The following is a 1153433-nucleotide window of genomic DNA, read 5'->3' as shown; positions in this document are numbered from 1 at the left end:
TTTAACATATCTACCAGAGCAAGGGGGTACCAATACATATAAAAAAAAGATGATATTGGCTCCTGCAGCAAATAAATAACATTGGTATCACCTAAAATTATAAGTAACAAAATATAGTCATCACCTATTGAACAAAGGAATTTGTTCCCTATCCATATTCATAAGGCAATAAAATGGAGAGTTTAGAAAAAAGGTAATTAACAAACATGACGAATTGTCATGATGTTGTCATCTTGGTTGCATTGATGACGAAAAGGAAAGGCGATTGTTCTAATTTACTAATTTCTATTTAGAAATTACGTTTTATATGGCTGCTTCTTTTTCTCTTGTTATATTAGAATGAGATACTGTGCTCAATAGACGCAATGCACAGATCAACATAAATAGAACGAAATTTTGCGTTCTGAGTTGCGCTACGGGAACGTTGTCCCCCTCTTTGCCATTTAATTTGCCAGTCTCTTTTTATTTGTTTTGTTCAAGTTTTTAAATATAAACAAAAAAAAAAAAAAAAAAATTGAAATAAAATTGCATTTGTTGTTATGATAGTTATAGATGTTGTTTAGTATTGATAAAAACAAAAAGCTTGACAATAGTAAGATTCGGTGCTTGTCTCATAAGAATTTACAAAGGTTTTTTAAAACCACACAAAAAATGCAAGATGATAATGGTATTCCTATAGCAATTTGTGACTGAAGCTCAAGAATCAACTATACCCATTTATTGCCTGCGAAGACTAGAGAACATTACGAAAATGGGAAGTAAACTACAAACTTTTTGCTTAAATTTTCATATGAGTGGACATAACTACCATTATAAAATGATTGTGAATAAGAACGTTGATTATTATTCATTGTTCTCGGGCTTTATCATTATTAGAGCAGCCCAGCTATTCGCAGATAGTTTAGAATAGACACCAGCATTATGTTAGGCAAATCTAACTAACGAGATTGCTCGTACAAACTTCTGAAACTGTACCTATTATCAGTTTCCAAGTTGGATATTCGAAGATGAAGGGGAACTATCTATTAAGTGAGGAATGGGAAAGGGGACGAATAAGTTTTGTCATATAATTGAGTTACATTTAAAATTCAGATAGTTATATTCCTGAACTTGAGGGAGAGATTGATGTTTGTAACTTCGTCAACCTTGTTGCAAAAGACCCTGGTATTTCTTCACTGAAAAAGATCTAATCAAAGAACTTTTGAAACATATATATTTGATCGTGTAATTTTTTTCGTATCCTTTCATGGCAGCTTAAAAGATGCCCAAGTCACAATCGTGCTTCTTTTTAATGATAACTCAAATTTTTCAAATGGTACGAGGCTGGCTCAGCATATTTGGAAAAATGCATTTTTCATGAATAATTTGGTACCACTTGGTGTTTGGAGTAAAATTGCCTTAACGTTTATTTATGGCCATTTTTAAATTGAAAAATGTCAAAAGTTGACATATAATATATCATTGAAAAGTCATTTTCTATCATATACAGTAAAAAATACCGATGGCGCCATTTAAGATCAAAAGTTGTTGTCAATTCCGCAGAAATAGGTAGTGACCGAAAATAAATGAAAATGTCTATCTATCCTGATTTATGTCCTATACTAACATACCAATCTCGTTTTTTATCTAAAAATTAAAAAAGTTATAGAAGTGAACCACTTTTCAGAAACACCCGGTATATTTATTTCTAAAAATGTGTAATGGTAAAATTTCATTTCCGGTGTCAAACTTCCTATTAAGTAGTAATTTTTAATTTCAGAATCCCATAATTCCGGTTTTTAATAAAAAATAATCATAAAGGTCTTTATTAGCAAAAATGAAATTATATGAGAAGTCTAAAAAAGTTTAAAATTAAAATTATAAAATCTTTCTTTGTGTAAACAAATTAGTTGTAAATGTTTTTCACTATCCCAGTCAATAAGTGCGTCTCCCATTGTCGAATACTCGGTAAAAAATAAAAATCACAGATGGACGCCCGAAATTAAATGAGACCCCTTCCAAGTGTCCGGTACAATGTCCGCCGAAGTGCACGCCATTCGCTCTTTTTGATTTACCGACAGCCGTCGGAAAAAGAACGCGCACGCTCTGGCGTACAAGCCAGCCGTTCGGCGCTCCGCGCTACGCGCTCCTTCATAGGCCTAGGCTAGCTGTGCTTGTTGGCTTTATTATTTATAAATCTACCTAACTCACAATTTTCACTTAGTATCTGTTTAATTATATATGTTCGCGAACATTTTGTTCGAGTAGCTTGGACGCGGCTTTACATAGCAAATATCATTTTGAAGAGTGGAATTTGAAACGTTTGAAACACCCGGTATATAGTTATATAGAAACATGATTAAATTATTAAATATTAGTCAGTTTAGTATCTATCAATACTGTTAATACAAGTAATGCAAAAACATTCAGATTTATCTCAAGACATTATGAATTGTTCAAGTGTGTTTCGTTTAGTATCGTAAGAAGTACATAACACTCTGTAGACTATACCGTCTTAATTAATTGTGCCTGCATAAGCAGTAGAGATAAAATAATTGTATACTGCGAAGATCTAATTACTGAAACCATGGGAATCCGAGCATAATATTATAGCGTGCACTTCCTAGACTTAAAAGTATTTAATTAAAAAGAAATTTGATCAACCTTAATTCTTACTATGCTATTAATATACACGCAAGGACGTTTACTATATATATCGAAAACTAGTGTTGTAAAATGCTAAAGAATTTTATTTTGGGAGCCTTTCTACGAGAACGAACGAGAATACATGGGCAATAACGGGCAAATGTAGAAAACTTAAGGACATCAGCTTGATATAATACAATTTTCGCATTTTCTGTGAGACTCAGTAAACGATATTGGACTATGGATTCAGTAAATGATATTGTTTGTTCAGTAAATGATATTTTCAAAAATTTTTTTTTTTTTTTTTTTAATAATATAACAACAAACCAGTCAAGAGTGTGACATCATGGATCACTGAGCGATCCCTTTCTGACTAATACGGAGTTAGGCAGGGATGTGTGTCTTAGCGCCTCTCCATTATAGTGGACAGCAAACTGCAGGAGAGAGGATTGGGCATTAGATACAGGTATGACGGAGATCTGTTCAACATAAAAGACAGGGCAAAACACGTAGCCAAACCATCACAGAAATTCAATACGCTGTTGACTGCGCTCTAGTTGCATACGAGGTAGAGTTTATTTTAGTTTCTCTGTAAGCACCTATTCAACAATTTTCTCTTATAAATTGTTAGCATCAATATTAGAAGATCTATTTTTTAAAGATTATCTTTATTTTGGTAATAAATATAACTACAAACCAAACTTTAAAAATAAAGTTCTTCAATTAATATAGAATATGAAATAGTGCAATTGCCAAGTATTATATACTCTGCATATAAATTACGTTGAATGAAAGTTTTTTTTTTTTCTGTGTGTGCGTTTCCTCCAGGCAGGGAAATTAAAAGTATCGTAGCGCCATCCTGTATTTACATCCGCTGATTACTAATGATGTATGGTCCGTCGCGTCGTGGATAGTGCTACTGCTACCGTGGCGCATCTACGCTATAGCGTACTTTATGGATAATTTATGTTATAGAATTATTTATTTACCGTAAGAATCCGGCAGGAAAACGTGGCGGCTTAGAACAGATTATTCAATCGTTAGGTTAATAAACACGGTGAGAGTGGAATAACCAGGGGCGTAGATAGGTGTATGCTATGGGGGTGGTACTATGGTTAAGTCGCAAAAAAAATCACCGTCGGAATTTTTTGTCGAATTAAAACGACGGCGATTTTTTTGTCTTCAAAAAGATAAAAAACATAACAAACAATTAAAATATAGATTTGTAAATAACATAAACAAAAATGAAGCAACGACGTTTATTAGTTAATTTTCTATAAACTATAAATAAAAACTCTAAACTATCAAAAACTATAAAAACTATAAATAAAACTACAAAACAAAATCAAGCCCCGGAATCGCGCTGGCAGACATGACTATTTCGTAATGGCAACACAAAAGGATACTTCACAAGAAAATTAGCCATGTAACGATGATAAGAGTTTTTATGTAGCCAGCTCTCCGTCTACTGCATGTTTACAGTCAATCTTCAAAATGCCTAATGAAGAAGCATAAAAAATCAAAAGGCGTTTTATGGTAATATCAATTACCTTTCATTCTTTGATTTCAATTAACATAACATTTTTTGCTGTTTTGGAATCTTAGGGAAGCACAAAATTTATTTAGCTCAATGCTACGCTATGATTTGGATAATAATAGTCGGAAAATATGCTACTTAACATACGTAAAAATTAAAAAATAATCATACAGAACGTTTGGCGCTTTTTGGTTTTACCTTATTAAGTAATTGTTATGAGGTAGTAATTGCTAATTTGGAGTGTAACTTGATATAATGTCATTTTAACAGAACGCCAACGGTTTTTGTAGACGTATCTGTATTAAAAACTAAAGTTTTCTCGAATAGTTGAATTTAAATATTTTAAATAGTTTTTTCTTTATTCTTTGTTTTCCAACGACGGAAAGAGATACACTTTCCGAAACGTTAAGCATTTTTTGTTCTTTATGCAAATTTATATCTGTAAACCTAACTTCTGACAAGTAGTTTTCGTTTGGATTAACGCGGAAGTGTTTACAAAAAAATAACTATTTTATTTTGCAGATTTCTTGCAGTGCGAAATACCCATTTACGATTTTTTGGAGAGACAACTTTGCTTCATTTTAAGCCAATAATACCACCCTGTATCTCTTTCCGATATCCCAATGTGAGAGTCGAGTTTGAAACATACCTGTATAATAAATAACTATTGAATAATTTTCATGCATAAAATTCTTATGTTTCTAACTATAATGCACCCCTCGGTATATTGCGAGATCAATATAAAATTATCAATCGGGAGAACAGCGATTTATGTTAAAGCCAGAATCTCGCTTATCATGGAAATTGGTGCTGTCTCTGAAACAATCCCCGAAAGCCGATCAATGTCATGTAGCGACTATATCGGAACAATAACGCCACGTGTCACACAGAAAATAATATACAGGAGTCTCTCGTTTTACGCGTCATTTTTGTACGCGGTTTCGCTTATACGCGTTTGCATTTCTGACACTAGTGCGCCGTTCACTTATATGCAGTTTTATTCATTCCATATTAGATAAGAACGGTAATCGCAAAAGAATTTCCGATTCACGTGATCAACTTTGAGTGACAAGCGATGGCGTCAGGGATACCAGATTGTGAGGCATTTATGAGATGTAGAATGTAGAATGAGTAAGAGGGGGGGGGGGTTAATCACTGCGACCTTAAAGATCTATTGTGCCCCCTTCCTTGAGTCATCACAAAGTCTATAACCCATCATAGCTCTGTTGAAGAGGGGACAGGGTATTTCCCATCCTCCTCTGACAACAGTTCTTCCTCCGAGGGTACACACACTTCCATGGTTGGAGATTGGCCCTCCATGCCGCCCTTCACAGTCGAGGAGCTTGCCTCCGGCTGAGGAACCCGTGAGGTGGAGGCTGGAGGATCTGTCTCCATTTTCTCCACCTCTTTAACTTGGTCTCTCCTTAGACCTGATACCGGTGTTGTCTTGTATCTATAATAGAGGATATGTCCCTCCTTCTCTATTGCCTCCTTGGATTTGAGGTCAATTCCTATTGTGAGGACCTGACCATGACCCTCCTCCCTCTAATGTCCTTACATTGAAGTTCTGACCCTGGATAAGGCTCAGCAAGTAGGTGGTGTTTTTTCCTCTTGTTCCTCGGCAGAAAGATTGTGATGGCTGCCCCTTTAGGGTTGTTTTGTCCCTTCACTGCAACCAGTTCTGGCCCCTGCCAATTTTTAAGCTTAGGTGCGATTTCCACCAACCAATTCGCCGATTCTTGAGATACACAATCATGAGGATCATGCCCACCTGAAAGTGTATCCCCGCAAAACGCAGCTGACCCACATTTTGTAGATCGTTGTGTCTCGATCCGATTGCCACTACTTCGTCCAGTATAGCCTCTTCTAGAGACGTTTGCTGGTCGGTGGTCAGAGTAACCTCTGGGAAATTGGTGGTCAGAGCAACCTTTGGCAGCACCTCTATTTTCATTTGTCCAGCAATAGCGGCAAAGCTGGTGATGCGTCCCTGCTTGCCTCCCGGTGTTGGACGGCTTTCCATCCTGGTTTTTTTCTCTCTCTGCCGAAGAAGAAGTGAGAGGTCTTCGCTTCCTCTCTTGCCCTTTGATGGAGATGAGTCAGGTTGTTTCTTGGTTTCTTTACTCTCTCCTTTTCGGAGGAGTGTTTTCGCTTTTACTTCCTCTGGAGCAAGTCTTTCGTGGAGCAGTCGGAGGTATCTCCGTGCTTCTGCTCTGATAAGACCTACTCTCAGAGGATCGTCTAGCCCGCCTGGTTGACCCAGGCCGGGTAGACGAAATGGTAGCTTTTGTCGCTTATTGGGTCTAGAGGTAGGCTCCCGACCCTTGCTGGAGAAGGTTGTAGCCACTTGTGGAGGATGATCCCAAGCATTGTTGTTTCCTTTGAATTTGGTCACTTGGAACCTTCATTTGTAATGTTCCCAGTGTCGCTAGGGGGCTTCCCCACAGCTTCACCGGTGGTGTTTTTAATGCTAGATCTCATAGTGTTTCCACGAGTCGCTAGGGATACTCCGTCCACTTCTACAGAGCCCCGCATGTAGAAGTAAGGGATAAATACAATGGGGTGCCCCCTGATGCCCTATGGTTGAGGCCAGTAATGGCTAGTCCTCTATCTAGCTACGCATCCCTTTGACCTGATCCCGCCATCGTAGGATTTAGATTTTTAGTGAGGTTGTCTCCTCTTGGTCCAGGCGGTTAAGCCAAGACCCCCCCACACTCTCTATCCGCGAGACATGACTACAGTCAGTAGAGGGTGCCTGGTGTGATAGACAGGGGTAGCCTCGTCCGGCATCGTTATATGTCCTGGTGCAATTCCCTGGCCACGACACTACAGCCAGGGACAAGACGATGAGTGAGATGCTTATTAGACCAAGCCAGGCGCTAGGGGGATTCCCCCAGCACCTGACCAAGAGCTTCCCCACCAACTACAAGGTCTTGCATCTCCTAGGGGAAGATTTATGAGATGAATCTTAATGTAAAATTGGGAAACAATATATTTATTATATAATTTTTTAAATATTTTTACGTTTAATTTTTAGTAATTAAATGGTTAGGTTGAGTTGACATTATGATAATTGTCAAATAATAAACGACAAGGTTGTTGAACACGGCGCAATGTCACCAATATAGCGATAATAAAATTTGGTTTAAACCTTTGAATAAGAAGACTAAGGAAGGAGCATAATGCTATCCATGTATTCATGCATGGTGGGCGGAAAAGCCACCATAAAAGCTCTCTAGGGTGGGGATCCTTGACAGTTCTGTTTGACGATTCATTTGACACATTTGAATTTGATTTGAAATTTTGTGGATTTGTCAGTCTTTATGGAGCTTATTTTATGTTATTTATTATTTATTCTACTACTGATAGTTGTATAAAGGTAGTAAATCTAGATGGAAATTGTGGCAGAACTTAAATTAACAGTGACACTATCGCGATTTATCGAAAAAGACTCTAAAATAGTTGGTTGTGTAGCGTGCGGTAGATCTCGGCAAAAATTGAGTGAAATAATGGAACAACTTTTCGCTAGTAAGTGACTATATAATATACATACGTGTAGTAAACCGATCATTTATGAAATTCACTTAAATTAACTAAATTATATATTTTTCTTGCATTTTAGCTTTTATTTATTACTTGTCAAAGATTAGATGTCAAAGAATTTAGATACGTTAATTTGACTTACCTGCTTCAGTAGCGTATCGGATGTTTGTGTTAATAAATACCTATTATAACATCTATTTTTATTAGAATTATATATTTTTATGACAATTTTAATAACTACCAACATTTATTCACAACGTAAAATAAAACAACAAATTATTGAGTCTACTCCACGTCTACCCTACATCATAGTTTTACATTTTTTAAATACAATTAGAACGACACTGATAAACCGCAATTTAAGTCGGCCATATTTGAGGCCCATCGCGGTGTACCTAAGATTTTTGATATGCTCCTTCCTTAGTCTTCTTATTCAAAGGTTTAAACTAATTTTTGCAGCTTTAATCTAAATAAAATATATGTTAGAATCATTTGTTCTATAAAGTGAAATGAAGAGGTGCTCGGTATCTTAAACTATACAACAAATCATTACTGTTTTTTTCTGTCAACTAAATTTAATGTACCTACTCTTTAAAGAATGCCATATTATCAACATAATATATTATCCTTTACAGAAGCCATTAAACGACTTAAGAAACATCGATCTCAAATACCATACTGGATATAAGCAGAATTCGAAAAAAATCAGAAAATGGTTCTCAGGTGATTCCAAAGCGCGTTCTAATAAAACTACGGGCAAATTGCTATAACAAATCAGAGCAAAATTGTGCTGGTTCGGTCATTTTTTCCAACCGGCACAACCACGATTAGCAATAAATCAAGACCGAAGGCGTTGCTAATAATCGTGATATTCACGGTGATCTAACACTTTCCCTGATCGTCGTTTGTCGGCTGGAACATGATGGGAATTACAAGAAAATTACATGGTAATGACCTTGGGGAAGAGTTCGCTCGCCTCTCTTTGTAAGATAATATATCATTCATTCGGACTGTGTTCTTTACAAAGTTTGTTCAGAGAGATAATGCGGAACGATCAACAACGATTGAAATAATTTACAAAAGTGTGTTAGAAGATTTTAGGAGTAGTGATTGTTACTGATGATAATCCAAATTATTGATAGAAATTTTTTTACCAAATTACGTCAAATCATTGAGGTCTTTTCTTTATCTTCTTGCCATCGATATAATATTTTTCAGTAAAAACTGACTATTTTTGAATTTTTCTTGGCGTTTCTTGCTGTCTCGTTCAATTTCATTTTGTCTCGAGCTATTTCTACAACGTGTCGGTATCTATACCCGAGACAAAGGATTTTTTCATAAATATAAGAAAAATAAGTAAACCCAGACGTACCCAAGCAACACACAGTGGTATATACCGGGTGTCCCAGAAATAAGTGCAAGTATTTTAAGATAAAAAACGAGATTTGGTATGTTAGTATACGACATAAATTAGGATTGACTGACGTTTTCAATTGTTTTGTCACTTCCTGTTTCACCGGAAATTACTACAACTTTTGATTTTTAAATGTCATCCTCGGTATATTTCTACTTTATTCGATATAAAATGACACTCTGATTAGAATGACATATCATATGTCAACTTTTGACATTTTCACTTTAAAAAATCGTATTTTAAATTTCAATCTAGAGTGCCATGGCTGTGTTAAAAATACTAATTTTTAATCAAGGAACCTTGGAAAAATAGATTTAATCGTCTAATGTCATTCGTGTCTTGTTCTGACAAAAAATGCATATACATCTAGAAATAATAAGAAAAAACAGCAACTGATAAATGTTTAAATAAACTTTTCAAATTTCAATCCTTCATATTTTCTCAATGACTAGACCGATTTTCAAAAACAAAGCCGGAAAGTATAGATAATAGAAAGCCCTTTTCATTGCGGTACCATTTGACCCCCTTCCCATTTGAAAAAAATTGTGGGATGACACCCCCGCTTAGAGGGTTGAAGATTTTGCAATCATTTTGGGGCAAAAGTTGTCCCCCTCACAAACAAAATTGACGTGTTTTTGAATTTTCTGAAAAAAAATTACCCTGGCCGTTATGCCTTGCGGAACGTTTTCGATGGGCCACCCTGTATAAATACATACGTTCATATTTTTTCTCTGTTATAGTATATAATTTTATAGAATCGTTTAAACTAGTCCAGTTGTCTACTAGAATAAGAAAGTTTGAAAGCTTCTGAAAAATGGAGAAAGTGTAAACAATATATTAGACAGTTACTGATGAAGTGTTTAATATATACTTGCTATTAATAAAAAAAACTTGCCAACAACAAACTTTTATTTAATCCATGTACTAAAAGGAATAACAAAGTTTAGGTTTAAGTAAAGTCTATTTTTTTAAAAAACTTTTGCAAACATTTTAACCGAACGCCAACGTCAAAGTGTTCTCGAATAGTTGAATTTAAATATTTTAAATAGTTGTTTTCTTTATTCTTTGTATTTTTTTTTGCTTCCGACGACGGAAAGAGATAAACTTTCCGAAACGTTAAGCATTTTTAAGCCAAACATTCGTATTTGAATGGTTTATTCTCTTGGACTAAATGGTAGATTATTGTTTTATAATTATGGTGCCGTATTGTTAAAAGGAAATAACTTTTCAAATAAGAGCTAAAACTACATTACTTTTTTGTACTAGTAATATAAAATGTCAATTTAAAAGTACTAGTTAAACATTTTAAAATAATACTTTTTACGACGTTTGCAGAAACAAATATACGAGGCATGTTTTTTAAGTAAGTACCGTTTTGCGATTCCGCCGCCGCAGCGCTACGGTCGGCGTTCCGCGCATGCGCGCTGGTTACCTACATCTCTTGTCTATGCACAGACGCCAGTACAGTCTGATTCTTCATTGTATACGTTGTTTATTGAGTGTTTAAGATGCCTCCGACAATCGTGAGCCCCGCCGATTGTGAAGTACGGGCTGTCATACGATTTCTTAGTGCTAAAGGCGTAAAACCGATCGATATTCATCGTGAGATCTGTGAAGTTTACGGACAAACCATTATGAGTGATGGAATGGTAAGGAAAAGGGTGAGAGCATTTAAAGATGGCCGCACAAATGTGCATGATGAAGAACGGAGTGGGCGTCCTTCGGTCGTTAATGAAGATTCGGTGCAGAAAGTGGACAAAGAGGTGAAAGAAAACAGACGCTTTACAATTTCATCATTGTGCGACTACTTTCCTCAATGTTCTCGTAGTGTTTTGTATCGCATTGTGACCGAGAACTTGAATTACCGGAAATTGTGTTCACGTTGGGTTCCGAAAATGTTGATGGATTTGCACAAAACCCAACGTTTAGGCAGTGCATTGACTTTCCTTGAGCAGTACCACAATGAAGGTGAAGATTTTTTAGACAAAATTGTTACTGGTGACGAAACATGGGTGGCCTACGAAACACCAGAATCGAAACAACAGTCCATGGAATGGCGACATTCATCATCACCCAAAACAGTGAAGTTTAAGCAAACAATTTCTGCCCGGAGAATCATGTGCAGTTTTTTGGGACAGAAAAGGAGTATTGCTAGTGGAGTTTCTGCCTCGTAATGAGACAATCAATGCAGCATCTTATTGTGAGACATTGAACAATCTGCGCCGTGCAATCCAAAACAAAAGACGTAGCAAGTTGAGTAAGGGTATTGTTTTGCTGCATGACAATGCCCGTCCACATGTGGCTAATCGGACCAAAGATCTCATCAAATCTTTTAAGTGGGAAACTCTAGATCATTCTCCATACAGCCCTGATCTGGCGCCCAGTGACTACCAATTATTCCTGCACTTGAAGAAACACCTGGGCGGTCAGCGTCTTCAAGACGATAACGAAGTCAAAACAGTTGTGATACAGTGGTTAACCAGTCAGGCGGCAGAATTTTATGAGGAGGGTATTGGTGCCACGTTATGACAAGTGCCTCAATATTCACGGAAATTATGTAGAAAAGTAGATTAAGGTACAGGCTTTCATGTAAAAATAAAATTATTGCGATATCTTTGCACGTTTTTTTTAAATTCCAAAACGGTACTTACTTAAAAAACATGCCTCGTATTTGGTCGGCTTTTTACTTGTTCGGAGAAAAAAAAACTAAAACTTTGGTCTTTTCGCCTTAATTACATATCCAACGCATTCTCTGTCCGAGGTGACCGAAACAGAACAATATCTTTAAAATGAAATTCTGAAACTTGACAGGAATGCCGTTGTCGGGCGTGTGTACACGAGTAGATGTCGCCCACCCTACGACTTTGAAGCTGACGGAAAAGCCTTTTAGACCGTATATAGTGTGCTAGGAAATGGAAAAACAAGACATGCTCTGCTGAAATTGTTTTGCAGATCCTTTTTGAATGTCGTACACGTAGCGGTGTTATTGTGAATTTAGTTTTTTATTTTACTATTTTAGTTCATCTATTAAAGATAATATTACACACAAACAGTGGCGTAACTATCGATGTGCCGTGTGTGCGAAGCACACGGGCCCGTGCCGCATTTCCATATCTATCCCATGCTATCGCGAATCAAGCAGAATCCTTCTGTTTGTGATGAGGATATCTATGAAATGTCAGGTTCTATACCTTAAATACCCCGATGATATTGCCTATACGATTTCTTCTCAATTACTCTCCTTCAGGCAATGTTTCCGAAATAATGTATATGAAATCAATTGCATTTTTGAACTCTCTGAATTTATTTTAATTAAAAACCTTTCATCGTCTTCTAGTTTCAGCGAGATTTTAACAGCGTGTCATATTTTTCTCACCATACCTGTTTCTGTGGCCTCGGCTGAAAGATCTTTTTCCTAATTAAAGCTTGTCAAAAATTATTTAAGAAATACTATGGGCGAAAAACGGTTATCAGCTTTGGCAATTATTTCAATAGAAAATGAAGTTGCCCGTACAATAGACATTGGTAATATTGTGTCAACTTTCGCCCATGCTCAAGCAAGGAAAAAAGAATTTTAACATGTTCATGTTCCTATTTACATTGTTTATTTTAATTTAGTTAGTTTTGTTGGTGTTTTTTGCTTGTCAAAAATTATTTAAGAAATACTATGGGCGAAAAACGGTTATCAGCTTTGGCAATTATTTCAATAGAAAATGAAGTTGCCCGTACAATAGACATTGGTACTATTGTGTCAACTTTCGCCCATGCTAAAGCAAGGAAAAAAGAATTTTAACATGTTCATGTTCCTATTTACATTGTTTATTTTAATTTAGTTAGTTTTGTTGGTGTTTTTTGTTTTGTTTTTATTTTTTTTTATTTGATATTTTATATGTTTTGGGTTACATATATTCTGTGTTGCAGTAATAAATAATACTATATAAAAATTAATTTGATAATGTCATATTATTCAGATTAGTATATAAGTATTGAAATATGTAGGTGTAATAGGGGGCCCGGTAAAATTTTTGCACACAGGCCCGTGAGTCTGTTGTTACGCCACTGCACACAAACAAACGTATATGAAATCACTCTTTAGTTCAGACTAAATTTCTTGCAGGGAAAAAAATTGGTACACTGATAAAAAAGATAGACTTAAACTAAAGTCGTCATCGTTCATGAAAAAAAAATTAGTGGCAAGAGAATTTATTTTAGCGTAATAGAAAATATTTTGCCTGAAGAAAAACTCTCTTAACTCAAGAAAAGTGGTTCTCTTGAAAAAATCGAAAATTTCTCTTGAATCTATTTTCATTCAACCAAGTGCAAGTTACTTTGTTTTAAGATAATGACAAAAATACGCCAGAAAGTACTTCATTCAAGAAACATGGCCATTTTTCCAATAGCTAAATACTCTTTTGATGAAAAATAATAACGACACGCAAAGACGATGACGAAGGACGGTATATACAATCAGTTGGCAGTCCGATCAGTCGTACGTCGCATTTCATAGGTCGCACATCATAGTACGCACGGGTTTTGTTGCTTGGAATTTTGCATAATTTGCTTTTTAAACGCATATCGTATAACAAATTAGTGCGATCGTTATTAACATGCATTTGTCATTTTTGATGGACAAATTTTAGGATATTATATTCTTTAAAGGAATTTCTGAAAAAATGGAAATTAGAGCATTTATTTGCTATATTTGAAGGTAAGAGACATTTACCTAATGCACCTGTTTAGATAATGCATGCGTGACTATAGATAGAATAAGAATATAGGTATCGATTTTTTTATGCAAATAATTACAAAAATTTTCGACTTTCAAGTCGTCGTATTAAAAAATTCAAAATGTGACCAAAGCTTATCATTTTAATAATTTATTTGCTTTACTTTGATTAATCTGATGTAACATTTTTTTGTAATTTGTAGAGCGATGAACCACCCCAAAGAATACCAAAGTGTGAAGAAGCAGAAATAACTACGAGACAGATTACTTACTACAGACCAGGAAAACCTAAATTCATCAGAAAATAATATACCTCGTAATATGCCTGTACATGATGTATAGACTTCTCTTAGATCAAAATAAATTTTAGTTGAGTCAATAGTATTCGCTATTGGTTTAAGAAAAGTGTCCCTTTAATCAAGAAATGTCCCTTTTCAATCAAGAATTTTTGCATGAATCAAAGAGACTATTGTTCTTGTAGCAAGAACTTCTTTGCATATTAATTTTGGGTCAAGAGTGAAATACTTTGGACAGATAGATTCTTCTATTCTCTAAAGTAATTTTTTAAAGCTTATGAAAAGATAGTTAATGTTTTGGGCAAAGAAACGTCGTTCTTGACCCTATTGAAAAGCGCCAATCTTTTGAGTCAAAGTCAGTGTATACAACTTTAAGGTTTTGTTGTAAATAAACATGATAATAAAGAAGAAACGACTGCTGCGATTTATTTTCTTGTAAATTTTGCGTTCAGAAGAAAAATCGCGATTGTCCGGTAATTTTCATTCGGTTATGTTGGATTAACAGATGTACAGAGGAGGGGAAGAATATTTGCTGTCATTGAACAAGGAATGCCACATAATGAGACGTGGCAGAGATATTAAGCGTTACCCAGGATATTATTTTTCGTCTATCTCCTATAGAAAAAGGTGTTTCCATTTAAAAGCGTCGAATTTGATCCACCCTGTACAGTGTAAAGCCTCTCTTATGATTTACAGCGTTTGCATCTTTGATTTATAGCTCGCCTTCCTCATTTGTTAAACAGGTGGCGTTCGATTTGGCCGTTCTCTCGTATCTAATTAAATCTATTCTTAATTGAATCGGCCTTTTCTTTATTAACATAGTATGAAGTCGATTATGTAGATGAAGTTGTTAGCAGTCGAGACGATTTACTACAAGTTTTCATTGTCGAGTAAGTTGGTATAGAAAATTGAAATGCAGCTGTGGCCAGAAATTTATTCCTGGCATTGTTTTCTGTTTTTTAGTGTTTAGAGAATTAAATAATAGTTTAAATTAAACAGGCATACTGGTGGTATTTTTACGGATTTTGTGGGTCCTCTACTTCAAAACACACGATGATAACACTTAACGAATTTATTTTCTACCAAGAAACACACACTATATCAAAATATTTATAAACTATACAGGGTTGTTCACCACATACGACACGGAGTATTGTAACTAAACGATTAGATTATTACAAATTGTAAGTTTTAGGTTCGTTGAAGGACTATCAGAGCTACAATTTAAAAATATTTTTACAAGATACGAGTGTCCCAAATAAGTAAAAAATATTATAGTTGTATTTTTTTAAATAATAATAAAACACCCTGTATATTATTCTATATTTAGATTCTACGATTGAAATAAAGGTAAATTTGATTAAGGTTTATCATACTTAAACCTTGCCGTTTTTGAAATATTTTCAATTTTATGAAATTGCAGTAAAAAATTTAAGGCTTTAATTCTCTAAGGGTATCAAAGTTTTTAATACTAAATATTTACTGAAGATTATTTATTGATCAGATATTGTGTTGCAATAATAAAAATTTTACTACATTATACAGAGTGTCCAAAAATTTATATTAAATAATTACTAGCTTTAAACGGCAATAACTTGTTTAATTTAAATAGAACACCCTATATATTTTACGTGAATCAGATGCACAGTGTAATTGTCTATCAAATTGTATTGTTCCATTTTTTACCCACCTCTTCAAGTTTTCATAGAAAATGCATTTTCTTATAATTTAGACCTCATTTATCACTATATCCATGGAATATTGACATTTTAACTTATTTTTAAAGATATAACAAATTTTCAAAGGGTACAGATACTAATATTGTCGATATACCTAGTTCGCTTATTTAATTAAAAAATAAAAAATCTGTTTAAATATTTTTTGTTAAAGAGGACCAATTAATATGATCCCAGTATTCAAACTACATTATTTGAGTGTTTACGTTGTAATAATAATTGCTCCAAATACTTAAACTGAATTTTGTGTGTGTATTAGACAGTGTGGCAAAAAGCAACACCTTATAAATTTTACTTCATTTATTGACGAATGCTTAAAAACACACATTCATTTTTATAACTTATTATTATATTGATTTCTGAGCCAAATCCTCATTTATTTAGAATAATTTTTTAATTAAAACAATTTATAAGTATGTAATTAACTAATTTTTGGTGTTTTTGGTAGGAAATAATGATGGTATATTTAATTGGTATACTCTTTTATAAATATTTAAATAGTTTATTTTGTATGCCAATGGGCTTGCAATATTTACCACCTGTACATTTTGTACATATTATGGTGCTATAAAAAATCTGAAATGTCAATATTCCATGGGTATACTTATAAATGAGGCCTAAATTATAAAAAATGCATTTTCTAAGAAAACTTGAAGAGATGGGTAAAAAATGGTGTAATAAAATTTGATAGACAATTACATTGTGCATCTGATTTACGTAAAATATATAGGGTGTTCCATTTAAATTAAACAAGTTATTGCCGTTTAAAGCTAGTAATTATTTAATATACATTTTTGGACACTCTGTATAAGGTAGTAAAATTTTTATTATTGCAACACAATATCTGATCTATAAATAATCTTCAGTAAATATTTAGTATTAAAAACTTTGATACCCTTGGAGAAATAAAGCCTTAAATTTTTTACTGCAATTTCATAAAATTGAAAATATTTCAAAAACGGAAAGATTTAAGTGTGATAAACCTTAATCAAATTTACCTTTATTTCAATCGTAGAATCCAAAAATAGAATAATATACAGGGTGTTCCCTTTAAAAAAATATAACTATAATATTTTTTACTTATTTGGGACACTCTGTATCTTGTAAAAATATTTTTAAATTGTAGCTTTAATTGACCTTCAACGAACCCAAAACTTACAATTTGTGAAAATCTAATCGTTTAGCTACAATACTCCGTGTCGTATGTGGTGAACAACCCTGTATAGTATGGGTACAATATTTTTGGTTTTAAACACTTAAATTCACATAGAGAAATGAATCATGGTCATCAAGAAGGTGCTCGGTGGCGTAGAGGTACAGGCTCTCGTCTATATTACGAAGGTTTTTTAAGAGTTTTTTCCTCCAACACCAACATATATATTAAAGTATAGCACGTCGGCATTGCCTCTATACTCCCAATGCATGTGTGAGCAAAAGCGGAACATGCAGTCCTCGTCCGGTCAATAAAAGAGCTACCTAGGGTACCGGCCCCCCTGTTCACAGGGTTCGCTTAGGTGGTTGAGTGCTTCGTCAGGAGAACAACATACCATCTTATCATGTTATTTTATTTATTGTATATATTGTATATAGCACCTTTTTATTGTATTTAAGGAGACATTCTCAATAAATGCTTTGAAACTTGAAACTTGGCTCTCGTCTACCAATCTCAAGGTGTGGGTTCGATTCCCACACCCGGCATTTCATCAGCCGACTATTTTTATTAAAATAAAAATATTTTGGGTACCTAGGTCGACTCAGCCTTAAATAAGTACTTGGAATTTACAATCCTGAGGTAATAATAGGCGGTTGAAGCGTAGTGCTAGCCACATTACCTTCCTTGTATACCGAACGGCTCTAGTATAGCAAGCTGTACCTTGCTACTTCCAAGGCGTTAAACGCTATATACGGGAGCTATTATTATTATTAGAAATGAATTATTAAAATTGTTACTGCATTTTCGCAAAATCATAAATACACTACTCAAAACAATTATGGCATATTTGAAAAATAGTTATTTTTTATACAAGACGATAAAATGGTATTTTATCGTCGACCCAAAAGATTCATTTTCGGGAAGCGATAATGCAATTTTATCCTCGTATATAAAACAATATTTTTAGCCGACCATACCAATAGGTATGGTAGGGTATTAGGATCGGCAAAAAAAAGTTTTTTTAATTTCACTCAAAATGAGTTACTTGGGTCATAAATGACCTAAATACAAAATATTTTCATGGTGTCTGTCTGTCTGTCTGTCCGTCCGTCTGTCCGTCTGTAACACGATAACTCAAAAACCGCTGAACCGATTTTAACCAAATTTGGCACAAAAATACTGTGGCACCCGAGAATCTGGCCAGAAATGGCTCAAGGATAAATAAATAAATTACCAACAGATAGTCAGGCTGACGCGACAAACGCCATATCCAAACTCTCTCTCTCTCTCTCTCTCTCTCTCTCTCTCTCTCTCTCTCTCTCTCTGTCTTTATTCCTACAAGAGGAATGTAGTGGTCAGGTGATGTGTGAGGTTTGTCTCCATAATTCCCTGTCTTGTGCTTCATGTACAAGCGTGTGCAGTGGCTTGTGGGTGATCTTTGATAACTGGTCTATCCATCGGGAGGTCGAGCGGCCTCTTGGTCTTCTTCCCGGAACCTTGCCCTGTATAATGAGTTTTCCATACAGTCAGTATCCCTCCTCATAACGTGACCGAAATATTTAAGCATACGTGACTGTATAGAAGTTCAGTTCTTGGATCATGGATTCATTGGTTCGCCGGGCAGTCCAGGGAATTCTGAGCATTCGTCGCCGACAGTACATCTCAGTTGCGTCAATTTTTTTCATTTCTGACTGTCTCATCGTCCAGGACTCGGAGCCATACATTAATATAGGAAATATTAGGCAGTGAATAAGCCTTTTTTTAAGTGTTTAGATATGTTTTTGTCTCGCCATATCTTTGAGAGTTTTCGCACTGCCGCTTTTGTCATTTCACATCTTCTTCTTATTTCCCCTTCTAACGATTCCGTGTTGTTTATAAGTGACCCAAGATATATTTATTGACTTACAACCTCAAAACGACCAATGCTCACTACATCAGGTTTGTTGTTGTTTTGCCTGTCGATAATCATAATTTTTGTTTTAAAGGGATTAATTTCAAGTTCCAGTTTCTCACTTTCGTCTTCAACCAATTTTAGAAACTGCAGTAACTCTTCTACGTTTCCCGCTAGAAGGACCGTATCGTCTGCAAATCTGAGGTTGGTAATTTTGTGATCATTAATTGTTGTCCCCCCTTGCCAATGTTCCAATGCCCTTCTCATGATATATTCAGTATATATATTGAATAACTGAGGAGACAGTATGCACCTCTGCCTAACACCACAGGTAGGCTGGAAGTCTTCCGAACTAACGCCATTGATGATAATTCTACTTTTGGTATTTACATAGAGATTCTGGATCAATGAAATCAAATGAAGACGCACGCCCATTTCTTTAAGAACCATCCATAGTTTTGACTATTTGACTTTGTCAAAAGCTTTTCGATAATCTATGAAAGAAATATAGAGCGGATTGTTAAATTCTCGGGCCTTTTCGATAATCTGACGGACATTCAAAATTTGTTCACGTGTTCCTCGACCTCTTGTGAATCCTGCTTGCTCTGGAGGGATTTGTGGTTGAATATACGGCTTTAACCTTTCGTTAATGATATGAAGAAGAATCTTACTGGCATGTGAAATTAGCGCAATGGTACGAAAGTTGTCGCATTTGGCTGGAGATCCTTTTTTGTGGATGGTTATTATGGAACAATCCGTCCAATCTGATGGCTATTGGTGAGTATGTCATATCATATTACATAACTTGTGCAAGATGTCCACACCAAAATCTGCCGACGCTTGGAGCATTTCAGCCGTGATGTGATCTGGTCCCGGTTCTGTCTGGTTCTTCATTAATTATATCACTGTAGAAAGAGCAACTAGGCTGAGGATCTTTTTCTTTATACAGTGTTCCGCAGCATGTTCGCCATCGTTCCACTATTTCGTTAATTTCGGTTTTAAGTAACGCTAAAAAAAAATCGGGTAAATATCCAAACTACTTCCATTTAAATCCCGAATAACTTGTGAAAAGGAATACATAAATTTTCAAAAATGGAAGCAATTAAAAAACGTGCGAGAAGAAATAAAGTTTTTAACCTATCCTCGCTGTTAAAGTATCCTTTAATCTACCCTTAATATTGACGCTAGAGCCAAGGGAATCAAATAATAAGATCAACCCTTAATAAAGTTTTACTATAGTTTAGTTTTCATATTCGTTTCGAACCATATTTTACAACGCTTTCTGGCTGCTGAAAACTAACATCGTAAAATCCGAAACGTTATTGGGAAAATATCGTTATAACTTTTATATTCCGTTTGCATTTTCATAAGTTTCTGAGCCGTAGTCACGCTCGCTAACATATACTACCACTACGTCTTTTTCATGGCAATTGCCCGCCATTTTACTTCGGGATTATATTACTTTTTTGAAGACTGTCGTCGCTTATCGCTTGTGCACATCATTCTTTCTTTTTACGCTCGCAGAGACGCTTAGAAAGTTTGGGTTTGAATTATTATTAAATTTCTAACAGTAAATTAAGCTATTATTTAAGTGTATAATACTTTAAATAAATGACTTATTCACGAACTAATACTATTAAAAATAGATAGATTAGATTCTTCGAGGTGGCTATCGGCCTGATCCATTGCCATTTTTTCAGATCTATTGTGGTTTTCTTGCGATCCTTGGGTTATATTCTCCATTCCTATCCTTCTCAAAAATCTAGCAACTTGGAGACTGAACCTTCCATATAGCTCTTCCACTCTGTCAATGGTTTAAGATTGCCGCACATTTGACAGGCTGTCGCACCAACTTAAGGCGGCTCTGTGTTCAAGTCCTGTTTTAGATACCAGCAACAGCAAGAGTACCTATATCCTGGATACAGATGCCAGCAACATTGGCATAGATGCAGTGCTATCACAAGTGCAAGATGGCGAAGATCGAGTGATTTAACGATGAGAATTTTAAGTCGAGTCCAATGCTAAAGGAATTACTGCGTTACTCGGAAGGAGGTTGGAAAAGGCAGTTGAGCAGATGTGGTTCTCAAGTGGCTTATGGAGGTGAAACAATCTGAAGGTTAAATAGCACGATGGCTCGAGAAGCTCCTTCGTGGATGGTAAAGTGAACACTTTCCCAAAACCACTTGCAAAATTGTAATCGACTCTCGTGATGACCAGTATGTAAAAAGATGTAAATTCGGTACACATTTAAATTTAAAGTTGTGATATTTATGTTTTTTGATAACTTTCAAGATGCCAATGTTGAGCATCGAAATTGTCACCATCCAGTGTAACGAAGAATAATTTACTGCAGCTGTGGCTACTACTTTTATTTTTTCGTATCCGGATTATAGTTTGTTAGCCCAGTCATTACTGAGCCACGGTCCAAAAGTGGCAACGGGCACCCATGAGGAATTGAAAGACATAGAAGAGGGGAGATTATCTAAATATGTAAAATAGACTGCACCATAATTGGAAATGGTTGAATAAGCTGGAAATGATAATGTTGATGATGATGATGATTTCAAGTGGATTATATTCGAATTACCTAGAAGAAGACCAAACGTAAGGTGATACCATGATATCACAGATTAAACAGATTACAATCTTTGTTTTTTCTTTATTGTTTTTCGTGGTTCCAATTTTCGGAATCGGCCACTAGTTAGGTGACTAGTTTGCGCACATAGCACGCCCACTTATGGCCTCTAAAATTGTGCACAGCACCTGACCGGCACAGTTATTAGAGAGATATCGGAAAACCGAATAGCGTCATCCAGTATTTACGCGTACCTTATCATAGTTACGATATGCGCGAGTCAACGCAACACCCGCTAATAACGTTACCGCCTGACGTAATTTGCGGATCAATTACACCATGCGCTCTTTCTAAATAATAACCTCTGATAACGTTTAAAAATTGCTTAAATGGGCATGTGCGGGTATTTGACAACCGGAGCCGGCCGGCGAGATCTTTTATTTTAGGTTATTAATTAATGTTTAATTCTTTTTCTGTTTACTTTAATTATTAGGACAATCGGAAATATAAATTTGGCAACGTGTGGCGTGCGCTAAAACTTGATTCCATTTGACTGAATAATTGAAACATCCTGCTTTTGTGGAGCTAAAGCTGGGAAGTGGGATATCACGGGCGCATTGACTCGTCGGTGAAAAGGGTATTATTATGTTGCGGCTCGGGTCCTTTGGAGACCTTAAGGGTACCTCGGATACAGACACGCGACCCTACTTTTAAATAAGCATTATCACGCGAACTACGCTTTTACAGACTTGAGAGAAGCGCAAAAGGCAATAAGAATGGGCGGCGACATTGCCATCACATCGAGACTAGAATATGTTTACAGGAAAATACATTATGCGGCGAAAAAAATATGTTTTTTTAATGCCTTAGAATGAGTCCCAAATAGTCCCACTATTAGTAAACTACACACACCGGAAAAATCTAGGGATATCATTTTATTAAAGTTAAAAATAAATGTTTTGAATAAAGAACCACATATTTGTAGGCCGATTCTTTCTACTTCGATTGAAACGAAGTAGTCACACTAGTTATTTCTAAATTTGGGATATTTGCAGAAGTGTTTGTGCATTTTTTGTCAAATGTATAAAAAGCACCTAGCATCATTTGTTCGAATTTAACCTGTACTGGCTATGTTTTTATGATAACTGGCCAGAATTCATTCAAATAACTCTGTTTAGTATTAAACGACATTATGGAGCGTAGACATCTTATTAACAGAGAGGAAATGCTAAGGGCCATGGGTATGCTCGAAGCTGGAATGCGCCAAATCGACGTAGCTAGAGCATTAAATACAACGCAAAGTGTAATATCGCGATTAAGTGCACGCTACCGTGAAAGTGGTGATGTTGCTGAAAGGCACACGGGGCGACATCGCATTACTACCCCTCAGCAAGATCATTTTTTACAATTAAATGCTCGACGCCGACCGACTCTTACAGCACCAGAGCTTAGTTTAATTCTTCAGGAAACACATAATATAACCGTTAGTCCTGACACTGTTCGCAATAGGTTAAGGGAGGTCAACTTAAGAAGCAGACGCCCCTGGAAGCTCAACCCTTAACTAGAGGAAATCGAGAGGTACGATATTTGTGGGCTCAAGATCATGTTTAGTGGTCGAATGAACAATGGGCCAATGTTCTCTTCACGGATGAGTCACGCTTTGGAATTTATCCGGATTCGAGAAGGCTTAGGGTATGGAGAGAACCGGGAAATCTTATTCGGTTGGATCATGTTCAGGAAGTGTACCCGTATCAAGGTGGAACAGTTATGGTCTGGGGAGGAGTCCAGTTAGGCCGTAAAACCGATCTCGTTTTTCTTGAAAGGTTTCTAACAGGAATCACATATCGTGTTTTAATTCTTGAGCCTGTCGTGTTACCATATGTCAATGATTTTGGGAGAAACTTCATTCTCATGCATGACAATGCACGGCCTCATACAGCCAGAGTGATAAGTGAGTTTATCAATGCTCATCAATTAAACATCTTACCCTGGCCGGCACAATCTCCTGACCTCAACCCCATTGAGCACGTATGGGACGCGGTCCAAAGAAGAATTTTGAGAATGGGTATGCCTCGTCAAACTCGTAGGGATCTGGTTCGGGCCGTGAATGCTCTAATTCACGCCGCTGCGTGCTGGATGAGATCAGATATCTCATCAATTCGAATCGATTTAGGCACTTGCCAAGTCGGTAGGTCATGGACAATGATATGGCTGAGGACAATGGTTCGGATTACTCGTAAACAAAGTAGACCCCGTCGTTAGGCCAGATTCGTCTTAGCAGTAAAAAGGAGAGGTTAACTTAAAATACTTTACTTTTTTAGTTTAATTGGAATGGCGCAAGTACCTAACCTATTTTTCCCCAGTTTTTTTTTTTGTTAATTTGCTATAGCGTCGCTCGACGCGTTTTAATCAGTTCGTAATTATTTCGTTAAAACCGCTGACGTTCGCGTCGCAACAATACGGAATATTTAATGCCAGCGGCAGATTTTTCATTAAAACTTTCATTTCGATTCTATTTCGCTAAAAAATTAATTACTGAATTGTGTCTGGTTACGTCGAAAGGCGCACCGTATCGCCGCAATCGACTAGTGGAATTCGATTTGCAATCGATACGAATGTTTTTGTGCGAAAACCGTAATCAAGATACTAACTCCAAAGTGGGCTAAATTGCATGTACAGGATTTATTTTTTAATTTTTTGTTCCTTGTGTTTTTGCAGGCGATGAAGGGAGGAGATATATTTGCTGAAACGTTAACAGATGGAGCGGAGCGTCCGCGACGGGCCGTCCGCGATTTCGAGCAAGTACCATGAGTTTATATGAACGATTTCAAATGGGTCGCGTATGCTCCGTCCGAAAGCTATATTGAAAAAAACATCCGCGCGGACGCTCCGCGCGTACGGTCCGCTACATCTGAAAGCGCTGTAAGCATTTTTTTTGATTTATTGGTAAAATACCATTGACAAATTGGTCTCCGTTGGTTTAACGTAGTTAGTCGGCTGATGAAATGCCGGCTGTCGGATTCGAACCCACAACCTTTGAATTGGTAGACGAGAGCTGTACCTCTACGCCACCGGGCACCTATTTTACTGAAAATAAAATGTAAAACCTAAAGAGACATCTGTAATTTTTGTTTTTAATTGAAAACTTTTGTTTAGAGATAAATTAACTATATTTGTTGTTACAGGAGGGACCTATGAAAATCGAAATGGTATGAAGGAGCCCGAACACTTCAGTGAAACGGTAAGCGCTTTTAACTAAAATGACCTATGTAGGCTCTTGTTTTTAACAGTTAACTTTTGTCAGTTTTTTTTTTTTTTTGAAAATCTGAAGACGTACCCTCCACCAGTAAAAGAACATACATCATATAACCTTTTTTTTTCTTTTTAGCATTTAATTTTCACAGATCAATAGGTCCTTAAACGGAAAAAATAAATTGTAAAAAAAAACAGTTGCACAAAGCTCTGATGCATTTTGAATCTAAAATAGTACTAGACATCACTTTGTAGCTTTTATTTCTATTAATTTGTAGATCTCCAAAATAGTTAAATATGATTGATTTTGTACGAAAGTAGTGTAGTCGTAATTCTCACAATTTATGTCAGAGAATATTCAGATTATTGGTATTTAAATGAAAATAATTATTACAAATTGAAGCACTACTAACTATGTTTCTTTGATACAATTTGCTGTTACTAGGCGCTACTGTAAACTGAGTTGCGAAAGAATAAGAAGAACTTCTTAGATAGTCTAAGATCCCATCCGCAGGATTATTACGCTCATCATATTTTTCATCAAAACCTTTTAATTTTTACGTATGTTTATGTACAGGGCGAATCAAATTCGACGCTTTTAAATGGAAACACCCTTTTCTATAGGAGATAGACAAAAACTAATATCGGTGTCTGGAGCTCAATTTTTATCAAAAACATGATGGTGAAAACCGCACATCAATATCTGTTACCGTTTCGGAGTTACGGGGTGTTTTTCAAAAATGTGCATTTTTAACAAATCGCTGTAACTTTTTTGCTATGGAAAATTTTGTATTTCTATGAAAACATTTCCAAAGCACCTTTTTACGTAAAATTTTATGGTTTAAGTATAATTTTTTTAAAATTAATAATTTAAGAGTTATCAACAGAAAATTTGATTTTTTATTTGGAACACCCTCTATATTTTTAATTAACTGAAGAGAATTTAAAATTGCCTTTCCAAAAATATAGCACACTTGATATTTTGTTATAATCCCCATCGAAATACAGATTTTTTAAAAGTTTGCCACTTTTAACTAGTAGGCTTTGGACCCCTTATTGATGATATGCTCTTAATGGAACTCGAAAACATATTTTTCCAGCAAGACGAGGCACCGCCTCTGAACACTGAAGTTATCAGCAAATTTTTGCAGCTAATTTCAAGAATAATTGAATAACTAACCAAGATCCCAGCCGTTGGCCGTCGAGGCCGCCCAACTTAGTGCCCATGGATCTAATCCTATGGATATATTTGCGGAAGAATAAAGGTTCCTTATTCTTCCGTATAATCTCGACAAGAATTAGAAATACTTAGCAGTTATGAGAGGGTATCTTTCACCTCCACTGAGTTAATGAATTCCGCCAGAAATTGTCCATAACAGAAGACGGTCGATATGTCGAACACCTGTCAGTGTGTCAGAAGTCACAGAACAGCTATCTAGCAACTGCCGCACCTGATCGTTCAACTTTGTGGCAAGTGAAAAAATGCGTAAACATCTAGAAATATTAAGAAAAAACAGCAAATTAGTCGAAGGAATTTATCCTTATCATTTACTCTGATAAATGTTTAAATCAACTTTTCAAATTTCAATCCTTCATATTTTCTCAATGACTCGACCGATTTTCAAAAACGAAGCGGGAAAGTATAGAGAATAGAAAGTTCTTTTCATTGCGTCGTCACTTGACCCCCCTTCCCATTTGAAAAAAGTTGGGGGATGACACCCCGCTTAGAGGGTTGAAGATTTTACAATCATTTTTGGGACAAATTCATTTTTGAATTTTCTGAAAAAAAAGTTACGGACACGTATAAAGTAGTGAGAAAACTTTGAACAGTGACAACTTCTATTGACGGAAAGTTTTTGTTTGAGACCCTGTTAAAAAAAATACGTAAAAATTAGGTTTTCATTAAAAATATGATGGGCATAATATTCCTGTATTAACTATTAGCTAATACAACAAGTGTGTAATATGTTTACAAAATAACTACTGATTTCTCAAGTAAATCACCCCATTCAGCATCTTGAGCTCCCCTACTATTTCCTCTTATTGGTGCATCGTTCTCAGAAATTAATTCATTATCGAACTCTATACAGCCGATTTCTTTTCTTTTGCACTGTTGCGCGATGTAGCACCCTATAGGGGCCAATTAATTTATCCATCTAGAGCTTGTAGGAAACGCTGCAGCTTATTAAATTTCTAATAGACGATTGACTTTTTGTTCGATGCCCTCTTCATCTGCTTGTGCAACAGCCGCTCGATAAGATCAGGAAAGATGCGAAAGCATTTTCGAAAAAAAAACGTCGGGTTCTTAGTGCGCGGACTTTTTGTAGCTGGCTACAGATAGAATGTAATTAATGTTGGCATAATTATTTTGCAAGGCAGGTGTTTGTATTGAATTAATACGTTAATTTATATAGAGGGTTCGAAAAATAAACCGTCAAAGTTCAGTTTGTGATTGCTCATGAAAAAATATGTATGGGTTCGAAAATGTGTAGATTTCCTAGATCATATATAGCCGGTGCGTCTCAAAAGTGGCTCACCCCTATAAGTTTGTTTTTTGCATTTTTTATTTTAAAAATTGTATTAATTACTTTATTATTGGCCGCTTTTATACAGGGTTGTTCACCACATACGACACGGAGTATTGTAGCTAAACGATTAGATTTTTACAAATTGTAAGTTTTGGGTTCGTTGAAGGACTATTAGAGCTATAATTTAAAAATATTTTTACGAGATACACAGTGTCCCAAATAAATAAAAAATATCAAAGTCGTAGTTTTTTAAATGGAACATCCTGTATATTATTACATTTTTAGTTTCTACGATTAAAATAAAGGTCAATTTGATAAAGGTTTATTACACTTAAACCTTACCGTTTTTGAAATATTTTCAATTTTGTGAAATTGCAGTCAACATTTTAAGGCTTCATTTCTCCAAGGGTATCAAAGTTTTTAATACTAAATATTTACTGAAGTTTATTTATTGATCAGTTATTGTGTTGCAATAATAAAAATTATACTACCTTACACAGAGTGTCTAAAATTTTATTTTAAATAATTACTAGCTTTAAACGGCAATAACTTGTTTAATTTAAATAGAACACCCTGTATATTTTATGAGAATCAGATGCACAATTTAATTGTCTATCAAATTGGTTTATATCAATTTTACCTATTTCTTCAAGTTTCCGTAGAAAATGCATTTTCTTGTAATTTAAAACTCATTTATCAATATACCCATGGAATACTGACATTTTAGATTATTTTTAAAGATGTACCAAATTTTTAAAGAGTACAGATACTAATATTGTCGATATAGTTTGTTTATTTTATTATAAAATAAAAAAAACTGTTTAAATATTTGTTAAAGAGGACCAATTAATATGATTCCAGTATTCAAACTACATTAACTGACTGTTTGGGTTGATTAATAATAATTGCTCCAAATACTAAAAAACTGAATTTTGTATGTGTATTAGACGGTGTAGTAAAAGTAACACCTTAAAATGTTATTCAATTTTTGACAAATGCCTATTTATAACAACAACAGAGACATTCATTTTCATAACTTATTATTATATTGATTTCTGATTCAAATCCACATTTATTTAGAATAATTTATTAACGAACATAATTAAGTATGTAATTAATTAGTATTTGGACGGAAATAATGGTGGTATATTTAATTAATGGTATATTTTTTATAAAGATTTAAATAGTTTTCTTTTTGCATACAAATGGGCTAGTAATATTATCATTTTGCTAAAAACGATAATATTACTAGCTTGTACATTTTGTACATTTGTTGCTTTAAAAACAATCTAAAATGTCAATATTCCATGGGTATATTGATAAATGAGGTCTAAATTATAAGAAAATGCATTTTCTACGAAAACTTGAAGGGATAGGTAAAAAGTGGTATAATACAATTTGATAGACAATTAAATTATGCATCTGATTCTCCTAAAATATACAGGGTGTTGCATTTAAATTAAACAAGTTATTGCCGTTTAAAGCTAGAAATAATTTAAAATAAACTTTTAGACACTCTCTATGAGGTAGTAATATTTTTATTACTGCAACACAAAAATTGATCAATAAATAGACTTCAGTAAATATTTAGTATTAAAAACTTTGGTACCCTCGGAGAAATGAAGCCTTAAAATTTTTACTGCAATTTCACAAAATTGAAAATATTTCAAAAACGGTAAGGTTTAGGTGTAATAAACCTATTCAAATTTACCTTTATTTTAATCGTAGAAACTAAAAATGTAATAATATGCAGGGTATTCCATTAAAGAAAATACAACTTTGATATTTTTTATTTATTTGGGACACTCTGTATCTTGTAAAAATATTTTTAAATTGTAGCTCTAGTAGTCCTTCAACGAACCCAAAACTTACAATTTGTAAAAATCTAATCATTTAGCTACAATACTCCGTGTCGTATGTGGTGAACAACCCTGTATAGCCAATGATGCAAGTGTGTTCAGTGAGAAGTTAATTTTAAGTTTGTGCAATATATATTTCTACTTTCTAAATACTCCTAAAAATGACTAGAACGTGTTTGGTGTGTGGAAGTTCTTAAATGACACCCTCGGTATTTTTTTACTTCATTCGATAGAAAATAACACTCTGAATAGAATGATATAGGTATCATATATCAAGTTTTGTCATTTTTGCTTAGAAGAAAATCGTATTTTAAATTTCAATCTAGAGTACCACGGCTGTGTAATACTAATTTTTAACCAACGAGCCTTGCAAAAATAGATCTAATCTTCTGATCTTTTTAGTGTCTTGTTCTGGTGGGTTAGAAGTTTTCCAAATCATATTTTTAATCATTACTTAATTATTTCAAATGGAACGAGGTTGACTCATTAGCATATTTAGAGTAAGCATTTTTTACGAATAATTTGATACCACACACTTGGTGTTTCGACTCAAATTGTCATCAGGAACCGCATGTTACAATAATTTCAAATAAACCATATGCGAAAATGTCCAAAGTTGACATATGATATGTCATTTAATTCAGAGTGGCATTTTCTATCAAATAAAGTAAAAAAATACCGATGGTGCCATTTAAAACTCAAACGTTGTAGTCATGTCAGAATCTTCAAAAATTGTAAAAACTTTCAAAATTTAAACTGCCCTTATTGAAAAAATACTGAGAAGCGTTTAAAGCGTCCATTTTCAAAGTAATTATGTATTCCTATTGTAAAATCGCTATTTTTGGGGCTTACTCAACCGGGTCTCACAATGCAAATTCACCTCAAATATCCATTTAGTTGGTCATTGGCAAGCACTCTCTCATTGTACATGAAAATAACAAAACAAACATTTACTGATCTGGATAAAATTGATAGTTAAATAGTAAGACTCACCCAGACTGACATCACTGACATTCTATTCAATATATCCCATTCCATAATTTCCATCTAATTCAAATATTATTCGGATCTATTGGTTAATAATCTTCAACTACTAGCTAGTGTCACCTGAAATAGTATAGGGGCTTCCCCGGACGCAAATCTGCCGCTAAACAGATTCGCATCCCAATTGATGAGGCTAATTTGGGTCCTCACGCAACGCCCCATCGTGTCAATCGAGAAGCAAGAGCGACCTCAAACTCTCAAGACCATCCTCGAAGGAACGACGTCACAAGAGGTTTTCTACTTCCATAGTCAAAAGACTCGCTACTTCCAAATGTCAGCTCTGTGACAAAACGCAATACTACAGCCGGCCGGCCTATCAACTACTGACTCCCCGCCGGCAAGCTAAGCCTTCTCTTACATCACAATTTTACCTGATCACAAATATTTACATCGCTTGCCAATGAATCATACTGTTTTCTCTAATCGACTTTCAAATAGAGTGTTTTAGCATTACTAAATAAATAAATAGGGAGTTTCCGAAGGAATGCATATTCTTTATTAGAATAGTGAATAAATAAAAGCATTATTATGACGAACTTATTTTCCAAGTTTTCCACTATCTTAATTTTATTTACTCAAACCTGTCATAATTGTGAAAAAGTGACAAAAACCATGGTGGATCGTGGCATAACATCGATTTCCAATGTTTCATAGGTATTTCATACCCCCATGTCCTGATATAAAATAAACTTTCTTATTTGCAACACACTGTATTTTATTTCAAAAATTAAAAGAAAGTAATAAGTTTGAATAAATATTTGGCGACATAATTTCGGAAAAAGACGAACCGCTCCGAAATTAACAAAAGCTTTGGGGAGCGACCGTTCTATGGTGCCAAATAGTATTTGCATTGTCTTTATGGGAACTTTCCAATCTAAACTTGTTTCCTTTATCTATGTTAGACAGTAAAAGAATGAAAGACTAAAATATGTATTTATTGACCGAATTTTGAGAAAGAAAATTAAAAAATAAAACTACTTTATTCTGTAAAAATCTTGACCAGTTTTTTTGCTCTTTCAGCAATCTCAATACGGATATCGAAAGGGCATCTTCCCATTTAGGAACGGAACGAAAAGATGGAGAAAAACGCGCCCATTTATAAGGCGTAGGAAGTAATTTTTCCAATAAAATTCCTATTTCGTGGAAATTATCGGTCCGTTATTGCATAATGGCTCCGATGTCGAACGGGCCGGAAAAGTTTTAAATTATTCCTAGTTTATCAAGAGAAATCGAAATATTTATTACTCAAAATTAAAACACTTTAAACTGGAAGATTTATTAATAGTTGAACTGATTATCAACTATTAATAAAAAAAAACATGCAAAAAAGGAACTGAAGACCATTAAAATTGGTTTAAATTCAGTTCCTCTCAGATCACAATATCAGCTAGTATAAATGTGTGTATTATGTAGCTAAATTATTTTACTCTAACTTATCTACAGATATTAGTAAATTACCTATATAGTAATCCTATGACTAAGAAAATTTAGTATGAAATTCAAAGAAATAAACACAAAGAAAAGTATTTTATACTAAAATAATTCTGAGGTAAAAAAAAACTAAGAGCGAAGAGAACTATCCCGAAAATGTTTTTTAAGTTTATTTTTAAATGCAGCACTCTGAAGGATTATCATTTCTGCTGGTAAACAGTTGTATAGAGCTTGGAAATATTAAATGAGAAACATCTAGTGAACAATGCTGTTTTGTGAGGTTATATTTCCTGTAAGAACATTCTTTCCCTTGTACAGCAAAATAATCAAGCTATAATATTTCTAGAACTCTCGTATTATTATTGTTTTCTTTGACGATGCTTCGAATAACGCTCACATTTGCCTATAAAATTGTGCTGCTATCAGAATTTCTAGAAAATGTGATATATCTGGTTTCTCCCGTGTAGTCTTCAAATGTGCTCTGTCGTTTCTTCTTCAGATTTTTTCAAATTTTTTTAAAAATAGAACCCTATATGAATCGAAATACAACATACAATGGTTTATATAGGATACCTATGTAATCCCATTGCATTGTTGCCAAATAATCGTTGTTTTGGGTTTACGCCTGTATGTGTGTTCTTTATAAATACCAAACCGTCCACTAAGGGGTATTTAACCCAAAAAGTTGGCCAATATTCAAAAATCTAAATTCAAGATATTAACCAACCGATACCAGGAATTATTAGTATAAACATGAATGTATTCGAGGGTGGGTGGTAGGGGTCAATGTCGCCCCGTGTTACAATCCACGCCAATCACAAATTGTTCCTCGAATAGACGGGCTGTGTATCGCTGTGCTTTTACAAAATTTACTTAACAATAATTATCTTAGTTTTTCTTACTAATCGCGATCTTTTATTGATCTTATATTAGTTTAGAGTATAATATGGAGTATTACTCTTTAGTATAACTGTTATTTTGTAGTTAGAACAATATTAATCTGCTAGTTCAATAATAGACATATTATTTCATTTATATATGTTTATTTTAACAATAAGACTGACAATATTATTTGTATAATGTTTTGTATTATCTTTTGTTTGTTTGTTTGTGTACCTTGTTTTTTTTACTTTGTTTGTTAGTTTACCTTTGTCCACAAATTGAAAAATTTTTTGACAATAAAGGCATTTATTTATTTATTTATTATTTAGTGTTTTTCACTTTCAACACCCTGTATCTTAGAAACAATGCATTTCTGGACCTATGTTTATGGGAACTTTTCTCCATAAAATGACCTGAGGAATCACTCCCTCGAGTATGGATATATTATTGTCAATACTCGAGGGAGTCTCGACTTAATTTTGTCAATAAAAAAACGCTAGGTATGTATTAAAATTTGAAGCAATTTCTTTATTTTCTCACATTTTAAAAGGCGGAAGAATGCAAAAAAAATAAAAATATTATTGGCCAGGTTTTGAGATAAAATACCCCATAAGTGCATCGTATAGATCGGCCACAACTAAATTTTTAATTCAGTCAAATATAAATTTTGAAGAAGAAACACTGTTACGGATCTTGCTTGGAGGAAGACTACCTACATTATTTTCAGTGTGAATTAAATGTTCTCCTTTAAAATTAATACTTTCGGTATCAATTAAACTTTTCCTGTCCAAACGTCGTTTTCTTGTTTCCGTTTGTTCGTCGGCTTGGTTTCTGTCACCTGTTTTATCGTGAATCTGCTGAGAACTTTTTAACGAGTTTGCGTTTTCATAATCTGATTGTAACTTCGGGTAAGTAGGGAATTTCTGATTTTTTAAATACTTACTGTGTTTTGTAATAAACAAAGCAAAATGTATTTTACAATAAATAATAATTTGTTAAAGATGTTATCTCAACTTTTACCTTTAAATAAACGGATAATAATGAGTAAAATCAAAAATATTACGAAATAGCATTAGATCTCTCAAATTTGGCAACGTCGAAATGGGCGAGCGATAAAGCAAAAACCAGAAAACAAACGAAAAAGAGTCGTTCCACTCTCTCTTATGTAGAAGGCGGCTGCGATGGCCCGCTTCCAAGGTCAAAGAGCCGCGGAATCGCGAATCGAACAGAGTCGGACATCGGACATTCCTGAACCCGATGACCTTGAACTAAACAATCGGCGATGTGTCCGCCCGAAGGTCGCTTTTGCTACGCACACGCGCCACCTGCGTGGGTTCGGGTATTATAACTTACCTGTGTATGAGAGAATCACCATCTTCTCTACGTGCCATCCGTTACCATATACAATAGATTCTATTAAAATTCGAGAATAAAAATATCGAAACAACAAATTTTATACATTAAATATACTCTTACATTATATTAAAGAATATTTATGCTATAAATCCCACAATTAGTGCGACAAACTGAAGGGGGATGTAGAGGGCATCAAAACAAGTCATTTAAGTATAGGAACCCATGAATGAAGGAAAATCTTTCATTTTTCTCGGTCGTAAGTTCTGAGAAATTTTTTCGAGTGTCTTAGATCGTTGGAGGAGTCTCACTTTTGAAACATACAATTACACTAAACTTGATTTCATTCAGGAATACATGTTTTAACTATTTTTTTAACACAACGTGTAGGAGTTAATAAAGGTAATAAAGAAGGACTAATCAAATCTGAACTTTACCTCAACGAGAGTTTATGATGTCCAACGGGTACCTCTACACGGACAACAGGAACGGATGGAATTCTGGACTGTTCTGTGCTACGGTCTGGATCGGTCTTCTTGCTCTACAATTACGAACAACCAAATAAGATTTAAGAAAGATAACACTCAACTAATCTTTCTGCACCACGTGGGCGTGGAAAAGTCGAAAACCAGACAACAATATGAACAAAAATCAGTTGAGCATTGACTTAGAATAGGCAGAAGAATTATAGCATACCTTGGAAGTATTCGGGGACTCCCTGGGCACGTGGAATCGGAATATCGGTCGGAAAAATTTGGCTATTTTAATCCCATTGCGGAAATTGGTCGGCGGTCCATAAAAATCATCAAAATCCAACCACGTCTCTGACCAAATGTGTTTCGGAAGCCTTAATCCTTCTTTACGAAGACCTGCTATTCACCAACAGGGAATGCTTCACGAAACGGCAGCCAGTTCTTCACGACGATATTCTGACGGTGGATACACAAGAAGTGATGCAAGGATTCGATTTCCTTCACAAAATCAGATTTCAACCGGAAATTTCCCTCCAGGATATAGATAGAGAACTATATATCTTGACTAGTCTAACTCACAAAAAGGCATAAATAAAAAATGATATTCTAGAATATTTTCTCCTCAGCCATATTCCATATCCGGTCAATGAACGAACTTAACTCAGAAATTCCACAATTAAAATGAACGAATTGCACACTGCGATCCGCATCAAAAATAACCAATTTAACTACGAAATTTTATCTGATAATTATAAAATTTCAATAACCAAAACAAAGAATAAATAAATCCAAAACACATCTGATTTGATCTGACAGTGACAAGTGACAAGTGATGACCAAAGATAAAGAGAGGCCGACAAAAATTCTAATGCTGGGCCAGTGACAATATTGTGGAGCTGTAGCTGTATAAATATGCTGTATAATATCGCGGTGTATATCGGGTTGCATAATCGTAAAATTTAAATAAAATAATATTTAACAATAAAATTATAGTAAACATGATGCAAAAATAATAACTATTTGCGATATTTTATGAGTTACTTAGATATATATTATTTTATGAGTTTTATTTACTGTTACATATTCGTTTTGAAATTCTGGATAAACATTTCATTCGTACTATAAAAGTTGAACTACCGGACTTATAACGTAAATATCAATTAACAACATTTTAACTCCATCTCTATAAAGATTTTTATTCGAATTTCAGCGACTCTTATTGTGCTACGACCGCTTTAAAGAACGATCAGCAGGAATTCCGCGCGAACGTTTTAATCAAAAAGTGATTAGTCACGTCCAATAAAACAGGTGGAATATTCGATTTAATTTATATGAGCTCGAGGCTCTATTCGCTTGTATATGGAGCTCTGGCAGAGTTCGTGTGTATGCAGAGAGAGAAACGGTTGGTTAAAGCCTGGTTGAAGAATGGCGTGGTCGATAGGCAAAGTCGAGTTTATCAAGCAACCGCCTCCGGTTCATAATGGTTTCTCTAATGAGCGAGAGAGCTCTTCATCTCAACTGTATGAGTCGTCCAACTAAATTGATAGAATGCCGCTTATACGTACTGAACGATTTATCTGTTTTGAGTGGGGTTCTTTATACAGGGTGATACGATCATAAGATCTTAGACTAGATTCTTAGAGGTGGCTATCGGCCTGATCCACTGCGATCTTTCCAGATCTATTGTTCTGGTTTTTAGATTATATTCTTTAAAGTCTAGCAACTTGTAGACTGAACCCTACATTTAGCTCCTTGTCGCATTGATAGGTTATGTATACTAAGGGCTGGCAAAGGTTAGTCTTGGGTCGAGATTTCGGTATGTAAGAAGAGAACAATGCGTTTATAATGTACTGAACAAAGAGAGGACAGTAAACACGTTGCCAAACGTATGAAATAAACCGAGAAACTGTGGACATCGCTAAGAGACGTGGAAGTGGATAAGCAGATTTGTCGCAGTTGACCGGTCGACCCATAGACAAACAAATAAAAAGAGACTGGCAAATTAAATGGCAAAGAGAGGGACAACGTTCCCGTAGCGCAACTCAGAACGCAAAATTTCGTTCTATTAATGTTGATCTGCGCATTGCGACTATTAGGCCCACTATCTCATTCTAATATAACAAGAGAGAAAGAAGCAGCCATATAAAACGTAATTTCTAAATAGAAATTAGAACAATCGCCTTTCGTTTTCGTCATCATGACAACCAAGATGACAACATCATGACAATTCGTCATGTTTGATAATTTTTCTTTTGGTGATTTACCTTTTCTTTAAACTCTCCATTTTATTGACTCATGAATATGGATAGGGAACAAATTCCTTTGTTCCATATAGGTATTTATATTTTGTTACTTATAATTTTAGGTTATACTATTTGTTATTTTATTTGCTGCAGGAGCCAGTATCATCAATTTTTTATATGTATTGGTGCCCCCTTTCTCTGATAGATATGTTAAAGACACCCGGTAGAATAAAAGTAAGTAGTTATATTTATCATCTTATTAAGAAAAAAGTAGAAGTAGTAGTGTCAAAAATATTTACCCCTCTTTTGGGTAGGTAGTTTATAGCTGGTTTATAGTAACCAGAAACTTTATTAATATACCTATTTTACTTTTGTTTTCGGATTAAAACTGGTCTTGAAAATGGTTCAGGATCATGATTCTCGTAAAGTTTTCTTTGCTTGGATATTCACTTTGTTATTGCAACAGTCAGTTCTTCTGCATTTAAAATTGGTAGGTGGGTGGAATAAACACTGATATTTTTTGTTATTGTATTATAAAAAGTTTATTTATTTTTATGTATAAATAAATATGTTTATAAAACAGTACAATTTTTGCTTTTTTTATAATAGTAGTATTCTTTCGTTCTGAGAGAAACTGCAAATTTTCACTTGAACTGATTTATTCCCTACACCACGTTCCCTTTACGTGGTTCTAGGGAATAAATCAGTTTAAGTGAAAATTTTCAGTTTCAGAATGAAAGAATACTACTAATAATGGCTAATTTAAATTTTCCGCCAGCCAGAATGTGCGATAATGTCTTACGATACGTTTTATACCTATCTCTTTTTTTTCATATAAAGCACACATAATAAAGAAAGATAGCAATAAAGACGTACGTCCTGCCATGGTTCTGCTAATTGATTTCAAAATTGTTATTCTGAGTTGCGCTACGGGAACGCGGTCCCACTCTTTACCATGAGATTTGTCAGTCTCTTTTTATTTATTTGTCTATGGGTCGACCCAATCAATACCTCTGTCAGTACTTAAAGTTCTAGGAAAAGGTGTACGTCATGCGTTCAGCTTCACAATTTAATTACGTCTCGTGATACTTAATTTGTTTATTTATTAACGAGTCGTTGTAATTTTCCCTATAGCTTGAATTTTTTTAAATGCAAGCTAGAAACACTTGCATTTTTGGTAAAAATAAGTGGAATTGAGTGGGTGTTCGATAGTGGTCGCGCTATTAGAAATGAATGAACTGAATTTTCAAATATCGATATCTCTATAAGTATCAATGACTTCGTTTAAATCCAGGCATGATGCGGTTTTATTTTCAATTGTTATTAGCGATAAATGTCGGAGTCGAGTTTGGCCCATATTATTTCTTAAATAATTTTTTATTATTTTTAATTTGCTATACGACCTTTCAGTTGCTGCAGAAGTGACAGAAATTGTAAAGAATAATAACATTGCTGTAAATACTTCCGTTAGGTCGCATTATAGCACTCCATATTTGCTCATTATTTCCTTACATAATTGGAGAACAGTCCAATTTATTCTTATTCTGACTAAGACGCCTTGAAACGACGTTGACAGCCCTCCACAGAAGCAGTGAAACGATAACAGGGTTGTCGATTAGAGAACGTTAGAACTACGCCAAGCGTGTCAAATAAATTATCAGGCCTGAACGATACGGAATCCGGTGACGATACGCCAAACATCATATATCATATACAAAAGACATGTAACGAACTAAAAACGTTACAACATCATCAATATATTGAACTGATTGGGAGAATTATTCATTGACCCGATATCAAACAACTAAATAATGGATGTATGAGGTGAATTTACATTTTGAAACCTGGTTCGGTAAGCTCCAGTTATCTATCAGGTTTTTAAATTGGCGGTTGTTGTCAATCGAGTTCAGTTTTTTTTTTCTAAAAGAACGTCTTTCACATGAATTTGGCAGACGTTTTGGTACGTTTTTATTAAAATAGGCGAAATATATTAAAACAGCCAAAGAAAAACGACAAGTGTTACTTACACACAAGGGGGAATTGGCTATATGGCCTGTTCGACCCCATGGTACAAAGAAAACAAGGTATGATCGATAGCGGCTCCAATTTCGTTAAGTTTGCGCCTTTGAATAAGAAGACTAAGGAAGGAGCATATCAAAAATCTTAGGCACACCGCGATGGGCCTCAAATATGGCCGACTTAAATTCCGGTTTATCAGTGTCGTTCTAATTTTATTTAAAAAATGTAAAACTATGATATAGGGTAGACGTGGGGTAGACTCAATAATTTGTTGTTTTATTTTACGTTGGGAATAAATGTTGGTAGTTATTAAAATTGTTATAAAAATATATAATTCTAATAAAAATAGATAAGTTATAATAAGTATTTATTAACACAAACATCCGATACGCTACTGAAGCAGGTAAGTCAAATTAACGTATCTAAATTCTTGACATCTAATCTTTGACAAGTAATAAATAAAAGCTAAAATGCAAGAAAAATATATAATTTAGTTAATTTAATTGAATTTCATAAATGATCGGTTTACTACACGTATGTATATTATATAGTCACTTACTAGCGAAAAGGTGTTCCATTATTTCACTCAATTTTTGCCGAGATCTACCGCACGCTACACAACCAACTATTTTAGAGTCTTTTTCGATAGTGTCACTGTTAATTTAAGTTCTGCCACAATTTCCATCTAGATTTACTACCTTTATACAACTATCAGTAGTAGAATAAATAATAAATAACATAAAATAAGCTCCGTAAAGACTGAGAAATCCACAAAATTTCAAATCAAATCCAAAAGTGTCAAATGAATCGTCAAACAGAACTGTCAAGGATCCCCACCCTAGAGAGCTTTTATGGTGGCTTTTCCGCCCACCATGCATGAATACATGGATAGCATTATGCTCCTTCCTTAGTCTTCTTATTCAAAGGTTTGCGCATACCACCTGTGACGTCATACGCCATACAGAAAGATTTTTTTTTCCTATTTTTGGCCACTTGTCTATTACGACATTCAGCCAGCTTATTTCTTATTATTTAATTAGCGTTTAAAATTGGACAAATACAGACTCACACACACATTTAACACCCATGTCCGAGGCCGGAATCGAACCGGCGACCTTGCGTCTACTAGAATGCGGCGCAATCATTTCGACCACAAGGCCGACATACAGAAAGATATCCATGTTGTCCACTTGCCACTAATAAAAAAAGACCTAAAATAGGGAAGAATTAGGACATAACCCAAAAAGTTATGTCGAGCTTGACATTTGAAAAATTATTTTCACATTTATTGTGTCATCTGTTTGACAATTTGAAATTGGCGCGCGGAACTTGCCGACCAGTGTTGGCGTTTATCACCTGTGACGTAGTGACCAACCTGCGCAATATCATACCTTGTATTCTTTGTATCATGGTTCGACCCTGTATGACTCTATGGTTAGCGTAACCAAGGCGATATAAGCTTATATTAATTTAGTAAGAAATAATAATACTAGTTATATACGAGTAGAATGAGGTTGGCAAAATTTCATTTCGTTCGAATTCCATTTTGGCTTTCTTTATTTCTGTTGTCAATTGTATTATTTCCTGGCTTCGGCCAAATACGGAAATACAATGATTTATCACAAAAGGTATAATATGTGTTCGTCCGCGTGGAAAATCGTTCGTGTCAAGGACAGCTGATATTAATTTCGACAAGCTGCATTATTCGTACTAGGCGAAGCCAAACCGAACATGAACCTAGAAAAAGAAAATCGATAGATGAAACGTAAAATGTTATTTATAGAACAGGAAATTTGCGAAACAACTATAGATATACAGGGTGGTCCGAACTGTATTCCGGAAACTTTGGCAGCATATTCTGCAAATAAGAGTCATATTGAAATCAAAATCAAATTTGTCATGTCAAAAACCTCCCAGACACTAATTTTAACATTTTCTCGATTTCTTCGATTCAAGACAAGATCAAGAAGTTGTCAAGAAAATGACGACCCCTATCTGTGTCGTATGTGGTCAATAACCCTGTATGCTGCTTTAATCAATGACTAAAGAATACAAGAACCAATAGCACCAGAAATTAAATTGTTACCAGTTGTTACAAAACAATGGCGTGCCAGAGATTAACATAAAAAAATCAGAAATAATTAAAAATTGGAATTTTAATTGTTTCACAAATATTCTTTTTAATTTTTCATTTTGTAAATACTGCCTTTCACAGTAAAACGGATTAGCATCAATATTTTATGGCTTATAGATTTTTCACGATACTTCGATATAATTTATGATGAAAATATATCAAGTACATGTAACGATGTAACGCATGATGTCCAGGAATATGGATTTTAGGAGATTAATAGTGATAAAAATACTTTTTCGACAGGCATCTCAAAATAATCCTCTTAACAGTACCATTAGTAATTCCATGCATAAGCTACATTCGCATATATAAGCTACTTTTTGAAGCTTTTATTATTTAATGGCAAAATAGTTCGTTTTATGCACTGATTCAACTATAACATACAAGAATATTCTAATATAATAACTAGAGAAACTATAATAAAAAAAACGAGACAGAGAGAGGAAGTATAACAGATATTCCGATTTGTAAAAATTAACTTCTCCGTGTATTACGTTGTTAATAACCCTGTATATTAATTATTTTCTATAGGGCTTCTTTTAATTTATAGCATCCGGAAATAGACATAGTAGAAACACACCTTTAATCACCAAAATAAAAACCTTTCTAAAACGGAGTGGTTCAATTTAGAAAGTGGCATTGTTTCAGGTTAGTCTCAAAGAGCTTTGCTCTAGTTTTAATTACAGTTCTTCAGTTTAGTGTAGTTCGGAAACTTTGGCGAAACTCGACATTATTTTTACGTGGCTGAGGAAACCTTAAAAGATTTAACGAATTTATATTCGACTGAAACATATTTTCTGTAAAATAATTTAAAGGTTTAATATTAAAACGGTTAAACTATAATTTTGCTATGAAGAACTGGAGTAGTGAAATATCTAAACAAATATTAATTAAAATTCGAAATAGGAAACTGCCAGGATGCCTCACGAAATTATATTTCATTCCTCACAGATTTATATTTTATTTGAGTAGTATTTGAATTCCAAGCTTGTTTTGTTTTAAAGTTCAAAAAATAGTTTCGGGTAAATAACAGAACTTTATCTTTTATTTATCTTTGGAATTTCGTGAAACCAGCTGCTTCAACTCAATTGACTGCTCAATCGTTCTCTAATACTATCAATACTAGAGATAGCTAAAAAAACACTTAAATAATCCAATGCAAGTTAAAAATCAGATTTCAGAAAAAAACATTTTAGTTTTTTTTAGATAGTTTTTAATAAACAATGCAGACAAATAATTACTACTATTGTATTTTAGGTTTTTATTTTTTTTGTAACAGTCAAATTTCCTCGCAAGGACCTCTGTGTGCTAGCTCATAAATTATCGCAAATAACTATTGTTTTTGCATCATGTTTACTATAATTTTATGGTCAAATATTATTTTATTTAAATTTTTACTATTATGCAACCCGTTATACACCGCGATATTATATAGCCACAGAATATTGTCACTGGATACCGCCCAGCATTAGAATTTTTGTCCATCTCTCTATATCTTTGGTCATCACTTGTCCCTTGTCACTGTCAGATCAAATCAGATGTTTTTGGATTTATTTATCCTTTGTTTTGGTTATTGAAATGTTATAATTATCAGATAAAATTTCGTAGTTAAATTGGTTATTTTTGATGTGGATCGCAGTGTGCAATTCGTTCATTTAATTGTGGGAATTTGTGAGTTTAGTTCGTTCATTGACCGGATATCGAAGATGGCTGTGAAAATAATCTAGAACATCGTTTTTTATTTATGCCTTTTTGTGAGTTGGACTAGTCAAGATATATAGTTCTCTATCTATATCCTCGAGGGAGATTTCCGGTTGAAATCTGATTTTTTGAAGGAAATCGAATCCTTGCATCACTTCTTGTGTACTCCCCGGCTGAAGAGTGTCGTCGTGAAGAACTGGCTGCCGTTTCGTGAAGCATTCCCTGTTGGTGAATAGCAGGTCTTCGTAAAGAAGGATTAAGGCTTCCGAAACACATATGGTCAGAGACGTGGTTGGATTTTGTTGAGTTGACATGGACCACCGACCAATTTCCGTAAGGGATTAAATAGCCAAATTTTCCGACCGATATTCCGATTCCATGTGCCCAAGAAGTCCCCGAACAGTTCCAAGAGCAAGAAGACCGATCCAGACCGTAAAGCACAGAACAGTCCAGAATTCCATCCGTTCCTGTTGTCCGTCTAGAGGTACACATCATAAACCCTCGTTGAGGGTTTTTTTATGTTCACCATTTGAAATCTCAAGACCTACCTTTCACCTGTACCTCTGCTGACATCCGTGGGCTCCAGTGACAGTACATCGAGCTGCTGTACCCTGCTGTAGCCACCCCATAGCTATACACCGTAGCTCACCCGGAGGAAGTTTCAAGTAATTTCAAGACTGTAGAGTAAGATCGTTTAGATATTAGTATAATTTTAGACTTGATTTGTGGGTATAAACCACCCTGATTGTATCTAGTATTAAGATAGATAAGGGGGTTTGACGTCATAGGTTTAGTTATTTCATTTAATTTAAAATTCTATTTTCTCTTCCAACCTTTCGATTTAAACTTCTTAACATATTTCAATCTAACTTTCATTCATTTTTTTTATATAAATATTAACTTTTAATATTTTAATAAATTGCTTAAATATGTTTAGTAGTATTATTTACAGTCTAGTCTCATAGTTAAGTTAGAGTCACTTAAGTACAAATAGTTATAGGATATTTGAAGTTCATGATAGTTGCACTCAACAGTTCGAGGTTAGTGTTGAAGTCTACTTAATAGTTACATCTTTATTGCCGAGTTCATAGAGTATAATCTCGTGGCGCCCTTTTATTAATATCTTTGAACCCCGACCACCCGGCTGTTAAAATGAAAAAGCTAGTGGCCTCTATGTAACTCATTCAGATTAAGTAAACTTTGTGTTTTATTGAACTTCAGATTAAGAAAGGGCGTGGCATTTTATGTTGTTTTAGTTAATGTCTCCACTTCAGTTATTTTGTATTGAAATAATATTTTGAAATACAAATAAATCAGCTTAAAATGAGTATTATATTATTCTATATCCCCTTATTTTGTTCTATATCCCTAAAATCGGCTCAATGCACAGCTAATAGACACATTTGTTCTATATCCAAATCTAAAATCACTAATATCTTTTAAATAAAGCTTCTAAAAGTAAAATAAATACATATGTTTGATAGGTTTTTATATTACCTTTAATTTATATGTTTAATAGAACCATTTTGGTATATAGTGTTCCCGGATATCCAGTTTAAACTTTAAACCTTGTTTTCTAAGTTTCAACGAAATGGTCTATAGAACAATCTTATTCTACGGTGACGAATTATCTGGTAAAAAATAAAAAACTAAGGTGAGTTCTATAAGAGAAGTATATGACTAAAATGTAAGGTTTTTGACATATTTAACATTTTCTAGAAATAAAGAACAATTTTAAAATTACAATAAAAGCTACCCAAATTGGAATTTACCCGGTATAGTCTAATATATAGTTAAATTAATTATTGTACTTTAAAACAAATTAAAACTTGATCCAAAAAGTTATACAGGGTGAGACAAAATTAATATTGAACATTGGTCACATTTAAATGCATGTTACTCTCTTATTTTAAATGGAACACCCAGTATATTATTCTGATATTCAATGGAGAATTCATGTATTAGGGTTGCCTACCCCTCAAACAAAGATTTTTCTAATCTCCAATAATCCAGATAATTCGTTATTTTTCCTTTGTATGATGAACTTGTAGGTTAAATTCCTTAAAAGGTAAATAGTTCGAACCGAAGTTCGTAAACAGTTTATAATTTACATTTTGGATTCCCAACAGCTCCGAAAACTTCGCTAAACGTCTGTGTTTAAACCCGACTGAATATATATGTATACACGTCAGGAAAAAAGGTGAAAAAGTTCTGAAAACTTTCGGGAAAAGTTAAATTAGAATTGAAAGTGCTCAGATTTGTTCTCGAATTTTTCACTCGTTCGTTAGTTACACGACTGCTGTTTATCTCCTAACAATTGAGGAAGAGAATTTATTTTTTGATTTTCGATTTTTGACTATATTGTAATAAAACTTTTAGTTATTTTATTTATTATAGAAACGACTATACAATGAAACTATTGCCTCTATAAGTTTTTATTTTTTCCAGATAAAAAGGCGAGATCTGGTGTGCTAGTATATCACATCAATCAGGCTTGATTGACGTATTCAATTACTTTTGGTCATTTCATGTTTCACCGGAAATGACTGCAACTTTTAATGTTTAAATTTTAAATAGTACCCTCGATATTTTTTATTTTACTTGATAGAAAATGGCATCTGAATAAAATAACATACCATGTGTCAACTTTTTTCTCTGATAATTAGATTCTAAAAGACACAGTTAAAGCCAAAAGTTCACAGTGGACCGATTTCTATGCACGCAAGTTTATTTACTATATTCGCGTTGCGAAAGTACCTCTCCGCTTTCCCATATGGCATTGAAGCGAGCCTTAAGATGACCAATAAGTTCTTTACTTGTACACTTATAGCCAGCCAGCCGATTTGTTGTGAGTTTTTTTATGGAGGCCTTTATTTCCTGTTCCGGTATTGGGATATCTAATACATCGATGCTGTTATACTGAGGTACTGTGTTTAGTGCTTGCATATTGGGGATGTTGTCTTGGTTAAGGATATGGCTGTAAACAGGGTGCACCACGTGAAGGTGAGGTTGACTTATGGGTAAGCTAGGCTATATGTATCGCTTCAATAACCCTTACACCCCTTCTTTCCTGTACGTACTAGTGGAGGTAATGAAAGATATATTGTTTTCAGATTAACAATTTTATTAAGCATTGTGAGTTTGGTGTGTCAAAAGAGGACTGTCCTCTAAAATAGAGGACGGTTGACCTAAAGCAGAGGTTACCATTTTACCGGTTTATGTGGATTTCCTGCTACTTATTAGCTTACCTTAGCTTACCTACCATGTTTAAAGATCCACCTGGACGACTTGGAGAATCACTGGCCTGAACTAAACCGACTTTGTTTTAGTTGGTTAGAACATCCACTAAGTTAATATATTATGTAAAATTCGAACATCTATTAATTAAAAATCTATTACTAAAACGACCGAGGTTTATCGTTCGTTCATAATTTATTACTGTTAAAACCTAACGCCTATACGTTTAGTGTTTTATCGTTCGTGGGTGATGGCATCAAATCTAATAGGCCCAGGCTTTTAGGCGGTATCCCTTTTAAAAGTGGACAATAAAGAGTGAAATTAGGCACTAGAAGAAAATTAAATTTCCGATTAAATGGCTGAAAGCCATGATTAAAGGCAATGTAGGCGTGAATCGTTTTTTTTTTATTTTCGAATCGTTCGATAGTTCAACGATTTCGTAAATCAACAGATGGAAGGGAATTTTTATACGGAAACACATTTCATGGTCTATGATTTAATCATTTTACGTTAATGGTACCATTTTATTTTTAGAACGGGATTTATTTGTTATTTTAGTAGTTATTATAGTTATATACAGGGTGAGTTTTCTAGGATGTTCTCTATAGGTATCTCGGAAACTACTGAAGATAGAGAGTCGGTTAAATGGGGAAAGAATTGCAGTTTTGTGGGGTCATAAATATGCGCCTTTCAGATTTTTAAAAAAGTTCATGGCGTACTAGACATTTCGAAAAAAAACAAATTTCGGCTTTTTTAATATTTGTCCCTAATTCCATTATAAACTATTTTGGATAAAAAGTTTTCAGATAAAAGTTGTAGATAATCACATCCTTAATGAGATTGTGTCCTCCGTTGTTTTATAAAGCCTGCCATTTTTGACATATGACACAAACATATGTTTTTTTAAATGGAAACCATAGTTGGTCATGACTTCATAAAAAGCGCAATTTTTTAAGCTTTTCAGCGATATAAGCTATAATATGTTTTCTTCGAAAAATTACTGAGTTATAGTCAATTTTTATAATTTTTTAACAATTTCACTTAGTTAGCCATGGAAACAAGTTTAATCGTCTTTGTTCTCAGAAATGTGAAGCTGTCACATATGATATGTTATTCTACTCAGAGTGGTCATTTAAAAATCAAAAGTTGTAGTCATTTCCGGTCAAACAGAAAGTGACCAAAAACAATTAAACACGGCAATCAATCCTAATTTATGTCGTATACTAACATACCAAATCTCGTTTTTTTATCTGAAAAAATAAAAAAGTTATAATGGTGAGCCACTATCGAGCCGCACCCGGTATATGTTGCCGAAGTTTTCCGATTATAATTCAGATCACTCTGTATATAAGGTTACGTAGAAAATGGATAACGTTGAAATTATTGGACGATATTTCTTCAAAATGGGCAGATAGCTATTATGCAGGTTAGATGTAATAAAATTCTAGAATATCGTACTATTTTACGACCTATAAAATTTACCAGGACGTTATAGACAGATATTCAATTTAATGGATTTAATGTTGCATTTCTCCAAATTCTCAAGTTGCATTTCCTGTACTAATTTCAAGAGCATACGGTGAAATTAAAGTTTTCATGAAAAAATCCTATATGGTATTTCGCCACTGCAAGAAAATGTACATACAAAAGAAAATAGTTATTTTTTGTATCTGTTTAAAAAAAAACTGAAGTGTTTGGTTTTTTTCTTTACTCTTCGTATTTTTTTGCTTGCCACTACTTTTTAGGACTTTTAGGAAAAATGCAACTATGTTTTTATTTTTTAAATTTTCTCTAAAACGATATGGAAAATTGGAAAAGTATAAACGGGATTATACCCATTTTAGAACAAACATTTTTATGAAGAATGCATTTTTCTCAAAATGTCAATAATAAAAAAATTACCTTTATTTCAATCGTCGAATCTCAAAATAAAATAATATACAGGGTGTACTATTAAAAAAATACAACTGTAACATTTTTTTATTTACTTGGGATCCTGTAAAAATATTTTTAAATTCCATCTAATAGCCCTTTAAACGAACCCAAAACGTACATTTTTTAAAAATCTAATCGTTTAGCTGTACCTATAATAAATATATCTTTTTTCATTATATATTAAAATATGGCGTAAAACAGCATGAATTAATGAAAAGATTGCGATACTTCGTAATGTAACATGCAATATGTCGCATTGCGTATATTTTCATTTCTTTTATAATAAAATTGTGCCATTTGTACTAAAATAATACGCGATATAGCCGATATATCAACCCTGTTGATAAGTTCTCCGAATAATATTTGTAGTAGGTATTATATGAAATTACTGTAATGTGTTTATGTATTGTAATTCATATATTGATTAATGTATGTATCAACTGCTCTATAGGCCCATTATATTTCCCCATAACTTGGTTCGGAATCAGATTTTCATTATTTATTGACTACATTTCATAATTTTTTTTAAAATTAGCCAATTCCTTAAATAATACAGACTTTTACGTAGGGCTGCCAAGAGTCCTCTATTCCAGAGGACAGTCCTCCTTTTGACATCGCTGTCCTTTTTTCTATCACGCATTGAAGAAGTCCTCTTTTTTATATACGAAACTCAAAATCTAAATAATATTCGTCTATATAATATAATCGTTGTCAGAAAATGTGTCGTTTCATTTTTTTTTTGAAACTGTTGTATGCACTGCAGCTGCAGTAAGACTTACACTTTGACATTACACTTTGACACTTTGACATTAGATACTACACTCTAATTTCATTATCGACTTAAGACTATTTCCGAACAATAGTGTATTGTTTTATTAGGAGTAAAAATTATACTTTTTTTGACGATGCTGTACCTTTGAAGGACCATCGTAAAGCTATTCCGACGTTACAGGGGGGCACAAAACGAGCAAAAATTTGTACACTCGCTGAATTTGACACTTAATATCAGTTTAATAATATATTTTTGTACTTTTGTGCTTAGGCGTAACTTTGCTTTACTTTTATGACTAGGCGTTAAAGTGACAAAAGTTAATATTTTTGAGATGTTTGGAAAAAAAAATCCTTTTGATCTGAAGCGAGCGACTTTTTTTGCGGAATATATTGGTGACCGATATGGAAAAAAAATGTGGATATGGATTTAAAAAAAAAATCATGATATTTTCCAACCCTGTTGGCAACCCTACTTTTACGTAACACTGCTTTGTCGTAAATAGAATTAAAACAGTTGATTTCGTGGATATCTCAAAGCATTCTGCACCAAACTCAAATTTTATGTTAGTACTGACGATGTTTCCACCAATATTCCAAAAGGCCGTTTATTGAAGGAATTCTAGACGTAAGCAAATATCTGTTGCTACACACAACTGTGTCCAACTGCAAATCAATTTAGAAATAGTTGTCCTAGAGCCGATATATTGCGATCCCTTTCTCAAGTAATAGCGCTCTTCGGCAAACCTTTCGACGGGAAACCGCACGTGATATTACTTCCGAAATACACCACTTGGTCCGGTGAAATTCAAGAATATTCGGAAAATGGCTAGAACAGTGCAATAAAATGGAAATTCTACACCGAGTACTTCTCTAGTTAAAGAGAAAACTTAAATTTAGTTTGTTCCACAGCCGATTTGTACCCAGCCTGTCGACTTATGATCACTTCTTCATGTGCCCAGTCACCTCGTTTTTTTTGTCGACGTCACAATAACGAAGTGTATGGGTAAAAATGTCGTTTTTACATGTATATATGTTTGTTCCAAAATTGCTGGCACTTTTTTGTTGTTTATTGGTTAGAAACAAACAGTTGACATTGTAGAAAAAAAATCTCCTCCATGATTAAACTAAAAAGAAGTGGGCTTAATGAATCACCCTGCAGTATGCCTTTTTCCACAGGTACACTGAAAAAAAGGATCTCTCAGTCGAAATGAATATGACTTTGACCCAAAAGATTGGCGCTTTTCAATAGGGCCAAGAACGACGTTTCTTTGCCCAAAGCATTAACTATCTTTTCATAAACTTTAAAAAGATACTTTAGAGAATAGAAGAATCTATCTGTCCAAAATATTTCACTCTTGACCCAAAATGAATATGCAAAGTTCTTGCTACAAGAACAATAGTCTCTTTGATTCATGCAAAAATTCTTGATTGAAAAGGGACATTTCTTGATTAAAGGGACACTTTTCTTAAACCAATAGCGAATACTATTGACTCAACTAAATTTTATTTTGATCTAAGAGAAGTCTATACATCATATACAGGCATATTACAAGGTATATTATTTTCTGATAAATTTAGGTTTTCCTGGTCTGTAGTAAGTAATCTGTCTCGTAGTTATTTCTGCTTCTTCACGCCAGATACCGCAGGAACGGGCCTGCGTTTAACGCCTTGGGAGTAGCAAGGAAGAGCTTGCCATACTAGAGCCGTTCGGTATTGACTTGATGAACCCCGACAGCCCAACTCTAAGAAATTGGACGGAAATGGAAGAAGAATGGGCCAGTAAAACTCTCCATGGCAGGTATAGAGCAAACTTAAAAAATACCACAAGTAGTATGCTGGATTCAAATACTTACCTAAAAGCGGATTACCTGTTCCCAGAAACCGAAGAAAGTATACTGGCAATACAAGATCAAGTTGTCCCGACACTGAACTATAGGAAATATGTCTTGAAGGAGGGAGTTGAAAGTGATCTGTGTAGGAAATGCAAGCGTACAGCTGAGAGCATCCAACATATTACAGCAGGGTGTTCTATCTTAACTCAAAGGCAGTATCTGGCACGCCATGATGAAATGGGAAAAATATACCATCAAGCTATGGCACTGGGAACTGGGCTAATGGAAGAAGGAAGAGAATGCACTGAAAAAAAGGATCTCTCAGTCGAAATGAATATGACTTTGACCCAAAGGATTTTCGCTTTTCAATAGGGTCAAGAACGACGTATCTTTACCAAAGCATTAACTATCTTTTCATAAGCTTTAAAAAATTACTTTAGAGAATAGAAGAATCTATCTGTCCAAAGTATTTCACTCTTGACCCAAAATGAATATGCAAAGAAGTTCTTGCTACAAGAACAATAGTCTCTTTGGTTCATGCAAAAATTCTTGATTGAAAAGGGACATTTCTCGATTAAAGAGACACTTTTCTTAAACCAATAGCGAATACTATTGACTCAACTAAAATTTATTTTGATCTAAGAGAAGTCTATACATCATATACAGGTATATTACAAGGTATATTATTTTCTGATAAATTTAGGTTTTCCTGGTCTGTAGTAAGTAATCTGTCTCGTAGTTATTTCTGCTTCTTCACTCCTTGGTATTCTTTGGGGTGGTTCATCACTCTACAAATTACAAAAAAATGTTACATCAGATTAATCAAAGTAAAGCAAATAAATTATTAAAATTATAAGCTTTGGTCACATTTTGAATTTTTTAATACGACGATTTGAAATTCTAAAATTTTTGTAATTATTTGCATAAAAAAATCGATACCTATATTCTTATTCTATCTATAGTAACGCATGCATTATCTAAACAGGTGCATTAGGTAAATGTCTCTTACCTTCAAATATAGCAAATAAATGCTCTAATTTCCATTTTTTCAGAAACTTCTTTAAAGAATCCATATATCCTAAAATTTGTCCATAAAAAATGACAAATGCATGTTAATAACGATCACTAATTTGTTATACGATATGCGCTTAAAAAGCAAATTATGCAAAATTCCAAGCAACAAAACCCGTGCGTACTATGATGTGCGACCTATGAAATGCGACATACGACTGATCGAACTGCCGACTGATTGTATATACCGTCCTTCGTCATCGTCTTTGCGTGTCGTTATTATTTTTCATCAAAAGAGTATTTAGCTATTGGAAAAATGGCCATGCTTTTTAAATGAAGTACTTCCTAGCGTATTTTTCTTATTATCTTAAAACAAAGTAACTTGCACTTGATTGAATGAAAATAGATTCAAGAGAAATTTTCGAATTTTTCAAGAGAACCAGTTTTCTTGAGTTAAGAGAGTTTTTCTTCAGGCAAAATATTTTCTTTTACACTAAAATAAATTCTCTTGCTACTAATTTTCTTTTCAAGATCGATGACGACTTTAGTTCAAGTCTTTTTTTTTATCATTGTATTGGTTCAGTGAGGTCCCCATCGATCTTAGCCTGGATTTTGCTGGACAGCTTGTCTCGGAATTGGATGGAAACCCACAGAACTTACGAGCGAGAAAAATTGAAGATTTTCCTTGATTTAAGTAAGAACAATCTTCCGATTGTCTCGGGATTTTGTCTGAGTATACTGTCTCCTCAATGAACACCTCAGTATAGATTGAAGCTAAGAAACAACGGCGAACACAGATTCTGTGGGGAACATTGGGAAACACCAGAATACCTCATCACTGATATATATGAGAGATGGAGAACTAACCTCTGTAAAAACGTCTCAGATACTGGCTTTTGTCAGAGCTCTGAGACTGTATGATGAGTTATAACTCAAAAAGCGAGGCACAATAGACAGGGCCGGCGGAAAGAAAATATTGAGACCGGGCGAGTACCCTATCTGGCGCCCCCCCCCCCTCCTTAACATTTATTAACTTAGTTATTTATTTATCATTTATTATTAACTTAGTTATTATAACTCTCTTTTTCCTTCAGTCCTAGACTTTAACTACAAACTAAGCATATTTATGCTACTTTAACAATAAATTTTCACTTAAAGATACTTCAAAATTTTTTTCTTCGTTCAATCTTTGTCTGCGATTGTTGTTTTTTCTACACTGGTCTCGAAAGTATACTCACTCCTATAAATTTTTTATTTTTTTTAGATAAAAAAACGAGTCTTGATATGTTAGTATATGAAATATATTAGGTTTGATTGACGTATTCAATGGTTTTAGTCACTTCCTGTTTGACCGGAAATGATTTTTAAATGCACCATCGGTATATTTTTACTTTATTCCAAAAGAAAATGACATTCTGAGTAGAATGGCATATCATATGTCAACTTTTGACATTTTCGCTTAAAAAATCGTATTTTAAATTTTGCTGTGTTAAAAATAAGCAAATTATAGGAGGAGAAATACTTCTGAGACGTACCCGGTATATAGAGCTTAAGAAATAGAATTCCAACTTCGGCAGTCTCGTTCTGGTATAAGTGATCTTTGAAAACATAACAGTATTTAATTGCAAGCAGTTGCATTATTTTTTATTACATTTTGTTATTAAGAATTTAAGAAAATTTTCCTTTCTTTTTCACAAACAATTACATATTTAGTGCAGAATCAGTATTATGACCAGACAGTTTTGTCGGCTGCATAATGAGGATCAGGCAATGCTTGAGATGCATTTCTTTGTGAGAAATTTTTCTTTGTGTGATTCCTCTAATGAGAAAATTCTACTATTTTGCTACCATTTTCAGTATATTACTACATATTCAATCGGGAACAATTAAAACCACCAAAAGATTATATAAGAAAAAAAAAGATATAAGAAAAAAAAGATATCTTTCCTACTACTCTTAATAAATTAATTTAATTAATGAGGCAAACTTATAAAATTTTTTCTTGATAATAAGGATATCGGGATCCTCTTCAGCTTCTTGCGAATGAATATTTGCCTCATATAACTTTAGGGCATATCAGCCATTAATAACAAATAAAGGGTGTGGATAGTAGAAAAAGTGCAATTTTGAGCGGTCAGTCTAAAACTGTTAATTTTGCAGGCTCTTGACCCAAAATAGTTTGTTTAGAAATTTATAAAAACGAGAATTATAGAAAGAAGGATTGTTTATAAAAAGTTATTAGCTTTTGAGTTATAAAAATGCTACGAACAAATCCGATTTATATTTTTTATTTAATTTTGTATAATATTCTTCCACGAAATTGAATTCGCAAATCCCAGTTTCGGATAGAGCACTCAAAAAACATAGAGAATAGAAGAAATCAAAACTATCCCAAAGCTTTCGTGCTAAGGATTTTTTTGAGCATAATTTCAGTAAACTATAATAGGATACATCTAGGATATAGTATAGTGTTTATAATGTTTAGTCAGATGTTCTTCTCTATGTGGTGTGGTAATAGCTAATGTGTTACTGTGAAAATTGGCAGTACCGATTAATTGTTGAACTGGATATTCGTTACTATTTGTTTAGATTACTGTTTTTAAATATTTTAGTTGCTGTCGTGGCGCCCCTCGTTTCCGGCGCCCCGGGCGGCCGCACTTCGTTGGATTTTCGGGCGCATAAAAATTCATCTTAACTGGTGTATTAATTTTGCCGCTTGATGTTCCCTAAGCGGATACAATTCGCAGCTTCGTAACTTCCGACTTGTCCCATAAATCCCCGTTTAATTATAATGCATCTCACTGTGTTGCCGGCGCAGCACCGTCGCGTCGTTTCTTAATATCTAAATTAAATGCAGTCCCGATATTCTGCACCGTCGCTATAATTTCGACGTAGACACGATGGTGGTTGTGGTGGAGCGCCCTTGATGTCGGAACACTTAACCTCGCTCTTTCGCTACACTTAACTCAATTCTTCCATTATCTTACGGCTTTTGTGCTTTTTGTCCCTGAAAGCTGCAATTAGCCGCGAGTCTACTCGAGCGCACGGGGCTTTATTAACATTTTTCTTTCTTTGTGATTCCGTTTTTAAGGAAGGTTAGAAAAGCAAATGTATTTTTTATCTTGAAAGCGTAAACGTCAATGCACAAAATCAGTAATTTAGAGAAAGTATTTATTTTTGCGACGCGATTAACATTATAAAAATAGTATATTGTTTTATTAGGGGTAAAAACTGTACTTTTTGCGGAGAAGTTGTATGTTTGACAGACGAGCGTTAGCGAGCTATATTTTTTTAAGTTATATTTAATAAAGTTATATTTTTCTTATGGAACACCCGGTATTTTATTTTTTATTTCATTTTTTGATCCTTGGAGACAAAATAAGGCATTTATTATAAGGATTAAATATGTTTACAGTACGTCTGCTGGCTCTGTGTCTATGAAAGGAATGCGGACAAAAAACATTTAAATAAACAGCAATATATTTTATACGTCGACTTGGCGAGTACGTCACCGCAAATCTCTTCGCCCACTCATTTTATTGGCTACAAATTTGTTGAATTTTTATTGATGGGACGCGTCGTCTAATTTTTTACGAAAAACATCGAGCGAATATCGTTTCCCCTTTCACGGATACCCCGTAGCTACAGAACGGACAGACGTACTGTACACACTTTGGTTTTTGAGATATTTAAAGATATTTAAATATGCATGCTGTAATGAAAAGATTGTCAACACCCTCTACATTACTTTTCAGAATTAATTCTTGCGTGCTGACTTTTAAGCCAGGGAAATAAACTTTGATTTGATGATTAAAATTTGATAGTTTCGTTTAATGTACACAGGGTATCAAAAATTGCTGGTCTATTTTAAATATTTATTCTACATAAAAACTTTGTTATTTCAAATGCAATACTCTGTATCTTGTAAAAGAATTTGAAGTAGATTTCAATGCTCTTTGAAACAATATTAGGGTTTCCTATACCTCTATCTAGCTCATATTTTGAAAAAAGAGAAATTTTTCAATAAAATGGCAACAAAGAGGGCAGCAAGTTTCTAGTGCCAGTTAGTAGCTATTTTCAAAATCAAAATTATTTTATAGTCTTTGTTTAAATTTATAGCAGTTTACTTTTATTTAATTTACCTACAATATTTTTACAAATAACATTTATTGTTTTATCAAGAAAAACGAAGAAGTAGTTCTTTGATATATTATATATTATATGGATTTTCTATAAAAGAGGCACTTACAGCAAATTTATTTTCTTTACTTCGAACGACAGGTTTAATAAGTTTTTTACACATCAAACCAGCTCTGCGAAATAGGATAGGTAGTTTTTCAAACGAACGCTTATCAGGAAGGTTTCTATTCGGATATTTTGAGCATAAGCCCTTGAGGCCAACAAAATCATTATTAACGTATCCATTCGTTCCGCCAACAGTTCCGCTTTATTTTTTGTGGTAAAATAATGAATGTAAGGGCCAATTTTTTTTTTCAAGCGGTCAACTCAAATTAAAATTAAAAACTATAAAACAAATTTAAAGGGCGTAAATGTTGTATAATAAAATACAACTAATAATATAAAATAAAAATAATACTAATAGATGGTACGTTACTAATGGTAATAGCCAACTTTGATCTGAACGCTGCAAATGGACAAATGTTGTATAGCAACAAAAGTCTTGTATGACCTGGCTACCGAGATGACCTACCTGCAATTAAAGAGAAAAAACATGGTGTTACCAGTTATTATTAAAATAAAGATGTTAAATTAAAAACAACAATGTTACCAGTTATTATTAAAATAAAGTGAATTTAAAATTAAACAGGTACTTGAATGATTTATCAATAGTCCAACTTAAAAATACAAGTTTAAATAAAATAATAAAATGCCACACAGGCTAGTCACACAGACTATTAAAAAAAACATGCCACACAGGCTATCAAAATGCCACACAGGCTAAAAAACATGCCACACAGGCTATCAAAATGCCACACAGGCTATCAAAGTGCCACACAGGCTAAAAAAATGCCACACAGGCTATCAAAGTGCCACACAGGCTAAAAAAATGCCACACAGGCTATCAAAGTGCCACACAGGCTAAAAAAATGCACAAGTTAATAGTCAAACTACACTACGGGGCTAACTACTCTTCAAGTCTAATTACGCTACGGGACTAACTACTTGTCAAGGCTAATTACGCTACAGGACGAACTACTCTTCAAGGCTAACTACGCTACACAGAGTCATTACGCCACAAAGGCTAACTGTAGAAAATAATAAAGTTAAACATAATTCATTCAAGATAAATTTGATAATACAAATACAGAAATATATTCTTATCTTCTATTAAAGTCACTTAGACAAAATATAAATAAATCACTGTAAAGAAATATTTCAATATTATCATCTGCAAATCATCTTTTCTTAATATTCAATCAAATATATTAAAATATACTTAAGGTTCAGAAATATAATAGGTATATCACAATAAAAACAATAAACAGTAACCAAAAAGTTGCTCAGTGAGATAAAAATAAACTCACCTTAATTAAACTTATTATTCGGCACGGCAATAGAACTCAGAACTACCACAAAACCTTAATTAAACCTCAGAAACTTTAATAGTTTTAATTTAATAAGCGCGTACCACTTCTTTCCCTGACGCTGTCTAATACTGTTTTAGACGGCGATACTATATTGAGTGTTATTTGAAACCTTTTTGAAAAGTGCAGGTACCATGAATTTTGGGCTTGTTTTTGTTTACGTTCGAAATTCCATCGCGCTCCGGCTTTTGAAATGTCTGTTTGTTATTACGCCAGATAAAGAAAACGTAGCATAGAAAAATAGAGTTCTTACATGAATACTTCCTTATTAAATTATTGTAGGTAAATTTACGTAAACTGCTATAAATCTAAATAATAAAGTCCATAAACTAATGTCGATTTTGAAAATAGTTACTAACTGTCACTAGAAAATTGCCATTTTACAATGATTGCCATTTTATTGAAAAATCGCTTATTATTCAAAATCTGAGCTAGATAGATATAGGAAACCCTATATAGTTTGAAAGAGCATTTAAATCTGCTTCAATTTATTTTAAAAAATACAACATGATGTATTTGAAATAACAAAGTTTTTATTAAAATAATTCCTTAAAATAGATTAGCAATTCTTGGTATCCCTGTATAAATTTAAGAAAGCAATAACATTTTTCAGTAAAGTTTATTTTCCTACCTTTAAACTCAGCTCTAAGAATTAATTCTGAAAAGTAATGTACAGGGTGTTAATAATCTATTCTATCATATAGCATGCATATTGAATATCTTTAAATATGTCAAAAACCAAAAATTTTAAACATATTTAACCCGTATAATAAATGCCTTTTTTAGGCCCAAGTATCTAAAAATGAAATAGAATACCGGGTGTTCCAAGAAAAAATATAACTTTGATATGGATCTTAGTTCTTAAACACTCTGTATATATTCTAAATTGTGCATATCGCATCCCTGCCCAAAATCTATAAAATATTTTGTCTCTACATCTTTACGTTTTCGTATAATCTAACCTAGCCTAACCGAGGCGAATGAGGTGCGTCACCCTGTAGACTAAAAAAATATTTGTGAATAATTTTGAAAAAATCGCGAGTATATTCTACTAGTAGTGAATCAGTTCGTTGAGAGACGGATGGCATTCGTCTTTCTATTGCATTCTTGAATCAAATAGTTGGCTTATATTTTTACTAGAATCTAAAAAAGTTTTATACCAGTCTCTTGATTAATTAAGACTCTAGAGACGATATGGTATTGAGTAGGAGCCAAAAATATTGCCAAAATTCGATTCGCTAAAGGCCCGAGACCCTTACGCAGACAAGCTCCATAAACCTATTAATTTCAAGAGGAATTTAATTAACTTAAGGGCTCGGCTATAGGGCTACAGTCTGTAGAGCAGATGTAAAGTAAATATAATACCTTCCTAAGTGTAATCTCGATGGAGAGACTCTGGTCGTCTCTAAAACGGCTCATTTCGAATGCATGCCGAGCGTGTATTAATTTTTAGAATTTATAGACCATCGACAATTTAATTGTAAAAGGGTGTCGTTTATTGACTCCCCTATTGATTTGATAAGAACAAACTTTTAATAGAACTTTTTTTAAGTACTGAACCCGTATTCTGTAATTTAGAAAACGCTAAGCGCTTTTAGACGTTAAGCGTATATGACTTTTAGTCTATGAGTTAGCAACGTTTTCGAGAAAGTATTTTCAGACATCTGGCTCTTTGATATATCTTTTACTATACTCTCTGGAACAGCATGCGGCCCGTCTGGCTGCCGATACCCTTTGCTTCACTACTGCGCATCGGAAGAAGATCCTATTTTTTTAATTTAGTCCTATAAATTTTAGTATTGAATATAAATCGAACATGTCTCCATAGAGCAGTGCGTAGAGTTTCCGACCACGAACCGATGATTCAGAGTTCGAATCCGGGTCAGGGCAAAGACATTTTTATTTTATTTTCGTTTAGATTCTGATAGAAAAGTATTAAATAATTCTGGTGATTACAAAAACAAATATTTAATACTTTACTATCAGAATATAAACGAAAATAAAATAAAAACATTTTGCCCTGACCCGGCTTCGAACTCTGACTCCTCGCTTGATAGGGGAAACCTCTACGGGCTGAGCCTATGGGGTTTATATTCAATACTAGAATTTAAAGGACTAATAAAAATATAGGATCTTCTTTCAATGCGCAGTAGCGAACGCAACGTTTACCGGCAGCCAGACGGGCCGCATGCGCTGTTCTAGAAAGCATAGTAAAAGATATATTAAAGACGTCTTAAAATACTTATTTTTCCGACGTTGCTAGCTCTCGTACTATATGTCTCCAACATCACGACATGCCATTTTCAAACCTTCTTTATTGCACTTATGAAACGTTCAATAGGTTTGTCTTTTTCGTTTGTTTGTTTGTTTTTCTTTGTCTTTTTCATTTAACTGCTGATATAGAAATTTAATTCCACATTGTGTTTGTCATAATGTGGATCAACCAGCTCTCACTACCGGTTTCGGAGCCCTACTCCATCAATAGGTGAGCTTGGGTCGATTCCACAAAATGACAAACACAGCGCAGAGTACCTAATTCCGACTTGTCGGAAAGTAGCGGTTATATATTAAGTAGTGATGGGATAACTCGAGCAAAAATTCGCTCGAGTACTCGATTATTGAAATAACCGACATCGCCCGATTATGAATGAGCGACGAACGCAAGCGATCCTATCGAGCGAATTTGCTACATACATTGCAGATTGGCAATATTTTAACAGTATTTTTGGTAAAATATTTTCAAACAACAGATTGTTCTTTTGATTGGGACCGCATTGTTAATTATATTATAGGACTATACGACGTTATCTGTTACATAACTGTGTGACAAAATTTTACCACCTACATTGACAAGGCTTCGATGGATGATCAAGCGAAACTACTCATCGCTCGTCGCTTGTCGCTTGCCGAAAGAATATACGCTCTGCGCACGCAGCTTACTGCTTGGCGTTACGAGTACAAGTACAAACGACGGTGAAAAACCGTATATTTAAATACGAGCGAAATTTCGCTCGAGTGATGGCTCGATTATTGATACGTATAGCCGCCCATACTAAAATATGTTAATAAAAAGTTGGTAGGCAGTTCTTTTAGTTTCAAAGTAAAGGAATTTTTCCAATTTTTTTTATCTCAAAAACTGCGACTTTGACTGATTTTGATGTTATTACAAATTTTGTTTCAAATGTTATTCCTAATCTTAAATTGAAAACCGCGTTTCGTTAGCTACTGTAATTTTGGCGTTACGATTTTTTAAAATTTGTAACCCCTTCCCATACCCCCTTCCCAATCCCCCACCCCCACCCTAAAACTAATGGCCAGATTCTCGGGTGCCACAGTATTTTTGTGCCAAATTTGGTTAAAATCGGTTTAGAGGTTTTTGAATTATCGTGTTACAGACAGACGGACACACAGACACCATGAAAATATTTTGTATTTAGGTCATTTATGACCCAAATAACTAATTTTGAGTGAAATTAAGAAAACTTTTTTTTCCGATCTTAATAGCCTGCGGTCGGCTAAAAATATCTATACCTATGTGGCGGATTCATCTCTCCAAAAAAATCCTATAGGGGTATTTCGCTACTGCAAGAAAATCTACAAAATAAAATAGATATTTTTTGTAAACGCAGATGCATCTGTAGATCTTAGTAATGTATGGCAGTCGCTGCATATCCCGGTAACCCGGTATAGTATACTTGTATTCATTTAAAATTTCCCAATATGGCGGACTTCAGTATGGGAGGCTTGAAAAACGAAAATCTCTAAACTGGAATAAGACTGGAATCGACTGTACTTTGTGACGACTTTTTCTGTTATCACTCAAACAGAAAGAAAAAGGTATCCGTTGCTCAGGGTTAGAGGAGAGCTGGGTTCGTAGGTAAGACTTGTGACCTGTGGTGACTTAATAATGTTGTTAAATAATAAAATAAAAGTAACTAATGTATAGGCTGCAAAGATTCTAAAATTGATGTTAAAATATTTAAATAGTAATGGTCAAAGACAGTAAAAGGGCGCCACTTACTTTGGGTATGAAAAGGTAAAAGTAGAAACAGTAAGAAAATTTGATCATGAAATAAGCTAAAATAAAATAATCAACAGCAATAAGGGTCTATTATGTTCATCAGAATAAAAAGTCAGATATAACTATCCTACGTTGAACATTTATTTAAAACGAACACAATTATCAATCAGTTTAAGCCCGAAGTTTCAATTATCCCAATGAAATCGTTAGTTACTTTAAGTAAACTCAAATTTAGTTAGAGTTCTCTCCAGTATACTATACTACGTAATATATAAACAGGTGAAATTTATGTAAGTACCAATACGATGATGTTTCGAAACAAGTCATTATTACAATAACCTTCGAAAATGTAAGATCGTGGAGCGATTCTCACATAAAGACATACTGAAGTAAAACGTACCGTTAAGGGACAAAGCATGACTTATAATGTTAACTAAAAGGTAAATTTGACTACAATATATGGAATAAATGACAACAATTTTGAGAGAGATATTCAAAAATATTGTCAAAAGTAAAAAAATTTAGGGAATACCTTGTGTGTTGAACTTAGAACTTATCTGTATTTTTTTTTTTTTATTTTGTGACGTAGTGAACAGGTAGGCAAGGCAGTCTCCAGACTAACGGAAGTGGATGTAGACTCTTCAATAGTAGCAGGAGTCTTCGATATCCAGTAGAGACAATGTAAGGAGTCATAAATACTGTCTCAAAATTGGTTACTCATATGCCAGTACTTATACGTCAATTTCTTATATACGCCAGTTACTCTATAAAAAAACTCTCAGAACAGTCACCGAATACCAAAAAAACAACACGGTCTGAAAATCAGCTGTACACATTCCAAAAAATAGCCAAACTAAATGCCGATCAAACCAGTAATGCACAATCAAACATTATCAAAATAAATAAAAAACAGGGAATAACTGAAGCCAAAATTTAGTTAGACATGGCGATCTACAAAAATGGTAGATACACTTGCAGAATCTTATTCCAGGAAAAGGCCAAAAAACACGAACTAGGCTCTGAACCGGTATATTCTTACAGGATTTCAAATCTCCACTTTTGGATACCCGTGCCTTTACTGTTAAGGAAAAGTGTTTCAGAAAGCCCTTTTTCTCTGAGATTCGTCGGACAGCTGAACCACGCGTCTTTTTCTGATCTCAATCTCGGAAAAAGCCTCTTCCTCCTTTTCGCAAAACGGAAGTCTTCGAATTGACAGGTCATATGACCAAAGGCAATTAAGTGAACTCTATCGTCTATACTGAATGAAATTTGTTTTTATGGAAAGGAACCGCTACCTGTACTGAATGAAGTTTAACATCTAGCGAATAGATGGCGCCAGCAATATTAAAATTTGGAATTTTATAAAAAGAAAAATAAAACGCTACACTGCCCCCCTCCAAAAAAAAGAAAGGCCCTCAAAGAGGACTTTCGCCCAAACACCACATAGGAAAACTAAACTAAGTTTGTACAGGGTTTTGGATTTTTCAAATGAAAATTTGGTGGATGATAACTTCGTGTATCACACGTCCATAAAGGAGTCACTATTGGTAAGTCGCAATCGGTATGTCAAATCAGTGAGATTACACAATCGGGAAAGTCAAATCACCATATAATCCAAATAAAAACATTCATATAAACTATATATGAAAACTAAAACTAAATCTAAACCTAAAAGTATGGGATAGGAAAAGAAAGAAAGAAAGAATCCCATGGAAGCGCAGATGTTCCTGAAGAAATCCTCAAGCTGATTGTCCGTACTCAACCCACCTAGTGTGAGGCAACGAAAGATTCACAAATCGCGTGTAATCAGTCATGCGACCCCTCACACCCAAGGAAGCGGAGAACAAAACAAACAACAAAAGAACCTCAACAAAAGCCATGCTACGGATCACTATAAGAGGTAAGTTTGGCGTGACCAAAACAAACTACCTTCGCCACAACCTGTGTGCTCACCGGTTAACCATTCAAGGTAACTCACCTGTATGAGAAAAAGAAAGGAAAATAACAATAGAAATCACAATAGATAAACATATAAAGGAAGAGAGAAAAGATTGTCACGAATGACCCAAAATATCCGTAACATAGGATTCCAGCCTATGAAACGCTATTGCAAATATGGAAAGAAAATCACAATCATACCCAATACACAGTAAACTTACGAAGTTATGAGGTCAGCTATGTCTCACCATTAGGTTGCAATCAGAATCATAACAACTTTTCGTTTTGTCACGAAGTCGTGTTCTCAAAATACAAGAATTGCTTAAATTTCAGATTCTTGTGAACTGAATGTCATAGAATGGAGCAAATGGCACAAAACCATATGAGTGATTAACAGAATTACCATCCCACAAAATATTTACTCAAAATTAGGTAATCTGTAGAATACTCGGAAAAAGAAAAATACTGCTATATGCTCGCATTTCTAAATAGAAATACTATATTATACTGAAAATATACGCAAAAAAACTAAATAACACAATAGTTATGCTGATTCGCGACAAATCCGTAAAAACGATAAGCGAATTGTTGTATAACTTTTTAATATAAACTAAAAAAACTAAAATATAATCTATGTATCCTTTAGACTAAACCCTAAAAAGGAATCGGACATAATAGATTATTTAAATTACTGTGACGTAGTAGAGACATTTCCTGTATCATCGTCGTCAATCATGTGACCTTGGTATGGTTTAAGATCTTTTATATGCCAGCGGCCTGCGTTATTACCATCCTCGTCTACTAAAACATAAACTAAATTCGAAATTTTCTTTCGTACTGAAGATAAAACAAAACGAGGGGCTAACTTGGCTGAAAAGTTAACACCAGCATTTGATAAGACCTTATTACGTCTCCAAACCAAATCACCAACCTGAAAAGATAGATCACGTCTACGCAAATTATAAGACTTTGAGTTTCTTTCGTAAGCAGCATGAAGTTTCTTACGGACTTCGCTAAAGACACTATAAAGATTTTTGAGTTCTGAAGCGTAAGAGTTGCGATCGCCAGGCATAATTTCAAAATCTTCAGAGAACTTAACTTGACCATAATAATTACCAGAGATGGGAATATGCCTACCGAAAACTAAAAACGAAGGAGAAAAACCTGTGACCTCATGTTTAGAAGTGTTTAAAGCAAACTGAATATTAGAGAGTTGAACATCCCAATCTGTATGTTGTTTAACATAAGTTCTAATAGCTGTTCCTATTGTTTTATTCATTCGCTCAACAAAGTTACATTGAGGAGAATACACAGCATTATACCAGATCTTCTGAACTTGATATTTCTTTGCTAAATCTCTGAACTCTTTAGCAACAAACTGAGGACCATTATCACAAATTATATATTGAGGTACTCCATAAGTAAGGAAAACTTCACTCTCAAGATACTTCACAACATACGGAGATTTTGATGAACGTAACGGACACAGAAGAACATACTTCGAAAACCAATCGCCAACAACTAAAAGCCACTTATGACCCTTTTTTGATCTAGGAAAAGGACCCATAAGATCTAAAGCGATTGTCTGAAAAGGCATATTAACTTGTTTTTCTCTTCCCATCCTACCTAACGGCATAGTATTTGAAGATTTCTGAGCTCCACAAACACGACAACTCCTAACAAATTTAAGAACATCGGCTCTCATCTTGGGCCAGTAAAATTGTTCTTGAAGTCTTGATAAAGTCTTATAGAAACCCAAATGCGAACAAGTTGGCGGATTATGACATGATTCGATAATATTACGACGTTGAGGACGTGGAACAACCTTCTTCCATTCTTGAAGATTTGATGAAAATGGTAGCTGTACCGGAATAAACTTAAAAAGAAAACCATCTTCAACTTTCCACTGTGGAAATGAACTAGGCGAAGCTAAAATCTTTCGCTTCATTGTCTCATACCATGCATCAGTATGATCTAAATCTATATTCAAAATAGAAATTTGTGGACATACAAAGGAATCATTATCTGAAATATCTGAAGGAGAATCATCGCCAGGTATTCTACTAAGAAAATCAGGAACTACGTTATGTGAACCTTTACGATGAACTAAATCAAAAGTAAACTGTCTAAGTCTGACAGCCCATCTAGCAAGACGACCAGTAGGATTCTGTAATTTATTAAGCCACAAAAGAGAGTAATGATCTGTACAAACGGTAAAACGTACGCCATCAATCCAAGGACGAAATTTTTCCAAACTAAAAATAACAGCTAAGCATTCTCGCTCAGTTACACTATAATTCCGCTCGGATCTAGTAAGAGATCTGCTAGCATAAGAAATTACACGGTCTTCGTCATTAATTTTTTGTAGAAGAACTCCACCAAGACCGGTGTTAGATGCATCTGTTTCTATAATAAAGGGTTTAGAAAAATCCGGCTGGGACAAAATTGGAGCAGAAACCAGAAGTTGTTTAATTTTCAAAAAAGAATCTTCAGCGGCAGGACTCCACTGAATTCCTTGACCTTTCTTTTTACCTTTTAACAAATCATTAATGGGTGAAACTAATGTCGAAAAATTTCTTATAAAACGACGGTACCAACTACACAAACCTATAAATCGTTTAATTTCAGTCGTCGTGGTAGGGCGAGGAAAGTTTAACATTGCTGAAATTTTTTCTGGATCAGTTCTTAATGAATTAGAGCCAACAATATATCCAAGAAATTTTAAAGATTTCTTGAAAAACTCACACTTCTTTATATTTATAGTTAAGTTAGCATCTTTTAACTTGTCTCTAACTTCAGAAAGCAATTTGGTATGTTCCTCAAAACTGGGTGAACATATGATTATATCATCCAAATAGCAAAAAATGTGTGGTTCATAACGTGGTCCAAAAATAGCATCAACAAGTCTTTGTTGTGTCTGAGCGGCATTGCACAAACCAAATGGCACCGTAGTGAATTGAAATTGACCTCTACCAACTATACTGAAAGCAGTTTTTGGTTTTGAATCCTCTGATAATGGAATTTGCCAGAAACTTTTACGCAAATCTATACTCGAAATATACGTAGCTCCACGAAGAGAGTTTAAAATTCTATCTATATTTGGCATAGGGTAGGAGTCATACTTTGTAACCTGATTTAAAGATCGACCATCGAAACAAAAACGAAATTCACCAGTTGGTTTTTTAACTAAAAGCACTGGGGAACACCACGGACTATTAGAAGGTTCCACAACACCAAGTTTAAGCATATCATTTAATTCCTCATTTAAGATTTTTGACATATAAGGTGACATTAAAAAAGGTTTTTGACGAAATGGTTTGGCATCACCAGTGTCAATTGACATAGTAATTTTATCGGTACGACCAAGACCATGATCACTGTTAATACTGTCAAAAGAGTTAATAAGAAGTTCAGCTGGTTTTCTCTGATTTGGTGTTAAATCATCAAGGGTACACAACATATTTACTGCATGAGTGTTATAGGGAAATGAAGAAAACTTTGGCTGAGATCTAGAGTTGACTTCCCACCAATTCTTCTTAAGATCTTCCATAAGATCAAACCGCAAGATAAAATCACAACCAAAAATAAAACTATGAGGCAATGAAGGTACTACAATAGCACTGATAACTTGACATGAACCATCAACGACTAAAGGTAGATCGACTACACCAACTATTTTCTTTTCAGTATTGTCTGCAGTACTAATTGACAAATGAGTTGGTTCCCTAATATTCAAATTTAGATTCTCAATAACAGGAATACCAGCAGCTCCAATAACTGTAGATGTACTTCCAAAATCTAAAAGACCACAAATTTCAACGCCAAGAATTTCTACTAAAATATAAGGTCTGTTATCAGATACCTTAGGACAAAAAAGAGGAGAAACTTTATGATTGGTAGTGGTGGATCTATAAAAATTTTTAACACATAATAACCACTTTTTCCAATCAGATTCTGAAAATAAATTTCTGGGTTTGAATTTTTTTTGAACTACATGACCAGAAACACGAGTTCGTCCGATTAGTTTTTTGAACATTTTGGACACGCCGGTGATTTAACCCCTAAATTACCACATTTAAAACAAAAAACCCTACGTTTCTGTCGACAATCATGAAACGTATGATTCGGACCAGAACAATTCCAACAAACTAAACGCGAAGCTGTTTCCTTACCTGAATTTTCTACAGATCGGGGCATACTCGAAGTATTTACCATATCAGGGTCAGAAGACGACGACGCTACAGCAGAACAAGGAGACCTAGCAGTAGTATTTTTATTTTTGTTCTGAGCATTTACATTCTTAGATTTTTTACTAAACTGTACGCGACGAGAATCAAACGAGCTAGAATCAGGAGTGGTATTTAATTCAGAAACATTTAAATTTCTAGAATGTTTTTCATTCTGATGTTTAGCATTTTCTAATTTTCTACACAAATTAGACAGTTCAGACACAGATAAAACATCAACTAAAGCTAACTGAGTAATGTATTCAGGAAGTAAATTTTGTCTAATGATTTTTATTTTAGTAACCTCACTAGGGCATTTACTTAATCTACTAAAAAGATTCTCTAAAGTTGCTATAAAAATTAAAATACTTTCATTTTTTCGCTGTTTATAAGATTTAATTTGTGACCAAATATTATCATCATTATCTGGTGGTAAAAAGTCTTTCTTTAATCTTTCTACAAGAGATTTCCAATCTGCGACATGTTGTTTAATACTTCTATACCAAATAAAAGCATTACCAGTAAAAAGTTCTACTGCAGAAGAAAATAAATCTTGTTCACTAACTTTACGTGATTCAGAAAGCTCAGTAACAGTTTCTAAAAATGAAAATAAATCTTGAGGATTACCATTAAATTTAATAGGCCAGTCTGACACTGGACAAGGTTTAGCAACATAAGTAACAATAGGAGGCGGTACATTAATAACTGGTCCTGAAGGAACAGAACTAACGTTTAAAGTTTCATTAATGTCTGAAGTTTTGACAAGCAGGTCAGCTTCAAGTTGATAACAACTAGTATAAACATCAGTTTGAATAGTTTCTGCATCAGCACGATTTTCATCTAAAATTATTCTCTTGATTCTACCAGCCAAATGCGCAAGACGAGATCTTATAACTTTGAACATTGAATCATTTACTCCACCCTCAAATTCAGAAATTGACAAGGAAATTGAATCTAAAGTTGCTTTAATTTCTGAAATTTCTTGATCAAAAGAAACAGGATAATCTTCCATATTAACTAAACAAAAAGGGTTATTTACTTCTCTACTTAAAAGACCTGACAAAATTTTACGTTTACTGTCAACATTTTTAGATGTTTTAATACCCCTAATAAGAAGTTCGTAATCTAATTCTACTTGTCGTAAATGATTAACTTTAAAAGATTCTTTCTCCATTGTAATTCAGCTATATGAAATACTAAAGACTAAATGATTCAGAAAAACTTACTAATTTTAACAAAAAGCTGTTATGATTCGGCGCAAACTATCAGAAAGAAAATATGTTCAATGTCAAAACCAAAAAAGATTCAAGTATTCGAAACAAATTCCAAAATTTTATGAAATACTAACAGTGCTACCCTGTATACTGAAATTATGTCCACTCTGTATATTCAAAATATAACCATACCTGTATATTTAAATCAAAATCGAAACGTCAATAAAAAATGTAGTCAGAAATACGTATTAAGTTATTTATCTGGGTTTTAAATAGATAAACAAACACCCTCAAGAATTTATAAAACAAAAAAATTGCTGTTGAACTGAAATTATTAGAATTTAATTACAGAAATAATGAAAATAAAATTTCAAAACTATAGTCTTTGCCTTATAGAAAATTTATCTGAGCCTAACAAAAATTATTTTACAAAGTCTACCAAATAAGTGAAGCAAATTAAATTAAATTGAGCCAATTAAACTAAGTCGAGCCAATTAAACCAAGTAAAGCCCCACGTGACAGGGCGTCATATTCTTTATTCTTCTATTTGTGTGACGACTTTTTCTGTCATCACTCAAACAGAAAGAAAAAGGTATCCGTTGCTCAGGGTTAGAGGAGAGCTGGGTTCGTAGGTAAGGCTTGTGACCTGTGGTGACTTAATAATGTTGTTAAATAATAAAATAAAAGTAATAATGTATAGGCTGCAAAGATTCTAAAATTGATGTTAAGTATTCAAATAGTAATGGTCAAAGACAGTAAAAAGGAGCGCCACTTACTTGGGTATGAAAAGGTAAAAATGCATAAGAAACCAAGTAGAAAATTTGATCATGAAATAGCCGAGCAAATAATCAACAGCAATAAGGGTCTATTATGTTCATCAAGAATAAAAGTCAGATATAATACTATCCTACGTTGAACATTTATTTAAAAGCTGAACACAATTATCAAATCGGTTTAAGCCCAGTTTCAATTATCCCAATGAAATCGTTAATTTACTTTAGTAAAACAAAATTTAGTTAGAGTTCTCTCAGTATACTACTTTTCAGTAATATATAACCAAGGTGAGGGTATGTAAGTACCATGCGATGATGTTTCGAGCAAATTAAATTGTGCAATAACCTTCGAAAATGAATCCGTGGCGATTTCTCACATAAAAAGATCATACTGAAGTAAAACGTACTGTTAAGGACAAAGCATGACTTACTATAATGTTAACTAAAGGTAAATTTGACTATAATATATGGAATAAATGACAACAATTTACAGAGATATTCAAAAATATTGTCTCAAAAGTATTAAAAAAATTTAAGGGAATACCTTGTGTGTTGAACTTAGAACTTATCTGTATTTTTTTTTTTTTATTTTGTGACGTAGTGAACAGGTAGGCAGAGTCTCCAGACTAACGGAGGTGGATGCTTGGAGCTCTTCGATAGTAGCAGGAATGCGATATCAGTACAGAATAAATGTAGAGTCATAAATACTGTCTCAAAGTGGTTACTCATATGCCAATTACTTATACGTCAATTTCTTATACGCCAGTTACTCTATAAAAGAAAACTCTCAGAACAGTCTGCGAATACCAAAAAAACAACTTACGGTCTGAAAATCAGCTGTACATTCAAAAATATAGCCAAACTAAATGCCGATCAAACCAGTAATGCACAATCAAAACATTATCCAAAATAAATAAAAAGCAGGAATAACTGAAATAAAATTTAGTTGAACATGAAATACAAGTAGGTAGATACACTTACTGTGATCTTATTCCAGGAAAAGGCCAAAAAAAAACACGGACACAGGCTCTGAACAGTATATTCTTACAGGATTTCAAATCTCCACTTTTGGATACCCGTGCCTTTACTGTTAGGAAAAGTGTTTCAGAAAGCCCTTTTTCTCTGAAAGTTAATCAGGACGCTGAACCACGCGTCTTTTCTGATCTCAATCTCTCGGAAAAAGCCTCTGTCACCTTTTCGCAAAACGGAAGTCTTCAATTGACAGGTCATATGACCAAAGGCAATTAAGTGACCTCTATCGTCTATACTGAATGACATTTGTTTTTATGGAAAGGAACCGCTACCTGTACTGAATGAAGTTTAACATCTAGCGAATAGATGGCGCCAGCAATATTAAAATTTGGAATTTTTATAAAAAGAAAAATAAAACGCTACAACTTCAAATCGTTCAAATTGATAATCTGTGGTAAATCCAATTGAACTCTGACACTTGGCTGACATTGACGTTTACGGTTCCATTTTCTAAATATTTTCATTATTTTTTGAGTTTTTATTCACAAATTCTACTTGATTTTGTTCTTTTATTTAACCTGCAACCTGCAGTACTAATTATATAGTTATAAATCGACGGCGTCACGACAAAAGGGCGTAAGCGCCAAATAAACGAAAATGAGATTATGGTTCCAAAATCTAAAACTAATAAATGCGCACCTATCTATGAAACGGCTTAACCAGCAAAAATTCTTAACGTGAGAAAAAAGACAGTTTAGTTTCTATCCGCCAATACACCTTCAAACCAGACTCACGACGCGAAAATCGGTAACCGCCATTCTGAATCCCAGGAAGGTCGCTTACGCCTGGGATGAAAAAATACCATTTTCCATTCAAAGATTTACGTAAACTTTTATTAATAAGATAGGTCTTATTCATATTTGGTAGCCTAAATTGCCGTTTTTGTGCTTCAATCAAATTCAAATAGTAAATACCGACATTTATTTGTTATTGTCGGTTACGCCTTTCGTGTTAATTTATTTGGTTTTGCGTAGCGCCATCCCGCCCTATGTGATCGTAATGGCATATTTTTTGCTTTAACAAAACTACCGTTCAGCAGATTTCAAAAAAAATTGTCAAATATCTAAATTGTATACAATATTAATTTTCAAAAACCTTTGCTACAAGTCAAAAAGCTTTTTCTTGATTGTAATAATTGTTTGAAATTTGATTTTTGATGTCGCTTAAGCCTTTTATATTTTTCTCCACAGTGTGATAATGACTTCCGCGGGAAGAAAATCAGAGGAATTTGGCATTAAAATGTGGAAATCTAGAGGTTGAGGTTGAGCAATATCATAGATAATGATCTTCTGGCAGAAGCATTGCAGCGTGATGCGCTGTTGGAGTCAAAATTATTCATGTTAAGGAAGCACCACCTTTAGCCACCAACGAGGAATACGGATCAAGTTTACGCGTGTTTTTAGAATATTAGTTAAATTTAATTTCAGTTATTATTTCAAAGCCTAATCAGTTTGAAAATATTGAAAATATCAGTTTGAGTATTTTTGTACTGTGTTTTTCTTAAAAATTTTAAAAATCCAAAAGCGACATTTTAATTTTATTTGTAAAACTCAAAGGCGTAAGTGCACCTAAACGACAGAAAATGACTAGAATAATAAGACACAAAAGTCTTAAACGCCTTTCAAAAAGACGTAAACGCCAATCGAATCAAGAAAGAAAGGCGTAAGCGCCAAATATTAAAATAACTAATTAACAGTTTAATATTTTATAAGCAAAAAATTCTTGAAAAATGTGCCATATAATCTATAATACTGTAGCAAAAAATAATTCACAAAAAATAAAAAATATAGATTTTAGACGTTTATTTCGTCTCCTGAAAAAAATGACGAATGGCGCTTACGCCGTTTTGTCGTGACGCCGTCGAAATAATCTTTTCACCGATCAAGAATTGAGGAAGATATTCAAAATGTGTAAAACACTTAAAAACGTATTAGAAAACATTGACTCGTTCACAAATTCGTGAAAATAAATTAGTCCAGATGTTTGTAAAAAGGTCTCTAATTATTTTGAGAAGTTTCCTCGTATCAGTAATTTTCAGGTTTGTAATATGTACTATATGATAATAAATAGATTAAAACTTATACTTCAGGAAACAGCGCGGGCATTACAGATTGTTATAAATCAGTTTTAAAATATAAAGAAAGTTTAAAACAGGTTTAAAAGTTGAGTTAGTAGAGAAGACCTAAATAAGGTAATCTTGGTAATGGGACCAAACATCAAATAACACTTGAAATATATAATTGTGTACAATAATTGTAAGTAGTTTTTATGAATCTGTTTGATATCTATTGCATTGTTTTTATATTTCTTGAAATATATATTTTTTTACTTTACAGGATACACAAAGAATAATAAAAAATACAGTTACTCACTAAAAGCACTTAAGGTTTGTAATAGATGTAGTTAGAAAATCAAACACCAAACCAAACCAAAAATTGTTTTATTTTACTGATATTCCTCACATTTGAAGGGAAAATCATTTCATAAATAAGCAGGACATTGTATAGTACACTCTATATTAATAATTGTTTTTTATCCTATAAAATAAGTATAAAATTTAGTACTGATTAACCTATAGTTGTGGTTGTGATATATTCTGATGTGTTTCTAGCAATTTAAAATAAGTTAATATTTAAACAAACATTTCTGGCTTTCCTGACAGGAGTGTGGACACAAATTTAATAAAGGTATAATGTGGATAATGTTCTAATTATTACAGTTCGCATGGATGTTTTTGTATGTTGTTATTTTTAATAAAGTATATTTAATGAGTTTTTGAGTATTTCTTTTTCCTTCAGAGGATTGTGTTCTAATCTTTATATATTATTAATTTTCATAAATTATATCTACAAAATTTATTACCTTATAATTTTTTGCTTAATATTTGGAGGTGATACAGTTTAACAGTATATAAAAGAACTATTTAAATAAGATGTTTGAAAATATATAGCTGTTTTTGCACACATCAATTCAATTTATGATTAACTGTACTGAAATAAAAACAAATTAAGAGAAATGGGGTGATCTATCAACTATAACATGAAAAGCATCATCCTATTTCCAAGTCTTCTATTAATTTCACTTATTAAACAACTATAATTATTCAATAATCTTCATAATTCTAGGAACTCTCAGATATCGTAAAAACATGAAAACAAAAATTTACTTCCTATAGTTCTTACGTCCCTTTAACTGAAATATAAGAAACAGGGGAGTTAATATTCTCACTGAGAAAGTTTGAAAAATAACTTTAAGTAAAATCTCTTCGGATCTGCGGTAAAATACCTTTATTCTTATTAAATAATTTCAATAATCTATGTTTTTATTTATGACAACCTAACTTTATATATATAATATAATAACCTAACTTTAACGTCAACTTGACAATCTTGAAAAATATTATTGTTAACCAAAGAGTAAATCAATTTCTGAATTCGCTAACGCCAACTTATTTTTCATTAAAAAAAATTACCAATTTTCGTAACTAGGTCGGCCATATTGAGGAACTTTTAAAAGAATAGTACTATACATATATATTGTGGTCTTTAAAACCTTTTGATAATTATCATCTTTATCAAATGAAAATAAAACGCGGAAATAAATTCCGGAATATTTCCTTCGCTACAATTTCTCGCAAAAATACGTTTCGCGCAAAGTTGAAACTAAATGACCCATCTTTACTGCCGGAGCACTAAAATATGTCCGCCGCTAAGCTCGGAAAGTACACAGCATTAGGACTTAGTGCTTCTGTCGTGCACAGCTTTCATAGCGTATTACGATGAAAACCGTTGCTATATTTGCATATTAAATGGAATGGTTTGGAGAAAGAGTGGACTCAAAGGTCTTAACTTTCATACAAATCCCACATACTCATACATTATCTCTCTAGTCCAATCGCTTTAGATTTTTTAACAAAAAAAAATAGAGAGTTGGAATTGTTGACGCCGTTACTTCCTATCATAGATAAAAGAACCAAGTTTAGATTGGAAAGTGCCTATAAGGCCAATGTAAATACTATTTGGCGCTATTACAAGGGTCGCTCTCCAAAGATTTTGATAATTTCTAAGCGGTTCGGCTTTTTCCGGAATTATATCGCCAAATATTATTTATTCAATCTAATTATTTTCAAAAAATGTCTATACCTATAAAAAATCATGTATGGGTATTTTGCCACTGCAAGAAAATCTACAAAATAAAATAGTTATTTTTTGTAAACACTGCTGGCGCTAATCCAACGGAAACTACTTGCCAGCAGTTAAGTTTACAGATCAACAAATTTGCCTAACAAACAAAAAATGCTTAACGTTTCGGAAAGTTCATCTCTTTCCATCGTCGCAAGCTAACAAAAATTCAAAGAATAAAGAAAAAAACTATTTAAAATATTTAAAATTCATCTATTCGAGAACACTAGTTTTTTTTAAACAGATACGTCTACAAGAACCGTTGATGTTCTGTTAAAATGACATCATATATCAAGTTGAACTTCAAAATTAACAATTATTACCTGATAACAATTACTTAATAAGGGAAAACCAAAAAGCCTCAAACTTTCTGTATAATTATTTTTAATTTTTACGTATGTTATGTTTATTTATGTTATGTTCTTTAAAATCAAAGAAGCGATTGCCATACATTACTAACATCTACAGATGCATATTACACAGCAAAATAAAAACATTAAATCACCACAATACACCAAAACACTTTTACTTTTACACTGGACGCGCGTTTCGCTAACCATATTAGCATCTTCAGCAGATGATTATAAACTAAAATACAATCTACAAGTTGAGCGTTTATATACTCGCTCAGTGGGCACCGAGTGGGCGTGGCAAGATCTAGCCAACCGAGTCAGAGCCCACCGAGCGTAACAGTTAAATTTCCGCCACTAGAGTAGTAGGAACAAAGAACTTGAAGGAATTGGACCGTTGTCTCTGTTCATACTATCTTTACATTAATTAATTCTGGTGCTTTCATATGCATCTAATTGCCTGTAATTTGAGACTTGTTTAATTAATTTTAAATTATTAAGATCTATACAATGTTCTTTATCAACAATATGTTCGGCAACGCAAGATTTATCCGGTCTACCATATCTTATCTGAGCTAAATGTTCTTTAAATCTAGTTAATATTGATCTTCTAGTTTGATCAACATATTTCTGATTACAATCTTTACAAGAAATTTCATAAATACCCGACCTTTCCAGTAGAGGTGTTTTATCCTTTGGATTACCTAATAATTGTTGTAATTTATTATTAGCACTATACACAAGTTTATAATTGACATTCTTAAAAATTCCTTTTAAACCACGGGATAACTCTCTATCAAACGGTATTGAAAAATATTTTGACGTATCTTTCTCCACTTGAAAAGTCGAATTTTCAGAAATCCTATATATAATACCTATGCCTCCGTTTTCTAATTATTTTATCAACTAGTGAAGGAGAATATCCATTACACTCAGCTACATTCCTAATGTAATCTCTTTCTATTTCATATCTTTCGCTGGAAAGTGGAAAACTAAGTAATCTATGAACTAAGAAATTTAAACTAGCCATTTTATGTTCAACACTATGATATGATTCATTAGGAATATATCTGCGTGTAGTGGTATTTTTCCTATAGATGTCAAATTCCAGGCAATTATTATTATTTCTAATAACTAATACATCTAGAAATGGTAATCTGTCGTTGTTTTCAATTTCATGCGTAAATTTAATGGAAGGAAAACGATTATTTAACTTAGAAATAAAATTATCTATGGTGTCTGAATGTGTGTCAAAAAAAACAAAAATATCATCCACATACCTAAACTATACTCTTGGAAAATACTCAAACTGATAATCACGGAAAAACATACAGAGAAGTGAAGATGGAGAATGAATGTAGGTGTTGAAAAATAATCGTTAGAAGTGTGTTAGAAGCCACATTCAGCCTCCTACGCAGTTAAATTTAATGACAGATAAATAATTATAATTTCTTGTCTTATTTTTACAAGTTTATTAAAAGGGTTTTGTGTATTTTTTGTATTGTAATTAAAATAATTTAAATGTTACGTTTTATTTTTTTCTCAAACCCAATTACACGGGGTTATTATTCCTCGAGTTAACCAAATTTCCTGTTACGTCCTGTAATTTTATATTGTTCAGACATTAAAATGGGAGGCACTTAATCATAATTATAAAATCGTTAAAGGAATTACTGAAGAGAAGTAAAAAAGAAAATTCAATCTAGATAATAAGTCATACTCTTGGAATTACTTGGGGCGGCTTTACTCAGCCATGAAAAAATTCCATTTGTTCCGTTGCGGAAATTTTAAAATGAAGAAAGAAGCTTTATTTATTCATATCAAATTACATAGAGGTTGGAAGAAAATGCAGGTAAATAATCTATAACTAATAACTTTTAAAACGTACGTCGTGGTACCGAATTATTGTTAAATATTAATGAAGGAACGTCAAATGTAAAGTGTAATGTATATGTATTAGTCGGCTAATAATTAATAATAGTAAAACCGTCTAACAGACTTTGTCTAACCAATGAAAAGTGTTTAAGGTTTCAGTGTATATTCTATTTCTTTATTATACAGTATGTACCCGGATTGTCTTTACGAGAGGAAAACCTTTTTATTATTGACATTTTGAGAAAAATGCGTTCTTCATAAAAATTTTTGTTTGTTCTAAGATGGTTAATTCCGTTTATACTTTTCCAAATTTCCATACCGTTTTAGAGAAAATTAAAAAATGTAGTTTAAATTTTTCCTAAAAATCAAGACGCGTTTCTATGGCAATATAATTTCACTTTTATTCTTTCATAGATTATTATTGACAGAATTTTAATTAAGGTAATATTTTTTCAGTATGTCAGTCACTTAAGGATTTTTTATATTAGTATAGATTTTGCAAGTATCAATGTTATGTTTAAAAATTATATTTGCAAATAATACAATATCATAGAAAAAAAGGCGTCAGCGATGGCTAAGAAATAAAGATCGCTATCAATTTATATGTAAAATTATTCTAAAATTTTTGATTTTCTTGGGATTTAGGTTCGGAAAAAACGCTGATTAAGTTTTCATTTGGTTTTTCATTTTTAAGAAAACAAAATGAAAATGAAACTTCTACACTCTGTGTCTCCGAAACTTATTTATTTTTATCTACAGAATATTTTGCCGAAGTTTCCCGATTACAATTATTCGAACCACCCTGTATTTTTATTGATTTTATTCTTCAAAGAACAATCTAGATATATTTTAACATTTTATTTCTCTGTTTCAGGTAATTTTTCCAATATCCTTTGCAGCTGACTACTAAGAGCTGTAAAAGCTGAGTGAGTGAGTAATTAATTATCCAAATGCCAGTTTTAATGTGTTCTTTTTCGAAAAAGTAGTTGCGTACAAGTAGTATTTTCTCATTATGGAGCGGTTAAATGTTTATATTTCTTGAGCGCACCGGTTGCTAAAAGGCCGTCATAAAATAAGCAGCCATTAAAGGTATCGCCTTTGATGCACATTTTCCCAGCTAATTGCCCCTGTACTTCTCTCCATGAAATTTCCACTTTTATCCTTATCTTCATCAAAATTAATTGGATTTCTGTTACGAATACTGGAAGTTAGTTATTTCGGTATTTAAGTTTATATCGTTGTTGTTGCCCGGTTTAGTTTTATTTTTGGTTCGAATTTTATGACACGTAAAATAAGGTATTTTAATGATTTTTAAAAGGGTACTGGTTAAGAAAAGCTGATTTTTTCATTGTAAAAACAGCTATTTGGTTAAGTAACTTTTTTATAAAACACACTAATATAAATAAACACAGTAAATAAGATAAAATGTTAAATAAAGTTCACGATGGACAATTTGTAAACGTTATATTTTAACAATCATCAAAAATTGCACAAAAACAATGCATTTCTCAAAAAAGGGGAGTATTTAAGATTTTGAAATCTTGTATATTAATAATAAAATATATGATAATATATGTATACTAAGGGCTGGCAAAGGTTAGTCTTGGCAAAATAAAAACACTAAATCACCACAATACACCAAAACACTTTTACTTTTACACTGGACGCGCGTTTCGCTAACCATGTTAGCATCATCAGCAGATGATTATAAACTAAAGTACAATCTACAAGTTGAGCGTTTATATACCCAGTTGGCACCGAGTGGGCGTGGCAAAATCTAGCCAACCGAGTCGGAACCCACTGAGCGTAACAGTTAGATTTCCGCCACTAGAGTAGTAGGAACAAAGAACTTGAAGGAATTGGACCGTTGACTCTGTTCATACTATCTTTACATTTATTAATTCTGATGCTTTCATATGCATCTAATTGCCTGTAATTTGAGACTTGTTTAATTAATTTTAAATTATTAAGATCTATACAGTGTTCTTTATCAACAATATGTTCAGCAACGCAAGATTTATCCGGTCTACCATATCTTATCTGAACTAAATGTTCTTTAAATCTAGTTAATATTGATCTTCTAGTTTGCCCAACATATTTCTGATTACAATCTTTACAAGAAATTTCATAAATACCCGACCTTTCCAGTGGAGGTGTTTTATCTTTTGGATTACCTAATAATTGTTGTAATTTATTATTAGCACTATACACAAGTTTATAATTGACATTTTTAAAAATTCCTTTTAGACTACGGGATAACTCTCTATCAAACGGTATCGAAAAATATTTAGACGTATCTTTCTCCACTTGAAAAGTCGAATTTTCAGAAATCATTAACCTATACATACGTTTTACATATACCTATACCTACATCTCTACATTCAAATCTTTTTCGATTTCGGGCGATTATAACGTGATAATAAGTAGGTACCATCTGACAACAGCGCTGAAAATTCCGATGGTTTATACGACAACCCCACCGCTGTGATATACACTGCTCTTTAGAGGCTTTTATAAAATGCTAACCAAAATAACTATTATAACTCCTCCCATGTGAAATAATTTTACATTACGCTATTCGAAATCCCCGCGTAACGTCCAGCGTACACATTAAATCCGCCGGTCTTAGTACAGTAGCCCGAATAATTTAGCTCTCCAGCATGCAAATTCAGTCGGCGGTGGAGAGATTAGGGCGCCATCCGGCGGCGACCGGCGGAAGCGCCGCGCCGCGATTTAAATGTCAAAACCCGTTTATTTAAATTAAATCATTAACCGGAACCGTATCCTACCGCCCCAGATCAAGATTGGGCGCTCGGATTTATATATATTTACAGTTCTTTGCTCCATATAATCGCGGATTTTCCTAAATTTCGCGGAAAGACACTGAATTCAATTACTGTGTAATTCAATTGGTTTATATAGTAGTGGAGTATACCGGGTGCGTCTCAAAAGTGTCTCACTCCTATAACTTTTTTATTTTTCAGATAAAACAACGAGATTTGGTATGTATGCTATATGACATAAATTAGGTTTGATTGACGTATTCCATTGTTTTTGGTTACTTCCTGTTTCACCGGAAATAACTACAACTTTTGATTTTTAAATGGCACTCTCGGTATATTTCTACTTTATTCGATAGAAAATGACACTCTGAGTAGAATGGCATATCATATGTCAACTTTTGACATTTTCGCTTAAAAAAATCGTATTTTAAATTTCAATCTAGAGTGGCATTACTGTGTTAAAAACACTAACTTTTAATCAAGGAGCCTTGGAAAAATAGATTTGATCGTCTAAATGTTTTTATGTCTTGTCCTGGCCGGTTAAAAGATTTAATCATATCTCATTTTTTTCAAATGGAACGAGGGTGGTTCATTAGCATATTTCGTAATTGACTGAGGAGAATTAAAAAAGAAAATTCATGCCGAAAAGAAGAGAATCTCGTTTTTTTATCGGAAAAAATAAAAAAGTTTTAGGGGTGAGCCACTTTTGAGACGCCCCCGGTATAGTATTGATGCTAAAAGGGTACACGTGCATCGTGGAGACCTAATGTATTGTGAAAATTAGATGCTAAAAAGAGAAACACTTTATATAATATGATGTATGCTCTTATACTGGTGCGGGGAGAGCGTGTACAGGGTGGGCCAAATAGGTCACTTTTAAAGCCAAGCACTTTTTTCTAAAAGAAATAGACAAAAATTAATATCGGTCTCTGGCGATCATCATTAACAACACTATAATTTTGAAAACTGAAACTCATCAAAAGAAACGTGAATTGTATGAGATGAAAGAAATCCAAAAGAACAAAAATACGGTTAATGATAAAAAAGATATTAATGGGGAAACAAAATTTATCTATCGATCCTCTAATAAAAATAAAAAAGTACTATCACGTCCCAACCGCAGCATTATTGACTCGATGAACGAAATACACGTATCTGTAATTTAGTATTAATTTTTAGAATGTGTGATTGTGTTTACTGCGTGAACACTATATATTTTAAACAAACTGTGCTTGTCTATTTTTTATACAACATTGGAATTATATTATCTACGTTTAAAGTAAGTTTTTAATTTGATCTACATAATTTAAATCTAACACAAAAAATGACGATAACGAGAAAAATCTCCACTAAAAAATATATAATATACAGGTCGAAGAAATCCAAAACTAAAAAAAAACAAATTTATTACTTTACTTTATGTGTCCACTGTGATCATTAATAAGCTAGTAAGATATTTAGAACGCTTAATGAGTATTCACTGAGCATTTGGTCGGTTTATTTATCCATAAAAGCCTCCGATTGGCAACAGGTGACTTACGCTTTATCGGTTATAAGTTCGAGATGAAACCAATTGCTGCCACATGGTCCACAGCTGAAACGCATTTAATTGCGTGGATATTTACATCAGTAATAAGGCGTTAAAATATGATCTGGATATTTTTTTGAAACTTAGGAATTTGAAAACTATTATAAAACACTTTAATATGCTATGTCAATTTTCAATAACTAATGGTACTCTTTCTTATTTGTAGAACAAGAATATATTTTTTATTAGTTATGTTATCAGAGTTGTCATTATTATCGTTATCAGAGGGTCTCATTATTAAACTCCCAAAAAAGGAGATACCACCAACTGTGATAACTGGAGAGGTATTGTTTTGTTAAACAGCATTCACAAGATAATATCCTCTATAGTTCGTTTAAGGTTAAACTCCTATATAGAGCCTACTCTGAGAGAAAACCAAGCTGGTTCCAAGCGTTATCATAGAGCAGTCATAGAATTTAAGTCGCCTTTATTCTTATTATTCATAGATTTCGTCAAACCTTTGGCAGTATCCCTCATGCGATGGTATGGAAAGCTCTAAAAGAAAAAGGTGTTCCGGAAAAACTAATTAATATAATCAATATGTCAATATTCCATGGGTATATTGATAAATGAGGTCTAAATTATAAGAAAATGCATTTTCTACGAATACTTGAAGAGATAGGTAAAAAGTCGTATAATACAATTTGATAGACAATTAAATTGCGCATCTGATCCTTATAAAATATACAGGGTATTCCATTTAAATTAAACAAGTTATTGCCGTTTAAAGCTAGTAATTATTAAAAATAAATTTTTAGACACTCTGTATAAGGTAGTATAATTTTTATTATTGCAACACAATAACTGATCAATAAATAAACTTTAGTAAATATTTAATATTAAAAACTTTGATACCCTCGGAGAAATGAAGCCGTAAAATTTATACTGCAATTTTACAAAATTGAAAATATTTCAAAAACGGTAAGGTTTAAGTGTAATAAGCCTTAATCAAATTTACCTTTATTTTAATCGTAGAAGCTAAAAATGCAATAATATACAGGGTGTTCCATTTAAAAAATACAACTTTGATATTTATTATTTATTTGGGACACTCTGTATCTTGTAAAAATATTTTTAAATTGTAGCTCTAATAGTCCTTCAACGAACCCAAAACTTACAATTTGTAAAAATCTAATCGTTTAGCTACAATACTCCGTGTCGTATGTGGTGAACAACCCTGTATTGAGCAATTCTCTTTCTCTGCCTATTCTGTTGTAGACTTCGGTATTTGTGATATGGGCCGTCCATGAAATTTTAAGCATTCTTCGATATATCCATGTTTCGAACGATTCGACGCGCTTCATTATTTTTACACTACTTTTTGGTAAAAAAAACTTCTTATTTACCTTACCCCCTCTTCCCCCACGTGAGATATAGTGAGATTCGGCTTGACTCCCTCCCCCCTTAATTCCCTTTCGTAATTAATGGACGCTCCTTACTCTAATAGTCCCTTTCTAAAATAACCTCTTAAGTAAAGTGTTATTTTGGCCATCTTAGATATTTTCAGTATGATATATTGTGTATGCCCTTACGAAAATGCAACACTGAAAACTGAGTAAACATTTTTAAAGGGAAAACATCATCAGTCACTGTGTATTCGCAAACAGGAAACGTCTAGAAGATGTTGACGAAGCCATTTATGGTCAAAGGGCTTTTAGGAAGGCGACGCCTAATATTAGAGTCGGTAGAGGTGTCATTCATCATAGGAAAATATTTTCTGTTGGTTTGTATATTTACCATATACATAAACTAATTAGAAAACTGTAGTTGGCATTCTATTGTAGTAAATTTAGTTAATAAAGGCTTATTATAAATAGAAAACTAGATTGTTACCCCTGCATTTAGCTACTCATATTGTTCAGAGAGCTGGGTGGTAGGTTCATTTATATTTCACTAGAGAAAGACTAATTAAATAAATACTCTAAACTAAAAAGGTTGGGTGCTTGGCTTATACAGAAAAAGCATAGTCGTAGTTGTTAAAAATATATGACCACATTAAATCAGGAATATTCGATCAAATTCATTATATTCGATCAAATCCACATTAAATCAAGAATTTCCATTAACATACAAACTGAATAAAATTTTCTCACATTTATGTCAGCATGAGAAAAAACAATATGGCGATATTATTATATAACTTGGTAATATTTGAGAGGTAGTTTCATCTCGTTGGAATTTGACTTTCGAAAAATCCGTTTGCCAAAAATAAGCTTTTTACGTCAAGCAGTTTAAGCAGAATCGTGGTTAAGAAATTACACCCTGTATGATTTTTTTTTGAATTTCAAAATATGTAAAAAAAACAAATAAATTATGCTTGTCCAAGCGTTTTCCCGAAAGACTAACCGTTTTTTAAATAACAAATATTGTAATATTTGAGGGGCGTTTTCACCCTCTTGGAATTTGAAATTTGAGAAATCCCTCCTTATCGAACCTCTACACCCCACAGTCAATCCGTTTGCCAAAAATCAGCTTTAAACGTCAAGCAGTTTAAGCAGAATCGTGATTAGGTACTTAATGGTCATATTATATGAAACACTCTCTATAAATTTATAAAAAATCTTAAAATATGTAAAACAAAACTTACCGGTTTTTAAATAAAAAATATTTTAATATTTGAGGGATAGTTTCACCCTCTTAGAATTCGAGTTTCGAAAAATCCCTTCTCATCGAACCTCTACACCCCAAAGTCAATCTGTTTTCCAAAAATCAGCTTTTTACGTCAAGCGCTTTAAGCAGGATCGTGATTAATCAATGACCACATTTTCTAAACACCCTGTATACATTTTTAAAAAATCTTAAAATATGTAAAAAAACAAAATAAAATAGAAGTGTTTAAGCGTTTTTAGCTTCATAAAGATGTAGGACAGTAATGTGAAAACGGCATCTTTGTACCTCTGCTCATAAACGAGAAACCCTGTAGAAAGCACGAAAATGGGACGCTCTGTACATCATAAACCTTAATCGATTTCTGATTATCGTACAAAGTGGTGCAAAATAGAGAACGGAACAGAAGATAGAATCTAATCTATTTTTGCGAAAAATATGAGTTCCATTATCGACTAAAAAGGGGAAAAACATCTCGCTCTAAAGTCAGTATTTTGAGGAAGATTTTCGTTGTCAATGTTTTCTGTTGGTTGGCGTCGAACGAAATTAAAGCCACTATTGGGCTGTGGCACTTTTCGGGATATTTCACGAAATATTTCGTACCTAATGAAGTTTTAGCGTTGTGCAGAAACTCTCACTGGAAAATTATTCTATGTAAAGTTTTAGGAGAAATTTTCGTTTCAGAGCTCTATTGAATATTTACATAGCAAAATAGGAAGCTTTCGGTGTGTAATTGTTTATAATTTAACTTAATATGCATTTAGATTTGAAATTTTGCTCTAGTTTGCATTTTAAAATAGGTAGAAAACTTCGAAATTGATAAAAATAATTAATTTTCTCCCTACGTATAAAACTGCATTATTTTTTAATTTAAAAATCTCAATCCGACGCTGATAGTACTAATCGTGAGCTGGAAGTGCACGAATTGCATGTGCACACGTGCCAAATTAATTGTATTGTATTGTATTGTGTTGACTAAGAGTGGGTCCCACCTGGGTGTTCTCCACTGCTGTCGCGAGGGCCTATTGTGGCTCAGTTTCTACAAGCTCTTTAATAGAAAAAGAGCATTAAAGTTTACCCTCAAGACCCAGTCTCTTCTAGGTCTGATAGGTCTAGCGTGAGTTTGCCAAACATTTCAAACCTGGTCCTGTTTCGCCATCTTCCATACAGAGTCGGCATTCGGTGTCTTCCACCAGTCCCAAATCCTCTGTAGGTGTGATCTCAGCTGGCAGTGGCCCGTGTATACTGCAGTGAGCGTACGCGCTCCATTCCTACCAGCCTTTAGGAGTTCATCTCTTCTACGTTGGATGGCCCTGCTAGGATTCTCATGGCATGTTCCATTTCGGGACTGTCATACCAGTCCCGAAACGTCGCATCCCTAACCCATTCACAGAGCCTGTCTCTTGCGAGATTTTTTGGCACACTAAGTTTTGGTTCTGGGCCCACGAATGGCTAGCCTGCACCAGTTTTGGCGAGGGAATCAGTACGTTCACTTCCCTCTAGGTCGACATGTCTCGGTATCCATATTAGCTACACTTTGTTCCTACTTCCTAATATATTGAGTAATTTCTTACAATGCAGAATCGTCATAGACGTGCTTTTCGTTGCCTCAAGTGCTTTCAACGCGGCTTGACTATCCGAAAATATGCTTATTGTTTTCCCGGTCTATTAGTGTTCTACCAGCAGTTGCATACAAGTTTCAATAGCATATAGCTCAGCTTGGAAAATTGTGGTGTGTTTTCCAAGACTGTGGTACATCTCAGTCTTTGGACTGCTGCAGTAAGTTCCTGCGCCCTGCAGTAAATTCTATAAAGGATCTGGCGTAGCCAGATTATTACATCGAACGTCGCCGGAGTGTCGCGAGGAACAAAGAGTGCGAGAGTAAATTTACTATTCCGATGAGCAGTGACCAAGCGATCAGGCGACGGTATACTAAATCTGATGATAGTAGTAAAACGCGTGGAAATGGTGCGTTACGTATATTCAGCTTATAGCGATTGAGGGTTATGTTTAGAAAGTAAACTTATCAGAATTCTTCTCAGTTATTCGCTAAATAAATAATGATCTTGAATAAAAGACAGTAAGGAGTGTAGAAAGCTCGATGACAAATGCACAATAAATCGTCTGCAGATACCACGCCCATGGTGAGCCTTTAGCAAACAACGATTGTTTGCTTTTAAGGTGCGATATGGATTTAAAATTATTTTTATTCGCTGCCGAGATATTGCCATCGGGGACATTAGCGTGAGGTCAAAACTGAGAGGTCAAGGGTAAAAATAATTTAATAGCAGATAAATACAGAGCCATGTTGCCAATTTTAACTATTTCAATCATTGTTGATGGCTGCGTACCATCAAGGTTAAAAATAATTTAATAGAGGAATAGTTTACTTTAATCAATGCTGTAGTTCCTTCATATTTGCTTAGCTATTTACGTCGACTTTTATGATGTTTCGATCGAAAGATCTATATAAAGAAGCGCAAGAAGCGGAAGCTCGATCGTAAAATATACAAAAGGCGTTTTAGTAAGCCATCAAAAACATCTCCGGTTGAGGATTTTAGGATCGCTTTCTAAGGGAATATTGGTGAAATATTTGCGCTTTGTACCCGTTGTATTCCACTAAGCGGATTCCCCTTTACCTCATATTTATTGTATACCTACTAACTGACCCGGGAAACTTTGTACTGCCTAACATTCAATGAATTATTTGTTTACTTTTAGCTAAACTTAATTTAGGATTTTATTAACGTAATAAATTGAATACAAAGAAATTAAATAGTGTAAAACATGAAAAATAAGTTCGTTCTAGCAATATTTATTGTATACTAACTGACCAACTAAACTTTGTACCGCCTAAACAGTCAATGAATGCGTTGTTTAGTTTGAGCTAAACTTAATTTAGGAGTTTATTAACGTAATAAAAACCCTGTATAATTACGAAATTGCGTGACAACTTACAATAAAGTTAATGTTTGAAGACGCTACTGGGCGTATTTTATATCTTTTTGTAGAAAATTTTCATTGTAGATATTTTCTATTTACAACTAAATATGAGAGAGCTTCTGTTTTCGCGTAGGAAGTATCTAAATTCCCGAGAATCGAGGTACATATTTATTGCATTTTCTATAAATGTACAATAAAATATTTCTTCAAGCATAAACCGCTCGTCGCGTTATCCATGCAGAACTATTGGATCAAAGACAGAGAAATATTTTCCACTTAATATTTTGCAGGAGACTGGTTTTTTAATAAAAGGAAGAGGGAAATTTGAGCAATCTCTGTATAATTTATAATTCGATCTTTGTATAATTTATTAATTTTTAAATTAAGCTTTATTATATTACTAGCTGGTCAGCTATAGAGCTGGTTAACTTCGTATCGCCCAAGGGTACGTCCATTGTGTACCGGCTTGCAGAGTAGCGGTAAAAATAAAGGAACAACTGAATGCGCGTGGACATAGTATATTTTATTCTGTAAACTTTGCCATAGTGCACCAGTCTGTAGTAAGTATCTGCACATAAGTAATCTGCATCTTGGCGCTTTTACCGGATGAATTATTGTTTCTTTTTGTCGCTTGTCCGCTTAAAGGTTGATTCTCACTGTACCTTCCGTTTCCATTCCATATCCGTTCTGTATTTTTTATTGTATTGAAGCTATAAGTAAGCTTCCGTTCCGTATCAGTTCCATACTTTTTAGTGTACAATTTATATCATTACGAATTGTCATCATATTGTATTTTTTGACAAAGGTAATAGATTTAATTAAGAGGTGAGGGAATAAATAAATATCAGCAAAATGTTAACAGAGCTGGTACAAATGTAAGAAATTGAAAACGCTGTTTCCGATACGCTTCAGTCCGTCGGCCAAAAAAATGTATGGAAGGAAAGGATATGGAACGGAAGGGAAACGGAAAGGATAGTGTGCATTGTCCTATTCATTTACATGGTAATAATATTTTATGTAAACGGAAGGGGGCTGATACGGAAGGTATAGTGAGAATCAACCTTTACCCGCTCAACAGTTTTATCGTCGCTACCCATTTTGAAACCAATTCAACTCTCTCGCTCCCCCAAACTTAATCTACACTGCTCGGCTTATTTACACAAAAACAACTTCCAATAAAGGTTATGCTTTAGCACAATCCAAGCTATTTACTTACAATATTATTAAAAATTAATCTATTTTAATTGTAACCATCTTGTGTACAGAGTGTACAAATCAATAAATCAATAAATCAATAAATCAATGAATCAATAAATCAATAACTCGATAAATCGATAAATCGATAAATCGATAAATCGATAAATCGATAAATCGATAAATCGATAAATCGATAAATCAATAAATCAATAAGTCAATTAATCAATAAGGAGAAAAGGAAGAAACTCCATCGTATTCAAATCTAGAATGCCACTCTATCTAAAGAAGAAAACATTCGACCAATGTGTCCTACCAGTCATGAACTATGCATGCGAAACCTGGACACTTGAACCGGACACGCTTATTGTCAATCAAATAAATCAATGAATCAATAAATCAATAAATCGATAAATCGATAAATCGATAAATCGATAAATCGATAAATCGATAAATCGATAAATCGATAAATCGATAAATCAATAAATCAATAAGTCAATTAATCAATAAGGAGAAAAGGAAGAAACTCCATCGTATTCAAATCTAGAATGCCACTCTATCTAAAGAAGAAAACATTCGACCAATGTGTCCTACCAGTCATGAACTATGCATGCGAAACCTGGACACTTGAACCGGACACGCTTATTGTCAATCAAATAAATCAATGAATCAATAAATCAATAAATCGATAAATCGATAAATCGATAAATCGATAAATCAATAAATAAATCAATAAATCAATAAATCAATAAATCAATAAATCAATAAATCAATAAATCAATAAATCAATAAATCGATAAATCGATAAATCAATAAATAAGTAAATAAGTAAATAAGTAAATAAATAAATCAATAAATCAATAAATCAATAAATCAATAAATCAATAAATCAATAAATCAATAAATCAATAAATCAATAAATCAATAAATCAATAAATAAGTAAATAAGTAAATAAGTAAATAAGTAAATAAGTAAATAAGTAAATAAGTAAATCAATAAATCAATAAATCAATAAATCAATAAATCAATAAATCAATAAATCAATAAATCAATAAATCAATAAATCAATAAATCAATAAATCAATAAATCAATAAATCAATAAATCAATAAATCAATAAATCAATAAATCAATAAATCAATAAATCAATAAATCAATAAATCAATAAATCAATAAATCAATAAATCAATAAATCAATAAATCAATAAATCAATAAATCAATAAATCAATAAATCAATAAATCAATAAATCAATAAATCAATAAATCAATAAATCAATAAATCAATAAATCAATAAATCAATAAATCAATAAATCAATAAATCAATAAATCAATAAATCAATAAATCAAAAAGTCAATGAATCAATGAATCAATAAACCAATAAACCAATAAATCAATAAATCGATAAATCGATAAATCGATACATCGATACATCGATACATCGATACATCGATAAATCAATAAATCCATAAATCCATAAATCGATAAATCAATGAATCAATGAATCAATGAATCAATGAATCAATGAATCAATGAATCAATGAATCAATGAATCAATGAATCAATGAATCAATGAATCAATGAATCAATGAATCAATGAATCAATGAATCAATGAATCAATGAATCAATGAATCAATGAATCAATGAATCAATGAATCAATGAATCAATGAATCAATGAATCAATAAATCAATAAATCAATAAATCAATAAACCAATAAATCAATAAATCCATAAATCCATTACCAAATTACCGAGAAGAAAATTAATTGCCAGTTCTTATTTTAGTTGGCTTGAAGAAAAATTAAGAAAAAACAATTTAAATGTAAGTCGAAAAATCGATAAATAGATAAATCTATAAATCGATAAATCGACAAATCGATAAATCGATAAATCGACAAATAGATAAATCGATAAGTCGATAAATCGATAAATCGATAAATCGATAATTTGATATCGATAAATCCATAAATCCATAAATCGATAAACCGATAAATCAATAAATCGATAAACCGACAAATCGACAAATCGATAAACCGACAAATCGATAAATCGGTAAATGGATAAATCGGTAAATGGATAAATCGGTAAATCGGTAACTCGATAAATCGATAAATCGATAAATCGATAAATATATAAATATATAAATCGATAAATCGATAAATCGATAAATCGATAAATCGATAAATCAATAAATCAATAAATCAATAAACATAGGTAGTAGATTAAATTGACCAGACATAATAACTCGGTTATTTTGAGTTATTTGAAAAATGGTAAAGAGAAAATATGTTTCTTTTATCGAGATCTACCAGCCCTGAAAATATTTGCACTTATTCAACACTTGCCCTGTATAATACCTAGACAATTGCTAACTTTCAAATGAAATACGAGTAGCTCTAAAACTCTTAAAAACATAGTTTAAATATTATATTGCATTTGTAAGGCTCACTAGCTCTATCTATAAAGAAGTATACAATAATTTAAATCAATGCACGAACGATTCGAGGTGTAACGCGAACGTAGTCGCGGGAAAAAGCTAGTATAATATATATAACAATAACAAGTATTCGGACTAATATCTGGATTGCTTAAAATAAAATTGAATATATAAAGCTTCTGGATACATTATTATTACATAATATTCAAGCTGTTATATTGAAATGATTAAATAGTTTTTATAGTGTATTTTAAGTGCCCCGGTCTGTTTTATTTCGTTCGAACCTTCAGTTCCGAGCGAGAAAAAAAAAACAATTTTGAACAAGTGCTTTTTCTCAAACTTTATTTTTATTTAGATAGCGTACAGACAGAGTTGTATTCAATGTCTGGTGAGAACTATTAAGAATTAACTGAGGACGGTCATGTTTTTGGAAAAGCTAAATATATCTCCTTCAATTTTTTGGATGTTGGACGTACTTATTATTTAGAGTGCCAAAAAATAATGTGTGGGAATTGAATGTTATTAATACTTCTAATTAAATTAAGTTTTAATGAAAGCTGAAAAATGTAAAGTTCTAATTGGTCCTCACTTTTTGTGAGATTCTACTGCGTGTACGTTCGTGCACGTACGACCAAAGAAACGCACGAACACGCATCCAATGTAACCACGGGCTATAATAAAATAGTCGTACGAGTAAATTCCGTCAGAGCTCGCACTTATAAAAAAACGCACGGACTCGCGTCCAATGTAACCGCGGGCTAATAGAACGAAATATGCTGTGAACAAAGATATTTAAACTCGGGAGATACAACAATCCATTCATAAAACGCTCTAAACCTTCATCACACATTGGTTTGCGAAAATCAACCAGTGCGAGAGAGAATGGACAAAGAAGGGAATAGGGTATCGGTGCAACGGCAACAGTGTAGTTGTTTACAAAGATTAGACGGTTGAGGTCAATTTCCAGTGGCGTGCCGATCGACCGACAGTATTTTAAGGAAATTAAAATAATTGGTTAATAAATTTAAAAAAATAATAATAACACTTACATATTTGTCGCATTGTAAAAAGTTGAGGGAGAATACTAATAGGAAAAAATAAGTTGAGGGAGGATAGCGAAATAAATAAAAACCGGCATATTTTTTTATTGTAAGATGGATTATTCGATAATGATCAGTCAAAATGAAAAAAAGTAGAACTGGTTTTCACTTTAACTGAAAGTACGAATATACTGATCATTTAACATGAAAATGTGTTCTGACGTTCATTGTTTGTTCAGTATCACTGAATCAGTCAGACTGCGTCAGCGAAACTGACAAGTGAGAACCCGCCTTAAGCAAATAACAAAATAAAATAGTTATTTTAACCTAGTAACACAATATTTTACCAAAAACTAATATTTGTAGACTTCACGTATTTTTGACAAAAACTTTATTATTATATGTATATTTATTATATATTTATATGAATTTTACAACTACTAAATGTGTGTCTAAAGGGATCGCACCGCCATTAAACAACCGATACAATGACACAAAGTACCAGAGTGGTGCAACCCCAAAAACAAAATAGAAATAAATTAAATTATAAAAATAAACAGAATTAAAAAAAATAAAATTAGATAAAAAAAGTGAAAATATAATTTTATCAGGGATGAGCGGAGATAAGCAGAGAGTTCCGAATGAAGCTTCACAGTGTCATAAAAGACACATAATTTCGAAAGTGCTTTCTCCCTCTCAATAGTACTGCTTGAATTTAGATGTAATACGAAAATATATCCAGTATCTGGAAAGCAGAATTAGACTAAAAGATCACGTGATCCCCCCAGCTAAATATACCTCTCTTGGTCGCTGCACTTGTACGATTCCTTCACTCATTTCGGGCGATTTCAGTCTAGTTTTCCGATTTTCGAAAAAAAACCGTCGCGTGCGTCTGTCGGTAATAACCAGAAAAAAATCGTTTCTGTTTGAAAACACACACAGGCGAAAAGTAGAAAGAGAAGAAAAACAAACAACACATTTTCGGATCGTTTAAAAAGTTGTTCCGTACCGATAAATCCATCGGCATCGGCAGTTTGGACGATTAGTTAACCGCCAGATGGTTGTGAAAATTCGAAAAAGTTTCGTGTACGGTGGGCGTGTAATTGTGTTTGTGCGCTATTGTGACGGGTGAACGGACCGATTTAGTGGTGATTTTGAAAGTTTTCAAGTGAAATAGGGCACTTGTGAGGGTTATTAAGTGATTCGAATTTGACAGATACAGTCGTGTTGAGTGACTTATTAACAAGGTCTATTCTAAAGCAATTTAAAATTGAATTTTCTTAATTTAGAAGTCTAATGGGTATAGTCTATTTTTTACATTTTAGCTGATAAAAATAATGTCGTTTTGTTGCAAACTTTACAATATACAGGGTGGTCTAAATTGTATTTGGGAAACTTCGGTAACATATTTTGCAGATGAAAATTAGTAAAAAAGCTCGTATAAATTTATGTTGTAGAATGCTTCCATCAAAGTATTTTCTTGCAAACTGTAGTAGTATATGAGCCAAATACAAATACAAGTTGTAACAATATTTACTATTTTTTATAGTTAAAAAGTTGCAGAAGCATGCAGTTCATAGTTTTATAGAAGGTTTTAATTTGGAATTATTATATTATATTATTATCAATTTTCAAAGAGTGTTTTAATAATATTGTGAAGTTTTGGTGTGCCACATTTTATTAATTCATTGGGGATTCCTCCTGGGCCGGCTGATCTTTTATTTTTAAGTTGGGTAATTGCCGTTTTTAATTGATCTAATTCGATGTTAATTTTTTCTCTTTCTAAATTAAATGGTAGTTCTTCTGGTTGCAATTTATATTCATCTCTGTGTTCATTTAACATTTTTTCGAAATATTCTTTCCAGCTATCTTTCGCAATTACATTAAGTTTTAGCTTGGTCTTCTTATTATTTCGAATGGAATTTATGAATTTCCATGATTCTGATGTTCCTCTTCCTCCTATGTAGCTTTCTAACTCTTGGCATCGTTTTTCCCATTGGTTATTCTTCTCTTCCAAAATTATCTTCTTAAATTTTGCTCTTTGGTGTTTATAAGCTAAGTAATCCGCATCTTGTTTAGTTTGTAGCCATTTGAAGTACAATTTTTGTTTTTGGTTTTTCTGCTCCTATAAGTTATTATTCCACCAAAAATTTTTGTTGTTGTTGCATGCTGTTTGTTCTCCCAATGCCTCCATAATACACCTCATATACACATATACCTCAGATACAGGCTTTTGTCAAATCCCTGAGACTGAATGATGAATAATAACACAAGAAAGGGGGACACAATAGATCTAAAAAGGTCGCGGTGATTAACTTGCCCCCTCCTATACAATCTATAATTTTCAACTGTCTTGGTTTATAGATATATCAAAGAATGGCGTTGACTTGGTATTTGTTACATTTTATATTTTTGATTGGATAGTTTGTACTTGAACACTTTTTGAAAGATTTTTATTTTGTAATAGACATATATTTTGCCTTTTATGAACGACAGTAGGTATATAAAACAAAAAAAGTTAACACCAAGAAAAACAAAACAGCCAAAAGTACACCTTTTATCCGATCAAAACGAAACAAAACCACCTGTAAAGGACATTCCATCGGTATCGCGGTTATGGCGTCGCAAGACGAACAACGTGCCACAGGTATTCCGACGATTTACGAGAATGGACAGTTGGACAGGGGCCGAGGTGGGGGCGGGGACGTTGGTGGTCCAGACGATGACGTCATGGGCATGGCGGTGGTGATAAAGGCCGAGCGACTTCAAAGGGCTCTGAGATGGGCCGGCTGGGAACCGGTGAGTACGAATTGGGATGCTTTCTGTGTTAAGATGTTGGGGAATATTTAATGCTAGCTCACTATCTTAAGACGGAGTGTGCGGTTTTAGGGGCTTGAATTAATTGTGCATATAACTTTGAGAGAAGGATATGTTAATTGTCAAAGTATTGTAGCGTTTTTTTTATAAACATTACCACTGCGAACGGCAGCTTTTCATCGGAGAGCAGTCGTGGGTAAGGTATTTCACTAGAGAGAAAACTAATCAATAACAATAAACAAAAAAATATAGATATTGGGCGCCAGGCATGTACAGAGAAAGAAAACACAGTTGTATATTACTTAAAACTAATGACTATATTTATTCATGATGTTCTTTGTTGGTAAATGACATTGTAGAATTTTAATAATTATTATAGTGGTTTGGTAATGTAATGAAACCTAAGATCTAAATCATATTGTAACTACTAAATCAACATAAATGTTCTTAATAATCTAACCACTAAATATAGTCTGTACGATATTATTTAAAATGTACGTGAAGTTAAGACTGAAAATCGTCTGAAAATCTGAACCTAAATCTACACTTAGCTGTTCTTGAGTCAATCCTGTTTCGAAGAATAGCAGCGTGAGGTAGGCTCATATCTCTGCACTGTCTCTCGGCTATCCTGTTGGCCAATACAACAAAAGGGGCCAGAATGAGGACACCATGAATCAATACAGCCGTAACTACTGACTAGACTGAGAAATAGGAGCGAAGCAGCATGGGGCTTACGCTGTATCCATACTGTGGCAATATGGGGACACTACCCGTACCTTGGAACACTACTAGGACCTTGGATAATGTCCGTAACTTGGAAATAGTCCGTACCTTGGACCCTAAAAATATGAAACTCTTGTTTAAAACCAAACAAGGTCTAATAAACAAAATAAACCTACCTCGAATTACTTTCGAGGGCTCAATAATAAACAAAGAAACTTCCTTTCTTCTATGTAACATTCTGGAGGACAAAAGAAAAGGGACGCCAACGTGCCAGCAAACTACAAATACAAGTTAAGTTGGGACATCCAAAACTCTACCCTAAAAATATTCAATAATAATAACGAATCTAATAAAGAAAATATCTCAGCTTTACCTGTTGCTTCGAAATGGCAGCTGATTCAGATTATACAGCAAGATTTAAATAATCACCATTTCTAAAAGCCGGGTTGCAAAAGTGAGGTTAAGCGCGGAGAGTTGACAGAAGCGATGTTGACAGCGCGCGCCTCCACAGAACAGTGAAACGATAGCAGGGTTGGCGACTAGGGAACGTAAAAATCATGCCAAGCGTGCCAAATAAATTATCAGGCCTGAACGATACGGAATCCGATGACGATACGCCAGACATCATATAAATCATATATAAAAAAGACATGTAACGAACTAAAAACGTTACAGTATCGTAGATTAAAAGCGTATTAGATTACATGCCTTTTAGTTTGTTACAATAGTATTCGATGAAGCATTAAGTATTCTGACCTTTGAATCAAAATAATCGAAAGGAGCCTATCACAAACTTAGGTAGGGAATGCAATCCCGCCAATGCTGGATCCCGCAAATGCGGAATCCCTCTGTTATTCCGCGGGATAGAATTTGCGGGATTTACCGTGGGGGATCTGCGGGATCGACACCAGGGGATTCCCCTTACGGCTTGTTGATTAAAAATAAGTGAAACAAACAGGTTAGTTGTTAGATTTCTTTCTGGCGTGCGTAAGTGAAGAAAAGCGTTTAACTAGTACTTGTGGACAATTTCGTCAAATAAACTGCCGGACATAATTATCGGGACAAGCAAAATTTTATGACAAATTTAAAGTTGAATATCTCTTGAACTAAAAAAGATTTTGGGATGCGGTTTGGACCAGGTTTTAGATGCATCTATTGTGATTAAAATACTATGTGGTTTTAGAAAATATATTTAGCGAATTCTCGTATACAGGGTGTTTTATAAGAGTGTGAATATTTGATAAAGAATCTTTTTTAGGCAAATTTACAATTTTTAAAAAATCGAAATTCTTACCAAGTACGACTAATCTGTATTGAAATTAGAAAAAACAATTTGATCGGGGTTTTTACTTTTTTTTGTTTTAAGGAAAATACGACGTTTTTTCGAAAAATATGCATTTTTAGTCATACTGGTTCTATATGATACAAAAAGCTTTGTACATTCTGCATATGCCAAAAAATTATTGATATAGAGTGTATCTAAAAGCAGATAACTAACAGAAGTTGAAAACAACCTTCAACATCAGAATAATATTTTTATTTATAAAATAAGTAGATTTATCAAAAGATATATTTAATATTAAATATATTTTTTGAACACCCTATATACATCGGTCCAAATTTCTGTACAGCTAGTTTAAGTATATTGTGGGCCTATGCAAAATGTACAATGCCTTTTGTACCATTTAGGACCAAATGTATGACTATAAATGCATATTTTTCGAAAAGAACTCGTATTTTCCTTAAAACAAAAAATTAGCAAAAAACACCAAATTGTTTTTTTTCTAATTTCAATACAGATTAGTCGTACATAGTTAAAATTTTGATTTTTCAAAAATTGTAAATTTCCGCTAAAAAAATTCTTAACCAAATTTGTACACTATTATAAAACACCCTGTATACGAGAATTCGCTAAATATATTTTCGAAAACTACATAGCATCTTAATATCAATAGATGCGTCTAAAACCTGGTCCAAACCGCATCCCAAAATCGGAGAGAGAAAAGAAAAGCATTTATTGTTTACAATCCCGCAATTTCGCGGATCCGCGGGGTTGATTGCTTTAATCCCGCAGGTTTGCGGGATTGAGATTTTGGTGCGGGATTGCATTCCCTAGTGGGAGGTTTGTAAGGGGGTATGGGAGGGGGGTAAAATTTTTAAAAAATCGTAACTCCAAAATTACAGTAGCTAGCGAAACGCGGTTTTCAATTTAAGATTAGGAATAATATTTGCAACAAAATTTGTAATAACATCAAAATCAGTCAAAGTCGCAGTTTTTGAGATAAAAAAAATTGGAAAAATTCCTTTACTTTGAAACTTAAAGAACTGCCTACCAAATTTGTATTAACATATTTTAGTATGGGCAGCTATACGTGCCTCCCGGCGCCAATTTTTTTAAATAAAAACGAATATGCAGTAATATATTATATATAAATATAGTTTATATAAATAGAAGGGATGCGACGCAATACCCCGCATCAATGGAGGCTTCACAGCTGGATTCTGTAAAATAATATTCCTTGTTTGTTAATATGACTTCAAGAAAAACGAAATACCCGCTGTATAATGGTCTTTGCACAGAAAATCGAGCACGGTCTCGCCGTATTTCTATCGATTTTGTAATTTTGTCGTCGCTTAAAGCCGCACACAATACATGACAAACCTAAATTCGTGTCGGGAGTCTCGGGAACGACAGGTGCATGAACGGAGTCTAACCAGGAAAGTATTAATCACGCGTCCCAAATAAAACCAATTTTTTTCGTCGTTTTACATTTATTTTTCCAACGAACGTTCAAATAGGAATGATTAAAAACATATCCACACAGATATATCGTAAGACAGGCACTTGAATGGAATCCATCGGAAAGACGCGCAGAGGGAAGACCAAGAAATACCTGGAGAAGAGCAGTAACCTCTGAAGGCTAAGAGATTGGGATAACATGATGAGAGATCAAATAGACAGCCCAGAATAGAAAGATGAATAGAATAGATGGAAACATCTCTTGGAAGCCTATGTCCCACAAAGGGATGACGGGATATATAAGGGGTATTCCAGTAAGAGGTTTTGGATGTTGATAACGCATAAAATAAAAGTTTTATAACATATCTAAAAGTTATTTATATGAATGCGTGGCTGGACAGTGTACAATTAAACGTGGACAAAATATCTGCCAAATGGCCACCACGACTTCTCTGGCAGCATACAATTCTTTTGTTGAAATTTTTCATTACTGCTAAGCATATTTTTGGAGTTATGTTACGAACTCTTCACCTAATTTTTTCTTTCAAGTCTTGAATGGTCTATGGATTGTTTTCGTAAGCTTTCCTTTTCACATAGGTCCACAGAAAACAATCTAACGAAGTCAAGTCAATTATCAAGAAGATAAAAACGAACAAGCTGTTACAATGTTGTTATATGGTTATTATATGGATATAGAGAATGTGTGGTTCCAACAAGATGGTGTGACATGTCATACAGCAGGTAAAACAGTGCATTTATTTGTGTACGCAGTTTGGAGGGAGGCTTATCTCCAGGAATGGAGACTTAAATTGGCCACCAAGATCATGCGACTTGACGCCGCAGATTGCTTTTTTGTGAGGCTACGTAAAAAGCAAAGCAAAAACAATCCGCAAACCATTCAACAATTAAAAGAAGCAATTAGGCGAATAATTCGTGACATAACATAACATAAAAGAATTGTGGCAGATATTGTGTTCCACGTTTTTCATTCGTTATCAACATTCGAAACTTCTTATTGGAATACCCTTTTATTTAGTTTTCGGTAAAAATACTCTTATCCCTGTTCCTGATTTGGTTTTGGAATCATCAGCATACCACGTATGGCATTTTAACTACTGAGCTCCAAGCTAACTACTTTCAAATAATTGATTACAACTTTTTCTATTACTACTTGCTTTTCTCCCCTCAATTTCGTTTACGCTAAGTGTATTTCGATAGGTACGGTTTTTCTCATCTATCGCAGTAATCAATTAAAGCCGCAACGAAATAAATCGAGTGAATCGATTTTGCATGCTCTTTCACTGTAAAACGTTTTTTAGGAACTTTAATCGGCAATCTCATAAAGTATTATTCCTAACTAAATTAATTAAAATCATTAATTACAGTTTAAATTAAATCCATTTTAAAATATTTCCGGTAAAGTTCAATTATTAATCTGAAAAAAACGTAATTACGTGCAGTAATTGAATATTTATTAAGTTTTAATGAAACGGTATTCGGGAATTTTAAAATTACTATCCAAGAAAATTAAAAATATGGATTAGTAGTATATAGCTATAACTTTTCCGCAAATATAAATAATATAAAAGAAAATCTTTAAAACTCTTAAAAATTGCGTTAATGTTTCAGCTGTCCTGTGGGCATTCCTACCAAAACTATACAGGGTGTCCCGTTTTGATGTCCCATTTTTTTTTTAAATTGGATATCCCTTATATTATTCTTTTATTTTATTTGCCTTATTATGAGCTTTATAAAAATACTAGCGTGTACCAGCGACTTCGTTCGCGTCGAATTAATCATTTGTAATGGTGATGATAAAGCAAAGCAAGAATTTCCATTAATATACAAACTGGATAAAATTTTCTCACATTTATGTCAGCATGAGAAAAAACAATATAGCCATATTATTATATAACTTGGTAATATTTGAGGGGTAGTTTCATCTCGTTGGAATTTGACTTTCGAAAAATCCGTTTGCCAAAAATAAGCTTTTTACGTCAAGCAGTTTAAGCAGAATCGTGGTTAAGAAATTACCCAACTTTTGGGAACACCCTGTATGATTTTTTAAAAAATTTCAAAATATGTAAAAAAAACAAAATAAATTATGCGTGTCCAAGCGTTTTCCCGAAAGACTAACCGTTTTTTAAATAACAAATATTGTAACATTTGAGGGGCGTTTTCACCCTCTTGGAATTTGAGATTCGAGAAACCCCTCCTTATCGAACCTCTACACCCCACAGTCAATCTGTTTGCCAAAAATCAGCTTTAAACGTCAAGCAGTTTAAGCAGAATCGTGATTATTCAATAGTCATATTTTATGAAATACCCTGTATAAATTTATAAAAAATCTTAAAATATGTAAGACAACAAAATAAAATATACGTGTTTAAGAGTTTTTCCGAGAAACTTACCGGTTTTTAAATAAAAAATATTTTAATATTTGAGGGATAGTTTCACCCCCTTAGAATTCGAGTTTCGAAAAATCCCTTCTTATCGAACCTCTACACCCTAAACCCAATCTGTTTTCCAAAAATCAGCTTTTTACGTCAAGCACTTTAAACAGGATCGTGAATCAATGTCCAGATTTTTCGGAACACCCTGTATACATTTTTAAAAAATCTTAAAATATGTTCAAACACAAAATAAAATATACGTGTTTAAGTGTTTTTTCGGAAACTTGACCGTTTTTTAAATAAAAAATATTGTAATATTTCAGGGGTGGTTTCACCCTCTTGGAACTGGAATTTCGAAAAATCCCTTCTTATCGAACCTCTACACCCTAGAGTCAACCTGTATGCCAAAATTGAGCTTCTTACGTTGAGTGGTTTGAGCAGGATCGTGATTAATCAGTATGTCAGTCACTTAAGAATTTTATATATTAGTATAGATATAGATAATAGGTATATACTTATACTGATTTTTATAAACAAGGTATAAAAATGCGTTATTGAAACATAGGCGGCCGGTTTAAATTAGATAACCAAAACAAATATAATTTACAGAATAACGAATAATTTATTCGTCGCCAAATTCTGGTTATTATGTATTCCACGCTAGTCATTATATGTGTGTGAAATTATTGTGCAGGAACATTAAAAATATCAATAACTCTGATTAACAGCATGTTATCTAAAAGCAGCTCTTTTCTCTCAAGTTAATTTTCAAAGCAGTTTAATACGATGATTGAAAGCAAAAATATCTCTAAATTAAATTAAAAAATAACCTATAATATCGTATATTAAAGAAATAAGAAGATGCGCAACCTTAAAAAATAAAATAAAAAGTTCATATCAACTTGTAAGATTTAAAGCTTCCTTTTCGAGACACAGGGTACCATTAGAATACCAATTATAATATTAATTTCCAATTAGAATTTAATTTTTTTCGCAAGAAGTAAGCAAGATAGACAAAAAAGTCAGGAGACAAAAAAATAATATTTTTAATTACTAAATCCAAAAATAATATTAAACTTCTAAAAAAGCAGTGGCGTGCCTATTTTTTTCTTTAAAATAATTTAACAGTGATGCCCCACCGCCGCCCCTGGCCATTAAACTTAAATCTAATTACATCAAATTAAGTCCCATAGTAAGTATTATAAACGGGTCAAGTTATATCAAAATCGATTAAATAGTTTTTCAAATATCTTAAATTTGTTTTCTTTTTTTAAGTAACTTTAACGCCCTGTATCTCGAAACGGAAGCTTTAAATCTTACAAGTTGATATGAACTATTTGTTTTATTTTTGCAAGTTCTATCGTCTACTAAATTTTCCCGATTAAAATCTGAGACACCCTGTATATTTTCATCAAACGTATTACAGATATTACATATTTTAATCTGGCGACACTGTCGCTTTCAGTTCCAAAGCGTCTTCGATGTGCGTTCTCCGGCCGAATTAAAGAAAATGAGTGTTTTATACGTTGGCCGCAGAACGAGTAGTGGCTCCTCTGTGTACAGCTGTTTATGTTTAAAAGCATTATTTACCTAATTTACGAAAATAATTGTATATTATGTTTTTAGAAATCTCATAATACGGTAATAAAAAACAGCGTGTCCTCTACTCCTAAAATACACGAAAATGGGACACTCTGTACAGGTAACTAATACAACTGAAAGTTCTAAATATTAGTAGACTATAAAAAATGCGTTAATCCTGTTTGCTTTATGCAATATAGATATTTTACCTTATATTTTGTTATAATGTCAACATCCTAGGCGAAATAATAACAAAAATAATTAAAAGCTAATTTATTTTCATTTATACCAAGAGACATATAAAGTCTCGTCACGAAAAATTGGACAGAATGTTCGTTTGAAAAATGGATGTTTTCATTCATTATCTGTAGGGATCCGTAGCTAAAACAATATAGTGTAGACAAGTTAAATAAAGCCAAGGAAGATTAACTTGGCAATTTCGTAATATTGGCGTGGCCATCATTATTATTCTAAAACTGTTCGAAAAATTAATTGGAAAGTTACAGCTTTTCCTTTAGCGAATAACAGGCCCATTTATATTTTGTGCACAACTTTCAATAGAACTGAGGGTTGTTATGTTTTCTACATTGTTTTAAAATTGTTTAAAACATGTTTAAACCGCTGCTGTTTTAAGCAAACCATACAATAATTGAAAAAAAAAACGGCGTCAAAGACGGCTGGGGAATCACAATCGATGATAATTTTGACGAGGTCAAGACCTAGATGTCGTTTACTGGGCCCGTACTCTTTTTCATTTTTTAGAAAGTTGGCCTTAAGAAGGTTGTTATTTATTTTTATATTGAACAAAAATTATTTTTTGAAATGGTGCAGTTCAAAATTCGGGAAAAAGTATTTTTTTTTGGAAATAGATCTGTGAGTCTGGAAACGTTCTATGGTTTTTTAATCTTCCTATAATTAGGGTAAATTTTTGACAAGTTTTACGTACTATTTTCAGTAAATTAGGCCTACAGATTGACCTCGTCAAAATTATCATTGATTGTCATTCCCCAGCTATCTTTAAAGCGGTTTTTTTTTGATTATACGGTATTTAGTGTGTGGGTATTTATATTTCAATAAAAAATATGAAAAAGTCTTTCTTTTTTAACTATTTTATAAAAAGAATACAAAAATAAAGGAAAAAGTAGTCATCTAAAACTAATATTGTCTAGAGAAAAAATCGCTTAACACTGAATAACAGAAAAAAAGTACCTAATTCTGAATTAGCTCTAATAAAAATAACTTAAACAATTAAACCTATATTCTTCTGAGCTTGTAGAATGTAGAATGTTTAGGAGGGGAGTTAATCACCGCGACCTTCCAGATCTATTGTGTGTTCCCCTTTCTTGAGTTATAACGAGATATAACTCGTCATACAGTCTCAGGGCTTTAACAAAAGCCAGTATCTGAGACGGCTCCGGAGAGACAGCTTTCCATCCTCGACATCAGCCGTACCAAAGTTCATGGAATGGTTGTCGTCTCGGTGCACTCAGTGGTAAGGTGTTCTGGTGTTTCCCCATTTTCCCCACAGAATCCGCATTCGCCGTTGTTTCTCAGCTTCAACCTATTGAGGTGTTCGTTGAGGAGACAGTGTCCTGTTAGAAACCCCGTGACAATCCGAAGATTGTTTTTACTTAAATCAAGGAAAACCTTTGATTTTTCTCGGTCGTAAGTTCTGAGGAACTTTTTCGAGTGTCTTAGACCGTTGGAGGACACCCATTCCAAGTTACGGATGGATCTTCCAGATTCTTCAGTTCCGCTTTCAGTTGGTTCCCGTTTGGAAAACAGAACGGTTCTGGTCCAGTTAGTGGAGTGTTCGCTTTTTTCCGAGCTAGACCATTTGCTTTTTCATTTTTTTTCTTTGCTTGCTTTCAACATTGATCTAGCCTGTTCTATACGCCATGTAACTTGTATGTTAGCCAGGATCCCAGGTATTTGAGACTGTGTTATAAGTTTTAACTCAAGAAAGGGTGATACAATCAGGGGTGGATGGGGAAGTGGAAACTAAAAAATTGAAATTGTCTTGATCAAAATTTTCATAAAGATCAATATTGGGGGGTAGGACATCTGAATTTTTACTACAAAATGGCTCAGTTTTGCAGGGTTCTACCGCTTTATTTCCATTATCGATAGCAGTAATTTGATCTTGAATAGGCTACGATTTTGAGTCACAATTTTGAGAGACTTTAAGACTTCCTGATTCATTCAGTTGAGCTGGCCCAATCCTCTGTGAAATACGTTATTTTTAGCTTTTCAGGTATATACTTTCTTACACGTTGTTGAAAGAAATTCTCTCTTTTCTGGTACAGCAGCAGCCTCGTTATGTATACGTATTTTTAACTGAATGAACCGCGGTCGCCATTAAAACTGCTGCATTTTTTAGGTTATTACATAGTTCTTATCACTTTTTCTCTATACTTTTCTACATCCGACATCTTGCATGATAATGCCATGTCTCGAATGAAAAAAACCTATGCAAGACGTAGGCAGTTAGGTCTTGCCTAGGTTTCTTAGGTGTAGGTACATTTATATCCACTGCCTAGGTAGCACTGGATATACATGTGTTCTGAGGTAAAACTATGTTACAGTCCATAATAAGAATATTTGGATTTTCGAGACATATTAATATTTTAATATCTAATCTAGTTTAAGCCTTATTTAACTCTTCTCTGCTGTTTCAGTAATTTTTAGCAAATTAATTTTAACATCATTTTAAACAAAAATTTAGACTTGGTTTTTAGTTCTCAGACTTGGCTTTTAGTCCGTCCCCAATTCAAACCAAGCATAGAGATAACCATCTTCATGTTTTCTCCGTCAATCGCAGAGTTCGCGTCAAAACCTTTTTACAAAGAGGAGCTCGAAAAATATTGCACGGAGGCCCCCAGTTATCAATCTACGCTACCATATTCTTAGTATCTATATACTTAAATCGAGACTATTTAAATTTACCTAATGCTATTCATTCTTTTTTCTGCTGCCAGTCAGTCATATTTATTAGTTATTAATAAAAATAATACTTAGTGGTAAAACTATACAGGGTGAGTCTTAAATAAGTGCAAATATTTTCAGGGGTGGTATATTTCGACCCCAAGACACGTCTATGAGGCTTTTTTTGGAAAAAAAACCTCATAGACGTGTCTTACGTTGTAGATTTTCAAACTTTAATACCTCGGTTGGACTTATTTGAAACACGGTAAACAGAATAGATTATGTTTCTTTTATTGAGATCTACCAGCCCTGAAAATATTTGCACTTATAGACTAGCCTTGTATAATAAAAATCTTCAAACCGATCAAACAACAGATGTTTATTAAAATTATAAGTGTCCCAGAGAAAGACATCTTACAATAGTTATTTTACAAATTGGTGTTGTTTAAAATCAACTGACAATTATACTGATTCAAATTGATTAGTTAGTTATGGAGTCACTAAGAATCTTACGTCACTTTCGTTAGGAGATTAACCATTTAATTTTTGTTAATCTAATCTTTTTTTGAGCTCTGATCGGGACCGGCCCAACCGGCCCATCTTCTCACCGGCCCACCGGGAATTTTCCCGTTTTTCCATATGACCCAGCCACCCCTGGATACAATAGATCTCTAAGGTAGCGGTGATTAACTTCCCCTCCCATTCAGTCTACACTATGCAGTTTAAAACTGAGTTTAAACAAGTGATTTAAACATAATCTTGACTTTTTTATCATAAAAAACATGTGTTTAATCCTGATGGAAGTGCATAAAAAATTAAGCCACATAAGCTAAAAGTTAAATTTCAAAAAATGCAATTTATAATATTAGTAGCATTAATAAGACAAAAGCGAATTCTGTTAAAATATAGACTCTGGATTTTATTCTGGAAATGAGACTATATAAAATCCTAAAGCTATTTCTTTCCTTCTTTACGACTTTACGATTTAAAGCGCTATATTTTTCTTTGACAAATTAAATGTTTGTCCGAAAGCCCGACGAATTCGTCTTTCGGGCATGGAGAACTGTTTCTTCCATTCTTTCCGGTAATCACTTTCCGGGAATATAGTGGATTCTACTCTGGATCTTCAAATTTCATCCAATCTGATTCATTTTTTCGCCTATGGCTGTTCGTATCAGCTTTTTAGATTTTGATAGCATAGTTTTATTTCTAAAACTTAAAAATAAAAGCGTTCCATATAAATCAAAAGTGAAAAAACAAAAATCAATTATTTTTGAAAATAATTTCGGGTTTGTCTAGACGAAAATCACTAAAATCAGAAGTACAAAAAAGAAACAAAAGAACACAAAGGAAAAAAACTGTTCAAAATATCCAAATACAAATGGATGTAATAAGTAACTGCAATTAACATTTTACCTACACAATAAAGTTTTTTTCCTTTTTTTAAAAAAGCCTTTAATTTTGAAGTTACAAAAATAAAGTATTCTAAAACTGTAACGGGTTAAAAAATAATCAAACCGATTAAAAAAAAAGAACTAAATTTAGGTAAAAAAAAACAAAGCCGTGAACGTTTCTGTTAGATTTTAAATTTTAAAATTATGATCAATAATTCTAGAATTTAAACTTACTTACTTACGGATCCCAGACCTGGACACTGACAAAATCAAATATGGTATATAATAAGTTTCATGTAAATTTTTAGTAAAAGATGTTTAGAGATTGCCTCATCGATTGTCCCAACGATTCAAAGCTGTCTTTGACGCCGTTTTTTTTTTCGGTTATACGGTAACATTTAAAGTTCAAATAACCTGTTTTTTTCAAACATTGAATGCATTTACAAAATATGAAACCATCTGATATCACAGAGTGTCAGAAACGTGAACAATATTTCAGTCCGTGCCTTTTTTGCAAATATAAATAAATTTTGCTGTTGCCCAGGTATTTTGTTACTAATAATCCTATTTCATCATTAAACACAGAAGCAAAGTTCTTTTTTGAAAGCGTTGACAAAAATAAACGGGTATTTGAAAAACCAACGAAAACAAATTATTTTATCCGTACCCGTCATGCGAATCGTGTTTTATAGTACGAGATTTGAACAATACTAAAGGTAAAACTGCAGGATAATTTGTAAAATATATAGAGCTATTTTATTCTTAATATTACCACAAACTAATTAAAAACATAATCCTGTTCAAGTCAAACACTATTTTCTCATAATATATATCATTATCCAATTGCTAATTTGCTAATATCATGGTTCCATCTTTCGTGTGGTCTTCTTCTAGGTCTCTTAATTCCTGGAGGGTATCATGCTGTAATGTTTATATAGCAAACATGTCCGACAACTTTTGATAACTATTTCCTTGATAATACCATTTAATCATCAGTACTTTTTCTTCGTTAGTGTAATTCATGGCTAATATTTTCGATGTAGGTATGAGTTTTCAATAATAATAAAGCACTAAATAGGTAAATTTCTGAAATGACAAATTCATTTGACAGTTATCTTTTACCTTGACTGGTGCTCATAAGTAAATACAGGGCCATAAGAAAGGAGAAATATTTAAAAAGATATCGGCGATAACTCGTAAACGGGCTAATCAAAAATATCTAAAGTTATTCTTTTGAATGTGGGTTTTAGTGCTCTTCAATAAACCTAAATAGAGTTATTCTCTAAAATAAGGTCCATATGTTGTCCGTCCTTCTTCCCAGAGTGTCCTGCTCATTGCCACATGAAAGATATGAGTTGGTTAGTTTCTTCCATATACCAGGTGTTGCATCGTCGGACGGGACATAGGAAAATCCATGTAAATTTTAATGGGGTCAATTATAGGCTTCCCTAATTATTTCAGAGAATAATTCTATTTAGGTTTATTGAAGAGCACTAAAACCCACATACAAAAGAATAACTTTAGATATTTTTGATTAGCTCGTTTACGAGTTATCGCCGATCTCTTTTTAAATATTTCTCCTTTCTTATGGCCCTGTATTTACTTATGAGCACCAGTTAAGGTAAAAGATAACTGTCAAATGAAGTTGTCATTTCAGAAATTTACCTATTTAGTGCTTTATTATTATTGAAAACTCATTTCTACATCGGAAATCTTAAAGATGTATTTATAATTACATATTAATATGAATCAAAGTAAAATAAAGTAATCAATTACAAGGTTAATTATAGTATTATTACAATATTCAATAACTTCATTCTATTGCATTCGGCAGAAATAGCATTTTTTAACTCGTCTAGATTTGGGTATATTTTATCCTTGTATATCCTGTTTTTTAAATGGCCCCAGAGAAAGAAATCATTTGGAGAAATATCAGGAGACCTTGCTGGCCAATTTACTGTATGATTTAGGCCAATAACGTTTCCGTTAAAACTATTGTCTAAATATTCCCGAACAGCCAGGGTAGCCATCCATTTGTAACGAAACTTCCTGATTTTCCCTAGCGGCATCATGTAAAGCAGGTAAAATTTGATTTTCGAGTAGTTCCCAATAATATTCTTCATTTAAATTTCGCGTAAGAAATAATGGCCCGATAATATTGTGTCCGAATATCCCTGCAAACATTTACTTTCTGTGGATATTGCGTCCTTGTTTCGACAAACCTGTGTTGGTTTTCTTTGTTCCAATATCGATAATTTTGAACATTGGATACATTAATTAAGGTAAACGTGCATTCGTCAATGAAACATATGTTTTTTAAAAAATCCCTATCCGTGTTTGTTCTTTCCATCATATCAAAACATAACGCCTGCCGCCGTATTTCGCCCACATCTCGTAGCTCTTGGTGCTTTTCATATTTGAAGGAATAGTATTTATGTCGTTTCAAAATTCGAAACGCTGTAGTGTGATCTATTCCTATTTCATCCTCAAGTTTCCTTGTCCTGATCTTTCCATCGTTCTCTTCCACGCATAATAAAACTTCCAGGTCGGTATCATTTCTTGCATCTTCTCTTTGTTCCTGCCTTGCTTCACATCTGCAGTTATTTATTAGGGTACCTTTGGTCTCAAATCTTTGGATATTCCTTGCGATTGTAGATTTTCCAGGTATCGGTCTATTCGGATACAGAGCAGCAAACATGTCCGACACCTTTTGATAACTATTTCCTTGATAATACCATTTAATCACCAGTACTTTTTCTTCGGTAGTGTAATTCATGGCTAATATTTTCGATGTAGGTATGAGTTTTCAATAATAATAAAGCATTAAATAGGTAAATTTCTGAAATGACAACTTTATTTGACAGTTATCTTTTACCTTGACTGGTGCTCATAAGTAAATACAGGGCCATAAGAAAGGAGAAATATTTAAAAAGAAATCGGCGATAACTCGTAAACGGGCTAATCAGAAATATCTAAAGTTATTCTTTTGAATGTGGGTTTTAGTGCTCTTCAACAAACCTAAATAGAGTTATTCTCTAAAATAATTAGGGAAGCCAATAATTGACCCCATTAAAATTTACATCGGATTTCCTATGTCCCGCTCGACGATGCAACACCCGGTATGTATTCCATATTCCATGCTAACTTAATTATTTTGTTGATTTTTGGTAGTAGAGAACCTGAGCTGTGTATTAGTTGTTCCAAATATATATATTCTTCTACTTCTACTATCTCCAGTATTGTATTATCTATTTATTAGAATGTTTTTTCTGTCTACTAGTTCGTTGCACGGTACTTTAGTTTTTTTTAAATTCATTTTAATACCTACTAGCATGTGGCATATTTCAAAGTTTGCGAAGCTTAATAAACCAAATATTACGAATTCCTTTTTTCATGTTGACAAAAGATCTAACCAAATTGGCCGTAACACAAGGTAAAGTATCAGTCCCTAACGTTTACTCTTCGTATTAAGGATCTCTCGGTTCACACGTCATCTTCTCACACATATTTCATCGTGTCATCTTTTCTTTCCCTATTTTGTTAGAGCATTTTATTCCCGGCTTAAGTAAAACGACAAATAAAGGTTAACACGCCTGAAAATATTTGTTCTGCGGCTGAGAACCATTAGAGTACCGAAAAGCCAGCGGTCAATGGGACACCGTACACCTGTATCGCCTTTAAAAGAATAAAAAAGGTCTTAAATTAAGGATTTGGTTCGGCTTGGGACGAAATACAAATTAGAATTTTACGAGTCGGTCGTATAATAAGCCTATTTCGACACATTTTTTTTTCGAACTAAAAATAAGAGGATAAATTCCAAGCTTTTGAGATTCAAGGCTAGGTGGGTTTTAAAAAAATCAGATACCGTGTGACAAAAAAAAACGCCGTCAAAGACAGCTGGGGAATGACGATTGGTGATAGTTTTGGCGAGGTCCATCTCTCAACCTTATTTACTAATTTAATTTATAAACGGAATTGACATAAAAGTGGTAAAATTTTAACACCAATAAGACAGCGAACTTTCTGTCCGCGCTTACATCTCCCGTTCGCTGTTTCAGTCAGTGGGTGATGCGGTTTAGTAAACACATCTCGTTCCCCGTATAAAAAAATATCGTCGCAAAATATTTAATCTATGGTGTATTCAGCAAAATTAAAAACTATCGAAGGAGGGCCTCCAAATTTCCAAAGCATATTTTGAATATTAATACTAAATTAAAGTCGTGTATTCGTTATATTATTGAAAATGTTTATAAAAGTACAAAATAAACAAAACACTGGCTATGTGGTTGTAAGACATTTAATAAACTTTTTTTTTCCTTTAAAAAAACATATTTCAAATTTCAATCTATAGAGTGCCATGGCTGTTTTAAAAACACTAATTTTTAATCAAGGAACCTTGGAAAAATAGATATGATCGTTTAATAGTTTTCGTGTCTTAGTTAAGAAATCGTTTTTTTTTATCATATCTCAATTTTTTCAAATGGAACAAGGGTGGATCATTAGCATATTCCTATTCTTTGTAAAAAATCATTTTTTACAAAGAATTTGATACCACACACTTGGTATTTCGAGTCAAATTGTCGTTATGATACCGCATGTTACAAATTCAAATAAACCATATGCGAAAATGGCAAAAGTTGAGATATGATATGTCATTCTATTCAGAGTGTCATTTTCTATCGAATAAAGTAAAAATAAACCGAGGGTGCCATTTAAAAATCAAAAGTGGTGGTCAAAAAATCAAAAAGGTGAAACAGGAAATGACCAAAAACAGTTGAATACGTCAATCAATCCTAATTTATGTTATATGCTAACATACCAAATCTCGTTTTTTTTTCTGAAAAAATAAAAGGTTATAGGGGGGTGAGCGACTTTTGAGACGCACCCTGTATATTAGTTTGGAGATTTTACCTCTTATGTATAATTTAATTACATTTTGAATAAAGGCACGTTCAGGCTGAGAGCGTCGCGTCGAGGGGTTCAGGCTGGAAGCGTCAGTTCAGCGTCTTGTTATACTGTTTTTTACATTTCTAGTTTGTAAAATGGCGTTAAAGAGAGCAGTTTGTTTGATTTCGACAAACGCGACGCTGACTGCCTGAACGGTTTAATTTAAGCGAATTGATTCCATTTTTCGACTCTACGCGGACGCGACGCAGACGTGACGCAACGCTCAACGCTCTCAGCCTGGATGTACCTTAAGCTATAATAAGCGTTCGTAATGATAGCTGTCTTAGCTGTCGTCTCAACTTTCTTTTAGTTTGGTTTGTTGGTTCGTTTTTGTTTATTTTGTTTTTTTTTCTCGATACGGTATTGATGCCCAAATTATAGTATCTACGAGGTTAAGTTCATACCTACACAAGAAAAGCAGGAAGATATTTTCATGTAACTAATTTCAGTTATTCTAAAGTTAACACTATTTTATGAAAATGACATATTTCCGTAGATTTTTTTAGTGTTTATGTTTAGAATGTAAAGCAGGAACATGTTTTTATATAACAAATTTCAGTTATTCTAAAGTCGGAAAAAAGAGAATGATGCATTTCCGTCGAGAATTTTTTATGATTTTGTGTTTGGGGAGGCTTCCATATACTGAATGTTTTTTTATAAGCGATTTCTGCTAAAAAAAACTTCACCCCAGCTGTCAATTGCAGGAGATGACGGGGTTGGTTGAGCTCAAACACAATTTACTCAAAAAATAATCTTTCGAATATATTTTTTCCAAATTTAACAAACAATAAACCGGAGATCGTTAAAATCGGTCTCGCGTTTCTTTAGTTATAAATGGCGTAACTAACCTGACGGTGTTTTATTTATTTATATTATATTATCTATTGTTTATTTATTACTTTACTTCATATACCTACAATGACAAATGCTTGATTTACGGCCCCGTTGTTCTATTTAAAACAATTCCCTATTTAGAACAGTTGCTTTGAACGCCATTCTATGTAATTTATCGAACAAACATTAAAACGTTATCTTTCGGTTGTTAACGTGAAAAAATCAATAGTTGCTGAAACCTGGAGAACGTAAAAGTCAAAAGGTTAATTGGCAAAGTTAGTCGTATATAAGCAGGCGAGCTTGTCAAGGCTTCTGTATATGAAGAAAGATATTGAATTATCCACGGTATCGGTTTCCTTGGGTGGGTTACTAACCATAATAATTGTTTACCGACCCGTAAAATATAAACTTCTTCATTAAATATAAACAATGGATAATTTGTTTTAAGAGTTAGATGTAGACTGTATTTTTTAAGTCCATCAACGCGGCCATAGATCTATTGTGTCTCCCTTTCGTAAGTTATAACTCATCGTACAGTCTAAGGGGTTTGACAAAAACCAGTATTTGAGACGGTTTTACAGAGGTATATATATATATAATAATAAATAATATTTTCTTGCCTTTAGCTGTGTATTTATTCTAATTTCGAAAAATCGAAAGTAGAGAAAAAATTAAAAAAAAAATAAAAAGTAAAAAGAAAATTGTTTTGCTTGTCGTAAAGGGGGGAACCAAGCTCCACTCCCACAACCGGTTTCTGGGCCTACCCTTCATTAGGTGGGCTGTCCAGGGGCTGGTTCTCACCGATACGGCAAGCAAAATTTCTTCTATATCAACAGACGATGTCGTAAAGTGTCGGTGAGATATTAGTGCATCTCCCGTCAAAAGATGGTAAAGAGCGTTTTTCGGCCCGCTCAACGGGAGATGCACTAATATCTCACCGACACTTTACGACATCGTCTGTTGATATAGAAGAAATTTTGCTTGCCGTATCGGTGAGAACCAGCCCCTGGACAGCCCACCTGATGAAGGGTAGGCGTAGAAACCGGTTGTGAGAGTGGAGCTTGGTTCCCCCCTTTACGACAAGCAAAACAATTTTCTTTTTACTTTTTTTTTTTTAATTTTTCTACTTTCGATTTTTTTCGAAATTAGAAAAATACACAGCTAAAGGCAAGAAAATATTATTTATTAATATACACTCAAAGCTGTAAGAATTTTGTTCATTTCCTTATTATATATATATATATATATATATATATATATATATATATATATATATATATATATATATATATACTCAAATATGTAAAGAGAAACATGGTCTAACCCCCAGGTGGTGCCAGATAGAATTTTAATAATGTTAAGATTAGTTTGGCATTTAGAGATTAAGTTGCTGATATGGGTTTTGAAATTGAGAAGTGTGTCAAAGCCCTGAGACTGTATGATGTTATAACTCGTTATAAGTATTAACTCGTTATAACTCTAAACTCTAAACTCTAAACTCTAAACTAAATATTATAAGATACTAAAAACGAAATAAGGCCGTTTGATATTTATTACGGTACGCGTATGCTAGCCCCGCATGGTTGGCAATCTTACGACGCAAATTATTCGGTCATTACGGGAGAAGAGGATCGGGCAACATTTGACCCAGGACGAGATAAATCAAATCCTGTGACGCAGACAAATTATCCCGTTCGTGCTTTCGATCAGAGCGGACGGACCGGACGAGTCAGCAATTTCTGGATAGGTCTGGATCTTAAACATTCAGGAAGGTGCACTGGGAGAAGCCTGACCCGACAGTTGGATTGAAAGTTTCACCTATTTTTATTGTACGAATTTTGTAGGCTACCGTGACCGAGAAGTTTTTTTATTTTGTTGGTTCTTTCTCCTTCTCCCTCTTTTTCTCACTCCTTTTTTTCTTCTCCTTGTTTTCATTCTTTGATATACAGGGTGATCCGAACTGTATTTCGGAAACTTTGGCAGCTTATTCTGCAGATAAAAATAAATAAAAAAGTTCGTATAAATGTATGTCTTAAAACGCATAGTTTCGGAGATACAGTGTGTAGAAGTTTCCTTTTTATTTCGAGATTTCTTCCAAATAATTTATGAAGTAACGTCAATATTTGGATGAAAATTGGTGCCTAGGACTTTTTTGATATGAGAAATTTGATTTTGATGTCAATATGACTCCTATTTGTAGAGGGCGCCATCTACATATTTCCAAGTGGTTTGGAGATTAATAAATTTTCGTCCGTACCTGTATAAAACTACTGCGTAAAAAATATACATTTACGACGTTTTTTACATAAAAAAATGTCTTTAGGTAAAAATCTCTACGAATAATGGTTCTCAAGATATTTGAAATCGAAATTATCAATGCCTATCATCATTGACATAAATTAAACTTGTTGACTAAATAGGTAAGGTAAACGTGAATACCATTTAAATTAATCACCATTTAAATTAATTTAGTAAAAAAAATGTAGACCTTTAAACAGTCTATTTATGACTTCGTTATAGAATCCATAGGGGAGCCAATATCTGGACAGTTCAAATTTTGCATGGGATTTCATATGTTCCCAACGACGATGCAACACCCGGTATGACTGATGAAAACCGAATTATAACGAGAAAACTTTCCTGGACTGGGTCCTTTTGAACTGGATGGCATGTGTCCATCAGCAGTTTACCATTAGCTGAAGAAGTATGATTCTTCGGTTGTGGGGTATAAATTCATTATTAAATAACATTATTATCATCAAAAGAATATATTAAAACCGAATTATAACGAGAAACTTTCCTGACTGGGTCCTTTTTGAACTGGATGGCATGTGTCCATCAGCAGTTTACCATTAGTTGAAGAAGTATGATTCTTCGGTTGTGGGGTATAAATTCATTATTAAATAACATTATTATCATCAAAAGAATATATTAAAACCGAATTATAACGAGAAAACTTTCCTGGACTGGGTCCTTTTGAACTGGATGGCATGTGTCCATCAGCAGTTTACCATTAGCTGAAGAAGTATGATTCTTTGGTTGTGGGGTATAAATTCATTATTAAATAACATTATTATCATCAAAAGAATATATTAAAACCGAATTATAACGAGAAAACTTTCCTGGACTGGGTCCTTTTGAACTGGATGGCATGTTTCCATCAGCAGTTTACCATTAGCTGGAGAAGTATGATTCTTGTGCTGGGGGTATAAATTCATTATTAAATAACATTATTATCATCAAAAGAATATATTAAAACCGAATTATAACGAGAAAACAAATTTTGCATGGGATTTCATATGTTCCCAACGACGATGCAACACCCGGTATGACTGATGAAAACCGAATTATAACGAGAAAACTTTCCTGGACTGGGTCCTTTTTGAACTGGATGGCATGTGTCCATCAGCAGTTTACCATTAGCTGAAGAAGTGATGATTCTTCGGTTGTGGGGGTATAAATTCATTATTAAATAACATTATTATCATCAAAAGAATATATTAAAACCGAATTATAACGAGAAAACTTTCCTGGACTGGGTCCTTTTGAACTGGATGGCATGTGTCCATCAGCAGTTTACCATTAGCTGAAGAAGTATGATTCTTCGGTTGTGGGGTATAAATTCATTATTAAATAACATTATTATCATCAAAAGAATATATTAAAACCGAATTATAACGAGAAAAACAAATTTTGCATGGGATTTCATATGTTCCCAACGACGATGCAACACCCGGTATGACTGATGAAAACCGAATTATAACGAGAAAACTTTCCTGGACTGGGTCCTTTTGAACTGGATGGCATGTGTCCATCAGCAGTTTACCATTAGCTGAAGAAGTATGATTCTTCGGTTGTAGGGTATAAATTCATTTTTAAATAACATTATTATCATCAAAAGAATATATTAAAACCGAATTGTAACGAGAAAACTTTCCTGGACAGGGTCCTTTTGAACTGGATGGCATGTGTCCACCATTAGCTGAAGAAGTATGATTCTTCGGTTGGGGGATATAAATTCGTTATTATATGACATTATTATCACCAAAAGAATATATTAAAACCGAATTATAACGAGAAAACTTTCCTGGACTGGGTTCTTTTGAACTGGATGGCATGTGTCCATCAGCAGTTTACCATTAGCTGAAGAAGTATGATTCTTCGGTTGTATGGTATAAATTCATTATTAAATAACATTATTATCATCAAAAGAATATATTAAAACCGAATTGTAACGAGAAAACTTTCCTGGACTGGGTCCTTTTGAACTGGATGGCATGTGTCCATCAGCAGTTTACCATTAGCTGAAGAAGTATGATTCTTCGATTGTAGGGTATAAATTCATTATTAAATAACATTATTATCACCAAAAGAATATATTAAAACCGAATTATAATGAGAAAACTTTCCTGGACTGGGTCCTTTTGAACTGGATGGCATGTGTCCATCAGCAGTTTACCATTAGCTGAAGAAGTATGATTCTTCGGTTGTAGGGTAAAAATTCATTATTAAATAACATTATTATCACCAAAGGAATATATTAAAACCGAATTGTAACGAGAAAACTTTCCTGGACTGGGTCCTTTTAAACTGGATGGCATGTGTCCATCAGCAGTTTACCATTAGCTGAAGAAGTATGATTCTTCGGTTGTGGGAGTATAAATTCATTATTAAATAACATTATTATCATCAAAAGAATATATTAAAACCGAATTATAACGAGAAAATTTCCTGGACTGGGTCCTTTTAAACTGGATGGCATGTGTCCATCAGCAGTTTACCATTAGCTGAAGAAGTATGATTCGGTTGTGTTAGGTATAAATTCATTATTAAATAACATTATTATCATCAAAAGAATATATTAAAAACCGAATTATAACGAGAAAAATTTCCTGGACTGGGTCCTTTTAAACTGGATGGCATGTGTCCATCAGCAGTTTACCATTAGCTGAAGAAGTATGATTCTTCGGTTGTGGGGTATAAATTCATTATTAAATAACATTATTATCATCAAAAGAATATATTAAAACCGAATTATAACGAGAAAACTTTCCTGGACTGGGTCCTTTTGAACTGGATGGCATGTGTCCATCAGCAGTTTACCATTAGCTGAAGAAGTATGATTCTTCGGTTGTGGGGTATAAATTCATTATTAAATGACATTATTATCATCAAAAGAATATATTAAAACCGAATTATAACGAGAAAACTTTCCTGGACTGGGTCCTTTTGAACTGGATGGCATGTGTCCATCAGCAGTATACCATTAGCTGAAGAAGTATGATTCTTCGGTTGTGGGGTATAAATTCATTATTAAATAACATTATTATCATCAAAAGAATATATTAAAACCGAATTATAACGAGAAAAATTTCCTGGACTGGGTCCTTTTGAACTGGATGGCATGTGTCCATCAGCAGTTTACCATTAGCTGAAGAAGTATGATTCTTCGGTTGTGGGGTATAAATTCATTATTAAATAACATTATTATCATCAAAAGAATATATTAAAACCGAATTATAACGAGAAAAATTTCCTGGACTGGGTCCTTTTAAACTGGATGGCATGTGTCCATCAGCAGTTTACCATTAGCTGAAGAAGTTTGATTCTTCGGTTGTGGGGTATAAATTCAATATTAAATAACATTATTATCATCAAAAAAGAATATATTAAAAACCGAATTATAACGAGAAAAATTTCTGGACTGGGTCCTTTTTTAAACTGGATGGCATGTGTCCATCAGCAGTTTACCATTAGCTGAAGAAGTATGATTCTTCGGTTGTGGGGTATAAATTCATTATTAAATAACATTATTATCATCAAAAGAATATATTAAAACCGAATTATAACGAGAAAATTTCCTGACTGGGTCCTTTTTAAACTGGATGGCATGTGTCCATCAGCAGTTTACCATTAGCTGAAGAAGTATGATTCTTCGGTTGTGGGGGTATAAATTCATTATTAAATAACATTATTATCATCAAAAGAATATATTAAAACCGAATTATAACGAGAAAAATTTCCTGGACTGGGTCCTTTTAAACTGGATGGCATGTGTCCATCAGCAGTTTACCATTAGCTGAAGAAGTATGATTCTTCGGTTGTGGGGTATAAATTCATTATTAAATAACATTATTATCATCAAAAGAATATATTAAAACCGAATTATAACGAGAAAAATTTCCTGGACTGGGTCCTTTTAAACTGGATGGCATGTGTCCATCAGCAGTTTACCATTAGCTGAAGAAGTATGATTCTTCGGTTGTGGGGTATAAATTCATTATTAAATAACATTATTATCATCAAAAGAATATATTAAAACCGAATTATAACGAGAAAATTTCCTGGACTGGGTCCTTTTAAACTGGATGGCATGTGTCCATCAGCAGTTTACCATTAGCTGAAAAGTATGATTCTTCGGTTAGGGGAATATAAATTCACTATTAAATAACATTATTATCATCAAAAGAATATATTAAAACCGAATTATAACGAGAAAAAATTTCCTGACTGGGTCCTTTTAAACTGGATGGCATGTGTCCATCAGCAGTTTACCATTAGCTGAAGAAGTATGATTCTTCGGTTGTGGGGTAAATTCATTATTAAATAACATTATTATCATCAAAAGAATATATTAAAACCGAATTATAACGAGAAAAATTTCCTGGACTGGGTCCTTTTGAACTGGATGGCATGTGTCCATCAGCAGTTTACCATTAGCTGAAGAAGTATGATTCTTCGGTTGTGGGGTATAAATTCATTATTAAATAACATTATTATCAAAAGAATATATTAAAACCGAATTATAACGAGAAAAATTTCCTGGACTGGGTCCTTTTAAACTGGATGGCATGTGTCCATCAGCAGTTTACCATTAGCTGAAGAAGTATGATTCTTCGGTTGTGGGGTATAAATTCATTATTAAATAACATTATTATCATCAAAAGAATATATTAAAACCGAATTATAACGAGAAAAATTTCCTGGACTGGGTCCTTTTAAACTGGATGGCATGTGTCCATCAGCAGTTTACCATTAGCTGAAGAAGTATGATTCTTCGGTTGTGGGGTATAAATTCATTTTTAAATAACATTATTATCACCAAAAGAATATATTAAAACCGAATTATAACGAGAAAAATTTCCTGGACTGGGTCCTTTTAAACTGGATGGCATGTGTCCATCAGCAGTTTACTATTATTAGCTGAAGAAGTATGATTCTTCGGTTGTGGGGTATAAATTCATTATTAAATAACATTATTATCATCAAAGAATATATTAAAACCGAATTATAACGAGAAAAATTTCCTGACTGGGTCCTTTTAAACTGGATGGCATGTGTCCATCAGCAGTTTACCATTAGCTGAAGAAGTATGATTCTTCGGTTGTGGGGTATAAATTCATTATTAAATAACATTATTATCATCAAAAGAATATATTAAAACCGAATTATAACGAGAAAAATTTCCTGGACTGGGTCCTTTTAAACTGGATGGCATGTGTCCATCAGCAGTTTACCATTGAAGAAGTATGATTCTTCGGTTGTGGGGTATAAATTCATTATTAAATAACATTATTATCATCAAAAAGAATATATTAAAACCGAATTATAACGAGAAAACTTTCCTGGACTGGGTCCTTTTTTAAACTGATGGCATGTGTCCATCAGCAGTTTACCATTAGCTGAAGAAGTATGATTCTTCGGTTGTGGGGGTATAAATTCATTATTAAATAGCATTATTATCATCAAAAGAATATATTAAAACCGAATTATAACGAGAAAAATTTCCTGACTGGGTCCTTTAAACTGGATGGCATGTGTCCATCAGCAGTTTACCATTAGCTGAAGAAGTATGATTCTTCGGTTGTGGGGTATAAATTCATTATTAAATAGCATTATTATCATCAAAAAGAATATATTAAAACCGAATTATAACGAGAAAATTTCCTGGACTGGGTCCTTTTAAACTGGATGGCATGTGTCCATCAGCAGTTTACCATTAGCTGAAGAAGTATGATTCTTCGGTTGTGGGGTATAAATTCATTATTAAATAACATTATTATCATCAAAAGAATATATTAAAACCGAATTATAACGAGAAAACTTTCCTGGACTGGGTCCTTTTAAACTGGATGGCATGTGTCCATCAGCAGTTTACCATTAGCTGAAGAAGTATGATTCTTCGGTTGTGGGGTATAAATTCATTATTAAATAACATTATTATCATCAAAAGAATATATTAAAACCGAATTATAACGAGAAAATTTCCTGGACTGGGTCCTTTTAAACTGGATGGCATGTGTCCATCAGCAGTTTACCATTAGCTGAAGAAGTATGATTCTTCGGTTGTGGGTATAAATTCATTATTAAATAACATTATTATCATCAAAAGAATATATTAAAACCGAATTATAACGAGAAAAATTTCCTGACTGGGTCCTTTAAACTGGATGGCATGTGTCCATCAGCAGTTTACCATTAGCTGAAGAAGTATGATTCTTCGGTTGTGGAAGTATAAATTCATTATTAAATAACATTATTATCATCAAAAGAATATATTAAAACCGAATTATAACGAGAAAAACTTTCCTGGACTGGGTCCTTTTGAACTGATGGCATGTGTCCATCAGCAGTTTACTATTAGCTGAAGAAGTATGATTCTTCGGTTGTGGGGTATAAATTCATTATTAAATAACATTATTATCATCAAAAGAATATATTAAAACCGAATTATAACGAGAAAACTTTCCTGGACTGGGTCCTTTTGAACTGATGGCATGTGTCCATCAGCAGTTTACCATTAGCTGAAGAAGTATGATTCTTCGGTTGTGGGTATAAATTCATTATTAAAAACATCATTATTATCATCAAAAAGAATATATTAAAACCGAATTATAACGAGAAAAACTTTCCTGGACTGGGTCCTTTCGAACTGGAGGGAATGTGTCCACCAGCAGTTTACCATTAGCTGAAGAAGTATGATTGTTGGGTTGTGGGGTATAAATTCATTATTAAATAACATTATTATCATCAAAAGCATATATTAAAAACCGAATTATAACGAGAAAACTTTCCTGGACCGGGTCCTTTCGAACTGGAGGGAATGTGTCCATCAGCAGTTTACCATTAGCTGAAGAAGTATGATTCTTCGGGTGTGGGTTATAAATTCATTATTAAATAACATTATTATCATCAAAAGAATATATTAAAACCGAATTATAACGAGAAAAATTTCCTGGACTGGGTCCTTGTAAACTGGATGGCATGTGTCCATCAGCAGTTTACCATTAGCTGAAGAAGTATGATTCTTCGGTTGTGGGGTATAAATTCATTATTAAATAACATTATTATCATCAAAAAGAATATATTAAAACCGAATTATAACGAGAAAATTTCCTGGACTGGGTCCTTTTAAACTGGATGGCATGTGTCCATCAGCAGTTTACCATTAGCTGAAGAAGTATGATTCTTCGGTTGTGGGGTATAAATTCATTATTAAATAACATTATTATCATCAAAAGAATATATTAAAACCGAATTATAACGAGAAAAATTTCCTGGACTGGGTCCTTTTAAACTGGATGGCATGTGTCCATCAGCAGTTTACCATTAGCTGAAGAAGTATGATTCTTCGGTTGTGGGGTATAAATTCATTATTAAGTAACATTATTATCATCAAAAGAATATATTAAAACCGAATTATAACGAGAAAAATTTCCTGGACTGGGTCCTTTTAAACTGGATGGCATGTGTCCATCAGCAGTTTACCATTAGCTGAAGAAGTATGATTCTTCGGTTGTGGGGTATAAATTCATTATTAAGTAACATTATTATCATCAAAAGAATATATTAAAACCGAATTATAACGAGAAAAATTTCCTGGACTGGGTCCCTTTTAAACTGGATGGCATGTCCATCAGCAGTTTACCATTAGCTGAAGAAGTATGATTCTTCGGTTGTGGGGTATAAATTCATTATTAAATAACATTATTATCATCAAAAGAATATATTAAAACCGAATTATAACGAGAAAAATTTCCTCTCATTGGGTCCTTTTTAAACTGGATGGCATGTGTCCATCAGCAGTTTACCATTAGCTGAAGAAGTATGATTCTTCGGTTGTGGGGTATAAATTCATTATTAAATAACATTATTATCATCAAAAAAGAATATATTAAAACCGAATTATAACGAGAAAAATTTCCTGGACTGGGTCCTTTTTAAACTGGATGGCATGTGTCCATCAGCAGTTTACCATTAGCTGAAGAAGTATGATTCTTCGGTTGTGGGGTATAAATTCATTATTAAATAACATTATTATCATCAAAAGAATATATTAAAACCGAATTATAACGAGAAAAAAATTTCCTGACTGGGTCCTTTTAAACTGGATGGCATGTGTCCATCAGCAGTTTACCATTAGCTGAAGAAGTATGATTCTTCGGTTGTGGGGTATAAATTCATTATTAAATAACATTATTATCATCAAAAGAATATATTAAAACCGAATTATAACGAGAAAACTTTCCTGACTGGGTCCTTTTGAACTGGATGGCATGTGTCCATCAGCAGTTTACCATTAGCTGAAGAAGTATGATTCTTCGGTTGTGGGGTATAAATTCATTATTAAATAACATTATTATCATCAAAAGAATATATTAAAACCGAATTATAACGAGAAAAATTTCCTGGACTGGGTCCTTGTAAACTGGATGGCATGTGTCCATCAGCAGTTTACCATTAGCTGAAGAAGTATGATTCTTCGGTTGTGGGGTATAAATTCATTATTAAATAACATTATTATCATCAAAAGAATATATTAAAACCGAATTATAACGAGAAAAAAATTTCCTGGACTGGGGTCCTTGTAAACTGATGGCATGTGTCCATCAGCAGTTTACCATTAGCTGAAGAAGTATGATTCTTCGTTGTGGGGTATAAATTCATTATTAAATGACATTATTATCATCAAAAGAATATATGAAAATCGAATTATAACGAGTAAACTTTTCTAGACTGGGTCCTTTTAAACTGGTTGGCATGTGTCTATCAGCAGTACCATTAGCTGGAGAAGTATGATTCTTCGGCTGTGGGGTATAAATTCATTATTAAATGACATTATTATCATCAAAAGAATATATTAAAACCGAATTATAACGAGAAAACTTTTCCGGATTGGGTCCTTTTAAACTGGATGGCATGTGTCCATCAGCAGTTACCATTAGCTGAAGAAGTATGATTCTTCGGTTGTGGGGTATAAATTCATTATTAAGTAACATTATTATCATCAAAAGAATATATTAAACCGAATTATAACGAGAAAAATTTCCTGACTGGGTCCTTTTAAACTGGATGGCATGTGTCCATCAGCAGTTTACCATTAGCTGAAGAAGTATGATTCTTCGGTTGTGGGGGTATAAATTCATTATTAAATAACATTATTATCATCAAAAGAATATATTAAAACCGAATTATAACGAGAAAAAATTTCCTGGACTGGGTCCTTTAAACTGGATGGCATGTGTCCATCAGCAGTTTACCATTAGCTGAAGAAGTATGATTCTTCGGTTGTGGGGTATAAATTCATTATTAAATAACATTATTATCATCAAAAGAATATATTAAAACCGAATTATAACGAGAAAACTTTCCTGGACTGGGTCCTTTTGAACTGGATGGCATGTGTCCATCAGCAGTTTACCATTAGCTGAAGAAGTATGATTCTTCGGTTGTGGGGTATAAATTCATTATTAAATAACATTATTATCATCAAAAGAATATATTAAAACCGAATTATAACGAAAAAACTTTCCTGGACTGGGTCTTTTTGAACTGGATGGCATGTGTCCATCAGCAGTTTACCATTAGCTGAAGAAGTAAGATTCTTCGGTTGTGGGTATAAATTCATTATTAAATAACATTATTATCATCAAAAGAATATATTAAAACCGAATTATAACGAGAAAAAATTTCCTGGACTGGGTCCTTTTAAACTGGATGGCATGTGTCCATCAGCAGTTTACCATTAGCTGAAGAAGTATGATTCTTCGGTTGTGGGGTATAAATTCATTATTAAATAACATTATTATCATCAAAAGAATATATTAAAAAACCGAATTATAACGAGAAAAATTTCCTGACTGGGTCCTTTTAAACTGGATGGCATGTGTCCATCAGCAGTTTACCATTAGCTGAAGAAGTATGATTCTTCGGTTGTGGGGTATAAATTCATTATTAAATAACATTATTATCATCAAAAGAATATATTAAAACCGAATTATAACGAGAAAAATTTCTGGACTGGGTCCTTTTAAACTGGATGGCATGTGTCCATCAGCAGTTTACCATTAGCTGAAGAAGTATGATTCTTCGGTTGTGGGGTATAAATTCATTATTAAATAACATTATTATCATCAAAAAGAATATATTAAAACCGAATTATAACGAGAAAAATTTCCTGGACTGGGTCCTTTTAAACTGGATGGCATGTGTCCATCAGCAGTTTACCATTAGCTGAAGAAGTATGATTCTTCGGTTGTGGGGTATAAATTCATTATTAAATAACATTATTATCATCAAAAGAATATATTAAAACCGAATTATAACGAGAAAACTTTCCTGGACTGGGTCCTTTTGAACTGGATGGCATGTGTCCATCAGCAGTTTACCATTAGCTGAAGAAGTATGATTCTTCGGTTGTGGGGTATAAATTCATTATTAAATAACATTATTATCATCAAAAGAATATATTAAAACCGAATTATAACGAGAAAAATTTCCTGGACTGGGTCCTTTTGAACTGGATGGCATGTGTCCATCAGCAGTTTACCATTAGCTGAAGAAGTATGATTCTTCGGTTGTGGGGTATAAATTCATTATTAAATAACATTATTATCATCAAAAGAATATATTAAACCGAATTATAACGAGAAAAATTTCCTGGACTGGGTCCTTTAAACTGGATGGCATGTGTCCATCAGCAGTTTACCATTAGCTGAAGAAGTATGATTCTTCGGTTGTGGGGGTATAAATTCATTATTAAATAACATTATTATCATCAAAAGAATATATATAAAAACCGAATTATAACGAGAAAATTTCCTGGACTGGGTCCTTTTAAACTGATGGCATGTGTCCATCAGCAGTTTACCATTAGCTGAAGAAGTATGATTCTTCGGTTGTGGGGTATAAATTCATTATTAAATAACATTATTATCATCAAAAGAATATATTAAAACCGAATTATAACGAGAAAACTTTCCTGACTGGGTCCTTTTTTGAACTGGATGGCATGTGTCCATCAGCAGTTTACCATTAGCTGAAGAAGTATGATTCTTCGGTTGTGGGTATAAATTCATTATTAAATAACATTATTATCATCAAAAAGAATATATTAAAACCGAATTATAACGAGAAAACTTCCTGACTGGGTCCTTTTGAACTGGATGGCATGTGTCCATCAGCAGTTTACCATTAGCTGAAGAAGTATGATTCTTCGGTTGTGGGGTATAAATTCATTATTAAATAACATTATTATCATCAAAAGAATATATTAAAACCGAATTATAACGAGAAAACTTTCCTGGACTGGGTCCTTTTGAACTGATGGCATGTGTCCATCAGCAGTTTACCATTAGCTGAAGAAGTATGATTCTTTCGGTTGTGGGGTATAAATTCATTATTAAATAACATTATTAATATCAAAAGAATATATTAAAACCGAATTATAACGAGAAAATTTCCTGACTGGGTCCTTTTAAACTGGATGGCATGTGTCCATCAGCAGTTTACCATTAGCTGAAGAAGTATGATTCTTCGGTTGTGGGGTATAAATTCATTATTAAATAACATTATTATCATCAAAAGAATATATTAAAACCGAATTATAACGAGAAAAAATTCCTGGACTGGGTCCTTTTAAACTGGATGGCATGTGTCCATCAGCAGTTTACCATTAGCTGAAGAAGTATGATTCTTCGGTTGTGGGGTATAAATTCATTATTAAATAACATTATTATCATCAAAAGAATATATTAAAACCGAATTATAACGAGAAAAACAAATTTTGCATGGGATTTCATATGTTCCCAACGACGATGCAACACCCGGTATGACTGATGAAAACCGAATTATAACGAGAAAACTTTCCTGGACTGGGTCCTTTTGAACTGGATGGCATGTGTCCATCAGCAGTTTACCATTAGCTGAAGAAGTATGATTCTTCGGTTGTAGGGTATAAATTCATTATTAAATAACATTATTATCATCAAAAGAATATATTAAAACCGAATTATAACGAGAAAACTTTCCTGGACTGGGTCCTTTTAAACTGGATGGCATGTGTCCATCAGCAGTTTACCATTAGCTGAAGAAGTATGATTCTTCGGTTGTGGGGTATAAATTCATTATTAAATAACATTATTATCATCAAAAGCATATATTAAAACCGAATTATAACGAGAAAAACAAATTTTGCATGGGATTTCATATGTTCCCAACGACGATGCAACACCCGGTATGACTGATGAAAACCGAATTATAACGAGAAAACTTTCCTGGACATGGTCCTTTCGAACTGGATGACATATGTCCATCAGCAGTTTACCATTAGCTGAATAAGTATGATTCTTCGATTGGGGGGTGTAAATTCATTATTAAATAACATTATTATCATCAAAAGAATTATATTAAAAGCGAATTATAACGAGAAAACTTTCCTGGACTGGGTCCTTTTCAACCGGATGGCATGTGTCCATCTGCAGTTTACCATTAGCTGAAGAAGTATGATTCTTGAGTTGGGGGGCATAAATTCGTTATTAAATAAACATATTATCATCAAAAGAATATATTAAAAGCGAATTATAACGAGAAAACTTTCCTGGACATGGTCCTTTCGAACTGGATGACATATGTCCATCAGCAGTTTACCATTAGCTGAAGAAGTATGATTCTTCGGTTGTGGGGTATAAATTCATTATTAAGTAACATTACTATCATCAAAAGCATATATTAAAACCGAATTATAACGAGAAAAACAAATTTTGCATGGGATTTCATATGTTCCCAACGACGATGCAACACCCGGTATGACTGATGAAAACCGAATTATAACGAGAAAACTTTCCTGGACTGGGTCCTTTTGAACTGGATGGCATGTGTCCATCAGCAGTTTACCATTAGCTGAAGAAGTATGATTCTTCGGTTGTGGGGTATAAATTCATTATTAAATAACATTATTATCATCAAAAGAATATATTAAAACCGAATTATAACGAGAAAAATTTCCTGGACTGGGTCCTTTTAAACTGGATGGCATGTGTCCATCAGCAGTTTACCATTAGCTGAAGAAGTATGATTCTTCGGTTGTGGGGTATAAATTCATTATTAAATAACATTATTATCATCAAAAGAATATATTAAAACCGAATTATAACGAGAAAAACAAATTTTGCATGGGATTTCATATGTTCCCCAACGACGATGCAACACCCGGTATGACTGATGAAAACCGAATTGTAACGAGAAAAACTTTCCTGACTGGGTCCTTTTGAACTGGATGGCATGTGTCCATCAGCAGTTTACTATTAGCTGAAGAAGTATGATTCTTCGGTTGTGGGGGGTATAAATTCATTATTAAATAACATTATTATCATCAAAAGAATATATTAAAACCGAATTATAACGAGAAAACTTTCCTGGACTGGGGTCCTTTTTAAACTGATGGCATGTGTCCATCAGCAGTTTACCATTAGCTGAAGAAGTATGATTCTTCGGTTGTGGGGAGTATAAATTCATTATTAAATAACATTATTATCATCAAAAGCATATATTAAAACCGAATTATAACGAGAAAAACAAATTTTGCATGGGGATTTCATATGTTCCCAACGACGATGCAACACCCGGTATGACTGATGAAACCGAATTATAACGAGAAAACTTTCCTGACTGGGTCCTTTGAACTGGATGGCATGTGTCCATCAGCAGTTTACCATTAGCTGAAGAAGTATGATTCTTCGGTTGTGGGGTATAAATTCATTATTAAATAACATTATTATCATGAAAAGAATATATTAAAACCGAATTATAATGAGAAAACTTTCCTGGACTGAGTCCTTTGGAACTGGATGGCATGTGTCCATCAGCAGTTTACCATTAGCTGAAGAAGTATGATTCTTGGGTTGGGGGGTATACATTCATTATTAAATAATGTTATTATCATCAAAAGAATAAATTAAAACCGAAATATAATGAGAAAACTTTCCTGGACTGGGTCCTTTGGAACTGGATGGCATGTGTCCATCAGCACTTTACCATTAGCTGAAGAAGTATGATTCTTTGGTTGGGGGGTAAAAATTCATTATTAAATAACATTATTATCATCAAAAGAATATATTAAAACCGAATTATAACGAGAAAAATTTCCTGGACTGGGTCCTTTTAAACTGGATGGCATGTGACCATCAGCAGTTTACCATTAGCTGAAGAAGTATGATTCTTCGGTTGTGGGGTATAAATTCATTATTAAATAACATTATTATCATCAAAAGAATATATTAAAACCGAATTATAACGAGAAAATTTCCTGGACTGGGTCCTTTTAAACTGGATGGCATGTGTCCATCAGCAGTTTACCATTAGCTGAAGAAGTATGATTCTTCGGTTGTGGGGTATAAATTCATTATTAAATAACATTATTATATCATCAAGCATATATTAAAACCGAATTATAACGAGAAAAACAAATTTTGCATGGGATTTCATATGTTCCCAACGACGATGCAACACCCGGTATGACTGATGAAAACCGAATTATAACGAGAAAACTTTCCTGGACTGGGTCCTTTTGAACTGGATGGCATGTGTCCATCAGCAGTACACCATTAGCTGAAGAAGTATGATTCTTCAGTTGTGGGGTATAAATTCATTATTAAATAACATTATTATCATCAAAGGAATATATTTAAACCGAATTATAACGAGAAAACTTTCCTGGACTAGGTCCTTTTGAACTGGATGGCATGCGTCCATCAGCAGTTTACCATTAGCTGAAGAAGTATGATTCTTCGGTTGTGGGGTATAAATTCATTATTATATAACGTTATTATCATCAAAAGAATATATTAAAACCGAATTATAACGAGAAAACTTTCCTGGACTGGGTCCTTTTGAACTGGATGGCATGTGTCCATCAGCAGTTTACCATTAGCTGAAGAAGTATGATTCTTCGGTTGTGGGGTATAAATTCATTATTAAATAACATTATTATCATCAAAAGAATATATTAAAACCGAATTATAACGAGAAAAATTTCCTGGACTGGGTCCTTTTAAACTGGATGGCATGTGTCCATCAGCAGTTTACCATTAGCTGAAGAAGTATGATTCTTCGGTTGTGGGGAAGTATAAATTCATTATTAAATAACATTATTATCATCAAAAGAATATATTAAAACCGAATTATAACGAGAAAAATTTCCTGGACTGGGTCCTTTTAAACTGGATGGCATGTGTCCATCAGCAGTTTACCATTAGCTGAAGAAGTATGATTCTTCGGTTGTGGGGTATAAATTCATTATTAAATAACATTATTATCATCAAAAGAATATATTAAAACCGAATTATAACGAGAAAAACAAATTTTGCATGGGATTTCATATGTTCCCAACGACGATGCAACACCCGGTATGACTGATGAAAACCGAATTGTAACGAGAAAACTTTCCTGGACTGGGTCCTTTGAACTGATGGCATGTGTCCATCAGCAGTTTACTATTAGCTGAAGAAGTATGATTCTTCGGTTGTGGGGTATCAATTCATTATTAAATAACATTATTATCACCAAAAGAATATATTAAAACCGAATTATAACGAGAAAACTTTCCTGGACTGGGTCCTTTTGAACTGGATGGCATGTGTCCATCAGCAGTTTACCGTTAGCTGAAGAAGTGCGATTCTTCGGTTGTGGGGTATAAATTCATTATTAAATAACAGTATTATCATCAAAAGAATATATTAAAACCGAATTATAACGAAAAAACTTTCCTGGACTGGTCCTTTTGAACTGGATGGCATGTGTCGATCCGCAGTTTACCATTAGCTGAAGAAGTATGATTCTTCGGTTGTGGGGTATAAATTCATTATTAAATAACATTATTATCATCAAAAGAATATATTAAAACCGAATTATAACGATAAAACTTTCCTGGACTGGGTCCTTTTGAACTGGATGGCATGTGTCCATCAGCAGTTTACCATTAGCTGAAGAGGTATGATTCTTCGGTTGTGGGGTATAAATTCATTATTAAATAACATTATTATCATCAAAAGAATATATTAAACCGAATTATAACGAGAAAACTTTCCTGGACTGGGTCCTTTTGAACTGGATGGCATGTCCATCAGCAGTTTACCATTAGCTGAAGAAGTATGATTCTTCGGTTGTGGGGTATAAATTCATTATTAAATAACATTATTATCATCAAAAGAATATATTAAAACCGAATTATAACGAGAGAAAATTTCCTGACTGGGTCCTTTTTAAACTGGATGGCATGTGTCCATCAGCAGTTTACCATTAGCTGAAGAAGTATGATTCTTCGGTTGTGGGGTATAAATTCATTATTAAATAACATTATTATCATCAAAAGAATATATTAAAACCGAATTATAACGAGAAAAAATTTCCTGACTGGGTCCTTTTAAACTGGATGGCATGTGTCCATCAGCAGTTTACCATTAGCTGAAGAAGTATGATTCTTCGGTTGTGGGGTATAAATTCATTATTAAATAACATTATTATCATCAAAAGAATATATTAAAACCGAATTATAACGAGAAAAACAAATTTTGCATGGGATTTCATATGTTCCCAACGACGATGCAACACCCGGTATGACTGATGAAAACCGAATTATAACGAGAAAAATTTCCTGGACTGGGTCCTTTTAAACTGGATGGCATGTGTCCATCAGCAGTTTACCATTAGCTGAAGAAGTATGATTCTTCGGTTGTGGGGTATAAATTCATTATTAAATAACATTATTATCATCAAAAGAATATATTAAAACCGAATTACAACGAGAAAACTTTCCTGGACTGGGTCCTTTTGAACTGGATGGAATATGTCCATCAGCAGTTTACCATTAGCTGAAGAAGTATGATTCTTCGGTTGGGTGGTATAAATTAATTTTTAAATAGCATTATTATCATCAAAAGAATATATTAAAACCGAATTATAACGAGAAAACTTTCCTGGACTGGGTCCTTTTGAACTGGATGGAATATGTCCATCAGCAGTTTACCATTAGCTGAAGAAGTATGATTCTTCGGTTGGGGTGTATAAATTCATTATTAAATAACATTATTATCATCAAAAGAATATATTAAAACCGAATTATAACGAGAAAACTTTCCTGGATCGGAGTCCTTTTAAACTGGATGGCATGTGTCCATCAGCAGTTTACCATTAGCTGAAGAAGTATGATTCTTCGGTTGTGGGGTATAAATTCATTATTAAATAACATTATTATCATCAAAAGAATATATTAAAACCGAATTATAACGAGAAAATTTCCTGACTGGGTCCTTTTAAACTGGATGGCATGTGTCCATCAGCAGTTTACCATTAGCTGAAGAAGTATGATTCTTCGGTTGTTGTTGTATAAATTCATTATTAAATAACATTATTATCATCAAAAGAATATATTAAAACCGAATTATAACGAGAAAAATTTCCTGGACTGGGTCCTTTAAACTGGATGGCATGTGTCCATCAGCAGTTTACCATTAGCTGAAGAAGTATGATTCTTCGGTTGTGGGGTATAAATTCATTATTAAATAACATTATTATCATCAAAAGAATATATAAAACCGAATTATAACGAGAAAAATTTCCTGGACTGGGTCCTTTTTAAACTGGATGGCATGTGTCCATCAGCAGTTTACCATTAGCTGAAGAAGTATGATTCTTCGGTTGTGGGGTATAAATTCATTATTAAATAACATTATTATCATCAAAAATATATTAAAACCGAATTATAACGAGAAAATTTCCTGACTGGGTCCTTTTAAACTGGATGGCATGTGTCCATCAGCAGTTTACCATTAGCTGAAGAAGTATGATTCTTCGGTTGTGGGGTATAAATTCATTATTAAATAACATTATTATCATCAAAAGAATATATTAAAACCGAATTATAACGAGAAAAATTTCCTGGACTGGGTCCTTTTAAACTGGATGGCATGTGTCCATCAGCAGTTTACCATTAGCTGAAGAAGTATGATTCTTCGGTTGTGGGGTATAAATTCATTATTAAATAACATTATTATCATCAAAAGAATATATTAAAACCGAATTATAACGAGAAAAATTTCCTGGACTGGGTCCTTTTAAACTGGATGGCATGTGTCCATCAGCAGTTTACCATTAGCTGAAGAAGTATGATTCTTCGGTTGTGGGGTATAAATTCATTATTAAATAACATTATTATCATCAAAAGAATATATTAAAACCGAATTATAACGAGAAAAATTTCCTGGACTGGGTCCTTTTAAACTGGATGGCATGTGTCCATCAGCAGTTTACCATTAGCTGAAGAAGTATGATTCTTCGGTTGTGGGGTATAAATTCATTATTAAATAGCATTATTATCATCAAAAGAATATATTAAAACCGAATTATAACGAGAAAACTTTCCTGGACTGGGTCCTTTTGAACTGGATGGCATGTGTCCATCAGCAGTTTACCATTAGCTAAAGAAATATGATTCTTCGGTTGTGGGGTATAAATTCATTATTAAATAACATTATTATCATCAAAAGAATATATTAAAACCGAATTATAACGAGAAAATTTCCTGACTGGGTCCTTTTAAACTGGATGGCATGTGTCCATCAGCAGTTTACCATTAGCTGAAGAAGCATGATTCTTCGGTTGTGGGGTATAAATTCATTATTAAATAACATTATTATCATCAAAAGAATATATTAAAACCGAATTATAACGAGAAAACTTTCCTGACTGGGTCCTTGAACTGGATGGCATGTGTCCATCAGCAGTTTACCATTAGCTGAAGAAGTATGATTCTTCGGTTGTGGGGTATAAATTCATTATTAAATAACATTATTATCATCAAAAGAATATATTAAAACCGAATTATAACGAGAAAAAATTTCCTGGACTGGGTCCTTTCGAACTGGAGGGAATGTGTCCATCAGCAGTTTACCATTAGCTGAAGAAGTATGATTCTTCGGTTGTGGGTTATAAATTCATTATTAAATAACATTATTATCATCAAAAGAATATATTAAAACCGAATTATAACGAGAAAAATTTCCTGGACTGGGCCCTGCGAACTGGAGGGAATGTGTCCATCAGCAGTTTACCATTAGCTGAAGAAGTATGATTCTTCGGTTGTGGGGTATAAATTCATTATTAAATAACATTATTATCATCAAAAGAATATATTAAAACCGAATTATAACGAGAAAAATTTCCTGGACTGGGTCCTTTTAAACTGGATGGCATGTGTCCATCAGCAGTTTACCATTAGCTGAAGAAGTATGATTCTTCGGTTGTGGGGTATAAATTCATTATTAAATAACATTATTATCATCAAAAGAATATATTAAAACCGAATTATAACGAGAAAAATTTCCTGGACTGGGTCCTTTTAAACTGATGGCATGTCCATCAGCAGTTTACCATTAGCTGAAGAAGTATGATTCTTCGGTTGTGGGGTATAAATTCATTATTAAGTAACATTATTATCATCAAAAGAATATATTAAAACCGAATTATAACGAGAAAAATTTCCTGGACTGGGTCCTTTTTAAACTGGATGGCATGTGTCCATCAGCAGTTTACCATTAGCTGAAGAAGTATGATTCTTCGGTTGTGGGGGTAAATTCGTTATTAAATAACATTATTATCATCAAAAGAATATATTAAAACCGAATTATAACGAGAAAAATTTCCTGGACTGTCCTTTTAAACTGGATGGCATGTGTCCATCAGCAGTTTACCATTAGCTGAAGAAGTACGTTTCTTCGGTTGTGGGGTATAAATTCATTATTAAAAAACATTATTATTATCAAAAGAATATATTAAAACCGAATTATAACAAGAAAGCTTTCCTGGACTGGGTCCTTTCGAACTGGATGGAATGTGTCCATCAGCAGTTTACCATTAGCTGAAGAAGTATGATTCTTCGGTTGTGGGGTATAAATTCATTATTAAAAAACATTATTATTTTCAAAAGAATATATTAAAACCGAATTATAATGAGAAAACTTTCCTGGAATGGGTCCTTTCGAACTGGATGGAATGTGTCCGTCAGCAGTTTACCATTAGCTGAAGAAGTATGATTCTTCGGTTGTGGGGTATAAATGCATTATTAACCAACATTATTATCATCAAAAGAATATATTAAAACCGAATTATAACGAGAAAAAATTTCCTGGACTGGGTCCTTTTAAACTGGATGGCATGTGTCCATCAGCAGTTTACCATTAGCTGAAGAAGTATGATTCTTCGGTTGTGGGGTATAAATTCATTATTAAATAACATTATTATCATCAAAAGAATATATTAAAACCGAATTATAACGAGAAAAATTTCCTGGACTGGGTCCTTTTAAACTGGATGGCATGTGTCCATCAGCAGTTTACCATTAGCTGAAGAAGTATGATTCTTCGGTTGTGGGTATAAATTCATTATTAAATAACATTATTATCATCAAAAGAATATATTAAAACCGAATTATAACGAGAAAAATTTCCTGGACTGGGGTCCTTTTAAACTGGATGGCATGTGTCCATCAGCAGTTTACCATTAGCTGAAGAAGTATGATTCTTCGGTTGTGGGGTATAAATTCATTATTAAATATCATTATTATCATCAAAAGAATATATTAAAACCGAATTATAACGAGAAAAATTTCCTGGACTGGGTCCTTTTAAACTGGATGGCATGTGTCCATCAGCAATTTACCATTAGCTGAAGAAGTATGATTCTTCAGTTGGGGGGTATAATTTCATTATTAAATAACATTATTATCATCAAAAGAATATATTAAAACCGAATTATAACGAGAAAACTTTCCTGGACTGGGTCTTTTTGAACTGAATGGCATGTGTCCATCAGCAGTTTACCATTAGCTGAAGAAGTATGATTCTTCGGTTGTGGGGTATAAATTCATTATTAAATAACATTATTATCATCAAAAGAATATATTAAAACCGAATTATAACGAGAAACATTTCTTGACTGGGTCCTTTTTGAACTGATGGCATGTGTCCATCAGCAGTTTACCATTAGCTGAAGAAGCATGATTCTTCGGTTGTGGGGTATAAATTCATTATTAAATAACATTACTATCATCAAAAGAATATATTAAAACCGAATTATAACGAGAAAACTTTCCTGGACTGGGTCCTTTTAAACTGGATGGCATGTGTCCATCAGCAGTTTACCATTAGCTGAAGAAGTATGATTCTTCAGTTGTAGGGTATAAATTCATTATTAAATAACATTATTATCATCAAAAGAATATATTAAAACCGAATTATAACGAGAAAAATTTCCTGGACTGGGTCTTTTTGAACTGGATGGCATGTGTCCATCAGCAGTTTACCATTAGCTGAAGAAGTATGATTCTTCGGTTGTGGGGTATAAATTCATTATTAAATAACATTATTATCATCAAAAGAATATATTAAAACCGAATTATAACGAGAAAACTTTCTTGGACTGGGTCCTTTTGAACTGGATGGCATGTGTCCATCAGCAGTTTACCATTAGCTGAAGAAGTATGATTCTTCGGTTGTGGGGTATAAATTCATTATTAAATAACATTATTATCATCAAAAGAATATATTAAAACCGAATTATAACGAAAAAACTTTCCTGGACTGGGTCTTTTTGAACTGGATGGCATGTGTCCATCAGCAGTTTACCATTAGCTGAAGAAGTATGATTCTTCGGTTGTGGGTTATAAATTCTTTATTAAATAACTTTATTATCATCAAAAGAATATATTAAAACCGAATTATAACGAGAAAACTTTCCTGGACTGGGTCCTTTCGAACTGGATGGAATGTGTCCACCAGCAGTTTACCATTAGCTGAAGAAGTATGATTCTTCGGTTGTGGGGTATAAATTCATTATTAAATAACATTATTACCATCAAAAAAGAATATATTAAACCGAATTATAACGAGAAAAAATTTCCTGGACTGGGTCCTTTTGAACTGGATGGCATGTGTCCATCAGCAGTTTACCATTAGCTGAAGAAGTATGATTCTTCGGTTGTGGGTGTATAAATTCATTATTAAATAACATTATTATCATCAAAAAAGAATATATTAAAACCGAATTATAACGAGAAAAATTTCCTGGACTGGGTCCTTTTAAACTGGATGGCATGTGTCCATCAGCAATTTACCATTAGCTGAAGAAGTATGATTCTTCAGTTGTGGGATTATAATTTCATTATTAAATAACATTATTATCATCAAAAGAATATATTAAAACCGAATTATAACGAGAAAACTTTCCTGGACTGGGTCTTTTTGAACTGGATGGCATGTGTCCATCAGCAGTTTACCATTAGCTGAAGAAGTATGATTCTTCGGTTGTGGGGTATAAATTCATTATTAAATAACATTATTATCATCAAAAGAATATATTACAACCGAATTATAACGAGAACAATTTCCTGGACTGGGTCTTTTTGAACTGGATGGCATGTGTCCATCAGCAGTTTACCATTAGCTGAAGAAGTATGATTCTTCGGTTGTGGGGTATAAATTCATTATTAAATAACATTATTATCATCAAAAGAATATATTAAAACCGAATTATAACGAGAAAAATTTCCTGGACTGGGTCCTTTTGAACTGGATGGCATGTGTCCATCAGCAGTTTCCCATTAGCTGAAGAAGTATGATTCTTCGGTTGTGGGGTATAAATTCATTATTAAATAACATTATTATCATCAAAAGAATATATTAAAACCGAATTATAACGAGAAAAATTTCCTGGACTGGGTCCTTTTAAACTGGATGGCATGTGTCCATCAGCAGTTTACCATTAGCTGAAGAAGTATGATTCTTCGGTTGTGGGGTATAAATTAATTATTAAATAACATTATTATCATCAAAAGAATATATTAAAACCGAATTATAACGAGAAAATTTCCTGGACTGGGTCCTTTTAAACTGGATGGCATGTGTCCATCAGCAGTTTACCATTAGCTGAAGAAGTATGATTCTTCGGTTGTGGGGTATAAATTCATTATTAAATAACATTATTATCATCAAAAGAATATATTAAAACCGAATTATAACGAGAAAAATTTCCTGGACTGGGTCCTTAAACTGGATGGCATGTGTCCATCAGCAGTTTTACTCATTAGCTGAAGAAGTATGATTCTTCGGTTGTAGGGGTATAAATTCATTATTAAATAACATTATTATCATCAAAAGAATATATTAAAACCGAATTGTAACGAGAAAACTTTCCTGGACTGGGTCCTTTTGAACTGGATGGCATGTGTCCATCAGCAGTTTACCATTAGCTGAAGAAGTATGATTCTTCGGTTGTGGGGTATAAATTCATTATTAAATAACATTATTATCGTCAAATGAATATATTAAAACCGAATTATAACGAGAAAACTTTCCTGGACTGGGTCCTTTTAAACTGGATGGCATGTGTCCATCAGCAGTTTACCATTAGCTGAAGAAGTATGATTCTTCGGTTGTGGGGTATAAATTCATTATTAAATAACATTATTATCAACAAAAGAATATATTAAAACCGAATTATAACTAGAAAACTTTCCTGGACTGGGTCTTTTTGAACTGGATGGCATGTGTCCATCAGCAATTTACCATTAGCTGAAGAAGTATGATTCTTCAGTTGGGGGGTATAATTTCATTATTAAATAACATTATTATCATCAAAAGAATATATTAAAACCGAATTATAACGAGAAAACTTTCCTGGACTGGGTCTTTTTGAACTGAATGGCATGTGTCCATCAGCAGTTTACCATTAGCTGAAGAAGTATGATTCTTCGGTTGTGGGGTATAAATTCATTATTAAATAACATTATTATCATCAAAAGAATATATTAAAACCGAATTATAACGAGAAACATTTCTTGGACTGGGTCCTTTTGAACTGGATGGCATGTGTCCATCAGCAGTTTACCATTAGCTGAAGAAGCATGATTCTTCGGTTGTGGGGTATAAATTCATTATTAAATAACATTACTATCATCAAAAGAATATATTAAAACCGAATTATAACGAGAAAACTTTCCTGGACTGGGTCCTTTTAAACTGGATGGCATGTGTCCATCAGCAGTTTACCATTAGCTGAAGAAGTATGATTCTTCAGTTGTAGGGTATAAATTCATTATTAAATAACATTATTATCATCAAAAGAATATATTAAAACCGAATTATAACGAGAAAAATTTCCTGGACTGGGTCTTTTTTGAACTGGATGGCATGTGTCCATCAGCAGTTTACCATTAGCTGAAGAAGTATGATTCTTCGGTTGTGGGGAGTATAAATTCATTATTAAATAACATTATTATCATCAAAAGAATATATTAAAACCCGAATTATAACGAGAAAACTTTTCTTGGACTGGGTCCTTTTTGAACTGGATGGAATGTGTCCATCAGCAGTTTACCATTAGCTGAAGAAGTATGATTCTTCGATTGTGGGATATAAATGCAGTATTAAATAACATTATTACCATGAAAAGAATATAATAAAACCCAATTGTAACGAGAAAACTTTCCTGGACTCGGTCTTTTTGAACTGGATGGCATGTGTCCATCAGCAGTTTACCATTAGCTGAAGAAGTATGATTCTTTGGTTGTGGGGTATAAATTCATTATTAAATAACATTATTATCATCAAAAGAATATATTAAAACCGAATTATAACGAGAAAATTTCCTGGACTGGGTCCTTTTGAACTGATGGCATGTGTCCATCAGCAAGTTTACCATTAGCTGAAGAAGTATGATTCTTCGGTTGTAGGGTATAAATTCATTATTAAATAACATTATTATCATCAAAAGAATATATTAAAACCGAATTATAACGAGAAAAATTCCTGACTGGGTCCTTTTGAACTGGATGGCATGTGTCCATCAGCAGTTTACCATTAGCTGAAGAAGTATGATTCTTCGGTTGTGGGTATAAATTCATTATTAAATAACATTATTATCATCAAAAGAATATATTAAAACCGAATTATAACGAGAAAATTTCCTGGACTGGGTCCTTTTTAAACTGGATGGCATGTGTCCATCAGCAATTTACACTCATTAGCTGAAGAAGTATGATTCTTCAGTTGTGGGTGTAATTTCATTATTAAATAACATTATTATCATCAAAAAGAATATATTAAAACCGAATTATAACGAGAAAACTTTCCTGGACTGGGTCTTTTGAACTGGATGGCATGTGTCCATCAGCAGTTTACCATTAGCTGAAGAAGTATGATTCTTCGGTTGTGGGGTATAAATTCATTATTAAATAACATTATTATCATCAAAAGAATATATTACAACCGAATTATAACGAGAACAATTTCCTGACTGGGTCTTTTGAACTGGATGGCATGTGTCCATCAGCAGTTTACCATTAGCTGAAGAAGTATGATTCTTCGGTTGTGGGGTATAAATTCATTATTAAATAACATTATTATCATCAAAAGAATATATTAAAACCGAATTATAACGAGAAAAATTTCCTGGACTGGGTCCTTTTGAACTGGATGGCATGTGTCCATCAGCAGTTTCCCATTAGCTGAAGAAGTATGATTCTTCGGTTGTGGGGTATACATTCATTATTAAATAACATTATTATCATCAAAATAATATATTAAAACCGAATTATAACAAGAAAAATTTCCTGGACTGGGTCCTTTTGAACTGGATGGCATGTGTCCATCAGCAGTTTACCATTAGCTGAAGAAGTATGATTCTTCGGTTGTGGGGTATAAATTCACTATTAAATAACATTATTATCATCAAAGAATATATTAAAACCGAATTATAACGAGAAAACTTTCCTGGACTGGGTCTTTTTGAACTGGATGGCATGTGTCCATCAGCAGTTTACCATTAGCTGAAGAAGTATGATTCTTCGATTGTGGGGTATAAATTCATTATTAAATAACATTATTATCATCAAAAGAATATATTAAAACCGAATTATAACGAGAAAATTTTCCTGGACTGGGTCCTTTTGAACTGGATGGAATGTGTCCATCAGCAGTTTACCATTAGCTGAAGAAGTATGATTCTTCCGTTGTGGGGTATAATTTCATTATTAAATAACATTATTATCATCAAAAGAATATATTAAAACCGAATTATAACGAGAAAAATTTCCTGGACTGGGTCCTTTTGAACTGGATGGCATGTGTCCATCAGCAGTTTACCATTAGCTGAAGAAGTATGATTCTTCAGTTGTAGGGTATAAATTCATTATTAAATAACATTATTATCATCAAAAGAATATATTAAAACCGAATTATAACGAGAAAAACAAATTTTGCATGGGATTTCATATGTTCCCAACGACGATGCAACACCCGGTATGACTTTAATTAAAATTAATAATAACCATCAATCAACGAATGAAATCTAAAGTATATTACCACAGAAACGCGTTTTAATTTTTACGACCTCACAATATTTTCATGTTTTTTTATGTTCTCTAAAACGGTATGGAAATTTTGAAAAATATAAGATTAACCATTATACTCAATACAATTTTTTTTATGAAGAATGCATTTTCCTCAAAATATCAATAATAAAAAAAGTTTTTCTTCTTGTTGAATCCGGGGACATACTGCATTTCATAAACGACAAAAATGGAGTTCGTTATGGACCGCTATTAACATTTTTGACAATAAAAAAACTATAAGCTCTATATACTCGATGAGAGCATCAATTCATAATTGAGAACACACTCAACGTCATTCGCATCCAGCACTTGACGTCATCAATAATTAACCTCTATCCTCTCTTCGTACTACCTCTCTTCTCTACCCCTGGTTTACTATCCACTGATCCCTAACAACGTTAAGGGCATCGAAAACGTGTTGTTTGATGTTGGAATGTCAACAAGTATTACCAATTTTTATTTATAATACACTACTCACAACAGTTATCGCATATTTGAATAAAAATAATTATTACATATTTCTAAAAGAAGTATACATTCTTCGGTCTTTCTCTTGTGAGTTTTTTAGGATATAATTAGGGCAAATTTAGTTCCAAAAGTGAAAACAATACATTTTGATTAATCCTTGATTTTTCGCTGTCGAAAATTCTGTGAAATTTCTGTCAGTGTTTTCAATTTCTTATTTTTTTTTCTTTACCCTCAACTGGCGTGATGAATTTTTGTACCGCTTGACATAAATAAACATAAATAAAAAAAGATTGACAATAAATAAACATAAATTATTTTCAACAAAACTGCAAACCTTGAATGTACAGGGTGGTCGAAATTGATCTGTTTTAACAGAGAAAACCTATTTCCTGACTAGATCGAGCAAAACATATATAGATATCATGGGCTCGATTTCTGAGAAACGTCTAATGGCGTAAACCGCCTGTTGATATTTTCACTGCCAACTGAGATACGGGGTCTTTTTGAATTTTTTGCCATTTGGAAAATTGCCCATAACTTTTTGATTTCGCGGAATAATAAAATTCTGTAAAAACGTTCTTAAGGCAGTTCTTTAACCACAATTCAGTGGCGTAGTCAGTTTTTTTCTATGCTTACTCTTTTTATCAGAAATAATGACAAATAAAAAAATTTAAATGGAAATCATAGTTGGCTATGAACCTAAAAAAATGCTGGCATTTAACCTTCTCCAACGATATAAAGTTATATAATGATATAATTATAATTATTATATAATTTTTTTTATAAAAAAAAGCAAAAATTGTACTGTTTTATAAACATATTTATTTATACATAAAAATAAATAAACTTTTTATAATATAATAACAAAAAATAGCACTGTTTAGTCCACCCACCTACCAATTTTAAATGCAGAAGAGCTGACTGTTGCAGGAAACGATCGGCCAATTTTTTTAAAGGGCATTAAAAATCTCATTTTCGTAAAAACTGCCTAATTGCAATAACAAAGTGAATATCCAAGCAAAGAAGACTTTACGAGAATCATAATCCTGAACCATTTTCAAGTCCAGTTTTAATCCTAAAACAAAAGTAAAATAGGTATATTAATAAAGATTCTGGTTACTAAAAACCAGCAATAAACTACCTACCCAAAAAAGGAAAAAAAAATAATTGTATTCATTTGTTATGTTAAGAGAGGTTCGAAATATTTTTGACACTACTACTTCTACTTTTTTCTTAATAAGATGATAAATATAACTACTTACTTTTATTTTACCGGGTGTCTTTAACATATCTATCAGAGAAAGGGGGCACCAATACATATAGAAAATAGATGATACTGGCTCCTGCAGCAAATAAAATAACAAATAGTATAACCTAAAATTATAAATAACAAAATATAAATACCTATATGGAACAAAGAAATTTGTTCCCTATCCATATTCATAAGTCAATAAAATGGAGTTTAGAAAAAAAAGGTAAATCACCAAAAGAAAAACTAACAAACATGACGAATTGTCATGATGTTGTCATCTTGGTTGCCATGATGACGAAAACGAAAGGCGATTGTTCTAATTTCTATTTAGAAATTACGTTTTATATGGCTGCTTCTTTCTCTCTTGTTATATTAGAATGAGATAGTGGGACCAATAGACGCAATGCGCAGATCAACATAAATAAAACGAACTTTTGCGTTCTGAGTTGCGCTACGGGAACGTTGTCCCTCTCTTTGCCATTTAATTTGCCGGTCTCTTTTTATTTGTTTGTCTATGTGGGTACCCTAACTTAAAGAAAAATGACGCGGCGAAGCCTAAATCTTAAACGTAAAAATTTTACTTAGGTTTAAATAGTGCTTAATAATAATAATAATAATAGTGCTTAATCTAGAATTACGACTACCATCCTCTTCCTCTGAACGCACTATTAGTCGTTTAGTCTCTCACATCCCACATCCTAATGCCAATAAGACGTAACGTAAATTAAACAGCAAAGAGGCGTCGGTCTCGTCGGTATGGGCCAACACCTAGCGCCCTCTTGTACAGACGACGCCGCTCGTCGCATATTAAGACGCCGTCGACGTCGCTTACGTATGCACCGAGGGGCCTAGTAATTAAACTGAAGATTCGTGCCACTGGCACAGCAGTGAATTTCCTGTCGGATGCGGATAATAATGCTTTCTGGATTGATACACGTCAGGCTGTCTGTCATGCATAAGTAAAGTGAATAATTACATCTCAAAGTCTTCATTGATTTTATAGTAAAGTATTTTCAAAGTCACGTGGACTGGTTTGGGAGCGTTCAGTTGTTTGTCCAGACGAACAACAAGACCGCCTTGTGTGCTAAATTGCTAGAATAAATCCCAATGTTTCTCATCCAGAGCTACAAAGACAACTTCTGGCAGCTACGAGTGGGAACATTTCAGTTGGAACCATAAGAAAAAGGCTTCGTGCACGAGGGTTTTACAGTAGGAGAGAGTTACGGATCCCACAGTTATCTCGGCAAAATAAAATTGACCGGCTAAATTGATGCCTTCAACATCAAAATTGGATAACTGAGAATTGGCAAAATGTCCTTTTTTCGGATGAGACCAGAATTGGCCTAAGATCAGATAACAATAGAATTCGGGTTCTCAGAGCTCCAGGAAGACGAGCGAGACTTCATGCTGCCAAATCTGTACCAAGATATAAATTATGAACTGTAATGTTCTAGGGAGATATTATACTAGGAGCAAAAACTCCATCAAATTTTAACGGGTCGGAGATACGTTGATTTTGTACTAGAACCAATCGTTAGTCTTTGGAGAGCTGCAATTGGGGATAATTTTAACTTCTTGCACGATAGTGCACCTCCCCATACCAGCAGAGTGACTAGAGAATGTCTTGGAACGGAAGGTGTCATAGTTTTGGACTGGCCTGCCTATTTACCAGATCTAAACCCTATCGAACACTTGTGGGACTAGCTCAAAAGAAGGGTTAGAGCTCGTCGAAAAAATCCAGAAAATCTCGCATAGCTTATTAATGCAGCATTAGCATAATGGGAACACATACCCCAAGACAACATGGATAATTTAATAAGAAGTATATATAGAGGTGGCAACAAGGAATATTAAAATTATCAATTTTCTTTTTGTTTATGCTTTTTGACCATTAAAAATTTTAATCTTAATTTCGTTTCAGAAATCAAAAAATACCATTTTATTTATTTTTCATTATAAGTAATTTTTTTTATTGCTATATGGATTATTTTTCATTAAAAGTCATTGGTAAGGACTGAGTTTTATTCATAAACAGAAAATTTTCATACATCTCAAAAATTATGAAAAATAATAGATGATTCCATATAAGTTTGGTTGTGTTAGATGTATAATTATAATTAAAGTACTTTTATTTTTGTTACAGGTAAGTGTCCACACATAACCACACACTTGAAATTTTACACGTAAGTACCTATTAAAATATAAATTACTAAATTTATTGAGTAGATATTGACGTAAACCATTTGCAAACGAACTTTGTAATAATATAATGCACTTGGTACCACGAAATAATATAATTAGTATCAACATCAAAATATCCATACAGAACATATTGGAGTATAAACAAATTAAATAATGTGTAATGTAAAATATATGTTATGTTCACTGTTGTAAAATTGCTCCTCCTCCCCCATTTTTTGTAAAATAACATTAATTATTTTGTTATGGTATCTGTGTGTAACACGATTGATTGAAGAGCAATAGGAACAGAGAAGTGGAAGGAATTGAACCATTATCACTGTTCATATTATCTTTACTTTTGTCTATTTTGACTCTCTCATATGCATCTTATTACTTTTAATTTGAGACTTGTTTGGTTAATTTTAAATTTTTAACATCTAAAAATACATGGAAGATATCTAAATATATTTTTTATAAATATTTTTTATGCAAATAAATTTTATTAACAAGGCATTAAAAAATTTAAAAACTATAAAATTTTACTTTGTGCTTGATATCAGTATTCAGGCTAAAGGTTATTTGGTTCACTGATTTAATTGATACTGTTCTCAACTGATACAGACTTATTAAATTTCAAGAGTTTGTGTTATAGTTTCCAAGATTATGGCCGGTCCCATATATTGATGTAGACGCTTATAATTTGCATATTACCTGTAAACAATTTGTAAATTCAGCTTTCCCTTACTAGTTACCCTCTATGTTTCTTAGTAATAATTAATATTGTATGAGTTTCCCCCGACTTACACACATGCACTCTATTCCCCTAGATCCTAACCAATTCCCGAAACATTATACGGTCGTATACACTTACCACCCTGTAAACTTTACAAAATTTACATGTCAATAGCAGACTAACGGGGACGACAGGCAACTCGATTGTCAATAAACTTTTTGATAAACAAGCCGCCGAACGCTCAACAACTTCAGCAAAGTTCTTGGCTGCTTTATCTAAGTTCCAGTTCCTAACAAGTGGATAAAGGTCCATTTAGATTCTGAGGGTTTTTTTTGATAAAAAAGCCTCCTTTCGGCGCACCGGCCTAAACCAAACTTCGCCGAGGGCGCAATAAAATACAGTGGGTAAATTTGTAGTAGAATAGGGACAGATTTTAAGAAAAAGAGCGTGATTTGTATTAGATTTTTGGGAAAGATAGATAGTAGTTGTTAAAATTAAATATTTAAATACTATCCGTCCATTGACGCCCTTAATTATTTTAAAGTTTTACAAGGGTTTTACGTAATTATGAGATTAACAGTTAAATCTTCATTTAGTACCTCGAAATTAGAAGAAAAAATTAGTAGTTTTCATTATACTTTATACTTATGAGTTTACAATCCCCAATGTGTACAAAATACAATTAAAATTAATAGTATATTCTAGCAACAGTAATCAGTTGCAACTTTGAATAAGAAGACTAAGGAAGGAGCATAATGCTATCCATGTATTCATGCATGGTGGGCGAAAAAAGGACTCTAGGGTGGGGATCCTTGACAGTTATGTTTGACGATTCATTTGACACATTTGAATTTGATTTGAAATTTTGTGGATTTGTCAGTCTTTACGGAGCTTATTTTATGTTATTTATTATTTATTCTACTACTAATAGTTGTATAAAGGTAGTAAATCTAGATGGAAATTGTGGCAAAACTTATAATAACAGTGACACTATCGCGATTTATCGAAAAAGACTCTAAAATGGTTGTGTAGCGTGCGGTAGTTCTCGGCAAAAATCACGTGAAATAATGGAACAACTTTTCGCTAGTAAGTGACTATATAATATACATACGTGTAATAATCCCTTCATTTACGAAATTCACTTAAATTAACTAATTATATATTTTTTCTTGCATTTTTTATTTTATTTACTACTTGTCAAAGATTAGATGTCAAAGAATTTAGATACGTCATTTTGACTTACCTGCTTCAGTAGCGTGTCGGATGTTTATGGTTATAAATAATTATTATAACTTATCTATTTTTATTAGAATTTTATATTTTTATAACAATTTTAATAACTACCAACATTTATTCGCAACGTAAAATAAATAAAAAAATATAGAGTCTGCCACACGTCTACCCTACATCATAGTTTTACATTTTTTAAATAAAATTAGAACGGCACTGATAAACCGGAATTTAAATCCGCCATATTTGAGGCCCATCGCGGTGGACCTAAGATTTTTGATATGCTCCTTCCTTAGTCTTCTTATTCAAAGAATTGCAACCTTTGAATAAGAAAGTTGAATTTCAAATTCGATATTGGCATTCTCCTAATTGAAACTGCCGAGGTAGTTGAATTCCGCTACATATTCCAATAGTTCTTCTCTGATTTTTATAGCATTGTTGTGATCTTCCGGGGGAGTGCACATGATAACAGTGACAGTTTTATCGATATCGAAAAAAATCTTATTACGGAGAGACTGTTACATTATAATATAAATATAAAATACCGAACCGTTTAATACTATGCTTTACTACTTTTGACTAACATTTTATGCTCTCAAACCTCTATATGCAACCATCCCCATGTTTTATGTTTATTACCCACGACTCTCGAACCGGAAAAACTTTTACGGCAATAGTTCTATGGGTTTTATTTTTTAAACGATGAGTCTGGCCGATAAAGATATATCATTGTCTAGGTTTATTTTAAGCCACAGAGACATTTTTTAAACTGTCTACCATGATATAGTCTGTCCAGCGAGACAGGAATTCGATAAACGACATCCAAGAAATGAGAAAAAATATAATCGACATGTAAATTAAAATGACAGATGCAACTGCCACTGCCACAGATCCTTTCGTTGGACACTTTCTTCTTCTTCTTCTTCTTCTTTTAGAAGGCGTATCGCCTGTTTAGTTCCGGTTTCCTCCTCGTCTAAGCAACTCTTGCGAGGTTGACTGCCAACTGTCTTGCCAACGTTTAGGTGGTCGTCCAGTAGGTCTTCTGCCATGGGGTACGTTGTTGCGAATTATTATGGCCATTCTGTCGGGGCCCATTCTATTGACATGTTGGTTCCATTCTCTTCTTATCTGCCTTATCCATCTGACAACGTCGTTTGTTTGGCACTTTTCTCTTATGTCTATATTTCCCTGTCTGTCCCTCAATGTGTATCCAGTTATCATTCTTAAGGTCTTCATTTCAGTAGTTCGTAGGATTCTCTTTGTTACTGATGTTTCAGCTCTGGTTTCCGCATCATATGTCATCACTGGTCGTATGCAGGTTTTGTATATTCTTGACTTACATTCTGTACTCAAATGTTTGTTTTTCCATATGGGATATTTAAGATGTCCTGATATTGCGGTAGCTTTATTGGCTTGTTTCCTTACTTCTTCTTCCAGGAATCCTGAGCTTGTAATTTTGCATCCGAGGTATCCGTTGGACACTTATATAAAAATATTAAGGAAGGAGTATAATGTTATCTATGTATTCATTAGGGGATTCAATCCCGGGATTCCGGGGAGTGGTAAAAATTGAGGTGGCTCAAAATTTTTAAAAATAAATCTATTTTTTTAAATTTCCACACTTTAATAACTCGATTGTACTTATTTGAAACTCGATAAAGAGAATATATTATGTTTATTTTATTGAGATCTACCAGGCCTGAAAATATTTGCACTCATAGACTCGCCTTGTATAATAAAAATTTTCAAACCGATCAAACAACAGATGTTTATTAAACTTATAAGTGTCCCAGAGAAAGACATTTTACAATAGTTATTTTACAAATTGTTGTTTATGTTAAAAAGCAACTTGATTAGTTAGTTATGGATCGCTAAGGATCTTACGTCACTTTAGTTAGAAGATTAACCATTTAATTTTTGCTAATCCAATCTTTTTTGACCTCTGATCGGGACCGGCCCACCGGGAATTTTCCCGTTTTCCCATATGGCCCATCCACCCCTGCACGTGCCCCTGTTAACGAACCGCCACTGCCTGAAGCCAACCATCTCCCGATTTAAATAATTTATTTTCCTAATGCAAATCTTTATCATTTTGGCCAAAGACTCTTTGAATAGGTACATTAAAACTAATTAGTTGGAATTAAAACACTTTCACTGATTTTGTTTGGCGTAATTAACCCCAACCATAGACTTAAAATAAAATATAGACTACACTATTTACATCTCAACGCGGTCAAACAATATTTTTTGTATACATATTTACTTCTGGGTACAGTCGACCGAGCCTTCCTCATCCAGCCTATGTTGTCACGTCTTTAATATTATCAATATTTTTTTTCTTGTTACACACATATATTGAGATATTAATACTACAGTTTAATAGAGTAGGTTTTAATATTCCATAGATGTATTAAATAGTCCTTATACTACTAAATTATAAGTCGGATACTGTTTAAAAAGAATAAGTGCTTTACAATATGACAACACCGATTAGAGGCGAGGGAGCCTATTCATTCATTTATTACCTTGTAGTACGCGTCGCACGTGTGCGGTAAAGCTTTGTTGCCACTATGTCCCCGGCTGTTTTAACGCATTTTCTTAGCTTGTAGTCCTTAAGTGTTTATTTTATTGACATTTTCTGTTCAAGAACTATAAAATATGGTTCGCCAGTGCCAAATTTGTAAAGAAATTGGACTTAAATAATCCATTTAAGTCTTGAAACGACTTTCGACCGGTAGGCAACTCTCAATTTACCCATTGGGAGTCAGTGGCGTTGTTGTAGAAAGGCGCTTATTTAGATAATATTTTAGTAAAATGTAAAATCTGAATTTTTTGTCTTACATTACATTATTTACTTACTTACATTGTAGCAAAATCATAATTATAACCCTGTTAATAATTAATAATGTTTTTATTAAAAATATATTCCGGTTTATTCTAAAATTATCTTCAGAATCTAAAATAACATACAAGAATTTTAAAATGATACTACATTATGAAACAATATTTTTTATATACCGGGTCGTCTCAAAGTGGCTCACCCCTATAACTTTTTTTAGATAAAAAACAGATTTTATGTTAGTAGGTATATGACATAAATTAGATTTATTGACGTATTCAATTGTTTTTGGCCTCTTCCTTTTCACCGAAATGATTACATCTTTTGATTTTTAAAGGCACCCTCGGTATATTGCTACTTTATTCGATAAAATATGTGTCATTTTCTATCGAATAAAGTAGAAATATACCGAGGGTGCCGTTTAAAAATTAAAAGTTATAGTCATTCCCGGTGAAACAGGAAGTGACCAAAAACAATTGAATGCGTCAATCAATTCTAATTTATTTCATATACTAACATACTAAATCTTGTTTTTTTATTTGAAAATATAAAAAAATTATGGGGGATGGGCCACTTTTGGGACGCACCCGGTATAATAAAGACAGTACCGAGTTAAATAAATGTAGTTTTTATTTTATCCACTTCCAATCACCTTCCTTGCTTTAATGGAACAGATTTATGTTTTCTCTAATTTACATAATAAGACATCACTTAACCAGAAAAAAAATTACAACAATCATATTTTTTTTTCTCTCCCTGTCGCCGATTCTATTATATCTGTGGAATAGATCCTGTTTTGATTAATATTAGGGGTTGTAAATGTTAACAACTAAAATTAATAATTTATTATTAATTTCAAAAATTACGTAATTTCGATTATAAAATTTCTTCTATAACGTGTATTTTATTATTTTTATCCTTTTTGGACTCTAAATTGTTTTTTCTAAACTTTTATTTAAAAAACCTGTCCTAAATCTTAATAAAATATAAAAAAGTTTAAATGCGATATATTTTTAATTTAATTATAGCTTCATTAAAATAAAAAAATTACCCTGCTATGATACGGAGAGTTCAGGTGTACTTGAGAAACGAAAGACAGTGTTGTGTTTCTCGGCAGAGTCGTCAGGGAACGACCGTTACGACAGAGACAACCTATCTATCGCTCGTGTCGCACTCGTTATAACCTAAAACAATAACACAACAATAACAAGACAGTGTCTGACCGTATGTTCCAGCTATTTATGAATGAGATGCTCAGTCTATATTTTATTTTAAGTCTATGACCCCAACGAATGAAGATGGCTTGAGATTTGAACGTTTCCTCGTATAATTCACGTGGTTAAGTTTATATGTACACCAACATCGTCTTAGGTTTATAAGGTATATTTGTACGACAATATTAACAAGGAAGCATAGTTTGTTTTACGTTAAACATCAACATACGTCCAATAATAGTTTGTCTGATATTGGAAATATTACCTACGGTTTATACAGGCTCTTGAATAAGTGCATATATTTTTAAGGGTAGTATATTTTAGTAATGGGATAACTCGAGCGAAAATTCGCTCGAGTACTCGATTATTGAAATAACCGATATCGCTCGATTATGAACGAGTGATGCAAGTGACGAGTAACGAGCATGGTACAAAGAATACAAGGTATGATATTGCGCAGGTTGGTCGCTACGTCACAGGTGATAACAGGCGCTATTGGTCAGCACGCTCCGCGCGCCAGTTCAAATCGTCAAGGTATTGTCACAGTATTGTTATAAACCTGTTTTTTTGTTTATATACCGTCATTGAATTATCGCTAAGCAAGTTACTGTGGAGCAGTGCGTAAAGAGTTGGGCTAGGAAGCGAGAGACCGGAGTTCGAATCTCGGCGAGACATAACTTTCTTTTTTTTTTAATACTGTTGTATTCTATAGTTTATTTTTGTAGTATAAAAGAAAGAACTATTTATTCTGTTATTTTTTAATCTGCGGTATTAATATAAATTGATTGTTGGTACAATACCTCATTTAATATAAAATAATATTCTACTTTTTGAAATGTATCTGGCCCTAATTGTACCTAAAAGTAATATATTTTTACAGTGATATACCATATTGTAAACTATTTAATATTTCAGTCACTTAAAAATTTAATTTGCATTGAATAATTGCCTACGATCAAAGGAAATTTGAGCTATATAATCCTTGATGGGCGTATTCTGGGTATGCAAATACTTCCTCTAAATTTTGGGTTTCGTTCAACCGATTTATTCTCAAAACCTGAAACATCTACATATAAAAAGAAACACAGGTCACTAATTATAATAAACTTCACCCTTGGAATTACTTCTATCACAATTACAATACATTCATCTGCATTGGCATTTTCTACCTTTCGATGGGAAACAATATAATTCCCAACATTTTGTAAATGATGTAACAATTCCTCTTGTGGTTACTTTTCCATAGATATCCTCATCTCTGTCCTCATGTGAATTCAGAGGCAATGAACATAAAAATTATTTACCATAAACATCGCAAACTAAAAACCTAATAAACAATTTTATACCGAATATAGAAATAAATTTAGTATTCTTACCTATTATGGTCCAAATCCATGTTAATAAATAATTATTATTTTTAAATATATTTTTGAAACTGCTGGTTTTAGTAATTATCAGGTAATTATTAAATTAAACGAACTAAAAAGTCTTAAAAATAAACAATTCTTAACCATAACCCCAAAAAATGCAGATCTCCTGTCAACTTTCTTTATTTTTTATTTATTCATTATTTTCCTAGTGACGTCACAGGTGGTATGCGCGAACTGAACGAAATTGGAGCCGCTATCGATCATACCTTGTATTCTTTGTACCATGAGTAACGAGACGAACGCAAGCGATTCTATATACAGGGTCCGGCAATAGTGCGTCGGGCATCTGTAGCTCCTAGAATAAACAACTTGAGAGTTTTGTTTAAGTGCAAACCTAAAGTATGTACCAGGATGTATTCCAGGAAAATATTTTAACTTCTATAGGGTGGCTCAAAAAAGTGTGAGTGGACCTGGATGATTTTTTTTAAATGGAACACCCTGTATATTATTGCATTTTTGGCTTTCTTTCCGATCACTTTACATAACCCTAAGATATGAATAAATACATTCAATAGTTTCAGAGATATTAAAAAATAAATCAAAAATATATATTTTTTAGCCCTTCTTAAAAAAATTATTAAAAATACAAGAACTGTTCTGAAATCAAAACTATATTAGGTATTTACTTTAGATGGTCTGTACTTACTTTGCTATAAATATGAATATCGTAAATTATACAGGATGTTCAAAATTCTACGCCAAACTTTCTAAAATATAAAATAATTTTTTTTCGTTTTTTTAAATGGAACACCCTGTATATTATTCTTTCAATAGACGGAGAATTAAAGAATGAACATTTTTTGTTACAGTATTTTAAAATTTTTAACGGTTTCGCAGATATTTGCGGTTTTATATTTCATATGGCATTTTCCACAGTAAATTTTTATCAAAGCCACCCAATGATTTTTCTCTCGTATTTTACCATTGAAAGCGCCATATGAATAATACTGCGTGTATCTCGAAACCGTGCGAAACCGTACAAACAATCCATTGGAAATACTCTCTCCATCTAATAAAAAAATAATATACAGGGTGTTCCATTTAAAAAAACAAAGAAAACATATTTTATATTTTAGAAAGTTTGACGTAGAATATTGAACATCCTGTAGGATTTACGATTACCATATTTATAGCAAAGTAAGAATAGACCATCTAAAGTAAATACCTAATATAGTTTTGATTTCAGAACAGTTCTTGTATTTTTAATAATTTTTTTAAGAAGGGCTGAAAAATATATATTTTTGATTTATTTTTTAATATCTCTGAAACTATCGAAATATATTTATTTATATCTTAGGTGTATGTAAAGTGATCTGAAAGGAATCCAAAAATGCAATAATATACAGGGTGTTCCATTTAAAAAAAATCATCCAGGTTCACTCACAGTTTTTTGAGCCACCCTATAGAAGTTAAAATATTTTCCTGAAATACATCCTGGTACATACTTTAGGTTTGCACTAAAACAAAATTCTCAAGTGTTTTATTCTATGAGCTACAGATGCCCGACGCACTATTGCCGGACCCTGTAGAATGAAATAAATTGAAATGCGATTTTAATGTGACATACTCGATAAAAAGCCGAGCGAATTTTCTACATACATTGCAGGTAGCAAATTTATACGACGTTATCCGTTGCGTATATGAGTGACAAAATTTTACGACCTACGCATCGACAATGTTTTGAAATAAACTAATAAACTAAATCAAGCCATCAAGCGAATTACTCGTCGCTTGTTACTTGCCATTCATCACCGAAAGAATATGTGCTATGGGCACGCAACTTGCTGCTTGGCGTTACGAGCACAACAAGCGACGGGCGAAAAAACCGTATTTTTAAATATTAGCGATATTTCGCTCGCGCGATCGCTCGATTATTGAAATCGCTTGAAACTCGAGTACTCGATTATTCAAATTAATCGGTTTTTCCCATCACTAGTATATTTCGACCGCAGAAACACGATTATGAGGTTTTTGTCGCATTATTTTTAAATTTGGAATTTTTTGGTAATTTTTTTGTTTTTAATGAATCATAATTTCTTGATAATATGGTAACATAGGTAGTAGATTAAATTTACAAGAAAGAAAACCCAGAAAAGAACCAGTGGTTTGTAAAATTTAAAGGAAAAATAATTTTCTTTTAAACAAACAAAATAAAAGAAGCGGAAAAAGGGGCCAAAAAAACCCTACATATATGCTTATTCAGTGTTGCCAGATAGCTCTGACAGAAATTCCCCAGTTGGATGTCTGAAATTCCCCAGAATTCCCCAGATTACCCCATTTTGAAAGAACACTATTATGATCAGTTATCATTTCATAAAACGGTGTTCAACTAGAAATTTTTGAGATTTTTAAGTATTTAATAGTATGTGTTTGATTAATAAAAATACATAAATTTTAATAAATTTTTATTTTAAGTTCATTATAACAAAAATGTTTTTATTTATAAAGACTTTTTGAGTTCATAAGGTACTCAGAATCTGAATCCATTATTTCGAAGTGCACCTGGTACAAAATTTACAAACACCAAAGCGAATAAACAGAATATTATTGTGATTCTGTGACACGTTTAAACACAGAGCCAATAGAAATGATATTAACATAGAACGAGAACTTCGGTGTTTCCCCGAATTTATCAAGTAAGAAACCAGTGCAGTGGTGGGATATCTTTATTTATAGTATACAAAATATATTTAGTTAACAACAGATTTGATCGTCTAATGTTTTTCGTATCTTGTACTGGTTGGTTAAAAGATGCCTAAATCGTATGTTTAATCATATCTTTTTTTTTAAATAGAACAAGGGTGGCTCATTAGCATATTTGAAAAAAGCATTTTTATACGAATAATTTGGTACCACACACTTGGTACTTCGAGTCAGATTGTCGTTATGAACCGTATGTTACAATTTCAAATAAACCATACGTGAAAATGTCAAAAGTTGACATATGATGTTCGAATTTTACGTATCGAATAAAGTAAAAAAAATACCGCGGGTGTCATTTAAAAATCAAAAGTTGTAGTCATTTCCAGGTAAAACGTGAAGTGACCAAAAACAATCGAATACGTCAATCAATCTTAATTTGTGTCATACACTAACATACCAAATCTCGTTTTATTATCTCAAAAAATAAAAAAGTTATGGGTGTGAGCCACTTTTGAGACGCACCCGGTATACTCTTATGCTATTATAGAAATGTAAGAGAATTGGCGAGCATGAAATCATGTTTCGATTACACTGCTCTGTTTTGTTAATGAAATAGTTTACTTAAACCGTAGCATTTAGACAAAGACAAATAACAATTTGTAACGTCATTAAAACAGAGACCAACACAAAGTTTAAATAAATTCCAGTACTTAGTGTATATACAGTATGCAGTTTGCTTTTACTTCTGTTAACACACGGGGTTGATGATTTTTAGGGGTTCGTACCTCAAAAGGAAAAAACGGATCCTTTATATAGAATCACTTTGTTGTCCGTCCGTCTGTTTGTCAAGACCCTTTATTATAGTTTAAGGAAAAGAGTAGTTGCACTCTCGCAAATATTTTCTGCCAGTTTTTGCAAGCTGGCAGGTTGCAAAGCGTTTCAGTCAGGTGGATGACACTTCTTATGGGAGAACTGGCAATGGTTGAAAACTTGACTACAAGCGATTTTCTAGGAATCTTCCTTACCGATAAATTATTGACAAGAGTGACAGATAAAACCTTGACATTCTTTCAGTATAACAGTTCATCTCTTTTTCTTTCTAAAGTGTGCGTTGAAAGGAGACAAAAACAATTTTTGGTGACCCATAATTTGTTATTCGAACACCACTTTTCTCCTTGTCGGGTCTATGTCGGGTCGTTGACGTTGACTTGTCGCCATTTTATTTCTTTTGTTTACACGCTGCAGTTTGCTTTGTAAATTTAATACATAAATTATTTAGGCAAATATAGGTTTTTGATAAAACTCTTTGGACTAACGTGTAGGTAAGTGTTGATAAATAAGTTTTTTTTCATCTTAACATGCTCATTGTCATTCTCCTGATTTAGGTGACAGAAAAGGATCATCAAATCAAATTGGATTTTATATTTCTTCATCCCAGGACCGATTATTTCTTCATCCCAGGACCGATGATACCTTCCTAAATATCAACGAGATGAGCCATCGGAAGAAAGGGACCATAGTACAAAACGAAAAGGTGATCTTTTTTCTTTCCACTTAGGATATTGAAATTATTATATACTGTAGTCGTGTTCGGTATTATGCTCTGAGAAATATAGATAAACAAAGAACAACAGATATAAAGCATCCCAGAGGAAAAGAGAGGCAATACCTGTACTCTCTCTCTGATATTTGTGAAAGTTACGGCAAAGTATTGTTGTAAATGTCATCTTTTTAATCGACCTGAAAACTTCGAGCAAAAAGATGACACTTTCAACAATACCCTGACAGATATCAGAGACGATACAAGTTTTTCCTCTCTTTTCCCCTGGAATACTTTTAATTTATTATTCTTTGTTTATCTAGATTTCTAAGAGCACTATGAACGAACTCAGCTTGTATGTTTGAAATAATCGTCCAGTTGGCATAAAAATGATGATCGATGACATTTCCTATATAATTTTACTTTCAAAATTATGATATACCTATATATCTTCATTTCTAAGCCATCCATGACGCCATTTTTTTCAGTTTTGTTATAATTAATGTTGTCTCTTGATCTACTTGTAACATTATTCTTTTAATTTTATTAATTTATTTTGGTGAAATTCATTTCTGTTGTATATTTGATATTGATATTAAACATATTTTTAAAAAATGGTGTATTTTTTGTGTTTTTATCTATGTCATAATTAAAAATAAATGAAGAATTAAAATTTTTTATTTTTTTAAACTTCCCGCCATGCGTGACAATCTAGTCCGTAGTTCCTACAAGCGATATTGGGGGCGCTAGTAGCAGTAGACTTGTCAACAGTGTCAAATTTAAACGTCAATTTCACTTTCCAATATTTAGCAAGGCGCTCGCAGATTACAGTTGAGGGTTGGAACCTTTGGTGCTAAACAGCAAAATAAAAACACTAAATCACCACAATACACCAAAACACTTTTACTTTTACACTGGACGCGCGTTTCGCTAACCATGTTAGCATCATCAGCAGATGATTATAAACTAACTAACTCGCACTTCTCCTTGTGTATGTGTTTTGTGGTTTCAGTTGAATTCGGTCCGTCGAGCTGTGAGGTTCGAGCCTTGCGTCCGAGCACAGGGACGGATTGACAAAAAATGAGTGCCTTACTGTGCGCTGCTATTAATTGTGGAAATAATTCAAAAAATTGTTCTTTGAGTCTTTTTAGATTTCCATCGGATGTAAATCGGCAAGCTGATAGTAATTATCAATTAACATTTAATTATATTTGTTTATTTTAGAAGCTGAGATATTATGTAATTAATTAAATGTTATTATTTTTTTAGCATGTGTGCAGATTTTAAAAATAGTTTTTTAGATATACAGGTTGTCTCAAATATGCGCATGAAAATATTTTTTGGTCAGGGGATTTTCCATAAAATTTTCATTCCAATAATACGAGATAATTTATATAAATTGGTTTTGAAGTTCAATATCGTCGTCGTTGTTAAAAAAAAATTTTCTCATTAAATATTGATTTTAGGTATAGGAAGTTATTAATAATACAAGATTAAACAACTATTACACAGTACTTCACAGGAAGCTATCGATTGCGAACTAACTAAATCGTTACTAATTACTAATTTTGAAGCTCTTTTTAAGATCAAAAAAGGTAAAACTAAAACCTAAACTATGATTTCAGATTAAACGGGAAGTTCTAAATAATGTTGCCTATTCTAAACAAGAAAAATTTATTTATTTTTATAACATCTCTAATTAAATTTGGACGAAAAGAATATTTCTGTTTGCTGTAGGTAATTTTCTCAGGGAAAATACGAAAATAAAAATGACTTTAAGTCAAAAAAAGTCAAAAGGACAAGTTATTCCAAAAAAGGACAGGTCGCAACCTAGGTATTTCTGGAATGGAAATTTAATAGCAAATCTACAACTTTAGTTTGAAAATATGTTCCGGCCACCTATGTTTACAAAAATGTCTAAAATGTGCTTTACAATTGCCTCCATATTCTGAAAAAAAATTGAAAGAAAAGTCACCAACCACAAACTAATATAGAACTGTTTCGAAAGCCTGTGAGTCACCCTGTAAATATTCAAAAGTAACTGAAAGTTTATATAGAAGTAACTGAAAGTTTAAATTGAAAATCGACGTTGGAGCGATTTTCGAAAACCGCCTACTAACGTTTCAACATAGGTATATGTGGGATATTAATTATATTATTATATTATACCTTATAACAAAACTCATCCGACGAAAAAGTGTTAATGTAGTATATTAATATGGAGTATAAATTTTACTAATTAATTTACTTTTATTTTACTAATTAAATGCGTTCCAAAAAACGATACGCCACTGGCCATTAGAACAATCGAAATGCGCCTAGTTGCCGGGGTCGGAAATTTTAGACTTCTCTGTCTCTTCTGTCCTTGTTTGACACATTGGAATGTTTGATACACTACCAACGAGTATTTATGTATGAGATGTTTGGTCTATCTTTATAATGTCTTTGAGTAATATGCATTGATTAATTTAAACCCTTTTTCTAATTAAATCTATTTCTTATGAAATATGGATGAGATCCAGAGCATTCTATAATATACGGAGAGCTTCTCTCTCTTTAATCTTAGGGATAGAGTCGTGTCATGGTCGCCAGATGAACAATATCCACTTGTCCAGTTACAAGTGGAAGTCTGGTGTACATGACCTAACGGAGAGATTTGGTGTGTCACGTTCAACGGCTCTCGTTAGTCCAAGAGCCCACCTATATCAAAATTCTGGTCACATTGGGTCTAGTAATATGAAATTGATTTACGCGTCAAAGAATTTCCAATTCTGTTTTTTCAGAAAAACTGCCGGCATTTTTTGATTACGTGATACACTAATTATTCAAGTTAGTTTTAAAGCTGGCGTTTGTAGTCTGGTAAACGAAAAACACTTTTAATTAGGTTGTTAGCTATTTTATTATGATTTTGAAGATAAATCCGATTTTCATTTTTACGTGTTATACTAAGTTTTGTAGTCTATTAAAATAGAATTTACAGGTTGTTAATTTTACTAATTAGTGCAAAAAGCTTACATTTTCGAATTTACATTCGTCGAAATGAAATAATTATGGAGAGCTATTTCATTACTTTATTTGTATTGTTGTAGGTACAAATTTTTTGCAATTAAGGAGTTTCCTCCGAATTATTTAGTTTGTTTAGAGAGAATATATTTTTTAAGTAAATTTGTTATGTTATTTATATACCTGATATTTTTTGAGAATATCAACGGTTGTACAGGGTGGGTCAAATTCGACGCTTTTAAATGGAAACACCCTTTTCTATAGGAGATAGATAAAAACTAATATCGGTGTCTGGAGCTCAACTTTTGTCAAAAACATGATGGTGAAAACCGCATATCGATATCTGTTACCGTTTCGGAGTTACGGGGTGTTTTTCAAAAATATGCATTTTTAACAAATCGCTGTAACTTTTTTGCTATGGAAAATTTTGTATTTTTATGAAAACATTTCCAAAGCACCTTTTTACGTAGAATTTAATGGTTTAAGTATATTTTTTTTTAAATTAATAATTTAAGAATTATCAACAGAAAATTTGATTTTTTATATGGGACACCCTGTATATTTTTAATTTATTGAAAAGAATTTAAAATTGCCTTTCCAAAAATATAATACACTTGGTATTTTCCCCTTCGAGATATAGGGTATATAAAAATTCGCCCGCTTTAAATAAGTAGGCTTTGAATGGCACCGGCTGTAATGCAAAAAAATTCTAGCTGTGAACATCAATTAAAACGAAAATAATATTTGCTATGAGAGATGCAGAATTTTTGTAACAATTTAAAATATATTTAACCAACATCAACACATTTAAACTATATCTAATAACAATAAAAATAAATAGCAAACCAAGACATGAGATTTTGCTAGAGGCGTTCGACCGTCTTCTGTTATGGAGTGACGGGGTAGTTTTTGAACATTTCTCGCGGAATTCATTAACTCAATAGGGGTGAAAGATACCCTCTCATAACTGCTAAGTATTTCTAATTCTTGTCTAGATTATACGGAAGAATAAGGAACATTTATTCTTCCGCAAATATATCCATAGGATTAGATCCGTGGGCACTAAGTCAGGCGGCCTCGACGGCCAACGGCTGGGATCCTTGGTTAGCTATTCTATTATTCTTGAAATTGGCTGCAAAAATTTGCTGATAACTTCAGCGTTCAGAGGCGGTGCGTCGTCTTGCTGGAAAAATATGTTTTCGAGTTCCATTAAAGGCATATCATCAATAAGGGGTCCAAAGCATCCTAGTTAAAAGTGGCAAACTTTTAAAAATTCTGTATTTCGAAGGGGATTATAACAAAATATCAAGTGTGCTATATTTTTGGAAAGGTAATTTTAAATTCTTTTCAGTTAATTAAAAATATAGAGGGTGTCCCAAATAAAAAATCAATTTTCCTGTTGATAACTCTTAAATTATTAATTTAAAAAAAAAAATACACTTAAACCATTAAATTTTACGTAAAAAGGTGCTTTGGAAATGTTTTCATAGAAATACAAAATTTAACATAGCAAAAAAGTTACAGCGATTTGTTAAAAATGCAAATCTTTGAAAAACACCCCGTAACTCCGAAACGGTAACAGATATTGATGTGCGGTTTTCACCATCATGTTTTTGAAGAAAATTGAACTCCAGACACCGATATTAGTTTCCGTCTATCTCCTATAGAAAAGGGTGTTTCCATTTAAAAGCGTCGAATTTGACCCACCCTGTACAACGATTTTTCTCGAGTAATAGCAGTATGTATGTACGGAACGTGTCTTCCAACTTCTTGAATTCCGCTTTGAGTTGGTTTCCACTTGGGAAGTAGAACGGTTTTGGTCTAGTTAGTTGAGTGTTTGCTCATTTTCTAGCCAGATCGTTTGATTTTTGTTTACCTTCTATCCCTTTGTGGACTGGCATCCAGAGTAGGAGGACTTTATTTTCTTTACCTAATTTGTTCAGATTTTCTAGACATTCTTTGACCAACTTCTAATTGTTGGTAACTGAGTTAAACGCTTTTAAAGGTGCCCATTCACATACAGTTCGCCGGCAGTTCTGGGCTCGTGCGATCTGAACTGAAGATCTAAACTTTGCCAGGCCACACAATGCAGTTACGTCGAACGATGCAATCTTCAGTTTTGGGACTGTCGGTTTTTGAACTGAAGGAAAGCTTTCACCACACACACTAAAATATCGTCAGTTTTAATGTAATGATCTTGAAGTAAAAAATGTTTTTAGATATAAAAGATACATTTCTCGTGCTTTTTTTATTGCAAGAGCCAATTACAAAGAGAAAAAGCGTTTTTGGGTGAAAAATGGGGGGTTGTTACAACATGAAAGCTTTTAGATATGAATATTAATCGTAGAAGAAAGTATCTCACATGAAGTGCGAAAATTAAGAACTAGTTTAACAGATGACCTTAAAAACTACCTCAAAATGGATGGCACATGTTTTAATGAACTTTTAAAGATGCTTAAGCCCTTAATACCAAAGAAAAGTACAAAAATATTCACCTGAACGCACTGACTTTCGCGCTTTTTAATTTCCTTTCGGAAAGCACTTTGCAAATTGTTTATTTTTTTCTAAACATCGAAAATATATATTTTTATACTCAGTAGTTTTATACAGGGCGGACGAAAAGTTATTACTCTTCAAAGCAGTTAAAAAATATGTAGGTGGCGCCCTCTACGCAACTAGAGGCATATTGACATCAAAATCAAATTTCTCATGTCTGTCACCAATACCGTATTTACTTCAGGAATTATTTAGAAAAAATCGAAATAAAAATTAAACTTCTACATCCAGCATTTTAGGACATGTAGAATGTTTAGGAGGGGAGAATCACCGCGACTTTGTGTGTTCCCCTTTCTTGAGTTATAACGAGTTATAACTCATCATACAGTCTCAGGGCTATAACAAAAACCAGTATCTGAATCGGCTCCACAGGGGCCAGCTCTCCATCGTCGACATCAGCTGTACCAAAGTTCATGGCGCGAATGGTCGTCGTCTCGGCGCACTCAGTGATAAGGTGTTCTGGTGTTTCGCCATTTTCCCCACAGAATCTGCATTCGCCGTTGTTTCAGCTTCAGCTTACTGAGGTGTTCGTTGAGGAGACAGCGTCCTGATAGAAACCCCGTGACGATCCAAAGATTGTTTTTATTTAAATTAAGGAAAACCTTTGATTTTTCTCGGTCTTAAGTCCTGAGGAACTTTTTCGAGTGTCTTACACCGTTGGAGGACACCCATTCCAAGTTACGGATGGAGTCTTCCAGATTCTTCAGTTCCGCTTTCAGTTGGTTCCCGTTTGGAAAACAGAACGGTTCTGGTACAGTTAGTGAAGTGTTCCCTCCTTTCCTAGCTACACTGAAAAAAAGGATCTCTCAGTCGAAATGAATATGACTTTAACCCAGAAGATTGGCGCTTTTCAATAGGGCCAAGAACGACGTTTCTTTGCCCAAAGCATTAACTATCTTTTCATAAGCTTTAAAAAATTACTTTAGAGAATAGAAGAATCTATCTGTCCAAAGTATTTCACTCTTGACCCAAAATGAATATGCAAAGAAGTTCTTACTACAAGAACAATAGTCTCTTTGATTCATGCAAAAATTCTTGATTGAAAAGGGACATTTCTTGATTAAAGAGACACTTTTCTTAAACCAATAGCAAATACTACTGACTCAGCTAAAATTTATTTTGATATATGAGAAGTCTATACATCATATACAGGCATATTAGTTATTTCTGCTTCTTCACTCCTTGGTATTTTTTGGGGTGGTTCATCACTCTACAAATTACAAAAAAATGTTACATCACGATTAATCAAAGTAAAGCAAATAAATTATTAAAATTATAAGCTTTGGTCACATTTTGAATTTTTTAATACGACTTGAAATTCTAAAATTTTTGTAATTATTTGCATAAAAAAGTCGATACCTATATTCTTATTCTATAGTCACGCATGCATTATCTAAACAGGTGCATTAGGTAAATGTCTCTTATCTTCAAATATAACAAATAAATGCTCTAATTTCCATTTTTTCAGAAACTCCTTTAAAGAATCCATATATCCTAAAATTTGTCCATAAAAAATGACCAATGCATGTTAATAACGATCACTAATTTCCTATACGATATGTGTTTAAAAAGCAAATTATGTAAAATTCCAAGTGAAGTGATTCCAAGCAACAAAACCCGTGCGTACTATGATGTGCGACTTATGAAATGCGACGTACGACTGATTGGACTGCCCACTGATTGTATATACCGTCCTTCGTCATCGTCTTTGCGTGTCGTTATTATTTTTCATCAAAAGAGTATTTAGCTATCGGAAAAATGGCCATGTTTCTTGAATGAAGTACTTCCTAGCGTATTTTTCTTATTATCTTAAAACAAAGTAACTTGCACTTGGTTCAATGAAAATAAATTCAAGAGAAATTTTCGAATTTTTCAAGAGAACCAGTTTTCTTGAGTTAATAGAGTTTTTCTTCAGGCAAAATATTTTCTTTTACGCTAAAATAAATTCTCTTGCCACTAATTTTTTTTTCAAGAACGATGACGACTTTAGTTCAAGTCTATCTTTTTTATCAGTGTAGATCATTTGCTTTTTCATTGCCTTCTATACCTTGGTGAGCAGACACACATAGTAGGAAGACTCTATTTTCTTTGCCTAATTTGTTGAGCTTCTCTAGGCATTCTTTGACCAACTTCGAATTGATGGTTACTGAGTTGATCGCGTTTAGTGCTGTTTGACCATCGGATAGGATGGCAATTTCCTGTTTTCGATAGTTCCTATCTAAGATAAATTGTATGCATCTTTCGATAGCGTAAATTTCTGCCTGAAGGATAGTTGGGTAGGTGCCCATTGGTTGGGAGTATTTAGTTTTCGGCCCAAATACTCCTATACCTGTCCCTGCTTTGGTTTTGAATGCATCAGTATACCATGTATGGTCTTTTACATGCTGACCGTTTCTTCCTTCCAATCCTTTTTATTACTCAATACTACAGTGAGGTGTTTCTCAAAGTTGTAAATTCTTGGTATGTCATCGACTGGGAGTTGGAGAAGTGGAATTTTAGGACATAATTTATACGAACTTTTTTACTTATTTTTATGTGTAGAATATGCTACCAAAGTTTTCGGAATACAGTTCGAACCACCTTGTATATTATAACTGAATACTATATGATGAAATAATGAAGTTTTTTCTATCACGATAGGTGGAAAGAAAGGCTTTACGAGTCGCAGTTGTTGATAATTACGCAGACCAATTTTCGCCCGGTAAATAATTGAATTTGATCGTTTGCCCGCGCACTACTGCGTGGATTTCGGCTGAGCCAGGGTTGGATACTAACAAACCCACCCCGCTCGAATGGGGTATATCATCTGGCGCGCCGGCCGCTATCCAACAGTGCGGCGCCGACTGAACAACCTGAAGGGTGGCACTTGTACCAAACAAGGGTCTTGCGGCGTCCGATACGACCGACCCTAGGCGGAAGTTGAATACGGCCGTTTTTCGTGGCATTCACTTAAAAAATCCCTTTTTCTCGGAATTGGTATCGTGCAGGTTATTTGTGAATATTTTCGAAATTTTTTCTTACTTCGAATTCGTGGTGGTTTCGAGAATACAAAGAAAGATATACCGGGTCTGTTTGAAAGTGATGTTATTTGAAGTTGGCGGTATGTAAAAAAATTAAATTTTTTTTTGTTGTGTAGATATTAAATGTATCTGTTGGTATTCATGGTATTTTTTGGAAGGGAAGTAGATGTAAACAGAGGTTAATATTAATAATTCTAACAACAAATATTTTTAGTAAAATAACTTGTTTTGTTGTTGGTATGCGTTAAGTAGTTCTCTTAATAGGTAAAAAGTTACTTTTAGTATTTTAATTGGATTATTCTCTATAAATCTTATTGAAAAATTTAGTTTTTATTACTTTTAACTGAAAACAGGGCATTAATTCTGATTTAAAAAATGAACAACAAAGTTTTATTTATATCTGGTTAAATTATTGTTACTGTTTTTATAAATATTTTGTAGTAGGTAATTAATAATTGTTTGTATAAATATTAATATTTTTTCTCCTCCTTCTTTCCAGTTTAAATTGATTGATATCTAATTATATACAGGGTCTTAAATAAGTAGACACTTATTTTTAGGGATGTCTGTGTTTTTTTTGCAAGAAATAGAAAATTTTGTATATTTAGGAAAACTTTTTGGAAATTTTTAAAAACTAAAAGGAACAGAATGTGATTCTCAGAATTTAAGCATTTTTTAGCCGGCTATTAAGATCGGATTTTTTTTTAATTTCACTCCAAATTAGTTATTTGGGTCATAAATGACCTAAATACAAAATATTTTCATGGTGTCTGTCCGTCTGTAACACGTTAACTCAAAAACCGCTAAAGCGAGTTTAACCAAATTTCGCACAATATTTTTTTTGCCATAATATTGTGGCATCCGAGAATCTGACCATTAGTGTGCCATTAGTTTTTGGTGGGGGTGGGGGGTTGGTAAGGTGGTATGGGAGGGGGTTAAAAATTTTAAAAAATCGTAACTCCAAAATTACAGTAGCTAGCGAAACGCGGTTTTCAATTTAAGATTAGGAATAATATTTGCAACAAAATTTGTAATAACATCAAAATCAGTCAAAGTGGCAGTAGTATACGTGCCTCTATTTGTTTTATTTAATTTTTTATTTAATTCAAAGTTAATTAACTCACCTAGGTATTTTGGACCTTGGATCTATTTGAAAAACGACCAATAAAAAGTATGATTCTTTTATCCAGATCTGGCATACCTGAAAATATGTGCACATATTTATGACTCGCCCTGTTTATATTTTTGGATAGGCAAAAATCGATGCAAAATATATTTTTTAAATATCTTGTACTTTGCATCTTAGCATAATCATAAAAAAATCTAGACATTACTTGGGTTATACTGGGTGTTGTTCAAAAGTGGCTCACTTCTATAACTTTTATATTGATTTTTACATAAAAAACAGATTTAGTATGTCAGTATGTGACATAAATCGAGATTACTAATTGACGTATTACTAAGTGACCGAAGCTAATTGAATACGTCAATCAATCCTGATTTATGTCATGTACATAATATGTATTATTATTATTATATAATATATATTATATTTATTATTTATATTATAACATACGAAATCTCATTTTTTATATATCTAAAAGAATAAAAATGTTATAGGGGTGGACCACTTTTGAAAAACGCCCAGTATGGTATATATGGAATTTTAAATACAAAGACGAATTAAAACAATATTAATATTCATATCTAAATGTTTTTTTTTTATTTTAATTCAAACGTTTCATAAAATCTAAAAATTAATGAAAAATCAAGCATAATGAAATCTAAAAAATAAAATGTTTATATTTTTATAGAGTATCAAATAAAACAATTTAAAAATATATTGGAAATTTTGGAATGACATTTAAAATAGTTCGGATGGTTTGATATTCGGTTCATTACACTATTTACATGTCAAAACTAGCGATGGGAACTATCGAATGAATTAGACTATCGAATGGTTACTGAATGAATGATTTCAACTATCGAATGGTTTTATTCGAATAAAATCATTCATTCATTTGTAAACTAAAGCATATGTGACAACCTCGCCGTGCGACTAAATGGTTATCGTTGCGCCACGACTATCGAATGCTTTTGATAAATGAAATTTAGTATTCGTTTGATTTTTGTGTGCGTCAGTGCATTATTAGTTCTTCCAAATTTTTATAACTTCGCCTTGTAAATAATACTATGCTATTTTTGCGTTTATTAAAATATTTAAAATACTAAAATAGTAGTTTTTTTTTAATTGACGATTGTGTGCGAAGTGGTCAAAATTTTTCCGAAAATTTGTGTGATTTTCCGTAGCCCGATCTTTCAATTATTTAATTTTATATGGTATATTATGGTTAGGTTAGATTGCATTTTTTTTAATCGGAAATTTTGAAAAGTAGAAATTTTTAAGAGAGCTGAGATGAACTTACAATTAATTTTAAAAATACATATTTGTATTTTAGATGTTTTAACAATATGAATTAGTTGAACTTAATAATCATATTTAAGTAATGTGGTTAAGTAAATGGGGTTATCGAACTCAAATTTTGGGGTGAGAAAATTAAATTGAAAGTTTTACACGTGCCAATTTAAAAAAAAGTTAACAATGTTTGTATTTTCTTTATGCTAATTCTCTTACATGTGGTTTTTTGCGAAGAAATATTTCATTTATTTTTTAAAGTAAATGCCAGCAAAAGTAAATATATTATTTTTAAATAGTAATATAAAGTAATAAAAAGTAATATAAAATTAGTTCTCTAATTATTATTATTTAATAAACCAACGTTGCGACATAGAGACTATATTATTTTTAAATAGGATCTAATATAAATACTTTTGACTTCTATTTGTTGTTTATATTTTGCTACTACTTAAAAAAAATGTTTATATTATTAAATGATTGTAAATTTTGTTGTTAATAGGTATAACAAATTATTACTGTTATTTTATCAAACTAAATAAAAAGATAAAATAAAAATTTTATCAATTTATTAAACCAGTCTTTGCTTAAAAACATTAAAAATCATTTTCCTACATCCAAAATAAAAAGTATTATTGCAGTGTAACAACAGAATATATTAATAAAAAAATGCAAAACATATATAGACATACTATCCCTAACTAACTAATGCTAAAGAATAATATTCTTTGCTAATACCAACTAATACGAATATATGGCAACAGCGCCCTTCATAATATATTTTCTGTATAAATACTATAGCACCTCAATAAAAAAAATAATCTTTATTTGACTCCGCAAAAAATCAAAGATGCCGGCTTCTTTCATAGCATTGCCACCGACCGCTGTCGGGTTTCTAGGAAAGAAACCTACGTCGCCGGACGCCAACTAAAATCCAGTTTATATTTTATTAAAATCGATCCTGACGAATAAATGAATTTGATAAATGAATGAATTTTATAAATGAATGGTTTTTGCTGCCGAATTACTAGAATACAATATTTCAAGGCAGATGACGCATCTATTCAATAATTTTTATTCGAATAGTTTTTTTCGACGAATGTTTTCGCACTAGCTATCGAATTATTCGAATGAATTGCAACTATCGAATGTTTCGATAATATTCATTCGATAGTTCCCACTACTAGTCAAAATCATAGCCTGATTTCGATTTCATTTCTCGTCTTATGATTGTCAGTTAGTAGAATAAGCTAATATCTAAAGTAAAGTTTTAATGTGCGTTCACAATTAATATCCTAAAATGCCTGAGTATTCTCAAAGCAATAAATATTTAGATACAATAAACACCGAAAAACGTTTATTTGATTATAGCACAATGCATAATTAATTAGTCCCAATATTTTTTTATTATACTTCAATTTTTAATTTATTATAGGTACACATTTTATATTTTGAGTAATTACATGGTTAATAATTAATACGTAAATAGCTTTAATAAAGCTTTAATTTGTTTTGTTTACAACAGGAAAGTAAATTTCTATGACCCAAAATTTTTAACTCGTTAAACCTTTTGTAATTACGTTCGTACAATATCCGTTAAAGCATACTCCCCCTTGTTAAATGCCGTGCAACTTTAACAGCAGCTGTCTTATGTCGTGTGGGTGGCAAATATACAATTTAATAATAAATTTGTGACACGGTAAATTACCGTTATATTTTGTTAAATATTTAAACCAAAGCGTTCTCCAGCATTCTTATACCACAGCTTATTCTATGGCTTATACTCAGTGTCAATGTCAATTTTAATGTGTCGTTTTGAGAAATCCCTAAATTCAATTTTATCATTCTTTCATTAATTCTATTAATTACTAGATTCGTCATAGACTTGAAATTAAAATTTCGAATTTCTTATACAGGGCGTTGAAAAAAGCATGTGCCGTCTCTCGTGAGGAGGTTCCTATCGTAAAAATAAGATTTATTTTTACGGATCTTTTTCGTTTGTAGATATGCTGTCTATAGTGTGACCAACGGATCTGTAGCTACGGGGTATCGGCAGGGGAACGCAGTTGTAAACAAAACACGCCCAATTTCATTCATAAAATAGGCGTGGGCGTACGGTGTTATATGAAAATAATATGTATCATAAATATAATACTCAGATTAATATTTTTTTTTTCAAAAACTTTATGCTGTTTGAATCGTTACTGTTGAGTTAGCAGATAAACACTAAAAGCTTTTATTAAAGCTCCCTTAAATATTTTGAATCATTATATTATTGTGTTGTTAATATAATAGAAGAAATAATTACAGCTGGGGGTTGGAACCTTTGGTGTTACACAGCAAAATAAAACACTAAATCAGTACAATACACCAAAACAGTTTTAATTTTACGCTGGACGCACGTTTCGCTAACCATGTCTGCCATCAGCAGATGATCAAGACTGAGTCTTGAGGTATATTTATTTATATATCTGTACTAACTATATTTTTTTCTATAATACATAATTTTAGATATAACTATTTCCAGAAAAAAAAAATCTTGAAAATAGTTAACTTTGGAAGCGCAAACAAAACATAATTTTACTCATCAGTAGATCTGATATTGCCTATTACACCAGATATGGTATCGCTCCGCCAGCAGTTTTTAAAGGTTAGGTCATTGTCTACCCATATGTTACATCCAAATAGATAATACTTGGCTATATTTTCGAATTTCGCGTATATATATTTATATCTCTCTCTGCAATATAATGGGCCGCTCCATTAATATTTATCTGTTATTTTAACATTTACGCCAAAAAAATTCATTTGATTTTAATAACCCCCTAAGCGTTTCCCTGCAAAAGGAAAATTCGATTCTTCCTGCAATTTTTGCAAAAGCTTTCTAATTGTGGGGACGAGTTTGAATTCGAGATAAAATCTATTTATCAAATTCCTGACCACTTCGAAAAAGTCGTTGAGCTTTTCGACAGCAGTCTCACGTGGTCGTTTCTTTCCAGAGAGGATATCATTTTATCGGGGTTAGTTTTCAGCCTTTTTTTTATCTTCTGTGTGAATTTTTTTATAGCCGATACGCTAACTCCGGTATAAAGAAATATCCGCTCAAGTTTACGTTTAAGCGGCAACTCAAGCGAACTCTCTGTAGCTTCTTCATCGCAAACCCTATTATGAACACAAGGAAATACACCAAATGAGATTTCATCCACGTTATTATTAACTTACCTATATAAATTAGCTATTATTTCTCTTGTCTGACTATGTAGCGTCTTACCCTTAACAAATTTATTCGTTTTAAAACACAAATATACGATCAAACTTGATATTAATAATTAAAAACTACGAACGAAAAACATTATAACAAGATAACAAAACAATAAAACACAACTTAACTATCAAATATACTAAAAATATAGGAATAAAGTTTAGGATAACCGGTATAAAATAATGAAATAAAGTAATAATGATCAAAAAAATGACACCGCCACTGGATATTTCAATAGTATTCAATATTCCTACTCTTTTCAGAAGAGACCGTGAAGTTGGGGATAAAGCAAGCGAATAGGAAAGGCGTAAAAGCCATGGCAACCGCGTGGTAACAAATCTTGTGACGTACTCTCGCCAATCATGTTCGATGAATAGGCGGCCATGCGCGGCGATGCCGGTTTGGCAATGATATCGTTGAAAAATCTTCAACTTTCATAATAAGCAGATTATACAGAATGAAAGAAATAAGTTATTAAATAAAACATATCGAACAATATGAACTACGTTAAAATTTCTTAGTAATATACGTCAGAATATATGCTAAACACATTATATATAATAAAAGCATATTAAATTTATAGTTCATGTCTGGCAAATTTGCTATTTTATAGATAAACGTGGCAATATCGATTTTTCTCGCATTCCTTCCGTAGCTTCAGATCCGCTGGTCAAACAGTAAAATACCCGTGTCTGTGACACCCGTGAAAGTGCTTAGCTAGCCACTTTATCCAATGTCTGGGATAAGCTTGTATGCCCAGCGTCCATACTTTCCGTTGTCCCATTTTTGCTGCCAGCGTTTCACTAGGTTCTTTCGGGCTTCATCTTTTGCAATACCGTCATAAGCTTCAAGTCTTTCTATTATTTGCAGTTCTATGGGAGGAATTTTAGATTATATATTTACGGCCTCTATCGATATTGACCGATACGCACAAAGCTTAAATCTATCTATTATTATCTAAATAAAACTCTCTCAATCTTTAAAATATGCTGAATATGCGTAAGGTGCCAATTCCACGCGTGTTGTCATCTTTCATCAGACTTATTCTACCGCGTCGCCTGATCGCTTCGTTCACTGCTCATCGGAATATTAGATCTAATTGGTCAAACCTTTGCCGTCCGCACCCTTTCTTTCCCGCGACACTCTAGCGACGCTCGATGTATTAAGCTGGCCCGTGTGCACATGCAATTCGTGCACTTGCAGCTCACGGTTGGAATTATCAGCGTCGGATTGGGACTTCTGATTTCAGGAACTACAAAATTAACATTAGCATGCAATATATAAAGTCAATAGATTTTATCCGACGGAGTTTTTGTTTTTTAATAAAATTACATGATTTAATTTGCCGCTTTAAAATTAACAATTTGATAGTTCAAAAAAGTAATTTTTCAATGTTGGTATAGTCACAGATTATACAGATTATAATCTTTGTTTTTTCTTTATTGTTTTTCGTGGTTTCAATTTTCGGAATCGGGCACTAGGTAGGTTACTAGTTTGCGCACATAGCACGCCCACTTATGGCCTCTAAAATTGTGCACAGCGCCTGACCGGCACAGTTATTAGAGAGATATCGGAAAACCGAATAGCGTCATGCAGTATTTACGCGTACCTTATCATGGTTACGATATGCGCGAGTCAATTTTTAACGCAACACCCGCTAATAACGTTACCGCCTGACGTAATTTGCGGATCAATTACGCCAGGCGCTCTTTCTAAATAACCTCTGATAACGTTTAAAAATTGCTTAAATGGGCATGTGCGGGTATTTGACAACCGGAGCCGGCCGGCGAGATCTTTTATTTTAGGTTATGTTTGAATTGTTTTGAATTTAGTTTTATTAGGTAATTTGATATTTAATTAGCTGGGATTAGTTTTAATTAAATAAATATGGCTTAAAATATGGATTCCACCTCTTCCAATACTAAGAACCTATAAAGAGGCTTAGGTTTACAGCAGATGACGACTTAGCCCTTCTAAGAGAATTTGTTGCTTGTTGCCCTAAACCCATTGGCAGACGTTGAACAATAAAGCACTGGAAATAAGCACTTTAGCCCTTTAGTTTTAAAATACCTAGTAAACAAAACAATTTCAAAGTTTTAAATTCAAAGTTAGGTTAAGTTTAAATAGCGGACGCCAAACCACCTCACGTAAAGGAAATAACACCTGGCCTTATTAACGTCCATGCACGCTATTCGGTTTAGCGATATCTCTCTATTACGCTGTTTATTTTTATTTTACGCGAGTTTATTTTTGCGCACAGGAAATTTGACTCGTTTGCACATCGTCATAAAAAACAATTTTCGTACCACGAATTAGGGACAAGATTTTTATCTGTATACTTATAGGATACCTAATCTGTGGTATAGTGTAGCATTTTTTTTCTAAGATTGTGTACACCCCCAAATTAAAACACGCGCCATCACTGCTTATACTGCATAGCGTATCATTAAAATACATGAATTAAAATTTTAGTTGGTGTTTCGCTTTTTAATCCGTTGTTAGATATTTCTTTAAATGAGAATTCGTAATATACATTCTCCATAATCTGTAAATTTAAAAAAAATATGAGCACTATACATGTTACTTCAGTATGGTAATTGTAAATAATCATGAAGAAATAATCATCCTTAATAAACATAATGAAAGAAACTGGAAATTAATCTAAAAAAAATGTTGTAACCTATATCAAAATCTAATAATTTTATTGTTGTGGGCGAGGCTGTGGCATTGGTAAGTTTAATCAATTTTTTTCACTCTCTAACACACTGATGTAAAAATCAGAGCAGATTTTATCATATTTTCAAATTTAATAAAATTCAATATTACCGGAAAATACCATTCTATGGAAATTTGACTAATCTTTTCTTCTCGGGCATAGATTGAGCACATCATAAATTGCTTTTCGGATGGTTAAGAAAAGATTATTCGAGAGCTCTGCACAAGGCGGCATCGGCTGTTCCCGTATGGATCTTACAATATTTTTATTATACCGTATGATCGAAAAAAAATCGGCGTTAAAGACAGCTGGGGATGACTATGGATAATAATTTTAGCGATGTCAATGTCTGCACGTCATTTACTAAAAATTGACATAAAACTTCAACAATTCTAACGCTGATTATTGAAAGATTATACAAAGAATATAATCCTTCTAGACATACAAATAATATTTTTTTCTCGAATTTTAAACCACACCATTTTAAAACAATTTTTACTCAATATAAAAATAAATAACAACCTTCTCAAGGCTAACTGGCATTAAGCATCACCATTAAAAAACAAAGACGGGTACTGGCTAAGCAAATGACGTCTAGGGCTTAACCTCGTCAAAATTATCAACGATCGTCATTCCCCAGCCGTCTCTGACGCCGTTTTTTTTTCGATCGTGTGGTATTAAGCGACTTTATTTAGGAGATGTATTTTTAAATTCACACTCATTAAAATATTAGCTTTTCAAAATCTTAAAAGAAACAAACAAAATAATTTTGGATAGGTGGAACTCCTTTTTCAATCTTATTGATTCAATTTTGATATGATTGATTTTTGCGTATACTACATCGGCATAGCAGGAAGGCATAAAAGAAGCCATAATTTAGCAAAATAAAAACACTAAATCACCACAATACACCAAAACACTTTTACTTTTATACTGGACGCGCGTTTCGCTAACCATGTTAGCATCATCAGCAGATGATTATAAACTAAAGTACAATCTACAAGTTGAGCGTTTATATACTCGCTCAGTGGGCACCGAGTGGGCGTGGCAAAATCTAGCCAACCGAGTCAGAGCCCACTGAGCGTAACAGTTAGATTTCCGCCACTAGAGTAGTAGGAACAAAGAACTTGAAGGAATTGTACCGTTGTCTCTGTTCATACTATCTTTACATTTATTAATTCTGATGCTTTCATATGCATCTAATTGCCTGTAATTTGAGACTTGTTAATTAATTTTAAATTATTAAGATCTATACTATGTTCTTTATCAACAATATGTTCGGCAACGCAAGATTTGTCCGGTCTACCATATCTTATCTGAGCTAAATGTTCTTTAAATCTAGTTAATATTGATCTTCTAGTTTGCCCAACATATTTCTGATTACAATCTTTACAAGAAATTTCATAAATACCCGACCTTTCCAGTGGAGGTGTTTTATCCTTTGGATTACCTAATAATTGTTGTAATTTATTATTAGCACTATACACAAGTTTATAATTGACATTCTTAAAAATTCCTTTTAGACCACGGGATAACTCTCTATGAAACGGTATCGAAAAATATTTAGACGTATCTTTCTCCACTTGAAAAGTCGAATTTTCAGAAATCATTAACCTATATCTACGTTTTCTAATTAATTTATCAACTAGTGAAGGAGAATATCCATTACACTCAGCTACATTCCTAATGTAATCTCTTTCTATTTCATATCTTTCCTTGGAAACTAAGTAATCTATGAACTAAGAAATTTAAACTAGCCATTTTATGTTCAACACTATGATGTGATTCATTAGGAATATATCTGCGTGTGGTCGTATTTTTCGTATAGATATCAAATTCCAGGCAATTATTAGTATTTCTAATAACTAATACGTTGTTCTAATAACTGTCGTTGTTCTCAATTTCATGTGTAAATTTAATAGAAGGAAAACGATTATTTAACTTAGAAATAAAATTATCTATGGTGTCTGAATGTGTATCAAAAACAGCAAAAATATCATCCACATACCTAAACCATACTCTTGGAAAATACTCAAACTGATTCTCAGCCTCCACTTCAAACCCAGGGGCGTAGATAGGTGTATGCTATGGGGGTGGTACTATGATTAAGTCGCAAAAAAAATCACCGTCGGAATTTTTTTGTCGAATTAAAACGACGGCGATTTTTTTGTCTTCAAAAAGATATAAAAACATAACACAAAAATTAAAATATAGATTTGTAAATAACATAAACAAAAATGAAACAACGACGTTTATTAGTTAATTTTCTATAAACTATAAATAAAAAACTCTAAACTATCAAAAAAAAACTATAAAAACTATAAACTATAAATAAAACTACAAAACAAAATCAAGTTTTCTAGTACGCTGTTTGGAAAACCTATCAATAACAGCATCAACATTTATTTCAATATCTCTATGGATATTGATTAGAGTTAACCCCACTGATCTGTCCTGGCCAATAAGAACACTTTGTGTGCTTTTAATTAGGTCGAACATATTATAAACGATAAATCAACATAATTAAAATCATACAAAGTGTTCTTATATGTCGGATATTAATTAAAAAAAATCCTTGCATAGTCAATGACTATTTCAATTCTCGTATCTCGTCAAGCGTCAGGGGGGGGTACTGTCCCCCAGTACCCCCCCCCCCCTTATCTACGCCCTTGTTCAAACCTGCTCATGAATAAATTAGCCAAAAATCGAGACAATGGATTACCCATTGGTGTACCTTCCCGCTGTTCAAAAAAGTGGTTATTAAATTGAAAACAATTTTGTTTCATACATAACGATGTAAGCTCAATATATTCAATCACAGATATTTTTCCTAACAAAATGAATTAAAACAAAATGTAAGGGCTACGACTTCTGTAACTGAATCGTTTCATGTGTTTTTCTTTATAAATGTGGACAAAATGGAAATTTAAATAAAAAAGAGGCACGTCGTGAAATTTCAGGAGCAGATGTGTATTCCGACGATGTATTTTATTCTGCGCTGAACAAAAATCCCCCACATTTTTTATTGGAATCGCGAATAGGCAGGTTGAATTTTAATTCAATCTCTGTTTTGTTTCGATATTCCAGGAGCAAGTAAATAAAATGAACATGAAGCTGCTGATACACAGCGTTCTTGTTCCTTGTTTTGAATAATTGGGAATAAGAATATTAGTGCTTCATTCAGAACCTCGAAATTAGTGGAAGAAGTTAAAAGTTAAGTATAACATATGTATAACAAAACACTATAACATAAAACCGTTTTTAGGCCTGGTTAGGTTAGGTTGCTGGGGTTTGGGATCATGTTTGATCCCTCACTCGGAAGCTTTGGGCCCATTGCGATACCCCTGTATTGTTGTACCAAACTATGGCCACGTCTCTTGCTGCTTGGCGTTGATGGCAGTTCATATAGCTTCCTTTAGTGTGTTGATCGTTACAAGTGGTGGGTCATCTGCTACGGCGTCTCCCCTGGCCCCCTCTTTGGTTTGGCGCACAAAACACATACACAAGAAGAAGTGCGAGCGCCTTGCTAAATATTGGAAAGTGAAATTGACGTTTAAATTTGACACTGTTGACAAGTCTACTGCTACTAGCGGCCCCAAATTCGCTTGTAGGAACTACGGACTAAATTGTCACGCATGGCGGGAAATTTAAAAAAAATAAAAATTTTTATTTCTTCATTTATTTTTAATTATGACACACAAAAACACAAAAAATACACCATTTTTTAAAAATATGTTTAATATCAATATCAAATATACAACAGAAATTAATTTCACCACAATAAATTAATAAAATGAAAAGAATAATGTTACAAGTAGATCAAGAGACAAAATTAGTTATAACAAAACTGAAAAAAATGGCATCATAGATGGCTTAGAAATAAAAGATATATCATAATTTTGAAAGTAAAATTATATGGGAAATGTCTTCGATCATCATTTTTAAGCCAACTGGACGATTATTTTAAACATGCAAGCTGAGTTCGTTCATAGTGCTCTGAGAAATCTAGATAAACAAAGAATAATAAATTAAAAGTATTCCAGGGGAAAAGAGGGGAAAAACCTGTATCATCTCTGATATCTGTCAGGGTATTGTTGAAAGTGTCATATTTTTGCTCGAAGTTTTCAGGTTGATCAAAAAGATGACATTTACAACAATACTTTGCTGTAACTTTCACAAATATCAGAGAGTACATACAGGTATTGCCTCTCTTTTCCTCTGGGATGCTTTATATCTGTTGTTCTTTGTTTATCTATATTTCTCAGAGCATAATGCCGAACACGACTACAGTATATAATAATTTCAATATCCGAAGTGGAAAGAAAAAAGATCACCTTTCTGTTTTGTACTATGGTCCCTTTCTTCCGATGGCTCATCTCGTTGATATTTAAGAAGGATAAATAGGTAGGAAAATATAAAATTCAATTTGATTTGATGATCCTTTTCTGTCACCTAAAATCAGGAGAACGACAATGAGCATGTTAAGATGAAAAAAAAAATTATCAACACTTACCTACACGTTAGTCCGAGGAGTTTTATTAAAAACCTATATTTGCCTAAATAATTTATGTATTAAATTTGCAAAGCAAAATGCAGCGTGTAAACAAAAGAAATAAAATGGCGACAAGTCAACGTCAACGACCCGACAAGGAGAAAAGTGGTGTTCGAATAACAAATTATGGGTCACCAAAAATTGTTTTTGTCTCCTTTCAACGCACACTTTAGAAAGAAAAAGAGATGAACTGGAATACTGAAAGAACGTCAAGGTTTTATCTGTCACTCTTGTCAATAATTTATCGGTAAGGAAGATTCCTAGAAAATCGCTTGTAGTCAAGTTTTCAACCATTGCTAGTTCTCCCATAAGAAGTGTCATCCACCTGGTTTGGCGAGTCGGTCTGCTTCCTGGTTGCCCACCACATTGCTGTGGCCATAGACTAATGTCACTTACTAGAGATAGATTGGACACTGATATAAAACAAATAAGTCCTTTTGATGTCAATATGACTCCTACTAGTAGAGGGCGCCACCTACATATTTTTTAACTGGTTTGAAGAGTAACAACTTTTCGTCCGTGTAAAACTACTGAGTAAAAAAATATACATTTACGACGTTTTTTACGTAAAAACGTCTCTTAGTAAAAACCGCTACGAGTATTGGTTTTCGAGATATCTGGAATCGATTTTTTTGGATCTGGAATCGAATATCTGGAATCGAGATATCTGGAATAAAAAAACATTCCATCATTTTTTTATAACTTCTAATGCTACAATAGAATTAATATTTTCGACTGTCTCCCGGGACTGCGAAGGACAAAGAAGAAAAAAGAGGAGGAAATTAAAATATATAACGAGTTTAGACTGAAAACCTTTTAAAAACCTCCCCAAAGCCTCAAGAAAAACAATCTGCTTAACTCTCTAAGAAACCGCTTTAGTGAATTGAAATTTTACTGTGTCTCTTCTTAACAGAAAATACGTTAAGATATTTACATTTTTATCTGGAGTTTATTCTGTAAATTTAGAGAAATAATGATCAATTCCTTTTGTTTTGTTTTTGTCAGCAATTTTTTTTCTCAAACGCCACAAAGGTATTACTTTTCGTGACCTGATTGATATTATAAAAAAGTGGTTTTAACGCCTAAGCATAAAAGCACCGGATTATAATCTTTGTTTTTTCTTTATTATTTTTCGTGGCTCCAATTTTCGGAATCGGGCACTAGGTAGGTGACTAGTTTGCGCACATAGCACGCCCACTTATGGCCTCTAAAATTGTGCACAGCGCCTGACCGACACAGTTATTAGAGAGATATCGGAAAACCGAATAGCGTCATCCAATATTTACGCGCATGGTACAAAGAATACAAGGTATGATATTGCGCAGGTTGGTCGCTACGTCACAGGTGATAACAGGCGCTATTGGTCAGCACGCTCCGCGCGCCAGTTCAAATCGTCAAGATATTGTTATAAACCTGTTTTTTTTGTTTATATACCGTCATTGAATTATCGCTAAGCAAGTTACTGTGGAGCAGTGCATAAGGAGTCGGGCTAGGAAGCGAGAGACCGGAGTTCGAATCTCGGCCGGAACATCACTTTTTATTTATTTTTTAAATACTGTTGTATTCTATAGTTTATTTTTGTAGTATAAAAAAAAGAACTATTTATTCTGTTATTTTTTAATCTCCGTTATTAATATAAATTGATTGTTAGTACAATACCTCATTTAATATAAAATAATATTCTACTTTTTGAAATGTATCGGGCTGTAAACTATTTAATATTTCAGTCACTTAAAAAGTTAATTTGCATTGAATAATTGCCTACCATTAAAGGAAATTTGAGCTATATAACCCTTGATGGGCATATTCTGGGTATGCAAATACTTCCTTTAAATTTTGGGTGTCGTTCAACCGATTTATTCTCAAAACCAGAAACATCTACATATAAAAAGAAGCACAGGTCACTAATTATAATAAACTTCACCCTTGGTATTACTTCCATTAATTATAATAAACTTCACCCTTGGTATTACTTCCACTAATTATAATAAACTTCACCCTTGGAATTACTTCTATCACAATTACAATACGTTCATCTGCATTGGCATTTTCTACTTTTCGATGGGAAACAATAAACTTCCCAACATTTTTAAATGATGTAACAATTCCTCTTGTGGTTACTTTTCCATAGATATCCTCATCTCTGTCCTCATGTGAATTCAGAGGCAATAAAAATGAAAATTATTTACCATAAACATCGCAAACTAAAAACCTAATAAACAATTTTATACCGAATATAGAAATAAATTTAGTATTTTTACCTATTATCGTCCAAATCCATGTTAATAGATAATTATTATTTTTAAATATATTTTGGAACTGCTGGTTTTAGTAATTATTAAATTAAACGAACTAAAAAGTCTTAAAAATAAACAATTCTTAACCATAACCCCAAAAATGCAGATCTCCTGTCAACTTTCTTTATTTTTTATTTATTCATTATTTTCCTAGTGACGTCACAGGTGGTATGCGCCGTATGCGCGAACTGAACGAAATTGGAGCCGCTATCGATCATACCTTGTATTCTTTGTACCATGTTTACGCGTACCTTATCATGGTTACGATATGCGCGAGTCAACGCAACACCCGCTAATAACGTTACCGCCTGACGTAATTTGCGGATCAATTACACCAAGCGCTCTTTCTAAATAACCTCTGATAACGTTTAAAAATTGCTTAAATGGGCATGTGCGGGTATTTGACAACCGGAGCCGGCCGGCGAGATCTTTTATTTTAGGTTATGTTTGAATTGTTTTGAATTATTGCTTTAGTTTTATTAGGTAGGTAATTTGATATTTAAATAATCTGGTTCGCTGAAGAAATTAACAAAATAAATATTCTCCTTTCTGATATTGATTTATTAAAACAACAGTCTTTTATCTCTGGATTTGCCTTGTATAAGAAAAGGGATTTTTCGAGATCAAAAAAGAAGAATATAAAATTTCTTGAGATCGTTCCAAAGGAGTTTAATAGAAAGATATGAGGCTCAGTTGTTGCGGGATTTATTTTTAATTATTTCGCCTAAGTTAAATGAGAATTTGGTAGTAAAAACAGAGGCGAGAACATTGAAGTGATAAATTAGGGAGGCTCTCCCTCGCGCTAGTTGAAGTACGGAATATTTTCCGGCGCGAGGATCTAGAAAAAAGGATTTCCACCAGTCCCATTTTTAAATTTACGACCACTTTCCATAAATAAGAAGCTAAGAACTGAGGAAAATCCAGAATAACGACAATAACATTTCGTTTTAGTAGAGAATAAATCTTAAAAAATAACGAGGAGTTTGTAATATATTGAAATTATAGCGAATAAATTTTATGATTTTATTCTACAGGTATTGAAACTACATAAAAATTTCGGACTTCCGTTGTCTTTATTTATTTTTGATTAACACAACGAGTTTACACTTGATAACGGTCAGTGATCCTTCTGACCGAAACGTTGTGTCAATCTATACTAATATACAGGGTGTTTCAAAACAAATGCGAAAAACTTTAGGGGGTGATTCCTTGTTTAAAATAAAGGGTAGTTTGCTTTATAAACGTTGGGTCAAAAGTCAACCATTAGGGAGATATCGCGGTACAAAGATGGCGGAAAAATAATGTTTTTATTTTTTATCTTGAAAACGAAAAGAGATAAACTAATGAAATTTTATGGAAGCATTACTGTTATGAGAACACACTTTCTGGTAATTTTTTCACTTTTTTAAAATGATTGGAAGGGGTTGAAATAAACTACCCCTATCATTCTTGTTAACGAAATTTAAAGAAAAATCTTATCAAACACATGCAAGTGCTTTAGTTTGGATAGTTTAGTTTGTTTAGAAACTTTTTTATCTCTTGTGTTTCTTTGATAAAACTCACCGATTTGAAATTAAAAAATAAAATGTAAAGCATTACACGTCAGGACAAAAAACATTTTTAGATTAAGAATCTAGTGATAATAACGATAATAATAATCATCTAGATAATAACGTATTGCAGTAGAGTAATGTCAAATAAAATAATATTAGGAACATCCTAAAAAGTAACAGCGGCCGACTAGATGTTTTCCTAAAAAAAATTACAGCAGCCCACTAGATTCTTTGTCAGAAAATGTTTTTTGTCCTGGCATGTAATGCTTTACATTTTATTTTTTAATTTCAAATCGGTGAGTTTTATCAAAAAAATACAAGAGATAAAAATGTTTCTAAAGAAACTAAACTATCCAAATTAATTTTTTTGCATGTGTTTGATAAGATTTTTCTTTAAATTTCGTTAACAAGAACGATAGGGGTAGTTTATTTCAACCCTTTCCACTCATTTTAAAAAAGTGAAAAAATTATCAGAAAGTGTGTTTTCATAACAGTAATGCTTCCATAAAATTTTATTAGTCTATCTCTTTCGTTTTCAAGATAAAAAATAAAAACATTATTTTTCCGCCATCTTTGTACCGCGATATCTCCCTAATGGTTGACTTTTGACCCAACGTTTATGAAGCAAACTACCCTTTATTTTGAACAAGGAATCACCCCCTGAAGTTTTTCGCATTTGTTTTGAAACACCCTGTATAAAATCGTTAAGTGAGTGACATACTGATTAATCACGATCCTGCTTAAACCACTCAACGTAAGAAGCTCAATTTTGGCATACAGGTTGATTCTAGGCTGTAGAGGTTATCAACTATTACAATATTTTTTATTTAAAAAACGGCCAAGTTTCCGAAAAAACGCTTAAACACGTATATTTTATTTAGTTTTTTTACATATTTTAAGATTTTTTAAAAATGTATACAGGGTGTTTCGAAAAATATGGTCATTGATTAATCACGATCCTGCTTAAAGCGCTTGACGTAAAAAGCTGATTTTTTGGAAAACAGATTGACTTTAGGGTGTAGAGGTTCGATAAGAAGGAATTTTTCGAAACTCGAATTCTAAGGGGGCGAAACTATCCCTCAAATATTAAAATATTTTTTATTTAAAAACTGGTGAGTTTTTCGGAAAAACTCTGAAACAGGTATATTTTATTTTGTTGTTTTACATATTTTAAGATTTTTTATAAATTTATACAGGGTGTTTCATAAAATATGACCACTGAGTAATCACGATTCTGCTTAAACTGCTTGACGTTTATAGCAGATTTTTGGCAAACGGATTGACTGTGGGGTGTAGAGGTTCGATAAGGAGGGGTTTCTTGAATCTCAAATTCCAAGAGGGCGAAAACACCCCTCAAATATTACAACATTTGTTATTTAAAAAACGGTTAGTCTTTCGGGAAAACGCTTGGACAAGCATAATTTATTTGTCTTTTTTTACATATTTTGAAATTTTTTAAAAAATCATACAGGGTGTTCCAAAAAGTTGGGTAATTTCTTAACCACGATTCTGCTTAAACTGCTTGACGTAAAAAGCTTATTTTTGGCAAACGGATTTTTCGAAAGTCAAATTCCAAGGAGATGAAACTACCTCTCAAATATTACCAAGTTATACACTACTGGCAAAGGAATATTAGCAATAGGAGGTTTTCAATGCGATAAAAAAAGATGGTAAGGCTGCAAAATACACTGCAGTGCAACAGAGATGAATAAAGTGTCTTTTCCCTACCATCGTGTAGGGGAAGTGATCATAGAAGTGATACGACGAGAGAGCCCCTGCGCGAGGGGGCGCCGGGCGGGTCTTTAAGACGCTTGTGTGGGGGCTACCGCCTACTAATAGAACAGAATCGAAAAAATAAAAACAGGACGGACAGTGTTGCCATTCAATTAAATCGAAATTATGTTGGCTTGTCAAAATCCTAAATCTTCTAATCCCATTATCTTGCCTACTTAATGAAATATTAAATAAAGTACGAAACAATTTTACGAATGTTTTCTCTAGGCACATAACTTCTTTCTAAAACGAAAAGTAACATGCAAAACTTTGATATCATTTCTGAAATAGCAAGTGCAATTCTATGAAATGGCAATACTGTACGATCTTCCTAGCAGTCGCCCCGACACAGTCGGTCGGCGGCGGCGGCGCTTCACAAAGCCGCGACTGTGACAAAGGAATTAGGCCGAAAAAAACTTTCTAAGGAGTTGACGAACAGGGTTGCCGGGTTTGTTAGATTATAATTCCATACGAGAACAAAATTCTCGGTAGATCTTCAACAAAAATTAAAAGTACAGAAACGAAATAAAATATAATATTTAAGTCCAAAATTAACATTCATGTGTCGTAATAATAGATCACTCAAATAAAATAAAAATATAATAAATATAACAAGAATTAGAAATAGCTAGGTATATTATTTAATATTAAAAAAAATATTGAATTAAATAATATTAATATATTAATAAAAACATATAAAACTATAACAAGTAGGGATAGCAGTCACAAATTAGTGTAGCAGTCACTTTTTACCTTTGTACAAATTTTGATCAGTGATATCTAAAATTAATTTCATTTCAATGGGAAAGCAGTAACAACTCTCAACTCTTTTTTCATATTAATATATTTTTTTGACGGGAAAATCACTAAAATATTTGTCCGAATTTAGGTTGTTTCTTAACTTAGATTTTGTTTTTTGTTTACATTTTTTGGGGGAAAATATGGGTTCAGCTTTAGTAGATGAATGAAATAAAATCTTTTCAAAAGATATCAACTTCTTCGGGCATGTCGCCAATACCGCGCCTAATAAGGAGTAATAAGGATTTTTAGGAATATCTCTGTAACTCTGCAACTAGACAGAACGATGACCTGTATGTTGTTATTACTAAATAAAATTTAATGAAACAATAATAAAGTCAGATTATACAGATTCCAACGCGGCAGTCGCTTAATTTTTAGTCAAATAAGTCAGCTTTTTAAAAGTGCTTCTATTGTAAAAACTAAAGACGCAGTTGAATATATCGTTAGATTTTTCTTTAAATCGGTAGATCGGTAGCTTACAGACGAAACCGGTAGACCTGGCAACTCTGTGATGAACTGACGGGAGTCGGAATAGCGAGGTGCGGAGGGGCGGGAAGGGAAATAAAATAATGGCGATAAATAAAGGGCAGGGAGATGGGTATCATGAGTGGATGGGAGGTGGCGGAATTTCCAAAATTTGTTATCTTATTGGAGTTTGTCTAAATAGACAGTCGTAGTGGAAGTGGAAACGGGGAAGTTGTTGTCCATCTCTGTTTAAGCATAGACTTTTTATAGGCGTTTCATTCCAATGCATGTAATTCCTATGCGTAGAGATCCATTGCCGGGCCTGTATATTAATATCGCCATGTTGTTTTTTCTCATTTTAAAATAGTAGTGCCCGTATAAACTAATTATTGATCATGAATAAATTTTCAAGAATCTTCAGCATTAAAGACCCGTTTAATATCGACTACCGGCGATCAGCTGCAGTACCTACATTATTGAAAAAAAAAACAATATAATCGAGGGTATATTAAATTTTTAGTGCGACATAAACAAGCTTTTATGTAAAATCATAATCCAATTAAACGCTATTAAATTTGTGATTAAAATTTTAACGTTCTCGTACAATTCTTCCACTATAATTAATAATTGTTAGAATTAATATGCGTATGACAACCAGTTTGTTGATATTATGTTTTTGTTGCTTGTTTTTGGTCGAGCTAGTAAATTCCGCATGCAAATTTAATATAAACAAAAACATTTAATTTTAACATGCTGCTAAATGGACAAGATGTCATTGAAACTGGACGTTAATAACAAAGGTTTTGGTAAAGTGCATTGTAAAAAAAAACAACGCTTTATTGTACAAAAAGCCAAAACAGCTTCATCGACAAAGCAAAACAAAAAAAGCACAAAAACAAATATACAAATAATAAAAAAATGTCATACAATACAAATCAATTCAAAAAAAAAATACGTCATAAAATTACAAATAAAACATATATGGACATTGCAGAACACAGGCGTATCTAGAAAATTTTACAAAAGCAAAAACTGTAAATGGATAAAATCATGTTATAATAACATAAAATCAAGAGTTATAAAATATTAAATACTAGACCTTTAACCAGTGTGTGAGAGTATGAAAATATTAAAATTAAAATTCTAAATTGTTCATGATTAAACATCAACAAAAAAGTCGTTGACCGCATATAGGGCTCTCTCCAGTAAGTATGATTTCAGAGCTTTGCGAAATGCGAGAAAGAATAAAAGTGGCTTGATATTCGAAGGCTACTTAACTAGTTCTGAGCTCGGGGTTGGCAGATAAATATCGTGCTCCGCATTCCTAAGTGGATAGTTGTGAGAAGGCCTTTCCGGAATAGAGAATATGTGCTTGCGGATTAAGCAAACGGATTCAAAAATGAATAAGGAAGGAAGAGTCAGTATTTTGAAATTTTTAAAGAAATTCTGGCAGTGAGTTCTACTGTTTAGTCCCAATAAGTATTATGTATTTGTACTATATATATATATATATATATATATATATATATATATATATATATATATATATGTAGGTTGTTGAATGTTGATTGTATTGCATATGGGAAGAAGTCTCAGGGCTTTGACAAAAGCCAGTATCTGAAACGGTATTACAGAGATTAGGGAGTGATTAGGGAACGACTCCATGAGTCGTTCTATATCAGTCGTACCAAAGTTTATGAAACGAATAGTTGTCGTCTCGGCTCACTCAATGATATGTTCTGGCGTTTCCCCATATCCTCACAGAATCTGCCTTCGCCGTTGTTTCTTAGCTTTAACCTACTGAGGTTTTCATTGAAACGACAGAGTCCTGTAATAAATCCCGTGACACACGAAGACTGTCCTTACTTAAAGGAAAATCTTTGATTTTCTGGATGCTCAGTCTTCAACGTTCTTGAATTCTGCTTTAAGTTGGTTTCCACTTCGGCTTCTCTTGGCGTTTTTTTAACCAACTTTTGAACTCGAATTGATGGTTACTGAGTGCCCTTAAGGCTGCTTGACTATGGGATAAAATGGCTATTTCTTTTTTCCGACAGTTATTATTTCATAAGTTACTAAGTAAAGCCACATTGTAAGTAAAGCCATATTACAAAAAAAATATGAAAATATCTTGATTACTAGTATAAATAAGACCTATACTGACTTTCAGTTAGTTTAGACAACTTTTATCTGAAAACTTTTTGTCTAAAATAGATTATAATGGAATTAGGGACAATTTTTAAAATAGCCAAAATTTGTTTTTTTCGAAATATCTTTTTGCCATGAACTTTTTCAAAAATCTGAAAGGCGCATATTTATGACCCCACAAAACTGCAATTCTTTCCCCATTTAACCATTAACCATTAACTCTATCTCCAGTAGTTTCCGAAATAACCATAGAGAACATCGTGGGAAACTCACCCTGTATATATACTTCTCGAATTCCAAGAAACTTTCATTTTTTTTGCTACTACATCAAACTACAAACGATTTTGAAGAGTTTTAGACATTTGTTAAAACAATATTTTTTCTCTTTATTACAATTGCGCTCAATTGTTTACTGTTTCTGACTAATTATTAGTACTACAAAAAAATTGAATTTACTACAATCAATTGCATCGTTTGTAGTTTGGGTGCAACTAAAGACATTATGTCAAACTATGTTAATTTCCAAATTTTACTATAATTCACTAATTCAAGAAACTTTCTTTGGGTTTTTTTCGCTACTACATAAAACTACTCAGACAAGAATGCATTTTTTGATGAAGATATTCAATAGGGAGAGAGAGTTCTAAAATTATGCCGAACATTTTACCATGATGTCGAAATAGAGAAAGTTTGAAGAGTAGTACAATGTGAAAATGTCAAACACTTTGAACTTTTTTTTTATTTGTTTGAAATGCGTTTTCACTGGCATTTTAATAAAAATCTTAGAAGATTTTGTATATCTTCTAAGATTATTTTTATAGAATACTAGAATTTTTTTATTTAAAATATCAGATAATACAAAGCAGCTTGTGTACAAAGCAGCTTGATCTATTGTGTCCTCCCTTCTTGAGATATAACTCATCATAGAGTCCCAGGTCTTTTACAAAAGCCAGTATCTGAGACAGTTTTACACAGGTTAGTTCTCCATCTCTAATATCAGTCGTACCGAAGTTTATAGCACGAATTATTGTCGTCTCGGCGCACATGAGGTATTTTGGCGGTTCCCTATTTCCCCATAGAATCTGCATTTGCCGTTGTTTCTTAGCTTCAATGCAGTGAGGTGTTCGTTGAGAAGACAGTGTCCTGTTAGAAACCCCATAACAATCGAAGATTGTTCTTACTTAAACCAATGAAAATCGTTGATTTTTCTCGGTCGTAAGTTCTGAGAAACTTTTTCGAGTGTCTTGGAGACCGTTGAAGGATTCCTATTCCAGGTTATGGATGAAGTCCTCCAGGTTCTGGAGTTCCGCTTTAAGTTGCTTTCTGCTTGAAAAGCAGAACAGTTCTGGTCGAGTTAGTGAGTGTTCGTTCCATTTCTAGCTAGATCGTTTGCTTTTTCATTGCCTTCTATCTCTTGATGAACGAGCACCCAGGGTAGGAAGAGTTATTTTCTTTTTCTAATTTGTTCAGTTTTTCTATGCATTCTTTTACCAACTTCGAACTGATGGTTACTGAGACTATCGGATAAGTTTTCGATAGTTCCTATCTAAGAAAAATTATACGCATCTTTCGATAGCGTAGATATCTGCCTGAGTATTTAGTTTTCGGCCTCTGTCCCAGCTTTGTTTTTGGAAGCATCAGTATACCGCGTTATGATATGGTCTTTTACATGCTGAGCAAACGTTTTTTTTTCTTCTAGTCCTTTTTATTGCTCAATACTACAGTGAGGTGTTGGTCATTCTTGGTATGTCATCCATTGGGAGTTGGATGAGTTGAATTTTCTTTTTGATGGTGTTCTAAGCCCCTCACCTGAAAATTCTCCCAGTACTGTTTCCGTCATTCTAATCATAAAGAAATAAATGGAAAATACTTAAATAGAAAAGAAAATAAAAAGAAAGAGAGGGCTGGTCTTCGCTTGTGAGAAATTTTCCGAAATTGCCCCAATTACTGGATAAGTATTGGAATTACTCTTCAAAGAGTTCTTTTATCTGTGCGCTATTAAACCGTTTAATTTGCAATAATTAGTAGTAGATTTACAAAGGAGCGCCGCTTCTCGCCTCCTATTTAAATGTTTTAATTAAACTTTAAGAATTTAATAATCGCGTCTCTCCAACGTCGTTATTCAGGTTGGCGTCTTTCCGTCTCCCTAATTGGATTCAAAAATATGCGAAACGTCTTCTAAATATTGTATTTGGGCACGAATATGTCCGTTTTAGCTACGATTCTCTTTCCTTTTTCAAAAATACGTCGGTCTTACAATTGGGGAAAATAAACGGGGGTTTAATATTGTTTTCTATATATTCTATATATTCGGAGGCAGTACATGGAGGAGCTCTTCGGAAACGAAAATAGCGACGACATAACTGCAGGAACTGGCAATATAGGGCCCACCACTACACAGGAAGAAGTGGAAGCAGCTATCAAACGTCTGAAAAACAACAAGACTTCCGGACCGGATCAGATACACGGAGAAGTTCTTAAACTGCTGGACTCGGAACAAGTTCAACTACTGACCACCCTATTCAACAATATTTATACAGGTGGTCCAATCCCAAACGACTGGCTGCTATCAACATTTATACCGCTTCCCAAGAAGGCAAACGCGACCAAATGCTCTGATCACAGGATAATCAGTCTGATGAGCCACGTCCTAAAAATCCTCCTTAATATCATCCAAACACGTATATATAGAAAGCTCGATGAAAACGTACTTGAAACTCAGTTCGGCTTCAGAAAGGGATTGGGCACCAGGGAGGCTCTGTTTTCAATACAAGTCCTAATCCAACGAGCACGCGACGTCAATGTAGATGTATTTGCGTGCTTCATAGACTTCGAAAAGGCCTTTGATAGAGTCCAGCATGACAAACTCATCTCGATTTTACAGGAATCAGGAATAGACGATAGAGATACAGAGATAATAGCAAAACTTTATCGTCAACAAAAGGCCGTGGTTCGAATCAAGAACGAAACTTCAGAAGAGTTTAGTGTAAGGAGGAGGGGAGTGCGACAGGGCTGTATATTGTCGCCTCTGCTATTCAATGTGTACTCGGAACATCTGTTTAGAGAGGCACTGGATGGTACAGAGGATGGGCGGAGAAATATTAAACAATTTGAGATACGCAGATGATACCGTTCTGTTGGCCGATACCGCTGAAGGTCTCCAAAGGCTTATAGATCGTGTGGCGAATACATGCAGCAGATACGGAATGAAGATGAACTGCAAGAAGACTCAAACGTTGATCATTAGCAAGAACTACATCAACAACTTTCAGTTCACTGCTAACAACATCGTTCTCCCAGCGGCCGAGACAGTTGCATACCTGGGCTGCACCCTGACTAAAGACTGGGACCACTCTCGCGAAATAAAACACCGAATCGAAATCGCGAGAGGGACATTTAACAAAATGCGAAATATACTATGCAACCTGTCCCTCAACGTCCGCACTAGAATCAGAATCCTGAGATGCTACGTGCTCTCAACCCTTCTATATGGAGCAGAGGCGTGGACCCTTACCGACGCATCATGCAAGCGTGTGGAGGCATTTGAGATGTGGTGCTATCGGCGCATGCTTAGGATTTCGTGGGTGCATCGCGTGTCAAATGAGACTGTACTACATCGCATCAACAAGGAGTTGGAGTTTCTGGTAAATATCAAACGAAGAAAACTAGAATACTTCGGACACATCATGCGGAACGAGAAATACCGCCTACTCCAACTCATACTGCAGGGGAAAATAGAAGGCAGAAGATCAGCGGGACGCAGACGAATATCGTGGCTGCGAAATCTACGAACATGGACCGGATTGACGTCAACAGCTTTGTTCAGAACGGCAGTGAACAAAGTAATATGGATCAATGTGATAGCCAACATCCAAAGAGGATAGGCACTTTAAGAAGATATATTCGAATTTGAATTTTTCAGTTTTTTGCCAATCTTGAGATTGACCTAATAAATCTATCGTGTCTCCTTTTCTTGAGTTACAAGAAATATGTGGGAAACAAATATGTGTTTATATTAGTGGTTTTTCGTCGAACAATTCCAGAGCTTTACAAAAGCCAGTATCTGAGACGTTTTTACAGAGGGTTGTTCTCCATTTCCTATATTAGTCGTACCAATTTATGGTATCAGTCAGCGATGAGGTGTTTTGGTGTTTCTACATTTTCTCCACGGAACCTGCATTCGTCGTTGTTTCTTAGGATCAATCTACTGAGGTGTTCATTGAGGAGACAGTGTCCTGTTAGAAACCCCATAACAATCCGAAGATTGTTCTTACTTAAACCAAGGAAAGTCATTGATTTTTCTCGGTCGTCAGTTCTGAGAAACTTAGGTTCTTGAGTTACGCTTTAAGTTGTTTTCCCCTTGGAAAGCAGAACGGTTCTGGTCCAGTTAGTGGAGTGTTCTTTCCATTTCTAGCTAGATCGTTTGCTTTTACATTGCCTTCTGTCTCTTGGTGATCGAGCACCCAAGGTAGGAATAGTTATTTTCTTTGCCTAATTTGTTCAGCTTCTCTATGCATTCTTTGACCAACTTCGAATTGATGGTTACTGAGTTGATCGTTTTTAATGCTGCTTGACTATCGGATAAGTTTTCGACAGTTCATATCTAAGAAAAATTATACGCATCTTTCGATAGCGTAGATATCTGCCTGAAGGATGCTGAGGTAGGTGCCCATTGGTTTGGAGTATTTAGTTTTCGGCCTCTGTCCCAGATTTGTTTTTGGAAGCAGCAGTATACGACGTTATGATATGGTCATTTACATGCTGAGCAAACGTTTTTTTCTTCTAGTCCTTTTTATTGCTCAATACTACAGTGAGGTGTTGGTCATTCTTGGTATGTCATCCATTGGGAGTTGGATGAGTTTCAATGAAAATTCTCCCAGTACTGTTTCCGTCATTCTAATCAAACGACCATTCTAATCATAAAGAAATAAATCGAAAATACTTAAATAGAAAAGAAAATAAAAAGAAAGAGAGGGCTGGTCTTGGCTGGCGGGAACTTTTTCGAAATTGCCCCAATTACTGGATAAGTATTGGATTCACTCTTCAAAAAGTTCTTTTATCTGCGCGCTATTAAACCGTTTAATTTGCAATAATTAGTAGTAGATTTACAAAGGAGCGCCGCTTCTCGCCTCCTATTTAAATGTTTTAATTAAACTTTAAGAATTTAATAATCGCGTCTCTCCAGCGTCGTTATTCAGTTTGGCGTCTTTCCGTCTCCCTAATTGGATTCAAAAATACGCGAAACGTCTTCTAAATATTGTATTTGGGCACGAATATGTCCGCTTTCGCTACGATTCTCTTCCCTTTTTCAAAAATACGTCGGTCTTACAATTGGGGAAAATAAATAGGGGTTTAATATTGTTTTCCATATATTCGAATTCGAATTTTTCAGTTTTTTGCCAATCTTGAGATTGACCTAATAAATCTATCGTGTCTCCTTTTCTTGAGTTACAAGAAATATGTGGGAAACAAATATGTGTTTATATTAGTGGTTTTTCGTCGAATATTTCCAGAGCTTTACAAAAGCCAGTATCTGAGACGTTTTTACAAAGGGTTGTTCTCCATTTCCTATATTAGTCGTGCCAATTTATGGTATCAGTCAGCGATGAGGTGTTTTGGTGTTTCTCCATTTTCTCCACGGAACCTGCATTCGTCGTTGTTTCTTAGCATCAATCTACTGAGGTGTTCATTGAGGAGACAGTGTCCTGTTAGAAACCCCATAACAATCCGAAGATTGTTCTTACTTAAACCAAGGAAAGTCATTGATTTTTCTCGGTCGTCAGTTCTAATCACACGAGTGTTGTAATTATGTTTAAACGCATGTGTCATGTATAACGTTTTATCTTCAACCGAAAAATAAGAAAATGCTGTTTTAATTTTCGTTTATTAGTCGCCTACCTTTAACACCTTTAACTATGACATTTGTCACATTTTTTTCTGAAGTCAGTTTGCCCTGTCAAGTAAAGGCGAGCACTTTTTGCCCAGAAAAATCATTTTAAAAATTACGATAAGCGATTCCGAAAGTCTCCCTTCAGATGTAGAAGTAGCCGCAGTACGTGCCACGGAATCATTATTGCCGGAAAAGTTAATATATTTATATGCTCGTAGTTGTTTATCATTATTATAGCAACTAGTTGTGTTATAGATTCATAACACCACTAGTTGTGTTATGAATCTCATAACGTAACTGAAATACTAAAAAAAATAGTGATGTAAAAACGTTATAACTAAACGGTTGTAGATAAATGAATTTACAATTAATATTTTATTTACATGTAAGATATTTGTCTGAAATATTTTTTAATAGTAAATTAGAAATGTAATACAAACTATACGAAAGATATATATTTATGGGAAATATATGTATATAACAGAACTATTGGCAAATTAACGGCAAACATCCTAATTAGAATATATGCATAATGATAAATTTATAATTATAAATAAATATGGAGGACAAATTGACATTGTCTTTTGTTTATAATAATTTCCAAATAAAATTTATACTGAAATTTTCGGTATTTCCAACAAAATAATTGTATCTCTCTATACAGGGTTGTTCACCACATACGACACGGAGTATTATAGCTAAACGATGAGATTTTTACAAATTGTAAGTTTTGGGTTCGATGAAGGACTATTAGAGGTACAATTTAAAAATAATTTTACAAGATACAGAGTGTCCCAAATAAGTAAAAAATATCAAAGATGTATTTTTTTAAATGAAACACCTTGTATATTATTACATTTTTAGTTTCTACGATTAAAATAAAGGTAAATTTGATTAAGGTTTATTATATTTAAACCTTACCGTTTTTGAAATATTTTCAAATTTGTGAAATTGCAGTAAAAATTTTAAGGCTTCATTTCTCCAAGGGTATCAAAGTTTTTAATACTAAATATTTACTGAAGTTTATTTACTGATCAGTTATTGTGTTGCAATAATAAAAATAATACTACCTTTTACAGAGTGTCTAAAAATTTATTTTAAATAATTATTAGCTTCAAACGGCAATAACTTGTTTAATTTAAATGGAACACCCTGTATATTTTACGAGAATCAGATGCACAATTTAATTGTCTATCAAATTATATTATACCATTTTTTACCTATCTCTTTAAGTTTCTGTAGAAAATGCATTTTCTTGTAATTTAGAACTTATTTATCAATATACCCATGGACTATTGACATTTTAGATTATTTTTAAAGATGTACCAAATTTTTAAAGAGCACAGATACTAATATTGTCGATATAATTCGTTTATTTCATTAAAAAATAAAAAAAAAACTGTTTAAATATTTGTTAAAGAGGATCAATTAATATGATTCCAGTATTCAAACTACATTAACTGACTGTTTGCGTTGATTAATAATAATTGCTCCAAATACTAAAAAACTTAATTTTGTATGGGCATTAGACAGTGTGATAAAAAGTAACACCTTAAAAATGATATTTCATTTTTTAATAAATTCTTATTTATAACAACAGAGCTTTTAATTTGATAACTTATTATTATATTGATTTCTGATTCAAATCCACATTTATTTAAAATAATTTATTAACGAACACAATTAAGTATGTAATTAATTAGTATATGGACGGAAATAATGGTGTTATATATAATTAATGATATACTCTTTTATAAAGATTTAAATAGTTTTCTTTTTGCATACAAATGGGCTAGTAATATTATCGTTTTGCTAAAAACGATAATATTACTAGTCTGTACATTTGTTGCTTTAAAAACAATCTAAAATGTCAATATTCCATGGATATATTGATAAATGAGGTCTAAATTATAAGAAAATGCATTTTCTACGAAAACTTGAAGGGATAGGTAAAAAATGGTATAACAAATTTGATAGACAATTTAATTGTGCATCTGATTCTCCTAAAATATACAGGGCATTCCATTTAAATTAAAGCAGTGATTGCCGTTTGAAGCTAATAATTATTTAAAATAAATTTTTAGACACTCTGTATAAGGTAGTATTATTTTTATTATTGCCACACAATAACTGATCAATAAATAAACTGCATTAAATATTTAGTATTAAAAACATTGATACCCTTGGAGAAATGAAGCTTTAAAATTTTTACTTCAATTTCACAAAATTGAAAATATTTCAAAAACGGTAAGGTTTAAGTATAATAAACCTTAATCAAATTTACCTTTATTTTAATCGTAGAAACTAAAAATGTAATAATATACAGTGTGTTCCATTTAAAAAAATACAACTTTGATATTTTTTATTTATTTGGGACACTCTGTATCTTGTAAATTATTTTTAAATTGTACCTCTAATAGTCCTTCATCGAACCCAAGACTTACAATTTGTAAAAATCTCATCGTTTAGCTACAATACTCCGTGTCGTATGTGGTGAACAACCCTGTATACAACTTAATTAAAATTTATTAAATGAATGGTTATGTTTGAGTATATTTTAAGTAAAATCAAATATGTTTTTTTTTTAAATTCCAGAAAATTTCGAATTCAGCTCTCACCATTAGGATCTAGGAAACAGTAAGAGATACAGGGTTGTTTAAATTGGAGTCAAAGTTACCTGTGTATGAGCCCAATGGTAATTCGTTTAGTAATCGAACTTACCTTTACCATTTCCGAAAATATAGCGGTAAAACTGAAATTTCCGATTTTTGTTTTATATTTTTTACGAGTTTATTATGACTCTTCGAACAATTTAATACAATCTCATAGAAACTTTTCTAACTTTATCCTTTGGCGACGTCAAAAATCACTTAAGAAGTTTTGTCTTTCTGGAGCCATATCAACTTTGCATTTTTATATATAGGGTGCTACGGTTTTTTGATTTTATGCAAAGTGACACCAGGAAAAAATAAAATTCATTTTCAGAAAAATCCTTTTTTTCCAAAAAAACTCAGCAATCCTTGAAATTTGTAAAACTTTTTGATGGCATCTTGGTGAACATCCCAAAGCGCAACTTTGCCCCAATTTAACCAACTTCGTATCTATTACAGTTTCCGAGATACCAATGCTTGTACCCAGAATATGTAGCACCCTGTATAGTATTCCTTAAAGTTTCCTAGATCTCACTGATTAGATCCGAAGTCGAAACACCCGGTATATTTGTAGAAACATATCCATGACTGAAAAATTCAGTTACATACACATTTTCTGTGCGGAACCCTTATTGCAAAGCACCACACGCAAAATAATACCATGAATACTAAGAGGTACTACTTTGAAAAAATCCCACGTTACGTCGTCAATTACTCAGACGAACGTCTTTTCAGAGCGGCAGTCCATTGTTCGGCGCAGGAAACCCATCAATATGGCTGATCGACGTTTTAAGGGAAATTAAAGAGAGCATGCTGGCCTGTGTGTGCCAGCCGGCCGATCCCTCTGTGTTTAGACGATCCCCCGTACCCCTAGGGGCACCCCCGTTGAAAATTCCCGTCAATAAGGTATAGAATTCGCCAGTTTTGTACCTGTTGGACGAAACACCTCGTAGTGTTAGTTTGAAGATTGTGACTTGCTACGCTAAATGTAAATAGTGAAGGTATATGAATACACGCGAAATACGAATTGCGAATATCGCAAAACAAAAACGTATTTTTATTTACGTAGTTCGTTTAATAGCGAAATTCGTGTATGTCACTTGGATGAAGAATTTTATTTTTGCCTCCATCCAGTTGTTATTTTAGCATATTCATAGGGTTATTTTTATAAATATATTTTTGTGTAATTACAGGGTTGTTCGATCACCACATACGACACAGAGTATTCTAGCTAAACGATTAGATTTTTACGAATTGTCAGTTTTAGGTCCGTTGAAGGACTATTAGAGCTACAATTTAAAAATAATTTTACAAGATACAGAGTGTCCAAATAAGTAAAAATATTACAGTTGTATTTTTTAAATGGAACGCCCTGGATATTATTACATTTTTAGATTCTACGATTGAAATAAAGGTAAATTTAATTAAGGTTTATTACACTTAATCCTTTCCTTTTTTGAAATATTTTCAATTTTATGAAATTGCAGTAAACATTTTAAGGCTTCGTTAAATGAAGATTTATATATTTTTTTTATTTATTTATTTTTTTTTTTTTAATTTATGATTAGAATAATTTTCTCCAAGGGTATCAAAGTTTTTAATACTAAATATTTACAGAAGATTATTTATTGATCAGATATTGTGTTGCAATAATAAAAATAACACTACCTCATACAGAGTGTCTAAAAATTTATATTAAATAATTACTAGCTTTAAACGGCGATAACTTCTTTAATTTAAATAGAACACTCTGTATATTTTACGAGAATCAGATGCACAATTTAATTGTCTATCAAATTGTATTTTACTACTTTTTACCTATCTCTTCAAGTTTTCGTGGAAAATGCATTTTCTTATAATTTAGACCTTATTTATCACTATACCCATGGAATATTGACATTTTTTCAAAGAGTACCAGTTAGTAATATTCTCGATATAGTTTGCTTATTTCATTCAAAAATAAAAAAACTGTTTAAATATTTTTTCTTAAAGAGGACCAATTAATATGATCCCAGTATTCAAACTGCATTAATTGACTGTTTACGTTGATTAATAATAATACTAAACACTGAATTTTGTATGTGTATTGGACAGTGTGGTAAAAAGTAACACAAATTGTATTTTTTGACGAATGTTTATTTATAACAACGGAGACGTTCATTTTCATAACTTATTATTATATTGATTTCGATCTCTTTCGATCGATAATTGATCGATTAGAATAATTTATTAATTCAAATAATTAAGTATGTAATTAACTAATTTTTGGGCGGAAATAATGGTGTTATATTTAATAATTATTGTTATACTCTTTTAGAAAGATTTAAATAGTTTTCTTTCTGTAATGAAATGGGCTTGCAATACTATTATTTTTATCACCTGTACATTTTGTACATATGTTGCTTTAAAAAAATCTAAAATGTCAATATTCCATGGGTATAGTGATAAATGATGTCTAAATTATAAGAAAATTCATTTTCTACGAAAACTTGAAGAGATAGGTAAAAATGGCATAATACAATTAGATAGATAATTAAATGGTGCATCTGATACACCTGAAATATACAGGGTGTTTCATTTAAATTAGACAAGTTATTGCCGGTTAAAGCTAGTAATTATTTAATATAATTTTTTAGACACTGTGTATAAGGTAGCATAATTTTTATTATTGCAACACAATATCTAATCAATAAATAATCTTCAGTAAATATTTAGAATTAAAAATTTTGATACCCTTGGAGAAATGAAGCATCAAATTTTTTACTGCAGTTTCACAAAATTGAAAATATTTCAAAAACGGTACGGTTTAAGCATGAATAAACCTTAATGAAATTTACATTTATTTCAATCGTAGAATAACGGTAGAATGTAAAAGTAGAATAATATAGAGGGTATTCCATTAAAAAAAATACAACTATATTTTAGTTGTTGTAGTAAAACACATAGAACAATTATTAGAATATGTAAAATATTTAAAAAGTGGAAACAGCAAGCAGCTTATCACAATTTAGTACAATAAATGAAAATTATAACGATGAAAAAATTAGAAACTTCATCATAGCATGTATATACAGAATTCCGATTCTTAATAGTTTTGAAAATTTTCCAACAATATCACCAGCAGGCAGTTATAAAACATTGAACTTCTTACTGCAATAAAAAGAGATGACATATTATAACCTAAAACTCAAAATTCTCAGCGAATATTCGCAAAAATTTAATCACCTTCAATATACTTACTCCCAAATTTTAAATTATGTGAATTCGCTAGATATTAAAACAACTTTCTGTCAATTTTGCCGCATCTGTATTTTTTTGATAATACAACTTTGATATTTTTTACTTATTTGGGACACTCTGTATCTTGTAAAATTATTTTTAAATTGTACCTCTAATAGTCCTTCATCGAACCCAAGACTTACAATTTGTAAAAATCTCATCGTTTAGCTACAATACTCCGTGTCGTATGTGGTGAACAACCCTGTATAATATATGATCTCTAGGTAAATTTCTGACAAACAAACGAATAACATCAGTTATTATTCATGAGAATCAAAGTTTTCGTTAAAGTCTCTAAAATAAATACTCTTAATTAATGTTGTAGCTTACATGTAATGCATCATGTATCATGTCATGTAAATCATCAAATAAAAATAGTGTTTAGATAATCTAAAGCATTTAAAGAGTGAATGTAATGCTATTCGCTGTACGAATATTCCTGGAAAGGATAAACGAACTGGATGTTCCAGACATATTTTCGACCTGTTGAACGAAAAAGGTCTTGCTGATAAATCGATTCCCCGAAACGTTTTTATAGATTAAACTTTGGAAAAACCACTACCTCACATTTTTTTTTCATCTCCTTACGATTTTGGCATTGATACGTTTTGTGAATGTTTTTAATATCTTTAAGTGGTTTTATTCTACATATATAGAATAAATAAGATAAATATAAATATACCGATCTGGTCATCGAAACTGCGTGGTAAGACAGTGATATTGACAGCTTAATGGAAAATCAAATGATATTAAAATCAGAAAAGTTGGGTTGATACATTGTTCTATGCGGTATCGCCGGATTTTGCTTCAAAATTTCAGTACAGCACAAGTGGAAGGCATTTACGTAATTAAATCGTGAAGTTGAACGCATGATGTACACTGTACACCCTACCCTATAGAATTCTAAGTACTGGATTTAAATTTTAATTTTACGTTTATGCAGCGTGACCGTGTCGACAAACTAAAGTCTGCTAGGCAAACCAAATTGTACATATTTGCATCAGCAGTGTTGCTACTCGCGTGCAATTTAAACAAAAAAAATAACCCAGAGATTAACCAACGAAAAATAAAAACACGCCTACACAAGGCTTATTTTCATTGCTATTGCTATTACTACCCTACAGCGTGTTTTTGATTGCTTATACATATACATTTCACTACACTTCGACAGCTAATGTGTCTACAACAACGAAGCCGGCATATCCTCTTCCACGTCTCAGCAATATTCATAGTTTCTCGGCTTATTTCATACGTTTGACAATTTTTTGGCTTATTTCATACATTTGGCCGATTCTTAACATAACTAATACTAAAATATATTCACGAAACAAAAGTAAAACTTAATATAGTCAATAAAACCACTTTAGGAGTACGATACCTCTAATTGTAATAAAATTTAACCATTTTTTGCCGTTATTTTAATGAGGTAGATATCAAGTCATAATCTTCAAATTAATTAACTAAAAACAGTTTTTTAGGGCTGAACGCACACAGAAATAGCAAAGCAGTTTTGGTTAAAAAAACTGTTTTTATGTGATACCTCAATGCAAGTTAAATGAACTAACGCACACTGATCAGTCGCAAGATGAGACTTATAGACGCGTGTTTCGGCTCATTTAGTCACAGTCAGGCTGATCGATGTCTATAGGGTTGCCAATGCCATCGGGATCGGGATCCTGTTTTGAAATTCGTTATTAGTTCGTGTCATTTTAGATTGGGCATTTAAATTTTTCGAGATTTGTAGGATCCCGAGATTAAATATCGGGATTTCGAGGATAAACATTCCACACATTTAGTCGCGAAAATTTTGTTTCTCTTCGAAACAGTGATTTTGTAAAAGATAAAAACGTTGTTGACTCAAACAGTTTTACTCCTTCTGTATGCGTATCCTAAGACTCGTTCAGAACCTCGAAATTAGTAAAATAAGTTAGTGGTTTCAATTATACTTTATATATAAATATATATACTTTATATACTAAAGCAGGTCTGTGGCCGAAAGAAACATATATTATATTTCAGAAATCTGCCTAAAGCTTAGCCTGATTCCTTCGTGTTAAGCTACACCCAAATTTCCAAACATACATGCTTTCAGGGCCGTTCCTGGCGAGCGTGCAGTGCGTACACGCACGTAGGCGCAACATTTTGGGGGCGCAAAATCGAAGTGTTAATCAGTACTTTGTAACAAAAAACCGATACGCTTTCTTGTTAATAAACAAATACTTAAACATACATCATAGGATAAAGTTTGCTTAGCGTCTTTTTTGCGTTGGCCGCACCGAATAAACAAGTCTAGGGCAATCTGTCGGCAACACATTGATCTCATCTATTTATTTTTCATTTTATTGATTTTATGGAAAGCACTGTTCATTAAAATGTTGTATCCTATGTTATAGGGCTTGTTTCTCTCTACAATTTCCTGTCTCACAATATACCGTTTGTGTCGGGGAAGGGATCATAGTTTCATAGTTGTCGATTTTCGACAGAAATCAGTGCATGTATATTATTTCATATAAAATGGGTCAGTTTTTTTTCTTTAGGGTACTATTTTTGTTACTAAATATTTTTGTGGTTTTGTTTGTTTTCTTTATTTAATAAATGTTTTTATACTTTAATTAGAATAGTTTTTTTACATTTCCAATTACATATTGCTCGTTTGTCGCAGAATATAAATTCTTTTAATTTTTGAGATTAAGATTAAAATATATAATTGATTTAAATATAAAAAGGGCGCACCAAAGAATGCTGCACTTAGGCGCCAGATACCCCAGGAACGGGCCTGCGGGCTTTGATTAAGGCTTGATTAAGCTTCAGTATTTGCCATAAAATAGCAATAGATTATATATTACTGTTATCACAAAACTTCAATCTATTTCCGTATTCTAACGGAATTTTAAATTATATCTTTGTTTTCGAGAAAATTTTGTTCAAACATAAGGAATATTTTGATGATGTTTGACCATTAAAATCTGAAAAATAACATCACAAAAACTTTTTTACTAATTGAAATCCACTAACTTTGACGTTCGGAAATCTTACATTGAAAATAGGAATCTAATTAAAATTTATTCCACTAATTTTGCCGTTCTGTTTGAGGCTTTAGCAAACTAAATCTAATAAAAAAGCATTAATATTTTCGTTCCTTCAAGGGTGCTATTCCCAAACCTGGAAGGTTGATCCGAATCTACCCACCCTCCAGTGTCCCTACTGCCCCTACCGTTCCTACCAACCCCCCTCCCTTAGCCGGCGTAGACCCCAAGCTTCACGGCTGCGTAGAACGTCTGGTTCAGGTCAATGTTAAGGCCTCTGGTTCAAAAACTAAGACGCAGGTTGATAAGAAAGATGCCGAGACCAATACAAGAACTGAGCGAAAAAGGCTGGATAAGGTGGTGCAGAGGAGTTTCGAGGCGAGACGAGAAACTAAGACTGTGGACGAAGAATTGCGACAGGAAGACACATACAAGATTGAGGTTAAGGAGATCGTGTGCTTGGAAAGAAAAGTCGTCGGAGGTTTTGAGACTGATAAGGTATTTTGGATGGTCTAGTTGTTCTAGTCGGCGTTCTTGTTCTGCATGATCTATTTTATGATTTGTACTATTTCATTTTATTACAGACTAAAGTTGATTTATGTTACAAGTATTTTTTATATTTGCACGTTTCTCCCTTTAGTTTTAAAATTCCCGTTAAATTTATTATATTATACAGGGTGAGTTTCCTACGATGTTCTCTATGGGTATCTCGGAAACTACTGGAGATAGAGAGTCGGTTAAATGGGGAAAGAATTGCAGTTTTGTGGGGTCATAAATATGCGCCTTTCAGATCGTGTAGGACCATTAGACCTACAATTTAAAAATATTTTTACAAGATACAGAGTGTCCCAAATAAATAAAAAATATCAAAGTTGTATTTTTTAAATGGAACGCCCTGTATATTATTACATTTTCAGTTTCTAAGATAAAAATGAAGGTAAATTTGATTAATTTGATTTTAATTTTTTTTCTTTAGGTGTATTTAAGTTTTTGAAACCAAATATTGTACTGAAGTATTTCTATTTGCTAAATTTTGTGTTGCAATAATAAAAATTATACTACCTTATACAGAGTATTTAAAAATTTATTTTAAATAATAAGATGCACAATTTAATTGTCTATCAAATTGTATTATACCATTTTTTACATATCTCTCTATACTCTTCAACTTTTTGTAGAAAATATATTTTCTTATAATTTAGACCTCATTTATCAATATATAGCCATGTAATATTGAAATTTTAAATTATTATTTAATGATGTAACAAATTTTTAAAGAGTACACATACTAATATTGCCGATATAGTTCGTTTATTTCATTAAAAAATAAAAAATAAACTGTTTAAGTATTTGTTAAAGAGTACCAATTAATATGATTCTAGTATTCAAACTAAATTAATTGGCTGCGTTGATTAATAATAATTGCTCCAAATACTAAAAAACTGAAATTTGAGTGTATTAGGCAGTGTACAAAAAAAGTACCACTTTATAAATTTTATTTAATATTTTGTGCAATGCTTATTTACAACAACAGAGACGTTAATTTTCATAACTTATTATTATATTAATTTCTGAGTCAATCCACATTTATTTAGAATAACTTATTAATTAAAACAATTAAGTATGTAGTTGTGTTTTGGGCGGAAATAATGGTGGTATCTATGGTATAAGTAGTGGATAAAGTATAATAAATTGAATATTTCTAATAGCCAAAAACCCGAATTAATTTGGAACTAATCGGTGTACAATAAAATTATATGAAATTTTTTAATAATTCCATTATTACGAATAAAAATTATACCGTGTATCACGTACTATTACTATATTCATTAGTTTTAAAGTTATAACAAAAATAACTAGTCCGGCAAAAGATAATTTTATACACTTATAAGTTTTGATGATAATGTAAGTTTAACGTAATTATTATCAGAACAGCTGTGCAGAAAAGTTGCAAGAAAGTAACTGAAAATATTATGTAAATATAAAATTTATAATGCAAAGATAAATCTAAACTTTTGGTTTTGTATGATTTGTATATATTTGATAGTTTATACTTTGTTCAATTTAATGATCTCATTACACAAATGATTTGTAGTACTTTTGTTTTAATTCTATAGGTATATGTAATTTGTAATGTTTTTAACGCTATTGATCCGGCAATATTTTTTAATTAATAATTTAAAAAAATGTATTGAAAAGTAGTCAACAAAATTTTATTATTTTTATACAGTGCTATTGACCAGAAATGCATGATGTTTAATTCTGTGTAGGGTGTGTTCCATGTTGTGTAAGCTTTGTAAATAATAGATCCATTTGTCCTATTTTAATTTTTGATGTTTTATAAACAAACACGCATGAAATACCAATTTACTTCAATTATTATTGACAAAAAGCTTCTTTACAGGGAACATGCTAACATGGCGAAACACGCGTCCAGTGTAAAAGTAAAAGTGTTTTGGTGTATTGTGGTGATTTAGTGTTTTATTTTGCTGTGTAACACCAAAGGTTCCAACCCTCAACTGTAATCTTTTTATTGTCTTTATTTAATTTAACTTATACAACGTTTCGACCAGATGTATTATTGACCAGTTCTAAGTCTAAACTAATCTAAATCCTAAAACTACTAAGCAGAGAATAGGTACATTAAAGAAATGCTATCTTCATGTTAACAAATGGAAACAGACGCCACCTGGTGTAGCCTGGCAGTACTAGCTAAATGGAGGGGAACTGGAGGGGCGCGGCTTAAAAGAGGGGAAATTTTTAAAAAAATATTTTTATAAGTATCACTGATTTACTGTTTAAAGTTAATAAACATATTTTTTATTACTTTAATATAATTTAAAGTATTAAAAAATATGTCTATTAACTTTACACAGCAAATCAATGATATTATTAAAGACTTACTATTTTCAGAGAAAATTCATAGTAAATAAATTACACATTTAGTAAACAATATCATTTATTTTTTAGAGCTGCGATTTATATTACAATAATATTGAAATATATATATTTTTTAACAATGAAAAAGAATATCTCGGAACCTGAAAAAGAAAGATGATCAATTAATGACTTAAATTAGTTCAAAATACATTTTGCAAATAACTAGTGAATTGGAAAGATAAACATATACTATTAAAAATACATTTTAGTAGCATGTTATCATCTATTTACTGATAATACATAAGAATATAATAGGTAAATAACACGCATAAGGCACTATATCATAATAACACACTAATATCACAAAAAATATGTGCTAATTTAAATTCCTTTAATGATCTAATGAAACACTATCTAGCCTCAATGCATGCTATTCCAAAGGCAAAAAAACTATTATACCAAATAAATATAAGCTGAATAAAACATAAACCAAGACAACGTGCATAAACAACCAAAAAATGCATCAAAAAATACTTTTATCAGATCATACCCTTGGATATATTATGTATTTTATATATCGCACATCCCGTTCAAAAGTTTACTAACTCAAAATAGAGAACATTGTCACAAGAGAAGTAAAAGAAAATTTAAGTTAAGGCAATATGCTCCTTTTTGCATATTAATGGCCAAATAATATAATGATTCTGAGGTATAAATCAGATTAAAAGGACATTGGTTTTGTAATAATTGTGTTTTGTAAACATTTTTTGAAGACAATACAGTTTTGAACGGGCTGTGCGATATAAACAAGGATCTTACAATTATTTGAGGTTAGAAAGTATTTAAATAACATAAAACATAATCAAAATCATTTTTCATCATAAATTATAGAGGTACTTACGTGTTTTGATATTGTCATCACGAAATAATACGTTTAGTTAAACATGTACGCTGCCAGGCAAGTTCTATCGGCGGGTCTTTGCAAAAGTTGAAATCTAAAAATACAAAAATACGTTTATATCTTAGTTGTATTTACGAATAAAGTATTTGTGCACTCACTGCAGCAAAGACTTCCTTGATACAAGGTTGAGCTTGTTCAGGTAACACTTGACAGCCAGGTGAGCTTGGGTATTTCCACAAAATGACGAGCACAGCGCAGAGTATATACATACGACTTGTCGTAAAGTAGCGGTAAGATATTAAGTCCCGCATCGCGAGATAGCGGCCTGTGTGCAATGGTAGTACTTTCGTACCACCGAGGCACAACTATCGATAGTAAATAAAGGCTTTTTTCGGCTAGTCCAAAATATATAATGGAAAATAAATTTCTTGCAGTTTTCAGGTATATAATAAAGCATGAGAGCAGGTTGGTCCACCTTATGACGAACACAGCGTGGAATTAATTTCTATATTAGCAGTTCAAGACAAGAAACTCTTATATGGTTTTATTATATACCTGAAAACTGCAAGAAATTTATTTTCCATTATTTATTATTTTATAACATCTAGGTGGCTGTGATATGTCTGACGTTACTTCAATATAGCTACTAATTAGTCCAACTTTAACAACTAGTTACCATTTTGTGTCAAAAAAAATTCTCAGAAATTTGACGAAAATGCGAACTTATCTACGCATTCGCACAATCCATAATAAGACATACGTTCGTATGTAGTTTTTTTTTCTTAAAATAATTACAAGAATCACGCCTTTAAATATTAGTATGCCATTAAGGAATACCCTGTATAACAAAATGTAATCTAAAATATGTTCTTAGACTAGCGTCTCATACATAAAATGTGTCACTGTGAGACAAAGTATAAAATTTATCTTTGCAGAGCATACTGGAGCGTGATTACTAGACTCGAACAGAAAATACGTTCTGTTTTGTTTAAATTAACTTTTCGGGTCGGAGAAATGGTGTGTTAAATTAAATTCTAGTCTTGCAAACATTTTCCTTCTCTGAAACATCCGTTACGATTGGTAATTACGTATAGTTGTGCGAAGAATATGAAATATTATTATTAATCTTGTTTTTAAAGGTAACTTCCTATAAAAATACTTATGTTATTTTGCAGAATTTCAGAGAGACGTGGAACTAACAAAGAATTGCAGTAATGTCTCTTTTTGATCAAAGGAAAAATAATTTTAATTTTATATTTCTTATGTTCAATTTATACCAAAAACAGTTCGTCATATAGACTTGAAATTTATACACAAAATTAAAACCTTTTTTTAAACCTATCTATTACTTTAGAAAGTAACCCTCAATTGGTATACAGGGTGTCCCAGGCTAAGCGTGCATTAGAAGTTTCTAGAGAACCACAATATCTAGCTCGGAGATTTTTTACACATTACTGTTTCACAACATTATCTATCGATTAAAAGTATTTTCGATATGGCGACACATCCTGAAAAACCGGAAGTTGACCGCAACTTTCTTACTTTAAATGGGTACCCCCATTTTTTATTACATACTTAAATTCTCTGTAAAATTTTATGAATTTTGATATCACACGAATTTTCGCTCGAGTTATCCCATCACTAGTTTTTTTGCACCCTGTACAATTGATGTTTTTCTACGTAACATTGCATTTTCCAAATTAAATAAATTTCCATGCCCATCAAGACATTCTCCAAATTCTTGTTCTATTGCCATTCTCCATCTTTCTTCCTCCTTTCGTCCTTAAGCTCTTTTCTGAGATGATATTAAACGTCCCCTATAAAACATCACTGTGAGACGGCGAAGTGCGAAATTTATCTTTGTAAAACATACTGGAACGCCAGATAGTTCGAAAATGAATCCCTGTTTTGTTTAAATTAACTTTTCGGCGCGGAGAAACGCCGGGTTATATTAAATTTTGTCACTAGAACCTTTTCACGTTAAGTTTCCGTGGAAAGTATAGTATCATAATCCCAATAAAAATTCCTGTTTCACTTACATTTATAAAAGTAAAAACATATTAGTAAGTAGGTATAGTGTTTTGTTTTTCGTCTATGTAAGCGTTTCTTTTAATAGTTAATAAACAGTTTATCTTAATAGTTGAAAATGTACAAACAAATTTTCAATTTTTTTTTTCAAATTTCGCTATGGCTGATAGATAAAGAAAAAAAGTATTTCGTTAAAAATTGTTTCTAAATTATCTTTAATTTCTTATGTATAAGATAAAAGTGATTGACCGACATTTACTGGAATATGTTGGTTTATCTCTTATAAAATTATAATCTGTTTAGGTTATGTTAAGTTGCTAAGGGTGTGGGATCCTGCTTGGTCCCTCACTCGAAGGCCTTGGGCCCATTGCTATACCCCTGTTGCATTGCCAGCTCTTTGCAAAGTTTCCGATCTCGCTGATGTTGGCATCTACTGCTTCCTCTAGTCCATCCAAAAGCCTTGTCCTAAAGTTTTAAAGCGTCGGTATTCCAATGCCGGACATTGACACAGCAGATACTCTATGGTTTCTTCTTCCTTTCCGCATTCTTTGAAGAAATCGTCATTGGAAATCTTCCATCTCACGAAGGTTACCCCGTGAGACAGTAGACATAGACATAGATAGTAGTGATGATACCTACAATTATGCGTACTAAGTTCTTTTTGTGCCCTAGTAATTGTTTTGTCTTTTTGCTATCTATCACTGGTCACAGCAATGACTAAAGAATACAATTACATATAACACCCGAGACCAAATTGTTACCATGACTCCAAACAGTGCCGTGGCCATATATTTTTCTTAACTTAGCTGCTTGAAAGGATATTTATATCTTGATAAGTGTTTTGAACACGCTTATGGTGTAAGCGGTGGTATCATACTAATTAATTACGAAAAAAACTTATTAAAATGTTAACAGAAGGTACAAAACTAGTATCATATCAAGTATAATAGTATCATATCAACATATCAAGTACATATAGTATCAGAAAAATAATTACCAAATTCAATAAGAAAACGCCTGACTCTTTCTTATCGTTGCCGCTTTTACACTTGAAAGCTGAACACATCACATCACTTCATTCACATCACTTCACGTTTGGTTGCATATTTGAGTAAAGTTAGTTAATTTTGACTAATAATAACAATTGTAACTGATTATTAAACTACTTATTAAAAATAAGTAATAAATATGTTTGTTTTGTTACAGTAACTATGATGTTATAGCGTAATTGTATTAAAAATTAGGGTAAAAATAGAAAAAAATGGAATAAATCGCAAACTATTAAAAATAGGTATATGACATACTTAATAAAAGTTGAAGAGATTTTCAAAATCTATCAGAAAAAATGAAAATTTATAGGGTGTACCATTTAAAAAATTTCAGATTTTTTAATTTTAAGTAGTTGAAATTCATAAATATATTTTGAACACCCTGTAGCATTTAACTAAAATATCTTAACATATATCTTCTCTATAGAACTCTCATACCAAATTTTGGTATTCCAACTTCAGAAACACTACTGACAATTTTTTACCACATTGCAATTTAACATTTGTATAAACCAATTTAAATATTACAAAAACTCTTAATTTTAGGTATATAACATTATATATAAAAAAGTTATAGAATTTTACGCAGAATCTAAAAATAAAATAAAAAAATAGGGTGTTGCATTTAAAAAAACATATGTTATATCCGCCACACATTTTTGAAGGACCCTGTATACTCTATAATAATTTTAAAATGTGTATCTTAACCTTCCCTATAACTTTTGTATTTAACATTTTTTTGTAAACCTCGAAACAAATGAGATAATGGACTTTACTCTATCGTTGACTCACCCTGTACAACTCATTAATCAATGATTTAATACATTAATATAATGAATATGTGTTTATTAAAGTTTCAGCACTAAAATGAAGAACGCGTTCATTGGGACAATGATAGATATTCTGTGATATTATGAACAATATTTTTTTCAGTGTAATTATTGTTACATTAGGTTATTATTAGAACCTGTGAAAGATGCTTTTACAGTCTGTTTTATTAAAGCAAGAGTTACGTTACGAGTTTAGTAATAAAACAGAAACACTACATCTCTCTCTTGCTAAAACACGCGCCACGTACTTTGCTGCAGGCTCTTGCGCTTGATACTTCTAAATGTTATCATAAAGTACGTCTTTGTACGGCGGTGCTATGCAAAGGGAAATGAATAGCAAATACATACATGCAATTTATGTCTAGGCCTACTTTAGAACTGTAGATTAATTTGATATATAAAGTTATCGACGACTTCATTTAAGTTTCAAACAACTTGCAACTCCGATCTTCTTTGTTCACAGCGTGAGTTATTTATGACTATAATAGAAATGGCATGTTCTTTTTTTAAAGATGCACACATATATCATAGAGCTAATTTATTATTATAATTAAATAAAATATATAATAGTATAGTTGGTTTAAAAATAGTGAACGAATATTTATTTTTGGGAAACGTTCAGTATGTATACCGGGTGCGTCTCAAAAGTGGCTCAAACCTATAACTTTTTTATTTTTTTAGATAAAAAAAAAACGAGATTTGGTATGTTAGTATATGACATAAATTAGGATTGATTGACGTATTCAATTGTTTTTGGTCACTTCCTGTTTTACCGAAAACGACTACCACTTTTGATTCTTAAATGGCACCCTCGGTATATTTTTACTTTATTCTATAGAAAATGACACTCTGAGTAGAATGACATATCATATGTCAACTTTTGACATTTTCGCGTATAGTTTATTTGAAATTGTAACATGCGATTCATAAAATTTGACTCGAAATATCAACTGTGTGGTACCAAATTATTCGTAAAAAAATGCTTTTTCCAAATATGTTAAAATCACCACAATACACCAAAACACTTTTACTTTTACACTGGACGCGCGTTTCGCTAACCATGTTAGCATCATCAGCAGATGATTATAAACTGAATAAACAGTTTATAATCTTTTTTTTTGCTGTTTAACACCAAAGGTTCCAACCCTTAACTGTAATCTAATGAGCCACCCTTGTTCCATTTGAAAAAATTGATGATTAAAAAAACGATTTGTGCATCTTTTAACCCACCAGGAGAAGACACGAAAAACATTAAATGATCAAATCTGTTTTTCCAAGGTTTCTTGAGCACCCTAGGTTGAAATTTAAAATACGATTTTTTTTGCAAGCGAAAATGTCAAAAGTTGACATATGGTACATCATTCTATTCAGAATGTAATTTTCTATCGATTAAAGTAAAAATATACCGAGGGTGCCATTTAAAAATCAAAAGTTGTAGTCATTTCCGGTGAAACAGGAAGTGACCAAAAACAATTGAATACGTCAATCAATCCTAATTTATGTCATATACTAACATACCAAATCTCGTTTTTTATCTCAAAAAATAAAAAAGTTATAGGGGTGAGCCACTTTTGAGACGCAACTGGTATAGTGTCCAGTGTAATTATCAACACTATACACGATGAAATTTATAAATTAAAAAGGCAAACAAGTAGCTAAATCTATATAATAGAGTAATTATACGATATGTGCCCGTATTGATGTTACGGATAATACGCGAAATTAACAGGTTAAAACGCGAATTATCTAAAATCGATGGATAAAACCCTAATCTGTCTTAGTTTCGCGTATTATCCACCGCAAACAGGTTAAAACGCGAATTACCCAAGAGCAACCGTATAAAATGATTCATGTGTAAGTATAATATACTTTGTCAACATGGATAGTAATATAGAAAGTTTAAACAAGTTAAAGATACATTTTAATGAAGAAGTTTTCAAAACGTTATGATGTGTCTAACATCGGCGGCAAAAGATACAGTCTCCAAAACTCCTCAACAATATCATCGTTTAAAACGTTATGATGTGTGTAACATAGGCGGCGTTAAAAAATTAATTCCTCCGATTAATATATACAGGGTGTCCCAGAAATAAGTGCAAATATTTTAAGGGGTGGTAGATCTCGATAAAAGAAACATATTTTCTCTTTATCGTTTTTCAAATAAGTCCAAAATAACGGAGTTATTTTACTTTGAAAATTTCCTAAAAAAATGATTTTTTGCTAAAATTTTGAAAACCACTGGATCTTTTTTGGATTTTTTTTCTTGTATATTTAATCTAATACCTATGTTGCCATATTATCAAGAAATTATGTTTTTTAACTAAAAACTAAAAAAAATCAAAAAAATTTCGAATTTTCAAATTTTTTTTTCGCGAAAATACCTTCATAGGCGTGTTTCTGGGGTTAAATTATACTACCAGTTAAAATATTTGCACTTATTTCTGGGACACCCTGTAATTAGTCGGTTTAGAACCCAATTGTACGATACACAATTTCCAGCCTGTTCTATTCGTACAATCCTCTGTTGACAGGTTTCTTTCACTCATCGCTTTGTGTACGCTTTTTTGCCATTCCAGTTTCGGTCTTCCCTGTTTTCTTCTGCCCTTTGGTTGCCAATTGATTATTTTCTTGGGCCATCTAGTATCCTTCATTCGCTCGACATGTCCGTACCAGATCAGCTGCTTTTTCTCTATATCCTGTGTTATCGTACCTTCTATACCCATTTGTTGGTTTATGGTATTATTTCTTATTCGTTGTTGTCTTGAAATTCCTATTGATCTTCGAATGGCATCCATTTCTACGGCCTCTATCCTCTTCTTGTATCTCTCAGTTATTCTCCATGTTTCTGCTCCATACAGGAGGTTGCTCTTTATCATGGTTTCATATATATTGAATTTTCTTTGCTTTGTTAATGATTTGCTCAATAAGATTCCATTTAGACATCAGATTATTTTTTTTTCCATTCCTCCGATTCCTCCGATTAAACCAAATGAGAAAGACTAAATATTATGTGACAATTCAGACTTTATTAATATTATTCTTGAAACTCATTTAGCTATTGGACATGGAGATAGCAATAGAATGGTGGAGGAGCTAAAAATATAAAAATATTACGCAAGAAAGTGTGTTCATCTATCTTAGATGACGCACGCATCATGTCTAACGAAACAAAAATGCACGAAAAAGGGACTGGTGGTAAAACCCGGAAATTATCAGTCGATGTCAAGTAGATTTAATGTCCCGTATGTATATATTATAAATGGCAAATGGCCCGTATAAATTCATATTAGTCTATCAGGACTACTTAACTAAGTTTGCACAATTTAGACTAAAATAGAAAACCATGTGGCCTCAACCATACTGGATATATTTTGTATATTCGGTGCACCACTGGTCCTTCACGTTTATAGAGTAATGTTATTTGTATTTTTTTGTAAATAAAAGTTTATGTAATAAAATTCCCTATCATTTCTTGCACACGCCTATGAATGTGATAACCAAAAAATTGTGCAAACGCATGCAAACTAGTATTTCTAAATGATCTTACTATCAATATGATTCATTTTTTTCTCTTTCTCTTTTCAGTTACCAGACGGAGTGCAGTTGACGCTGACGGAACTGCGCGAGATGGCTTGCAGGCAGCAGGCCCAGATCGACTCGCAACACCAACTCTTGGCGGCCAAAGAACAACGGCTGCGCTATCTGAAGGAGCAAGATGCGCGCGCTCAACGGGTCCAAGCGGAGAGCGAGCGTCTGCGCAGGCTGCGCGACAGGGTGGAGGCGCAGGAACTGAAGCTGCGCAAACTAAGGGCGCTGAGGGGCCAGGTGGACCATCAGAAGCAGAACAACATCAGTCTGAGTAAGTTACGTTTAAGATTTAAAAATACACCACTCAAAACAGTTATCGCATATTTGAAAAAAAGATAAAAATAATAATTATTACCTACATATTTCTAAATGAAGCATGCATTTTTATGCCTGTCTCTTATGAGTTTTTTTAGAATAACATGTAATTTTTAGTCGGCCGACTGTTTAATTGTAAAAGTGGAAACAATACATTTTTGTGGAGCCGATCTGCCCAATATTTGATTGCATTGCGTAGCCCTAGGCTATACGCTGACAGGCAATTTTTAATTGGCCGATTATTTACTTGCATATTTGTAACCCATATATATCTATGGAGCCGCGCTCACATGCAATCAAATAGTCGGCCGATCGGCTCCATAAGTATGCATTGTTTTCACTTTTGCAACTAAATAGTCGGCCGACTAAAAATTACAGGTCAACGCGTAGGCTTATTGTTTCGAATCTGTAAGTTAGGGAATTCAAAGTAACGATGGAAATTCGTGTCGTGCCGTGAAACCACTTTGCGAACTCCAGTTATAAGCTCAGTAGTTTTAGGATTTAGTGCTTGATATAATTGTCATAATCTAAATAATGAAAACTATTCTTCGTCAGTGAGATCTCTCCTGAATTACGAATTCTTTGCGGAAAACAATAGAAGATTAATATTTCAGTTCACGGTCTTTCGGTGAACTAAACTCTTGGCGATCTGTCTGTCGCCTCTGGCTTTTGCAGATTATATTATGACACGCTTCTAATATTAATTAGAGTTGGCGTACATTCAGAACTGCGCAATACGTTCATACAATAAAACAAAAGACAAAACAGTTGATGTACGGAATGGCCATCTAGAGATAGTTAAAACTTTCTATTGTACAAATGATAGAAATATAGTTAGAATTAAAATCTAAACCATATCCGTTCACTCTCATATACTTCAATGATATTTATTTAAACGGTACCTTTGATTTTATTTCGGCTAAAGCAAACATTTCGTAAAAAAATATACGTTCAATCTTCCTGGATTAATAGTGAATGGAGAGCACAAAATTAAATTTATTTGAAACGGAAATAGCCAATAGAATTTACTTAATATTCTATTAAAAATATACCTACTTTATAGCTACCTCTAATTTGTTTGAATGAGAAATGTTATTATTGCTTCTTTTTGAATCTTTTTAGTTCATTTGAGAAGGAACTAAATAAATTTTGTTAAAAGAAGACATTATATAGAATATTTTTTTATTCTGCAATGTTTTGATTTCCTGAACAATAAACAACTTCTAAAAACAAATATTTTTAAAGACTAGGTTACTTTTTAAACAGTGAGTGGCCAAAGAATCTCTAGAATATTTGAGAAATTTACCATGGCAGAGACAGGCAAAAAACTGCGTTCATAGTAGAACATTCGCCAAAATTCGCGCCAGGTCGTGCCGACATAGAACGGGGACAAACATAATAGGCCTTACGATCGCAGTGCTTCTGGAATTCCTTAATACTTACTTAGAAATTAATATACAATACCTTTCTTGTATTGTTTTATTAAATTTCCACTCGCTATAAGTTACCAGAGTATAATAACAGACTTAAATAAACTTACTTGAATGTGTTTGAAGATTTAATCAAGAAGAGTTGTTTTCGCCTATTTGAAACTTTGCCAGTTAGAACAATAGTTAACTTATATATACAATTCTTGGCTTGTGGTGGAATTTTAGAAGTGTTTCACACGATATTTGAACCTTATTTTGATGCTCTGTAAAGGCATTAATATTGTTAGGAAAGTCTATAAATATACCTAAACAAGAACCGTATGAGGTCTGCATAGTTTATGAATATATTTTTTTATTCCACATTTTTTTAATAAAAAAAAATATATATGTGAAGACCGGTTTTATAATGCTATTGTTAGTTAATTGTTGAATGCAGAAAGAGCAGGAGGGGGGTTAATCACCGCCACCTTACAGATCGATTGTGTCCCCCTTCCTTGAGTTGCAGTTCACAATACATCATACAGTCCCAGTGCTTTGACAAAAGCCAGTATCTGGGACGGTTTTATAGAAGGTACTCAAGTAGCAAAAAGAAATTCTAAAAGGATTAAATTATTTTATAACAGTCAATAGCGTTGTCTTAAGGACTGCTTGATTTTATTAAGCGTTTGGTTTCCACCATTCTGTTTTTTAATAAAATTTGTCATATTAAACTATTTTCTAGTGGTTTTTACAACGTATCCTATAACGCATTAAACGATAATTTCTTTTAGTATGATATAACACTTAATAAGACAATGCTATATGATAACAAACATATTATTTTATTAGACTCTTATACCCACCATGTAAGAGTTTGGTTTGGCTATAATATTCATATAACTAGTAGTCACAAGATCATATAATAGTTACTTAAACTTGTCTTATTAAAGTTGTATTACGTTGTATGATAGAATGTTTTATTGCGTTAAACTACGGTGCTGTATACACCAGTTATATAGCCCTATATGATAAAATTGTGCTTAACGAAATAAATTCGCTGTAATATCTGCATTATAAAACTGGTAATGTATATAATAAAACTGGTAATGTATATAATTTTAAATTAAATGGTATACTTAGTTATTTATTTTGTTATTGTTGTTGTTGCAAAAGTAATATCTACGTACGAGTATAATCAGTCACAGCTATTATGAATTCTGGACAAAGTTGGAAAAAAATTAACAAACGCAGTGGTAGTTATAAAGAGCACGTAAGAAAAAACTCCTCGAAATTACGGCAAATAATCCCCAGAATTCCCTGGGTTCCCAAAAGCTAAAATCTCTCAGGTTATCTGGCTTCTTCAAAGCATTGTTGTCACGTTGATGTAAAAGTTTTACTGTAGTAATGTTTGTATTGTTTTATTGTTGTTTTTCCAAGTCCTTAGGTTGCCGCTCACTCGTCGGGCACGCATGAAATGCATTGCGTGCATGAATCCATGAAAATCTGATCATGTTTGTTTGTTTAAATACTAATCAAATGAGATTTGGCAACATCTATTTGTCACAAATCTCAATATGTCCAAAATAGTTCTACAGTGCCTGGAAATTCTGTGTAATGATAGATATTTATCCTATATCGTTTTATTTTACAACAAAGATTTATTTAAGGGATTCATTTATAATAAAATGATTGCATTATAATTCGCCATGTTTAAGGCAGAATTTTTGTTTGGACTATGGCCGCCATTATATGAAGCAAAATTAAAGACATCAAAATAAATTGTAAAATGTTATTTTTGAGAACTATTTTGTGATAAGATTCCCACATACAGTAATAAAGTGTATAATTAAATTAAAAACAAGAATTTTTGAAAATTTTATTTTATTTTATTGTTTAAATTTATACGTAAACCTTAATCGAAATGAAAGCGCTTTAATTTTTTGCCAAATACATACCTATAATCTACCAGTAAAATTTTCGGCACAACAAAAATTGTCCCTACTTTTCAAACCCTATTAATGATTTTTTATATTACATATTTGTTGTACCTTCTGGCTCTACCCGCCATTTTCATTGTCGAGTAGTCTCCTTTTTAACAATCCACATCCTCTAGATTCATTTTACGACACGCTTAAAATATAATTTGCTCCTAATATTCTTCGGTAAAAAATAAAATACTCTTTTACCTCGCTAAAGGATCAAATATTTTTATTGTTCTGTTTCTTAGATGTGACCACGTAATACACAATAAAACTAGTTTTATAATAGTTATATAACGCTGTGTAAAATAGTTGCATAAGAGTTGTATACCCTTTTTATAGAACTTCTATACTACTAAACGGTTGTATAAAAATGGGCCTTTTTTGGTTGTAAAGCTATCATATTACGGTCTTATAGCACGTTATATGAATTGAGGTATCCTATAAAAATTATCACATAGCCGTTTATACAGCCTTTATAAAATAAAATTTGCTACTTGGGTAGTTCTCCATCTCCGATATCAGTCTTACCATATAGTACGAGAGCTAGCAACGTCGGGAAAACTAGTATTTTAAGACGTCTGGCTCTTTGATATATCTTTTATTATGCTCTCTGGAACAGCATGCGGCCCGTCTGGCTGCCGATACCCATTGCGTTCACTACTGCGCATCCAAAGAAGATCCTCTATTTTTTACTTAGCGCTTTAAATTCTAGTATGGAATAAAATTCGAGTAAGTCTTCATTAGCTCAGCGCGTAGAGCTTTCGCCTATAAGCGAAGGTCAGTGGTTCGATACCGGCTGGGGGTGCAACTTTTTTATTTTTTTTTTTTCGTTTATATTCAGATAGTAAAGTATTAAATATTTGCTTTTTTATCACCAGAACGGATGGCGCTTATGGGTTTATGATCCGTAGTATATATATAAGTAGAATTTGATACTTTCATTTGCTTTGAAGGATTATTGTGGTAATTAATTATTAGACAGGTTTAGGATGGTCGGGCTGCCGCGCCGGTAGGTTGCGTTCACTACTGCGCATCACATGTGTACAGGGTGTCCCATTTTTGTGCGTTTTTGGGATTTCTCGTTTATAATTTCATTTTAAAGATTTAAACATAACATATAAAAATTAACATTTTAATGCTTTATGAAGGTAATTTCTGCCTGTCTTTGTTCAAAATATTTTTTTCAGCTGTTGTTTATTATTTTAATAATCATTTTATTAATAATACTTTTTTAACAGATTGTTATCTAAAAGCTACACAAGTTTATTTTCAGTTCAGTTTGTTAAGATAACGATGGAAAACAAAATTATCTGGTTAAATTAAATTAAATAAAATAATAATACTTTTTAAACAAGATTGATTAATGTTCATGTGTAGGAAATGAGCAAATTGAGGGGTAGAATATTTAGTTACATAAAAAACTAACAAAGTAATGTGAAAAAAAAACGCATCATTGTATCTCCACTCATAAACGAGAAATCCCAGATATCCCAAATCCCAAAAAACGCACGAAAATAAGACACCCTGTACTCATGTGATGCGCAGTAGTGAACGCAACCTACCGGCGCGGCAGCCAGACCATCCTAAACCTATCTAATAATTAATTACTACAATAATCCTTCAAACCAAATGAAAGTATCAAATTCTACTTATATACACTACGGATCATAAACCCATAAGCGCCATCCGTTCTGGTGATAAAAAAGCAAATATTTAATACTTTACTATCTGAATATAAACGAAAAAAAAATAAAAAAATTGCACCCCAGCCGGTATCGAACCATTGACCTTCGCTTCATAGGCGAAAGCTCTACGCGCTGAGCTAATGAAGACTTACTCGAATTTTATTCAATACTAGAATTTAAAGCGCTAAGTAAAAAATAGAGGATCTTCTTTGGATGCGCAGTAGTGAACGCAACGTGTATCGGCAGCCAGACGGCCTGCACGCTGTTACAGAGAGCATAATAAAAGATATATCAAAGAGCCAGACGTCTTAAAATTCTTAAAATACTTTCTCGAAAACGTTACTAGCTCTTAGACTAATAGTTTATGGCAAGAATGGCTGTCACCTCGGCGCACTCAGTGACGATGTTTCCCCATTTTCCACCGCAGAATCTGCATTCGCGATTTATTCTTATCCTCAATCTACTGAGGAGTTTTGGTTTGGTTAAAAAACGCCGTGACAATCCGAAGATTGTTTTTACTTCACTCACTACTTTATTTTTTTATTCAATATTTTTATACCTACTAAGTTTGCGACAAACCTGTATGTCGCATTAGATTATGAATTAATCAGAATGTTGCCTTAAGTCTATGGGAGCGTTTCACAAACCTTAAAAGTTACAAAGCTCGATATAGTAAAACATTTTTTTTACTTTTGGACTGTGCCGGAGGGATGCAGAATGCAAGCGAAATTGAATTTACTTTATCCCCTAGAGGGAAAATTCGATAAGGTAAATCCTCAAGGATATACACAGTGAAGAAAGACCTACCTGCCGTGGGCCGACGATTAAATCCTATTTATACGTCGGTTTAATTTGCATTTATATGGAACGTTCGATATAATTCTTGGGTTCTATCAAAGATCGATATTTCAACTAGCACGCTACAGATTTATTAGGCCAATAAAGAGCGGGAAACCTATTTCTTTATAGATTATATTATTCCCAAGTAGCATTTTCACGACTTGCCACCATATGTTTACTAAACACAACGTTGGATTAATTACAAAAAATAGTTAGCTCCCTACCTTGGGTATTAAAATAAATTTAAACGTTTTTATAACGTTGTGCCGACGTTGGACTAGTACTACAGCAAAGTAGAAGCTTCTGCGACGTCGAATAAACGTTGTCTTGTAACCTTTTTTGCTTAAGTGATCTTTAGGTGATTCGGACAACGTAGTTACAACGTTGGACAATATAGAGTTTTCCGACGTCAGTTTCAGGACCTATTCCAACGTTATGCAAACGTCGTCTGTTTTACTAATTCCAACGTTGTTTAGATTTCCTTATTCTTACGTTGGTAGGACGTCGAGTCACTACTTTTTTGCAACTGTATTGAACCATAACCTTAAATTTTAAATTTTCACTTCATTGTTCTGTTCAGTCAGACAGTTCAGTGCTGTTTTTGTTTTTATAAAAAAAACTTAATTAAAATGGGACAAGAAAGGTACATATAAAACTAAATTTAAATATACATCGACATATATTACCGATAGTTTATCCACTCCCTCGTTTATTTATATTATAGAGGGCGGCACAAGCTAGACTCTAGGATGACTAAATTAGGCAATCTTGCGACTAGTATACTACCTGTTAAGGCCGAACTGCGACTTTATTAGTCCAGTATGCGACTACTCGAACTACTCCATCTTAATCTCCAAAACAACAAAATGAAAGCCGCCATGTTGTTGAATAAGAAAATGTTTCGTTCCTAAAATAGCAATTCCTGCTTTTTGAATACATTAAATTGAAATATTTGACCCTAAACAACACGCGGAAAGAACTTTTTCGACTGCGAATAAATTATTCTCATTTTACTAAAAAAAAAATTCAAGAAAATTCTTAAAACTTCTTTAATTTTAAGGCCCATTAGTATTTTTCAAAGTAGAAACAATACATTTACCAATAAAGTTGTTTGCGTTTAACTTGTTTGCCTTGGGTAACGAGTTACAGAGTCGGTTAAAGTGTTTCAATAATTATGATCTTCAAACATCCTCCCCACTTAAATACTTTTGTTTTGTTTTCCTTCACTGCCATCTGACATATGTCTCTAACTAAATCATAAAAATAATATTTTTACTATAATTATCCCAATTTAGGATAAAACGCGACTTAGACGCCATATTAGTTTTGTATTTCTGTGAATTAGGATTTTAAACAACGTTGCAGTTTGTACTAAATTAGGCTTCTAGCCAACGTCGGTATGCAACGTCGTTTCGACCCAAAAATTATTCTCCAAACTAGTGCAGACTAGGGTTGGCACGAGGTTGTGCCGACGTTGCGCCCCGACGTTTGGTCGCGTGACACAACGTTGTCCCGACGTCCAAATGCTGCTTGGGTTACTATAGTTAAGAATAATTACCTAAATAAAGGATGGTGGAATGTAGAATTTAGGGGGGGGAGGGGTTAATCACCGCGACTACTATCTAGAGATCTATGGTGTCCCCCTTTCATGAGTTATAACTCATCATAAAGTAACTAAAATAAAAGAGTGTTTGAAAGGTTATCTAACTTGGCCATAATGTTGCATAGTTCTTAGGAACTTATATTTCTCTAGGAACCAGGGACATTATATTTCTCTATGCACAGTGGTTCCCAGATAGGTCATTACTTAGAAATATTAATTTCAAAATGTTTACATGAAACTTTTGTTAATACTTTTCTTATATTCCCCTGTAAACGATACATAATATATAACAAAATCAAGTAAGCCTAGTGTAGCGCTTTTTTTATTAGAAATGTCACATGTTTGCTACTCGTATCAAGCTGACATAAACAGTTTTCAGATAACGCCAATTAATTACTTATTTTATTAAAATTGATAAAAGCTGTTGCCTTTTCTGTAATGGACGTTCGAATACAGTTCGTCTGCTGGATCTCTGTCTATGAAAGGAATGCGGACAAAAAACATTTAAATAAACAGCTATATATTTTATACGTCGACTTGACGAGTACGTCACCGCAAATCGCCCCGCCCACTCATTTTATTGGCTACTTGCAAATTTGTCGAATTTTTATTGATGCGATGCGTCGTCTAATTTTTTACGAAAAACGTCGAGAGAATCTCGTTTACCCTCTCACGGATACCCCGTAGCCACAGAACGGACAGACGTACTGTACGTCTGTCCGTACGTCCGTCCCACCAGCGGTTTTTTAGAAGGCTCGGTAGAAGGCTTTTTTAGAAATGAAGTTATTTTTGGTTGTGCCTCAGAGGTATTTGAAGAATTATTGATTACCTCTGATTTAACCTCGGATTTGACACTGCGATTACTACTAATTTTTGGTATAAATAATTTATTTGTTATATCAAAATGCTTTATCAAGTGTGTTTGAAAATTTGAGCTTACCCAGCGTGCCTGGGTAAGTAACTCTTGTTTTTGTGGTTTTTGTAGAAGGATGATATTTTATTTGTAACGTTACTTGCTTTTTACAAAAGCAGGTTATTTTGCATATTAAAGTCGATCCCGAAATCGAGTTTGCCTCGAAGTTTGCAGTAGAATTTGGAAGTAAAATTGATGTGCTAAAAATAATGTTATTAAACAGATTATTGCAGTTTAGAGCGCTCCAGAGTTCATCACCAATTTTTGACTTTAACCATTGCTTTAGTATTTTAGAAACTATATTATTTTCAATATAGGGGTATAATGTTTCCAAAACATGTACAGTGGTATCTTCTGAAAGACTTCCAGAACTAAACGATTTTGTCAAAACACCTTTAGATTCCAGATATTTTTCAGTATTAGCTTTAGATGCAAATGGGCTAGAAATGATGCAATCAGCTTCCCGGCCGTCGTTGTTTCCAGTAAAAAAGTGATTTTTGTTGAAATTTTTTTTTTCTTGAAAAAATTAAAAAAAAATTTTTTTTCGGTATACGTCAAAGTCGGAGCCACTTTGAATATGTCATCGAATGAACCTAGGGCACCTCCACAAATAAGGTTAGGTTCTGATCCTTCTTGCATTTACTACGAGATGAGGGGGTGTAATATGACTTACCCTATCAGCCTCCTAAGCGACGCGTAAGAAGCCTACACACCAAATTTGAACTCGATCCGATGAAAACTGTAGGATTTATTAATGACTAAAGTGGCAGCTTCGTGACGTCATCACGAAATATTGGAGGAAACGTCAAAATTTGTAGTGGAGGTTGTTGGTCGGGGGTCCACAATACACATTTAAAATTCGATTCGGGTCCGATTCGGGCAGATTCGAATTTACTGATGAAGGAGCGTCTAAAGTGCCCGAAACGTCGATCCGACATCATGAGCGTATCGGGCGGGCCCCAAAACCTACCCGTGCCAAATTTCGTTCCGATCCGTTAATTTCGAATAATTTTGAAGAGGGGGGCTAAAATCGCCCGAAACGTCGAACCAAACCCCTCACGCAACTGTCCTCGACCCCATCTATCTCTGACCCAAATTTGGTCGCTCTGCGTCCAAGTCGGTCCAACCGTCATTCCAAGAGTAAACGTCCTCAGGAATGGGTCGAAACGTCGATTTGATGGGCGGAATCGGAACGGGCGGTCTAGAAATGGCCCCATGCCAAATTTGAGCCCTTAACTATGGTAAATAAAAAAGTTGGTTCGCAAAATCGTGGGTAATTTTCTTTTGCCCTTTTTGCCCCTGTATATTAAATTGAAGGAACCATATAGGGATGTCCGGACTCCTTTCGAGTATCTCTATCCACGTGCCGGGTTTGGTTCCAATCGACCCAAAATTAAGAAAAACCCTGATGATTTCACCCATTTAGAAACGTCGGATCGAAACTTTGGCCACTTCATCATGTAGCCCGTCCCCAATAGTGCCGAAATCGACCCCCATTTTTCCTCTATATCTAATAGTTTAGCCTACCCTGATGAAGGTTTAACGAAACGTCGGGTCCAACTTTGCACGGTAGAGCCGTGTGCACCATCGCCAATAGAGCCTACCTACCAAATTTGGTCGCGATCGGACGACTTTGACTTTGGACGTCTCTTACGCCAAAACTAACTGTCACAGGGACACGTGTCATACGGGGTCAAGTTGGCCTTGATCCAATCTGTCGACATGCCAAATTTCGTTGAAATCGGACGATTTTTTAGCCAGTGATGATGGGGTTTCATATTGGTCGAAACGTTGTCACAATATCATCTAAAGATGGGGCTCTGCGAGCCCCATCTACGTTCCAAATTTCAAGTCTCTAGGTCTTATAGGGCCGGAGCTATGGCGGTCCAAAGACCCATCTCAAGTTCCACATTGTGCGTCCAACCCAGCGTTGCCAGATGTCCAACAAAATACCTGTTTAATACCAGTTTAATGCCAAATAAAACCAGTTTATTACCAAATAATACCAGTTTATTACCAAATAATACCAGATTAGTACCAAAAATACCAAATTAATACAAAAAATACCAGTATTACCAAGTGCTTGTACAATAAATACCACCCTCGGGTGAGCCACTTTCTAGACGTACCCGGTATGTTCCCGTTCAATCTGAGTTCCAATTAACAATTTGGCCATTAAAGGGACATGCATTTGCATTTCAATAGAAGGGCAGAGATAGCTACAATACGTGACTTCATCGTGGAGAACAAATCGATTAGAAATATATCCACGGGCGTGGAAGTGAATATATGGTCAATTAATTGGCTAGTCCATTAGACCTAGTCAATTAAGACCTCGTATGAGTAGTTTGTTAAACGGTATTCGGCCGGACAGGCTTTCCACTGCAAATTTATATCGAACTTCACGATTCAGCATTCTAAATTAGAAGGGTATCCTCATGTTAACTTAGGAGCCGATAAAGTTTAAATTTGTGTTGGCATTATCATGTAAACGTAATTGCAACACCAGCACGCTGTTGTAACTCAAGATGTATGATATTACCCACAGTTTACAATGTAAAGTTATGCTTTCATCGAATTTAAATTATCGATTACTGGCCGATGTCTTCAACATTGCTCTATTTTCCTACGTGTTAATTAATAGCAGTTTACATTTTTAATGCGAGTATTTGCCCTCGATAATCTATCCTCCGCTACCAAATATGCTTCCTTTTAGTGTTTATTGATTATGTTTTTTGAGCAGTAATTTATTTACTGTGTGACATATAAATTCAAACACCCATTAATAGTCTAGCTATATTCATAAAGTTGTGTCGGTTGATTGCCGTCTTCTTTTTTGTTGCACATACGGTGCTTCTACTCTATGTATCCTTGTCGAGGACCTATCGTCCGCGCACCAAATTTGAACATTAATTTTAAAAATTTAATTTGTTGCCACGCCCTTTCTTAATCTGAAGTTCAATAAAACACAAGTTTACTTAATTAGGATGAGTTACATAGAGGCCACTAGCTTTTTAATTTTTAACAGCCGGGTGGTTGGTGTTCAAAGATATTAATAAAAGGGCGCCACGAGATTATACTCTATGAACTCGGCAATAAAGATGTTACTATTAAGTAGACTTCAACACTAACCTCGAACTGTTGAGTGCAACTATCATGAACTTCAAATATTCTATAACTCGTTAAACGTAAGTGACTCTAACTTAACTATGAGACTAGACTGTAAATAATACTACTAAAAATATTTAAGCAATTTATTAAAATATTAAAAAGTTAAATATATATAAAAAAAAACGAATGAAATGTAAAATGTAATATGTTAAGAAATTAATTAAATAAATATAAATAAAAAATGTTGGAAAAGAAAATGGAATTTTAAATTAAATGCAATAACTAAACCTATGACGTCAAACCCCCTTATCTAACTTAATACTAAATACAATCAGGGTAGTTTATACCCATAAATCAAGTCTAAAATTATACTAATATCTAAACGATCTTACTCTACAGTCTTGAAATTACGTGAAACTTCCTCCGGGTGAGCTACAGTGTATAGCTATGGGGTGGCTACAGCAGGGTACAGCAGCTCGGTGTACTGTCACTGGAGCCCACGGATGTTAGCAGACGTACGGATGCCGGCCAGGTGTAGGACTTCAAAAGGTGAACATAAAAAACCCTAAATAATATTGGTTGTCTTAGAAAAGAGCCTCAATTATAGAACAAGGACTAGCACAACGTGTAGGAGTTAATAAAGGTAATAAAGAAGGACTAATCAAATCTGAACTTTACCTCAACGAGGGTTTATGATGTCCAACGGGTAACTCTACACACGGGCAACAGGAACGGATGGAATTCTGGACTGTTCTGTGCTGTACGGTCTGGATCAGTCTTCTTGCTCTACAATTACGAACAACCAAATAAGACTTAAGAAAGATAACACTCAACTAATCTTTCTACACCACGTGGGCGTGGAAAAGTCGAAAACCAGTCAACAATACGAATAAAAATCAGTTGAGCATTGACTTAGAATAGGCAGAAGAATTATAGCATACCTTGGAACTAGTCGGGGACTTCTTGGGCACGTGGAATCGGGATATCGGTCGGAAAAATTTGGCTATTTAATCCCTTACGGTAATTGGTCGGTGGTCCATGTAAACTCAACAAAATCCAACCACGTCTCTGACCAAATGTGTTTCGGAAGCCTTAATCCTTCTTTATGAAGACCTGCTATTTATTCACCAACAGAGAATGCTTCACGAAACGGCAGCCAGTTCTTCACGACGATATTCTGACGGTGGATACACAAGAAGTGATGCAAGGATTCGATATCCTTCACAAAATCAGATTTCGACCGGAAATCTCCCTCCAGGATATAGATAGGGAACTATATATCTTAACTAGTCCAACTCACAAAAAGGCATAAATAAAAAACGACGATCTAGTATATTTTCTCCTCAGCCATATTCCATATCCGGTCAATGAACGAACTAAACTCAGAAATTCCACAATTAAAAGAACGAATTGCACACTGCGATCCACATCAAAAATAACCAATTTAACTACGAAATTTTATCTGATAATTATAAAATTTCAATAACCAAAACAAAGGATAAATAAATCCAAAAACATCTGATTTGATCTGACAGTGACAAGTGACAGAGGTGATGATCAAAGATATAGGGAGATGGACAAAAAGCCTACTGCTGGTCGGCATCAGTGACAATATATGTAGAATATCGCGGTGTATATCGGGTTGCATAATTGTAAAATTTAAATAAAATAATATTTAACAATAAAATTATAGTAAACATGATGCAAACATAATAGCTATTTGCGATATTTTATGAGCTAACACACAAAGGTCGTTGCGAGGAAATTTGACTGTTACATTGTAAAATGCTTATATTTGAACAATAAATTGAATGTTTACTGTCACAAAAATTAAATTATATAAAAAATACAATTAACCACTCACAGAGTATTTAGTGAGTATTTAGAAAGTCCAACGAAAAAAAAATAGAAATATAGTTGCACAGGCGCAAATGCTTATTTTATTGAAGCAAATACTCTTGAGTATAAGCCAATCATTATTATTACATATCAACTTGAGTAGATGCTTATACTCCGACCTGTTAGTCTAAGCTCTTGCTTGGAGCGTTTGCTCATACTCATGAGCCTTTTGCTTTCTTTTTATTCATACGGGCCATTGTGCTATCCATTATATTTTGTATTTGATGAATTTATAATTCTTTCATTAAATAAAAAGCGTATATGCATTACTTGTTTCTATCAAAATTAACCTTTTTATTTATTTATAGGATGGTTTTTTTTATCGTAATATCAATAACGTAGTTTATTAAAGTAGTTTTCATGTTAGTTAATGAACGGGAAAAGAGGTAGTTTTTGAAGGGAAACTACACGTAGTTAATCAGGTAAAGTACGTCTTAATTAACTACCTCCGAATCCTGGTTGCCACATCTTCGGGTCTACAACGTCTACGTCACGAGGTAACTTAACCTATGAGGAACCTATCATAGATAGATATCGATTATCTGATTTGCAGCATGGCATTAAGAGTTACAGAATGTCAAAACTTATGTGCGTAGCTGCAACTCACTATTAAATTGTTAAGAATTCCTTTTTTTTAAGAATTTCTTTCAATAAATTTGTTTTAAAATGTCACCGATTATTATTCATATCATATACCTACATATACTGGTTGTTTCGATTTCTTCATAACTAACCTATCACAGTTACTACTTTCCGACACTGTAAATTATAAAGAAAAATTCTAATTTTCAGCCAGTGACCTTGACTCGATAAGGGCCTTGTTCAATGAGAAGGAAAAGGAATTATCTTTGGCCGTGGCTAAAGTGGAGGAGCTGACTAGGCAGCTTGAGGAATTGAGGAGAGGTAGGACGAATAGGGACCCACCACCAGCCTCTGCATTGGAATTGGACAAACTTCGAAGAGAATTAATGGTAAGTTTTATAAACATATCTATAATAGAAAAATAAAACAAAAACTTAAATGTTGCATATTTTAATTTATTATTATTTTTTAAACACCTGTATTCTAAATATCTCCAGGGTGCGTTATAATCATTGCCTGGAAACTTATATGGTGAAATTTTGATAAAATAATTTAGTACACACTAAAAACACGGTATGTCGCTAGTGATAGGAAAAATAATTTTTAGAGGTTACTATTTTATTTGGTTGCCTGTAATATGCATATACAGGGTGTTTCCTAATTAATCTAAAAAATAAAACAATCGTTAGAAAACGAATTAAGGAGGGCTCTTAATAAGTATATTTATTGTTTTCTCGACAACCGTTTGATGAACAAGAAAAACTCAAAACATCAATTTTGTTGAAAAAGGATGGTCAGTCAAGAAAAAAATATATTTTCTTTAAAAAAGCAGTGATGTACCATTTATGTTAAGCAAAAAAATCGATTTTTTTAAAATTTTTAAATGTATATTGTCAACTTGACAATGACTGCTGATAAATCAAAAAATTCGCAGGAAAAATTTTGATTTTTATTGAATTTGGGCCTGCGTTTGCAAATACTCGTTTGTTTTTTAATTTTCTATCTATCTAAATTTTAAATATCATAGTCAGAAATAGTTTTATTATTTATTAACTGTAAAAATGGTGTTTTCTTGTTGTGTTGCATCTTGCAAAGAAACTAAAAAAACTGCAAAAATGTACGCTTTTCCAAAAGACGATAAGGTATGTATCTTAAGGAGGGTCCACATTTAGTAACATGTTATATAACATTGCTATTTAAAAAGCTACATATAACATGTTAAAAAACCGGGAGCCGTCCACATTATAGTTTTCGTAGTCATGAATCGTTTTGGCGAAAAAGAGGTTCAGCTCGCAGCAGCAGCGTGCGTAATTATTTTTGAACTAAGGGAAAGAAAGTCGAGAAAAAAAGCGGTTTTGAGTCTGCCATAGCCTACCAGCAAGATCTAGATATACAGTTGAACTCAATTAGCATATCTTTTCAATACTTGCCTCGGCTGTTTCTCGTGGTGTCGTCTGTCTTTTAAAAACATTAATAATTTACAGTACGTCTCGTCTGCTGGATCTGCGTCTATGAAAGGAATGCGGACAAAAAACATTTAAATAAACAGCAATATATTCTATACGTCGATTTGACGAGTGCGTCACCGCAAATCGCTCCGCCCACTCATTTTATTGGCTACTTGCAAATTTGTCGAATTTTTATTGATGGGATGCGTCGTCTATTTTTTACGAAAAACATCGAGAGAATATCGTTTCCCCTCTCACGGATACCCCGTAGCTACAGAACGGACAGACGCACACTGGTCGAAATCGCTACTTTACAGTGCAAATATTAGGAAACCCTAAAGATGCGTAGTTGGCTGTGACCTATGAAATGCAAAAAAGGAAGGTCTAAAGATGGCGCAGGTGACATATTTTTTTGCGAAATAGCTGTCTTTGTTGTATTTTATTAATTAGATAACAGGTAGTAATTGTATGAAGTCATACACGAAAAATTGAAATAATATTTAATCATTAATAATGACTGCAATCTAGTAACGTCTGCAAACGTGAATCAACGTGTTTGTGATTTATGTTGTTTTGCTAGGAATTTGTAATAGTTAGGACCAAATTTTGGTGAGCAAATAATTTTTTGTCTATTATTTTTTCAACAAAACTGAACTGGTGATTAAAACAAAAATTATATTTCTTTTCTTCAGGTTTCGCAAAGGTAAACCATACCTTGTCCGGTCGTGTTCGATACAATTTTTTTTTCAAGATTTAGAAGGCTTTTTGGTAAGACATTTTCTTATATAATTAACTGCTACTAGGTGCACGGTTCGGAGTAACACACATTTATCTAATAGATACGTCGTTGACAAGAAGGGAGCTTTATGAAGTTTGGCGACGGAAAAGTGGTCTTAAATAAAAAAATTCGGCGGTCCTTTCATATGCTATTCGCCGACTTGGTATAGCCGAAGACAAAGAGACAACAACCAAACCAAAAGTATCTTGTAGTGAAGCGCACAGCAAATAGTTTCACTAGGAAACTGCAATAAAAGTGGGAAAGAGTCTTATAGAATTCGAAACAAATAATTCAGATTGGTTAAATGACAACATAGTTTTTGATCCAGATGAACAAACCAAATTTTGTTAATCTAGTGTTCTCTTTCTGTTATCTCTAGGTTTTTTCAATAATTATATTTGCAAGAGAAAAACTTATTAATTTTTAACCCTTGTGTCTAAAATCGTCATTTTTTTGACGATAATAGGAAGTACGATTTTAGAATTGTAAAGTACTCGATGAGACCTTCAAAATGATGTGCATCTTGCACCTCTTTTCATTTAATATTCTCAGGGTAACATTCACCCCTCCTAAGGGGTTGAAACATGAAGGCTAACATTTTTATTTGTATTTTTAGATTTATCTTGTCATTTTATGGTATATTCAATATAAACTAGGTTAAAATTTTCGTCTTACTAATATCGAACATTTTTTGCATCGTAAAGTAGCGATTGCGACCAGTGTGAGACGTACTGTAAAAGCAAAAGCAAACCATTTTGAATTATCCACTTCATCTAAACCATGCAGTTCCTGATTTGCATTTCTTTTGTTCCCGCTGGAACTGGCCTATTAGATTACGCATTATTTCTCAACTTTTTCTGTTTCCAAATACACACTATGAAATGAAAATCGCTGTCATTTTATATGGAAAATTATATGGGGAATGTCATCGATCGTCATGTCCAAGCCAACTGGACGGGAGGCCGACGGGATGCAGTTTTTTTTTCGATCATATGGTATTATTGACCAGTAAATAAACAAACCAATATCAGCTCACCACACTAAGATTCTGTAGCGCACGTCCCTGAAAATATGAGCGGCTAAACTAGAAATTTAGCAAGTGTGGACGCGTTGTTTCATGTTACAATAGCAATGTTGCACAACATCTTTTGATCTTTACCGACTACAAATGGATAACATCTAGCAAATTATATAGCATCGAAATTTGCTAAATATAACTAAAAAATATGTAACATGTTATATAACTTTGCTATATAGCAGTGTTATATAGCAAGTGTGGACAGTCCTTTAGATAAAAGAAAATATATGGTATGTATTCGTTGTTTGATTTTTTTTTCGTTCGCTTTATAATCTATAAATCTCGGTCTATTCATTAGACAGCCAGTCGACTTACGATCATTTACATGAAACTCTGTGAAATAAATAAAAAAATAAATTGTAAAATAGGTATATATATATTCTTATGTTTTATTAAAGTTACTCTGATATACTAATATATCAGTGTAACTTTAAAAAAAATCCTTTGAATTCAAATATAAACATAAAAAACATATTTCCTGTTTCATGTATTGATCTTGTTGTAATTTTATTTACTACAAAATAGATGTTAAATTTTTTTTCTATGTAAAAAGAGTCGAAAATTTATGTCAGTGTTTTCATAAAAAGCGGAAACATGGCTAATAAACCAAATTTTATCTCAGCGAGAAAGAGACAAGGCAACCTGCCAACGTTTAGCAAATATATTTTCCATTATTCTGTTATCTGTTTTAGAACATCCTGTCTTGCTTCTACCACAAAAATTGAATTTTCCTTTTTTTATCCTCTTTCTTTTTTGTCGCGCTATAAAGTACCTACATCCGGAAAAGCGGTTTTTGCATTTTTATACAGGGTTGTTGACCACATACGACACGGAGTATTGTAGCTAAACGATGAGATTTTTACAAATTGTAAGTTTGAGGTTCGTTGAAGGACTATTAGAGCTACAATTTAAAAATATTTTTACAAGATATAGAGTGTCCCAAATAAATAAAAAATATCAAAGTTGTATTTTTTTAAATGGAACACCCTGTATATTATTACATTTTTAGTTTCTACGATTAAAATAAAGGTAAATTTGATTAAGGTTTATTATACATAAACCTTACTGTTTTTGAAATATTTTCAGTTTTGTGAAATTGCAGTAAAAATTTTAAGGCTTCATTTCTGCAAGGGTATCAAAGTTTTTAATACTAAATATTTACTGAAGTTTATTTACTGATCAGTTATTGTGTTGCAATAATAAAAATAATACTACCTTATACAGAGTGTCTAAAAATTTATTTTAAATAATTATTAGCTTCAAACGGCAATAACTTGTTTAATTTAAATGGAACACCCTGTATATTTTACGAGAATCAGATGCACAATTTAATTGTCTATCAAATTATATATTATACCATTTTTTACCTATCTCTTTAAGTTTTCGTAGAAAATGCATTTTCTTGTAATTTAGAACTTATTTATCAATATACCCATGGACTATTGACATTTTAGATTATTTTTAAAGATGTACCAAATTTTTAAAGAGTACAGATACTAATATTGTAGATATAATTCGTTTATTTCATTAAAAAAATAAGAAAAAACTGTTTAAATATTTGTTAAAGAGGATTAATTAATATGATTCCAGTATTCAAACTACATTAACTGACTGTTTGCATTGATTAATAATAATTGCTCCAAATACTAAAAAACTGAATTTTGTATGGGCATTAGACAGTGTGATAAAAAGTAGCACCTTAAAAATGATATTTCATTTTTTAATAAATGCTTATTTATAACAACAGAGACTTTAATTTGATAACTTATTATTATATTGATTTCTGACTCACATCCACATTTATTTATAATAATTTATTAACGAACACAATTAAGTATGTAATTAATTAGTATATGGGCGGAAATAATGGTATTATATTAATTAATGGTATACTCTTTTATAAAGATTTAAATAGTTTTCTTTTTGCATACAAATGGGCTAGTAATATTATCGTTTTGCTAAAAACGATAATATTACTAGTCTGTACATTTTGTACATTTGTTGCTTTAAAAACAATCTAAAATATCAATATTCCATGGATATATTGATAAATGAGGTCTAAATTATAAGAAAATGCATTTTCTACGAAAACTTGAAGGGATAGGTAAAAAATGGTATGATACAATTTGATAGACAATTTAATTGTGCATCTGATTCTCCTAAAATATACAGGGCATTCCTTTATTGCCGTTTACATAACAGGGCAAGTTATTGCCGTTTGAAGCTAATAATTATTTAAAATAAATTTTTAGACACTCTGTATAAGGTAGTATTATTTTTATTATTGCAACACAATAACTGATCAATAAATAAACTTCATTAAATATTTAGTATTAAAAACATTGATAACATGGGAGAAATAAAGCTTTAAAATTTTTACAGCAATTTCACAAAATTGAAAATATTTCAAAAACAGTAAGGTTTAAGTATAATAAACCTGAATCAAATTTACTTTTATTTTAATCGTAGAAACTAAAAATGTAATAATATAGAGGGTGTTCCATTTAAAAAAATACAACTTTGATATTTTTTATTTATTTGGGACACTCTGTATCTTGTAAAAATATTTTTAAATTGTAGCTCTAATAGTCCTTCAACGAACCCCAAACTTACAATTTGTAAAAATCTCATCGTTTAGCTGTATAGATGAAACTAAAAAAGTTTCTTTGTGAATGTATTTCTAATTTTTTCTGTCAAAATAAACTCGTGAAAAAATAAAAACGAAAACCAGGAATTTCAGATTTCGGCCATACTTCCGGACATAGCAAATTAAGTTCAATTACTAAAACTAAACGGATTACCGTTTTCGAGACAGCAATGGCGAGAGCCGGATTTGAAAGACTCCGTATAGGTAGAATTTGTATAGAGATCTAATATTTAAATGAAATGAAGTTTAAGATAATCAAAATAAAATGGAAAATACTGAATTAAAAATTAGTCTTTTTTTCTCCATCCATAGTATTTTATCTTTCGAGATGAATTTTTTTGTTTGATTTTCTTCTTTGTTGCCCTTTATTTTCTTCATTACCTTTAAAGTAAATTTTCGTCGAGTTATCTGAACCGTTGCAAAAAGAAGGTGAACTTTTTATCAAAGAAAAGGTCCGTTTTAACTGTTCCTGTTGCTCCTTGATATCAAACTGGAATAAGAGATAAGATGGGCAAGGACGTTGCTTAGTCTGGCCTCCTATCTGCCATCTTAATAATGAAATGGAGCGGGTAAATACTAGAAGCCCTTTTAATAAAATAAAAATGAATTCCTTTATGCAGAATATTCTACCGAGGAGAAATGCGATTATGACTTTTATTAAGTATTTTATACCGATTTGGTCATCGAAACTGTGCGCCTTGATTTTAACGTGTGATGTAGACAGCTTAATGGAAAATCATGGCTTTAACTTTCAAACGAAATTTTATTTATTAGACATTAAAATTGGCAACAGTTTCAGCATCTTTGATACGCCAATTTTTTTATTTCTCTATCGGTTCTTTTTTTTCAGTATCGAAATAAATTAAACGAGCAACAAAATCAAAGACTCAATCAACAACGAGAGGCCCTTACCGCTAGGCAAGAGGAAATGAGCGCAATCGACAAGAGGATATCGGAGTTACAGGAAAGATTGCAACGCAAGAGGCACCTCAATCAACAACTAGCCAGTCAAATCAGTGCAGCTTCCCATAAAGCTGCTTATCAACAGTTCGTACGGTAAGGTTTAATGATTTTATAGATTGTAGATTATATGCGGGGGAGGGGGGAGAAATTAAATCATAGCGACATTATAGATCTATTGTGTTCCTCTTCAGAATCTAAAGGAAAAGCTAGGCTAGGTTAAGTCCGGATTTTGCCCGGATTTCAGAGCTTGCTCGTCCTGATCTTCCAATATCTTTTATGGAAAATTCGCTAGTGAGACTGATATGTGAGAACCCCAACTTAGGCTGTATGTCGTCATTTTAATTTCTGCTTATAAATATTAATAGAGAATGAAGAAATGCGATGACAAAAATTGTGACTGGATCAATGACTGCATGATTTTTTGAGATCTAACAAAAGCCTTCGACTCTGTGAACAGAGATGCGCTTTGGGCAATTATGAAAAAGTTCGGAGTACCCAACAAATTTCTTACAGTACGTAAAAGCCTCCATAACAACAAGTCACTTAACTACTAATATAGAAATTTAATTCTACGCTGTGTTTGTCATAATGCGGATCAACCTGCTCTCACTACCGGTTTCGGAGCCCTACTCCATCATCAGGTGAGCTTGGGAGATCCACAAAATGACAACCAAAAAGCAGTTAAGTGGCAAGAATCCTTATATAATTTTATTATATACCTCTACTGCAAGAAATTTGTTTTCTATTTTATAATATGGCTTGCCTGAAAAAAAGTCTTTTACCATCCTTTTACTATCGATAGTTGCGCCTCGGTGGTACGAAAGTACTACCATTGCACGCAGGCCGCTATCTCCCGTTCGGGACTTAATATCTAACCGATACTTTCCGACAAGTCGGAATTAACTATCTCTGCGCTGTGGTTGTCATTTTGTGGATCTCCCAAGCTCACCTGATGATGGAGTAGGGCTCCGAAACCGGTAGTGAGAGCAGGTTCATGGTACAAAGAATACAAGGTATGATATTGCGCAGGTTGGTTGCTACGTCACAGGTGATAACAGGCGCTATTGGTCAGCACGCCTCGCGCGCCAGTTCAAATCGTCAAGATATTGTTATAAACCTGTTTTTTGTTTTATATACCGTCATTGAATTATCGCTAAACAAGTTACTGTGGAGCAGTTCATAAGAGTCGGGCTAGGGAAGCGAGAGACCGGAGTTCGAATCTCGGCCGGGACATAACTTTTATTTATTTTTTTAAATACTGTTGTATTCTATAGTTTATTTTGTAGTATAAAAAAAAGAACTATTTATTCTGTGATTTTTAATCTCCGGTATTAATATAAATTGATTGTTGGTACAATACATCATTTAATATAAAATAATATTCTACTTTTTGAAATGTATCGGGCCCTAATTGTACCTAAAAGTAAAATATATTTTTACTGATATACCATATTGTAAACTATTTAATATTTCAGTCACTTAAAAAGTTAATTTGCATTGAATAATTGCCTACCATCAAAGGAAATTTGAGCTATATAATCCTTGATGGGCATCTTCCTCTAAATTTTGGGTTTCGTTCAACCGATTTATTCTCAAAACCTGAAACATCTACATATAAAAAGAAGCACAGGTCACTAATTATAATAAACTTCACCCTTGGAATTACTTCCACTAATTATAATAAACTTCACCCTTGGAATTACTTCTATCACAATTACAATACATTCATCTGCATTGGCATTTTCTACTGTTCAATGGGAAACAATAAACTTTCCAACATTTTTTAAATGATCTAACAATTCCTCTTGTGGTTACTTTTCCATAGATATCCTAATCCAAATGAAAAACAAAATTGTTTTTGGAATTAATAGAATTATGGAAAAACTCTATTAATTCCAATAAACGAACCTCCAAAGTGGAGCATGAGTCTCATGATCTACAATACGTCTATTATAAATATAAATTTATAGAATATGTATTTCTTTTGCATAATCAAAATTGTCACTCTAAATTTTACATAACCAAATTGTCACTCTAAACCGCTGTCTTTTTTCTACCAATCTACTTTAGGCAGAGACTCTTTAGGTTTGCACTTAATCAAAATTCCAAAGTTTTTTTATTCTACGAGCTACAGATGCCCAACGCACTACTGCCCGACCCTATACTGGGTGCGTCTCGAAAGTGGCTCACCCCCATATAATTTTTATTTTATTCTGGTATATTTCGACCCCAGGAACACGTCTATGAGGTTTTTTTCACCAAAAAAAGTTGAAATGTTGAAAATCGTGCATTTTCTTTTAAATTTCCCTGTATATTTTTTGAAAACTTTTTAGAACTGCCTGTTCACCGCATATTTTCCACGGTATAATTTCTTAATATCTGATATTACCATAGTTACGGCTTTAGTCTATGGTTACGGAAATAAAAGGGATGCAATTACAGAAAAAAATCCGGTGGCTCTCAAAATTTTTTCAAAAAAAATCATTTTTTTTATTTTCAAACTTAAATAACTCGGTTATTTTGGACTTATCTGAAAAAATGGTAAAGAGAAAATATGTTTCTTTTATCGAGATCTACCAACCCTGAAAATATTTGCACTTATATAAGACTCACCCGGTATATTACTTTTTCGATTTGGGCCCCCCTAAAATAAATTCCTGCATACGCCCCTGTTAGTATATGACATAAATTAGGAATGATTGACGTATTCCATTATTTCCGGTTTCACCGGAAATGACTACAACACTGAAAAAAAGGATCTCTCAGTCGAAATGAATATGACTTTGACCCAAAAGATTGGCGCTTTTCAATAGGGCCAAGAACGGTATTTCTTTACCCAAAGCATTAACTATCTTTTCATAAGCTTTAAAAAATTACTTTAGAGAATAGAAGAATCTATCTGTCCAAAGTATTTCACTTTTAACCCAAAATTAAGGTAAATGTCTCTTACCTTCAAATATAGCAAATAAATGCTCTAATTTCAATTTTTTCAGAAACTCCTTTAAAGAATCCATATATCCTAAAATTTGTTCATAAAAAATAACAAATGCATGTTAATAACGATCACTAATTTGTTATACGATATGCGTTTAACAAGCAAATTATGCAAAATTCCAAGTGGAAAATTCCAAGCAACAAAACCCGTACGTACTACCTATGATATGCGACCTATGAAATGCGACGTACGACTGATCGGACTGATTGTATATACCGTCCTTCGTCATCGTCTTTGCGTGTCATTATTATTTTTCATCAAAAGAGTATTTAGCTATTGGTGTGCTATTGGAAAAATGGCCATGTTTCTTGAATGAAGTACTTCCTAGCGTATTTTTCTTATTATCTTAAAACAAAGTAACTTGCACTTGGTTGAATGAAAATAGATTCAAGAGAAATTTTCGAATTTTTCAAGAGAACCAGTTTTCTTGAGTTAAGAGAGTTTTTCTTCAGGCAAAATATTTTCTTTTACGCTAAAATAAATTCTCTTGCCACTAATTTTTTTTTTCAAGAACGATGACGGCTTTAGTTCAAGTCTATCTTTTTTATCAGTGAACTTTTGATTTTTAACGGCACCATTTTTGATGGCACCCTCGGTATTTTTTTACTTTATTTGATAGAAAATTCTGAATAGAATGACATATAATATGTCAATTTTTGACATTTTCGCAAATGGTTTATTTGAAATTATAACATGCCGTTCATAACGACAATTTGACTCGAAATACCAAGTGTGTGGTATCAAATTATTCGTAAAAAATGCTTTTTCCAAATATTCTAATGAGCCACCCTCATTCCATTTGAAAAAATTGAGAAATAATTAAAAATACGAATTGAGCATCTTAAACGGCCAAGGCTAGGACCAGACACTAAACAAATTAGACGATCAACCCATTTTTCCAAGGCTCCTGGATTGAAAATTAGTGTTTTTAACACAGCCATGGCACTATACATTGAAATTTAAAATACAATTAATTTGTTTTTGAGCGAATACATCAAAAGTTGACATATGATATGTCATTCGATTCAGAGTGTCATTTTCTGTCGAATAAAGTAAAAAAATACCGAGGGTTCCATTTAAAAACCAAAAGTTGTAGTCATTTCCGGTGAAACAGGAAGTGACCGAAAACAATTGAATACGTCATTCAATCCTAATTTATGTATTATACTAACATACCAAATCTCGTTTTTTTATATGAAAAAATAAAAAAGTTATAGGGGGTGAGCCACTTTTTAAGACGCATGTTTTTTAGTGTTTTTTTTTTAATTTGAATTGAAAATTAAATAATTTCCTTACATTATATTCTATTTCGTTATTCCCTCTAAAACTAGACCATCGTCTGGCGTCAATGTTTCATGACTTGCAGTTGGTTAAGGTGGTAAATCAAAACCCAATGCAGATCGTACAATTTCCGATCGAGGCGTTTCAAAGTTCTGGCGAATTACTTCGAACAAAATGCGCTCCGTTCGCAATAAAATTTTATTTCGAGTTTCCATGGAAAACTTGGCAAATATTCATTGGATTCCTGTGTCATTCGGAGCTGTCTGTTCGGATTTCGTCTGCGTACGTAAGCCTCCGGACGTCGATGTCGATTTAGCCGATATAAAGTCAGTAAAAATATATATCGATGTACAGGAGTTTCTCGTTTTACGCTGGGGTTACTTTTTTGTTTTATCCAGGCTCAGCGTGCATTAGAAGCTTCTAGAGAACCACAACATCTAGCTCGGAGGTTTTTTGTACATCATAGTTTCACAACGAGATCTATCGATTAAAAATATTTTCATTATGGCGGCACTTCCGGAAATACCGGAAATTGACAGTAACTTTCTTATTTTAAAAAATGCCTTTAACTTCAGAGCTAAAATCGATTATATTTACGCGATTAAGGGATAGGGTTCCCATAAGGGACATTGCAGATGCATTAGGGATAAACAAAAAAACAGTGTTGTTGGCTAAATCCCCCAAAAAAAATTCAATATAATTCAAATATCCTTATAGACCAGGAGTTCCGTCTGGGACTACTAATTCTTGTACTACTTTTTTTTTATCGCAATGGTACATAGTTTATTACATCCAGATTTGCAATTACAGTAAACCATTTTCAATACAAATTCTGGTGCCACTGCGTTTGACATTGTTGTTGGAACTAAGGTATCCTTTTTTTTACTCCATCAACATTTGCCTCTTCTCAGTTATTTAGCCAATACTGCATTAATAAATAGGTCCGATAATAATGATTTTCAGCTGCGTTAGTTGTTGGAAGTAAGGTAGCTAAATCAAAATTTTTACTATAAGTACAGTACGTCTGTCCGTTCTGTAGCTACGGGGTATCCGTGAGAGGGGAAACGATATTCTCTCGATGTTTTTCGTAAAAAATTAGACGACGCGTCCCATCAATAAAAATTCGACAAATTTGCAAGTGGCTAATAAAATGAGTGGGCGGAGCGATTTGCGGTGACGTACTCGTCAAGTCGACGTATAAAATACCGCATGATCGAGAAAAAACGGCGTCCAGTTGGCTGGGAAATGAAGATCGATGACATTTCCGCATATAATTTTACATATAAAATGACAGCGATCTTCATTTCATAGCCATCGCTGACGCCGTTTTTTTTTCGATCATACGGTATATTGCTGTTTATTTAAATGTTTTTTGCCCGCATTCCTTTCATAGACACTCCTGTAAACATCGAACCCAGGACCTGTAAAGCCGCGTCCAAGCTAAGCGAACAAAACGTTTGCGAACATATGTATATAATTAGCACTATATACTCGTATAGTGCAGCAGGTCGTAGCGGACGGCACAGCCCATCACATCGGTTCCGAGGACTGAGGTGAGGGGAAGAATGCGACAACCAGTTTGCTCTATATATCTAGGATGCGTTTAGGTAGTCGCTGTTTTTTCGAGTGCCCCGGCTTAATGTCGTAAGTTGAAAAAATAAATATGGATGATACGGTGAAAATTGCGGCAGCTGCTTTATTGTATTGGCTGATGCTTGCAAAAAAAGACAAAAAAAGAAACTCTGTAGTAAAACAAAATTGATGTAAAGCTGAGAAAACTACAGTGCAAGCATTTTATTAAATAAATTAACCGGTAAACAGTTTAAGAACTTTTGTCGTTGAAGAATCAATATTTAGCAAGCGGAGGGTTACAGGGGTCTTTTGGTAGATTATTCGTTATAGTGTATTTTTAAGACCTGTATTCATTTTCAGCCGATTCTACCAGGTGTTTCTCAAAAGGGGCTCACATTTTTTACTTTTTATTTTTTCAGATAATACAACGAAATTTGGTTTGTTAGTATATGACATAAATCGGGATTGATTGACGTATTCAATTACCTTCGGTCGCTTCCTGTTTCACTGGAAATGACTACAACTTTGAATTTTTAGATTGTATCTTCAGTACTTCTTTATTTTATTTGATAGAAAATGACATTCTGAATAGAATGACATACCATACGTCAATTTTAGACATTTCCAATTAAATAAAAATAGCATTTTAAATTTCAAAAAAAAACGTTCAATAAAATGTATTAATTTGTAATCAAAGAACTTTGGAAACATATATTTGATCGTGTATTTTTTTTTCGTATCCTTTCATGGCCGCTTAAAAGATGCCCAAATCGTATTTTTAACAATAACTCAAATTTTTCAAATGGTACGAGGCTGACTCTGACTGAGGAAAAAGCATTTTTTACGAATAATTTGGTACCACATACTTGGTATTTGGAGTAAAATTGTCGTTACGTTTATTTATGGCCATTTTTTAATTGAAAATGGCAAAAGTTGACATATAATATATCATTCTATTTAGAATGTCATTTTCTATCTATCATATACGGTAAAAAAATAACGAGGGTACCATTTAAATCAAAAGTTGTTGTCATTTCCGGTGAAATAGATAGTGATCGAAAATAAATGAAAACGTCGATCAATCCTGATTTATGTCCTATATTAACATACCAAATCTCGTTTTTTATCTAAAAAAATAAAAAAGTTATAGAAGTGAACCACTTTTCAGAAACACCCGGTATATTTATTTCTAAAAATGTAATGGTAAAATTTTATTTCCGGTGTCAAACTTCCTATTAAGTAGTAATTTTTAATTTCAGAATCCCATAATAATTCCGGTTTTTAATAAAAATAATCATAAAGGTCTTTATTAACAAAAATGAAATTATATGGACGAAGTCTAGCTACATAGCTATTCACACTCAACCCACAATAAAATTAAAATTATAAAATCTTTTCTTTGTGTAAACAAATTAGTTGTAAATGTGTTTCACGATCCCAGTCAATAACTGCGTCTCCCATTGTCGAATACTCGGTACAAAATAAAAATCAGAGATGAACGCCCGAAATTAAATGAGACCCTTCAGTGTCCGCTACAATGTCCGCCGAAATCACAGAATATACTAACGAAAAAGAAGCCCAAGTTCCTTGCATGGTACAAAGAATACAAGGTATGATATTGCGCAGGTTGGTCGCTACGTCACAGGTGATAACTGGCGCTATTGGTCAGCACTCTCCGCGCGCCAGTTCAAATCGTCAAGATACTTGTTGGCTAAACCTGTTTATGAATCTATATACCGTCATTGAATTATCACTAAGCAAGTTACTGTGGAATTATATAAGGCGCGGCTAAACATATCTAGAGACCTGAGTTCGAATCTCGTTCACGGGACATTAATATTTTATTTATTTTTTAAATACTGTTGTATTCTATAGTTTATGGACAGTCAGTATAAAAAACTATTTATTCTGTTATTTATTTAATCTCCGGTATTAATATAAATTGATTGTTGGTACAACACCTCATTTATATAGTAAAATAATATTCTACTTTCCTTTTTGAAAATGTATCGGGCAATAATTGTACCTAAAAGTAATATATATTTTAGTGATATACCATATTGTAAACTATTTAATATTTCAGTCACTTAAAAAGTTAACTTGCATTGAATAATTGCTCTACCATTAAAGGAAATTCTGAGTTATATAATCCTCGGAGGTCATATTCTGGGTATGCAACATTTCCCAAATTTTAAAGGTTTCGTTCAACCGATTTATTCTCAAAACCTCAAACATCTACATATAAAAAAGAAGCACAGGTCACTAATTATAATAAGACTTCACCCCTTGGAATTACTTCTATCACAATTACAATATACCATCTTGCATTGGCATTTTCTACTTTTCGATGGGAAATTAACTTCCCAACGTTTTTTAAATGATGTAACAATTCCTCTTGTGGTTACTTTTCCATAGATATCCTCATCTCTGTCCTCATGAATTCAGAGGCAATGAACATGAAAATTATTTACTATAAACCATCGCAAACTAAAAACCTGCATTAAACAATTTTATACCGAATATAGAAATAAATTCATTCTTACCATGCATTCATCTGCATTGGCATTTTCTACTTTTCGATGGGAAAACTTCAACTTCCCAACGTTTTTTAAATGATGTAACACCTCTTGTGGTTACTTTTCCATAGATATCCTCATCTCTGTCCTCATGTGAATTCAGAGGCAATGAACATGAAAATTATTTACCATAAACATCGCAAACTAAAAACCTAATAAACAATTTTATACCGAATATAGAAATAAATTCAGTATTCTTACCATGGTACAAAGAAAACAAGGTATGATCGATTGCAGCTCCAATTTCGTTAAGTTTGCGCATACCACCTGTGACGTCATACGCCATACAGAAAAAATATCCATATTGAAACCATTCTTGCCACTTAATAAAAAAAGATTCTAAAATAGGGAAGAATTAGGACATAACCCCAAAAAGTTATGTTTTGGACATCGAGCTTGGTATTTAGAAAATTATTTTCTACATTTTGACAATATTGAATCAAATTTCACAGATGACACAATCTATTTGACAATTTGAAATTGGCGCGTAGAGCTTGCCGACCAATAGTGCCGTTTATCACCTGTGACGTAGTGACCAACCTGCGCAATATCATACCTTGTATTCTTTGTATCATGTATTCTTACCTATTATTATCGTCCAAATCCATGTTAATAGATAATTATTTTTAAATATATTTTTGGAACTGCTGGTTTTAGTAATTATTAAATTAAACGAACTAAAAAGTCTTAAAAATAAACAATTCTTAACCATAACCCTAAAAAATGCAGATCTCCTGTCAACTTTCTTTATTTTTTATTTATTCATTATTTTCCTGGTGACGTCACAGGTGGTATGCGCGAACTGAACGAAATTGGAGCCGCTATCGATCATACCTTGTATTCTTTGTACCATGAGTTCCTTGTAATAAATCGGTTCCATTTTCGTAACGCCATCTCTCGACAAACCTGACATTTACAGGTTAGCCAAAGGGGTGCGGGGCCGGGGGGAATTGTAAAATACACTTTTTATTTTAATAATTTTTATTTTTTTATTCGCTATTTGTAATTTTATTTTTAAAACATATTATCTGAAACAATCACATAATATTCTTAAAAATAAAATTACAAACGGAAACAAAAAGGAATTTAAATAATCTGAAAATCTACAAAAGTTTATTGATGTAAAGTTATGCAAATTGATATATTAAGTATAACCTCTTTTGCATAACAACATTGTTAAACAAAACATTAACAAATCATAACATATCAGATCATAGAACTAAAAAAAGTACTATTACATAAAAACAGGGTGATACAATATCGCTCAAAATTAATTTTAACATAATATAACCGAAACCGAAAAATCAAACACAACCACACTTATCACAACAGAAATTAACACACACTTCCGCGGCAAATGTCCAAGAAAGACTGATCATTCTGATTGGTCCTGGTCCGGTCGTAGCTCACGTCGTATTGTCGGTAAGCAAAATCCCTGTCCAAAAATCTTGACGATCAGCGCCATCACCCGTCATAATGGGGAAACTTTTGCTGGAACCATTTTGAATATTTCACTTACATGGCCCTGGCCGAAATGCATGCCGTTCGCTCCTTTTGATGTACCGACACCCGTCGGAAAAAGAACGCGCGCGCTCTAGCATAGGCAGACGCACGCTCTGGCGTACAAGTTAGCCGTTCGGCGCTCCGCTCTCCGCGCTCCTTAATAGGCCTAGGCTAGCTGTACTTCGCCTAGCTTGGACGCGGCTTAATGTTCACATGCATTAAATTCCATATTTTTGTCCAAATTAAGATTTTCTCTATTGGTTCCAATTGGAAGGTATTTTGTTTTTTTCTGTATTTACTGTAACTCCCCATTTAGCGAATTCTTCTATTATAAGACGTTAAATTAAAATGCTTTATTTTCGATCGAGCTCTACCAGCCCTCAAAATATTTGCACTTGTTTTAGACTCAGACACTTACTTATTCAGACTAGAACTTTTAAACTATCGATCTATTCGAATTTGTTGAGTCAACCTCATTCATAAAAATAACAAAGTAACTCGCTTCCGACCAAACTGACAGATGGGTTTTTGAAGATGTCCTCGAGTTTAAACAAAGTTTAGGAAGAGTCTTTAATAAAGCCTAAAAAAGATAAACTTTGTTGTTGACGAGAGTAAACCAAAAAGTTCGAAAATTGTTCTCGAGGTCTATTAAATAGGTAGATTTATTAAAACTTTTTAATTATGTATTTTTGGGAATATTGATATTCGTTTCTTTCACAAACTTTACTGGAGAATGAAGTTAATTTTGTTTAGAGGATGGTAAATAGTTGACAGTTAAATTACTGTATTAAATTGTTTATCTTCTTCTGGACAATCTTGCTGGGATTATTAATTAGAAAAAAAAGAAGATTTTAACGTTAAAGTAAAAATCTAATAGGTTTGCAATTTGCAAAATACACATGACGCAGATATCTTTTTCCCTCTCCGATGTAGGTACGCAGAGCAGCACTCATGTCTCATCAAGGCCTGATTCAGATAATAGTTTGCTTCTTCCCATGCCCTGTCAAATATCCTATTATGGATTATGGTGCTAATTAAAATGGTACTAAACTATTTACTTTATATTTCAGATTAACTGGAAATGGCGACCAAAACAACCAGGCCTTTGCTAGGAAGGAGCCCCAAACTGGAAACGTCCCTCCAAATGGACTGCTTCGTAGCAACATTGCTGCAGTTGAACCATATAATCATGTTCCTTTACAATCAAACCAACAAATTAGAAATATTAATCAAAACCAAGAGGTAAAACTATTTGTTGTAAGTTATGAATATGCAATATGCTTTAAAATTAAATTTTTTCAATAAGTGAGTTATTCGATTATCAAGGTAATCAAGGTATTTGAGCTATAATACTTACATATATATATGTATATGTATAGTCTGTTAAACGAATAACTTTGAATTTGACAGTTCCCGCGGGCTTTTCTACGGTTAATTTTATTAGGTTAGCAACTTGCGGCCATGCTGACGCAATGCCGTCTCTAATAGAACAGCCTCGGACCGAGATTTATGACGTCACGCTAATTAGATACTACGGATTACTAAATATGTTGTAGAATACTAAAACACTAAAACTGTCAACACTGACTATGGCTGAAATCGTACTCCATAGTCAATGTAGATAGTTTTAGTGTTAAAAATAATAATTTTAAAAAATTTGTGGTCATCTTTTGACAAGTTTATATTAGTTTATTAATTGCAGTAAACATTATGTAGTGTGTGGTGTGAATATTTTATATGTAATTTTCTGAAGAAGAAAATCAAAAATTTTAGAATAATTTTACATATAAAATGACAGCGATCTTTATTTCATAGCCATCGCTGACGCCTTTTTTTCTATGATATAATAATAATGCCTTTATTTCCAAAAGAAAGTAAAATAAAATACAGTTAATTATTAATACATTAAAATAGTAAGAAATCATAGAAATTAAATAATTACACCATCAGAATATGATTTTTTTATACATATAAATAATCAAAACCCAATTTTGGAGTGGAGCGAAATTCAGAAGCATAATGCTTCTGCTCTTCCATTTAACTCCTTATTGTATTATTTGCAAATATAATTTTTCGAACATTGATACTTGCACAATATACATAGAAATTTTGTGAATGCAAATATTAATACATCACTATTAGTAGATATTAAATGTTTTTGTTAAATTAGATCGATTTTCAAACCCCAAAATTTAAAATATATTTTACATTTTACCCATTAACTTATGTACCTATTCATTATTTGTATATTGTAAAACATTTGCTGCATCTGTATGGTTTATAGTTTATTTGCCAAAGTATTTATTACTATAAATATATATATATATTTTATGTATTAACTGTATATTATATATATTTTATGTAAACTATATCATTTTTAAAATACAAACCAAAGATACGAGGAATAATTATGTTTTCCATGTATTCTACAACATATTTATTAATCCGTAGTATCTAACTAGCGTGACGTTATAAATCACGCTCCGAGGCTGTTCTATTAGAGACGGCATTAGTCTGATATTTAGAAATGTCAAAAGCTGATGACATTTTACTTTTGGGAATTGTGTTGATTTTTGCAAGAAAAGGAAGAACTGTCACTTGTTTTATTATTTTTCTTTTCTATTTCATGAAAGTAAAAAGAGTTACCTATCTGATTCGTTCAGGCACTCGATTTAAAGAATATCAGTAACTTTTTTGACAGAGGGATTATATATTTCTCATGTTGGTAAAAAATAACGGTAAAAATTCAAAGTTATTCATTTTATAGACTATATACTATATATTATTAAAATGGATGAATAGTCCATCCATTTTAATAAACTACTCAAAACACACACACGTTTATTGAATATATTTGAAAAATATATTATTCTGCAACTAAATAGTCGGCCGACTAAAAAAATCCAGCGCATAGCCTAAGGCTGATCAATACAATCGACAACAAATAGTTGCCCGATCGGCTTATTGTTTTCACTTCTGCAATTATTAAATAATCGACCGACTAAAAATTGTATGTCAGTGCGTAGCCCAATTTATTAATTTATGTAATAATTATTTTTTTTCAATTATGCCATAATTATTTGGAGTAGTACTACAAGCCAAATTGGACACATTTAAAGGGCAACACCTTTTTCTCTAGGAGATAGACCAAAAATAATATCGGTGTCTGGAGCTCAATTTTTTATCAAAAAGATGATGATAAAAACCGCACATCAATATCTGTTACCGTTTCGGAGTTACGGAGTGTTTTTCAAAAATGTGCATTTTGTCCCCAAAAATTCACATTTTTAACAAACCGCTGTAAATTTTTTGCTACTGAAAATCTTGTACTTTTATATAAACATCTCCAAAACATCTTTTTACGTGGAATTTAATGGTTTTAATTTATATAATAAAATAGCAAACCACAACAAGATATTTTACTACAGTGTTTGAAATATCTGAACATTTCTCGCGGAATTCATTAACAGTTTGGTTGATACCCTCGCTTAACCGGTAAGTACTTCTAATTTTTGTCTAGACAGATACAGGCAATTTAAAAATAAGATTCTCTAGTCTTCCTCAAAGATAAAAATCCATAAACGCCAAGTCCGGCGCGCGACCTTGGTTATTCAATTATTTTCGAAATTGACTGCAAAAAATTGCTGATAATTTCAGAATTGTGAGACGGTGCCCCGTCTTGCTGGAAAAATATGTTTTAAAGTTCCATTAGGGGCAGATCATCAATAAGGGATCCAAAGCCTACTAGTTCAAATTGACGAACTCTTAAAAATTCTGTAGGTATTTCGAAATAATTCGAACAAAATATCAAGTTGCGATATTTTGGAAAGGTAATGTTGAGTTACTTTCAATGAATTAAAAATATATAGTGTGTCCCGAACAAAAAATCAATTTTTCTGTTTATAACTCTTAAATTATTGTTGCGGGCCGGTGTGGACTCAACCTAACCTCACAATATGGCCCGCCCTCGGATGACCTTAACATCGCATAGACACCGTAATGATTCATTCGTTCGAGAAAAATCGAGTCCCACTGGAATGGACTAGTACATACGAGAACATTCGAAAACCTTCTCTACGCACCTAACGATCTATGGACTATTCTAGAGTTCTTTACCTGTCGGTATAAAAGCTGGCGGCTGTGGCCTACAGGGGGCAGTTATAAATATACCAGTGTAGTTGACGCGCAAAAATTCAAAATAAATTCTTAGTTATAAATCGTTTGTAAATAGTTCTATAAGTCTTTTATCGTTATTGTTTTTTGTTAATTAGTGTTAAATAAATAGTGTTTAAATAAATTGTGACTTTCTATCCACACGGAACCGACGAAAAACGTAACATTATTGATTATATTTAAACCATTATATTCTACGTAAAAAGGTGATTTGGACACATTTTTCTAAAAATACAAAATTTTCAATAGCAAAAACGTTACAGCGATTTGTTGAAAATGCACATTTTTGAAAAACATTCCGAAAAGGTAATAGATATCGATGTGCAGTTTTACCATCATGTTTTTGATAAAAATTGAGCTCCAGACACCGATACTAGTTTCCGTCTAGCTCCTATAGAAAAGTGTGTTTCCCTTAAAAGTGTCCAATTTGGCCCACCCTGTACATTAATATTACTGGATTATTAATGATCTTTCATAAATTAATAGAATTCAAATCTGCTTTTAGTGCGAAACTACCATTAACTGATCCAGTTATTTATCGCTGACCGACTTTAACAGTTATGTAGTAAGTTAATCGGAGTATCTAACTCGGCATAATGGCCACCACAATAGCTTTGTCTCGGCACTTGTGTGCTCGGCTATATCCTCGATTCGGACCGGCTAATCAGTTTAAGCGTAGTTAAGGACGATATCTAAATTTTCGAATGATTTGCAATTACCTATATTTCCATTGAATTGAATAATTCAACTCTCTTGTGAGATAAATCTTATATTAAAGTTATTCTGATATTAAACAGACTTAGTGATAATTAATATGTCATACCATCTCATTAAAATTTGTTGTATTTAGTTACTACAATCTAATGGTAAAATCCCAAGTAGCATTTTCACGACTTGCGACCACATGTTTACTAAACACAACGTTGGATTAGTTACAAAAAATAGTTAGCTCCGTACCTTGGGTATTAAAATAAATGTAAACGTTGTTGTAAAATTGTGCCGACGTTGAACTAGTACTACAACAAAGTAAAAGCTTCTGCGACGTCGAATAAACGTTGTCTTGTAACCTTTTTTGCTTAAGTGATCTTTAGGTGATTTAGACAGCGTAGTTACAATGTTTATTTTATTTTTTTATTTTTATTTTTAAACTACTCCTTACAATCTCTTCTATCTGAATTGCCGTTCTCTCGATCTCTGCGCATTACTATATACCGGTCATCAAAGAGTTCACGAAAACCATCAGTCAACCACGTTTCAGTTAACAGGACAACATCATAATCATCGGCGATTATACTAGTGTAGAGTACATCGGTTTTAGTTCGTAAGCCACGTACATTTTGGTAGTAAATGTGTAGGTTCAGGTTACTTAATTGGTTTGTAGTTCTATTCTGGGGTAGCGTTTCCGAAAATTTTGTTGTATGTCGGTTGGTAGTGGGCTATCTAAATGAACTGCAGGCAGAGTTGGTCCCCTTAAGGCATCAGACGGCAGCGGAAATGTCTCCGGAAAAGTTGTAATTTTAGGACGCCAATTATCCTGTTTACCTCCCAGAAGCTTCTTCAGTCGTTCTTCGAAGGATAATTTGGCCTGTGGCATTTCCTCAGTATGCTCTAGATATTCTTTATATATAAAATTTGCCAAATTCTTTTTAATCATGTAGTCTGCTTGCTGCCTCCGTAAAGAAAACATGTCATCTGGTGTAAACTGATCAAGCGATACAAAAATTCCACCACGTTCCACAGCATGTATGCTCTTTTTAATAAGGAGGTTATACTCATAGACAGCCTGTTTTTGTTTATATGATGTCATACTTTGACATGCCCCTATAATAATTAGATTCGTATGTTTGTACAGGTCCATCATCCCTTTTACAGCTGAACTGGTCAGAGTCGTTCTTTCATTAGCACTGCGTGGGTCTACGAACAACATGACATGGTCCTCCCTACCAAAAGCTTCACTAAAATTAGTACCCATTTTGGCCATGGTCCCAATGGTAAGGGGTTCTGCGGAGAACTGACAGTTGATATCACTTCCCGCGTTCCTTTTAAGTTTAAGAAGCTTCGGAATATTCTTCACGCTATAATAACTTCCCATCACCAGCAAGCGCCGGAACTGACAGGTTTTCTTTGGTAAAATTGGTACTGGATTCTTTGGTGAAACTGGTACCTGCATTGTCGTAATAGAGCAATCAGGAGTGAATCTAATAGAACTCTCCACAGCTGCTTCCAAAGCCAGTGGAGGAGTAGAGTCTTCCATTGTCTTCCATTTTATCAATTCAAGATTCAGTTCTTCTACTTTAGCCTTTAAATTGGAGATCTGGTCTTCATATTTCTTTACCCGGTTTTCCAGTTCATCCTCTACGACAGAGAAGTCTTCCTGGCAAGCTTGGGAGTTTCTTTTTAATCTACTTATATAGGCGTTTTTTTCTTGCAGCTCTGTTTTTAATTCTTGTACTAGACTTTGCAGTGTTTTAGTTGCATCATTTTCTTCACCCTTCAAAGCTTCCCGACAGTCAGATGAACAACAGATAACATTTTCGGAGATTATCTCGTAATTTTTTGTACGTTTACAGCAGCTTGGATGGAAAATGTTGTTACATACTGTACATATCCAGTTGTTATTTATTTTGTTTTTACAGCATTTGAATACTTTAGCCATTATAGTCTAATTATTTTTGTTCACAAAAACCAAACACACCGATTTATTGCCGAAAGATAAGGTGGAAAAAAGATTCAAGATAATGTTCAGAGCAAAAACGCAGAGCGACGTTCAGAGCAAAAACGCAGAGCGATGTTATAAGTGCCAAGGATTTTACCATAAGGACTCTGATTGTAATAATAGAAGAGCATGTGCCAATTGTACTGAAGATCACGATACACAGGCCTGCAATAGTGAATCAAAGAGATGTCAGAATTGTTTTCTTGCGAATTCTAAATACAAAAAAAATTGGGTTGGGCAATAAAGAGTTTTCCGACGTCACTTTCAGGACCTATTCCAACGTTATGCAAACGTCTGTTTTACTAATACCAACGTTGTTTAGATTTCCTTGTTCTTACGTTTAGATTTCCTTGTTCTTACGTTGGTAGCACGTCGAGCCACTACCTTTTTGCAACTGTACTAGACACAAGAGCAAAAGTGGAAGAACTGAGTTGTGAGACTTGACATTTTTACATGTTATGTATTTAGAAAATTGAACTGAGTATCTTATTTTCAGCATTCTCCATATCATCCATCATATCAGCAAAATCAGCATATCAAACCTGAAACTAATCCGAATATCAACGACATCCAAGAGATAACTAAAAAAATTGCTAATATCTATACAAGAGGAGACGAGGAAAACCATCAAGATTTTGCGGTATCTAAGTCAGACCCGAAATATCAGACGCTTCCGTACAATACGAAGTTCACCGTAAATTTATTGCCTAACAACAACAAAATAATTAAAAATGATTTGAACAGCAATGAAAAAGAAGATACTAATTACCCATCGAATATTGTCAATACAAATAACATTGTTCAAGCTGCACACATGACGGTTCATAGTGCTCCTTTAAGTCAAGTGAGTGTAGATCGTATGTAGTATCGTAGATATGTAGAGAACGGTCAATAATGATTGAATAAACATTGAATATACCCCATTCTTTGATATATATTGGGTGTTTCTTAAAAGTGGTTCACCTTATTACTAGCGTCAAAACGCACCTAAAAATTAAATAACATGCTTAATTTTTTGACGACATTTAAAATAAATAAAAACATTTCTTTTTCATTTGAAATTTTTCGATCGAAAGTTTTTTTTAGCAGAACCAATCCTAAAATCCCCTAATATAGTATTCTGTTTCAATCATTGTTGGTCCTCCGTATTTTTCTAGTTTATTTGGATCTTATTTATTTATTTTTTATTTTCTTATTTTATTTTTTTTATTTAAATTATAGGTTAACAAGAATATAGCTACACCGCTTAATCAACATGACCTGCTCAGCCGAAAAAACAGCGAAGGGAAGGAACAAAACAATATATTCTCAAACGAAAATCGAGATGATCTTGCCCATAAATATCAAAACGATCATACATATCTCACCGGCAATATTAATTCTACTACTTCAACAACAACATATCAGGTTGGGATTAATTTTGTCTAATCTAAGTACCATACGACCAAAAAAACCGCGTCAAAATGGCTGGGGAATGACAATCAATTATAATTTTGACGAGGTCAAGCCTTATGCTGCGTTTAGACTTGAGCACGCACGGTATAGGCAAGGTATGATCGATAGCGGCTCCAATTTCGTTCAGTTCGCGCATACCACCTGTGACGTCACTAGGAAAATAATGAATAAATAAAAAATAAAGAAAGTTGACAGGAGATCTGCATTTTTTGGGGTTATGGTTAAGAATTGTTTATTTTTAAGACTTTTTAGTTCGTTTAATTTAATAATTACTAAAACCAGCAGTTTCAAAATATATTTAAAAATAATAATTATCTATTAACATGGATTTGGACCATAATAGGTAAGAATACTAAATTTATTTCTGTATTCGGTATAAAATTGTTTATTAGGTTTTTAGTTTGCGATGTTTATGGTAAATAATTTTTATGTTCATTGCCTCTGAATTCACATGAGGACAGAGATGAGGATATCTATGGAAAAGTAACCACAAGAGGAATTGTTACATCATTTAAAAAATGTTGGGAATTATATTGTTTCCCATCTAAAAATAGAAAATGCCAATGCAGATGAATGTATTGTAATTGTGATAGAAGTAATTCCAAGGGTGAAGTTTATTATAATTAGTGATCTGGTGCTTCTTTTTATATGTAGATGTTTCAGGTTTTGAGAATAAATCGGTTGAACGAAACCCAAAATTTAGAGGAAGTATTTGCATACCCAGAATATGCCCATCAAGGATTATATAGCTCAAATTTCCTTTGATCGTAGGCAATTATTCAATGCAAATTAACTTTTTAAGTGACTGAAATATTAAATAGTTTACAATATGGTATATCACTGTAAAAATATATTACTTTTAGGTACAATTAGGGCCAGATACATTTCAAAAAGTAGAATATTATTTTATATTAAATGAGGTATTGTACCAACAATCAATTTATATTAATACCGCAGATTAAAAAATAACAGAATAAATAGCTCTTTCTTTTATACTACAAAAATAAACTATAGAATACAACAGTATTTAAAAAAAAAAAAAGTTATATCCCGCCGAGATTCGAACTCCGGTCTCTCGCTTCCTAACCCAACTCCTTACGCACTGCTCCACAGTAACTTGCTTAGCGATAATTCAATGACGGTATATAAACAAAAAAACAGGTTTATAACAATACCTTGACGATTTGAACTGGCGCGCGGAGCGTGCTGACCAATAGCGCCTGTTATCACTTGTGACGTAGCGACCAACCTGCGCAATATCATACCTTGTATTCTTTGTACCATGGTTCAAATTAAAAACTTATTTTTCGACGAATGAAGTAATCCATTTGTGCCCGCACAGCAGAGTTGTGTTGGCGAAACTAATGGACGACCAAGAAATAGTCGAGGCTTCAGTCATTGTTATGTACAGCTTAATTATTAAAAAGGAGAAAAATCGAAAACATCGTCGCTGGTGACAAACCCAAATTTTGAGAAATCGATATATTTTACTGCAATAACTTAGTGCCTGAGGAGGGCTATGATCAGTTCAAAAACTTTACAAGAATGACCAGACCCGACTTTGAATATTTACAAAATTTAATAATACCAAAGCGCGGAGGATCAGTGCGTGCGTGCTTCAGTCTAAACGCTCCATTAGACGTCATTTTAGTTTCAGATTTATGTCAATTTTTAGTAAATGACGTCTAGCGATGACCTCACCAAAATTATTATCGATTGTCATGTAACACCGTCTTTTTTTGATCATACGGTACCTAGTCTCAAAAAGTATAACTTATACTTAATAATTATGTTTATTTCTTTTTGTAGAAACCTATTAGCAGCGTAGCACCGACGTCAATTCATCACACTAGCATTCCTTCGACGGTTTACCAAACGTCATCGATAAAAGTACAACCAGTAGAGCCTCAAACGATAGCGGCAACCACGAAAACCCCAACTGCTCTTTCCTACGGTACTCAAGTCCAATCTCCTCCCGGAGCGGTGTTGTCACCACCCCAGTCAAGCAGTACTCCATTGGGTACTCCCGAGGTCTCCATCGATACGACTCCTAAGCCAGCCTTGCCCCCGAAACCCGCTATCAAACCACCACCTAGACAAACGCAAATGGTCAGCGAAGAAACGTCTTTGAGGCCTCCACCGTTGCCTCTGTCCGAACCACCCGAGGAGAAGTCGTCCCCTTTACTGGGTGTGAAACCCCCACCATTGTTGCCCAGTCAGAAGCCTAACATAGATGTATCGAATAAGAATTTTCTTGCTAGTCAATCGGAAATGATAATTAAAGCGAAACCGCTTAATATCAAAAAGCAACAGCTCAGTGAGCAACCCAAACTTCGAAGTCAGAATGCCTATGCTAAATTCAACGGTTTGATATTGAACAATAGGAGAATAGAATTACCGCCGGTGTATCAGTTTCCTGAAATGTCGGTTTCGAGTGCGGACAAATCGGAATCGCAAAACACGGCGAATTCGCAAGATAAGGATCCTTCAATGAAGGACGAAATCGATAGAATATCTAGAACTTCGACGGATGACACTAGCAGCATCGATTCAAAAGAACAAAAGGAAGATAATGTCATAAGAAGAATTAAGAAAGGCAACTTAAAACAAACTGGTAAAAGCAATCTGTCTAGGAGAGTTAGTTTCGATCCGTTGGCGCTACTGTTGGATGCTAGTCTTGAAGGAGAGTTAGAATTAGTAAAGAAAACTGCGTCACAAGTAAGAGTTTATTCTTTATTATTATTAATACAGTATACCGGGTATTTCAAATTCGACTTTCATCCTTGGGATCTCCGGAACTATAAGAGATACTGGGTGGCTTAGATTGAAGGAAAGTTTCCTGTTAGTGAGCCCAATAGTAATCAGTTCAGTAACTGAGCTGATCTTTGTCATTTCCGGAAATATGACGGAAAGACTGAAATTTCTTGTTTTCGTTTTTAGTTTTTATGAATTTATTTTGACAGATAACCAAAAAAATTTCTTAGCTTCATCCTTTAGTGAGGTGAAAAATCACTTCGACGTTTCGTTTTTCCTGGAATAACCATCAACTTTATTTTTTTTTAATACGGATTGGGGTTTTTAATTAATTTTTTAGAAGCTTATATGATCTCCCAAATATAATGATGTAGCACACTTGTCCAAGAAATGTAAGGTGAGTGGACCATGGCAGGCCACTGTAACGAATAAACAGTTTTTAGTAGTCCATTTACTGGATAAATGAAAGAAACAAATTATTAATTTACACTTTATTTTATTGTGTAACGTATACAGTACTTTTGTGATTTTAGATGTAATCACCAAACGGAGTGATTCAAGCTAGTAGTGGGAACTATCGAATGAATACTATCGAAACATTCGATAGTTGCAATTCATTCAAATAATTCGATAGCTAGTAAGAAAACATTCGTCGAAAACTATTCGAATAAAAATATCGAATAGATGCGTCATCTGCCTAGAAATATATTACCTAATTCGGCAGCAAAAACCATTCATTTATAAAATTCATTCATTTGTAAAATTCATTTATTCGTCAGGATCGATTATAATAAAATATAAACTGGATTTTAGTTGTCGTCCGGCGACGTAGGTTTCTTTCCTAGAAACCCGACAGCGGTCGGTGGCAATGGTATGAAAAAAGCCGGCATCTTTGATTTTGAGTCAGATAAAGATAAGGACACATTATTTTTTTTATTGAGGTGCTAGTATTTACACAGAAAATACATTATGAACGGCGCTGTTGCCGTATATTCGTTTTAGTTGGTATTAGCAAAGAATATTATTCTTTGGTATTATAGTTAGTTAGGGATAGTATGACTATATATTTTGCATTTTTTTATTAATATTCTGTTGTTACACTGCAATAATACTTTATATTTTGGATGTAGGAAAATGATTTTTAATGTTGTTAAGCAAAACTGGTTTAATAAATAATAATAACAGAATAATTTGTTTTAAGTAGTAGCAAAATATAAACAACAACTTAGAAGTCCAAATTATTTATATTAGATCCTATTTAAAAATAATATAGTTTCTAAATTTTTTTGTGTGGCAACGTTGGTTTATTAAATAATAATAATTACAGAACTAATTTGTTATATTAACAACAAATTTTAAAATCATGAAATATAAACATTATTAATTTTCTAAGCATGCAGTGTAATAGCAGAAAAATATAAATATAAAATTAGAAATCAAAAAAATTATATATATATAAATATATATATATATATATATATATATAATAATATATATATATATATATATATGTATATATGTATTACTTTTTATTACTTTGTATTAGTATTTAAAAATAATATTTGCTTTTACTGGCATTTACTTTAAAAAATAAATAAAATATTTATTCGCAAAAATCTAAATGTAAGAGAATTAGAATAAACAAAATACAAATATCGTTAACTTTTTTAAATTGGAACGTGTAAAACTTTAATCAATCAATTTAATTTTCTCATCCCAAAATTTGAGTTCGATAATCATTTACTTAACCGCATTACCACATTACTTAAATATGATTATTAAGTTCAACTAATTCATATTACTAAAACATCTAAAATACAAATACATATGTATTTTTAAAATTAATTGTAAGTTCACCTCATCTCTCTTAAAAGTTGTTACTTCTCAAAATTTCCCATTAAAAAAATAGACCATATACCGTATAAAATTAAGTAATTGAAAGATCGGAAAATCACACAAATTTTCAGAAAAATTTTGACCACCTGCACACGTACACAATCATCAATTTAAAAAAAAACACTACTACTTTAGTATTTTAAATATTTTAATAAACGCAAAAATAGCACAGTATTTAGAAGGCAAGTTATAAAAATTTGGAAGGACTAATAATGCACTGACGCAGACAAAAATCAAACGAATACTAAATTTCATTTATAAAAAGCATTCGATAGTCGTGGCTTAACGATAATCACTTAGTCGCACGGCGAGGTTGTCACATATGCTTTAGTATACAAATGAATGAATGATTTTATTCGAATGAAACCATTCGATAGTTGAAATCATTCATTCAGTAACCATTCGATAGTCTAATTCATTCGATAGTTCCCATCGCTAATTCAAGCGGCTTACCCCTATAACTTTTTAATTTTTTCAGATAAAAAAACGAGAATTGGTGACAAAATTAGGATTGATTGACGTATTCAATTGTTTTTGGTCACTTCCTGTTTAAGTTAAAAACACCTTAAGTTAAAAACACTAATTCTTAATCAAGGACACAAACTAACTTAAACAGATGCGACACCTTATGGGAAATTTTGTGTTCAAAAGACCTATGTTCGGAAGTGCGACGACAGAGCGGCGATACCGTCGATGAAGGCAAAATATTCGGCCAAACAAACAGCCGTGGTGACTTCTAATCGTTCCCTCACACCCCTTCTCTAAGCTTCCATTTCTTTCGTTCTTTCTCGCATTTAACCTTGCCTTTGATACACCGCGCCGCCTCGTCTGGCCGTCGTAGCCGACGTACGATTATAAAGTCATAATTTGACATATGATATGTCATTCATTCAGAGTGTTATTTTCTATCGAATAAAGTAAAAAAATACCGATGGTGCTATTTAGAAATCAAAAGTTGTAGTCATTTTCGGTGAAACAGGAAGTTGGAAGTCAATCAATCCTAATTTATGTCATAGACCAACATACCGAATATCGTTTTTTTAACTGAAAAAATAAAAACGTAATAGGGGTGAGCCATTTTTGAGACGCACCCGGTATATTAAACTTAACTTTTATTAAGCTCTTCCAAACGGCCTTGCAAGGAACAGGGCTCCATACCAGGCCAATATTATAAATCAGTCGTTCAACTTAAAACTACAGTTGTAATAATTATAACCCACAAAATTCTAAAAGTTACTGGTTTGTGGAAGTATGCTTTGGAATTAAATAAGACAATAGAATAATTTCATTAATGACTTATATTTAATTAACAATTATAAACAATCAATGTGATTGGCTGTGACAGTCTCGATTATATGAGATTAGATATGCAACTGGAATACTTAAGTGTTTCTGTTTCGGTTGGTTGGGAGAAAGGCCTCACCCTCTTCGCTGCACTCGTCCGCTGGTGGGTAGCGTGATTGTCCGGCTAACGTTGGAGAGCTTGTGAGACTCCACCAGTCTCAGTGCGTGAGCTACTTATGGGGAGGGTCAATTCTCGTATCTTCCTAGAAGATAACAAACAGCAGTATTCTACTCAACACAATTGATAAGTACCCAGTTTTGTGGTGGTGTTCTAAATTACCAATTGAACTGTCTGTTGGTTGCCAATGAAGGTACAATAAAAATAACTTATGATTAAACAACATATTAGTGATTCAAATAAACAATAATCAATATCTAAATCCAACTACTAATTATTATAGTAAAAATTATAATTAAAATTTAAAAAAGAAAATAGGCAATGACAGTTTAAATTAGTTATAATTGAAAAGATTGTCCAAATTATTTAAAGAATATAAAGAATATAAATATAGAATTATAAAAAAATATAAAAGAAAAATATTTTGCTCTCTCTCTCTCTCTCTAGAAAATTCCAGACCACCACAATCACTTCGGTACGACTTGAAAAAAAATATATATTGTTACAGTAAATTATTTGATTTAATTTGTAGACACGTGTAAAAAGAATAAAAAAATATGTAAGATAAAAAAAACTAGAAATATATGAAAATTTAAATTAGAACAAAAGTTAATACTAAAATGCGATATTAAAAGATAAATTTAAAAAACTAGATAGAAAGATAGGATAAGATATAATATATAGATAGGATAGAAAGATAGGATAAGATACGAAAAACGATAAATGCGGCAATTCGACAGATAAAAACTAAAAGAAAAGATATGTCACTCCAGGAACAAAGATAATGCATCCGCCAAATAAGATAAAGATAAGGTAAAAGGTAAATTTGGCAGATGCGAGGTAAAGATACGTTCCTAGAGTGACCCAAAACAACAAAAAACAAAAAATCTATCTGTCGAATGGCCTGCCAATAGCACCACCACTACAGGGTCCAGATAAAACAAGAGTTGCTTTCTGGCAAGCAAGGATTCGTTAAAGGTGACATAAGTCGTATAATATAAATATTATAAAAAATCCTTACTTACCAGAGTCCCTCCTGGTTCATCTCTGAGAGTACTCCTGCAGTGATTGATTCTATTCATGGCCCCTGAGATTACTAAATCGAACACCTCTGCGGGTTCCTGTTCGACAGCTTGCGTCTCAGTACATAAATAAGAAAGATAAAAATAATTAGTACTAAATAAAAGTTAAAGGTATTAGAAAAAATTTTACAAAACTACCATACACGTGCTACTAAGATAAGAAGATAAAAAAATGATGATAAAAAAAAATGAACTGTGAGATAAAAAGATAAAATAGAAAAAGGAATTTAAAGTTACAAGCTAATTAAATAATTAAATCATATTAGATAGTAAGAAATGTTTAAAAAAATAAAACTAATAAATAATTTCCAAGTCGTACCTCGTGCCGGTGTCTGGAAAAAAAACTAGGTGTTTAAGCAAAGAAGATCGAGATGAGAGAGAGTGATTTTCGGCAAAACAAGTCCCTTTATAGAATTCTCCCATTCATTTAGACATGCGTTAAGTACCAAATGTCAATATAAAAATTTATAATTAATAGTAAAAATAATAAATACGATAAAATTTCCTACATACCTTCAAAAAAATGTGTGTAACAATTGCATCTTAATTATTTAACACTAAACAAAATATTAATAATAAACCTTCGTTTTCATTAAAAATAAACAAATTATTATCGGTAACCCATAGGCAACCAGAAAATATATAAAATATTTAAACAATTTAAACAAACAACCATCGCTAGTGATGTGTACCACTATCGAGGTTCCGCAAAAAATCGATAATATATAAAAAAACGGATAAACGATATAAAAGGAAAAATGTAACGAAAATATTTTCGTTACATAATCAAAATGTCCGCATTTACTAAAACTACATAAAAAGTTCTTTCGTATAAAGGAAAAATTTAATGTAACGTATTATAATTTTTGTTTTTAAACTCAACGTACATTCCTTGAACACAATCGTATAACTAAGAATAAATTAATGGAAATAATTTAAAAATTATAGTAATGAGCAGGGTTCGGAAAACTACATGTTACTTTTAAAAACTACATAAACTACATTACATGTAGTTAATGTAGTTTATGTAGAGGGTGTAGTTTATGTAATCTATGTATGTAACTTTCAAATATCAAAAGTTTGAGTTGAGGTTATAATAAGTTGAAGCTTTAAAAACACATAATGTATTTAAGAAAACAGAAGAAATATGGCTTTAAATATAATATTTACATCATATTATCTCTATTACACCTGATACAAAGAAAAATTATTCATAATATCAATACATAGTTTATTAACGTAGTTTTCATGTAGTTAATGAACGGGAAAAGACGTAGTTTTTGAAGAAAAACTACACGTAGTTAATCAGGTAAATTATATCTTAATTAACTACTTCCGAACCCTCGTAATGAGTATTATATTGATAACAAATAAGTTGCCAATGCATTTTGGAATGAAATTACAAGAAAAATACCTATAATGACCTTCTTATGGGCTTGTTTTTTGTAAGGCCAAATTTTTTTAGCTAAAAAGTTGAATAAGCGTTATAAATAATAATATTATAAATATAAAACATTGTCAACTTTCCCGGTACGTATTTATAACTAAGAACTAAGTGTTCATATTTTTATGATTTGTAAATGTTCCTAGTCAAAGGCCCATGTACCCTAGTAAGGCCCGTGTACCCTAGGAAAATTATAAGGAAAAATCAAAGCAAAACTATTATTTTTTTTAGTACCATAACAAATTCTTATATGACAATTTACAGTAAAAAATAAGATAATAATAAGTTATTTACATAAAAATTTACCTTTTCTTGTGCGCGCGAATTACAATTTTAACATCGATGTCCCAGTCTGTGTCCTTGAGTTTAGTGAGGCTTAAGTTTCAGTGAATTTGTCATCACTTAATGACAATAACTATGACTTTTTTTTAGTTGGCCATCAAAGGAGCATAGCCTTCCATGGTTCACCCACCTTATAATGGATATACCGGGTGCGTCTCAAAAGTGGCTCACCCTTATAACTTTTTTATTTTTTCAGAAAAAAAAACGAGATTTGGTATGTTAGTATATGACATAAATTAGGATTGAGTGACGTATTCAATTGTTTTTGGTCACTTCCTGTTTCACCGGAAATGACTACAACTTTTGATTTTTAAATTGCACCCTCGGTATTTTTTTACTTTATTCATATTTAAGAAGCTCTTAACTCACTGCCGGTAGATAAATAAATTTATACTACCTCGCTATAACTACGAACTAAAGCAGAATCAGACGTATATTGATATAAAAAATAAATCTTACATTCTTTTTGAAACGCCCTGTAGATATTTCAATAAACATTTCTTATTTAGGTTCCAAACCCAAGCGCGGCTAATGACGAAGGCATTACGGCATTACACAATGCCATCTGCGCGGGCCACATCGAAATCGTGAAATTTCTCGTCGAATTCGGTTGTGACGTCAACGCTCAAGACAGCGACGGCTGGACGCCCCTACACTGCGCGGCAAGTTGCAACAATTTGACCATGGTCAAGTTTCTGGTGGAGCACGGAGCTTGTATCTTCGCTACAACACTGAGCGATCATGAAACGGCTGCTGAGAAATGCGAAGAAGATGAAGAAGGATTCGATGGATGCTCAGAATATTTATACAGTAAGTTATACAGGGCGATAAACAATCATTGAAATGCCTAGTTAGGCGTTTATGGAGAACCGGTGATAGGATTTTTTTTGCAAATTTGGATTGCTGCATAAAGACACCTGCTCCGTCTGTCTAAATTATTTTTAGTGTTACAGTGTGGCCGCTTCATACTAAAAATGGTAGCAGTATCTTTGATATTTCAAAAGGAACACCCAGAATAGTATTACATTTTTGAAACTGCTTTTAAGTATTATATATTTTTCTATTATTTTAACCTAATATACAGGGTGGTCCGAACTGCATTCCGGAAATTTCGGCAGCATATTCTGCAGATAAAAATAAGTAAAAAAGTTCGTATAAATGTATGTCCTAAAATGCTTAGTTTCGGAGATACAGGGTGTAGAAGTTTCATTTTTATTTCGATTTTTTCCAAATAATTTCTGAAGTAACATCAATATTTAGATGAAAATTGCTGTACTGGGAGATTTTTGACATGAGAAATTTGATTCTGATATCAATATGACTCCTAGTTGTAGAGGGCGCCACCTACATGTGATTTAACTGTTTTGAAGAGTGATAACTTTCCGTCCTGTATAAAACTAGTGGATGAATAATGTAAAAAATGTCTCTTGGTAAAAATCGCGACAAGCGACCTTTCTCAAGATATTTAGAATAGAAATAGTCAATACATGTCAAAATTGACAAAAAATAAACATGTCGAGTAGATAGCTATTTCACTCAAATGATAAAATTGGAAACTTTTGATTTTTTTAAATTTTTCTTCGAAAAAATGATGATAAAATAGTTTCTGTTGAGCTTTTGGCACAAAAATATTTCAAATTTATGATTTCAATCTAATAACTAATTAGTCAACATGTTTCATTTATGTCAATAACGACAGGTATTGATAATTTCGATTCCAAATATCTCGAGAACCATTACACGTAGCGATTTTTACCAAGAGATCTTTTTTCGTACAAAACGTCGTAAATGTATATTTTTCTATTCAGTAGTTTTATACAGGTACGAACGAAAAGTTATTCCCCTTCTAACCAGTTAAAAAATATGTAGTGGCGCACTCTACAAGTAGGAGTAAAGGTAGGAGTCATATTGATATCAAAATCAAATTTCTCATGTCAAAAAACTTCCACACACAAATTTTCATTGAAATATTGACGTTACTTTAGAAATTATTTGGAAAAAATCGAAATAAAAATGAAACTTCTACACCCTGTATCTTCGAAACTAAGCATATTTGGACATACATTTATACGAACTTTTTTACATATTTTGATCTGCAGAGTAGACTGCCGAAGTTTTCGGAATACAGTTCGGACCACCCTGTATTTCCTTATAATTTTTGAGATAAAAATAAAATGTGTTTAAAATCGATAAAAACATGATCTTGAATAAGCATTTGTTTAGTCATAAATCATAAATTCGGCATATTGAAAGCTGAAATTTGGTTTATAAGTTAAAGAAAGTATACATATTCGATCTGTCTAAATCAGTAGTTCCCAAACTTATTTTTCTCGTGGGCCACTTTCAAAATTTTACTGGTTTCGGTGGACCCCCTGCTGCTACATTTCTACCACATTCTTAAAGTCGCCAAAAAATAAAAATTGTGTCACTTCTGAGTTCTGTCCCTATATTCCGATATGTAAAATAAAAACGAAAAATGGTACATTTTATATCACTTTATTTATTAAAAGAATAGAATTACAAGAAAAAATATTAAGGTAATATAGGTTCAGGTCATAATTTTAATTAATGGGAAGGATGTATCTGATGGAGTGTCAGCAAACGATCAATGTTTGGCTTTATTTTTTGTGAGCAATAACCGCAAATCCCCCGCTCTGTGATGTTTAATTTGCTCCTTTTTTTTTTGTTAAGAGGTTTGTAACGGCACTAAAACTCCTTTCGACAAGGTATGACGAGGGAAAAGCTATTAAAAATTTCCTTGCGATTTCCCACAGTCCAGGATATTTTTCGGGTATTTCTGCTTGCAGCCAAAATGTTGGGTAGCCTTTTCTAAATTTCACCTTCAGCTCCTCATTAGTGCTTAGCTCGAGCAGCTCCTCTTGTAATACAACATTGGCCACTTCCGTTTCATCAAATGGATTTATGATCCATGGTGGTATATCCATCGTCAGTATATCTTCAAACCTGGTTTTGAAGTCATCATGCAGAGCACTTAAATGTTGACTGTAGGTATGGATATCCTCATCAATACATTCTACCTGCGACAAGTTTGGAAATTGAGAGAATTCGCGCCGACTAATGTTTTGCTTCATAAATTTCAATTTCCCAAGAAAAGCCGAAATTATCCCCTTTGTTTTTATTAAATTCAGGCTGTCCCCTTGTAACTGCAAGTTAATATCATTAAATTTTTTAAACAAATCTGTCAAATACGCAATGTCTGCTTTGAATTTGATCAAGTTTTCTTTTAAATCTGGATCTCTACTTTCTAAGAACTCTAATATGGAATCGAAAACAGAGTAAAATCTCGTTAAGCATGCACCTTTCGACAACCAGCGTACTTCAGTATGTAAGAGCAGTCGTTGGAAGTCTTCATCATTTTCGTCGCACAATTGAGCAAATAAACGCGTATTCAATGCATTGCTTCTGATTTTGTTGACAGCTTTTATTACAAAATGAAGAGATTGGTTCAACCTGTCACTTAAATGTTTTGCCACAAGATGTTGTCGGTGGATTACGCAATGAATAGCTGTAAGTCCTGGTATAATTCTTTTGAGATGACTTATAAACCCACGATATCGCCCGACCATTGCAGGAGCTCCGTCTGTTGCCACTGAAATAATGTTTGTAAATGGGATCGATTTTTCCGTAAAAAAATTACTCAGGACATTAAATATTGATTCGCCTTTAGTGTCAGTCTCCAAAGTTCTGGCAAATAGCAATTCTTCGTGAATTTCTTCCTCAACAATAAATCGGACATATGCCAATAGTAATGCTTCATTACTGGGTAACGTTGACTCGTCCAGTTGTATAGAAAAATGAGTTTTTTGCAGATGATTGCACAAAAAGCTTTCGATATCAGAGCTCATTTCATCAATGCGTCTTTGTACAGTATTGTTACTTAATGGAATTCTTTTTAGTACGTCAAATGGAGATTTGTGCAAAACAGTTTTTAAAACCTCTTCAACAGCGGGTAAAATTAATTGTTCTCCGATAGTGTGCGGTTTTCCAGATTTTGCTATAAGTAATGAGATATTGTAAGATGCCCGCAAGCCATCATCGTTACTTTGAGATGTTGAAGCGAACATACTGTGCATGGTGGGTCTCTTTCCATATTTTTCTTTCAATGTTTGAAAATATTTTAAATCTTTACCTATTTTATCAGTATGACACCTTTTTAGATGATCTTCGAGCTTTGATGGTTTCATAGAGTCATTGCTCAAAACTTTGTTGCATAATAGGCACATGGGCAATTGTTTGTCTGCCTCTGATGGAACAAAACCATATTTCAAATAATCGATACTATATTGTCGACATTTTTTCTTTGCTGTAGCCATGTTTCGTGTCAGTTACCTTACCTGTAAAAAATGTTTTAGTAACCAAGTTTTTCTGAATATGGAATTTATCACACCGCAGCCTTTGTCAGCACGCGGAAATAGAATTACGGCTTGTAAAGGGACCAACTAATAAACCGCTGAGACAAATACAGACGTTTTCACAAAACGGTATCAATTTTAAAGTACATAATTTACCACTAATTTTAATAGTATAAATAAAAATTGGTGTACTCAGTATCGAATACTGATCATATTTGTGTAGGAAAAATAAAAGTCGAAATCCCAAAATTGTCCATAAAAACGATAACTAACATTTTATTAAATCAATGAGTTCACGCGCTCCGTGTATTTGCGTATTTTTTGTCTGCGGCTTCATTGTTAAAACGTGACAAACTGGCATCGAAGTCCAAGCCCCGCCCTTTTCTCGTCGCCCGCGCACCGCTCGCTCTTTCCGAAAAGGAATAGTTTTGATAAAATAGTTACTTCAAAACCAATTTAAAATGATTATGAAATTACTGTTTTATAAAATTAGTAGTTATTTGCAAGAAAAATTACAAAATTAATTGCTCTGCAATATTGCTTATTCGGCCTTTTTAGAGAGGCAGTGTTTCTCTCGTGAAAAACAATTGAATAAAACGTGCTGTGTTTGTCTTCAAATCGAAGAGGACAATTAAAATATCTGTAAGTTACTAAGTTACCTATCTATACAGGCCGTTGTGATCAACCAAACTAGTACACGTAAACAAAATACTTAAGTACTATAACAAAAAAAGGTAGGTTACTTACTTTTCTCCGGCACTAGCAAACACAGATATAAATTTTCTCACAACTTTTTCCAAATTCCGCCTTTTTTCGAAATTCCGGAAACAAATGAATGCGTTTGCCTTTGGCATCAAGTATTTATAGTGGTGATCAAGTTCATGTCTGAACAAGCATTAAGCATTGTCGGGCGGATAGCGCTTTGCAAGTCTGTACACGAAATTGTACGTAATATCGAATACGCAAGTTTGGACAAGTAACAGTCGCTTGCCTTATTAAAATATTATCTGCTTAGATAGGTACTTAAAACAATGTAGGTAGGCCCTTATAAAAACTATGCTTACATTTTTGCTCTTTACTATCAAAAGCAGATAAATTTTCGTGGACCACCATTAACATCTTATGGACCCCCATTTTTTGTTCACGCCTACGTAGACCCCCAGCAACTCTCCCGTGGACCCCTGGGGGTCCACCTGGACCACTTTGGGAATCACTGGTCTAAATGGCAAAAACTTTAAAGGTATAGAAAATACAATTTAACATTAGAAAATAATAGATTGACAACTTTTTTTTGTAAATAGATGCAGTTTTTCTTAAATTAGTTAAAATTAGCTTCTTCGAATTTGACATGTCGTGTATTCAGCATATGCAGACCTTTAAAAAACCTCTTTACGACTTCCCTGTAAAATCAAACAGGGGAGCCAATATTTGGGCAGTTCACAATTTGCATGCGATGTTTCTAACGACGGCGACGATGGTATCAAAATTCATATTTTCGGAAAAATCACCAGTTCTCCATAAATGTATCTAACCTCCCAAGTAGCATTTTCACGACTTGCGACCACATGTTTACTAAACACAACGTTGGATTAGTTACAAAAAATAGTTAGCTCCCTACCTTGGGTATTAAAATAAATTTAAACGTTTTTATAACGTTGTGCCGACGTTGGACAGCAAAGTAGAAGCTTCTGCGACGTCGAATAAACGTTGTCTTGTAACCTTTTTTGCTTAAGTGATCTTTAGGTGATTCGGACAACGTAGTTACAACGTTGGACAATATAGAGTTTTCCGACGTCAGTTTCAGGACCTATTCCAACGTTATGCAAACGTCGTCTGTTTTACTACTTCCAACGTTGTTTAGATTTCCTTATTCTTACGTTGGCAGGACGTCGAGTCACTACCTTTTTGCAAGTGTATTGAACCATAACCTTAAATCTTAAATTTTCACTTCATTGTTCCGTTCAGTCAGACAGTTCAGTGCTGTTTTTGTTTTTATAAAAAAAACTTAATTAAAATGGGACATAAGAAAGGTACATATAAAACTAAATTTAAAAATACATCGACATATATTACCGATAGTTTATCCACTCCCTCGTTTATTTAGATTTTAGAGAGCGGCACAAGCTAGACTCTAGGATGACTAAATTAGGCAATCTTGCGACTAGTATACTACCTGTTACGGCCGAACTGCGACTTTATTAGTCCAGTATGCGACTACTCGAACTACTCCATCTTAATCTCCAAAACAACAAAATGAAAGCTGCCATGTTGTTAAATAAGAAAATGTTTCGTTCCTAAAATAGCAATTCCTGCTTTTTGAATACATTAACTTGAAATATTTGACCCGAAAAAACACGCGGAAACAATTTTTTCGACTGCGGATAAATTATTCTCATTTTACTAAAAAAAAAATTCAAGAAAATTTTTAAAACTTCTTTAATTTTAAAGCCCATTAGTATTTTTCAAAGTAGAAACAATACATTTATCAATAAAGTTGTTTGCGTTTAACTTTTTTGCCTTGGGTAACGAGTTACAGAGTCGGTTAAAGTGTTTCAATAATTATGATCTTCAAAATCCTCCACACTTAAACACTTTTGTTTTGTTTTCCTTCACTGCCATCTGACATATGTCTCTAACTAAATCATAAAAATAATATTTTTACTATAATTATCCCAATTTAGGATAAAACGCGACTTAGACGCCATATTAGTTTTGTATTTCTGTGAATTAGGATTTTAAACAACGTTGCAGTTTGTACTAAATTAGGCTTCTATCCAACATCGGTATCCAACGTCGTTTCGACCCAAAAATTATTCTCCAAACTAGTGCAGACTAGGGTTGGCACAAGGTTGTGCCGACGTTGGGCCCGGACGTTTGGTCGCGTGACACAACGTTGTCCCGACGTCCAAATGCTGCTTGGGCTACCATTTCCGTATTCCATATCATCTAACATAACACTTTACTTTAAGCTTTAAATTAATCAGTATAAACTTCACACTCACTTTTTTTAAAGCAGCAGCTCGTTAAAACTGAGCGAGGAACTTAAAATAAAAAAAAACTAATTAAAAAAAGTGTATAATTTATGAAAACATTATTTTAGCATTTCTCTAAACTTTAAAATAGTATTTTGCGAAATTTTACAACATTTTTGGTTTCAGGTGTACAAGAAAAGCTTGGAATATTGAACGGAGGTACGGTTTATGCTGTTTTTGATTACAACGCGCAGCAGCCAGACGAACTGACTTTTAAAGCAGGTCAGCAATTTACTGTTTTGAGAAAAGGAGACGAAAACGAACGAGAATGGTGGTGGTCCAAATTAGGCGACAAGGAGGGTTATGTCCCTCGAAATCTGTTAGGAGTAAGTATAAAATGATATAGGAGAGTAGACTAAACCCAATGACGTACTAGACCATGTAGATTATAGAATGAGTGGGAGAGGGGTCAGTAACTGCGACCTTAATGATCTATTCAGATATTCCCCTTTCCTTGAGTTATCATCATACAGTCTATACCATACTTGAGGATTTTCCTGTTGTAGGGTAGACAGGGTATTTCCCATCCTCTTCTAACAACAGATATTCCTCCTCCGGGGGAATACACTCTCCCACGGCAGTTTGGCCCCCTGTACCCTTCACAGTCGAGGAGCTGGTTTCCAGCTGAGGTAACCGTGAGGTTGAAGCTGGAGGATCTATCTCCACCTCTGATGGAGACAGATCCTCCTGGGACCTGTGATACTGGTGTTGTCCCGAATTTATAATAGAGGATATACCCCTCTTTCTCTATTGCCTCCTTGTATTTAAGATCAATTCATATTGTGAGAACCTGACCATGACCCTCCTGCCTCGAGTTGATAACTTGCCAACTCGATGCCCTCACATTGTTCTGAGCCTGGATAAGGCTCAACAGTTAGGTGGTGTCTTTCCCCTCGGCAGAAACTCCGTGATGGTCACCCCTTTTGAGATGTTTTCTCCCTTAACTGCAATCAGCCTCGGCCCTTGACAATTCTTAAGCTTAGGTGCCGTTAGGTTTTCACTAACCAATCATGGAGGAGCATGCCCACCCGAAAGAGTATCCCTGAAACGCCGCTTTTCTCTCCTTGCCGTAATAATGGATGTCGTGTTGGGCTTACTAAATATTCCACGAGATGTCTTGCCAATGCAATTATAAACCAGATATTGAAGGGATGTTATTTAGGAACCAGTGCTGTATAAGTGACTTTCCCTTACAATAAACTGTCAGATGTTGCTTCATCATGACACCAGAATGTCATATCAATATTTTATATATATTTCACTAATCACCAGTATCTATTAGACAAAGCTATTAAACAGCTATACAGGATTGTTCGCCACATACGACACGGAGTATTGTAGCTAAACGATTAGATTTTTACAAATTGTAAGTTTTGGGTTCGTTGAAGGACTATTAGAGCTACAATTTAAAAAAAAAAGACAGAGTGTCCCAAATAAATAAAAAATATCAAAGTTGTATTTTTTTAAATAGAACACCCTGTATATTATTGCATTTTTAGTTTCTACGATTAAAATAAAGATAATTTTGATTAAGGTTTATTACACTTAAACGTTAGCGTTTTTGAAATATTTTCCATTTTGTGAAATTGCAATATAAATTTTAAGGCTTCATTTCTCCGAGGGTATCAAAGTTTTTAATACTACATATTTACTGAAGTTTATTTATTGATCACTTATTGTGTTGCAATAATAAAAATTATACTACCTTATACAGAGTGTCTAAAAATTTATTTTAAATAATTACTAGCTTTTAAACGGCAATAACTTGTTTAATTTAAATAGAACACCCTATATATTTTATGAGAATCAGATGCACAATTTAATTGTCTATCAAATTGTATTTAACCACTTTTTACCTATCCCTTCAAGTTTTCGTAGAAAATGCATTTTCTTATAATTTAGACCTCATTTATCAATATACCCATGGAATATTGACATTTTAGATTGTTTTTAAAACAACAAATGTACAAAATGTACAGGCTAGTAATATTATCGTTTTTAGTAAAACGATAATATTACTAGCCCATTTGTATGCAAAAAGAAAACTATTTAAATTTTTATAAAAGATTTACATACTAAATTTTGTTCGTTAATAAATTATTCTAAATAAATGTGGATTTGAATCAGAAATCAATATAATAATAAGTTATGAAAATGAACGTCTCTGTTGTTATTAATAAGCATTTGTCAAAAAATGAAATATAATTTTTAATGGGTTAATTTTTTTACCACACTGTCTAATACACATACATAATTCAGTTTTTTAGTATTTGGATCAATTATTATTAATCAACACAAACAGTCAATTAATGTAGTTTGAATACTGGAATCATATTAATTGGTTCTCTTTAACAAATATTTAAACAGTTTTTTATTTTTTAATGAAATAAACGAACTATATCGACAATATTAGTATCTGTACTCTTTAAAAATTTGGTACATTTTTAAAAATAATCTAAAATGTCAGTATTCCATAGGTATATTGATAAATGAGTTCTAAATTACAAGAAAATTCATTTTCTACGGAAACTTGAAGAGATAGGTAAAAAATGGTTTAATACAATTTGATAGGCAATTAAATCGTGCATCTGATTCTCATAAAATATACAAGGTGTTCCATTTAAATTAAACAAGTTATTGCCGTTTAAAGCTAATAATAATATAAAATAAATATTTAGACACTCTGTATAAGATAGTAAAATTTTTATCATTGCAACACAATAACTGATCAATAAATAAACTTCAGTAAATATTTTGTATTAAAAATGTTGATACCCTAGGAGAAATGAAGCCTTAAAATTTATACTGCAATTTCACAAAATTGAAAATATTTCAAAAACGGTAAGCTTTAAGTGTAATAAACCTTAATCAAATTTACCTTTATTTTAATCGTAGAAACTAAAAATATAATAATATATAGGGTGTTCCATTTAAAAAATACAACTTTGATATTTTTTATTTATTTGGGACACTCTGTATCTTGTAAAAATATTTTTAAATTGTAGCTCTAATAGTCCTTCAATGAACCCAAAACTTACAATTTGTAAAAATCTAATCGTTTAGCTACAATATTCCGTGTCGTATGTGGTGAACAACCCTGTATACTCTATTACAAAAAATGTACTTGAACAAAACAAAAAGTGTTTATATGTGTTCTTTCTTTTTCAGCTTTATCCAAGGGTTCAGAGAAATGAAGATAATTAGATTATAAGTATAATTCACTATATGTATAAGATTTACATTATGTACCTTGTACCCATCTATAACACAATACTCTACTACATGGTTCTTACTCTGTCTCTCTTTGGTTTGTAAACTTTAATTACATATATAATATATGTATCACTGTGTAGTTCGACCATGTCATAATTTAAAAGACAGCTACAATACATGTTTTTCGTATAATTGACCTAAAAATAATATACGGACTAATAAAATATGTATGTTATCATTTGTCAAAAAGGATGTTCTTTGAAAACCTTGGCTCAATATAGTTTTATATTGCTTTAGTTTAAGGTTAATTTGCTATAACCTTGTAATGTTTTAGTTATAAGGTAAAAGGTTTTCGTTGCACCCATTTAGATCTTTTCGTAACTGAAAAGAATTAGGCCTACATTAAAAAACTGTGCAATAGGAAATCTGCGAATTTCACTAAAGGTATATCTATTTTTCTTTATACTATTTCTTTGGAATACTTTATTGTATTATTGTAATATGGTTTTAATATATTTTCTGAAAAGTGTAAATATATAAATATGGAAATAAAATTTATTTACAATATTAAATATATTCCGTAAATCAACTTGTCTTGTAGACTTTTCTTTATTCCTAAAGTCCTTGGTGTTCCTTTATTTTTAGTCATATATTATTATCCGAATTTATCAAAAGGAGATGCAAGCAAAAGGAAAAATTTGTCTTTGAATAATGGACTCATTCAAAGAGAGGCGTTTCATAATTTTTCTGTGTTACAATGTTAAAATCTAAAAAGATATTGAACGACCCAAGTAGCATTTTCACGACTTGCGACCACATGTTTACTAAACACAACGTTGGATTAGTTACAAAAAATAGTTAGCTCCGTACCTTGGGTATTAAAATAAATTTAAACGTTTTTATAGCGTTGTGTCGACGTTGGATTAGTACTACAGCAAAGTAGAAGCTTCTGCGACGTCGAATAAACGTTGTCTTGTAACCTTTTTTGCTTGATCTTTAGGTGATTCGGACAACGTAGTTACAACGTTGGACAATATAGAGTTTTCCGACGTCAGTTTCAGGACCTATTCCAACGTTATGCAAACGTCGTCTGTTTTACTAATTCCAACGTTGTTTAGATTTCCTTATTCTTATGTTGGTAGGACGTCGAGTCACTACCTTTTTGCAACTGTATTGAACCATAACCTTAAATCTTAAATTTTCACTTCATTGTTCTGTTCAGTCAGACAGTTCAGTGCTGTTTTTATTTTTTATAAAAAAAAACTTAATTAAAATGGAAAGGTACATATAAAACTAAATTTAAATATACATCGACATATTACCGATATTTTATCCACTCCCTCGTTTATTTAGATTATAGAGGGCGGCACAAGCTAGACTCTAGGATGACTAAATTAGGCAATCTTGCGACTAGTATACTACCTGTTAAGGCCGAACTGCGACTTTATTAGTCCAGTATGCTCGAACTACTCCTATCTTAATCTCCAAAACAACAAAGTGAAAGCCGCCATGTTGCTAAATAAGAAAATGTTTCGTTCCTAAAATAGCAATTCCTGCTTTTTGAATACATTAACTTGAACTATTTGACCCTAAAAAACACGCGGAAACTATTTTTTCGACTGCCAATAAATTATTCGCATTCTACTAAAAAAAAATCAAGAAAATTTTTAAAACTTCTTTAATTTTAAGGCCCATTAGTATTTTTCAAAGTAGAAACAATACATTTATCAATAAAGTTGTTTGCGTTTAACTTTTTTGTCTTGGGTAACGAGTTACAGAGTCGGTTAAAGTGTTTCAATAATTATGATCTTCAAACATCCTCCACACTTAAATACTTTTGTTTTGTTTTCCATCACTGCCATCTTACATATGTCCCTAACTAAATTATAAAAATAATATTTTTACTTTAATTATCCCAATTCAGGATAAAACGCGACTTAGACGCCATATTAGTTTTGTATTTCTGTGAATTAGGATTTTAAACAACGTTGCAGTTTGTACTAAATTAAGCTTCTAGCCAACGTAGGTATCCAACATCGATTCGACCCAAAAATTATTCTCCAAACTAGTGCAGACTAGGGTTGGCACGAGGTTGTGCCGACGTTGCGCCCCGACGTTTGGTCGCATGACACAACGTTGTCTCGACGTCCAAATGCTGCTTGGGGACATAAATCCAAAAAGCTTAAACCATAGACTTAAAATAAAATATAGACTGAGCATCTCATTCATAAATAGCTGGAACATGCGGTCAGACAATGTCTTGTTATTGTTGTGTTATTATTTTAGGTTATAACGAGTGCGACACGAGCGATAGATAGGTTGTCTCTGTCGTAACGGTCGTTCCCTGACGACTCTGACGAGAAACACAACACTGTCTTTCGTGTCTCAAGTACACCTGAACTTTCCGTATCATAGCCGGGTAATTTTTAGAATTTTAATGAAGCTATAATTAAATTAAAATATATCGTGTTTAAACTTTTTTATATTTTATTAAGATTTAGGACAGGTTTTTTTAAAATAAAGGTTTAGAAAAAACGTCTTAGTGTCTAAAAAGGATAAAAATAATAAAATACACGTTATAGAAGATATATTTATAATCGAAATTACTTAATTTTTGAAATTAATAATAAATTATTAATTTTAGTCAAACATTTACAACCCCTAATAATAATCAAAACAGGATTTATTCCACAGATATAATAGAATCGGCGACAGGGAGAGAAAAAAAAATATGATTGTTGTATTTTTTTTATTTTCTGGTTCTGATGTCTTATTATGTAAATTAGAGAAAACATAAATCTGTTCCATTAAAGCAAAGGAAGGTCATCCCCATAATTTTTTATATTTTCAAATAAAAAACAAGATTTAGTATGTTAGTATATGACATAAACTAGGATTGATTGACGCATTCAATTGTTTTTGGTCACTTCCTGTTTCACCGGAATTGGCTATAATTTCAAAAATTTTTAAACGGCACCCTCGGTATATTTCTACTTTATTCGATAGAAAATGACACTCTGAATAGAATGACATATCATATGACAACTTTTGACAATTTGACATTTCCGGTGAAACAGGAAGTGACCAAATACAATTAAATAGGTCAATCAATCCTAATTTATGTCATATACTAACATACCAAATCTCGTTTTTTATCAGAAAAAATAAGTTATAGGGGTGAGCCACTTTTGAGGCGACCCGGTATAGGTAATTTATTAAAAAATTATTACTCTAAACCTCTAATGCTGATATACGTATGTCAATTTAAATTGAAGTTGAATCTAAAACAGAAGCGATAAATAAATTGGAACAATGCGAATGCCGTTTCGACAAAACTAATGAAATTCAGGTTCAAGTTCAAATAGACAGTGGTTTCAATTTGAACCAATCAATAATTATTGTTTACTTTCTATTTCATATATTGCTTTTGAAAACTTGCACTTTTAAAGACATTTTATATTATAATAATGATTAAACGAATGACTGTCTAGAAAACTGATAACAGTTTTATAGAGGGTGTCCCAGAAATAAGTGCAAGTATTTTAAGGAGCGGTAGATCTCGATAAGAGGAACATATTTTCTCTTTATCGTATTGCAAATAAGTCCAAAATAAAATTAAAATAAAATTTACTTTGAAAATTTCCAAAAAAAAATTTTTTGCTAAAATTTAAAAACCACTGGATCTTTTCTGGATTAAAAATAAAATTGAAAATTTAATTAAAATAAATTAAAATAAAATAAAAGAAATTATGTTTTTAAACTAAACAAATTTCCAAAAAATTTCGAATTTTCAATTTTTTTTTTCGCCAAAAGAATCTCATAGTTGAGCTATATAGTTATAAAATTAAAATAAAATTAAAATTAAAATTAAATTTAAATAAAATTAAAATTAAATTAAAATAAAATTAAAATAAAATTAAAATAAAATTAAAATAAAATTAAAATAAAATTAAAATAAAATTAAAATAAAATTAAAATAAAATTAAAATAAAATTAAAATAAAATTAAAATAAAATTAAAATAAAATTAAAATAAAATTAAAATAAAATTAAAATTAAAACAAAATTAAAACAAAATTAAAACAAAATTAAAACAAAATTAAAATAAAATTAAAATAAAATTAAAATAAAATTAAAATAAAATTAAAATTAATAAATTATATATTTCACCCGAGGGGTGTCTCACTATTGGAATTACTTGTACATTTTCTTGGCAGTCGCTGGCAGTCATTGGCAGTCTTACGGCAGTCGCCTATATTAATTACATGGCAGTCATAGGCAGTCTTCTTCGCAGTCACTGGCAGTCGCTTGGCAGTAAAACGATATGTTGGCAGTACATGTACATTTTTTACCCAAGTGAGACACCCCTGGATTTCACCTAATTTATTGTTAAATATTATTACTATTAGTTTATTACTATTAGTCCAACCTACAACAACTTCAAATAAAAAAATAATGGTATTTAAGATAATTACAAACAACTTAATTATATTTTTAAAATTAAGTTAAACAATTTTATTTTTTAAATTAAGTTAAAAAGTAAAACTTTTGTTTTAACATACTTTAACTCTAAAACTATGCATTTCCATACCCAAGTTTATAGAAAAAATTTCACATTTTTTATGAGGAATCAATGAGTACTTATTTAAAACTTTCGCAAGTTAATGATATTAATTTTTTAGATGTTGCTCTTAGGCTTGGATCAAGTAAAATTAATATAATTGCGTTTATTTCATCAAGGAGGCCGAAATCGACAAAATATCAAGATACAACTTACACTATTTCGCTAACAAGAGAAAAAAGTTAGTGGCGTACATGCTCCTATCCCTGTCCCTGCTTTGGTTTTGGAAGCATCAGTATACCACGTTATGGTATGGTCTTTTACATGCTGAGTAAGCGTTTCTTCCTTCCAATCATTTTTATTACTCAATACTACAGTGAGGTGTTTCTCAAAGTTGTAAATTCTTGGTATGTCATCCACTGGGAGTTGGAGAAGTGAAATTTTCTTTTTGAGGGTGTTCCAAGCGCCTGACCTGAAAATTCTGCCGGTATTGTTTCCGTCAATGACCATTCTAATCATTGTCGCATTGGCATAACTACCGACGAAAATATGCAGTGGTGTAAGGTCTAGAATGACCTTCATTGCTGCCGTTGGACATGTCCTCATGGCACTTGTGATGCAGGTACATGCCAGTCTCTGTACTCTGCACAGGTTTTACCTTGCTGTACGTTGCTCTAGTTTTGTGTACCAAGCAACTTCTCCATAGGTAATCATGGGTCTTACTAGCATGGTATACATCCAGCGCAAAATGTTGAGAACCCTTGTGACTTTGCTGGTAATGTTCTTAATATGCCTGTTCCAGAGAAGTTTACTGTCCAGAGTTATTCCCAGATATTTCACTTCCTGTGATGTGCACTAGGTATCTCCTTTCCATCTAGATGGATTCTTTTCAAGTTTTTCAAACTTCACTTTCTGGTGAATGGCCGCGATTTTATCTCAGTTGATACTCAGCCCGACAGTCCTGCACCATCTCTCAGCGATGCGTCCTCTTAAATTTACTTATATACTTATAGTTTTTTCGGTGTAGGCAAAACGATAGTTTTGTTGTAAAACTGAATAATTCCATCAGTTTTTTAGATAGTTTTTCAGCATAATTCAGTTCAAGTAAAAATGACAATGGTTTTTATTTCTACACACAATAAAGTTCTACTCATAGATTTAGGAAGAACAGATATCACATTGTGCATTTTAACCCGATCAAACAATCGGAGGTTGACTATGTACTGTAAAAACCAACTGAGATAGAGAAGCCGACATTGCCACATCTCAAATTTGCGCCTATCTACTTAATTTGATTTGCAGAAAAGGTGACTTTAAAACCTTCACCGGATATCAATAAATCTCAATTTCTTAATTAAATTAATAGTTTATTTTTAAAGAAGCATGCGTAATAATATGTTATTAACCAGAGGATATATGCGTTACTATTAAAGGACATGTTTACTGTTTAATGTGCTGAAACGTCTAGAACTATTGGCAACGTCGCTGCTAGTCTTCCAGAATGAAAATGAGCCGTCCGTCCCACCATCCCTCGCGACGGCCCTTGGTCCGTTATAGCGTACTACATTTAGCTTGCGGTGTGTTTGAAGTCGGAATCAAGTCCGACGTGAACTTTTCAGTGTTTTTCAGTAGTTTTTTTATTTAACGTACTTTTGAATCTGCGAATTTTCAATAATAAAAAAAAGTAGTAGCCTAAAAATTATTTACAGAAAAAAAAAATATTTTTTTAATACAAGATTAAACAACTATTACACAGTACTTCACAGGAAGCTATCGATTGCGAACTAACTAAATCGTTACTAATTACTAATTTTGAAAAGTTCCTTTTAAGATCAAAAAAGGTAAAACTAAAACCTAAACTATCATTTGAGATTAAACTGGAAGTTCTAAATAATGTTGCCTATTCTAAACAAGAAAAATTTATTTATAAGTTTTATAACATCTCTAATTAAATTTGGACGAAAAGAATATTTCTGTTTGCTGTAGGTAATTTTCTCAGGGAAAATACGTAAATAAAAATGACTTTTTAAGTCAAAAAAAGTCAAAAGGACAAGTTATTCCAAAAGGACTGTCCTTTTCAAAAAAGGACAGGTGGCAACCCTAGGTATTTCTGGAATGGAAATTTAATGGCAAATCTACAACTTTAGTTTGAAAATATGTTCCGGCCACCTATGTTTACAAAAATGTCTAAAATGTGCTTTACCATTGCCTCTATATTCTGAAAAAAAATTGAATGAAAAGTCACCAACAACAAACCTAATAGAGAACTGTTTCAGAAACTTGAGTCACCCTGTAAATATTCAAAAGTAACTGAAAGTTTATATAGAAGTAACTGAACGTTTAAATTGAAAATCGACGTTGGAGCGATTTTCGAAAACTACCTACTAACGTTTCAACATAAGTATATATGGGATATTAATTATATTATTATATTAGACCTTATAACAAAACTCATCTGACGAAAAAGTGTTAATGTAGTATATTAATATGGAGTAAAAATTTTACTAATTACTTTACTTTTACTTTACTAATTAAATTCTTTCCAAAAAACGATACGCCACTGGCCATTAGAACAATCCAAATGCGCCTAGTTGCCGGGGTCGGAAATTTTAGACTTCTCTGTCTCTTCTGTCCTTGTTTGACACGTTGGAATGTTTGATACACTTCCAACGAGTATTTATGAATGAGATGTTCGGTCTATCTTTATAATGTCTTTGGTTCTACTTCATACGTTTTGACTGTGTGAACCGGTTAGGTCAGACAAGTAAAACGTTATGTGTAAATGGGGCTTCAGTAAAGTGTTAAGCGTTTTCTATTTATTTTATATAGAACTATCATAAATGAGTACATTTTACTTTCAAAGAAGTTCCACGTAAGAACGAAACTTGAAAACATTAAATTTATTAGAATTATTTGGTAAATTTTTTTAGTTCAATGTTTAATTTGGAAATACACTTTGAGTTTCAAATAAAACGTCTATAACTATTAATTTATTTTGTATATTTATTAATTAAGGTTATTAACAAATGTTGATACCATTTTTTTGCAACTTTCGTTCTGTATTTGCATCAAGGTAAACCCGTGTCTATGATGACATTGAAAAAATACTAAAAAAATTAAGAATAAGGTAAGCATCCTTGTACCAAAAAAATATGTTGAAATGTAACACATAAATCTAGTAATAATGAGGTTTATATGGCAATTTTAATAATTTATAAATATTAATTTTTAGTTTTTTTTGTGTCAAAACTGACAAAATCCATTAGAATATAAATAAATGTTATATTGACATAGTAAGTTTATTTGTTATACTGTTGAAAATTTTTTTATAAAATGAATGACAAAAGTTTTAAGCTTTTTTTCTTAGTCTCTACCTTTTTTGATTACTGGTTATAGTGACAAGATGGGTTGTTAGTGCTCTATATCGTTAGGTTGATATGATTTATTTATATCATCGTAGTTTTGATCTCCAGTTAAAAATATGAAATGTAAAAAATGATTTGACGTTTCCAGAACGTATTCCAAAAAATAGTTTTTCTCGAACTTTAAACTACACCATTAAAATAGCCCAGTCAAATTAGACATATCGGTGGAAAAAAATGTCTGAATGCTTTTTTTTCATAGCTCTCACCTTTTAAATCTTTGAATAAGAAGACTAAGGAAGGAGCATAATGCTATCCATGTATTCATGCATGGTGGGCGGAAAAGGCACCATAAAAGCTCTCTAGGGTGGGGATCCTTGACAGTTCTGTTTGACGATTCATTTGACACATTTGAATTTGATTTGAAATTTTGAGGATTTGTCAGTCTTTACGGAGCTGATTTTATGTTATTTATTATTTATTCTACTACTGATAGTTGTATAAAGGTAGTAAATCTAGATGGAAATTGTGGCAGAACTTAAATTAACAGTGACACTATCGCGATTTATCGAAAAAGACTCTAAAATAGTTGGTTGTGTAGCGTGCGGTAGATCTCGGCAAAAATTGAGAGAAATAATGGAACAACTTTTCGCTAGTAAGTGACTATATAATATACATACGTGTAGTAAACCGATCATTTATGAAATTCACTTAAATTAAGTAAATTATATATTTTTCTTGCATTTTAGCTTTTATTTATTACTTGTCAAAGATTAGATATCAAAGAATTTAGATACGTTAATTTGACTTACCTGCTTCAGTAGCGTATCGGATGTTTGTGTTAATAAATACCTATTATAACTTATCTATTTTTATTAGAATTATATATTTTTATAACAATTTTAATAACTACCAACATTTATTCACAACGTAAAATAAAACAACAAATTATTGAGTCTACCCCACGTCTACCCTACATCATAGTTTTATATTTTTTAAATAAAATTAGAACGACACTGATAAACCGGAATTTAAGTCGGTCATATTTGAGGCCCATCGCGGTGTACCTAATATTTTTGATATGCTCCTTCCTTAGTCTTCTTATTCAAAGTTTTAAATTAACTCCATTTCTCATATTGTATTTTTCGCATTTAAAATGCATTTAAAATCTAAATTTAAGCTTTCATATTAATAATGGTAGTACTGAGAGGTCGTTATATTATCTCTCAAGTCTTCATTGCATCCTGAATTTTTGTCTTCCATTGGAGAGCACTAGCGCTAAAAGTAAAAAATAAACTAAAATTAATTTTTACTCAATCTATACTAATATATAAAATCCTTAAGTGACTGACATACCGATTAATCACGATCCTGCTCAAACCACTCAACGTAAAAAGCTCAATTTTGGCATACAGGTTGATTCTAGGGTGTAGAGGTTCGACAAGAAGGGATTTTTCGAAATTCCAGTTCCAAGAGGGTGAAACAACCCCTCAAATATTACAATATTTTTTATTTAAAAAACGGTCAAGTTTCCGAAAATACGCTTAAACACGTATCTTTTATTTTGTTTTTTTACATATTTAAGATTTTTTTAAAAATGTATACAGGGTGTTTCGAAAAATCTGGTCATTGATTAATCACGATTCTGCTTAAAGCGCTTGACGTAAAAAGCTGATTTTTGGAAAACAGACTGACTTTATAGGGTGTAGAGGTTCGATAAGAAGGGATTTTTCGAAACTCGAATTCTAAGGGGGTGAAATTATCCCTCAAATATTAAAATATTTTTTATTTAAAAACCGGATTTTTCGGAAAAACTCTTAAACACGTATATTTTATTTTGTTGTTTTACATATTTTAAGATTTTTTATAAATTTATACAGGGTGTTTCATTGGTAACCGTTGGACCATTGAGTAATCACGATTCTGCTTAAACTGCTTGACGTTTAAAGCTGATTTTTCGCAAACGGATTGACTCAGGGGTGTAGAGGTTCGATAAGGAGGGGTTTCTCGAATCTCAAATTCCAAGGGGGTGAAAACGCCCCTCAAATATTACAATATTTGTTATTTAAAAAACAGTTAGTCTTTCGGGAAAACGCTTGGACAAGCATAATTTATATATTTTTTACATATTTTGAAATTTTTAAAAAAATCATACAGGGTGTCCCAAAAAGTTGGGTAACTTCTTAACCACGATTCTGCTTAAACTGCTTGACGTAAAAGCTTATTTTTGGCAAACGGATTTTTCGAAAGTCAAATTCCAACGAGATGAAACTACCCCTCAAATATTACCAAGTTATATAATAATATCGCCATATTGTTTTTTCTCCTGCTGACATAAATGTGAGAAAATTTTATCCAGTTTGTTTGTTAATGGAAATTCTTGCTTTGCTTTATCATCACCATTGCAAATGATTAATTCGACGCGAACGAAGTCGCTGGTAGGTACACGCTAGTATAAAAATAAATTGCAACCTTAGGGCCAACTGACAGGAAGCGTCATTAAAAAATAATGAAGAGTAAATGACGTGATCTAGGGCTCGACCGCGCCAAAATCATTATCGATTGTCGTTCCTCAGCCGTCTTTGACGCCGATTTTTTTTCGATCGTTATTGTTTCAATAAATGGTGATATAACGGCCTGATTAACGTTCGATCTCGATTCATCTTCCTAAAATATTTTTTCTTAATGTCGTACTTTCACACCACTACACAACGCGTCAGTTTCACTAATAACAATGAGAAATAAATTAAAAGAAAGCTGTCAAGGTGAGAACGGCGCCCGAAGAAAGACCTACATAATAATAATAACAATAAAAACAAAAGCAAACGCAACGTACAGAAAAACATAAACAGAGAATGTGCCCAGAAGGCAACGCCACAAAAAGCAATGACTAAGAGATCCCTCGAGGCTTGTAAATGAGACTTAAAAACATTTTCTAAAAAGTGGAATGTTAGGCCTCAATAAAATTACATTTTTCACTTTTAATGATAATCTTGGAGGAATCATACAATCCAAAAGTGATTAATATAGATTCCAATTAATAATTTTTTTTCATTAAAAATGTACAGGGTCTTCCATTTCGTGTGTTTTATGGAGCTATATAGAGCTTCTAAAGATGCGGTTTTCAAATAATTGTGCTACTTCCCATACAGCACATCAAATCACATTTACGATGTGTTTACATTATTAGATGTAGACACAGGGTGACACAATGTAAATATGCTACGTTTGTAGCTACAGTAATAGCATTTACGTATACACAAAGTAAGGGATACACAGTGTGCCGTAGGATACACAGTGCTTGTGTATTACGTTTAAACTCTGTTTACACGTATATACATCTATGTATCTATGTTTGCTTCGTATATACATCTTGTGCTAGATAAAACTACTTTTTATAAAACTAATGATGTTACACACAGATTTGTCCTAGTTCCCTTAGTTCCTGAAATACAGGGCGAAATTGAAAATGTTGCATTTTTAAACTCCTCCCGTATGTCGCTTATCCTACAACTTATTGAAAAGGTGAAAAATGGATCCCGTAGAGTCTTCACCATTGCCTGGAAACTTATATGGTGAAATTTTGATAAAATAATTTAGTACACACTAAAACACGGTATGTCGCTAGTGGTACAAAAAAGATTTTTTAGAGGTTACTAGTTTATTTGGTTGCCTGTGATATGCATATACAGGGTGTTTCCTAATTAATCTAAAAAATAAAAAATCGTTAGAAAACCAATTAAGGCGGGCTCTTAATAAGTATATTTATTTTTTTCTCGACAACCGTTGGATGAACAAGAAAAACTCAAAAGATCATTTTTGTTGAAAAAGGATGGCCAGTCAAGAAAAAAATATATTTTCTTTAAAAAAGCAGTGGTGTACCATTTATGTTAAGCAAAAAAATCGATTTATTTTAATTTTTAACACCCTGTAGATCAGAAAGGAAGTACTTTAGACCCAATGGTTATATAAAAATTGTTTTAAGAACACATGAAGAATCACACCATAATTTTTTAGACTAATTCGAAAACACCCTGTATATTGTCAACTTGACAATGACTGCTGATAAATTAAAAAATACCTTTTCAGTGAAAAAAGCCTGATTTTCGCAGGAAAAATTTTGATTTTTAATGAATTTGGGCCTGCGTTTGCAAATACTCGTTTGTTTTTTAATTTTCTATCTATCTAAATTTTAAATATCATAGTCGGAAATAGTTTTATTATTTATTAACTGTAAAAATGGTGTTTTCTTGTTGTGTTGCATCTTGCAAAGAAACTAACAAAACTGCAAAAATGTACGTGTTTCCAAAAGACGATAAGGTATGTATCTTAGATAAAAGAAAAATATATGGTATGTATTCGTTGTTTGATTTTTTTTCGTTCGCTTTAAAATCTATAAATCTCGGTCTATTCATTAGACAGCCAGTCGACTTACGATCATTTACATGAAACTCGTAAAATAAATAAAAAAATAAATTGTAAAATATATACAGTGTGACCCACTCAAGACCGGGCACCCTCCATAAAATCTGTGTTTATAGTCCGATTTTGATGATTTTTTTTTCAAATATAAAGTTTCAAAAAATGTACTTTAGGGCTCAATGTCATGTTATTTCACAAAAAACAAGGCCTACTTAATAAAGTTTTTGTGGTGAAAAATTTGCAAAATCATATTAGCGATTTTTTTTTCAAAAAATTTGAGTACACCCCTACATTCGGCATCCCCAAAACAGTTCTGTACCAAATTTCGTTTAAAAATATTAATTATTAATAATTCTGCAGTTAAATTAAATAATTCCCTATTTTTGCCAATTTAACGATGAGTTATCAAGTAACCCTTGAAAAAAACAATCCACGACAACGAGTTTTATTACAAACAATGATAAAAATACTACAAGCAACATAATAACCGAATAATAAGTTAAACATATTCAAATAATTCTAGTTGCTTCTACCAGCCCTCCATTCAGTTCAATACATTTGTCGCATCTTTTTCTTAGATTAACAGTTGCATTCCTAAGCTGCTGTGGTGTAATATTTGCAGAAGCCTCTGTAATTCTAATACGTAATTCATCTACAGATTGAGGTCTAGACTTGTAAACTTGTTGTTTTAAGAAACCCCAAAGAAAGAAATCAAGGGGTGTTAGGTCCGGGGATCTCGGTGCCCACTCAATTAGCGGGCTATTTCGACCTATCCACTTATTTTCAAAATTTTCATTTAACCATTCCCTGACAACTGCCGCGTTATGCACAGGTGATCCGTCCAATTGAAATTTTAAATTCAAACGGGTTTGGCATGGTAAATTATGTATTGCATCCCAAAAGTCATTAATCAGAAAATTCAAAAACGTTGGACTATTCAAATTTCTCTCAAAAAAATATGGACCAATGATTCTATCATCAAGTATGCCACACCACACATTTAATTTCTGAGAATACTGTCTTCTTGTATTGATCACCCATTCAGGGTTTTCGACTGCCCAGAATCGCGAATTTTGAGAGGATACTACTCCGTTTGTACTAAATGTTGCCTCATCACTAAATAAAATTTCTTTTAAGAAATTTCTATTATTTAAATACTCTGCTTGAGCCCATAAGCAGAATTCTAATCGTCTAACATCATCTCCGTTTTCCAAAGTGTGTAAAATCTTTGGTTTAAAGGGTTTAACTTTATTAGTTCGCAAACATCTCCTAATATTTTCCCTTGGTATATCCAAATCAACACTGGCGCCTCTAATGCTTGCACGAGGATTGTTACGAAAATATTCTAATATTTCCTCATTCCGCCTATTTATTCGATGTTCCGGCCTTCTGTTTTTTAGTAAGTATTTTGACACACAACCAGTTTCATTAAAAACTCTATTTATTCGTTGAACCGTGCTTCTACTTACTGCAGGTCTGTCGGGATGTCTGTTGTTAAATTCTCTGGCAGCTTCTCCTGCTTGAAGATAGTTATCACCCACTAAACGAATAATTTCAATTTTATCCCTAATATTTAATTGTTCCATAATGCAAATAATATTTCTTGATACAACACTTTTCTGCGTGCTATTAAATTAATATTCAATTCTACGCTGCAAGAATTGACAGCTAATAAAACCCATTGTTGTGGATTGTTTTTTTCAAGGGTTACGTGATAACTCATCGTTAAATTGGCAAAAATAGGGAATTATTTAATTTAACTGCAGAATTATTAATAATTAATATTTTTAAACGAAATTTGGTACAGAACTGTTTTGGGGATGCCGAATGTAGGGGTGTACTCAAATTTTTTGAAAAAAAATCGCTAATATGATTTTGCAAATTTTTCACCACAAAAACTTTATTAAGTAGGCCTTGTTTTTTGTGAAATAACATGACATTGAGCCCTAAAGTACATTTTTTGAAACTTTATATTTGAAAAAAAAAATCATCAAAATCGGACTATAAACACAGATTTTATGGAGGGTGCCCGGTCTTGAGTGGGTCACACTGTATATTCTTATGTTTTATTAAAGTTACTCTGATATACTAATATATCAGTGTAACTTTAAAAATAAATCCTTTGAATTCAAATATAAACATAAAAAACATTTACAGCAGAAAAGGCGAAGGCGCTGCGTTAAACGTAGTCTCCACTAAAAACACGGAGGGGCGCTTTGACCGAAAATTTTACTATTAAGTTTCATATCTATCTTAATAGTAGATTATTTTCTTTATATCTATGGTCTTCACGTAGAATCCAGGGTTGTAACTAATTTTTTGTTGAGAGCTATCATTTTCGAAAAACGAGTCAAATTTATGTTTTTTAAATGGGACACCCTGTATATTATTTTCTATTTTATTTGTCTTATTTGAACTTTAAGAATCTATTTTACTGATCCGAAAAAGTAGAAAAATAAGCATGGTTGGAAAAGTTTGGACACAGGGTGTACGGAAAGGTCATGCTAGAGTGTACTATTTGCGCTATTTGATACTACTTTTTGTTCGCGGAGCAATTTCGTGCATGAAAAGTAGTACCAAATAGCTCCACGAACATTAGTTTCAACTATCTAGTTTTTTTTTATAATACCATTATACCAATATAATTTTGTGTATAATACCAATTACCAATATACGGTTTTTTTGCCTCGACTTTATTTTACTTCATTCTCAACTCTAAAACACTGGCTATGATAGAAAAAAGAAATGAACACAGGTCAATATTAATGCCGGGTTTATACCACATTTGCATAAGTCGTAATCATAATCACAGTCTTAATCATCGTCATAATCACAACGCAATTTTAATGTGCGTTTATAGAACATTTTCATAATCATAATTTTTATATCAGTGAAGTTGGGTAACATAATTAAAGGCTAAGTTCATGGTAGATGTCAACAGGTTTATCAGAAGTGGATAGTGTAACTTTTATGATGACTATGATTGTGCGTGATTACGACTTTGTAAATGTGGTATAAACCAGGCATAACTTGCGCAAAGACCTAATTATTAGTAGTGGGAACTATCGAATGAATACTATCGAAACATTCGATAGTTGCAATTCATTCGAATAATTCGATAGTTACTAAGAAAACATTCGTTGAAAACTATTCGAATAAAAGTATCAGAGATGCGTCATCTGCCTTGAAATATTGTATTCTAGTAATTCGGCAGCAAAAACCATTCATTTATAAGATTCATTCATTTATAAAATTCATTTATTCGTCAGGATCGATTATAATAAAACATTAACTGGATTTTAGTTGTCGCTCGGCATAGGTTTCTTTCCGAGAAACCCGGCAGCGGTCGGTGGCAATGCTATGAAAGAAGCCGGCATCTTTCATTTTTTGCGGAGTCAGATAAAGATAAGGACACATTATTTTTTTTATTGAGGTGTTCGTATTTACACAGAAAATACATTATGAAGGGCGCTGTTGCCATATATTGGTATTAGTTGATATTAGCAAAGAATATTATTGTTTGGCTTTAGTTAGTTAGGGATAGTATGTCTATATATTTTGCATTTTTATTATTAATATTCTGTTGTTACACTTCAATAATACTTGCTATTTTGGATGTAGGAAAATTATTTTTAATGTTTTTAAGCAAAGACTGGTTTAATAAATAATAATAACAGTAATAATTTTTTATACCTATTAACAACAAAATTTAAAATAATTTAATATAAACATTTTTTTAAGTAGTAGCAAAATATAAACAACAAATTAGATGTCAAAATTATTTATATTAGATCCTATTTAAATATAATATAGTCTCTAAATTTTTTGTGTGGCAACGTTGGTTTATTAAATAATACTAATTACAGAACTAATTTGTTATATTAACAACAAATTTTAAAATCATGAAATATAAACATTTATTAATTTTCTAAGCATGCAGTGTAATGGAAGGAAAATATTAATAAAAAATTAGAAATCAAAACTATTTATATTAGGTACTTTATATTATTATTTAAAAATAATATTTACTTTTACTGGCATTTACTTTAAAAATATAAGAGAATTGGCATAAACAAAATACAAACATCGTTATCTTTTTTTTTAAATTGGCACGTGTAAAACTTTCAATTTAATTATCTCACCCCATAGTTTGAGTTCGATAACCCCCCATTTACTTAACCACATTACTTAAATATGATTATTAAGTTCAACTAAGTCATATTATTATAACATCCAAAATACAAATATGTATTTTTAAAATTAATTGTAAGTTCATCTCATCTCTCTTAAAAATTGCTACTTCTCAAAATTTCCCATTAAAAAATAGACCATATATCATATAAAATTAAATAATTGAAAGATTGGGCTACGGAAAATCACACAAATTTTCGGAAAAATTTTGACCACCTGCACATGCACACAATCGTCAATAAATAAAATTAAAAAATAACTACTATTTTAGTATTTTAACTATTTTAGTAAACGCAAAAATAGCACAGTATTTATACGGTGAAGTTATAAAAATTTGGAAGAACTAATAATGCACTGACGCATACAAAAATCAAACGAATACTAAATTTCATTTATCAAAAGCATTCGATAGGTAGTCGTGGCTCACCGATAACCATTTAGTCGCACGGCGAGGTTGTCACATATGCTTTAGTATACAAATGAATGAATGATTTTATTCGAATAAAACCATTCGATAGTTGAAATCATTCATTCATTAACCATTCGATAGTCTAATTCATTCGATAGTTCCCATCGCTACTAATTATCACTTAAAAAAATGTACCATTTCTAACTTTCAAGAAATCTTGCAAGACTCTTGGCATTTCTTGCATATTAAAGTCTTGTCTTGTCTTGAATTTTGTCTTTGAATTGCAAGACCAAGACTCTTGCAAGACTTTTTCAAAACTCTTGTGCAACACTAAGCTTAACCCTATAGATTCCCAAAGATATTCGCCTAGAATTTTGGTTCTTACAAATGTCAATGCCAAAAGAAAAAAACGCAAATCCCATTCGTCGTCCACTACCCCTGCTCGCTTGCTAGTCCGCTTTACGATTCTGACACGACGCGGACACGCCGCGACCAAAACTGACCATCCTCCTTCGAGATGTAGCAGTATGGTTCGGCTAGCTAAAACACGCACGCATACACATCTACATATATTCGAAATAATGACCCAAATTTAAGCGACGACAACAGCGGTCGTACCGTCGTTCTCCGCACGGATTTTTTTCGATTCGCGCCATGGTTCTTCGGCCGCGTTGTAGTGGTACCACCTCAGTGGTTCTTCTCGTGTGCTGGGTTCGCGCGGTGCAGGCCTTCACGCTGGTCGAGTTCCTCGTGGGACCTAAAATCGGAACCACCGACGGCGGCGGCGGATCCGTTTCGCCGAAAAGCGTACCAATTTCTCCAGCGGTAAGTACCGTCCGTCATGCATATCCTATAAACACAAATTCTCTATAAAAAATGTTCGCGGGAAGTCGATTTGTTTGGTTTTTTTCGAGCGGAAAATATTTTATTGACAAGCGAAATGAGGTGAATTAACATAAAATTGTGTTGTTATGATTCAAATAATTTTTTCAAAGCAAGTGTTTAAAAAAGCACCATTACTTGTTTTAAATGTTTTTCAAATATACACTTTCAAAGAGAACCAGATATAGTTCGCGCTAAGCACATACTGGGTGTTGAAGGTTCTTTGTCACACAGTATATACCCGGATTGTCTTTACAAGAGAAAAACCTTTTTTATTATTGACATTTTGGGCAAAATGCATTCTTCAAAAAAAATTTTGCTTGTTCTAAAATGGCCTAATCCCGTTTATACTTTTGCATATTTCCATACCGTTTTAGAGAAAATTTAAAAAAAACACGAAAATCTGGTTGAATTTTTTTAAGGTCCTAAAAATCAAGAGGCGTTTCTATGGTAATATCGTTTAGATTTCATTCATTGATAGATTGTTACCATGGTTATTATTAATTTTGATTAACGTAATATTTTTTGTTGTTAAAGTATCACATTTTCCAATAACTACCTATTATCACCCTCTCTGTAGCATCGAACTACATAAATTTTGTGCTTTTTAACATTTTAAAACGACAAAAAATATAATGTTAATTAAAATTTTATCAATAACAATCCATCAATGAATGAAAACGAAATTATATTACCATAGCGTTTTGATTTTTAGGAAAAAACTGAACTATATTTTCCTATTTTTTTAATTTTCTCTAAAACGGTTTGGAAATTTTGCAAAGTAAAAAAGTTTTTCCTCTTGTAAAGACAATCTGGGGACATACTGTATACAACTAAGATATACAACTAAGAGCAACTAACAAATTATTTCTTGAAAGCGTGGAATACATTCTCAGAATACTAGTCATAAAATGAAGATTTATTCAAAAAAAGATATAAAAATCAAATATATCAAAATCTATAGATTTCTGTTCTTCCGACAATGTCAACGAACTAGTAAAATTTATTCTTTTTACAATAATTAACCGTCTTAATTGTTATTATTTTTAGAACCATTATTCATTGAAGTTAATAATTTTTAGAGAAAAATTTTTATCAGAAATTTGAAATGCACAATAAAAAAATGTTATCAAGACAAAATCTGTGGTAAAATAAATAGAATGGACCTCGGAATTGACTATAAATTTTCTGGAAATACGTACTACATATATATAAATTCTGTTAGATTCGCATGATTTAAATAATAAATTTCTCAAGAAAAAAAAATCTTATAATAAAAATTTCGTATGATTTAATAATAACTGTTTCAAGACCAACTAACGTGTAAACACAATACCTGTACGACATTTTAATGAAGCTGGAATTCAATCGACAAATTAATATCTATGTTAACGACACGGATAAGCCTTAAAACTGACCTCAGAAACACGTACGAGACGTCTTTGTGGTATGGTATTAGACATGTTCAAAAGTATCGATTTTTTTCTAAAAATGTTTATTTTATTATATAAAGTTGTAAAATCTCTCGTAAGAACAATTAGGTTATTTTATTTAGTATCTATGGAAGAATCTATTAAACAATCTTATTATAAATTGTTATTTAATGAATTAACCTATCATCAGTGACTGTATCAATATTAGGAGTAGACATTTTTATATCTATCGTAATAAAATTAGTTAAAACTATTTTCCAATTACGCTACTACATATTCTACTAATTAGTAAATAGTATATTTTTAAGTGAGCTCTTTAGATTTACTTAGTAATGGAAATAGTAGATTATTCTTTTACAATTATGGTGCCGTGCGAGCGCTAAGGCATGATATAATTATTATAGGTTTGGGGCATTTCAGTCGATTTTTAAAATTTCGATAACAGCGCTCGGTATAGGCTTGGTGCATTTCAGTTGATTTCAAAAAATTCTTTTCGTTTCGGGTAGTAAAAAAATAAGTGAAAAAGAATTCGAACTAGGCGTCGTGTTGTGTTGTGACAATTTCAAATGGTAATAAAATTGCCAAAAAAAAATGTTAAAGCATAAAGGAGAGCGTAATTAGGTGTTGGTGAGTGTAATAACAATTCAATAACTCAACTTTCCCGAATATTCAACTCTCCCGAATCAACATTTTATAGCTTCACAGCTTCTCAAGTCGATTTGATAAAGCAGTTTGACCAAACAAGTTAGTAAACAAAGTGCCAACATAATCAAAAAATTAAATAGACATATTATACTATGAGAGGATAAAATATAATTTGCAATAATAATGGTATAAAATAAAAACACTAAATCACCACAATACACCAAAACACTTTTACTTTTACACTGGACGCGCGTTTCGCTAACCATGTTAGCATCATCAGCAGATGATTATAAACTATGTCAGTTTATAATCATCTGCTGATGATGCTAACATGGTTAGCGAAACGCGCGTCCAGTGTAAAAGTAAAAGTGTTTTGGTGTATTGTGGTGATTTAGTGTTTTTATTTTGCTGTTTAACACCAAAGGTTCCAACCCTCAACTGTAATAATGGCATACTCTTTTTTAATCAACTAGTGCTTAATTTTTTTATGAATATCTTCTAAAATTATAATTATGTATCTTCAAAAAAATTCGTTATAGCTGAACTAGCCCTAAATTATGTTCCCACTAGCAAAACCGGTGCGTAAAGCTATGCTCGCTGCGGTATTTGAATTCATCTAAAAAGTTTTATTAGCTTCAATAACAAATTATAATACAAGTTACACCTCAAAGAATACAAGTTACACATCAAAATATTTACTTTTTTATTTTTTTTTTGGAATTTTTACAAATTATACTTCCTAACAGTTTTAAATAATTATATAAACTTTTTTTCGTATATTCAATATTTAAACCCGTGTATTTGTATATAACAATTGTTTACGATATTCTCCTATGGGGGCAGCACCGGCAGAGAATGCACCAAGCCAATACGGCAGAAATCGGGACTTTCCGGCCCTGTATTTTACGCAGTCCCGGTTACTGTTCATGTTGATCGCATCGATTTTATTTTTTATTTAGAGAATGTACCAGATTTATACAAAAATCAATGTCTAATATTAATACTATACAGGGTGTTTCAAAACAAATGCGAAAAACTTTAGGGGGTGATTCCTTGTTCAAAATAAAGGGTAGTTTGCTTTATAAACGTTGGGTCAAAAGTCAACCATTAGGGAGATATCGCGGTACAAAGATGGCGGAAATTTAATGTTTCTATTTTTTATCTTGAAAACAAAAAGAGATAGACTAATGAAATTTTATCGAAGCATTACTGTTATGAAAACACACTTTCAGGTAATTTTTTTACTTTTTTAAAATGAGTGGAAGGGGTTGAAATAAACTACCCCTATCATTCTTGTTAACGAAATTTAAAGAAAAATCTTATCAAACACATGCAAATGCTTTAATTTGGATAGTTTAGTTTGTTTAGAAACTTTTTTATCTCTTGTGTTTTTTTAATAAAACTCACCGATTTGAAATTAAAAAATAAAGTATAAAGCATTACACGTCAGGACAAAAAACATTTTTAGATTAAGAATCTAGTGATAATAACGATAATAATAATCATCTAGATAATAACGTATTGCAGTAGAGTAATGTCAAATAAAATAATATTAGGAACATCCTAAAAAGTAACAGTGGCTGACTAGATTTTTTCCTAAAAAAATTACAGCAGTCCACTAGATTCTTTATCAGAAAATGTTTTTTGTCCTGACATGTAATGCTTTACATTTTATTTTTTAATTTCAAATCGGTGAGTTTTATCAAAAAAATACGAGAGATAAAAAAGTTTATAAACAAACTAAACTATCCAAATTAATTTTGTTGCATGTGTTTGATAAGATTTTTCTTTAAATTTCGTTAACAAGAATGATAGGGGTAGTTTATTTCAACCCCTTCCACTCATTTTAAAAAAGTGAAAAAATTATCAGAAAGTGTGTTTTCATAACAGTAATGCTTCCATAAAATTTTATTAGTCTATCTCTTTTCGTTTTCAAGATAAAAAAATAAAAACATTATTTTTCCGCCATCTTTGTACCGCGATATCTCCCTAATGGTTGACTTTTGACCCAACGTTTATGAAGCAAACTACCCTTTATTTTGAACAAGGAATCGCCCCCTGAAGTTTTTCGCATTTGTTTTGAAACACCCTGTATATATTAGGCGTCAAGGAAAAGCTCGGTCGGTGGAAGGAGTATGTTGGTTTGCTCTACGCAGATACACGGCCCGATCAACCACCCATAGCTAGTAATCTCAATGATTCCAGTCCGGATATTACAAAGGAAGAAGTCAAACGTGCAATAGATCTTCAGGAGAAAAACAAGGCAATAGGACCAGACCAGATCCAGGGAGATGATAGGACAATCAGACATTGGAAAACCGCATTAACGCGAGATGTACTTGTATCGTGGTATGCGGCGTATATCCTGGATGGATAGAGTGACAAATGAGGAGGTACTCAGGCGTATGGGCAAAGATAAAGAGCTCCTATCAACAGTGAAGGAAAGGCAGTTACAGTACGTCGGTCACATCATGCGGGGTGATCGATACGAGGTGCTCAGACTGGTCATCGAGGGCAAAATTGAGGGCAGGAGATCAGTGGGAAGAAGGCAAAGCTCCTGGCTTAAGGATCTGCGTCGTTGGTTCGGAAGAACATCCATCGAAATTTTCAGAGGTGTGGTTTCACGCACCATCATAGCCAGTTGGATCGCCAACCTCCGAAGGGAGACGGCGGCCTAAGAAGAAGAATATTAATACGGTCACTAGAAATGTTGACTGGTCAATGATTAGTTAAAAATTTGTTAAATAGGTGCTTCTGTAGATACTAATTAAAATAACTAACTTGGTTTTACATGAGATTTTCAACTTTTTGTGGTGAAAAAACTGAGACTTGACATTTTTTACAATTTAATTTTTTTCTGGAATTCATAAAGCTATGATTTATTTATCAGACAACAGTATAGTCTATTTCACTCGCAATTTCATCCATTACCCAAGTAGCATTTGGACGTTATCTAACGTCGGGTATACGTCGCGTTCAATAAACCCGACATCGGGTACCAACGTCGGTTCGACCGCCTGTCGACCCTTATTTGCACCTAAATGGGGAATACAGATTCGGGTCGCCTCGACGTCGGTATCTGACCTAATAGGGAATGTAATTCTACCAATTAACAACGTCATATTACGATGGATTTCAGTCACTTAAAATTCGTCGCTAAGCACTTTACGTTACGTTTGGTTGACTTGAATTATACTTGTTAGATAAATATTTTATAACTACCTAAATACAAATGGGTTCATAATCACTCCTCGAATATATCTATAAGTGCCTACCTAATTTCATATAATAATAATTCTGAATCATTAATCCCGACATCAGTTTTGTCAACGGAAGTCACTTTTTTGATATATCTGATTAAAATACTCCGGAAAATAACGAACACCTTCAAAATTATGTAGATTTATGCAAAATATTTTTTTTTATTTTCTAGCTGGTTTAATCATAAAACTACTGTGGTTCCCCCCAAACTCAACCTTATCAATATTATTCTACTAGAAATCGGAATGTGAATATAAATTTTAAAAACAAAAAACGATTTTAAAATGGCTGACAATCGGATACTTGTTAATAATGGCGGATTTCTGTGTCCGACTTAATATGAACTACCAATATAATATATAATTCCAACGTACGCCACGTAAAATTTGCGATCGGCCGGCATACGTAGGAGCATCCGTCGTCGGCCACAGAGCATATAGTTTTTCGTATTCCTGGTAAACGATTCTCGACGTTATCTGTTATTGGTCTATGATAGGTCAATTGTTTGTTGTCAAAAAACGTTTGACGGTTGACGGTTCAACGGTTTCGTAGGCGTAACCTCACTTTGCGTATCAGTGATTTGTGGATTTGTACAATTATATTTTAGTTTTTGTTTTCTCCTTAAAAGAATTGGCAGCCACTTTTTTAAGATAGTATATATACAAAATTTAAAAGACCAAACCTCACATGTGGGAGGAGGATGGGGTCTGCTGGTTTCCTAAGCTAAAAAAAGATATTAAGATGCACCAGTGTAATGCAGCATCTCTTCCGGATTATTACCTATTAAGTTTTTACCACTACTTGAACGAGGAGAATGCGTGGTATTAAGACCACAAACAGAAGTATTGTATACCTACCTGTTCTGGCTGATGTACAGTCTCCTCTGCATTGGTGGGTGGAGGCAAGACATCACTACTACTATTATTATTTTGCAAAAGCCTCGACCTCTTTCTGTAAAATGTAGATGAATGTCTAAATGCCTTTATAGTGTTTTTTTTAGGCATAATAAAAAAATTAAGTTTGTTTACAAAAACTTTTTACTAGGTTATGTTCATGATGTTCATTAGGCCGCATATGCTACTTAATGGGTTGTATTTACGGACGATAAATAGAGATACGTAAATTAGGTTATAAATATGAACATAAAATACAACAAAATATAATTGGACGTTACTTTAGGGATTATGAGTGAGACGTAACCTATTCGGACAACGGATTGACGTCGGTCTAGTTCAAGTATATGTACGTCGTGCAAGCCAACGTGGGAACGACGTTGGTAAATTAATAAAAATGGTACGTTGTTATTTTTTAAGTTGACAGATCGTTGGATTTACCGACTCGGATCCATCAACGTACGTCGCTTTTAATAGGAAAGCGACGTCACCGGTCGTATCACCAGCACCCGACCTAAATTTGCACAAAGTCGCTTCAGGTCAGATTTAGTTCGAAGTCGGATAGATGCTACTTGGGTTACTTTGAAACAAACATACTTTATAATAAAAAAGTACCTAATGGACACACAATTGATTAAAAACTATCGATACTTTTTTAAAAGGAACGTCCCTAGAAGCTGTTGCTCTTGCTAAAGCGCCGTAACAGTAAAATATGTTTTCTCAAAGCTCGATTGTCACAAATCGAATGAATTAAAATTTTTGTGGGGAAATTTCTTAGCGGTATTTTAGCACACAACTCGAGATGCCACAAATCTGCTTCTTGCGATTCTACTCTCACTGCTGACCGAATCATAGAAACCTATGCGTTGATTATGAGTAAACAAGCGAATTTTGTTTAGAAAGAAGATGAAAGAGACATGCATTAATATGCAGTGGGATAAAATCTGAAGAAACGCGAAAAAATAAAATTTAATATGGTTTGCCTGTATAAAGTAATTGATTATAGAAAGATTAAAAAAGAATAGGCTATATCCAGACACACAAATCTATTTCCAAAAATTATCTTTTTTTCTCGAATTCTGAACTACACAGCTTAAAAGTCATTTTTACTCAATATAAAAATATATTATAGCATTCTTAAAGCCAACTGGCAGTAAGCGCCAATAAAAAATAAAGAAGAGTACCTACGAGCCAAGTAGTCATCGTCTAGAGCTTGACCTCGCCAAAATTACCATCGATCGTCATTCACCAGCCGTCTTTGACGCCGTTTTTTTCAATCGCATGGCAGTAATGCATCAGCATAGGTATTCCAATAATTCAAATCGTCTCATTCAAAATTTTCTTACACAATCTGTATTTTTAAGTTTTGTTTGATAGCTGAAACAATTCATATAAGCAGCGTTGCCAACTCTCTGAAATAATTTTTCCCACGAAGACGGTCAAAATTTACCTTTTTTTTTAAATTCCCAAGAGTTCTCAAATCCAATTGTGTTATCGAATGTAATACCACAAAATGTTTCGGGATTACCGAATAATACTTTTACCTGACACGAAATGCGTTATCCGGCAACACTACGACTCGGAAGGAGGATGGGAAATATGGCCACCAAGCGATAATCACTTAAATGAGTAATAATCAGTTATTAATCACATTCTTCTATATAGAAAAAATATACATAGAGTTGTATAATCAAAACAATATTATAGATATTATGTTCTTTAACTAAAAAGTTAAAAAAATTCAAACAAATTTAGAAATATACTTTTCAATTATTTTTTTGCGCAAAAAAACTCATAGACGTGCTCCTATATAGTGGAGGAATGGAAACGAAAGGTATAGTGAGAATCAACCTTAAAGAGGTTGCACTCTATTTAGTAAAACAGTTAATTAAAATAGTAATTATAATAAGAAATTTGGTTCTTAAAGCCCTTTCTTACAATAGATCATTACTATGAGCTAACAAAACATTTGACCGGCAATTTTGAGTAAGAGTAAAACACCTGCTAATAAACAGAACATACAGTAGTAGTTTTCACTCTCTATTACAATACAGACAAATCGAAAGGCATCGTAAACGGCAGAGGTTTATGTACTATTTTCATTAAAAATCATTATATTCTACATGGCAACCGAAACTAAAGAGTAAATAGTAATTCTGACGACATAAATATCTAAATATGGTTGTTATATTGTCGCAATGACTATTACAATATAGGTATTAACTGCAATTGACATCTAATATGGCCAAAGCCTATAGAAATTGCTACTTGAACATTTGTTATATTGCAATAACGTATATATATTGTCATTTTCTTTAGAGTTGCAATTGCAGACAGTTATTGTAATAAATGTCTTTGAAACTATTAGATGTGTAAACGTTTGGTATGTCTTGAGAAATGGACAAAATTGTTAAATATAATTAATTTTAGTACAAAAAAATACCTACTTATTATACTTATTATACCCGCATAAAATATACGAATATGGGACACCCTGTAGAAAGTGGATTTGATTCTTTACTGTAAAGGCATCGTAACTGAAATTTTAATCCGGTTTTAGTACTCGTTTTATTACTTTAATTATAATAACATGGCTTTAACTAATTTCTTACCAGACAAGTCTAGCAATTGCATGTCTTAGTTTATGCAATATTATAATGTCTACGTGACAATTTACAGGGTTTATTAATTTTTGTTTCATTAAGCCATATAAAATATGTTAGAGCAATTTCAAAATATTATGAAGTCACTCTAAACACAGAATATCTAGCTACGCAACAGAAAAATACTCGAAATGAAAGAGCTAAAATTGCACAAATAGAATACTAGATGGCGCGACAATATCATAATCAGAATATAATTAGAAATTTTGAACTTTCGATTTTGGATCGACGGCTCGTCGACTGCCTTGTAGCTCGGCTAAATATGCACAGTTGCCAGATTCAAAAAGAGTTGAATTGGAATTGGCATCCCATTCTTTTTACTGTGTATAATTAATGCAGTATATGTTTCTTTCTATTCTTCTTTTCTTGTCAGATACACTTATATTATTAATTATTCCTTTGGCTATTAAAATAGTTTTAAGTATATTATTACAAAACATATACATTTTTAATATACACTACCTTATAATGTTAACTAAGAAAATACCTTTAATTACCTTTAAAATTAATAATATACAGGGCGATTGATAGTGATATTTATTAATGCTGGAACGTTAGTAATGAAATATAAGTTTAATATTAATGGAAATAATTTATTAAAATGCAGTACAAAAAATGTTAACTGACTAAAAAATACTATAATAACAAATTTCTTCCGTTTGCCACGTTATTTATATAGACCTAGGTAGATTTTAAAAAGTGACACAGGTACAATTAATAATATATTAGTTCGGCATAAAAGTTGCTGTCACGACATCGAACAATAAATTAAAATTCAATGTCACCGAAAATACGTAGTATCTCAAGTTTAAGCCCAATCGAACACCATGTACGTAATAGAGTACTATATTATGGTACCAGTTGATATGCTTTAAGGTACCATAATATTGCAATGTCACCGAAGATCCGTAGTAGGTATACCAAATTAGTATACCAAGTTTAAGCCCAATCGAACGCCAGGAAATGGTATCGTAATATGGTACTATATTAAGGTACCACTTTATATGCATCATAGTACCATCATATTACAATGTCACCGAAAATACGCAGTATCCCAAATTTAAGCCCAATCGAACGCCATGTACGTAATATAGTAATATATTATGGTGCCAGTTGATATGCTTCATGGTACCATAATAATGCAATGTCATCAAAAATACGCAAGTATATATGAAATATGAGCTCAATCGAACGTCAGGAAATGGTATTGAAATATGGTACTATTTTAAGGTGCCACTTTATATGCATCATAGTACCATCATATTACAATGTCACCGAAAATACGTAGTATACCAAGTTTAAGCCCTATTGCCGCCATGTACCTAATATTGCTATGTCATCAAATATGGTACTATAGAAAGTACCACTTTATATGCTCCTTGGTACCATGAATTACAATGTCACTGAAGATGAAGAATGTCACTGCGTAGCTAGATATTCTGTGCTCTAAATCAAACTGTGTTTTTAGATTTTAGTTTTGGATGTTATAAAAATTCTTGACAACATGGTGAAAGAAAAATATGTGTTATTTTGGTATCGACTTCGTATCAAACTCAAATGTTTGCCATTTTACTTTTTGTTTAAATATACAAAATTTTGCTACTTTTATACTACTATATTATGTCTTAAATAATAGATATTGTAAAATATAGTTACAGATTATTATTTAGTAATATTGTGAGAAATAAACAAGTAATATTTTTTCAGCAAGAACTGGTTAATGGATATGGCTATCCATTCGAAGAGCACGAAGCGGTCTCAGAGGATGGCTATATTCTTAGTTTGCACAGAATACCCAGGAGCAAAAGTACAGATAAAATTCGTAAACTCAGAAGGCCCGTAGCTCTGTTTCAACATGGATTACTAGCGTCATCAGACGCATTTCTTTTTAAGGGACCAGAACATGATTTACGTAAGATAATTATTTATGGAAAATATATAGTTTTAGTGATTTAATTTATTGATAGTTTTACATATTGTCAAATTTATAGTGTTATATTGTTGTTAATTTTAACCCTATTTTCATGATTTTTTTCAGCAAACTGTATATAATTATATCAACTTTAGTATTTGGCATATTATACAAGGTTAATCGAGGGGTTGTTTTTAACCCTAACTTTAAAACACCCTGTGCAATAATTTCTTTGTAAATTTTCCTAAAATATAATTTTACGGTCAGAACCATGACTCCTGAGAATTTTGTTTTTTGATTCATGTCAATACATGCTTTGGTTAATTTTTAAGAGCGAAATGAACTGATCATGATCAATTTGCAATTGTTTCAATTATAATCACTTTTTGATGTAATTTTTTAATATTACGTTGTAACAGTCAAATTTCCTCGCTACGACCTCTGTGTGCTAGCTCATAAATTATCGCAAATAACTATTATTTTTGCATCATCTTTACTATAATTTTATTGTTAAATATTATTTTATTTAAATTTTACAGTTATGCAACCCGATATACACCGCGATATACAGCCACAGCTACACAATATTGTCACTGAACCAGTCACACCAGCAGTAGTAGGCTTTTTGTCCATCTCTCTATATCTTTGATCATCACCTCCGTCACTTGTCACTGTCAGATCAAATCAGATGTTTTTGGATTTATTTATCCTTTGTTTTGGTTATTGAAATTTTATAATTATCAGATAAAATTTCGTAGTTAAATTGGTTATTTTTGATGTGGATCGCAGTGTGCAATTCGTTCTTTTAATTGTGGAATTTAGTTCGTTCATTGACCGGATATGGAATATGGCTGAGGAGAAAATATTCTAGAACATTGTTTTTTATTTATGCCTTTTTGTGAGTTGGACTAGTCAAGATATATAGTTCTCTATCTATATCCTGGAGGGATATTTCCGGTTGAAATCTGATTTTGTGAAGGAAATCGAATCCTTGCATCACTTCTTGTGTATCCACCGATCGAAGAGTATCGTCGTGAAAAACTGGCTGCCGTTCCGTGAAGCATTCCCTGTTGGTGATTAGCAGGTCTTCCTAGTGAAGGATTAAGTCTTCCGGAACACATTTGGTCAGAGACGTGGTTGTATTTAGTGGGATTTACCGACCGATATTCCGATTGCACGTGCCCAAGAAGTCCCCGAATAGTTCCAAGGTATGCTATAATTCTTCTGCCTATTCTAAGTCAATGTTCAACTGATTTTTGTTCATATTGCTGTCTGGTTTTCGACTTTTCCACGCCCACGTGGTGTAGAAAGATTAGTTGAGTGTTATCTTTCTTAAGTCTTATTTGGTTGTTCGTAATTGTAGAGCAAGAAGACCGATCCAGACCGTAGCACAGAACAGTCTAGAATTCCATCCGTTCCTGTTGTCCGTGTAGAGGTACCCATTGGACATCATAAACCCTCGTTGAGGTAAAGTTCAGATTTGATTAGTCCTTCTTTATTACCTTTATTAACTCCTACACGTTGTGCTAGTCCTTGTTCTATAATTGAGGCTCTTTTCTAAGACAATCAATGTTATTTAGGGTTTTTATGTTCACCTTTTGAAGTAATGGTTTTGGTGACTATTGACTATTGTCGTAACGTCATATTGCGCTGCATTGTATACTCTAGTATACTAATTAAAGACCGTTAAAGACTAACGGTGCAGTCCTGGTTTTAAAAAACATTAATAACAATAACAGAATTAACGATATTAACAGAAAACATCTGTACAAACAGAAATAAAAAAATTGTAAAAAATACCCTCATACTTTGTATTGCCTCCCTTGGCTGTGATACTTTCGTACTTACCTGTATACTTTCGTTCATAATGTCATTGAGGTTTCATTCATAATGTCATCATATATTATATTGCGTTGTTTTTCCATTCTTCTTTAAGTACCAAGCGAAGTTCAAAGTAATTTGCTAAAAAAAAATCGTAAAAATAGGGCTAAAAATGACAAAAATATGACACTAGAGTAATGCCATTTTGGCCTTTGATTATCATCCATCAAGAAAAATTCTGGTTAAAAATAAAAAGTTTATTGTTTAATAGGCTAATTTCATGCTTTTCTCTATGGATACAACTAACACAAACTATTCCTATGACATTCCATTGATTTATTGTACTGTATTATATTACTATAATTAAAACCACTAATCTATTCCACTCATTTTGAGATTCCAAATGAAGGTTTTTAATTTATTTTTAGCCTATTTACTAGCTGATGCGGGGTATGATGTATGGTTAGCAAACATGAGAGGAAATTTTTATTCCAGTAAGCACCAAACATTAGACGCCACTAAAGACTCAGAGTACTGGAGATTTTCGTAAGAACCTCAAGTTATCTTTCGAGAAACTAGAAAAAATTAATATATATTTTTTTTATTTTCAGCTTGCATGAAGTTGGGTTCTACGACTTGCCAGCAATGATAGATTACATCCTGAACAAAACGAAAGAAAATTCTTTATATTATTTGGGCCATTCTGTAGGATCCTCGGCAGCATTAATACTGGGATCACTTAGACCAGAGTACAATTCAAAAATTAAACTTCATATTGCCCTGGCGCCATTGGTTTACGTTCTACACGATATTTCCCTGCCTCACAAATTAGTTCAACAGACTTGGACTAGCTTGCAAGTAAATTAGATATAGAGAAATCAATAAAAGTTGGCGTACACGTCATGAAAGACGTCGAAACTCCTACCTAATTAAATTTATAATAAATAAATTTCGTTTGACTCTTAAAGCGCTTAGTACATTCCTACTTCTAAATATGCTTGTAACTTTTTAAAACTGTGATTTTCATTGCAATTTAATACAAAAACCACTAAATCGTCAGAATCAGCAACTTGTCTCCTCCCTACTCATTCTTTTTGCTTTCGTTTGGTTTGGCGCTTTGAATAAGAAGACTAAGGAAGGAGCATAATGATATCCATGTATTCATGCATGGTGGGCGGAAAAAGCGCCATAAAAGCACTCTAGGGTGGGGATCCTTGACAGTTCTGTTTGACGATTCATTTGACACATTTGAATTTGATTTGAAATTTTGTGGATTTGTCAGTCTTTACGGAGCTTATTTTATGTTATTTATTATTTATTCTACTACTGATAGTTGTATAAAGGTAGTAAATCTCGATGGAAATTGTGGCAGCACTTAAATTAACAGTGAGACTATTGCGATTTATCGAAAAAGACTCTAAAATAGTTGGTTGTGTAGCGTGCGGTAGATCTCGGCAAAAATTGAGTGAAATAATGGAACAACTTTTCGCTAGTAAGTGACTATATAATATACATACGTGTAGTAAACCGATCATTTATGAAATTCACTTAAATTAACTAAATTATATATTTTTCTTGCATTTTAGCTTTTATTTATTACTTGTCAAAGATTAGATGTCAAAGAATTTAGATACGTTAATTTGACTTACTTGCTTCAGTAGCGTATCGGATGTTTGTGGTAATAAATACTTATTATAACTTATCTATTTTTATTAGAATTATATATTTTTATAACAATTTTAATAACTACCAACATTTATTCACAACGTAAAATAAAACAACAAATTATTGTTGTTTGTCTACCCCACGTCTACCCTACATCATAGTTTTACATTTTTTAAATAAAATTAGAACGACACTGATAAACCGGAATTTAAGTCGGCCATATTTGAGGCCCATCGCGGTGTACCTAAGATTTTTGATATGCTCCTTCCTTAGTCTTCCTATTCAAAGGTTTGGCGTCAAATAAAATTACGAATTTTATTTGACGCCTGTTAAAGGTCAAACTAAAGTTAATTAATGACGTGCACGCCAAATTCTATTGATTTTCCTATAATAAGATTCAATAAACCATAATTAATTCTTCGTCATATCTTTTTAGAATACTATAATATCTGACGATATATTGAACGTATTTCCTAGGAGAAAATATTTTTCACAATTTTTAGATGCTATGTGCTCTGATGGAATGCCGACTCAAATTCTATGCTTGCTTATGACGTTTTCTTTTGTCGGAGTAGATGTAGAACAATTTAATACTGTAAGCAGTTCAAATAAGTAATATAACAGTTGATATTGTTATGTATAACAGTTGCCAAATATTGCACGCATGTTATTAGTGTCTGGGGATAATAATGTTGTACAATGCTCAGAAATTTACTTTTCAAAGAATAAAAATCAATCTTTTCCTTTTTTAAATTTTATTACGAATTTTCTCTTATTCTCGAAAAAAAGATAGAATTTTGAGAATATTTAGAACAAAAGGAAGAATTAAATGGGAACAAATAGGTATTCAGAAAACATTACTCTCCTTTCTGGGCATATTTATATTGTTACGGATTCCGTGGGTCCACTATTTAAGCTCACGATAAAATACTTAACAAATTTATTTGTCACAATTATCTGTCGAATTTTCTACACATCTCCTCCAAACTTCTGTGGGTACTCTCGGGCTGTTCCTCGACCGTTACAGATCTTATCTTCGGTCTAGGGATGGCGCTAAAAGCAGCTTCAATTTCCAACGCCCTGACCAGTGCTTCGCTGCTGGTCGAAAATCGGGATATTTGTAGCGCCCTTTGTAACTCGTTGTCCTTCAATCCACTGATAAAGCACTGGGCTGCGAGTTCCTCCCTAAACCCTTCCGGTGCTTCCAACCGACGTAAGTCTGCTTCAAATTCCTGCAGACTCTCTCCGGACCTCTGTATGCGTGTCTTGATCTGGGCCTGGTAAAGTTGACGTCGATGTTGGTCGCCATATCTTCTGTCCAGTGCAGCAACCAATGTTTCGTATTCCTGCTGTTGGGCTGCAGGAATAGTTTGCAGCAGTTCCAGGGCAGGGCCACGCAGCGCGATGACAAGTGCCGCTGCTTTCTCGTGGTCGGTCCATCCGTTGGCAGCAGCCGCTGCTTCATACTGGCGGTGGTACATCGTCCATGTCGTTTGTCCATCGTAGGTCGGGGCCTTAAGGTTCGCAGTTCCCGGAACGCCAGGTGTCCTTACTTGTACCTTGGTCTTCTGTAGGTCCATCTCCAACTTTTCTATCTTCTGCTGAAGGCGCTCCTCCAGATCTTCTACGGCTTCTTGGAAGTGGTTCTGCTGTTCCTGGCAACGTTCTTCCAACATTGCTTGTTGCTGTTCCCCCAAGCTTTTCTGAAGTCGAATTTCTTGATTTTCTAAAGTTTTCTTAAGACGGTCCTGATCTTCTTGTCTTTCTTTCTGGCGGCGCGTTTCTATATCTTCTAAAATTTCCCTCCATTCATTCTTCTGACGAATTTCTAAATTGCCTAAAATTTTCTCAAGCCGGTCCTGTTCTTCTTCTTTGTCTTGTTGTCGTTGAATTTTCAAATCTTGGAAAATTTTTTCAAGCCGGTCCTGTTCTTCCTGTTTATCTTGTTGTTGTTGGAATTTCAAATCTCCGAAAATCTTCTCAAGCCGGTCCTGTTCTTCTTGTTTTTCTTTTTGTCGTTGTAATTTTTCCTCTTCTTTATCTTTTGCTTTCTCTTTTTCTAGTCGGGCTCGCTCTTCTTCTCGTTCTTTACGGAGTCTTTCTTGTTCTTCTGCCTTCTCTCTTCTCATATTCTCCATAAAATCGCCCAATAATTTGCTTACTTCCTCCATTTTCTTCGCTTGCTCCCTTGTACCAACCATAAAAATACTCTAATTCGGTCTAAAAATCTTCCAATCCACTTAATTTCTTCTTAAGATCCTCTTGAATCGCACTTCCGACACCAATTGTTACTGATTCCGTGGGTCCACTATTTAAACTCACGATAAAATACTTAACGAATTTATTTGTCTCACTCTGTACACACAGCTTCTACTATTTACAACACAATTTATGCAACTACTATTACTCTAACGGTATTTCGCGGTATTAGCAAACTTCAGACTTCAGACTATCTTCAGACTGCTCCAACTGTCAAAGCGCGGGCCTTATATACCCCCTGGCGATGGTTTCTGGAATTTTCTAAAGAATTCTGTAATTTTCTTTTACTTTCTGTCGAATTCGCCAGGTTCCTCAATGCACCGTTGCGGTTATGCAACCAGTAATACACCTTGACCTTAACAATATTGCAGGTTAACTATATATGCTTCCTTTATATTAATCATCGCGGCCAGATCTATTATATCCCCGTTTCTTGAGTTAGAACTCGTCATGCTGTCTATGATACAATCTCAGGGTTTTGAGAGCAAAATCCAGTATCTGAGACGGTTTTACGGTTGTTCTGCCGTTTCCACATCTTTCCCACAAAATCTGCATTCGCCATTGTTTCTTAGCTTCAATCTACTGAGGTGTTAGATGTTAGTTTTTATAATACAAAACTTGTACGAAAGCAAGAGCGGCCAGGTAAAAGACGAACTCACCGAGCATTTTGGTGTTAGCAAAGGTGTTAGGCAAGACAGTTATTATACTAAGCCCTATGCTCTTCAATACACAAGGTGTTCCGAACTGTATTCCGTAAACTTCGGCAGCATATTCTGCAGATAGAATAGAATAGAATAAGTGGGAGGGGGGTTAATCTCTACGACCTTAGAGATCTATTGTGTCCCCCTTTCTTGAGTTATAACTCATCATACAGTCCCAGGACTTTCTACGGAGACCCGTGTCCCTCACAGTCGAGGAGCTACGACCCAGGCCGGGTAGACGAAACGGTAGCTTGTGTCGCCTGTTGGGTTTAGAGGTAGGAGGTAGGCTCCCGACCCTTGGAGGAGGTGGTAGCTTGTATGCCACTTGCGGTGGATGGTCTCACGCAAGTGTCAGCCACCTCTCCTGTAGTTCTCTTTGGGTTTGGCCCCTTGGATTTGGCCCCATTGTTACTGTTCCTAGTGTCGCTAGGGGGTTTCCCCACAGCTTCACCGGTGATGTTTTTATTACTATTATTACCAGATCTCATAGTGTTCCTATGAGTCGCTAGGGACAGTCGGTCCACTTCTACAGAGCCCCGCATGTAGAAGTAAGGCGTAAAATACAATGGGGTGCCCCCCGGTGCCCCAAGGTTGAGGCTGTCCGTAGCCCCGCCCGGTATCGTTATATGTCTTGGTGCAATTCCCTGGCCACGACACTACAGTCAGGGACAAGACGATAAGTGAGATGCTTCTTAGACCAAGTCAAGTGCTATGGGGGATTCCCCCCAGCACCTGACCAGGAGCTTCCCCACCAACGACAAGGTCTTGCATGTCCTAGGGGAAGTTCTACATATAAAAAAAGTAAAAAAGTTCGGATAAATGTATGTACCAAAATGGGCATACTTTCAGAGATACAAGGTGTAGAAATTTCATTTTTATTTCGCTTTTTTCGACAAATGTATACCGCAATAAGTTCAAAAATTCGTGAAGCAGCATTCGAAGCACTAGGAAAAAAATCGGTCACAAAGAGTCAAAGACGAAGAAACTGCCCTTGGTGGAACGAAGAACACAAGATACTCGTAGACCAGAAAAAGCAAGCGTATCAGAAGTGGCTGCAAACTAGGACCCAAGAAGATCGAACATGGTATAAAGCTAACAGGCGCTTAGTGACACAAGAAATAAAAAAAGCTCAAAATCAGTACTAGTGTAAAGTGTGTGAAAACATAGATCAAAGCATGGGAAATACAAGAGCGAACAAAGCTTGGAAGTCTAAGTAAAATCTCTTAGATCCAATAATGCTGATAAAGGTGGTATAAGTATAATCAGCATGCCCCAATGGGTACAGCACTATAAGAACCCCCTCACTGAAGACAGACCACAGTATGCCGAAACCAGTACAGAATGCACCACAGACAATTCCAGTGATGTATCAAATATAACGATAAAAGAAGTGTTAGATGCGGTAGAACAAATCAAAAATGGCAAAGCACCCGGACCTGGATGTATCAATATTGAACTTATTAAGGCAGGTCCTTCAATTCTCATTGAATTGCTAACAATGATATTTGATAAATGCCTCCAGGGTGCTGACCCTCCGTCAGAATGGAAAAAGGCGGCAATTTTATCCATTTTCAAAAAAGGGGACCGCAGAGACTGCAATAACTACAGGGGCATTAGTGTTTTGAGCACGGTAGCTAGAGTATATGGGCGAATATTGAAACTTCGAATGGAAAGAGAATTTGACGAGTCGGAGGAGCAGAATGGGTTTAGAGTCGGCAGATCCTGCACAGATGGAGTTTTTACACTAAAAAATTTGATCGAAAAAAGAGTCGAGCGAGGGCGAGAAGTACATTTAGTATTTATTGACTTGCAAAAGGCCTATGATACCGTGCCATTGAACAAGCTATGGCCAGCAATGGAAAAAAATCGTATCAATGAAGTCTATATTAACGCAGTCAAAAAACTTTATTGTGGAAGTAAAAGCTACATTAAAATGGGCGGAAACTCTTCTGAGGGATTTATTGTTTCCAAGGGACTCAGACAAGGATGTTCTTTAGCCCCTCTACTCTTTAAGATATATGTCGAAGAGGCTCTGAAAAAATGGAAAAGAAGATGTGGTGGAATGGGTCTACCAATCGGGGACTCTATGCTCTATACTCTTCCCTTCGCCGATGACCAAGTTTTGATAACGGGAGATCGAGATGATGCTAGCTACATGCTGACGGTGCTTGAGAAAGAGTTGGGACAATTTGGATTGATTGTAAATATGAAAAAGACCGAACACATGTCTGTAGGAAACGACGATCATAGTGATTTGGATATTGGTATGGGCATAACAATAAAACACTGCTCCAAATTTAAATACCTTGGAGTAACTCTTTCCTCAGGTGGCAAAAGCAATGAGGATATATTTAATAAAATTGGACAGTGAAGAAGAATAATTAGGGAACTGAACTCTCTTCTTTGGAGCGATAGAATTTCAAGAACGAAACAGATGATGTACAACTCTATCTTTGAATCTGTTTGTACCTACGGATCGGAGACGTGGGAGCTCGCAAGGAGAAACAAGGATAGATTACTTGCACTTGAAATGGTTTATTGGAGGCGTAGTAACAGAAGATCTCGCCTAGATCACGTAAGAAATGTTTGTATAAAAGAGGAAATGCATGTAAATGGTACTATCTTGGATACCATAGAATCCAAGCGATTGCTATGGTTTGGCCACCTTCAAAGAATGGATGATTTAAGAATACCCGAGAGAGTATGGGACTGGATGCCAGTAGAGAGAAGAAAACGTGGAAGACCAGCAAGAACATGGCAGAATGATGTTCAGGAAGCCATGCTTGAAAGACAACTGAGAAATGGCGACTGCTGGGACCGGAATTTATGGAAGTCGAGGAGCGGAAAACGACACTAGTCGTAATAACACCCGCATGCATATATATATATATATATATATATATATATATATATATATATATATATATATATATATATATAATATATATTTTGTGTATTTTTCTAATTTCGAAAAATCGAAAGTAGAAAAAAAAAAAAGTAAAAAGAAAATTGTTTTGCTTGTCGTAAAGGGGAACTAAGCTCCACTCCCACAACCGGTTTCTGGGCCTACCCTTCATCAGGTGGGCTGTCCAGGGGCTGGTTCTCACCGATACGGCAAGCAAAACTTCTTCTATATCTACAGACGATGTCGTAAAGTGTCAGTGAGATATTAGTGCATCTCCCGTCAAAAGATGGTAAAGAGCGTTTTTCGGCCCGCTCAAATATATGAAATGAACAAAATTCTTACAAGAAAATATTATTTATTAATATACACTAAGCTGTAAGAATTTTGTTCATTTCATATATTTGAGCGGGCCGAAAAATGCTCTTTACCATCTTTTGACGGGAGATGCACTAATATCTCACCAACACTTTACGACATCGTCTGTAGATATAGGAGAAGTTTTGCTTGCCGTATCGGTGAGAACCAGCCCCTGGACAGCCCACCTGATGAAGGGTAGGCCCAGAAACCGGTTGTGGAGTGGAGCTTGGTTCCCCTTTACGACAAGCAAAACAATTTTCTTTTTTACTTTTTATTATTTTGATTAATTTTTTCTAAAAAATTTTAATAATTAGAAAAAATTTTATAAAAAAGAAAATATTATATATAATATACACTAAAGCTGTAAGAATTTTGTTCATTTTATATATATATATATATATATATATATATATATATATATATATATATATATATATATATATATATATATATATATATTTCGATTTTTTCTAAATCATTTCTGACGTAACGTCAATATTTGGATGAAAATCTTGGAGGTGCCTTGGAGTTTTTTGACATGAGAAATCTGATTTTGGTGTCAATATGACTCCTACTATAGAGGGCGCCATCTACATGTATTTTAACTGTTTTAAAGCGTAATAACTTTTTGTTCGTATACCTGTATGAAACTACCGAGCGGAAAAATATACATCTCTGCGAAAATATCTCTTTGTAAAAATCGCAATATATTTAAAGTCGAAATAGTCAATACATGTCATTAATAGAGAACAACGGTCTACGGTCGAATCGGCCGCTGCTGGCACGTATACGTAGACGTAAAGAACGTATCTTTTACGTGTATAAAAAATAAAAAATATAAGAAATGCGCATGCGTACGTAAACGTTTACGTGTTCGTAGTCTGTGCCGTTGTTCTCTATTGACAAAAAATAATCACGTTGAGTAGATAGTTATTTCAATGAAATAATAAATTTGGGAAATTTTTATTTTTTTTAAATTAATCATAATTTTTTCTGCAAAAAATGATGATAAAACAGTTTCTGTTGAACTTTTGGCACAAAAACATTTCAAATTTATGATTTCAGTCGAATAACTATTTAGTCAACATGTTTAATTTTATGTCAATGATGACATGCAGGTATTGATAATTTCGATTCCAAATATCTTGGAAACCATTACTCGTAGCGATTTTTACCAAGAGACCTTTGTAAAAAACATCGTCAATGTATAATTAATAATATTGTGTCTGTTGTTGTATAAAACTAGTACCCAATTAAAAGAAAATTATTTCGTAAATAATAACATGCGTGCATCTTTGGATCATCATTCGGTATAATAATATAAAGTTATTTTTTAGACCTATATACATAACTTAGTTTCATATTACCCTGCTGGAGCTTCAGTATACTTGATTTCTCATGCAGCACAGATATATTTTGAAGGTAAGTAGAGTATCATAATAGCTATTTATGTAACTAGTACCTAAAATGATGTTTTTTAGGACGAATCATTACTGTTTGCGGACGAGGCGTTAGCCGAGTCCGAAATAGTAGATGAGTCCTAAAAAACATAATTTAGGTACGTGTTACATACACTATTTTTTGTCATACGCTTTTTACAGTTTTTTAGAACGCATATTTGCAAATTTTCCATATTTGAAATTATAATGTTTGAAAAAAGTTGGCTTATAAATTCATATCTTAGTAACGAGTTTGTTTATTTCATCGCATTTTGACATGTCATTCGAAATTTGTCACAAAATCACACAAATTCATCAACAATTTTAAAATGTTCCAAAATCCCGAACATATTGCTAATAAGGCCAAAGAAATCGTGTTGGATTTACTTCCTGTGAAGTCTCGTGCCATTTACCAGAAAGAATATGATGTTTTTAATGAATGGAAAGACAAAAATGGCGTATTCGTTGTAAATGAAGATGTATTGCTAAATTATTTCCACGAAAAAGTAAGTACCTAGGTACCTATTTAAAAGAGGCTTTTAAATTAAAATATTCTTAAATTACAGTCACAAACATTCAAACCATCGTCAATTTGGTCGAAATATTCCATGCTGAGAGCAGTGTTAAGTGTTAAAGAAGATATTTATATTGACAAATTTCCAAAACTTATTGCTTTTTGAAGAGGAATTCGGTTGGTTACGAGCCTAAAAGTCTAAGGTTTTGTCCATAAAAGAGATCGGTGATTTTTGGCCACGGCTAGTGATGAAACTTATTTACTTACTAAGGTAAGTTTGCGATAATGATTTTTAAAATATATAGATGGTTTCTTATTCCATTGTATTTGATTTTTAGGTAGCTCTTGTCATTGGCCTTTGTGGAGCATGTAGAAGAGAAGAATTGTACTCTCTACGAGTGCAAGACATCATAGAAAAAGACAACAGCTGCCTTTTAGTTACCCTTGCGGATACAAAAACTAATATCAAAAGAGTGTTTCCGGTGGTGAACAGAAGGGAACGTTGTCAATCCAGTTGAGTTGTATAGAAAATATGCTTGTCTTAGGCCAAAAAATGTACCACATGATTATGTCTTGTTTGTGACTGTAATTTAAGAATATTTTAATTTAAAAGCCTCTTTTAAATAGGTACCTAGGTACTTTTTAAACAAATAACTTAGCTTTTGATATTGTTAGTATTTAATAATTTAATTATAAATATATGTATAATTTTATGTGATTTTGTGACAAATTTCGAATGACAAAATAAAACAACCAAATAACGAATTTAGACATTTTAGTCCATAAAGGTTGCCATGACGACCTTTACGGCCTAGGCCGAAAAAGAAACATTTTACGGACTGAAATGAGTCCGTAAAATAGCTGTTTTTGGGAGCGTATGACAAAAAAGACTTTTATAATCAATCCTGTATTGTGTGATAATGTATAAAAGCCGTGTTTTTGGTAAACTTTTTTTTCGATCATAGGGTACTATAGTCTATCAGTATAATATTTAATAGAAATATATTTTAATATTATTTTAGGGAAATTTAGATCGCTGGATTATCAAGATCAGTCGATTAATTTTCGAAAATACAACTCTATACCTCCAGTTTACAATCTAAGCTTAGTGAACCATCCAGTTTCGTTACATTATGGTGAAGGTGATTATTTAGTCACTGCAGAGGTAAGAAAGTACTATAGGATCGAAAGAAACGGCGTCAAAGACGGCTGGGGAATGACAATTGATGATAATTTTGCCGAGGTGAAGCGCTAGACGTTATTTATTTGGAAAATCTTTGATTTTTTTCGGTCGTAAGTCCGGAGAAATTTCTTCGAGTATCTTACGCCGTTGGAGGACACTCATTCCAGGTTACGGATGGAGTCTTCCAGATTCTTCAGTTCTGATTTAAGTCGGTTCCCGCTTGGAAAACAGAACGGTCCTGGTCCAGTTAGTGGGAGTATTCGCTCCTGTTCTAGCTAGATCATTTGCTTTTTCATTACCTTCTATCTTTTGATAGGCTGGCACCCAGAGTAGGAGGACTTTATTTTCTTTGCCTAATTTGTCCAGCTTCTCTAGATATTCTTTAACCAACTTCAAATTGATGGTTACCTACTGAGTTGATCGCTCTTGAGGCTGCTTGTCTATCGAATAAGATGGATATTTCTTGTTTCCTATAGTTCCTATCAAAAATAAGTTGTTTCAAACATTGTTTCATCTTGTTATTTATTACTCTTCTTTATTTTTTAATTGCGTTTACTGCCAGTTGGTCTTAAGAAGGCTGTTATTTATTTTTTTGTCGAGTAAAAATAATTTTTAAGTGGTGTATATAAAAATTCGAGAAAAAATAATTTTTTGGAAATAGATTTGTGTCTGGAACGTTCTATCCTTTTTTAATCTTTCCATAATTAGTGTTAATTTTTTACAAGTTCAATAAATGTCGTCTGGAGAACGACATCTGCAAAATGATCGGCGATTACCATTGACAAGCCGTCTTTGATGCCGTGTTTTTTTTGATCATACGATACCAATGACGTAGGATTGTTTCTACGTCATTTACGGTACTATCTATCCGTTTTCTTCATTTTCATGTAAATATACCGGTTGTCTTAATATTCCATTGACATTGAATATATTACGTATTTTTTCAATCAAAAGATTTAAACATAATTTATAAACAAAGCGATTTTGCATAGAGGTAAATTGTGTCCAATTAACTTATTTTAATTTCAAAAATACGTAGTAGTTCTCAGTCCACGAAATATTTGAGACATTCTGTATAGTATTTACCTAACGCATATAATATGCATTGTTAAAATACTATATTTATTAAACTACCTAATCATTCAGCATACTACAGAAGAAAAAAAATATATTAACAAGAAATAGCATAAACATAAACCTATTTTAGACTTCAATGATATATCATTAGTGAAACTTTAGTCAGCACGTCAGCAATATTACTTTAAAAATTGTGAGCTATCTAATTAGTCAGTAATTAAATTGCCATATAATAACACTTCACCCAAAATAAAACACTAAATCACCACAATACACCAAAACACTTTTACTTTTACACTGGACGCGCGTTTCGCTAACCATGTTAGCATCATCAGCAGATGATTATAAACTAAAATACAATCTACAATTGGAGCGTTTATATACTTGCTCAGTGGGCACAAAGTGGGCGTGGTAAAATCTAGCCAACCAAGAGTCAGAACCCACCGAGCGTAACAGTTAGATTTCCGCCACTAGAGTAGTAGGAACAAAGAACTTGAAGGAATTGGACCGTTGTTTCTGTTCATACTATCATTACATTTATTAATTCTGATGCTTTCATATGCATCTAATTACCTGTAATTTGAGACTTGTTTAATTAATTTCAAGTTATTAAAATCTATACAATGTCCTTTATCAACAATATGTTCGGCAACGCAAGATTTATCCGGTCTACCATATCTTATCTGAGCTAAATGTTCTTTAAATCTAGTTAATATTGATCTTCTAGTTTGCCCAACATATTGATTACAATCTTTACAAGAAATTTCATAAATACTCGACCTTTCCAGTGGATGTGTTTTATCCTTTGGATTACCTAATAATTGTTGTAATTTATTATTAGCACTCTACACAAGTTTATAATTGACCTGCTTAAAAATTCCTTTTAGACCACTGTCTATCAAACGGCATTGAAAAATATTTTGACGTATCTTTCTCTACTTGAAAAGTCGAATTTTCGTGAGTGAATGAGAAAGTTTTTAGTGAAGGAGAATATCCATTACACTCAGCTACATTCCTAATGTAGTCTCTTTCTATTTCATATCTTTCATTGGAAAGTGGAAAACTAAGTAATCTATGAACTAAGAAATTTAAACTTGCCATTTTATGTTCAATACTATGATATGATTCATTAGGAATATATCTGCGTGTAGTGGTATTTTTCCTATAGATATCAAATTCCAGGCAATTATTAGTATTTCTAATAACTAATACATCTAGAAATGGTAATCTGTCGTTGTTCTCAATTTCATGTGTAAATTTAATGGAAGGAAAACGATTATTTAACTTAGAAATAAAATTATCTATGGTGTCTGAATGTGTGTCAAAAACAGCAAAAATATCATCCACATACCTAAACTATACTCTTGGAAAATACTCAAACTGATTCTTAGCCTCCACTTCAAACCTGCTCATGAATAAATTAGCCAAAAAGAGAGACAATGGATTACCCATTGCTGTACGTTACTTTTTCCAACGTTACTTTTTGGAATATCAACTTTAATCAAACTAGGATAAACTGAATTGGCTTTGCATGATTTAAGAAACCAAATATCTGCTCCTAATAACCTAATCTTAGTGCTAAACTTACGATAAAGATTCAGTTCCGTTGACCGTGAAGCCATCGAAGCACAACTAGAAGATCAATATTAACTAGATTTAAAGAACATTTAGCTCAGATAAGATATGGTAGACCGGATAAATCTTGCGTTGCCGAACATATTCTTGATAAAGAACATTGTATAGATCTTAATAACTTGAAATTAATTAAACAAGTCTCAAATTACAGGCAATTAGATGCATATGAAAGCATCAGAATTAATAAATGTAAAGATAGTATGAACAGAGACGACGGTCCAATTCCTTCAAATTCTTTGTTCCTACTACTCTAGTGGCGGAAATCTAACTGTTACGCTCGGTGGGTTCTGACTCTTGGTTGGCTAGATCTTGCCACGCCCACTTTGTGCCCACTGAGCGAGTATATAAACGCTCCAATTGTAGATTGTATTTTAGTTTATAATCATCTGCTGATGATGCTAACATGGTTAGCGAAACGCGCGTCCAGTGTAAAAGTAAAAGTGTTTTGGTGTATTGTGGTGATTTAGTGTTTTATTTTGCTATGTAACACGAAATGTTCCAACCCTCAACTGTAAACTTCACCCAGTAACATCCCTTTTGTTTATTTTCAGGATATTAAGTACACAAATTTGCAACTTCCGAATAGTGTTGGAATATTTAAAGTACCTTTTAGAAGTTTCAATCATATAGATTTTATGGTAGGTTCTAAAGCCAAAGAATTACTTTATAAGGAATTAGTATTATTAATGAATAAATATAAGTAGCAATAAGTATTATTGTTTTTTTTTCCTTACACTTACTATTATTAAGTACTCTAATTGTGTGTGTTAAATATACAGGGTGGTCCAAACTGTACTCCGGAAACTTCGGCAACATATTCTGCAGATAAAAATAAGTAATAAAGTAGGTACCTATAAATGTATGTCCTAAAATGCTCAGTTTCGGAGATACAGGGTGTAGAAGTTTCATTTTTTCACTCCCGGATACCAATTTCCATTCAAATATTGACGTTACTTCAGAAATTATTTGGAAAAAATCGAAATAAAAATGAAACTTCTACACCCTGTAACCCTGTATCTCCGAAACCAAGCATTTTAGGACATACATTGAACTTTTTTACTTATTTTATTATTTATCTGCAGAATACGCTGCCAACCTCTCCGGAATACAGTTCTGACCACCCTGTAGACGATGTATAGGAAGAAGATTATTCATAGAAAAACAAAGATTTTGAACAAAACACATTTATTTAATAATAAGTATTGTGTATACAAACCATGAACATAATATTATTGCTAACATCAAACATACAATATCCTTACATTTACGTACAATTTTTTTTGAAGTAATAAAATAATACATTAAGTTAATACTTTATATTACCGCCCCGCTTATAACCTATATCGCTCCATAAAAATGAAAAACAAATTTTTCTTATATACATTTTATAAGTTTGATTTATCTGGACAGATTTGCAGTATAATACATTTGCTGGAGGGAATGACATTAGAACACCGTAATATAGCCCGTCATTAACTTTTTACAATTTCTTTTATAATACTGCAATATAAACATCGATATTATACAGGCTTCTCAAAGTATGATACACAATATTTTGTTCAATAAAATATTTTGTGAATGTTTGATGGTTAGTTAATAGCTATCAATACTATATTTACAGGGTGTTTGAAAAATGCACTGCCAAATTGTAAGGGATGATTTCTCGACAAAAAACACGGTACCGGAAATAGATAGTTTTAAAGATACAGGATGTTAAAACTTTAAAAAAATGTTATTTTTTTAATTTTCATAAATACGTACGTTTCATTCCTTTACTAAAATTACTAATAATTTTAATATGTGATATTACAATTTTGTATATACAGGGTGCTACAAATTCGAGGTACGAGCATTGGTATCTCGGAAACCGTAATAGATACGAAAATGGTTAAATTGGGGCAAAGTTGCGCCTTGGGATGTTCGCCAAGATGCCATCACAAAAGTTTTAAAAATTTGAAGGATTTCTGAGATTTTTGAAAAAAAAAGGATTTTTTGGAAAATCGATTTTATTTTTTCCTGTCGTTAGTTTTTAGAAAATCAAAAAACTAATTACACATTCTCATAGCCACTTTATTAGGGCTATCTGATGGTATTCTTAGATTTTCAAATTAGCTGATAATTTGTGAGATACAATTGCCAACTTAATTTTTTTAAATACAGATCTGCATTTTTTATTTTAGGTTTTGAAAGAACTCGGGTTCCTGAGTACAATGATGTACCACACTTTATACTTTTTTTTGTTTTGGGTACCTTAACAACAACAAAACTCTTTAATAATTATTTGAAATAATTTCAAGTCTGACTCTGGTTTTTTAAATTATTTAATCTGATTATATTCGTCGCAACAATATTGATCAGCGCTAATTAACGTTGAATAAGGAAAATCGAGTCAATTGAAAGATCCAAATAAATAATATCCAGGTCAGCAATTTAAAGATATTATTTTCAACTTTTTTATTGTGAATTTGAAATCTCACTGTACGATCTCTAATAATATGCATAATATTAATCATAGTTACTATAAATAAATCAACTTCTACAACTAGTTTCTAATGCTCTACATGTTAGTAACGAAAGGATTATAGTAAACGCCACGAATGTTTGGGAGTGATTTATCGGTCGCTACCATGTGACCTAATCTGTTCAAGGTCACATAAAACTTAATTCCAGTGCCGTGGTGTTTCAAGTCATATAATAATCAATATATAATCTGTTGTAATTTGTTATTTTAACTGTCAAAGTCTTGTCAAAACATATATTTGGTTATAAATATAAACTGGAATGCCCCATTGGTCGCACTGCAAGCACACCAATGGACTGACGCACAAAAACGAATCAATCAAAGAAACGCGATATAGTATCGTCTTTGTCAATCACGCTAATATTTTAGAATAAGTAGGAGGAGCGCAGGCAGATGATTAAACCGGGCCTTTAAAAACCTACGTCTGCGGTAAAAAATTACGTCGATTCTAACTTCATCAAGCGATGAATCACTCCCAAACATTCGTGGCGTTTACTTTACTACCCTTCCTATTGCACAAATTTATTATTCGTTCAATTTTATTTATAGCTCTTTGAACATATCTTCTTATTATATTTCCGCTGGCCATTTTACTGCTCTACCATTTCCAATCCATCTTCCGAGGAAATGATTTGATTGTTTAAATTATGTATATTATATTTATATTATTTTTTATTGCATTTGATTTTCCGTTTTCAATGTTTTACGCCACGTTATTGTTAAGTTTGAAGGCGTATCAATATTATAACGATGAATAGAATAAATATTTAAAAAAAAACAGGAGCTGGACTTGAAATTAGTTTAAATAAATTGTGTTCAAATGTCCGAGACAAAAAAAAGTGTGGCATATCATTGTCCTCGGGAGATCAAGATCTTTCAAAATCTAAAATAAAAAATGCAGGTCCGTATTTAAAAAAATTATGTTGGTCTCTGTATCTCACAAATTATCAGCTAATTTGAAAATCTAAAAATACAACCAGATAGCTCTAATAAAGTGGCTATGAAAATGTCCAATTAGTTTTTTGATTTTCGAAAAAGTAACGACAGGAAAAAATCAAATTGATTTTCAAAAAAATCCGTTTTTTTTTCAAAAAACTCAGCATCCTTGGAATTTTTAACCGTACCTCGAATTTGTAGCACCCTGTATATTATAATACTTTAGTCACAAATTGATATTTTTATTTTTAATTAATTTAATTTTTTAATTTTTTTCACTAAAACACTTCAATGACATATTTGTAATTTGACAAATGTCATTTCCATATTTTTTGATGTGGAACAACTCCCTAATATACAGGGTTGTTCACCACATACGACACGGAGTATGGTAGCTAAACGATTAGATTTTTACAAATTGTAAGTGTTGGGTTCGTTGAAGGACTATTAGAGCTACAATCTAAAAATATTTTTACAAGATACAGAGTGTCCCAAATAAGTAAAAAATATTATAGTTGTATTTTTATAAATAGAACACCCTGTATATTATTCTATTTTTGGATTCTACGATTGAAATAAAGGTAAATTTGATTAAGGTTTATAACACTTAAACCTTACGGTTTTTGAAATATTTTCAATTTTATGAAATTGCAGTAACAAATTTAAGGCTTTATTTCTCCAAGAGTATCAAAGTTTCTAATATTAAATATTTACTGAAGATTATTTATTGATCAGATATTGTGTTGCAGTAATAAAAACTTTACTACATTATACAGAGTGTCCAAAAATTTATATTAAATAATTACTAGCTTTAAACGGCAATAACTTGTTTAATTTAAATGGAACACCCTATATATTTGACGTGAATCAGATGCACAATGTAATTGTCTATCAAATTGTATTGTTCCATTTTAACCCATCTCTTCAAGTTTTCATAGAAAATGCATTTTCTTATAATTTAGACCTCATTTATCACTATACCCATGGAATATTGACATTTCAGCTTATTTTTAAAGATGTAACAAATTTTCAAAGGGTACAGATACTAATATTGTCGATATAGTTGGCTTATTTAATTAAAAAATAAAAAAAAACTGTTATATTTTTTGTTAGAGGACCAATTAATATGATCTTAGTATTCAAACTACATTAATTGACTATTTTCGTTGTAGTAATACTTGCTCCAAATAGTAAAAAAAAATAATTTTGTGTGGGTATTAGGCAGTGTGGTAAAAAGTAACACCTTATAAATTTTATTTCATTTATTGAATGCTTATTTATAAAAATAGAGACATTCATTTTCATAACTTATTATTATATTGATTTCTGAGCCAAATCCACATTTATTTAGAATAATTTATTAATTAAAACAATTTAAAATATGTAATTAATTAATTTTTAGTGTTTTTGGTAGGAAATAATGATGGTATATTTAATTGGTATACTCTTTTACAAAGATTTAAATAGTTTTTTGTATACCAATGGGCTTGCAATATTTACCACCAGTACATTTTGTGCATATTATGGTGCTATAAAAAAATATGAAATGTCAATATTCCATGGGTATAGTGTGTATATAAATGAGGTCTAAATTATAAGAAAATGCATTTTCTACGAAAACTTGAAGAGATGGGTAAAAATGGTATAATACAATTTGATAGACAATTACATTGTGCATCTGATTCACGTAAAATATATAGGGTGTTCCATTTAAATTAAATAAGTTATTGCCGTTTAAAGCTAGTAATTATTTAATATAAATTTTTGGACACTCTGTATAAGGTAGTAAAATTTTTATTATTGCAACACAATATCTGATCAATAAATAATCTTCAGTAAAGATTTAGTATTAAAAACTTTGATACCCAGGGAGAAATAAAGCCTTAAAATTTTCAATGCAATTTCATAAAATTGAAAATATTTCAAAAACGGTAAGGTTTAATTGTGATAAACCTTAATCAAATTTACCTTTATTTCAATCGTAGAATCCAAAAATAGAATAATATACAGGGTGTTCCGTTTAAAAAAATAAAACTATAATATTTTTTACTTATTTGGGACACTCTGTATCTTGTAAAAATATTTTTAAATTGTAGCTCTAATAGACCTTCGACCAACCCAAAACTTACAATTTGTAAAAATCTAATCGTTTAGCTACAATACTCCGTGTCGTATGTGGTGAACAACCCTGTATGACCGTGCATTTTTTGAACACCCTGTACACAGACTGTTTTAAAAAAACAGTTACAAAATATTTGAAAAATCTTTTAATGTAATAATAGTTTCCCGTTAAATGTTTGGATTGCAGTACGGCCGCCGGGACTATACAGGATGTTCGAAAAAGTGCGCCAAAAATTGGCTTAACAAATTGCTGGTGTGGATGTGCTGTAAGCCGAAGCATTATATCCTACTTTGAACGTGTGCTTAAACTTACAAAAGACCAGCTTTGATTGACTTGATTTTTATATTACTGTAAAAACCCTTAACATCTAAGTAAAAATAAGTGCAGGCTATTCCTTAACGAGCCTCATATTATCATGATTAAGTTTTAAGCAGTTAGAATATTTTGATTTTATTAAATCGCCTTTTTTATTATTTATACCTACATAATTATAAGTCTACGGTAGTTAAAATTTTAAAAAAGGTTAAAAACTATGTTAAAAAAGTGACTATAGTATGAACTAAGTACCGTCTGCTATCTACAAAATAGAATCACTCAATATATTGCACAAATAATTATAACGGGTTTTACATCGATTCAGGACATGTTATAGAAAATCCCATGTAAATTTTAAGGGTGTCGATTACTGGCTCTCCTGTTAATTTTAGATAAAACGTTTAATATAAGTTTTTAATGTACTGGATAAATAACTTTGAAACTCCTACGCTAAGCCGTATTTAATTTATTTGCAAAATAAGATCCTTAATAAAAGTAATTTGTACAAGGGTAAAACACTCCGGCCATCAGTAATTTATTAATATATTTATGACATTTATATTGATATATTTTTGAAGCATTGAAGCACAAAACATCCCCCTTTAGAACTTTTTCTTTAATGGCCATAAGCGAGAGTAAAAGACCAACCGCCCGAGCAAACACTAGAGGCGCCACCGGTCATCCAATGGTGTAAAAATTGCGAAAATTTAATCATCTAATTTTGACACAAGGGGTCGCGCTTAACTTTTTCAATTTTAATTCAATATTCATTGTTTTCAAACTATATTATTAGACTTTGTTGTATTTTGTGAATGTATAAATGTTTTCTTAGTATAAAGTTGCATTAAAATAATTTAAATTATATTTCTAAAACGTTTTTTTCGTTTATAATCTGATAGTAAAGTAAGAAATATTTGCTGAAACTAATATTAAATAAAAATATTTAATTCAATGATAATAATTAGATTGTAATGATTTAAACATAGTGTCTAAAAATAAAACTAAAAATGTTGGCCGTAATTTTTTCTTCATTTTAAAGATTTAAACATAATATAGAAAAATTAACATTTTAATATTTATTAAACGTACCTAATTTCTGCCTTTCTTTCTTCAAAATATTTTTTTCAGCTGTTGTTTATTATTTTAATAATCATTTTAATAATACTTTTTTTTAACAGATTGTTATCTAAAAGCTACACAAGTTTATTTTCAGTTCAGTTTGTTAAGATAACGATGGAAAACAAAATTATCTGGTTAAACTAAATAAAATAAAATAATAATACTTTTTAAACAAGATTGATTAATGTTAATGTGTAGAAAATGCGCAAATCTATGGGTAGAATATTTAATTACATAAAAAAGTAGCAAAGTAATGTGAAAAAAACGCATCATTGTATCTCCACTCATAAACGAGAAATCCCAAAAAACACACGAAAATGAGACACCCTGTACGCATGTGATGCGCAGTAGTGAACGCAACCTACCGGCGCGCGGCGCGGCAGCCAGACCATCCTAAACCTATCTAATAATTAATTACCACAATAATCCTTCAAAACAAATGAAAGTATCAAATTCTACTTATATACACTACAGATCATAAACCCATAAACGCCATCCGGTCTGGTGATAAAAAAAAAACAAATATTTAATACTTTACTATCAGAATATAAACGAAAAAAAGATAAAAAAAGTTGCACCCTCAGCCAGTATCGAACCACTGACCTTCGCTTAATAGGCGGAAGCTCTACGCGCCGAGCTAATGGAGACTTACTCGGTTTTTATTCAATACTAGAACTTAAAGCGCTAAGTAAAAAATATAGAATCTTCTTTGGATGCGCAGTAGTGAACGCAACGTGTATCGGCAGTCAGATGGCCTACACGCTGTTCCAGAGAGCATAATAAAAGATATACCAAAGGACCAGACGTCTTAAAATACTTTCTCGAAAACGTTGCTAGCTCTCTAGCTTCTAGTTTCAAACTGTATTTTATTTACAAAATTAAAAGAAAATAGTAATAAATTTGAATCATTAAAAGCTTGGGAATGCGACCGTTCCAAGAATAGCGCCAAATAGTATTTACATTGTCCTTATGGGCATTTTACAATAAACATTTTACTTAAACTTGTTTCATTTATCTATGGTTTGCATGACGTTCCTCGTCCAACGAGTATTTCACCGTTGGCGTTGTACGAGTTACTTTCTTTAAGGATCTAATTATGCAAATAATTTAAAAATAAACAATGAAAGAGTTTCATTGTTGATAGATAGCTTGATATAAATCAGTACTTTAAAAAGTTCCATTGAAAGTTTCTTCTCAAATCAATAGAGGAGCAAATAATCGACATCCTTAAAATTATCATTAGAATCTTCTATGTCCATGTTCTGAGCCGATTCATAATCCAGTACAAATAAAAATGGAATAAAATATTACCTAGAATTACTATTATAAAATGCAGATACTAGTACGCCATCTAAGTTATTATAACACTTCTGAATCTCGTATAATAATTATAATATGGTAACTGAAGTAACGACGACAAACACAAAGTGTTTTTCAATTAATTTTTAGTTTTGAGTTTTGGTTTTGAGAGTCAGAAATAAAATTACAAAAAGTAAGAGAACGTACCATTCAAATACTATAAGTAGTGTATTGGATGTGACAAGTGACAGCATCTTTTCTTGATGCGTCGCCTGATGGTCTTCCATCAATATCTCTGTTGAAACTCGTGGTGCCATCGGTTGAAGTCGATGTGAAAGACCACGATCGATCCTAGCGCTAGACCCGCTAGCAAAAACCTGAAAGAATGATGTTTATGAGTATAATCAAGAGTTTTCTATGTTGAATATAATCTGTCCATTGAGTCCAAGAAGATTGCGACAGAAGACATCCAAAAAATGACAGAATATATACAATTATTTATTAAAATTAATTAAAGTGACCGAGTCAGAACCATGAAAAAGATTCATAAATGCAATTTTTCGTATAATTCATAATGTCGTGAATACTGTTGATGACCTCCCAAAAACAATAAAATTTTTGTACAAATATACCTTTCAGATTCGACTCTCACCAATGAGATCTAGGAAACGGTAGAGATATACGCTGGATGGCTTAAACTACAGGCACGGCATATAAATCACACGGCAGGCCGACTCGCTTTGGCGGGAACGCTACGCACATATCCTTGCGCACGCCGCCATTATGGGTGCCAGCAACAGAAATTAACCAGTGTCATAGTCAGTCGTAGTTTTTGTCATCGACAACATACAGTTACGGCAGCTCTGAGTCAGTAGCGTGCGGCTTAATTTATTTCATTCCTTTCTTTAGTGATATATTTTGTTTTTTAGTTTTATTTTCGTTTCTTTTGTGTTATATTTTGTTTTTGTAGTGTTATTTTTGTTTTTCTGAAGGTTTTTAATATAATAGTGGTTTGGTAATGTATTATATGTATATATTATATCACTTATTAATAAAATATTCTTCATACCAATATTTTTAAGTTTAATAATTGCGTCAAACACAATTTCCTTCAAATGGTTACCTGTGAATGTAGTATGATAAAAAAATAAGCTAGGGATTGCTTCTAATTGGTAAAGATACCACTTACCATAACAACATTAGAAACCGAGCTGGTTTAAACTCTCTGTTTCCCTTCTCCTGGTCCTCAAAACCCACAATATTATCACGATCACTATTATAAAATAAGTTGAACTTGATATTCATATCATCAATACATAGAACACAATATCGATTAAGTTTATCCGGTTCATCGAAACTTTCAACTTTGCTTTTTAGAGTCTCAAATACACTAAGATTTTCTAAGGCAGGTTTGATATCGATGTCATATATTCTTTTTCTTAGTGTCTCTGAAGAATATCACCAGACATTTATATTTAAATTCATCAGATTCTTCCTTTAGCTGATTTGTTAATTAGCAAAATTTGAGTATTAACAAAATTTGCTACGTCCATTGATAGACATAATTTGTACGTAGCCTCTTTATATTGTTCAACAGATATTTTGTTGGGTATTTCTTTAATTCTTGTATGTAACTCCTGGCATGTTTTTTAATTTTAATTGTCTATTCTCTACAGTTAAACGTTTAATTGATTTTCTCATTTTTACTTTTCGAGGAGTATGCGCGGTTTACGATTCATTTGTTTAGATAAAAGTACTGTGTAAAGAAAATTTAGTTTCAGTCAATTACAGTATCTTTGTAATACGACCCTGTCTATCAATAGTTTATTTTCTGGGAAATTTTTTGATACGTTTTAATCCGGCCCTAACTCGGCACCCATAATGGTGTTTTCAGGGTCAAATTATATAGAAATTTTAAACAATGGAATCTGGGCAGAGTTAGCCTGCCGGGTGATTTATATGCCGTGCTACAGGTGTGTAGTTCGTGAACGAACTAGTTACAATGAACTATTTCGACCCCAGAATGAAGTTCCCGGTTTCTCAAAGAACTAGTTCCTCAGTACCTATTCCAGGACCAGGCACGATCGTAGCCCTATGCTAGGCAGGAGTGGGGAGCGGCAGCCGTATGCTATCGGATCCAGACCTAGAGGACCTAAATAAAAGACTAGTTTATGTACTGATCGGCCAGCGCGATCGCAGGAACTAAAGACCTAGAGGAACTACAGGAACTAAATAAGAGACTAGTTGGCGGATAGGCCAGCGCGATCGTAGGCCGATGCTAGGCGGGAGTGGAGAGTGCCAGCCGTATGTTACCTGTCCCGGACCGAAAGGAGGGAGAGGAACTAATTAAAAGACTAGTTCACGGGAATCTATTCAGCCGGCAGATCCGAAAAATACTATAATACAAGGCGACGACGATGTATTCGACGAATTTCTAGCTAGCCGAATCTATCACGAATATCGATGCTAGGTAGATTCTGATGATGTCTAAAATAAAAATTGGCGAAACGTTAACTTAATGATATAATTTCAAATTAAACCAACAATACCTAGAACCAAAATCCCAATAATACAAAAAATAAATTTATATTCAAATGAAAGTTCAAGTAAATACACAAACACTTCCAAATAGAATGATGTACAATGAAGAAAATTTTCATAAGAGGCAATGTGTTAGGGAGAGATGGGTATACGGATCACTTTGTGATGTGCGTGTAATGGTGCGTTTAGGCTTGAGCACGCACGAGCTGAGCGTGTGCGCACGGTATTCGTTCGCGCTCTCGGCTCCGGTCAAATTAAAAACTTATTTTTCGACGAATGAAGTGATTTATTTGTGCGCGCACAGCAGAGTTGTGTTGGCGAAAATAATGGACGACCAAGAAATAGTCGAGACTGCAGTCATTGTTATGCACAGCTTAATTATTAAAAAGGAGAAAAATCGAAAACATCGTCGCTGGTGGCAAACCCAAATTTTTAGAAATCGATATAATTTATTGCAACAACTTAGTGTCTGAGGAGGTCTATGATTAGTTCAAAAACTTTACAAGAATGACCAGACCCGACTTTGAATATTTACAAAATTTAATAACACCAAAAATTACGAACAAAAGATACAAATTTTAGAATAGCAATTTCATTACCATCGACATATTCTTCAATTAATAATAACGAACATTCATTGATCCACTCCATAATTTTAATAAAGAAAACGAAAAAATCACACACGTACGCACGAACGCAGACAAAACAAATTGCCGGTGCAAAATGAGCGTTCGCGCACACATAAAATCCCTTTGAGCACGGACCAAAAACCGACAGCAGACGGCTCACAAAATTTATTTTTTTCCGGAATATCTCTGGAAACGACAAAGATAAGTTCAATTACTAAAATTGAAAAAAATTGAACGGATTATTATTGCTAACAAGCAACTTTGCCCCAATTTAAGTTGTGAATAAAAAAAATAATTTCAGAAAAATTGTTTCTCTAGTAATCGCAAAACAATTTCCGATGCACGTGATTAACTTTCGCTCATAAGCGATGGCGACAGCGCTGCCATATTGTTATGGATTTAATGAATCTTAATGTAAAATAGGGAAACAATTATATTTATTATCATTTTTTAAAGATTTTTAAGTTTTATTTTTAATTTAATAATTCATATTTTAGTAATTAATTTATTATTTATTACTTCACTGACTACAGTTAAGAGTCAAGGGTAAAAAAAATAAAGTACTTTTATTGTCACGTTCTCGTTCAAAATAGTTTATCAGGGAGGCTACAAGCCTTTGCTTCGTCTGTTTAAATGCTTCGGCATATTTTCAACAGACAATTTCAAGAAATGCAATACAAAAAAAGACGAAAGTTTAGTTCTTTAATGAACTGTTTGTTCTTAAAAATACAACTTTTAAAAAAGAGTATGAAAATTGGCAAAAAACGAGAATTACTCCCAAAGATTCAACAACAAAACGATTATACAAAATAATGACTGGCACTATGATAATTGTCCTTCCCCTAGGAGATGCAAGACCTTGTCGTTGGTGGGGAAGCTCCTGGTCAGGTGCTGGGGGGAATCCCCTCTAGCACTTGGCTTGGTCTAAGAAGCATCTCACTCATCGTCTTGTCCCTGACTGTAGTGTCGTGGCCAGGGAATTACACCAAGACATATAACGATACCGGGCGGGGCTACGGACAGCCTCAACCTTGGGGCACCGGGGGCACCCCATTGTATTTACCCCTTACTTCTTCATGCGGGCTGTGTAGAAGTGGACCGACTGTCCCTAGCGACTCATAGGAACATTATGAGATCTGGTAATAATAGTAATAAAAACATCACCGGTGAAGCTGTGGGGAAACCCCCTAGCGATACTGGGAACAGTAACAATGAAAGTTCCAAGGGGCCAAACCCAAAGAGAACTACAGGAAAGGTGGCTGACACTTGCGTGAGACCATCCTCCGCAAGTGACATACAAGCTACCACCTCCTCCAAGGGTCGGGAGCCTACCTCCTACCTCTAAACCCAACAAACGACACAAGCTACCGTTTCGTCTACCCGGCCTGGGTCGCAGCTCCTCGACTGTGAGGGACACGGGTCTCCGTAGGAAGTCCTGGGACTGTATGATGAGTTATAACTCAAGAAAGGGGGACACAATAGATCTCTAAGGTCGCAGAGATTAACCCCTCTCCCACTTATTCTAATTCTAAATGATAATTGTCAAATAATAAACGACAACATTGCTGAACACGGAGCAATGTGACCAATAAAGCAGTAATAAAATTCGGTTTAAACTAATTTTGCAACTTTAATCTAAATAAAATGACCAAACCAAACCAAACCAAACCAAACCTACAATCATTTGCTTTATAAAGTAAAATGAAGAGGTGCTTAGATTATTATTATATTATATTAGATTATACAAGAAATTTAAACATTTGGTCGACATTTTATTTAGTCTGGTTTATAGACTAGCTATAGCTTTAGTGTCAATTTCGATATGATGATGCATCGGAAAATATTTTGCGATTAGTTTACTTACTTTTGATCATGCGACAACGCTAGAGACCTAATGCTACTATCACAAGCCGGAAATGCATAGAGTAGAGCTAAGTTAAATGTCCTCCATACTTCCACGATTCCTTTGTCACCTCCTGTCATAAGATATTCTCCATCACGGCTTAAGAGCAGGCACTGGAAATATCAAAAATGTTTAAGCACACTCCTTATAATACTATCGGTTAAACATACCTGAAGATTGTCGTTATGAGACTCATGTCTAAGACGTTTTCCGTTGATGGTAAACGAAGCCACGTTGCCTTTTTCATAATTTACCACTATAACTCCTTCTCGAGACATAGCGATATTTTCTGGAGAATTGAATCCGCTTGGCGGTTCTAGAGATCTTAGAAGGTCGCCGAAAGTGGTGTGAACTAGTACAGGACCGTCTTAAAAAAATAAAAAAAGTGGTTAACATTGTTGAAACTCATATAAGTAATACTCCTATAAGACTAGTAAAGACTTTAAGCATAAACAATATACAGAAAGCTATGAAAATAAATAAATCAAGGATATCAAATTAACCTATCAACTACTATATATACTCGGGTCATGTGGTATGTTTTCCTTATATAAAGCATCACGTGTAGTGCGGCCAAGCGCCGGTGTTGTTTGGAAGGTCGTTTTCGTTTCGTTCTACCGTATGATCGAAAAAAAAACGGCGTCATAAAATGAAGATCGCTTTAATTTTATATGTAAAATTATATGCGGAATGTCAGATCTTCATTTCCAAGCCAACTGGGCGCTTATTTTTCGAATACGGTATACTTGTATTCATTTAAAACTTCCCAATATGGCGGACTTCAGTATGGGAGGCAGGCGGATGAAACTGCCATTTGAATTTTGAAAACACGGCGGAGTTTCTGCCAGTAGAGGGATAGGTGGCGATGCGTAGAAATTTCATCTAAAGTCCCTAGACATTCATCTAGGGACTATAATTTCATCATGATTTTATCAAGTCATCCACAGAGTATAGTTTAATTAACAATTCGTTTGATTCTCTGTTGAGTAATTGGAGTAGTTGAAGTAGTTGAAAAATATAAATATTTATATAAAATGTTGATAATTTAACAGTGATGTGCTTTGTTACTCTATGAATAAATATTGGTATGAAGTTTGCTTTCGCGAGAAAGAATTATAATTAAATAATTTAGTAAAAATTTAATTTCTAAATGACCCGGATCAGTTAGATTAGTAAAATAAATTGAAAAATAAACGTCATTCCATATTTGGCCAGTCTGTCAGTTTCGGTAAAGTGAAAGTGAACGAAGTGAATTGTGATTTGTTTTTATGGGAATATTTTACGGATTTTCTCGAATTTAGAGTATTTTGGACGATAGGATTGTGAAATTTAAGAGCCAAGTAGTTCGATATATAAGATTAATTGATCCCTGTGATAATTTTTATGGAATCTCTCATAATCAAAACAAATTCTTTCAACAAAATGGCTGTCTCAGAAATTTGGAAGATCATTAATTTTAAAGTTTTATTTAAATGAATTTATATCGAATCAAGAATTTGTATAACACATATTAAAAGCTTAATTTTAAAGGTTGTGCAGTAATTTATGTAAGTATTCGCTTTTAGATAAATATTAAATAAATTTGCACAGACAAACAAGTAATTTTAAAAAGATCATTTATTTATTTAAACGAGTATAATCATTAATCATTTAGTTTGAGAATATATTTGTATTTACTTATTTATATATTTTCTATACCCTTGTATTATTTATAAGCTTTATATGTCCTGTTTTGTTTGTAAAAAAATGCTTCGAGTCATCGAGAATAGATTTACTAACAATTTTGTCCCTTGGCTTTGTGTATTATATAACGCGAATTGTAAGATGTTTCTATTTCAATAGGTCATTAAAGTTGAGATTAAAGTTATATTATCAAATTATATACACGTTAACTAGGTATATGTCTTTTATATAATGATTTATTTATTTATAATTTATAACCCCTTTTTTATAATTACTTATAACTGATTGTATAAATTCTGATAACTTTTATATATACTTGTATAGTCTTGAATGTGTTATATGTAATTTTAACAATGTTATAATAAAATAATCAAGTTACAGATTTTTCGTGTTTTATTCTAATTTCAGGGATAGTTTCAACCTAGATTATTAATTTATTTGTATCAAAATACATTATTTTTATTTTGTAAAGTGTTTTGTTACAAATAAATTCATAATCTAGATTGAAATTATCAAATATAAGTAAAAAACTTATGCACTGGCAGTAAAAGTCCATTTAAAAATATGGCGCGAACTTTTAGTTGTGCCAGTAGCCCGCTTGGATCGCGTCGAGCGCGTGTTTCCAGGCTTTAACATAGGAGTTTTCATTTCTTTCAGTTAGTTATTCTATGATGGGAGGCTTAAAAAATGAAAATCTCTAAACTGGAATCGACTGTACTTCAAATCGTTCAAATTGATAATCTGTGGTAAATCCAATTGAACTCTGACACTTGGCTGACATTGACGTTTACAGTTCCTTTTTCTAAATATTTTCTTTATTTTTTTTTAGTTTTTATTCACAAATTCTACTTGATTTTGTTCTTTTATTTAACCTGCAACCTGCAGTACTAATTATATAGTTATAAATAATCTTTTCACCGATCAAGAATTGACGAATAGGCTGTAAGATATTCAAAATGTGTAAAACGCTTAAAAACGTATTAGAAAACATTGACTCGTTCACAAATTCGTGAAAATAAATTAGTCCAGATGTTTGTAAAAAGGTCTAATTATTTTGAGAAGTTTCATCGTATTTTTCAGGTTTGTAATATGTACTATATGACAATAAATAGATTAAAACTTATATTTCAGGAAACAGCGCGGGCATTACAGATTGTTGTAAATCAGTTTTAAAATATAAAGAAGGTTTAAAACAGGTTTAAAAGTTGAGTTAGTAGAGAAGACCTAAATAAGGTAATGTTGGTAATGAGAGACCAAACATCGAATAACACTTGCAATATATAATTATGTACAATAATTGTAAATAGTTTTTATGAATCTGTTTGATATCTATTGCATTGTTTTTATATTTCTTGAAATATATATTTTTTACTTTACAGGATACACAAAGAATAATAAAAAATACAGTTACTCACTAAAAGCACTTAAGGTTTGTAATAGATGTACAGTACGTCTGTCCGTTCTGTAGCTACGGGGTATCCGTGAGAGGGGAAACGATATTCTCTCCATATTTTTCGTAAAAAATTAGACGACGCGTTCCATCAATAAAAATTCGACAAATTTGCAAGTAACCAATAAAATGAGTGGGAGGAGCGATTTGCGGTGACGTACTCGTCAAGTCGACGTATAAAATATATTGTTGTTTATTTAAATGTTTTTTGTCCGCATTCCTTTCATAGACACAGATCCAACAGATGTACTGTAGTTAGAATATCAAACACCAAACCAAACCAAAAATTATGTTTTATTTTACTGGTATTCCTCACATTTGAAGGGAAAGTCATTTCATAAATACGCAGGACATTGTATTACACTCTATATTAATAATTGTTTTTTATCCTATACTTGTTAGTTAACGCATCACTTACTAGGTATAAAATTTAGTACTGATTAACCTATAGTTGTTGTTGTGATATATTCTGATGTGTTTCTGGCAATTTAAAATAAGTTAATATTTAAACAAACATTTCTGGCTTTCCTGACAGGAGTGTGGACACAAATTTAATAAAGGTATAATGTGGATAATGTTCTGATTATTACAGTTTGCATGGATGTTTTTGTATGTTGTTATTTTTAATAATGTATATTTAATGAGTTTTTGAGTATTTCTTTTTCCTTCAGAGGATTGTGTTCTAACCTTTATATATTATAAATTTTCATAAATTATATCTACAAAATTTATTACCTTATAATTCTTTGCTAAATACTTTGTAGTTGATACAGTTTAACAGTATATAAAAGAACTATTTAAATAAGATGTTTGAAAATATATAGCTGTTTTTGCACACATCAATTCAATTTGTGATTAACTGTACTGAAATAAAAACAAATTAAGAGAAATGGGGTGATCTATCAACTATAACATGAAAAGCATCATCCTATTTCCAAGTCTTCTATTAATTTCACTTATTAAACAACTATAATCATTCAATAATCTTGATAATTCTAGGAACTCTCAGATATCGTCAAAACATAAAAACAAAAATTTACTTCCTATAGTTCTTACGTCCCTTTAACTGAAATATAAGAAACAGGGGAGTTAATATTCTCACTGAGAAAGTTTATAAAATACCTTTAAGTAAAATATCTTCGGATCTGCGGTAAAATACCTATATTCTTATTAAATAATTTCAATAATCTATGTTTTTATTTATGACAACCACCTAATAACCTAACTTTAACGTCAACTTGACAATCCTGAAAAATATTATTGTTAACCAAAGAGTAAATCAATTTCTGAATTCGCTAACGCCAACTTATTTTTCATTAAAAAAAATACCCATTTTCGTAACTAGGTCGGCCATATTGAGGAACTTTTAAAAGAATAGTACTTATAGTAGTGAGAGAATATCGCCGCAAAACATCGATGTTAAGTTTGACGAATAGCAAATCCCTACAATGCTATTTTGTAAAAATAGTGTAAAATATAACAACTTCTATTTCCTTAGTCTATTTTCTCAGTAAATTGAGGTTCCGTCATTTTAAAAATATTCGTGATTTTTTACGCAAATTGTAAAGTACATATTAGTATTGTTTTTTTCTGCTCTTTGGAAAACAATACTGTTTAATATTTAAATTTCGCGTCTCTAAATTGAATCACAATTATTGAGGTATTATAATTGCAGTACTCCAAATTACCGATTTACGATCGAAAAAAAACGGGGTCCAGATGGCTTGGGAATGACAATCGATAACATTTCTCATATAATTTTACATATAAAATTAGATAGCCATCGCTAACGCCGTTTTCTTTCGATCATATTGTATATGACTAACAATCCGAAAAAAAAATGGAAGAGGCGAGGAATTTTTAAAATTTTTTCTTTTCAACCAAGTTTAGTGATTGTTTAAAATAAATGATAAATATAAAAAACAAAGACTGAACCACATTTTGAAGCCCTAATGTTATAGTAAAATGAAAATTACTTTTTCTGTTTTTTAGAAAGCTTTCTATATTTTAAAAAACTGGTAGCGCTATCAATTAGATGAAAAGCATAACAGTTTTTATGACAATATACATATAAATGTATATAAACGTATTTGTATTAAAATCAAAATTTAGTAGATAAGCTCTAATCTATTTAACTGCACATTGACGTCACCATCGATGTATCGGATTGTTTAATATTGACACTGTTGTTAAAAAACATGGAATATTATATATCTAAACGTCGTACAAAATAGAAACCGTTGCATGTCATCGAGCACGTGCGTTGATTGTAGACAGCATTGTTGCCATATTGTAATCGGAAGAGAAATATTTTTGAAAAAGTTACTATATCTAAGATCTATTAAAAATTCTAAAATAAACTTTAAATTGTTAACAGTTTTTTAAATAGTTTCAAGCAGCGCTGAAAAAAATATTTAGCCTAATCGATAGCCCGCAACGGTTTTTATTTTGTACGACGTATACTTAGGTATTTGAATGACTTACTGTATGAACCTGAGACAACAAGCCCCAGTTCAGCAGATATCACGACACTGGAAACAGGCTGCTCGTGTCCAGTTAATGTCGCTCTAGGAGTCGGTACTTCCCCTTCTCCCACTATGGTTTGCGTTCGGGCATTCCAGTGCCACAGCAAAACCGTACAATCAGCCGATCCCGATGCAATGTAACAATCGGAGGTTATGTTACATTCCGATCTCGACAGACAGGTCACTACGCCATAATGACCAAAGACGATCTGGACAATTTTGGCACTCTCCGTCGAAAATACTCGAAAACTGTTGTCCCAGAAGCCGCAAGCGATCAGGAACTTGGAGTCGACAGTCGTAACGAAACAGTTCGAGCGTATTTTCAGATTTTGGCTAAAGTTGTCGCCCAGATTCCTTCTAAGCATCTGGTTCTGCTGGTTGCTGTTATTTGTGAGCGCTAAAACAAATATTCTGTTAGTATAGATAGGAGATAACTGGTTGGGTAGATACAAAAAACAGCACAATTAATTACAAAACACGCTAGATATAATGCAATATTATGAGTACAAAAATATTAACTCCATCAAAAGCATACCCATCGAGTCATCGTAAAAACATGGTCTGGATTTTAGCGTGCAAGACCGTGATGTAGACAACTTAATGAAAAATAAAATGTATTAAAAAGAGATAAAAGTTGGTTCATTTTCCAAGAGTATGGTTTAGGTATGTTGGATGATATTTTTGCTGTTTTTGAGACACATTCAGACACCATAGATAATTTTATTTCTAAGTTAAATAATCGTTTTCCTTCCATTAAATTTACGCATGAAATTAAGAACAACGATAGATTACCATTTCTAGATGTATTAGTTATTAGAAATACTAATAATTACCTGGAATTTGATATCAATAGGAAAAATACGACCACACGCAGATATATTCCTAATGAATCACATCATAGTGTTTGAACATAAAATGGCTAGTTTAAATTTCTTAGTTCATAAATTACTTAGTTTCCCACTTTCCAACGAAAGATATGAAATAGAAAGAGATTACATTAGGAATGTAGCTGAGTGTAATGGATATTCTCCTTCACTAGTTGATAAATTAATTAGAAAACGTAGGTATAGGTTAATGGTTTCTGAAAATTCGACTTTCCAAGTGGAGAAAGATACGTCTAAATATTTTTCGATACCGTTTGATAGAGAGTTATCCCGTGGTCTAAAAGGAATTTTTAAGAATGTCAATTATAAACTTGTGTATAGTGCTAATAATAAATTACAACAATTATTAGGTAATTCAAAGGATAAAACACCTCCACTGGAAAGATCGGGTATTTATGAAATTTCTTGTAAAGATTGTAATCAGAAATATGTTGGGCAAACTAGAAGATCAATATTAACTAGATTTAAAGAACATTTAGCTCAGATAAGATATGGTAGACCGGATAAATCTTGCGTTGCCGAACATATTGTTGATAAAGAACATTGTATAGATCTTAATAATTTAAAATTAATTAAACAAGTCTCAAATTACAGGCAATTAGATGCATATGAAAGCATCAGAATTAATAAATGTAAAGATAGTATGAACAGAGACAAAGGTCCAATTCCTTCAAGTTCTTTGTTCCTACTACTCTAGTGGCGGAAATATAACTGTTACGCTCAGTGGGCTCTGACTCGGTTGGCTAGATTTTGCCACGCCCACTCGGTGCCCACTGAGCGAATATATAAAAGCTCAACTTGTAGATTGTACTTTAGTTTATAATCATCTGCTGATGATGCTAACATGGTTAGCGAAACGTTTTAGTGTTTTTATTTTGCTGTGTAACACCAAAGGTTCCAACCCTCAACTGTAACATTTTCTCTATGCGGTATTGCCGGATTTTACATCAAAATTACAAACCGCACAAGTAGGCGTTTACGAAATATATTGCACCTAGGCTTGAAACTTTATTTTTCACAATTAGTTGTTTCAATCACTCATTTTACTACAACTATAGGTAGGTACCTGTACATGTAATTTCAGTAGTATACATGAACGTTTTTAAAATAGTTTATTTTTTAAATTTATTTAAGGCTAAGATAAAATAAACTTATACCGGGTTGACAAGAGAGGGGTCTTTGGTCGGCGTTCGCCTACATGTCTAGAAGTGAATAGCTATAGCGATCTTGTTAGTCGGAGAGAGAAAAACGCGAAGGGTGTCTCACTGTTGGAATTATATGTATATTTTCTTGCCAGTGGCTGGCAGGCGTTGACATCGGTCTTAACGACATTTGGAATCAGTGTTATAGCAGGCATAGGCAGTCTTCTTCGCAGTCACTGGCAGTCGTGTGGCAGTAAAATGATATTTTGACAGTCTATGTACATTATTTACCCAAGTGAAACACCTCTTGCAAAATGCGAAATTTATTACCTAACATATCCACACAAATCCCTGCTTACAGAACTCTCATCGTATCATTATCAGTATTATCACAACACAGTTCTTTCACTACAAAATTTGTGAGATCTCAAATTGTTATCTAATCAATTATAATGATCGCATCAATGTTAGACATCGTAATTTCTATAATAACTGTAATGGCTTGCACTGTTTAATTTTACATACTTAGTAACTAAAATAATAAATTATTCTTTTAGAATTATCTGTCCTGCGAGATAATGCGTGTAAGTCATCCTCCTTTTTTGTCGAGTAATCATTCAAAATAATATCAGTAGGATAAATAAGCAGTATTAACAATCAAAATTATAAAACAAAAAGACATTCAAAGCAGTCAAAATAAAAAGAAGAGAATCGCTAAAAAAATTGAAACCAAAGCAATCAATACTCGCAACTTCTGTCGATTAGATAATCACCATACCGGTAACGGCTAGACGCTTGAACTTTAATATTCATTAGTTTTAATTTTACCAACATTGGGATTGGAATTATTAAATTTTTTCTTCCTGTAAGCGGGCCTCACACGATCAGTTTTATTGACATTCTTTTAAAAAAATGTCAGTAATATTGACAGTGTGAGGGCAAAAATACTGATCGATCTGTCAGTATACTTGTATACTTTGGCAATCCCGAGAGTATTTTGGGATACCGAGAATATTCAATAATGCGCTAACTAAGGGTGTATTCCGTTGCTCCACAGTGCGGCGGATGGTTATTCTAGCGGGACAAAATCTCAAGAGCAATGTTTGGGACTTAAAATCTAAGAACGTAGCAAATGGTCTAATATATAACAACTATATGGTTAAATTTATTTATTTATTAACAACTTATTTTATTAATAAATAAATACAAGATAATAAAACTATGATATTATTTGTACATGACACTCAAAAACCGTATTGTAAACTATTGCCAAATACATAAAATTATGATATCAAAAAACTCTTTCGCAGTTTTTTTTAATTAATTTGTAATCTTGTGTCACCCTCTATAATTTATTTTAAAAAAATATATTTTATTTTGAAAATAATAAATAAGATAGATATTTTAATTTTAATTTTAACACTCGGTAATTGTAAATTCATATATAGTAAGTATCTAAGACAATTTTTTAAACTCAGTGCCTTTTGAAGGAGTTGTTTTGTTTTTATACTATCCGATTGAAATGAATCTTTTTGGGCATTCACCTGTTAAGCTTGAACTCCCTGTGACTGTGACTAACTGTGTTGGTAACTATTGGTAACTCAAAAGATTTACATCATTCAATATATCGATATTTGAAAGAAAAAGTGAAAGTTTGATATCTACAGAACAAAGACACGAAGGATTTTAACAAATAATATACGTACAGTAGAAAAGTACATACCTTTGGCAATCTTCAACATAATTTGGCTTTCTAATAAAATGTATAAGCACTTGTAAATATTTTGTTTTCGTATGATCTCTGCCTTGCTGAGCAGGAAACGACCAAATTTGGTTGATAAAAATGTATCGAAATACAAAGCATATTCATGCATTTTTGTATCAATTGGAATGTCTACTATTTATTCTTATCAGTACACATTTTTTGGCTTATTTCTAACCAAACGCTTTTGTCCCGCTAAATTTATCTTCCAACGCACTGTGCGCTCGTCCGTCAAATGCAAAAATAACTGTCAATGTCTAAAATCTTTAGCGCCAACTTCAACTCGGTCAGTAGATGGCGTAAAAAAACTGACAGTGCAGGAAGATAAGAATCGAACTATCCTTATCTCTATAGTATCCTTGGGTTTTCCTGGTTTTGTTTGTCAATCAATGTCATTTATGTGACAGAAATCAAGCAAATATTGGAAGTTCGAGTGAAATTCTTATTTAATTTCTAAAATTTGTAGTAATATTTTATATTTACATTCAAAAGCAATGGACGTAGGCAGTAAAGGTAAATAAATTTCAATAACTAAATAGAATTAATTTTCAGGACCATTTAAACTTATCATGCAGCCATTGTTCCCTTTCAACAGTAAACTAATCTTCGTTGATGAATTTCACTTGCCGACATCTCAAAACTTTGCAGATTTGTCGAAGTTAAATTCACTTAGTTATTTCTTAATGGAGCATAATATATTCAATTTCTAATTCATACATCATTCATTTTGGTTTCTCCATGGTTAAATATAGTAATATTTGACGACGAATATTTTTAACTCTAACCCCAAAATATCGCGAATCGGTATGAAAAACAATTTTTAGCACACGACGCACTACGTCGCCTCAAACAAGACCCTAAAATCATCCACCATTTTGGTGCAAATATGGGTCGCTTAGACGTCGCTTCGATGTTGTCCGGCAACGTTGGGTTGCTCCTGGCGACGTTGTGATTACGTCGAACAACGTAATTTTGCTACTTGGGCAAAAATGCCGAAAAAAGAGAAAAATATGGTATACAGCATTATTAACTAGAGTGCTTACTAATTAACTGAAATAAAAATAAACCATTCCTGCCGTGCACAAATCCAAGATTCTACTAACAAGGAGATAGGAAAGTGTGTATAGCTTACATTCTAACTTACACAGAACGGGGTCCATGGATAATGGCAAATTGGCTGCCTGGTCCTTGGGTGTCTCTGCGTAGCTAGGAGATTGAGCTACGGCAGCGTATGCAGAATTCCATTTGTTGACCGCAAACTGTTGGTGCATCGAAACGGTCACCACTGAAGGGTTTGGCAGTTGTGGATAAGTGTTAGCTGAAATGTGAACGATCGGACTGTTCGACAGGAACTTCATCGTCATACAGACATCGTCGGGAATGCTGGAGAACATCATTGGGGACTGAAAATTGTAAATTTGAGTTAAAAATATAAAATTAAAAAGGGAGATTTTCTGAAATCAAAGATTTGTCAGCATTCGTGGATACAAGGTACAAAGTAGATTTTAAAGATGTAAAAATTATATATTCGAAAAAGCAAATGTTACCCCGTGCAGTTATGACATTCTCCATGTTGAAATTGCAAAAATTTTTAGAAAGCTGCGACCATTGAAAATAGTTAGCCTTAGTAACCCTTATTAACATACTAAAAGTCCCCATTTGTCCGATGTGTGCGTCATCAAAAAAAATCGGCCGCCATCTTGAATTTTGGTACTTTTTGGGAAAAAATATAAATAACTCGAAAACGGTTTGTTATAGTGAAAAACTTCAAGAGGCAAAAATTAAAGAGAATAAAAAACTCTATTACAATCAATAAAAAATTGTTTATTATCCTAACGCAATGACGTAAAAAAAAATGTGAAAATCGAGCAATTTTTAAAAGGAATCACCGAAATGCAAATTACTAATTTTTTAAGCTTATTAACAAATAACATGGATATTTAGCATAAATTCAACTGAAATATAATCCTTGTGACATTTTCAAGAAATATTTTTTATTGGTGGGTTAATAATATTTCAAAATTAACAAAAATTGTCAAAGCTATCCTTTACTAAATACATGTGTACTAATAATGTGCGAAAGCAGTCTCCACCTTGTCCCGGTCGGGGTTATTTGCACTTAAGCCAAGGTCTTATTGTTACCATTTTGTAAACAACTTGTTTTTAAAAATACAGTGACAATTTGAAAACTTAGGCTACAGCTTTGGCTACAGGTTGGAAGAAAAAAATAAAATGTAATGTAAACTGGCGACTTTCAAAACGTTGCAAAAAGATCCTCATCTGCGACAAATTACTTCCGTTTTTTTTTAGATCCTGCAGCACAAAAATCTGAGCTAGTGGAAGCTGGAAATACATTCCTATTTTCATTATATGGTCGACATAGGCTAGCAAAAGATTTAGATCAGTTGAGGTATTTTAAATATAAAGCCCTTACATCTCGTCAGGTACTTATAGTAAAAATTTGGATTTAGCTCCCTTACCTCCAACAACTAACGCAGCTGAAAATCATTGTTATGGGACCTATTTATAAATGCAGTATTGGCTAAATAACGGAGAAGAGGCAACAGAGTGTGGATGGAGTAAAAAATGGATACCTTAGTTCCAACAACAATGTCAAACGCAGTGGCACCAGAATTTGTATTGAAAATGATTTACTGTAATTGCAAATCGGGATGTAATAAACTATGTACCATTGCGATCAAAAAAAGTAGTACAAGAATTAGTAGTCCCAGATGGAACTCCTGGTCTATAAGGATATTTGAATTATATTGAATTTTTTTTTTTGGATTTAGCCAACAACACTGTTTTTTTTTGTTTATCCCTAATGCATCTGCAATGTCCCTTATGGGAACCCCATCCCTTAATCGCGTAAATATAATCGATTTTTGCTCTGAAGTTAAAGGCATTTTTTAAAAATTACGTGACACTGACAAGAATATAGACTAGCAGATTAAAGCCGAAGTCTCATGCATCCGAAATCCGATGACACGACGATCCGACGGTGCTCCTATTGGTCGAAATATTTTGACAACAATTTTTATCCGATAATTTTAACTAATCGTCCGACGTCGTATAAAGTTAAATTTTGTTTAACTTTTGTACGATATCGTGTGTTTTTTAACCTCACTTTTTTTGAAAACATTTGTTTTTAAAAACAAGTTTAGTGGGAAGTGGGCAATTTCGGGATATTTGGCGAGGAAGTTATTTTTATAAGTGTTTCTCTAATAAAACATGACATGAATCTCTATTCAGCGCAGCAGAAAAATGTTAAAACTGTCAAATTTCGGAACGAACTTTCGGATGTATGTGACAGGCTTTTTTTATTTCACACGATAACTTCAAATTTCGGATGTCGTACCATCGGATTTCGGATGCATGAGACTCCGGCTTAAATCATATTTTGTTGTACTATTTTTTTTAATCGCAATTTTACATGTTTAAAATCCAATATGCCATGTTCATACTTGTGTGGTAACTGTATGTGTGTATGGTATTTCTTGCGAGAACAAATAAATATCGGTCGATGAAGAACAAATCGAATAAAATTGTAAATTTCATTTTTTTTTCTAGAGGTGACAGTTAGGTTACAAGTTGGTAACACATTTTTATTAAAATGGTCATAATTTGAATTATTGTTATTCGATTTGTAGGGGTATGTTTATAATGTATTTATCACAATGAAAAAGTGTTAAGATCTTAGGTTAAGATCGTAGACGATATTTATGTCAAAAAGATATTCGCAAGTAGTTTATTACATTTTATTTTTTTCTTCCAACCTGTAGCCTAATTTTTCAAAATGGTAACAAAAAGACCTTGGTTTAAGTGCAAATAGCCCCGACCGGAACAAGGTGGAGGCTGCTTTCGCACATTATTAGTACACATGTATTTAGTAAAGGATAGCACCAATAAATATTTCTTGAAAATGTCACAAGAACTGTATTTTAGTTGAATTGATGGTAAATATCCATGTTATTTGTTAATAAGCTTAAAAAAATAGTAATTTGCATTTCGTTGATTCCTTTTAAAATTAATCGATTTTCAAAAAAAATTTGTACGTCACTGCGTTAGGATAATAAACTATTCTTTATTGATTCTGATAGAGTTTTTTATTCTCTTTAATTTTTGACCTCTTGAAGTTTTTCACTATAACGCACCGTTTTCGAGTTATTTACATTTTTTCCCAAAAAGTACCAAAATTCAAGACGGTGACCGATTTTTTTTGATGACGCACACATCGGACAAATGGGGACTTTTAGTATGTTAATAAGGGTTACTAAGGCTAACTATTTTCAATGGTCGCAGCTTTCTAAAAATATTTGCAGATTCAAAATTATTTGCACTAGCCTATGTGTTTAAGATTTCCCAAAAAAAGATAAATGATAAGTTAAATCATGTCTGCCGTGAATGGCGTTGCTGTGGGTGTGTTTAGTTGCATTCATTTGTTTCAACGAAACGTCAAAGTTGTTACTTCTCACAGATAAGAGGTAAATGGCTAAATTTATGTTTAAAATTATAAATTGTTGTTGTTATTGCGCTCTTTTTACGTTTATATTATTGTTTTGATTGAAAATGGCTCAGCAAGCTGCAGATATGTATTCTACAAAAACGTATTATTTATTTTGATATTCTCTATACTAACGATTTTTTTTGCAACTAAAAGTTAGGCGTTCAGAAAATTTGATTAAATTTGTGACATTTTTATTATACTTAGAGATTTAGTTGCGCATTTCGAAGAATTCAGCATATTGTCTATATACGTTTTACTTAATAAACGTTGGGCTTTCATACAGTAAAATAAAATACTGCGACTTTTTGCGACTTTGCTGATAAAATGAGAAAAACATTCTTGGTTTCCTCTAATTTGCCATTCAGTGATATACTAATGCGAGGTGCAAACCGCGATGGCATTGTTGTGTACAAAGCGATCGCATTAGTGCCATTAGCAGTATAGCACAATTTGGCATTAGTCGCGACTTTAGTGGTATGGGCATTGCTCGCGGATCAGTCGTAGCATTAGTAGTATTAGTTGCGATATTACTACTGGCATTAGTGGCATTGACCGTGGAAACACTGGAACAGTGATTTTTCTTTCTTTTTTTTAGAATCGACGAATTATCCTTTATTTTGTTCATATTATTTCCTCTTTAATTGAAATTATCAATAATTTATATAAGCTCTACATAAAAACAATTCGATCAACTATCTGTGTCAAATACCCCACTGTGGGCCGGCGCGAAGCACACGCATGGCAGTCAACGTGTTAATACTAACTTTGTCTACAACATTCAAAGTAACGTAGTAATTGTTAATTTAAAGTTTGACATGATGTAACGTCATTTTAACAAAACGTCAACAGTTTATAATAGACGTATCGGTAAAAAAAATCTTCTTGAATAGTCGTTAAATAGTTTTTCTTTGCTTTGTGTTTTATTTTTTCTTCTGACAATGTTAGGAGATAAACCTCCTGAAGCGTTAAAGCCGGGTTGATATGGTCAAAGTGTACTAGAACTGAATGCTGCTATTATAAATATAATATAGAAGTTATTTGTATGGGTATCAACCATTTTATCAAAGTCGAGTTGGAGGGCTTCAGTCAGTGGTGCTTACAAAAAAAAATATTGCAGTTTTTGTTCTAGTGGCGGAAACCCTAGAATTCTTTTCAAAAAGACATTCTAGTTAAACCAAAAATAGAGAAATCAAATAAGAGAAAAACAAAAAACTTACTAAATGCATTGCCGAACTGCGTGGTGGATGCGGCTCCATCAACAACTGGGAAGGAGTTTGACCGAAATTTCTTATTTGATTTTCCACGGCTTCTTTCATAACTTTATCTTGAATTGAATCCAGATCAACACTTCCTTCGTACGTCAAATAATAAAAACAGTTAGTAGCTCTCACGGCTTCGGGACCTTTCTGTTTATAACCGAAAATCAAATCGATCCATTGATGTAATTGACAGGAAACAAATTCCGATTCCAGAGCCATGCGATTAATTCTTACAAATTCTTCGGGAGTATTTGCCCACGGAGGCAATTCCACATCGTTTATGGGCCTGCCATCTTCATCAACGCCAAGCCGATATCTACTAGAGTTAATAAACATTTCGGGAAGGAAATAGAATTCGGGAATAAGCTCTTTCACATCAGACGTGTCCCTTTGACAATTCTTCCATGACAATGCTATCGAAGAAAATAGACGATTAGGGTAGTCAAATTTTCCTCCTTGCAAAGCGAGAAACATCGTAGTAAAGGGTTCCTGAAAACAAAACATTTATATTTAGATATTTCTTTCTCTCTTGCATCAAACATAAACAAAGTCCGGCAATAATGCATCGGGCATCTGTATAGCTCTTAGAATAACAAATTTTGTTTAAGTGCAGTTTAAATAATTTAACAGTGATGCCCCACCGCCGCCCCTGACCATTAAACCTAAATCTAATTACATCAAATTAAGTCCCATAGTAAGTGTTATAAACGGATCAAGTTATATCAAAATTGATTAAATAGTTTTTCAAATATCTTAATTTTTGTTTCTTTTTTAAGTAACTTTAACACCCTGTATCTCAAAAAGGAAGCTTTAAATCTTACAAGTGGATATGAACTTTTGTACTAGAACTATACAAAAACGCTACACATAAAGATTGGCACCCATAAGCGTGGGGCCTTAAGAAATTTTTACTCGGGACATTTCACTAGTGTAACGATTTTAGTTCGTTACATGTCTTTTTTACATATAATATATGATGTCTGGCCTATCGTCACCGGATTCCCTCTCGTTCAGGCCTGATCATTTTGTTGGTACGCTTGGCGTAATTTTTACGTTCCCTAGTCGCCAACCCTGCTATCGTTTCACTATTCTGTGGAGGCTCGCGCTGTCAACATCGGTTCTGTCAACTCTCTGTGATTTAACGGCACTTTTGGTTTGACCGTTTGGCCTGTCAGACGCCATTAGTCCCAGTTTTTAGAAATGGTGATTATTTAAGTGCTGTATAATCTGAATCAGCTGTTATTTCGAGGCTACAGGTAAAGATGAGTTATTACCTTTTATAGATTCGATATTATTATTGAATATTTTTAGAGTAGAGTTACGGATGTCCCAACTTGTATTTGTATTTTGCTGGCACGTTGGCGTCCCTTTTCTTTTGTCCTCCAGAATGTCACATGGTTAGTTACGGCTGTATCAATTCATGGTGTCCTCATTCTGGCCCCTTTGGTTGTGTTGGATGGCTGAGTACAGAGATGCGGGACCACCTCACGCTGTTACTGTTTAAAGCAAGATTACATAAAGAACAGCTAAGTGTAGATTTAAGTTCTAGTTTTACATTTAACATTTAAAACATTTACAGTCTTAAACAATAACGTACATCTTAAATAATATCGTACTGACTATATTTAGTGGTTAGATTATTAAAAACATCTTTGTCGATTTAGTTGTTAAAATATGATTTAGACTTTAGGTTTCATTACATTGCGCCTTGTAATAGTGTTACTTTTTTAGAGATATTATTATTGCACTAACATCATATAAAATATATCAAATTAATTAAAGTAATGCTACATTTCATATATTCTCTTAAACTTTACATGTCTTGTATTTTATCATAGTTGTTTTCATAGATATTTAGTACAATTCTTAACACCACTTTCGTTGACATATAACCACTATAATAATTATTAAAATTGTACAATGCTATTTACCATCACAATCCATCTTGAATAAATATAGTCATTAGTTTTAAGTAATATACAACTGTGTTTTCTTTCTCTGTACATGCCTGGCGCCCAATATCTATTTTTTTTTGTTTATTGTTATTAATTAGTTTTCTTTCCTTATTATATATATTATTTCCGTTATTAATTAGTTTTCTTCCAGTGAAATACCTTATCCACGACTGCTCTCCGATGAAAAGCTGCCGTTCGCAGTGGTAGTTGCTTAAAAAACGCTACACATAATTTGGCGCCCAACGTGGGACCAGAATGAGGACACCATGAATTGATACAGCCGTAACTAACTAGCTTATAGCTGGGAACGAAGCAGCATGGGACTCAAGCTACATCCACGATGTGGCACTTATATGTAAGAAAAAATCATTCTTACTGGGGACACTCGTTCACAGGACATTCAGATTATTTTTGCAAGTTCTATCGTCTATTAAATTTTTCCGATTAAAATCTGAGATACCCTGTATGTATAGCAGTGTAGTTAGACGATTAGTTCTTAAAAAACTCTTGAAAAAGGCCTAACAAGCCGAAACATATATGTAGAGTTAAAGTTACTCTTATTAAAAGTTTTTAGATACATCTAAAAGCGTGTTTTATTAAAATACTAATATTTCAACGATACAAGGAACCAACCACAGCTTCAGTACTATTTAAAAAAAATAATGTCTAAAATCGATAATAAAATTACGAATTTTATTTGACACTTGTCAAAAGTCAAAGTAAGAAAAGTACCGGTGACGTGCACGCCAACTTTTAATGATTTTACTATATTTACCAATCGTATCAACCAGTTGTAGACAAACGCCGATGTGGAGTAGTGAGTTCCGTAATGAAATGGTGGAATGCTCTCGTGCTCCCAAGTTGAGTACCTCTCTTCAAAGTAAGCTCTTCTGCTTGGGTTCAAAGCTCCAATAGGTTTGGAAAGGTCTCTGTAGTTGGTTGGTTGGCTCAGGTCGAGATCCTTGGACTCGAAGTTGGTTAACACCCATGGGAATACGGGGTACTGGTTGAGGTCGTTGTAGGTTCGACCTGAATAACAAAAAGAGCTGTTAGTAGCAATATGTAGGTACGATAAATCTTTGAATAAAAAAAATATTTTTTTGTCTGAACTCTCCGGAGGTCGCGCGCGGACTCACAGTCCGCAGGTACCTATTTTCCCGATATTTCGAAAATCTGGAAACATCAAATGCTGCACCGTTTAGTATATTCCTGTCTCTGCATATTTTATGAGATGTAAAAAAAAGTGTACGTTTGCACATCGTTTAGGGTAGTTAGTATTTTTTTATGTCGAACAAGCTATGTTATTTTACTGATTTGTTTTAATTGAAAATGAGCAAATTGTTATAAAAAAAGTAAATTCGACTTTTTATTAAATAAGTATTATTTTTTAGATGTACCTACTCTGCAAGAAAGAGTGCAACAGCTCATGCAAGATTGTTTGAACGAAGATGACGAATTAACTACTGAACATGATAATGAAAAGGAAGAACGAGCAGTGGATATTATATAAAAGCAAGGGCCTAAAATAGATTCTGATGAAATAATAAATTTCAGATTCTGAAGCTCTGAATACAGTATTACCAGAGGATCGACAGAATTATGATTGGCGGAAAAATAGAACAACTCGTTACTCTACGTACATTGGCACAATTTCGTATGTTTTAAGCTATTAATAGTAATATATAAATTAATATAATGTTTGCTATTTGTAAGCAAATTATTAAATAATTGTTATTTTGATTATCATATTATTTTATGTCTCTACACCACTAGGAACGCTTAAGACCTCTTGAATTTACTGTGAGTAAGTGATCACCCAAGCAGTATTTGGACGTCGGCGTCGGGACAACGTTGTGTCACGCGACCAAACGTCGGGGCGCAACGTCGGCACAACCTCGTGCCAACCCTAGTCTGCACTAGTTCGGAGAATAATTTTTGGGTCGAAACGACGTTGAATACCGACGTTGGCTAGAAGCCTAATTTAGTACAAACTGCAACGTTGTTTAAAATCCTAATTCACAGAAATACAAAACTAATATGGCGTCTAAGTCGCGTTTTATCCTAAATTGGGATAATTATAGTAAAAATATTATTTTTAAGATTTAGTTAGAGACATATGTCAGATGGCAGTGAAGGAAAACAAAACAAAAGTATTTAAGTGTGGAGGATGTTTGAAAATCATACTTATTGAAACACTTTAACCGACTCTGTAACTCGTTAACCAAGGCAAAAAAGTTAAACGCAAACAACTTTATTGATAAATGTATTGTTTCTACTTTGAAAAATACTAATAGGCCTTAAAATTAAAAAAGTTTTAAAAATTTTCTTGAATTTTTTTTTAGTAAAATGAGAATAATTTATTCGCAGTCGAAGAAATTGCTTCCGCGTATTTTTTAGGGTCAAATATTTCAAGTTAATGTATTCAAAAAGCAGGAATTGCTAATTTAGGAACGAAACATTTTCTTATTTAACAACATGGCGGCTTTCACTTTGTTGTTTTGGACATTAAGATGGAGTAGTTTGAGTAGTCGCATACTGGACTAATAAAGTCGCAGTTCAGCCTTAACAGGTAGTATACTAGTCGCAAGATTGCCAATTTATTCATCCTAGAGTCTAGCTTGTGCCGCCCTCTATATTCTAAATAAACGAGGGAGTGGATAAACTATCGGTAATATATGTCAATGTATATTTAAATTTAGTTTTATATGTACCTTTCTTATGTCCCATTTTAATTAAGTTTTTTTTTATAAAAACAAAAACAGCACTGAACTGTCTGACTGAACAGAACAATGAAGTGAAAATGTAAGATTTAAGGTTATGGTTCAATACAGTTGCAAAAAGGTAGTGACTCGACGTCCTACCAACGTAAGAATAAGGAAATCTAAACAATGTTGGAATTAGTAAAACAGACGACGTTTGCATAACGTTAGAATAGGTCCTGAAACTGACGTCGGAAAACTCTATATTGTTCAACGTTGTAACTACGTTGTCCAAATCACCTAAAGATCACTTAAGCAAAAAAGGTTACAAGACAACGTTTATTCGACGTCGCAGAAGCTTCTCTACTTTGCTGTAGTACTAGACAAAGTTATAAAAACGTTTAAATTTATTTTAATACCTAAGGTAGGGAGCTAACTATTTTTTGTAACTAATCCAACGTTGTGTTTAGTAAACATGTGGTCGCAAGTCGTGAAAATGCTACTTGGGCAAGTGATCAAGTGAGGACTGTGAGTCCGCATGCTAAATTCTTTCATGTAACAAATAAAGTGCGACCTTCGAAAGGTCAAGAAAACAAAATTATATTCCAAAAGCCCCAATATTAGTCCATAAGGATACATTTTCGAAAACTTCTTAAGGTAGGATCATATCAACGAATTAAGATGGAGCGAATTAATATGGCTAAATTAATGCAAAATTTCAGATCAAACAGATATCGTCTTATACGATAGTTAAGCAACATTAAAAACGATTAACTCAGTATCCATCAATTCGCTAAGTTGGTCAAAGAATGCCTGAACAAATTAGGCCTAAAAAAAATTATGTCAACACTCCACTAACTGTACCGGAACCGTTCTGCTTCCAAAGTGCAAACCAACTTAAAGCAAAACTCATGAACCTCGAAGACAATATCCGTCACCTGGAATGGGAATCCCTGAACGGTCCAAGAAAAATCCAAGGCTTTCTTTCATTTAAGTAAGAACAATCTTCGGATTGTCAAGGGATTTTTAACAAGAGTCTTTTTTTTAGTCTCCTCAATGAACACCTTGCAGCAGATCGAAGCTAAGAAACAACGGCGAATGCAGATTCTGTGGGGAAAATGGGGAAACATCAGAACGCCTCATCACTGAGTACGCCGAGACGACAACCATTCGTGCCATTAACTTTGGTACGACTGATATCGGAGATGGAGAACTAACCTCTGTAAAGTCGTCTCAGACACTGGCTTTTGTCAAAGCCCAAAGACTGTATAATGAGTTATAATTCAAGGAAGGAGACACAGTAAAACTATAAGGACGCAGGTGTGGTGATTAACTTCATCCCTCTTCATCTATATCCTTCATCTATATACATTTTTTATTGTTTAATCTTATCTTTGAATAAGAAGACTAAGGAAGGAGCATAATGTTATCCATGTATTCATGCATGGTGGGCGGAAAAAGGACTCTAGGGTGGGGATCCTTGACAATTCTGTTTGACGATTCATTTGACACATTTGAATTTGATTCGAAATTTTGTGGATTTGTCAGTCTTTAAGGAGCTTATTTTATGTTATTTATTATTTATTCTACTACTGATAGTTGTGTAAATGGATGTTTGTGTTAATAAATACTTATTATAACTTATCTATTTTTATTAGAATTATATATTTTTATTACAATTTTAATAACTACCAACATTTATTCACAACGTAAAATAAAACAACAAATTATTGAGTCTACCCCACGTCTACCCTACATCATAGTTTTACATTTGTAAAACTTGGAAAATAAGTTCGTCATAATAATGCTTTTATTTATTCACTATTCTAATAAACAATATGCATTCCTTCGGAAACTCTCTATTTATTTATTTGGTAATGCTAAAACACTCTATTTGAAAGCCGATTAGAGAAAACAGTATGATTCATTGGCAAGCGATGTAAATATTTGTGATCAGGTAAAATTGTGATGTAAGAGGAGGCTTAAGGCGGGTTCTCACTTGTCAGTTTCGCTGACGCAGTCTGACTGATTCATTATCAATGAAAAATAAAAAACAACGATTGTATTCACACGTTTCATGTTTTGCTACATTCAGTATTCAGTTGGTCCAAGCATTCTAATGTGGTGATTTCGTATAGACATGAAAATGGTTAAAACAAAATTGAAACCAGGTGTTCGCGAAGTTTGTTTACAATTAGCAAATGAATTACAGAATATTCTGGTGAATCAGAAAAGAAAAAAAAAACATCGTAGGTGGTCAGGTCCTGGATATTGCGAAGAAATAAACGGGGTGCTAGTGAAACTATATTAAAAGAATTAATTAGCTTAACTTGTAAACTGCACAAATCACGAAAATGTAGTTCTCACGCTTCAGTTTCTATTCATTATTCGATAATGATCAGTCAAAATGAAAAAAAGTAGAACTGGTTTTCACTTTAACTGAAAGTACGAATGTACTGATCATTTAACATGAAAATGTGTTCTGACGTTCATTGTTTGTTCAGTATCACTGAATCAGTCAGACTGCGTCAGCGAAACTGACAAGTGAGAACCCGCCTTTAGCTCGGTAGGCGGCAGGTCAGTCAGTCGTTGATAGGCCGGCCGGCTGTGTAGTGTTGTGTTTTGTCACAGAGCTGACAAGTGGAGGTTGCGAGTCTTTTGACTAATATAGTTGCAAGTCTTTTGACTGTAAGCCAACGGGGTCGTTTGACCACGGTCAGAAAACCTCTGTGACGTCTTGCCTTCGAGTTGGTCTTGAGAGTTTGAGGTCTCCATAATGTCTTCTCGATTGACGATGCGGCGTTGGGATGGTGAGCCACCCAAATAGCTTATTCGATTGGGATGCGAATCTGTTTAGCGGCAGAATTGCGTCCGGGGGAAGCCCCTATACTATTTCAGCTGACACCAGCTAGTTGTTGAAGATTATTAACCAATAGATCCGAATAATATTTGAATTAGATGGAAGATATGGAATGGGATATATTGAATAGAATGTCAGTGATGTCAGTGGCTAGAGTACCCCCGGGTGAGTCTTACTATTTAACTATCAATTTTATCCAGATCAGTAAATGTTTGTTTTGTTATTTTCATGTACAATGAGAGAGTGCTTGCCAATGACCAACTAAATGGATATTTGAGGTGAATTTGCATTGTGAGACCCGGTTGAGTAAGCCCCAAAAATACCGATTTTACACATTTTTTAAATAAAATTAGAACGGCACTGATAAACCGGAATTTAAGTCGGCCATATTTGAGGCCCATCGCGGTGGACCTAAGATTTTTGATATGCTCCTTCCTTAGTCTTCTAATTCAAAGAATTTTATTATAGACAAGGTAGAAGTTGGCATAAAATACATTCAGTGTCTTGGAAATATCCTTTCTAGATAACGGAAAAGATAAGGGTTCTAAACTTCAAAAATACAACGGCATACGCCCGTTCATTAGACAGTTTTTTATTTGACGACGTACAACCTTACAAACACAAAAGCGGCGCAACTTATTTGGGCGGTAAATAATTAAGTTCTAAAAGCATCGGATGTAACGAACTTAAGCTGTAATTAATTGGGTAATTAGTATGAGTTATGTCGCGTCGAAGCCCACCGTTATATATACACGTTGTATCGGGCGTCGTCGGCTAAGGTAAATCGTATAAAAAAGTCGAGAGGGTAAAAGCCTACGATAGTTAAATCGATCTTTTTTGCATTCTATTTTAGACTTTAGTTTTTAGATTTAACTTATTTCATATACAGGGTTGTTCACCACATACGACACGGAGTATTGTTGCTAAACGAATAGATTTTTACAAAAATCTAAAAATCTGCCTCTTTGCGGACGATACTGGTTTCACTTGGAGCGGCCCAGATGTTGCGGCACTATATGATACTATATCCAGTGACTTACGCACCATTAAGTCTTGGTGCGATTCTAATCTCCTATGCCTCAACCTATCAAAAACTAAAGTTTTGTCATATAAAAGTACGAGGCATGTTTTTTAAGTAAGTACCGTTTTGGAATTAAAAAAAAACGTGCAAAGATATCGCAATAATTTTATTTTTACATGAAAGCCTGTACCTTAATCTACTTTTCTACATAATTTCCGTGAATATTGTCGCACTTGTCATAACGTGGCACCAGTTTTTCAATACCCTCCTCATAAAATTCTGCCGCCTGACTGGTTAACCACTGTATCACAACTGTTTTGACTTCGTTATCGTCTTGAAGACGCTGACCGCCCAGGTGTTTCTTCAAGTGCAGGAATAAATGGTAGTCACTGGGCGCCAGATCAGGGCTGTATGGAGGATGATCAGAGTTTCCCATTTAAAAGATTTGATGAGATCTTTGGTCCGATTAGCCACATGTGGACGGGCATTATCATGCAGCAAAACAATACCCTTACTCAACTTGCCACGTCTTTTGTTTTGGATTGCACGGCGCAGATTGTTCAATGTCTCACAATAAGATGCTGCCTTGATTGTCTCATTACGAGGCAGAAACTCCACTAGCAATACTCCTTTTCTGTCCCAAAAAACTGCACATGATTCTCCGGGCAGAAATTGTTTGCTTAAACTTCACTGTTTTGGGTGATGATGAATGTCGCCATTCCATGGACTGTTGTTTCGATTCTGGTGTTTCGTAGGCCACCCATGTTTCGTCACCAGTAACAATTTTGTCTAAAAAATCTTCACCTTCATTGTGGTACTGCTCAAGGAAAGTCAATGCACTGCCTAAACGTTGGGTTTTGTGCAAATCCATCAACATTTTCGGAACCCAACGTGAACACAATTTCCGGTAATTCAAGTTCTCGGTCACAATGCGATACAAAACACTACGAGAACATTGAGGAAAGTAGTCGCACAATGATGAAATTGTAAAGCGTCTGTTTTCTTTCACCTCTTTGTCCACTTTCTGCACCGAATCTTCATTAACGACCGAAGGACGCCCACTCCGTTCTTCATCATGCACATTTGTGCGGCCATCTTTAAATGCTCTCACCCTTTTCCTTACCATTCCATCACTCATAATGGTTTGTCCGTAAACTTCACAGATCTCACAATGAATATCGATCGGTTTTACGCCTTTAGCACTAAGAAATCGTATGACAGCCCGTACTTCACAATCGGCGGGGCTCACGATTGTCGGAGGCATCTTAAACACTCAATAAACAACGTATACAATGAAGAATCAGACTGTACTGGCGTCTGTGCATAGACATGAGATGTAGGTAACCAGCGCGCATGCGCGGAACGCCGACCGTAGCGCTGCGGCGGCGGAATCGCAAAACGGTACTTACTTAAAAAACATGCCTCGTACTTTACAACCTTTTGTACTTAATAACACCACTATTGACGTCGTGGACTCTGTGAAATTCTTAGGACTTGTTGTAGACAACTCGTTAAAATGGGACTTTCACATCGAAGCTCTATCAAAAACTAAGCGCTGCCTGTTTTGCGCTAAGATCAGTTTCTAAGGAACTTAACTCATCAACCTCTAGAATAGCCTATTATGCCCTTTTTGAGTCACGTCTTCGTTATGCCCTTCCATTCTGGGGTACTTGCTGCGTAACAAAAATTGATCCGTGTTTTCAGACTTCAAAAGAGAGAGTTCGATATTTATTGGGACTGAACAGTAGAACTCACTGCCAGAATTTCTTTAAAAATTTGAAAATACTGACTCTTCCTTCTTTATTCATTTTTGAATCCGTTTGCTTAATCCGCAAGCACATATCTGCTATTCCCGAAAGGCCATCTCATAACTATCCACTTAGGAATGCAGAGCACGATCTTTATCTGCCAACCCCGAGCTCAGAACTAGTTAAAGGTTCAATACTGTACAATGCCAAAAAAATGTACAATCATGTGCCTTTGAATATCAAGTCGCTTTCATTCTTTCCCGCATTTCGCAAAGCTCTAAAATCATACCTACTGGAGAGAGCCCTATATGCGGTAAACGACTTTTTTGTTGATGTTTAATTATGAACAATTTTGAATTTTAAAATTTTGATCATCTCACACACTGGTCAGAGGTCAAGTATTTAATATTTTATAACTCTAAAATTATATCTATTTACTGCGTACTGTTCTAAAATTGTCCATGTATATTCTTTTTGCAATTTTAAAGACTTAAATTTTTTTGAATTGTATTATTTGTATTGTGTATTTTTTGTTGTTTGTATTTTTTTTTGTGATTTTGTTGTTTGTGAGTGCTATGTCGATGAAGCTGTTTTGGCTTTTTGTACAATAAAGCGTTGTTTGTTTGTGTTATTATTGTTCAGGTATAAACTTTTGTTTGGCTTTGAGGTATAAACTTTTGTTGTTGACGGTTGACGCGTGAGATCATATTCATACATGTATAAGAAAGGTAAACAGTCTATTTTTTTAAAGAAATCAACAACACGTTCCCTATAGTTTTTTCTGGAAAGTATGCGAAGTACTCTCGATTGGGTACTTATAATGAATACCTATAAATTATTAAACCTGCGACGAGTGATACGACGAAGAACGAATAATTTAACTTTCTTAAATACTGAAAAGATACTACAGAACTTTCCGGCCTGTGTCGGCATAGGCGGCCTTCGTTCCCCGACAACGGCGCCCTCTGTAAACTCATCCCGTGGCAGGACGCGGCCGGATGGGGACGTCAGAGCGAATTAGGCGCCATCTCAGTCACGGGACCGAGACGGTCCGGGATTAGTTTTCCCTTTGGCGAAACGACGAGGGCAAGAATGGGAAAATAAAGGGTGGGGTGCGCTGACGCAAAGCTCGAGAGCCGGAGGATTATTTGGGATTTTCGATGACGGGTGTTTTTTGTATATATTCTTGACATGAAAAAAAAAAAATGATTCAGTGATTAGTCTTTAAATCAGATTTTTTGTCTTTTCACTTTTATACGAGTAGAGGAAAGTAACAAAATATACCGTTTAGTTTTTGTGTTATATAAAAAAGAAGAAAATTATTTCCAAAAATAAAAAAAAATCCAAGAAATAATTTTTCGCGAAAAAACCCTCCTATATGTGTTCCCGGGATCAAATATACCACCGCTAAAAATATGTGCACTTATTTAAAACTCACTCTGTACCTATAGAAAAAAATACGTCGTTCTCCCGGTGCTTCACCCCCTCGCAGTCCACCGTACGCTCCAGATTTATGTCCCGTCGACACGCGCCCGATTCGCTTCCTCCTTACCGAGAAAAACGAGCGTAACGTCGCCTTTTAATTCGGTCTTAATTGGATGCGACCTGGGCATTTCCACGCCGCTTTAAAGTCGATTTTTGGCTCTCTCGAACAGTTTTGACTAGGGGCCTAATTAAAACCTGGTCCGGGTGTACGCTTTTAACGTCTTCATCTCGGCAACGGAAATTGAAGAGGAGCGTTAAAAAAAGAAGAAACATTATTGATCTCAAGCAGACGTTACACGTAGATAGGTACTTCGAATTTGGGAAACGATCAAACAAAACGTGATTAATCCACCTTTTAAAAAAATAGAATTATAGATAACAACAGAGAGATATTGCAAAGTCCAATAGTGCCGCAATTCCGCTATTAGCGCTGACGTAGAAGTGCTAATACATTTGCGTTTGCCGAACTTCGAGTTATGGCAACACAAAATAGCGTTGATTGATTTTGACCATTATGCCAACATTTTTAAAAATTTAGCCTTAACCTAGTTTTTTCATTTTTTCAATCAAAAGAGCATCTATATACATAATTTTTCTTTAAATTTATAAAAAAAAGCTATTAAATATATCAAAAGTTTTAATTAGTGTCTCAAAGAAAGTGTGTCTAAAAAAGAGTACAATTTAGCCCAATGAAGAGTTATTTCAATTTTTATAAAAAATACAGTATCTCAACTGATAAAATAACGTTCCGAAACTGTTAAATTACAACACGGCGTCTTCTCCACTTAAATACCGGGCATAGTTGCCAAAATAACGCCTCCGTTAATACCGTATATCGTTGCCATATCTCTAATAAATGCCCTCTTATACGATAGTTAAACGGCAATAAAAGAACTGGGAGCATTCAAAGCCATCAATTCAAGTTAGTTAAATAAAAGCCTAGAGAAGCTGAAAAATTAGGCAAAGAAAATAAGGTCCTCCTACTCTATGTGCCTGCCCACCAAGGGATAGAAGGTAATGAAAAAGCAAACTTCACTAACTGGACCAGAACTATTCTGCTTCCCAAGTAGAGACCAATGTGAAATACCAAGTGTGTGGTACACATTATTCGTAAAAAATGCTTTTTCCAAATATGCTAATGAGCCACCCTTGTTCCATTTGAAACAATTGAAATATGATTCAAAACGCGATTTGGGCATCTTTTAACCAGCCAGGGCAAGACACGGAAAACATTAGACGATCAAATCTATTTTTCCAAGGCTCCTTGATTAAAAAGTAGTGTTTTAACACAGCCATGGAACTCCAGATTGAAATTTAAAATTACTTTTTAAGCAAACATTTCAAAAGTTATCCTATTCGGATTGTTCATTGTTCATTTTAAAGGTAGTAGTCATTTCCGGTGAAACAGGAAGTTACCAAGAACACTTGAATACATCAATCAATCCTAATTTATGTCCTATATTAAAATACCAAATGTCGTTTTTTTATGTGAAAAAAATTAAAAAGTTATAGAAATGAGCCACTTTTGAGACGCACTCGGTATAATCATGAAATTTGGCGATTTTGATCAAGTTGATAAAACTACTGTTATTTACTACACACATCGGAAAAATCTAGGGATATCATTTTATTAAAGTTAAAAATAAATGTTTTGAATAAACAACCACATATTTGTAGGCCGATTCTTTCTACTTCGATTGAAACGAAGTAGTCACACTAGTTATTTCTAAATTTGGGATAATTGTTCGAATTTAACCTGTACTGGCTATGTTTTTATGATAACTGGCCAGAATTCATTCAAATAACTCTGTTTAGTATTAAACGACATTATGGAGCGTAGACATCTTAACAGAGACGAAATGCTAAGGACCATGGGTATGCTCGAAGCTGGAATGAGCCAAATCGACGTAGCTAGAGCATTAAATACAACGCAAAGTGTAATATCGCGATTAAGTGCACGCTATCGTGAAAGTGGTGATGTTGCTGAAAGGCACACAGGGCGACATCGCATTACTACCCCTCAGCAAGATCTTTTTTTACAATTAAATGCTCGACGCCGACCGACTCTTACAGCACCAGAGCATAGTTTAATTCTCCAGGAAACACATAATGTAACCGTTAGTCCTGACACTGTTTGCGATAGATTAAGGGAGGTCAACTTAAGAAGCAAACGCCCCTGGAGAGCTCAACCTTTAACTAGATGAAATCGAGAGGTACGATATTTGAGGGCTCAAGATCATGTCCAGTGGTCGAATGAACAATGGGCCAATGTTCTCTTCACGGATGAGTCACGCTTTGGAATTCATCCGGATTCAAGAATGCTTAGGGTATGGAGAGAACTGGGAAATCCTATTCGGTTGGATCATGTTCAGGAAGTGCACCCTTATCAAGGTGGAACAGTTATGGTCTGGGGAAAAGTCCAGTTAGGCCGAAAAACCGATCTCGTTTTTCTTGAAAGGTTTCTAACAGGAATCACATATCGTGATTTAATTCTTGAGCCTGTCGTGTTACCATATGCCAATGATTTTGGGAGAAACTTCATTCTCATGCATGACAATGCACGGTCTCATACAGCCAGAGTGGTAAGTGAGTTTATCAATGCTCATCAATTAAACATCTTACCCTGGCCGGCACAATCTCCTGACCTCAACCCCATCGAGCACGTATGGGACGCGGTCCAAAGAAGAATGTTGAGAATGGGTATGCCTCGTGAAACTCGTAGGGATCTGGTTCGAGCCGTGAATGCAGCGTGGCAGGCTGTACCTCAAGAAGAGATCGACAACCTTATCAGGCGCAAGGAGAGACGATGTAGGGCTGTAATGAACAGTAGAGGAGGCCATACCCTTTATTAAGTAAAAATGGTTTTATCCTTTTTTTTTTAATTCACAGTTTAGAATTTAAAAAAAATGTGTTTATTTTTTTGAGTTCGATAAAAATCAAGGCAAATTTGAAAAATTCGGTAAATTTCGCATTTTTATTTCCAATACGTCCTGTAAACTATTTGTTTATTTTAATTTTATTATATCAGAAATGCAAATAATAAAATTACTGACGATGGCTGGATAAAATTGTAATATCCCTAGACTTTTCCGGTGTGTGTAATTGAAGAGCGGAGAATAATGTAGATGAGTGATTAACTTTGTCAGATAATTTAAGTTTATTTTGCAACAAAAAAGATATAAAACAAGATTAAACAATCTGATTAATCTCATTTTGCTACGGAATACAACATTAGAATAAACATATTAAACATAAGAATAATAGCAATGGTTTCTTAACCTAATTTATTTGGAATAATAAAAAAGAAAGATTGAAAAATGATATTATTATAAAAATCGAGATAAAAATAAACACTTATTTATTAATAAATATAAATAAAGTAAAGAACAGTGTTTAATTTGATAGAGGTGGATGTTATCCTTAGTTAAATAAGCTATAAAAATTTGTTTATCCCAAATGTGAGTCCTCTTGCTAATTTATCAAATTACAATGTAAAAAAAATTAAAGAGGTTTACATTTTACCAGCTGTTGACAGTCGTACTAGGCATAACGTACAACATAAGAAGACTAAGATACGACTTGTACATGAGACTTTAATCCCCTGTCTCATAAAGAAGTAATCTCGGGCTACTAAAAACCGCGCTGACATACCATACGATGCCATATGTTTTTCACATTCTCCAAGATTTACGACTATAGTAATTTTATTTTAAGCTAGGTGTTAACTGTATATTTAGAAAAAAATCATTATGATTTACACATTTTGTAATAAAAATAGTTAGTTAAAAAAATGCAAATTCGTATTTAATATAATTGAATTCTCTTTTAATTGAAAAAAAAATAAAGTAAAATTATAAAGACCTAATCATATTCATGATACTACGAGTCACTAAGTCTGTCGGTATCAGAAGAGGACCACAATAGTGAAACAGGCCGATATCTACTTCAATAAATTTATAATCTAAATAAAAAATGTCTATATCTATGTGGCGGATTCATCTATCCAAAAAATTTTGTAAACACTTCTGCGTTAAACCTAAACGGACGCTGCTTGTCAGAAGTTGTGTTTACAGTAATAAAAATTTGCCTAACAAAGAAAAAAAATGCTAAACGTTTCGGAAAGTTTTCTCTTTCCGTCGTCGGAAGCAAAAAAATATAAAGAATCAAGAAAAAAAAAATATTTTAAATATTTAAATTGAACTATTCGAGAACACTCCACTTTTTAAAACAGATACGTCTACAAGAAATCGTTGACGTTCTGTTAAAATGACATTATATTAAGTTAAACTTCAAAATTAACAATTACTACCTGATAATTACTTAATAAGGTAAAACCAAAAAGCCCAAACGTTCTGTATGATTATTTTTAAATTTCACGTATGTTATGTTTATTTATGTAATGTTCTTTAAAATCAAAGAAGCGATTGCCATACATTACTAACATCTACAGATGCATGAGCAATACATTTATTTTTATTAGATTGAATTAAAGAAGCCTCTTTTATTTTTCTTTTAGAGGCTATCGCTTCTTTCATTATAATTTTGGCGTTATTAAAATTTATTCTGTGCCCTGTGTCCCATGAATGCTGACAAATCTTAAAAAAATAAGAAGGATAGGAAAACAATATAACATACAAACATCTTTCAAAACACAAAATACACTTAGATCAATTTTATCACATACTAAACCAATGAATACAGAACCACAAAGAAAAAATGTAATATACCAAATACCCTGTGAATGCGATAAATTTTACATTGGTGAAACATCTAGACCCTTAAATGTTAGAATTAAAGAACATAAAGGTTATTTAAGAAAGGGAGATTTTCACAAATCTAAGATTTGTCAGCATTCATGGGACACAGGGCACAGAATAAATTTTAATAAAGCCAAAATTATAATGAAAGAAGCGATAGTCTCTAAAAGAAAAATAAAAGAGGCTTCTTTAATTCAATCTAATAAAAATAAATGTATTGCTCATGCATCTGTAGATGTTAGTAATGTATGGCAATCGCTTCTTTGATTTTAAAGAACATTACATAAATAAACATAACATACGTGAAATTTAAAAATAATCATACAGAAAGTTTGGGCTTTTTCGTTTTACCTTATTAAGTAATTATCAGGTAGTAATTGTTAATTTTGTAGTTTAACTTAATATAATGTCATTTTAACAGAACGTCAACGATTTCTTGTAGACGTATCTGTTTTAAAAAGTAAAGTATTCTCGAATAGTTCAATTTAAATATTTTAAATAGTTTTTTTTTCTTGATTCTTTATATTTTTTTGCTTCCGACGACGGAAAGAGAAAACTTTCCGAAACGTTAAGCATTTTTTTCTTTGTTAGGCAAATTTCTATTACTGTAAACACAACTTCTGACAAGCAGCGTCCGTTTAGGTTAAACGCAGAAGTGTTTACAAAAAATAACTATTTTATTTTGTAGATTTTTCTTGCAGTGCAGTGGCGAAAAACCCATAAGGATTTTTTTTGGATAGATATAATCGAAATGTTACTAACTTACCAGCAATGGTATTGAGGAACATCAAATACTCAAAATTGGATATTTCTCTTCGCTGCCACTTTTGCGTCATGTTCGAGTTTCTCATCAACTGTCTAGGAGACATCATGCTAGCTTTCCTGTGTTGTCCTATACCGTACTTTATGCCAACACCGACTTTTGGAAGGGCATTGATCACCTTTTTCACAGTATTTTGATCCGGAAATGCGAACATAATAGACGCTGAAAGTATATATTATTATAATAGATATTTAAGTTTGTAAGTTCGGTAAATCAACTTATACGGTATGAGTGAGATGTCTATCAAGAATTTCGAAACGAATACTGTAAAAGTTAATTGCGGACGAATGAGGTACAATGTTTTATTTCAAATTGTTTGGACAAAACATATTATGCTTTTAAATAATTGAGAATTTTTTAATCGGCTTATGATATTTAAAAAAGGCGTCCTCAAAGCAAACCCTGTTGACCGAGACTTTGAGTATTTTTGCTTTGTCTTTTGCACTTATGATATGTTCCGATACTATTTATTGTATTTACTGGTAGAAATATTTTCAATACTGACATAAAATTTGAATTTGGAGCAGAATGCTTTGGAATATCCACGCAAAGCAGCTGTTGTAGATTTACTTACATCAAAGTCACTTAAAAACAGTGCTATTAAAGGAATGTATTTATTTAAAAAAAACTGATAAAATGGAATAGATAAAAACTAAAAATCTGATTGACAGAGAAGTTTTGGAAAAATCTAACGAGGCTGCAGGGAAGTTGCAAAGTATGTAAAGCTGTATTTTACTATACCGGGTACGTCACGACAGTGGCTCACCCCTATAACTTTTTTATTTTTTCAGATAAAAAAACGAGATTTGGTATGTTAGTATATGACATAAATTAGGATTGATTGACGTATTCAATTGTTTTTGGTCACTTCCTGTTTCACTGAAAATGACTACAACTATTGATTTTTAAATGGCGCCCTCGGTTTTTTTATACTTTACTGGATTGAAAATGACATTCTGAATAGAATGACATATCATATGTCAACTTTTGACATTCTCGCTTAAATCAAAATTAAATTTTAAAATTCAATCTAGAGTGCCACGGTTATATTAAAAATACTAATTCTTAATCAAGGAGTCTTGGAAAAATAGATTTGATTGTCTAATGCTTTTAATGTCTTGTCCTGGCCAGTTAGAAAAGGCTCAAATGGTATTTTTAATCATATTTCAATTTTTTCAAATGGAACGAGGGTGGCTCATTAGCATATTTGGAAAAAGCATTTTTTTACAGGAATTGACAGAAAACAATTGAATACATCAATGAATCCTAATTTATGTCATACCAAATCTCGTTTTTTTAACTGTAAAAATAAAAAAGTTATAGGGGTGAGCCACTTTTGAGACACATCTGGTAGAGTATGAGATAAATAACTCTATTCTTTTTGCTTAAGTATTTAAAATAGATTTCAGTAAAAGAAATACTGGATTTATTACTATAAAATAAAAAGAGTTGGTAGAACTGAGCCACAAGAGGCCCTCGCGACCGCAGTGAAGGGTCCCAATCTGGGACTCACTCTTAGTAAATACTATAAAATCTTCTTTTCCGGATTGAAATCAAGTATGGAAAGATTTGTTTTATGACACAGTATGAAACAAATATCATGTAAGTTTATAACTGTATATTGTTATAAAAAGTACTTACTCCGACTGGCAAGGAATATCTCGATGGCATTGTTCTGGAGTAGGTACCGTCTGGAAAATATTGCTCGTACTTCGGAAAAGTACCATTTTCCATGGAGGTGATCGCAGTACTTCAAAACCTGTAAAAATAGAATCATTGATCAGAAGTTCTAAAGAAACAAATCAAAAAGTTTTATGATCAGGGGTAACGGTCAAAAACACCGGTTAAGCAACGTTAGACGATGAGAGTGGATGGACGGGTGGTCGTCTGGAAAACAATCGTGCTGTTGTTCCGGGAAGTTTTGTACTATCAAGATGAGCAATTTAAGTAATAATACGACTTTTTTTAACCCACTTTATTTATTTCTATAGGCAATTGCCCTGTCTGTGGATAATTAAAAGTAAAGTTTATTCAAACAGACAGGAAAAAACTAAAGCTTATGAAAAATTGCAGGAATTTTATAAAACTGTTGATACAAATGCTACTATTGATTCTGTAAAGAAAAAAATAAACAATTTGCGAAGTGCTTTCCTAAAGGAACTTAAAAAAGTGCGAAAATCAAAGCGTTCAGGTAAAGCTTTTTGTATTTTTCTTTGATAATAAAGGCTTAACCATCTTTAAAAGTTCATTAAAACATCTATCATTCATTCTGAGGTAGTTTTAAGGTCATCCGTTGAAGTAGTTCTTAATTTTCACACTAACTTCATGATGAGATAATGTATCACGTTGCAACAAACAATCTTTCACCCAGAAACGCTTGTTTGTCTTTGTGATTTGCTCCCTCAATAATAAAAGCACCAGAAGTACAGCTAGCTTTTTTTTGCTAGCGTTATTATTTAAAAATATTTTTCGCTGACTGTCAAAAAGGTCATTCGATTAAAACTGATTATGTTTGTGAGTGTTTTAAAAGCACAGTTTTCCTGCAGTTCAAAAACTGACAGTGTCCCAAAACTGAAGATCGCATCGTTTGACGTAACTGCATTGTGTGTGGTCTGACAAAGTTTAGATCTTCGGTTCAGACGAATTCAGATTCTGTAAAACCGTCTCAGATCAACATAGCATTGAGAGGGGGGACACAATAGATCTGCAAGGGCGCGGTGCTTACCGCGCCCCGTACCCGCGGGTGAGTCTTACTATTTAACTATCAATTTTATCCAGATCAGTAAATGTTTGTTTTGTTATTTTCATGTACAATGAGAGAGTGCTTGCCAATGACCAACTAAATGGATATTTGAGGTAAATTTGCATTGTGAGACCCGGTTGAGTAAGCCCCAAAAATAACGATTTTACAGTTGTTTTATCGCACTAATGGATAAAATATCACTTTAAACGCTCCATATGAGTGAAAAAAACGCCCATTATTGTAGGATTGTGGATAAAATAAATTTATATGCATGATATATAGGGAGAGTTCGCTTCGCTATAGATTATCTACAACGACGCGTTCGCTTACTTCCTGCTTAAATAAACACACGTACATATTTAATTAGATTTTACTACTAAGTACATCCAATAAACTCTGGCCAGAACATTTGCATACACGAATATAAATGTCGGAGTAATAGAAGTCGCCGAGCATAACGCTTCCTACAATTTAAAATTTCAACAACCAGAATGTATGCTCGTTAGTTATATTCAGGGATGGGTCGAGTAGAAATATTTATTTAGGTATTACAATTACGACAGTTTACTACACATCTGCTAAAAATTAAGTTAAACGGGTTGTAATCTTGTATTTCGCAACATATTTTTGATAAAGATAACTGCAGACGTGTTAGGTTAGGTTGTGATAACTGCAGACGTGTTAGTAATTTAAAATTGATCAAACGCATCTCAAATTATAGTAGAGAAGACCATGGATGCTAAATGGGGATTAACTTGAGCATTGTGTTGGATTATAGTGGTGAAAATTAAGAACACGAATTACAAAGAAAACTTTGATTCAGATATGAATAGTGTAGGAGCCCACGTGCTTCTGATAATGGAGGGATATTGATATTATTCTGCTGGTGTGTATAGTCCCAAACCTCTCACCATATGAATGTGTTTGGATCTAGAGATTAAAAGTAATGTTTCTCTATTTTGCTGTATTGAAAATCACGAAATTGCAGTGTCAAAAATTTTCGCATCAAAAAATACGAAATGTACGACCTAACATGTAAGTCTGGTGGGGCTTTCGTGACAGTAAATGACAGCCAGACGTGTATTTTCTATGAAATTATAGTATTATTTATCATGTGACAAATCCGGAAAAATAAAACGGAATTTGTAAATTCTGCAATTTTCAAGATGCCGCCAATTTCGTAAATCAACCAGACTTGCTTTTATTATACACACACCGGAAAAATCTAGGGATATCATTTTATTAAAGTTAAAAATAAATGTTTTGAATAAACAACCACATATTTGTAGGCCGATTCTTTCTACTTCGATTGAAACGAAGTAGTCACACTAGTTATTTCCAAATTTGGGATATTTGCAGAAGTGCATTTTTTGTCAAATGTATAAAAAGCACCTAGCATCAATTGTTCGAATTTAACCTGTACTGGCTATGTTTTTATGATAACTGGCCAGAATTCATTCAAATAACTCTGTTTAGTATTAAACGACATTAGGGAGCGTAGACATCTTAACAGAGACGAAATGCTAAGGACCATGGGTATGCTTGAAGCTGGAATGCGCCAAATCGACGTAGCTAGAGCATTAAATACAACGCAAAGTGTAATATCGCGATTAAGTGCACGCTAGGTGATGTTGCTGAAAGGCACACAAAGCGACATCGCATTATTACCCCTCAGCAAGATCATTTTTTACAATTAAATGCTCAACGCCGACCGACTCTTACAGCACCAGAGCTTAGTTTAATTCTCCAGGAAACACATAATGTAACCTTTAGTTCTGACACTGTTCGCAATAGATTAAGAGAGGTCAACTTAAGAAGCAGACGCCCCTGGAGAGCTCAACCATTAACGAGAGGAAATCGAGAGGTACGATATTTGTGGGCTCAAGATCATGTTCAGTGGTCGAATGAACAATGGGCCAATGTTCTCTTCACGGATGAATCACGCTTTGGAATTCATCCGGATTCGAGAAGGCTTAGGGTATGGAGAGAACCGGGAAATCTTATTCGGTTGGATCATGTTCAGGAAGTGCACCCTTATCAAGGTGGAACAGTTCGTTTTTCTTGAAAGGTTTCTAACAGGAATCACATATCGTGATTTAATTCTTGAGCCTGTCGTGTTACCATATGCCAATGATTTTGGGAGAAACTTCATTCTCATGCATGACAATGCACGGCTTCATGCAGCCAGAGTGCTAAGTGAGTTTATCAATGCTCATCAATTAAACATCTTACCCTGGCCGGCACAATCTCCTGACCTCAACCCCATCGAGCACGTATGGGACGCGGTCCAAAGAAGAATTTTGAGAATGGGTATGCCTCGTGAAACTCGTAGGGATCTGATTCGGGCCGTGAATGCAACGTGGCAGGCTGTACCTCAAGAAGACATCGACGCCCTGATCAGGAGCATGGAGAGACGATGTAGGGCTGTAATGAACAGTAGAGGAGGCCATACCCTTTATTAAGTAAAAATGGTTTTATCTTTTTTTTTTAATTCGCAGTTTAGAGTAAAAAAAAATGTGTGTAATTTTTTGAGTTCAATAAAAATCAAGGTAAATTTGAAAAATTCGGTAAATTTCGCATTTTTATTTCCAATACGTGCTGTAAACTATTTGTTTATTTTAATTTGATTATATCAGAAATGCAAATAATAAAATTACTGACGATGGCTGGATAAAATTGTAATATCCCTAGACTTTTCCGGTGTGTGTAGTTTATGATAGAATTAGATGAAACGTTAAAATTCAAGCATTGGAAAATAAGGGTTATTGATTTCAGAAATCTGTAAAATTTTTGCATTTGCAAATTTTCAGCCGACTGACTTTCCACCACTTGGCATGTGCCAGACTGGTCTTTCCAATAAAATGATTCACTTTAATAAATATCAAACATTTATGATTGGAAAAATAAGTGGGTTTTATGTTGTTTTATGTAGAAACCTCATCCGAAAATTTTAGCCGGACACATTTGGACAAATTGTCATTTAATGTCACTATCCCCGAACACACTATTATAATATATTCACCCACTGGGAAAATAAATACAAAAAAATTTCATTGCCTCCTGGACTAATCTGTGGTAACTTGATAGTTTAGAAATACAATAAATACGTATCAATTTACTACACATTACACATTAAATTACTATTTATCACTTTACTAATAGACTCAACCCTTGTTATATTCCTCAAAGTACATGGTACATAATAGATACATAACTTTACTCGAAGTTAGTTGTGTCGCGGTAGAGTAAGCCCGACAGGACTTGTTATTTAGCATCAAGCGAGTTAAACAAAATGGCGGCCGTAAAGCGAATGCCCGGCGAAGGCACAGAAATAAATTTTATTTATGAGACAAGGGGGGAAAATGGCAAGCCGAGATTGCTGGATGATATCGATCCGTTTGGGTTCGGCGAATAGAAATTGCTATGTGCGAGAATGCGCCGCGCTGTATACTCTAGCCTGAATAACCATCACTCTACAGCTACAATTTTCTGTGATTTCTCTAAGGCTTTCGACTGTGTAAATCATAATATCTTAATTAACAAATTGCAAAACTATGGATTCAGGGGAGTGCCGCTCGAATGGCTTAAGTCGTATCTTGGCGACAGAAGGCAGCTTGTGAGGATTGATACGTCTATGTCTTCTTGTAAGCCTATAGAATGTGGTGTCCCTCAGGGTTCAGTACTTGGCCCTATTTTATTTCTTGTGTTTATCAACGACATTGCAAATCTAGACATTAGCGGTAAAATCTGCCTCTTTGCGGATGATACTAGTTTCACTTGGAGCGGCCCAGATGTTACGGCACTATATGATACTATATCCAGTGACTTACGCACCATTAAATCTTGGTGCGATTCTAATCTCTTATGCCTCAACCTTTCAAAAACTAAAGTTTTGTCATATAAAAGTACTATACAACCTTTTGTACTTAATAACACCACTATTGACGTCGTGGACTCTGTGAGATTCTTAGGACTTGTTGTGGACAACTCTTTAAAATGGGACTTGCACATCGAAGCCTTATCAAAGAAACTAAGCTCTGCCTGTTTGCGCTAAGATCAGTGTCTAAGGAACTTAACTCATCAACCTCTAGAATGGTCTATTATGCCCTTTTTGAGTCGCATCTTCGTTATGCCCTTCCATTCTGGGGTACTTGCTGCGCGACAAAAATTTGATCGTATTTTCAAACTTCAATAGAGAGCAGTTCGATACTTATTGGGACTAAACAGTAGAACTCACTGCCAGAATTTCTTTAAACATTTCAAAATACTGACTCTTCCTTCCTTATTCATTTTTGAATCAGTTTGCTTGATCCGCAAGCACATATTCTCTATTCCGGAAAGGCCTTCTCACAACTATCCACTTAGGAATGCGGAGCACGATATTTATCTGCCAACTCCGAACTCAGAACTAGTTAAGGGCTCAATACTGTACAATGCCAAGAAAATGTACAATCATTTGCCTTCGAATATCAAGTCACTTTCATTCTTTCCCGCATTTCGCAAAGCTCTGAAATCATACTTACTGGAGAGAGCCCTATAAGCGGTAAACGACTTTTTTGTTGATGTTTAATCATGAACAATTTAGAATTTTAATTTTAATATTTTGATCATCTCACACACTGGTTAAAGGTCTAGTATTTAATATTTAATAACTTTTGATTTTATGTTATTATAACATGATTTTATCCATTTACAGTTTTCCTTTTGTAAAATTTTCTAGATACGTCTGTGTTCTGCAATGTCCATATATGTTTTATTTGTAATTTTATGACGTAAATTTTTTTTTGAATTGATTTGTATTGTATAACATTTTTTGTATTATTTGTATATTTTTTTTTATAATGCGATATTCCTTATCGATATAAAAAACTAAAGTAAAGGCTCGTTCTCGCCATTCAATTTTATTTGAACGATTTTTATTAATCAAGCAAAACACAAAAATCGAACAAAAACATGCTTGAACCCGTTGAACCATGTTTTCGATTTAAGTTGTTCAATTTCAGTGTAACCGAAAAAGTCTGATCGATTCGAAACATACGATTATTCGATCATTAACATAAATACAGCATAGGAGAATTTACAGATGAATTTCAGACAAGTTGAACTCATTTGAAATCGCTAATATTACCGGTAATATTAAGTAATATTACGGTAACAATGGTAGTTTATAAAAAACAGCTTCTAAATATTATTTGTTTTATTCCAAAACTGTAAAAACACAAAAAATACAAAAAGAGTAAGATCGTTTTTTAAACAAGCCAGTCAGAGTGACCTATGTTATTGTACGTAATAGATGGTAAATCATCCTCGATCACGTTATCTGGTTCTTCTTTTTCTTTCGTTAATTGTATCCAGGCTATTATTAACGAAATCGATATATTCCTCTTCCATATCTTTTTCAGGAGCTGCTACCATTCTTGAATGTTCTTCTCCATTTAGTAAATTATAATTATTATGGCCAATACAAGTAAGTTTTACGGCCCTGTCCGCGGTAAGTCTGTCTCTTCTTGGTAGATGAATAAATCCATATATTTGATTAGAATTTTCGAGATGACTATAGGCTTGATCCATTGCGACCTATCCAGATCTAACGTGGTCCTCTTTCGATCTTTAGGTTACATTTTCCAGTCCTATCCTTTTCAGAAAATCTAGCAACTTGAAGACTGAACCATCGATTAAGCTCTCTGGCAATGACCTACCATTGTCAATTACTGAGAATCACACATTTGTCAGACTGTCGCACCGTCATAAAATGTCTTCGACTGTCTTTCTGTCTTTGCTTATTAGATCGGCTGTGCATTTTGGCGAATGTTCTACTATGAACTTTTTCGCCTGTCTCTGCTCTGGTGAGTTTCTCCACAATTCTATGGATTTTTCGGCCATTCTCCACAAACAAATGGATAAGGACTAAATGTTCTCACGATTGCGGCTGTTGACAATGGCAAATTTAAAGTGTCTACAGCCAAAATACTTCTTTTACAGCTAGGCAAATGAAAAAAGCAGAGAGGAAAAAAGCAATATTTCCAATGCTACCTGTAGCGTTTTTTATAAACATTACCACTGCGAACGGCAGCTTTTCATCGGAGAGCAGTTGTGGGTAAGGTATTTCACTAGAGAGAAAACTAATCAATAACAATAAACAAAAAAATATAGATATTGTGCGCCAGGCATGTACAGAGAAAGAAAACACAGTCGTATATTACTTAAAACTAGTGGCTATATTTCATGATGTTCTTTGCTGGTACATGACATTGTAGAATTCTAATAAATATATGGTGGTTATATGTCAAAAAAAATGGTGTTAAGAGTTGTACTAAATATCTATGAAAGTAATACCATTACAAGACGTAATGTAATGAAACCTAAGATCTAAATCACATTTTAAATATTAAATCGACATGAATGTTCTTAACAATCTAACCACTAAACATAGTCTGTACGATATTGCTTAAGATGTACGTTATTGTTTAAGACTGAAAATGTTTTAAACGTTAAATGTAAAACTAGAACTTAAATCTACACTTAGCTGTTCTTTATGTAATCTTGCTAAACAGTAGCAGCGTGAGGTGGTCTCGCATCTCTGTACTCGGCCATCCAATACAACAAAAGGGGCCAGAATGAGGACACCATGAATTGATACAGCCGTAACTACTAACTAGAATTTTTAGTCTAATCTAAAAAAAAAAAAAAACTACTAACTAGCTTATAGATGGGAACGAAGCAGCATGGGGCTCAAGCTACATCCACGCTGGAGCACTTTATATGTAAGAAAAATCATTCCTACTGAGGACACTCGTCCACAGGACATCCGTACATAGGATAATGGTACAAGGGAACACTACCCGTACCTTGGACCATAACCTAGGACTATAACCTTGGAAATAGTCCGTACCTTGGACCCTAAAAATATGAAACTCTTGTTTAAAACCAAAAAAGGTCTAATAAACAAAATAAACCTACCTCGAATTACTTCCGAGGCTCAATAATAAACAAAGAAACTGTCCTTCCTTCCATGAAACATTCTGGAGGACAAAAGAAAAGGGACGCCAACGTGCCAGCAAAATACAAATACAAGTTAAGTTGGGACATCCAAAACTCTACCCTAAAAATATGCAGTAATAATAACGAATCAAAAAAGATAATATCTCATTTTTACCTGTAACTTCGAAATAGCAGCTGATTCAAATTATACAGCAAGATTTTTATAATTGCAGTTTCTCGAAGCAAGGATTTTTTGATGGTGACAGTAGGACGGTCAAAGCCAAGTAAAGTTAAGCACGGAGAGGCGCCTTGAAGCGATGTTGACAGCGCTCCACAGAACAGTGAAACGATAGCAGGGTTGCTGACTAGAGAACGTAAAAATTACGCCAAGCGCGTCAAATAAACTATCCGGCCTGAACGAGAGGGAATCCGGTGATGATAGGCCAGACCTCATATATTATATATAAAAAAAAACATGTAACGAACTAAAAACGTTACATACCGATCTTGCAGAATATTACGTAGTATTATTTCTTATTTTTTTTTCTTTCTATTAGTTATATGTTCAAATTTTGGGTGAGTATGTGACAAAATGAGTATGAAGTGGTCCTACAATTATTCTGTTACAGTTTTTGGATTTATATCAACAGCATGACTGTTTATGAAATACCCAACCCAAAAGTTATCGAAACAGGGATGCTAGAGACAACGCTTTAGCCCTCATCGTAGAAGAAATTGCGAAAGTAGAAGAATTGTTTTTCAGACAGTATTCTTGATCGCTACGAATCGCTATTTAGTTTACAGAGTATCGCCCCTGAAATGCTCGGTTTATTCCTTCGCAGTATTCCTGATTCAAAACGCATGTTTTCAAGAATTTCTGCTAAATTTTGACGAAATGTCTCTGATTCATTCGTTTAATAATTTGCAAATAGCAGTTATACCTGCTTGAATAACCCTCGTTGACAGCTATTTTAAAAGCCACTATCAAATCAATTTTTGTTTATGTGTGTGAACTAATATTTGTTTCCCTTTTGATTGATAATTATGATGTTCAACATGGAAAAGTAGTATATCCTAAATTCCTCTGTTGCAAACTGTAGTAATATTAATTTTTTTGTTGTAGTTAAAAAGTTGCAGAAGCAGTTTCAAATATGGAAGTATTTAGTATTTTGCTTAAGGTAATCTTTGCCAAGCTTTGCATTGTCATATCTTGCAAGTAATTATTCCTCAAAGATTATAGCAAAATGTAATATGCATGTCGGCAATATTTCCGTTCCATTGTAGTAAAAATAACATCTTCCATCTTAAGCAAAACTACAAATTGTAGTAAAATCTAAATTGTTTATAGATAATTTTTAAATACTTTTGTAGTAATAATTACTACAATACGCTTTTGACCAAAACCACATATTGCAGAGAAAACCACATTCGCATTTAGATATCGATGCGTCGCAGACGACTCCAAATGATAGCACATGATAGTCTCCTAACCTCAGTCCCCCCCCCCTTACACTTTGTACAGTCAGATTTATATAGTCTATAAAATGAATAACTTTGAATTTTGACCGTTATTTTTTCCCAACATGGCAAATATAAAATCCCTCTGTCAAAAAAATTACTGATATTGTTTAAATTGAGTGCCTGAACGAATCAGATAGGTAACTCTTTTTACTTTCGTGAAATAGAAAAGGAAAATAATAAAACAAGTGACAGCTCTTCCTCTTCTTGCAAAAATCAACACGAAATGTCATAATTGTCAAAAGTAAAAAGTCATCAGCTTTTGACATTTCTAAATATCAGACCAATGCCGTCTCTAATAGAACAGCCTCGGAGCGAGATTTATGACGTCACGCTAGTTAGGTACTACGGATTAATAAATATGTTGTAGTATACATGGAAAACATAATTATTCCTCGTATTTTTGGTTTGTATTTTAAAAATGATATAGTTTACATGAAATATACATAATATACAATTAATAAATACAATATATATTCGTATTTATAGTAATAAATACTTTGGCAAATAAACTATGAACCATACAAATGCAGCAAATGTTTTCGAATCTACAAATAATGAAAAATATATTTTAAATTTTGAGGTTTGAAAATCTAAATTTTGTGAATGTAAATAATAATACATCACTATTAGTAGATATTGAATGTTTTTTGTTAAATTAGATCGATTTTAAAACCTCAAAATTTAAAATATATTTTACATTTTACCCATTATCTTATGTACCTATTCATTATTTGTATGTTGTAAAACATTTGCTGCATTTGCATGGTTCATAGTTTATTTGCCAAAGTATTTATTACAATAAATAGGTATATATTATATTGTATTTATTAACTGTATATTATGTATAATATTTCATGTAAACTATATCATTTTTAAAATACAGACCAAAAATACGAGGAATAATTATGTTTTCCATGTATTCTACAACATATTTATTAATCCGTAGTATCTAACTAGCGTGACGTCATAAATCTCGCTCCGAGGCTGTTCTATTAGCGACGGTATTGCGTCAGCATGGCCGCAAGTTGCTAACCTAATAAAATTAACACTAGAAAAGCCCGCGGGAACTGTCAAATTCAAAGTTATTCGTTTCACAGACTATATCAGTTGCTAATACATGGTATTTCGATTCCAAAATTACATACTGGCCTTATGTTCACAAAGTATTGGGACACCCCGTAAAAATTAGGTAAAAGTTTACAAAACAGCTCGAAAATTATCCAGAGCGAAGAACAAAAACAAAAGGTGGCGCTGTTAGAGAATACCAATTCTTATGACCGTCATAAAAAGATTGAGACAGAACAAAATTCCAATAAAATTAAATTTAATCGATCCAGTTTATAAATTATCGCTTTCTATGATACTACAATAAACCAAAGGTACTAATTGACATTTTAACGGCGATATAATGCAAAGTATTCGTACCGAGACTCCAAACCTGGGAGACTTTTTATGGAATATAACTAAAATAACAGTTTTTACGGCGTCCTAAATCTTGCTTAATTTTAAGGGAAGCTCCGGCACACCACTGGAAGTCGTCAAAGTTGTCTCTCGTTAAAAAGTACCTTGTCGTTGGCTTTTACGACGCCATGTTTGTGACCGCGGAGTCGGTGTCACACTCTTCGATGATTATTGGCTCGTAAATTGGAGGGAGTTATGAAGTAACGATGTTTCGATGATTATTATTATAATGCGATGCAATTAATTTAGTAATTCGGATCAATTAATATTGTTACGATTATGTTAATTAAACATACAAAAAAAACGTTCTTGCTTGTTTATTATACAGGGTAATTCAAATTCGACCTCCACCATTAGTGGAGTGCTTTAAGCCCTTATGAGATACAAACCTCGGAATTAATTTACTGTGAAGGAATTTTTATAAAACTTTTTGCAATTTATTGTTAATAAGATATATTACAAAGTTTACCTACTTAAATTCGTTGCTTTCACTTTAGTATTGTTACGGATTCCGTGGGTCTACTAATTTAAACTCACGATAAAATACTTAACGAATTTATTTGTCTCACTCTGTACACACAACTTATACTATTTATAACACAATTTATGCAACTACTATTACTTTAACGGTATTTCGCGGTATTATCAAACTTCAGACTATCTTCAGACTTCAGACTTGTCCAACTGTCAAAGCGCGGGCCTTATATACCCCCTGGCGATGGTTTCTGGAATTTTCTAAAGAATTCTGTAATTTTCTTTTACTTTCTGTCGAATTCCCCAGGTTCCTCAATGCACGTTGCGGTTATGTAGCAGTAATGCAGTTATGCAACCAGTAATACACCTTGACCTTAACAGTATTTAAATAAACACCACATACATACAAGATGGCTCCGTTTTCCGGAAAAGCTCTGTATCAGGATTCCTATTTGAGATTTTCACTCCAAACCTTTTAAAAAATATGTGTTTAATGGTAGTTCACAATTCAAAAATATTTTTACAGATATACAGGGTGAGTCAAATATATGTCATTTATTTATTCGAGTTTAGTGAATTTGCTATAGAATTCTGGTTCCAAAAATAACTTAATACCATAGAGTAAATTAAAAGGTCTTTGAATTATGACCTCGTCCATGAGGAGAACTTCTAATCGAGACAATCGACTTACTGTAAGTTTATCGCTAAGAAACCGCCGTTTGCCTGCTTTTCAAATTGATAATGAATTGCTCTTAAGAACCGTACATATTAACTAACGGAGTACAAGAAGAAGATTAAATGAAGCAAATCTTATGTCAAGAAGGCCTGATTCGGGACCAGAACTTACTAGATGTGTTGACTAGGCCCAAAAGCAAAGGCATGGTCTTAATGTAAAAATTACGAAAAATGTTAGTGCCTTCTTTGAAACCGAATATTTCCAACAAAAATAAAGCTAATGAGATGAACCAAAAAACAAACCATCGAGAAAAGATGTATCTAGATGACAAAATAATTTTTAAATTTGTTGCTGTTTTAACATATTTTACAGGGTGTTTCAAACTTTCAACAAAAATATCAACATTTTGTTTTCCCTCGTATAATTAACAGATGGGGAGTTTCATTTTTAATTTAGAAAAAGATAGTAAGAAGTCAAATAATTTGGCAACACACTGCTTAAAAAATCATCAAAATCGGCCCATTAAAATAAAATATATTCTTCTTCTTCTTATCACGCCCTCTCCTGCCGAAGGTTGGCGATCCAAATGGCAATTGTGGCTCTGGAAACTGCAACCCGGAAGATTTCCGCAGACGAGCGTTCAAACCATCTCCTCAAATCTTTTAGCCATGAGTTCTGGCGCCTTCCTACTGATCTTTTCCCTGGCACTTTGCCCTCTATTATGAGGCGCAGTATTTCGTATCTACCACCTCTCATCACATGACGCAGGTATTGCATTTTTCTTTCTTTGATGGTGTACAATATCTCTTTCTGTTTCTGCATGCGCTGGAGTACTTCATTGTTGGTGATCCTTTGTACCCATGAGATTCGCAGCATCCGTCTGTATATATACATTTCGAAGGCTTCTATTCTCTTCTCGGTCTGTGAATCCAGTGTCCAGCTCTCACATCCATAGAGTAACACAGAGAAGACATAGCATCTGGCCATTCGAGTTCTGAGATCAGCACTGAGGTCTCTTCTTGTAAAAAATGATTTCATTCTCACGAAGATTTTTCTCGCTTGCTCAATTCTTGAAAATATTTCTCTTTTCGGGTCGCACTGACTATGGATGTTGGCTCCTAAATACTTTATTGAGGTCACTTGTTCGATTGTTTGTCCCTTGACACGCAGGTGTGCATTTATTGGAGTCTTAGAAAAGACCAATAGTTTGGTCTTGGAGACATTGAGATGCAGTCCAAACATCTCACTATAGTGGACTACGGAATCTATAATGCTTTGCAGTTCTTGTATATCGTTGGCTATTATAACCGTATCCTCGGCATATCTGATATTGTTTATTGGGATTCCATTGAACTTGATTCCGCCCTGGATTCGATCCAGTGCTTCTCTAAATATAGTCTCCGAGTACAGGTTAAACAGGAGCGGAGACAAGACGCAACCCTGCCGAACACCCCGTCTGATTTGTATCTCTTCCGATGTTGACTGCTTCATCTCAACTACCGCCGTTTGATGCCAATAAAGTTCTGATATGAAACGTAGGTCTTGTTCGTCAACTCCGGTTGTTCTTAGAATTTTGATCATCTTCTGATGATTAACACAGTCGAACGCCTTACGATAGTCTATGAAGCATGCAAATACATTAACATTCATGTCTCTACACCTCTGTGTCATTACATTTAGGGAGAAGAGTGCTTCACGCGTTCCGAGTCTGTTTCTGAAGCCAAACTGGGTGTTGTCCATCTGATTTTCGCACTTCTTGTAGATTCGAGTGTGGATGATTCTAAGAAAGGTTTTGAGGACATGGGACATCCGATAGTCATCACATTGTGAGGCGTTGGGTTTCTTTGGCAGGGTTACAAATGTTGATTTAAGCCAATCTGACGGTATTTTGCTTGAGCTATATAATTTGTTAAATAATGCTGTTACCAAATCTAGACTTCTGCTTTCGTTATCAAAAATATATTAACCTTTATTAAACTGAAATTATTGCAGAGTTTTTTTTATAATCATCTGCTGATGATGGCTAACATGGTTAGTGAAACGCGCGTCCAGTGTAAACGTAAAAGTGTTTTTGGTGTATTGTGGTGAAATTGTTGATGGCAAGTTCAGTTAACTCTTAAAAATTAACAAAGGCATGTATTGACATGATCCAAAAAACAAAATGCTCAAGAAACATCGTTTGACATCGACAAATAATGTTTTAGGAAAATTTGATCACAAAATTATTGCAGAGGGTGTTTTAAAATTAGGGTAAAAAACAACCCTTCGATTAACCCTGTTTTCTTCTTTAGAAAAAATTCATGAAACACCTTAAAATTTGACGAAAAATTACCTAACCTAACCTACAAAACGCACGATCTACAACAAGTTATGCATAGTAACTTTTTAAACGTCAATAATTCTCAATAGGCGGTTTTGGTTGTTTGAAAGAAAAACGCGACCCGTTAAAATTTAGGGGACATGCTGTAAAGACATTTCGACCTCTAATTCCTTTATTATATGTATTGATAAAAATAGATTCAAGTAATGTATTAGTTTGTTAAGACTCTGTTACATTAAAATAAGTCAAACAAAAACTTCAATCTTCTTTATCAATGTGTGAATCGTAACAAAACATTCTATCGAAGAGAATGAGGGATATTTTGTAACACGAAACCGGCAAACAATGTAATAAACAAAACAGACGTTGGGCGCATCAAACAAATTACTGTGTGTTGAATTTCAAGGGGAGCCTTATTGTGGACCAGTCACTACTCGTTACAAGACAATAGTGATGGCTATTAGCTGGAAGTGGATGCTACTGGGACCTTCGCGAGGATTACAGTATACGTAATGCCCTTTTGTTAGTCGATATTGATGAAATATCCAGTGGATTTTTTTTTTAATTATACAGCGTGCGTCTCAAAAGTGGCTCACCCCTATAGCTTTTTTTAGTTAAAAAAACGAGATTTGGTATATTAGTATATGACATAAATTAGGATTGATTGACGTATTCAATTATTTTCGGTCACTTCCGTTTCTGTTTCACCGGAAATGACTACACTACAACTTTTGATTTTTAAATTACACCCCCGGTATTTTTTTACTTCTGTAACGAAAATATTTTCGTTACATTTTTCCTTTTATATCGTTTATCCGTTTTTTATATATTATCGATTTTTTGCGGAACCTCGATAGTGGTACACAATAGCGATGGTTGTTAGTTTAAATTGTTTAAATATTTTATATATTTTCTGGTTGCCTATGGGTTACCGATAATAATTTGTTTATTTTTAATGAAAACGAAGGTTTATTATTAATATTTTGTTTAGTGTTAAATAATTAAGATGCAATTGTTACACACATTTTTTTGAAGGTATGTAGGAAATTTTATCGTATGTATTATTTTTACTATTAATTATAATTTTTTTATATTGACATTTGGTACTTAACGCATGTCTAAATGAATGGGAAAATTCTATAAAGGGATTTGTTTTGCCGAAAATCGCTCTCTCTCATCTCGATCTTCTTTGCTTAAACACCTAGTTTTTTTTTCCAGACACCGGCACGAGGTACGACTTGGAATTTATTTATTAGTTTCATTTTATTGTAAAACATTTCTTATTATATAACGTGATTATTTGATTTAATATTTTGATTTAATTATTTATTTATCTAAAACTTTAAATTACTTTTTATATTTTATCTTTTTATCTCACAATTCAATTTTTTATCATATCTTTATTTTCTTATCTTAGTAGCACGTGTATAGTAGTTTTGTAATTTTTCTAATACCTTTAACTTTTATTTAGTACTAATTATTTTTATCTTTCTTATTTATGTACTGAGACGCAAGCTGTCGAACAGGAACTCGCAGAGGTGTTCGATTTAGCAGTCCCAGGGGCCATGAATAGAACCAGCCAATGCAGGAGTACTCTCAGAGACGAACCAGGAGGGACTCTGGTAAGTAAGGATTTTTTATAATATTTATATTATACGACTTATGTCACCTTTAACGAATCCTTGCTTGCCAGAAGGCAACTCTTGTTTTATCTGGACCCTGTAGTGGTGGTGTCTATTGGCAGGCCATTCGACAGATAGATTTTTGTTTTTGTTGTTTTTGGGTCACTCTAGGGAACGTATCTTTACCTCGTATCTGCCAAATTTACCTTACCATATCTTTATCTTATTTGGCGGATGCATTATCTTTGTTCCTGGAGTGACATATCTTTTCTTTTAGATTTTATCTGTCGAATTGAGCATTTATCGTTTTTCGTATCTTATCTCTATCTTTCTATTTACCTTTATCTTTCTATCTAGTTTTTTAATTTATCTTTTAATATCGCATTTTAGTATTAACTTTTGTTCTAATTTAAATTTTCATATATTTCGAGTTTTTTAATCTTACATATTTTTTTATTCTTTTTACACGTGTCTACAAATTAAATCAAATAATTTACTGTAACAATATGTATTTTTTTCAAGTCGTACCGAAGTGATTGTGGTGGTCTGGAATTTTCTAGAGAGAGAGAGCAAAATATTTTTCTTTTATATTTTTTTATAATTCTATATTTATATTCTTTAAATAATTTGGACAATATTTTCAATTATAACTTAATTTAAACTGTCATTGCCTATTTTCTTTTTTAAATTTTAATTATAATTTTTATTATAATAATTAGTAGTTGGATTTAGATATTGATTATTGTTTATTTGAATCACTAATATGTTGTTTAATCATAAGTTATTTTTATTGTACCTTCATTGGCAACCAACAGACAGTTCAATTGGTAATATAGAACACCACCACAAAACTGGGTACTTATCAATTGTGTTGAGTAGAATACTGCTGTTTGTTATCTTCTAGGAAGATACGAGAATTGACCCTTCCCATAAGTAGCTCACGCACTGAGACTGGTGGAGTCTCACAAGCTCTCCAACGTTAGCCGGACAATCACGCTACCCACCAGCGGACGAGTGCAGCGAAGAGGGTGAGGCCTTTCTCCCAACCAACCGAAGCAGAAACACTTAAGTATTCCAGTTGCATATCTAATCTCATATAATCGGGACTGTCACAGCCAATTGCATTGATTGTTTATAATTGTTAATTAAATATAAGTCATTAATGAAATTTTCTATTGTCTTATTTAATTCCAAAGCATACTTCCACAAACCAGTAACTTTTAGAATTTTGTGGGTTATACTTTATTCGATAGAAAATATCACTCTGAATAGAATGACATATCATATTATGTCAACTTTTGACATTTTCGCATATGGTTTATTTGAAATTATACTTGCGGTTCGTAACGAAAATTTGACTCGAAATACCAACTGTGTGGTATCAAATTATTCGTAAAAAAATGCTTTTTCCAAATATGCTAATGAGCCACCCTCGTTCCATTTGAAAAATTTGAGATATGACTGAAATTTGTTTAACTTTGCTTAACTAGTAAAATACAAAAAAATACATATATTTTTTTTATGTCATAGATTTTTTTTGCGATGAACAGTCATTATTTAACAAATATAGTTATCTAGTTTTCAAGGTATATCAAAAATTTTGTTTTCAAATCTTAAACCACCTCAGTGTAAATAATCTATGAAGACGTATTAGTTGGGGTCGGATGCAACATTCCTTTTTGTTACGTGGGGTGAAACGAATCGACGTAAAATCTATCAGACAAATAGCTACATCAGGGGCGGGATATTTTAGATTAAGGACCCTTCCCTGGTTAGAGTTTGGTTTTATCAGAGTTTAGGAGTTGCGATTTATATATGTCGATACGTATAGGGTGAGTTCAGGTAAATTATTGCCGGAGATTCAAAAAAATTTCTTATGATTTTGGAATATAGAAACTGTTTTTTTTTTCTTATTGCTTTACTTATTTAAAATTACATAAATAGAACTTGAACGACATGATATTATAAAATAAAACCCAGTTATGCATCAGCTAATAGTCTAAGAGCTAGCAACGTTTTCGAGAAAGTATTTTAAGACGTCTGGCTCTTTGATATATCTTTTACTATGCTCTTTGGAACAGCATGCGGCCCGTCTGGCTGCCGATACCCGTTGCGTTCACTACTGCGCATCGGAAGAAGATCCTTTAATTTTTTTAAATTTAGTCCTATAGTGAAAATAATTCTAGTGATTAAAAAAAACAAATATTTAATACTTTACTATCAGAATATAAACGAAAATAAAATAAAAAAGTCTTTATCGTGACCCGGATTCGTCACTCTGAATCATCGGTTCGTAGTCGGAAACTCTACGCACTGCGCTATGGAGACGATGTTCGATTTATATTCAATACTAGAATTTAAAGGACTAACATATAGGATCTTCTTTCAATGGGCAGTAGGGAACGCAACGTTTACCAGACGGGCCGCATGCTGTTCTAGAGAGCATAGTAAAAGATATATCAAAGAGCCAGTCGTCTTAAAATACTTGTTTTTCCGACGAGCTAGCAATCTCGTACTATAAGGAAATAAGGATACAAGAAATACCATGAAAAATTTTGCGTTTATTGACTCCCTTATTGATTTTAGAGGAAACTTTTCATAGAACTTTTTAAAGAATCATAGCACTTTTTAAAGAACTGGGATTCTTCTTTTTCTTTGGGTGCCATGTGCTATGCCGCACGTTGGCGATCATTCGTCTGTTTTATGTTCTATAAGATGACTAGGGTGCCCTCTTCGGCTCGTCGAAATATGGTTGCGGCGTCAGGTATGCCACTCCAGTTTCTTATGTTGCGAAGCCAAGAATGCTGTTTTCGACCCGGTCCCCGTCGGCCTTCGATCTTCCCCTGCGGTATCAACCTGGGTATGGAATGGACATATATTAAGGGGACGTCAATACTGACGTCCCCTTAATATATGTCCTAGATATGATACTTTGCGTTGTTTTACGGTATCCATTAGTTGTCTGTCTACTCTGGCTCTTCTTAGGACTTCATCATTTGTTGCATGCTCCGTCCAGGGTATGCGCAGCAATCGGCGAAGTGTCCACATTTCGAAAGCCTCAATTCTGTTTATTGATTTTACCTTAAGTGACCAATCTCAGCGCCATACAACATCACAGGCCACACATACGATTGAATTACCCGTATCCTGCTATGTAGCGGCATATTTCTATGCAGGAGTAAATTCTTTAGTTTAAAGAAGGTTGTTTTTGCACGGCCGATTCTTCTTTTAACGTCCTCATCGCAATCCCACAGTTCATTTAGGGAGGCGCCAAGATAGGTGAAATTTGTGACCCGTTCGATGTTCTCTCCATTGATGTTAAGATGAGTGTTGTACTGGTGTCTGCTGATCACCATCATTTTATTTTTCGCAACGTTAATATGGAGCCCAAACTGTTCACCGCATTCGTTCAGTTTATTTAGCAGAATCTGGAGGTCCTCAAGGTTGTTAGCCAGAATTGCGGTGTCATCTGCATAGCGGATATTATTTATTGGGATGCCATTGACTGTAATACTCCGCGTCTCACTCCCCAAGGCCATCTGAAAGATCTTCTCAATGTAGATGTTAAACAGAATGGGTGATGACCATCAATACGGATCTCCGCCGACTGCTGCCAATACAGTTCTTTAATTATTCTGATGTCCTTGCCATCTACGCCTATCTCCTGTAGTCTCTCCATCAACGGTTCGTGTTTTACGTTATCAAAGGCTCTCTGATAGTCAATAAAGCAGATGAAAACATCTTGCCTCTGATCATAACATTTCTGCACAAGTAGTTTCTCAGAGAAGAAAGCTTCTCTAGTGCCAAGACCCTTGATAAAGCCGAACTGTGTGTCGCCACTCATCTCTTCACATTTTCTATATATTCTAGAATGGATGACTCGAAGAAACGCTTTAAGTGCGTGACTCATTAAGCTTATGAGTCTATGGTCTCCGCAGTTTTTTGGATTTGTTTTCTTTGGGATGGCGATAAACGTGGACTTTAGCCAGTCCTGTGGGATTTGTCCAGAATCATATATCACGTTAAAGAGATATGTGAGCTGTTTAATGTCAGTCTGCTTTAGAACTTCAGCATATATATCATCATGACCTGGACTTTTTCCGTTCTTTGAACAATCTATTGAGTATCTGACTTCAGACTCAAGAATTTTTGGACTTTCCATATTTCCAAAGTTGTTTGCAGGATTATGGGTACGTTGATCCCAAAACAGTGCCTCCGCGTAATTCTTCCATGTATCGTTCAGTTCGTTTATATCTAGAATTGTTGTTCCTTGTCTGTTTTTGATTGACGTTACTGTATTACTTTTATTTTCTCCAGTTATTTCTTTTATCTTCCTATGAAAGTTAAAGGAGTCGTGTTTTTTGTCATGTCTTTCAGCCTCTTCGCATTTTTCCTGTGTCCATTTTTCTTTGGCTTCTAATATTTTCCTTTTGATACTCCGATTTATTTCATTATATTTGTCCTGTTGGTTTTTAACAATTCGACGATCAGCCATCAGAGCCAGTATTTCATCTGTCATCCAAGGCTAGGATTTTACTTTTTTCTGTCTGCCAATAACAGTTTCTGTGGCTGCAATTGTGTTTCTTTTCAGCTGACTCCAGATATTGTTAGCTGTAATTTCCTGACTAGGGTCGTTCTCTTGGCAAAGCTTGTCGAGTTCAGTTTTCAGGTTTTCCTGTACTCTGGGCTGTCTTAGTGCCTGAATATCATATTTTTGAGGTCTTCGTTGTTTTGATAGATTAAGAACTGGGATAGACCAGGTTAACTATTAATTTTGAAACTCTTCCGCTAAGTCGCTTATAAATTATTTGCAAAATTAGGGCTAAAATTAGGCCATAAATAACTTAGGCTGTATTCCGTTGCAAAACCAAGCGAACCAGACCGGTAAACTACGGTAAAGAGCGGTACCTAAAAAACATCGGTTTGATACGGAACGCTTTGGTCCATTGCACTCATTCTACATTCTACTCATTCTACATTCTACTCATTCTACATTCTACATCTTTCTGTCATATCACAACAAAAATTTGAACGACGCCGACGTTGCTCATTCAGTGTCATAGATTTTAATAAATAACTGCTAGCCGGAGTGTAGTTATTTTTTTAAAAAATTTTTTTTTATGCACCTAATTGTGCAAATAATTTAAAAACGGTTTAACGGAAGAGTTTTGATTAATAAGTACCACTAACAGTTCCTTCTAAAATCCATAGAGAAGTCATTAAACGACACTCACATTATAGTACATGTTTTAAACTTCAACAAAGTTTCGCAGGCGTAATATCTATTTTATCGAAAATTATGGTGCAAGTTCCACCCTGTATACGTTAATGCAATTGGTGGGAACGACCATGTGCCGAGCTAAGAACTTTTACGATTCCGTAGGTGTATCCAGGTGGCCCTACACACAATAATTTATCAGATATTCGACGAGCATGTTCTCTATCCACACAGTCATATATATTAAAATAACGTCTGCGTCAGTCTGCTTTGGATTAAATATAATCGATGCGTATAATCTTGTGAAAACCGCACATGTCAAGATTTCAATTGAAGTTTTTACAATATAAATATGACTGAAAAAAAATGAAATTATCTGGTGATTTAAATTATTTATATTTAAATAAATAAAACAAAGTCGGGTTAGGCACGGTATTTATGACTCAAGAACGGCTGGAACCGATTTTAGTTATCTCTGTTTTGAGGATTTCGTCTCTACCGCGAATAGGAGAATATCTATATAATATCAGAAAGAAATTATACAGAAAATTCCACACCTGTAATTTTTAATCGATCAAAACGTGTTTTTTTTTTGACAAATCACCATAGCAACGGATACATTTTAGTGACAATTCCACACCTGTAATTTTTAACCAATTAAAACGTGTTTTTTGACAAATCACCATGGAAACGGATAAATTTTAGTGAAAATTTCACACCTCTACTTTTCAACCAATAACATGCTTTAATGTTGACTAGTTACCATGGCAACTGAAAAAATTTCCGGAAATTTTTTCGAGGCGCCACGAAACTTTAGTGGAAATTTTTTGACAGTTGAAAAGGTAAACATAAGATCTACAATCATAATGTGAATGAACTACAATGTCTATATATTGAAATATTACCCATTTGAGTTTTAGCATTTGATGTAACTAAGGTTGGTAATATTTTTTATTTAAGGAAATATGTTAGATATACCTACATATGAATTTCTTCGAAATTGCCATGTTCTAAAAAATATAGTTCTGCCGCCTTTATTTAACTAAAGCTGGTATTTTTCTATTTAACGAAATATGATGGATATATCTATATGATTTTTTTAGAATTTATTTCATGTTGAATTATCTTCAATGCCAAATCTTTAATGATATCGACTAATATAGCAAAATAATAACGAAACACATTTAGTAATTATAGGTTTTATTAATATTAAAAACACAATTATTGTAAATGTTTGTAGGCTGGCTTGAATTGGTGGTTTGAATCTGGGTATTTTCTGTTTTATTTTGCATTGTGCTCTGATCATGATTGAACTGGCTAGTACTTGATGAAATGCTCCTCATGGATTCAATCATCTGTTGATGATGTTCAGCGTCCAACTGTAAGTAAGGTTTGATCGACTGACTATTACTATGTCCAGTAATTTTAATGAGCTGTTGTTCACCAACTCCTTTCTTGGCCAAATTCGAAACAGCTGTTGCTCTTGCAGAATGATTGGTTATTTTAACTTTTTTAGTGTCAATTCCTATATCTGAAGCTGCTGATTTAAACCATGAAGATACAATGTTCTTACCAACTGGGCTATTCTTGTACCATCCTTTCGAATTGGGTTGATTCCAGTATGGGTTTGGTGTTAAGAATAGTCTGTCGGTTTGAATAAGATTTCCCCTTTTTTCCATCAACTTTCTAAACAAGCGAACCGGACACATTTGTGGATTTTCGAAATTTCTAATCAACCATTTACTATCCGACAGTTTTTTAGAACCACCTTGTGTGGTTTTAGAGAAAATTGGATTATATTCTATCCGACCTTTTGGGTTTCCGAAATTATCAGTTTCTTCTTTGAAGTATTGGATACAAGCAGAATGTCCTTCCCCTCCTCTCCATGCCAGCTCATGTGAAACTATGTGAAAAAATTTACGCTGCAACCCATCTGGAGTATTTTCATCCCACATTTCAATAATTTTTTTGTATTCGTCACTGGTTAAGGCTGAAGCACTCACTTTTCTTTTTGCTGAATCTCTCTGTAGTATTTTGCGCTTAGCATCGCGTGCAGCTCTGGCGGTCACAAATTCCACATCAGAAAACGGATTAAATTTTATTTTATATTTTTCGTAATAAATTTCTTGCAACTGCTTAGCAGTAGAGTTCCACATCACTTTGACCACACTTTCCTTATAATCTTCAAAATTTTTCTTTTTCATATTAAATGCGTAGTCCTCCAGTATAGTAGCCAGCTGTACTACACTCATACACTCATGAATATTATACGACTTTTCATCACAAAATTCAACAAACTGTTTCCATACACTTGATTTTGATTTTCGGGTGTTATCTGGTTTTATATTTTCAATTTCTTCTTTAATGACTTGTTGGTTTACTTTTCCAAATCGCGACATTTCGCTATACACTTCTTACTCTACGTACAGACGTTTTAAAACTAGTAATAGCTTAATGACAGAATCGCAAACAAAAATGACAAAACACATAAATGTCAAAAACATCAATACCTTGGCCAACTTAACAAATTGAAATTATTTTAAAATGTCATGTTGGATTAATATTTTTTTTCAAATTTAGGTGTGAAATTTTCTTACCGAATACCACGCAAGCTTAAATTATTCCTGGAAATTTTCTTTCGGGCACGAATATTTTAGGAAAATTATCCCTCGTCTTCGACTCGGGATAATTTTCAAAATATTCGTGCCCTCAAAAAAATTTCCGAAAATAATTTAAGCTCTTGTGATATTATAAGTGAAAATTCCACACCTGTAATTTTTAACCAATCAAAACGTGTTTTTTTGACAAATCACCATGGAAACGGATAAATTTTAGTGAAAATTTTTTCCTTGTGGGCACCCACCAGCGAATTATACTGCAAATTTTTTGACGTTTATAATGACAGAATATTTTGAGAGTCTGGTTTTTATTTGTTTACATGATAATTTTGATACATTTCAATTACACAAAGCTGAGATGAAAGTTTGTAAACTGCTTCCATACGCTTGACTTCGATTTCCTAGTCTTCGCGGGTGTCAACTGCTTAATCTCCTGGCGAATATTTTCTTTGCTTTCTTGACCGAAGCGAAACATTTTTTTTTAAGTCGTGCCGCTTGACAGCTTCAAAACAGTAGCGTGTCGTGGATAAACGGGCGGAGGGGGCGAAGACCTTAAGGGGCGCAATGATCAATAAAGGATCAAATAAATTACACTATATGAAAAGTTTTATTTTTTTTAATTATAAATTTGCTTATTAAAAAAGTTAGTATACAAAACAGTATTTCAAAGATACAAACGTCTTGTTTTAACCGATTTAAAAGAATCATTTCGTCTATATTTAGATAAATCCTGGGCTGTGTCAGCTTCAATACTGAGAAGTGATAAATAATTAGTTCTATCTTGTGTGCTGGTGCACCTCTGGTAATTATTAATTCTTCCTGATCTACTGAAAGATCGTTCTGCACCAGCACTGTTGGTGGCTATAGCACAATATAGTGTAAAAAATCCTCAGTAATGCACATAAAGATGGATATGAAGACTCTAGGTCAATGGAAATTAAAAATGATAAATATTCGTCAGGTGCAAGTTTGTTTGTTGTCATCAGCATTAATTTCTTCTAATAAACTGCAAAAATGTTTATATTCCTCAACTAAAGAAGGTTTAACAACCGCTTGGTTTAATATCTGTAGATCCATAAGACATTTTAAATTGTCATCATTGACGTCCATATCCAATAAACAATTAAATTTTTGGCATATATTAAGGAAGTCTTCAAACTGATTCTCTAGAGTACCAGTTAAAATGTTTAAAGTACCATAAAACACTGATATCTTGAAATTATCTTCAGAATTTTAATGTAGGTAATCATTCTGGATTTCATCATGATTTTTTTTATTCTTCTTTGTCTTTTTGTGGAAAATGATGTTGACGTATTGCATTTATTTGCCAAAATAGTAGCCTGTTTTTTAAAATTTTCATTCAATGATTTGAGATCTTTAGTTACAGCAGTAATTATATGAGCAGCTGTACATAAGTTGATAATAACCTTTTGCAAGTGATTGGACAATATATTAATTTTACTCAGCACTTCATTATAATCGATTATATTTCGGTCGGTGATTCCCCGAATTTATTCCCATCGCGACTGCTTCTTCTTTGGCGGCGCCGGCGCAACGTTATGTCTAGCCATTGTATTTTTATTTATAGACAATGGTTTAGCAGTAGCGTAGTTTCACACCCATATGAAAACTTTCGTACGTATAGGCCTACTTCATTAGAGATTTAAATTATTAAATATAAGTGAACATTAAAAAACAAAAATAAAATGTGAGAAATATATACGTCATTTTGTTTTATCTTGAAGAGCTGAAAGCACGGTAGGGCCACCGTTTGTTTTTGCGTTAAATTTAGTTTACCCCCTATACGACACGCCACTGCTTCAAAACTGAAATAGTTTTTAGGTTTGGGTGTCACTTAGTTACCATAGTAACTAAATAATCAAGTCGACCAAAAATCGAAAAATACATTTTAATTATTTGATTTTCAAACACAATTTGGTGTGGAATTATCTTACCGAATATCACACGAGGTCAAATTAAATACGGAAATTTTTTGACCTCTCGTGGTAGGTTTTCTCTAGAGTAGATCTCGGCCATCTTGCGGAATTGACAGCTCACCTTACAAACGCTTGTAATTTATTTGTAATAATTGATGGCCACTGCAAATCAGTGCCATACTTATGCTGGAAGTAAACACTCGCCGAGGTGACCCGAGACGCGAGAAAAAAGAACGGTCCTAATTTACGGTCAAATTTTTTTTATAAAATACGATCCATTAATTTACTGCCATATTGAAAATCTAATAGCCCAAAAGCAATATTTTTCGACGTAGTCGTGTTATATTTTTTTTCAAGGTTGTATTCTATAAAAATACCGACCCTAAAATGAATTCGCCTTAATAATGTCGTATTTTTATAAATAAGTTTTGCTAATTCAATCCAACGCACACTGCGGAGGTATTCGCCTGGAGATGAGCCGATTACCAGCCACATTCAGTACGAATTGCTGGCATTATTAAATTTTATTCGGTCATTTTTTCCGAACCACACGCAGCCTCAGATATACGATTACATACTTTTCGTGTCGGTGGCGAATATAAATTCCGGTCCAATAGCTCGGCTATTTTCGCTTCTGGTCACTGAAAAAAAAATATCCAACGAGCATTTTGCATGTTTGGGAAACGTATTTGTCAATTGTCTTGTTTAAACCAGTGCGCCGCCGACGCCGACGTCTCCTGTAATAGTTATAGTTCTAATAGTAATAGTAGGTAATTACATACAGTCTGTAGATTCATCCATGTTTTATTAGGTTGTATTTAATTAACTTTACTCCAAATAAACTAAAATTACAATCCTAAAGTTCTTGGTGTATTCTATATTATATATATATAGATATTATCTTATAGCCATAGATTAGGGTAAACTATATTATCTAGTTGTTGACGTCATAAAGACGACATTGTAACAGTCAAATTTCCTCGCAACGACCTCTGTGTGCTAGCTCATAAATTAACGCAAATAACTATTATTTTTGCATCATGTTTACTATAATTTTATTGTTAAATATTATTTTATTTAAATTTTACAATTATGCAACTCGATATACACCGCGATATTATTGAGCTACAGCTACACATTATTGTCACTGATGCCGATCAGCAGTAGGCTTTTTGTCCATCTCTCTATATCTTTGATCATCACCTCCGTCACTTCTCACTATCAGATCAAATCAGATGTTTTTGGATTTATTTATCCTTTGTTCTGGTTATTGAAATTTTATAATTATCAGATAAAATTTCGTAGTTAAATTGGTTATTTTTGATGTGGATCGCAGTGTGCAATTCGTTCATTGAAATGTGGGAATTTGTGAGTTAAGTTCGTTCATTGACCGGAGATGAAATATGGCTGGAAAATATTCTAGAACATCGTTTTTTATTTATGCCTTTTTGTGAGTTGGACTAGTCAAGATATATAGTTCTCTATCTATATTCTGGAGGGAGATTTCCGGTTGAAATCTGATTTTGTGAAGGAAATCGAATCCTTGCATCACTTCTTGTGTACCCACCGTTCAAATGTCGTCGTGAAGAACTGGCTACCGTTTCGTGAAGTGCTGCCCTGTTGGTGAATAGCAGGTCTTCGTAAAGAAGGATTAAGGCTTCCGAAACACCTTTGGTCAGAGACGTGGTTGGGTTTTGTTGATTTGTATGGACCGCCGACCAATTTCCGCAATGGGATTAATATAACCAAATTTTCCGACCGATATTCCGATTCCACGTGCCCCAAGAAGTCCCCGAATAGTTCCAAGGTATGCTATAATTCTTCTGCCTATTCTAAGTCAATGCTCAACTGATTTTTGTTCATATTGTTGTCTGGTTTTCGACTTTTCCACGCCCACGTGGTGTAGAAAGATTAGTTGAGTGTTATCTTTCTTAAGTCTTATTTGGTTGTTCGCAATTGTAGAGCAAGAAGACCGATCCTGACCGTAGTACAGAACAGTCCAGAATTCAATCCGTTCCTGTTGTCCGTGTAGACATGATAAACCCGTTGGGCATCATAAACCCTCGTTGAGGTAAAGTTCAGATATAATTAGTCCTTTATCACCTTTATTATCTCCTATACGTTGTGCTAGTCCTTGTTCTATAATTGAGGCTCTTTTCTAAGACAACCAATATGATTTAGGGTTTTTATGTTCACCATTTGAAACCTTAACAACTTGCCTTTCATCTGTACGTCTGCTGACATCTGTGGGCTCCAGTGACGGTACCCCGAGCTGCTGTACACCGCCGTAGCAACCCTGTAGCTATACGCCGTAGCTCAGCCGGAGGAAGTTTTCAAGTATATCACATCGAGTAGAGTAAGACTGTTTAGATTTAGTTTGCTATTTGTATTCCGCCCTTAGGGCATGCTTAGTTTAAGTTAAGGGGGATGACGTCTTAGATTTAATATAGCTTAGATCATTTTCGTATTTTTAGTAATTCTTATCGATTTTAAATTTCTTAACACATTTCATTCATTTCTTTATAAACTTTTAATATTTTAATAAATTGCTTAAATATTTTTAGTAGTATTATTTACAGTCTAGTCTCATAGTTAAGTTAGAGTCACTTAAGTTCAAGTAATTATAGTATATTTGAAGTTCATGGTAGTTACACTCAACAGTTCGAGGTTAGTGTTGAAGTCTACTTAATAGTAACATGTTTTATGCCGAGTTCATAGAATATAATCTCGTGGCGCCCTTTTATTAATATCTTTGAACCCCGACCACCCGGCTGTTAAAATAAAAAAGCTAGTGGCCTCTATGCAACTCATCCTAATTAAGTAAACTTATTTGTTCTTGACTAATAATTAGTCAATATAAAAATGTATTACTCATTTTCAAGAAAATCTGTAACTATTATCTTTACCACCAATATCTAATTATTACAACAAATTAAACTTAAAGTTAAAGTTTTGTCCTTAACTGGCTTAACAGAAATAAAATTTTGATAATTATTACTATTTGTGATGGTAACTATGATGTTATAGCGTAATTCTATTAAAAATATGAATAAAATTGAAAAAATCGGAATAAATCACAAACTATTAAAAATAGGTATGTAACATATTTAATAAAAGTTGAAGAGTTTTGTACAATTTATCAGAAAAAATAATAATATATAGGGTGTACCATTTAAAAAAAATTGAGATTTTTTAATTTTAAATAGTTGAAATTCACAAATATCTTTTGAACAGCTTGCAGCATCTAACATAGATATATATTTTTCTTTATCTCTCTAAAACTCTCCTACCATATATTAGTAACCCAATCCAATTTTAGAAACAATAGCATCAGTGACAAGTTTTTTTGACAAGGGCAGAAGGAGCCAAGGAAGAAGAAGAACATCATGGCTCAAGAATTTGAGAGAATGGTTTGGAATGACTTCAAACCAGTTATTCAGAGCAGCCGTTAACAAAGTTAGAATTGCCATGATGATTTCCAACCTCCATTAGGAGATGGAACCCGAAGAAGAAGAAGACAATTTTTTACGACACTGAAATCTAACATATGTCTAAACAAATTGAAATATTACAAAAACTAATCATTTTGGTATATAACATTAACACCTGTTATATTCGCCACACATTTTTGAAGAACCCTGTATACTCTACTGTATACTATAGTGATTTTAAAATGTGCATCTTAATCTACCCTATAACTTTTCTATTAAACATTTGTTAATAAGTCTCAAAACAAACGAAATAATAAAATTTACTGTACACCCTGTACAAAAATTTTGTTTAGAAACTAATAGCCTTCTAATAGGTAGGTTTAAGCCTAAACGCCATAGATAAAAATTCGCCGAAGTTTATGTATACACATTTTAAGTCAATCATTTTTACTAATCGTTTTTGAAATAGATAAAAATCAATAACAGTATGATAAAATTTAAATTAGCTTTTTCTCAAAAAGATATCTATAACATATATATATCCTATCTATAACATAGAGTTATTCTAACTAATGAAGCCTTCGAATAACCCTACTCTAGATTTGCAACGCGACTACTCGAACAATATAAATATGAATTTATTATTGAATAACCTCTACTGGTTGTTTTCCATTGTCCGAAATGGTATTTACGCCAACACAAACACTAGCGCGTTCCCTGTTTAATGGCAGGGGGGCGAAGGTTTCGTGCCCTATCGTCATATTTCCGCCACCACTCGCTCTCTAAATCATCCCTTAATCGAGTTTGTAGAGCTACTGCTGCTAAGCTTCCCAAATAATTCATAGAGTGTCGTGGTTTACACAGGAAGGGTGTACTAATAGTTCCTCTTCACGAAAATCATTTTTTGCGCATTCTATTCCCTTTTTCGGTTAATCATTTTTCATCCGTCTGAAACATAAAGCATCTCTCTCCTCAACGCAGTTGATTTAGTTTACCAAAGTATAATAGATATTTACAAAGAAAAGAAAATTGTGTGTGCACTATGTGCGCATATTTGAAGTGAAAGTTCTTACTAACAGCTATTAAATTGAAGGGTTTGAAGGACATGTTCATTGGCGTAACTACAGGGATGCCCGGGGGTGCCGCCAGGTACCTGCTGGGCACCCACCAAAGAAATGTTCAATTATGACTCTTGGCTACGTATTAATTTTTATTTGCTTGTAATGTACTAAAAATTACGTTTTCTAGCTTTCTTTAATTAATATTATTTTGTTGTGTTTAAAAAATGTACTAATTTTTATTTTTTTTTAGAAAATTTGTAGGTATTTAAAATCTACGGGAATACGGTTTGATAACCAAGTCTAAGTAACCAAGTTTGATAACCAAGTAAAGATTTCAGTTAACGTCTCCTTTTTGCTGCCAGGGTTAATCTGGACGGGGCCTACTTTGTTTACGCGGAATCCGAACCGCGGTCCTCGGCCATATCATGGTCAATGGCCTACCGACTTGGCAAGTGTCTAAATCGACTCTTACTCACGAGATATCCGATCTCATCCATCAGCCTCGAACCGGCAGCGGCGTGAATGAGCAGTGGGTTTCAATAGATTTTCACACTTTTGCCTTTTTTTGGACAACAGCACGATACAGAGTTTCGAACCGGTCACCCGTCCATCCACTAGTATCAACTTACGTCGCTTAACTTCGGTGTTCTAATGGGAACCGGTGTTTCGACGTAGCTGGTCCGTTGCCCTTTACTGATCGAGAAATTCATGTAAGCGTTTTATTAAAAAACGAGTTTTTAAAATTATTCTTCATTTTTTTAAAAACAAAAGACCTAGCCCCCCACCCTGGGTTCAGCCCCAGCAACCCCTCCAGGATGAATTGCTAGTTACGCTAATGGACATGTTTGGAAAAGTGTAGTTTGAAATGTTGAAAAAGGAATAAATTAAAAATTAATATATTATAATTTCATTCACATTCACAAACTTTTATTAAAATGACCACCTGTCCGTCTGAAGACTCTACTCGGGTACCTCTATTCACGTGCCGAGTTTGGTTCCAATCGAAATAATAATTAATAAAAATCCTAATGATTTCGTCCATTTAAAGGCATCGGTTGGAAACGTTGAGGACGTCATCCCCAATCCAATTGTGCCAAAATCGGCCCACATTTATCTAAAATACGTTTGTTATCTACGCTACATCTATACCCTTGCGATCAGCTCAGTACAAGCTCAGTCACAACAAGCCCTAAGAATTTTACAGATTTGACGACGTCAATGGTGGTGTTGTTAAGTACAAAAGGCTGCAACGAGTTTTTATGCGACAAAGCTTTAGTTTTAGAAATGTTGAGACTCAGGAGGTTTGAATCCTCTGCTCAGATACGACTTAAACCATTCGAGAGATGATCCCCTGAACCTATAGTGCAGCAGTTTATTAATTAAGATCTTATAATTTACACAATCGAACGCCTTAGAAAAATCACAGAAAATTGTTGCTGTAGAATGATGGTTGTTTAGGCTGGAGTAAACTTTATTAAGGAGGGAAAACATAGCGTCATTTGTGGACTTGTTGCTTAGAAATCCAAATCGATATTCAGTAAGTATTTTGTACTTAAACAGAAAAGATACCAGCCTTCTTTTAACCAACCTTTCTCTGATCTTAGATAGGTTGATAACCCTGTAGAGTCTTATTCCAGGCCATTTTAGCTACAGCGAACTGATTACCATACGCAATCGGCCGCACACAAACACATACACACACGAAGAAATAAATGAAAACATTTGGATTCCATAAATTTGTCCCAGATGTACCGGGAAGTGTGGTCTGAAGATGGAAGCAGGAAGTTCAACGTCTATTAAGGTATGGGGAAATTATACGGTTTTTATGTTGGCGCCTTGTTTAGCGTTACGGACTTTGATAATTGCGGTCAACTGGGGTCGTACCACCCATCTGGATCTTGTCAACGCGAGAGAAAATAGATAAATTAGTGTCATCAATTAAAGGGAGCTTAAAAGAGACAACACAAATATTTTGGATCACTTTAAAAAACAATGCTCAATCTTTATTACAATAATTATTATAGAAATTCATCTATCATAAAGAATTATAGTAGTAGTTTTTCAAAGGAACGCTTATCAGAAAGATTCCTATTTGGATATCTTGCCCTTGAGACCAAGAAGCAATTTTCCTCACAAAATAAAATCACTAGTATCATATCCATTCGTTCCGCCAGCAGATATTGCTTTATTTTTCTTGATAAAATAATGAATACTTACTAATTAAACTATTGTAGGTAAATTTAATTAAACTGTTATAAATTGAAAATAATAATGCCCATAAATTAAACTCGATTTTGAAAATAGTTACTGTCACTAGAAAATTGCCATGGCGACACCAGTCACTAGTCTTGGTGATGATTGCCATTTTATAGCTCATGAAAGAAAACGCCTTGCGTGACCATCTTCTGATGTGTGTCAAATACTCGTCAGCGGGTAATGGCGGTATGTATGTATGTATGTATAAGGCCCATGATCGATGTTTCAGTCTCAACTTTCCAAAAAAATACTAACTAAACGTTATTGCCAAAGAGAGCTGCCATAAATTCGGTCTTATTCAAAAGACCATTGTATGAAAATTTCGCAATTTTGCATACGTATCGTAACTTCCCGATTTTTCAGCCTCTCATGCAAATTGGCCGGCCAACGATTGACGTTAGTATACGTTCAGTTTGATAGGCAAATGACATGAGGAATATTTTTAGGTAAATAACAGTATACGAGACGTCACAGGCTTCTCGGTAATATTAAACTAAGGATATTTCGTATTGACAGTGACTGATTCGAGCTCTTTCGAATAATTTATCTCACCGAAATTGTACAACGCACATTGTGTAGAATTAATCAGATATTTGATACCGCTTTTGAATAATGCGCTTGAAAAAATCAAGGAAAAGTTTTACATGTCTTGCTTGTAGCCACGGTAATTTATATTTGGAAATATTTCGTATGAGTATTGTGATGTTAAGTACACGAAAATATATACACATGGCCAAAATTATTGAATATATTGTTTAAAAATATACCGGAAAGGAATTTAAAGAATCTTCTTTTATACACAGCTTTGATAACCTGTAATAAACATTTTTTTGTTAAAATGGATATGGTAAACAATGTTTATCGTTCAGACCCAATAATATTACAAATTCTTGCACATTTCGATTTGTGGTCTCTTGGGTTTCAGAAGAAATTTGACCATTGTTTTGGCCTTAAAATGCCTAGAAACATTATTTCACAGTAATAGAGTCAGAATAGTAACACTGTCTCAACAGGGCTACCGGCAAGTTGCAATAGCTGAAATTGTAGGAGTTAACCAAAGCGATCGTGAATATTAGAAAAATTCAGGGAGACAAAGGAGGTTACAGACCGGCCTGGAAGAGGTAGAAAGAGAGTTACTACTGCTGTGCAAGACCGTCAAATATCCTTAATTGCACGACGCAATTTCCTACTTTCTAGTACTGCTATTAAAAATGAGTTAGCTCGCATTGAAGGAGTAAATGTTTCGAAGCATTATAGCAAGATGACTCCATGACAGAGGATTACATTTAAGGAGACCTCTACGTGTTACGAAGCTTAAAATTACGCGACTACAATGGGCTGAGGAGATGGACTGATGAGCAAATGGCCTAGTGTCAGACTCGCGACGAACTTTAGTCTGGAGAGCATCTCGAACACGAGCACGCTTGAATGCAGCTCAACCCCGTGTCCCGTTTCAAGGGTCATTATGGTATGGTCAGGTATAATGTACGGAGCTCAAACTCCCCTTGTTTTTATTGATGGCACAATGACAGGTGCCTCATATCTTAGAGACGTTTTACAGCCGATTGTGCGTTCATTTCGAGGGGCAGTGCGGGATGAATTTGTTTACATGGACGATAATGCTCCTCCCCATCGCACTTTAGCGGTTCGCGAATTTTTTGAAGAAGAGGCTATAACAAAAATTGTGGTGGCCACCGATGTCTCCAGATATGACGAATGTGATCGAGCATGCTTGGGACATGCTAAAACGCCATATTGCCAAAAGGAATAATCCCCCGTACTTTAAATTAATTGAAAATTGCTGCGCGCGAAATATGGGAAGCCATTCCTCAGCATCTTCTGGACATATTAATTGAGAGCATGCCACGTCGTCTCACAGCTTGCATTGAGGCCCGAGAAGATAATAAATATAGACTATTAGATTAAAATTGTTTTCAATATTTTCTGTTTAAAATGAAATTTGTTTTTGTTTATTTTCACTCATTATAAAATAAAATAGTCGTGTAGTAAGCCAATATGTCCAAAAATATAAAAAAATCATATCAGGTCCAAAATAAAAAAAATATCGTTATATGCAATATATTTGGCCATGCGTGTATGTAAAAATAAAAAACAACATTCTTTATAAGTACCTATGAGAAAATTTTCAATATACTATATGATGATAAAAAAAATGGCGTCAAAGATGGCTAGGGAATGACAATTAATGACAAATTTGGCGATGTAAATCTCGAGACGTCATTTAATAAAAACTGACATAAAACTTGTCAAAAATTAGCATTTTTGACAAGTACATTAAGACAATTAGTAAGCTGTATATTACCAAAAATAAAATGGTGCTAGTTTTGGGATAGTTTGAATTAACTTGTGGTTTAATAAATTAAGGAGTATTCAAAAAAATCCTTTATGGGTTTTTCGCCACTGCACTGCAAGAAAAATCTACAAAATAAAATAGTTATTTTTGGCTGAAAACAAAAAACATATAACACTTTAAATTTGCCGAAAAATCGTTCCGTTGCGTTTTTTTGCATCTGAATGTGTATAGAGTTATAATAAAAATTAAATTTCGCAGTCATTTGATTATATATCAACTACATGATCAGAACGTAACCAGATATTCAGCCAAGCTCCGATCCTAAACTTCGCCAGCCACCATTCCGAAAACTCTCAACCGATAAAACAATCCCCAAATTTCTTCCTTTGTCTTTTTCTTCCTTTTCTTCATCTTCTTCTTCTTTCAAAATGTCCTTCCTCGTTTCTTTCGTTCGTTTTTTGGTGAAGAAGGGCGCATAAAACAATGGACCGTATAGAATATCGAGTGCTATCTGGGCATTCCGATCGGAACGGGTCCACATAAACAAACTGTCAGTGTGACAGTCGGCGTCGCTTATAAATTACGACCAGTCACACGGACTTGTTCCTTGCCGGACTCATTAAAATATAGGTATACGAGTATACGCGCGCTGGAAGACAAAAACGAGGGCCTAGACGAGAGATTGGAAGCCATTTTTAATACGCGTGAGTCTACTATTTTTTCCACTCCTATATTGAAATGTAAGTTCGAGAATGTCAGTTCTCGAATTCTTGCCTACGTCTTTAAGCTTATATTCTTTTCTTGAAAACAATTCCGTGTTAACGACTTTATGATGTTCGTTTTCAAGAGGTATATATTCTCCCGTCGTCAGAAGCAAAAAACACAAAGAACAAAGAAAAAACTATTAAATATCTAAAAGAATTATTCAAGAACACTTTTCTGTTAAAATTACATTATCTTCATCTTTTTTATGATATTTTCTGGTAGCTCCAGCTGCTTTAAGTTCTTCTCAAAATCAAATCTTAATAAAAATCAATGCGAACCAGACCACTGCTTGAAATGATGAGTTGTATTACTCGGGTTGCTTTTAGATGATAGGTTTGCCCCATATCGAAATCCAAGTCTTGATACTTCGAAATTTTTTCCCTTACAGGGTTGACTACGTTGATGATCTAGTGGTACAGCTACGTCGATTAAGTATGATTTCTTTTCGTTTTTATCTATCCAAACAATGTCCGGCTTATTATGAACTACTGATCTGTCTGTCTGTATTTGCGTATTCCAGTATACTTTATGATGTTCGTTTTCCTCTAACTCTTGTGGCCTGTATTCAAAATATTTTTTCAGGGTTCTTGATTTTTAGGCACTTTAGCATTTCCAGGTGAATAATCTTTGCTATGTTGTCGTGTCTTTCCGTGTAGTGGAATGACGCAAGACTCTGGCATACAGAGCTGATGTGTTCTGCCCGACTTTCGTTGGCATACCTTATATGGAGAACCTTTCCTCAAAGTTCCCTCAGTTGTTCCTGAACCGATGGAACTCCCGTTGGGATATGGAAAGCCAGCTTCAAGGAAGAGTGGCCTCGGCCAATCTCGCATATTGCTCGATGAAGGTAAGTATCCCTTTGCATAAAATAGGTTGCTAGTTTGTTATTTTGTCTGTTGCATGCTCTTTCAACATTGATACAAAGCCTCAATGGATCCTGGGGTGATACAACCTGATTTCTGGAGACGACTGATGGTGCAATCTGAACTGTGATAGTGTTCTTCTAGTAGCTCTGTCTATTTCCTGCAGCTCTGTTTTGGACCATTTCAAGACTCCGTATGTGTGCGCCAGGACCGGAATTGTCCATCTATTGACTGCAATCTTCTGTCTGCCCGGTAAGTATGTTTTGACCGTTTATGACCGTTGTAACGTTGTTAACTCTTATTATTTTTCGCCTTGTTATTTTTGTTAAATTTAATAAAATCAATTAATTCCAACTAGAAGTTGATTTTCATTTAGTAGTTTACTGGGGCTGTGTTTAATAATTACCTTTAACTATGTTGTATTTTTCTCTAAGCTTTTTTCCCCTTAACAGAATTTTATCTGACATATTTTTCATTATAATCTTTTAAATTTCGCAATGTTAATTACCATAATTGGAATTATCCTGATTAAAGTCTTCTTCCCTGACTTTAATTTTAAACATCTACGACTGTGTTTTATTCTGTAGGTATATGCCAGGCGCCCAAACTTTTTAGTTCTAGTATATTTAATTAGTTCTGCTTCGGTGAAATACAATCGAACCCATAACTATATTGATGAAAAGTTTCCGTACGCAAGGGCAACAATATAGTTTTTTAAATAATATTTTTTAAAAAATGTCTGTACCTATGTGGCGGATTCATCTCTCCAAAAAAATCCTATATGGGTATTTCGCCACTGCACTGCAAGAAAATCTACAAAATAAAATAGTTATTTTTTGTAAACACTTCTCCGTTAAACCCAAACGGAAACTACATACTTGTTAGAATGTTTACAGTTATACAAATTTGCCTAACAAAGAAAAAAATGTTTAACGTTTCGGAAAGTTTATCTCTTTCCGTCGTCGGAAGCAACAAACTTAGATCCATTTTATCACATACTAAACCAATTAATACAGAACAACAAACAAAAAATGTAATATACCAAATACCATGTGAATGCGATAAGTTTTACATTGGTGAAACATCTAGACCCTTAAATGTTAGAATTAAAGAACATAAAGATTATTTAAGAAAAGGAGATTTTCACAAACCTAAGAATTTTCAGCATTCATCAAATTTTTGTATTGGACACAGGGCACAGAATAAATTTTAATAACGCCAAAATTATAATGAAAGAAGCGATAGCCTCTAAAAGAAAAATAAAAGAGACTTTTTGATACAATCTAATAAAAATAAATGTATTGCTCATGCATCTGTAGATGTTAGTAATGTATGGCAATCGCTTCTTTGATTTTAAAGAACATAACATAAATAAACATAACATACGTAAAATTTAAAAATAATCATAAAGAAAGTTTGGGGCTTTTTGGTTTTACCTTATTAAGTAATTGTTATCAGGTAGTAATTGTTAGTTTTGAAGTTTAACTTGATCCTGTCATTTTAACAGAACGTCAACGGTTTCTTGTAGACGTATCTGTTTTAAACAATTAAAGTGTTCTGGAATAGTTGAATTTAAATATTTTAAATAGTTCTTTTTGCTTCCGATGACGGAAAGAGATAAACTTTCCGAAACGTTAAGCATTCTTTTCTTTGTTAGGCAAATTTGTATAACTGTATTCATAACTCCTGACAAGCTTTCTTCCTGAGTAGTTTCCGTTTGGGTTTAACGCAGAAAAGATAACTATTTTATTTTGTAGATTATCTTGCAGTGCAGTGGCGAAATACCCATATAGGATTTTTTTGGAGAGAAATAATATTTTTTATAATAACTAAAAATGCTACATCAATCCGTTTAAAAACAGACCTAAATTGGGTTACTTTAGACCTTCAGATACGGACCTATATTTCTGTTTTTAAATTTAATGAGAACATTTTACAAACGTATAAAGTATAAAAAAAACGAAACCAAGCACAATAAATACAGCTAATAAGCCAAACGAAATATATAGATCATTAATGTGTGAGTAAATGTGAACTTATGAAGGTATTTATGACCCATTACCTCCGACGACTGCTCGCAAGATTTATTGCCAATTAAAGGAAATCTCGCAATGGTACTAATTTAACGTTTGTGTGGCCTTTTTGGTGCGTTCGCTATGGGACGGAACTATCCGCCTGTATTGGGTTACTTTCACCACCCAGAGGGTAATAAATATATCCAGCCCAGCCTTGTCAGCTGGATGCCACAAGGTAAGAATGCGGGCGTTTAGAGAAATTAATTGCACTACTAGTTCGAGGAAACGGAAAAAATGTTAAACGTCCAATTAAGTATCCGTAATCCGCATGTGATAATAAAAATTTATCTTCATACGAATAATTGTTTTATAATCGATTTTTAAAAAGTTTTATTAGAAAAGGTGTTTTATTTTCTTGTTTCGAGTAGACCAGTTTTTGAGACACTTAAGTGTAATATTTGTTTTCGTCATTTAACCAATACTAATTTCTCAATACAGTGAAATTCACGGCTATGGTAGTTTAGATGTATGGATTTTCAGTCTTAAGAATTTTTTATTAAGTATTTTTCAAAATTAGAACCAAAAATACCAAATTAGTATTATTCTTTTTAGTATCTAAAGAATTTAAGATATTTGCAGCTTATCATGTCAAACTACGGTAATTAGGTCAGAAAAACATATAAGCTTAATTCGAGTTCCAAAAAAGTACGGTTCTAGAACGGTTTAAAACAATCGCACAGTCTAATTACGACAATTATTCATGTCAGAAGTTGCAAAAAATCATATTGTGCCAGTGTTTTGAACCGTTCTAGAACCGTACTTTTTGGGAACTCGAATAAAGCTATTGCCATGACACGTTTAAAAAGTCATTTTAACGGTTCTATTAACATCGAGATTAACATACTTCAAAAATTTATGACATAAAAACTAGACTTAATAATAAAAACTAGACATAAAAAGTAATTGAATTTTTTGTTATTTGCGCTATTTGCTACTTATAAGCTCAAAAATATAATTATATGCACAAGAAAAATAAGAAATTCTAACGAGATCCATATTATGTTTCCATGATGCGAGTTCTTTAATTTCCTGACATTTTTTCGTATGACTCTATGTGCCGTTTTTTGCTGAAAACCCATTTTTATGCATTGAACAATTGCAAGCTTGGCAATTAATATCGGGTACCTAATTATAACCTAACCTCGAAACACAAGTAATTATTCTTAAGTATGTATATTACGAGGTATACTTTATATTGTTAAGTAGGTACTTACCTTAGACACTAAATATAAAAACTTTAAAATACTTTATATAAAATAGGTCAACACCAAAAATTTTTGAACTAGAGATCAAATGGGCTAGATGGGCTAGAAATGATGCAATCAGCTTTCCGGCCGTCGCCACGTGCGCCTAATCCACATCCACCGTTGCCAGATGTCCAACAAAATACCTGTTTAATACCAGTTTAACACCAGATAAAACCAGTTTATTACCAAATAATAACTAATTAGTACCAAAAATACCAAATTAGTACCAAAAGTAGCAAAAAAATACCAGTATTACCAAGAGCTTGTACAATAAATATACCATCAGCGGTTTGCCCCTCGGTTTTGACATTTTAGTTTTCTATTACGAGTTTTTGGGTTAAATGAATTATGTTGTGATACTTTACTTAAAAATGTTTACTAGCGGACCTTGCAGTCGAACATTGTTCTTTTTAGAACCTCGTTTAGTGCGAAGTGTACAACATAGTTTAATAGCAGTAAATAACTCATCGCAACTTTAGATATTAGCAAAATAAAAACACTAAATCAGTACAATACACTAGTTTGCACAACAAAGGATAAAACACCTCCACTGGAAAAGTCGGGTATTTACGAAATTTCTTGTAGAGATTGTGATCAGAAATATGTTGGGCAAACTAGAAGATCAATATTAACTAGATTTAAAGAAAATTTAGCTCAGATAAGATATGGTAGACCGGATAAATCTTGCGTTGCCGAACATATTATTGATAAAGAAAATTGCATAGATCTTAATAATTTAAAATTAATTAAACAAGTCTCAAATTACAGTCAATTAGATGCATATGAAAGCATCAGAATTAATAAATGTAAAGATAGTATGAACAGAGACAACGGTCCAATTCCTTCAAGTTCTTTGTTCCTACTACTCTAGTGGCGGAAAGCTAACTGTTACGCTCAGTGGGCTCTGACTAGGTTGGCTAGATTTTGCCACGCCCCACGGTGGGGTATTAGCATGAAAAAGGTGATCGAAATTCGAAAAAGCAAATGTGTTTAAGATTTCCCAAAAAAAGATAAATGATAAGTTAAATCATGTCTGCAATGAATGGCGTTGCTATGGGTGTGTTTAGTTGCATTCATTTGTTTCAACGAAACGTCAAAGTTGTTACTTCTCACAGATAAGAGGAAAATGACTAAATTTTATGTCTGAAATTATAAATAGTTTTTGTTCTTGTGCTCTTTTTACGTTTATATTATTGTTTTGATTGAAAATGGCTCAGCAAGCTGCAGGTATGTATTCTACAAAAACGTATTATTAATTTTGATATTCTCTATACTAACGATTTTTTTTGCAACTAAAAGTTGGGCGTTCAGAAAATTTGATTAAATTTGTGACATTTTTATTATACTTAGAGATTTAGTTGCGCATTTCGAAGAATTCAGCATATTGTCTATATACGTTTTACTTAGTAAACATTGGGCTTTCATACAGTAAAATAAAATACTGCGACTTTTTGCGACTTTGCTGATAAAATGAGAAAAACATTCTTGGTTTCCTCTAATTTGCCAATCAGTGATATACTAATGCGAGGTATAAACCGCGATGGAATTGTTGTGTACAAAGCGATCGCATTAGTGCCATTAGCATAATGTATAACACAATTTGGCATTAGTAGCGACTTTAGTGGTATGGGTATTGCTCGCGGACCAGTCGTAGCATTAGTAGTATTAGTTGCGATATTACTACTGGTATTAGTGGCATTGTCCGTGGAAACACTGGAACAGTGATTTTTCTTTCTTTTTTTAGAATCGACGAATTATCCTTTATTTTGTTCGTATTATTTCCTCTTTAATTGAAATTAGCAATAATTTATATAAGGTCTACATAAAAAGATTTCGATCAACTATCTGTGTCAAATACCCCACTGTGCGCCCACTCGGTGCCCACTGAGCGAGTAAACACACGCGCAACTTGTAGATTGTACTTTAGTTCATAATCATCTGCTGATGATGCTAACATGGTTAGCGAAACGCGCGTCCAGTGTAAAAGTAAAAGTGTTTCGGTGTATTGTGGTGATTTAGTGTTTTTATTTTGGAAAAGCGGTAGTAATGGCTCTTTATGTTCCTTAAGTCCTTTTAAGAAGGTGAGTTTTGTTGATTTGAAATAATAACTGTTTATATATTTTTTATTTTTGTTTCTTAAAATATTTGAAAGAAAATATGTAAAAGTGAGCAAAGCGCTGTGCCAGTCCAGCTTAATCACGTGACTAAAACTTTATTTGATATAAACTTTGTATTAACTAAACTATATAAAGTTAACGACCTAGACTACAAAATGGACGACATATTCTTCGGTTTCAACGACCGTTTAACGTTCAACCAATGGGACTTTTTCTGCCAGTTTCGAGTAAATGCACAGGCAACCGTAATATGCATAAGTAACGAGTCGGCGCCGCGGTCGCTTTTAACAAACAATATACGATACGCGGTGGCCGAGGAGGAGCTCCGGCTCTAAATACACGCACCTGACATTGGGCGGGTGGACTACAACCTGCAATAGTGCAATTATCGCACTGGGAAATCTCCGCGGCCATCTTGGATTTCGTTTAATAGAAGGAGGCCAGATTCATTAGTACTATTGAATCTGTGTGTATATACTCTGTTTTTTTTCACAGGTAAGATTTCGACAGACGATGACAGAAGAAAAGCAGATGACGTCCCATACCAATCTATTTATTTTACTAAAAAAAGTTTCTAATAATTTTTAAGTTATCTATGGATGGGTTTAAATATAAATTCGTCATGCGTCGTGTCTTGTTGTTTTTAACCAGTTTTATTGGTTTATTTAAAAAATGACAGAACGTATTTCAATTTTATTGGTTTGACGGAACGATGAACGACAAACGGACGCCGATGCGTATGAACTCGCCTTTAGATTTTTGTCATTTTTGACGCTTGTCAAAGTCTTGCCAAATTATAGGTTATAATTTTGTGTCAACTTTTGTTAAATACCCTGCGTTTTGGAATATGATGCATTTTGATTCGTATTATTACGTGTGTTTTGTGTCTTTTGAAGTCAAGTGGAGGAAAAATCGAGTGAAAATTAACTGTAGACCCAGAGCACAGTTTATGGTTAATACTCGCTGCCAGGGCAGAAAGTCTTATACACCAATGAAGTTGCTATCGATAAAGTTTGTATACCATTTCGTCGTAGATAAGTGCATCTTGTATATGGTAGAAGGATCAAACTAAACACATACTAAAAACTGGAGTAGCTGTAAAATATCGATATCACACGATAGGTAAATAATGGATTTTAGTACTGCAGAAAAATAATGTCAAAAGGTACTGGTTTAAAAAAATTAAGATTAAAGTTAATTAATCAACCTTTAAGGTATAAAATTTGGTAGGTGTTATTATTAATAAAATAGTTTGTTTTATTTACCTATGTTGTTTTATTTATTCCTGTGGATTATTACAAATTTGTATTTGTACATAAGTTATATTGATAAATATAATCATAAATGCGGGTAGTTTCATAAAGCTTAAAGTAAATAATAGTTCTTTTTTATATTTTTTTGGTATGTAGTGTCTTGTTCTTGTTTGTTTTGTATTAACACATACCGTTTTTATTAAATAAAATAACTCGATTACATTTTTTCAGTTTTATACAGTTTTTTTCACAATATTTTGAAGTAATCACTTGTCATCTTGTCAATCAAATTTTAAATATTTCCTGCTATGCGTTCCAGTTGTATCAACTTATTTCTTTGTAAAATAAAATAAACTACTTTGAAATTAAAATGACAGACACATCTATCACTGTCAAGGATCTTCTCGTTGGACAGACTATACATTTCTACTAATCATTTGTGATTATTTATTAATTTGGTAATCAGAATCTCGAAATTAACGTAGAAGTTTGTTCCTCTAATTTCAGCCCATATAACACAACACAATCCTATAGATATCCACCAAGGATATAGTAAATATCTTAGGGATATCCAAAAACCCGAGGAGGATATTTATGGGATATCCAGATGGGACAAAAAAAAGTCATCTTCAAGACATCCCTAGGCAAGCCTTTTACGATTATTTGGCATATTTCTAGGATAATACAAGGATGATGTTGGGAGCATTATAGAATATTTTTAGGACATTATATGAGGACTGTTATTTGACAATACTTACTTCATCCTTAGTTTATAGTAAAAACGTTCGCGATTTAGTTTTATTTAACCACATTTTGACGTTCATTGGATATTTTTATTAACAGCTCTAAAATATACCTACATATTATGTCAATGAATTTTGCGTCAAAATTTAGAAGTTTATTTGTATGAGTTAAGAGCTTTCAATTTATACTGTACCATCGAAAAAAACGGCGTTCGATTGGCTTGAAAATTACGATCGATGACATTCCCCATATAATTTTACATACAAAATAACAGCAATCTTTATTTCCAAGCCACCTCTGACGCCGTTTTTTTTTGATCGTATGGTATTATACCAGATTATACTACCTTTATGGAGTCCAGCAGTTTATGTCTAGCAGCAACAGTTTACATCAAAGTTAGCACACAGGATACAGGTATAATTTCTAACACCACACATTCCAGAAACTCACAATTTAAACACAAAAATAGGATTTCTGTTTCCTCTTCTTCTTCTTTTAGAAGGCGTATCGCCTGTTTAGTTCCGGTTTCCTCCTCGTCTAAGCAACTCTTGCGAGGTTGACTGTCAACTGTCTTGCCAACGTTTAGGTGGTCGTCCAGTAGGTCTTCTGCCATGGGGTACGTTGTTGCGAATTATTATGGCCATTCTGTCGGGGCCCATTCTATTGACATGCTGGTTCCATTCTCTTCTTCTCTGCCTTATCCATCTGACAACGTCGTTGGTTTGGCACTTTTCTCTTATGTCTACATTTCTCTGTCTGTCCCTCAATGTGTATCCAGTTATCATTCTTAAGGTCTTCATTTCAGTAGTTCGTAGGATTCTCTTTGTTACTGATGTTCTTCGGATTTCTGTTTGAATAGATCAAACACGAAAATGGGTTTAGGGATACAAGCGCTTTTCAACAAATTTTCACCTCTAATTTTGTTACAAATTTTTCATTGTGAGACCCTGAGTCGTTCGTCGGTTTTCGACATTAGTTGAGGTTAGGATAGAATTTCTGCTAGAACAAGTCAACTAAGTCAAACTCAACCAGTTTTGTTAGTTTCAGTCATTTTTAAGCCCATTCAATATCGACAAACGACCGAATTCACCTCGAATTTCACTAAATCAAAGAACTGAATAATACACGATGAAAAAACAAACAACTGTCGAGATGGATTGTGGGAAATTTTTTGCGCGGGCGTTTTAAATTCTCTGTATTACTGGGAGTGGTCAAGCTCATAAATATCCAGATTATCCAGAAGATACCAACAGGATATTTTGTTGCCTTGACGTAATATATATCTATCTGTATGGTTTATTGAATTTTATGTAATATAAAAAGTAGTACATTATTTATTTTTCCTAAATATCTAGACGATATTGTTAGGATATTTTATTATTATGAGCATGTTTGGATATCTCAGCTGGATGTACATTAGATATACGACAGAGATATCCATAGGATATTTTATTCTGAGACATCTACAGGATTTCAGGACATTCCGACATTCTATGAATATCCTGCGGATATTGTGTGTTATATGGAAGTGTAAGTATTCAGAACATCAAGATTAGTGGCAATAATTCATTCTATTTACTCAATTAGTAGAAAAACTTAACAAACTTTTAACTACACTAATTATATTTCAGAATTTGCAAGTAATGTCATTTGAGTCTTTGATTATCATCCGCCAAGAAAAATTTTGGTTAGATATTAAGTTTATTGTTTAATAAGCTAAGTAATTAGCTAGGTTACTCTATGGTTACAACTGACTACCGAAAGCTAGAGTTGAATAAAGTCAAGTAATTACTTTAAGCAATTACTTTTCAGCAAAGGCAATTGCTCGAATAGCCTTTGCTCTAAGTAAAAGCAAATGTTAGAATAGATGAATAATGAATACTATGAATAATTTTTTTAAGTTGCCTGCTGCTTTTTCTTAGCCTCTGTAACTCTTGCTTGCTTAACAAGTCTAAAAAAGACTTAAGTATGACACACCACACCAAATATTTCAGTCTGTCACCAGTATTCGGATATTTTAGTAAAAATTTGGAGCCGGGAGGCACGTATAACCGCCCATACTAAAATACGTTAATACGAAGTTGGTAGGCAGTTCTTTTAGTGTCAAAGTTAAGGAATTTTTCCAATTTTTTTCTTTCTCAAAAACTGCGACTTTGACTGATTTTGATGCTATTACAAATTTTGCTGCAAATATTATTCCTAATCTTAAATTGAAAACCGCGTTTCGCTAGCTACTGTAATTTTGGAGTTACGATTTTTTTAAATTTTTAACCCCCTCCCATAGGGGAACCCCCCCCCCCCTTAACAACCCCCCACCCCCACCAAAATCTAATGGCCAGATTCTCGGGTGCCATAGTATTTTTGTGCCAAATTTGGTTAAAATCGGTTTAGCGGTTTTTGAATTATCGTGTTACAGACAGACGAACAGACAGTCAGATACCATAAAAATATTTTGTATTTAGGTCATTTTTAGAACTGTAATATTTCTATCTTATATGCCTAATTGAAGAGCATTAAAGTTAATAATTCTCTTTTTTGCTTCCTAATTTGCGAATTATATTTGATGTTGGGATATCATTATTTTGTAAGGTGAATACTTAACTTCAACATTATTTTCCTGATTTCGGTAATTGAAGTCTTCATCCATTATATTATGGTTTGATATTATGAAGTACCAAATATGAAATTATCATTGATGGTGCATATTTTTCTAATTTATGTCTAATTTTATACTAAAGTATAGAAAACCTTGCAAGTATAGAAAAACTATTCGAAACCTCCTAATAATATACATACTTATGTATTATATAATACAATACTGGTAGTATTTTTAAGAAGATTGTGTATATTACAATTTTTGAGAATTCTGCTATCGGGTACAGAGCCTGGCCATTGACAGTGTACATACACTCAAAAAAATGCCTTTTGTTTTATAATAATTTTGCGTCGATGTCTTGCAGGCAGTAGTTTGGTGAACACCGAGTTCTTCAGCTAGAATTTTGAAAACCCGGGTTCCACAATTGTCGCGAAAAGTCATTCGTTTTTGTTATAGGTGAAAATTACACTAATTATACCATTACATAATTATACTAGAGGTGTGTAGTTCGTGAACGAACTAGCTCCATAATGAACTATTCCGACCCCGGAATGAAAGGAACTAGTTCCTGGTTTCTCAAAGAACTAGTTCCTCAGGACCTATTCCGGGATCGAGACTGTGACCGATATAGAATAATATGCGACGGCGACGGATCGGCTAGCGCGCGTAGCCCGATGGTAGGCAGGAGTGGGAGAGTACCAGCCGTATGTTATTCGGATCCGGATCTAGAGGAACTAAACCAGACTAAACTAAATAAGACTAGTTTACGTATGAACCATATACATATCAAATTAGTTAATATATGTGTGGTATGAACGGATCGGGCCAGCGCGATCGATGCTAGGCAGGAGTGGGGAGTGCGAGCCGTATGCCGTATGTTATCGGATCCGGACCTAAAGGAACTAGAGGAACTAAATAAAAGACTAGTTTACGTATGGATCAGCCAGCGCGATTGATGCTAGGCAGGCGTGGGGAGTGCCAGCCGTATGTTATCGGATCAGGTCATAGAGGAACTATTAAAAGACTAGTTCACGGGAATCGATTTAGTCGGCAGATCCGAGATATAATACAAGGCGACGACGATGGATTCGGCCTTGTCTATTGCCACAGCCGGCGCGGTGTAATTACCACAGAAAATTGTCGTGGATACTGTTTTTGATTTTTAGTTTGTTTTTTAAATATTTTATGGGAATGTTTCACTTTAGGTCCCTAAAATTAAGAAATATCTTATAAAACGAAGTGGATATTCTGAATTTTTAGACAAAAACAAAAAGTTTGAAGTTTTTTTTAGAAATTTTTGTAATATTTGCTCCAATTGATTTGTGATATATTTTTTTAAATTCTGATTTGAGTTTTTTTATTTTTTTTATCTGCAATAAAACTTACCTATATGCTTTTAATATACACAATTACACGTCTCATTATATCTCCGTACATTATAAAAGTTATACAGATCATACTGTGAATAGTTCTGACTGACAACGAAACGCATTAGAAAGCAAGGGGGATGTCAATGTTAGTCGGGAACTATTGTGAACTAAAGACCTAGTTCAAGGAACTATTCCTCTGGAAGAACTAGACTAAGGAACTAGTTCCTCCCAAGGAACTAGAATTCCCACCGCTAAATTATACCAACTACAGCCTACTTGCGTTTCACCACTGTCAGTTAAAAATAATTCGCTAACCACTTTCACTCAACATTTTCGCGATTACTACTTTCTGAAATCACCATCTCTGCAATCTTTATTTATTCTTTATACTTTTATGCAAATTCATATAATCATCTATAACCGAAAAGCTCAAACAATTACTAAGTACACATGTACCGCAAAATAAACCAAAGTTGAATGATTCAAGCACATGATGCAGGGGTCGAGCTACCTTAAAAATTTTAAAGCAATTAGTACACTTCCTAATAATGATTTTAAGTAAATGTTAGTTACTGCTTCTATTTTTTTAAGAAAAATCTTTAGCTAGAAATTTCTGCATTTTAAAGCTATTTCTTAAAGCATAAGTATTTTCTTAAGAAAAAACAATTGCTAAATTTTTTAATTTTTTCGATCATATCTGTTATGAAACTATACATTGTTAATCGATTTAATACAGTTCATTCATGTTTCTACTACTTACAGTTCATCTGCTGGATCTGTGTCTACGAAAGGAATGCGGACAAAAAACATTTAAATAAACAGCAATATATTTTATACGTCGACTTGACGAGTACGTCACCGCAAATCGCTCCGCCCACTCATTTTATTGGCTACTTGCAAATTTGTCGAATTTTTATTGATGGGACGCGTCGTCTAATTTTTTACGAAAAACATCGAGAGAATATCGTTTCCCCTCTCACGGATACCCCGAAGCTACAGAACGGACAGACGTACTGTACCTATCAAAATTTTAAGAAAAAAAAACATCTTCTGATTTCGCTAATACTGAATTTCCGACTACTAGAATGGAGAATGTAGAAAGCGAAGAAATATATAAGAATCAGAGTAATGACACGGATTATCTCGAATATTCCATACAGAAATACTGGTCTTACTTTTTGTTGGCTTTTCTATAAATTCCACCTAAGTATGATGAAAATTCCAGCAATACCGCTTGGTCTTTTTTGAGATAAGAAACATTATAACCAAGTAAAAAGCGTCTGAAACATTAATTTTACTATGTTGGTATTGTACATATGGTATTATACATACTTTAACAGATCTACTTACTTAAATGTTTGGTTTTATTTTATCTATAAAAATACTCAAAATTTCTCTGGCTTGCCTTGCGGGTCCTATCTTTATATCCTATCGAATTTTTCGCCACTGCCATAGTATATTTTTCTTCTTATTTTCCAAGGGTAGTGGCACGTTTTACTGCTTTTACCGAGAATTCAGAAGAAGCAAGTTAGTGTCCAAATGCACGAGAACCGCGAACAGGGATGGGTATATGTGACATTTTTCGCATTTATTACAATATGTAAGATAATTCATTCAATTTCACGAAAAAACAGGCACCTTAAAATTCATCGTCTTGTGTACAGGGTGCGTCAAATTCGACGCTTTTAAATGGAAACACCCTTTTCTATAGGAGATAGACGAAAACTAGTATCGGTGTCTGGAGCTCAATTTTTATCAAAAACATGATAGTGAAAACCGCACATCAATATCTGTTACCGTTTCGGAGTTACGGGGTGTTTTTCAAAAATGTGCATTTTTAACAAATCGCTGTAACTTTTTTACTATGGAAAATTTTGTATTTCTATGAAAACATTTCCAAAGTACCTTTTTACATAGAATTTAAAGGTTCAAGTATATATTTTTTTAAATTAATAATTTAAGAGTTATCAACAGAAAAATTGATTTTTTATTTGGGACATCCTCTATATGTTTAATTAACTGAAAAGAATTTAAAATTACCTTTCCAAAAATATAGCATACTTGATATTTTGTTATAATCCCCTTCGAAATACATAATTTTTAAAAGTTCACCACTTTTAACTAGTATGCTTTGGACCCCTTATTGATGATATGCCCTTAATGGAACTCGAAAACATATTGTTCCAGCAAGACGACGCACCGCCTCTGAACGCTGAAGTTATGAGCAAATTTTTGCAGCCAATTTCAAGAATAATTTAATAGCTAACCAAAATCCCAGCCGTTGGCCGTCGAGGCCGCCTGACTTAGTGCCCATGGATCTAACCCTATGGATATATTTGCGGAAGAATAAAGGTTCCTTATTCTTCCGTATAATCTAGACAAGAATTAGAAATACTTAGCAGTTATGAGAGGCTATCTTTCACCCCTACTGAGTTAATGAATTCCGCGAGAAATGTTCAAAAACTGCCCCGTCTGTCAATAACAGAAGACGATATATCGAACACCTGTAGCAAAATCTCATGTATTGGTTTGCTATTTATTTTTATTGTTATTAGATATAGTTTAAATGTGTTGATGTTGGTTAAATGTATTTTAAATTGTTATAAAATTCTGCAGCTAAAATAATTTTTTTAATTGATGCTCACAGCATTACAGCCGGTGCCGTTCAAAGCCTACTTATTTAAAGCGGGCGAATTTTTTATATACTATATATCTCGAAGAGGAATCGAGCAAAATATCAAGTGTGTTATATTTTTGGATAGGTAATTTTAAATTCTTTTCAATAAATTAAAAATATACAGGGTGTCCCATATAAAAAATCAAATTTTCTGTTGATAATTCTTAAATTATTAATTTTAAAAAAATTATACTTAAACCATTAAATTCTACGTAAAAAGGTGCTTTGGAAATGCTTTCATAAAAATACAAAATTCTTCATAGCAAAAAAGTAACTCCGAATCGGTAACACATATCGATGTGCGGTTTTCACCATCATGTTTTTGATAGACACCACCAGACACCGATATTAGTTTTCGTCTATCTCCTTTAGAAAAGGGTGTTTCCCTTTAAAAGCGTCGAATTTGACCCACCCTGTACATGCCAACTTTTATTGATATCTCTATATATTTTCATGTGTATACTTTGTATTGTAACAAATTGAAAAATACAAGATTACTTTAATGCATGTTCAACCCTGACGGAGAGATAAACGAAAATGCATCTCGGTGCAGGAATGCGTCCGCCACGAAGGACAACGATAAATAAACGCGTCCTGTTATTGTGTGTCCATTTTAATTACATTAGCGAGATGAAGAGATAGGAGAGAAACATCGGGTGACGGCCGACGATCCAACACGGGTTGGTTGAAAGCAGGGGCGGCACCAAACTGGCCACAACTATAATAAAAAATAAAATAGAAGACGCTGACATTAACTGTACCTCCGTCTGATCCAATCAGGTACGTGTATGCATAAACAATATTTTAAATACCTATATAAATTTACTAAGAGTCTTCCAGCAATACAAAGACCGAAACCAAAATTGGGCCCTCCTGATAACCATCACCAATTAGTAAGTAATGTAAAAAATGCTACTTCGATCAAAAATTATGATGTCAGGATCTTGTCCGTATTTTTGGGAAGGCTTATCCGGAGTTTTCATCTGGTAACCCTACCTGAACAAGAGACAGGTCTACCAAGTAAACCTTGTGAATACGGTGAGTCGTATATTGGATAGTCTTCTTCTTCTTCTTCCTTCTTCATACTAGGCGAATCGCCTGTTTGGTTTCGTCGTCTCTACCGGTCAGACTGACAAGTTGTCGCTCCATCGTTTTCGTGGACGTCCTAAGCTTCTGCGACCTAGCGGTGATTTGTCGCGTGCAACTCTCACTATCCTTCTGTTGTCCATTCTGCTGATATGCTCGTTCCATTCTTCCTTTCTGCTGAGTACCCACTCATTTACATTTTCCACCTTGCACGCTCTTCTTATGCTTTCATTTCTCTCCTGTCCAGAAGCGTCTTTCCAGCTATTCTGCGTAGTACTCTCATTTCGGTTGTTTCTAGTAGTTGTTTAGTTTTCGCTGTATCAGGTCGAGTTTCTGCAGTGTATGTCATTATTGGTCGTACCGTTGCTTTGTAAATTCTCGCTTTAGTCTCCACCTCAATGTTTTTATTTCGCCATATTGTATAATTCAGGCATCCTGCTATTCTGGTTGCTTTCGTTGTCCGTTCTCGCACCTCCGCTTCTACATCACCATATCCTGAGATTTCTATGCCTAGATACTTAAACTTCATCTCTTGCTGAATAACATTGCCCTCGACTTCCAGTTTGCATCTTAGTGGTACTTTTAATCTCGTCATGCATTTAGTTTTCTGGGTCGATATTATCATATTAAGTGATTTGGCAGTGCAATTAAATCGATGTAATAAGCGCTGTAGATCGTTCTCATTTTCAGCTACCAATACGGCGTCATCGGCATAGCATAGAATAGTAATTTCCTGGTCGCCCATACTGTATCCTTTCAGTAAACGTACATTTCCTATTATTTTGTCCATAATCATGTTGAAAAGAAGAGGGCTCAGGGAGTCACCTTGTCGGATACTACAGCCTACATTTATTAGTTCGGTCAGGACCCCGTTAATTTTAGCTTACTTATTATACCGTATGATCGAAAAAAAACAGCGTCCAGTTGGCTTGGAAATGACGATCTATGACATTTCCCATATAATTTTACATATAAAATGACAGCGATCTTCATTTCATAGCCATCGTTGACGCCGTTTTTATTCGATCATACGGTACTTACTATATACTAGGGGTTGTCCACAAGTAAAAGGAAGAAATTTAAATTAAAAGAAGCATTTTTCTATCAGACAATAACATCTTTGGCAATCCAGGTATGGAAATTCGCACAATTTTACAACCGCTTATAAAAGAAACTAATTCTAGTGTCCTAGGAGGATTAACTCAGTAGTTTTTGTGCATAAAGACAATTAAAATTATTTTAATTTCAGTAATATAAGAGATTTATATGACGTGAAGTATTCATAGAGCATTTATTTACTATGCTTGCATTGTCTTAAGAGTATCTTATAGTTATTTTTTATACAAGACGCGATAAAATGGTATTTTATGTTAACAATTAAAAATAAAATTTAAGATAACTACACCCCTGTTTCAACTATTCTACCTGGGCAACCTCTTCGGCGACACTTGCAGTCCCATGCAAATGGCATCAGCTTTTACCAAGTTCCGAGAAAATTCAGCTGATCGTCATCAGACCTCTCCACCTTTTGTCTTTATGTCATTAATTAATTGGGTATAATTGATAGCTCATTTATTTTCTACGATTAAATACAAAAAAATACGTTTTGATGACTAAGCGATGATATGGAACTAAATTTTGTAGGACCAACTTAGATCAGCTAATAATATTTAATATCAAAAATATTTTAATTAAGGTCAAAGTATTCCGTCATTTTTCGTAATTGACAGCCCACGTTGGTCTTAAAGCAAATCAGTGACATATGACATATACTAGTATATGTAATAATAAAAAAAAATATACAGTGTGACCCACTCAAGACCGGGCACCCTCCATAAAATCTGTGTTTATAGTCCGATTTTGATGATTTTTTTTTTCAAATATAAAGTTTCAAAAAATGTACTTTAGGGCTCAATGTCATGTTATTTCACAAAAAACAAGGCCTACTTAATAAAGTTTTTGTGGTGAAAAATTTGCAAAATCATATTAGCGATTTTTTTTCAAAAAATTTGAGTACACCCCTACATTCGGCATCCCCCAAAACAGTTCTGTACCAAATTTCGTTTAAAAATATTAATTATTAATAATTCTGCAGTTAAATTAAATAATTCCCTATTTTTGCCAATTTAACGATGAGTTATAACGTAACCCTTGAAAAAAACAATCCACAACAATGGGTTTTATTAGCTGTCAATTCTTGCAGCGTAGAATTGAATATTAATTTAATAGCACGCAGAAAAGTGTTGTATCAAGAAATATTATTTGCATTATGGAACAATTAAATATTAGGGATAAAATTGAAATGATTCGTTTAGTGGGTGATAACTATCTTCAAGCAGGAGAAGCTGCCAGAGAATTTAACAACAGACATCCCGACAGACCTGCAGTAAGTAGAAGCACGGTTCAACGAATAAATAGAGTTTTTAATGAAACTGGTTGTGTGTCAAAATACTTACTAAAAAACAGAAGGCCGGAACATTGAATAAATAGGCGGAATGAGGAAATATTAGAATATTTTCGTAACAATCCTCGTGCAAGCATTAGAGGCGCCAGTGTTGATTTGGATATACCAAGGGAAAATATTAGGAGATGTTTGCGAACTAATAAAGTTAAACCCTTTAAACCAAAGATTTTACACACTTTGGAAAACGGAGATGATGTTAGACGATTAGAATTCTGCTTATGGGCTCAAGCAGAGTATTTAAATAATAGAAATTTCTTAAAAGAAATTTTATTTAGTGATGAGGCAACATTTAGTACAAACGGAGTAGTATCCTCTCAAAATTCGCGATTCTGGGCAGTCGAAAACCCTGAATGGGTGATCAATACAAGAAGACAGTATTCTCAGAAATTAAATGTGTGGTGTGGCATACTTGATGATAGAATCATTGGTCCATATTTTTTTGAGAGAAATTTGAATAGTCCAACGTTTTTGAATTTTCTGATTAATGACTTTTGGGATGCAATACATAATTTACCATGCCAAACCCGTTTGAATTTAAAATTTCAATTGGACGGATCACCTGTGCATAACGCGGCAGTTGTCAGGGAATGGTTAAATGAAAATTTTGAAAATAAGTGGATAGGTCGAAATAGCCCGCTAATTGAGTGGCCACCGAGATCCCCGGACCTAACACCCCCTGATTTCTTTCTTTGGGGTTTCTTAAAGCAACAAGTTTACAAGTCTAGACCTCAATCTGTAGATGAATTACGTATTAGAATTACAGAGCCTTCTGCAAATATTACACCACAGCAGCTTAGGAATGTAACTGTTAATCTAAGAAAAAGATGCGACAAATGTATTGAACTGAATGGAGGGCTGGTAGAAGCAACTAGAATTATTTGAATATGTTTAACTTATTATTCGGTTATTGTGTTGCTTGTAGTATTTTTATCATTGTTTGTAATAAAACTCGTTGTCGTGGATTGTTTTTTCAAGGGTTACTTGATAACTCATCGTTAAATTGGCAAAAATAGGGAATTATTTAATTTAACTGCAGAATTATTAATAATTAATATTTTTAAACGAAATTTGGTACAGAACTGTTTTGGGGATGCCGAATGTAGGGTGTACTCAAATTTTGAAAAAAAAATCGCTAATATGATTTTGCAAAATTTTCACCACAAAAACTTTATTAAGTAGGCCTTGTTTTTTGTGAAATAACATGACATTGAGCCCTAAAGTACATTTTTTGAAACTTTATATTTGAAAAAAAAATCATCAAAATCGGACTATAAACACAGATTTTATGGAGGGTGCCCGGTCTTGAGTGGGTCACACTGTATATAATAATAATAATGATAAATTTCTGAAATGACAACTTCATTTGACAGTTATCTTTTACCTTGACTGGTGCTCATAAGTAAATACATGGCCGTAAGAAAGGAGAAATATTTAAAAAGAAATCGGCGGTAACTCGTAAACGGGCTAATCAAAAATATCTAAAGTTATTCTTTTGAATGTGGGTTTTAGTGCTCTTCAATAAACCTAAATACAATTATTCTCTAAAATAATAAGGGAAGCCAACAATTGACCCCATTAAAATTTACATGGGGGGACATCGCACCAGAGCTCATAAAATGCGGCACAGAAAAATTATTCAGAATCATACATGGAATGTTTGGGAAAGCAATAAATGGACATAACATACCAGACGAATGGAAGGAAGCACAGCTAACATCGATTTTCAAAAAAGGAGATAGAAGACAGTGCGATAACTATCGAGGGATCAGTGTCATAGCAACCATGGGGGAGGCTATATGGTAGAGTACTGAGAGACAAATTAGAACAGAACATACAAGGAAAAATCGGAGAAGAACAAGCAGGTTTTACAGCAGGGAGATCATGCATAGATCATATTTACACGATCCAACAATTATTGGAGAAAAAAAAGCAAAGAACAAACCAGTACACTTAGCATTCATCGATTTAAAGAAGGCCTATGACACTGTACCCAGGAAAGAACTATGGAAAGCGATGGAAAGACTGGACATACCGATAATACTCACAAATGCAATGAAGACTTTATATAGGAACAACAAAATACACATAAAAGTAGGGAACAAGATAGTAAACAGCTTAACAACATCGAAGGGCTGCTCTCAGGGATGTCCAACATCGCCAACATTATTTAAAATATTTCTGGAACATGCACTGACAACCTGGAAACGCAAATGTGAAGGTATGGGAATCCCTCTAAGAAATGAACATCTTTACACGCTCTGCTTTGCAGATGACCAGGTGGTGATGGCCCAGGATGAGGAAGATCTAAGTTATATGCTCAGGAAGCTAAATGAAGAGTATGAAAAGTAGGACTAGAAATAAACCTGAAGAAAACCATGTACACATGACAACAGAGGAAGATACAGCTGATTTACAAATAGAAGACCACCTGGAAATAAAGGGAACCAATAACTTTAAATACCTGGGATTTACACTATCGAAAAAAACGCAACTACGGAGGAAGATATAAATGTCAGACTTGGACAGACAAGATCCTGTATACAACAACTGCACTCCGTTATCTGGGATAGAAATATCAGGAAAAAGACTAAAACATTGATATATGAAACAATTATTCAGAGTATCATGACATATGCAGCAGAAGTATGGGTCATAAACAAAAACAACCAAAGAAAAATTCTGGCCACCGAAATGATGTATTGGAGAAGATGCTGTGGACTAACCAGAAGAGACCGAGTCACGAATGAGGAAATAAGAAGAAGAATGGGGAGAAAGACCGACGTCTTAAAGTACATAGAAACGAAAAGATTGGTATGGTACGGTCATGTTAGAAGGGCGGAAAATAGATGGATTAACAGAGTGACAGAGTGGAGCCCGATTGGAAGAAGAAAGCGAGGGCGGCCAAGAAGATCATGGCGAGATGAAGTGGACGAGTCTATGCATCGGAGAGGACTACGAGAGGGAACATGGGATGATCGAGACGAATGGAGGACCCGGTTGATGGAAGGAAGGCAGCCAGAGCTGTAGAATCCTTTATATATATAAAATTTACATGGGATTTCCTATGTCCCGCTCGACGATGCAACACCCGGTATATTTTATGATAGAATTCACATGTACTTAAACGCAATCTTTAAGGTCGGGTAACTCTAAGGCGGGCAACGTTTCAGCGCTTTCATAAATCGCCCTTCATCGCCATATCTACCGTAATTAATAAGAGTTTAATTAAGAAGAATGTGAAATCCCTCGTGGTTTCCCGGCGATTTTCGAAATGCAACAACCATTTACATACCGAGCGGTCATCGTTGCGGAAAATAATTTCGAAAATCCGCCACCAAAGACGCGGCGGCGCTCGGTTCGCGCCAAAGCTAAATACTCCTCATCGCTCATTCGCGCAGTGCGCCAAACAAACAAGGAGTAATCAACACTGATTGAAATAGTTGGCTGTTCTGATTTTGCTTCTTTGGTTGGCAATAAATTTAAGAATTTTTTACCTTTTTTAAATTTACAAATTTTGACTGATATTTTTCATTTGAGGATGTTGGATTTGACTCTGTGGATGACATTTATTACATGGGTCTTTTGTCGTATACATTCTATTCTTTTAGGTCTTTCTTGGTTATTCCCAGCATATTTCTTTCCATTGAGCGTTTTGCTACATGCAGTTTCCTTATGATGTCTGTATTAAGTGTCCAGGACAATGGACATCTGAAATGAAACTGACGTATTGAAATTCTTTGCACATGCACTTTCTATTATTTATGCAAACAAGAGAAAAAAAACTAAATATTTTTTTAAACTGAGAACCGTTTACTAAACAATCACCATCTTATTTTATTTATGATTTTGTAAAATTATCGCTAGACTTTTCTGATGACTGCGTATTATAATATCAAATAATTTTGTTTAGATATACACATACCTATAATATACATCTTATATTTTCAGTTCTGATTTACTGTGTTTGAAACATCCCTAAAATGAAAGTTAAGGTAAATAAATGTTGAATTTTCTTACTTCTTATTCCCTCATTAATGAACAATTGTGAACTAATAAAAATTATAAGGCACATTTTAAATTTTATTCACTGTTTTTTTATTGTAGTTGTAAAATTTATATATATATAATAATAAAGTTTTTATCAAAAATATGTGAACTCTACAAATATTGTTTTTTTGTAAAATATTGCGTTATTAGGTTAAAATAACTATTTTATTTCGTGTGATGAAGCTTTAGAGCATTTTATGAATGGATCATTGTATCTCCCAAGTTTAAATATCTTTGGTAATAGCTAACCGTAAAGCTTAAAGAACATGGGGCAAAGTTGCACCTGGGGATGTTCACCAAGATACCTAGGTGGGGATGTTCATACCATCAAAAAAAAAAATTAAAATTTCAAGGATTGCCGGAAATATGGGAAAAAGGATTTTAAATTTTCAAATTAGTTGATAATTTGTGAGATACATAGGCCAACTTCATTTTTTTAAATACGGACCTGAATTTTTTATTTCAGATTTTGAAAGAATTCGGTCTCCTGAATGATATGCCACACTTATTTCGGGCATTTAAACACAATTTATTTAAACTAATTTCAAGTCCGGCTCTGTTTTTTTTTAAATATTTAATCTATTCATTGTTACAATATTAATAAGCTTTAAAACTTAACAATGACGTGAGATAAACCATTGAATACGGAAAATCAAACACAATAAAATAATATAAAATAAATAATAATATAATATAAATAACCAAATCATTTCCCTGGAAGATGGATTGGAAAAGGTGGAACATTATCAGCTAATTTCAAAATCTAAAAATACTATCAGATAGCTTTGATAAAGTGAAAATGACAATGTGAAATTAGTTTCTTGATTTTCTATATTAACAAATTTAATTTATGGTTTGTTTTAAATAACAACGGATAATAATTCGAATTCCTTAAATTTATAACCAACCAAACAAGCTAAAGCAAAATAGCTAACCATTTCAATCATTATTGAAAGCTGCACACATTATTAGCATCATTTTCTCTAAAAATGATAGATTCATAGGCTGTCTAGTTTTTTCTTAATGTTGTCGCACTGTGCGTCGGCATGGTGGTCGGCCAGAAATGCATATCGGCATTCTCCAGATTGCATAACTTAATGGATTTCGCATGTCGCGGCCGCACACTACGCCACGCCACGGCACCTGATTAATACGCGCAAATCGCGAAACCGCGGACTATAAAGATAATACGCGATTGATGGGCTTAAATGGCGCATGCACGAGGATTTTTTGTTTCGGTCAAACTACGGTAACTTATGGGGAGGCTTAAACAGAAATCTTCCTCAATATTGTGTCAACACAAAATTGTGTAACGATAATATTTTGATTTTTCTTTTAACAATAAGAGGCCGTCTGCGTCTTGTGCCGGAAACACTGCGACAGACCAAAAACTTTATAGTAACTTTTTAGAGTATGTAGTTACTTCTAATTTATAGTAGCATTGAAAGTAGCAAAATGGTTACTGCTACCTTCCTAGGTCACTATAAAGTGGCCGTCGCTCATCCATTGCCACTAAAAAGTCACGGGGGTCAAAAACGGCTACTTTATAGTGACCGTAACTTAATATACCCTAATAAATGTAATTGCCTCAGATTGCATCGTCTGCTGCTCTGTTTTAGGGTTTTCTTTTACTTGCTATTAAGCTTTATTAAAATTTTGTAAAATCCCTAAGGTGAATAAAAAGAAATTTAGATATTCTGGTACTTTCTACCGAATAATTAAACAAAATAAAAGGAATCACTACGAGCCGATGCATCAATATCAGAAACAAAAACCACATCTTTCTATAATCCTAATGATGAACATCATAAATCAGGTAGTGACTGAGACATTTTTGAAGCTGCTTCTGTAGATGACTGTAGTGTTACTTCATCTGAAACTGAATCTCAGAGGAAAACTAATTTGGGAACCAACAATATAAAACAAGAGCTAAAAGAGTGGGCGTTAAAATACTCTATACCTCATGTAACTCTGAATAATATAGAAACACTAATAATAGAAAATGCACAGTAAGTAAAAAATAACTTCAAAGGACAAGGCGGAACGTTATAGTGGCACCAATAGAATGTATAGGCGCCACCACCGCGATCGGTTACACCAATTAATCGGCAATTTGGTGGCGCAGGGAACTTTCTTGGAAAAATTACGTTATAGCTCCAAAGAATCGTTGACCATGTAGTTCCAAAAAAGTTATTGTTTCTATAAAATCGCATTTGGATAGCTACAATTGTCACTTTATCAATCCGAAGATTTTAAAGGTCCAAACGGGTAGGGTTGGCCTAATATATTATTGTTCCAGGAGTTAAGTTTAGGAGGGGAGTTAATCACCGCGACCTTATAGATCTATTGTGTGTTCCCCTTTCTTGAGTTATAACGAGTTATAACTCATCATACAGTCTCAGGGCCTTAACAAAAGCCAGTATCTGAGACGGCTCCACAGAGGCCAGCTCTCCATCCTCGACATCAGACCTACCAAAGTTCGTGGCACGAATGGTCGTTGTCTTGGCGCACTCAGTGATAAGGTGTTCTGGTGTTTCCCCATTTTCCCCACAAAGTCTGCATTCGCCGTTGTTTCTCAGCTTCAGCCTAATGAGGTGTTCGTTGAGGAGACAGTGTCCTGTTAGAAACCCCGTGACAATCCGAAGATTGTTTTTACTTAAATCAAGAAAAACCTTTGATTTTTCTCGGTCATAAGTTTTGAGGAACTTTTTCGAGTGTCTTAGACCTTGGAGGACACCCATTCCAAGTTACGGATGGAGTCTTCCAGATTCTTCAGTTCCGCTTTCAGTTGGTTCCCGTTTGGAAAACAGAACGGTTCTGGTCCAGTTAGTGGAGTGTTCGTTCCTTTTCTAGCTAGATCATTTGCTTTTTCATTGCTTTCTATCCCTTGGTGAGCAGGCACCCAGAGTAGGAGGACTTTATTTTCTTTGTCTAATTTGTTGAGCTTCTCTAGGCATTCTTTGACCAACTTCGAATTGATGGTTACTGAGTTGATCGCGTTAAGTGCTGCTTGACTTTCAAGTGTTTTATCAACTTATTTTCCGAACTGAAATCAAGTATGCGTGTTCTACGATATAATACGAAAGAAATTATATTTTTGTTCGATATAGAAACAAGTTCATGAAACTGTTGTCCTGCACCCCTTCAACAAAGGAACATTAGTCAATTCCTAATCGAGTTTAGACGAGAAAGTCGGACCATAAATAGAATTACGACGGAGTAATGGCACATTAGGCGTAGCCTAAACTGGTTAGAGCCGGGCCAGCATGGTCGAACGATTCGCTACTCCCCCTTTTGTCCTCGTTTTTTCTATCTTTCTCGGCATTGATTCATGAACTGTAATCCAATTACTATCGATTACCGAATTAGGAATGGTAATCGCCCTCGCAGGGCTTGTTTGTCTGGCACCGGAATAACTAAAGCAGGAGTGTACTGTAATCCAGTTGTACAGTGTCCTGTTTTGGATAAAGTCAGTGGCGGCGCGTGCTTCAATACTTTAGGGGTGCACGACATTACAAAAACCAATTATAACGTGATCACGTCCAGAACTGACTTTTTTAGACCAATTAAATAGTCAATATAAAGCTGCAAATTAAGCTGAAGTGACACTTTTTTGTCAATCATCATTTATTGTTAATAAAGCAAATTTGCTTTACAAGTAAAAAGCTACTGACAAGCAGGTTTCAGTATGGATTCACCGCAGTGGTGTCTATAAAAAAACTTATTTATTTTTTTCTCTCCAATGGCGAAAACCTCAGATTTTCTTCAAGATATGAATCCGCCCCAAAGGAATAGGCATCAAGTATGGACCAAAGACTTAAAATTATTTTAAGTCTATGGTATGGACGCTTTTTTAAGATATAAAATGATATTTAAATTTTAAAAATAATATATAATAATGGCATTATTTTAATATTTTTTCCGTAGATTTATTTAGATTAACGATTATAAGAACAAATTGGTATTGTAATTAACAAAAACTGGCTTAATATTGATCTTATAGCTATTTATGTATATGTTTTGCATTACTTACCTTTTTGTACAACGCTAATTACTTGGATGTGTTATAATTGATCTTGCACTTACCTAGAACAAAAAATAAGGTTATGAGTGATTTCAAACAAGTAAATAATACAAAACAAAATCAAAACTAAATATTTTTTTTAAAGATATGCACTTTTTCTATAAGATATATAGTTTATTATATTATATTTCACCAGAAGGACCAAAAAGCCCGATAAAAAAGATATTTCACTAAAAGGATTTCACGAAAGGTAACTGTTACTAGCGAACTACGTTGAGTATAGGCTTGGTGAATTCTCCGCCGGTGCTGCCACTATCGGAGAATATCGTAAACAATCGGCATATACAAATACGGTTTTAAATAGCGAGTATACGAAAAAAGTTTATATAATATTCTAAAAGTGTTTTAGAATATTATATATTGGTTATAATAATATTATAACTGGTTATAATTAATTTTGTATAACGTCATATTTTTTGCTGTTGTTAAAGTATAACATTTTTCGATAACTATTATCACTCTTTCCGTAGCATTGAACTAAATAAATTTTGTGCTTCTTTAACATTTTGAAACAGCAAAAATAACTAAAATTCTGTCAATAATAATCTACCAAAGAAGGAAATCGAACTTTTAGGACTTAAAAAAAACTTCAAGTACATTTTCGTGTTTTTTTTTTAATTTTCTCTGAAATAGTTTGGAGATTTAGAAAAGTATAAACGGGATTAACCGTTTTAGAACAAACAAATTTTTTTACGAAGAATGCATTTTCCTCAAAATATCAATAATAAAGAGGTTTTTCCTCTTGTAAAGACAATCCGGGAACATACTCTGTATAGATATTCCCTTTGTCTGGGAAAATATTTTGATAACACGCTCGTGAATAATGTACCGTGTCAAATTAACTAGCCAAAATAGAACCCAAACGGTTATACCTGCTGTTAGGCCTTACTTCGCATTATAAAATATGAACAGATAAAAGGTTGACATTTTCTTCTCTCTCTCCAAAGGTAATGCATAGAAACAGGTACTACGTGGCCCATCGAAAAAACAGATAATCATCTCGGCAGTAGTTAACAAACTGTTTTATAGCCGTTAAAATAAAAGAAAAAAGAAATAAATTGTGGCATGTAGATGTTGGCTGTCACATTTGTCATTCGATAGGCGCCGGCCAGACTTGGTACCTTTCTTGGGAACGGATTCTCGATATGTTTGGCCCAACCTGCTATTTCTCATTTTTCGTATTGGCTAAAGTCTGGTTGAAATCAAAATCAAACTTTAAAAACCATTTCTTATGTGGTAAACATTATTCAGAATCTCAAAATTAGTGATTTCAGTTATACTTCGTACTCGTATATTCAAGAGTTCGGTTGTATACTCACGATCTTTCGCAATATCTAAAAAAATGCAATTAAAATAGAATATACTAATACCAGCTTGTCGCAGTCAGTTCACTGAAAAAAAGGATCTCTCATGACTTTACCACAAAAGATTGGCGCTTTTCAATAGGGCCAATAACGACGTTTCTTTGCCCAAAGCATGAACTATCTTTTCATAAGCTTTCAAAAATTACTTTAGAGAATAGAAGAATCTATCTGGCCAAAGTATTTCACTCTTGATCCAAAATTAATAAGCAAAGAAGTTCTTGCTACAAGAACAATAGTCTCTTTGATTCACGCAAAAATTCTTGATTGAAAAGGGACATTTCTTGATTAAAGAGACACTTTTCTTGAACCATTAGCGAATACCATTGACTCAACTAAAATTTATTTTGATCTAAGAGATGTCTATACATCATATACAGGCATATTACGAGGTATATTATTTTCTGATAAATTTAGGTTTTCCTAGTCTGTAGTAAGTAAAGTGATATTTGACAAACATCTACGGTTCTGTAGTTTTACCTATAGTTAATTAAAAAAAATTATAGATAACATGTAAACATACAATATTTTTTGAGTGGAAACTTATTAATAAAAATTTAATCACTATTTTTTAGAGAAAATCATATCCGTCATAAAATTTTGTTTAACCTGATTTAATTATTTCTAAATTAATTATTGATGCTTTTTGTGAAGACTAGTCACTATCAATACTAACCAAATACACTGATAAAAAAGATAGACTTGAACTAAAGTCGTCATCGTTCTTGAAAAAAAAGATTAGTGGCAAGAGAATTTATTTTAGCGTAAAAGAAAATATTTTGCCTGAAGAAAAACTCTCTTAACTCAAGAAAACTGGTTCTCTTGAAAAATTCGAAAATTTCTCTTGAATCTATTTTCATTCAACCAAGTGCAAGTTACTTTGTTTTAAGATAATAAGAAAAATACGCTAGGAAGTACTTCTTTCAAGAAACATGGCATTTTTTCCAATAGCTAAACACTCTTTTGATGAAAAATAATATCAACACGCAAAGACGATGACGAAGGACGGTATATACAATCAGTCGGCAGTCCGATCAGTTGTACATCATAGTACGCACGGGTTTTGTTGCTTGGAATTTTCCACTTGGAATTTTGCATAATTTGCTTTTTAAACGCATATCGTATAACAAATTAGTGATCGTTATTTACATGCATTTGTCATTTTTTATGGTCAAATTTTAGGATATATGTATTCTTTAAAGGAGTTTCTGAAAAAATGGAAATTAGAGCATTTATTTGCTATATTTGAAGGTAAGAGACATTTACCTAATGCACCTGTTTAGATAATGCATGTGTGACTATAGATAGAATAAGAATATAGGTATCGATTTTTTTATGCAAATAATTACAAAAATTTTACAATTTCAAGTCGTCGTATTAAAAAAATCAAAATGTGACCAAAGCTTATAATTTTAATAATTTATTTGCTTTACTTTGATTAATCGTCATGTAACATTTCTTTGTAATTTGTAGAGTGATGAACCACCCCAAAAAATACCAAGGAGTGAAGAAGCAGAAATAACTACTATCGAGGAAAATAATATCACTTTACTTACTACAGACCAGGAAAACCTAAATTTATCAGAAAATAATATACCTCGTAATATGCCTGTATATGATGTATCGACTTCTCTTAGATCAAAATAAATTTTAGTTGAGTCAATAGTATTCGCTATTTGTTTAAGAAAAGTGTCTCTTTAATCAAGAAATGTCCCTTTTCAATCAGGAATTTTCGCATGAATCAAAGAGACTATTGTTCTTGTAGCAAGAACTTCTTTGCATATTCATTTTAGGTCAAGAGTGAAATACTTTGGACAGATAGATTCTTCTATTCTCTAAAGTAATTTATTAAAGCTTACAAAAAGATAGTTAATGCTTTGGGCAAAGAAACGTCGTTCTTGGCCCTATTGAAAAGCGCCAATCTTTTGGGTCAAAGTCATATTCATTTCGACTGAGAGATCCTTTTTTTCAGTGTAGCAATAAAATAAGTATCCAAACGTTGTAAAATGTTTTATATTTTATAGATATATTGTCTTTACTTCCCATTAAAACTCTCAGTCCCAAGGTTTTAAAACAATAAAACTTGAATAAAAACACAGAATATCAAGCCAAGTGACAATGAAATACGACACCTTTTTTATGGTCTAATTAAATATCAGCCGCGAGCATAAAACACATAAATTTTACGATCAAATGGATCACTATTTAAATAGTTGCCCAAACAGGCACTAAAACGACTATAAAACCTAATAAAAATGTATTTTTGTTCATTAATAAAGTCCAAATATTTCCCGTGTAAAACAAGCACTTACGATAAAATCGTGTTAAATTAACTGGTGTTGTTTGTTCTCAGACAACGTCCAAAAAGCTGAGTCTGCACTTGAAAGCGGAATTCTAAAAGCTTTAGGGAAAAAATCCGTTTAATCTAATATTAGATTGTTTCATTAACTCTTTACACTACTATGTTCCAGAATATTTACTTTCAACCTGGGCTATAGGCTTGGCGACAAGAATACAGGACTTGAGAACTTCAGTACACTATACAATTTTTTTTTAATATAATGACAAAACGGCTCCTAAGAATAATAGAAATGCGAACACTTAGATCAATTACAGGATAAACATTATATGACCGCAGAGGAAGAGACATATGTGAAATACAGGATGTAATAAGGTGGGCAATAAACAGGAGCAGAGAATGGAAATACCATGTGCACAGAATGCCAAACGACCAGTTAGCAAAAATTGCTAAAGAGAAGCGACCTAACACAAGAATCTTGGTGATTCGCCTGATCTTTTCTGATGTTCCTTTTAAATATGGAATCGTCAAGAAAGCCATCCTCGTCAGGTTCTTACTTACTACCGAGAAAAATCAAAGATTTCCTTGATTTAAGTAAGAACAATTTTCGGACTGTCACAGCGTTTTTAACAGGATACTGTTTCCTCAACGCCTCAACGCCTCGCAAACACCTCAGTAGATTGAAGCTAAGAAACAACGGCAAATGCAGATTCTGTGGGGAAAATGGGGAAACACCAGAACCTTATCACTGAGTGAGCCGAGACGACAACAATTCGTGCCATGAAGACTGATATCGGAGATGGAGAACTAACCTCTGTAAAACTGTATCAGATAATGGTTTTTGTCAAATTGCTGAGATTGTATGATGAGTTATAACTCAAGACCGGGAGACACGCTAGGGGGTATCTATACGGTCGCGATTATTAACTTAATCCATACAATCAAAAAATTACAATGGCATTGGTCACAAACCAGTCCATATAAAAATTCGCTATCACTGGAGAGAGCTATAAACCAATCAGGAAACAATTATTTTGGACACAAAACTTATTATTATTAACTTGACAGTAAGAATTATGCAGACAGCACCCCCTAAAAGGCAGTTCCATCACTCCCCTAAGAGGCAGCAAAGTTCTTTCGAAAAACGGTATGTCATCTCTCAATCTACTCTCGATAATGTTTACTCTGATATAAATTTTCTACCTTAAAACTAACAAATGTGTTTGAACCTAATTCTATGTTCTAAAATATATCCACATAGTGTATTGAGATTTTAACAAATGAAGATGTTTTTCCTATTACTCAGTCTTCTGTTTAACTTATAAACCAGGTCTCTTTGAGAATAATGGACGCCTTTATTAAATTGTAAATGGTTGAATAATTTGAAGGAGAAATCTACTTAAACTTAAAATGAGACTGGCTGCTAAACCATCAGGAATAAAAATTTTACAATTATATAGAGCTTGGTAGAGTTGTCCTTCAATAATTGTCTTAGTAGGATCACTGAATATCAAGCTATACACTTTTCCTATCATACTTCTGTATATCCAATATTACCCTTGCATTCCCCTTGTCTGCTGGGAGAATATTGATGGCATCGTGTTTTCGTAGCTCCCTAATGGCGATTTGTTCTTCCAGAACAGCACAACAAAAAGGCTGTCAAAGTTGTGGTTAGTCTACTAACAGGGCATTGCAGACTTAATACGCATTGACGCAGAAAACCAAGTACAGTTTTTATCAATCAGAAGAAAAAAAACAGACAGAACATATTTTATGTTAGTGCGAAAGCCTGACAAATGTGCGATTTTTTATATTAGGCAACGATGAACCATTGACAAGAGAAGAATGTGATCTATAGATCAGAAGAGGACTACAATCGTACTACAAATCTACAAAGTAGATTATATGGGAGGGTAGAAGTTAATCACCGCGACCTTATAGGTCTATTGTGTCCACCAGTGTTGCCAGAAATTTTCGAGATAGTTTCTTCAACGGAGCCTTAAAACCCCTTCATATTCTTTCAACTTCACAAAAAATTCCAGATCTCTTAAAAACCCCGTGACAATCCGAAGATTATTCTTTCTGACGACAATGAATGTGGAAAGGTCGCAGTGGAACAGACCGATATTCCCTCAAAAAAATCTAACACCGCTAGAAATTCTAGAACGCGGCACACAACTGTTCAGTACTCGAACGTATCTCGTTGGAAAGTGGACCGTAAGTGCCTAATAAATTAAATGGTCGTGTTCGCACCGGGGAAACATAAAAATCCAAATTATTCTTGTTGCAAGTGTCCTTTTAGGCGTATATGAGAAACTCTCTCTCTATCTCACTCTCTCTATCTCTCTATCTCTCTCGACTTTGGGAAATTTGTTAATGAGGTGTTTAGAAACGAGACGCCCAAGATTTAATGGTGTCGTATGTGAAGCGACACTGATTAAGATAACTCGGTACTAGGGTCTATCTATAGAACAAGCCGTACACCAAGAAGGAAAGAGGAGAAACATTAATAACTGGTTATCGAAATTTCGAAGGAAGATTTTGGATTGTTAGTTTTTTTTAACAGGCCTTAATAGCAATTTAGATTTAAATGTGTTTAATAATATGGCGTTATGTTTTCCCATTCTTCCAAGGACCAAGCTAAGTTCATTTCCCAAACTTCGAACATGATGGGAAGTTCATAGTAGCTCTAATTTTCCTTTAAAATTATAGCCTCGAGCCATTTTTTTTTCTCTTCCGATCGGTTTCATTAATCTTACGCGGAAAAAAAGAGCATCGGTTCGCGTCTTAGATCAAAGACAGCCGATGCGGAGCATCGCAAGAAATAAAGACGTTTCAATGGGATAATCCGTCAATACATCTCGAGCCTCCGTTAGCCGAACAACAAAGTGACAATGTCGCCTTTGGCACTCACTTATTCCGTCTCTCTTCGGCCATCTCCTTGCGTTCTCCTTTCTCCGCAGATACGTCGTGAGAGGCTGTAATAGATAGGAACCGGTGTGCGATTGTCTTGCTTCTTTTTCTGGAAATTGGTTGTCAGCACCAAAGTACTTACGGGTTGGTTTCAAATTTACTGCCCGAATTCTGTAACTTTTAAGGTGCGTATTCACTATCCATCACCACTATCGTTCGGTAGTAGTATGGACGGGACCGGATTTTAGAACCAAACAAAAACACCTTAATCTATTCGTTTGCGAACGCCTTTGATGTATCGACTCAAAACGGATGGTCGAGAGAACGAACGAACGAACGAGCGAGCGGACGAATGGAATTCGGTATATTTGGACGGTGGACCGAACGCATGCAGTCGTTCGTTCGTTCGTTCGCTCGGCCCAAAACCCAAAACCCCTACATCTCAAGCAAAATCAGAACTATCTAGTTTGGGATTAAATATTGGTTCGAGTACTGGTTGTACTATATTAATATAATGTTAATATTGTAAATAATAACTAGAATATGCCTTAGTATTAGGTTTGATACTTGTTATTTGTTTATTCTTGAATATTTCGAAATAAATATTTAGTTATGATTTAGTTGTTCATTTTCCAAAAATCAAAATTCCAAAATCCCATATAATTTACATGCAGTGTGCGAAATAGGCATTTCGCGCATTACTTCGCGCACCGTGTCGTATGTACCGTAGAAAAATGAAAAAAAGTGTCACTTCGTACATTGCTATCAATTCGCGAACCTTGTAATTTTTTGACGTTTGTAGACAAAAACTTTTTTGTTGGCCTTGTCTACTATTTTATCTAACAGAGACGTTCACAGCTTTGTTTTTTTTACCTAAATTTAGTTCTTTTTTTAAATTGGTTTGATTATTTTTTTGACTTTTTTAACTTTAATACTTATTATATATACAGGGTTGTTCACCACATACGACACGGAGTATTGTAGCTAAACGATGAGATTTTTACAAATTGTAAGTCTTGGGTTCGATGAAGGACTATTAGAGGTACAATTTAAAAATAATTTTACAAGATACAGAGTGTCCCAAATAAGTAAAAAATATCAAAGTTGTATTTGTTTAAACGGAACACCCTGTATATTATTGCATTTTTAGTTTCTACGATTAAAATAAAGGTAAATTTGATTAAGGTTTATTATATTTAAACCTTACCGTTTTTGAAATATTTTCAATTTTGTGAAATTACAGTAAAAATTTTAAGGCTTCATTCCTCCAAGGGTACCAAAGTTTTTAATACTAAATATTTACTGAAGTTTATTTATTGATCAGTTATTGTGTTGCGATAATAAAAATAATACTACCTTATACAGAGTGTTTAAAAATTTATTTTAAATAATTATTAGCTTCAAACGGCAATAACTTGTTTAATTTAAATGGAACAGCCTGTATATTTTACGACAATCAGATGCACAATTTAATTGTCTATCAAATTATGTTATACCATTTTTTACCTATCTCTTTAAGTTTCCGTAGAAAATGCATTTTCTTGTAATTTAGAATTTATTTATCAATATACCCATGGAATATTGACATTTTAGATTATTTTCAAAGATGTACCAAATTTTTGAAGAGTACAGATACTAATATTGTGGATATAATTCGTTTATTTCATTAAAAAATAAAAAAAAAACTGTTTAAATATTTGTTAAAGAGGACCAATTAATATGATTCCAGTATTCAAACTACATTAACTGACTGCCTTGATTAATAATAATTGTTCCAAATACCAAAAAAACTGAATTTTGTATGGGTATTAGACAGTGTGATAAAAAGTAACACCTTAAAAATGATATTTCATTTTTTAATAAATGCTTATTTATAACAATAGAGACTTTAATTTTGATAACTTATTATTATATTGATTTCTGACTCAAATCCACATTTATTTAGAATAATTTATTAACGAATACAATTAAGTATGTAATTAATTAGTATATGGGCGGAAATAATGGTGCTATATTTAATTAATGGTATACTCTTATATAAAGATTTAAATAGTTTTCTTTTTGCATACAACATTATTGTTTTTAGCAAAACGATAACGTTACCAGAATGTCAATATATGATGTCAATATTCCATGGGTGTCAATAATAAAATGTCAATATTCCATATGTATATTGATGAATGAGGTCTAAATTATAAGAAAATGCATTTTCTACGAAAACTTGAAGGGATAGGTAAAAATGGTATAATACAATTTGATAGACAATTAAATTGTGCATCTGATTCTCCTAAAATATACAGGGCGTTCCATTTAAATTAAACAAGTTATTGGCGTTTAAAGCTATAAATTATTTAAAATAACTTTTTAGACACTCTGTATAAGGTAGTATTATTTTTATTATTGCAACACAATAACTGATCAATAAATAAACTTCAGTAAATATTTAGTATTAAAACTTTGATACCCTTGGAGAAATGAAACCTTAAAATTTTTACTGCAATTTCACAAAATTGAAAATATTTCAAAAACGGTAAAGTTTAAGTATAATAAACCTTAATCAAATTTACCTTTATTTTAATCGTAGAAACTAAAAGTGTAATAATATACAGGGTGTTCCATTTAAAAAAATACAACTTTGATATTTTTTACTTATTTGGGACACTCTGTATCTTGTAAATTATTTTTAAATTGTACCTCTAATAGTCCTTCATCGAACCCAAAACTTGAAATTTGTAAAAATCTAATCGTTTAGCTACAATACTCCGTGTCGTATGTGGTGAACAACCCTGTATATTAATAAAAAAAATTGTGTTTGTAAGATGTTAATTGCACTTACTTATTACATCCTCTTCTATTGAAGCCACGCGACGCTGCGCCGCTTGTATCGTTGTACTTTTAAAATGTAAATGAAAAAATAAATAAACTGTTTGGAGCAGATAACCCAGGTTTTGCACCCCTAATCGGCTCTCGTTACGAACGAGGCTCGTGTATTCGTTCCATTGTTGCTTCGTATCATGCTGAGAAACTATTGTACGTCTCTCTCGTGTCACACAAAGTACTTTTCTACACGTTATTCAACGAAATAATACTCTATTTTCGGTTAAGGAGTGGATTCACTGCTCTTTTTGTGCAACTTACCTCTGGGTCTTTTATTATTTGTACAACCAATATGTTTTGAAAGCTTTTTTTCTAGGGTGATTTTCATCTTCTCACAATACTGAACTGTTGAAGAGGAGCATCATTCAGACCGCATCAATACTTTGAAATTTCACATATACTGACAGTTCAATTTGCGACATTGAAATTGGCAGCATGTATTAATAAATGCGGTTAGAAGCTTTTTCATAAATAAATAGTGTATAGAATACCTTTGTGTTCATTTTTGTAACGAATTCTTTTTTTTTGTGCACTAGAAGGAAATCTAAATATAAGAAATATTTTTTTTTCGTAAAGGCAGCTGCGTTGATTTTAAGTGGATACCAGTTTGTCAGTGGTACTTTTCTAGTAAAACAAATTTGCCTAGCCTAATCGACAAAAATGCTTATTATTTCAGGAAGTATATGTCCTCCTGTTCTCAGAAGCAAAAAAAACAAAGAACAAAGGCCAAGAAACTACTTAGAATATCATCTAAATACTGTAATGTAAATTAATATCTATATACAAGAACACTTTAGTGTTAGCAGATATCTACGTCTACTATAAACAGTTAACGTTCTGTTAAAATGACATGATATGAAGTCAAACTTCAAATCAAAATTTACTTAATAAAGTAAAAGCTTTAAACATTTTATGTAGGGTAATTCCGGGGTAGTTGGACCATCGGGTTAGATCGACCAGTGCCAAAATTCTACGTGTTATTTAATTTTTTATTCATCTACACCCGGGCACCCCTCCGTTGGACGAATCCAAATATTAAAATATTGTTTTTGTTTGTCTGGCGGCGTTCAGTCACACAGAAGCTTAGTTAGTGTGCACATGTTAGTAATAAAAAAAAATTCTATAGTTTAGTATTACATGCTGTAAAAAAAATATATGTAAGTATTTTTTGCCGATTGTATAGTAGATTGTTGCTACCTTAACAAAGTACAGTTTAACCTAATATTTTTATCGCTGAATAGTACTAGGCCGTATTGACAAGGTGGTCCATCTAACCCATGTAAATGGGTTAGTTGGACCGTAATTTTTTGGGTTAGTTAGACCATTGTTTTGTTTTAGATAGTCATAATGCCGACTTTTTATAAAAGGAAAGGCACAGTCAATAGAGCTACTTGGAGCGCAGAGGCCCTTCAAAATGCAATGAATGCTGTTTCCACGGGTACATTAGGTGTTAATCAAGCTGCAAGGGAATATAGAATACCTAAAACTACGCTTAAAAACAGAATAAAATTACAAAAGTCGTCAAAGTCACGTTCATTGGGGAAGCAGTCCTGCCTTAATGAAGAAGCTGAACTGAAGTTAGTTTCCCACATTAAAAAAATGCAGAAGTATGGTTTTACTCCAAATCGTGATCTGGTAAGAAGCATGGCTTTTGAACTTGCTGAGAAACTTAAAATTAAGCACAACTTTAATAAAATAAAGAAAAAAGCCGGGTATGATTGGTTGCAGTTATTCTTATCAAGGCATGCAGATTTATCAGTTAGAAAGGCAGGAGTATCAAATGCGCGTGCTGTAGGATTGAATAAGACCGTAGTGGAAGAGTATTTTTCTGTTCTTGAAAATGTTTTAACCGAATATCAATTATTTGAGAAGGCAGGAAATATTTTTAATATTGATGAAAGTGGCCTACAGTTAAATAATAAACCTGGGTATGTTATAGCGGAAAAAGGGTCTAAAACTGTATCCAACATAACTTCTGGCGAAAAGGGGGAAACCATTTCTATTGTAGCATGTTGCAGTGCAGAAGGTGTTTTTCTACCCCCTATGTATTTTAAAAGGAAAAAACCTTAAGGAATGTAATAAGGACGGAATGCCTCCAGAGTCTGCCATTGTAATGAACGAGAAATCAGCTTACATCAATGCTGTTATAAGAAATAAGAAATGGTTAGAGGAGCATTTCCTGCCAAGAAAGCCTGCTGGTACCGCCTTAATTATCTTAGATGGGCACACATCGCACACCAACTCTGTAGAAGTATTAGAATTTTGTGAAGCAAATGAAATTATTTTACTGTGTCTGCCTAACCATACGACACATTTTCTACAGCCCTTAGATAGGTCGTTCTTTAAATCACTTAAATCACATTATTATTCTGAGTGTAACCGATTTATGGAAACAAATCCTTCTAGGAAAATAACCCGGTACCAATTCGGCAAATTACTTGGAGAAGCTTGGAACAAATCAGCTACTGTTCAAAACGCCATTTCTGGCTTCAAAGTCACAGGAATCCTACCGTTTAATCCCAGTATCATTCCAGATTATGCGTACTTAAGCGATACGTTAGTTTCGAATTCTGCTAATCAAACTGATGGTATTCCCAACAGACACGCAATTTCTTTAACATCTAATCCAAACATTGCTCCGACACTATCGCCAGTTGCTAGTTGCTCCAAGACACTATCGCCAGTTGCTAGTTGCTCCAAGACACTATCGCCAGTTGCTGGTTGCTCCAAAGATCCCGATTACAATGGTTTGAACCCTCCAAACTGTCCAAATGAACAACAAGCCCAAACAACAGAAATTACCCCAGGAAAGGCCCTGAATGAAATTGCGCCTGTTATTAATACATCTGCTGTTAATACGGTTAGAAAGCGTGCCCGTCAAGTAGCCAATGTTTTGACAAGTCCAGAAAATATTGAGCTGCAAAAACAAAAAAAACAGAAGGCCGAAATAAAAAACAAGTCGAGCAAAGAAAAAGCTAAAAAGAAACGAACAATAACAAAGAGATTAAAAGAAGATTATAGTGATGATAGCAACTCAGAGAGTGAAATTATTTTGCAAGACAGCGAAAGCGGTGACGAAGAATGGGATGAAAACGATTGTGCTGGTTGCGGCGAAAACTACTCAGTGACTAGGAAAAAGGATGACTGGTTCCAGTGCACTCGATGTGATAGATGGTCAAACGAAGGTTGTATGAAATATTCACAGATGTGTGACCGGTGAGGCAAAACCGCCTCTAAAAACAGTGCCTAAATAAGTCCCTTTAAGAAATTAATGTTGTTTATGTATCCTATAGTTCTTGATGCAAATTCGTTTACTTTTATTAAAATGTATATTTTTTAGTTTATAACTTTTGATTTAAAAAGTGGTCGATCTATCCCATATATCTTGGTCCATCTAACCCGAGGACATCGGGATAGTTCGACCGATACAACTTTTTTTTTAAATTTCACTCATAGTTTCCTTTGTGAATTTTTGTATTTTTGCATAATAAATACTTGCACAATAACTATATAGTTACTTCTTTTTGCTAGATGGCGCTTTCTAAAATTTAATATAGAAGTGTAAAAGTAGGAGCAAAAAAAGCGGTTCAACTATACCGGACTTACCCTATCATTACTTTTGTTTGTTTTTAATTTTCACTTATATTATTATGTTATGTTTGTAAATTGTAAATGTAAAATTGATTAAAAATTATACACTTTTGTATAGTAATATACAGGGTGTTCCTTAATGTTATGCTAATATTTAAAGGGGTGAATCTTGGAACTATTCTAAGAAAAAAACTTCATATGAATATATGTTCTAAACATCTTAACTTTTGAGGTGGTAAAATTTTCTAAAATATTTTTTTTTTTTCATAATAATAAAAATAATGTTATAGGTATCTTTATGAAATCTGATACCTACATGTCTTCTATGCATCAAAATGCATTTTTTGATATGCAAAAACATATATAGTTGTATCTCTTAATTTCCTTCCAGCCAATTTACGGAAAAACGATTTACACACAACAATCATCGCATCAGATTTTTAGCGATTAAAATTACTTTAATTTTTTTGTGCAAAAACCATACGTCGAATGAAAAAAAAATCAAGAGGTGGAAATTGTTTAGAAATGAATGGATATTTTGAAAATAATGTAACAAATTTATGGTACTCGGTGGCGTAGAGGTACCAATCTCGGTGGCTCTGGTCTACCAATCTCAAGGTAGTGGGTTGGGTTTGGTTTGGTTTGATTTATTATATATATATATATATATATATATATATATATAATATATATATATATTATATAATATAATTATTTCCAAAAATTTTAGAACTTCAAGTCGTCGTATTAAAAAATTCAAAATGTGACCAAAGTTTATGATTTTAAAAATTTATTTGCTTTACTTTGATTAATCGTGATGTAACATTTTTTTGTAATTTGTAGAGTGATGAACCACCCCAAAAAATACCAAGGAGTGAAAAAGCAGAAATAACTACTATCGTGGAAAATAATATCACTTTACTTGCTACAGACCAGGAAAACCTAAATTTATCAGAAAATAATATACCTCGTAATGTGCCTGTATATGATGTATCGACTTCTCTTAGATCAAAATAAATTTTACTTGGGTCAATTGTATTCGCTATTGGTTTAAGAAAAGTGTCTCTTTAATCAAGAAATGTCCCTTTTCAATCAAGAATTTTTGCATGAATCAAAGAAACTATTGTTGCAAGAACTTCTTTGCATATTCATTTTGGGTCAAGAGTGAAATACTTTGGACAGATAGATTCTTCTATTCTCTAAAGTAATTTTTTAAAGCTTATGAAAAGATAGTTAATACTTTGAGCAAAGAAACGTCGTTCTTGGCCCTATTGAAAAGCGCTAATCTTTTGGGTCAAAGTCATATTCATTTCGACTGAGAGATCCTTTTTTTCAATGTACTCACGAGATATCCGATCTCATCCGGCCTCGAACTGGCGTGTATGAGCAGTGTGTATCAACAGATTTTACACTTTTCCCTTGGACAACAGCACGATACAGAGTTTCGAACCGGTCACCCGTCCATCCACCAGTATCGCCTTACGTCGCTTAACTTCGGTGTTCTAATGGGATACTTCGTGTTTCAACGTAGCTATAGGCCGTTGCCTAATCCCTAAAGGAGTCTTGGTCTTGTATTTGTTTGCTCATCACTAAATTCAGAAAATAAAATTCTCACTAGACTAACTCTCCTAATTTGTTTTTTTTTCAAAAAAAACATAATTATTACATATTTATGCTGTTAATAAATAAACCCTTCTGGTTATTTAATCAAAGATCCCCAGGTCGGAAAAATTAATTTCCATTTCAAAACTTTATTAATATATAAAATCCTTAATTCAACCCCCTACGGAACGCATCCCTCGCTAGCAAGCCACGACAATAAATCTCCCTCAGTATAACGACTTCCCAACTCTTGACACTTCCCACAAAACAACAGTGCTGCAGCAATTCAGGGCGGAGCAACAGCAAACGCGTCGATAGAGTCGCGCCCGCGCTGTTACATCCTTACCAGGATAAACCAAGGAGGGAGTGGTCTATGGCCCGCCCCCTTAGTTATCCGACCGTTGTTCCCCGCCCCTGCGACCGACTACCCGTTTGACAACTCTAGTTGGCACCGTAAGTCCGACCATGTTGGTGCCGGCCGACATGCTGGCCGCTCAATCGAAGATGCTCTACCAAATCAACAAATACTACGGCGAACGCGTACAAACCAGAATGGGCACCATTGCCAAAACCATCCGCGAAGTGTGTAAAGTGGTTCAGGACGTTCTGAAAGAAGTCGAAGTACAAGAACCGCGGTTCATCTCGTCTCTAACCGAGTGTAACGGTCGCTACGAAGGACTAGAAGTTATTTCCCCGGGGGAATTCGAAGTGGTGCTCTACTTAAACCAAATGGGAGTGTTCAACTTCGTGGACGACGGTACTTTACCCGGATGTGCCGTTCTTAAACTAAGCGACGGAAGAAAACGCTCCATGTCGCTCTGGGTCGAATTCATCACAGCCTCCGGATATCTATCAGCCAGAAAGATCAGATCCCGCTTCCAAACGCTGGTAGCGCAAGCTTGCGATAAATGCGCCTACCGAGACTCGGTTAAGATGATAGCGGACACCACGGAAGTCAAACTCCGGATTCGAGACAGATATGTCGTTCAAATCACACCCGCCTTCAAGTGTTCCGGAGTGTGGCCTAGGTCAGCGGCTCATTGGCCTCTCCCTCACATTCCCTGGCCTCATCCCAGTCTAGTAGCCGAAGTAAAAACGGAAGGTTTCGATCTCCTAAGCAAAGAAAGCGTTGCCGCCCAAGGAAAACAGTCCTCCATGGAAGGAGATGCTTGGGTTCTGTCGTTTCTGGAAGCAGAAAACCGGCTGCTTCAGGGAGGTTGTAGAAGACGATGCCTGAGCATACTAAAAACACTAAGAGATCGGCACCTGGATTTACCAGGTAACCCGGTCAGTAGTTATCACTTGAAAACGCTTTTATTATACGAATGCGAGAAACATCCTAGAGAATCTGAATGGGATGAATCATGTATAGGAGACAGAATCAATGGCATATACTTACAGCTGATTTCGTGTCTTCAGTGCAGAAGGTGTCCGCACTATTTTATACCGAACTTAGATTTGTTTAAAGGAAAATCACCAAGCGCTTTGGAAAATGCCGCCAAACAAGTTTGGAGGTTAACCAGGGAGTTACTAACAAACAGTAGATGTCTAGAAAAACTTTAGTTTAGTGATATAAAGTATTAAAAGACCATGAAACATTTAATGTGCCATTTCCTCAAACCGTACTAAAAAACTTTCGATGTATAGCGACTGAATTAAAATGCATTTAAGTAGTATTGTATGATATTTCGTTTAATTTTGATAATTTATAGTGCTTTTATATTCATATAAAATAAGACTATATATTTTTTGTTGTATAAAGATTGTTAATATGATTGTATACTATTTATTTAAAAGTTCGAGACTGAGTTGTTTAATCAAATTTGTTAATAATTTGTTGATTTGGTTAAACTTTATTTTTGTCAGCATGAATTGTTCCTAAACAAGCAAACATAATTCTTGTATATTATATGTGTATAAAATAATTATTTAATAAAATTATGTTATTTATGTTTTCAATTAGTTTGTAAGTATTGATTGTTTAATTATTATGACATAAAATACCCTAAAAAATCAAATCTATAGATGAAAATCCTAAAATAATATATTTATTTCGGTTAATATTATAGTTCAAATATTTTTTGATATTTAATTTATCACAAATAATTGCATAATAAAATATAAATAAAAATATTAAAAACAAAAACACAATTAAAAATGATCTACTTTTATGGGGATAAAAATAATTACTTTTTATAGCCACAAATATTTTTCATAATTCTCAAAACCATGCTACACTTTTTCCCATAAGTTTAATTAAAGTGATTAATATGACTATACATTTATCTAATACTGAAACAAAGAAAAACAAATACTTTCTAAAAATATTTTCCGGATGTTTTCACTACTTTTAGATATATTAATAATTGTCAATAATACACTAAATAGATAAATTATTAAAATAAAAATCAGTAACAATGGTATATTGTTTTATTAGGAGTAAAAATGACACTTTTCGTGAGGCTGTACGTTTGATGGCTGAGGCACAAAAAGTAATTTTTACTCCGAATAGAACATGTTTTTTTTTCAAACGCCACAAATAAGTTTTTAAACAATTTCAAACGTTCCAAATAATATAAAAAGATTTAAAAGTCATATCTTGTATGTAATATATATATATATATCGAGAAACTATGGTTACGCTCGTTGAATTTCACACCTTATGTCAGTTTAATAATATATTTTCGTACTTTTTTGCTTCGGCGTAAAAGTGTTTTATCACACTTTTATGGCGTTAAAATGACTTTTTTATATTGTCAATCACTTCGTAAAAAATAATACTTTTGTTGATGTTTTGATTTTTCTTCTAAATATAAATATATATTATTCTTTACAAAAAGTAAACACATACTGAAAAGGCTGTTTCCGTAGATATATTTCCTAATCTACTTGGATTATTAATTTGAACAAAGCGAAAAAATAATTTCACACTGAAGCAAATATCAAATGATTAAAATGGCAATACAACTGTGGAGATAATGTGATAAAGCTAATATAACAAAAAAATAGATGTTTTTATAATTAATTATTATTTAATAAACAATGCCTTTAGGAATAAATATTCATAAGTAATTTTTAAGAATAAATTTTATTAGTGATTTTATTACAAGGGGGGAGAATAAAGTCTATTAATTATGAATATTGTACAAACCTAACCGTATCAAAACTTTAATATACCTGCTTATAATGATAATCACAAATAAGGTAATAAATAATACCGAACTAATATACAGGGTATCCCAATTAAAATATGAGAGTAACTTAATTTACTTGATGTGATCGTCATACTTTGAAAATAAACTTTATTAATGAAACTGACCTTTATTTTTTTCTAGAATCTATAAACCAAATATCGTATAGTTCCAAATGATTTTAATTTCCTATAGTCCAAATAAACTATTCATGTTTGTTATAGTTACACTGAAAAAACCCTGGAAAAAACATTTCAAAACAAAAAACTACAACATTGTACTTGAATTTTGTAAACATATGAAACACAATTGTTGTACTAGCTAAGTTATTATTCTTCCTAACTCAGTTTAAAATAGTGCCTAGTATCAGCAAATTGTGTAAAACAAAATATAGTTAGTGTGTTGGTTGGTTGGGTTGGTAATTTGAATATCAACGAGTATAGATACTACAAACAAAATACAAAAATATACCTAGTTGATTTTTTTAAATTCCAAAATAAAAACGCGTTTTTATGGTAAAATAATTTCGTTTTCATTCTTTGATAAAGAGAGGTAAATATTATTAATGTTGATTAATGTCATATACATATTTTGCTATTTTAAACTATTAAAGCACAAAATTTATCATCACCTTTTCCGCAGCATTAAAGTAAATAAATTTTGTGCTTCTTTAACATATTAAAATACCAAAAAATATAATAATAATAATAGCTCTCGTATACATATAGCGTTTAACGCCTTGGGAGTAGCAAGGTATTAGAGGTACAATTTAAAAATAATTTTACATGATACAGAGTGTCCAAATAAGTAAAAAATATCTAAGTTGTATTTTTTTTAAATGGAACACCCTGTATATTATTACATTTTTAGTTTCTACGATTAAAATAAAGGTAAATGTGATTAAGGTTTATGATACTTAAACCTTACCGTTTTTGAAATATTTTCAATTTTGTGAAATTGCAGTAAAAATTTTAAGGCTTCATTTCTCCAAGGGTATCAAAGTTTTCAATACTAAATATCTACTGAAGTTTATTTAATTATCAGTTATTGTGTTGCAATAATAAAAATAATACTACCTTATACAGAGTGTCTAAAAATTTATTTTAAATAATTATTAGCTTCAAACGGCAATAACTTGTTTAATTTAAATGGAACGCCCTGTATATTTTAGGAGAATCAGATGCACAATTTAATTGTCTATCAAATTGTGTTATATCATTTTTTACCTATCCCTTCAAGTTTTCGTAGAAAATGCATTTTCTTATAATTTAGACCTCATTTATCAATATACCCACGGAATATTGACATTTGAGATTGTTTTTAAAGATGTACCAACTTTTTAAAGAGTACAGATACTAATATTGTCGATATAATTCGTTTATTTCATTAAAAAAATAAAAAAAACTGTTTAAATATTTGTTAAAGAGGACCAATTAATATGATTCCAGTATTCAAACTACATGAACTTACTGTTTGCGTTGATTAATAATAATTGCTCCAAATACTAAAAAACTGAATTTTGTATGGGTATTAGAAAGTGTGATAAAAAGTAACACCTTAAAAATGATATTTCATTTTTTAATAAATGCTTATTTATAACAACAGAGACTTTAATTGTGATAACTTATTATTATATCGATTTCTGACTCAAATCCACATTTATTTAGAATAATTTATTAACGAACACAATTAAGTATGTAATTAATTAGTATATGTGCGGAAATAATGGTGTTATATTTAATTAATGGTATACTCTTTTATAAAGATTTAATTAGTTTTCTTTTTGCATACAAATGGGCTAGTAATATTATCGTTTTGCTAAAAACGATAATAATATTACTAGCCTGTACATTTTGTACATTTGTTGCTTTAAACAATCTCAAATATCAATATTCCATGGGTATATCGATACATACCGGTTTTATTAAATAAAATAACTCGATTACATTTTTTTCAGTTTTATACAGTTTTTTTCACAATATTTTGAAGTAATCACTTGTCATCTTGTCAATCAAATTTTAAATATTTCCTGCCAGAGTTTCCTGCTATGCGTTCCAGTTGTACCAACTTATTTCTTTGTAAAATAAAATAAACTACTTTGAAATTAAAATGACAGACAATTATTTAAAATAAATTTTTAGACACTCTGTATAAGGTAGTATTATTTTTATTATTGCAACACAATAACTGATAATTAAATAAACTTCAGTAGATATTTAGTATTGAAAACTTTGATACCCTTGGAGAAATGAAGCCTTAAAATTTTTACTGCAATTTCACAAAATTGAAAATATTTCAAAAACGGTAAGGTTTAAGTATAAAAAACCTTAATCAAATTTACCTTTATTTTAATCGTAGAAACTAAAAATGTAATAATATACAGGGTGTTCCATTTAAAAAAAAACAACTTTGATATTTTTTACTTATTTGGGATACTCTGTATCTTGTAAAATTATTTTTAAATTGTACCTCTAATAGTCCTACATCGAACCCAAAACTTGAAATCAGTAAAAATATAATCGTTTAGCTACAATACTCCATGTCGTATGTGGTGAACAATCCTGTAGAACAAACAAAACATTTTTTAAAAAATATTTTTTTTAAATATTAATAATAAAAAAATTTCTCTAGTAAAATCGATTAGGGGACATACCTACTGTAGGTATCTCATTTAAAATCAACTCACCCAAAACAAACATATTCATTAGCAAACGTTTGCCGTATGGTGCCCTAGCTCCCCTAATACTACCGCTACCCGCCAGAAAAAAAAAACAGTCAAAATCCACGTCGGCTTTCATCAAAACCGACAGCGTGCTGTCACTCGGCCTCCGATTATTAACCAAACACTGCGACAACGACGCCATCCTATTGGTTGCTAGGGGCTTGCTTGGGGCGGAGCCAAGCAGGATTTCGCGCCTGCCCAATGGAGGTGGGGCCATACTAACCTGGCACAGACGCCGATCCTGGCCAGGCCAGTATGTCGTCGTAGCCTACGGTCGATCTTTGTTTGTGCGTGTGCTCCTTGGTTTATTTAGTACCGATTCGGTTTACTTAGTCATTATTACGTTTCTCACCGTGGCTCCTGCTGAAAAACGCGGCTCTAGCAGCCCTCCATCGGCAAACATGCTGGTACCGCCCGATATGCTAGCGGCGCAATCCAAGATGGTATATCAGTTAAACAAGTACTACACCGAAAAGGTTCAGTCCCGCAAACTAACCAGTGCAAAAACGATCCAGGAAGTGTGTCGCGTCGTTCAGGACGTTCTTAAAGAGGTTGAAGTTCAGGAACCTAGGTTTATATCATCTCTAACCGATTACAACGGACGTTATGAAGGTTTGGAGGTTATTTCACCTACAGAGTTCGAAGTGGTCCTCTACTTAAACCAAATGGGAGTACTGAATTTCGTCGACGACGGAACGTTACCAGGGTGCGCCGTACTGAAACTAAGCGACGGAAGAAAGCGTTCCATGTCCCTGTGGGTCGAGTTCATAACGGCTTCAGGTTATTTATCAGCTCGGAAAATGCGTTCCAGGTTCCAAACGTTAGTAGCGCAAGCTTGCGACAAGTGTTCCTACAGAGACTCAGTTAAAATGATCGCCGATACTACCGAAGTGAAGCTGCGCATCAGGGAACGTTACGTCGTACAAATAACTCCAGCTTTTAAGTGCACGGGACTCTGGCCGAGATCTGCAGCACACTGGCCCTTGTCCCACATACCTTGGCCCCATCCAAACTTAGTCGTAGAAGTGAAAACGGAAGGTTTCGACTTGTTATCCAAAGAGTGCATTGCCTTGCAAGGAAAACAATCAGCCATGGAGGGAGACGCCTGGGTTCTGTCCTTTTTAGAAGCCGAGAACAGACTCCTCCAAGGAGGATTCCGTAAAAGGTGTTTGAGTATACTCAAAACGCTAAGAGATCGACATCTAGACTTACCTGGCAACCCAGTTACGAGCTACCATATGAAAACCCTCTTACTGTACGAATGCGAGAAACATCCCCTTGAAAGCGAGTGGAGTGAAGCCTGTATAGCAGACAGAATCAACGGGATATTTCTTCAGCTCATATCCTGTCTTCAATGCAGAAGATGTCCTCACTATTTCCTACCAAATATGGACTTGTTCAAAGGAAAATCGCCCAGTGCTCTGGAGAACGCGGCTAAACAAGTATGGAGACTGACCAGAGAAATGCTGACCAATTCGAGGTGTTTCGAGAAATTGTAGCACTCTTAGTAAAATTGTTAAGCTAGTCCCCCCGTAAGTACCTTTAATAAGATTGACAAGTTAGGGACTATAAATTTGTGTGAAAAATAATACTGTGCGTAACAGTTAAACTATAGCACTAGATTGTAATGGTATGTGTCTGTTGTGTTTAGCCGTCGGAGACGCGTGCTATCCAATGTTAAAGTAGTTCGTGTGGTTAAGAAGTATAGGTATATATCAATTTGACTGTGATTTTGTTAGTACATAGACTGCTTTAAATTGTAATGTTTTATAGGTATGGTATTTTTATATCGTAAATACAATGTTAATAAAATTTGGTAATTTATGAATATCGGTCTTTTATTTTTGACAAATTTAAAAATAAAGAAGTTATTAATATACTCAAATGGAACAGAAAAAAAAACAATTTATAATTCCAATCCAAACTCCTATTATATGACTTAAAATTTTAGCAGAAATGAATCAACCAAATTTTGACTTGGCCTTTTTTGGAATTTATTTAAAGTCAATTTTAATGAAAAATAATAATTTTTACAATAAACTATGAACAATGAAGCTAATTATTTATCTCTTTTAAACTTATTAGTTGACTTTTTTGACAAAAGCCAAACAAAATATAGGTGAAAAAATGAAACCAACATGCAGTGATACAAATTACTTACATTACGCAAAACACGTACCTGTTACAATTTATTATCTACTGTTAATATTAATTTACCTGCACAAGAAAGTTGAATGTGTTTTGGTAGTCAGAAGCAAAATAAAAAAGTATATAAAAATTATAAGTTATTAGCATTGTGAAAAGTTCAATTTATTATTAGAAGTATCTTTTCTTTTTTAATTTCTAATAAATAGAAAATGTGTTAGAAAACCAGTGCAATGTTCTTACAGAGACTCAGTGCAAATGACTGCTGATATTACCAAAGTAAAGCTGCGCATCCCGAAACATTATGTCGTGCAGAGGGTGCCAGATATCTCCACCTTTTAAGTATACAGAGCTCTGGCCCATATTTGCGGCACACTGGCCCTCAAGAAGGATTCCCCGTAAAAGATATTTGACCATTACTCAAAACTTTAATAAATTGACATCTGGATTTACCTACCCGGCAACCCGGTTACTAGATACCACTCTTACAAACCCTCTTACTCTACGAATGCGAAAAACATCCCCTTGAAAGCAAATGGAATGAAGCCTGTATAGCAGACAGGCAGAATCAACGGGCTATTTCATCAGCTGATCTCCTGTCTTCAATGCAGAAGAAGTTTTTACCCTTTCTTTTAGAAGAAAATTCCTACTTGTTCAAAGAAAAATCGCTCAGTGCTTTGGAGAGTGCGGCTAAACAGCTATGGAGACTGACCAGAGAAATGCTGACCAATTCGAGATGTCTCGAGAAATTGTAGCACTCTTAAAAATTGGAGCAGCACTCTGGTAAAATTGTTAAGCTAATCCCTTCGTAAGTACCTTTAATAAGATTGACAAGTTAGGGACTTTAAATTTGTCTGAAAAATAATACTGGGTGTAACAGTGAAACTATAGCACTAGATTTTAATGGTATGTGTCTGTTGTGTTAGCCGGCGGAAACTGTCCAATGTTAAATGAATATCTCCGAAACTAAAGTTCCAAAAAAAATCGTAATATATCTAGAAATTCATTTACCCACTAGTAGTTATAAAAAGCATTTTTGGTAAACTCTGTCTCTAATAGTTTCTGAAAAATAAAATTATTTTTTTAAAAATGTCCGATTAAATGAATATCTCCGAAACAAAAGTTCCAAAAAAATTCGTAATATATCTAGAAATTCATTTACCCACTAGTAGTTATAAAAAGCATTTTTGGTAAACTCTGTCTCTAATAGTTTCTGAAAAATAAAATTATTTTTTTTTAAAAATGTCCGATTAAATGAATATCTCCGAAACTAAAGTTCCAAAAAAATTCGTAATATATCTAGAAATTCATTTACCCGCTAGTAGTTATAAAAAGCATTTTTGGTAAACTCTGTCTCTAATAGTTTCTGAAAAATAAAATTATTTTTTAAAAATGTCCGATTAAATGAATATCTCCGAAACTAAAGTTCCAAAAAAATTCGTAATATATCTAGAAATTCATTTACCCACTAGTAGTTATAAAAAGCATTTTTGGTAAACTCTGTCTCTAATAGTTTCTGAAAAATAAAATTAATTTTTTTAAAAAGGTCCGATTAAATGAATATCTCCGAAACTAAAGTTCCAATTGTTGATTGAAGTGTGGTTAAAAAGTATATGTACATATCAACTTGACTGTGATTTTTTTAGTAAATAGACTGCTATAAATTGTAATATTTAATAGATATGGTATTTTTATATCGTAAATAAAATTTGGTAATTTATGAATTATCGGTCTTTTATTTTGGGCCAATTTTAAAATAAAATCAAGGCTTATGAAGAAGTTATTAATAGGTATTTTAATTAATAAAAAAAGAAATAAATCAACCTAATTTTGACTCAATTAAATATGACTAATAAAAATGAATGATGCTTTACAATAAACTACAGACAATGAAAGAAATTATTTGTCTCCTTTAATGTTATTAGTTGTATTTCTTGACGGAAAGCCAAACATAATATAGTTCAAAAAATTAAACCAACAGGCAGTGACACAAATTTACATTAAGCTAAACAAGTTCCTGTTACATTTAATTATCTCTGTTAACATTAAATCATAAATAATACATATGAAAGTTTTTGGTAGTCAGATGCAGAATAAATAAAGTATATCAAAATTAATAAGTTATTAGAGTTCTAAAATGTTTAATTTGTTACTTAAAAATGAGTTAGAAAAGCAGCAAAAAAATAAGTATTAATTATTATTGTAGATATATGATTAATATCAGTTTTATTCGCCTAAATCGAGGCCTAAATTTATAGGCCCAAGAAACAATAAATTACATTTATCTACAATCATACAATACCTACCTACCGAAAGTTTTATCCATCCAAAATTAAGCATTTAAAGTGATATTGTATCAATTAGTGAGATAAAATAACTTTATTCCATCAGTGGAATATTGAAACTAAAAATACATTTTTTTGTAATGTTCCCTAGACTTCGCAGGCAGTAAAGGAGTAGTTGTTTCTTGAGCTTCCGCCAAATTCACCGCAGAGAATACCATCATCTTCTTGTATATACAGGGTGTTTCAAAACAAATGCGAAAAACTTTAGGGGGTGATTCCTTGTTCAAAATAAAGGGTAGTTTGCTTTATAAACGTTGGGTCAAAAGTCAACCATTAGGGAGATATCGCGGTACAAAGATGGCGAAAAAATAATGTTTTTATTTTTTATCTTGAAAACGAAAAGAGATAGACTAATGAAATTTTATGGAAGCATTACTGTTATGAAAACACACTTTCAGGTAATTTTTTTTACTTTTTTAAAATGAGTGGAAGGGGTTGAAATTAACTACCCCTATCATTCTTGTTAACGAAATTTAAAGAAAAATCTTATCAAACACATGCAAAAAAAATTAATTTGGATAGTTTGGTTTGTTTAGAAACTTTTTTACCTCTTGTATTTTTTTGATAAAACTCACCGATTGGAAATTAAAAAAATAAAATGTAAAGCATTACATGTCAGGACAAAAAACATTTTTAGATTAAGAATCTAGTGATAATAACGATAATAATAATCATCTAGATAATAACGTATTGCAGTAGAGTAATGTCAAATAAAATAATATTAGGAACATCCTAAAAAGTAACAGCGGCCCACTAGATTCTTTATCAGAAAATGTTTTTTGTCCTGACATGTAATGCTTTACATTTTATTTTTTAATTTCAAATCGGTTTATCAAAAAAATACCAGAGATAAAAAAGTTTCTAAACAAACTAAACTATCCAAATTAATTTTTTTGCATGTATTTGATAAGATTTTTCTTTAAATTTCGTTAACAAGAATGATAGGGGTAGTTTATTTCAACCCCGTCACTCATTTTAAAAAAGTGAAAAAATTACCAGAAAGTGTGTTTTCATAACAGTAATGCTTCCATAAAATTTTATTAGTCTATCTCTTTTCGTTTTCAAGATAAAAAATAAAAACCTTATTTTTCCGCCATCTTTGTACCGCGATATCTCCCTAATGCTTGACTTTTGACCAAACGTTTATAAAGCAAACTACCCTTTATTTTGAACAAGGAATCACCCCCTGAAGTTTTTCGCATTTGTTTTGAAACACCCTGTATAATTATCGGTGGTTTTAATAAAAAAAAAATTACAAACTCTTATGACGCAAGCTCCGAATTTTACTTTTATCAAGTTTTTGTTTGTATTAGTGCTATACCTAGTTACCATGGTTACCATAACGAAAAACGCTATTCGATTTTTAAAAATAATGTTTGCTGCTAATATTTCCTATCAAATTTTCATCATTTTAACTAAATATATACGTTAAAAGATTAAAAGAAAACATGAAACTATGGTCGAATTATTCCTAGAAGAAGTCTTAGAACTGAAATGGCGTTTCTATGGTAATACAATTTCGATTTCATTCTTTGATATTGTGGTTATTATTAACTTTGATTAACGTCATTTTTTTGCGATTGCTAAAGTCAGATTTTCCGATAACTATTATCACCCTTTCCATGGCATTGAATTAAATAAATTTTGTGATTCTTTATCATTTCAAAACACCAAAAATATGATTTTAATAAAAATCAATAACAATCTATCAAAGAATGAAAACGAAATTTGATTTTTTGCAATTTTTTTTTAAATAATTTTTATTATTGACTTTTTTAAAAAAAGAATGTCAATTTTTATGAAGAATGCATTTTTCTCAAAATGTGTGTCAACAGTAAAAAAGTTTTTTCCTCTTGTAAAGACAATCCGGCGGCGATACATGGATAAAACGTTGAATTACATTAGTGTTTAGTTGCATTTTATTAAACATTCTTGCACGGATATAATGATAAAACACTATACAGTATACAGTATGTCCCCGGATTGTTTTTACAAGGGGAAAAACTGACATTTGACACGCTTGACATTTTGAGAAAAATGCATTCTTCATAAAACTTTATGCTTGTTCTAAAACGGTTAATCCCGTTTATACTTTCCAAATTTCCATACCGTTTTAGATAAAGTTAAGAAAAACATGAAAATATGGTTCAAAGTCCTAAAAATCGAAAAGCGTTCCTATGGTAACAATAATTCGATTTCATTATTTATCATTATGATTCTGTTGTTTCAAATGGGAATAAAATTAATTATTTATACGAAAAGTGGATCGATATTTGAAACTCATTTAAAATATTGTCAAGAACAGAAACAGATACAAAATATAAAGTCAAAGTCACAACTATTTAAAATATCTTTTCTTATAAAAAATATTTCATTAATTTGAATGGGATTCCTAATCATTCACTATTAATTAATGTTACCCTACATTAACTGATGCCTCATCAATTTCATGACAAAATTATATTATTTAATCATTAACAAACGAAAAAAAATCGATTGAGTTAAATTAATAGGTAATTTATTGATGCATTAACATATATTTTTTTTAACCACTTAAAAAAGTGCCAACATTTTCGAATAACTTAACAAGTTCTATATTAAAAAAAAAGTAGAACCCCTCCTAAGAATAAAAGCATTTTGGAAAATATACCACTATAAAAAAAATTACACGGTAAGCAGGTATACCGGGTGCGTCTCAAAAGTGGCTCACCCCTATAATTTTTTTATTTTTCCAGTTAAAAAAACGAGATTTGGTATGTTAGTATATGACATAAATTAGGATTGATTAATGTATTCAATTGTTTTCGGTCACTTCCTGTTTCACCGGAAATGACTACAACTTTTGATTTTTAAATGGCATTCTCGGTATTTTTTTTACTTTATTCGAAAGAAAATAACACTCTGAATAGGATGACATATCATATGTCAACTTTTGACATTTTGGCATATGGTGTATTTAAAATTATAACTTGCGGTTCGTAACGAAAATATGACTCGAAATACCAAGTGTGTGATATCAAATTATTCGAAAAAAAAATGCTTTTCCCAAATATGCTAACGAGCCACTCTCGTTCCATTTGAAAAAATCGAGATATGATTAATGCTCAAATACGATTTGAGCATTTTCTGACTGGCCAGGACAAGGCACTAAAAGCATTAGACGATCAAATCTATTTTTCCAAGGCTCCTTGATTAAGAATTAGTGTTTTTAGTTGGGTTGCTTTGATTAGGTTTTGGGATGGTTTGGTTTGGTCTCCGTAGTGAATCCATTTTTTTACGTATTATATAAAAACGTAAGAGAACCAGAAAAATTAGCGTTAAATAGCAGCAATATCACATAAAGTAATGTCATAATAATTCCTCCGTGCTCCGTGCATCTCCGTGCTTGTGTCATCTGTCGAAATTCCTCCGCAGCCTCAAATAGTACCATAATTTTATTTCAATATTTTCAAATTGACTGGGTAATCCACAATTTTTCTTTTGGGCTAAAATTACCTGTTACAACTAGGGTTGCCTACCGCAGGGGCGTAGATAGGTGTATGCTATGGGGGTGGTACTATGATTAAGTCGCAAAAAAAATCACCGTCGGAATTTTAAAAATTAAAATATAGATTTGTAAATAACATAAACAAAAATGAAACAACGACGTTTATTAGTTAATTTTCTATAAACTATAAATAAAAAACTCTAAACTACTAAAAAAACTACAAAACAAAATCAAGTTTTCTAGTACGCTGTTTGGAAAACCTATCAATAACAGCATCAACATTTATTTCAATATCTTTATGGATATTGATTAGAGTTAACCGCACTAATCTGTCCTGGCCAATAAGAACACTTTGTGTGCTTTTAATTAGGTCGAACATATTATAAACGATAAATCAACATAATTAAAAGCATACAAAGTGTTCTTATATGTCGGATATTAATTAAAAAAAAATCCTTTCATAGTCAATGACTATTTCAATTCTCGTATCTCGTCAAGCGTCAGGGGGGGTACTGTCCCCCAGTACCCCCCTTATCTACGCCCTTGACCTACCGTTGTCTTTTTGACCTAGCTGTCCTCTTTTCTGTCGCGTATTGATTTATCAATTATTATTGATATTATCAATCATATTTGTAAAAGTCCTCTCAATAGTATCCTACAGTGCTTTAAAAAATTGTTAATCTGCCTCCTTCGCTACTCTCACTCATTTGCACAGAAAAGAAAATGAAGAAATATTTATGCATAAGAAATTTTTGGGTAGAAGCGATAAAGAAGTTTAACTATTTTATGTTTACTTACTCTTAGCTTATGTATTGAAAAAAAAAGTTATGTTGAAAATGGTTTTGAGTATACACATTTTTAAGAAAGTAAGAAAGACCAATCATCAATATTATGACGAGATTTCACAAAAATGTTTCTCCTCTGCATATTTTTTACCATCTCGTCATCAACAACTCAAAACCCGTACTTTTGAGCAGAAATTTAGTTTTCTTTTAATTCCACTGTATGCAAAGTCAAACGGTCCCAAGATGGGTACTTGGGATTTTTTTCTGTTTCATCTGTCGATATGAAAAAGCTGCGTGCGACTCGCCCGTTCTCGCGGTATCGAATTATTGCTGATTGATTTTTGGGGCCGCGTGTTTTACATAGGCGGGCCCCTTTGTAACGTTCGGCTCCACTAAATTATTTCCTCCCGCGATCTCTTTGGAGCCCGGCTGCCGCGATAAATAAACACAAGAGCAGAACGCCGGCCGGCATCGGTCCTTGTTCCTAGCGAGTGAATTATGGGCCGTACTGGCGTTCTGCAAATAAATCCGTTCCGTCTTCCTCTCTCGCGTGTGTGTATGTGAGATGTTTAAAAGGGGACCCCGCGTAGCACTCGGAGATCGCGATTATTTTTCGATAATTACGCGCCTCGCTATGGGAAACCTGATCATTAAGCGTGCGGGGTGGGTAGACACTGAATCAAAGCGATATAAAGACAGTCAAATGAGGCTGCACGACTTTGATAGCAAGATTTTTCGATTTACATGCTCCAGTTCTATCCTTTCCAAAAAATCGGATTACTTCGAGACTGAACCCTTCAAATAGCTCTTTGTCTGTGCCTCATCAACGTCTAAACATATTACAGTGGAATAAAATATGTCCTGACGTTTCTTCTTGTGATAGATCAAATCTGCACATGGCTTACGTCAATCCCATCAGTTTTCGATGCCTTAAAACGCCACCGTTGGGTGACAAAGTTTATAACGGGAACTTTAGGTTCACAAGGTTCCGTTACAAATAGGTTCCAGCTAGCTCAGTAAATAATTAAAAAATATATGCACAGAACAAGAGATATCAAAAGGGAGGTGTATGGAAAAAGTGAACTGATTGAAAAGTCTAAATTGTACTGGATTCGTTTAATAAATACTAAATTTAAAGTTAAAACAAATTGTCAAGATCTATCATAAAATGTAGCAAATATTTAAATACGAAATAATGAAATATATATATACTAGTAAAAAAATGAACTATCTGTAAAATAAATTAAATCATGAATAGTATCACAAAATATTGTTGTGACTAAACTGTGAACAACCCTGATGCGTATTTGTGATTATGATTAAATTACTATACAGAATAAAATGAAATTTAAATGTAAAAATCCCCTGGTATACCAAGTTCACATACGATCGTATATTTAATGTAATAAATTTTAATCAATCACAAACGCAATAAAATAAGAGATGATTAAAGTCTTATCTGTCATCCAGTGGTCGTTCCAGTCAGTCCATGAGAAAATCCAGGTGTCTGGTCTTCAGTATCCCAGTGGCATTCCTCGTCACAGTGGCATTCACGTCACAGTAGCATTAGTTGCAGTACGCAGTACCTCAAATCCAGTAAAAAAAATGGTAACAATCTTAAGCTAAATCATCTTAAACTCTAAAGGAGTACAGCCAAGGAAAAGAAAGAACCCTAAAATATGATCTATTTTAGTGACATGTTCTGATTCGGACATAGTAAAATACCTTTCCACCATGTGGACGTTCCAAAACAAAATGGCACCACGTTACTCCATGGAAAAGGGTTCTTTAAAAGTCCTCGTAGTCATCTCGTACGACCATCACACACAGTCCGTGTTGTAAAATCGTGTCCTCTAAAATAAATAGTTGTACAAAAGAACATTACACAGCTGTACATGTCTCTTACCAACTGACGAATATATCCCTATACAAGGCTTCTCTGGAATTCTGAACCACACACAGGCCAAAATCACCCACAACTAGTGCCAAAACTGCACAACCAGTCTTCTCGACCCACAAAAGAATTCCAGAAAACTCCAAAGAATCAATCCCAATTCGGAACGGCAAGGCTAAGCCAAAAAAACTTCAATGGAGTTTTTATCAGTCAGTCAGGATCAGAAATGCTGCGTTTACCACGGCGGTTCGAAGTAGAAGAAGGACGAGTTATTTGCAAAATCCTCAGAACATGCTCGATTCCAAGTCAGAAATACCAACATAAAATTTAACACAGGCAACCAGTAAAACAAAAGACCCAAAATAAAATTTGACATAAAATTTTATTTAATGCATACGGATTGAGTAAAACATTTTATTACATCATAATAAAATTATAATAATCCATATATGGACATGGTATCTTCGGAAAATTATTAATACATTTTCCGATCATATAAAAACCGATTAAAAAGATCGATCTGTCAACCTTCAACGCCGGTGTCACACGATCAGCTGACAAACAATTGAAACGTCAGTCTGTCAATCGTAATATAAACAAGATGAAATTTAGTGAAAAATCAACTATAATCAGGTAAAACCAATTGATTACACACAGGACCCAATATTCCCACTTGTTGCGTTGAAAACAGACAAAAGATTAATCACATCAAGTCTATGTTCAAGAATCCCCCGAAGAAATATGCCAAGAAATCATCCTAACACAAGCATAAGTCTAAATAAAGAATTAGTAACCACTGTAGAAAGAAAGGTAGGTTTTAAACAGACAAATTGATATTTTATTAATGAGGTTTTATATTACAGTTATCGGAGACAACTCCATCCAAAGAAATTGTTGTGGTGATGAGACTTAATAGATAAGATATTATTAGAAGTTATATGTACAGTTAAGAAGTAAGCTAATTAAATGTTATTATTCAAGTTATTCAAGTAAGTTTTAGTTTTATTCCTAAAAATAAGAAAAATAAGTAAAATAAGTTACGGTGAAATTTTGAACCGTAACAGCCTATTAAGTTTTCAATGCGCTTTTATTAGATCCACTACAAATTTGAAAGTCTTTCTGTTTTTGCTTATTAGACCTTCCGCACCACAAATTTTGGCGAATGTTCTCCTATAAACTTTCTACCCTCGTAAATTTTGTTACGATTCAAAATTTCACGGTAACTTATGTAACTTATTTTACTTATTTTTAGGAATAAAACTAAAACTTACTTGAATAACTTGAATAATAACGTTTAATTGGCTGTACATTACTTAACTGTACATATAATTTCTAATATCTTATCTATAAGTTTCATCATCACAACCATTTCTTTTGTCTCAATATCAATTTGTCTGTTTAAAACCTATCTTTCTTTCCACAGTGGTTACTAATTCTTTATTTAGACTTATGCTTGTGTTAGGATAATTTCTTGGCATATTTCTTCGGAGGATTCTTGAACATAGACTTGACGTGATTATTTTTTGTCTATTTTCAACGCAACAAGTGGGAATGTTGGGTCTGCAATATACATATGGGTTAAGGATTTTATTATGTATTTTTCCTGTGTGTAATCAATTGGTTTTACCTGATTATAGTTGATTTTTCCCCAAGTTTCATCTTGTTTATATTACGATTTACAGACTGACGTTTCAATTGTTTGTCAGCTGATCGTGTGACACCGGCGTTGAAGGTTGACAGATCGATTTTTGTATATTAGGTTTTCGATCATTTTAATCGGTTTTTATATGATCGGAAAATGTATTGATAATTTTCCGAAAATATTATGTTCATATATGAATTATTATAATTTTATTATGATGTAATAAAATGTTTCACTCAATTCGTATGCATTAAATAAAATTTTATGTCAAATTTTATTTTGGGTCTTTTGTTTTACTGGTTGCCAGTGTTAGATTTTGGGTTGGTATCTTGGAGTCCAGCGTCTTTTGCGGATTTTGCAGACACGCGTCCTTGTCCTTTTCGACTTTGAACTTTGAACCGTCTTGGTGAAAGCAGGGGAAGCCTTCTGCTCTCTGCCGACGAAGAAAATTCTAGTGAAATTTTGGTTTGCCGCCGTTCCGTATTGCGAATTACGGTCTTGGAATTCGTTGAGGGTCGAGAAGACCGATTTGGCAAAAAAATTGAGCTTGGCCTGTGTAGTTGGAATTCCGGGGAAAACCTTGAAAAGGGATATCTTTGTTGGTTGGGTAAGAGACATTCCTAGGTGTAAGGTGCTCTTCTACAACTGTTTATTTTAGAGGGCTGGAGCTGTAAATGGGTGTGTGGACGTACTGGGATGAGTACGAGGACAGTTAAGGGACCCTTTTCCATGGAGTAACATGCGTTGAGACACCATCTTGTCTGGGAAGGTTCGCATGGTGGAAAGGTATTTTACTATGTCCAAACTAGAACGTGTCACTAAAATAGATCATATTTTAGGGTTCTTTTTCCTTGGCTATTACTCCTATTACTAGTGATTAATGATTTAGCTTAAGATTTTTACCATTTTTTTTTGTACTGGATTTGGGGTACTGCAACCAATGCTACTGTGACGTGAATGCCACTGTGACGAGGAATGCCACTGTGACACTGAAGACCAGCACTCTGGATTTTCTCATGGACTGACTGGAACGACCATCGTTCCATCGTCTCTCACAGGAATCGTCTCTTATTTTATTGCGTTTATGATTGGTTAAAATTTATTACATTTAATATACGATCGTATGTGAACTTGGTATACCAGGGGATTTTTACATTTAAATTTCATTTTATTCTTTATAGTCATTTAATCATAATCACAAATACGCATTAGGGTTATTCACAGTTTAGTTACAACAATATTTTGTGATACTATTCATGGTTTAATTTATTTTACGGATAGTTCACTTTTACAAGAATATTTTACTAGTATATATATATTTCATTAATTCTTATTTAAATATTTGCTACATTTTATTATTTTGACTATTTGTTTTAACTTCAGATTTAGTATTTATTAAACGCATCCAGTACATTTTAGACTTATCAATCAATATACTTTTTCCATACACCTCCCTTTTGATATCTCTTGTTCTGTGCATATATTTTATTTAATTATTTACTGAGCTAGCTGGAACCTATTGGTAACGGAGCCTTGTGAACCTGACGTTCCCGTTGGTATATTTATATATTAATTATTTGCCCCAAAATTTATGTTCGATACCAATTTACAGAATCAAAATTAGCATCTATTTAGAAAGACACGTCCTCCCCCTCGATAAACAGGAAGATACTCCCTAGCCGCTTACCTCTAATAATATAAACCGATTTAACGAAAATTAATTGGTCCCAATTCCGAAACACTTTTAAGCATTAATCTTGGCCGTGTCGCCCGCTCGCTTTTTTTAAGTGCTCCTAAATTATTTTTCCTTGGCAATATATAGCTCCTCGGCGCACCTATTTTTTTCATCTAAACAAGTAACTTGACAGATCATTTTTTATACGCTTCTTAATGCGGGGGGCATCGGATATAACGATATTGAAGATGCGTACAGAAAGTTGCGGTTAATTTTTTATATCAGATGATGAACATCACGTATCGGGCTTTTCAGTCACAGAAAAGCTCATGAAAGAAAACGTCTTGAGTGACCATTTTCTGATGCGTGCCAAATACTCGTCAGCGAGTAATGGCAGTAGTATGTATCATTTGCATTAAATTCTTCTTCTTCTCGTCCGTTAACTCTTCGAAAGAGTATGGTGACATCACGTCTCAATTAGTAGTGGGAACCATCGAATGAATACTATCGAAACATTCGATAGTTGCAATTCATTCGAATAATTCGATAGCTAGTAAAAAAACATTCGTTGAAAACTATTCGAATAAAAATTATCGAATAGATGAGTCATCTGCCTTGAAATATTGTATTCTAGTAATTCGGCAGCAAAAACCATTCATTTATAAAATTCATTCATTTAGAAAATTCATTTATTCGTCAGGATCGATTATAATAAAATATTAACTGGATTTTAGTTGTCGCCCGGCGACGTAGGTTTCTTTCCGAAAACCCGGTCGGTGGCAATGCTATGAAAGAAGCCGGCATCTTTGATTTTTGTGGAGTCAGATAAAGATAAAGGACACATTATTTTTTTTTATTGAGGTGCTAGTATTTACACAGAAAATACATTATGAAGGGCGCTGTTGCCATATATTGGTATTAGTCTTGGTATTAATTGATATTAGCAAAGAATATTATTGTTTGGCTTTAGTTAGTTAGGGATAGTATGTCTATATATTTTATATTTTTTTATTAATATTCTGTTGTTACACTGCAATAATACTAGTTATTTTGGATGTAGGAAAATTATTTTTAATGTGTTTAAGCAAAGACTGGTTTAATAAATAATAATAACAGTAATAATTTGTTATACCTATTAACAACAAAATTTGAAATCATTTAATATAAACATTTTTTTTAAGTAGTAGCAAAATATAAACAACAAATTTGATGTCAAAATTATTTATATTAGATCCTATTTAAAAATAATATAGTCTCTCAATTTTTTGTGGCAACGTTGGTTTATTAAATAATAATAATTACAGAACTAATTTGTTATATTAACAACAAATTTTAAAATCATGAAATATAAACATTTATTAATTTTCTAAGCGTGCAGTGTAATGCAAGGAAAATATAAATAAAAATTAGAAATCAAAATTATTTATATTCGGTACTTTATATTACTATTTAATAATAATAATATTTACTTTTACTGGTATTTACTTACTAAAAAATAAATGAAATATTTCTTCGCAAAAAACTACATGTAAGAGAATTAGCATAAACAAAATACAAACATCGTTAACTTTTTTTTAAATTGGCACGTGTAAAACTTTTAATTTAATTTTCTCACCCCATAGTCTGAGTTCGATAACCATTTACTTAACCACATTAATTAATATAATTATTAAGTTCAACTAATTCATATTATTAAAACATCTAAAATACAAATATGTATTTTTAAAATTAATTGTAAGTTCATCTCATCTCTCTTAAAAATTGCTACTTCTCAAAATTTCCCATTAAAAAATAGACCATATACCATATAAAATTAAATAATTGAAAGATCGGGCTACGGAAAATCACACAAACTTTCGGAAAAATTTTGACCACCTGCACACGCACACAATCGTCAATTAAAAAAACTACTATTTTAGTATTTTAAATATTTTAATAAACGCAAAAATAGCACAGTATTTATAAGGCGAAGTTATAAAAATTTGGAAGAACTAATAATGCACTGACGCACACAAAAATCAAACGAATACTAAATTTCATTTATCAAAAACATTCGATAGTCGTGGCTCAACGATAACCATTTAGTCGCACGGCGAGGTTGTCACATATGCTTTAGTATACAAATGAATGAATGATTTTATTCGAATAAAACCATTCGATAGTTGAAATCATTCATTCAGTAACCATTCGATAGTCTAATTCAATCGATAGTTCCCATCGCTAGTCTCAATTGCTCGGATCGTTGTTCTCCATCCATCTCTATCTTGAGCGGCTATAGAAGCCTCTTGCAGGCCGTGACCAATAATTTCTTTGGTTTGGTCCACCCAGCGCACCGTGCATTAAATTAGGTATTTGAAAAAAATATTTATTTACATAACTTCTTTGTAGAAAGTGCCTCTAGGTAAAAATCTATTAACTTGCATGAGTCTTGCGCCAGACCAAGATCAAGACGCTGTAAGACCAAGACCAAGCCTACTTATTAGAGTGCAGAACTAAGACCAAGAGAGTCTTGGTCTTGGTTTTAAGAAGTCTCTGCTAGAGAGTAAGGTATTCTCTTAGAAGTTATATTTAGATATTTTAAATATTTTTTCTTTTTCTGTGAAAAAAGTCTTCTGCGTATTTCACTATAAAAGGAAATCTACAAAATAAAATAGTTATTTGTTTTGCTTGCTTCTGACAACGGGTGGAGATATGTATAAGGTACCTCCTAAACATTGAAGTATAGTTTTTCTTGGTTAAGCAAATTTGTTTTACTAGTAAAAAAAACACCAAAAAGCTGGGTTTCGTCTGGATTCTACGTAGTGGTGTTTTTCTACAAAAACTTTTTTTATTTTTTAGATACATTTTTCAGTGGCAAAATGTCCATGTTTTTATGAAAAAATGAACCCGCCAAAAGGGTAATAACTGATTTGTACATTTGTATTTTCTCAGATAGAAGAATAAAACTTTTTTTAGATAATGAAATAATACAAAAGTAAAATATTTTATTTTTATATAGGTTGAAATAGACTCCAGTAGTCCAATTATTTCTCACCGAAAATAATAAATTACCCATCAGATTAATGAACAAGAGAAAAAAACAACAAAGTGCCAAAAAGTATTGTGTTTGAGAATTATAACGTGCTATATAAATCATCACCATAAATAAATGTCTTAAAAATATTATTTTAAATGTTTTTTCGATGATATATTTTCAAAATTGATGTTGGGGCGGATGTTTAGAAAGCCAGATTTATTATGTGTTTTCAACATATATCTGTAAGAGATTTTTCTTACATATTTATCAGTTAAAATGCCTGTAAATTAGTATATATATAATCTTCTTCTAGTGGGCCGATTTTAATAACTTTTTCAAAAAATTTGCGGCTAAATTATAAGACTTTTATCCTCGTTTTAAATTGAAAATTGGGTGTATGGGTGTAACTTCTTCTTACTTTCGTCTATCTGTCTGTCTGTCTGTCCATCTGAGGACTCCATTCGGGTACCTCTATCCACGTGCCGAGTTTGGTCCAATCGAACCATAATTAAGAAAAATCCTGATAATTTTGTCCATTTAGAGGCATCGGTTCGAAACGTCGAGGGCGTCATCCTGTAGCCCGTCCCCAATTATGTCGAAATTGTCCTACATTTTGCTTCAATATTGAATCGTTAGTTCCACCCTGATGAAGATGTAAACGAAACGTCGTGTCCAACTACGCAGGGTTGGACCGTGTGCACCGTCGCTCACATTGACTGCCCTCAAACACAGCCTCAAATTTGGTCGCGATCGAACGACAACTTTTGACGTTTCTCACGTCAAAATTAACTGTCACAGTGACACGTGTCGTACACGGTCAAGTTGGCCTTGGTCCAATCTAACGACGTACCAAATTTCATTTAAACCGGACGATTTTTTGATTAGTGGTAGTGATGGGCAAAACTATTATTTTTAGATAACAGTTGAAACTGTTATAGTTATTTATAAAAAACAGCTTAAAATAACAGCTTAAAAATAACCGGTTTCTTTATTTTACTGCTAAATATCTGAAAGTATGAGGCGGTCACCGCCAGGCGTATTAACGCAGTTGCAAGTTGCAACAATGACGTGCTCGGTGGTAATATTTCCAGGGTGTCAAAACATTTCTAAATATCGATTGTTATCTAAAATACCTCTCTAAAAATGGTGGTTGTTTACAAATAAGCACTGTTTACAAATTGCGATATAAAAAATGCCAAAATTCCGCCACCCGTCTATACCTATACATTCCGATCTACCTACGCCCTGCCCCTCGATCCGCGTAGATCCTGAATTGAGTAGCAGTACAGGTGTGCATCTTACTCGACGGGCGAGAAGCTCTTAGTTATGATTTTACCATTTGCGGTCAAAAATAACAATATAAGAAAATGTGTAGTATATTCTTCATAAGTAAACCAACTACACACTAGAGTTCGAATTTATTTTACACTTAAACTAGCGTGTACACGCGACTTCGTTCGTGTCGAATTAATAATTTCTAATGGTGATGATAAAGCAAAACAAGAATTTCCATTAACATACAGATTGGATAAAATTTTCTCACATGTGCCAAAAATAAGCTTTAAACGTCGAGCAGTTTAAACAGAATCGTGGTTAATCAATTATTGAGCTTTTTGGAACACCCTGTATGATTTTTGAAAAAATGTCCAGGCGTTTTCCCGAAAGACTAACCGTTTTTTAAATAACAAATATTGTAATATTTGAGGGGCGTTTTCACCCTGTTGGAATTTGAGATTCGAGAAACCCCTCCTTATAGAACCTCAACCCCACAGTCAATCCGTTTGCCAAAAATCAGCTTTAAACGTCAAGCAGTTTAAGCAGAATAGTGATTACTCAATGGTCATATTTTATGGAAACACCCTGTATATATTTTTAAAAATCTGAATATATGTAAACAACATAATAAAATATACGTGTTTTAAGAGTTTTCCGAAAAACTCACCGGTTTTTAAATAAAAAATATTCTAATATTTGAGGGTAGTTTCACCCCCTTAGAATTCGAGTTTCGAAAAATCCCTTCTTATCGAACCTCTACACCCTAAAGTAAATCCGTTTTCCAAAAATCAGCTTTTTACGTCAAGGGATTTAAGCAGGATCGTGATTAATCAATCACCAGATTTTTCAAAACACCCTGTATACATTTTTAAAAAATCTTAAAATATTATTCTGAAAATATTTCAGAATAAATAAATACCTAAATATTGAAACTTAATAAGTAAGTACTGAAACATACAGCGCCATAATATCTCGACCTCCGCCCGTTATGCTCGTAACAGGTTGAAAAACAATGTACTATCTAAAATAACTGATGCGTTATTCTCCAAACTGTTTCGAACCTCCATCGACAATCGACCGATGCAGCAGCATTCCTTTCCCACTCCGATTATCTCGACCACCGCCCTGTTATGCTCGTAACAGGTTGAAAAACAACGTGTCTAAAATGACTGCTTCTCCAACCCGTTGCGAGCCTCCATCGACAATCGACCGATGCAGCAGCTTTCCTTTCCCACTCCTGTTATCTCGACCGCCAGGCGTTATGCCCGCAACTGTTTCAAAAAACCTGCTACTTTTATATCCTATTATTTTTAAGCGGTATCGACCGAAGCAGCTACGTTCGCGAAAGCGCATTCCCCACTCCGTTGTCCGTTGTCTCGCCGCCGGTATCGATGGTTGACGAAATAACATGTTTTCCATCCTTGCTAGTTGTTTTTTGGAATTGCTTCGAGCAGCATAGAATTTCGTGACGGTGCAGAGCGCCGACTTCGTTTTTCGTTTTACGAGCGGCCGATCTCTACCTGTCGTTATTTTATATCTGTTATTTTTTAGAAGTAGTAATGGTTGCGTTATGTTATTTATAAATAATTGTTATAAAATAACAGATAGTTAAATAACAACCCATCACTAATTAGTGGTAGGATTTGGTAGGGGCAGGTAATTATAGTAAACGCCACGAATGTTTGGGAGTGATTCCTCGGTCGCTACCATGTGAACTAATCTGTTCAAGGTCACATAAAACTTAATTCCAGTGCCGTGGTGTTTCAAGTCATATACATAGAATATCTTACTAAGCTACTACTCGACTACTTTAAGTTGTTACATTTCCTAGATTTAAATTAATACGAAAATAGAGTTTTTCTACAAATCAACGTAAAGGAAAATTCAATATTTCGCAAGAGCCGACAACGAACAATTTCCTTTCAACCTTCCGGTATTTGTATACACTAACCAGGCAGCAAAAATTGCGTGCAGAAATTAATATACTCCAAAAAAGTAATTTATTTTCCTTGTATCTAGATTATACTTAGGCTGTCACGTGTAGACTCGATGTCAGACTTTTAACCTGGATCGGCTTAATAATAAATATGAGTTTAAAAATCCACGCCAAGTACAAATTACTCTAATTGACACCTGAAACCACATATAATATTGGTTACGTTACACTTCCTGTATACCGGGTGCGTCTCAAAAGTGGCTCACCCCTTATATTTTTTTTTATTTTTTCAGATAAAAAATTAGATTTGGTATGTTAGTATATGACGTAAATTAGGACTGACTGACATAATCAATTGTTTTTGGTCACTGCTTGTTTCACCGGAAATTACTAAAACTTTTGATTTTTAAAAGGAACCTAATAAAAATAGAGAATATAATTTAGAATACGCTTCGTCCGACCAAATGATCTCCCCCCTTGTGAAAATTATTCACTCTTCCACACAGTCGATGTACCAGTTGCAAAACTCGATTCTACGCGCAGGATTGCCAGGGTAGAGATGATGCACAAGCTTATATCTATTGAAAGTAAAATTGGTTTTAAATTTTTTTGCATTTTCGTTTTAGCCAAACCCACATCTTCCTCTATGTATCTACGAGATGCCTCTGGTGTGGCTTCAATTGATGCCAAAACATTTACCTCAGATGCTTCATTTTCTTTGTTATATCTTTTTGATCTGGGTTTGTTCATCCATCTCTTATCTCTCTATCATCCATATCTTATCTCTCTATGTTCTCTCGGTATATCTTCTCTCGGTGTATCTCGGTAATACATTGTAATGCTTTAATTACAAGGATACCTGTACGTGGTAACCTATCTGTCCAAATAGAGCACTGCCGCTACATCAGAATCTTCGTTGGCTAATATAAAACATTTAATCATATCATATTTTTTAAAATAATCAAAATTTTGTTGTTATGTCATGTTTAGCACCTACAGTGAATAAAAAAACAGCACGGGAAATAGCACAGAAAAGACAATAGCGAAAATTTTACTATGTATGTGATTGCTACAAATTCGAGGTACGAGATTTTTTTGAAAATCAATTTTATTTTTTCCTGGCGTTAGTTTTTAGAAGATCAAAAAACTAATTGCACCTTTTCATGGCTACTTTATTAGGGCTATCTGATAGTATTTTTAGATTTTCAAATTAGCTGATAATTTGTGAGATACAGAGGGCAACTTAATTTTTTTAAATACGAACCTGAATTTTTTATTTGAAGTTTTGAAAGAACTCAAATATCCTGAGTACAATGATACGCCACACTTAATATTTTTTTGTTTCGGACATTTGAACACAATTTAATTAAACTAATTTCAAGTCCGGCTCTGTTTTTTTTTAATATTTAATCTATTCATCGTTACAATATTGGTAAGCTTTCAAACTTAACAACGACGTGGAGTAAAACATTGAATACGGATAATCAAATGCAATTAAATAATAAAAAATAATAAAAAATTATTGGGCATTACTTTAAGGTGCCAGTTTTTCGTACCGGTGAGTGTATTAGCATGGGCGCCGAAAGAATGAAATTTAGGGGGAGGCAAGGTAAAAATGAATAAAAAATTGACATTTTTGGTAATTATTGGGAAAACTGGAAATCGTCCGATTTTCACCAAAATTGGTATACACCCTATTTTGAAGTCGTAGATTACGAATCTGAACTTTTTTCTTGGCGGTCTCTTACCGTTTTTCAGAAAAACGGAAAATAATTTCAATATCGAATTTTTCTTAATTTCTCATTTTTAAGGTTTTCTAGCACATATTTTGTTAGGTATTCAATAATCAATAATGTTCTTGCTATTTTCTGTTACTTTTTATCCAATTCTATGCAAAATAGAGAAAATTTGCTAAAATAAATTTGTAAACAATCTGAAAATGTTAGATTATAGCTTTGTTCGGGTTCTTGTTATTACCGATTCTGAACCGTCCAAGAACTCTGCAGCGCATGCGCAAATGAAATAATGTCTTCATATTTCCTTCTGCGCATACGCATCACAGTTCTAGGACGGTTCAGAATCGGTAATAAGAGAAACCCGAAGTAAGTTTATGTGTTTCTGGCATTTAAAGCAACGTTGCCAATGCTAAACCTAAATTTAGCGTGTTTTTTTCGCTCATTCTGGAATTACGAAAGGCGGTCGCCAGAAGAACGGCTCCTTCCCATAACTGCTATTTTACCAACGAGATCTGACTATTTTTTACCCACGAAGTTGCACGAAAGAGTTTTGATTGCATTGGTTACAACTTCCATGCAGAGGGTGTTAATCTTTTGTTGTTATATTATTAGATTAACTAAAAAAAGATTAACCCCCTCCGCAAAGACGTTAAAACCAATGCAGTCAAAACTCTTCCGCGTAATTTTGTGGTTATAGGTGTATATTAATTATTGTCGATCTCATAATAGGTAATTTATTGAAAATCCGTAATCACCCGAAATAGAAGATTCTAGACCTAATCTAGAAATTTTCAAATTTCTAGATTAGGTCTAGAATATATTTGTCTCTCTTATTACATAGGAGAGAGAAAGAAGGATATTCAATAGTATATCAAATGTCAAACTTCCATCTGGTCTCAATTTTCTTTGCAATTTTTTTAAGAAAAGTGTTTTTCAGTAAAATGTTGGACACTTTTCTATCCCCAATCAAGTGTGGCTTTTAGATAAACTATAATATAATGAAAATATAGTGAAATTATTACTTTATAGGGCCGAAATAAAGAAAAATTCAATGTTGAAGTAATTTTCCGTTTTTCTGAAAAACGGTAAGAGACCGCCAAGAAAAAAATAGATTCGTAATCTACGACCTCAAAATAGTGTGTATACCAATTTTGGTGAAAATCGGACGATTTCCAGTTTTCCCAATAATTACCACATTTTTTATTATTTTACAGGTAACACCTAACAATTTCATAATAATGATTATTTTTTTTACAGATGGATGTAAGAAGATAGCTTTTATTTTTATTGTTTCAGTGATCCAGGGGGGGGGGGCAAATGCCCCCTCTTGCCCCCCCCCCTGTCCTGCGCCCATGTGTATTAGTTCATCCATAAATTTATCCTTTGGTCATTTCTCACTTCTCTCGAGTTCCTTCTTTAAAACAACACCAACCACCGCCACACAGTGGGCGGGAGACCGGCCGCTAGTAAGACGAAACTTCTACGACAATCTGATTCAACGCAACTTAATAATTTCTGTATAAAATCATCTAATTATGTTTATTATTTTCAAAATATGTCAAAACTATTGATTTTGTTTTGTGGAAAACAAAAGCTGACTAAAAACATAAAATGCAAGTGAAACGAACTTATGTTGTATTAACACGTTTAAAAAAATTGCAAAATAAACTAAAGCTGCTAATTAAGTACAAAGCTACAATCTACAGTCTAAATAAGTATAAAGCTACAAAGTTAAGTACAAATCTACAATCAAGTACAGGGTGTTCATTTATAATGTGCCCTCCTTTAACTTCTTTGTTTTTCGCATTAGAAAAAAATGTTATAGACAAAAATTGTAGTGTTAAATGTAAACTATTTGCAACGTATATTTTTTATACAGAGTCTTGCGTAAACGTGTCAGACAGGTCAAAATTATATATTTTTCAATGGAACACCTTGTATATTATTACATTTCTAAAACATTCACAAAATTTTAAGTCCTTTTTATATAATATGACATATGCTTAAATTTAATAATTTCGGAAATATCCGCCTGTAAATAATTATATAAAGAGTAATTAAAATTTGGTGAAGGTTTTAAAATTGTAATAACATACAGGGTGTTCCATTTAAAAATATATAATTTTGACCTGTCATGCGTTTATATAATACCCTGTATATGAAAAAATATATTGAGCAAATAGTCCACATTTAACCCTACAGCTTTTGTCTAGAACATTTTTTTCTAATGAGAAAAACAAAGAATTTAAAGGGAGGCACATTATAAATGAAGACCCTGTACTTGATTGTACTTAATTTGTACTTTTTAGTGTACTTCTTTAACAAACTCGTTAAACTTAAAAAAGTGTTTTTATTTATTCTATTTTTATTATGCTGTTGTAATAAAATTATATTTTATACCTAAATTTGAGACAAATCGATTGATAAATAAAAAGTCTGCCATTTGGATCCGCCATTAATTTTTACCAACAAAAAAAAGCATATTAAAAAGTAGAACATATTTTACTAATCATAAATCTGAAAACCGTATGTTCATATCTGCTTTGGTTCGAAAGTTATGAATTTATTCCTTTTACAAATGTACTAAAAGATTTGACTAGCTTCACTGCAGCAATAGTGAAATATCGCTAAAAACGGCTAAACGGGCAAGAACGGGCAAGTGATCTTGACATTATGTCCAAGAGCGATTTATAAAGTTTTATTTAAAATGAGAATTAAATAGTACTTTGGATTACTTTGTATTTCCACCTCTGTCAATTGGCAAATTTATTAAAAAAATAAGTAATTATATATCAGTCCAAAAAGGCAAGAGTGTAAACTAGGCAACCACTATAATAATTAAAATCTATAATGATCTGAAGCTAACTTACCTCTATTATATTCAACCACCACAATATGTTTTATTTTAAAAATAACTTCACTCAAAAATTAGTGTCAAGTTTGTTTCGCCTGTACATGCAAAATAGACGCTCGCTTGGGTACAAAATGTTGCTGACACTTTCAATTGTTTATGGTATGCTCAAAGCCTACTACGAAATTATTTAGAAATGTATCGAGCAGGATAAAGTTTTTTAACTTTAATTCAGTAATAAAGTGTTGAAAAGGGGCTTAAAAAAATAGAAGGTTTTGTCTCGCCGTATCATCCGCCTTCGCCTACTGTGCGCCAGGCCGAACGAGCGCCACTTACATGAAAAATTAACACCGACCGCGGTATCATAAAAACCTAATATCCTACTTAAGAAGATCCTCCAGTCAAGATCAGGTGGCTGTTCAGACATCACAGGACACCGAAGTGCCGCCTCTCTAAGTGCAAGACGCTGTTAAGGAACCAATTTCGGGATGAATCGGGATGCCGACCGATCGTAGATGGCGCAGCTGTCTGGCGGTTATCGCGCACTTAGGAATAACGTTTCCGTTCGAATTATATAGGGGGAATGATAAGTGTCTTATTTTGACAACGCGCTTCCTATTCGTTGCAGTGCGCGTTTGTTGTCGATTTGTCATCTTTCGAAATATGTCTGTTTGGGTTGTGTAGTTTGAATATAAACTATTATGTGTCTACATAATTATAAATTGATGTATTAGGGATGTATACAGGGTGAGTTTCCTACGATGTTCTCTATGGGTATCTCGGAAACTACTGGAGATAGAGAGTCGGTTAAATGGGGAAAGAAGTGAGGTTTTGTGGGGTCATAAATATGCGCCTTTCAAATTTTTGAAAAAGTTCATGGCTTACTAGATATTTCGAAAAAAACAAATTTCGGCTATTTTAAAAATTGTGCCTAATTGCATTATAAGCTATTTTCAACAAAAAGTTTTCAGATAAAAGTTGTAGATAATCATATCCTTAATGAGATTGTTTCTTCAGTTTTTTTCTAAAGCCTGTCATTTTTGACTGTCCAATATCTACCTATATTAGGAAATTACACAGTTTTATTGTATTTTCTTATTACGAAAAGCATATAATTTGTTAGATGATGTTTGGCTAATCTAATTTAAAAAGTATTAACCATATTCGGGGTTATTCTGGTGATATTTCAAAATTCCATACCTATTGTAAATGGAAATTAAGAAAATATTTTACCAAAACAAGAGTTTCTAACAAGATCGAACCCGAACCTCCGAAAGCATAGGGAACACGTTACCAAATTTTGTGATAACTATATAGTTTTTCGATCCCGGTTAATATTCGTCCTAAGAAAAACTAGTTTATCCTAAAATCGGGTTTGCCCAGTAACATACATGAATATAATAGAGTTGGGACATGCTAAAAATTTTAATTTCCATTTCCAATAGGCATGGAATATTGAAATATCACCAGAATAACCCCGAATATGGTTAATACTTTTTAAATTAGATTAGCCAAACATCACCCACCAAATTATATGCTTTCGTACAAGAAATACAATAAACTGTGTAATTTCCCAATATAGGTAGATATTGAACAGCGGCATCGCTAATAGAAAACGAGAAACGATAATAAAATTGTTAAAACATAATTGATTCATTCCAAACGCGTACATACCTAGTTTACCACCAATATATAAGAAATAATGCATATTAAAATGGAGTCCCCCTAACCTCAAACCAATGTCATCAAATAATGTAGTATTATTGGTAAAATTACCTTGAAATTTTGGGATCAAATCCGTCATCTCCCATGCCTGAAGAAGGTCCTCCATTTTAACATATCACAAGCACAAACGATAACAAAAAAAAACTTTATATAAAGTACACGGCGCGTCTCGTGTCGCAGAGGAGAAACAGAAACCAAATGAAGATAGGAATCAGGAATGCACTGTTGCGTTGTTGCTGTTGGGGATGGTCACTTAATATAAGAATAGTAACTCTTGGAAATGGGGTGTTATTCTCGCGCCGAGAATAATATACTTATTTAAAGTCTTAATACGCCGATTTCAGGTAAAAGTTTTAAAAGTTAAAATACTACTTATTATTATATAAAGCATTTATACTTCAATTAATAATAGTTTCTTCGTCGTTAAAGGATTTATTCACTTGATAGTAATATAAGTTTTTCTTAAATATAAGTCATTTTATTCTTTTTTTTAGATTCAAAATTACTTAAAGTGACTATAACTATATTTAAAAAGCAAGTGTAAAAGTAAAATAGTTCCAAATATTTGTTGTACTCATGGAAAGAATACTAGCCTTGAAGAAAGTGTAAAATTTTAAGTGTATGATTGTTCTTGAATATAGAAATGATTTTTTTCCGTGTACTGAAGATAGAGAGTCGGTTAAATGGGGAAAGAATTGCAGTTTTGTGGGGTCATAAATATGCGCCTTTCAGATTTTTGAAAAAGTTCATGGCTTACTAGATATTTCGAAAAAACAACATTTTTCGGCTATTTTAAAAATTGTCTTACATACCCACATCCCTAATGAGCGCCTATGTTCTCCGATTTTTTTTCTGCGGCCTGTGTCATTTTAACAGCGACAACATATGTTTTTAATGGAAATCATAGTTGTTGTGACTTCATAAAAGCGCCATTTTTTTTTAAATATTTTTAGGGGTATAAACTGTTATGTTTTCTTCGAAAATTACAGAGTTATAGCCAATTCTTATCATTTTATAAACAATTTTACTTAGTTAGGCATGGAAACAAGTTTAATCGTCTTAATTTTTGCTCTCAGAAATGTGAAGCTGTCACATCCAAATTTTGTAAATTAAAATAAACAAAATTGTAAATATGAAATTTTCAAATGAAGAAAAGCGTGTAGATACTCCCGCATCAATAGAATGGTTCCAACATGACTTTTATTACGACCCCCCCCCCTCATAATGAAAGAAATGTTAAAAATTATTTACATCATAATTATGCAAACTCAGGAATAGAAAGAGGTGGACCAAGAGGTGGCCTCCTCGATCATCTGACCTATCCATTTTAGATTTTTTTTATGCGGTATGGTTAACAATAAGGTTTACAAAAGAATTTGTGAATTAAGAGAGGCGGTACGAGAGAAGTTTAATTAAGTCCACCGGTTCTTCTATGAGAATATGTAGTAAAAAATGGCGGATTTTCTAAAATAACTTAAAGTGTATGCAGTGATATTATTTTTTAAGTCAAGGAACCGTTTAGTAATATATTCAAACTTTTTATAAGTTTTATAAATCATAATAGAATAAGAATACCATGCAATCCAATTGAAATTAATCAAGAAAGATCAGAATTGGCTATAACTGAATGTAACTTTTCTAACATGTCTTGAAACCCGTTCTCTAAAAAACGTAACATTCACCGGTTAACGTATCCTCGAAACCGTATGGTCAAGAAAAGTTGAACCAATAATCCTACACGCTTTTCTGCATTTGAAAAAATAATTTTTACAATTTTTGCTTATTTTAATTTACAAAGTTTGGATGTGACATCTTCACATATCCGAGAGCAAAGACGATTAAACTTGTTTCCATGGCTAACTAAGTGAAGTTGTTTAAAAATTATAAGAATTGGCTATAACTCAGTAATTTTTCGAAGAAAACATATTTTAACTTATATCGGTGAAAAGCTTAAAAAATGGCGTTTTTTATGAAGTCACGGCCAACTATGGTTTCCATTTAAAAAAACATATGTTTGTGTCATATGTCAAAAATGACAGGCTTTAGAAGAAAACGGAGGGCACAGTTTCATTAAGGATATGATTATCTACAACTTTTATCTGAAAACTTTTTGTCTAAAACAGCTTATAATGGAGTTAGGGACAATTTTTAAAATAGCCGAAATTTGTTTTTTTCGAAATATCTAGTAAGCCATGAACTTTTTCAAAAATCTGAAAGGCGCATATTTGTGACCCCACAAAACTGCAATTCTTTCCCCATTTAACCGACTCTCTATCTCCAGTAGTTTCCGAGATACCCATAGAGAACATCGTAGGAAACTCACCCTTTATATCACAAGATAATTTGATGCAAGATTTTATAGTGTTAACGAGAAACAAGTTTGAAGGTATACAGTATCTTATGTACCAGAGCTGCAAGTTTACAGAAAAATTAAGTCTTTTTTTGATTTAAATCATTAATTAATAATCTATTAATTTTAATTGTTTTATAGACATTGTGAATGATCATAAACAAAAAATTATAGTGTAATTGAAACCACTAATTTATTCCGAACAAACAAAACAATTAAAATGTTACAAGCAGACAAAGGTAATGCTACAGTAGTTATAGATTTAGACGAATATAATAACAAAATTACAGATCTTATAAATAACGGTAGTTACACAAAACTTTCAAAAGACCCAACACCAACTATTGAAAGAAAAATGTACAGAACTTTATACAAATACAAACATATATTAACAGATTTACAACGAACATTATTAACACCCCATTTATACGGTTTACCGAAAATACATAAACAGGGTATACCTTTTAGACCTATAGTCAGTAGTATAAATTCTCCATGCCATCCATTAGCAAAATTTTTACTAGACATATTAAATCCGATTGCAAATAACACCGATTCGTACATTAAAAACACACCACACTTTATAGAAAAAAATTCAAAAATTAATATAACACCTAACAGTTTAATGGTTAGTTTTGACGTTGTTAGTCTTTTCACTAATGTGCCGGTAGATAAATCACTTAAAATAGTTATGGATAGATTAGAACAAGATACACATTTAATAGATAGAACAAAATTAAACCGGAAAATCATAAGAGCGCTATAAAAATCGGAGAAGAACTATTGGAATATGTATCGAAATTTAATTACCTCGGCAGTATGATTTCGGAAAAAGCAAATATCGACTCTGAAATTCAGCACAGAATCAGCAGCGCCTGAAGAGCATTCTGGAAATTAAAATACAGGGTTTTCTACAATCATGACTTGAGCACTAAAAACGAAACTTGCAGTGTATCGAGCAGTAATAATCCCCACCATGTTATATGGAAGCGAAACCTGGGTGCCGTACCGCCGCGCCGCCGCCGGCACACGAGCGCATTAAACAAGTTGCAACAGAGACATAAATTAACTATCCGAACGAACGAACGAACATTCGTTGATTCGTTCGGTAGTAGTATGGATGGGACCGAATTTAAGAACCGAACGAACAACATCTACCCATTCGTTTTCGAATTCCTTTGATGTACCGACTCGAAAAAAGGTGCATATTCATTATCCGAACAAACGAACGAACGAATGAGCGAGCGAACGAATGGAATTCGGTATATTTGGACGGTGGACCGTACGCATGCGGTCGTTCGTTCGCTCGGCCATCCGTTTCGAGTCGGTACATCAAAGGCGTTCACAAACGAATGAGTTAAGGTGTTTTCGTTTGGTTCTAAAATCCGGTCCCGTCCATACTACTACCGAACGAACATTATTATGAACATTCGTTCGTTCGTTCGGATAGTGAATACGCACCTTACGGATGGTCGAGCAAACGAACGAACGGACGGTCGCATGCATTCGGTTCACCGTCCAAATATACCGAATTCCATTCGTCCGCTCGTTCGTTTGTTCGTTTGTAAGTAAGTAAGTAAGTACATTCTCTAGATCTATATACTATTCTAGAAAAAAAGTCTAATACATTTAGTTTTTTAATGGATCCCACCCATATACTTTTATTGTCTACAAGTTGTTTAAAAAGAACTTTTATTGTGGTGATCGTCTTTTTTTGTTTTGATACTTTATGTGGGTACTATTTCTTCTTTAAGTATGTTTTTAGTTAATTCTGTATTTGCACCTTTACACTGTTCCATAATTAGTCTTAACAGGCATCCCGCATTGTTGTTCAATTATACGTGTCCAAGCGAATTAATTTCTTATTTTTTTGCAATTTGCAGCGGCTTGTGTTGAAGGTAATAATAGAGGCAATTGATAACTCTTTTATAACCCATATCATAACGACTAAAATAAGGAGTTAATAGTAAAAAAACGAAGCAAATTGATCATTTTGAATCATTTATACGAATTCGTTTCTCAGTTAATAGAGACACAAGAATATTAAATTAACTGAAAACTTAAAATAATCCGGTCCTGGTCAAACTATGACAACAATCATAAAATATGTCACAATATGGCAAATATATTGCAATTTTCTTCTACAAATCTGTCAAAAATATTCTCAATTATATTCTAGATCAAACGTTAGTATAAACTACTGTAAATACAGTGTGGCGCCTCTCATACGACGGCGACGCGGAGGCCCCAAGAAGAACGACATGACAGCTTGTATTGAAATGAAATTTCGTGAGTGAGAGAACCAAATAGGTTAATTTAGAGCATTTTTCAAAAATATCCTACAGGATGTCCCAAAAAAAGTTACACATCAAAGTTGTGCTTTTTGTAATGGAACTGGCTCACCCCTATAACTTTTTTATTTTATCAGATAAAAAAAAACGAGATTTGGTATATTAATATATGACATAAATTAGGATTGATTGGCATATTCAATTCTTTTCGGCCACTTCCTGGTTCACCGGAAATTACTACAACTCCAGTCCACTTTCTTTAAAAATTGTCTGGCGTTATTTCCGTTACATTTTCCATAATGATTTAGTTTCAATCCCGCTTTTTTATCCATTCTGTTGCAACATTGGTATTCTCTAATTCAAGACAATCAAATAGTTTTTGAACCACACCTAACAAAAGGTGAAGCTCAGGAGGGGGAATATACCTTAAGACAGGTGTTTCTTCGTCGCCAATGATTAAAGGTATGTTTATACAGTTTTCTAAAAAATAATTGCCCTTTTTTTATACGGTTCATTGAACAACAGTTTCAAAAATACAAAAAAAAAATTTCAAGCAAAAACGCTTACTAAAATCTTTGGCTTTTGTTATATTTCCTCCAAATTGTTGCTATAAATTTGTATTTTCTGTAATACTTTTTATAGTTCTGAATGATCCTTTAATTTCCATTTCCTTTATACATTTACATCATACCATGGGCAAGTGTGAGTGGATGAATTTGACTGAAGACCAAGGAGAATCATAATAAGCTTAAAGTCAGCGGCAAAAGTATAGGAACAAATTCCACATATGGACTGCAGATCTAACGTCTCAAGGAGGCTTTTAATGTTAGCATAAGGTTCAGACAACTTTGGTCTTAAGCCAATTATGAATAGTTTATTAATTCCAGCATTTTTATATTTCTTGAAATATTCGGGATCATTTTCAGGGAGCACATTCAGACAAACTTTAAGTGATCCACCACCACTATCAATGCCAATTTTTGAAAATCTTCAGATAATTCTCTAATTTCCAAAATATATGATAGAAGACCAGATAAATCTGAGCAGTATACAAAAATTAATATTAACTGAATTAACATTTTTCCTTTAAATTATTTTCTAAAAAGTTTAACTGGAATTCTCGTTCAGAATACTACCAAAATAGTCTTTTACGATGTATTTGTTGTTATAATAGTCCACGTATTTCAGATTTGTGTTGTACTTAGCTTTAGTTAAATTTAGCGATAAAACCACTTAGTTAGGGAAGAATTATAATTATTCTAACTTATTAGTTAACATTTTTATGCAAAATAAAACATATAGCTGTAATATGATTTTTTTGACAAATTATTGTTTCAGTTTTTGGTCTCAAAATTCAAAGTCACAGTACGTCACTGGATCTATGGAAATAATTTAGTTGTTCGATGATTTTGAAAGAACGCATTATGGCCATTAAAAAATTACTAATTTTACAATTTATATATTTTTTATTTTGAATCATATAAAAACCGAACAGTGTATACAAATAAAAATATCTAAGAAAATCTTTGTTTAAGAGGTAGGCAATCTTAATAGTGATGCATTTGAAAAATATCCAATCCTTTTTCCGAGACATTTTCAACCGTTTCATCTTAATTTACCTCTTGCACAAAAACAAACCGCCTAACTAGACTTGAAGAGCAGCGAGGCAAAAGGGGAGCAAGTGTTGACGTACGACCGTTGTCTTGTGACCGAGGCGCGTCTCTGAATCAAAACCAAAAATAGGCCGCGCGAGTGGCACTAAAATGCGACCAAAATAACAGCCAGCGTAAAAAATGCGTCTATTTCAGCTTAAAAGAAAATATTTTGCCTGAAGAAAACTCTCTAACTCAAGAAAACTTGTTCTCTTGAAAAATTCGAAAATTTCTCTTGAATCTATTTTCATTCAACCAAGTGCAAGTTACTTTGTTTTAAGATAATAACAAAAATACGCTAGGAAGTACTTCATTCAAGAAACATGGCCATTTTTCCAATAGCTAAATACACTTTTGATGAAAAATAATAACGACACGCAAAGACGATGACGAAGGACGGTATATACAATCAGTCGGCAGTCCGATCAGTCTCAAGTCGCATTTCATAGGTCGTACATCATAGTACGCACGGGTTTTGTTGCTTGGAATTTTGCATAATTTGCTTTTTAAACGCATATCGGATAACAAATTAGTGATCGTTATTAACATGCATTTGTCATTTTTTATGGACAAATTTTAGGATATATGGATTCTTTAAAGGAGTTTCTGAAAAAATGGAAATTAGAGCATTTATTTGCTATATTTGAAGGTCAGAGACATTTATCTACTGCACCTGTTTAGATAATGCATGCGTGACTATAGATAGAATAAGAATATAGGTATCGATTTTTTATGCAAATAATTACAAAAATTTTATAATTTCAAGTCGTCGTCGTATTAAAAAATTCAAAATGTGACCAAAGCTTATAATTTTAATAATTTGTTTGCTTTACTTTGATTAATCGTGATGTAACATTTTTTTTGTAATTTGTAGAGTGGTGAACCACCCCAAAAAATACCAAGGAGTGAAAAAGCAGAAATAACTACTATCGAGGAAAATAATATCACTTTTCTTACTACAGACCAGGAAAACCAAAATTTATCAGAAAATAATATACCTCTTAGATCAAAATAAATTTTGGTTGAGTCAGTGGTATTCGCTATTGGTTTAAGAAAAGTTTCTCTTTAATCAAGAAATGTCCCCTTTCAATCAAGAATTTTTTCATGAATCAGAGAGACTATTGTTCTTGTAGCAAGAACTTCTTTGCATATTAATTTTGGGTCAAGAGTGAAATACTTTGGACAGATAGATTCTTCTATTCTCTAAAGTAATTTTTGAAAGCTTATGAAAAGATAGTTAATGCTTTGGGCAAAGAAACGTCGTTCTTGGCCTTATTGAAAAGCGCCAACCTTTTGGGTCAAAGTCATATTCATTTCTTCTGAGAGATCCTTTTTTTCAGTGTATGATAAGTTATAACTTAAGAAACGGGGACACACAATAAATCTGTTAGGTCGTAGCTCCACTTAACGCCCTCCACTCCGTACATTCTACATATTTTTAAAGTAACTTTATGGACTTAAACAATCACAGATTAATCGATAAAAAAGACAGGTAAGATAAACTACATTAATAATAATTCTAATACGATTTTTATACGGTTAAAAATTCAATCTCTATTAAAACAATAGGAGGTAACCGGGTATTCAATTCAGGGTCACGATGGGGAAATCACGATCCCGCCAGGTCGAATCTGTTCGAGGATGGTGCGGCCATAAATTCGAGCATTTTTGATAATCGCCGGTAGAGGGCCCCGTCTAGTGCCCCCCGGGACTCGTCGAAAGATTAATGTCTTCGATCCCGCATTAAGCTCTAACCAACGTTTAATTAAATGTTACTCCTTTGAATTTATTTGTAGCTGTCGATTGCGTTGTTTTATTATAAAATATGTTTGTGCGAAGGCGTTTGCAAAGGTAATATAGCTGCACTGAATTGATAGATCAGATTAGATTCTTGCGGTGGCTATCGGACTGTTCCACTGCGGTCTTTTCAGATCTATTTGACCTTGCATGGGCTCGCATCTTAGCTCGCAAAAGGGCAAACAAAAACAATAAATAGAATAATTTATAAAGATTCTAATATAAATAAAAGATTGTTTATTGTTTTTTCTGGGCCAAGGTGATAGCGGCGAGGTGTGTTGGAACGCCTCCGCAGCGGTTTTTCGGTAGTAACGCTTCAAATTGTAAGCTACTGCCTAACCAGGCTGCAAATGGCGCCTTGTGCCTCGTTTGCTTCCCTTCTTTTTTTCAGGATCGCTAGTTCATCGTTGCTGATTCCTCCCGTATTGACGAAGCCGGAAGGCAGAAACACTGAGTGTCTACGGGTAGTCATGTTTTAGTCATGTCTCATGACTAATCTTACTGTAGACTTGCCCAATAAATTCTTTCTTCTTTTGATTCAAATATACAGGGTGTTTCAAAATAAATGCGAAAAACTTTAGGGGGTGATTCCTTGTTCAAAATAAAGGGTAGTTTGCTTTATAAACGTTGGATCAAAAGTCAACCATTAGGGAGATATCGCGGTAGAAAGATGGCGGAAAAATAATGTTTTTATTTTTTATCTTGAAAACGAAAAGCGACAGACTAATGAAATTTTATGGAAGCATTACTGTTATGAAAACACACTTTCAGGTAATTTTTTTACTTTTTTAAAATGAGTGGAAGGGGTTGAAATAAACCACGCGTATGGCGCTTTCAATGGTAAAATACGAGAGAAAAATCATTGGGTGGCTTTGATAAAAATTTACTGTGGAAAATGCCATATGAAATATAATCCCGCAAATATCTGCGAAACCGTTAAAAATTTTGAAATACTCTAAATACAAAAAATGTTCATTTTTTAATTCTCAGTCTATTGAAAAAATAATATACAGGGTGTTCCGTTTAAAAAAACAAAGAAAAATTATTTTATATTTTAGAAAGTTTGGCGTAGAATTTTGAACATCCTGTATAATTTACGATTTTCATATTTATAGCAAAGTAAGTACAGACCATCTAAAGTAAGTACTGAATATAGTTTTGATTTCAGAACAGTTCTTGTATTTTTAATAATTTTTTTAAGAATGGGCTGAAAAATATATATTTTTGATTTATTTTTTAATATCTCTGAAACTATTGAAATATATTTATTCATATCTTAGGGTTATGTAAAGTGATCTGAAAGGAAGCCAAAAATGCAATAATATACAGGGTGTTCCATTTAAAAAAAAATCATCCAGGTCCACTCATACTTTTTTGACCCACCCTATAGAAGTTAAAATATTTTCCTGAAATACATCCTGATGCATACTTTAGGTTTACACTTAAACAAAATGCTCAAGTTTTTTATTCTAAGAGCTACAGATGCCCGACGCATTATTGCCGGACCCTGTATAACAGATTTCAGCTAAACGAAAGTTGAGCCACAAAATGTTCATAATGTGCGACAATTAACTGTTTTGGGGAAAAACTTTTAAATAGACAAGTTTTAGGGAAAGTCAGAATTTATAATTTAAAATGATTTTACCTGTACCACCCTGTACTCACTGAAATTTGGTAGGTACACTGTGTTTTTTACGCCATGTATGAATAAAAACATACAAAAAAGAATTTTGCGTTACGTAACTAACAAATAAAATGTCTTTTGTCTGCTTAATTTTTAGTCGCTCTATTTACCTCGAAGTGTAAAGTTGTATATCGCGTGTATTGTGATGTTTGTGTTTAATTTTATTATATATTCATATACATGGCTCTTGTTTGATCAAATACATGGATTACCGGCTATTGAGGTTAGTTATCTACAATTTAAGAAAGTTTATTTGTCTTGGAATTAAAGAAATAGCTTAATAATTTTGAATCATCTTGTATATTAAGATATTTTTGAAATTTCTCTCTGAAATCTGGTAACTCACTGAAATTTGGTAGGTACACTGTGTTTTTTACGCCATGTATGAATAAAAACATACAAAAAAGAATTTTGCGTTACGTAACTGTTATCGACGCCTATGATCCTTATGATAGGCAGTCATTTTCACGCCGTGCCTGCACTCCGTGTCCGCTGATGTTTGCGAGTAGCGGAGTGGTAGGCTTTGGAAACAATTGAATGTCGGAGATTGTTGATTTCGGCCCAGAGAAGACATTGTTTGTCAAGCTAGTTAGAATTATATTTTAAAATATCAATTTCTGTTAAATATATTAATCTCCCGATTACATAACTAACAAATAAAATATCTTTTGTCTGCTTAATTTTTAGTCGCTCTATTTACCTCGAAGTGTAAAATTGTATATCGCGTGTATTGTGATGTTTGTGTTTTATTTTATTATATATTCATATACATGGCTCTTGTTTGATCAAATACATGGATTACCGGCTGTTGAGGTTAGTTATCTATAATTTACGAAAGTTTATTTGTCCAGGAATTAAAGAAATCGCTTAATAATTTTTAATCATCTTGAAGATAATAAATTGGGAACCTTTTGAAATACATTCTTTTCGTTAACTGTATTCAGTGATACACAGGGTGTAAAAAACTATTTAAAAATGGATTAAAATAACAACCTAATATACCGAAAAAACGACCTTAATAATAACGAAACTAATTTAAGTCGATTTGTGTAAATCATTTGTTTTAATTTAATTAGTGGCATGTCAAGAGTTAACAGAATGTTTTAGTTTAGCTCTTATGCTTAAAGGCCTTCTATATGACAATAATAATGTTTGTAGTTTTATTTTCTATCTCTTTCTCTCTCTTTTGTGTTTTGCTAACAGAAAACTAAGTCAGAGGTGATTATATCCACAGTAAATTACATAGCATTGATTTACAGCATCTTATAATTAGAAATTTAGTTATACAGGATGTGTCAACCATAGAATAAAGTTCATTATTTCATTTTTTTAAGGATTTGGAAAAAATGTTAGAAAAAGAAATAGAAAAATTTTAGGCAAGGTCAGAATTTATAATTTAAAATTATTTTTGAGTATGGTTTGGTACATGGTGCTTCAAATTGGCAGATATAATATTCTAATATGGGTGTTATAAATGTAATGTCTTATTTTTAATTTTATTTTTAGATTATGCTGTCGGTTTTTTGGGCGAGCCATTAAAAGAAATATCACGAACACAACGGAGGAATTTCCAACCGAACTAACGCATCGCATCGACGAACCAGCGAATCAGCTAATAGTGAGTATCGGGTTTTATGTTTTAGAACCTTTTATATGACAATTTTAAAATAAATCACCCCGTATTTAAATTTAAAAATTCGACAAACAGTCGTGACTACTTCTATTTTTTTGAAGAACTGTTATATTAAAAAATATAAGATAAATAAAAAAATATATAATATTTTTATGTACTCTTTCAAGTGCTGTAACTTCCTCAGGTAGATTTGCAGAATCTTAGAAATTTAGTTGTACAGGGTGCGTCAACGATAGAATTAAGTTTTTTATTTCATTTGTTTTGGGGATTTCGAAAAAATGTTAAATAGAAAAGTTTTAGGGAAGGTCAGAATTTTTATAATTTTAAATTATTTTTGAGTATATACGTACATGGTTTTTCCAAAAAAGTTTGGCAGATGTAATATTCTAATATGGGTATTATAAATGTAATATCTTATTTTGAATTTTATTTTTAGATTATGCTGTCGGTTTTTTCACTCCGTATTTAAATTTAAAAATTCTACCACTAGTCGTGACTACTTCTATTCTTTTGAAGAATTATCTAAGTATAATAAGATAAAATAATAATATTTTTGTCTACCCTCTCAGGGGCTGTAATTTCCTCAGATAGTATCGTAGGCACATGTTCATAGGAACTTTTGTTTTAATTTTTACCTGTACTATCATACACTGATATTTGATAGGACTGTTTTTACGCCATGTACGAATAAAAACATATCAAAAAGAATTTTGGGTTACGTAACTAACAAATAAAATGTCTTTTGTCAGTTTAATTTTTAGTCGCTATATTTACCTCGAAGTGTAAAGTTGCATATCGCGTGTATTGTGATGTTTGTGTTTTATTTTATTATATATTCGTATACATGGCACTTGTTTAATCATATACATGGATTACCGGCTATTGAGGTTAGTTATCTATAATTTAAGAAAGTTTATTTGTCCCGGAATTAAAGAAATCGCTTAATAATTTTGAATCATCTTGTATACTAAGATATTTTTGAAATTTCTCTCTGAAATCTGGTAGAATGAAATCTGGTAACTCACTGAAATTTGGTAGGTACAATGTGTTTTTTACGCCATGTATGAATAAAAACATACAAAAAAGAATTTTGCGTTACGTAACTGTTATCGACGCCTATGATCCTTATGATAGGCAGTCATTTTCACGCCGTGCCTGCACTCCGTGTCCGCTGATGTTTGCGAGTAGCGGAGTGGTAGGCTTTGGAAACAATTGAATGTCGTAGATTGTTGATTTCGGCCCAGAGAAGACATTGTTTGTCAAGCTAGTTAGAATTATATTTTAAAATATCAATTTCTGTTAAATATATTAATCTCCCGATTACATAACTAACAAATAAAATATCTTTTGTCTGCTTAATTTTTAGTCGCTCTATTTACCTCGAAGTGTAAAGTCGTATATCGCGTGTATTGTGATGTTTGTGTTTTATTTTATTATATATTCGTATACATGGCTCTTGTTTGATCAAATACATGGATTACCGGCTGTTGAGGTTAGTTATCTATAATTTAAGAAAGTTTATGTCCCGGAATTAAAGAAATCGCTTAATAATTTTTAATCATCTTGTATATTAAGATATTTTTGAAATATCCCTCAATCCTAAAAATAAACTAAAATAATAAATTGGGAACCTTTTGAAGTACATTTTTTTCGTTAACTGTATTCAGTGATACACAGGGTGTAAAAAACTATTTAAAAATGGATTAAAATAACGACCTAATATACCGAAAAAACGACCTTAATAATAACGAAACTAATTTAAGTCGATTTGTGTAAATCATTTGTTTTAATTTAATTAGTGGCATGTCAAGAGTTAACAGAATGTTTTAGTTTAGCTCTTATGCTTAAAGGCCTTTTATAAGACAATAATAATGTTTGTAGTTTTATTTTCTCTCTCTCTCTCTCTCTCTCTCTCTCTCTCTCTCTCTCTCTCTTTTGTGTTTTGCTAACAGAAAACTAAGTCAGAGGTGATTATATCCACAGTAAATTACATAGCATTGATTTACAGCATCTTATAATTAGAAATTTAATTATACAGGATATGTCAACTATAGAATAAAGTTCATTATTTCATTTGTTTTAAGGATTTGGAAAAAATGTTAGAAAAAGAAATAGAAAAATTTTAGGCAAGGTCAGAATTTATAATTTAAAATTATTTTTGAGTATGGTTTGGTACATGGTGCTTCAAATTGGCAGATATAATATTCTAATATGAGTGTTATAAATGTAATGTCTTATTTTTAATTTTATTTTTAGATTATGCTGTCGGTTTTTTGGGCGAACCATTAAAAGAAATATCACGAACACAACGGACGAATTTCCAACCGAACTAACGCATCGCATCGACGAACCAGCGAATCAGCTAATAGTGAGTATCCTTTTATGTTTTAGAACCTTTTATATGACAATTTTAAAATAAATCACCCCGTATTTAAATTTAAAAATTCGACAAACAGTCGTGACTACTTCTATTTTTTTGAAGAACTGTTATATTAAAAAATATAAGATAAATAAAAAAATATATAATATTTTTATGTACCCTTTCAAGTGCTGTAACTTCCTCAGGTAGATTTGTAGAATCTTAGAAATTTAGTTGTACAGGGTGCGTCAACGATAGAATTAAGTTTTTTATTTCATTTGATTTGGGGATTTCGAAAAAATGTTAAATAGAAAAGTTTTAAGGAAGGTCAGAATTTTTATAATTTTAAATTATTTTTGAGTATATACATGGTTTTTCCAAAAAAGTTTGGCAGATATAATATTCTAATATGGGTATTATAAATGTAATATCTTATTTTGAATTTTATTTTTAGATTATGCTGTCGGTTTTTTCACTCCGTATTTAAATTTAAAAATTCGACCAATAGTCGTGACTACTTCTATTCTATTGAAGAATTATCTAAGTATAATAAGATAAAATAATAATATTTTTGTCTACCCTCTCAGGGGCTGTACTTTCCTCAGGTAGTATCATAGGCACATGTTCATAGGAACTTTTGTTTTAATTTTTACCTGTACTATCATGCACGGATATTTGTTAGGACTGTTTTGACGCCATGTACGAATAAAAACATATCAAAAAAAATTTTGCGTTACGTAACTAACAAATAAAATGTCTTTTGTCTGCTTAATTTTTAGTCGCTATATTTACCTCGAAGTGTAAAGTTGCATATCGCGTGTATTGTGATGTTTGTGTTTTATTTTATTATATATTCGTATACATGGCACTTGTTTAATCAAATACATGGATTACCGGCTATTGAGGTTAGTTATCTATAATTTAAGAATGTTTATTTGTCCCGGAATTAAAGAAATCGCTTAATAATTTTGAATCATCTTGTATATTAAGATATTTTGGAAATTTCTCTCTGAAATCTGGTAGAATGAAATCTGGTAACTCACTGAAATTTGGTAGGTACACTGTTTTTTTACGCCATGTATGAATAAAAACATACAAAAAAGAATTTTGCGTTACGTAACTGTTATCGACGCCTATGATCCTTATGATAGGCAGTCATTTTCACGCCGTGCCTGCACTCCGTGTCCGCTGATGTTTGCGAGTAGCGGAGTGGTAGGCTTTGGAAACAATTGAATGTCGGAGATTGTTGATTTCGGCCCAGAGAAGACATTGTTTGTCAAGCTAGTTAGAATTATATTTTAAAATATCAATTTCTGTTAAATATATTAATCTCCCGATTACATAACTAACAAATAAAATATCTTTTGTCTGCTTAATTTTTAGTCGCTCTATTTACCTCGAAGTGTAAAGTTGTATATCGCGTATATTGTGATGTTTGTGTTTTATTTTATTATATATTCATATACATGGCTCTTGTTTGATCAAATACATGGATTACCGGCTATTGAGGTTAGTTATCTATAATTTAAGAATGTTTATTTGTCCCGGAATTAAAGAAATCGCTTAATAATTTTTAATCATCTTGAAGATAATAAATTGGGAACCGTTTGAAGTACATTCTTTTCGTTAACTGTATTCAGTGATACACAGGGTGTAAAAAACTATTTAAAAATGGATTAAAATAACAACCTAATATACCGAAAAAACGACCTTAATAATAACGAAACTAATTTAAGTCGATTTGTGTAAATCATTTGTTTTAATTTAATTAGTGGCATGTCAAGAGTTAACAGAATGTTTTAGTTTAGCTCTTATGCTTAAAGGCCTTCTATATGACAATAATAATGTTTGTAGTTTTATTTTCTATCTCTTTCTCTCTCTTTTGTGTTTTGCTAACAGAAAACTAAGTCAGAGGTGATTATATCCACAGTAAATTACATAGCATTGATTTACAGCATCTTATAATTAGAAATTTAGTTATACAGGATGTGTCAACCATAGAATAAAGTTCATTATTTCATTTTTTTAAGGATTTGGAAAAAATGTTAGAAAAAGAAATAGAAAAATTTTAGGCAAGGTCAGAATTTATAATTTAAAATTATTTTTGAGTATGGTTTGGTACATGGTGCTTCAAATTGGCAGATATAATATTCTAATATGGGTGTTATAAATGTAATATCTTATTTTTAATTTTATTTTTAGATTATGCTGTCGGTTTTTTGGGCGAGCCATTAAAAGAAATATCACGAACACAACGGACGAATTTCCAACCGAACTAACGCATCGCATCGAGGAACCAGCGAATCAGCTAATAGTGAGTATCGTTTTATGTTTTAGAACCTTTTATATGACAATTTTAAAATAAATCACCCCGTATTTAAATTTAAAAATTCGACAAACAGTCGTGACTACTTCTATTTTTTTGAAGATTATATTAAAAAATATAAGATAAATAAAAAAATATATAATATTTTTATGTACCCTTTCAAGTGCTGTAACTTCCTCAGGTAGATTTGCAGAATCTTAGAAATTTAGTTGTATAGGGTGAGTCAACGATAGAATTAAGTTTTTTATTTCATTTGTTTTGGGGATTTTGAAAAAAAAATCAATAGAAAAGTTTTAGGGAAGGTCAAAATGTTTATAATTTAAAATTATTTTTGAGTATATACATGGTGTTTCAAAAAAAGTTTGGCAGATATAATACCTATTCTAATATGGGTATTATAAATGTAATATCTTATTTTTAATTTTATTTTTAAATTATGCTGTCGGTTTTCTGGGCGAACCATTAAAAGAAATATCACGAACAAAACGGACGAATTTCCACCCGAACTAACGCATCGCATCGACGAACCGCATCAGCGAATAGTGAGTATCGGGTTTTATGCTTTAGAACCTTTTATATCACAATTTTAAAATAAATCACCCCGTATTTTTTTTTAAATTTAAAAATTCGACGAACAGTCGTGACTACTTCTATTTTTTTGAAGATTATATTAAAAAATATAAGATAAATAAAAAAATATATAATATTTTTATGTACCCGTTCAAGTGCTGTAACTTCCTCAGGTAGATTTGCAGAATCTTCGGATTATGATGTCCTAAATAATAAACTAAAATGACAAATTAGAAACTTTTTGATATGAATCTTCTTCTGTACTATTGAATCACTCTCAACTCAAATAGAATACATTTGAAACTCTAGAAAAAATGTTCATATTCGACAAGTACAGTACGTCTGTCCGTTCTGTAGCTACGGGGTATCCGCCGTGAGAGGGGAAACGATATTCTCTCGATGTTTTTCGTAAAAAAATAGACGACGCGTCCCATCAATAAAAAATCAACAAATTTGCAAGTAGCCAATAAAATGAGTGGGCGGAGCGATTTGCGGTGACGTACTCGTCAAGTCGACGTATAAAATATATTGCTGTTTATTTAAATGTTTTTTGTCCGCATTCCTTTCATAGACACAGATCCAGCAGATGTACTGTACCTACATTTTTCTTGTTAACTGTGATCAGTGATACACAGGGTGTAAAAAATTATTTAAAAAGAAAATTAAGTTAAAATCAAAAATATAATATTTTTTCTACCTTTTAAAGGACTGTAACTTCCTGAGATAGCATCATGGGGCACATGTTCATACCTCCTGGACAGAAACACATGGATGAGAAGTCAAGCCATCAGGATTGAGCCCAGAACGAGATTGAACGAGGTATGTTACAACTTTAAGGGGACTAACGTTGCCCTTATCGGTCTTCACAAAGCAAATCAGATTGGCTTTTAACATGAAAATTTACCACCAAGTAAGAATTCGTCAGTGAAACGTGATAACCTGCTAACACCATTTTTGATTTTAAGTAGATAATACATCATTTTTAACGTAACATTTTTAACGAAATGTTGAGTTTGATTGTTCCCCAACAAATATTATTATTATTCCTTTATCATTTAAACGCACGAATATACTTGCTACATGTGTACATATTTTTTTGTACCGTTTATTTTCTTCACCGACGAATTGTTGTGTTGGATTATTAATGTTACTAATTAAATATATGGTTATTTTCTACAATACTGTATTGGTCAAAATTAACACTTTTTTGATAATACTAAATCTAATCGGTAATTTGATTCTTATATGGCAAGATAATTTCGTAGTTGTACGGCCCTAAATTAGGCAATATACAAATATTTGTGAAAGAATTCGGATTTGCAGCATTCTAATAACGACAACGATAACAACAGGAGAATATATATCTATAATAATAATAATAAATAATCTTTATTTCAAAAGTATGTTAAAAATAACATAATACGAAACAGAGTCAAAGAAACAAAAATATCTTAACCTAGTTTTATAGATAGGTAATCCTTTAAATTATATGGTTCCAAACTTATTAAAAATGTATGCAACTGATTTTTAAAAGGCACGATATTATCTATCTGTTTTATATAATCGGGTAGGTGTTTAAATAATTTCAAACAACCAATAATATGGGCCTAATTCTGTTAATTTAAGCCTGTGGACTGGATAATTATAATCAGAATGCCTGGTGTTATATAATATCTGTGGCTTATCAATGTCAAATAGGCCTTTATTTTTAAAGAAAAATATAGTGCACTCCTGAATTAAAATAGCTGTCACTGTTAGTATATTATTTTCTTTAAATTTATTTCTATGTGATTCCCTAAATGTCATGCGTAGGGCTCTTTTTTGAAGGCAGTAATTGTTCATTTTGATATAAGAGTTTCAATGAAAATTCAGAGTGCTGATCTTTCATGTGAAATAGCTAGAGACAAGAAAGGTCACTAGGGTCAAAAAACTATGAAACATATAATTACAACCGAAGATGACGACGCTCAGAGATGGCCTATATATGTGAAGAATGCAGTATTTTAAAATGGTTTCCAGAACAATTGAGAGATTGTGTTTAGAAATTTCGAGAGGAAACTTCTGAAAAGATAAGCAGCAGCCAAGGCGCGAAAGCCAGTTTTGAATTAATTACATGTTAATAAATGGTAATGGCGGAAGAAATAAAACTAAACTCTAAAACGATACTTTACAGTTTTATTAATAGTGTGATGTAAATAACAAGTGTAGTTATGGTTGTGTAATAAATAAGACCAGTGCTTTTACCGTGTGTTCAAATTGAGAACCCACGGAATCTTCAACAATCCATAACGAACATATGTATATCTGAATGATACTTAGTAGACATTCAAATACAGTTGTGGCCAACCAAACAAGTCCAACGGCAATGTCAAAGTCAATGCCAATCAGTGCCAATGACATGGTCAAAGATAACGTCAATGTCACACTTACAGTCAGGGTCATAGTTAAAATAATGCTACACTCCAATCACGGGCCGGTGCCTACCTAAATCACATGCGATGTCAAAAATAGTCCTATCAAGGCCAAAGCCAGTCAAGCCAACCTCCATGCAATGTTAAAGTCGGTCAATGTCTCAGTCAAAGTCGACCTGGAATTTTTAGAAAGGATGTAATCGTGTTAGCTGTAAACTTGCCGGGATGACAATTATCGAACAAATTACTAACGCACCTATCAATATTATAATTACAACGGTTATAGGAATATTAGAAAATGTGTTATCTTGTTAGGATCGCGTCGAAAATCCCGAATTTAGGCAATATTTTCCTATAAACTTGCCAGGATGACATTTATAGAAGACATAATTAATGCGCCAATCGATATTATGAATACAATTGTTATAGGAATTTTAGAAATATGTTATCTTTTTAGTATCGCATTAAAAATCCCGAATTTAGGCAATGTTTTTCTGTAAACTTATTGAAGAGATAATTAATGCGCCAATCGATATTAGGTATTCATAATTATTATAAAAAAATTAAAAAATGGGTTATCTTCTTAGGATCGCGTCGAAAATCCCAAATTTAGCCAATGTTTTTCTGTAAACTTGCCACGATGCCATATTATATAGAAGAGATCATTAATGCGCCAATCGATATTATAAATACAATTGTTATAGGAATGTTAGAAAAGGCATCCTCTTGTTAGGATCGCGCCGAAAAATTAGAATTTAGGCAATGTTTTGCTGTAAACATGCCAGGATGACATTTATAGAAAAGATAATTAATGCGTCAATTGATATTATAAATACAATTTTTATAGGAATTTTAGAAAAAGCATCATCTTGTTAGGATCGCGCCGAAAATTTCGAGTTTAGGCAATGTTTTGCTGTAGACATGCCAGGATGGCATTTATAGAAAAGATAATTAATGCGTCAAACGATATTATAAATACAATTTTTATAGGAATTTTAAAAAAGACATCATCTTGTTAGGATCGCGCCGAAAATTCCGAATTTAGGCAATGTGTTTCTGTAAACTTGCCACGTTGACATTTATAGAAAAGATAATTAATGCGCCAATCGATATTATGATTACAATGGTTATAGGAATTTTAGAAAAGGCATTCTCTTGTTAGGATCGCGCCGAAAATTTGGAATTTAGGCAATGTTTTTCTGTAAACTTGCCACGTTGACGTTTATAGAAAAGATAATTAATGCGCCAATCGATATTATGATTACAATTTTTATAGGAATTTTAGAAAAGACATCCTCTAGTTAGGATCGCGCCGAAAATTTCGAATTTAGGCAATATTTTGCTGTAAACATGCCAGAATGACATTTATAGAAAAGATAATTAATGCGCCAATCGATATTACGAATACAATTTTTATAGGAATTTTGGAAAAGGCATCATCTTGTTAGGATCGCGCCGAAAATTCCGAATTTAGGCAATGAGTTTCTGTAAACTTATTGAAGAGATAATTAATGCGCCAATCGATATTAGGTATTCATAATTATTATAAAAAAATTAAAAAATGGGTTATCTTGTTAGGATCGCGTCGAAAATCCCAAATTTAGCCAATGTTTTTCTGTAAACTTGCCACGATGCCATATTATATAGAAGAGATCATTAATGCGCCAATCGATATTATAAATACAATTGTTATAGGAATGTTAGAAAAGGCATCCTCTTGTTAGGATCGCGCCGAAAATTAGAATTTAGGCAATGTTTTGCTGTAAACATGCCAGGATGACATTTATAGAAAAGATAATTAATGCGTCAATTGATATTATAAATACAATTTTTATAGGAATTTTAGAAAAAGCATCATCTTGTTAGGATCGCGCCGAAAATTTCGAGTTTAGGCAATGTTTTGCTGTAGACATGCCAGGATGACATTTATAGAAAAGATAATTAATGCGTCAAACGATATTATAAATACAATTTTTATAGGAATTTTAGAAAAAGCATCATCTTGTTAGGATCGCGCCGAAAATTTCGAGTTTAGGCAATGTTTTGCTGTAGACATGCCAGGATGGCATTTATAGAAAAGATAATTAATGCGTCAAACGATATTATAAATACAATTTTTATAGGAATTTTAAAAAAGACATCATCTTGTTAGGATCGCGCCGAAAATTCCGAATTTAGGCAATGTGTTTCTGTAAACTTGCCACGTTGACATTTATAGAAAAGATAATTAATGCGCCAATCGATATTATGATTACAATGGTTATAGGAATTTTAGAAAAGGCATTCTCTTGTTAGGATCGCGCCGAAAATTTGGAATTTAGGCAATGTTTTTCTGTAAACTTGCCACGTTGACGTTTATAGAAAAGATAATTAATGCGCCAATCGATATTATGATTACAATTTTTATAGGAATTTTAGAAAAGACATCCTCTAGTTAGATCGCGCCGAAAATTTCGAATTTAGGCAATATTTTGCTGTAAACATGCCAGAATGACATTTATAGAAAAGATAATTAATGCGCCAATCGATATTACGAATACAATTTTTATAGGAATTTTGGAAAAGGCATCATCTTGTTAGGATCGCGCCGAAAATTTCGGAATTTAGGCAATGAGTTTCTGTAAACATAGAAAAGATAATTAATGCGTCAAACGATATTATAAATACAATTTTTATAGGAATTTTAAAAAAGGCATCATCTTGTTAGGATCGCGCCGAAAATTCCGAATTTAGGCAATATTTTTCTGTAAACTTGCCACGTTGACGTTTATAGAAAAGATAATTAATGCGCCAATCGATATTATGATTACAATGGTTATAGGAATTTTAGAAAAGGCATCCTCTTGTTAGGATTGCGCCGAAAATTTGGAATTTAGGCAATATTTTGCTGTAAACATGCCAGGATGACCTTTATAGAAAAGATAATTAATGCGTCAATCGATATAAATACAATCATTTTTATAGGAATTTTAGAAAAAGCATCATCTTGTTAGGATCGCGTCGAAAATTTCGAATTTAGGCAATGTTTTTCTGTAAACTTGCCACGTTGATGTTTATAGAAAAGATAATTAATGCGCCAATCGATATTATGATTACAATTTCTATAGGAACTTTAGAAAAGGCATCCTCTAGTTAGGATCGCGCCGAAAATTTCGAATTTAGGCAATGTTTTTCTGTAAACTTGCCACGATGACATATATAGAAGAGATAATTAATGCGCCAATCGATATTACGAATACAATTTTTATAGGAATTTTAGAAAAGGCATCATCTTGTTAGGATCGCGCCAAAAATACCGAATTTAGGCAATGTTTTTCTGTAAACTAGCCACGTTGACGTTTATAGAAAAGATAATTAATGCGCCAGTCGATATTATGATTACAATGATTATGGGAATTTCAGAAATGTGTTATCTTTTTAGGATCGCGTCTAAAATCCCGAATTTAGGCAATGTTTTTCTGTAAACTTGCCACGATGACATATATAGAAGAGATAATTAATGCGCCAATCAATATTATAAATACAATTGTTATAGGTATTTTAGAAAAGGGATCATCTTGTTAGGATCGCGCCGAAAATTCCGAATTTAGGCAAAGTTTTGCTATAAACATGTCAGAATGACATTTATAGAAAATATTATAATTAATACGCCAATCGATATTATGATTACAATGGTTATAGTAATTTTAGAAAGACATGATTTTGTTAGGATCGTGTTGAAAATAACGAATTTAGGCAATGTTTTACTGTAAACTTGCCCGGATGACACCGAACTGATAGTTACCGCCACGTTTACGTTAGCTACTTTGACTGTGGATTGTACTGTAACTGCGACTTGTTATGCGACAGCGGCGCGACTGTGTCTGCGGCGTGAGCTGCGACATTGACTAGTATGCTGCGTATATGGAAACTGGTATACCGCGAAACCCATTGGTTTCGGGTGTGGTGTTGTTGCGACTTAGACAGATTCGTACTGCTGTGAGTGTGACTGAGACTGAAACTCATACTGCACTTCGACTGCTCATAGAGCAAAGCAGTCGCGGCCGCTGACTATATAATCGTTTTCTCTCGAATTCTCCGAAATCAGCCGACAACTACAGACAATTCATTCCTTGCAGTTACAATCTATGATCACAATGAGACGAAGGAGATGTTTGAAAATATATTTTTCTATGATGAGGAGCGACTAATTGAAGATCTTCGAACGAAACATATGGTGGTGTATTATACTGATTTAGTCATGTTTACTACTTTAACCGAAACACTTGGATTTGCAATATTAGTTCTTAGTTTTTAGTGGTGCTATTTTTCTCAAAAGTGTTGCTGTAATTTGAAAACCTTGGATTTGTAACAGAATCCTATATTGCTTGTTACATATATTGTTTTCGTCCTCGTATTTATATTCTTCTGTCGTTATCGTTGTCGATAGATTTTTGTTGTCGGTATTGCCAATGTAGCAAATAATTAATTCTTTCACAAAAAAATGTATACCTCCTAATTTGGAGACAGACATTACGAAACTGATTAAGTAAAACATAATATTTTATTCAGTATTTTACCTCATGACATTTTTTTTTATTTTGATCGGAAACATAAAAGTGGGATGAGGTAAAAAACTGAATCCAAATTATTAATTATTACAGTTTATAATATATACTAGAAATTACACAAATTGATTGATGAAGAGATTAAAAAAAAACAAAAAATGTAATCTTGACCAATAAATTGTAGCTTAGCTACAAAATTTATAATTAAATAACTCTTATTGTTATATTTATTAATATACTTGAGAAACTCGGTAATATAGCTGAATTTAGGCAATGTTTTACTGTAAACTTGCCGGAATGACACTTATCGAAGCAATAATTAACGCATCGATCGATATTATGAATACAAATGTTATAGGAATTTTAGAAAATGTAGCATATTGTTTGGATCGCGTCGAAAATTCCGAATTTAGGCAATGTTTTGCTGTAAACTTGCCGAGATGACACTTATCAAAGAAATAATTAGCGAACCGAACTATATTATGATTGCAGTATGATGCAGATATAGGTGAATTAATTCATTTTTTTTTCGGAGCACAATTAAATAAAACGGTAATTTAAAGTGACAACAGAAATTTTAAAGTAACTAAAACTTCTTTAACTATTGCTTCTTGTAAGAATTAATCTATATATTTGTGTTAGAGTTATTATGTTGTGACCTTATTTCTATTATTGGTAACTGATTATGATCTAGTGTGTTTCTTGAGTATTTTTTAGCATAAAGGGGCTCTGCGATGGCAAACGACCTCGCATGAGCTCCTCACGCCGAAAGATTGAGGACCTCTGTGGTGGCAAACGACATCGCATGAGCTGCTCACGTCGAAAGATTGAGGAACTCGGTGGTGTCAAACGACCTCGAATGAGCTCCTCGCGTCGAAAGATCATCGCCACCATCAGCATCAACTTACAGGTACAACTAACATTTTCTATCCTACAATGTACACCTAGCTATTCCCATCCTTATTCCTTTTCTGGTAAAGATTGTCCCGCCTCCACGTGGCCTTTGCTGGACTGCAGCATTTTTCTATTTGACTCAGCTTCCATTATATTAAGATACTTTTGACAGATAAACATATGGTGAACGAAGAAGAAAGACTTTCTCTCAGTTCGTTAAATAATAATATTTCAGTGAAAAGACTTAGTATTTGGACAATATTAATCTATATTCTATTGAAAAATATAAAACGCATTGTTGTTAAGAACGATATTGACGATATAATAATATAAGTGCTTAATTTAATTACATTTTACTATTTTATATTTTTCGTTATTCATTTTATTTTACTTTATATTCAATTATCTATTAACATTTAATTGATTCATTGTTTTATTACATTATTATTGATTATTAATTATATACCTTAAAAATAATAATTAGGAAATCCAGGTGTATTTCCACCTCTACGAAGGGAGGAGTTATAATTGTATAATTAGCACACACTGAGAAATATTATAGGGGAAAACCGCTATGAAACGGACGGGTGTTGAAACGGACATTTGTCTTAAGTCCTATTTGATTGAATAGCCGAAACTTTTACGGTTACATTTGGCAACCCCGCGCGCCGCTTCCATTACCACCAAAATTGCGGGCTGAACTGGATGATCGTGTCTCGGCGGCAAGAATTTTAATATTAGGTGTTAAAAAACTAATTTTCTTTGTGAAAACATCGAACTATGTCACAGGTAAGCTATTGAAATTTTGTCAAATTCAGATTAATAAGTTTAAAACTAAGTTATTATAGTACACAAATGAAGGTTTAGACCGTATAAAATATTTCTCTATTTACACTTTATATTGTCATTTAGTGGTTAAGTGGGTGTTGTCTTGAAATGGACACAAGACGCCTTATTGAAATGGACGTGTCCGTTTCAATACTACATGTCCTTTTCAAGGCTTTGTGACAAGTTTGTTAAGGAATAGTAGATAATTTTTAAACTTTTCATTAAAATTAGTTGTTTATTTTTCAGATCAATATTTCTACACGAAAGAAAAGGTTACGACCAGCCAGTGATGTAATCGAAACCGCCGTAAGAGAAGTTTTTGATAAAAATCAATCTATCCGGTCGGTAGCGGCAGCCCATAACTTTTCCAAACCTTACTTAGCTTCAATTTGTAAAAGAGCTAAAACTCAGAAGGAAGATTATCGTCATCGACATAACATAGTTAATAAACGTATTTTCTCCCTTGAATAGGAAAAATTATTGGTTGATTATCTGAAAACATCATCAAAGATGTGTTACGGTCTCACAACCGTGCAAGTCCCTTGTTCCTTAACTTGCCTACCAGTATGCAAATGCTCAGGGAATTTTCCCGAAACCTTGGAAAGAAAAGAAGATGACATCAAAAGACTGGCTACTTGGTTTTATGAAAAGAAATTCAACATTAAATTTAAGAAAACCCAGAAAACACTTCTCTCTCTAGAGCGACTTCATTCAATCCAACGAATGTCAGTAATTTTTATAGCAATTTGGAGCGAGCTCTGGAAAAACATAAATTTAAGCCCCATATGATTTGGAATTTCGACGAAACCGGCTGTCTCACGGTTACAAATCCTCCAAAAGTTTTAGCAACTAGAGGTTCAAAACAGGTCGGGCAAGTGACTTCAGTCGAAAGAGGTAATTTAGTTACGATGCTTGGATTTATTAATGCCTCTGGAGGAACAATTCCTCCTGTTTTATATTTCCACAGTGCACTTTAAGGAAATTATGCTGAAAGAAGGGCCTAGTGTCGCAAAAGGAATTTCCAATCCAAGTGGTTGAATGACGGAAGAAGGATTTTTGGATGTGAATTACTTCCACCAGAAGAATCTTAATGATAGTGAACAGTCAAGTAAGAAAGTTCCTCTATGCCAATTTATACTAAGAGAAAACAGAGAACCCAACACTCAACCTAACGAAAACAATAACGTAATAAATCAAGATAATTGTGTCTGTTGCAAGAAAGCGTATCAATGTAGCAAGACAGACTGGTTAAAGTGTTTCTTACGTTCTTCTTGGGCACATGAAACATGTGGTATTCAGGGAATTCGAAATTTTTATTGTAATAACTGCTCTTAAGATATAGTTTGTTTAAATTAAAGTTAATTTTGAAGCAATTAATGTCTTTTAACATAAATGTCCTTTTCATAACCACTACTGTCCATTCCAATACATCGATGTTTTGAAATGGACAAAAGCAACTTTTTTCAAACTTAGATATTACTCCCAATTACAATATTTCCAAAATAAATTTAGTAATATATTTTAAAAGCATATTGGATGAAGCTTTCAACCTATGTAGTTTTTAATTCATTTCATTATCGATTAATAATTAATATAACTCCTTTTAATAATATGTCCACTTCATAGCGGTTTTCCCCTACTTTATATTCATCAGCACTTTTATTATATATAAAGTTTATTATTTCATTTGTTTTAAGGATTTAGAAAAAATGTTAGAAAAAGAAATAGAAAAATTTTAGGCAAGGTCAGAATTTATAATTTAAAATTATTTTTGAGTATGGTTTGGTACATGATGCTTCAAAAAAAGTTTGGCAGATATAATATTATAATATGGGTATTATAAATGTTATATCTTATTTTGAATTTTAGTTTTAGATTATGCTGTCGGTTTTTTGGGCGAACCATTAAAAGAAATATCACGAACAAAACGGACGAATTTCCACCCGAACTAACGCATCGCATCGACGAACCGCATCGGCGAATAGTGAGTATAGGGTTTTATGCTTTAGAACTTTATATATGATTATTTTAAAATAAATCACCCCGTATTTAAATTTAAAAAGTCGACCAACAGTCGCGACTACTTCTATTTTTTTGAAGAATTATTATATTAAAAAATATAAGATAAATAAAAAAATATATAATATTTTTATGTACCCTTTCAAGTGCTGTAACTTCCTCAGGTAGATTTGGGGAATCTTAGAAATTTAGTTGTACAGGGTGAGTCAACGATAGAATTAAGTTTTTTATTTCATTTGTTTTGGGGATTTCGAAAATATTTTAAATAGAAAAGTTTTAGGGAAGGCAGAATTTTTATAATTTAAAATTATTTTTGAGTATATACATGGTGCTTCAAAAAAAGTTTGGCAGATATATTATTCTAACATGGGTATTATAAATGTAATATCTTATTTTGAATTTTATTTTTAGATTATGCTGCTGGTTTTTTGGGCGAACCATTAAAAGAAATATCACGAACACAACGGACGAATTTCCAACCGAACTAACGCATCACATCGACGAACCGCATCGGCGAATAGTGAGTATAGGGTTTTATGCTTTAGAACTTTATTTATGACAATTTTAAAATAAATTACCCCGTATTTAAATTTAAAAATTCGATCAACAGTCGCGACTACTTCTATTTTTTTGAAGAATTATTATATTAAAAAAATATAAGATAAATAAAAAAATATATAATATTTTTATGTACCCTTTCAACTTCCTCAGGTAGATTTGGGGAATCTTAGAAATTTAGTTGTACAAGGTGAGTCAACGATAGAATTAAGTTTTTTATTTCATTTGTTTTGGGGATTTCGAAAATATTTTAAATAGAAAAGTTTTAGGGAAGGCAGAAGTTTTATAATTTAAAATTATTTTTGAGTATATACATGGTGCTTCAAAAAAAGTTTGGCAGATATATTATTCTAACATGGGTATTATAAATGTAATATCTTATTTTGAATTTTATTTTTAGATTATGCTGTTGGTTTTTTGGGCGAACCATTAAAAGAAATATCACGAACACAACGGACGAATTTCCAACCGAACTAACGCATCACATCGACGAACCGCATCGGCGAATAGTGAGTATAGGGTTTTATGCTTTAGAACTTTATATATGACAATTTTAAAATAAATCACCCCGTATTTAAATTTAAAAATTCGACGAACAGTCGCGACTACTTCTGTTTTTTTGAAGAATTATTATATTAAAAAATATAAGATAAATAAGAAAATATATAATATTTTTATGTACCCTTTCAAGTGCTGAAACTTCCTCAGGTAGATTTGGGGAATCTTAGAAATTTAGTTGTATAGGGTGAGTCAACGATAGAATTAAGTTTTTTATTTCATTTGTTTTGGGGATTTCGAAAAAAAATTAAATAGAAAAGTTTTAGGGAAGGTCAGAATTTTTATAATTTAAAATTATTTTTGAGTATATACATGGTGTTTCAAAAAAAGTTTTTCAGATATAATATTCTAATATGGGTATTATAAATGTAATATCTTATTTTTACATTTTTACACGCGTATACCACAATTTTTTGATAGCAAATTCGATATCCTCGGGTCAAAATTAGTCTGGTCGGCTAGATCCGAAAAATTACGTGTGTAAGTTTCCACAAATCATAATATTTATTGGTATCACACACTTTCAGAATTGTGGTAACCTAAACTTCCCTGTATCGCAGCGCCATCTACGAAAAATTTGCCAGGTATTTGAGGAAGTAAGAGGGCTAGGACAAATCTGTGTGTAGAATCTTTAGTTTCATAAATGTTCTTCTATGCTAGCTATAAATTATCGAAAATGTGAAATTTAAGTTCCGTGCAGTTTTTCACGTCGCTGAGATCTATCATTTTCGAAATATGACTCATACTTTCAAAAACAGGTGTGCAAAATTGTGCAAAATTAGCCGATTTCGTAACAAATTGGGGGGGGGGAACGGTCAAGTTTGCCCCCCGTTTAAAAAACGGCAATGGTTTCTCTTAGGTAAGTGTGCAAAGTGGTATATTTTTTTGAATTTCCTCTAATACGGGGGGCAAACTTGACCGACCTATGTGCCACGGTACTGTTTGGTGGTATGGTAACAATTTGCTCTCTCTCGGGTGTTATTTGTCCTTGTCCTATCCTTCTCGAAAAGTCTAGCAACTTGGAGACTGAACCCTCCATATAATTCTTTGTTAATAGTCTATCGTTGCCTAATACAAAAAACAGCACATTTGCCAGGCTCTTGCACTGGATTCGTGAGTCATTCCCATCAGCTTTAGATGCCTATTAATCGTTTAATGCCCTGTTAGTAGACAATTATAATAGTTACAGCATTGACAGTGTTTCTGTCTTTTTATCAAGTCGTAAGTGGTAAATTTGGGCGAATGTTCTACTATGAACTTTTTCAAATGTCTCTGCTCTGGTGAATTTCTCCACCATTCTAGAAATTGGTTGACCACTCGCTCTTTTGTGGCCATTTTGACTTGTTCTGCAGCGCCGCAGAAGGGTTCTTGCCCTATAAATGGCATTGGTTGCGATGAGTTTCTTACAATGGCTATTAAGCTATCTTGTGCACTTCGCCAAAAAAAAAAGAAAAATGTTCGACTGCAAGGTCTGATAGTAAAAATAATAAACTTAAAGTATCACAACACAAATCATTTAAACCAAAAACTCGTAATACAAAACTAAAGTGTCAAAACGAATGACAATGTCAGAAAATAAATAAAAAAAATGTGGCAACTTGACATCTTTTACATCAGAGCTGCCACCTAAAAAGCCCGGCGCCGAATATGTCCATGGCTGGCAACAATAAATTTAAAAATCGCGCCCTCGATTATGTAACTAAAAGTTTAATTGGTATCGCTTATATTTATACATTTTTTTTCAATTTCACTAAACTTTAATCGATAATGAGATCTCCTTTTGCGATATTAATTACAAACCAAACCAACAAGAAATACAAGACGAAACTGAAATTTGACTTGGACCCCGTATCGGTCACTATCTGTCCGACCAATCTGGGCAAGACGAGCGCCGGACCGGCTTCTGTGCGTCAGAGCCGGCGCCCGCCCCCCGCGGCGTCAGACCCCCGCGCCCCCCTCAGAGCAGCAGCGGCGCGCGTGACACGGGGGGTCCGGTAAGACAACGGCCCCCGCGACGGGACGCTGAGCGACCTAATGGATTTGGTAGGGAAGGGTCGATCGGAAAGGGTGACGAAGGGAACAAAATCGTTGTCGAGGAATGTTGAAATGATGAAAATTGGACCAGCAGCGGTTGTCGGTGGGCGAAATTAGTGCGAGTGGGTGGGAAGTCCGATAAAGTTGTCACGAAGAAACGTTTTAATTAAAACCATGAAAACCGTAGACGGCTCCGATTTGTCACGATTTCAACCTAAAAAATTAAAGGATGCTTTGGGGAAAAATTGAGTCATTTTCATAAAATGGAGTCCCATTGAGCAAATTCAAGATCAAGATAAATATGTAGATGCATATTGTATGGTAGGGGGAAAGTTCATCACCGCGACATAAAGTCAAAAAAACAGTAAAAAATCAAAGAAAGTGCAGCAAAAAAAAACAGTAAAAACGACAATCGACAAAATATTATATTCGTGTTCTTTCTAAACATTTACTGGAGAAACGTGAAAAATTTAATCTTGTAAAAGGATGCGCTTTTCGGTGCAGAACGGGCGTCACTACGGGGAACCACTTAACACTAATGTAATGTTTCGTCTGCCACCCGTTCCCTAGGGATCCCTTCCGAAGGCAAAGTTCCGGTCGGCGGAGCACCTCCAACGACACCAACCATAAATCTACATCTAACGCCCTCCTACGCGCTCTGTATTAACTCAGTAGAAGCCTAGGAAGTCCGAGGGTTAGAGTTTTTGTTTTGTTTCGACAGAGATATATGGTCAGATTGTAATGTATATAATTCAATGCTTCATTCACAAGCTCGAAATTAGCGGAAGACATTTGTGGTTTCAATCGTCGGTAAGAGTTTGTTCCTCTAATTTCAATGTAAGCACTCAAAATTCACGTCAAAATTAGTTGTAGTATTTTTCAATTAGTAGAAAAGGTTAACAAGCTTTTAAACTTTTTCCACGAATTATCAGCAAATATCACTTTTTCCATAGCAACTGTTAAAATTACAGTTGAGGGTTGGAACCTTTGGTGTTAAACAGCAAAATAAAAACACTAAATCACCACAATACACCAAAACACTTTTACTTTTACACTGGACGCGCCTTTCGCTAACCATGTTAGCATCATCAGCAGATGATTATAAACTAAAGTACAATCTACAAGTTGAGCGTTTATATACTCGCTCAGTGGGCACCGAGTGGGCGTGACAAAATCTAGCCAACCGAGTCAGAGCCCACTGAACGTAACAGTTAGATTTCCGCCACTAGAGTAGTAGGAACAAAGAACTTAAAGGAATTGGACCGTTGTTTTCGTTCATACTATCTTTACATTTATTAATTCTGATGCTTTCATATGCAATCTAATTGCCTGTAATTTGAGACTTGTTTAATTAATTTTAAATTATTAAGATCTATACAATGTTCTTTATCAACAATATGTTCGCCAACGCAAGATTTATCCGGTCTACCATATCTTATCTGAGCTAAATGTTCTTTAAATCTAGTTAATATTGATCTTCTAGTTTGCTCAACATATTTCTGATTACAAACTTTACTAGAAATTTCATAAATACCCGACCTTTCCAGTGGAGGTGTTTAATCCTTTGGATTACCTAATAATTGTTGTAATTTATTATCAGCACTATACACAAGTTTATAATTGACATTCTTAAAAATTCCTTTTAGACCACGGGATAACTCTCTATCAAACGGTATCGAAAAATATTTAGACGTATCTTCCTCCACTTGAAAAGTCGAATTTTCAGAAATCATTAACCTATACCTACGTTTTCTAATTAATTTATCAACTAGTGAAGGAGAATATCCATTACACTCAGCTACATTCCTAATGTAATCTCTTTCTATTTCATATCTTTCGTTGGAAAGTGGGAAACTAAGTAATCTATGAACTAAGAAATTTAAACTAGCCATTTTATGTTCAACACTATGATGTGATTCATTAGGAATATATCTGCGTGTGGTCGTATTTTTCCTATAGATATCAAATTCCAGGCAATTATTAGCATTTCTAATAACTAAGTAGGTATAGGTTAATGATTTCTGAAAATTCGACTTTTCAAGTGGAGAAAGATACGTCTAAATATTTTTCGATACCGTTTGATAGAGAGTTAACCCGTGGTCTAAAAGGAATTTTTAAGAATGTCAATTATAAACTTGTGTATAGTGCTAATAATAAATTACAACAATTATTAGGTAATCCAAAAGATAAAACACCTCCACTGGAAAGGTCGGGTATTTATGAAATTTCTTGTAAAGATTGTAATCAGAAATATGTTGGGCAAACTAGGAGATCAATATTAACTAGATTTAAAGAACATTTAGCTCAGATAAGATATGGTAGACCGGATAAATCTTGCGTTGCCGAACATATTGTTGATAATGAACATTGTATAGATCTTAATAATTTAAAATTAATTAAACAAGTCTCAAATTACAGGCAATTAGATGCATATGAAAGCATCATAATTAATAAATGTAAAGATAGTATGAACAGAGTCAACGGTCCAATTCCTTCAAGTTCTTTGTTCCTACTACTCTAGTGGCGGAAATCTAACTGTTACGCTCAGTAGGCTCTGACTTGGTTGGCTAGATTTTGCCACGCCCACTCGGTGCCCACTGGGCGAGTATATAAACGCTCAACTTGTAGATTGTACTTTAGTTTATAATCATCTGCTGATGATGCTAACATGGTTAGCGAAACGCGCGTCCAGTGTAAAAGTAAAAGTGTTTTGGTGTATTGTGGTGATTTAGTGTTTTTATTTAACTGTTAAAATTGCCTTATATCTATCAAAAATAGTAGATAAAATAGTACTTTAACCGGAAGGGTAGATTAAATGCAAAAAGAATCTTTTCGGTTTGGTTGTTCAAGAAAGCTATGAGCTTGCTATAGCTAAAAAGTTTAGATGTTACTATACTACTACGGAAATTTAAACGGTATAGCTTATCCTTACCTTGAAATATCAATGTTTTCATTGACCAGTATTGTACTTTTTAGCATTGAATAGTACGACCATAAACTGGACGGCTGCACTTTCTTTGATTTTTCTTCTCGCACGTTTTTTAATTGCTTCCATTTTTGAAAATTTTTGTATTCCTTTTCATAAGTTATTCGGGATTTAAATGGAAGTAGTTTGGATATGGCGTTTGTCGCCTCAACCTGAATGTCTGTTGGTAATTGACTTATTTCGTTTTTGAGCCATTTCTGGCTCCAATTCAATCAGCAATCGACACGAAAGAGAATTAAAAAATATTGACTCAAAACTGACAACTAAAGAGACAGCTTTATTTGTTTGCCAAATTACAGAGAAACCAACGCCAACCCAGCACAATAATTTTTCTACTCTTAATAAATTCCTTGAAATAATAATTGCTGAATATTTTTTAAAACGTAACTCGCTATGGAAAAAATATTGTTTTATCGTCGGTCGACGAATCTTTTCGGTCGACAATAAAATACCATTTTATCGTATTGTATAAAAAATAACTACTTGGTCGTTGATATCACGAAAATAAATTGTAGTTAGAAATAAAAAATTTACTGTTTTATAGTCTGTGAAACGAATAACTTTGAATTTGACAGTTCCCGCGCGCTTTTCTAGTGTTAATTTCATTAGGTTAGCAACTTGCGGCCATGCTGACGCAATGCCGTCTCTAATAGAACAGCCTCGGAGCGAGATTTATGACGTCACGCTAGTTAGATACTACGGATTAATAAATATGTTGTAGAATACATGGAAAACATAATAATTATTCCTCGTATTTTTGGTTACATTGATTATGGCTGAAATCGTACTCCATAGTTAATGTAGATACTTTTAGTGTTAAGAATAATAATTTTAAAAAATATGTGGTCATCTTTTGAGAAGTTTATATTAATTTATTAATTGCAGTAAACATTATGTGGTGTTAGGTTAGATTGTGAATATTTTATATGTAAATTTTTGGATTATATTCGACACTATTTTTTTCATATGACACTACACTGATGAAGGCTATAATGTTAGCCAAAACGTTTTATTTTAAACCAAAAAAAAATTATGAAAAAACCAATGGAAACTTAATCAGCGTTTTTCCTGAACCTAAATCCCAAAAAAATCAAAAATTTTAGAATACTTTTACATATAAAATGACAGCGATCTTTATTTCATAGCCATCGCTGACGCCTTTTTTTATGATATTGTATTATTTGCAAATATAATTTTTCGAACATTGATACTTGCAAAATATACATATAAATTTTGTGAATGCAAATAATAATACATCACTATTAGTAGATATTGAATGTTTTTTGTTAAATTAGAACAATTTTCAAACCAACAAAACCAAACCAAACCAAACCAAAATTTATAATATATTTTACATTTTACCCATTAATTATGTACCTATTCATTATTTGTATATTGTAAAACATTTACTGCATTTGTATGGTTCTATAGTTTATTTCCCAAAGTATTTATTGCTATAAATAGGTATATATATTGTATTTATAACTGTATATTATGTATATTTCCTGTAAACTATATCATTTTTAAAATACAAACCAAAAATACGAAGAATAATTATGTTTTCCATGTATTCTACAACATATTTATTAATCCGTAGTATCTAACTAGAGTGACGTCATAAATCTCGCTCCGAGGCTGTTCTATTAGAGACGGCATTGGTCTGATATTTAGAAATGTCAAAAGCTGATGACAATTTACTTTTGACAATTTTTACATTTTGTGTTGATTTTTGCAAGAAAAGGAAGAGCTGTCACTTGTTTTATTATTTTCCTTTTCTATTTCAAGAAAGTAAAAAGAGTTACCTATCTGATTCGGTTCAGGCACTCAATTTGAAGAATTGTAACAGTAACTTTTTTGACAGAGGGATTTTATATTTGTCATGTTGGTAAAAAATAACAGTCAAAATTCAAAGTTATTCATTTTATAGACTATATAAGCTAATTATTAGGCTTCCAAAATGGTTACAAGCTACAACTAACTACTGCAAGGATATATATATTAATTTTAATTGTTATATTTTTTGGATATTGTAATTGATCTTAAACTCATAAGTATAAAGTATAACTGAAACCACTAATTTATTCCACCAATTTTGACAATTTTCTTTTTTAACTCCACCATTTTTTTTAATTCCACTAATTTTGAGGTTTTGAATGAAATTTCACTCCACAAGTTGGAGTTTAAAGTGTTGAATGCTGTTTACCGCAAATTATAAAACCGACATATTTTTTTTTGAAGAGTAATTCAACCCTTAAAGAAAAAGTGAATATTTTTTAAATACTAAAATTTCCAGAAGTTGATTGAAAGGTCCCCTATTTTCTGGCATGACTTAGTAGTTCCTCCTTAATTAGTGCGCATGTGCGAACCCTCAAATTTAATAAATACTAAATTATCATAATTCTTACGATAGAGATACAGTATATACCAGGGCCAGTCAACTGAGATCTACGACCTTGAACGATCTGTTTTTGGGGTAGTAATTTCCTGGGGCGCTAGATGGCGTATTTTAATTTTTTTTTTTGATACAAGCAAATTTTTATGATATAAGCAAACCATTTAACACTTTACAATAGTTTAAGCTTTATATACAGGGTGTTTCAAAACAAATGCGAAAAACTTCAGGGGGTGATTCCTTGTTCAAAATAAAGGGTAGTTTGCTTCATAAACGTTGGGTCAAAAGTCAACCATTAGCGCGGTACATAAATGGCGGAAAAATAATGTTTTATTTTTTTGTATCTTGAAATTTTATGGAAGCTTATTACTGTTAAAACACTTTCTGGTATTTTTTTACTTTTTAAAATGAGTGGAAGGGGTTGAAATAAACTACCCCTATCATTCTTGTTAACGAAATTTAAAATAAAAAATCTTGTCAAACACATGCAAAAAAAATTAATTTGGATAGTTTAGTTCGTTTAGAAACTTTTTATCTCTTGTATTTTTTATAAAACTCAAAGATTTGAAATTAAAAATAAAATGTAAAAAGCATTACATGTCAGGACAAAAACATTTTTAGATAAAGAATCTAGTGGGCAGCTGTAATTTTTTAGGAAAAAATCTAGTCGGCCGCTGTCACTTTTTAGGATGTTCCTAATATTGTTTTATTTGACATTACCCTACTGCAATACGTTATTATCTAGATTATTATTATTATCATTATCACACTAGATTCTTAATCTAAAAATATTTTTTAGTCCTGACATGTAATGCTTTACATTTTATTTTTAATTTCAAATCGGTGAGTTTTATAAAAAATACAAGAGATAAAAAGTTTCTAAAACTAAACTATCCAAATTATTTTTTTGCATGTGTTTGATAAGATTTTTCTTTAAATTTCGTTAACAAGAATGATAGGGGTAGTTTATTTCAACCCCTTCCACTCATTTTAAAAAGTGAAAAATTACCAGAAAGTGTGTTTTCATAACAGTAATGCTTCCATAAAATTTCATTAGTCTATCTCTTTTCGTTTTCAAGATAAAAAATAAAAACATTATTTTTCCGCCATCTTTGTACCGCGATATCTCCCTAATGGTTGACTTTTGACCCAACGTTTATAAAGCAAACTCCCCTTTATTTTGAACAAGGAATCACCCCCTGAAGTTTTTCGCATTTGTTTTGAAACACCCTGTATAAATCCTTGTTTTTTACCATTTGACTTGTTTGCCAACTTGGGACCAATCAGATGACTACACATTATTTTGTAGAAATCTGATTGGCTCTAACTGGCGAACAAGTCAAAACGTCTTGCTTAAATATAAATTGCATCTATTTAAATTTGCCGCCACCTTTGTTACTTTCCTGGGCGGCTAGATGGCGCCACTTCAATGTACAGATTACAGATTTCTCTACAAATTTGAAACCGTTTTGAAACTAAAAAATGCATGGGAGTTAGCGTTCTTCTTTAGTGTGTTCTGTGGTATATACTACTCTACTGTTCCAAACTCGTTGGTGTCGATGCGCCACATAACCCTAAAATCTTTCGCTCCATCCAAATCCGGCGCTAATCAAATTCGGATTAATTCGTAATGCGCCCCGAAATTGGGGGATGATGGACGACCCCTCGGACATTAAAGAAGAAAAGAAAGGAAAAAAAAACTTGTAATAACATGCTCTTGTTACCTAATGGGGTCGAATTGATTCGATTTGTTAGTTTAGTTGATTGTTTGTCCGTAATGTGATTTTAATTGAATATTCTTATATAAATGTTAATACATTCTTAATTTAGAAACTATTAGCGAGTAAATGAATACGAACTCCACTAGCAATAGCGTTTATAGACTTCGAGAAATTTTTCGACTCGATATATCACCCACAACACCAACTCACATGGTTGGTAGTTGTTCAGAAGCGACCCCGTTAAAAAGAATTATATTGTGATTAAAAACGAGGCGGAACATTCCGGGCGGATCCGCAGGGCGCGAAAATATGAAACGAATCTCTAGCGATCGATCAAGAATGACAAAAGGAACAAATCGAAAGGACGAGTTAAAACCGCGGCTAATTTTCTTGCAAGCGGCGGCCGAGCGGACGGCGCCGCCGGAATGCTGCGCAGCGTCTGCGGAATGCGCAAAAGGTGCCGTCGGCGACCTTTCCAACCAGTCAACAAATCAATTTAGTGAAGGAACAATGGCGCTTTTTATTCCCTTCGATTTCGGCTGCCCGATTTGATTTGATTCATTCCTTTCGGAGGGGGAGATGTTTTCGAGCTAAAAATTCTATTAAATCTTGCTGTCTTTGTTATGTGTTTCGATGTTTTTTCAGTTTTCGTTAACGTTCTTATTAATAAGTGCAGCTCTTGTAGTATCATAAAATTCACATGGCCAAAATTATTGCATATAACGATATTTTTATTGTATTTTGGACCTAATATGATTCTTTTTATATTTTTGGACATATTGGCTTACTATACGACTAATATAAAACTAAAAATCTAAGTGCAACTAGGCTGTTATTATAATTTTATTTCATAGTGAGTGAAAATCAACAATAACAAATTTCATTTTAAACAGAAAATATTGAAAACAATTTTAATTATTTCTCACAACTAATAGGATGTATTGCCTCCTCGAGCCTCAATGCAAACTGTGGCACAAACGGTCAATTGTGAGACAGAAAATTGTAGAGAGAAACAAGCCCTATAACATAGGATACAGCATTTTAATCAACAGTGCTTTCCACAAAATCAATAAAATGAAAAATATACGAAATAATATACATGTACTGATTTCTTTCGAAAATCGACAACTATGAAACTATGATCCCGTCCCCGACACAAACGGTCAATTGTGAGACAAAAAATTGTAGAGAGAAACAAGCCCTATAACATAGGATACAACATTTTAATGAACAGTGCTTTCCATAAAATCAATAAAATGAAAAATATACGAAGTAATATACATGCACTGATTTCTGTCGAAAATCGACAACTATGAAACTATGATCCCGTCCCCGACACAAACGGTCAATTGTGAGACAGGAAATTGTAGAGCGAAACAAACCCTATAACATAGGATAGAACATTTTAATGAACAGTGCTTTCCATAAAATCAATAAAATTAAAAATATACGAAATAATATACATGCACTGATTTCTGTCGAAAATCGACAACTATAAAACTATGATCCCTTCACCGACACAAACGGTATATTGTGAGACAGGAAATTGTAGAGAGAAACAAGCCCTATAACATAGGATACAACATTTGAATGAATGAACAGTGCTTTCCATAAAATCAATAAAATGAAAAATATACGAAATAATATACATGTACTGATTTCTTTCGAAAATCGACAATTATAAAACTATGATCCCTTCTGGGTAGTCTGAGTATTTACAATGAAATTAGAGGAACAAACATGTATGTTAATTGAACCCACTAATTTATTCTATTGATTGGTTCTGAATGAAACTTAAAGCCTTACTTTTTCAACAAGTAATGTTAAATGAAAGATAAATGTATGCTGATCGAACCCATTACAGCATGAGAGTCCTTTTTAAGTGGTCGGCGTTTTGCGTGCGCGGTTCCTTTGGTTGCGATTTGTGCCCCCACGGAACCAAGATTTATGCGCCATCGCGAAATAATAGTCCGATATTATTTTATGTTTGCCCGAGACGCCAAAGGCCAAACCAGCTTGTTTACATCTGCCTTCGTTTACTTTGTCAGGCACCGAAAATAAAAATAAATACGTATACCTAAAGGGGGCGCTTTTAAATTGCGTACTCGAAATTAATATTAGGGTAGGAAGAGTCTTTTTTCCGAAAAATAAAATTTTCGTTTTCGTAATTCATAATTATTTTTATTTGTAATTTTACCACGCCAGCTATATTAAATCACCACAATACACCAAAACACTTTTACTTTTACACTGGAAAACAAGGTTGCCGCTTTACTACAAAAGTTCATGTTTCAGGAACACTTAATATCTCTAGTACCCCAGAAATAAGTATGTATAGGTACGGCAATTTTTAGGGAAGGATTATTTAATCCTGTTCAGCCCACCAAACTAGTCTTCTTTTCCTCCTTCTCAGCCTGGTTCCATCCAATGTTGGATATAGGCCTCTTCTAGGTTTTTCCATGCTTCGCGATCTCTAGCCAATCTTATCCATTGTCTTCCCGCCACTGCCCTGACGTCATCGACCCATTTCTTTTTTGGTCGGCCCACGCTTCTTGTTGTTCCCCTAGGTCTCCATAGGATTGCTTTTTGGGGCCATCGGTCTGGATCCTGTCTTGCCACATGTCCTATCCATTGCCACTTCAGACTTGCCACTCTTTTAACGACATTATTAATTTTGTTTTTTGACGTAGAAAGAAAGAAAGAAATTGCTTTATTGTCATAAAAAAATTAAACAATTTTGTTGACAAAGCTTAAAAAAAAGAATATAAAAAACATACAAAACTTCACTTAACAATAAAAAAACATATAAAACTAACAGCAAACATACAAAACTAAAACAATACTTTATACAATTATAGAAATTGTACATTGTCAAAAAATTTATTTAATTAAATATAAATAAAATATAAACATACATGTAAATAAACAACTGTATATAATGTCAATACTAAATTTAAATGGATAGAAAACAAAATCATTTCTTAAATTTAGTCAATGTGTGTTAAATTTAGAACCCTAGATATTAATAAAAAAATCGTTAACCGCGTAAAAGGCTTTCTCCAGTAAGTATGATCTCAAGGCTCTGCGAAATGCAGGAAAGGATGAAATGGAATTAATTTCAGATGGCAGATGATAGTGCATTTTTTTTTGCATTGTACAATTGGGAACTCTTTACTAACTCAGAGTGAGGGGTTGGCAGATACATGTTATGCTCTGCGTTCCTAATTGGATAGCCATGAACTGGCTCTAGAGAAATACTCGATACGTGCTTGCGAACTAGGCAGACGGATTCGAGTATGAATAGGGAAGGAAGAGTTAATATTTTATATCTTCTAAACAAGTCCCGGCAGTGAGCACAACTGGTTAGCCTCAGTGAATATCGCACAGCTCTCTTTTGTAATTTGAAGATACGCTCAAATTGAGTCGCACAACACGCACCCCAGAATGGAAGTGCGTATCGGAGATGCGACTCATAAAGGGCATAATAGACTGTCCTAGATGTTGACAAATTAAGCACATTAGCAACTGATCTAAGTGCGAAACAGGCAGAACTTAATTTTTTAGCTAAAGCATCGATTGCAAATCCCATTTTAAATAGTTGTCCACAACAAGGCCTAAAAATTTCACAGAATCAACGACGTCAATGGTGGTATTATCAAGTTGAAAAGGTAGCAACGTACTTTTATATGATAAGACTTTAGTTTTAGAGACGTTGAGACACAGATAATTAGAATCGCACCATGTTTTTATGTTGATTAAGTCACTGGAAATGGTTCTATGAAGTGCCGTGGTGTCCGGGCTGCTCCATGTGAAACAAGTATCATCCGCGAAGAGACAGATTTTACCACTGATGTCCAGACTAGCAATATCGTTGATAAACAACAGAAACAAAATAGGACCTAGCACTGAGCCCTGAGGTACTCCGCATTCTATTGGCTTGCAAGAAGACACAGTCTTATCAACCCTCACACGCTGGTTTCTGTTGTTAAGGTAGGACTTAAACCATTCAAGAGGCGTTCCCCTGATACCATAGTACTGCAATTTGTTAGTAGGATGTTATGATTAACACAATCGAAAGCTTTCGAGAAATCACAGAAAATTGTTGCTGTAACGAGACGGTTGTTCAGACTGGAGTATACATTATTAAACAGCGAAAACATAGCGTCATTTGTACATTTGTTACTCAAGAACCCAAACTGAAAGGGGGTGAGTATTTTGTATTTTAGAAGAAATGATACAAGCCTCTTTTTAACCAGTCTCTCCATGATCTTCGATAACGTGGGAAGGAGTGCAATTGGACGATAGTTGGAAGCTTGCTCTTTATAACCTCCTTTATGCAAAGGAATAATTATCGCCGACTTAAGGCAATTTGGAAAAGCACCATCTTCAAATGACATATTAATTAAGGCTGAAAGATGGTTTAACGTATGTGGGTATTCCGTATTTTTTCCCTAATGGTGACTCCCAACATGATTTTTTCCATGGCTCTTTGTGCTACTCGTAGTTGTTTTGCTGTTTTTCGGGTAATTGCCATAGTATCTAAGCCATACGTAAGCACAGGTAGAATGCAGCTGTCGTAAGCCTTTTTCTTTAGGTTCAACTAGTAAAATGCACTAAAAATAAATAGAGGGGTCTCCTCCAAAAACGGACGTAGTGGTGGAAAACGGAGGTTATATTTGGATACCGGAGGTCATTTTACATAGGAATCGGCTATACTGGTGTCAGGGCCATTTTTCAAGCAGACCAGTTTAGCCTATAAAAAATCTTTTATCGGCGTGGCGCTTTACAAGTTTTTTTCTGAGATTTTCCAACCCCAAAATATTAAACCTCGCGCTGCCACTGGTATACAACTAAACATATATCAACATTTATTGTATGGATCCCCAAAATAAATTTAAAAAATTTCTGAACGCCTGGTTAATCATTAATAATCGGACATTTTTGCTTCTTTTTTATTTGACGCATGACCGGGTACTCTACAATGCATATACACACAGTGCAGAGCGACCGAGCAAAAGTGAGAAATGGTATTCGTAATTCCACTAACTGTGTTGTAATAAATGCATCGTTTCGGAATTTGCATAATTGCATTTTTCGCAGTTTATCATACTTCTTGTCCTGGCTACCGCATTAACCCATATACGTTGGTTTATTATTCATTTATCGTGTCCTGTTTGTACAAACATATTGATAAAGAAACTTCATATATTTCTGGTTTATTAATTTTTCACATCACAAAACAAGTTTTTTTTTTTAATTCATGTTGTAGATTATATTTTTATATGGCTTTCGACCTGTTTTACTGCGACCTGTTCTATTGTAGTCTTCTGATATCTAAATTACATTCTTAAGACCAATCCTTTTCAAAAAGTCTAGCAACTTGGAGACCTAGCCATCCGTATAGCTCTTTGTCTGTCAATGGCTTTATTTTTAAATAACAGCGCCTCAAGACTCAAGAGCATTCTGGAAATTAAAAGAGAGGGTTTTCACCAATCATGACTTGAGCACAAAAACGAAACCTGCAGTGTACCGAGCAATAATAATCCCCACCATGTTATATTGTAGCAAACCAAACCACACCAACGCAATAAACAAGTTGCAACAGAGACCCCTTAGACAACTCTTAAGAATCAAATGGTACCACCATGTCTCAAATTTGTTAGCCCTTAAAAAGGCTAGCTGCGAAAGCTCTGAAGTCATGATTACTAAATCCCGCTTAAGACGGGCTGTCCACGCATGCAGGATGCAACAAAACCGCCTACCGAAATATCTTCTTAACGCTTGTAGAGGGTAAGAGGAAACCGGGTGGACAACTCAAAAGATATAAGGATATTTTCCTGCGTTTTGCTAGCTCTAGTAAGGACTAGAGCTAGCAAAACGTATTTTATGCATAGAAGCTTGCATAAGGATGCAAGCTTCTATTCGCGCTGGTATGCTTCTTATTAAATTATCAACGTTGTCTTGGGGGTATGTTTTCCCACTCTACCAATACTGCATCATTAAGCTGTGCGAGATTTCCTGGATTGTTTCGACCAGCTGTAACTCTTCTTTTGAGCTGGTCCCACAAGTGTTCGATAGAGATTAGATCTGACGAACATGCAGGCCAGTCCAAAACTATGACACCTTTCCTTGTTTCAAGACATTTCCTATAGCCACTCTGCTGGTATACCTCATATATGACAATATCCAAAAAAAATATATTAGGTAAATTTATTTGCAAAATTAGGTCCCCAAAAAAGTAATCTCAAGACGGTAAATGCACACCGGCCACTAGTAATTTCTTAAAATTAATGAAATTGAATGCAAAACCTTATTCGAATATCTATTGTAATATGATAGAAAGATGTAATAATGATAGATTTAATAAAAATTTGTTGGTAGATATTTCTTGTGTTTAAATTACTAATTGCCGGAGTATTTTACCGTTGTACAAGCTACTTTTTTTAGGACCTAGTTTTGCAAATAATTTAAAATCAGGTGAATAAAATCAGCGGAAGAGTTTCAGACTTGATAGGTAGCCTGATCTAATCCAGTACTTTAAAAGTTCAATTAAAAGTCTCTTATAAAATCAATAGGAAAGCCAATAAACGACACCATTAAAATTAATATGGGATTTCCTACATGCCCTGAGTCGAAACATTCACCCGGTATAAATATTTTAACTTGGGAGTCCATTTTCTTAAGTAGGTACTTTCATTAAATTGATACTTATATCTAATAGTTCATTATACCTGTGAGTTATAATCTAATAGCTTCTCTCTACCGAACCATAAAAATGAACAAAATACTTTTACGTCTCCCTCTTTGATCCCGTGGGATGATGGGAGCACTTAAATGAAAACAAATGGACGTAATGTACCCGAGGGAGCGTTAAAACCCAACGGGGACGCCAATAGCATGCAATTTTTATGATGAGGGAAGAACAATTTCCAAAAGTTTGACTTGATTACATAAACTATTAAGAAATTGCTCTAAGAAATCACATTACCAACGATTAATGTTATATACCTAAATTTAAAATCACATAATTAAGCATATTCGTAGCATTTTCGGTCTATTTTTTAGACAAAAATGCTTGTAATATTTCAGTCTATTTAACATAATATTTCTTCTTTATTTCGGTCCCATGCTCTATACAGAGCGTTGGCGACCTAATTTGGCTTGGCCTCCAAGGATCCACCCTGTTAACCTCGGCGTCCATCTGTCTTTATCTAGTCTAGCAACATGTCCAGATCATTGCCCTTTCATCTTAGCCACTTTCTGAATTATATCGGTTACTCTTGTTTGTTTCCTGGTATTTTCATTAGGAATTGCGAAGCTCTTAATTTTCCTTTAACATGCACTTAACTACTGATTTGGGTAACTGTCAGTAAAAATAGAAAAAAAAAATGTGATTTCGTTTTGATGAAGCCCTTCAACCTTCTTCTTCTATACATTCCTCAATAAGTAACTGATAATTTACGACTTGGCAGCTATATTGTTCAAAACATCGAAAATGTTGAGAAGCCTCAAGAAGAATAATGATATATCCATACAAAAATAGATCGACAAACTAAACAATAGGTTATGAAATTCACGTAACATTGACATGTTTCATTGTTTTTATCTTTGAATAAGAAGACTAAGGAAGGAGCATAATGCTATCCATGTATTCATGCATGGTGGGCGGAAAAAGGACTCTAGGGGGGGGATTCTTGACAGTTCTGTTTGACGATTCATTTGACACATTTGAATTTGATTTGAAATTTTGTGAATTTGTCAGTCTTTACGGAGCTTATTTTATGTTATTTATTATTTATTCTACTACTGATAGTTGTATAAAGGTAATAAATCTAGATGGAAATTCTGGCAGAACTTAAATTAACAGTTTTTTAATTTCTTTAATTTTAACTATCGCGATTTATTAAAAAAGACTCCGCGTGCGGTAGATCTCGGCAAAAATCGAGTGAAATAATGGAACAACTTTTCACTAGTAAGTGACTATACAGGGTTGTTCACCACATACGACACGGAGTATTGTAGCTAAACGATGAGATTTTTACGAATTGTAAGTTTGGGGTTCGTTGAAGGACTATTAGAGCTACAATTTAAAAATATTTTTACAAGATACAGAGTGTCCCAAATAAATAAAAAATATCAAAGTTGTATTTTTTTAAATGGAACACCCTGTATATTATTACATTTTTAGTTTCTACGATTAAAATAAAGGTAAATTTGATTAAGGTTTATTATACTTAAACCTTACCGTTTTTGAAATATTTTCAATTTTGTGAAATTGCAGTAAAAATTTTAAAGCTTCATTTCTCCAAGGGTATCAATGTTTTTAATACTAAATATTTAATGAAGTTTATTTATTGATCAGTTATTGTGTTGCAATAATAAAAATAATACTACCTAATACAGAGTGTCTAAAACTTTATTTTAAATAATTATTAGCTTCAAACGGCAATAACTTCTTTAATTTAAATGGAATGCCCTGTATATTTTAGGAGAATCAGATGCACAATTAAATTGTCTATCAAATTGTATTATACCATTTTTTACCTATCCCTTCAAGTTTTCGGAGAAAATGCATTTTCTTATAATTTAGACCTCATTTATCAATCCATGGAATATTGACATTTTAGATTGTTTTTAAAGCAACAAATGTACAAAATGTACAGACCAGTAATATTATCGTTTTTAGCAAAACGATAATATTACTAAGCCATTTGTATGCAAAAAGAAAACTATTTAAATCTTTATAAAAAGTATACCATTAATTAAATATAACACCATTATTTCCGCCCATATACTAATTAATGACATACTTAATTGTGTTCGTTAATAAATTATTATAAATAAATGTGGATTTTTGAGTCAGAAATCAATATAATAATAAGTTATCAAATTAAAGTCTTTGTTGTTATAAATAAGCATTTATTAAAAAATGAAATATCATTTTTAAGATGTTACTTTTATCACACTGTCTAATGCCCATACAAAATTCAGTTTTTTAGTATTTGGAGCAATTATTATTAATCAACGCAAACAGTCAGTTAATGTAGTTTGAATACTGGAATCATATTAATTGGTCCTCTTTAACAAATATTTAAACAGTTTTTTTATTTTTTTAATGAAATAAACGAATTATATCGACAATATTAGTATCTGTACTCTTTAAAAATTTGGTACATCTTTAAAAATAATCTAAAATGTCAATAGTCCATGGGTATATTGATAAATAAGTTCTAAATTACAAGAAAATGCATTTTCTACGGAAACTTAAAGAGATAGGTAAAAAATGGTATAATAAAATTTGATAGACAATTAAATTGTGCATCTGATTCTCGTAAAATATACAGGGTGTTCCATTTAAATTAAACAATTTATTGCCGTTTGAAGCTAATAATTATTTAAAATAAATTTTTAGACACTCTGTATAAGGGAGTATTATTTTTATTATTGCAACACAATAACTGATCAGTAAATAAACTTCAGTAAATATTTAGTATTAAAAACTTTGATACCCTTGGAGAAATGAAGCCTTAAAATTTTTACTGCAATTTCACAAAATTAAAAATATTTCAAAAACGGTAAGGTTTAAGTATAATAAATCTTAATCAAATTTACCTTTATTTTAATCGTAGAAACTAAAAATGTAATAATATACAGGGTGTTCCATTTAAAAAAAATACGACTTTGATATTTTTTACTTATTTGGGACACTCTGTATCTTGTAAAATTATTTTTAAATTGTACCTCTAATAGTCCTTCATCGAACCCAAAACTTACAATTTGTAAAAATCTCATCGTTTAGCTACAATACTCCGTGTCGTATGTGGTGAACAACCCTGTATAATATACATACGTGTACCTAGTAAACCGATCATTTTACTGTGTAACACCAAAGGTTCCAACCCTCAACTGTAATCAACTGTAAACCGATCATTTATGAAATTCACTTAAATTAACTAATTATATATTTTTTCTTGCATTTTTGCTTTTATTTACTACTTGTCAAAGATTAGATGTCAAAGAATTTAGATACGTCAATTTGACTTACCTGCTTCAGTAGCGTATCGGATGTTTATGGTTATAAATAATTATTATAACTTATCTATTTTTATTAGAATTTGATATTTTTATAACAATTTTAATAACTACCAACATTTATTCACAACGTAAAATAAAAAAAAATTATTTGGTCTACCCCACGTTCACCCTACATCATAGTTTTACATTTTTTAAATAAAATTTGAACGGCATTGATAAACCGGAATTTAAGTCGGCCATATTTGAGGCCCATCGCGGTGGACCTAAGATTTTTGATATGCTCCTTCCTTAGTCTTCTTATTCAAAGGTTTTTATCCACATTTGACTATTAGATACCTGAAAAGTTTGGTTTGGTTTGGCCATGCTGCTAATATGTGCTCAACGCGTATCCATAAAAACGATTCGCACGGCAACAAGAATAGCAAATTCGACTGCTTGGCGTTCCGCTAATCGAATATAAGATATAGAAGAATATAAAAAATAGAAAGTTCCAGAATTCGGGCCCTGGTCTTCCAGTTCGTAAGTTTGAACAGGCAAATTGCAGGTGTGCTTACCTTTCGCTTCAAATTTATAGAGATCGTATTGTCTTTTAGAATATGTCCCAATTTGGCCGAAGGCTAATCGTTGCCATCGTATAGTACTTTCTACGGCTAATGTTAGTTTTCGATAACTGTAAAATAATATTTAATCCAAAATGGTAGATTAATTAAATTTTTCAGTAAAAGTAAGACTTTCCTGTGTTATTGAACATATTTAAGTTCACATTTTCTCTGTGCTAGCGTTATAGCGTTACCTATATTATTACGGTAATACTGGCGCCACAGCGGGCAATTTCCTTTTGTAACATTAATAATAGCCTAGAAAATTGTGGAGAATTTATAGCTTTAAAACGCTCGTACGCGTAATAAATACCCGATAGTTAATATTTAATTAGGGACAATAATTTTAATAAGCGGCATTAATTATTTACCGGCTCAATGATACGGTTAACATACGTGTTGATACTAATGCATGCGAGGAACATTATAAACGCATAATTATTTTAGTCTGCAACGTAGAAACTTTGATTTTTATGTTTTAATTTTGTAGCAACTAATTACACGAACTTCAGACTCCGTTCGTTTATTAAGGCATTAATTATTAGATTTAAAAAAAAAAACGTAAAAGATGTAAAAGAGAGAATCTCGATGCCTCGATGGACCTAACTTCTATCGCTTTTAAACATAGCTCTAAAATCAATTTTATTAATGGAAGTGGAATTATTAATAGATCTATTTTAATAAATTGTACTGAAGCTGTGGTTGGTTCCTTGTGAAACATCGTTGAAATATTAGTATTTTAATAAAGCACGCTTTTAGATGTTTCAAAAAACTTTTAATAAGAGTAACTTTAACTCAACATATATGTTTCGGCTTGTTAGGCCTTTTTCAAGAGTTTTTTAAGAACTAATCGTCTAACTACACTGTAACTATATATATATTTACTATGGCAGGTGGGTTCAGAGAGTTTACAATAGGGGTAATAAAAAATGTGTTTAGAAATCCTTGTTGGTCGTTACATTATTTTCGTTTTTAACAGATTTTAGTATTTCTAACTGTTCAATGTAATTTAAACGTCTACCTTTTGTTTCTCTGTGTAGTAACTTAATTGAGTTTTCATTAATTTTGTGATTATTTACTATACAATGAGTTGCAAGACCAGAACTATGCTGGAGATTATTAATATACTTTACATGTTCTTTAATCCTTATATCTAAATTTCTACCTGTTTGGCCTATGTACACGGCATCACAGTATTGCAATCCACCCTATATACACCCGACTTATTTTTGACATTAGTTTTGTCTTTATTATTTAATAAAATTTGACCTAAATTTCTTTTATTTACGTTAATAGTTTTACATCCTATTTTATTGAGATTATTTGATATTTTGTTAGTTAAATTAGGAATGTAGTTTAAAGGTTGATAATTGTTATTGTCTTTAGAATTAGCGGATTAAAAATTTTTCATTAATATTTTGTTTTGTTTTTTCTTTAGCATATTATCAATAAGGGAACACTTATATCCATTGTTGATGGCGATCTGTTTAATAATATTTAACTCTTTTTTAAAATTCTCTGGGCTCAGTGGAAACATTACTAATCTATGAATTAAACTATGAAAGGGTGACATTTTGATTTGCCAGGATTGGTGTGATTGACTATGTATTACAGTGTCTGTGGTAGTGGGTTTTCTGTAAATATCAAATTTTAATCTATTAGACTGTTTTATAATTGTAACGTCAAGAAAATTGATGGTATTAATACCTTTTTCAATAGTAAATTGTATTCTCAGGTTAATTGAATTTAATAATGTTAAAAAACTGTTTAAATTTCTCTCGGTGCCTGACCAAATACAAAAAATGTCATCTACATATCTTGCCCAATAATTTATTTTTGATATTAAACTACTCTTGTTTTTAAATAGCTTCTTTTCAAAATCTGCCATAAATATTTCTGCGAATAACGGTGAAATTGGGGAAGGATTCTTCACCCCCATTACTCTATGGTTTACTAAAATTACATAAAGACAATAATCCAGTTAGACCAGTCGTCTCGTACATAAATGCTCCCACTTATAAATTATGTCAAATACTAGCTAAAACACTTCCTTCCATGATCAATTTTCAATCAAAATTTGCCATAAAGAATTCTTTTGAGTTGCTAGATAATTTGAAAAATATTGAAGTTCCACATAATGCAACACTCGTTTCTTTCGATGTCAAAAGCCTGTTCACTTCTATCCCAACCCATGAATTGTCTTCTATTATTTATGAACTAATTGATAAATCTAATCTTAATATAATAGTAAAATCAGATTTAATAACAATAATTGAAACTTGTTTAGAACAAAACTATTTTCAGTATAACAATGAAATATTTAAACAGAAAGATGGGTTACCGATGGGTTCCCCAATTTCACCGTTATTCGCAGAAATATTTATGGCAGATTTTGAAAAGAAGCTATTTAAAACAAAGAGTAGTTTAATATCAAAAATAAATTATTGGGCAAGATATGTAGATGACATTTTTTGTATTTGGTCAGGCACCGAGAGAAATTTAAACAGTTTTTTAACATTATTAAATTCAATTAACCCGAGAATACAATTTACAATTGAAAAAGGTATTAATACCATCAATTTTCTTGATGTTACAATTATAAAACAGTCTAATAGATTACAATTTGATATTTACAGAAAACCCACTACCACAGACACTGTAATACATAGTCAATCACACCAATCCTGGCAAATCAAAATGTCACCCTTTCATAGTTTAATTCATAGATTAGTAATGTTTCCACTGAGCCCAGAGAATTTTAAAAAAGAGTTAAATATTATTAAACAAATCGCCATCAACAAAGGATATAAGTGTTCCCTTATTGATAATATGCTAAAGAAAAAACAAAAGAAAATATTAATGAAAAAATTTTATTCCGCTAATTCTAAAGACAATAACAATTATCGACTTTTAAACTACATTCCTAATTTAACTAACAAAATATTAAATAATCTCAATAAAATAGGATGTAAAATTATTAACGTAAATAAAAGAAATTTAGGTCAAATTTTATTAAATAATAAAGACAAAACTAATGTCAAAAATAAGTCGGGTGTATATAGAGTGGATTGCAATGATTGTGATGCCGTGTACATAGGCCAAACAGGTAGAAATTTAGATATAAGGATTAAAGAACATGTAAAGTCTATTAATAATCTCCAGCAAAGTTCTGGTCTTGCAACTCATTGTATAGTAAATAATCACAAAATTAATGAAAACTCAATTAAGTTACTACACAGAGAAACAAAAGGTAGACGCTTAAATTACATTGAACAGTTAGAAATACTAAAATCTGTTAAAAACGAAAATAATGTTAACGACCAACAAGGATTTCTAAATTCTCTCTACATTTTTTATTACCCCTATTGTAAACTCTCTGAACCCACCCCCATAGTAAATATATATATAGTTACAGTGTAGTTAGACGATTAGTTCTTAAAAAACTCTTGAAAAAGGCCTAACAAGCCGAAACATATATGTTGAGTTAAAGTTACTCTTATTAAAAGTTTTTTGAAACATCTAAAAGCGTGCTTTATTAAAATACTAATAGATCTATTTTATTTAATTAATAACAATAATCAAATGACATTGGAATATCTTAATTCATTTTGTTCATCCGACAAATATCCTGTTTTATAGCAACTAAAGTTTAACATGGTTTTTATCACAACCCAGAGTTACTATCGGTAAATCAACAAGATCTCTAGACAGAACGGAAATTTCATTGCTCTAGGACATAATAAATTCAGAAATGGTTAAAAAAAGCACGACAGTCGGCATTCATATCGATTTTGAACAAGAAAACCGACTATATTTTACTATATGAACTAGCAGCAGTGTGAATAAATTATTCGAGACTGGTGGCACGGTACGAGTTCATCAAACTTTTGTTTTAGTTATAATTAATTCTTATTATGTCATAAATCAAATGAAATTTGGTAATTAATGTTGGGAATTTTGTATTATAGGTTTTGAAATTGTTTTATTTATTGTTATGTATGCAAATAAATTATAATAAAATTGTATTGAATCCAAAATTCGTTTAGTACTGACGTGAATATTAACGTATAATTTTATTTTACTGTTTCTTTTTTTGATTGGAAGTTAATCACCGCGACCTCATAGATCTATTGTGTTAAGCAAAACAAACGGATAAAATTCCAAACGACTGGCTAAAATCAACTTTTATAACAATTCCCAAAAAGGCATCTCCAAAAGACCGTAGTGACTACAGACTTGTAAGTCTAATGAGTCATGCTCTGAAACTCTTTCTTCGAGTCATGCATGCTCGTATATACTCGAAATGTGAAGAAAAAGCGGAGAGACACAGTTCGGCTTCATCAAGGGGCTGGGTACGAGAGAGGTTTTTTTTTTCAGAAATGATATGCTCAACGCCAAGATGTCTTTGTGTGCTTCATAGATTATCAGAAGGCTTTCGACAACGTTAAACACGATATTCTCCTAAACAGACTGCTCGAGATAGGAATAGACGCCAAAGACATTAGAATCATACAGGAACTATATTGGAATCAAACCGCTGAGATAAAAGTTAACAAAAATGTATTCACAGACACCTTCAATGTGTGTAAAGGAGTCCGCCAGGGCTGTATACTCTCACCAATACTTTTTAATATATACGTCAAAAAGATATTTCAAATGGCACTGGAAAGAGAAAGTGGAGGAATTAAGATTAACGAGTTCCAGCTAACAATATAACCTAGCACGAACTTTAAAGGATCTCCAGCAAATAATAAATAAGATAGAGGACATGGGAAATCGTTTCGGTCTTAAAATCAACGCTACCAAGACCAAATTTATGGTAATAGGACGCCAGCCTATAATCAATACCGCATTGACGATGGATGGACATATTACAGAGCGAGTACCACGACTTAAATATCTATGTGCTATGATCAATGAACGATGGGACTGCGATGAGAAAGTTAAACTTAGAACGAATTATGCAAAATCAACATTTTTTAAACTTAAAAACTTCCTATTAGGACGCAGTCTCCCGCTAGCACTTAGACTACGGGTAGTAAAATGCTATACATATGGCCCATCTTACTATACGGCGCAGAAACGTGGTCTCTCAAAGCTAGAACCCTGAACCGCATCGAGGCTTTCGAGATGTGGACTCTCCGGAGACTCTTACGTGTACCATGGACCACACACGCCACCAACGAAGAAGTTTTAAGAACTGCAGGTTATGAACGAGAAATGCTTAATATAGTTAAAGAAAGAAAAGTTTCCTACCTCGGCCATATCCTTAGGGGAGACAAATATTACATTCCTAAGCTGATTCTACAAGGAAAAATAGAGGGACGGCGAGGCCCAAGAAGAAAACAACATATTAGTATTTTCTTAATAGTTATTAAGAAAAGAAGTAGTGGCTCACAGCACTTACGCCATGGACGAAAATGATCAAAACAAACAAAAGTTGAAACTGTCAGGTTATTCAAACGTGAAATTTTCTTATCGAATAAAGTTGAAATAAGAAATGTCGTCAAATGTTTTACAAGTAAAAGTTGAAGAAATAATTACATTCCTAAGCTGATTCCATTCAGGAACAATTGAGGGAAAGCACCCAAGAAGAACAATACTAACATACTCTTTCTTCAATTTTATTTGGAAACTAAGTAAGCTATTCAGTGAGGTTTTGAAATGACAAAATGGTATTCAATGCTTAAGGAAAATATAGAGTGGAAGACTAAACTTGGTAGTAATCCACTTCCGATGGAGCTCTAGCAATGCTTGGAAATGACGTCTGTTTTCATCTAATTGGTCAAGAAAGAATTCTTCACCAGTTTCCATTCAGCATTCATATTGAAGTTATGTCTACATGTGTCAAAATAACTAACTTCATCAAAGCTGTGACGACTTTTTCTGTCATCACTCAAACAGAAAGAAAAAGGTATCCGTTGCTCAGGGTTAGAGGAGAGCTGGGTTCGTAGGTAAGGCTTGTGACCTGTGGTGACTTAATAATGTTGTTAAATAATAAAAATAAAAAGTATAATGTATAGGCTGCAAAGATTCTAAAATTCGATGTTAAGTATTCAAATAGTAATGGTCAAAGACTAAATAGTAATGGTAAAAAGGGCGCCATAATCTTACTAAAATATGAAAAGGTAAAGTAAGAAACCAGTAAGAAAAATTTGATCATGAAATAGCTAAAATAAAATAATCAACAGGCAATATAGGGTCTATTATGTTCATCAAGATAAAAGTCAGATATAACTATCCTACGTTGAACATTTATTTAAAAACGAACACAATTATCAATCAGTTTAAACCCAGTTTCAATTATCCCAATGAAATCGTTAGTTGCTTTAAGTAAACTCAAATTTAGTTAAAGTTCTCTTCAGTATACTATACTACGTAATATATAAACAGGTGAAATTTATGTAAGTACCAATACGATGATGTTTCGAAACAAATCGTGTACAATAACCTTCAAAAATGAATCCGTGTTAGCGATTCTCACATAAAAGATCATACTGAAGTAAAACGTACCGTTAAGGACAAAGCATGACTTATAATGTTAACTAAAAGGTAAATTTTGACTATAATATATGGAATAAATGACAACAATTTACAGAGATATTCAAAATATTATCTCAAAGTAAAAAAAATTTAGGGAATACCTTGTGTGTTGAACTTAGAACTTATCTGTATTTTTTTTTTAATTTATGACGTAGTGAACAGATAGGCAGGCAGTCTCCAGACTAACGGAAGTGGATGTAGACTCTTCGATAGTAGCAGGAGTCTTCGATATCAGTAGAATAAATGTAGAGTCATAAATACTGTCTCAAAAAGTGGTCACCATATGCCAATTACTTATACGCCACGTTACTCTATAAAAACTCAGAACAGTCACCGAATACCAAAAAAACAACTTACGGTCTGAAAATCAGCTGTACACATTCCACAAAATATAGCCAAACCATATGCTGATCCAAACCAGTAATGCAATAACAAACATTATCAAAATAAATAAAAAACGGAATAACTGAAATAAAAGTTTCATAGTTAGACATGGCGATACAAAATGGTAGATACACATTACTGTGATCTTATTCCAGGAAAAATAACACGAACTAGGCTCTGAAACAGTATATTCTACAGGATTTCAAATCTCCACTTTTGGATACCCGTGCCTTTACTGTTAGGAAAAGTGTTTCAGAAAGCCCTTTTCTCTGAGATTCGTCGGACGCTGAACCACGCGTCTTTTCTGATCTCAATCTCTCGGAAAAAAGCCTCCTTCCTCCTTTCCCAAACGGAAGTCTTCGAAACTGACAGGCCATATGACCAAAGGCAATTATGAACTCTATCGTCTATACTGAATGAAATTTGTTTTTATGGAAAGGAACCGCTACCTGTACTGAATGAAGTTTAACATCTAGCGAATAGATGGCGCCAGCAATATTAAAATTTGGAATTTTATAAAAAGAAAAATAAAACGCTACAAAGCAAGAGCCTTAAACCACCGCGGCACCGCCTGTTTAAAAGACTTTCTCATGAAATGGGGTCAGAACATGAAGTACTCCTTTAGTACACAGAAGTTCGTTGGCTGTCAAGGGGACAGGTCTTAAAGCGATTCTTTGAGTTGAGGACAGAAGTGTTAATTTTTCTAAAAGATAAAGGAAATTCACTTTCTGAATATCTTGAGAGTGAAGATTTGCGCAGATATTTGGCGTACCTATTTGGCAGATATATTTACTCAATTAAATGAAATTAACTTGTCTCTTCAGGGCTCTGCGGTGACCATTGTGAACGCATCTGAACGGTTGAAGGGTTTCATATGTAAACTGCCACTTTGAAAAAGGAGGGTGGAATTTGGTAACTTTGCAAATTTTCCGATGTTTGAAGAGTTAATAGCACAATATGACGGCAACACTGTAGCATTTTCATTTTCCAAATGCTACTTTGTTTTATTATAGACGGTATTTTATTATTCTATCGATATTCTTTTTACATTTCTACAACACTTAAATTTCGGAACGCTCTCTATCGAAAATATTGGATCGTACCCTGGTGTATCGACAAGACGGGAAACGTCAAAATCGCCACCTCGGATTTGGCCGTTACCGAGGTCACTGTGCCATTTTGAGAATTAAATTTATTTGGCTGGTATTTTTCACAATATGGGAAAAATATTGTGATTTTGTTGTCCCATAGATGGATAGAGATCCCATATAGCTTTTGATTATTGAGATTTTAGTGGATCTATAGTTTTGGTAAGATTTACCTTGACATTATTAAAATAATCATGTTGTATGAATTGATCATTCGGATTTAACATCTATTTATAACCTTTTTTTTATATCATTACAATCTTTGACCTGTAAGGGCAATCTTGGATACAGCTTTTAAACTTTTTCCCTTAACTATATATAAACAAAAAGGTTCATGAATCTTCGTAATAAGTCAATTAAAATTTAGATAATTAATATTCGAATATAACCAAGACCGTCTCTAAAAGTATTCCTTTTATATTATAATTGTTTGAATAATATTTGAAAAGATATAATTTGATTGTAAACAAGTTTTAAGACAGAGTTTCTTAAATATAATTCTTGTATATTAATGTACATAACTGCTGTGCCGAATAGGTACCGAATATTTCTAACAAGTAATAAATCTTATTTTTTTTGGGTATTTGAATTGTTTCATTGGTTGATCCAGTTTCTCAAAATATTTAATAGCCATACTAATTTTAGTTTCTATTCAATTAATACACTTGTACAAATTTTCTTATTTCAGTTTGTACTATCCTTTGTAAGTATTAGCATCTTTTTGAAATAAGTGGCGCCCTTTGATATGCAGTGTAAGGTATAGGTGGGTATCATTTTTTTTTAGTCAAGTGCAGAAGCAAAAGCTTGTTCCCACCGCCTCCGATATAAGAGTAGCCGTTCGCAATATTTTGACTTAAATTTTCAATAAAAGGAAAGTTTGTGTCACAACACGATATCAAAAATGCTACAGAAAGAGGTGTCTAAGCATTCGGATACATTGCAAACTTCTTTTGAAGGCTACTTTAACTTAGGATCGCTTGAAAATGAAACGTGGGTGCGGGATCCATTTATAATCTACTAATAAACGTTTTCTTTTATGTAAATAAGGCTTTTTTTATTTTCCTCTATTATTTCTGATAGGGGTCCGTGGAATTGTACAAATTGCAAAAGTGGTCCGTGCGACTGCAAAAAGTTTGAGAAACTCTGGTTTAGATCTAGGAAAATGAAAAATAGTAGAGCGAAAAATAGCAATATTTCCCATGTTACCTATTTTGCGATTAACTAAAAATTAAAGAAACATTCAATTTTTAAAAAAGTTCTAAATTGTCAAATTTTTATAATAAAATATTTGCACTTTTTTAAGAGCCTGTATAGTTTTGTCAGTGAGAGGTATAAAACCCCATATTTTAAATTTCTTTATAATTGTTTACGCAAGAAAATAAATAAAATGTACTTAAAGGTGTGTATCTTAGAACTAGATAAACGTGATATAAAAATACATACGAAACATCGTAGCAATAAATATAAGAAAATAGACAATTACGGAAATAATAATACTATACAGTCATTGTTTGTTTTCTGTTTTCCGTTATAACGAAGCGATTGCGTAAAAATGAATTTACGACGAAGATAACATATTTATTGTATTTTCCGACAATTCCTGACGCAGTTAACATGCACACTCGTCTACTATAACTCACAGTCGTACAATACTTCTAATGCAAATAAGGCTTTATATCGTCGCTCACACATGACATTCAATGCCGCTGCATATCTCGAACGTATTCTCCTTTGGCGCATATACAGAGTGTTTCAATAAGATATTATTTTCACAGACCCATAACTCGTCTACCGCGTTGCAAAAGCAGCCACAAGAATCTCAAGTGGAACACACATCTCACAAGAATCTCTCAGTGGAACAGGCCGATATCTACTAAAGGTGGGCAAAGATTGAACGAGTCGTTTATTCGAACGGGTATTAAAAATGAATCGTGATATTCGATTCACCGCTTAAAAAACGTTCGTTCAATTGAATCGTGGTGAGCACGAATCTGCCAGCAAATTTTCATTTTTTGTGTCAACAAAATAAAAAAAGCAAATCAGACTGTGCGCGTCAAAAATATATATATATGATCGGCAGCATATTTGCTGCCGAAATTTCCGGAATACAGTTCGGACCACCCTGACAAAAAAATATATCTTGTACTGTAATATAGGCAAAATGTGTTTAGAGTTTGTTCAAATGAACGAATCGTAAGAGTCGATTGATTCATTATGAAAAATAGAATCGCGTGACTCGCTACATCAAAAATTAAGTCTACAAAACAAAAGTAGTCCTGCGTGCTTATATTTGCTTTTGCTGACATTTTCATGCAAAAATGTGAGATAGTGTTAGTTAGCATTTTTTTCTTTTTCTTTTAGTGGCCAGGCTTACTTCTTGCCTTCTCCCCAGGCTTTTAGCTCACTAATCGCATAGTCTACCCTGTATATTCGCTTATTGGTGCGTTCCCGTATTTTTTTATCGCCGATTCCCTTTTATTTGCTTTAAGTCCGGCACTTTAAACCTTTACTTACGTAATTACTGACCGGTCGCATTATAATGCTCATGTAAATATTAAAGACGACGACGGCATTACACCGGGGTTAATAAATATGGGAGCTGTGGCGCCTTCCGACCGATTTTCCTATTAATATTAATCGCTGCGCACCCAGTTTGGTGCGCGATGCGCATTTTAATTCGGCTAAATAAGTACGAGGTCAACTTTGATCGGTAATCAAATTGGTCGTAAATCTCTTTGACGTGTCTGCCGTACAGACTTAGGAAAATATATTTTTCATTTTAATGCTGTGTTTATTAGGAAACATGGAACTAATATGCGAAATAATATAAATAATATGCAATATACCAAATACCATGAATGCGAAAAATACCCATTTTTTGGAGACAACAATTAATACCTATAGCTTTGATATCAAGGTAATAATTACTGTTTATACATTCACTTAATATAACATATAATTACAGTTACTTTCCTTAGTAAGTTAAAAAAAACTCAGTAACCATCAGTTAGAAGTTGGTTAAAGAATGTCTAGAGGAGCTGAACAAATTAGAAATGGAAAATAAAGTCCTGCTACTCTGGGTTTCCCAACCCACCAAGGGATAGAAGGTAATGAAAAAGCATACGTTCTAGGTAGAAAAGGAGCGAACACTCCACTAATTGGACCAGAAAAGTTCGGCTTCCCAAGTGGAAACCAACTTAAAGCGGAACTCAAGAACTTGGAAAACTTCATCCGTAACCTGGGATGAGAATTCTCCAAAGGTATAAGACACTAAGAAATTTCTGAGAACTTGTTTTCTGAGAACGACTGAAAAAAATCGAAAAATATTGTCGTGAATTTAAGTAAGAAAGTCTCCTCAATGGTAGATTGAAGCTAAGAAACAACAGCGAATGCAAATTATGTGGGGAAAATGGAGAAACACTACAACACCTTATCAGTGAGTACGCCGAGACGACAATTATTCGTACCATAGACTGAGTTATAACGCCCTGAGACTGTATGATGAGTTATAACTCAGGAAAGGGAGACACAATAAATGTACTAGGGTCGGCATTTATGGCCTTGGGTGCCGATTTTTGTGTGTACAAAGGGTACGGCTAACACGCTTACTAAAACCAGATGTAGTGAATAAAGAAAGAAGAGCAAGTATTTTCCCAAGCGATTAAATGGTCATATAATAAATACTTCGTATTTTTGTTCTCTCCGGCGTGAATGGATGAAAGAGCGAATGGATGAAGGGACGAAGTGAAGTGGCGAAGTGTGAGTATGGGGCTTTAGTAGACTGCGACAGTGCTGTACTCCTATACATGTAAACGCCGACCCAAGGTTTCGCTTGCCAGGATGGTATAAGGCTGCGGTGATTAACTTTTACTCTTCTCATAAAAAATCTACAATTTACAAGTTGGCAAGCGAGAAAATCCATTTTTTATTGCTGACCATCTGCAGTCTACAAGTCAGACGAGAAAAAGTCATACAAACTGGTTTTTATTTCTTAAATCCTGTTTTTTAAACCTCATTATCTGAACGCAATTGTTTATTTACACTGACTGTTGAACGTCCATATTATGTAATAATAAAAATGAGCTATTGAGTGGAACCCACAAGGCAGTAACAGAACTGGTCCTCCAAGACACACATGGCAGAGAACAATTAAAAACGAGATTTAATCGATGCAGTAAACCGATCATGGCGAGATATAAAATCAGTCGCCAACAACCGAACCGGCTGGGGAGCATTTACTGAAGCCATTTGCTCCAAGTAGGAGTAGGGTTAACAACCGTCCTCTATTTCAAAGGACAGTCCCCTTTTTGATCTCACTGTCCTCTTTCCTCTCAGGTTGTAGCGTTTTTTATAAACATTGCCACTGCGAACGGCAGGTTTTCATCGGAGAGCAGTCGTGGGTAAGGTATTTCACTAGAGAGAAAACTAACCAATAACAATAAACAAAAAAAATATAGATATTGGGCGCCAGGCATGTACGGAGAAAGAAAACACAGTTGTATATTACTTAAAACTAGTGACTATATTCATTCATGATGTTCTTTGCTGGCACATGACATTGTAAAGTTCTAGTAAATATATAGTGGTTATATGTCAAAGAAAGTGGTGTTAAGAGTTGGACTAAATATCTATGAAAACAACTATGATAAAATACAAGACATGTAAAGTTTAAGAGGATGTATGAAATGTAGTATTACTTTAATTGATTTGATATATTTTATGTGATGTTAAATCGAAGATGTTGCAACCCGTAGATTCTAGAATAAACTAAATCGACATAAATGTTTTTAATAATCTAACCACTAAATATAGTCTGTACGATATTATTTAAAATGTACGTTAATTTAAGACTGAAACTCGACTGAAAACCAGAACCTAAATCCGCCTAAATCTACACTTAGCTGTTCTTGAGGCAATCCTGTTTCAAAGAGTAGCAGCGTGAGGTGGGCTCATATCTCTGTACTGTCTGTCGGCGATCCTGTGGCCAAAACAACAAAAGGGGCCAGAATGAGGATACCATGAATCAATACAGCCGTAGCTACTGACTAGGCTTAGAAATGGGAGCGAAGCAGCATGGGGCCTATGCTGTATCCATACTGTGACAATATGGGGACACTACCCGTACCTTGGAACTTGGATAATGTCCGGATCTTGGATAATGTCAGTAACTTGGACCATAACCTTGGACACAGTCCGTCCATAAGATAACGGTACAGGGGAACACTACCCGTACCTTGGATACTACTAGGACCTTAGATAATGCCCGAACCTTGTAAATAGTCCGTACCTTGGACCCTAAAAATATGAAACTCTTGTTTAAAACCAAACAAGGTCTAATAAACAAAATGAACCTACCTCGAATTACTTCCGAGGGCTTACTAAATAATAAAGAACATGTCCTTTCTTCCATGTGACATTCTGGAGGACAAAAGAAAAGGGACGCCAACGTGCCAGCAAAATACAAATACAAATTAGGTTGGGACATCCAAAACTCTACCCTAAAAATACGCAGTAATAATAACGAATCAAAAAAGATAATATCTCATTTTTACCTGTAACTTCGAAATAGTAGCTGATTCAAATTATACAGCAAGATTTTTATAATTGCAGTTTGTCGAAGCAAGGATTTTTTGACGGTGACAGTCGGACGGTCAAAGCCAAGTGAAGTTAAGCACGGAGAGAGTTGACAGAAGCGATGTTGACAGCGCCTCCTCAGAGCGATAACAGGGTTGGCGACTAGGGAACGTAAAAATTACGCCAAGCGTGCTAAATAAATTATCAGGCCTGAACGATACGGAATCCGATGACGATACGCCAGACATCATATATATCATATATCAAAAAAGACATGTAACGAACTAAAAACGTTACAAGGTATTGAGAAGACCTATAAGGTCCTTTTTTTAGATGCTAAACTCAAAATCTAAAAAAATATTCCTCTATCACCACAATGCTTTAACAAATAATCTTTAGTTCTCCCACTAGTTTGTACAGAAAAGAAAATGAAGAAATATTTGGGGAAACGTTATACATGTTAAACTATTTTATGTTTACTTACTATTAGCTTATGTTTTGAAAACAATGTTTTGCAGGCAACGGTTTGCTTTATTTTAACAAGTTTTGAGAACAAATATTTTTAAGAGTAAGAAAGACCTACCGTTAACATAACTTTTTGATAAAATTTAGACATTTGGGCAAGGTTTTAAAAAATGTGTTTCGTCTGTGCCTTTTTTACCCTCCCCCATCCTCTTTTTTTATTTTGAAAGTTAACAACCCAGTAAGTAAAGGACAAAATGAATACAGGAGAGACAAGAGAAATAGGAGAATATAAAGCACTATCGGCAACACAGCAGACTTTTTGTAATAATTCAACGACATCAATTCGCCCGGACGCAGCGACAAATCATAACGCTCCGCCGATTTCCGATTACATCTTCAATCCTCGACATGTGGCAATCTGCAGACCGAACCCTCCGGATTACCGAGACCGCGAAAGCACTAGGGGATGCGATTCGACGACCTCCGTCTTTTTGCAGCCCTTTTGACATGTTCATTACCGCCGAGCGTGTTGTGCCACCCCGATTTGCATCGCCTTCGTCGTATCTGATCGCATTTTACCCGCTACGGATCATAATTACATGGAGAAATGGCAAGAAATTATGACACTGTTGTTAACGAATTATATCGATTATTTTTATTGCTTTACTTTGCTATGTGTGCTCTTTATCGAAGGCATTTTTTTCTTTGTTAGACAAATTTGTATAACTGTACACATAACTTCTGACAAGCAGTGTCTGTTTAGGTTTAACGCCAGAAGTGTTTACAAAAAATTACTATTTTATTTTGTAGGTTTTTTTTTTCAGTGCAGTGGCGAAATACCCATAAAGGATTTTTTTGGAGAGATGAATCCGCCAGATAGGTATAGACATTTTTTAGAAACATGATATTATATCGTGAAAACGCAATGTTATTCGTTTTGATTTTTTTTAAGTAAAAAATACATAAAGTTGAATTCAAAATAAAAAGATTTTAGCAATTTTATAATAAACGGGTATGCTACCGGTTCTCAAATGACAACGGAACACTAAAGTTGAGAAAAACTAGATAAGTAGGGCAGATGCCTTTATGTAAATATCCAAATTTCCCCAAAAAACAGGTTAAAAACCATAAATGTCTAACCTACCAACGCGGCATTGCCATAAATTACCCTATACAGGGTATTCGAGAAATAAGTGCAAGTATTTTAACTTGTAGTACCTATAGTTTGATCCCAGAAACACGCCCATGAGGTTTATTGCGAAAAAATATGTTGAAAATTTCAAATTTTCTTGATATTTTTCGGAAAGTATTGAAAAACTTTTTAAGTACCGCTTTTTCCGTTTCGGGAAATTTGTTTAGAGTACTTCGAGAGAATGCAATGTTGCCACCTTCTACGTTATCCACATACTGTAAGTTATAAGTGGCCGACGTATATAATTAACGATTGAGAAAAATATATTTATATCATTTTGTAAAGTTATTTTAATTTAATAATTAATATTTTAGTAATTTATTGATTTATTTGTTTTATAGCTTATTTTTACTTATTACATATTGGCAAAAACTAGTCCATTATGTTATTTACGCATTTATTAATTTACCTACAAGTTACAACACCACAAATGGTAATAACAAGTATGAGGGGTGCCATTAATGCACAAACGAATAATCACAGAATTTACTAAAAACTAACGTAGAAATACCAATAGCAAGAGTCTCCACCAGACACCAATAGCAAGAGTCTCAAACTTTAGATATTTGGGCAGTTGGATTAGTGAAGACCTAAACCCAGACATTAGATCAGAGCTCGAATTGAGATGGCTAGATCAAACTTCCTAAAATTGCGGAACCTACTGTGCGATAAACGTCTCAACATCCATATAAAAGACAACTTCGTCAAGTGCTACGTACTTTCCACACTTCTCTACGGGGTTGAGTCGTGGACACTCCAAGTAAGCGCAATGAATAAGTTGGAAGCATTTGAGATGTGGGTATATCGCAGAATGCTGAGAATACCATGGACTGACCGTGTCTCGAATGAACGAGTTCTAAACGAAATGAACAAGGACCGAGAACTCCTCGACATAATAAAAAAGAGGAAAGCAGCCTATTTGGGCCATATCATGAGACATAGCAAGTATGAATTCCTTGAGCTCATCATCGAGGGTAAAATTGAGGAAAAGCGCGGACCCGGACGACGGCAATGCTCCTGGCTGAAGAACATCAGAGATTGGACAGGCCTGGACTCACATACTTTGCTGAGAAGAGCGAAAAATAGAGAGGAATTTGCATTGGTTGTAGCCGATTTTCACTGAATGGAGAAGGCACTTTAAGAAGAAGAACGTAGAAATAACATTGAAAGTGGTATAATGTGCTTACCAATAAAACTTACTTCTCTGACTGCGGTCAAGGGTAATAAAGACCTTTAGTGTCACGTTCACGTTCAAAATAGTTTTATCAGAGAAGTTACAAGTTCTTTGCTTCGACTATTTAAATGATTCGGCATATTTTCAACACAATTTCAAGAAATTCAATACAAAAACTCGAAGTTAAGTTCTTTAGTTAAGACTTTAGTTCTTAAAAGAACTGTTTGTGTTTAAAAATAAATTTTAATAAAAATACTACCTATGAGAATAGGCAAAAAACGTGAATTACTTACAAAGATTCAACAACACGATATTATACAAAATAATGACTGAAATTATAACAATAATTGTTAAATAGTAAACGACAACGTTGCTGAACACGGCGCAATGTGACTAACATAGCGAAAATAAAATTCGGCTTAAACTAATTTTTGCAGCTTTTATCTCAATAAAATATCTGTTACAATCATTTGCTCTATAAAGTAAAATAAAGAGCTGCTAGGTATCTTATATTATTTAACAAATTTAAACATTTTTACCATAATTTCATTTATTCAGGTTTATCGGCTTTAATGTCAATTTCGATATGATTGATGACGTGCATCGGAAAATGTTTTGCGATTACCGTATATTACATTTCATAAACTTTGAAAATACTTCTAGTATTTCAAATTCCCTCTCGACGCGACGCACAGTGCTTCGTCCCATGGACAAAAATCAAAAAATAAGTTAAAATTTACTAATATCTGAATATATAATTTTATACTTATAGCAATGTTCAACCATCCTGTATATTATTTTTCATAAACAGCGTTTTTGTTAGCAAATATTTTCACTAAAAATAAATTTTGCGATCATTATCTCATCAGTGAAAAGAATAACATTCATAGTAGTTCTGTATATTATGGAGTTAAACGGGTACGTACTTAATTGAAAGCCACTATGGATATTGTTAAATAAGGTATGTACTTTAAATTTATTTCTAAACAAGTTCGTGATTGTTTAGTTTTTATTTATTTTTAAGATGATTCTTAAATGGGTATAAAAATTTTACGTTTTCAAACTTCAAAAGGCATTTAAAAAAAACATATCAAAACATATCGTATTTATTGAATATTTTTGTTGCCATATTCATACACTTTTAATTTTTGTATAGTTCACCTGCGTCTGCTTGCGACGAACTTTATTTTATAATACTTTTCAGATGGAGTAAAACTGATAAGCAATGCCGATCTGGCTAATACTTGGCTTGATCATAAGGACAAGAACTCAAAATTATTTGTATTTCAAAAAATATGTTCTTATTAGATATTGATGAACCTTCCAATCAAATGAGACACCACTTGTGCCTGAAAAAGTCCACTATGTTGGAGCGAAACGTCGCATAAAAAAAGTGTCCATCTTTCAATTTATTATAAAATCTCATACCCAAGAAAAGGAAAAAATAATATATGGATATGGTCTATTAAAGAGGTAACTATTAACATCCGAACCCCTCATACCGACAAAATGAACAGTAACAACGCGAAAAAGTAACATATTAGAAAATGATGTACAGAAAAATATCTTATATGTGAGGATACTTCATCTACCTCTGATTTGGATACTATAAATTTGGAAGATTCTGTCAGCAGTGATTCTCCTGAATCAGAGTAGTTACGATCTATGCATTTTGTTGTCCTAAAGTAAATTTATAGTATCTTAAGTTTTTTTTTAATTAAATATAACATTAATGTTTCTTTTTCATTAAAGAAAAACATTTTTATCTTATATTAGGCTTATGTTGTAGGAATCATGTTCTAATGTTATTTCAATTCTTTTTTATCACAGGAATTTATTTAATACTTACACCGTTTTCATACTATAACTTATTATTTGCTTAGATGGAACACAGCTCCAACATTATTATTATTTATAAGATTTTTTTTTCATAAACGTGGGACTAAGAACATCATCATTTAGTACAATGGGAGTACTCATCATTTGTGTCAAATAAACCTAGTTTGAATAAATTGCTTACAATAAAAGAGAAGTTTTGGATTTTTGTCCTCTAGAGCCATATGTTCGAAGCACTGTGCGACGGGTAAAATCGTTTTACTTTCCCTTCTTTTATTCTCAAAATACCTACTTCGTTTCCAGTACCACCGCATATAAAAGGATTTCAATCTCGACCTCTCCTGCATTCTCTTTGCTTTTCTCCGATTGTTTTTGCCGATAGCGGAGCCTTACTTCTCCGGTTACAACCCGTTTTCGGTTCTACGCTTGTTTGTCCAAAACTGTGCTATTGTGAGAACGCGCTCTAATCGGCACTGGGATCGGTAGTTCGCGGAGCATAATAGAACAAGCAGCGGCCAGCGTATGTAACGTTCACCTACACCGGCGAGCTATCGAGTTACTTTTAGTACCGCAGACCCAATGGAGTTCTGCTGAAAAGCTCTATAAATAAGCTCGTATTATTGTTCGTTATGTCGGAAGTTATTGTTTGTGTTTTGGTTCATACGACCAGGGTCTAGTCCCTGTTTTTGTTGTTCGTATACTGGTAGATCTGTGCTAGATATAGTTTCCGCATAATATACGGCACATTATACCGGGTGGTGCATCATCGTTGGAAACATAGAAAATACCATGCAAAAACGATTTGAAAAATGCAGCGGTCTACTGCGTTCTTCGTTCCTTTCCAGCATTTCTTGATGATTGTCATATTGAAATCAATGGTATCAGCTATACTTCTTTAAAGTATTTAGAACCGTTCTATGAGTTTTTTTTTAATTTTCTCTAGTACTTCTTATATGAATATTCTTAAATATTTTTTCCGTCCTATTGTGATTGTTATTCTGTAGTTAGGTATAAGTTTGGGGTTTCGCTTTAAGCAGCAATAACTTTTTGTATTCTCGACTTGGTGGTAATTAGTTTATCAGTAAAATTAACCAAAAACATATGACGCGAATAGTTTTGTAGCATTTTAACATGATTGCTTTATCTTCAAATGTGCAAAACCTTATTCAGAATCTCGAAATTAGTAGAATAAATTCGTGGTCTCAATTATATTTTATACCTAAAAAAAATACGTTCACAACGTCTAAAAAGATAAAACTAAAATTAATAAAATATCCTATAGTAACAGCTTGCGGTAGTCTGGTTAGTATTGCGGTAGTCTAGTTGTATCTGAATCTTGAATATATTTTTGTATCATTTTAATATATGTTTTCCTGTTAAGAAGACTAAATTAATTCATTCTAACAAATCTTGGATAAGACAGCAAATTAGAGACTCCAGTGAAAAGTTGAAAAACTTTTATTTTTTATCTAAAAGATATAACAATTTTATAAAAATATATAAAGAATATAAAACAAAACATAGAAATTTAGTAAACTGGACAAAAAAAATATATTATGAAAAAAAAATATCAGTATCTGATAATCCCTTAGAAGTGCATGGAGTATAGTTAAAGAACTCAGTAACAAAATTGAAAAACAAAAGTCCAACATAAAATTATCTATCGATAATAATATCATACAAGACCCTGAACTCATAGTAAATTATTTCAATACAAACTTTAAAGAAGCTCCGTATCGAATAAGAAATAAAATATCAAAAGTACATCATTATCATATAATCATTCCGATAATAAAATAATTAATAATAGCTTATATTTATTCCCTTTTTCTGAAGCCGAATTATTTAACTTAATTAATAATTAAATACAAAATTAAAAAATAAAAAATCGGCAGGGCCTGATGAAATACCACCTTTTATTTTACGTCAGGTATCAGCAATAATCTCAGACTTTTCTCATAAATATGTCTTTCAACTCTGGTATATTTCCTGAAGTACTAAAGACTGGTAAAGTATTACCAGTTTTTAAAAAAGGGGACCCATTATCTGTTGATAACTATAGACCTGTGACGATTTCCTCTAGTATATCCAAGATTTTTGAATACAGTTTTTTAGATAGGCTACAGCAATTTTTGATCAAGTTTAACGTAATTCCTGAAAGTCAGCATGGATTTGTTAGAAATAAATCTACCATAACAGCATTAACATGTTTTTACCAGAAAATTGTGAAATTTGTGGAAGCAGGCGAATGTCCTATTGGAATATTTTGCGATCTAAGTAGGGCATCTGACTGTATCGATCATAAAAAAATGATACATAGGCTTGTGAGAACTATGGAGTGCCTGGCTGTGCGTTAAATTGGCTCAAGACTTTTTTGATAGACGTTAGTACGTCCAGTTATCGCACTTTCAAAGTGGTAATTCTAAGCAGTACAACTCTAATACTGAATATGTAAATATGGGAGTCCCACAAGGTTCAGTCTTAGGGCCTGTGATGTTTTTAATTTATGTTGCCGAAATGGATTTATTTTCACCATTGGCACATATGTTTATGTGGATGATACATCAGTTATACTATCCGATTCTGAGGATAGCGTTTTGGAAAAAAAATCCAACCAGAATTTCTCTTGACGAATGATAATTAAAGGCCAAAATGACGTTCCTCGCAAATCTTGAAGTATAATTAGTGGAAAAAGTTAAAAGTTTGTTAATTTTTTCTACTAATTGAAAATCACTACTACTAATTCTGACTTGCTGAATACTTACATTAATATTAGAGGAAAAAATTTCTACGCTAATTAAAACCACTAATTCCGACGTTCGGAATGAAATTTAACTCGTAATAATTACAATAAATGATAATTAATACACAACATAAAATAAATTATAATTAATACATAATATTATAAAAATGAATAAATTTGTTTAAACAATGTTTTTAATATGTTTAGATTTGGAAGAAGTAAAATATACGGAAAGTTGTAGGATTTGACAACACTGTAAGGAAATTTATGTATAGACGTCCCGACGCTATGTCGCGCTCTATCGACGCGTGAAATGACACTGGCGTCCAACGAGCCACCTGAATTGATTTATTTAGCTAGATTAACGAGTAAAAGGGAGCCACAAATTGCACCATTAAGCTCTAGTGGACTGATTTTACATTTTTTTAGTAATTCCGGACGAATTGTTTGTAATATTACACATTCATAGACTACATGACGTTTTTTAAACGGTTTTATTTAGCTCGACCCGTACGGTATTTATTTATTTGTTTGTTTATTTGGGTCAAAATTAGAAATTGAAATTTAAGTACCTTCCTGTTGTCCGATTGATCTGAAATTTGGTACACACCTTTAGTTCCGATGACAATACAATATAGTAATACCAATAACATTGTAAATCTAAGATGGCCGCCGGTACAAAATGGCGGATTTCATATTTTTCCACAACCCCCTCAATATGGGTATCAAATGAAAGGGCTACACTAGTAGAATACTGTGATTATGACAAAATTTAAAATCCAAGATGGACGTCGTTACAAAATGGCGTATTAGGTGAGGGCATGAGTAGTCGTGTCCAGAACAGTTGTGTCCAAGATTGTGTGACGTTAGAAGGACAGATAAAAAAAAATAGGTGATTAGATATACCTACGTAGTTAGCGGTAGCTTTACCACCCAAGTTAAGGTAATGGGTTAAAACGTGCTGAGGACTGTATGGCATTAGGGTGGCTAAAAATGTAATGTCGCAAACGTTTTCCCCTCAAGATTGGACGCTTCTTGTTGTATATTATAGTCTTGCCCCTCTACTGGACCTCTGGGGGGTCGACCGTTAAAATGTCCATTACTCGTGGGAACAACATGGAAACAATAAATAAAAAAGCAAACAAAAATAAAAACGAAACTGCTACACAACGAAAAAGAAGGCTCGAAAAGGCGAAAGAAAAGTATAGAACGAAACGTGCAAAAGAAAGTGAAAATGAAACCTATAGTCGACTACAGAAACGAAGAGAACGGTTAGCAACAGAAACACCTGAGCAACATAATGCCAGGTTAATAGCACAACGTGAGAGACAAAGGCAGCTGGTAGAGTCAGAAACACCTGAGCGTCATGAGTGGCTAGCATCACAACGTGACAGACAGAGAGAGTTGTTAGCGGCAGAAACACCTGAGCGTCATGAGTCTAGGCTGGCATCACAACGAGAGAGATAAAGAGAGTTGTTAGCGTCAGAAACACCTGAGCGTCATGAGTCTAGGCTAGCATCAGAACGCGACAGACAGAGAGAGTTGTTAGCGTCAGAAACACCTGAGCGTCAGATTGTAATAAATTATCAGGTAAAAAACCATGTAATAATGATGCACTAAATGAATTAAATAGAATGAGGAATATTCGGTAGGCATTTCCGTTAAATACTAAAAACTAGAAAATAAAAAATCGGTAAAAAAACTTTTAGTTAAACGGTTTTATCTTATGTGCACTGAAAACTAGAAAATAATAATAACAATTAGGTATTTTGAACTTCTAGTTCAGAAATATTTTAGTACTAGGCAGAATAGCTTTTAGGCATATTAGACTAAAATAAAACGTGGGGCCGCTCTGAAATCCTACCTATGGCAAAGCATATCTTTATACTTTGGTAGATCATGAGCTCGGCGTTCGCTGGTGAAGCCGCCACGGCTGGTTATTGATTGTCAAAATCTCCAGTTACGATTATAGTAAGTCGATGCAATCCACACTTAGTATAGAAGAAAGTATTACAGCAATAGTTAATGGGCATCAAGACAAGAAATCAACTCTCAAGAAATAGCCCAGACAAGATTTTTTTTTAATTCTTGAAAATATTTCAAGACAAGACAAGAAAATGCTTGTCAAGACAAGATTTCTTGTCTTTCCGATCCCTACAATCAACCGTTGAAATTTGGCAGTACATTTTTCCAATACCTTCTATTAGACAATAAATTTTACAGTTTAAAGTTTTTAGATTAGGTAGGTATTTAATATCTTTTGACCGCCTTTTCAACGCCTTCAATTATCCACACCAATAATTATAGGCTGCCAATTCACAGTTTAATAAATATTACCGCGCGTTGACCGCATACTTTCCAGCGATTTTAATTAAACCTAATGAATTTAATCGATCCGAACTAAATGACGTTAAATACTATATAATTGAATATAAATATCGTTAGGCAAAAACGATATTTCAGGTTGTTGACATGTATAATGTTTAATTGGTTTTTTAATACATAGTTCAAAGTAAATTAAAAAAAGAAAAATAATACAAGCTTAAATTAAATATAAAGCGATTTTTATCAATAATCTATGCACCAAAATGTTTTTTTTTGTACAAACAATTTTATTTATTTCAACTAGTGGCGTCAGTACGGGTACGGTCAAGGGTAAACGGGAAGCACTGGACGTAGCCCCATTACTGGGCTAACAAATTATAATCCGGATACGAAGAAGTAAAAGTAAGTTTGTTTTAATCAAATAATGGAAGTGGTAATCCTCTCTATATCTCTAATTTTAATTGAACGATTCAACCTCAATTCCAAACATATGATTTGGATTTGTGTAGAAGATACCCTGCGTAACCATCTTCTGTTAGCAGAGTAATCTGGGAAATGCTTTAATATTATATATCCAGCCTTCAATATTGGCACAAAAGCCTAAGTGGTACTTACAGTACATTTTATTATATGTATATGATATCACATAAAGAAAATGCATAAGTTCTCATAACGACTCATGCAATGTTTGACGGTTCGTGTGGCGCTAACCTAAACTAAATACACCTTCGAATTGCTCATTAAACGGGATATTCTCGAGACGAGCGGCGCTGGATTTATGGTGTCCGGAGCCCGGAGGCGTCGCTTATAACTCAATCGGATGGCTCGGGGGCCGCTAAGATCAAAAGGGCCGCCGCTCGGGGAACACGCCCCTCGCCGCCCCTCGTGCACTCATTAAGAGCCGTAAAAGTAATCAAGAAATCGCGTGCCGCATAAAAAACTGTTTGAATTAGGCAAACGGTCGGTCCGCACCAACCTTTTTGAATTAAAAGATTAAGGCAGGAGTTTAAGGTTTGGATTGTAGATTGATTGTATGGGAAGGGAAAGTTAATCACCTCCTCTTTTGTTAATCAAACCCTCTTTCTTGAGTTATAACTCATCACACAGTCTCAGGGCTTTCACAAAAGCAAGTCTCTGAGACGGCTTTACAGAGGTTAATTCTTTGTCTCCGATATCATACTTCTCCCACGAAAACTTCTGGGGCGTCGTCTTGTGGTAGTGGCAGTCTTTCTTTTTGATGCATGTTTTCTGGCGCTTTATACAGGGTGTTTCAAAACAAATGCGAAAAACTTCAGGGGGTGATTCCTTGTTCAAAATAAAGGGTAGTTTGCTTCATAAACGTTGGGTCAAAAGTCAACCATTAGGGAGATATCGCGGTACAAAGATGGCGGAAAAATAATGTTTTTATTTTTTATCTTGAAAACGAAAAGAGATAGACTAATAAAATTTTATGGAAGCATTACTGTTATGAAAACACACTTTCTGGTAATTTTTTCACTTTTTTAAAATGAGTGGAAGGGGTTGAAATAAACTACCCATATCATTCTTGTTAACGAAATTTAAAGAAAAAGCTTATCAAACACATGCAAAAAAATTAATTTGGATAGCTTAGTTTGTTTAGAAACTTTTTTATCTCTTGTATTTTTTTGATAAAACTCACCGATTTGAAATTAAAAAATAAAATGTAAAGCATTACATGCCAGGAAAAAATTATTTTCTGATAAAGAATCTAGTGATAATTGTAAAATGTATTTTTTTTTAGGAAAAAATCTAGTCGGCCGCTGTTACTTTTTAGGATGTTCCTAATATTATTTTATTTGACATTACTCTACTGCAATACGTTATTATCTAGATGATTATTATTATCGTTATTATCACTAGATTCTTAATCTAAAAATGTTTTTTGTCCTGACATGTAATGCTTTACATTTTATTTTTTAATTTCAAATCGGTGAGTTTTATCAAAAAAACACAAGAGATAAAAAAGTTTCTAAACAAACTAACCTATCCAAATTAATTTTTTTGCATGTGTTTCATAAGATTTTTCTTTAAATTTCGTTAACAAGAATGATAGGGGTAGTTTATTTCAACCCCTTCCACTCATTTTAAAAAAGTGAAAAAATTACCAGAAAGTGTGTTTTCATAACAGTAATGCTTCCATAAAATTTCATTAGTCTATCTCTTTTTGTTTTCAAGATAAAAAATAAAAATCTTTGTACCGCGATATCTCCCTAATGGTTGACTTTTGACCCAACGTTTATAAAGCAAACTACCCTTTATTTTGAACAAGGAATCACCCCCTAAAGTTTTTCGCATTTGTTTTGAAACACCCTGTATAGGTTGCTGTAGAACCTTGTTACCAGGCTTATTATTTCGTTTTTGTCTGTTATTCTGATGTTGTTGTATGTTAATGCGATTAGCTGCTTCTTTCCGATCATGAGGGATTTCTTAGCGTTCTTATAGCTTTTTCTGTTTTCGATTGCGGTTTGTAAAAGTTTTCTTTCATTGTAGTTTTTGATATCTGGCATTTTAACAGCCGAACTCACAGCTGTTTATCAGGCTCTTATTCAAATTCAGAGCATGCCACCGATTGAAGCATTAATACTGTCTTATTCACTTAGTTCCCCCAACAGTATTGCTTCTTTAATCTCTCTCTCTCTATCTCTTTCTTTCTCTCTCTACGAGAGATACGTGACACGTTGTGAAGCGTTTACACTTGAGCATTCACGAAGGATCAGTGCTTGCGTCTAAACGCACCGCACACGCTCAAGTCTAAACGCACCGTAAAAGATGGAATCTAATAATTTTTTTCGATATTTTGGATTTTCGACATGAACGGTAACGTGAAATACTTTAGCCGGACACTTTGAATTTCTGCCGTATCGAATGCTACGGGCGGAATTTTTGAAGTCAACTGAAATGCACCAAGCCTATACATACTCGTACATCATTGCAGTTAACTAAATTATTAATATTAATTTGATTGTGTCTTAAAAATATTGTTGGTGCGGGTTAAGAATTTCCCCCGTATCACTTTCGTAACTCTAATATGAACGGCAGTCCGAAGGGATAAGGATTAATTATTTATTCCTTAATTTTCATCACGTAAAGCCAGTTACATGCTACGTGAACCCCGTATTTATGCGCCTAGTTGTTGTCCTTCACTATTCAGTACACAATTTTGATTTCAACGTAAATAATAAAAATTTTGAAAAAATATCGTTAAAAGCATCGGTGAACGTGATGAATAATTCATTGTAGAAATGAAACACTGAGTAAATGATTTGAATAAAATAAAATAAAACGGTAAAATGGAGTTATTTTCAAAAGAAATATTTGATACATGATTATTAATTAGTTTTAACCGCTGTGTGTATAGGAAAAGAAAGAAAAAAAAACGTCGACAAGACCCGAATGATGAGATTAGTTTTAAATAATATTAAGTCGACTTAAATATAAGTAAAGTCGTCGATAATATATAGGGAGAGTCTTAAATAAGGGCAAATATTTTAGGGGTAGTATTTTTCGACCCCAGAAATACGATTATCCATTTTTTCGCAAAAAAAATTGAAAATTTATATTTTTTATTTGTTTTTAGTTAAGAAACATAAGTACTTGATAATAATGGCAACATATAGGTAGTAGATTAAATTTATAAAAAAAATACAGAAAAGATCTAGTAGTTCTCAAAATTTAAGCAAAAAAAATATTTTTTTTGGAAATTTTCAAAGTAAAATAATTCGGTTATTTTGGACTTATTTCAAAAACTGTAAAAAGAAAATATTATGTTTCTTTTATTGAGGTCTACCAGCTCTGAAAATATTTGCACTTAATTAAGACTCATCCTCCATATATCTTGATTTTTTTTAAATTTTTATCATATAGGTAGTATTAAACTTACCAAATAGTTCTCTTACTCTACTACTACTCCTTACCTGGAATTATAAAAGAAAATATTAATAAAATAATACACATTCTCAATAAAGCTCAGATTCAGTTATGAAAACCAGAGAGGCCAATTGCGATTTTTTTTTTACGTATGCAAAAAGTGATATGTGGTTTTAGTTTTTTTTATGTGGTGTTTTTTGAAAAAAGAAGTCTCGTTGTTTCTCGCTAACATTACAAAGTAAAACCAACAAAACTAATTCATAATAAAACATTCTTTCAAAGCTTTCCTTAATAATGGTAAAAAAACTGTTATCTCTAAATTATTTGACATTTTAAGCTCTTTTAAAAAATGTCATGTGTCTATTAAACAAGAAAAAACAAAATGTTGCCAATTTTGGGTGAAGAGACCTCGTAGAATGGTGTCACAAAGTATAGAATTTAAAAAAGTAGGGAACAAAATAACACTAAATCACCACAATACACCAAAACACTTTTACTTTTACACTGGACGCGCGTTTCGCTAACCATGTTAGCATCATCAGCAGATGATTATAAACTAAAATACAATTTACAATTGGAGCGTTTATATACTCGCTCAGTGGGCACAGAGTGGGCGTGGCAAGATCTAGCGAACCGAGCAGAACCCACCGAGCGTAACAGTTAGATTTCCGCCACTAGAGTAGTAGGAACAAAGAACTTGAAGGAATTGGACCGCTGTCTCTGTTCATACTATCTTTACATTTATTAATTCTGATGCTTTCATATGCATCTAATTGCCTGTAATTTGAGACTTGTTTAAGTAATTTTAAGTTATTAAGATCTATACAATGTTCTTTATCAACAATATGTTCGGCAACGCAAAATTTATCAGGTCTACCATATCTTATCTGAGCTAAATGTTCTTTAAATCTAGTTAATATAGATCAATATTAATCTTAATTAATCTTTTAATTAAAGATCTTGACACGCCCACTCTGTGCCCACTGAGCGAGTATATAAACGCTCCAATTGTAGATTGTATTTCAGTTTATAATCATCTGCTCTGATGCTAACATGGTTAGCGAAACGCGCGTCCAGTGTAAAAGTAAAAGTGTTTTGGTGTATTGTGGTGATTTAGTGTTTTATTTTGCTGTGTAACACCAAAGGTTCCAACCCTCAACTGTAGTCTAAGATACTCAAAGAAATTTCTCATGATTTACAACCGAGAAAAATCAAAGTGTTTTCTTTATTTAAGTAAATACAATCTTTTTTTTTTTATCTCACGACGAATAAGCTAAATAAGCCTAAGATATTCTGCGAGATATTGGTCGCTCCAGGACGTCAACCAATTAAAACTGGAACATCGCCGCAAGAAAAAAAAAGGGAAGAAAAAAGAGAAAACCTAACGAGGGACGGGCTGGGAATGGGAAAAAAGCAAATGCCAATGCGTCAGCGGTAATAAAACTGTCACCGCGTTCACAGAGTAGCCGCGAGTTAGAATAACCTGGATTTCTAGGCGCGGCGAAACGATGCTTCAAACGACGACGATGCCATCGCCGGAGATAATAAAGCAAAGTGGGAGGCAGTACCGTACCGCCTCTAGTCCAGCACGATTGCTTTAGAGATAATTTAATACAAGTTACAGTTGCCGTGCCGCTTGACAGCTTCAAAACTGAAATAGTTTTTAGGTTTGGGTGTCACTTAGTTATCATAGTAACTAAATAATCAATTCGACCAAAAATCGAAAAATACATTTTAATTATTTGATTTTCAAACACAATTTGGTGTGGAATTTTCTTACCGAATACCACACGAGGTCAAATTAAATCCGGACATTTTTCTCGCTCATGAATATTTTTTTTTTAAAAATTTCCGGAAATAATTTGACCTCTAGTGGTATTACTAGTGAAAAAACTGACCTATATTTCTGTAGATGTTAGTAATATATGGTTATATCGCTATTTTGATTTTTCAGTGAATTATGAACAAACAAAAAATATTTCATATCAACACATTCTGTGCTTTTTCAAGAAAATTTAATCCCCCTTCATAATGCATAATATTTAAAATAAACCAAAAAAAAGATAATATTACTTGTCCAAACATCGTCCGGCTTTCAATGCGGAAAAAACCTCGATACTCATCTCTCACTCACAAAACCCGAGAAAGATGTACGTATCTGTTTCGCTTGAATTGATCCTTTGTGCCGACCTGGTATTATCTTTCCGAAGAATCTTAGAGTACTTTATTTGGGGTAAGATAAGCGGCACAATGCGAGAGAAGGATCGTACCGCGCGTATACCTTTTTCTCCGGAGTTGATCCTTGTTAGTGCAACTAGGCGAAAAAATGAGACGCGGTGTCTGGGTTTTGTACTATTTAACCGTCCGGGATCGGTCCTGTTACGTAAAAACGATAGTTCTTTTCACGGTCATTGTTTAATAAGTCGATACGCTAAAACCGCGTTTACACACAGTGGCACATCTAGAGATTGAGTCTGGGAGGGTTAGTGTGAATATTCAAAAAAGTACTAAATTTGAATTAAATTTTTGCTGGAAGGTATTGTAACTGTGGAAAAAATCTACTTGGATTGGTTTGGATATTCTGTTTTAATTTGTATTATTAACTTTTTTGTAACAATTTTATTTTATACCAAATTTTATCTTAGAATTTTAGAATTTAGAATGAGTGGGAGGGGGGTTAATCACTGCGACCTTACAGATCCATTGTGTCCCCCTTTCTTGAGTCATAACTCATCATACAGTCCCAGGGCTTTGACAAAAGCCAGTATCTGGGACGGTTTTATAGAGGGTAGTTCTCCATCTCCAATATCAGTCGTACCAAAATTCATGGCACGAATGGTTGTCGTCTCGGCGCACTCAGTGATGAGGTGTACTGGTGTTTCACCATCTTCCCCACAGAATCTGCATTCGCCGTTTCTTCTTAGTTTCAATCTACTGAGGTGTTCATTGAGGAGACAGTGTCCTGTTAAAAACCCCGTGACAATCCGAAGATTGTTCTTACTCAGACCCAGGAAGATCTGTAATTTTTCTTGATCATAAGCCCTCAGAAACTTCTTCGAGTGTCTTAGACCATTGCAAGATTTCCATTCCAGGTTGCGGATGGAATCTTCCAAGTTCTTGAGTTCCGCCTTGAGTTGGTTACCACTTGGAAAGCAGAACGGTTCTGGTCCAGTTAGTGGAGTGTTAGCTCCTTTCCTAGCTAGATTATTTGCTTTTTCATTGCCTTCTATCCCTTGGTGAGCAGGCACCCAGAGTAGGAGGACTTTGTTTTCTTTGCCTAATTTATTCAGCTTCTCTATGCATTCTTTGACCAATTTCGAATTGATCGATACTGAGTTGATCGCTTTTAACGCTGCTTGACTATCAGACAAGATGGCTGTTTCTTGTTTCCGATAGTTGCTATCTAAGATAAGTTGTACGCATCTTTCGATAGCGTAGATTTCTGCCTGTAGGATACTAGGGTAAGTGCCCATTGGTTCGGAGTATTTAGCTCTCGGTCCAAACACTCCGATCCCTGTTCCCGTATTGGTTTTGGAAGCATCAGTATACCAAGTTATGGTATGGTCTTTTAACTGCTGGGCAAGCGTTTCGCTCTTCAATCCTTTTTATTGCTCAATACTACATGGAGATGTTTCTCAAAGTTGTACGTTCTTAGCATATCGTCCACTGGGAGTTGCAGGAGTGGTATTTCCTTTATGAGGGTGTTCCAAGCCCCTGATCTGACAATTCTCCCAGTACTAATTCCGTTAGTGACCATTCTAATCAATGTCGCATTGGCATATCTACCAATGACAATGTGCAGTGGTGTTAGATCTAGAATGACCTCCATTGCTGCTGTTGGACAGGTTCTCATGGCTCCTGTGATGCAAACGCATGCTAGTCTCTGGACTTTGCATAGGTTTAGCCTTGCCATCCGTTGCTCTAGTTTTGTGTACCAGGGAACTGCTCCATAAGTAATCATGGGTCTTACTATCATGGTATACATCCAGCGCAAAATGTTAGGGGAGCAGCCCCATCTATTTCCGGCCAGTCTTCTGCATATCATGAGAAATTTTATCTTATTAATTAATTTCTTTCTGGGAGGGATATATATATACGATTTTATTTATTATATCCGCATATGTATATATATATATATATATATATATATATATATATATATATATATATATATATATATATATATAGAGAGAGATAGAGAAACTTGTTTCTCTCTACAAATTCCTGTTTCACAATGTACCGTTTATGTCCGGGAAGGGTTCATAGTTTCATAGTTGTCGATTTTCGAAAGATATCCGCACATGTATATTATTTCGTATATTTTTCATTTTACTGATTTTATGGAAAGCACTGTTCATTAAAATGTTGTATCCTATGTTATAGGGCTCATTTCTCTCTACAATTTCCTGTCTCACAATGTACCGTTTGTGTCCGGGAAGGGATCATAGTTTCATCGTTGTCGATTTTCGAAAGAAATCAGAACATGTATATTATTTCGTATATTTTTCATTTTATTGATTTTATGGAAAGAACTGTTCATTAAAATGTTGTATCCTATGTTATAGGGCTCATTTCTCTCTACAATTTCCTGTCTCACAATGTACCGTTTGTGTCCGGGAAGGGATCATAGTTTCATCGTTCTCGATTTTCGAAAGAAATCAGTACATGTATATTATTTCGTATATTTTTCATTTTATTCATTTTATGGAAAGAACTGTTCATTAAAATGTTGTATCCTATGTTATAGGGCTTCTTTCTCTCTACAATTTCCTGTTTCACAATGTACCGTTTGTGTCGGGGAAGGGATCATAGTTTCATTGTTGTCGATTTTCGAAAGAAATCAGTACATGTATATTATTTCGTATATTTTTCATTTTATTGATTTTATGGAAAGCACTGTTCATTAAAATGTTGTATCCTATGTTATAGGGCTTGTTTCTCTCTACAATTTCCTGTCTCACAATGTACCATTTGTGTCCGGGAAGGGTTCATAGTTGTCGATTTTCGAAAGTAATAATTAAAATAAATTAATTTCTTTCTGGGAGGGGTAATTACCCCCATTACCCCTCCCGTATATGCACCCCTGTTTACACATAAAGAAGTTTTATGAGGCAATACAGACTATTAGCTGTGAGAAATAATTAAAATTATTTTCAATATTTTCTGTTTAAAATAAAATTTGTTTCTGTTGATTTTCACTCATTATGAAATAAAATTATAATAACAGCCTAGTTTAATTTTATATTAGTTAGTCGTGTAGTAAGCCAATATGTCCAAAAATATAAAAAGAATCATATTAGGGCCAAAATAAAATAAAAATATCGTTATATGCAATAATTTTGGCCATGTGTTTATTTAGCTATATGCTATTGAAACCTATGTGCATTTGCTGGCAGAACAGCATTACACTGGGAAAACAATAAACATACTTTCGGATAGTCAACTATACAGTATATTTGTACTTTCTAATGCATTTTCAGCCCCAACCCATCGGAATCTTCCCCCTCCATATACAGGGTGGTCCGAACGGTATTCCGGAAACTTCGGTAGCATATTCTGCAGATAAAAATATGTAGAAGGTACGGACGAAAAGTTATTACACTTCAAAACAGTAACGCCTCCTACCGTATGTTCGAATAAAAACGGCATTAGAGATGGCTATGAAATGAAGATCGCTGTCATTTTATATGTAAAATTATATGGGAAATATTATCGATCGTCATTTCCAAGCCAACTGGATGCCATTTTTTTTTCGATCATACGGTAGGCAACATATTGACATCAAAATTAAATTTCTCAAAAAACTCCCAGACACAAATTATCATCTAAATATTGCCGTTACTTCAGGAATTATTTGGAAGAAAATCGAAATAAAAATGAAACTTCTACACCCTGTATCTCCAAAAAACTAAGCATTTTAGAACATAGAAATATTTATGCAAACTTTTTTGGAATTTTTTTTTAGAATAACATACCGAATAATTCTATCGGTGTTTGTTGAATGGGAAAATAAGTACCGAAAATCTTCACCGCCTCACGATGGAGTATTAGCATGAAAAAGGTGATCGAAATTCGAAAAAGCAAATGTGTTTAAGATTTCCCAAAAAAAAGGTAAATGATAAGTTAAATCATGTCTGCCATGAATGGCATTGCTATCGGTGTGCTTAGTTGCATTCATTTGTTTCAACGAAACGTCAAAGTTGTTACTTCACACAGATAAGAGGTAAATGGCTAAATTTTATTTTTAAAATTATAAAGTTGTTCTTGTGCTCCTTTTACGTTTATATTATTGTTTTGATTGAAAATGGGTCAGCAAGCTGCAGGTATGTATTCTACAAAAACGTATTATTAATTTTGATATTCTCGATACTAACGATTTTTTTTGCAACTAAAAGTTAGGCGTTCAGAAAATTTGATTAAATTTGTGACATTTTTATTATACTTAGAGATTTAGGTGCTCATTTCGAAGAATTCAGCATATTGTCTATATACGTTTTACTTAGTAAACATTGGGCTTTCATACAGTAAAATAAAATACTGCGACTTTGCTGATAAAATGAGAAAAACATTCTTGGTTTCCTCTAATTTGCAAATCAGTGATATACTAATACGAGGTGTAAACCGCGATGGCATTGTTGTGTACAAAGCGATCGCATTAGTGCCATAAGCAGTATAGCACAATTTGGCATTAGTAGCGCCTTTAGTGGTATGGGCATTGGTCGCGGATCAGTCGTAGCATTAGTAGTATTAGTTGCGATATTGCTACTGGCATTAGTGGCATTGACCGTGGAAACACTGGAACAGTGATTTTTCTTTCTTTTTTTAGAATCGACGAATTATCCTTTATTTTGTTCATATTATTTCCTCTTTAATTGAAAATAGCAATAATTTATATAAGGTCTATATAATTTTTTTTTTGTTTCGTTTCTTTGACCTGTATACTATATATTTTTTTGTTTTCACTCTTGGCCTTAGGTCGTTGGGGTTGCAAAGATGTTTCTAGATTTTGTTCATTATTTTTTTATTTTGTGACGACGTTTCGACAGTATATGTCTTTTTCAAGCCTCTTTAAGTACATAAAAACAGTCAGTTAAAATCAATAAGATAAAATGTCAAACTAAAAGGTCTTACCTTGAACGTAGATTCTTACAGAGTTAAAATTTGTTAAAACTGGACAACACAATAACACATATTAACTATTGTTTTAATTGTTTTTGGACATCACACTTTACTATAGAGCACGTACGTATTTCCTAGCAGATCGCTCTGTATAAAACACATTTATCATTTCAAAACCCGATGTCTACTGTTTTTAGTGCGTAGAGGATCGACAGATATATTTTGCTTAGATTTTTTAGGTCTTTTTTATCATTTACCGCGTTTTTGTAGCGTTTTTTTGTATCTCCACCATTTCATAAAATCCTCTCTTTTTTTGGTGATTTTCTGTTTTAAAATTTTAGTTTTATTAAAATCGAATGTATGATTTTCTGTTGACACATGATTTGTGAGGGCGGTTACATTTTTTTATAATACTTGTGCCCTTTCAGTCTATTTTCTAACCATTGAGAAGTTTGTCCTATGTAAACTTGGGCGCAGTTCGAACATGGAATTTCATATATAACATTGCTTCGTTTGTTTAACGGTGTTACAGATTTTAGTTTAGAGAAATTATTAGCTAACAAGTTATGTGCTTTATAACAAATCGTTATATTATACTTTTTATGTAACCCTTGTAATTGTTGAGACAACCCATTTACGAAGGGGAGCGCAATATATCGTATATCTTTTTTAATCTTTTTATTTTCTATTTGATTTTGATTGTTTTTTGTGTTTAAGAATTTTTGGAGTCTATCTTTGAATATTTTGTTTATTAGTTTTTGTGGATGGTTATTTTCTTTTAATGCATTTTTTGCTTTTTTTATTGCAGCATCTCTATATTCTGGGTCGGATAGACGAATTGATCTGTCCGCCAAGCCAATTATCACCGATCTTTTTTGGTTAGCTGGATGGTTAGATAAAAAATTGAGATATCTTGAGGACCAAGTTTTCTTTGTATACCATTCGGTTTTTATGGTTTGATTGGTATGATGTAAAGTAATATCTAAGAAGTTAATTTTTTTATCGTTCTCTATTTCTGACGTAAATTGAATATGTTTATTATAGGCATTAAATTTTTCTCCTATATACCTAATTTTTTCTTTTGGTATAGCTGTTAGACAGTCATCAACATACCGATAAAAGAGGGTATTTCAAAATCGATATCAGATAGAACTTTGTAATTTTCTTCTGTACTTAAAGAGGCTTGAAAAAGACATATACTGTCGAAACGTCGTCACAAAATAAAAAAATAATGAACAAAATCTAGAAACATCTTTGCAACCCCAACGACCTAAAGCCAAGAGTGAAAATCATCGGTGTCAAATACCCCACTGTGGCGCCTCCTAGACTATATCTGTGCTATAACTCATCTAAAATTCTCTAATACAGTACTACCAACCATTTCAATCATTTTTGATAATTGGAACAGTAAATGGCTAACAACGTGACGCGCCTCAGCTAATACCAAATACTAAAGTAAAAACGGAACAAAGATACAAAGGAGCGGCGACAAAAAGCGCAAATTGCGCGGGCAATAAAGTTTGAAACACCTGTTTGTGCGAAGATCGCGATCCTCGTTTGCGGGAATCCGACAATTAAATCAAATCCGTCGGCCGCATCGGCGTTAATAACGGACTGGCTGCCACCGTTCGACGGTCTTTCGTCTTCTCATGACCAGTTCTTTGGCTGCTCGTCCATTATTGATGGCGCGTCGCCCGATTTTCGGACCAGTTTTTTTCGTTCCGAAACCGCGATGAATGATTCAGAGCCGTCGATGTCGTCTCGTCCCTTTTCGCCAAAGAAATCCCATTTTGGCCAGTTGACATTTCTATAATAATGGGTAGCCGATCCGCGAAATCCGCTTTTGCAAGAACAAGACAAAAATCAAAAATACAGGGAAAATGCTCAAACTTACTTAATTGTAGTAAACTTTCAAATTGGCTAATCAATTTTAAAAACTCTTCATGAAAAACTATTAATTCATTCCCAACTAGCTGAATCTTGTGGCATAGATGACTCATGGGCATAGATACGATGGGACAGGGTAGGGCACTTGCCCCATACCTCAAGAAAAAAGTATATACAGGGTGGCCCATCGAAAACGTTCCGCAAGGCATAACGGCCGGGATATTATTTTTTTCAAAAAATCCAAAAACACGCCAATTTTTTTGTGAGGGGGACAACCTTTGCCCCAAAAATTATTGCAAAGTCTTCAACCCTCTAAGCGGGGGTGTCATCCCCCAATTTTTTTCAAATGGGAAGGGGGGTCAAATGGCACCGCAATGAAAAGAGCTTTCTATTCTCTATATTTCCCCGCTTCGTTATTGAAAATCGGTCGAGTCATTGAGAAAATATGAAGGATTGAAATTTGAAAAGTTTATTTAAACACTTATCAGAGTAAATAATAAGGATAAATTCCTTCGACCAATTTGCTGTTTTTTCTTATTATTTCTAGATGTTTACGCATTTTTTCACTTGCCACAAGGTTGAACGATCAGGTATGGTCTCAATATCGTTAAACTGACCTACAATAGAATTTCCAAAAATACCAGCCCGTGACGGTCAAAATCGTCTTCGTTGAGTTCTTGTACCAACTGAATTTTGGACGGGTGTAACTTGTGTTTTTTAAATATCCTTGGGACACTTGTACGATTCACGCCGGTCTCATTGGCTAATTTTCTTGTACTCAGGGTACTATCCATGGCAACTTGGCCCAATACGAATACCTGCATAGCTTCATTTAGTACAGGATTTTCCTTCTGTCTCTTTTTATTCATAACGGAACCAGTTTCGCGAAATTTTGCTACTAACTCGCGAACAATTTTGCCATAAAGGTGTTTGTCAGGATGGCGTTCATTGAATATCTGCGCAACCTTATTGCCACATTCATTATTTTTAAAATAAAGTTCGATTATTTCCACTTTTTCTGCAAGTGAGTACACCAAAATTATTAAAAAGTTTAACGATATTGAGAAGTACTTCAACGCATGTCACAGAACAGCTATCTAGCAACTACCGCACCTGATCGTTCAACCTTGTGGCAAGTGAAAAAATGCGTAAACATCTAGAAATAATAATAAAAAACAGCAAATTGTTCGAAGGAATTTATCCATATCATTTACTCTGATAAATGTTTAAATAAACTTTTCAAATTTCAATCCGTCATATTTTCTCAATGACTCGACCGATTTTCAAAAACGAAGCGGGAAAGTATAGAGAATAGAAAGCCGTTTTTATTGCGGTACCATTTGACCCCCCTTCCCATTTGAAAAAAATGGGGGATGGCACCCCTGCTTAGAGGGTTGAAGATTTTGGAATCATTTTTGGGGCAAAAGTTGTCCCCCTCACAAACAAAATTTACGTGTTTTTGAATTTTCTGAAAAAAAAATTACCCTGGCCGTTATGCCTTGCGGAACGTTTTCGATGGGCCACCCTGTATTACATATTACCAAAAGAAATCCTGCAATGTTTTTTAAACAGTAACTGTGTTTGAAAAAAATCAATTTTTTAATAAGTAATTTGCATTACTCTTTTTGGAGTTGTTTTAGGTTTTGTCTCAGTCTAGAGAAAGTTTGCCCCACCCTGGCAGGATGAATGGGGAAGTGGGAATCGGCCCGTTAAATAAGAAGCAACCGGCCAAATCCACAAAAGCAAAATGACCATAACGAAGAAACATATTTTATTTATTAATGTATAAGTAATGGTGACTTCCGGTTTAAACAAAATGAAATTGTGGATCAAAATTTTCATAAAAATCAATAGTGGGTCGGACATCTGAATTTTTGTTACAAGATGGATCAGTTTCACAGGATTATACTGTTTTATATCCATTATCGATAACGGTAATTTGATATTGACTAGGTTCTAGACATTAGCGGTAAAATCTGCCTCTTTGCGGACGATACTAGTTTCACTTGGAGCGGCCCAGATGTTGCGGCACTATATGATACTATATCCAGTGACTTACGCACCATTAAGTCTTGGTGCGATTCTAATCTCCTATGCCTCAACCTATCAAAAACTAAAGTTTTGTCATATAAAAGTACTATACAACCTATTGTACTTAATAACACCACTATTGACGTCGTGGACTCTGTGAAATTCTTAGGACTTGTTGTAGACAACTCGTTAAAATGGCTCTATCAAAGAAACTAAGCGCTGCCTGTTTTGCGCTAAGATCAGTTTCTAAGGAACTTAACTTCTCAACCTCTAGAATAGCCTATTATGCCCTTTTTGAGTCACATCTTCGTTATGCCCTTCCATTTTGGGGTACTTGCTGCGCAACAAAATTTGATCGTGTTTTCAGACTTCAAAAGAGAGCAGTTCGATATTTATTGGGACTGAACAGTAGAACTCACTGCCAGAATTTTTTTAAAATTTGAAAATACCGACTCTTCCTTCTTTGCATTTTGAACTCCGTTTGCTTAATCCGCAAGCACATATCTGCTATTCCCGAAAGGCCATCTCATAACTATCCACTTAGGAATGCAGAGCACGATCTTTATCTGCCAACCCCGAGCTCAGAACTAGTTAAAGGTTCAATACTGTACAATGCCAAAAAAATGTACAATCATCTGCCTTTGAATATCAAGTCGCTTTCATTCTTTCCCGCATTTCGCAGAGCTCTAAAATCATACCTACTGGAGAGAGCCCTGTAAACGACTTTTTGTTGATGTTTAATTATGAACAATTTTGAATTTTAAAATTTTGATCATCTCACACACTGGTCAAAGGTCAAGTATTTAATATTTTATAACTCTAAAATTATATCTATTTACTGCGTACTGTTCTAAAATTGTCCATGTATATTCTTTTTGTAATTTTAAAGACTTAATTTTTTTTAAATTGTATTATTTGTATTGTGTATTTTTTGTTGTGTATTTTATTTTGTGATTTTGTTGTTTGTGAGTGCTTTGTCGATGAAGCTGTTTTGGCTTTTTGTCCAATAAAGCGTTGTTTGTTTTGTTTGTTTGTTTGTTCCGACCTTGAGTCGGTTTTGAGAAACTTTAAGACTTTTTGATTCATTCAGTTCAGCTGGCCCAATCCTCTGCAACATACATTATTTTTAGTTTTTCAGGTATATTCTCTCTTAAAGATAAACACATTAAAGAAAAAAAATCTCTCTTTTCTGGGACGGCAGCAGCTTTGTCGTGTATAAGTGTTTTTAACTGAATGAACCGCGGTCGCCGTTAAAGCTGCTGAATTTTTTAGTTATAGCTCTTATCACGTAACTTTTCCTCGTTTCTACATTTGTTTCCTCGTTTCTGCATCTTGTATGATAATACCATTACTCGAATAAAAAATACCTAGGCAGTGAATAAAAATGTATACTGAAGTTGGTGCTTACGGTTTGAAGAGGTAACCATCTTTATGTTTTCTCTGTCAACCGCAGAGTTCGTGTCAAATTTGACTACCTTTTTACTCAGGGAAGCCCGAAAAATATTGCACCAAGGCCCCCGGTTTTGAAGCTACGTTATTCTATTCTTGGTATGCACTTAGATCAAGACTATTTAGATTTACCTACTAATATTTACTATGTACTGTAAAAACCAACTGAGATAGAGAAGGCCACATTGCCACATATCAAATTTGCGCCTATCTACTTAGTTTGATTTGCAGAAAAGGTGACTTTAAAACCTTCACCGGATATCAATAAATCTCAATTTCTTAATTAAATTAATAGTTTATTTTTAAAGAAGCATGCGTAATAATATGTTTTAACCAGAGGATATATGCGTTACTATTAAAGGACATGTTTATTGTTTAATGTGCTGAAACATCTAGAACTATTGGCAACGTCGCTGCTAGTCTTCCAGAATGAAATGAGCCGTCCGTCCCACCACTCCCCTCGCGACGGCCAATGGTCCGTTATAGCGTACTACGTTTAGCTGGTGTGTTTGAAGTCGGAATCAAGTCCGAAGTGAACTTTTCAGTGTTTTTCAGTAGTTTTATTTTTGTTTAATGTACTTTTGAATCTGCGAATTTTCAATATGGTACGACAGTGTCAAATGTGTGACAAATAAGCTCAAATTACCCGAATTTGTCTTTTCACAGGTAGGCATTGTTTCCGCCGCGCCGTAATCGTACATAGGCGTCCCACAAGGAAGCCTCTCACAATTAAAATAATTTCTAATTAATTTTGCTCAACAAATAAACAAAGGTGTTTACCCGACCTTTTTTACATTTTATTGCTTTTTTATATCTGCCCCTTCGGCCTTGTTCAGACAATTTTTACCTCCGTACAAATACATCTTCCTAGAGTTATTTGTACGGTGTGTTTAACTTTTTTTAGAATGGGACGAACTGTAAATAATTCTTAGGCTACTAGTTTTATACATACCTATATAGAGAGTGACCCAGGCCTCCAAAAAAGCTTTTTACCTATTACGTTTTTGGTTTGTGATTTTTATTTCAATTTTTTTACATAAGATGGGGGCCATTGTAACGCACATTTTCAAAATATTTTTGTCAACATACAGGGTGATTCAAACCGCAATACATATGCTTAATACAGTTCGTGAAGATTAGGACATTTAACTAAAATTTGATTATCTGATGAAGCTACCTTTAAAAGTAATGGATTTGTAAATAAACGTAATAGGTATTCATTATTATGCGACAGAAATCCCATACACAGATTTTATACTTTTAATGATAAATGCCTTCTATTGCGAGACTAAAAGGCAATTGCCTCGTATCAGAGCCATCATAATACAAGAAGAAGACCGAAAGAGTCAAATCTTGTCTTATTTTTCAAAAAAAACACAATTTTCTCATTAAATATTGATTTTAGGTATAGGAAGTTATTAATAATACAAGACTAAACAACTATTATACAGTACTTAACAGGAAGCTATCGATTGCGAACTAACTAAATCGTTACTAATTAGGTACTAATTTTGAAAAGTTCTTTTTAAGATAAAAAAAGGTAAAACTAAAACCTAAACTATAATTTGAGATTAAACGATTAACAAGAAAAATTTATTTATAAGTTAAGTTTTATAACATTCCTAATTAAATTTGGGCGAAAAGAATATTTCTGTTTGCTGTAGGTAATTTTCTCAGGGAAAAAAAATTGAAAGAAAAGTCACCAACCACAAACCTAATATAGAACTGTTTCGGAAGCCCGAGTCACCCTGTAAATATTCAAAAGTAACTGAAAGTTTATATAGAAGTAACTGAAAGTTTAAATTGAAAATCGACGTTGGAGCGATTTTCGAAAACTACTAACGTTTCAACATAAGTATATGTGGGATATTAATTGTATTATTATATTAGACCTTATAACAAAACTCATCTGACGAAAAAGTGTTAATGTAGTATATTAATATGGAGTAAAAATTTTACTAATTACTTTACTTTTACTTTACTAATTCGTTCCATAAAACGATACGCCACTGGCTATTAGAACAATCCAAATGTGCCTAGTTGCCGGGGTCGGAAATTTTAGACTTCTCTGTCTCTTCTGTCCTTGTTTGACACATTGGAATGTTTGATACACTACCAACGAGTATTTATGAATGAGATGTTCGGTCTATCTTTATAATGTCTTTGATTGAAACAGTTTTTTTCCACCCACGGGTCTCCTTACAAATCTTAGTTCAAATCAAATACACTCCCGTCATAATTCAACGTTTTATGGCAGCGGATCTCTTAGAGCGTACGCATCATTAATAACGAAATTCCGTTTTTTATCGCCAAAAACAACATGATGCCCGATAAATTAAAGTGGCTATGTGTGTACGGTTATTCGGGCAAAGAGTCGACGAATCGGAGAGAATATGTGGGAGAGAAATGTTAACATGTAGGCAACGTGTAACGGGCGAGATGATGGATCGGTCTTGCTGCCGCCGCTGTACGGCTTCGAACATTCTGTGAATCGTAAATGTGGTCCCGAAGACAAAGGCTCGGATGTATGCTCGCGGTCCGATATGAAGAAAGAATAAATTTTAGGTATTTTTAAGGTTCCGTAACTCTAAAGGAAAAAAAATTGTTGTCTGTCAAGACCACAGTTTAAAGAATATAAATATATCAGTTGACCCACTCTTCGACCGTATCAAAATTCCTCCCGCCGCTCCCCGCCTGTCTTGTAGACTTGGGTCAGTCTACATCCGTTGCTCGACGTGTACACAGCGTTCCAAGTTTATTTTAGTTTTGTTTTTGGTCCGACGACGCATAGGGTGAACCAAAAATAATGTTTTAGTTGTTTTGTTCGAATTGTGAATAAAATGTCTACTAGAAATATTTGTGCAGTGGATGGTTGTGAAAGTAGAATGACAGAAAATATATCGTTCTTTAGGTGCCCAAAAGATGAAGGAAGGCATGTATTTATATAGTATAGGAAATTAAGTATATAATAACTAAAGTATTAGACATATTAAGTATATTATAATTATGGAAACCTAACTATGAATAAATTGTTTTAAAAATATACATATAAATTAAGAAAAGATTTTACTCGAAATATGCACAAAATATTTACTTTTAACAATTAGTTTATTATTTTAGTAGATATTTTAGAGTAGTAGTAGATACTTTACTATTATGTTTTGGATTTTGCAGTATTTACCGGTTTGCAAAGTGCATATTAAATTATTTTTTAAGATATTTGCATTTTTTTAAATAGCATGTTTTACTTTTTAGATGTTTGTATTTAACTTTAACTACCTACCTGGAAAGTCCAAATTTTATCGTCAGGTAATAAAAATACGTGCATACAACTTGTTCTGCTATTGACAAGTTTTTTAGAGTTTTTAGTCAATTTTATGTAACAGTAAATATAACAATTGACGAGCACATGGGAAAAAACGATGAGTATCCAGAAATGGATAAATATTCAGGAAACCGTTTTTTTTTAATTCAAATTACGCATGGACTTTTATATCCGAGTTTATATCGTTTTTCCCATTTTTAAATGCCTATTTCTATGTGGCCGTTATCGATGTTCCCGTTTATTTATGTATTTTTTTATTATGTACATATGGTCAAGAAAAATTGAACCAATACTCCTACATGCTTTTCTTCATTTGAAAAATTAATATTTACAATTTTTGTTTATTTTAATTTACAAAATTTGGATTTGACAGCTTCACATTAATAAGGGCAAAGACAATTAAACTTGTTTCATGGCTAACTAAGTGAAATTGTTTAAAAATGATAAGAATTTGCTATAACTCAGTAATTTTTCGAAGAAAACATATTATAGTTTATATCGCTGAAATGCTTTAAAAATTATGAAGTCATGGCCAACTATGGTTTCCATTTAAAAAAACATATGTTTGTGTCATATGTCAAAAATGACAGGCTTTAGAAAAAAACGGAGGAAACAATCTCATTAAGGATGTGATTATCTACAACTTTTATCTGAAAACTTTTTGTCTAAAATAGCTGATAATGGAATTAGGGACAATTTTTAAAATAGCCCAAATTTGTTTTTTTCGAAATATCTAGTGAGCCATGAACTTTTTCAAAAATCTGAAAGGCGCATATTTATGACCCCACAAAACTGCAATTTTTTTCCCATTTAACCGACTCTCTATCTCCAGTAGTTTCCGAGATACCCATAGAGAACATCGTAGGAAACTCACCCTGTATATGTATAATTAATGAAATATGAAAAACATCTGTTAGGTATTTTAAATATCATATAATTAGTTACACACCAAGATATTTGAATATTATTTAAAAGCAACGAAAATACTCGAAATTAAAATAAAGAGCAATTTTAAAACGAATAATTTTAAACTGGCTGGTTATACTATAAATTGTATGAGAGGTATACTGGTAATATATATTCATGGTAATACTAAATGGCGCTAACAGGCAGAACTACTTACTCTTTCATTACTTTAAAACAATAAGTAAAATGTTTTCTTAATGTAATGAAGCAAAGTATTTCATCGATAACAGTTCACCTGCAACCACTATAAAAATACGTGATAAACCTTCCGATATTTTACGCGAAGATGCACTTAAAAATCAAATAATTCTGTCTTATTGAATTCGATAAGACAAGAGTCGCGACACCTGTTTCAGCTCATGAATAAACATGCAAACCGTCCAATAAATACCAATCGACTTCTCATTATCTAAAGAGCTAAACGTATAAAACTTTATCAAAAACTAGATAAAACTAAAATAAAGTCTTAATTTACGACTGTCTCTCTTCAGTGATGATTCTGATCGTTTTTACAATAAAAACATAGTAAAATCTATGCCGTACCGTTAAAAGAATGTTTATCTAGTAAAAATTAGGGTTGGGTGTCTAGTATGTTAATAGACAATTTGTTACGTAATTTATTCAATATGTTCTTTGCTTTCTCTAAAATTTTGTTTTGTGGTGTTAAGTCAATGATTCTCTACTAGTGTGGGATTGTGTGTGTCCCTAAATACATTGGGTGAGCGTATATTATGTTAAGTCTGGTTGGCACGGTATTGTATTTGCACGGTATAATATACTTGGTTCTTAAAGTGTACTTGGATCGCATTGTGATCCAATTCAATTCTTACGAGTCTTTTTTACGACTCGTTCGTTCAAATTTTATGGATCCGCGCAGGCCACGATTCAATTGAACGAACCGTTTTGTAAGCAATGAATCAATTCTCAGGACTATTTGAACGAACAAGTCGTAGAAACGAACGAGTCACATTGTAATCCGATTCAATTCTTACGACTCTTTTTTAAGACTCCTTTCAAACTTTATGGATCCGCGCTGGTCACGATTCAATTGAACAAACCGTATTGTAAGCAAGTAATCAACCCTCACGACTCTTTGAACGAACGAGCCGTAGAAACAAACCAGTCGCAGTGTAATCCGATTCAATTCTTACGACTCTTTTTTACGACTCCATTCAAAGTTTATGGATCCGCACTGGTCACGATTCAATTGAACAAACCGTATTGTAAGCAATTTATCAACCCTCATGACTCTTTGAACGAACGAGCCGTAGAAACAAACCAGTCGCAGTGTAATCCGATTTAATTCTTACGACTCCTTTCAAACTTTATGGATCCGCGCTGGTCACGATTCAATTGAACAAACCGTATTGTAAGCAATTAATCAACCCTCACGACTCTTTGAACGAACGAGCCGTAGAAACAAACCAGTTGCAGTGTAATCCGATTCAATTCTTACGACTCTTTTTTACGACTCCTTTCAAACTTTATGGATCCGCGCTGGTCACGATTCAATTGAACAAACCATATTGTAAGCAATTTATCAACCCTCATGACTCTTTGAACGAACGAGCCGTAGAAACAAACCAGTCGCAGTGTAATCCGATTTAATTCTTACGACTCCTTTCAAACTTTATGGATCCGCGCTGGTCACGATTCAATTGAACAAACCGTATTGTAAGCAATTAATCAACCCTCACGACTCTTTGAACGAACGAGCCGTAGAAACAAACCAGTTGCAGTGTAATCCGATTCAATTCTTACGACTCTTTTTTACGACTCCTTTCAAACTTTATGGATCCGCGCTGGTCACGATTCAATTGAACAAACCGTATTGTAAGCAATTAATCAACCCTCACGACTCTTTGAACGAACGATCCGTAGAAACAAACCAGTCGCAGTGTAATCCGATTCAATTCTTACGACTCTTTTTTCGAACTCGTTCATTCAAAGTTTAATGATCCGCGCTGAGCACGATTCAACTGAACGAACCGTATTGTAAGCAACGAATGAATTCTCACGAACAAGTCACATTGTAATCCGATACAATTATTACGACTCGTTCGTTCAAGTTTTATGGATCTGTGTGTAGATATCCAGACAATTCGGGATGCATTGCTGGTTGCATCACGTGTATATGTCATGACAACGATAAATAATTTGTAATTGTAATTCGTCTGCCGTTTTTCAATAAAAGTTTTCAGTTTTGCCTTTACTCCTCGTTTATTCTCAAGCCGAGTCTTTGTGTTCCAACAATAATACAACACCGTGCTGGCCACGATTCAATTGAACGAACCGTGTTCTAAGCGTTGCGCAGTGAGTCGAATCTTGCGATTCATTTTTAATGCTCGTTCAAATGAATGATGTGTGTCCAGACAAAATATCCATTCACTCTAAAAAATTCATACATTATGTCATTTTTAGAATTTAGAATGAGGGAGGGGGTTAATCACTTCGACCTTACAGATCCATTGTGTCCCCTTTCTTGAAATATAATTCATCATACAGTCCCAGGGCTTTGACAAAAGCAAGTATCTGGGACGGTTTGATAGAAATGTAGTTCTCCATCTCCAATATCAGTCGTACCAAAATTCATGGCACGAATGGTTGTCGTCTCGGCGCACTCAGTGTACTGGTGTTTCACCATCTTCCCCACAGAATCTGCATTCGCCGTTTCTTCTTAGTTTCAATCTACTGAGGTGTTCATTGAGGAGACAGTGTTCTTACTCAGACCCAGGAAGTTCTGTGATTTTTCTTGATCATAAGCCCTCAGAAACTTCTTCGAGTGTCCTAGACCATTGCAAGATTTCCATTCCAGGTTGCGGATGGAATCTTCCAAGTTCTTGAGTTCCGCCTATACATTATGATACTAGCATAATGAAAAAGAAGAATGGTTAACGTAAATATGAAGAAATAGACATTCTAATTGGTGGCATAAGATTGAGAATACTAATAGTACACAATAAAACCTAGTAAATACAAAGACATTTCCATATACAGACATTTCCCCGTCCCTGTTTTCTGGGAGACGACCTGTTCGTGGCTTATTCCATAATTAATTTGAGAAAACGGCTGAGAACTGCGGGGCGCCAAAATTATTACCTGAATCAAACGAGCTGAATTTATGACTTGACAGCGACTTTCCTTGTTAAAACATCGGAATGGTTATTCATTTGACCTGTATGTGCAGTTAGTTAATATACCTATGTCGTACTAACTCAGCATTTAGTTTTAACACAAAAATATTTGTTATAACGTATATTTGTATATACTATGCCTTAACTTAGACACATAATTTAGAAAATTAAGCCATATTTAACTTATTAGACTAAGAATGGGAAAGATGCTCTACTCGTCGATGAGAATTGCTTCATGATTTATATATTATAAATTATTATGATATTATAAAATAATATTCTTCATTATTTTATAACCACAAAAGTCCACTACTGGACGTAGGCATCCCTCGTTTGATTCCATAATTCTCAGGTTCAATTTTGATTCAGATATTGTGGATACATCTTAAGTCGTCAAGCCACCTGGCTAGAGGACGGTCTCTGCTTCTGAATGCATCATGCCCTTGATGTCCATTCTATAAATTGCGTTTATCGATCAACGTTTAGCCTTACAATGTTACCTGCCCTATTCCATTTAAAGTTGTTATTTTTTCTATGACATCCCTAACTTTGTTCTGTCTCGTACTTCGTATTCGATACTTTGTCTCTCAAAGATAGCTCCAACACTGATCTTTCCATTGCTCTTTGTATTATTTAGATAGGACTTTATGGATCCGCGCTGGTCACGATTCAATTGAATAAACCATATTGTAAGCAATTAATTAACCCTCACGACTTTTTGAACGAACGAGCCGTAGAAACAAACCAGTCGCAGTGTAATCCGATTCAATTCTTACGACTCTTTTTTCGAACTCGTTCATTCAAAGTTTATGGATCCGCGCTGAGCACGATTCAACTGAACGAACCGTATTGTAAGCAACGAATGAATTCTCACGAACAAGTCACATTGTAATCCGATACAATTACCGGGGTACTTAGTTCACATTGATTGAATACCTTTCTTTTCAAGCAAACAATGACAATGACATTACAAAAAAATAAATACCTACTAATTCGTAGATGTCTTGATTAGAACCAGAAGCAAAGATAACTTTTTAATACTAAATCTGCTGTAAATCATTATCATCTTCTTCAATAACAAGTATCTTCTTCTTCTGAGTGTGCCTATCCGTCGTTACGGATGATAAGCAAAGCGATTCTAACTTTACTGGTTGCTGCTCTGAATAATCCTCCTGTAGAAAGGGAAAACGAGGGTTCTGAGGTTTTTCAACCAGGAGATTCTGCGGCTTCCCGGCCCTCTTTTGACTAAGACACGAACAAGTCAGTCAAGTCATCCCTGTAGTATCAACTTCCGTTGTTCGATAATGCCCACTATTTCATTCTCCTTTTGAAGCATTTCCAAAACGGTCTTGTTCGATACGTTGTGTACCCAGGAGATTCTCTGGAATCATCTGTATAGCCACATCTCAAAGGCTTCTGTCAATGTCCAGGACACGGTACCATACAGGAGCACAGATCAGACATAACACTTAAGCAGTCTCAGCAAGTATCTCTCATAAAAATAAAGCTATTGGGATAAATCAAAAATCATGCTATCAAGAAAACATGGATCTTCATGGTAAAGTGGCTTTAGAGTTCCTTACTTTGTGAAAAAAATAACCACTCAGTAGAAAAAGCTAATATAGGTATATATCCAAGAAGAATTATTCTCGTTTCTCTGGTAAATAAACAGCTATTTCCTAGTATTTGCAAAAAGGGGAGAACTAGAATCAAAAAAATCTATTATTATATTTATATGTGGCATAGAAATTGTATGCCGAATGTCTAAAACATAAATTTAAATATTTCACAACGGAATATTAAGGAGGGCCACGCCCTAAAGCCGGTACCCGCGCCACCTCCCAGTAGTGCCGAGCAAACATTGCATAAAAGTTTCAATTGTCGCCGTCGGCGTACAATAATAATAATAAAAGATGGTCTACGGGCCGAGCTGTCCCTACGCGGACCTCTTGACGGCCGCACAATGGCACCCTCGCCGATCGACATCGGCACCACGCGGTGCCGCTCGGGTACCCGGCTCTCCGCTCTTAGATTCCACGGATGGTTCTCTTGTTGATAAATTCGAGCTTTCGCTTCGGGAACCATTAGAACGCATACAAATGGTTGGTGCTTGAATATTATTTCTTTTTTAACAATAATAATATTTGCAGAGGAGCTACTTTGCATTATCAAAACTTAAGTCGAGTTAATAACTTTGAATATTGCCCAAAGAGTAGGATTTAGATTAGATGTTGGAGGTGGCTATCGATCTGTTCCACTACGACCTTTTGAGATCGATGTTAGTAGACCCACTACGGTTTCTGTCTTATCAAGACTAGACGAAGATTAGTGCAGAACATGGCCTTATATTGAACAAAAAGAAAATGTAAATTATGATAATAGACGGAAATCCTACTAACATAAGGGATATTGAAAGATTTTCCTATCGCTACTTATGCACCTGAGACCTGGACCCTGAAAACTGCGAATGGCAGGGTGGAATACAGGGTGAGTTTCCTACGATGTTCTCTATGGGTATCTCGGAAACTACTGGAGATAGAGAGTCGGTTAAATGGGAAAAAAATTGCAGTTTTGTGGGGTCATAAATATGCGCCTTTCAGATTTTTGAAAAAGTTCATGGCTCACTAGATATTTCGAAAAAAACAAATTTCGGCTATTTTAAAAATCGTCCCTGATTCCATTATAAGCTATTTTAGACAAAAAGTTTTCAAATAAAAGTTGTAGATAATCACATCTTTAATGAGACTGCGTCCTGCATTTTTTTCTAAAGCCTGTCATTTTTGACATATGACACAAACATATGTTTTTTTAAATGGAAACCATAGTGGGCCATGACTTCATAAAAATTTTGTAAATTAAAATAAACAAAAATGGTTAATATTATTTTTTTTTTGAATTTAGAGTAAAGAAAATATTTGAAGTTAACGTCTCCTTTTTGCTGCCATGGCTAATCTGGACGGGGCCTACTTTGTTTAGCGAAATCCGAACCGCGGTCCTCGGCCATATCATGGTCAATGGCCTACCCACTTGGCAAGTGTCTAAATCGACTCTTACTCACGAGATATCCGATCTCATCCGGCCTCGAACCGGCGTGAATGAGCAATGTGTGTCAATAGATTTTACACTTGTGCCTTTATTGGACCACAGCACGATACAGAGTTTCGAACTGGTGACCCGTCCATCCACTAGTATCGCCTTACGTCGCTTAACTTCGGTGTTCTAACACATTTTCGAGGATACGTTGACCGGTGAATGTTACGATTTTTAGAGAACGGTTTTTAACACATGTTAGAAAAGTTAAATTTAGTTATAGCCAATTTGTATCTTTCTTGACTAATTTCACTTAGATTGCACGGTATTCTTATTAGTTATGATTTATAACTTATAAAAAGTCAGAATATATTACTAAACGTTTCTTTACAATTTACATTACACAAACTAAAACTTAAAAAAATAATATCACTACATACACTTTAAGTTATTTTAGAAAATGTTCAAAAAATCCGCCATTGTTTTGAGTTAGCATCTTTTAAAAATGAATTACTACCTATTCTCATAGAAGGACAAGTCGACTTAATTAAACTTTTTCTCGTACCGCCACTTCGCGCCTCTCTTAATTCATAAGTTCCTTTGTAAACCTTATTGTTAACTATAAATTGCATACAAAAAAATTCTAAAATGGATAGGGTCAGGTGATCGGGGGAGGCCCATGCATAGATAAATGCAACAAGTTTAGATTGGAAAGCCCATAAAAAATTTTGGGTCGCACGAAATTATTTTGGGTCGCGACCGTTATACGCGATCTGGCGCTGCTATAGCGGTCGCTAAAAACTTTCGGCAAACAAAAAACAGAAATAATTTTCTCTTGTCAAAGTCAGAATCTTCAAAAATCATAATAATCTTTCAAAATCTAAACCGCTATCATTAAAGAAATTCCGAAAAGTGTTTATAGCGTTCTATTTTCAAAGTAATTATTGCTACCTTGTGTGAGTTTAATTCAAGTTTTATTTACTCCAACCGGTGATAATTGTGAAAAAGTGGCATTAAAAAGCTTAAAAAGCTGTGCTGTGAACTGTGAACAAAAACCATCGTGGATCGTGGCATAACGTCGGTTTCCATATGTTTCATAGGTATTTCATACATGCGTCCTTATATAAAAATATAAAGTTTCTTGTATAAAACACACTGTAGTTTATTTATAAAATTAATCGAAAATAATAATAAATTTGAATAAACAATATTTGGCGATATAATTCCGGAAAAAGCCGAACCGCCCCGAAATTTTCAAAAGTTTTGGGTCGCGACCGTTGTAAGAATAGCGCCAAATAGTGTTTACATTGTCCTTATGGGCACTTTCCAATCTAAACTTGTTTCATTTATCTATGGGCCCATGTAATTAGTCCACCTCTTCCTATCCCTGCGTTTGTATAATTATGATATAAATAATTTTTAACATTTCTCTCGTTATGGGGGGTGGGGGGTGGTGTGTCATAATGAAAGTCATGTTGGGACCACTCTATTGATGCGGGAGTATCTACACGCTTTTCTTCATTTGAAAAATTCATATTTACAATTTTTGTTTATTTTAATTTACAAAGTTTGGATGTGACAGCTTCACATTTCTGAGAGCAACGGCGATTGAACTTGTTTCCATGGCTAACTAAAGTGAATTTGTTTAAAAAATGATAAGAATTGGCTATAACTCAGTAATTTTTCGAAGAAAAGATATTATAACTTTATATCAATAAAAAGCTTAAAAATGACGCTTTTTTATGAAGTCATGGCCAACTATGGTTTCCATTTAAAAACCTATGTTTGTGTCATATGTCAAAAATGACAGGCTTTAGAAAAAACGGAGGACACAATCTCATTACGGATGTGATTATCTACAACTTTTATCTGAAAACTTTTTGTCTAAAATAGCTGATAATGGAATTAGGGACAATTTTTAAAATAGCCGAAATTTGTTTTTTTCGAAATATCTAGTAAGCCATGAACTTTTTCAAAAATCTGAAAGGCTTATATTTATAACCCCACAAAACTGCAATTCTTTCCCCATTTAACCGACTCTTTATCTCCAGTAGTTTCCGAGATACCCATAGAGAACATCATAGGAAACTCACCCTGTATAATGTATATTCGGGGAGCGGGGAGCCACTTGACAGCCATGTGTCCTGTCAAGAAACCTGTTAATAATCCGCACTATATTCCTGCTAACCGTTAGCAATTCCTTTGTAGTTTTATAATTAGTTCCTTATCCAAGGACCTTGCTATATCAGTGCCTCTGTCTGTTTCTCCAGTGGATATTCTGCTTTTCTCTGATCCAGAGTTTTTCATTGCACTACAGGTTATACATTTGGATTTTCACAGTATTCTGGCTCTGCACCAAAATAGGATTTCGATAATGCTTACCTTACCAGTTCATCGGCTTTTTCGTTGGCTTGGATGACGCTGTGGCCCAGCACCCTGTATAATTTAATGGGATCTCTTGAAAGAACTGACTATTATTACTTCGTCACTAAAAGAAAATTGGCGTAGAATGTAAGTGAACGGTTAAGAACTGTAAGAAGAAGATTAAACGAAGTAAATCTTACGTCAAGAAAACCTGCTTCGGGGCCACAACTTTACTAGGTCTGTTGACTAGGACCAAAATCAAAGGCATATAGGTTATCAAAAGCGAATATTTCTAACAAAAATAAAGCTATTGAGATGAGCCAAAAAGCAAACTATCGAGAAAGGATGCGACTAGACTATAAAATGATTTTTAAATTCCTTTCTGTAGTAACATCGGTCGGTGCTTTTTTCTGTCGCGCGTCATCAGAAGCAAAAAAAAACGTTCCGGTTAAAATTAACATTAATGCGAAAATACTATTAAAACAAACAAGATTTAGCGCCAGCTCTTCACTCGACAGCCCGGGCAAACAACGATACGCGTATCCACCCCGTCAACTGTCAAAACGTGCCGACCTGTTCGACCCCCAGGGGGATCGGGTCGACCTCTCCCGGCTGCAAAATAAACACAGGTTAGAGCTATCTATTTCGTATAATTACGTGTACGGCGATCGGACGCACGACGAGCGCGTTTCGAGTCCGGTCGAGGGCCGAGACAAGCTCTTGACGGACACGCTAATGATAGGCCCGCTCCATAATTAGACGCGAGCAACTGATGAGCCTCTATTTGCTCAGATCGTTGCTCTTGGCTGAGCTTTGATGGCACGAAATGGCCAACGAGCTCGCGAATTGGATCGGGGTAATAAATTGCGATGGCAAGTGACTAGATGCTACAGCATATCAGCAGAAAACAGTGTTGGGTCGGTATTTACCTTTGAATAAGAAGATTAAGGAAGGAGCATATCAAAAATCCACCGCAATGGGACTCAAATATGGCCGACTGAAATTCCAGTTTGTCAGTGCCGGTTCTAATTTAAAAAGTTTACAATTATGATGTACAGTACGTCTGTTGTACGTTCTGTGGCTACGGGGTATCCGTGAGAGGGGGAACGATATTCTCTCGATGTTTCTCGTAAAAAATTAGACGACGCGTCCCATCAATAAAAAATCGACAAATTTGCAAGTAGCCAATAAAATGAGTGGGCGGAGCGATTTGCGGGTCTTTCATCCACCTGCATACGAGGTTCGTGCATCTTAAAAAATGTTGTATCTGTTAACATTCCTCGATCCATACATACATACCGCCATTACTCGCTGACGAGTATTTGACACGCATCAGAAGATGGTCACGCAAGGCGTATCGGGCTTTTCTGTGACTGAAAAGCCCGATACGTGATGTTATCTGTCTACCGCACTCCAGACATTCAAAAATATCATTGCTTTGTGGCCTCTTTACCTTTTGGTTGTCCATTCCGTTCTATTGTGAGCTGACTCTTCCCACTCATTCTGCTTGTTAATTCCCTTTAAGTTTTCGTGGAAAATATCCTTGAGCCTTTTGAGTTGACCACCCGGCCTCCTCTTACCGTCTACAAGTTCACCGTAAAGCAGAGATTTTGGTATGCGGTTTTCTTGCATTCTGCATACGTGACCAGCCCATCTTAAGCGGAACTTTGTAATCATGACTTCAATACTCCCGCAGTTAGCTTTTTCAAGGACCGATACGTTTGAGACATGATGGAACCATTTTATTCTTAAGAGTTGTCTAACTGTTGCAACTTGTTGAATGCGTTCATGTGTCGACGGTACGGCACCCAGGTTTCACTTCCATATAACATGGTGGGAATTATTATCGCTCGGTACACCGCAAGTTTCGTTTTTGTCCTCAAGTCATGATTGTAGAAAACCCTGCCTTTTAATTTCCAGAATGTTCTTGAGGCGCTGCTAATCCTATGCTGAATTTCAGAGTCGATATTGGCCTTTTCCGAAATCAAACTGCCGAGGTAATTGAATTCCGCTACATATTCCAGCAGCTCATCTCCGATTTTTATAGCATTGTTGTGATCTTCCGGGGGAGTGCACATGATTTTAGTTTTATCGATGTTCAGCTTAAATCCCAAGGCCTCGAATGCCCATGTATATGTGTTCAACATTTCTTGCAATTGCTGTAACGTATTTGCAACTAGAGCACAGTCATCAGCGTATTGAAGTTCTGTGATGAATTTTGTACGTGTTTTTGCCCTGAGTCTTTTTATGTTGAACAGACCGCCGTCGATCTGTATCTAATGCCCAAACCTTTCTCCTGCAGTTTGCTGTCTACTATAATGGAGAGCGCTGCCATGAATATATTGAATAGGAGAGGCCCTAAGACACATCCTTGTCTAACGCCTGTGTTTGTTAGGAAGGGATGGCTCAGTGAACCATATGACACTCTTGATTTGTTGTTATTATTTACACACTGTAAGAAATTTGTTGGGTACTCCGAACTTTTTCATAATTGCCCAAAGTGCATCTCTGTTCACAGAGTCGAAGGCTTTTGTTAGATCGATGAATGCAACGTAAGGTTTAGACTGCTGCTCTTTTACTTTTTCCTGTAGTTGGCGGATGGAGAATATGGAATCGACGGTACCGCGGTTGGTGCGAAAACCCGTTTGCGATTCTGGGAGGATTTTTTCTATATGTGGGTGCAGGCGGTTTGACATCATTTTTGCAAGAATTTTTCCTCCGATAGCTAGTAGTGAAATTCCTCGGTAGTTTTCGCAGTCTGATGCACTTCCTTTGTTCTTAAATATATTCACTATATTCGCGTTGCAAAAGTCCTGAGGTACCTCTCCGCTTTCCCATATGACATCAAGGAGAGCCTTAAGATGACCAATAAGTTCTTTACTTGCACACTTATGATTTCCGCCGGAATCGCCTCGATCCATAGACCTCAGAACTAACGATTCGCCATAGGCTTGAAATTAATTCATCAGATTTTTCAGAAATTTCATCAGATTTATTCTACATAGTTGCCTGATCGCTTCGTTAATTGCTCATCGGAATATTAGATCTAATTGATCACACTCTTTGTTTTCCGCGACGACGACGTTAGATAATCAAACTGGCCCATGTGCACATGCAATCCGTGCACTTGCAGCTCGCGATTGAAATTATCAACATCGCATTAGGATTCCTCACTTCATGAACTACAAAAATGATAATAGCGTGCTATATTTACGATACAGACAATATCCTTTATTAGATAAGTAATTATTAAGATTATTTTATTCGAAGCAATATAAATCAATTTTAGTATTATTAGCAGTATATAATATTTAATATCGGACAGTATAAACCCTAGATAAATAATACCTTAAAACCTCTAACTATCGGACCTTCTTATACGTTATGGAGAAATTTTAAGGATCCGTTTCAATGAAAAGTGGTACCTTGAGGTTGGGCAGCTGACACCCTAATTTAGCAATTTAAAATTTGATGGCACGGGTGTCGGGTGTTAAATTGAAGAGCTGAAAGCTATTAGAAATTAAAACAATGAGCGTGAAAAAATACAGACAGGGAAGAAATAAAATAAAAATCCTGTCGAAATATATTATTTCCGAGAGCATTAAGGGATTTATAAAAAATTGATAGTGTGTGATTGGAAGTATGACAAGGGTTTATAAATCTAGTTAAATATACGAACAATTTCAAATAATTTAGTTAGAAGCTATAATAATAATTTCAAGCAGTTTCCTACAGAATATAATGTAACTGCATAATGAATAAAGGCGGTAAACGAGGAATTTTCTACTACCTTTATCCCCAAAAATCTTAACTCTGTTTCAACAGTCTAGTAGAAAGCTGGGGTGGAACTCTGTAACTAAATAGCGATCGGTAGCGATAAAGAATACTGTCGCTTGTCGTTTAGTTTATACGTCCAAGGTCAGTATTCTTCATCGCTACCGATCGCTCTTTAGTTACAGAGTTCCACCCCTGGAGTCTTATGTACAGGGTGGATCAAATTCGACGCTTTTAAATGGAAACACCCTTTTCTATAGGAGATAGACAAAAACTAATATCGGTGTCTGGAGCTCAATCTTTGTCAAAAACATGATAGTGAAAACCGCATATCGATATCTGTTACCGTTTCGGAGTTACGGGGTGTTTTTCAAAAATATGCATTTTTAACAAATCGCCGTAACTTTTTTGCTATGGAAAATTTTGTATTTTTATGTAAACATTTCCAAAACACCTTTTTACGTAGAATTTAATAGTTTAAGAATAATTTTTTTAAAATTAATAATTTAAGAATTATCAACAAAAAATTTGATTTTTTATATGGGACACCCTGTATATTTTTAATTTATCGAAAAGAATTTAAAATTACCTTTCCAAAAATATAACACACTTGATATTTTGCGCGATTCCTCTTCGAGATATACGCTATGTACCTGCCCTATTCCATTTAAAGTTGTTATTTTTTCTATGACATCCCTAACTTTGTTCTGTCTCGTACTTCGTATTCGATACTTTGTCTCTCAAAGATAGCTCCAACACTGATCTTTCCATTGCTCTTTGTATTATTTAGATAGGACTTTATGGATCCGCGCTGGTCACGATTCAATTGAACAAACCATATTGGTAAGCAATTAATCCACCCTCACGACTCTTTGAACGAAAGAGCCGTAGAAACAAACCAGTCGCAGTGTAATCCGATTCAATTCTTACGACTCTTTTTTCGAACTCGTTCATTCAGAGTTTATGGATCCGCGCTGAGCACGATTCAACTGAACGAACCGTATTGTAAGCAATGAATGAATTCTCACGAACAAGTCGCATTGTAATCCGATACAATTACCGGGGTACTTAGTTCACGTTGATTGAATACCTTTCTTTTCAAGTAAACAATGACAATGACATTACAAAAAAATAAATACCTACTAATTCGTAGATGTCTTGATTAGAACCAGAAGCAAAGATAATTTTTTAATACTAAATCTGCTGTAAATCATTATCATCTTGTTCAATAGCAAGTATCTTCTTCTTCTGAGTGTGCCTATCCGTCGTTACGGATGATAAGCAAAGCGATTCTAACTTTACTGGTTGCTGCTCTAAATAATCCTCCTGTAGAAAGGGAAAACGAGGGTTCTGAGGTTTTTCAACCAGGAGATTCTGCGGCTTCCTGGCCCTCTTTTGACTAAGACACGAACAAGTCAGTCAAGTCATCCCTGTAGTATCAACTTCCGTTGTTTGATAATGCCCACTATTTCATTCTCCTTTTGAAGCATTTCCAAAACGGTCTTGTTCGATACGTTGTCTACCCAGGAGATTCTCTGGAGTCATCTGTATAGCCACATCTCAAAGGCTTCTGTCAATGTCCAGGACACGGTACCATACAGGAGCACAGATCAGGCATAACACTTAAGCAGTCTCAGCAAGTATCTCTCATAAAAATAAAGCTATTGGGATAAATCAAAAATCATGCTATCAAGAAAACATGGATCTTCATGGTAAAGTGGCTTTAGAGTTCCTTACTTTGTGAAAAAAAATAACCACTCAGTAGAAAAAGCTAATATAGGTATATATCCAAGAAGAATTATTCTCGTTTCTCTGGTAAATAAACAGCTATTTCCTAGTATTTGCAAAAAGGGGAGAACTAGAATCAAAAAAATCTATTATTATATTTATATGTGGCATAGAAATTGTATGCCGAATGTCTAAAACATAAATTTAAATATTTCACAACGGAATATTAAGGAGGGCCACGCCCTAAAGCCGGTACCCGCGCCACCTCCCAGTAGTGCCGAGCAAACATTGCATAAAAGTTTCAATTGTCGCCGTCGGCCACAATAATAATAATAAAGATGGTTTACGGGCCGAGCTGTCCCTACGCGGACCTCTTGACGGCCGCACAATGGCACCCCGCCGATCGACATCGGCACCACGCGGTGCCGCTCGGGTACCCCGGCTCTCCGCTCTTAGATTCCACGGATGGTTCTCTTGTTGATAAATTCGAGCCGCTTCGGGAACCATTAGAACGCATACTAATGGTTAGTGCTTGAATATTATTTCTTTTTTACCAATAATAATATTTGCAGAGGAGCTACTTTGCATTATCAAAACTTAAGTCGAGTTAATAACTTTGAATATTGCCCAAAGAGTAGGATTTAGATTAGATGTTGGAGGTGGTTATCGATCTGTTCCACTACTGCAATTCTTTCCCCATTTAACCGACTCTCTATCTCCAGTAGTTTCCGAGATACCCATAGAGAACATCATAGGAAACTCACCCTGTATAATGTATATTCGGGGAGCGGGGAGCCACTTGACAGCCATGTGTCCTGTCAAGAAACCTGTTAATAATCCGCACTATATTCCTGCTAACCGTTAGCAATTCCTTTGTAGTTTTATAATTAGTTCCTTATCCAAGGACCTTGCTATATCAGTGCCTCTGTCTGTTTCTCCAGTGGATATTCTGCTTTTCCCTGATCCAGAGTTTTTCATTGCACTACAGGTTATACATTTGGGTATTCCCAGTATTCTGGCTCTGCACCAAAATAGGATTTCGATGATGCTTACCTTACCAGTTCATCGACTTTTTCGTTGGCTTGGATGACGCTGTGGCCCAGCACCCTGTATAATTTAATGGGATCTCTTGAAAGAACTGACAATTATTACTTCGTCACTAAAAGAAAATTGGCGTAGAATGTAAGTGAACGGTTAAGAACTGTAAGAAGAAGATTAAACGAAGTAAATCTTACGTCAAGAAAACCTGCTTCGGGGCCACAACTTTACTAGGTCTGTTGACTAGGACCAAAATCAAAGGCATATAGGTTTTCAAAAGCGAATATTTCTAACAAAAATAAAGCTATTGAGATGAGCCAAAAAGCAAACTATCGAGAAAAGATGCGACTAGACTATAAAATTATTTTTAAGTTCCTTTCTGTATTAACATATTCCACAGGGTGTTTCAAACTTTCAGCAAAATATCAACAATTTGAAATATAATGCATCTTCGTACAATTGACAGATGAGAACTTCCATTTTTAATTTAGGAGAGTTACTAAAAAGTCCAATAATTTAGCTACATATAGTATAAAAAATCGTCAAAATCGAACCACTACAACGCAATAAGTTAAACTTTAAAATACATAAAAAATTTAAGGTACCCTTTTTTGTGTCGGTCCTTTTTTCTGTCGCGCGTCATCAGAAGCAAAAAAAAATGTTCTGGTTAAAATTAACATTAATGCGAAAATACTATTAAAACAAACAAGATTTAACACCAGCTCTTCACTCGACAGCCCGGGCAAACAACGATACGCGTATCCACCCCGTCAACTGTCAGAACGGGCCGACCTGTTCGACCCCCAGGGCGATCGGGTCGACCTCTCCCGGCTGCAAAATAAACACAGGTTAGAGCGATCTATTTCGTATAATTACGTGTACGGCGATCGGACGCACGACGAGCGCGTTTCGAGTCCGGTCGAGGGCCGAGACAAGCTCTTGACGGACACGCTAATGATAGGCCCGCTCCATAATTAGACGCGAGCAACTGATGAGCCTCTATTTGCTCAGATCGTTGCTCTTGGCTGAGCTTTGATGGCACGAAATGGCCAACGAGCTCGCGAATTGGATCGGGGTAATAAATTGCGATGGCAAGTGACTAGATGCTACAGCATATCAGCAGAAAACAGTGTTGGGTCGGTATTTACCTTTGAATAAGAAGATTAAGGAAGGAGCATATCAAAAATCCACCGCAATGGGACTCAAATATGGCCGACTGAAATTCCAGTTTGTCAGTGCCGGTTCTAATTTAAAAGTTTACAATTATGATGTACAGTACGTCTGTTGTACGTTCTGTGGCTACGGGGTATCCGTGAGAGGGGGAACGATATTCTCTCGATGTTTCTCGTAAAAAATTAGACGACGCGTCCCATCAATAAAAATTCGACAAATTTGCAAGTAGCCAATAAAATGAGTGGGCGGAGCGATTTGCGGTGACGTACTCGTCAAGTCGACGTATAAAATATATTGCTGTTTATTTAAATGTTTTTTGTCCGCATTCCTTTCGTAGACACAGATCCAGCAGACGAACTGTATATAGGGTAGACGTGGGGTAGACTCAATAATTTGTTGTTTTATATTGAACAAATGTTGGTAGTTATTAAAATTGTTATAATAACTATAATATAATTCTAATCAAAATAATTCAAATTGACGTATCTAAATTCTTTGATATCTATCTTTTGATATATTTTCTATCTTTGACAATACAATTTTATTGAAAAATTGCTCTTCATTCAAAATCTGAGCTAGATATGTAGGTATAGGAAACTCTAATATAGTTTGAAAGAGCATTTGAATCTGCTTCGATTTATTTAAAAAAATATAGGGTGTTGTATTTGAAATAACGTTTAAGTTTAAAGTATAAAGTTTTTATGTATAATAAGTTCTTAAAATAAATCAGCTATTTTTGATACCCCTGTATAAAATTAAGGAAGCAATAACATTTTTCTGTAAAGTTTATTACAAGAATTAATTCTGAAAAGTAATGTACTCTTAACTGACTTTACAATTCTTCTCCATTCCGTTCTATTGTGAGCTGCTTCTTCCCACTCATTCTGCTTGTTAATACCCTTTAAGTTTTCGTGGAAAATATCCTTGAGCCTTTTGAGTTGACCACCCGGCCTCCTCTTACCGTCTACAAGTTCACCGTAAAGCAGAGATTTTGGTATGCGGTTTTCTTGCATTCTGCATACGTGACCAGCCCATCTTAAGCGGAACTTTGTAATCATGACTTCAATACTCCCGCAGTAGCTTTTTCAAGGACCGATACGTTTGAGACATGATGGAACCATTTTATTCTTAAGAGTTGTCTAAGATGTCTCTGTTGCAACTTGTTTAATGCGTTCATGTGTCGACGGTACGGCACCCAGATTTCACTTCCATATAACATGGTGGGAATTATTATCGCTCGGTACACCGCAAGTTTCGTTTTTGTCCTCAAGTCATGATTGTAGAAAACCCCGCCTTTTAATTTCCAGAATGTTCTTGAGGCGCTGCTAATCCTGTGCTGAATTTCAGAGTCGATATTGGCCTTTTCCGAAATCAAACTACCGAGGTAATTGAATTCCGCTACATATTCCAACAGCTCATCTCCGATTTTTATAGCATTGTTGTGATCTTCCGTGGGAGTGCACATGATTTTAGTTTTATCGATGTTCAGCTTAAGTCCCAAGGCCTCGAATGCCCATGTATATGTGTTCAACATTTCTTGTAATTGCTGTAACGTATTTGCAACTAGAGCACAGTCATCAGCGTATTGAAGTTCTGTGATGAATTTTGTACGTGTTTTTGTCCTGAGTCTTTTTATGTTGAACAGACCGCCGTCGTATCTGTATCTAATGCCCAAACCTTAGTCCTGCAGTTTGCTGTCCACTATAATGTAGAGCGCTCCCATGAATATATTGAATAGGAGAGGCGCTAAGACACATTCCTGCCTAACGCCTGTGTTTGTTAGGAAGGGATCGCTCAGTGATGCATGATATGACACTCTTGATTTGTTGTTATGGAGGCTTTTACACACTGTAAGAAATTTGATGGGTACTCCGAACTTTTTCATAATTGCCGAAAGTGCATCTCTGTTCACAGAGTCGAAGGCTTTTGTTAGATCGATGGATGCAACGTAAAGTTTAGACTGCTGCTCTTTCACTTTTTCCTGTAGTTGCCGGATGGAGAATATGGAATCGACGGTACCGCGGTTGGTGCGAAAACCCGTTTGCGATTCTGGGAGGATTCTTTCTATATGTGAGTGCAGGCGGTTTGACATAATTTTTGTAAGAATTTTTCCTCCGATACCTAGTAGTGAAATTCCTCGGTAGTTTCCGCAGTCTGATGCACTTCCTTTGTTCTAAAATATATTCACTATATTCGCGTTGCAAAAGTCCTAAAGTACCTCTCCGCTTTCCCATATGACATCAAGGAGAGCCTTAAGATGACCAATAAGTTCTTTACTTGCACACTTATGATTTCCGCCGGAATCGCCTCGATCCATAGACCTCAGAACTAACGATTCGCCATAAAAAAGAAATTTCATCAGATTTATTCTACATAGTTGCCTGATCGCTTCGTTAATTGCTCATCGGAATATTAGATCTAATTGAACACACTCTTTGTTTTCCGCGACAACGACGTTAGATAATCAAACTGGCCCTTGTGCACGTGCAATCCGTGCACTTGCAGCTCACGATTGAAATTATCAACATCGCATTAGGATTCCTCACTTCATGAACTACAAAAATGATATTAGCGTGCTATATTTACAATACAGACAATATCCTTTATTAGATAAGTAATATATTATTAAGATTATTTAATTCGCAGCCTTAGATTGATAATTTTTAGCCCCAAAAAAGTCTTTTGAGAGATTTCTAAAATACTGAACCACCCGAAATTAAAAATACTTTTTTAACAATCCTATTTAATAAATAAATAAACCAGAATAAGTTCAAATTATTGTGGTATCAGACAGTATAAACCCTAAATAAATAATACCTTAAAAAGTGACCTCTAACTATCGGACCTTCTTATACGTTATGGAGAAATTTTAAGGATCCGTTTCAATGAAAAGTGGTACCTTGAGGTTGGGCAGCTGACACCCTAATTTACCAATTTAAAATTTGATGGCACGGGTGTCGGGTGTTAAATTGAAGAGCTGAAAGCTATTAGAAATTAAAACAATGAGCGTGAAAAAATAGAGGCAGGAAAGAAATAAAATAAAAATCCTGTCGAAATATATTATTTCCGAGAGCTTTAAGGGATTTATAGAAAATTGTTAGTGTATGATTGGGAGTATGGCAAGGGTTTATAAATGTAGTTAAATATACGAACAATTTCAAATAATTTAGTTAGAAGCTATAATAATAATTTCAAGCAGTTTCCTACAGAATATAATGTAACTGCATGATGAATAAAGGCGGTAAACGAGGAATTTTCTACTACCTTTATCCCCAAAAATCTTAACTCTGTTTCAACAGTCTAGTAAGCAGAAAGCTGGGGTGGAACTCTGTAACTAAATAGCGATCGGTCGCGATAAAGGATACTGTCGCTTGTCGTTTAGTTTATACGTCCAAGGTCAGTATTCCTCATCGCTACCGATCGCTCTTTAGTTCCACCCCTGGAGTCTTATGTTCAGGGTGGGTCAAATTCGATGATTTTAAATGGAAACACCCTTTTCTATAGGAGATAGACGAAAACTAATATCGGTGTCTGGAGCTCAATTTTCATCAAAAACATGATGGTGAAAACCGCATATCGATATCTGTTACCGTTTCGGAGTTACGGGGTGTTTTTCAAAAATATGCATTTTTAACAAATCGCCGTAACTTTTTTGCTATGGAAAATTTTGTATTTTTATGAAAACATTTCCAAAACACCTTTTTACATAGAATTTAATAGTTTAAGAATAATTTTTTTAAAATTAATAATTTAAGAATTATCAACAAAAAATTTGATTTTTTATATGGGACACCCTGTATATTTTTAATTTATCGAAAAGAATTTAAAATTACCTTTCCAAAAATATAACACACTTGATATTTTGCGCGATTCCTCTTCGAGATATAGAGTATATAAAAATTCGCCCGCTTTAAATAAGTAGGCTTTGAACGGCACCGGCTGTAATGCAAAAAATTATAGCTGTGAGCATCAATTAAAACGAAAATAATATTTGCTATGAGAGATGCAGAATTTTATAACAATTTAAAGTATATTTAACCAACATCAGCACATTTAAACACAATATTAAACAACACATTTAAACACAACACATTATTCTAATAACAATAAAAATAAATAGCAAACCAAGGCATGAAATTTTGCTACAGATGTTCGACATATCGACCGTCTTCTGTTATGGACCGACGGGGCAGTTTTTGAACATTTCTCGCGGAATTCATTAATTCAGTGGGGGTGTAAGATACCGTCTCATAACTGCTAAGTATTTCTAATTCTTGTCTAGATTATACGGAAGAATAAGGAACCTTTATTCTTCCGCAAATGTATCCATAGGATTAGATCCATGGGCGCTAAGTCAGGCGGCCTCGACGGCCAACGGCTGGGATCTTGGTTAGCTATTCAATTATTCTTGAAATTGGCTGCAAAAATTTGCTGATAACTTCAGCGTTCAGACGCGGTGCGTCGTCTTGCTGGAAAAATATGTTTTCGAGTTCCATTAAGGGCATATCATCAATAAGTGGTCCAAAGCCTACTAGTTTAAAGTAGCGAACTTTTAAAAATTCTGTATTTCGAAGGGTATTATAACAAAATATCAAGTGTGCTATATTTTTGGAAAGGTAATTTTAAATTCTTTTCAGTTAATTAAAAATATAGAGGGTGTCCCAAATAAAAAATCAATGTTTCTGTTGATAACTCTTAAATTATTTATTTTAAAAAAATTATACTTAAACCATTAAATTCTACGTAAAAAGGTGCTTTGGAAATGTTTTCATAGAAATACAAAATTTTCCATAGTAAAAAGGAAACGGTCACAGATATTGATGTGCGGTTTTCACCATCATGTTTTTGATGAAAATTGAGTTCCAGACACCGATATAAATTTTCGTCTATCTCCTAGAAAAGGGTGTTTCTATTTAAAAGCGTCGAATTTGACCCATCCTGTACAGAGGCTGCCACCAAACGCCTAGAGAAGCATTGGACATTAGGTACAACACCACAAACTACAAGTCTCACACACATATCTAGGGCTATAAAAAACTGAAACTAAACTATTAAATAATCCATTATCTGTACCCCGCGGTCCGTTCACTGTTATACCCTTTTCACGATTCGTCAGCTAATCGCTAGGCTCCGAATCAATTACCCACCGGTCAGAGTGGATGCGGACTGACAGAAGCGACGTTCCCCGATTCGCCACGGCCCCGACCGCGGCGCTTACAGCGTTACGCCGCGCCATGCGAGCCCGTACGATTCCATTACGGGCCTCATTATCGTTTATTTCAATATTTTGGGGGCCTACGTCGCGGCGGCGGCGGCGGCCGGACTGACCGTCGGCCGTCGCCCGGGGTGCTCGCCCACTTAATCATTTCAGCTCGGCTCGCTCTCCGTGTGAGCCCACATCGGAAAATAATTAGATATCGTAGTAGGTTCGGGAAACCGCTGGGTGAGCTACGTGAACATCGAATGGGAAAATGGGGATTAAGAGTAGGCCATGGCCCGAATTCTGTAACTTAGAAAACGCCAAGCACTTTCAGACGCTCTGCATATATGATGCGCTAACGCGTCTTTACCCAATGCGCTAAACGAATGAGGAAGATGCATATATTTTATTTTTCGCCAGAAACTGTTCAATTTATTAGAATAAATATGTATAAATGCAAAAAAAACTTTTTTCTTGAAAGCAGTACCACAATTTTATAAAATGGACCATTAAAATACTATGGATAACGCAAACGACGCCTCGCGAATTGAAACGATATTCTATTGGTCTGACGTCACCCGCCGTTCTCGTCGACGCGCGATGGCCAGCAGCAGCCAGACGTGTTCCGTTTATGTACGTATTTAGGTGGCGTACTAAGACATTTTTGTTGCTTTTAGCGTTGATTGAAGGGGTTTTTTATGCTTTTTTGTGCAGTTAGTATTTGTATGTGTTGTGTGTTCTGAAATTTTTTTAAGTAATGGCAGATCCCGGGTTTGTAAAAGCACAATCAGATAACTTGCCAAAAGTCGATGCTTTTACGTTGGCTGCTTTAATAAATACAAATTCCCCATTTATTGGTGCTGAATTACGAGGAAAAAAAACAGAGAGGTATGTAACATTTATTCTTTGTAGTACTGAGGCATATTTAAGTATAAGTAGGTGCCTACTGTTACGAACTTTTATATAGTTATAAATTAATGTTATAAACTTATTTTTCAGATCAGGTAGGGAGACGTATGGAGATAATGCTGTAGGTTATGTAGAAGTGAAAAGAGACAAAAATATTTCTTTAGTACGTGGAAAAATAACTTCAGAGCATAGCGTGAAAAAGTAAGTTTTTTTTTAAATATTGACACCCCTTACCCTTGTTATTTTTAAAGATTGTTTTTTTTTACGAAATTATAGAAAATAAATTGTGTATCAGTAATGAAAATATTATACAAGGTGTCCCATAAGCAAACGCCAAAATTAAGTTACTTTTTTAAGCGAAACACCCTATATATTTTTGGATTCTTCGAAAATTTCTAGATATTCTAGATGTATTTCATGTATAATATCCTATACCTATCTTCAAATGTTTACGAAATATTGACAGTTGAAAAGCGAAAAATACCTGTTTTTATATTTTCTGGACCACCTTTTTGGAGACACCCTGTATAACTAGAATTGATTTTAAAAGAGAGTATATGAAAAATCATGCAACTTTTTTATTTAATGTTTTCTTCTAAAACTTGCAGTTAAGGCTGTATGTGGGTGTCAAAATATAATGAATAACCCTGTACATTCAAATTTCATATACCTATGTAAGACAATATATATAAATATATGAACTTACATCAAAATGATCTTCACAACAATAAATCGTAAAAATAGAAGAAAAAAAAAGGTAGCAGACGATCGCTATATTTTTAAAGTACTGTGAACATTCTCCCGTCTTCTAAATAATATATAATACACACACCGGAAAAATCTAGGGATATCATTTTATTAAAGTTAAAAATAAATGTTTTGAATAAACAACCACATATTTGTAGGCCGATTCTTTCTAGTTCGATTGAAACGAAGTAGTCACACTAGTTATTTCTAAATTTGGGATATTTGCAGAAGTGTTTGTGCATTTTTTGTCAAATGTATAAAAAGCACCTAGCTTCAATTGTTCGAATTTCAGCTGTACTGGTTATGTTTTTATGATAACTGGCCAGAATTCATTCAAATAACTCTGTTTAGTATTAAACGACATTGTGGAGCGTAGACATCTTAACAGAGACGAAATGATAAGGGCCATGGGTATGCTCGAAGCTGGAATGCGCCAAATCGACGTAGCTAGAGCATTAAATACAACGCAAAGTGTAATATCGCGATTAAGTGCACGCTACCGTGAAAGTGGTGATGTTGCTGAAAGGCACACAGGGCGACATCGCATTACTACCCCTCAGCAAGATCATTTTTTACAATTAAATGCTCGACGCCGACCGACTCTTGCAGCACCAGAGCTTAGTTTAATTCTCCAGAAAACACATAATGCAACCGTTAGTCCTGACACTGTTCGCAATAGATTAAGAGAGGTCAACTTAAGAAGCAGACGCCCCTGGAGAGCTCAACCCTTAACGAGAGGAAATCGAGAGGTATGATATTTGTGGGCTCAAGATCATGTTCAGTGGTCGAATGAACAATGGGCCAATGTTCTCTTCACGGATGAATCACGCTTTGGAATTCATCCGGATTCGAGAAGGCTTAGGGTATGGAGACAACCGGGAAATCTTATTCGGTTGGATCATGTTCAGGAAGTGCACCCTTAGGGTCTGGGGAGGAAGCCAGTTAGGCCGAAAAACCGATCTCGTTTTTCTTGAAAGGTTTCTAACAGGAATCACATACCGTGATTTAATTCTTGAGCCTGTCGTGTTACCATATGCCAATGATTTTGGGAGAAACTTCATTCTCATGCATGACAATGCACGGCCTCATACAGCCAGAGTGGTAAGTGAATTTATCAATGCTCATCAATTAAACATCTTACCCTGGCCGGCACAATTTCCTGACCTCAACCCCATCGAGCACGTATGGGACGCGGTCCAAAGAAGAATTTTGAGAATGGGCATGCCTCGTGAAACTCGTAGGGATCTGGTTCGGGCCGTGAATGCAGCGTGGCAGGCTGTACCTCAAGAACAGATCGAAAACCTGATCAGGAGCATGGAGAGACGATGTAGGGCTGTAATGAACAGTAGAGGAGGTCATACCCTTTATTAAGTAAAATGGTTTTATCTTTTTTTTAATTCACAGTTTAGAATAAAAAAAAATGTGTGTATTTTTTTAAATTCAATAAAAATCAAGGTAAATTTGAAAAATTCGGTAAATTTCGCATTTTTATTTTCAGTACGTCCTGTAAACTATTTGTTCATTTTAATTTTATTATATCAGCAATGCAAATAATAAAATTATTGACGATGGCTGGATAAAATTGTAATATCCCTAGACTTTTCCGGTGTGTGTATTTAACCAAGCTAATCAAATTCCATCGTATACGTCTTCTGGTCTCCGACAGGCTGCACCTTGTCCTCGCGTCTACCTCGCTCAAAGTGACAATCCTCGTACACACCCTGTATGGCGATTCATCACTGCCTCTCTCTGTCCGTTGGAGCCGTTAAGTTTGAGACGAGGGAACCAGAACCAGGTCCCGAAGCACCGTCGTCGGTTCGCGTTGTCTGAGGCCGGCGGGTGGTCGACGGCGCCGACGCCACGCGGCCTCAAATTCCTCAGCGTACACGATTGTACACAAAAATCGAAGAATATCTAAGAACAATGTGTTCCTATTAGGTACAACACTCGTATGATTAACATTTTCTATTTTATACTATATAAAAGTAGATGGATTCGGAATCTAGCCAGTAAAATAATGCTTATATCCATTAGCATTATATAAAGGAAAATAAATAAAGGTTGGCATGAACGTCATCAAAATATTTGAAAATGCAAGTGTCTATTTTTTTACTTTGACTGTTGACAAATGAAATGTTAAATAAAATTCGTAATTTTGTAATTTTCGCAAATTCCCAATTTAGCCATGTTCGTATCTATTACGGTTACTGAAATACCAATGCTCATACCCCGAATTTGTAGCACCCTGTATACATATAGTAAACCTGCAACATTTCCCATCAAAATATGGAACTATAATAAAACCGCGTATAAGTGAACAGTGTAAAATGTCACTGGTATCAAAAGGACTTCTTGTTCTTATCACGCCCTCTCCTGCCGAAGGTTGGCGATCCAAATGACAATTGTTGTAACAGTCAAATTTCCTCGCAACGACCTCGGTGTGCTAGCTCATAAAATATCGCAAATAGCTATTATTTTTGCATCATGTTTACTATAATTTTATTGTTAAATATTATTTTATTTAAATTTTACAATTATGCAACCCGATATCCACCGCGCTGCAGCTGCACATTATTGTCACTGATGCCGACCAGCAGTAGGCTTTTTGTCCATCTCTCTATATCTTTGATCATCACCTCCGTCACTTGTCACTGTCAGATCAAATCAGATGTTTTTGGATTTATTTATCCTTTGTTTTGGTTATTGAAATTTTATAATTATCAGATAAAATTTCGTAGTTAAATTGGTTATTTTTAATGTCGATCGCAGTGTGCAATTCGTTCGATTAATTGTGGGAATTTGTGAGTTTAGTTCGTTCATTGACCGGATATCGAAGATGGCTGTGAAAATAATCTAGAACATCGTTTTTTATTTATGCCTTTTTGTGAGTTGGACTAGTCAAGATACATTAAGATTTCCGGTAGAAATCTGATTTTGTGAAGGAAATCGAATCCTTGCATCACTTCTTGTGTACTCCCCGGCTGAAGAGTGTCGTCGTGAAGAACTGCTGCCGTTTCGTGAAGCATTCCCTGTTGGTGAATAGCAGGTCTTCGTAAAGAAGGATTAAGGCTTCCGAAACATGTTTGGTCAGAGACGTGGTTGGATTTTGATGATTTTTATGGACCGCCGACCAATTTCCGAAATGGGATTAAAATAGCCAAATTCTCCGACCGATATTCCGATTCTACGTGCCCAAGAAGTCCCCGAACAGTTCCAAGGTATGCTATAATTCTTCTGCCTATTCTAAGTCAATGCTCAACTGATTTTTATTCGTATTGTTGACTGGTTTTCGACTTTTCCACGCCCACGTGGTCTAGAAAGATTAGTTGAGTATTATCTTTCTTAAATCTTATTTGGTTGTTCGTAATTGTAGAGCAAGAAGACCGATCCAGACCGTAGTACAGAACAGTCCAGAGTTCCACCCGTTTCTGTTGCCCGTGTGTAGAGTTACACGTTGGACATCATAAACCCTCGTTGAGGTAAAGTTCAGATTTGATTAGTCTTTCTTTATTACCTTTATTAACTCCTACACGTTGTGCTAGTCCTTGTTCTATAATTGAGGCTCTTTTCTAAGACAACCAATGTTATTTAGGGTTTTTTATGTTCATCATTTGAAACACCTGCCATGCATCTGTACCTCTGCTGACATCCATGGGCTCCAGTGACATCACATCGAGCTGCTGTACACCGTAGCTCAGCCGGAGGAACTTTCGAGTAATTTCAAGACTTAGAGTAAGACTGTTTAGATTTAGTTTGATATTTGTAATCTACCCAGGATTTTGTACTTAGTTTAAGTAAGGGGGATTATGACGTCATACTTTTAGTTTTATTGATTTAAATTTCATTTCACTTTACATCTATTTTCATTTACCTTCAATTACATTTCATTCATTTCTTTTCTTTATATAATAACTTTTTATATATCCTATTTAACTTTTTAATATTTCAATATATTGCTTAAATATTTTTAGTAGTTTTATTTACAGTCTAGTCTCATAGTTAAGTTAGAGTCACTTAAGTTCAAGTAATTATAGTATATTTGAAGTTCATGGTAGTTACACTCAACAGTTCGAGGTTAGTGTTGAAGTCTACTTAATAGTAACATCTTTTATGCCGAGTTCATAGAGTATAATCTCGTGGCGCCCTTTTATTAATATCTTTGAACCCCGACCACCCGGCTGTTAAAATTAAAAAGCTAGTGGCCTCTATGCAACTCATCCTAATTAAGTAAACTTGTGTTTTATTGAACTACAAATTAGAAAGGGCGTGGCATTGTGGCTCTGGAAACTGCAGCCCGGAACATTTCCGCAGACGAGCGTTCAAACCATCTCCTCAAATCTTTTAGCCATGAGTTCTGGCGTCTTCCTACTGATTTTTTCCCTTGCACCTTGCCCTCTATTATGGGGCGCAGTATTTCGTATCTACCACCTCTCATCACATGACCCAGGTATTGCATTTTTCTTTCCTTGATGGTGTTCAGTATCTCTTTTTGTTTCTGCATGCGCTGGAGTACTTCATTGTTGGTGATCCTTTGTACCCATGAGATTCGCAGCATCCGTCTGTATATATACATTTCGAAGGCTTCTATTCTCTTCTCGGTCTGTGAATCCAGTGTCCAGCTCTCACATCCATAGAGTAACACAGAGAAGACGTAGCATCTGGCCATTCGAGTTCTGAGATCCTCATTGAGGTCGCAAAGGACTATCTTCAGTTTAATACAAAATTCAGTATAATTAAAGCACTACTTTTAATTTAGATGATAGTGTTATATAAGATGACAGTAATTAATTTTTGAGATATCGTAAAGTTATAAATAAGGGAATAATAAGAAAAAAATGAAGAATTTTAATATAAAAAATTCCCTGTGTTATTAAGAAATGAATTGGCTCCCGTTTTAATAGTCCACGCTGTATCCAATTACAGTGACGTCGTCGTTTTTTCTTCAGCCTTGTTTCTGAACCGTCATCTATTAAACGGTCCATCTTTCGTACAATTACTACCGCACTCAATTTGGTTTTTAATTTAACAGGATCGGATGATACCTCTCGGTCGTTGTTTGCCTTTCAGGTTCATATTTGGCACGAAAATTAATCTTTTCTTTATGCAAATCTTACGTCAAAAGTACGTGATATCGTATACATGTAAAATATTCTTAAAAAAGTATGATGATATGAAATAGTAAGCCTCAAATGCGATTAAGATGTGATTTCCATAAAATGCTTCACTAATTTCATAGCTTTTTTCATAGCAGACACGACAAATTTGAGACAAAGTGTCCATACCCGCGAGGACAAACGTACAACAAAGTTCAGTATATGCGAATTAGTTTTATTAATCATGTAGCCTTTCTACCAGAGAAAAGATTAAGATATTGTTACGGATTCCGTGGGTCCACTAATTTAAACTCACGATAAAATACTTAACGAATTTATTTGTTCTCACTCTGTAAACATAATTTATGCAACTACTATTACTCTAACTGTTCTGGCACCTTCGCCAATTAACTCACAATTTAAAACGCGGTATTATCAAACTTCAAACTGTCCAACCGCCAAGCGCGGGCCTTTATACAGGGTTGTTCACCACATACGACACGGAGTATTGTAGCTAAACGATAAGATTTTTACAAATTGTAAGTTTGGGGTTCGTTGAAGGACTATTAGAGCTACAATTTAAAAATATTTTTACAAGATACAGAGTGTCGCAAATAAATAAAAAATATCAAAGTTGTATTTTTTTAAATGGAACACCCTGTATATTATTACATTTTTAGTTTCTACGATTAAAATAAAGGTAAATTTGATTAAGGTTTATTATACTTAAACCTTACCGTTTTTGAAATATTTTCAATTTTGTGAAATTGCAGTAAAATTTTTAAAGCTTAATTTCTCCAAGGGTATCAATGTTTTTAATACTAAATATTTAATGAAGTTTATTTATTGATCAGTTATTGTGTTGCAATAATAAAAATAATACTACCTTATACAGAGTGTCTAAAAATTTATTTTAAATAACTATTAGCTTCAAACGGCAATAACTTCTTTAATTTAAATATAATGCCCTGTATATTTTAGGAGAATCAGATGCACAATTAAATTGTCTATCAAATTGTATTATACCATTTTTTACCTATCCCTTCAAGTTTTCGTAGAAAATGCATTTTCTTATAATTTAGACCTCATTTATCAATATATCCATGGAATATTGACATTTTAGATTATTTTTAAAGCAACAAATGTACAAAATGTACAGACTAGTAATATTATCGTTTTTAGCAAAACGATAATATTACTAGTCCCATTAATATGCAAAAAAAGAAAACTATTTAAATCTTTATAAAAGAGTATACCATTAATTAAATATAACACCATTATTTCCGCCCATATACTAATTAATTACACACTTAATTGTGTTCGTTAATGAATTATTATAAATAAATGTGGATTTGAATCAGAAATCAATATAATAATAAGTTATCAAATTAAAGTCTCTGTTGTTATAAATAAGCATTTATTAAAAAATGAAATATCATTTTTAAGGTGTTACTTTTTATCACACTGTCTAATGCTCATACAAAATTCAGTTTTTAGTATTTGAGCAATTATTATTAATCAACGCAAACAGTCAGTTAATGTAGTTTGAATACTGGAATCATATTAATTGATCCTCTTTAACAAATATTTAAACAGTTTTTTTATTTTTTAATGAAATAAACGAATTATATCGACAATATTAGTATCTGTACTCTTTAAAAATTTGGTACATCTTTAAAAATAATCTAAAATGTCAATAGTCCATGGGTATATTGATAAATAAGTTCTAAATTACAAGAAAATGCATTTTCTACGGAAACTTAAAGAGATAGGTAAAAATGGTATAATATAATTTGATAGACAATTAAATTGTACATCTGATTCTCGTAAAATATACAGGGTGTTCCATTTAAATTAAACAAGTTATTGCCATTTTAGCTAATAATTATTTAAAATAAATTTTTAGACACTCTGTATAAGGTAGTATTATTTTTATTATTGCAACACAATAACTGATCAGTAAATAAACTTCAGTAAATATTTAGTATTAAAAACTTTGATACCCTTGGGGAAATGAAGCCTTAAAATTTTTACTGCAATTTCACAAATTTAAAGTAGCGGTTTTTTTTGGCCTAAATAAGAATTTGTATCAATAATCTTCAGGTAATTGATTATTCACACAAATTAAAAGTTTACCTTGTAAAACCCCAGACCACATTTATGGATATATTTTCGGCAACATTCTGTTGATATATTTAAACCAGTTACAGTATTCCATTTAACTGTTACTTCGCGAAGAGTACTTCTTCTCGCAGACTTGCAAATTTTTACTAAATTTCGTAAATCTCTCTGAGATACAACTTTTGGCCTTCCCGAACTTTTACCTCTAACGTCTACATTGGCAGATTCGCCGTATTTTTTTATTATTTTAAAGACCGTGGTTTTTGGAATACTTCAATCATCAGAAATTTTTCGAATTGTTTTTCCCGTACTGTATTGACGAATGATAATTTCGCGTAGTTTTTGATTTGTAGCTTTTCCACGGACCATTACATTGAATTAAATTAACAAAATGGAGAAATAAAAAAATTACAATTATTGAGAGGAAATCTCACTACTCAAAGTATCGAGTCACTTACAAGCTGTCAATGCTGAAGTAAACAGTTTGCGACATTTGTGACGTTTATAGCAAAGCCGCCTATGATGATATTAATTATTTAAAAATACTTGTCCCAACATTTAGTTGTCAGCAAATTTGTCCTTTTATGAACAAAATCCGCTACTGTAAATATGGATTGATTTACAAATTCATAAAAATATTGTCAAGTTGTTTAGGATATATGGCTATGTTTATATTTAAAAAATTAAACATATATTTTTCAGTCATTTTGAAAAACCAGGGCAATAATTCCAAAATATGACCTTGTTCCATCATGTAGTTGTTAGGGCTCGTAATACGAAATTATATTTTATTATTATTATAATAAACATCACTCGTATTTATTTTCGATGACACTCACGACATAAACCGAAAATAAACCGAAAACACCGAACCAATTAGCATTTTCAACGTCTCTCCATCTTTTACTATGTAATTAAGACAGTTTAAATTTATTCATATTATAAGGATCTGACTGCGCGGCTAGCGGGCCCCCATAAAAACTCCCATAAAACAACAAAGGTAAATAAAACTTATTCATTTCGTCCACGCTTATTAAAAGATTGAATACAAATCGGACAGCCGTAAAATTCGGGTATTATCAGGTGGGGCCTTATACAGAGCGCAGCGCTACGGGTGGCCGGACCGCTGCTTTGCCCCCTTCTGTAGATTAGCTTTTGGCACAAGTAAACGGGTAGGCGCCACTAGATTTAGGAAAAAAATAAATTTACCTGAAAAAATGTCCTGCGTCACCGATATTGTCTCTTTTTTATAACAGAAAAGATCAGAATCAAATGAAAGACTTTTTGAAGAAGCTTTTCGTAAAATTCTTCGTTGAGAGGATAAAAAAAAATAACGCAAAAATCATAACCTACATACCTATCCAAAGACAGATTAATAACAATATTCAACAGCCACATTACCTATTTCCATTCTGTATTTCTGCTGGTTATACCTTGTTTTGGCGGTATTTTCATTAAATTGAAGAATTTTTTTGTGAAAAATTAATGCAAAATACGCTCCCAAAAATGTAATAGTGCTTGTTTTTTTTTGTAATAATACTGCAATCATAGTAAATTAATTTTATTAGGTTTATGAATGTTTTTTAAATTGTTTTGTATAGTTTAAAATGTTTATTATGTTTTTTTAATATTTAGAAGGTTATATTGTGTCGTTATTTTTATAATGTTTAATAAATATACTAAAGAAGTAAATTATAATTTTAAAATGTGTGGATCAGCTTGAATATTGAGGTGATCCAATATTCTTAAAAGTTTTATTTGTACTTAACTTCCACCAACGCTCTTCCACACCACACTTCTGCTTCCTCACAATAGAATAACTTTTACTGGAAACCTTTAGTAATTGTTACTTTCAGTAGTGAATGTTAGAATTTACTAGTAAAAGTCGACAAATTACTTTAAAATACGACATTTACTGGTCCAATGCGTAATTGTTTGCATTTCCTAGTAACTGTTAACAATCACTGAATTTCCGACTTTCACTGTAACATATACAGGGTGTCCCAGAAATAAGTGCAAGTATTTTAAGGGGTGGTAGATCTGCCCAAAAGAAACATTTTTTCTCTTTACCATTTTTCAGATAAGTCCAAAATAACCGAGACATTTTACTTTGAAAATTTAAACAAAAAATGTTTTTTTGCTTAAATTTTGAGAAATCTTTTCTGGATTTTCTTTCATGTAAATTTAATCTACTATTTGTGTTGCCATATTATCAAGAAATTAATTCCAATTTTTTTTTTCCAAAAATTCCAAATCTTCAACAAAAAAATTTCGAAAAAAAAATTCATAGGCGTGTTTCTGAGGTCGAAATATACTACCAGTTAAAATACTTGCACTTATTTCTGGGACACCCTGTATAATATGCGTGTTTAAAACGGATGAATTTATCCTCTTCTAAATATAACTTCATAACTCCATCGCGCCTGTAAAAAGCTGGGCTGCATGCCCGTGTAATCGACGCACGCGAATAATCACTGGAATTAGCGGGGTCCGGCTCGGTGGTCCCGCAATCCCACGCGTCCCCCAGCCCCCAGCTCACGACCGCCCCCCTCGGCACAATCGCCATACAATTATGTTATAAATTACGCCGAATAATCGGGCCGAGGCCCGGGCGCCTCCTCCGCCCCTGGCTCGGGGACTCTCGTTGACGATCGCTAATTGAAATCGACCGAAAAGCGAGTAGGACTCACTCCTCGCTTCTCCTTTTCGCCGATCTCCATTTCGAAATCAGAGGCGTTACTTTTAGATTTTATGAGTATACTCATACTCTGGTTTATGACTCAAGTAAGGATCTGGCGCCGGAATTTACTGCAGCAGTCCACATATTGAGAACTGAGATCTATCACAGTCTTGTAAAACAAAAATCTAATCATTTGGCCTGTATAAACATTTTTTCTGAAAAACATGTTATGAATCACACACTGAAATTTTTTAGACTACTTAGGAAACAACCTGTATTTTCATAGCGAAATGAAGTTCTTAAGTTCTGCGACGAGCGGCGCCACTGGCCACCGTACCTTTTCCCGACCCATGTAGATAAATGGGTTTCCGTTCCGGTGCCGATGGCTTAAGTATGGGCGTATTGTTTACCTGTGCGATCGCGCCAGCCCCATAAATCAAAATCAATTTTCGTTCCTCGGCCAAGAAAAACGTTTTACGACCATTTTTGCGTCATAATCATAGACTGATCTATGGCCTAACGGATTCTAATTGATTAATTTGGCTTTTGATGGTTTCTATAAGTCGTAAATACGCGTGGAATGTGACGGGTATGGAAGCTCGATAAAAACCATAAGGTCACGTTGGTTTTGCAATAATATTTCTCTACGTATATTAGAAATATTGTGAAATATTGAAATAAATCATCATAATTTATTACTCTATTAATGTCTCTAATAATTTAGGAACTTATCCATTAGTTTCTATCCCTAGGGTAAAATAAAAATTATTATGGAATATATCGATGTTTTAAATGCATACTAAGACTGTATTTTGAATTTATTGACGAAGTAGTCAACATGGCTAACTTCGAAAGGCCCAACAGTGAGGTAAAGTAAAGTGAGAGTTTTTTTGTTAGCCTTGAGATGCTGATTAGTAATTTGCCAATAAATTATTTATATTCGCTCTTTTAGTTAGCTTGAACCACAGTAAAATAGTTTTATCATCATATTATTTAATTCTTTTACTTTATTTGGTGTAATTTTAAATTGTTAATTAATTTTTTCGATTGCTTTTATAATAACCTGTTAAATATATGTTATATCGTCCCATTGCTGCCAAAAGTCACTAACTTACTTTTTACCACTTCCGAGAAAAATGCGTCTAAAGATGAATTGCATTGCATAGAGATGTTATAGAATCGGTATTAAAATAAAACATAAATAGCCAGAAATCGTAGTTAATGACTTTTGCTATCGATTCTCCGCTTCAAAACATAGTGATTGAATTTGGTTGTTCGGAAAAATGTTAGTTAGTGACTTTTGGCAGCAATAGGACGATATAACCTGTAGTAATGACGGAAAGGGCCAGTATACAAACTCTTCCCAGAGACTTCCAAGTTTTCCTCGCTAAATATGTTCCAGAGGTAAAGGCACTAGTTAGAGACAATAAGAAGCGAGTTGACCCCTACCATGTACGTGAAACCTATAAAACTACTAATCACTAGAAGACTCCCTATAAAAGAAGACTAAACATTTAGATGATAGACGCATCTCCTTCCAGTGCAAAATAAAAACACTAAATCACCACAATACACCAAAACACTTTTACTTTTACACTGGACGCGCGTTTCGCTAACCATGTTAGCATCATCAGCAGATGATTATAAACTAAAGTACAATCTACAAGTTGAGCGTTTATATACTCGCTCAGTGAGCACCGAGTGGGCGTGGCAAAACTAGTCAACAGAGTCAAAGCCCACTGAGTGTAACAGTTAGATTTCCGCCACTAGAGTAGTAAGAACAAAGAACTTGAAGGAATTGGACCGTTGTCTCTGTTCATACTATCTTTACATTTATTAATTCTGATGCTTTCATATGCATCTAATTGCCTGTAATTTGACACTTGTTTAATTAATTTTAAATTATTAAGATCTATACAATGTTCTTTATCAACAATATGTTCGGCAACGCAAGATTTATCTGATCTACCATATCTTATCTGAGCTAAATGTTCTTTAAATCTAGTTAATATTGATCTTCTAGTTTGCCCAACATATTTCTGATTACAATCTTTACAAGAAATTTCATAAATACCCGACCTTTCCAGTGGAGGTGTTTTATCCTTTGGATTACCTAATAATTGTTGTAATTTATTATTAGCACTATACACAAGCTTATAATTGACATTCTTAAAAATTCCTTTTAGACCACGGGATAACTCTCTATCAAACGGTATCGAAAAATATTTAGACATATCTTTCTCCACTTGAAAAGTCGAATTTTCAGAAATCATTAACCTATACCTACGTTTTCTAATTAATTTATCAACTAGTGAAGGAGAATATCCATTACACTCAGCTACATTCTTAATGTAATCTCTTTCTATTTCATATCTTTCGTTGGAAAGTGGGAAACTAAGTAATCTATGAACTAAGAAATTTAAACTAGCCATTTTATGTTCAACACTATGATGTGATTCATTAGGAATATATCTGCATGTGGTCGTATTTTCCCTATAGATATCAAATTGCAGGCAATTATTAGTATTTCTAAGAACTAATACATCTAGAAATGGTAATCTGTCGTTGTTCTCAATTTCATGCGTAAATTTAATGGAAGGAAAACGATTATTTAACTTAGAAATAAAATTATCTATTGTGTCTGAACGTGTGTCAAAAACAGCAAAAATATCATCCACATACTTAAACCATACTCTTGAAAAATACTACTAACTCTTGACAATATTGTGCTCCTTGTTAGATTTTAATGATTTACTTGAAACGATATTTTTTGATAACTGATTTCTACAAGCCTCTCTTGTAAATACTTTAGAAGCCTCGGGCAAGTGCTGAATAGCAGTTTCAACACCAACGACGATTTCCTCCAAAGCGCTACCAGAGTTGGGCAATGCAAACTTTAAACGCGCGTCCAATGTAAAAGTAAAAGTGTTTTGGTGTATTGTGGTGATTTAGTGTTTTAATTTTGCTGTGTAACACCAAAGGTTCCAACCCTCAATTGTAATCCTTCCAGTGGTTAAAAATATTTGTTTTTGAATATTAATAGGTTCTGTATGGTTTATTTGATTATAATTATGTCGGTATGATTTAGTTTTTGCGAGTTGGTAAAGTTATATTTTTTTTATTTTGAATATTAAATTTTTAATGTTAATCTTACTATTAATTATTGTATTCATCTTTTAGGGGAAAATGTCACTACCTACTTAAAATTTGGCAATTTCAAACGTCAAAATTAACTAAAAGATAATAAAAACGTCAATATCATCAGTTGCTATGCATCGAGAGTCGCAGTCATCTCGAACTATTTTATTTTCAAATATTTGGGAAGTTTATAATTAGATGTGTTTTACGACATACCTGTATATTAGTACTTTTTTCTACCACCTTTAGTAAAATAAATTTGTTGAAAAATGATAGATCGTACCACCAGCAGCTGACCTTTTGTTCTTTTGTGTAGCTAAAGTTGGTAATTTGTGTTTTATTTATCGTTATACAGGGTCCGGAAATAGTGCGTCGGGCATCTGTAGCCCCTAGAATAAAAAACTTGAGAATTTTGTTTAAGGCAAACCTAAAGTATGCATCAGGATGTATTTCAGGAAAATATTTTAACTTCTATAGGGTGGCTCAAAAAAGTGTGAGTGGACCTGATTGCTTTTTTTTAAATGGAACACCCTGTATATTATTGCATTTTTGGCTTCCTTTCAGATCACTTTACATGACCCTAAGATATGAATAAATATATTTCAATAGTTTCAGAGATATTAAAGAATAAATAAAAAATATATATTTTTCAGCCCTTCTTAAAAAAATTATTAAAAATACAAGAACTGTTCTGAAATCAAAACTATATTAGGTATTTACTTTAGATAGTCTGTTCTTACTTTGCTATAAATATGGTAATCGTAAATCATACAGGATGTTCAATATTCTACGCCAAACTTTCTAAAATATAAAATAAATTTTCTTTGTTATTTTAAATGGAACACCCTGTATATTATTTTTTTATTGGATGGAGAGTTAAAAAATGAACATTTCTTGTATTTAGAGTATTTCAAAATTTTTAACGGTTTCGCAGATACGCGCAGTATCATTTCATATGGCGCTTTCAATGGTAAAATACGAGAGAAAAATCATTGGGTGGTTTTGATAAAAATTTACTGTGGAAAATGCCATATGAAATATAAACCCGCAAATATCTGCGAAACCGTTAAAATTTTGAAATACTCTAAATACAAAAAAATGTTCATTTTTTAATTCTCCGTCTATTGAAAAATAATATACAGGGTGTTCCATTTTAAAAACAAAGAAAAAATTATTTTATATTTTAGAAAGTTTATGTAGAATTTTGAACATCCTGTATAATTTACGATTTTCATATTTATAGCAAAGTAAGTACAGACCATCTAAAGTAAGTACTTAATATAGTTTTGATTTCAGAACAGTTCATGTATTTTTAATAATTTTTTAAGAATGGGCTGAAAAAATATATATTTTTGATTTATTTTTTAATATCTCTGAAACTATCGAAATATATTTATTCATATCTTAGGGTTATGTAAAGTGATCTGAAAGGAAGCCAAAAATGTAATAATATACAGGGTGTTCCATTTAAAAAAAATCATCAAGGTCCACTGACACTTTTTTGAGCCACCCTATAGAAGTTAAAATATTTTCCTAAAATACATCCTGGTACATACTTTAGGTGTGCACTTAAACAAAATGCTCAAGTTTTTTATTCTAAGAGCTACAGATGCCCGACGCACTATTGCCGGACCCTGTATATGTACTTGAATTTTATTGATGCTGCTTCAAGTTTTTTGCAATAAAACATACTTCCAACTTTAGGTGAGTATAGTTGTTGTAGAACGATAAATTGGAGTACCAGCATCTGACTTTTTGTTGTTTTATGTAACTAAAGTTGGTAATTTGTGTTTTATTTAAAGTTATATACAGTGTGACCCACTCAAGACCGGGCACCCTCCATAAAATCTGTGTTTATAGTCCGATTTTGATGATTTTTTTTTTCAAATATAAAGTTTCAAAAAATGTACTTTAGGGCTCAATGTCATGTTATTTCACAAAAAACAAGGCCTACTTAATAAAGTTTTTGTGGTGAAAAATTTGCAAAATCATATTAGCGATTTTTTTCAAAAAATTTGAGTACACCCCTACATTCGGCATCCCCCAAAACAGTTCTGTACCAAATTTCGTTAAAAATATTAATTATTAATAATTCTGCAGTTAAATTAAATAATTCCCTATTTTTGCCAATTTAACGATGAGTTATCAAGTAACCCTTGAAAAACAATCCACGACAACGAGTTTTATTACAAACAATGATAAAAATACTACAAGCAACACAATAACCGAATAATAAGTTAAACATATTCAAATAATTCTAGTTGCTTCTACCAGCCCTCCATTCAGTTCAATACATTTGTCGCATCTTTTCTTAGATTAACAGTTACATTCCTAAGCTGCTGTGGTGTAATATTTGCAGCCTCTGTAATTCTAATACGTAATTCATCTACAGATTGAGGTCTAGACTTGTAAACTTGTTGCTTTAAGAAACCCCAAAGAAAGAAATCAAGGGGTGTTAGGTCCGGGGATCTCGGTGGCCACTCAATTAGCGGGCTATTTCGACCTATCCACTTATTTTCAAAATTTTCATTTAACCATTCCCTGACAACTGCCGCGTTATGCACAGGTGATCCGTCCAATTGAAATTTTAAATTCAAACGGGTTTGGCATGGTAAATTATGTATTGCATCCCAAAAGTCATTAATCAGAAAATTCAAAAACGTTGGACTATTCAAATTTCTCTCAAAAAAATATGGACCAATGATTCTATCATCAAGTATGCCACACCACACATTTAATTTCTGAGAATACTGTCTTCTTGTATTGATCACCCATTCAGGGTTTTCGACTGCCCAGAATCGCGAATTTTGAGAGGATACTACTCCGTTTGTACTAAATGTTGCCTCATCACTAAATAAAATTTCTTTTAAGAAATTTCTATTATTTAAATACTCTGCTTGAGCCCATAAGCAGAATTCTAATCGTCTAACATCATCTCCGTTTTCCAAAGTGTGTAAAATCTTTGGTTTAAAGGGTTTAACTTTATTAGTTCGCAAACATCTCCTAATATTTTCCCTTGGTATATCCAAATCAACACTGGCGCCTCTAATGCTTGCACGAGGATTGTTACGAAAATATTCTAATATTTCCTCATTCCGCCTATTTATTCAATGTTCCGGCCTTCTGTTTTTTAGTAAGTATTTTGACACACAACCAGTTTCATTAAAAACTCTATTTATTCGTTGAACCGTGCTTCTACTTACTGCAGGTCTGTCGGGATGTCTGTTGTTAAATTCTCTGGCAGCTTCTCCTGCTTGAAGATAGTTATCACCCACTAAACGAATCATTTCAATTTTATCCCTAATATTTAATTGTTCCATAATGCAAATAATATTTCTTGATACAACACTTTTCTGCGTGCTATTAAATTAATATTCAATTCTACGCTGCAAGAATTGACAGCTAATAAAACCCATTGTTGTGGATTGTTTTTTTCAAGGGTTACGTTATAACTCATCGTTAAATTGGCAAAAATAGGGAATTATTTAATTTAACTGCAGAATTATTAATAATTAATATTTTTAAACGAAATTTGGTACAGAACTGTTTTGAGGGATGCCGAATGTAGGGGTGTACTCAAATTTTTTGAAAAAAAATCGCTAATATGATTTTGCAAATTTTTCACCACAAAAACTTTATTAAGTAGGCCTTGTTTTTTGTGAAATAACATGACATTGAGCTCTAAAGTACATTTTTTGAAACTTTATATTTGAAAAAAAAATCATCAAAATCGGACTATAAACACAGATTTTATGGAGGGTGCCGGTCTTGAGTGGGTCACACTGTATGTATTTGAATTTCATTAATATTATTTCAAGTTCTTTGCATGAAAATATCGTACCAACGTTCTTTAGTCAATCAGGAGATTGATTTTTGTTCCGTTACAATGGCAACTAAATATACTAATAAGACGGATTCGGAAAACGAATATGCCTTTAGCAATCCTCCAGTCTAGAAAGTTTTTATATAGGCAGATATGTAATGATCCTTAGACTTTTGTGGTAGCAATCCAAGCAATCCAATTATTAATTTGGCCGCCTCTGCTATCTCAAAGATGATTGAATGTCTTAAAAGCATTAATGGTTATATTAAATGTACGTTCTAAAACACTCAATCTGTTTCATTGGTATAATCCAAGCTAAACATTAATCAGGAAACTCGTTACCTAACAATAAAAGCGATCGTAATTATCATTTAGCTCCCATTTCTGAATCAAATCTCGCGAATAAATGAGAATCACCCGATATCAGATGGCGGATGGAAATTAATATAAACGCAAATAAAATGCCAGATAAAATCGCGGTACACGCTGTGACAGCGGTATGCGCTGTACGAATAAGCCTTATTATTTAACGTTGACTAACGCTCTGTAGGTACCGGGTACTTACATTTGGTGCACGCGATAAAATCCAAGTTTTGCCGTACTTGCCTTCCTTTATAATAAGGGGCAATAAATATGGTACGGGAGTAATCTTGTAATCGTTCGGCCGGAATACACAGCTCGGATTTTTGATTTACCGAGATAGTTCGTTATTTGTCTAGAGAGAGAGCGGTAATTTTCGCATTTAAAAACGACCAGTTGATAAATTATTGTGTATTTTATATCATCCGCTAATCAAGCATTGATCGTAATAGATATTTACGTTATAAGTCCGATGAATCAACTTTTACAGTAGAATTGAGATGTTTATCTAGAATTTCGAAACGAATACTGTAAAAGTTAATTGCGAACGAATGAAGTACAATGTTTTATTTCATACTCTTTGGGCAAAATCTGTTTCTAAATAATTGAGTATGCTTAAATCCGTTTATGTCTGTTCTGGATACTATTGTATTTACTGGTGCAAAAAAATTGACACTCTCCTACACTGGGTGCCTGCTCACCAAGGGATAGAAGGCAATGAAAAAGCAAATAATCTAGCTAGGAAAGGAGCGAACACTCCACTAACTGGACCAGAACCGTTCTGCTTTCCAAGTGGTAACCAACTCAAGGCGGAACTCAAGGACTTGGAAGATTCCATCCGCTACCTGGAATGGAAATCTTGCAATGGTCTAAGACACTCGAAGAAGTTTCTGAGGGCTTATGATCAAGAAAAATCACAGATCTTCCTGGGTCTGAGTAAGAACAATCTTCGGATTGTCACGGGGTTTTTAACATGACACTGTCTCCTCAATGAACACCTCAGTAGATTGAAACTAAGAAGAAACGGCGAATGCAGATTCTGTGGGAAGATGGGAAACACCAGTACACCTCATCACTGAGTGCGCCGAGACGACAACCATTCGTGCCATGAATTTTGGTACGACTGATATTGGAGATGGAGAACTACCCTCTATAAAACCGTCCCAGATACTGGCTTTTGTCAAAGCCCTGGGACTGTATGATGAGTTATGATTCAAGAAAGGGGGACACAATGGATCTGTAAGGTCGAAGTGATTAACCTCCCTCCCACTCATTCTAAATTCTAAAAAAAATTCTACTGGTGCAAAAAAATTGACACCTTTCAGCCTTATAAAACAGCAGGAATAGATGGGATTTTTCCTGCCCTTCTAAAGAAGGGTCAGGAAATTACACACCATCTATTAAACATTACTAGAAGCAGCTTATCGATGGGATATATACCAACCATCTGGAGAAGAGCGAAAGTAATCTTCATACCCAAAATAGGTAAAACTGGCTGGGCTAACCCCAAATCATTTAGGCCTATTATTCCCACATAGTTCATATTAAAAACGATGGAGAAAGTAGTGGGCAACCATATTAGAGTAAATTATCTAAAGGTTAAACCACTGAACGATAGTCAGCATGCATATAGAGCGGGCAGATCCACAGAAACTGCTCTGTACCAGTTAACTGAGCAAGCCTGGATAAAGCCTAGATAGCAAGGAAACAGCACTTCGTGCCTTCTTGGACATTGCAGGGGCGTTTGACAATATACCTCATAAGGTGGTCAAGCGATCTCTTGAAACAAGAGGGGTGAACAGTACGATAATTCGCTGGTTTTGGGAAATGCTATCAACACGAACAGCAGAGGCTGAGAGGGGTACCAAAACTGTAGTTGTTAAAACAACGCAAGGAACTCCACAAGGTGGTGTGACCTCCCCCCTACTGTGGAGATTGGTAGTGGATGAACTACTGGAAGAATTAACTCTAACGGGAATACACTGTATAGGGTATGTAGATGACTACCAAGCGCTTGTGATCGGACTTCGCCTTTCCATCCACACATGCGGGCTCTGATAGCAACAACATAGAGACGACCATCCACAAACATAGGAAATCGGCGAAGCCCCGATCGGAGATCGCCAAATGCCGCATGCGCGGTTGCGGCTTTATAGTAAGACAAGGTATGAAACAGGTATATTTTAGCTTTTTTCGTTTTCCTGTTATTACCGATTCTGAACCGTCCATGAAGACATTATTTCATTTGCGCATGCGCTGCAGAGTTCTAGGACGGTTCAGAATCGGTAATAACAGGAAAACGATAAAAGCTATTGTAAGACAAGGTATAAAATTGGAAACAAAATAGAACAATATTGAATAAAAAACTGATTGCCAAAAATGATCGCCAAAAGATTGTTTTTAATTTTAATTATTTAATCGTCTCCGTCATTTTCTACCATTAAGATAATATTTATAATTCTGTAAAAAGAAACATCTGTTACTAAAAGTAGTCCACTGTATATCGATTTATTTCGACGAAACCCTAAATAAGACATTGTTTCCGCGGCGCAATGCGCACCTGCACCCAGGCAATATCTTATTTTAATACCATATACGCGGGGCCGTACACTTAACTTCTACGGCTCGTAAATGTTGACGACCCCGTAAAAGATACGGACGGGACGAAAATTCGCACATAAAGATCATTTTCGTTTCGGCCGGTTATCAGGCCCGCATAAAACAATAAAGTCCCACGCCAAAAATGTCGACCGGTAATAAAAACGTCGACCGAGATAGCGAAAAAGGTAAACGTATCGCCTAGCGAGTGACCTACGGCAAAAAACATCCAGCCGCAAGACAGAAATTCGTCTGCCAGAGCAAGACAAAGGGAATGCAACTTATCTGAGATAACACCTATTAGGAACAAGAAATAGCCATCTTATCCAATAATAAAACAGCCTTAAGAGCGATCTCAGTAACCTTCTTTTTAAAGTTAGTCAAAGAATGCCTAGAGAAGCTGGACAAATTAGACAAAGAAGATAAAGTCCTCCTACTCTGGGTGATTTGGTTAAATTTAAAAAAAAATACAAAAGAAACTTTGGTCACAAACAAACATCTAGTATCTTTATATATTCTATTGCATTTGGTGTTGCTTTCAGGAAATCTCTAGTCTCCACCCACTCATAGGCCGTAAAAATGCATTCTCCTCTGATGTGTCGAACAGTCTGTCGTGGAGCTCCACAATTACATGCCGGAGTGGGGGTCTTTCCCCATTTATAGAGTGAATCCTATAGGGGACACAATAGATCTATAAGGTCGCGGTGATTAACTCCCCTCCCATACATTTTAAATTCTACAAGACAAAAAGAGTCTTGGTCTTGCATTTGCTTATCACTAATTACCCCATTCCTAGCATCTTTAACATATTACAGTTGAGGGTTGGAACCTTTGGTGTTACACAGCAAAATAAAAACACTAAATCACCACAATACACCAAAACACTTTTACTTTTACACTGGACGCGCGTTTCGCTAACCATGTTATCTGCTGATGATGCTAACATGGTTAGCGAAACGCGCGTCCAGTGTAAAAGTAAAAGTGTTTTGATGTATTGTGGTGATTTAGTGTTTTTATTTTGATCTTTAACATAACTTAAGATCTTAATTTTCGATATAGTATACCTGGTGTTGCATCGTCGGACGGGACATAGGAAATTCCATGTAAATTTTAATGGGGTCAATTATCGGCTTCCCTAGAGAATAATTCTATTTAGGTTTATTGAAGAGCACTGAAACCCACATTCAAGAGAATAACTTTAGATATTTTTGATTAGCCCGTTTACGAGTTATCGCCGATTTCTTTTTAAATATTTCTCCTCTCTTATGGCCCTGTATTTACTTATGAGCACCAGTCAAGGTAAAAGATAACTGTCAAATGAAGTTGTCATTTCAGAAATTTATCTATTTAGTGCTTTCCTTTAGTCCTTTCTTTTAGATTATATAAATATATAAACAGTTAATTTTTACATCAACAAAACTCGCCTCCTTAAAAACACTTAAGAGACATGAAGGACAATTATTATCGCTTTCCTGTTCAAAATATTCTAATAGCATTGCGATGAGTTTTTTGCATTGGCTATTAAGCTATCTTGTACAGGGTGGGTCAAATTCGACGCTTTTAAATGGAAACACCCTTTTCTATAGGAGATAGACGAAAACTAATATCGGTGTCTGCAGCTCAATTTTCATCAAAAACATGATGGTGAAAACCGCACATCGATATCTGTTACCGTTTCGGAGTTACGGGGTGTTTTTCAAAAATGTGCATTTTTAACAAATCGCTGTAACTTTTTTGCTATGAAAAATTTTGTATTTCTATGAAAACATTTCCAAAGCACCTTTTTACGTAGAATTTAATGGTTTAAGTATAATTTTTTTAAAATTAATAATTTAAGAGTTATCAACAGAAAAATTGATTTTTTATTTCGGACACCCTATATATTTTTAATTAACTGAAAAGAATTTAAAATTACCTTTCCAAAAATATAGCACACTTTATATTTTGTTATAATCCCCTTCAAAATACAGAATTTTTAAAAGTTCGCCACTTTTAACTAGTAGGCTTTGGATCCCTTATTGATGATATGCCCTTAATGGAACTCGAAAACATTATATTTCCAGCAAGACGACGCACCGCCTCTGAACGCTGAAGTTATCAGCAAATTTTTGCAGCCAATTTCAAGAATAATTGAATAGCTAACCCAGATTCCAGCCATTGGCCGTCGAGACCGCCTAACTTAGTGCCCATGGATCTAATCCTATGCATATATTTGCGGAAGAATGATGGTTCTTTATTCTTCCATATTATGTAGACAAGAATTAAAAATACTTAGCAGTTATGAGGGGGTATCTTTCACCCCCACCGAGTTAATGAATTCCGCGAGAAATGTTCAAAAACTGACCCGTCTGTCCATAACAGAAGACGGTCGATATGTCGAACACCTGTAGCAAAATCTCATGTCTTGGTTTGCTATTTATTTTTATTGTTATTAGATATAGTTCAAATGTGTTGATGTTGGTTAAATATATTTTAAATTGTTATAAAATTCTGCATCTCTCATAGCAAATATTATTTTCGTTTTAATTGATGCTCACAGCTAGATTTTTTTGCATTACAGCCGGTGCCGTTCAAAGCCTACTTATTTAAAGAGGGCGAATTTTTATATACTCTATATCTCGAAGAGGAATTGAGCAAAATATCAAGTGTGTTATATTTTTGGAAAGTTAATTTTAAATTCTTTTCAATAAATTAAAAATATACAGGGTGTCCCATATAAAATATCAAATTTTCTGTTGATAATTCTTAAATTATTAATTTTAAAAAAATTATACTTAAACCATTAAATCCTACGTAAAAAGGTGCTTTGGAAATGTTTTCATAAAAAAACAAAATTTTCCATAGCAAAAAAGTTACAGCGATTTGTTAAAAATGCATATTTTTGAAAAACTCCCCGTAACTCCGAAACGGTAACCGTTATCGATATGCGGTTTTCACCATCATGTTTTTGACAAAAATTGAGCTCCAGACACCGATATTAGTTTTTGTCTATCTCCTATAGAAAAGGGTGTTTCCATTTAAAAGCGTCGAATTTGACCCATCCTGTACACTATAAATATATGTCCTAAAATGCTTAATTGGTGCCTGGGAGTTTTTTTAACATGAGAAATTTGGTTTTGATGTCAACAGACACCAATTTTCATACAAATATTGACGGTACTTCAGAAATTATATGGAAAAAATCGAAATAAAGATGAAACTTCTACATCTTTTATCTTATATCTCCGAAACTTAGCATTGTAGGACATATATTTATACGAACTTCTTTACCTATTTTTATCTGCAGAATATGATGCCGAAGTTGCCGGAATACAGTTCGGACCACCCTGTATAATATTGTCAAGGTGTATTACTGGTTGCATAACTGCATACAACAACCGCCAGGGGGTATATAAGGCCCGCGCTTTGACAGTTGAAAAAGTTTCAAGTTTGAAGTCTAAAGTCTGAAGATAGTCTGAAGTTTGAAAATACCGCGAAATACCGTTAGAGTAATAGTAGTTGCATAAGTTGTGTTGTAAATAGTATAAGTTGTGTGTACAGAGTGAAACAAATAAATTCGTTAAGTATTTTATCGTGAGTTTAAATAGTGGACCCACGGAATCCGTAACAATATACTGGTTTTCAAATTAAAATATTTAAAAAAAATCTAAAATTCTTTGAAGAGAAAAACAGTTAATAAAATTTTTAATTCCTATATCAATAAATCATAAGTCGTTAGCCCCGACAATAAATAATATTTTATTAATTATTTCTTTCCTCCTTGAACAATACCTAGGCGCCAAACAAAACATATGCGTTTCATCATTTAATTAAAAAAATAGACCCAAATATCGAAAACGTATCCATTAAAATTAAACCCTTCGGCTACGAGAATCTAAACTTCTGCGGCCCACCTGCTTGATAGAACTGTTCTTGATTTTAATAAGCCGGTACCACCCATGGAAATCTTTACCTGGGCTACGACAGAAATTCTTTAGAGACAGTAGTAAATGTTCCGAGAGACAAAACATATCTTTCGTATTAATCTTGATAAGGAATTAATTTTATGATATGTATTTTTCAAGGTTTTATCGTATCTTATTCATTATCAAATAATGTTTTTTTTTCTATTTTAAATATTTGTATTTAGTTATCAACCTTATTTCAAATTTAAATAATCATTTACCTTCTATTTTTACAGGTTCCAACCATCAATTTGAAGTTGGGCAAAGAATGCATAGAAAAGCTAAACAAATTAGGCAAAGAAAATAAAGTCCTCCTACACTGGGAGCCATATGCCAGCCCACCAAAGGACAGAGAAGATAATGAAAAGGCAAACGATCTAGATAGAAAAGGAGCGAGCACTTCACTAACTATTCCAGAACCGTTCTGCTTCCCAAGTGGAAACCAACTTAAAGCAGAACTTAAGAACGTCGAAGAAATTTCTCAAGACTTACAACCGAGAAAAATCAAATAATTTCCTTGATTTAAGTAAGAACAATCTATGAATCATGCGGAGTTTTTAACAGCTAAAACAACTGCAACTCTAAGAAAAAAACATAAAACCCCAACTCAGCTGCAACAAAACAGATAATAGAGAAATAGGGCACATTATAAGCAAAATGAAGAAAAACAAAGCTCTAGGTTTTGACGGTATAACAAATGACTTTATTATTAAACATAGGAAATTACTAATTCCATCACTAAATAAATTAATTAATAGCACGCTAAAGAGCGGTATATATCCTGAATACCTAAAGCAGACCATCATTATACCAGTACATAAAAAAGGAAACCGAGATGAACTACAAAACTACAGACCAATATCATTACTCTCTTCACTCAACAACATATTAGAAAAAGTAATACACAACAGAATGTCAGATCATATACCGTATGATCGAATAAAAACGGCGTCAGCGATGGCTATGAAATGAAGATCGCTGTCATTTTATATGTAAAATTATATGGGAAATGTCATCGATCGTCATTTCCAAGCCAACTGGACGCCATTTTTTTTTCGATCATACGGTATCAGCTAACAATATAATATACAAACAACAGTACACCTTTCAGACCCAATCAGGCACAAATAATCTCAATAAAAAGAAAATTACTGTAGTAGTATTTATTAAATAAAATAACTTAAAGAAAGATTTTGACACCATATCTAAAGACAAATTAAATGAAAAATTACAAAAATACAAACTGAATCAACACATACTAGAACTAACGGAAAGTTATTTAAAAAATCGACCACAAAAAATTTTCATGAAAAATATTGAAGTAAAACTACCATGGCGCCATATGGAATACCGAAAGGAGGAAATCTACCACCTCTCCTGTATATCCTTGATACAAACGATCTCTGCGAACTAGCATTAAAGGGCGTCATATATGGATATGCCGACGATACATGTTTAGTATATACAGGAACAGATCAGAACATCCTTGAAACAAATATCAACAAACACCTGCAAAAAGTGCAAACATCGTGCTACAACAATCTGCTAACCATAAACGAGCTAAAAACAGAATATATGATATTTAAAACCACAAAACAAAAATTAAACTTACAAATAAAACTACAAAACCATATTCTACGAGAAACATCAACAATCAACTATTTAGGGTTAAAAATACAAAATAATTTGAAATGGGATGCTCATGTAGTAAAGCTGAAAAATGAAAATATACGCACAATTGCAGCTTTAAAAAAATTCAAAAATTGATACCAAATAACATGAGGAAAGCTTTATATCACGAACTGTTTACCTCAAGGATGAACTATTTAATGAATATATGGACTAATACGACCGAAAAGAATTTAAACGCATTGCAACGTCAACAAAATAAAATTTTAAAATTAATATATAAATTACACAAAAGAACACCAATACACATATTATTTGATGCAGTGCAAGAACTAGATATAAAACAATTAATACTTTTTAATAGCTTGCTACTGCTATATACAATAAAAAACAATACTATAAAAACGAATATTAAATTAAATACAAATAAGGAAGCTCACAATTACCAAACAAGTAGAAAGTCACATATTAGAAGCCATAAAGTAAAAAATAAGACAACACAGAGACTAACAACAAAAACAATTCAAACATTCAATATATAGGGTGTAGAGATTCGATAAGAAGGGATTTTTCGAAATTCCAGTTCCAAGAGGGTGAAACCACCCCTCAAATATTACAATATTTTTTATTTAAAAAACGGTCAAGTTTCCGAAAAAACGCTTAAACACGTATATTTTATTTGTTTTTTTACATATTTTAAGATTTTGATGTATACAGGATGTTTCGAAAAATCTGGTCATTGATTAATCACGATCCTGCTTAAAGCGCTTAACGTATAAAGTTGATTTTTAGAAAACAGATTGACTTTAGGGTGTAGAGGTTCGATTAGAAGGAATTTTTCGAAACTCGAATTCTAAGGGGGTGAAACTATATCCCTCAAATATTAAAATATTTTTTATTTAAAAAACGGTGAGTTTTTCGGAAAAACTCTTAAACACGTAAATTTTATTCTGTTGTTTTACATATTTTAAGATTTTTTATAAATTTATACTGGGTGTTTCATAAAATATGACCATTGAGTAATCATGATTCTGCTTAAACTGCTTGACGTTTAAAGCTGATTTTTGGCAAACGGATTGACTGTGGGGTGTAGAGGTTCGATAAGGAGGGGTTTCTCGAATTTCAAATTCCAAAAGGGTGAAAACGCCCCTCAAATATAACAATATTTGTTATTTAAAAAACGGTTAGTCTTTCGGGAAAACGCTTGGACAAGCATAATTTATTTGGTTTTTTTACGTATTTTGAAATTTTTTAGAAAATCGTACAGGGTGTTCCAAAAAGTTGGGTAATTTCTTAATCACGATTCTGCTTAAACTGCTTGACGTAAAAAGCTTATTTTTGGCAAACGGATTTTTCAAAAGTCAAATTCCAACGAGATGAAACTACCCCTCAACTATTACCAAGTTATATAATAATATCGCCATATTGTTTTTTCTCATGCTGACATAAATGTGAGAAAATTTTATCCATTAGTAGTTATTAATAAAATAGTTTGTTCTATTTATGTTGTTTTATTTATTCCTGTGGAATATTACAAATTTGTATTTGTACATAAGTTATATTGATAAATATAATAATAAATGCGGGAAGTTTCTTGAAGCTTGAATGTAAGAAATAGTTTTTTTTATATTGTGGTTAGTTAGTGTTTTATTTTGTTGTTGTAACACCAAAAGTTCCAACCCCCAACTGTAATTTTCATCTAAGAATTGTACTCTAAAAGATGTTAATTATGTGACTCCCAGCAAAAGCACTTTGCAAGGTAAAAATATTCTCTTAACGACTTATAGTAAAAAGTGCAAGGGGCACACTCTATCGTCTGTGCCGCAGCAGCAACGTTCTGCCAGCCAGTTAGAGAGAGCTTTTAAAGGTGCATAAATATATTCGAAAAACCCGTTCGTTGTATATATCGTTGCTGGCCGGCCGGCCGAATTAACGACCGATAACTTTATGCAAATTTCTGTTTGTTTTGGTCTTTAGTACCAGTTTAAGCGTCAGTTTCGTTTTGCGATTTCATATAAATCGGCCGGCAGGACCGTTGGGCTGATGTCCCGCGATAGGCGGAATGGCAGTCGCTAAATTGGAGGGAAAGCCGCCTGTTTTCGACAAAACATTATTTCTCTCTTTTTTTCGAGGTTTCGCAGAAACAAAGACGACGATTTTAGGTTTCGCTAGACGGTATCAAATTACCGGTAGGATGAGGTACAGGGTGTGTTATGCAGGGTTTCTTGTTAATAAGTAGAGAAGTAGAGATACAAAAATGCGACCTTCACATCACTGTGCTACTTTGCTACTTTTATATGAAACTAAAGATGCTACACACAGATTTCTCCTAGCCCTCCTAGTTCCTGAAATACAGGATACCTACGTTGGCTAGCAGCCTAATTTAGTACAAACTGCAACGTTGTTTAAAATCCTAATTCACAGAAATACAAAACTATAATAATATGGCATCTAAGTCGCGTTTTATCCTAAATTGGGATAATTATAGTAAAAATATTATTTTTATGATTTAGTTAGAGACATATGCCAGTAAAGGAAAACAAAACAAAAGTATTTAAGTGTGGAGGATGTTTGAAGATCATAATTATTGAAACAGTTTAACTCTGTAACTCGTTACCCAAGGCAAAAAAGTTAAACGCAAACAATTTTATTGATAAATGAACTAATGGGCCTTACAATTAAAGAAGTTTTAAAACATTTCTTGAAATTTTTTTTTAGTAAAATGAGAATAATTTATTCGCAGTCGAAAAAAAATTGTTTCGGCGTGTTAAATATTTCAAGTTAATCTGTCCAAAAAGCAGGAATTGCTATTTTAGGAACGAAACATTTTCTTATTCAACAACATGGCGGCTTTCACTTTGTTGTTTTGGAGATTAAAATGGAGTAGTTCGAGTAACTGCATACTGGACTAATAAAGTCGCAGTTCAGCCTTAACAGGTAGTATACTAGTCGGAAGATTGCCTAATTTAGTCATCCTAGAGTCTAGCTTGTGCCGCCCTCTATATTCGAAATAAACGAGGTAGTGGATAAAGTATCGGCAATATGTGGATATATATTTAAATTTAGTTTTATATGTGCCTTTTTTAAGTCCCATATTAATTATTTTTTTTATAAAAACAAAAACAGCACTGAACTGTCTGACTGAACAGAACAATGAAGTGAAAATTTAAAATTTAAGGTTATGGTTCAATACAGTTGCAAAAAGGTAGTGGCTCGACGTCCTACCAACGTAAGAATAAGGAAATCTAAACGACGTCGGAATTAGTAAAACAGACGACGTTTGCATAACATTGGAATAGGTCCTGAAAGTGACGTCGGAAAACTCTTTATTGCCCAACATTGTAACTACGTTGTTCGAATCACCTAAAGACCACCTAAGCAAAGAAGGTTACAAGACAACGTTTATTCGACGTCGCGGAAGCTTTTACTTTGTTGTAGTACTAGTTCAACGTCGGCACAACGGTCGAACAACGTTTACATTTATTTTAATACCCAAGGTACGGAGCTAACTATTTTTTGTAACTAATCCAACGTTGTGTTTCGTAAACATGTGGTTGCAAGTCGTGAAAATGCTACTTGGGCATCGTAGAAAACTCATCCTGTAGGTACAGGGTGGCGCCTTTCATACGACGCGGAGGTTCCAAGGAGAACGGTAGTTTATATCAAAATGAAGTTTTGGGAGCATATGTAGGCTAACTGAAAGCATCTTTTAAAAATATAGAGTTTTACAGGGTATTCCCAAAAAAAGTTACACATCAATATGTGTTTTTTGTAGTAGAACACCCTATATATTAATTTATTCTAGCAGAAAAATAAAGGTAAAATTTATTACAGAACTATATGACTAAACTGTATGACTTATGACTTATATGTCATAAATATGTCAAAAACATTACTTATTATTTAGTCATATCTTTGAATAAGAAGACTAAGGAAGGAGCATAATGCTATCCATGTATTCATGCATGGTTTTGCGGAAAAGGCACCATAAAAGCTCTCTAGGGTGGGGATCTTTGACAGTTCTGTTTGACGATTCATTTGACACATTTGAATTTGATTTGAAATTTTGTGGATTTGTCAGTCTTTATGGAGCTTATTTTATGTTATTTATTATTTATTCTACTACTGATAGTTGTATAAAGGTAGTAAATATAGATGGAAATTGTGGCAGAACTTAAATTAACAGTTACACTATCGCGATTTATCGAAAAAGATTCTAAAATAGTTGGTTGTGTAGCGTGCGGTAGATCTCGGCAAAAATTCAGTGAAATAATGGAACAACTTTTCGCTAGTAAGTGACTATATAATATACATACGTGTAGTAAACCGATCATTTATGAAATTCACTTAAATTAACTAAATTATATATTTTTCTTGCATTTTAGCTTTTATTTATTACTTGTCAAAGATTAGATGTCAAAGAATTTAGATACGTTAATTTGACTTACCTGCTTCAGTAGCGTATCGGATGTTTGTGTTAATAAATACTTATTATAACTTATCTATTTTTATTAGAATTATATATTTTTATAACAATTTTAATAACCACCAACATTTATTCACAACGTAAAATAAAACAACAAATTATTGAGTCTACCCCATGTCTACCCTACATCATAGTTTTACATTTTTTAAATAAAATTAGAACGACACTGATAAACCGGAATTTAAGTCGGCCATATTTGAGGCCCATCGCGGTGCACCTAAGATTTTTGATATGCTCCTTCCTTAGTCTTCTTATTCAAAGAGTCATATACTTATTTAATAAAACTCACCTTTATATTTTTCTCCTAGAATCCGAAAATCAATTAATATACAGGGTGTCACAAATTCGAGGGACGAGCATTGGTATCTCGGTATGGGGCAAAGTTGCGCTTTGGGATGTTCATCACGATGCCATCAAAACAGTTTTAAAGATTTCAAGGATTGCTGAGTTTTTTGGAAAAAAAACGGATTTTTTTGAAAATCAATTTTATTTTTTCCAATCGTTACTTTTTAGAAAATCAGAAAACTAATTGCACATTCTCATAGCCACTTTATTAAGGCTGTCTGATATAGTATTTTTAGATTTTCAAATTAGCTGATAATTTGCGAGATACAGAGACCAACTTAATTTGTTTAAATACGGACCTGCATTTTTTATTTCAGGTTTTGAAAGAACTCGCTCTCCTGATGATGACAATGGTATGCCATACTTAATATTTTTTTTTGTTTCGGACAGGCTCTTTTTTTTAAATAATTAATCTATTCATCGTTACAATATTGATTAGCTTTCAAACTTAACAATGACGTGGAGTAAAACATTGAATACAGAAAATCAAATGCAATAAAATGATACAAATATAAAAAGTCAAATAATTCCCCCGGAAGATGAATTGGAAATGGCTTGACGTCATTTGTAAAAGTGAAAATTATACATCTCAACATTTATAATAAAGAGTAAAAAATGCATTCGGAAATATAAGATTTGTTCAAAGAGCTATAAATAAAATTGAACGAAAAATAAATTTGTGCAATAGGGAGGGTGGTAACCCTCGAACCTGTAGAACATTAGAAACTAGTTTGTAGAAGTTGATTTATTTATAATAACTACGATTAATGTAATAACTGTGCGTATTACACACATTCAGATCGTACACGATTCGAGATTCGAAATTCACAATAAAAAAAATTAAAAATAATATATTTAAATTGCTGACCTGAATATTATTTATTTGAATCTTTCAATTGGCTCGATTTTTCTTATTCAATGTTAACTAGCGCTGATCAATATTGTTGCGATGACTATAATCTGATTAAATGATTTAAAAAACCAGAGTCGGACTTGAAATTATTTTAAATAATAATTATGTTGTTGTTAAGGCACCCAATACAAAAAAAGTATAAAGTGTGACATACCATTGTACTCGGGAGACCGAGTTCTTTCAAAACCTAAAATAAAAAATGCAGGTCCGTATTTAAAAAAATTAAGTTGACCTCTGTATCACACAAATTATCAGCTAATTTAAAAATTGAATAATATTGCCAGATAGCCCTAACAAAGTGGCTATGAGAATGTGCAATTAGTTTTTTTAATTTCTAAAAATAACGACAGAAAAAAATAAAATTTATTTTCAAAAAAATCGGAATCAGCAATCCTTTTACAGAAATTTTTAAAACTTTTTTGATGGTATCTTGGTGAACATCCGAAGGCGCAACTTTACCCCAATTTAACCATTTTCGCATCTATTACGGTTTCCGAGATACCAATGCTCGTACCTCGAATTTGTAGCACCCTGTATAGAGTGTTTCATTACAAAAAACAAAACTTTGATGTGTAACTTTTTTCGGGGATACTCTGTAAAACTCCCCCCTTTACGACAAGCAAAACAATTTTCTTTTTACTTTTAATTTTTTTAAATTTTTTCTTTACTTTCGATTTTTCGAAATTAGAAAAAATACACAGCTAAAGGCAAGAAAATACTATTTATTATATATATATATATATATATATATATATATATATATATATATATATATATATATGCAGCAGCAGCAGCAGCATATATGTATGTATATATATATATATATATATATATATATATATATATATATATATATATATATATATATATATATATATATATATATATATATATATATATATATATATATATATATAACTATATATATATATATATATATATATATATATATATATATATATATATATATATATATATATATATATATATATATATATATATTAAGAAAAATCATTAGAAATATTAACATAATAACTGAACTGAGCTTTAATATAAGAGAAAAATAAATATATAACTTACCTCGTTATCAACTTTCTTGAATTCTTCATCCTCCTCGTCCACTTCAAAGTAGAGCTCAGCCGATGTTATCGACAGCATACCCGGTGCCACGACTCCTGGAGCAACTAGTTTTGCCTTTGTACTTATATTTATTGGACCTAAAAATATATTTTTATCCATAAACATACAATAATGGAAGTTTTTCTGCTCGTATGTAGCGTCTAAAGTGATATTTTATCCACTAGTGTGGTAAAATAGCATTATTCTACTAGTGGAATATTGGGCCAATCAAATTAGAGGGGTCTCTTGGAAAAAAGTGTTGGAAAGCTAATTATTGATTTGATTGGTTCATATGAGTTGAAAGGGGAGTTTACAGGTTTGCACAGTTTCTCGACCGCCGCTGGACTCATGAGGCCTAAAAGATGGTGACATTGTTGGACTTTTTTCATATTTTTCATATAGCCTATAATCCGGAACGTTCTAGCGAAAATTCCACACCTGTAATTTTTAACCAATCAAAACGTATTTTTTGACAAATCAACATGGCAACGGATAAATTTTAGTGAAAATCAATAAATCAATAAATCGATAAATCGATAAATCAATAAATCAATAAATCGATAAATCGATAAATCGATAAATCGATAAATCAATAAATCAATAAATCAATAAATCAATAAATCAATAAATCAATAAATCAATACATCAATACATCAATACATCAATAAATCAATACACATAAGAATTTGCGTAAAGAATCATTTAAAAGACATTAGTTAAAATCAGTCAGTCAAACAGTCATAAATCGACGAATCAATAAATCAATAAATCAATAAATTAATAAATCAATAAATCAATAAATCAATAAATCAATAAATCAATAAATCAATAAATCAATAAATCAATAAATCAATAAATCAATAAATCAATAAATCAATAAATCAATAAATCAATAAATCAATAAATCAATAAATCAATAAATCAATAAATCAATAAATCAATAAATCAATAAATCAATAAATCAATAAATCAACAAATCAATAAATCAATAAATCAATAAATCAATAAATCAATAAATCAATAAATCAATAAATCAATCAATCGATAAATCAATAAATCAATACACATAAAAATTTGCGTAAAGAATCATTTAAAAGACATTAGTTAAAATCAGTCAGTCAATCAGTCATAAATCGACAAATCGATAAATCAATAAACCAATAAACCAATAAATCAATAAATCAATAAATCAATAAATCAATAAATCAATAAATCAATAAATCAATAAATCAATAAATCAATAAATCAATAAATCAATAAATCAATAAATCAATAAATCAATAAATCAATAAATCAATAAATCAATAAATCAATAAATCAATAAATCCATAAATCCATAAATCCATAAATCCATAAATCGATAAATCGATAAATCAATAAATCAATAAATCAATAAATCAATAAATCAATAAATCAATAAATCAATACTCATAAAAATTTGCGTAAAGAATCATTTAAAAGGCATTAGTTAAAATCAGTCAGTCAATCAGTCATAAATCGATAAATCAGTAACTCAGTAAATCAGTAAATCGATAAATCGATAAATCAATAAATCAATAAATCAATAAATCAATAAATCAATAAATCAATAAATCAATAAATCAATAAATCAATAAATCAATAAATCAATAAATCAATAAATCAATAAATCAATAAATCAATAAATCAATAAATCAATAAATCAATAAATCAATAAATCAATAAATCAATAAATCAATAAATCAATAAATCAATAAATCAATACACATAAAAATTTGCGTAAAGAATCATTTAAAAGACATTAGTTAAAATCAGTCAGTCAATCAGTCATAAATCGACAAATCGATAAATCAATAAACCAATAAACCAATAAATCAATAAATCAATAAATCAATAAATCAATAAATCAATAAATCAATAAATCAATAAATCAATAAATCAATAAATCAATAAATCAATAAATCAATAAATCAATAAATCAATAAATCAATAAATCAATAAATCAATAAATCAATAAATCAATAAATCAATAAATCAATAAATCAATAAATCAATAAATCAATAAATCAATAAATCAATAAATCAATAAATCAATAAATCAATAAATCAATAAATCAATAAATCCATAAATCGATAAATCGATAAATCGATAAATCGATAAATCAATAAATCAATAAATCAATACTCATAAAAATTTGCGTAAAGAATCATTTAAAAGGCATTAGTTAAAATCAGTCAGTCAATCAGTCATAAATCGATAAATCAGTAACTCAGTAAATCGATAAATCGATAAATCGATAAATCGATAAATCAATAAATCAATAAATCAATAAATCAATAAATCAATAAATCAATAAATCAATAAATCAATAAATCAATAAATCAATAAATCAATAAATCAATAAATCAATAAATCAATAAATCAATAAATCAATAAATCAATAAATCAATAAATCAATAAATCAATAAATCAATAAATCAATAAATCAATAAATCAATAAATCAATAAATCTATAAATCAATAAATCAATAAACATGGAATAAAAATTTGCGTATAGAATCATTTAAGAGACATTAGTTAAAATCAGTCAGTCAAACAGTCATAAATCGACAAATCGATAAATCGATAAATCGATAAATCAATAAATCAATAAATCAATAAATCAATAAATCAATAAATCAATAAATCAATAAATCAATAAATCAATAAATCAATAAATCAATAAATCAATAAATCAATAAATCAATAAATCGATAAATCGATAAATCGATAAATCAATAAATCAATAAATCAATAAATCAATAAATCAATACTCATAAAAATTTGCGTAAAGAATCATTTAAAAGACATTAGTTAAAATCAGTCAGTCAATCAGTCATTAATCGATAAATCAGTAACTCAGTAAATCAATAAATCAATAAATCGATAAATCGATAAATCGTTAATTCAGTAAATCAGTAAATCAATAAATCAATAAATCAATAAATCATATAAATCAATAAATCAATAAATCAATAAATCAATAAATCGATAAATCAATAAATCAATACACATAAAAATTTGCGTAAAGAATCATTTAAAAGACATTAGTTAAAATCAGTCAGTCAATCAGTCATAAATCGACAAATCGATAAATCAATAAATCACATAAAAATTTGCGTAAAGAATCATTTAAAAGACATTAGTTAAAATCAGTCAGTCAATCAGTCATAAATCGATAAATCAGTAACTCAGTAAATCAATAAATCAATAAATCGATAAATCGTTAATTAAGTAAATCAGTAAATCAGTAAATCAATAAATCAATAAATCAATAAATCAATAAATCAATAAATCAATAAATCAATAAATCAATAAATCAATAAATCAATAAATCAATAAATTATATAAATCAATAAATCAATAAATCAATAAATCGATAAATCAATACACATAAAAATTTGCGTAAAGAATCATTTAAAAGACATTAGTTAAAATCAGTCAGTCAATCAGTCATAAATCGACAAATCGATAAATCAATAAATCAATAAATCAATAAATCAATAAATCAATAAATCAATAAATCAATAAATCAATAAATCAATAAATCAATAAATCAATAAATCTAAATCAATAAATCAATAAATCAATAAATCAATAAATCAATAAATCAATAAAATCAATAAAATCAATAAATCAATAAATCAATAAATCAATAAATCAATAAATCAATAAATCAATAAATCAATAAATCAATAAATCAATAAATCAATAAATCAATAAATCAATAAATCAATAAATCAATAAATCAATAAATCAATAAATCAATAAATCGATAAATCGATAAATCGATAAATCGATAAATCAATAAATCAATACATCAATACATCAATACATCAATAAATCAATAAATCAATACACATAAGAATTTGCGTAAAGAATCATTTAAAAGACATTAGTTAAAATCAGTCAGTCAAACAGTCATAAATCGACGAATCAATAAATCAATAAATCAATAAATTAATAAATCAATAAATCAATAAATCAATAAATCAATAAATCAATAAATCAATAAATCAATAAATCAATAAATCAATAAATCAATAAATCAATAAATCAATAAATCAATAAATCAATAAATCAATAAATCAATAAATCAATAAATCAATAAATCAATAAATCAATAAATCAATAAATCAACAAATCAATAAATCAATAAATCAATAAATCAATAAATCAATAAATCAATAAATCAATAAATCAATCAATCGATAAATCAATAAATCAATACACATAAAGAATTTGCGTAAAGAATCATTTAAAAGACATTAGTTAAAATCAGTCAGTCAATCAGTCATAAATCGACAAATCGATAAATCAATAAACCAATAAACCAATAAATCAATAAATCAATAAATCAATAAATCAATAAATCAATAAATCAATAAATCAATAAATCAATAAATCAATAAATCAATAAATCAATAAATCAATAAATCAATAAATCAATAAATCAATAAATCAATAAATCAATAAATCAATAAATCAATAAATCAATAAATCAATAAATCAATAAATCAATAAGTCAATAAATCAATAAATCAATAAATCAATAAATCAATAAATCAATAAATCAATAAATCAATAAATCAATAAATCAATAAATCAATAAATCAATCAATCGATAAATCAATAAATCAATACACATAAAAATTTGCGTAAAGAATCATTTAAAAGACATTAGTTAAAATCAGTCAGTCAATCAGTCATAAATCGACAAATCGATAAATCAATAAACCAATAAACCAATAAATCAATAAATCAATAAATCAATAAATCAATAAATCAATAAATCAATAAATCAATAAATCAATAAATCAATAAATCAATAAATCAATAAATCAATAAATCCATAAATCCATAAATCCATAAATCGATAAATCGATAAATCGATAAATCGATAAATCGATAAATCAATAAATCAATAAATCAATAAATCAATAAATCAATAAATCAATAAATCAATACTCATAAAAATTTGCGTAAAGAATCATTTAAAAGGCATTAGTTAAAATCAGTCAGTCAATCAGTCATAAATCGATAAATCAGTAACTCAGTAAATCAGTAAATCGATAAATCGATAAATCAATAAATCAATAAATCAATAAATCAATAAATCAATAAATCAATAAATCAATAAATCAATAAATCAATAAATCAATAAATCAATAAATCAATAAATCAATAAATCAATAAATCAATAAATCAATAAATCAATAAATCAATAAATCAATAAATCAATAAATCAATAAATCAATAAATCAATAAATCAATAAATCAATAAATCAATAAATCAATAAATCAATAAATCAATAAATCAATAAATCAATAAATCAATAAATCAATAAATCAATCAATCGATAAATCAATAAATCAATACACATAAAAATTTGCGTAAAGAATCATTTTAAAGACATTGAATCGAAAAATCAGTAAGTCAATCAGTCATAAAATGCGACAAATCGATAAATCAATAAACCAATAAAAAACCAATAAATCAATAAATCAATAAATCAATAAATCAATAAATCAATAAATCAATAAATCAATAAATCAATAAATCAATAAATCAATAAATCAATAAATCAATAAATCAATAAATCAATAAATCAATAAATCAATAAATCAATAAATCAATAAATCAATAAATCAATAAATCAATAAATCAATAAATCAATAAATCAATAAATCAATAAATCAATAAATCAATAAATCAATAAATCCATAAATCCATAAATCCATAAATCGATAAATCGATAAATCGATAAATCGATAAATCGATAAATCAATAAATCAATACTCATAAAAATTTGCGTAAAGAATCATTTAAAAGGCATTAGTTAAAATCAGTCAGTCAATCAGTCATAAATCGATAAATCAGTAACTCAGTAAATCAGTAAATCGATAAATCGATAAATCGATAAATCGATAAATCAATAAATCAATAAATCAATAAATCAATAAATCAATAAATCAATAAATCAATAAATCAATAAATCAATAAATCAATAAATCAATAAATCAATAAATCAATAAATCAATAAATCAATAAATCAATAAATCAATAAATCAATAAATCTATAAATCTATAAATCAACACATAAAAATTTGCGTATAGAATCATTTAAGAGACATTAGTTAAAATCAGTCAGTCAAACAGTCATAAATCGACAAATCGATAAATCGATAAATCAATAAATCAATAAATCAATAAATCAATAAATCAATAAATCAATAAATCAATAAATCAATAAATCAATAAATCAATAAATCAATAAATCAATAAATCAATAAATCAATAAATCAATAAATCAATAAATCAATAAATCGATAAATCGATAAATCGATAAATCAATAAATCAATACTCATAAAAATTTGCGTAAAGAATCATTTAAAAGACATTAGTTAAAATCAGTCAGTCAGTCATAAATCGATAAATCGATAAATCGATAAATCAATAAATCAATAAATAATAAATTGATAAATCGATAAATCGATAAATCAATAAATCAATAATTCGATAAGTCAATAAATCAATAAATCAATAAATCAATAAATCAATAAATCAATAAATCAATAAATCAATAAATCAAAAAATCAAAAAATCAATAATTCAATAAATCAATAAATCAATACACATAAAAATTTGCGTAAAGAATCATTTAAAAGACATTAGTTAAAATCACTCAGTCAATCAGTCATAAATCGACAAATCGATAAATCAATAAATCAATAAATCAATAAATCAATAAATCAATAAATCAATAAATCAATAAATCAATAAATCAATAAATCAATAAATCAATAAATCAATAAATCAATAAATCAATAAATCAATAAATCAATAAATCAATAAATCAATAAATCAATAAATCAATAAATCAATAAATCAATAAATCAATACACAAAAAATTTGCGTAAAGAAATCCCAGTCAGTCAAACAGTCATAAATCGATAAGAGCGATAAATATACAAATAAATTGATAAAATCAGTCAGTCAAACAGTCATAAATCGATAAAACGATAAATCGATAAATCAATAAATAATAAATTGATAAATCGATAAATCAATAATTCGATAAGTCAATAAATCAATAAATCAATAAATCAATAAATCAATAAATCAATAAATCAATAAATCAATAAATCAATAAATCAATAAATCAATAAATCAATAAATCAATAAATCAATAAATCAATAAATCAATAAATCAATAAATCAATAAATCAATAAATCAATAAATCAATAAATCAATAAATCAATAAATCAATAAATCAATAAATCAATAAATCAATAAATCAATAAATCAATAAATCAATAAATCAATAAATCAATAAATCAATAAATCAAAAAATCAATAATTCAATAAATCAATAAATCAATACACATAAAAATTTGCGTAAAGAATCATTTAAAAGACATTAGTTAAAATCAGTCAGTCAATCAGTCATAAATCGATAAATCAGTAACTCAGTAAATCAATAAATCAATAAATCGATAAATCGATAAATCGATAAATCGATAAATCGATAAATCAATAAATCAATACACATAAAAATTTGCGTAAAGAATCATTTAAAAGACATTAGTTAAAATCAGTCAATCAGTCATAAATCGACAAATCGATAAATCAATAAATCAATAAATCAATAAATCGATAAATCGATAAATCGATAAATCGATAAATCGATAAATCGATAAATCGATAAATCAATAAATCAATAAATCGATAAATCGATAAATCGATAAATCAATACACATAAAAATTTGCGTAAAGAATCATTTAAAAGACATTAGTTAAAATCAGTCAATCAGTCATAAATCGACAAATTGATAAATCGATAAATCAGTAAATCAGTAAATCAGTAAATCAATAAATCAATAAATCAATAAATCAATAAATCAATAAATCAATAAATCAATAAATCAATAAATCAATAAATCAATAAATCAATAAATCAATAAATCAATAAATCAATAAATCAATAAATCAATAAATCAATAAATCAATAAATCAATAAATCAATAAATCAATAAATCAATAAATCAATAAATCAATAAATCAATAAATCAATTAATCAATAAATCAATAAATCAATACACATAAAAATTTGCGTAAAGAATCATTTAAAAGACATTAGTTAAAATCAGTCATAAATCGACAAATCGATAAATCGATAAATCGATAAATCGATAAATCGATAAATCGATAAATCGATAAATCAATAAATCAATAAATCAATAAATCAATAAATCAATACACATAAAAATTTGCGTAAAGAATCATTTAAAAGACATTAGTTAAAATCAGTCAGTCAATCAGTCATAAATCGGTAAATCAGTAACTCAGTAAATCAATAAATCAATAAATCAATAAATCGATAAATCGATAAATCGATAAATCGATAAATCGATAAATCGATAAATCAATAAATCAATACACATAAAAATTTGCGTAAAGAATCATTTAAAAGACATTAGTTAAAATCAGTCAATCAGTCATAAATCGACAAATCGATAAATCAGTAACTCAGTAACTCGGTAAATCAATAAATCAATAAATCGATAAATCGATAAATCAATAAATCAATAAATCAATAAATCAATAAATCAATAAATCAATAAATCAATAAATCAATAAATCAATAAATCAATAAATCAATAAATCAATAAATCAATAAATCAATAAGTCAATAAATCGATAAATCAATAAATCAATAAATCGATAAATCGATAAATCGATAAATCAATACACATAAAAATTTGCGTAAAGAATCATTTAAAAGACATTAGTTAAAATCAGTCAGTCAATCAGTCATAAATCGACAAATCGATAAATCAGTAACTCAGTAACTCAGTAAATCAATAAATCAATAAATCGATAAATCGATAAATCAATAAATCAATAAATCAATAAATCAATAAATCAATAAATCAATAAATCAATAAATCAATAAATCAATAAATCAATAAATCAATAAATCAATAAATCAATAAATCAATAAATCAATAAATCAATAAATCAATAAATCAATAAATCAATAAATCAATAAATCAATAAATCAATAAATCAATAAATCAATAAATCAATAAATCAATAAATCAATAAATCAATAAATCAATAAATCAATAAATCAATAAATCAATAAATCAATAAATCAATAAATCAATAAATCAATAAATCAATAAATCAATAAATCAATAAATCAATAAATCAATAAATCAATAAATCAATAAATCAATAAATCAATAAATCGATAAATCAATAAATCAATACACATAAAAATTTGCGTTAAGAATCATTTAAAAGACATTAGTTAAAATCAGTCAGTCAATCAGTCATAAATCGACGAATCAATAAATCGATAAATCAGTAAATCAATAAATCAATAAATCAATAAATCAATAAATCAATAAATCAATAAATCAATAAATCAATAAATCAATAAATTAATACACAAAAAAATTTGCGTAAAGAATCATTTAAAAGACATTAGTTAAAATCAGTCAATCAGTCATAAATCGACAAATCGATAAATCGATAAATCAGTAAATCAATAAATCGATAAATCAGTAACTCAGTAAATCAATAAATCAATAAATCGATAAATCGATAAATCAATAAATCAATAAATCGATAAATCAATAAATCAATAAATCAATAAATCAATAAATCAATAAATCAATAAAACAATAAATCAATAAATCAATAAATCAATAAATCAATAAATCAATAAATCAATAAATCAATAAATCAATAAATCAATAAATCAATAAATCAATAAATCAATAAATCAATAAATCAATAAATCAATAAATCAATAAATCAATAAATCAATAAATCAATAAATCAATAAATCATTAAATCAATAAATCAATAAATCGATAAATCAATACACAAAAAAATTTGCGTAAAGAATCATTTAAAAGACATTAGTTAAAATCAGTCAATCAGTCATATATCGACAAATCGATAAATCGATAAATCAGTAAAACAATAAATCAATAAATCAATAAATCGATAAATCGATAAATCGATAAATCGATAAATCAATAAATCGATAAATCAATAAATCAATACACATAAAAATTTGCGTAAAGAATCATTTAAAAGACATTAGTTAAAATCAGTCAGTCAATCAGTCATAAATCGACAAATCCATAAATCGATAAATCAGTAAATCAGTAAATCAATAAATCAATAAATCAATAAATCAATAAATCAATAAATCAATAAATCAATAAATCAATAAATCAATAAATCAATAAATCAATAAATCAATAAATCAATAAATCAATAAATCAATAAATCAATAAATCAATAAAATCAATAAATCAATAAATCAATAAATCAATAAATCAATAAATCAATAAATCAATAAATCAATAAATCAATAAATCAATAAATCAATAAATCAATAAATCAATAAATCAATAAATCAATAAATCAATAAATCAATAAATCAATAAATCAATAAACCAATAAATCAATAAATCAATAAGCATAGGTAGTAGATTAATTTTATACATGTGTTTATGGATAAAATTATATATATTCTAGTATTATATTCGTTTTAGTTGCATTTTATCCGCTTAAGAAAATTCTTGCTCGGAGAAAATGCTCCTTAAAATACTTATATAATAAATAAATATTATTATAAGCTGATATTTCCTCCATAAAAAATACAATTCTTACCATTATGGTCATTATCTAGATCTCTGTCATCTGTCAATAATTCACTGTCATCAACCAGTTCACTGCATTGACCCTGATTTCTTGTCGCAGCCAAATGAGCATGAAATTCTTCTCTTGCCTATAAATAAAACATTAATTTATTCCAAAAATATTCGAATATCGCTTAGTTTACTTGTAAAATGGCATCTTCCGGGGCACCATGTTCAATGGCCGCTTTTAAGCTAGCTTCGGGATGACTGGAACCCAGTGGATTATGAACGAAACGTTTTCTTCTTCTCGCGTCGTCTTCCCATGCATCCAGTTTCCAAAATTCACTTAATCTGTATAAATCAACATGATATTTAAGGAATAAGAGACGTATAGAGAATAAATCAATAACAGTTGACGTGCACATCTTCAAAGACGTAGAAACTATTACCCTCCTATTACCAAACATTTTCTAATAAATAAAAATTAGTCTGAAACTTAGAGCACACTTTTTCCTTTTTCTCATAGTCTATATAAAAAAAGACAGCACTCCGTCGCACCAAGTAAACGAATAAGAAAGGCTTGATGTTGGTAGTCAAGGCATATGTTGCCGGTTGTCAGGAGGTTTTTCTTTGCAAATCTGAGTTTAAGGACTGTGAGTAGAATATCACAAAAAGTGAAGACAACTATTAACCAATTAGAACTTTGCATTTCTCAGTTTTCTCTTACAGTACGTCTGCTGGATCTGTGCACAGATTATACAGATTATAATCTTTGTTTTTTCTTTAATGTTTTTCGTGGTTCCAATTTTCGGAATCGGGCACTAGTTAAGTGACTAGTTTGCGCACATATCACGCCCACTTATGGCCTCTAAAATTGTGCACAGCGCCTGACCGGCACAGTTATTAGAGAGATATCGGAAAACCGAATAGCGTCATCCAGTATTTACGCGTACCTTATCATGGTTACGATATGCGCGAGTCTTATTCAAAGGCGCGAGTCAATTTTTAACGCAACACCCGCTAATAACGTTACCGCCTGACGTAATTTGCGGATCAATTACACCAAGCGCTCTTTCTAAATAACCTCTGATAACGTTTAAAAATTGCTTAAATGGGCATGTGCGGGTATTTGACAACCGGAGCCGGCCGGCGAGATCTTTTATTTTAGGTTATGTTTGAATTATTGCTTTAATTTTATTAGGTAATTTGATATTTAAGTAGCTGCGATTAGTTTTAATTAAATAAATATGGCCCAAAATATGGATTCAACCTCTTCCAATACTAAAGAACCTATAAAGAGTCTTAGGTTTACAGCAGATGACGACTTAGCCCTTCTAAGAGAATTTGTTGCTTGTTGCCCTAAACCCACTGGCAGACGTTGAACAATAAAGCACTGAAAATAACCACTTTAGCCCTTTAGTTTTAAAATACCTAGTAAACAAAACAATTTCAAAGTTTTAAATTCAAAGTTAGGTTAAGTTTAAATAGCGGACGCGACGCGATCAGAATTCTTTCCAATCCGATAACTATAAATGAAGAGAGTTAATACCACCTCACGTAAAGGAAATAACACCTGGCCTTATTAACGTCCATGCACGCTATTCGGTTTAGCGATATCTCTCTATTACGCTGTTTATTGTTATTTTACGCGAGTTTATTTTTGGGCACAGGAAATTTGACTCGTTTGCACATCGTCATAAAAAACAATTTTCGTACCACGAATTAGGGACAAGATTTTTATCTGTATACTTATAGGATACCTAATCTGTGATCTGTGTCTATGAAAGGAATGCGGACAAAAAACATTTAAATTAACAACAATATATTTTATTCGTCGTCTTGACGAGTACGTCACCGCAAATCGCTCCGCCCACTCATTTTATACTTACTACTTGCAAATTTGTCGAATTTTTATTGATGAGACGCGTCGTCTAATTTTTTACGAAAAACATCGAGAGAATATCGTTTCCCCACTCACGGATACCCCGTAGCTATAGAACGGACAGACGTACTGTAGACAACTTGCTATATAATAACTTTATTTAATTAGAATTTGTTTTGCGTTTGTAATAATCATAAAAAAAAAACAATATTGTTTCTAAAATTGAAGTGAAAAATTAATGACAAAATTACGAATTTCATTTGACACTTGTAAAAAAATGCACGCCAACATTTATTGATTTTCTTGTATTTTAACAAATACCTGTACTCGTTAATATCTACAGAGCCCCAAGCGCCGTGCTTGTTTGCCATGATATTTCTCACTTTTTCTAGCAATTTACTAGCAGTAACGTTATCTCTTCTTCTGGCCGATGTAATTAAATGATCGCACATTCTTTCCTCTTCCTTTCTGTCCATTAGAGTTTGAGCACATTGAGTCTAAACAATAAAACATTATAAGTTAGGCAAATAATAATTAATGATACTGGCCTGCATAAGAATCGGCAAGAACTGGCCGAAATTGAAGCCCTGACTCCCAAATATTAACTCCTTTTTCCTCCTCCATGACACTACCTATTTTTACTGTTTTTCGATAGATAGTTTCGTGGGATGAAATGGATTATTTTGGCTTCTATATTGTTGTTACATGGTTTTTTCTAGGTAATTATTTTTGTAATAAAATAACTCGATTCGATTTTTTCAGTTTTAAGGTAGATTCTCATTATACTTTCCATATCAGCTCCCTTCCCTTTCCCTTTCGTTTACATAAAATATTATGTCATGTAAATGAATAGGACAATGCACACTATCCGTTCCGTTTCCCGTCCGTTCCATGACCTCTCCTTCCATACATCTTTTTTGGTGGACGGACTGAAGCCTATCGGAACAGCGTTGTCAAGTTGTTACATTTGTACCAGCCCAAGTAGCAAATTTTATTTTATAAAGGCTGTATAAACAGCTATGTGATCAGTTTTATAGGATACCTCAATTCATATAACGTGCTATAAGACCGTAATATGATAGCTTTACAACCAAAAAAGGCCCATTTTTATACAACCGTTTAGTAGTATAGAAGTTCTATAAAAAGGGTATACAACTCTTATGCAACTATTTTACACAGCTTTATATAACTATTATAAAACTAGTTTTATTGTGTATTACGTGGTCACATCTAATAAACAGAACAATAAAAACATTTGATCATTTAGCGAGGTAAAAGTGTATTTTATTTTTTACTGAAGAATATTAGGACCAAATTATATTTTAAGCGTGTCGTAAAATGAATCTAGAGGATGTGGATTGTTAAAAAGGAGACTTTACTCGACGGTGAAAATGGCGGGTAGAGCCAAAAGGTACAACAAATATGTAATATAAAAAATCATTAATAGGGTTTGAAAAGTAGGGACAATTTTTGTTGCGCCGAAAATTTTACTGGTAGATTATAGGTATGTATTTGGCAAAAAATTAAAGCGCTTTAATTTCGATTAAGGTTTACGTATAAATTTAAACAATAAAATAAAATAAAATTTTCAAAAATTCTTGTTTTTAATTTAATTAAACAGTTTATTACTGTATGTGAGAATCTTATCTTAAAATAGTTCTCAAAAATAACATTTTACAATTTATTTTGATGTTTTTAATTTTGCTTCATATAATGGCGGCCATCATAGGCCATACAAAAATTCTGCCTTAAACATGGCGAATTATAATACAACCATTTTATTATAAATGAATCCCTTAAATAAGTCTTTGTTGTAAAATAAAACGATATAGGATAAATATCTATCATTACGCAGAATTTCCAGGCACTATAGAACTATTTTTGACATATTGAGATTTGTGACAAATAGATGTTGCCAAATCTCATTTGATTAGTATTTAAACTAACAAACATGATCAGGTTTTCATGGATGCATGCACGCAATGCATTTCATGCATGCCCGACGAGTGAGCGGCAACCCAAGGACTTGGAAAAACAACAATAAAACAATACAAACATTACTACAGTAAAACTTTTACATCAACGTGGCAACAATGCTTTGAAGAAGCCAGACAACCCGAGAGATATTGGCTTTTGGGAACCTAGGGAATTCTCGGGATTATTTGCCGTAATTTCGATGAGTTTTTTCTTACATGCTCTTTATAACTACCACTGCGTTTGTTAACTTTTTTCCAACTTTGTCCAGAATTCATAATAGCTGTGATTGATTTTACTCGTACGTAGATATTACTTTTGCATCAACAACAATAACAAAATAAATAACTAGGTATACCATTCAATTCAAAATGTTGTTATATTATACGTTACCAGTTTTATAATGCAGATATTACAGCGAATTTATTTTGTTAATCACAATTTTATCATATAAGGCTATATAACTAGTGTTGTATACAGCACCGTAGTTTAACGCAATAAAACATTCTATCATACAACGTAATACAACTTTAATAAGACAAGTTTAAGTAACTATTATATGATCTTGTGACTACTAGTTATATGAATATTATAAAACTCTTACATGGTGGGTATAAGAGTCTAATAAAATAATATGTTTGTTATTATATAGCATTGTCTTATTAAGTGTTATATCATACTAAAAGAAATTATCCTTTAATGCGTTATAGGATACGTTGTAAAAACCACTAGAAAATAGTTTAATATGACAACTTTTATTAAAAAACAGAATGGTGGAAACCAAACGCTTAATAAAATCAAGCAGTCCTTAAGACAACGCTATTCGACTGTTATAAAATAATTCAATCCTTTTAGAACTTCTTTTTGCTACTTCTAGCTGTGTTAAAATTTTGCTGATATTTATTTATTCTTTCACCTCTTAATTAAAACTATTACCTTTTTCAAAAGATATAATGTTTAAAAATAAAACTTTCATAATGATATAAATTCAATAATTTATATCATCATACTTTTTATTATACAATTATAATAAAAAGTATGGAACTGATACTGAACGGAAGTTTACGTATAGCGTCAATACAATAAAAAATACGGAACGGATATGGAATAGATATGAAATGGAAACGGAATGTACACAGGTAGTACAATTGAATGAACCTTTACACATTTTTTTTCACAATATTTTGATGTAATCACTTATCACTCAAATTTTAAATACATATATTAATTTCCTGCTATGCGTCCCAATCATACCAACTTATTTCTTTGTAGAATAAAATAAACTACTTTGAAATTATAATAACAGACACATCTATGACTCTCAAGGATTTTTTCATTGGACTGATTATAATCAGTTTAAGTAACTATTATATGATCTTGTGACTACTAGTTATATGAATATTATAGAACTCTTACATGGTGGGTATAAGAGTCTAATAAAATAATATGTTTGTTATTATATAGCATTGTGTCTTATTAAGTGTTATATCATACTAAAAGAAATTATCGTTTATTTTTTTATTATCGTACCAGTATACTGGGTTTTTAGGGAGAATGGAATGGCAAAGATAGGGTATGATGAATGACACTACAAAGTATAAATAGCCAACACCAAAATTTTGGAGTACGGTTCAACTGCTTATACATAAAAGCCGAATTTCTTTTTCTTTTTGGATTTATTAATGTAAAATAGTTTACCGTTGGAATAAATAAATAAAAAAATAAATAAATAAAAGTAGAGATCATAATATTATCTTTCCTTTTTACAGCTAAAATAATTATTTTCACCTCTCCAAATTAAATTCGTGTCTATAAAATTGTGATTATTATAGAAAAGTGATAAAAATATGGTAAAAATGGAGAGAAGATTTCCCTGAAAAGAAGTAGGGGAAAACGGGAGCTACATTTAGAGTCAGGACGTCATTTGATATAAGACTCAGCGAAAATGGTGCCAGAGCTCAAAAATAGGTGTTTGCACACCAGTGCAATACAGTACGTCTGCTGGATCTGTGTCTATGAAAGGAATGCGGACAAAAATTATTTAAATAAACAGCAATATATTTTCTACGTCGACTTGACGAGTACGTCACCGCAAATCGCTCCGCCCACTCATTTTATTAACTATTTGCAAATTTGTCGAATTTTTATTGATGGGGCGCGTCGTCTAATTATTTACGAAAAACATCGAGAGAATATCGTTTCCCCTCTCACGGATACCCCGTAGCTAAAGAACGAGCAGACGTACTACAGTTCGTCTGCTGGATCTGTGTCTATGAAAGGAATGCGGACAAAAATTATTTAAATAAACAGCAATATATTTTATACGTCGACTTGACGAGTACGTCACCGCAAATCGCTCCGCCCACTCATTTTATTGGCTATTTGCAAATTTGTCGAATTTTTATTGATGGGACGCGTCGTCTAATTTTTTACGAAAAACATCGAGAGAATATCGTCTCCCCTCTCACGGATACCCCGTAGCTACAGAACGGGCAGACGTACTGTAATATAGAACGTACCTCAAAATCAGCATGTTTTAAAACATCGTCCGCTCTCATTCTGTTTAGAATAAATTCGGCTTCGTTCGCTACTCGAACGATGTGATCTTTCATGGCGTGAGACAACAATCTGCCTTCATTGATCAATTCGATAAAAGCTAAACCTGCGTGTTTTTGTAGAGAATTTTGCCATTCCTGTGAGCATAGCAACATAACCAGTTCTACGACCGACGTACTGTTTTTAAACGTGGTCAAGCCTTTGCCTTCCATTAGAAGTTCTTGACCGTGCGATCCAACCAAGGTTTTAGACAAGAACGGAGCAAAATCAACCATGATTTCTCGTAACAAGGGACAGACTGAACCAAGAGCCATTTCCAGTTTCTGCGTCAAGGAGGCTTCTCTGGACGGTGTGGGTATCGAAATGTGATCAACCAAACTGCTGACTGGAAGTTCATCTGGTCTGATTTGGCTGGTGGGAGCTTGTAGCAAGTTTTCAGGGACCCGCACCACTGAGATTTGGCCTAAATGTTTTTCGCCTATAAAATAAAGCCCAAATCATTATTAATTCACCATACAGGGTAATCAAAATCGACCCTCGCCATTCTTAATAATTCTCAGTATACATTTTGTTTCGATACATTTTTTCGTGGTAGATAGAGGGCGCTGTTTGACATCATAACAATATTGCATTTTGAATAAAAAAATTAAATAGCAGGTTATGTTTCTTTTTACACAGTTAAATAGAGCAAAAATTTTCCAAAATATCAGCGCAGCCGCATCTTTTTATCTTCTCTCTAAAGGGAGATATTATGAGGAAAAATAACGTTAGGCTGCCGCCTAGGATTATAAGGTCTAAAAATTATACTAGTAGGCTAGAAAACAAAAAGAAGTAAATTGGTTATGTCAAAATCTCTAAACGTTTAGTTTTCTGAGAAAAAATTACGTCATATATTTTTAAAAGCAAAATAAAAACACTAAATCACCACAATACACCAAAACACTTTTACTTTTACACTGGACGCGCGTTTCGCTAACCATGTTAGCATCATCAGCAGATGATTATAAACTAAAGTACAATCTACAAGTTGACCGTTTATATACTCGCTCAGTGGGCACAGAGTGGGCGTGGCAAAATCTAGCCAACCGAGTCAGAGCCCACTGAGCGTAACAGTTAGATTTCCGCCACTAGAGTAGTAGGAACAAAGAACTTGAAGGAATTGGACCGTTGTCTCTGTTCATACTATCTTTACATTTATTAATTCTGATGCTTTCATATGCATCTAATTGCCTGTAATTTGAGACTTGTTTAATTCATTTTAAATTATTAAGATCTATACAATGTTCTTTATCAACAATATGTTCGGCAACGCATGATTTATCCGGTCTACCATATCTTATCTGAGCTAAATGTTCTTTAAATCTAGTTAATATTGATCTTGTAGTTTGCCCAACATATTTCTGATTACAATCTTTACAAGAAATTTCGTAAATACCCGACCTTTCCAGTGGAGGTGTTTTATCCTTTGGATTACCTAATAATTATTGTAATTTATTATTAGCACTATACACAAGTTTATAATTGACATTCTTAAAAATTCCTTTTAGACCACGGGATAACTCTCTATCCAACGGTATCGAAAAATATTTAGACGTATCTTTCTCCACTTGAAAAGTCGAATTTTCAGAAATCGTTAACCTATACCTACGTTTTCTAATTAATTTATCAACTAGTGAAGGAGAATATCCATTACACTCAGCTACATTCCTAATGTAATCTATTTCTATTTCATATCCTTCGTTGGAAAGTGGGAAACTAAGTAATCTATGAACTAAGAAATTTAAACTAGCCATTTTATGTTCAACACTATGATGTGATTCATTAGGAATATATCTGCGTGTGGTCGTATTTTTCCTATAGATATCAAATTCCAGGCAATTATTAATATTTCTAATAACTAAAACATCTAGAAATGGTAATCTGTCGTTGTTCTCAATTTTATGCGTAAATTTAATGGAAGGAAAACGATTATTCAACTTAGAAATAAAATTATGGTCTAAACCGTGGTCTAGAAGGAATTTTTAAGAATGTCAATTATAAACTTGTGTAGAGTGCTAATAATAAATTACAACAATTATTAGGCAATCCAAAGGATAAAACACCTCCACTGGAAAGGTCGGGTATTTAAGAAATTTCTTGTAAAGATTGTAATCAGAAATATGTTGGGCAAACTACAAGATCAATATTAACTAGATTTAAAGAACATTTAGCTCAGATAAGATATGGTAGACCGGATAAGTCTTGCGTTGCCGAACATATTGTTGATAAAGAACATTGTATAGATCTTAATAATTTAAAATTAATTAAACAAGTCTCAAATTACAGGCAATTAGATGCATATGAAAGCATCAGAATTAATAAATGTAAAGATAGTATGAACAGAGACAACGGTCCAATTCCTTCAAGTTCTTTGTTCCTACTACTCTAGTGGCAGAAATCAAACTGTTACGCTCAGTGGGCTCTGACTCGGTTGGCTAGATTTTGCCACGCCCACTCGGTGCCCACTGAGCGAGTATATCAACGCTCAACTTGTAGACTGTACTTTAGTTTATATTCATCTGCTGATGATGCTAACATGGTTAGCGAAACGCGCGCCCAGTGTAAAAGTAAAAGTGTTTTGGTGTATTGTGGTGATTTAGTGTTTTTATTTTGCTGTGTAACACCAAAGGTTCCAACCCTCAACTGTAATCATATATTTTTAAAAATGTTTATGTAACATTATCGTGCATACATATATTTTTTTATTAATTTTTGATTAATTTTATATAGGTAGATCAGATTAAAATATCCGAAAGGCGGACAATAAATAATTGTATTTAATTTTTAGTAATTTTGTGCCGCCATATTGCTTTTGACAGAGAACCGCCGAATTTCGTATTGCCTAAAACTAGGGTTTATTTTCATGATAGCGTAATTTAGTAATAATGGAAGTCCATCCTTGATTTCACTTGTTTTCGTGTTTTACCGGAAACTTCGGCAGAATATTCTGCAGATAAAAATAAGTAAAAAAGTTCTTATAAATGTATGTTCTAAAATGCTTACTTTCAGAGATATAGGGTGTAGAAGTTTCATCTTTATTTCGATTTTTTCTAAATTATTCCAGAAGTAACGTCAATATTTGGATGAAAAAAGGTGTCTGGTAGTTTTTTGACATGAGAAATTTGATTTCGGTGTCAATATGACACCTACTAGTAGAGGGCGCCACCCAAGAACGGTAAACTAATAGGATTGCTCATTCTCATAAGACGTACGTTCGCCTCTTCCCGCGCTTCAGCTGACAGTTGTGACGTCATTGTAGTCCTTGTCATGATAGTGTGTTATTAGTTGCCTATGGTAAACTTATAAAAATAACAGCTGAGAAATTTTGAGTTAATTATTTTGTCAATTTTAAATGTGAAAAGGGTGTCTTTAAAGTTTTTAGAGCTAAAGAGTGTCTAAATACGTTCATTTTGTGTTGTGGATTGTGACAAAGTGCTTACTAAGTGCCCACGATATTGTTTATTAATTATTTTAAAGCAAAATATGGAAGTATTCTAAAAAGAATGCTTGCAAAAGGTGATGCTGGGAACTGCTGTTCTTAAAAATGCATTATCCGAGTATTTAAAACGATTTATAAGTAAATTTTCTATACTGCATACATATAAGGTGTTTAAATAAATAAACTAAATAACGAACGTTTTGCAGTCGGCAACCAATAATGCACGTGTGTGTATTATTGGTTGCCGGATAAGGACTAAATAAGCATGACAAGGACTACAATGACGTCACAAAGCGAGTAGTTTTCGCATGCACCTGGCGGACACCTTTGGCTGAATAAACAGTCCTATTAGGTTAACTGTTCTTGGGCGCCACCTACCTGTGTTTTAACTGTTTTGAAGCGTAATAACTTTTTGTTGGTACCTGTATAAAACTACCGAGTGAAAAGTATACATCTCTGTAACTTTTTACGTAAAAAATATCTCTTTGTAAAAATCGCTACGAGTAACCGTTCTTAAGATAATTAACATGGAAATAGACAATACATGTCATTATTGACGAAAAATAAACACGTTGAGTAGATAGTTATTTCACTGAAATAATAAATTTAGGAATTTTTTTTTAAATTAATCATAAATTTTTCTGCAAAAAATGATGATAGAACAGTTCTGTTGAATTTTTGGTATAAAAACATTTCAAATTTATGATTTCAGAGTAATAACTGTTTAGTCAACATGTTTAATATATGTTAATGTTGACAGGTGTTGATCATTTCAATTCTAAATATCTCGAAAACCATTATTCGTAGCGATTTTTACCAAGAGAACTTTTTCGCGTAAAAATCATCGTAAATGTATATTTTTCTACTCAGTAATTTTATACAAGTACGGACGAAAAGTTATTACTCTTCAAACCAGTTAAAAAATATGTAGGTGGCGCCCTCTACAAGTAGGAGTCATATTGACATCAAAATTAAATTTCTCATGTTGCTCTCGGAATACAGTTCGGACCACCCTGTATTATTAGGCACATTAATGCACAACTTTGCCCTAATTTAGCCATCCGTGTATCTCCAATAGTTTTTGAGATTCCAATGGTGGAGGTCGAATTTGATTTATTCTTTATTATAAAGGTACTTTCAGGCTGAGAGCGTCGCGTTTGCGACGCGTCCGCCCCATTGAACTCGAACCCCGACGCTAGCGCAACGCCAAACGCGACGCTGTCTGCCTGAACGGTCTAATTTAAGTTAAGTGAATTGATTCCATTTCGACACGCGGTCGCGACGCTCGACGCTCTCAGCCTGAATGTACCTTAAAGCTCATACTTTACCTCGGTCTGGAGAGGTATTTTCTATGTTTCCTTCCAAGTCTAGACCGTGAGAATGTGAAATGTTCTCGGCGTTTCTAGCTTCTTCTTTTAAGTCAGTTCGGGCATCCTCTTCGTTTAGGTTAATATCGGTCCAGTTCTCGTCATTTGCTGATATTTTGTTATCTTCGGGAATGTCCGTGTTGGATCCAACATTGTTGGTGTCCGCCGAGTTTACTGAATTGATGTCTTCCACGGAATCCGTACTCTAAATATGTTTTTTATTATTATTAAATATAACAACACAATTTAATAAACTTTTTATGTATTGTACAACTTATTTTTACAAATTTGAAATTTCACATGCCATATGTACATGCATATTGCACTAAAACTATTTATAGTATTATTATATTTTTCAATATCAAGATGATTATAATAATTTATATAATTAATTATGGTATTATTAGAATTAAGTTTTTGTAAATTTAAAAACAATATGAATAAAAATTTAAAACATTACACGATGCCACATAATCATCCTATTTCCAGTGTATTCCATCATTGAATGCTAACAAAATAAGGTTATGTGAATGATAATAAAAAAAGGAACAAAAATATTAAGAAAGGAGTATAATGCTATCCCATGTATTCAAGCATTAAAGACAAAATCAACATCATGAAGCTCCAAAAAATATGTTTCTTTTATCGAGTTCTACCAGCCCTGAAAATATTTACACATATTTAAGACCTCACCCTGTATAATACACGTTACGTGTAGTAAACCCGTAAATTATGAAATTCACTTGAAATTAACTAATTATAATTCTTTTGCTGAATTTTTACTTTTATTTACATCAATTCAATCAAAAAATATTTAGGATACGTCAGTCTCAGTACTTCAGTAATACTATAATTTAATTATTTTTTTTAGAAATATATTAGTTTAACAATATTAATACTAATAACATTTATAGACAACGAAAAATAAAACCAAAAAAATACTTTTAGGCATTTTTAATAAAATTAGAACGGCACTGATAACCGGAATTTAAGTCAATGATATTCCCCATCGCGTTCCAACTGAGTTTGTTGATATATTCCTTCCTTAATCTTTTTATTCAAAGTAAGGAATATTTTATATAAGTATCTAGAAATTTTTGAAAACTGTTGATTGTAAAATTAATTGCCAGAAAAAGAAAAATATCAAATAATAAAAAAAATGTTTTACGTGAAAATATTTTTTTAGAATTAGCATTCAATATGAAATAGCCTGTTTATGCCTTGTAATCTGTAATATAGTTATAAATTATAAAGCATAACACCTAATATATAGAATAGTTCTTAATTGAAATACCTAAATAACCAACACAACACTGCAAGAGTCATCAAATGCTTGTAAAATATTATTTTCTCTAGCCAATTTATACATATTTTCCACAAGGGCCTTAGGAGTGAGAAGAGTCAAGAAGTAAAAGTTTACTTTTAACCCCTCTCCTATAATCCGCCAATATGTATTTGAGAGATTGCTGATAGTATTTTTGTTTAAATTATTTTCCCGATTGATATATTAAAACTTTCCTTACGAACTCTTTGTCTGATGTAATAAAAAACAAGCTTATACCGGGTTATGCAGTTCCTCAGGACATGTAGGAATCCCATGTCAATTTTAAGGGTGTCGTACGTTTAAAGGATGGCTACCTATCAACTGTGAACTTGTTTAAGGAACAGAATTAAATTATTCTGGAAACGAAAAAGCTGATGAGCTAGCTAGGCAAGGATCATCGGCATCCTATCTTGGTCCAGAGCGAGTACTGGGAATACCCAAATGTATGGCCCGTAGTGCACTAAAACTCTGGATCAGGGAAAAGCAGAATGTCTACTGGAGCAACAGACAGGGGCACAGGCACAGCAAGGGCTTTATCAAAGGGCCTAGCTCTAAAACTATCTATCGATAGTTGTGCCTCGGTGGTACGAAAGTACTACCATTGCACGCAGGCCGCTATCTCGCGATGCGGGACTTAATATCTTACAGCTACTTTACGATAAGTCGTATTTATATACTCTGCGCTGTGCTCGACATTTTGTGGAAATGACCCAAGCTCACCTGATGATGGGGTAGGGCCCCGAAACCGGTAGTGAGAGCAGGTTGATCCACATTGTGTCGAACACAGCGTGGAATTAATTTCTATATTAGCAGTTCAAGGCAAGAAACTCTTATATAATTTTAATATAAATACCTATATGGAACAAAGGAATTTGTTCCTTATCCATATTCATAGGTCAATAAAATGGAGAGTGTAGAAAAAAAGGTAAATCACCAAAAGAAAAATTAACAAACATGACGAATTGTCATGATGTTGTCATCTTGGTTGTCATGATGACGAAAACGAAAGGCGATTGTTCTAATTTCTATTTAGAAATTACGTTTTATATGGCTGCTTCCTTTTCTCTTGTTATATTAGAATGAGATAGTGGGCCCAATAGACGCAATGCGCAGATCAACATGAATAGAACGAAATTTTGCGTTCTGAGTTGCGCTACGGGAACGTTGTCCCTCTCTTTGCCATTTAATTTGCCAGTCTCTTTTCATTTGTTTGTCTATGTTCACAGTTCACAGCACAGCTTTTTAAGTTTTTAATGTCACTTTTTCACAATTATCAAGAGTTTGAATAAATAAAACTTAAATTAAACTCACAAGATAGCAATAATTACTTTGAAAATGGACGCTTTAAACGCTTTTCGGAATTTTTTCAATGAGAGCGGTTTAGATTTTGAAAGATTTTATAATTTTTGAAGATTCTGACTTTGACAAGAGATATGGACAAGAGAAAATTATTTCTGTATTTGTTTGCGGTTGTTCTTAGCAACCGGTATACCAGCGCCAGATCGCATACAACGGTCGCGACCCAAAACAATTTCGCGACCAAAAATTTTGACGGGCATTCCAATCTAAATTTATTTCCTTTATCTATGATTATGTCAAATACATTTAAAGGACATTACATGTATTTTCTAGGCTACCAAATTAACTAGTAACCTCTAAAAATTACTTTACCTACCACTAGGGACCGTCTAGTTAATATTAAATTATTTTGCCAAAATTTCATCATATAAATTTCCAGGCAATGATTATGTCCTATTCTAATCCAGGACTTTAAAGAATGGCACTAAAACTTTCTTTTAAAATCAATAGAGGAGCCAATAAACCACACCCTTAATTATTTCCTATTTCCTATGTCCTGAGGTGATTTCCTATGTCCTGAGGCGACGCATAACCCGGTATCTATTAAATCTATTTCTTATGGACTATGTCCAAATTAATGAGCTTAACTACACTACAATGTTATTGCTGGTTAATTAGCTAACTAACTCCTAATTGATGCATTACCTTTTTTATAACATGAGCACTGTTACAACCTCGAGCATGCCTTATCCCGTCCAAAGTGTAATCTACAGTAAACCCATGTCCCAAAGAGGGGCGCTGTCTAGCGTTTACCTAGTTACGGAGGAACGCCGCAACGGCAAAGCAGCAGGTTAGTTTGACAGTTAGTGACATTCCGGAGAGTATTAGAAAACACCACAAACCAACATAAAGAAGAAGAAAAATTAATACATCCCAAAAATGATGTGTTGTCCCAAAAATGGTGTTACAATCATATACAGGGTGAGTGCAAATATTTTCAAGAGTGGTCAACACGTCTATGAGTTTTTTTTTCGCTAAAAAAAGATGTTGAAAATCGTACATTTTCTTTTAAATGTCCCTGTATATTTTTCGAAAACTTTTTAGAACTGCCTTTTCACCGCAAATGTTCCCACAGTATAATTTCTTAATCTCTGATATAGTCTATAAAATGAATAATTTTGAATTTTGACCGTTATTTTTTACCAATATGGCAAATATAAAAGCCATCTATCCAAAGAAATTGTTTGAAATAGTTATTTGGTTTCTAATTTTTATCTACTAGTCAAATTTTACTATCAAAATTTGAAGACTCAAACTATCCTTGCGGCTGAGAACTAAAAGATATGATAAATCCCAAAACACAAGCCACATTATATGGCGCCCAACGTGGGTCGCTAAAATTAGTAGTATAGTCTATAAAATGAATAACTTTGAATTTTGACCGATATTTTTTACCAACATGGCAAATATAAAATCCCTCTATCAAAAAAGTTACTGATATTCTTTAAAATGAGTGCCTGAACGAATCAGATAGGTAACTCTTTTTACTTTCGTGAAATAGAAAAGAAAAATAATAAAACAAGTGACACTTCTTCCTCTTCTTGCAAAAATCAACGCAAAATGTCATAATTGACAAAAGTAAAATGTCATCAGCCTTTGACATTTCTAAATATCAAACCAATGCCGTCTCTAATAGAACAGCCTCGCAGCGAGATTTATGACGTCACGCTAGTTAGATACCACGGATTGATCGTCACGCTACTGATAGAGCCAAATGATAGAAAGATAGATGAAGCAAGGACGAAACTCAACCGTCTTGTCATATTTATGTACCCACCTCTTTTTAACTCTCATAAAAGTGTCAAACCATGTATGATTCTAAAATATTGAGTTTTATGAATGGAGTGTTCTCTCTACCCATTTAGATGTCTTTGGTTTGGACACCCTTAGTTGTAATGCATTGCAAATTCTCGCTAGTCCTAGACACATCATTTTTGGGAATAATGTTAGTTGTTCTTTGGACAGTGATTCAGATTATTTATCATATTATTATTTTTCATTAAACATAATAGAAAGCAAAATTTACATCCTGTAAAGACAATTTTGTGCTAATAGCTGCGAAGTGCTTTATTTCTATAACAAAACAATTTAAATATTAAATATTTACAACAGAATATAAGTAACAATTTTAGTTCATTGCATAAATTTTGTTAGGAAAATCTATACGAACTAAAATTTTACTTAATTACTCAGATCAGAAACACATTTAAAAATATTTACATTATTCTATATTCTATATTATTTTATATTCTAGCACTACATTCAAAAGTTAAAAATAAAAATCAGTCCAAATTTTGTTAAACTATTACTTCACACCACTCTCATTCAAAAAAATATTAAGTAATGTTTTTACCTTAATTGAAGCTGGACCAGAATTTAACTCGTTTTCTTGATTCAGAGAATTGGTATCGTCCATAACGTAGGCGGTAATGACGTCATAGTCGCCATCTTCTTGGTTATGATGGTGCAGAGCTCTAGGAGCTAAATTCAAACAGGATTAGTTCAATTCGTATAGTTCGAGCATAGCTTCTTCAACACCCAGCTGGATATCTCTATAGTCTGTCCAAGAATCAGGGAGGATTTCGACAGACGACATCCAAAAAATGTCATGAATCCCATTATTGAACAGACTATACAGAAATTTGAGAGTTCGCATGTCACCTCAGGGGTATATTATATCATAGGTCTCTACGTATATTAGAGTGAGAGAAACATATCATAGTCTACAAACTTCAAAGAAATCCGCAACAAGATGTTTAGCTGGATATTGAGTAAACTACAGGTTATATATAAGAATAATAGTAAAAATAAAAGTAACTTTCAAAGGGACAATATATGTATATCATTAGGACTAACTAAAAAAAGGTATTCTACCAAACATTCATAAAAATGAAAAAATGATTTTTACTGATTCTATGTTCTATCTTCATTGTGGTCTCACATTGGTCTATATTTTCTTTTTTTTATACATTCTAATTAGTAAATAACAGTAGTTTTATAAAAATCGGTGATAGGATCAAAATTACCAATTTCCATGACTATGTAAGGAAAATATCGAAAAATTGGCCATTTTGACTACTTTTGACTCAATTTCAGGGTACATACAGTGTGACCCACTCAAGACCGGGCACCCTCCATAAAATCTGTGTTTATAGTCCGATTTTGATGATTTTTTTTTCAAATATAAAGTTTCAAAAAATGTACTTTAGGGCTCAATGTCATGTTATTTCACAAAAAACAAGGCCTACTTAATAAAGTTTTTGTGGTGAAAAATTTGCAAAAATCATATTAGCGATTTTTTTTCAAAAATTTGAGTACACCCCTACATTCGGCATCCCCCAAAACATTCTGTACCAAATTTCGTTTAAAAATATTAATTATTAATAATTCTGCAGTTAAATTAAATAATTCCCTATTTTTGCCAATTTAACGATGAGTTATCACGTAACCCTTGAAAAAAACAATCCACAACAATGGGTTTTATTAGCTGTCAATTCTTGCAGCGTAGAATTGAATATTAATTTAATAGCACGCAGAAAAGTGTTGTATCAAGAAATATTATTTGCATTATGGAACAATTAAATATTAGGGATAAAATTGAAATTATTCGTTTAGTGGGTGATAACTATCTTCAAGCAGGAGAAGCTGCCAGAGAATTTAACAACAGACATCCCGACAGACCTGCAGTAAGTAGAAGCACGGTTCAACGAATAAATAGAGTTTTTAATGAAACTGGTTGTGTGTCAAAATACTTACTAAAAAACAGAAGGCCGGAACATCGAATAAATAGGCGGAATGAGGAAATATTAGAATATTTTCGTAACAATCCTCGTGCAAGCATTAGAGGCGCCAGTGTTGATTTGGATATACCAAGGGAAAATATTAGGAGATGTTTGCGAACTAATAAAGTTAAACCCTTTAAACCAAAGATTTTACACACTTTGGAAAACGGAGATGATGTTAGACGATTAGAATTCTGCTTATGGGCTCAAGCAGAGTATTTAAATAATAGAAATTTCTTAAAAGAAATTTTATTTAGTGATGAGGCAACATTTAGTACAAACGGAGTAGTATCCTCTCAAAATTCGCGATTCTGGGCAGTCGAAAACCCTGAATGGGTGATCAATACAAGAAGACAGTATTCTCAGAAATTAAATGTGTGGTGTGGCATACTTGATGATAGAATCATTGGTCCATATTTTTTTGAGAGAAATTTGAATAGTCCAACGTTTTTGAATTTTCTGATTAATGACTTTTGGGATGCAATACATAATTTACCATGCCAAACCCGTTTGAATTTAAAATTTCAATTGGACGGATCACCTGTGCATAACGCGGCAGTTGTCAGGGAATGGTTAAATGAAAATTTTGAAAATAAGTGGATAGAGTCGAAATAGCTCGCTAATTGAGTGGCCACCGAGATCCCCGGACCTAACACCCCTTGATTTCTTTCTTTGGGGTTTCTTAAAGCAACAAGTTTACAAATCTAGACCTCAATCTGTAGATGAATTACGTATTAGAATTACAGAGGCTTCTGCAAATATTACACCACAGCAGCTTAGGAATGTAACTGTTAATCTAAGAAAAAGATGCGACAAATGTATTGAACTGAATGGAGGGCTGGTAGAAGCAACTAGAATTATTTGAATATGTTTAACTTATTATTCGGTTATTGTGTTGCTTGTAGTATTTTTATCATTGTTTGTAATAAAACTCGTTGTCGTGGATTGTTTTTTTTCAAGGGTTACGTGATAACTCATCGTTAAATTGGCAAAAATAGGGAATTATTTAATTTAACTGCAGAATTATTAATAATTAATATTTTTAAACGAAATTTGGTACAGAACTGTTTTGGGGGATGCCGAATGTAGGGGTGTACTCAAATTTTTTGAAAAAAAATCGCTAATATGATTAGCGATTTAATAAAATTTAACTTAATAAAATTTTTCACCACAAAAACTTTATTAAGTAGGCCTTGTTTTTTGTGAAATAACATGACATTGAGCCCTAAAGTACATTTTTTGAAACTTTATATTTGAAAAAAAAATCATCAAAATCGGACTATAAACACAGATTTTATGGAGGGTGCCCGGTCTTGAGTGGGTCACACTGTAGAAAAATAGAAACATAATAAATATAGTGAAAAAATTATGAAAATTTTAAAATTTGTTTGAAATCTTACGTACTTTTAGAAATTTAATTTTTTCAACCCTACTAATTAGGTCGTGGTGATTAACTCCCCTCCTAAACATTCTACAACCCTTGTAATTTGAACAATTTTTGAAAACATTTGAAAGTAGCATACTAGGACTACCAAAAGAAGACCGGAATATTTCATATCTATGTTTTATAATTAGTTAATAACATTAGTATTATCAAAAATTTGATGATATTTTCATTCCTTAGTTTTTTTAGGGAATGATCATTCTATACAATATTGATAATTTTACATTTAATCAAAATAAAATAAATCATGCTGAACTTAGTCTTAAAGAACCTTATATTAATACAAAAACAAAAATACATTTTTACACATGTGAAACAAATAGCGTGCAAGGAACAAATAGACAAATTAAATAGTTGATTATTATGTATCAAGGAAATTATAAATAACTGAAGGCAAAGTTTCTGTATACTATAATTGCCCGAGATTATTAACACTTTATAATTCCCGTGGTACATAGACAATTTTATTTCTTACTGAATTTAGTATATTTTCTCCCATTTGAAAACAACACAAATGTTGTATTTATCAATGTACCGGTATATTTGTATTAATGCTGCTGGTAGGAACTTTGTTTATTGCCAGGTTACTATTAATTAAATGGCCTGTTTATAAACTGACGGGTGTTGTTAATCGAGTTCAGTTTTTTGTCAAAAAAAAACGCCTTTCGCACGAATTCCGTACACGTTCGAGTGCGTTTCCATTAAAATGGACGAGATATTAAAAAAAACTGAAAAAGCACGACAAGGCTCCACCTAAAAGTGAATCTTCCAAAATGAATATAAAAAATACCTTCAATGGTTGGGACAGAAAAATATTGTCGATCGGAACCGAGACTTAAAAATTATCGTAAGAGACCGGCTTTGTGAATGGGTTAGCGACATGACGCGACGTTTCGGGACTGGAATGACAGTCCCGGAATGGAACATGGCAAGAGAATCTTCGCAGGGCCATCCAAACGCGAAATAACATGAACAACACGCGAAACAACATGAGAACTCTTAAACATCGGCAGGAATGGAGAGTGTACCCTCACCGCGGTATACACGGGCTACAGCAGACTAAGATTACACCTGCAGAGGTTGGGACGTCCAAATGAAATTACGTTTCTACAAGGGAGACACATGAGAAACCAAATATGTTAAAGCGAACGTAAGTGTTCATCTAGTTCTAACATATACATATGAGATACACGCAGGTTTATATTGATAGAATTGTGTGATACAGTGTTTACTAGTTGTATACCGTATGCACTCAAGATTCTAAAGAGTTTTTTGTAACGTAACAAATAATTATTAAAATGATGAAATCTGACGTCGGTATATGAGACATACAATGTATATGTCATATGTATGTGTGATACTTCGTACCATAGTTGTGCCTATAGTACACACCTTGTAAAAATTGGACGTATACACATAATATAAATTTCTATATAGACACTTTGTAATAGTGTACTGCTGTGTCTACATTCTAGCATGAAATGAAGGTGTGCGCACGCGCGGATAGCCTCAGCGTAGACACACCGACCAAGTGTATCTTATGTGTTCTCTCTCCTTTCTCTTTTCTAGGAGTGGTATGTGTTAGCAGCCATTATTGTTTTATCATTCGGAAGCTCTATATAAAGGTTCTGTTTGTGTGTAGTTTAAAAGAGATTTTAAGGTAAGCACAAGTTTTTAATTACCTTGTTACACCTTCCTAAGAGTATTATTAATATTATAGCAGCGACTCTTCCCTTACTCGATATTTACCAAATTTTGACTCCAATGAATGAAAGCTCCAAATATTCTCGTATAATGATAAAGAGGTTAGCTCTGCAATATAATTTTTTTTAATTTGGAAATAATAAAAATCTAAATGGACCAGAGAAAGAAAGATTTAAACACTTCAAAGAATACACTGATATTCGGTAAGTTATTGATGGATCAATATACAGATATGTTTAATATTCAATAATCAGTTTCATATAAATTTTAAGGGTGAGATTGTTAATCTGGAAATAAAATACAACAAAGTCCAACAGAGTGCTCGATGAATAACTATGCTAACAAATCAACTGCTTGGAGGGAAAAGAGAAGAAAAAAATGACTAAACGAGGTCCACCAAATCGTGGCGATATACCAGTGTTTACCATTTTAGTATGTTGTTATACTATAGGTACTTATATTTTTAATACATTTTGATACAAATTCTGTTCTTTTACAGTGTTTTCTTAGTTCTGGTTTCTGCAGTGTAAATAATTATTATTATTGTGTTATTTGCGCTATTGCGTTCCATGATATAAAGAAATATAAGAATTTTATTTTTAACCACTTAATTCATTTTATGGAAAAAAAATGGTACATTTAATACAAAACAAAAATGGAACAATTTTAAGGCTACTTCCCTTGAACTTACGATCGAGATACTTTTGGAAAATACAAAGTTTTGCCTCCCTAATTTTTGTTCTAAAAAGATATAATTGGTATTATTGAATAAATATTTCTTAAAAAGAACGAAAAGTTAGGCATCAAAACTTGTATTATTTCCTAAATTCGTTCATAAGAAGTAGTTTTATCTAGCACAAGATGTATATACGAAGCACAATACATACGTATACACGCAGTAGTCACAACTGCAATGTGTAAACAGAGTTTAAACGTAATACACAAGCACTGTGTATCCTACGGCACACTGTGTATCCCTTACTTTGTGTATACGTAAATGCTATACTGTGGCTACATTGTGAGGCGGACGTTTAACCTTTGTGCATACGTGTTGAACTACAATGTGTAAACGTATCATATTTACATCGGGGGAATTGTATCACCCTACGTTACACATATAATAATGTAAACATATCGTAAATGTGATTTGATGTGCTGTATGGGTATGTATGGAAGATGACGAAACTAGCGATGGGAACTATCGAATGAATTAGACTATCGAATGGTTAATGAATGAATGATTTCAACTATCGAATGGTTTTATTCGAATAAAATCATTCATTCATTTGTAAACTAAAGCATGTGACAACCTCGCCGTGCGACTAAATGGTTATCATTGAGCCACGACTATCGAATGCTTTTGATAAATGAAATTTAGTATTCGTTTGATTTTTGTATGCGTCAGTGCATTATTAGTTCTTCCAAATTTTTATAACTTCACCGTATAAATACTGTGCTATTTTTGCGTTTACTAAAATAGTTAAAATACTAAAATAGTAGTTATTTTTTAATTTTATTTATTGACGATTGTGTGCATGTGCAGGTGGTCAAAATTTTTCCGAAAAGTTGTGTGGTTTTCCGTAGTCCGATCTTTCAATTATTTAATTTTATATGGTATATGGTCTATTTTTTAATGGGAAATTTTGAGAAGTAGCAATTTTTAAGAGAGATGAGATGAACTTAAATTAATTTTAAAAGTACATATTTGTATTTTAGATGTTTTAATAATATGAATTAGTTGAACTTAATAATCATATTAAAGTAATGTGGTTAAGTAAATGGTTATCGAACTCAAACTATGGGGTGAGAAAATTAAAATGAAAGTTTTACACGTGCCAATTTAAAAAAAAAGTTAACGATGTTTGTATTTTGTTTATGCTAATTCTCTTACATGTAGTTTTTGCGAAGAAATATTTCATTTATTTTTTAAAGTAAATGCCAGTAAAAGTAAATATAATTTTTAAATAGTAATATAAAGCACCTAATATAAATAATTTTGATTTCTAATTTTTTATTTATATTTTCCTTCCATTACACCGCTTGCTTAGAAAATTAATAAATGTTTATATTTCATGATTTTAAAATTTGTTGTTAAACAACCAAACAAATTAGTTCTGCAATTATTATTATTTAATAAACCAACGTTGCCAGAAAAATTAGAGACTATATTATTTTTAAATAGGATCTAATATAAATAATTTTGACATCTAATTTGTTGTTTATATTTTGCTACTACTTAAAAAAAATATTTATATTAAATGATTTTAAATTTTGTTGTTAATAGGTATAACAAATTATTACTGTTATTATTATTTATTAAACCAGTCTTTGCTTAAAAACATTAAAAATAATTTTCCTACATCCAAAATAACAAGTATTATTGCAGTGTAACAACAGAATATTAATAAAAAATGCAGAATATATAGACATACTATACCTAACTAACTAAAGCCAAACAATAATATTCTTTGCTAATATCAACTAATACAAAAAATATGGCAACAGCGCCCTTCATAATGTATTTTCTGTGTAAATACTAGCACCTCAATAAAAAAAATAATGTGTCCTTATCTATATATGACTCCACCAAAAGATGCCGGCTTCTTTCATAGCATTGCCACCGACCGCTTTCTCGGAAAAAAACCTACGTCGCCGGACGACAACTAAAATTCAGTTAATATTTTATTATAATCGATCCTGACGAATAAATGAATTTCATAAATGAATGAATTTTATAAATGAATGAATTTTATAAATGAATGGTTTTTGCTGCCGAATTACTAGAATACAATATTTCAAGGCAGATGACGGATCTATTCGATAATTTTTATTCGAATAGTTTTCAACGAATGTTTTCTTACTAACTATCGAATTATTCGAATGAATTGCAACTATCGAATGTTTCGATAGTATTCATTCGATAGTTCCCACTACTAGACGAAACCATGTAGCACGTTGTTGGTTTGAGGTGTTTGGCAAAACCAAGCTGGACCTATCAGACCTAGGTAACATATCACTCTCAGATATAACAACCTATTTTAAAAGGTTGAGTCCTGAGAGTGAAATGTACTGCTTTTTCTAGGAAAAGTTTGTAGAACTGGGACCCAATCTTAGTAAATACAATACAAATACAGTCAAGACGATATAAACTTATATTAATTCAGTAAGAAATAAAATAAAATACGACATCAAAGGGGGCGAGTGATTTACCTGTTCTACCACCCATAGAATTTCTGTGGTAACGGTGATCGATTTTGTGGTTGTGATAGTGGGAATGGTGATTGTTGTTGAGGTTGTAGTGATTGTGTTTGGCGTAGGAGTGGTGCCGGTGTCGCATGTACACGTGGTGCGACACGGCGTTGGGGTGGGAACCGGGAAGGAATTGGGGATAGACGTGGTGGGACCATTGGGGGAATAGAGGTCGCGCACTCCCTTCTGCATGTGGGAATAGGAAAAAGTCGTTAGTAGAAAATAAAATTTGATGCTTCTTTCAGAATCTCGAAATTAGTGGAGACAAATTAGTGAATTTATTTGTATCTTATGCTTAACAGTTTACGATCATTCTCAATGTTAAATCAAATCCAACTACAATTAATACCATACAATCGAAAAAAACCGCGTCATTTATTTAAAAAAAAACATAAATATAACCCTCTAGCTTAATTAATGTCAATATGCGACTCCTACTCATCATCTGTATCGTCATCGTTAATCTCTTCTTCTTCTTTTTCTTTCTTCTTCATACTAGGCGAATCGCCTGTTTGGTTTCGTCGCCTTTACCGGTCAGACTGACAAGTTGTCGCTCCATCGTGTTCGTGGACGTCCTAAACTTCTGCGACCTAGCGGTGATTTGTCGCGTGCAACTCTCACTATCCTTCTGTGGTCCATTCTGCTGATATGCTCGTTTCATTCTTCTTTTCTGCTGAGTACCCATTCGTTTAAATTTTCCACCTGGCATGCTCTTCTTAAGCTTTCATTTTTGTCCCTGTCCAGAAGCGTCTTTTCAGCTATTCTGCGTAGTACTCTCATTTCGGTTGTCTCTAGTAGTTGTTTAGTTTCCGCTGTAACAGAACGAGTTTCTGCAATGTATGTCATTATTGGTCCTACCGTTGCCTTGTGGTTTAGTTTCCACCTCGATGTTTTTATTTCGCCATATTGTGTCATTCAGGCATCCTGCTATTCTGGTTGCCTTCGTTGTCCGTTCTGGCATCTCCGCCTCTACATCACCATATCCTGAGATTTCTATGCCTAGATACTTAAACTTCATTTCTTGCTGGATGACATTGCCCTCGACTTCCAGTTTGCATCTTAGTGGTACTTTTGATGTCGTCATGCATTTAGTTTTCTGGGTCGATATTATCATATTAAGTGATTTGCCAGTGTAGTTAAATCGATGTAATAATTAAACGCTGTAGATCGTCCTCATTTTCAGCTACCAATACGGCACGGCGCCGGCCTCGACGGCATAGCACAGAGTAGTAGTTTCCTGGTCGCCCATACTGTATCCCTTCAGTAAACGTACCTTTCCTATTATTTCTTTCATAATGATGTTGAAAATAAGAGGGCTCAGGGAGTCACCTTGTCGGATACCACGGCCCAAGGACTGTATATATTCTAAAGGACTGTTCGATCGCGTCAAATTGCCGCTGTCGTAGTCGCCGTGGAATGCTACGTCACGCGCTGACCAGCGCTCCACAGTGCGGCGGATGGTTATTCTAGCGGGACAAAATCTCAAGAGCAATGTTTGGGACTTAAAATCTAAGAACGTAGCAAATGGTCTAATATATAGCAACTATATGGTTAAATTTATTTATTTATTAACAACTTAATTTATTAATAAATAAATACAAGATAATAAAACTATGATATTGTTCGTACATGACACACAAAAACCGTATTGTAAACTATTGCCAAATACCTAAAATTATGATATCAAAAAACTCTTTAGCAGTTTTTTTTTTAATTAATTTGTAATCTTGTGACACCCTCCATAATTTATTTTAAAAAAATATATTTTATTTTGAAAATAATAAATAAGATAGATATTTTAATTTTAATTTTAACACTCGGTAATTGTAAATTCATATATAGTAAGTACCTAAGAAAAATTTTTAAACTCAGTGCCTTTTGATGGAGTTTTTTTGTTTTTATACTATCCGATTGAAATGAATCTTTTTGGGCATTCACCTGTTAAGCTTGAACTACCTGTGACTGTGACTACCTGTGTTGGTAACTATTGGTAACTCAAAAGATCTACATCATTCAATATATCGATATTTGAAAAAAAAGTGAAAGTTTGATATCTGCAGAACAAAGGCACGAAGGATTTTAACAAATAATATACGTACAGTAGAAAAGTACATACCTTTGGCAATCTTCAACATAATTTGGCTTTCTAATAAAATATATAAGCAATTGTAAATATTTTGTTTTCGTATGATATCTGCCCTGCTGAGTAGAAAACGACCAAATTTGGTTGATAAAAGTTTATCGAAATACAAAGAATATTCATGCATTTTTGTATCAATTGGAATGTCTACTATTTATTCTTATCAGTACACATTTTTTGGCTTATTTCTAACCAAACGCTTTTGTCCCGCTAAATTTATCTTCCAACGCACTGTGCGCTCGTCCGTCAAATGCAAAAATAACTGTCACTGTCTAAAATCTTTAGCGCCAACTTCAACTCGGTCAGTAGATGACGTAAAAAAACTGACAGTGCAGGAAGATAGGAATCGAACTATCCTTATCTCTATAGTATCCTTGACCACGGCCTACATTTATTGGTTCGGTCAGGACCCCGTTAATTTTGGCTTGAATTTGGTTCGCTTCATATATTTTCTATGGTTTAAACGAGGTTGTGTGGGATTTGCCAATTGTAAAGACGGTGTACAACGTCTCTTAGCTGCACACGGTCGAACGCTTTTTCTAAGTCAATAAAACACATATAAGCTGGTTTATTATATTCGATTGATTTTTCTCTTATCTGTCTTATGACAAAAACCGCGTCTGTGCATGATCTGCCCGATCTGAAACCTTGCTAAGCATGTTAAGTCGTTAATTTTGGTTGTTATCACTTTTGTTGTAAGTTCTAATGTAGTGCTTAGAAGATTTATGCCTCTATAGTTTGAGGGCAGTTTCTTATCTCCTCTTTTAAACATCAAGGATTTTTTGAATCAGGGATGTTAGCTGCTGTATGAGGCTGATCGATAATCTCATACAGGTTTTTCCATCTTTCAAATTTGTCTATAATTGATGGACGAGGCCACTTTTAGAGAGCATAGCAACTTTTCAGAATCATTCTCGTTTCTGATCATTTCTACTACAAACTATTTTAACGATAACAACTGTTTTTCAAGCTTGGTCTACTATCGTTTTAAATTCATCTTTGTCGTACAAAAATTAGACGATGCATCCCGTTAGTAAAAATTCCACAAATTTGCAAGTGGCCAACGTAATGAAATGAGTGGGACTCTGACGCGTGAATATAGGTAGCGATCTAAAAAATATATAGCTTTTTATTTAAATGTGTTTTATAGTAAATTGCTCATACTCCAATATTGTGTCTGCATTCTTAAAATTTCTTTCATAGACAGATCCAGTAGACCTCATTTACTAAAAAAAAATACATAACTTAATCTACTAATAATTAGTAGGTAACTAATTATAGAAATATTAAAAAAGGATAGAACCGTTTCCAGACATACAAATCTATTTAAAAAAAATCCTTTTTCTCGAATTTCTCATATACTCCATATAAAAAAATAAATGACACCCTTCCTATAAGGCTAACTGCTAGTACAAAACTTAGACTGTACTGCTAGACAGAACTTTGTACTGCTAGTACAAAACTTTGTAACAAAATAGAAGAAGTACGGGCTAAATAAATGACGTCTTGAATGGCTCGACCTCGCCAAAATTATCATCAATTGTCACTCCCCAGCCGTCTCTGACGCTCTTTTTTTCGATCGTATGGTATATTTTACACTACTAATTTTAAATATTAAATATCACTAATTTGTTGTAAGTAGACTTTAGAAATTAATTAATAGTTTTTTAATATCGTACGGCAGAATATCCTATCAGCAGCTTGCTGTAGTCAGTTGTATCAACAGAAGAAATCTAATATTGGCTTATAAAACAAAAAATAAATTATTTCTAACCACAATTTCTCCTGACAGATAATAATCAATGTCCAAAAAATGACACTTAACTTAATAATTTGTGGAAATAGTTATAAAAATTTGTAAAAGTTTTCTTCTAAATGAAAAGTACTACTATTAATTTTGGGGTTTGGTTTGGTTTAGTAATAAGTTGGAATATCTACATTGAAATAAGAGGAACAAACATATATGCTAATTGAAACCACTAATTTATTCCATTTTTTTTGAGGTTCTGAATGAAAAGCTTAAAATATATTTTGCGCATTTTTTCTAAACATGTGTAGAAAAAGTTTTATAAACAAAGATATTTTGAAATAAGATATTTCTTACTAGTAATAAAAACAAATGAATAATAATTAGTGCTCTTGCCTCTATAAAAAAACCTCTATATAAATAAATATTCTAATAATCACAACATAATTATCTATAAATCCGAAAAATATACAGGGTATCACAATATTCCCTGGACATAGAACTACTACGTACAGGGTGAGTCAAATTGGACGCTTTTAAAGGGAAACACCCTTTTCTATAGGAAATAGACGAAAACTACGAGGCATGTTTTTTAAGTAAGTACCGTTTTGGAATTAAAAAAAAACGTGCAAAGATATCGCAATAATTTTATTTTTACATGAAAGCCTGTACCTTAATCTACTTTTCTACATAATTTCCGTGAATATTGAGGCACTTGTCATAACGTGGCACCAGTTTTTCAATACCCTCCTCATAAAATTCTACCGCCTGACTGGTTAACCACTGTATCACAACTGTTTTGACTTCGTTATCGTCTTGAAGACGCTGACCGCCCAGGTGTTTCTTCAAGTGCAGGAATAAATGGTAGTCACTGGGCGCCAGATCAGGGCTGTATGGAGGATGATCTAGAGTTTCCCATTTAAAAGATTTGATGAGATCTTTGGTCCGATTAGCCACATGTGGACGGGCATTGTCATGCAGCAAAACAATACCCTTACTCAACTTGCCACGTCTTTTGTTTTGAATTGCACGGCGCAGATTGTTCAATGTCTCACAATAAGATGCTGCATTGATTGTTTCATTACGAGGCAGAAACTCCACTAGCAATACTCCTTTTCTGTCCCAAAAAACTGTGCACATGATTTTCCGGGCAGAAATTGTTTGCTTAAACTTCACTGTTTTGGGTGATGATGAATGTCGCCATTCCATGGACTGTTGTTTCGATTCTGGTGTGACGTAGGCCACCCATGTTTCGTCACCAATAACAATTTTGTCTAAAAAATCTTCAAGGAAAGCCAATCTGCTCAAGGAAAGTCAATGCACTGCCTAAACGTTGGGTTTTGTGCAAATCCGTCAACATTTTAGGAACCCAACGTGAACACAATTTCCGGTAATTCAAGTTATCGGTCACAATGCGATACAAAACACTACGAGAACATTGAGGAAAGTAGTCGCACAATGATGAAATTGTAAAGCGTCTGTTTTCTTTCACCTTTTCGTCCACTTTCTGCACCAAATCTTCATTAACGACCGAAGGACGCCCACTCCGTTCTTCATCATGCACATTTGTGCGGCCATCTTTAAATGCTCTCACCCATTTCCTTACCATTCCATCACTCATAATGTTTTGTCCGTAAACTTCACAGATCTCACGATGAATATCGATCGGTTTTACGCCTTTAGCACTAAGAAATCGTATGACAGCCCGTACTTCACAATCGGCGGGGCTCACGATTGTCGGAGGCATCTTAAACACTCAATAAACAACGTATACAATGAAGAATCAGACTGTACTGGCGTCTGTGCATAGACAAGAGATGTAGGTAACCAGCGCGCATGCACGGAACGCCGACCGTAGCGCTGCGGCGGCGGAATCGCAAAACGGTACTTACTTACTTAAAAAACATGCCTCGTAATATCGGTGTCTGGAGCTCAATTTTTGTCAAAAACATGATGGTGAAAACCGCATATCGATATCTGTTACCGTTTCGGAGTTACAGGGTGTTTTTCAAAAATGTGCATTTTTAACAAATCGCTGTAACTTGTTTGCTATGGAAAATTTTGTATTTTGATGAAAACATTTCCAAAGCATTTTTTTACGTAGAATTTAATGGTTTAAGTATATTTTTTTTAAATTAATAATTTAACAATTTTCAACAGAAAATTTGATTTTTTATATGGGATACCCTGTGTATTTTTAATTGATTGAAAAGAATTTAAAATTGCCTTTCCAAAAATATAGCACACTTGATATTTTGCTTGATTCCTCTTCGAGATATAGAGTTTATAAAAATTCGCCCACTTTAAATAAGTAGGCTTTGAACGGCGCCGGCTGTAAAGCAAAAAAATTCTAGCTGTGAGCATCAATTAAAACGAAAATAATATTTGCAATGAGAGATGCAGAATTTTATAACAATTTAAACTATATTTAACCGACATGAACACATTTAAACTATATCTAATAACAAGGGGGCATGAAAGGTACCCTCTCATAACTGCTAAGTACTTCTAATTATTGTCTAGATTATACGGACAATTTCAAAATAAAGACCTTGATTCTTCTGCAAGGATATCCATAGCATTAGATCCATAGGCACTAAGTCCGGTGGCCTCGTCGGCCAACGGTTGGGATTTTGGTTAGATATTCACTTATTGTAGAAATTGGCTGCAAAAATTCGCTGATAACTTCAGCATTATGAGGCGGTGCCTCGTCTTGCTGGAAAAATATGTTTTCGAGTTCCATTAGGGGCATATAATCAACCAACCTACTAGTTAAAAGTGGCGAACTTTTAAAAATTCTGTATTTCGAAGGGGATTATAACAAAATATCATGTGTGCTATATTTTTGGATAGGTAATTTTAAGTTATCTTCAATTAATTAAAAATATACCAATAAAAAATCAATTTTTCTGTTGATAACTCTTAAATTATTAATTTTAAAAAAATTATACTTAAACCATTATATTCTACGTAAAAAGGTGCTTTGGAAATGTTTTCATAGAAATACAAAATTTTCCATAGCAAAAAAGTTACTGCGATTTGTTAAAAATGCACATTTTTGAAAAACACCCCGTAACTCCGAAACGGTAACACATATCGATGTGCGGATTTCACCATCATGTTTTTGATGAAAATTGAGCTCTAGACACCGATATTAGTTTTGGTCTATCTCCTATAGAAAAGGGCGTTTTCCTTTAAAAGCGTCCAATTTGACCCACCCTGTACATATGTCAGTGTCACAAATGATCTTTGACAGTAAATTTCAAACATTTTTAATTATTTCACGTTTGTGTTTATTTTTGACTGATGCCATGTAACGAAGAAACGTAACACTTCTGTATATAAATAAATTATATCAATTGGGGCATCCTGTATATGAAACGAATAAATAGAAAGTGCTAGAAATAATTTTTATTAAATAATCGAATTAAAAAAAAAGACTGTTTATTTTGATTTAGCTGTAATTCAGAACGATGTAACGCCATCTACTGGCAAAAAGCTCAACTGAAGTATTATTGATCGCTCCTATAAGCGGTATATTTTATTTGCAGACAAGCAGAAGAATATTACCTCATTATTCAGTAATGGTTACTAATAAAAAATAAACAAATCTAATAATAATAAACGACGAATTTTTAATACTACAAATATGATTTATTTTAAAAAGTGTAAACTACAGTGAGCGTAGCATGTGATCTTGATATATCAAAATTAAAAAAAAAAAACATTTGGTGTTTTTAAAGACGAATCTAAATTTAATTTTTATTAAGCGTGAGAAGCATTCTATTTTCTTTCTAAAAAGTAAATTTATGGCCAAGTTGTTGATGAATATAAATTGTAATATACAGGGTGTTCCTTAATGACACGCTAGTATTTAAGGGGGCGATTCTTGGACTTATCTAAGAAAAAAAGCTTTATATGAATGTATGTCCTAAATATCTTAACTTTTGAGATATAGGATTAGGGAATGCAATCCCGCACCAAAATCTCAATCCCGCAAACCCGCGGGATTAAAGTAATCAATCCCGCGGATCCGCAAAATTGCGGGATTGTAAACAATAAATGATTTTCTTTTCTCTCTCCGATTTTGGGATGCGGTTTGGACCAGGTTTTAGACGCATCTATTGTGATTAAGATGGTATGTGATTTTCGAAAATATATTTAGCGAATTCTCGTATACAGGGTGTTTTATAATAGTGTACAAATTTGGTAAAGAATCTTTTTTACCGAAAATTTACAATTTTTGAAAAATCGAAATTTTAACTATGTACGACTAATCTGTATTGAAATTAGAAAAAACAATTTAGTGTTTTTTTTTAAATTTGTTTTAAGGAAAATACGATTTTTTTTTCGAAAAATATGCATTTATCTGTACAGAAATTTGGACCGATGTATACAGGGTGTTCAAAAAATATATTTAATATTAAATAAACTTAAATTTTATTATAATTTATCTACTTATTTTATAAATAAAAATATTATTCTGATGTTGAAGTTTTTTTTTAACTTGTGTTAGTTATCTGCTTTCAGATACACTCTATATCAATAATTTTTTGGCATATGCAGAATGTACAAAGCTTTTTGTACCATTTAGGACCATCGTATAAAAAACGTCGTATTTTCCTTAAAACAAAAAAAAATAAACAACCGATCAAATTGTTTTTTTTTCTAATTTCAATACAGATTAGTCGTACTTGGTAAAAATTTCGATTTTTTAAAAATTTTAAATTTGCGGTAAAAAACATTCTTGACCAAATTTTCACTCTTATAAAACACCCTGTATACGAGAATTCGGTAAATATATTTTCATATTTTTGAAAACCACATAGTATCTTAATCACAATACATGCATCTAAAACCTGGTCCAAACCGCATCCCAAAATCTTTTTTAGTTCAAGAGATATTCAACTTTAAATTTACCCTAAAATTTTGCTTGTCCCGATAATTATGTCCGGCAGTTTATTTGACGTAATTGTCCACAAGTACTAGTTAAACGCTTTTCTTCACTTAGGTACGCCAGAAAGAAATCTAACAATTAACCTGTTTGTTTCAATTATTTTTAATGGCCAAGCTGTAAGGAGAATCCCCTGGTGTCGATCCCGCAGATCCCGCAACTTTGATCCCGCGGAATCACAGAGGGATCCCGCATTTGCGGGATCCAGCATTTGCGGGATTGCATTCCCTATATAGGATGGTAAAAAAGCTATTTTTTATAATATCTTCGATGATACCATACCATTTTTATAAAATTTGATACACAAAAAAGGTTTTGTATTCTTAAAATCGCTTCCACACAATAGTCTTTTTAATAAAACTACTTTTGCAAATTTGTCAAACTTTCGAGAATTCTATTCCCATCATCAGGACAGTTTGACTGAGTCAATTAGAAAAAAAACATCCTCTGCACAAGAAGGCCCTAAAACTAGCATCATATGACATTGGATTTTTTTTTAATTCACTAAACTAATTTCTACATTGTTGTTTCGAGCTCGATCAAACAGTGACTCAACAACTCTTGTTTTGTGTTTAAAGAAAAGTAATGTCGTTGGATATGTATTTTAATATTTTATAAAGGAAATGTCTTTGTATTCCAATGATATATGCTGCTAGTTTTAAGGCCTTTTTGTGCAGAAGATGTTTTTTTCTGCTAACTGACTCAGTCAAACTGTCCTGATGATGGGAATAAAATTCTCTAAAGCTTGACAAATTTGAAAAAGTAGTTTTATTAGCCTGTGTGGTGATTATTGACTGCATCCTCACTTAGATTTTGAGTTTTTTATTTATAATTAATTTAATTCTGTTTCCCAGAAAATATTTCGATTAAAAGAAAATATGCAACAGTAGGCAATGCTGTGCAGGTCAATCTTAATCACGTTACTAAAAGTTTATTTGGTATGAACTATAGAAGTTTTTTCTTAGAATATGTCCAAGAATCATCCCCTTAAATATTATTATCTCATGAAGCAACATCCTGTACAGGGTGGGTCAAATTAGACGCTTTTAAATGGAAACACCCTTTTCTATAGAACATAGACAAAAACTAATATCGGTGTCTGGAGCTTAATTTTGTCAAAAACATGATGGTGAAAAACGCATATCGATATCTGTTACCGTTACGGGGTGTTTTTCAAAAATATGCATTTTTAACAAATCGCTGTAACTTTTTTGCTATGGAAAATGTTGTATTTTTATGAAAATATTTCCAAAGCACCTTTTTACGTAGAATTTAATGGTTCAAGTATAGTTTTTTTTAAATGAATAATTTAAGAATTATCAACAGAAAATTTGATTTTTCATATGGGACACCCTGTATATTTTTAATTTATTAGAAAGAATTTAAAATTACCTTTCCAAAAATATAACACACTTGATATTTTGTTCGATTCTTCTTCGAGATATAGAGTATATACAAATTCGTCCGCTTTAAATAACTAGGCTTTGAACGGCACCGGCTGTAATGCAAAATTCTAGCTGTGAGCATCAATTAAAACGAAAATAATATATGCTATGAGAGATGCAGAATTTTATAACAATTTAAAATATATTTAACCAACATCAACACATTTAAACTATATCTAATAACAATAACAATAAATAGCGAACCAAGACATGGGATTTTGCTACAGGTGTTCAACATATCGACCGTCTTCTGTTGGACAGAGCTTTTGAACATTTCTCGCGGAATTCATTAACTCAGTATAAGTGAAAGACACCCTCTCATAACTGCTAAGTATTTCTAATTCTTGTCTAGATTATACGGAAGAATAAGGAATCTTTATTCTTCCGCAAATATATCCATAGGATTAGATCCATGGGCACTAAGTCAGGCGACCTCGACGGCCAACGGCTGGGATCTTGGTTAGCTATTCAATTATTCTTGAAATTGGCTGCAAAAATTTGCTGATAACTTCAGCGTTTAGAGGAGGTGCGTCGTCTTGCTGGAAAAATATGTGTTTTCGAGTTCCATCAATAAGGGGTCCAAAGCATACTAGTTAAAAGTGGCGAACTTTTAAAAATTCTGTATTTCGAAGGGGATTGTAACAAAATATCAAGTGTGCTATATTTTTGGAGAGGTAATTTTAAATTCTTTTCAGTTAATTAAAAATATAGAGGGTGTCCCAAATAAAAAATCAATTTTTCTGTTGATAACTCTTAAATTAATAATTTAAAAAAAATATATACTTAAACCATTAAATTCTATGTAAAAAGGTGCTTTGGAAATGTTTTCATAGAAATACAAAATTTTCCATAGCAAAAAAGTTACAGCGATTTGTTAAAAATGCACATTTTTGAAAAATAACCCCGTAACTCCGAAACGGTAACAGATATTAATGTGCGGTTTTCACCATCATGTTTTTGATGAAAGAGCGCAAGACACCGATATTAGTTTTTGTCTATCTCCTATAGCAAAGGGTGTTTCCGTTTAAAAGCGTCGAATTTGACCCACCCTGTACCTATTTATGTATATTCAGGCTGTAGTTTATCTAAAAATATATTTATAAATGCTTAATTTCCACATGTAGCATCGCTAAAATCTCCATAATCACTTTACTAACCCTGTGGGCTTCCCGAATGATGAGAAGTGCCATTACTTCTAATCGGTAACGGGCTAGGCACTCTAACGGACACGGGCGGCTCTAAAATATCCCTGTACTTGGACACCATCAGCACCGATATAAAGTACACGATCGCCAGCGATAAGAACTGGGCCTGCTTGGTCTCCTCCTGGAACGAAGAACGTTAACAGTGAATTTAGTGAAAACTACTGACATGCCTGTATAAACGTTCTCACCACGTCTCTATAAATGACGGCGCGCAGACGGTTCACGTCCATGTCTTGGAGCAGTTTCTCTGGATCTTTAACTGGGCTGGACTGACTGGCTAGATTGTCTGCCATATTCTAGAGCAAAGAATTCAATTAGGTAGATATCCAATTGCAGTACTGATTCATTGGTGCGCTAGCCATAAGAAGATGATCGCTCTTTCTCTCCTGGCAATTTTATATTTGAAAGAAATGTCATAAAAGATCAGGCAAACAGCAAAGCAATATAAAACTAAAACTGGTTTTAAGTCTACCCAAGCAGCATTTGGACGTCGGGATAACGTTGTGTCACGCGACCAAACGTCGGGGCGCAACGTCGGCACAACCTAGTCTGCACTAGTTTGGAGAATAATTTTTGGGTCGAAACGACGTTGGATACCGACGTTGGCTAGCAGCCTAATTTAGTACAAACTGCAACGTTGTTTAAAATCCTAATTCACAGAAATACAAAACTATAATAATATGGCGTCTAAGTCGTGTTTTATCCTAAATTCGGATAATTATAGTAAAAATATTATTTTTATGATTTAGTTAGAGACATATGCCAGATGGCAGTAAAGGAAATCAAAACAAAAGTATTTAAGTGTGGAGGATGTTTGAAGATCATAATTATGGAAACACTTTAACCGACTCTGTAACTCGTTACCCAAGGCAAAACAGTTAAACGCAAACAACTTTATTGATAAATGTATTGTTTCTACTTTGAAAAATACCAATGGGCCTTAAAATTAAAGAAGTTTTAAAAAATGTCTTTATTTTTTTTAGTAAAATGAAGTCGAAAAAATTGTTTCCGCGTGTTGTTTAGGGTCAAATATTTCAAGTTAATGTATTCAAAAAGCAAGAATTGTTATTTTAGGAACGAAACATTTTCTTATTCAACAACATAGCGGCTTTCACTTTGTTGTTTTGGAGATTAAGATGGAGTAGTTCGAGTAGTCCAGGAGTAGTCGCATACTGGACTAATAAAGTCGCAGTTCAGCCTTAACAGGTAGTATACTAGTCGCAAGATTGCCTAATTTAGTCATCCTAGAGTCTAGCTTGTGCCGCCCTCTATATTCTAAATAAACGAGGGAGTGGATAAAGTATCGGTAATATGTCGATGTATATTTAAATTTAGTTTTATATGTACCTTTCTTATGTCTATAAAAACAAAAACAGCACTGAACTGTCTGACTGAACAGAACAATGAAGTGAAAATTTAAGATTTAAGGTTATGGTTCAATACAGTTGCAAAAAGGTAGTGGCTCGACATCCTACCAACGTAAGAATAAGGAAATCTAAACAACGTTGGAATTAGTAAAACAGACGACGTTTGCATAACGTTGGAATAGGTCCAGAAAGTGACGTCGGAAAACTCTTTATTGCCCAACATTGTAACTACGTTGTCCGAATCACCTAAAGATCACTTAAGCAAAAAAGGTTACAAGACAACGTTTATTCGACGTCGCAGAAGCTTTTACTTTGTTGTAGTACTAGTTCAACGTCGGCACAACGTTACCACAACGTTTACATTTATTTTAATACCCAAGGTACGGAGCTAACTGTTTGTTTGTAAGTAATCCAACGTCGTGTTTAGTAAACATGTGGTCGCAAGTCGTGAAAATGCTACTTGGGTAGGACTACTCTAATAAGTGTCTTATCAAAAACAAAACTGGAATCGTCAAAACAGGAGAAAGGGTGCATCTATAGGTGCTTTGTGAGTGCATTGAATCGTACATTTGAGAGACAAAACGTCCTCTAAATGCACGACTTAACGAACAAAAAAGAACATACATAACCAGGTGAAACGATGAAGTCAGTTATTGTAGGTCTATTGATCGCTGTTGATTGTATTGTATTCTAATAGAGGTATTTTGAAAAACCTATTGAACGATAAAAAAACGCTGCTGAGACTATCAAAATGTTGATATAATAACTCTTTGGCGTTTAAACTATTACTTCAAAGTAACTTCACTACTTCACTGAAGCGTTAATTCTTCTTCACTGTCTTTGTCATTTTAATTATTAAATCTTAATACATCGGACCATTACATAGAATTAATAGTTTCTATTTTACGGTTCATTGAAATGGTAATCAAGAGAGCTACATATGTGATCTACACCGTGTTATAGAAAATAAGGTAGTTAGGGCCTGTTTGTTAAATTGTAAGATAGCGCCCCCTACCGTCTACTGTCAAATACATATTATTACTGTTTATATCGATGACTAAAGAATACAAGAACATGTAATGCCAATATACGGGCTGCAGGAGAATTTAGACTTGAGTACGCACGCTCAGCTCGTGCGTGCTCAAGTCTAAACGCACCATAAGATACAGCCCTAATACAGCCGAGAGTTATTATTCTTAGTGAAACACCCGGCACACCCATGGTATTTAATCAAAGGGTGATTTTTTTTTTATTTTCAGTGTTATTGAAAGTCAATAAAATAGAATAGAACATATTAAAAGTTGGCTTTCTTATAAATAGTTTATTTTTTTAAATAAAAAAATTCGTTATAAAGATGAAATATATTTCATCTTTATAACGAAACGGGCTATGTGGTTAATACTTCCAAACTATGAGTATTCCATAGGTAGTATAGAGCATTTAACGAGTTTTAACAAGCCTCTAAACTATGTTTGCTTACTGGGAATATGAATATATATTAGTTGAAAAGTTGCTACATAGTTTCTCTTAACTACGGAACTAGAAAATGATGAAAATTTAGCGACCCGTCTCAAAACTAGGAAAGTTCAAGTAAACTTTATACAGATAGACTTTATTTTATAGAGAATACCGCATATTTTATGTTGAAAATAAATACAGTTATAAATTTACAAGTTGCTTGCGTAATAACAGCTTTAACAACAGAACTATACAATTTCAAGAAAAGCATAAAAATACATAGTTTGCGCTGAAAGCGATATAAAAGTTGAAGGCCTATTGTCCACGGAGGTATAGATTCATAGATGCTTCAAAATACACCGTGCAAATTGTGTAGCCTAGCGAAATAAACTCTGTCCAGAAAGCGTATTGCAAGCGTACGTTTTCATCCATTTGTGACAATGTCGTTCAACGAACGACGAATTAAATAAAATGGACAGGTATTCACCTGTCTATTTTATTTAATTCGCCACTTTATTCCAAGCCCTCTCAGTTATCTTTTTTCTTGTATATTCAGCAAGGTTATTTATTATACAAATATAAATATTTATCCTCAATCTGCACAAATCTCGCGGCTGTACTCTCATTTTGGTAAAAATAAACAAGTTTAATTCCCTTCGATGTAGCCCGGCCCTATCGACAGAGGTTCACAGTTTTGCATGGAAGCTGCAACCAGGCGTATACCAAACGTATAATGACGAATACGCGTCTATGAAGCTACGCCTCCGTGGACAGTGGGCCTAGGGCTATCATATATCTATTAACTCTATATAGATTATCGCCTATCCCTGCAATGTGTTGATGTTGAAGCCGAGTCAGAGACAAGTAGATAACCGGTCCATGTATATTTCACATAAGTCCTTCTGTTAGACAGACACTGGCGCAATAGCGCAACTCCAAAATTCCGAACATCGATTAGCTGGATCAGCCATCGTCGAACGGAAGCGCAAACGAAAACCGTACGAAGCCGTACGAATGAACCGCTGTGTCTAGGCTCTTATTGGTCTAATTCCCAAGTAGCATTTTCGCGACTTGCGACCACATGTTTACTAAACGCAACGTTGGATTAGTTACAAAAAATAGTTAGCTCCGTACCTTGGGTATTAAAATAAATGTAAACGTTGTTGTAACGTTGTGCCGACGTTGAACTAGTACTACAACAAAGTAAAATCTTCTGCGACGTCGAATAAACGTTGCCTTGTAACCTTTTTTGCTTAAGTGATCTTTAGGTGATTCGGACAACGTAGTTACAATGTTGGGCAATAAAGAGTTTTCCGACGTCACTTTCAGGACCTATTCCAACGTTATGCAAACGTCGTCTGTTTTACTAATTCCAACGTTGTTTAGATTTCCTTATTCTTACGTTGGTAGGACGTCGAGCCACTACCTTTTGCAGCTGTATTGAACCATAACCTTAAATCTTAAATTTTCACTTCATTGTTCTGTTTTTGTTTTTATAAAAAAAACTTAATTAAAATGGGACATAAGAAAGGTACATATAAAACTAAATTTAAATATACATCGACATATTACCGATACTTTACTCACTTTACTCACATATTACCGATACTTTACACTCCCTCGTTTATTTAGAATATAGAGGGCGGCACAAGCTAGACTCTAGGATGACTAAATTAGGCAATCTTGCGACTAATATACTACCTGTTAAGGCTGAACTGCGACTTTATTAGTCCAGTATGCGACTACTCAAACTACTCCATCTTAATGTCCAAAACAACAAAGTAAAAGCCGCCATGCTGCTGAATAAGAAAATGTTTCGTTCCTAAAATAGCATTTCCCGCTTTTTGAATACATTAACTTGAAATATTTGACCCTAAACAACACGCGGAAACAATTTTTTCGATTGCGAATAAATTATTCTCATTTAACTAAAAAAAATTCAAGAAATTTTTTAAAACTTCTTTAATTTTAAGGCCCATTAGTATTTTTCAAAGTAGAAACAATACATTTATCAATAAAGTTGTTTGCGTTTAACTTTTTTGCCTTGGGTAACGAGTTACAGAGTCGGTTAAAGGGTTTCAATAATTATGATCTTCAAACATCCTCCACACTTAAATACTTTTGTTTTGTTTTCCTTTACTGCCATCTGGCATATGTCTCTAACTAAATCATAAAAATAATATTTTTACTATAATTATCCCAATTTAGGATAAAACCCGACTTAGACGCCATATTATTATAGTTTTGTATTTCTGTGAATTAGGATTTTAAACAACGTTGCAGTTTGTACTAAATTAGGCTGCTAGTCAACGTCGGTATCCAACGTCGTTTCGACCTAAAAATTATTCTCTAAACTAGTGCAGACTAGGGTTTGCACGAGGTTGTGCCGACGTTGCGCCCCGACGTTTGGTCGCGTGACACAACGTTGTCCCGACGTCCAAATGCTGTTTGGGTTATCCGATCGATAATTCAAAATCCACGCTTGTGCACTACGTTTGAGCACGCCTAACTGAGGGAGCTATGCCAAATTCCTTCAGAAGATTTATATACCCATTTCACCGGCTCGGCTTCACAGAGTGCAGTTTCGAGTCGATATTCTTTAGTTAATAAATATATATGAAGGCTATAGATTCGGAATATTTACACCTACCTTAGGGGAGTTCTGGACTCCTCGTATAAACGATTGCAAATGCGCCGCCTTGTGATTGGAATTTAAAGTAGTTGTGGGTGCAATTGCGTGGTGCGGCCTGCTTCTCTCTTTACACTCCAAACAATTTCGTACGGCACAGGTGCATACCTATTACGTTACACATAACAATGACATCTTACTCAAGTTCAAATTGAAATATAAGAAAGATACGACAAAAGGCAGTTTGTGATATAACAATTCTACATAATCTTTTTTTTATTTCTTTACTTGTACGGAGCAATCAACAACGATTGAAATAGTTGGCAATACTGTGTTAAAGGGTTCTAGGATTATTATTGACTGGTATTGATGCTAAAACCAATCTTCAATCAATTTTTTTTAGCAAATTATGCTTTACTTTATCTTTTTGAAAATTTACAAGTTTTGACTTTGTTATTTGTGAAATCGACATATTTTTCAATGAAAATAAATGCTATTTTTCAATACAACTACAATGTTCAACATCGAAAATGAATACTAACATTATTCTTGGCTTATTTCTAGAGCAAAATTCAAGAGAAAGTTAGAAATTTAATATAATTTAAATTTCTAAAAATATCTAAAACTTCAAATGCATTTTATTGTCTATTGGATATTTCTAACAAACAATAAAAATAGGTAATGTGGCTGTTGAATATTGTTATTAATCTGTCTTTGTATCGGTATGTATGCACTTGTGTTACTTTTTTTTTCCTTCTAAAAATAACTGTTAATTTTTTTTATATAACGCTTATACCAATTTCAATAATAGATATATTAATTTTTATAATTCCCTTAGTTTCTTAGGTTTGTTCACGGATCCTCTTGGTTTAGTTGAGTAGCTCCTAAGCTAGACTCTAGACTGCGCCAAGCAAGATCTGAAATACTGTAATTATATTGTTTTTATTTGTAAACAACTTTAATTTGAATAAAGTCAATTATTATAATCACTCTTATTATTTACAAAATCATAGATTGACAACTTAAGGTATATTTGCCTGGTTTTACATTACCGGTTCAGTTTTATTTTAAAAATAGATTTTTTTCAAAATTTGTATGAGATTTCCTGTTTCCAACGCACACCGCAATGCACCCAGGGGGGTGACAGTGAAATAGGAAAATTGGAAACAGTCATTAGTGTCAATCCTGTCATCTCCTGACGACAAGTATGGCCGCCTAGACAAGGACAGCAATGATTCTGTCTAACTATTGTCTAACTTCACAGTTTAGAATTGACAGATTTCAGAGACAACTTCAGATTTGTTCTAGAACAAATTTCGACGCCATTTTAATTCTCTCCGGTTAGTTTTGTTTTGTAAATTCAATTTGATATTTCGGCAGAAATTTATAAATATAAAGGTAGTAAAGCATATAAAATATATTATTACATGAACAATCCTGGAAAAAAAGACGTTTCTGCAGTACTAGGTATGTCCCATGTATATTAAAAATAGGTAGTAAATAAACACTATTTCTGTATTTTTTAGATGCAAGAAAATTTTGTTATGTTTATGATCGGCGATTTTTTGAAAATGGAAACAATTTACAGCAAGGTAAGATCATTTTTAACTATAGCCAACATTAGTTATCTCCAGTATGTGCGATTTATTGTCAATAATGCAGTAAATCTGACTGATACAATCTGATTGTTATCCGACTAAAAGTCTCTTTTTGCTTCTTTTTTGATTTACAAACCAGGTCTCTTTGGGAATAATGGACGCTTTTTTTAAACAGTATATTTATATTTTATACCTTGATATTTTTACATTGTTAATTTTAGTATAAAAAAATTTGTTTTTCTGTTTTCAGATTTTTGTATAAGGCTCCCGTTTTCATGTCTGCCCCGTTTTCTATCCTTGATGGCTGTGAATAGGCGTATTTATTTACAAATTACTGTAAGTCATGCTTATACCTTACTAATTTACGTTAAAATTGCATATAATTAAGTAATTGCTGTAGAAATCATTCAATTCTTTATTTTTTATATTTATTTAGTCCCGTTGTCTCATATTTCAAATAAATATGTTTGAATAAAATTTTGTTTTGTTTTATTTATGATAAGAAAGAGTACAAAATACATTTAAACTGAAATAGGGCCCGCCAATGAATAACCGGAAACGGAAATAAAAATGAAGCCATCATGTCAACCTGTCAATTGGAAAATTAGTTCTCCAGACGACAACGAAGGCTTTCGGTGGCGTATCGTGTTTCCACGATTTAACACAGAGTTGACACTTCTTTCTAGTTAATTATTTTATGAATGCACCACCCGGATTAAAAGGTACATTAACATGCGTTTTATTATTATTTTTAACAGCCGATAAATAGTCGAATTTCTTAGATTTATTGCCAATCAAACGAGCAAAAGAAAATATAACCAACTATTTCAATCATTGGTGATCTTGTCCTAACCAACCCTAACGCCGTTTTTTTTCCCTAAAGCCATGTACAGACTTGGATACAATCGCTGGCAACGTGTCGCCCGATTGTATCTTTACAACTTCTTCTCTTTTTAACAGTTGAAACAATAATTGTATCGCGTCCACATCTAATTTGCAACTAGTTGGTAAAAATAGCGTCTAATGACGATTTAATAATAACAACGGCCGCGGCGGTTTGTGCATGCTATGTCGTTCATTTTCTTGTTGCGGTCCCTGTGTTCTTTACAAGAGACATTCCATAGAGCAAGGCATTTGTCTTAAACTGTCTATTAGATTCAACGTGTTGTTGACCACATTTTGATGATTTTAAATTAAACCGATTCACGAATACAAACTAATTCATCAAATTTCAATTAATAAAACTCCCCTATACTAGTTTAAATGATGTATCTATCACAAAATCTGTACAGGGTGGGTCAAATTGGACGCTTTTAAAGGAAAACACCCTTTTCTATAGGAGATAGACGAAAACTAATATCGGTGTCTGGAGCTCAATTTTTGTCAAAAACATGATGGTGAAAACCGCATATCGATATCTGTTACCGTTTCGGAGATACGGGGTGTTTTTCAAAAATATGCATTTTTAACAAATCGCTGTAACTTTTTTGCTATGAAAAATGTTCTATTTTTATGAAAACATTTCCAAAGCACCTTTTTACGTAGAATTTAATGGTTTCAGTATAATTTTTTTAAAATTAATAATTTAAGAATTATCTACAAAAAATTTGATCTTTTATATGGGACACCCTATATATTTTTAATTTATTGAAAAGAATGTCCATGTCCCCTATCTTATTTATTATTTGCTGGAGATCCTCTAAAGTTGGTGCTAGTATTGCCGTATCATCTGCATATCTAATATTGTTAATTGGAACTCCGTTAATCTTAATTCCTCCACTTTCTCCTTCCAGGGCCATTTGAAATATTTTTTCGACGAACTATATCTATTATATATTTTTCGAAACTATATCTAATAACCATAAAAATAAATAGCAAACCAAGATATTTTTTCAAGAGATTTTGCTACAGGTGTTCGACAGATCAACCGCCTTCTGTTATGGACAGACGGGGCAGTTTTTGAACATTTCTCGCGGAATTTATTAACTCAGTAGGGATGAAAGATACCCTCTCATAACTGCTAAGTATTTCTAATTCTTGTCTAGATTATACGGAAGAATAAGGAATCTTTATTCTTCCGCAAATATATCCATTGGATTAGATCCATGGGCACTAAGTCGGGCGACCTCGACGGCCAACGGCTGGGATCTTGGTTAGCTATTCAATTATTCTTAAAATTGGCTGCAAAAATTTGCTGATAACTTCAGCATTCAGAGGCGGTGCGTCATCTTGCTGGAAAAGTATGTTTTCGAGTTCCATTAAGGGCATATCATCAATAAGGGGTCCAAAGCCTACTAGTTAAAAGTGGCGAACTTTTAAAAATTCTGTATTTCATTTTATAACAAAATATCAAGTGTGCTATATTTTTGGAAAGGTAATTTTAAATTCTTTTCAGTTAATTAAAAATATAGAGGGTGTCCCAAATAAAAACTCATTTTTTCTGTTGATAACTCTGAAATTATTAATTTTAAAAAAATTATACTTAAACCATTAAATTCTACGTAAAAAGGTGCTTTGAAAATGTTTTCATAGAAATACAACATTTTCCATAGCAAAAAAGTTACAGCGATTTGTTAAAAATGCACAATTTTGAAAAACACCCCGTAACTCCGAAACGGTAACAGATATTGATGTGCGGTTTTCACCATCATGTTTTTGATGAAAATTGAGCTCCAGACACCGATATTAGTTTTCGTCTATCTCCTATAGAACAGGGTGTTTCCATTTAAAAGCGTCGAATTTGACCCACCCTGTACAGACCTGCCGATGTTTCCCATTAAAAACGGAAAACAAGCGACTCGGCGATTCCTTAGATAAAATGCCGACCGATGTTGTTGTTGTGTCCGCGACCGACTCGAGAGCGACAAAAAAATGCAGTCGGCCGACAATGTTGCCAGCGATTGTATTCAGGTCTGTACGTGGCTTAACGTTTTAAGTTCTATGCGAAAACATGAAATTTGTACGAGATGGATATTTAAAATATTTGACTCATTAACTAAGGTACCACATATATTTGATAAAAAGTAACCAAAAAAAGTTTGTATAACACTTTCTATATTACATACAGAAAATGCTTTATTGTATTATTGATAATACAATGTGTGTGTGTATTATATCTACCTATATTTCAATTTAATTTATCATTACCTTATAACCAAAGTAACATATTATTTATTGAGTTCTACAGACTAGAATTTCGTGTAAATGCAATTTAATACGACTGAATAATCAATGATCATTAGATCGAGAAAATCGTTCTCACAAATTTCCAGTTTAAATGAGAATTTACATTAAAACACAATCGATTCATACTATGTGTTGAATTCAAAATATTTTTAAGGTTAAAAGGCAATAATAAAAACATGCTAAAAATAAATAGGAACATTCAAAAGCAATTTTGCGTACACTTAGCTTATTCACTTATTCACAAACTGAATATACTCAAAATCATTGCTTATTTACAATTAAAAATACACAGAGTGTTTTAGCAAAGTGTTTAGAATAAATTTACGATATCACAATTAAAATCCAACAAAAATAGTACAGGACATGCTTACTAATCTGAGACACTGTCTTAAAATTCCTCCACTGGACATGTTTTTCTCTGCTTCCAGTTCTCCAAAGTTCAGAGAACTGGCAAAAATCAGTACGTCAGCCATATTGACTAGTCTTTGCAGAAAACTAACAGCCACTTCTATAGGCATGCCTTGGGTAGGTTCAATAACATCTAATTCGCTCTGTAAACAAGTTTTTTATTAAATATTTATCATTCCTTTTTATAGAGAAATCAATAAAAGTTGGCGTGTATGTAACCAAAGACGACAAAACTATTACCAAACTAAAATTCAAACAAATAATTCCTTTGAAACTTAGAGTGCAAGTTTTTCTTTTTCTTATTCTTCTGTCGCATCCAATAAAAGAATTGACCAATAAAAAAGTCTTTACGTTAATGTCATGGAAAATGTTGCCGGTTGTCATAAGATTTTTCAGATGTTGCCTAGCTGCAGTAGATGTGGGAGACAATTTTGATAAAAGTACCGTGCTGTTTGCTTGACCAACTACCTTTCAATAAGTTAGTTAACAAGCGTATCTTTGCTCACTAAGGCTCCCTTCAGATGATTTTTAGAATTTTTGAATTTAGAATGAGTGGGAGGGGGGTTAATCACTTAGACCTTACAGATCCATTGTGTCCCCCTTTCTTGAATCATAACTCATCATACAATCCCAGGGCTTTGACAAAAGCCAGTATCTGGGACGGTTTTATAGAGGGTAGTTCTCCATCTCCAATATCAGTCGTACCAAAATTCATGGCACGAATGGTTGTCGTCTCGGCGCACTCAGTGATGAGGTGTACTGGTGTTTCCCCATCTTCCCCACAGAATCTGCATTCGCCGTTTCTTCTTAGTTTCAATCTACTGAGGTATTCATTGAGGAGACAGTGTCCTGTTAAAAACCCCGTGACAATCCGAAGATTGTTCTTACTCAGACCCAGGAAGATCTGTGATTTTTCTTGATCATAAGTCCTCAGAAACTTCTTCGAGTGTCTTAGACCATTGCAAGATTTCCATTCCAAGTTGCGGATGGAATCTTCCAAGTTCTTGAGTTCCGCCTTGAGTTGGTTACCACTTGGAAAGCAGAACGGTTCTTGTTCAGTTAGTGGAGTGTTCGCTCCTTTCCTAGCTAGATTATTTGCTTTTTCATTGCCTTCTATCCCTTGGTGAGCAGGCACCCAGTGTAGGAGGACTTTGTTTTCTTTGCCTAATTTATTCAGCTTCTCTAAGCATTCTTTGACCAATTTCGAATCGATTGATACTGAGTTGATCGCCTTTAACGCTGCTTGACTATCAGATAAGATGGCTATTTCTTGTGTCCGATAGTTCCTATCTAAGATAAGTTGTACGCATCTCTCGATAGCGTAGATTTCTGCCTGTAGGATACTAGGGCCCATTGGTTCGGAGTAATTAGCTCTCGGCCCAAACACTCCGATCCCTGTTCCCGTATTGGATTTGGAAGCATCAGTATACCAAGTTATGGTATGGTCTTTTAACTGATGGGCAAGCGTTTCGCTCTTCCAATCCTTCTTATTGCTCAATACTACATTGACATGTTTGTCAAAGTTGTACGTTCTTGGCATATCGTCCACTGGGAGTTGCAGGAGTGGTATTTCCTTTTTGAGGGTGTTCCAAGCCCCTGATCTGACAATTCTCCCAGTACTAATTCCGTTAGTGACCATTCTAAACATTGTCGCATTGGCATATCTACAAATGACAATGTGCAGTGGTGTTAGATCTAGAATGACCTCCATTGCTGCTGTTGGACAGGTTCTCATGGCTCCTGTGATGCAAACACATGCTAGTCTCTGGACTTTGCATAGGGTTAGCCTTGCCGTCCGTTGCTCTAGTTTTGTGTACCAGGCAACTGCTCCATAAGTAATCATGGGTCTTACTATCATGGTATACATCCAGCGCAAAATGTTAGGGGAGCAGCCCCATCTATTTCCGGCCAGTCTTCTGCATATCATGAGAGCCTTTATGGCTTTGCTGGCAGTGTTCTTAATATGCCTGTTCCACAGGAGTCTACTGTTCAGATGATTGAAGTTTGTATAGTTTCAGTATAAACGTCTCTCCAGCTTTTTCAATTTCTTCAGGTGTTGACTTTGCATTGTTAAAAATATCGACGATACTATCAAGGCCTTTTTCTTTATTAAATATTTGTACGTATTGTTGTTTTCCTTTTCCAAACAATCCTGATGTTGTGTCACACCCGCTAATAGCGTGAATAAATAAAATTGATTTTTTTAAATTACGTATAATACTGGATGATTGCAAGTCTCTCGAACTATACATTCGTTGTTTCACATTACCTATGGCTTCTTTTAGAAAAAGAATGTCTTTTTCATCGGGGGAAAGTAATAAAACAACGAGATCGACATCTTGTCCAACGACTAGAACTTGTTCATTTTTCTCAGATATTTGGATGACAGTACGAATAATTTGAACATCAACAAACAAGATTGTGTAAAAAGATGCAGTTGCATTTAAGCCAGCATGAAATGTACAACTATGAGTTGTTCGAATACTGAGCATATTCTAGAAACTATAGACGATGACAATATGTAGAAGAAAGTATGAATGTTAGTTTAGTGGAATAGGCAATGTTTTTTTGGATAAATATAAATAATCAATAGAACGTTTTTTGTAGCAAATTTTACAAGGAATATTTTTGACAAGAATAACATTTTCTGTGCGACTAATGGTTTTCGAGAAAAACGAGAAAAACTACCGCAATGCGTATTGGGGGTGGTTTTTGGGGGTGAACTTTACAGTTAGAAACTATTTTGATTTTAAAAAGTCTCCTTTTAGTACGTATAACCTCAACATATCAAAACTTTAAATTTTTTTTTCCTAAATATGCTAATATCAACGTACTATTTATCTATGAGTCAAAGTAATAAACGTAACCTGAAGCATTCGTCAAATATATTGATGGCGTGCACGCTAACTTATATTGATATACTTATATATTTACATTTGGTGAGGTAGCAGAAGCTAGTAAGGGTAACAATCCACCGCAAGCTATGATCAAGTTGTCTACGAGCTGGGATATCAAGTGAACGGTATTGACGACAAAGATGGCGTTGTCGCTGCTGTTCACAAAGTCCAGAACCGATTTGGTGGAGTGGCTCCTCCACACCTGAATGTCCGTTTCCAGAGAGAACAGCACGTCGGACAAAAGACGCTGGTGGATGTAGGACCACTTGAACTCGGGTATTCTAAAGGGAGGTCTTGTAGGGCCAGGACTAAACATCGGCCTGCCTGATGAGTCCGATTTCCTATTTCTCGGTTCTGTTTTAGAATAAATAAGCGATATTAGTGTTCTAAATTGAGAAAATACAGTATGATTGAAAAAAAAACAGCGTCGAATACGGCTGAGGAATGATAAAAAACTTGTCAAAAATTAACACCTGTGAAATTTGGTATTACCTATTAAAAATCTCAAATTATATATAGAAATTGTTTGAAAGAGTTGTTTAGTTTCAAATTTTTATCCACTAGTCAAATTTTGCCACTCTAGGATAATTTCTATTTTAAAACATTCAGAAAAAAAAACAAAAGCAGATTTTGACTTGTATTCTTACAGGGAATAAGGTATTCAACTTAATAAATTTCAAGTTAAATTAAGATTGTGGCACCAGAAAGCGACTGTAGTCGAATAGTCAGATCATGTAAGAGCTGTCAATGTTAAGGTAAGTCAAATACCTAAACCATCCTTGCGACTGAAAACTAAAAAATACGATAAAAATAAAACGTAAGCAACATTATGGCGCCCAACGTGGGAAGCCATAATTGTAAAAATGTCGTGTTCCAGTCTTAGTATTATGTTTTTATTTAGAGATTTACAGAATTTTGAATAATTTTTAGTTCCTTCTAAATCAAATACTGTATGATCGAAAAGAAAAGACGTCATGTCAGCTTGGATATGACGATCGACGACATTCTCCATATAATTTTACATATAAAATGACTGCTATCTTCATTTTCAAGCTATCTGTGACGCGATTTTTTGCGATCGTACAGTATTACGCAAAATAGACTTTACAATTGTTCGAGTTAGTCAGGAATATACTCAATTCCATTTTTCAATGTTTTATAGTTCCGGCGCCCAACGTGGGGAGCCATAATTGTAAAAATATCGTGGTCCAGTCTTTGTATTATGTTTTTATTTAGAGATTTACAGAATTTTGAATAATTTTTAGTTCCTTCTAAATCAAATACTGTATGATCGAAAAGAAAAGACGTCTTGTCAGCTTGGATATGACGATCGACGACATTCTCCATATAATTTTACATATAAAATGACTGCTATCTTTATTTTCAAGCTATCTGTGACGCGATTTTTTGTGATCGTACAGTATTACACAAAATACACTTTACAATTATTCGAGTTAGTCAGGAATATACTCAATTCCATTTTTCAATCTTTTATAGATTCGGCACCCAACGTGGGGAGCCATAATTGTAAAAATATCGTGTTCCAGTCTTTGTATTATGTTTTTATTTAGAGATTTACAGAATTTTGAATACTTTTTAGTTCCTTCTAAATCAAATACTGTATGATCGAAAAGAAAAGACGTCTTGTCAGCTTGGATATGACGATCGACGACATTCTCCATATAATTTTACATATAAAATGACTGCTATTTTCATTTTCAAGCTATCTGTGACGCGATTTTTTGCGATCGTACAGTATTACGCAAAATACACTTTACAATTGTTCGAGTTAGTCAGGAATATACTCAATTCCATTTTTCAATCTTTTCTAGTTCTAAACTCTAAATGAGGATAATTTTTTAATAAGAAATGTCAAATTTTACCGATAAGTGAATTCGCGCAACCACGAAACAAAATTACCAGCAAGACATAAAAAATATTTCTAATACACAACGCTTACCAAACTGATTGGAATCTACTTGGGTAGAAATGGAGGCGCTCCTAGGTCTCCTTTGGGGCGAAGCTTGAGGCACGTGTGAATTACTACTAAGATCTTCGGTTTGGGATTCTATGTGATTAGATGGAAGGCTTATTCGCCTGCGAGCTTCCGATTGAGGCACTTCGTTTCTCTCCGAAGTAACTATAACTTCCTCTTTCGGCACGACGCTATCGACAATATCGGCAGAGGTATTCGTAGCGGTATTAGTGGTAGCGGAATAGCTAGGATCACAGTATTGCGAAATTGTCGGTATTTTCTCAACAACAGGCACTTGTTCCCCGGTAGTGCCCTCTTCGTACTCTAGCTTAATTTTAGAATCGACATTATCACCGATTGGAATGTTTATTTCTTGTAGACTAGAATTGTTTTGGTTGGACGGCTCTATTTCTACAGACACAGCACTATTTTCAACAATTGGCACAGCGTTAGATTTATTAATTGCAATTTCACTATTACTAAGATTAATTTTATCACTAACATCACCCTGTCCTTCTTCTTTTAATTTTACGTCTAAATTTACAGAGGTTGGCTCACTGTTACCAGTGTCCGATTTCACTTCGCTTAACAATGTATCACTTTGTTCTTTAATTTCTGATTCAGGATCCTTCTTCTCTATGATTTCTTCCGTTGGAGTTAAGTACCGTTCTGATTCACTGTCGAGAAGTTCCTTTTCATTACCTATACTTTTAACCGGGCTCACCGGGATCAGTTCTTCCTTAATGAGCTGTTTTTCTATATTTCTAGCATTTAGTTCTGCGACCTTTGAGTCATCTATAATATCAATAACTTCCTTATCATGAACCTCAGATACCTTATCAACGTCGGTGTTTAAGTATGGAATATCGCCTTGCTCTTCTAGAAGTTTTTCAGATTTGGATAGAATTTCTTGAACGATTTCTTCAATAATTTTAGTTTTCTGTTGATCTTCGCTTTTGGCTGGACTACCGTAACTCGTACTACTTCCCGTATGTATCCCGTTACATAAAGGCGATCCAACGGACGTATCCTCTTCTATTTGCGATTTGAGAGGTGAATCCTGCGAAAAAGGAGAATCTTTCCCGATTTTGTTATCACTAAATAAGTCACTAGTCCTGGAATCTAGAGAAACACCTTCACTGTCGTCGTGTTTAGCGATGTACGAAACTGGACTGCCTTCGGAAATAGTCGAATTGTAGTCGCAACTACAAACTTGCTCGCTTTTATCGTTTTCGTTCATTTCGATCTCTTGAATGATCGGCCGACTGCTGTGCCAATTCTCTTCGTCAGCGTGACAACCGTTGTGCATGTTTGGAGGCTGACCGTGCCATCCTGAAATTGTACTGATCGGATGCTGCTGTCTTAACTGGGGATCAGTAATTTGGTCTGCGCGATGTCTTTCGTAGTGTTCGTAAACTTGCGAAAATTGCAGCTTAAATTCTTCGTAAGACACCTACAATTTTTAAATCGTTAAAAAGGAAACACATTACACTAGTCTGCATGAAAATCGGCCCTGACAAAATTCTTGCCGATTCTTATGTAAAATGCCCTCCTCAATCCAAATATGACATTTTGAAGGATACCCGCTATTTTTACTGCTTTTCGATAGCTTGGTAGGATGAAAAGGATTATTTTGGCTTCTACATTGTTATTTCTGGGGTAGTAGAGCCTTAAGCTTGATTTTCATGCATCCGTTATACGTTGATACGATGGTCCGACGGTGCTCTGATTGGTCATAGCGTCTTCACGCCACTTATTATCCGTCAATATTTTACTTCAGCCCGTCAACTGACCCGTTCATACGATAACGGACGTTTTGACACTTTTTTGACAAATTTAATCTAACCTTAATAAAAATACCGTATGATCGAAAATAAACGGCGTCCAGTTGGCTGGGAAACGACGATCGATGACATTTCCCATATAAATTTACATATAAAATGACAGCGATCTTCATTTTATAGCCATCGCTGACGCCGTTTTTTCTCGATCATACGGTATAAGTAAAATAGCAAAATCGTTATGGAAACGAAAAAATAAAATGACACCTTTGAATAAGAAGACTAAGGAAGGAGCATAATGCGATCCATGTATTCATGCATGGTGGGCGGAAAAGCCACCATAAAAGCTCTCTAGGGTGGGGATCCTTGACAGTTCTGTTTGACGATTCATTTGACACATTTGAATTTGATTTGAAATTTTGTGGATTTGTCAGCCTTTACGGAGCTTATTTTATGTTATTTATTATTTATTCTACTACTGATAGTTGTATAAAGGTAGTAAATCGAGATGGAAATTGTGGCAGAACTTAAATTAACAGTGACACTATCGCGATTTATCGAAAAAGACTCTAAAATAGTTGGTTGTGTAGCGTGCGGTAGATCTCGGCAAAAATTGAGTGAAATAATGGAACAACTTTTCCCTAGTAAGTGACTATATAATATACATACGTATAGTAAACCGATCATTTATGAAATTCACTTAAATTAACTAAATTATATATTTTTCTTGCATTTTAGCTTTTATTTATTACTTGTCAAAGATTAGATGTCAAAGAATTTAGATACGTTAATTTGACTTACCTGCTTCAGTAGCGTATCGGATGTTTGTGTTAATAAATACTTATTATAACTTATCTATTTTTATTAGAATTATATATTTTTATAACAATTTTAAAAACTACCAACATTTATTCACAACGTAAAATAAAACAACAAATTATTGAGTCTACCCCACGTCTACCCTACATCATAGTTTTACATTTTTTAAATAAAATTAGAACGACACTGATAAACCGGAATTTAAGTCGGCCATATTTGAGGCCCATCGCGGTGTACCTAAGATTTTTGATATGCTCCATCCTTAGTCTTCTTATTCAAAGAATGACACCAACGTATATCCGATAAACGGAGGCATGAAAATGCAATAAATTAAAAAACTGCGTTATTTTCTAACCAATCAAAGTCTTTAAATTCTACCAATAAAATTAATATCGTATCAACGTATCGTCGGACAACGGCTGCATGAAAATCAAGCTTAATTCTCATTTTTTGCCGATTTTCATCGTCTTTTTTAATTGTACTTTTAAACGCAAACAGTTCTTTTAAGAACTAACTTTTTCCCTTATTTTTGACATATTTCACCGTTTACACCTAGTAGGTAATTAAAACTTAGTAATGCAAAGGTAATAAAGGACTTTTATTGTCAAATTCAAAATAATTTATCAGGAAAGCTACAAGCTCTTTGCTTCGACTTTTTAAATGCTTCGGCATATTTTCAACACACAAGATCACAAGAAATGCAGTACAAAAACTTGAAAACTTAGTTCTTAAAAGAACTGTTTGCGTTTAAAAGTACAATTAAAAAAAAACGATGAAAATCGGCAAAAAATGAGAATTAAGCTTGATTTTCATGCATTGGTTGAATGTAAAGAGTCGGATTGGTTAACCGTTTCTAACCAATTGAAGTCCAATTGAACCCATAAAATTAATATCGGACCATCGTATCAACGGATAACGGACGCATGAAAATCAAGCTTTACTCCCAAAGGTTCAACAACAACACGATATTATACCTTTGAATAAGAAGACTAAGGAAGGAGCATATCAAAAATCTTAGGTACACCGCGATGGGACTCAAATATGGCTGACTTAAATTCCGGTTTATCAGTGCCGTTCTAATTTTAATTAAAAAATGTAAAACTATGATGTAGGGTAGACGTGGGGTAGACTCAATATTTTTTTTTTATTGTACGTTGTATATAAATGTTGGTAGTTATTAAAATTGTTATAATAACATATTATTATAATAAAAATAGATAAGTTTTAATAATTATTTATTAACACAAACATCCGATACGCTACTGAAGCAGGTAAGTCAAATTGACGTATCTAAATTCTTTGACATCTAATCTTTGACAAGTAGTAAATAAAAGCAAAAATGCAAGAAAAAATATATAATTAGTTAATTTAAGCGAAATTCATAAAAGATCGGTTTACTACACTTATGTATATTATATAGTCACTTACTAGCGAAAAGCTGTTCCATTACTTCACTCGATTTTTGCCTCACAACCAACTATTTTAGAGTCTTTTTCGATAAATCGCGATAGTGTCACGGTTAATTTAAGTTCTGCCACAATTTCCATCTAGATTTACTACCTTTATACAACTATCAGGAGTAGAATAAATAATAAATAACATAAAATAAGCTCCGTAAAGACTGACAAATCCACAAAATTTCAAATCAAATTCAAATGTGTCAAATGAATCGTCAAACAGAACTGTCAAGGATCCCCACCCTAGAGTCCGCCCACCATGCATGAATACATGGATAGCATTATGCTCCTTCCTTAGTCTTCTTATTCAAAGTATTATACAAAATAATGACCGACATTATGATAATTGTCAAATAATAAACGACAACGTTGCTGATCGCCAAGCAATGTGACCAATATGGCGATAATAAAAATCGCTTTAAACAAATGTTTGCAGCTTTAATCTAAATAAAATATCTGTTACAATCTATAAAGTTCTATAAAGTCCTATAAAGTAAATTGAAGAGCTGCTGGTTATCTTAAATTATACAACAAATTTAAACATTTTTGCCAAAATTTCTTTTAGTCAGGTTTATAGGCTTTAGTGTCAATTTCGGAATGATGGATGAAAAAAGCAACATGTTGCCAAAGTGTATAGAAACTATAATAAATTTCGAGAAAATTTTACTCCTGCTAGTCAAAAAATGTTGCCCACGATCATTTGGCCTTGATGAAAAACCAGATCAAACATTATGTGAAAGCAACGGACGATACACGAGACAACGAAGGCAGGTGACGCATTTCAATTTTTGAATACTAAATTTCCTCGCCATAGTGAGGCTAAAATCAAGAAAGTTCTTGTGGGTCCACATAATATACTATACAGCTTTGACAAGGCCATGTCTCTTAAAGTGCATTTGCTTCAATCACCCCTGGAGCAGTCTCGGATGAACACGAGTAACGGTTCCATCAAGACATCGCTAAGCTGGAAAAGAGATTTTCCGACAAGTGGAATGCAATTTTGGATAAAAATGGCAAGGCAGCACGAAATAAAGGTAGCGATCTTTTTATTTCTTATTGCTTACAGACTAAAATGACCGCCCCCCCCCCGTCCTTTACACCTTTCCATATTAAATTCATGCCCATAAAATTATTATCATTACCGAAAAGTGATAAAAATATGTTCCCCCGAAAACTGTGGGTTGTGAAAGAAAATGGAGCTATATTTGGATTCAAGACGTCATTTTACAAAATAGTCGACAGAAATCGTACCAGGGCACCAGAAAAAAATTGTTATTGCAGGCTAATGTAATTAATGTGGATTATGTTGTTTACCTTTGAATGTACAATAGCCAAAGTATCAACCCATACTCTCCAGCCTCCGTATTCGTATTTAATGGCATGATGTAGGAGCATTCGAAATAAGGCGTACACCATATCGGATAACTTCTGTTCTTCGGTGTTTTGTGGGTGAATGTAAGCCATGGCGATGAGCCACTCTTGCCACACTGACATTTGCAAAACTGTCCTCCTGTTCTCTCGGTTGTTGTTGCACAGCAATGTCATATCAGAGAGAAAAAGCTTCTTCACTTCGATTAACTGATCGGTTTGTTTTGATTGACGAATCAGAGTAGCAACTACTTTCAGTACCACTAAAAAAAATAAAACTTAGTATAGCAAATTCAGTCAAGTAATACTCCTATAAAGCTAGTAAAGATTTTAGGCATGTGCCAAGAGAGTACCACGGCAAAAACACGCAGGCATTCAAACCAATCTATCAACTATTATATACTCAGGTAACGTGGTATATTTTTCTTATAGATATACAAAGCCACGTGTTGTTCGAAAAGTCGTTCCCGTTTCGTTCTATTAGTGAGAGAACATCGCCGCGAAACATGGACGTTGACTTCACAGATCACAGATTTTAAATATCCATGATACTCAGTTTCAACGAATCACTATGCTATTTTGTGAGAAAATTGAAAAATAATAACTTTTTGTCTGTTTTTTAATAAATTGAGTTTAAAATATGTGTGATTTTTTATATTGGCATTCCGGGCACCCCTGTAGTTAGGCCAATGATTGTTTTATTTTTAAATTTCACGCTTCTATTCTCTCTCTTCTGTTGAATCACAATGGAGATAATTGCAGTACTCTAAATATACAATAATTTTAAATATGCGAAGAAAATAGAAGAGACGAGAACATTTTTATTTTTTCAATAAGAATTTTTTACACATATTTTGTGATTGGTTATAATAAATAATAAATGTGAAAAACAAAGATCCAACCACATTTTGGCGTCCTAATAAAAGAAAATTTTGATTGTTTTCTTTTTCTGTTTCAGTCTTGACAGACGAATTTTGTTACACATTATTATATAGGGTGATTCACGGCGATGGCACGTTAGATGTTTATGAAGGTGATAGAATTTTTTTGTAAACTTGGATTTTTGCATAAAGGTACCTGCTCCATCTGTCTATTTTCAGCAATACAATGTTAGCGGCAACATACTAAGTTCATACTAGAAGTGATAGCATCTTTCTTATTTTAAATAGAGCATCCGGTATATTATTATATTTTTGGCAACTACTTTCTTATCCCAAAATTTTTCTATTATACTGACTTATATCTATTTCTAATAGTTTTTGAGATAAAAAAAACATGTGTAAAATTGACAAAACAATGATCTTAAATAAACATTGATAAAATCAAAAACTGATATTTTTTAAAGTTGAAATTTGGGTTATAAGTTAAAAAAAGCGGATATATTGATGCTTATACATATGTTGTTTGAATCTTTGTCATGGTAACGATTTTCTTTTTTAGACGAAACATTATAGTAGAATTATTATCTTTTAAAGGGCTTTACTGGAGAAACCAGAAGGTTTGGAAAAATATATGAATATTCCGGGTGTTCACACTCAAAAAAGTGAGTGGATCATTTTTTTTTAATGGAACACCCTGTATATTATTGCATTTTTGGCTTCCTTTCAGATCACTTTACATAATCCTAAGATATAAGTAATAATGTTTGGATGGTTTCACAGATATTAATAAATAAATAAAAAATATATATTTTTCAGCCTTTGTTAAAAAAATTATTACAAATACAAGAAATGCCCTGAAATCAAAACTATAATAGGTATTTACTTTAGATGGTCTGTACTTTCCTCCAAATATCATAATCGTAAATCATACAGGGTATTCAAAATTCTACGCTAAACTTTCTAAAATATAAAATAATTTTTCTTGGTTTTTTAAATTGAACACCCTGTATATTATTTTCTCAATAGATGGAGAATTAAAAATTGAAGATTTTTTGTATTTAGAGTATATCAAAATTTTTAACGGTTTGGCAGATATTCGCGGTTTTATATTTCATATGGCATTTTCTACAGTAGGGAATGCAATCCCGCAAATGCGAGATCCCTCTGAGATTCCGCGGGATCAAAGTTGCGGGATTTACCGTGCGGGATCTGCGGGATCGACACATTACTACTGGGTAACCGAATCGATCTCAGTCAAGATCAAACCGCTTCGTTCCGGGCCGACGCGACGCGTCGACACTCGGAACCCGGGGGATTCCCCTTACGGCTTAGCCATTAAAAATAAGTGAAACAAACAGGTTAGTTGTTAGATTTCTTTCTCTTTCTGGCGTATGTGCGTAAGTGAAGGAAAGCGGTTAGTACTTGTTGACAATTTCGTCAAATAAACCGCCGAACATAATTATCAGGACAAGCAAAATTTTAGGGTAAATTTAAAGTTGAATATCTCTTAAACTAAAAAAGATTTTGGGATGCGGTTTGGACCAGGTTTTAGATGCATCTATTGTGATTAAGATGCTATGTGGTTTTCGAAAATATATTTAGTGAATTCTCGTATACAGGATGTATTATAAGAGTGTGAAAATTTGGCCAAGAATCTTTTTTACCGCAAATTTACAATTTTTAAAAAATCAAAATTTTTACCAAGTACGACTAATCTGTATTGAAATTACAAAAAACAATTTGATCGGATACGATATTTTTTCGAAAAATATGCATTTTTAGTCATACGTATTGTCCTAAATAGTACAAAAAGCTTTGTACATTCTGCATATGCCAAAAAATTATTGTAATAGAGTGTATCTAAAAGTAGATAACTAACACAAGTTAAAAAAACTTCAACATCAGAATAATATTTTTATTTATAAAATAAGTAGATAAATTATAATAAAATTTAAGTTTATTTAATATTAAATATATTTTTTGAACACTCTGTACACATCGGTCCAAATTTCTGTACAACTAGTTTAAGATACACGCTATATCAATATATTGTGGGCCTATGCAAAATGTACAATGCCTTTTGTACCATTTAGGAGCAAATGTATGACTATTGTTTACAGTCCCGCAATTTTGCGGATCCGCGGGATTGATTGCTTTAATCCCGCGGGTTTGCGGGATTGAGATTTTGGTGCGGGATTGCATTCTCTATTCCACAGTAAATTTATATAAAAGCCACCCAATGATTTCTCTCTCGCATTTTACCATTGGAAGAGCCATATGTAATAAACCCGCGAATATTTGCAAAAACGTTAAAAATTTTGAAATACTTTAAATACCTACAAAAAATATCTTATTTTAAGTTCTCCATGTAATAAAGAAATAATATATAGGGTGTTCAATTAAAAGGAGCTAGCCCGACGAACTATTGCCGGACCCTGTATATAACTTTTTCAAAACACTTACTTGGATTTTCCAACCTAAAATGCGACTCCGGTTCAGGATGCCTCGTATATAAAATTTGCTGGCTTATATGTTCAGTCATAATTTCGTACAACACGTTGTAAGTAGGCAACGACAACGATTCTTCATTCAAAAGCAGCCTATCGGCGAGCAGCGTATATAGATTGTGAGGACTCATCACGTCGTACTTCCTCTTATGCGTACTCCTACTAAGAAAAAATCCTAACAGCTTCAGTGCCTGGAGCCGGATCAATTGACTCTCGGAAGCCAACAGTTTGAAGATCGTTCTGACGCCGTGTTTGGCATCGAAAGCCGGCACCATGCACGAGGGATGCTCGGACATGAGCGATATAAGCATTTGGAGGACGTCGTGCAGATTCTCGTCCTCGTGCATCGTCGTGAGATAGTTGAGGATGCTTTGGAGTTCGTCGTCCTTCACGCCGTTGCCGATCATAATGAGCTGTTTGAGGAAGAGTAGAATGTACGCTCGGATTGCCAAGATGTCCTTTTGAGCCGGTCTGGGACCGTCTGTAAATTAAATTCCGGCATTATTAGTAACGCAACTTGTGCAGAATTTCATATTTCGCCCTTTGCAAACAAAGTGCAGCGGAGCGAGTATATTAGTTATTGATTTTTAATTTATTTCACTGAACAAAGAATCAAATGGGGAATTTTCTTGATTATTATGAAATCTACACAATACCGGGTAGGTTTGAGTAGTAATCAAGAAACTTCGGCAACATATTGCAGATAAAAATAAATAAAAAAGTTCGTATAAATTTAGGTCCTAAAATATTTCGTTTCGGAGATACTAAATTGGTTTTTCTAAATAATTTCTGAACTACCGTTGATATTTGGATAGAAATTGGTGTCTGTGTATTTTTAAAATTCGATGTCGATGTGATACTTGACGTGACTCCTACTTGTAGGAGGGCGCCACCTATGTGTTTTTTAATTGTTTTGAAGAGAAAGAAGCCTTTTCGTCTGTATATGTTTATATACAGGGTGCTACAAATTCGAGGTACGAGCACTGGTATCTCGGTAACCGTAATAGATACGAACATAGTTAAATTGGGGCAAAGTTGCATTTTGGGATGTTCACCAAGATGCCATTAAAAAAGTTTTAAAAATTTCAAGGATTAGTCTTTTGGAAAAAACGGATTTTTTTGAAAATTAATTTTATTTTTTCTTGTCGTTACTTTTAAGAAAATCAAAAAACTAATTGCACATTCTCATAGCCACTTTATAAGGGCTATCTGATAGTATTTTTAGATTTTCAAATTAGCTGATAATTTGTGAAATACTGAGGCCAACTTAATTTTTTTAAATACGAACCTGCATTTTTTATTTCAGATTTTGAAAGAACTCAGTCTCTTTCTCAGTTTGAAAAAGTGTAGTTTGGAATGTTAAAAAAGTAATAAATTAAAATTACATTATACAGGGTGTCCCAGAAATGAGTGCAGATATTTGGGTTGGCAAAGGGTTGGTAGATCTGGTCAAAATAAACATATTTTCTCTTTACCATTTTTAAAATAAATTGAAAATAACCGAATTATTTAACTTTGAAAATTTAAAAAAATAATCGCAACATTTTGAGAACCGCCAGCAGATATCGCCAACTACATCCTATTACTCGGATCAAGCCCGGATTTCAGTTAATTCGACGCACTGTGTTACCATAGGGACAAGAAAGTATAGGTTAAAAGTAAGTCATAAAATCACAACACCTGAGGAGTTTGCAGAGATGCATTACATTTTTAAGATTGTGATATTATTATATAAAATAAATTAAAAGTTAAATGTTTAATAATGTGTTAAAAAATGTGTTAAAAAAGTTAAATTAAAAAACTTGTATGTAACTGTGACAGTTCTCTTTTTCGATACACACTTAACTAAAATACACTTCACTGTGCTGCTTTACTTGTACATGCTATTATAATAACTACTAAAATAACAGTCCCCGTTTTTAACACATTATTTTCATTAATAGGCCTCATCACAATTTGAACCACTGATTTACAAAACACCTTGAAAAGCACACATTACTTTGAATACCTTTCTGAATGAATAAATGTTGAAAATTATTGTCTCTTACCGCCACTTTCCGAACTACTTTCAATCTAAGAAAATACATGTTTCACTCAACAATTTTAAATACGTATTTTGTTTTTTCGCTTTTTTTTTCTATGTATTTCAACAATTCCATGGACAGCCTAACCGTCGCGTCGGCCGTCGGCCAAGAGAGCGGCGCATCACTGGTAACTGCTTCTTTGTCGCGCCAAGACAAATTCAAATTCAAGACACTCGAAGCAATCAAATTCTTATAAAATGTTAAAAATAAAACAGAAAAACATGAAAGGAAACAAACAAAACACAAATAAATTGGTTATTGATAAGGTCACAAAAAAGAAATTTCTAAAATGTTTATCGTAATTCAGAATTCAATACATCGAAAACAGCCCGACGAATAATCAATTCATTTTTGTTTTGTTTGTTTGCTTTCATGTTTCTCAGTTTTATTTTTAAAATTTAATATGAATTTGATTGCTTCGAATGTCTTGAATTTGAAATTGTTGTAACTACGGCAACGTTGCTTAACATCGTCGTCTGACGCAAGCCCGCCACGACGGCGCGGTGACCGGCGACTCAAAGGACCAGTTCACACGCGGCGCTCTTGGTTGACGGTTAGGCTGTCCGCTGTCGATGGAATTGTCGAAATACATCGAAAAAATAGCGAAAAAACAAAATACCTATTTAAAATTGTTGAGTGAAACATGTATTTCTTAGATTGAAAGTAGTTCGAAAAGTGGCGATAAGAGACAATAATTCTGAATATTTATTCATTCAGAAAGGTATTCAAAGTAATGTGCGCTTTTCAAGGTATTTTGTAAAACAGTGGTTCAAATAAAACAGAGAAACATGAAAGAAAACAAACAAAACAAAAATGAATCGATTATTTGTTGGGCTGTTTTCTAAATTTTTGGAATTGAATTCTAAATTACGATAAACATTTTAGGAATTTCTTTTTGTGACCTGATTGTGAATAATATGAATCATTTTATTAAATTTATTCCAAAATAAAGTTATTTTGCAGCATAACAAAGATTTTCGTAAACGTCATAAAGTTAATGTTTTAAAACAGTTCGGTGGTTTTTGTTACGTTTTCATTGAAAGGGTAAGTACTAAAAATAATTAATGTGTTTTTTTTTCTATAATTATTAATAATGAGCGCTGATAAAAGATTAAATTTAATATTCCTAATTTTTTGAGTAGAAATTTGTCTATGAATTTATAAATGTAGAACTATGTTCCGCCGAACTATGTAGAATGTGGATAACATAGGAGGTTGCAACACTGCAAGTTTTAGATACACCGTAGGGAAATCTCAGGTGAATAAACAAGTGGCACTAAAAAGTTTTTTCAAATTTCCCGGAAAATGTCAAGAAAAATTCTAAATTTTCAACATTTTTTTTTTCGCAAAAAAACCCTCATAGGCGTGTTTCTGGGGTTGAACTATACTACCCGTTAAAATTTTTGCACTTATTTCTGGGACACCCTGTATATATATTTACGCTTAAAAAATAGTTTTTTTTTATTATACAGGGTGTCTCAGATTTTAATCGGGAAAATTTAATAGACGATAGAACTTGCAAAAATAAAACAAAAAGTTCATATCAACTTGTAAGATTTAAAGCTTCCTTTTCGAGATACAGGGTGTTAAAGTTACTTAAAAAAGAAAAAAAAATTAAGATATTTGAAAAACTATTTAATCGATTTTGATATTACTTGACCCATTTATAATACTTACTATAGGACTTAATTTGATGTAATTAGATTTAAGTTTAATGGCCAGGGGCGGCGGTGGGGCATCACTGTTAAATTATTTTAAAGGAAAAAATAGGCATGCCACTGCTTTTTTAGAAGTTTAATATTATTTTTGGATTTAGTAATTAAAAATATTATTTTTTTGTCTCCTGACTTTTTTGTCTATCTTGCTTCCTTTTGGCGAAAAAAATTAAATTCTAATTGGTAATTAATATTATAATTGGTATTTTAATGGTACCCTGTATCTCGAAAAGGAAGCTTTAAATCTTATAAGTTAATATGAACTTTTTGTTTTGTTTTTGCAAGTTCTATCGTCTATTAAATTTTCCCGATTAAAATCTGAGACACCCTGTATATTAGGTTTGTGAAACAAATATTTTTTACGTATAACAAATAGTTTTATACGCGTAAAAATTTTTTTTTTCGCGTAAAAAATAGTTTCTTATGTGTCACAAATAGTTTAATACGCAGTAAAATAAATAAAAAATGATTAATAAATAATTTGATTGAACTCACCCAATCCCTTTGGTAAAATTCCACTTTTTGATCTCGGATTTACAACCCAGTAATAGTACTTCAACGTATGCACAGTCTGAAGTACTGTGGACACTCTGCGCACGTTGGAGTAGATCTGCGTGTCAGACAGAAACTCCGTCGCTAAATAGGAGTAGAGTCTGGTCTGCACTGATGCCGGCGTGTAGATCCACAGGGCGGGATTGAACAGGACGTGGTCTAGCAGCTGCCATGTCAGAAATGAACAATAAAATAACTAAATCAAAATAACTTACGCTGCTCCCCGTACTTACCCATTTATGTTTCTATCGAAATTTATCGAACAAAAAAAAAGAGGAAAAACGTAAAAAAACGTGCTAGAAATATAATAGTCGGGGAGCCCAAGATGCTAAATGGGGATTTACTCAAGCGACGTGGGATCTATTTATGAGAATTAGATGCTATAAAGGCCTAAGTAGCATTATATACAGATACCAAATAGAAACAAGATCCCTGCTAATATTGATAAAGAATAATTATTATATATGATTACGCTACATAAGCTATAACAATAAAGATCTTAATGTCACAATTTTTTCGAAACTTTTAAGAAACAGATGTGGCTCACATTTACAAAGATTTCGTACCCGATTTGTGCCTGAAAAGTTTCCATAATTTATTTGAGATTCTGTCAAATATGAGAACATAACCTTACTTTATTGTTTGGATTTTGTTCTGCAGATTCTGCATTTACGCATTCTTCAAGTTATTATAGCCTTATTAAAAAAGCAGAAGGAAGGACATATATGGTGAGTACAAACACAGATATTTTTCTTATGCGATTCTATAATAATTTATTATTTATATTGCATATTTTTATTTTAAATACAGAGATGATTTGTTTTAGGAATAATCAACGTAAAAACAGCCAGTAACAACAGGAGACCGAAGATAAATGTTACCAGCAAACGTTATTTTCTCTTTTTTCCACAATGGAAAACATGTTTTTATGTTTTAATTGTGTTATAATAAGTAAATAAAAATGTTTTAATTATTTTGGCAAGTTTAGATTGGCGTTGTTGGCAGGTAACTAGTTCGAAATTTATACACAGATAGCGCTAAATCAAATTTTCGATTTCGTCAATTTGGAACAAGGTTTCTATTTTTTATAAAAACGATTTTCTCTCTTTTTAGACACAAGTATAATATAATGTAGATGATTTGTGTCCGAATCCATGTCAATTTTATAAAATAATTAATTAAACATTTCCTCTAGAAGTTTTGATTCCGCATCGAAACATTTCAGGAAATGGCTAGTGCCACCACATTGGAAACATGTAATAAAACCATATAAAATATATGGGTTTCGAAAATGTTTCCTATTTGTGGCATACCGTTTCCATTTTGTGTCAAGAAACAGACACAATTATTAAAAACATTACCTAAAAGCGTTACGGTCATGATAGGCTACCCTACACGCACGACCTTGTTTAAAATATTTATGTATGGTGGGGGTACTGAACAGGGTGCAAGGATTCTCCCCTTATATCCGTGCTTGAGTAAATCACAAAAAAAATCTTGGGCTCCTTTACTATAAATAAAAAATAATGTTAACGCGGCAACATTCATTTTTTTATGAGAGGGGCTTTGAATTTCAAGCTTTTGCGAAGGTTTCGTATTTTAAAACATGCTTGGATAAGTACAGGGGTTAGAATAAATAAAAAAATTAAAGGTAATAAAAATGATATTTACAAAATTGGTATATATTTTTATCTCGAAAGCTATATATAAAAAAAATATAACAGAAAAGTTATGAGAAGTAGGTTACCCTCACCCTATATATTAAATTTCATTCTAATTTTTTATTAAATTGACATCAATGTATTAGTTTTATAGTTTTTGGTTAAAATTAAACAATTTACAAGATACACAACTAGAGCAAAAAAAAAATTCTCTCTGTGTGGTGCTAACAGGATGAGATATACCTCCTGAAATATGAAGCATTGCTTGTCGGTTAGAAAAATTTGTTTTACAAGTAAAAAGCCAATGACAAGCTGGTTTCCGTTTAGAGTCTAGAGAGTGCTTTTACAAAAATTAACTTTTTCATTTTCTAGGTTGTTTTGGTGCCGAAATTATTTATATAACATATTATTTTAGTATCCTAATAATTAAGTTTAAAAAATTCAGGATTCCTACTATGCGGGATGAACATGCGCTCTAGTACAAAACAATAATACCATACGTTCGAAGAAAAGGCGTCAAAGATGGCTGGGCAATGACAATCAATGATAATTTTGACCAGGTCAAACCCTAGACGTCATGTACTCCTTCTCTACTCATCTTTATTTTTTAATGGTCTTTACTGTCAGTTAGCCTTAAGAGGATTGTAATTTATATTTATATTGAGTAAAAACGATTTTTAAATGGTTTAGTTTAAAATTCGAGAATTATTTTTTTTAAATAGATTTCTGTGTCTGGAAACGTTCTATCCTTTTTAATCTTTCTGTAATTATTAGTGTTAATTTTTAAAGCTTTAAGTCAGTTTTTAGTAAATGATATCTAGAGATTGACAGTGCCAAAATTATCTTCGATTGTCATTCACTATGGAAGTATAAAAGTTCTATTTCTCCAAAAAAATCCTATATGAGTATTTCGCCACTGCAAGAAAATCTACAAAATAAAATAATTATTTTTATAAACACTGCTGCGTTACTCCAACGGAAACTATTTGTCAGCAGTTAAGTTTACTGATAAACAAATTTGCCGAACGAACAAAAAAGTGTTTAACGTTTCGGAAAGTTTATCTCTATCTACGTAATAAAAACGTGGGGCCCCTCTGAAATCCTACCTATGGCAAAGCATATCTTTATACTTTGGTAGATGATGAGCTCGGCGTTCGCTGGTGAAGCCGCCACGGCTGGTTATTGATTGTCAAAATCTCCAGTTACGATTATAGTAAGTCGATGCAATCCACACTTAGTATAGAAGAAAGTATTACAGCAATAGTTAATGGGCCCCACGTTTCTATTTTAGTCTAATATGCCTAAAAGCTATTCTGCCTAGTACTAAAATATTTCTGAACTAGAAGTTCAAAATACCTAATTGTTATTATTATTTTCTAGTTTTCAGTGCACATAAGATAAAACCGTTTAACTTAAAAGTTTTTTTACCGATTTTTTATTTTCTAGTTTTTAGTAGAATGTTAGGAAGTTTCATGTTGCTCAGGTGTTTCTGTTGCTAACCGTTCTCTTCGTTTCTGTAGTCGACTATAGGTTTCATTTTCACTTTCTTTTGCACGTTTCGTTCTATACTTTTCTTTCGCCTTTTCGAGCCTTCTTTTTCGTTGTGTAGCAGTTTCTTTTTTATTTTTGTTTGTTTTTTTATTTATTGTTTCTATGTTGTTCCCACGAGTAATGGACATTTTAACGGTCGACCCCCAGAGGTCCAGTAGAGGGGCAAGGCTATAATATACAACAAGAGGCGCCCAATCTTGAGGGTAAAACGCTTTCGACATTACATTTTTAGCCCCCCTAAAGCCATACAGTCCTCAGCACGTTTTAACCTATTACCTTAACTTGGGTGGTAAAGCTACCGCTAACTACGTAGGTACATCTAATCACCTATTTTTTTTATCTGTCCTTCTAACGTCACACAATCTTGGACACAACTCTTCTGGACATGACTACTCATGCCCTCACCTAATACGCCATTTTGTAACGACGTCCATCTTGGATTTTAAATTTTGTCATAATCACAGTATTCTACTAGTGTAGCCCTTTCATTTGATACCCATATTGAGGGGTTGTGGAAAATATGAAATCCGCCATTTTAATACCGGCGGCCATCTTAGATTTACAATGTTATTGATATTACTATATTGTATTGTCATCGAAACTAAAGGTGTGTACCAAATTTCAGATCAATCTGACAACAGGAAGGTACTTAAATTTCAATTTCTAATTTTGACCCAAATAAACAAACAAATAAATAAATACCGTACGGGTCGAGCTAAATAAAACCGTTTAATTAACTATTTTATTTTGTAGATTTTCTTGCAGGGGCGAAATACCCATATAGGATTTTTTTGGAGACATGAATCCGCCACATAGGCATAAGACATTTTTAAAAGTTGTATTCCTCAATGAATAAATAAATCTATTAATATAAATACAAAAACATAATGTAGAGAGAAAATGTAGTGTGAGAGATAAAAAGATAAAAAGTTATCGCAGTAACGAACCGCGGCAAATAGAGTTGCATGCATTATGTGCGGTAGTTTAGCGAATGTCGTTAACATGCACGATATATAAATTCGCAGCTCGAAAGGACCAAAGCGCATGTAACGGTCTGGCAGCTCGTTTTGCGAGTCAATCTGGAAAACTCGTTGCAATTGTTTTATGTGCGACAAGTTCATCCGCATTATTTGCACAATTTGTATAGAGTTGCAGAATGTTTCGTAGACCGTTCGAAATAACAAATATTATACGAATAGTTTCTATGCGACTTCAATTAACAATGGCATAACACAAACATATTTCTGTATTGTATTTATTATATCTATTGCACGATTTGATTGTCTGATTACTAATTCCATCAGGATTGCTAATAATTCATTGTTATTGTTTGTTCAGCGTCACGTCATATATTGTCAAACTGTCTCTTTCACTTGACAACCAGATGAATCAGATTAGGCTGTATCCCGTTTCTAACCTTGGTTATGGTTTTATGTTTCGTTTCTATCAGTTTCCTGAAAATTTTATTATTACGAACACAGTTCCTGAAAAATATCCATCATAATAATTGTCACCAAACTAACGAGCACAAGAAGGTTGGTTTTTCTGGTTTTGTTTGTAAATCAATGTCATCACTGTTGCCAACTTAGCGGTTTCCCCGCTAGATTTAGCGGTTTCTGTGCTAAATCTAGCGGTATATTTTTCAGTTTAGCGGGAAAAAATATTATTTAGTGGCTAGCGTTTATTAGAAATTTGCTTTCCAAAATTTGCCTCAATAATCATGTAATAATCATATATTCTTATAGTACCTAGCCCTATAATATTCGAATTCACTTTAAATTCGTCTCATCAGGTGATGAAAGCCCTAATAAAAGGTTCAAAAATAGGCGAAAAAGCACAATTTCAGGATCAATATCATCCCTAGCGGATTCTAGCGGGTATCCATCTTCCAGAGTTGGCAACCCTAAATGTCATTCATGTAGCAGAAATAAAGCAAAAATGGGAGTTTGAGTGAAATTCTCATTTAATTTATAAAACTTGTGTAAATATTTTGTATTTACAAAGTGTTTCAAAAAATATGTGCCATGTTTCGTGGAGAGAGATTCCCCATGTAAAAATAAGATTTATTTTTCATATCAACATAAGTTCGATTCTGGTTTGTTTCGTAAGTACAGGGGGTTAAAGTCTTCATTTTTTTCGATTTATTATAATTATGTGCACCACTGATTTGTTCCCCTCTTGTTAGCTAAATTTCGTAGGCCATTTAATGCCGATTAAAAGTTGTATCTTAAAAATTAAAATGTAAAAAAAATTAAAGAAAATAAAAAAATTTAAATAAATTATAACATTTTGCGACATAATTCCGGAAAAAGCCGAACTGCTCCGAAATTATTAAAGGCTTTGGGTCGCGACCGTTGCAAAAACAACACCAGATAGTATTTACATTGTCCATATGAGCACTTTCCAATCTAAACTTGTTTCATTTATCTATGGATGTTAGATTTTTTAAAGATTCTGACTATGACAAGAGAATTTTTTTTCTGTTCTTGTTTGCGGTTGTTCCTAACCAACCGCTATAGCAGCGTGAGATCGCGTACAATGTTCGCGATCCAAAATAATTATACGTTTTGGCGGAAGGCCGAGCATTCCAATCTAAATTTATTTCCTTTATCTATGGTCAATAAAATTATAACCTCAAATCGAATGACAATTACCAGAAATAAGGCGCAGAAACTATAAAGGGTAGAAGTAAGGAGAAACATCTGTTATGGGACTTTATTTGAAAAAGTAAATACCAAAATTGGAAAAAATAAAGATGCACTAAATGACCCCAGTGGCGCTAACAAGGGGTCGAACTAAACTTAGCCGTTATAAATAAAGTGAAGTTAGTTAAAAAGAGAGGTAACACACACCTTCACATATCGCACATACATATATTTATCTATCTCTTTAATTATTTCCCGTTGTAAAAATTTTAGGCGCCTCTTTCAAATTTAGAACTATTGCTACAGCAGCGCCATCTTAAGTGTTCTTTGTTTGATGACCACTTTTTAACTTTAATAGACGAATGAAACTTAAAAATGTCAAAAATGACATTGATCGATATCGTCAATAAAATTATAATTTCACATCAAATGACAATTACGAGAAACAATGTGCAGTAGTTTACGAAATGATGTAGGTTAGGTTGCTGGGGTTTGGGATTATATCTGATCCCTCACTCGGAGGCCTTGGGCCCATTGCGATACCCCTGTATTGTTTTACCAAACCTTCCTCTCATTCTTTCTTTGCGTTAAAGCACTTCCAGCTCTTTGCAAAGTTCCCGATGTCGCTGATGTTGGCTTCTGCTGCTTCCTCTAGTCCCTCCAAAAAACCTTGCCCTAAAGTTTTTATTTTTGTTTAACATAAAACAATTTCTTTAAATTTGCGCTGTCGGTTGTTTCCAATGAGATTCCTTGAAGACAACCCAGGCTTTTGACTATTTTGTGTTGTGGCCCTTACACCAGACAATATTAAAAAAGCCAAACCAAAAAGAAATATACTGGATGTCTTTCAAAGGCCACCTCTCTAATTTTTTCTAGGTAATGGTGTGGATCCGGTGGCTGACCTTGAAACGAGTTTTTGCTGCATATAGTCACAGACACTATGCATGCACACATCTTCGATGTTGCTAGATTGTAAATTATTTTGGAATTATTTTCAGTAGAAAACAAATATGTGCTTTTCAGTGTTTTTTGTCAATATATACCGTATGATCGAAAAAACGGCGTCCAGTTGGCTGGTAAATGACGATTGAGGACATTTCCCATATAAAATGACAGCGATCTTCATTTCATAGTCATGATGCCTATTGCTGACACTATTTTTTTTCAATCATAGTAGGCGGTATATTATTTATATCAAGGATTTATATTATTATTTTAATATTTCGCACAACACGTGAACGCTTATTATGTATTTTCATAGTCAATAAAATTAAATAGAAATAAAACTCATTCCTATAATTAATCTAATTGCTCTAGATTATTATGCTATGTTTAAAAACGGCTTTATTAAAAATTCGGAATATGTCCAAGTTTTTTCTTTTTTTTTATTTTTAAATGCTGTAGCTCCATGTCATGTTCATAATAGTTTTTTTTTAACATTCCATCAAAACTACGGAGGCCTTAAAAGGCCTTTATTTTAGCCTCCGTAATTAAAATTGTAGAATCAGCTCCAGCAACATTAACAGTTACCTTGTTTAATTCTGCTTATACATATATTGCATTAATTTTTCTGCTACCTTAAGAATTCTCTATTCTTACACCTAATTTATGCGATTTTCTTAGCATAATATGATTTATAAACCATATTTTTCCTAATAGAAAAATGAAATAGGATATGCAAAATTAAAATATTTTAACATTTATTTTCCAGACAAAGCATAATATAGTATTAAGATTAAGACATAACAAATATTATAAGAAAGATCTTAATATAAATCACAAACGAAGTTTTAATTTGGTCTTGTATAAACACAGGTATAATAAGATCAAAATTCAACCTTCACCATATTGTCAAGATTTGGCATTATAGGAAACAAGAAATTACAGTAAATTAAGAAAAGAATATCAAAGTACACGATATTAAATACTGTAATGTATTCTACGACACAAACCATCTCCCTTCTAAAGAGAAAAAAGAAAAAGATAAAACATAAAGCTTATTTTAGTCTTATCAACACACTCTTCGATAAAATATATGTCTAAAATTGCTATTGATCCACTAACTTGATATTTTAAAGAAATCATGATACAAACGTTACAATCAAAGTATATTATATTAGTAACATTATAGGTAAAATATGTTACCTTTATCTCCCATTGGCGTGTATTGTTCTATAAGACTCGTCATGGTAGAATTTCAAAACATCAATACATATAAGGTTCGTTCCAACCTGCAATAATATTACGGTAATATTATCGTTAGTAATTGCGTTAATGCGCCTGCGCGAGCGAAACCGGTTAAGTTACTAGGATGAACTTATAAACTGGTTGGAACGTTTTTAGAACTGGGAATACTGGGATGGAAAGTAAACAGCTGGGCTGGCAACACAATAACAATAACCTAAAAAATATTCATCCCAAGTTCCCGAGGTTCCCGAGCAACCCGAGCGTCTTGTTCTTTTCTTTTTTGTCCTTTAGTTTTTGTGCCGGCGTCCATAATGGCAGTAAATTATTTGTTTAATGTTTCTTCTTCAGAAGATGAAGATTTGGATTTTCTTGGGGATATTGCCACAAGAAATGAGAATTTCCTAGGTTTGTTGAGTTTATATAAAAATATATTTTAATAAAATTAATGTTTAATTTAGAAGAAACAGTTTTAAATTATTCGGAAGAAGAATTTTTTTCTAACTTCCGAGTATCCAGACATGTGGCAACTGAACTTAGAGACTCATTTGAAGGGAGTGAGTATTATAAGAATGATAGTGGTCAATTTGGAAAAATTTCTGCTCACAATCATGTAAGTAAATGAATTATTTAAGGTTTTATTGTACAATTTTATTGATAAATATACTAAATTTTCAGATATTAATATTTTTGTGGTTTATTGGGCATGAAGCTGCGAGTTTTGCAGATGTGTCCGATAGATTTAACATAACAAAGTCATCCCTAGAAAGGATTATACAAAGAGTGTCCGTGTTCCTTAGCAATTTGGCCCCTCAAGTCATAGTTTGGCCTAATGCAGCTGAAAAACTAGAAATTGCTGAACATTTCCAAGCCAATGGGTTTCCCAATATTATTGGTGCCATTGATGGATCTCACCTGAAAATTGATAAGCCGGAGAATGACCCGGATTCATACATTAACAGAAAGGGTTATTATTCTGTTCAAGTAAGTTTAGCTTAGATAACTATTATTATTATAAGTATTAGTAGGTACTCATTTGAATCATCTTACAGATGCAAGTTGTTTGTGATCATACACTTAAAATTAGGGATGTATTTATTGGATATCCTGGTTCAGTCCACGATAGTAGGGTATATCGAAACTCTTCTCTGAGCCAAACACTTGCAGAAAAATGTGGACAATATTTTCTCCTTGGAGATAGTGGTTACCCACTTTGTGCTAATCTTTTGACACCTTTCAAGGACCGAGGACAATTGACAGAGGAACAAACTCGTTATAATGTGAGATTAGCAAGAAATCGCTATGTAATTGAGCACTGTTTTGGAGTACTAAAACAGAAATTTAGACAAATGTACCATATAAAATTGCGGAAAATGGAGTACATAGTACATCTCATAAGGGCAGCTTGTGTTTTGCACAATATTGCTTTGGCAGATGAGTTTCTGGAAGAAATTGAAGTGCTACCTGTAGATATGCCCCATGTTATAGATGATCCTGATGATGAAATGGATTTGGATGGTGATCGAGATGCACAAAGAGCTAGAAATTTTGTTGTAAATAATTTACATTAAAAGTACTGTTTATAATATTTTTCAAAATAAATTTTTTTTAATTATTTTGTCAAAGTCTATCACAAACTTCAATATCAAATGAAACATGCAAATTTTTATTTAAAAAAAAATAAACAAATAGAGATTCATTAATATCAAATTAAAAAACAACAAAATAAATAACTACCATAAATTAACAAATAGGAACTCTTAACTTATGTAATTAAAGAAAAACAAATAAATAAATCAATACTCCCTATAGGGTTTCATATATATGACAATTGCACTTTTTTGTTAAAAGAATATTGTTTCTCTCTTTTTCAATTTCATTTCTCTCTCTCTCAATTTCATTTCGTTCACGAAGCAAACTTAATTGGTCTTGATGAACCTGTTGAAGAAACCGATTTCTGTTTTCTTGGTAAGAAAGCCGGTCCTCTCGGATCTGCTGTAGTACTGTTTTCCTGGTCTTCCTTCTTATCACTTTTTTTGGTGTTTCAGCAGTTTCTTGGCCTTGGCCTTGCTCAACATTTTCTTGCTTTGGCATGTGAATTTCATTTGCTAGTAAAATTTCTGGCCTTATATTCTTTTTGTTACCACAAGCTTCTTCCATTTCCGACGCAAACTCAAAGAACTTTCTACCACGTCCTGTTGAATTTTTATTGTCAACATATTTTTTGAAATTGCGGTCAAGTACTTTCCACCTGTTTTCAACATTTTTGGATGTTACTGTTTTCTGCAATATTTCTGAAATCTCATTTGCTATTTTCTCCCACATAGTTTTAAAATTCTTCATCCCCATTGTTCCCACTTTGCTTTTATATTTTTTGTACAAGTCGATTAAGAGCCTTGTATTGTTGTTGGTCCAAAAAAAAAGCTCTACAGCAGATGCAGCAGCAGAAGTAGTAGTAGAAGGCGGATTATTTTCATTTTCTACCACAATAACGAATTCTTCCATGCCTGCTCATATAAGATAAAAATGGTATTTATTTAACAAAAATATATATAATTAGTAAATTACCTTCCATATTCATATTTGTAATTTTTAAATACTTTAAATAAATAGAGAAAGTCGTTCTTAAATTTTTCCAAACAAAAAAGATAAACAAAAACAACTCCCTAACCTAGTTTATACTATACTACCCAGCTGACCGCTATTTCGACCTTACTGCGCATGCCTCTAATTTTAGAACCAACAGTTCTTGCTCTCAAGGCAGAATCGTTTGAACCGTAATTTTACCATCGATAATTCCGGTTGGAACGACGAACTGACGATAATCACAAGTTCTGAATTTGTAATTTTGGCCGGTTGGAACGACATTGTACGAATGCGCATGCCTGACGGTAATATTACTGGAAATTACTGCTGGTTGGAATGAACCTATAATCAAAACTATTAAACTGCAATTTGGCAACATCGACGATGTGCGCTTGCGTAGTATCGATGATCAAATGCAGCAAATATGGGCTTCAAGGTCAGCCACCGGATCCTCACCTTTACCTTTTTCTATTTTTTTCAGATTAAAAAATGAGATTTAGTATTTTTAACTTTTGATTTTTATATGGTACCCGCGGTATTTTTTTGCTTTATGTGATAAAAAGGACATTCTGAATAGAATAACATATCAATCACTGTCAACTTTTGGCATTTTAAAAAATGTAAAGCCGGAAATGTAAAGACACACTCGAAATACTAAATATGTGTTTTTTGCCAAACATGCTAATGAGCGTTTCATTTGAAAAAAAAACAGTCATGATTTAATATAATAGGATTTAAGCATCTTTTTACCAACTAGGAAAAGATACGAAAAACAACCCAACAAGCAAAATTTATTGCTGGAACTTTGCCAAAACTTCGCAAAGCAAGGTGTAAGTGTGCGAACACAGTGCAAGCAGGTTTGCCGCTTACTGGTAGTCAGCGCCAATCTGGGCACCTATTCTTGACATCGTTCGCAACTTTGCGTATACGCATCACGTGTATTGTTATAAACAGGATATCCCAGAAATAAGTGCAAGTATTTTAAAGGGTGGTAGATCTCGATAGAAGAAACATATTTTCTCTTTATCGTTTTTCAAATAAGTTCAAAATAATGGAGTTATTTTACTTTAAAAATCAAAAAAAAAAATATTTTTTGCTAAAATTTTGAGAACCCTCTTCTTCATGTGCCTTTTCCTCATCGGAGGTTGGCGACCATCAATTGGAATTCTTCCCTGTCTTGAGCCAAACGGATAATTGCACTGGCCTCTCCTATATTAAACCACAGGCGCAAATTCCGCAACCAGGAAAACCGTTTACGCCCGATGCCTCGTCGTCCTTCAATCTTTCCTTCAACGATCAGCTGTAGGAAACTATATTTGTTATTTCGAAAAATATGACCAAAATACGCTGCTTTCCGTTGTTTTATTGTAGTCAATAGTTGTTAGTCCTTACACATTCTTTCCAATACTTCGAGATTTGTTTGAGAACCACTGGATCTTTTCTGGATTTTCTTTCTTGTAAATTTAATCTACTACCTATGTTTCCATATTATGAAGAAACTATTTTTTTTAAATAAAAACTAAAAAAAATTGCAAAAAAATTCCAAAAATATTTTCAAAAAATTCCGAATTTTCAAAAAAAAAATTATTTAGAAAAAAACCTCATAGGCGTGTTTCTGGGGTTGAACTATACTACCAGTTAAGTTAAAATACTTGCACTTATTTCTGGGACACCCTGTATATGGTAACATAGTAGCGCCGCGCCGCGCCGCCTCGCGCTTATAACCTTGAAAAATTAAAGCGTGTTATCAAATCGGCTAGTTCACAGTGAAAGCAGGCAAGCACCGTCAACCAGCGTTCATCGGCGTTCTCGCTTTCACCGGAACGAAAATTTATTTATTTCTGCTTTTGCACGCGCCGACGGCGCACAGGGGGTATTAAGAACTAAAAGTTGGCCAAAATTATGTTTTATGATTTTTTTGCTTTTTTGCTAGTAATATTAATTATTAATTAGAGGAGAGGTTGCTAATATGGAACCCCATTTTGTTTTTCCTACACAATATTTTTTCCTCTACTCTGAAACCCTTTCCACCGATCAAATAGGGCCATTCTGTGCAAAACCAAGCAATTGGATGAGGATGCTAGAACAAGAAAGTAATTGTATATTATAGACGATATTTGAGCGAGGATGGGTGTTAATAGGGTAAAGACTATTTCCTTTAAGAATCTATTTAAATTAATGTTTTTTTTTGGCAGTGGCAAATATTGGCAAGATTTTTGTGCATATTCCAATGCTGGAGACTTTCAGCATTGAATGGATACTAATTTCCATGCGGAATATTGCCGAATAGTCTTACACCTTATAAAAATGCCACTCATTTTTTAAATATAAAACATTATAAAAAAATAGAATAGAAGGAAACGTTTCAAAATAAAAATATGGCATAAAACAGAATAGAGCCAACAAACAAAGCTGGCTCTGTATCCATCATGACAGTTATTATGAACAATTTGCAAAAAAAAGCACTACAAACAATTCCAGTATTTTTATAATCTTAGAAATATTCAGAATACACTCAAGATAATTCATACTTTTAACTGAAATATATTATTTATTTGATAGTCAACTTACGACTTAAAAAAGCTAATAACTAATAAACGTGCTTACATTTAGTATTTATAGATTTGTGTTCAGTTAAGATAAAAAATGAAAATAAAAAAATATCACTTTTGGCCAGGTTTATAGACCAAATACACCTATGTGCGGCCCCGGCGAGACGGGCGCGGCGTTTGAATATGGTTTGGTTAGGTTAGGTTAGTTAATCAGGTAAATTTCCTCTTAATTATCTACTTCCGAATCCTTCTCGCATCTCCGAAATAGCCATATACAATACACGTGAGGCATATACGCAAAGTTACGCATCTGTGTATTGTTATATGGCTTTTTAGGAGATGCGAGATGCGAGCGATATTTGAAGATGCGAGTGGTCAAGAATAGGTCCCCAGAGACGGCGCTGGTTGCCGGAAAGCAGAAACCTGCCTCCACTATGTTCGTACCCTAACATTGCTTCTTTTATTGTAGGGAGGTTTAGGCAAGGTGGCAGGGTAGCTTAATCTTCCGCCAAATTACATTGCAGTGCAAGGTTGAAAAACACTATATTATTGAAATGTTGCTAATGTAACGTTCAGGAAAGTACTAATTTGAAATGTATTAGTAATATTATTAATTTTACATCTTATTATCCATTAAACTTTCTATTTTGTTATAACTTATTAACTGACTTATTGTTAAAATAATATAGCAAAAAATAGATGTTTGCAATAAAAAACCATTTCATTAGCAACATTAGCAATTTTATGTTAACAATAATACATCAGTAATAGGTTATAATCAACAGAAACATTAATGGGTATTAAATTGTAGACTTTCAGATAGGTATAATATACCTACTTTTACTAATATTGTATTAACGAAAAACATAAACAATATTGATAAAAATATGCATATCTCTATATCCACTGACTTAGAAAAATTAAAAATGCTCGGTAAATATATCCCTACCAAGAAAGTCGAATTTGTCAAACAAATTGAAAAAAAAAACAAATAAAAACTAGAAATTTATCACTTACTTGTTTCAAAAATACTGTTAAGTACTGAGTACTGAGAACTTACTGATCTTTTCGGCTGCTCATTATATAAGGAATTACTCAACTCTGACCTCTTGAATCGAATTTCTAAAAAAGATTTAAAAGTTGAAGGTCTGAAATAATACAAAATATATATAGGTACAGTATAAACATTATTATATATTTCTTATTCAAAAATACAAAAGGAAAGTATAACATTAAATATATGTACAAGGAAAAGCAAACTTATATTTTAATTGATTTTTTGGATCTTTCATATTTTGTCTTCGCATGTTAAATTGTCTTATTCATCGTTTCAAATTCCTCTTCGGTAAAGTTTTCCAATCTATATCCAATTGTTTCTAAAGTAGTAAAAATAAAAAACAATCAGTTGTAATAAATACCGTATGATCGAAAAAAAACGGCGTCCAGTTGGCTTGGAAATGACGATCCATGCCATTCCCTGTATAATTTTACATATAAAATGACAGCGATCTTCATTTCATAGCCATCGTTGACGCCGTTTTTATTCGATCATACGGTATATAAGCATGAGAAACTTACCTCTTGTGATGTTCCTTATTTTAAGTCCTTATTTTAAAAATCTCAAATGATTAACCAATACAACATTGACAATAATGAATATTGTTCGTGATATTATCATTATATTAAGAATATATAGGTTTGCCCTGATTTTATCCATGTTTTATCTACTTCAGTTTTCAGTTGGTTAAAAGCTAAACTAAAATATAAAATTTTCAAAAAAAAACAAACAACACAATTTGTTATACTTATTGATAGCTAAGGGTTATTAATACTCACATAATAATAAAATTATACTTACACTTATTGTCTCATCATCGTTCTTTGTCTATTGTTGGCTATGTAGACCCAATTTATCCTTGCTAATTTCCTAATATTATGGTCCCATCTCAGGTTCAGTCTACTTCTAGGTCTCTTAATTCCTTGTGGGTACCATGCGGTAATTTTTGTGGTCCATAATCTGTTGTTCGTCCTTATTGCCAGGTATCCTGCTCATTGCCATTTGAGGGATATGATTCTGTGGATGACATCTATTACCTGGGTCTTTTGTCGTATTCACTCTTTTCTTTTATGGTCTTTCTTGGTTATTCCAAGGTTATTCCCAGCATATTTTGTTCCATTGAAGATTAAGATCCTCATCCATTCCATTGAAGATTAGATCTCCATCTATCTTTAATCCTTTGTTGGTCCAGTCTAGTTGACAGAAGATTTCTTCTAGTGTTGCTGTAAATAGCTTTGGGGATATCACGTCTCCTTATCGTACTCCTGTGCCAGTTGGAAACTCTGGGGTTGTTTTATATATCATTTCTCTTGCTTTGGTTTTGCTTTGTTTACTTACTTACTCTGGGGTTGTTTTATATATCATTACTCTTGGTTTGTTTACTTGCATTTATATTCATCAAAATCTCATTCAAAAAGCATAGAACGTAATACAAAACACGTCAAAAACAAGTTTAACGTTAACCTAACCTAACTTTATTTATGACTTTATGATAAAAAAAAAACGGCGTCAGCGATGGCTATGAATTGAAGATCGCTGTCATTTTATATGTAAAATTATATGGGTAATTACAGCTGGACGCCGTATTTTTTCGACCATACGGTATGAACATGAACTTGCGCGGAACTTTCATTTGAATCTTTGTTGCAATGTTGCAGAAAAAACGTTTTTATCGTCTTTCAAAAACAATATTTCTGTAGCAAAGTTTCATCAATCACGGCAAAACGTTTACAAATCAACATTACAAAGCAAGCTGTTTGGGGATTGTCTGCAATGTTGCAAATGTAATGTGAGGTTTCTCGCTTGGTGGGAATACTCGATCAAATATCTTTTTCTAAAACTCCGTGATTAAACGGAGTTTTAGAAAAAGATATTTGAGATTACACACTGTACTTTAAAATTAAAAATTCTATTTTTTTTGAACGGAAAATGTGAAAAGTTGACATATCATGGTAGGCCATTCTATTCAAAATGTCATTTTGTATCATATAAAGATTTCTATCATATAAAGAAAAAAATACCGGGGGTACCATGTGACCGGACACAATATATTGTGTTCTGGTTTTATATATAAAACTTTTAATTGTAGATGCAGATAAAAAAAAATTAGACAGGCACAAGTTTAAAACCGGGTTTTATAGATGTCGCTCGAACTAATTTGCCCTTCTCTATATCCCTTAAACAAATAATTCACAACTTCCACGACGCTTAACTCCATGTCACGCTCACTTCGCCAGCTATAAAATTCTGCACCGACCGGTGATATTTTTAAACGAAGAGCTAGAGCTCGTAAAAGTCCACCGGAAATAAAAGTTATACGGCAAAAAATGAGTTTTTTGCTCTCCTTTATTTCAGAAGTTCGCTTATTTATTATTTACACTTCGGTAGCCTGTTACGAAACACAAAAATAGAAGTATTTATAAAAATATAGAATTCAGTATTTTATGAAGTACCATGCGATCGAAAAAAATCGCCGTCTGAGACGGCTGAGGAATGGCAATCGATGATAATTTTGGCAATTTACTTGGCTCCTACTCTTTTTTATTCCTTAATGGCACTTACTGTTGCTGTTAAGATTTTGGTTGTACAGTACGTCTGTCAGTTCTGTAGCTACGGGGTATCCGTGAGAGGGGAAACGATATTCTCTCGATGTTTTTCGTAAAAAATAGACGACGCGTCCCATCAATAAAAATGAGACAAATTTGCAAGCAGCCAATAAAATGAGTGGGCGTACTTGTCAAGTCGACGTATAAAATATATTGCTGTTTATTTAAATGTTTTTTGTCCGCATTCCTTTCATAGACACAGATCCAGCAGACGTACTGTAATTTATTTTTATATTGAGTAAAAATTAATTTTAAACGGTGTAGTTTAAAATTCGATAAATTTTTTGTGTTCCTTTTTTTCAGTCTTTCTATAATTAGTATTAATAGACAAGTGTTATGTCAATTTTTAGTAAATGATGTCTGTGCTCAAGGACTGTATATATTCTAAAGGATCGCGTCAAATCGCCGCTGTCGTAGTCGCCGTGGAATGCTACGTCACGCGCTGACCAGCGCTCCACTGTGCGGCGGATGGTTATTCTAGCGGGACAAAATCTCAAGAGCAATGTTTGGGACTTAAAATCTAAGAACGTAGCAAATGGTCTAATATATAGCAACTATATGGTTAAATTTATTTATTTATTAACAACTTAATTTATTAATGAATAAATACAAGATAATAAAACTATGATATTATTCGTACATGACACACAAAAACCGTATTGTAAACTATTGCCAAATACATAAAATTATGATATCAAAAAACTCTTTAGCAGTTTTTTTTAATTAATATGTAATCTTGTGACACCCTCTATAATTTATTTTAAAAAAATATATTTTATTTTGAAAATAATAAATAAGATAGATATTTTAATTTTAATTTTAACACTCGGTAATTGTAAATTCATATATAGTAAGTATCTAAGACAATTTTTAAACTCAGTGCCTTTTGATGGAGTTGTTTTGTTTTTATACTATCCGATTGAAATGAATCTTTTTGGGCATTCACCTGTTAAGCTTGAACTCCCTGTGACTGTGAATATCTGTGTTGGTAACTATTGGTAACTCAAAAGACCTACATCATTCAATATATCGATATTTGAATAAAAAGTGAAAGTTTGATATCTGCAGGACAAAGGCACGAAGGATTTTAACAAATAATATACGTACAGTAGAAAAGTACATACCTTTGGCAATCTTCAACATAATTTAGCTTTCTAATAAAATGTATAAGCACTTGTAAATATTTTGTTTTCGTATGATCTCTGCCTTGCTGAGCAGAAAACGACCAAATTTGGTTGATAAAAATGTATCGACATATAAAGAATATTCATGCATTTTTGTATCAATTGGAATGTCTACTATTTATTCTTATCAGTACACATTTTTTGGCTTATTTCTAACCAAACGCTTTAGTCCCGCTAAATTTATCTTCCAACGCAATGTGCGCTCGTCCGTCAAATGCAAAAATAACTGTCACTGTCTAAAATCTTTAGCGCCAACTTCAACTCGGTCAGTAGATGACGTAAAAAAACTGACAGTGCAGGAAGATAGGAATCGAACTATCCTTATCTCTATAGTATCCTTGATCTGTGCTAACCCGTGAACTAATATACCCCTAGATCATATATACTTACGTGGATAAATCAACGCCATAAGTTTAACATTAAAAAATATGTCTCCAACATCCCGACATGCCATTTTCAAACCTTTTTTATTGCACTTATGAAACGCTCAATAGGTTTGTCTTTCTCGAGGACCTTACTTTGCGCATGCGCATTATAAATTGCACGTATATCCAAAATAATCACAATTTTATACGGTTTCGAAAGTACAAATTATACATTGTTATGGAAACCAAATTTTCATTGTCATCATATTTTCATAATCATATGTCATAATCTTATTGTAACGTCGCTTGTTTTTTGCGTTTTTTATTTTAAAAATTGTATTAATTACTCTTTTGTCGGCCGCTTTTATATAGCCAAGGATGCAAGTGTCTTCAGTGAGAAGTTAATTTTAAGTTTGCGCAATTATGTTTCTATTTTTTTCCGTTGGACTTTCTAAATACTCGTAAAAATGACTAGAAAGTGTTTGGTGTATGGAAGTAATATAAAGGTCCCCGAATTATCTTTTCATAGACAAGTAAAGTATTCAGTTGTTCTTTTATTTATATTAAACCACCTGCATACTTTTTGGTTAGATTTCCTAAGGTTCCCTATTTCCTATTATATAATTTAATTTTTGTGACAGTAAACATGCAATTTATGGTTCAAATATAAGCATTTTCCAAATTAAATTTTTAAAATTAATGTTCAAATTTGGCGCGTGGACGCTAGGTCCTCGACAAAGATAGACAGAGTAGAAGCACCGCGTATACAACAAAAAAAATAAATGTAAGTCGTTGATTGTGTGTCAACCCCAATTCATGTCAATGTCAGGTCTCCACAACGTCAAGAGATTGACCTCACCAAACCTGCGCCAGACTTGCGCCAAAATTATCACCGATTCAATCGTCATCCCCCAACAGTCTTTGACGCCATTTTTTCAAACATACGGTACCTATATTTTACAAATAAAAGTTTAAAAAATCTTACCAAAGCGTGGGATCCCTTTTGATGTCAGTTGAGCCATTGCATTCGTAGGGTAGGTCTAGTTGAGAAAACAAGGGGAACAGAACCTGTATACCTCCAATTGAGTTTAAAGTACTATGGATGGAGTGCGTTATCACAGCTTTCACATCCTAAAAAAAGGGAATACAATAACAAAGAATTTATTTTCATATTACGGAAGTCGTCTAAAACTTCATACAGAACTTCGAAATTAGTGGAATATACTAGTGTGGTCATTCACAATGTCTAAAAAATATACAATTAAAATGAGTAAAATATCCTAGCAACAGCTTGCGTTGGTCAGTTGTATCCATAGGGAAAATAATCTTTTAATTTCTAATCTTAATTTCTCTCGACGGGTGATAATCCAAGACCAAAATGACAATACTCGCAAATTTTGAAGTATCTTCTTCTTCGGGTTCCATCTCCTTATGGAGTGAATAAAAATGAACTTTGTTGCTCTACTTTTGTCCGATAGTGTATATACTAATACGCGTATTAGTATATATAGTATTGTATTATGTATATTATGTATTATGTATATTACGTATTCTACGTAAAAAGTTCTACAACAAAAAAAAAAGTTCTAAGAGAGATACCGTATGATTTCAACCGAAATGGGACATCATGTACTTCATATTATAAGGTCTGTTCTCAGAAGAATCCCTGACTAGTCAGCGCGTTTCTTATTGGTTGAAATGTGTAGAAACCAGACTAACAATCAGGTTTCTACGCATTTTAACCAATAAAAAACGTGCTGACTAGTCAGGGATTCTTCTAAGAACAGAACTATAATTGAACAAAAATATTCTGTGTAATATATTTTTTTCCTATGATTGCTATAACAACACACTGAATTCAATCATAAATAATGTTTAGTACAAATAACTTATTTTATAAACTTATTACTCACTTATTTAAAAACGTAACCTGCTACTCTGTTTTTAAGAGTAAATATTCTTTCTCCAGAGGGTCTTTCGACAAAGATTAAATTTAAATATTTTTAAATGAATATAATTATATTATCTTGAATTATAGTTTTTATATCTACACATAGAAATAATTATTTTAAAGTCAGAAAAACCTACGTATTCAGTTTTTTTCTGTGCTTTAATTAAATTAAAACAGTAAGCTCATTTAATTTTAAAGTTATAATTAAAAATACTAAAGAAGATTTTTAGTGTTCGGCTTTTTTAAATTCCCTAGAGGCATTTTTCGGACTGAACTTCTAAAATTCGAAATCACTTTGATATTTTGCATAAAGTAATTAAATTAAAACATTTATCTTCTTGGCTTTTGAAAATCTTTGCGATTCCGAATACAATGGTGCATTTACCTTTCAATTTCCTAAAAATATGTTAATTAGATCTTCGACAATAATATTTCTTATCTAAAGGGCCCAATTATCATTACAGATTCTTTTGAACTTTAATTTTTATTCGTTCTTTTTTCGTCCTTTAATGCTCCATTTCAGGAAAGAGCTTTGATGTTAAATCAGATTGAATTCTCAAAGCAATATAATTTTGTAACTCGTCCTTTTTTCTCGTGTATAGATTTTTTGTCTGAATATTTTATTCAACGCATTGCAATATCTAAGCCAGTGTTATTCTAGACTTTTTTACTGAGTTTCTGTTTTTTTTTTTCGAAAAAACTCAGCAGTCTCTGAATATTTAAAACTTTTTTTGATGGCATCTTGGTAAACATCCCAAAACGCAACTTTGGCCCAATTTAACCATGTTGGTATCTATTACGGTTACCGAGATTCCGATTCTCGTACCTCAAATTTGTAGCACCCTATATAGAAAATTTATTTTTAATTAGGTTTATTTTTTTTATTAGGTTTACGGCACAGAGAAAGATAATAAAAAGAGAGTGGCAGATTAAATTTGGACAACTGGCATTTTTTTTTCCTGTCGCGCAACTCCTTTGAATAAGAAGACTAAGGAAGGAGCATAATACTATCCATGTATTCAAGCATGGTGGGCGGAAAAGCCACCATAAAAGCTCTCTAGGGTGGGGATCCTTGACCGTTCTGTTTGACGATTCATTTGACACATTTGAATTTGATTTGAAATTTTGTGGATTTGTCAGCCTTTACGGAGCTTATTTTATGTTATTTATTATTTATTCTACTACTGATAGTTGTATAAAGGTAGTAAATCTAGATGAAAATTGTGGCAGAACTTAAATTAACAGTGACACTATCGCGATTTATCGAAAAAGACTCTAAAATAGTTGGTTGTGTAGCGTGCGGTAGATCTCGGCAAAAATTGAGTGAAATAATGGAACAACTTTTCGCTAGTAAGTGACTATATAATATACATACGTGTAGTAAACCGATCATTTATGAAATTCACTTAAATTAACTAAATTATATATTTTTCTTGCATTTTAGCTTTTATTTATTACTTGTCAAAGATTAGATGTCAAAGAATTTAGATACGTTAATTTGACTTACCTGCTTCAGTAGCGTATCGGATGTTTGTGTTAATAAATACTTATTATAACTTATTTATTTTTATTAGAATTATATATTTTTATAACAATTTTAATAACTACCAACATTTATTCACAACTTAAAATAAAACAACAAATTATTGAGTCTACCCCACGTCTACCCTACATCATAGTTTTACATTTTTTAAATAAAATTAGAACGACACTGATAAACCGGAATTTAAGTCGGCCATATTTGAGGCCCATCGCGGTGTACCTAAGATTTTTGATATGCTCCTTCCTTAGTCTTCTTATTCAAAGCGCAACTCAGATGTCCTAAATTTGTACAAATCTTTGAATAAGAAGACTAAGGAAGGAGCATATCAAAAATCTTAGGTACACCGCGATGGGCCTCAAATATGGCCGACTTATATTCCGGTTTATCAGCGCCGTTCTAATTTTATTATGAAAAATGTAAAACTATGATGTAGGGTAGACGTGGGGTAGACTCAATAATTTGTTAGTTTATTTTACGTTGTGAATAAATGTTGGTAGTTATTAAAATTGTTATAAAAATATAAAATTCTAATAAAAATAGATATGTTATAATAATTATTTATAACCATAAACATCCGATACGCTACTGGAGCAGGTAAGTCAAATTGACGTATCTAAATTCTTTGACATCTAATCTTTGACAAGTAGTAAATAAAAGCAAAAATGCAAGAAAAAATTAATATATAATTAGTTAATTTAAGTGAATTTCATAAATGATCGATTTACTACACGTATGTATATTATATAGTCACTTACTAGCGAAAAGTTGTTCCATTATTTCACTCGATTTTTGCTGAGATCTACCGCACGCTATACAACCAACTATTTTAGAGTCTTTTTCGACAAATCGCGATAGTGTCACTGTTAATTTAAGTTCTGCCACAATTTCCATCTAGATTTACTACCTTTATACAACTATCAGTAGTAGAATAAATAATAAATAACAAATTCAAATGTGTCAAATGAATCGTCAAACAGAACTGTCACGGATCCCCACCCTAGAGTCCTTTTTCCGCCCACCATGCATGAATACATGGATAGCATTATGCTCCTTCCTTAGTCTTCTTATTCAAAGGTACAAATTGAGTTTCGACTGACGTTTTTGTTTTCATCCTCTTCTAAAAGCAGCTGTACAAGCCTTAATAAGAGTGAGACCATTAGGACGTCGAATGTTTTTATTTTATCATCACCCATTATCATCCGATGCAAAAATTCAGTTTTGCATCAGCAAAAATAGAAATTCTTCTGCAAATTCAGCAATATGAAGTTTCACATTGCAGTACTTGTCTATATATGCAATGTACTTGACGTGAGTTTTCTGTTTGGAGCTTGCTAGATCCAGGTAGATTACCAAAGTCGTCCTGATGATGGAGTACAACTCCATTTGGACAAGCTTTAAACAGAAAATTCGTACATAAAGCAGGTGTACTGCTGTCAAATGCTTTTCAAACTAGGCTCTGCTAGTCCTAATAAATTAAATTGTTTTTTTTAATAAATCCAATATATTCATACTCTAAATACAGATTTTGAAAGATCTCACGTGAAATTATGGATATAAGAGAGTGCGTCAAAAAAAGTCTCATTTAATTAATGGATGCTCCCTACGCAATTTAATATTTTTCGATTTTTCGACTGATAAAAAATATCTCGAAAAACGTATAAATGTTGTTTCTCTCATTATTTAAAAGATACATTCTCTCGTAATTGATTATGATGGATGATGTTTAGTGAAAAAATCCTCGGGTAGGCCAGGAGTGTTTTTAATTTGGATAAAAGGGCGGAAATTCTCTGGTAAAAAATACTTACTTGTAACATGAGTGCGTGGGGAGTGTGCACGAAGTAGGATATATTTCCCTTAGGAGCTGATTGCAAACATAACTGTGTGTCGGTGGCAACTGGGTTGTACATGAACACGATGGCGCTTGACAGTTTGCCGTCGTACAATACCTAAAAAAACAAATCTTAAATTTAAGAAGATCTTTTAAAAAGTATGTATTTTTTCACGTATAATGTTCTGTTATAATAAGAGAACGACAACAAAAAAGGGGGCGGGCAAAGATTGAATATTGAAGATACGAGGCATGTTTTTTAAGTAAGTACCGTTTTGCGATTCCGCCGCCGCAGCGCTACGGTCGGCGTTCCGCGCATGCGCGCTGGTTACCTATATCTCTTGTCTATGCACAGACGCCAGTACAGTCTGATTCTTCATTGTATACGTTGTTTATTGAGTGTTTAAGATGCCTCCGACAATCGTGAGCCCCGCCGATTGTGAAGTACGGGCTGTCATACGACTTCTTAGTGCTAAAGGCGTAAAACCGATCGATATTCATCGTGAGATCTGTGAAGTTTACGGACAAAACATTATGAGTGATGGAATGGTAAGGAAATGGGTGAGAGCATTTAAAGAAGGCCGCACAAATGTGCATGATGAAGAACGGAGTGGGCGTTCTTCGGTCGTTAATGAAGATTTGGTGCAGAAAGTGGACGAAAAGGTGAAAGAAAACAGACGCTTTACAATTTCATCATTGTGCGACTACTTTCCTCAATGTTCTAGTAGTGTTTTGTATCGCATTGTGACCGAGAACTTGAATTACCGGAAATTGTGTTCCCGTTGGGTTCCGAAAATGTTGACGGATTTGCACAAAACCCAACGTTTAGGCAGTGCATTGACTTTCCTTGAGCAGTACCACAACGTTTCTACGGCTTAAATAATCATAAGAATTGATTCACTGCTTACCATACAGTTCGTTCAATTGAATCGTGGCCAGAACGGATCCATAAAATTTGAACGAGCGAGTCGTAAAAATTGAATAATAAATTTAAATTTCAATAACAGCTACCTCAATTGCAATTTACACTGTATAGCCTAATATTTGATTACAGTAACTATTGTATGTGAAACCAAATTATAATTTGACCCAAAAAGTTATACAGGGTGAGACAAAATTAACATTGAGCACTGATCACTTCTGAAAGCAAGTTACTCCGTTATTTTAAATGGAACATCCAGTATATTATTCCCTGTTTTTAATGGCGAATTCATATATCTTTAAAGCACTATTAAATAACCCTCAGACAAAGATTTTCTTTTGCGTCGGTATATCTCTATTATTTGAGAAAATGTAGGTACCTTTTCTCAATTTAACAAAAATTAAAGGTAAATAGTAAAATACTCAACGGTAATAAAAAGATACACGTTTAAAAGACATTTTAATTGTTACAGAATGTATAATTATGTGAGAAAAATTATGCAAATGTGCAGTTCTACTTCGAAATGCAGCAACAATCATTTCTCTCATGTTTTCGATAAAAGTTGGTCGAGTTTTGTAAACACTGTCTTTAACATATCCTCATAAAAGAAATCCAGACTAACTAACTGCAGTCACAAACATATCAAATTTCTCTGACGTATAAGAAGTTTCCATTTTCGAAAAATTTCTGAGATTTCTTTCCTCATTGAAAATCGCAATAATATACTGGGTGTTCTATTTAAAATAAAAGAGTAATTGGCTTTTAAAAGTGATTAATGTTCAATATTAATTTTGTCTCACACTGTATAACTTTACGGGTCAAGTTATAATTTGATTTAAAGTAAAATAGTTATTTTATTATATTAGGCTATATCGGGCCTAATTATATAGCCTAATATATTTTATATTAGGCTGTATAAAATAGTTATTTTATTATATTAGGTTATATTAGGCTATATCGGGTAAATTCCAATTTAACTAACTTTTATTACATTTTGTACAGTTAAATTTAAAAATTGTTCTCCATTTTTAGAAAATGCTAAATATGTCAAAAACCCTACAATTTAGTCATATACTTCGCCAATAAAACTCATCTTTATTTTCCTTCTAGAATCCGAAAATCAATTTATATATAGAAAAATGCTCTAAATTAACCTACATATGCCCACAAAAATTAATTTAAATTTAAAATGTCGTTCGCCTTGGAGCCTCCGAGAGGCGTCACTCTGTATTATAAGTGTCTAACAATTATGGAATGTTTATTACTTCAACATGCCAAAACAATATCTGTAGTTTTATAAAGGACGGAGTTGTGCTAAAGCTTAGCTTCTCTATTCTATTCTAACCGTGATTAATTAATATATATGTAAGCGTCCGCGTTCTGCTCTTTGTTGCATACATTTATAATCCGCTAACTTGCGAGAAATCCGGTTAATACATGGACACATGCCTAAGCGCCGTTGACGAGTTATGAGCAATTGCTGTTCTAGCTGATGAATATGGATTGACTCCTCGAAATACCAACGATGTTGCCATTTAGGCGCTCGAATTCCGTAAGTGTAATTATCCCAAGTGTAGTACTCACGTATGGTACAATTACTCCAGTCGGTCGTTGAGTTAGCGGTCAATTTATTATAGTAGAGAGAAATGTAAATTTTACTACATATAAATGTATAAATTTTGTAAAGTTTCGGCCTTTTATTCCTACTATATTGTCATTAGAGAAAAAGTTGTTAAATAGAGTAAAGACTTCGACAATTTATGGTTTGTTTTTACCGTATGAGTGAGGAGGTTTTATGAGAATATCGAAACGAATACTGTAAAAGGTAATTGCGGAAGAATGACTTACAATGTTGTTTTTCATATTCTGTGGATAAAACCTATGTTTTAAATAATTCAGTATTTTTTAATCCGCTTATTTATGCTTTGGGTAATATTGTATTTACTGGTGAAAACATTGTCGGTAGATACTGACATAAAATTTGAATTTGGCTCAGAATGCTTTGGAATACGGCCGCAACATAACTGTTCAAAAAAAGCTGATAAAATGAAGTTGATAAGTACTGAAAATCTTATTCCGAAAGAACTTATGAAGAAATCTAACGAGGCTATAGGATAGTTGATACCAAAAAATCATCAGCACGATATAAAAAATAGGCCCGTCTGGTAAAAAATACCGGACTTTTTAAAACCTTAATTTCCGGACTGAAGTATGTATGTAAATGTGGTTTTACAGTATACAGAGTCCCCAAGGCAGCGTGCATTAGAAGTTTCCAGAGAACTACAATATCTAGATCGGAGATTTTTTGCACATCATTGTTTTACAATGAGATCTATCGATTAAAAATATTTTCAATATGGCAACACTTCCGAAAATAAACACTCTAGAAAAAATAAGTTATTTTTTTTAAATTAAAACACAAAGAAATTAAATTGTTAGAATGTCAGATGATATTGGCTCTAACTGTCATGGAATTGAGAGGAATCTTACCAGGAATAACAAAATATATTGGTATGAGTAGGGACCCATGGAGATGTAAGCTAGAAATGGATCGAACATGTGATATGGAACATGTTATAGAAGATTACAGTTGAGGGTTGGAACTTTTGGTGTTAAACAGCAAAATAAAAGAGTAATTCACCACAATAATACACCAAACAACTTGTTTGCACTGGACGCGCGTTCCGCTAACATGTTAGCAGATGATTAAAACTGATTTTTCAGTTTATAAGTTTTAATCATCTGCTGACTTTGACTGCTTTATTGTCTGTCTTTTAAACTTTGCTGTTAAGGTTCTATAACATCAAAATTAAACACTAATTAACCACAATACACCAAAACAACTTTGCTTTTGCACTGGACGCGTATTTCTTTAACCATATTAGCATCATCAGCAGGTGATTAAAACTGATTCAGAAACTGAAGTCAGTTTTAGTTTTAATCATCTTCTGAACATGGTTAGCGAAATGCGCATCCAGTGCAAAAGTAAAGTTGTTTTGGTGTATTGTGGTGAATTAGTGTTTTATTTTGATGTTATAGAATATTGAAACCAAAGTTTAAAAGAGAGACAATAAAGCAGTCAAAGTCAGCGATTGTATAACAAGTACACAAAAGGATTAAAACAACTATAACTAATGAGTAATGTAGAAATGAATATTTTTAAATAAACAAAATACGAGTAGCGAAAAAAGGGGCCAAAAAACCCTACATATATGCTTATTCTCTGCATTAAGTTCATCAGACTGAAGGGAACAGCCATTCGACGACCGATTTCGGAGATTTATCTCCATCGTCAGGCTGACTTTGCATCTGACCAACGAAAAGCAGAGAATAGCATTTGAGTACAAAACGTACTACTATGGCGAGAGTGCTAGACGCTCTACGCCATCTAGCGGCAGCTGTGACAATCACAGATCGTACCGCCAAAATTAAAACCTAGCGGCCTACTGGACAAACATGATTTAACACCTTCGGTCTGATAAACTTAATGCAGAGAATAAGCATATATGTAGGGTTTTTTGGCCCCTTTTTCCGCTACTCGTATTTTGTTTATTTATATATACCCTACCTAAGCCTTATTAGCTCCATCTACGGTAACGTGGATGAAGCAAGAATATTTTTCGATCAACAAAATGTTCGAAGATAATCAAGTAGGAGTATACAAGACTAATATAACATCACAGATATCTACGATTTTGTTTATTGTTAAAATTTATATTAACCAAGGTAAAAGGAAAATATTATGGCTTATACTCCCATTCGCTACAATACGTAGTGTAAAATCTATTGAGATGTATTACTGCAGCAACTAGGACGGACGTTATTGTATATCTCGTTAGTTTTAACTGGATTTTGAGACTCATCCAATAGGTCATGGTGACTAATAATTGCTGTTCGAAGTTTGTTTAATAGTTCAATTCTATCTGGTAATATGTATGTGTTAATTATCAGAATGCTGTACAGATATAACAAGCAATTAACAACAGTTATATTTTATCAAAAGAAGGTTTTGATAAAAATCCTCATATTTTCAACTTTTAATCGTTATGTTTAGTATTTTTCTGAGCACCTCAAAAACTTGGCGAAACGACTCATGTCAAAAAATGACAATTTTTTTACTTTCTTCCATGCTAATGGAAACCTATGAAAAATCGTAACTTTAGTCAATTCACAGATTTTCGTGTAACTAGTTTTATTAACTAAAAAAGACTGTAGAATAAGGAAATATAGTTTTTTTTGGCTTACGTGTACGGCAAACTTTTAACCATCATCAAAAATTGTTCAAAAACAGGGATTGAAAACATCAACTTTTCATTAAAGACAAGGCATTGCAGTCTTTAATGTTTAATATAATGTAAAAGTATTTTAAACTACCTATAAATTCTGAAATTGTCACAATTTAATCGCTATATAGTTGCCATTTTTCTGAGCATCTTGAAAACAGCCAAAAATGGACAATTTTTCGACTTTCTTCCATTCATTATACTGACAGTAATTCATTATATTTAGCTAAATTGCTAATTATGGCGGAATGGGACAAATTACGAAATCTCCGTGGGACAATGTTGTTGAAATGATAAGATTTTATGGCTTTACCGTAACAAGAGGGCTGTAATATTGCAAGTAATAAAATGTTCTCTTGTAATGGGGTTTTTATTACCTTAATTAGAGCATTTGTCTAGAAACCAGGTGATTTTCGACGTAATAATTTTCAACTTAATTCTTACAATTCACAAACAACAATCTAACTATAATAAATTAATAAAAAAATATAACTATCATTAAATATCTTTTCAGTTTTTTTATCATCGCATTATTTAACTAGGCTTCTAAACCGTAATCAAATTAAAATACTACATCAAAAGGTAGTTTAAAGATATATAGGTTGCAACATAAAACAGTAAATCACCACAATAAGTTTCTAAGCATCTGCTGATTTTCTAATTATCTGACGATGATGCTAACATGGTTAGCGAAACGCGCGTCCAGTGTAAAAGTAAAAGTGTTTTGGTGTATTGTGGTGATTTAGTGTTTTATTTTGCTGTGTAAGACCAAAGGTTCCAACCCCTAACTGTAATAATAATAGTGCATTAGAAGTTTTTAGAGAACTACAATATCGACATCGGAGATTTTTTGCACATCATTATTTCAAAGTGAGATCAATTAATTAAAGTTATCTAATCAGTTAATTAACCGCAGGCACGGCTATCATAGAGGAATACACAAAACTGTTTAACATTATATTACAACATAAGAAAATACCAGAAGAATGGAAACAAAGTATAACAATACCCATTTTTAAAAAGGGAGATAAAACAGACCCAGCAAACTATAGAGGAATAACATTACTGAGCACCTCGCTAAAACTTCTGACTAAGATCATTGCGGACAAAATCTCCTCAATAGTGCCAATAAGCGAGGAACAACAAGGATTCCGAAGAACCGATCAACTACCGATGCACTATTCATACTCAGGCAACTAGTTGAAAAATCCTTAGAATATAACTCTCCAGCCTACCTATGTTTTATAGATTTAACAAAGGCCTTTGATAGAGTCCAACTAAAAAACATCATCACCATCTTGGAAAGCAGTAATGTCTCGAAAGAACTCACAGAACTTATCAAGGACTTAAACACAAACACAACAACCCAAATAAGAACAAACTTTACCTTAACGCAGCATCTTCGAACTACAACTGGTATTCGGCAAGGCGACAGTCTCAGCCCTCTGTTATTCAACACAATCATGGATCAAGTAATAAAAACCGTCAAGAATACTGGATTAGGATATCGAATGGGAATGCATAAAGTAAACATATTATGATATGCCGATGACGCAGTACTTATTGCAGAGTCAGAGGACGACCTCCAAAGAATGCTACAAGCTTTTAACAGACAGGCAGAAAAACAAATTTCCACAAATAAGACCAAATGCATGACCATTACAAAGAAGCCTCTACGGTGCAAATTGGTAATAAAAAACAAAACTATTGATCAGATAATGTCATTCGAATACCTCGGATGCAAAATTACAAGCTCAGGATTCCTGGAAGAAGAAGTAAGGAAACAAGCCAATAAAGCTGCCGCAATATCAGGACATCTTAAATATCCCATATGGAAAAACAAACATTTGAGTACAGAATGTAAGTCAAGAATATATAAAACCTGCATACGACCAGTGATGACATATGGTGCGGAAACCAGAGCTCAAACAGTAACAAAGAGAATCCTACGAACTACTGAAATGAAGACCTTAAGAATGATAACTGGATACAGATTGAGGGACAGACAGAGAAATGTAGACATAAGAGAAAAGTGCCAAACAAACGACGTTGTCAGATGGATAAGGCAGAGAAGAAGAGAATGGAACCAGCATGTCAATAGAATGGGCCCCGACAGAAAGGCCATAATAATTCGCAACAACGTACCCCATGGCAGAAGACCTACTGGACGACCACCTAAACATTGGCAAGACAGTTGGCAGTCAACCTCGCAAGAGTTGCTTAGACGAGGAGGAAACCGGAACTAAACAGGCGATACGGCTTCTAAAAGAAGAAGAAGAAGAGATCAATTAAAAATATCTTCAATATAGCGGTACTTGCGGAAATGCCGGAAGTTGACAGCAACTTTCTTATTTTAAATGGGTGCCACCATTTTTTATTATATACTTAAGTTCTCTGTAGGATTTTATGTCAATTTTGATATCAAACACTCTATATCTAACATTAACCGTTTTTGAGAAAAAAATATTTAAAATTAAAAAAAAAACTGTCTGCCATCAAAATATGAATAGCCTAAACGCCAAATTTAGTGATTACGTCAGTCACTGTGACATAAAGAGCAGATATATGGCTATCTATTTCAAAAATTGACACAATAACCTATTGGATGAGTCTCTATTTAGAGACTGAGAAAAGAATAAAATGAAAAATAAATAGATGAGATCAATGTGTTGCGGACAGATTGCTCTAGACTTGTTTATTCGGTGCGGCCAACGCAAAAAAGACGCTAAGCAAACTTTATCCTATGATGTATGTTTAAGTATTTGTTTATTAACAAGAAAGCGTATCGGTTTTTTGTTACAAAGTACTGATTGGCACTTCGATTTTGCGCCCCCAAAATGTTGCGCCTACGTGCGTGCACGCACTGCACGCTCGCCAGGAACGGCCCTGTATTTTACACTACGTATTGTAGTGAATGGGAGTATAAGCCATAATGTTTTCCTTTGACCTTGGTTAATAAAAATTTTAACAATAAACAAAATCGTGGATATCTTTGATGTTAAATTAGTCTCGTATGCTCCTACTTGATTATCTTCTCTAAGCATTTTATTGATCTAAAAATATTCATTTCTACATTACTCATTAATTACAGTTGTTTTAATCTTTCTGTGTACTTGTTCCTTATTACATTTAGGACTGGAGAATATAAGCTAGAGATCAAAAGAGGATGACAATATATCTGAAAATGTCGCAGTGGAATAGGCCGATAACTATCTCAAAAATCTGATCTACTTTATACAAATTGTATTTCAAGCAGATTAAAGATGTAATATCTTTCAGGTCCATGCAAGCACCTAAACGTAAAAATGGCATATAAAAATATTTTGATAGACTGGCTTTATTTATTTTTTCGCAAACATAAACTAAATCACCATAAAATTTTTAAACTGTTGAATCAATATGCATATGAAAATATAATCTTCCTCCGGTTGATCGTTAAATCAAAGCAGATCCAATTTACGGTGCCGCATAATTCTGGTGTAGGAGATTTTCATGCAAATAGTCCCCTGACCAACAAAAACAACAGTCTCTAATCAATATTGGAAAAATACAATACTGTGGTGCATATTAAAACTGTGATGAAAAAAGACCTTTTCATGCAGAGGACAAATGCAAACGTTTGTTAAGCAATAGTTAATCAAAAAGCCAGAGAGAAACAATGATAATCGCACTAACTATAAAACTGAATGCTAATAACACAAGCACGATTCATTGAAATCATAAAAGCTGCATAATCTTGCAGTTTTGGATTCGCATTTATTTACTAAATTTTTTAAAAAATTATATGAACTCAAAAAATATTAAAATGACTAAATATTATACTACTACAATATAAAGTCGTCACTACTATTCTACTTTTTGTGAAAGTTAACTCCTCTTGACATTGACTTTTGTATTTCATATTCATATTCAGGAACTCTGTCGTTTCTAAAAATATAAATTCACTGAAGAATGATTCACATTAAGTTACCAATACAAAATAAATTTTGCGGCGCAGCAACACCAGTCACAAGAATGGCTAGAAAATAATGGGTGACCAACAAATCTCTAGAATAGTGAAGAAATTCACCAGGACATGGACGGGCAAAACAATCAGGATATTCACCAAAATTCACGGCAGTCTTAATAAGCCAAAAGACCGTTAAAGCTGTGGTGGGCCTACCAACAAAATATTTTAAGGTTAATTAAAAACATATAAAGCTGATGTGGTTGGCAGATGAAACCATGTGCCGATTTTAGCATTATTTTAGGCTCATTAGCATATTTGGAAAAAGCATTTTTTATGAATAATTTGATACCACACACTTCCCATACAGCACGTCCAAATGAAATTACGTTTCTACAAGGGAGACACATGAGACACAAAATATGTTAAAGTGAACCTAAGTGTTCATCTAGTTCTAACATATACATATGAGATACACGCAAGTTTATATTGATAGAATTGTGTGATACAGTGTTTACTAGTTGTATACCGTATGCACTCAAGATTCTAAAGAGTTTTTTGTAACGTAACAAATAATTATTAAAATGATGAAATCTGACGTCGGTATATGAGACATACAATGTATATGTCATATGTATGTGTGATACTTCGTATCATAGTTGTGCCTATAGTACACACCTTGTAAAAATGTGACGTACACACATAATATAAATTTCTATATAGACACTTTGTAATAGTGTACTGTTGTGTCTACATTCTAGCCTGAAATGAAGGTGTGCGCACGCGCGGATAGCCTCAGCGTAGACACACCAACCAAATGTATCTTATGTGTTCTCTCTCCTTTCTTCTTTCTAGGAGTGGTATGTGTTAGCAGCCATTATTGTTTTATCATTCGGAAGCTCTATATAAATGTTCTGTTTGTGTGTAGTTTAAAAGAGATTTTAAGGTAAGCAAAAGTTTTTAATTACCTTGTTACACCTTCCTAAGAGTATTATTAATATTATAGCAGCTCTTCCCTTACTCGATATCCAATTTACCAAATTTTTACTCCAATGAATGAAAACTCCAAATATTCTTGTATAATGATAAAGAGGTAGCTCTGCAATATATTTTTTTTTAATTTGGAAATAATAAAAATCTAAATGGACCAGAGAAAGAAAGATTTAAACACTTCAAAAGAACTTCTTACACTGATATTCGGTAAGTTATTGATGGATCAATATACAGGTATGTTTAATATTCAATAATCAGTTTCATATAAAATTTAAGGGTAAGATTGTCAATCTGAGATTGTTAATCTCGACGAATGAGTATGCTAACAAACCAACTGCTTGGAGGAAAAGAAGATAAAGAAAATGACTAAACGAGATCCACCAAATCGTCGCGATATACCAGTGTTTACCATTTTAGTATGTTGTTATACTAGGTACTTATATTTTAATATATTTTGATACAAATTCTGTTCTTTTATGCTGCTTTCTTACTTCTGGTTTCTGCAATGTAAATAATGATTATTATTGTGTTATTTGCGCTAATGCGTTCCATGATATAAATTTTATAAGAATTTTATTTTTAACCACTTAATCCGTTTTATGGAAACATTTAATGCAAAACAAAAATGGAACAATTTTAAGGCTACTTCTCTTGAACTTACGATCGAGATACTTTTGGAAAATACAAAGTTTTGCCTTCCTATTTTGTTCTAAAAAATTTAATTGGTATCATTGAATAAATATTTCTTAAAAAGAACGAAAATTTAGGCATCAAAACTTGTATTATTTCCTAAATTCGTTCATAAGAAGTAGTTTTATCTAGCACAAGATATACATACGAAGCAAAATACATACATATACACGCAGTAGTCACAACTGCAATGTGTAAACAGAGTTTAAACGTAATACACAAGCACTGTGTATCCTACGGCACACTGTGTATCCCTTACTTTGTGTATACGTAAAATGCTATACTGTGGCTACATTGTGAGGCGGACGTTTAACCTTTGTGCATACGTGTTGAACTACAATGTGTAAACGTATCATATTTACATCGGGGGAATTGTGTCACCCTGTGTCTACATCTAATAATGTAAACACATCGTAAATGTGATTTGATGTGCTGTATGGGTTGGTATTTCGAGTCAAATTGTCGTTATCAACCGCATGTTACAATTTCAATTAATAATAATAATAATAATATTCTTCCGGTGAAACCGGAAGCGACCGAAAACAATTGAATATGTCAATCAATCATAATTTATGTCATATACTAACATACGAAATCTCGTTGTTTTATCTGATAAAAAAGTTATAGGTGTGAGCCACTTTTAAGACGTACCCGGTATAAGGCTCAAAAAAATTGAATAGCTGCGGGGATGTCGTAAAGGACAAATACTGTTAGGAGGAAAAAAACTGAAAAAGTCGTAGTAAAACAGGCCTAAAGCCACCTAATTTAAAAAAAATCTAATCTAAAATATAACTGTTGTAATAAATATAATTCAACTGATATAAAGATATAAATATGAAAGGTGGCCAATTATTATTACATCAGGTAGTTTTAAAACAGATAAACTAAAAAATAAGTAAAAATAAACAAGGTTTTTAAAATAAAGACAAGGCGAACAAAAACAATCAACATTTCATGCATGCGGGTACCGTTGAAAATAATAACTAAACCGTTGTGAATGAAACTCTGCAAATAAAAGTAAATCAAAATATAGAAAAATATATGACAGTGAAAAAAAAAAAGATAATCTTACTGTTCGTGCATCAGCTGCGGTAATAATCAGCATGCTTTGGTTTCTATCCGTAATACTGTCACTCACCCTTTTGTGATTGTCTGGCAAATTAATACTGCACTCATTGTCGAATCGAAATTGACTCTGAAATCATACAGAAGAACGAATTAGTAGGCTCTAAATCACTGGCCGTTCAACTGAAAATTACAGTCCAAAAGCTGTATTTAAAATGTTATCAGCTCGTATTATTACACAATTGGGGTCAAGTTTCGTTTAGCCGAAATCTGTTAAAAAAGAAAAAAACAATTTTTTTGTCATTTAGGTACCTCAGGCAGTATATTACTGAAAAAATTTTGCCGCGGAAACGCGTCACCGTTTTTTGAATGCGGTTTAAAAGTAACGAAATGACATACATGAAAAATTAATGTTATTTCATATTTTAGACGTCTTTGTAAATACTAATACGAAAATAAAATTCCGCGGAAATGCGCTGTTGCCATTTTTTTGAATATGGTTCACAAGTAACGAAATGAGATATATAAAAAACTAATATTATTTTATATTGTAGACTTATTTTTAAGCACCGATACAAAAATGAAAATCCGCGGAAATGCCTTGTTTCACCACTATGCAGTGATCTTCTTCCCGACCTTTGACACAGATCAATGAATATTATCTATTCTTATCAACTTAATATCGCTATGGTCAACAAATGCGAAAATTTAAAAACAATTGTCAATAAAGCATAAAAACGACAACTAAACCAAACCAACTAAAACCAAACCGAAAGTATGCAAAATAGTTGAGAATACTATGGAAAACTTAATATTGAAGATTTTCCATTACACCGCCCTTATGATAGATTTCCGCGGAAATAGTTATATAGAAAAGTTATAGCAAATTATTAATCAAACAAAAATATGTAGTTTTTATCTTCCTATCACATTTCGGCACTTCTAAACCCGGAAAAATCAATGAAAATTATTGTGATAAAAATATATTTTCGAATAAAAATTAGATCACATTGTTATATTAAATGTTTTTACGTCATTCTATAATGAAAAAAACTATTAAAAACACCGTAAAGTTTTAAATTTTAGTTAATAATAGAAAAATTAAAAATTCGAGTTTACTCAAAAGCAAAGAATTTCCGCGGCAAAAATCAAATTATGTAGTGCTAGTTTTCTTGTATAGAATCATCCTATAAACCCATATTCTATATAACTGATTTCGGCTAAACGAAACTTGAGCCCACAATTGCTATTCTCACAATTAAATATATGAAAAGCAGACTAATATACTATTTATATATTTCTTCTTTCTGTTTCGATAATCATACAATTTTTTTTCTGGGCATGTTTGAACTTTGCGGCATTTAATCATAAAAAAATTGAGTATCTGATATAAGTCAATAAAAATAACGAGTTCCGTTTTAAAAAATATTGTGCTGGGTGAAATCTATTTAATTTGACAAATAAATAAAGCTGTCTCTCGAAAAATTCTCTTTCGTGTCGATTGCGGATTGAATTGGAGCCAGACATGGCTCAAAACGAAATAAGTAAATTACCAACAGATATTCAGGCTGAGGCGACAAACGCATTATCCGAACTACTTTCATTTAAATGCCGAATAAGTTATGAAAAGAAATACAAAAAATTTCAAAAATGGAAGCAATTAAAAAACGTGCGAGAAGAAATAAAGTTTTTAACCTATCCTCGCTTTTAAAGCATCATTTAATCTACCGTTGTGGTTAAAGTACTATTTTATCTCTTTGAATAAGAAGACTAAGGAAGGAGCATAATGCTATCCATGTATTCATGCATGGTGGGCGGAAAAAGCGCCATAAAAGCACTCTAGGGTGGGGATCCTTGACAGTTCTGTTTGACGATTCATTTGACACATTTGAATTTGATTTGAAATTTTGTGGATTTGTCAGTCTTTACGGAACTTATTTTATGTTATTTATTATTTATTCTACTACTGAGAGTTGTATAAAGGTAGTAAATCTAGATGGAAATTGTGGCAGAACTTAAATTAACAGTGACACTATCGCGATTTATCGAAAAAGACTCTAAAATAGTTGGTTGTGTAGCGTGCGGTAGATCTCGGCAAAAATTGAGTGAAATAATGGAACAACTTTTCGCTAGTAAGTGACTATATAATATACATACGTGTAGTAAACCGATCATTTATGAAATTCACTTAAATTAACTAAATTATATATTTTTCTTGCATTTTAGCTTTTATTTATTACTTGTCAAAGATTAGATGTCAAAGAATTTAGATACGTTAATTTGACTTACCTGCTTCAGTAGCGTATCGGATGTTTGTGTTAATAAATACTTATAACTTATCTATTTTTATTAGAATTATATATTTTTATAACAATTTTAATAACTACCAACATTTATTCACAACGTAAAATAAAACAACAAATTATTGAGTCTACCCCACGTCTACCCTACATCATAGTTTTACATTTTTTAAATAAAATTAGAACGACACTGATAAACCGGAATTTAAGTCGGCCATATTTGAGGCCCATCGCGGTGTACCTAAGATTTTTGATATGCTCCTTCCTTAGTCTTCTTATTCAAAGATTTTATCTACTAATTTTGATAGATATAAGACAATTTTAACAGTTGCTATGGAAAAAATAATAATTAGGTATCTATAAATGTAAAAATATAACAAATCTGTTTCAAACTTTGAGAATACAACAAGTTTCGACGCGCCATCGCCATCGCCACGTCATAGAACTTTCGACGGTTGTTAGATTATGGGCGATAAGAAACTTTGTAAGAGTTCTCTTCATTACCCGAGTTGTCGTTTACTAAATCGAACTTACAAAGTTGAGCAGAACTTTAAGGGCTATAACCGGCAGATATGCGTTAAAACTTTATTTATAATAAAACTGAACTTGTTACGTTTCATAGAATCAAATTATATTCCTTAAGTAAATTGCATAAATAAAAGAAAAAATCTTGATTTTGTATTATAATCAAGTATTACGAATATCCATTCTCAAAGTATTTTCTTGAGAAAATTATGGCATCTTAATTCCCGTCAATAATATCCCAAGGGAGTTACGACTTTATTTATGCTTAACCAAACCAACCCAAGACACGATATAAGATTCAGTTCATAACAATTCAGTAAGAAATAAAATATTTTATACTCTTGAGAAACAAACAACTTGGGAACAATTCTTTGAGACAATCAAGATAAACATTAAATAAATAAACCACTTTATTTCCGACGTATTCATAATGATTTTATTTTATAAAGCTAATTAAACTACTTGTAATTTGAAAATTTAATTTAATTTCTGTAGATTCTTTGAGATTCCCCCCTGCTTTTCAGAGAGACAATAGAGCTAATTACTGGTTTAAATTTTTCGGTCAATAAGTTCACCAATCAAGAACATTTTTCTTTGAATGCTTCATTCCGGTTCTCTATACCTTTTTAAAGGTATAGAAGAAAGAAAAAGAAAGTACGAGAGATGTAAAAGGGAAAAAAGGGGTTAAAATTGCGTTATTAGATTACCGAGAAAATTATAGTTTTAGATGGACAGCTGAGATGGCTACATAAAAAACCTTATCATCGTTACATGGCTAATTTATCTTGTGAAGTATCCTTTTGAGTAGCCATTATGGCTGCCAGCGCGATCCCGGTGCCTACAGCGGGGGCGGCCAATCGAAAGAGTGAATTTTTGACACTAAAAATATTACGAGGCACACGAGGTATAATTGCCAAATAGCTTTTATTTATTATAAGAAACGTGGAGAATTGTTGGCAGACATTTTTCTCGTGGAGGCATGAAATTTTGACAAAAAATATCATCGCCTACATTTATTCCGGTTGGTGGAATGTCATATTTATTTATTTTAAAAGTCGTATGCAAAAGGGCAGAGTCAAAATTTCACCCTTTCGATTGGCCGCCCCCGCTAAAAGGATACTTCAAAATAAAAATTAGCCATGTCACGATGATAAGGTTTTTTATGTAGCCAGCTCGTAGACTATTTCTCGATGGTAAAGAATCTTTTTCAGCAAATATTCCACAAAAATCGAAACAAAAATTTAAATTGCATCATAATGTTCAAACTGTGTGTACCAATTTTGAGCTGAAATACTGATTTCTTGTCTTTATTTTTTGTACATTTTTAATGAGCTGCTAAAAGCCGGTTATTAAAAATAACACGGCCCTTGAAAAACATGCAGACATGATTCATTACTCTTCGTTTAACCAATTAGTTTAATTAATTTAGGTGATTTTTTTGGATTAGTTCCTGAAAGAGGCAGAAAAATTAGAAGATAAATGTAATACCATTAATTGAAGCTTTAAAAAAATGGTCAAATACGAACTTTTATTATTTATAAGATTTTTTTTCATAAACGTGGGACTAAGAACATCATCATTTAGTACAATGAGAGTACTCATCATTTGTGTCAAATAAATCTAGTTTGAATAAATTGCCTGCAATAAAAGAAAAGTTTTGGATTTTTGTCCTCTAGAGCCATATGTTCGAAGCAGCGTGACGGTGGCGGTACGTTATAGTGAGAAGCGCGTAAAGGATGCTTCACGCTATACCGTAACGGGTCCGAGCCGTGCGTCGGTGAAGACACGGCCAAAAATTGTCAAATGTTATTTATACTTATGCATTCATGCTAAGCCGAGCACGGTCCGAGCTTCGCCGGAACGCGTCCGTACACCGTCCAAGAAATGTCGGTGTACATTTTTCCTCGGATCCGCTACGTTCCGGCCCCGTTGCGGCAAACATAAATGAGCCGCCGCGGCTAAATACTTCGTTCGTCTACGGGCCTATAGCGACTGTTTTCTAGCAGTGTTGCCGCACCCAACTTTTAGCGCGTACCACATTATAAACTAAAAATGTACCACTTTGGTACAAATTTTTAAAGCACAACAAAATACATCTGCAAATGACTTTTACCGGTTTGGTCGTTGTGAATTTCTTCATAAATTTCTACATAAAAAAACTTCCTAGAGAAAGACACAAATCGAGACGAAAAACATGAAATAGAAATTCAGAAAACCCAATTATAAGTATGTATAGGTTGAAGAAATGTAAGTAATTCTAATACTACACACGATACTTGGAAAACTTAAATTTTATTCAAAAAAACGCAAATATAGAAGCATGTTAGAAACAGCAAATTTTTAAGTTTTTTTTCGGGTTATTTATTATAGGCAACCCTATAGACATTACAACGTTTATAATACGTCGTTAATTAATGCGGATTGTCTCCGAATGGTATCGGTAAGCGCGTTTAATGCAATATCAACGGCGATAATTATTAAATATCTATTCATTATCGGTGCGCGTGGGAAATAATTATTGTACCGAATCATCCTGGATTTGAAAATGTAGTACCACTGTACCAAATAGAATTAAAAGTATCAAATTTGGTACAAATGTACCACTGCGGCAACACTGTTTTCTAGAATATAATCGGCACGGACATGATCCCCGTTGTCCACTCGGTGTTGCATATATTGAAGGCCCGGACGTGGCTCGGTGTCTACTTTACGGAACGTGCCCGGCTCGGGTACGCTCCGGTGTACCGTGAATCATCCTTAAATCGTCAGATTATTTAAATATACACAGCATGTAATTAATACAGCTTCCTTGAATGTGACGCGCTCGAGTTTTTCTAACGATCAATTCTTTACTAGTCTGATCGGTTGCCATAAACGCACTAGAGGTGGGTAGTTCGTGAACGAACTAGTTCCAATGAACTATTCCGACCTTCCCCTAGGAGATGCAAGACCTTGTCGTTGGTGGGGAAGTGCTTCCTGGTCAAGTGCTGGGGGAATCCCCCCAGCGCCTGGCTTGGTCTAACAAGCATCTCACTCATCGTCTTGTCCCTGGCTGTAGTGTCGTGGCCAGGGAATTGCACCAAGACATAATATAACGATGCCGGACGAGGCTTCCCCTGTCCGTCATACCAGACACCCTCTACTGACTGTGGTCATGTCTCGCATGGGGGGGGGGGGGGGCGTCTTGGCTTAACCGCCTGGACCAAGAGGAGACAACCTCACCAAAACCCTAAATCGTACGATGGCGGGACCAGGTCAAATAACCTAACCTAACCAAGGAACTAGAATTCCCGACTCTAAAACGCATCTCCCTGTATGGTGGTCTCCGCACGGTTCATGTATGGTGAAGGTACTTAACAGGGTACCAGGTTTCTCCCCTTATGTTATTCTGTTGCGATTGAGTAAATTCCAAAATATCCGCTTGGGCTTCCCCATAATTAGAATTAATTAATTAAAAATTATGACATTTATTATTATTATATTCACAATATAATTTCAAGACTCATAATTTGTTCACTATGAAATAGCAAATTGACTCAAGAGCACATTGAGTATACTAAAATAGTCTCCATTATATACTTAAAATCTTCAAAGGATACGAATCCCTAGTATCCTTTGTGTCTGCGTGTGTACGATGGCAACCATATTGGCGTTTACGTTCAATATAATTAATAACCTCAGGCTATATTAGAAATGCCACATACCAACTGGTTGAGAAATCAATTAGGATAATCTGCTTATATAAGGAATAGTTTATTGACATGACGTTAATATACCGTTTCCATTGTGAGTATTTTTTATAACAATCTGATAGATAAATAATATCTATATTTTTGTGGCGGGTTATTCCTTGAAAAGAATTCGGGGTCTGTAGTACAGTCAATCTGGCATCAAAAAAGGTCTCTCCCATCAAATTACCCTCGCCCTCATACTTTGCCAGTCTAAGTCGTCCACTGGAATAGCTTTACTGTCGCAAAGTTTTTAAAAGTAAAGAAAAACCCATCAAATTGATGTGTAACTGTTTTTTACGTTTTACTGTTTACGAGATATATTCAGTATTCATTCCCATATTCCCACAATGTGTATGCAACTTTCATAAAATCAATGACGGTCGATAGGGTACTACAAGTTCGCGGATTACGATGTTCATTAACATTCTCTGATCGTTTTCAGATTCTTTAGGTGCGCTGAAGGTAGCGTTGTAGAGAAATTCAAACAATTTTTTGGATTCTATTTTCTGGCTAAACAGAATATGTTATAGAACAAAAAATAAAGAGAACTCAATTCTCTACAATTTCATTTTTCAGTAGCAAAGCTGTAAAACCCACCGGGACAAAGTTTTTACTCCGCACACGAAAAAAATTGCTTCCTACGTCAAAACCCTCGCATCTATATTGCCAAAAGACATCAGATGATCGACTGGTTAGTGCCTGAATACGGACTAGAGGAAGGACAGGGCCAGTTCGGAAGTAGTTAATTAAGATATAATTTACTTGATTAACTACGTGTAGATTTTCTGCAAAAACTACGTCCTTTTCTTCTTCATTAACGACATGAAATGTTATAACAATAAAAAAACGTTTGATGAAACATCATATAAGGTTCTTACAGTGCCATACTCTATACAGAGCATCGGCTACCTCTCGCATGTACTTGTGATGTGCGTCATTAGTGTTTCACAAGTGTATTTGTGAAACACTGACCAATGCTTTATAAGGCATAAATTATTTATTTAATTAAAGAATTATCAAATTCACATAAAAAAACACAATATAATGGATAAGACAATATTGACAATATATTGATAGATATAAAATACAAAAACTCTAAAAAAATTAAAATAACCAAATTACAAATATAAAATATAATTTTTTAACCACCTAATCTTTTTCAAAACTTTGTAGAACGAGCATTTTTCAACTTGATTTATAATATAATAATATGGTCATAAGTTAATCATTTTCCCCTGTATGAGGGATGTAAATAAGTTTTGGACGCCAATTCTATATTTAAAGCTTTATTTAAAGCCATATTTCCTATCTTTTCTAAAGCTTCAACTCATCTTTAACCTGTTATAACCCCAAACCTACCTCGAATTTTTGATATTTGAAAGTTACAAAAACTACACTATATACGTCGATTAACTACATGTAATGTAGTTTACGTAGTTTTTAAGAGTAACATGTAGTTTTCCGAGCCCTGGACACGATAATAGGCCGAGCGCAGCTGCGTTCTCGAATATTCGCGCAGCAGCCCGCAGCATTGGCAACGTTGTATCTCGTAAACATTAAAATGTAAAAAAATACATATCAATTTGGTAGGTTTTTTTATGCTCTTTAATTTTAACAAATTTTGCAACACCCGGAAAAATGCAAAAACGTACGTTTGGGTGACTTTGGCACCCTCTATCTTTGTCCCCGTAGGTTTTAGAGGTTTCTTAACATAGAAATGAAAATGTAGAGAATTTAATTCTCTTCATTTCTTGTTCCATTAAATCTTCTGTGGGGCCTACACTTTGAATAAGAAGACTAAGGAAGGAGCATATCAAAAATCTTAGGTAAACCGCGATGGGCCTCAAATATGACCGACTTAAATTCCGGTTTATCAGTGTCGTTCTAATTTTATTTAAAAAATGTAAAACTATGATGTAGGGTAGACGTGGGGTAGACTCAATAAATTGTTGTTTTATTTTACGTTGTGAATAAATGTTGGTAGTTATTAAAATTGTTATAAAAATATATAATTCTAATAAAAATAGATAAGTTATAAGTATTTATTAACACAAACATCCGATACGCTACTGAAGCAGGTAAGTCAAATTAACGTATCTAAATTCTTTGACATCTAATCTTTGACAAGTAATAAATAAAAGCTAAAATGCAAGAAAAATATATAATTTAGTTAATTTAAGTGAATTTCATAAATGATCGGTTTACTACACGTATGTATATTATATAGTCACTTACTAGCGAAAAGTTGTTCCATTATATCACTCAATTTTTGCCGAGATCTACCGCACGCTACACAACCAACTATTTTAGAGTCTTTTTCGATAAATCGCGATAGTGTCACTGTTAATTTAAGTTCTGTCACAATTTCCATCTAGATTTACTACCTTTATACAACTATCAGTGGTAGAATAAATAATAAATAACATAAAATCAGCTCCGTAAAGACTGACAGATCCACAAAATTTCAAATCAAATTCAAATGTGTCAAATGAATCGTCAAACAGAACTGTCAAGGATCCCCACCCTAGAGAGCTTTTATGGTGCCTTTTCCGCCCACCATGCATGAATACATGGATAGCATTATGCTCCTTCCTTAGTCTTCTTATTCAAAGGGCCTACAGTTCAACATAACCATTTTTAAATTAAAATATTGATATTTCTGTCAAATTCATTTTTAATTAATAAAAAAATATCGTGTCGCGGACAAGTTTAACAAGACCAGTTAAAGCTTGTTCTCGAGCAGCCCTTCGTGAATATTGATCCTATATTTTTTTGTAATTCAAACACTGACTGGAAAGAATAAAAAATGTTCATTTCAATTTTAAATGAGCAGGACGTATGAGAAAAATGTTTCGGGAGAAACCCTTATAAAATATGTCGTACTTTTAAAGCAACGTTAAAAAAATACAGATTAAAATAAAAATAATTTTGGAGAATAAATTTAAAAATTTTAATATAAAAATGTATAAATGCCAGCTGGTCATCTTAAAAAAAAAAATATTAAAAAATATATATTTTATATATACGTATTATTTTATTCTCGTCTCAGCGACTTGTTATATAATACGGTATGATCGAAAAAAAAACGGCGTCAGCGATGGCTATGAAATTAACATTTACAAGCCAACTGGGCGTAATCTTTTTTTTTTCGATCATACGGTATAAGATAAACGAATAATTTAAATGTGACGTCAAGTTGCAAAAACCGCCTTGTCCAAAAAAATTACCTAATGGCATATTAATAGTGGGCCCTAAAATCTACATATATATTTGCATTTTATTGTCATTATTGTTGCAAATCCAGCATTTTTTCATAGGAATTTTACACAAGTAAATATTACTACTGACGTCATATCCAATTCAAGCCCTTACCTAATTTTAATAAAACAGCATACCCAATAATTCTAAGTTAGGATACAAATATCTTGCTGTATCATGCGCATCATACTGCAACAAAACCCCGCCTTATCCCAATTATATTTGTATTTTTTCTCTTTAAAAATTAAGTATTAATTTTTATTTCTAGAAAAACAAGATAGAAAAAAATGATTCCACTTGAGATGAACAGCCTATTTAAAAATAGACATATTTCTTTAAATTCAAAAGAATGTTATTAAAGGTAAAGTAAATGTTTTCTCATTATTTAACTAGTGTTAACCAAATTATATAGCTAATTTGTCTGCTGTGATATTCTGGGCTAAAAATAAAATCGTTTACTGTCTATTCGTGGCGATGCGATGCTTGTGGTTTAGTATGAGAATAAGGGCCTTGTTGAGTGTACTAACAATTTTCGACCGTGCATGGGCGAATATCTTAGCTCGCAAAAGGGCAAACAAAGACAATAGAATAACTCATAGAATAATTTATAGTCTAAAGATATTGGCACCAAACCTTCAACTTTAGCTTCGAGACTCGCAACAAGAGACCTTAGTACCTGCTGGTGGGGACCTGCTAAACTAACAAAAAAAAGAAACCTTGATATGAGGACAATTTCTATATTATTATCCCTCTTTTATTAAAGTTCAGGATAGCATAGTTAGATTCTCTGGAATAGTGATCAAAGTTTTCCCTGCGGTGCTTTTTTACTTGTGAATTCCAGGCAGAGTACAGCACTCCTTTCATTTAATTTAATAAAATATGTAGGGATATTTACAAATTTAGCGTTTCACTTACATAACCTATTTTCCTCAAATTTCCCAAAATACTGCTTCTGTCGAGGGGCATCCGAGGTAATCACAATAAAAAAATATTTTTAACACACCTTTTCTGGTTCCTTTATTTCATTTAAATTGTTTGTTATACAGTTGGCCAAAATATTACCTCTTTATATTAACTTTGTTGACACACTACACACTCAATGGACACATCTTTCGTAAAATAACTCTTCAAACATTTGCTAAAACAGTTTTTGCGGATTATCTTGAAACAACGTTTGAATAATAATGAATAAGAATTTGAATAAGACGGGTTTTGCAACTTGACGCATCAAATATATATTACTAATAATAATTGTAATCATAACTATCTGTACCTTATATCCTGGACCTAATCTGTGCATAGCACAAATCTGATGAGTTGTCAAGGCTTCGCTGAAGAGATATATCGCCGACATTTGACCACAAAATACCCTTTCTTCATCTAATTCGGGCGTCGCGCCAATGTAGCACTTATCGAATGGCTGAAAAAATAATGGTTTTATCATAAAAAAATTATAAAACAATGAAAATTTTATTATAAAATAGGAAAAATACGACCACACGCAGATATATTCCTAATGAATCACATCATAGTGTTGAACATAAAATGGCTAGTTTAAATTTCTTAGTTCATAGATTACTTAGTTTCCCACTTTCCGACGAAAGATATGAAATAGAAAGAGATTACATTAGGAATGTAGCTGAGTGTAATGGATATTCTCCTTCGCTAGTTGATAAATTAATTAGAAAACGTAGGTATAGGTTAATGATTTCTGAAAATTCGACTTTTCAAGTGGAGAAAGATACGTCTAAATATTTTTCGATACCGTTTGATAGAGAGTTATCCCGTGGTCTAAAAGGAATTTTTAAGAATGTCAATTATAAACTTGTGTATAGTGCTAATAATAAATTACAACAATTATTAGGTAATCCAAAGGATAAAACAGCTCCACTGGAAAGGTCGGGTATTTATGAAATTTCTTGTAAAGATTGTAATCAGAAATATGTTGGGCAAACTAAAAGATCAATATTAACTAGATTTAAAGAACATTTAGCTCAGATAAGATATGGTAGACCGGATAAATCTTGCGTTGCCGAACATATTGTTGATAAAGAACATTGTATAGATCTTAATAATTTAAAATTAATTAAACAAGTCTCAAATTACAGGCAATTAGATGCATATGAAAGCATCAGAATTAATAAATTATGTAAAGATAGTATGAACAGAGACAACGGTCCAATTCCTTCAAGTTCTTTGTTCCTACTACTCTAGTGGCGGAAATCTAACTGTTACGCTCAGTGGGCTCTGACTCGGTTGACTAGATTTTGCCACGCCCACTCGGTGCCCACTGGGCGAGTATATAAACGCTCAACTTGTAGATTGTACTTTAGTATTCTTTTATAATTATTGTGCTTTAGAGATTTTCGAAACCATCAAATATTCTTTTACCTGGTTGTTTTCGTAATGTAAAATCTAGCATAACTTTAGCAAATGTTTGCTATTGAGTATTACTGTATATTTTTATTGTAAACCAAAAAATATTTACTATAGCTAAGTTTAGAGACGCACCTCAAAACTGGCAAACCCATATAATTTTTATATTTTTTTTTCATTCTATTCAGAGCAGCATTTTCTATTGTATAAAGTTACAAAATACCGAGGGTGCCATTTAAAAATCAAAAGTTGTAGTGATTTCCAGTGAAACAGAAAGTGAACGAAAACAATTGAATACGTCAATCAATCCTAATTTATCTCATATACTAACATACCAAATCTAGATTTTTTATCTGCAAAAATAAAAAACTTATAGAGGTTGACACTTTCAAGACGCATCCGGTATATAATTTATTGCAAACTTTAATTCGAATAATAGTTTTAACAAAATGTTCTATTTAATAGCCACACAAAATCTAATATCCAAAGTTAATTTAGCGAAACACAAAACTTTGATAAAGGAGGGTGATTTTACAGTCATTACTGACTAATAATATCCTTTAATTCGGTTTTGTGGGATTGTATAAGGCCGAGGGTGAGAAAGATTATTTATTTAAGTAAATTTAGATTAATTTAGATAGTGGTCTGTTTGGCCGTAGATCTAGTTTGGTATGTAAATAAATTAAGTTATCTGGAATACATTTATAAATCAAATACCACAAAAAAATAGTATTAGTGTCAATAATTTAACTATCTGATTGAAGTTAAGCATGGTTAGGTTTGGTTTTGTTTGGTTTGTAGGTAGTAAGTAGTTCTTGTAAACAAGACAAAAATTTAAACAGCCAAAGAACAATATATATATTGTGATAGAGTAACTATAATTTAAACAAACTATAATTTACTTACATCGTTTGTCGATACGAACCAGGCCATTTCGGTGTTGGATGCTAATTGACCATTTACAAAACATTTTATTTCGCTCTTCGTCCATCTGTTGTAGATATATACCACAGCCAACATGTACCACTGAAACAGGAAACACATTTAAGATAATCATATACTAACAATGTTAATAATAACAATACGGTCAAATTTTAGTCAAAAACTACTTATAATATCTATCTAATGGAATGAAAATAACAATTTAAAATTTTATATAAACGGGCAACTTGATTGGAGTACAATGGTGTCAATATAAGCATAATCAGCATTTCCATCTTAGTCTCATTTTAGATTTGGTCGTCTTCTAGGTCTCTAGTTCCTAAAAACAAAAGCTCTAAAACAAAAATAATTCATTTAAATTAAACAGTTGCATATTAATACAGTGCAACACATAGTTATATTGTCAAATTTGTTATGCGATTCCTTTTGTTGTTAATCCGAGATTACAAAACGGTAATTGTTTGAGATTTATTAATTAACGAATCTTTTAAGCAAAGAGACGAACTCTTTTCCATTAATTGGACCGAAAAGGTTGGATTAGCGAGGGTAGCACAAACGGCCCAACGAAAATTTACAATTTATTACAATTTTCAAGAGCTATTTAATCCGCCCTCCGAATAAGGCAAATATTCGCATCCCGGAATAAGCGCCACGATGGTTTTTCGAACAGTGAAATGATTTTACCGAGGATTGTTCGTGCGACGCAAAATTAAGTTTAATGTAAATTAAGTTTATAATCGTAGGAATAGGGTCGGACCTTTAGAAACTGAAACGGGGGATATAAAAGCTCGATTGCAAGTAAGATTACAGTTTTTGTCGCCCATAAGAAAAAAAATAAGAATAATGGCTGGAAGGAGTTAAAGACAAACGATCATTTCCCATTGGAATGAGTTTAGGAAAAAAAAATATAAATCCATATAAATACAAGAAACTCGGGTTAGTTACGCCATTTATAACTTGGGAATGGGTGGGCCGATTTTAATGATCTCTGATTTGTTGGATTCGTCTCCTCACAAAATAGCAGAAAACAAGTCCTTAATAAAATATCGCATGGAAAAAAATTATACTGAAAATTCCACACCTGTAATTTTTAGCCAATCAAAACGTGTTTTTTTGACAAATCACCATGGCAACGGATAAATTTTAGTGAAAATTTTTTCCTTGTGGGCACTCAACAGCGAATTATACTGGAAATTTTTTGACGTTTATAATGACAGAATATCTTTTTGAGAGTCTGTTTTTATTTGTTTACATGATAATTTTGATACATTTCAATTACAAAGCTGAGATGAAGGTTTGTAAACTGCTTCCATACGCTTGACTTCGATTTCCTAGTATTCGCGGGTGTCAACTGCTTATCTCCTGGCGAATCTTTTCTTTGCTTGCATGATCGAAGCAAAACATTTTTTTAATTCGTGCCGCTTGATAACTTCAAAACTGAAATAGTTTTTAGGTTTGGGTGTCACTTAGTTGTCATAGTAACTAAATAATCAATTCGACCAAAAATCGAAAAATACATTTAAGTTATTTGATTTTCAAACACAATTTCGTTTGGAATTTTCTTACCGAATACCACACGAGGTCAAATTATCCCGAGTCTTCGACTCGGGATAATTTTCAAAATATTCATGAGCTCGAAAAAAATTCCGGAAATAATTTGACCTCTAGTGGTATTACTAGTGATAATTAATTTTAAAAAAATAAATTATATTTGGAACTCCGCCATCTTGTGTAATTGATAACTCACGTCACCCACGCTTGTAGTTTATTTGTAATAATTGATGTCCACTGCATATCAGTGACATACTAGATATTATAAAATAGAAATTCGAGGGAAAACAGTGGAAAAATAGCATATTATTCAAATCTAGAAAGATTGAAATATACAGGGTGTCCCAATATTCCGTGGACAAAGAACCACTGCGTATTTTTGGAATCAAAATAAGTTCGTACACAATGTTTGTACACAATGTACTTCTATACAAAAGTGCTTCGTTTGTCCGTTAGAAGGTATCAAACTTTAAAAAAATAAACATTTTTTTTAGATATCTTAAGAACCGCTATTCCGATTTGAATGAAACTTTGGGTGTCAATATTTTGCTTAGTGTTTTAACATTTGACTTTCACAAAAATCAAGAAAAAGTACGGGAAGGTTGAAAACTACCCCCACCCCAACATAAATTTTAGTATAAATATGTTCAATTCAACCGAACACCATCTAGTATCTACTACAATTTTTGTTTCTTTCAACTATCCAATCGATAGGTCTCAAATATTCCAGATCAATCAGTCCCAATCATCGGTATACTCACTGCACGTCACTGTTAGTCAATGGGAAGTAGTATTTTAATAAAGCAATCGAAGCAAAAGATTAGAGTTTATTTTACAGAGTAAATATTGATTAAAGTATTAATACTACAAAACAGAATATTTTATCTTTTTTAAATGTCATAGCATTTTTTGTAACGTTTAAAACATTGTTTGTGAACAACTATATTTTTATTACTTTAATTTTTTTTTCATAATTCTTCGTTATATGATAATCACTTTTTTTTTAATTGTATAAACATTCCAAATGTTATATAATTAAATTATATAGATAATTAGAACAGCACTTATTAATCAAAACTTTCGACAGCTTCGTAGAAGTAAAATTACACATTGTTTTAATTAAAAATACTATTTTAGGAGCAGTAAATTATTGTAAAATATGGTTGCCAAAGACTGTCTCGTATTAACTATAATTCAGTATTGTTAAATGTCATCTTCAAATACTCAAACGCATAAAATTAACAAAGAAGATCAAATTAATTTAGGAGTCCTATTTCATAAGGATATCAAAATTTAATATGAAAATTCCAGTAGACTCATAACATGCAAAAATTCCTACTTATGGCGTAAGATCCTTTGCAAATACTTCACATCCTTTAATATACCCTCTTCCAACTACTCATATCTTTTTACCTATTTTAAAAATTCATAACTTGCTCGACCCTCTTTTAATAGCAGGATCTTCTGTTTCAGACGTATCAACTTTATAGCCTTTTACGATGTCCAACAGCTGTGTAAAAATACTTAGTACCAAAAATAGTTTTCATACATTAAAGTTTAAGTACACTTTAAAAATACTTCCTGGGTGATTCAGGCTTCCGAAAAAGCTCTGTATTTTGGTATGTGAATTTCATTTCAATTTTTTTACATAATATGGGGGCAATGATAACGCACATTTTGAAAATATTTTTGTCAACATACATTGTGATTGAAACATATTTTCAAACCAAAGTATGAATCAAACTTAGTGGATTTACCATTAAATTTCCATTTATTTCCAATTCTCCCATTTTTTTAAAGAAAAAAGGTATACAGGGTGTCCCCGAAATGAGTGCAAATATTTTAACAGGTAGTATAGTTCAACCTCAGAAACACGCCTATGAGGTTTTTTTGCGAAAAAAAAAATGTTGAAAATTTTATATTTTTCTTGACATTTTCCGGAAAATTTTGAAAAACTTTTGAGTGCCACTGTTCACTCTCCGGAAATTCGTTTACCGTGCATAGAGAGAATTTCGGGGAGAATGCAATGTTGCCACTTCCTACCATACCCACATTCTAAATGTTTATAAATTCACAGTAATAATTTTCATGGGCTACAACATAGTGGTAATCATAATCATAATTTTTGTCTTAAGCATAAGCACAGTCACAATCACAATTTTAATATGCGTTTATACAACATAGTCGCATAACTTGGAATGTAAATGCAGCTGATAAAGTAACCTAATTTTTTTAATTTTTTTATTTCATAATCATTTTAGAAGTGTATTTTGGTTTAAATTTTATTACTCAGGTTTTTTAAACACGAAAATTATCATAATTATTAAACATAAAAATGAAAAAAAAAATTAATGCCCCCTAACCGATTTCTGTCGTAATCACAATCAAAAAAGTTAAAATTTACGAACTTCAAGGTTATTACATTATGCTTATGATTACGATTGCGATGTATAAACGGTCGTATCTAAAATAATGGTTTTAGTAAATAAAACTTTTATGATTGTGACTAAAATTGTGATTATGATTACGATGATGTTGTATAAACCCACCGTAAGTTTCTATAGAAAAATACGAAAACTAAATTTATTCATATTAGTGGACATTGCTAATACTAATTTCAGGAAAATGCGCAATGTTTTAAGTACTTTTTACAGTTGAGTAGGCTGAAAAAATAAATTATAAGAGCTTCTTTTTTCGCCCTATTAGGATTTTTTTTCAATCGTTTCAATCAACAATTATAATCCTTAAATATTAAGTTAGAGCTTACCCTTGTGATGAAAATTGATCAGTATTTTTATCCAACATATACCATTACACATACACCCCAAATATCTAATAATCTGACCATCACACATCTATCACTTAATACGCAAAATATTATTTAAAATGTTTCACATTAAACACTAAACTCACAAATACAACAAAAAGTGTTAAAAAAGTTGCTTTAATAACTACTTAAAACCTCTACTGAACTCTCCGACAAAAGAAAATTAATGATTTTACACCAAAAGTGCCAAAACTTTACGCGATACACGCACGATACACGAATACACGTACAACATACGTTGATTTTGGTATGTTTACATTCTTTAAATGATTTTGGGAACCCCCGAAAAATCGTAAATACCGTTAAGAGCAATAGGGCCCTCTACCGCTCCCGCCTAATACGCCTTGCCTTGCGCGCCACAGTGCCGATTGTCCGTTCACAAAAAAAGCTTAATCCGATATTCTATAGATGTCGCTGGTTTATTGATTTGAGTTTAATTTTGATTAATAAATACGATGATCAGCAGAATCGACTATCAGAAATCGTTCTAATAATATCGAGCTTTTAACGCTTTAGAAAGTTATCGGAGATTGTATTTAAAATGTTCGTTAGTGCATATTTTTGTGTCGGTAATCGGTATCGGTATCGGTAAATCGCAATGGCCTATACAAATCCGAAGAAGGTGGATATGCTTCTAAACTCTACCTAAAGTGTGAATTTTGCATTCTTCCTCCTGGCAGGTGAAGGGGCTGCGTAAGCTAAAAGGCTTTATTCCGAAGAGTATTCGAATAGACAGATCACGAATGCTAGAACCATTGTGAGTACATTGAAAGTAAAAGAATTTCGGATTTCCATTGTTTTTATTTATTTTGATTAACCCAACATTTCGGTCAGAAGGATCGCTTACCGTTATCAAGTGTAAACTCTGTGAGCTGTGAGTATGGTTCAGTATTTGAGGGATTTTCGAAGTTTGGATCCTCAGGTGGTCATCAAAGTTCAAGTGTTGTTAAGAGTTGTAGTGAAGTTAAGTATAGTATTAGGGGCAGTTTTAGGACTGGTAAAATGGAAAAAAAAGAAAGCTTTGCAATTATATCGATCTTCTATTGGGATATTTTTTAATGTTTGGTAAGTTTTTTTTCTTTTAATTTAATTTGGGAAATGGGGGAAGTATGGCTACTGGCGATCATCCACTTAGTGTTATGGAATTTTGCAAGTAGTTTTTAAGACTTTCTAGTCGCGACAACAGCGGGCGGCGAATAAGGCGAGCTCCTTACCCCTTAAAACATTTGCACTCATTTCTGGGACACCCTGTATAACTAAAATTAGTATGATTTAGTAGTCTAAATATTTTAAAAAACTTGTTGCATGGTTTTTTACTTGTTTTTTTATTAATATAAATTTGAAATTTCACTCTTAATATTCATTTAATTTATGTTCTTGTCAAAACCAGCAATTTGTCACCCTGTTATACTTTGGCATATAACCTGAAATGAATTTTAAACTTTAACCAAAAACCAATACCCATTAGAATTAGTATGTAAACGAGATATATCAGACACGTATTTACAACAGCCGTCATCAGCAGAAATTATTAAAATTAGTAATTAAAATATCCGTATCCATCTGCCTCTCTATTGCAATAATTATTAATATGAAATATAATTTTCACAATATTACATTTGTAAATTAAGTACTGTTTTTCTGGAATAAATTAATTATAATAATTTAAATATACAGTATATTTAGTAATAGAAATTCCAATATAATACGCCCAAATCCTGATTTGAACATATTATATTATAATAGCATATTTTACATAAAAGAGGCAACAAACAATGTTATAATAACATAATCAAGTTACAAATTTTTCGTGTTTTATTCTAATTTCAGGGATAATTTCAACCTAGATTATTAATTTATTTGTATCAAAATACATTATTTTTATTTTGTAACATGTTTTGTTACAAATAAATTCATAATCTAGATTGAAATTACCAAATATAAGTAAAAAACTTATGAACTGGCAGTAAAGGTCTATTTAAAAATATGGCGCGAACTTTTAGTTCTGCCAGTAGCCCGCTTGGATCGCGTCGAGCGCGTGTTTCCAGGCTTTAACATAGGAGTTTTCATTTCTTTCAGTTAGTTATTCTATTCCATAGACAAACAAATAAAAAGAGACTGGCAAATTAAATGGCAAAGAGAGGGACAACGTTCCCGTAGCGCAACTCAGAACGCAAAATTTCGTTCTATTTATGTTGATCTGCGCATTGCGTCTATTGGGCCCACTATCTCATTCTAATATAACAAGAGAGAAAGAAGCAGCCATATAAAACAACATCATGTTAACATCATGACAATTCGTCATATTTGTTAATTTTTTTTGTCGATTTACCTTTCTTTCTAAACTCTCCATTTTATTGACTTATGAATATGGATAGGAAACAAATTCCTTTGTTTCCAGATAGGTATTTATATTTTGTTACTTATAATTTTAGGTTTTACTATTTGTTATTTTATTTGCTGCAGGAGCCAGTATCATCTATTTTTTTATATGTATTGGTACTCCCTTTCTCTGATAGATATGTTAAAGACACACGGTAAAATAAAAGTAAGTAGTTATATTTATCATCTTATTAAGAAGAAAGTAGAAGTAGTAGTGTCAAAAATATTTCGAACCTCCCTTAACATAACAAATTCATACAATTATTTTTTTTCATTTTTTGGGTAGGTAGTTTATAGCTGGTTTATAGTAACCAGAAACTTTATTAGATACCTATTTTACTTTTGTTTTAGGATTAAAACTGGACTTGAAAATGGTTCAGAATCATGATTCTCGTAAAGTCTTTACTTCTTTGCTTGGATAGAAAAAGACTTTACTTCTTTGCTTGGATATTCACTTTGTTATTGCAATTAGACAGTTTTTTTTCGAAAATGAGACTTTTAATGCCCTTTAAAAAAATTGGCCGATCGTTTCCTGCAACAGTCAGTTCTTCTGCATTTCAAATTGGTAGGTGGGTGGAATAAACACTGTTATTTTTTGTTATTATATTATAAAAAGTTTATTTATTTTTATGTATAAATAAATATGTTTAAGAGTACAATTTTTGCTTTTTTTATAATTTCCCTTATAATAATAGTATTCTTTCGTTCTGAAAGAAACTGCAAATTTTCACTTAAACTGATTTATTCCCTACACCACGGTTCCTTTACGTGGTATAGGGAATAAATCAGTTTAAGTGAAAATTTTCAGTTTCAGAATGAAAGAATACTACTAATAATGGTTAATTTAAATTTCCCGCCAGCCAGAATGTGCGATAATGTCTTACGATACGATTTATACCTATCTCTTTCTTTTCCATATAACGCACACATAATAAAGAAAGATAGCAATAAGGACGTGCGTCCTACCATGGTCCTGCTAATTGGTTTCAAAATTGTTATTCTGAACGGAAACGCGGTCCCACTCTTTATCATGAGATTTGTCAGTCTCTTTATTTGTTTGTCTATGTTCTATTCTTACTCGCTCTGACAAGCTCAAAACCGAAAAATGCACGTTAAGTACATTGCAGTACTTGTCTATGGCGAGAACTAGACGGTTACGCCATCTAGCGGCCCCCGTAAAAACTGCGACAACGAAAACGTTCAAAAAACGCGCTACGAAAAACTTCAGCGGCTGACTGATGTATAAATGCGTACACATTTTTTTGCAATGCTATAGGTGAGAAAAGCACAAAGTTTTAACAGCTGTACACCAGCTTGAGCGCGAATTTTCTGTTTAAAACTAGGAAGACCAAGAAGACCACCCAATAGTCGACGGGGTTCGGAGCTATACCCCATCATCGACTTTATTAATCTTCCTCGACCTGACAAGCTCAAAACAAAAAAAGTATATATAAGTATGATGGGTATGAAATGAAGATCGCTGTCATTTTATATCAAAATTTATATTAGAAATGTCATCGGTCGTCATTTCCCAGTCCACTGGACGCTGTTTTTTTTTTCGATCATACGTTACGCCATCTTTTTCCAGCGTGATTGAACTTTTATGGCGTTTAAAAAAAGTTTTTCCTCTCGTAAAGACAATTTGGGGACTTATCCAGTTCCGTTACAAAGTTGTAGAATCCGTTACAGAGGTGTGTACAATTCTAGTTATCTATTGAGACCAAAATCCTTATGAAATATTTGTTGTTTATTAAGACATATGAAAAAAGCATATTTTTTCCGTTTCTTAAGCCTTTTTTGCAATGCAAATTTTTTTATGTTTATACATATTTTTGAATATTTCAACATTCTTTTAAGTTCCGAAAGCAGATCGATCATTATTTTCAATAAAACATTCAATAGGTTTGAACAATAGATCCAAATTAATTTGCGATCGGACTTTAATAATCGACGGCTTTAGAATTATTAAAATTCATGCGTCAGAACCGATGGCGATGGCCTGTTGTAACAATGTGTAACTGAATATTAAAATATGCCACGTATTTCAATATAACCATTCTTTATTTATAACAGAAACAATTTTTCACTGTTTTATATAACCCGGACAAAAATAATTAAATAAATATTTTATTTATAATTATTCCTCAAATTACTGATTTATTACTACGAGTAACAAATAAATTAATAATTATATTCTAACAAACCTTATAAATTATTGATAAAAATATAACCTATTAAAAACCGTGGAAGACTCAAATGAGCGTCACTGAATCTATTGAGAGCTAAAATAATGTTACGTTTTTTTCTGGGTTCTGTGTGGATAATATAAAGTCTAATTTAACTAACCAAGTTCGTTAACACAAAAGAACAACACTAAATCTATTTAACACTATAATTAATAAAACTTATCTACAAACGAATTTTTATAACGCGAATGTACCTATGTTTCGTTTACTTGAACTATAGGCTTGGTCTTGGTGCATTTTCCGCTAGGTGCTACCACCATTGGAGAATATCGTAAACAATCAGTATATACAAATACACGGATATAAATCGCAAGTATATAAAAAAGTTATTATATAATTACACTAAAAGTATAGTTTGTGAAAATTTTAAAAATAAAAAAGTAAATATTTTTATATCTTCCGAAGGTCTAACTTTATTATAATGTATTATTCAAGCTAATAAAACCTTTTCGATGAGTTCAATAGTTTTACGACCGCGATTTTACTAGTGGAGACATCACTGGGGCTATTTCGGTTATAACGATTTTTATAAAGGTACACATACCTAATTATAATTGTCGAAGATGTTCATAAAAATTTAAGCACTAGTTGATTAAGACAAGTAGGATAATATTAATATTGCAAATTATAATTTATTCTCTCATAGTATATAAGCCTATTTAATTTTTTGATTATGTAATGGGCACTTTGTTTACTAGAGTAATTACTGAAAACAAATTAATTTAAAAAAACAGGTTATAAATCGAAACCAAAAAATGGCTGAAATGAATAAAGTTACAAAATGTTTTAAATTTTCAGGACATTTTTCCCAACGCTTAGCTTTGCTTTAAAATTTGTAAAATTTGACTTTTTCTAGTATAAGAAGATCAAAAAGTAACTTAGTTGTAACTTAGTTCCTTCTTGAATATTTTTTATAGGTAAGGACATATCTTTTTTTTTAAGAAAAGTTAGATATTAGAAATTTATATTGAGTTCTTATGGCAAATATATTATATAGTCTGTTAAACGAATAACTTTGAATTTGACAGTTCCCGCGGGATTTTCTACGGTTAATTTTATTGGGTTAGCAACTTGCGGCCATGCTGACGCAATGCCGTCTCTAATAGAACAGCCTCGGACCGAGATTTATGACGTCACGCTAATTAGATACTACGGATTGCTAAATATGTTGTAGAATACTAAAACACTAAAACTGTCAACACTGACTATGGCTGAAATCGTACTCCATAGTCAATGTAGATAGTTTTAGTGTTAAAAATAATAATTTTAAAAAATTTGTGGTCATCTTTTGACAAGTTTATATTAGTTTATTAATTGCAGTAAACATTATGTAGTGTGTGGTGTGAATATTTTATATGTAATTTTCTGAAGAAGAAAATCAAAAATTTTAGAATAATTTTACATATAAAATGACAGCGATCTTTATTTCATAGCCATCGCTGACGCCTTTTTTTCTATGATATAATAATAATGCCTTTATTTCCAGAAAAAAAAGTAAAATAAAATACAGTTAATTATTAATACATTAAAATAGTAAGAAATCATAGTAATTAAATAATTACACCATCAGAATATGATTTTTTATACATATAAATAATCAAAACCCAATTTTGGAGTGGAGCGAAATTCAGAAGCATAATGCTTCTGCTCTTCCATTTAACTCCTTATTGTATTATTTGCAAATATAATTTTTCGAACATTGATACTTGCACAATATACATAGAAATTTTGTGAATGCAAATATTAATACATCACCATTAGTAGATATTAAATGTTTTTGTTAAATTAGATCGATTTTCAAACCCCAAAATTTAAAATAAATTTTACATTTTACCCATTAACTTATGTACCTATTCATTATTTGTATATTGTAAAACATTTGCTGCATCTGTATGGTTCATAGTTTATTTGCCAAAGTATTTATTACTATAAATAGGTATATATATTTTATGTATTAACTGTATATTATGTATATTTTATGTAAACTATATATCATTTTTAAAATACAAACCAAAGATACGAGGAATAATTATGTTTTCCATGTATTCTACAACATATTTATTAATCCGTAGTATCTAACTAGCGTGACGTTATAAATCACGCTCCGAGGCTGTTCTATTAGAGACGGCATTAGTCTGATATTTAGAAATGTCAAAAGCTGATGACATTTTACTTTTGAGAATTGTGTTGATTTTTGCAAGAAAAGGAAGAACTGTCACTTGTTTTATTATTTTTCTTTTCTATTTCACGAAAGTAAAAAGAGTTACCTATCTGATTCGTTCAGGCACTCAATTTAAAGAATATCAGTAACTTTTTTGACAGAGGGATTATATATTTCTCATGTTGGTAAAAAATAACGGTAAAAATTCAAAGTTATTCATTTTATAGACTATATCTCTATTTTATTTTAAGTAATTTGTATACGTATGTAAGTTGGATGAACATAAAATAGTGTCATCTGGGAATCTATTTTCTGTTGATTTCTCGACACGATTTTAGGTTTTACTTGATAGTCCTCTATAATAATCGAAATTTTTATGAATCACCAGCACGTCAACGTGTATTTTTTCGTAGGATCGCCAAAGTTAAGCAGCAATATGCGTGGTTGCTATTGGAAGGGGTGGCCGCTTGAAAAAAAAACTTTTTTATTTTTAAGCTGGTTTAATTTGGTTTGGTTTGCGATACGGATTTGCGATATCGTATGCTGTTTACGCGGTATGGTTCGGCCTAAAACCGAATCGCGATCATGGACGTCGTTTACAAATATGCGTGCCGGTGAGCGCTCAGCGCCGTTTTTGCATCCGCCCGGCGCGCGGCGTCCTAACCGACAGTTGTATTAAATTCTATTGTATTTGTCGGTCTCCGACTATTTTTCCGGATCGGACTATATTTATGTGAGTTAATTTATTTATATTGCAATAGATTTCAGCTCCGACACCGGCACCCACTTTGCAGGTGTGTGTGCAAGCGCTCTAAAGGTTGTCTCCCACTAGACCGCGGCGCGACGCGGCGCGACGCGGCGCGGCGCCCTGTGGGAATTTCTTTTGTCTGCTTGCCATGTATTTAAATGGACCAACGTACATTAGAGGGCGCAGCACTGAAGCGCGCCGCGGGATTTCCGTCAAGAAGTCGGAAGACTTCTCTAACAACTTTTTTCCGTGTCCCGCATTTCGGCGCGTTGCAGTGTGCGTACTCACAACGGAAATAATTTTGCATTCGAGTCTTTTCAGTTGGCTTTTTGACTAGGAACTAGTGATACGTATCAATGGTAGAATTGTATTTTTAAAGGTAAATTAGGCAAATCAATTTTCATAAAGGAATATGATATTTTTTTTAGTCTCCCCTCACTAGAGACAGATGGACGAAATGCCTTTCTATCAAAGATTTGATATAATTGAGGGGTGTAGAGGCAAAACTGGTAATCTCCACTTTTTAACAAAAGTGCCAATCTCCAATTTTTAAATTCTAATTACCTAAATATATAAAAAAGATTAGGGTTTTTTCATCACATAACTAATATACACATCAGAATAAACAAGAATTATCAAAAGTATTAGTAATTTGTCTCTTCTGAAAAAATATGATGAGTAGAGATACTCGGTGTTTTGCTTCTAAAACCCTCAATTGAGGAGTGCGTAAAATGTTTCCTTTATATTTTGTAATACTGAAAAAAATGATTTTGTCTTTTATTAAATCTGGAAAAAGATGGTAAAATTCTCCAAACTTCTTTCTTTTTTGTTAATCGTATGAGTCCAAACTTTTCCTCACCCCCTCTTCCTCTTCCTCTGTTAGAAGAGCACAAAAAATACGCTTTCGTCCGTACTTGAACTCATTGCTTTAAAAACTAAACTACAGTAAGTAAAAAACACTTCGACTATAACTAAATAGCGTTGCCGCGTTTCAAAAGCGCGCTATAGTGGGCGCAGTCCTTTCCCAGCCGGAAAAAAATCTCTTCCCAGCGCCGCGCCGCGCCGCGTTCTAGTGGGCGACAACCTTAACTGTATTCATTCCCACGACTCGCAAACTGCCACGCCGCACACACGGCAAAATGCTATGTTTAACTTGACAAAAATCTAGATTATTTTTTTTTCGTGTGTTATCCACATATTGTTTTTTATTACATTTATAGGGCTAATTTTAAATGTTATAAAATTTTCCATTGAACTAGAGTAGTGCAAGTCTTACTGAAAATTGATGCAGTTCGCATATTTCGTGGAGCGCAAAAGAGTGTCATTTACACCCAGCACAGCCATTCGTTTTTTTTTTCTACTGTCAATAATATATGAAAAAAAACTTGTAATAAACTGAGAAATTCATAGTTTAGAATATTATATGTCTTCTTAAAACTAAAAAAATCCTTTCTTGGCATTACAGGACTGGCATAGAAATCAGTACGACTCCCTGCCAATAAACGGCTATTTCAAAAAAAAGGGAAGATTTGGGAAAGCTGATTTTTTATACCTGTATCTATTTTTGTCGAGCTAAACATAGCATTTTGCCGTGTGTGCCATTGGATGCCGGCTTAACTCGAAAAAGTACAAGTTTCATCAACGTCCGAAACTACTTCGTTCAAAAAGAAAAAGAAAAACATAGAAAAAGAAGTTAACACGAAACACGATAATTATTATAGCCGTTAAAGTAACTTTAATTAGAACATCTCTCTGATCTTGCTCCTTATAACTTAGTTGGAAAGTAGTAAAAAGAAAATTAAACTCTAATAGAATGAGACAATTGCTTTCCAACCATGACTTTTATTTTATTTATACAAATGTAGAGAGCAGATAAAAATAAGTAAAAAAAAATCATATAAATTTCCTAAAATGCTTCGTTTCGGAGATACAGGGTGTAGAAGTTTCATTTTTAAGTTGTTTTTTTCCAAGTAATTTGTGAACTATCGTTGATATTATGATGAAAGTTGGTGTCTGGGTGTTTTTTGACATGGCAAATTTGATGTCGATGTCAATATGACTCCTACCTGTAGGGCACCAAAACCTACATGTTTTTTAACTGATTAACTTTTCTTCCGTGTCTGTATAAAACTACTGAGGGAAAAATATATTGTTTTATTTATAGAAATATTTATAGATTTGAATCCGAATGTAGAGGGAGTTAAAGCCAAGACAGGCTCGTAGCACATTCCTCAAAATGAAGCCATTGCCTAACATTGAAAACTCGATATCGTGCGATCAAGTGCTACATTTATTCTGTGCTCTTATATGGAATGGAATCCTGGACCCTGAAAGTGACTACAATGAGGAAGATCGAAGCCTATGAATGAAATTCAACTGACATTTCGAGAGTTTTGGTGATACAGAAGCGATGCATCAGAAATACTTTCAAGCTTCAATATCGAGGAAATTTTTAAGAAAACATTTATTGAAAACAACATTTTAACTGTAGTGTGCCTTTACATATTGAATGCAATACTGTTTGTTCATGAGAATAAAGACCTTTTTAATCATAATAGGCTAGAGCATGATTATGATACAAGGAATAAGCTAATAGTAATGGGTGGGAGGTGTAACTTTAGTTATATTCAGAAAAATGTTAAGAACTCAATATCTCTATATAACAATCTTTCTGAAACTGTTCGCTTCCTTCCTATAAACTTATTAAAGACAGCATAGAAAGTACCTTGATAAGTAAAGCGTTCTATTCAGTGGACGATTTTTACCACGACAATGACAGGATTAATTTGTTATTAATATAAATTTGGAATTTTGTATATACCTATATATAATTTTTTTTCTCCTTTTTCTGTATTTTTTGTTTGTTAACTACTAATCATATATCATGGATATGATTATATATTTTCTTACTTCTCTGTTAATTTAATTATTTTTTATTAGTCATAGTAACAGTGAACATTTTTGACATGTTCTACACCCTTCGGGGTATTTGTATGTAACATCTGTTATTATACTTAGAACTAATAAACTATTATCTGTCTACAGGGTTGTTCACCACATACGACACGGAGTATTGTAGCCAAACGATTAGATTTTTACAAATTGTAAGTTTTGGGTTTGTTGAAGGACTATTAGAGCTACAATTTAAAAATATTTTTACAAGATACAGAGTGTCCCAAATAAATAAAAAATATCAAAGTTGTATTTTTTTAAATGGAACACCCTGTATATTATTGCATTTTTAGTTTCTACGATTAAAATAAAGGTAAATTTGATTAAGGTTTATTACACTTAAACCTTACCGTTTTTGAAATATTTTCAATTTTGCGAAATTGCAGTATAAATTTTAAGGCTTCATTTCTCCGAGGATATCAAAGTTTTTAATACTAAATATTTACTGAAGTTTATTTATCGATCAGTTATTGTGTTGCAATAATAAAAATTATACTACCTTATACAGAGTGTCTGAAATTTTATTTTAAATAATTACTAGCTTTAAACGGCAATAACTTATTTACATTAAATAGAACACCCTGTATATTTCATGAGAATCAGATGCACAATTTAATTGTCTATCAAATTGTATTATACCACTTCTTACCTATTCCTTCAAGTTTTCGTAGAAAATGCATTTTCTTATAATTTAGACCTCATTTATCAATATACCCATGGAAAATTGACATTTTAGATTGTTTTTAAAACAACAAATGTACAAAATGTACAGGCTAGTAATATTATCGTTTTTAGTAAAACGATAATATTACTAGCCCATTTGTATGCAAAAAGAAAACTATTTAAATCTTTATAAAATAGTATACCATTAATTAAATATACCCCCAGTATTTCCGCCCAAATACTAATTAACTACATACTTAATTGTGTTCGTTAATAAATTATTCTAAATAAATGTGGATTTGAATCAGAGATCAATATAATAATAAGTTATGAAAATGAACGTCTCTGTTGTTATAAATAGGCATTTGTCGAAAAATTAAATATCATTTTTAAGGTGTTACTTTTTACCACACTGTCTAATACACATACATAATTCAGCTTTTTAGTATTTGGAGCAATTATTATTAATCAACGCAAACAGTCAATTAATGTAGTTTGAATGCTGGAATCATATTAATTGGTCCTTTTTAACAAATATTTAAACAGGTTTTTTTAATGAAATAAACGAACTATATCGACAATATTAGTATCTATACTCTTTAAAAATTTGGTACATCTTTAAAAATAATCTAAAATGTCAGTATTCCATGGGTATATTGATAAATGAGTTCTAAATTACTAGAAAATGCATTTTCTACGGAAACTTGAACAGATAGGTAAAAAATGGTATAATACAATTTGATAGACAATTAAATTGTGCATCTGATTCTCATAAAATATACAGGGTGTTCCATTTAAATTAAACAAATTATTGCCGTTTAAAGCTAGTAATTATTTAAAATTAATTTTTAGACACTCTGTATAAGGTAGTAAAGTTTTTATTATTGCAACACAATAACTGATCAATAAATAAACTTCAGTAAATATTTAGTAATAAAAACTTTGATACCCTCGGAGAAATGAAGCCTTAAAATTTATACTGCAATTTCACAAAATTGAAAATATTTCAAAACGGTAAGGTTTAAGTGTAATAAACCTTAATCAAATTTACCTTTATTTTAAGCGTAGAAACTAAAAATGTAATAATATACAGGGTGTTCCGTTTAAAAAAATACAACTTTGATATTTTTTATTTATTTGGGACACTCTGTATTTTGTAAAAATATTTTTAAATTGTAGCTCTAATAGTCCTTCAACGAATCCAAAACTTACAATTTGTAAAAATCTAGTCGTTTAGCTACAATACTTCGTGTCGTATGTGGTGAACAACCCTGTATATATCTCTATATATCTATACTGCTGAAGTTTCCCGAATACAATTTGGACTACCCTGTATATTGCTATATTTAAAAAATGATAAAAAGCTTTCCGTTTTCAAATAAACATGACATAATGCTTTAAGAGTAAATTAGTAATTTCGTGAATAATTAAATGAAATTAAAAATCCATTTAAAAAAGCCATTTTGTTCAAAATCTACCTTGAAAAAGAACTTCCTTTTAATTTCCATTAAAGGCACATTTCTTACTTGATAATATAATAAATTAAAATAAATGTTCAAAAGGATCAAAAACTAAAAATACAAAAATAGCTACTGATTATAGAGAGCAATAAAATATTAATATAATAAAAGTACTTAATGTTCTAAAAAATGTCTATCTCTCTCTGAAAGATTCAGTTCTTGAAAAAAATCCTATGGGTATTTCGCCACTTCTACTGTAAGAAAATTTACAAGATAAAATAGTAAAATAAAATTACACTAAATCACCACAATACACCAAAACACTTTTACTTTTACACTGGACGCGCGTTTCGCTAACCATGTTACCATCATCAGCAGATGATTATAAACTAAAGTACAATCTACAAGTTGAGCGTTTATATACTCGCCCAGTAGGTACCGAGTGGGCGTGGCAAAATCTAGCCAACCGAGTCAGAGCCCACTGAGCGTAACAGTTAATTTCCGCCACTAGAGTAGTAGGAACAAAGAACTTGAAGGAATTGGACCGTTGACTCTGTTCATACTATCTTTACATTTATTAATTCTGATGATTTCATATGCATCTAATTGCCTGTAATTTGAGACTTGTTTAATTAATTTTAAATTATTAAGATCTATACAATGTTCTTTATCAACAATATGTTCGGCAACGCAAGCTTTATCCGGTCTACCATATCTTATCTGAGCTAAATGTTCTTTAAATCTAGTTAATATTGATCTGCTAGTTTGCCCAACATATTTCTGATTACAATCTTTACAAGAAATTTCATAAATACCTGACCTTTCCAGTGGAGGTGTTTTATCCTTTGGATTACCTAATAATTGTTGTAATTTATTATTGGCACTATACACAAGTTTGTAATTGACATTCTTAAAAATTCCTTTTAGACCGCGGGATAACTCTCTATCAAATGATATTGAAAAATATTTAGACGTATTTTTCTCCACTTGAAAAGTCGAATTTTCAGAAATCATTAACCTATACCTACGTTTTCTAATTAATTTATCAACTAGTGAAGGAGAATATCCATTACACTCAGCTACATTCCTAATGTAATCTCTTTCTATTTCATATCTTTCGTTGGAAAGTGGGAAACTAAGTAACCTATGAACTAAGAAATTTAAACTAGACATTTTATGTTCAACACTATGATGTGATTCATTAGGAATATATCTGCGTGTGGTGGTATTTTTCCTATAAATATCAAATTCCAGGCAATTATTAGTATTTCTAATAACTAATACATCTAGAAATGGTAATCTGTCGTTGTTCTCAATTTCGTGCGTAAATTTAATGGAAGGAAAACGATTATTTAACTTAGAAATAAAATTATCTATGGTGTCTGCATGTGTGTCAAAACAGCAAAAATATCATCCACATACCTAAACAATACTCTTGGAAAATACTCAAACTGATTGTTAGCCTCCACTTCAAACCTGCTCATGAATAAATTAGCCAAAAATGAAGACAATGGATTACCCATTGCTGTACCTTCCCGCTGTTCAAAAAGTTGTTATTAAATTGAAAACAATTTTGATTCATACATAACGATGTAAGCTCAATATATTCAATCATAGTTTTGTTGTCGAGACCATTTGCGTTCAGTAATTCCTTCAAGTAGCCTAAAGTATGTGGAATTGGAACACTTGGGAACAACGAAGATACATCAAAGGAGACCAAAATTTCACCTTCATGCAATGTTATATCTTTTAATTTTGTTAATGAATTTAATATTATTTTTAACTGAGAAAGAAGGTTCATGATTAGGTAAATTTTCGAACTCCCTTGATAACCATTTTGCCAAATTATAAGTCGGAGAACCTACAGCCGAAACAATTGGGCGCATAGACTTGTCCGGTTTATGAATTTTTGGCAAAGCATACAATTTTGGTAATGAGGGATTGGATACTTGCAATTTCCTCTTTAAAGAAAGATCAATAAGGGTGTTACATTCTTTTAGAGTTTTTTTAACGTCTGCTACCATCTTAGACAAAGGATTCTTTTTCCCTCAACTGTAATAAAATAGTTATTTTTTGTAAACACCCTTACGTTAATCCAACAGAGACCAACAACTTGTCAGAAGTGAATACTTTATTTTTTTTTCAACAGATACGTCAACGGTGGTCTAAAGTGGTTTTGAATCTATTTAGATATTTTAAATAGGTTTTTCTTTGTTCTTTGTGGCTTTTATGCTTCCGACGACGGGAAGAGATATACTTCCCGAAACGTTAAGCATTTTTGGTCCGTTAGGCTAATTTATTTATGTCTCTGCTCACAAGTTGGTCTCCGTTGGATCAACGCAGCAGTGTTTACAAATAATAAGTATATTATTTTGTAGATTTTCTTACAATGGAAGTGGCGAAATACCCATAGGATATTTTTGAAGAGACTATTCTCTTTTGAGACTCATTTTTTCATAGAAAGAAAATTTCTATATCACTAAAAGTTCAATTTTTTTTAATAACCATTACCATTTCCAGCTTATTCAACCATTTCCAACTATTGTCCCAAGTAGCATCTATCTGACTTCGAACTAAATCTGACCTGAAGCGACGTCAGACTTTGTGCAAATTTAGGTGGGGTGCTGGTGATACGACTGGTAACGTCGCTTTCCTATTAAAAGCGATGTCGTTGGATCCGAGTCGGTAAATCCAATGATCTGTCGACGTACAAAATAACAACGTACCATTTTTATTAATTTCCCAACGTCGTTCCAACGTTGGGTTGCACGACGTACCTATACTTGAACTAGCCCGACGTCTACCCGTTGTCCGAATAGGATACGTCTCACTGATAATCCCTAAAGTAACGTCCAATTATATTTTGTTGTATTTTATGTTCATATATTTAACCTAATTTACGGATCTCTATTTACGTCCGTAAATACAACCCATTAAGTAGCATTTGCGGCCTAATAAACATCATGAACATAACCTAATAAAAAGTTTTTGTAAACAAACTTAATTTTTTTTATTATGCCTAAAAAACACTAAAAAGGCATTTAGACATTCATCTACATTTTACAGAAAGAGGTCGAGGCTTTTGCAAAATAATAATAGTAGTAGTGATGTCTTCCCTCCACCCACGAATGCTTTTTATCCGGAAGAGATGCTGCATTACACTGGTGCATCTTAATATCATTTTTTAGCTTAGGAAACCAGCAGACCCCATCCTCCTCCCACATGTGAGGTACTGGTTCCAATTCTTTTAAATTTTGTTATACTATCTTAAAAAAGTGGCTGCCCATTGTTTCAAAGAGAAAACAAAAACTAAAATATAGTTGCACAAATCCACAAATCAGTGATACGCAAAGTGAGGTTACGTGGCGTACGTTGGAATTATATACGTCATAATACGATTGCCGGTCGTCCGGTTTGATGACTTCGGTCGTGTGAGACGACTAATGTTGGAGACCCGGTCGGAATTGGTATATTGGTAGTTCGTATTAAGTCGGACACAGAAATCCGCCATTCTTAACAGGTATCCGATTGTCAGCCATTTTAGAATCGTTTTTTGTTTTTAAAATTTATATTCACATTCCGATTTCTAGTAGAATAATATTGATAAGGTTGAGTTTGGGGGGAACCACAGTACAGTTTTATGATTAAACCAGCTAGAAAATAAAAAAAAATATTTTGCAAGTTACTTTTTCATAGATATTTTTATTTCATAAATCCACCTACTTTCGAAGGCGCTCGTTGTTTTCCGGAGTATTTTAATCAGATATATAAAAAAAGTGACTTCCGTTGACAAAACTGATGTCTGGATTAATGATTCAGAATTATTATAATATGAAATTAGGTAGGCAATTATAGTTCTATTCGAGGAGTGATTATGAATCCATTTGTAATTAGGTAGTTTGGTTGGGTTTTTATGTATTCTTGGTAGCGAATATGAAACCAAACGTAACGTAAGTGCTTAGCGACGAATTTTAAGTGACTAAAATCCAACGTAATATGACGTTGGTAATTGGTAGAATTACATTCCCTATTAGGTCAGATACCGACGTCGAGGCGACCCGAATCTGTATTCCCCATTTAGGTGCAAATAAGGGTCGTCAGGCGGTCGAACCGACGTTGGTACCCGACGTCGGGTTGATTGAACGCGACGTATACCCGACGTTAGATAACGTCCAAATGCTACTTGGGGTGAAGCCTCCCTTACATATTTATATAATCTTCTTTGTAATTGAGCCCTTAACTATCGTGGATACCATGCTGTAATTTTATTTTTGGTCCATCTGTTGTCCGTCCTCCTCGCCAGGTGTCCTGCCCATCTCTTACCTGAGTCTTCTGTCATATCCACTCTATTTTTTAAGGTCTTTCTTTGTTATTTCCAGCATTTTTCGTCTCTTCGAGCATTGCTTAACCTACAGTTTCCTTACGATGTCAGTTTTAAGGGTCCAGGTTTCGCATGTATAGGTCACGACTGGTAGTGAATGATCGAATGTCTTTTCTTTAGATCAAGTGGCATTCTATATTTGAATATGATTGGGTTTAGAAGTTCCTTTATTTTGAAGAACTTAATTCTTTTTGTGAATAATAAAATTAAAAAAATTCCGGTAAGTATACAATTAATTATGCATTTGGCTTTGTATTTTAGATGAATTTAGAAAACATAATATCAAATCTGTCTGAGGCCATGCTTTACCTAAACTTCAGAAGTGTTTTAACGAATGGGAAATTCAAACTTCAAAGGCCCCGCTTGTTCTCAACTATTCGCGGTCTGGCTGTAAACCCCCCGAGAAAATTTAAATTATTCTACTGCTTGCATCCTTCATCGACGAATGCCCTTTATACTTTTTTAGAAAATGTTTAGAAATAATGTCTATCCGGGCTTAAAATATTCAACAGGAATATAATTTGAAAAAGAGAAAGAAAACCCCGTTTTATACCAAATTGATTTTTTTTTCTTTTAAGAGAGGTTAGAAGATAATTTAAAAGAAAAGATAAGCAATAAGATAAAATATGTAAAAATATGTACCGGGTAGCCAACTAAGAATGGACGCCGGCTGTATCTCAGAAACTACTTATCGTATAACTTTGGAAAAAAAATCTAAATAGTAAATCGACCAATAGTCAAGGGCCAATTTGTCAAAATAAATATTTTTTATTTCATTTTTGGATTCTTTGACATAAAATAAGGCATTTATTATAAGGATTAAATATGTTTACACACTTTGGTTTTTGAGATATTTAAAGATATTTAAATATGCATGCTGTAATGAAAAAGATTCACACCCTGTACAGGGTGAGTCAAAGATAGAGTAAAGTCCATTATCTCATTTGTTTCGAGGTTTACAAAAAAATATTAAATAAAAAAGTTATAGAGATGGTTAAGATACACATTTTAAAATTATTATATAGTATACAGGGTGATTCAAAAAAGTGTGGCGAATATAACATATGTTTTTTTAAAAGTAACACCCTATTTTTTTATTTTTAGATTCTGCGTTAAATTCCATAACTTTTTTATGTATAATGTTATATACTTAAAATTAATAGATTTTGTTATATTTAAATTTGTTTAAACAAATGTTAGATTGCAGTGGGTTAAAAAATTGTCAATGATGGCATTGATTCTGAAGTTGGACAACTAAAATTTGGTAGGGGTATTTTATAGAGATATAGAAAAAGACCTATGTAAAGATATTTTAGTTAGATGTTACAGGGTTTGCAAAATATATTTAGGAATTTATACTACTTAAAATTAAGGCATTTAAATTTTTTTAAATGGTACACCCTTTATATTATCATCTTTTCTGATAGATTTTACCAAACTCTTCAACTTTTATTAAGAATGTCATATACTTATTTTTATTAGTTTGGGATTTATTCCATTTTTTTCTATTTTTACCCATATTTTTAATACAATTGCGCTATAACATCATAGTTGCCATGACAAAAAGTAATAATTATCACAATTTCATGTCTGTTAAGCAAGTTAAGAACAAAATTTGAATTTTAGTTTAATTTGTTGTAATAAGTATAAATGGTAGAGATAATAGTTACAGATTTTCTTGAAATGAATTAGTCAATGTGATTGATATACACGGACAAGCTTAGAAAACCACATTTTTTAGTTCAGTACTATATATTATATAGTACTTTGCTAACTACTATTAGGATAGATGTATGTATATTATCTAGAAAACATCTTCAGTGTGTAATGGGACGGTTTCGCGGCAGTAGTAATATTGGCTTTACCAAATAAATTATAAACCAGAATTACTACGAGAAAAAACTTTACTGTATGTCGAAGAAAATTCATATATCAGTAGTCTTCAGCAATTAGGTAATCTAGTATTACCCTAATCTGTGGCTATTCGCCCCGACGAAAAATCCCAAGTGTCATCTTTCATAATATAGAAATACACCAAGAAATTCACTACTGCGATTTAGTTTATTTGAGTAAAGTTAATTAATTTTAACTAATACCAGCAATTGTAACTAATTATAAAGCTACTTGTTAAAGGTAAGTAATAAATAGTTTTGTTTTGTCATGGCAACTATGATTTTATAGGGTAATTGTATTAAAAATATGGGTAAAAATAGAAAAAATTGGAATAAATCGCAAACTATTAAAAATAGAGATATGACATACTTAATAAAAGTTGAAGAGTGTTGTCAAATCTACCAGAAAAAATGATAATATATAGGGTGTCCCATTTAAAAAATTTGAGATTTTTTAATTTTAAATAGTTGAAATTCATAAATATATTTTGAACACCCTGTATCATTTAACTCAAATATCTTTACATATATCTTTTTTTTCATCTCTATAAAACTCTCCTACCAAATTTTGGTACTCCAACTTCAGAAACAATGGCACCACTGACAATTTTTTACCACACTGCAATTTAACATTTGTTTAAATAAATTGAAATATTACAAAAACTATTAATTTTAGGTATACAAAATTATATATAAAAAAGTTATGGAATTTTACGCAGAATCTAAAAATAAAATAAAAAATAAGGTGTTGCATTTAAAAAAAACATATGTTATAGCCGCCACACTTTTTTGAAGCACCTTGTATACTCTATAATAATTTTAAAATGTGTATCTTAACCATCCCTATAACTTTTATATTAAACATTTTTTTGTAAACCTTGAAAGCAATGAGATAATGGACTTTACTCTATCGTTGACTCACCCTGTACATTTATAAAAACTAACGTACCTTTCTGGGTTGGAATTCATATTTGACGCAATGCTGGAAACCTTTGCCTTTGATTTTCATTGACGTCAAAACGAGACAATTTCCGACAAAATGCGCAGTGTATCCCACGCCTTTGCTCGTTTTGAAACTAAAAAATTAAAAACGTTTCAATTAAAAACTTTTACCTTAAGTTTATAAAAGTATAATTAAATACAGAATAAAAGGACGGCGACGGAAAGCTTCTGTAATTTACGTCAGAAGAAATGATAACTTTCATTAAATTAAGCCAACTAAGTCTCCCTACAACCCCCTGGTTTATTTAAAGTAAATATTAAATTTAACCAAGTCAACTGATCAAGTCACTTGAATTCATTTCGCTGTCTAAACTCGATAAATCATATCAATTGTTGTTCAATGAGTTGATTCATGTTTCGACTACTCGTACGATTCAACTTTTGGCGTTCAAGCAGTGGTTTTAAAATGTCTTCAAATAGGTAATCAGAAAAAAAAATGCTTTGAACATTACATATTTTTGAAAAATTAGTCCAGTAAGAGAAGGTTAAAAGTACGGCCTAATTCGTCGACCGGAACTTTTCAGGCGGATTGTGTAGCTTTTACGGGAAATATTGTAATACCGTGCTCGGTCAGCTTTTGCCGAAAAAATGGCCCCAAATGGCCAAAAAAATCACTTTTTCGCAAATATCTACCAAAATATGCAATTTACAATTTTTTTCCAATAAAAAACGAAGAATTCTACGAATTTTTTTCGTAGAATTAGTGGTTTTCAAGATATTCCGCCTCGAAGATCCCTGAATCTCTCTGAGTCTCTTGACGCTCCGCATTTCATAAGCATATTATTGATATCAATGATAGGATAAATTGTTTAATAACTCGTCTAAAATTTAATATTTTTTGACGATTTAGAATTTTTTGAAAAGGTAGAATCAACATCTATCATTTGTTTGAATTTTTGGTCATATTTTATGATAATAAAAAAAAACGGACAAATAATCTTTGGACCAAAAATTTTCATATTTTTGCAAACTTATTCATACTTTCACTAATAGCTTATTTGTCAAGATTTTTTTTGTGCGGGTACCAGGTATCACAATCGTTGTCATACACAATTTTATAAGTCATGTTCCACAGCCCCTAGACCACCAAGGGCGTAGGACGTCCCTTCGATGCTGATATTCCATAACAAATGGTAAAGGTAGTCCATTATATCCGGGAAAATGGACAAAAACAATATGCACTGAAAGAGTTGCAAGATATTTCAAGTAATTTTGAACTTTTATCATTGATTTCCAACTCCTCATTGATGTTTGTTACTTATAATTTTATTATGCAATTTTCTTCTATTTACACTTTTCGGAAATCCCAAAAAAGCGGAAAAGCCACACACAAAAAGTTGTTTTTTATTTAAAATGTGATTAAACAAATACTTCAAACTTTCTTCAGTTGCTTATAGAGCCTCTAAATACAACTGTTAAAAAATCTTGACAAATAGGCTATTATTAGTGAAAATATGAATAAGTTTTTAAAAATCTCAACATTTTTGGTCGAGGAATATGTACAGGGTGGTCCGAACTGTATTCCGGAAAGTTCGGCAGTATATTCTGCAGATAAAAATAAGTAAAAAAGTTCGTATAAATGTATATTCTGAAATGCTTAGTTTCAGAGATACAGGGTGTAGAAGTTTCATTTTTATTTCGATTTTTTCTAAATAATTTCTGAAATAACGTCAATATTTGGATGAAATTTGGTGTCTGGGAGTTTTTTGATATGAGAAATTTGATTTTGATGTCAATATGACTCCTACTAGTAGAGGGCGCCACCTACGTGTGTTTTAACTGTTTTGACGCGTAATAACTTTTTGTCCGTACTTGTATAAAACTACCGAGCGAAAAAATATACATCTCTGTGATTTTTTACGTAAAAAATATCTCTTTGTAAAAATCGCTACGAGCAACCGTTCTTAAGATACCCAAGTAGCATTTGGACGTTATCTAACGTCGGGTATACGTCGCGTTCAATAAACCCGACGTCGGGTACCAACGTCGGTTCGACCGCCTGACGACCCTTATTTGCACCTAAATGGGGAATACAGATTCGGGTCGCCTCGACGTCGGTATCTGACCTAATAGGGAATGTAATTCTACCAATTACCAACGTCATATTACGTTGGATTTTAGTTACTTAAAACAAACTACTTGACATCAAAATCGAATTTCTCATGTCAAAAAACTCACAAACCCCAATTTTCACCCAAATATTACCGTTACTTCAGAAAATATTTGCAAAAAAATCGAAATAAAAATGAAACTTCTACACCCTATATATCCAAAACTAAGCATTTTAAGGCACATATTTATACGAACCTTTTTACTTATTTTTATCTGCAGAATATGCTGCCGAGTTTCCTGAATACAGTTCGGACCACCCTGTATATAAATATTTCAAATAATTGATTTAAAATCAATTTCTTAATTGATCTCAAATATTTACGAGTGCTTATCAAGTTCAATGATTTTACACAACTTTTGAGGTTATGCCTCTCCTCTAAATTCTTCTCTATTGTAGGTCTTTTTTATTAGTGGAAATTTTGAACAATATGGATATTGCTATGATTTCAGCTTTATCATATAGTTTGTCAATCGGCGCCGGCGGTTAATAAGTCTGGTAGTAATGAAAACATTTTTAACCGCTGGTTTTTGACAACGGGCGATCCATCTACCGGAAAATTTACGGGAGGTCGTTGCAGTCACCCTCAGATGGATTCCTGTGACTTGATCAGTTCACTCGACTCGAGTAAAACGTGCCCCTAATAAAAGCTAACTATTCACCTTCTATAAAATTAACATCGTAACTTTCCTTTAAAAACAATCAAGAATAAATTTAAAAGCTGAATAGCACCTTCGAAAACATTTTCTTTCGTAAACAAATACGAACGAAAACAAATATTTCTCTTCAAAACTCCTTCAACAGTTCGTCGTATATTCTTAAAAATAATAGAAATTTCTTACCAGTACAAATAAGGTTTCTCCCTCTCGATGTTGACTGAATTGATGGGATCGAGGCGAAACCATGTAGTAAAGGTGAACCCGTTCTCGTAAGGCCACTTCGCCATCGGAGGAAGCACTATCGCCTGGAAAAGGAAAATAATGTTTCAGTCGGCCGCAGTTTGAAAAATGCCGCGACGATTTTTAAAGAAACAATAAGCCAAACAAGATTTCTGCCTCTCCGGAGAGAATAAAGCGCTCTAAAAGATCGCGCACACTATACCTACACGGATCGGCACGGACCAGACCAATAAAATCTACCGGTGAAGGTGACCGTGTTATTTAATAGAGTAGAGCACACTAGACCAGTACCAGCACGTACCGCCACAAGCCACGACCGTGTCACAAAACAGGTCGTGTCGGTCAGGGACAAATATGACCGGCAATATTTATGCCTGGTCGTGCTGGTCCGACCTAATGTGCGCACCGGCGAACCAGCACACCTTCACAAACATGCAAATATTGAAGGGTTTGTCAGTATTTCGAGTACGCTAGCTGGCTCAAGTCGCATGATGTAGGTTAGATTTCGTTTATTTTTGTTCGAACCTTTAAATCGTTTTAAATATGAATGAAGAAAAGCTTATTTTACTGGTACAAAAGTATCCAGAGCTGTGCGATACGAGCCAAGCATTTTATATATAGAGACCAAGAAAGAAAAGATGCAATATGGAGTCGATAGCAAAAAAAATAATCAAATTTGATTTGTGACATTCGAAAATATTGGAAAAACTTTTCTTCGAATCTTTTTAATTCAGGAAACAAATGATGAAATTCGCCATATTGCTTTCTCTTTTGATTTATAGGGTGAACCCAAAATCTTCTTTTTTTCTTAGCTTCCTTCTCTTCCTCCTCTTCTTCACACAACATGGCTAAAATAATAATTTCTTCCTTTGAACTACTCATTTTCAATACTTCTATGTTGCACACTCTAGTAGTTGAGCCTTGACAACTGTACTTTTTTCGAAACTCTCGCTTATGTTGCTGGTCTGTGGCGGTAAAGTGTGCGACGTCATGCAGGATGCAGGTTTGTGCTGTGCTGGTCCGTACTGGTCCGTGTAGGTATAGTGTGCGCGATCTTTAAGGCAAACAAATGGTGGCGTATCTGTCACGTCGCGTTGCGTGGTGGTGCCATTGTGATCGTGACTTATGTGTGTGTTTAACGCTGTGACAGATTGTTAACGCACCCGGTTATTAATGAAGTTTAAAATAGTGATTAATCTGGTGTTAAACGGTTTATGTTCGATTATTCACCTATCCAAAATTAAGTAAGGTTATTAGCTATTAATTTACTACCCAGAAACTATTTCTTACTCTCTATATCTAATTTTGATGGTCTTAAGTATTGATTAAAATAACTGAAGTGCATTTAAAACAAAGTGTGTATCGGAGCACAAAACATTATGATAATTTTTTGACAGAAGATTTTCTCCAATTGTTAAAAGCTTCGCATTTCTAAATATAGAGCTCATTAATTTTTTAAAATAATTTTTAAAGTATACCTTAAACAAATTGCTGATATTTAAGATAAAAAAAGTAGTACTGTTAAATACAGGGTGTTCAAAAAAACATGTGCCATCTTTCGTGGGGAGATTCCTCACATAAAAATCAGACAATTATTTTTCATTTCAACGTGGGTCCGATTCTGCTTTGTTTCGTACCTACAGGCGGTTAAAATCTTAATTTTTTTCGATTTATTGTAATTTTCTATCAAGTACTTTTAGAGATTCGACTGAAATTTGGGGTAAAAGTTAGTATGAGTACTACATATTTTAATGCTAAGAAAGTGTCTACGGATTCAGGGACGTGCATATGGGTTATCCCTGGAATGTTTTTCTAAAAAAACGTGTGCTACTGACTTTTTTTCTTATTAGCAAAAGTGTGTAGGCAACTTAATGCCGATTAAAATTTATATCTTGATATTTTGTCAATTTCGGCCTCTTCGATGAGATAAATGCCATTTTATTAATGACAATTAATAAAATTAATAATTATTTATTAAATGCAATATATTACTGAATTTTATTAAAACTTATAGCACTAATCCAATTCCAATTTAATTTGGCCCACAGTATGCCAACATTGGACATCCGACTTTAGACGTACTTGTGTCAACTTTGACAAACGACAAAGTACCGCTTCGTACAAATATTTTTTGCTTAATAACTTTTTCTTCTCTTGATCTTGAGAAGTAATTTCTTGTCTTGTCTTGAAAACCAAAAAATCATTTCTTGTCTTGATCTTGTCTTGAAATCAAGACAAGATCAAGAAGTTGTCAAGAAAATGACGACCCCTATATGAAATAATATGCATGTACTGATTGCTTTCGAAAATCGACAACTATGAAACTATGAACTCTTCCTGGACACAAACGGTACATTGTGAGACAGAAAATTGTAGAGAGAAAAAAGCCCTATAACATAGGATAAAACATCTTAATGAACAGTGCTTTCGATAAAATCAATAAAATGAAAAATATACGAAATAATATGCATGTACTGATTTCTTTCGAAAATCGACAACTATGAAACTATGAACTCTTCCTGGACACAAACGGTACATTGTGAGACAGAAAATTGTAGAGAGAAAAAAGCCCTATAACATAGGATAAAACATCTTAATGAACAGTGCTTTCGATAAAATCAATAAAATGAAAAATATACGAAATAATATGCATGTACTGATTTCTTTCGAAAATCGACAACTATGAAACTATGAACTCTTCCTGGACACAAACGGTACATTTTGAGACAGGAACTTGTAGAGAGAAAAAAGCCCTATAACATAGGATAAAACATCTTAATGAACAGTGCTTTCGATAAAATCAATAAAATGAAAAATATACGAAATAATATGCATGTACTGATTTCTTTCGAAAATCGACAACTATGAAACTATGAACTCTTCCTGGACACAAACGGTACATTGTGAGACAGAAAATTGCAGAGAGAAACAAGCTCTATAACATAGGATACAACAATATAATGAACAGTTCTTTCCATAAAATCAATAAAATGAAAAATATAGGAAATAATATGCATGTACTGATTTCTTTCGAAAATCGACAACTATGAAACTATGAACTCTTCCTGGACACAAACGGTACATTGTGAGACAGAAAATTGTAGAAAGAAACAAGCCCGATAACATAGGATACAACATTTTAATGAACAGTGCTTTCCATAAAATCAATAAAATGAAAAATATACGAAATAATATGCATGTACTGATTTCTTTCGAAAATCGACAACTATGAAACTATGAACTCTTCCTGGACACAAACGGTACATTGTGAGACAGAAAATTGCAAAGAGAAACAAGCCCTATAACATATGATACAACATTTTAATGAACAGTGCTTTCCATAAAATTAATAAAATGAAAAATATACGAAATAATATGCATGTACTGATTTCTTTCGAAAATCGACAACTATGAAACTATGAACTCTTCCTGGACACAAACGGTACATTGTGAGACAGAAAATTGTAGAGAGAAACAAATTTAAAAAGAAAATGAACAGTGCTTTCCATAAAATCAATGAAATGAAAAATATACGAAATTCGGATATGTCGTGAGTAAGAGTTAATTTAGACACTTCCTAAGTCGGTAGGCCACTGACCATGATATGGCCGAGGATCGCGGTTCGCATTCCGCGTAAACAAAGTAGGTCCCGTTCAGATTAGCCCTGGCAGGAAAAAGGAGACGTTAACTGAAATCTTTACTTTTACTGTTACAACTCGGGGAGATACTCTATATCGAGCAATTATGGGTACACTCGTTCAATTTGACACCTAATATCAGTTTAATAATATATTGTGTACTTTTGTGCTTAGGGCGTAAAAGTGCTTTAATTTTATGTCTAGGGATTAAATCGCAAAATATTGTCAATCACGTCGCAAAAATCAATACTTTTCGCATTGAAAAAATGCCTGATTTTGTGCAGGAATTTTTTTTAGCGGTAACTGTATCAATCCCTTTTTTTACATCGCATATGATTCAATAGTCACGGCTTCATCACAGAACAATTTCGCAAAAAAACTCGGAAACGTAGCGACCGAGTCAAAAGAACTTTCCGAAACCAGCGCAACACACAAAACGTTAGCCATCTAGATGTTTTTATTTGATCCCATCTACCCTTTTTCCCTGTTATGCAATATAAATTGGGTTTTGTAAAATCGCCATTGAAGCGGGCGAGGAGACGAACCTCGGCACACTGTTTAGAGGATTTTCGCCCATAAAAGAGGACCTAATTCGGCAAATGGACTACGAACGTCTTATTTTACCATTCTCAGCGATTTAGTATGCCGCTCGATGGTATATAATCCTGTCTCATCGAAAAAATACTGTACTAGCGTGATATAAAATACTATCAGAATATAAACGAAAATAAAAAAAGTGTTTGCCCTGACCAGGTCTCGAACTCTGACTCCTCGCTTGATAGGCGGAACCTCTACGCGATGGAGACTTGTTCAATTTATATTCAATTCTAGAATTTAACGGGCTGAATGAAAACAATATATATATATATATATATATATATATATATATATATATATATATATATATAGGATCTTCTTTCAATGCGCAGTAGAGAACGCAACGTTTACCGGCAGCCAGACGGGCCGCATGCTGTTCCAGAGAGGTATTACAAAAAAGGTAAGGTTTAAGTGCAATAAACCTTAATCAAATTTACCTTTATTTCAGTCGTAGAATCTAAAAATAGAATATGTTCCATTTAAAAAAATACAACTATAATATTTTTTACTTATTTGGGACGCTCTGTATCATGCAAAATTATTTTTAAATTGTAGCTCTAATAGTCTTTCAACGAACCCAAAACTTACAATTTGTAAAAATCTAATCGTTTAGCTACAATACTCCTTATCGTATGTGGTGAACAACCCTGTATATTACTCCTGAAACGTTCAGCATTTTTTCGTGATTTATTTCTAGTGACAAGAAACCCATAAGTCTTTTCATGAAATGTAGTATAAACATTATTTATTTGACTTGAATGTATTAGAATTTTTGAATTAGAGAGAAACTAGATACATTTTATGTAGTTTATCTCTATATCTAAAGTCAACAAGTTATCGACAATTTTTTTGACGTTCAGTACCCCATAAACAACAACTCACCGATCCTTTTCTTCCGGGAAAACTGAAAAAAACATCGGGGCCGGACCGTTGAGGCATCTGTCTTAAAACGTTGAGTAATTTGGCAGAATGACGCGGCTGAAACAAAAAGAAAAACACATTAGTAGGCGATTGATTAATAAGAATTATATTTGATCAAATTATAAAAACAATATTTTGGCGGAATCGAAATCAATAAAGTAAATGAAATTTTCACTCTTCTTCCTCCATTTTCGATGGGTAATTAAGAGCCTTTTCAAAAAGTGTGGACCCCCCGTATTGGGAAATTATTTTCCCAGCGAAAATTTATTAGAAGAAACCTCTACACGAAACTTGTTTTATGTAATTTGATTTTCTTGTTTAAGTATACTGTTTTTACACCACTTTTAGTGCATTCATTTTTAAGGATATTTACGTTATAAATCCTTTAAATCAACTTTTAGAATAAGAGTGAAATTATAATTTTTCAGAATTTGAAAGAAGTACCTACTGTAAAAGTTAATTGCGGACGAAAGACGTACAACTTTTTATAATAATAATAATAATAACACTTTATTTAATAGTATGTTTCAAATATACAGACATAATATAAATTAATAAAAAAAATATAAGGAAAATATGAATCGGGTGGATAGAGCCGACCAAAATATAAGTTTATATAGAACATCAATAAGGGAAAAACATATATGGCGTTACATAATGCTTGGCAAATTTATCGGATAGCCAATGACAAAAAAGATTATTTGCAATTTTGGTTACAAAAAGATGTCCAAGCAAAAAATCTGCCAATCTTCATGAGCATTCTAGGTATGACAGATTAGACCACTTTGTAGCCTATCTATCCATATCCATATCTAATACTACTACTCCTATATCTTTTACCTGACACGAAATGCGTTACCCTTCGGAGTAGTAGTGTTGCCGGTATCGCACTGAGCATTTGTAAATAACCCTACCCATTTTATTAATTGAATGAATTGCCGTACTCTGTCTGGAATTCACAAGTAAAAGAGCACTATTCCAAAGAATCGAACTATTCTGTTCTAAATTTTATTAAAAGGGTAATAATAAGAAAAAAACGTTTAAAACCACTACGTGTTTATATTTAAAAAAATCTAACTTAATTTCTTCAGAGAAAATTATATTTCTCACCCACTCTATTTCTTTCTCTATTTAGAGCTATCTACATACGTTTTATTAGTCTGATTTCCAAAGCTTTTTTAAATCAAATTAGTTTCCAAATTACGCTTAAAATATTATTACGAAAACTAATCTTAATACAGCTGATTACGATAAAGGCGTTTTTAGGATGAAATTAAGCAAATAGAAATAACAAAGATGTCTAGACGTAATAATAATACTATTCAGAAATCTCTAAGTATCTTTAGAATAAAACTATTTATAGATGCTGAAAGAAAAAACGAGTCGTAACAAAGTTCTCATCTCGTTTACTTTACTTCGTGATATTTCTCTTTATTATAGTTTTGTTTTAGCCATTTCGCCATTGATTATATTTCAAAAACATTCTCCGTCCAGATGATAAACGCACGAAAAAAAAAAGAACGTAGAAATACGTAGGTATATAATGCACAGAAGAAGGAACAGATTAAAAATACAATCTTCTAAACTCCATATATTAAATTTTACTTCCTATTAAGCCATATTTTTTTTTGTTTGTTTATTGTTTTCCCAGTGTAATGCTGTTCTGCCAACAAATGCACATATGTTTCAATAGCATATCTATACTAATATATAAAATCCTTAAGTAACTGACATACTGATTAATCACGATCCTGCTCAAACCACTCAACGTAAGAAGCTCAATTTTGGCATACAGGTTGATTCTAGGGTGTAGAGGTTCGATAAGAAGGGATTTTTCGAAATTCCAGTTCCAAGGGGGTGAAACCACCCCTCAAATATTACAATATTTTTTATTTAAAAAACGGTCAAGTTTCCGAAGAAACGCTTAAACACGTATATTTTATTTTTTCTTTTTTACATATTTTAAGATTTTTTAAAAATGTATACAGGGTGTTTCGAAAAATCTGGTTATTGATTAATCACGATCCTGCTTAAAGCGCTTGACGTAAAAAGCTGATTTTTGGAAAACGGATTGACTTTAGGGTGTAGAGGTTCGATAAAAAGAGATTTTTCGAAACTCGAATTCTAAGGGGGAGAAACCACCCCTCAAATATTAGAATATTTATTATTTAAAAACCGCTGAGTTTTTCGGAAAAACTCTTAAACACGTATATTTTATTTTGTTGTTTTACATATTTTAAGATTTTTTTAAAATTTATACAGAGTGTTTCATAAAATATGACCATTGAGTAATCACGATTCTGCTTAAACTGCTTGACGTTTAAAGCTGATTTTTGGCAAATGGACTGACTGTGGGGTGTAGAGGTTCGAAGGAGGGGTTTCTCGAATCTCAAATTCCAAGAGGGTGAAAACGCTCCTCAAATATTACAATATTTGTTATTTAAAAAACGGTTAGTCTTTCTGGAAAACGCCTGGACACGCATAATTTATTTTGTTTTTTACATATTTTGAAATTTTTTAAAAAATCATACAGGGTGTTCCAAAAAGTTGGGTAATTGATTAACCACGATTCTGCTTAAACTGCTTGACATAAAAAGCTTATTTTTGGCAAACGCATTTTTCGAAAGTCAAATTCCAACGAGATGAAACTACCCCTCAAATATTACCAAGTTATATAATAATATCGCCATATTGTTTTTTCTCATGCTGACATAAATGTGAGAAAATCTTATCCAGTTTGTATGTTAATGGAAATTCTTGCTTTGCTTTATCATCACCATTACAAATGATTAATTCGACGCGAACGAAGTCGCGTGTAGATGTACACGCTAGTTAATTATAAATATATAGACAGTTATTATTTATATCAACATAATTCATCTTCTTAACAGCACTTAAGGGACCTAAACGGCCATTACTACTGCTTTCCAGTTGAAAATACTCTAAAAAAATTGCGGTGAGTTTTTTTAAAGCTATCTTATGTAGCTTATGTACATTTCGCACTAAAAGAGGTTACCACCACACCAATTTAATCCAAAAACTCGTAATACAAAACTAAAGTGTCAAAACGAATGACAATGTCAGGAAATAAATAAATAAACGTGGCAACTTGACATTTTTTACAGAACAGCTACCACCTGAATTTCCCTGAATTTAAATTCGAGTAAGCCAGCCCGGTGCCGAATATGTTCATAGTTGGCAACAATAATTTTAAAATTTGCGCCCTCGATTACGTCATTAAAAGTTTAATTGGTATCGAATATAGATATTTTTAAAGTAAAACTAAAATAAATAAAATTAAAAAATATATATCACAGAAGATATGTCTATCATAATTTGTAGAGTTATGAAAATAAAAATAACACAACTTGTTCTGTCTCTGTTCTTTTTCGTGTTTTAAATTCTCATAATATATTTTATGTTTTATTGAATGTGGACCGCCTACTGCCATTTCAAACTGACGATAACTTTCACACAGTTATCTTTGTGACTCTCTATGGTTATTTATTTCACACTCTCCAACTGTGTCCCTGATATAGAAAGTTTTTTTTATCCCTTTAACCCTCTTTATGTTTTTGGGTGACTTTTAGTTTGTCTACCTATACCGTCGCACTCGTTAATGTACATACAGGGTGAAATATGAAGTGTGAAAAAATTAGAAGGAATTTTTTTTATCAAATTTTCATTCATTATGAATTAAGCCTCATGGAGAACCTCAAAGGTAATGGAATAAATTTGTTGTTTCAATTATACTTTATATATATATATATATATATATATATATATATATATATATATATATATATATATATATATATATATATATATATATATATATATATATATATATATATATATATATATATATATATATATATATATATACAAAATCGTATTACTCCCAAATTTTGAAGGAAAATTAGTGTAAAAAGAAAAATTATTATCACTAATTTTGATATTTGGAACAAACTTCTACGCTAATTGAAACCATTAATTCATTCCATTTGGAAGTTATGAAGTTTAACTCAACAAATATAGTTTCCATGGGGTTGTAGGACATACTAACCCCAAGTCAGGGGTAAGCTAATTTAAACATAAGGAAAACGCTGCTAGAAAAGCCCAAACAAAAGAACGAGACAATGGGAAACGGTATAATTGAATAGCAGTTGGCGCCGCTGCTACATCGATTCTCCAAGACCCTTACCCTTTCTTTCCTTCTTGCTTCGATTATCGGAGGGTTTAAATGCACTTAGGGCTGTTTATGACGCAGTCGTGGACAAACACAGGCCAACCGTAAAAAAATATGGGACTGAAAAAATAAGGGTTTGTCGGATACAAGTGTAGTTTAGGCGAGAAGCGAGATATAGGGCAGAGATAAAAGGGTGTAAAATTTCTTTTAATCAGAGATGTTCTCAGATTTTGGGATGTCTCTTTTTGAAAATCGCAGAACACAAAAAATATTTGTCAAAAGATATTTGGTGGAACCAAACCAAACCAAAATGTGTCTATCAGTTTGATATTCATAGAGATTCCATTTAAATTTCATATTTTACTACACGTAGTCGTTTTTATGACACCATTAAATAAATTACATGTAAATATTTTAGTTTTCAAAGCAAAATTTAATGGCAACTCGAATTAAGCTTGCCTCGTATTAAATTTTACTTCAAGTTAATATATTTTTTTTAATTATTGAAGTTAGTGTTCCTTCACTTTCATGACATAATTATTTTTCGCTAACCAAATAAATAAAAGAAAGTTACCGTTTATAACTCATGAACGAATGAACCGATTTTAATAAGCCCTGCTTTGTTGAAATTGGCTCCCCCTTGAATAATAGGATAATTATCCGAAAAATATCAAAAATAAAAAAGTTTACAGAAAATTAATTTTCAAATAAATTTGGTTTGAAACTCTTTCAACTTCTGCAATCGACAGATCACGTCATGCACTCTTATAGCTTATTGGTAATAATTGATGTCGATTGCAAATCAGTGACATATTAGATATTGTAGAATACACATTCAACAGAAAATTCTTAGAAAATAACATTCTCAAATCTAGAAAGATATCGAAATATATAGAAAATACTTGAATCGAAAAATATAGAGAACAAATGGCAACAACTATCAAATCGATTAGTCTCAATCAGTCAACCATATCACCAGAATAACAAAAAATCTCTCACTTCGTTTTACTTTACTGTTAGGCAGTAAAAAGTTTGCTGGGCAAGTTAGCTTTTCAACTAGTTAGTTTTTTAATATCATGGTTTCTTCACAAGTACACGGGCCCTGTATTTTGTCGCTAAATGCAAACGGCTCTATTTTCTAGCATTATATTCTAAGATTACAGTTGAAGCGCTACTTTTAAACATTGGACGCGCGTTTCGCTAACCATAGCAGCATCATCAGCAGATAATTAAAACTAGTTAAATATCTGATATGGTTTCTTTAGTCCGAAAAACAGTAGAAAAATACTTCAAATGAATCAATTAGCTAGATAAAAGAGTCTGCGATTAACCAACTTGAAAGTATGAAATGTTTATATGCAAAAACAAGAAGTAATATCTCTAGCATTCTGACGCTAGATTATATCTACTTTAATTTGGGGAAATCTCAGGAAAAGGAATGATATTTTAGTATATTTTCTGCAAATACAAGTAGGGATCAAAACGAAACCGAGACCTCAAAAATAAATGAAATCGAGAAGATTCGGGCAAGTTGGAGTATATCTAGAGTGGTTTATTTAATCTGAAGGACCCTCAAAATTTGATTAGGTCCTTCTGAAAACAAACGTATTCACATCCAATTTATTGAACGAGTTTACAAAAATGGAATGTCAAACAAAAATATTTTATTTATAGAATACTAAATTTAGAAAGTTTATTTTTATACAGAGGTAAAAAAATTTCATTATATTTTAACCCATTTGAAACAACCTATACCGGGTGCGCCTCGAAGGTGATTTACTCCTATAACTTTTTTATTTTTTCATATAAAAAAACCAGATTTGATATGTTAGTAAATATCCTAAATTAGGATTGATTGATGTATTCAGTTGTTCCTGGTCACTTCCTGTTTCAAAGGAAATAACTACAACTTTTGATTTTTAAATGGCACCCTCGGTATTTTTTACTTTATTCGATAGAAAATGACACTTTGAATAGAATGACATATCATATGTCAACTTTTGACATTTTCGCTTAAAACAAAATTGTATTTTAAATGTCAATCTAGAGTGCTATGGTTGTGTTAAAAAAAACTAATTTTTAATCAAGGAGCCTTAGAAAAATTTATTTAATCGTCTGATGTTTTTAGTGTCTTGTCCTGGTCGGTTAAAATAGGTCCAAATCGTAATTTTAATCATATCTCAATTTTTTACGCATAATTTAGTACCACACAGTTGGTATTTCGAGTCAAATTGTCGACAAGAACCGCATGTTGCAATTTCAAATAAACCATATCCTAAAATGTCAAAAATTGACATAAGTTATGTCATTATATTCAGAGTGTAATTTTCTGTCGATTAACAATCAAAAATTGTAGTTGGTATGAATTTCCGGTGAAACAGGAAGTGAGCGAAAACAATTGAATACGTCAATCAATCATAATTTATGTCATATACTAGCATACCAAATCTTGTGTAATCTAAAAAAATAAACAAGTTATAGGAGTGAATCACTTTTGAGGTCGCACTCGGTATACTATACTATACTAGCCCTGGTTACTTATTTCCGTGGTATGAACTTTACGACCAGTTGACAGAGAGACGATACAGTGTTGCCGGTTCGTACGAGAAATAAAATAATAAACGAAGATAATACATCTAAGACATTCAATAATGCTCATTTCTGTTGGACGGTTGCTTAAGAATCCATTGCAGCTGTAGTAAAATGAGTAATAATTACTTTATTTTTCACAATTATTCTGAAAAATAATGTTAACCCTAGATACAACATTTTTCGTAAACACCTACTTTTGCTTTTTGTTTAAATTTTTTTATGCAAAATCCGGTAATACCGCATAGAAGAAATGTATCAACCCAATTTTTATCTCTTTTTAATACATTTGAGTTTTCATTTAAGCTATCTACATCACTGTCTTACACGTTAAAATCCAGACTACGCAGTTTTGATGACCAGATCTGTATGTAACTAGTATTTCAGAATCTGCCTGAACATATCCATCAAATGACCACAAAAGTAAATAACAATGGATGGTGTCAGCTAGCATGTTAACCCTGGTGGTGATCCCAGTCTGATTAGCTCGCAAAATTGAGTAACAGAGGGTCCCTGAAATGATTACGCGTATAGTTTGCGGCCCAGCGACTATACTAAGCATGTTTGATTTGAAATTACAGGACAAACTAACGCCACCGTCAAATATTAGTTGTCTGTCGGCTGATGGACGGCTCGTTTATTCTCGTTTAATAAATGATCAATTCGGAGGAATCATCCAAAGTGATAAACATAGATTGCCTCTAATTTTTGTTTCCTCCAAAGTGTTAAATCTGTGTTATCAAATTGTTTCATCCTAATGATATAGGATGAAACAATTTAACAACTTGTAAAGGGTGATGGCCAGGCCTGGATTAAGGGGGGGGCTATGGGGGCTATAGCCCCAGGCCCCGTCATTGAGAGGGGCCCCCAAATTAGGAGAATTTAAAATCGAGATTCATAGAGTTAAATCGAGATTAGTTAAATGAAAATGTACATATATTACGAAAAATACGTTAAAAAAAAAAAGATACAGCCGTTTATGCAGCAAAAAACATATATTTCGACACTTTCAAGGGAATCAAAATTTATAGGGTATATAATATGTACAGGGTGGGTCAAATTCGATGCTTTTAAATGGAAACACCCTTTTATAGCAGATAGACAAAACTAATATCGGTGTCTGAAGCTCAATTTTTATCAAAAACATGATGGTGAAAACCGCACATCAATATCTGTTACCGTTTCGGAGTTACGGGGTGTTTTTCAAAAATGTGCATTTTTAACAAATCGCTGTAACTTTTTTGCTATGGAAAATTTTGTATTTCTATGAAAACTTTTCCAAAGCACCTTTTTATGTAGAATTTAATGGTTTAAGTATAATTTTTTTAAAATTAATAATTTATGAGTTATCAACAGAAAAATTGATTTTTTATTTGGGACACCCTCTATATTTTTAATTAACTGAAAGGAATTTAAAATTACCTTTCCAAAAATATAGCATACTTGATATTTTGTTATATTCCCCTTCGAAATACAGAATTTTTAAAGTTCTCCACTTTTAACTAGTAGGCTTTGGACCCCTTATTGATGATATGCCCTTAATGGAACTCGAAACCATATTTTTCCAGCAGAAGAGGCACCGCCTCAGAACGCTGAAGTTATCAGCAAATTTTTTGCGCCAATTTCAAGAATAATTGAATAGCTAACCAAGATACCAGCCGTTGGCCGTCGAGGCCACCTGACTTAGTGCCCATGGATCTAATCCTATGGATATATTTGCGGAAGAATAAAGGTTCCTTATTCTTTCGTATAATCTAGACAAGAAATACTTAACAGTTATGAGAGGGATTCTCTCACCCCCACTGAGTTAAGGAATTCCGCGAGAAATGTTCAGAAACGGCCCCGTCTGTCCATAACCTGCAGCAAAATCTCATGTCTTGGTTTGCTATTTATTTTTATTGTTATCAGATATAGTTTAAATGTGTTGATGTTGGTTAAATATATTTTTAAATTGTTATAAAATTCTGAGTCTCTCATAGCAAATATTATTTTCGTTTTAATTGATGCTCACAGCTAGAATTTTTTGCATTACAGCCGGTGCCATTCAAAGCCTACTTAATTAAAGCGGGCGAATTTTTGTGTATACTCTATATCTCGAAGAGGAATCGAGCATAATATCAAGCGTGTTATATTTTTGGAAAGGTAATTTTAAATTCTTTTCAATAAATTACAGATATACAGGGTGTCTCATATAAAAATCAAATTTTCTGTTGATAATTCTTAAATTCTTAATTTTAAAAAAATTATATTTGAACCATTAAATTCTACGTAAAGGTGCTTTGGAAATGTTTTCATAAAAATACAAAATTTTCCATAGCAAAAGTTACAACGATTTGTTAAAAATGCATATTTTTGAAAAACACCCCGTAACTCAGAAACAGAACAGATATCGATATGCAATTTTTCACCATCATGTTTCTGACAAAAATTGAGCTCCAGACACCGATATTAGTTTTTGTCTATCTCTATAGAAAAGGGTGTTTCCATTTAAAAGCGTCGAATTTGACCCACCCTGTACAAGGTGAGCCAAATTGGACGCTTTTAAAGAGAAACGCCCTTTTCTATAGGAGATAGACTAAAACTAATATCTGTGTCTGGAGCTCAAATTTGACCAAAAACATGATGGTGATAACCGCACATCGATATCTGTTACCGTTTTGGAGTTACGGGGTGTTCTTGAAAAATGTGCATTTTTAACAAATCGCTGTTTTTGGTATGGAAAATTTTGTATTTTTATAAAAATATTTCCAAAGCACCTTTCTACGTAGAATTTAATGGTTTAAGTATATTTTTTTTAAATTAATAATTTAAGCATTATCAATGGAAAAATTGATTTTTTATTTGGGACAACCTGTATATTTTTCGTTGTAACAACACATATAAACTACTAAATTTTAAGAAATGAAGTTTTTCATGGAATACCGTTGTAAATGGACTATTACGTCGATCCAGTGAGGTAAAAGTTTTTTCGTAATAACAATATTTTATCTGGGCGATTTTCGCGATTTGTAATCAACAAAAAAACAACATGACGGATTTATATTTAAACCCATCCATAGATAACTTAAAAATTATTAGAAACTTTTTTTAGTAAAATAAATAGATTGGTATGGGACGTCATCTGCTTTTCTTCTGTCATCGGCTGTCGAAATCTTACCTGAGAAAAAAAACAGAGTATAGTCAACATTAAAGCATGTTATTGGTTGAAAAGTAGAGGTGTGAAATTTTCAATCCAATTTATATATACTATTTATTAAAGACTTCTTAATACCAATTTAATATTTTCAGAGCTATATTTTAATTCCGATTTAATAATCATATTATATAGTATGTAATACCGCATGATCGAAAAAAAATGGCGTCCAGTTGGCTGGGAAATGAACATCGATGATATTCCCCATATAAATTTATGGATTGCAAGCAATGAATGGAATCTCACGATTCATTTTTAATACTCGTTCAAATGAACGCCTCGTTCAATCTTTGCCCACCTCTGATGTGTACTACCAGTCATGACCTATGCATGCAAAATCTGGACTCTTAAAAGGGACATCAAAAGGAAACTGCACGTCACACAACTCTCAATGAAACGAAATATGCTGGGAATAACCAAGAAAGACCGTAAAAGAATAGAGTGGATACGATAAAAGACCCAGGTAATAGATGTCATCCTATAATTAAATCCCACAAGTGGCGATGGGCAGGACACCTGGTAAGGACGAAAAATATTAGCAGGGATAACTTGGGCCCGCATAGCCAATAATAGAGAACAAGGGGCCCGACTACAAAGAGTGTATGTAAATAGGTAGGTGAAGGAGGCTACACCATAATTGGAAATGGTTGAATAAGCTGAGAATGATGATGATGATAAAACATATATTAAAATGTAATTTTATTATTACAAACAAAGTCTACAACGCAGAACTGTATTACAAATACCGATAAAGCAATTTATTCAATTATTTCGCAAAATTTCCGGTTAAAATATATGTATTTGAGAAATTTATATCTCCAATAAAATAAACAAATAAAAATTTAATATACTGAGTTTATTAAAATATTCATTAAAATGCAAAATAACTGATAAAATATTTAAAGACGAACGATTGCATTTCAAAATAAATATAATAAAATTCGTTTTGAAAATATACAAAGGTAAAAGCCATAATAAATAATTTAGAAAACAAATTTCTTGCAGTGTAGGGCAAAATAAAAACACTAAATCACCACAATACACCAAAACACTTTTACTTTTACACTGGACGCGCGTTTCGCTAACCATGTTAGCATCATCAGCAGATGATTATAAACTCAGCAGATGATTATAAACTCCAGTTTATAATCATCTGCTGATGATGCTAACATGGTTAGCGAAACGCGCGTCCAGTGTAAAAGTAAAAGTGTTTTGGTGTATTGTGGTGATTTAGTGTTTTTATTTTGCTGTGTAACACCAAAGGTTCCAACCCTCAACTGTAATTGCAGTGTAGGTATATAATAAAATTATACAGGGTCCGGCAATAGTGCGTCGGGCATCTGTAGCTCATAGAATGAAAAAGAATTTTGAAATACTCTAAACACAAAAAATGTTCATTTTTTAATTGTCCGTCTGCTGAAAAAATAATATACAAGGCGCTCCATTTAAAAAAGCTTTTAAAAATTATTTTATATTTTAGAAAGTTTGGCGTAGAATATTGAACATCCTGTATGATTTACGATTACCATATTTATAGCAAAGTAAGAATAGACCATCTAAAGTAAATACCTTTCATAGTTTTGATTTCAGAACAGTTCTTGTATTTTTAATAATTTTTTTGAAAAGGACTGAAAAATATATATTTTTTATTTATTTATTAATATCTCTGAAACTATCGAAATATATTTATTCATATCTTAGGGTTATGTAAAGTGATCTGAAAGGAAGCCAAAAATGCAATAATATACAGGGTGTTCAATTTAAAAAAAATCATCCAGGTCCACTCACACTTTTTTGAGCCACCCTATAGAAGTTAAAATATTTTCCTGAAATACATCCTGGTACATACTTTAGGTCTGCACTTAAACAAAACTCTCAAGTTTTTTATTCTAGGAGCTGCAGATGCCCGACGCACTATTGCCGGACCCTGTATAAGGATTCTTGCCACTTAACTGCTGATATAGAAATTTAATTCTACGCTGTGTTTGTCATAATGTGGATCAACCTGCTCTCACTACCGGTTTCGGAGCCCTACTCCATCATCAGGTGAGCTTGGACAGATCCACAAAATGACAACCACAGCGCAGAGATAGTTAATTCCGACTTGTCGGTTAGATATTAAGTTCCGAACGGGAGATAGCGGCCTGCGTGCAATGGTAGTAATTTCGTACCACCGAGGCGCAACTATCTATAATATATATTTTTATATTAGATACCTTCTAATATTTTTTGTAATAAAACTACAAAATTTAATACTAAACAAATAATAAAAAATACTACAGAAACAATAGAATTTATAAAAAATATGTAGAGCATTTTTCTACTAATGTAATAAAACTAGTTAATAATATGTTAATATGCGTTTTGTTATCAAAAATTATTACGAGCAAGTAATAATTTTGAATACACTTATTCAATTCAGCTTACATCCAAATATATCTCATCGTTTGATTAGTCTGTCAGTCACATTATTATGGAAAACGACGGTGAGCTTTACGGTGAGCTTGTAGACGGTAAGAGGAGGCCAGGTGGACAACTCAAAAGGTACAAGGACATTTTCCACGAAAACTTAAAGGGGATTAATGTGCAGAATGAGTGGGAAGTAGCAGCCCACAATAGAACTCAATGGAGAAGAATTGTAAACTCAGTTAACAGCGAGAACCAAAAAGTTAAGAGGCAACAAAACAATGAGATTTTTGAATGTCCGGAGTGCGGTAGACAAATAACATCACGTATTGGGCTTTTCAGTCACAGAAAGGCTCATGAAAGAAAACGCCTTGCGTGACCATCTTCTGATGCGTGTCAAATACTCGTCAGCGAGTAATGGCAGTATGTATGTATGTATGTATGGAAAACGAATTTAAATAGCTTCAAAAAAAAATAATATTATTTAATTTGTTTTGACGCTAGTAAACAACCGATAAAAATTCGAGTTTCTTAAATTTATTTCCAATCAAACGAGCAAAATCAGAAAAGCCAACTAATGTTTAATAAAAAAAAACGGCGTCAAAGACGTTTGGGAATCGATAATCGATGGTAATTTTGACATAAAACTTGTCAAAAATTAAGACTAATTATAGAAAGATTAAAAAAGGATAGAACGTTTCCAGAGACACAAAGCTATTTCCAAAAAAAATATTTTTTTCTCGAATTTTACTATTTATAAATTATTTAAAAATAATTTTTACTCTATACCGGGTGCATCCCAAACGTGGCACACCTCTATAACTTTTTCTTTTTAGATAAAAAAAACGAGATTTAGTATATTAGTATATGGTCCTAGATTAGGATTGATTGCCGTATTCAATTGTTCTTGGTCACTTCCTGTTTCACCGGGAATTACTACAATTTTTGATTTTTAAATGGCACCCTCAGTATATTTTTACTTTATTCGACAAAAAATGACACACTGGATAGAATTACATATCATATGTCAACTTTTGACATTTTCGCATTTGGTTTATTTGAAATTGTAACATGCGGTTCATAACATTGCCTGGAAACTTATATGGTGAAATTTTGATAAAATAATTTAGTACTCACTAAAAACACGGTCGCTAGTGGTAGGAAAAATCATTTTTAGAGGTTACTAGTTTATTTGGTTGCCTGTGATATGCATATACAGGGTGTTTCCTAATTAATCTAAAAAATAAAAAATAGTTAGAAAACGAAAACTCAAAAGATCAGTTTTGTTGAAAAAGGATGGCCAGTCAAGAAAAAAATATATTTTCTTTAAAAAAGCAGTAGTGTACCATTTATGTTAAGTAAAATATCGATTTTTTTTTAATTTTTAACACCCTGTAGATCAGAAAGGAAGTACTTTAGACCTAATGGTTATATAAAAATTGTTTTAAGAACACATGAGGAATCGCACCACAATTTTTTAGACTAATTAGAAAACACCCTGTATATTGTCAACTTGACAATGATTGTTGATAAATCGAAAAATACCTTTTCTGTGAAGAAAGCCCGATATTCGCAGGAAAAATTTTGATTTTATTGAATTTGGGCCTATGTCTGCAAATACCGGTATGTTTTTTAATATTCTATCTATCTAAATTTTAAATATCATAGTCAGAAATAGTTTTATTATTTATTAACTGTAAAAATGGTATACTTATAAGTTTTATCAAATATTGTGATTTACTTTCTACCTTGTAGTCAAAATTTATATTTAATAAACTGTAAAATATATATCTATATTCTTATGTTTTATTAAAGTTACTCTGATATACTAATATATCAGTGTAACTTTAAAACTAAATCCTTGGAAATCAAATATAAACATAAAAAATATTTATAGCAGAAAAGGCGAAGGCGCTGGGTTAAACGTAGTCTCTACTAAGAACACGGTGGGGCGCTTTGACCAAAATTTTACTATTAAGTTTCATATCTATCTCAATAGAAGATTATTTTCTTTTATCTATGGTTCATAACGACAATTTGGCTCGAAATACCAAGTGTGTAGTACCAAATTATTCGTAAAAAAATTTTTTTTTTCAAATATGCTAATCAGCCACACTTGTTCCATTTGAAAAAATTGAGATATGATTAAAAATACGATTTGGCCATCTTTTAACCGACCAGGATAAGACAAGGAAAACATTAGCCGTTCAAATCTATTTTTCCAAGGCTCCTTGATGCCATGGCACTCTAGATTGAAATTTAAAATACGATTTTTTTAAGAGAAAATTGACATACGATATGTCATTTTAACCAGAATGTCATCTTCTATCGAATAAAGTAAAAATATACCGAGGGTGCCATTTAAAAACCGAAAGATGTAGTCATTTCGGGTGAAACAGGAAGTGACTACCAAAGGACATACCAAATGTCGGTTTTTTTTATTTCAAAAAAATAAAAAATAGAGGCGAGCCATTTTTGAGACGCCCCCGGTATAAACATAAATTACCATCCTCTTAAGGCCAACTGGCAGTAGGCGCCACTAAAATTTAATGAAGAGTACTGGCCAAGTAATAACGTCTAGGGCTTGGTCTCGCTAAAATTATCATCGATTATCATTCTCCACTTGTCTGTGACGCCGTTTTTTTTTCAATCGTATAGTACTTCAAATTTGCCGGATATTAAGAATAATATCGAGTACTTATTGTATAATATTAATAAAAATAACAAATTTAGTTCTGTTTATATTACTTAAATTGGGTTCATTAAGCGAAGAGTTGAAAAAATCACGATCCAAAATAAATAAACTTATTAATTATCGGCCAAATATTTACCAATAAAGTTTCAATTTAAATTATTTTATCTAAAATAGAAATAATTTTCCAAATAAACAAACCCCGCGATTTATTAATTACGATGTAAAATAACAAAATAAATAAAGCAAATATTAGCCTAATTCGAAACATATACAGATACCAATACTTGTTTTCGTTTAATTTGCAGTATTATTATTCAGTAGCCCACCAATAGCCAATTATGATCTATTCAAATATGAAATAAACACGACTTTTGATATTCGCTATTCCGAATTAATGTAAATAATATAATTCCGACGAATAACATAATCAAGTTGCGCGGAAATTATTTCTGTTTGAATGGAAGCGAAATCTAAATTTGTGTTTCTGATTTTGTTAGATTAAATTGGACGTAAAGCAATATGGAAGCAATACAATTTTGCATTTCGATATTAGCTATGCTGATTTCTTGATATTTTCGAATTCAGTTTCTCGTCATTTCGTTTCTCATTTCTCCACTTATGATATCTACTCTAGAATACAAATATACTCAGAAATGAATGATGAATTATTAAAATCACTAAAGGCAAATTTACATTTTCGAGTAACCCCGTATACGGGTAAATTAATCATATACAGTTTAGTATCTCATCATGAGGAGTTGGTGCTGAAGACTAAGAGAACTGAATTGAAATATATTGAATGAAATATACAAGGTTAGTCTTTAAGTGCAAATATTTTTAGGGGTCAAAATCATTATTGATTTTAAATTATTTATACGCAAGCTAGATAGGGGAAAATAACACAATATAATAAGAGATGATATGCATTAGATAATAGCTCTTAGACTACCGTTCAAGATGAATTGATGTTAACTTGGTTTGTAAGATTTGGTTATTGTGACAAAGAATTTTGTTAAAGGTAAAGTAAATGTTTTCTCTCAACCAGAGACCTTAATACCTGCGGGTGGGGACCTGCTAACTAACAAAAATATCTTCATTTTTGAATGTAAAAATGTGGCATGTTTTGAATGTATTAAACTACAAATCTTGGTATGACAGTATTTGTATTATTATTACTCTTTTATTGAAGTTTAGAATAACATACTTGGATTCTTCGGAATAATGATCAAGGTTTTCTCTGTCGCGAATTCCAGGCAGAGTATGGCACTCCTTTCAATTCATTTAATAAAATACTTATTTTACTGAATTCGTAAATAGCCCTATTTAGGACTATTTACGAATTTAGCGTTTGATTTACATATTCTCAGATTTTCCTAATATTGCTACTGTCAAGCGCCATCCGAGGTAAGTCAGAATAAAAAGTATTCTTAACACAACGTAGGTCCATTTATTTTATTCAAACTGTTTGTTGCACATTTGGATAACATTTTCCTCTTCAACTTTGTTGAATGACCCTGGGTATGTTATATACTACCAGGGGTGCCGGCTGCGTAAGTGCTCGGGTGCTCCAACATCCACCAGAGGAAAACAGCGGGTGCGGAGCACCCACGAGCACGAGCCTCAAGACTAATCAGCTTTAAGCAACCTACCTCATTCATCGCAAGACGTCGCTCAAAAACTGTAGAAAGTTCTTTGGTAGATGCATGATGTGCAGCATACTGTGGCAGTTTTCAATTCAAGCAAGAGTATCTAGCTATTGGAAAAATGGCCATGTTCCTTGAATGAAGTACTTCCTAGCGTATTTTTCTTATTATCTTAAAACAAAGTAACTTGCACTTGGTTGAATGAAAATAGATTCAAGAGAAATTTTCGAATTTTTCAAGAGAACCAGTTTTATTAAGTTAATAAAGTTTTTCTTCAGGCAAAATATTTTCTTTTACGCTAAAAGAAATTCTCTTCCCACTAATTTGTTTTTTCAAGACCGATGACGACTTTAGTTCAAGTCTATCTTTTTTATCAGTGTACCCATGCTAAATGGATCCTGCGTTTGATCTCCGCATTTTGATTCTTTTTACCCAGCTTGATTTTGTGACCTATAATGGTCTACGTTTTCTATAACAACGTTGTCTACGGTAATGTTATGGCTATTGTTGATCATTATCTTGGTCTTCTTCAAGTTCATTTTAATGCCTGTATATTACATGTGACTAATTTAAATGGTAAGTTTAATTAACAGTCATGTTAACTAACTAATTGTTCTAAATTTCTTGCTTTGTTCCTCTAAACCTCCAGAAACCCCAAAATTCCAGAACTCTCCAACCAGTCACAAGGCAACAACACGGCGGACCCTTACAATTTCATTTTGGCAAGTCCGTCCTACCCGTCTCGCCTTTCAGTAAACAAATTATCCGTAAACCGAACAAGACTACAACAACAGCGGGGTAAAGTAGCCAGAGGCTCCCTCTAGATCCCTTCATAATCTTACTTAATTGACCAGTAAGTTCAGCATCATATCGGCCAAGGCAATATTGCCGCCTGCGCCTCCTGACAGATGACCCAGGGATTAATTACCATAAAATTGATGATAATCTAGTTTACGGCTGGGACTGCATGTTCGTATCGTAAGGAAGCTCTATACCCTTGCCTAATACGCGTCGCTGGGATGCATAATTTACTCTCACTTAGAATAATCAAATTTCATCGAAATTACTAATTTTTATGAAATTTGCTCTGAATATAAGGGAGAATAATTCATTTTTATAATTTTTAACATATGGACTAGAACGAATTATTTTTTTCCAATTTCCAGAAACGGATGATACTGATTAAAAATGGCGAATCTATCTTTCACCTAGAGAAATTGAAATATTTTATAGGCTTGGTGCGTTTTAGTTGATTTCGACAAATTCCGACCGCAGCGCTTCAACGGCAGAAATCAGAAATTATCAGTACCTGTTTCACGCCGCCGCCGCGCCGCCGCACAGTGGAACGAGCTTATGGGAGCGGCTGGACATGAGGTTTTTTACATGATACTTTCAATCTGGAAAACTTAAAATTATTTTCATATACTGTTTATATTATGTAAAGAGGGACGTCTTACATTATAACAAAAAATTGTTGCCTTACATAACTTAAACCATATATAGGGCGCTCCAAAAATATAGTGTGTTTTACCAAAACCAATTTTTTTAAAGCCCATAACTTTGCTTCATTGTTATCAATTTTTTTTTCGTTTTGAGATTTTTTGGAGAGGAGGAACTTTGAGTTTTATTAGAAAAAATATTTTTAATAGATTAATAATTTATTATATAGGGTGGTCAACAAAAATGAGCCTTTGAAAATTGCATAATTATTGCATTTTAATAAACGCGGTTTTAGATAAAGTTGATGTTTTCTGGACAAAATAATGTTAAAAAATAATGGTTTAGCATGTTTTTCGTTTCGTTTTTGAATATTTCAGCCAAGTGATAACCATATTAAATTACTGTATATTTGAAAATTATTTGAACGACTAGCGTTATTTGTTAATGTCAGGGTAAATGTCAAATAAGGCGTGCGGGAAAGTATCACTTTACGCATTTGTTAGAAAAATAACTATAGTAAAGTGGTAGAACACTAATTTCTCATGAACAAGTCATATTTGAGAATTATTTTTTTAATAGTTGTGCTTATAATAATAAAAACCGTAGATGTATCCTAAAAGGAGGGGGGGGGGGTGCAATGATTTGGATATTTATACATAAATGTTAAGAAGGATAGTACCTAATAATAATATCGAAATAACCATATATTTTTAAAGCCAGACTTGTTCAACCTATGTAAATTACTTAAAAGCCCTCTGGAAATAGTATCCATCGTATAGTTCAAAATTTGTTTTTTCAAAAAACGGCAAATTGGGGCAGCTCTTTTATATATGTTTATAATAAGGGTATTATGGTCTACTATATGCTGCTATTCTTTTTATGGTACCTTGCGGCACTTACTTCATATTTCTTGATGATTAGATCTGTAATAAAAATTCAAAACTTTTTAATTCAAAAATATATAGTAGGTGATTGATGAGATCTATGTACAATATTTTGGCAAAAATTCAAGAACAAAGAACGAGTTAAATTAAAAAAATAATATTTTTTAAAAAACCTACCACAGCTTGGGCAATAAAAAAAATCAAATTGTGGTAATATTTTCAACATTAATTAACCTTTTTGAAAACAGTTAATTAAACCTTTGTAAAAACGACAAAATACATTTTTGTTTTCTAAAAATTAGTTTTTAAGAGAGGCCTGACATTTGTTTTTGAAACTACCATATTCAGTTTTCCATTTTCCCAAAAAAAAATTTAGCCCCATGTCCAACATTTAACATGGACCCGTTCCATTGTGCGCCGCCGCCGTTATGTTGATCGCATTAAAATAATATTGAAATCGTGGTTTTGTCATAATATTTAAGTATTTTAGCTTTTTGCTAGTGCAGTTATTGAGACTATAAGACTATAATAACACTCAGGTACGTGGTTTGTGTGATGTAACGCTGTTTCGGGTAGTAAAAATAAATGAAAAAGAATGCGAACTAGGCGTTGTGTTGTGTTGTGACAATTTCAAATGAAGGGGTACACAGACGATACAATCGGTTGTACAACTGATCGTACGATAGGTTGGACGAAAAATCGTTCAGACAGATCGTAGATACTTTTGGCCAGAAACGTAACGACATTCTAAAGCGACTTTTAGGATGATTAGTTAAATGTTTTAAATGAATTAGTTCAGTGACTCAGTGTATGTTTGACTAGGCCACAAACCATATCAAAAAAAACTAATTTTCGAAGTTCTAATGTTGTATCCCCAAGTAGCATTTTTACGACTTGCGACCACATGTTTACTAAACACAACGTTGGATTAGTTACAAAAAATAGTTAGCTCCCTACCTTTGGTATTAAAATAAATTTAAACGTTTTTATAACGTTGTGCCGACGTTGGACTAGTACTACAGCAAAGTAGAAGCTTCTGCGACGTCGAATAAACGTTGTCTTGTAACCTTTTTTTGCTTAAGTGATCTTTAGGTGATTCGGACAACGTAGTTACAACGTTGGACAATATAGAGTTTTCCGACGTCAATTTCAGGACCTATTCCAACGTTATGCAAACGTCGTCTGGTTTACTAATTCCAACGTTGTTTAGATTTCCTTATTCTTACGTTGGTAGGACGTCGAGTCACCACCTTTTTGCAACTGTATTGAACCATAACCTTAAATCTTAAATTTTCACTTCATTGTTCTGTTCAGTCAAACAGTTCAGTGCTGTTTTTGTTTTAATAAAAAAAAAACTTAATTAAAATGGGACATAAGAAAGGTACATATAAAACTAAATTTAAATATACATCGACATATATTACCGATAGTTTATCCACTCCCTCGTTTATTTAGATTATAGAGGACGGCACAAGCTAGACTGTAGGATGACTAAATTAGGCAATTTTGCGGCTAGTATACTACCTGTTAAGGCCGAACTGCGACTTTATTAGTCCAGTATGCGACTACTCGAACTACTCCATCTTAATCTCCAAAACAACAAAGCGAAAGCCGCCATGTTGTTAAATAAGAAAATGTTTCGTTCCTAAAATAGCAATTCCTGCTTTTTGAATACATTAACTTGAAATATTTGACCCTAAAAAACACCCGGAAACAATTTTTTCGACTGCGAATAAATTATTCTCATTTTACTAAAAAAAAAATTCAAGAAAATTTTTAAAACTTCTTTAATTTTAAGGCCCAGTATTTTTCAAAGTAGAAACAATACATTTATCAATAAAGTTGTTTGCGTTTAACTTTTTTGCCTTGGGTAACGAGTTACAGAGTCGGTTAAGGTGTTTCAATAATTATGATCTTCAAACATCCTCCACACTTAAATACTTTTGTTTTGTTTTCCTTTACTGTCATCTGACATATGTCTCTAACTAAATCATAAAAATAATATTTTTACTATAATTATCCCAAGTTAGGATAAAACGCGACTTAGACGCCATATTAGTTTTGTATTTCTGTAAATTAGGAGTTTAAACAACGTTGCAGTTTGTACTAAATTAGGCTTCTAGCCAACGTCGGTATCCAACGTCGTTTCGACCCAAAAACTATTCTCCAAACTAGTGCAGACTAGGGTTGGCACGAGGTTGTACCGACGTTGCGCCCCGACGTTTGGTCGCGTGACACAACGTTGTCCCGACGTCCAAATGCTGCTTGGGTCTGGATTTATTTATTTCATTTTTCTCAGCAACACTTCATAGCTGGAGTTCCGTTTGTGTTTATTGAAACATTCCTCACTTTTAACATTCCATAAGCACGAATGGTCTCTATAAATTTCAATAAATACTGTCCAAAACTGCCTATTTTCCTCCATGATGAAACACCACAATCTCACTACATGATGTATTTTTGTATTAACATAGTGGCAACAAGTCGGTGAAAATGCCACAGACGTTCTAACTTGTCGTTGATCCAACCGCGTCTTAACGACAAGTTGGACGACAAGCCCACAGACGTTACGATTATCGTTCAAACAGTTGGATCAAACCAAATCGTCCAACGTGTTGTACACCACATTGGATCGTCTGTGGGCCGTTTTAATAAAATTGCCGAAAATAAGAGCGTTGTTGGTTGCAATAAAATTCAACAATTCAACTTTCCCGAATATTCAATTCTCCCGAAACAACATTTTATAGCTTCATAGTTTCACACACCGATTTGATCAAAAGCAAAAATGGATTCAAGCAGTTCGACGAAACAAATGAGTAAACAAAGTGGTCGTTGCATAATCAAAAAATTAAATAGACATATTAAAGGATAAAATATATTTTTGTTAGTCGACTAGTGATTAAATGTTTTATGAACATTAAAAAAATTATAATTATGTACCTTTAAAACATTTCATTATAGCCGAAATAGCTCCAATTATGCCCCACTAGTTTACTAGTGGGGCATAAAACTATCCTCCGGTGATTAAAACTATCCTCGCTACCCGTAGTTGAACTCATCTAAAATGTTTTTTTTAACTGGAATAATAAATTATAATACACGTTAGAAGATATTAATAGTTCCTTTTTTTATCAAAGAGTTATCCAAGAGTTCTAAAGATATCAAAATATTTACATTTTTATTTTTATTTTTAGAATTTTCGCAAATTATACTGCCTAACACTTTTAGTATAATTAAATATCCATAATGCGTTAAAAAAAAAACGATTGCATCGTTTTTGACTAAAATAGTTTTGATCTTTTTGTCTGCGTCTAGCCAAATTGATATAGTAAACGCTACGAATGTTTGGGAGTGATTCATCGATCGCTACCATGTGAACTAATCTGTTCAAGGTCACATAAAACTTAATTCCAGTGCCGTGGTGTTTCAAGTCATGTAATAATCAATACATAATCTGTAGTAATTTGTTGTTTTAACTGTCAAAGTCTTGTCAAAACATATATTTGGTTATAAATATAAAATGGAATGCCCCATTGGTTGCACTGCAAGCACACCAATGGACGGACGCACAAAAACGAATCAATCAAAGAAACGCGATATAGTGTCGTCTTTGTCAATCACGCTAGCATTTTAGAATAAGTAGGAGGAGCGCAGGCAGATGATTAGACCGGGCCTTTAAAAACCTACGTCTGCGGTAAAAATTTACGTTTTTAATGTAAAAATGATAGCGCGCGTGTCGATTCTAACTTGATCAAGCGATAAATTACTCCCAAACATTCGTGGCGTTTACGCTAGTCGTATATAACGGTGTTGTCACAATGTCAGAAAAAATGACAGGAAACACAATTTGCCTGTAAATGACAGACTCAACTGTCACTGGCAGGGATAATCCAGTTAGACAAACTCTGGATATTGTGCAAACGATAGGAGAGATCAACTAAAGCTGCCCAACTAATTTAAACAGAGAACAGAGAAAGCGACGAAATGCTACACTGCATTTATCAGGTTTAAATTCGAGTCTAAAAAAGTAGCACAATACTCCAATTCTACTGTCTCTCTAGTCGATTTGTTAGTGCCGTTTCCAGGCTCAATAAAAACGAAAGAAAAGTTAACGAAACAAACAAGGCGAAACGCGAAAGTACACTGATAAAAAAGATAGACTTGAACTAAAGTCGTCATCGTTCTTGAAAAAAAATATTTAGTGGCAAGAGAATTTATTTTAGCGTAAAAGAAAATATTTTGCCTGAAGAAAAACTCTCTTGACTCAAGAAAACCGGTTCTCTTGAAAAATTCGAAAATTTCTCTTGAATCTATTTTCATTCAACCAAGTGCAAGTTACTTTGTTTTAAGTTAATAAGAAAAATACGCTAGGAACTACTTCATTCAAGAAACATGGCCATTTTTCCAATAGCTAAATACTTTTTTGATGAAAAATAATAACGACACGCAAAGATGATGACGAAGGACGGTATATACAATCAGTCGGCAGTCCGATCAGTCGTACGTCGTATTTCATAGGTTGCACATCATAGTACGCACGGGTTTTGTTGCTTGGAATTTTCCACTTGGAATTTTGCATAATTTGCTTTTTAAACGCATATCGTATGACAAATTAGTGATCGTTATTAACATGCATTTGTCATTTTTATGGACAAATTTTAGGATATATGGATTCTTTAAAGGAGTTTCTGAAAAAATAGAAATTAGAGCATTTATTTGCTATATTTGAAGGTAAGAGACATTTACCTAATGCACCTGTTTAGATAATGCATGCATGACTATAGATAGAATAAGAATATAGGTATCGATTTTTTTATGCAAATAATTACAAAAATTTTAGAATTTCAAGTCGTCGTATAAAATTCAAAATGTGACCAAAGCTTATAATTTCAATAATTTATTTGCTTTACTTTGATTAATCGTGATGTAACATTTTTTTGTAATTTGTAGAGTGATGAACCACCCCAAAAAATACCAAGGAGTGAAGAAGCAGAAATAACTACTATCGAGGAAAATAATATCACTTTACTTACTACAGACCAGGAAAACCTAAATTTATCAGAAAATAATATACCTCGTAATATGCCTGTATATGATCAAAATAAATTTTAGTTGAGTCAATAGTATTCGCTATTGGATTAAGAAAAGTGTCTCATTAATCAAGAAATGTCCCTTTTCAATCAAGAATTTTTGCATGAATCAAAGAGACTATTGTTCTTGTAGCAAGAACTTCTTTGCATATTCATTTTGAATCAATAGTGAAATACTTTGGATAGATAGATTCTTCTATTCTCTAAAGAAATTTTTTAAAGCTTATGAAAAGCTAGTTAATGCTTTGGGCAAAGAAACGTCGTTCTTGGCCCTATTGAAAAGCGCCAATCTTTTGGGTCAAAGTCATATGCATTTCGACTGAGAGATCCTTTTTCTCAGTGTATATATATTTTACAGCGGCTATTGCCTCCTTTATTTTTCGCCAGGATAATAATTTATAAATAGAACTTTCGGTTCATTTTATTCGTTGGAAAATAAAACAAAAAGTAATACCGGAAGCCGGAACTTACCCATTTTCCATTTGATGCTTTCATTGCGCCGAACAGCAATTTTAGTTCTTTCACCGTGATGCTGTAGCTAGCCAGAACGCCCAACATTTCTATGAGCAAATCTGAAAAAGGAAATAACCAGAATATAATGCCCTGTAATTTTAGAAATTACTGTGATTTTCCTCGAAATATTTTTGATATTAAAGAAAATTCCTGTGTCCCATTAGAGTGGGCTTTGAAAGTACATTTTGGTGAATAGGACAAATATAAAGAGTTCAATCAACAAATATTGGTGTTAGTTCACAAATTATCTAGAAAATCCCGAAATGAAAATGAATGTATCTCGAAAACAAAACATTTTAGTACTAAACAAACTTTTTTACTTATTTTTATCAACGAAATATGTTGCCGAAGTTTCCCGATTACAATTGGGACCACTTTATACAGGGTCTTAAATAAGCGAGAATATTTTCAGGGCTGGTAGATCTAGATAAAGGAAACCGTTTCTCTTTACCGTTTTTCAAATAAGTTTAAAATAACGATTACGTGGAAAATTAAAATTTAGATTTTTTGCTTAAATTTTGAGGACACTGGATCTTTTCTGGATTTTCTTTCTTGTAAATTTCATCTACTACCTATGTTGCTATATTATCAAAAAAGGGTATTTTTTTACCAAAAAACTAAAAAAAATTCCAAAATTTGTTTCAAAACTTTTTTTTTTGCGAAAAAACCTTTTTTAAAATTATATTTTAAAATAATTCTCCTAATAATTATCGTATCCCTAAATATAATTATTAGAATATGCCGGTAGTATTTTTCTCGATTATCTTCAGCCCAAGTAGTGTAAAGGTCGAATGTGGCTGTACTAACGACTGTATCGTTTTATGCTAAATAATTTGTATATATATATATATATATATATATATTTGTAAACTTTTATATATATATATATATATATATATATATATATATATATATTTTTTTTTTTTTTGGAACTGGACTTTTCTTGGAACTTTAGTTTCGGAGATATTAATTTAATCGGACTTTTTTAAGAAAATTAATTTTATTTTTCAGAAACTATTTGAGACAGAGTTTACCAAAAACGATTTTTATATCTACTAGTGGGTAAATGAATTTCTAGATATATTACGAATTTTTTTGGAACTTTAGTTTCGGAGATATACATTTAATCGGACATTTAAAAAAAAATAATTTTATTTTTCAGAAACTATTAGAGACAGAGTTTACCAAAAATGCTTTTTATAACTACTAGCGGGTAAATGAATTTCTAGATATATTACAAATTTTCTTGGAACTTTAGTTTCGGAGATATATATATATATATATATATATATATATATATATATATATATATATATATATATATATATATATATATATATATATATATATATATATAGAACTAAATATATTAAACTAAAAGTATTGGGCGAGACAAAATACAGAGAAAAAACACAGTTGTAGATGCATAAAGTTAATGATTATATCAATGTGAAATTTTGTTAATTATTTTGTTTAAGTTGTGAAATTTTGATAATTATGGTAGTAATATTTTTGAGATAAAATTATGTTAAAATGATGATTACGTTAAGTAAAAAAGATTATAGAGAAATATAATATAATTAAAGCAAAGAAAGTTTAAAAGAGAGTAATTAGTATTTCATTATATAATTGTTAATTCCTATACGATGTTAAATTATAGTCATCACGAGAAATAAATTCTAGAACTGATGTCGCACATTAAACAGCGCACTGTAAAAATTAAAGAACACATGGTATATATTTTTAAAGTAATACTGTTACAAAAGGTAATGTGTGTCACGTAAATTAGAATCTAGATAATATTTTTAAATATTAAACCAACATAATAAAGTATAAAGTTAACCACTATACTTAAAATCAGTACAAGATTGATTTAAAACAGAAACTGTAAAATATGTAGTTGACAAACAGATTGTAGTAGAACATAAAGTTAAGAATTAGCTGATCGATATTATCTTCGTGCAATCTTGTCTTAAGCAGCAAGAGCGTGAGGTGAGACCTGCATCTCTACTCTTTTCCGGCGTTCACTGTTGGATAAGACACCAAAACTGGGATCAGGGAGAAAAAGGCATCCCGAATGAATAAACCACAAACTACAGACTAATCTTATTCTAAGCATTCCTCTGAGGACCCAGATGGCTTAAATTCCTATGGGACGTACTATTGCCCTCCTAGGAAAACATCGGAGATGGGAGTAGGACCCTATTAAACATCATGAAAATTAGAACACAAGTTTCCAGAAAAATCTTTCTATAAACTCACCTCGAAATATTTCCAGGGTTTCCATGACCCTGGAAATCACCCCCCCCCTCGAAATTAGCGAAATGATAGCAGAGTTGCCAAGTGAACCAAACTAAACAAAGCAGTTCAAAATTACCAGGGTTGGATCGGAAATGACCAATGCTTGCAATATATACCGCTTTGGTCATTTTAGAAGTGTGGTCTGGATTTTAACGTGTAAGACAGTGATGTAGGCAGTTTAATGAAAAATCAAATGTATTAAAAAGAAATAAAAGTGGGTCGATACATTTCTTCTATGCCGCATTGCCGGATTTTGCACCAAAATTTCAAACCGCACAAATGGGCCTTTATGGAAAATGTTGCATCTAGGGATGAAACCTTATTTTTCACAATTTTTGTAATAGTAATGTAATAGATTATATTTAGCTTAGATATAATATCTTCATTTCAGTAGTATAAATGAAAGTTTTTATATTTTTTTTTCTACACAAATTTTCCTACAAACGTAAAAACCGGCAACACTGTATGCCGTTTTAAATTTTCTCTCTGTCTCTTAACCGGTCATTTATATTATTACAGACCACACTTCTAAAATGACCAAATCGGTATAAAAAAATGTAAAAAATCAAAAACGTTACATTATAAAAGCAAACACCTTCAGAAAAATTATACTGAATCACAGACGAGCATGCAAAAACACTTCAAAAAAAGAAAATTTCCATAACCCGCCAGTACAAGGACAAAATAAGAAAGAAAACGACACACTAAAGCGAGAAACCATCTCCAGAATGCGTACGAACTTCGTAGCTAATATAGCCAAAACACTTCGTAGATAATATAGCAAATTAATGCAAATAGATGTAAGCAAACTTTGTAGGGAACCCTCTCGAGTTGTCTTAATCTTGTTAGCTTAACTTTTCGCCAAACAGAAGACATTCTCGGGACAGTGAGTGGGAGTTGTTAAAAAGAGAGCAACACCAATGAGGGAAAAGATAAACACTGGCGGCTAAAACGACGAAATGCGGTTTCATATTAATTATATTTTGGAAAATGGTAGAAATAAAGGGTCGCTTAATATTTATCTTAGATAAAGCAACTGAATTAATTGACTTTCTGTTCAAAATTCATTACGGAGTGGAAGAACTAATAAAAGGGAAGGTAACACAAAGGAAATGTATTTATCTATAATTTAAATTGGAAAAATTTAAGGGGAAATGAAAATTATGAATGATAGCGCTCGAATTGTTGACCCAAATTACGTTTTATCTGACACCGGTAAATTAATTTTTAGAGACTTTTTTGACTTAATAAAACTAGTTGTCAAAAGTACATTAATAAGAGAAATACCACTATGTTATAAATTTTACTGTAAAGAGTGAGTCAACAATAAAGTTCATTATCTCATTTGTTTCGAGGTTTACAAAGAAATGTTAAATATAAAAGTTAAAGGGCAGGTTAAGAAACCCATTTTAAAATTATTGTAGAGTATACAGGGTGCTTCAAAAAAGTGTGGCGGATATAACATATTATGCTTTTTTTAAATGCAACCACGCTATTTTTTATTTTACTTTTAGATTATACAACATTTTACAATTTTAGATTATACAACATAGACACCCAAAATTTCATTCAAAACAAGCTAATGGTTCTTAAAATATCTGAAAAAAAGTGTTTATTTTTTTAAAGTTTGATGCCCTCTAACTAGCGATGGGAACTATCGAATGAATTAGACTATCGAATGGTTAATGAATGAATGATTTCAACTATCGAATGGTTTTATTCGAATAAAATCATTCATTCATTTGTAAACTAAAGCATATATGACAACCTCGCCGTGCGACTAAATGGTTATCGTTGAGCCACGACTATCGAATGCTTTTGATAAATGAAATTTAGTATTCGTTTGAATTTTGTATGCGTCAGTGCATTATTGGTTCTTCCAAATTTTTATAACTTCGCCGTATAAATACTGTGCTATTTTTGCGTTTATTAAAATTGTTAAAATACTAAAATAGTAGTTATTTTTTAATTTTATTTATTGACGATTGTGTGCATGTGCAGGTGGTCAAAATTTTTCCGATAATTTGTGTGGTTTTCCGTAGTCCGATCTTTCAATTATTTCATTTTATATGGTATATGGTCTATTTTTTAACGGGAAATTTTGAGAAGTAGCAATTTTTAAGAGAGATGAGATGAACTTAATTTTAAAAATTAATTTTAAAAATACATATTTGTATTTTAGATGTTTTAATAATACTTATGAATTAGTTGGAACTTAATAATTATATTTAAGTAATGTGGTTAAATAAATGGTTATCGAACTCAAACTATGGGGTGAGAAAATTAAAATGAAAATTTTACACGTGCCAATTTAAAAAAAAGTTAACGATGTTTGTATTTTGTTTATGCTAATTCTCTTACATGTAGTTTTTTGCGAAGAAATATTTCATTTATTTTTAAAGTAAATGCCAGTAAAAGTAAATATAATTTTTAAATAGTAAATAAAGCACCTAATATAAATAATTTTGATTTCTAATTTTTTATTTATATTTTCCTTCCATTATACCGCTTGCTTAGAAAATTAATAAATGTTTATATTTCATGATTTTAAAATTTGTTGTTAATATAACAAATTAGTTCTGTAATTATTATTATTTAATAAACCAACGATGCCAAAAATTAGAGACTATATTATTTTTAAATAGGATCTAATATAAATAATTTTGACATCTAATTTGTTGTTTATATTTTGCTACTACTTAAAAAATATTTATATTAAATGATTTTAAATTTTGTTGTTAATAGGTATAACAAATTATTACTGTTATTATTATTTATTAAACCAGTCTTTGCTTAAAAACATTAAAAATAATTTTCCTGCATCCAAAATAACAAGTATTATTGCAGTGTAACAACAGAATATTAATAAAAAATGCAGAATATATATAGACATACTATCCCTAACTAACTAAAGCCAAACAATAATATTCTTTGCTAATATCAACTAATACAAAAATATGGCAACAGCGCCCTTCATAATGTATTTTCTGTGTAAATACTAGCACCTCAATAAAAAAAATAATGTGTCCTTATCTATATATGACTCCGCAAAAAATCAAAAATGCCGGCTTCTTTCATAGCATTGCCACCAACCGCTTTCTCGGAAAAAAACCTACTTCGCCGGGCGACAACTAAAATTCAGTTAATATTTTATTATAATCGATCTTGACGAATAAATGAATTTCATAAATGAATGAATTTTATAAATGAATGAATTTTATAAATGAATGGTTTTTGCTGCCGAATTACTAGAATACAATATTTCAAGGCAGATGACGGATCTATTCGATAATTTTTATTCGAATAGTTTTCAACGAATGTTTTCTTACTAACTATCGAATTATTCGAATGAATTGCAACTATCGAATGTTTCGATAGTATTCATTCGATAGTTCCCACTACTACCTCTAACTGACAAACGAAGCTCTTTTGTATATAGATAGATAAACCGTGTCTAATGAACTTATTTTGATTTCAAAAGTACGTAGTAGTTCTATGTCCACGGAATATTGGGACACACTGTAGATTAAAATTAGAGGAATACATTACAGAAAAAATCCGATATATCTGAAATTAAAAAAAAATGATTTTCAACTTAAATAACTCAGTTGTTTTAGAATGGGCTCTTTCACAAAAAAATAAAAAACCCAATTCAAGGACAAAATCTGAAATAGAAGACTATTTTCAGTATATTTATCCAAAAAAAAAATAGTTCCATGACATTGAATAATTTTTTTATAGGCCCTCAAAATTGCTTTAATTTGAAATAATTATTAAATAATTTTAAAGTGCCAATTGATGACGTATGAAAAATACGCCCAATCACATTGCAGAACCGTGCTCGAGCGCCAGCCAACAACTGGCAACATTGCGATTTGATTTGACCAGCACCACCTTAACTCAAGGCCAATCAACATGATATGGGCAAGGCAAATATGGCGGCGAAGGCAGCGCATTATTAAATTGTTTACCTTCAACCTGAAAAGCCGGTAGTGGTTTCTCGTTCCGATTGCATACCAGAAATAATTAATTATCTCTAGTTTGTTGTGCTTCTGCAACACGTTTGTTTAGTTCTTAGTGTTCAGTGCATGGTGTGATCAGAAATTGTGTTAAAATATCAGTGTAATAAAAATCCAAACCAGACATTCCACATAAGGAACTTCAAATTTTTGTGCTTGTCGTACTCCTCTATTATTAATTATTTTAAGGTAAGAACTAGAAGTATTTATCAAGATATTACACCTAAATGAGTAAAAAGCCTTCGCCGCCAGTCTGCATAGTACTTTATAATGGTTACTTACAATAATCAACAGATAGGTATTAAAGGGTAGGTATTAACATTTTATTGTAGCATGCCTTTTACATGCTCTGTTCCAAATTGTCACGGGAATTATAGAGGGGGTCCCAAGGTTTCTGCTTTTAAATTCCCCAAAAATGACGAGCTTTGTAACAAATGGTTGACTGTTATTAAATGTGATAATTTCACTCCTACTAGTAGTTCTCGGGTAAGAGAAGTGCATTAAATATGCATCAAAAAGGCCAAAGGCCAAAGCCTCTGTTACCCTAGTGAGGATGTAGTTACGGCTACTGCTTACACTTACCTCACTATAAGTAAAATATTGTAAGAAGAATCAAGCTTTTTACATCAAAAAGATCACAGAAAGATATTGACAACATTGACATTTGAAAAAACATTCACATACGTCAGAATTTATTATTAAATCCATCTTGTTCAGAATATCTAAACTATGGTAGGTAAGTGTTTGCAATTGAATATTTAGTTTATATTGCTATTTTCTGTCATATATTTCCGGTTATTTCTTTTTCCGATGATTTTGGGCACCCTGTATATGCTACCTCAAGTTTGAATATTTTAACTTTCTTTCTGAGAAAGCAGACCTTTTTATAAAAAGTAACTAACTGATGTTTTCATAAAAGTAATAATACAAAAAAATCCATACTTACGTGGAGAACTTTAGACTCCCTGTATATTAAAAAATTAGTGAAATATTACGTAATCTAACCTGACATTTGTGTGAAAAATGTCTATTTGGAAATAAAACAGGTTTTAAAATACGCGCCAAATAAAGTACTTCTATCTCCGCCATATTGGAAAAGGTTGAATGGCCTGGTGTCGACGTGGTGGTGGGTCAGCATGGTGGCCCGGCCGCGGCCGTGTTGCCGCTTTTCAACATGCCAGGTGTGACATATTAAAAATAAAGTGCGGATTTTAATTCTGGGCTTTTTTGTTTTTATTTATTTTCTTAAGAACGACTTCAAATTTTTCGAAAGTGAGACAGCAGAAAATTCTATAATTAATTGCTTTTTTCAATTATGCTAATTTCAAAATATAGTGAAAGAGCCAATTATTTGAAAAATGGTAAAAAGAAAATATGTTACTTTCATCAAGATCTACCAGCCCTATAAAAATGTTTGCATTTATTTTAAACTCACCCTGTACTTATGAAATTTACATACCAATGCACTGTATTCTCATATTTAATTTTCTCTGAAACGGCATGGAAATTTGGAACAGTGTAAACGGGATTAATCATTTTACAGCAAGCAAAATATTAATGAAGTATGCATTTTTCTTAAAACGGTATTAATAAAAAAGTTTTTCCTAATCTAAAGACGATCCAGAAATAAAGATATAGATATACATTTTACTATTATCACAAAATCAAATGCATCATAAATAAAATTAAAATATTAAAATCATATGTATTGCTCATGCATCTGTAGATGTTAGTAATGTATGGCAATCGCTTCTTTGATTTTAAAGAACATAACATAAATAAACATAACATACGTAAAATTTAAAAATAATCATACAGAAAGTTTGGGATTTTTGGTTTTACCTTATTAAGTAATTATTGTTATCAGGTAGTAATTGTTAATTTTGAAGTTTAACTTAATATAATGTCATTTTAACAGAACGTCAACAGTTTCTTGTAGATGTATCTGTTTTAAAAAAGTAAAGTGTTCTCGAATAGTTGAATTTAAATATTTTAAATAGTTTGTTTCTTTATTCTTTGTATTTTTTTGCTTCCGACGACGGAAAGAGATAAACTTTCCGAAACGTTAAGCATTTTTTTCTTTGTTAGGCAAATTTGTATAACTGATGGAAACATAACTTCTGGTTTAACGCAGAAGTGTTTACAAAAAATTATAAAACTATTTTACTTTGTAGATTTTTCTTGCAGAGCAGTGGCGAAATACCCATAAAGGATTTTTTTGGAGAGATGAATCCGCCACATAAGTATAGACATTTTTTACCATTCGTTGCTAATACCAAAAAGATTTAATATTCAGAGAGCAGTGGTGAAAACGGATGTATAAGTCAAAATCACTCCGCGAAGATCGTGTTAAAGGCACGTTTTAAGTAGACCATTCGAGATGATTTTTATTATATTACCTGCTACTACGGCGTCGGCATATCGGAGTCTCTTGAGGACGTGCTCTATAAGGCCCACGTCGGTACAGGCCTGCAGATTCCTCACGCTCTTCCGCAGGATGGCAATGAAAACGCTCCAAATCTCCGCCTGCAAAGATAAGATAAAAATTATGAGGTTTCGTGTGATTTACTGCGGAGCTGCAACTAATTTAATTTGTGAATAGAATAATGTAGAACAGAGGTTCCTATTTTTTTCGTAGATCACTTTCAAAATTTTACTCATTTTGGTAGTACCTGCTGCTACATCTCTAACATATTTGGTAGTGTATATGGAACACACAGAATATGAAATACAAAATTAGTTAAAGAGTAATTTATAGCTTAGTCTCTTGTATTTTAATTGCCTGTAAATTTCATGTCTCCTGTCTTTTAATTCTGGGTTTAATTTTTTTTTCAACAGAAAATTTCACACCTCTACTTTTCAACCAATAACATGCTTTAATGTTGACTAGTTACCATGGCAACTGAAAAAATTTCCGGAAATTTTTTCGAGGCGCCACGAAACTTTAGTGGAAATTTTTTGACAGTTGAAAAGGTAAACATAAGATCTACAATCATAATGTGAATGAACTACAATGACATTTCAATAATTTTTTTGTATTCGTCACTGGTTAAGGCTGAAGCACTCACTTTTCTTTTTGCTGAATCTCTCTGTAGTATTTTGCGCTTAGCATCGCGTGCAGCTCTGGCGGTCACAAATTCCACATCAGAAAACGGATTAAATTTTATTTTATATTTTTCATAATAAATTTCTTGCAACTGCTTAGCAGTAGAGTTCCACATCACTTTGACCACACTTTCCTTATAATTTTCAAAATTTTTCTTTTTCATATTAAATGCGTAGTCCTCCAGTATAGTAGCCAGCTGTACTACACTCATACACTCATGAATATTATACGACTTTTCATCACAAAATTCAACAAACTGTTTCCATACACTTGATTTTGATTTTCGGGTGTTATCTGGTTTTATATTTTCAATTTCTTCTTTAATGACTTGTTGATTTACTTTTCCAAATCGCGACATTTCGCTATACACTTCTTACTCTACGTACAGACGTTTTAAAACTAGTAATAGCTTAATGACAGAATCGCAAACAAAAATGACAAAACACATAATATGTCAAAAACATCAATACCTTGGCCATCTTAACAAATTGAAATTATTTTAAAATGTCATGTTGGAAATTGAAATTATTTTAAAATTGTCATGTTTAGGAAAATTATCCCTCGTCTTCGACTCGGGATAATTTTCAAAATATTCGTGCCCTCAAAAAAATTTCCGAAAATAATTTAAGCTCTTGTGATATTATAAGTGAAAATTAATTTTAATTAAATTAGTTTACATCCATCTTTATTTTTTTATGTAATCTCTAGGATCTCCTTACTATACAAGGTGGCCCAAACTGTATTCCGGAAACTGCAGCAGCATATTCTGCAGATAAAAATAAAAAAGTTCGTATAAATGTATGTCCGAAAATACTTAGTTTCGGAGATACAGGGTGTAGAAGTTTAATTTTTATTTCAATTTTTTCCAAATAATTTATGAAGTAACGTCAATATTTGGATGAAAATTGGTGTCTGGGAGTTTTTTGATATGAGAAACTTGATTTTGATGTCAATATGACACCTATTTGTAGAGGGCTCAACCTACATATTTTTAACTGGTTTTTAACTATTCAAAATAGTTAAAACGCATATAGGTGATGGCGCCCCCTACAAATAGGAGTCATATTGATATCAAAAAAAAATTCTCATGTCAAAATACTCCCAGGCGCCAATTATCATCAAAATATTGATCTTACTTCAGAGATTATTTGGAAAAAATCTAGCAAATTGTCGTCACGGACAATCTGTGTCAATCAAAATAGTAATTAGGTACTAATTAGCTCGAGTTTATCAAAACAAACAGAAATAGTACAATGAGAGAATATAAATATATCAATTTATTCTGGTAGACTATACCAGTTCATATAGAGATTTGAATATTTTTTGATGCAAATAATTAAATCTATTTGCAAATCTCTAATCAAAGTGAAACTTTCAAACTGACAGTTTCTAAGTAGGAATAAATCTCACGCTAATTATTGACTACGGCGATAAAGTTTCTATTTGGTGGCCGGAAAATTTAATCGGAAACTTTTAGTTCCAGTCCTGAAGAAGATGCTGCTGTAAACCATTCGGAAAGAAAGCTTTTAGCGAGTTAGAATACTTAGAATTTCCTTTTGAGTTGTTTCAAGATACAGTACATCAAAATTGCTTTTTTTGTATTTATAATAATATGAAATAAATTTCTATTTTTAATTAATTTAAATTAATCTGTCCGCTAAATATTTGTTTATTATGATAACCCTTAACTGGTTCGGTAATAGATATGTATCATAAACGGTCCGGCGTAGTCTGTGGGACTACGCCTTCTAAAAAGTGAAAAAAACACACAAAAACTAAAAAATAACAAATTTTTATTTTATTATATATTATATTATGTATTATTGAACTAGACAAAAATGGGTTCAATTAATATAAACTTTAAGAAAATATAGTACAAAATAAAATTACATACATATAAATTTGAAAAAAAAAACAATTAGATTTTTACTAAGCTCTAAAAAATAAAACCAAATTACTAACAGTCATTACAATACAGAAATATGTTTTTAGTACTATATATAAAAAAAATAAGCTATAAAACTGAAGTTAATGAAAAGGTTTTTAGTTACAGCATGAGGCAAAGTTCATTGTTTTCCTGAACATGTTTTACAAAATGGATTCGTACATTCTAGGCATTAAAAATAATTAAACTAGGACATAACATTGTCTTTAACTAGGATAAGAACTCTGGGATAAGAATATCTCCGTGGGCGTGCTGTGGTTGTACAGGAATTGCAAGTATTCTACCAATTCTAAAGTATATTTCTCTTGGAATATTGGACATTGTCAAACGCATTTGTCTGGCAGATTGTCATATTGTCACTGTCACAATCCTCATCATATCATTTTAATAGAGTTTCTTCATAACTAGAGTCTCCTAAACGCACTCTTTTCGAAGGCCCGGCCATATTTTGCTAAAGTTCGTCAAACACAAAATCTTACGCAAACGGTCCGGCGTCGTCTGAGAGACTACGGCTTAAGTAACTTCTGCCAGAACTTCTAAAAAACTAATCCAGTTTGGGCATAAATATGGCTATCAGTAGTTGACCGAGAGGGGGAGGATTAGCTGGAACGCCAATTGTGTGGGCGGTCCCAGTAACTAATGAGAATGAGTTAATTATTTGGCGTAGTCTGTCAGACGACGCCGGACCAGTTAAGGGATAAGATACAGAAAGATATATTATCTGAGAAAAAAAGAGGATATCCTACAAAAAGAAATAAGATCCCGTCAAAAACATAAAATATAAAAGACTGCAAGTATGGCAATGCAGTTTTCCACTACAAAAAGTTGAGATGTCTCATGTAAAATCAAGTCAGTTATTTTAGTTAGAGTCTATTGAAGAATCAACAACTTTGTCATAAATTGTTGTCTACTCAATTATCTATCAACTATAATCAAGTATCTATCATCAATATTAAACATCTTTATTTCTATAATACCTAATTATAATGACTTCAGCAACATATTCTACTAATTATAATAATTTATTTTTAAGTGCATTGTTTAGATTTACTTAGTAATGCAAATAGTAGATTATTCTTTTATATAGATTAGATATCAATTTACAGCAAAGTTGTTGAATAGGTGCTTCCATAGACACGAACTAAAGTAACTGATTAGCTATTACATGAGATCTCCCAACAATTGCTGTAGTAAACGTCAGTCGGAGAGTATGGGTATTGCCAGACTGGCATTTCTTACACTTTAAAATGTTCCGAGGATATAATAATGGTTTATCATTTTTTGCGTGGATGTATGACACTCTTGAAAAAAAAAAGCCTGGTATTCAGGTTATGTAATAGCATAGAGTATTATGTCCCAACTAAGATAATTAATTAAATAAAATAAATTAATATTATATCTATTTACTGCAATATTAAAAAAATATTTTATTATGATTTTGAAAAAGGATATGGCTTTGTTAGTGTTAAATTGGTGAAAAAGAAAGGCCCCCTAAGCAATTAATTATACTTTTATGGTATAACGATATAGAGTAAGAAAGCTCGTTTTAAACGAAGGCCCTCGTTGTTTGAATTAGATATCCAGAGTCAGGGTTATTAACATTAATTAAGACAAATCTAAACTTTCCGCCAATATTTTAGCAGATAGGGGAAAATAGTGTGTAGGACAAAAAAAAATCCAAAATTTACTGAAGAATTTGAAGATTATACTGTATATATATATATATATATATTAATATATATATTTTTTTTTATGTTTATATTTCATTTTAAATTACTTGAGAGAAAACTAAACATTTTAATATTAAATATATTTCGTAAATTAATAATTACGATTGAAAGGAATATTAAATTATTATTTAAAAGTTCATTGCATTACGCAACAAGATAAAAGTAGAGTTTTAAAATCAAGAGTTCATAATGGGAGCATACGATTGCATTCCGAAATATTGTCACTTTCAATACTAGAGATTTGATAAAATCATTCAAAGTCAGACTACTAACAGCGGATCATCGCACCGGATCAGCAACCGGATGACCAATAATATTGGAAACTGATTCCGATGATAGTCAGACGTAACGTAACAGAGAGCAAAAATGTCACCTGTTGGGGACAGTCGACAGTCGACAGTCGACAGTCGATAGTCGATAATAAGTTCGATAAGGTCGCAGTCGAGATTCCGGCATTGGGCGTCTTCAGCCAGCTGACAGCTAGCCCCGGAGCAGCTGATGATAAATTATAAAAATGTAGAAGTAGTAAGGCATTTATTTGTATAATTATTTTATTATCGTAATTAAATTATAATTGGATTATTAAAGGATTAATTTGACAGTATTTATTTTGTGCTTATCCCCCTAGTCATAACACGCACAAAATGGGCCGTCACAATATATATAATATATTAATATATATATTATATATTATATATAAATATAGTATTATGATTTAACAATATAGTATATAATAATATATTATTAATATTATAGTAATAAGACAGGAGTGTCAGAGTAAGTGCAGATATTGTTAACTAGGTATAATAAAGGTTTCAGCTGCATGAACAGCCTATGAGGTTTTTTTTTTTTTTGCTGAAAAAAAAAATTTTTTTTTTTTTAAATTTAAATTTTTATTGACATTTTCCGGGAAAATTTGAAAAAACTTTTTAGGTGCCGACTTGTTTTATTGTGAGATTTTCTACGTTAATCTAAAAAACATGCGTGTTGTAGACCGTCCTATGTCTATACGATTCCATTAGTTCTAGCATTTATAACTATCATAGAAAAAATTATCTACTCAAAAAATTTAAGAATTTTTTTTTTTTTTTTTTTTTTTTTTATTTATTATTATTATAACGAAAAAAAAAAGCATTAATGATATTTATTAAAGTACTGGTAACTATTCAATGAAAGAACTTAAAATAATCGCTACCGAAAATACATTAAACTATTAACGTTTATGGAGTTTCAAGCACAATAATGATTCATCATACATTATTCACAATCAGGTCAAAAAAAGAAATTCCTTAAATGTTTATCGTAATTTAGATAATTCAAATATTTGTATTTCTTTCATGTATCTATGTTTATAGTTTGAACCACTGATTTACTAACATCAAGACTTGAAAGCGAACTATTAATTTGAATACGTTCTCTTATAGCCATTTACCGAACTACTATATAAGTATAAGACATGTATCACTCAACAATTTAGAATAGGTATTTTGTTCTATTTGAACTTATTTTTTCGGATGTATTGTTGACAGCGAACCGTAGCGGTCGGCCACGAGTGCGACGTGATTGAACTGTCCTTTGAGCCGCGCTCCCGTTCGATGGCAGTGCTTTTGGCTGTCAGACGACAGAAATGTTAAGACGTTGCGTAGTGTAAACAATTCATCAAGAAGTCTGCGAAAGAACAATTTTGTTTATTAAATTTAAATATAGAAAAAGAAGAAAACATGAAAGGAAACTAACAAAACACAAATGGAAATTAATCGATTATTCGATCGGCTGTTTTTGATATACGTATTAGAATTATGATGACGACAAACAATTAGGTAAATTTGCTTTTTTTGTGACCTTATCAACTATCAAATTAATTTTGTGATTATTAACCCAATCAATAAAAAAATAATTAATTTTAATTTATAAATTTAATAAAATTGATTTGCTTCCGAGATTTCCTTGAATTGGAAATTGTTGAATCTACGGCAACCTCGCATGCCGCAAGCTCGACACCGCAGGGCCGCGAACAAAGAGCATGGAGCATTTTGGATAGAACACAGTTGAAGCGTGAGCTGTCTTTTTTTTAGATATGAAACGTAGATTAGTAAAGGGATGGGCGAGCTAAGGAGAGCAATAATCTTGAACATCTTTTAGTCAATCAGAAAGATATCAAGATGTAAATTTCCGTAGATTGCTAGTAATTGTGTGCTTTATAGGGTGTTTTGTAAATAGTGTTCAAGAGTTGTGGGATAGAAGCCCAGAACGAAAAATAAAGTGTGTATAGTTAACAAATAGGGGGACTGTTCATTTTAGCAGTTTTTCTATAATGTAGTACAAGTAAAGCAGCACAATGAAGTGTATGTTTTAGTTAAGTATGTAGTATCAGAAAAGAGCAACTTGTCCAGGACACGATTACAGACTATCGATTGTGATCTAAGAAAGTATCCTTATTTTTAATGTGTTGGGTAAGTTTTCTTAATTTAACTTTTTTAAGCTTTGTACTTTATTTATTTATGTAATAAATATAAATCTTAAAAGAGTGTAATGCATCTTACTGAAACTCTCAGGTCGTTGTGATTAAATATGACTTACTTGTAAAATATGATTACTTTTGGTCAAATGCAACACAGTGCGTGAATTAAACTGAATCGGGCTGATCCGGGTAATTGGAGTTATTTTGGCAAATTGGTCTCAAAAATGTTGCAGATTATTTTTTTAAAATTTCAAGTTAAAATAATCAGTTATTTCAATTATTGTAAAAATGGTAAAAGAGAAAATATGTTTGTTTTGGCCAGATTAACCCGTTAAAATATCTGCACTAATTTTGGGGACAGCCTGTATATATTATAATAAAGCGAGGGTACTTACAGCTTCTGAGCGCATATCCGCATTAATCGACTGCAATATGTGCTGAGTTGTGCTTCACTGGTTAACATAGTAGCTCTGTCTCTCATGTGCTGGTCTACTCCATCTAACGACGTAGTTGTAGGTCTTTCTCTTTTCTTTCTGCTTTGGGGACGATACCCCATTGCCCTTTTTGGCCACCTTTCCCCTCCCATTCTTATTACGTGCACATACCATAGTAGCTGTCCCGATTCGATGTTGTCGGTACTGGTATATATTCGCCTTATTCTTTGCCTGATCTCCCCATTTCTAATGTGCTCCATCCCTGAAATTCGACATGCTCTTCTGAAAAAGTCCATCTCCACTGATTGACCATGGACTTCTATTTTTTGCTGTAACAAGTTGAGCAGCATTTCGGCAACCGGTATTTTAATAATTGAATCTACGTATTAGCGTATTGTAAATCTTTAGTCTATTGTGTTGGTAATGATGCTTTGTATTTGCAAAGGGAGGGTTTAGAAAAGACGTTACTGTGTCTTGACATTGTTGAACTCTCACTAATGATAATATCTTCTGGAGTTGTCCTTTTGCAGATGTAAACTTCTAAATGAATTTATATTAGCTAACACTCTTTTAATTCATGTATGTGTATGTCAGGATCTTCAAGTTTGTTCTCTCCCGGTTAGGAGGTATTCGGTTTTGTAGAGGTTTGATAATTGAGTCATCACCAATTTCGTATCTTCCTCCAATTTTTTCTCAACATAATAGATGGATCCTCCACACTGCAAAGAATAATTGGCAAAGTCGTCTACAAAGAACAAGGTCGATAGGCAGTGGTTGTCAATCTCTATTCCATTAGACTTACTTACTTCTTTCCAAGTTTTTCAATGCTCCTGGATATAATATTTAAATAAGTGTAGATGATAAACTGCACCCTAGTCTAAAGTCCCTTCTGATGATCAGAAGAGATTCCGATAGGAAATCTCCGCTGTCTAATCATAACTTTTGTGGATTTTGTGTACATATGCAAGGATTGACATGATATATGTTTTAAGTATCAACATTTGCCCTCAAGTGGATTAAAATAGATTTGCTTCAGAATGCAACGTGTCGATAGGTTTCTCTAAATCTAATAAAGCAGATGCGTGTATATTGAAGCTTCACTTATTTTTCAATATGATGTAAGATGAAACCATATAAAAAATATAAATAGAAACCTATGAAGATTATGAAGGCTATATTATTTATAGTAGCTCATTATCCTAGGCAATTCTGATAAAAATTGCTGTTTCAATTTGTCCATAGCGAGTTTGCCTATAAGGCGGCCGTTTTACAAATTGAAAATATATTTCCAGCAGTTTCTCATTAAGAGCTTTAGTATAATGAGATATTTTTTTCCGCTGAGCGGCCTGGCTTAATAACTCCGGAGATACATTACAGAAGGCTATTCTTAGTGAAATCTTGGTTGAAATCATACGGAAAAATTGTTGAAATACTTTAAATAAAAAAAAAAAAAAAAAAAAAAAAAGACATATTAATTTATAAGATTTTATTTATAAATTAACAATATTTTAAGAGATGTTTCTATCTGAGCAACTGTCAAATTAAAAGGACTTTCCATTAGCAAATATTGCATTATTCGAAATATAGAACTTGCGAAAACTTTCAAATTACCAATATTGGCCTAAATCCATTAAATCGCAAAGCTAATTACTGATTTCGTTGCTAAAGTTTCTATTTAGACCGCAAAATTTAATTACGGAAACTTTCATTATTATCTGTCTTCACGAATTGTCATCAGTCGGGACAATTCCGATATATAGAAATCTTATCCAAGTAAAGTTTAAAATACATTATGATAAATATTTGAGTAGTATTTATGTCAATTTTAAACGTTCTTTTACCCCAACAATATTCTGTGCCGGGGTCTTTGAATAAGAACTGTTTTAATTTTAATTCGATCAACACATAGTAACAACTATAAAGGAAGCATTTTGACTTTAAGTAAAAAATACTTTTGCAGAAAGAAGAAAAACCATAATCATCCATTAGTTATAATTATATAAACAGTTATTAAAAAAAAAATGAAAATATATTAAAAGTTTCAATCTTAAGAGTTTTTTCCTCGAAGCAAGGTAATAACTTCTGTTGAACTTTTTGGAATGTATAATATTGATTCTTTAATAAGCGAGGAAACATTCTAGAACATTATATGCATGGAATTATTCCTTTAGATGTCAGGAAGGATTCTGATAGGAACTTCCCCTGTCTCATCATACTTTTTGGATTTTGACATATTTCAAAAACTAAACAAGATACGTAAAAAATACAACAAAAATATTTCAAATAATTTCTTCAAGGCACCGTTGTCATAGGTTTTCTCTAAATCTATAAATACCAGATGCGTGTCCAAATTTCAAGCTCTCACTGTTTTGTTAACAAATATGAAAAAATGACAAATAAACACCCTTATGAAGATTATGAGCTATTATTTATAAGTAGCATATTATCTATGACAAAAATTCTGCAAAATTCTGTTTTCATATTTTCCATAGCAGTTGCGCCCTCTAGCGGCCGTTTTACAAACTTGAAAATAATTTCCAGCAGTTTCTCATAGCCACTTTAGTTATAAATATTTTTTTCCGTAGGCCCTACGGCTAATACTTTCCGAGATACAACCGAGAGGCTATTCTTAGTGGGACACCCTGTATTACGTATGGGATGCCAGTTTATCAGAACAAGTACGAAGTAAGAAGAAATATAACAAAACAAAACAATATTCAAATTATAAGATTTTTTTTTATAAGATTAACAATATTTTAAGATTTTCTATCTGAGCAACTGTCAACTTAAAGGACTTTCATTGCAAATATTTGCATCTATTCGAAATTTTAGAACTTGGCGAAAACTTTCAAATTCACAATTTGGCTAAATGCGCATAAATCGCAAGCTAATTACTGATTTCGTTGCTAAAGTTTCTATTTAGCCGCAAATTTATTCGGAAACTTTCAATTACTGTCTCACAGAAGTATGTCATGTCGGGCAATTCCAATTCTATGAGAAATCTTTATCCGAAGTAAAGTTTCAGAAATACATTACTGGAATGAATTTGTAGTTTTATGTCCTAATTTTAACGTTTCTTTTACAAACAGTTAAATAAATTAAGCACTTCTGTGCCGGGGTCTTGAACTAGACTCGTTTTAATTTTTATTCGATCACACATAGTACATATAAAGAAGCTTTTGACTTTAAGTAAAATACTTTTAGAACAGAAAGAAAACAACCTCAAACGACAGCGGAAGAGCAATATTGTGGTAAAGAAAGAAAAATATATATAAAGTTTCAATGCTTAAAGTTTTTTCCTCGAAAGCAAGTAACCAAGCTTCTTGAACTTTCTTGGAATGTATAGAATTTCTTAATAAACGAGGAAACATTCTAGAACATTATATGCATGGAATTTACATAGAAATCGTCCTTATCTATATATATAAATCTGACTGTCCTGACTGATACTGACTCATCAACGCCCAGACCAAACCCTTGACCCTAGAAAGCTGAAATTTTGCACAGGGGTTCCTTTTATGATGTTTACGTAAGATAAGAAAGGATTTTTAAAAATTCATCCCCTAGGGGGTAAAAAGGGGGTGGAATATTACAATATTTTTATTTAAAAACGGTCAAGTTTCCGAAAAACGCTGAAACACGTATATTTTTATTTTGTTTTTTTACATATTTTAAGATTTTTTTAAAAATGTATACAGGGGTGTTTCGAAAAATCTGATCATTGATTAATCCACGATCCTGCATAAAAGCGCTTGACGTAAAAAGCTGATTTTGGAAAACAGATTGACTTTAGGATGTAGAGGTTCGATAAGAAGGGATTTTTCCAACTCGAATTCTAAGGGGTGAAACTATCCCTCAAATATTAAAATATTTTTTTACTTAAAACCGGTGAGTTTTTCGGAAAAACTCTTAAACACGTATATTTTATTTTGTTGTTTTACATATTTTAAGATTTTTATAAATTTATACAGGGTGTTTCATAAAATGTGACCATTGACTAATCACGCTTCTGCTTAGAGCTGCTTGACGTTTTAAGCTGATTTTTAGCAAACGGATTGACTGTGGGGTGTAGAGGTTCGATAAGGAGAGTTTTCTCGAATCTCAAATTCAAGGAGGGTGAAAACGCCCCTCAAATATTACAATATTTGTTATTTAAAAAACAGTTATTCTTTCGGGAAAATGCTTAGACAAGCATAATTTATTTAATTTTTTACATATTTTATTTTTAAAAAATCATACAGGGTGTTCAAAGAGTTGGGTAATTTCTTAACCACGATTCGTGTTATAATAATATCGCCATATTGTTTTTTTCTAATGCTGACATAAATGTGAGAAAATTTTATCCAGTTTGTATGTTAATGGAAATTCTTGCTTTGCTTTATCATTACCAGTACAAATGATTAATTCACGACGCGAACGAAGTCGCTGGTACACGCTAGTATATTATATAAACCAAACTGGTAGTATAGTTCAACCTCAGAAACATGTCTATGAGGTTTTTTACGCGAATTTTTTTTTGAAAATTCGGAATTTTTTAAATTTTTTTTTGGATTTTTTTTTAGTTTATAGTTAAAAAACATAATTTCTTGATAATATAACATAGGTAGTAAAGTGGTGATAGGTTAGTAGACCAGTGGTTCTCAAAATTTGAGCAAAAAATCATTTTTTTTGGAAATTTTCAAAGTAAAATAACTCCGTTAGTTGAAAGTTGACTTATTTGAAAAACGATAAAGAGAAAATATGTTTCTTTTATCGAGATCTACCACCCCTTGAAATACTTATTTCTGGGACACCCTGTATAGGGTAGTCTTAATGTTCGGCCAGGTTTCTAGAATAATTTCACAGAGAAGAAAATGTTTCCCGACGTACATAATCATCCTATAAGAGAAAGGTAACACACACAATATTGTTTTCCTCCATTACTGTAAATATTTGCTATAGAAATAGGATCAAGTTTTACCCTCAAGACGTGATAAAACCCTGATGATATGGATAGAAAGGCAGACAATGAAAACAGCAAGAATAAACCCTTTTTTGTTTGTTTTCTTTTTGATTTAGTCGAAAATAAATGTAAACTCGACAAACAGAATGAAACACCAAATTGATACTGGGATAATACATGTAAACTAAAAAAAAAATCTAAAACAAAGCCAATATAAATCCATCAAAAAATGTATGAATGCTTAGAGAATGTAAATTTTCTTCCTTCTGGAAATGCCTGATTTGACATAAAACTACAACACAAAACATCCCCCTTTAGAACTTCTTCTTTAATGGCCATAAGCGGGAGTAAAAGACCAACCGCCCGAACAAACACTAGAGGCGCCACCGGTCATCATATGGTGTAAAAATTGCGAAAATTTAATGTCTAAATTTTGAATTGCAGGGTCCTTTAACTTTTTAATTTTAATTCAATATTCATTGTTTCAAAACTATATTATTAGACTTTGTTGTATTTTGTGAATGTATAAATGTTTTCTGAGTATAAAGTTGCATTATAGTAATTTAAATTATATTACATTCATATTTAAGATTCAAATATTATGACATATATGTCAGTTGCCGTCTAAAATGTCATCTTGATAACAAAAGTTAGTTTTGTCAAAGTAGTTAAAATGTTAAAAATATTAAAATTTACAGAGTTATAATTAAGATATTTTATATTATTTCAACAACAAACACATAATAGTACAGCTTAATGTTGATATACAGGTCCAAAACAAAAAGTGCCGTTATATTATTTTTCAGTTTTTTTTTTTTTGTTTTGCATTTTTAGTTTTTGATCAGACATTACATTTTATTTGTGAAATAGAAATATTGCGTTTTGATTACAAAACTAAAAGTGGAAGTTTATTGCAATGTAAGTGAGCGTTTGCCAGTACATATTTTACTTTTTCATACCTACGACAAATATACATATATTGGAAATTTTATAATTCGTTTTATTTAAAATGTTAGAAAACAAACTTGTAATCCTGTAATTGACATAATTGTTGTGTAATATATTCCATTTGTATAATATATTACTTTATTTTTTTTTTTTTTTTTTTTTTTTTATACCAAAAATATATACAGGCATTAATTGAAATTTTTTGAGTGCGAACAAACACGAGAGGAACAAACACGAGAGGATAACGTGTGGTATTGTTGGTTCATACATTGATGTGTTGATAAAATGGGACAGGGCATGCATGTGCTTCAAAAATGGAATGTATCCCATTTTAGAAACAGGCTTATTTCCAGTTAATCGCCATGTTTTCACTGACGATATGTTTATAGCTGCTGATCCCACTGATCAGCTAGAAAATGAATCGCATCCAACAGAAGAAGTTTCACCAGACAGAGAAGAACCATTTCCAATCAGGCACCAAACACCACCTCCATCGACTTCATATTCGACTCCCACATTGCCACATTCAAAATCAACTCGTCCTCATGCGTCAGATGATAGCTTCTCCAGTGATGATGATAAACCTCTAATCAAAATACTGCATGATAGTGTTACACCAGAAATGATTCAACCATACCCAAAAGCAACATTAAGAAGGGCAGCGAAAACTGCAAATAGAGGTAAAGCCGCCATTTTAACGAGTACACCTTATAAAGATGAATTGAATGCCAGTATACAGGCAAAAAGACGTAAAGTTCCAAGTAGCAAATTGCCATCTTGAAAGGAAAGGGACTATCGAGGGGAAAATCAATAAAGAAAATCTCGAAACCACAGAAAAATAGTTCGGCCGAAAAGAAGACTGATGAAGCAACAAACAAGACAATATAGAGACCAAAAAGATGTTAACAGAGAAACAAAAATGAAAGACAAAATACCAAAAAGGTGGGAATGACCACAGAAAACAGTAGTGATGAAGAAAATCCTGTGTGCTTTTAATTGTGAAGTAGATTTTTTAAGCAGCAAACCTGGTGACCAGTGGATTCGATGCAGTTCCTGCCAAAGATGGGTCCACAAAGCTTGCGGTGTGTCAGACAATGAAACCAGTTTTTTCATATGTGATCTATGCTTGGAAATATAATCCCATTTTAGAAACACTACTGATCCCGTTTTAGATATATATGTTCCTAAGATGGATAATTTGACTCTCGCAAGAAAATTCTTTTTTTTTTCTTTATGTTTAATAGTTTTATATGTTATGTTTATTTTGATTGATAATGAATAATGAATTGATAATGAATTGCACTTAAGAACCGTACATATTACATAGTACATACGGACTACAAGAAAAAGATTAAATGAAGCAAATCTTATGTCAAAAAGGCCTGCTTGGGGCAGAACCAGAACTTGATGTGTTGACTAGGCCCAAAAGCAAAGGCATGGTCTTAATGTAAAAATTACGAAAAATGTTAGTGCCTTCTTTAAAACCGGGTATTTCCAACAAAAATAAAGCTAATGAGATGAACCGAAAAACAAACCATCGAGAAAGGATGTATCTAGATGATAAAATAATTTTTAAATTTCTTGCTGTTTTAACATATTTCACAGAGTGTTTCAAACTTTCATCAAAAATATCAACTACAACAACTAACAATATATTTTGTTTTCCCTCGTATAATTAACAGATAGGGAGTTTCATTTTTAATTTAGAATAAAATACTAAAAAGTCAAATAATTTGGCAACACACTGCTTAAAAAATCATCAAAATCGGCCGATTAAAATAAAACTTATTAACCTTTAAAATACATCAAAGTTTTAAGGTGCCCATTTTTCATGCCGGTGAATGTATTTCAAAAACTATACATTTTAGTCATATACTTTTCTAATGAAACAAACCTTTATTTTTTTAGAAGAATCCAAAAATCAATTAATATATAGGGTGTTCCATTACAAAAAACATAACTTTGATGTGTAACTTTTTTGGGGACACCCTGTAGAACTCTACATAATTTTAAAAAATACTTTAAATTGACTTACATAAGCTCAGAAAATTTCACTTCAATACAAACTTTTGTTCTCATTACAAAAACCGCGTCGTATATGACGCGCCACCCTGTATAATTCGATTTCAATCAAAATTTCAATGATTAGAACATAAGCAGAATAGGTATAGCTTATGTATTAGATTTATTTATTTCAATAAATTTACTTAGAAAAAAACAATAAAAAAATCAAAAGATTAAGAAGGAAATAATTAAGAATTTACTAAAATTACTAAAATAAAAAATTAAAAGCAACGAAAAAAAATGGGTAAACAATACAGAAGGTTCCACATTAATACATTCACAGTAATTGAATTCCGAGGTAAAAGTCTCTGGGCACTCGACTATTTCCCCTCATGAGAAATAAAAAAGTTTTAAACACCCTTTATTTATGGGATATTATTTTTAAGAAATTTTATCATAAAAATAATTGCACAAAAACTTTCATACGAGACATGTTACATCAATCCGATTTAGTCGTTAAACCCACATCCTTTCATTTCTTATAGCGACTTTTAAATCATAAATCTCGACTCGAATTCATCGATTTCTTATTTTCAATAAGTCATTTCCTTACTTAATGTCGAAGATTTTTCACGGCGATATAGTTTTTCCTTCCTTCCTTCCCGCTGTTTGCCATTATTACTCGACTTTCCGCTAAAAGTCGGTCTACAAAAAGCTCTCTGACGTCTGGAAATAAGCGGGTTTCTCTAATGAAACGCGAAAAAGCGAAAAAGAAGATCTGCACTTTATATATTGTGAGGACGTATTTATCTTTTTATATATTTTACCTTTTTACTAAAGGGCAATTATTTGAAATTTTCTGTTACACAATAATACAATGCGATAGAAAAAAAAAGCGTCAAAGACGGCTGGGGCATGACAATTGATGATAATTTTTGTCGGCGTCAAGCTTTAGACGTCATTTAATTGGTCCGTACCCTTCTTTATTTTTATGGCGCATTTCTATAATTCCATTCGGCCTTCAGAAGGTTCTAATTTATTTTTATATTCGGGAAAATGATCATGGATTGTTACCCAAGCCATCTTTGACACCGTTTTTTCGATCATACGGTAAATTAGTTACACTACCGGGTGCATCTCAAAAGTGGCTTACTCCTTCACTGTTCGGTTTTTATATGATTCAAAATAAAAAATATATTAATTGTAAAATTAGTAATCTGTTAATGGCCATAATGCGTTCTTTCAAAATCATCGAACAACTAAATCATTTCCATAGTTCCAGTGACGTACCGTGACTTTGAATTTTGAGACCAAAAAGTCTCTGGGCACTCCACTATTTCCCTCAAGTGAGAAATAAAAAGTTTTAAACACTTTTATTTATATGGATATTATTTTTTAAGAAATTTTATCATAAAATAATTGCAATAAAACTTTCCGTCACACATGCACCAACCGACTTAAGGCCTGTTAAACCCACATCTTTTCATTTCTTTTATAAAGGACTTTTAAATCATAACTTGACCTGAATTCATCGATCTCTTATTTTCAATAAGTCATTTCCTTACTTAATGTCGAAGATTTTTCAAGGCGATATAGTTTTTCCTTCCTCCTTTCCTGCTGTTTACATTATTATTACTCGACCCTTCCGCTAAAAAGTCGGTCTAAGCAAAAGCTCTCTGAATGTTCAGCCATGGGTTTCTCTAATGAAACGCGAAAAAGCGAAAAAGAAGATTTGCACTTTATATATTGTGAGGACGTATTTATCTTTTTATATATTTTACCTTTTTACTAAAGGGCAATTATTTGAAATTTTCAGACACAATAATACAATGCGATAGAAAAAAAAGCGTCAAAGACGACTGGGGAATGACAATTGATGATCATTTTTGTCGACGTCAAGCTTTAGACGTCATTTAATTGGTCCGTACCCTTCTTTATTTTTATGGCGCGTTTCTATAATTCCATTCGGCCTTCAGAAGGTTCTAATTTATTTTTATATTCGCGAAAATTATCATGGATTGCTACCCAAGCCATCTTTGACACCGTTTTTTCGATCATACGGTAAATTAGTTACACTACCGGGTGCATCTCAAAAGTGGCTTACTCCTATCACTGTTCGGTTTTTATATGATTCAAAATAAAAAATATATTAATTATAAAATTAGTAATCTTTTAATGGCCATAATGCGTTCTTTCAAAATCATCGAACAACTAAATCATTTCCATAGATACAGTGACGTACCGTGACTTTGAATTTTGAGACCAAAAACTGAAACAATAATAATTTGTCAAAAAAATCATATTACAGCTATATGTTTTAGTTTGCATAAAAATGTAAACTAATAAGTTAGAATAATTATAATTCTTCCCTAACTAAGTGGTTTTATCGCTAAATTTAACTAAAGCTAAGTACAACACAAATCTTAAATACGTGGTCTATTATAACAACAAATACATCGTAAAAGACTATTTTGGTAGCATTCTGAACTAGAATTCAAGTTAAACATTTTAGAAAATAATTTAAAGGAAAAATGTTAATTCAGTTAATATTAATTTTTGTATACTGCTCAGATTTATCTGGTCTTCTATCATATATTTTGAAAATTAGAGAATTACCTGAAGATTTTCATCTAAAAATTGGCCTTGATAGTGGTGGTGGATCACTTAAAGTTTGTCTGAATGTGCTCCCTGAAAATGATCCCGAATATTTCAAGAAATATAAAAGTGCTGGAATTAATAAACTATTCATAATTGGCTTAGGACCAAAGTTGTCTGAATCTTATGCTAACATTAAAATCCTCTTTGAGACGTTAGATCTGCAGTCCATATGTGGAATTTGTTCTTATACTTTTGCCGCTGACTTTAAGCTTATTATGATTCTCCTTGGCCTTCAGTCAAATTCATCCACTCACACTTGCCCATGGTGTGATGTAAAAGTATAAAGGAAATGGAAATTAAAGGATCATTCAGAATTATAAAAAGTATTACAGAAAATACAAATTTATGGCAACAATCTGGAGGAAATATAACAAAAGCCAAAGACTTTAGTAAGCGTTTTTGTTTGAAATATTTTTTTTGTATTTTTTAAACTGTTGTTCAATGAACCATATAAAAAAGGGCAATTATTTTTTAGAAAACTGTATAAACATACCTTTAATCATTGGCGACGAAGAAACACTTGTCTTAAAGTATATTCCCCCTCCTGAGCTTCACCTTTTGTTAGGTGTGGTTCAAAAACTATTTGATTGTCTTGAATTGGAGAATACCAATGTTGCAATAGAATGGATAAAAAAAGCGGGATTGAATCTAGATCATTATGGAAAATGTAACGGAAATAACGCCAGACAACTTTTAAAGAAAGTGGATATTTTGAAGACGATATCGCCCGGTAAAGAATCCTATTCAAAGTTTTTAGAAGCAAAAACCTAAACATCTTTTTTTTAGGAATAAATATATTGCAGTGTTTTCTGCATTCAATCAAGTAGTTTCGAGTTGTTTTGGTCAAGCACTAAACAAACATTTTGAACATGACATCGAACAATTTAGATTGGAAATACTCAACTTAGGTATTAAGATAACTCCAAAGATTCATGCAACTCTGCATCATATGCCAGAGTTTACAAAAGCAAATCATAGAGCTCTAGGATTTTACTCGGAACAAGCATCTGCGAGCAGGTTCATTTTTCCTTTAAATTATTTTCTAAAAAGTTTAACTTGAATCCTCGTTCAGAATGCTACAAAAATAGTCTTTTACGATATATTTGTTGTTATAATAGTCCACGTATTTAAGATTTGTGTTGTACTTAGCTTTAGATACATTTAGCGATAAAACCACTTAGTTCGGGAAGAAATATAATTATTCTAACTTATTAGTTAACATTTTTATGCAAAATAAAACATATAGCTGTAATATGATTTTTTTGACAAATTATTTGTCAATTTTTGGTCTCAAAATTCAAAGACACGGTACGTCACTGGATCTATGGAAATGATTTAGTTGTTCGATGATTTTGAAAGAACGCATTATGGCCATTAAAAAATTGCTAATTTTACAATTTATATATTTTTTATTTTGAATCATATAAAAACCGAAAAGTGCTATAACTTTTTAATTTTTTCAGATAAAAAAAACAGATTTGGCATGTTAGTATATGACATAAATTAGGATTGATTCACGTATTCAATTTTTTTGGGACACTTCCTGTTTCACCGGAAATGATTACAACTTTTAATTTTTAAATGGCAACATCCGTATTTTTTTACTTTATTCGATACTGAATGACACTCTGAATAAAATGACGTATAATCAACTTTTGACATTTTCTCATATGGTTTATTTTGAAATTGTAACATGCGGTTAAATAACAACAATTTGATTTGAAGTATGTGGCACCAAATTATATTCGTAAAAAAATGCCTTTTCCGAATGTGCTAATAAACCCTAGTTCTATTTGAAAAAAATAAGTTATAATTAAAAATACGGTTTGGGTATTTTTAACCGACCAGGACAAGACACTAAAAACATTAGACAATCAAATCTATTTTTCCAAAGCTCCTTGATTAAACATTAGTATTTTTAACACAGCTCTAGATTAAAATTTAAAATACGATTTTTTTCAAAGCAAAGATGTCAAAAGTTGACATATGATATGTTATTTTATTCAGAGTGTCTTTTTTATCGAATAAAGTAAAACAATACCGAGAGTGCCATTTAAAAATCGAAAGTAGTAGTAATTTCCGGTAAAACAGTAAGTGACCGAAAAAAATTGAATTCGTGATTCAATCCTAATTTATGTCATATACTAACATACCAAATTTCATTTATTTATCTGCAAAAAATAAAAAAGTTATAGGGGTGAGCCACTTTTGAGACGCACCCGGGATACAGACACATTCTAATAATTATTTGATTAAAAATGACAGACAATATTTCATGATGGATATTTTTAATATTAAAAAGTTCACATCGATGGATGCAAAGTCCTTAGGATATGAAAACTTTTTACAACTTTTTAAAACATTTTGTGTCTACTTTCATAACTCTCGTTCCTTCCAGGTTTTTTTCAGACCGTTTTCCACTTTTGTGGACGTCCCATTACGAACTTTCATGTCGTCTAATTAAGTTTATAAACTGCAATGAAAAAAAAATTATTAGAAATTAACACAGATTTTTGGATGAATACTGGCTTGAGAGAAGTTGAAGGTTAAGTTCTTGATAATGATGTTTAAAAATCTCTTCATCTTCTAGACAATTTAATTTATTTTTTTTAAATCAGATACTAATTTTAATTTATTTTAATCAAATATCTACAACCTAAGTTTAAGGTTCAAAATATTGTTGACCAACAAAAAATGAAAACTTGTTCATCACAATACACTAAAAATTCTTTACTTTAAACACTGCTACCTTGCATCCATAGTTTAAAAATACACCAAAAACATTTTCGTGCAATTGTAGTAGTAAAGATGGGTCAAGTTTCGTTTAGCCGAAATCTGTTAAAAAAGAAAAAACAATTTTTTTGTCATTTAGGTACCTCAGCCAGTATATTACTGAAAAAATTTTGCCGCGGAAACGCGTCACCATTTTTTGAATGCGGTTTAAAAGTAACGAAATGACATACATGAAAAATTAATGTTATTTCATATTTTAGACGTCTTTGTAAATATAATACGAAAATGAAATTCCGCGGAAATGCGCTGTTGCCATTTTTTTGAATATGGTTCACAAGTAACGAAATGAGATATATAAAAAACTAATATTATTTTATATTGTAGACTTATTTTTAAGCACCGATACAAAAATGAAAATCCGCGGAAATGCCTTGTTTCACCACTATGCAGTGATCTTCTTCCCGACCTTTGACACAGATCAATGAATATTATCTATTCTTATCAACTTAATATCGCTATGGTCAACAAATGCGAAAATTTAAAAACAATTGTCAATAAAGCATAAAAACGACAACTAAACCAAACCAACTAAAACCAAACCGAAAGTATGCAAAATAGTTGAGAATACTATGGAAAACTTAATATTGAAGATTTTCCATTACACCGCCCTTATGATAGATTTCCGCGGAAATAGTTATATAGAAAAGTTATAGCAAATTATTAATCAAACAAAAATATGTAGTTTTTATCTTCCTATCACATTTCGGCACTTCTAAACCCGGAAAAATCAATGAAAATTATTGTGATAAAAACATATTTTCGAATAAAAATTAGTCATTCTATAATGAAAAAAACTATTAAAAACACCGTAAAGTTTTAAATTTTAGTTAATAATAGAAAAATTAAAAATTCGAGTTTACTCAAAAACAAAGAATTTCCGCGGCAAAAATCAAATTATGTAGTGCTAGTTTTCTTGTATAGAATCATCCTATAAACCGATATTCTATATAACTGATTTCGGCTAAACGAAACTTGAGCCGTAAAGTTCTTTCATAAATTATTTAAATGAAAAATATTAACTATGTGGAAAACAGTTAAATTTCTAGAAACTATACATAAAAAACGTTACAAAATATAAAAATTAACTTTTCAGGCGTAAAATATTCAGTTGCCGCTTCCAATCAATACTCAAACCAAATACTTCATACTTTTTATAAAATTTGTTTGTTAATATAACTCGGTGTTGTGCCTGTTTTTTGTTCAATTTAAACTCAGTTTTATATAGCAGAGAACATGTTTTTTCTTCGTTGCCTGCATATTAAAAATGTATAAAAAGCATATTTTATATTAAATTTTTAACAAACAAGGTGATTTTTTAGACTCTCAAATCTCTCATAAATTATTATATTCGTCCTTTTTAAGTTAAAGTTTTTAGTCGTTACTTATAAATATTTTGGCTCCTTACATTCAAGACAGTGTTATATTTATATATAAAAAATGAAAGAACTGAACTGGAAACATTAAGTTACAAGTGGAAAGAAATATTGTATATAAAAATGAAAAGGATGTATTTTAAATTTACTTGTGCGGCTATAACGAAAAAATTTATAAGACTTGTGCGAGATTAAAAATTTAATATATATACACAATTTATATTAGAGTTTAATTTTCCTTCTGACTGCGTTTAATTAAAAATTCGTCCAATTTCTAGATAAAATATAGTAAGGCAAACAGATAGTCGAAAAATACTATTCATCCTAAAACAAAGAAGTAATATTAGTTGTACAGTTTTTATATTAATATACGAGTATATAATTTGAATTAATAATATATTTATTTACATTGAATATTTTTGGAGAAAAACGTGGCACACCACTTACTTCTCATAAAATAAAATTATTTTCTCATTCTAAAAATCTCCATTCATTTCTAAACATTTTTTGTCTCTTGATTTTTTTCGGCCGAAGCATAGTTTTTTTTGTATATCAAAATAAGCATTTGGATGCATGGAAGATGTGTATAAAATATACCATCAGAGATATTTTGAAAAAAAAAATTAGAAAATTTACCAAAAAAAAGTTAAGATGTTTAGGACATATATATGAGGTTTTTTTTTCTTAGAATAGGTCTAAGAATCATGTAAAGCATGTAAATTATATGGGATTTTGGAATTTTGATTTTTGGAAAATGAAGAACTAAATCATAACTAATTATTATTTATTTCGAAATAATCAAGAATAAACAAATAACAAATATCAAACTATTAACATTAATAGTACAAATAGTACACGAACCAATATTTAATCCCAAGCTAGATAGTTCTGATTTTGCTTGAGATATGGGAGTTTTCGGACTTGAGACACTATCCAATTTTGATGTAGAGGTACTTGATCCCGGTTTTGACACTGTAAAAGTTGATTTGATATTTGAATTTTATTGTATAATAATTAATAATTTTATTTTATTGGATATCCCGATTTTAATGTTTGTAGAAAAAATGTTGTTTGCAACTCGTGCGCGAACTACTTTGGTGATCTCGACTAATTTTTCAACTCGGCTACGCCTCGTTAAAAAGTAAAAATACCAAAGTGGCACTTCGCGCACTGGATACAAAAATAACTATTTTATAGTGTCAATCACGTCGCAAAAATTAATACTTTTTTGACGTTTGAAAGAAATATATTTATTCCTCGATATAACTTAAAAAATCGCTGCTTAAAATCCCAGTAGGTTTTTTAAAGCTAAGTATTGTGTTGACGATTCGCTTCCTGTAAAAAACTGTAATAACAGTCAAACGAAATTAAGAAAAAAGGATAGTGTAATTAAACCTGTTCGCGTAATTGGCAAAATAGCAATTTCTCTTGGTCTTCTCGAGGGCAAATCAGGGACCGTTTTCACTGAATCCCGGTTATTACAAAGACCTGGGGGACGAGGGCGTAGCCGATTTGAGAGATGTTTGAGAAAATTAAGTTTTAATTAAATTCTTCTCTTCTTGTTGTTGAAAACCGGACAGAAGGAGCAGTTGGGATATTGTCAAAATAAAACGCGAATTGGGTTTATATCAATTTGGGGAAAAACATGTAAAATTTAATTTTATTCGGCCAGGTTTACTTCTTCTCGGTTGAGCATCTATTGTAATAAGTCGTATCCAAAAAAATTAAAAAACATACTGAATAAATGAAATATGATGGAACAAGCCTATTAGAATAATGGGACACATTAGCAGAAGTGGTGTTAATAAAACTGTGTTAATTTTTCTTGTAAGGTAGTCGAGGATATATACAAATGAAAAACTTGACTCAAAGTATCGGTGTCTAATATCTGTATCCTCTAACAATTTTTTGTTTACATGAAATGTATTTCTGTTAAGTGTAAGATTAAATTAAATGTTCTTTATTATTAGCGGAGCAAAATTAAAATATCTCTAGAAAATAATTATAAATTTTAAATTAGTATTTTCCTACTATTCTCATTATTAAGAAGCAGACGGAAACAAAACCAAAAAATAAATCCTATAAACTTAAAATTATGGAAGTTCATAACAGCGTTATAGACCAGATTCCTTCTTTGAATTGTCGCTGCAAAACCTTTGTCTGAAAATAAATACGTTTTAATAACTCCATTCCGCAGAATTTTAGAAAATTTATATAACAATAGATGTCATTAATACGATTTATCAACTTCTTATAAGTAAAATTTTATAATTCTATCTATAATAATAAAAGTCATGATTTATTGAAATATTTAAAGAATTTCTTCTCAAAAACAACAAACAATTGTTTTGTTGGTTTTATCTTCCGCAATTGACAGCTCATGTCAGTCATGTCACATATCCTTCTTAGCTTATTTGTAATAATTGATGTCTACTGAAAATCTGTGACATACTCGACATTACAGAATAAAAATTCAACCGAAAATTGACAAAAAGAAAAAATTAACCATAAAATTGACAAAAAAAATTGTGTGTGCAGCTATTAAATTGAAGGATTTGAAGGATATATATGTTTTTAGGAATGCTTTATATAAACTTAAAAAAAATAGAGAAATTGTTTTCGAATATTATAATGTTTTTTTTTTATTTTTATTAAAAACCAATAATTCTATTACCCGACCGGATAGTACGGTACCTGTGGCCATTAAACCAAAATATTCCTACATCTATATCTCTGACTTCTACTATTTGCTGGTTAATTTGAAGAGGAAGAGGAAGAGGAAGAGGAAGAGGAAGAGGAAGAGGAAGAGGAAGAGGAAGAGGAAGAGGAAGAGGAAGAGGAAGAGGAAGAGGAAGAGGAAGAGGAAGAGGAAGAGGAAGAGGAAGAGGAAGAGGAAGAGGAAGAGGAAGAGGAAGAGGAAGAGGAAGAGGAAGAGGAAGAGGAAGAGGAAGAGGAAGAGGAAGAGGAAGAGGAAGAGGAAGAGGAAGAGGAAGAGGAAGAGGAAGAGGAAGAGGAAGAGGAAGAGGAAGAGGAAGAGGAAGAGGAAGAGGAAGAGGAAGAGGAAGAGGAAGAGGAAGAGGAAGAGGAAGAGGAAGAGGAAGAGGAAGAGGAAGAGGAAGAGGAAGAGGAAGAGGAAGAGGAAGAGGAAGAGGAAGAGGAAGAGGAAGAGGAAGAGGAAGAGGAAGAGGAAGAGGAAGAGGAAGAGGAAGAGGAAGAGGAAGAGGAAGAGGAAGAGGAAGAGGAAGAGGAAGAGGAAGAGGAAGAGGAAGAGGAAGAGGAAGAGGAAGAGGAAGAGGAAGAGGAAGAGGAAGAGGAAGAGGAAGAGGAAGAGGAAGAGGAAGAGGAAGAGGAAGAGGAAGAGGAAGAGGAAGAGGAAGAGGAAGAGGAAGAGGAAGAGGAAGAGGAAGAGGAAGAGGAAGAGGAAGAGGAAGATAGTATATCTACAGAACCAAGACCAAGAACAGGTGACAAACCAAATTAACGCCACGCTTCGCGTAAATGCGCAACACGCTTAACAGTCGTAGAATAATAAGAAAGTGCGAATGATGAATGCCATCTCCTATTTTTGAGAAAAATCTAACTTTCTCACTCGAATCGAAGAATCCTGTCATTCTCGCGTGTTCTCCGTCTCAATAAATAGAACCTCCCGATGTGAAAGAAGACAGAATATCTCGAGTATCGCGCGGCGTCGTTACCTTGAAGTATTTTTAAATAGTCTAGATAAATGAGACATAAATTCGTCATATAAATATTTGTTTCTAAAGAGTCTTATTAGTTATTTGTGCTAATAAACATCATTAGTTGAATTAGAATTTTGATTTTCCACACGGAATCCAGCAAGAACGCAGCATTATTGATAAGATTTTAATAATCTGAAAGTGCGTTATATTAATGGACGTGCCTGTAGGTAATATATGTATTAGGTAATCAAGACTAAATTAGGCAATTTACTCGGAACTAACCATGTGAGAATCCTTTATCAGCCAGATTGGATGGGTCTCTCTGAAATTCCTCTATTAATAAACGATATCTAATTAAAATTCCTCGTCAAGTCGAACGCGACGACACAGGGCGCCAATATTAGATTTTATCGAGGTCCCTTCGCCTGTTCGAATTTCATTATCGCTTATGAATTAGAATTAATTATTTTGGTGCATGCCCTGTTTAAGTTCCATCTTGTGTTTTGACCCACCGAGAAAACTTTGCAGATAGTTTCGTTTTAGTTTCACTAGATTTAATTTTCCGGAATATGTCTGCCCAAGCCGGATAATTAAGTTTATATTACTTCAATAATTGACAGAATAATTATTCTGTTTCGCCTAAACCCAAGTTTTGAAGTCTAAATTGGATCAACTGCTTTTACCGCAGGGACCACATATTCAGATAAAGATTTATTTATTTTTGATGTTCTGTTTGAACATGAAGAACTGAAAGGGTCAGCTCAAAACAACTTTAAATACCAACCGCGTACGAAAAACCCTATGCATAAGTTATCGCCCCTACCAAAAATTCGCCGCGCTTCGCACAAGTGCGCGACATGCTTTAATCAACAGGACTAGTTTGTGATAATAAGGATTCTTTAGATTTTATTTCACAAACGTTAAAAATGGAACTTGTACGACATTATGATCAAATTAAAATTAGCATTCGATCGAAAAAACGGCGTCAAAGACGGTTTGAGGAATGACAATCGATGATAATTTTCCGGAATATGTCTGCCCAAGCCGGATAATTAAGTTTATATTACTTCAATAATTGACAGAATAATTATTCTGTTTCGCCTAGTTAGCAAGGTCAAGCCCTATACTTCATTATTTGGCCCATAGCAAAATAAAACACTAAATCACCACAATACACCAAAACACTTTTACTTTCACACTGGACGCGCGTTTCGCTAACCATGTTAGCATCATCAGCAGATGATTAAAGCTAATATAAAAAGAACAATTTGAGCGTTTATATACTCGCTCAGTGAGTACCGAGCGGGCGTGGCAAGATCTAGCCAACCGAGTCAGAGCCCACCGAGCGTAACAGTCAGATTTCCGCCACTAGAAGCAATTGGACCGTTGTCTCTGTTCATACTATCTTTACATTTATTAATTCTGATGCTTTCATATGCATCTAATTGCCTTGATAATTTGAGACTTGTTTAATTAATTTTAAATTATAAAGAACTACACAATGTTCTTTATCAACAATATGTTCAGCAACGCAAGATTTATCCGATCTACCATATCTTATCTGAGTTAAATGTTCTTTAAATCTAGTTAATATTGATCTTCTAGTTTGCCCAACATATTTCTGATTACAATCTTTACAAGAAATTTTATATACTCTTTTACCATACTCTTCTTTATTTTTTAATGGTACCAAGTAATCAATGATCCTTTTCCAACCGTCTTAGACGCCGTTTTTGCGATCCTACGGTATACGGAATTATTTATAGCAGTTTAAGGTAGAGTTCAACTTAAAGTAACTATCACTCAACAAAGTGTTAACATACGTTACAGTATATATGACATGGTTAATAGAATATTACATTTTTTTGAGCAATAATAATTTCATGTTGTCTTAATTTCGCTTCGACTTGAACAACAAAAGTTCCTCAGTAGCAATCATCAAAGGAAATTTTATATTTTCTGCGGAACTTTTTATGAGACCGAAACTAAAATTTTGTTTGTCGAAAACTTTGTGCGGAGCCGTAGGAAATTACTAGGGCATTCTTTTTTATATCCGGCATTAGAAATTTTCATTTCGAACAAATTTCAAGTTATGTAAACAATCTCTTGCTCATTCTCGTCATTTGCAAATTGGAAAAAAGAAAAGTGTAACTTGTTTGACACGAAAGTTTATATTTGGAAAAATTTAATTTTGAAACTCCGTGCTCTTTGTTGAATTTTATTGAAAAAAAAAAACATCCTGGAAGTAAAATTTAACAATTACTGTGTTTTTTTTCGTTATTACTCTTTTCATAATAACAAAACATATTCTTGTTTATTTGATAATAAGTAAATGAAACAGCGTTCGAAAAAAGACTTGACTCGTAGCACTGTGGTTCCTCAAATGGACAAAATTCGTCAAAATCAATAACATAATTTTTTTGTAAAACTATTATATTTAAATAACCAATAATTCAAATTCATAATAATAAAATATTGAGGACTCTAAAACTATGTATTCATTAAAAAAATTAACCCTAAACCGTGACCGTATCAAATAACTCCGCTATAAAAAAGTTACAACCTAATCAAGTTGGCGCTTCGCAGACGTCACTTTACATTATTTGTTGACAGTTTGTTATTAAAGTGGTGTTGGTTGTACAATTTTAGCTATGAACGTCCAAAAACAAGGTAAGTTTATTAATTCTGAGTGTTAGAATTAGTTACTTTATTATTACTTTGACATTAGTAATACAAAATTATCGAAAAATTAGGCGTTTCAAATATGTTTCCCGCCTTTTCCCGAAATGATTTCCATAGTGTCAAGTAGATACATGCCTTGACCTATTATAGGACAAATATTAGTGTGCAGTTTTTGCTACTCCCTTTTTAATTAAGATCTAAAGTAACTGAGGTATTGCAAAATAAGGCTTAAAAATTCCGTTCCTTTCAGGTACATCATATCGATGTTCATTGGATAGAATGGGTATTTTTGAGATATCGTTGACAAAGGCTGGGTCTGTTTCAACAAAATCAAAACAAATATTTGATAATTTATTAGAACAGTTACCTGACGCTGAAAATTTGAATTGTGCTAATTTGGAAAAGAAAATTTTTTATTTGTGCAAAAAAATAGCAGAAAATTGGGCAAAAGCCACGCGCAACAAAGATTTCTTTCTAAAAACAAATTCTAATTGGTTAATAAAGACCGATGATATCTTCGTTAACATACAGGTGTCCAAATTAACCCAAGTCATCAAACCATCTACTCGGACATGCGGAAGACCAAAGAAAAATTTTGATGAGTGTTGTCGACGGTCACAACAGAGAAAACTGTCGCAAATTTCTGTCATCGATAACTCCTTGGTAACTATGTTACGAAGGCCTTCATCTAACGTTAATTACAAGAAAGTTGATGCCGATGAAGTCTTATCTCTTCTAATTGAAGCTAAACTGACTAAACACCAGTATATATTGTTAAGGAATTTTATTTTATACGATTCTTTGAATATTTTTTACATCTTTCATATAGATTAAATTTAAAAAAATGGCAAATACGGTCTAAAGAAGAAAGGCAACTTTTTTCTGAAAGGAAAGGCCAGATTCAATCTGAGTTTAGAAATAAATTAGGATTGATAGTGGATAAGCCAAAATGAGGAGGAAGCGGTCCTTCCAATGACGGAAATACCTCAAGAAAATTCTTTAAACAATTAGATAAATCCTCTGAAATTACAGGTTTAAGCAAGAGTCTTCTAGAAAGATGTTCTGTAATTTTAAGGTGCATTTCATCAGGATTCAAAATTAATATTATAAAGTTTAAAGAATTTTCTTTAAGTACAGCTCGGTTACTGGTGGCTGAATATCCCTGGTATAATCTTCCCCCTTCAGTCCACAAGGTACTTATACATGGTCCTGATGTAATAAAAAGCGCCATATTACCCATTGGAGAATTATCAGAAGAAGCTGCTGAGGCCAAAAATAAAGAGTATAAATTATTTCGACTAAATCATACTCGAAAAATGTCTCGTACAAAGTGTAATATGGATCTTTTAAATAGACTCTTACTTAGTTCAGATACCTTAGTAACAGAATTAAGGAAATTGCCGCCAAAAAATAAAAATAGCTTTCCTAAGGCAGTACTAGATTTGTTAGATGAATAGTATATAAAATTTTGTTGTTTGCTGTTATTTAAGTATTAATATTTCCTCTTTAAATTTGATAGTTGAATAACCATGTTCATACTAAAATTTAAAAAAAATCCATGATGTAATTCGATTTCTCTTATTTTCGGTTTTATTGTTGTCATTTTAGTATTTGTTAGAATTGTTATAAATAACCAAAGCATATAATTACAATATATCTAATATAAATAAAATGTATTTTAGTATAGTTTTTTTTATTAAAGAGTAGAAAGGAACCAACATTAAAAAAATTATCAATTCTAAACTCTATTATCTAATTTCATTCTAACGGGGTAGTAGGACATCTGTTAATTAATTTTATAGTATTTTTTTACAAATTTGTGCATATAATTGAAATAATTGATTTTTGTCACCGCTTAACATATACATGGAACCACAAGTGCAAGTTAGAAACACTTGCATTTTTGGTAAAAATAAATGGATTTGAGTTGGTGTTCGACAGTGGTCGCGCAAGTATATATTTGAAAAACGGTAAAGAGAAAATATATTTCTTTTACGAGATCTACCAGCCCTGAAAATATTTGCACTTACAAAATTACTAAATACGTAAGAAAGTATTAAAGTACGTTTTAATAATAGTCAATAAATCGTCACAAAAAAGTTTCAACAAGTAATGAGATTGCTGTTTGTTAATTCTAATTTAAAAATTGACAAATATAGAATCGTCTGAAGTGAAACTTGTTTGACGTTCGTCTAAGTTTCCCTGCGGACCGAATTGAGGATATTTAGGACTTTAGCGAGATTTCCAGGAGACGAGGAAGTTTTTATCGTACATAAAGAACACACACAAATCCCGAATAAAGTTATTTACATGTGTCCTATCTCTCTCGTAAATGTAGGACGTCCGGCCGTATCTTTTTTAAATGTATAGGGTGTCCCTAATTCGTGGGTTCCATTGGGATCTTGGAAACCATAAGAGATATGAGGGAGCTCAAATTCTGACAAAGTTGTAAAATTTCGTAGCCAATAGCAAGTGTAGGTTTACATATATCATTATACAGGGTGTTTCAAAAAACATGTGCCATCTCTCGTGGGGAGATTCCTCACGTAAAAATAAGATTTATTTTTCATATCAACATAGGTCCGATTTTGCTTTGTTTCGTAGATTTTTCTAGATAAAAAAAATCGATATTTGGTATAAGAAAAGGCGTTTCTAGGATAACATAATTTAGTTTTCATTCTTTGATAGATTAGTTAGTATTAACATCATGATTATTTTTTGCTATTTTCGTTAGAGAAGCACAAAATTTATAATCATCTTTTCCGTACCTCTAAACCAAATAAATTTTGTGTTTCTTTAAAATTTTAAAACAGCAAAAGATATGACATTAATTGAAATTCTATTAACAACAATATATCAAAGAATGAATACGAAATTATTATTACAGTTAGGGGTTGGAACCTTTGGTATTACACAGCAAAATAAAACACTAAATCACCACAATACACCAAAACACTTTTACTTTTACACTAGACGCGCGTTTCGCTAACCATGTTAGCATCATCAGCAAATGATTAAGACTCAACTTTTTTATTTTTTTTAACGGTTTTAATCATCTGCTGATGATGCTAACATGGTTAGCTAAACGCGCGTCCAATGTAAAAGTAATTAAAGTGTTCTGGGGTATTGCGGTGATTTAGTGTTTTATTTTGCAACGAAATTGCCATAGCAACCCGTTTTGACTTTTGGAACTTTCAAATTAAAAATTCTAACTATATTTTCGTGCTTTCCTTTTAATTTTCTCTAAAACGATAAGCAAATTTGGAAAAATATGAATGCAATTTATCATTTTAGGACAAGCAAAATTTTTTATGAAGTATGTATTTTTTTTCAAAATGTCAATAATAAAAAAGTTTTGCCTCTTGTACAGGATGGGTCAAATTCGACGCTTTTAAATGGAAACACCCTTTTCTATAGGAGATAGACGAAAACTAATATCGGTGTCTGGAGCTCAATTTTCATCAAAAACATGATGGTGAAAACCGCACATCAATATCTGTTACTGTTTCGGAGTTACGGGGTGTTTTTCAAAAATGTGCATTTTTAAAAAACCGCTGTAACTTTTTTGCTATTGAAAATTTTGTATTTCTATGGAAACATTTCCAAAGCACCTTTTTACGTAGAATTTAATGGTTTAAGTATAATTTTTTTAAAATTAATAATTTAAGAGTTATCAACAGAAAAATTGATTTTTTATTTGGGACACCCTCTATATTTTTAATTAACTGTAAAGAATTTAAAATTACCTTTCCAAAAATAGCACACTTGATATTTTGTTATAATCCCCTTCGAAATACAGAATTTTTAAAAGTTCGCCACTTTTAACTAGTAGGCTTTGGACCCCCTATTGCTGATATGCCCTTAATGCAACTCGAAAACATATTTTTCCAGCAAGACGATGCACAGCATCTGAATGCTGAAGTTAACAGCAAATTTTTGCAGCCAATTTCAAGAATAATTGAATAGCTCACCAAGATCCCAGCCGTTGGCCGTCGAGGCCGCCTGACCTAGTGCCCATGGATCTAATCCTATGGATATATTTGCGGAAGAATAAAGGTTCCTTATTCCGTATAATCTAGACAAGAATTAGAAATACTTAGCAGTTATGAGAGAGTATCTTTCACCCCCACCGAGTTAATGAATTCCGCGAGAAATGTTCAAACTGCCCCGTCTGTCCCTCCTAACAGAAGACGGTTAATATGACGAACACCTGTAGCAAAAGCTCATGTCTTGGTTTGCTATCTATTTTTATTGTTATTAGATATAGTTTAAATGTGTTGATGTTGGTTAAATATATTTTAAATTGTTATAAAATTCTGCATCTCTCATAACAAATATTATTTTCGTTTTAATTGATGCTCACAGCTTGAATTTTTTGCATTATAGCCGGTGCCGTTCAAAGCCTACTTATTTAAAGCGGGCAAATTTTTATATACTCTATATCTCGAAGAGGAATCCAGCAAAATATCAAGTGTGTTATATTTTTGGAAAGGTAATTTTAAATTCTTTTCAACAAACTAAAAATATACAGGATGTCCCATATAAAAAATCAAATTTTCTGTTGATAATTCCTAAATTATTAATTTAAAAAAAATTATACTTAAACCATTAAATTCTACGTAAAAAGGTACTTTGGAAATGTTTTCATAAAAATAGAAAATTTTCCATAGCAAAAAAGTTACAGCGATTTATTAAAAATGCATATTTTTGAAAAACACCCCGTAACTCCGAAACGGTAAAAGATATCGATATGCGGTTTTCACCATCATGTTTTTGACAAAAATTGAGCTCCAGACACCGATATTAGTTTTTGTCTATCTCCTATAGAAAAGGGTGTTTCCATTTAAAAGCGTCGAATTTGACCCACCCTGTACAGACAATCCGGGGACATACTGTATAACTCGATTGAATCAAACGATTGAAAAAATCACACTACCAAAACGACGCCACGTTATTCCGCCCAAATGGCGCCTATTTATATCTGACGTGTCGCGTCTTGTTTAAAGGAGGGCGCATTATCGGTGTTTTCCCCCTTTTTTAAACTCCGGTTTTTCCAATTCCGCCCGGGAAAAATATTACGGTAATTTCCTTAGGAAAAATGTTTCCAGAATTTCGTTATTCCGTTGCCTTTGCGGCAGAATGTGCCGATGTGGTGGTAACCGATAGGGTCCCAGTGGAAATCTAGAGAATATCGCACTTAAACCGGTCCGTGGAGACTAATTCCTGCCTATTAGACCTTTATTTATTGAAATTTAAACAGAAACAACGAATGTTTCGTTACATAGAGATAGTGCTATTATACGTGACTAAAAATAAGTAATTATTGTAGATATACCACGCAATAATGTCTTTCCATAATCAACTATAATTTTCGATAGTACGGTACAATAATAGAGCCATCAACAATGATTGAACTAGTTGGCTATTCTGATTATGCTCGTTTGGTTGGCAATAAATTTAAGAATTTAGAATAATTATTATCAGCTAGTGATAGCTGATGATCTCAGAAATCGAGAGAGCTTTAAAGAACACCAAAAACGGGAAAGCAGCTGGACCGGACAACATCTACCCAGAATTGATAAAACTAATAAACGGAGACAATTTAAAGTTATTGGTAAACCTCTTCAATTCTGTATACAATACCGGAAACATACCGCAGGACTGGCTAAGGTCGACATTTATACCTATTCCTAAAAAAACTGGTGCAAAAAGATGTGATGAGTTTCGTTTAATAAGTCTGATGAGTCAAGTCCTAAAGCTGTTTTTAAAGGTTCTGCATAATCGAATCCGAAGAAAATGTGAGCTAGACATAAGTGAACAGCAAATGGGATTTCGCGAGGGACTGGGGACGAGAGAAGCCCTGTTTGCGCTATCGGTGCTTTTGCAGAAGTGCAGAGATCAACGAAAGGAGGTACACCTATGCTTCATAGACTACACGAAGGCATTCGACTGCGTCAACCACAGGGAATTGCTGAGCATCCTTGAAAGAAGAGGCCTGGATACCCAAGACCTGAAAATTATCCAAAAGCTATACGAACAACAAGTAGCGACAGTAAAACTACAGGACACTGAAACAACAGCAATACCTATCAAGCGTGGAGTTAGGCAAGGATGCGTATTGAGCCCTATGCTCTTCAATATGTACTCCGAACTAATATTTCGAAATGCGCTTGAGGGATCAGAAGACGGCATAAAAGTGAATGGCAGGCTGATTAACAACATGAGATATGCTGATGATACCGTCGTTATTGCAGACACCACTGAGGGCCTGCAAAGACTTCTTGATAGACTGTCCTCGGTGGGCGACTCAATGGGTCTCAGGATAAATACAAACAAAACAAAAGTCATGGTGATAAATAGAGATGCAAGACAGGCAACGGAGGTAGTCGTAGGTGGGACACCAATAGCAAGAGTCTCAAAGTTTAGATATTTGGGCAGTTGGATTAGTGAAGACCTAAACCCAGACATTGAGATCAGAGCTCGAATTGAGATGGCTAGATCAAACTTCCTAAAATTGCGGAACCTACTGTGCGATAAACGTCTCAACATCCATATAAAAGACAACTTCGTCAAGTGCTACGTACTTTCCACACTTCTCTACGGGGTTGAGTCGTGGACACTCAAAGTAAGCGCAATGAATAAGTTGGAAGCATTTGAGATGTGGGTATATCGCAGAATGCTGAGAATACCATGGACTGACCGTGTCTCGAATGAACGAGTTCTAAACCAAATGAACAAGGACCGAGAACTCCTCGACATAATAAAAAAGAGGAAAGCAGCCTATTTGGGCCATATCATGAGACATAGCAAGTATGAATTCCTTCAGCTCATCATCGAGGGTAAAATTGAGGGAAAGCGCGGACCCGGACGACGGCAATGCTCCTGGCTGAAGAACATCAGAGATTGGACAGGCCTGGACTCACATACTTTGCTGAAAAGAGCGAAAAATAGAGAGGAATTTGCCATGGTTGTTGCCGATCTTCACTGAATGGAGAAGGCACTTTAAGAAGAAGAAGAAGTGATAGCTGCCAAAATGAAATGAGTATGTAATAAATGGATTTAATGTGAAAGAATTCTCATTTTTCAGGTGAGCTTGGGTCGTTTCCACAAAATGACGAGCACAGCGCAGAGTATGTAAATACGACTTGTCGTAAAGTAGCGGTAAGGTATTAAGTCCCGCATCCCGATCTGCGTGCAATTGTAGTACTTTCGTACTGCCTCGGCGGTACTGTCGATAGTAGTAGAAATAAATGTCATTTTGTGGAAACAACCCAAGCTCACCTGATGATGGGATATGGCCCCGAAACCGAGAGAGGAGGTTGATGCACATGACGAACACAGCGTGGAATTAATTTCTATATTAGCAGTTCAAGGCAAGAAACTCTTATATAATTTTAATATATAATTAAAAACTGCAAGAAATTTATTTTCCATTATACAGGGTCCGGCAATAGTGCGTCGGGCTAGAATAAAAAACTTGAGAATTTTGTTTAAGTGCGAACCTAAAGTATGTGCCAAAATGTATTTCAAGAAAATATTTTAACTTCTATAGGGTGGCTCAAAAAAGTGTGAGTGGACCTTGATGATTTTTTTTAAATAGAATACTCTGTATATTATTCTTGGCTTCCTTTTCAGATCACTTTACATAACCCTAAAATATGAATGAATATATTTTGATAGTTTCAGAGATATTAAAAAATAAATAAAAAATATGTATTTGTCAGCCCTTCTAAAAATTATTAAAATACAAGAACTTGTCCTGAAATCAAAACTATATTAGGTATTTACTTTAGATGGTCTGTATTTACTTTGCTATAAATATGAAAATCGTAAATTATACAGAATGTTCAAAATTCTGCGCCAAACTTTCTAAAATATAAAATAATTTTTCCTCGTTTTTTTAACTGGAACACTTTGTATATTATTTTTTCAATAGACGGAGACTTAAAAAATGAACATTTTTTGTATTTAAAGTATTTCAAAATTTTTAACGGTTTTGCAGATATTTGCGGTTTTATATTTCATATGGCATTTTCCACAGTAAATTTTTATCAAAGCCACCCAATGATTTTTCTCTCGTATTTTACCATTGAAAGCGCCATATGAAATAATACTGCGCGTATCTACGAAACCGTTCAAAATTTTGAAATACTCTAAATACAAAAAATGTTTATTTTTTAACTATCCATCTAATAAAAAAATAATATACAGGGTGTTCCATTTAAAATAACAAAGAAAAATTATTTTATATTTTAGAAAGTTTGGCGTAGAATATTGAACATCCTGTATGATATACGATTACTATATTTATAACAATGTAAGAACAGACTATCTAAAGTAAATACCTAATATAGTTTTGATTTCAGAACAGTTCTTGTATTTTTAATAATTTTTTTAAGAAGGGCTGAAAAATACATATTTTTTTATTTATTTTTTAATATCTCTGAAACTATCGAAATATATTTATTCATATCTTAGGGTATGTAAAGTGATCTGAAACGAAGCCAAAAATGCAATTATATACAGGGTGTTCCATTTAAAAAAAATCACCCAGGTCCACTCACACTTTTTTGAGCCACCCTATAAAAGTTAAAATATTTTCCTGAAATACATCCTGGTACATACTTTAGGTTTGCACTTAAACAAAATTCTCAAGTTTTTCATTCTAGGAGCTACAGATGCCTGACACACTATTGTCGGACCCTGTATATTTTGGGCTAGCCGAAAAAAACTTTATTTACTATATAGTTGTGCCTCGGTGGTACGAAAGTACTACCATTGCACGCAGGCTGCTATCTCGCGATGCGGGACTTAATATCTTACCGCTACTTTACGACAAGTCGTATTTACATACTCTGCGTTGTGCTTGTCATTTTGTGGAAACGACTCAAGCTCACCTGATGATGGGGTAGGGCCCCGAAACCGGTAGTGAGAGCAGGTTGATCCACATTATGACGAACACAGCAACTTAAAATAATTGAATTTATAGATAAACATGCAGAATGTGGGTATGGTAGGAGGTGGCAACGTTGCATTCTCTCCGACACTCTCTATGCCCGGTAAACGAATTTCCCGGGGAGTGAACAGTGGCACTCAAAAGTTTTTCAACATTTTCCGGAAAATGTCAAGAAAAATATAAAATGTTCAACATTTTTTTTTCGCAAAAAAAACCTCATAGGCGTGTTTCTGGGGTTGAACTATACTACCAGTTAAAATATCTGCACTCATTTCTGGGACACCCTGTATATCCATAAGTACCGACACAGGAGAGAGATCCGTGAATTCGTATCCATTCGGACCTACACATCTCTAGTTAACAATATTTTGAAATCGTCAGGTATACTTTCTGAATTTTAATAAATAATTAACTAGCTTTGTCAACAGCCAGTATCTAAGACGGTTTTACAGAGGCTAGTTCTCTATCTCCAATATCAGTCGTACCAAAGTCTATGGCATGAATGGTTATCGTCTCGGCACAGAATCTGCATTCGCCATTAAAAAGTTCCCGTTGTCTTAGCTTCAATCTACTGAGACGTTCATTGAGGATTGTTTTTATTTAATTCAAGGAAAACGTTTGATATTTTTCGGTCGTCTAAGCTCACAGGATCATATACCTTTCTCATATATTTTAATTTATTACTATGCAGAGTATCCTCAAAGACAACATCATTAAAATATTTAATGAAAATTAGAATTTAAAATTGCGAGCTCGAAAGCATCTAAAAGCATCTGCTTACCTAACACTTTTCACTAATCCTCTCTAAAAGCGTAAAACATTAATTAATATGCACGTTTTTGCCCTATTACAGCCAAAGTAAGCGTGCATTAGTGCACTCAATAATAAATTACACGATAGGGCGAAACCCGGTGCACTCACTGCATTTTATTTATGGGCTCTATTTCTATAAGGTGGTGAATAATATATTGTTTCGACAGAAGCGGGATTGAAGCGGTTCCAGTTGTAAGCACGTGTAAATAATGGTATTGTATTAAATACAGCTTGTAAATTGTTTATAGTGATTTATGCTTCATTCAGAATCTCGAAATTAGTGGAATAAATTGGTTAATTCAATTATATACAGGGTGATTCCTGTAAGTCGGTCATACTTTCGGGGAATGATAGGGGACGTCGAAATATTAATTTTGATATAGTACACTTCTTCTTCTTCTTCCTGTGCCTTGTGCTTAGCCGCACGTTGGCGATTGTCTGTACTCTTCATACAATGTGTAGACTGCCGTTTTCGGCTCTTCGAAATATGGTGGCTGCGTCGCTGATGTTACACCAATCCTGTATGTTTAAGGCCAGGAATGTTGTTTTCTTCCTGGGCCTCGCCGTCCCTCTATTTTTCCTTGTAGAATCAGCTTAGGAATGTAATATTTCTCTCCTCTAAGGATATGTCCGAGGTATGAGACTTTCCTATCTTTAACTATGTTAAGCATTTCTCGTTCATAGCCTGCAGTTCTTAAAACTTCTTCGTTGGTGGCATGTGCGGTCCATGGCACACGTAAGAGTCTCCGGAGAGTCCACATTTCGAAAGCCTCGATGCGGTTCAGGGTTCTAGCCTTGAAAGACCAGGTTTCTGCGCCGTACAGTAAGATAGGCCATATGTAGCATTTTACTACCCGTAGTCTAAGTGTTAGCGGGAGACTGCGTGCTAATAGGAAGTTTTTAAGTTTAAAAAATGTTGACTTTGCATAATTCGTTCTAAGTTTAACTTCCTCATCGCAGTCCCATCGTTCATTGATCATGGCACCCAGATATTTAAATCGTGGAACTCGCTCTATAATATTTCCATCCACGGTCAATGCGGTGTTGATTGTAGGCTGGCGTCCTATTACCATAAATTTGGTCTTGGCAGCGTTAATTTTAAGACCGAAACGATTTCCCATGTCCCCTATCTTATTTATTATTTGCTGGAGATCCTCTAAAGTTGGTGCTAGTATTGCCGTATCATCTGCATATCTTATATTGTTAATTGGAACCCCGTTAATCTTAATTCCTCCACTTTCTCTCATATAGCACACTATGGGTCGGATATGCCTCTTACGCAAGATACAGGGTGTTAAAGTTTTTGAAAAATTAAAGATATTCTTTAATAGTTTTTTAACAGTTGAAGATATCGTTATAAAATTTTATTATAGGTGTCTACCTAACAGAGACACTTTAAATGTAAAAAGAAGAGGTTTTAGTTTCAACCAGTGGCGTGGATGTGATACGCATCGGGTAATTTAAAAAAAATAGTACGCCACTGATAAAAATAAAAACTTCGTAGTTTTTTTATTTACTCGGTTTATTTCCAAGAAAAAACGTTTTTTGCAACTTTCTCCCATCTAACAGCATTTTGTCACAATTTAAAAATAACATATAAAAAAATATTTAACACGACGTAGGTTCCTTTCTTTCATTTAAATTGTTTGTTATACAGTTAGACAAAATATTACCTCTTCAACTTTCTTGACTAATTTGGATTGTTACACTACACTATTTCTATTAATTTAAATTTACTACCACTAATTTTGACGTTCTGAATGCTTACATTCAAATTAGTGGAACCAACGTCTACCACTAATTAAAACTACTAATTTATTTCACTAAATTCGAGCTTCTGTGCGTGCGTGTGTGTGTGAATGAGGTTTTCATTAAACTTCTGAATAAAGTCTTTTTTAAATTATATTTCGATAAAAGCATACCCAGGTCTTGACCTAAGATTAAAAAATTGTTAAAAAGTCGGTTTAAGAAATATATGAAAGATGTAAAAAAAATCCGCCAATCATTTTTTTCATAATTTTCGAGTTTATGATGAACTATTCTTTTTACGCTATCATAGCTGTAACTTTGTGTTATTTAAGATATTGTTACATAAAATGAAACATACGCAAATTCGTTTAAAAACAGTCGTTTATGTTATAAAAGATTGCTGGAATAAATATTTAAATTTATTTAGGTAGGTACCATATTTATCGATTTTTTTGGATGACATTTTGCAGTTTCAAATACCAAAATATTACTATACGTTCAATATTCACATGCAATATCGACTTCGAGGTGTAAATGAGAAAATAAAACGCTGAAGAGCGAACATGAAAGATATATTTGAATTTTTAGAAATCCTTGGATACGTTTCACGTCGAATAAGGCAATACTAATGTAAGCAATGTTAGACGTACGAAAAGCGACAGAAAAGTGATCTAAAGTCCGGAAACTAGGTTTCATTTGCATAAGTATGTTTATGCGCAGCCATTATTTTTATTCACAGTTTTATGATTTTGGATATTCCATTCCTGAAGCTGATTCTATTTTATATGACTTTTTTATTTTATAAAACGATACTTCAATATTAAATCCTGACGAATAATGAAGATTTTCATGTAATTAATATGGATCTCTCTATTAGTTCAAACCTACATAAAAATGGATGCGTTATCTTAACATATTTGGATATTTTATCCTTCTATCTCTTAATATAGTTTTTTATAACTTGGATTGTATCTTTCTAAGTTTTTTTTAAAACGAAAATGTTAATAGTTGACATATGATATGTCATTCTATTCAGAGTGACATTTTCTATCAAATAAAGTAAAAAATACCGAGAGTCTCATTTAAAAATAAAAACTTAAAAACCCTAAACAATTGAATCCGTCAATCAATCCTAATTTATGTTATATACTACCATACTAAATTTCGTTTCTTTATCTGAGAAAATAAAAAAGTTGTAGCGGTGAGCCACTTTTGAGACGCACCCGGTATAAGTTAACTAAAAATTTTAGTATAAACTTGACTACAATTATTTAAACCAGGCAAATAATATAATTTATAGTAAAATATGTTAATTTATAGAATCTCCAATTAGTTTTCAATTGTGGATATTCAGATTCTTGTTTTTCGTATTTCGATTTTTAAATTTGTATTCTTATTTTTCGTATAATAATTCCGATGGAGACATATAATATACTCAGATTTACATAAAAGGCGGAATAAAATCTAAATATAGGCTTCAGTTTAAATATACAAGAGGCCCACGTAATGAACTTCTGGCATCGTTACAGGGATGATTTAATTTAATTGGAACATGCAAAGGATCATTAAAATACTATTACTTCTTAGCCTATGTGTAGAAAAAAGGCGAACACTCCACTAATTGAACCAAAACCGTTCTTCTTTACAAGTGGAAACCAACTTAAAGCGGAACTCGTGAACCTGTAAGACCCCATCCGTAACCTGGATCCGTAATCAACGGTCTAAGACACTCGAAGAAATTTCTCAGGACTGTCAGGAGGTTTTTTAACAGGACATCGTCTCCTCAATGAACGCTTCAGTAGATGGAAGTTGAGAAACAACGGTGAATGCAGATTCTGTGGGGAGAATGGGGAAACACCAGAATACTTCATCACTGAGTGCGCGAAGACGACCACTATTCGTGCTAAAAACTTTGTTTGGACTGATATCCAAGATGGAAAATTCACCTCTGTAAAACCGTCTCAAATACTGGCTTTTGTCAAAGCCCTGAGACTGTTCTGACTTTCCGATTGAGTGATTCCAGGTTTGTGACCATTTTAGAACTCCGATAACTCCGGTACTGTAACGTAGTAGTGTAGACAGCACAACAAATTCCGTTTAGCATTTAACGCGTTTGCTTTTTACAAAAACAAGACATTCGACAAATGTGTAATAATTTATTTTGTGTTCCGAGCGAAAAAGCAGAACAAATGTATGATGTCGACATTTCAAACGGATTTTGCACCTGTTTAATAGGAAGATTAGGCTCTTTTTGTAAGCACCAGGCAGGAGTTCTACATTACTTTCAGAGAACATCTTTAAATGCTCCAAGCTGTAGTACAGAATCAAGATACTTAATGGCTCAACTAGCTTTTGGAGAAAATGTACAGCCGAAGGAGTTATATATGCCATTTACAAATCAAAAGCTAAATGAAACTATGACTAAAGCTCCTGAATTTTCAAATAATATGAGTTCAGATATATATACGACAAATTGTCAAGGCTTCACTGAGCACCTTGCATATATTAATGATGTTTCATTTGAGTCACTTATTAATCTGTTGAAGGAAAAAAATGCAAAATTTGGTACGACTACCCAAAGTTTTAATAGATTTATTACAAGACTTAACTTAGTTAAAAAGAAAAATGCATGGGAGAGTTTTTTAAATACAGCTGGAAGCATCAGTCCGCTGAAGTTTAAGAGGAAATCAGTAATTGACGTATAACCAACGTCTATTGCTAGACGAAGACTAGGAATTAGATAAGGGGATGCACTAGTAAGGGGATGCAAAAGAGCTCCTACAGGCCGCCCCGCAGAATACGAACCCAAGAAAAGACCAAAACGGCGACACAATTTGACAAATAATGTCAAAGCAAATCGTCCTAATGCTATAAAACATGGCGCTGCGCATTGAGCATGGTCTCATACTTAATGATTAATATTGTACGTTTTTTAAATATTTATTTTAATAAAAACTTGTTTCTTAGGAGGTATTTATTTATTTAAATAATTTTTTACCATCAAATATTCCAAATAAAGTATAGGTATTCTGCTTAATGGTGCTTGCTGTATTGTATCCAACATTCTGACCCTCGATTTGGCGCACAATACCATTATGACCCTGAAAATAGAACAACACATTTGATTGGTCGGTCGTTTGCCATGCCGTGGGTAAATCAAGAGTCATAATGTTTTAATACATCCGGTATAAATAAAAAAAAAATTATACACATCCTAGGAATTTCCTATAAACAAAAAATCGGTAAAATTTTCCATTCATTTTCGTCAAAACTATTGTTAAAAATCTTATTGACCTTCTACTAATATTATTTATCACAATGTTTCCGAGTTGGGTCCGAAACTCCCGCTTCCGACAATAAATTATTCCAAAATCAACAAACTATTATCTTAGATTTTATACGAGCTCGCTGAAATATCGTCCTCTACCGCATTTTAAAATATATACGACGCGACGGTTCCGGTGAATCCGGAATGCAAAGGCTGTCCGCTCGACGGAATATAATGCCCCCAAGTCACGTAAAATTGGAGCTACAGCCGGATTCCAGCACGAAATTTAGGTGTTTCGGTTGCCTACGTACGCGAACGGCGCTACAGCCAATTTCGTAGCTGCCGCAGCTAATTCACTTATAAAACAATATTACGATACCGCGTTCGAATTGATTTATTTTTATGAGGGCACCAAATTGATTCGGGTCGTGTGATCGTAACCAAATAGAAATATCATTTTGGTCAAGATTTATAGATAGACAGATAGTTGTTTATTAGTTCTAAGCACCAAGTGTTGTAGAATGAAAAATGTTTAGGAGGGGAGTTAATCACCGCAACCTTACAGATCTCTATTGTGTGTTCCCCTTTCTTGAGTTATAACTCATCATACAGTCTCAGGGCTTCAACAAAAGCCAGTATCTGAGACGGCTCCACAGAGGCGAGCTCCCCATCCTCGACATCCAGCCGTACCAAAGTTCATGGCACGAATGATCGTCGTATCGGCGCACTCATTGATAAGGTGTTCTGGTGTTTCCCCATTTTCCCCACAGAATCTGCATTCGCCGTTGTTTCTCAGCTTCAGCCTACTGAGGTGTTCGTTCCTACTGAAGATTGTTTTTACTTAAATCAAGGAAAAACTTTGATTTTTCTCGGTCTGAGGTAAATTCTGAGGAACTTTTTTGAGTGTCTTAGACCGTTGGAGGACACTCATTCCAAGTTACGGATGGAGTCTTCCAGATTCTTCAGTTCCGCTTTCAGTTGGTTCCCGTTTGGAAAACAGAACGGTTCTGGTCCAGTTAGTGGAGTGTTCGCTCCTTTTCTAGCTAGATCATTTGTTTTTTCATTGCCTTCTATCCCTTGGTGAGCAGGCACCCAGAGTAGGAGGGCTTTATTTTCTTTGCCTAATAATATTTTTCTGTAAAGTTTATTTCTCTACCTTTAAATTCAGCACAAGAACTAATTCTGAAAAGTAATGTACAGGGTGTTAATAATCTATTCTATTGTAGCATGCAAATTTAAATATCTTTTAATATCTCAAAAACCAAAGATTTTAAACATATTTAACCCTTATAATAAATACCTTTTTTTGGGACCAAGAATCCAAAAATGAAATAAAATACAGGGTGTTCCATAAGAAAAAATATAATTTTGGTATGGATCTTAGTTCTGAAACACCCTGTACATTTCAAAATAATTTTAAATTGTGCACATTACCTCCCCATATATACCCATAAAATATTTTGTTTCTACATCTTTCCGTTTTCGTATAATCAACCGAAGCGAATGAGGTGCGCCACCCTGTATGTAGGTGGCGCCCTCTACAAGTAGGAGTCATGTTGACATCAAAATCAAATTTCTCATGTCAAAAAACTCCCAGACACCATTTTTCATGACCGGATGACCGATTGACCAAAATGATGAGACCAATCGACCTGACCGTTGTTGTCATTTGTTCTCTCTATTTTAGTTTACATTTTGATTGAAATATTTTCTATACAGGGACCGGCAATAGTACGCCAGACATTTCTAGCTCCTAGAATAAAAAACTTGGGAATTTTGTTTACGTGCAAGCCTAACGTATGCACTAGGATGTACTTCAGAAAAATATTTTAACTTCTATAGAGTGTCCTATAGGTCAAAAAGTGTGAGTGAATCGGATTGCTTTTTTTAATGGAACAACCTGTATATTATTGCATTATTGGTTTTTTTTCAGATCACTTGACATAATCCTAACTTATGTAGTTTGTTCATTTTCACAAAGTGGTGGCCCATGGTAAAAACTTAATGTTAAAGTCAAGCAAAGTTCAATTTTACATATAAAGTCATACAAACAACTGACTTTGTTTTTAATTTTTATCATTAAGTTTTTTATAATCCTAAGATATGAGGAAACATATTTCGATAGTTTCACAGATATTAATAAATAAAATATATGTATATATTTTCAGATTTTCTTAAAAAATATATTAAAAATAACAAATAATGTTCATTTTTTAATTCTCCATCTAATAAAAAAATAATATACACGGTGTTCCATTAAAGTCAAAAACGAAATCAGAGGGGGCAACGGACAAGCTACCACGAAACACCGGTTACCGATGGATCACCGAAGTTATTCTTTATCTAGAGGAAAAAAACATTCGATCAATGTGTACTATACCAATCATGACTTATGCATGCGAAACTTGGACTTTTAAAATCGATCTGCAGGTAGCACAACGCTCAGGTGTGCACGGGCACGTGCAAAGGATGGAAGAGAGCAGAATCCCAAAGAAAATACTCAATTGGACTCCGCAAGGTAAAAGAAAGAGAGGGAGATCTAGACGGAGTTGGAGAGAAGGAATACACGGGACATCAGAACAAGAGGAATAGGCGAAAATCTCTGGATAGACAGAGACCAATGGAGACTGGAAATCAGAAAACGGCGAAGAACGTTATGAACTGATTTGTATATACAGGGTTGTTCACCACCTACGACACGGAGTATTGTAGCTAAACGATTAGATATTTACAAATTGTAAGTTTTGGGTTCGTTGAAGGACTATTAGAGCTACAATTTAAAGATATTTTTACAAGATACAGAGTGTCCCAAATAAATAAAAAATATCAAAGTTGTATTTTTTTAAATGGAACACCCTGTTTATTATTGCATTTTTAGTTTCTACGATTAAAATAAACGTAAATTTGATTAAGGTTTATTACACTTAAACCTTACCGTTTTTGAAATATTTTCAATTTTGTGAAATTCCAGTATAAATTTTAAGGCTTCATTAATTACAAGAAAATGCATTTTCTACGGAAACTTGAAGAGATAGGTAAAAAATGGTATAGTACAATTTGATAGACAATTAAATTGTGCATCTGATTCTCATAAAATATACAGGGTGTTCCATTTAAATTAAACAAGTTATTGCCGTTTAAAGCTAATAATTATTTAAAATAAATATTTAGACACTCTGTATAAGGTAGTAAAATTTTTATTATTGCAACACAATAACTGATCAATAAATAATCTTCAGTAAATATTTAGTATTAAAAACTTTGATACCCTCGGAGAAATGAAACCTTAAAATTTATACTGCAATTTCACAAAATTGAAAATATTTCAAGAACGGTAAGGTTTAAGTGTAATAAACCTTAATAAAATTTACCTTTATTTTAATCGTAGAAACTAAAAATGTCATAATATACAGGGTGTTCCATTTAAAAAAATACAACTTTGATATTTTTTATTTATTTGGGACATTCTGTGTCTTGTAAAAATATTTTTAAATTGTAGCTCTAATAGTCCTCCAACGAACCCAAAACTTACAATTTGTAAAAATCTAATCGTTTAGCTACAATATTCCGTGTCGTATGTGGTGAACAACCCTGTATAATATAGGCAGCACAACGCTTAGTTAAAAATATAATAAATATGTTGTAAATATAATAAAAATTATCATTTTTAATGTTGTCATTTTTGATATAACATAATATTGCAGAATTTGAAGGCAAATTTAAAAATTGCTCTCCAGAATCACTCATTTTATAAAGCAACACAAGAACTCGTATAAAACGTTTAGGTTCTAACTGCTCGCTGACGGCGTTAAGCTTTCAATATGGAGTCGCTGGAAGGATTATCTTGTCTTACTACGAGGCCAGACAATTAAATACAAAGCGCTTTGGGCGACGGCGTCGCCATAACGGTTCTGCAGCCCGACGAAGTTAAACTGTTGAAATTTATTTGGGATCGTCTGTGTTGCTCTGTTTTGGCGAGAGAAGACCTAGGCGATGTCTGCATCGCAATAATAGAGTTACTGTATAGTACAGGAATGTTTTTTTCTTGTGGATAAGTTGTTGATGTGGTGTAGGTTGAAGAAATATTTGAACGTTATATGTATATGGGTTTGAATGCTTACAATTCAAATTACAGGAACAAACTTCTACGCTAATTGAAACCACTAATTGGGAGGTTCTGAATGAAGCTTTAAAACGAATGACAATGTCAGGAAAAAAATAATTAAATCGGGCAACTTGACATTTTTTACAGCTGAGCTACCAGGTGAATCCCGAGCGGGAAATTTAAATTCTAGTTACTCAAACAATGAATTTAAAAAGTATCGATAGTGTGCATTGTCCTATACAATTACATGATATAATATTTTATGTAAAAGGAAGGGAAACTGAAGGTAGCTGGTACGGAAGGTATAGTGAGAATCAACTTTTAACTATTCAAATATCGGAAAAAATCGCTGAAAAAATATCCAGAAAATTAAATTTTCAATAAATTAGGTTTGAAACTCCGCCGTTTTATGCGATTAAAAAAAATTAATCTATCTTACGGTACCAAAATAATGACATCATCTTAGGAATAGAGAATAAACTACAACGATGGAAGGAATACGTAGAAGAACTATTTAATGATAGCAGACCGAACACTCCACCGAAAGCGGATGAAAATATGAACGAAAAAGGACCTGGAATTACCAAAGACGAAGTAATTCACGCAATAAGATCCCAAAAAGACGGAAAAGCAACTGGCCCAGACAATATTCATGCCGAAGTTATAAAACTGATGGCTGAACAGGACGGAAGGGGGTTGCAACTGCTGGTATTCATATTCAATACAATCTACCGTAGAGGGACTATCCCAACGGATTGTGGCTACGCTCGACATTTATTACCCTTCCAAAGAAAACCCACGCTTCGAACTGCGATGAATACCGCATGATAAGTCTGATGTCCCATGTCCTCAAAATATTTCTCAGAATAATTCACACCAGAATTTATAAAAGATGCGAATACCAACTAGACGAAACTCAATTTGGATTTCGCAGTGGCCTAGGTACTCGTGAGGCGTTATTCGGATTAAACGTTATCACTCAGCGTTGCAGAGACATGAATGTCAATGTAATCGCTTGTTTTATAGATTATAGAAAAGCCTTTGACTGCGTTAACCATCAAAAACTTATAGAAGTCCTCAAAACAACCGGAATAGATAGAGAAGAAATTCGATTGATTACAAATCTCTACTGGCAGCAAAACGCAGTGGTTAAAATTGAAGGAACATCGTCAGAAGAAATCACGATTAAACGAGGTGTAAGACAGGGCTGTGTGCTGTCACCGCTCTTATTTAATATATATTCAGAGGCTATCTTCAAAGAAGCTCTAGAAGGAATCGAATGTGGAATTAAGATTAACGGGAAAGTGATCAATAATATCAGGTATGCCGACGATACAGTTGTGCTGGCCGAGAATGAACAAGATTTGCAGAGGCTAATGAATGAATTAGTTCGGCATAGTGAAAACTGCGGTCTCCTCATAAATACCACAAAAACGAAGGTTCTTGCATTCACCAAAACACCTGTGCAGATTCACCTGGATATCAACGGTGACCCAGTAGAGCAAGTGTCTTCATACAAGTATTTGGGGTGTATTGTAAATGATCAATGCGACCCGAAGAAAGAAATTAGAAGCCGCATAGAACAGGCTAGAAAAACATTTATAAATATGAGACAATTTTTCACAAGGTCAGATTTGAGTTTGGAGCTACGGGTACGCATGGTCAGATGCTACATTTTTTCAGTTCTCCTGTACGGGTGTGAGAGTTGGACTCTTGACATATCGTTAGAAAAAAAACTAGATGCCTTCGAAATGTATATTTACCGCCGTATATTAAGAATATCATGGGTCCAAAGAGTTTCAAATGTGGAGGTTCTTAATCGAATGAGAAAACAGAAAGAACTCATGCTTACCATCAAAGAAAGAAAAACACGCTACATAGGCCACATAATGAGGGGTAAAAAGTATGAACTTCTCAGATTAATAATTGAAGGCAAAGTCCAGGGCAAAAGATCTATCGGCAGACGCCAGAATTCCTGGCTAAAGGACATTCGTAGATGGTTTGGTTGCTCATCAATCGACATATTTCGTATGGCTGTATCTAGAATGACGTTAGCTATTTGGATCGCCAACGTTCGAAAGGAGACGGCGTCGTAAGAAGATGTCACTTAAATTCAAACCATTTATCCCAACGTATAGTTCCTTTTTTCGACCACTTGTTTCTCCAAACATTATACTTGATTCTAGATCCGATAGTCCAGGGCAAATTTTTTCCAATTTTTGCAAAGATCACATCGCTATTCCTGAATGCATGCCACTTCGAAATGTCACCACTCCTCCCTGGGAATTAATTGCCTCATCAATGAATAATATACTCATCAAACTAAACAAAAAAAGCACCCCTCCATCTTTAATAAAAGCGTCACTTTACGGTATTATTCAAGATCTATCTCTAGATAATATAATATACACGGTCGGTTCAAAATTCTCCCAGGCAGCAAGATGCGCCGTATTACATAACAATATATCTTATAAATATCGCTTACTTCCTACCACCAGCATCCTTTCTGCCGAACTTTTTACTATTAAGGAATCACTAAGAATAATCTCCTACCTACCTCCTTCCAAATGGGTGATATGTTCAGATTCACTAAATGCATTACAATGCCTAAACGAATTATCACCAAAACATCCTCTAGCCGTTAAATCGCTCGACTTGCATCACTCTTCAATATCTAAAGGTTCAACTGTGGATCTAGTATGAATCCCTAGCCATGTGGGTATAAGAGGTAATGATAAGATTGCTAAGACTGCGGCAAATGATAGAGATTTTATACCACTTGCATTTTCTATCTCTGAACTTAAATTTCTACAAATGTCCACAATAAAAAGTGTTATCCAGGCAGAGCGGGAAGTGACCGGAGATTCAAATAAGCTATATGAATGTAAACCTCAATTCTTTCAAATGTAGCTCGGTCACTGTCCAGAAGTGAGGAAGTCATTTGGAATCGGCTCCTTCAATAACTTAAGACAAACATTTGGTCTGAATGGCGATCTGGTTTCCGTTCTTAATGCTAATAACCTATATTCTTTGTTCCAATTTATTAGGGCATCAGGTTTGGGTTCATTAATACAGCTTAATTTAACTTTAATTTGATCAATGCCGCTAAATGGCCCAGCAGCTGATGCGGCTTATATAAAATCCTTCTTCTTCTTCTTCTTCTAATATATTTGCACTTATTTCTACAAAGATCGATAATAGTACTTCTCTGTGGAATTATACAGGGTGTTTCAAAACAAATGCGAAAAACTTCAGGGGGTGATTCCTTGTTCAAAATAAAGGGTAGTTTGCTTCATAAACGTTGGGTCAAAAGTCAACCATTAGGGAGATATTGCGGTACAAAGATGGCGGAAAAATAATGTTTTTATTTTTATCTTGAAAACGAAAAGAGATAGACTAATAAAATTTTATGGAAGCATTACTGTTATGAAAAACACACTTTCTGGTAATTTTTTCACTTTTTAAAATGAGTGGAAGGGTTGAAATAAACTACCCCTATCATTCTTGTTAACGAAATTTAAAGAAAAATCTTATCAAACACATGCAAAACAATTCTTGATAGTTTAGTTTGTTTAGAATTTTTTTATCTCTTGTTTTTTTGATAAAACTCACCGATTTGAAATTAAAAATAAAATGTAAAGCATTACATGTCAGGACAAAAACATTTTCTGATAAAGAATCTAGTGGGCTGCTGTAATTTTTTAGGAAAAAATCTAGTCGGCCGCTGTTACTTTTAGGATGTTCCTAATATTATTTTATTTGACATTACTCTACTGCAATACGTTATTATCTAGATGATTATTATTATCGTTATTATCACTAGATTCTTAATCTAAAAATGTTTTTTGTCCTGACATGTAATGCTTTACATTTTATTTTTTAATTTCCAATCGGTGAGTTTTATCAAAAAAACACAAGAGGTAAAAAAGTTTCTAAACAAACTAAACTATCCAAATTAAACCATTTGCATGTGTTTGATAAGATCTTTCTTTAAATTTCGTTAACAAGAATAATAGGGGTAGTTTATTTCAAACCCTTCCACTCATTTTAAAAAAATAAAAAAATTACCTGAAAGTGTGTTTTCATAACAGTAATGCTTCTATGAAATTTCAGTAGTCTATCTCTTTTCGTTTTCAAGATAAAAAATAAAAACCTTATTTTTCCGCCATCCTTGTACCGCGATATCTCCCTAATGGTTGACTTTTGACCCAACGTTTATAAAGCAAACTACCCTTTATTTTGAACAAGGAATCACCCCCTAAAGTTTTTCGCATTTGTTTTGAAACACCCTGTATAAGATAAAAATTTTGACTATTATAATACCGTCACTATTCTCAGATCCCAGGGGGGGGGGCAAGTGCCCCCTCTTGTACCCCCTTGCGGACGCCCTTGTAAAATGGCATATTCAAATATAGAAAGTTATTGAAAAATACCGAGAATACCTGAATCGAATCAGATCATTCAGTTATCGATACCACAAGATCGACTGTTCAAAGGTTCACTTTTAAGCGGTACAAAATTAGTCGAATCAGCTAGTTTTATTAATAAATTTAATTAAACCAATACTGGTTTGCCAAAATGCTTCCGTATTGTTTGAGCAAATACTTCTTCTTCTTCTTCTTTCTCAGCCTGGTTCCATCCAGTGTTGGATATAGGCCTCTTCTAGGTTTTTCCATGCTTCGCGATCTCTAGCCAATCTTATCCATTGTCTTCCCGCCACTGCCCTGACGTCATCGACCCATCTCTTTTTTGGTCGGCCCATACTCCTGGTTGTTTCCCTAGGTCTCCATAGGATTACTTTTTGGGGCCATCGGTCTGAATCCTGTCTTGCCACATGTCCTATCCATTGCCACTTCAGACTTGCCACTCTTTTAACGACATCTATTAATTTTGTTTTTTGACGTATGTGGGTATTCCGTATTTTTTTCTCTAATATTGACTCCCAACATGATTCTTTCCATGGCTCTTTGTGCTACTCGTATTTGTTCTGCTGTTTTTCGAGTAATTGACATAGTCTCTAAGCCATACGTAAGCACAGGTAGAATGCAGCTGTCGTAAGCTTTTTTCTTTAGGTTCATGGGCACCTTTTTATCCTTGAAAATATTGCTCATATTTCCAAATGCTACCCATGCCAAATGGATCCTGCGTTTGATCTCCGTATTTTGGTTTTCCTTGCCCAGCTTGATTTTATGACCTAAATATATATATAATGGTCTACGTTTTCAATAATAACGTTGTCAACGGTAATGTTATGGATATTGTTGCTCATTATCTTGGTCTTTTTCAAATTCATTTTAAAGCCAATTTTCTGGGATTGTCATTTAGCTCATTTAGCATGGTGTTTAGTTCTTGAATGTCGGTGCTCAGCAAGACAATATCGTCTGCGAACCTCAGATGGCTAAGGTGTACCCCATCGATGTTTAGACCTCTATTTTCCCATTCTAATTTCTTGAAGACATTTTCCAGTGCCAGTGTAAATAACTTGGGAGAGATGGTATCTCCTTGTCTCACGCCCTTGCCGAGTAGTATTTTTTCTGTTTTGAGGTCATCATCTAATTTAACTTGGAAGGTTGCACTATCATAGATATTTTTAATAATGGAATAATATCTGGAATCAATTCTCGCGTCCTCCATTGCAGCTAGAAATGACCAGGTGCTACCTTCCCGTTTGGGAGGTGGGTTCAAAATTGTACCTATATAAAACACCAAATTTTAGTTCAATGTAATTACACAATAAAACACAGATTAACAAGACAGACGTTTATTCAGATGTAGGGTAGCTCATCATTTGAAACAATACAATTTAAAATGGTTTAAATAATTATTACAATAATATAGAGAAATTAAAATGACTATATTATAAATTAAATATTTGCAATAATTGGTAATACTGGTTACCCGTTAGATGACCCGTTAGATGACCAGTTAGTGTAACCTAGACTAAAAAAATTACCTACTCTACTAAAATTTAATATAAATGAAAAACGGGGTACCCACGATATAAATGATACTTAAATTACTAAATAAATGGTCTTTAACTAAAACTAATCAGAAGCAACAAAAAAAATAGGTACAATATTTATTAAGTACGCAGGAACGAGAGGGAGCTAATAAAGAGTTTGGTACTTAGCTTTTATTCGTAAGGGTCCCAAAAATCCCCTACGCCCGGATCTGCCGCACAACCAGAAGGCCCAACCACGTGGCTTTCCCTTAGATTATATGTTGGTTTGGAACGTCTAAGGTTTGAACAGGAACCTCGCTAGCTAGTCGTGAAAACCCTCGTGGAATCAAGTTGGTGCGTAAAAAGAAAAACCAAACCAAGGTGCCTAATTTAAAATTAACCCAATAAAAATTTGTCCCACGTGATAATTAATAAACCAAAATTAACTTACCCAAACTGTGGGCGATTTCCTTGGAAATAATACAAAAGATGCAACGCTATTAGTTTCGTCTCAATCCAGCCGTAGCTGTATGATATACATAATATCAATTAAACGTAGAGAATTATTAACCTTTCCCAAAATCAAATGAAAGGATTTTTCCAACTCAAAACGTGACTTCACTGCCAGCGTGCCGAAAAGAAAAGAAAGGAAATCACCAGACAGGTGGGCGCTTGGAATTTTAATATCGATACCCCTTCCTGATATAAATTTAGCTATAAAATCCCTAGGTACATCCGCAACCAGTTAAGTACCAATGTTGCCAGGAGTAATCCGATAATAAAAGAAACTTAATAATAAATCAAACAATAATAATAAGTTAAATGCAATTACAACTAGATACAATTGATAAGAGTTTAAGATCATTAATAAATAAAAGTATTAAAATAAGTTAAATGCTAAAATTAATTATTTAGAGACTAAATATGAATGAGGTGAAATATGATTTAAGAAAACTTCAAGAAGCTGGCAACACCGTTAGACCCGTTGATGATTTGACGTTTCTGCCCTAACCACAAATTAATTAATCTAAACAAAAATCACAATCAGATTATTTATTAATAATAATTATTGAAGGTATTATTGTTATTAAAAAGGTATGTACATCGTTTCGTATAATATAATTAATATAATATGGTTTCCCTTTGTAGCAACCAAACAACTAACAAAATGCAATGAATATTTCCACTTGAACAGAAGTAAACAAATACCAAAAGTAAGTATATAAAGTGGTTATTATTAATATTACTTTAATTAACGTTATTTTAGATAAATAAGAAGTCTTTACACGATGCATTTACCCTTCCATAACCTGAAGAATAATACCTCAAGATCGAGTCAAAGATATTATTTACAAAATATTACATTTGGCTAAAAATACAACAATATGAAGTTAATTATGATTTAAAGTTAATGCACATTTACTTTACTTGTAAATAGAAAATAAATAAATAATTAATATGTATTAAGAAATGTATTGTTATATTTTATTAACGTGCCATCTTCAAGGTTATAAACAAAATAATAAATCACCACATTCACCATTTTGTCAAGATATATCAATTAAAATAAATATAAGAAAATTAATTCCCCTTTAAAATATATAACCGTAACACAGGTTTCGATGCTGTCAAAGGCTTTTTGGTAGTCGACAAAGGCCAAATGTAGAGGTATATTGTATTCTGTTGTTTTTTCAATGACTGTTTTAATTGTTTGTAGATGATCGATGGTACTAAAACCTTTTCGAAAGCCTGCCTGTTCTATTGGCTGATAGGAATCTAGTTTCGTAGACAGTCGGTTCGGTTGCTGATAATCCTAGCAAATACTAGTCATTTAAATTTATTACTCAGATCTCCTACTACTCGAGAATTATTATTGTAGACTTTCCCTGTAGAGGTAAGTCGCTCACCGTTAAATATTGGAATGTATAATGGCGAATATAAATATTTGCTTCATTAACTTTCGGGGCGGTTTCTTGCAAGTTTGCTTAATTGCCTGGGAATTTTCGATTTTCTCATTTTGCTCGGCGCTATGATCGCGCGCTTTAATAGCCTATTAGAGTTTGCTCAAGCGCCACTTAACATATACTTTGGAATTTGGGTTATGATCCTTAAAGGAAGAGTTCTACTCCAAAACGTTTTCGTAGTTAATTAAAACGCGATACGAATGTTTTATAATGGAAGTTAAAAGGTTTCTTACTGAAAATTTGTCTTATTTTAAATTAATGCGTAATATGAAATAAAATTCGGATCCACTTACATTATGCAGGATGAGTATTATTTACAGGGTTGGTAGATATCGATAAGAGAAACATATTTTCTCTTTGTCGTTTTTCAAATCAGGCCAAAATAACGGAATTATTTTACTTTGAAAATTAAGAAAAATTGTGTGTGCACTATGTTCGCATATTTGAAGTGAAACTCCTTGCACTATGTTCGCATATTTGAAGTGAAACTCCTTACTAACAGCTATTAATTGAAGGATTTGAAGGACATTTTTGAAAAATTGTAGTTTGAAATGTCGAAAAAGTAATAAATTAAAAAAATATTTGTTTATGCGTAAAAAATAGTTTTTTTTAGGTTTCCCGAGACCGCTAAGCGGTCGAGGGTTTTTTTTCTAAAATTATTGTGCATGAAACTATTTTCTAAAAAGCAAACCCATGCAGAAAATTATTTCAGTAGTTTAATCAATTAAATTTATAGGTTGAGTGATATACAGCTAGATTATTTGCACCGTTTGTATAAACTTTGTTTAAAGGCTAAACAGTGATTAACTATTTAGAATTTTATTATAGTAATCACTGTTTAACCTTTAAACAAAATTTATACAAACGGTGCAAGTGGGCATTAGAAATCAAATAACTATAAGAATTTTATTAACTATAAAATTTAACATTTTCGGATAACATTTACTAAACCGTGAATTCATTTTTACCACAGCGGTAAATAAAATTTAAAGACGTTTCAAAATGACGTCTCTTATAATAAGTAATGTTTGTGCTTCTGCTACCTTGGTTACGCATCCCAACAATGCATCGAGCACCGTTTCGCATGTCAACATATCAAATTCTGACGTATTTTTCTCCACTTATTTGTTCAAAATAATATATATATCGTTTTCACCGATTAAAATCGTTATTAAGTCATATACATATGAGTTGTAAATCAATGTTTTTAAATGAACTATTGCCAAAATCTCTCAGAATTAGTGATAACGACAAAAAGAAATCCCAAAAGGAAGCCGAAAATATAATTGCGGTTAAATTGGTCTTGGGATTTTAATCACTTATCTAAACAAAAATTATTCGAAAAATTAGATTAGCGCTGATTGGTCCATTTCACGATGAGGGAAATAATCAATACTAAATAACTTCACAATAAATGTGCGTAGTTCGTGAACGAACTAGTTCCAATGAACTATTCCGACCCCGGAATAAAAGGAACTAGTTCTTGGTTTCTCAAAGAACTAGTTCCTCAAGACCTATTCCGGGATCGAGACTGACCGATATAGAATGAACGGATCGGATCGGCTAGCGCGCGTAGCCCGATGGTAGGCAGGAGTGGGGAGTGCCAGCCACAGGTTATCGGATCCGGACCTAGAGGAACTAAATTAATTAAAAGACTAGTTTACGTCCGTACGAATCGGGCCAGCGCGATCCATGCTAGGCAGGAGTGGGGAGTGCCAGCCATATGCCGTATGTTATCGGATCCGGACCTAAAGGAACTAGAGGAACTAAATAAAAGACTAGTTTACGTATGGATCAGTCAGCGCGATTGATGCTAGGCAGGCGTGGGGAGTGCCAGCCGTATGTTATCGGATCCGGACATAGAGGAACTATTAAAAGACTAGTTCACGGGAATCTATTCAGTCGGCAGATCCGAGATATAATACAAGGCGGCGACGATGGATTCGGCCTTGTCTATTGCCACAGCCGGCGCGGCGTAATTACCACAGAACATTGTCGTGGATACTGTTTTTGATTTTTAGTTTGTTTTTTAAATATTTTATGGGAATGTTTCACTTTAGGTCCCTAAAATTAAGAAATATCTTATAAAACAAAGTAGATATTTTAAATTTTTAGACAAAATCAAAAATCTTGAAGTGAGGAAAAATGCAATTTTTCGTAAAATTTTTGTAATATTTGCTCCAATTGATTTGTGATATAGTTTTTTAAACTCCGATTTGAGTTTCTTTTTATATTTTTTATCTGCAATAAAACTTACATATAAGGGAATTTAAAATAACTTTCGTTGCACATCATAATACGACCACCAGGAAATTCCATAAGACGACGCATGGTGTCATTAATGACGTGCAACGAAAGTTCTTATACACAATTACACGTCTCGTTATATCTCCGTACATTATAAAAATTATACAGATCATACTGTGAATAGTTCTGACTGACAACGAAACGCATTAGCAAGCAAGGGGGATGTCAATGTTAGTCGGGAACTATTGTGAACTAAAGATCTAGTTCAAGGAACTATTCCTCTGGAGGAACTAGAACTAAGGAACTAGTTCCTCCCCAGAAACTAGAATTCCCACCTCTACTTCACAAATATTCATGTATTTTAATATACAGAAGAATTGTGTCAGATTTCGATATATTTTAGTCTAGAAACAAGTTTTACTTTAAATCCCCACCCCCTTGATTCCTTCAGTAATTAATGGACGTACCCTAAATAATTCCAGTGCCAGAAAAGAAGCCAAAATAGTTTTATTGTGTTGTGTCCAGTCTCCTGTTACGAACTAACTCGTTTATTTTAGGACAGAGGAAAGGACATGACCGCAATGTGAAATAAGATGCTCAACATTCGACACAGGCAGTGTCCTAGAAATTCAGGAACGTACTTGACCATATTTTTCCAAATTGCACCTGGGATCCGGTTAATACTATTTTGTTTTATGTAAGTATTGTGTTTTAAAAAATAGTAGCTTACTCCTGTCGTTATATAAAATGTAATACATATTTTTCCGACTATGTTTATTAATTTTCTAGGGTTTTTAAAAACGTACAAAAATGGACATTTTTGTGCAAAAATGGGCATTTTAACTTTTTTCCATGAAAATAGGCGATTGTAGTCATGTCACCGATTTTGTTAAAAGTGTCGCTATTTACTAAACAAATAGTGTATAATAAGAAGATATAGGCCTATCCAAAAAAATCCTGATGGGGTTTTCGCCACTGCACTGCAAGAAAAATCTACAAAATAAAATAGTTATTTTTTGTAAACACTTCTGCGTTAAACCTAAACGGACGCTGCTAGTCAGAAGTTGTGTTTACAGTAATAAAAATTTGCCTAACGAAGAAAAAAATGCTTAACGGTTCGGAAAGTTTTCTCTTTCCGTCGTCGGAAGCAAAAAAATATAAAGAATCAAGAAAAAAACTATTTAAAATATTTAAATTGAACTATTCGAGAACACTTTACTTTTTAAAACAGATACGTCTACAAGAAATCGTTGACGTTCTGTTAAAATGACATTATATTAAGTTAAACTTCAAAATTAACAATTACTACCTGATAATTACTTAATAAGGTAAAACCAAAAAGCCCAAACTTTCTGTATGATTATTTTTAAATTTCACGTATGTTATGTTTATTTATGTAATCTTCTTTAAAATCAAAGAAGCGATTGCCATACATTACTAACATCTACAGATGCATGAGCAATACATTTATTTTTATTAGATTGAATTAAAAAAGCCTTTTTTATTTTTCTTTTAGAGGCTATCGCTTCTTTCATTATAATTTTGGCGTTATTAAAATTTATTCTGTGCCCTGTGTCCCATGAATGCCGACATATCTTAGATTTGTGAAAATCTCCCTTTCTTAAATAATCTTTATGTTCTTTAATTCTAACATTTAAGGGTCTAGACGTTTCACCAATGTAAAATTTATCATTTTTATTTATTTTTTTTATATTTATTTTTTTTTTAAGCTTTCAAAGTTGCATATATTCTGAATCTACATAAAATTTCATACAAATGTTGTAACAGTCAAATTTCCTCGCAACGACCTCTGTGTGCTAGCTAATAAAATACCGCAAATAGCTATTATTTTTGCATCATGTTTACTATAATTTTATTGTTAAATATTATTTTATTTAAATTTTACTATTATGCAACCCGATATACACCGCGATATTATACATATATTGTCACTGATGCCGACCAGCAGTAGGCTTTTTGTCCATCTCTCTATATCTTTGATCATCACTTTTGTCCGTCACTTGTCACTGTCAGATCAAATCAGATGTTTTTGGATTTATTTATTCCTTGTTTTGGTCACTGCCTTCTATTAAAAGATCAGCCTACGGGCGGACTTTTGTTTACTTCATCAGCTGTACATACTTAGATATTGGGTTAGATTCTGTATTCATATTTTGTCGGTTGATTTTTAGTATTATTTGTTATTGTAGTGCAAAAAACTAATTATTTTGGTGTTTAAGTGACATAAAGTACTACCAGATATATGGTCGCTATGATGGTCACTTGTTTCTCATAAAAAACACGAAATATTACACGTTTTGTTAAGTGCTTTAACCTAAAAGTGCCCATAAATTTTTTATTTATCGTGATTTTTGTGTGTGTTTTTAAGACTCTAACAATTCATCAATAAAGCTTAAGTGGAGTGTGTTTTTGGTGCTTTGGCTCATCTTTGTTGTGTTCCTGGTGGAAAGGATAGTTATACTAGGCAGCTTAAAATATCCGGAAGAGCAAGAAAAGTGGGTACGAGTTATAAATCAAGAGAATTCTATTGAAAATATCTTTAATAAATTTAAAAATAATATTCTCCCATGATGGTATTAATGAAAACTGGACAATTATGTTTATTTTATTCATATTGTGGAATCTCCACTCCAAGTGTTGTTGGTTCAGCTTTGATAGATTCAAACACGTAAGATAAACACGTAAGTAGGTATTATGAAAAATAAAGAATATGTGTATTAAAGATCATGAAAAAGATTATTATTTTGAGTTCAAATTTTAAAAAAGATTTTTGTAGAGACAAGACTGATACAGTTTAAAAGAAGAATATGTTTTTGTTTGATAATATAATGTATGTAAAGCATAACATATATTTGTTCAGTAATTTTACTGAATAGTGTTGATTATTTATAATACCAAATTAATATAAAATATTTAAGTGATGGCTGAATACAATATGAATAAAATAACAATAAAATTGGTATATTTGCAATACAAAAATTAAGTTTTAAGAATAAAGGTGTTACTAAAATATACTAAGAAATTCATATTTCTTTGTTTTAATTGGTCTAATGTTATTTACATTTTACGTAAGAATTATACCGTATCATCGAAAAAAAAATCGGCGTCTAGTTGGCTTGAAATGAACATCGATGACATTCCCTAAATAACTGTACACATAAAATAATTAACTAGAATTTTACAATCTTGAAAATTTGATATTCTTGAACCTTGATTCTAAATATTCTAAATTTTTGATTTTCTTGGAATTTAGGTTCAGGAAAAACGTTGATTGATTTTTCATTTGTTTTTCGTTATTTTTATTTGGTTTAAAAAAACGGTTCGGCTAACATTATAGCCTCCATCAGTGTTGTGTCATATGAAAAAATAGTGTCGAATATAATCCAAAAATTGCATATAAAATATTCACACCAAGCACATAATGTTTACTGCGTACCCATAGTCAATGTAGATAATTTTAGTGTTAAGAATAATAATTTTAAAAAAATATGTGGTCATCTTTTAAGTTTATATTAGTTTATTAATTGCAGTAAACATTATGAGGTGTGAATTATATTGTATATGTAATTTTTTGGATTATATTCGACACTATTTTTCTCATATGACACAACACTGTGAAGGCTATAGTTAGCCGAAACGTTTTTTTTTAAACCAAATAAAAATAATGAAAACCCAAATGAAAACTTAATCAGCGTTTTTCCCGAACCTAAAAATCCCAAGAAAATCAAAAATTTTAGAATAATTTAACATATAAAATGCCAGCGATCTTCATTTCATAACCATCGCTGACGCCTTTTTTAGATAATATTGTATTATTTGTAAATATAATTTTTCGAACATTGATACTTGCAAAATATACATATAAATTTTGTGAATGCAAATAATAATACATCACTATTAGTAGATATTAAATGTTTTTGTTAAATTAGATCGATTTTCAAACCCCAAAATTTAAAATATATTTACATTTTACCCATTATCTTATGTACCTATACATTATTTGTACATTGTAAAACATTTGCTGCATTTGTATGGTTCATAGTTTATTTGCCAAAGTATTTATTACTATAAATAGGTATATATGTTGTAGTTATTAACTGTATATTATGTATATTTCTAACAATTAACACATATTTACTATATGCAAATACGTACCGATAGCTATCGGTAACTCACCGATTCCGACGATTGTACAGAATAGCGCCCCAGGCCGATGGCCACCTCGGAGAATCTAATTTAATCTAATCTAGTTGGACACTTGAACGCTATACCGGGTGAGTCTCAAAAGTGGCTCACCCCTATAACTTTTTTATTTTTTTATTTAAAAAAACGAGATTTGGTATGTTAGTATATGACATAAATTAGGATTGATTGACGCAGTCAATTGTTTTCGGTCACTTCCGGTTTCACCGGAAATGACTACAACTTTTGATTTTTAAATGATACCACCGGTAGTTTTTTACTTTATTCGATAGAGAATGTCACTCTGAATAGAATGACATTTCATATGTCAACTTTTGACATTTTCGCATATGATTTATTTGAAATTATAACTTGCGGTGCGTAACGAATAATATCGAAATACCAAGTGTGTGGTATCAAATTATTCGTAAAAAAAAATCTTTTTCCAAATATGCTAATGAGCCATAATAATATAATACATATATTATTTCGTATTTTTTTCATTTTATTGATTTTATGGAAAGCACTGTTCATTAAAATGTTGTATCCTATGTTATACGGCTTGTTTGTCTCTACAATTTCCTGTCTCACAATGTACTGTTTGTGTCGGGGAAGGATCATAGTTTCATAGTTGTCGATTTTCACAAGAAATCAGTACATGTATATTATTTCGTATATTTTTCATTTTATTGATTTTATGGAAAGCACTGTTCATTAAAATGTTGTATCCTATGTTATAGGGCTTATTTCTCTCTACAATTTCCTGTCTCACAATATACTGTTTGTGTCGGGGAAGGGATCATAGTTTCATAGTTGTCGATTTTCGAAAGAAATAAGTACATGTATATTATTTCGTATATTTTGTATTTTATTGATTTTATGGAAAGCACTGTTCATTAAAATGTTGTATTCTATGTTATAGGTCTTGTTTCTCTCTACAAGTTCCTGTCTCAAAATGTACTGTTTGTGTCATCATTACTTGACGTCATTTGTAAAAGTGAAGTCGATATTTTTCAACATTTATAGATAAGAGATAGATATGTTCAAAGAGCTATAAATATAATTGAACGAATAATAAATTTGTGCGATAGGGAACATAGAGAGCAATAGAATCTAGTTTGTAGAAGTTGATTTATTTGTAACAACGACGATTAATATTATGCATATTATTAGATCATACACTGAGAATTTCAAATTCACAATAAAGTTAAAAATAATATCTTTAATAATATATATAATAATCAGTCAATATAATAATCAGTATAATAATCAGATAGCCCTAATAAAGTGGCTATGAGAATGTGCAATTAGTTTTTCAATGTTCTAAAAAGTAAAGACACGAAAAAATAAATTTTATTTTTCAAAAAATCCGTTTTTTCCAAAAAAAATCAACAATCCTTGAAATGTTTAAAACTTTTTTGATGGCATCTTGGTGAACATACCTAGGCGCAACTTTACCCAAATTTAACCATCTTAACTTGCGCGGATCTTTCATTTGGATCTTTGTTGCAATGTTGCAGAAAAAAACCTTGTTCCAAAAATATTATATGCGACATACTTTTGCAAGGTTGTGAAAAGTAAAACATACTTATGTTTTAATCACCTTTAAAAAACAATGTTTTTTTAGCAAGCTTTCATCAATCACGACACAACATTTAGAAATCAACATTACAAAGCAAGCTGTTTGGGGACTGACTGCAATGTTGGAAATGTAATATGAGGTTTTTTGCTTGGTGTTTTTTTTAATAATATGCTTTTTTTGCCTACATTATACGCACGCCCCTGGGGAAGAGGGTAAAGCGTCGCCCTCGCGATCTTGTCGTTAAACTTTAAGTGAATCCGTAAACAATCCCGATTCCCGAAAGGTGGAATTTCTGAGACTCGGGGCGGAATCGAATTAGAAAGTAATTTAATGCAATTAGTGCCTCGACCATATTCCCTATTTTTTCGGCGAGTTTGTTAAACGCACGCTGTTTGCGCAAAGTACGAATTTATAATTCGGATTATTATGAATATTCATATTTTCCAGACTAATTCGGAATATATTTGTCTTATAGCTCGATAATTTGCAGGCTATTCTAAGCATTTCCTTGATCTAGGTTTTTGTTTGATTTTGTCGCATTTAGTTTATTTATATTTTTATTGTTGTTAGTTTATATACTTATTTGTTAGTATTTTAAATGTTATCCTGTATGATTAGTTGGCAAAACGATGTTAGAGGATTTTAGAATTCGTACTGCTGAAACAAATTATCAATCAAAAAATTTTAGTAAATCATGCCAATTCATTGATGTCAATTTGTTAGGCTTTTTGTTTTTAAAAATTCACACGTTTTGAGTTATTTTTTAATGAAATAATTACTATTTTTCAACTATAAAACATTCTCTACATTATGCCTAAAATGTTTCACGAAATATTTCTTAAAACATTTCGCGAAGCATTTCTCGAAATACTTTCATAAGTAAACCCAATACTTGTCTTATGTTGCGGGAAATCGTGACTGGTCTCGGCCGCAAACTACGAAACAGATCGAAATCGACAGAGACAAGTCGTGATTAGTTGTTTGTTTTATTGTGTTATTTCAATTGTCTCGGGGAACGTTTCGGTCAGTTTGAATAAAATTTATAACACGTGTCTATATTCTTCGTACTACTTCGCGGAACAATCAAGGTCAAACTTTGTGGTGGCTTCAGAAAAATAAGTAAACATGGAGTATGAATAAATATCGATTAGTTTTTAATTGCGTATAATGTAATACCAGTATATTAAAATGATATGAAAAATCAAAAACAGTGCATTTAGAAAACAGTTACCGATGGTGGATTAAATTGACTATTTCTCTAAGGTTACACAAGAATATTTAGTTTTAACCATTGTCTTCTTCTTCTTCTTCTTTTAGAAGGCGTATCGCCTGTTTAGTTCCGTTTTCCTCCTCGTCTAAGCAACTCTTGCGAGGTTGACTGCCAACTGTCTTGCCAACGTTCAGGTGGTCGTCCAGTAGGTCTTCTGCCATGGGGTACGTTGTTGCGAATTATTATGGCCATTCTGTCGGGGCCCATTCTATTGACATGCTGGTTCCTTTCTCTTCTTCTCTGCCTTATCCATCTGACAACGTCGTTTGTTTGCCACTTTTCTCTTATGTCTACATTTCTCTGTCTGTCCCTCAATGTGTATCCAGTATCATTAAGGTCTTCATTTCAGTTGTTCGTAGGATTCTCTTTGTTACTGATGTTTCAGCTCTGGTTTCCGCACCATATGTCATCACTGGTCGTATGCAGGTTTTGTATATTCTGGACTTACATTCTGTACTCAAATGTTTGTTTTTCCATATGGGATATTTAAGATGTCCTGATATTGCGGCAGCTTTATTGGCTTGTTTCCTTACTTCTTCTTCCAGAAATCCTGAGCTTGTAATTTTGCATCCGAGGTATTCGAATGACATTATCTGATCAATAGTAACGTGTCTAATATTATTAATTACAATACAGAAAAAAAAATATATTTCCAAAACCAAAAACCGTAAAACAGCAGGGCAACAGTGACTAACTGTTCTGGCGGTCCCCATTTTATCGGCTTATAACCCACGGTATTAAACTATTTGAAAAATCGTCTAACTATTTGCTATTTTCGAATGGATTTATATCAAACCATGCTCGATACTAACAAATAACAAAAAAATATCGTTTACAGTTTTCTCTTAAAAACAACAAGGTCCGTAGACCATGCATTTGTTGACATCGGGAAAATCAATCATTTTCCCTATCAGCTCGACATATTTATGATGTATGTACAGTATTGACAGTATTGCTCATTAAGCAATACTACTGTTAGATATATTAAGCAATTAAGGCGTAAGCAAACATAACATTTACAATTTTATATATTAATTAATTATAATAAAATAATTAAATAATAAAAATATTGACTAAATTCCTGCAAATTAAGTAAAAATTTTTGTTTTTAAATATCTACTATATGTATTCGAATACACGTGTACACGTGTTCAAATATTAATCTTCTGGCATAGAAAACAGATATTTTAGAAACATAACCACAGATATTTGAGAAACGTCTAGGTTCTATTTCTAACGTCTATTTCACTGAGATTTATGAAAAAAAAGTCCTTTGCCTCGGGTATAGATACCGACATTTTGTGAAAGTAGCTCGAGACAAAACGAAATTGAACGAGACCACCAGGAAACGTAAAGAAACCACGCCCTTTTCCGCATTTTACGAGTAGTTAGTGGCTTTTTAAAGAATCGAAAGTAAATCAAGACCAACCGAAATAGGCCAAGACGTCCGGATATAAGCCGATACGCGATAAAGTTAGACGAGAACACGCGACCTTAACCTGCTTCGGGCTATTCTCCAAATAGTGTAGACGGTGTATAAGTCTTCAACGTGATAAAAGAATATTTACATAATCAGGGCCTATGTTCATCCCAGCGCGGCGCGGCATTCTAAACAAGGTAAAGAATTGAATGTAATCAGCAAAATTAACTTTAGTAAAGACAGAATTACATTTTTGGTACAGTTTATTTATTTGTTTAATATCAGAAACGTATAGTAGGACGATTTCAAAATACTGTTAACCAGGAAGTAACAAATAAAGATGGAGCAATATGATACGCCCATATAAAGATATATTTTGTCTTTTAAATCTAAAAAAAACTGAAAAAGGTTTTACTAATTTTAAAATTAAAATTAAGCTATCCTATATTGGATAACTTCTAACAAAAATATTTTTGGAACAATATATGAAAAATCAAAAACAGTGCATTCCTCTTCAGATTAAATCCATTTATTTTTCATTTCGTCTTGTTTAGTCTCTCTATTACGGAAAACTAATATAATATCACTAAAAAGCAATCATGTTATTTACTTTTTTTGTTTGATTTGCTGTTTGTGATAACAGCTGATAAATGTTTGAATTTCTTAAAATAGATTGCCAATCAAATTAACATAATCGCAATATATAAATAAATACAGACAGAAGTACAAAAAAAATCGTTCAAATAAAATTCTTTATAACATAGAGATTTAATTTTTTATTACATAGATAATATTAAGACCTGACCAAACTCCAAACGGTGCTATTTTCAAACATGCTATTTGCGATATATGGCCGCGTCAAGCCGAAGGGCATTTAATAGAATGGAGGTGTCCAATAAATGGACTCGACGCCTCTCTGGCTAGATATCCAGGGACACTCGACAGCGACTGGATGCAAAACCAAGATTAATATTCGCAGTGCTGGATGTGACAAGCCATTCCTGACATTCGGCGTTTAACCGGTCGGTGAGATCTGGGCCACTGATGCTGTTACTACGAACTGAAATATTTATTTAGGTCAATTTTATGGTTGTGATTTTTGATGGCATTGTGTTACTTGAAAACGATTGGCGTATAATAAATGCCTGCTTCATTACATTTTCTGTACAGACACTAGGATAAGTTTGCATGCAACTACTTTCGTATATTGCATGCAAACTTATCCTAGTGTCTGCCTCTTCCTGGGTGCTAGATAAATCTCTAAGAATTTTCGAATGATGTTCATGTAGTGATACTTCTTTTTCTGATAATTTAAATCCTCCAACTACTATTAATATTTCGTTTTCGTTTAAGAATTGTGCCGCATTTAATGTCAAATATTCTGTCAAAAAAATTAAAAAAAGACTCTTTGTTTTTAGACGATTTTAAAAAACATCGATATTTTTGAATTTTTCGGCTACCAATAACATTGAAATGGAGTATATTACTATCCCCCCGTCTTGAACGTTCACTAGATTTTCTTGAATTTCGTCTCAATTTTTAATGGTGCAAAACTTATAAATGCTTAATAACGTATTCAATAAGTACTTAGTTTTTAAGAAAAACTTTAATATACCTATTAGTATAATATTAGTACCTATGTACATATATACATATTATGTAGAATATTAGTAGAACCCTTAAGAAACTGCAAAGAATATTATTTTATTCGTTTACAGCATGGCAGTTTGCATTAAAAAATAAAAAAATCGGATATTGGAAAATACGTATTGTTGCGAGCAAAAAGAACAAAGTCATGTCAAATGTGTGTTTCTGTCAATTTTTAATTACCAATAATTAGTACCACCTCATAAAGAAAACACATAAAATCTGGGAATCTTAAAAAACGGCAACTAAATAGTTCAGCTCGTCTATCCTTTTTTTTTGGAGGTGTAAAATACCTTTACGTACGGAGTGTGGGACTCAATCTCTCCTTAAGATGCCTGGAGGACACTGCCCACTAAACGTCACCCCCTTGCTCCTGCCACGTCTACCTGGACCCGCTGGACGCATCTCCTCAAGTAGACGCGGGACTGTTCCTTTTTTGTCATTACCCCTGCTCTTCGCTGTATTTTGCCTCTAGTATATTTTGGGCCAGTTTTGAGATGGCTTCAAAGTTTTCTCTTCTTTCTGTTACCGATTTTAAGAAGGTATCTGCGGAGATGTTGCCACCAATCGTCATGCGTGCCTCACATCTTTCCTGTTCCCATCTTGGACAAGCAAACATTGTGTGTTCTGGAGTATCATTGGGTTCAGCACAGTATCGGCATTCCGCGACTTCCCTCTTTCCAATTTTACACAGGTAACTCCCAAAATTTCCGTGGGCACTCAATATTTGAGTAAGATAGAAGTTTACCTCTCCATGCTTTCTTTTAATCCACATATTTATATTTGGGATGAGCTTATATGTCCATCTTCCTTTTTGTGATACTTCCCATTCTGCCTGCCACTGCTGCACTGTGCGGTTTCTCTCCATCTCTCTGCTTGCCCTGGTTTGTACTTCACCCTTGAGAAAGAGTCGTTCACTTTCTCTTGAGAGAAGATGCAAGGGCACCAGACCCGATATCACCAAGGCTGCCTCAGTTGAAGTTGTCCGATACGCCGAGCCATGACTCTCTCTGCACCTCAAAGCCATGACTCTCTGTGCACCTTCAAGTCTTTTTTTATTTACGTGCATATTGGTTGCTTCGTTCCGCACAGGTGCTCCATACATAATAATATTCTGGCACGCATATGCTAACACTCTTCTCTTTGCTGGTGTTGGGCCCCGAACGTTTGGCAGTATTGCGGACAACGCTTTAGCAGTTCGTTGTGATTTCAGACACACCTCCTTGATGTGCAGGCCCATCGTGAGTGCACGGTCTATGTGGAATCCAAGATAGTTGGCTTGCTTTACTGGATTTATTATTATATCCTTAAAATTAAACCTTATATGGTCAAATTTTCTCTTGCGGCTCAGTAAAATCGCCTTTGTTTTTTCCACAGCTATTTCGAGTCTGTGCTCACGCATCCATCTGGCTATGATCTTTAGTGTATCATCCACAGCTCGTCTATCCTGCATACGCTGCTATGGGCACCGCGCGACGACGACGCCACGGCACCGCGCGACGATACGTTGCACTCCGACTCGCTTAATAAAAAAATCGCTGATGCCAAACGATACATATTAGGAAAAAAGTAATATTACCAAAAACTTTTGTAATGTTTTGGCTTCATTTGCTTCGCTGGATGTACATAAAAAAAGTTAAAAATAAAAAAGTTTCTCGATTGGTGAAAATTGTAATACATAAAATTATTTTTTTTGGTTTTTCTGATGTTTAAAACAATTAAAAAGCAAATTGAGTAAAAACCATGTATACTGATAAAAGCGCTATGGTTTTTACTTTAATTAAAAAAAAAGAACAGACCGATATCACTTTTATTTCCCGAGATATGACAGAGGAGACGTTGAGAAACATGATTCGCAAATAAATCAATTTTTTTCAGTTTTTTGAAGATAAAAAATGCCTCGGCCACAAAAAAATGTCGTAAAACTCGATTACACATACCCTGTGATATCCTTGACAAAACTTACCATGTTAGACCTGGTTCTACGCCAATAAAAAAAACGGCACTATAGGGCTTCCAAATCGCTGCACTATAGATCTGCAAACGTTTGGTTTTCAAGCTACAGGGTGTCAAAATTTTACCTAATTTTTTTTTCTAATAATATCTCGATAAATCCTTTTGCTGGTTTTGTGAAAATTTGCAAGTGTCATTTATTGACAAGATGCAAGAAGCTAAGTTAGTACTAGCCAAAAAAACACCTCTTTTCGTTTGTAGCCCAAAAAATCTCAGAAAAATTTTGAGAATCGCCCAATCTGCGACTAGCCGCAGAAAGATAAAATGTGTCCCAAAATGGTTTTTAAAGTAGCCCAATTTGCGATAAGTCGCCCAATCTGGCAACCCTGCGTTGGAGTGCCTTTGTTCGGCGATTTCTGGATCGCCTATTATCAGAGTCGATGCACAACGTACGGCAGTCTTCTGTCTCTGTCTAACTCATCGTGCGGTAGCGACGCGACGTAAGTTGGAGTTATATCGTATTAAGGCGGGGCTTAGGCGAAATCTCCGGTCGCTTTCGCATGAAGTCGTGGAGGCTCGGTAGGCTTAGAAGTTAAGGGGATATTCCCGATATTTCATAAGGGGATATTTCATATGATTCATTATACGTAGTATTTAAAACTTTTATATGAAAATTCAAAAAACGTTTAAAGCAAATTGGAAACATTTTTCGGACTTGTCCGAGATTATTCAAAATTATATAACCGGTTGTATTTCAGAACACGCCACAGAGATAAAAGAATCCGAAATAAAAAAGCGCGTTGATTTATTCGGTGCAAGAAGACGATACAACAGATATTACAGAAAAGTCTTCAAGCTATTTCAATTTGATATGTTAATAAAAGCGGTTAAGTCAAATATCTTTGCGAATTTTATTTTATGAAATATTAGATCTCAATCAGTTATTTTTATTTATCTCTTGCGGATCCGAAATTTAAAGAATCCTATAAAAAGTTTCCAACTCATTTAACATCTGATTTAACAAACTTGTTATATTGATGCATTTCCAACGCATTTAATAGTGATTTAACACACAAAAAATGTTATTGACCAACGTAAATTAATGAATAAATTGCAAGTATTAATAGTAGATATGATAATTTCGATTATAAAATAATTTAAAATAAAAATAATCCTGGAAATATATTTCCAGAGGCTCTCAAATTGTTTCTTTTGTTTGTTACTACACCATTTACAAGTACTTGGGTTGAGAGACATTTTTCATGTTTGAAATGCATTAAAATTTATAAAGATTTCATGAAAAATAAACGTTTATCGTCACTTGCCTCACAATCAACGATTTCTTCAATCTAAAAAGATCTTTTCACAGCTCTTCGACAATCTGATGATTTTACTGAGATAATAATAAATAACTTTTCTTTATTAAGAGACCGACTCATCAATTTAATATATAAAACATAATTATTCTTTCACTCAATACTACCAATTTTTAAGTTTGCGTAAATGAATAAAAATCAAATAAAATTCTATGATGTACGCCATAGTGACTCCATAGTAATAGATAAAAACATACTTGTACATGATGTCATCATCACGTTGAATGCTGTTATTTTTGCTTTAGTTTTGTTCTAAATATTCTTGAGCTATGTTTTTAAACCAGAGATAACATATATTTTTACAAACTGCTTTTATTTTCATCATTATTTTTCTTACATAATCCGTAATTTTCTGTAAGAAACTCGCAGAACTTAACCTAATTCAGTTTAGAAATTTTGTATATTTAAATTAATCAATGTTCCTCAACAAAGACGAAATTTACTTCAAATTTATGTAAATATATTCGGTCTTTCCTTTGTGCCAAATTTATTTAAGCAAATGCCATTAGATTACGTTTTATTCGCTTACATCGCGAGGCTTTATTAATATAAATCGATTTTATTCTCATCCGAACAAAATCACGTCCCCAATGCCTTAAATAAAAGAGTAAATTCTCTAATTTTTCTCTGTTTAAATTTTTGTAAACTGCATCCAAAGAAACAGTATGAAAAAAGAAGAATTTATTATTTACGTGATATTGTGTGTTCGAAAAGTGTTACTCGAAACGTAGTTTTAGAGATATTCTGACTTTATTAAAGAAAGTGATTGTTGTATAAGTATGCTATTAGGAAAACCAAGCTGGGGAATTGTGTAACTTTTCAAATATAAATGCAGAACAGAACTGATACAAGTTTTGTGCTTTCTTTCGCTGAAAATATAATGTTATGCTGAATGTTCCAGTTTTATTGACATTTTTCCATTTTACTTCTTACTTAAGATGGTAAAGAAAAACACACTCAAAAATATTATCCGATAGATTATACTCAATTCACCTCCAAGTATTGTAACCTCCAAGTAACAAAATACCGAGTGCGTCCCAAAAGTGGCTCAACCCCTATAACTTTTTTATTTTTTCAGATAAAAAAACGATATTTGGTATATTAGTATATGACATAAATTAGGATTGATTGACGTATTCAATTGCTTTTGGTCACTTCTTGTTTCACCGGAAATTACTACAACTTTTGATTTTTAAATGGGTGCCCTTTCGGTATTTTATAGCGTTTTTTATAAACATTACCACTGCGAACGGCAGCTTTTTATCGGAGAGCAGTCGTGGGTAAGGTATTTCACTAGAGAGAAAACTAATCAATAACAATAAACAAAAAAATATAGATATTGGGCGCCAGGCATGTACAGAGAAAGAAAACACAGTTGTATATTACTTAAAACTAATGACTATATTTATTCATGATGTTCTTTGCTGGTACATGACATTGTAGAGTTCTAGTAAATATATAGTGGTTATATGTCAAAGAAAGTGGTGTTAAGAGTTGTACTAAATATCTATGAAAACAACTATGATAAAATACAAGTCATGTAAAGTTTAAGAGAATATATGAAATATAGCATTACTTTAATTAATTTGATATATTTTATATGATGTTAAATCGAAGATGTTGCAACCCGTAGATTCTAGAATCTATGTTTGGTTATTCATCTGTTAAAATAGTGCAATAATAATATCTATAAAAGTAATACCATTACAAGACGTAATGCAATGAAACCTAAGATCTAAATTATATTTTAAATATTAAATCGACATGAATGTTCTTAACAATCTAACCACTAAACATAGTCTGTACGATATTACTTAAGATGTACGTTATTGTTTAAGGCTGAAAATGTTTTAGATGTTAAATGTAAAACTAGAACTTAAATCTACACTTAGCTGTTCTTTATGTGATCTTGCTTCAAACAGTAACAGCGTGAGGTGGTCTCGCATCTCTGTACTCGGCCATCCAATGCAACAAAAGGGGCCAGAATGAGGACACCATGAATTGGAACAGCCGTAACTACTAACTAGCTTATGGATGGGAACGAAGCAGCATGGGGCTCAAGCTACATCCACGCTGGGGCACTTTATATGGAAGAAAAATCATTCCTACTGGGGACACTCGTCCACAGGACATCCGTACATAGGATAATGGTACAAGGGAACACTACCCGTACCTTGGACCATAACCTAGGACTATAACCTTGGAAATAGTCCGTACCTTGGACCCTCGAATTACGTCCGAGGGCTCAATAATAAACAAATAAACTGTCCTTTCTTCCATGTAACATTCTGGAGGACAAAAGAAAAGGGACGCCAACGTGTCAGCAAAATACAAATACAAGTGAAGTTGGGACATCCAAAACTCTACCCTGTTGCTTTGAAATAGCAGCTGATTCAGATTATACATCAAGATTTAAATAATCACCATTTCTAAAAGCCGGGATGGTTAGGTTAGGCTACAGAGCGCTAAAAGCAAAAGTGAGACCGCAGCACAGAGAGTTGACAGAAGCGATGTTGACAGCGCCTCCACAGAGCGATAACAGGGTTGTGGACTAGAGAACGTAAAAATTACGCCAAGCGCGTCAAATAAATTATCCGGTGATGATAGACCAGACATCATATATTATATATAAAAAAGACATGTAACGAACTAAAAACGTTACAATTTTTTTACTTTATTCAATAGAAAATGACACTCTGAACAGAATGATAATATATCATCAATTTTTTACATTTTCGCATTTGGTTTATTTGATATTGTAACATGCTTTTGATATTGTATTGCTTAACGAAAATTTGATTCGAAATGGGTGGTACCAAATTATTCGTAAAAAATGTTTTTTTCCAAATATGCTAATGAGCCACCCTTGTTCCCTTTGAAAAAATTGAGATATGATTAAAAACACGTTTTGGGCATGTTTTAACTGTCCAGGACAAGACACGAAATGCATTAGACGATCAAATCTATTTTTCCAAGGCTCCTTGATTAAAAATTATTAATTTTAACACAGCCAATCATCAGCCCACTCGAAATTGAAATTTAAAATACGATTTCTTTAAACGAAAATGTCAAAAGTTGATATATGTGCTATGTCATTCTATTCAGTGTCATTTTCTATCGAATAAAGTAGAAATATACCGAGGGTACAATTTAAAAATTAAATGTTGTAGTCATTTCCGGTGAAACAGGAAGTGACCAAAAACTTATTTTATATCATATACTAATATCCCAAATGTCGCTTTTTTATTTGAAAAAATAAAAAAGTTATAGGGGTCAGTCACTTCCAGACGAACCCGGTATATAAAACAGTAATATTCTTAAAAATATAAAATGGTTGTGTTAACAAAGAAATGATACAAACTAGACGATACAAAATGTCGGCTTGTAACTGGATAAAATAGGGTTTAAAGCCCCGTTCCAATGTACGCACATATTTGGTAGAAAAATATAAATCCCGCAAGCCATATATCCCGGGTTATCTCAGAATGCTTCCGCTTGAAATATATCGAAAAAGGATTGTCTCCGGTAAAAACCGTCCAATAAAAATTCTCCGCAAGAATATACACATTTATGTAATCGGAAAATAGTCTGAACACGTGATCGAATATGTTTCGAATGGCTCGACCTGGAATCTAGCGCTATCAATAAAACATTTTTCAAGAATGCTTCGGAATCTGTGCGCCATGTAATGTCTACGGCGGTATGTTCTATTATCGATTCGCACTCGACAACTACGAGGGACTGTCTGTAGGTTGATAATTTAATAAAAAACAAAGTAAATACATCAAACAAAATAAAATTTAGCAACTTATGAAACTCAAATAATAATATCAACTATCAAAACTTTATTTTAAAATAATACACTCAGATGCAAGAAAAACCCAATGGATTTTTTTTTCTTGAAATTTAAAGTGTTATGTTTTTTTCATTTTTAGCCCAATTTTCATAATTTTTTTTGGCTGTATGTTAACCGCATATGAGTATATCAACTTTAATTCGTAAATTCGGTTTTTCATAAACTTTCATATAGAGTTGTAACGTTTTTAGTTCGTTACATGTCTTTGATTATGATATATGATGTCTGGCGTATCATCACCGGATTCCCTATCGTTCCGGCCGGATAATTTATTTGACGAATTTTTACGTTCTCTAGTCCACAACCCTGTTATCGTTTGACACAACCCTGTTATCGCTCTGTGGAGGCGCTGTCAACATCGCTTCTGTCAACTCTCTGTGCTGTCGACTGACTTTTGCTTTTAGCGCTCTGTAGCCTAACCTAACCATCCCGGCTTTTAGAATCTGGTGATTATTTAAATCTTGCTGTATAATCTGAATCAGCTGCTATTTCAAAGCAACAGGTAAAGATGAAATATTATCCTTTTAGATTCGATATTATTACTGCATATTTTTAGGGTAGAGTTTTGGATGTCCCAACCTAACTTGTATTTGTATTTTGCTGGCACGTTGGCGTCCCTTTTCTTTTGTCCTCCAGAATGTCACATGGAAGAAAGGACATGTTCTCTATTATTTAGTGAGCCCTCGGAAGTAATTCGAGGTAGGTACATTTTGTTTATTAGACCTTGTTTGATTTTAAACAAGAGTTTCGTATTTTTAGGGTCCAAGGTACGGACTATTTACAAGGTACGGGCATTATCCAAGGTCCTAGTAGTATCCAAGGTACGGGTAGTGTTCCCCTGTACCGTTGTCTTATGGGCGGGCTGTGTCCAAGGTTATGGTTCAAGTTACGGACAATATCCAAGGTCCTAGTAGTGTTCCAAGGTACGGGTAGTGTCCCCATATTGCTACAGTATGGATACAGCGTAAGCCCCATGCTGCTTCGCTCCCATTTCTAAGCCTAGTCAGTAGCTACGGCTGTATTGATTCATGGTGTCCTTATTCTGGCCCCTTTTGTTGTTTTGGCCAACAGGATCGCCGACAGACAGTACAGAGATATGAGCCTAGCTCACGCTGCTAATCTTCGAAACAGGATTGCCTCAAGAACAGCTAAGTGTAGATTTAGGTTCAGATGTTCAGTCGATTTTCAGTCTTAAGTCACCGGAAAAATCTAGCATCAATTGTTCGAATTTAACCTGTACTGGCTATGTTTTTTATGATAACTGGCCAGAATTCATTCAAATAACTCTGTTTAGTATTAAACAATATTATGGAGCGTAGACATCTTAACAGAGACGAAATGCTAAGGGCCATGGGTATGCTCGAAGCTGGAATGCACCAAATCGACGTAGCTAGAGCATTAAATACAACGCAAAGTATAATATCGCGATTAAGTGCACGCTACCGTGAAAGTGGTGATGTTGCTGAAAGGCACACAGGGCGACATCGCATTACTACTCCTCAGCAAGATCATTTTTTACAATTAAATGCTCGACGCCGACCGACTCTTACAGCACCAGAGCTCAGTTTAATTCTCCAGGAAACACATAATGTAACCGTTAGTCCTGACACTGTTCACAATAGATTAAGAGAGGTCAACTTAAGAAGCAGACGCCCCTGGAGAGCACAACCCTTAACGAGAGGAAATCGAGAGGTACGATATTTGTGGGCTCAAGATCATGTTCAATGGTCGAATGAACAAGGGGCCAATGTTCTCTTCACGGATGAGTCACGCTTTGGAATTCATCCGGATTCGAGAAGGCTTAGGGTATGGAGAGAACCGGGAAATCTTATTCGGTTGGATCATGTTCAGGAAGTGCACCCTTATCAAGGTGGAACAGTTATGGTCTGGGGAGGACTCCAGTTTGGCCGAAAAACCGATCTCGTTTTTCTTGAAAGGTTTCTAACAAGAATCATATATCGTGATTTAATTCTTGAGCCTGTCGTGTTACCATATGCCAATGATTTTGGGAGAAACTTCATTCTCATGCATGACAATGCACGGCCTCATACAGCCAGAATGGTAAGTGAGTTTAACAATGGTCATCAATTAAACATCTTACCCTGGCCGGCACAATCTCCTGACCTCAACCCCATCGAGCACGTATGGAACGCGGTCCAAAAAAGAATTTTGAGAATGGGTATGCCTCGTGAAACTCGTAGGGATCTGGTTCGGGCCGTGAATGCAGCGCGGCAGGCTGTACCTCAAGAAGAGATCGACAACCTGATCAGGAGCATGGAGAGACGATGTAGGGCTGTAAGGAACAGTAGAGGAGGCCATACCCTTTATTAAGTAAAAATGGTTTTATCTTTTTTTTTAATTCACAGTTTAGAATATAAAAAAAATGTGTGTATTTTTTTGAGTTCAATGAAAATCAAGGTAAATTTGAAAAATTCGGTAAATTTCGCATTTTTATTTCCAATACGTCCTGTAAACTATTTGTTTATTTTAATTTTATTATATCAGAAATGCAAATAATAAAATTACTGACGATGGCTGGATAAAATTGTAATATTCCTAGACTTTTCCGGTGTGTGTATTTTACACTCCTTCTATGGAACAACAAACAGGAAGACAAAGTTTTCAGGCGGTCACCCGTCCATCCACTCGCATCGTCTAACGTTGCTTAACTTCTTATGTAGTTGGGTTTTTGGTGTGGGAGAATACTCTTATATTTAGATGTTTAGTATATGATTTATAAATCGGTCTAATATTATGTTAAAATTTCCTGTTTTTTTATTTAAAATTAAGAATACAAACTAAATAAAATCTTTACTTTCTCTTAGAAAAATATAAAATTTAAATACGGTCAAATCGAGCATGAACCTCGTACAATACGAAATAAAAAGAAATATTCTCTCTAAAAATACTTCTCTGGGAGAAAATATATAACTATACCCAATAAAATGAAGGAAATTCCGATATAACAGAGAAATTCGAACGATGGACGCCGGGATTGGAAGTTTAGGATATTTCAGCGCTGGATATACGGACCAAAATATAATTTTGGACTCTCCTATTGATGTATCTCTTCGACAAGTATTATTTTGGCAGCGTCTTAAATGAAAAATATTGTTTCCATATTATAGAATTCCTTAATATATTCCTTACTATATTATTTTTTTAATAAAAATATAAATATTTCATTTTGCAAGAAACTAGAGCCTTTCAAATATAATTTTGATAATTTAATAAAATTAAAAATTATTATTGGATTCTGCCTCACTCGCGAGTTACCCCGATATTTTTTTTTTCGTTCACTTACTTTATTTAATAGGCCTGTAGTAATGAAAAAAATAAAAGAAATTTTAAAATTTTCTGTCTTCGTATTGATGTTGTTGATATACAGGGTGTCCCAGAAATAAGTGCAAGTATTTTAACTGGTAGTATACTTCAACTCCAGAAACACGCCTATGAGGTTTTTTTCGCGAAAATTTATTTTTGAAAATTCGAAATTTTTTGGAATTTTTTTTAGTTTTTAGTTAAAAAACATAGTTTCTTGATATTATGGCAATATAGGTATTAGATTAAATTTACAAGAAAGAAAATCCAGAAAAGATCCAGTGGTTCACAAAATTTTAGCAAAAAATCATTTTTTTTGGAAATTTTCAAAGTAAAATAACTCTGGACTCGGATAATGGACTTATTTGAAAAACGATAAAGAGAAAATATGTTTCTTTTATCGAGATCTACCACCCTTTAAAATACTTGCACATATTTCTGTGACACCCTGTATAGATGGATTTCTATATATTGTGTTCTAGTAAGTCAGTTTTGATGATTTTTAAGTAATGCGGTAGCTAAATTATCATTGCATTTTTTTTATTATTTTTAAATTTATAATAAGACTTCCCATTTGTCTATTAGACGAGGAAAAAAAAATTTGATATTTTAGCGAACGTTTGAATCGTTTAATATAATAAGGAATTTAAGAGGAATTTTATTATAAAGATGCAGTTCTTCTTGGACCTAACCTAAACAACAAAACTATATCTGCCAGAGTAACAGCGATATTACTAAAATAATAGAACTATTCCATAGGTGTGTAATACCATTAATACCAAAAGTAAAGCGTGGCTAACGTCATATTCAAGGCCTGACTGTTTTGACAGTTCTACCGAAGTGGTCCAGAATTAGTAGTCGTAAACAAACCAATTGTTTTCATTAGTTTCGCAACAAATCTGTGTTTTTACGCGTTTCTATGCCAATAAAATTATACTAAATAATTTTGAGTGAATAGTGAACTATCTAGATCCGATTCATAACATCGTACCCGCGAAAAAAACCATATTTTCGGTAAAAATTATAGTAACAACGGCGATGCCGGCTGTGTGTCCGGACTAGGAAGAAGTTGGGGAATTTATATAAAAACATAATTAATAGCGTTAGTGTTAGTGTATAGTGTTAAACCAACGGAAGTGACGTGTATTTTTATGTAAAACAATTTTCGTTTCTTTATTTTTACTTTGTGAAATAAAAAATTCCGCGACATTGTTCTGTGCCTCTGCCTAGTAGCAGCAATTATAATAAGGATTAATTAATCCTCAGGATCTGTCTACATTCTCTTTCCCAACAATATTAACTGTAACTAGGTTACGTCCAACACCTACAGAACATGCTGTGCCTACAATTTTTCCAAATAAACCCTCTTATGGACCCTCTGGACATGTTCCCATAAAGAGAAAACGTCCCGATGAAAGAAAACAAGATTTGGAAATTCAAGATGAAATAAATATTGAAAAGTATTATTATTATTATGAAATGGCATCATATTTTAAAGAAATTAAATGAATTTGTACTTTATTTCAGTATTTTATATAAAAAAATTATATCTTTATCTTTTTATTTACGATTTATGGAGATGGTTACTTGATGAACATCGAACTACAAATTACTTAATGTTAATAGTTAATTCTATCTGATATCCACCTTTTTTAAATATGTTAGGCAAATTTTTACAATTATTTTTAATTAAACTTTAAAATGTATTCTGCCGTTATCATATACAAGACATTTTCTTAACTTGTCGATAAACGTCTAGTTTTCAAATTTTTTAATATTTGGAAACTTTTTATCACAGGTATATTATTACTAGTTGCTAAATACTCGCTAACGCAATTTTAGGACACGCTTTTTATTATCTAGATTTTATTTTGTTCATCTTATGCTGTAGTTTATTTCATATTAATATTCGTGCTTTAGATCTAAATTTTAATGCTATTCAATTACTTTAACGCGATAAAAAGTTAATGTTATTTTTTAATACCTTTCTGTATAATATTTTTCATATTTATATCTGGCAAAACTATCAATAAATACTATTATTTATGCAAAAACTATATGCAGTACCATATGGCACAATACAAAAACCCGACTAGTGCGGTGACGTCACAAATCGATGTCTCTGGCCTGTATGTCATGTTGGTTATGAGTAAAGATATACATAAAATGCCCCTCCCCCTACAATTGTTATTAATCCTTACTGTATTCTTCAAAAGCGAGTATCTCCAACAAAAAGAAGCTAATTTTTAATTAAAAAATGTGCTTGAAAGTGTAATAATTTAGCTACAAATTGCTTTAAATAAACAGCAAAATCGGCCGGCTATAAACAAAATACATTGAACTTTAAAATAGGTATAAAAGCATGGTACAAAGAATACAAGGTATGATATTGCCCAGGTTGGTCGCTACGTCACAGGTGATAACAGGCGCTATTGGTCAGCACGCTTCGCGCGCCAGTTCAAATCGTCAAGGTATTGTTATAAACCTGTTTTTTTGTTTATATACCGTCATTGAATTATCGCTAAGCAAGTTACTGTGGAGCAGTGCGTAAGGAGTTGGGCTAGGGAGCGAGAGACCGGAGTTCAAATCTCGGCGGGACATAACTTTTTTTTTTTTAAATACTGTTGTATTCTATAGTTTATTTTTGTAGTATAATAGAAAGAACTATTTATTCTGTTATTTTTTAATCTGCGGTATTAATATAAATTGATTGTTGGTACAATACCTCATTTAATATAAAATAATATTCTACTTTTTGAAATGTATCTGGCCCTAATTGTACCTAAAATTAATATATTTTTACAGTGATATACCATATTGTAAACTATTTAATATTTCAGTCACTTAAAAAGTTAATTTGCATTGAATAATTGCCTACGATCAAAGGAAATTTGAGCTATATAATCCTTGATGGGCATATTCTGGGTATGCAAATACTTCCTCTAAATTTTGGGTTTCGTTCAACCGATTTATTCTCAAAACCTGAAACATCTACATATAAAAAGAAGCACCAGGTCACTAATTATAATAAACTTCACCCTTGGAATTACTTCTATCACAATTACAATACATTCATCTGCATTGGCATTTTCTACTTTTCGATGGGATAATTCCCAACATTTTTTAAATGATGTAACAATTCCTCTTGTGGTTACTTTTCCATAGATATCCTCATCTCTGTCCTCATGTGAATTCAGAGGCAATGAACATAAAAAATATTTACCATAAACATCGCAAACTAAAAACCTAATAAACAATTTTATACCGAATATAGAAATAAATTTAGTATTATTACCCTATTATGGTCCAAATCCATGTTAATAGATAATTATTATTTTTAAATATATTTTTGAAACTGCTGGTTTTAGTAATTATTAAATTAAACGAACTAAAAAGTCTTAAAAATAAACAATTCTTAAACATAACCCCAAAAAATGCAGATCTCCTGTCAACTTTCTTTATTTTTTATTTATTCATTATTTTCCTAGTGACGTCACAGGTGGTATGCGCGAACTGAACGAAATTGGAGCCGCTATCGATCATACCTTGTATTCTTTGTACCATGGTATAAAAGTGCTTCGTTTTTTCGTTAGAGGGCATCAAACTTAAAAAAAATAAACACATTTTTTCAAATCGTCGGTGAAATGTGATGAACTGCTAACTCCATTATTTCCAGTTTTACAGGAGAGCAAAAAAACGGTACATAAAAATATGTATATGTCGGAGTATTTATAGTTTAATGATTAAATGTTAGACGTGGCAACATCTTTTGTATTATCAGTATTTACTAAATAAAGTTTCTTGTCTGTATTTTCGAAAGAAAGGTGACGCAATCGAAATGTCGATTGGAAATGTGGTCCCGAGTCGGCTTCTAGTAGTCTTTATGCTCTAAGGTGCGGAGCGTAGAGAGAGGGAAAGTCCAGTCACGGGTGATGAGCAGACGGCGTGGTGTGCCGGTCGGTGCGCGGTGTCTGCGCGTGGTCTCAGAACGACAAAAAGAAAGAGGCTACTTGGGAATGCATTGTCGCCATCTTGTTGCCGGTTCGAAGGGATTTAGTTAAAAATCCGGATAATTATTAATTTTAAAACCCGTTCTGCGTCTTCAAAAGTGTGGATAGAACTTACCAAACCACAATAAGCTTTTGAGTGGCATGGTGAAACTTGTAGGATGCATTTGAATAAGATAAGTACACAGTTTCTAATTAGGTTTACAAATCGAAAGTATTGGCTGTCTTTTTGTGGCTTTGGAAGAGTACGAAAAGTTAATAGTTAAGTTACAAAAAGTTAATTAATTAAGTAAATTTTCAAAGATTTCATTTAGATTGAGCATTGCTTTGATTGAAGTATTTAGCAGTTTTAGAGCCCAAAAAGATAGCCTGTATAATGTTACGGAGGGAAATATTGCAATGATTATTATTAAAACAAGTATTTTCTGCTTTATTTCATACCGATTTAAGTTTAATTGAGTTTTTATAGTCTGAAATTGTCTGAATAAGTTTTAATAATCTGTTTATTACTGGTAAATACATTGGTACCCAGAATGGTGGTTTAGAATATTAGCCACACAGTTTAAATTTTAATTCTGAATAAGTTTTCTGATTGCATAACAAATGGGCAATACAGCAAAGTTTTTGTCGAAGAAAATATTGATCGGTATAATTTGTTTATTTATTTATGCGAAGTGATAAAAACTCTCGCTTGTGATAAGGCTGCTGTTGTTTTTCTACTTGTTTCTTGCAGATAAAAAAGTTTGTTTATTGTTTATAATTTGAATAGATCTTTTAACGATATGTTTTGTTTATTATAGTCGGGAGCTAATGTTTGATTTCGTCTTGGAAAATAGATAATTTTAAAAGTATTTTCATAACATATTTAATGAAGGTCACAGCCTATTTATGAGCAGCCTGTCGACTTGCGATGGTTTGTACCGGACTTATTGCGGTCTTGTTCTGTAGGGCTAACTTGTTGAGAGTCTTTTCGGGTGTGGAATTAATGTACACTGTTGTTTTTTATAACTTAACTTTAATTATGATGAAATAATTACAATAGTGACCCTAAGGGAAACTGTCTAAAATAAGTACGTTAAAAATAAATCCAGATGCGTTTTTTGTGAAGTTTATTAACCGGTATAGTCCGAGACGGCCACAAAAAACGATAACTTTTTTTTGTTATCAATGCAACACGTAAGGAAACTAGCAGGTCTCAACTGGATTGTAATATTTATTTTAAATCAATTTTTATGCTTGAAGATCGTGTTTAGTTTTCTAGCACAGGGTTATATTTTTTTGTATTATGTGAAATGACTAATAATATTGATGGTAAGTACTTTTAAACCTATATTTGAAGAAAAATGAAAACGGCAGGAAAGAGTACAATTTTTTATTTTAAAAAAACAGGTTCATTCTGAAATAAATCTTTATTTTTTTAAATTTGAAAGCAATTTTCTCAAATACTCCAAAAAGGCTCACTGTGAATTTTGCATTTTGTTGAAGTTTGAAGTATTACCTTTAATTTCAACCTTAATGGAAAGTGCGAAAATGTGCGATAAGGCGGTATTTTACTGTTTGTTAGAACCACTTCGGTCTATCAAAAATGGCGATCTATTCCATACCTTCAAAACCGCTCAAGGTCTATATAGATTTTTTTTCTATAGTCTGTCCAACGAGAAGATCCTTGACAGTGATAGATGTGTCTGTCATTTTAATTTGAAAGTAGTTTATTTTATTTTACAAAGAAATAAGTTGGTACAACTGGAACGCATAGCAGGAAATATTTAAAATTTGATTGACAAGATGACAAGTGATTACTTCAAAATATTGTGAAAAGAACTGTATAAAACTGAAAAAATGTAATCGAGTTATTTTATTTAATAAAAACGGTATGTGTTAATACAAAACAAACAAGAACAAGACACTACATACCAAAAAAATATAAAAAAGAACTATTATTTACTTTCAAGCTTTATGAAACTACCCGCATTTATGATTATATTTATCAATATAACTTATGTACAAATACAAATTTGTAATATTCCGCAGGAATAAATAAAACAACACAGGTAAATAAAACAAACTATTTTATTAATAATAACACCTACCAAATTTTATACCTTAAAGGTTGATTAATTAACTTTAATCTTAATTTTTTAAACCAGTACCTTTTGACATTATTTTTCTGCAGTACTAAAATCCATTATTTACCTATCGTGTGATGTCGATATTTACAGCTACTCCAGTTTTTACTATGTGTTTAGTTTGATCCTTCTACCATATACGAGATGCACTTATCTACGACGAAATGGTATACAAACTTTATCGATGGCAACTTCATTGGTGTATAAGACTTTCTGCCTGGGCAGCGAGTATTAACCATAAACTGTGCTCTGGGTCTAGAGTTAATTTTCACTAGATTTTTCCTCCACTTGACTTCAAAAGACACAAAACACACGTAATAATACGAATCAAAATGCATCATCTTCCAAAACGCAGGGTATTGCGTAAGGTATTAAACAAAAGTTGACAGAAAATTATAACCTATAATTTGGCAAGACTTTGACAAGCGTCAAAAATGACAAAAATCTAAAGGCGAGTTCATACGCATCGGTGCCCGTTTGTCGTTCATCGTTCCGTCAAACCAATAAAAATGAAATACGATCTGTCATTTTTTAAATAAACCAATAAAACTGGTTAAAAACAAGAAGACACGACGCATGACGGATTTATATTTAAACCCATCCATAGATAACTTAAAAATTATTAGATTTTTTTTTTAGTAAAATAGATAGATTGGTATGGGACGTCATCTGCTTTTCTTCTGTCATCGTCTGTCGAAATCTTACCTGAGAAAAAAAACAGAGTATATACAGAATTCTATACAGAATTTTTCTAAAAATTTTATCCAAAAAAGTTAAGCTCCCCAAGTAAAGAATACGCCCAAAAAAATGCAAAAAATGCAAGTTTTCTCAATTTCTGGAAAGACACAAATATCCAGTTTTTTTAACCATCCAGAAGTTAGAGCCCTTATGAATGATGTAAAGTCCATCCAGACCATATCAAATATTGTCAAAAACAAGTTCCCCCAGCTTTTATCAATACTAATATACATATAAAATCCTTAAGTGACTGAAATACTGATTAATCACGATCCTGCTCAAACCACTCAACGTAAGAAGCTCAATTTTGGCATACAGGTTGATTCTAGGGTGTAGAGGTTCGATAAGAAGGGATTTTTCGAAATTCCAGTTCCAAAAGGGTGAAAATCCCTCAAATATTACAATATTTTTTATTTAAAAAACTGTCAAGTTCCCGAAAAAACGCTTAAACACGTATATTTTATTTTGTTTTTTTTTGCATATTTTAAGATTTTTTAAAAATATATACAGGGTGTTTCGAAAAATCTGGTCATTGATTAATCTCGATCCTGCTTAAAGCGCTTGACGTAAAAAGCTGATTTTTGGAAAACACATTGACTTTAGGGTGTAGAGGTTCGATAAGAAGGGATTTTTCGAAACTCGAATTCTAAGGGGGTGAAACCACCCCTCAAATATTAGAATATTTTTTATTTAAAAACCGGTGAGTTTTTCGGAACAACTCTTAAACACGTATATTTTATTTCGTTGTTTTACATATCTTAAGATTTTTTATAAATTTATACAGGGTGTTTTATAAAATATGACCATTGAGTAATCACGATTCTGCTTAAACTGCTTGACGTTTAAAGCTGATTTTTGGCAAACGGATTGACTGTGGGATGTAGAGATTCGATAAGGAGGGGTTCCTCGAATCTCAAATTCCAAGAGGGTGAAAACGCCCCTCAAATATTACAATATTTGTTATTTAAAAAACGGTTAGTCTTTCGGGAAAACGCTTGGACAAGCAAAATTTATTTGGTTTTTTTACATATTTTGAAATTTTTTGAAAATCATACAGGGTGTTCCAAAAAGTTGGGTAATTTCTTAACCACGATTCTGCTTAAACTGCTTGACGTAAAAAGCTTATTTTTGGCAAACGGATTTTTCGAAAGTCAAATTCCAACGAGTATGAAACTACCCCTCAAATATTACCAAGTTATATAATAATATCGCCATATTGTTTTTCCTCATGCTGACATAAATGTGAGAACATTTTATCCAGTTTGTATGTTAATGGAAATTCTTACTTTGCTGTATCATCACCATTACAAATGGTTAATTTGACGCGAACGAAGTCGTTGGTACACGCTAGTTTCATATATTTTCCAAGAAATCTGGAAAAAACTGCGTTCAAAACTTTAATTTTGACCTCAAATTCTTAATCCTCAACCTCGAAAACCCCCGACCAACAAATTATAACCAAATCGCGTTAATCACAACAATGATATAATTTTTGTCCCGTTAGCCCACATAGTCGAAGCACTGTGCGCCGGTTCGAGGCTAGATGAGATCGGATATCTTGTAAGATCGATTTGGACACTCGCCAAATCGGTAGACCATTGACAAGGCCGAGAACCGCGGTTCGGATCCCGTGTAAATAAAGTAGGCACCAACCAGATTAACGTTAGAAGCAAGAAGGAGACGTTAACTTAAAATACTTCTTTTTCTTCCAATGGCGAAAAATCCAGAATTATTTAAATAAAGCCCATTTTCCTGGACCACATATCTGCTAAAAACCGCGAAAAACTAATCTGCCATCCGGCCCATTATTACGCGAGGTCCTCGCCGGATTTTTTTTGAGGAGGGATTCTGCTTTATTAAACGGTTACAAGAAATAAATTGGATTACATTCGCTCGTCGCTCGGCCGGCGCTGTTTTCCACTCGCAAATACTGGATTATTTTAATACCGAAAATCCGGTAATCCCCGCCTTTTTCAAACTAGTACAGATTAGGGAGGGCGAGGCAGGCATTCTCCTGCCCCTATTGCCGGACTTTGCGGCATAATAAAATATTTAATTTTGGGGAAAGCGGGGCGCTAGACCAGCCCACTCCGCAAGACTCCAAGGAGACAGGGAATGAGGGGGGATAAGGATTCATCGTTTTAGTCCGGAAAAGATTTACTAGGAAATTCGATTTAAAATATTATGTGAGGATTTGGTAGTTCCTCGCTCCAGTTAGTAAGCGAGTAAAATTTATTTTAAAGAATGCAAAAAACTACTCTAAAAGTTTTCCTAGTTTTTTAGTATTGTAATGAACCACTTAGAGTTTATAGAACAAAACGAACATACGAAAATAATCGATATCACCTCCAAAATACTCTGACGCTACTCTGAGAATTTTTTTTGCATAGACTAATTTTAATAAACCGTTGGCGTTTTTTTATACAGTGCCTGCCTAGTTTTTTTTTATACAGTGCCTTTATATAGTCCCGCGCTCGGCAATTAGTTAGTTTTTGAATAGAATTCTGTAAGCGAATTGTGACAAATTGGCCAAGGTTTTTCAAATAGTTATTTGTGGTTATATTAATTAGTATCGTGTATCTTTTCAGATAAAAAACGAGACTACATTAGTATATTACATAAATTAGGATTGATTGACGTATTCTTATCAGTCACTTCCTGTTTCACCGGAAATTACTTTACTTTTAATTTTTAAATGACACCCTTGGTTTTTTTACGTCATTTGGTGAAAACGTCATATTGAATAGAATGACATAGCATGTGCCCATTTCTGAAACCTTCAATAATTAAAAATAATAGCATTATAAATTTTAATTTAGAGTTCCATGGCCATAAATATAACGACAATTTTACTCGAAATACCACGTGTGTGGTACCAAATTATTCGTAAAAAAATTATTTTTTCGAACTCTAGATCGAACTTTAACATACGATTTTTTTAAACGAGAATGACAAAAGTTGACATGATATGTCATTCTATTCAGAGTATCATTTTCTATCGAATAAAGTAAAAAAATACAGAGGGTACCATTTAAAAATCAAAAGTTGTATCATTTCCGGTGAAACAGGAAGTGACCGAAAACAATTGAATACGTCAATCAATCCTAATTTATGTCATATACTAATATACCAAATCTCGTTTTTTATCTAAAAAAATAAAAAAAGTTATAGAGGTGAGCCATTTTTGAGACGCATCCGGTATACTATTCCCTAAAAGGGTCTTCTTTGCTCTCCAATTACCTTATACAGAGTGAGACTTAAATAAGTTCAAATATTTTCAGAGTTGGTAGATCTCGAAAAAAGAAACATATTTTTTCTTTACCATTTTTCAAAGTCCAAAATAGCAGAGGTATTTAACTTTGGAAATTATATATATTTTTTGCTTAAATTTTGAGAATGGCGTTCCTTCCTTGCAAATTTAATCTACTACCTATGTTGCCATATTATGAATATATTATGTTCTTTAGCTATAAAATTAATAAAAAATCGGTAAAAAAACTTTTAAGTTAAACGGTTTTATCTTATGTGCACTGAAAACTAGAAAATAATAATAACAATTAGGTATTTTGAACTTCTAGTTCAGAAATATTTTAGTACTAGGCAGAATAGCTTTTAGGCATATTAGACTAAAATAAAAACGTGGGGCCCCTCTGAAATCCTACCTATGGCAAAGCATATCTTTATACTTTGGTAGATCGTGAGCTCGGCGTTCGCTGGTGAAGCCGCCACGGCTGGTTATTGATTGTCAAAATCTCCAGTTACGATTATAGTAAGTCGATGCAATCCACACTTAGTATAGAAGAAAGTATTACAGCAATAGTTAATGGGCCCCACGTTTTTATTTTAGTCTAATATGCCTAAAAGCTATTCTGCCTAGTACTAAAATATTTCTGAAAAAGTTCAAAATACCTAATTGTTATTATTATTTTCTAGTTTTCAGTGCACATAAGATAAAACCGTTTAACTTAAAAGTTTTTTTACCAATTTTTTATTTTCTAGTATTTAGTATTTAACGGAAATGCCTACCGAATATTCCTCATTCTATTTAATTCATTTTGTGCATCATTATTACATGGTTTTTTACCTGATAATTTATTACAATCTGACGCTCAGGTGTTTCTGACGCTAACAACTCTCTCTGTCTATCGCGTTCTGATGCTAGCCTAGACTCATGACGCTCAGGTGTTTCTGCCGCTAACAACTCTCTCTGTCTGTCACGTTGTGATGCTAGCCTGGACTCATGACGCTCAGGTGTTTTTGACTCTACCAGCTGCCTTTGTCTCTCACGTTGTGCTATTAACCTGGCATCATGTTGCTCAGGTGTTTCTGTTGCTAACCGTTCTCTTCGTTTCTGTAGTCGACTATAAGTTTCATTTTCACTTTCTTTTGCACGTTTCGTTCTATACTTTTCTTTCGCCTTTTCGAGCCTTCTTTTTCGTTGTGTAGCAGTTTCGTTTTTATTTTTGTTTGTGTTTTTATTTATTGTTTCCATGTTGTTCCCACGAGTAATGGACATTTTAACGGTCGACCCCAGAGGTCCAGTAGAGGGGCAAAGCTATAATATACAACAAGAGGCGCCCAATCTTGAGGGGAAACGCTTGCGACATTACATTTTTAGCCACCCTAATGCCATACAGTCCTCAGCACATTTTAACCTATTACCTTAACTTGGGTGGTAAAGCTACCGCTAACTACGTAGATACATCTAATCACCTATTTTTTTTATCTGTCCTTCTAACGTCACACAATCTTGGACACAACTGTTCTGGACACGACTGCTCATGCCCTCACCTAATACGCCATTTTGTAACGACGTCCATCTTGGATTTTAAATTTTGTCATAATCACAGTATTCTACTTGTGTAGCCCTTTCATTTGATACCCATATTGAGGGGGTTGTGGAAAAATATGAAATCTGCCATTTTGTACCTGCGGCCATCTTAGATTTACAATGTTATTGATATTACTATATTGTATTGTCATCGGAACTAAAGGTGTGTACCAAATTTCAGATCAATCTGACAACAGGAAAGTACTTAAATTTCAATTTCTAATTTTGACCCAAATAAACAAACAAATAAATAAATACCGTACGGGTCGAGCTAAATAAAACCGTTTAAAAAAAAATCTAGAAAAAAACCTCATAGACGTGTTTCTGGGGTAAACATATTTAATGCTCACCCTTTATATCTCCTTTGTTGTTATATAAGAGAATAAAAAATAAATAGTACAAAACTGTGAATTTCCAATATGGGAAATTTACTGAGGTGAAAAATAAAATTTCCAATAATCGTTTACAATCAAAAGAGATGCGTCACTCGGAAATACGTATTATTCAAATTTAATATCTCACAGAATAAATAAAAAAATGTATGAAACAAATGTAAATAAAATAAAGAGAATATATTATTGATTTTGACGTCAGTGGAACTTTTTGCTTGACAGAAAAATTGGATTTTAATGAAAAATACTTTTTTGTAAAAAGTTACGCGTCAGCATCCATTTACTCTATTATCATGTATATATCTTTTGACGTGGCGTGATGCAAAAGAGAATCGGTTAGAATTTTAAAAAAACAATAAGGGTATTTTGAAAGGTAGAAAAGCAATACATACTAATACAATATTTAATATTTATTCTATATTTATATAGGTTTATATAGAGTTATAGAATTTAATAATAAAATTTGTTCTTATTTGGGTTGTTGTGTTTGTGTTTAAGTTGTTGTGTTTGTGTTGATAAGTTCTGTGAGTTCTTTCGAGACATTACTGCTTTCCAAGATGGTGATGATGTCTTTTAGTTGGACTCTATCAAAGGCCTTTGTTAAATCTATAAAACATAGATAGGCTGGAGAGTTATATTCTAAGGATTTTTCAACTAGTTGCCTGAGTATGAATAGTGCATCGGTAGTTGATCGGTTTCTTCGGAATCCTTGTTGTTCCTCGCTTATTGGCACTATTGAGGAGATTTTGTCCGCAATGATCTTAGTCAGAAGTTTTAGCGAGGTGCTCAGTAATGTTATTCCTCTATAGTTTGCTGGCTCTGTTTTATCTCCCTTTTTAAAAATGGGTATTGAATAGAATCAACCTGTATGCCAAAATTGAGCTTCTTACGTTGAGTGGTTTGAGCAGGATCGTGATTAATCAGTATGTCACTTAAGGATTTTAAGAGTTTATTTTTTTTTCTTTTTCTTAAACCTTTAGAAATTTATATATATTTTTTTTATCCTTTCTTGGGTATGAGATTTTTTTTATTAATTGAAAATGGAAACTTTTTTTTTATTATGCGACGTTTCGCCTCATCATGGTGGGCTTTCTCAGGCACTTTATTCTTGAAGCCGCAGCCGCCTTGCTACCTTTTGCTACCTTTTGGTAGCAAACGTCGCATAATAAAAAAAAAGTTTCCATTTTCAATTAATAAAAAAAAACCTCATACCCAAGAAAGGATAAAAATATATATATATTAAGGATTTTATATATTAGTATAGATACGGATGAAAGAGAATTATGAATAAAACTGAGGGCAATTAAATTAATAAATTATATAAAGGTAATAGCAGTTTTGATATATATTTAATAAGTATTTATAACAATTAAAAAAATGATATCAATTTTATATGATTTTAAAAGAAAGGGTCTCATATACGTCTGACTCAAGAAAAGTCAACGATCGAAGAATTTAGAGAAACCGATTCTTGAAAATTAAGTATCATGTAAGGAGATGGAAATAATAATCCACTAACAAAGAATGTAGTTGGCAAGTGTGGCAGCTTGCTAAATTGGTCGTTTTAGTTAGATACGAGAACAAGGTAGAATAGAAGAGAGAATAGAGCATTGGAGGCAAAGAGAACTCTAAAAATTGAATAGAAATTTGTCGTAAATATCATACTTGCTATACAGGGTGTTTCTCAAAAGTGGCTCACCCCTATAACTTTTTTATTGTTCAGATAAAAACCGAGATTAGGTGCGTTAGTATATGACATAAATCAGGATTGATTAATGTATTCAATTGTTTTTTATTTTTTTCGAAATACCAAGTGTGTGCTATCAAATTATTCATAAAAAATGATTTTTCCAAACATGCTAATGAGCTACCCTCATTCCATTTGAAAAAATTGAGATATGATCAAAAATTCAATTTCTGGACTTCCATGCTTTTTATAGTCTTAATAAAAATAATAAGAATAAATCTAACACATAATCCTCATTTGCAACCAAAATGGGGTAATCGGTACTGGAAGCACTGTAAAATTTAATTCAGGATTCAAATTCTTTTTATATACTTTGCCATATTTAACAGAAAAAAACAAACAAGAAAAAATAAAACCAAAAATAAAGGTCAGTGACTAAAAATTTCATTATTCTATAAGAACATTTAAAGCGTCAATTAGAACAAACGTCAAGCAGTCCTCGACGTGATTTAATATTGTTGTGTGCGGTATTAAACCGTCGCGTTGGGAGCCGACTTTAGAGGGTCATAAGCATAATCTGACAAAGAATGTGGTTGGCAGGTGCGGTGTCTGGTCAAATTGGCCATTTCACTTAGTTGGTGGAACTAATTACGACGCTGAGGCTCCATATTTTAACGAGCGCGCACTAGAAAGTCCCCGTTTATGTTTAAGCCCGGCCGCTATCTAGTAGAACATACAGCTTTGTCAAGATTAACCAAAATTCTAACAGCAAATCAGTGAGTTTACATTTGATGTATAATTTTTTCATTAATTTTAATATAATCGATACATATTCGGGGAACTTGGGCAGCATATTCTGCAGATAAAAATAAGTAAAAAAGTATGTATAAATGTATGTCCTAAAATGCTTAGTTTCGGAAATACAGGGTGTAGAAGTTTCATTTTTATTTAGATTTTTTCCAAATAATTTTTGAATTAACGTCAATAATTGGATGAAAAATCGTATCTGGGAGGTTTTTGACATAAGAAATTTGATTTTGATGTCAATATGACCCCTATTTGTAGGGGGCGCCACCTACATATGTTTTAATAGATTGAAGAGTAATAACTTTTCGTCCGTACCTGTATAAAACAACTGAGTAAAAAAATATACATTTTCGTGACTTTTTACGTAAAAAATATTTCTTGGTAAAAATCGCTACGAGCAACGGTTCTGAAGATATTTAGAATGGAAGTAGTCAAGACATGTCATTATTGACAAAAAATAAACATGTGTAAAACTTGGAAAATAAGTCGGTTATAATAATGGTTTTATAATTCGGAAACTCTCTATTTATTTATCTAGTAATGCTAAAACACTCTATTTGAAAGTCGATTAGAGAAAATACCGTATGATCGAAAAAAAATGGCGTCCAGTTGGCTGGGAAATGACGATCGATGATATTTCCCATATAAATTGACAGCGATCTTCATTTCATAGTCATCGCTGACGCCGTTTTTTCTCGATCATTCGGTAGTATGATTCATTGGCAAGTAATGTAAATATTTACGATCCGGAAAAATTGTGATGTAAGAGGAGGTTTAGCTTGCCGGAGGCGAGTCAGTAGTTGATAGGCCGGCCGGCTGTTGTGTTGTGTTTTGTCACAGAGCTGATATTTGGGGGTTGAAAGTCTTCTAACTATAAACGTTGCAAGTACTGTAAGGCAACGGGTCGTTTGACCAGGAGAAAACCTCTTGTGACGTCTTGTCTTCGAGGTTGGTCTTGAGAGTTTGAGGTCTCCCTTGTCTTCTCGATTGACACGATGCGGCGTTGGGGTAGTGAGATCAGGCTTGAGGGAGGTACCCCAATTAGCCTATTCGATTGGGATGCGAATCTGTTTAGCGGCAGATTTGCGTCCGGGGGAAGCCCCTATACTATTTCAAGTGACACTAGCTAGTTGTTGAAGATGATTAACCAATAGATCCGAATGATATTTGAATTAGATGGAAAATATGGAATGGGATATATTGAATAGAATAGATCAGTGGCTAGGGGGCGGAGTACCCCCGGGTGAGTCTTACTATTTAACTATCAATTTTATCCAGATCAGTAAATGTTTGTTTTGTTATTTTCATGTACAACGAGAGAGTGCTTGCCAATGACCAACTAAATGGATATTTGAGGTGAATTTGCATTGTGAGACCCGGTTGAGTAAGCCCCAAAAATAGCGATTTTACACATGTTGAGTAGATAGTTACTTGACTGAAATAATAAATTTGGGAAATTTTTATTTTTTTAAATTAATTATAAATTTTTCTTCGAAAAAATGACGATAAAACAGTTTCTGTTGAACTTTTGTCATACAAACATTATTTCAAATTTATGATTTCAGTCTAATAACTATTTAGTCATTTTAGTCAACATGTTTAATTTATGTCAATGATGACAGGTATTGATGATTTCCGTTTCAAATATCTCGAGAACCATTTCTCGTAGCAATATTTATTAGTAGTAGGAACTATCGAATGAATACTATCGAAACATTCGATAGTTGCAATTCATTCGAATAATTCGATAGCTAGTAAAAAAACATTCGTTGAAAACTATTCGAATAAAAATTATCGAATAGATGCGTCATCTGCCTTGAAATATTGTATTCTAATAATTCGGCAGCAAAAACCATTCATTTATAAAATTCATTCATTTATTCGTCAGGATCGATTATAATAAAATATTAACTGGATTTTAGTTGTTGCCCAGCGACGTAGGTTTCTTTCCGAGAGACCCGACACCGGTCGGTGGCAATGCTATGAAAGAAGCCGGCATCTTTGATTTTTTGCGGAGTCATATAAAGATAAGGACACATTATTTTTTTTATTGAGGTGCTAGTATTTACACAGAAAATACATTATGAAGGGCGCTGTTGCCATATATTGGTATTAGTTGATATTAGCAAAGAATATTATTGTTTGGCTTTAGTTAGTTAGGGATAGTATGTCTTGATATGTCTATATATTTTGCATTTTTTTTTATTAATATTCTATTGTTACACTGCAATAATACTTGTTATTTTGGTTGTAGGAAAATTATTTTTAATGTTTTTAAACAAAGACTGGTTTAATAAAAATAATAATAACAGTAATAATTTGTTATACATAGTAGCAAAATATAAACAACAAATTAGATGTCAAAATTATTTATATTAGATCCTATTTAAAAATAATATAGTCTTTAAATTTTTGGTGTGGCAACGTTGGTTTATTAAATAATAATAATTACAGGACTAATTTGTTATATTAACAACAAACTTTAAAATCATGAAATATAAACATTTATTAATTTTCTAAGCATGCAGTGTAATGGAAGGAAAATATAAATAAAAAAATAGAAATCAAAATTATTTATATTAGGTACTTTATATTACTATTTAAAAATAATATTTACTTTTACTAGCATTTACTTTAAAAAATAAATGAAAAAAAAAACTACATGTAAGAGAATAAATAAAATAGTTAACTCTAACTAACTCTAATAGTATTATCGTTAACTTTTTTTTTTTAATTGGCACGTGTAAAACTTTCAATTTAATTTTCTCATCCCATAGTTTGAGTTCGATAACCCCCCCCCATTTACTTAACCACATTACTTAAATATGATTATTAAGTTCAACTAATTCATATTATTAAAACATCTAAAATACAAATATGTATTTATAAAATTAATTCTAAGTTCATCTTATCTCTCTTAAAAACTGCTACTTCTCAAAATTTCCCATTAAAAAATAGACCATATATACCATACAATAAAATAATTGAAAGATCGGGCTACGGAAAATCACACAAATTTTCGGAAAAATTTTGACACCTGCACTGACACACGCACACAATCGTCAATTAAAAAAAAACTACTATTTTAGTATTTAAAATATTTTAATAAACCCAAAATTGGCACAGTATTTATAAGGTAAAGTTATAAAAATTTGGAAGAACTAATAATGCCACTGACGCACACAAAAATCAAACGAATACTAAATTTCATTTATCAAAAGCATTCGATAGTCGTGGCTCAACGACAACCATTTAGTTGCACGGCGAGGTTGTCACATATGCTTTAGTATACAAATGAATGAATGATTTTATTCGAATAAAACCATTCGATAGTTGAAATCATTCATTCAGTAACCATTCGATAGTCTAATTCATTCGATAGTTCCCATCGCTAATATTTATCAACAGACCTTTTTTACGTAAAAAGTCACAGAAATGTATATGTTTTCACTCAGTAGTTTTATACAGGTACAGACGAAAATGTATTACTCTTCAAAACAGTTAAAAAACATGTAGGTGGCGCCCCCTAGAAATAGGAGTCATATTGACATCAAAATCAAATTTCTCATGTCAAAAAACTCCTTGATTTAACTTGACGTTACTTCAGAAATTATTTGGAAAAAATCGAAATAAAAATGAAACTTCTACACCCTGTATCTACGAAACTAAGCATTTTAGGACATTCATTTATACGAACTTTTTTACTTATTTTTATCTGCAGAATATGCAGCCGAAGTTTCCGGAATACAATTCGGACCACCCTGTATATTAGAATGATCTACGTATATAACAGGGAAAAATAAAGTTTTCAACAACTTTATTGTTTCTAACAAAATTGCTGTGTCGCGAAATAACGCTCAATTGTGCAGAAACTGGAAATTAGAAATTAATGGATAAATTAGTGGTTTCAATTATAATCTTTACTAAAAAATTTACAATTATTCACAATATCTAAAAAAATACAATTAAAATTAGTAGAATATCCTTCCAACAGCTTGCGGTAGTCAGTTGCATCCATAGAGAAAGCCTAATAATTAGCTTATAAAACAATAAACTTTTCATTTCTAACCGCAGTTTCTCTTGGACGTATGATAATCAAAATTATATTACTCGCTAAAGTACAGGGTGGGTCAAATTCGACGCTTTTAAATGGAAACACCCTTTTCTATAGGAGATAGACAAAAACTAATATCGGTGTCTGGAGCTCAATTTTTGTCAAAAACATTATGGTGAAAACCGCATATCAATATCTGTTACCGTTTTGGAGTTACAGGGTGTTTTTCAAAAATGTGCATTTTTAACAAATCTTTGTAACTTTTTTGCTATGAAAAATTTTGTATTTTTATGAAAACATTTCCAAAGCACCTTTTTACGTAGAATTTAATGGTTTAAGTATATTTTTTTAAAAATTAATAATTTAAGAATTATCACCAGAAAATTTGATTTTTTATATGGGACTCCCTGTATATTTTTAATTTATTGAAAAGAATTTAAAATTACGTTTCCAAAAATATAACACACTTGATATTTTGCTCGATTCCTCTTCGAGATATAGAGTATATAAAAATTCGCCCGCTTTAAATAAGTAGGCTTTGAACGGCACCGGCTGTAATACAAAAACATTCTAGCTGTGAGCATCAATTAAAACGAAAATAATATTTGCAATGAGAGATACAGAATTTTATAACAATTTAAAATATATTTAACCAACATCAACACATTTAAACTATATCTAATAACAATAAAAATAAATAGCAAACCAAGACATGAGATTTTGTTACAGGTGTTCGACATATCGACCGTCTTCTGTTATGGGCAGACGGGGCAGTTTTTGAACATTTCTCGCGGTATTCATTAACTCAGTGGGGGTGAAAGATACCCTCTCATAACTGCTAAGTATTTCTAATTCTTGTCTAAATTATACCGAAAAATAAGGAACATTTATTCTTCTGCAAATATATCAATATGATTAGATCCATGGGGACTAAGTCAGGCGACCTCGACGGCCAACGGCTGGGATCTTGGTTAGCTATTCAATTATTCATGAAATTGGCTGCAAAAATTTGCTGATAACTTCAGCGTTCAGAGGCGGTGCGTCGTCTTGCTGGAAAAATATGTTTTCGAGTTCCATTAAGGGCATACCATCAATAAGGGGTCCAATATATATATTACCATAATAATGCATACCATAATAGGGGTACTAGTTAAAAGTGGCGAACTTTTAAAAATTCTGTATTTCGAAGGGGATTATAACAAAATATCAAGTGTGCTATATTTTTGGAAAGGTAATTTTAAATTCTTTTTTGTTAATTAAAAATATAGAGGGTGTCCCAAATAAAAAATCAATTTTTCTGTTGATAACTCTTAAATTATTAATTTTAAAAAAATTATACTTAAACCATTAAATTCTACGTAAAAAGGTGCTTTGGAAATGTTTTCATAGAAATACAAAATTTTCCATAGCAGAAAAGTTACAGCGATTTGTTAAAAATGCATATTTTTGAAAAACACCCCGTAACTCCGAAACGGTAACAGATATCGATGTGCGGTTTTCACCATCATGTTTTTGACAAAAATTGAGCTCCAGACACCGATATTAGTTTTTGTCTATCTCCTATAGAAAAGGGTGTTTCCATTTAAAAGCGTCGAATTTGACCCACCCTGTACAATAATTATTGGTGGCAAAAGTGAAAAGTTTGTTATTTAGTTGTTTCCGGTAACTGAAAATTACTGCCACTAATTTTGACGTTCTGAATGCTTACATTGAAATTACAGAAATAACTTCTACTCTAATTTAAACCACTAATTTCGATGTTTTGAATGAAGCTTTAAAAGATTTAAAATTTGTTTAAAAGTTCACAGAATATTTTTTTTACAAAAATACTTGAGAAATAAATTTTGTTTTCTAACTTACTTTCTGAATTGTCTTTACGAACTTCTTTAAGGAGCGGTAAAAATTATTTGAAAATATTGCGCACGTCCCCGAAATTATAATCATCATGTTTTCCAGCACTCTCTCTGTTCGAGCTTTCCAACAAACATGTTCATAATCACAGCGGATGGATAGATATCTTCCTTGTTAGTAAAGTTTGAATCTATGCAGTGGTGTAAGGGCAGCGTGGTCTCTCATTAAAGCTGACGTGGAAATTAGAACTTTGCCACAGTTTCGCATCTATGAAACCTGCAGCTAGCGGGCGCTCATATTAATAATTGACACTCAGCGCACGATTATACTCCATTTCCTTCATTAGCGCGATCGCTATTTATGTCTCACAAGAACATGGTCCTTTTAATTACTTATTAAATTCCGATTTTCATACAGTATTAAAATGGGTTTATAATAGAGCAATATATGCAATATTTTAGGGGTAGTATATTTTGACCCCAAAAACCCGTTTATACTAGTAGTGGGAACTATCGAATGAATACTATCGAAACATTCGATAGTTGCAATTCATTCGAATAATTCGATAGCTAGTAAGAAAACATTCGTCGAAAACTATTCGAATAAAAATTATCGAATAGATGCGTCATCTGCCTTGAAATATTGTATTCTAGTAATTCGGCAGAAAAACTATTCATTTATAAAATTCATTTATTCGTCAGGATCGATTTTAATAAAATATAAACTGGATTTTAGTTGTCGTCCGGCGACGTAGGTTTCTTTCCTAGAAACCCGACAGCGGTCGGTGGCAATGCTATAAAAGAAGCCGGCATTTTTGATTTTTTGCGGAGTCAAATAAAGATAAGGATACATTATTTTTTTTATCGAGGTGCTAGTATTTATTTACACAGAAAATATATTATGAAGGGCGCTGTTGCCATATATTCGTATTAGTTGGTATTAGCAAAGAATATTATTCTTTAGCATTAGTTATTTAGGGATAGTATGTCTATATGTTTTGCATTTTTTTATTAATATTCTGTTGTTACACTGCAATAATACTTTTTATTTTGGATGTAGGAAAATGATTTTTTTAATGTTTTTAAGCAAAGACTAGTTTAACAAATAATAATAACAGTAATAGTTTGTTATACCTATTAACAACAAAATTTACAATCATTTAATAATATAAACATTTTTTTTAAGTAGTAGCAAAATATAAACAACAAATAGAAGTCAAAAGTATTTATATTAGATCCTATTTAAAAATAATATAGTCTCTAAATTCTAAATGTGTGGCAACGTTGGTTTATTAAATAATAATAATTACAGAACTAATTTGTTATATTAACAACAAATTTTAAAATCATGAAATATAAACATTTATTAATTTTCTAAGCATGCAGTACAATGGAGGGAAAATATAAATAAAAAATTAGAAATCAAAATTATTTATGTTACTTTTTATTACTTTATATTACTATTTAAAAATAATATTTACTTTTGCTGACATTTACTTTAAAAAATAAATGAAATATTTCTTTGCAAAAAACTACATGTAAGAGAATTAGCTTAAACAAAATACAAACATTGTTAACTTTTTTTAAACAGGCACGTGTAAAACTTTCAATTTAATTTTCTCACCCCAAAATTTGAGTTCGATAACCATTTACTTAACCACATTACGTAAATATGATTATTAAGTGCAACTAATTCATACTATTAAAACATCTAAAATACAAATATGTATTTTTAAAATTAATTGTAAGTTCATCTCATCTCTCTTAAAAATTGCTACTTAGTATGTAGATTATTTAACTAATCCGCATAAAGCTTGATTTTCATGTATCCGTTGTCCGACGATACGTTGATTCGATATTAATTTCTTTGGTTGTATTTAAAGGCTTCGATTGGTTAACCGTTTCTAACCAATCGAAATTTTTAAATTCAACCAATAAAATTAATGTCGTATCATCGTATCGTCGGACAACGGATGCATGAAAATCAAGCTTAAAGCATATACATATTTTGTTTTTCTGTTGTAGTATTCCACAGAATACTACTGAACCATTCCACCGAATACTTTGATGATGAATGATCATTCACTTACATTCATCTATATAGACTGGTGGTAGCAAGGCGGCTGCGGCTTCAAGAATAATGTGCCTGAGAAAGCCCACTATGATGAGGCGAAACGTCGAATAAAAAAAAGTTTCCATTTTCAATTAATAAAAAAAAACCTCATACCCAAGAAAGGGAAAAAAATATATGGATATGTATTTATAGGATAGCATCATGCTCTTGTGCGACATATTTTCTTCTCAGTTATTCAGGTCCGTATTTTCCTACTCAGTTATAAGCACTATACATATATCAGCTACCGTCTTACATCAATCTCGCTTTGGAACAGAAATTTAATCTAGCTTAGGAAATGCCAAACATATCCTCCAAATATTAATTTGTTTGGTGCACGAGGCAGATTGACGTGATCTGCAGAGAGGATTAGAGATATAAGCGGATCAAGGCATTCAAAGATGTTAGAGACGCCAGTCGTAGTTATTATAAATATATAATATAAAAGGGAATATATTTCTGGAGCTTACTCAAACAACAGGTCTTTCACTGCAAATTCACCTCAAATATCCAATTAATTGATTATTGACAAGCAGACTCTCGTTATACATAAAAAATAAAAATAACAAAACAAACATTTACTGATCTGGATAAAATTGATAATAAAATACTAAAACTCGTCCATAGTCACTGGCATTCTATTTAATATGCATTCCATATCTTTCGTCTCATTCAACAATTATTCGCATCTATTGATTAATCATCAACAACTAGCTAGTGTGACCCGAAATAAGTTTGGGCTTCCTCGGACCCATAACTGCCATTAAACAGTTTCACATCCCAAACAATAAGGCGCGATTTTCAATATAAGCGTTGATTGTAATTGGTTTGGTTTGGAAGAATTGAATATGAATATCTCCCCAATGAAAGAATTGGGGAGATACGCAACCTATTGGGCGAATTCGTGACAAGGTTTGATTTGACTTCAATTTTCACATTTCATTTAATTTCATTTGAGTAGCTCAAAAAAGTGTGAGTGGATCGGGTTGATTTTTTAATAGAACACGCTATATAATATTGCATTTTTGGCTTCATTTCATTTTTCGATAATTTCTGAGTTATTAATAAATAAATAAAAAAAAATATTTTTTTAAACCTGCTTTAAAAAAAATATTATAAATACAAGAACTATCATAAAATCAAAACTATATGAGGTATTTACTTGGGATTTATTCTTGGTTTTAGGTCAGCAATTTAGAACACCATAATTAAAAGTTGTTTTTATTTTTTACCTACGTTTCGACCATTCTTAGGTCTTCTTCAGAAAATTATAATTATCGTCAAAAACAATAATATAAAATAATTTTAAAATTTAATTAAGTACTACACACAAAATATTAAATAACAAACAACCACATTACTAGTACATCCTTATAATATAATATAAGGATGCCGAAATTGGACTTAATGGGGTTTTCATGTTAAAGACCGTGAAAAACTGGACATAGTGGTGTGTTTAATCCAATTCAACCAAAAATGTGACTTAGTGGATTTTCGCTGTACGCCCACGATATTGAGTTTATATATTACTAGCATGTACCCGCGACTTCGTTCGCGTCGAATTAATCATTTGTAATGGTGATGATAAAGCACAGCAAGAATTTCCATTAACATACACACTGGATAAAATTTTCTCACATTTATGTCAGCATGAGAAAAAACAATATGGCGATATTATTATATAACTTCGTAATATTTGAGGGGTAATTTTATCTCATTGGAATTTGACATTCGAAGAATCCGTTTGCCAAAAATAAGCTTTTTACGTTCAGCAGTTTAAGCAGAATCGTGATTAATCAATTACCCAACTTTTTGGAACACCTTGTATGATTTTTTTTTAAAAATTCAAAATATGTAAAAAACAAAATAAATTATGCGTGCCCAAGCGTTTTCGCGAAAGACTAACCGTTTTTTAAATAACAAATACTTTAATATTTGAGGGTCGTTTTCACCCTCTTGGAATTTGAGATTCGAGAAGCCCCTCCTTATCGAAACTCTACACCCCACAGTCAATCCGTTTCCAAAAATCAGCTTTAGACGTCAAGCATTTTAAGCAGAATCGTGATTACTCAATGGTCATATTTTATGAAACACCCTGTATAAATTTTTAAAAAATCTTAAAATATGTAAAAAAACAAAATAAAATATACGTGTTTAAGAGTTTTTCCGAAAAACTCACCGGTTTTTAAATAAAAAATATTCTAATATTCGAGGGGTGGTTTCACCCCCTTAGAATTCGAGTTTCGAAAAATTCCTTCTTATCGAACTTCTACACCCTAAAGTCAATCCGCTTTCCAAAAATCAGCTTTTTACGTCAAGCGCTTTAAGCAGGATCGTGATTAATCAACGACCAGATTTTTCGAAACATCCTGTATACATTTTTAAAAAATCTTAAAATATGTAAAAAACAAAATAAAATATATGTGTTTAAGCGTTTTTTCGGAAACTTGACCGTTTTTTAAATAAAAAAATATTGTAGTATTTGAGGGGTGATTTCACCCCTTTGGAACTGGAATTTCGAAAAATCCCTTCTTATCGAACCTCTACACCCTAAAGGCAATCCGTTTTCCAAAAATCAGCTTTTTACGTCAAGCGCTTTAAGCAGGATCGTGATTAATCAATGACCATATTTTTGGAAACACCCTGTATACATTTTTAAAAAATCTTAAAATATGTAAAAAACAAAAATAAAATATACGTGTTTAAGAGTTTTTCCGAAAAACTCACCGGTTTTTAAATAAAAAATATTCTAATATTCGAGGGGTGGTTTCACCCCTTAGAATTCGAGTTTCGAAAATTCCTTCTTATCGAACTTCTACACCCTAAAGTCAATCCGCTTTCCAAAAATCAGCTTTTTACGTCAAGCGCTTTAAGCAGGATCGTGATTAATCAATGACCATATTTTTGAAACACCCTGTATACATTTTTAAAAAATCTTAAAATATGTAAAAAACAAAATAAAATATACGTGTTTAAGCGTTTTTTCGGAAACTTGACCGTTTTTTAAATAAAAAATATTGTAGTATTTGAGGGGTGATTTCACCCCTTTGGAACTGGAATTTCGAAAAATCCCTTCTTATCGAACCTCTACACCCTAAAGGCAATCCGTTTTCCAAAAATCAGCTTTTTACGTCAAGCGCTTTAAGCAGGATCGTGATTAATCAATGACCATATTTTTGGAAACACCCTGTATACATTTTTAAAAAATCTTAAAATATGTAAAAAACAAAATAAAATATACGTGTTTAAGCGTTTTTTCGGAAACTTGACCGTTTTTTAAATAAAAAATATTGTAGTATTTGAGGGGTGGTTTCACTCCCTTGAACCTGGAATTTCGAAAAATCCCTTCTTATCGAACCTCTACACCCTAAAGTCAATCCGTTTTCCAAAAATCAGCTTTTTACGTCAAGCGCTTTAAGCAGGATCGTGATTAATCAACGACTAGATTTTTCGAAACACTCTGTATACATTTTTAAAAAATCTTAAAATATGTAAAAAAAGAAAATAAAATATACGTGTTTCAGTGTTTTTTCGGAAACTTGACTGTTTTTTAAATAAAAAATATTGTAATATTCCACCTCCCTTTTTTCCCCCTTAGGGGATGAATTTTAAAAAATCCTTTCCTATCTCACGTAAACATCATAAAAGGAACCCCTGTACAACATTTCAGCTTTCTAGGGTCAAGAGTTTGGTCTGGGCGTTGATGAGTCAGTGATGAAGGAATCAGGACTCTTACAGATTTATATACCCATATAGATAAGACTGACAGAAAAACAAGAGAGCACACGTGACAAAATTTAATTTTCTCATTTTCTTTTCTGTTACTCTGTCAATTCGTTAAGAAGCCTTTTCCTGGATAAAAAGACAGCATCAAAATGCCGCCGCCTATCCTCGGGCCAATCCGCAACGAATCATAACAAAAATTTAATCTCGCTCGCGAAACATCAAGTGCGCCCTCCAAACAATAATTTGTTCGGCAGACACGGCTCGGGATGGCGTCGTGGGTCGCGGCAGTTATGTTAGGGGGGCAAAGGGAAAAAGGGCGCCTCTCTGACGCCGTCATTTCTCCGCGATTCGTAGTAGTACGTAGGAATGTCGAGTTTCAACAAAAATGTCGATAAAATTTTGTCTTTCAATGTTCTCAAAAGATGCAATGTGATGGAGACAGTAAAATTAAAAATGTCTATACCCTAAGTGGAGGATTCATCTCTCCAAAAAAATCGTATATGTGTATTTCGTCACTGCAAGAAAATCTACAAAATAAAATAGTTATTTTTTGTAAACACTGCTGGGGGGGCGTTAATCCAACGGAAACTACTTGTCAGCAGTTAGATTTACTGATAAACAAATTTGACTAATGAACAAAAAAATGCTTAACGTTTCGGAAAGCTTATCTCTTTCCGTCGTAAAATATTTAAATGCCACTATTCGAGAATACTTTAGTTATTTTAAAAGATAAACCGTTGACGTTCTGTTAAAATGACATATCAAGTTAAACTTCAAAATTAACAATTACTAGGTACTGATAACAATTACTTAATAAGGTGTAACAGTCAAATTTCCTCGCAACGACCTCTGTGTGCTAGCTCATAAATTATCGCAAATAACTATTATTTTTGCATCATGTTTACTATAATTTTATTGTTAAATAGTATTTTATTTAAATTTTACAATTATGCAACCCGATATACACCGCGATATTATTCAGCTACACATTATTGTCACTGATGCCGACCAGCAGTAGGCTTTTTGTCGACCTCTCTATATCTTTGATCAATTCTCACTTATCACTGTCAGATCAAATCAGATGTTTTTGGATTTATTAATCTTTTGTTTTGGTTATTGAAATTCTATAATTATCAGATAAAATTTCGTAGTTAAATTGGTTATTTTTGATGTGGATCGCAGTGTGCAATTCGTTCATTTAATTGTGGGAATTTGTGAGTTAAGTACGTTCATTGACCGGATACGAAATATGGCTGAGAAGAAAATATTCTAGAACATCGTTTTTTATTTATGCTTTTTTGTGAGTTGGACTAGTCAAGATATATAGTTCTCTATCTATATCCTGGAGGGAGATTTCCGGTTGAAATCTGATTTTATGAAGGAAATCGAATCCTTGCATCACTTCTTGTGTACTTCCCGACCGGGTATCATCGTGAAGAGCTGGCTGCCGTTTCGTGAAGCATTCCCTGTTGGTGAATAGCAGGTCTTCGTAGAGAAGAATTAAGGCTTCCGAAACATATTTGGTCAGAGACGTGGTTGGATTTTGATGATTTTTATGGACCGCTGATCAATTTCCGCAATGGGATTAAAATAGCCTTTTTCCGACCGATATTCCGATTCCACGTGCCCAAGAAGTCCCCGAATAGTTCCAAGGTATGCTATAATTCTTCTGCCTATTCTAAGTCAATGCTCAACTGATTTTTGTTCATATTGTTGACTGGTTTTCGACTTTTCCATGCCCACGTGGCGTAGAAAGATTAGTTGAGTGTTATCTTTCTTAAGTCTTATTTGGTTGTTCGTAATTGTAGAGCAAGAAGACCGATCCAGACCGTACAGCACAGAACAGTCCAGAATTCCATCCGTTCCTGTTGCCCGTGTGTAGAGTTACCCGTTGGACATCATAAACCCTCGTTGAGGTAAAGTTCAGATTTGATTAGTCATTCTTTATTACCTTTATTAACTCCTACACGTTGTGCTAGTCCTTGTTCTATAATTGAGGCTCTTTTCTAAGACAACCAATATTATTTAGGGTTTTTTATGTTCACCTTTTGAAGTCCTACACCTGGCCGGCATCCGTATGTCTGCTGACATCCGTGGGCTCCAGTGACAGTACACCGAGCTGCTGTACAGCGCCGTAGCCACCCTGTAGTTATACACCGTAGCTCAGCCGGAGGAAGTTTTCAAGTACAATCGAATAGAGTAAGACTGTACAATTTTAGTTTAGATTTAGTTTGATATTTGTAATCCACCCAGGATATTGTACTTAGTTTAAGTAAGGGGGATTATGACGTCAGACTTTTAGTTAGTTTTCTTGATTTAAATTTTATTCTACTTTTCAAAGTTTATTCATTTCCATTTCTTTAAATATTAACTTTTAATATTTTAATAAATTGCTTAAACATTTTTAGTAGGATTATTTGCAGTCTAGTCTCATAGTTAAGTTAGAGTCACTTAAGTACAAATAGTTATAGTAAGATTTGAAGTTCATGGTAGTTACACTCAACAGTTCGAGGTCAGTGTTGAAGTCTACTTAATAGTAACACCTTTTATGCCGAGTTCATAGAGTATAATCTCGTGGCGCCCTTTTATTAATATCTTTGAACCCCGACCACCCGGCTGTTAAAATTAAAAAGCTAGTCGGCTCTTTGCAACTCATTACCGATTAAGTATAACAACTTGTGTTTTATTGAACTTCAAATTAGAACGGGCGTGGCAAAGGTAAAACCAGAAAGCCTCAACCTTTCTGTATGATTATTTTTAATTTGTTTTTAATTTTTACGTATGTTATGTTCTTTAAAATTAATGAAGCGATTGCCATACATTACTAACATTTACAGATGCATTAGCAACACATTTATTTTATTAGATTGTATTAAAAAAGCCACTTTTATTTTTCTTTTAGAGGCTCTCGCTTCTTTCATTATAATTTTGGCGTTATTAAAATTTATTCTGTGCCCTGTGTCCCATGAATGCTGACAAATCTTCTGAAATAATCTTTATGTTCTTTAATTCGAACATTTAAGGGTCTAGTTGTTTCACCAATGTAAAATTTATCGCATTCACATGGTATTTTGTATACTACATTTTTTGTTTGTTGTTCAGTATTTATTGGTTTAGCTTGTGATAAAATGGATCTAAGTGTATTTTGTGTTTTGAAGGATGTTCGTATTTTATATTGTTTTCCTATCCTTTTTATTTTTTTAATGTAATATACAAAATACCATGCGAATGCGATCAATTTTACATTGGTGAAACATCTAGACCATTAAATGTATCTCTTTAAAAAAAACTAAAGTGATAAAATGTAGAGTCGCACCTCAGATATGCTCTTCCATTCTGGGGTACGTGTTGTGCGACTCGATTTGACTGCATTTTCAAGCTCCAGAAGAGAGATGTTCGATATTCACTGGGACTCAACAGCAAAACTCATTGCCAGGACTTTTTTAAAAAACTAAAAATATTAACTCTTCCTTCCTTATTTATATTTGAATCCGTCTGCCTAATACGTAAGCATGTATCAGCTCCTCAAGAAAGGCCATCTCACACTTATCCACTCAGGAACGCGGAGCAAGATCTTTACCTACTCTCTTACTTACTATTACTAACTCGAAAAAAATGCACAATCACCTGCCATTTGAAATCAAATCCATAACATCATTTTCTTCATTTCGCAAAGCATTGAAATCTTATTTACTAGACAAGGCTTTCTACGCCGTAAATGACATATTTTGATAATCGGATTTGATATTGTAAACACTGGTCTATAATGTTATTACTATATTTACCAATGACATCGAGGTAAATTTATCTAGAGGTCATTGATATTTAGTATAAACTTACTAAATATTTTTGAATCTTATTTTTCCAGAGTGGAACAGACCAGACGGTCACCAGTCCATTCACTCGCATCGCCTAACGTCGCTTAATAATTCGGTGATTTATTGGGAACAGGTGTTTCGACGTAGCTGGGCCGTTGTAAAACTACCGTATAATAAAAAAAACGGCGTCCAGTTGGTTTGGAAGTGACGATCGATCAAATTTCCCATATAATTTTATATATGAAATTAATTATATACAACAAAATATAGAATAATATATATCTATAATATTTTACGTCTTTAATATCGATATTTAAAAAAGTCGACATATTTTGTCAGTCTCTACTAGGAGAGGGTATAGATCATTAGAGCGTCGCGGCTTTAGCTGTCCGAAAGTCAGTAGGAACGGCGCCAACTTTTCTGCCGAAACGAATATACTATGGAAGCGGTGCTGTTATTGACAGAATTGAACTTTTTACAATTGTGCACTGGGGTATAATAAAACCCAGAGAAATCGAAAATGGTTTTTCCTCATTTATATCCATATTCATTTTTTTTTTCAATTAAGTTGGTAGTGGCGAAATACACAGCTGTTTTCCATTATCAGTTTTTGTTTTATCTTTTATTCTGTTTCATCTTTAATGACTTTTACATTACCTTTTAACATTAATATGCAAATAATTTGAAAACTATATTTCGATAAGAACTAAGAGCAACTTTAAAGAAATGTTATTGTTATCATCCCACAAATCAAACGTAAACCATCAATATTATTATTATTATGCATTCGAAAACGGCTTCCAGTTGGCTTAGATGCTATCTATATAGACGATCTACAGGTTGTTCACCACATACGACACGGAGTATTGTAGCTAAACGATGAGATTTTTACAAATTGTAAGTTTTGGGTTCGATGAAGGACTATTATAGGTACAATTTAAAAATATTTTTACAAGATACAGAGTGTCCCAAATAAATAAAAAATATCAAAGTTGTATTTTTTTAAATGGAACACCCTGTATATTATTACATTTTTAGTTTCTAAATAAACTAAATATTTAATGAAGTTTATTTATTGATCAGTTATTGTGTTGCAATAATAAAAATAATACTACCTTATACAGAGTGTCTAAAAATTTATTTTAAATAATTATTAGCTTCAAACGGCAATAATTTCGTTAATTTAAATGGAATGCCCTGTATATTTTAGGAGAATCAGATGCACAATTAAATTGTCTATCAAATTGTATTATACCATTTTTTACCTATCCCTTCAAGTTTTCGTAGAAAATGCATTTTCTTATAATTTAGACCTCATTTATCAATATATCAATGGAATATTGACATTTTAGATTGTTTTTAAAGCAACAAATGTACAAAATGTACAGACTAGTAATATTATCGTTTTTAGCAAAACGATAATATTACTAGCCCATTTGTATGCAAAAAGAAAACTATTTAAATCTTTATAAAAGAGTATACCATTAATTAAATATAACACCATTATTTGCGCCCATATACTAATTAATTACATACTTAATTGTGTTCGTTATTAAATTATTATAAATAAATGTGGATTTGAGTCAGAAATCAATATAATAATAAGTTATCAAATTAAAGTCTCTGTAGTTATAAATAAGCATTTATTAAAAAATGAAATATCATTTTTAAGGTGTTACTTTTTATCACACTGTCTAATGCCCATACAAAATTCAGTTTTTTAGTATTTGGAGCAATTATTATTAATCAAAGCAAACAGTCAGTTAATGTTGTTTGAATACTGGAATCATATTAACTGATCCTCTTTAACAAATATTTAAACAGTTTTTTTTTATTTTTTAATGAAATAACGAATTATATCGACAATATTAGTATCTGTACTCTTTAAAAATTTGATACATCTTTAAAAATAATCTAAAATGTCAATAGTCCATGGATATATTGATAAATAAGTTCTAAATTACAAGAAAATAAATTTTCTACGGAAACTTAAAGAGATAGGTAAAAAATTGTATAATATAATTTGATAGACAATTAAATTGTGCATCTGATTCTCGTAAAATATACAGGGTGTTCCATTTAAATTAAAGAAGTTATTGCCGTTTGAAGCTAATAATTATTTAAAATAAATTTTTAGACACTCTGTATAAGGTAGTATTATTCTTATTATTGCAACACAATAACTGATCAGTAAATAAACTTTAGTAAATATTTAGTATTAAAAACTTTGACACCCTTGGAGAAATGAAGCCTTAAAATTTTTACTGCAATTTCACAAAATTGGAAATATTTCAATAAACCACCCTGATTGTATTTAGGTTTAAGTTAGATAAACCTTAATCAAATCATAGGTTTATTTTAATCGTAGAAACTAAAAATTTAATAATATCCAGGGTGTTCCATTTAAAAAATACAACTTTGATATTTTTTACTTATTTGGGACACTCTGTATCTTGTAAAATTATTTTTAAATTGTACCTCTAATAGTCCTTCATCGAACCCAAAACTTACAATTTGTAAAAATCTCATCGTTTAGCTACAATACTCCGTGTCGTATGTGGTGAACAACCCTGTATATATCTATAGCCATTGCTGACGCTGTTTTTTTCTCGATCATATTGTATTTACACCAAAAAGTATTACATTAAACTTTAGTCTGAATTCATAACAACTCACTACATCTAATATTTTATTGATCTCGTAAACAGAAGTCAACAAAGATACAACCAGTTGTCCGACAAGTATGTTTACAAATTGCATACGAGTTACGACATATTCCGATTAATCGATATGTTGGAGGCAGATGCCGAATTAGGCCTATGTCCGAAATAATTAGACATATGGCGATTATAATTAAATATACCTACCTATATCCACAAAGTTACGCGGAAGAGTTTTGATTGCATTGGTTTCAACTTCTGTGCGGAGGGTGTTAATCTTTTGTTGTTATATTATACCAAAAAAAGATTAACCCCTCCGCAAAGAAGTTATAGACAGACTATTTATAACCACGAAGTTGCACGCATCTGGCAAGTTTAGTATGGACAAATCGCCATATGTCTAATTATTTCGTATATAGGCCGTATTCGGCATCTACCTCCAAAAGATATAGCAAAAACGACGAAAATGTCGAAGATGGGTCAGGCAGTGGATATTAGACGAGTTAAATGGGGCGATAGTGAAACTATATAGAATTAGTTTTGGAGATCAATTCTATCAGTATTTTATCAAAACTTGAAAAATTGACCAAAAAAATACGTTCTACGCTTTTATTATTCTGTCAAAATGAACAAATTGTAGAAATGCACTGATAATTTTCCATGAAACTGTGATCTCACGTTCACTAATCGTTCAGTAACACTGACTCAGTGTCACTGCTACAAATAAAAAGGCGCCTTTACAGACTGCTTTACTTCATAAAAATTTCCCCCATGATGTAATAAATGTATTGATACAATAGAAAAGGTTTGGTTCTCAAAAAATCGTATCTTCAGATAACATACATTAAAGAAACTAAATTAATTTTCAAAGCAACAAAAATTAAAAACTGAAATAACTAGATTGCCGAAAATAAAATATCAGACAAAACATCTTCTAAAAAATGGCATAAATTAGAAACCGAAATATATGAAAACGAATGAAAATTCAGTTTCACTAAAAGCATCGGAAAAAATTTACATATTCTCGCTATTATAGAGCTCGTGAGCTTTATGTCAGTCATACGATTTAAGGAAAAAGTTTATGTAAACATTTCAAAAACGCGTTATCTCAACTGGAATCCCTATTAAATTTTATTAGCTCAACTAGCTTTTCGAGCACAGAGTGCATTTACCATTAATAGTGGGAAAGTGTAGAATATGCGAAGTTCAAATTCGTTAAAGTATAAATTTTACGTAGAATCAATTAGGGAAAAATCATATTTCAATAAGCCGATTTGATGTAGTCCCAAGGGAATCGTTCACGTATGGGTCGACCTAGACATTTTCTCATAGTAAACATTATTAATTAAAACAATTAAAGTCAGGTCGATGTAGTGTGATGTTTCAAAGCAAGCTCGTACTAAACATCAGTGAGGGAAATATACAAAGAAAGCTTTTCATGAGGCACCCGCCGATGATTGGGACGAGCGGACAAATATACAAGAGTATGCTGAAAACATTCAAGGGGTTAGTCAGTCCAATGGTTAGTCAGCTGTTAGTAAGTTCATAGTCAGTCAAAGAGTTGTTGGTCAGTTGACAGTCGGTTAATCAGTAGATAGTCAGAGAGTTAACAGGTCAGCTGAAGAGTCAGAAGTCAGCCGTCAGCAAAAGATGTTGTAAGTACCATCTCAGCATACTCTATAAGTCCGGGCATTTCAAAGAATTGTTCCTGTATTTCTAAAACTATTGTATATTTTATATTAAATAAATATATTTTTATAGCGGCTGTTTTGACCAAAAGAAATATAAGTATACAAAGACAAAGTTTAATTTTTATTTAGATATTTTCCAAATAATTTCTGAACTAACGTTGATATTCGGATTGGTGTTTGATTGACTGTCGAAGTGAGAAATGCGCTTTTGATGTCAGGGATGACTCCTGTTTGTAGGGGACGCCACCTACACACACCGGAAAAATCTAGGGATATCATTTTATTAAAGTTAAAAATAAATGTTTTGAATAAACAACCACATATTTGTAGGCCGATTCTTTCTACTTCGATTGAAACGAAGTAGTCACACTAGTTATTTCTAAATTTGGGATATTTGCAGAAGTGTTTGTGCATTTTTTGTCAAATGTATAAAAATCACCTAGCATCAATTGTTCGAATTTAACCTGTACTGGCTATGTGTTTTATGATAACTGGCCAAAATTCATTCAAATAACTCTGTTTAGTATTAAACGACATTATGGAGCGTAGACATCTTAACAGAGACGAAATGCTAAGGGCCATGGGTATGCTCGAAGCTGGAATGCGCCAAATCGACGTAGCTAGAGCATTAAATACAACGCAAAGTGTAATATCGCGATTAAGTGCACGCTACCGTGAAAGTGGTGATGTTGTTGAAAGGCACACAGGGCGACATCGCATTACTACCCCCTCAGCAAGATAATTTTTTACAATTAAATGCTCGACGCCGACCGACTCTTACAGCACCAGAGCTAAGTTTAATTCTCCAGGAAACACATAATGTAACCGTTAGTCCTGACACTGTTCGCAATAGATTAAGAGAGGTCAACTTAAGAAGCAGACGCCTCTGGAGAGCTCAACCCTTAACGAGAGGAAATCGAGAGGTACGATATTTGTGGGCTCAAGATCATGTTCAGTGGTCGAATGAACAATGGGCCAATGTTCTCTTCACGGATGAGTCACGCTTTGGAATTCATCCGGATTCGAGAAGGCTTAGGGTATGGAGAGAACCGGGAAATCTTATTCGGTTGCAAGTGCACCCTTATCAAGATGGAACAGTTATGGTCTGGGGAGGAGTCCTGTTAGGCCGAAAAACCGATCTCGTTTTTCTTGAAAGGTTTCTAATAGGAATCACATATCGTGATTTAATTCTTGAGCTTGTCTTGTTACCATATGCCAATGATTTTGGGGGTAACTTCATTCTCATGCATGACAATGCACGGCCTCATACAGCCAGAGTGGTAAGTGAGTTTATCAATGCTCATCAATTAAACATCTTACCCTGGTCGGCACAATCTCGTGAACTCAACCCCATCGAGCACGTATGGGACGCGGTCCAAAGAAGAATTTTGAGAATGGGTATGTCTCGTGAAACTCGTAGGGATCTGGTTCGGGCCGTGAATGCAGCGTGGCAGGCTGTACCTCAAGAAGAGATCGACAACCTGATCAGGAGCATGGAGAGACGCTGTAATGAACAGTAGAGGAGGCCATACCCTTTATTAAGTAAAAATGGTTTTATCTTTTTTTTTTAATTCACAGTTTAGAATAAAAAAAATGTGTGTATTTTTTTGAGTTCAATAAAAATCAAGGTAAATTTGAAAAATTCGGTAAATTTCGCATTTTTATTTCCAATACGTCCTGTAAACCCTTTGTTTATTTTAATTTTATTGTATCAGAAATGCAAATAATAAAATTACTGACGATGGCCGGATAAAATTGTAATACCCCTACACTTTTCCGGTGTGTCTGTACATGTATTACACTACTGAGAGAAACAAATGTACATTTTCGCCGTTGCCTAAGTAAAAAAGTTTCTTTGTGAAAATCGCTACGGATAAACGTTCTCAAGATATTTGGAAATAAGCAATACATGTCATCATTGACAAAAAATAAACATCGTTGACTGGATAGTTACTCGATTGAAATTATAAATTTGAAAATACTTTATTAATTCTTATTAAACCATAAATTTTTAGAACAATTTATAAAAAACAGTTTCGATTGAACCTTTGGCACAAAACATTTATAAATTTCAAAGTCGCAGTCATTTCTTTCACCGCATGATCTCACCTCAACCTCGTTGACGCTCTATGCTCTATTGTTTCAATTAATTCTCGTGAAAAGCGGAGAACGCCAACAGCGTATTCTAATCCCAAGCGTGCGCTCCTACTCTTTCTATCTACCGTATCCACAATAAACCTGCATACATCACGCGGAAGATAGGGAATGCAATATGCTATGGAACGAGATGATAATAGCCAGGTAACAGAGTCAAAATAATAAATTACGATTACTGTAATCTCGCTCCCATATTGAGAACCTATAAATTTTGCAACGACTTTGTCCCTAGACAGTATTAGGACAAAATAATTTGAATATATTGATGTAAAAAGTGTTTTATTAAACAGCTTTACAATCTTGGAGACACAAAAGTCATAATCATCATTTACCTGTGTGTATTTAGTGTGAACAACTTTTTTAATTTTTCTATAATTATATAGAAAAATTAAAAAAGTTGTTCAATGTTAATTGAAATGTAAAGAACCGTTAATAATAAAATATTCTGTCTTTTTACAAGTTAAAAATCATCATAGAAAATAGAATAAGTTCTGCGTTAACTAAGTAAAACTAATCAAAAAAGATAAGAATTGGCTGCAACTCTAAGTACTCTATTTGGCTGTAACTCGTATTTATATCGCTTATATCGCTGGAAAGCTATAAAAATTACACTGTTTATAAAGTCATGGCAAACTATGGTTTCCATTAAAAAAACATATGTTTGTGGAAAACATATGTAAAAAACGGAGAACACAATCTCATTAGAAATGTGATTATCTATAAAAATCCGAAACGCGCATATTCGACCCCACAAAATTGCAATTCTTTGCCAAATTAACTGACTCTCTAGCTTCAGTAGTTTCCGACATACCCATAGAGAACATCGCAAAAATTCACCCAGTAGAATAAAAAAAATTAACGACTTTATATAACAATTTCAAACATACAATAACATAAAGGATAATTGTTCATTTATGTTTTACTGTCTAGGCCATTAAATGCGGATTACATTTTTGCCTATTAAAATATGAAAAATACGAAAAGATATTAAATCACAGAGGCTTAAACATGCAGCGCTCCGAAATGAAATGATTGTAGAATTATTAAATTTCAACTCGTTTCCCTATATGTAATATGTTGGTGGAATGAATTTACAAATGCAATTAAGGAATAAAAAGAATGTTTTAGTAAAGGAATGTTTAAACATGGTACATTATAATATAATATTACTATGGCACCATTATTATAAAAAGAGGGGAAATTTGTTAAACGAAAGAAAAAAATACAATTCAAAATAAAATTACACTGTAAGAATGTATGTACAAAGAATGTATGTACATGTTTCTAAAATAAAACAAAAAAGGACAAATACCAACGTATACTAATATCATATTGTAATATATGACACACCTTTACCTTTATATCCTTTAATAAAATATATTCTTTGACACACACTCAAAGGTAAATATTACCCATCAATATATTTTTACATAGTTCATTGTATTTACTATACAAACTAAAAAAATTAAAGTAAAAAAATTAAAAAAATCTTAAACATTTTTCGAAAACTACAAAATTTTCATAAATATTTTTCGCGAAAAAAAACCGTATAGACGTGTTTCAGAGATCGAAATATACCACCTTTAAAATATTTTCACTTATATATACAGGGTGAGTTTCCTACGATGTTCTCTATGGGTATGTCGGAAACTACTGGAGATAGAGAGTCGGTCAAATGGGGAAAGAATTGCAGTTTTGTGATGTCATAAATATGCGCCTTTCAGATTTTTGAAAAAGTTCATGGCTTACTAGATATTTGAAAAAAAAACAAATTTCGGCTATTTTAAAATTTGTTCCTAATTCCATTATAAGCTATTTTAGACAAAAAGTTTTCAGATAAAAGTTGTAGATAATCACATCCATAATGACACTGTGTCCTCTGTTTTTTTCTAAAGCCTGTCATTTTTGACATATGACACAAACATAGGTTTTTTTAAATGGAAACCATAGTTGGCCATGACTTCATAAAAAGCGCCATTTTTTAAGCTTTTTGGTGATATAAGCTATAATATCTTTTCTTCGAAAAACTACTGAGTTATAGCCAATTCTTATCATTTTAAACAATTTCACTTAGGTAGCCATAGCAACAAGTTCAATCGCCATTGCTCTCAGAAATGTGAAGCTGTCACATCCAAACTTTGTAAATTAAAATAAACAGAAATTGTAAATATGAATTTTTAAAATGAAGAAAAGCGTGTAGATACTCGCGTATCAATAGAGTGGTTCCAACATGCCTTTCATTATGACACACCACCCCCACTCCCTATAATGACAGAAATGTTAAAAATTATTTATATCATAATCATACAAACGCAGGGATAGGAAGAGGTGAACTAATTGCATGGGCCTCCTCGATCACCTGACCCATCCACTTTAAAAAAATTTATGCAGTATAGTTAACAATAAGGTTTACAAAAGAACTTAGGAATTAAGAGAGGCACTCGAAGTGGCGGTACGAGAAAAGTTTAATTAAGTCGACCGGTCCTTCTGTGAGAATAGGTAGTAATTCAGTTTTAAAAACATGCAACTCAAAACAATGGCGGATTTTTTGAACATTTTTTAAAATAACTTAAAGTGTATGTAGTGATATTATTTTTTTAAGTTTTAGTTTGTGTAATGTAAATTGTAAAGAACCGTTTAGTAATATATTCTGACATTTTATAAGTTATAAATCAAAACAGAATAAGAATACCATGCAATCAAAGTAAAATTAGTCAAGAAAGATAAGAATTGGCTATAACTAAATTTAACTTTTCTAACATGTCTTGAAAACCGTTCTCTAAAAAACGTAACATTCACCGGTCAACGTATCCTCGTAAATGTATGGCCATGAAAAGTTGAACCAATAATCCTACACGCTTTTCTTCATTTGAAAAATTTTTATTTACAATTTTTGTTTATTTTAATTTACAAGGATTGAATGTGACAATTTCATATTTCTGAGAGCAAAGACGATTAAACTTGTTTCCATGGCTAACTAAGTGAAATTGTTTAAAAATGATAAGAATTGGCTATAACTCAGTAATTTTTCGAAGAAAACATATTATAGCTTATATCGCTGAAAAGCTTAAAAGCTTAAAAAATGGCGCTTTTTATGCAGCCATGGCCAACTATGGTTTCCATTTAAAAAAACCTATGGCTGAGTCATATGTCAAAAATGACAGGCTCTAGAAAAAAGCGGAGGACACAGCCTTATTAAGAATGTGATTATCTACAAATTTTATCTGAAAACTTTTTGTCTAAAATAGCTTATAATGGAATTAGGGACAATTTTTAAAATAGCCGAAATTTTTTTTTTCGAAATATCTAGTAAGGCATGAACTTTTTCAAAAATCTGAAAGGCGCATATTTATGACCCCACAAAACTGCAATTCTTTCCCCATTCGACTCTCTATCTCCAGTAGTTTCCGAGATACCCATAGAGAACATCGTAGGAAACTCACCCTGTATATATAATACTAGGGATGTTCGGTGCTGAGATTTTAGTACGGATATCCGGTATCATGAAGTACCGGTCCTACAACCGGTATACCGGTTCCAACAATTAGATGGATGGAACCAATACTGAATCGGTATACCGGCTGGACCAGAACACCGGTTGGACCGGATGGACCGAAAGACCGATTAGACCGGATGAACCGGAATATCGGCAGGACCGAAACAACAGTTTTGGTTGTTGTGCCAGTGAGAATATACCTCATGACGTATAAATAAAAAGTTCTCGTACTACACTCGTATATACTTTCGTACTTGCAACGTTAAGTAAATACGGTAACGTAATAAATACGGTATTTTGAGGGATAAATTAGATTTCGCGGAATATATCGTAAATCTACCCGTTATCGTTATTACGTTATTGACCTAACTTAAGATTCTCATTATTTATGTTCATATCTCGTGAGTAAGAGTTGATTTAGTCACTTGTCAAGTCGGTAGGCCATTGACCACGATATGGCCGAGGACCGCGGTTCGGATTCCGCGTAAACAAAGTAGGCCCCGTCCAGAAATCTTTACTTTATTTTACTTTATGTTCACATTTCCGGCATATTCTTGATTTCTTGTCCAACATTCTCTTTACTTATGAAAAATGGGAAAAGTACTGGAAGCTGCTGTTCTTGGAGATATAAATGGAGCGGAAATAAGATGCTATTTTACGTATTTTAAATACTAGAGTAGACGCTATTGAATATCGGCCTGAGTTGTACGGACACTTTAATTTATACAATATACGTGAGTGATCCGTGAGTAAGATGCTTTACTTGAATTTTAGATGTACTAAAAAAAGAAGACTAGATTACTAGACCAAATTAGAGTAGCAAAAAGCCTTAAACATACATAAAAATAAATTTCATTGCATGTTCCTGACCTTATTATACCGAGTAACCGAAAAAAAAAACGGCGTGCAGTTGGCTTAGAAATGAACATCGATTACATTCCCCATATAATTTTACATATAAAATGACAGCGATCTGCATTTCATAGCCATCGCTGACGCAGTTTTTTTTCAATCATACGGTACCTAGACTAGGAGGACACAATCAGCTTTGCACAAAAATCGATACCGAATTCGTTTAATACAGATTTTTTTATTTTGATATTATCATGATTCTATTTTTCTGTACCGATTGAAACCGATCTTCCGATACCGGTAGCGAAACCGGTCTTGTAACAGACAATACCGACACCGGAATATTTAAAAGTACCGGTCCTGGTACCGATATACCGGAAGACCGAACACAAATACCAACGCATACTAATATCATAATACTATAATATATGACATACTTTTACCTTTATATGTCTTTAATAAAATAGATTTTTGGACTCATACTAAAAAGTAAATATTACCCATCAATATTTTGTTACGTAGTTTCTTGTATTTATTATACAAACTAATTTTAACTAACTAGTTTAGCTACAATATTCCGTGTCGTATGTGGTGAACAACCCTGTATATAATCCCATCCGTAGTTAAGTTATAAAATAATAAAAAAAAATAGTTAAAATATTAGAAACTTTTTTAGTGTCTGTCTGTCGAAATCTTACCAAAGAAAAAAAAACGGAGTAAAAAGCATTTTGCTTCTCTTGTTTATGTAAAAGACAAAAACGATTTTGACTAAAACCGTTCTGACCAAAACCGAATTCGGTGTGCGTCCAGCCTTAGAGAAGACGAATAAGATCGGGAACGCAGTAGCAGGTTACAACCTACGGATGATCATTAATTTCCGCCCCGTGGCCCTCGAATTTCAAGTGTTCAGCTCTGCGTTCGTTAGTGGTTTCCGTCGAGTTTACCAGTGGGAATTAGAGACATTGAATACGGGGGTAATATTACTTAATACTAATAATGCTTAACTATCTGCTTTTCGTAGATTATTCATATTCTCTATTTGTATTTTTTCATTTTATGTAAGTCAATACTATTTCTTTTATAATATCAATAGTTGTAGAGAAATAGCAGTAGAATGTAGGATGTTTAGGAGGGGAGTTCATCACCGCGACCTTACACATCTACTGTGTGTTCCCCTTTCTTCAGTTATAACGAGAACAATACACCAAAACACTTTTACTTTTACACTGGACGCGCGTTTCGCTAACCATGTTAGCATCATCAGCAGATGATTATAAACTAAAGTTCAATCTACAAGTTGAGCGTTTATATACTCGCCCAGTAGGTACCGAGTGGGCGTGGCAAAATCTAGCCAACCGAGTCAGAGCCAACTGAGCGTAATCATTTTTTATATAGTTTTATAACATTTACAATTATTTTTCGATTTATTAAAGTATTTAAACGTTACAATAGCAAATGTAACATTTTATTTAATTAATAGATACAGGGTATAGGTATCTGTTTTGAGAAATATTTTTTATAGTTTTCTAAGACACATTTTTTAACTTTTACAGTAATTTTTCGATTTAATGTAAAATATTTTAAAAAAGTTAATTTTTTGATTTAAATCACATGATTAAAATTAAAAAAATCACTTGATTTAAATCATGCCAACCCTGATATTCAACAGCTTTGTTATAAATTGTTATCTAATCAATTACCTGTCAACAGATGTAGTGACTCTATCAATATTAGACATTTTTATTTCTATAACAATTACGGTGACGGCATCATAATTATAAAAGTATAATCGACAATTTCCATTGGCTACTAAGAAAATCTAAACAGCATACATAAAAAATGACACAAAATATATTTTATAACGCCTCGTGTTGAGTTGAAAAAAAAAACAAAATTTCGAAGTTTAATGGATATTGCCGGCTGATACAAATGTTCCCCACGGTTAAGTGAGACCAAAGTAAACATTTATTCGAAAATTTGCATGAAATATGATCGCACATTAGGTAGCTTCTTCGGCAACCTTTTTGCCCCCGCTAACTCCATTAAAAAGGGAACACGCAAAGCCATGTTATGAAGGAAACTTTCTGGAACTTCGCCGATGAATAGAATGTAACGAAGTTTTATTTCGCGAGTTGCCGTTGCATTATCCGGTTTTAAACTTAAATTAACTTCCTTTTACATTCTATAGTATACCTATAGAGGTTCTTTAATAATTTGATTAAATATTTAATTTGAAAAAGTACACAGTAGTAAACTTTATCGACGTCATAGTATTTTAATTAGTTTCATATACCAATACTTACTTTATATTTTAATATTTCGTTAATACAGAAAGTAGTAATAAATCGTTAATACAGAAATACTCAAGTACTTCTCAAATAGTACCGTTCGGATTCTGCGATAAAAAGGCGTTCATCTTTTTCTTCCTCATCAGATGGTTCTATTAACTGCAGCGACTTGGAGTGCTTGGAAGTCCTGTATGCCTGTCCAATGACGAATATTTCTCAGCCAGGATAGCTTCCTTCGACCTATTCTCCTTTTGCCACCCTCTATTTTACCCTGGAGAATCAGACGCTGAAAGTGATAGCGTTCTCCACGTAGTATGTGACCCAAATAGGCAATTTTCCTCTTCTTGATGATTTCGAAGAGTACACGTTCTTCTAGACCAGCTCTTCTGAGAATGTCTTCATTCCTCACACCAGGTCCTGGAGTTTTGTCGTTTTTCATTAATCTAATCGCATGAATAATTTCACTTTCCAATATGCTTGGTTCTGATGGCATGGGTTTTCTGATCTTTCGTCGTTGAAAAGATTAATGGTATAATTTCTCCAAGTTTGCAGTAGTTCTTCTGTTTCCGTTATAATTTTATTTTCATCAGTTTTAATTAGGGTTATTGATTTATTATGGTGTAATCCAGCTATCTCTTTCACTTTCTTGTGAAGATGGAAACTGTCTCCCCGGTGACTGAGATTTTCGGCCTCTATACATCTCTCCGATTATTCTGGATTTTAAATTGTCTTCGTTGTTCCATCATTTTTAAAATATCTTCAGTCATCCACTCGTTTTTCGCTGTTGTTCGATTAGCCGTGAGGAGGTTTTCATTTGTGTTCTTGAAAGCTTGCGTAATGCCCAGCCAATGTTTCTCAATGTCATTTGTACTGACAATACTTTCCAATTCTCTATTTATATGGTTTTCATACATTAATCTTGTCTGCTGGTCTCTGAGTAGCTTTGTATCCAAGTTCTTTCTCAAGTTTTTTCGTTTAGGTTTGGCAAAACGTAATAGGATGTTGGCACGTAATGGATTATGGTCCGATTCAATATCGGCACCTGGCATTGTAGTTACTTTTGTGATCAGGTGTTTAAATCTATTATTAATTAGTATAAAATCTATTTGATTACGAACAATACGGTAATCATTATCTTGTGGAGACTTCCAGGTATAAAGTCGTCTAGATGGGAGTTTGTACCATGTATTTGTGATTGTAAGATTATTTTCTTCACAGTATTGTATCAATTTCTCACCTCTGTCATTCCTTTTACCTAAACCATAATTTCCGACTTTCAAAACACACAACCATAAAACGAAAAAGACTATAAAAATAAATAGATGGAGAAAAGTTCGTCCCTAAACTTTTGAAAACTTCTATAATAGAAAAAAAGGCAGGCAAGAAAAAACGTGTATCTTGCTTTTTACGATTTGCAAATGTAACCATTTCCTTTTTAGCCCAGACGTGTTCCGCTTCAAATCGGACCAAATTATCTTTTAAATCCCGTCTCTTTTTTGGTCTACTATCGCGAACCTCGCTCACGAACGCTTAGCTTGAATTTCGAAGCGGTGGAATTAGAGGAAGCCCTAATTAGGAAAAGTTTGGCCCAAGGCAATTCGCGTTGCAAACGAACAGTTAAATGTGCATTTCAAACGCGTGCGCGTATCGTATGAGTAAGTTTTTTAAAAAGTTTACTTTTCTTTTGGCTTGATTATTTCTTTACCCGGTAGTCATTTTATGGTAATTAGAATTGAATTAAAAATTATTGGAAATGACGATGATGATAAACTCTTGGGACATTATTAACGAGAATTAAGATGCCATAATTCCCTCTACCTTTTTAGGCAATAAACAAGAAATACGATAGAGATTTTGAGTAATAATATAAAATGAAAATGTGCACCCATACTAACTACTATAATAATTTATATACATAATAAATTTATAAGAGAAGAGTTTCGGGGATGTCAATCCCCTAATACAATATTTTTCTGTCTCGGTCACTGAAGGAATTTTATATATGCACGGTAATAATTTTGATAAATGTATTCACATTTAGAAGGAAGTAACGCTTGTGGTGCTTCAACGAATATTATGATTAATTTTTTGACGATATTTAAATTCGTTTCCCATAACGCATAATAATTTGGGACTAATCGAAACGAGCAATAAATGGATTTAATATGAATGTTCTCTAATTTAATTATTGAATAAATGTATTAAAAAATATAGATTACGTGCTTATAATCAATTTTGATAATAAAACGTACCAAGGTATCATAAACTAGGTTTACTCCAAAAAAAATGTTTGTTAGAAGATATCCAATAAATGTATTTGAAGTTAGTAGTAAAAGTTCTACATCTTTTTGGGCTTATCATATAAGTAGTAAGAAGTTCTACGTATATCTTATCATATTATTCCATCTTGGGTTGTTTCTTCCTGAGTAATCTATATCGTCCAACTATACGTTACTGATATTTAATAATTACAGTTGAGGGTTGGAACCTTTGGCGTTACACAGCAAAATAAAAACACTAAATCACCACAATACACCAAAACACTTTTACTTTTACACTGGACGCGCGTTTCGCTAACCATATTAGCATCATCAGCAGATGATTATAAACTAAAGTACAATCTACAAGTTGAGCGTTTATATACTCGCTCAGTGGGCACGGAGTGGGCGTGGCAAAATCTAGCCAACCGAGTCCGAGCCCACTGAGCGTAACAGTTAGATTTCCGCCACTAGAGTAGTAGGAACAAAGAACTTGAAGGAATTGGACCGTTGTCTCTGTTCATACTATCTTTACATTTATTAATTCTGATGCTTTCATATGCATCTAATTGCCTGTAATTTGAGACTTGTTTAATTAATTTTAAATTATTAAGAGCTATACAATGTTCTTTATCAACAATATGTTCGGCAACGCAAGATTTATCCGGTCTACCATATCTTATCTGAGCTAAATGTTCTTTAAATCTAGTTAATATTGATCTTCTAGTTTGCCCAACATATTTCTGATTACAATCTTTACAAGAAATTTCATAAATACCCGACCTTTCCAGTGGAGGTGTTTTATCCTTTGGATTACCTAATAATTGTTGTAATTTATTATTAGCACTATACACAAGTTTATAATTGACATTCTTAAAAATTCCTTTTAGACCACGGGATAACTCTCTATCAAACGGTATCGAAAAATATTTAGACGTATCTTTCTCCACTTGAAAAGTCGAATTTTCAGATATCATTAACCTATACCTACGTTTTCTAATTAATTTATCAACTAGTGAAGGAGAATATTCATTACACTCAGCTACATTCCTAATGTAATCTCTTTCTATTTCATATCTTTCGTTTGAAAGTGGGAAACTAAGTAATCTATGAACTAAGAAATTTAAACTAGCCATTTTATGTTCAACACTGTGATGTGACTCATTAGGAATATATCTGCGTGTGGTCGTATTTTTCCTATAGATATCAAATTCCAGACAATTATTAGTATTTCTAATAACTAATACATCTAGAAATGGTAATCTGTCGTTCTCAATATCATTTGTAAATTTAATGGAAGGAAAACGATTATTTAACTTAGAAATAAAATGATCTGTTTTTTTATGGATCTAATATAGCCTACCATACCTATTGGTATGGTCTGCTAATAATATTTGTTTACAGTGTCTTTGTTAGTGGTAATATTATTCTATCTGAATTACTGTAAAAACTTTTTAATAAACATTTAAATAAGAATTTCAATTTGATCGTAGAAAAAATGCTGTGTGTAACATGTGCAAAAAGCATATTTGTTGCACTCAGCATGATTGCAGCTCTCGAATTCGTCTCGAGATGCAAAACTCATGCGTCGTGCAACAATTATGTCCTTTTTGTACTACTTACACAAATAACTATTATTGAGAAGCTATCGTTTCTTTCATTATAATTTTTGTATTCTAAATTCAAGCGGAGAACACAAACATGCAATAACAATAAGTGTGTCCACCAGGAAAAGCCTATTTTTTGAGACATTATTATAGTAAATTATAAAAAGAAAAAAATCTTTGATATTTTAAAATGAAATTACCAACTTATAGTTCAATAAAAAAAAAGTAACTTAGTACTATTACGGTCTCCAAAAATGTATATATAACCTAGTTTACCTAACATCGAACGCAAAAATCAGTAGGTATTCAATCTATTTTGATGAACCATCTATCAGCATCGGTCTTTCATCAAATTTAAGTAGTGAAGTGCCAGTTAGGACAGTGCCATCAATCGACAGGTCCCCCGATTTCTTTTTCACGCTCGAACGAACGGTCTCCAGACCTTTTGACACTTAATTACGCGTTCTTTATAACTCGTTTAATTTGAACTGCTAACGAGCTTGCAGCGGAGGGTGTTTATTTTGTGGAAAATTAACTATTTAGTTAGTTCGTTCGTGAATACGTCGAGGTAAAAGTGGCGGCGTATAAATTCAAACGAACAGGAAATATGTATTTTTTAATTATACTTTTAATTAAAAAGAAACTAAGGAAGGACAACTTAATTAAGTATTGTAGCATGCAGCACAGAAATAATTAAAAACTAATATGAATATTAGAATGCAGTGTGGGAGCATAGTTCAAATCCTTAAGGACTCAATATATTTTCAGCCGTTTAACTTCTGGAATCTAGTTACCTATTTACCTCCTAGACATGAAAATACCGACCCAAGACTGTCTCTTACCAATCATCATCAGCAATTTCGGCTTATTCAACAATTTCCAATTATGCTGTAGCCTCTTACATATTTAAAAAATTTCCTTGTAGTTGAGCCAATTTATGCCTATTCTTGGTTATGCAGATCCAAGTTATATAACGGTGCTAAAAGGTCAATGAATTTGCAGACATAGTTTGACTTTTTATTAAATTTTAGCTTCGGAGATAAATTTTAACTATTGGAGACACAGGTTTCTAAAATGTATTTTAGATACATATACGAAAACGGAAAGATGTAGAAACAACATTTTTTATAGGTATATGCAGACAGGCAATATGCATAATTATTTTCAAATGTACATAGTGTGTCAGAACTAAGATCCATATCAAAGTTTTATTTTTTCTTATGGAACACCCGGTATTTTATTTCATTTTTGGATTCTTGGGCATAAAATAAGGCATTTATAAGAGTTTAATATGTTTAAAAGCTTTGGTTTTTGAAATATTTAAACATATTTAAATATGCATGCTATAATAAAAAAAAATTCAACACCCTGTACGTTACTTTTAAGGGTTATTTTTTTTGCTGACTTTTAAGCCAGAGAAATAAACTTTACTAAAAAAAATTATTGCTTACTTAAATGTATACAGGGGTATCGAAAATTCCAAGTGCGACAACTACCTAAGTCGATCACAGTATGGTTCAGAAGAGGAACAGGAATAAGAGAAGCCATCCTGGGCCTAACCTTAATAGCTGAAAGATACTTGGAGGTAAAGAAGGATCTTTAGTCTGCTTCGTAGACTACAAGAAGGCTTTCGACCGCATACAACATGAAAAACTAATAGACATCCTCCAGGAAATCGGAGTAGATAACAATGACATCATTGTAATTCGTAATATATACTGGAACCATAAGGGATGCGTCCGAACACCAACTGGAAACACCTCTTACGTAGATATCTAAAGAGGGGTACCCATTGTTATTTAATGTGTACTCGGCGTACATAATCAAACAATCGTTGGAAGATCGAGCTGAAGGAGCTAAACTAAATGGATAGAAATTAACAACCTCCGTTACGCAGATGACACCGTAGTGATCGGACAGTCTAAAGAATAGCTACAGACTCTGATGAACATCCTAACAGAGCACAGTACCAGAATGGGTTTGGAGGTAAACGCATCTAAGACCATAACTAATGGTGTTTTCTCGGACCTCTCAAGATCACCCAAAATTGGACATTGTTGTTAATAATACCACTTTACATAATGTACAAAAGTACTGTTACCTGGGCAGGGAAATAAACAGTCAGCTCGACCACTCTATAGAGATTAAAAGGAGAATAGAAATCGCTCGTGCAGGATTCGTTAAGATGCGAAGCGTACTCTGCAACCAGCGTTTGTCCATAGGGGTAAGGTTGAGAACACTCAAGTGCTACGTTTGGCCTTTGTTGCTATACGGGTGCGAAACTTGGACCCTAAAACAGGAGGACCTCAGGAAGATGGAGACATTCGAAATGTGGCTTTATAGGCGAATGCTACGTATAAGCTGGACCACTAGAACAACAAATATGGAAGTACTGACCACAATGAACGCCCGTACCCACATAGTCAACATAAAAATAAGGAAAACCGCTTACCTCGGGCATATAATGAGACACGAAGAATACGAACAGCTTCAGCTAAAAGAAATCGTGGCTTCGAAATATATGAGATTGGACAAATATTTCATATGGGAATACTTTAATACATCGAGCCCAACATAGATTTTGCCATAGTGGTCGCCAACCTCAACGGAGACGGCATCTAGGAGGAGGAGGAGGAGTTTGTAGCTATTTTCAAAATCGACATTAGTTTATGGACTTTATAAAAACTTTTTTAGGATACTCGTATATCCTTAGTATTATTTACTAATCATACTGGGTTACTTAGTATAAGGGTAAGCATTTTGTGTGTAATTATTCACCTCCATACAATTCTAAAACCAGCAGCACAACCAACAAGCGTCTCTAGCAAACAACTCAAGTATGAATTCTTCAAGCGAAATAAATCACGAAAAAATAACATTTTCTATATAATCGTTTCATCCTAAAGAGCTCACTGAGGCGTTCGAAAATCCTGGATATTTATCGCTCAGCTTACCCGGTCGGCAACTTTTAAACTTTCGACAAATGGCAGTTGGAACAAACAAAAAGGCACAAAATATCCCGTCGGGGTGACATTTGATCCCACTTAGTTCGCGACAAGCCGCCAGGCCGACTCATCTTTCGACGAAAGCTTTCTCCAAAAAAGACGCACTCGGATACAGCCTGATAAAGCTCCCCTTTTAAAAGCATTTCTTGATACCGCCAGGTAACAAAAATACTCGTCTAAATATTTGTTGTCTGCGAGTATCACGTTTCGCCAACATGCGTGATCTGATTTTTATTTTCGAGGGCTTTATGACGGTATATTATATATTCTCTCTTCTTGGATCAAAGTCTTTACCACTGTCTCTTAATTTGTACCGTATGATCGAAAAAAAAAGAACGGCTTCAATTTTTTATTTGTTTTGCCTTTCTGAGGTTATTTTTTTGTACTTTATTTGATTGTACTTAGTTTATAATCATCTGCTGATGATGCTAACATGGTTAGCGAAACGCGCGTCCAGTGTAAAAGTAAAAGTGTTTTGGTGTGTTGTGGTGATTTAGTGTTTTTATTCTGCTGTGTAATACCAAAGGTTCCAACCCTCAACTGTAATCGGTGATTTGACCAAAATCCTCAATTTTCATGTCAATATGTATGGAAAAGCCAAAAAACTGCCTGTTTCTGGCTACTTTATATGTTTTTTTAGGAGATAGGAACACATTATCGTTAATATGGATACCGGGACATGTCAGCCTAGAGGAAAACGAACGTGCTGACTCCCTCGCCAAAACAGGTGCAGGTTCGCCATTCATGGATCCAGAACCGAGACTAGCGTTCCAAAAAATGTTCGATCCTAAATCCGTTCCAAAAAGAGACAGGCTCTGTGAATGGGTTAGAGATACGCCGTTTCGGGACTGGAACGACAGTCCGGCAATAGAACATGCCAAGAAAATCCTAGCAGGGCCATCCAAACGCAAAAAATGATAACTCTTAACTGCCGGCGGAGATCACCTCTGCAGAGGATGGGACTGGTGGAAGACGCCGAATGCCTACTCTATGTGGATGATGAAATAATGAAGCACGTCATGTATACCTGCCTGGCTGGGAGCAGGACCAGGTTTGTGGTGTTTGGCAAAACTAAGCTAACTGCATCACAACCTAGGAGACATATCAGGGGTCTAATATCTAAAGCAGCAAACTGCACGATTCCTCCATTCTGACTCATACGGTCGACATATACGGTCCTATAATTAAATTTTCACTTGACACTGATACTGAACCAAAAGTTTACAATGAAATTTAAACTACAAACTCCGTTGTAAACTTTTTTAAACTTTGGAATCGTGCAGTTTGTTGCTTTTGATATTAGACTCCTGATATCCCCCACGGACATAAGCCCATGTAAAATGGTTGGGTCTTAAGGGTAAACCTTAATACACTTTTTTGTTAAAAAGTTTGTAAAACTAAGCCACAATAGACTCTCGCGGCCGCAGTGGACCGTCTCACCTGGGACCCACCCTTAGTAAAATACAAATACAAATACAAATGGGTTTTCAAGACGCTCAGGAAAATAGCAAACATAAGAATAAACTTATGTAAATTTGAGTATTCGAAGATTTTTTATAAAACACTTTATATAAAATCATTTTTTCTTTATTTTTTTTTCTATGAAATTTTGAATTTATTCTCAAACTGTATAAAAACTCTTTCTTGCCGCTCTCAGCGTTTCAGAGGCAATAAACTAAAGAAACCGTTAACTGATCTAGCAAAAACAAATTTGCTCGAGATGGAGGAGATATATAGTGATTGACGCGCGGTTATCTGGAAGAGGTAGATCATTGGGAAACCCGTTGGCCATAATAGGGCCAATTAAGTAGCTGCCTTCGATCTTATCTAGATCTTCCAGGGCCTTTTCCAGTCCCTTGGAAAACGGAGAGAAATTGGAGGGGAAAGTTTAGTGGTCTCCTTTCCACCGCAAGTTAAAGATATACGTGTCGAAAATTTATCCGGGATAAATCCGGGAAAGTAGGAAGACCTTTCGGACATTACCGGTTTTCGTTATTTTGTTTTTCTTTGCCGTAATAAAATAAAACTTAATTAAACGAACAGGGTAGCTTGGACGGCAACTTTTAATTAGATTTAAGGAATTTACCAGGGAATTTATTTGTACGAAAAAAAATTGTTTGTGCACTATGTATGTGCGCAGATTTGAAGCGAAACTACTTACTAACATCTATTAAATTGAAGGATTTAAAAAACATGTTTGAAAAAGTGTAGTTTAATATGTTGAAACAGTAATAAATAAAATGTAAAAAAAATAAATTTTACGAGTAACCAACAACGTGTAAACGAAATAAAGATCCTAACATAAACAATAACTTAATGTGTTTGACTTCATTTTTATTACGGACCATAAGCGCAAGAATACAATCTTCAAAACATTGTCAGTTATTAGATATGTAGTTTTGTGGTGCCCGGTGGCGTACAGGTGCAGCTCTCGTCTACCAATTCTAAAGGACGTGGGTTCGAACCTACAGCCGGCATTTCATCAGCCGAATATTTTTAATAAAATAAAAATAGTTTGGGTACCTATGTTGACTCAGCCTTAATGAGTACTTGGGATTCGCAATCCTAAGGTAATAATAGGCGGTTGAAGCGTAGTGCTAGCCACATTACCTTCCTTGTATACCGAACGGCTCTAGCATGGCAGGCTGTACCTTGCTACTCCTAAGGCGTTAAACGCTATATACGGTATAACTATTATTATTATTATTAGATATGTAGTTTTCATAAATGCGCTATGTTTACTATTTTTCTGCAGTCCTTGAAAGCTCCTAAAAATAGCCAAAAGGGCTATTTTTCGGCCTTTTTCCATACATATAAGTCATAAAAATTGAGAGTTTTGGTCCAGTCAACCATTGTAATGAAACTATTGTTATTAACTAACAGTAATACGTAGAATCAGAAAATATAGTATTTTTTGGCTTTACGAGTATGATACTAAATCTAGGAAATATTTTAACAATAATCCACAATGTATAAAGGGTGTTCCTTAATGATATGCTAATATTTAAAAGAGCGATTTTTTTATCAAGTTTCATATCATAGATTTATAATAACATCAGTGAAATTATCAAAAAAGTGTTATTTTACAAAATTTTACCACCGACCGTGCATCTCAAAAGCTAGGATGGTTTGTGGACATACATTCGTATATTTTTTTCTTCTTAGAATAGGTTTAAAGTAGTGAGAGATGGCCGATTCTGCGCCAGGAGGAGGAGGAGCAAGGAGCAGGAAGTGACGTCATCAGCTAGGAACGGTTAAAATACGCTAATAAACAAGAATAAACAGGTTTGAACCGCTTTTTAGCTTAAAACAACAGACCTGTTCATTTTTTGTTCAAACCCGTTTATATCTGTTTTAAAGCTGTTTAAAGAGGTTTATTCTTGTTTATTAGCCTATTTTAACTATTCCTAGCTGATGATGTCACTTCCTGCTCCTTGCTCCTCCTCCTCCTGGCGCAGAATCGGCCATTTCCCTCTACTGTTTAATAATTATTCTCTTAAATATCAACATGTCATTTAAAGTAAATAATTTTTTAACGTAAATTCCTTGTTTATTAAATTTATATTTATTAAAACGCAATTTATTACAATTTCATAAAACTGCTATTGTGCGGATATATTTTTTTCAATTAATATTTCAACTGCACTAATATGAAATGTTGATAAACATTTCATATTACACAAAAAATTGATAAAAATCCGAATTGATCAATTCAGGATTATTTTTTAATATCTCTGTAAAGAAATTATATTTCCCTATAGATATTTACTGTTCCTTGGCAACAACTAGATGCAAAGACATTTTGATCTATTCTTTCAAAAGTGTTACCATAAACGTCAGTATACTAGCTCTGGTCACTTTATCCGTGGTCTATAATTTAATGCATACGACAGAAATAATTGTATACGACCAGTTGACAGACTGACCAGAGACAAAATAAATAGCGGCATACAGTATTTCCGGTTCGTACGAGAAATAAAATGATAAACGAAGATAATATATCTAAGCTATTTAAAAATGTTAATTTCTGTTAGACAGTGGTTTAAGAATATATTACAGCTGTAGTAAAATAAGTCACTAATTGTGAAAAAATTAAGTTTTCCAAACCTAGATGCAACATTTTTCGTAAACACCTACTTGTGAGGTTTGAAATGTTGATGCGGCAATACAACAAAAAATCCGGCAATACCGCATAGAAGAAATGTGTCAACCTAACATTTATCTCTTTTTAAAACATTTGATTTTTCATTTAAACTATCCACATCACTGTCTTACAGACCACACAGTTTCGATCACCAGATCGGTATAGGAAATCAAATCTCTATTACTAGAAGAATTAGTATACTTACTTGCAGATTTGGAGGGCAGTGATCGAGCAATTCCAACATGTGACGTATATTTTGGGCATCTTGAATAACAAAGTTCAGTTCCATATCAAATTCGCCACCAACCAACTGTAAAAGAACAAACATATCATTAGGTAGGAATAAAAATTTACAAAAGATTTAAAAAAAAAACAACCACAAAGATATGTATATAGTAATAAGGTCTGACTCAGACCGTATCCTAATGTTAAGGGAACCTTCGACTATAAGATAATAGATGTAGATTTCTACTATAATATAATAGATGCACTAACCATAGTAAGGAGTTTTTTAAAGACCCTAAAAAGGGCGTTAAGTTGACTTAGACATGAAAATAGGTGTCAGTAACTTTCATTTTCAAACCAAGTCAAGTTGCGGTCGGTAATGTCAGTACTTTTTGTTTGATATTTTTTTACACAAAATAATGTTTTTATCGATATTTCAGAATCCGAAAACCCAGAAAAAAAATCGCTTTAATGTATATTCGTTTGTTTTTCATATTGCCAGATATGTTAAAAAATTTATACGGATTTATTACACATTGATTAAATATGAAATGAAAACAAGGATAAAATTGGGCATAAAAACAGATTTAAATATAGCATTGCATTCACAATTCGAAAACATCAATAACAATATAGCAAATTTTAATAAATAAAATTGGAATATTTATTTAAATAAATATTCGAGAAATATAAATTTATAAAACTTTGTTGTCTCTGAAAATAAAACCACAGCAGAAATAATTGCACCTCATCAATAGAATATGAATAATCAATTAATCTAAATAAATAAAAAAGTCGAGTTAGTTATACTTCTTATAACTCAAAAAAGGCTGGACCGATTTTAATGATCTCTGATTTGTTGAATTCTTTTTTTGTCGAATATATTTTGTTAGCACTTTAAAAGATATTGAAAAATCTTAAAGCTTGGAATTATTTTCGCCTGTTACTAATTTCTTCGGAAATAAAAAGTTTATAATACTTTAGTTAAGAATATCCTGTCATCCCATCAAAAAATGGGCTGCAATATGTCAAATTATAGGGTATAATACGGTCAGGAACATGCAATGTAATTTATTTTGATCTATGTTTAAGGCACTGCTAGTCTAGTTTGATCTAGTAATCTAGTCTTCTTTTTTTAGTACATCTAAAATTTAAGTAAAGCATCTTACTCATGTATCACTCATATATATTATATAAATTAAAATGTCCGTAAAATTCAGGCCGAGCGTCTACTGTATTATTTAAAATATGTAAAATATATTATATTATCATTTATATCTCCAAGAACAGCGGCTTCCAGTACTTATTCCATTTTTCACAAGTAAAGAGAAATTGTATGTAAATGAAATTATTTTTGGCGAGAAATCAAGAATCATTGTTATTTTCGTATTGAGCAACCCAAAGTTAATTAAGAAATGTATTTTTTATACAAGATACCACCAGTAAACCAAAATTTGTTGTCCAGTGTACTCAGTATACTTCATTGAGTGTGATATAAAGTTGTCAAGAACTTATAATGTACCCACTTTGAAAAATCTGCGTCTGGTTAGCATCTACGGAATAAATACACAAATACAGAGAACTGGGGCCTCTTAATTAGATTTATACAAGTTTAATTAAGTTGCGGACGACTAGTACGTATATACGTAAAGATATTTCCTAGTGGCAGCCATTCGCAACTTTGCAAATGCAATTATCTAAGTCACACTCGGTACTCCGAAGTGCCCTTTAAAATAGTGAATTAATGACGTTTTCGGAGCCGAGACTTTTTTAATGGAGGAATTAATTGAATTGGTTAGGTGCCGTCAGCATAATTTCGTTAGTTCTTATTTTAAAACGATCCGGATTATATTTTATAACAATCCAATTAGTGTGAAAAGTTTCCTTCTCTTTTGGAAACGTCTAAGTATCGTTCAAGTATCATAATGGAAAGTTGGAAGAATGCCTATAAATTTTAATTTAATTTAACTATACTTAATATTGAGTTTCCTTTTATAAAAACGTCTAAGATCATTTTGATAAGATATTTTTAAAGAGAGAGAACCTAGTTATATTACCTATCTACTAATCGTAATAAAGAAATACACGTACGTCGATCCGATTAAATAAGAATTCCTTACATTTATTAACAGTTTAAAGCATACAAAACATGTTTATATCTAAGTTAAAAGTCTCTAAGTTCAAAAGAACATAATTAGGAATCAGTCCAATTATGCCGTATTTCTTTTTAGTTATCTACTTAACTTTGAACAAACATATTTTACTGTTCCAAACTTTAATTTAATAGTTTTTTATTGGAATTAAGTTACAAATTTCAAACAAACTTTGTCGAATTGAACATCTAAGAGGCAGTTAATAGTTTCCCCGAGTTAGAGACAAAATTATATTGGAAAGTTTTATCCGGATCCTCTGTGAAGCTTCTAACATTTCGGAACTAAATTTTTATCAAAGACTTACAACAGAAGGAGAAAAGCAAAGTTTGTCTCTTGCTCGGGTAGTTTCTGATCAGGTAAAGATGAAAGGCATTTTACATAATCCCCAATAAATGGGATGAATTTAAAATCAGTAGAGTACAACGAAAAAAAAAAGTTAATTTTTCCTCCCATTGACTTCAAAAGACACAAAATAAACATAGTAACACGAATAAAAATGCATCAACTTCCAAAACGCAGGGTAATTGATATAAGTTGACACAAAATTATAACCTATAATTTGGCAAGACTTTGATAAGCCTCAAAAAAAAAAGAAAGAAATTTTGGGAACCACTGGCTCTTTTTTGTGTTTTCTTTCTTGTACATTTAATCTACTACCTATGTTATCAACAAATTATGTTTTTTAACTAAAAATTTAAAAAATTCTATATTTTTTTCCAAAAAAATTCCAAATTTTTATTTTTTTTAGCGACAAAAACCTCATAATCGTGTTTCGCCTCATAAAATATTTTCCATTTATTTTTAATCCTTTGTTGGTTCAGTCTAGTTGATGGAAAATTCCTTCACTAGAAGTAACATATAATACTAGTTACTGTAAACAGCTTTAATGATATCGCGTCTTCCTGTCCTACCCCTTTCCCAGTTGGAAATTCTGTGATTGTTCCATGTATCATTATTCTTGTTAAAGCTGCTTTGTATAAATTGGCAAGAGTTCAGTATAAGGCATGTATTTTCCTTGTTTCGTTAGGGCTTCTATTATTGCCTTCAGATATATCTGGTCGAAAGCCTACGAAGACCTTCTCGACTATAGTTAATAATTCTGTTTATATCTAATACTAAAGCTCATACTAACAGACATATTAAACTTCATACTAAATGTAAATTAAATAGAGTTTCTATAATTCTTGTCTTTTGTTTGAAAACACTTTTTCATTTACTACTACAAATAATTTTTCACTTGTTTGAAAACACTGAAATCTTCCACTTTTAATTTCAGGCACCTGATGCTCATAATGTCGTTTCTATCGTATTACCAGAAAGTGTACATTCCGAAACTGAAAAGCTTGATTACCAATCAACAAAGCGTCCCAATACTAAATATTTACCTCTGCGACTGTTCATCCAAAATTTAATTTTACCGACGCCTCCGGCCTTTCGTATGCATAGGATACGCTTTTGATGTATTCATATAGTGGGGTTTCAATTTATTTTTTTGCTGCCTGATGTCGTCGTCACGTAGACACGAGGTTGTGGAAATTGCGCCAGTTCAATGTCGGATCCGGTTAAAGTTCTGAATATTTAGCAAAGTCGAAGGCGCCGAATCGGCACGAGAAAAGTCTCTGAAGCTACAATTATGTTTTTTAGAATTTTATCGTAATATATATTTAAGTTTACATAAGAAAAAAACATTCTATCAATGTATACTACCAGTCATGATCTATGCATGCGAAACCCGGACACTTAAAATCGACATTATAAGGAAACTGCAGGCATAGATAAAGGAAATAAATTTATATTGCAAAGTCCGTCCAAATATATAATTGTTTTGGGTCGCGACCGTTGTACGCAATCTGGCGCTGCTATAGCGGTTGCTAAGAACAACCGCCAAACAAAATCAGAAATAATTTTCGTTTGTCAAAGTCAGAATCTTCAAAAATTATAAAATCTTTCAAAATTTCAACCGCCCTCATTGAAAAAATATCTAAAAGTTTTTAAAGCGTACATTCTCAAAGTAATTGTTGCTGTCTTGTTTTATTTAGTTTAATTTAAATTTTATTTACTCAAACCGGTGATAATAATGAAAAAGTGGAATTAAAAGAGAGGGGTCTAAGGGGGTGAGAATTCGAGTTTCGAAAAATCCCTTCTTATCGAACCTCTACACCCTAAAGTCCATCTGTTTTCCAAAAATCAGCTTTTTACGTCAAGCGCTTTAAGCAGGATCGTGATTAATCAATGACCAGATTTTTCGAAACACCCTGTATACCTTTTTAAAAAGTCTTAAAATATGTTAAAAAATAAAATAAAATATACGTGTTTAAGCGTTTTTTCGGAAACTTGACCCGCTTTTAAATAAAAAATATTGTAATATTTGAGGGGTGGTTTCACCCTCTTGGAACTGGAATTTCGAAAAAACCCTTCTTATCGAACCTCTACACCCTAGAATCAACCTGTATGCTCAAATTGAGCTTCTTACGTTGAGTGGTTTGAGCAGGATCGTGATTAATCAGTATGTCAGTCACTTAAGGATTTTATATATTAGTATAGATTAATACTTTTGTGACGTTTGAAAAAAAAAAGATATTGTAGTTTCTCTAGCATTATAAGCTTCACCAGTAAATAAAGTTTTACGAAATAGACGAGATATGTCCCCTAGTGTGTTCTCACCATCTCATAAAATATATAAACCGGAAGTTTCTTTGGAAGAAGTATATGATTTATATACGCTAGACGACTCAAGCAGCAACAAGAAGAGCAGAAGCTACATATGTTGTAACGTGTTCCATTAAGAGCTTTTGATGTAGCGTGCGAAGAGAAAACCCCAACATCGTATTCTTGCAACCATAATTCAATTGCTGACGAAAGAAACACTACTTATTTGTTTCAAAGAAATGTGGCAAAGACGGCTAAGTGCTGCAGTATTACCAGATTTGTAAAATAAGTATAATGAAAGAACGGGACAATTAAATATAAATAAATGTAATGCTGGGGCATCTGTAGAAGAATTATATAATATAGCTATCCCTTCTTTGAGATATTTTCTGTTTTAAGAACACCGCATAACATAACGGAGGACACTTAAGAAAAATAAAATCATACACAGAAGATTTTTGTTTTTACTTATTAGGTAGTTTTTCTTAATTGTCAATAGGTAGCAATGGTTAATTTTAAGCTAAACTGATTTCATGTGATTTAACAAAACCTCAACGGTTTCTAACAGACGATTTATTCTATTTTTTTTTCCAAACTATTTTTACGCAAGACAACGTCCTTCTTGACTGCTTACTTACGTTACAAATTTTCCTGTATATAAATCTTTTCATTCATTAATACTGCTAGACTTGTTGCTTTATGGTTTTATCTCTTTTTTCAGCACTTATGGATTTACACACAACATGGCATATTGGAACAAACTTTTGAGTTATTTTTAATAGGTAAATCCCACTTCTGATGACAGATAAAACTCTATATTCCAAATAAAACCCTGGATTTCCTTCTTGACTCTATTATCCCGTCGTAGTACTCAGGATTACATAATAGCGACCCAATATTCTGAATCGCCTGTTCTTAACTAACTATCTCCGGCGTAGTATGTCTCGTAACTTATCGTTCTCGTTACATAATATCTAGAATCATTATCTGAATTATAAAGAGTTAAATTCCATATTTAGAATGTCGCTCTTATGTAATCCTGAGTACTACGACGGGGAATAAAGGAGTTATGTTAGTGTTACACCTCCTAAAACGTTAAGCATTTTTGGTCGGTTAAGCAAATTTAATTCACGAGCAATAGATTACTGATTCTACCTAGTCGTGTTTTACAAAAAAAATAGCTTTGTGGTTGTTTAGATTTTTCACTCAAACTAAAGTATTTATCAGGATATAAGGATATTTTAGCCTCTTTTACCAGGTACAAAAAAAACATATTTGTTAAAAATAATTATTTATTTACCTATAAAATCTAATAAAAACGTGCACAAACCACACTTTATATATTCGAAATTTCCCAGTAAATATCGCGTATCAAAAAAAGTACTAAAAACGTATTTAAGCCTCTGAAACAATATTTCAAACAAACTATCTATTAACCAAAACACACTGTTTCATAAAGTTGCAAAAATTTTGCTCGCACATACAGCATTTTTTTAATGGTGAATTTTATCTCCATTATTGCATTTGTTTATTCCGATACACGAACCAAAATACGCATTTTTAAATTGAATAAACAGAAAAACATTTGAAAAATAAAATGTACACTATCACAATATTAATTAAACTGATGTTCTCATGCAATATAATATGATATTTATTTTTTTTTATTATAGATATAGAAATTTCAATAAGAAATCAAGATATTCTTTAATTATAATTTTAGAAGATTTTAAAGCTTCATTCAACCTTTAACTTTTTCCACTAATTATTTTTTTAAATTTCCGAGTAAAGTCATTTTGGTCTTTGATTATCATCTGTCCAAAAAATAAAAAGTTTATTATTTTATAAGCTAATTATTGGTTTTTTTTTGTGTGGATACAACTAATTACGGCAAAGCGGTTGCTAGGATATTTTATTTTATTCATTTTAATAATATTTTTTTAGAAATTGTAAATGATCGTAAATTTTCAAGCATCTATAGCGGCTAATTTCTGGCTGCAATATTGTAACATTCATAACCACTTAAAACCATAGCAATCAGTATTTTAATTAAATTAATTATCCATTAATAATGAGATGTAATCATACAGATATTTTCCACTGAGCTGTAATATCCGATACGAATATAAAGCTATAATTAAATATTCCAAATAAATCCACACATATTGGTTGGTGGTTATTATAGAGAACAAATCTACATACATATGTGTATTATCTAAAAAATTGTATTATATGCCATTATTATCTTTTATTTAGGTTATAAAAAAAATATTTTCAATATGGCGGCACTTCCGGAAATAGCCGAAATTGCCAGCAACTTTCTTATTTTAAATAAGTACCCCCATTTTTTACTACATATTTAAATTTCCTATCAAATTTTATGAATTTCTGTGTCAAATACTCTATATGTGACATTAGGCGTTTCTGAGGAGAACAAATTTTGGAGCAAAAAAACGGTCTGTCAAAAAAAATCGTATAACCTAAACGTCAAATCTAGTGATTACCACAGCCACTGTGACATAGAGAGAAGGCATGTGGCTATCTATTTGAACAAATAAATTGTTTGAATGCCGTATAATATTGGGCGTAGCTGTCATGGAATCGAGAGATTAATAAATTATCATAAATCATTTTCTTCAAATGGAAACCCACCTTTTTTTATTTCACTAGTGAAAAGGTTTTTTAATTCGTTATTTTTTTGATTATACATGTTCCTTTACTTAAAATAAATCGTTTTGAAGTTAGTTAAGATTTAGTTTTAAAGCATATATTGTACTAGTTGTTAACCAGTAGCTTATGACGCTAACCCCCGGTGTTTTCAGGTACGGATAGCGTGTTATAATCTGCCAGATATATTTTATTTGACGGATAGCAGAAAAACGCGTATCTTCACCTATAGATAACAGTATCTATTAGATAAATTAAACTTATCTCCCAGATACCCTATCTGGCGCCCGAACTGCTAAATAGTGCTTTATTTGTCGAATAAAAATTTGACGCATGAGCAAAGGCATGAGGAGATATTGATTTTATTTGATATTTGACAAAATTGCTTAACATAACCAAGACATTATTATTATTGAAGATTTCGTTTATTCCGATAAATTCGATTTTAGATTATTTGGAAAAGACTTACCTATTCTGAGTATGTAGGCTATAATCATTTTAGAACGTATGGGGTATAAACACCAATAAACACATTGAAATGGTGCAAAAAACTATTGTTGCTAGTGCCGGACTTTATAAGGACTGTTACAAAATAAAGAGAGTCTCTGTTCTGTTAGAGCATCAGAACGAAGAGAATGTTAAGTTAGGATAATAGTGATAAAACAGTAATTTATAAATTATTTTATTTAAATCCTTTCAATTATAAACCATTACTACATATTATATAAAATGGTAATGTTTATCTGTGTCGTCTCTACTGAAGTAACGACTTGCTCTAGAAAGTTGCTTTTTTTACTAAAAAAATAGCTATATGGCTCTTCTAAAAACTGTAGTCGCCGGATTTTTTGTTTTTCATTTAATTAAAAAAAAAATAAAAAGTATTTTTTTCCCTGATCTCGTGGCGGATGCGCCAGGCTTCGACTAGTTTTTAATAAAGCTCTAAAGTAGGTAAAAAATAAATAAAACTTTTTAAATCAAACTAATTATTTAATTTTTAATTCGCATATATCTTAATTTATTAATATTATAACAGGAACCTTATAAAACTTGTTATTCACAACTCACATTTGCTTTTATTTCTATTGTGTTACAATTTTGGTTTAATTTCTTGCACTATGTACCTTATACCGTATGATCGAAAAAAAACGGCGTCCAGTGGGCTGGGAAATGATGATCGATGATATTTCCCATATAAATTTACATATGAAATGACAGCAATCTTTATTTCATAGCCATTGCTGACGCCGTTTTTTTCGATCATACTATACATCTCTTCTCCATGCTGTTTTTTAAGTAACTCTCTAGCTAAACCTTGCTAAAACACCTGTATTGTGGTCCTTTGAATTCCAGTTAGTTCAACTTTGTTTAGACAAGATTTTTCCTTTAATTTTTTTTTTTTTTTTTTTTGAAGTTCCATCACTTTGAGTTCTTAAAAATAAAAGTAATATGACAAAATTGTTTAAATATTTTTTTTTCTCAAAAACGGTTAATGTTAGGTAGACTGTGTAATATCAAAATTCATAAAATTTTACAGATAATTTAAGTATGTAATAAAAAATTATATATTAATATTATAACAGGAACCTTCTAAAACCTGTTATTCAACTCACATTTGCTTTTATTTCTTTTGTGTTACAATTTTAGTTTAATTTCTTGCACTATGTACCTTATACCGTATGATCGAAAAAAAACGGCGTCCAGTGGGCTGGGAAATGATGATCGGTGATATTTCCCATATAAATTTACATATGAAATGACAGCAATCTTTATTTCATAGCCATTGCTGACGCCGTTTTTTTCGATCATACGATACATCTCTTCTCCATGCTGTTTTTTAAGTAACTCTCTAGCTAAACCTTGCTAAAACACCTGTATTGTGGTCCTTTGAATTCCAGTTAGTTCAACTTTCTTTAGACAAGATTTTTCCTTTAACTTCACTTTGAGTTCTTAAAAATAAAAGTAATATGACAAAATTGTTTAACTATTTTTTTTTCTCAAAAACGGTTAATGTTAGGTAGACTGTGTAATATCAAAATTCATAAAATTTTACAGATAATTTAAGTATGTAATAAAAAATGGGGGTACTCATTTAATAAAGAAAGTTGCTGGCAACTTCCGGCATTTCCGGAAGTGTCATCATATTGAAACTACTTTTAATCGATAGATCTCATTGTGAAACAATGATGTGCAAAAAATCTCCGATCAAGATCCTATAGTTCTATAGAAACTTCTAATGCACGCTCAGCCTGGGACACCCTGTACATAATGAAAATCCATACTGACGTAAAATTAAAATTTATTTAAACGAATTTCATTTTATATTAGCTCCCATATATAAATTGCATTTCGAAACCTACATATTCTTCCATTAAACCCTATTATCTGCAACCGATCAAAAATTTACAAACAAATAAGTCTAAATGTGCACGATAAATTTGATTACCGTGATTTCAAATTTCCAATATTGTTTCTGATAAAGTGGTGTATTTTTAGCTTTTCACATATAATCAATATTTCCCTTTAATAATATCGGTATGAAATGGACTGATTTGTAGGTTTATATGGCGATGCATTCAATTAAATTGCTAACAAAGTATCAATATGGATATATGGAATTTTTTAAAACAACATAATCCCGATGACGCCGACGGACGCTCCAAACTTTTGGGCAAACTCAGGTTTTATAAAACAAGTATTTTCGATTCATTTTATAGCTTGCGCCGTGCCAAAAGCATCTGTAGGATTATTTATCGTTTAATAATACAGGAGATCGCTGGGTAAACACGCAAAAAAACAATATTTTTGATACAAATAATTTATGTTACGCATGTGGTGCATATTGTAGATTGCATGGAGGGGGTGGGGATGAATGTAGAATGTTTAGGAGGGGAGTTAATCACTGCGACCTTACAGATCTATTGTGTGTTCCCCTTTCTTGAGTTATAACGAGTTATAAGTCATCATACAGTCTCACAACATCAGCCGTATCAAAGTTCATGGCACGAATAGTCGTCGTCTCGGCGCACTCAGTGATAAAGGTGTTCTGGTGTTTCCCCATATTCCCCACAGAATCTGCATTCGCCGTTGTTTCTCAGCTTCAGTCTACTGAGGTGTTCGTTGAGGAGACAGTGTCCTGTTAGAAACCCCGTGGACAATCCGAAGATTGTTTTTACTTAAATCAAGGAAAACCTTTGATTTTTCTCGGTCGTAAGTTCTGAGGAACGAGTGTCTCAGACCGTTGGAGGACACCCATTCCAAGTTACGGATAGAGTCTTCCAGATTCTCCAGTTCCGCTTTCAGTTGGTTCCCGTTTGGAAAACAGAACGGTTCTGGTCCAGTTAGTGGTGTGTTCGCTCCTTTTCTAGCTAGATCATTTGCTTTTTCATTGCCTTCTATCCCTTGGTGAGCAGGCACCCAGAGTAGGAGGACTTTATTTTCTTTGCCTAATTTATTGAGCTTCTCTAGGCATTCTTTGACCAACTTCGAATTGATGGTTACTGAGTTGATCGCGTTTAGTGCTGCTTGACTATCGGATAGGATGGCAATTTCCTGTTTTCGATAGTTCCTATCTAAGATAAATTGTACACATCATTTGATAGCGTAAATTTCTGCCTGAAGGATACTGAGGTAGGTGCCCATTGGTTAGGAGTTTCCGGCCCAAATACTCTTATCCCTGTCCCTGCTTTGGTTTTGGAAGCATCAGTATAGCACGTTATGGTATGGTCTTTTACATGCTGAGAAAGCATTTCTTCTTTCCAATCCTTTTTATTACTCAATACTACAGTGAGGTGTTTCTCAAATTTACTTGGAGTTGGAGAAGTGGCGCCCCTTAGTATTGACTGATTTTAGTTTTCCTGGTGCCTACGTTCTCTGGATGGTGAACGGGATCGCATTTGGACGCGGCAATCCCGTTTGATGTGGCCATTTCTGCCATGGGATTATGTCCTTATGTCCTGGGATTGTTCAGCTTCTCTAAGCATTCTTTAACCAACTTTGAATTGGTGAGTTACTGAGTTGATCACTTTTAATGCTGCTTGACTATCGGATAAGATGGCTATTTCTTGTTCCTATCTAAAAAAAAGTTATGCATTTGACAACTTATAAAAAATTATCTATAAAAAATCCGTTAGACTGCGCCGATATTTTACAAATTGTTAAATATTACCATCATTACTAATATCATTTTGTACTATTTTAGTAGAGGATTTTTATTGCCCCGACTGTATTGTATGGAATTCTGCATCCGTTGCTCGCTAATGAACGCGTCATTTCGGTCGCGTTCCGAATTTTAGGCGCGTTTCAATAATATCATCATTAACGAAGCCATAATCGAGGCTAAATAGGTTTGGCGTGTCGAATATGAATCGCTTAATAGGAAACCGCAACTCTAGCTATACAGCTGCATCGTTATACGGTAGTGCATCCGAAAATTCGATATTCATAAGCCATTTTGAGGCTTTTGTAGTACTGCATCGTTTGGAAACGTAGCCTTTTAGCGGCGAACTCGTAATTAAAAGTAATAGGATTACAAACTCAGCGATGGAGATCGCAGATATTATGCATCATATACCAAACAAGCATTTTTTACAACGTAAATAAATGAAACAAAGCGGGGTAAATTACACCGTTTATAAAAAAAGATAGGCTGGACTGATTTTAATAATCTCTGAATTTGTCGGATTCGTCACCGTCCCAAATAGTGGAGTTAAGCTTCATTCAGAACCTCGCAATTAGTGGAATAAATTAGTGGTTTCAATTACACTCTGTAAGATAACATTTTATTGTAATTTTATTTTATTTCCTTTCATATCGAATTCATTGTCATTCTCTAAAATGTGAGTACTTATCTGTCTCTGCGTTAACTATCACGAAAATGACTTGCCTATTTTATCGAAAAACCCATTCCTAGTTCCCTATTCTCATAAACTGTGCCCGTATTGACGACTTTACGTCTGCTAACAATTACTCTTTTATAATGGAGACATAAATCACGCTGAAATTAAAAGTTCGCCTCGCATCGTACGCTAAATTTTACATTCTTCGAAAGACAATGTGGCCATATATAACGACCGAAAGCGTGAAAATCCTTTTCGTTTAAAAATTTATTTTCAATATATTTTAAGACATTGTTAAATCTGTCATTATCAAACGTTGAACGTTTCCACACTGAAAACATTAATTAATCGATATTTGCATATTTAAAGGTGAATCTATTGTATATTGTAAGGGAGAGGGGAAGTTATATACCGCAAACTTATAGATCTATCGTGTCCCCCTTTCTTCAGTTATAATTCGTCATACAGTCAGATACAGTCATCATATCCGTTTCTTTCTCCGCAAAAAATAAATTTGCAGGTTGACAAATATATGAAATAAATATTCACTTATAATATCACAAGAGCTTAAATTATTTTCGGAAATTTTTTTGAGGGCACGAATATTTTGAAAATTATCCCGAGTCGAAGACGAGGGATAATTTTCCTAAAATATTCGTGCCCGAAAGAAAATTTCCAGGAATAATTTAAGCTTGCGTGGTATTCGGTAAGAAAATTTCTCCACACCTAAATTTGAAAAAATATTAATCCAACATGACATTTTAAAATAATTTCAATTTGTTAAGTTGGCCAAGGTATTCATGATTTTGACATATTATGTGTTTGTCATTTTTGTTTGCGATTCTGTCATTAAGCTATTACTAGTTTTAAAACGTCTGTACGTAGAGTAAGAAGTGTATAGCGAAATGTCGCGATTTGGAAAAGTAAACCAACAAGTCATTAAAGAAGAAATTGAAAATATAAAACCAGATAACACCCGAAAATCAAAATCAAGTGTATGGAAACAGTTTGTTGAATTTTGTGATGAAAAGTCGTATAATATTCATGAGTGTATGAGTGTAGTACAGCTGGCTACTATACTGGAGGACTACGCATTTAATATGAAAAAGAAAAATTTTGAAGATTATAAGGAAAGTGTGGTCAAAGTGATGTGGAACTCTACTGCTAAGCAGTTGCAAGAAATTTATTACGAAAAATATAAAATAAAATTTAATCCGTTTTCTGATGTGGAATTTGTGACCGCCAGAGCTGCACGCGATGCTAAGCGCAAAATACTACAGAGAGATTCAGCAAAAAGAAAAGTGAGTGCTTCAGCCTTAACCAGTGACGAATACAAAAAAATTATTGAAATGTGGGATGAAAATACTCCAGATGGGTTGCAGCGTAAATTTTTTCACATAGTTTCACATGAGCTGGCATGGAGAGGAGGGGAAGGACATTCTGCTTGTATCCAATACTTCAAAGAAGAAACTGATAATTTCGGAAACCCAAAAGGTCGGATAGAATATAATCCAATTTTCTCTAAAACCACACAAGGTGGTTCTAAAAAACTGTCGGATAGTAAATGGTTGATTAGAAATTTCGAAAATCCACAAATGTGTCCGGTTCGCTTGTTTAGAAAGTTGATGGAAAAAAGGGGAAATCTTATTCAAACCGACAGACTATTCTTAACACCAAACCCATACTGGAATCAACCCAATTCGAAAGGATGGTACAAGAATAGCCCAGTTGGTAAGAACATTGTATCTTCATGGTTTAAATCAGCAGCTTCAGATATAGGAATTGACACTAAAAAAGTTAAAATAACCAATCATTCTGCAAGAGCAACAGCTGTTTCGAATTTGGCCAAGAAAGGAGTTGGTGAACAACAGCTCATTAAAATTACTGGACATAGTAATAGTCAGTCGATCAAACCTTACTTACAGTTGGACGCTGAACATCATCAACAGATGATTGAATCCATGAGGAGCATTTCATCAAGTACTAGCCAGTTCAATCATGATCAGAGCACAATGCAAAATAAAACAGAAAATACCCAGATTCAAACCACCAATTCAAGCCAGCCTACAAACATTTACAATAATTGTGTTTTTAATATTAATAAAACCTATAATTACTAAATGTGTTTCGTTATTATTTTGCTATATTAGTCGATATCATTAAAGATTTGGCATTGAAGATAATTCAACATGAAATAAATTCTAAAAAAATCATATAGATATATCCATCATATTTCGTTAAATAGAAAAATACCAGCTTTAGTTAAATAAAGGCGGCAGAACTATATTTTTTAGAACATGGCAATTTCGAAGAAATTCATATGTAGGTATATCTAACATATTTCCTTAAATAAAAAATATTACCAACCTTAGTTACATCAAATGCTAAAACTCAAATGGGTAATATTTCAATATATAGACATTGTAGTTCATTCACATTATGATTGTAGATCTTATGTTTACCTTTTCAACTGTCAAAAAATTTCCACTAAAGTTTCGTGGCGCCTCGAAAAAATTTCCGGAAATTTTTTCAGTTGCCATGGTAACTAGTCAACATTAAGGCATGTTATTGGTTGAAAAGTAGAGGTGTGAAATTTTCTAAATAAAAAAAATATATTTTTTCCATTCTTCTTGATTGTGAGTATATAGTTTATGTACCGCATTGTTTTGTTTAGCATATATTTTTGGTCACTTGTTTTCCATCGAGACTAAAGTGAAATGGACAGGAAGAAATAAATCTTCCTGATAAATTGACTGATAACAAAAGTAACGTTAGAAAGTTTCGCTATAAAAAGATGGATATTCTGTTCCCAAAAGTTTACTCTTGTATAATCATACCGGGTGTTGCATCGTCGAGCGGGACATACGAAATCCCATGTAAATTTTAATGGTTTCAATTATTGGCTTCCCTAATTATTTTAGAGAATAATTCTATTTAGGTTTATTGACCCACATTCAAAAGAATAACTTTAGATATTTTTGATTAGCCCGTTTACGAGTTATCTCGCCGATTTCTTTTTAAATATTTCTCCTTACTTATGGCCCTGTATTTACTTATGAGCACCAGTCAAGGTAAAAGATAACTGTCAAATGAAGTTGTTATTTCAGAAATTTACCTATTTAGTGCTTTATTATTATTGAAAACTCATACCTACATCGAAAATATTAGCCATGAATTACACTACCGAAGAAAAAGTATTCATGATTAAATGGTATTATCAAGGAAATAGTTATCAAAAGGTGTCGGACATGTTTGCTGCTCTGTATCCGAATAGACCGATACCTGGAAAATATACAATCGCGGAAGGGATATCCAAGAGATTTAAGACCAAAGGTACCCTAATAAATAACTGCAGATGTGAAGCAAGGCAGGAACAAAAAGAAGATGCAAGAAATGATACCGACTTGGAAGTTTTATTGTGCGTGGAAGAGAACGATTGAAAGATCAGCACAAGGAAACTTGAGGATGAAATAGGAGTAGATCACACTACAGCGTTTCGAATTTTGAAACGACTTAAATACTATTCCTTCAAATATGAAAAGCACCAAGAGCTACGAGATGGGGACGAAATACGGCGGCAGGCGTTTTGTTTTGATATGATGGAAAGAGCAAACAAGGATAGGGAATTTTTAAAAAACATATGTTTCACTGACGAATGCACGTTTACATTCAACGTTTTTTTTTCGTTACAAAATATTTATATTAACCTATAAAATACATCAAAGTTTTAAGGTGCCCATTTTTCGTGCCGGCGAATGTATTTCAAAAACTATACTTAATCATATACTTTTCTAATGAAAAAAACCTTTATTTTTTTACTAGAATCCAAAAATCAATTAATATATAGGGTGTTCCTTTACAAAAAACATAAATTTGATGTGTATTTTTCTGGGGGACACCCTGTAGAAATCTACATAATTCTAGAAAATGCTTCAAATTGACTTACATAATTCACGCAATCTTCAATTCAATCATAAAATTTCACTGCAATATAAACTTTTGTTCTCCTTCGTATTCTGAGGAATACATGACGTAACATGAACGTTCTCTGTGTACAGGGTGAGTCAACGATAGAGTAAAGTCCATTATCTCATTTGTTTCGAGGTTTACAAAAAAAATGTTAAATACAAAAGTTATAGGGAAGGTTAAGAGACACATTTTAAAATTATTATAGAGTATACAGGGTCCTTCAAAAATGTGTGGCGGATATAACATATGTTTTTTTTAAATGCAACACCCTATTTTTTATTTTATTTTTAGATTCTGCGTAAAATTTTATAACTTTTTTATATATAACGTTATATACGCAAAATTAATAGTTTTTGTAATATTTAAATTTGTTTATACAAATGTTAAATTGCAGTGTGGTAAAAAATTGTCAGTTGTACCATTGTTTCTGAAGTCGGAATACCAAACTTTGGTATGAGAGTTCTATAGAGATTAAAAAGAAGATAAATGTTAAGATATTTCAGTTAAATGCTACAGGGTGTTCAAAATATATTTATGAATTTCAACTACTTAAAATTAAAAAATCTCAAATTTTTTAAATGGTACACCCTATATATTTTCATTTTTTCTGATAGATTTTGCAAAGCTCTTCAACTTTTATTAAGTATGTCATATACCTATTTTTAATAGTTTGCGATTTATTCCAATTTTTTCTATTTTTACCCTAATTTCTAATACAACTACGCTATAACATCATAGTTGCCGTGACAAAACAAACATATTTATTACCTATTTTTAACAAGTAGTTTAATAATTAGTTACAATTGTTATTATTAGTCAAAATTAACTAACTTTACTCAAAAAAAACTAAAATCGTAGTCGTTAATTTCTTGGTCTATTTCTATATTATGAAAGATGACATTTGGATTTTCCGTCGGGCTGAATAGCCACAGATTAGGGTAATACTAACTAGATTACCTAATTGTTGACGACTACTGATATTGAAATTTTCTCCGACATAGAGTAAAGTTCTTTTCTCGTAGTAATTCTGATTTATAATTAATTTCGTAAAGCCAATATTACTACTGCCACAAAACCGCCCCATTACACACTGAAAATATTATAATATGAAAACGTTTTCTAGATAATCTACATCTATTCTTATAGTACTTAGCAAAGTACTATATAATATATAGTACTAAACCAAAAAATATGTTTATTTTGGCTTGTTCGTGTATATCAGTCACATTGACTAATTCATTTTCATGAAAATCTGAAATTATTACCTCTACCTCTACCATTTATACTTATTACAACAAATTAAACTAAAATTCACCTTTTATTCTTAACTTGCTTAACAGACATATGAAATTTTGATAATTATTATTATTTTTTGTCATGGTAACTATGATGTTATAGCGTAATTGTATTAAAGATATGGGTAAAAATAGAAAAAATTGGAATAAATCGCAAATTATTAAGAATAGGTATATGACATACTTAATAAAAGTTGAAGAGCTTTGGAAAATCTATCAGAAAAAATTAAAATATATAGGGTGTACCATTTAAAAAATTTTAGATTTTTTTAATTTTAAGTAGTTGAAATTTAGAAATATATTTTGAACACCCTGTAGCATTTAACTAAAATATCTTAACCTATATCTTCTTTTTAATCTCTATAGAACTCTCATACCAAATTTTGGTAGTCCAACTTCAGAAACAATGGTACCACTGACAATTTTTTACCACACTGCAATTTAACATTTGTATAAACAAATTTAAATATTACAAAAACTATTAATTTTAGGTATATAACGTTATATATAAAAAAGTAATAGAATTTTACGCAAAATCTAAAAATGAAATAAAAAATAGGGTGTTGGCCTTTAAAAAAACATATGTTATACCCGCCACACTTTTTTGAAGCACTCTGTATACTATATAATAATTTTAAAATGTGTATCTTAATCTTCCCTATAACTTTTATATTTAACATTTTTTTGTAAATCTCGAAACAAATGAGATAATGTACTTTACTCTATCGTTGACTCACCCTGTACAACCTATAAAGTAAGAATATCATTCTGCTTCAAAACGACCATCCTTCCAGCGTTACGCATTTATATTTTACCCCTTTAACTAGCCCTTTGCCGGGTATGGCTCATTATGTCCGAGCCTGACAGCCTATTAGACTTAATCTCATTTTACGGAGCTCTTCAAACCCGACACTAACCTACAGTCAGGCTGGCGTATATAACGTTCCATATTTCATATTTTTTGCCGTAGGAAGGAGGTGCTTAGCTCGACCTACTCACTTTTTTTATAAATGTCGAGACTGATGGGCAAGAAAAAAAAACATCTTCAACATAAAATATCAAATTAAAATAGAATTATTATTATGCAGGAGACTATAATTTATTATAATTAACTTTTTTTTTATTAGCTAGATCATAGCCACACTGGCGTAATCGCAAGAGAGTGTCACATCATCATCATGGATCACTGAGCGATCCCTTCCTGACAAATACAGGAGGAGTTAGGCAGGGATGTGTCCTAGCTCCTCTCCTATTCAACATATTCACGGCATCGCTCTCTATTATAGTGGAAAGTAAACTGCAGGAAAGAGGAATGGGTGTTAGATACAGGTATGACGGCGGTCTGTTCAACCTAAAAAGACTCAGGGCAAAAATACTTATAAATAAATTGTACTGAAGCTGTGGTTGGTTCCTTGTGAAACATCGTTGAAATATTAGTATTTTAATAAAGCACGCTTTTAGACGTTTCAAAAAACTTTTAATAAGAGTAACTTTAACTCTACATATACGTTTCGGCTTGTTAGGCCTTTTTCAAGAGTTTTTTAAGTAATCGTCTAACTACACTGTAACTATATATATATATTTACTATGGGGGTGGGTTCAGAGAGTTTACAATAGGGGTAATAAAAAATGTGTTTAAAAATCCTTGTTGGTCGTTAACATTATTTTCGTTTTTAACAGATTTTAGTATTTCTAACTGTTCAATGTAATTTAAGCGTCTACCTTTTGTTTCTCTGTGTAGTAACTTAATTGAGTTTTCATTAATTTTGTGATTATTTACTATACAATGAGTTGCAAGACCAGAACTATGCTGGAGATTATTAATAGACTTTACATGTTCTTTAATCCTTATATCTAAATTTCTACCTGTTTGGCCTATGTACACGGCATCACAATCATTGCAATCCACCCTATATACACCCGACTTATTTTTGACATTAGTTTTGTCTTTATTATTTAATAAAATTTGACCTAAACTTCTTTTATTTACGTTAATAGTTTTACATCCTATTTTATTGAGATTATTTGATATTTTGTTAGTTAAATTAGGAATGTAGTTTAAAAGTCGATAATTGTTATTGTCTTTAGAATTAGCGGAATAAAAATCTAAAGACAATAACAATTGTCAAGAACAAACAAGAATTGTTGACACTTTGTGTAAAACTACTTATTTTCAATTAAATAATGAATTTTTTCAACAAGATTTCGGTATGGCAATGGGATCACCTCTCTCTCCTTTGTTAAGTAATATTTTTATGGAAGATTTTGAAAATAATACAATAGTTTTTCAAAAACGCCTGTAACATGGCTGCGTTATGTTGATAACATACGTAAAATTTAAAAATAAAATCATATAGAAAGTTTGGGGCTTTTTGGTTTTACCTTATTAAGTAATTGTTATCAGGTAGTAATTGTTAATTATGAAGTTTAATTTGATATAATGTCATTTTAACAGAACGTCAACGGATTTCTTGTAGACTTATCTGTTTTAAAAAACTAGTGTTCTCGAATAGAATTTAAATATTTTAAATAGTTTTTTTCTTTATTCTTTGCATTTTTTTGCTTCCGACGACGGACGGAAAGAGATAAACTTTCCGAAACGTTAAACATTTTTTTTTGTTAGGCAAATTTGTATAACTGTAAATATAATTTCTGACAAGCAGTGTCCGTTTAGGTTTAACGCCAGAAGTGTTTACAAAAAATAACTATTTTATTTTGTAGATTTTCTTGCAGTGCAGTGGCGAAATACCCTATAGGATTTTTTTGGAGATCTAAATTAATAAACGGAACATAAGTAAAAATTAAGAAGAAACTAAATATAATCATATTTATACACAAAGTTTCAAGCTATTTGGTTTTACCCCATTGAGTAATAATGTTGATAATATACCGTGTGTTGCATCGCCGACCTAGACACAGGAAATCCCATGTAAATTTAAAAAATGATGAATAAGTTTTCCCCATTTTATTTTACAGAAAAATTTAAGGAATTTATTTTTTATTTATTTTTTTTAGGAAAGAAATAAACTTTCCGAATAACTGTAAACACAACTTCTGACAAGCAGTATTTTCTTGTAGTGCAGTGGCGAAATACCCATAAAGGATTTTTTTGGAGAGAAAAATTTACTTGAAACTTTTTACAGAACTCCTTAGAATGAGCCAAATTGTTCATTTTGAGTAGTTTATACGTATTTGCTCCCCTGAATTATGAGAAATGCAAAAATACTTTGTGTTATGTGAAAAACTGGTACCTCAATAATTGTACTAGCGTTTTTATTTAACACGACAGTAACCGGTCTGCACATAAACAGAAGTCTAGCGCGCTAGTAAATTAAGCGAAGGATAAATTTCGTTCCTCTGTTTTAATTTAACGTAAGCCGGGCCACGAAAAAGATAAATAGACTACCGGTAGAAGATTTAATAGTAAACGGAAGACGATGCGAAGCAGGAAAACGACTCTGGAATAACTTTTCTGAAGATTTGTTTTTCATTCTCTAGTTTCTAATTAAAATCGGAGCAGATCGTTTTAATCGTAGACAAGTAATTTGATAATAATAAACTAATTCTAAATAAACAAAAATACGAGTAGCGGAAAAAGGGGCCAAAAAACCCTACATATATGCTTATTCTCTGCATTAAGTTCATCAGACCGAAGGGAACAGCCATTCGACGACCGGTTTCGGAGATTTATCTCCATCGTCAGGCCGACTTTGCTGTAACCCTCGATCTGACCAACGAAAAGCAGAGAATAGCATTTGAGTACAATAAGTACTACTATGGCGAGAGTGCTAGACGCTCTACGCCATCTAGCGGTAGCTGTGACAATCACAGATCGTACCGCCAAAATTAAAACCAGCGGCCTACTGGACAAACATTATTTATTATATATACCCTACCTAAGCCTTCTTAGCTCCATCTACGGTAACGTGGATGAAGCAAGCATAATTCAATTCTAGTTAACTCCAAGGAGAACAATAGTTTGTATTAAAATAAAATTTTGGGAGCGTATTTGGGTTATAGTCAGAGCCATTGGCAGGCAACCTCTATGTGATTTATAAAACCAGAAATTTTGCCAAGTGAGTCTCTCGTACCTGCTAATCATGAAATGGAGTCTTTCTAAGCTCAGCGTGGTGGACCCTTGAGTTACTTAGGTGCGCCAGGTGTCAATTTAAATTAAACAAGTTATTGCCGTTTAAACCTAGTAATTATTTAATAAAAATTATTTGATAGTCTGTATCAGGTAGTATTAGCTTCTAAACCCAGTGTGTGTGAGTACATCTTCTTCATCTTAAAGTGCCTTCTCCATTCAGTAAAGATCGGCAACAACCATGGCAAATTCCTCTCAATTTTTCGCTCTTCTCAGCAAAGTATGTGAGTCCAGGCCTGTCCAATCTCTGATGTTCTTCAGCCAGGAGCATTGCCGTCGTCCGGGTCCGCGCTTTCCCTCAATTTTACCCTCGATGATGAGCTGAAGGAATTCATACTTGCTATGTCTCATGATATGGCCCAAATAGGCTGCTTTCCTCTTTTTTATTATGTCGAGGAGTTCTCGGTCCTTGTTCATTTGGTTTAGAACTCGTTCATTCGAGACACGGTCAGTCCATGGTATTCTCAGCATTCTGCGATATACCCACATCTCAAATGCTTCCAACTTATTCATTGCGCTTACTTTGAGTGTCCACGACTCAACCCCGTAGAGAAGTGTGGAAAGTACGTAGCACTTGACGAAGTTGTCTTTTATATGGATGTTGAGACGTTTATCGCACAGTAGGTTCCGCAATTTTAGGAAGTTTGATCTAGCCATCTCAATTCGAGCTCTGATCTCAATGTCTGGGTTTAGGTCTTCACTAATCCAACTGCCCAAATATCTAAACTTTGAGACTCTTGCTATTGGTGTCCCACCTACGACTACCTCCGTTGCCTGTCTTGCATCTCTATTTATCACCATGACTTTTGTTTTGTTTGTATTTATCCTGAGACCCATTGAGTCGCCCACCGAGGACAGTCTATCAAGAAGTCTTTGCAGGCCCTCAGTGGTGTCTGCAATAACGACGGTATCATCAGCATATCTCATGTTGTTAATCAGCCTGCCATTCACTTTTATGCCGTCTTCTGATCCCTCAAGCGCATTTCGAAATATTAGTTCGGAGTACATATTGAAGAGCATAGGGCTCAATACGCATCCTTGCCTAACTCCACGTGAGTACATATCAATGTAAAACCTCTGACAATGGGTAGGGGACTCAAAAAACTCACAATCTTTTAGGATGTTTATTTCAAAATTTAATTTGATTTAAAATTGGGGCGACATGTTTCGGTACTCATTTAATTCCCATCTTCAGGCCCAGAAAGACAAAAGTCACACCAGGAAGCCATACCACTCGGAAAAAATAAAACAATTGGATTGTTAAAATTCATTAAACAATTGTACTCATTGTAATTGCACACCAATTCAATTTGTCAAGAGAAAAAACCCTTCGTTGTTCTAATCAATAAAGGCGTATACCATAATAATTCTTAAACACAGTCTTAATATTATTTTATTTAATATTTTTCATTTTTACACAAGGATCAACGTCTAAAGTGTACATTTGTTAAACATTATCACATGTTACATAATGTTAATAATTATCATGTTAAACATGGTGCCATTACCATCATTACCCATTAGAATATGTGCACTTACTTAAGAATCATCATGTTGTACTATTTTTCAAAACTGTTTTGTTTTTATGTGACTTAACAATTACATCTAATTATAAGCAAGAGTAGCTTCCTTACGAATATAAATGCATTAAATTTTGGGGGTTCACGTGCACATGTGCACTGATTAAAGAAATGCCACTCACGTCACACCATAGATAGGTATTTGGGCACTAAATTGTAGAGAACGGGGGCCAAATTAGCTGGTTGTCGACCGGGATCGATCTCACAAATTGGAAATTATAGTTGTACAAGCTGAACAAGTCGTTGCGTGTTGTATTCGAAATCGCATTATATCGGCGGCCATCATCATCGTCGAATCGCTCAAGGGGTCAATTGAACGTGGTGGATGTATAATTGTGGCAGGTATATATTGTCAGGTCACTCTCTACACACGAGTTAGTTATTAGAGAAATCCCTAACACAACTGTACAGGGTGTCCCATTTTAGTTGAAATCATACGGTATCTCTGTTATTAGTAAAGAAAGGAGGATTTGTGTGTGTGTGTGTGTGCACAAACATCTCACTTTTTAAAAAGTAAACGTTCTCCACTCAACACAACCCACTTTTTTGTCAAACGGAAGATGCTGTAAACAAAATTTTCATAGCCCTCTTCGTTTATTCTGAGTTACAGGGTCTTTTCGAAAGTTTTGCAATTTAGAACAGTCCCTCTATCTCTGTTATTGTGAAAGGAGAAGGTGAAAACTGACTCTTGTTGAACTTTTTACGTAGAATACAGTGGCGTAGTATATTTTTCTAAGAAAAAAATGTTTTTCAAAATATGAACTAAGGTTATGTTTTTTTTTCAAATTAGGTTTTTTCAAATGGAACACGCTATATATTTATAAATCATATAATCATGCCTGCTATGAGCTTCTCAAAAAAAATATATATATATATATATATATATATATATATATATATATATATATATATATATATATATATATATATATATATATATATATATATATATATATATATATCATTTATATTCACTATTTACGGCAATACTAAAAGGCCCCCATTCACTGGGCGATTTTGTAGCAACCAAGTTGAACGATAAAATTGCTTCTAAATTTCTAAAAAATTTGGTTGCTTGCAACGGACCATTTATAAGGCGACATTCAAGCAATTTGGTTGTCAATCAATTTTTCTGGAAATTAATCTCAGTTGCTGTTTTTTTTAGGAGAGTGCTTGATTACATAAAGTGTAAATATGATTGAAGATAATGGAGATGGTGGATATGGTGGCGGCGGCAGCAGTAATAGTGATTTTAATCCAAAAGCAACGACGACAAAAAAAGAAAAGAAAAAGAGGAGGTTTTGGAGTAGAAATTGATTGCTTAAAAGAAATCAGTTTTCTCAAGGTGGTCGCCCACTAGACCGCTGCGCGGCGCGGCGCTGGGAAGAGATTTTTTTCCGGCTGCGAAGGAACTGCGCCCACTATAGCGCGCTTTTGAAACGCGGCAACGCTATTTAGTTATAGTCGAAGTGTTTTTTACTTACTGTAGTTTAGTTTTTAAAGCAATGAGTTCAAGTACGGACGAAAGCGTATTGTTTGTGCTCTTCTAACAGAGGAAGAAGAAGAGGGGGTGAGGAAAAGTTTGGACTCATACGATTAACAAAAAAAGAAAGAAGTTTGGAGAATTTTACCATCTTTTTCCAGATTTAATAAAAGACAAGATCATTTTTTTCAGTATTACAAAATATAAAGGAAACATTTTACGCACTCCTCAATTGAGGGTTTTAGAAGCAAAACACCGAGTATCTCTACTCATCATATTTTTTCAGAAGAGACAAATTACTAATACTTTTGACAATTCTTATTTATTCTTATGTGTATATTAGTTATGTGGTGAAAAAACCCTGATCTTTTTTATATATTTAGGTAATTAGAATTTAAAAATTGGAGATTGTCACTTTTGTTAAAAAGTGGAGATTGCCGGTTTTGCCTCTACACCCCACAATTATATTAAATCTTTGAAAGAACGGCATTTCGTCCATCTATCTCTAGTGAGGGAGGACTTAAAAAAATATCATATTCCTTTATGAAAATCGATTTGCCTAATTTACCTTTAAAAATACAATTCTACCATTGATACGTATCCCTAGTTCCTAGTCAAAAAGCCAACTGAAAAGACTCGAATGCAAAATTATTTCCCTTGTGAGTACGCACACTGCAACGCGCCAAAACGCGGGAGACGGAAAAAAGTTGCTAGAGAAGTCTTCCGACTTCTTGACGGAAATCCCGCGGCGCGCTTCTGCGCTGCGCGCTCTAATGTGCGTTGGTCCATTTAAATACATGGCAAGCAGACAAAAGAAATTTCCACATGGCGCCGCGCCGCGTCGCGCTGCGGTCTAGTGGGCGACAACCTTCATATATCCTTCGTTCATGAACTTAGGACGGAACATCACGATGCTTTTAAAAATTATATTCGAATGTCTAACGATAATTTTCGGTATCTACACCTGAAATTAGAATTTCCAACACTCTCCTGTTCACGTACTAAATAATAAAAATAGTTGAGCAATCCGGTTGCCGACATCCACTGATTGGGCGATTCTCGTACAACCTCTTTAAATGAGGAGAATGCATGTTTTTAAATAATGGTTTTAAAAAATAGTTCATATAATTACAAATTGAAAAAAAAATCGTTGATATCGGTTAAGAAATGCCTCTAATATAAAATAATTAAATATTGTTAATTTAAATGGCCGGGCAAACGCTCTCTACCGCGCCTTGCCGCTGTGACGTCACCCGCCGTTCTTCTGGTTGAGTGGAGCCAGACGCGTGTTTATTTTACACAGTTTGCTTTTAAACGCTGTTGAATCCGAGTCAAAATTTTAGTTATTTGTGTTAATTAAAACATTATTAGTAATTAGTGATATTTATAAATAGTAATGGATGAGCGAAAACAGAAAAAAATGGTCCAAGGCCATAAGAAGAGATGAAAAGAAAAACGTTAAATTATCCTCTATTTTTACGATTTATTGTTGTGAAGATCACTTTGATGTAAGTTCATATATTTATGTATATTGTCTTACATAGGTATATGAAATTTGAATATACAGGGTTATTCATTATATTTTGACGCCCACATACAGCCTTAACGGTAAGTTTTAGAAGAAAACATTAAATAAAAAAAGTTGCATGGTTTTTCACATACTCTCTTTTAAAATTAATTCTAGTTATACAGGGTCTCAAAAAAGATGGTCCAGAAAATTGTAGGTATTTTTCGCTTTTCAACTGTCAATATTTCGTAAACATTTGAAGATAGGTATAGGATAATATACATGAAATATATCTAGAATATCTAGAAATTTCCGAAGAATCCAAAAATATATAGGGTGTTTCACTTAAAAAAGTAACTTAATTTTGGCGTTGGCTTATGGGACACCTTGTATAATATTTTCATTACTGATAAACAATTTATTTCCTATAATTTCGTAAAAAAAAACAATCTTTAAACAAGGGTAAGGGGGTGTCAATATATAAAAAAAAACTTTCTTTTTCACGCTATGCTCTGGAGTTATTTTTCCACGTACTAAAGAAATATTTTTGTCTCTTTTCACTTCTACATAACCTACAGCATTATCTCCATACGTCTCCCTACCTGATCTGAAAAATAAGTTTATAACATTAATTTATAACTATATAAAAGTTCGTAACAGTAGGTACCTACTTATACTTAAATATGCCTCAGTACTACAAAGAATAAATGTTACATACCTCTCCGTTTTTTTCCTCGTAATTCAGCACCAACAAATTGGGAATTTGTATTTATAAAAGCAGCCAACATAAAAGCATCGACTTTTGGCAAGTTATCTGATTGTGATTTTACAAACCCGGAATCTGCCAATACTCAAAAAATTCTCAGAACACACAACACAACAACCACAAACAAACACATACAAATAATAACTGTACAAAGAAGCATAAAAAGCTCCTTCAATCAACACTAAAAGCAACAAAAATGTCTTAGTACGCCACCTAAATACGTACATAAACGGAACACGTCTGGCTGTTGTTGGCCGTTGCGCGTTGACCAGAACGGCGGGTGACGTCAGACCAATAGAATATCGTTTCAATTCGCGAGGCGTGTTTGCGTTATCCATAGTATTTTAATGGCCCGTTCTATAAAACTGTGGTACTGCTTTCAAGAAAAAAGTTTTTTTTTTGCATTTATACATATTAATTCTAATAAATTGAACAGTTTCTGGCGAAAAATAAAATATATGCATCTTCCTCATTGCTGGCAATCGCAACCCTATTCACCTTCCACACTGTAAATCAAAAGATTGCTTGGCAACCAAAATATCGCTCTAATTTGATTGAAATGACGCACTAACCTGGAGATCTTTCGACAATTTAATCGACTAGATCGCTGGATCGGATTGCTCGTTTATCGCCTAGTGAATGGCAGAAACAAAAAAAAATGTGACGAATTTGACAATGACAAAATCACACATTTTTGCTGGTATTTTAATAAATGTAGCTTTCTCGGGAGGTATTACAAATTTTTAGTAATTTGAAGGTAGATTTTTGAAATTAACTTTTAGATGCTTATTTCAAATTAAACGAAATTCTAGAGGACAAGTACAACTTTAACGCCTCTTCAACAAAGTCTAATACAATTTTGGCATAAAATCATTTTCTTTCATTTTTTAAAATGATTTCCTATGTCCCGCGTTTCGATGCACCACACGGTATACTAAAACCTAAAGGACGTAAATGAATAAATGCATTACAGTTTTAAGTGATCACACTTGACTATTCATTCGATGAAGCGCTGTCTTCGCTATTAAGATTATACGACTTTTCTGAATAAGAAATCCGGCGAAAAATAAATAATTGACAGATTCGATATATATCGCATGGCGTTTTAACGTCCTAGATAACACACGACACGTGTCGTATTGAGTAAATCGAACATGATTGCTGGTTCTATCTATTTCACTGTTCCAAGAAAACTGCTTTCAAATTTATAGTTTAAACTAGTGATGAGCGATATATCATAAACTGTGATTTAAAGTAATATTACAAAAAAAAATATGGATACAATATGACTTCTTTTAAGCTGACGCACATTAAGTAATCGATTGAAAACGTAGTTAGGAGGTAAAACGAAGAAACTATCAGGAGAAAGTCTCAGAACGTGAGTGATTACTGTTTTCATAATTTAAGGGTACGTACACTGAAAAAAAGGATCTCTCAGTCGAAATGAATATGACTTTGACTCAAAAGATTGGCGCTTTTCAGTAGGGCCAAGAACGACGTTTCTTTGCCCAAAGCATTAACTATCTTTTCATAAGCTTTAAAAAATTACTTTAGAGAATAGAAGAATCTATCTGTCCAAAGTATTTCACTCTTGACCCAAAATGAATATGCAAAGTTCTTGCTACAAGAACAATAGTCTCTTTGATTCATGCAAAAATTCTTGATTGAAAAGGGACATTTCTTGATTAAAGAGACACTTTTCTTAAACCAATAGCGAATACTATTGACTCAGCTAAAATTTATTTTCATATAAGATAAGTCTATACATCATATACAGGCATATTAGATACGAGGTATATTATTTTCTGATAAATTTAGGTTATTTCTGCTTCTTCACTCCTTGGTATTTTTTGGGGTGGTTCATCACTCTACAAATTACAAAAAAATGTTACATCACGATTAATCAAAGTAAAGCAAATAAATTATTAAAATTATAAGCTTTGGTCACATTTTGAATTTTTTAATACGACGACTTGAAATTCTAAAATTTTTGTAATTATTTGCATAAAAAAATCCATACCTATATTCTTATTCTATAGTCACGCATGCATTATCTAAACAGGTGCATTAGGTAAATGTCTTTTACCTTCAAATATAGCAAATAAATGCTCTAATTTCGATTTTTTCAGAAACTCCTTTAAAGAATCCATATATCCTAAAATTTGTCCATAAAAAATGACAAATGCATGTTAATAACAATCACTAATTTGCTATACGATTTGCGTTTAAAAAGCAAATTATGCAAAATTCCAAGTGAAGTGATTCCAAGCAACAAAACCCGTGCGTACTATGAAATGCGACGTACGACTGATTGGACTGTCGACTGATTGTATATACTGTCCTTCGTCATCGTCTTTGCATGTCATTATTTTTCATCAAAAGAGTATTTAGCTATTGGAAAAATGGCCATGTTTCTTGAATGAAGTACTTTCTAGCGAATTTTTCAACCAAGTGTAAGTTACTTAAAACAAAGTAACTTACACTTGGTTGAATGAAAATAGATTCAAGAGAAATTTTCGATTTTTTAAGAGAACCAGTTTTCTTGAGTTAATAGAGTTTTTCTTTAGGCAAAATATTTTCTTTTACGCTAAAATAAATCCTCTTGCCACTAATTTTTTTTTTCAAGAACGATGACGACTTTAGTTCAAGTCTATCTTTTTTATCAGTGTATATTATATTAATTATGTTTATATGTAGTTTCTGTAAATTAATATACATAAAGTGAGCCCTCTTAGAAAACACAATCTCCATTTATTTTAATTATTTGCATTTTAATTTTAGCGATTTTTTTATGTAAACATAATTGTTCTATATACTCTATATGTTCCATTGCTCTATATCAACATATCTCAAGTATTATTTATTCTTTCAGACTGCGTTTTGGAGAACAAATTTAATATAGGACCGTAGTAGAGGATTCTCTACATCCATATTTTTTAAGTTGGTAAGTTGACTGTTTTGATGAGATACATATTTTTTATTTTGTATCTAATGGCAATTTTGTTCCTATTTTGGTTAGGCTTAGAATTCCAGTAAGGTCCTTCTAGACAATAAGATATGTCAATGAGTATGAGAATTATGCTTACATACATAAGTTTTGTTGTGACTTTCTATTAACCTTTATAATAAATATTATAATTATAAACACGTGTTTTATTAAATTTATTAATATTAACTAACGCTGTGTAAATTTACAAAAGTAATTGCAAATTCACTATAAAAAATGTTTAAATTTGTTGTTACTCTATAGTAATAGTACAAGAAATTGGCGATTTTAAAAGATAAATTTACAATCAATAAGTAAATTTACTATGAGATACACATTTTTTACATAAATTCAGAAATAATATTGGTAAATATAAAGATAACATATTTTCATTACATATATGCCACAAATTAGCCATACAGAGATTTTACAAACGAGTCGTAAAACTAAAGAACGGATGGTAAATTTACTACAATAATCTGTGGCAAGAAATAATAGTCTAAGAGCTGGCTACATAAAAAACCTTATCATCGTTACATGGCTAATTTTTTGTGTGAAGTATCCTTTTGTGTAGCCATTATGAAATAGTCATGTCTGCCAGCGCGATCCCGGGGCTTAAAGCGGGGGCGGCCAATCGAAAGGGTTAAATTTTGACACTAAAAATATTATAAGATACATGAGTTATAATTGCGAAAATAGCTTTTATTTATTATTAAGAAACGTGGAAAATTGTTGGCAGACATTTTTCTAGTCGCTAAAATGCCGACAGACAACACGAAAGAGGCATGAAATTTTTCCCAGAGGCCATAATTTAAAAAAAATGGCACACATGCGCATGCCGATTGGTGGAATGTCATATTTATTTATTTTAAAAGCCGTATACAAAAGGGCAGACAAAAAGATCGTAGCTCAATCAGCTGCAGACACTTATCAAAAACGCGATATTACTCTAGCGATTTTTTCTATTGCCTAATACAAATAATCGCACATTTGCCAGGCTGTCGCACTGGCATGAAATATGTTCTGTTGTTTCTTCTTCAGATTAGCAAAATCTGCACATGACTTTGTACTTCAATCACATTAAGCTGATAATGTTAGTAACTAATAACTATAGAACTCATTATGGCTTTGCATTATTGTTCTAATATGAACATTTTCGCCTATATTTTGACGAATTTCTTCACCATTCTAGAAATTTGTTGGCCATTCTAGTAATGGTTTTTGTAATACTACGGAAGGGTTTCTGTGCCTATGTATGGGAGATTGATGGCCTTGTTTGTCCATTTCATCTGCCTTTCATAATTTTCATCATTTTTATCTGCTTTTTGTGACCTTCGTTTAGTCTAACAAAGTAACGGGTGAATACTATTTTCGTAAAACAGACGCTACGCTGTATTTATTCTTCCGACCTAGCCACGAGGGACCTTTTAAAACTCCAGCGTTGTCGTCTCTCCGGCTGAATTTTTAAGCGGAACATCTCGGAAAAATTGAACCGGGTGATAAATTATCAGAGTTCCAGAGTTGGTACGCGCAGCACACAACGAGATTTATACATTTTTGAAGGGACTTCGGACTTTTATTGTGCCGATTCATCGCGCCGCGCCGCGCGTTTTGCCGTCGGAATTTCTGTCGGACAAGCGCAAACCAACTTTATTCTATAAATTTCGAAGAGTTTCCTTTGCTCGCGGAAATAGATCGACGTGATCCTATTCTCCTATCGAGCTGTGGAGTGAAACGTGCGAGACAATGGTGACGTTTTGCGAACGCGATAGACTTACGTAATAATCCTCGACTGACGCCATTGTTATCACGCATTGTGTTATGGAAGCATAAAGCGATCCGAAATGATTGGAGTAGTTTGACTATTCCGATTTCGTTCATTTGGTTGGCAATATACATTTAAAAAGTTTGAATATTTATGAGCTGTTATTTACCAGCGGCAAAACAAACGAAAATTAAAAATATTATGTTTTTTTAATGATTAAATTAGTTTTCCATAATAGTGAGACTAAACACGAGATGAAAAATAAATAGATTTAATCTGAATGTTTTCTAATTTAATTTTTGAATAACACTCCCAAAATAAATAAAAAAATATGGGTTAAGTTACGCACTCGTGAAAAATTTTGATTATAAAACGTATATTAGGGCTTCGTAAACTGGTTTTATTAAGAAAAGTCTTTGGTAGAAGGTATCCAATATAATAATATCATAAATGTGAAATTGGTAGTAAAAAGTTCTATATACCGGGTGCGTCTCAAAAGTGGCTCAAACCCTATATTATATTGTCAATCACGTCTTAAAAATTAATACTTTTGTTACGTTTGAAAGAAAAATATTAATCTGACACAAAGTGTCAAATTCAACGTGTGGAACAATATTGTCTCGATATATGTATAATTACTTACAACCAAAGAATACTCCAATCTTACAACGTATTATTTGTTATATTATTTGCGATGTTTGAATTTGTTTAAAAAATTACTTGTGAACGTTTAAAAAATAGCATGTTCTATTTGAAGTAAAAGTAACTTTTTGTGTCTCGCAAACGTGCAGTCCCGTCACAAAAAGTATCATTTTTACTCCTAATAAAACAATATACTATTATATTACAGCATGATATTTTTCCGTGCCAGTTCAAAGGAATCTATTTAAATATCGACCGTCTCGTTCCCCAAAAGGATTTGATAAAAGCGAAACAACAAGGAAAATGGAATTGAACGATAAATTATCAAGCCTGAAATCGGTCCGCTTCTGAGCGCACTCGAGATTTATACATTTTAAAAAGGACTCCGGACTCTTACTTGGATGCTCTTTGCCCCGAGCCGATGCTTTTGCTGTCGAGATTCTTGTCGAACCAGCGCAAAACCAACTTTGTGCTAGGGATGAGCTTATACCATGATTTTTAAATCACATTGTTTTGTTGAGGGTAAGTTAATCACCGCAAACTTATAGATATATTGTGACTCCTTTTCTTGAGTTATAACTCATCATACAAGTAAAAACCAACTGAAAGCAGAACTCAAAAACCTGGAAGACATACATTGAAAAAAATAATTTGTGAATTTAATATTAATATTGATGGTTATAGACCGAGAGCTGGCTACATAAAAAACCTTATCATCGTTACATGGCTAATTTTTTGTGTAGCCATTGTGAAATAGTCATGTCTACCAGCGCGATCCCGGGGCTTAAAGCGGGGGCGACCAATCGAAAGGATGAAATTTTGACACTAAAAATATTATAAGATACATGAGTTATAATTGCCAAATAGCTTTTATTTTTTATTAGGAAACGTGTAAAATTGTTGACAGACATTTTTCTCGTGGTTGAAATGCCGGCAGACAACGCGAAAGAGGCATAGAATTTTGACAAAAGAAAATCATCGCATACATGGCATGTCGGTTGGTGGAATGTCATGTTTATTGTGAATTAATTTAAAAAGGCGTATGCAAAAGGGCAGACAGAAATCGTTATTGAAATAATAAAAAAATACATTTATAATATAATCGTATATTATATGATTTATCTATACTTAAATGGGTGAGGCGGCCAGCGTTGTTCAAAGTGTGGTCAGTGCTACGAAATCAGTTGCACAAACTTTTGTATTTTAGTTGAGGACGAAAATGACGCTCAGAATGACGCCGCGCCATAGCAGGTTTTATTTAAAACTTTAATTTAATAATAATTTTTTTAACAATAATTTTATTTAATAAATAATATTTAAACGTTATTTTTAATTGTTTTAATGCATAAATTTATACTTGTTTTATCTATATTAACGTTATACTGTTAATGCAAAAATTATAGCTGATTGGTTTAGAAAACTGGAAAATTTATAAAACGTATAGTAAAAAATTGCTCTATCTCTGTTTCTATTTATTTTAGGGAAAAAATGATTGAAAGTAAAATATTCTAAATTTAATTCTCTACAAAAAAAACATATCTTTAGATTTCTCGAAAAAAGTTATGCAAACGGAGATATTTGAAAAAAAAAACGAAAAATCCAAGATGGCGGCGTTTTTTTTCAAACTTCCCCCACTGGGACCGAATGGGACTTTTGAGGGGTTAAATAGGACATCATTATCTACACATTCCTGTTGAGCTCGGTTGGTTACTAATTTTTTCCACCTCAACCTCCAGATTGACTGGCCTATAGGCCGCAAATGCTACTTAATGGGTTGTATTAGGTTGTATGGGATACTAATTTATTCTGATTTATACTAAACTAAAACTGAGTGGCTCCATGCGCTAATACAAAATCCATTATGTTCACTCCTACTACTACAAATTTTCATCCAATTTTCAATATAGATGCATAAGCTTCCCTCTATTTTCGAATTCAAAGATGAAACCAGATTACCTCTGGCAACGGCGCGTGATAAACTAACAAAGAGAACGAAATGAACCGCACAAAATGAACTTCTTTTCGACAAAGTCCCCGCTTCTACGGTACGTTTGCATCTTTGATCTCGACGAGAGTTCATTCATCGAATTCTCTTCTCTCTTTACTTTTATATTTAGAACTTTTAATGTAAAAGCCGAATATTCGTATTTGGTTGACTATGGCGTAAAAGCATATCCATTAGGCGGTATTTCAAACATTAATTAAAAAAAAGCTAAATACCAAACTTCAAAAATGGGAGAACTTGGATTTTACAAACAGAAGCTCTTCTGTAAAAGGTTTTCACAGTAACAAAATACAGTAAGGATACAGTACATAAAGGGCATCAGATTTGTTTATCAGTAATACTCCAACATACAAACATTTTTTTTACATTGATTCTTTATTTTTAGACCGATAACTCGGAAGATTTCGACAGGCGATGACAGAAAAAACGGCAGATGACGCCTATACCAATCGAACCAAAAGGTGATGGAGTGCTGAACTCGGTGCTCTAGGGATATTTCGGATCACAGAAAAGAACTGATCTATCAAGCGTAATGCTTATATGGCTCTGAGGTATGACAGTTAAGCGAAAAACATAAAAAGAAGTTGTCGACCGAAATGAACTTCTGGTGAAGATCAGCCCGAATCTCGCGTTTAGACAGAAGCAGGGGGGGGGGTAGCATTGTACAAGAAAAACAACTGCAGTGGCACGGCCAAGACAACGAATGGCTGACGATAGAATACCAAAGTAAGTGTTGCAGTGGACACCTGCAGACAATCCTGGAATCAAGGAATCGACAGAGCCATGTCGGAAAGGAACCTACTACCAGGAGATTTGGGACAATAGACGGAGGTGGCGCATGGAGACCGGAGGGCAACGAAGGACGCTGTAAAACCGGACATACATACATATGTACATACAAATCATATTTCAATATGATTGGACCAAATGAAGCCGACTTAAAATTTTTGAAACTTGTCAAGCTCTTGTCAATTTAAAGTTTATTATTTGTGTCAAATTATGCCAAATCAAATAACCCACATTCTGGAAAATGATAAATAATACCGAATCGCGTTTGCATTTTGGTCCGAAAAAGTTAAGATTTTAATCCTCCAATAAAATTTGTATACGATGGTATTAAAAATTGGAGTAACTAGTAAAATAAAGACATTATACGTGAATCTTTATCGTAAGTTTAGTTGAATTTATAATCATCTGCTGATGATGCTAACATGGTTAGCGAAACGCGCGTCCAGTGTAAAAGTAAAAGTGTTTTGGTGTATTGTGGTGATTTAGTGTTTTTATTTTGCGATTATACGATAGGCAAGTAATAACAACATTTAGTACTGTAGCGTAGAGATGGGCTGTTATTTAACTATCTGTTATTTTACAACAGTTATTTGGAAATAACATAACGCAACCGTTGCTACTTCATTTATTTTTCATTTTATTGTTTCACAATGTACCGTTTGTGTCCGGGAAGGGCTTCATAGTTGTCGATTTTCGAAACAAATCAGTACATGTATATTATTTCGTATATTTTTCATTTTATTGATTTTATGAAAAGCACTGTTCATTAAAATGTTGTATCCTATGTCATAGGACTTGTTTCTCTCCACAATTTCCTGTCTTACAATGTACCGTTTGTGTCCGGAAAGGGTTCATAGTTTCATAGTTGTCGATTTTCGAAACAAGTCAGTACATGTATATTATTTCGTATATTTTTCATTTTATTGATTTTATGAAAAGCACTGTTCATTAAAATGTTGTATCCTATGTTATAGGACTTGTTTATCTCTACAATTTCCTGTTTTACAATGTACCGTTTGTGTCCGGGAAGGGTTCATAGTTTCATAGTAGTCGATTTTCGAAAGAAATCAATACATGTATATTATTTCGTATATTTTTTATTTTATCCATTTTGTGGAAAACACTGTTCATTAAAATGTTGTATCCTATGTTATAGGGCTTGTTTATCTCTACAATTTCCTGTTTCACAATGTACCGTTTGTGACCGGGAAGGGTTCATAGTTTCATAGTTGTCGATTTTCGAAACAAATCAGTACATGTATATTATTTCGTATATTTTTCATTTTATTGATTTTATGAAAAGCACTGTTCATTAAAATATTGTATCCTATGTTATAGGACTTGTTTCTCTCTACAATTTCCTGTCTTACAATGTACCGTTTGAGTCCGGGAAGGGTTCATAGTTTCATAGTTGTCGATTTTCGAAACAAATCAGTACATGTATATTATTTCGTATATTTTTCATTTTATTGATTTTATGAAAAGCACTGTTCATTAAAATGTTGTATCCTATATTATAGGACTTGTTTCTCTCTACAATTTCCTGTCTTACAATGTACCGTTTGTGTCCGGGAAGGGTTCATAGTTTCATAGTAGTCGATTTTCGAAACAAATCAGTACATGTATATTATTTCGTATATTTTTCATTTTATTGATTTTATGAAAAGCACTGTTCATTAAAATGTTGTATCCTATGTTATAGGACTTGTTTCTCTCTACAATTTCCTGTCTTACAATGTATCGTTTGTGTCGGGGAAGGAATCATAGTTTCATAGTTGTCGGCGCTCTGCATCGCCACGAAATCCTATGCGGCTCGAAGCCATTCCAAAAAACAATTAGTATGAAAAATCTGTTATTTCATCAACCATCGATAACTGGCGACGCGCCGACAGTCGAGATACAACGGAGTGGGGAATGCGCAACGGCGAACGTTTTTGCATCGGTCGATGGGAACCTGTAAGTTATTTTAAGCCGTTATATATAAATAACAGTAACAGTTTCAACTGTTATTTAAAAATAACGGTTTTGTCCACCACTACTGTAGCGAGAGAAGATCAATTCATAATATTTTGAAACAACTGATTGTCAATAAAATGTTAAAATATTAATTTTCTTTCAAATTGTACCAACTTATTTCTTCGTATAATAAAATAAACAAATTTGAAGTTAAAATGACACATCTATTACTGTCAAGGATTTTGTCATAGTTTTTTTTTAATTTGTTCCATGTACAAACATTTCTACCTCTATTCCTAGCTTAATGATACCCTTTATTTAAACAACGGAGCCTTCAATTTTATGACACAAAGAAAACGCATCAAACTATATTTTGAATGTAAACATTATTATCAACTCAAATATAAAAATCGATTACACTTTGATAGCGTTGCATGAAAAATATTTAAAGTAAACAAAACAAAATTATTTTCGCCAAAGTCCTATGCGCTAGCATTTTTGATTTCGGATTAAACGACTAGAGAGGCAATATCTCTATATTAGTCGCTAACTTTGTCAGTTTGGTCTATCAAATTTCATATTTTTCTCTATGTGTTACAAAACGATATTTCTCTTATATTTACAGTAAAAAACTGGGAAGTCCTTCCGATGGTAAATAATAATTGTTAATCAAATTATTAATCATATATTATATCACGAGACCTATAAATTTAATCGATTAAACTATTCAGATATATTTTGCGCGTGATTTTGCTGGGAAAATAGTTGAATGGCACAATAATTTAAAAAAAATTATTCTAAAATTATTGTGCATGAACCTATTTTCTAAAAAGCAAAATCATGCAAAAAATTATTTGGCTAGTTTAATCAATTAAATTTATAGGTTGAGTGATATACGGCTAGATTATTTCCTGAATGACTTAGAAATGAAGCGAATGACTTCTCAAGTAGCAAATTTTATTTTATAAAGGCTGTATAAACAGCTATGTGATAATTTTTATAGGATACCTCAATTCATATAACGTGCTATATGACCGTAATATGATAGCTTTACAACCAAAAAAGGCCCATTTTTATACAACCGTTTAGTAGTATAGAAGTTCTATAAAAAGGGTATACAACTCTTATGCAACTATTTTACACAGCTTTATATGACTATTATAAAACTAGTTTTATTGTGTATTACGTGGTCACATCTGAGAAACAGAACAATAAAAACATTTTGATCTTTTAACGAGGTACAAGAGTATTTTATTTTCTACCGAAGAATATTAGGAGCAAATTATATTTTAAGCGTGTCGTAAAATGAATCTAGAGGATGTGGATTGTTAAAAAGGAGACTTTACTCGACAATGAAAATGGCGGGTAGAGTCAGAAGGTACAACAAATATGTAATATAAAAAATCATTAATAGGGTTTGAAAAGTAGGGACAATTTTTGTTGCGCCGAAAATTTTACTGGTAGTTTATAGGTATGTATTTGGCAAAAAATTAAAGCGCTTTATTTTGGATTAAGGTTTACATATAAATTTAAACAATAAAATAAAATAAAATTTTCAAAAATTCTTGTTTTTAATTTAATTAAACACTTTATTACTGTTATGTGGGAATCTTATCACAAAATAATTCTCAAAAATAACATTTTACAATTTATTTTGATGTTTTTAATTTTGCTTCATACATTGTTTTTGTTTGGCCATAGGCCATACAAAAATTCTGCCTTAAACATGGCGAATTATAATGCAACCATTTTATTATAAATGAATCCCTTAAATAAGTCTTTGTTGTTTTATTTTCAAAAATTTTTGAGAAGGTTCTAAAAGTGAGAATCAACAGTTTCTTTGAAAATAACAATATCATATCTCCAAATCAATATGGATTTCAGGAGGGGAAATCAACCCAAGATGCAATTTTACACTTAACTGAAGAAATATATAAATCATTCGATTCTAGCACACCAGCCCTTGTAGTATTTTTGGACCTCAAGAAGGCTTTTGATACGGTGGACCATAAAGAGCTACTGAAAACTTTGGAATGTGTTGGTTTTCGAGGGAAACCTTTAAGTCTTATGGAGAGTTTTTTAGCCGACAGAACACAAATAGTGAAAATAGAAAATGAATTTAGTAAACCTAGCATAGTTAAATATGGAGTCCCACAGGGTACTGTTTTAGGGCCTATTTTATTCAATATTTATATAAACAACTTATTTCATTTATCTTCTCATGGGAACATAATTGGGTTTGCCGACGATACTGCCATATTTTATAGCGACAAAAATTGGGATAATCTCAGAACAAAAAGTAGAAAATGACCTACCACGCATTATTCATTTTCTAAGCAAAAACGAATGACAGTAAATTTTGACAAAACCTGCTTTATACCATTCGGCATTTATAAAGACAGTCTTCCACTTTTTTGAAAATTTAGAGGTAAAAACACATGTCAATGTGTGAATTACACGATAAGAAGAGCAGTGAAAGTTAAGTATCTGGGTATTTTTATCGACAGTCACTTACGTTGGGATCATCAAATTACTTATATATGCCAAAAATAAGAAATTTATTAGCCATTTTTAAACACCTAAGAAATATTCTAAACATGAAAGATCTCCAGATATTGTACCATGCCTTGGTTGAATCGCATTTGACATATGGAATAGTGGCTTGGGTGGAGCCAGTAACACACACATACATAGACTACAGGTTCTACAAAAATGGATCTTAAAAATAATTCATGCTAGAGTGAGAACGTACCCAACAGAGACACTATTCAGGGAATCCAGTGTTCTGGACATTAAACAGCTCTTCTGTCGTGATTTACTTATCACACAGTACACTCATATAGCAAGATTATCTCAAAGGAATCATCCCTATGAGACGCAATAAAAAAAATGTCCAGTTGCCTAAACCAGTAAGAACACATACACAACATAGCTTCTATTACCTTGGACCAAAATTATATAATATGATACCATTGGAGCTTAGAACTACATCCTCTATATATGTTTTTAAAAAACAAATCCGTTTGTGGGTAATTATGAAGGGCAGATCGTTTGCTGATACTGTTCTCAATTCAAGGATTTATACAGTGAGATGAAATACTAAGTAATTCTTTTCTTTTTGCTTTAGTTGGGTTAGGTTGTATCTAAGGGTCTGATTATTCCTTGTTAATATTGTTTATACTCTGTTTATGTTTTTAATTTAGATAATATTTATACGAACAAGTCTTTGACTTTATAACGTATACTATTTATTTATTTATATGTATTTATATGTATTTATGAATAAATTATTATTATTATTATTATTGTAAAATAAAACGGTATAGGATAAATATCTATCATTACGCAGAATTTCCAGGCACTATAGAACTCTTTTGGACATATTGAGATTTGTGACAAATAGATGTTGCCAAATCTCATTTGATTAGTATTTAAACTAACAAACATGATCGCATTTTCATGGATTCATGCACGCAATACATTTCATGCGTACCCGACGAGTGAGCGGCAACCTAAGGACTTGGAAAAACAATAAAACAATACAATACATAAGTAAAACTTTTACATCAACGTGGCAAGAATGCTTTGAAGAAGCCAGACAACCCGAGAGATTTTGGCTTTTGAGAATCCAGGGAATTCTCGGGATTATTTGCCGCAATTTCGAGGAGTTTTTTCTTACATGCTCTTTATAACTACCACTGCGTTTGTTAACTTTTTTCCAACTTTGTCCAGAATTCATAATAGCTGTGATTGATTATACTCGTACGTAGATATTACTTTTGCAACAACAATAACAAAATAAATAACTAGGTATACCATTTAATTTAAAATGAGGTTATATTATACATTACCAGTTTTATAATGCAGATATTACAGCGAATTTATTTTGTTAATCACATTTATCATATAAGGCTATATAACTGGTGTTGTATACAGCACCGTAGTTTAACGCAATAAAACATTCTATCATACAATGCAATACAACTTTAATAAGACAAGTTTAAGTAACTACTATATGACCTATATAATAGTTATATGAATATTATAGAACTCTTACATGGTGCGTATTAGAGTCTAATAAAATAATATGTTTGTTATCATATAGCATTGTCTTATTAAGTGTTATATCATACTAAAAGAAATTATCGTTTAATGCGTCATAGGATACGTTGTAAAAACCACTAGAAAATAGTTTAATATGACAACTTTTATTAAAAAACAGAATGGTCAAAACCAAACGCTTAATAAAATCAAGCAGTCCTTAAGACAACGCTATTCGACTGTTATAAAATAATTCAATCCTTTTAGAATTTATTTTTGTTACTTGGGTTAGGATGAAGCAAGTGAATTCATTTTCACTACAGCGGTAAATTAAATAAAATTTAAAGACGTTTCAAAAGACTCACCTTGTGACTCCTCAACTGTTTTACTTTGCGAGTATTACATGAATAATATATTATAAAGAAAAAAAAATCCTACTAGATTCAACACGTTTGCATCTTTGATTGCGTATTACGATAAAAAATGTCTCTCTTAATCTCACTCATTCGTATATTTCCTTTTGGTAGTTGAAATTTCGCATTTTCCTTCGTTACAACGAAGCGAAAAGTTTTTTTTTCTTTTCCAGCAGTAATAAATTGAGTTAAATTAATTTCCTGGCTCTATCAAAAGAGCAATCGTATTATCTCGGGGTTCACAGAGGTGTCATTAGGGTTAATAAGTTCCATTAAATATAGCAGTATGAAACGAAAATAGAAATGGACTAATGGACTTTTCTGGCTACTATGAAAGTATAATTTCGTTATACGTTTGATGTGTTAACCCGATATGAAGAGCATAATTGGATACCACAATTAGATCTTCTTAATCCACAGTTCGAAAAAACGTTGAACTTTTTTATATTAATACATTTCTTTCCATTTTTTTAAATCTTTTTTTTATGGTATCTCGTACTATGCAGAAACTATAATATTATTTCTCCGTAGGGTTTTTTTATCTGGGCCGAAGAAGTTTTTTTTGTCTGGGCCGAAGAAGTTTTTCTTCTGCGTTCTTGCAAGACATTTTCTCTGGACCAGTTTTTTTTGTTGGAGCAGTTTTTTTTGCTGTATCCATTTTACTTTTCTGGAGGAGTTGACGTCCACGGTTGACAGTTGACAGCCGACGGCGTCTGCCCAAGTCAGATGTTAATTTAGAAGATTTTCAACTATTTGGTATCGTACAATTCAATTTTTATTTTTTTTATGTTTTTCTATCTTACGATTTGAATTTCATTGGTGCCTACAAATACTGACCGTAGATATATTTTTTTTAACATTATATTAGAATAAATTTTCACATACTATAATTCTGCCAGATAAAATAATATTTCTTTTTTTTTCTCTCTTTAATATTTTTTGTAAATTTAATATAGCTGACATAGTTTCTTTTTATCTCTATTTAAATCTATTAATTTCTTTTTTTTATCGATATCTGAATTTATTTTTGTAATTAGTAGTTGATTGTTTTATTTATGTAATAATTATATTATTAATTATTAATGTTAGCGAATTAGTTGATTATTATTTATTTGATTTATTACTTTGTTGATTAATTTGATATATCATCTGAATTTAGTTGCGCTGATATATACATATATATTTTTTTTGTAAATCTTACGTGATCACGGAAGGTACCTATTTATTTACGTAATTTTACTATTTGCGTACGGTAATATATATTTTTCATGGTGCACAATTTTTTATTGATTTATTTAATTTATTATTTGCTATTTGGTATTTTCTATTTACTGTTTCTAATATTTACTTTTTATATTTTAATAGAGGGTACTGAAACTGATCAGTTGCTTTATTATTTTTATATTTCCTCTGGCCCTATGTCTACATAATTCTCTAAGATCTTGATTTTTTTTTGTTTATTTATTTATTTTTTTTGTGTATTTGTGGAACTTGTAAGGCCCTAAATACACCTTTGGGGGTTTTCTGACTTTTTTTCCGTCTAAAGTCAGTGGCGCTCTTAACCCGCCCCTACTCTCCGAATTTTCTGAGCTAGGGCATAAATTTGTTCGCGACTAGACCTCTGCAAATTCCATAAATATTTATTTTTAATCGCTAACTTAATAAATTTTTTTTCGTATTTTTTTTACTTTTTTTTCTATTTTTTTTTTAAATTTAAAAGAGCCGAGCCAAGACCAAAACGCGTGACAGTTGGTCCCTTAATATTGAAAAAAATACTCAGATCAGTAAAGCCGCGTAGTTTACTTTAAAAATATTCATCTAAAAAAATTAATAAAAATTGTAAATTTTCAATATAATTAATATATAAAAATTAAAAAAAAAACTAACTAGTTATCAAAACAACTTCATGTCATGTAGTATATAATATACTTCCAAATCAATCGATTACAAGACGACATAACCTAGCTTAGATTAGGAAATGAAGTGAAATATCTTCTTAACAATTCCTCCAACATATCCGGGTGAGTAAATAAAGGAAGGTCTACAGAAACGAATCAATATGACACGGGGCGGAAATTCAAATATTCTAGACGATTTCCAACAACGAAAAGATTTCACGCCTGAACAAGCAACAAAAAGAAACCGCTGACTTAGCATATTCCCCAAAATGTATTAACAAATATCAAAAATATAGAATACAAAATATAAGAATAAGATATCCCCTATGTGAAATAAAAAATAAAGACAAACACGTCTCGAAAAAGTCAATTGCCAAATATAAACTGTAATCTCTTTAGCCGGAAATCTCTTCTTTTAGGAAAGTTTAGATGCTGTTCGGAATTTCAAAAATTTCAGCATTATCAGCTCTTTAACAATCCAGTTTTTACCGCTGTAAAACTCGAGGGAACTCTTTACTTAAAATGGAATTTACGATTATAAAAGATGATTTAAAATACTCAATTTGATACATTGTTATGTATCAACTATGATTCGAGACGTAACGATGTTATTTTTGGTTCGTAAATTTCGTGACAAAGAATTAATATTAATATTAAAGGTAAAGTAAAGGTTTTCTCATTACTTAACTAGTGTTAACTAAAGCATATAGCTCATTTGTCTGTTGTAATATTCTGTACTAAAGATTTGATTTATTTATTACATCTGGAAATTATATCATATAACATGTGTATGTATTTAATGGAATCGATTATGCTGTAAATAATTTCAGTTTAAAAGTAACCTAAATACAATCATTTACTGCCCATTCGTGCCAATGTTTATGATTCAGTGTGAGAATAAGGGCCTTGTTGAGTGTACTAACATTTTTCGACCGTGCATGGGAGAATATCTTAGCTCGCAAAAGGGCAAACAAAAACAATAAATAGAATAACTTATAATCTAAAGATATTGGCACCAAACCTTCAACTTTAGCTTCGAGATTCACAACAAGAGACCTTAGTACCTGCGGGTGGGGACTTGCTAAACTAATAAAAAACCTCTCCCGTTTTGAAAGTAATAAATGTGGCATGTTTTGAATGTATTAAACTACAAACCTTGATATGAGGACAGTTTCTATATTATTATTATCTATCTTGTAAATGGTGAAAATAACTCGAGTTTGATTAATTTATTCAGATTTTCTCAGGTAATACATAATTCTAACCAGGAAGAAGTATAAAAAAATAATTATTATTTTATTCTCAATCTTGTATGAACAAGAAAATTAAAATCTCAGAAAAAAACTTTTTCAATTAAGACCACTTTACTTCTGAATAGAAAATTCGGTTTCTTTGGGCCAAGCAAAAGATTCTTAAACAGTTTCGCTCTGTTTTTAGACAATAGAAAACTTTTCAAGACCCTCATTGTCTAAACTAATTATAAGACTCGTAAAAAATCAAATTTTAATTTAGCTAATTTTCGTAATGTTGCAGTGGAATTTAATTCAACCTAATTATAACATTTTTTAATTAAATTCTGCAAACACACAACACAAACTTGCGAATAAACCTGAGAAATAAACACATCTATTCAACGAGAGTATTTAATTATCATTAATTAACCTTATAAGTAAAATGAATTGCAGGCAATATTGCTGGGTCAGTCAATAACATAAATATTCCATTAACTCTCGAATTGTTAGCTCCAACTGTAAATGAATTTAGACCCAGTAAAATAGTAAAAGCCTATAAATTCCTTTACAATTCGGTAATTCAAATTACTGAAAATATGATCTAACACGATTATAAATGTTACATAATATATGAAGCTATGAATCACAAATATATTTTTTCTTCTAAATGTTTCGATTTTTATCTTTGTTTATATAATTATTACAAGAAACTTTTAGTTAAATTGACTTTATTAAAATAAGATTAAATAACAATGTAAAATAATTACTTGTTTTTCCTAGAAATTAGAGAAATTTTAATCATATCTTTGCTGCAGACTCTGCGATAAAGATTGTGAAACAGAGCACAAAATATGCCAATGAGGTTCTGCGACACTAGAACCAAAACTAGAACCGGAGGAACTATGCTTCTCAAGGAGCTGCACAAGCTGATGCAGGGTACTGGAATTGGAGACAGGGTGCAGACATAGAAGGGAAAAAAACACAATAGGTTTTGCAGGTCGCAGTGTTTGCGGCATAAGACGGCTCCTTGATATTGAAAAAAAAAGAGGAAAAACTTTTATATGTATTAACATTTTGAGAAAAATCCATTCTTAATCCCGTTTATACTGTAGCGTTTTTTAAACCACTACCACTGCGAACGGCAGCTTTTCATCGGAGAGCAGTCGTGGATAAGGTATTTCACTGGAAAGAAAACTAATTAATAACAATAAACAAAAAAATAGATATTGGGCGCCAGGCATGTACAGAGAAAGAAAACACAGTTGTATAATACTTAAAACTAATGACTATATTTTGCTATTGTGATGAATTTTGATGGTAAATAGCATTGTACAATTAATATAATTATTATAGTGGTTACTTGTTGAGTAAAACTATATATGTAAATAATATTAAATACGTTCTATGAAAAGACTATAAAGAAAATACAATGCGTGTAACGTTATAGAAAATATAGGAAAAGTAGCATTACTTTATTTAAATTGTTAAATTTATACGGTGTTAAATCAGATGTGTTGCAACCTGTAGATTCTAGAATCTATCTCGTTATTCATCTGTTAGTATAGCGTAATAATAATGTCTATAGAAAGTAATACTATTACAATGCGTGATATTATGAAATCTAAAATCTAAATCACACTTTTACTACTGCATCGACATAAATATCCTTAATAATCTAACCACTAAATATAGTCTGTACGCTATTGTTTAAAATGTACGTTACTGTTTAAGACTGAAAACATTTTAGATGTTAAATGCAAAACTAGAACTTAAATATACACTTAGCTGTTCTTTTATGTAACCCTGCTTCAAACAGTAGCAGCGCGAGGAGGTCTAGCATCTCTGTACTGTCTGTCGGCGATCCAGGCTTAGAAATGGGGGTGAAGCAGCACGGGGCTCAAGCCACATCCACGCTGGGGCACTCTATGTGTAAGACAAATCAATCCTACTGGGGACACTTGTCCATGGGACATCCGTCCATAAGATAGTGGCACAAGAGAACACTACTAGGACCTTGAAAAATAGTCATACCTTGGACACTTGTCCGTAAGGCAATGTCCGTCCGTAAGACCCTAAGAACACGAAACTCTTGTTTAAAATCAAACACCGTCTAATAAACAAAATGAACCTACCTCGAAATACTCCCGAGGGCTCAATAAATAATAAACAATCTGTCCTTTCTTCCAAATGACATTCTGGAGGACAAAAGCAAAGGGACGCCAACGTGCCAGCCAAATACAAATACAAGTTGGGACATCCGTAACTCTACCCTGTAGCTTCGAAATGGCAGCTGATTCAGATAATACAGCCAGATTTAAATGACCACCATTTCTCAAGACTGGGACTAATGGCGTCTAAGAGGCCAAACGGTCCAACCAAAAGTGAAGTTAGATCACAGAGAATTGACAGAAGCGATGTTGACAGCGCGCGCTCCCACAGAGCGATACCAGGGTTGTGTCAAACAATAACAGGGTTGTGCCAAACAATAACAGGGTTGTGCCCAGACATCATATATCATAATCAAAGACATGTAACGAACTAAAAACGTTACAATACTTTTCCAAATTTCCATACCGTTTTTGAGAACATTACAAACACGAAAATATGCTTGAAATTTTCTTTTGAAAGTCCTAAAAATTAAAAGACGTTTCTATGGTAATACAAGTTCGATTTCGTTCTTAGATAGATGGGTATTATTTATATTAATTGACGTCATATTTTTTGCTGTTGTTAAAGTATCACATTTTCCGATTACTATTATCACATTTTTCGTAGCATTGAACTAAATAAATTTTGCGTTTTTTTAACATTTCAGAACAGCAACAAATATGACTTTAATTAAAATTCTATCAATAACAAAAACATCTACCAAAATATGAAATCGAAACTGTATTACCATAGAAACGCCTTTTGATTTTTAGGACTTTCAAAAGAAAAATTCAAGCTTCGAAAAAATCCAAGCTTATTTTCATATTTTTTGTAATCTTCTCTAAAAAGGTATGGAAATTCAAATAGGTATAAACGGGATTAACCATCTTAGAACAAGCAATTTTTTATATGAAGAATGCATTTTTCTCAAAATGTTAATAATAAAAAAGTTTTTTCTCTTGTAAAGACAATCCGGGGACATACTGTACAGGGTGGGTCAAATTCGATGCTTTTAAATGGAAACACCCTTTTCCATAGGAGATAGACAAAAAGTAATATCGGTGTCTGGAGCTCAATTTTCATGAAAAACATGATGGTGAAAATCGCACATCGATATCTGTTACCGTTTCGGAGTTACGGGGTGTTTTTCAAAAATGTGCATTTTTAACAAATCGCTGTAACTTTTTTGCTAACGAAAATTTTGTATTTCTATGAAAATATTTCCAAAGCACCTTTTTACGTAGGATTTAATGGTTTAAGTATAATTTTTATAAAATTAATATTAAGAGTTATCAACAGAAAAATTGATTTTTTATTTTTTAGAGGGGACACCCTCTATATTTTTAATTAACTGAAAAGAATTTAAAATTACCTTTTCAAAAATATAGCACACTTGATATTTTGTTATAATTCCCTTCGAAATACAGAATTTTTAAAAGTTCGCCACTTTTAACTAGTAGGCTTTGGACCCCTTATTGATGATATGCCCTTAATGGAACTCGAAAACATTATATTTCCAGCAAGACGACGCACCGCCTCTGAACGCTGAAGTTATCAGCAAATTTCTGCAGCCAATTTCAAGAATAATTGAATAGCTAACCAAGAACCCAGCCGTTGGCCGCCGAGGCCGCCTGACTTAGTGCCCATGGATCTAATCCTATGGATATATTTGCGGAAGAATAGAGGTTCCTTATTCTTCTGTATAATCTAGACAAGAATTAGAAATACTTAGCAGTTAGGAGAGGGTATTTTTCACCCCCACTGAGTTAATGAATTCTGCGAGAAATGTTCAAAAACTGCCCGTCTGTCCATAACAGAAGACGATCGATATGTCGAACACCTGTAGCAAAATCTCATGTCCTGGTTTGCTATTTATTTTTATTGTTATTAGATATAGTTTAAATGTGTTGATGTTGGTTAAATATATTTTAAATTGTTATATATAAATTTCTGCATCTCTCATAGCAAATATTATTTTCGTTTTAATTGATGCTCACAGGTAGAATTTTTTTGCATTACAGCCGGTGCCGTTCAAAGCCTACTTATTTAAAGCGGGCGAATTTTTATATACTCTATATCTCGAAGAGGAATCGAGCAAAATATCAACTGTGTTATATTTTTGGAAAGGTAATTTTAAATTCTTTTCAATAAATTAAAAATATACAGGGTTTATTAAAAAATCAATTTTTCTATTGATAACTCTTAAATTATTAATTTTAAAAAAATTATACTAAAACAATTAAATTCTACGTAAAAAGGTGCTTTGGAAATGTTTTCATAGAAATACAAAATTTTCCATAGCAAAAAAGTTACAGCGATTTGTTAAAAATGCACATTTTGGAAAAACACCCCGTAACTCCGAAACGGTAATAGATATCGATGTGCGGTTTTCACCATCATGTTTTTGATGAAAATTGAGCTCCAGACACTGATATTAGTTTTCGTCTATCTCCTATAGAAAAGGGTGTTTCCATTTAAAAGCGTCGAATTTGACCCACCCTGTACATACACACAAACTTATTACAATTATTATAAAACAATACCAGTAGGTTTATCAAATGTCAATTAATTTGACAAATATAACAATTCCCAATCACCCTAACAATGCACTGGATTAAGCCTGAAAAATCCTGTAAACCGTCAAAATCTCTGAAATAAAACGTTTCGTAAAATTGTAAAAATCCGCTTATACTCATTTGTGCGATTTCATATTGGGATTTTTTTGCATTTGTTATCTAGTGCGCTGATGTTTTTTTTTTATATTTACACAACGACAAATCCACTTTGATTTTAAAACATGTTTACATTTTAGAGTTCATATACTCCATTTAGAAAAGTAAAATTTAAAAAGTAAAAGAAAGTTTCAGAGAGAAATAAAATTGTCTAGAAAGTTAGAAGCTTTTAGGAAAAATGTAATTTCTTTTCTTAATTTTTTCTTTTTCTGATCATTAGCTGCAGGCATAGAATAAAACTGAAGCTATTCGAAATAAAATATTTATAAATTTTAAAATTTATTTTTGCGTTTGTACTACCGTATGGCCTATATAATTTTACATATAAAATGACAGCCATCTTCATTTCACAGCCATTGCTGACACCGTTTTTTTTTTCGACCGTATTGTAGTAATCTCTTTAATAGTTAGGGCTTATATAGAAGTTTTATTTGGCAGTTAGGGAAAAATCGATGCTTCTATAATTGTTTTATAAAGCATGCACGGTGGAACATAATATGATTCTTATTTTTTTATATGTTTCCTAATTAAAACCAAGACCTAGCATAAATTATAAACGATATGTACGTAGCTGTGCAGAAATTATATAAAGGTTATATAATTAAAATTTTCCGCGTAATTAGGCTGGCTTCCATTTAAATTCTAACACAATGGTATGTTACAAATAATATATTTTCTATATTTCAAATTAGTATTTTGTGGGAAAACCAACCTTTAATCATACCCAGATTTTTTAAGATTAAAGATTCATTCAGATTATCATTCCCCAGCCCGATTTTTTCGATCATACTGTATTAAGATATAATCTTTTTTAAATGAATTTCTGTGTTTAACTAAAAAGTGTTAATCGTGGGGAGTGAAATTATGCATAACACTTGCAAATAAAAAGCAATTCAAAACTAAAATTAATATATTTGATATAAAATTCAAATGGAGTTTCAATTTAATTTTCCATAGGTCGTTTGTACTTTAGACAAAACATAATGGGGAGATAGATGTACAACGAAAGTCCATTTGTTAAGTGGTCTCGTTCCACCGGAGCCCGCACTTCTAGGGCTTCTGCAGAAAGCCCCAAATTAAATTTGCATTAACCGAATATAAATTTTCGCCTAACTAGATGTCCGGGCGCCGGATTAAACAGTCTTATTTGTCACTTGTGTATTATGCGGGCACAAGTCGGACTTAAGCTATTTGTAAGAGGCTTTGAAACTTTGCCGCCACATGGATTTTTGCATTAGAGATCAGGCTCGTGATACATATATAGTAATTGTAATTGTTTTGTACACTTTACTTCAATATACACATAAAAATGAACACACAATATCAAAAAAGAAAATGCTCAAGAGGCAAAAAAAACATTTTCAAAAAATATACGCACAGCCGTAGAATGTAGAATGTTTAGGAGGGGAGTTAATCACCGCGACCTTATAGATCTATTGTGTGTTCCCCTTTCTTGAGTTATAACGAGTTATAACTCATCATACAGTCTCAGGGCTTTAAGAAAAGCCAGTATCTGAGACGGCTTCACAGAGGCCAGCTCTCCATCCTCGACATCAGACGTACCAAGGTTCATGGCACAATGGTCGTCGTCTCGGCGCATTCAGTGATAAGGTGTTCTGGTGTTTCCCCATTTTCCCCACAAAATCTGCATTCGCCGTTGTTTCTCAGTTTCAGCCTACTGAGGTGTTCGTAGAGGAGACAGTGCCCTGTTAGAAACCCCATGACAATCCGAAGATTGTTTTTACTTAAATCTAGGAAAACCTTTGATTTTTCTCGGTCGTTAGTTCTAAGGAACTTTTTCGAGTGTCTCAGACCGTTAGAGGACACCCATTCCAAGTTACGGATGGAGTCTTCCAGATTCTTCAGTTCCGCTTTCAGTTGGTTCCCGTTTGGAAAACAGAACGGTTCTGGTCCAGTTAGTGGAGTGTTCGCTCCTTTTCTAGCTAGATCATTTGCTTTTTCATTGCCTTCTATCCCTTGGTGAGCAGGCACCCAGAGTAGGAGGACTTTATTTTCTTTGCCTAATTTGTTGAGCTTCTCCAGGCATTCTTTGACCAACTTCGAATTGATGGTTACTGAGTTGATCGCGTTAAGTGCTGCTTGACTATCGGATAGGATGACAATTTCCTGTTTTCGATAGTTCCTATCTAAGATAAACTGTACGCATCTTTCGATAGCGCAAATTTCTGCCTGAAGGATACTGGGGTAGGTGCCCATTGGTTCGGAGTATTCAGTTTTCGGCCCAAATACTCCTATCCCTGTCCCTGCTTTGGTTTTGGAAGCATCCGTATACCACATGATGGTATGGTCTTTTATATGCTGAGTCAGCGTCTCTTTCTTCCAATCCTTTTTATTACTCAATACTACAGTGAGGTGTTTCTCAAAGTTGTAAATTCTTGGTATGTCATCCACGAATTTACAACTTTGACAGCACAGCCGTAACTGTATTAAATTGTGTTTGTATAAAACAAAAGAAAAACAATTTATAGTTTTAAAAATAACTGTATTTTAAGATTAGTATTATTCCAACTAAGTCCTTCGATGCTATTTATAAAATTAATGTAAATATTATTAAAATAATTAGAATTTAATTAACCGTATAAATGATATAAATCATAGGCGAATGTCACGGAGTCAGGCATTAGCATAAATATACCATTAGCGCAGGCATTGTTTGCTCCAAGTGTAAATTGCTTTAATTCATATGGAATAGGAAAGCCTAATAAACTCAGTTATAATTTGCGCTCACGCTAAACGTTCCTTTAGAAATTTAATCTACTATGACAGTAGACTAACAGATCTCAAGATAATATTACAAAATATGTATGAAGTTGATATGTCTTTAAAGAGTTCTTCAAACCAACAAACTATAGAAGATATCAGTAAAATTAGGTCTGTCCTTTTTCTGTAAAATATAACAAAATATGAAATGTCTATGTCAATGAAATTATGGAAAAAATTATAGAAATTTTAAACAAATAAATTTTTATAAATGCTTAACGTTTCGGAAAGTATGTTTCTCCCCATCGCATCGTGGGAAACAAAAAACACAAAGAAAAAACTATTTAAAAACCCTAAATGCAACTATTCGAGAACACTTATAGATATATTTTTTTAAACAGATCTATACTAATATATAAAATCATTAAGTGACTGACATACTGATTAATCACGATCCTGATCAAACCACTCAACGTAAGAAGCTCAATTTTGGCATACAGGTTGATTCTAGGGTGTAGAGGTTCGATAAGAAGGGATTTTTCGAAATTCCAGTTCTAAGAGGGTGAAACCACCCCTCAAATATTACAATATTTTTTATTTAAAAAACGGTCAAGTTTCCGAAAAAACGCTTAAACACGTATATTTTATTTTGTTTTTTTTACATATTTTAAGATTTTTTAAAAATGCATAAAGGGTGTTTCGAAAAAGCTGGTCATTGATTAATCACGATCCTGCTTAAAGCGCTTGACGTAAAATGCTGATTTTTGGAAAACAGATTGAATTTAGGGTGTAGAGGTTCGATAAGAAGGGATTTTTCGAAACTCGAATTCTAAGGGGGCGAAACTATCCCTCAAATATTAAAATATTTTTTATTTAAAAACCGGTGAGTTTTTCGGAAAAACTCTTAAACACGTATATTTTATTTTGTTGTTTTACATATTTTAAGATTTTTGTAAATTTATACAGGGTGTTTCATAAAATATGACCAGTGAGTAATCACTATTCTGCTTAAACTGCTTGACGTTTAAAGCTGATTTTTGGCAAACGGATTGACTGATGGGGTGTAGAGGTTCGATAAGGAGGGGTTTCTCGAATCTCAAATTCCAAGAGGGTGAACACGCCCCTCAAATATTACAACATTTGTTATTTAAAAAACGGTTAGTCTTTCGGGAAAACGCTTGGACAAGCATAATTTATTTGGGTTTTTTACATAGTTTGAATTTTTTTAAAAAATCATACAGGGTGTTCCAAAAAGTTGGGAAATGTCTTAACCACGATTCTGCTTAAACTGCTTGACGTAAAAAACTTATTTTTGGCAAACGAATTTTTCAAAAGTCAAATTCCAACGAGATAAAACTACCCCTCAAATATTACCAAGTTATATAATAATATCGCCATATTGTTTTTTCTCTTGCTGACATAAATGTGAGAAAATTTTATCCAGCTTGTAAGTTAATGGAAATTCTTGCTTTGCTTTATCATCACCATTACAAATGATTAATTCGACGCGAACGAAGTCGCTGGTACACGCTAGTACGTCTATAAAAACCGTTGACGTTCTCTTAAAATGGCATTATTATCAAATTAAACTTTAAAATTAATAATTACTACCTGATAAAAATTACTTAATAAGGCTTACCAAAAGCTTCAAACTTTCTGTAATCGAGCTATTTTTTAGTTTGATTTTATGTTATGTTTATTTATGTTATGTTCTTTAAAATCAAAAAAGCGATTGTCATCCATTACTAACATCTACAGATGCATGAGCAATAACTGAGCAATTTAATTATAATTAAATAACCTCTATGTTCTTGAATTCGAACATTTAAGGGTCTAGATGTTTCAGCAATATAAAATTTATCACATTAATATGGTATTTTGTTTATAACACTTTTTGTTTGTTGTCACTGGGCATGGTTCATGGTGGAACACTGGTTCATGTTTGTTTGGCGAGTTAAAATCAATAATAGTAGTTACATGGTGTCCCAGAAACAAGTGCAAGTATTTTAACTGGTAGTATATTTCGGCCTCAGAAACATGCCTATGAGGTTTTTTTTGCGAAAAAAAACCTCATAGGCGTGAAAACTTGAAATTTTTTGAAAAAAAAATTGGAAATTTTTTTAGTTTTAACTTAAAAAACATAATTTCTTGATAATATGGCAACATGGGTAGTAGATTAAATTTACATGAAAGAAAATGCAGAAAAGATCCAATGGTTCTCAAAATTTAAGCAAAAAAGTATTTTTTGTTTAAATTTTCAAAGTAAAATAACTTGGTTATTTTGGACTTATCTGAAAAATGGTACATAGAAAAAGTGTTTCTTGACTAGATCTACCACCCCTTAAAATACTTGCACTTATTTCTGGGATACCCTGTATAAAATAGTTGCATTTAGATATTTTCCCGAGAGATATGAGATATACTTCCCGAAACGTTAAACATTTTTTGGCCGTTAGGCAAATTTGTTTATTAGTAAACAACTGCTGACAATTAGTCTCCGTGGCATTAACGCAGCAGTGTTTACAAAAAATAACTATTTTATTTTGTAGATTTTCTCACAGTGGCGAAATACCCACGGGACTTTTTTGGAGAGATTTTATTTCTTAACAATTATTACCTTCCAAAATATTATACCGTGCTGTATATATTTCCAGTTCAATCGATAACAAAGCGATATAACCTGGCCGTGGTTACGCATCCCTTTGAAATATGTTTTTAACAATGGCTTCGGGATATCCAGTTCGATAAGTAAATAAAGCAAAGTCCGCAGAAGTGAATCGATATGGCACAGAATAGAGATTCAAACAGGTCAGACGATAACTAAGAGAGGAGATATTTTATTATCGAAATACATTCGACAGAAGTTCTAGGTAAAATATTTCATTTCATAATGTGATAAAAAATCAGAATATATCTAGAAATTTTAAACATTCTGGTTTTAGCAAAATAAAAAAAATCACAATACACCACGTCAGCATCATCAGCAGATGGTTAAAACTAAACTAATATCTACAAACTGAGCGTTTATACAGGGTGGTCCGAACTGTATTCCGGAAACTTCGACAACATATTCTACAGATAAAAATAAGTAAAAAAGTTCGTATAAATGTATGTCCTAAAATGCTTAGTTTCAGAGATACAGGGTGTAGAAGTTTCATTTTTATTTCGATTTTTTCCAAATAATTTCTGAAGTAACGTCAATATTTGGATGAAAATTGGTGTATGGGAGTTTTTTGATATAATAAATTTGATTTTGATGTCAATATGACTCCTACTAATAGAGGGCGCCACCTACATGTGTTTTAACTGTTCTGAAGCGTAATAACTTTTTGTCCGTACCTGTATAAAACTAGCGATGAAAAAAATACATCTCTGTGACTTTTCACGCAAAAAAGCAACCGTTCTCAAGATATTTAGAATGGAAATAGTCAATATATGTCATTATTGACGAAAAATAAGCACGCTGAGTAGATAGTTATTTCACGAAAATAATAAATTTGCGAAATTTTTATTTTTTTTAAATTAATGATAAATTTTTCGGCAAAAAATGATGATAAAACAGTTTCTATTGAACTTTTGGCACAAAAACATTTCAAATTTATGATTTCAGTTTAATAACTATATAGTCATCATGTCAATTTATGCCAATGATGACGGGTATTGATAATTTTGATTCCAAATATCTTGAGAACTATTACTCGTAGCGATTTTTACCAAGAGACCTTTTTTACGTAAAAAACGACGTAGCTGTATATTTTTTTACTCAGTAGTTTTATACAGATACGGACGAAACGTTATTACTCTTCAAACCAGTTAAAAAATATGTAGGTGGCGCCCTCTACTAGTAGGAGTCATATTGACATCAAAATCAAATGTATCATGTCAAGAAACTCCCAGTCCAGACACCAATTTTCATCGAAATATTGACGTTACTTCATAAATTATTTGGAAAAAAAATCGAAATAAAAATGACACTTCTACACCCTGTATCTCCGAAACTAAGCATTTTAGGACATACATTTATACAAACTTTTTTACTTATTTTTATCTGCAGAATATGCTGCTAAAGTTTCCGGAATACAGTTCGGACCACCCTGTATAGAGCTCATTTGGCACTGATGAAGCATGGAAAAACTAGTCAAGCTAGTCAAAACCAACCCTAACATGACAAATAATTAACTACTTCTTTCAATTAATTAAGACTAGAGTAATAGTAAAAGAGAACTGGATTGGTTTTGGAACTAATTAGATCTTAAGTCTTTGCTGCAGACTATGTGATAAAGGTCCTGAAACAGCAGATCACATACTATGTTACTGCGAGGCTCTGGATCACAAACGACATGTTCTATTTGAGATAACAGGACTTGGGGGAACAATGCTCCTATCCTATCAAAGACCTGCATAAGCTGGTGCAGGATACAGGAATATGAGTCTGGATACAGAAAAAGAAAAAAAAATACAAACACAATATGATTTACAGATCGCAGTGTTCCGGCATAAGACGGCCCTATACCTAGTATGTATACTATATATGAAATATTTTGATATAAAATATACTACGATGATAATGTATTGCCGGAATATTCATGCACCTTCAAAGTTTCCGAAGCTCTTCCAAACAACTTAAGTCGGCCATCTTCGTGCATAATACGCAAATGACAAATAGGATTCGGACAAAGTTACGCGAACATTTAAATTGGGTTAATGCAAATTTAATCTTGGGCTTTCCATGATACAGACGAGACCGTCCCGAGTTGCAGACTCTTATGGATCAGGAAGATCTACTAACCACTTAACAAATGGACTTTCATTTTACATTCTTCAATTTTTAAATCAGCTCATTTAACAAACATTACTAGCTAGCGTCCTGATTTTAGTCCCAATTTCTGAATTATATTATCATCGAGGCATAATTTAATTTGTTTTGACACACAGTTTCTTTAAATATTTTTTTTTGCATTGACAAACTTAACGCAGAATTGTAACAATTTTCTTTATCTGTAAAATTATAATTCAAACAGAATTTTTCTAACAAATGTATAAATATAATAAATTTATTATAGTATTTCTACCAAATAATTCAAAAATGTATTAATATTTATACCAAACTTACAAATAAGAGATTTTATACCGGGTGCGTCTCGAAGTGGCCCACCCCTATAACTTTTTTATTTTTTCTGATAAAAAAACGAGATTTAGTATGTTAGTATATGACATAAATTAGAATTGATTGGCGTATTCAATTGCTTTTTGTCACTTCCTGTTACACCAGAAATGACAACTTTTGATTCTTAAATGGCACTCTCGATATATTTTTACTTTATTGGATAGAAAATGACACTCTGAATAGAATAACATACGATTTATCAACTTTTGACATTTTCGCTATAAAAAGTCGTATTTTAAATTTCCATCTAGAGTGCCAAGGCTGTGTTAAAAACATTATTTGTTAATCAAGGAGCCTTGGAAAAATAGTTTTGATCGTCTAATGCTTTTCGTGTCTTGTCTTGGCCCGTTAAAAGATGCCTAAATCGTATCGATGTCTATAATCCTATCTCATTTTTTTTGGGTGGCTCGTTAGCACAGTTAAAAAAGGATTTTTTTACAAATAATTTGGTACCACACACTTGGCATTTCGGGTCAAGTTATCGTTATGAACCACATTTCTAATAAACGATATCCGAAAATTTCAAAAGTTGACATATGATATGTCATTCTATTCAGAGTGTCATTTTCTATCGAATAAAATAAAAATATACTGAGGGCATTTAAAAATCAAAAATTGTAGTCATTTCCGGTGGAACAGGAAGTGGCCGAAAAGCAATTGAACGCGTCAATCAATCCTAATTTACGTCATATACTAACACACCAAATCTCGTTTTTTTTTAATCTGAAAAAATTAAAAAGTTATAGGGGTGAGCCACTTTTGAGACGCACCCGGTATAATTTCGATGTACATAAAAATTAGCTTGTTAAATAATAACTAAGTTTAACAACAGTATACATTTACGACGTACAAGAACTTTATATAAAATATGTTTATACTTTAGGTCGTGCATTAAATCCTTCTACAAGATTATAAATATTTGTTATGTAGCTATAAAAGAAAATTTATATGCACAAAAAGATATAAGAACAGCATAACATTCAAGTAAATCTGTTATAAACGAGAGAATTACATCATATATTCAATATGCGGAATATTCACAATAGCCAGTAAATAACACAGAAGGAATCGCATATTAAAATTTATTTCACATACATATCCTAGAGTAATGGCGAAACTCTGAGTAGTAAAATTCTTATGTGAATTCAAACTACGTAATTTTTTTTGTTTGGAAATTCTATAATAAGAATTCATATTGGGTAGTAATTCTTTTGGAGGTTACTGTATACAGACTTTGTATTGATTATATCTAAATATATATTTAATCTTATCTTCCCAAATCTTGAGAGAGTTCGAGAATCCTATACTCTATAAATATGTATTCTAAAAATATCCTGTTGACTCCTATGCTTCTAGCTTATTAATTATTTATAACAAAAAAAAACAAATTAAATCATGAAAATATAAACCCAGTATATTAAAATCTAAAAAATCACGGTCGGTGTTGTCGATCGGAAATTCCTTTTCAAGGAGAAACCTTACTGTAAAATTTGCCTGTCTGGGTAACAGTGGCCTCCATTAATCATACTAAGTTCTGAGACATTAATGACTGTAGAAATGTTGAAAGGTGAGGGCCTTTATAGTGATATATGGATATTTTTCAGTTGTTAACAAACTTTAATGAAAAATGTTACAGAGAATGTTATTACTTTACTCCACTTCATAAGGAGTGATATTTAGTAAAAATAAATGGCTTAGAGTGCGTGAGATAATAATATATAATAAATGAGTTGGTGTTGATAAATATCCATAAAAAGGAATTTTATATTAATTAATTAAAATATAAAAAACACTTTCTAATCTTATATTACGAGGTACAACAAAATATCGATATTTTTGGTGAAAGTTTGAAACATTCTGTAGAATCGTGTTTTATCATCAAGGTGTATCTTTTCTCGATAGTTTATTTTTTTGACTCATCTCGATAATTCTTTGCTGGAATTATTTGCTTCTGAAGAAGTCAATACCGAGTTACATTAATTTAAGCAAAAAAAGTATGTCCTTATATTTGGTCCTAATAAATACAGCTGTGAAATAGTAAGTAGAATAAATACAGTAGAAATAATAAGGGAATTTAAAGGTTCGTTCTCACTATACCTTTTGTTTCCATTCCATATCCATTCCGTATTTTTATTGTATTCACGCTATACGTAATGTTTCCGTTCCGCATCAGTTCCATACTTTTTATTGTACAGGGGGTTACTAATATAGAATGTTAATTTACCTTTTCAAAAGTCTTTAATTATGTAGATAAATAATAATATAGAATATTAAATTGTGATAAAAAATAATTAGGCAAATAGGTCAACACAAAATCAAGGCCCGCTTCGATACAAAGATAAAAAACGTAATATTTCTCTCATTTTTAGAAATTAATATACATAACTTTATATCGTTGGAAAGGGTTAAACGCCAGCATTTTTTAAGTTCATAGCCAACTATGATTTCCATTTAAAAAATTATATTTTTTATTATTTCTGACAAAAAGAGCAAGCATAGAAAAAAACTGACTACGCCACTGGATTGTGCCTAAAAAATTGCCTTAATAACGTTTTTGCAGAATTTTATTATTCCGCAAAATAAAAAAAGTTATGGGCAATTTTCAGAATGGTAAAAAATGCAAAAAGACCCCGTATCTCAGTTGGCAGTGAAAATATCAACAGGCGGTTTACGCCATTAAACGTTTCTCAGAAATCGAGCCGATGACATCTACGTCGGTTTTGCTTTATCTAGTCAGGAAATAGGTTTTCTCTGTTAAAACAGACCAATTTCGACCACCCTGTACAATTTATATCATTACGAAAGTTTTATTTTTTGTTTATTTTATTTGTAACTTTTGAAAAATGTAATAGATTTAATTAGGAGAATGAATAAATATTATCAAAATGTTTACAGAGTTGGTGCAAATGTAAGAACTTGACAACGCTGTTTCCGATACGCTTCAGTCCATTCGCCAAAAATGTGTATAGAAGAAAGGAATATGGAACGGAAGGGAAACGGAACGGATAGTGTGCATTGCCCTATTCATTTACATATAATATTTTGTAACGTTTTTCGTTCGTTACATGTCTTTTTTATACAGGTTGTTAATTTGTTTATTACTCACGGCAAGAGCTTTATGGTTGAAATATGGCAACCTCGGCCCGCTCGAGAGACGTCGCGATCGATGGGACTAGCCGGCACATTTGGAATTGGATGGGTGAGGAGCGTCACATTTTTAAAAATATTACGCGAACGTCGAGACCAATTTTTGAAATAATTTGCCCCAGCAAATTTTACATCTGCGGATTTTCTCAAAAACTTCATCACGTAACTCAGGATGTCAATACAAATCTGTTACATTTGGCGATTTTTTTGTTTAAAGTCCTGAATCACATATTGAAATTTATGAAAAAATACGTAGAGTAAAACCCGTATGGCACGATAATCCCAAAATTTTATGCCGTGTAATGCATTATGAAAATAAAAGCGTTATTCTAAAAAAATAAACTATAAACTCTAATAAATAAAAACAGAAAAATCAAGAATTAATTCAATAACGATAAATAAATAAATAAAAAATATGTATTTCTACAAAAATGGCTCAAACAGCCCTCCTTCTTTCGCTAAACAAAATCCTAACCTACGATAAAAACTGCTTCTCACCTCCGAAAGAATTTCTGCTGTAATGGCGTTAGAGGTCTCAACAATTTTTGCTCTGAACTCCTCTAAATTTGTCGGCCTCGTGACTTCGTGGCTGCAGATAGTCTCCTTAGGATAACCCCACAAAAAGAAGTTACTCGGAGACAAATCGGGAGATCTAGGCGGCCACCTAATATCGCTAGTCCCACTAATAAGGCGGTTAGGAAAATTATTCGACAAAAACTCTTTTACTCTAACCGCATTATGAGCGGGACAACCGTCTTGTTGAAACCGTACTGTTTCCAGGTCAAGATCAGGAAAGTTTTGAACGGCGGGAAAAACTTGGTTCTGGAGTAGCTCAAGATATTTGTCAGCATTCAGGGTTCCATCAATAAAAAATGGGCCTATTAAATGGTCATCTAAAATACCTTCCCAAACATTGAGTTTTTGAGGGTACTGGGTGCGATATTCAAAACTTCGGTGTTCATTTTTCTGAGACCAATAGCGGACTATTGTTGATACTACTATTGATCAGCAGGATTGTGTTTTCCTTGCAATGGAAAGAAAGACTCATTAGTGAAGAGAATATTTTTCACAAAATTATCATCCTGATTAGCCTTTTTCATTACAGTTTCACAAATTCCATTCTCTTAGATGGTCATCAGAAATAACTCCTGAGTTTTAGAATATCATTTGTAGCCATATTTTTCCAAATTATTTAATAACTGTTACGTTAGAAACACCCAGTTCCTTCATAACACTTCTACTGGATCGTGTACTATCAATTCCTGAGCACCACAAACCATTTCGTCCCGCCGTTCTTTTTCCTGAACTATCTCAACAGGCGGTTCTTGCTTAAACAAACATTTTTTGCAGTCGTTAAGGCAAAAACATTGTTCGAAACTCGAAACAATGTTTAGGATCGTTTTCGCACACGGAATGGGCCTATCCTCAAAGACTACTGCAAAAGATCCCTACACTGTATTGCTGAGTTACCACCGTAATACCACTTAATCAACTGAACTCTTTCGGGAGGTGTATAAACAGCCATATTTAGCGAAAAACAAGTAAACAACGCTTTACTCTCAGTACTACAGTCACACAGCGAATAGTGAATTTAAATAAAATTGCCGGCGTTCTCAAGGACAGGGAGTAGGCAGTGTTGCCATTCTGTTCCCCAATAAGTAATCGTACACTTAACAACCCATATATAATATATGATGTCTGGCCTATCATCACCGAATTTCCTCTCGTTCAGGCCGGATAGTTTATTTGACGCGCTTGGCGTAATTTTTACGTTCTCTAATCAGCAACCCTGCTATCGTTTCACTGTTCTGTGGAGGCGCGCGCTGTCAAGATCCTTTCAAGGCGCCTCTCTGCGTTTTAACCTCACTTTGTTTTTGGCCAGTTTGCGGCACGGTTGCAAATCCTGCTTTTAGAAATGGTAATAATTTAAATCTTGCTGCAAAATCTGAATCAGCTGCCATTTCGAAGCTACAGGTAAAAATGAGTTATTATCTTTTATAGATTCGATATTATTATTGAATATTTTTAGAGTAGAGTTTTGGATTGATCCACCTTAACTCGTATTTGTATTTTGCTGACACGTTGGTGTACTTTTGCTGTTGTCCTCCAGAATGTTAAATGGAAGAAAGGACAGTTCTTTTGTTTATTATTGAGCCCTCGGAAGTGTTTCGAGGTAGGTTTATTTTGTTTATTAGACCTTGTTTGGTTTTTTAAACAATAGTTTCGTATTTTTAGGGTCTTATGGACGGATTGTGTCCAAGGTATGGGCAGGTGTCCCATATATATGTATTGAGTCCAAGGTTATGATCCAAGGTACGGACTATTTCCAAGGTAGGGGCATTATCCAAGGTCCTAGTAGTATCCAAGGTACGAGTAGTGTTCCTATGGACAGGTGTCCGATGGACGAGTGTCCACTGTACGGATAGTTTCCCATGTACAGAGTGCCCCAGCGTGGATGTGGCGTAGGCCCCATGCTGCTTTGTTCCTGTTTTTAAGCCTAGTCGATAATTACGGCTGTATTGGTTCATGGTGTCCTCATCCTGGCCTCTTTTGTTGTATTGGCCAACAGGATAGCCGAGAAACAGTACAGAGATGCGAGCCCACCTCACGCTGTTACTGTTTGAAGCAAGATTACATAAAGAACAGCTAAGTGTAGATTTAAGTTCTAGTTTTACATTTAACATTTAAAACATTTTCAGTCTTAAACAATAACGTACATTTTAAGTAATATCGTACAGACTATGTTTAGTGGTTAGATTGTTAAGAACATTCATGTCGATTTAATATTTAAAATATGATTTAGATCTTAGGTTTCATTACATTACGTCTTGTAATGGTATTACTTTCATAGATATTTAGTACAACTCTTAACACCATTTTTTTTGACATATAACCACTATATATTTATTAGAATTCTACAATGTCCTGTACCAGCAAAGAACATCATGAAAAATAGTCATTAGTTTTAAGTAATATACAACTGTGTTTTCTTTCTCTGTACATGCCTGGCGCCCAATATCTGTATTTTTTTGTTTATTGTTATTGATTGGTTTTCTCTCTAGTGAAATACCTTATCCACGACTGCTCTCCGATGAAAAGCTGCCGTTCGCAGTGGTAATGTTTTATAAAAAACGCTATAATTTTATGTAAACGGAAGGTAGTTGATACGAAAGGTATAATAAGAATCCACTTTTAATAGGAAAATTAAAGACAATCAATATTGACGACGAATATTTACAAAACAATGTCTAATCAAGGCAATAAATATCTCAATGGGAATCTACGACGTAGCAGCTGTAATAGCTATCTCAGAATGCATTTAAATTTTCTATTATCTTCGTCAATCACCATGCGTATCAGCCAATTTTAGCGGCCTTATTTAAATTTGAAAAAGGACAAATGATACCCATTTAGAGGCGCTCTCACGGCCGCTGGATCCAGGCAAGATTCGATTTTCGCGTCAAAAATATGTAAATTCGGTTTTCCATTTCCGTTTCTCGACCCTTTTCAAAAGAAAATCTCAGCGTACGCTCTGTTTACGCAGACAAGAACGTATTTGCATCCACCACAACTGTATTATATTATCTATTTTTCACGCTATTCAATTTTAACTTGTACGATCGAATAAAAGGTAAGTTTGTTGACGTCTTACGGCTTGCTCGTTCTGATAGAATGCACGGTTTCGTAAATTGGAAAAATATAACTAGTTGCGGTTTGAGTTCCATTTCACTGAAATGTTTTGAATTCATATTTTACAAATCCAATTACCAGTACCAGAAAAATATCAGAATAAAAGAAAAAAAATGTACCAATGTATACAGGGTGTTTCAAAAAACATGTGCCATCTCTGGTGGGGAGATTCATCACGTAAAAATAGGATTTATTTTTCATATTAACACAGCACCGATTCTGCTTTGTTCTGTAGCTAGAGGGTGTTAAAATCTTAATATTCTTACGATTTATTTTAATTTTCTTCCAAGTACTTTTGGCGTTTCGAATGAACTTTTGAGGGTAATAATAATAATAGTAATAATATTTAATAATAAATTAGTTAAAATATATAATTTATTAATTTATTTTTTAATTTTATTAATTGTGATTAATAAAATAACGTTTATCTCATCAAGGAGGCCGAATTCGACAAAATGTTAAGATATAACATTTAATTGGCTTTAAACGGCCAACACAATTTTGATATCAAAAGAAAAAAGTCAGTGGCGTACATGTTTTATTTTTTAAAAATATTCCAGTGCTGTAGCGCAGTCCTCACGGTGTTGCCACGTCTCTTGCTGCTTGGCCTTGAAGGCAGTTCCTTTAATGCCTGGTACTCTTTGAAAATTTGTTACATACAGAATAATATAAAATATCAATATTACATCGCTATATTAATAAATGAGGTCTAAGTTATAAGAAAATGCATTTTCTATGAAAACTTCAAAAGATAGGTAAAAAATTGTATAATACAAATAAAAATTAAGTAATATAGAAATCCAAATTACGATTTCTAAATCCTTCTAAAAAGACCAAGCAATAAAATTACCATTTTTATTTAGCGATCTTTGGATTCGAGCCTTATTTTGGTTACAAAAGAACTTAATTCGGGAAAGAATAAATTAATTTGGCGTAAAATTTCGTCCCCGAATCCTTATTTTTATTTCCTCTTTTCGTACAAAAAGATCCGATAAAATCTGGAGTCGGAAACTGGAAAACAAAGAGCATATTGTTCGAGATTTTTTAACAATGGTCCCCATCTTAATGTTCTCCGTAAGTAAAATCAGTTGTAGGAAAACGTCCTTCGAGAATAAGAATCAGTTAATAAAAAGCTTGAATACTTTTGTACGCCCTTACTTCGAGAATTCTCGAGAAATTTGTCATTAGTCGAGACGGCAAAAAAGTAACGGGTCGAGAACTCGAGAAATCAAATCCTTACACTAGGTAACTAAAAAACACACATACAATAACTCGTTGAGTGACTCGTTTTCGGAAAACATTGTCATTAATGGTACAGGATCCAGATGCAGAATTATTACGCTCATCATATGTTTAATCAAAATAGTAAAGCGGCTAGGAATAGCAAGGTACTTGTGCAAATTTATTATTTTCATTTGCTTATTGACAATTTAAAATTTTAACAGTGGCTAAAATTCTGAGTAGTAGCGTCGCAAACATTTGGTTACATGAAATTTTCAAAAACAGGAGAAAGTGTGGCAAGTTTTATAACCTTTACGGAAATTTGTTGCCACTTCATCTCATAACTTATCTAAAATGTACCGGTTGATTACTATCTTTCTGATAATATCAAAGTATTATCAATTTATGAAAAGTTTACTTTTCAACACGATTCCACCAAACGTGACAAAAACTCCAAAAATGAGACGGCACCGCGGCGCTGAAAAAAGACTTTAATACCCTTTCAAATGATTTGCTACTCGACCCCGCATTACATTTAAGATTTTAAGGGTGGATGTCATCCCCGCGTGGGGATTGAATTAGGGACTTCAAAAATAGTCGCATCTTATTTCCCGTTCGAAAATAAAGTTGACGCGTTTCACCGTTTTGTCCTGTTCGCACCAGAAATGCCTTTAAATTGCCTTGTTTCGTTTGAACTGAGACACACTGTATGTAATAAAAACGCTAATTGCGAAACCATTAAACATTTTGAAATACATGCTAACACATACTTTATGTTATCTAACCCGAGCCACTGTTGCCAAGCCCGTATAATGTAATCGTAACAACTTTGAACCGTGGCAATCCCTATTTAAGGTAAGTTTTTGATAGGCACCCTTATAAAATCATGCGCAGAACAAAAATACCTTTAATTTTATATATAAATGATCAAAAAAAATTATGAACGTAATGCCATCTCCAAAATCAGTTATTATTATTACTACAGCCGCGGATCTTAGACTGTAAAATATGAAACCACCAATCAGATAATGATGTTAATGCTCTTATGTTTCTGAGAGCTTATTTTAGAAGGAAAAAAGTCTTGAAACAAAATTTTATTATTTTGTTGATGGTGTTGCGGGATACTTGAATAATTTTAATTGGCAAACTATGCTCAAATTAAAAAAAAAATATTGAAAGTTGATAATGACTTGTTTAATTCAAGGACTGTGCTGTTATTAACAGATTAGTTTATAAATATAAAAGGTATTTTGTTTTTAGTTTAAGTAATAATATATAATAAGTTGGCAGAAAAATATTTGTTTTGTAATAAAAGTTTTTGTATTACTAGAAACTTTGTTGATTAATTTTAAAGAGAAATTTGAAAAATTCTAGTCGCGAATTCTAGTCTCGTCGGTCGAGAAAAACAATTTAATTATTAACCTACATTGCACATGTCAGAAAAAATACAGACGCAACTACTTATAAAAGCTCCTTACTTACGTACTAATAGCGTCACAACGAAAACTAATTTCCTTGTTATGCCTCTAATAGTTATATAACTTAATGAAAATGTATTCTACAAAATTAACTAATCGAATTATCATATGCTCTATCTAAGACCGAAGTTGTAATTTCAAACAAACGCTATTGTATAAAATAATGCAAAACAAAGCTTATTAAACTGAAGCGGATTATTAACTAATAACAGTAACAAGATATTCGAATTATAAATGTAATTTAAGCTTAAGCTACGCCAAGAACAATTGTCCCAACTAAATTTAAAACTGCTTCGTCAACTTCGGGCTGTTCCAAACTTATTTAGTTCGAGGACTGCTTGGAAAACTTCGAAAATAACATTTCTCGGATTGTACAGAAAAGTAATCCAAGTAAAACTCTGAACGATAGAGGCTACAGAATATTTTAAGTTCTATATACGTTTCGAAAGTTCTTGTACGAAACTTTCAATAACAACATAATATTAGTTCACGCACGAGTTGTGACTAAAAACACAAACGGCTAAAACATACTAGAAGATATCACAATGGTAATAGGCATTTGCTTCTTGCAGAATATAGTTTTACACTTCCTTATACAATAGCACAAGTAAAAGTGTTCAAACGTTGCCTGTGAGAGAGAAATCTGTATAAAACAATAAAACCAGGAATAAAATCATAATTAATATTTAAATAAAGCATAAAGAAACCAAACCAATATAAAGGCCGTCGAGTTTAAGCTACTCTATTTAGGTATATTTTTCTTGTATTATAGGTTTAAAAGACGATCTAAAGTCCAGTGTAAGCCTCAAAAATGACTGGCTCAATTTCAATAGTGAAATACCTAATTGTTGAACTTATGTCAACGATACGAAGTCTTTGAGCAGCCTATGAAAATTTTAACCTTGGTTTAAATACGAACCCGCATTGAAGTAAGTATGTAGGTACAACTGGACCTTAACGTACCCAAGATGTAAATTCATACGATAAAAGTAATGATATATCAGCCCATGTAATAATTTTGTTATGACACAAATTACTCCACGATCCCTTTTATGCAACCTTTGATATTTCTTCTTGACTGAGTGTTATCTGGAGGATAGGAAAAAAACAAAGGAAACTTCTCTCTTCCCTAAAAAGACGAAAATATAATCTCAAAGGTTAAAGTTGCAATTACTTTTTCCTTTTCACGTCACCGAACGAACGGCTTTTCGTAGGGACATACCTTTGTGGCATCTATTTGGATGCAGCGTAGGAGCCGCAACCTGCCACAGACTTTCGTTCCTAAATTAAACGTCAACAATCCGCTCCCCGTTCGACTGCATGTGATATGAATAAATAAAACAGGTGTCGTAAGCCTAGCGTCAGTTTCCTTTGTTACGTTTGGTTTCATATTCGCTACCAAGAATACATAAAAACCTAACCAAACTACCTAATTACAAATGGATTTATAATCACTCCTCGAATATAACTATAAGTGCCTACGTAATTTCATATTATAATAATTCTGAATCATTAATCCAGACATCAGTTTTGTCAACGGAAGTCACTTTTTTGATATATCTGATTAAAATACTCCGGAAAACAACGAGCGCCTTCAAAATTAGGTAGATTTATGAAATAAAAATATCTATAAAAAAGTAACTCGCAAAATATTTTTTTTTTTATTTTCTAGCTGGTTTAATCATAAAACTGTACTGTGGTTCCCCCCAAACTCAACCTTATCAATATTATTCTACTAGAAATCGGAATGTGAATATAAATTTAAAAAAAAAAACGATTTTATAATGGCTGACAATCGGATACTTGTTAAGAATGGCGGATTCTTGCGTCCGACTTAATATGAACTACCAATATACCAATTCCGACCGGGTCTCCAACATTAGTCGTCTCACACGACCGAAGTCATCAAACCGGACGACCGGCAATCGTATTATGACGTATATAATTCCAACGTACGCCACGTAACCTCACTTTGCGTATCAGTGATTTCTGGATTTGTGCAACTATATTTTAGTTTTTGTTTTCTCCTTAAAAAAATGGGCAGCCACTTTTTTAAGATAGTATGTATACAAAATTTAAAAGAATTGGAACCAGTACCTCACATGTGGGAGGAGGATGGGGTCTGCTGGTTTCCTAAGCTAAAAAATGAAATTAAGAATCACCAGTGTAATGCAGCATCTCTTCCGGATAAAAAGCATTCGTGGGTGGAGGCAAGACATCACTACTACTATTATTATTTTATTTATTAGCTTTCTGTAAAATGTAGATGAATGTCTAAATGCCTTTTTAGTGTTTTTTAGGCATAATAAAAAAATGTTGTTTTGTTTACAAAAACTTTTTATTAGGTTATGTTCATGATGTTCATTAGGCCGCAAATGCTACTTAATGGGTTGTATTTAGGGACCTAAACAGAGATACGTAAATTAGGTTATAAATATGAACATAAAATACAACAAGATATAATTGGACGTTACTTTAGGGATTATCAGTGGGACGTATCCTATTCGGACAACGGGTAGACGTCGGACTAGTTCAAGTATATGTACGTCGTGCAAGCCAACGTGGGAACGACGTTGGGAAATTAATAAAAATGGTACGTTGTTATTTTGTACGTCGACAGATCGTTGGATTTACCGACTCGGATCCAACGACGTCGCTTTTAATAGGAAAGCGACGTCACCGGTCGTATCACCAGCACCCGACCTAAATTTGCACAAAGTTTGACGTCGCTTCAGGTCAGATTTAGTTCGAAGTCAGATAGATGCTACTTGGGAAAGGTCGTCGATCTCAAAGTTTCAGTATTTTTGACCGATATTTCATGTAATATACAATTGTACTCAAATTTAAAACTTAGATATATCACCAAAAGCATGTTAGAGATATCACCAAAATTACTCCACAATCTCTTTTATACAGATTTTCTGCTCTTTGATGTTTCCTCTTGGTCGGCGTGGCAGTGCCATCTGAAGGATAGGAAAAAATAAAGGAGTCCCCCTGCCCAGTAAAAAGGCAAAAAATATAATCCCAAAGATTAAAGTTGCCATTAGTTTTTTCTTTTTACGTTAGCGAACGAACGTCTTTTCATAGGAACATTCCTTTGTGGCATCTATTTGGATGCACCGTATGCCATGTAACCCGCGAAAGGCTTTCGTTTCTAAATTAAACGTCAACAATCCGCTCCCCGTTCGACTGTATGTGATATGAATAAATAAAGCAGGTGTCATAAGCCTAGCGTCAGTTCCCTTTGTTGCGCTGACGCTCCATAGAGAAAATTATCTGACGCGTACGCTCGTTTCAAGTCTATTTAACTGCGAATATCAGCGAATTGAGGCGTTGTCAACACTTGAACGTTTTCAATTTTGGAATTATTTTCCATATCAACTGCTCTGTACTTGAGGTAACCACAGGCGAATTTTAAAAAAAGTGAGTCTCATAACAAATAGAATTATGTTTTTCTAACCACTGAAAAAACGGCCCATGTAATAATTTTGAAATCACTAAAATTTCTCCACGATCTCTTTTATGCAGATGTTCTGCTCTTTGATATATCCTTTAACTGCCTGTGTTATCTGAAGGATAGGGAAAGAATAAAGAAAACTCTTCAGTAAAACGACGAAACATATAATAATCTCAAACATTCCAAAAAGTTCCATTTACTTTTTTTTTTCGCGACACCGAACAAACGTTTTTTCGTACGAGATTGACCTCGCCAAAATTATCATCGATTGTCCAGTCGTTTTTGACGCCATGTTTTTTTCGATCATATTTACTCGATTTTTATATTACATCAGTATTTACTCTAATTACAAAGCCATTACTGTACCAACATTAACTTAGCTAAGTACATTTCACTATAGGATGAGTCTCAAAAATGGCTCACCCGTATAACTTTTTTTTATTTTTTCACATAAAAAAACAAGATTTGGTGTGTCAGTATATGACATAAATTAGGATTGATTGACACATTCAATTCTTTTCGGCCACTTCCTGTTTCACCGGAAACGACTACAACTTTTACGATTTTTAAATGGCACCCTTGGTATTTTTTTACTTTATTCGATAGAAAATGACACTCTGCATAGAATGGCATATCATATGTCAACTTTTAACAATTTCGCTTAAAACAAAATTGTATTTCAAATTTCAATCTAGTGTACCATGGCTGTATTAAAAACACTAATTTTTAATCAAGGAGCCTCGGAAAAAATATATTTGATCGTCTAGTGTTGTTTTTAGTGTCTTCTCCTGGTCGGTTAAAAGATGCCCAAATCGGATTTTTAATCATATTTCAATTTTTTCAAATGGAACGAAGGTGGCTCATTAACATATTTGGAAAAAGCATTTTTACGAATAATCTGGTACCACACACTTGGTATTCCGAGTCAAATTGTCGTTATGAACCGCATGTTGCAATTTCAAATAAATCGTATTTGAAAATGTCAAAAGTTGACATATGATATGTCATTCTATTCAGAGTGTTATTTTCTATCGAATAAAGTAAAAAAATACCGAGGGTGCTATTTAAAAATCAAAAGTTGTAGTCATTTCCGGTAAAACAGGAAGTGACGGAAAACAATTGAATACGTCAATCAATCCTGATTTCTATCATATACTAACATACCAAATTTTGTTCTGTAATACGAAAAATAAAAAAGTTATAGGGGTGAGCCACTTTTGAGACCGCACCCGGTAGATTAGACTAAATAAAAAATAGCATATAGCATCAATACTTGGTACATGCATCTAGCAAACCATGTAAATCAAATAGTTATTTTCAAACATAGCGTTCGGCACTAAGTTCGCCGTTTTCAAACAAATCCCCTGTTGAAAAATACTCTCGAACCAGCGATGCTAAATAAAACACCTCTAATATGAATATGCGAAAAAATGGACCGACTCAATTGGAAAATCGCGTTTTGTTCGGGAATTTAATTCGGACCGTGTAGTGGTAAAAAATTAATTCTAAAGAACTAAAAATAATTATCGAATGCACTAAACTGTAAAAATGCGGTTAAAAACTTTTGAAAAATTTAATACTGCCTAATTTCACCTACATAAAAACACACATATCCTCGTAACCCACTCCAAACTTTTCCAATAAGCCACAAGACGTACGGGACTTTGACGTGAAAATTTAACTAGGACTTTTGCAAATTTGATGTGCGAGTGGCACTTTTAGTAATCGCTACGAAAACTCGAAAACTGGAAGTGAAGTTTTCCCGAATCTGCATTCTCGACGCCTTGATGGTGTTTAAACTGGCTGAAAATGAGCGTCAGAAATATCTCTCGAAACGAAAGCTTCAGAGATTCGCAAAAGAGCAATTATCGTAGTGATATTTGTCTAGAGATGGGTTCCACAAAGTGGAATTTTGTACCTAATAAAGGTAAAAATAGTATATTACATAAAGAGTTTCATTACTGTCGAGAGATTAACTAAATTTCGAGACAACAATACAAACTTTCTTCCAAGGTTTGTGTATACTATTTTATTTCCAACTACGCCACTAATTAAAAATTAGGTTAGATGTTTTTGAAAGGTACATGGTAAATGGGCCTACAAAACACTGAAAAGCAAAGAGAGAAAGATAGTCAAAGCTTAAATAAAAAATAAAAAAAATAAAAAATAATAATATATAAATATGTATTTTAAGCTGAATAAGAAAATTTAAAAATATACAGGGGGCTCTATTTAAAAAAACATAAGTATAGTTAATATCTCAAAAAATATTTTTTTCGAAAAACGTCTGATTACGCCACTGTATTCTACACAGAAAAGTGCCTTTAGAATGTATAATTCATTTTCCGTGGTTGCTGAAATAAGCAAACTATCGAACACCGTCAAAAAGTACAAAATCTGAGAATCCCCCGGTAGCTTCGAAACCGATCAAGAGTACTGCAGTATCAAAATTTGAATATTTCTCACGGTTTCCTAGATACCCTGTGACGACTTTTCTGTCGTTACCCGAATAGAATGAAAAAAGAATCCGTTGCTCAGGGTTAGAGGAAAGCTGGGTTCGTAGGTAAGGCTTCTGACTCACAGTGACTTTCTAATGTTGTTAAATATTAATATAAAAAAATGATAATATATATAGGCTGCAGAGATTTTAATATTGATGTTAAGAATTCAAATAGGTATGGTCAAAGACAGTGAAAAGGGCGCCACTTACTTTGTTTATGAGAGTGGTAAAGTAAGAAACCAAAAAGAAAAATACGATATCACAACATAGCTAAAATAAAGTATTCAACAGCATTAAGGGTCTATTATGTTTATCAGGAATAAAAGTCAGAAATAGCTATCCTACATTAAACATTTATTGAAAACGAACACAAGTATCATCAATTAGTCACAGTGATCCCAATAAAACCGCAAATTATTTTAAATAGATTTGAATTTAGTAACTGTATTCTTTGAACTAAGTAAGCTACTTAATAAAAACAGGTGAAATTTATGTATGTCTCAATACGATGATGTTTCGAAACATGTCGTGTACAAAAACCTTTAAAATGAATACGTGTTAATAATTTTCATATAAAATATCATAGCTAAATAAGAGTGTACTGTGCGAATCAAATTATAACTTATAACGTTAAATAAAAAATAATTTTGACTACAATATGCGGGATAAATAGTGATAATTTACCAGGTTTTTAAATCTGTTGTCTCAAAAATTATAAAATAAAAGCGTACCTTGTGTATCAAACTTAAGACTTATCTGTATATAGTTTCTTATGATGTAAACAGGTAGGTAGGTATTCTCCAGACTAACAGAAGTGGATGCAGATGACTATGGCAGGAGAAGTCTTCGATATCAGCCAAAAGAAACGATTGTAATGTCAGGAACACTGTCTTAAGGTCTGCATAGGTCCATACAAAATGAAAGTGGGTGAAACATACAATAATTACTGCATTATTACTGTATACCATGTGGTAATTACTGAGTACCATGTGGTAGTTACTGAGTACCATGTGGTAGTTACTGAGTACCATGTGGTAGTTACTCTATAAATAAAAAATAGTTCTCAGGACAGATACTCAATAAAAAAAAACAACTTACGGTCTGAAAATCAGCTTTACATAAATATATTCAAACCATATGCCGGTCCAAACCAGTAATCAAATACTCAAATAAACGAAATAAAAAACGGAAATAACTGAAATAGAATTTAGTTAGATAGGGCTATATAAAATGGCGGATAAACTTACGGTGATCATTCCAAGAAGAAACCAAACAAATACGATCTATACTCTGGATTGCATACTTTACAAGGTTTTCAAATTTCCAAATCGGATACCCATGCAATGGAAATCGAAAAGTGGATTCAGAGTGCTTTTCACTGGAAAATTTGTCGGACGCCGACACACGCGTCTTCTTCAGATCCAAATTCCCAGAAAGAAAGACCTTCTTCTCCGTTTCAGAACCAAAGCCAAAAAACCCTTTTCACCACAGACAAAATGAGAGAGAAAAAAGTGATATATGATCGAAATCATTAGAACAGAAAATCGCAATCCACAGCGAAGTGAGATTCAGACAAGTGAAATGCAATTAAGGAAGTTTGGCATATAGCGAATAGATGGCGCTAATAAACAAGACAAGTGAACTGTAATAAATGAAGTTTGACATCTAGCGAATAGATGCGCTACTAAAATTAAATATCGAGACAAGTGAGCTGTAACAAATGGAGTTTGGTATCTTTGGCATCTAGCAAAGAGATGGCGCCAATACTAAGAAATTTAAATAAAAATAGATTTTTAAATTCAATTTTATTAAGGGAAATAAAAAATGCTACAACCCTATAGAAACAACCAAAATGGTCCACCCTGTACAGGTGCCCGACGTACTATTGCTGGACCCTGTATAAGGCCGATAGACACTACAAAATTAAAGCTGCTCATTCGTTCGATTTTAACAAACTTACCTTTGATAGTCGAGTCGCGAAAAATAAACTAAGAGAGAGATAAACGTTAAAGTGCGTATCATCCAAGTGAAAGGACCCAATCGGCTATTTTCAAAATAAACCGTGCGAGTTTCTCTCATTTATAGCCTTTAACCGAACGGTAGCTATTGGTTTTTGATCGGTTCGGAGGGGACCTCATTATACTACGAGAGGGACAGAGATAGGAAGAGCTAATGCACTACTACGCCGTGGCCGATTGATTGAAAAAGGATGCGGAGCCGTTTCCATTACTCGGCGATGCGGAAATCGGCAAAACCAACTGGACCGTAAGCGATTTATACGTCTATTAAAATCATTAACTTAATGTTAATTTATTTGAATATGCCTATGAATTCCCTTCCCTAGCTAATTTATAATCCGTCTAGACCATACCCGAAAAAAATAAAACTTGCTGTTTTTATTACTTACAGGGAAAAAGGAAAATACTTGGTCTAATGTTATTAATTTTAATTTGAGCATATATGTTAGATTTGTATACCGGGTGCGTCTCAAAAGTGGCTCACCCTTAATAACTTTTTTATTTTTTCAGATAAGAAAAACGATATTTGGTATGTCAGTATATGACATAAATTAGGGTTGTTTGGCGTATTCAATTGTTTTTGGTCACTTCCTGTTTCACCGGACATGACTAAAACTTTTGATTCTAAATGGCACCCTCTGTATATTACTACTTTATTCGACAGAAGATGACACTCTGAATAGAATGACATATCATATGTCAACTTTTGACATTTTCGTTTAAAAAAAATCAAATTTTAAATTTCAGAGTCCATGGCTGTGTTAAAAACCTTAATTTTTAATCAAGAAACCTTGGAAAAATAGTTTGGATCGTCTAATGTGTTTCATGTCTTGTCCTGGCTGGTTGAAAGATGCCCAAATCGTATTTTTATTCGTATCTCAATTTTTTCAAATGAAATAAGAGTGGTTCATTAGCATATTTGGAAAAAGCTTATTTTTTTTCAAATAATTTGATACCACACACAGGGGTGACTTTTGAGACGCACCCGGTATATGTTTACTCTAAGGATGAATAAAAATTTTACCGAATAGTTATTACATTACAAAAATAGTGTTTTTGGAATATTTTTTTTAAATGCAATATCAAAACTTTTTTTTTCTCTAAATGAAAACTGAGGAACGATTAAAAATGATTTCAGCACATATTTATTTATCTTTGGACAAGGAAATATTCAGTTCGCCTGCGAATGATATGGAAACCCCATTTTATTTATCTTCACGCCGGAATTCACCACTATTTATCGACAGCCGTTTCACAGCGGACATACGAATATTTGTCCAGCTAGGCTCATCGATCCTGGACGTGCTCGATTGCGAAAAAAACATAAAAAACGACCCTTACTCTGTCACCGCCTCCCCATTCTGTCCGTCCTGCCTCGCATCCTTCAAACAGGGAGAATAAAGGAGAATAGCGACCGGTTTTTAATATCTGCGAAAAGCTAACTTGCAGCGTAAACAGTGCGCGCTACAGATTGTACGGTTACACACCGGCACAATATCATCAATCTTCGTTATCGATCAGAGGGCTGGCTGCGCTGCAGAAAGTCCAAGCAAGGTGAGACGACCAATGGTGATTGATGATGTGCTGATACAGGACAATCGGCCTACTGGGTATATCCGTGTGTGTCAAAGTTTAGATGCATAGGATTTTTTGGAGAGCTTTACAATTCAATTTTGGGCGTTCATTAAGGGAAATGTTTCCTTACTAGATTAATTCCATACAGGTGAGTTCGAAATTATGAATTTATTTATGTAAAGCCTGTCTAACGAGAGAATTGACATTTTAAATCACAGGTAATTTGTATTTTCTATCTCATTTTTGGATGTTGTCTGACGATATCTAAAAATCGGCACTACATACACACTACACACGGAGAAAATAAGTTAATTGAATGAAATTTACCATAATACAAAAATGCTTCGTTTATCGGTTAGACTGTCATCAAAAAAAAAAATAAACCTAAAGTAACTGCTAAATTATACACTGATAAAAAAGATAGACTTGAACTAAAGTCGTCATCGTTCTTGAAAAAAAAAATTAGTGCCAAGAAATTTAGGGTAAAAGAAAATATTTTGCCTGAAGAAAAACTCTCTTAACTCAAGAAAACTGGTTCTCTTGAAAAATTAGAAAATTTCTCTTAAATCTATTTTCATTCAACCAAGTGCAAGTTACTTTGTTTTAAGATAACAAGAAAAATACGCTAGGAAGTACTTCATTCAAGAAACATGGCCATTATTCCAATAGCTAAATACTCTTTTGATGAAAAATAATAACCACTAGACGCAAAGACGATGACGAAGGACGGTATATACAATCAGTCGGCAGTCCGATCAGTCGTACGTCGCATTTCATAGGTCGCACATCATAGTACGCACGGGTTTTGTTGCTTGGAATTTTCAACTTGGAATTTTGCATAATTTGTATTTTAAACGCATATCGTATAATAAATTAGTGATCGTTATTAACGGGCATTTGTCATTTTTTTATGGACAAATTTTAGGATATATGGATTCTTTAAAGGAGTTTTTGAAAAAATGGAAATTAGAGCATTTATTTGCTATATTTGAAGGTAAGAGACATTTACCTAATGCACCTGTTTAGATAATGCATGCGTGATTATAGATAGAATAAGAATATAGGTATCGATTTTTTTATGCAAATAATTACAAAAAATTTAGAATTTCAAGTCGTCGTATTAAAAAATTCAAAATTTGACCAAAGCTGAAATATATAATTTTAATAATTTATTTGCTTTACTTTGATTAATCGTGATGATGTATAGATTTCTCTTAGATCAAAATAAATTTTAGTTGAGTCAATAGTATTCGCTATTGGTTTAAGAAAAGTGTCTCTTTAATCAGGAAATGTCCCTTTTCAATCAAGAATTTTTGCATGAATCAAAGAGACTATTGTTCTTGTAGCAAGAACTTCTTTGCATATTCATTTTGGGTCAAGAGTGAAATACTTTGGACAGATAGATTCTTCTATTCTCTAAAGTAATTTTTTAAAGCTTATGAAAAGATAGTTAATGCTTTGGGCAAAGAAACGTCGTTCTTGGCCCTATTGAAAAGCGCCAATCTTTTGGGTCAAAGTCATATTCATTTCGACTGAGAGATCCTTTTTTTCAGTGTATTAAAATATGAATGATTACAAAATCTGATTTTGTAATCCGCCCGTAAGCGCGCTGTAAGGTTTTTCATTGGCATGATTTCCCTCAAAGTAAATAATCCTCGTATAAACTTTTCTTTTACTTGATATTTCTGTTTCAAGAAATAATTATGTATTACATAGGGTGGCTGCAACGACGTCCCGTAATTGGCAAAGGTTAGTTATGGGTCGAGATTTCCATATGAAAGAAGAGTACAATGCGTTTATAATGTGCTGAACAAAGAGAGAACAGTAAAAACGTTGCCAAACGTATGAAATAAAGCGAGAAACTGTGCCCATTGCTAAGAGACGTGGAAGGTGGACCAGATTCGTCGCGGTCGACCGGTCGATCAGTACTTAAAATTCTAGGGAAGGGTCTCATGATACTTTATTTTTTTTATTTATTATCGAGTAGTTATAATTTTCCTTATAGCTTGTAAATTTTTAGGTGCAAGGTAAAAACATATCTAATGATTTTATCTAGTTATTTTTTCTACAAGTGAGCAACCAAAACTTTTTGATTTTCTGGAAAGATCGGGATATATATCTAAAATGTAGGTCTCTAAAAAGCTACATTTTGGTTTAAAGCAAACCATTACTAATTCAATTGTTTTATTCTGTGTTGTCTGTACCATTTTCTTTTTATTTTTACAAAATCAACGTCTTTACTGTTAACATATACAATCTGTCTAAAAACGTGTTGTTTAGTAAAATGTCAAATATTGTAAAATAGCAGGTGATACGCCGCTAAATAACCTTTGATGCTAATGCGGCTTGAAAGCTAAATTTCTTCTTCTTCTTTTAAAAATTAGCGGTTCCCGGCCCGTCCACAATTCAACCCCAGCATCTTTTATCTTAGTCTCTTCAACGCTAACCGCGCCGACCTCACCTATCTCTTTCTCACAAGATTGACTGTTGAACGGGCCGGGGATCCACGAGCTTGCTACGTTGCTAATTGACATCTTGATAGAAACTGCAGACTTGCCGCTTCTTTTGCGTGTTTTTAATGGACACAAATCGGAATAAAATCTTCAAACGGTAAAATCGCAAAAGCGCTCGACACGCAAAAAACACTTTCTGTGTGGTCGTGGGCTTAGGTAGGCTTACGGAAAAGTTACTACTATTCCAGCTCCTATACCTTGCGATGTTCTTCAGCCAATATGGAAATATTGAAGGAATACAAATATCAACGGAATACAATATTTTAATATTAAAATGCAATATCCGTTTTCTAAATTTATTAGAACGGTACATCTCTCAATCGAACCATTTTTAAATCTTAAAAAATGGTCGTATTTTAGCCTTCCTTGCAATTCGTGTGTACGCATGCAGAAAATGTTCTTTGTGGCAGCGTGAGACTGCATAAATTATAATACGAGGCCATTGTTCACGACTACGAACAATCAGAATTTCCTGTTCCTGGTCGCGTGTATCCAAACTAATTGATGCTTTGGTATTATAACTTAATTTGTTTATGAACGATCTTGTTAGAATTTTGTGAATAATCTACTGGAAAATGTTGATATATAGATATAGAAGAATAAGTAATAATATAAAAAAGTAGCTCTAGCTTTATAATGTTTTTTTTTTATTTTTATTAAAAAAACGATAATTCTATCATTCGTCCGGATAGCCCTGGCAGCTGTGGCCATTAAACTGAGAACTTAAGATACTACTACATCTACATATATCAATGACTACTACTAACTGCGACTAACCAACAATTTGTTTTGCGTGGTCGGTGGTCTGTTTTTGTTTAAATGTTTTGGTGCATTATTCATGATGGGAATTTATTTTTAAATTAATGTTAATCGTTAGACAACTAGTAAACTCATAGAATATGTATTTCTTTTTCATAATCAAAATTGTCATTACAGCTACGTCGAAACATTGGTTGATCGATAGATCACCGAAGTTAAAGCGACGTTAAACGATGCGACTGGATGGACCGACTGACAAGTCTGCCGGACTGTTGTTCAGTTGCAAGAGAAACTCTATTTTGACACATACTGCTCATTCATGCCGAATAACATCGGATATCTCGTAAGTAAGAGGTCACTTGTGAGATTTAGACACTCAGCAAGTCGGTAGGTCATTGGAAATGATATGGCCGAGGACCACGGATTAGATTCCACGTAAACAAAGTAGCCTCCATTAGGATTAGCTAAGAATTACTGCAGTAAATCGAGCAGTAATAAATAAGTTTATCTATGAAACTTTTATTATATATTTAATTTTTGTACATATATTAAGAAAATATAATTGAATTAAAGGAATGAATGAAAGAAGAAAATAAAGATATAATAAACGATATTTTCGTGAGTTCTAAAATTTCATCAATAAATTCAATTTATTGGGATAAAGGGAACTCTGTGAAAGTAAACAGAATAATATAAAAAGAAAAACAAGGTCAAACTGTGCGAAATTCTAGCAATCGTCACAAAAGAGGGTTCATATTTTCGCAGACCTCGGCAAAGATTAATCAAAATTACCTTTAGTCGGTCGCCCAAAGATTGTTCCTCAAACTTCGGTAATAATTTTAAAACGGGGGGAAAAACAGTAATTTCCGTTCAAAGTTCGAAAATTTATTTTGGAACTTTGCCGGCTCTCTTCTGCCGGTATTTGTATAATTTAAAATTTATCGAAGTTTTGGAAATTGCTCCGAGCACAGTTCTGCCCAACTCACAATTATCGAGACCGAATTTGATTTCTAGATATAATATAGAGCTGTACGTGTTCTGAATAGAAAAACTTTAAAAACATAATATTGATTGTTTTCTCAATTTTCAGGGGCCGTCCTATGCCTAAATCATTGCGACCTGTACAGTTTACTGTGTTTATCCCCTTTCTCCTATGGATACATGGATAGGAGTATTTGGACCAACCCAACCCAGCATTCTTAAAGCTGCAGCTGGCCAAACATAAAACCGAGGCAGTGCTCATCACTAGTAGAAAGAAGGTTGAAACCATCAAACTGGATGTCGGAGAGCAGGAGATCACGTCACAGCCGTTCATTCTATATTTGGGAGTGATGCTTGATGCCAGGCTAATTTTAAGCAGCAAGTGGAACATGTATGTACCGAATCGTCAGTAATTATAGTTAGCCTATCACGGCTGATGTCGAATGTTGGAGGCCCGAAACAAATTAGGAGGTCACTGCTGTCGTCAGTAGTCATATCGGTACTGACTCATGGAATTTCTATTTGGGCTGACGCCGTCAGAATACAAGAAACATGGAGAAGAGTCGCATCAGTATATAGGCTGAGTGCCCTGAGACGCACGGTGTCTAAGGTTGCGGTTTGCGTTATCGCTGGAATGCTTCCTATTGGAATTCTGGCCGAAAAAAGGCAAGTACTTTATCGACGAAGAGTACTCAGTACTGAGCCCTGATGCACTCAGAAGAGAGGAGCTGCAGCATAGCATACGCCGATGGTAGGTACAGTAGGGGGCCGCAACAAAGGATAGGTGAACGTACCGTCTTCTACCTCAGTTGAATGTTTGGCTGAATCGAATGGTGAGGTCAACTACTACCTGACACAGATGATCTCAGGACATGGTTGCTTCCGAGCATATCTTCATCGTTTTAAACTCGATGATTCCCCGGAGGGCCCGTACTGTCCAGGAGTTCCTGAAGACGAAGAACACGTGTTCTTTGTGTGCCCACGTTTAAACTTAATGCGTAATCATCTGGAGATTGTCCGCGAACAGGCAATTCAACCAGAGACACTAACCAATGCGATGCTTTCTTCCACGGCATCCTGAAACGCGACCAATACTTTCGTAACGAAAGTGCTTCAACACCTGCGTTCTGTAGAGAGGAAACAAGGCCAGCAACAAGAACTGTTAGAGGAAGAGAAGCATTGACTTCAATTAATGAAAGGAAGAGCCAATAGCTAGACCCTCTCCCTGCAAAGTATTAAGAAGAGGCATTAGCCTAACGGCGGTTTCCACAGGCAGAAAAAAGGCGAAAATGCCTTAGATTTTCTATGTCCTGTATGTCCATTAGCAGTAAACAAAGAAACATAAGTATGGCCTTTTGTGCTGTGGACATACTGCTGTTTGTTTGTCACTGCCAGATGAAGAGTGTTTTTTTTTGTACAGCTTCTCTATTTTTTGAATAATACTACTTAAAATAATGAATGGAACTACGATTGGACACCATGTAGTGGAGCACCATGCGTTTTTTTAAGTATACTAGTTTTTCAGTAAGTTTCTTACAAAAAGCGTAGCAGTTTTTCTTTGTATGTCAAAATTCAAAAAAAAATGGACAAAATCCATCTAAAAAGTCTGCTCTTCAACTATTTATGATACAAACTTTGGTACGACTGAGAGCGGAGATGAGAATTAACCTCTTTAAAATCATCTCAGATAATGACTTTTGTCGAGCCCTGAGACTATGAGTTATAACTCCAGAAAAAGGGACACAATAGATCTATAAGGTTGCGGTGGTTAACTCCCTCCCCCTGTACATTCTACAACTATCCTGCACCAACTTGTTCAAGTACTTGACAGGATAGGAGCATAGTTCTACCGGTTCTAGCCTTAATTTCCCAAATATAAAGTGACATATGTGTACTGTTGTTTCAGATTTTTATCACAGAGTCTTCAGCAAAGGCTTCCTTAATACAGGTTGAGCTTTTTCAGGTAGCCCTTGACAACAATATATCCTCTCAAGCAATCTGTTGTAATCCGCACTTTATCCTTGCTGAGCATTAGCAGTTCCCCTTTGTAATTTTAGAATTAAATCCATGAACCAATACCGTATGTTATTTTATTACCCCCTCCTGGTATTTATCTTTTTAATTTTTTTATAAGCTATATTATTGCAAAGTTTCATTAAAATCCATTCATTAGTTTTTGCGTGAAAGAGTAACAAAGATTTATACATCCACCCATACATCCAAACAAACTTTCGTGTTTATAATATTAGTAAGAGAGGATATAATGGGTTTATTTATTTACATAATATTATGATCATTTAATTTCATTCATTCATCATTTAATTTTTCTGATTTTGTCAGTCTGATATAAATATTCTCTCACAACATTTTTATTTTACATTTTTGGTTATGGTTGTCGTTTATCCACCAACATCGTTTAGCTAAATATATTACGTTGGCGGCAATTCAGATATCATACAGTAATCATTCATCAAACTTCCCCGCGAAACACGCAAAGGGTTCGAACGTATAACTTCCAAAGTAAATGTAGCGTAGAACGTCATCTTGAAATTCTAATTATTCGAGATAGGGTATGTTTAATTTCTTCGTTTACTCGGATTTATGTCACATAGAGGATAAGGGTTAGTTTAGGGCATACGGGAGACAGAAGGGAGAGTTACCTTAATATCGAACAAGCGTGGGAAACGAGATTGCTTTCCTTGCCTGCATACAAACGGTGCGGTGTGTTTATGAAACATTACCAATTCAGAACAACAATGTCCAAAGCTTGCTTTTACAGTGGAGTTGTATTGAGAAATAGGGGAGGTTTTGATTGTTATTAAATAATATTGTTGAAAATAATATTTCTCAATCAGGTTTCTATCAATGGATTCGCCACTAGGTTACCTGCTTCCAACTATTACAGTATCACGAACCACTCTAGAAAGCGCAGTCAAAATTGAAGTTGACACCTTTTTCCATATCTGTGGCGGACTCTTCTATGATCATCAACAAAAACGTGACTTTTCACTAAGAACAATCTAATTACACTCCTGATTCCAGCGATCCCGTTCTTAACACCGTGCCAAACACAGCTATCTATGCTTATTCGTTAATGGTAATACCAATCGCGGGCGGTACGACTGTAGCCCATTAACTCTAATTCTTCGATAAATCAATCCCATGGATATGGTGTTCATTCGTAGCTACCGTCCACTAATGTTCGATTGCGTTGCTTATGCTAAAGCGATCTCTAAAGGCAGTAAGTCTGTGGAGTCTTTCTTCACAACCATATGTTCTTTTTAATGCCCCAGTGCCCCTACGACGTGTATGGTGACGATGCACAGATCACTCTATTCAATATAGCATCACTGTTGTAGTATTCCGGCCAATCATGTGTCCAATTTCCCGAAAGAACGTTCCAGCCTCTCGACCTACTATCGATAGTCCTACTATCTAATCATACTTCATTCAAACTCACTTTTCAATACCAAAAAGAAATAAAACCGAATATCTCCGAGAAATTCTAAAATAAAATAATTCCATAAAATCCGTATATCCACTAAACTTTAGTAAAAATCGTAGGTAGCTCATCGCAAAGTAACTTAGTTATAGTTTTAGCAAAAAGACTGGTTATTCGCAACTTAGTTTCTTCCAATTAATTTCTACTTAGCACATCTTTATATACTGCCCGAAAACTAATCGCGTTGAGTACTTCTAAAACTAAACGGTCTATTTTTATTTCCTTTCTTGGAGAAATAATCGTAGAGCGTTCGCCTACTCTATTCAATTAGGGCGGCAAACATAAGGACAATAATGGTCCAAATCCCAGTTAAGACTTGGACCAGAGCATTTGCTAAACCGTAATAACAGAAACCGATCTCACCGCTTTATAGGTAACATAAAAAAACTTTTTGAGAGAAAGTAATTGTGGTAGTTTCAGAGTAATTTATATTATGTAACACGAAATATTAAGTTTTATTGTTCCCCAGCAAATAAAATGCTTATTTCTTTATCATATTAACGCATGAAAATACTTCCTACATGTGTACATATTTTTTTGTATCGTTTTTTTTTGCTCTCACTATCACATTTCACCGACGATATGGTATTTGCTATACAGTTTATGTAATAACGTTGGATTAAAAGATTAAGAAAGGAGTATAATAATATCGATGTATTTCGACATCATAGGCCCCAATCCTAGACAGTTCTGTTTGGCATTTTAATTAAAGCATTTCAATTTGATTTGAAATGTTGTGGATTTGTTTGTCTTTCAAACTTGTCACTAGCTAACCTAACCTCCCCGCCTCCCCTAAGACAGGAAAAAAATTAATTTTATTTTTCAGAAACTATTAGAGACAGAGTTTACCAAAAATGCTTTTTATAACTACTAGCGGGTAAATGAATTTGTAGATATATTACGAATTTTCTTGGAACTTTAGTTTCGGAGATATACATTTAATCGGACATTTTTAAAAAAATTAATTCTATTTTTCAGAAACTACTGTTTGACCAGCGGATCTAAAGCTACGGAAGGAATGCGAAAAAAAAATCGACATTGCCACGTTTATCTATAAAATTGCAAAATTGCCAGACATGAACTATAAATTTAATATATTTTTATTATATATAATGTGTTTAGCATATATTCTGACGTATATTACTAAGGAATTTTAACGTAGTTCATATTGTTCGATATGTTTTATTTAATAACTTATTTCTCTTTCATTCTGTATAATCTGTTTATTATGAAAGTTGAAGATTTTTCAACGATATCATTGGCAAACCGGCATCGCCGCGCATGGCCGCCTATTCATCGCACATGATTGGCGAGAGTACGTCACAGGATTTGTTACCACGCGGTTGCCATGGCTTTTACGCCTTTCCTATTCGCTTGCTTTATCCCCAACTTCAGGGTCTCTTCTGAAAAGAGTAGGAATATTGAATACTATTGAAATATCCAGTGGCGGTGTCATTTTTTTGATCATTATTACTTTATTTCATTATTTTATACCGGTTATCCTAAACTTTATTCCTATATTTTTCGTATATTTGATAGTTAAGTTGTGTTTTATTGTTTTGTTGTCTTGTTATAATGTTTTTCGTTCGTAGTTTTTAATTATTAATATCAAGCTTGATCGTATATTTGTATTTTAAAATGAATAAATTTGTTAAGGGTAAGACGCTGCATAGTCAGACAAGAGAAATAATAGCTAATTTATATAGGTAAGTTAATAATAACGTGGATGAAATCTCATTTGGTTTATTTCCTTGTGTTCGTAATAAAGTTTGCGATGAAGAAGCTACAGAGAGTTCGCTTAAGTTGCCGCTTAAACGTAAACTTGAGCGGATATTTTTTTATACCGGAGTTAGCGTATCGGCTAAAAAAAAATCTCACAGAAGATAAAAAAAGGCTGAAAACTAACCCCGATAAAATGATATCCAGCTCTGGAAAGAAACGACCACGTGAGACTGCTGTCGAAAAGCTCGACGACTTTTTCGAAGTGGTCAGAAATTTGATAAATAGATTTTATCTCGAATTCAAACTCGTCCCCGCAATTAGAAAGCTTTTGCAAAAATTGCAGGAAGAATCAACTTTTTCTTTTGCAGGGAAACGCTTAGGGGATCAAAATAACAGATAAATATTAATGGAGCGGCCCATTATATTGCAGAGAGAGATATAAATATATACGCGAAATTCGAAAATATAGCCAAGTATTATCTATTTGGATGAAACATATGGGTAGACAATGACCTAACCTTTAAAAACTGCTGGCGGAGCGATACCATATCTGGTGTAATACGCAATATTGGATCTACTGGTGAGTAAAATTATGTTTTGTTTGCGCTTCCAAAGTTTAACTATTTTCAAGATTTTTTTTTGCTGGAAATAGTTATATCTAAAATTAAGTATTATAGAAAAAAATATAGTTAGTACAGATATATAAATAAATATACCTCAAGACTCAATCGTGATCATCTGCTGATGGCAGACATGGTTAGCGAAACGTGCGTCCAGTGTAAAATTAGAAGTGTTTTGGTGTGTTGTACTGATTTAGTGTTTTATTTGGCTGTGTAACACCAAAGGTTCCAGCCCCCAGCTGTAATTATTTCTTCTATTATATTAACAACACAATAATAAGATGATTCAAAATATTTAAGGGAGCTTTAATAAAAGCTTTTAGTGTTTATCTGCCAACTCAACAGTAACGATTCAAACAGCATAAAGTTTTTTGAAAAAAATTATTAATCTGAGTATTATATTTATGATACACATTATTTTCATATAACACCGTACGCCCATGCCTATTTTATGAATGAAATTGGGCGTGTTTTGTTTACAACTGCGTTCCCCTGCCGATACCCCGTAGCTACAGATCCGTTGGTCACACTATATTAGAGACAGAGTTTACCAAAATGGCTTTTTATAACTACTAGCGGGTAAATGAATTTGTAGATATATTACGAATTTTCTTGGAACTTTAGTTTCGGAGATATACATTTAATCGGACATTTTTAAAAAAATTAATTTTATTTTTCAGAAACTATTAGAGACAGAGTTTACAAAAATGCTTTTTATAACTACTAGCGGGTAAATGAATTTGTAGATATATTACGAATTTTCTTGGAACTTTAGTTTCGGAGATATACATTTAATCGGACCTTTTTAAGTATTATGTCCAAAATCTTATCACGTCGAATAGCTTGGAATCTAAACGGTGTATATCTTTTTTTCTTAGGAACGTAACCGACGTCCGTCAGACTACTCCATTCAATTAGCTCGACAAACATAGCGAGAACGGACTAAATCCCAGTTAAGTTTTCCACTGAGGCTTACCACGAAACCGTAATAACAGAGACCGATCCAGCTGCCGCTGAACAGATAAAACGAATAAAAAAGAAGCAGGCTTTCGAAATCAAGTGATTGCTGCTATTAAACGTCGTTCCCTTTTTCAAGGAAATCCGTAGCCGATCGACTTACGCGACATTAGTTTCAATTAAGGCCGATGCCGGATCGCTATGGATACCGTTGGAGTGTTACCGGAAACTATTTTAAATCTGTAGAAATTATTGATTTCCAACTACCGAATGGTCTCGGTGCTAATATAATTCCAATAAGAGAAGTTCGATTTATTTGATTGTCATGTTCCAGATGAAAGTTTCCTGACTTTAGTACATGTGAGTGTACAAAGAGAGTTTAAAATTAATAGGAAAAATAAAATTATTATTAAAAAAACCCTCTTTTAAAACAAGCTTTTATTTATATGTTCGCAAAAGAAGAAAATAAACTTAACGTGTGATAAACCTTAATCAAATTTACCTTTATTTCAATCGTAGAATCTAAAAATAGAATAATATACAGGGTGTTCCATTTAAATAAACACAACTATAATATTTTTTACTTATTTGGGACACTCTGTATCTTGTAAAAATATTTTTAAATTGTAGCTCTTCAACGAACCGAAAACTTACAATTTGTAAAAATGTAATCGTTTAGCTACAATACTCCGTGTCGTATGTGGTCAACAATCCTGTATATAGGAAAAATATACATAGAGTTGTACAGGGTGGGTCAAATTCGACGCTTTTAAATGGAAACACCCTCTTCTATAGGAGATAGACGAAAACTAATATCGGTGTCTGGAGCTCAATTTTCATCAAAAACATGATGGTGAAAACCGTACATCAATATATGTTACCGTTTCGGAGGTACAGGGTGTTTTTCAAAAATGTTCATTTTTAACAAATCGCTGTAACTTTTTTGATATGGAAAATTTTGTATTTCTATCAAAACATTTCCAAAGCACCTTTTTACGTAGAATTTAATGGTTTAACTATAATTTTTTTAAAATTAATAATTTAAGAGTTATCAACAGAAAAATTTATTTTTTATTTGGGACACCCCTATATTTTTAATTAACTGAAAAGAATTTAAAATTACCTTTCCAAAAATATAGCACACTTGATATTTTGTTATAATCCCCTTCGAAATACAGAATTTTTAAAAGTTCGCCACTTTTAACTGGTAGGCTTTGGACCCCTTATTGATGATATGCCCTTAATGGAACTCGAAAACATATTTTTCCAGCAAGGCGACGCACCGCCTCTGAACGCTGAAGTTATCAGCAAATTTTTGCAGCCAATTTCAAGAATAATTGAAGAGCTAACCAAGATCCCAGCCGTTGGCCGTCGAGGCCGCCTGACTTAGTGCCCATGGATCTAATCCTATGGATATATTTGCGGGAGAATAAAGGTTCCTTATTCTTGCGTATAATCTAGACAAATATTAGAAATACTTAGCAGTTATGAGAGTGTATCTTTCACCCCCACTGAGTTAATGAATTCCGCGAGAAATGTTCAAAAACTGCCCGGTCTGTCTATAACAGAAGACTGTCGATAAGTCAAACACCTGTAGCAAAATCTCATGTCTTGGTTTGCTATTTGTTTTTATTGTTATTAGATATAGTTTAAATGTGTTGATGTTGGTTAAAATTGTTTTAAAATGTTATAAATTGTTATAGAATTCTGCGTCTCTCATAGCAAATATTATTTTCGTTTTAATCGATGCTCACAGCTGGATTTTTTTTGTATTACAGCCGGTGCCGCTCAAAGCCTACTCATTTAAAGCGGGCGAATTTTTATATACTCTATATCTCGAAGAGGAATCGAGCAAAATATCAAGTGTGTTATATTTTTGGAAAGGTAATTTTAAATTCTTTCCAATAAATTAAAAATATACAGGGTGTCCCGTATAAAAAATCAAATTTTCTGTTGATAATTCTTAAATTATTAATTTTAAAAAAATTATACTTGAACCATTAAATTCTACGTAAAAAGGTGCTTTGGAAATGTTTTCATAAAAATACAAAATTTTCCATAGCAAAAAAGTTACAGCGATTTGTTAGAAATGCATATTTTTGAAAAACACCCCGTAACTCCGAAACGGTAACAGATATCGATATGCGGTTTTCACCATCATGGTTTTTGACAAAAATTGAGCTCCAGACACCGATATTAGTTTTTGTCTATCTCGTATAGAAAGGGGTGTTTCCATTTAAAAGCGTCGAATTTGACCCACCCTGTACAATCGTTAGAATCAAATTTACAGAAATACAAACCACCGAAAACGTACCCGAAAAAGGATAAATTTAATTTATACATTAAACACACTCTTTCATTACATACACCTTAAAGAACACACAGGTCGGAAAATATCAAACTACCTACACATACACGGTCTATTTTTCAATTAAGCATGTTACCGTAAAATCATAAAGGAGAGCTAAACGAGATGTGGTCCTTTTGAACAACGGCTTCGCATAAGAACTGGGCGTTTTCGTTTACCCAAATCCTCCAGTGGAAACTCTAATTAAATCGGCATTAGAGCAACGCCATCTTCTACCATATTTGCTCAGCTTCGGAATATAAAATATAAATCTAATTCCAGATCTTCGTTAACATTCCAAATGAATTTGGACACAAAAGTGGGAATAAAAGTTACACAGCATTAAGATTAACGAGCAAAACTTCTGCAAAAATTATTCATTAATAATTTTTGTCTCTTACAGCAGAATTATTTTGAAAGCTTTATTGTTTAATTTTTTTTAACATAGTATTATCATCTAAATTTTCTTTTATTTATATGGGAACTAGACCCAGCTAGCTTCGTACCGAATATCAGTAAAGTAAGATGAATGACCGAGTGATCTGGAATGATTAAGACCAATAGATTGAGGTATTGTCATTATTTGTTCTCTTTATTTCTGTTTACATTTCGATTGAAATATTTTCTATATTACAATATTTTCTAATTTAGCAAAAGCTAAAGTAATATAGAAATGAACTAGTGCAAAGAAAAGGCATTCTAACCAAACCTACCACAAAATTGGAAATAGCAAAAGAATATAATATAATATTTGGGACAACTAACAAACAGCTCAGGATCTCTAATACCAAAAATCAACAGAAGAATTAAGTTTGCATGGAGTACATATGGAAGGAACTCTATCGTATTCAAATCAAGAATGCCACTTTATCTAAAGAAGAAACAAGCTTATTGTTTTGAATTTCCCTTTACAGTATCCAAACTTTTTAAAAGCGTTTCAATTTGTTTCAGTCGATATTTTTTCATAATACAATAAAATACGAATCGCATTTCTTTGTTCCTGATAAAAATTTAACACTATCAAACCAAAAATAACATTTCTTGTAGTTCGCTACTGAAAGAGAAATAAAAAACATTTTTTATAACACCGCTGCGTAAATCCCGTCAATCGAAAGTAAAAAACAAAAAGACCAAAAAAATAGTACATCAAAAAAGGTCTAGGCTCCAATCAAATTACCCCCGCTCTCATACTTTGCCAGTCGCAAGTTCACTGGAAAAGCTTAAATTCGAAAATTTGTATCCTCCCACCCCACCGTTTATAAGAAACTCAAAAAAAATTGTATTCGATTTTCTGGCTGAACCGTAGCTCCAACAGAAAATTTTATGGAACAAAAAATGAAGAGAAATAAATTCTCTACATTTTCATTTCAAAGTAACAAACATCTGAAACCTACGGGGACAAAGTTAGAGGGCGCCAAAGTCACTCAAACGCAGTTTTTGCATTTTTCCGGACGAAACCATTTTTTTTTTATTTTCGCAAAGTTTTTATAAGTAAAGAGTCATTCGAACTAACATTCTCTGATCGCTTTGAGATTTTTTTAGGCGTGCTCTCTCACTCCATCATCAGGTGAGCTTGGGCAGATCCACAAAATGACAACCACAGCGCAGAGTAGTTAATTCCGAATTGTCGGAAAGTGTCGGATAGATATTAAGTCCCGAACGGGAGATAGCGGCCTGCGTACAATAATAGATATCGGCCTGCGTGCTGCGGTAGTGAGAGCAGGTTGATCCACATTATGACAAACACAGCGTACAATTAAATTTCTATGTCAGCAGTTAAGTGGCAAGAATTCTTATATAATTTTATTATATACCTATACTGCAAGAAATTTATTTTCTATTTTATAATTTGGTTTGCCTGAAAAAAAGCCTTATACCATCCTTTTACTATCTATAGTTGCGCCTGGGTGGTACGAAAGTACTACCATTGCACGCAGGCCGCTATCTCCCGTTCGGAACTTAATATCTAACCGACACTTTCCGACAAGTCGGAATTAACTATCTCTGCGCTGTGGTTGTCATTTTGTGGATCTGCCCAAGCTCACCTGATGATGGAGTAGGGCTCCGAAACCGGTAGTGAGAGCAGGTTGATCCACATTATGACAAACACAGCGTAGAATTAAATTTCTATATCAGCAGTTAAGTGGCAAGAATTCTTATACTATATTATTATATAGCTATACTGCAAGAAATTTGTTTTCTATTTTACAGTATATTATTTATATATAGAGAAAGAAAAAACTTAAATCTATCTTTAAATAAAGAAACCACTCGGTAAACGTTTTCAAAGTTTAATTGAATTTGGTAAAGTTTCAAATTCTTATTTGATTCAGATAAACTTTTTCCTGTACTCCAGAGAATAAAAGTCCTATATTCCTTCAAGACTAAGGCGTCATTTCGAATCTCCGGGGAGCGAAAGTGATTCAATTTTTATCAAACGAAAGAAAACAAACACAGACTCTTTCGGTAAAGAAACCAAGAATATATAAGAAAATCCAGAATATAAAATACATATCTAATAGCCATATTATCACAAAATAGATTATTAAATTAAAAGTTGAAATTAACTGTATTAAATTTATTATTATCAATTAACAATACTTTATAACTCAACTTTCATTAAAAAAAATAAAGAATAGAACGTAATAAAATTTTACGTTGGTATTGTTTTACATTAGTAGCCTCCTAAGCTAAAGTGGATTAAATTAATGCAAAGGTACATAAAGCCTTCATTTTACCTATAAATTACATTTCCAAGTAAATATAGGTTCACGTTCCAAAGGCATCCGGTTTGTTATTGATTGTGAAATGAACTTATTGTTTAGACGCAACTCAATCAAGAATGTAAACAACGATGCTCACGCATACCAATTCCTTCAGTAAATTTACTGTCGCACAGAAACGTTATTTTCGCTTTGGGTGAATAATTATATTACAATATAAAACTACATAACTATTATACAGGGTGTCCCAGAAATAAGTGCAAATATTTTAACTGGTAGTATAGTTCAACCCCAGAAACACGCCTATGAGGTTTTTTTTGCGAAAAAAAAAATGTTGAAAATTTCACACCTCTACTTTTCAACCAATAACATGCTTTAATGTTGACTAGTTACCATGGCAACTGAAAAAATTTCCGGAAATTTTTTCGAGGCGCCACGAAACTTTAGTGGAAATTTTTTGACAGTTGAAAAGGTAAACATAAGATCTACAATCATAATGTGAATGAACTACAATGTCTGTATATTGAAATATTACCCATTTGAGTTTTAGCATTTGATGTAACTAATTAAAAATATAATAATATTTGTTAATATTATTAACAAATTGAAATTATTTTAAAATGTCATGTTGGATTAATTTTTTTTCAAATTTAGGTGTGAAATTTTCTTACCGAATACCACGCAAGCTTAAATTATTCCTGGAAATTTTCTTTCGGGCACGAATATTTTAGGAAAATTATCCCTCGTCTTCGACTCGGGATAATTTTCAAAATATTCGTGCCCTCAAAAAAATTTCCGAAAATAATTTAAGCTCTTGTGATATTATAAGTGAAAATTTAAAATTTTTCTTGACATTTTCCGGGAAATTTGAAAAAACTTTTTAGTGCCACTTGTTTATTCACCTGAGATTTCTCTACGGTGTATCTAAACCTTGCAGTGTTGCAACCTCCTATGTTATCCACATTCTACATAGTTCTACATTTATAAATTCATAGAAAAATTTCTACTCAAAAATTAAGAATGTTAAATTTTCATCAGTGCTCATTATTAATAATTATTATAGAAAAAAAAACACATTAATTATTTTTAGTACTTACCCTTTCAATGAAAACTTAACAAAAACCACCGAAAATTAACTAAAACATTACGTTTATGACGTTTACGAAAATGATTCATCATATTGTTCACAACCAGGTCACAAAAAAGAAATTCCTAAAATGTTTATCGTAATTTAGAATTCAATATTTGTTTTCTTTCATGTTTCTCTGTTTTATTTGAACCACTGATTTACAAAACACCTTGAAAAGCGCACATTACTTTGAATACCGTCTCTTATTGCCACTTTACGAACTACTTTCAATTTAAGACATGTTTCACTCAACAATTTTAAATACGTATTTTGTTTTTTGCTATTTTTTCGATGTATTTTGACAGCCCAAATGTCGCGCGTCGGCCAAGAGTGCCACGTGTGAACTGGTCCTTTAGCCGCGCCGTCGTGGCAGGCTTGCGTCAGACGACGATGTTAAGCAACGTTGCTGTAGTTACAACAATTTCAAATTCAAGACATTCGAAGCAATCAAATTTGTATTAAATTTTAAAAATAAAACAGAGAAACATGAAAGGAAACAAACAAAACGAAAATGAATTGATTATTCATCGGGTTGTTTTCGATATATTGAATTCTGAATTACGATAAACATTTTAGAAATTTCTTTTTTGTGACCTTATCAATAATCAATTCATTTGTGTTTTGTTTGTTTCCTTTCATGTTTTTCTGTTTTATTTTTAAAATTTAATAAGAATTTGATTGCTTCGAGTATCTTGAATTTGAAATTGTTGAAACTACGGCAACCTCGCATGACGCAAGCTCGACACGCCGGCGCGACAAAGAAGTAGTGAGCAATTACCAACCAGTGATGCGTGGCTGTCTTGGCCGACGGTTGGACTGTTGACGGAATTGTCGAAATACATCGAAAAAATAGCGAAAAAGCAAAATACGTATTTAAAATTGTTGAGTGAAACATGTATTTTCTTAGATTGACAGTAGTTCGTAAAGTGGCGGTAAGAGACAATAATTCTCAACATTTATTCATTCAGAAAGATATTCAAAGTAATGTGTAATGTGTGCTTTTCAAGGTGTTTTGTAAATCAGTGGTTCAAATTGTGATGAAGCCTATATGAAAATAATGTGTTAAGTTAAAAATGGGGACTGTTATTTTAGCAGTTTTATAATAGCACGTACAAGTAAAGCAGCACAATGAAGTGTATTTTAGTTAAGTGTGTATCGAAAAGAGAACTGTCGCAGTTACATCGATCTGTCATAAGCATCTTTTTATTGTTGGGTAAGTTTTTTAAATTTAACTTTTAAACATTTAACTTTTAATTTATTTTATGTAATAATATCACAATCTTAAATGTAATGCATCTCTGCAAACTCCTCAGGTGTTGTGATTTTATGACTTACTTGTAAACATATACTTTCTTGTCCATATGGCAACACAGTGCGTCGAATTAACTGAAATCCGGGCTTGATCCGGGTAATTGGATGTAGTTGGCAATATCTGCCGGCGGTTCTCAAAATGTTGCGATTATTTTTTTAAATTTTCAAAGTTAAATAACTCGGTTATTTTCAATTTATTTTAAAAATGGTAAAGAGAAAATATGTTTATTTTGACCAGATCTACCACCCCTTAAAATATCTGCACTCATTTCTGGGACACCCTGTATAAAAAATAATATAATAGCTCTCGTATATAGCGTTTAACGCCTTGGGAGTAGCAAGGTACAGCTTGCCATGCCATGTAGAGCCGTTCAGTATACAAGGAAGGTAATGTGGCTAGCACTACGCTTCAACCGCCTATACCTCAGTGTTGTGAATCCCAAGTACTCACTTAAGGCTGAGTCGATCTAGGTACCCAAACTATTTTTATTTTAACAAAAATAGTCGATGAAATGCCGGCTGTAGGATTCGAACCCACAACCTTTAAATTGGTAGGTGAGAGCTGTACCTCTACGCCACAGGGCACCATATTAAAAATAATTAAAAAATATGTTGTGTAATATAGAAAGTGGAACACACTATATTTTATTAATATTTTGGGAAGTAGTTGGTATATACAGGGTGAAATTCCTACGATGTTCTCTATGGGTATCCCGGAAACTACTGGAGATAGAGAGTCAGTTGAATGGGGAAAGAATTGCAGTTTTGTGGTGTCATAAATATGCGCCTCTCATATTTGTGAAAAAGTGTATGGCTTACTAGATATTTCGAAAAAAAAAACAAATTTTGGCTATTTTAAAAATTGTTCCTAATTCCATTATAATCTATTTTAGACAAAAAAAATTCAGATAAAAGTTGTAGATAATGACATCCGTAATGAGTTTGGGTTCTCCGATTTTTTCTAAAGCCAGTCATTTTTGACATATGATACAAACATATGTTTTTTTAAATGGAAACCATAGATGGCCACGACTTCATAAAAAGCGCAATTTTTTAAGCTTTTCAGCGATATAAGCAATGCTAGTTTTTTTTGGAAAAATTATTGAGTTATAGCCAATTCTTATTTTTCTTCACTAATTTCACTTAGTTGGTATGGTATTCTTATTCTGTTATGATTTATAACTTATAAAAAGACCGAATATACTCGTATTATTACGGTTCTTTACAATTTACATTACACAAACTAAAACTTAAAAAATAATATCACTACATACACTTTAAGTTATTTTAGAAAATGTTCAAAAAATCCGCCATCGTTTTGAATACATATTTATATATGCATCCTTTTAAAACTGAATTACCAGCTATTTTCACAGAACAACCAGTAGACTTAATTAAACTTCTCCCGTGCCGCCTCTTCGAGGGCCTCTATTAATTCATAAGTTCTTTTGTAAACTTTGTTGTTAAACATACCGGATTAAAAAATCTAAAATGGATAGGTCAGGTGATCGAGGAGGCGCGAGTATCTATTGTATTGTATTTGACTAAGAGTGGGTCCCAAGGGGGACCCTCCACTGAGGCCGCGAGGGCCTATTGTGGCTCAGTTTCTACAAGCTCTAATTTACAAGAGCGTCAAAGTTCATCCTCAAGACCCAGCCTCTTAATATAGGCCGTTATGTCTGAGGGCGATATGTCTCCTAGGTCTGATAGGTCTAGCATGGGTTTGCCAAACATCTCAAACCTGGTCCTGCTCCCAGCGGGGCAGGTACACATAACGTGCTTCATTGTTTCATCATCTTCCATACAGAGTCGGCATTCGGCGTCTTCCACCATTCCCGTCCTCTGCAGGTGAGATCTCAGCCGGCAGTGGCCCGTGTACACTGCAGTGAGCACACGCGTTCCATTCCTACCGGCCTTTAGGAGTTCTCCTGTTCTATGTTTGGACGCGAGTATCTAAATCTAACTTTTCTAACATGTCTTCAAAACCGTTCTCTAAAACTACACAATACCCAAAAGGCAATAAAACTGAATATCTCAAAAGAAATTCTCAAAAAAATAATAAGTTTCGTTATTTGTAAACACACTGGGATGAAAATATTATCGACAAAACATTCTAAATATAGTTAATCGTATATTAGGTGTTTCTATATCACACAGTATATATCGTAAATAAAGTTTAATTTATTCTGTAAAACTAATGAAAATTTTAATGAGAATGAATCTGCATGACATTATACCTTAATTCAAACACTTGCCTGCAATGGCAATCATTGATAAAATTAAACCTAAAATATAGGCACTTGGCTTTTTATTTCGACTCGATAATTGAACGTAGAAACTTTATGAAGGCATTGTCTAGCCGAATTAAGAAGTGCCGACTTCGCTAGCCTAATTTTTTGTCTTCCGCGTTTAAAACTGCTGAAGGAATTTCATTACGAAATTCCGTTTAATTAGCATGCTAATGAATACCCGGATGGTATGTAAATGTTGTTGTAGCAAGAAAGGGCTTGCTGGAGCCCCTAACGATGACAGTTTGACGGCAAAGCTGTAAGCTTTAGATCGCTAACTTTATTAGCACATAGTTTTTATCAACAATTATCAAGACACGTTTTAAACCAACAACGCTATTTCCTAGCGATGCCTTTAAAAGAAAATAAATTTTCTAAAACGGATACGGAAAAAATAAATTTGTTGTTTGTAAATACTAATCCAATCGAACTTTTATTCAAGATTGTTTGTCATTTGAATAAGTTGGGTCTCTAATAATACCAGACAATATGTGAACAATATTTTATTATTATATTTTAAATAAGTAACAATATTCTGAGAATTAAATAATGACGATTTCGAAAATAACAGAACTTATACCTATTAAAAATATCTAAATTTTATTTTACCACCTACTATTTACTGATATTTTGTTTTATAACAGCTGGAAGCAATGGTCACGAACTGCACAATTTTAAATCTGAAGAAAAATCAATTTCATTTAATTTAAAAAATTAGGTACTGTCAAAATTTGTCAATTTGTCAAAAAATGTCATTTGACATTTATGACATACCTCTTCGAAAATCTTGAGAAAAATTACGTAACTATATTTCAAGTTCTTCTCTAGCTACTATAACAATTAATTTATGAGAAGTATCCACATAAAGGATCTTACTATACACATACGCATTGAGACATACGCTTCCAATAAGTTTAATGTTGCGATTTTTTGCGATTTTTTTGACTTTTTTCTAAGATTGAATATATGCCACTATCAAAAAAACCTTAAATGACTATGTTCTACTTTGACCTTTACCTAGTTTTTATCCAAAAAAACAAAATAAAAGATACTTTTTTACTTACCTTGACATTAAATTTACCGCAACCGGGAATCTACGTAAAACACATTATGACAATTTCACAATATTAATTGACAGCAAGCTAAGGTCGTCCGATTCAATTGTTATAATACTGTGTCACTTGAATACAACGCCTACTATTTAAAAAATTGTAGAAAAAAAGCAGTTATTGGACACAAATTAACTGAAAATGTAGGTTTTGCGCAAAGTTCGTTTTACAGCCCCTCGAAAAACACTGCGAATATGTTTTTTTTGTTAGTTTTATGTGGTTTCCTCTTAACTAATATGTTTCCAATCTAATGTTATTGCCATAAATGCTAACTGTGGATGTTATTTTTTGCAACTTGGTTTGGACATATTGCCTATAGGACATAGTGCGTCGCCAGGAGCAACTCAACGTTGCCGGACAACGTCGAGGCGACCCATATTTGCACCAAAATGGTGGATGTTTTTAGGGTCGCTACAACGTCGCCGGCGACGTAGTACGTCGTGTTCTAAAAGTTGTTTTTCATGCCGATTCGCGATATCTTGAGGTTAGAGTTAAAAATATTCGTCGTCAAATATTACTATATTCAACCATGGGGAAACCAAAACAATGCAATTGGTGATGGCTGAATTAGAAATGGAATATATTATGCTCCATTAAGAAATAACTAGGTGAATTTAACTTCGACAAATCTGCAAAGTTATGAGATGTCGCAATCGAAATTCATCAACGAAGATTAGTTTACTGTTGAAAGTGACCATGATACTTCGAAATATGGCAAAACCTCTTTTTTATTTCCTAATTTTTAATTTTAAAATTATAGTTTACTTGGTTAACCTAACTTTTTTTTTTATTTTGAGACAAATATACGAAATCTATCAGGAAATTTAGCTTACAACCCTAACAGATACAGTTTTTTAACGAAATTCGCAGTAATTTGTGGTTTTTGATATTTTATTCAATTCGTCTACAACGCACGAAAAGATAAATCGTATTAAAATAGCGGAGTTGCCTAAGGCAACCTTTAAAATACCAATATAGTGCATAAGGTGCGGTAACCGAACTTTGGGTCACCTATGTCAACCTTTGGTTCAAAAATTGGCACCTGCTTTGACGAAATAGGACCTCTGAACCCTACCGACATCTAGGAGGTAAATAAGAAAATTCCTTCTTACAGTGCTCTTTTTTACTTAGGAACAATGGAATAAAAAACTAAGCTGGGTCATCCTTTCGTGGTGGTGGTCACATACTCATTAATAATATCGCTGACATTAGATCAGTATTTCTATTTATTTATTGTTAAAGAAAGCCGTACAGGAAGTATTGTTGATTTTACCACACATTTGAAAATTAAAATCTAATATTCTCTTCAATTTATGCTGAAACTGAACTTCAGTTGACTGCTCTTCTGGAGGATCATTATTCTCATAGTATTTCTTTGTTGTATGGGCTTCAGGTGTACTGTTATTTATTTCTATAGTATCCATTGATGATAAGCTACCACTAGTAGCAATTAACTATTATTTTTCAAAATTGAAGTGGACGTTCCTTCGATACATGATTGCGAGGATGTGGATGACGAACCCAAACTCGTTATTTCCACTTCATTTTTCGGACACTGACTTGCTCGCTGACTTTCTTCTAAATAGTTTAGTCTAGAGTATTTATATACTTTTTTCCTATACATCTTCTTTTCGCTTTACACAGTAAGTACAACAGAAAAAATACCTAACCAATTGCTCTGTGGCAGTACAGTAGAGAATTTTTTGAGGTTAGGTGTAGATAGTTCCGCTTCCACAACAAAAATCGATATCGTCGCGCTCGCCGCCGTAATCCAACGTAGTACTTGGTTATAATTTTGAAGTTGCTTTGGGTCGTTTAATGAAACGTTGTATTACGTTGTAGTTAGCATGTACTTACACTCGTAATTTAAAAGTACGTTGCACAACGTCGTACTACGTTTGTTATTCTGTAGTACTATAAACATACCTTCTGGCGACGTAATGACAACGGTATAAAACCCAACTTCTAACAACGTTGTGCCCTACAACGTCCACCAACGTTGTTAAGGGTCAAAATATACAACTGTTTAAGTGCAACGTCGTAGCGACGTTTTGGCTACGTAATTTGAGATTTGGGTATGCATAGGGTAGGGAAAAGTACCAATTTCAACGTTGCGCGTAGTCAAAACTAGTCGGAAGTTGGAATTTTGTTACTTGGGTTGTGAGTTTTTTTTTATGATAATTACGGTACGCACTGTATGTAATTTTTAGTAGGCCTGAATAATTTTGTGGCTCTGGAAAGTGCCGATTTGTTGATATTTGTTGTAGTTCGCTAGTTCGTTTCTTCTTGTTGTAAGCCTAGGTTATATGAAGGATAAGAGGAAAAACCCGACGATGTCACAAAATCGATGGAGAAAATAATGATTTTATATTGCCAAATATCATATTAAGGATACAAATATGTACAAGCAATACCAATTAAACTTTTAGTAACGTAATCGAGGGCGCGATTTTTAAATTCTTTGTTGCCAACAATGGAAATATTCGGCGCCGGGCTGGCTAAAAAAAGACATTTTTTTTGATTTTCAAATTTAAATAACTCGGTTATTTTGGACTTATTTGAAAAACGACAAAGAGAAAATATGTTTCTTTTATCGAGATCTAACAGCTCTGAAAATATTTGCTCTTATTTAAGACTCAACCTGTATAGTTTTTGATTTGACGAATAATGAAAGTAATTATAGATTTTGAAAATTTAATTTCGGGAAAAGGTCGGAAAAAACTACTCGAACCTCGATTCCTGAAATATTTATAATATGAACCTATAAATTTGCCTCGGTGGGGTAGTCCAACTCGCATTTGTTCGGTTTTTATTATTTTGAACAAATTTATAGTTCTAAAAAGAACGGATTTATTAATTTGTAGTCGCAAGTTAAATGAATTAATTCAAACTGGCGGTACTTAGTGAAAGCTTTGGTACCATTACTACACCGTTTCGCGTAAAAACGTCGTAATAATAAATTCCCGCAAAAGTGTATAGCTATTTGCAAATTAAATCGAATTTAAACCCCCTTTTTTCCTAAATAAGTTGCAGCTTAAGACCTAGCTGAAATTAAAGCGCTTTTCAAAATACAGAACGCATTTTAAAGTTAAATCCTTCTTTACAAAGTACACGAACTCGATTAAAATTTTTCTAATTCGGTCTGCCCGGTAGAATGCCGCAATTTCGTATCTGTAATAATTAACTGTCACAGCGACGAAGATGAAAAATGCAATTTAACAGAGCCAGAAATAAAATACGGCAATATCTTTAAGGAAAAGTTTTGAGTTTTCTACAGTTCCCGACTCTTTTCTACAGAATAGATGATGATGTCAACTTACTGTTATACAGATCTGTTACAGATACCAAGCTGATGTTTCTAAATTTACCCGGCAACGATAAAAATCAAAATATAAATAAATAAAACAAGTCGGAACTAAAAACTCAAGAACGGTCTTTGATTTGTTGGATTTATATTCGCCCGAACAGCAGAGTCACTATTAAAATATCGGCAAAATTCACTAAAATATTGACATACCGTTACGGCTCTAAAAAGTGTGAATGGATCACGATAATTTTTTTTAATAGAACACCCTGTATATTATTGCAATTTTGGCTTCCTTTCAGATCACTTTACTTAATCATAATCATAAGATATGAGTAAATATATTTCGATAATTTCAGAGATATTAAATAAGAAATATTTATTTTTAAACCTTCCTTAAAAAATTATTACAAATACAAAAACTCTCCTGAAATCAAAACTATATTAGAAATTTACTTTTTAAATGGTCTACATTTAACTTTGGTATAAATATCGCAATCTTAAATCATACAGGGTGCTAAAAATTCTACGCGGAACTTTCTAAAAATAAAATAATTCTTTTTTTGTTTTTTTTAATGGATCACCCTGTATATTATTTTTTTCTTAGATGGAGAGTTAAAAAATGAACAATTTTTTATTTAAATTATTTCAAAATTTTTAATGGTTCCGCAGATACACACAGTATTATTTCATATGGCTCTTTCAACGGTAAAATACGAGCGAAAAATCATTGGATGGCTTTGATAAAAATTTACTGTGGAAAATGCCATATGAAATATAAAACAGCAATATCTGCCTGCTAAAACTGCTAAAAAATCGTTTTGAAATACTCTAAACACAAAAAATATTAATTTTTTAATTCCTCCATCTACTGAAAAAATAATATACAGGTTGTTCCATTTACAAAAATAACGAAGAAAAATTATTTTATATTCTAGAAAGTTTGGCGTAGAATTTTGAACATCCTGTATGATTGAGAATTGCCATATTTATAGCAAAGTAAGTACAAACTATCTAATGAAAATATCTAATATAGTTTTGATTTCAGGACAGTTCTTGTATTTTTAATATTGTTTTAAGAAAGGCTGAAAAAATATATTTTTATTTATTTATTAATATCTCTGAAACTATCGAAATATATTTACTCATATCTTAGGATTATGTAAAGTAATCTGAAAAGAAGCCCAAAATTCAAAAATATACAAGGTGTTCCATTTAAAAAAAAACAGCCCGATACTCTTACACTGTTTTGAGCCATCCTATAAAAGTTAAAACGAAATTCCCAATTTTTTTTTTATTTTGGGAGCTACAGATGCCCAACGCACATTTGCCGGACCCTGTATAAGACAAGAAATTTAATTTATACACATATACAAGGTGGTCCGAACTATATTCCGGAAACATCGGCAGCATATTCTGCAGATAAAAATAAGTAAAAAAGTTCGTATAAATGTATGTCCTAAAATGCGCGGTGGCGCCCCCTAAAAGTAGGAGACATATTGACATCAAAATCAAATTTCTCATGTCAAAAAACTCCCAGACACCAATTTTCATCCAAATATTGACGTTACATTAGAACTTATTTGGAAAAAATCAAAATAAAAATGAAACTTCTACACCCTGTATCTCCGAAACAAAGCATTTTAGAACATGGGTTCATACGAACTTTTTTACGTATAATAACTTGTACTGAAGCTGTGGTTGGTTCCTTGTGAAACATCGTTGAAATATTAGTATTTTAATAAAGCACGCTTTTAGATGTTTCAAAAAACTTTTAATAAGAGTAACTTTAACTCTACATATATGTTTCGGCTTGTTAGGCCTTTTTCAAGAGTTTTTTAAGAACTAATCGTCTAACTACACTGTAACTATATATTATATATATAGTTACATATAACTATTTATTATATATATATATATATATATATATATATATATATATATATATATATATATATATATATATATATATATATATATATATATATATATATATATATATATATAGTTACAGATGTAGTTAGACGATTAGTTCTTAAAAAGGCCTAACAAGCCGAAACATATATGTAGAGTTAAAGTTACTCTTATTAAAAGTTTTTTGAAACATCTAAAAGCGTGCTTTATTAAAATACTAATATTTTTTACTTATTTTTATCTGCAGAATATGCTGCTGAAGTTTCCGGAATACATTTCGGACCACCCTGTATATTGAACCCTTGTATAAGCGGAATTACACTTTTATGCTTAATTTTTGTTTTGCAATCTACTATTTACGTTTCCGATTTATGCTTCATTATATTTACCATACCATCGTAACTGCCAATATCAATAACAAATTTGTACCCATCTTCGGAAGCTTACCTGAAACAAACATAAATAATTAGATATTTCGAAATTTTACAAGAAGCGAAATATAAAAGGTATCCCAATATTTCATAGACCTACAACTACTATGTATTTTTTTAATGAAAATATGTTAATAAGACACAATTTACCCCTGTACAAATGGGCCTTCGTTTGTCCGTTAGAAAGCATCAAATTTATAAAAAATAGACACATTTTTTAAGTTAATATAAGAACTTTAATAACGTTTTTAAACATTTTGTTAGGAGCAAAAAAACGGAGAGGATACAAGAAGGGTAAATTCTAGTAAAAGTGTTTTGCAACTCCAATGACGCCTATTTTTTTGTAGATTTACTATATTTTTATGTCTCTTGTAAAAAAACGTAACCTCGCATAATTTTTGAGAAAAAAAAGTTTTTTTTCGGATGTTCACATTAAAGAAGAAATATTTCTTATTAAACCAAAAGTTAAAAACTAGTAGGCGATGAAACTTGTCAGGTAAAAATGTGGAATGGTTATGTCAGTATCACTATGATTATAGACGATATCCAATAGACAAGCGAAAGAGTTTTGTAGAGAGGTAAATTGTGTCGAATTAACTGTATATGTCCACGTAATATTGAGACACCTTTTATAATATTTATATGTAAAAAAATGAACCACAGTAGGAAGTTAACAAGTTCTGAATGTTATATTTAATACGCTTTTAAGCACATCTGATGACTGGCTCCACTCAACTTTTGTACCGCTTCCGAAAAAACCATCAGCTCGACATCTCAGTGACTACAGACTTATTAGTTTAATGAGTCACGCACTGAAAGTGTTACTTAAAATAATACATAACAGAATTTATAAGAAGTGTGAGCAAGAAAGCGGCTATGAACAGTTTGGGTTTAAGAGTGGATTGGGAACACGAGAGGCCTTATTCTGTTTACAATTGATGACGCAGAAGTGTACAGACCAACAAAAACCAATGTATGTGTGTTTCGTAGATTTCGAAAAAGCATTCGATAGAGTCAAACATACGAGACTTATCGAAATGTTGTATGAGTTGGGAGTTGATAGCAAAGATGTAACACTTCTGAAAAATATATATTGGCCTATAAATATATAACAGCCCACATGAATATTGAAAATGACAATTCCAATCCAGTCAATATACAGAGAGAAGTAAGACAGAGATGTGTGCTGTCTCCTTCGTTATTTAATGTTTATTCTGAGGCGATTTTTCGGGAAGCTTTCTCTTCAACAGATTGCGGTATTAAAGTTAACGGCGAAGTCATTAACAACATTAGATTTGCCGATGACACAGTTCTTATTGCCGATTCTGATACTGGTCTCCAGAGTTTAGTGGAACGACTTGAAGGCTCCTGAAATACGGGATGAAGATCAATTCTCTTAAAACTAAAGTCAGGATATTTGGAAAGAACCAAAATGTACCAATTCCTATTAAAATAGAGGGCAATACCTTAGAACAGGTCTACAAGTTCAAATATTTGGGGTCCTGGATAGTTAACACCTTGAACAACGACGTGGAAATAAGAACCAGAATGAAGAGAACTGAGAACAAGCGAGAAATGCATTTTTAAAAATGAAGAACGTCTTCCAGAACCCCAGATTAGACCTAGAGTTGAGAACTAGGCTCGTTAAGTGTTATGTTTGGTCAATCCTATTATACGGAGCAGAAACATGGACACTGAAAGTTCAAGAGATGAATCGCCTCGAATCGTTCGAAACATGGATATATCGAAGAATGCTTAAAATTCCATGGACAGCCCATATCACAAATACCGAAGTCTACAACAGAATAGGCAGAGAGAGAGAATTGCTCAATATAATAAAAATAAGAAAAACATCATACTTAGGGCATATATTGAGAAATGAAAAATACCACGTCTTACAATTGATAGTTAAGGGTAAGATTGAAGGAAAGAGAGGTCTCGGCAGGAAGAAACTATCTTGGTTGAGAAACATCAGAAACTGGACTCACCGAACTTTTGAAGAACTTATAAGGAAAGCCGAAAGAATCGTGAAGATTTTGCCAATGTGATCGCCAACCTCCACGAAAGAGAGGGCACGTAAAGAAGAAGAAGCACATCTAGGTTTGACCATCATTGCCTATAATATCTATAAGATAGAGATTATTCATTATAAAAATATAATATAAAGTTTTCAATATTAACTGTCAAAAATATAAATACGCATATAAATTATTGTTCAATTTGATGCTTAACTAATACCGCATAAAACATCATATATCTTTATTACATTCAAAAGCATTGTTTCCGTATATTAATAATGTTTTAATATAATTTTATTACCTTTTTATAAATTTCATAATAAATTTAATTTAGCTTCAAACAGAAACTATAATAATATTATATTACTTGTATATAATAGATGAAAGTTTGGTTTTAAAACAATTTACTAAAAACTTTTAATTATAGTAATGAAAGCATCTGTTCCCGTAAAGTAACATAGAAATTAATTATACCTATAAATAATTGCAACGTATCATTATGCCACAAATAATTAATTTTCAAAAATCTCCATCCACTTTTAGCCAAAAAATATGACTTAGATTTCGATCAATCTAAATCACGTAATATATCACAGCCTGCAATATAAAGCTGGAAAAACACGATACGTTTTAAAATGATGAATTGAGACAAAACAAACAGATTGTAAAATCAAATTGGTTCGATATTTTCTCGACTTGACTGATTGGTGATTAGAACAGATCGACAGAAAATATGGAGGGGTTGGTTTGGAGCGTAAAATTTTAGCTAACTGCCTGGCTCAAAATACTAGAAAAGTAATAACCAAGAAATCGACACAAGTAATTTCTGCAACTATAAAGGCAGCAGCGAAAAGTTCTGACCAGTGCAGTCTTACTTAGTGTTGCACAAGACAAGAATTCTTGTCTTGAAAATCAATTTCTTGTCTTGTCTTGAAATTCAAGACAAGAAATTTTCAAAGTCTTGTCTTGCAGATTTCTTGAATGGTCCTTGAATGGTCTTGTCTTGTCTTGCAAGACTCTTGAAATTTCTTGTCTTGAAAAATTTTACATTCTAACAAAAAGGTAATAAATCGTATACAAAATGTAATAGCGAAAAATGAAAAACAACGATGCTAATTTTAGTAAAAAAAATCTTAACGGACCGCAAACGAACTACGTCAACTCACCCGTTTGACGAAACAGGAGCCATTACCAAATAAAAGCTGAATAAGAATAAGTAAGGTTAAGTTCCATTCATGGGTTTTGGGTTATTATTTCGTATCTAACCTTGTGCGTTCATTTTTTAGTTCTAGTTTTTAATTCTTGTTAGTTTATTATGTTCTCTTTTGGTTACCCGTTTGTTACTTTTATTTTTTATGGTATTTATTTTATTTATTATGGAAGATTGGTTGGAAAAGTTTGAACACGGGGTGTACGGAAAGGTCATGCTAGAGTGTACTGTTTGAGCTATTTGATACTACTTTTTGTTCGCGCAGCAATTTCGTGCATGAAAAGTAGTACCGAATGGCGCAAACAGCGTAAGTTTTTTTTTATAATACCATTTTATATACCAATATAATTTTGTGTATAAAACCAATTACCAATATACGGTTTGTTGCCTTGACTTTATTTTATTTCATTCCCAACTCTAAAACACTGGCTATGATAGAAAATAAATGAATACTGGTCAATATTAATGCCGGGTTATACAACATTTGCATAAATCGTAATCATAATCACAGTTTTAAGCATCGTCATAATCACCACGCAATTTTAATGTGCGTTTATAGAACATTTTCGTAATCATAATTTTTATATCAGTGAAGTTGGGTAACATAATTAAAGGCTAAGTTCATGGTAGATGTCAACAGGTTTATAAGAAGTGGATAGTTTAACTTTTATGATTATGATTATGATTGTGATGACGACTATGTAAATGTTGTATAAACCAGGCATAACTTGCGCAAAGACCTAATTATCACTTAAAAAAATGTATCATTTCTAACTTTCAAGAAATCTTGAATTCAAGAAATCTTGCAAGACTCTTGAAATTTCTTGCATATTAAAGTCTTGTCTTGTCTTGAAATTCAAGACAAGTAATTTTGAAAGTCTTGTCTTGAATTTCTTGCAAGAGTCTTGGTCTTGCAAGACTTTTTCAAGACTCTTGTGCAACACTAGTCTTACTGAACCCGATGTTCATTGAGGAAACTGTCTCCTGTTAAAAATACCGTGTTAGACCATTGGATGATTATCATTCCATGTTACAGATGGAATCTTCCAGGTTCTTGAGATTCGCTTTAAGCTGGTTTCTACTTGGGAAGCAGAACGGTTCCGATCCAGATAGTGAAGTGATCGCTCCTTTTCTATGCTAGATCGTCTACTTTTTTCATTGCCTTCTTCTATCCCTTGGTACAATGATACCTATGAATGAATAGTTTACCTAAATTAGGAGTTTTTTCTTTTCTTTGCCTAATTTCTTAAGCCTCTCTCAGCAGTATTTGATCAACTTAGAATTGATGGTGACCGAGATAATCGCTTTTAAGGCTACTTCGCTATCGGATAAACGGTCAGTGGTACTTCTGACCGAGACGTTACGTAAATACAATAAATAAAGACAACGGAAGTCCGAAATTCTTCTGGTTTTAATACCAAATCAGTGTTTACCACATGCGATTTTCACTAAGAAGAAAACATGCTACCACGCATAGCTCTTGAACGAAAACCCATGGCTAAGAGACAGCCGGGAAAACCTCCAAAAAGATGGAAAGACAGTTGGCAGTCCATCTCCCAAGAACTACAGAGGCAACCTAAAAATTAACAGATCGAAAAATCTCAAATAAGTAAAAGAAGAAGAAGAGAAGATTTTCACTAGCATACCATTTATTTCTGCGTATTGACTGTTTGAAACTCCTATATTTTCGTTGTTTTTGATACCGCAGAATATTTTTTAACTTCCATGTGTTAATTGTAAACACAGTTCCAAAAAACCTGGTTGTAATTTATTTCACGACAATGAAATATGTCTAGACTAACTGATGTATTTATCAACTTCAACTTTTTATCATTATAACCAAAATTTAATATTTGTTCAGATTATCTCTAGAACAAACGCTTTTTCATACACTGATAAAAAAGATAGACTTGAACTAAAGTCGTCATCGTTCTTGAAAAAAAGAATTTAGTGGCAAGAGAATTTATTTAAGCGTAAAAGAAAATATTTTACCTGAAGAAAAACTCCCTTAACTCAAGAAAACTGGTTCTCTTGAAAAATTCGAAAATTTCTCTTGAATCTATTTTCATTCAACCAAGTGCAAGTTACTTTGTTTTAAGATAATAAGAAAAATACGCTAAGAAGTACTTCATTCAAGAAACATGGCCATTTTTCCAATAGCTAAATACTCTTCTGATGAAAAATATTAACGACACGCAAAGACGATGACGAAGGACGGTATATACAATCAGTTGGCAGTCCGATCAGTCGTACGTCGCATTTCATAGGTCGCACATCATAGTACGCACGGGTTTTGTTGCTTGGAATTTTTCACTTGGAATTTTGCATTTGCTTTTAAAACGCATATCGTATAACAAATTAGTGATCGTTACTATCATGCATTTCTCATTTCTAATGCATCTATTTAGATAATGCATGCGTGACTATAGATAGAATAAGAATATAGGTATCGATTTTTTTATGCAAATCATTACAAAAAATTTAGAATTTCAAGTCGTCGTATTAAAAAATTCAAAATGTGACCAAAGCTTATAACTTTCATAATTTATTTGCTTTACTTTGATTAATCGTGATGTAACAATTTTTTGTAATTTGTAGAGTGATGAACCACCCCAAAAAATACCAAGGAGTGATGAAGCAGAAATAACTACCATCGAGGAAAATAATATCACTTTACTTACTACAGACCAGGAAAACCTAAATTTATCCGAAAATAATATACCTCGTAATATGCCTGTATATGATGTATAGACTTCTCTTAGATCAAAATAAATTTTAGTTGAGTCAATGGTATTCGCTATTGGTTTAAGAAAAGTGTCTCTTTAATCAAGAAATGTCCCTTTTCAATCAAGAATTTTTGCATGAATCAAAGAGACAACCAAAAGTTCTTGGAGCAAGAACTTTTTGCTCTTTGAACTTTGCATATTCATTTTGGGTCAAGAGTGAAATACTTTGGACAGATAGATTCTTCTATTCTCTAAAGTAATGTTTTAAAGCTTATGAAAAGATAGTTAATGCTTTGGGCAAAGAAACGTCGTTCTTGGCCCTATTGAAAAGCGCCATTCTTTTGGGTCAAAGTCGTATTCATTTCGACTGAGAGATCCTTTTTTTCAGTGTAGTACCAAATTTTATCGATAATCTCTTCTGTCTCTATACGTTGTGCTTTTTTTTATCACGTCGACGCCTGAAACGAAAATTTGTTACACGATAGGAAAGCGGCCCAATTAAATTAGAGGCACCTTGGAAAACGTGTCACGGAAGTAAACATGGTTATACATTCATTAGCTGGCCTATTGTTCGAAAGTAAATTAATTTTCGTTAACGCCGCATTCACGTATTGACATCAAATGAGCGCCATGTTACTCTGACGCGGAGCCTTTGAGAGATTGATTGGCTATTTTTCGTGTTTTTTTTTTGGAAGCCGATCTACCGGTCGCGTGTCAAAGGCTACTGGAAGTGAACGTGCCGTTGTTTCTAATTTTAATTACTAATCAATCAATCAGATCAGGGGTGTTAAAAACTTTTTGCGAATACGGCAGTCGCTGACACTTTTTTATCGTTTAAACATGTGTGTATATGTTACGGCGAAAATGGATACTTGGCTAGTTTTAAAACTAGCCAGCTATTTTGCAAACTAACTAAAAGGGCTGTTATTCTGAAGGAATCCGCCCATTCTTGCAAAATAGCAGGCAGCCAACGGTTAGTTTTCAAACTAGCTGGTTAGTTTGCAAACTATATATATATATATATATATATATATATATATATATATATATATATATATATATATATATATATATATATATATATATATATATATATATTATATATATATATATATATATATATATATATATATATATATATATATATATATATATATATATATATATTAGTATAGGATAATGTCATAATTTGATATTTTTGTTTTCATATTAACCAGTTATTTTAGTTAGTTTGTATATATATATTGTCAAGACTTAAATATAGGCCAACTTGGGTTTACATCAAATTGGGAAAAATCATGTAAAATATAATTCTAGTAAACCAATTTGATGTAGATTCGATGGAATCGTTCACGTATACGTCGACCTGAATATGTTCTTATAATAAACATTGTTAATTAAACAATTAAAATCAGGTCGATGTAAGCGTGATGTTTCAGGGCTAGCTCGTAGTAAATATCGGTGCTGGAAATATACAAAGGAGATTTTTGAGCACGTACCCGCCGATAATTGGGACGAGCGGAAAAATATAAAATGGTGTGCTGAGGACAGGGGAGTTAGTGAGTCCATCGATGTGAGTCGTATTATACGGTCAGTAATTCGCGTTATCAGTCTGTTAGTAGAAGACAGCGCAGACTGAAGATGTTCCTGTAAGTACTTAGTTAACTAAACCATTAAGTCTTGGCATTCCCCAAAATTGTATTATACTGTGAACTTTATATTAAATAAATGAATATTTTATTCAATGGTTGTTTTGATTGAGAGAGAGAACCTGGTATAGCGACCCTAGCAAACAACCCCCAGCTAGGTCGCGACATATGGTGGAGGCGCCGGCAACTCCTCAAGTGTACCAATGTTTTGTTTTAACAATGTGGAAGATAAAGATATACCTCCGACACAAGAAGTTACGCATATAAGAAGCAAAAGTATACGTTTATTAGACAACCCTTGTTGGAACCGACAGTTTGACTATTTTGTTCGTAAAATAAACGTTCCAAGAGAAGAAACTTGTGATGAATTTAGACCCCAGCAAGCCATTTCTTGCACAACTAGGACACTGGATATGATGACCAAAAGACCAAACGCCAAGATGGCGAAGGATATCATTATCCACCCTAGCCACCCTCCCTGGACTCGATGCTTATGAGTCATATTTAGAGTTGAAATTAGAATCAAGAAACGCATGGTTGTATAAAGGATCTGATAAAGACTATTTAATAAACTTAGTATTTATTTTTTTTAACTTTTAGTTGTAAGATTGCAATAAAAGACAGAAACTAATTTATTTTTGAGTATTTTTAGGTGACATTTATTTTCTAACAATGAGCAAAAATAAGGATAAAAAAAAGGAAGGAAAGAAATACTTTCAAGGTAAGCTGAGGTAAAGTATACTGAAAACTACTACATTTACAGCTCCTGGGGAAAGATTGTGTAGCTATGTTGGTCTTAAAGAACTGCTCGGATGATATTTTGTTAGGTGGTTTGTTGTTATTTTTATTCCTAGTATCAACGTCACGTGACTATTTTGGCCTAGGATGCCCATTATTTTTTTTAAAAAGCCGTGATTGTTTTAGAGGTACTAGTTCAATTTGATTATTTTTTTCCCGAGTCAGAAACAATATTATTTATAATTTATGTTACTAATAAAAAAGAAAAATAAACTGGCGATAGTTTTGTCAATATGTATGTATGTTGTTCTGTTTTGTAGACTGTTTATTGTATATGTTTCCATGTTGACAAAACATGTTATTAGAAGCCACGCGACTTTTCCCAAACAATCTTTCACCACTTAGGAGATAAAGGACATGTAATGTAGTAGACGGAATAAAGAAAAGCCAAATAGGTAATGATTTTTTTTTCAAGAAAGAATTTGATGAATTTCGCCATATATATATATATATATATATATATATATATATATATATATATATATATATATATATATATATATATATATATATATATATATATATATATATATATATATATATATATTTTTTTTTTTTTTTTCCTTCGTCCTAAATGAAAAGAAAATGTAAACGTTATAATAAATACTTACTTTCTAATTTTGCTGAAGTACAAATAGTTGGAGGCTATTTTTAAATATAAATAATAATACAAAGTGCTTAGCTGGACTAATTAAATAGTAATAAGTAAAGTCATATTTTAAATCTTTTTTTTTATATAAATATAAGGAACCTAAGCAAATAATTAAAACTATCAATTTTTAATCTTTTTTTAAGCAAATGCATTTTCGAAAAATATTTAAGATAAAATAAACTGTAGATATTTCACAGGTAACTAAGAAGAATAGTTTTATTAACGTAATTGTTATTCTGTTTTAGATATTAAAGATAGGAATAAAATATAGTACTTACTCTTTAATTTCTCATGAATTTTGTATCACACCTGCCGATACCACAATCAACACTAAGAAGTCGAAGGAAGAAATGAGTTGCTGTCTGGAAACACGTACCAACCACACCAGTGAGATGAAACTTTCCAGCATCACAAGCTCTGTTCAGTTGAGCAAATGTTAAACACGCCGCTCGCCTTTTTGCCTCGAATTCTAATGGATTGGAGATGTATGGAATTTTTGGATACGGATATGGAAGCAATAACCAGCCTGGAGAAAAAACTAATTTGGTTGGTTGAAGTAACAAGCCACTGAACCCATAATACCGCAGAGAAGCCAGAAAACCAAGAAATATTAACAAGTAAATTTTGTTTGGCTCGAATGAAAACAGTACACTAACGAAGAAAAGAAAAAATAATTGTCCAGTATTCCGCTGATTCCAGCAATTTCAAAAGGCCGTCGCCCGTTTGACATTCAAACCAAGCGCACGGACGAACAGAAGTATACAATGAATAAGAAGGCAACCAGTCAAACAAAGGCAAAGGCAGTGCTGGCGTGTGCATTACTTAACTGATATGAGCTAGGGTTAAAGCTTGAAGCTTATGGTATTGTTGAAACGGACGCAACGCACCAGGATGCCAGGAGACATATTTTCAGTACGGGTGGTATCGCGTAGGACCTTTTGTTTGTACGGGATTAAAGAGTAAATGATAAAAATATATTTTTTTTTTTTTGATTTTGATGAGTCGCAAGAAAATCTTAATTGCTTAATAGCACATGATTTTTTTTATCGCTGGGGACCAGCTCTCCAAGCCAGGGGATATGTCAAGACTTAAATATAGGCCAACTTTGGGTTTACATCAAATTGGGAAAAATCATGTAAAATATAATTCTAGTAAACCAATTTGATGTAGATTCAAGGGAATCGTTCACGTATACGTCGACCTGAATATGTTCTTATAATAAACATTGTTAATTAAACAATTAAAATCAGGTCGATGTAAGCGTGATGTTTCAGGGCTAGCTCGTACTAAATATCGGTGCTGGAAATATACAAAGGAGATTTTTGAGCACGTACCCGCCGATAATCGGGACGAGCGGAAAAATATAAAATGGTGTGCTGAGGACAGGGGAGTTAGTGAGTCCATCGATGTGAGTCGTATTATACGGTCAGTAATTCGCGTTATCAGTCCGTTAGTAGAAGACAGCGCAGACTGAAGATGTTCCTGTAAGTACTTAGTTAACTAAACCATTAAGTCTTGGCATTCCCCAAAATTGTATTATACTGTGAACTTTATATTAAATAAATGAATATTTTATTCAATGGTTCTTTTGATTGAGAGAGAGAACCTGGTATAGCGACCCTAGCAAACAACCCCCAGCTAGGTCGCGACAATTTATAATAATTTATAATTTTGGCTAATATGATATCTCCATTAGTTTTAGTCACCCAAAATTGCAAGATTCTTGGCTAGTTTACGAACTAAAATTTAAGAGTAAAATTGTGCCTAATGCCAAGTTGAAGAGCTTATTACTTGTGTTTCTGTGTTTGTACGCATATTTATGTGATTTGGTAAATTTACTTGAACCCACCCAAGTAGCAAAATAAAATTTAAGAAAACATAAAAAAATAAATAATAGTTCTAATAAGGGAGCATTCAAACAGCCAAATAAAATAATAAATATATATTTGCAAATGAGCAATAAGTTAAAATTGGATAAAAATTTATACTTTGGGTGTCAAGGGATAGAAGGTAGTGAAAAAACAAACGATCTAGCTAGAAAAAAAGCCAACACTCCACTAACAGGACCAGAACCGTTCTGCTTTCCAAGTGGAAACCAACTTAACGTAGAACTCAAGAACCTGGAGGACTCCATCCGTAACCTGGAACAGGAATCCTCAAGCAGTCTAAGACACTCAAAGAAATTTCAGTTACTTCTCTGAAAACTTAGACGTTCTAGTCACCATCATCATCATCTAGCTTATTCCGTCCAATGCTGAACACAATCCTTCCTCAACTCTAGACATTTCTTTCTATTTTATGTCACTTGAATCCAGTTTGCGGCCACTCTCTTAATATCATCTGTCCATCGACTAGGAAGTCGTCCTCTGCTTCTATAGGCATCGTGTCTCGGTGTCCATGCCACAAGTCTTCATCCACTGTCCACCGTCCATCTGTTCTTCTTCCTGTGTCTTGTGCTTAGCCGCACGTTGGCGATTGTCTGTACTCTTCATACAATGTGTAGACTGCCGTTTTCGGCTCTTCGAAATATGGTGGCTGCGTCGCTGATGTTACACCAATCCCGTATGTTTCTTAGCCAGGAATGTTGTTTTCTTCCTGGGCCTCGCCGTCCCTCTATTTTTCCTTATAGAATCAGCTTAGGAATGTAATATTTGTCTCCTCTAAGGATATGGCCGAGGTATGAGACTTTCCTGTCCTGCCCAATTCCATTTAATATGTAAGACAAATATTACCGCATCCCTTACTCCTATTCGATTTGGTATGGTTTGATTGGGTATTTTATTTCTAAGTGTAAGTACCAACATGGACCTTTCCATTTTCCGTTGCATGGCCTTTGTTCTATGTATGTTCCTTTTGTCAAAGTAAGTCTTTCAGTTCCATACGTGAGGACAAGCAAGACACACTGGTTAAAGACCCTCTTTTTAAACATATTAGAAGATCGGATCTCAGTATATGCTTTAGTTTACCGAAAGCCGCCCACGACAAACTTACCCCATCTGCTATACTACTAACACGACGTTCTAGTAATAGTTAATAAATTAGTAAGCTGTTTACTTTATTTTTATTGACAAGCTCAAGAATTCTGATGAAAATATTAATAAAAATATCTATCGAGCACGAGAGAATTGCAAAAGTTTTTCAATTAAACTCCCGCTGAATACTTAAACTGCCCTTATGAAAATATTTTAATTAAATTTTAAAAATAGTTGCATTTTATACATAAAAAAGAAAGATTAACTTCAGCTAGCAGTAGGGAATTAAAAATAAACTTCTGCATGTTGATGAATAATTCTGCACTGTTCCAACCTGTTAAAAAAGTTATATTCTAACAGGACGAACTTTCTTCAATGAGAGAACTAACTACAAGCGAAACAGCGAAGCAACCATTAGGCATTCCTTTATTTAATTTTACGAGAAATTAAAGTTTTGCTTTATAACTCCTTGAAACATATTCAAACTAGTTCAAAAGGATCCTTGAGAGCAAAATTTTTAAATATTTTTTAAATTCTAAATCTCCTCTCCGTGGAAGTTGCTAATGGATAATTTGTGCTTTAGTACTCCGTCTTAATGTGTTGAAATCTTCCTGACAGTTTTGAATATAGAAAACACGCTTGCTTTACTATAGTTTCAACCATTTACTTCCTTTTTTTTCTTAACTGAAGGGTTTTAACCACATAAATGACTTCGTGTAGTAGTGATAGAAGAGCTAGCAACGTTTTCGAGAAAGTATTTTAAGACGTCTGGCTCTTTGATATATCTTTTACTATGCTCTTTGGAACAGCATGCGGTCCGTCTGGCTGCCGATACCCCTTGCGTTCACTACTGCGCATCGGAAGAAGATCCTATATTTTTTATTAATTTAGTCCTATAAAATCTAGCATTGAATATAAATCGAACATGTCTCCATAGCGCAATGCGTAGAGTTTCCGACCACGAACCGATGATTCAGAGTTCGAATCCGGGTCAGGGTAAAAAGACTTTTTTATTATATATTTTGTTTTTTTTATATTTCTTTTTTTTTGAATTATCAGAATTATTTCATTGTATGAATTACCAGAAAAAAACAAATATTTAATACTTTCTTCTTCTTCTTTCAATGCCTATCCTCTATGGATGTTGGCAATCATGTTAGTCCACACAATCCTATTGACAGCCGCCCTGAATAAATGTACGGTCGTCATTCCCGTCCACTGTCTAAGTTGTCACTTAATACTTTACTATCAGAATATAAACGAAAATAAAATAAAAATGTCTTTGCCCTGACCCTAAAGGACTAATAAAAACATAGGATCTTCTTTCAATGCGCAGTAGGGAACGCAACGTTTGCTGTTCTAGAGAGCATAGTAAAAGATATATCAGAGCCTTTTAAGAGGTCTTAAAATACTTGTTTTTCCGACGTTGCTAGCTCTCGTACTACTATGTATACAACTAACTACCGCAAGCTGTTGCTAGGATATTCTAATAATTTTAATTCTGTTTTTTAGACATTGTGAATGATCGTAAACTAAAAATTATAACGTGTAATTGAAACCTCCAATTTATTCCACTAATTGCGAGGTTCTGAATGAAGCTTAAGTCTCCGTCCCGAATAGTAGAATAATTATTGAAATTTAAAGAAAGAGAAATTATACAAAAAAATAATTTTTAAATATATAAATTAAGTTCGAAACTCTATCAATCAACGTTACGAATGCTTATAGCTTATGATAACTGATGTCCAATCAGTAACATGATAGAATAGAAATTCATCTGAATAATACGAAAATAGCATATGCAAATCTAGAATCATATTAAAATAGAAAATTGATGATATCCAACGAGTCAGGGAAGATTCCGACAGACGACATCCAAAAAATGACGGTCAAAACCATTTTCCCGTGTATTCAAATGATAGACACAAATGCCACTATACATGGTTGTTCACCACATACGACACGGAGTATTGTAGCTAAACGATTAGATTTTTACAAATTGTAAGTTTTGGGTTCGTTGAAGGATTATTAGAGCTACAATTTAAAAATATTTTTACAAGATACAGAGTGTCCAAACTAAGTAAGAAATATTATAGTTGTATTTTTTTAAATGGAACTCCCTGTATATTATTCTATTTTTAGATTCTACGATTAAAATAAAGGTAAATTTTGATTAAGGTTCATCATACTTAAACCTTACCGTTTTTGAAATATTTTCAATTTTATGAAATTGCAGTAAAAATTTTAAGGCTTCATTTCTCCGAGGGTATCAAAGTTTTTAATACTAAATATTTACTGAAGATTATTTATTGACCAGATATTGTGTTGCAATAATAAAAAATGTACTACCTTATACAGAGTGTCCAAAAATGTATATTAAATAATTACTAGCTTTAAACGGCAATAGCGTGTTTAATTTAAATGGAACACCCTATATATTTTGCGTGAATCAGATGCACAATGTAATTGTCTATCAAATTGTATTATACCATTTTTTACCTATCTCTTCAAGTTTTCGTAGAAAATGCATTTTCTTATAATTTAGACCTCATTTATCACTATACCCATGGAATATTGACATTTTAGATTATTTTTAAAGATGTAACAAATTTTCCAAGAGTACAGATACTAATATTGTGTTCATAAAAAAAATAAAAAACTGTTTAAATATTTTTGTTAAAAAGGACCAATTAATATAATCCCAGTATTCAGACTACATTAATTGACTGTTTATGTTGATTAATAATAATTGCTCCAAATACTAAAAAACTGAATTTTGTGTGTGTATTAGACAGTGTGGTAAAAAGTAACGCTTTATAAATTTTATTTCATTTTTTGACGAATGCTGATTTATAAAAACAGAGACGTTTATTTTCATAATTTATTATTATATTGATTTCTGAGCCAAATCCACATTTATTTAGAATACTATTCTAATCCACATATATTAGAATATTATTAATTAAAACAATTTAAAAGTATGTAATTAACTAATTTTTGGTCGGAAATAATGGTGGTATATTTAATTCGTATACTCTTTTATAAAGATTTAAATGGTTTTTTTGGTATACCAATAGGCTTGCAATATTTACCACTTGTACATTTTCTGCATATCTGTTAAAAAAATCTGAAATGTCAATATTCCATGGGTATAGTGATAAATGAGGTCTAAATTATAAGAAAATGCATTTTCTACGAAAACTTGAAGAGATAGGTAAAAAATGGTATAATACAATTTGATAGACAATTACATTGTGCATCTGATTCACGCAAAATATATAGGGTGTTCCATTTAAATTAAACACGCTATTGCCGTTTAAAGCTAGTAATTATTTAATATACATTTTTGGACACTCTGTATAAGGTAGTACATTTTTTATTATTGCAACACAATATCTGGTCAATAAATAATCTTCAGTAAATATTTAGTATTAAAAACTTTGATACCCTCGGAGAAATGAAGCCTTAAAATTTTTACTGCAATTTCATAAAATTGAAAATATTTCAAAAACGGTAAGGTTTAAGTATGATGAACCTTAATCAAAATTTACCTTTATTTTAATCGTAGAATCTAAAAATAGAATAATATACAGGGTGTTCCATTTAAAAAAATACAACTATGATATTTTTTACTTATTTGGGACACTCTGTATCTTGTAAAATATTTTTAAATTGTAGCTCTAATAGTTCTTCAACGAACCCAAAACTTACAATTTGTAAAAATCTAATCGTTTAGCTACAATACTCCGTGTCGTATGTGGTGAACAACCCTGTAGATATCGTTCAATCAGTCATCCATATCAAGATTCACAAAAATCTTTCACTTCACTTTCTAGCAGGCTGTGCGAAGTTAGTAGCTAGTATTAGCGAAGTTAGTAGCTAGTCAGCTAGTAAAAAATAAAAAATTTGTAAGGAAAATATAAAGACAAAAAAACAGAAATGTAACAGTACTGATATTATTTACAAATACGAGAAACATAGAAAAACCAAACCAGTCAAATAAATCGAAATATTCCTTTGAAAAAAGAAACATAAAAGCATATTTTTCATTCCATCTTAAAATTCTTCTGCCGTACAAGAGAGAAAAAGTAAATGTACGGTCTGCTTCCCTACAACTCAAAAATAAAAATAAATCATTATAATGGACAGTCATTTTTCAGAAAAATACATACATTGTTCAATTTCTCTATTTATTTTCACTGTTATATTACATAAACTAATAGATATAATTAATTTTCCAAACTAATTTCAGAAAAAAATAACTTTATGCACTAATGGGTTAAAACATCTTTATATATTATGACAATGTCAAGAATCAAAATTTAGGCCGATTTGTGTTTATATAATTTTGGAGAAAATAAAACATGTAAAGTATAATTTTACAATTATTAATTAAAACAATTAATTTGAGTTAGTTCGTTAAAAATACGAGTAACTAAAGGTTAAGTTCATCGCAGTCATCGCCAGGTTATTAGAATTTTATTGTAAAGTCTACTAAGGGCTGGCAAAGGTTAGTCTTGGGTCGATATTTCCGTATATGTAAGAAGAGTACAATGCGTTGATTGTACTTGAATACAATGTACTGAACAAAGAGAGAACAGTAAACACGTTGCCAAACGTATGCAATAAACCGAGAAACTGTGCACATTGCTAAGAGACGTGGAAGGGGATATAGTAGATTTGTCGCAATCGACCGGTTGACCCAATCAATACCTCTGTCAGTACTTAAGGTTCTAAGCAAAGGTGTACATCATGCGTTCAGCTTCACAATTTAATTACGTCTCCTGATACTTTAATGTTTATTTATTAACGAGTCGTTGTAATTTTTCCTATAGCTTGAACATTTTTAAGTGCAAGTTAGAAACACTTGCATTTTTGATAAAAATAAGTGGAATTGAGTTGGTGTTCGATAGTGGTCGCGCTATTAGAAGTAGTAGTTTTTCAAAAACTTTCTTCTTTTTATCTTTATAAATAAAAAAGTTACACTTAAGATTACTGAAAACCGCTATGCACTAAAAGTAAACGAATGGGTCGTTTAAAATTTTAGAATGGAAAAAAACATCCTTATCAAATTTTTCTTACGTAAACATATTGTAAATCATCCGATCTTCAAAATAAAAGTTAAGTTATGCCGTGTTATGAAGTTCAGTTTTTAAATTATCGCGATTACTGACGTTTTCTCGTTATAAAAAAAATGAACACACTAACGATATCCTTATAATTTAATTTCACATGCTCAGAAACATATTTAATGATTTTATCTAGTTACCTTTTCGAAAAAAAGTCTGAAAAATAATCGGTTTGCGAACGTAATTTTACTTTACTTGATAGGGAAAGGCGTACCGGCAACAACGCAACAGTACACCGACGCATTTCTCTCACTCCGACTTAATAAGATCCTTATGCGATTTACTTCCACACATAAAAATACCCACCCAAAAATAACAGTTACCAGCACGGTATACATTTGAAGAGAGAATGCGGAGAGGAAGAAGAAACCACAGAGCATCTGCTGTGTCACTGTTCGGCACTGGAATAGCGACGCTTTGAAACTTTAGGGCAAGGTTTTTTGTAGGGACTAGAGGAAGTAGCAGAAGCCAGCGACATCGGAAACTTTGCAAAGAGAATGAGAGGAAGGTTTGGTACAATAATAACAGAGTGAGCAACTCTAGCAACCTAACCTAACCTAACCATAGGCTCTAACAGCCGAAATGAAGCGGAGACTTGCACGAGTCAAAATGGACAGTCTCAGAAGGAACTGAATGAATGCTCCAGAGTGAATTACAGATAGACGAGAGATAAGAAGCTTGAAGTGGTTTGGCCGTCTGTTAAGAATGCCGGAAGATCGCTTGCCTAAACGACTGTTTCAGTAGAGTCATCCACAAAGAAGAAGGCGAAGTAGATCTAGAACAGACAGAGAGCTAGAAGAAATCAATGCACTGGATAGAAAGGTTTGGTGAAGGCGCACTGGGAAGCAGCAAGGGCTGTATTCTTGATTAATAAACAATCGGTATCTAATCAAATCCCGTATATAATAAAATAATTTCAAGATAGTGTGAACTGTTTCACTAGTAATTACTGATGACCAGCGATGACAAGATTCAGAACCAGCGATAACAAGTATACAGAGGATAGTGCAGTCAGTTAGCTAGAGTCTCACAGCCAGAGTGACAGTCAATTATTGCAGTTGCTTAGTTGGTCTTAGAGTCTCATAGTTCTCACAGAACATGATCTGTGAGACTCTAGGATGCTCTTCAATGTTTTGGTGTATTGTGATACATAAGTGTTTCATTTTTCTGCTCTTTTTTTAATTGAAATAAAAGTTAAAAAAAAAACTTACCGAGAAAGCTTTTAGGAACACCAGACACTGGATAATACCCTCCATTGTATCTCCGGTAAGACAAAAGGTACCCGTCAGGTGGCGTCCCCGCCTACCAACAGTTGCCAAACTAGCGTGTACCAGAGCCCTGCGCGGGAGGCTACTGCCGCTAGCCAATGCCGAGCTGTGCACCGGCTTGGCGGCGCTCAAACGATCCAGCGAGTCCATATCACGCTTACGGCTCACGCGAACACATCTTAATCACTATGAATTCGTTAAGCACTCGCGTGATCACGCTTTAAACAGCGACAAATCTTTACGTAGTTGCTTTACAAAGTTCAATTTGTTTATACAATTTTATGGTACATTAACGTTAGTTTTCACGTAATCACTAACCAAAAAATTACACTTTTTAACAACATCCACTGAGTTCAATTAAATATTTCAATATTTCTCGAATCTAATTTTGTTTGTACAATTTTATCATGTATATTAAAAGTTTTTGATTAATAACGAAAAAGGGAAGTATTTTTGATTAGCGAATGTTTCATTCCGCAAAGTATTTACACAAGAACAGTACGGTAAAGTTTTACTATAGAGCGATATTCCTGGATAAAAAATATGATCTGTCTATTAACGGAATGTTGTTTTTATATTTATTTAAACTCTGTTTGGGAAATCAATTTACACTTTAACAGATTAAAAGTTGGTAGATATAACTCTAAATATTAGTAATGGGCGAGATTGATCTTAGTTTTGGTATTGCACAAAGATGCAAGACCAGCACCAAGACTAGCGTTTGATCTGCTAGACTAAGATCAAGCATGCAAGACTCTTGTGACCTTGCATTTTTTGGCACCTTTATAAAAGGAATTACTGATTTGTTCAAAATTATTGTTTTAATTTATTAAAAATAATGTTTTCCCGACTATTGAATAACATTTTAAAGAAAGAAATGCTGACTCATTATAATATATTGTAAAAAATTATGCAGAAAGTAGGGGTGTTTGTCTTGGCCTTGCATTTCCCATAAAATCAATATATTAAACTAATTATTAAATAAGAATAAATAATAAATATCTCTAAAACGATAAATAAAACTAATCGTTTTAAATAACACTTATTTTCCAATAATCAAGGTAATTTATACTGAATATAAATAAATATTAATATATAATAAATATCAATGTAAAATTATGACATACGGTGTATCATATAACATCACATTATACAAAATTTATGATATGAAAAATTAGAAAATATTCGAATACAAAATCGTATAATATAATAAACGCAAACTATACAGGGTGTCCCAACATTCCGTGGACCTAGAACTACTACGTATTTTGGGAATCAATATAAATTCATTGGACACAATTTATCTCTATACAAAAGTTCTTTGTCCGTTTGTCCATCAAACTTCAAAAAAATAAACACATTTTTTTCAGATATTTGAAGAACCGTTTTTCCTATTTGAATGAGATTTTGGGTGTCTATGTTTTGCTAAGTGCTTAACATTTGAATTTTACAAAAATTAAGAAAAAGTACGGGAAGGGCCTCCACTCCTATGTAAGCTTTAATAAATTTTATATTGAAGAAGCTTGAAATATAATGAAGAAGAAAAACTTGAAGAAAATAATAATTTTTAAATTAATTAACGTTCGGGTTTGTTTTTCATTGATGTTGTCTAACAAACAAACGAAGCACTTTTGTATAGAGGTAAATTATATGCAATTAATTTATTTTGATTCAAAGAATACGTAATTGTTCTATGTCTATGGAATATTGGAAGTCCCTGTACATTTTTAGGTCTGCTTTGGAAAAATACATTTTCTAATTTTTTTAGCCTTTTTACAAGAGATAAAAAATATAGTAAAATACGAGAAAGGAAATTTTACGAAAAGAAAATCGGTCGTCGGTTAGGTTGGAAAATATTTTTACTAAAATTTAAGTAGGGATGGTGGTAGTTTTCACCCTTCGCGTACTTTTTCTTGAATTTTGAGAATGTCAAATGTTAAAGCATTTAGCAAAATATAAACACCCAAAATCTCATTCAAATCAGAATAATGGTTCTTAAAATATTTGAAAAAATGTGTTTATTATTTTAAAGTTTGATGGCCTGTAGCGGACAAACCAAGCATTTTTGTATAGGGGTAAATTGTGTTCAATGAATTTATGTTGATTCTAAATATACGTAGTAGTTCTTGTCTACATTGGGACACCCTAACGTATAAAACCATATATCACGTATTAATTTTAAAACCATATACTTAACAAACTTATATTTTTCAAAAATCTCGAACTTTTATAAATGTTCTAATTACATATTCGTGTTCATACGACAGCTAACAGGCCAAACAAATTAAACCATTGTAATCTACGTAAAATCAAACATTATAACAATACGCTTGTGATGAGCGGTAGCTGAGTAAATAGTTTGATATTATTCTAAACATTGGTAAATATGAACTCTGGCTTGCTATTGTACCTACAGTTGTTCTCTGATATTCGCTTTATTGTACGTAATTTCAACTTTTAAAATATGTATGTATATGTTACAGGAAATATCAGATTTCAAGCCGATTTAGTTTGGCCTAGGAATTTTTCAAATTTCCTGATCGTACTAGTATGACCTGATGCTTTTTAAGATAAACTAGGATGTCCTGATTTGTGTTAGGATATACACACAACCTACTAAATATAACTACAATCTACTATAAAATGTTTCATTAAAACGTTTTGCCTCTAGTGGTTTCAATTGTGAGTATTATTACCAGGTCACTGAGCGAGGATAAAAATAGAGTATTACGTCCGAATTCTTGACGCCCGCACCAATTGACGTGAAATTTTAACAGTGAATAGAGATATATGTAAGAAACAAGTTACATAATAGCGATGTGTACTTTTACCCTAGGGGTGAGTGTCACTCCTTCTCGGGGGTGAAAAGTTCATCACACATTTTATTTGCAAAAATCAATAAAGGGATGAATTCTAAGCAAAAAAAATATTCTATAGCATTTTTTTCAGAAAATTAATATTTTCCTATTTAGGATTGAAAATGTTCTTTTTCATCTAAAAACCGCATATTTTTCTGTCATTTTATAAATAACTCGAAAACCTTGCGTTTTATCGCAAAACTCATATAAAGCAAAAATGAAGTTTTTGGAATATAGTATAGTTATCACTCTGTAACTGTTTTTTTTATTTTTCGAGAACTAAATTACAACCTTTTACAGTAAAATAATGGCGAAAGAACACATTTTTCGAAGAAAACGAATATGACCGTTTTTAAAGTGCTTGAAAAGATCTTTTAAATGTAATTAAAATTATTAATTTAATTTTCACCACCAGAACGGGTGGCACCCACCCCCAGGGTAAAAGCTCACATCGCTACTTTGTAACTTTTGTTTCTTAGGGTACGAACATAGTGGAGGCAGGTTTCTGCTTTCCGGCAACCAGCGCCGTCTCTGGGGACCTATTCTTGACCACTCGCATCTTCAAATATCGCTCACATCTCGCATCTCCGAAAAAGCCATATAACAATACACGTGATGCGTAACTTTGCGTATATGCCGTGTATTGTTATATGGCTTTTTCGGAGATGCGAGCAGGGTTCGGAAGAAGTTAATTAAGAGGAAATTTACCTGATTAACTAACCTAACCTAACTATATTCAAACGCCGCGCCAGCGCCGCACATAGGGGTATTTGGTCTATAAACCTGGCCAAAAGTGAAATATTTTTATTTTCATTTTTTATCTTAACTGAATACAAATCTATAAATACTAAATGTAAGCGCGTTTATTAGCTTTTTTTAAGTCGTAAGTTGACTATCAAATAAATAATATATTTCAGTTGTAAGTATGAATTATCTTGAGTGTATTCTGAATATTTCTAAGATTATAAAATAGTGGAATTGCTTGTAGTGCTTTTTTTTGCAAATTGTTTATAATAACTGTCATGATGGATACAGAGCCAGCTGGCAAGTCCTGTTTTATGCCATATTTTTATTTTAATAACGTTTTCTTCTATTCTATTTCTTTATAATGTTTTATATTTAAAAAATCAGAGGCATTTTTATAAGGTGTAAGACTATTCGGCAATATTCCGCATGGAAATTAGTATCCGTTCAATGCTTAAAGTCTCCAGCTTTGGAATATGTACAAAAATCTTGCCAATATTTGCCACTGCCAAAAAAACATTGATTTAAATAGATTCTTAAAGGAAATAGTCTTTACCCTATAACACCCATCCTCGCTCAAATATCGTCTATAATATACAAATTACTTTCTTGTTCTAGCATCCTCATCCAATTGCTTGATTTTGCACAGAATGGCCCTATTTGATCGGTGGAAAGGGTTTCAGAGTAGAGGAAAAAATATTGTGTAGGAAAAACAAAATGGGGTTCCATATTAGCAACCTCTCCTCTAATTAATAATTAATATTACAAGCAAAAAAGCAAAAAAATCATAAAACATAATTTTGGCCAACTTTTAGTTCTTAATACCCTCTGTGTGCCGTCGGCGCGTGCAAAAGCAGAAATAAATAAATTTTCGTTCCGGTAAAAGCGAGAACGCCGATGAACGCTGGTTGACGGTGCCTGCCTGCCATCTGCCTGCTTTCACTGTGAACTAGCCGATTTGATAACACGCTTTAATTTTTCAAGGTTATAAGCGCGAGGCGGCGCGGCGCGGCGCTACGATGTACCCATATACAGGGTGTCCCAGAAATAAGTGCAAGTATTTTAACTTAACTGGTAGTATAGTTCAACCCCAGAAACACGCCAATGAGGTTTTTTTCTAAATATTTTTTTTTGAAAATTCGGAATTTTTTGAAAATTTTTTTGGAATTTTTTTTAGTTTTTATTTAAAGAAAATAATTTCTTGATAATATGGCAACATAGGTAGTAGATTAAAGTTACAAGAAAGAAAATCCAGAAAAGATCCAGTGGTTCTCAAAATTTTAGCAAAAAATAATTTTTTTTGGAAATTTTCAAAGTAAAATAACTCCGTTATTTTGGACTTATTTGAAAAACGATAAAGAGAAAATATGTTTCTTTTATCGGGATCTACCAGCCTTTAAAATACTTGCACTTATTTCTGGGATACCCTGTTTATAACAATACACGTGATGCGTATACGCAAAATTGCGAACGATGTCAAGAATAGGTACCCAGATTGACGCCGACTACCGGTAAGCGGCAAACCTGCTTGCACTGTGTTCGCACACTTACATATATCTCTATTCACTGTTAAAATTTCACGTCAATCGGGTCAGGTGTTCAGAATTCGGACCCTAAAACCCGCGCTGACTGACCTTATACTGTAATATTGTTCATTCGGTAATATAATTCTACGTCGTATTACCAAGCTCCATGATATAAAATATTGAAGTCATATAACTAAACTACTACATTACAAAATATTTGAAAGTTTCCAGATTAGTTCCTTCACAAAATACTTTTAAATTTTTCATGATTAGATTCTCGATAAGATTTTGAAAAATAAACTAGTGAAACACAGAAACGATTATGTCGTCTTTTCCTTTTACAATACAAAAAAAACTAAAACAGTAATTTTATTTGGGAATGGGTTTATTGAAAATTCTGTCCAGGTTATATAAATTCGATTTGTATTGAGTTAAAACGTAATTTGCAACAACGCCAGCTTATATTTGTATATAAATATAAACGAAAATTGAAAATAAATGATCACACTGAAATTTGCTTTTAAAATAGACCTGTTAATAATTGAATTGTTTATTATTATTGGGCTTTGTAAATTCGAGTGCATTTTTTGACATGAAAATTAACAGTCAGCGTTTATCCGATTAGTAAAATCTCTCGTTCGTCCAATTTACGTAAATTTGTATGCTGGTCCATTTTTCGAGAAATAATTACATCAACGTGACTAGTCCACTTCAATCAAAAAATAAAATAAAAAATTGTGGAATCTCCCAAAATCATCGAAGACGAAAAATAGTAGAAAAACACAATTTTCATTTTTAAAAGCCGCAACGTCACGAATCGGTGTAACTTTATTTCTTTAAACTTATTGGAAACTATTGAAGCCTTTAAGTAATTTGCGAAACTTTTATCTCCGTTCTAAAAGGACATCTAATTTGAAACTGGCATTTTGAAATCAATTCAATCTTTTTTATTTCGAATTCTGCTGAAAACTGCCGATTTTATTGCTCAATAGAGAGTACTTCAACCGGAATTTATTGCATAGAATGCTGGAAAAGGAAATTAACCAAATATCTCGAAATAAAATCAAAGTAATAAAAATTTAATAACAGTATAATATAATACTTGGTTTTAAATAACAAGAATTTCATTTAATGTTATTTCACATTTTGCTATATCATTATTTAAATAAAGTAACAACAATTTAAATGCTTTAATCACTAAAAATATAATAATTACATAAAATCTATATTATAATTTATAACTTTTAAAGCATTTTTTCAATGGTTGAAATAGAGTATTTCTTAAGAAATTTTTTTTTTCAAACATCACAAGTATTAATTTTTGCGACGTCATTGACAATATAAAAAATTAATTTTCACGTCTATGAATAAAAGTAAAGCAATTTACACCTAAACATAAAATTACGCAAATGTATTATTAAAATGATAAAGTATGAGATTCAACGAGTTGTAACCATTGTTTTTCGATATAAAATTATATAAATATTTATTAGTATTTGCAACGTTTGAAATTGTTGTTTGTATTATTATTAAAATCAACTTCAAACTCCTTTATACTTAAAACAAATGTGTGCATTTCACTGCAATTTAATAATAAATCTCATGACATAAAGTTCTTTCCCAGAAATACTGTTTGTAGCATTCCTCTTTATCTCCATAAGAGTCATTCAGTTGTTTGTGTACATATGATATTTCTTTCACGTGGAATTCTATACTCATCTGCGGCAATTTCTTTGAAATATTTAGTTTTAAAAAAACCTATTCTGTGTTTCAAACAGGATCTATTTTTTTCTGAAGAAGAAACGTGAATCGTAATTATAAAAATTATGAAAATAATTTTGTAATACATTACGAGCGTTATTAATCTATATACCGGGTGCTACATCGGCATAGGAAACATAGGAAATCCCATGCAAATTTTGAACTGTTCAAAAATTGGCTCCCCTAGTAATTTTACGGTAAAGTAGTAAATAGTTCTTTTAAAAGTTGCAGTACGCACGCTGATCTTTCGTACACATGTGTCTTGCAATTTTAACAATTTTGGACAAGGCAATTTTAAGTAATTTAAGAAAAACTGCATCTGTTTTTAAATTAAAACTGTACATACAATAATATTTTTTATACAGGGTGTTTCAAAAAACATTTGTCATCTCTCGTGGAGACATTTCTGATGTAAAAATAAAATTTGTTCTTCGTATTAGCATAGGTCCGATTCTGTTTTGTTTCGTAGCTACAGGGTGTTAAAGTCTTAATATTTTTTCGATTTATTATAATTTTCTTCCAAGTACTTTTAGCGTTACGAATGAAATTTTGAGGGTCATAGTTACCATAAATGCGACATACTTTTAAGCTAAAAATGTGTCGACATATGGATTATCACTGGAATATTTTTCTAAAAAAAGCGGGTACGCCACTGACTTTTTTCTCTTGTTAGAGAAATAATGTAAGAAGTTTAATGCCAATTAAAACTTGTATCTTGATATCTATCGATTTCGGCCTCGTTGATGAGATAAACGTAATTGTATTAATTTGCCTTGATCCTAATAGCATAGTCTAATAGCAACGTTTAAATTTTTTTAGTAATCATTAACATGCGAAAATGTTTTAAATAAATACTCATTAACCCCTCCATCAAAAAATATGAAAAAAGTTAACACTTACTCAGGATGTTAATAAACAATAAAACTTTTTAAAATCAGTTTTTTTGTAATTATCTTAAATACCATCATTTTTATTAGGGTTAACTAAGACTTCACTGTCTGTCCGTCCGTCCATCCGTCCGTTCGTCTGTCACAAAGCTCTATCTTATGAACCGTTATAGCTAGACAGTTGAAATTTCTACAGATAATGTATCTATGTTGCCGTTATAAGAACAAATACTAAAATCAGAATTAAATAAATGTTTATAAATAAAAAAGTACTTTCACTAAACATTATCGTTTAAGTAAGAATTTTACACAGAATATTTCAAGTACTCAAGTGGCCGCGTGGTTAAAGGCGTTAGGACTTGAAGGCGTTGATCCGTAGTAAGGCAGGTTCGAATCGTAGTCAAGGCGACTTTTTTTAATCGTTTTTTTTTAATTTTTACATATTTATTTTTACTTTTTACATATTTATTATTGATTAATACAATTTTTAGTAATGTATTTCTTCATTTTTTTTTTAATTGCTTATATACGCATTCAAAATTTCTTTCTTTTCTTCCCACTTGAACAATTTTTATTTGAGATTGGCGTAGGTCGGACTAATAGTAATAATATTTATTAATAAGTGAGGTAAAATATATAACTTATTAATTTTATTTTTATTTTATAATATTGTCAAGAAAAATGGCGCATCCGCCAGAAATTAAAAATGTATTACTGGTTGCCTGCACAACCGCAACGTATCCGCCAGAAATTAAAAGACTTTTTCAGGCGCCATCTTTTAGTCAAGTCGAGAAGTAAGGGAATCAGACAATAGAATTGTCTGGTATGAAGAAGTACGCTTTCCGAGAATTGAGGAAATTTCGAGAAGCAGTCAATAGAGTATATAAGCCGGAGCCATCGACAACTGAGGGAGTTTTTGGAATTTGAATATACCGCGTGGAAATTCAAAATCGGACAATTTGGTGAAGGAATCTTATAAATAGTTAGTTTGTTGTGTGTTATAAGTTAGTAATTGTGTATAAAGTGAGAAAATAAATTCGTTAAGTATTTTATCGTGAGTTTAAATAGTGGACCCACGGAATTCGTAACAATTGGTGTCGGAAGTGCGATTCAAGAGGATTTTAAGAAGAAATTAAGTGGATTGGACGATTTTTACACCGAATTTGGGAATTTTTATGGTTGGTACGAGACAGCAAGCGAAGAAAATGGAGGAAGTAAGCAAATTATTGGGCGATTTTATGGAGAATATGAGAAGAGAAAAGGCAGAAGAACAAGAGAGGCTGAGAAAAGAAAAAGCAGAAGAGCAAGAAAGACTCCGTAAAGAACGAGAAGAAGAGCGAGCCCGACTAGAAAAAGAGAAAGCAGAAGAACAAGACCGCTTACTGAAAATTCTAGAAAATCAAGAAATTAAACAGGACCGGCTTGAGAACATTTTCGAAGATTTGAAAATTCAACGACAACAAGACAAACAAGAAGAACAGGACCGGCTTGAGAGAATTTTTGAAGATTTAAAAATTCAACGACAACAAGATAAACAAGAAGAACAGGACCGACTTGAGAAAATATTAGGTAATTTAGAAATTCGTTTGGAGGAGCGACGTCATAGAGAAAGACAAGAAGATCAAAATCGTCTTAAAAAGAACTTCGAAGATCTGGAAAAAAGACAAGAAATACACCTTCAAGAAGCCGTAGAAGATCTGGAGGAGCGACTTCAACAGAAAATGGAAAAATTAGAGAAGGACCTACAGAAGACCAAGGCACAAGCAAGGACACCTGGCGTTCCTGGAACTGCAAACCTCAAGGCCCCGACCTACGATGGACAAACGACCTGGACAATGTACCACCGTCAGTTTGAAGCAGCCGCCGCTGCCAACGGATGGACTGACCAGGAGAAAGCAGCGGCACTTGTCATCGCGCTGCGTGGCCCTGCCCTGGAACTGTTGCAAACTATTCCTGCAGCCCAACAGCAGGAATACCAAACTTTGGTCGCTGCACTGGACAGAAGATATGGCGACCAACACGACGTCAACTTTACCAGGCCCAGATCAAGACACGCATGCAGAGGTCCGGAGAGAGTCTGCAGGAATTTGAAGCAGACTTACGTCGGCTGGTACACCTAGCGTATCCTGAAGCACCGGAAGGATTTAGGGAGGAACTCGCTGCTCAGTGCTTTATCAGCGGACTGAGGGACAATGAATTACAGAGGGCGCTGCAAATATCGCGATTTTCTACCAGCAGCGAAGTACTCGTCAGGGCGCTGGAAATAGAAGCTGCATTTAGCGCCATTCCTAAACCGAAGATAGGCTCGGTAACGGTTGAGGAACAGCCAAAGAGTTCTCACATACGTTTGGAGGAGATGTTTAATAAACTATGTGAATTACTAGTGAACAAGAGAGTCAACAACACCCAGACAGAGAACCAAAGAAGATTCCAGGATATGAGGTGCTATGGATGCGGCAGGAATGGCCACATCAAACGAGATTGTCGCATCCAAATGCGATTCCATTCACCATCCAGAGAACATCGGCACATCGGAAGATCCCAGGACATAAGTTGCTATAGATGTGGCAGGAATGGCCACATCAAACGGGATTGTCGCATCCAAATGCGATTCCATTCACCATCCAGAGAACATCGGCACATCGGAAGATCCCAGGACATAAGTTGCTATAGATGTGGCAGGAATGGCCACATCAAACGGGATTGCCGCGTCCAAATGCGATTCCGTTTACCATCGAGAGAACATAGGCACCAGGAAATCAACACTAATGAGCGAGTATTGGCTGAAGAAAACAGAGCCCCTAGGATGTTTTCCGTTAGGAGTCTAGGAAAAACCGCTGACAGTTTGGTGATCAACGGGAAGGTCAATGGTAGAAGAATTCGAATGACTGTGGACACAGGCGCTATGGTATCGTTGGTGCGGACTAACTCGGTGCAAGGATTGAAGATGATGCCTCTTAGAAGAAGAGTGTATTTACGTACAGTTACGGGGGAAATGGCCGTTGTACGGGGAGAGGCTTTCATAGAACTGGAGTTAGGGAATTTGAAGTTTCGGCATAGCGTTTTAGTGGCAGACATTGAAGATGATTTTATCATGGGTATGGATGTGATCAGTCAACATGGTTTTTCGTTCGATCACCATAGAAACATCCTGAAAATCGGAAATGAGGAATTTTCTGTATCTAAAGAGAAGAGACCAGGAAATATGGAAGAAAGATCATCGAAAATTGTGATGATACCTGGTGATACCAAGAAGACTGTGTTCGGGAAACTAGAGAAAACCGCTGGGTGCCGTGTAGGACGGGTACAAATTATCGACAACGACCTAGATCGACGACGAGCTACCTTGGACAAGAAAATGAAACATCGCGAAAGCACTATCAGAATAAGGAATTTTAAGCTTAGAACTGACGAACCATGGACGACGATACAATTGAGGAAAGATCAAATGGAAGATCCAGACATCGGAGCAATACTACGGCTCAAGGAAGGTAACGGCGAGAGACCACCGTGGCAGGATATTGCGGACAGAGGGCCTGTTTTCAAAGCTCTCTGGGCTCAGTGGAATTCACTGGTGATTGAGAATGGATTGTTAAAGCGCACGTGGGAAAGTGCGGATGGCAGGACAGTAACAACTCAGTTACTGGTACCAAGGAAGAAAGTTACCCAGGTATTGGAGGAAATTCACGGTGGTAGAACTGAGCCCATCTTGGAGTAAACAAGACCTTGAGCAAGCTGAGAGATCTTTTTACTGGGTGGATTATTGTGAAGATGTTAAGAAATGGTGTCAACGTTGTAAGATTTGCGCAGCTAGACAAGGACCAAGTACTCGATCTGGAGGAAAAATGGAACAAGATAACGTTGGACTGTCGTTCGAAAGAATCGTTAGGAAGGAAAGATTATTGGGAATTCATAAGGCCGTGAGAAGTAAGATTACGCTAGCCAGTGACCGGATGAAAGCTCGTTACGACCTCAGAGCTAATTCTACGGGATTTCAACAGGACGATAGGGTATGGTTGTATAACCCACAGCGCAAGAAAGGAAGGTCCCCAAAGTTAACTCCAGCATGGGAAGGTCCTTATACAGTCATCAAGAGGATAAATGATGTTGTGTACCGGATTCAACGCAGCCCTAGAAGTAAGATGAAAGTAGTTCATCTGGATCGATTGAAGAGATACCAGACAGGAAACCTTGATCGGGACGATCAAATTTGAGAAGGGGGCAATGTCAAGAAAAATGGCGCATCCGCCAGAAATTAAAAATGTATTACTGGTTGCCTGCACAACCGCAACGTATCCGCCAGAAATTAAAAGACTTTTTCAGGCGCCATCTTTTAGTCAAGTCGAGAAGTAAGGGAATCAGACAATAGAATTGTCTGGTATGAAGAAGTACGCTTTCCGAGAATTGGGGAAATTTCGAGAAGCAGTCAATAGAGTATATAAGCCGGAGCCATGGACAACTGAGGGAGTTTTTGGAATTTGAATATACCGCGTGGAAATTCAAAATCGGACAATTTGGTGAAGGAATCTTATAAATAGTTAGTTTGTTGTGTGTTATAAGTTAGTAATTGTGTATAAAGTGAGAAAATAAATTCGTTAAGTATTTTATCGTGAGTTTAAATAGTGGACCCACGGAATTCGTAACAATATAAATAGCTCCCGTATATAGCGTTTAACGCCTTGGGAGTAGCAAGGTACAGCTTGCCATGCTAGAGCCGTTCGGTATACAAGAAAGGTAATGTGGCTAGCACTCTACGCTTCAACCGCCTATTATTACCTCAGGATTGTGAATCCCAAGTACTCATTTAAGGCTGAGTCGACCTAGGTACCCAAACTATTTTTATTTTAATAAAAATAGTCGACTGACGAAATGCCGGGTGTAGAATTCGAACCCACAACCTTGAGATTGGTAGACGAGAGCCTGTACCTCTACGCTACAGGGCACCTTATTTTTATTTTAATTTTATTAATTGTGATTAATAAAATTGCTTTTATCTCATCAAGGAGGCCGAATTCGGCAAAATATCAAGAGATAGCATTTAATTGGCATTAAACGGCCTATACAATTTTGATATCAAAAGAAAAAAAGTCAGTGGGGTACAAGTTTTCTTTAATACTCCAGTGATAACCCATATGCACATCCCTGATAAATTTATCGACACTTTTAGCATGCCTGTAGCACTTATAGTAACTTTTGTCCTCAAAATTCCATTTGAATCACTAAAATTACTGGGAAGAAAATGATAATAAATCGAAAGATAATTAAGACTTTAATATCCTGTAGCTACTAAACAAAGCAGAATCGGACCTATGATGATATGAAAAATAAATCTTATTTTTACGAGAGATGGCACATGTTTTATACAAACACCATGTATAAAAATGTTAATAATTAATATGAATACATATTACCACAAGCAAAACCCATTAAGTCCAATTATTTAGACTATCTAAGTCTAAGAATTATTAGTTTCATTTTTTTATACTTATTAAGTTCATAATAGCGTTTATATTTTTGCAATAAAAATACATAACTTTTTTTGAACTCTGCGCGTGTTTCTGGAAAACCAGCTGGTTTCTCAAATATCTAAAGCAATTTTATATCCACTTGCGAGAGATTATCGACCCAAGATCGAATTCGTTGTTACATCATCTGGAAATTTCTATTTCGTCTCTATAATTCCTCGATGTGGATTAAAGGAAGGATATATTTATTTATCTGATGGATTTTCTTTGCTGACGGAAAACCCCAAATCTCAGTTTAATTGCTGCTAGAGATCACTGGAATGGCCATCAGTGCGAGGACTGGATATGTGGCGGACAGAACGGTATAATTGCAAATATTTGCAGAGTTCTATTAGTCGGCCATGACCATATCACGCTGTCCTGACTAGACATTTCAATTCAGTTGGATGTACGTTTGTGAAAGAATTTATTTTGTTTTCTTTTTCTTTTTATCAAAAAAAATACATCCTGCAATTAAAGAATTTCCCTTATTTAAACAGGTCAGTGTGGGGTAGAGCTTTTATAAATTCAAGAGCGCCTTTCTATTGGCTTTCTATTTTGAGAATAAATGTAAATGTGGAAAAAAAACACATATGGATTAATATGTGTTTTGGTGCCTGAAGAAGCGACAATAGTCGCGAAACGTCGCAAAAACATAATTGTTTCCTTTCAAGCGAAACACCCACGATTTTTTTCTGCGTACTATCTACTGGGAACTAACAATAATCATAATTATGCATATTATTATTAGATCGTACACTGAGATTTCAAATTCACAAAAAAGTTAAAAATAATATCTTTAAATTGCTGACCTGGATATTTTTTGGCTCGATTTTCCTTATTCAATGTTAATTAACGCTGATAAATATTGTTGCGATGAAGATAATCAGATTAAATCATTTAAAAAACCAGAGTCGGACTTGAAATTACTTTAAATAATAATTAAATAGTTTTGTTGTTGAGGTACCCAAAACAAAAAAAGTATAAAGTGTGGCATATCACTGTACTCATGAGACCGATTTATTTCAAAACCTGAAATAAAAAATGCAGTTCCATATTTAAAAAAATTGAGTTGACCTCCGTATATCACAAATTATCAATTAATTTGAAAATCTAAATATACTATAAGATAGCCCTAATAAAATGCCTATGAGAATATGCAATTAGTTTTTGATTTTTTAAAAAGTAGCGACAGGAAAAAATAAAATTGATTTTCAAAAAAATCGATCTAAAAAAACTCAGCAATCCTTTTTTTTTGAAATTTTGACAACTTGGCATCTTGATGACATCCCAAAGCGCAACTTTGCCTCAATTTCACCATTTTCGTATCTATTACGGTTTCCGAGATACCAATGCTCGTACCTCGAATTTGTAGCACCCTGTATACCACCCCTATGTGCACTCTGTATATTCAGGAAGTGAGTTTCAGTAACTGAGACCAGTTTAATAACCAATAAATAATTCGAATCACATCCTAGTGAAGGGTACAATGTTTAATATTCTATAAATATTTATGGCGAGTACTATACTCGTATATGATAAAAATTCAAATTACGGCCGCCATCCACTGATTTATTGTGAGAAAATTCGATGTATCGAACTCGATTGCTATTTCTATGGTCACACTACAATTCGCAGCGCCGAAATACCAACCAATAACTAATCTAATTGGTTTTTGATTGAACGGTAACAATAAAAGTGAAGTCACCATACTAATATTTTAGGTATTTTTTTTTCTTTTTTCGTTAGTCAGTTAGCAGTTAGTTGATATATTTGGAAAAATAGGAATATATTAGAATTTTGATTACATTTTCAAACAGATTTGTTTTTGCAGTAAAATATTGAAGGAAATACAACAGCTGTTGATTAATTTATTTGTTCATTTTTCACCGAGAATAATAAGTCATTTTTGAAGTGAAAAAAAAGAAAAAACTTTCCGCGCTATAATAGAATAATAGAAAGAAAATCACTATAATAAACATTAAACTGTATCAACCATGAGTTCATGCATATTTGCATCCATATGTTTATAGCTTCTGAATAACGGTCTTGGTAAATCATCTAGTTCATTTGTCAGCTCAGAATTAGAATTTAGAGTTAGTAACTCGCATTTTCATTGGAGACCACTGTCATATTTATTTCAAACCAATAATCAACGAGAATATTCGTATAATTTAATAAAATTACTGTAAATCATTATAAATAATGAATTGTTTGTATGATGGAGATAAACAATTGTGAATGATTAAAATTTGATATTAAGATGAATAATGAATTGAATAATGACAAGACAAGTGATATCTGTCTAAGACGGCGATGTAGAGCGACAATTTGGTTATGTAAAATTTAGAGTGACAATTTTAATTATGCAAAAGAAATACTGGTTGCCTAACGATTAACATTAATTTAAAAATAAATATATATTCTCCAGGGTTGTCGCAACTAACGTCGCATCCCCACGCCTAACCGCCACCTGTTACGATCAAGAACATATTCCTCTTCCGAGTTACGGTCCTCCATTGCCCTTCTGATGGCCTCATTCCAAGATCTTCTAGGCCGTCCTCTTTTCCTTTTTCCAGGAGGTGACCAGCTGTAGATACGGTAGGGCCATCTCTGGTGTTCCATGCGTAGCAAGTGTCCAAACCACTTAAGGCCCCTCTGTTCGACTCTATCCACTATTGTCTGTGTGGCATCCATTTTGGTTCTGATTTCCACGTTTCTAACTCTGTCCAGTTTAGATACTCCCGCACTGCGTCTCAAATAGTCCATTTCGAGTGCATTCAAAGCTCGCTTTTGTTCAGCTTTTAAGGTCCAAACTTCACACCCATAAGTTACTACCGACTCCACTAGTGCTCCAATATGTACTTTTGTGTTTGGTCTTATGTTTTTGTCCCACCAGATGCCATTCAGTGCTCCTATAATCTTCCGCCCTTGTTCTATTCTAGCAGATACTTCTGTTTTGTCCGGTCCCTTTCTGGTTATACGTGCCCCCAAATATTTAAACCATTCAACCTGTCTGAGTTTTGCATTGTCAGTAATAAAAATGTCAAATTTATCATCTGAATTGGTCACTAGATATTCCGTTTTATCAATGTTCACAGTAAGGCCCCATTCCGTGTATGCCGAATTTAATCTGCTCATCATGAATTCAAGGTCGTCAGCATCTTGAGCTATGACCACCTGATCATCAGCAAAATTCAATGTAACCAAACAGTCATCTCCTACAGGGACGCCCATTCCCCCACATCTCTTCTTCCAGTCCCTAAGAACCACTTCCAAATACAGATTAAATAAAAGAGGCGACAGAGGACATCCCTGTCGAAGGCCTTTGGTCGTAAAAATTACCTCAGAGTCGGTTACCGCTCTTAACATGAGCTGTGTTGTTGTTGTATAGCACCTTAATTAAATTTATGAGACATTCATCCACATCAAGTTGTTCCAGTATGTACCATAGTTTAACTCTGGGGATGGAGTCGTAAGCTTTTTGAAGGTCTACAGAAGCTCGATGTGTATCTTCTTCACGTGAATTCCGTTTTTCTATCAGTTGTTGGATAGTAAATAGATTATCTATGCATGAACGCCCTGCAGTAAAGCCACTCTGCTCTTCACTGATTTTGTTGTAAGTGGATATTTCTAACTTATTTCTAATTATTTTTGTAAAAAGACCTCTGTAGTTATTCGGATCTTTTCTGTTCCCTTTTTTATATATAGAAGTGATATAGGCTAACTTCCATTCATTAGGTATTTTATTCCGATCTACACACATCTGCATTAAGTTTGTTATTTCTGTTATAAGACATTCTCCGCCATATTTTAGCATTTCAGCCATAATACCACCCGGTCCTGGAGCTCTACCGTTTTTCATAGACACCAAGGCTTGTTTAACTTCCTCGATCGATATATTTGTTCTAGCTTCTGTAATAGTGACGGCTTCATTGTTTTGTAAAAACTGTGGTCGTTGTTCTATTAATAGGTTTTCATAATGTTACCTCCAATCACTTAAAGATATAGTTCCCGTCCATCGTTCACGCGTATTTGTTTTCATCCCTTTCAGAGTTCTCCATGCTTCCGTAGATCGAGATCCCCCAATGTAAGTCTCAATATCATTGCATTTTCTTTCCCACATACTATTCTTTTCCTCGGTTACTTGTTATCGAACTTCCTTTTGTAACTTCTTATATGCTAACCAATTTTCATCTGTTGGATTTCCTAACCAGTTATTATATAGTTGTTGAGGATTTATTTTTATATATAAAAATAGATCCTCAACATTAAAAATGAACAAAACATTCAACAAAAACGGACCACAGACTACACAAAACAAATTGTTGGTTAGTAGCAGTTAGTAGTAGTCAGAGATATAGATGTAGTAGTATTTTGGTTTAATAGCCACATCTATCCGGCACACAGTGCTTCGAACATATGGCTCTAGAGGACAAAAATACAAAACTTCTCTTTTATTGTAAGCAATTTATTCAAACTAGGTTTATTTGACACAAATGATGAGTACTCTCATTGTACTAAATGATGATGTTCTTAGTCCCACGTTTATGAAAAAAAAATCTTATAAATAATAGTAATGTTGGAGCTGTGTTCCATCTAAGCAAATAATAAGTTATAGTATGAAAACGGTGTAAGTATTAAATAAATTCCTGTGATAAAAAAGAATTGAAATAACATTAGAACATGATTCCTACAATATAAGCCTAATATATGATAAAAATGTTTTTCTTAATGAAAAAGAAACATTAATGTTATATTTAATTAAAAAATAAACTTAAGATACTATAAATTTACTTTAGGACAACAAAATGCATAGATCGTAACTACTCTGATTCGGGAGAATCACTGCTGACAGAATCTTCCAAATTTATAGTATCCAAATCACAGGTAGATGAAGTATCCTCATATATAAGATATTTCTGTACATCATTTTCTAATATGTTACTTTTTCGCGTTGTTAATGTTCATTTTGTCGGTATGAGGGGTTCGGATGTTAATAGTTACCTCTTTAATAGACCATATCCATTTATTATTTTTTCCTTTTCTTGGGTATGAGATTTTATAATAAATTGAAAGATGGACACTTTTTTTATGCGACGTTTCGCTCCAACATAGTGGACTTTTTCAGGCACAAGTGGTGTCTCATTTGACTAGAAGGTTCATCAATATCTAATAAGCACATATTTTGTGAAATACAAATAATTTTGAGTTCTTGTCCTTATGATCAAGCCAAGTATTAGCCAGATCGGTATTGCTTATCAATTTTACTCCATCTGAAAAGTATTATAAAATAAAGTTCGTCGCAAGCAGACGCAGGTGAACTATACAAAAATTAAAAGTGTATGAATATGACAACAAAAATATTCAATAAATACGATATGTTTTGATATGTTTTTTTAAATGCTTTTTGAAGGTTGAAAACGTCAAATTTTTATACCCATTTAAGAATCATCTTAAAAAATAAATAAAAACTAAACAATCACGAACTTGTTTAGAAATAAATTTAAAGTACATACCTTGTTTAACAATATCCATAGTGGCTTTCAATTAAGTACGTACCCGTTTAACTCCATAATATACAGAACTACTATGAATGTTATTCTTTTCACTGATGAGATAATGATCGCAAAAGTTATTTTTAGTGAAAACATTTGCTAACAAAAACGCTGTTTATGAAAAATAATATACAGGATGGTTGAACATTGCTATAAGTATAAAATTATATATTCAGATATTAGTAAATTTTAACTTATTTTTTGATTTTTGTCCATGGGACGAAGCACTGTGCGGCAGGGTAATACAATTATCAATTTTTAATAAAAGTTATAAAAAAGCTAGAATAGTATACGGTTTTACATTAACTCTATTTCTTTTGAAGTTTATAAAAAGCATTCGTAAAAAAATATATATCCGTCAAATCATTCAATTTGATAGCTGTTAGTAAGAAGTTTCACTTCAAATATGCACAATGCACACATAGTGCACGCACAATTTTTTTTCTACGTGAAATTAAAAAATCTTCTAAAGGTTATTTTTGTAACACGAAAATCGTACATAATCGAAAATTAAAAAAATATATGTATTAATTTATGTGAAACTGAGCAAATTTTCCGATAAATATTCGTAATTATTGGTTCAAACAAATACTGGACCAGTAGGATTCTTTATTAAACTCTTGATTGGAATCCTTCAAATCTTGTGGTGGCGAGAAACGCTGTAAGCTATTAAATTTACTTTCAGACTTCTATGGTCCAATCCACTAGCGCCTCTAAAGTAGCACAATCTCAAGTAGAACGGTGTTATTAGTTCTGTCGGGAATGGAAACTTATACCATACGATCGAAAGAAACTTAGCTTTAATAAACTATTAATAACCTATAATAAAAAAAACTTGGGTCTAAGAAGGTCGTAATCTATTTTTGTATTAAGTAAAAATGGTGTTCTGCAGGTTAATACAGTTTAAATGGTGTAGTTTAAAATTTTGTGGAAATAAATTTGTGTCGGGAAATATTTTATTTATTTTCTAATCATTCTATAACTAGTATTAATTTTTGACACTTTTTCAGTTTTATGTAACTTTTTAGTAAATGATGTCTAGACACTAACCTCGCCAAAACTATTCATATCATACGTTAGCTCTGAATTTGCCAATTTTATTTTATACGATCCTATATCTCCTACGCGGAGCAGGGGGCTTCAGTGAAAACTCTCCATCGGGTTATCTGGCAGTTGTTTTTGCTTTCTTCCATGTTGGCCCTATTTGTTGGAGCTCATCCAATATAGAACGTCTCCATGTTTGAGCAGGTCGTCCTTGTTTTCTTTTGCCTTGGGGATTCCACTCTAACGCTGCTTTCGCTATGTTACGATCAGGGTTTCGCAAAGAAATCATTTCTGCAACCAATCCATCCAGGTTTTCTTTTGCAAATTTCATGCCTACTTCTTGTTGGTTTCTTTCAATCGTCTTAATAAAGCAGGTCGGTATTGTGTATAGTATCCGGCCAAAAGATTTTCATTTTTCTCAAGCAGCGATTGATAAACACCTGTGGGCAGTTGGTATACTGATAAAAAAGATAGACTTGAACTAAAGTCGTCATCGTTCTTGAAAAAGAAAATAGTGGCAAGAGAATTTATTTTAGCGTAAAAAAAATATTTTGCCTGAAGAAAAACTCTCTTAACTCAAGAAAACTTGTTCTCTTGAAAAATTCGAAAATTTCTCTTGAATCTATTTTCATTCAACCAAGTGCAAGTTACTTTGTTTTAAGATAATAACAAAAATACGCTAGGAAGTACTTCATTCAAGAAACATGGCCATTTTTCCAATAGCTAAATACTCTTGAAAAATAATAACGACACGCAAAGACGATGACGAAGGACGGTATATACAATCAGTCGGCAGTCCGATCAGTCTCACGTCGCATTTCATGGGTCGCACATCATAGTACGCACGGGTTTTGTTGCTTGGAATTGTCCACTTGGGTTTTTTGCATAATTTGCTTTTTAAACGCATATCTTATAACAAATTAGTGATCGTTATTAACATACATTTGTCATTTTTTATGGACAAATTTTAGGATATATGGATTCTTTAAAGCAGTTTCTGAAAAAATGGAAATTAGAGCATTTATTTGCTATATTTGAAGGTAGTAGACATTTATCTAATGCACCTGTTTAGATAATGCATGCGTGACTATAGATAGAATAAGAATACAGGTATCGATTTTTTTCTGCAAATAATTACAAAAATTTAAGAATTTCAAGTCGTCGTATTAAAAAATTCAAAATGTGACCAAAGCTTATAATTTTAATAATTTGTTTGCTTTACTTTGATTAATCGTTAATGAACATTTTTTTGAAATTTGTAGAATGATGAACCACCCCAAAAAATACCAAGAAGTGAAGAAGCAGAAATAACTACTATCGAGGAAAATAATATCACTTTACTTACTACAGACCAGGAAAACCTAAATTTATCAGAAAATAATATACCTCGTAATATGCCTGTATACGATGTATAGACTTCTCTTAGATCAAAATAAATTTTAGTTGAGTCAATGGTATTCGCTATTGGTTTAAGAAAAGTGTCTCTTTAATCAAGAAATGTCCCTTTTCAATCAAGAATTTTTGCATGAATCAAAGAGACTATTGTTCTTGTAGCAAGAACTTCTTTGCATATTAATTTTGGGTCAAGAGTGAAATACTTTGGACAGCTAGATTCTTCTATTCTCTAAAGTAATTTTTTAAACCTTATGAAAAGATAGCTAATGCTTTGGTCAAAGACACGTCGTTCTTGGTCCTATGGAAAAGCGCCAATCTTTTGGGTCAAAGTCATATTCATTTCGACTGAGAGATCCTTTTTTTCAGTGTATATCTACCATGGAGAGCGAAAAATGTATCTCTTTGTCACTCTCCATGTCTCACAGCCATATAGTAGTAAAACTGGTCCAACGTTAGAATTGAATAGTCTTAATTTGGTTTGTGTGGAGAGGTGATCGGAGGTCCAAATTGATTTTAGTTAACCAAAGGCTCGCTGCGCCTTCCTGATTCTGCCGACAATATCTGCGTCTGCGCGGCTGTTTGCTGTTACGAGACTTTCCAGGTAAGTAAACTATGTTACGTCCTCGACATTTACTTTCCTATATAAAAATTTTATTTTACTAAGGTTGTAATACAGCTGTATCGCCATAATAGCCACGTTATTAATTTCTTACAATTATAGCCAATAAAACAAACGCTAAAAATCCAAAATACATGCGTACAAATTAAATAGATATACATACTGCCATTACTTGCTGACGTGTATTTGACACGCATCAGAAGATGGTCACGCAAGGCGTTTTCTTTCATGAACTTTTCTGTGATTAAAAAGCCCGATACGTGATGTTATCTGTCTACCGCACTCCGGATATTCAAAAATCTCATTGCTTTGTTGCTTCTTTACTTTTTGGTTGTCGCTGTTAACTGAGTTTCCAATTCTCCATCGCGTTCTATTGTGAGCTGCTTCTTTCCACTCATTTTGCATGTTAAGGTTTCGTGGAAAATATCTTGGTATCTTTTGAGTTACCGGCCTCTTCTTACCGTCTACAAGCTCACCGTAAAGCAGAGATTAAAAAGCAAAGACAACCAGACTTAATAAACCTAGTAAAAAAATTTCCATTCATTTCTTTTTTTTTAACTACTGTTGTATATATTTAACAGCTATTCATCACGTATTTTCCGATTTTTAATAATTAAATAAAAAGACAAAAATCACTAGTTACAAAATAAAATACTAATCGAAGTAAAGGCCCGTATCGAACTAAAGGCTAGTTTGGAGGAAGTGTCATTCTCGCATGGTCGACAAATTAAACTGAGTAAATATTTTCAATTGCGCCAGATATCCGCCATATTTCCTGACCTCACAGCGATGGCAATTCCTCCGATCTCCAACTCCAATTAAATCGGGATGTTTTTACGGCAGTAAATAGAGCAGTCATCAGATAAATAATAATATCCTTTCCTGAGTTTCCACATGAAGACATAATATAGAGTCGAAATCAAAATTTCCACGTGAAGTAATTACGAAGTTCATATTGGGTCCATCCCGCTCTTAAAATTATTACTCGAAATGATATTGCTCAGGATAAAATACAGGGTGACCCATTAGTGCGAGTAATTATGATATCGTCGTCGTTGTCAAAAATATAAAAAAGTTTAAATATAAAAAATACATATGTTGCATGGTTTATAAAAGAGCATATCCTAAAAATATGTGTATCTCAAAAAAAAGTTAAGATAAAGTTTTATTTTTAATTGTACACCTCATTTTTCTGTACAAATTTAGATTCAACATAATATTCTGCAATTAGTACGCTATATTTATTTCCAGAACTATGCGGTGTTGCCATTCTATTTCACATTTACTGGAAGTTTTTTTTTAACCACTTTTCAACACTGCATAGCGTTTCAAATAAAAATAATGTACTATATGCAGAATTTTATGCTGAATCCAAATATGTACAGAAAAATGGAGGGTGCAATTTAAAGAAAACTTCAAACTTTATCATAACTTTTTTTGAGGCACCCTGTATACAACAAAATATTTTTAGGATCTGCATCACTACAAATACCATGTAACATCTGAATATTTTTTTCATACCTGTATGAACAACGACGATATTGGACTTCCTCGCACTAATGGGCCAGCTTATTTAAAAAAAATAATTGTTTCATTAATTAAAAATATTTAACGGTAACCCTCGAGTGAGCCAAGCAAAAAATAAGGTAGAAAATTTAGTCAATCACATAAATGCTTTAGAAGGCTTGTATTCGTCTTTACGTCATAGAAACTGTAATATACTATCCCGAGGCTAGCTTAGAGTCAGTTCAAAGAAATTTTTGAAGGAATTTGCTTTGAATTGGAGAGTGTGCAGCCGCAAAAGGGACAGCGTTTACGGGAAAGCAATGAACCATCAAGAACTTCAACCAAAATCTGGAATAGAGTTTGTAAAGATTGTACGTCAATACGATTCTCTGTGTTTGATTAAAACGCAATGTATTTTTGGTTAAGAATCTAGAGAATAAATATTTCATAATTACTGGGTTTTTCCAAAAACTTCATGTTATGAATCATGTTAACCCGACGAGGCACTGGAATAATTCAGAAATATTTTACTTTAAACGAAACTCGCCCCACTCAAATAAAGATAAAATTTTTCAACACCAGTCGTGTCAACGTATCACTTTAAATATATAGCAAAGCCGGAAGAGAGCACACCCAGGTGCGAATAATATCATTTTAATGCCCAAATTTATAAGCGCCATATTTTAGGTACGCTCCGAAAAAAAAATACAAAACATTTTGTGTGTAGAACAACTGTTACAGTAATGTCGTTTTTAATTTAACAAATTAATTATATGATAAAACAAGGTTTGAACACAATACGTTTAAGTATAATACAATTTTAAATAATGTATACTTTTGTGGTACGTTCATTTCTTATGACATGGCATATGATATTCTAACACTAAAAGAGAAATCTAAAAACTAACTTTTTGTAAACACCACTGTGTAGAAACCAAACGAAAATTACCTAAGTTGTCAGTAGATTTTTGTCAACGAATTTTAATAGGCGTCTTTTAACGCCAAAGGGTAAAGTTTTTTTTTAATTTGAAATCACTTCAAATAAAAAACAACAAAACATCCAGTCTATAGAAGCCTCCCCAAACACAAAATCATAAAAATTTCTCTGCGGAAATGCATCATTCTCTTTTCCGACTTTAGAATAACTGAAATCAGTTATATGAAAACGTGTTCCTGCTTTACATTCTAAACACTTTCCTTGTGTAGGTATGAACTTAATCTAGTAGATACTGTAATTTAGACAGCAATATCGTAACGATATAAAACCAAATTAACAAAAATGAATCAACAAACCAAACCAAACCTAGCCAAAGTAATGAAAACTCGCTGTAAGCTAAAACGTCTGTTTACGAATTCCAATTGTCGAGTACTTTTCAAACCTTGCTATATTTTACAATATTTTATCAATAAATGAGAGTGCTACACTTCCGCAAGAAGTTTTTTTTGTGTGTCTATATTTAGAAAAATTTCTAGAATGAAAAACAGAAATGTATTTTTATGTAACTGGTTTCAACTATTCTAAAGTTACAAAACTGAAAACTTTCCATTTCCGCAAAAAAAAATCGTGACACTATTCAAAAAGGCTTGCAAATACTAAATAAACAAATATTCCTTACAAAACTGATTTCAATTAAGCAAAACTAGCCCTGATTTCAGCTATTCTAAAGTTAATAAACTGAAAATGATGCATTTCCGCAGATTTTTTTTATGATATAGTATTCGAAAAGGCTTTCAAATATTAAACAAATATTTCTTATCTAACTGATTTCAAGTACTTTTTGTAAACACCACTGTGTAGAAACCAAACGAAAATTACCTAAGTTGTCAGTAGATTTTTGTCGACGAATTTTAATAGGCGTCTTTTAACGCCAAAGGGTAAAGTTTTTTTTTAATTTGAAATCACTTCAAATAAAAAACAACAAAACATCCAGTCTATAGAAGCCTCCCCAAACACAAAATCATAAAAATTTCTCTGCGGAAATGCATCATTCTCTTTTTCCGACTTTAGAATAACTGAAATCAGTTATATGAAAACGTGTTCCTGCTTTACATTCTAAACACTTTCCTTGTGTAGGTATGAACTTAATCTAGCAGATACTGTAATTTAGACAGCAATATCGTAACGATATAAAACCAAATTAACAAAAATGAATCAACAAACCAAACCAAACCTAGCCAAAGTAATGAAAACTCGCTGTAAGCTAAAACGTCTGTTTACGAATTCCAATTGTCGAGTACTTTTCAAACCTTGCTATATTTTACAATATTTTATCAATAAATGAGAGTGCTCCACTTCCGCAAGAAGTTTTTTGTGTGTCTATATTTAGAAAAATTTCTAGAATGAAAAACAGAAATGTATTTTTATGTAACTGGTTTCAACTATTCTAAAGTTACAAAACTGAAAACTTTCCATTTCCGCAAAAAAATCGTGACACTATTCAAAAGGCTTGCAAATACTAAATAAACAAATATTCCTTACAAAACTGATTTCAATTAAGCAAAACTAGCCCTGATTTCAGCTATTCTAAAGTTAATAAACTGAAAATGATGCATTTCCGCAGATTTTTTTATGATATAGTATTCGAAAAGGCTTTCAAATATTAAACAAATATTTCTTATCTAACTGATTTCAAGTACTTTTTGTAAACACCACTGTGTAGAAACCAAACGAAAATTACCTAAGTTGTCAGTAGATTTTTGTCGACGAATTTTAATAGGCGTCTTTTAACGCCAAAGGGTAAAGTTTTTTTTTAATTTGAAATCACTTCAAATAAAAAACAACAAAACATCCAGTCTATAGAAGCCTCCCCAAACACAAAATCATAAAAATTTCTCTGCGGAAATGCATCATTCTCTTTTTCCGACTTTAGAATAACTGAAATCAGTTATATGAAAACGTGTTCCTGCTTTACATTCTAAACACTTTCCTTGTGTAGGTATGAACTTAATCTAGCAGATACTGTAATTTAGACAGCAATATCGTAACGATATAAAACCAAATTAACAAAAATGAATCAACAAACCAAACCAAACCTAGCCAAAGTAATGAAAACTCGCTGTAAGCTAAAACGTCTGTTTACGAATTCCAATTGTCGAGTACTTTTCAAACCTTGCTATATTTTACAATATTTTATCAATAAATGAGAGTGCTACACTTCCGCAAAAGTTTTTTTTGTGTGTCTATATTTAGAAAAATTTCTAGAATGAAAAACAGAAATGTATTTTTTATGTAACTGGTTTCAACTATTCTAAAGTTACAAAACTGAAAACTTTCCATTTCCGCAAAAAAATCGTGACACTATTCAAAAAGGCTTGCAAATACTAAATAAACAAATATTCCTTACAAAACTGATTTCAATTAAGCAAAACTAGCCCTGATTTCAGCTATTCTAAAGTTAATAAACTGAAAATGATGCATTTCCGCAGATTTTTTTTATGATATAGTATTCGAAAAGGCTTTCAAATATTAAACAAATATTTCTTATCTAACTGATTTCAAGTACTTTTGTAAACACCACTGTGTAGAAACCAAACGAAAATTACCTAAGTTGTCAGTAGATTTTTGTCGACGAATTTTAATAGGCGTCTTTTAACGCCAAAGGGTAAAGTTTTTTTTTTAATTTGAAATCACTTCAAATAAAAACAACAAAACATCCAGTCTATAGAAGCCTCCCCAAACACAAAATCATAAAAATTTCTCTGCGGAAATGCATCATTCTCTTTTCCGACTTTAGAATAACTGAAATCAGTTATATGAAAACGTGTTCCTGCTTTACATTCTAAACACTTTCCTTGTGTAGGTATGAACTTAATCTAGCAGATACTGTAATTTAGACAGCAATATCGTAACGATATAAAACCAAATTAACAAAAATGAATCAACAAACCAAACCAAACCTAGCCAAAGTAATGAAAACTCGCTGTAAGCTAAAACGTCTGTTTACGAATTCCAATTGTCGAGTACTTTTCAAACCTTGCTATATTTTACAATATTTTATCAATAAATGAGAGTGCTACACTTCCGCAAGAAGTTTTTTTGTGTGTCTATATTTAGAAAAATTTCTAGAATGAAAAACAGAAATGTATTTTTATGTAACTGGTTTCAACTATTCTAAAGTTACAAAACTGAAAACTTTCCATTTCCGCAAAAAAAATCGTGACACTATTCAAAAGGCTTGCAAATACTAAATAAACAAATATTCCTTACAAAACTGATTTCAATTAAGCAAAACTAGCCCTGATTTCAGCTATTCTAAAGTTAATAAACTGAAAATGATGCATTTCCGCAGATTTTTTTTATGATATAGTATTCGAAAAGGCTTTCAAATATTAAACAAATATTTCTTATCTAACTGATTTCAAGTACTTTTTGTAAACACCACTGTGTAGAAACCAAACGAAAATTACCTAAGTTGTCAGTAGATTTTGTCGACGAATTTTAATAGGCGTCTTTTAACGCCAAGGGTAAAGTTTTTTTTTAATTTGAAATCACTTCAAATAAAAACAACAAAACATCCAGTCTATAGAAGCCTCCCCAAACACAAAATCATAAAAATTTCTCTGCGGAAATGCATCATTCTCTTTTTCCGACTTTAGAATAACTGAAATCAGTTATATGAAAACGTGTTCCTGCTTTACATTCTAAACACTTTCCTTGTGTAGGTATGAACTTAATCTAGTAGATACTGCAATTTAGACAGCAATATCGTAACGATATAAAACCAAATTAACAAAAATGAATCAACAAACCAAACCAAACCTAGCCAAAGTAATGAAAACTCGCTGTAAGCTAAAACGTCTGTTTACGAATTCCAATTGTCGAGTACTTTTCAAACCTTGCTATATTTTACAATATTTTATCAATAAATGAGAGTGCTACACTTCCGCAAGAAGTTTTTTTTGTGTGTCTATATTTAGAAAAATTTCTAGAATGAAAAACAGAAATGTATTTTTATGTAACTGGTTTCAACTATTCTAAAGTTACAAAACTGAAAACTTTCCATTTCCGCAAAAAAAATTCGTGACACTATTCAAAAAGGCTTGCAAATACTAAATAAACAAATATTCCTTAGAAAACTGATTTCAATTAAGCGAAACTAGCCCTGATTTCAGCTATTCTAAAGTTATTAAACTGAAAATGATGCATTTCCGCAGATTTTTTTTATGATATAGTATTCGAAAAGGCTTTCAAATATTAAACAAATATTTCTTATCTAACTGATTTCAAGTAAACGAAACTTCAGCCAAGACAAAAGCCGAATTCAGACGGCTTGCGTACTTAACAAACATTTGAAGACCACAGGGGAAGAACGATCTAAGTCCAAAATTCTAAAAAATCAGATTTTGCATCATTTCGATACCTTTTTCCTTGGCCATATAATATTGATCGGAATACCGGTTCTAGTCCCCTAAAATCAGCGATAAAAATATGGCATACTTTAGAATAATGATCCAAGTCCCCTCGTATTTTGGAAACAACGATCCAAGTCCAATACGTGCCCACTGAAAACGTTTGCAATTCGTTTAGCATTTTATTAAACAATTAGCCGTCGTAAGGAATTCATTGTTCGATGTGTTTTTTTGGTAGTTCGCTGGTAGAATGTCGGAAAACAGTAGTAGTAGTGATAGTAATGTGCCTTTGAGCGTTTTAAAAACTAGTAAACAAAAACAAAAAATGGACGTGTAAGTGATGCGGCAAAATTTATGAGAAACCATACATATGAAACCGGTAAACCATGCGATAAAGCGAACCAAGCTCTTATCAAACAGAAGACTAGAGTTGAAGCTCCTTCTCAATGGACCGAGGTTTTTAAAAATGCTAGAGTTAAACCGAGTCCTTTTAAAGTCATTGAGTGTACAACAGAGTTTTTCCATGCATGGACAAAATTTTTAACACCTATATATAAAAAAACTTGTCCATTTCCAACCAGACCAACAAAAGAGCTAATAATAAATCATAAACATCCACGCATTTTAGAAACGAGAAAAAGTTACAATGGAGCTATGTCAATTTTCGTTGTCAGAGCTCCAAATCCTTGTCATACACCAGATAAACTTTACACAGGACATTTCTTGTCGATTAGAAAATTTATTCTACGGGTAAAAGCACTGGCAAGCTAGTTTTTGTTTGGATTCTACGCAGTGGTGTTTACGAAAAATAACATTTTTTGTTTCTCATTGATAAAGTTGAATTTAACTAGTAACAAAGAAGTGTGATTCAATTGACAATCAATTTTTCTAGAAATAATACGTTATGTTTCATTTTTGTTTTCACGCCATTTATTTTCAATAAATATTTATATAGTTTTCACACCTTTTCCCTCCCCACCCCCTTAATCGTTCACACTTAAATTTATTTTTTTATCCTGAAAAATAATAAAACATTTAAATCTAATCCACTAATCACGTGATAAAAGATCCAACAAAACAAAACGTTAACGTATTCCACAGAGAGATTCAACATCACATAAAGCCCTATTTCTAAAAGCTACTATATTCTTATCCCAATCATTAAACTCACATCTTATTCTCTTTAAAGCTCTTTGACTACCCGATATCAACATAAGAATGCTGAATATTTTAAAACGGGTTTTCCATAAGACGTCTCCAGGATCCGACTTGAAATTTTAATTTGACAGATAAAGCATTTTACTCTGTCAGCAAAGTATCGAATAAATTATTTCTAACGTTTTATATTAGAGCTGTTAAGTCTGAATCAAGTGGCGTGCATTTTCAGAATTGCCATAAATGTTTGAATAGTAAAGGGAAAACGTACTTCTAACACAAGGATAACTGTCAGTTTTTTATATAGATCGCTTTTCAAGTTTATTCGTGTTTCCCGAATTAAAAACATAGATATATTGGAGCCCCATTTCGAAAAAGATAATATCAAGAATCAGAGACCTTTTTATCATATCGACAGGCTGGTTCTAAATAGGTTGTAGCAATTTATTTTATTCTATTTCATATTTTACGCAAAAAGCGGCTAAAATTCAAACATGTTTTTCAATGTTTTGGTAACACTTTTATAGGCTACTCACAAGTCGTATAAGCTGTTTTTTTTAAGTGCTCCTGTAAGAATAATACTGAAGTATCTTATTATATTACAATTTACAATAGACTGATCTATAATGAATGGTTTATTTTAAATAACTAATTTTTCGGATAGTTTTCATAATCCTAGTGTCTATGATTCCAATTTTATAATTTATAATGAAAGATAGATTGGACGTCAAAAATCAAACTATAAGAATATACTTAGTAATTGAAGCAGAATGAAATCAACCTTTTACTAACTGAGATAACCTGAATGATATTATGAATGTCTAAGAGAAAATAAAAGCGAAATTATTTTATCAATATCTAAAAGTTAGATTAAATTAATTGTGTTCAGTTCTATAAACCAAACGATGCAATAAATAATAATGCATCAGTTTCTCTTTTGGAAAATTAAGATATGAATTGTCGAGATCATGCTATATATATTTAAACATTACTGTAAATAAATAAGGTAATAGTAAATTAAAACTTCAATTATGTTATCATCAGATTTAATATATAATCTGTTTAATTAAATACATGTCAAATAAAATAATTATTATCATATTAATATCAACACCACAATAATTCAGTTCAATTAAATTGTATTTTCTTAATTGCCAGAATACAAGAAAAAGTATGGAACTTGGGGTATACATAGTGGTCCCAATTTCTGTCCATCATATTTTATTAGCATGCAATAAAATATTGATAAATCACGTACAAATTATCTACCTAAAATGCATCCTGATCAAAGAAGATTTGATTCAAGAATAGCAATTAGTCACAAAAGATACTTTACTTATTGTACTCCATGTATCCAAGACATTGAAAACAAATTAAGATTTTATGTATAATTTAATGATATATAGTGTATTTATAATATAATAAGAGACTCCAACTCCAGATCTTAATATAAATTTTATCCAATTTGAAAAGGAAAATAACAATTTAGGAAACCCGAATAACAATATCCACGTTTAAATATGTATAAGTGTAAATATGTATTTTTTTAATTTCTCTCAAAATATCTACTTATGTAGATTTAATTATGATGTATGAAAATGTTTTTTTGGTCCTCACAAATTTGATACAATGACAACGACTCTTTTTAAGAAATACAAAATGTTTGGTATAATTAAATAAACCATTTTAAACTAACCGAAATATTTTCCGCGTGAATTTTTCTCAATTTTTTTTTCTGTCGTTCGCAGTTATTTGACAACCTAAAGGGATATTGACATATAAATAGTACCATGTACTATTAAGTTATAATACAGTTATTAAAAAATGTTAAGACTAAAAGTATGAAACCTTAAAATAATTTAAGAAAGATATTAGTATACCTAACACTAGTAATAAGAAACCAAACTCACTTGCAAGGCAAAGTTAAAAAATTGGAAGTATGAATTATAAAAATTAATTAATATAACCGAAGCTTTGGGGTTGATTTTATTATACAGGGTGCCTTAAATAAGTGCACCTATTTCTAAAAGACAGGAAGATCTCAATAAAAGACACATATTTTCTCTTTACCGTTTTTTCATAGTTAAGTCCAAAATATCCGAGTTTTTTACTTTGAAATTTAAAAAATATAATTTTTTTCTTTAAATTTTGAAAACCATTAGAATTTTTCTGTATTTTCGTACCTCTCAATTTAATCTATTAAATAATTAAAAAAAATATTTTTCAAAAAAAACTCATAGGCGTGTTCCTGAGATCGAAATATACCGTCCCTAAAAATATGTGCATTGATTTAACTCATCCTATATAAATCGGTCGTTTTCAAATTCTTCCACTATATACAACGTTTACTTAAAAATACCATTAACACAGCACATTAATTTCATTATTGTGATAATATTAGTGAGTCAGTGATATTTAAAACGATTACTGTGATAAATAAATGTCACTTTTTTGATGAAAATTATATTTGAATCCACCAACGTTTAATCAAAGTTTCCAAGAAACAATACGAGTTCGCTATTTTAAAATCTTCTCGGGCATACTATAAACAACTTTGTAAGTGATTCGATTCAAACTGACTGGGGGGGCTATTACGGAGAAGAGTTATTATCGCGGGAGGCAATCTCCTCTACCCTCCCTGCGATCGTGTAAATCACTTGGCATTTTTCCGAATCCCCCGCAACGTGCTCCAATTCCTCCTGATCCTGTCTCCCCTCTATCGAAGGAGAATTATTCGCGCACTGAATCACAAAATCCAAGGCCTGATAGCACATCAAACACAAGCCGATAACAATAAAAATTTCCATAGCCTCTACGAGAACAGTTTTAACGATATACTTTGACCGATTTTTTTTCCAGATAAGGAACGTAACCACAGTAAGGTGATGATGCGGAGCAACTCCTTCCGGTTGTGCAACGGAAGACCGACTGGCTTGGACTGACTGAGTGACGGCCTTTGGTCCGGAGGGATGCTGTGCTACGCGAGCCCCGAACTGTGGCGAAGATGCGCGACGCGAGAAGTCCGCGTGTCGTGCGGCAGTGTTTGCGGGTCGGGTTAAGGGTGGTTTCACTCAAGTGTGCAACTAGCAATGCTTATGATTTGACAGGCTAGTTGCTTAAGAGTCGATTTCACTATTCCGAAAAAGTAGCAAAATAAGTGTTCGGCATTTAACTTTTTACGTAAAACTGGCTAGGTATTTTTACACAAATGTAGTAGGAAACTAAAGATAAAAGATTATAGTACTACACACACCGGAAAAGTCTAGGGATATTACAATTTTATCCAGCCATCATCAGTAATTTTATTATTTGCATTTCTGATATAATAAAATTAAAGTATTGGAAATAAAAATGCGATATTTACCGAATTTTTCAAATTTACCTTGATTTTTATTGAACTCAAAAAAATATACATATTTTTTTTTATTCTAAACTGTGAATTAAAAAAAAAAGATAAAACAATTTTTACTTAATAAAGGGTATGGCCTCCTCTACTGTTCATTACAGCCCTACATCGTCTCTCCATGCTCCTGATCAGGTTGTCGATCTCTTCTTGATGTACAGCCTGCCACGCTGCATTCACGGCCCGAACCAGATCCCTACGAGTTTCACGAGGCATACCCATTCTCAAAATTCTTCTTTGGACCGCGTCCCATACGTGCTCGATGGGGTTGAGGTCAGGAGATTGTGCCGGCCAGGGTAAGATGTTTAATTGATGAGCTTTGATAAACTCACTTACCACTCTGGCTGTATGAGGCCGTGCATTGTCATGAATGAGAATGAAGTTTCTCCCAAAATCATTGGCATATGCAACACGCAGATTCTTAGTCGTATGTTTTTTTAGTACAGTACGTCGATCCAGGGTCGCACTAGGCCAAAGGGACCCAGGTGGCAATGTAAGGAGGGGCCCGTGTGTTTTTTCTGCGTATTTTTCGCCTTACGTCTTGTTCAATTTTTTCCTATTATATACAGGGTTAGTCTTAAATAAGTTTAGGGTAGTATATTTCGACCCAAGAAACACGATTATGAGGTTTTTTGGGCGAATTTTTTTTTAAATTTAAAATTTAAAAAAAATTGGTTTTTTTTTCTTTAAAAATGCTAAAAATTTTAAAATTTTCATTAAAAATTTGTTCGTTTTTGGACTTCTATGTTTTGCTTCTAGACCGACGATATTATAAATATATGGTTATGAATATCATATTTTTTAAATTTAATTGATTATTTCTAAATCTGTTTTGGTAATATTCAATTCCATTTTCAAAATTTCAAACAATAAAAGTTGCTATCTCCAGAAATATATTTTTATTTCTTGTTTCTGCAAGACGAATATCTGCTATGTCCCTATTGTGTCTGAAAAAAATGACGTAACACGAAATATTGAGTTTTATTGTTCCCCGGCAAATAAAATTCTTATCTCTTTATCATATTAACGCATCAAAATACTTCCTACATGTGTCCATATTTTTTTGTACCGTTTTTTTGCTCTCCTGTAAAATTAGGAATAATGGAGTTAGCAGTTTATCACGTTTCACCGACGATATTAAATAATAGTATATTGTTTTATTAGGGATAAAAATGACACTTTTTTGGCGAGGCTGTACGTTTGATGGACAAGTGTTAGCGTCCGACATACAGGCGAGCCAAAAAAAAAATAATGTTTACTCCGAATAGAACATTCCAAGATTTAAAAATCATACCTTGTATGTAATTATATATCGAGAAACTATGGTTAAGCTCGTTGAATTTGACACTTTATCTCAGTTTAATAATATATTTTCTTACTTTTATGCTTAGGCGTAAAAGTACTACCGTTATGCCTAGGGGTTAAAACGACTTTTTTATATTGTCAATCACGTCGCAAAAATTAACACTTTTGTGAAGTTTGAAAAAAGAATATATTTACTATCTTTAGAATATTGAAATTTTAGTGCTTCTCTCCTTTTGTAGAAATATAAAGTAAAATTTTAATATAATACAAATATACCAAAACAACGTCTGTTATAAAATATATAACTCTCGAGCAAAATAACTAATTTAGATATATTTCAAATTATATTATGTACTTTTTACATTAAACATCTATTTGGTATTTTTTTAATTATACATTGCTATCCGAGTATTTAATTAAAAGTTGCCAATTTTCTTGAGAGGGAGCAAGGATAAACCGAAACCCGAACATCATTAACAAGATGTTAATTATCGGCATGTAAACACGTATCACAGTTTAGTTTGTCCAATTAGGCAGACGCCCTCCCGTCAGCCATGCAATTCCCTTGGTCACTTGATCCCCAAAGACAGGGAGACAACAAACACGGTCGTTGTCCCCTGCGAATAGACTGTTTGGACGTAATCATAAATTTACAGGTGACACGTTAGTGGCGGTTCCTAATTATTGTGCTTTAGAAAAAACAGCAGTTTTTAAAAGCATTTTATTACATAAATCTAAAATGATTATTTTTTTAAGAAAGAACGAAGTACTCATTTTATGTGTATGCATTTCTTCAAACCAAACCTCCTTGTGTGCGAATTTTCTGTTTGTGTTTGTAGAACCAGTGGCGTGCAGTGCTAATCAGATCAGGGTAGGCATAAAATTGGTGTAATAATAAAATAGCATAAGTAATTAATTAAATAATTGTTGCGGACCCGTGTGGACTCGACTTAACCTAACTATATGTTCCGCCCTCAGATGACCTTAACATCGCATTAAAGAATAGACACCGTAATGATTCATTCGTTCGAGAAGAATCGAGTCCCACTGGAATGGACTAGTACATACGAGAACATTCGAAAACCTTCTCTATGCACCTAACGATCTATGGACTATTCTAGATTTCTTTTGCTGTAGGTATAAAAGCCGGCGGCTGTGGCCTAGAGAGGGCAGCAAATATACCAGTGCAGTTGACGCGCTAAAACTCAAAATAAATTCTTAGTTATAAATCGTTTGTAAATAGTTCTATAAGTCTTTTATCGTTATTGTTTTTGTTAATTAGTGTTAAATAAATAGTGTTTAAATAAATTGTGACTTTCTGTCCACACGGAACCGACGAAAAACGTAACATAATCATATGGCGCGCCTTTATGGTGAATTTTATATGGGAACTGATTATTTAGGATTTTTTTAGGATTATAAGTCTAAAGTCGAGGATCTACTGAAGCTTCAGACTTAGAAGTTACTTAAGAAGGATCCTACTGCCTTAATTATAAGAAACACCAACAAACTCATCAAGGCGTCCTCACTCCCGGAAAATCTAAAATCAAAATTGATTAATTCCGAAGCTCAACCACCTCGCCTTTATGGACTACCAAAAATCCATAAAGCTAGTATCCCACTTAGACCGATAGTGAGTGCTCCAGGATCGCCTACTTACAACTTAGCTAAATACTTGACTACGATTCTACAACCAAAAGTCGGCAACACAAACTCTTATGTGAAGGACTCAACACATTTCGTTCAAAAGTTGAAATATCTAAAACTGGAACCATCTGACATCATGGTAAGCTTCGATGTGGTATCCGTATTCACGAGAGTACCCCTAGACGAGCCAATGGATCTAATTAAGGAATCATTTCCACCTGACATCGCGGAGCTTTTCCGAGTGTGCCTGACTGGTAGCTATTTCTTATGGAACGGCAATTATTACTAACAAACAGAGGGTGTCGCAATGGCCAGCCCAATCAGCCCAATAATTGCTGATTTCTTTATGGAAAGATTTGAAGAAAAAGCGCTAGAGTCATCAGTTCTGAAGCCCGCAATATGATTTCGTTATCTGGACGATACATTTGTTGTTTGGAAACATGGACGAGGCAGCCTAGATGACTTCCTTCATCACCTTAATACACAGAGCCCGAGCATAAAATTTACTATGGAAACCGAAGAAAACAACCAACTGGCCTTTCTCGATGTGCTTGTCAAGAGAAATGGAGACCATTTGGATCACACGGTGTATCGAAAACCCACTCATACAGACCGGTACTTGCACAACCTGTCAAATCACCATCCAAGCCAAAAACAGGGGATTATCGGAACATTAGCAAATAGAGCAAGACGCATTTGTGCTAATGATCACATACAAGAGGAACTAAGTCACTTAAATAAAGCCTTTCTTGCTAATGGGTATAATGAGAAAGAAATAAAGGCGACGCTAGCACCTAGGCAGAGGAGACTTGACGTCAATGAACAGAATAACACCGTTAATAAGGCCTTCCTTCCATATGTCTATAGGATTGGAAAAGTTCTCAGGAAACACAACATCAAAACAATATACAAACCTACCCGGAAAATAAAGGACTGCTGGAGACCAGCCAAAGATAAAAGGGTACCATTATCCTCTGCAGGGATCTACCGTATACCTTGTTCCTGCGGTAGCGTATATATTGGAACTACCAAACGCTCAGTAGGAACGAGACTTACGGAACACAAGAGAAGCTGCAGGTTAGGGCAAACAGACGGCAAAAGTCGGCCGTAGCAGAACATGCCCTAAGAGATGGTGACCACAAAATCCAGTTCGAAGACACCCAAGTCATTGCCACAACATCTGGATATCATCCTCGTCTGGTCAGGGAAGCTGTTGAAATTCACAAACATCCAAATAATTTCAACAGGAAGGAAGAAACTCTCTACCTAAACAGAATTTGGCATCCAGCTATATCTAGGACCAAGGTAGCAGTACAGAGAAGTAGACCAGTTCCGGAAGAACCACCACCGGAACAAGCCACGCCCCCCTCCGCCGACGCGGAGGCATCAGTCTAGTGTGAGCAATCGGAGCAGACACACCTCTGAGGATGCTAGCCACTCGTGCTAGCGAAACGTTAGGAAGCAATTCTACCCGATGACGGCCTAAAAACCCGAAAAAAAAAATTTCTTCAAATATTTTGTCTGGGTCAACAACACCTTTTTGCTTACATTATGTGCACGCCACTGTCAAGAAGACCACACATCCATATCTACCGGTTTTGGGGTTATACCCCATCATCAGGACGACTTTGGTAATCTTCCTTGACATGACAAGCTCCAAACAAAAAATTGCGACACCGTTAAGTTCTTGCCATAGACAAGTACTGTAACGTACTTACGTGCATTTTCTGTTTCTCCATTGCGATACCCCTGTACTATTGTACCAAACCTTCTTCTCATTCTTTCTTTGCGTTAAAGCACTTCCAGTTATTTGCAAAGATCCCGATGTCGCTGATGTTGGCTTCTGCAGCTTCTTCTAGTCCCTCTAAAAAACTGTGCTCTAAAGTTTTAAAGCGTTGGTATTACCGTGCGGACAGTAACATAGCAGGTGCTCTATGGTTTCTTCTTCCTCACCACCTCTCTCCAGTAGTCATCGTTGGAAATTTCCATCTCACGAATTTATTGCTCACCGGCAGCGGCGAACAGCTCTGTCGCATAGTATTAGTTCTTAGCACAAATTTTTACAAAAAAAATTCTAATGCTACAACCTAACATTTTAAAAAGGTATATTAAAAGAAAAATAATTTATGTATGCATTATTACTGTACGTACTTAGTTCCATTACGAATATTGTCATAGAATAAATTATACTTTAGCGTTGCCTAAAACTTCGAAATTTTAAAGATAATATTCTCATTCAGTTCTTATTCGAGTCTGTTATTAAACGAACGGGATTTTCCAAAGGAAACTGGTACGACACCGAAGCATACTCCGCACTGTTTAAAAAGGAAAAACCCGGTTCGGCATAACAAACATTTTCCAGAGCGGAACATCGGGGATTTTATTGTTTCGAAATGACATTTGGGAGGACGTGTCTTAAATTCTTATTTGGCTAAGGAAAGTAGAGGAGGGACGAACCTTTTACCTTTCTTCCGAATTGAAACACAAATACTCGCAGAGGGACGTTAATGTAATTGATTCAATTTCAGGTTTATACATTGAAACCTTGGTATGAGGACAGCTTCTATATTATTATTATTTCTCTTTTATTAAAGTTAAGGACAGCATAGTTAGAGTCTCTGGAATAGTGATCATGGTTTTCTCTGCCGTGCTCTTTTACATGTGAATTCCAGGCAGAGTACGGCACTCCTTTCATTTCATTTAATAAAATAAGTAGGGCTATTTACAAATTTAGCGTTTTATTTGCGAGTTAAGATATTCGCCCAGTCACGGTCGAAAAGTATTAGTACATTCAACAAGGCCCTTGTTCTCACCTCGAACCACAAACACCGACACGACTGGACAGACATTATTGTATTTAGATTACTTTTAAACTGAAATTATTTACAGCATAAATAGATGTAACAGTCAAATTTCCTCGCAACGACCTCTGTGTGCTAGCTCATAAATTATCGCAAATAACTATTATTTTTGCATCATGTTTACTATAATTTTATTGTTAAATATTATTTTATTTAAATTTTACAATTATGCAACCCGATATATACCGCGATATACAGCTATAGATAATCAATATTGTCACTGGACCAGGCACACCAGCGGCAGTAGGCTTTTTGTCCATCTCTCTATATCTTTGATCATCACTTTTGTCCGTCCACGTGGTGTAGAAAGATTAGTTGAGTGTTATCTTTCTAAAGTCTTATTTGGTTGTTCGTAATTGTAGAGCAAGAAGACCGATCCAGACCGTACAGCACAGAACAGTCCAGAATTCCATCCTGTTGCCCGTGTAGAGGTACCCGTTGGACATCATAAACTCTCGTTGAGGTAAAGTTCAGATTTGATTAGTCCTTCTTTATTACCTTTATTAACTCCTACACGTTGTGCTAGTCCTTGTTCAGGCACTTTTCTAAGACAACCAATTTTATTTAGATTTTTTTTTATGTTCACCTTTTGAAGTCCTACACCTGGCCGGCATCCGTACGTCTGCTAACATCCGTGGGCTCCAGTGACAGTACACCGAGCTGCTGTACCCTGCTGTAGCCACCCCATAGCTATACACCGTAGCTCACCCGGAGGGAGTTTCAAGTAATTTCAAGACTGTAGAGTAAGATCGTTTAGATATTAGTATAATTTTAGACTTGATTTATGGGTATAAACCACCCTGATTGTATTTAGTATTAAGTTAGATAAGGGGGTTTGACCTCGTATGTTTAGTTATTTCATTTAATTTAAAATTCTATTTTCTCTTCCAACCTTTCGATTTAAACTTCTTAACATATTACATTTTACATTTCGTTAATTTTTTTTATATATATATTTAACTTTTTAATATTTTAATAAATTGCTTAAATATTTTTAGTAGTATTATTTACAGTTTAGTCTCATAGTTAAGTTAGAGTCACTCAAGTTCAAATAATTATAGTAATATTTGAAGTTCATGGTAGTTGCACTCAACAGCTCGAGGTTAGTGTTGAAGTCCTCTTAATAGTTACATCTTTATTGCCGAGTTCATAGAGTATAATCTCGTGGCGCCCTTTTATTAATATCTTTGAACCCCGACCACCCGGCTGTTAAAATTAAAAAGCTAGTGGCCTCTATGCAACTCATTCAGATTAAGTAGACTTTGTGTTTTATTGAACTTCAATTTAGAAAGGGCGTGGCATAGATTCCATTAAATGCATACACATGTTATATTCATAATGATTTAAGATGATAATTAAGATAATTCTCAGATGAAATAAATAAGGAAAAAACTTTAATACAGAATATTAGAACAGAAAAATAAAATATATGCTTTAGTTAACATTAGTTAAATAATGAGAAAATATTTACTTTACCTTTACTAACATTCTTTGTCACAAAACTCAGGAAACAAAATAAATCAATGCGTCTCGAATGGTAGTCTAGAAGCTATTATCTAACAACTATCACCACTGTTCGTCGCCTGATTTCCCTCTCCCTACTTTTGCGAATCATATTTTAAAAATCAATAATTTTATATATTAATATTATAAATATATCATTCAAAATTAAATATTACTAAAATATATTTTCGAAACCCCATATAAATAAAATAGAGTAAAATATTAAGTTAGCTTTAAATTTAAATGTAATTAATTTTAAATATTACTAAATAATCAAGCATGTTACAAACAATAAAATTGTGCAGTAGTATAATTAAATTATCCAAACTCTATTAAAATGTGCATTGCTTGTCATTGCTGCCAATTACCCTATCCCTGTTTTAATCACGTTGTAAATCCTGCACTCTGGCATGTAATGGATGCTTAATAAATTAATATATAGGTTAATCCGTATGTCTGGGGTAAATTCAATTTTAGCTCTGTATCAATCTCAACGCAAACAACACCGTTAGTTTTGATTTATTATTAATACACTATACTGGCACGAAAAACGAATAACTTTAAAGTAAAACGCTAAAATATAAGTTTACCACGTTTACCACTTTTGGTAAAAAATAAGTTGAACCGAATTGGTTTGCTATGCACTAAAAGTAAATGGACACGTGTTTCATACTTCTTGGATGGAAAAGAAACAGACCTGTCGAGTTTCTCTCTTTTAAACACCTTGTCAAAGATCCGAACCTCAAAAAAAAAATTTCAATCTCTAAAGTAGTTTTTGAGCCATTTTTTGAACCATCGCGCATAATAAAAACCACCCTAATAACATTCTTATAACTCGATTTCAGATGCCCAGAAACATATCTAATGATTTTATGTAGTTATCCTTCCGAAAAAAAAAGACTTATTTTTAAGTCTTTTTTAAGCGCCTTTCAATAATGATTTTACTTCACTAGACAGGAAAAAGGTGTACTTGCATCTCTGAGAAATGTGGAAACGCCGCAACAACACACCGTCGCATTTTTCTCACTCCGACTTAATAAGATCCCTAAGCGATTCTCTTCCACGTACGGGTTCATTCCGACCCAAAAGTGAAGTTCAATAGATTTTGTTCTAGTGAACCGATTTTGATTATTTTTTAAGAAATGTGTAGCCAAATTGATTGTTCCTCTTAAATTAAAAATTAAAGTACACAAGTTGTTTATCAAAGTAAGGAATTTAGAAACTACTTTATCTTCAAGGTACATCATTCCTCGATAGTATAGTAAACGCCACGAATGTTTGGGAGTGATTCATCGCTTGATGAAGTTAGAATCGAGTGCTACCGACACGCGCGCTAGCATTTTTACATTAAAAACGTAAATTTTTACCGCAGACGTAGGTTTTTAAAGGCCCGGTCTAATCATCTGCCTGCGCTCCTCCTACTTATTCTAAAATGCCAGAGTGACTGACAAAGACGATACTATATCACGTTTCTTTGATTGATTCGTTTTTGTGCGTCAGTCCATTGGTGAGCTTGCATTGCGACCAATGGGGCATTCCATTTTATATTTATAACCAAATATATGTTTTGACAAGACTTTGACAGTTAAAACAACAAATTGCAACAGATAATATATTGATTATTATATGACTTGAAACACCACGGCACTGGAATTAAGTTTTATGTGACCTTGAACAGATTAGTTCACATGGTAGCGACCGATGAATCACTCCCAAACATTCGTGGCGTTTACTTTAGCACAACCATTTTTATTGGAGATATTCGCTTTTGAAGAAATTACTCCCATAGAATAGAACAATGCCAAAAAGAGTAAAATAAAAAAACAGACTATTTTTGAGACGTCACTAAATAACAGACTCGAGGTCGCTTTAAAAATGTATTCTGTTTACCAGAGATGAAGTTTTTGGTGAAACGTTAGACCAGAAACATGGCTACCGTAAAAGGGAGGGCAGACGTAACATGGCAAATCCATTTATAGCTGGCACTGTCTCCTCCCGCAATAATACTGGGCTCAAAAGTTTTTCCGTCCTTCTGCACAACAAGATTTTCCAAGGATAAAAAACACAAGAAAAAGTTTATTTCCTTTTGTGAGCCCTTAGATGACAATTAAATATAGGTTAGGCGAGTACTGCAACGAATGTCACTGTATATAGATAGAGTATACTGGGTGTTCGTCAAAAGTTCCTCACTTTTTCTATCTTTTCTCTCCTCTTTTCTCACAAATCTCTTTTTTCAGATAAAAAAAGAGATTTGGTTTGTTAGTATTGTAACAGTCAAATTTCCTCGCAACGACCTCTGTGTGCTAGCTCATAAATTATCGCAAATAACTGTTATTTTTGCATCATGTTTACTATAATTTTATTGCTAAATATTATTTTATTTAGTATTTTACCATTATGCAACCCGATATACACCGCTAGATTATACAGCTTCAGCTCCATTGTCACTGATGCCGACCAGCAGTAGGCTTTTTGTCCATCTCTCTATATCTTTGATCATCACTTTTGTCCGTCACTTGTCACTGTCAGATCAAATCAGATGTTTTGGATTTATTTATCCTTTGTTTTGGTTATTGAAATTTTATAATTATCAGATAAAATTTCGTAGTTAAATTGTTTATTTTTGATGTGGATCGCAGTGTGCAATTTGTTCATTTAATTGTGGAATTTCTGAGTTAAGTTCGTTCATTGACCGGATATGAAATCTGGCTGTCGAAAAATAGTCTAGAACATCGTTTTTTATTTATGCCTTTTTGTGAGTTGGACTAGTCAAGATATATAGTTCTCTATCTATATCCTGGAGGGAGATTTCCGGTAGAAATCTGATTTTGTGAAGGAAATCGAATCCTTGCATCACTTCTTGTGTACCCACCGTCCGAATGTCGTCGTGAAGAACTGGCTGCCGTTCCGTGAAGCATTCCCTGTTGGTGATTAGCAGGTCTTCCTAGTGAAGGATTAAGTCTTCCGGAACACATTTGGTCAGAAACGTGGTTGGATTTTGTTGAGTTTACATGGACCACCGACCAATTTCCGTAAGGGATTAAATAGCCAAATTTTTCCGACCGATATCCCGATTCCATGTGCCCAAGAAGTCCCCGAACAGTTCCAAGGTATGCTATAATTCTTCTGCCTAGTCTAAGTCAATGCTCAACTGATTTTTATTCATATTGTTGTCTGGTTTTCGACTTTTCGGCGCCCACGTGGTGTACAAAGATTAGTTGAGTGTTATCTTTCTTAAGTCTTATTTGGTTGTTCGTAATTGTAGAGCAAGAAGACCGATCCAGACCGTAGTGCACAGAACAGAATTCCATCCTGTTGCACGTGTAGAGGTACCCGTTGGACATCATAAACCCTCGTTGAGGTAAAGTTCAGATTTGATTAGACCTTCTTTATTACCTTTATTAACTCCTACACATTGTGCTAGTCCTTGTTCTATAATTGAAGCTCTTTTCCAAGACAACCAATATTATTTAGGGTTTTTTATGTCACCTTTTGAAGTCCTACACCTGCCTGGTATCTGTACGTTTGCTGACGGGCTCCAGTGACAGTACACCGAGCTGCTGTACCCTGCTGTAGCTACCCCATTGCTATACACCGAAGCTCAGCCGGAGGAACTTCCGAGTAGTTTTCAAGTTCTTGTCAAGACATTACACTGTAGAGTAAGATCGTTTAGATATTAGTTAGATTTAGTTTGATATTTGTATTCCGCCCTTAGAGCATACTTAGTTTAAGTTAAGGGGGATGACGTCATAGATTTAGTTTTTATTGATTTAAATTCTGACTTAATATATTTCAATCATTTACATTTCATTCATTTCTTTTCTTTATAATTTTTTTGGATATTTAATAAATTGCTTAAACATTTTTAGTAGTATTATTTGCAGTCTGGTCTCATAGTTAAATTAGAGTCACTTAAGTTCAAATAATTATAGTAATATTTGAAGTTCATAGTAGTTGCACTCAACAGTTCGAGGTTAGTGTTGAAGTATACTTAATAGTTACATCTTTATTGCCGAGTTCATAGAGTATAATCTCGTGGCGCCCTTTTATTAATATCTTTGAACCCCGACCACCCGGCTGTTAAAATTAAAAAGCTAGTGGCCTCTATGTAACTCATTCTGCATTAAGTAAACTTGTGTTTTATTGAACTTCGAATTAGAAAGGACGTGGCAGTATATGACATAAATTAGGATTGATTGATGTATTCAATTAGTTTCGGTCACTTCCTGTTTCACCGGAAATGACTACAACTTTTGATTTTTAAATGGTACCCTCTGCATTTTTTACTTTATTTGATAGAAAATGACTCTCTTAATACAACAACATATTATATGTCAACTTTTGATATTTTTGCTTAAAAAATCGTATTTTAAATTTCAGTCTAGAGTGCCATAGGTGTGTTAGAATCACCAATTTTAATCAAGGACCCTTGGAAAAATATATTTGATCGGCTAATGTTTTTCGTCTCTTGTCTTGGCAGGTTAAAAGATGACCAAATCGTATTTTTAACAATATCTCATTTTTTCAAATGAAACTGATGGTGGTTCATTGGCATAATTGAAAAAAACATTTTTTACGAATAATTTGGTACCACACACTTGGTATTTCGAATCAAATTGTCGTTATAAACCGCATGTTACAACTTCAAATATACCAGATGCGAAAATGTCAAAAGTTGAAATTTGAAATACGATATGTCATTCTATTCAGAGTGTCATTTTCTATTGAATAGAGCAAAAAATACCAAGGGTGTCATTTAAAAATCAAATTTGTCATTTCCGGTGACACAGGAAGTGGCCGAAAACAATTGAATACGTCAATCAATGTTAATTTATGTCATATACTAAAGTACCAGATGTCGTTTTTTTACCTGAAAAATTAAAAAAGTTTTTTAGAAGTCAGCCACTTTTGAGAAAAGCCCTGTATAAATAAAACAAAGTCGCATAAGTTATTTTACCATTCATAACTAAAGTACGGCTGGAATTATTTTTATGATCTCTGATTTATTGAATTCGTATCCGCTGGAAATAGCAAAATAATTATTAAAATATCGAAAAATTCCAGAAAGAAAATTGTACAATTACACCTATTATGGGGTTGCAACACAGGGTGCATCTCAAAAGTGGCTCACCCCTATAACTTTTTTATTTTTTGAGATAAAAAAACGAGATTTGGTATGTTAGTATATGACATAAATTGGGATTGATTGACGGATTAAATTGTTTTTGGTCATTTCCTGTTTCACCGGAAACGACTACTATTTTTGATTTTTAAATGGCACCCGGTATATTTATGCCATATTCGATAGAAAATGATATTCTGAATAGAATGACGTATCATATGTCGACTTTTGATATTCTTGCTCAATAAAAAATCGTATTTTAAATCTTAATCTAGTGTGCAATGGCTGAGTTAAAAACACTAATTCTTAATCAAGGTGCCTTGGAAAAATAGATTTGATCGTTTAATGTTTTTAGTGTCTTGTTCTGGCCGGTTAAAAAAATGCCCAAATCGTATTTTTAATCATATCTCAATTTAGCATATTTGGAAAAAGCAGTTTTTTGTGAATAATTTGATACCACACACTTGGTATTTCAAGTCAAAATTTCGTTACGAACCGCAAGTTATAATTTCAAATAAAGCATATGCGAAAATGTCAAAAATTGACATATGATATGTCATTCTGTTCAGAGTTATAAAAAAAAATACCGAGGGTGCCATTTAAAAAAATCAAAAGTTGTAGTTATTTCCGGTGAAACAGGAAGTGACCGAAAACAATTGAATACGTCAATTAATCCCAATTTATGTCATATACCTACTAACATACGTACATAAAAATAAAAAAGTTATAGGGGTGAGCCACTTTTGAGATGCACCCGGTATATTATACAACGATTATACAATCGCTCTATGAGACATCAAGTATCAATAAATTCTGGCAATGCATAATTTTGAATACAACACTGATGACGTTCGTTAGAACTATAGTTGTTACTAAATGAGATTACCATTACTGTTTTCTAAACAATTGAGCCCTTTGAAATGTACACCACAACACTACAGCAAAACAGTTCCTTTGTATCCTTGACATATATACATAAATTTATTCAAAACAGAATTTAAATGGACATGTGAATTAGGCACTTGTTTTTAGAAATAATATATTTTAATTTGAAAAATATATGTAAAAAATCGTCTCTGATTATGTCACTAAAAGAAATACTTAACTGAGAGCACATTTTTAAGGAAACTGATCAGCATATTCAAACTCGCAGTGAAAATAAAAGGCGTTTCTACTTTTGTTCAATTAGAATAACAATGAATGGACGGTTAAAACATTTTTTTCTTTTAATTTTCTAAACTTTATAAGTATTGAAAGAATTGATATCCAAATATAATTTTCGGACTCCGTACCTCAAAAGGAAAAAACGGAACCCTTACAAAATCACTTTGTTGTCTGTCCGTCCGTCCGTCCGTCTGTCTGTCCGTCTGTAACACGATAACTCAAAAACCGCTGAACCGATTTTAACCAAATTTGGCACAAAATAAATCCCTTTGTCTCGGTAACGCGTGGAGGTATCGAGTTGAAATTAAAACCATATACTGAGGTCTACACTATCTTCAAGCTGTAAAAAAATCAAACTTCTAAGTTAACATAAAAAAAGATTCGGCCGTTTATGCCGAATTTGTCAAGTAATACCGTCTTGTGCTATAATTATAGAGAAAAAACTGAAAACTATACATTTGAAAAAAATAATAAAAAAAAATTCTATTAATTTTTTATATTTTAATAAAAATATACCTAGGTATGATTAAATTACAAAATAAACCGTGACAATTATCGTTAAATGTACTGCGAAAATATAAAATAGCCCATACAAGCGCCCCGTTTCCAAACGGTTTTTGTTTAATTAAAATTTCAAAACGGTCTAACAAGCCCTATTTAATTATCGAGTCTCCCATGCCTTTTTAACAGCAGCCACGCCTCAGCGGTAATTACACCTGAAATAGTTGAAGTAGTGGATAATTAACTATAGCTGACGTAACTGGTTCCAGCACTCGACTACAGCCAATGCCGCGGTAAAAATCCATACTATAGATTTGGGACAATGTGTTGGAAATAAATTTATTAACTACAAATCCTAAAAATGATACCGCCAGGCTAACGGCGGTATATACGCGATACTGGTCAATTGGTAAATATGTGGCGAGAATGGGCGTCCCTTTTAACAAAATTTGCTCAAGCTGAAAGGATCTAAAAGAAAGATAACGACTCCTTCATTTCCTATGCCGCTGTCCGGCTTCATAACCGTTTCCTCGGAGGTTGTCGCTTCGTAGATCTTGAAGATGTTGCTGGGAAGAGCATAACGGACGTCTCCCGTTTCCTCAATGCCACCGAATGGTTATAATCACTTAACGACCTAAAGAACCATCCCTCTGGACTCTCAGTAATCTGGAATAATTGAAACCGAGGGGTAATTCGCTATGGAATTTGGTGTACAGGGAATTTTTTGGAATTATTTGGAATTTTTGAGAAAAAATTCCGTTTGGTGTACACGATTCGAGCAGCGTTTTACCCCTAGACACAAACGGTACATTGTGAGACAGGAAATTGTAGAGAGATACAAGTCCTATAACATAGGATACAACATTTTAATGAACAGTGCTTTCCATAAAATAAATCAAATGAAAAGATACGAAATAATATACATGTACTGATTTCTTTCGAAAATCGACAACTATGAAATTATGATCCTTTCCCGGACACAAACGGTACATTGTGAGGCAGGAAATTGTAGAGAGAAACAAGTCCTATAACATAGGATACAACATTTTAATGAACAGTGCTTTCCATAAAATCAATAAAATGAAAAAGATACGAAATAATATACATGTACTGATTTCTTTCGAAAATCGACAACTATGAAATTATGATCCCTTCCCGGACACAAACGGTACATTGTGAGACAGGAAATTGTAGAGAGAAACAAGTCCTATAACATAGGATACAACATTTTAATGAACAGTGCTTTCCATAAAATCAATAAAATGAAAAAGATACGAAATAATATTCATGTACTGATTTCTTTCGAAAATCGACAACTATGAAACTCTGATCCCTTCCCGGACACAAACGGTTCATTGTGACACAGGAAACTGTAGAGAGAAACAAGTCCTATAACATAGGATACAACATTTTAATGAACAGTGCTTTCCATAAAATCAATAAAATGAAAAAGATACGAAATAATATACATGTACTGATTTCTTTCGAAAATCGACAACTATGAAATTATGATCCCTTCCCGGACACATACCGAGGGGTAATTCGCTATGAAATTTGGTTTAAACGGACTTGATTTTTTTTGGAGTTATTAGGAATTTTTTGAGAAAAAATTCCATTTGTTGTACACGATTCGAGCAGCGGTTTACCCCTCGATTGAAACCAATCGATGTGACAGTTATTGTCATGTTCTCTATGTTTTTATTTATATTTCGATTCCCCCAGTATTTTCTATATTATTCTTCCAGATTTGATATGCTATTTTCCTACTAAATTCCGTTGACTTTCTATTTATTTATTTATTAGCTTTTAGGCCACAAACAGAACAAATATTCCACTACAGTATCCAAAATAAAAATCTCTATAAGAAAAACACTTAAAAATACTAATAAAATTAAATCTAACCATTAAAATTAACGTGGAATTTTTTAAATGTAATGATGCAACCAAATCATCACATATATCATCAATGTGAAATAATTTGAGCTTCTAATACACCACGAATAAATAATTGTTTAAGTTTATTCTTAAATAATAACAAAAACATATTGTGAAAATCAACAGAATCAAATTTAGCACCATACGACATATTAGAGAATTATAACCCAAGTTTTTTCTCCTATATCCTTAGCCCTAAACCGTCTAAAAGGTGCATAAAGTTTTTTTTTCAATTCCGCAATTCTGAAATATCAAAAAGGTTGTTTGGTTTGGCATGGAATATATGGTGCGGAAAATAATTGAAGAATATGCTAAATGGGGTCTCACAGTAAATACAGAAAAAACAAAATACCTTCCAATTGGAGCTAATACAGAAAATCTTATTTTAGACAATAATATGGAAATTAGGGCATGTGAAGATTACAGGTACCTGGGATCGATATTTACAGGAGATGGAACGGACGATAGAGAAATAAACAACAGAGTAATACAGGCACGAAGAGTTATCAGATGCTTAAATGGCATTCTATGGAGCACTGAAATTACAAAAAACAGGAAATATAATATATACGAGACACTAGTTAAAAGCATATTACTCTATGGATGTGAAACATGGCGACTCACTGAAAGGAATAAAAAGGAAATTAGAGACAACAGAAATGGACGCGATTAGAAGAGCAATGAGAATTTCACGGAGGGATAAGATCAGAAATGAAGACATTAGACAACAGATGGGAATAGAGGGAACAATAGTAAATGATATAGAACAAAAACAATTAATATGGTACGGCCACGTTCAGAGAATGCACAATGAAAGAATTCCAAAACAAGTCATTCATTGGATACCACCTGGTAAACGAAAGAGAGGACGTCCCAAGAAAACATGGATGGAAGGAATAAGAAGGTCGATGAGCGAGAAAAATCTGACCGAAGATCGATGGGAAAATCGCACAGGGTGGAAGTTAGGCATCGGACAACGTCGTAGGACGTTCTGACCCGAATTTATATATATATATTAAAATTACACTTCCCATGTTAACAATCTTCTGGTGTACAAGCAAACCAATGTCTAACGTATTTTCATTTCATTTTGCATCAAACTCCTTGTCTCAATTTAACAGATATTCAAAATGCTTATCCAGATCTTAGTTTAAGTTCCTTAGCATCGCTAATAGAATTTATAATTAAATTCGGAGCTCTTCTGTCTACAAAACTAGTCCCGGCAGATTAATTAATCTTCTAAGAGGTCGGTCAGAAATATGGCGTAGAGAAATTCTGTGAAAAAATTATGTAAACAAAAGAAAAACTTGACTATTTTAAAAGCCTCAGATGCCTTATCTTAACTCTATTGAAAAAATGTGCATTTCTGGAAAGTAATTGAAAAATTAATTATAAACTGATATAATTTTTTTTGTTCTTTCTTATTATACCAATAATTATTAAACCAATATGTTATACAATAATATACAGGGATCGGGGTGATTTTTTTAATGGAACATAAAAAAATCATCCAGATCCACTCACCTTCTATTGAGCCATCCTGTAAAAGTTTCTTAAAATTTTCCTGAAATACATCCTAGTATATTCTTTACGTTTGCACTAAAACAAAATTCCCAAGTTTTTTTTTTATTTTAGTAGCTACAAATGTCTATATATTACCGTACTCTGTACAGGGTGGGTCAAATTCGACACTTTTAAATGGAAACCCCCTTTTCTATAGGAGATAGACGAAAACTAATATCGGTGTCTGGAGCTCAATTTTCATCAAAAACATTATGGTGAAAACCGCACATCAATATCTGTTACCGTTTCAGAGTTACGGGGTGTTTTTCAGAAATGTGCATTTTTAACAAATCGCTGTAACTTTATTGCTATGAAAAAAATGTGTATTTCTATGAAAACATTTCCAAAGCACCTTTTTACGTAGAATTTAATGGTTTAAGCATATTTTTTTTAAAATTAATAATTTAAGAGTTATCAACAGAAAAATTGATTTTTTATTTGGGACACCTCTATATTTTTAATTAACTGAAAAGAATTTAAAATTACCTTTCCAAAAATATAACACACTTGATATTTTGCTCGATCCCTCTTCGAGATATAGAGTATATAAAAATTCGCCCGGCTTTAAATAAGTAGGATTTGAACGGCACCGGCTATTGATATTTTGTTATAATCCTCTTCGAAATACAGAATTTTTAAAAGTTAGCCACTCTTAACTAGTAGGCTTTGGACCCCTCATTGATGATATGCCCTTAATGGAACTCGAAAACATATTTTTCCAGAAAGACGACGCATCGCATCTGAACGCTGATATCAGCAAATTTTTGCAGCCAATTTCAAGAATAATTGAATAGCTAACCAAGATCCCAGCCGTTGGCCGTCGAGGCCGCCTGACTTAGTGCCCATGGATCTAATCCTATGGATATATTTGCGGAAGAATAAAGGTTCCTTATTCTTCCGTATAATCTAGACAAGAATTAGAAATACTTAGCAGTTATGAGAGGATATCTTTCACCCCCACTGAGTTAATGAATTCCGCGAGAAATGTTCAAAAACTGCCCGGTCTGTCCATAACAGAAGATATGTCGAACACCTGTAGCAAAATCTCATATCTTTGTTTGCTATTTATTTTTATTGTTATTAGATATAGTTTAAATGTGTTGATGTTGGTTAAATATATTTTAAATTGTTATAAAATTCTGCATCTTTCCTAGCAAGTATTATTTTCGTTTTAATTGATGCTCACAGCTAGATTTTTTTGCATTACAGCCGGTGCCGTTCAAATCCTACTTATTTAAAGCGGGCGAATTTTTATATACTCTATATCTCGAAGAGGGATCGAGCATAATATCAAGTGTGTTATATTTTTGGAAAGGTAATTTTAAATTGTTTTCAACAAATTAAAAATATACAGGGTGTCCCATATAAAAAATCAAATTTTCTGTTGATAATTCTTACATTATTAATTTAAAAAAAATATACTTAAACCATTAAATTCTACGTAAAAAGGTGCTTTGGAAATGTTTTCATAAAAATACAACATTTTCCATAGCAAAAAAGTTACAGCGATTTGTTAAAAATGCATATTTTTGAAAAACACCCCGTAACTCCGAAACGGTAACAGATATCGATATGCGGTTTTCACCATCATGTTTTTGACAAAAATTGAGCTCCAGACACCGATATTAGTTTTTGATCTCCTATTGAAAAGGGTGTTTCCATTTAAAAGCGTCGAATTTGACCCACCCTGTACAGGGTGGTCTGAATTGTAATTGGAAAACTTCGGCAACATATTACACAGATAAAAATAATTAGAAAAGTTCGTATAAAATCAAATTATAAAATGCTTCGTTTCGGAGATACAGGGTGCAGAAATTTCATTCTTATTTGTTTTTTTTTCTAAATAATTTGTGAATTAACATCAACAAATTCAATTTCGATGCCAGTATGACTCCAACTTGCAGAGGGCACCACCTACATGTTTTAACTGTTTTAAAAGGTAATAACTTTTCATCCGTACCTGTTTTACCATTACTGAATGAAAAATATACATTCCCGCTGTGATATTTTTTTCTTAAACTAACTTTAATAACTCTACTGAGTCCAAGAGCATTATACTCTGTTTTTTTTTCTCTCAGGTAAGATTTCGACAGACGATGACAGAAGAAAAGCAGATGTCGTCCATACCAATCTATTTATTTTACTAAAAAAAGTTTCTAATATTTTTTAAGTTAACTATGGATGCTTTTAACCAGTTTTATTGGTTTATTTCAAAAATGACAGATCATATTTCAATTTTATTGGTGCGACGGAACGATGAACGACAAACAGACGCCGATGCGTATGAACTCGCCTTTAGATTTTCGAGGCTTGTCAGTCTTGCCAAATTATAGGTTATAATTTTGTGTCAAATTATGTCAAATAGCCTGCGTTTTGGAAGATGATGCATTTTGATTCGTGTTATTACGTGTGTTTTGTGTCTTTTGCAGTCAAGTGTACGAAAAATTGAGGGAAAATTAACTGTAGAACCAGAGCACAGTTTTGAGAAACGCCTCCGTTATCGAACCTCTATACTCCACAGTCAATCCGTTTGCCAAAAATCAGCTTTAAACGTCAAGAAGTTTAAGCAGAATCGTGATTACTCAATGGTCATATTTTATGAAACACCCTGTATAAATTTATAAAAAATCTTAAAATATGTAAAACAACAAAATAAAATATACGTGTTTAAGAGTTTTTCCGAAAAACTCACCGGTTTTTAAATAAAAAATATTTTAATATTTGAGGGATAGTTTCACCCCCTTAGAATTCGAGTTTCGAAAAATCCCTTCTTATCGAACCTCTATACCCTAAAGTAAATCTGTTTTCCAAAAATCAGCTTTTTACGTCAAACGCTTTAAGCAGTATCGTGATTAATCAATGACCAGATTTTTCGAAACACCCTGTATACATTTTTAAAAAATCTTAAAATATGTAAAAAACAAAATAAAATATACGTGTTTAAGCGTTTTTTCGGAAACTTGACAGTTTTATAAATAAAAAATATTGTAATATTTGAGGGGTGGTTTCACCCTCTTGGAACTGGAATCGAAATTCGAATGGAACTCGAAAAATCCCTTCTTATCGAACCTCTACACCCTAGAATCAACCTGTATGCCAAAATTGAGCTTCTTACGTTGAGTGGTTTGAGCAGGATCGTGATTAATCAGTATGTCAGTCACTTAAGGATTTTATATATTAGTATAGATTATGATTAGTTTAAAAAAATAGTATACATATATTATTTATTATTTCAGTCATAATATGATTGTTTGGTGAACATGTTTATTTTTTGTTAAAGTTGAAATGACATGTGATAAATTCCATTCCAAATATCTGGAGAACGGTTGCTCGCATGGCGAATTTTACTAAGAGACATTTTTTTTTAAATAAAAACCCGGAGGAAATGCTTCTTCACTCATTAGAGTTATTATAAGTTATTACATTTCAAAATAGTTAATACACAATAGTTGGCGCCACCTATGAGTAGGAGTCATTCAGACACCAATAATTTTCATCAAAATATATAAACGTTAGTTTTTAGAAATTATTTGGAAAAAATTGAAACAAAAATAAAACTTGAATTGAAATGAAAATACACCTTGTATTTCCAAAACAAAGCTTTTTAGCACATCATTTTATACAAAGTTGTCGAAGTCACCCGAGTACAATTCGGACAACCCTGTTTATAATATTTATTATCCAAAACTGTCAATTTCCAAAAACATTTCTTACTAAAAGCATTTATTTATATGGCAGGAAATAATTGAATCAAAATCCATATAATGTATAACTAAAACAAAACTGGATGAGAGCATGAAATTCAACCCAGTGCAGTTTTAATTTAAAATTAACAGTAATATAATTGAAAAGACATAATTTTACGTAGTGCATAACAATTTATTAAAATTGTAAAATTAACTCAACATGTTTTTGTAAAGATCGATATGTCGACATGTAATTATGTAAAATAATAGAATATACAAGCTCTAATATTTACTGACTGACCTATATAACAATATGTTATTTAATTTGGTAGTCGGATTGAATTGTCCGTAGATATTATTTTACACCAATTAAAATAGTTAAAACTGAAATATAATATGACAAAATTGAACTACAAAATAATTAGGTATAATGGAAGTGAATATGATAACATTTTTCAGCCAACCAAAACAAAAAACACCAAAAATTGATTTTGAAAAGTAAGACACGATGTAGAAGTAGAACGAGATGTAGAATGTTAGGAGGGGAGTTAATCACCGCGACCTTATAGATCTATTGTGTGTTCCCCTTTCTTGAGTTATAACAAGTTATAACTCATCATACAGTCTCAGGGCTTTAACAAAAACCAGTATCTGAGACGAGGATGGAGAAACCAGCTCTCCCCATCAGCGGTACCAAAATTCATGGCACGAATGGTTGTCGTCTCGGCGCACTCAGTGATAAGATGTTCTGGTGTTTCCCCATTTTCCCCACAGAATCTGCATTCGCCGTTGTTTCTCAACTTCAGCCTACTGAGGTGTTCGTTGAGGACACAGTGCCCTGTTAGAAACCCCGTGACAATCCAAAGATTTTTTTAAAATTAAATCAAGGAAAACCTTTGATTTTTCTCGGTCGTAAGTTCTGAGGAACTTTTTCGAGTGTCTTAGACCGTTGGAGGACACCCATTCCAAGTTACGGATGGAGTCTTCCAGATTCTTCAGTTCCGCTTTCACTTGGTTCCCGTTTGGAAAACAAAACGGTACTGGTGCAGTTAGTGGAGTGTTCGCTCCTTTCCTAGCTAGATCATTTCCTTTTTCATGGCCTTCTATCCCTTGGTGAGCAGGCACCCAGAGTAGGAGCACTTTATTTTCTTCGCCTAATTTGTTGAGCTTCTCTAGGCATTCTTTGACCAACTTCGAACTGATAGTTACTGAGTTGATCGCATTAAGTTCTATCGGACAGAATGGCAATTTCCTGTTTTCGATAGTTCCTATCTAAGATAAATTGTACGCATCTTTCGATAGCGTAAATTTCTGTCTGAAGGATACTGGAGGTGCCCATTGGTTCGGAGTATTTAGTTTTCGGCCCAAATACTCCTATCCCTGTCCCTGCTTTGGTTTTCACTGATTATAGAAATAAAGATGTCTAAAGATTGATACAAAATAATGAAACATTTATTATTCAAAATAAAAAGCAATAAATTGTAATATTTTCCAATTGATCGACATAAATTATTTTATGTATTTCGATATTCCAATCAAGTATTCCGAGTTTTATTTTAATTCCAGCTGGAAAATTACTAACTATTCGCTTCATAAAAGACTTAATCAAACCTGACATGATGATCCCTAATGGGATACACATTTTACCCACAGCAGTAACATGACATCCCGCTTGTGAAATAAAGTGCGAAGTTGGATGCGACGCAAAATCTATTTTTAATCTGAATTACGGGAAATTTGAATTAAAATAGGAGGAATAGTATATACAGGGTTTTTCATGGAACTGGATAATTTAAGGGTTTTAGGGTATAACTTAAACACAAACTTGAAATTTCTTGGAATTTATTCTTAAAATATTTTCAACGTTCTGGCATTCCCGATTGAAGCGGAAGCTGCTGTCAATTGCGTATTTTAATGGAATCCTATACAGGGTGACTTTCCTACGATGTTCTCTATGGGCATCTCGGAAACTACTGGAGATAGAGAGTCGGTTAAATCGGGAAAGAATTGCAGTTTTGTGAGGTCATAAATATGCGCCTTTCAGATTTTTGAAAAAGTTCATGGCTTACTAGATATTTCGAAAAAAAACAAATTTTGGCTATTTTAAAAATTGTCCCTAATTCCATTATAATCTATTTTAGACAAAAAGTGTTCAGATAAAAGTTGTAGAGAATCACATCCCTAATGAGATTAGGGAATTAATTTAATAATTATACCAAAAATTAGTATTTTTTAACATGTCAGATAACTAACCAAATCTCTAACATACCAAATCTCGTTTTTTTATTTGAAAAAGTAAAAAAGTTATAGGGATGAGCCACTTTTGAGACGCACCCGGTATTTGCAAAACACTATTATCCTATTCAAATGCTACAGTCCCAGTTAAATCAGAACTATCCGTGAAAACTGATGCTAAAAAATATTGTGCTAAAAAAAGTTAAGCTTTAAATGGTTAAGAAGGCGTATATACCGAAAAATAGTTGCAGCAACTTTGTACCATTGCATTGTCTCAATTTCGGTCGAATGAGCAATAAAATTAAGACCAAACGCGATAAATAAGAAATCCTCCTATCTTTTCAGAAACTGGAAGTTCGAGGCGTCTGACAACATAGCGGAAATAAAAGGTTAAAAACTTTCCAACCAGTGAACTTTCCAAGCAAAAATTGTAAAAAAAACATCTTGAAAACTATTAAAACCACCTATTATTCAATTTGTAGTAAACTGTTTGAACCCAAATAAAATATTTCAAATATATAAGAAAAAAATATATTTAGATCGTATACCTAAGAATTATGTAGTCAAATTTTGAATTTCTATATTTAATGGTTAAAGGAACTATTTCTCTGTCTTTATTCAGTAAATCTTCTAAATTGAAATGGATTGAATAAAAAATGAATAAACTGAACATTAATTCGATATCTCAGTAGATAATTCCATTACTATTTAGATTTTTGAGGTGGATATCGACCTGTTCCACATAAAATTATTGATTTTTAAAATATTATTCACAAACAAAAAAGAGAGAAATCAGACGACGAACAGAGATAATGAGTGTTAGGGAATAGCTTGTAGACTACCATTCGAGACGCATAGATGTTATTTTCGTTCGTAAGTTTTGTGACAAAGAATGTTATTAAAGGTAAAGTCAAGGTTTTTTTATGTTATTTCCAAGGTTTAATGGAATTGATTTATGTTAATTTATGTAAGCTTACAATGCCCTGTTACTAGACCCAGTACAGCTTTGACAATCTTTCTGTCTTTGCTTGCCATGTCTGCTGTAAATTAGTCGAATGTTCTACAATGAACTTTCTCGCTTGTCTCTGCTCTGGTAAATTTCTCAAATATTCTAGAGATTTTTTGCGCACCCACTGCTTTGTGGCTATACTTGTGAAAGCTTTTGCAGCCCTGCAGAAGAGTTCTAGGCCTATGAATGGCATTGATGACCCTCATGATCCGGTACCAAAAATTCATAAGTAAGATTAAATACTATAATATACATAATGAGAATAGGTAAAATAAGATAATTCAGATTTTTGCTTTGTAAGATAAGATCAATATAGGTAAAAAAACATATTATAAAACACAACCAAAAAAGAAACAAAAAACGAAAATCTCTGCTAATGCGTTTTTTTATTTCATGTCAAGGCCTACTTCTAAATTACGCCGGACAAAGCTGAACTGAGAATTAGCACTAAGTCCAACCCTTGGCATTCAGGATTTATGCGACAGCCGTATATAATGGAGTTTTTCCCTAGGTCTCTCTTAGAAAAAGTAAAAAAAAAGTTTGAACGTATACTGTTTATAAGCTACTTACGAAAGAAATTTATTGTAATTAACCTACCAAACTTTTTGCCAAAAAATATAATACGTACACCAAACATATTTATAGCAATCTCTAAAAATGTAAACATTAATCTCTCCATAATTAGCCGTCAACTGGTTTGAAAATTCACCAGTACATTACGGAATTTAAAATTAAAATCGTAATAAGCGTAAACATTACCGTTGCATAAAGTTAATACCAGTAATTTCGTGGCGCAAGAGTAATAGACCCTCATTTATAGCTATTTTTTTAGGGGGGAATCCAATAATCCGATTTGGATTATACAAAAATGGGCTCGCCCGAAGAGAAATCCGCTATATCTCCATATTTTTTACTTTAATTTTACATTAATGAAAAAATCGCTTAATAGAAAAATGTTTCTAAAGGTTTTTTTTGAAACTTCACAAAAGTATTAATTTTTGTGACGCGATTGACAATATAAAAAAGTAATTTTAACGCCTAGGCATAGAAGTACGAAATTATACAGGGTTGTTCACCACATACGACACGGAATATTGTAGCTAAACGATTAGATTTTTATAAATTGTAAGTTTTGGGTTCGTTGAAGGACTATTAGAGCTACAATTTAAAAATAGTTTTACAAGATACAGAGTGTACCAAATAAGTAAAAAATATTATAGTTGTATTTTTTGGAACACCCTGTATATTAGTCTATTTTTGGATTCTACGATTGAAATAAAGGGAAATTTGATTAAGGTTTATCACACTTAAACCTTACCGTTTTTTAAATATTTTCAATTTTATGAAATTGCAGTAAAAATTTTAAGGCTTCATTTCTCCAAGGGTATCAAAGTTTTTAATACTAAATATTTACTGACGATTATGTATTGATCAGATATTGTGTTGCAATAATAAAAATTTTACTACCTTATACAGAGTGTCCAAAAATGTATATTAAATAATTACTAGCTTTAAACGGCAATAACTTGTTTAATTTAAATAGAACACCCTATATATTTTAGGTGAATCAGATGCACAATATAATTGTCTATCAAATTGTATTATACCATTTTTACCCATCTCTTCAAGTTTTCGTAGAAAATGCATTTTCTTTTAATTTAGACCTCATTTATCACTATACCCATGGAATATAGACGTTTCAGATTTTTTTAAAGCAACATATATGTACAAAATGTATTGCAAGCCCATTGGTATACAAAAAAAAATATTTAAATCTTTGTGAAAGAGTATACCAATTAAATATACATATCCATTATTTCCGACCAAAAATTAGTTTTAGTTTAATTAATAAAGTATTCTAAATAAATGTGTGTGTGAATTTGGCTCAGAATCAATATAATAATAAGTTATGAAGATGAACGTTTCTGTTTTTATAAATAAGCATTCGTCAAAAAATGAAATAAAATGTATAAAGTGTTACTTTTTACCACACTGTCTAATACACACACAAAATTCAGTTTTTGAGTATTTGGAGCAAATATTATTAATCAACGTAAACAGTCAATTAATGTAGTTTGAATGCTGGGATCATATTAATTGGTCCTTGTTAACAAAAAATATTTAAACAGTTTTTTTTATTTTTTAATGAAATAAGCGAACTATATCGACAATATTAGTATCTGTACTCTTTGAAAATTTGTTACATCTTTAAAAATAATCTAAAATGTCAATATTTCATGGTTATAGTGATAAATGAGGTCTAAATTATAAGAAAATGCATTTTCTCCAAAAACTTGAAGAGATAGGTAAAAAATGGCATAATACAATTTGATAGACAATTACATTGTGCATGTGATTCATGTAAAATATATAGGGTGTTCCATTTAAATTAAACAAGTTATTGCCGTTTAAAGCTAGTAATTATTTAATATAAATTTTTGAACACTCTGTATAAGGTAGTAAATTTTTTATTATAGCAACACAATATCTGATCAATAAATAATCTTCAGTAAATATTTAGTATTAAAAACTTTGATACCCTTGGAGAAATAAAGCCTTAAAATTTTTAGTGCAATTTCATAAAATTGAAAATATTTCAAAAACGGTAAGGTTTAAGTGTGATAAACCTTAGTCAAATTTACCTTTATTTCAATCGTAGAATCTAAAAATAGAATAATATACAGGGTGTTCCATTTAAAAAAATACAACTATAATATTTTTAACTTATTTGGGACACTCTGTATCTTGTAAAAATATTTTTAAATTGTAGCTCTAATAGTCCTTCAACGAACCCAGGACTTACAATTTGTAAAAATCTAATCGTTTAGCTACCATACTCCGTGTCGTATGTGGTGAACAACTCTGTATTATTAAACTGACATGTCAAATTGTGTCAAGTGTCAAATTCAACAAGCACAACCACAGTTTTTCGATATATAATTACATACAAGTTTAATTGTTTCTTTTTTCTTTAACAATTAGTTTATATCCATATAGTTTGTTTTCCTTCCTTTGGTATGATATTTTATAATTACACTCACTTTCAGGCATTCAGGTACCAGGTACAGACTGGTGCTAACAAGACGACTTCAAGGTTTAGAATAGCGTGCCTGAAAAAGCCCACTATGCTGGAGCGAAACGTCGCATCGCATAAAAAAAAGTTTTCCATCATTCAATTATAAAACCTAATAGGTACCCTATGGGATAGAGCCTTCCTATGGGTCCTGCATTGTCTGCGGTATTGATAATAATTATTGATCTCTTCATCATCTAATTCTGAATATTCGTAATTTGTTATTTCGAACTTTTTTTTATATTGAACCTGCTACACCAACTGATTGAAACTCATTCATTTTATTTGGAAACCAGTTGTAGAGTAAATTAGTTTGGAACTTTCTTCTGAAAATAGTCGCACCGTGGACGATCAGCCTTTATTCACTGAAAAATAAATCGTCAACACTATTTTAAAATTTAAAGTTATTAGGTTTATATTCATTAGCCCCAAAGCCTAAAACATTAACGTCCCACCTCGTGTAAATTTAAATGAAAGCCGAATTGTATCCCGTGCGAGTTCATTATTAACTGGCAACGGTAACTTGGTCAAACAAGTTATTAATTGTATAGCCGGTTGCTACCAGCGCCCAAAGCACAAAAGCAAATTTTCCGTGAAAAAGCTCACCCCAGTGAATTTATTATAAAACATAAACGAAAACCAAAATTAATATTTTATGAAAGAGTCGAATGAGAGAACTCGAACCAAATTTTATTTGCGGCAAAGTGAAAATATAAAACAAAAAGTTGGGCTTTATTTGCTGTTTGGGGAAACTTATTTCAAAAGTCGAACTCTATATTTTATCCATTCGTTCGCAGCAGAAATGTTCAGCATAAATTATTTTTCAAAACTACATAAACATAACCATATAATTACTATACAGGCTGTCTCAGAAATAAGTGCAGATATTTTAACTGGTAGTATACTTAGACACATGTCAAGTCAAAATTGTTCAAATCTAAATTTGATAATAAATTCACTAATTTTAATAGGAGCAAAATAAAACACTAATATCAATTATGCATACCCTTTTAGTTAGGCAACTGTCTCGACAAGCGTGTTTTGATTGCTTTGGATTCAACAGTTTTGTTTGTTTCCTTGCGTGTTTCTTTGTTTTATTTTTAAAATTTAATACGAATTTGATTGCTTCGAATGTTTTGAATTTAAAATTGTTATAACTTTCGGCAACGTCGCTTAATATCGTCGCATGGCGCAAGCTCGCCACGGCGGCGATGGCGCCTTTAAAATAAACCTGGCATCTTAGATTAAAAGTATTTCGTAAAGTGACTATAAGAGGCAATAATTATCACATTTATTCACATATTAGTGTAGATTTGTTCAAGGTGTTTTTTTTTTAAATGTGGTTTGTTGGTGTTTGTTCAATTCAATCGGTGGTTCAAATTATGATGAAGCCTATATGGAAATAATGTACTAAAAATGGGGACTGTTATTTTAGCAGTTATTATAACAGCGTGTACAAGTAAAGCAGCACAGTGAAGTGTATTTTAGTTAAGTGTGTATCGAAAAAGAGAACTGTCATAGTTAGTTTTCTGTCATTACTAAATCTGTCATAAGTAACTTTTTTTAATGTTGTAAGATTTTTCTTTTAATCTGTTTTGTGTAATTATTATTACACCATTCTTAAAAATGTAATGGATCTCTGCAAAGTACGGTACAAATAAATGACGTCTTACGCTAGAGCTCGTCAAAATTATCATCGATTGTCATTCACCAGCCGTCTTTGACCCCGTTTTTTTTTTGATCGCATATTATGCCGAATACGCAAAAAACGTTGAAAAAAACTCAAAAAATTACACATATGTTAAAACATATTCAATAAACCATTAAGTGTCTGATTTCATACTTACAAGATGATTGATGATAAAATGTATAGAACCGCTGACTTACCTAAAACAAAATAAAATATTCAGATATATAGCGTTAACTTATTGATTACAAAAAACAAAACATAAATGTTTATACATTTGTAGCGTGTTCATTTCTTCAAAAAATACTCATAAGTATTTCGGCACTAGAAGAAAATCTATAAAATAAAATAGTTGGTTTTTGTAAACACCGCTGCGTTGATCCAACGGGGAGCAATTTGTTAATAGTTTTTTTGACTTGAAATACCTACTAAGTCTTTTAAAGAAAGAAAACGTAGTCTGAAAAAAAATATCCATACTTAATCTTAATATATCTTTAAAAGAAGATTGATGGAAAATAACAAGGAATATCATCATTTTTCTAAAAATGAGATAGATTATATACATATAATCACATATAAAAAACATAGGCTATACACAAATATAAACACGATATTTGGAAAATGGGTCGCGGTGGCGGATAAAAGTTAGGTTACAAGTTATTATTCGCGTTATTTTGTCGCGGTATTTTTCTGGAACGGTCGCTATTGTAACGCGACTCATGTGGAACCGGTATTCGCATCTCTAATTTTGCTTTCAGTCGACAGAGTAAGTAGTTGCCGAAAACGGTGTTGCCAGAACTACTGATTAATATGTAGATTTACGGATTTTGACCTTGGAAATGAAGATCGCTGTTATTCATATGTAAAATATTATAGTAAATGTCAATAATCGTAACTTCCAAGCCAACTAAACGACTTTTTTCGGTCATACGAAATATTCAGTACCTATAAAAGAATTTTTATTTTTGTTGTTTATTCTATGTTTAATACGAATAAATTTTCAATACACAAACACGGATTTTTCATCCAAAGATATTTTCGTCAAACGTATTATATACAGGGTGGCCCATCGAAAACGTTCCGCAAAGCATAATGGCCAAGGTAATTTTTTTTCAGAAAATTCAAAAACACGTCAATTTTGTTTGTGAGGGGGACAATTTTTCCCCAAAAATGATTGCAAAATCTTCAACCCTTTAAGCGGGGGTGTCATCCCCCAATTTTTTTTAAATGGGAAGGGGGTCAAGTGGTACCGCATTGAAAAGGGCTTTCTATTCTCTATACTTTCCCGCTTCGTTTTTGAAAATCGGTCGAGCCATTGAGAAAATATGAAGGATTGCAATTTGAAAAGTTTATTAAACATTTATCAGAGTAAATGATAAGGATAAATTCCTTCGACCAATTTGCTGTTTTTTCTTATTATTTCTAGATGTTTACGCATTTTTTCACTTGCCACAAGGATGAACAATCGGGTTAGGTAGAGTGTACTTTCTTTTTGAAAGGTGTAGTTAATCGGCACAACTGTCGGTACTGGGCTGAGGACAACCCCAGGGTTTTTCACGAGGTGCACACACAAAACCCTAAGAAATTGAACGTGTGGGCTGGTATTTTTAGAAATTCTATTGCGAGTCCTTTTTTTCTTCCTGGAAATCTAACAGGTGATATGTACTTGGATTTACTGGGAAATACCATCGACATCGCCCTAACTGACATCATAGAGAACAATCCTGGATACGTTGAAGCGGAACTAATATTTCAACAAGACGGTCCACCTCCACATTACTCTCAAAATGTGTGTAATTATTTAAACAATAACTTTCCCGTTCGGTGGATAGGACGTAGGTGTGCAATTGAGTGACCTCCCCGGTCACCCGACTTGACTCCTTTAAACATTTTCCTATGGGGACACATAAAAAGTAAAGTGTATAGCACTACACCCGCCTCACTAGAAGACCTGCGGAGACGAATTATTGATGTTTGTTGCGAAGTGACCCCGCAAGTTCTTCAGAATGTTCTAGAACGGGTTGGAAATAATTTGTATTACTGTATGGAGGTTGACGGGCAACATTTTCAGCATTTTGTTCATTAAGAATTTTTTTTAATTAATTTAATTTATGCGTTTTTGCAAAAAAAGTACTTTTCAAATTTCAGTCTTCGATATGCCTTCGCTGACCAAATTAGAGAAAATAAGTGTTTTATGCGTTGGCAGCACTTGAGACGCAAGGGGAAATTAGTTTTGTCACGAATTCGCCCATTAGATTTGCCTCTCTTCCCAATTCTTTCAATAAACGGTATAAGATTAATTTTTAATTCACAGAAACCATCTCTTATCAGTTTCATATTTCTTATTTTTGCGATACTCATTCGTACGCGTTTCCTTATTCCCTTAAAAGCATTATCTGGTCTTGTCAAAAACACGTCAATCTTGTTTTTGAGGGGGACAATTTTTGCCCCAAAAATGATTGCAAAATCTTCAACCCTTTAAGCGGGGGTGTCATCCCCCAATTTTTTTTTAATGGGAAGGGGGTCAAGTGGTACCGCATTGAAAAGGGCTTTTTATTCTCTATACTTTCCCGCTTCGTTTTTGAAAATCGGTCGAGCCATTGAGAAAATATGAAGGATTGAAATTTGAAAAGTTTATTAAACATTTATCAGAGTAAATGATAAGGATAAATTCCTTCGACCAATTTGCTGTTTTTTCTTATTATTTCTAGATGTTTACGTATTTTTTCACTTGCCACAAGGATGAACGATCGGGTTAGGTAGAGTGTACTTTCTTTTTGAAAGGTGTAGTTAATCGGCACAACTGTCGGTACTGGGCTGAGGACAACCCCAGGGTTTTTCACGAGGTGCACACACAAAACCCTAAGAAATTGAACGTGTGGGCTGGTATTTTTAGAAATTCTATTGCGAGTCCTTTTTTTCTTCCTGGAAATCTAACAGGTGATATGTACTTGGATTTACTGGAAAATACCATCGACCCAGCCCTAACTGACATCATAGAGAACAATCCTGGATACGTTGAAGCGGAACTAATATTTCAACAAGACGGTGCACATCCACATTACTCTCAAAATGTGCGTAATTATTTAAACAATAACTTTCCCGTTCGGTGGATAGGACGTAGGGGTGCAATTGAGTGGCCTCCCCGGTCACCCGACTTGACTCCTTTAAACTTTTTCCTATGGGGACACATAAAAAGTAAAGTGTATAGTACTCCACCCGCCTCACTAGAAGACCTGCGGAGACGAATTATTGATGTTTGTTGCGAAGTGACCCCGCAAGTTCTTCAGAATGTTCTAGAACGGGTTGGAAATAATTTGTATTGCTGTATGGACGTTGACGGGCAACATTTTCAGCATTTTGTTCATTAAGAATTTTTTTTAATTAATTTAATTTATGCGTTTTTGCAAAAAAGTACTTTTCAAATTTCAGTCTTCGATATGCCTTCGCTGACCAAATTAGAGAAAATAAGTGTTTTATGCGTTGACAGCACTTGAGACGCAAGGGGAAATTAGTTTTGTCACGAATTCGCCCATTAGATTTGCCTCTCTTCCCAATTCTTTCAATCAACGGTATAAGATTAATTTTTAATTCACAGAAACCATCTCTTTATCAGTTTCATATTTCTTATTTTTGCGATACTCATTCGTACGCGTTTCCTTATTCCCTTAGAAGCATTATCTGGTCTTTCTCATAATAATTCCAAGAATTTTCATAAATCTAACGAGAATTAAGATGAATTAATTAATCTTTGAAAAGGTCACTTACTCATCGGAAAGTGAATGGATGGCCGTTTTAGAGAACAATGCATCAAAAGCTCTTACCCTGCTTGGAGCACCGTCATCTCGTAGGCTTCTAAATGGCGTCTTTAAGAAGCGTTTTAAATTTATGCTAAATGAATTGTTAAAGGCTCTTATAATGGTAGCCATCTTGGCTCGTTCGTTTTCTTCAAATTTCAGTCTTCGATATGCCTTCGCTGACCAAATTAGAGAAAATAAGTGTTTTATGCGTTGACAGCACTTGAGACGCAAGGGGAAATTAGTTTTGTCACGAATTCGCCCATTAGATTTGCCTCTCTTCCCAATTCTTTCAATCAACGGTATAAGATTAATTTTTAATTCACAGAAACCATCTCTTTATCAGTTTCATATTTCTTATTTTTGCGATACTCATTCGTACGCGTTTCCTTATTCCCTTAGAAGCATTATCTGGTCTTTCTCATAATAATTCCAAGAATTTTCATAAATCTAACGAGAATTAAGATGAATTAATTAATCTTTGAAAAGGTCACTTACTCATCGGAAAGTGAATGGATGGCCGTTTTGGAGAACAATGCATCAAAAGCTCTTACCCTGCTTGGAGCACCGTCATCTCGTAGGCTTCTAAATGGCGTCTTTAAGAAGCGTTTTAAATTTATGCTAAATGAATTGTTAAAGGCTCTTATAATGGTAGCCATCTTGGCTCGTTCGTTTTCTTCAAATTTCAGTCTTCGATATGCCTTCGCTGACCAAATTAGAGAAAATAAGTGTTTTATGCGTTGACAGCACTTGAGACGCAAGGGGAAATTAGTTTCGTCACGAGTTCGCCCATTAGATTTGCCTCTCTTCCCAATTCTTTCAATCAACGGTATAAGATTAATTTTTAATTCACAGAAACCATCTCTTTATCAGTTTCATATTTTTTATTTTTGCGATACTCATTCGTACGCGTTTCCTTATTCCCTTAGAAGCATTATCTGGCCTTCCTCATAATATTCCAAGAATTTTCATAAATCTAACGAGAATTAAGATGAATTAATTAATCTTTGAAAAGGTCACTTACTCATCGAGCCGGATGAAGAGGATGAAGAGTGTACACTAAACAAAAACGGAAAGAGAATGGATGGCCGTTTTGGAGAACAATGCATCAAAAGCTCTTACCCTGCTTGGAGCACCGTCATCTCGTAGGCTTCTAAATGGCGTCTTTAAGAAGCGTTTTAAATTTATGCTAAATGAATTGTTAAAGGCTCTTCTAATGGTAGCCATCTTGGCTCGTTCGTTTTCTTTTTCCTTAAAAATCCCATCCCGTAGCTTTCTAATCCTCTTTTTGAGGCTTGTTATTTTTTAATGATGCTTTGCAACAGAGTATTAACAAGAGAGTTGTTTACGACTTTCAAAACCAATTGTAAACTTATTTTATACTGAGGTGTTTCTTATTCGGGGTGAGCCTTAAATAAAGTACAACTATTTTTAGGCGTGGAATATATTTTTTTTATTTTTAAATAATATGGCAACATAGTGCCACGCCCTTTCTAATTTGAAGTTCAATAAAACACAAGTTTACTTAATTAGGATGAGTTGCATAGAGGCCACTAGCTTTTTAATTTTAACAGCCGGGTGGTCGGGGTTCAAAGATGTTAATAAAAGGGCGCCACGAGATTATACTCTATGAACTCGGCAATAAAGATGTAACTATTAAGTAGACTTCAACACTAACCTCGAACTGTTGAGTGTAACTACCATGAACTTCAAATCTTACTATAACTATTTGTACTTAAGTGACTCTAACTTAACTATGAGACTAGACTGTAAATAATACTACTAAAAATATTTAAGCAATATATTGAAATATTAAAAAGTTAAATAGGATATATAAAAAGTTATTATATAAAGAAAAGAAATGAATGAAATGTAATTGAAGGCAAATGAAAATAAATGTAAAGTGAAATGAAATTTAAATCAATAAAACTAAAAATATGACGTCATAATCCCCCTTACTTAAACTAAGTACAAAATCCTGGGTAGATTACAAATATCAAACTAAATCTAAACAGTCTTACTCTAAGTCTTGAAATTACTCGGAAGTTCCTCCGGCTGAGCTACGGTGTATAGCTATGGGTGGCTACGACGGTGTACAGCAGCTCGATGTGATGTCACTGGAGCCCATGGATGTCAGCAACGGTACAGATGCATGGCAGGTGTTTCAAATGATGAACATAAAAAACCCTAAACCATATTGGTTGTCTTAGAAAAGAGCCTCAATTATAGAACAAGGACTAGCACAACGTGTAGGAGTTAATAAAGGTAATAAAGAAGGACTAATCAAATCTGAACTTTACCTCAATGAGGTAACAGGAACGGATGGAATTCTGGACTGTTCTGTGCTGTACGGTCTGGATCGGTCTTCTTGCTCTACAATTACGAACAACCAAATAAAATTTAAGAAAGATAACACTCAACTAATCTTTCTACACCACGTGGGCGTGGAAAAGTCGAAAACCAGTCAACAATACGAATAAAAATCAGTTGAGCATGGACTTAGAATAGGCAGAAGAATTATAGCATACCTTGGAACTATTCGGGGACTTCTTGGGCACGTGGAATCGGACTATCGGTCGGAAAATTTGGCTATTTTAATCCCATTGCGGAAATTGGTCGGCGGTCCATAAAAATCATCAAAATCCAGTCTCTGACCAAATATGTTTCGGAAGCCTTAATCCTTTTTTACGAAGACCTGCTATTCACCAATAGGGAATGCTTCACGAAACGGCAGCCAGTTCTTCACGACGATATTCTCGGTCGGGGAGTACACAAGAAGTGATGCAAGGATTCGATTTCCTTCACAAAATCGGATTTCAACCGGAAATCTCCCTCCAGGATATAGATAGAGAACTATATATCTTGACTAGTCCAACTCACAAAAAGGCATAAATAAAAAATGATGTTTTCTCCTCAGCCATATTCCATGTCCGGTCAATGAACGAACTAAACTCAGAAATTCCACAATTAAATGAACGAATTGCACACTGCGATCCACATAAGAAATAACCAATTTAACTACGAAATTTTATCTGATAATTAAAAAATTTCAATAACCAAAACAAAGGATAAATAAATCCAAAAACATCTGATTTGATCTGACAGTGACAAGTGACGGAGGTGATGATCAAAGATATAGAGAGATGGACAAAAATCCTACTGCTGGTCGGCATCAGTGACAATATATGTATAATATAGCGGTGTATATCGGGTTGCATAAACGTAAAATTTAAATAAACTAATATTTAACAATAAAATTATAGTAAACATGATGCAAAAATAATAGCTATTTGCGATATTTTATGAGCTAGCACACAGAGGTCGTTGCGAGGAAATTTGACTGTTACAATAGATAGTAGATTAAATTTATAAGAAAGAAAACCCAGAAGTGGTTCTCAAAGTTTAAAATTATTTTTTCAAATTTTCGAAGTAAAATATCTCAAAATATCTCTTCTTTTATCGAGATCTACCAGCCCTGAAAATATTTGCACTTATTTAAAACTCGCCCTGTATAGGACTTCCTTAAAAACTTTTTATTACATAAATTATATATAGTAAATTAAATGAAGAATATTTCTACAAATATTTTATGTATGGGGTAAAATGTAATTATAACTCGAAAACTCACTGATTTGTTCTGGTATTGAGTTATGTATATGTTACGGTTAAAATCCGATGTCCGGTTAATGTCGACATTAACATGATAATGTTTGGGTTAAGTTATGTGTTTGGTTGTTTTGTTGTGTGTTATTCTCGAGATTAACCGGGTAATGTCGATATTAACCGGACATCGGACCTTAACCGTAACATATATACAAAACCGAGTATAAGTAACAGAATAAAATAGGTTACTGGTATCAAAAATGCACATATATAGGGAAATTAAAATAACTCTGTTTGCGCATCATAATGCGACCACCAGCAAACTCCATAAGACGAAGCATGGTGTCATTGATGACGTGCAACGAAATTTGTTTTAATTTCCCTTAAGTGAAACTGCGTATAAATATGCTAATAACCCTTTAGATATTTTTGTTAAGTTAAATTTCTTAACATCATTCAGTTTTTTTTTGCAAAACATTCTCAACTTTATAATAACTTAGTTGACTTTAATATCGACGATGTATTATTATTCCAGGAAAATGCCAGTCACCTACTTAAAATTTGAAAAAGGATCCGACGTCGCCATACATGATCATTTTTTAAAAGGGCCCACATTTACATGATGGGATGTCGCTCTGCATGAAACTCGTCTTTTATGTATATTTAATATTCTCGGCATAGATGCGGACAAATTGTTATAGAGCAACAATGACAAATATGTCAAATTTATATTGCTTTTTCTGCTCGAAGTAAATAAAAAACTTTTATCGTTACAAAATTATATTTACACGTTTTTAATACAGAGTGAGTTTTCTACGGTGTTCTCTATGGATATCTCGGAAACTACTGGAGATAGAAATGGAGAGATTAAATGGGGAAAGAAAAAGGTCAAAAATATGCACCTCTCGGATTTTCAGAAAAGTTTATAGCTTAACTAATGCAGCAAATAGTTCAAAAAATCCACAAAAAAGGAGCACATAAACTGCATCTTTTTAAAACTGAATTACAAGTTTTCTTACAGAACGGCGGTCGACATTATTAGCTCATACCGCCTCTTCGAGTGCCTCTTTTGATTCATAAGTTCTCTTGTAAACCTTGTTGTTAACCATACCGAATAAAAGACATTAGACATTAGCGGTAAAATCTGCCTCTTTGCGGACGATACTAGTTTCACTTGGAACGGCCCAGATGTTGCGGCACTATATGATACTATATCCAGTGACTTACGCACCATTAAGTCTTGGTGCGATTTTAATCTCCTATGCCTCAACCTATCAAAAACTAAAGTTTTGTCATATAAAAGTACTATACCACCTTTTGTACTTAATAACACCACTATTGACGTCGTGGACTCTGTGCAATTCTTAGGACTTGTTGTAGACAACGCGTTAAAATGGGACTTTCACATTGAAGCTCTATCAAAGAAACTAAGCGCTAAGATCAGTTTCTAAGAAACTTAACTTCTCAACCTCTAGAATAGCCTATTATGCCCTTTTTGAGTCACATCTTCGTTATGCCCTTCCATTCTGGGGTACTTGCTGCGCAACAAAATTTGATCGTGTTTTCAGACTTCAAAAGAGAGCAGTTCGATATTTATTGGGACTGAACAGTACAACTCACTGCCAGAATTTCTTTAAAAATTTGAAAATACTGACTCTTCCTTCTTTATTCATTTTTGAATCCGTTTGCTTAATCCGCAAGCACATATCTGCTATTCCCGAAAGGCCATCTCATAACTATCCACTTAGGAATGCAGAGCACGATCTTTATCTGCCAACCCCGAGCTCAGAATGCCAAAAAAATGTACAATCATCTGCCTTTGAATATCAAGTCGCTTTCATTCTTTCCCGCATTTCGCAAAGCTCTAAAATCATACCTGCTGGAGAGAGCCCTATATGCGGTAAACGACTTTTTTGTTGATGTTTAATTATCATCTCACACACTGATCAAAGGTCAAGTATTTAATATTTTATAACTCTAAAATTATATCTATTTACTGCGTACTGTTCTAAAATTGTCCATGTATATTCTTTTTGTAATTTTAAAGACTTAAATTTGTGTGAAAAACTGTGTTTTTGTTGTTTGTGAGTGCTTTGTCGATGAAGCTGTTATGGCTTTTTGTACAAAAAAGCGTTGTTTGTTGTTGTTTGTTTGTTGTTGTTGTTTGTTTGTTGTTGTTGTTTGTTAAAAATCTAAAACAGATAGGTTAGGTGACCGAGGAGGCCCATGTAATTCGTCCACCTCTTCCTATCCCTGAATTTGCATAACTGTTATATAAATAATATTTAACATTTCTTTCATTGTGAAAGGGAAAAACACACTCTATTGATGAGCGAGTCTCTAAATTTAACTTGTCTTAAAACCCGTTCTCCAAAAAGCGTAGGTAACGTTCAGCGGTCAACGTATCCTCGAAAATGTATGGCCCAAGAATCCCACACGCTTTTCTTCATTTGAAAATTTCATAATTACAATCTAGTTTCTAGTTGCGTCTCGATAAAATATTTTTGTTTGGTGTGACAGATTGATATTTCTAAGATCAACGACGATTGAACTTGTTTTCGTGGCTAACTAAGTAAAATTGTTTAAAAAAGATAATTGACTATAACTCAGTAATTTTTTGTAAGAAACATATTATAGCTTATATCGCTGAGAATCTTAAAAAATGGCGCTTTAGAAATAAAACATATGGTTGTATCATATGTCAAAAATGACACGCTTTATAAAAAAAAAGGAGAACACAATCTCATTAAGAATGTGATTATATAGAACTTTTATCTGAAAACGTTTTGCCTAAAATAGATTATAATGGAATTAGGCAGAAATTTTAAAGTATCCGAAGTTTTTTTGACCGACTCTCTAGCTCCTATGGTTTCCGAGATAGACCCATAGAGAGTATCGTATAAAACTCACCCTGTATATTAATTCACACCCTGTTCTCACCCGTTAAAACCCACCCAGTAAAATTAAAATGTTTTAATACTGTAATAGAGTAATAGGTTTTTACGTTATAAGTCCGGTAAATCAATTTTTACAGTACGAGTGAGTTGTATATTCAAAATTTCGAAACGAATAATGTTAAAGTTAACTGCCGACGAATGACGTACAAAATTTTATTTCATACTGTTTGGATAAAACCTAGGTTTATTTTTTTTTAGTTTTTTTTTTAAATAATATACAAAAATTATTTTTTAAATAAATTAGATTTGGAACTCCGCCACCATAATAATTGAAGTCCACGGTAAATCAGTGACATACTAGACATTATAAAAGACAGGATTATTCACCACATACGGAAAGTTCAACGGAAAATATAGTGGGAAAATAGCATAATCAAATATAGAAAAATATTAAAATATATAGAAAATTCTTCAATCAAAATGTAAACAAAAATACAGAAAACAAACGACATCAACTATCAAATCTATTGATCTTAATTATGCCAAATCATTCGGTCAATTGTCCCTTATGTTTTCATAAATATCCAATATCCTCAATCGAAAGGTACAAAAATGGCAAATAAAAATAATTTTACACAAAAAAAAACAGTTGTGAGCTTCTTTAAACTATTTTAAGGTAACTTTAAAATTAATATTTGTAAAACAAAATGAAATTTCTAATCTTAAATAAGCTATATAGCTTAAATGGGGCGGAAGGGCTAAAATATACGCCAGATGTAATAGCCAAAGTAAATTACCCTATTATAAAGTAGAAGTATATATTATACATTAGCTATAGCTAGCTGGGCGTAATAATACGTAGAACACACGAGAAACCCCTTCAAGTATGTAAAATATTCATCTAAATTGGAAGGTACGGGTAACGAAATCCCTAGATCCCTTAATGACGCCAAAACCTGGTGTCTAGATACACTATTTAGTGGGTTACAAAGAATTTTATCCTCAAATATAACACACAAAGAGTAATAAAATATGGGGAAAATGGCAAAGGAAAAAAATGTTATTACATAACGAGCTACACTAAAGCATTTTTGTATTTAGAATCTACAGACTAAGTATTTTGAAATCAAAATAAGTTCATAGGACACAATTTACCTCTACATATATACAAAAGTGCTTGGTTTGTGCGTTAGACAGCATTAAACTTTAAAAAAATATTTTTAAATATATATTAAGAACCCTTAATCCAACTAGAATGAGATTTTAAATGTCTGTGTTTTGCCAAGTGCTTTAACATTTAGCTTTCAGAAAAATCACTCCGTATTTTTTCTTGATACAAGCCAACTAATTTTTATATATTATTTTACCAACTAAAACCCCACTAACAATTCTCATAACTAAGTACTTCTATATAATATCGTTATAACACGAAGAAAATTAAAAAAAATGGGGAAAATTTGCCATACCCCGTTAAATAATTCGTGGTATTTGTAATTAGCGATGGGAACTATCGAATGAATTAGACTATCGAATGGTTACTGAATGAATGATTTCAACTATCGAATGGTTTTATTCGAATAAAATCATTCATTCATTTCTATACTAAAGCATATGTGACAACCTCGCCGTGCGACTGAATGGTTATCGTTGAGCCACGACTATCGAATGCTCTTGATAAATGAAATTTAGTATTCGTTTGATTTTTGTGTGCGTCAGTGCATTATTAGTTCTTCCAAATTTTTATAACTTCCCCTTATAAATACTGTGCTATTTTTGCGTTTATTAAAATATTTAAAATACTAAAATAGTAGTTTTTTTTAATTGACGATTGTGTGCGTGTGCAGGTGTCAAAATTTTTCCGAAAATTTGTGTGATTTTCCGTAGCCCGATCTTTCAATTATTTTATTTTATATGGTATATGGTCTATTTTTTAATGGGAAATTTTGAGAAGTAGCAATTTTTAAGAGAGATGAGATGAACTTTTATTAGAATTAATTTTAAAAATACATATTTGTATTTTAGATGTTTTAATAATATGAATTAGTTGAGCTTAATAATCATATTTAAGTAATGTGATTAAGTAAATGGTTATCGAACTCAAACTATGGGGTGAGAAAATTAAATTAAAAGTTTTACACGTGCCAATTTAAAAAAAATGTTAACGATGTTTGTATTTTGTTTATGCTAATTCTCTGACATGTAGTTTTTTGCGAAGAAATATTTCATTTATTTTTTAAAGTAAATGCCAGTAAAAGTAAATATTATTTTTAAATAGTAATATAAAGTACCTAATATTAATAATTTTGATTTCTAATTTTTTATTTATATTTTCCTTCCATTACACTGCATGCTTAGAAAATTAATAAATGTTTATATTTCATGATTTTAAAGTTTGTTGTTAATATAACAAATTAGTTCTGTGTAATTATTATTAGTTAATAAACCAACGTTGCCAAAAAATTTAAAGACTATATTATTTTTAAATAGGATCTAATATAAATAATTTTGACATCTAATTTGTTGTTTATATTTTGCTAGTACGTAAAAAAAATGTTTATATTAAATTATTTTAAATTTTGTTGATAATAGGTAGGTATAACAAATTACTACTGTTATTATTATTTTTTATTAAACCAGTCTTTGCTTAAAAACATTAAAAATCATTTTCCTACATCCAAAATAACAAGTATTATTGCAGTGTAACAACAGAATATTAATAAAAAAAATGCAAAATATATAGACATACTATCCCTAACTAACTAAAGCCAAACAATAATATTCTTTGCTAATATCAAGTAATAGCAATATATGGCAACAGCGCCCTTCATAATGTATTTTCTGTGTAAATACTAGCACCTCAATAAAAAAAATAATGTGTCCTTATCTTTATATGACTCCGCAAAAAGTCAAAGATGCCGGCTTCTTTCATAGCATGGCCACCGACTGCTGTCGAGTGTCTCGGAAAGAAACCTACGTCGCCAACTAAAATCCAGTTAATATTTTATTATAATCGATCCTGACGAATAAATGAATTTCATAAATGAATGAATTTTATAAATGAATGGTTTTTGCTGCCGAATTACTAGAATACAATATTTCAAGGCAGATGACGCATCTATTCGATAATTTTTATTCGAATAGTTTTCAACGAATGTTTTCTTACTAGCTATCGAATTATTCGAATGAATTGCAACTATCGAATGTTTCGATAGTATTCATTCGATAGTTCCCACTACTATTTGTAATATTTAAATGACATAAAAATGAGGCTTCTTCAAAATTCGCCAAGAAGTGGTACGATGTTTTTCGACTATTTTTCCAAGCATATCAGAAGCGGATTATTTTTTCGATTAATTAGTATTTTTTATCGTTCATTTCTACAAAAGGAAGCGGCTTAAATCAACGACTAATCCCGCAATTCATTACTTAAATTCTTGTTTGTCCAACGAAAAAAGGATTTTTTCAAAAGCTTTCTCAAAGTATCCTCATGACCTCATTAGAACTAAAAGCTTTACTAAATAAAGTATTTTCTAATAAAATATAAAAAGTAAAATAAGTAAGTACATATAAGTTTCTTTTTACTTCTTATCCTTACTTCTCTAATTGAGTTTAACAACTTCAAACTCAAAAATAAAAAAAAAATAATTAAGCTTGTTTTCTTCTTTATATATTTCCATCTCTATATTTCTAATTAAAAATCAATATCGAAAAATATCCATACATATATCTTGCCAGACGATAAGTAATAAGATCAATAAGACTTAAATAGACTTGTGTCGCCACCTACCGTAAAAGCACCAAACCAATCCAGGAACGCAATCCCAAAACACTGTAAAATCAAGGATAGCAAATCGGAAATCGATAGCGAAAGCTTCCTGCCTCGTCGTTCTGTAATCGATATCTGTCCCCAGTTCGTGTAGCGACCGCTAGATGGCTCTAACTTTTGCGAATTGGAGGAAATTCGAAATGAGACTTAAATATTTTATTTTCCGTTTGCTTCTTTCACGACGCTTTATGTTAGGGGCAAGGGATTTAGACGGTCGACAGATTACGCAATATAGGAAAAAGGGTTTTCAATTGAACGCGGCATGACTCGGTGCCTATCCGGGGGGCACATTCGATAGATAAAAAGAAATAAAATGAAAAGGAAAAGCTGTGGAAAATCTTTGATTCGAGCCGATGCAACGTGTTTTTTATTTGGGTCTGGATGTGTCAGGTTTTCTCTATTTTTCTATTCCGCAGGCCAAATTCTGGGCAACTAGTGAGTATTTTTGTTCGAAAGCTATTTGTCGGGTTATAATATGTTCTTGTGTAATATAGAAGGTGATTACAGATACAGAAATACGATTATGAGTTTTTTTTCGCAAAAAAATAAAATTACTTAGGCATTTATTGAAAAAAAATTTGTTTTTTTTTAGTTTTTAGTTAAAAAACATAATTTCTTGATAATACAGCAATATAAGTAGTAGATTAAATTTACAAGAAAAATAATCCAGAAAACATCCAAAACCTGGGCAAAAAATTATTTTTTTTTTGGAAATTCTGACAGTAAAAACTACATATTCCGACAGTAAAAGTTATTTTGGACTTATTTGAAAAACGGTAAAGAGAAAATATGTTTCTTTTATCGAGGCCTACCAGCCCTGAAAATATTTAAACTTATTTAAGACTCACCCTGTATAGAGTATAGTACCTCCCCAAACACACAATAATAAAAAAGTCTCTGCGAAAATGCATCATTCTGTTTTTCCCCTCTTTAGAGTAACTAAAATCAATTACATGAAAACATGCTCCTGCTTTACATTCTAAACACTTTTCTTATGTAGGTATCAACTTAACCTAGTAGATATAGTCTGTAAAACGAATAACTTTGAATTTGACAGTTCCCGCGGGATTTTCTAGTGTTAACTTTATTAGGTTAGCAACTTGCGGCCATGCTGACGCAATGCCGTCTCTAATAGAACAGCCTCGGACCGAGATTTATGACGTCACGCTAGTTAGATACTACAAATTAATAAATATGTTGTAGAATGGAAAACATAATTATTCCTCGTATTTTTGGTTTGTATTTTAAAAATGATATAGTTTACATGAAATATACATAATATACAGTTAATAAATACAATATATATACCTATTTATAGTAATAAATACTTTGGCAGATAAACTATGAACCATACAAATGCAGCAAATGTTTTACAATATGGCTGAAATCGTACTCCATAGTCAATGTAGATAGTTTTTGTGTTAAGAATAATAATTTAAAAAAATATGTGGTCATCTTTTGACAAGTTTATATTAGTTTATTAATTGCAGTAAACAATATAATATATAAATAAATTTTGTGAATGCAAATAATAATACATATTGAATGTGTTTTGTTAAATTAGATCGATTTTCGAACCCAAAATTTAAAATATATTTTACATTTTACCCATTATCTTATGTACCACCTATTCATTTTTTGTATATTGTAAAACATTTGCTGCATTTGTATGGTTCATAGTTTATTTGCCAAAGTATTTATTACTATAAATAGGTATATATTATATTGTATTTATTAACTGTATATTATGTATATTTCTTGTAAACTATATCATTTTTAAAATACAAACTAAAAATACGAGGAATAATTATGTTTTCCATGTATTCTCCAACATATTTATTAATCCGTAGTATCTAACTAGCGTGACGTCATAAATCTCGCTCCGAGGCTGTTCTATTAGAGACGGCATTGGTCTAATATTTAGAAATGTCAAAAGCTGACATTTTGCTTTCGTCCATTATGACATTTCATGTTGATTTTTGCAAGAAGAGGAAGAACTGTCACTTGTTTTATTATTTTCCTTTTCTATTTCACGAAAGTAAAAAGAGTTACCTATCTGATTCGTTCAGGCACTCAATTTAAAGAATATCAGTAACTGTTTTGACAGTGGGATTTTATATTTCCCATGTTGGTAAAAAATAACGGTCAAAATTCAAAGTTATTCATTTTATAGACTATACTACAGTCATTCACAATGTTAAAAAAGTCTACTGTTGAGACTGACAAGTGAGAAACCGCCATTACTCAACAAAAAGACGCAGTCTGTAAAAATTTCTAGTAATACAAATATTACAAATATTTTATCATATAAAGCTCTTGAGATTTGAAAAGAATAATTTTCTCAGCAGTTCATCTCTGAGAATAGCACAAATTTACTTAATCGACCAAGAAAACTTAATCTTTAAGTAGGTACCATAATAATGCATAATGTTAACATTAGGTAGAGAAAATGTCTATATACGACTCAGTAATTGCAGCTATATAGGCAACTCCTGTTATACAGGGTTGTTCATCACATACGACACGGAGTATTGTAGCTAAACGATTAGATTTTTACAAATTGGAAGTTTTGGGTTCGTTGAAGGACTATTAGAGCTACAATTTAAAAATATTTTTACAAGATACAGAGTGTCCCAAATAAATAAAAAATATCAAAGTTGTATTTTTTTAAATGGAACACCCTGTATATTATTAATTTTTAGTTTCTACGAATAAAATAAAGGTAAATTTGACTAAGGTTTATTACACTTAAACCTTACCGTTTTTGAAATATTTTCAACTTTATGAAATTACAGAACAATCTAAAATGTCAATATTCCATGGGTATATTGATAAATGAGGTCTAAATTATAAGAAAATGCATTTTCTACGAAAACTTGAAGGGATAGGTAAAAAGTGATATAATACAATTTGATAGACAATTAAATTGTGCATCTGCTTCTCGTAAAATATACAGGGCGTTCCATTTAAATTAAACAAGTTATTGCCGTTTAAATCTAGAAATTATTTAAAATAAATTTGTAGACACTCTGTATGAGGTAGTATTATTTTTATTATTGCAACAGAATAACTGATCAATAAATAAACTTTAATTAAACTTAAATATTTAGTAGTTAGGAAAAAAGCATTCGATACTGTCAGTAAAGAAAAACTCTTGGAGAAACTCATTTCATATGGATTTGGTAATTATATCAACCTAGTAAAAAGTTATTTGAATAACACACCCCAGAAAACAAAAGTCGGAGACATAGAAAGCAATAGTAGAATAGCTCCATATGACTTGCCTACCACAAGGCGGCAACTTGCCACCATTACTATACAATCTATATACTAACGATTTATTTGAACAAAATGTTTTTGGTAGAATGTTTGCATATGCTGACGATTTATGTATGGTGTATTCTGACAAGGATTACAACAATTTACAAGTGAATTCACAAAATTGAAGATATTTGAAAAACGGTAAAATTTAAGTGTAATAAACCTTAATCAAATTTACCTTTATTTTAATCGTAGAAACTAAAAATGTAATAATATACAGGGAGTATACCATTAAAAAAATACAACTTTGATATTATTTAATTATTTGGGACACTCTGTATCTTGTAAAAATATTTTTAAATTGTAGCTCTAACCTTCAACGAACCCAAACCAAACCAAAACAATTTGTAAAAATTTAATCGTTTAGCTACAATACTCCGTTTCGTGTGTGGTGAACAACCCTGTATAATTTCGATTAATTATTGAAACTATTTACCCACTAATTAACTTCTTGAAAGTACAGAATGGATATTAATACTGCAGCTAGTGTATGTTTATTAGCGAACCGATTTGGGGGTATATTATAGTGATGGGCAAAACTGTTATTTTTAGATAACAGTTAAAACTGTTATAGTTATTTACAAAAAACAGCTTAAAAATAACAGGTTTCTTTATTTTATTGCTAAATATCTGAAAGAGTATGAGGCGGTCACCGCCAGGCGTATTAACGCAGTTGCAACAATGACGTGCTCGGTGGTAGTATTTCCAGGGCGTCAACATTTCTAAATATCGATTGTTATCTAAAATACCTCTCTAAAAACGGGGGTTGTTTACAAATAAGCGCTGTTTACAAATTGCGATATAAAAAAGCCAAAATGCCGCCACTCGTCTATATCTATAAATTCCGATCTACCTACGCCCTACCCCTCGATCCGCGTAGATTCTGAATTGCGTAGCAGTGTACAGGGTGCATCTCACTCGACGGGCGAGAAGCTCTTCGTTATGATTTTACCATTTGCGGTCAAAAAATAGCAATATAAGAAAATGTGTAGTATATTCTTCATAAGTAAACCAACTACACACTAGAGTTCGAATTAATTTTACACTTAAACTAGCATGTACAGTTTGACAAATATAGGAAGAGACTTGGGGATAGCACCGGTCGCGCACACGATAGAGAGAGAACGCATTCGGCGGAAGAGAGATGCAGTTACGCTACGAAAAATCTGATTGAAGCAAATTTGTGGGATGTCCACTGCGCATCGGGGGGCGTCTCTTATTTTATATTTCTCACGTCTCTAGCTATACTTGTTAAGTTGTACCCGCGACTTCGTTCGCATCGAATTATTAATTTGTAATGGTGATGATAAAGCAAAGCAAGAATTTCCATTAACATACAAACTGGATAAAATTTTCTCACATTTGCCAAAAATATGCTTTAAACGTCGAGCAGTTTAAGCAGAATCGTGGTTAATCAATTACTCAACTTTTTGGAACACCCTGTATTATTTTTTAAAAAATTTCAAAATATGTAAAAAAACAAAATAAATTATGCGTGTCCAATCGTTTTCCCGAAAGACTAACCGTTTTTTAAATAATAAATATTGTAATATTTGAGGGGCGTTTTCACCCTCTTGGAATTTGAGATTCGAGAAACCCCTCCTTATCGCACCTCTACACCCCACAGTCAATCCGTTTACCAAAAATCAGCTTTAAACGTCAAGCAGTTTAAGCAGAATAGTGATTACTCAGTGGTCATATTTTATGAAACACCCTGTATATATTTTGTAAAAATCTCAAAATATGTAAAACAACAAAATAAAATATACGTGTTTAAGAGTTTTTTCGAAAAACTCACCAGTTTTTAAATAAAAAATATTCTAATATTTGAGGGTGGTTTCACCCCCTTAGAATTTGAGTTTCGAAAAATCCCTTCTTATCGCACCTCTACACCCTAAAGTCAATCCGTTTTCCAAAAATCAGCTTTTTACGTCAAGGGCTTTAAGCAGGATCGTGATTAATCAATGACCAGATTTTTCAAAACACCCTGTATACATTTTTAAAAAATCTTAAAATATTATTCTGAAAATTTTTCAGAATAAATAAATACTTAAATATTGAAACTTAATAACAAAGTATTGAAACATACAGCGCCATAATATCTCGACCTCCGCCCGTTATGCTCGTAACAGGTTGAAAAACAATATGTATCTAAAACAACTGATGCGTTATTCTCCAACCTGTTTCAAACCTCCGATTATCTCGAACGCCGTTCTGTTATGCTCGTAACAGGTAAAAAAACAACATAGCTAAAACAACTGATGCGTTATTCTCCAACCCGTTGCGAGCCTCCATCGACAATCGACCGATGCAGCAGCGCTCCTTTCCCACTCCTGTTATCTCGACAGCCAGGCGTTATGCCCGCAACTGTTTCAAAAAAGCTGCTTCTTTTATATCCTATTATTTTTAAGCTGTTGTCAGCCCAACACGACGCGCCGCGCCGTAGCGCATACCCCACTCCGTTGTCCGTTGTATCTCGCCGCCTGTATCGATGGTTGTCGAAATAATAGGTTTTCCATCCATACTAGTTGTTTTTTGGAATTGCTTCGAGCAGCATCGAATTTCGTGGCGCTGCAGAGCGCCGACTTCGTTTCACGAACACTCGATCTCTGCGTGTTGTTATTTTATATCTGTTATTTTTTAAAAGCAGTAACGGTTGCGTTATGTTATTTCTAAATAATTGTTATAAAATAACAGATAGTTAAATAACAACCCATCACTAGTATATTACTAGGCAAAATTACATCTCATTAGGTAATGAGTACATGCGTATCATATACAAATAGAAAGTTAGAAACGAGGTTAGAAACAAAGCGAGCGTAGCAATGAGTGCAGTAATCCATGATTAATCTAATATTATGCTAATTAGATTAGATGCTTAATAACACACAGGGTATATTTTCTCTCGTCTTGAATTTCTTGCAAGAGTGTTGGTCTTGCAAGACTTTTTCAAGACTCTTGTGCAACACTAATAACAAAATATTTGCACTTATTTAAGACTCACCCTGTATATAGTAAGAGTATACTCCATTAGACAAAAGTATTAATAGATTAATTTTACTGTTAAAGCTTGAACATATTGCTATCAAAACAGGAATACATTTAATATAATATAAAATAATATAAAACATAAAAATTGTGCCAAGGTGAAAAAAAAACAAATAGAATATAATACTTCGCTCCAACCAGTTCGTTAATGACAACCTGATTAAGTAGTAGCCCCATTTTCGTCTTCCCAGCAAAAAAATGTGAAGTTTCAAGACGTAATATCCCTCGTTCCAGAGATTATCTGATTAAGAAATTGGATGAAAGCTACTTCGAGGTTCGAGCGCGACAAAATTTAATCCAAGCAAAAAAGAAAATATCCTTTGAGGTATACTCGTAGGTTGGCTGCTTTCCATAGTAGGTCTTTCCGGGAATATTTGCTATTTCTCCATCGACTTATACGGCAAAAAATACAGCGGTAACAGTTTATTTTGTCTTAACGGTCTCTTTATTGTTGGAGAGAAAGTATTTAAATAAGAAATTAAGGTTTACAGTCAAGTTTTAATACGTCTTCATATATATTTTTTTCTTCATATAGGGAATATTATACAGGGTCGCTTTTATATATGCGAACGGTCAATTATTAGGTAAAATATAGGAGGTACCGCAAAAAGTTAAATACAAAAGTTATAGGATTTTTAGTTATCTATTAGCGAGTAATAAATTTAAGCATGCAGGGTCGTTCATAAAGTCGTGACACATCAAAGTTTCATTTTTTTAAATAGAACCCCCTCTATATTATTGCATATTTCGGTTATTTCTTCAATTTTAAGCAAAAATCGAAATACACCCAATGTACCTCAAAGCAACCTTGTCCGAGTTATTGACTTTTGAAAATATCACTTAAACAATTCGATTTAATAAATAGTACTGAAGCTGTGGTTGGTTCCTTGTGAATAATACCGTATGATCGAGAAAAAACGGCGTCAAAGGCGGCTGGGGAATGACTATCGATGCTATTTTTGACGAGATAGAACTCTAGACGTCAGTTACTGAGAACTGACATAAAATTTGTCAAAAATTAATACCTTATATAGAAAAACCAGAAAAGAATAGAAAGTTTCCAGATACACATATCTATTTCCAAAAAATTGTTTTTTCAAATGTTTCGATCTGCACCAGTTCTACTCAATAAAAAATCGATATTAAATCATCCTTAATGCAGTAAACGCCTTTAAAAATAAAGAAGAGCAAGACCAGTAAGACTCTAACCTAACTAAATGTCGTCGTCCGACAAGCCTCCGACCGAGACATTTCGACAACATTTTTGATTATTGTATTGTTAAAATGTACGGATTAGCCTTTTATTATTGTTTCATACACACTAGACCGTTCAGATTTACTAATATTGCATTGATTATAGCTGTAAATAAAAATGTGTGTTTAATACCAGTAAATAATCCGTTAGTTGATGGAAGAAGTATCGTGTTTATCGACAAAATTAATTGTAGGCTTTTAAATTTTGCCTAATATGGTCATATTTTGCAATATTCAACTCATAATTGTTGATACTTCTGGTGGATGATGTTCAATTTATACATATATAAAATATAAACAAACCAAATTGAAGTACTAGAAGCAATAAGGTGAGATAGTTATTTTTACGAATCCCTGTATTATTACTTCTTTACTTATAGAGTATCTGTTTCTGAGTATGCCTAAGTTTCTGTTTTCCAAGAAGCATATTAATTAAATGAACAAAACTGTGTCCAAGAAATAATCTATTGCATAGAGAATTTAATGAAAACAAAATTGGTGATGCTGTGTTCAAGCAAAGTTCCATGCAGGAATCAATGGTTATTGCTAAAATATTTTATTGGTGTATTGTCAATTTTATTTACTTATATATTACGTTATTTAATCTCAATAATTTTAGGCTCCTAAGTCATTTATTTACATACTTAACTTTTAACGTAACTACTGGTAGATTGTAGGAAATAATATACACATTGGAACAATTTAAGTAAATAAATGAATTAATATAATACATACATCAAGAAGTAATGTATAATTTTACAAAAAGCTGTATTAATCACTTTCGAAAATCATAATTGTTTTTTTTAGTAAGTCGCAGACAAATATTTTAGGTTTGTTATTAAATTAAATGATAATGTAATAAGTACAGATTTAGACTCTTGAACCAGGCATAGTATATTAATTAGTAGGGTTCACAGTAAAACATATTTTGTAATACCATTCGAAAGAAAATAAATACCTATATTATACTGTTTATAAAGTGAGTTTCATTGTAACATAACTTAAGAAAACAATTAATATGCATATGTCAATCATAAGAAAAGAATCTATTAATTTAATGAACTATACCCATAGTACTCGGCAAACAGTAAACCAAACCAAAGAAACTAAGACTTACAGTGTTAGATCATGTAGTATATAAATATTTTAATTTTATCATTTAATAAATAAATACAATATAAAATTTAAAATGCCAATTTTTTATTTTAAAACAAGTGATTTATATATGTATAAACAATTTACAATTATTTATCATTTAATTTATTGGCCACAGCTTCCGGGATTATAAGGCTAATATTTTGCTGCCTATAGTGCCTATATCTCAAAAAGAATAATTAAGATTAATTAATGATTAAGTATCCCTGTATTTTTAAATGTTGAATCTTATGGACTGAAAAAACTGCTGATGATATTTCTACTTTCACTGACCGAAGATGCAGAAACCTAGAAGAAATTCAAAAACAAATTGTACAAACATTTTAAGGTTTTCCTTAAATCCTCTATACAATAGACTATTTCTTGGACATAGTTTTGTTCATTTAATTTGTTTCTTAGAGGTTATACACAACTGTAGATATTCTGTAAGTAAAAAAGTAATAATACTGATTCGTAAAAATATCCCACCTTACCGTTTCTAGTACTTCAAGTTAGTGTGTTTATATTTTATACATGTATAAAATTGAACATCATCCATCAGAAGTATCAACAATTATGAGTTGAATATTACAAAATATGACCATATTAAGCAAAATTTAAAGGCCTACAATTAACCTTGTTGATAAACACAATACTTCTTCCATGTATAGTAATGAACACACATAACTGGTTTACAGCTACAGTTTTACTAAATCTGAAGGGTCTAGTGTGTATTAGACAATTACAAAAGGATAATCCATACATTTTAACAGTAGAATAATCTGATTTTTGTTAACGAGTTATCGAAATGCCTGGAACTGGGACGGGCGATTGTTAGGTTAGAGCCTTTTTGATTTTTCTCTTCTTTACTTTTAAAGACGCATTTAGTATTAATTACGATTTACTGGATTTACCTAATATAGATTTTTTATTAATTAAAACTGGTATAGTTCAAATTATCAGAAAAAAATATTTTTTGGATATAGATTTCTGTATCCGGAAACTTACTATTGTCTTCTAGATTTTTAACATTTAGTATTCATTTTAATTAAAATTTCATTTTTTTGAAGATCTTTAAAGTGAAAAGAAGAAGAATTTTAATTAACTAAAAAAATCAAAATAAAGTTAATTAACTTTGAGCAGAGTTCGACCTCGTCAAAAATAGCATCGATAGTCATTCCCCAGCCGCCTTTGACGCCGTTTTTTCTCGATCATACGGTACTAATATTACTAATAATACTAATATTACTAATAATACTAATATTAATCACTAATAAACGAGTAAAAGCAACAATAGCTAAAATTAATTAGATTAATAAAATAGTAATAAGTAAAAAACAGTCAGAAATTACACTGTAGGACACCTACAAAGTGCTAGTTTTACTTACTTATCCCCCATAGCAACCAACTAGAGTAGATAACCTAATTTTTAATTAATAATAATTCCATTAGCGGCTTTGACAACCGTAAGTGGATTATAAAACACAGAGTTAATATTATATAAACACGAACTATGCTTTTTTGGTAACTAAATATTAATAATTTGATAGAAATAAATACAAAGTATATTTACTACTGTACAATAGTAATTCACTTAATTCTTAAGTACCATACGAGCCGATTTTTATGTGTGTATTTCATAAAACCTTTTTCTTTTATTTTTAACTTCAAAAGCTGTTTAAATAAGAATTAGCCGGTCTCCAGAAAAGCATTTGCGAATTTCCAATTTTGTCTTGTTAAATCCAATTTTAGACTGTAAACGAAAATGATCGCTGTTTGCTTTGAATTTTCGAACTTGCGGGGGGTTGCGCATCAAAACTCCCTCAGCAAGGGAGGTTCTCGGATAAGGCATGCCCAAGGATTAATATTCGTTAATAAGCGTTTACGTTAGGATATTGCCGGCTTGTGAAGGCATTTTATAGGTCTTTTGTAATATCGGAAGAATTTACTTTCTTTATATTAGAACTTATTTACTTTCTTACTAATAAAAAGATTATTTTGATGTCTATGCTGGCCGATATTGCAATATAGATTTTAATTTTTCTATTAAATTTATTTATATTCATTACATATATCTATTTTTGATGATTTGGCGGTATTTTATGGTACAGTATGATCGAAAAAAAAGGAATCAAATACGGCTGGGGAAGGACAATGGACGATAATTTTGACGAGGTCAATCTCTAGACATGATTTACCAAAAATTGGCATAAAACTTAACATAACATATCGACTAACTGGTCGACTGAATTGTGAACAAATAATAGAAAAAATAACTTTATCCCAAAGAAAAATTTACATCAATTTTCGCCACGATAACAATTATACCGCACCTTTCCGTAAAACTAAATCAGATCAGAACTCTCCTTTCTGTAGAATGAGAAGAACTTTTAATGTATATTGTGAAAATGAGAACATTTTAACTTGTGTCTAGCCCCAGCAGGCAACTATTAAGCCCCACCAATCACGTTACAGTTTTTGTCATAAATTATAGTATATTTTTTTTTTAATTCTTTTGCTATTTTAGTTGGATTAAGTTAAGATAGGGTTAATTTGTTATTTAAGTAAGTATAACCACTGTATATATTAAAATTAAGTTGCATCCCAGTCTTGCCACGCCCTTTCTTTTTAATTTGAAGTTCAATAAAACACAAAGTTTACTTAATCTGAATGAGTTGCATAGAGGCCACTAGCTTTTTAATTTTAACAGCCGGGTGGTCGGGGTTCAAAGATGTTAATAAAAGGGCGCCACGAGATTATACTCTATGAACTCGGCAATAAAGATGTAACTATTAAGTAGACTTCAACACTAACCTCGAACTGTTGAGTGCAACTATCATGAACTTCAAATATTCTATAACTATTTGAACTTAAGTGACTCTAACTTAACTATGAGACTAGAGAATTAGTTACTAGAATTACTAGATATGAATGCAAAA

General features: G+C 32.9%; 9 protein-coding genes and 1 long non-coding RNA gene across 16 annotated transcripts in view; 6 read left to right on the top strand and 4 right to left on the bottom strand.

The window, feature by feature from the left end:
• LOC115886095 (apoptosis-stimulating of p53 protein 1) overlaps positions 1 to 271966 on the top strand; it is a 451411-nt gene extending 179445 nt beyond the window's left edge. For 3 of the 6 annotated variants that reach the window (XM_030905146.1, XM_030905147.1, XM_030905150.1), the window contains 11 exons: positions 24679 to 24734; positions 212291 to 212564; positions 226843 to 227021; positions 233434 to 233639; positions 244544 to 244715; positions 250859 to 251206; positions 251584 to 251769; positions 253627 to 254535; positions 261307 to 261607; positions 268329 to 268528; positions 271371 to 271965. In XM_030905146.1, coding sequence (XP_030761006.1) covers positions 24679 to 24734; positions 212291 to 212564; positions 226843 to 227021; positions 233434 to 233639; positions 244544 to 244715; positions 250859 to 251206; positions 251584 to 251769; positions 253627 to 254535; positions 261307 to 261607; positions 268329 to 268528; positions 271371 to 271406 — 2867 coding nt within the window. In that variant the 3' untranslated portion in view covers positions 271407 to 271965. Of the gene's footprint in view, positions 1 to 24678; positions 24735 to 92696; positions 93808 to 163994; positions 164272 to 195447; positions 195619 to 201137; positions 201516 to 212290; positions 212565 to 226842; positions 227022 to 233433; positions 233640 to 244543; positions 244716 to 250858; positions 251207 to 251583; positions 251770 to 253626; positions 254536 to 261306; positions 261608 to 268328; positions 268529 to 271370 lie in introns of those variants that run through there. The other 3 variants (XM_030905145.1, XM_030905148.1, XM_030905149.1) reach the window with 3 other exon arrangements.
• A 16939-nt stretch (positions 271967 to 288905) lies between these two features.
• LOC115886110 (lipase 3-like) lies at positions 288906 to 316315 on the top strand. The gene is made up of 8 exons (XM_030905174.1): positions 288906 to 289184; positions 299844 to 300048; positions 302298 to 302415; positions 302481 to 302727; positions 303971 to 304129; positions 311094 to 311178; positions 312732 to 312874; positions 316156 to 316315. The coding sequence occupies exons 1-8, from the start codon at positions 289014 to 289016 to the stop codon at positions 316306 to 316308; spliced, it is 1281 nt and encodes a 426-aa protein (XP_030761034.1). The 5' UTR covers positions 288906 to 289013; the 3' UTR covers positions 316309 to 316315.
• A 6649-nt stretch (positions 316316 to 322964) lies between these two features.
• On the bottom strand, positions 322965 to 695415 carry LOC115886113 (neurobeachin). 2 transcript variants are annotated; one of them, XM_030905177.1, is made up of 27 exons: positions 695199 to 695415; positions 690861 to 691385; positions 687463 to 687779; positions 682077 to 683544; positions 680154 to 680470; positions 677183 to 677362; positions 672049 to 672195; positions 666744 to 666869; positions 666526 to 666694; positions 655044 to 655268; positions 647257 to 647384; positions 645549 to 645656; positions 642182 to 642425; positions 637339 to 637853; positions 633167 to 633342; positions 631167 to 631314; positions 630995 to 631112; positions 620239 to 620375; positions 363191 to 363308; positions 361493 to 361711; positions 346932 to 347185; positions 344160 to 344690; positions 339580 to 339838; positions 334607 to 335044; positions 329160 to 329356; positions 328951 to 329102; positions 322965 to 324293 (listed from the first exon to the last, which is right to left on the bottom strand). In XM_030905177.1, the coding sequence occupies exons 2-27, from the start codon at positions 691309 to 691311 to the stop codon at positions 324203 to 324205; spliced, it is 7233 nt and encodes a 2410-aa protein (XP_030761037.1). In that variant the 5' UTR covers positions 691312 to 691385; positions 695199 to 695415; the 3' UTR covers positions 322965 to 324202. The 2 variants fall into 2 exon arrangements, with proteins under 2 accessions (XP_030761037.1, XP_030761038.1); XM_030905178.1 differs by lacking the exon at positions 655044 to 655268 and having other exon boundaries at positions 339568 to 339838; positions 666762 to 666869.
• Positions 440672 to 442236, top strand: LOC115886117 (protein mab-21-like). The gene has a single exon (XM_030905180.1). It carries the CDS (start codon positions 440679 to 440681, stop codon positions 441774 to 441776), a length of 1098 nt encoding a protein of 365 aa, XP_030761040.1. The 5' UTR covers positions 440672 to 440678; the 3' UTR covers positions 441777 to 442236.
• LOC115886116 (protein mab-21) lies at positions 446358 to 447946 on the top strand. Its single transcript, XM_030905179.1, has one exon. The coding sequence runs from the start codon at positions 446528 to 446530 to the stop codon at positions 447623 to 447625; it is 1098 nt and encodes a 365-aa protein (XP_030761039.1). The 5' UTR covers positions 446358 to 446527; the 3' UTR covers positions 447626 to 447946.
• Positions 695416 to 703331: 7916 nt separating the features above from the next.
• Positions 703332 to 705352, top strand: LOC115886118 (putative nuclease HARBI1). Its single transcript, XM_030905182.1, has 4 exons — positions 703332 to 703704; positions 703758 to 703909; positions 703975 to 704280; positions 704349 to 705352. Exons 1-4 carry the CDS (start codon positions 703611 to 703613, stop codon positions 704865 to 704867), a joined length of 1071 nt encoding a protein of 356 aa, XP_030761042.1. The 5' UTR covers positions 703332 to 703610; the 3' UTR covers positions 704868 to 705352.
• On the bottom strand, positions 705052 to 706232 carry LOC115886119. Its single transcript, XM_030905183.1, has 2 exons — positions 705865 to 706232; positions 705052 to 705803 (listed from the first exon to the last, which is right to left on the bottom strand). Exons 1-2 carry the CDS (start codon positions 705875 to 705877, stop codon positions 705103 to 705105), a joined length of 714 nt encoding a protein of 237 aa, XP_030761043.1. The 5' UTR covers positions 705878 to 706232; the 3' UTR covers positions 705052 to 705102.
• Positions 706233 to 709719: 3487 nt separating this feature from the next.
• On the bottom strand, positions 709720 to 710550 carry LOC115886121. The gene is made up of 3 exons (XR_004050835.1): positions 710293 to 710550; positions 710013 to 710190; positions 709720 to 709810 (listed from the first exon to the last, which is right to left on the bottom strand). It is a non-coding gene; the product is annotated as an uncharacterized LOC115886121 (long non-coding RNA).
• A 4077-nt stretch (positions 710551 to 714627) lies between these two features.
• On the bottom strand, positions 714628 to 1065164 carry LOC115886104 (neurobeachin-like). The gene is made up of 12 exons (XM_030905158.1): positions 1064958 to 1065164; positions 942331 to 942435; positions 809791 to 809917; positions 801030 to 801130; positions 776391 to 776486; positions 771217 to 771338; positions 768212 to 768338; positions 743964 to 744083; positions 741955 to 742101; positions 730875 to 730997; positions 718946 to 719086; positions 714628 to 714777 (listed from the first exon to the last, which is right to left on the bottom strand). The coding sequence occupies exons 1-12, from the start codon at positions 1065162 to 1065164 to the stop codon at positions 714628 to 714630; spliced, it is 1566 nt and encodes a 521-aa protein (XP_030761018.1).
• A 36619-nt stretch (positions 1065165 to 1101783) lies between these two features.
• LOC115886103 lies at positions 1101784 to 1102670 on the top strand. The gene is made up of 2 exons (XM_030905157.1): positions 1101784 to 1102236; positions 1102287 to 1102670. The coding sequence occupies exons 1-2, from the start codon at positions 1101784 to 1101786 to the stop codon at positions 1102668 to 1102670; spliced, it is 837 nt and encodes a 278-aa protein (XP_030761017.1).
• The last annotated feature ends 50763 nt before the right edge of the window (positions 1102671 to 1153433 follow it).

The sequence above is a fragment of the Sitophilus oryzae genome, unplaced genomic scaffold (genome assembly GCF_002938485.1).
Source record: "Sitophilus oryzae breed Bouriz unplaced genomic scaffold, Soryzae_2.0 scaffold_467_pilon_pilon, whole genome shotgun sequence".
NCBI classification, from domain to species: Eukaryota; Metazoa; Arthropoda; class Insecta; order Coleoptera; family Curculionidae; genus Sitophilus; species Sitophilus oryzae.
The sequence above is the reverse complement of the archived record's forward strand: the minus strand, read 5'-3'. Positions and strand labels throughout refer to the sequence as shown.

Excerpts from the sequence above, each read along its gene's own strand:
- LOC115886104 (XM_030905158.1), bottom strand. The coding sequence starts at position 1,065,164 with ATGGACTCGCTGGATCGTTTGAGCGCCGCCAAGCCGGTGCACAGCTCG. Across the intron at positions 801,131-809,790 it reads TGCCGACGCCGTAGTAGCAG|ATTTGCTCATAGAAATGTTG; the intron begins GTAATATAATAA and ends TTCCTTTTTCAG. Across the intron at positions 744,084-768,211 it reads ATGAATTCCAACCCAGAAAG|TGGTACATGTTGGCTGTGGT; the intron begins GTACGTTAGTTT and ends TTCCTGTTTCAG.
- LOC115886118 (XM_030905182.1), top strand. The coding sequence starts at position 703,611 with ATGGCAGTAAATTATTTGTTTAATGTTTCTTCTTCAGAAGATGAAGAT. Across the intron at positions 703,705-703,757 it reads AAGAAATGAGAATTTCCTAG|AAGAAACAGTTTTAAATTAT; the intron begins GTTTGTTGAGTT and ends TGTTTAATTTAG. Across the intron at positions 704,281-704,348 it reads AGGGTTATTATTCTGTTCAA|ATGCAAGTTGTTTGTGATCA; the intron begins GTAAGTTTAGCT and ends ATCATCTTACAG.
- LOC115886116 (XM_030905179.1), top strand. The coding sequence starts at position 446,528 with ATGCTGGTACCGCCCGATATGCTAGCGGCGCAATCCAAGATGGTATAT.
- LOC115886113 (XM_030905177.1), bottom strand. The coding sequence starts at position 691,311 with ATGATCGGCAACGGCGTGAAGGACGACGAACTCCAAAGCATCCTCAAC. Across the intron at positions 683,545-687,462 it reads TGGCTATTGTACATTCAAAG|GTGTCTTACGAAGAATTTAA; the intron begins GTAAACAACATA and ends TAAAAATTGTAG. Across the intron at positions 677,363-680,153 it reads CTTCTGCTACCTCACCAAAT|AGCGAATTAGATGTTATTGA; the intron begins GTAAATATATAA and ends ACTTGTTTACAG.
- LOC115886110 (XM_030905174.1), top strand. The coding sequence starts at position 289,014 with ATGGTTCTTCGGCCGCGTTGTAGTGGTACCACCTCAGTGGTTCTTCTC. Across the intron at positions 302,416-302,480 it reads TCAGAGTACTGGAGATTTTC|CTTGCATGAAGTTGGGTTCT; the intron begins GTAAGAACCTCA and ends TTTTATTTTCAG. Across the intron at positions 312,875-316,155 it reads ATTATTTAGTCACTGCAGAG|GATATTAAGTACACAAATTT; the intron begins GTAAGAAAGTAC and ends GTTTATTTTCAG.
- LOC115886117 (XM_030905180.1), top strand. The coding sequence starts at position 440,679 with ATGTTGGTGCCGGCCGACATGCTGGCCGCTCAATCGAAGATGCTCTAC.
- LOC115886103 (XM_030905157.1), top strand. The coding sequence starts at position 1,101,784 with ATGGAAACCGAAGAAAACAACCAACTGGCCTTTCTCGATGTGCTTGTC. Across the intron at positions 1,102,237-1,102,286 it reads GACCAGCCAAAGATAAAAGG|CGTATATATTGGAACTACCA; the intron begins GTACCATTATCC and ends TTCCTGCGGTAG.